Source organism: Hippopotamus amphibius, chromosome 6, assembly GCF_030028045.1.
Source record: "Hippopotamus amphibius kiboko isolate mHipAmp2 chromosome 6, mHipAmp2.hap2, whole genome shotgun sequence".
NCBI classification, from domain to species: domain Eukaryota; kingdom Metazoa; phylum Chordata; class Mammalia; order Artiodactyla; family Hippopotamidae; genus Hippopotamus; species Hippopotamus amphibius.
Window position 1 is genome coordinate 140,187,395 of NC_080191.1, and position 1,153,433 is coordinate 141,340,827.

Below are 1,153,433 nucleotides of genomic sequence, written 5' to 3' on the forward strand. Positions count from 1 at the left end.
TTATTACACACTTTTTCTTTTTTCCTTTTGTTCTTAGTTTAAATGCATTTCTTAAAGTGTTTAAAACATTTCTTAAATGTCCTACAATTTGTAAGAACATAAGTGGTTTAGAATTTTAATCCTAATTTAAAAAGACAATTGTTACATTCAGTATTGCCCATCATAGATTGATTGGCTGCTTTGAGAAAGAAAAGACATCTCATTGGTTTCTGAGTTTTGTCTAAGCCAGAACTTCCTCAAACCCATGACTGAAAGTCATGAGGGAGAGAGCTCTAAGCTAACATTTTATTGTTCTAAAACTTGAAAGAACCATAAAAATCCACCCCTTCCTTTTTTTCCCCTCCTAACAAAGCTGTTGATTTATATATGCAGAAGGGAGAATTTAGGCAGAGGAGAATGGAGACAAACTCTTGTTTGTTTGATTTTTTTGTATGTTTTGTGAATTTTTTTTTTTATCTTAAGTACTGGTGACTTTTAAATTGCATAGTGTCTTAAATTTTCTGCGTTCCAAATGCCTTTCTCTCTCTCTCTCTATTTCTCTTTAGCATTTACCCAATTTAGGTAAAGCTTTGTGAAGGGGTGAAGCGAGGGAAGAGGAATCAAACTTTCCCTTGAAGTTCTGAGTGTTTAAATGCTCTGAAAGGGTTATCAGCTTTAAAAAGTGACTTATTTATTCTTCTACAGCACATTACTGACAAATTCAAATTTTTTCTGAGTGCTCTCATCAGTGTCGGTGGCTTGAATAACAATAAAATAAGGTCATTGAGGAGTATTCATTCTTCTAGTCATTCACTTATTTGTTTATAAGGCAAGTAGTTAATGGGAATTTTCAGTGAATCATGGCATAAATACTCCTACCATGCCCAATTTCAGGTGCTATGTTAGACATTGTGTATTTGGCAGAGAACAAGATAGACACAGACCTACGCCAAATGGCTTATTGTGTAGGTATCAGAAGACAGACATTAAACCAAAAATTGTACAAACCAATAACAATTGTCGTAAGTGGGACAAGAAAAGAAGTACAAAATGAACAAATAAAAGGGGGACAGGATCGAGATTGGAACTGGGAACTTGGGTAAGTTTTATAGAACTAATTTAATTGTAATCAATTCCATTAACTTCAACTAACTGTACAAAACCTATGTATGTGCATTGTTAGGCTTAAATATATTCTCATGAATTTTGATAACAAGAATATAGACAGAATGTATGTATATATTTTTATATAAATATACATAGTTATAAATCTTAGGGATAAAGGATATGTAGCTCATAGTTTACACATCATAGGCTTACAATATTCTTTGTTGTAAATTCTAGATAGCCAATTGATTCTTTCAGAATGCTTTCACTAATTTTTGCTGGACTCTTGTCTATATAGTTAGACTATGGTTGTAAATGACAAATGAGTATAATCTTGACAAATGAGTATAATCTTAACAAATATTGGGTGATATTTTTACATACACTGACAATTAAGACAAAAGTGAAACAATGAAAATACATGTTGGAACTTCATTTGTTCTTCAGTGACTTGAGCAGCTTCTTTGCTGAATCAGGTGATAGTTTTAGAATATTTTGCAAGGATATTTCCTTGAATGTGCTGTTCACAATGTGAATATAAGCATGCCTACTTTTTATCTATGTAAATAACATTTCCTTCATCACTTTCTTAAGTCTAGACCATAAGGAAAAGAATAAATTGAGCCCTGATTTGTAGTATTTGACAGTTTCCATGGTGTTAAGACTTACACAGTGGCCGATTTCCTAGCAATATGTTCGCTGAACATGGGGTTGGGAGAGGATGTGAAGTAGCACAACGTTACATAGTATTTCTTCTCTACACATAATAGCCGAAATAAGCTCAGGAGCGTAGACGATAGCAAAATGTAGTGAAATTATTAGAAAACTGAGTATACTTATACCTCTGCTTATTTAACTTAGCAAAAGCTCACAAAATTCCTGAATTTTTAACAGTCAAGTGGCTCCAGCACACCACTGATTGACATTTAGCAAATAAAGTATTCTGGAAAATTCGTCACGATACACATCAGCTTCTGATTCGAAGATTTTATAACTGGTGGTATTCTTTGAGTTGTTTAGGAAATAGGAAATGTGTTCATAGGTCCATGGAGAACAAAATAAAGCTCAAGGGTTTGGTGTATAGGCCCACCCAGGATTTTGGTAGCATGTGTTTTCTTTTGCTTTCAGATTCTCGAGATGCTTGGTCGTCTTGGCGGGCAAAACTCACTTTAATTTTGGTCATTTATATTTGAAACTTAGTCACTCTGATGGAACAGGTGCTCCATGCATTCAACATGTCCTGGAGTTTATACTCCATAAGTTGCCACAGCTGTTTAAATGCTATACCTTCTACACCTTTATTGGCACCCAGGTAAAACTGATGATTCTTCCCACTGTGTCCTTATTGCATCCCGTGTGCATCTGTAGCCCCTTTAACTATTTCTTTGAAGGTGTTCATTTCCTGCTTCATGTTATTGACTGTAAGATCCATTTTAGAAGAGTTTTGGACACTACAGTATATGTATTTGACACCCTAGTTAGCACTCAAGAAAAAAGTTACCAAATAAATATGTGAATGGATGGCAAAATAATTGCTTTTCCTAAACGGATAGACGTCCTAGCAAAGAGTATATTCTGTGGGGCTGACACTTTCCTATGCATTGAAACTATAGGCCCAAGTTCAATGTTTCTGTCTTATCTTCATTACTTGAAAGTAAGGTGATCACATTACATAACCATGTTGTATAAACTAGTTCTATTTGTAATATTAAATATTTTGTCAGTCGAAACATCTTGTCTTCTGGATATTTCTCAAGAAAATTCTGTAATTGTAATTATTGGTATCTTTATAATCAAATACTGGTGAAGTCTACTCATATGCCCTAATAATCATCCTCTTCATTTATTAAAAATATTTTGACCACATATTATGTAGGAAATGGAAGGAGAAGCATGAGATTCACAAACATGAATAAGATACAGTAAATATCTCTTAAGGACTGGATAACCTGATGAAGAGAGAGACTGAAGGGTACATTGAAAAATTATAAAATGTAGTAAGTTCTGTTACAGAACTGCAAACAGAGTGTTCTGGAAATAGACTTTGAAGCAACAGATTTTATTTTATTATTAGACTATCCCCAATTTACAAAGAATTTATAACAGGAGAAAATACTTCCTCAAATATCTTATAACAACATCTTTCAGGTTCTGAAAGAGTTTTGTTTTTATTTTTTTGTACACAAAGTTACTATAAGTCATTTAAGGCTACATTTTATATTTTTAGTCTTTTGATTCCTATGGAATATTTATCTTCAATTCTTTTGTTTTCTTTTTTAAATTAATTTTTATTGGAGTATAGGTGATTTGCAGTGTTGTATTGGTTTCAGGTGTACAGGAAAGTGAATGAGGTATACCTATACATATATGCACTCTTTTTTAGATTCTTTTCCCATATACATCATTACAGAGTATTGAGTAGAGCTCCCGGTGTTCAATTCTCTTTTTAAAGTTAAAAATAATACTATTTATAATCTTCTCAAAAAGTCCAGAGTCTTATGAATAGCTAAAGCAGTCTTATGTTCTGAGTGACTGTGACTTCAAACTGTTTTTCAAATGCTGATAGGCTACACTAAATGGAAATTGTACACAGAAGTAATAAATGAATAAAGAAAGGAAGAAAGGAAGGGAGGGAGGGATGTGGAGAGAGATTTCCCACATTGAATTTCATTTTCTGTAGTTGAAGGAATAGTTTATTGAATCATAGCTATTTAAATTTATAAGTGCAGAGCCAATATAATTATGCAACTAATATCATATTTTAACATTGTGCAAATTAGAAACTGAAATAGGATTGTAAACTGTATGTTCTCTTCTCCTGGCTACACAAGACAAGTTTCCTCATTAAGCATTTAAGTTTTGGGGCAAATTTTAAATATATAATTATTATTTTTATTACCTTAGCTTATTCTTTATTCTCAGAGCCCTTGTCCTACAAAATTTGCAATCACCTTTTAACTGGAATGTTAAACTGTAGCATCAATGCATCCTCTCTCTCTCCCCCTCTCCCTCTCCCTCCATCCATCCATCCATTTTGTCTGCCTACCTACCTACTATCTATCTAATATTGTATTACTATCACTGTTTCTATTTTAGTCCCTCTCCTATTTCTATTTCTTTCCCCTGTTTCTGCCTGTGGCTGTTCTAAAACATAATTTTCTTATTTGCCTTATTTATAGAAAGGGGAAAATAAATGCCTTTCAGTTGAATGAATGAGACTGTATAGTAACTGAGAAAAACAACAACAACTAACACTGTGCTGAGATATAGTCTGGGCAGTTAATTAAATCTGTTAATAATCTAATTAACCCACTCTCTCAAATTAGACCCCTGCCCCCCCTGAACAGAGAGTTAGCATCAGCAAAGTTAAAATTTACTGAACCCTTAGTATGTGCCAAGTCCTCTGCTAGGCATTATCTGATTTAATTCTCACAACAGAAAGTTATGAGGTCCTTACTGTTATAGTCTATAAGGAACAGGCACAGAGAGGTTAAGTAACTTGCCTAAAGTCACAAGGGTAAGTGGAGGAGCCAGAATTCAAACCCAGGCAATCTAATTCCAGGGTCATTGCATTTTATTGAATTTGGGGGTTGCTTAGTCTCTTGAGTATGTGAAATCTCATGATTGGCCTCAGTAACTGTTTTTCTAGTTTAATGGGGTGTTTTATTTAATTATATAACAGATAAATATTCTACTACTTAATTTATATGTGTAGTTTATGTAAAACATGAAAATAAATGTGAATTTGTTTTTTAGCCCTAACTTTTAAGGGATACACAATTTGTAATATTACATCTATGGAATTAGGGATGGCTTGATATTGAAATATTAACAATGTAAAATATATAATTTGCTTGTCACATATGTGGAATGGTTTAGTTAAGTAATGAATCAAAATAGGATAAATAAACATTATTGTAGATGATACAGCTACATAGATCAACTGGTTAAGTAATATCACAAATATCATTGCCAAATTGGTCCCTTGAGGTTAGAACACTTAAATAAGCTTAAACAAAAAGATAAAATTGAGTGATTCTGAAAAGATTCAGTTGCTCTTCTTTTACGATTTTAGCTCAGGACATTTCTAGTTCTAGCGCCATTTCTGCTTACAATTAATACACAAAAATGGGTACTTCAGCAAATTTTTTTTTTTTAGTAGAAATTTAAATTGCTATGGGCTATGGACCACTGTGTCCCTTGGGAATTGATGAAATTACGTGTTTTTGAAATCCATGAATGTCAAGGTTCTTGAGTAATCTCCGTTATAACACAAACATCATCAAAATCAGGGAGTGATTTTGTGCCATGAGAAAATATTAGTAAATTATCTTTTCCAGTAATTAATCAAAATATGAGCACAACTTTATGGCTTATTTGTTTAAAATATTGAGCCAAAATATTGAGCCATGATTCTTCGTTACCCCCACAAAATATGTTTTTATTATCCATCACTTACAGATATGTTTTGTTCAGAATAATTTAGTTTTATTACTATTAATCCTTTGGTCTTACTCCAGAACACAATAAAGAGAATATATTTAAAGACCCACAAAATAAAGATAATAAGGCCTGAGGCTCTCCAAAGTAAATGCTCACATATGACTATTGATAAATAGATCATCTTTTTTTTCTTTTTTACTGACATTTAAATTGAGTACAGCTATTAAAATGTTTTATTTCTTATGGCCTAGTTCAGTGTAAAATAAACTTTCTATCTTCATCTTAATCCCAGCTTTTAAAATGTATACTTTACATTTTATTATGTCTACTTCTCTAGCATACAAATATATTCTTTTTCTCTGCCCTCTATCATCTTCTGGTATGTACATGTTATTCTGACTTTCTGTGTTTTTTTTATAGCTATGAAATATCATGGTATTTATAAAATACTACTTTAGGAACTGCTTAGCTCTTAGTGTTGGAAATATTGGCATCTGCATTTCTGTAAACATTTCTCACAGTGTCAGTGTACAAAATGCAAGACTTCTCAAAGATCAAAACAATTCACATAAATATCAAAGAATGATAAAGTTATATGAGCTAAGAGTGGAGATACTGAATTTAGGTGCTGTGTGCTATACAAAATGGAAAGTAGGGTCTGTTAAGTCCAACTATTTTCTTCTCCTTCCCCTGGTCACCTTCTTATTTAATTTTGGTTTTTATATGTATATTCTCCAGTCAAGAAACTTCATTGTTGAAGCCTGTTTCTGCAGCTGTTTTTAAAATGTGTGTCCGAATTACATGTTTTCCTTTTTTTGGAAATTTTATTGCAGAAAATCTGTGATTTTAATTAAATGTTATTTCTAGTCTTATTTATAATTTTCTTTTCAAAGGAAGGAATTGTAATTATTGTGTCTATGCAAGGAACTTCTTCCTGAATTGTAAATTTTATATTTGAAAAAAAATCAGATGTGTTATGTTTCTCTGGAAATAAATACTTCTTGTGTTATATTTCACTCATTCTTACATGAGGAAAATCTAATTAAACTTATATCACTATTGCCCCAAAATAAATGTAGGTGATAACACATCGTTCCTTTACTTAGTTCCATGAGAAGCCAGGGTACATTGGGCAATGTTCGTTTTAAATTTCATGCACTTAGAATAAAAATGTATTTACAAGCAAGACAGTTTGGGGGAACCAAGAGTAAGGGAGCTAATCTTAGTATCTTTCCTCCGTGTTTCACCCCAAGGTGAAGGAAGGTATTTGAAAGTATTCAAATTTTTGTATGTGATCAACCTGCTTGAAGTGTTTTGCCTAAATTACCTGGGCAATAAAACAAATCAATTAACCTAAGTGATTGACAGCATGTTTAGCCATGACATTTTGAGACATAGCCTTATTATCTCTAGAGATGTTTCCAGACTTATTTTTTTATAGTATATAGTACTACTAATACCATTATGATTAGAAAGGCTTTGGTGCCATTTAAATTCTACTTTAATTATATTTTTTGGATTCAGGGGCTCATTCTCATGTTTTCTGACTTCAATATATTATTTCTTGTGTCTTTCTTCCTTTCAGAGAAAACTCCTTTATTTTTTTTTTCCTCTTCCGCTTGATTTATTCTTTTCTCTTTCTTGGCTTTATGCCCTTGTTCTTCAAAGTCCTCTTTTATTTCATTCCCGGGTCTTTGGTTACAGATTTTCTGCCTATACTCTGGGAACTTGTGTGAATGTCATTCAGTTTCTTTGCTCAAATTTGCAATACAGCACAACAGACAATAAAAGGCTTTGATGCATCTATTATTTTTTTTTTTTTTTTTTTTTTTTTGGCACACGGGCTTAGCTGCTCGGCAGCATGTGGGATCTTCCCGGAGCTGGGATCGAACCCGTGACCTCTGCATTGGCAGGCGGATTCTTAACCACTGTGCCACCTAGGAAGCCCCAATGCATCTATTATTAATAGATAAAAACTAAAAGATGCCAAGGAAACCCAAAAGCATGAGCTTCTATGGCAATCAGTATAAAATAGGAAGTCACGAAGGTTAAAAACTGGTAATAGGTGTTACGGGAATAAAGTGAATTGGTCAACTAAAGAAATCTAGATCTAAATGCTTCCTTGCAAAGATAGCATTACAAAGGAGTTTCTATCTCACTAATAAAGCAAAACATGATTTACATATTAGAATGCAAAATTTTTCTTATTTCAATTAACTGTATGGTTGTGCCCCCCAATCAATATCCGTTTCTTCTATGCTAATAGCACCTTCCAACTTTAGGTGTGCACATGGCTGCCCCTTTTAGAGAAGCAGGATCAAGTGTCCATGACGTGTAATAAGATTTAAGGGGAATTGGTTTAAGTAACTTTTGAAAGGTATAGTGAAGGGAAAGTGACATGTTTTCCTGTTGCCTGGATATGGAATAGCTAGTTTGGAGTGCTATTGAAAGCCCTCCAGGTTAATGACAGAAGGCAGAAGAAGCTGTGGTCCTGGACAATTGTGGAATTGCTAAACCAGGATAAGACTGCTCTGGTTATATAGGAAATAAATAAATGTCTATATTATTTAAGCTATTGCTCATTTTCAGTAGTTTTTAGATAAACTTAGTTCTAATAAATATAAACTGCTACTTTTCAGAGCAAAAACTGGAATTTTTAAACTACTTTGCTTTGGAATATTTGACATAGATAAATCCCAATTCTTCAGTTTGTGTTTGTGTGTCTGTACTGGGAGCTGCTTCACTATAGCAAGTACTCAGTACACTGTGTAATGGCTCAGAAAACCATCCTTTAATTTCCAGCGACAGAATACTCGAGAAATGGGTTTTGTCCCTTTGTTCATTTCTTAGGCCTTTTCCTCAATCTGTTATAACCCTATTCTTTTTTTTTTATTCTCCTTATTTTGCATGCCTCCCAGGTGCACATGACCTAAAACTGGAACCAATTCTAGAAGCCTTCACGTCCCTTAATTACACCTTCCAATCTGTCACCCAGTGCTGTTAATTCTACCTTCAAAACATTTGTCCTGTTTGTCCCTGACTCTCCATCACTGTCTATTTTCATATTGCCCTGCCTCAAGCTTTTATCATGTGTGTGTGTTGACATCTGCCATGACTTCAACACCAAGGACCATGGAGGCACATCAGTGGACCCCATGGCTCATGAGAACACAGTAGGTAACTACTTCTGGGGATGATGATATATCACTGAAGAATTCTGATGTAACCACACACACGATTGCATGAAGATAGCTCCCCTGGAATATATTCTCCAATAGCATGTATGGTCACTTATCTGTTGGGCTTTTCCTTTCACTTAAAAAAAAACCATCATTTCCGTACATTATATTAGAAGATAAGCCATTTCCTTTAGTATTTCAAAATTATTTTCTCAGTTGTACATTGAACTTGCTCATAATATTATTTTATTTTTAACTTACAATTTGGATTCTCTTTTACCATTATTGAATCTGTTTGGAAGTTATCAATTTTACTCATTTTTTATAACCCAACCTTAGATTTTTAGCAGTATTTTCCCCTTTTTGTTATATTTTTCCTCTTTTAAAAAATTCTCAGGTCATCTAAAATTATTTCAACCTTTTTTAGGGTGTGTTTTTTTTTTCTTATTTCTTTACATTAAATGAAGACAATTCACTTTCTTTCTTCCTCCCTCCCTCTCTCTCTGCTCCTATCATCTTTTACACTTTCAATAACTACAGCATTTATACCTATAGATTTTCCTTGGAGCTTATGTTATAAAACATAGATTTTGGTATGAATCGGCTTTTAATTACTTTGTGTGTGGTTGGAAATTTCATTTTTATTTTAATTTTGATCCAGGGATTATTTAGAAAAATATGAATTTCTAAGTATTAAAGTTTTATTTTATAAACCCAAGAATGTAGTCAGTAAAAGCACTGTATATTTTTAGAGTATCTCTTTATTTTGAATATTTTCTTTCTATGGTGTCCTTGTAATCTTTAATGCTATCTCTCTTTTTGACCCAGTAAATGAATAATTGTTTCAATAGAGGGATTTAACCCATTTAGGTTTTTTGATAACTGATTAATTTTCAATTGTTATGTTATTTTTAAAGAAATGAATCAGTGTTGTTTACTTTTCCTATACTGCTCTTCCTTGGTCTTAAAAAAGTACCTATGAAATGCCACTACTTTTTAGCTGGTGGGTGTTTAGCACTGCAGGGATTATGTCTTTGGATTTAGAAGCAGAAGCATGTAGTTTTTGTCCTCCTCCTCCTCTTCCTTTCTCCTTCTTTCTCCCTCTTTCTCTCTATCTGTATCTGTATACCTATTTCTGTATCTAACTCTTTCTCATCTTATCTGTGAGCTGTAATGAATGTAACATCCCCAACACTTCATACCTATTTTATAGTCAACATTCTTGGTCACAAGTAATAGAATTGATTGGAAGGATATAGGGTAGCTTAAACACTCTGTGGCAGGGCTGGGGCCCCAGTGTAGAAAATGAACATGAGCCAAAACAGTCTTTGTAGCAAGAAACAACTGTTAAGATGCTATTGTTGCTGCTTCTATCACAGGACACTTATTACCACTTAATTCCATTACAGGAATAAAGTGCTCTCATTGCTGAACTGTGGATTTTTTCATTTTCATCATGATTACTATCAGGCTGTGCATCACTTCCTCCAGGTAAGATCCTAATTCATGTCTCCATATCTTAGAAACCTGGAGAGGGTGGAGAAACCATTTGTTTTCTTGAATTCATGCCTACCATCAATCGTACATAGTTTCACATGGAGTTTCATAAATTAGGAAAGTTGTTTGAATGCTAAGTGAACACATAATAACAAATTTCTATTGCATTTAAACCCTTTGCCCTGCAAATATACATAAATGTGTTAAAAAAACACACATATATGTGTGTGTGTATATATATATATATTCACCCTATTTTTCTACTCTAAAAAAAAGAAAAGCTCCTATCTAACATAATGCAACTTTTCTTTATATAGTCCAAAATGTGCTGAAACCATTCCTAATGGGAACCAATTCAAATTATGAATATTTTCTATGATTATTTCCAAGTTTAGAATTTCTGAGTAATGTCCATTTATCTTCTAATTCAAGTTTGTTCCACTATCAATATTTTTCAACCAATATTAAATTACAAAGTTAACTACTACCAATACTCCCATATGCATCACTAGATTAGAAGAAAAAAGAAAGAAAAACATTAATCAGTTGTATGTCATATACACATAGTTTTGCCCCTTCTTAGAGAATTTCCTCTCTTGTGTACTGCAACCACTAGGTCTGCATAGGGAGAATTTTTTTTTAATGAATTAATTGTTAGATTTAAATAATGAGATGGAGTGAACTTGATTCATGAATTCAGGGGTTCCATTTTTGTGAAAAAATAGTACCATTTATAAATTGTATGTTCAGAGTATATGTCACATGTTTTCAGTAGTTGCCATTGTAACTGAATTTCATCAGCCTATAAAGTTTTCTTTTTCTGTGTAAATGGACTGTCAGAGAAAGAAGCAATACTGTGCAGTATACCATAGCACTTGGTAAGCTAAGAGATGATATTGTGTACAGGTATATAATGGGTGAGAATAGCAAATCCAAATCCTGAATAAGTCAATATTCCAATGAGGATAAAGAATTATTTTCTTGTTGCCTTGGGTGGAGTCAAATGTAATCCATATGCCACCAAAATTTCTAGCTGGCACGTAAAATATGGTGGCCCATAGTGTGTTATGATTACTGGCAAAATAGGCTCACAGCAGTGGTTGCAAGCAAGTCAAACTTGGTCCAGCAAATTCATGTTACTGAGCCCAGGCGTAGCCTCAATTTCTTGGAGAATGTAGACCTTCTGCTCTTGAGTCCATTGAAAAGCACTTATGTTAGCTAAAGGGAAGGTTGCCTAAAACCAGGGAATGTGTCATGTCTCTACCTTATTAAGAAGCATATTCATAAGGGGCTTTCAATAAATGTTTATGAGGGAAATAGTTCATAACTGGAAACCAGCCTCATAGTATTTGTTGAATTTAGAAAATATTATATAACTTGCTGAAGATTATAGAATTAATCATTAGATGTACTAAGAACAGGTTATAAATATTCTGCCCTGCAAGGTAAAAAAGGACAAAAAAACAAAAATAGAAATGATTTAATAAAATATTTAATAAAAAACTATAAAACAGTTAAAATAAGTAAAATTAAGAAATAAATATAATTGAGTCCAGAATTATCTGTTAAATTAAGATCTATTATTGAATATAAAATACAGCCAAGCCATACATAGTTTATTCAGTTAAACTAATTCCATAAATGTATAGATGGATTCTTATCAGGAGCTTGAATAGCTCAAGTAGAAAAAAAATGTGTGTTCATGCCACAGATGTTGAAAAGTCATTTTATACAATTTTATATTCATTTTTTAATAGTAATAATAGGTCTCTTAATCAAATAGGAATGATATCCTTAACATAATAAAACTATGTACTCAAGTACACAGTTGAAAGCCACATTCAAGTTAGTTGTGAAACACAGGAGGCATTCCCACTATAATCAATAATTAGCTAGGAGGATTCTGACTACTTTCTTTATTTAACACTGTTCTTGAAGTACTAGTCAATGAAGTTAGGGAAAAAAGAAACGAGGTTTTAAACTTTATATGAAACACCAGAAAATACTATTAATTGCAGATTACATAATTCTATACCTTGAAACTCTAAAATTAGAAATCAAAATAAGAAAACAAATCCATAAGGTAATGGCTATAGAACTAAAACAAAGCAAAACAATTTTTTTTCCTAGCTATAAACTATTATTAGCCAGGCCATACACTACTATACAATACAGACTATACAGTAGGAGAAATAAGCCTGTCTGAAACAGAACCACAAAAGTAAAATACCTGCAAATAAACTGAATAAGGCATCAACCAAACCTATGTGATTACAATGGTAAAACTTTACTGAAGGACAATGAAAGAACTTGAACATATGGAAACAAATCCTTATTCTTTTATTGGAGAGCATTGTGTTTTAATTTATCAATTTTGAGACTTGTGATACCTGTGAAAGTAACAGTAGGATTCTAAAGCTCATATGCAGAAATAAACATGCACAAGTATGTAAAAGGAGAAGGATAGCAAGACTAGTTTTACCAAATGTTAAAATATGTTCCTGTGAAATAAACATATATATATATATATATATTTGTCTCTGTCCTTAGTTCTTGGCTCAGCGCTCCTAAAACTCTTATAGTTTCCTAAGTGATAAGAGTACTAGGAGCATCTTTTTTTCTAACATTTGATCTTTGACCCCAGTTCCTGACACAGAGTTACTAAATTCTTTGAGATTTTTGGGGTAACAGAAGCATCTTTTGTCCGAATGAGGCAACTCCTAAATAGCTCCTAAATGGAGACTGGTCACCAGAAAGACCAAGCCATGATTAGAAGCTTGGAACTTTCAGATCTACTCTCCATCCTCCAGGAAAGGGTGAGGGGATAGAAATGGAGTAAGTGATCAAATATGCCTGTGTGATGAATCCTCCATAAATATCCCCCAAGTATAGGATTTGAAGAGCTCCTGGGTTGCTGAACACATGAAAGTACTGAAGGTGGGGTGTCTGGTGAAGGCATGGAAACTCTGTGTCCCTTCTCCTCTGATTCATGCTCTGTCTTTTCTATCTGGTTGTTCGTCTGTATCCTTGATCATATACTTTTATAATAAACTGGTAAATATAAGTAAATGTTTCCCTGAATTCAATGAGCCATTTTGGGAAATTATCAAACTCAAGGAGGGGATCGTGGGAGTCCTGATTAATAGCTGGTTGAGCAGAAGTATAGGTGACAACCTGGGACTTGTAATTGGCATCTGAAGTGGGGGAGGGGCAATCTTGTGGGACTGTGTCAGGATTGAGTTAAATTGTACAAAACCCAGCTGGTGTTACAGAGAGCTGCTAGGTGTGGGAAAACCTCTATACATTTGGTGACCAGAAGTATCAGAAGTGAAGTATTGTGAGTGTGTGAATAAAGGAGAACCATGCAGAAGTGTGTTTTTCCTGTACACTTACCATATTTAATGCAGTTGTGTTATGCATTGTCATTTGAATAAGATCTGTAGATGCAGTTTGAAACCTTGCATGTATCTGGTAGGAAGGGCAGTTCAAGTGGAAAAAAAGGCAAATGCAAAGCCCCAAGCCCCAAGGCAAGATCGTGCTTGGCGTATTTGAGAAGCAGTAAATGTGACCTTGGGCTTAGAGTAGAATGACAAAGGGAAGACGATTAGGAAATAAAGTGAAAATGGGAACAGAGGTGGAAGGGAGGTTATAGAGCATATGAGCCTAATAAGTAATAAAAAAAATTTGGCATCTTTTTTCACTGAGATGGGAAGTTATTGCAGGTGTTTGAACAGAGAAGTGAAGTGATTTGACTGACATTTTAGTGGCCTCACTCTGGCTATGTTAAGAGTAGACAGAAGTGGACGAGGACAGAGCAATGGAGACCATGTTGAAGGTCTGCAAAAGTGCAGGCAACAGATAATGTCTTAAAAGGGGTCGTTGCCACAGCAGAAGGGGTACATAGTCTAATTCTGGATATATTTTAAAGGTAGAATCGTGTTGATAAATTTAATGTAGAATATGAGGAAAAGAAGGCAAGGATGACTCTAAGGATTTTGGTTTGAAAAACTAGATAGATGAAATTGCTACTTACTTAGATGATGGAGGTGAGTGAGGCTAGGAAACAAGGTATTGATTGACTGAAGAGAAAAGTTCTGAAGTTTAACATTATTAGAAATGAGAATATTTTGGCCCTTGGTGGTATCTTCTGAATTTAGAACAACAACAACAACAACAAAAATCAAGATAATTTAGCAGCACTGAATATTTACATTTAACAGGAGTGTTTTGTGAGTCTACCAAATTCAGGGAGAGGGGATGCAGTTGATAAAATCCATAGGTGAAATTTTATATGATATTTTTCAGTGTTCTTGTGTTTTATTTGATGAGATATTTAACATCTATTACAAAAATATATAAAGATTTATTCCAAGTAATTGTATTCCTTAATTAACTTACAGATTATTTAATATTTTACTTTCCTATTAATAAGGTATACACATATTTAAAATTGTGATGAAAAATTTTAAATGCAGTCTTAAAAATATTTGTGTAGGATGTTGTATTTTTTAAAAATTCTTTAGAATTTTAAAGAGTAAAAAGAAGACCATCAGTCTAGGAGAGTCTGGGAGTGAGAGTTGCTGGAGCAAGAAATATAGTGGAATTATAGGTAACACGGAGGGTCCACCTGAGGCAAGTGATCAGAGTCTAAAAGCAACATCACTGTGGTGTTTTTCTCCACCTGTGCTCTGATGCATGGGTGTACATACAGGTGAAGAGCTGTATTTAACCCATGCTTCTTAGTTAAGTGAGTACAGAGAAGCAAAAGAGGAGAAATTGAGTTGAAAGTATTTTAAGGAGTGATTATAATGCTTCTTCGAGGAACTTAAGGTTTTAGAAGGAAAGCACAGCTGACCATGTTGCAACACAGGTTTGAACTGTACAAGTCCACTTATACTCAGATTTTTTTTCAATAAATACATACTACAGTATTATACCATCTGCATTTGGTTGAATCTGCAGATGCAGAACCTCAGATATGAAAGTTTGACTGTGAAACTTGAGCAGCTGCATATTTGGGTATCATCTGTGGGTCCTGGAAAAAATCCCCCATGGATACTGAGGGTCAGCTATAAATATAAGAGGAGGTACAGAAAAGGAGCATGGTGATATCAATAGATTGCTGGCCAGATATAGTCAAATGATTGTTGTATTCAAGGTATTAGAGACAATCAGCTGATAAGCTTGGAGATCACATTTGAAGAATGGCATTATTAAATTGAATTTATAAAAAAATATTAATGACAATGCATAGGATATGACCATGCATATGAGTGGCTAAGGGGAAGTGGAGATCAAGATAAATTGAAAGAAAGGAGGTCAAGGAACTGTTAAATCAGTATATTGGAAGGATCATTTATATGTACATAGTATGTGCATATATTGTGTATATTAGTTTTATACGTGTACAAGAACTGTGTTAGTTTTATACTACTAAATAACAAATTACCACAAATTTTGTGCTGATATCAATACCCATGTATTTTCTCACAGTTTTATAAGTCAAAAGTTTGGAATGGGGTAGCTGAATTTTCTGTTTGGGGTCTCTTGAAGCTTAAATGTTGGCTAGGCTGGGCTTTTCTCCTGTGGCTGTAAAAAAGAATCCACTGCTAAACTCATTTAGCTTATTAGGAGGATTAAGTTGTTTACTGTTGTAAGATTGAAGTCTCTGTTTCCTTGCTGGCTTTGAGTAGGGGTCTCTTCATTTTTCTTGACTTTTAGATAATCCTTACACATGGACCCTCTATCTTCAAAGCTAGCAAACAGTGTACTGAATGATTCTCATGCCCCAATCTCTCAAACTTCCTCTTTTGCCTTCCTCTTCTGGTTCTTTTCTTTTTTTTAAGGCTTTATTCTTTAGAGCAATTTTATGTTCAAAATTGAGAGGACAGCACAGAGATTTTCAATATATGGCCTGCCCCGACAGTTATGTAGCCTCTCACGATAACACTGCTCACCAGCTTGATACATTTATTTGTACCAGGGATAAATCTACACTGGCACATCATAGTCGCCCAAAGTCCATAGCTCACGTTGGGATTCACTGTTGATGCTGTACATTTTATGGGTTTGGACAAATGTGTAATGACACATATCCATCATTGTAATATTATACAATCCTCTGTGCTCCTGCCTATTTATCCATACTCCCTCACCCCATCCCCTGGCAACCACTGATCTTTTTATTGTCTCCATAGTTTTTCCTTTTCCAAAAGGTCGTATAGTTGGCATCATGCAGTATGTAGCTTTTTCAGATTGGCTTCTTTCAGTTATTTCAGTTATGCATTTAAGGTTCCTCTATGTCTTTACCTGGCTTGATAGTTCATTGCTTTTTAGCACTGAAGTTATTATGTCTGGGTGTACTACAGTTTTATCCATCACCTACTGAGAGATATCTTGGTTGCTTCCAAATTTTAACATTTATGAATAAAGCTGCTACAAACTTCCATGTGTAGGTTTTTGTGTGGACATGAGTTTTCAATTCCTTTGGGTAAATAGCAAGGAACATGATTGCTGGATCACGTGGTAAAATGATGTTTACTTTTTATCGGAAACGGCTAAACTATCTTCCAAATAGCTGTACCATTTTGCATTCCCACCAACAATGAATGAAAGTTCTTATTGCTCCACACCTTTGTCAACATTTTGTGTTATCAGTACTCTGGATTTTGGCTGCTCTAATAGGTATGTAGTGACATCTCATTGTTGTTTTAATTTACATTTCCCTGTTGATGTATGGTGTGGAGCATCTGTTCATATGGTCATTTGCCATCTGTGTGTCTTCTTAGCTGAAGTTTCTGTTAAGGTCTGTGGCCTACTATTTAATTCGGTTGTTTGATTTCTTATTGTTGAATTTTAAGAGTTTTTTATATATTTTGGATAACAGTCTTTTATCAGATGTGACTTTTGCAAATATTTTCTTTCAGTCTATGGCATTTTCTTCTGATTCTCTCAATATTGCTTTTGCAGAAGTTTGTAATTTTAATTAAGCTCAGCTTATCAGTAATTTCTTTCACAGGGCATGTATTTGACATTGTATCTAAAAAGCATCGCCTATATACTCAGAGTCATTTAGATTGTTGCCTGTGTTGTCTTCTAGGAGTTTTTATTTTACATTTAGGTTTGTGATCCATTTTAAGTTAAATTTTGTCAAGACTGTAAGGTCTGCGTCTCTTTAAAACCATGTTAGGGGCAGGCAGTGTCTATATCTCCCTTCATTTCCTCTCCAATTTATTATAATGACACAGCTCTATCTCTAGTTTCCCTTTGCTTCTTCCCTTTTAATGCTGAAGAGCTCAGGTTTTTTGTGGGCGTTGGGGGGAGGTCTGAAACCCTAAACATTAATCTTTCTTTCTTTTCCTATTTCTACTCAAAAGATCCTATTTATCCTGTGGATAAATAGGCATAAGGTCCGGGCAGTGAGAAAAGAGAGTTGAAAAATATAAACATATCAAGATATTTCACCATATCATGTAACATAGAACACCTGGAAGTCAAGAGGTATAAGATGGCAAATTTTATTACATAATATGTAAAGCCTTCTGTATAGCAAAAACATTAAAAAAATAAAAGGGAATAATTAAATATAATCTGTATTAACTATGACAAAAGACTAATTTGTTAAAATAATTGTTATAAATAAATAATATAAACACCAAATCCCTGAGAAGGAAGGAAGGAAGGAAGGAAGGGAGGGCTGATGTGCAAAACATGAAATAAAAAATACTAATGGCTTAAAGTAGACCAAAAGATGTTCAAAGTCCCCCATACTGAGCTATTTCATATTTTAAGTAGTGAAAATTAAGGCAGTAATGAAATGGCATTACCCACTTTTCATCTTGTCATCAATAAAAAAATTTTGATAATATACATTAGAAAGGTTGTAGGAAAATAGTTTTTTTTGTACTTTTTTTTAAAATTAATTAATTAATTTTATTGGCTGTGTTGGGTCTTTTTGGCTGTGTGCGGGCTCTCTTTTAGTTGCGGTGAGCGGGGGCTACTCTTCATTGTAGTGCGCGGGCTCCTCATTGCCGTGGCTTCTCTTGTTGCGGAGCACGGGCTCTAGGCACGTGGGCTTCAGTAGTTGCAGCACATGGGCTCAATAGTTGTGGTTCATGGGCTCTAAAGCGCAGGCTTAATAGTTGTGGCACACGAGCTTAGTTGCTTCCTGGAGCAGGGATGGAACCCATGTTCCCTGCATTGGCAGGCGGATTCTCAACCACTGCACCACCTAGGAAGCCCTTTCGTACATTATTGACAAAATGATGGTATAACAAATGTGGTGGGAGTTTTCAGTATTTCTAAAAACTTGCCTGGCATCTGTTTTGTGATGTTGATAGATGTATGCGTGCACATCTCCATTATAACTTTGGTGATACAGCAAAATCTGGACACACCCTAAATGATAATCAATAGGGACTATAGCCATACAGTGGAAGACGGCACAGTGAGTTAGAGCTCCAGAATATGTGGCTAAGCAAATTAATAAGCTGTAAGCACAAAAGTAGAATAAAAAAGCATTAAATCTGCTTCCATGTGTGTAAGAAGTTATATGTGTATTTGTATGTGTTTGAAAAAAAAAACGAAGGATTTGTAAGACTCTGTTGATGACTACTGCCTCACTCAACTAGGAAGCTGTTATGAAGTGGGAGAAAGACACTGTTCATTGTGTAGCCTCTCTTCTTTGAATTTCTTTATCACACCTTTGTATTTTTGTACATAGAAAAATTATTAGAAAATGGAACTTCAAGACTCTTAATTTAAAACCTATTATATGAGGTCTCTTTTCCATTCATTGTTTTAAAATGTTGTTTCATCTTTAGTTGCAAACTGGTAGTTGATGGCACGAGACTGAAGATGGTTTAGAGTTGAGAGAAGTTAAAGACACTCTGTATTATTTTCATTACTGTAGTATTTTTACTAATTCAAAATAAGGCTTTATTCTATGAGCAGGGAGCAACAATTTCATTGATTCTTTGCTGCTATATATTTGGGGATATAAATAATAAAATATTATTGTGATTCTCCTAATAAATTAGCTGCATGTTTATAATACAAACTCTAATGATATTGTAGAAATCAGCATTTAACTGCAAATCTGTTGGCAGTACTCTGACAGCAAGAGTATATGAATGTTTTCTTGAAATTATTTAATATTCATTGCTGCCTATTCTATACTAGAGACTGGGATGGATATTGTGAGGGCTGTACTTATTTACCATTATCATGACCATTTCTTCCATTATTTCTTAATTCACTCATCACTTATTTACTGCCTCCAATATTTTGGGAACCTTTCTAAGTCTTTCAGTTTTCATAAGAATCTCAGCTATTCTCTGATATAGCTTATGTTTAATTTGTGAGGAGGGGTGACAAACCAGTAAGCCAAGAAAAGAGAGCGTGAGTAAGAGAGGGAGAAAACAATAGTAACAAAACTTTTAATAGGTAATAGTACTTAAAATAACCCAAAAAGGATTGATTTAAATGATAGACACTGGTGGGAGTGGGAGTGAGGTTGGGATTGGAGGTGAGTTGTGGGGTCTTCTGGTTCATGACATTTAAATGGAAAAATATCATAGAATGAGATAAAGTTTCAGAGCATTGAGAAGGTTTTATTTTCTTTATATTTACTTCTCTGTTCTTTTCAGCATCTTTTTTTGAAGGGGGGTGAGTGGGTGGATTTATTTTTATAGATGCAGAATTGTCATTATCACAAAGAATTTAATGATGTAAGGGGCTCTGGAGTTTACTTGAAGGCTATATGTGTTACAAGTTAAAGCAAATCATGGATTTAATCATGTCAGAGAAGACAGTAGTTTACGAAGAACAAACTTTTATTTTGAACCGTCTATTCTCTTATTCCTTCATATAAAAACACTCTTGAAATGTCTATTTTCTGTCTAGCTCAGTGATACTAGATTCTCACTGATTTTTTCTTTTATGATTACGGGCTTATTTGTTTTTGTGTAATATCAATTCATTCACTGCATCTTTCATATATTGTAAAAATTCTGTTAGTTTGTACCTGCTTGTGTCTCTTACAAATTTGGCATTTATTTCTTATATTAAGAAAACTAGAGGGAGGTTGGTTGGTTGCTGGCATTGATAAGTAGCCTAAGGAGTCATCCTTCTGGCTTTCTATTCCATCATCATCACAGGCTGGCATTTTGCTTCTTGTCCTGAAGATGGCTGCTATGTCTCCAGGCATGAGGAGAAAAGTCAGTGCCAGAGATGTGGTTAGCATTTAGCATGAAAGCAAAAACATTCCTAGGAATCATTTGGCAGACTTCTGCTTCAGTCTCATTGCCTAACACTGAGGCCCATGGGTACCCTAGCAGCAAGGAATTCTAAAGAAGCAGGAAAAAGGATTGTGAATGGCTTAAAACAATCTTTACATTTTTTTGGAGCTTGATACATTGTTCTCAACAAAGTCAAGGAATATGAATAACAATGGATATTAGACAGTCACCTATGAATAATTTGCCACAAATGCTACATATGAACTATTGAAAAAAACTATTGTATCCAATGTATTAAAAAAATTTGAAAAAATTTTGGTTTGAGTATGAATGCATGTTTGTTCTGGTTGCAACACACTGTACAATCCTATTAAAACAGGCAGGTTTTAATGATAACATCTGCTTTAACTCTTGGAACTATGTCATGTTTGGGTTTAAAATCATTGCCCTATCTATTGTAATTGTAATATTACAATATCATGGTAATAAAGATAAATTGTATCATTTATCTTTATTATCCTTTAAATTATCATGATTACTATTGTAATAAAGATAAATTTCTCATCAAAAACTTCATCCATTTAAATATGCAAAGCAAATGATTCAAGTTCAGAATTTGAAGTTTATGTAAAATGTATTTGCAAAAGTAAAGTTTGCTGTAACTTTTAATCTGCTATTAGTATCTGAAAATTATTTAAAATTTGAGAAATTCACTTCAGTGTATATGATTTCATTTTCTTTATATGTCTACTTTCAGTAATAGGCTGAAGACTTTAAGAAGTCGTGATACTTTTAGCTACAGCATTTTCTGAATGTTGAAGAACTACTTTCACGTAAAGAGACAGAATGGCTGGTTACTATTAGAGTACTATTAAAATTAATTATCTCTGAGTTAGGGCTTTTTAAAGGAATAAAATCTTAAATTTGTAATCTAAGGAGAAACTTCTAAAAATAGTTTGGAAATGTTATTCAATATGCCAGATAATGGTTATGTTTATTCATTTATATATTTGGTTTACATAATACTAAATATATAGTTTCTAGTATAGTGTAGATACTTAATAAATTAATATTGAATAAGCTTTTTAAAATTTTATAAATGTACTCTCCTTGACAAGGAATTTAAAATACTAACTTCAATAAGACTATTGAAAGACTACTCAGAAAATAAGAATACTTATTATATTCATAACGATAATAAAATATTTAACATTTACAATACAAAGACTTAATTTTTTTTTGCTTTACCCCCTTTTCCAATTATTTACACAATTTGAGCACTTTGCATGTTATTTCTTTTTCAAAAATGATAAAATAATAGTTTTACCCTGAAAAGTTGACATTTGGAGGAGTCTTTAGCATGCCAGAACTCTGTTCTCTGTTTTCATTCATAACCCTTGTAAGAGTACAATGTAATTTATATTACAAAGAAGATAAGCAAATGCATTAAAATGAAAACAATGTAAAATTTATCAAAAAGGTTTTAGGGTCCTATATTATCATTAAAGACTCAAGTACTCTCTGGCCCCTGGAATGGAGAAAAGTAACCAGTTTCTCAAAAATGAGACACAGGGACTTCCCTGATGGCGCAGTGGTTAAGAGTCTGCCTGACAATGCAGGGGACATGGGTTCCAGCCGTGGTCCGGGAAAATCCTACATGCTGCAGAGCAACTAAGCCTGTGCACCGCAAGTACTGAGCCTGCGTTCCAGAGCCCGCGAGCCACAACTGCTGAAGTTCTCGCGCCTTAGAGCCCATGCTCTGCAACAAAAGAGGCCACTGCAATGAGAAGCCCTAGCACCACAACAAAGAGTAGCGCCTGCTTGCTGCAATTAAAGAAAGCCCGTGCTACCCAATGCAGCCAATAGATAGAGAAATAAATAAATAAGACAGATAATGCAGACAAGTTAAGAAATTAAAAAATCTTCACTGATCTGGCCAGTCTCAGAACAGATCCACCAGGTGGAATCTTATTGTCTTTGATGGGGAAAGTCGGTGCAACTGAAGGAACAAATCCTGCTTGAACTTATTGGAGCCGTGAAAACAGGTTTCAAACAGCAGGGGAAACAATCTTGAGAAAGTTAATCTCAGGGAACAGGATTTCTCAAGTTGTGCCATGAAAACTTAAAAAAAAGAGGGTTAACAAAATGATGAAACAGTTGGAATAAATTATATGAAACTCATTTGGCTATGAAAGATAAGTCTCTGGATCCAGGAATAAATACTTGCTCTGAAGAAGAAGTCTTATATTACCTTTAAATATACAGTTATTTAAAAGTCCCAGGAATTTAGGTCTGAGAGGGACCAAGGAGGTAGAAAAGGATAGTCATGGATTCTATTTAAAGAAGAATTTCATAAACTCCTAAGTGTTTCATTATTATTTATACCTGCCAGTAAAGCAAAGAATCTCTCTCTTAAAAAACAATCCATTTTGCTTTTAAGTGTGTTGGCTCCTAAAGTACATAAATATCATTATGGCCAGTGTGAGGTGCTTCCGTATTACAAATCTCCATCATGTAGATTTCTGTGGGCAACAAATTAGAGATGCTTTTGCAACTTTTCTTTTACCCTATTTAGCCTTAACATTCTGTCTACATTGACATTTTCTTTTTAGTTGTTCACTTTCTCAACAAGCAAGAGAAAACATATTCTTTTCCTAAAGATTTTATTGCTACTAATTCAAAGTGATCCAGCATAAAAGACATATTGTTGGTTTACAAAAATATACTTGACCTTCAAGTTTGGAAAGGAATGCTCTGCATTAGTAAATAAACTGATTCATTCTGTCATTGACGACATGAAGAAGTGATATACACAGAACATCAAGCTGTCATTTCTACTACATTTTTGGTTGTCCTTTTCACTAGGAACATTTTATAAAACATCTTTACAAAACAGCAGTCTTGAGATAATTTCCTTAAAACTGTGAAAGACAAACCTGTATTCAAGTTCCAGAGAATAATAAAGGACAGCACATAGCCAAATTAAAAAGCAAATCATAAGAACACCATATCATTATTATTATATACAAATTGAATATATTTTTATAAAATTGGTCTAATTTTACCACTGATTTTCTCTTTTTCTTTAAAGATTTATTCATTTATTTATTGGCTGTGTTGGGTCTTCGCTGCGTGCAGGCTTTCTCTAGTTGCAGCAAGTGGAGGCTGCTCTTCATTGTGGTGCGCAGACTTCTCACTGCAGTGGCTTCTCTTGTTGCTGAGCATGGGTTCTAGATGAGTGTGCTTCAGTAGTTATGGCACGTGGGCTCAGTAGTTGTGGCTCATGGACTCTAGAGCATTGGCTCAGTAACTGTGGCGCACGGGCTTAGTTGCTCCGCAGCATGTGGGATCTTTCTGGACCAGGACTCGAACCCATGTCCCCTCCATTGGCAGGTGGATTCTTAACTACTGTACCACCAGGGAAGTTCCCCCATTGATTTTCTTTTAAAGTAGTATATTATTTAATTCAACCAATGTTTTTTTTTTTAATTTTTTACAATAAACTGCATATATTTAGAGTGTACAATTTGGTATCCCAATCTCCCAATCCCCCCGCCCCCCCCCCCCCCACCAACCCTCCCTGCTTTCCCCACTTGGGGAAATAATATCATTTCATTATCTTTTTTTTTATTTTTAAAGAAAAAATTCCATCAAGACATTAAACTTTACATTATTATCAACTACCTTAAAATAAATTGAGGAATAGACTATTTCAGAATGCTAAGTTTATCTAAACTCACATAAATTTCAGAGATGTAAATAGTTTTTATTTCTTCAGATCTTCATTGGAGTATAATTGCTTTACACTGTTGTACCAGTTTCTGCTGTTCAACAAAGTGAATCAGCTGTGTTTATACATATATCCCCATATCCCTTCCCTCTTGAGCCTCCCACCCACCCTCCCTATCCCACCCCTCAAGGTTATCACCAGTCATGAAGTTGATCTCCTTGTGTTATGCAGCAGCTTTCCACTAGCTATCTGTTTTACATTTGGTAGTGTATATATGTCAATACTACTCTCTCACTTCATCCCAGCTTTGTGCCCTCCACCACCTTGTCTTCAAGTCCTTTCTCTACATTTGTGTCTTTATTCTTGCCCTGCCACTGCATTCATCAGTACCATTTTTTTAGTTATTTTTGAAGTTGATATGACTAGCACCCTGGTTCATTAAAAATAAAGAAACAAATAAACAAACAAAAAAACCCATAAGTGTTTCCCTTAAAAAAAAACTATAAGGTCTTTTGTCTTGAAAATTTTTGCTCTATTTATAATTACTTCAAGGAATAGGAAACTAAACATTGTTGTGAAGAAAATAATATTGTCCAACAGTTTAAGTATAGGTTGAATATCAGTAAATGGCAATGCAAGAATTCTTGCAAGCTCAAAGCTATAATCTAAATATAAAATAAAATAGCAATAAAATAAAAAGCATGTGTGCTCCCATTATAAGACAGAATTCAAGGAGAAGTAGGAAGGCTATAAAGACCAGTTTTGTATCAACCAGTTGCTCTTTTACCATAAACAGTCTTGGGTATAGCAGTGTTTATGTCAACTTAGTCACAAATGAAATACTGAAAAATTCAATCAATCAATGATATCAAAAGTAACATGTAATTAGCAAGTGTAGATTTCAACGAATTGAACAATTGATCTATTGTAAGACAAGTTATGTTTTTGCTTTAGAGGTCAATAGTCTCTTTAATTTTAAAAGTCAGTAGGACTTCTAAGAAAGTAGGAAGGGAAAGGTTATTTGAGTAATAAGAAAGATTCTTTTAATTTAGAACTATGCCCTAAATGATTATTTTGATGCTGGAAGTCACAGAGCCTCTAAATAGTGTTTTTAGCCAGTATAAGGACATCACCTGAGGATGATGAAATGGTTACTGCAAAAGGTACTTAGAATTACACATATATTTCTGTTTTTTTTTTTTATCTAGTTGTGCAGTAGCAACAGGAAGAGAAATACAGTAGAGAGATTAACAGTAATCATTAAACTAGTACAGTGAAGGAGGAAAATATTTTTATTTTATTGGTTCAACTTTCACTAGATCTAAAAAAGGACATGAAATTTTTTCACTAGAATTTTCGTATAGAAATAAGTAAATTAATATTGGAATACATCAAATTTGTATATAACTTTGCACTCTTCTCTTAAAATGGGCTACATTTCACAGTAAAAGTATAAAAATACATATACCTATCCTTTCCAGGCCCCATTCTAAGATTCTGTTATGTCTTTAAAAAGCAGTAAGAGTGGGCTATACTTGTGCTTTTTATGGAAGCTCTCAGGGAAAGAATCTATTTTATAGATATAGTTCACTAACTATAATAAAACTCTGTTGGTAAATGAAATTTGGCTGTTTCAGTTCCTCAGATTGGTAATTTCTTTTCCCAACTTATAATACCTTGCATTCCTTCTACAATTTCTGTTTCTGATCACAGATATAATCAAATATATATCTTTGACTGTTCACTGGTATCCTCCAATGAAGGCTACCATTGTGAATGAAACGTCTTCGTGGGAAGCAAAGGTACCAGTGTTGATAACTAGGCTTTATGTTTGTGTGATATTTAGGTTGGCAATTAAAGTCTGCAGAGCAGTTATTACTGGGCTGTTTATTTTAAAAATAGCACATTTTTGTTACAGAATGCACTTATTTGCCAGAGTATGTTTTAAGAATCTGAAAAGCCTGGTAGTAATGTAGAGAAGAAAATCACCATGGCTAGACATAAGATTCAGCAAGAACACAAAGTATGTTACATTGAAGTATTTGCATGCAGTTTTTCCAAAAAAAACTGTATTGGCTTTTTACTCAATCATTATTCTGTATTGAACAGTTTTGCTGTGTTAGGTGCTAGGAATACAGATTTGCCCACCATAGAGGTGCTTCCTGTTCTCAAGAAGCTTAGAGTCTGGAAGAAACAGTCGGTATAAGTGAACATGCAAATAGATAAAGTATCCAAGGCATAAAATTACATCTTCAGGTAGGAATGATGCGATCAGGTAATGAAAACTTACTGAGGAAAAGTTACATCAAAATTGACTATTTAAAGAATTAGCATACAAATTATCCAGAAGAAAGAGTGGGTAGGAATTTACTGGGCAGAGGAAGTGCACCTGCACAAGCCTTAAAATAAGAGACAACATTGGACATGGAGGTAATTGAAAGAAGTCTAACGTGATTGGAAAAGTCAGCTTAGTTAGGGGAGGAAGAGAGCTGTCCCTCCCCTAAAAATTTCTCTCTTGCCACCAATCATGCCCTTCTTGTGGGCTAATCGTCTCCTACGTGCCTACATCAACAGTGTGGGCTCTCTGGTCTTTTTTATCCATCCCTAATCTTTTTTCTGGGCACCCAGTGGAAGTCCAAGGAAAAGATCTTACAAATGTACAAAACTCCCCTTGTGTCTTGGGCCCTAGGGTATTCTAGACTGACAAGCTAATGCACATTTGATCTTAAGAAAATTGTTCAATTTCTTCTTAGCCTCTTGTACGTTAACTATCCTCATTGTTTCATTTCTCCTTTGAGGGTTCTTTCCCTTTGAAATTCAGATTACTCAGTTGCCTTATGGTCTCAGTTCTCTGATGGACACAATAAAAGTTATAATCTTGTTGTATATCCAACTTTTCTCACTGCTACTGTGGAAGTAACATTCTTTGCTGCTTTATACATCCTAAGTGGATGGAGAAGACTGATTATATGTTTTTAAGAATATTAGTCTAGAGTGGTGAGGGAAGTGAAATGTAAGGTGAAAATTTTGGAATCAGGGAGAGAAGTTGTTTGTGTGAACTGTAAAACAGGTAAGAGATTATGGTAGTCTAGGCCAGAGTAATACTATTAGGAGTGAGAGAAATGTGTATGAATTTAAGGAGGATATAAAAGGAAGAACTGACATGTTCAGTAATTAATTAGGGAGATGACACAAAGGGAAAAGTCAAAGATGATTTCCAGGTTTCTGGCTTATGAAGAAAGGAGAATTTTGAGCTGCTGGACATTTACCTTTTTGATTTTTATATTTTGTAACTACAAGTGCTATTATTGTTATTTTAATTAGTATAATGGGATCAAAGAAAATTTTAACTTGTCAGCTCAATCAAAAACATATATGCTTATGCTATCAATGCAAGTGGATAGCCACAGTTCTTTTTTTTTTCTAATTATGTGAATACTTATGCCAGATTCTTCTAGTCACTTCTTTTGTTCAGATAGAAAGGTTCAACTTGTTTAGGGATTTTTTCTTATATTTTTTTCATTTTTGGAAGACAACAAACTTTGATGCCATAATCCAACTTGGAAACTCAAACAGGGATCTTGGCATAAAAGCTTTTTCTTCATAAAAGTTGTTCTGTCCTTAAGATTTTATAATATTTGATTCAAAAGCAGAGAGTGTTAATCAGCAGGCCTAACATTAATTTCTTTTCAATTGATTTAGTATAGTTCTGCAAATTTGTGAACTGGAAAGAATCACTTACTCTGTTTCTCAAGATCAAAAGGTACGATACCTAAAAATCATCTTGACTTTTGGATTTTTTTTTGACATGACCATGCCTACTTCAGTCCTTCCCAAAGGATGGCATAGGTTCTGAGGACCATCTTGGCAGTGCTAGGGGATCTGCTGTTGATAGCCATGCAGTTTGTCCAAAAACTTCAGCCAGTTCAAGAACATCTATCCCTCATCCAGAGCAGGTGTTACTGATGGAGAAGTGATGAAAGGAGAGATGACAGGCTGATTTATTAAATTGGTTCAGGAAACTTGACACTTAAATATTATTCTCAAGTAGCTGCTTATTTATTTCTATGGTATTTTAACACAGTCTCAGAAGACAGGACTTAGGAAAAGAATATTTATTAGTTTAGCTGGAAATTAAGTCCAGTTGTCCTTCCATCCATTTCTCTAGTTATCCTTCATCCTCCCATGTTATCCTGGCTTTGAAGTGAAGTCTGGAAAATTATCTCTGCCATGCTTTACTCTGGTTCATTCATTCCTGGCTTTTTGAGGGGGTGGAGCTTCTGTAGAAGTGAGCAGGATCCTCTACATTCTTCTTTGCCATCAGACTAAATCATAATATAACACCTCTAAAAGGCATAACTGAAATTCTCACTTACCAATGGAAAGATAAAGGATGTTAGAGAGGAATAAGTCAGCTAAAAATCATGAAATTTACTTTTTGAAATTTACATATGGTGAAAATTTTTTAAAGAAATGAAATAACTATTTGGTAAGTTAGTATTAGGATAAAACTCAATACTTTACCATTAAAACAAGGATAAGAAGGCTTACTATTTCTTGGAAATTTGGCTTTTGTTCTCTCTGTGTTTTATGGTTTACTCACATAAAATGAGAATCCAACCAATTAAAGACTAAACGAGAATTCAGTTCAAAATGTAAAAAAAAAGAAAAAATGAAGAAAAAGCCTAAAGGTATAAAAAATATTATTCACCTTTCTTTTGCTTTTATGGGATTTTAAATCTCACTCAGCTGTCAATCAGTCTCATTATTCTGGGCACATTCTTCAAGCAATCTAAATTGTTCCCACAGTGGCAGCCAAACCAAATAAACAAACACTGAAGAGTGTGTGATTTCACCAGAGGCCTTAAACAATAGAGTGGACCAGAAAATTTCCATTAAAAAGGGGTAGGAATCTTCAATGACAGCTTTAAACATAGAAGGAAAGCATTCTCTGCAGTTTTTCCTCCATATACCTCATCAAAACCAAAAAATCTTAATAATGCCAAATAAATAACAATAACAATGAAAATCTTCTTGCTGTGCACCAGATAAAACTGTATTTTAGCAGCAAAAACATGTACTTTGAAATGCAGTATGGTTCATTGAGGTTAATGCAAATATATTTGAAAGAGAATGTGATCTTCTAGATTGGAAGGATAAATATGGGCAGATTTTATTTAATATTTTCTTAAAATTACAAAATATATATGCTTAGCTAGAGTTTTCTATTTTCTCTTTCTGCTTTATGACATGTGAAGTATTACATATCATTTTACAATAAAGAAGATCTAAATTAATGGGAACTTTTAAAATCTGAGTTCTAAAATTTTTGATACCATACATTCTCTTTCTATAACTCTGAACATATACATTAGCTGCATTTCCTCCTTGTACCAAAAGCCAAATTCTAATAAATTTAAGCCAATTTTTGAGGTCCTGTATTTCTGATACATCAAAATAAAAATAAACTTTGTAGGTAAATATTTAAATGCCTTGAAGTTTATGAATTCTTGGCCAAAGAACAAAAATTTAGACTCTACCACAGCAATCTATTCACTTGAAGTGGAAAAAATTCTATTTTATTGTTAGGTAACATGATTTAGCAATTAATATACATAAGATTAATAGTTGATTGTAAATAGATTAAACACTAATTTTTTTATTCATGCAATTTCCTTTTCATTAGAAACAACTGGTATTTGTAAATTTGTTCACTTGTGTATCTATTTGTTAATTCTTCCCTAAAGTGTTTTTCAAATTATCTCCCATAAGTACATGAACATGAGTAAATAAGTAAACAAATCAATAACACTCCAGAACTCAATAGAAATTACTCTTGTTGAGAAAATTAGTGCACGAGGAAACTAACCTTATAAAAATATTCAAATCCATGTCACATATTAACAATTTTAAAATGTCAAATACAAAAACAGGTTAGTGTTGGCTTCAAATTTAGTGTGTTTGGTTTGTGAAGCTGTTGAGAAGCAAATTAACAGTACAATAATTTTACATATCCTAGCAAATAATAAAATGTTTTGTAAGTAGTGAGGAAATCAGTAATATTTTGAGGGTTTGTCATAATAATGAAAATTAATGTATACTTTCTGTGTATTTAGCAGTTATCATGTCTTCTGCCACCTTGTAATGTATTGTAATATAATATATATTGTGTTATATTATATATTGTTATATTATATTATGTGTTATAATATAACTTGTATAAATACATTTGTTCTAGGGTTCTTATTTTAATTTCAGGAACAAGAGGGAAATAATTCAATAATTTAAATAACTGTGATACTTATTTTTTTAATTACAGAACTCATTTTAGACAGGATAGCAATACTGATGCCTAAGCTTAATAAAAAAAGTTATAAAATTTACCACATATTCTTAACATGCTACTTTGTTTTTTCTTTCTCATTTATAAGTATTTATTTGTACTAAAAAATATTTCAGTGTCAAGGGACACCAACCACCCGTAGGTTTGATTTTTCACTAGGATGACTCTACAGACTTAGCATATAGTCATAATGATTTATTTTGGTGAAAGGAGGAAAAGCAAAATCAGCAAAGGGAAAAGGCACGTGGGCAAAGTCTGGGGAAACCAGTTGCAAACTTCAAATGTCTTCTCCTAGTGGAGTCACACAGGACATGCTAAATTCTTTCAAAAATGCGTGTGACAGCATGTGAAATGCCGCCAACCAGGCAAGTTCATAAGAGACTCAGTGCCCAGGTTTTTACTGGGTATTGATCATGTAGGCACCCTCTGCCTGGAATATGATCAAATTCCAGATTCCCAGAAGAAAAGCAGGTATCGCTGAGGTATACAGAAACACTCATCTCACTTAATGGTGCTGGGAACCTTCCTAATAGCTGCACTTCCAGATGCTAGCCAAGAGCCAACTTTATAAATAATCCTTTCAAATAACAGCCTGCTCTTAACTTTTTCGTCACAGTTTTATTGTGTTGTTGATTATTTTATGTTTAATTTTTAACATATAAACATCTTTCAATAGCAATAAGTATCACTCTCATATTTAATGCCTCTACTGTTTCCAGTTCTATGCATTGTTTATTTAATAAATCCATTGGTGGATTTTTTTTAATGTGGCTTCATATTTTACACTAATAGAAATGCAAGAATATTAAAATTATTTCCTTGGAATAAATCCCCAGAAGTGAGAGTGCTACATAGGTACTTTGTAAAGGGTTTTGATGTATATTATGTGGTAGCCCATACTGTCTTCCAGATCTTTAACAGTGCACATACTCACCAATCAAGAACATTTGACTTCAGGAAATGGGTACTTACAATAATTTATTAATTTGATAAGACAAAAGTGAATTAAGGTTATGTCCTTATTCAATATCTTTGATACCATTGATGTTGAACATTTAAAAATATATTTCTTAGTCATTTGTACTTTGTCTTTTGTGAATATTTACTCATTAAACTTACATTCTTGCCAGGAACTATTACAAAACAGTTATGATTGAAAAGATGTTGAAACACCAATTGCAATTAATATTAATGGAATAAATGCTACACCATGTTTGTTCAAATTAGTTGCGTGTATCTAACTTCGTTCATTAATTTACTTGGAATTTCTCACTACTGAAGAATGATTGGTATGGTACCACTTTATTCTACATTAGTGCAAATGATAGAGTTTTCTACAAAACTTACAGTGAGAAGTTTTTAAGGACTTATTTATGTAAACAGATAATCTTATACACTAAGGGACATTCATAGGACCTTTTAAAATTTGGTTCTCAATTTTTGAAACAATTTGTTTTTAAGATTTAGAAGTTGAGTTTTTTTAAATGGCAATTTTGTTAATTTAAATATATTTGATAGAAAATTGAAACCTGTTTCCAGTTACATTATATATTTGAAAATGTAAGACATAATTTGTTTAATAATTATGAAATTTAGATTTTTCCCCATGAATTAAGCTAGCTTTCTCCATATTTACTTTATAATTTGTTTCTTTTTGATGCTATTAAATATTTTGAGGGCTTTAATCTTTTGGGGAAGGAAATCCATTTAGCACAATCTCAAATATCCTTGTTTATATAATCAGTTTTTAAACAAGTTTCTGATCACCGCGATCAATCTCTTTCAATCCCACTACCAGGATGAAAAATCAATCAAAATTCTGTGTCAAAGTATGTTTTCATCTTGAATGCAACAGTCAGGTTTGTTTACATTAATTTTAAAGGTTGATTTAAAAAGTTGAGAGGAGAATAAGCCTAATAAAAAGCACAAGGCTGACCTTTATTCAGAACTTATTAAGAAAACAATTGGAAATATTGTCATTATTTACCTGAGAGAGAAAAGAAAGCAAATGACAGATATAATAATGAAGGCTATACAATAGCTATGATTATAATGGAAATCAATGAGGTCTAATTTATTCTGTAACATATTATGAGGACAGGTAGCATTCTGAAGTGGAAGGCAATAAATTAGAGGTAGATAGAAGTGGATATTAACTTTTCTTTTAATGCATAGAATGTGAGATAGCCAAATAGTGATTGAAGGGAAAGAACAATTAAAACCTAAATACTGTTAAGTAGTTAATACTAAAAATCCTTGAAACTCTGTGGAAGAAATTTCTTTTGAGTTAATTGTTTGCTATAATCAGATGGGCAGTATATTAAAGTATACTTGGCATTTAGAAGGCTACTGTAAATTGATAGTCTGAATGAAGACTTCTATATTTGGAGGAAATTATTCTAAATTAATTCAAGAAAGAGTTCACAGGTATGGTTTTTGACAGTCATGAAAGAATTCTAGTGCACCTGCTTTGGAACATTTTCCCTTTGTATAGAGGTGTCTGCTATTTTGCTTAGCTTGTGCTAAGTAATTTGCATAAATCCATAATGTAGCTGTCAGATTCTTTCTTTTTCCTTGTAGCATTATAATGCTAATAGAGAAGTGAAAAACACAATTTAAAAAATCTTTTTAGACCCAACACCGCTACACATGACATCTGTATACTCTCCGTGATAAATATAGCATCAGCTTTTCTATGTTAATGCTTTAATAAGCTTAGCTTCTGGGTGGTAATGCTACACAGTATTTGCACAGGACAATAATATTTTACTAATGGACATTAGAGAGATGTTTTGTAGTAGTGTGTGAGGCTTTCTCCTTTCTTTCCAGTGGGTGGGAGCAGATTGTGGATAAATAGTTCAATTAATATTGAAAACTTATAGGCATCATTTGCCAGTCAGTTCCTCAGCATTTTTCATCTAAAAGTTTCCAATTAAAATGTTGTAGTTAAAGTGAAACTGTGATATGGAAATATTGACATAAAAATAGATTACTTTATCATCTCTTTAAACTATAATTTCCAATCTAGAAAAGAAACCTCAATTCTTCCCAAAGATCTGAATCTCTGAAGGTCTTTTGTCTGTTTATCATTTTGAGAAAGGATTAGTGACCATGAACAGAATCTTGTCTTTCACAAACATAAAATTTATTCACATTCAGAGCAATAGTAAGAAGTAATTCTTTCCAAATTCAGGATAAATACGAAGCAAAAAACAAACAAACTTAAGCCAATAAACTTGAAGCTTTATTGTTATTGTTGTTTTATCATATGTCTTAACAAGGTCAGTAGGTTTAGAGCAAGTTGTTGTCTTGGCTGAACAGTTTCTAGAGCATCTAATCAGAAATTGTTTTCTTTGTACATTTATTTTTCTTGTTTAAAATACAATTTTATCTACCAAAGGACTACAAGCTGTGTCTATAAATATAAGTCAGATTGACATAAGGAGGCAGCCAAGTTGTTAATGAATTCTATAAAATGCCAGGAAAAATGTGAGGCAGCGCAATTCAGAAGCAATTCTTAAGCGAGTATCTGAAAAGCCACCTTCCTTCCCGTTGACAAGGAAGGTGTTGACTGGAAAAAACAAAATTTCAGAGGAGAAAAATAAGAGAGAGAAAGCTGTAAACAAAAGCAAGTCTGTGGCTAGTGGAGGGGGGTTCCTGAATGATAGGACTCATCAAATTAAGACCCTCAACCATAAGACCCCATACTAAAGTTGTCAATTTACCCCAGACTGCCAAAGAAGTGGATTTTAAGACTATCACTCTTTTCTTTTGACTCTGTACATATATGTCTCTCACATACTAACACGCACACACAGTTACCGAAAATAGATTTTTAAAAATCCCAAGTGCTCGTAAAAAACAAAAACAACATTCAAGACATCTCTATGTATACACATAGAGGGATGGATAGGATAGCGAGATATATATCTTAGTAAACATATAATCATGTATTTGTTACTATTCTCTTCTAGTACCTTTAAAGAATTATTTATTTTCTATTGAGGCATAATTTACATACAGTGGTATCCACAGATATTAGGTGTAAAATTCTAAGAGTTGGAGAAATGTATACATCCTGTAAGCAAGATATAGAACATTTCCCTCAAACCAGAAATTTACTTCACATCTCCTTCAGGTCAGTCTGCCCCTCATATAAGCCACCATTCTTCTCATTGCTATCAGATTTTATCAGGGGTTCATGGAGGGAATGTGTCCTATGAGAAAGAGGGTAATAAGATAAAGTGACACTGGATCATGGATAGCTCTGGTGAGGATCCCTTGATAGCATTATCAGGTGCCAAGGAACAGCCTGATCTTTTCTCGGTTGTAACTTGGTTGAGGTCTGGAAACGTGCCTGACTGTCTGCTACACACTTACCAGGACAGATTACCATGAATAATACTAATGATATTAATATACTAATAATGTTATTACCATGTAAGCCAGCACAACTATTGGTCCCGTCCCCCAAATTAAAGAGGATGATGAATAATCAGTAGAAGCAGCACAGCACTAACCTGTGGGTCCTAGAAAAGTGTGGAGTCAGGGGCGAGAGGGAGAAAGAATGAGAACTTCACATATTACCAGAATAATCTACACAGGTGCAATTCAATGAAATGATGTTGCTGAAGGCAACTAACAACAACAGAAACAAAAATTAATAAATCCACATAGATTTGATTATAGTATATAAATTGACTTCTGGAATGTAAAATTTGGTTTTCAAATTGAAAAACCAAGTAGATAAATGATGAGGATATTTATTCTTGAGATTTGAACATGTGGCCTGGAAGAAGAGGGATGATTGTCTCAAAGCAAAGAGCAAAAACACAGTGATGGAAATTGTGAGGGAAGAGATGAGAGAATTCGAAGATCCAGAAGAATTGATTTGGAAATAACTTACTACAGAAGGAGAAATCAGAAGAATTGAGTTTGAGGCAATAGCTAAAATACAATAAAATAAAAATTTAGCAGACTGGAGAAAGCAGATGAAAATGTACACCAAATTTGAGTCAAGATTGATTAGAAAAGCAATACAAAGACATATCCTGAAGTAATATTAAACTATAGAAATAACAGAAATCATACTAATTTCCACACTAAAATAATATAATTTAAGAGGGAGAAGAAAGGATTTAAGCTAGTCTTGGAGCTTTCATCTATATCACATATGGACTATAGAAAAAATAACAATCAAATGCCATCCAAGATAACATTTCAACTGTTAGGGCTATACGCATATATTTGCAGATATACAAGGATTCAGAGAATATATCATATAAATATTCAATTATCAACAAATGGGGTCTAACCAAGCAAAAAACGAGGTAGAACACAGGTCTCAATATAGGAATAAATAAATGAGTGGAGGAAAAAATCATGAGCCTTTGTGAATTCATATATGCAAAATGTAGAATTCAAAATTAGGATCTTAAGCAAAATCATTATAAATTCTCAAATTACTAGTTAGGATGAAGCAGTGAAGAAATAGATCATCTTGATAGTTGACACTAGTAGTGTCATGTAATAGCTTTTATGTAATAGTAGGGAAGTAAAATTTTATTTTGAGCCTCATCAAGAGGAACATAAGCCAGTTAGAAGCATGTAGGTTGTGCACTGCACAAGGGCATTTCATTTCATCTAAGGGGACAAACTTCATATTGTAGTTGGACATGCATTTTATTACAGCTTGTAATTAACAGATGCAATTAAGTAGATTTAACAGATGTAATTAAAGTTATTATTCTAACAGGATCTTTGTATTATGGTAATTTTACCAATTGGAGGTATAGTGTCTTGAGGAAACAATCATTTTTCTATTAACAGAAAGGGGTCAAATGAGTTAGTGTGACATTCCTGCTTTGGTGAGGTGACTGAGCTAACAGGGGTGCTTTATTGAAATCCTGAAACTTCCTTTTCTCCTGGAAACTTTCACTGACCTTTGATTCTCTTGCCCTCTCCACAGTTTGTAAGTAACGAATTCCTCGTGTTAAATGCATTCTTCTTGGGAATGTCTGTAGTGTAACGTACATCTAACTGGTAATTGACTGATGCAGTAGTGTTGAGAATCTTTATGTTTTGTTCATATGTTTATTTTTTACTGTTTTCGTTGTTGTACCTAGCATGATGCTGTATGATTTCATGTAATATGCAATCCCCATTACAGACCTGAACAATGGACATTACATTCTCTACTTTTAGGAATGAAAAAGTATGAATTAGAGAGTTTAAGCAAATTTCCAAAACCAGCTGGTACCTTGTGAGCCAGGATTTAAACCTATATTTTTCCGACTTGAAATTCTTTACTCTTTAAATATGTCTTGTTTCTTCTTGTCATAGGTCATCCACAGAAGACAGATTTATTTATTTTTTTGACATACAATAAACTGCATAGATTTAAAGTGTACAATTTGATATTTTTTTTCTTATTAGTAACGTATGTATGGCAATCCCAATCTCCCAATTCATCTCCTCCCATTTCCCCCCTTGGTGCCCATATGTTTGTTCTCTACAACTCTGTCTCTATTTCTGCCTTGAAAACTGGTTGACAGATTTTTCTTTTAATACCTCATTGATATTATTCTCATTTAAGATCATTTTCCCAAGCGATATTGTTTACACAAGCTCGCGTTACTAACACTGACTACACCAAGTTCTTTTAGACAACGTTTATGTAGCCTAATCAGATCACTCATTTTCTTGGCATGTCAGCTGTGGTGAAACTTCTAATGGCATTAGATAATTAACACCTCTTTAATGTAACATATTGTGAATTGAGTTATGGTGACAAAAAGATGTGGTGGCAAACTAATTAGTGGAAAGAAATTAATTCTTGCTCAACAAATATTTAAGAAGAAATAAAATTTAGCTCTGAAAAACTGCAGTGGCTTAATATTCAGCCAAATGAAATACTGAATGTGTATTAGTAGGGGGGTACTTATTTGAATAGCTAAAAGTCAAATATTTCTTCTTTTGGCAGCCACAAGTTGAGATGATTCTTTAAGTGTAGACTTGCTGAAGTTCCCTTAAAATATGTTAAAATCTTAATTTTGGGGGGGGGGAGGTCAGGAGTCTTTTGATGGCAAGTAACAGAAACCTATCTGAAAAAAGCTTTAGCAAAGAAAAAAAGGAGGAGAATTTATTGGCTTCTGTATCTGAGGAATCTAAGTCGCATTAACTATAGTTGGACACGAGGACTCACATAATGTTTTTGGGCTTTGTCTGTCTCCGTAGTTTGGTTCTGCTGCCAATTGTGTTGTTGACTTCATTGTTTTGTTTCTCTATATGGTAACCAGGAAGGTTGCTGACTCCTTAAATTTACCTCTTGCTGTGGTTGAATGTTTGTGTCTTTCCCAAATTACTACCTGAAATTCACCTAACCCCCAGGGTGATAATAGGAGGTTGGGGCCTTTGGGAGGTGAGTCAGCCATCAGAGCAGAGCCCTCATAAATGGGATTAGTGTCCCAATAAAAGCTTCCTGAGAAAGCTCCTCACCCCTTCCTCCATGTGAGGCTGGGATGAAAAGATGTCAGCTAAGAACCAGGAAGTGGGCCTCACCAGACATAGAACCTCACCATGTGGTCACCCCAATAACTGATTTCCAGACCCCAGAAGGGTGAGAAATAAATTTCTGCTGTTTTTAAACCAGCTACTTTCTGGTATTCTGTTATAGTAGCCTGAGTGGAATAAGACACCTCTCTGATTCATCATGGTACCCCAACGTACCTCCACAGCCACAGTGAAAAAGACCACTTCTCTCTCCACACACCCACATGTCAGTCCTGAGTAGAGCACTGAATAATTGCACATGATTTTAAACAAAGGCATTTATTTAACAAATATTTATATATCACGTACTGTGTTCCAAGCACTCTTCTAAGTGTTACAAACATTAACTCATTAATTCTTATAAAAACTCTGAGATGAACCTACTGTTATTCTCTCTCTTTTACCCACTAGGGAGTTGAGACACAGAGAGGTTAAAGTCACATATTTAATAAGTGACAGAGCCAGGATTCGAGCACAGTGGTCTCATTCTAACAAAAGTGCTATATTGATTCTCCATGTGGGGCAAGAAAAATGTTGTCATGGTTAAAAATGTTTTAATTAGGTCACCATTGGATAGAGCGTACATCTGAGTTGGAGGGGAGGGTCACTCCTGGGATTATTAGAAAAATGAGGAGGAAAAGGTTTCCAGAGGAATAGGGATGCTGTGCTGGAATAAAACATAATACATATCCACTAAAACAAAAAAGTGACATTTTTTTCTAGGGAAGAATAGAGAGAGAAAGCACATTATCATCACTTGAGAGTCGTACGGAGTTTTATCATATATAATATGGAGACTACGTATTGAATCTTACTATTCAAATATAGTAAAAATGTGTATAGTGGTATGGTTCCTAGATTATAATGGAAGATAATAAAGCCTAGTGAGGCTATACTTGTATAATGATAATTTAAGTATAATTGTGATGTCCGATAAATAGAAAAATTATTCCCTAGAAGAAGCTATTTCTGTTTCTTAGTGATGTTCTTTCCTCCATTTAACCCCAAATCTCATAATCTTTGACTTTCTTCCTGAGCCAGTAGTAGAAGAGAACTTTGACTAAGACATCAGACAACTTATTCCATTCTGATGAAGTCTTCCCATCTCATGCTGCATGAGATGGTTTAGTATTGTAATTTGATTGTTCTTCTCAAATTATAAAAAGTGAGCTGCAGTGGTAAAAGCTATGTGCATTTAAAACTTTTCTGTAACTTAGTGTCTCTTCCTTAGTTCAGAATGTTTTCATTCTTTGCCCTATTTCCTCAGCTCCTATACCCCTTTGCAGTGATGAGAGTGAAGGCTCATCCTCCTGCCACTTCCTTGGGTGAAAGCAATGGTGATGTGTTTGCTCTGGATGTCACTGCACTGACTCTGAACAAATCCCTGTGCACAGCCCTTGTGGGCGTGTCCCCAAGGAATGTTCCTGGTCCTTTCCCTTAACCTACCTCTCCTGTCCATGCCACCCTTGGGGGTCTCAAAGTTGGGTGGAGTAAATGAAGGCTTTGTTTCATCCCTTTGCAAACTGCTTGCTGGAGAGTATATGCTAAAAATCATAATGATTACTTTCCTATCCTCAAAGTCCTAAATATTTAGGTGAGTTTTTTGTTACATGGCTTCATTTTGAAGACTTATTTTTTGGTTGTTTCAAGGTTTCATAAAAATTAAATCGTGAATTATTTCCTTCTTGGGCTATTTAAGAAGCTCTCTTGGAATATATGGGTAGTGAAATACAAATTAAAATGCAAATGAAGTATGAATATTATTTTGCAACTAGAATAATTCAAATTACTCATTTAAAATTATAGAAATTAGCTGTATTTTAAAGCCAGATTGGCCTGAGTTAATATCCCAGATCTACCATTTACTAGTGAGGCCCTGAGTCTCCTCATCTGCAAAGCAGGGATAGTAATACCTATATTCTTATGTTTGAGGATTAAATGAAGCTTTAGATACCAGTCACATAGCAAATAATAGTAACATGGTAGTTAACTAGTAAATGGCAATTATTTTTACTTTCTTTACAATTACAGTTTAAAATCCTTTTTGACAGATACCTTATCTTCTTGTTTAGTGTATACTCCCGTCATACACCCCTCTAGCCTTTTCATGTATTATTTCATTTTGACAAACTGGACTATTTAGAGTCCTCCAAACACATTAGACTTACTTTCAGTTATATTATCATGTATGTCTGAAAGGCCCATTCTCTACTTTTCCTCTCCTTTGAAGCCTCCCACATTCCCAGTGGTGCAATACCAAATTGTCTTTTTGTCTTTTTCCTAGTCTTTACAGCTCCCTCTGGTTTTAATTTCTCCCCACTACCATTGAATTTTGCTTATAATGATATTGCATTCGTCAGAGCTCTCCAGAGAAATAGAATCCAATAGGAGATTTGTGTGTGTGTGTGTGTGTGTGTATGTGTTTTAAAATTAGCTCACGTAATTATGGAGAATAAGAAGTTTCACGATCTGCCCTCTGCAAGCTATAGACCTGGAAACTAGTAGTGTAATTCAATCTGAGCCTAAAGGCCTAAGGACCAGGGTGTGTAAAGGTGTAAATCCTAGTCTGAGGGCAGGAGACAACCGATGTCCCAGCTCAATCATTCAGGCAGAAAGAGCCTAGTACTCCCTTCTTCCACCACTTTTTTCTGTTCACGCCCTCAGTGGATTAAATGGTGTCCACCCACTTGGGGAGGGCCATCTTCTTTACTGAGTTCACCAATTCAAATACTAATCTTGTTCAGAAACACCATCACAGACACATCCAGAATTATGTTTAGCCAAATATCTAGGTGCCCTATGATGCAATTAACTTGATACATAAAATTAACCATCACAGATACCATAACAAAATTTAATGTGTGAATATCATAATTCTACTTAACCAAATGCATTTTACCAAGAACTTAGAATAGGAGAAAATTCTCTTTGTTAAGTTCTATTTTAAAAGGCTAGCCAGAAGATAGAGGAGCTCAATTTTTAAATTAATAAAGTGCCAAATATAAGGGCCAGTCTTCCATCATCTGCAACAAAATTGGAAACCAAATCAAAAATGCTCTTCAGGGACCTACTGATGTATCTAGCTTGGATTATATTGCTAGAAAGGAAGTAAACTGAGAAGGAATATTATCAAGTATTTACCCAGATGATATAGACTAAACATATAAAATCTAAGAAGAAATTAGATTTATGGATGAGTACCAATAATAGTTTGTCAGAGGAAATAAAGATAACCATGTCCTTCTACAAAGTTTCCCAAAGTACCATTATTTAAAGCAAAGACACTTTTGAGTGGATCAGGCAGGGTGAGACCAGATTGAGTTTTTCAAACGCTTCTTTCTAGCTGTAGAATTTTTCATTCAAATGAAATATTTTATAGATGGGTGAACAAAGTGGATAAATCAGAGCTATTCTGACAATTGAGTTCTCTCATCTTCTGGCCTTTGGTGGTGACTTTCAGGAACACTCTCTGGATAAATATCTTCTATATCACCCTTCTTTAAGTTTCTAAGCCCTTTTTAAAACCAAGAAGATTAAAGATTTATCACATCAGATTGATTCAAAGTGGAGAACTGATGTAAGAGGAGCCCATTTTTGGACTGTCCTGAGCAAACCCGTTTTCCAGCAGTTTTGTTTCACAGTCACGTTGTGTCCTCAGCCATGAGAACTAAAGATGCAGAGACTAGAGTCAGCAGTAAGGATTTCAACTAAGAGGCCACAGGGCAAGTGATGTCCAACATTTGCAAAATGAAAAAGCTAAGTAAGCTAATTCAAGAGGGAGGAGAGAATAGAGTAAATGCACATAAATGCAGAATGAAGTGACAGACACCATGTGGACCTCTTCCTGATGGAGGGCGAGAGTGCCCTCATTTTCCAATGAAGTTCCTATTCTTTAAGTTCAATTTGCAACAGTCCCGGCATTTCCCTACTTTGGACTATTTTCAATATCTGCTTTCACACAAAAAGCTTACTTTTCATTTCACCCACGTTTACTGGGGTTTTGTTTTTGTATTCAGAAGATTCTGTAGTGAAAAGAAAATTTTTGAGCTATGAGTGTGGTTACAAGCAATGGGATCTAGAAAATTTGCAAGATTGGCAAAGGTGTCATGGCTGGGAGGAAGGCATTTAGAATCCTTCATCCAGGAAGAGAGCTATCAGTTCATGGATTTGTGACAGAAAAATAGTTAACACAAACCTTTAGAATCTAGAACATACACCTTCTTAGGGAGAAGAACTGAGAAGATTAGAAAAGGTCAGATTGGTGATGTGTACTGTTATTTACTGGTGACTCCTTATGGCTCTAAGAATGTTGAAGACACAAATACACTTCTGTTTGGGGGTGCCTGGCTGGAGCCAAATAATGAAAAATGATATTGTTAATATAAATATATTATTATATTTTGAAAATTGCTTTATGAAGCCATTTCCACTCATTGCTGGCACTCTGAGACCACTGAGATTCAGGTACAAAAATCAGCTTGTCATTTGAAGCTGATATCACAAGTGTGTTGTGTTTTAGGTTAAATCGATGCTTTCACTGGAAAAAAGGCAATTAAAGAAAACATTTTGGCAATTTCAGTTGAGTATCTGGAATGAGCAGGATTTCCTGTGTTGTTGGGAATATCTTCTTGGAAAATCTTGGGAGGACCAAAGCATGTGGGAAGCTAAGCTGCAAATCTACCAACTCCATCATATCAAGTCAGCTGAGGCTATTACTAAATTTTGGTTAGGTGGATGCTCTGATATAGGCTGTGGCAGGAAATAACTATATTTGGCTTTCAATGCATATACTTCCCACAAATGAAAGTATAAGCAAGTTCTATAAGTCTCTTACCATCAGAAAAATCTTCTTGAACCAGGGACATGTGCCTGAGACAAGATGCTATAGAAGTGAGTGCCAGATTCTCAAATAATGCCTGGCCCTGAGTTGAAAGGTCTGGGATGCTAACATGGATGCTGTAGGGCCCTGCAAGGGACATGCTTTCTGTTTTCTTTCTCAAAGCTTATTCTTAGGGACAATTGAAGGATTCCACTATCCTGCCTCAGCTGACTAAAGAGGGGCTCATCTGGAAACTACACTAAATTCACCAGATTATCTGCTATGGAAATAATTATACTCAAATTCTGTGACCACTTAACAGTTAGTATATTCCTGAAAGGACTTGTAGATTAGAAAAAAGCACAGCTGGGGAATCAAGACATCCTTCTTGACCAATATAATCCTTGGTTGGTCTGAGCAACATTCCTTTTCTAGTTCCCAGGAAACCTGCCTCTGCTTTGGATTCTGTGATATCTCCAACCATGCCCTAGAACCACCTTTACATTTAGGCTCAGTTGGAAGGGATTCTATTTTTTACATTTCAAAGAGACCACATATAAGAGTTCCCTGGGGGCCCGTGGTTAAGACTTTGCCTTCCAATGCAGGGCATGTGGGTTCAATCCCTGGTTTGGGAGCTAAGATCCCACATGCCTCATGGCCAAAAAACCAAAACATAAAACAGAAGCAATATTGTAACAAATTCAATAAAGACTTTAAAAAATGGTCCACATCAAAAAAAAAAAAAAAATCTTTAAAAAAAGAAAAAAAAAAAAAAAAAAGAGAGAGACCCAGATAGAGTTGAAGAATCCATAATTGCTTTTTTTTTTCTTTTTCCTTTTTTCAAATTGAGGTATAATTGACATGCAACACTATATTAGTTTCAGGTATAGAACATAATGATTTGATATTTGTATGTATTGCAAAATGATCACCACAGAGTCTAGTTGGTATTTATTACCATATAAAGTTATGGAACTTTTTTATTGTATTTAGAACTTTTAAGATTTATCCTTTTAGCAATTTTCAAATATGCAATTCAGTATTATTAACTATAGTTGCTATGCTGTATGTTACATCCCCATGACTTATTTATAACTAAAAGTTTGTACTTTTGGACTCCCTTCACCTATTTTGCCTCTCCCTAACTCCCACCTCTGGCAACCACCCATCTGTTCTTTGCATCTATGAGCTTGCTTTTTGTTTTGTTTTAGATTCCATATATAAGTGATACCATACAGTATTTTTTTTCTGTCTGACTTATTTCACTTTGTGCAATGCCCTTGAAGTCCATACATATTGCTGCAAATGGCAAGATTTCATTATTTTTTTATGGCTGAATAATATTCGATTGTTAGTATGTGTGTATTTTTTTTCAAGTTAATGTTTTCATTTCCTTCAAATAAATATCTAGAAGTGGAATTTGCTGGATCATATGGTAGTTCTATTTTTAATTTTTTGAGGAACCTCCACACTGTTTTCCATAGTATCTGAACCAATTAACATTCCCACCAAGAGGGCACAGGTTTTCCCTTTTTCTTTACATCCTTGCCAGCACTTGTTATTTGTTGTCTTTTTGATGATGGCCATTCTTACAGGTGTGAGGTGATACCTCATTGTGGTTTTTATTTCCATTTCTCTGGTGATTAGTGATGTTGAGATTCTTTTCATGTATCTGTTGGCCATCTGCATGTCTTCTTCAGAAAAACATCTATTCAGATCCTCTGCCCATTTTTTAATGGGATTGTTTGGGGGGTTGCTATTAAGTTGTGTGATTTCTTTTTATATTTTAGGTACTAACACCTTATCAGACCTTTAATGTACAAATATTTTCCCTTATTCAATAGGTTGCCTGTTCATTTTGTTGATGGTTTTCTTTGCTGTGCAGAGCTTTTAGTTTGACATAATCCATTGGTTATTTTTGCTTTTGTTGCCTTTGCTTTGGGTGTCAAATCCAAAAAATCATTGCCAAGATCAATGTCAAGCATCTTATCACCTATCTTTTCTTCTAGGAGTTTTATGGTTTCAGGCATAATTTTTTTTATTATCTTATCCCAGACTGCTGGTTATCCCACAGAAATTACTGCTGTCACTCCTCTTTAAAGCCTTTCCAATTCCTTAAGAACATTTTAGAACCAAACAAAAGCAGTACTTCATAGAGTACAGACCTACAGATTACTGAAGGACTTCCACTGCCCTGCTCCAGGGCCTTTGTGTATGAACCCCTAAATTACTTCAGTGCCTTTGGTTCAGTATATCCTATTTCAAGTGCATTTTGACATTTCCGATATTTCTTTAGCTTTCCCTGACATTTCAAAAACAACTGGCCATTGATTTTTTTCATTAGTTATGTCCCCCAAGCCCTGGTGACACTCAGCTCCTGATCCAAAGCACCCTATATTCAAATAGAATGGCTGACAAGCTGCAAGGGCAGGTCTTGACCAATCAACCTTCTTTCATTCCCTGCCATGAAGCAGTAAACATTATCCTGCCACAACGCTGAGAAGCTTCTTGTATCGTGACATGCCGAGACCAGCTCGGCGACTCGAGGCGAGTGACGGGTGCCGCAAGCTTGAAGAAGACACAGACACAGACTGAAGAGAAAAGTGGGACCGGGGGGCTCAAGACCTCTCGGATCAAGAGCCCCGCTGACTCATCCCAGGCTGCTTTTATTGAGTTCGTGGGCTAACATTCTCAGGTTACACTCATAAACAGTCAAAGGCCTCACGTGACTGAGGCAATTATCTTTGTTTACTTCCTGGGTCGGAGTTGAGCAGGTGTGGATTTGAGCTGGGGGTGGAGAGCAAAACAGCCCTGGGGGCAGGAGACCTCTCTCAGATATTGGGGGTCTGTGCCCCACCCGTGTTGGCCCCTCTGCGACTGTGCCTGTCTTAGGTTGTTCCTCCCTTGAGGAATCTTACCCGTCTCTGGCTAACCAGTCATCCTCCAGGGCCAAACACGGTGATATAAGGAAGGCTCTATGCACCACCCCTGTTGGCCCCTCTGCGGCTGTGCCTGTCTTAGGTTGTTCCTCCTCTGAGGAATCTTACCCGTCTTTGGCTAACCAGCCATCCCTCAGGACCAAACAGGGTGATATTAGTCTCCACGCCCCGCACCCTCAGCTCCTCCACTGCTCAAGCAGGACATTCTGAATCCCATCGCTCGGCCCACATACTTCAACACTTTCAATGCTTCAAAAAGGTTCCAAAATGTCTTCCCACAGTGACACTTACTGAGAATGCACAGTTTGAAACTGCCACCATGGTGAAGAGTAGGAACGTACTCTGGTGACTAGGGACTACTCACTAATACTAGCTTAAGAGAGGGTAATGGCAGGTATTCATGCAGTATAATGAGTATTTATTATGGTGCTGCTTGTAACCAAAGGCACTTGTTATTATCAATGATGTGAAGATCATCTTTGGGAAAGCAATCAGAGCAATAAATAGCAGCTTACACACAACGAGGCAGCAGCGCAGATCTGATAAACCTATTATTAAGATGGTAATTTAATATTTATTTAATGTATTAAAATGATCTTTCTTATATACGCCTGTAGTGAAGCAATAATACTTTGTGTCAGATGTAGAGTTCAGGGCTTCAGTGATTTTAAAATTATAAATCATTTCTTATAAGGTCATCTTTTAAGAGATTTTAAAATCTATTCCAAATAGGACAGTGGCTGGAAGGAACAGAGCAGGAAATGTTTCATTTTAAACTCATCCTGGCAGTGTTTCAAGGAGAGGTTTCCAGTTGATCTATTTCCTGACCAAAACATTTCTTCTCATGAAATATTAAAAATATTCTACTTGCAAACCAGCTCTGCTTGTGGTAAGCTGGTTACCTATGTTAGCCAATTCTGTTTATTTCCACACCCTGGAAGATGCAGAAGTAGGGAAAGAAGAGCAGAGTTAGGGAGTTTGGGATTGACATGTACCCACTGCTATATTTAAAATAGGAGACCAATATGAGGAAAAAAAAAAAGAAGAGCAAACAGAGATTCTTAAATGACTCAGTCAGGAAGGAATTCAGAATAAGGAAGCTCCTGACAGTTCATAACTGTCATTTCTTACGTGAATTTGGCAGGTCCTGAACATTTTAGACCACTTCCTATGTATGCCTGAAATTCCAGAGAATATCTTTTGTTAAATGTCTCTTGTCCCCTCAGTTTATTTTCAGGTCTTCTTTTACATCACGAAAATGTTTCCAATTTGATTCGAAAGTCACAGAAGTTTTTTGTTTGTAGGCTTGTGTGTCTTTCCAAAAATGGTTAACATAGAAAACATGTTATGGAGAGAAAACAAGGAATTGTGGTGTCATTGGGATCAATAGAGGGATAGCTTAATTGCATGGATTTATTAAAAGCTCTTGTTCCATTTTATAGCTGCTAATCAAACTCTCAAAACCTAAAAAAATATTTAACAAGCCAGTATATTATGTAGCATATGATGATTCCATATTTGTCTTGTGTAGAAAAGCAAAATAGTACTATCAAAGTATACATGAATGTGAAGTATTTCTGGATACATCACAAATGTTCACATATAGAATAAAAGATTTTTTTTACCTTTGAATATGGAAAAAACTGTTATATCTGTGTTGCTAGCTTATTATATATGACATGAGGCCATAATACATTTGAGTCATAATTTTTAAGATGAGGTCTTAAGAAATGGAGTGTAATGTACGAAACATAGAACTCACTCTTGCCATCCTAATATATTTCAGAATATATTAATGTATTTGAATACATTAAAATAAAAGTTGGCAATATAATGTCTTTCTTTAATTGAATATTTGTAGCTCTAGTTAACAAAGAAGTGATTGTTAACATTCAAGCATTGTGTGGGGTATTTAAATCTACTAATGCACATATTTTAATAGTTGTGCTAGGGAAATATCCCTGCAAAAGTATCCATCATTAACTATTTACATGTCAGTAAATATTATTGACGTGTGAATAGTGTTGATTTCCTGAAGAAACTTGAGTCCATATATTGTCTACTGGAAAATTCTATCTCAAGCAAGTTACTTATGCTAATTTATTTTTCTCATGCTTAATTTTATCAGTTGTAAAATATGAAAAATAATACTTACCTCATAAGGTTGTTAGGATTAGATAGGCTAACAACCTATCTAATATGGAAAAGTTTTTAAGATGCTTGAAACTTAGTACCCATACACACACACACACACACACACACACACACACGCACACACACACCTGGATGAGTCAAAAATTATCTGCACTCTGGCTGTAGAATTTATTTTAATTAACTTTTAGAAGAGACAAATATATCGTTTTTCGACATAATCTCCTTGTTCTTTAACACACTTTGTCCATCTGTCAACAAACTTTCGTATTCCCTCATTAGAAAATGTTTTAGGCTGAGCTGTGAGCCACGAATGCACTGCAGTCTTCACTTCTTCATCAGAAGTGAATATTTGTCCTCGTAGGGCTGCTTTCAGAGGACCAAACAGGTGAAAGTCTGATAGAGCAAAATCAGGACTATAGGGAAGATGCTTTAACACCTCAAAATGAAGTTTTTACAGAGTGTCGACAGTGTGGGCAGAAGTGTGCGGTCGTACATTGTCATGCAAGATCACAACACCCTTAGATAGCAGTCCTAAGTTTAGGTCTTCAATAAGCATCTCACTTTAATGAGCACTGTTGATTGTTGAACCTTTTTCCTGATAATGTTCCAATACTGGCCCTTGAGAATCCCAGAAAACTGTAACCATCAATTTTCTAGCTGTTGGTTGACCTTTGAACTTTTTCTTGGTTGGCAACTGAGGATGTTTCCATTCCATGCTCTGCTGTTCACTCTCAGGCTCATAGTGATGAATCTATGTCTCATCACCAGTAACGATACTCTTTAAGAAACTTTCACCTTCCTTAGAATATTTGTCCAAATTTTGTTTGCAGATATCCAAACGCTTCTGTTCACGTTCTTCTGTGAGTTTTTTGGTACCCATGTCACACAAACTTTTCGAAACCTAAGTCTGTCGTGGATTATTTCGTTTTAAGGTGTTAAAGCACCCTCCCTATATTCCTAATCTTGCTCCATCAGACCCTCACTTGTTTGGTCCCCTGAAAGCATCCCTACAAGGACAAAGATTCACTTCTGATGAAGAAGTGAAGACAGCGGTGCATTCGTGGCTTGCAGCTCAGCGTAAAACATTTTTTAATGAGGGAATACGAAAGTTTGTTGACAGATGGACAAAGTGTGTTGAAAAGCAAGAAATTATGTCAAAAAATGATGTATTTGTCTTTTCTAAAAGTTAATTAAAATAAATCCTACAGCCAGAGTGTGTATAATTTTTGACTCAGCCTCGTATAACATACATGTTGTATGTTTAAAATAGTTTATTAAACATTTCATTATTTTCAAGGCTCCAAATGTTTTTGTGGTAATACATTTCAATTTTGAGCAGCAAGAAAAATTCTGCAGAAATGAAGTAGTTACACACACACACGATATTATATATTTTAAACTTCCTGAAACATTTCATCGTCATTATCTAAGGAGTTCATGTTTTACATAATTGGTTGAATTTGTAATTTTCTTCTTGGGTTTTCATTTCCATATTTTATTCTTTGAAGGTTCTGTATAAATCCAACAGAAAATTTACTTCAAATTTTAATATTATGCAGCCAAAATTTTACTATAGATGTCTTATGATATAAATAATGTATTTAGTATTAAAGCAATAAATGTTTAAAATCTGGTGTAATTCAGACTGTATGTTATAACTAAATGCCATACTCTGGATGTAATAATTTGTTATTTACAGTATTTGTTGATATCATTGGGGAGGAAGAAATTTTCCTCTTTTCTGCCAGGTTCTTCTGGCTCGTCTAAGAATTAAATTGTCATGAACAGATTAACAGGAGAAAAGCAAACAAAAGTTTAATAACATGTATACAGGGGAGACAGTCAGGAAAACTGAGTAACTCACCAAAATGCGTGAAGCCCTCACCTTATATACTGTCTTCAGCTAAAGACAAAGAGGATATTGGGGATAATGGTTTGGGATTTCAGAGGGGAGGAAGGCAAATCACATGGAGATGAAAAAGCAAATGTTTGACAAATAAATGTTTGCTGGGTCGTGCTGAGACAGTGGGACACAGAGTGGACTCTGATCTCCAGGCCCTGCTAGAGTTTCCCCCCGCATATCTAAGCCATAGTCTTTGCAGATGTTTCTGGTGATAGCTTTATTCTGAGAACAGATTCTTTATCTAAATCTTTAGGCAGCTAAGGGGGAGGTTAAAAAAAAAAAAAAAGACTTCTGGAGTCTTCTGTTTCTTAAAGATAATCAGCCTAACATAATCCTCATGCCAAAGAGACATGTTTTGGGGCAACAAATTTTGCTTCCCTACAATATCTTTGGAATAATTGGCATGTTGTATTTTATTTGATAGCTGACGTCTTGACTGATACTTATTACATTAGCACTATGAAATGCAAAAACCGTATGCCACAACTTGATACAACTGAATTCCTGGGCAATCGAAACCAACAGGGATGGCTTGAGCAACACTTTAAAATTGTTTTGTTTCCTCTGAGTGGTTTTCATTTAATCACAATAATTCTCTGCGTTCTATCTCAGGCCTTGAAGTCTTTTGAGGGAACACAGCTAACAAGACATATGCCCTCTTATACTATTTTCATTTGTTAATGTCGCGGGATTGTCTTCACAGTGACCACGAGTTTATTCAAGGAAATTAAATGCAGCTTGAGGAAAAACAGAGGGAAAAACAGGCTGGTAATGGAAATAAAATATTGCCCAAGAGGGGCTTTTGGCAAAATAGATTTATCAGTTTTGTCGAACATTTTTAAGGTAGTCATTTGGAGCCTTGTCTGTGGAGGGAATGTTGCATGTTGATGTTGAAGGCCAGTAATGAAGTAGGCTGCCTGTGGGAACACCTCCCGTGCTCTGCTTCCAGCTACTCTCCTAGCTACATTTCTTGATCTTTAACCAGCAAAAAGACCTTAGCTTTTCTCTCGCAGATCCCATTAATTTAGCCTGTGTTACTTTCTCCATATGACTGACAATCTGTTCTATCCTGTGGGGTCTCCGTTCCCTCTCTAAACCAAAATGGATAAGTTCCACTGCCATGTTTATTTCAACTTTGTTTTCAGGAACTAGGGAGATTACCCAAAGCTGGGCTAACAAATCCATTGAGAGACTGAGGCCATAAGTCCATTTATCACCTAATTCCCCTATGTCAACTTTAACCAGTTATCCCAATAGTATTTTGGGACCCTAGTTTAAATCAACTCATTGTCAGTCTGTCAATCTCTGAATGGTGTGTGCTGTTTCCTTCTTTCAGTGTGTACCTAGCTTCCTTGATTAACGGCCAAAGGGGTCCCATCAGGGAAGCTTTAAGGTAGGTTTATAGACCATTCTAGGCATGGTATCTCAGGGTCCTTCTTTTAGTGAACCTAGCCTCTCTTTCATTCAGAGGGTTCTGGGTCTGTGATCTAGCTCTGGAATGAGAACTTGGTGAGACGATGGGGCTCTCCATTGTGGTGATGAAATCAGACTTCTGCTCACAAGCCCTCATGCTCTGTGATTATATATAGACAAACTGTTTAGAAGGATGACCTCTAATTTATTTCTAGCAATCAATTAACCACAGCCAAAGATGCCTGTGGTTCAAAATATTCTGAGTACTGCTCTGGACCTGCTGCCCATCATAGTAACTGACCACCCTGCCTCAGGGGCTGAGGTGCTGCCGTGTGGCCTCTGCCAGCCCAGAAACTCATACTTCAAAGGCATCATCTCCCACTTTTATCTCTGACCTGCAGGGAACAACTATGAAATTTTCTAAGATTGCAGGAACTTCCCCCTCATTAATGCAGCTCTCAAATTTGGGAGATAATTGGGGGATTGGTGGATGGGTTACACATAATTCAACTATGTAGTCCAATATTTGTATCTCCTTATGCCTTTGGATCTTTCCTCTATATTATAATCAGAAAGTTCTGGCATCTCAAGTCAACTAACCAATAATTATTAATCCACTCCTAGTAGCTGAAGCAGACAAACTGAATCGAGGAACTTCGGGAAGTTAATCATACTGGTAAATCCAGACATTTAATAAAAGGAACTGATTGGTTAAGCAGAATGCAAGAAGGGGAGGGTAGTATTATCCAGAGCTCACAATATACTTGCCACTGAGGCTTCTGGAGCTGTTTTACTACCACTGCTGCTGTTGGGACTGCTGCCTCTGACACAGGGCAGGGAGCCAGTGTCAGAGCCAGCTCACAGTCCCACGGATAGGGCTGTATTTGCTGCTGATGTTGGGGCCTTCAACGATCAACCCCAGTGACCTACTGCTACCATTGTCTTGGACATTTCTGCTATGTTAGGGGCTCACAGGCATCTCTAATAGCCCACAGTTGCTCCCTGCTGCCATGATAAGAATCAGAAGCAGGAAAAATGGTATCTCCCTTTCTTCTACCCTCTATTCTCCAGCTACTGCTGTTATCAGCAGAACATCATTGAAACCTTGGAGGCAGGTGCATAGAGAAACTCAGTTGGAAGTCTTCCAGGACCCAGCTGTATGGACGAGAACATGGAGGATGAGTGTGGGGCTTGACCCTATCCCCAGCCCACTTACAATCCTTTTCCTTTTTAGAATTTACAATAAAGATTTTTAGGGAAGCTGCCAGAGGTAACAAACATAGCAAGCAAGGCATTTTTTTAATTTCCAGAAACGTAGAAACTTCAGGTACTATTAATTTCTTTTCTTTCTTTTCTTTTCTTTTCTTTTCAGAATTTTAACTAATTCTGGAAATTTCACTTTCTCCTGACTTCGACCTTCTTTACCAAAGAGTAGAATCTTTCAATTTTCTGTCTCATTCTCCTAATAATTACATTCTTTCTGTTTTACTTAGAAAAGAAAAAAAGTATTTCATCATACTGTTGATAAGTGAAATACTTGTTATTAATCTATTTCAAAAATATACTTATATAATGAATGAATGAATCAAAATTTATTAAAGAAAATAAATATTCTAAAATAGATTTGAACAATTGCTCTAAATTTTATCCTGATTTCAGTCTTGAGGCTCCTCAAGTTTCGTATCACGTCATTCTTTTAAAATTTTTTTATTGTTATAATTGACTTTTTACATTAACATTAGTTCCAGGTGTACAGCATGATTCAGTATTCAGTTCACAGTAAGTCTAGTGAAGCTTCGTTACCATATGTAGTTATAAAAATTTTTTTTCTTGTTGTGAGGACTTTTAAGATCTACTCTTTTAACAATTTCCAAATATGTAATACAGTATTATTAGCTATGTCACCATGTTGCAAATTTCATCCTCATAACTTTTTAATTTTATAACTGGAAGTTTGTACCTTTTGCTTGTACCTCAAGTTTGTACCTCAGATGTCATTCTTATATGCAAAGGAGTAGATTCTGTTCACCTTGAGTTACATGGTGATTTGTACAAACATAGGAAGTAGTGCCACATTCCACAAGGTAAAAAATTTAAATTATCAAATAAAAAAATGAAGAATGTGCTTTCTCATTCTGGGAATCAAAATTAAGAAATTCCTGTGTTCTAAAATAGGAATCACATTTTAACTAGTTTATGTCAATATGGAATATGGTGGCCTGCATTTCTCTCAGTACACATATTCAAGTAATTGGAAATTTTTTTGACAGCTAAGGCATGACTTTGAAATTGTTGCTGTTGCAACTTGACTGTTTACATTTCTCAGTTTTATAAAAAAATCTGTGTATAATAGGCTTTTCTTCTAGTTCTTTTGTTTCTTTAGTTCTGTTTGGTTACCATCTTAGTGCGTTCAGGCTGCTGTAACAAAATACCATAGATTGTATGGCTTAAAAGAGTAATGTTTATTTCTCACAGTTCTGAAGGCTGTGAAGTCCAAGATCAAAATGCTAGGCAGATTCAATGTCTGGGGAGAGCCTTCTCCTTGGCTTGTAGGTGGCTGCCTTCTACCTGTATCCTCACGTGGTGCAAAGAGAACTCTCATATGTCATTTTCTTTTTATAAGGACATTAATTCTATCATGAGGGCCCCACCCTCATGAACTAATCTAACTCTTAATTATTCCTCAAAGGCTCCACCTCCAGATACCACCATGTAAGGAATTAGGGCCTCAACATGAACTTTTGGAGGATACAAATATTCAGTCCATGGCAGTAACCTTTCTAGTGATGAGTACAGAAGAGGAAGCCCTGCGTAAAATTATTCTACCATATGGCCTGTTGCTACTCATCCTTGAGGGAGTGGTCATTGCTCTCTGGTTCGCTGTGGTGTTGATGAATTTGTAGGTTTTTTCAATCTTTGAATATGCAAACCAATTTCTACCCCCTGGGTAAGACTCAGAATCTTAGGTTTATCCTCATGGTAGATTTTGCCTTGGAACTTAATGCCTGACACTGTTGCTTAGTTGAGAAAGAAATAGCACTAAAGTGGTTTACAATTGTTTGATTAACGTTAGTCTTTTTCACATGTCTGTAAACTAAATAAGGACAGGATTGGTTGGTATCAGCTCTGGTCTACCATTGAATCTCTCTAGCATTCAATCTCCACTGAATCTCAGGTGCCAAGCATAGTAACACAAGTGTATTATGCTTGGTACTTAATAAATAATTTTTGCATGAAAATATGAGAAGAATATAGTATTTACAGTGTTAGAGCTAGGTTCAGAGAATGTGTAAGATGTTCACAGGCACCTGAAGAGAGAAACTTTGAAATGGAATAGCAGAGTACGATATGTTTTCATGTAGTGTCAAATAAAATAATCCAGGAAGGCCAGATGTCAGTTGGCCTGACAGTGTCAGGAGGTAAATAAGGCCTCATGATTTTAAGCAGGGTCAGGACAATAAAAAGAAGTGGCAAAGTCAGGAGACTTGGGGAGGATTCAAGGAATAGGACTTGTGGGTGATTGGCTGTGGGAAGGTGTGCGTACTTAGGGAGAGGATGGTGCCTTTAGTCAAACAGGAGAACTCCAAATGAAGAGTTAATTTGGAGAGATGATTATTTGTTCACCTTTTAATGTGTTCAGCTTGTGGTGTTGCTGGGGTACGCAGTTGGTTGATCATTTAAATCTATTGAAGATAAGGTGAGTTGGGGTGTAATTCAGTTCAGATTGAATTTTGCTGCTGTCTGAATTTCAGAAGATTAACTTACATCTTTGGTTCTGTTATATAAAGAGCTTGTTAAATGAGAAGATAGATGATACCTGAAGTCTCTTCTGTTTTCAAGTTTGCCTTTCCACCCTTCTATAATTTGCTCAGCATAAAATATACTTTTTTTAAAAAAACATTTGTTATTGTGGGAAAATACACATAATGAAAGACTTACCATTTAACCATTTAAAGTGTACAATTCAGTGCTATTAAATACATTCACAATGTTGTGTAACTATCATCCATCCATTTCCAAAACTTTTTCATCATCCCAAGTAGAAACTCTGCACCCATTAAACAATAACACCTCTTTCCTTCTCGCAGCCTTGGTAGCCTCTATCATACTCTCTGTTTCAATGAATAAGGTACCTAAAATAGGCAAATTCATAGAAAATGTGCCTTTTAAAATTGTGTTTATTTACCACTTCAAAACTTATAATTTTGGTTTCATTTTGCTTCCATGTGTAATACATAAACACACATACATGTAATATCAGAAAAATTGGAAGATAGGTCAAAGAAGTTGTTTAGGATACTTTTTAAGTAGTGCATTTAAATCTGAATATTATAATATTCAGAACTTGGTCATCTCAGATAATTGTATATACAGAGGATAAATATGGTCCTAATATGTGTTTATGCAATGTTCTATGTATTTCTAGAGATGCATTATTTTTTATGTCTGTGTGTAATAATAATTTATCAAGACAACCTCTCCGAGAGAATCCCTTTAGAATTGAAAGGATTCTAATCACAGTCTAGAAAAATAAGATATTGCAGTAGGACCAAATTGAAGGCTTGATAGAAATTCTTCTATAAAAGTATAATTCTTCACTGGTATGACTTTTGCCTTTGTCAGACAGTGAATAAATATAGCATACGAAAAGTATAACGTTGGTGGCTTATAGCTCAAGCATCAAAAATGTCTAACATGAGCCCAAAGCTCGTGCTTTACACTCACAAAATGAAAATGCCTTGACATTGTCTGACACTGATCATCCTAAGTTGGTTTGTGAGTTCTTTTTAAGATTCATTCACAGAAGATTTTAAATCCACTAATTATTGATGTAATTATCTTCTGAACATGCTCTGAAAATTAAGCTGGCATTTTTTCATGTAAATATTTTATGTGAGCTGATCTTAAAATATACATTTTTTTTCAGATTTCATTTTACATGTTGGTCATATATGACTAACTTTCACCAGTTTAGTATCCTTTTGTCCCTGAATGTTTAGGAGTGATTGCTGCTTATTCCTATTTGTGGTATCTTGGGTGTATGTGTATGCTGGGGGCGGTTGGGGAAATAAACACGGTTTGAATGTTTACTTTCCTACAATTTAAGTGAAGAAGAATAATTAAATGTCAGACTAGTAATATTCATAATATATTTAAGAGAGTCTAGGAAATGGTATACCAGTGTAAATAAGAATAATATGAATTATCTTCCTTTAGTCTATAAGCTAAACTCATAAGAATAATTTAGATGCTGTTACCTTTCTGAGTTCTTTTTTTGAAAAAAAAAATCTCTTGTCCTTCTTACTGTATTATCTCTCAGTTCTCTCTGTCAATAACAGATCGGTTTTTGTGTATTCATTCCTTTATCCAACAGACATTGCACAGACTTTTCCCTAGGTCCTGGGGATATAGTGGTGAATAAGATGACAAATTTTGTGCCTGCAAAGAGGTTACATTCAAAAGACAGAGATAATAAACAAATAAAAATAGTTACTTGTAAGTGCTTCTTAGTGGGTTAAAACACAGCAGTATGGTAGTGTATGACTAGTCAGGATGGGTAGTCAGGCCAGGCTTCTTCCTGGTGGTGAACTGCAAGCTGCGTTCTGACTGACTAAAAGGAGCCAGCTGTGTGACAATCAAGGCTAAGGGCATTCCAGACAGACACTAGCAGGTGCGTACAGCCTTGAGGAAGGGCAGAGAGTAGGCAGAGAGCAGAAAGGAGGCAAATGTAGCTGAGAACAAGGAGTCTTTAAGCCTTTTGATACTTATTGCTGAATTGACTGTACTAACTTAAATCAACTATTTACCTCTTTCACTGTTACCTAATATTGCTCACATTAGCAGCTCATATACCACACCTTTAACTTGAATCCTTCATATAACTTAGCAAAGTGCCCTTTTCAACAGTGAACAAAAGGCCATAATCATAATGGACTTAAAAACAATGAAAATGATCTTGGAATACCAATAGGCTTCATACCATGCTGATTTCTCTCACACCCCCTTTGCAGAATGATGACCTCGATATTACACATTAGCTTAATATGGGCACAAGATTTGCAGGCAGTGATGAAACTATCTTCTCAAGCTGCGGTTCAGAAATGTTATCTTAATAGGAAATTAATCGAACCATGCTGTTTATATCTCGTTAATGCTAAATTATTTTATGAATCATAAAGACAAGACTTCCCTTTTGCAATGATAAGTTACAATTGAAAATATGTCCATAAAATAAGACTTAATTTTAATTTTTACATAGTGTTTCTCTAGCTATGGTTTGTGCATTCTCAAGTTTGATATAGATCTGAGATAGACTGAAGAATGAATTAAGAAGTGCTTATAAAAGCAATCTGCCTTATTTCCAGTTAGCATCAACCTATAAATGTACCCAATACCTTCATATAGTTACATCTTCACATTTTAAAAGTTCTACATCATTTAATCACTTAAATATTTGTTACATAGTACTTGAGTCAGAGTCATTACTTACAGATACTAGGGATATTTTGCAATCCATTTTGATACTGGTCACTTCACGAATAGTGAGTATTAGAATTCCAGTTTTTTTTCCCCACATATTCACATAAATGAGTAGCATTGGTAAAATTACACTGCAATTTAATGATTAAGAAATGGAAAGGCTTTGATTTCTTTCCCCTGTTGAGGAGGGTACTTTAGCTGATGATGACGTTATCTCTACTGCTCTCAAGTAAATGTCCACCCCAGGGGTCAAACAAATGTAAAATAATACAGTAAAACAATCATAAAAATGTTCTAATTTAGAAGCAATTTAGAATGTCTGAGAGATTACCTGCTGCCTCTTTGTGCTTCTTTTTGTCATGAGATAGTTCTCTCAAAACTGAAAACAGATCAGCTAAAGAAAATATTGCCTTTTTATTTCTCTCATGTCAGTACTTTCAATTTAATTTTTTACTCTAGAATTAGAGAGAAATGACAATAGTAGGAAAAAGGAATAAGTTTAGCTTGCAATGTTGTCAGTTTTCTGATATTCTGTATTTCACATACACTGTAAGATGTTATAAAATAACCCTAAAAAGCTAGAGAATATTATTTATATGTGACCAGACAAAGCAATGCCCAAGCTCATTGGTATGTGAGATTTGACCACTATAATAATACCATGAGATGGTATAGCTGTGTGTGTGGACTATCAAATCACAAATTCAATGGCAAGCCGATCTGCATGCAGTGTACAGTCTAGGGTAGATTTGGATCGACTCTTAGTCAACCAGACTGTTGTGCATTTAGACATACTAGGGTAACTGAATCTTAGGCTGCATACCAATATCTGCAGTCTCTCTCTCTATAGCTATCAGATTCCTAAAAATATCTCAGAATACTGTTTTTCCTAGACAGCTTAAACATATTCACTGTCAAAAACACTAAGCACTCATGTTTATGTTAAGGTATCTGCAGATTCAATTGGCAGTCTCATGTAGTATCTCAGTCATGCTAAAGAAATTACTTAGCTAAGTACTTAGAGGATGAATGTAAACTAGCCAAGGTCATGTTGTCAGATACCTATAGTCGAATATAAATGTTATAAAAAATGTCATATAAAACAACCATATATAAAAACACTCTAACTATACATTTTAGAAAAAAGAAAACATCCAAATATTTAGGTGAATATTTTTCATTCTCATTCAGATATTGGTGTTAGGCCCAAAGCAAAACTCATCATTTTTTTTAAACAACTTCTTGTGACTTCCAAATTTCTGTCAGAAATGTCACTAATATTTAAGTCATTCATATTCATAAACAGGAAATTATGCTTTAATTATCTATTCCCCTCACTCTGTCATTAGATTTGTTGCCAAGCTTTGTCTGACTTCTGTGCTATTTTGTCATTGGATCCATTTTTCCACTCCTATTGCTAGAATGCCCTAAGCTATTTCAGTAAACTCCTGTGACTTATGCTTATAATTTCTTTTTATTTTGGCAGTATATCTTTTATACTAACTTCCTGATTAATTTTCCAAGGTAAGACTTGAGCATAGCACTCTGTTTTCCAAAAACGAATAGCATCTTCATTTCTTACCTAGCCAAATATATACTTTCTTATCTTGGTCATTAAGAATCAAATTTTATCTCTTACTTCTTCCTGTAAATTGCATGACTGGCTATTCCTTAGGAAAATCACAAATGTTCCATCTTAGTAGCTGAAGTTTGCACTGAATAGAAAGCTCCTTTAAGGTAAAGATTTAACTTCTCATCTGGAACATAATATAATACATTATATTATAGATACAGACTATGAGTTGAATAAAGTACTAAAATAAGAGAGTTTCTCAATAACAGATTTTTCTCAAATAATTATTTACTAAGTAGAAAACAAACTCATAAAGTGATTTCGTATGTTGCAATGTCATTTTCCCAGTGTCCTTACTTTATAGTTCCTAGGTCACAAGTCTGGAATGGGTCTCACCAGACTAGAATCTAGGTGTCTACAGAATTGCTTTCTTCTCTGGAATCTGTAAGAAAGAATCCATTTCCCATCCATTCAGGCTGTCAGCAGAATTTAGTTCCTGTGTTTGTAGGACTGAGGTCCTCATCTTCTTGCAGCCATCAGCTGAGGGCTGTTCCCAGCTTCTAGAGGCAAATTTCCATTAATAATCTCATAAAATAAGGCCGCATTATATCATTTTCTGTAGATGTGGAACTACTTGTAACACTTCTCACTGCTTTCTTTACTTTAGGTGGCTGCAGGATGATTTATTCTATCTACCCATGCAATTCCTAAATAACCATGTAACCCTCAGTCATTCTGTCAATGGAGCCACATGTCTTTATTGATTCAAAAAATTTTCCAGATAACTTTATTGCTGTGTGTGTTTGTGTGTTCCAGCAAGTTATTCTACTATATAAAAAGAAAGATAGTTTTAAAAATTTAGTGTTTATTGCTGTTTGTATGCATATATACACACAAAACTTTTTTTGTAATTAAAGTATAGTTGATTTACAATATTCTGTTAGTTTCAGGTATATAGCATAGTGATATACATACCACATCTTCTTTATCCATTCATCTGTTGATGAGCACTTGGGTTGCTTCCATATCTTGGTTATTGTAAGTAGTGCTGCTATGAACATTGCTTTCATTTTTTTTCTGTATATGTACCCAGGAGTGGAATTTCTGGATCATACAGTAGTTTTATTTTTAGTGTTTTGAGGAACCTCTATACTGTTTTCCATAGTGGGGGCACTAGTTTACATTCCCACCAAAGATGTACAAGGATTCTCTTTTCTCCATATTTTTGCCAGCATTTGTTATTTGTAGACTTTTTAATGATAGGCATTCTGACAGGTATAAGGTGATATCTCATTTTTGTTTGGATTGGTATTTCTCTGAGAATTAGTGATGTTGAGAATCTTTTCATGTGTCTGTTAGCCATGTGTATGTCTTCTTTGGAAAAATGTCTACTCAGGTCTTCTGTCCACTTTTTGATTGGGTTGTTTTTTTTTTTTTTTGATATTGAGTTGTATGAGTTGTTTATATATTTTGGATATTAACCCATTGTCAGTCATATCATTTGCAAATATTCTCTCCCATTCCATAGTTTTTTTCATTTTGCTAATGGTTTCTTTTGCTGTGCAAAAGCTTTTTTTTAATTTTTTTTTAATTTTTTTGGGGGTACACCAAGTTCAATCATCTGTTTTTATACACATATCCCCGTATTCCCTCCCTTCCTTGACTCCCCCCCACCTCAAGTCCCCCCCACCCTCCCTGCCCCAGTCCTCTAAGGCATCTTCCATCCTCGAGTTGGACTCCCTTTGTTATACAACAACTTCCCACTGACTATTTTACAGTTGGTAGTATATATATGTCTGTGCTACTCTCTCGCTTCGTCTCAGTTTCCCCTTCACCCCTCGCCCCCTCCCATACCTAGAGTTCTCCAGTCCATTCTCTGTATCTGCGTCCTTGCTCTTGTCACTGAGTTCATCAGTACCATTTTTAGATTCCATATATGTGAGTTAGCATACAATATTTGTCCTTCTCTTTCTGACTTACTTCACTCTGTATGAGATTGTAGTTCTATCCACCTCATTACATATAGCTCCATCTCATCCCTTTTTATAGCTGAGTAATATTCCATTGTGTATATATGCCACATCTTATGTATCCATTCATTTGTTGATGGGCATTTAGGTTGCTTCCATGTCCTGGCTATTGTAAATAGTGCTACAATAAACATTATGTGTGCAAAAGCTTTTAAGTTTAATATGTTCCATTTGTTTATTACAAAATGCTTCTTAGACTTCAAAACATACATTACTTATTATGAATTTACAACTTTAGACTTTAGTTTTCAAATTTTAATTTTTTAAATCAGTTAAAGTTGACTTAAAAATCAATTCTTAATTGAAACTGATGACTAATCTTCAAAAATTATAGTCTTTAAATTTTTCTTTTTTCCTTAGAGCTAAAAATTTCATTAATACTTTAAATAAAAAGACCTCTGTAAGCTTTGGCTCTAATATGAAGGTTGGGACACATGTCACCTAGTTAATCCCCATCAGTTGCTGGAAGTTCAGGATAATAATGAAAAACTCTGTAAGATATGCTTGTCCTTACCAAGGACTAATAATAGTTTTAGGAACCAAATGTAGATTATATGGAGAAAAGTTATAAGATCAGCTTGTAGACAGCTAGACTTGAAGATTTGGGAAATCACTCACCCCCAGCAGGAAGAATTAGAACATAACACAAGATGAATATTAAAGTGGTGTTTCAGAGTGGGATCAAACGAACATCAGAGTGTAGCTTTTCCAACCCTATTTATAATCAAGCATAATATGCTAAAATAGCAATGTGAGCACACAGCTTCGCGAGAATAAGGAAGTTGATTAGAGACTTACAGGCAAGGTGAGCTAATCAGAGAGTCCCACCGAGATGCGGCTGGGCAAATTGAGAACTAGATTCAGCTCTAGGAACTGGGGCTGGCAGTGGGTAAGTGGAAAAGCACTCCTGAAATGTGCCTTCCTCACAGAGGCCAGAGGGATTGTTATGAAACAAAAATCAATCTCATGCTCTGGTTTTAAACCCTCCAAAAATCTTTGCTCCAATGCTTTTAATAAAATGCAAGCATCTTAACATGCTCAGTATGCCACTTTGTGCTATATCTCTGTCTTCTTTTACCACAAACCCATGGGCATTTTGCATTTCATTTCTTCTTCACCCTGAACTTGTTTCTGTTTAGGGCTTTGCATCTGCTAGTCCCTCAGTGTGGCATATCAACCTCAGGACTGCTCCTTTTGTTTTCAAAAAGCTTTAAGGATTCGTGAAGTTAGTTCAGCCTATGGTAAATCATAGAAATATGTGAGGTTAAACAGAGAAATACAAATAACTGAAAGGCTTCATGGAACCCATATGGCAGACGCAGGAGAAATTAGCATGGTTGTCAATGATGTGTGAATAGAATATAGGCAAAATACAATGGAGGAGAAAATAGTGTTTTCTAGCAAGTAATTCCTGTTGAAAGAATTCAAATAGTACCTTGTTTTTGTTTCCTTTGTGGGTTTTGTTTTATTTTATTTTGGCATGAAGGGATCATATACAGGACATTGGAAAAACTGTTTTTCTATGCTTTAACCATGGTGAGTTAATACTTAGCCAGCGTTTACAAGCATTTTCAAAGGATTTTTTCCAGTTATCTATTGAAATGCCCCCAAATTTTATTGCTTAAAACAACCACTTTATTTTAGCATTATTTTTGGAGTCAGGAATCCAGTAGGAATGAGGTGAGTGATCCTTCTCCTCTTCATGGAGTTTAATGAGGTCACTTGGTGTATTTGGCTGGTGAATGGCTGGTCTGAAAGGTCCCAGATGGCTTCACGGACAAGTCTAGTTTCTTGGCAGGCACAGTTGGAAGGCTTGGCCCAGCTGGAACTGTCCAGCAGAGTGCCTGCATGTGTTCTCTCTTGCATAGTAGTCTCAGCGTAGTCTGATTTCCTATAAGGCTGCTCAGGGCTCCCAGTGACAGGAAGTCGAAGCTGCCAGTTTCTTAAGAATGAAGCTCTATAACTACAATAACAACATTTCCAATATAACTTATTGGACAGTGCAGATACACAATCCAGATTAAAGAGAAGGGAGACAGAGATACCAATTCTCTTTGACAGGAAGGTAAAGGAATTAGTGACCTTATTTAATTTGCCTAGGGACATTAAGTATTCCTGTAGAACTAGCAAGCCCATGCATAACATGAAGGTGAGTGCAGATGAATTTTTGGATGTATTTTTTAATAACAGTTTGTAAACATCCCTAGAGGTAGGCGAAATGAAGACAATTTTAGAATTGTCTGCATTTAATCTGCATTAAAAAGTGTTTATAAATGTATCTCCTCAATCCCATTCTTCTTTCTCCAAATGAATTTAGTGTTTGTGTTTCCTATCATGACCTTTCTATTTTAACTTCTGTGTGTGTCACTAATAATACAGCTTTGCAATATTTAAATTTGAGAAGTATATTTATATATATTTTCTGTTGATTTGCTTAAAATGGTATTTTAAACAAATTGATATGAGATTTTTTATGTTGATATATATGTAACTTTAGTTCATTTTAAAGATTTTATGTATAGTATTCTGTCATTTGACTATAATATAGTTCTGTTGATGTAGCTTTAAATCATTTCCAATTTTTCAAAACTGTACTTGCTACTATGAACATTATTATGTCTTCCCTCACTACTCCATAAGAGTTTTTTTCTATGCAATTTATCTAGAAGTGAAATTTGTAGGTCATAGACGATAAGTGGCTTCTGCTTTACTAGATAACATCACCATCATCTCCAAAAGTGATTTAGCAATGTATATAGTCCTATTAACAGTGTATGAAAGTTGCAATTCTTCTCCTCAGAAATTTTAGAAATTGTACCATTTAAATTATTGCCAATTGGATGGATATTAAAAGTTACCTCATTGTGGTTTTAATTTATATTTTTATAAATATATATTTTTTAAATATATATATTTATTTTATTATTTATTTTTTATTTTTGGCTGCATTGGGTCTTCATTGCTTTGTGTGGACTTTCTCTAGTTGTGGTGAGAGTTGAGGTGCACAGGTTTCTCATTGCGGTGGCTTCTCCTGTTTCAGAGCATAGGCTCTAGGAGTGCGGGCTTAAGTTGTTGCAATGCGTGGGCTCAGTAGTTGTGGCTCGTGGGCTCTAGAGCGCAGGCTCCCCAGTTGCGGTGCACGGGCTTAGTTGCTCCATGGCACATGGGATCTTCCCAGACCAGAGCTCAAATCTGTGTCCCCCTGCATTGGCAAGCAGATTCTTAACCACTGTGCCACCAGGGAAGCCCCTATATATATATTTAATATATATTTTCATTAGTAATATGTGGCTTGTTTTGTCATGACATCGCTTACTCGCGTGTATATTTATATATACAAAAATATTTAATAGCCAGGTAGTCAAATGTATTAGTGTTTCTTTAGGACTCATGTTTTCTATGATTTGTTTAACAAATCCGTTTCTACTGCAAATTCATTAAGATATTCTGTGGTGTTCTATACATGATTCTGAAGAAGTATTTTATTATTTATATACTTATTTCCTTTATTTTTTATGTTTACTCTTATCTTCCTGAACTGAGTTTTTGAGTCTATGGTGGTAGTAATCCTGTTTTATTTTTTTCCCTGTAGATTACCAGTTACCTTAGCATCATTTATTGAATGCCAGACCAATTTTAAATACTACCTCTCTCATATGTCGTTTCTAGTACAATGTTGAGAGAAAGTGATAGGGAATATCTTTGAACATTTCTGATTTTAAAATAAATTCTAAAATTTCACCAATAAGTATGGCATGTATAATGTTTTAGTAGATGTCCATTTTTTTATTTAAAGAAATTCTCCTCAATATTTTTTTGCTAGAAACTTTGAAAAAAATCATAAATGGACACTGATTTTCAACACTTAAGTTTAATATCTTGAGCTGATTATGAGGCTATTCTCCCATAATCACTTAATATGAGTAATCATATTAATTGATCTTCTAATTTTAAACCATCATTTCAATTCCAAGATAAAGCCAACTTAGCTATAACATAAATATTGTTGAAGTGTACATTCTTAAATTCAGTTTATTATTATTATGTTTAGAATTTTGCATTTATTCTCATAAATGAGATTGGCCTAAAATTTTCCATTTTCATAAAATTATTATTAAACTTTGGCATAAAATTAAATGGTTTTATTTTTTATATTCTCTGAAAACACTTAAGATTAGATTTAGTTTTTTGCTTTAAAAATATAGCATAGTGATTGACTTTTGTATATTAACTTGTATTCTACAACTTTAATCATTTCTTAGTTCTAAGAGGGATTTTTTGGTGATTTTTTTCAGATTTTCTACATAAGCAGTATGTCATCTGTGAACAAAGACAGTTTTATTTCTTCCTTCCCAATCTGTATAGTTTTTATTTCCTTTCCTTGTCTTATTGTATTAACTAGAACTTCCCATATAATGTTGAAAAACAGTAGTGAGAGGAGAAATCCTTGCCTTCTCCTGGACCTAAGTGGGAAAGCTATGAGTTTCTCACCATGAAGTATTACATTAGCTATAGGTTTATTGTAGACTTTATTAAGTTCAGGAAGTTTCCTTCTATTCCTAGTTTACAGAGAATTTTTGACATAAATGAGTGAATTTTAGGTGTTTTTCTTTATCTATTGATTTGATCATGTGATTTTTCTTCTTTAGTTTGTTGATGGGATGGATTACATTAATTGATTTTGAATGTTAAACCAGCTTTTCATACTTGGGATAAACATGGTCATGGTATTAGTTCTTTTTATACATTATTGTATTCAAATTGCCAATATTTTATTGAGGATTTTTGCATCTCTGTTTATCAGAAATATTGGTCTGTAGTAAATGTAAAATTTTTCTGGTCCTGGTATTAGGATAATGCTCACCTCAGAGAATAAGTTAGGAAGTATTCCCTCTCCTTCTATCTTCTGGAAGAGATGATAGAGAACTGGTATAATTTCTTGTTTAAATATTTGGTATAATTCACCAGTGAACTTTCTGGGCCTGGTGCTTCTGTTTTGAAAAAATTAATTATTGATTCAGTTACTTTCATAGGCGCAGACCTTTTTATATTGTATTGGTTCTTGTGTGAGTTTTGGCACACAGGACTGTGAGATTGTGACTTTCAAAAAATCAGTCCATTTTATCTAGGTTATCAAATTTGTGGACAGAGAGTTTTTCATAGTATTTCTACTATCCTCTTGATGTCCATGGGATTTGTAATGACCCCCCTCTTTCATTTCTTATATTAGTCATTTGAGTCCTTTCTTTCTCTTTTTATTTATTTATTTTTTAATTTAATTTAATTTTTTAGTTAGTCTGGAAGAAACGTCTCAATTTTATTGATCTTTTCAAAGAACTAGTGTTTTTTTTAATTGATTTTCTCTATTGATTACATATTTTCAGTTTTGTTGATTTCTGCTCTAATTCTTATTATATCTTTTCCTCTGATGCTTTGGAATTATTTGCTCTTTTTTTCCCCCTATCTTTTTTAGAGTGGAAGATTAGACGATTGGTTTTACCTTTCTTTTTTTCTCAATGCTATAAATATGCTTCTAAGCACTGCTTTCACTGCATTGCACAGTTTTTGGCAAGGTGTATTTTAACTTTCATTTAGTTCATTTAAATTTCTCTTGACATTTCCTCTTTGACTTGTGTTATTTTGAAGTATGTTGCTTAATATACATATATTTTGGAATTTTTCAGATATTTTTCTCTAATTAATTTTCAAATCAGTTAGTAGAACTCTACCTTTTTATAGTTTCCTGATTATAGCTAAGTCCTTTTGGCTTAAGTCCAGTTTCTTCCTTTTAGGAAAGATGTAATCATAAATAGTTTTAAGTATTTTTCTTGTATATTACTATCTAAGTTTTACCTTTGGATTTTGAAGGCTTTCTGAATATTGGCCTATGGGAGATTTGAGCACACAAACAAACAATAAGCAATCTTTTTTATTCCCTAAAGAGGCTATGACTGTACTTGATTTAAATAGATTACATGTTCAAGACTCTTCTTGGTAAATTGAGAACTGACTTCTTAATTATTTTTATAAATCAAATAATGTTTATCATTTTTTCAACTTGGGTTAGTGATATCTACCTCTAATGATAGGGCCCAATAAGTATTTAACCTTTTTTTTAAATGAAGTATATCATTTCATTTGTCTTCAATTTTTTTTTCCATAAAAATTGCCAGATTTCATGATGTCTTAAATTTAAGTCTTGACATTTTTTTTTCCTGGAAATCATTGTTCTTTCTTTTTTCCACAAATCTTTGTTCCTTCTTAGGCACCTCTAATTGCCAACTCTTTTTTCCATATGTAACTGTAGGTATCCTTTTCCAGCTGAAAAAAATAAAGTACAAAATTCCATATTACAGATCCAGTCCCAGCAAATAATGCCTCCCCTTTATTTCACTCTTAGTCTATTTGGATGCACATTCATTCATATGCAAGTATTTACTATACACCTACTAAGTATATCACATATTGTATTAGAGCCTGGAAATACCATGGCAGGCAAAATATTGATACTTGCCCTCATGGAGCCTATATTCCAGTGGGAAAGATTTTAAGCAAGTACTATAATTTCAATAATGTATATTGGCTTTGATGGAATTAATCTGAAATTAATGTGTTCCCCAAATGTAGCCCCTTGTTTGTTATTGTTCTCAACAGAAATGTCCTCTTTCTCTCCAAATGCACTTTGCTGCCATCCTGTTTTAAGTCCTACATGACATTCAAATCCAAGTTCAAACCAAACTTCCTCCATTAGTTTTTTCTCTCAAAGAGAATCACCTATACTCTTGTTCCCTTATTATAAACAATAATATATGTGGTAATCATTATACATATATGTATGTATTTGTTTGTCTTTCTTACTGGAACTTTCCCCAGAGATCATTGGTTTTCAACACTAATCAAACATGTGAATCACAGAGGGGCTTTAACAAATATCAGTGTCCCCAGTGGTCTGCTGGCAACTGTTTAAAAACTGGACAATGGGAGATGGAGGGACGGGGAGGAGAGAATCCCTGATTTGTAGGGTTTGTGGATTTCTGTGATGTAAATACTTCTAACATGGCCAATTTCAATCTACTAAAAGGACCATATTGAACATGAAGTTGTGAATAGATCTGCAGTAGCAAACCATTAGACAGATAGATAGCAAATTATCGGGCCCATGTCACACCTACTGTTCAAAAACCCTGGGAGGAGGGCCCAGCAATCTGTGTATTAACAAGACTTCTAGGTGATTCTAATACACGCTAAAGCTTGACAGCCACTGATTCCATATAATACCAGGCTTGCAGATGAAGCCAAATATATATCCTTTGAATTTGCTTGCATCAATGTTAATATAACCAGTTTTATAAACACCATTTTCTCTACAGTATCCCTCTTATGCTACCTGATGCTGTGATTTAGATAATAATAAAGCAGAATGTGATTTAAATAAAGATAAGATAGATATTTTGTGGGATGGAAAGTGAGATCAGTGTTGTATTCTGGAGCATGAATTAGTCAAAGGAGATGGAGAATCTGCATTGTGTAAGTTCAAATTGTAACTACAAAAGATCTGCATTGTGTGGGGTTAAATATCCTGGCCAAAGGTAAGTAAACACTGCAAAACAAAGTCTCTTCAGCACAAAATCAATAAAAAATGAGCTAAAAAGCAAAAGACAAAGAATATGCCAGCATTTTAATTGATCATTCCACAACTGTGACCTTAGGTTTGAAGTAAACTGGGAAGGATTTTAATTATTTTATTTTGTTTAATCTCTTCAGTGATAAATTACTAGCCCAAGCATTCACAATCAGGCATTGAGAGAAAGACTCACTTCCATAGTTGTTGAGAAATATACCCATTTCCACAGCTGTTGAAAAAATGAATGACATTCAAAGAATGGTCTCTGTAACCTGGTTAGTCAGTAAATGATTGTTAATTTGAGGAGCACAATAACAGCAGAAGAGAAAGTAAAAGTACCAATCTAATTAGATAGCTTTTCACATCCTTCCCTCACACTAATCCTTTGTTCCACTGGCCTTCTTAAATTTTATACTCAGATTTAAAAAATTGGCCTTTGTGTATTTTCCCTGAAACTCACCACCAGGCTTATTTAACTTCAAAACTTCTATTGTTTTCATAGAAATGCATTTCTACTCCTGTTTATTCACTGAGGATGGAGTAGGCATCTAATTTCCTCACAGCCAGTGTAGCTATGTGATTCTAAGCTGCCTGTCTCCAAACACACACACAAACAATTATGCAACAAATCTATCACTGGAAGCACCATCATCTCTGCCACAGCCACCAGGCAGAACTAGAATGTTCGCCTCTTTCTCTCCTCAGGTGACAGAGTCGAGTTTGGTGAGATAATCCTGTTTTTATCCTGCCAACAGAGCTCATTGATTTTCAACCCTGCCTAGACATTAGAATCATCTTGAGAAGTGATTTCAAAAAATAAAAACAATGTATGGGTCACATATGAATCAAATAAATCATAATATCTGAAGTGGGAACATGACGTCTGTACTTGTTAAATTCCCTTATGTGATGATTATGTGAAGCCAGGCTGGAGAACCACTGATTTTCCACAGCTTGTAAGGAGTGACATACCTGAACAGCAAAAGAAGTTCTGCTCAGCTGGATAGACCAATTTGGGCACCACCATTGTCACAACATGAGTAAATAGGATCCTCCTGCTTGGGGGATGGCTCTGCAAAACTGAAAGAATGTCTTTAACTTGAGGTATTGCAATGCCAACTAAAACGTTAGTTTATGATGTATGAGTCCACATGAAAGCAATTCACTGCATTATGTCCAATTCACTGAAAAGTTGACAATCAGATGCTACATCCCTAGGAAAACATGGACAAGCCAAGCAAGAACAGGCAAAGTGATTTTCTGTCTTTCTTCTCAACTATAATCTGGTCCCAACCCTGATAAAAAAAAACTGGCATTCTGATGGTGATGGTGGGTGGGGGGGATTAGATAAAGGAGTCTTCTTTGTCATCATTTGCTTTTCAATGGGTATTAGTCTCTTTGGAACATTCTGCAGTATCTGAAATCTACAACTGTTCCTGGTCCATAGAAAAGCTTAAAAATAGCTTATTTCCCCCAATCTCTAACACAATATTTAGGTACAAAAAACTCTACTTTAGACCTAAGACCTAGACATTTCAAATAGAGTGTCAGAATTCCAATAAACAACAAAGGATGCAGCATATAGATCCATCACTTTTCTCAGACTTGCTCCCAGGGCAATTGACCTCAGGATGTATTTACCACTGATGGATGCACAATAGCAGCTCATCTTCTATGGTGACTCATTTAGGCTTATCATCTCTGAGTCCTGGTGTCCTTGTGTAAACATAGCAATAATAGCATCTAACTTGTTGAAAGCTCATAAGGATTGAATGAGATGATGATGAAAATTCCTCAATAAGTGATGATTATTTGTTTGAGAGAATGTGGTAATAGAGAAGTATCAGGAAATAGAAATGATTCAAGATGAATTAATGAGAGTTGCAGACAGATAGCAGGCTTCTGTAGTATTTTCAACATGTGACCTCCCAATGTGATGTTCTAAATCATTCCCCCTTGTACAAGTGCACCCCCACCGCCCATACCACCACAGTGAAGTCAGAACACAAAGTGTTCTTTTAAATAAATGGTCAGTGGGGACAGATGCCAGGTGAATAGTCAAAGAGGTGATGAAATGTCTTTGGAAATCTCTTTGGTGACCTTCCCAAGTGATTCTTCTAACACTCAGAAGCCGTTCAAATATACTTTGAGAGCATCCTATACTCCTTCACAGAGGGTGTCACAGTTGTAAATTAACTAATTAATTGCTTAATTTTGTTTGTGTAATTTGATCTTCTTCCCCAGATTTTAAGAAAGCTCATGGCAGAGATTTTTTAAAAATCTCTTATTTATTGCTGTACCTGCTGTGCCTGTAACTTAGTAGAAGGTTAGTAAATGTGTTGAATAAATAAACATTTTAAAGTATCTCACAACTCCGTTTTTGTGGTGAGATCATCATAATGGTACTGTTATTTAATTTTTTATGTCTCTTTATAATGTCTCTGAATCAAGAGTGGTTATTTTTATTGTGGTGATGGGTTGTTATGCTTGTTTCTTTTACTTGCTGTTTCAGAAGTCTGTACACATTCTGGAGCTCTAACTCTCCTAACTGCCTCTTCTAATGTCATCTATAAAAATGCTTTCGCCAAATGCTCTTATAAAAGTCTGTGTTCCTGGAATAGATACTTTGTATGAATATAGGGCGGGGAATTATGATCTTGTAGGTTCATTGCAGTGTGTAAGGCTGTCTCCAAATTATGTAAAGACCTTTACTCTGTGGTGGTTTACACTGGTCCACAGTTCAATTTCCTTTCATGTTTCCTTCATATGCCCACTTCCTCCCGAGACAGGCGTTAAGAAGCTATTTTGTTCCTCACTGCATAATTGTTGTTTTAGTCTTCTCGTGTAGGTAGTTGTTTGCCAAAAATAAAGGGTTGAATCAAAACAACTTAGTCAGTCTTATATGTAGACAGCCTACATTTTCTTTCTGACCCGCTGTCTTGTATACATTTAACTCTCTCTTACGACTTTTAGCTTATAAACATGTGAACAAAAACTTAATTTCAAGGTTTGTAGGGAAGCTTTGTTTCCTCAGGAACACATTAATTCTATCCTGGCAGACCAGGATAACTGGGATTAAGATATAACAAAGTGACTTTATAAGTTTTCTTAGTGCCAAGTTTTTGGCCGCGTGAGTACGAGAAATGAAACGTTTGCTGAGGGTGATATTGCTTGGGCAGACTTTTTCACCATGAATAATGTACACAAACTTATTTTAGTTAAACTATAAAAATGGAATAATATTGACAAAATAGGATTAACCTTACAGATGTCTGAAGAGGATACTTCTGAATTCCTTTCAACCACCATTCCCATGCAGGTTAGCAATGGGACTTCATGTTGTCCAACAGAATATAGCGCTTATGCAAAGTGGGTTCTGAAACATGTTACTGTATGATTTTTTTCAAACCCCAAGTGTTTCAAAGTAAAATATCTTTAATATTGAATACTGAAACAGTATCTCTATTCCATTCTTCACAGGGTTTCATCATTACTGTATGTGTATTCCCTCATCACGAGAAAGTAGCTGCCAGAAGTAGAATAACTGTCCCCCCTCATAGAGAGATGGTCCAAGAAAGCCTCCAGGGATTTAGCTAAACAACTGCTGTTTTCTCATCCATAACTACACACACACACACACCGAAAAAAAGAAAGAAAACAAAACAAAAGAAAAACCCTGTGCAATCTGCTATTTTCATATAATTTACACGACACTTAGAAATAGAACAAGTTGAAAGTTGCCAGTTGTCTCTTGGGAAATTAGGGCATTTAAAGAGATTAGTGAACCTCCAGCTTAATTTTTTTGCATTATTTTTTAGTTAGCTGTAAAAGGAATAAATTTTGTAAGTTCCTTGCCTTTCATAATACTACCATTTTTTAAAAAATTTCAAGTTTTATGAAACTTTTGATTTTCCATGTCTGTTATTGCATTTCTGATAGGAAGTTCAGTTTCTGGGGAAACCAGGAGCTAAGTCATGCAGGATCTTGAAGATAAAATCTATGGGCAGAAAACTTGATTCTGGAAAAATTTCTTATGGTATTCATACACAGATAATATATAGGATAATTATCATTAGAAGACTACAAATTATATAATTAAATTACAAATTAATTTTCAGCTATTCATATTTATTAAGCTACTGCCAGAAGAGGAAGCAAAATCTGTCCTCTGGGTGTGGGGATGGGAAGCACTTTTGAACCTCAACCTACTTCCATCTCTTTGTTGTGTATCTGACCATAACCCTGCTTGTACAGAGAGGAAAGGGAAGTTGCTAATATAACTCATCAGAGTAAAGGGGCCAAATTGGGTCACAATTATTGACTTGCTTTTTAGTTATTAATATAGTATCATTTTGCTTTTGAATGAGGCCCTGGCTCTATGTTTGTTTGTGAGGAGGGGGGTGTTATCATTGATGCAGCTTCAGTCATCACATTTTCTTGGCTTCTGAGTGAATCTATCAGAAGAATGACCTTTAGGGTATGGTTTTGAGGAAGGAAGTGAAATGTATTGGTTTTTAGGTAAAAATATGTATATCAACCTACCTTGAGCAAAGGATTCCACAGGGAGGCACTGAGAGGACTTGGTTTCTCTATGCGAGAGGGCCAAAGCAGTTTCAAGCAACCTGTGGGCTGCCAGGACACTATTCCATCTTAATACTGTAAGAATCCTTGCTTTCACCTATACTCTCTGTGTATTTGGATGGTCTTGAGGAGGAGAGAAATGACTAAAACAGTATCTTCAAGGAGTTTCCTTAAGGAGTTTCCAACCTTCCCTCCCTCCTTCCTTCCTTCTTTTATTCTTTCTCTCTCTCTCTCCTTCTCTCTCTCTTTCTCTCTCTCTCTTTCTTTTTTTCCTCTTCTTTGACAGAGAAGAGGAGAAAACATGATGAAAACCATTAAAAACATACCTATGTCAGAATGTGATGTGTAATACAGGAGAAGTACAAAAAATTCTCAATGACTACTTATATTAAGAAGAGATTCTTCCCACATTTCGTGTTGAGGAGGGTACAGGGAAAGAGATCTTGAAAGAGTTTTTTTGTTTCTTGTTTGTTTTCCCTAGGCTGATGCCTAATATTCTGGCTAGTCTAGATGGTGCAGTGTCTCGGTCGAACAATGAAATGAGCAAAACCATGGTAGCAAGAAAGAGAAGAGCTTCAGTTTATGTAGAGGAAGACCTATACTCATTAACAAATCATCAGAACAGAGAATGCTTCAAAGGTCATATTCCCACATAGAGGGGACAGCTTGGGATCAGAAAAGGAAATCAGATAGGAACATATTCCAGGTATTCTTTTAAATATTGGCTTTGGAATTTGGAACTGGGCAGTTTCCAAGCATTGAAGCATTCTAAGCTAGGCTTTATAGATGTAAAAATGACTTACCTGTTAACTGATTGGAAATGGTAATTGGGATGTAGAGACCCATCAGAATAGACTGTAGTATTTTAAATGTGGGGCCCAAGAGAACAATGATGGAACTATGAAAGACTGGAGGCCTCACTGAAGATGACAAGCTCAGTTTCAGACAGACTGAATGTAAAGTGCTCACAGTTTATGCAGATGGAGATGTCTCTAAAAACTGCTCTGGAGTTCATTAGATGAGTTAGGGCTTATCAACTGTACTTTCTGTGTGCCTGTCCAGCTTACTCACTTTCTTTAAGGAAAATTAACAACCTACAGCTCTTAATATGCCTGCCGCCCTTTTCAGACCATTTCAGCAGCCCTGCTTAAAAAAAAAAGTAGGCATCTGGCATTGTAACTTGCCTCCTAGCCACAGCTAAATAGACACCTGGCCCAGGTTCGATCAAACCAGAAATGCTCCCATCTTTCCCAGGAATTTGGATTTGGGTTTCACAGGTATTTCTTAGTGACTAGTTTGTTGCTTGAACTTGGGTTGGGACAGCTGTATGTATACTGAGATAGAGAAACATGACCAATAAGTATACAGTAGAACTAAGCCATTCACAGAAAGATACAAAGATGAGAGAAGATGTGGGATCAGGGGAAAAGGATATGGATAAACACATAAATGCAAGCAAACTTTCTATGATAAATCACATTGAAAATAGAAAAAAATGAATACTCATGGGAAAAATGCCATTTATATAATTGAATGATAAAAATCCTTGCTGCTCAATTATAGCAGTTATCTCTTGGGATGATGCCCTGTATCATATTGATTTTGTCTTCTTCAATCTGCCACCAATAATAAGGTGGGTCCTCAGGAACTATATTTTTACTATGTGATGTTGACAGACTCAGAGTTGGACATTTTAGCCAACCTGGGTAAATCCCATTTTCTCTTGAAGTAATTTGGAGCTGTTTGAACTGAGTGACACCCAGAAGAGATGTGATTTGTGTTCATGCCACGTACTCTCTAGTGAAAGCTCCTTGGATGTGTCAAGGTCCTTAGTGCTAACTTGGATCCTGTTCATTCTGATACTCTGTTAGGACTTGGGTCCTATAATTTAATCCAATTTATTTCCATGCTTTTTTCAGCCAGATTCAGTTTTTGTTACATGCAACTAAAAGAAACTTAACTAACAGTGTATAACAGTAGTAGAAATAAAATTATAATACAAATGGGCATTGGTCAGTGGAGAGCTGGCATCCAAACATGTATAATATACCAATTACAGATCTATGCCTAAGCTTTTATAGGGGTTACAACAAAGTAATATAACATTATATTCAGAGTTATAGCGCTTTACACTCTTTGAGGTAAGGTGTTATACATGAACTTTTTCTTGTCTTCACAGTAACCACTTAAAGTATGTGTTCTTATTTTTACTTGCATTTTAAAAATAGCAAATGTGAGGATGAGAGAGGTTACAGTCCTTGCCAAGAGTGTGTGATTAGTGAGTGGCAGTGGTCTTGGTCTCCAGGTTTTCTAATTTCAAATCTCATTTACTTTTCTCACTATGTTGGGCAACTACAGTTATCAATTCAAACAGTTATGGAGCATTTCCTAGATTTTCATACTTAAATCAAATTTAAAACTAAATAAATTTAAAAATAAAGTAGAATAAGTATATCTTAATGCGCCTTTAAAAAAGCAGTAACAATTTAAAAACTATACAGCTTGAGGATTTTGTGTTAGAAATACTGAATATTTCTTTCTCGTTTTTACGACTCTTTTAAAAAGACCCTACCTTTCCATAACCCTGGAGTTTGCAGCCCTCTGTTTCACATAAACTCAGTCCTTTGGCCATAGTTTATAGGATCAGAGATCAGTGTGTAACTTAAGCTAGACTTACCAGTTTCTCTCTACTAAAATTTTTGATTTAGAGCATGGATACTGAGTTTCAAGTTCTGGGAATAAGACCTGTAAGGTCAGGTAGACTCAGGAGCTGAGATGGCAGTTTTGGGGTGACCATGAAGAGCAAAGTGCAAATGGCCGAATCAGCAGAGAACTCTAATCTGTAAAAGTAGAGGGTAAGCAGAAATGACAGACCATTCAACCTCAGGGAAAGAGAGAGGGGAACTAAGAGAAAATATATGCTGTGTTTACTGTTTCTCTGCTCCCGTGGTCTCTTCCTATGGAAGATCCAGTTTGAGTTCTTGTTCTTGGGTTCTATGTGAAACCCCTATAACCTTCCTCCAAATCCTGCTTTAGTTAGAACGGGCTTCTGTAATAAGATGTCGTCTGCTTAAGTAAACATTTAATGTTCTCTCTAATAAAAGAATTATATGGCTAAATTTACAGTTAATATTTTAGGAAAATAGCAATAAAATAAAATATAAAGCCACTTAGAGATAATGAATGAAAGACAAGTTTGTGTCTCTACAGACATCTTGGTTATTATCTTCAATCTAACATATGTAAATAATATAGATTCTTTTAAATCATTTTTATAAAATAATTCATGAATTAATTTTTCATTCTTGAGGAATTACCAAGCAAATGAGGCATAAACAACTTTGTCAAACCGTAAAAACTGCTTACATGTGACAGCAAGCTGGTAGTTCTCCAAAGTTATCAAGCTGCCCTTGTATTAATTTCCTACGGCTGTCGTTAGAATTACCAAAATGGATAACTGGAAACAATAGTAATTTATTATCTCACAGTTATTGAGGCTACAAGTCCAAAATCTCTCTGAAGGTACTAGCGGAGGATTTGTCCCAAGCCTTTCCCTTAGCTTCTGCTGTTGCCGGCAGTCCGTGGTGGTCTTTACTTGTGCATACATCGCTCCAGTCTCTGTCTCTTTCATGACATGGTGTTCTCTCTGTTACATCTCAGTCTGTGTCTCTTCTCATCTTACAAGGACATTGGTCATATTGGATTAGATTTACCCTAATTCAATATAATCTTGTTTTACCTCAATTACATCAGCAAAGACTATATTTTCAAAAAAAAGTCTCAGTTACAGGTGCAAGAGGGTTAGGACTTTAACAAATCTTTTGTTGGGAGTGTACAAATGAACCCAGAAAACCCTCAGAAGAAGGGGATTCTAGTTAAGCAGAAAAAATATATATCACTAATAGAAATCTTACCCTTTCCCCTCAAATAATGCTTCTTAGCATTAAAAAGAAAATTAAATATGCTGTGAGTACATGGTCAAAATGAAAAACATTGTGGACAGATGCAAAACAGTTGCTTTCTCCATCTTCCATGGTGAGCATGTTGGAGTTTCCCAAGTAACACTTGCATATCAAAGACTAGCAGGGAATGAGAGATTCAAGAAGGAAACACACTTCCTTACCAACTTGACAAGGTGAAGGTAGAAATCTAGGTATCAATCACTTCTAATGCTAATGAGTTTTTGTCATCTAAATAAAAGTAAATACTAGATCATGATATGTAGGGCCTGTGTCTCACTCATAGCCAGGTCAGCTTATAGCTGGCCTGGTACAGTGACCCACCCATTGGGCTGAATGTGGGTTAGTATTTGTTCAAAGGAAAGAGACTGAAATCCAGATCCAAGTGGCTTGTTAACTCATTTCACCCCCTTGGACCTTCTCTCCAATATTGTCAACAAAGAAATAGCTTACAAAGAAAAAGCTGCATTGAAAAATGACCGACAACTACAAAATAAGTAGCCAGGGACCTAAGAAAAGAAAGTTAATTGAACAAAAAAGTAAAAAATAAATTTTTTAATAAAAAGTTTTTTAAAAAGGAAATGAACATGACAGCCAAAATAGAGATGAAAGGCATCAGAACAATTTTACAATGAAGCAGACGAGAAGGATGGACAAGAATTACACAACTAGAGGTGGTAGAAACACTGACCAATCTAATGGACACGAGCTAATCACCCTTATGTTTTGGTGGGCCTACCAAAAACATTGTATTTGGTGACAAGGACTAAAAGAAGAGGTGATAAGGCCTAGAAAGAGATGAAAAGTCCTCTGGAATAAGTCAGAATAAATGGAAAGAAAGAGTAATAAAGTCATTTTTGAATCTGAACAAAGAAGAATGGGCAATGCTGAGAACAGGGGCGTACAGTATAGACATGGGAAAATCAAATGAAGTGAAATGAGGAAAATGATAGATATGGAAGAAAAAGGAGATTTGAGTACATATAACTGGAGTCCCTGAAGGAAAGATTTGAAAATGTATTGAAGGTTATAAAAGAAAACTTTCCTCATAGTCTTAAAAAAAAGTTGATCAAGGTACATTCAACACTGATTCATACCTTGGTAATCTTTTTGAATGTTAAAGATTTCTGTGGAGACACCTGGGCCAAAAAATCATGTCACGTATAAGATGGGGAAATCTCTACATTAGCATTCAGTGTGAGAGTGCAGCGGCACAAATTCTATAAAAGTTCTTGGCAGTGAACATATTTTGCAATACATACAAACATGGAATATAATACTTATGATATCTTCTTTAAAACAGCAAAAATTATAAACCATGATAATGTAAATCCATCTAGTTGGGGATGAATAGGGAAACTATCTAAACAAATTCAACCACAGAGCTCTCCAGGGGAGCACTTCACTGAGACCATGTTCAAATCATTATATCTCACGACTATCAATAGCAATACTGGCAAATTGGTACATATTGTTCCAAATGTTCTTAGACTCACGGTTACAAAGCAACACTGTGAAGCCATATGTTTCGTGCCCAGACCAGGGGTCAGTGCCATGCAAGAACCTTAGTAAAACATCTCAGGCAACACCTGCTGGATGGCCTACCAGAATGAATCCTCACAGCACAGTTCCCATTCCAATCCTAATAAGAACTTTTTTGGTTGGTATACCCAGAATACACACCTCTAAATCTTAGGATGCACATATATTTAATCTGAATACAATCCTCCAGATCGCCTTGCAGATTAACTGTACCAATTCACACCCCCGATTACTCTACAGAAATTCTTGAGTACCTGTATTGCTGTCAACAGTAAGTGATATTGCTTTGCTACTGTATGGATATAAAATACCTTTTCATTTAATTTTTATTCCTCTGATAACAGATGAGATTAAACATCTCTTTACTTTCAGCTTAGTTCTTCTTTGAAATTCCTCTATCTCTTTTACTCCTATTTTCTACTGAATTTCCTATAATTATCTTGTGTATTTGTGTGTGTGTATTGGTGTATTTTAGATGGGAATATCATTAGTTTTATGGGTTATGGATAGTTTATCTTATTTTTTAACCTATTTTTTAACTTTGTGCTTGACCAGAAATCCTTAATTTTGATGTAGTTGAATCTTTATTTTTTCCTCTAGATTTAGTGTTTTGGGGATCTTTTAAAATCAACCTTCCTACTGGTATATGAGGTTCTTTTACTATTTTTCCTTTTTTTTTTTTCTATGAAAGTTTTACATGTTTTAATCCATGTGAAGTTTTCCTCTGTATAGTATGTACATTAAAGAATATTTTCTGCATAGAATAAGCTAGTTCTCCCAATATCTACCTACTAAGCAATCTATAATTTCGCATTCCTCCGTTTTATCAATTGTTACCAAAATTTCAAGTATATTAACTATATATCAGAATTCTGTGTTCCATTCCATTTGTTTCTTCCTGTGGATTTCCATATCATCCCCATTACTTGGTCTTTGCATTATGCCTCACTATCTGGCATAAAGAATGTGTCTCTGTTATTCTGTTTATTTTTTAAGTTGAATTAGCTCTTTATAGACACTGTTTACATGTATTTTTTACAAGGAACAGTATGTGTTCCAGCTAAAATTTTGACTGTGACAGTACTGGATTTGTAGGTAAACTTGGGACAATTGCTATTTCTTCTCCATGTTAAATTGTATCACTGTTGAATGTTATATCTCTCTATTATTGAAATATTTCTTTGAAATTTTTATTAGAGTTTTAACTTTTTTTAGCATTTTTTCATTCTCAGAATTCAATTTAAACAGCATACGTGCTATAATTTTCCTGTCAAGTCATAGATTGGCAGATAACAATATATGGCATAGATGGTGAATCAATTTGTCAACATTTATTTCTCAAACTAAATATATTTATCCTACTAATATCACCAATAGTACTGAAATAATATAAATAACTGTAGAAAATCTAGAAAAATAATATCAAGAATGAAACTAAAACAAAAATTAAAATTACCCATAATCCTTATTGCCAGACATAAATTGTCTATTTTTACAGATTACAAAAAATAAAGTTTTACATTCTTAATGCTATTCTTGAATTTGAAAGGATGGAAAACCTTGAACATAATGGTTCTAATTCTAGATTATTTTTATATGATGGTCACTATTTTTCTTTCCTTCTGAAAAATAAAAGCTAAAGTTAGTGTGACATTCCATAGAGAAAAAGTATAGGAATGAAATTGTGTTGCAGATAGCCAAATCCATCTATAATTGTGTGGTGTCCACTGTTTTAGAAGCACTCATATTCATATAGATGGTGAGCTTATAAGAAAAAAAGGAAAAAAAAAAAAAAAGGAATGGCATGTATTCCTGAAACGATAGATTAAGAGTCAAGTCACAACAAATCAAAATGAGAAGGTTGGCCTGTGCCACGTTGCCTCCCCAGCTGAGAAATGTGAGAGAAAAACGCTAACAGCATTGGGGATAGATAAATTTTTATTTTTTTTTAGTATAATTGCTGTTAATTATCAATTTCTTTTGATGAAAAGATTAGACATGAGTATCGAAAAACCCATGACATTTACAATCCATGCCACACTAGAACTCTTATACTTATTTTCATATTTAAATGTGGTTTCTAATAGTTCAGCTTCATTTTATTTTGTTTGTGTATTTTAAAGGATGGCCACATAGGTATAACAAGAATCATAAAACTCAACATTGTAACTAATTACTTTTATCTAACTTATTATATAATCATGCTTATTTATATATAAATCTTAACAGCTCACAAACATAAAAAATGTGTTTAGAAACTCCCTTTGAGGCTTAGAGCTTATCCTAGAGGTTCTCCTTTTTCTTCTTTTCTAGTTTTGAGTCATGACAGATAGCTGCTCACAGAGGTCAGTTGTCACTCATGATGTGCAAAATTTAGAATAATTTTAAGTGAATATTTAGGCATTTTGATGTATCCCATACCAGAACAGTTATTCCTAACCAAAGATCATTGAAGACTGGAGACCCACATCTGAAAAGCAAAAATTTTAAATCTTTATCAGAAACAACTAAAAAATAGGTTTATAGGCTTGATGAAAGAAAATCTTTCCTTAAAATGGTTTTTCTAAAAAGAGAAAACATGAGTCATAAATGAAAATACTGATTAATTTCCTTACAATAAAATGTTTTTACATTTATTTGTATTTATGCAACATAAGATCCTGTAGACAAAAGGACAAGTTACAGACAGAAAAAGATTTTTCCAAAGCACACAAACAATGAAGTTTTGTATTCCAGAATTTATAAAAATTTCTATAAATCAAGTAAGGAATAAAAGAAAAATAGGGAGCAGTAAAGGGCAAAGGATATAATCATAGTAAAGGAAAATGAAATGGTCAAGAAACATATTATGCTCAAATTCATCACTAATCTCAGTAATCAAGTTAGTGTTTCAGCTCTATCAGATTAGGAAAAAAAAAAGACATACCAAAGTTGAGCAGTATGTGAAAAACAGAATTCTTATTTGCTGGTGAAGAGGTTGGATAATGCAGTAGTGAAGAGGTTGGGTTCTGGCATCAGTCATTTCTGTTTCAGATCTTTTAAAACCCTTACAATTATGTGCCTTGAGCAAACTACATAGTCTGGCAGTGAGACAACTCTGCATGGGTCTCTTGCATTTCTGCCCCTCTTGTGAGTGAAGAAGCACTTCCTTTAGAACTGTCTTTTCAAGGCTGTTTGTATAGTGAAGAGCCTTTGAAGGTAGAGACGGTGTCTCCCTCTGGAACAAAGGGCAGGCATGCTTACAGTACATTATGACAGTTTCCTTTAGCTCACTGCCTCTATTCTCCAACACAATCCGCTGCCTGTGCAGACATCATCTAACCCTCCTCGTGAAGCCCTGTGGGAAGTGGAGTGGGGGAGCCAGTGCTATAAATGCTAATACTCTGGACACTGAGTTTACTATGAGCAATACATTTTCTTTCATCTAACACAGAGTTTCCTGTCTTCTACTAGCATCCATGAATCTTTGGCAGGCTAACTTGTTAGTTTGTAACTAGGGTGGAATCTTAGGCCTTCACAGTTCTTTGCAATGTCTCTTTACCTCATTTATTTTTCTCATCTACAATGGAGTGGGGGGGGGTGTGTGTGTGATATTTTCTATTCATAGGACCATTGTTATTTTACCTAAATTAAAATGTGAAATGTTTTGAACAGTATCTGGTAACAGTGGAAGTGCTCAATCTGTCTCTGTGTTTTTGAAGTTCAGAACATAACAAAGCCTTACTGTATATTTTTATGGCTGTATACATGTGTAAAATAGAATTAAAAATATGTAATAATAGACTGCAAATCAATTGTAGTTGTTAATTCTGGGGAGGTAAGAAGGCAAATATGACTAAGAACTTTGCATAGGGTACCTCAACTCTATCTGTTCTATTTTCGGGTTTGGAAAAGTATCTCTAAAGCAAATATAAAATATGTTACGATTCTTAAAAGGCTAGATGTTGTGTACATGGTTTTTCATTTTGTTATTATGCATACTTGCCTGTATATTTTAAATACTTTAGAAAAATAAATTTTAAAAATATGTGCAGGAGACAATTATTTTGAATGATAATTTTAAGGCTCGAGTTGACAGTCTTTTATGTGAAATGGCACAATTAGAGGGTACATTTTACTTATTTGAAATATAATTGAAACAACTATGAGTATTGTATCTAATTTTCCACCTCCCTGTCTTTAGTCATGATTTCTTTTTTTCCTAGAACTTAATTAGTTTATTATATTTTGTGGTGGTTTTGAAGAAGTGACACTCCGCGAAGCCCAAGGTCAGGTCCCAGGGAGAGCCTGGCTACTTTGTATTTGCATTTCCACACTCCTGGAACCCTGAGCTCCCCAGAAGAAAGTCACATCACTCAGAAGTAACCTTGCTGTGATTAAGCTAAGTGTAGGTGCTTTGGATCACCCCAGCCCAATGCCAGACAGTGAGGGAAGAAGACTTTCTCTGATTCTTGCCCTCAACCATTTAGTCATCCTTCTGCTCTTCCACTCCTATATCACCTGAGGCCCCAGACTTTGTGTAGCAGTGACAAGCCATCCCCACTATGGGCTCTTTGAATTCCTAAGAGCATAATGTAGTGGTTATGGTTACTCACTAAGCTTGTGGATGTCTGTATGTGGTGATGGATATCGTGGGCCAGCTCCTTTTCAAAATGCCTGGTATGATGGTTACAGTGATGGTGGAGCTAAGCTAGGCAGGCGTGAGATTTAAACATATTCAGCATTTGCTCAGATAACCAGAGGACAAGAGGAGTTCTGTGAATAATAAGAAGCACAAAAAATGGATGAGAACAAAAAGAGAATGAAGAAACAGAAAACACATTCAAAGTGATGTTGAAATGTTAATGTAGTTTGGTATGGAATAACCGACATCTTTAAAACTAAGATGATTATAACTGAAATGCTTCAGCATTTAATTGTTATAGACAACAGCACAAGTAGGCCAATTTATTTCAAAGATGAGGAATGAATCAGGTGTTCTTTCCTTTTTTGAGATTTTATCAGAATACTGTAGTGCTTGAGATTTGTATATACATTGCTTTTGGTAGGTGGTTAGTAACACCATGAGTTTTTCATGCTAAACATTTTTACAAAGCAGCTGCTGAAATGTGGGGGCTTCTATCATATCCTTCATCTGTTTTTTAATTAATAGAATTTTTTAGAGTCATCCATCTATTTTTGTTTGGGATAGATTCAAATTAATTTTTGAGGAGAAATTTTGCCCTGCCCATAGAAACTCCTCCTTAGGTTATTATTTTGATTAGGTACTTCATTGTATTAAAAAAAATTTAAAGACAACAGTTTTATTCTTTTCCATTGATTTTATTATTCATCAGTAACACAGAACGTTGGTTCTCTGGATTCTTATAGAGATTATAATTTTATACTCTTGGCAGGCAAACTTTTATCTAAAACTGCGTGTGAGAAATAACTTTGTGGAAGTTATCCTAAAAAATAAGCAGTTTATTTACACTTCAGATAAGTATTATTCATATTGGGATTTAGGGATAACCACTTTGAATGTTGGTGGAAAACAAACGAAATGAATTTTTCATAATTTGTCTGGGTAATTATTACATATATATTGAAAGTAAAACTCATGCTCTAACCAGTTTGAAATTTATCCTGAATCAAACTTGACCCAAAGAGATTTATATATCTTTATCATTTTATATTGAATGCCGCCTGAATTGCTTTCACTCTGGCTCTTTTTTTCTCAGCTTTCTCCCAACAAAGTTCTAAGATAGAGCCATGTTCAATTTCATATCATAATTGCATTTCAGAATGTTGTTGAGGACACTGGGGAGTACATAATGAGGACCTACAAGAGAAATGTCCCCAGACTTTAGTACCAGCAAAAGATGCATTTCTTCTGAGTAAATTAATTACCTCATGGTGTCATTGAGATTGTTCTGCTTCATTTGCTTTCACCACTGGAAGTTCAGAACCAAATTTTGACCCCAATTTATAAATGTGTGGAGAAGGTTTTGTTTTATTACAATTCTTGTTTACTCTTCAATTTGTATTTTCCCTTTGCTACAAATGCTTTACTTCTTTTATCCTGTGTCATTAAACAATATTAGTAACTGCCTCGTTCTCTTTTGCAATAAGAAGATGGAAGGAAGGGAAGGAAGGGAGGGAGGGAAGAAGGAATGAAGAGGGGAGAGGGGAAGGGGAGAAAGAAAAAAGAAATCTTTGGAACATTAGTTCTAGTTTGACTTACTATTGCTTATAAAAATATGGGTAAAATACACAGTGTTAAGAGAAAAATCACAAATAATCAAAGGAATTAAAAAATTATTAGAAAGGATAAGAGAGAGCATAAGAGAAAACTAATAGACAACTTACTTTCTTCCTTTCAACACATGGGGGTTTTGAGGAGTCTCCTATCTTTTACATGCTGTGTCTTTCACCTTGGAAGTTCAAATAGAGGAAATCATGAGTGATGGGTCATGGATGGTAATGAATAGAATTTAAAAGTAGCTGAAGACTTTTGAGTCAAGAGTAAAACATCTCAAGAAATATAGCAGAATTTTTTACCTGGCTGTTTACACTGGGTAGAGGCTGATATAGCACCATAGTAGGGATACAAAATGAGGGAGTTTTTCACAAGATTGTAAAGGAAGAATGATATTGTGAGAAGAATTCTGATTTGTCTGCTTTTGTTTCCCCTCCCCTTCATGTGCTGAGACACTGGGAACTTGAGGTTGGAGTAGTGAGTTCCAAAAAAAAAAAAAAAATGCTACATGGGGTGCTAGGTCCTGGAGGAGACTCAGGGCTGCCTCGAAGGGGGAAGGGAGTGGGAATACTCTATGAAAAAAAGATATGGGGGAATTTTCTGACCTTATAAATCCAAATAGAAGTATTTTGAAGGAAGATTAGTGGTGGGGTAGGGAGAAAAAGTATCAGAAGTGAGAGGAAATTGTATGAGGTATAAGAGAAAGAGAGGTTTAGAGAGGAAAGTGTTTGAAATTCTAATGACCAAAGAGGTGAGGTGTCCAAGACATGAACAGAATTAAGTGGTCTATGAAGCTTGGAATAAAACTTCGTAGTGAACACATTTTTGGTGCTAATACTATTGTGGGTTTGCACACGTCAGAGAGGAGCTGATTAGTATCTGTAGCTAATCGATGTCTGTTTCTTTCCTCATGGCTCACATAAAACTAACACTAGCTTTGGGACCCCTGGTTTTATTAGTTTCCCTCTAGCACATTGGTAATCAATGATGTTGAGTGGGTCTAATTGCTAAAGAAAGGTTAGAAACTTGAGTAGGAAAGATGTACCATTATTTATAGCATGTGAACAATAGATATTGTAATTTAGCAAATACTATTTCATGCTTACTATATACAAATACCTAGGTTGGGCTCTAGTGTAAATATTGATACTAAGGCAACAGTTTTTTAAAAATTGTTAAAATTACAAAAGTTAGAATTGTTTAGAGTCAATAGTATCTGAAAGAAAATCTTAGATCCCTTCATAAAATAATAAGTGATAGGACTGATCATGAAATACTAGAATTATATCTGTCTTTGAGAAGCCTATTTCAGTGACTCTCCATTATCTTTCTGCTCCTTGGCTTTTGACTGAGTGTCTTAGTTTGAGCTGCTATAATAGAATATCATAGACTAGGTGACTTATAAACAATAGAAATTTATTTCTCACCATTCTGGAGGCTGGAAGTCTCTAGACTTCCAAACATACAGGGTGCCAGCATGGTCAGGTTCTGGTGAAAGCTTTCGTCCTTGTTTGCAGATGAAGGCATTGCTATATCCTCATATAAGGGAGAGAGAGAAGTCATCTCTCTCCTGACTCTTGTAAGGGCACTCATCCCGTTTGAGGGCTCCACCCTTATGATCCAGTTACTTCCCAAAGGCCTCACCTCCAAATACCATCCCATTTGGGATTTAGCTTCAATATATGAATCTGGGGGAAAAACATTCAGTTCATAGTACTGAGTTCCTAACTGTTTTGAGTACAAAAATTTTAAACTTCATTCTAATTGAGCTTTAATACAACCTTCATCAAATCATTTGTATTTACTTATTATATATTATAATAATATATTAATATACTAATATAATTAATGCATCATTACATGGTATATATTATATAATTATATATTTTACATAATAAAATAATAAAACCTAAGACAAAAATAAGGCAATGTAAATAAAATAATGAAATGAAAATGTAATTAAATATGTATATATTTATATAAACTTAGAGGATATCTGCATGTAGAAATGTTCACCACTAAAATAGAGATATGCTTAGAATATTTATCAAGTGACAGCATTGGCGAGTGTGGCGGTACTGACATAGCATATGCTAGTAAGAAGGACTCAGGCTAAGGGTTTTGAAGGGAGATGTACAAGGGTGATGCTCAAGAGAGGGGCAAGTGGGAAAGGTCCCTGTGCCCCCGCCCCCACATATACATGTACATATACATTATCCTTTCTCTCCTCCTTGCCAAATTTGCAAACATCTGGACACCAGGACGTTAGCAACAGAAGAAGAGCAAATAACAAAATAGAATTCACAGTGTTACCTAATAACTCTAAGCACATTTCATTAAATGTGCTCAAAGACACATTTCATTAAAATCACAGTCTTTCCAGCCGTTTTGTCATTTAGTCACTGCCTCTCTGTCACTCTTCCACTGGCACCTCCTTGACAGGATTCTGACAAGATCCAGAAGGTCAGTTAACTTCTTTGCTACTTTCTTCTGTTAATGGTTTATTAACTAGGCAAGGCTAAATATATTCTTTTCAATTATGCATCTCTAGCCAAAACTGGCTCTGCAGAGTGATAAATTTCCCTCTAGATCCTTTTTCAAACTATCAAGTATTTTCTCCCCGCAGTCTCAGAAAGAAGATGCATACTGATATTTTGAGATACTTTTAAACAAGGTTTTAGTTTCATCAACTACACTGGACTGGATAAATTGTTCTTTTTCTGATAAGATCAGCATTCTTTCCAGAGTTCTCTTGACTTTATTTGTAAATGTCATCTTTTTTCATTTTTCCTTCCAGGTGGTTTTTGTTTGTTTGTTTTTTCTTTCTCTCAGAGCCTGATTTAGAATCTCTCTCTTATTGTTAATTATACTCAATAGAAGTCACTAAAATCTCTCTCTCAGTTAACACCCAATTAACTGAACGACTTGAGAGATAAACACCCTGGGAACTATAATCAGCATATTCAAGGCTCCGGTTTTTTCATTCTGCCTGTCCTACAGTGTTTCTCTCACCTTAAAGCCAAAATGGATTTCCCTGCAGTTTAGTTCTAGGAGGACCTACTGTTCTCATTGCCTCAGTGAGGGTCTTCCCTATTATCGAGGGGGGCCACTTGCCATCAATGTATTCTTTTAGAAAAAGAGATTTTTAAAATATGGGATCCATGGAATGTATACAGTGTCCCTTATTGTAACTATGAACCATTGTTAGTGTATGCTAGAGATGGGTTTGTGTCAATTTCCAGAGAAAGTATCCATAGCTTTTTAGCAAATTCTCAGTGAATCTACAGTCTTTCCAATATTAAAACTCTAAAAGGATGCACAATTATTGTATTTACCTATTTAATGTATGGCATATGTGTAAGTACCAACTTTTCAGCAAAATTCATAGGCAGTTTAGGTTTCTGTGTACTACACCATACCTTCATTCTTATTTTACTTAAAAATGGCGTTCATGCCAATATATACAGACAGCTACAGGCACATGCACACATCTGTTGCATGAAGATTTGGGCCAGCTCTACTGACAGCCTGCCACCTACAGGTATATACTTTGTCCATGCTTCTACATCTATCATTTTATGTTTTCAAAAAATTCTGTGGTAAAAAAGTACCTTATTCATGCTAAAATGAGTTTTTATTTCTGTATTTCTGATTCTACACTCTTTGTTCTAAGATATGCTTTTTGTTTATTTTGGCTTTTCTTTGGTTTTCTTTTGTTTCAAAGGACTTCATTTTACTCAATGAACCCATACAGAAAACAAGCAATATTTAGCAAACTTTTGTACTAAAAGACATAAACAGAATTTGAGCTAGAGAAAAATGAAAAAAAAAAAAAAGACAAATTAATGCAAACTGTTTGATAATGTTACATTTTTGGACAAATTGCATCTGTCCAAAATGAGGTTGCTGGAGAAGCAGCTGTGGTTTACTTGGGGGAAGCCATGGATCTACACATATGACCAATGGTGTTCACATGAGAACAAAACTTCCTGCCAGATTAAAGAACTCAGACACTCTTGCTTATTGAAACCAACTGATTGATTACTGACTAAATTGTCCCTAAATGTTCCAGTTTTCATAATTAGCCACAAAAAAACTCATTTTATTTCCTTCGATTTTATGTACTAAATGTTAGTATAATTAACTTTTGGGTATCCAGTTGTATCTTTCCTGTTTGCTTGTTAAGTAGGAGTCCAAAAAGAATATCAAGGAACATTCACCTTGACCTTTGTAGTTCAGTGGCTACCAGGGTCAGTGGAAAATTACTCTGATGGTAGACTGAACACATTTAGAGCAACAGAAACAGGACAACAAATAGTACACACAGACAAAGGGAGGGAGTGAAAGAAAAAAAAAAGCGTCAATGAACTTATTTCAGAATGGATAGACATTTGTGTCATTTCAGTATGAAAACTGTTTTTCATTGCATATGGTTGTGTTTAGGTTTGGAGGAGGATGTATCATCATGTATTTACTGCTAAGGCTTCTAAGATTCTTCTTTTGCTTTGGATAGAATCTATCCTTATTCAGATATTTCTTCTTAGAATGGAACTGATTTTTTTTATTTAACCAGATGCTTTTACTTTTAAAGTGCTGTGAGGTTATTTTACTAGAGATAAATGAGAAAATGAATTTATTCAGCAGTTAAATTAGATATTGAGGAGTATATACATAAAACGACATTGCTTGCGTTTAATTTGGCAACCCATCCATTTTCACGGAGGCTTGGCTTTTATTATTCTAACAAGACTTTCTTAACTGAATTTCATTGCTTTCCCTCTTAATCCATTGCCATCATCTCCTGCTTTCTTATCATGTTACTAAGGGGCCTCGCACACTTCTCTCCCTGTCTCAAACAACCTCATGGGATTTGCCAGCATCTGGGATAGAGTGGAATAGCAGCGTGAAAATATCCATAGATAATGATTCACATTCCTAGCCACACTTGTGTTGGTTGGGGAAACTACTGCTGCTCACTCAATAAATATTCAGTGTCCTAGTACTGGTACCTAGTATGAAGACATCGTTATCCTTGTTGCAAATCCATAGACACAGACATTTTTTCTCTCCTCTGAGCGGTTGCTCTCTTGCATCTTCTCTGTCTGGGAACCCACAGTGAGAACATTCCCTTTAACCCTAAGCTGTTGTGCTACCTCAACCTGATTCCTCAGCTGCTACAGCTGCTCTCTGGCTTTTGTGCTCTAGTTCTGCAAGTACATCTTTTATTTCATGCTGCTGCCTCTGTTGGGGACACATTCTCTGTTGATTAATTAATTAATGACTGAGAACCTGTTATGTGCAAGGTGGTGTTGTGATGGGTGCCAAAAATAATAGACATGGCAGACATACTCCCTGCCCTTGTGAAGTTTTCAGTCTGGCAGAACTAATAGTATTCTGAGGATGTCTTTGTTTTCATCAGGACACATCTTTGTTTATTTAGGACTGAACTTCATTCTTCTTGGGAAACTCTCAACTCTTGGTCTTTCTCCTTGGCAAAAAATCAAACATACATTTTTTGGTGTTTTCTGCTAATTTTTATCAAGCAAATACTATATATGCTTTGAAATGAAAAAATGCCTCCAATGTAATTAGAGCCCTGGTACCATGATAGAGTTTTAGATGTGGAAACAGCAACCTGCCTTGTGTTTTAATCAATATTAATTAATCAAATTATTAATTGTGACTTCATTCAGTTCTCATGCTGTCACTCAGGTGTGCAGTGTGGGCATCCCTATGGAGCAATCAACTGAGAAATAATAATGTGATTAACCAGTAATCTGTACCCTTGATTGTTTATTCTCATTACTAATTACTACAGACTACATATTTTACCTAAAAAACATTTCTCAAATTCATCACTTTCCCTTCCGTTCTTACTTTATTCCCAAGTTCAGGCCTCGGACGACAGCAGTTCCTAACCTACACTCTTTTAGCCTCAAAATCATTGTCCACATATCCACTATCCACAACTTAAATGGAATTTAAATCGTATTATTTCACGCATAGAATTCTTCAGTAAGTCCTCCCATTGCCTACATGACTAAGTCCAAGCTACCTAACACAGTCTGTGTTTCTGCATTATGTTCCTGGCTCATATGTGTCTCTTCTGGTCAGTGTCCACCAGACGAAAAAACCCAGGGAACATACAAACTTGTCCTCAAACAACAGGTTTGTGCTACAGCAAGGAAAACCATACACCATAGGTAATATTGGGACAGTAGGAGGGTGTGAGAAGTGACTGGTTAAGTAATTTGGGGGAGGCTTTAAGAAAGCAGGAGGTTTGCTCTGCTTTGGGTGCTGGCGGGAAGTAGGCTAAGTATAGGATTGTGTATTTTAGTGATGTTTTTTAATCTAGGAGTTAAAAGAAATGGAGAGGTGCTAAAGGAGTGACTAGTTAAGAAGCAGCGGTCATTCATGTTAGGAAAGGATTCTGTTTGGTCATTTTTGTGCTTTTCCCTGTTCTTGTTTTTGTGTCTACTCAGACATGATTACAGAGGGGTCTCGCTCCATCGCATCAGAGAGTGCCTGTCTGATGTCGGTGGTCTGTGAACTGTTTGTTTATGATGAGGTGGGGAGCACCGTGGACTGCCTGTGGTCACCACGACAGTGCACAGCTAACCCTGGCAGAGGCTGCTTTTTCCTTTCGCTTATTTCTCACTGTGCTTGGCTTCTCATGCTATGCGCCCTGAACTTAAAATGGGCTGCCGTTCTCTGCTGTTTCCTGCTTCTGTGACTTTTCTCATATTGTTCCCTCTACCTGCAATCCTCACCCACCCCACCGTTGCTTAGCTAAACTCTACTCATTTTTTTGGTGGACTTTCTAAAAGAACAGTTTTCGATTTACGGAAAAGTTGAAAAGATAGTACAAGAGAGGTCCCATATAGCCCTCTCTCCTAGTTTTTTTCTATTAACATCTTGCATTACCACGATACTTTAGTTACAGTTAAGAAACCAATACTGATATAGTAAGTAAAGTCCATGGTTTATGTCTTTTCATAGCTTAATAGGTTTCCTTTACTGCTGAATAATATTCCATTGTCTGGATGAGCCACAGTTCATTTATCCATTCACCTGTTGGAAAACATTTTACTTGTTCTCAGTTTTTTTGAAACAGTGAATAAAACTGACGCCTTACTTATTTTCAAAACCCATTTTAGGAGTACTCTTAGGCTGATTTAGAAACTTCTCTTTTTCCATAGTGTCATTATCATTACAAGTGTCACATTCTATTATAACTATTTACTTATATTCTTTTTCCTTTACCATCAACTGTAAGCCTCTCGGATGCTTAGACTGTAACTAATACATCTTTACATCCCTAGCGCTTAAACCGGGTCTCAGTAAATATTTTTAATCGAATGAATTTGCCAGATAGTATATATGTATACAACAATTTATATTTTACGTACATTATCTCATTTAACATTACATACACACTCATAAGTAGGTTGAATGTATCACCCCAAATAAATTAATTTTCTGAATAATACTTTTATTTTAATGATTACCATATTCAGAATTTTAAATATGAGCCTTGTTTTGTAACTTTAGTCCGCTATTTAAAAGAAAATCATATACAAAAGGATTTAAAACTATTGGAAAAATCTATTTTAGGTTCTCTTCATCTGGATCATTTGAAATAATATGAAATAAACACATGCATGTCCATGGAATTGGAGGTTTCCTTCCATTTGAAAAATAGGTATTAATTTGGCTTCTTTATCCTAAAAAAAATGATTTTTTGATTGAGGTTTTTGTGTTACTGCCAGAGAATATTAACCCCTTATGTAATAGACAGTTATGAAATATCATTGAAGATTATTGTCAGAACACACATGCAATTCTTTCTTTTCAATTTAGTTCAGTTTAAATTATAAGTCGCCTGTCAGATGTTATAAACCATGTGATGCTTTTAAAGTCCTAGATTTAGAGAGTGAAGGCAAGAACTTATTTATTATTGAAGAAAGAGAAGCATTCAGCATTTTAAAAAAATTTCTAAATTACCAAGATGCACAACTTAAAATAAATTTACATAATCATTTGTATATCAAGTTCTTCTATTTTACTGAGAACATTTAAAATTCTTATTGTGGTACATCTCATTAATAATGTAAAGATAAGACACTAACTACAGTCAGTTCTCATTATTCGCAATAGTTATGTTTTGTTCGGTCACTGCAAATTTTGAACGTAGTGAACACTGAACCGTTGCTCCTGGGGAAAAACAGGGTTAGGGTCCAGCAATCCTCTGGTCACAACATTTTCATCAACTCATTAATACATTACCTTATTTGATGTGTCTCTGTTTACAGATATTTTATTTAATACACAATTATTGATTCATTAACATTGAACTCAGGGCTGACAACTTTTTACTCATGTCTGAATGAATGTGAATATCTAACACAGGTATTTCTCTATAGGGCACAACACAGCTTTCCTGTGTTCAGAGACACAGACAGGACTTTAACACTATGCTCAGGGGCCAGTCTCAACAGGGAAATCACCAACAGAAAGTGAAAAAATACAAAAAATATGGCACTAAATAGACGGGGAAAGGGACACTTGTTTTCAGTTTTGAGAGCTGAATCAAGAAAAAGGGGAGTCTCCTTGTTGGAACTCAGCTGGAATTGTGTGTATTGGGTGAAGCATATTATTTCCAGCTTTTCATATGTTCAAAAAATGACAGAAAGTGCCATGAGTATTGATTTGGGGGTTTCTAGTAAATTTTAGTGAGTAGGCTAATTTACAAATACAAAATCTGTGAATAATGAGAAACAACTGTGCTAAGTGTAAGAGCCCCATATAATTGCATATATGCTGTTAAAGTTGATGTAAAATGTTTTTATGTCTATTGGCAATAAAATACCCAATACGAAATGTATGGTTTGCAAGTCTAAAGAGCTGTTTCTTAAATGTAGTATTTCCTATGTTTGTTCAGAGAAGTGGAGGAAGCTCAAACTAATTATAAAAAAATTCTCCATAAGGAATCTCAGTGGATATTAAGTTAGTAAGTACTGTTAGTCAGTTAACTGTGAGAGGGAGTGTGGAAGTTATAAGAAAAACAAAGTTTTTTAAAACCCCATTAAGCAATAGCTCTATTTGAATACAAGTGTCTCATGGTGAAAAATCAACAGTGAAAAATCTTGGCAAATTAATTGTAAATCATGTTGCATGGACTCTATGTGTTATAAAAATTCAGATCAGTGAAGCTAGAAAAATCAGAGAGGGTTTGGAGAGAATGGTTTGAGCTGGATAATAAGGGGATCTGAATGGACAGAAACTGTGGGAAGAAAGGACTTCCAAGGTCTAGGAATAATGGGAGAATTAACGCAGAGGCTTGGAGGTCATGGACATGTGCATGCATAGTGAAGAGAATGAGACTCAAGTGTTTGTGAGACCAAAACTAATAGGTTAGGTGTGGAGGAGGCTGCAAAATCAGCTTCTAGAGAACCTTAAAGTCAGACGGAGGAATTTCAGCTGCACTCAGTAATGATAATAGTTAAAAATCGCTTGAGTGCTCCATGCCAAGAAAGAACTAAGAGCTTTACGTGCATCATCTCATTTTTTTCTTCACAGTAATCCTGTGTGGGTGAATATTATTATTTTTCTTATTTTACAGATGAGGTAACCAAAGTTTAGAGAGGAATAGGAAGGAAAAGTGCCTAGAAGAAGATGAGGCTAATGTAAAATTTAGATTTAACTGCTGAGTATATATTAAATGGGAAAAGTTGAACCTCTCTTAAGCTAAGGGAAGAATGGTTTGACCAGGGCAGCCTCTCATCTGGAGCTGATTATCCCCAGATATTGAGAAACTACCTTTTGAGAACTCCACCAGATACCTCAGGAATTATGTAATTTTCCAGTCTAGCTAGTGCCCAAAGGTAAGGAAAGAACCATTTGAGGTAATTGGAGAGAACAGTACTTGAAGAGCTGGGGTTAACTAGCTCTAGACTAGTTACTGCATGAAGCCCACCAAACAAATCTTAAAAGCAAGACCAGAGAAGGTCGAACTGTTTCAAAGCAACTTAACTACATCCCAGAACAAAGCTTCAGAATATTTATAAGGACACAAAAATATCTAGCACCTAAGAATGTGGAATTCACAATTCCTGGTTTCCAGTCAGAGAGTACCAGGCATACAAAGAAACAGGAAAATATGAGCCATAGTGAGAAGAATAATCGATCAATTGAAACCCACTCAAAACGGTCACAACTGTTAGAACTGGCAGACAATGGCATTAAAACCATTGTAACTGGCAGCTATGTAAAATATAGAAGTGAAGTGAATTGATGTTAAAAGACAGTTTTTGAAAAATGAGGTCATTAGTTCTCGGAATAGAGCCCTAGTATTAGAAAATAATATGATCAGATGGATTAGAAATCAACATTAAGTTGGGAAAATCCAAAGGAATTCTTATGGTATTGTGTAGGAAAGACAAAAATATTATTGTAGAAAAAGTATCAGATTTGGAGTCATTCCAAATCAGTTTCAGTCTCTGTCATTTACTACTTTTGTGATCTTGGACAAAATGTTAACGGTTATGACTTTCTATTTCCTTACCTGTAACATAGGGATAATAATATATCCCATTTGATATAGTGTTTTAAATCAGTGACATACTATATATTACATATATGCATATGTACATATATATCTTTAAATTATACACTTTACACATGTACATATATGAACAAGTATTTGTATATTCCATAACAGTCTGACGTTATGGACCAATAAACATAGCAAGTGAGTTTACATGGCTAAGTCATGAAATATTGAAAGAGCTGAGCATAACTGTTTTCACTGGCCTTGAAAAGCCTGTTATTTAGATGTATTTTGTAAAGTTTCTATTATTAAACAACAAAACTCTTTCAGACTTTTGTTCAGGATATGTGATGAATGTAAGGGCTTTAAAAATCAAAGGAGAGTAGAGAGAATTTTCAATCTACAGCTTACAAATAAAAGTGGGTTCAGGGAAGCCAACATGGTTATCCAAGTCAGAAAAAGAGCTGTTGTGAACCCCTGCAGGCTGTCAGGATCATGACAATGGAAAACTTCAGAAAAGTTTTAATGAATGGGGAAAGGGAGGAATAAGGCTTGCTCATTTTAGTGGTAAGGTTACAGTGGGTCACTTGGAGTCTGAAGAAATATGATTAAAAAGAGTGAAAAAGCAACTTATGGAAGCTTGGATTATAAATTTCTCCCATCCTTTCAGTTTTTTAGTTCTAAAGCAACCTAGGAAAGAGCTTAGCTCTTGGAGATGGATGGGCAGGGCAGACCTTATTGGGTACACTCACTGCTGCATTTAAAATTCTGTATAAAAAGAGGCATTTTTACGGAGTGAGTTTATAGTTTTCTAGTCTCTAGTGGATTTGTAAAAACACATCAGAGCATTTTTGGTAGGATAGGTTGGCTATTTAAATACGTAATTGAGATAAGTCAGTATTCTCTTCTGACCAGTGATTTTATTCTCTCATATTATAAATGTAATTTTAATGACATACTCAAGACCAAGATTAGCTAAGAGGCATAATAAATGTTGCAGACATCTCAAAATTTCCCAATGATTTGGATTTTTACTACACAAGTGTGATTAAATAACAACATTCAAAGGTAAACCAAGTGTCTTACAATCAAAAAAAATTAGTAATTATACATGCTGCTACACTGGATAGAGTGTTGGCTACTTTTAAGAACCTACTTTTTTTTTTTTTTTATTGACATAAACCTCTCTCTCTCTCTCCATGTGAGTAAAAAAATTGCAGCAAGAAAGCCAAGATTGGTAGGACATGTATCTGCCATATTTTGGGTCTTGATATTATTAACAATATTACTGAGGAAGGAGGGTCTGGATCTTGTAGCTTGACTTTCATGCTGATCCTGATTTATTAAATTTAACTAAGAGTATAGGCTGACACGAAGCAAGAAAATGAAAGCTTAGCTGGATCTTGCCATCTCTCTTCATCTTTGGATCTGTTCTGAGGTGCCTCAGAATTTTCTATGAAGATTTATTTGCTTATTTTTGGTTTTTACTTCTATAGTAATACAAAAGAATATTGTAAGCCTTCTGAATCCCCAGGATGAGCACTTTGCAACTGAGTACAGCCATGTGATTTTAGGGCTCTCCTTGTCATTGTCTGTTTTGATACACATTGGGAATAAGGAACTACTAAAGACACAGTATCTAAGATTCAATATGTTGCTTTTCCAACTGGAGTCTTCACATACTTGAGGGGCTATTAAGGTATTTAGGCAAGCAGTGTTCTCAGATCATTTACTACACACACATACATACACACACTCACACCCTTTCTTGTTCAGGAACTTTGTTAGCTACTTTGTAAAAGTTGATATCAAAACACACTTGACTCTGGGACCAATTTAAACATGCCTCCCATTCTTCCTTTCCTAACTTCTGCACATCCACTCAGGGCAGAAAAGCAAAATGTACCACGTGATGGCTAGGAACGCTGGCAAGAATTCTCCCTCTGGCCTCACACACACGTTTTCAAAATGCAAAACGTCATAACATCTATTTTTTTAATTAAAATGGTCAGTGAGATCAGTAAGACAGTGATGGCCTTTTGCATGGATAAAAAAGTAAAAGTCACTCCCCAAAATAAAGATTAAAGCAGTGACTTCAGTGACATCTTTCTGAGTTCCCAGCCCATGCGTATTTCCCTTGGTATGTGAAAGATATATAACATTTCTCACTGCATCGTTCATGTCTTGAAATGTCTGATTTAATGTGCTTTTCAGTCATTGGGTGACACTTAATGAATGTGAGTTGGACATCTTAACTGCAAAGAGTATATTATACCTTAAGATGTACAGTCCAAATACCTAAAACAGAAGAAATACCATGACTTGAGTGTCTCCAGATATATCTGGTTCCATGGTGAATCTAAGCATTAAATGAAGATAATATATATATATATGTACGCACACACACACACATACATGCTAATTATGCTCAAAATATCCTAATTTTGTGCGAATCCTCAATACTGATTGCTTCCTATTCCCCCCGCCCCCAGTTCCCTCTGATGCACACAACTCCCCTGGGTGATAATTAGGAGCAGGAGAGTAATTTCAGTAAGTGTCTGATACTGATTACACACCAGTTGGCACAGATCATAAGGACATTGTATTTCTGTGACTTACTAATCTACATTTCCTTTTAAGCATTGGTGTCAGTGGGTAAAATTTGCTACATACAATGGACATACAGCTACATAATTAATTATCTACACTGACCTTGACCACTGTGAGTAAGAGGAACAACAAACTGTTCCATACCAAGAGACTCTAGCAGATAAGCTAAACCTAACCCCCTAATCTTTCATAAATAAGGCAAATTAACACCCTCATATCCTCACTCTTTTCCGGTGGTACAGTCCATCTCAGACTTCTCTCCAGACCTTCCCCGTGGTAGGGCTAGACAGCATGTGGTTCCATCTCTAAATACTATTTATTTCATTTGCATGTGGTTTTCCCTATAAAAATATTACAGTTGACCCTCGAACAATGGATTTGAACTGTACGGGCCCACTTATACATGAATTTTTTCAATGAATACATACTGCAGTACTGCACTGTCCGAGGTTAGTTGAATCTGTGGATGCTGAACCATGGTTCAAGGAGGACCACTGTACAAAGATACTTGAATTTTTGACTGTGTGGGAGTTGGCACCCCTAACCCCCGCTTTGTTCAAGGGTCATCCGTTTTATATGGTGAGGATCCTATTACGTATCTGAAATCTAAGGTATGCTTACCCAAACCTGATCCCATCATGTTGCAATAATGTACAATCTCTGCAGTTCCTGCACCGTTATTTTATCTGTTTCTTTACAAGGTCTTAGTAACGTCTATACATTTTCGTGATTTCATACGCGATTTCATATATGATTTTTCTGCTAATTAACATTAATTTTTTCCCATACTGATAATATAAATTCCCCTTGTGATCAATGTTGTGTATACCTTCCATCTTCAATGGAGCCAACTATATTAAGTCAAGTTATAGTGAAACATTTTAAATGACTTTTATCTAATTCATGTTATATTCATTTCTACAGAAACAGCTGATGTCACCTCAGAAATTCTCATTCTCAAGTTGTTTAGGTAACACATTAGAGTTCAGGCTGACTCTACATTTATAGTTCTGTGCTATGTAAATAGTATATGCAGATAAAGTGGAGCATCAGAGTGATTTAGCACATTTCACCATGTTTACAAGGACTGTAGAAACACTAGATATAAATCGTACTATGTGTTTATTTGAACCATAAGCATAGTATTGTTTCAGTGTCGGTGCTAGAAAGTATAGAACTGTTTCCCATCTCTTATTTGTTTATTGTTTAAGTGTCTGCAGTATGAGGGCCAAAGAAAAATCATGAGAATTCAGTGATAGATAAGACAAAGTCCTGTTCCTCAAGAAGATAGGTTTAATGGGCAACAACTACCTACTTTACCAATTATTAAAATAATGTTTTTGTAAATTCTGACAATTTAAAAATCAATGTTTATCTTAAAAAGTCGAGTGTACACTTATAGTTCTAGTTGTCTTTTTCCCTCTTTAAAAAAAGCAGTTAATCATGTTTTTAGTTGATTATATTTTAAAATCAAGGAAATACTTTATTACTACTTGCAACAAACAAAGCATTTTGACATATGGTATTTCTTTAGAAGTTATGGTGAAAAGAGTATAGGCTTTGCAGCCAATGGTTATCGACTTGAATCCCAGCTCTTGCGCTCACTTCCAAAGTCTGAAGTATCCCACCTAAACTTTCTGATTCCTGATTTCCCCCGTTGTAAAAATAAGCATAATTGCTAATTAACAGTTATTGATATAAGAAATATATCTCATGAGTGTTTATCACAGTGTTTACTTAATACCTAGTAGGTGACCTCATAATTACTATTTCATCCTAACAAAATATCTTTAATTATATTATTGTATCATTTATGAATATAAAGAATAAGTGGAGGTCCAACGTGGTTATAACTCTTAATTATGTTTTAAAATCACACTAGCTAACACTTTTAAAATCATTTATACTTACTTAGGCTATATTTGATGGGAACTTGTGCTATGTGTAGAGTTGTTATATTAGGGGGGGACAAGGTGTTAGTATTTTTAAAAAAGGAAATAGGAATTCTTCAGCAAGATTGCAATCTAGACAGGAGAATAAGGTGTAGGCACAAAACATGTTGGTGAGGATGTGAAATGACGTAGTCACAGGGTGAAGTAGTTGTTATGCACAAAGTCAGCAGGATGGTTAGTATGAGCTTGATGAGTCAGAAGTTAAAGAGTGAAGTGGAGACCAGATCTCTGTCAGTCCACTAGTGTTTGAAGTGGGCCTTGCATGTTTGCATAGGGTTCCAGTGAGTATGTAACATGAGCCAGAACTGCAGACGAGCGTTTGGGCTTAGGAGGCAGATAGCCCTGTGTTGACACCTGGTTTAACCAAGCATTAACTGTATGATTCTAAGCAGATTGCTACACTCTTCTGGGCCTGTCTTCTCATTTGTACAATGGGTAAAATAATACAATAATAGTTCAATACTATCTATTGAAGCGATTATGAACATTAAATGTGTTAACGCGTGTAAAGTTCTGAACACTGTGTCTGGTACACAACAAGCATTCAAAAAATTGTGATTCTGACTCCAGTGAAGAATCACAGAAGCAGGTAGTTTGAACAAAGCCACAGGTAAGAAAGTATGCAATGTGTACAAAAAGGAAAGCAAAAAATAGATAATTTTGGCTCAAGTTGAGTGTTTCAAATGTTAAGTAGTATATTAGTTTGTGTTCAGACTGAGGAAGCTTTGAATGCTAGAAATGTAGACTTTACCCAGTAGTCAAGGTTGATCTTTTAAAAGTTTTAGTGCCATGTGATTAGATCAATCATTTATGTAATCATTGAAAAGCAAATTTCAGGAACACAATTATGAACAGAATAGGAGGAAGGTTACAAAAAAACTCCTGCTATACCTTAAATTGCAAGTGAAATTGATACTCACATATTAAAGAAAATGATTAACTGATAAGATAGAGCTGAAGGAGGGACCTGATATCTCTGCTATTCTTTGCATAAACTCTACTAGCTAATTAATTAAAGTCTAAATTTCTAAAGAAAGAAAGATCATATTTTTACTAAAATATGTCACCAAAGCTGACAACTGGTAAAAAGGACCGAGGTGGCAATGTTTAGAAGAGGAAGAAGCACTGGATGAGCACAGGACTAAGGATGCCTGCCCTGTCTCTGCCAGCGACCATTTCAGTTACCGAGCAAACTCCTCTTACCTTTTCTGGACTGTAATGTCCACATTTATAAAACAAGGGGAAAATTTAACCAGGTGATGTGAAAAAAGCGAAATACAATTCTAATGTTAATCAACTCCAGCTTGATTAGGAAAATACTTTAAATATTCTTGAGATAATAAGTGTAAGTATAAGCTTGCTTATACTTACAGGAAAAACTATTCCCCCAAAGTAATTCATTTACCATTATGTACATAGAACCCTGTGCTAGTCATATTTACTTTGCTGAAATTTTTTCTGATAAAAGTTTGTGAAGATTTTTGGAGGTATGTGTGTGAGTCTGGATGTGTATGTGTGTTTGCACATGTATGCGTATGCACGTGGGTATTTGAGTATAGGTGAGGTTGTGTGCGTGTGTGTTCGGGAGGGGTACTGAGTGACATTTAACTGGGTTTAAAGTTCCTTCGGGTTTTGTCATTGTTTTCTCAAACGCTTCAGTATAAGACAACTGTAATTCAGAATTATAAACCCCTTAAGTTTTTTTAGTGTCCTTTTAACTCAATCAGATATTTAAAAAAACTATGATTCACTTTTTTATAAAAAGTATATCATCTCATATGCTATACCATAATTTTATTAAATAGTGAATATCATATTTGAGACCAGTTTATAAGAAGTGTCTTTTCTTCATTTCTGTTTAAGTTCAGGAAGCACGGAGCAAAGGGGATGATTTTCTCAACTCTCTTCTCTCAGTGGCTAGAGAGACACATAGTCTTTATTAATATTTTTAGCACCTGTTTTCTTCAAGAATACATTTTATCCTTCTTGCACAGCTTTGGGTGTTTGAAAGAAAAGTCCTGCAATGGAAAACAAAGACGAAAACAAAAGTGAAAACAAATGAAAAGCAAAAGACTCTTAAAATGATGTAGAGTCTATAACCAGCTTTAGGAAACAGTTTATAATTGGTGACATTATTACTCTTTACTTCTATTTCCTCTTATAATCTGGGGCAGAATGAAGTAGCAGTGTAATTTTCTTGCAGAAGTGTTGTTTGTCTCAGGGATTTGCAAAACAAATACCAATATTTATCTCTTTGTTTTTTCGCCTGCAATTATAGATGCCCAGCCAAACCATCTGATCTTGAGTTGACAGGATTTCCTTAAACCAAAATGGTCAGTGTGTGGATTTTTGCGGCTTTACTTTCAATGTGCTCCATCAGTAAAACTGTATTAAAGTTTAGAAGTTGTATTAGAGATCAGCTACCCACCGCTACTGATCCAGCTAAGGATGAGTCATAACTTAAATTGTTAGAACTAAGGGGGTGCTCAGATTAGGGAACAGGCCCAGATATATCCAGCATTTCATAGCTGAATGTGAGTGCACCATTTCTTTATCTGCAACCTTAAATATAAGCTGTCAGTGCAAGATCAACTTGGATCAGCACTAAATACCAATAACTACTACAAAAGAAGAAATTGGAAATTGATAAAAAATAGGGAATAGAAAGTAAAAAATGCAACCTCCCAAAATGTACTGGTGCCAGTAATAACTGTCTTATTGGGGGGACTATATTCTTTACCACCAGTGATGAGAACAAGGAGGATATTAGATGACCTTGAAAGAAGGCGATAATAGAGCCTAATCATGCTGGAATCTGGCAGGGAGTTTTCAAGGGGAGACAGAAAACTGTATCATTATGCAAAAAGATCAGAGAAAGTGCCTTACATATAGTACCATACACACGTACTGACAGAGACCCATGTTGATGTTAAATATATTAATAAAGTCTTTGAAATGTTTCTCATACAAAGAACCTAACTACTCCTTATGTAACAAGGCATGCTAGGGGAGGTTAAAATTAAAAAAAAATAAATTAAGCCCTGAGTCAGAGTCAGGATATTCTTCATTTATGAGATACAGAAATTATAAATGAAAAAGGTCTATTAGCTGTTTTAATATATCTTGTTTCTGACAGGAAAATGATGCCCTTGGTTATCCTTACTTCACATTGAACCACTTACAAAATATATTATTATTGAAAAAAATAAATTATCCCTATGACCATTAAGATTTTCTTAAAATGGAATTTGGTCTTTAACAGAAAATTGTATTACATTTCATTCTTACTAAGCACTTTATTTCTATGCTTGATATGTATTTAAATTTCCACTTTGGTGGGAAGCCATATTTTAAGATGGTTGGAAAAAACCCTTACCATTCTGTCAAGTAGCTAATGCAAATCTTTGTGAAAGCTTAAATAGAAGTTTTGATAAAAGAAATATTTAAACACACTTGGGGTGAGTCTTTTTTAAGGGCAAAAAACAAAAGGGATTGAAGGAATTTTTTTAGCTTACTTAGCTTACTTATTTGTTGTTTATTCTTTTACCCCCTTCCCCACCCCATAATATGCACACGCTCTCTATTCTTCTCTAGTGCCATTCATAGGCATCTTGAATTCTCAGTCATCTTAGGAAGTCTCGGTCTTTTGTGATTGGGCGATGAAGAGTTAGATGTGTACATGACATTTTGATAGGGCTCTTTTGACCTATGCAACTTCTTTGACAAAAGCATTTTGATGTTAGGAGCTTTTTGACATGCCACTTTGATGTGCAGTCTTGATGCAGGGTTGTTTTTGACATGGCTTAAAAAGACACTTAAGCCTTCAGCTTTTATTATCATCAGCCTCACCCTGTCACTGAACTAACCTCACCCCACAGTGAGGATGAAGGAAAAGGTGTGTTCTGTGCCAGAGCAGATGTTAGGATCTGGACCAAAGCTGAGGCGAAGGGTTAGAGACCCTGGGGATGAATACCAATGCAGAGCGAACTTCATGTAGCTAAGAGTCAGTACTTCACCCCCTTGCACATATCACAGTATCCATCACCTGTTACAAGAGGCATGTGCACATTCTCTCAGGAGTCACTGGTATCCATGATTGCTTTATCTTGAATTCTTTCATTTATTTCCATAAACTTTAAGACCCATGGAAAAGTAGTATTTGAATCACAGTGAGATCACTACTATATCCAAATGGCCTGGGACACCCAGTTTTTTGTTTGTTTTTTTTTTTCACATTTCTATCAACTAGCTTTCATGGTAGTAATTACTGTGAAACTTTTTTAAACTCCCAATTTGGGAGACAAAAGCAATACCCACTTAAAGACTATAGTGATATCCACTTAGAGACTATAGCTAGCTAGATTTAGGTAGATTAGATATATCTATATAGGTATCTCACTAAGATCCCTGACCACACAGCATGGTTGGGGATCTTAGTTCCCCAACCAGGGATTGAACCCATGTGCCCTGCAGTGGAAGCATGAGTCTTAACCACTGGGCAACCAGGGAAGTCCCATAACACATACCTTTATTTCATCTTATTATAAAGGTAACATCCAATGACAGAAATTTGTGAATAAGTTACAAAGCAAAGGTTCTTGGTAATTGAGGAATAAGAAATGCGGTCTCAATCTGATGCTTTAACAAGGTCATTTCTTTCCTACTGTATTAAATTGACTGTATCAAAATGGCTGTCAAAACATATTCTGTTTCCAAACAAACAAAAAATGATTGCTTTTAAAGAGTTGAGCATTAGAAGAGGTAAACACTATTGAATTTCTTCCTCTGTTCCATTTTTTTTCTACATCAGCTTTATTTAATCTGTGTCTAAGTTTTTACTGAGATATGAGGATTGGCTGGCTGGTCTTTGCCCCGAAATGCCATCAACAGCACCATGGTTCAAAAGGGACTGCAAATTCCATGTAGCCAGTGCAGCAGATCTCTCCATAGCAAGGGCCTGCCCTCCCTATGAGCTGTGGAGATCCTTGAGGATCTGAACTGGGAGGAGACGGCCATCTTGCCTAATAATTTTCAGCCCCTATTGTTTATATCTGGCTGTGGAAGAGAGGTAAAATAGGAACTAGCTGAGAAGAGTTTGTGGAACAGGATATAGGTTACATCAACTGTCATGAATTCTCATTTCCTTAGATGGGCTCAAGGCTTTGCCTCCTCCTAAGATGCTGGGGTGCACCATGCTGTCAGTAAAGTCTACCTAGGACATGGAAGCCAAAATATTCTCTTCCTCTCTGGTTCTTATTTACACCAGAGAGACTGTAATTACTTGAAAGAGTGTGTGTTTGGGAGAGGGCTGTGAGATGAAGTCTTTGACAGTAAGGTTTACCTTTTATTTTTAAAAACAAGTTGCTAAATTAATTAGTTACTGTACATGATTCCTTGGTTATGGGTAGTAGAACCTAAACTCATTATTTCTTCCTTGCAAATAATTAACATCTTCATGACTTTCCTTTTCCTTATTATTTTATTTGTTTTTAATTTTCCCTCATTAGCCAGAGGTGAAAACTAGTGATAGAAATAGAAAACCATTTTTACCTTAATCTGGCAAGATTATCACAGAACACATTCAGACACATCCACACATGCAGTTCACAGTGAGGGACAGCCACGCCACCTCATTCTGTGAGTTTGGCTCACTCAGTGTTGAAACTGAGACTGTGAAGGTAAGATGGCTAATTTGCTGACAGACTTATTTTGTTTGGAAGTAATTGCATATAGGTGGGATATAGCTTATTATTTTATAAATAAAGAAAAAGTCCTAAAGCAAGGAGAATGAGAGTCTCTAATATATGATGAGATGCTCTTTTTATCACCTGACACACCAAGTTAGCCCTCAAAACTGTGTTCAACACTGAGAGAAAAATGATATCACAGAAAGAGAAAGAAATCTACGCTAGTTAGAGTCTCAATAAAAACAGTTTTGGTATAAGAAATATGGTAGTGTTACTGTATCATTTAAGTTGTCCTTTTAGTCTGGAAATTTGATTCTTTGAAGGCCTTAGCCTATGTATTTATACAAGACTAAAGCATCTATATTCAAATGTCTATTTTTCCTTCCATTGGCAAAAGGAAGTCAAGGTGGGGGATGAAAAGGAAATGCAGGGAAGGGGAGACCCTTAGCTGACATCAGACACTGGGGTTGGTACAACTGAGAACAAGGGTAGAAGATGCACCTCTGGGTAAACAGGCCTGTAGATCACAGGGCATCTTCTGGTCAGAGGAGAGATGGCACTTCCTTCAGTTGAAGAAGTATCAGCACAAACAGAAAGCGATCATGCTGAAAACTATCCCAAAGATAAAGCATAGTACTTTCCTTTATTTATGGATAGCTGTGATTCTTAAATATCATAAGGTATACCCAGGTATTTCCCATTCTTCTTCATCCTAAATAATCAAAAACACATATTCAAGATTTGGTCCAGTACTTACATTGTTACTATGCAACTATTTATAATTTTAGAACCACTAATTTCACAAATGTATTTAAAAGTTTAGTGGCTATCTAAAAAGAATTTTATCATGTGTTTTATAGATGAGATAATACCACCTGAAAAGAGATATTTGAGAATTTTCACTGGCAAAACACTTTTCTTGTTATGGAGAGTTCCTTTTATTTGTAGACTATTTTGTAGTTGCCAAATGTTCTCTGATATGCTTTTTAACTTTCACAGCCATCCCTTGAGGGAGGCAAATTGTAGCAGCTTTGGAAACAACTTGGTTAGATAGTGACTTTCACAGGTGCTTGAAATAAAGATGATACAGTGACTGTTTCTACGCTTCTCACCGCTGGATACAGATCCATGCAACTTACAAAGAATCATGCCTGATTTCTTACAGATGCAACTAATGCTAATCATGAGAAGAGCTGGGGAACTGGAAGTGGGGATGAGCCTTTCTTTTCATTCTCCTCTCACCTATGTTCCCAGAGGCAGAGCTGGGAGAGATTTGGAGATATTTGGGAATCAGAGCAATATCTGGAAAAGAAGTCTTGGAGCAGTGACCTTGGGCTCAAAAGCTCAGCAAAGTTTTATTATTGTTCTTAACTTTTTTTTTTTCTTTCTTTCTTTCATCCCTTTCTCTCCACACTTCTCCTAGCTTAAGTACCCAACAAAGAGGCTGTTGTTCCTATCTCTATGAGGATGATAAGAGAATTGAACTGCCCTTGAATTTGTGCCTCAACATTTTTATGTGTTATAACTTGAACACTAAGTATGAAGCCACTCAAAATAGCTGCAGATGCCACAGGTTACTCATCTTTGCAATGCAATTGGAAAAGACTTATAGCTTAGTTTCTAAAATATTTATCTCACATAGATATGTTTCATAACACATGCCCCTTTTCGGTGCTTTAAGTCTTGTTTTTTAGGAACTGTTTAAATTTTTTAAGGGAAAGCATTATATATTTAGAATGAAATTGGAATAAGACATTTGAGAATATAGATTAAAAACTAGCATTTTTCTGTAAATATATTTTGTATTCTATATGGCTTTGCCTTATTTTTAAAATGTAATATCATTGTGTGGGACACTATTTCACATTTCATAAAATGCTAGCTTGTATCTTAATTCCCTTTAGATCTCTGTGACCATGCTAATATATCTGACTGGACCATAATAAAATGGTTATTTCAACACCAGATTGAAAGCTATAAAGTGCTTAGAACCAGAAACTGAATTGAGAAAACCCAAGGTTGTCATGGCAGCTATGAAATCCCTTTGGTGTTTCACGATAAGTATTGATCAAAAAGGCAAATACAAACTGTTCTCAAAATTTGGTGATGGTATTATCCAAGGACATTTGAAAGTCCTTAATAGTAGAGGTATCTACCAAAACAATTTATACAAGTAAAGTAATAGAAATGTGTTACTAAAAAGAATAGATTTATTTCCTCTAGATTAAATCTCTGTAAAGATATCTATTAATAGTAAATATATTCTTTTTTCATGATTGGGGAAGGGAAAGACATTGTATCAGATTATGTACGTGAACATATATTGAGTATGTTCCTACATTTTCCAGATTTCCAACGTCAGAACTCCATACTTTGAGTCAGCTCACTAATTTTCAGCTATCACTTTTATACATTTACTCCTACCAAAAAAGAAATGTGTAAAATGACATAATAGCAATGCTCTTTGAAGAAGTACCATTATCATTCTCATTTTGTACACCCTGGAACCAAGGCTAAAAGGGGTTAAGATGGATCTCTAAGTTTCTTTTTAAAGCTATAGTTCTACAGATAAATATATCTATGTGTAGAATCACTGAAGTTAGGGTAAGTACTTTAGTTAGCAAGATACTTTCCTGCGTATACCTTCTTTATTTTAAGTAAATGTATCAGTGGAATATGTTTTAAATGACTTCAATATGCATTTATGGAAAGTTAAAAATAAGGCATCACTCACAGTTAGCAAACACATTTATGATATTGCCCCAATGCATTTTATTTCCATGTATACTTCAAATTTTAGTACCGTTTTTCTTATGTGAATAAAACAATCTAAATTAAATATTGATCAACAAATTTAAGACAATATGGAATGGGAAACTCTTTTCTTTTTTAAACCACAAACCAAAAACTATACAGAGCCTTTGCTTGCTTCATACTTTAAGAAATTTGGGGCTTCCTAGGTGGTGCAGTGGTTAAGAATCCGCCTGCCAATGCAGGGGACATGGATTCCATCCCTGCTCCAGGAAGATCCCACATGCCTTGGAGCAACTAAGCCCGTGTGCCACAACTATTGAGCCTGTGCTTTAGATCCCTTGAGCCACAACTACTGAGCCCATGTGTTGCAACTACTGAAGTCCACACGCCTAGAGCCCGTGCTCCGCAACAAGAGAAGCCACAGCAATGAGGAGCCCGTGCACCACAAGGAAGTGTAGCCCCCACTCACCACAACTGAAAGAAAAAGCCCGTGCACAGCAAAAAAGAGACCCAACACAGCCAATAAAATAAATCCTTAATTAATTAATTAATTAAAAAAAGAAATTTGATGGCCATATTTAATAGCCTCCTAAAGGGTTTATAATGGAAATGCTAACATAAACCAAACTGTAGTCCAGGTCAATATCTTTTCCCATTAAATTCCTAGACTGTGAAAAAAGTAACATGTTCAAATAAGGGACAATCTTCAGTGCTTCTCATCACTTCAGTATATTGCTTGGAGGTCAAATAGTTTCAAAATGAATATTGAGGTCATCCCTAAAGATAAAAAGACAAAAAAATCATGGAGCCTCAAAGAATAGCTATAGAGATCGGCCATTCTTTGAGTAGGTGGAAGATTTGGGAGATGATTACTTACATATGAATCTAAGGCCTTTTCTACAACCAACTGTTGAAGCCCTCTCCATCCTTCCCTTTAGACTCCCTTTCCATGTCATTGCAGAATTTTAGCATTTGAAGTAAGTGCTGAGTGAGTCAGCTAAGAAGAATGGGGAACATAGATAAGATTTTCATTCATGTAAGATGATACATTTCCAAACAAACCAAACTAAGCTTAAAATGTTATTCTAAGATATAGGAGGTTGTGATTTACCACTGGCTGTTCAGAAGCCATGAGAACTGATTGGAAACAGCAATCAAGACCCTATATTCCTTCTCCCTGTACCAAGTATTACCAACTTGTGTGCAGCTCAGAAGCACAGGAAATATGATATGGTGGTATTCAGAAACTCATCTGCTTCCTAGAGGCCCAAGATGGTTTACTAGCACCAAAACATGTGCTAGTAAAGTTTTGTTTTGAATACCCAGAACAAGATTTTCAATTTTAATGTCTTCAATCACAGATACCTATTCTATAGTATCTCATGTTTGTATTACTGGTATTTTCCACATTGTTTCATGTTTCTCCTCTATGAACATATGTGACAGTTATCATCCCTGGAGCCCATCCACCAAGTGCTGCCAGAGAAATATGCTTGTCACATATATGCTCCTATCTCCACCCTGTTCAGAACCCTTGGTTGAATGGTACGTAGTAATACCTAATATTTTTTCAACAAATGATGATCACCCCAAGGCTTGTAGCAAAGATTCTTAACTTTGGGGGATGGAGAGAAGTTTCTCATCCCCAAGGGAAGAAATCAGGGAGGGAAGAATTGGTAGTATGTAACATAAGGAAGTGTGTTCAATACATCTGTGATTTTCTTTATGCAAACTACTGGGGAAAAAATTCTTTTGGCTGGTGGGGATATGTAGAAAATAGGCTAAAAAATTAGAGGAAACATATTTTAAAATGTTTTTAAATTTTAATTTAATCTATTTTATCTTGTTGTGGTAAAAATTCTTATCATGAGATCTCTCCTGTTAACCCTCAACAAATTCTTTTGCAATACAGTATTTTTGACTCTTTTCAATGTTGTACAACAGATCTGTGGAATTTATTCACTCAGTTGAAACCTCATGCCCATTCATTAGTAACTCTCCTTTTCTCCCTTCTCCCTTGGCAACCACTATTCCACTTTTTAGTTCTATGAATTTGACCACTTCAGATACCTCGTATAAGTGGAATCATGCAGTATTTGTCTTTATGTGGTTGGCTTATTTCACTTAGTGTAGTGTATTCAAGATTCATCCATATTGTTGCATGTTGCAGAATTTCCTCAGGATAGCTATTTTCAAAAAAAAACAAAAGACAAAAAGAATTGGTGAAGATGAAAAGAAATCGGAACCCTATACACTCTTGGTAGGATTGCAAAATAGTACAACTGCTATTGAAGAGTATGTAGGTTCCTACATATAAAAATATTAAAAATAGAATTACTATATGATCCAGCAATCCCACATCTGAGTATTTATCCAAAAGAATTGAAATCAGATTCTCAAAGAGATATTAGCAGTCCTGTGTTCAATGCAGCATGATTCACAGTAGGTAAGATGTGGAAACCACCTAAATGTCCATAAACAAGTGAATGGCTAAAGAAAATGCAGTGTATACATACGATGGAATATTATTCAGTCTTAAGAAACAGGGAACATGATTTTTAAATGATTAACAATTATTGGCCTTAGAGCTGAAAAATCAAAGTGTTTTTGCTTTGCATCCGAGGCCTTCAGTGTGGCCCCTGTGAATAAAACAAACTGACCTCCCCACCCCACCCCCCCGCATACACTGCCCCCTTCTTCCCCTCATAACCTGATGCACTTTTCTGGATCATATAATGGCTCTAGCACTTGTCACAAAGTCTCTCCTAACTTCCTCAAGCAATTAAGACTACTGCCTCCTAGTCTGTCCACTTAGAATGGCCAAAAATAATTAATGAAGATTTTTCCAGACTATGTTGGGTTCAATGTTAATTAAATTAGGACCAAAGGTTAAAATGTTAGTTGTGATATTAATTCAAACATTTTTACATCCCTTAACTCTACACACTAAATGCTGGCATTTTTAAAGAAGTAATGAAAGTGAATTTAAATAGTTTGATTAGTTAGACTTTTCATGCCAAATGTATCAAGTTGTGCTCACTTTAAATACTATTTTTAGGAAATACATAATAAAAATAACTATTGATTAATAGAAAATCCTGAAATATTCATAAGTTATTCTCATGCAGGTGTTTCAGACATTGACAATTTTTTAGTAAAATTTAATTTAGTACTGCTAGATACAGTGTTTTAGAAATGACAAGTGAAATTTTAATGTAGTATTCTAATTTAAAACTGAATATATTTTTGCTTATGAAAATATATTTGACACAAAATTTTAATAAGTCCTGCATCTTAAACTTACTGTTGGAAATTTAAACTATATTGTATACCTCCTTGGTTAGGTTTATTCCTAGGTATTTTATTCTTTTTGTTGCAATGGTGAATGGGATTGTTTCCTTAATTTCTCTTTCTGATCTTTCATTGTTAGTGTATAGAAATGCAAGAGATTTCTCTGTGTTAATTTTGTATCCTGTGACTTTACCAAATTCATTGATTAGCTCAAGTAGCTTCCTGGTGGCATCTTTAGGATTTCCTATGTATAGTATCATGTCATCTGTGAACAGTGACAGTTTTACTTCTTCTTTTCCAATTTGGATTCTTTTGATTTCTTTTTCTTCTCTGATTGCTGTGGCAAGGACTTCCAAAACTATGTTGAGTAGTAGTGGCGAGAGTGGATATCCTTGTCTTCTTCCTGATCTTAGAGGGAGTGCTTCCAGTTTTTCACCATTAAGAATGACGACCTGTACTCAGAAGACTACAAGACACTAATGAAAGAAATCAAACATGACACAAACAGATGGAGGAACATACCATGTTCTTGGATTGGAAGAATCAACATTGTGAAAATGACTTTACTACCAAAAGCAATTTACAGATTCAATGCAATCCCTATCAAATTACCAATGGCATTTTTCACAGAACTAGAACAAGAAATTTTACAATTTGTATGGAAATGCAAAAGACCCTGAATACCCAAACCAATCTTGAGAAGGAAAGACAGAGTTGGTGGAATCAGGCTTCCTGACTTCAGGCTATACTACAAGGCTACAGTGACCAAGGCAGTATGGTATTGGCACAAAAACAGAAATATAGATCAATGCAACAGGATAGAAAGCCCAGAGATAAACTATGGTCAACTAATCTATGACAAAGGAGGCAAGGATATACAATGGAGAAAAGGCAGCCTCTTCAATAAGTGGTGCTTGAAAAACTGGACAGCTAATGGAAAAGAATGAAATTAGAACACTCTTTAACACCATACACAAAAATAAACTCAAAATGGATTAAAGACCTAAATTTAAGGCCAGACACTATAAAACTCCTAGAGGAAAACTTAGGAAGAACACTCTTCGATGTAAATCACAGCAAGATCTTTTTTGATCCACCCCCTAGAGTAATGGAAATAAAAAGAAAAAAAGTAAGTGGGACCTTATGACACTTCAAAGCTTCTGCACAGCAAAGGAAACTATAAGCAAGACGAAAAGACAACTCCCAGAATGGGAGAAAATATTTGCAAACGAATCAACAGGCAAAGGATTAATCTCCAAAATATATAAACAGTTAATGCAGCTCAATATCCAAAATATATAAACAGTTCATGCAGCTCAATATCAAAAAAACAAACCAACCAACCAGAAAATGGGCAGAAGACCTAAATAGGCATTTCTCCAAAGAAGACATACGGATGGCCAAGAGGCACATGAAAAGCTGCTCAACATCACTAATTATTAGAGAAATGCAAATGAAAACTACAATGAGGTATCACCTCACACCGGTTAGAATGGGCATCATCAGAAAATCTACAAACAGTAAGTGTTGGAGAAGGTGTGGAGAAAAGGGAACACTCTTGCACTGTTGGTGGGAATGTAAATTGATACAGCCACTATAGAGAACAGTATGGAGGTTCCTTGCAAAACTAAAAATAGAACTACCATATGACCCAGCAATCCCACTGCTGGGCATATACCCAGAGAACACCATAATTCAAAAAGACACATGCATTCCAACCTAAATGTCCATCAACAGATGAATGGATAAAGAAGATGTGGTACATATATACAATGGAATATTACTCAGCTGTAAAAAGCAATGAAACTGGGACATTTGTAGAGACATGGATGGACCTAGAGACTGTCATACATAGTGAAGTGAGTCAGAAAGAGAAAAACAAATATCGTATATTAACACATATATGTGGACTAAGGAAAAATGGTACAGATCAACCAGTTTGCAAGGCAGAAATAGAGACACAGATGTAGAGAACAAACATGTGGACACGAAGTGGGGAAAGCGGGGAGGGTTGTGGGGGATTGAATTGGGAAATTGGGGTACCAAATAGTACACTCTAAATATATGCAGTTTATTGTAAAAAAAATGCATTTCATAAATGTGTATAAAAGGAAAAAAATATATATATATGTATGTATAAGCAGAATGAAGTGAGTCAGAAAGAGAAAAGCAAATATCGTATATTAACACAAATATGTGGAATATAGAAAAATGGTACAAATCAACTGATTTGCAAGGCAGAAATAGAGACACAGATGTAGAGAACAAACATATGGACACCAAGTGGGGAAGGGGGGGGGGATGAATTGGGAGATTGGGATTGCCATATATATACATTTCTAATTAAGAAAAAAATATCAAATTGTACACTTTAAATATATGTAGTTTATTGTATGTCAAAAATAAATAAATAACATAAAATTGCAAAAAAAAAGTGTATATATATATATATATATATATATATATATGTATGGGGACTTCCCTGGCAGTCCAGTGGTTAAAACAAAACAAAACAAAAAAACCAAAAAAAACCAAAAAAAATATATTGCATATATTTGCTCATCTGTCACCTCTGCTTTAAATATCAGTTGAACCTTCTCACTTCTTAATTGACCAAATAACATCACCCTTGTTATACTGTTCTAACAGAGCAGTAAAAAGAGCTTTATAAGAATTCTTGAAGTTATACGAATAGTCAGGTTTGCTCTGGTTAAAATTATGATTTTTTTCGGAGTGTATACTAAGTATAAGCTAAAAGTGAAATCTTCATTTATTTTACAAATATTAATTTAATCACAAAGTATATCATTGCAATATATTGTTTAAAAAAGCATTTAAATATGTAAGCAGAATAAATAGAATATAAAAATTGTAGAAAAATAATTCTATTGTGAGTTTGGGTATAAATTTTTGTATAAGCAGATCTAGTCAAATTTATAAACAATGCAGTTTTGACCACTAAAAATAAGAAGCATTTTTAGAACAGAAATGTTCAATATTTAAATATGTTTTAGCATATGATTTTTGTGTTTTGAGTTTTTCTTAGATAAACCTTCTACTCTATAATTACAAGCACATTTACCAATTTTTTTTGGTACACATAATTTATTTTTTTCTTTAATGCGTCTCTATTTTAGGAGATGTTATGAAGTTATGGAATGAATTTTTCCAATTTGCTTATAAAATGCTTCTCAATTACTCTCAAACTATTTACAAAAATATTTGATCTTTTGTTTCCACTGAATTGATATGATGCCTTTATTATATATTAAATTTTAGATTTTTTTTCTGTTAGAAAACAAGACCAAAATGGTTTTTTAAAAGCAGTTAAATCATGTATGAGAAAAGAGCTTAATTTTGTAGAATAAAAATTACTCTCATTAATCAAAAAATGTGCAACCCAATACAAAACTAGGTAAACGACATGAACAGGAGATTTTTACAAGATATATAAACATCTGTTACCAATATACATGAAACAAAATTTATCTTCACTCTTAATTCAATGAAAATAAGTGAAAATAATAGTAAGGGATTTTTTTTTTCCTTCTGTTTAGAACAGAAAAGATCAACAAGTTTGATAAAACCCAACTTTGGCAAGGGTGTACAAAAACAAACTTTCTTTTACATGCTGCTGAAGAAATGAGTTGATATAGCAATTTGATAATTCTGTCATTTAATTTGCAATTTGAGTATATATGTCACAGTAAATTGTAGTTTATGAATTTATCTTAAAATATACCTGTACTCCAGAAAATGCAAACTAATCTTCAGTTCCAGAAAGCACATCACTGGATACCTAGGGAAGAGGCTGAGGGGCAGGAGGGTAGCATTACAAAGGGACAAATTTTGGGGCTGATGTGTATGTTAACCATCTTGATTGTGGTAATGGTTTTTATTTATTTATTGGCCGCTTTGGGTCTTCATTGCTGCTCACAGGCTTTCTCTAGTTGCAGCAAGCAGGACTACTCTTTGTTGCGGTGTACCAGCTTCTCATTGCGGTGGCTTCTCCTTGAAGAGCGCAGGCTCTAGGCATGCGGGCTTCAGTAGTTTTGGCATGCAGGCTCAATAGTTGTGGCTTTTGGGCTCTAGAGCTCAGGCTCAGTTTTTGTGGTGCATGGGCTTAGTTGCTCTGTGGTATGTGGGATCTTCGCAGATGAGATATCAAACCCATGTCCCCTGCATTGGCAGGCAGATGCCACCAGGGAAGTGCCTGTGGTGATGGTTTGTAGGGTGTATGCATATGTCAAAACTTATCAAATTGTACACTTTATGTGCAATTCATCGCATGTCAATTATACTTCAGTATATCTGTTGAGAAAGAGAGGGAGAGAGCTGCACAAATGTGTAGAAACAGTTGCCAAAAAATTTTCCTTGTGTCACCATTTAAAAATGAAAACAACCTGTAAGCAATCCCCTACATGCATTATATCTGAAATAAAGATAATAACCAGAAAATACCCATAAACAACCTTTGATGTAAAAGTAATTTTAAAAAATTATAAACAAAATAAGCAAAATTTTGTACAGAAAGAAAAAAGACTAGAAGCAAATGGGTGAGAAATCTTTAAACAGTTTTTTTTCTTTATTTGAAATATATACATTTTCTCGCATTGCTTTAATAAATGTGCATTTTTATTTAAAAAATAAGCAAGGATGACCCAGAAATCCCACTACTGGGCATATACCCAGAGAAAACTATAATTTAAAAAGATACATGCACCCCAGTGTTCATTGCAGCACTGTTTACAATAGCCAGGACATGGAAGCAACCTAAATGTGCATCAATGGATGAATGGATAAAGATATGGTACATATATACAATGGAATATTACTCAGCCATAAGTAGGAATGAAGTTGGGTCATTTGTAGAGACATGGATGGATCTAGAGACTGTCATACAGAGTGAAGTAAGTCAGAAAGAGAAAAATATCCTATATTAATGCATATGTGCAGAATCTAGAAAAATGGTACAGATCAAGCAGTTGGCAAGGCAGAATAGAGGCACAGATGTAGAGAACAAACATATGGACACCAAAGGGAGAAAGAGTGAGGTTGGGATGAGATGAATTAAGAAATTGGGATTGCCATATACACATTAATATGTATAATATAGGTGACTAATAAGAAAAAAATCAAATTTTACGCTTTAAATTATGCAGTTTGTTATATGTCAATTATATCTCAATAAAACTCTTTAAAAGGAAAAAATAAAACAATAAAAAATAAAAAAATAAAAAATAAGCAAGGAAAAGTGAACATTTTAACAGTTAAGAGGTGAACCCTGTCAACTACTATATTCACAGAGTAAAGCATATCAAATAATATCAGACTTGTTAAAGAGTAACTACACTGTTAGACTATACTATTCATCCGTAAGAAAGCATTTTCATTTCAGCAAAGTATGCAGCACTGTTGACTGCATGTTTATGGGGAAAAAACTGATAGCTCAATTGGCTTCAGTTTGGCTGTGGTTACAATGTCAATTCAGTTAAAGATTGTGCAGTATTATTCACTCAGTGGCCTTTATGGACCAGGAGGTTTTCTGTTATTTCAGTTCTCAAAGTCTTAGTTTGCTGACTAGGATCAGATTCACCCATGCACAGCTCTGGGAAAGGAGCCCAGGATTTTTTAACTTATGCGCTTGCTTTCCTGAGCCCCTGCAATTTTCTGGGTATTTTCTGGTTCCCTAGGTCTTCGCTTTTGGTCCTTTTGCCAGAAAGCTGGGGCTTTAGTTACCCCAATCTGGTGTATACGTCTATGGCTGTGCCAGCATCTGGGGCCAACACAAAATCGTAAGGAAAAATTGCAAAGGTAATTCAGCCCATGCTTGGGACCACCACTGCACTGATTGGACAGGAGGATTCTACTCTCTAATAATTTTTGGTTCCTATGGGTTCCCCTTGGGGGGTGTTAATGCCCCAGCTATGGGATTCTTGGAACCAGGATTACAGAAACTCTGCTAGAGTTCTCTGTCCTCACCCCAGTACCCACTTCCAGGTTTGGGACAACCTGACTTTAGGCTGGGACACTGGAGAAAAAGGAAAGTGGTAAACTTACCACTGGCTCCTTGATACTTCAAATTACCATCTTCTTCCCCAACCAACCTGCTACTATTTAATATTCACAGTCCTCAAATAACAACTCCATTTAGCCTGCCCATATTTTATAGTTGCATTCAGAGGAAAAGATGTGATGGAGTGTGCTTCACCCACAACTGGAACTGAAACCCCAACAACTGCTTTTTAATTTATTGAAAAAATGATAATTAATAATAAATTTATAACAATTTAGCATAATATAAACTTATCTACTATTAATATCAATTGATTTAATAGTAGTACAAGTAATAAATTTACTGGCAATCCTTGCTGTTATCACTAGTTACAGGTGTGTCCCTTACCTGAAGTCAATAAAAAAATGTACATTTTGTTTGGTTTTTATTTTATGTAAGAATATATACATATTAATATTTTACTTTAAAACTAGCCCTATGCATATGATTTTTTCTCAGGCTTTTCCGTAGTTGACCTCAGAAGTGGTCCAGAGCTAGTTTTCTCTTTCAGTATGCATGCTCGCAGTTCATTAATCACGACGTGCAGTTCATATTAATGACATCGGGAAGCTTTATTTTAAATTTAAAATTTTGTTTTGCATTTTAAAAAGCTTTAGAACAGACACTATTCCTCTAGGTGTCAGATAGTCTGTCATCTTCTTTACATAATTCAATTAAATGCACCTGTACTAAATGTGAAAAATGGGCCAAAGGGAGTTCTAAGGATATATGATGAACTAGCTGGAAAATCTTTGAATATGGACATGAATGTTGGCATATCCCTGGATAAGGGTGATATTTTACTGGTTGGCATGTACATATCAGTCTGTACAGGTTAGCCAGTGTTAGAGGATGCTGTGGGAGCAGCTCAAAAAATTTGAAGACTTGTGGACCATTGACCAGGGCCCAGAGGAGATGGAGTGTCTGAACAGTCTGACTTAAATAATTTTTAAAATTTAAATTCACTTTAAGGCCCAAATATTCATCTTTATACTTGCATAACTAAAAAGAAGTAAAAAAGAACTTTGCTTGTGAATAACTGGAGCTAAGGAGATTTTGCCTTTTTTCTATTATTAGACTTAGATATAGAACTTGACCACTTTGAACGCCTCTGCCGCCACCTCCCTGGCCTAGGCGACTGCCTTCTATTTTTTTATCCTGTCTTTGCTGTAGCCTCCCAACTGATCATCCTGCTCTGCACCCCATTCCCAATAGTCCAATATCTGTAGCAGATGGATTCACCCTTCTAGAACTGAAGTCAGATCCTGTTACTCCTCTTCTCAAAACCCTCCAATGAGATTCCTTCTCCACCAGAGTAAAGTTGAACCCCGTCTTTACAATGACCTACAATGTCCTTTAGAGTTCACCCAAGATATCGCTAACCATGTCTCCAACTAATATTTTTCCTACCTATATTGTCCCCTCTGCACTTGCTTGAACATGCTAGACCCACTGCTGTCTCAGGGTCTCTGTACTGGCTGTTCCCTCTGCTGTAACTCTCTTGTCCCCTATATCCACATGGTTCATTTCCTCCCCTCCTTCCAGACTGTGTTCAAAGGTCATGTTTCAGAGGCCTTCCCTGGACACCCTGTTTAGATTGCAACTTTCCTCCAACCCTCACTATTCTCTTTCCCTGCTTTATTTTTTTCTGTAGTTCTTATCATCATCTGATATTGTATTTATATATGAAGGAGATATTGTCTTTTATATATATGTTTTATATATATTTATAATATATAATGTATTATATATATTATGTATATTTATATATGTAGTTATATGTTTCCCTCTTCTAGATGATAATCTACATGAGGGCACAAATTGTGTTTTGTTTACTGCTGCTATATCCTGGGAAACTGCAGCACTTAATAAATATTTACATTAATAAATATTTGATAAATGTTTATTGAGTTAGTAGTTATATTCCTTAACAGGTGCTTGTAGGTATAAAGACATGGTTTTTACTCACCTTAAAAAATCAGAAAGCATAGCACTGATATGGACAGCTTTCCAGTTGTGATATATTTCTCATTAATAGTATTTGACAAAGGTCTTTGGATTATAAAGTGGACTCCTTACTGTTCTAGAACTTCTGCAGTACAAAGGAGTTTGATTGTAACTGTATGGAGTTATCACAAAACCCCTGGGATTCACCTCTGGAGTATTTCTCACACGCATCTTTGTCACTACAGTCTTCTGGTAATTGCCCACGTTTCTCTTCGTTGCTCTTAGCGGCTTTAATGCAGTAACTTCATAACTGGCCTTCCTATCCGTCTTATACCCCCAGTTTCTTTTGTACACATTGCTTTTCCAGTAATCTTCAGAAAGGATGACTCCAATTTTGTCAGCCCCCCACTTATGTGCTATTTCATAGCATTCAGGGTCCTTCATGATCTATCATTTTGCCTTAACTAGTAGAAATTATTTCTTATTAAATATCTTTTTTTCTACGCAGTTAGAATCTTTTTACTCCCTAAATCTACCTGGTATTTTCTATCTTCCAAGCTTTTGTTGGACACTCTTCACAAATTCTTCAGTTTGCAGTCCCACCCAAGTATTGATTAATCAGAGACTTGTATGTGAAACTGAAGAATGTGTTTATGCCGTTCTGTGGGAGTACCACATCTTCAGCTGCCTTGGTGTTACCCATGGATTGTCCAGCAGCAGTGATCTCAAAAGTATGCTTATTCCATTCAAACTGTCCACTGTGGATTGTCTTCCATTTTCAGACTTCAGGGCATTTTTAAGCACCTCCATCCCATTCCACGAGGACATGGAGGGGTGAAAGATGAGGATGCCCCCATACCTAGAGAGGGATCTTCCCTTTCACCAGTGTTCAGTGTTAGTAGTTAGTTGGTGTGAATCTGAACCTGCTCAAGATTTCCTCCCAGCCAGGATCCTAGAAAAACCCACCTTCATTATACACAGATAATGGTTCAAATATTTGTAAACTTTGTGACTTCCCTGGCTTGGGGTTGTGACTATCCTTTTAATAAAACATTTAGAGACCTCCAAAGATAAAAAGAAAATTATGAAATAGATATCCTATTGCAAAGATATTTAAAAAATGTTTTTTAACTCATAGGACAGAGCAATTGATTCTACCTGAGAAACTGAGAAAAGACTTTATCCAGGGTATTACTTCCTTTTGTCCTTCCTTCTTTCTCTCTTTTCCTGTCTCTCTTTTATCCTCTCTTATATGTTTTCATATTAATGAAAAACTGAAAGCAAGGTGGATAAGAAGAGATTATAGCCTGAAAACGTGATAAATCAGTTCGCAAGAAATAATTCAAGGGATAAGTCAATAGCAAGAAATACTAGCTATATGTATACAGGGCAGAATGTGAAATAAAGAGAGATGAGGTTAAAACGGAGGCTGTGATTTCATTAGAAGGCATGGAACAAAAATGAAATTTATCATTGTTATGAAAATGGGATTTTGGAAACAACTTGCATTTACAGAACAAAATAACCTGTATAGGACACAAATGGTTAGATATACATGTCTTAATTATCTGTCATTTTGTAAGTGGCAGAAATATCCTATAGAAGGCCTGAATGGTTAACAATAGGAATTGTATACATTTATTTATAGTGATGATTGAAGTAAGGGAGAAAAAGAAAGTGAGGTAAAGTGTGGTATGTGGAAAAAAGTCTCCAGCTTTAAGTTTCTACTGAGTCTCTGTTTTCTCCTTGTATAAAATAGGAATCAGGGTTCCAAGTCTGTTGCCTGGCTCACAGGTCTGTTGTAAAGATGAAGTGAGATAATACTTGTGAAAGCATTTTGAAAAACTCATATGTTTTCTACAGATTAAGGTATTAGTAGCAACTTTTTTAAAGGCAGGGCACTTGCCATATCACAAAGTATTAGAAAGATAAAGTGCTTATTCTCAAAATTAAATTTAAGGCCAGGTACAGTTACCCAGTTTTCAGTTTGTTAAACTGATTTCTAAGCTTGAAAGAATTCAGTGAAAACCCCTAAAAGGCTAAAATGGCTGCTCCTTGGCCCCAGGTCTCCTAAATGGTGCTAGTACTCTCTGTGCCCCATCAATCCCCTGTAGTGAAGTCAACAGAGAAAGGTTAGTATGATTATAAGGAATTCAGCCCTAAGAAAACTATTATTAAAGAATAATGTAATGTTAGTCTCTTGAAATGTATTATGTATTGTTGGTGAGTCCTCTTTCCCATTTCTAATTTTGAACACGCTTTCTTGGATTTTTTGTTTTCCTATTTATCTATTTTGAGATGATAATATAGAACCAAATATATGAAATAAACTAAATCAAATAAAAACAAGTATGTAAAATAGAATAGAAGCAGCTTTGCTTTTTAAAATATTTTCTTTTACATTTCATTATTTTAATTCCTTTTTTATAATTTCAATTTTCCTACTTTCTTTGATTAATTTTTGCATATTTTCTTTTCCTTTCACTGAAAGACCACTGTGTTTTGTTTTTGTTTTTGTATTATTGAAGTATAGGTGATTTACAATGTTATGTTAGTTTCAGGTATAAAGCATAGTGATTATTATACATATGTATGTGTTCTTTTTCAGATTCTTTTCCATTATAGGTTATTACAAGCTTTTGAATATAATTCCCTGTGCTATAGAGTAGGTCCTTGTTGTTTATCTATTTTATATATAGTAGTGCATATCTGTTAATCCCAAACTCGTAATTTATCCTTCCCTCCCCCCTACCTCTCCCATTTGGTAACTATAAGTTTGTTTTCTATGTCTGTGAGACTATTTCTGTTTTGTAAATGAGTTCATTCGTATCTTTTCTTTATATCCCACCTATAAGTGATATCACATGATATTTGTCTTTCTCTGACTGACTTCACTTAATGTAATGATCTTGAGGTCCATCCATGTTGCTGCAAATGGCATTATTTCATTCTTTTTTATGGCTAATAGTCCATGGTATGTATGTACCACATCTTCTTTATCCATTTTTCTGTCAATGGGCATTTAGGCTGCTTTCCTATCCTCCTGGCTATTGGAAATAATGCCGCCATGAACACTGGTGCACATATCTTTTCAAATTAGAATTTTCCTCTTTTCCAGATATATGCCCAAGAGTGAGATTGCTAGATCACATGGTCGCTGTATTTTTAGTTTTTTAAGGAACCTCCATGCTGTTCTCCATAGTGTCTGTACCAATTTACATTCCCACCAACAGTATAGGAGGGTTCCTTTTTCTCCACACCCTCTCTGGCATTTGTTATTTGTAGACTTTTTGATGATGGCTATTCTGATTGGTGTGAAGTAATACCTCATTGTAGTTTTGATTTGCATTTCTTTAATAATTAATGATGTTGAGCGTATTTTCATTGTGCCTGTTGGCCATCTGTATGTCTTCTTTGGAGAAATGTCTATTTAGGTCTTCTGTTGGTTTTTGTTAGTTTGTTTGTTTTTTTAATTGGGTCATTTGTTTTCTTAATATTGACCTGTATCAGCTTTTTGTATATTTTGGAAATCAATCCCTCTTTGGTCACGTCATTTGCAAATATTTTCTGCCATTCCATAGGTTGCCTTTTCATTTTGATTTTGGTTTCCTTTGCTTTGCAAAAGCTTTTAAGTTTAATTAGGTCCTATTTGTTTATTTTGTTTTTATTTCCACTACTCTAGGAGACAGATTCAAACAAATACTGCTGCAATTTATGTCCAAGTGTGTTCTGCCTATGTTTTCCTCTAGGAGTTTTATAGTACCTGGTCTTATATTAAAATCTTTAATACATTTTGAGTTTATTTTTGTATACGAGGTTAGGGAATGTTCTAATTTCATTCTTTTACAAGTAGCTGTCCAGTTTTCCCAGCACCATTTATGGAAGAGATTGTTTTTTTCTCCTTTGTATAGTCTTGCCTCCTTTGTCATAGATTAATTGACCATAAGTATGTGGGTGTATTTCTGCTCTCTATCCTGTTCCATTGATCCATGTGGCTGTTTTCATGCCGGTAGCATACTGTTTTTATTACTGTAGCTTTGTAGTAGAGCCTGAAGTCAGGGAACATGATTCCTACAGCTCTGTTCTTTCTCAAGATTGTTTTTGCTATTCAGGATCTTTTGTGTTTCCATACTGAGAAGATTCTTAAGTTTGAGTATTTCTTTTCTTTACCTTTATTATTTCTTTAATGTTGTAGACATTTTTGAAGGTATATTTTGCTGTATTCTATGTTTTGATAAAACATTTCCTCTTTTTTACATTGTTTTCTATATACTGTGTAATTTTAATTTTTTAAAAATTATTTAACTAAAGGTGTATTTAAGATTATGTTTCTTAATTTTCAAATAGTTGGGTGTTTGAGGTTAAAATTTACTCTTTGTTTCTAAATCTTTGGTGTATGTTTGTGAATGGTGGATTTACTTTTTAAAGTGTTAGTAGTTACTCATGCTAATTATATAAGCTTTGTTTAAAATTTGGTGTATTTCCATGGCAGACCAAAAATGTATGTTCTTTATTTAGTAGATTTATTAAATAGAATTTGGTGATTTTGTTTATTCAATTCCTTTATGTCCTTGATGATTTTTAGCTGCTAGTGCTGTCAGATTTGGAATAGCTACTAAAATAGTTTTAATAGCTATTCCACTAGTGTATATTCATCATATTCCAATTGAATTTATAATAGTTTGTGGATTAATATGTTAGGCGGATATTTTGTTGCTGTTGTTTGTTACAGTGTTTATTTTCTTTGCAAATTGAGCATTTTACCACTATAGAATTTCCCTCTTTTCGATATTTGGTGTTCTTATCCATTCTTGGTTTATTTGATTAAGTATTTTCTCTCCTCCATCACTTCCTTTTTAGTTTTGTGAATTTATTTCACATTTCTGTCTGCAAAATCTTTTCTTTCAAGAATTCCACCCAGATTCTCAATCTCCCAAGCCTATTAATCAGGTCTCAAATCTGATCATCCTTTTCTTCAGTTCATCTCTGGGATATTTTAACTCTAAAACAATGTTTTCAATTTTCATAAAGCATTTTTTAATGCTGTAATTGAGCAAATGCCCTATTTGCTCAAAAATGGTATTCTTTTTTATTCAAGATGTTAACTGTCTCTTCATAGAGTTACATTCCATTTGGAGAGTGCTTTTATGATTTATCTGTCTGCTTGCTTCCCTAACGTGAAATTCCTCAGTGGGGCTAACGTTTAGCTGCCTTCTTAGGGTACCTGCTGAAGAAGCTGTCACCCTCTAGCATTCAAGATTCAGGTGAAATCTGGTGAACATTTCAGCTCTCTGCAGCTCTCCTGTAGCCGGATCGCCCCAAAGGTACTAGTAGGTATTTAGCTGCTTTTCCACTCAGAGCAAGATTGCAACTTATTATCAGGTTTGCAAAGGAAAAAAAAAAAAATCCAGGCCAAAACACAGCTCTTGTTCTCCTCCAGCCTGCACAGCACTGTGTTGTGTGTATCTGGAAGAGGGGTACTTAGTGTTCCACACAAAGGACACCATCTGCTTATCAAGCTGTTCGCCCAGAGGAGATGCCTTATTTATAATCATTCATTTAAAATAGGTACCTTTTCCTAGTTTCCCAAAGGCAGAGTATAGGCAGAGGCCCTCCCTCTGGGGTCCACAAATTGACATATACGATATTCAGCCTCTCTCTTTCTTTTTCTCTTGCTCTCACTCACACTCATCTTTGCTTCAGCATTCTTAACTGCAAGTCTCTTGACTCATTTCAGGGTCTTGGACTAGAAGGAATGGAAATCCTTTACTTGCTCTTGCCATCTTGATCCATCAGAGCAGAATCTCACTTGAACCCTCCATATCCCTTCCTTTAGACCCCAGGGGCAGCTTAGTTCAGTAAAAGTAACTAATCATTAAATTGGATTTGGATGGCTATATAGGCAACATGGACTCATTGGAGTGACAATGTCCCAGAATCCCATGGAGTTTCTCTGGATTTCAAATTCTCAAAGGCTATCTGTTTAAGTATCAGGTATGACAAAGTGAGTAACAGCTCCCCACTCACCACTCCAGCCCCATCTAGAACATCTCTTCCGCTTGCTCTCTGCCAGTCCAGACCATTTGACCTTATTCTAGTACCTCAAGTATTCTGGGCTTCCTCAGAGCCCAAAACTCTTCACATGTGCTCTCTGTTTATGTTAATTCCTACTCGTCCAATAGGGGTCAGACCAGAAAACTCCTTGCAGGCAGGCTTTCCTGAAGACCTCAGCCAGGTGAATCTGGTCTATTTCCTCTTTTATCTTTAGCACCTGAAACAGTGCTGAATCATTAGGAGCCAATGGCATTCATTGTGTGAACAAAACTACTAAGGCAGTAAAAAATGACTGGCTGGAGAAGAAGGAGGCTCAGAGATGATTCTTCAGCCAGATTACCTATGTTCATATCTTGGCTTTACCATCTACCAAAGGGATATTGGTGGGCAAGTTACCACCTTCATGTGCCTCAGATTCCTCCTCTGTGAAATGCAGGCAATAATGTTTCCTATGTCCTTGGATTGTTGTATAGGTTTAATATGTTTAAGTATGTAAAGTTCTTAGAACAGCACCTGACATACAGTAGATTCTCAATAAAATGAGCTCTCATTCTTGGAGTTAGGCAGACATAGATTCATATATCACTTCTATCCTGTGTGACTTTGGACAGTTACTCATCCTGAGTTTCAGTTTCATATCAGTAAAGTGTGATTAGTAAGTATAATAAAACATTAAATGATAATATGCAGGGGGCAGTGCATCTCATGCAGTAAGTGCCCACTCATTGTTCATGTTGCATTTTTCTTTTTAGGTTCCAGTTATAGAAAGGCATAACAGAATACATACATTTTTTAATCTGGGAGGAGAATGCAAAAGATACCTCTATTTCATATAAAAGGAAATTATTTATGAAAAAAATAGATTCTCCAACACATTTATGGCCACAGTGGTTGTCTTACTGACTGCCATAAATACTGGCCAGAAAGAATTGAGTTAAGGAATCTATGGCCCACATTCCATTCTGTTGTCTATGGCCATACTATCCTGAATGCGCCGGATCTCAGAAGCTGAGCAGGGTTGGCTCTGGTTAGTACTTGGATGGAAGACCATTCTGTTGTATTAGCATCAATTTCACTATATTTTTGCAGAAAAATGTTGGGGATTAGATGTATTATTAAAATTGTATCATTCCAATTATTATTATTATTATTATTATTATTATTATTATTATTATTATTATTTATGGAGGTCTTGGGAGTACTTTTTATTTCCCTTCTTACTTTCCACATAGTGAATTGCTTTAAATTCACCTTACATAGCTGCTATGTTTTTAAAAGGCTATATCTCTGCATAATTCTGCTGAAGTTGCTATCTTTTCTAGAGCATATGAATTATCCTCAGTATTATCCTATATGTATTTAATCTCACTTGTCAATTTTGGTAGAACTTCATAAAATTGTATTATACTTTTGCCACTAGTGTCTATTAAGCATAGGTTTTAAAACCAAGATATAAAAAAAAAGGAAAAAAGAACTGAAAAGCATTTTCAGTGTTTTCTGTGCACATTTGCACTGTGAAATCACTTGTAAGAGACCCACACAACTAATTAGCAGATCTTTATTTTGCTGCATTTCTGGCCAAGTCAGTATGACAGGAAATGGGAAACCATATCAATTAACAGGCCTGAGCAAGCTCCTCATTTGACAAACATTTAATAAGCAATAAAATAGGAACTTGGAAGTTCTGAAACTCACTGATGGGAAAAAAAGAGAGAGAGGAGCTCTGTTGCTTATCTGGAATAAAGAAGGAACTCAATTAAGCTAACAAGATGCAAGCCGTAAAAAAATTTTTTTCAGGGTTGAGCCGAATTTTAGTTTAGCCAGCAACTTCCAGAGGTCACTTCATCCTTTCTTTCCTTCCCACTCTACATGAAAGCACACCATGTAGCCCGCTGCCTGCTTTCTTTCTGAGAAGAAGTCCTCCTTACTGGGGTGGCTATGTTGGATTTCTGCTTAAAATGCTAAAGAAGATATGGTATTTCAAAACCCAGTTTTGTAGATTTCTAGTGATCCTCTTTTAATAACTGTAAGGGCTGATGCTGTCTGTGCCCCTCCCTGCCTTCTTCCTGGTAGATCTGTGTGTATCTGATTCCAGTGCTGTTCCAGGCAGCTCACCAAACCTGAAATGAATTCACACCATCTGTGTATTCTCCAGGCACTTTCTTATGAACCTGCTTTCCTGCTCATTCAATTAAAAGGTTTCATATTTCTAAAAGTAAAAATTTTTTTTAAATTTCATCAAGACCTCTATGTCTTAAATATTAATATCTATATTTGTAAGAAATTTTAATTTACATGATGGTTTCATTTTATCTATAACTGATATGCTTAAAAATTTTATCATAGGAAATGTGAACTAAGACAAAGTACAAGTTCATTATTCAAATTAAAACTTATTTTCTATCTACTAGAGGCACAAAGCATTTTTATTACAAAATTTTAGTGTATCTTATGTATAAGGCAATTTATTTAAAATTAATTTTTATTAATGCTGATATAGCTATGCAATTATAATCTATTTTTTAACTGAAGTGACATTAAAGGCACTAAATAAAGTGAAGATTTATCAATGTGTGACTTTTTAACCGATTTAAAATTCATTTATTCATTCAAACGTATTTTCGTGTACTATCCAGTTTCAGCCAATTTAATTGAAAAAATAAATCTAGTGAGCAGAGACTCTAAGTTAGGCTTTTTATTAAGGACGAAAAGGTTAGCAAACACATACAGCCACTGCCCTCTTAGAGCTAAGAAAGGTATACAAGAAAGTAATTCAGAAGTGGCAACTTTGAGCCCTAAGTTTTAGCCCAAATTAATGATCTTTGTTTTTCTACGGAGTTGGTTTGTGTGTATCTGATCTTTGAAAGGCCACTTATGATTTGTAAAGTATATATAATGTATGGGTTCTGTAGTATTCAAAGAAAGATAGTAATATTGTAATTAGCAACATTACTAGCAAGAAAAACAAACTATAAATGTCTACTTTATATAGTACAACAAATTAATATTTGACACATTTAATCTTTAGACAGTCTTTAGATACGTTTTATATACCACAGAATGTTCTTGTAGCCTTCTTGTTGAGATGCATTTATGCTTTTTATTGATTTTCCAGGTGCAAAACTGATCTCAAATTCATTAACATTAATGTTAGAGAAACTATCTTGCTAAAAATCAAAACAGTATTACATTTTGAAGGCAGTAAATTCCCTTTACAGCGGATTGGGAATATTCCCAGAACAAAGGACTCCTAATTAAACATTATTTTAGTAGAGAATGTCTTCATTTACTTTGACAAAATTTATAGTAATCACTAAAACTGTAAGAAATTACCTTTTCAGGACAGTGCTAGGAGTTTGCAATTGGAAATTTTAGAAACGTGAATACATCTTCCATTATTGAAAAAGCACAACAGTTCTATCTTGTGGTACATAAACTGAGATTTGTTTTTTACTTATGTTTGTGATATTCTGTTTTTCCCTTGTAATTCTGTTATATGCTGACCTCTGGTATATTTATTTATGTTCACTAATGTTAAATATAAAATAAGTTCTTTGTATATACGTGGTATTAATAATGTCAGAAAGGAAAAAAGGAAGCAAAAAAGAGAAGGAAGTTCTAAAATTATTGTGTTTTCCTGTAATGCATTGTCAGGTAAAATGAAAACAAAGGCACGATAACTCCACAACAATCTAAAGGGTCATGCAGACATGGTGATGAGGTAAACAGTCCACTGCAGCCAGAATCACTAAAGCTCTGTGAGGCAGCATGGAGAAAGCCCCTGAGCTATAGAAAACTTTTCCTCATCAGAATATTCAACATAAAGCAAATATGGGTTTTCAGCAGCTATTTGAATGGTAATATTGTTACAAGTTTGCCACAGAAGCTGCTTTATCATTAGAATAACTATCTGTATAGCCAGTCATAATTTCGTTGGCATCAGTGAGTAAGCATGAACATCTGCATATGTTATTTATACATTTTTTTTTGGTTGAGGAGAAAAACTATTTCTTACCGATATAGAGGTGTATATCTGAGCATTCTAGAGTATTCAGTTTTCATCACTGCATTCAATTATTGTAGGAGGCCATCAAAAAACATGTTCCAACTCAGATCTACCCTGAAGAATTACCTTTCCATTTCGGTTGTGGTGAAAGAAAATACAAATGTTCATTACTAGAAACAGTTATATTAAGCAAAGTACTACCAAAATTACTATATTTTAATTATTTACATGAAGCTTTGCAATTAAATGTTAATAACACTTAAAAGACAGGTATGAGCAATAGCTTCCAACCTTTGAATAACAAGTAGAAATAAATGTTTAGGGAGGTATTTTGGAATAATGCATACTTGCTATTAACCATGATAGGTCATCTGAATTGGATTCCCAAGTATTTCCCAAAATTATTAATTACAAAGGAAAAGTAATTGCAAAGATAATAGACTATTTAAAAATAAAATTTCAGAAAACATGCAATTTAATTCCTTATTTCAACTTTATGAGTGGATGATTATTTATTTTAAACATATTCTAACTCAAGGTTAAGTGACTTGCTCTGGATTTGACATTTACATCATGAGTAGTCATAGCTACAGATTTGTGAGCAAGTATGACTGAGCATGGGTGAGATACCTAGCACACACATAACAAGATGAGTAGTTAAAGAGACATTTTAAAAGGTTAAATATCATTATTGAAGCATTGCATGCAGAGAGAAGAGAAGGCAGAAAGTTAAGAGTTTGTATTCTGAAAAGATTGTGCTGAGCTTGCGAGACCTTTGAGCAAAGTAAGCAAACATCTTCCAATTGTAGTTAATTTGAAGAGTTTAAAATTTAAACAAAGCTAGAATTGAAGACACGTATCTCTGCCAAGTCCCATTAAAAGACTTTAGGATGAGGTTTAATTTAAAGTACTAGGGTGATTATTTTCATATAGTACATACATGCAATAGCAGTATATAATAATCATCACAAAAAGAGGACACTGTATTACATTTTTTGAATGTTTTATTTTTCAATTTTTTATTCTTTTATTGAAGGACAGTTGATTTACAATGTTATAGGTGTACAGCAAAGTGATTCAGATATATCTATATGCTTTTCCAGACTCTTTTCCATTATAGGTTATTATAAGATATTGAATATAGTTCCCTGTGTCATACAGTAGGTCCTTGTTGTTTATCTATTTATATATATATATATATATATATATATATATATTACATTTTATCTTCTTGCAGAATTCTGTCTCATAAAATAGTCAAATATCCAGTTCCTCCAGGTCTTGGTCAATTTGATGTGTGATTAAATTTGCAAAAAATAACTCCTAAGATACTGCCCCATAGAGTTGTTGGGAGGATTAAAGGATTTATAAAACATTTTTAAAATCACAAAATCTTTATAACTGTAAGATATAGTTATTTTTACCTTTATTTTATTTTACATTTATTTTATGTTTATATTATATTTTGCCAGTTTATAAAAGATTATTTTGTGTATTTGGCTAAATGAGCCCATGGCGATTGAAAAAAATTAAACTCATGAGCTAGCTAGACTTCTAAAACTAATCCAAGAATTTAAAAAGTGTCCTTAAAGACGTTTTCTCTTACACATGTAAACTTGTTGTATAAGCTCATATTCATAGAAAACTGCAAAATATTATTAAAGTTATCAAAAACTAACTGGAAAAATTTCTAGGGTTGAAAAAAATCTCTATTGACTATGGAAAAAATCTGATATATAGACCTTATTTTGATCAGGAGAACAGTTTTTAAATAAAATTTATTTTCCCATTAAATAAAATAGTGTAATATTCTTGGTGTGCCGTGAATAATTATTGTATTTCCTGAGAAAGAACCACCAAACAAGCCTTATGCAGATGTATTAGTTTGCTAGGGCTGCTGTAATAAAGTACCACAAACTGGGTAGCCTAAACAACAGGAATTTATTGTCTCAGTTCCTGAGGCTACAAGTCCAAGATTAAGGAGTTAGTGCCGTCTGAGGACTATCAGGGAGAATTTGTTTCAAGCCTCTGCCTTAGCTTATGGTGGTTAACTGGCAATTCTTGATTCTTCCTTGACTTGTAGAAACATGGATCTGATCTCTGCCTTCATTTTCACACAGCATTCAGTCTGCATGCATGTCTGTCCTTTTTATAAGGACACCGGCCATGTTAGATTAAAACCCATCACAATGACATTTAAACTTGATTGTTCCTGTGGAGACCCTATCTCCAAATGAGGTTATATTTTGAGGTGCAGGGGGTTAGGACTTCAACGTAAGAATTTAGAAGGGGGCATAACTCAACCCATAACAAGAGATTGCCAATTTAAGGAGAATTATGGTACTGTAAGTAAAATCATTTAAAAGAAATCACCAGGATTTATTTTACAGAATGCAAAAAATAATGGGTTGGCAAGCACAGAAATTCTAAAAATGCTGTCTTTTTGTCATTTTTTTTTCTGAAAATAAATACCATTTTATTTATTTAAAATCATTTTTTGAGCATTTACTTTGTATCATGAACAGTTTTGGGTACTCATCTTTACCAGTGCTAAATACAAAAATGTTTTTACCCTCATGGATGTTACAGTATGGGAGAAAATATTTGTTGTTCTAATTTTGAAACTTTGAATCTTGTTGAAATTGAAAAATACGTACTAATTTTATGGGTTAAAGATATTGATGCAGCAGACCAGTTGCCAATGCTGTTTTACAGCTGTCACATAGGGTTTTAGTACACATGTTGTTGAAGAGAATTGTATTTACTAGGATATAAAATAAGGAGAAATTTAATAGTTTAGGTTTGGCCATTCTTCTCTTGTGTTTATATTTGTCAATCACTTCTTTTGCTTTGCAAGTTGAAATTAGGAAAAATAATATGACATCAGATTATATACAAAGCCACTGCATGATAATGTTTCGTTGAAACTTACTATCTGAACAGAGTCTTAGACATTTACCCTTAAACCTAAGAAACAAATGTGTAATGCATTTTTAATTCCCTGGTGAAGTTTTTATAATATTTCCATTCCTGCCTTTATGGAGCCTTCAAAGATGTATTTCACCTCGCAGGCAATGATGGAACTCTTAATATTTCCTTCTAATGCTAAAGCTGAGGCGAGATGAGGTGTAGTAAGCTGGACTGCTTGGGGAAATAGCATCATAAAACATGGAGGCTCAACTCATGTTCTAGTCTGTGGTATTTTGAAAGACTATTATTATAGCACAACAGTTGTATTTAACACAATGTTGAAATTCATAGACGCAAAGGAAAGAAAGTAGGAAACAGTCAACTGGGGGATAAGGTTGCTTTTCGCTTTATATCTCAGCCTTACCCATACTTAAGTATCATCTTTTTTTTTTCTTAATCTTCACACAAATATGTTTTGAATGACAGAACAATTAGAAAGAAACCAGATTGCAGTATCTATATCTGTCACTATAACTACACCCTGGCAGACATAAATTCCCTGCTGATTTTGCTGCAGTATATTATCTGAGAAATAAGCTAAATCTTAACCTAGTTTTTCTCAGTGTAGCAGTGCACTGGAAGAAATGCCTTCTATATCCTACTCTGCAAGTTGCACTTGTCCCTACTGTATGATAGATATTTGATGGATAAAACCTACTTCATTTATTGCAGAAAGTTGCTATAAAAAAAACGATGTAGGATGGCTGACACAGGCAACAATGTGCTGCACAGTGGCCTGTGGGAAATTGACTAGGAGTATCCAGATAATTTCAGAGAAAATGAAGACCAGTTCTGCAGGACTGTGAAAATACCAGGGCTCTCCCTGGATCACTAACTTTGGCCTAATTTCCAAAGGCAGTTCTTCCTTTGGCTGCTGTTGCTTCAGTGATACCAAAGTATATTTGTTTCAGCTTATGTATTATTCTGACAGCTCTGCATAGAGTTAAATAAAATATTTTTGTACAAATATACATAACTTTCAATCCACTGGAACCAAAATTAAGTCCACATTTTTGTATGAACTATATTAGACATAAATTTAAAAACCTGTGGCTTCGGGAAATAACATAAGATGACCTTTTTTTGTGCCTCCATTAGCTGATTTGAATTTGTCATAGATTTTAAGGAAAAGTTATCTTCATCATTTACCACTAACATGTTCCTTTTCTACTTCTCATCATAATATAAATTAAGGCTGGCTTGCTTTTATTACTGAAAGGTTAAAGGTGAATACTTTTACACATAGCAAGAGCTATGGGTACGAAGACTATCCATCAGACACCAGTGTACACAATGAACATTTTTGACCCTGACAGTTGGATGCCTATAGCTAAAGAGCTTTCCCCAGTCATCCAATTAAGAAGGTAGCAACTGTTCATAATTATGCGTATCTGATGCATCACCAATCCCTTTGTTCTTTAGTTGAAAATATTTGTTGTCTTAATGTCTCTCTATTGAATGAGCTCTTACAACCTTGATCAATATTGCCTACCCCTTTCCACCAAATGGCAAATAGAATTCCCAGGCACTTTATCATGCTGCAGAGGTCTCCACCATCAGCTGCAGCAAGAACATTAGTGTTCAGTTAATTGGTACAGATGGTCACAGCACTGATTCTACCATTCCGTTCAGCACAAATCTGGAGACTGGGGCTAGAAAGCAGATGTCAGACCGGGGGCTTTGTTGGTATTTGCTGGTGTTTCTTTCAAATGCCATTCTCTCTCTCTCTCTTGCTCTCCCTTTCTCCCTTCCCAATTCTCGCTTCCTGTTTCTCATGGATCTTTCACAAATTTAAAATGAAGAATGTGCATGCTTTGAGATATAAATATGATTCAGGAGTTTTTTAAAAATGTGCATTGATTTTTGTATCACTGTTTTTGTTTTCAAATATTCTAAGTACAATAAAAAGAAATCAAGCACAACTTGAAAACAACTGTGAGGAGTAGTGAACGAACCCAAATTATGAAAGAAATGACCCCTAATTATAGAAGACAGGTGCTGTAACGTGGAGATTAGAAATATGTATTTTAAAAGTAGTGAAATATTCCAAAAGATTAATTAACATTTAGAGTCCTTAATGTAAAAAAACAGGCAAGCATGATACATGGCAGAATGTCATCTATGAAGAGTGCTAAAAAAAAAAAAAGGAGAGATACACTCTGCCTGAAAGTAGAGTACAGTGATTCAGTAAAAAAGAAAGATTTTGAATCAGAGATGGAGGGATGTGTGGGTCCTGCAGGAGCAGGAATAGAAGGGCAAACCCACTAGATTTTTGAGGACAGTGAGTGGCAGAACAACTTGTCACAAGCTGCTAGTTAATGACATAGGAGCTACAACTGTAAAGTTTAGTTAGCCTTAGATTTAGGAGTTTAAACTTTTCCCTAAATCATTAGTGATTCATAGAAGTTTATGGGAAAAAAAAAACTGAAACAGAGAGAGACAGACAAAAATAGAAATGCTGGGGGATGAAGCTCTAAAGAGATAGACTATAAAAATTATAACAGGCAGTTATAATTTTTGTTTTTTTGTTTGGGAAAATTGTTTTGTTCAGTCAGTGTTTAGAGAAAATTTTCTGTAAAGGGCCAAGTAGTAAATATTTTAGGCTCTGTAGGCCAGCGATCCCCAACCTTTTGGCGCCAGAGATCCCGTTTCGTAGATGACAATTTTTCCATGGACCGGGGTGGGGGATGGTTTCATGATGATTCAAGTGCATTACATTTACTGTGCACTTTATTTCTATTATTATTACATTGTAATATATAATGAAATAATTATACAACTCACCATAATGCAGAATCAGTGGGGGCCCTGAGCTTGTTTTCCTGCAACTAGATGGTCCCATCTGGGGCTGATGGGAGACAGTGACCTGAAATGTGTTGCTTATGTCCAGTCTACTCCATAATCTCATTTTGGTTGCTATCACTGTGGAAAACCCTGCTTCATAAAGACAGGATGTGGGAAATGGAAGCAGGCTTTTCAGTGCTTTTGTGGCAATCTCAGGATATCCTACCTTGACTGTAATTCAGAACGTGTGGAGATTTGAAGTTTTCTCAAACATACATTTAAGGCCACCGTCATTTGCAATCTCAAGCAATTGATCCTCTTCTAGCACAAAATCGATTCATCTGGCTTATTCACAAATGGGTCACAGATCCATTCCTTCCTAGTTTGGGTAGCTGACAGCATCTTAACCCGATGACTTCTGTTAGGACTCTTCCATCTCCTAGCTGTGTGAAGCTGGATGAGTTGCTTAAAATAAAATTTCCTTGTGTTCATTTGTAAAATGGGGGTATTGGTGACCACTGCATTGTAATTTTAAGAATTAAATGAGATGATGCATGCAAAGTTCTAGGCATGGTTTCAGATATATGGTAAGCATATAATAACTTTTCTCTATTATTCCCTTTATTCAGTTATGGCCACATAAGTCCATGTTGATCTTTCTTATGTGCTCAAATCAAGCACTTCAAGTACTCTTGCTACTGCTTTTATTCTGCATCTGAAAATGAATCTTAGAAGCTTGAATGTTTTGGGAAAAATGCTATTTTTTATTGTTACTGTAAAACTATAGTCATTCTGTGCTCATGCTCTTACAATATGTAAAAATTTAAATGAAAATCATATGGTCAAAAAGGACACTGGCACCCTAAATGTAGGATCCGTGTGTACAGACCCTGGGCTCAAGTCATGGCTCTGCCACTTACTAAGGGATAGTTACTCTCTCAGTTTTCTTACCTTTTTAGATGACAATGTTGATAATAATTCCCCCGTCAAGGCATTTTCCCCATTTGGGAGAAATTAATAAACTTTTATATGCACGTAGAGTAAGGGGATGGATTAAAATCTTTCTTGGTGCCAGGCTGACTGATTGGTTATGCTGGATATTTATAGCTTTTGTCTGGATGTGTTTAATGCCCACACCTAGAGTTATGGTATTAATTCCTCCCTGACAAAGGAAGCCAAGCTTGGATACAGCCTCCCCTCCTCCAAGGGAAAGCTAAAGGGATATCGAGACAGAAGGAAGGAATCATTACTGTTTTAATAAGCTCTTCTTATTTTATTCTTATCCTTATATTCATTCCATTCAAGCAAAAATTTGGAGTTGGGAGGTGTAGTGCTTACAGGGTAATAGATCAGGTACTAGGTAAATTTATGATTGAGGGGAGACGTTTTATCAATGTTACTTTGGTAACTTATGCCCTTTCTTTCTGGAAATGCCTATTATCATCTGATAAAAGGCCAGTCTAGAGATAAATAGTTAGAACCTGTGCTTATCTGTTACCTGTTTGCTCTCAGATCCATTCGTATCTCCCTCTTGATCTTCTCTGTATCCCAAAATACTAAGCAATGTGCATTATCTTTTCCAGACTGCTTTCTGGATGGTGCCAGTGAAGTCAATGGCAAAGCATTGGAGGGTGGGAGGAAGGAAAAAGCCAAGATATTGTTCCCTCTATTGACTTGGATAGAATTTCTTACAGTACATTTGCTCCTTGGTTCCATCTTGTGACAAACAGTTCTGCTCTCTGATGTCACAGGTTCTACCAAGGGTGGTGTCGATTTTCTTTCCTTCCACCTTTGTGACTAGATGCTCATGCTAACTCCCTCTATTGACTGACTGGATCTTGAATGATAGAAAATCAAACGGAATAGGTCTCATTGGCTCACCATCCGTTCGAACTTAAAGACAAATTAGTCAGTCCTGACTGGTCATTTAGGTGTTCCAGGTTAAGATAACAGCCAATACATGGATGACTTTTCCAAATAAATTTGATTTGTTCCTTCACTGTCCCAGATGTGAGAGGTAAGGTTCAGAGATAACTGAACAGTTCATACAGGCTCAAATCTAAGATTTCTGTCCCTCAACCTTTTGATCTTTCCCTTAATCCATCAGGAACACATGCCATTCTCCCTCCTGTCTAGAAGGTGTAACAAGATGATGGTATTTTGGTATTTTGATATTTTTAAATATCGGTGAGCTTTACATCAAGTTCCTGATCTCTGATACAGAAGGAATTCTTGTTCTCTAATAGTATACATTCAAAAAAGAAGCATTGAATTATTCATTATTAAGATAGACATAAACTCTATATTTTATGTGAAATAAAAATCCGTGGTCTATTGAAATAAAATGATTCAAAACAAGGACATATTCTAGAATTTAGTATGTCTGCATAAAAACAATAGCTCCAGGATCTGGAGAGGATACAAAAAATATCATAGAATTTCAAGTTAATATTAAAGTTAAAACTAAAATGTGAATGTATATTCATTATTGTGGTTTCCATAAATGTTCTCAGTGCTTATATCATTTTCCTCAGGAGTTTTTAATTTCATGTAAGAAATTATATTTTGTTATAATCTTACAAATGTATTTTATTGTTCAACACAACTTTGATTTAATATGTTTACAGTTTCTGGAGCAATGCTAATCATTGAAATATTTACATTGTTTGCTATTTGTCCTCAAGTAATAAATATACATCTAGTAGACTATTATAAAATATGACTAAAGTGTGATTTATTAATAGATGTAGTCAAATAAAATACTGGTTCCAAATATGATGTATAAAAATGTAAATAATAAGAAATAGTAGCTATAAAATTAATAGGCATGTATTTGAAATCCTAAAACAATGAATTTCTAGGCAATTAAAATAGAGCAAGAATTTGAAAACGTAAAAAAGGAAAAATATTAATTTCCAATGGCTTAATATTTTTATAGCAGGATTTGGAAATTCAAAATAATTTTCAGAAAATAAAAACTTATTCAGGCATAGAGGATTTTTAAAAGACTTTAAAACTATTCATATATATTGCCATTAATTTTTAAAATATCCATGAAAGTGCCTTTGATTTGAAGAGTTTCAAGGATTGAAAGAATGATTCTCTTTAGATATTTTAGTATCAATATTATAGTATGTAAATTGTATTCTTTCATTAACAAGGAATGTAGTTGTGCACTGAGTTACCACTTTTAAAAACATTGGATGACTATTACAAGGTACTTTATAATGATAATTCTGTTCTCTAGTTATATAAATTTCTGAGAATATTAAAGATTATTACATATAAATATTTAATACAGATAAGTGGGTATGTATGCTATGCAATGTGTTCTCTATGATTGATATTTACATGGGTGTGTAAATCTGTGAAATAGCAAAGGAGTGAATCAAAGAAAATTTTCCAGAATGTCTTTTCACATGCTTCTAGTCCACACAACTTTAAAGTCAGAAGCAAAAAAAAAAAAAAAAAAAAAATTCACTCCAGACTTATTCTAAAAGTGAGCTAACTAACTTACGAAGAGATTTTATCTCAAAAATGAAACAGCTGCTTAAAAAGACAAATGAGCATTCTGACCTACACCCAGTAGTTTTTTTTTTTTTTATATTTACTGCTTTCTTTATATTTACTGCTAGTTTTCTAATAGATTATGGTTTTCTCATCTCATTTTCAAATTCTTATTATCCTCTCAAGAAATCTATGAGACAGGTATTATTATCATTTTACAATTTTGAAAACTGAAGCTCAGCTTAAACTTTATCTTTCTTAAATAACAAACTGAAATAAATTTTTTTTTAATGCAGGTAATCATAGCTATTATATCTTCAGTGCTTTCTATCAACCACACATTGTGCTAATCCCTTTATATAACATTTAATCCTCCCAAAAATATGAGTTGGATTTTAAAGTTATCATTTTTACAGATGAAGAAACTGGAATTTAGAGAGATTGTGAAGCCTAACCTATTGTAAGTCATAGAGATGTTTGAAAGCAGGTCCATCTGATCAGAGAGGAAGGAGCTGATTAGATCTGTTTCTAAACAAGCTTTTAAATCTGTGGTCTCTGATTCATTTTGCATATTTGGTAAAAGACAAATACTTTCAACCCCAATATTAACTTCTTTTTTTTTGTTTTTCTGGGAACTGAGACCTTACATTATTACAGATAGAAATACTGAAGTTGAACAGTCTTATTCTGATTTAATAAATAGGATTTTTAGTAGAGTAGTAGGAAATGTATTTTTAAAAAATACTGTATATACCTGACTTGCTCTAAGAGTTCTATGGTAATGAGGGCCAGATCATTGGTCATAACCCCAATTCATTTCACAGAAATAGGCTGTACATCTAAATTCAGCTATTTAGTAAATTCATGGACTTGATTAAGAATGTAAATGATTCAATTCCATTCATTTTTATGACTTGGGAAAAACTCTAAATTGAAATATCTGTTGATGTTAGATTAATATTATTATGTCTACATATGAAAAACAGCAGTTAGTTTAAATAAGTGGCAAAAACACTCTCCATAGCCCAAATATAAAGTTACAAATGCAAGTACATAATAACAAATCTATCAACAGAGTGACTGCAAAAAAAAAAAGTGTCATAAATAGAGCTTTACACCATCACCCACCTCAATACATACAGAAATAAACAAAAAGATGCAAAAATAGTGGAAATAACATCATGTGTTTTGTAACTAAGAAGGGGTCCAGTATTCATTACAAATAACAAATGCTTACAGAAACACACATTAAAAAGGTTTACATCAAATTGAAAGGGAATTTTGGGAGCATATGAAGAAGTTATGCATATTGTAGTGAAGCGGGAAATGAGGTAACTCAGGTGGTCCCACTAATTTTTGTCAGCATAGAGTGGTGAGAATTGATCATGCTTTAAGAAAGACAACAAATAGCTCATTTCAATCCTAACAACAAAATGGGCTGGAAAAAAAAAAATCTGTGTGTCAAGCAGAAGTTGGAGCACAGCTAGTTTAGTTGCCTTTTCTCATAAAACAGACTTATAGTACAGTTGGAGAGTAGGAACCAACAAGACTTGGAAGAACACGACAGCCCTGCCTATATAGTGAGTAGCCACAACACTTAACTGTCAAGCTTCATTTGACATGGATAGCCTGCTGAATAAAGGGAGACTGCCTTGTAGGAACAATAGCCCTTCCTCATTGTTCTGAGGGTCAGAGGTGAGGCTGTCCTGGGGAGGCTGGACCAAAATCTACACAATGACTGATAAGCCCCATACATGTGACCATACCTTTATATATATAAGTTAATAATAAACCCTATTCGATCCTGCTTTTTATTACTAGTATTATTGTTATATATAATGGAAATCAGCTGATATTTTCTTTAGGATTTTTATCTCTGTGATTCTAACTGAAGTTGGCCTGTGATTTTTATTCTTTATACTTTCCCAATCCACTTTGCTAATCAAGGTAACAATAGTTTTATAAAATAAATAGGGTAATGTTTGCTCTCCTGCTATTTGCTCTAACAACATGTAAGATAGAAATGACGTATGCCTTATACTTTCAGGAGAACTTACCTATAAAGCTGTCTAGGTCTGGGCGTCTTTTTGGTGTGTGAGGTGGTCTTTGGTTACCATTTCAATGTTTTATTTATTGATCTATCCGTTTGTCCTTATTCTTTTATATTTTGAAATTTTACACTTTGTTTTTCCATTTAATACTTTTTTTTTAACATTTTAATGTTGATGGCATACCAGTGTTGAAGTGTAATTTATATAAAATAGGTATATCCATTTCAAGTGTACAGTTTGATGAATTATTAGTATATGCATACACACATGAACCTCCCCCCTTGCCCCCCCACCCTGCTGCCATATAACCACTTTCGCCATCAAGCTACCCTCAAACCAAAAAACTTATCTTGTACCCATCCCTGTTCAGCCCTAGTCAGTTGAAACCCTCCCACCTCCCACCCAGGCCCCAGGCAACCACTGAACTGTTTTCTGTCCCTACCATATTCATTTGTTTTTCCTAGAGTTTCATATCAGTTATATCTTACAGTATGTATTCTTTTGTGTTTGGCTTCTCTCTCTCAGCATAATGATTTTGAGGTTTATCCAGCTTGTTGCATGTATCTATTTTCTTTCATTTAATGGCTAAGTATTCCATTGAATGGATATAGCACAATTTATTTACCCTCTCACTTGATGATGGACATTTAGGGTGTTGTTGGATTGCGTCTATTAGGAATCAAGCTGCTGTGAGCATTACTATATAAGGATTTGTGTATATCTTAGTCAACTCAGGCAGCTAAAATAAAACACCACAAACTGGGTGGCTTTTAAACCTCAGACATTATTTCTCACAGTTGTGGAGTCTGGGAAGTCCAAGATCAAGGTACTGGTAAATTTGGTAGGTTCTTGGTGAGGACCCTCTTCCTGGCTTGTAGGCAACCACATTTTCACTGTATGCTCTCACGTCCTTTCCTTGGCGCAACTGTGGGGAGAGAGGAAACGCTGGTGTGTCTTCTACTTTTTGTAAGGGCACTCATCCCGTCATGAGAACTCTACTCTCATCACCTCATCTAAACTTGTTTGAAATGGAATTATCTCCCAAAGACCCCACCACCTAATACCATCACGTTGGGGGTTAAGGCTTCAACAAGGTGACACATTTAGCTCATAACAGCATGGATGTGCATTTTCTTTTCTTTTTCGGGTAAATATCTCAAAGTGGAATTGCTGGGTTGTGTGTATATTGGTATTTATGCATGTTGTATATTCTAAGTATATGTTTAACTTTTTAAGAAACTGCCAAGTTGTTTTCCAGGTAGATGACCATCTTATATGCCCCACCCTCATCAATGCACGAACATTTTAGTTTCGTTGCATTATAAACAATAGTTACCAGTTTTTTGTTTGTTTTTTAGCAGTTCTAATAGTGGTGTATTGATATTTCATCTCTGCCTACTATCCGATTACAAAGCCATCCACAGTTTTAGGCATTTGTTACAGCTGTACCCCACTTCCCACTACCAAAATCTGTATCAATTTCCTATTGCTGCCATTATCAACTGCCATAAACTGATTGACTTAAAACAACAGAAATTGATATCCTCATAGTTCTGGAAGTTTGAAGTTTAACATTAGTTCCATTGTGCTGAAACAAGATGTTCACAGGTCTACATTTCCTCCAGAGACTCTAGGGCAGACTCTATGTCTTACCTCTTCCAGCTTCTGGTGACTTTCCTTTACTTATGGCCAAATCACTCCAATCTTTGACTACATCTTCATATCGCCTTCTCCTTTATTATGTCCCTCTGCCTCTCTCTTATGAAGACACTTGGGATTGGATTTAGGACCCACCTAGATAATCCAGTATAATCTCTGCTATCAAGATCCTTGAATACAGCTACAGAGATTTTGTTTCTTTATAAGGTAACAGGGCTAATTATTACCAGATACCTTTGGTGGCCATTTTTACTCTTACTAGACATGGCCAATTCAGTTTGGAGCAAACCGGCCATGGCGGGGGTCTCATTTAATTAAATGCAGACTATCAAAGAAGCAGAAAGTGTCTTCTCAGAATTTTTGGAATGTACCTCCTTAGCATTGTGATTAGCATACAGTAATTTCTCAAAACTTACAGCTCATTTTAATTGATGTTATATTTACCACTGGGCATTTCTGAATAAAAGTTACTATAAGCCTCATCTAAAATATGTTTAATTACTCAGATTATTAGTTAAGAATGCATTTAATTCAATCCTTTTGTGAATACTGCCTTTAATTTTTATATAGTATTGTTTAATAAAAATTTTTATTTTTATATTTTTTCAGTTCTCAAAACTATGCTCTATTATATCATCTATTTCAGATTTCTCTAAAACTTCAAAGGTTCTTTGAAAGTGTGATAATTACCGTTTAGTTTGTCAAAAATATAAACAATTGCTTGTTAAAAAAGAAATAAAACATCCTTTGAGAATTTCCAGCAGTTAAAAATAAAGTTAGTTTTCTTTGTTTTTTGTTTGTTTGTTTGTTTTTGCTTAATATTTGCTTTATAGTAATGTGGAAGAAAACATAAAATTTAGACTCAAATCTTTAAAATCAGTTTGAATTTATTTTTAGTGCTTTTGATTTTTTGAAACTCTCCATTAAAACTGTAGACAGGCACAATATGCTCATTTTATTTTTTCAAATTCTGTCACTGTCACCCACCAGCAAAGTGCTAAAAAGATTTAGAAGCAGCATATCTCAAACACAGTCATGTTTAATTAATTAATTAATTAATTAAGCTTGCTCCTGGGAATTGTGACTTTAATATATAAACTTTTTCTTATTTTTTAAACCATGAAAATAAATAGATTTCAGTGAGATAATTTTAAAAATATTTGTGACATATTTTCTATCATATTATTTTAAACATTTATATGTAAGAAAAATTTAAATTTATCAATTGAACAAATATTAATTTCATGTACTGTGTTGTAGGAACTGTTCTAGGTACTGGGAACATAGTAGAAAATCAAGCAAAATATAACCTCTGTCCTTGTGGAGTTGACATTCTAGAAAAGACGAAACATCAACAAAGTAAAAATATAAAAGCAGACTTTTAGATAGTTGTAAGTGTATGAAGAAAAATAAAATAGAGAACAGGGATGGGTGCTGTTGCAATTTTCCATAATGTGATCAGATTAGACTCCACTGACAAGCTGAGAATTAAAGGAAAGACCTGAAGAAGCTGAGAGACAGAGCCATGCGCATATCTAGGGGAACACATTTAACCAGAGGAAATATTAAGTGCTGTGTTTGAGAAACAGTGATAATGCCAGTGTGTCCCAATAGAATGACAAGAGGTCAAAGGAGTGGTAGATGGTAAGCTTAAAGAATGGGGCCAACTCTCTTGGGTCATATAGGCCACTGTAAGGATTTTGTATTTGACCGTGAATGAGCAAGATTTCTTTGATGGGTTTTAAGCAGAAGAGTAATTTGGTCAGGCTAAATTTTAGAAGGATTTCTCCCTGTGGAGGTTGAACTGATTGGGGGAGGGGTCGGGGTGGAATGTGTGTGAGAAGGACTGACCTGGCAGACAAGTAGGAAATCATTTAGGAAAAAATTGATCAAATCAATCTGCTAAAGATGCCTGTGACGATGAGTAAGGTCTATGAGTAAAACTTATTTCAAAGCTGACACTCAAGTGAATATAGAATTGAAATTTATATTTATATTTTTATTAAACAATACTTACAAAACTTTCTGGATAATTACTGGATGAGATTATTGTGAAATTTGTTATATGCTTTTGGGGCTGATTTGAGAAGAATTCAGCTTAAAAGAACAATAATTAGAAGTAGCCAAATTAGGAGACCTAGTAGGGTTATATATTTTACTCTATTCAAAGTTATCTCCCCAGATAAGTCTTGGATGCCACGCTGATTCTGAAATCTCTTCTGTTGTATGACTCGTTATAACATCTGTCAGAAAGATAATCTTATCCCAAGACTTTCACTGGTTTTTCTTTTGCATTTACTTGTCCGTATCTTCACTGTCCAATGAAATAGCCACTAGCCACATATGGCTCTTGAACTTTTGAGCTGGAGCTAGTCTGAATTAAGATCTGCTTTAAGTGTAAAATACATGCTAGATCTGAAATATTTATTATGAAAAAATAATGTAAAATATTTCATTATTAATTGTTTTTATATTTGATTACATTTTTAAACATAATTAATTACATGTGAAAACATTTTAGACATATTGAGTTAAATAAAATATATAAATAAAATTAATGTTACTAGCTTCTTAGCTGTTTTAGTGAGGCTATTAGAAAATTTAAAGGTACATATGTGGGTCAGAGTATTTTTCTATTGGACAGTGCTGGTTTAGATGCTAGATGAACTCTAAGGTAGTTTTCAAAATTATATTACTATTGTAAGAATAATAAATGAAATATATGAAGTAAAAAAACAGACTTACTATATTTGGGCATTATGTATATGGTAATGAAAGTAAAATAAACACTTTATCTTGGGAAAAAGATAAATTACTCAGTTAGTGATTTGGTAAAAAAAAGGGTAGCTATGTGTAAAATATCTGGATCCTGATCTATGAGAATCAGAGTTCTCCATGGTATATCAACATTTAGGAAAAGGAAATGTAAGAATGTGACGTCCCAAGGAAAGAAACTGGAAAGCCTGGAAGATATTGGACAGAGAGTAATCTCAGTATAACCTGTGGCTGTAACAAATTGTTTCTGTCTTTTTCTTTCTGCGATTTCTTTGGTATAAATATGTTTATTTCTAATACTTTATCATTTTTAGAAGTTATGTCAATTATTTTAAAAAAAACTATTTAAAACTATATTTTTAAGTAAATTCAACATTATGGCCTGAAGGGTCAAAATGTTATATTGTTTTCCTCCTGTTTCATTTAAAAAAATATTCACTTAAATAAATAACCTTGAATAATATATTTTTTTAAGCAATATTTGCTTCTTTATTTATTTATTGGCTGCATTGGGTCTTTGTTTCTGTGCTAGTGCTTTCTCTAGTTGTGGCCAGCAGGGGCTACTCTTCGTTGCGGTGCTTGGGCTTCTCATTGCGGTGGCTTCTCTTGTTGTGGAGCGCAGGCTCTAGGCATGCAGGCTTCAGTAATTGTAGTGTGCGGGCTCAGTAGTTGTGGTGCATGAGCTTAGCTACTCCGCGGCATGTGGGATCTTCCCGGACCAGGGATCGAACCCGTGTCACCTGCATTGGCAGGCGATTCTTAACTACTGTACCACCAGGGAAGTACCTGTTTTCCTTCTGTTTCATTGAACAAAATATTCATTTAAATAAATAACCTTGAATAATATTTTAAGTGCACACAGCCCACTTAGGGGTGCAGTTAAGGGGGAGGTGGAATTCAAAAAATAATAAATACAAGGATTATAATGTTTTGTTTAAATACCAATACATTACAAATAAATTTCAAGATTTTAAAACTTAACCCTGCTTCTGATGCTTTCCTCTCATTTATCATTGGTTTGAATTGACAGAAGCATAAATCCAAATGATACATTGATAGATGAAAATTGATACTGGCTAACAAAGGTTATATACTTTCTAAACGAACCAATCAGCGATAGATCTGAATTCACTGTGTTGGAATGTTGGAGAGGCTAAGTTGGGATATGAACGCCAAATTCTGTACAGAATCTCATTCTTGTCTTACATTGGAGTATGTCAGATTGTTCTCAGCTTCTTAATATCCCCACAGCCAGTGTCCCACAAATATTTCCTCCTGTTAGACTGTTAGGTCTTGGAAAATCCTGAGGCTCTGCCTTCTGAAGACTTTCTACTCATCCTTTCTGTGCTTCTTGTAGAAGCTCTGATTTCTAACTCTTCTGCTTCGTATGAGCTGGCAACTCTTTCAGTGTCTGTCTTTGCACAACATACAGACTTCAGGATATCTTCAGTCCGTACTCTTTAGCTTAATGCCAGCATTGTTGACTTCTGAGTGCAGCCTCAGCTCTTGAGAATTCAGCTGGTAAATTGGGACCTCTGGAAACATAATTTTATCCAGGAGAGGTGTTATAAGGAGAACTTGGTTGAGGAGAGCTAAGATAAGTACACAATAGTGGTGATTCACTGTGTTTGGATAGCATTTTAAAAAATTTTTTTATTGGAGTATAGTTGATTTACCATGTTGTGTTAGTTTTAGGTATATAGCAAAGTGAATCAGTTATACATATACATATATCCACCCTTTTTTAGATTCTTTTCCCATATAGGCCATTATAGAGTATTGAGTAGAGTTCCCTGTTCTATACAGTAGGTTCTTATTAGTTACCTATTTTATATTATAGTAGTGTGTATATATCAATTCCAATCTCCCAGTTTATCTCTCCCCCCTTACCCACTGGTAACCATAAGTTTGTTTTCTACGTCTATAACTCTATTTCTGTTTTGTAGATAAGTTCATTTGTACTGTTTTTTTTTTTTTAAGATTTCACACATAAGCAATATCATATAATATTTGTCTTTCTCTGTCTGACTCACTCAGTATGACAATCTCTAGGTCTATTCATGTTGCTGTAAATGGCATTATTTCATTCTTCTTTATGGCTGAATAATATTCCATTGTACATATCTACCACATCTTCTTTATCCATTCTTCTGTTGATGGACATTTAGGTTGCTTCCATGTCCTGGCTATTGTAAATAGTGCTATAGTGAACACTGGGGTGAATGTATCTTTTCAAATTATGGTTTTCTGTGTATGTATGCTCAAGAGTGGGATTGCTGGATCATATGGTAGCTCTATTTTTAGTTTTTTAAGGAAACTCCATACCGTTCTCCATAGTGGCTATACCATTTACAGTCTTCATCAATGGTGCAAGAGGGTTCCCTTTTCTCCACATCCTCCCCAGCATTTATTGTTTGTAAATTTTTTGATGATGGCCTTTCTGATTGGTGTGAGGTGATACCTCATTGTCGTTTTGATTTGCATTTCTCTAAGAATTGGTGGTGTTGAGCATTTTTCATGTGCTTTTTGGCCATCTGATTGTCTTCCATGGAGAAATGTCTTTTTAGGTCTTCTGTCCATTTTTAGATTGGGTTGTTTATTTTTTTGATATTGAGCTCCGTGGGCTGTTTGTATATTTTGGAGATGGATAGCATTTTATTATTGCAAAATTTCTTCACATACTTTGTCTCGCACATATGTTTTCTGCAAGACTGTGGTCTTAGCAGTAAACATTTTAATCTTATATCATAGAGAATTGGACAATGAAGTCTCAGAGTAGCTAAGCCCAAAGTCAGAACAATATTTAGTGATATTCCCTGAACTTGAATCATCCTTAGTTCATACTCTTTTCACCCTCTATATTATCTCTATCAAAAAATAGAAAACAGATTTCAATTTTTTTTGTTATGATAAAACATTTGAAAGCTTCTCTACATACTATAATCTTTCAATTGGTTATTTGCTTGTAGAGTCTTATGTCTGTTATCAGTACTCTTATGTTCACTAAAAAGATTTTGAGCCAAGAGAAATAGCATTTTGGGAGAATTCTTGCCTCATCCAGACATAACTATTGGCCAAATTATTCATAGCCAAGATCAAGTGAAGAAAAACATTTTCTAAGAGAGTAAAGGGAAATATAATGTTAATACTCAAGTAACACTTTCCATCACAAGATGAGGAAAAATAACTTCCAAATAAAAGCAACAAAAATGTCATATCATTTTTTCCCCAGTATTTTATTCAGAAAAAAATTGCCCATGGGCTACGTGACCTGTTTGAACACAGTAGAGCTAAGTGGGGAACAAGCTATTATACAGAAATAACTGACAAAGAGGTGTTAGTCACAACTAAAGCATCAAACGTAAGCACTAAAGAAACAGAAATGTGGCCTGGGGTGTGATCACCTGTAGAGTTTTATAGTAAGAATTTTGAACACTTTCCAGGTAGCTCATTCAATCCAGTGGTACCATCAAGGATAACAACATGGTGGTATGCTTTATGTTCTATTTCCACCCAGAGAACAAATCCAATGACAGCAGTGATGAAATCATATCAATATGTACAATAGTCCATCTCACTGTACATGTGGCTCCAGCACAAGTAACAGAACAAATTCTGTCTTAGAGTGTTTCCTTCAATGTGAATGAGCCAGACATATGAGAAAATTTTAAACACTTATGCTAAGCGTTTTTGGTCCACAAGTCTACATTGTAAGATTGATACTAAGTGATAGGGTAGTGAAAAGTTACTAGTGCAAGAAGTCATCCTTAAAACCATTCATAATATTGTATTTCATGCACTTCAAATATAATCTGTAAGATTGTTTGAAACTTTTTTTTCCAGATTATTTGTTTATTTATTTGGCTATGTTAAGTCTTTGTTGCTGCTTGTGGGCTTCCTCTATTTGCCACCAGTGGGGCTACTCTTTGTTGTGGTGCACAGGCTTCTCATTGCAGTGGCTTCCTTGTTGTGGAGCTTCTCTTGTTGTGGCTCTAGGCCCGTGGGCTTCAGTAGTTGTGGCACATGGGCTCAATAGCTGTGGCTCATGGGCTCTAGGACACAGGCTCAATAGTTGTGGCACACGGGCTTAGTTGCTCCACGGCATGTGGGATCTTCTGGGACCAGAGCTCGAACCTGTGTCCCCTGCATTGGCAAACGGATTCCCAACCACTGCACCATCCAGAAAGTCCTAGATTGTTTGAATTTTGAACTTGAAAATTTATCTTGTATCAGAAAGAAGTTGATCAAAAAATAAGAGTGTGAAATTAATTGAAATTTTTAGTTTCAAATTTGGTGCAATATATTAAGGTGACTTCACAGTACAAAAAGGGTACATTTTATAACAAAGACTCATACATATATATCTCCTCCCAAGGCATATCTAAAAATCATATACAAAAAACTCACATTTCATGTATTTTTGCAATTTCTGATAATAAACATTTGTCATTTTATAACTTGACAAAGCTAGTTACATTTACCAAAATATTTGAATTCCAGTGGTTATTTGAGAAAAAGCAATTAGAACATGTGAATCCTGGAACCACATTCTGTAGTGCCACGATCAACTGGAGATAGTTGTGAGTCCCCTTTCAGCTGGATGTGTATCCTCCTGTCTTAATAATCACTCTCAGTGTTTTTATTACCTGTGCTTTCTGTATTCATTTTATTTTCCCACTTGAATCATAACTGTTTATGTTTTTATTGCCTCATCCAGAAATTCTATAAGGAGCTTCTCATCTTTCAATATGTTTGATTCCTGAGGCTTCTGGTTAAAACACATTGAAATCTATGATTTTATGCTTTTTTTCCTGATATGCTTTTTTTCAGTTTTTTTGAAATTGAAAACAAGTAAACCTTAAATACTTAAATTGTAGTATTAAATGCATGACTTTAAAAGCCAATAGTTGACTTTCAAAATGAATTAAATGAAAGAGAACAAATAAATCATGGATACTAGTTTACATGCTGTGAATGCAATATATATTATTACAAAGTTTTAAAAGGCTATGAGCTTAACTTTTAGATAATACAAGTAAAGTTCGTCAAACCATTATAAACGATTCATCTATTTATAAAAGTGGTCTGCCATTTATAAAAAATTAGAAGGAAAAATGTTACTAACTTGTATTGAGCTCGACTTATATGCCTGACACTATTAAACATACAATTCTATATTATTATGGCCTTGTCCTGTGGCCCTCAGATGCATTATCTCTGCTCTTTGTTTCCTGTCCTGTGCTTCAGACTATATCACCTGAGATATGTTTCAAATTCACTTTTAGACTGCAGTCTACTATTATTTTTTTATGGAGTTATTAAAGATAAGGAGAGCATCATATTAAATGATGACATCTTCCAAAGTCCAAAAATTAGGAGGCCACACATTCCAGTGGAAAAGTCATGAATGTAAATGTATTGAGCTGGCCCTCCGTATCTGCAGTTTCCACATGTGCAGATTGAACCAACCTTTGGAATTGGAAAGTTCCAAAAAGCAAATCTTGAATTTGCCTTGCTGCACACAGGCAACTATTTACATAGCGTTTACATTGTATTAGGTATTGTAAGTAATCTAGAGACATCATTTTGTGTAAAGGACTTGAGCATCTGCTGATTTTGGTATGTGAGGGGGATCCTGGAACCAATCCCCTTGCAGATACCAGAAGACATAACCATATATTTGGTTTCTATTCTTGGTTATTGTATTAGTTTCCTGGGGCTGCTATAACAAAGAACCACAAACTGGTTAGCTTAAAATTACAGAAATTTTTTGTATCCCAATTGTGGAGATAGGACATTTGAAATTGAGGTGTTGGCAGGGCCACACTCTCTCTGAAGGTTCTAGGGGAAGATACTCCCTAGATTTTGGTGGTTTCCAGAAATCCTCAGAGTTTCATAGTTTGTAACCACAACACTGCAATTGCTGCCTTCATCTTCATATGGTGGGCTCCCTGTATTTCTTCACATCATCTTCCCTCTTTGTGTGTCTGTGTCCAAATGTCCCTTTTCTTATAGGGACAGCAGTTATTGGGTTAGGCCGTGCTCTTATCCAGTATAAACTCATCTTAACTTCATTGCATCTGCAAAGAGTTTTTTAAAAAAAGATCATACTTGTTCCAGGTACACATGAATTTTTTTTTTTTTTTGGAGGGGGCACTGTTTAACTCACTATTATTATTAAATATTTGACACTTGGTGTTTTGTATCTAAAATTTCTCATTTATCAAATGGAAACTGGAAAGGAATGTCTCCATTTTTCCCAAGCCAAAGCACAGTATGCATTCCAATTACTCTCTGGGAAGATTTTCGGTAGAAGAATCTTCAAGCAAGAATCTCTGGAGCTGACAGTCCAGAGAAATCGAAATCCCCTGATTTTCATTCTCTTTGACTTCACACCATTGCCAGGCCTATGCCCCTTTTGTTAAATATATCCAAATCCCTTTTCTTGTTTTTCCTTAATATAGTTCAAATTGGAAAACTTTTCTGAAATAATTTGTAAATTACATGTAACAAAAAATGATTAGAGAAAAATCAAATAGCATACAAATCAACATGTATATTAATAAACATGCAGTTGTTTCCTGAATTACCATATTCCATGTCTGATTTATTTTAACTTCCTCAGAATTTAACTCTTTTTTTCCAGTTCTTTTTTTTCTTCTCCTGTAGGTATCTTATTCGAGGAATCTTATTCTTTAACATGTTTTAAAGATGCAGTGACATTAATGTAATTCTCAACAAGTGATTCAGTACCTAGTAGAAGGCCTGAGTTCAGTTAATTGGTTAGATAGGTAGATTGGCTAAATAAATAAAAATATATTCACACTTCTCTAGATACTTAGCATAGAGATAATCTCAGATATTTTCTTCTCTGGTGTCTGTATATTATGGAGTAGTAGCTGACAAATTTTATGTTCTGACTTTCAAAAGCCCTTCTCAATTTCTGGCAATTATACCAAAATTTACTTAATCCTTATTCTTTATTCTATATTTGAGAATTTGCCTACTTGATAAATCTACTTGTAACACCAAAATCCATAGTTATAGTACTTTCATGGTCATTTATACATTTGCTAGATTGGCAAAAATTTTGAGACAGGAATGTTTCTAGCTGTGGTCACACAAGGTGATGGTTTGCCTTCTTGTTCCACCTCTCATACTGTAAGTAAGTGTCCTGTTGTGGTCTGTACTGTGTTACATGTTAGCATTTTTGTTGTGATTTTGCTATTTAAAATGGTCCCCAAGCATAGCACTGAAGTCCTGTCTAGCTTTCCTAAGTACAAAGATGCTGTGATGTGTTACAGGGGAAATATGTGTTAAGCTTCATCCAGGCATGAGTTCCATTGCTATTGATCATGAGTTCAATGTTATGTATTGATAAACTTGTGAAAATTCTATGACCAGAGGCTCACAGGCACTGAACTCTGTATATCCCCTAGGAGCAGTGATTCAGTAATTACTAATTCAGGGTTCACAGTGGCTTTAGAGAACATAACTATCACAAATAATGAGAATCAACTATACATGTTACTCTTTTATTGAGAAGCATTTTATTCCACAAAATATATCCAGAATGCTTGGGAAAATGGAAGTAATTATTTGTCACTTCTGTGAATACAGTAATTTTTTTGTAAATAGTCCATAGGCTTTAAACATTCTCATAAATTTCTTTTATCTGCAGATTTAAAGAATTCATTTTAATGAAGAATGTCTGCCATATACATTAATTAACATGCAGGTCCTCTTTGCCAGAGTAATTAGTTGGATCAGAATAACTTTCTGTCAGAAAAAAAGTCTAAGTGTTTTAATTAAATATATTAATAATCTTTCTTGAGGATAAACCAATGAAGAATGCATTATAGACTATCTTGCAAAATATATAACTAAAAACAATCAAGTCAAATATTTAAATAAATTAGAGTTATTTTAACTAACATTTTATAACAAGTTAGGTGGCAGTGCTAAGTATGTTATTTCTCATTCTTTTACTTCAATAAAATAATGTCATGTAACATAACATAATACAGTATACAGTGAAAATCATAAATTTACAAATGAATCAGACTGACAAAAAGGTCATAGAATTCCTTTGGTAAAGTTGTGTGTGTGTGTGTATGTGCATGCATGCACACCTATCAAAATTTGATTTTTAGTTATTGACAATAATTAAGCAAGACTGAATTATAAAAATCAAAAATAACTCAATTTCATAGGACTTTACAAGCTTTTCTTATATATTTAATAAAAGAGAAGTGTATATAATTCTAAAAACAAATTGGTTCAGCAGGTAGTGTGTGTGTATATATATATATAGGTTATTTTATTGAAGGTAAAAAATAAAATCATTTCACAAGTTGAAGTAAGATGAAGATTGGCTATAATTGGAATATTTATTCTGTATAATATGATTTGATAAAATAAGTCTGAACTACATTGACTATGCAAAAAAAAATATAGTAATTGTATCCTTAATGTTTATCTAATGTGTTTTGAAAAATTAAGTACTTTGGGAAAATAATTCAGTTACATGTACTTTTACAGATTCTTTATCTGCAGCAGCAGTCCATACTTCAGCTATTCAAATGTGGTTTCCTTCCAGATATTGACATGTTTTAGAAATGATAATTAAGGATATCTGAAAATAATTTATTGTATTAAAATACATAGGGAAGAGGGGAGAAACATTTTTAGCATTCTGTGTTTCTCATTGATGATCTCATTACATTCAGAGGAATTCTCCCTCAAGAATACTTACTGACACAGGAGGCTCCTAGCTAACTTCCTCCACAAGAAGGCAGACAGCAGTATCAAGCAGTATCAGCAGTATTTCATCTTGTGGAACTGAAAACCACAGCCACAGAAAGATACAGAAAATGAAAAAGCAGAGGACTTTGTACCAGATGAAGGGACAGGATAAAACCCCAGAAAAACAACTAAAGGAAGAGGAGATAGGCACCCTTACAGAAAAAGAATTCAGAATAATGATGGTGAATATGATCCAGGACTTTGAAAAAAGACTGGATGCAAAGATCAAAAGTTTACCAAAGACCTAGAAGAATTAAAGAGCAAACAAACAGAGATATGCAACACAATCACTGAAATGAAAAATACACTAGAAGGAGCCAATAGCAGATTAACTGAGGCAGAAGTGCGAATAAGTGACCTGGAAGACAGAATGATGATCATCACTGATGCAGAAAAGAATAAAGAAAAAAGAATGAAAAGAACTGAAGACAGCCTAAGAGACCTCTGGGACAATGTTAAACACACCAACATTCGCATTATAGGGGTCCCAGAAGGAGACGAGAGAGAGAAAGGACCTGAGAAAATACTGGAAGAGATTATAGTTGAAAACTTCCCTAACATGGGAAAGGAAATAGCTACCCAAGTCCAGGAAGCGCAGAGAGTCCCAGGCAGGATAAACCCAAGGAGAAACACGCCAAGACATATAGTAGTCAAGTTGACAAAAATTAAAGACAGAGAAATGTTATTAAAAGCAACAAGGGAAAAACAACAAATAACATACAAGGGAACTCCCATAAGGTTAACAGCTGATTTCTCAGCAGAAACTCTGCAAGCCAGAAGGGAGTGGCATGCTATATTTCAAGTGATGAAAGGGAAGAACCTACAACCAAGAATTCTCTACCCAGCAAGGATCTCATTCAGATTCGATGGAGAAATCAAAAGCTTCACAGACAAGCAACAGCTAAGAGAATTCAGCACCACCAAACTAGCTCTACAACAAATGCTAAAGGAACTTCTCTAAGCGGGAAACATAAGAGAAGAAAAGGACCTACAAAAACAACAAAACAATTAAGAAAATGGTAATAGGAACATACATATCAATAATTACCTTGAATGTAAATGGACTAAATGCACCAACCAGAAGACATAGACTGGCTGAATGGATACAAAAACAAGACCCATATATATGCTGTCTCCAAGAGACCCACTTCAGACCTAGGGACACATACAGACAGAAAGTGAGGGGATGGAAAAAGATATTCCATGCAAATGAAAATCAAAAGAAAGCTGGGGTAGCAATACTCATATCAGATAAAATAGATTTTAAAATAAAAAATGTTACAAGAGACAAGAAAGGACATTACATAAAGATGAAGGGATCCATCCAAGAAAAGGAGATAACAATTATAAATATATATGCACCCAATATAGGAGCCCCTCAATACATAAGGCAAATGCTAACAACTATGAAAGAAGAAATGCAAGGCAGAAATAGAGACACAGGTGTAGAGAACAAACACATGGACACCAAGTGGGGAAAGCGGGGAGGGTTGGGGTGGAATGAATTGGGAGATTGGGATACCAAATTGTACACTCTAAATATATGCTGTTTATTGTCTGTTAATTGTATCTCAATAAAAGTTCTTAAAAAAAAAAAAAGAATACTTACTGAAAATTGTCTGGGAAAAGAGGGGGCAAATAAATACTTCCTTAGAGTATTTATTGAGAATTTTCTAAAGAAGGAAGAGGAAATGTTTTTAAATAAAAATTGCATCACTCTACCCACTACCATATATATGCACTTCAAACATACCAATGCTGGTCAAAATGCCCCTTTTACGATGTTAAACCATAACAAAAAATTATTCAAGGCAAAAAAGAAAGCCTTAATGTTTAGAGCATTGTGGACAATCACTAAAGAGAGTTCCCCTCATTAAAAGCCTGGAAAATATTCTCATGAAAAGATGCCAAGTTATGGTCTGGATTCAGTGAGTTATATGTGTTTCTTTTGTGAGATGAAAAACTGTTAAGAAAACAGAAGATTTCTCAAAAAGATCAAATTTAGAACAGAATCCATATGAAAGTTGAAGACTTACCTTAAAACTAGTTCTTTGTTTAAATTTTTTTTTAAGTTTTTCATTACTATTCCTTGCAAAGTCTTGTTTCTTATACCAAGAAATACAGTTGTACAGCTCATATTTCTATATCTTGGTTTAAAGAATTTGGCTAAACTTGTCTATGACGTTATAGGATGTTAATCTGTAGCATTGTGATTTTTTTTCTTATAAGAATTGCTGAAAATCCCAAGCATAGATACAAAGACACTGAATGATGGAGTCATTCAAAACTGGATTTTACTGGGTAGCTGTGTCAGAGAGATACAAAGGAATAGTTGAACTGAAATAATGTACCATGAAATCAATTAGGCTAGATGGAGGCAAAAAGGTTCTGAGAGATGGAGAGAACGTGGAGGGACTGAAAACCTGGGATCCTTGTGAGATTGAAGAGCAGGTCTTTGGGGATGACTAAAACAGGGACTCAAAGGGAGACAGCAGACAGGTTTTGGAAAGTGGTGCTTTCTAATATAACTTTTCAGAAACAGAACAGTTTAGAACTAGCAAAAGTGCTTTGGTGTGACCATGAGATTGGGTGGCTAAAAGGGAACAGAGGAATTAACAGGAACATAAATTGAGAAATTTAAGAAGCTAAGAAAGTAGGCCATTGTTTGAGTCATCTCTGAATGAGTAATAGAGCTGTAGTACAGAGGAATGTCATGAGCCAGGGCTAAAAGTTCTTTTCTGAAAGAGGAGGAGTGATCAGGAGGTCAGTAGTGACAGTGACAAAGTGGAGTTCAGACTGTCCTCAGTGTCATTGGAGGAAGATTTTAATATGAGCGTTAGGCCAGAAGGGTCTGGGAGAAGCACTCAGGAAAAGTAGAATGCTGACTTTCTCGTTGAAACCTGAGTCATGTGGTGTGAAAAGCCTCCACTCTGGGAAGCTCTGGGAAAATCAGTGGCCCTAGGAAGGGACCAGGATCCAGTTACAGAAAGAAAGGGGAGGGGTATTCTCAGTAAAACAGTCAAGGTAAGATTTTATTTCATAATTATTTTCTAAAAACATTTTTCTCACAAGGAGAGAAGCATTTTAGGGAGCACAGTAAAAGGTTTAGAAGAAATGAGATTAGGCTGGGGAGAAGGAAGTATAGATTAGTTTGAGGATAAAATTTCAGGAGAAAACAAATGACTGGGGAAGTTTATATTTTGGACCATGACTAAGACCTGATGGATTTAGTAACTGGGCAAAAGACTAATAAAGAGTAATCTCAGAAATACTGTGATGGGTAGGATGTGGTGTAGGGTAGAGATAAGAGCACCTTATTCCTGGGTGCTCTAAGCACAGAAGGTGAGTAATGCCACTCGAGTTGCTGGCTGTTCTCTGTGATCTGGGGATACCTTCTGGGACCCTGACCTTCTTAGCATCCGTAGAGGAATTAGCAGAAATTCTGGTAAACAGCTTCCTACTGTAGACACTGAGATGGACCAAGCAGAGTTCAGAGGGCAGAGCTTCTCCTTTGTCAGTAAAGAAATCTGTTTGCAATGAATGTCATGGGTGTCTAGATTGGCTCTAAGTGCTACTGGAGATGCTTCTAGAAAGATAAACACCAAAAGCTACTTATCTTGCACCTGAAGTGCTCATCCTCTTCATAAGGAAGTCTTAGAAAAGCTAAACCACAGTATCCTTAAAGAGTAATTATTTTCAAATGTCCCAGAACTAAAAGAACTAATCCTCAATTGAAAGTATATAGAAAAAAAAAATGAGGAGTTATAAATAAACTAAGACATTCTTTACAAATTATAAAAAACCAAAAAGCTATGTGTATTCTTTTGGTTTTTTTCTCAAATTTAAAAATTTATACGTATACTCATTATTCAGGGCTTGATGGCCATAGATTGAGAAAAATAAGAGAAGCATTTGCTTGTATTACTTTCCCCATAAAGGTTAACCCCTCAGTGTACTTATAAACTGAGTGTACGTAGTCACACATATCTGAGGCTCACCCTTGCTCTGAAATGAATGATTCTCTTTGTGGAAGAAAATCAAACACAGTACCATTAGTGTACATCCTTATTTGAAAATGCCAGGCTTGAGGCTGCCAAAGGAGCTGGGGGTCTAACTTGGGAAAGCCTGGCTGACTATGTTACAGGGCTTCAATAGGAGGAAGCCAGGTAAGATTAGGCTAGTTTTGAGACTAGTTGGTCAGGGATAGTACTCAGAAGAGGAAGAAATTGGTTTTGCAGATCAACAACCATTGCTTAGGCTCTTTGGGTTTTATAAAGGGCAAGAGAAAGGGAAAGTCTGAGGCTAAGGTCGTGTGCTGTTGGGAAGTAAGGAACAGATGCAGGGAACAAAGACATCTGAGAACCACAGTGGATGTTTCTCAGTACTCAGAGTCTCTCATTCTGTTCTATTCATATTTTATCAATCAATACATTTAAAAAAGAATGAATCAGCTTATAGCCTCAGTAATACTATAAACCAAATGTGAAATTTTGGGTTTGTGGCTCATTTGGGGTTCAGGTTTCTTTATATTCTGGAAGTAAATCTTTGCTCTTTTGCATAAATTATAGGGTCAGTTTTGAATCTATGTGCAGTATAGGTTCAATGTCTGGGTCAATTATTCATTCATTGATTTATTCTTCCATCCATTTACAAATATTTTTTGGAGACTTTTATGTGCCAGCCCGTTTTTGGCACTCAGTAAACGACAGAGAGAAAATGAGAGAGAGAGAGAGAGAGAGAGAGAGAGAGAGAGAGAGAGAAAGACTATGTAACAGGGCTTCAATAGGAGGAAGCCAGGTAGGATTAAGGTAATTTTGAGACTAGTTGGTCAGGGATAGTACTCAAAAGAGCTTGTGTTTTTAAACTATTAGTTATAATATCTTGTCAAGCACAATGACCTAATAATAAATTAACGTAACAAGCTATAATAAATCACCAAGCTTAACAACTGCTAATTGTAAAAATGTAAACTTTAAGTTATTTATTGATGAGTATAATTTCAAGCAAAAAGTGATCTTCAAATATGTAATCTGCCTCATGTAGCTTCTATTCCTGGAGTCCCTCCTTACTCCAAGAAGAAATTTAAATGTTATGGAGTCAGTGAAGTTGTTCCCTATATGTAGCACCAAAAAATTACTTAGTTGCAACATGACTACTTTAAACATAAAATTTGTAACAAATGAGACTTTTTATTTTTTTTAACCAAGAGACGTTTTTAGTTTTCCAAATAATCTGGCATGTTAAAATTTTTCTTTTAATAAAAGAAAGTTTTGAAAGAATGCATGTAATAAAATCTAGAAGGTTGAACGATAGATTCAAACAGAACCCACAACCCTCTATAAAGGTCTTATTTGTCTTAGGAAGAAGTGGAAAAAAATCTTGTAAAAGACTTAATAGGCCTGAGGGAACTTTAACTTCCATGACCAATACTCACTGACCTTGGCTGTTTTATAGGGGTCACATTTTAGTTTTGTACAGATAAACTGCTGAATGATATCTGCAGTGCATTGGAAGAAACAGAATTTTTCTGCATTTATCATGCTACTGTAACACTCCTTCCAACCCCTGCTCACTGATGTGTTCATTTCTTGTTTCAGCTTAGAGCAGGACAGAAGTTCAATGAGAAAATTTGTCCCATACTTCTCACCATAAGTCAAAGATTTAATACAACAAAATTTCCCTCGGTGGAAATATTAATTCATTCTTGAATCTAAGAGAGAAGGGATTCACAGCACATTTAACACATCATCTATACATTTTATATTTAACTGCTCCTAGTAAAAATAAAAATTATACTGCATATCGAGTCGTCTGTATCCCATTAGTACTAAAACATTCCAAAATGGAGTTTTCCTTTGTTCAGTGTTTTGCTTTTTCCTCTTTACCCCCTCCCCTTTTTAACTACTTGTATATGATTTTTTTTCTCTCTCTGTGATGTTGATTCCAAAATTCAGTTTCCTGATAGAGTCATGTACAAACAAATGGTGCTTTCAGGTAACCAATAAGAGTTTTACTTGGGAGGGTACAAATTTGATCACCCTCTGAAAGCGTTTCTTAGAGCCTGCAGAGGAAAGTAAGGGGATCCAATCGCATTAAAGTGTGCACAGTAGTCTCTGAAATCTTCAAATCTTAATGAAGGCAGTAGCTGAAGAGTTTAGACCCTATCATAATTTTGGTAAGAAAAAGTTTGGCTCCATTTTGTTTTCAACAATCAAAATTAGCAATGCCAGGAAGCTGTAAGAATAATTATATAATTCTAAAGGCAAAATTTGCCCTGTGATATGCTGCCAATTGAATTCTATGTTAATCCTTCTGATAACTCTCAGAGTCAGATTAACTATGACCTCAATTTATTTCCCTCATACATTCATGTAATTACTTTTCAGTGTTTAGCCTTTCTTGAATTTTCAGTTATGTGGTGGCAATAGTTCTCTTTCGCAAATTTTTTCCCTAAGAAGATATAAGCGTATAGAAATGTTTATAAGTATTTCTGTATGCTGATATCTATACCCATATATCTATCTATATGTAATTACGTATATAATATATATATATATATATATATATATAGTTTGTTATAATGTGGTATAGACCAAACCTTACTAATATTTAAAGTACTACAAAGGTTGATAAGAGATTGGGTTTTTGTGTGTTTGCTTCTGTGCATTATACACCTGTAATTTCCTAATGTCTTATTCAAGTTAATCTCTCATGGTGGAGTTTGCCAATTCTATTATTACATTAACTATATGAAATTGAAGTGATTTTCCTTCAAAGCTAGGATAAAACTTTAATTTGACACACGCTTCTTTAAGAACATATGATTTATGCTACCATAATTTTCATTTCTGGTGCCTTCATTAGTATCCCGTGAATAGTTTTACTTAACACACATCCATTCTTTCTATTCCTCTGTCTAGCATAAGAATGACAGAGGTGAGGAAAGAATGAGTGATGAGAAGAATGATGACTTATTTCTCATCATTTTAGATTGAAAGGACTGGTGACTTCTTTTGTTTATATTGCTGCTTTTAGCATTATATTGAACTAGTATAGATTAGTAATTTGTCAGTTCAATGTAGTGAACATTTACTGGACATATACTAAGTGCCACATTACTCTGCCATAAGGAACAGCAAGTTCAGAAGTTCATGAACCATCCAGCAATCCTACTTCTGATTATACAGCCAAAGGAAATGAAAACAGAGTTGCCAAGTGATATTTGCACTCCCATGTTCATGGTAGCATTATTCACGGTAGCCAAGATATGGAAACAACCTGTGTGTCCATCTGTGGATGGATGGATAAAGAAAATCTCTCTCTCTTCCTCTCTCTCTCTCTCTCTCTCACACACACACACACACACACACACACAAACTGGAATATTAGTCAGGAGAAAGAAGAAAATTCTGTCATTTGTGATAACATGGATGGACCTTGAGGGCATTATGCTAAGTGAAATGGCAGATGGAAAAAGACAAATACACTATGATACCACTTATATATAGAATCAAAAAAAGCCAAATTCTTGGAAACAGAATAGAGTGGTAGTTACCAGCAGCTGGGGGGTGGAGGGAATAAAGAAATGTTGGTCAAAGGGTTCAAACTTCCAGTTATAAGATGGATAACATCTGAGAATCTAATGCATAGCGTGGTGAATATAGTTAATATATATTTGGAAGTTGCTAAAGGACTAGATCTTAAATGTTCTTACCACAAAAAAGAAATGGCAGTTCTGTGATGTGATGAAGGTGTTAGCTGATGCTGTGGTGGTAATCATTTTGCAGTATGTGCGTATCAAATGAACACACTGTATACCTTAAATTTACACAGTGTGTTATGTCATTGTATCTCAACAAAGCTGGGAAAAACAAGTTCATGACCCACTGGGGGAGAAAAACTGCAACATAAATCTTCTGATTCAACAGATATATCTCAGTGATAAGTAGAAACACAAAATTCTATGAAAGTATTCAGTAGAGAAAAGTTGATTTTTACCTGGGAAGATGCTAGGAAGCTTCACAAAGAGAGGGAATTTTGAATTGCTCCATATACTTCACCCTGCTTGCTGTGCCATGCTCTTTTTCAAATTAAGTGGGCCCACTGATAGTAACGGTAATTTATCCTTTCACTGAACACTAGTGTTTTTCAGAGTCGAGTGTCACACTTCCAAGAGTGGTGTAGTATAAAAATCTCAGACTCCTAGGAAAAGAACTTCAGAAGAACATGGCCAGTCAACACATGTAGGTCAATATTCTCAGACATGTTAGAATGATGCAATGAAAGTATAGAATGATAGGATGGGGCAATATCGTGGAAGCACTTAAAAAATGTATGCTTTATGCAACAGATACTGAAAAACATTTATTTAAGACCTGTGGAGCAATAGTAGTTGAGACACAGAGGGCATACATCTTGGTTTGCCTGGGAACACCTGGCTTTCTGCTTGTAATCCTGATGTAGTTATTAATAGTGGACTCTTCCATTCTCAAAAGTATTTCAGTTTAGAGAGGATTTGGATTAATTATATGGTCAGTCTAGTTAGAATACTTCTCCTTGGGAGGTTGTTCATTATTTCTTTACATTTGCCTGTGGATCATTTGTTTTAAGATGCCTGTAGCTAGTTTTCTATATAACACCATGAAAGTTGGAATCGATATGAATAGACAGATTTCTGAAGTTTGTGCTATTAGTTTGGTTCTAACTCCTTTGATATACTTACTGAAAATGCTTAATTTCAAAGCACATACTGGCTCCTAGGCAATTTCTCAGCATAATAATCAAATTTGGACAATAGATGGCCTCATTAGTTACTCCTTTAAGCATTTGCAATACAAATATCTATTTGTAGAATAGATTTTTTCTGCTGCTAATAAATTTGGTAGTTGATAAAAGAAAGCTGTATTTTTGTTAACAGTTAGCATTTGCTGCCCTTCAATAAATACACTGAAGTATTGGTGGCCTGAGGCTGAATGGCAACAGCCTTCAGTATCATATGTATTACAAAGAATGTAGTACAGTTTCTTCTCTCACCAGGCAACTTCCTAGTGTCGTCAGAGGCATTCTTTTGTTATGCAAATGCCCTATTTAAAGATAACATGTGTACAAAGGAAAGTGATGGAAGGTCATTTCTAAGACTGGACAGATGGATGAAAAATTCCACAGAGTGCTTTGCCAAGCACCTGGCATGTGAATGACAACTGATGATTAGAATCACAAAGAAGAATTTTTATTATCACAGGTGACAGCATGACTAATTGAAGAGGTTGCTTATTACAGAATTGGTCGGTTTCTGTTCAGCTACACTCAGGATCCAAGGTCTGCAGAAAATGCATGCACAACACACAGTGTTTCCTTAGGGGAACTAAACGAAGGTGGGAGGAAGAGGGGAGGAAGTCTTGCTGAGGGTGCAACGACTCACAGCAGGCTGGAGATGTGTGCTGCTGAGAAGATGCTCACAGCATAGTTCAAAGTTGCAGAGGAAATAAGAGATAACGGACCCTTAAGATAGATTTTATGTCATTTTTCTAACACTCGACCACAGCAGTTTTTGGAGGTACGAAAAACTCCCATGGATTTGGCTTCATTATGATATGTATCAGGGCTTTCTAGATAATAATATGCCATCAGGCATCTTGGCTGAATATTTTAAGAAGACAACAGTGCAGCCTGTAAGTATCTGTGCCTCAGTCAGTGTAGTCAAAGAATTCACATCATTCAAAAAGGGTTTGCCAAAGGCTTCCCCAAGCTGCACGCACTGCTGCTTTGCCTCTCCTTTATGCCTTATTGAATCTATTAGAAGATAAACACATCTCTCAGTCACCAGACTTCTTGCTGACAACACCTGTCAGTCTGTCACTCCACTTCAGAGGGAGATACTGTAGGGTGTCATCTGGCAGAATTAGAAAGAAAACTGGAAGAAACATATCTAAGATAATTATTCTCAGAAAAGGAATGATACAACTATTATTATTTGAAAATAAATTCAAGGACTACTTAGAAAGTAAAGATTAGGGTGATTTTGCCATAAATACTGATCACTGATATTAGAAATCATGGTTGATTCTAAAAAGATAGTCAAGAAAGTTAAAAAACTTAGGTGGTTTGGATCAATAACTGAATATATATCCTTTTTCAAAATCCACTTATATTTGAAGGCCAACATTCTCATATAAATTTTTGTAGGGCTAAAATATTAAATGTTTGAATATGAAAATATTTTAGAAAAATAACTGACTTCAGGAAAACTTTGAGAATTAATCTTATGTAACAAATTAAAGCTTACTAAGTAATAGATGTGTCCAAGGGTGATAATTTTTAAAACAGTGATTTTAGAGATTCCTATGATTGGTAACTTTTATTGGTTCATCTTTTTTTTTATTTGGTAGTAGTAATATAAATCTTGATGTAGGCTATTTTACAATATTACCCATAAATAAGAAAGAAATTACTTTTAAAAAGCATGTAGTTGAGTTTCTCTTCATTTTTTTGCACTTACTTGTCTTAAAACTAAGCCATCCTGTAATCAGATAGCTTTAATGCCAAGACACACTCAGATACTTTAAGCTACTGTGTTTAATTCTTGATGTTTTCCTATGTTTTGTTGGTATAGTCTGTTTTACTTTTTATGATTCTGTTTTAGATAGATTTAAAACAAAAAAAAAGATTAGGAAATATTAATTTTTCCACATATGACAAAGCATCTCCTCTTCTGTGAGTCATGAAGAGGGGAGTAGATCGCTGGGATTTCTCCCCTTACACCCATAATAAAGATTTTTTTTTTTGTCTAGTTTCTTTTTCACATTTTTCTTGATGATAAAAAGGTCAACCATGACCTGAACAAGTAAAAAATGTAAATTAATGAAAATGAAACCAAAACAAACTGTGAAATGTGGCTTTTTTTAAATGACCATAAGACAGTCTTTCTCATGGAGCTTTTCCTAGTGGCTATGGTTTGATTATTTGTTATTAATATTATATTTACCTCAAAATAGATGAAATACCTCTTAAATATGTGGTTATCCTACAAAAATCATCTTATAATTCTAATTATTTCCAACAGCAGAAAATAGTGCCTAAATTGCATCAGATTAGGTATTTATGCTTTTTTTTTCTTTACCATAAATGACTTAATTTTATCTAAGTTTATGCAAGAATATGTCAGAAGTTTGAGGTGCTTTTCTTTACAAGTGTATGTGTGGATATGTGTGGTTATCTATATGTGTGCATTTGTATCTATATCTTCTTTTAATCTGCTGATTTTTGTTATTGTTAAGGAACTTTCTGCAAGATGATAATTGTAATGATGATGGTAGTTTTTAAATTCAAGTAAGGCATGAGATTCCCTCATGTTGCATTATGTTATATCTCCTTCATTAAAACAGTACTTTTAATATTTTAAATGTTTTAAAACATTTGAAAAGAAATGCCTTCATTTATTTCTGGGGAAATCCAAGTTTGCCCACTTGTCCTCAAAGTACAACTTTAATGACATTCTTCAAAATCAAATCCATTACCATATTACATTTCAACAGGAATGACTTTAATGGAAGGAGAAAAATAAACAAAATTACCCCTGAAAAAGCTCTAAATCAGTAAATCAGAAGTCAGAATCGTGGGAAAAGTAACACATGAAGTTGCCTTTAAAAAAGACTCCAACTAATTCTAATATACATTAGTATTTAGGAATCACTGTTCTAAAGAATGTTGCTTTTATTTTTAATGTAAACTTTTCATCAGAAGTGCTTTTTGAAGGTAGCTAGTTCATTCAGAAATGTAATTCTACTCACATCTTCATTTCATCTGATTATTTTTCTGGTTTCTCCTTGTGTTCTATCTTAATAATAACATTTTTTTAAAATAACTGTTTTCCTAAAGTTGCTTTTCTGAAAATAGTCATTTTATCCAAGTTCCTACATGTACTCATTTTTATTTTTTTAATTTTTAAAATTTTTTAAAAATGTGTGTTTTGAAGTGTAGTTGATTTACAATGTTGTGTTATTTTCCGCTATACAGTAAAGTAATTCAGTTATACATATATATGATATAAATAAATGGCATTATTTCATTCTCTTTTAGGGTTGAGTAATATTCCGTTTTATAAATATACCACATCTTCATCCATTCATCTGCTGATGGACACTTAAATTGCTTCCGTGTCTTGGCTATTGTAAACAATGCTTCTATGAACATATTGGGTGCATGTATCATTTCAAATTATAGTTTCATTCAGATTTATGTCCAGGACGGGGATTGCTGGATCATATGGCAACTCTGTTTTTAGTTTTTTGAGGAACCTCCATACTGTTTCCATAATGGGTACACTAATTTACATTCCCACCAACAGTGTCCCTTTTCTCTACACACTCTCCAGCATTTGCTGTTTGTGAGGATGGCCATTCTGACTGGTGTGAGGTGGTATCCCATTATGGTTTCAATGTGCATTTCTCTAATAATTAGCAATGATGAGCATCTTTTCATGTATAGCCACTCATTTTTAGAAGAAAAATCTTTCGTTATTTTCCTTTCCCTATCCTCTATCTAGAAACTACTTCTAGATATTTCACAGCTCTGTCTTTGGGTATATGCATGGTAATTGTGCCAGAGATGTGTAGAGATTTTGGTGTGATGTAGGTGCTTGCAATAGGCTTAAGTTGAAACAACAGGTGACTCTATTCTAGTCCATTAGTCCAGGGATCTGCCACTGATCCAGATCATCTGGGTGTGGAGGTGAACAGCCTCAGCAGGTCCCTGACATTGTAGAAAGTCTCACATCTACTTATAACCCTCCACATCACTTATTTGAAGTTGAATTTTATGAGGTGCTTTGGAGGTGATGAGGTGCACTTCCATTAACATCTTACAAAATACACATCTAGCAAGAACAGCAATAAGCTTGTGAAAATTTGAAGTCTACCTTATGGTATAAAGTGTTAGAGGTACCAAGATTTGAGTCAATAATCAGCTTTCACACTAACATTTTGCCCAAGAAGAAGTTGACTTAACATGTTGGAAAAGCATAAAATAGTGGAGTATTTAAGTAATTTTTGTTTTTCCAAATTATTTTTTATTTAAGAGATCGTTTTTAGAAGTAGTTTTTACAATGATATGCCTACTGTTACTTGTTTACCTTAGCAAAGGGCTAGGATAATTGTATTTAATACTTGATATAAAGTGAACATAACATATAGACTGATTATTTCAAATCATTTTAATTACTTGACAGTATAAATACCTAAAATAGAGTTGATTTTTATTTTCACTTTCTTTAGTATTTTTGACCGTGATCATGTCATTCACTCAGTGTGTAACAGGTAGCATGTCATGGGGAGATGTTAAAATTGAGATTGTGAACTAACCTAGAGTAAGAAATCTGCTACATATTTGATGTCAAGCATGAAGAAAATGTTTGAAAATGTGGTGGGAAAGATTGTATTCACTTTTCATTTGCTGGGAGATATTATCATTTCTTTTTTGACAAATAATTTAGTTTTTTGTTATTGTTATGACCCTAGGCATATTTTTAAGTTCACCTTTAAAAGTGAACTTCATCAAAAGTGATTCTGTCTTAGGAGAAAATGTGAAAACCATGCATATCTTCATATATATCTTTCAGAACAAGAAGTGGAAAAAGAGCTGAGGCTGTCAAAGAAACAAAATATGAACTAAACATGACTTTCAAGTAGAACTTTGGAGGAAGACTAAGTGTACAGTAAGAAGGGAGAAGTTAGTGATCATATTTCAGTTCAAATGACAGTAGTAAAATAGAACTCCAATTATGAAATCTATTTTTTTGAAGGAAAACGTATTTTTTCCAAAAATTATAGACGGTAGAGTTGGACTTCACAGGGAGGCCATTTGACAGATGGTCAAAGGACAACACATGCATCTGTCAATTGGTTTTATCAATTCGGACACCTTAATAAAAATTCAGACGTTTTAAGGTATAAAATTCAATATTTATAATTTCAAAAGGAAAAATGACAAGGAATACATACTCTAATTGTTAATAGACCTAGCTTTAAAACTTTTCTTCAAACTGCTATAACCTAAGAAGTATATCTTTGAACTGAGAGTAACTAGTCTTATCTGCAGAAGTCAGATCATCTTCAAGAGGAATGATTTTAAATGTTTATCTAGAAATTTACCAAGCCCAGATGTTTACAAGTATTAGACAGAAATTCTTCTAAGTTACTTCCAGTGGTTTAAGGGATGGAACTGTTGTGAAGGAATTTATTCTCAGTTCTTGACTTGATATAAATTAGGTTATGACAGTTTTATGAGCCTCTATGTGCCCTGTATTCTTTGTCAGACATTTTATAATATAGCTTCATGGAGCAAGTAGTGATGCGGGAAGTTGTGGTCTTGTGGCTACAGAAAAGAGTAAAGACCTTAAAGACAGTGCCTTTATGCTGAACAGTACTAAATTGCCTGATGTAAACTAAGAATCATTATGAGGCCCCTACTATATAAAGAGTAATATATTGTACGAGTGAGGAAACATGGTGAGAAAAAAACAAATTAAACCAAAGTGTGTGATCTTGAGAAGACCGATGTTGGAAAGTCTGTACCAAGCCCAAATTCCTTGTTATATATACACCCCAGTATTTCGGTTCTCTGGGCCTTAGAACACGAAGTGTTTGCTGCCTTTATTGCCCTGGCACTGCCCGCCTTTCCAATGGGATGACTCTTACTTATTTTTGTGGCTCAGCTCACATGACTCTTAGGGGACTCCTCTTTTTATGACTCCCTTCCCCTTCCTCTGGCTGGAGACACCATAATCTTTTTCTGCTTCTGGGGTCCCTTGCCCTGTGCTGTAAGCAATGTGAAGGCAGATGTCTTGCTTACTCCCCTTCCTATCCTGAGTATCTAGCCCAGCACCAGGCACACAACTGATGTCCAAATAGTGGCCCCAGGAGGAGGGAGTGAATGAATACGTAGAAGATGCTTCCCTGGCCTGTACTTTGAGATGCCATCCCAGTCCTTCCCGGTCAGAGAGGAGCTTGCAACTATTGAGGAAAACTCAGAGCATACATCACACTTCTGCACAATCCATAAACTTTCTGTTCCAGGCTTTTTGATTTTTTTTTCTTTAAATTCACTTTGCAGCTTTGGGTTTTACTTTTGCCTGACTGGGAATAGGAGGAGAGCAGATGTGGGTGACATCGTCAGGAGAAGCTACCACTTGCCTTGATAGAACTGTATTCAGAGGCAAGACAGGCAATGTAAGACAAGCATATCTTTTCTCTCTTCTTTCAAGTATATAGTTATGTGATTTCATCTTTTTGTGTTAGAAGCTTCAGAACGACAGACATTTTTTCCCTTGCATTGGTTGGGGTCAGGGTGAAGAGTGATTCAAAACCAATCAATAACAACATATAAGCATAGGCATGTTAGAAATGGCTTTCATTTTCTGTTTCTTTACTTCATGACCCCAGGCATAGTCAGACATTTAATACATTGTATTGTCGGTCCTTTTGAATAGAAATTAATCAAATGGAAAAATATATCCTTCCCCCACCTTGTGTAAATTACATCAGAAATGCATTTGAATGTGTGTGTGTGTATGTGTATGAATAGAAGGAAAGAGAATGAGAGCAAGGGAGGGTGAAGGAGAACTTTCTTACTTTTTCTCATAGGGAAACCTGGCCACCAAAAAAAGATCAATTATGCGATCAAAATCTTTAGTAGCTCTATAGGCTTGAATGCCTTCCACAGTGTCCTGTCCTCAGGTGTACCTGATGAACCCAAAGAATATGGAAAAAGTAAAAGGGGAATGGTTGATTGTTATAAAGGTACATAATTTTTGTTCATTGAAATATTGAGCAGCCACAGAACTTGTCATGGCTTTCAAGGACCCCCACGTCAAATAGAGACCCGAAGTTGAGATGCCCCTCAGACTCTTTCCTGAACCACTACACTATTTGGAGTCTGTAGTGTGTTGAATGTCTATTGGAAGCCCACATAGCAGTGCCTGTGCCTCGGCACGTAAATCTTCACGGTTTGTTTTTTTTTTTTTTTCCTTTTAAAAGACTGGTAGACTGTGGATCCTGCAGGTATAATACTCTTCATCTCTACTCTCACAAACTCACCCCCCAAAAATGAGGGGCAAAAACAGAAAGATTGTGCAAATGTGGAGGGGAAAGGGGAGAGAGGGAAGGGGCATGTGATGTATGAGATGAGAATGTTACCAGTACTGCCTCAGGGGTCTTAAGTATCGCTCAGATCGCCACTCAGGCCACAGTCTCAACTGTAGACACTGGACTATGTGAGAGGAAACAGCAAAACCCAATGGAAAGCCATTTTAATAACGGGACAAGTAATATTCAGAGTCCCTGGTATGGCTGATACTACTTAAATATTCAGAGTAGGAGATATTTAAGAGAAGAACCTATTACAGCATTTCAGTTAACTGTTAGAAGGAAATTGAACAAAACCACAGTAAGTATTTATATTCTGTAAGGTAAAGTACACACAAGTCATATAAAAATACCCTATTTATTTAAATGCTTTTTATTTTAAAAAAATTTATTTATTTTTTGGCTGAATTGGGTCTTCGTTGCTGCGTGGGCCTTCTCTAGTTGGGGAAGAACAGGGGCTACTCTTCGTTGTGGTTCGTGGGCTTCTTATTGCAGTGGCTTCTCTAGTTGCGGAGCAGGGGCTCTAGGCAGGCAGGCTTTAGTAGTTGTGGCATGTGGGCTTAATAGTTGTGGTTCACAGGCTCTAGAGCACAGGCTCAGTAGTTGTGGCGCCCGGGCTTAGTAGTTCCGTGGCATGTGGGATCTTCCCCGAGCAAGGATCGAACCCGTGTGCCTTGCATTGGCAGGGGGATTCTTAATCACTGCACCACCAGGGAAGCCCAAATGCTGCAATGCTTTTAGCCTTTTTTGTTTTTTAAATAAAGAACACATAATTTTTTTGTTTGTTTGCCATAGTTGTTGAAAGTTGGGTTGAAACTATGATTGTAACAGATGCAGCCAATTCTATTTAATTTTGGTAACTCTCAGTCTTTATCTTTCTGTGCTTCAGCTGTTGTGAGGATTGAATAAGATCTTTTTTTTTAAACACTCATTTGGATGATAGACATACAATAATTGCTCAATAAGAAGAACTAATTATGATTATTAAAACTACCTGAAAATCTTTAAGCAAAAGAATAAAATTAGAACCATGTTATTACTATATTTTAGAAGAGATTAATACTAGTAATAATCTACGTGAATCTTATGACCTCTTACAACTGCCAGTACCCAGAGCAGAATTAGACTGTTTAGAAATTCATCAAATACTGTGTATTTCTTGATGCACAAAAAATGTCAAAAATAATCTCAAGAATGTATTTGTTTCTCTGTATGGTTCCTTTTCATAGCCCCTCCAAGGACTGTGTTATAAAAAAAAAATGCTATTTCAAAGAGTTTAAATGTAATCAGATTTGGAGGGAAAAAGAAAAGACTAAGACAATATATTTTTGAGTGAAAGAATCTCATGCATATTCATCCTTTTTGTGATCTTTTTCAAGAGGAAAAATAATTATTTAACTGATCCTTTGTGTGCATTTAAGCCTTATATTTGGACACTAGCCTGTTCTTAATTATCTAAGACTCTATCAGATCACTGACATCCAAATCATCCTCTCTGGACTTCTGTTTGATTTCACATTCCCTATAAACTAGTGTATCTATTTTAGTAAGTGTTCTTCTTTCATCATGGTTGAGGTTGTATGAGAGGTGTTTTCCTATTCCAGATGGTGGACTGTGCTTTGTGGTATAATTTCATGGTTTATATTACTTGCTACACTTTAAAAATATGTTCTAGATTCTTTATTTTTAAAAATTTTCACCTATACATTATTAATTTAAGGGATTATAATACGAAGTGGATGACAGTCCTATGTGCTGTTAGCCTCGTGGTATTGTCAGCATGACGAGTACTATAAAACCTCTTGGAGACCCATAAGACAGCTTTTGAAAGCTGTCAGGCTAAATGCGGGAGACCATTTTGTTTGCTGTACACAACTCGCTGACTGTGCACTGGCAGCATAGTGCGTGCTGGCACTGGCCTTCTCTCCTGGGTACAATGTTTTGAACATTGCTGCCATTTAAATTCTTGAAATAAAATGGATCAGTTCCAAGTAGCGTGATTGGTACAGGCAGTACAAGTTTATTAGAGAGACTTGGGTTTGCCCTTGGTCCTGAAAGAACTAAAGAACTATTACCTAAGTCTTAAGCAATCTTTATTTTTGTGTGAAAGAATGACATCTATAGTATCCATTTATGCTGATAGTATTGTAATAATAAGAGGCAAAATGCAGCAGCATGCCTATGGAATGCATGATTTAAACTCCCCAAATGAAGCTTAACATGATGTTGTTAAAAAAATGAGACAAAGCCAGATAACTATTTCTATTAACATGTTCATGTTTAAGCAATTTAATATTGAGTTTACATGCATTTGATATATCTCTATTGTATGAAAACAGTCATGTGTCTTGCTAACATTAAAAAAAGTCCATATTGAGGTGCTTTCTTTTGGCACAAGATGGCACTTTAACTTCAGAGATCCAATGCCATCTCAGTGAGCTTTCTCATTGCAAATGGAAAACATGCAGTAGCTTATCCTCTGAAAGCAAAAATCAGAGCTAGAAACAGGCAAAGTAAAGCAGAGAATAGTTTTGCAATAGAGAAGTTGTTTGTGATATGATGCAAGTGAGTGTGTATTGTAGGGAATGCATTCAGGACAGGGCAATTGATGCACTCTTTTGTTTAATGAGTTTGAAAAACTGAAAGGTAAGTTAATGTTATTTTACACGTGAATGAAGAGCACTTCTGGAAATATTTTTAAATTTTACTTTAAAACTCATATAGTCCCTCATCAATACAATTTTCTTGAAACATGTCTGAGATAATTTATGGAGAATCAAAAAATCCAATTATCATGTTCGTATTATGGTACCCAATCAGTTATTTGTAGTCTTACTGCTGCCATTGCTGCTGTTGCTACTCTAGGATGTGCATGTGTTTTCTTTTGACAAGGAATGGCAATTCTGGTTCCTAGCTGATTCCCCTGGGAATTGACTGTTCTCATTTACATGCATGTAAAGTTTCTGTATCAATGCACTCTGTTACCAGATATCTTCATTGTCTAGCGCTATTTAGGCATCCTCTTGGGAAGCAGCATAGAGTGGTGCTGAATTTGAGACACGTGAGCTTGTCAGAGTCACTCTTGCCCTTCTCACTTTCATAGCTGGCTGAAAACATTGTTAGCTCATGGCATTCCTTGTTCCTCATTTCACAGAATGATTTCACGTATGATATTTAAAAACTTTGGGACGAATTTGTCCCATTCCTATGTCCACTAGTATCCATTATACATTATCCACTATTAGAAAGGAAATGGCAGGATAAAAAAAGTTAAAAAACCTAGAGTAATTGAAATTTTTATAAAGTCTATTCGTATTTTTGTTTCATTGTTTTTAAGAAATACAAAGAACAGAAGTGTAGTAGCAGCACAGATTAGAATTATTGAAGGACATGTAAGTATCACCACAAAAATAATACCATCTTCTGTTTACATAGTACATGAAGGTTTACTGAGCATTCTCCTATGTATCTTTTTTTTTTTAACTTCCCATCTTATTAGTCCTTAATTGTATCAACTGCATTTACTCTTGCAAATTTAAGCAGAGTGGTTTATGTCATGACATTTGATAACATGCGGACCCTGCAATAGCTGGGGAAACCAGGCTGGGATGTTACACTCAGGAAAGTCATTAGCAACAGTGCCCACCACACCACCAGGCTGTCAACAGCTGCTGTGAGCACACGGAGCTACTCTAGGAGAAGCAGATACCTTTGGAAGCTGTATGCCAGAAGATGATTCTCCCACACAGCTCTTACCTAATCTTGCTCTCTCCTGCATCCACATTTCAAAAAGTCAGCTGGCATTGGTAAAACTTAGATCACGTGACTATAACCTAGCCACAAGGGAATCTGCGAAATGTAGTGGGTTTTCTTTTCTCCTCTGGAAAAGTGGGTACACTATATGAGAACTGTACACAACATAGCAAGATGGCTCAAAAGGTTTGGGTGCAGGTTTGAACTTTAGGTAGTTACAAAAAGCTTTTATTATTCTGTTGTTTCAGATGAAACAATTGGAACTCAGAAATTTTGAGGTTCAATTCTTATAAAGAACACCAGATCAGCCCTGTAGTTGTTAATATACCTAAATTATAATATTTTAATATTTAAATTATCTGTATTGTTAAGATCTCTTGGGAAGTCTCAGCACTAACTGAGCTTATTTCTCTGTATTAGAAATATTCATTTTAAAATGTGAAAACTCAGTTTCCTTTTAGTAGAGATGTGCTCATTATGTATCCCTAAGGCTAGAAAAAATTCTGGCATGGAGGCAAAATCAGTTGGCTCTAACACCAGCAAAAGGTAATAAAAAAATCAAACTTCTTGCCAAAATGCTGGCCCTGGTATTTCAGAAGGAAGTAATGTTTTAGGAAAATAATTATTTGATAGTAGATTTTGTATAGAGAAAAATACAATAGCCTAAAGTGTGGCACATTTATAATTCAAATACTTTCCAGTGCTACTTATGGATTTTAGTTGGTTATATCCGAATCTTAAGTTGTTGCAAACTTCTTTCATGATTCTTTTTGTACCCTTGTACAGGAATGCTCACTCTTGTCTTCCCCTCCCTTCTTAGGCTGTGTCTGTGAAGTCAGTGTATTTTCTATTGCATTATTTTAGTCTCCCACTGTGGTGGTTCCTATGGGTTGTATGAAGGTACTCCTTTAATATGGTCAGTCATCATGCCTTTATTAAATTATGTAACTCTATACAGTGTATGGCAATATCTTTTGTAGACACCTCTACCTCTGTTTGTTCCTTAAAACCTGAAATTTTATGATTGGCAGGAACCCAATGCAACAAACTTATGCAAAAAGGAAATGTTCTGATTCATGAAGCTGGGGAGGATGTGGGAATAGCTCACAATATCTAAAAAGCATTGGAACAACCCCAAATCTTCTTTCCTGTCTCCACTTGAGTTAATTTTGTATATAGCTTCTATCCGTATGGCAGAGAAGGTAACAATTGGCAGTTCCAGCTTCATATCACTCAAGTAAGTTGTCCTAGAGGAAGAAGAGTGTCTTATTTCTGGAAGGCAGGTTACCAACCTCAGAGAACAGTGTAATTGGACACATTTGGGTTGCATGCCAATGGACCAATAACAATTACCAACAGTCTGGGGCACTAGAATTTTCTGGGTCTGTATCAGAAGACCATCCTTATAGCATGGGAAAACAAATAATATGACTGACAATCCTACTAGGACCACAGAAATTGGAGGAAGCCTTCCTAAAAGATAGGGCTACTGTTCAGAACACAAATGGGATGAGAACACCACACAAATGGGATGAGAATACCACAGAGTTACCCAGTGTTTGCCCTATACCCTCTTCTCATTCTGTAGACTCTGAGAGACTCCTCATATAATGAATACACACTTCACTGTCTCTAGTAAATTCCAACTTTCAGCAGACTGGGGCCACAAATAGTATAATAAAAATAATGCACATTTCGAAGCCTTCAAGCCTCTGCCTGTCGGCTCAGCAAGTAGATTAATTTTTTACATAACTTTTTCAGGAAGAGTTTATAAAGGTCAGAGAGAAGCCATGTGGGTTACAGTAACTGAATTCCCATTAGACGAAAAAATACATCAGAAGTGGTAAGAATTACTTGTACTTATGCTACATCTCTTTAATGACTGTCTCCATGAATTCAGAGTCAGTTTAGAGATAAACATTTTATCATTCCCTTTTTCACAAACACAAGAGTTCAGGTCTCTTCTATGCTCCCAGAGCACTAATTTAATGATTATATCGAGGAAGATGGGGAAAACTTAAAGTTCTTAGTACTTGTGATGTCTTCCCACCTACATGACTGATCAAAATAAGCATTGTGTAAAACTAAGGCCCCAAAAGGAAGTTTAAAAAATATATGTATATATATAAATCATATCATTCTTTCTTATTTATAATAGAATAAGAGGCTTCTCATGAAAATTTCTTGTTAGATATGGTGTCCCATAATGCAGAAATAGTGGAAGAAGCTTTTCATGAACACATCCTAAATGCCTAGATGTTATAGAGTGACCGTAAAACTTCATTTAGGAATATCCTAAAGAATAGACTCTAAGGGACCTTTTGAGATGAAGAGAAAGCACCCATCAGTTCAACACAACTAAGGGTCTGTATGGTTTCAGTGCTAATATTTGACCTGGAGATTATAGGCAGTCTCAGATTATTCAGGGGATAAAGCCTTTGGATTTCATCTTTGGAATTTTTTTAAAGGCGTGGGCAGGAGAGTCTAAAAATACCCTTCTTATACACATTTACTAGGTATAATCTTATCAGCCCATCTTCACTGTACACAAACCATTTAGACACATGTCCCAACATCAAGATATTCCAAGGCATCAGTGTTCAGTGGTTGGTTAACATTTCACAAATATTGTTTGGATTGTGATTGAATCTAAGATATCTAATCATTTCTGTTCATAACAGAAACATCCATAATTCACTGATAATAACTAATGAGGCACATCTTAGAGTTAAGTATGTTCTGTGATCATTTCATTCCTTGACAGCCTGGTATATAATCTTATAGTAACATTTGTAACACTCTCGTGCTCCTTATCTGTATGTCCTTATCTGCCACTAGCTAAAAACACACATTTTGAAAACATTTTTATAAAGGTAGTATATGTGTATTTAAGAAGATAAATATGTAGTCAAAGTTGATGTGAAAAATTCAAAGTGTATATGAAAAATTAGGCTTATGTCAAAGGCTTAAGCAAGCTATTACACCTTGTTTGCCACTAAATTCTTATCACTTGGCATAATATCTAGACCATAGATTAGTAGAGTTTTAGTAAATGTTTACTAAATGAATGAATTGTTTGTTTTTATCACCAGTAGGATCATGGGCATACTCAGAGGCAACCATAGTGACTTGTGTCTCTTTGTATTCTTTTATGGAAGAATACCACCTGTGTAGTCCCTGAAGTAGGTTGAAGTGAAAACATCTTTAAATGACCCTCAAAATGAGTTGTAATAATTGTTAGGCCTTTTCAAAAACATTCTGGTTCTCCTTCTAGATGCATAGTAGTAGTTCACTTTCCCTGCCCCTTAGAATATTCATAAGAGCATGAGACTTGTTTTGACAATAAAAGATGAATAAGTGATATGTGTCATTTCCAAGTGGTAGCGTTAAGAGCTTGAGGTTGATTTACCACATTGTTTTCCAAGTTAAAATGACTCATTATAAAAGCAGTGGAAATGAGGTAACAAATCACTAAAGAGTATTGATAAACAAAAAAGATTCAATTAGGAGTAAGACTTAGAGAAATAGACTTTTTAGACACAATTGGTATTTATTAAACTCAAAATCTAAGTTTGAAATTGCTAATGGATTTTATGTTATTTTGTCCTCAGATATGAAGGACTTAGCTATAATAAGGTCACAATAGCTTCATTTTCAAGTTGTTAAATATTGTGTTTACCACTTTAGAATAACCTAAAATTGTTGCCAGATTATAGATGACCATTTCATTATTTATTGATAACATTTTCATTACCTGTAACCTATAAAAACTTGTTCTCTTGCTGTAATTCCTTAAATTTATACCTTGCTTTGAAGAATTTTCTCATCTCTTGTTGTTTCTGCTTCTTTTCACCGAAGGGGAAAAGGAAAAACATCTTTTAATCATGATTCTTCTTCAATTCTATGGCCTTCAATCTTCAATAAGAAAACAATTATCTGTACAAGTTTAAGCATAGGCAATTTCTATTATATTTTTTCATTAAGCTATCACTTAATGATCCTTTACTCTTTAAAAATAAGGAATGTGTTGTCATACAATGCATCCTTTAATAAAGAAAACTGGTGATGTTCAATCTACTTGTTTTTAATTCCCACAATGGGATATTTAAGAAAAGATTGCAGCACTATTTACAATAGCCAGGACATGGAAGCAACCTAAATGCCCATCAACAAATGAGTGGATACAGAAGATGTGGCATATATATACAATGGAATATTACTCAGCTATAAAAAGGGATGAGATGGAGCTATATGTAATGAGGTGGATAGAACTACAATCTGTCATACATAGTGAAGTAAGTCAGAAAGAGAAGGACAAATATTGTATGCTAACTCACATATACGGAATCTAAAAATGGTACTGATGAACTCAGTGACAAGAACAAGGAAGCAGATACAGAGAATGGACTGGAGAACTCGAGGTATGGGAGGGGGCGGGGGGTGAAGGGGAAACTGAGAGGAAGCGAGAGAGTAGCACAGACATATATATACTACCAACTGTAAAATAGTCAGTGGGAAGTTGTTGTATAACAAAGGGAGTCCAACTCGAGGATGGAAGATGCCTTAGAGGACTGGGGCAGGGAGGGTGGGGGGGACTCGAGGGGGGGGAGTCAAGGAAGGGAGGGAATATGGGGATATGTGTATAAAAACAGATGATTGAATTTGGTGTACCCCCAAAAAAATAAAAAATAAAAATAAAAAAAAAGAAAAGATTGTCACAAAAGCTGTAAACTCACTCACCTTGGTGTGGGTTTGAAGAAAAACTCTTTGTGATCCCAGGATTTTTTTAAAACAACTTGTTGCTCAATATATAGTTATAACATTTGTTCTTCTCATGTTAATTTTATGTCCCTGATTAGACAAATCTAGAAGAAACTCTTTAATCTATTTTCATTAACTATATGTGTGTGTGAGAATATATATATATATATATATATATTTGTTTCTCTCTAGCAAATAAGAATTGTTTACTTTTCCAGGGCTACTCGACAAAACCTCCGATCCAATTCTGTCATATACTTTACTTTCTATCTCCCTAACAAAAAAGTCATAGAGCCTAGAAATTGGGGCACAGTTTTAGGTGTTAATTTCTTTGAATGTTAATGTGATTATTAAGATGATAATAAAAAGATCTTAGAGCAGAACTGTAAAAGCTTTAGGGAGTGAGTAAGGACTGATCATCTTTAACATGTTTGGTTGGATGGTCCCCAACACCACTTTCAGGTTTCGTGATTCATTAGGAGGCCTCATAGGACACAGCATGTGGTCACACTCATGGCCAAAACTTCTTACAGTGAAAGGATACAAAGCAAAGTCAGCAGAGCAAAAAGGTACATAGGGCAAAGTCCATAGGAAACCAGGAACAAGCTTTCAAGAGTTCTCTCCCAGTGGAGTCACACAGGATGTGCCTAATTCCTGCAGTAACAAGCTGTGACAACACATGAGAAGTGTTTTCTACCAGAGAAGCTCCTTAGAGACTCAGTTCTGAAAGTTTTATTGGGTAAAGTAGGCACTTTTGAGCTATCACCTACCGAAATTCCACACTCCCAGAAGGAAATTAAGTACCAGTATAAATCACATTATTTGTACAGTTTACACATAGTGAAACACTCATCATTTAGAGAAAGTTTCAGTTCAGTGTGGGTGACTGTTTACTAGTCAAGTTCCCAGGTGCATGCCAAGGACCAACCCTTGAAGCAGACCTTTTTTTTTTTATTTTTATTTTTTTGGGGGGTACACCAGGTTCAATCAACTGTTTTTATACACATATCCCCATATTCCCTCCCTTCCTTGACGCCCCCCCCTCGAGTCCCCCCCACCCTCCCTGCCCCAGTCCTCTAAGGCATCTTCCATCCTCGAGTTGGACTCCCTTTGTTATACAACAACTTCCCACTGACTATTTTACAGTTGGTAGTATATATATGTCTGTGCTACTCTCTCGCTTCCTCTCAGTTTCCCCTTCACCCCCCGCCCCCTCCCATACCTCGAGTTCTCCAGTCCATTCTCTGTATCTGCTTCCTTGTTCTTGTCACTGAGTTCATCAGTACCATTTTTAGATTCCGTATATGTGAGTTAGCATACAATATTTGTCCTTCTCTTTCTGACTTACTTCACTATGTATGACAGATTGTAGTTCTATCCACCTCATTACATATAGCTCCATCTCATCCCTTTTTATAGCTGAGTAATATTCCATTGTATATATATGCCACATCTTCTGTATCCACTCATTTGTTGATGGGCATTTAGGTTGCTTCCATGTCCTGGCTATTGTAAATAGTGCTGCAATAAACATTATGGTACAAGTTTCTTTTGGGATTATGGTTTTCTTTGGGTATATGCCCAGGAGTGGGATTACTGGATCATATGGTAGTTCTATTTGTAGTTTTTTAAGGAACCTCCAAATTGTTTTCCATAGTGGCTGTACCAACTTACAGTCCCACCAACAGTGCAGGAGAGTTCCCTTTTCTCCACACCCTCTCCAACATTTGTGGTTTCCAGACTTTGTGATGATGGCCATTCTGATTGGTGTGAGGTGATACCTCATTGTGGTTTTGACTTGCATTTCTCTGATGATTAGTGATGTTGAGCATCTTTTCATGTGTTTGTTGGCCATCTGTATGTCTTCTTTGGAGAAATGTATATTTAGGTCTTCTGCCTATTTGTGGATTGGGTTATTTGCTTTTTTGGTATGAAGCTGCATGAGCTGCTTGTATATTTTGGAGGTTAATCCTCTGTCCGTTGATTCATTGGAAAGTATTTTCTCCCATTCTGAGGGTTGCCTTTTAGTCTTGTTTATGGTTTCTTTCCCTGTGCAAAAGCTTTTAAGTTTCATGAGGTCCCATTCGTTTATTCTTGATTTTATTTCCATGATTCTAGGAGGTGGGTCAAAAAGGATGTTGCTTTGATGTATGTCAAAGAGTGTTCTGCCTATGTTTTCCTCTAGGAGTTTTATAGTGTCTGGCCTTACATGTAGGTCTTTAATCCATTTGGAGTTTATTTTTGTGTATGGTGTTAGGAAGTGTTCTAATTTCATTCTTTGACATGTAGCTGTCCAATTTGCCCAGCACCACTTATTGAAGAGGCTGTCTTTTTTCCATTGTATACTCGTGCCTCCTTTGTCAAAGATAAGGTGCCCATATGTGTTTGGGCTTCCTTCTGAGTTCTCTATTCTATTCCATTGATCATCCTTTCTATTTTTGTGCCAGTACCATACTGTCTTGATCACTATGGCCTTGTAGTATAGTTTGAAGTCAGGAAGCCTGATTCCACCAACTCCATTTTTCCTTCTCAAGATTGCTTTGGCTATTCGGGGTCTTTTGCGTTTCCATACAAATCGTAAGATTTCTTGCTCTAGTTCTGTGAAAAATGCCATTGGTAATTTGATCGGGATTGCATTGAATCTGTAAATTGCTTTGGGTAGTACAGTCATTTTCACGATGTTGATTCTTCCAATCCAGGAACATGGTATGTCCCTCCATCTGTTTGTGTCATCTTTGATTTCTTTCATCAATGTCTTAAAGTTTTCTACATACAGATCTTTTGCCTCCTTAGGCAGGTTTATTCCTAGGTATTTTATTCTTTTTGTTGCAATGGTGAATGGGAGAGTTTCCTTAATTTCTCTTTCTGCTCTTCCGTTGTTAGTGTATAGGAATGCAAGAGATTTCTGTGCATTAATTTTGTATCCTGCTACTTTATTAAACTCATCAATTAGTGCTAGCAGTTTTCTGGTAGAGTCTTTAGGGTTTTCTATATATAATATTATGTCATCTGCAAAGAGTGACAATTTTACTTCTTCTTTTGCAATTTGGATTCCTTTAATTTCTTTTTCTTCTCTGATTGCTGTGGCTAACACTTCCAAAACTATGTTGAATAACAGTGGTGAGAGTGGACACCCTTGTCTTGTTCCTGTTCTGAGAGGGAATTCTTCCAGTTTTTCTCCATTGAGAACAATGTTGGCTTTTGGTTTGTCATATATGGCTTTTATTATGTTGAGGTAATTTCCTTCTATGCCCATTTTCTGGAGAGCTTTTATCATAAATGGATGTTGAACTTTGTCAAAAGCTTTTTCTGCATCTATTGAAATGATCATATGGTTTTTATCCTTCAATTTGTTGATATGATGTATCACGTTGATTGATTTGCGTATATTGAAGAATCCTTGCATCCCAGGGATAAACCCCACTTGATCATGGTGGATGATTTTTTTAATGTGCTGTTGCAGTCTGTTAGCTAGTATTTTGTTGAGGATTTTTGCATCTATATTCATCAGTGATATTGGTCTATAGTTTTCTTTTTTTGTGACATCTTTGCCTGGTTTTGGTATCAGGGTGACGGTAGCCTCGTAGAATGAGTTTGGGAGTGCTCCGCCTTCTGCAATATTTTGGAAGAGTTTGAGAAGGATAGGTGTTAACTCTTCTCGAAATGTTTGATAGAATTCGCCTGTGAATCCATCTGGTCCTGGGCTTTTGTGTGTTGGGAGATTTTTAATCACTGCCTCAATTTCTGTATTTGTGATTGGTCTGTTCATGGTTTCTATTTCTTCCTGGTTCAGTCTTGGAAGATTGTATTTTTCTAAGAATGTATCCATTTCTTCCAGGTTATCCAATTGATTGGCATAGAGTTGCTTGTAGTAGTCTCTCATGATGTTTTGTATTTCTGAGGTGTCCGTTGTGACTTCTCCTTTTTCATTTCTAATTCTGTTGATTTGCATCTTCTCCCTTTTTTTCTTGATGAGTCTGGCTAATGGTTTATCAATTTTGTTAATCTTCTCAAAGAACCAGCTTTTAGTTTTATTTATTTTTCTTATGGTTTCTTTCCTTTCTTTTTCCTTTATTTCTGCTCTGATCTTTATGATTTCTTTCCTTCTGCTCACTTTGGGGTTTCTTTGTTCTTCTTTCTCTAGTTGTTTGAGGTGTAAGGTTAGGTTGTTTATTCGATCATTTTCTTGTTTCTTAAGGTAGGACTGTATTGCTATAAACTTCCCTCTTAGAACTGCTTTTGCTGCGTCCCATAGGTTTTGGGTTGTTGTGTTTTCATTGTCATTTGTTTCTAGATATTTTTTGATTTCCTCTTTGATTTCTTTAGTGATTCCTTGGTTGTTTAAGAGTGAATTGTTTAGCCTCCATGTGTTTGTCTTTTTTGCAGTTTTTTTCCTGTAATTGATATCTAGTCTCATGGCGTTGTGGTCTGAGAAGATGCTTGATATGATTTCAATTTTCTTGAATTTGCTGAGGTTTGATTTGTGACCCAAGATGTGATCTATCCTGGAAAATGTTCCGTGTGCACTTGAGAAGAAAGTGTAGTCTGTCGTTTTTGGATGGAATGTCCTATAAATATCAATGAAGTCGAGATGGTCTAATGTGTCATTTAAAGCTTGTGTGTCTTTATTTATTTTCTGTTTGGATGATCTGTCCATTGATGTAAGTGGGGTGTTCAAGTCTCCCACTATTATTGTGTTACTGTCGATGTCCCCTTTTATAGCTGTGAGCATTTGCCTTATGTATTGAGGTGCTCCTATATTGGGGGCATAGATATTTACCATTGTGATATGTTCTTCTTGGATGGATCCCTTGATCATTATGTAGTGCCCTTCCTTGTCTCTTGTAATATTCTTTACTTTCAAGTCTAATTTGTCTGATATGAGTATTGCTACTCCAGCTTTCTTTTGACTTCCATTTGCATGGAATATCTTTTTCCATCCCTTGACTTTCAGTCTATATGTATCCCTTGGTCTGAAGTGGGTTTCTTGTAGGCAGCATATAGAAGGGTCTTGTTTTTGTATCCATTCAGCCAGTCTGTGTCTTTTGGTTGGAGCATTTAATCCATTTACATTTAAAGTGATTATTGACATGTGTGTTCCAATGACCATTTTCTGAATTGTTTTGGGTTTGTATTTGTAGGTGTTTTCCTTTTCTTGTGTTTCCTACTTAGAGAAGTTCCTTTAGCACTTGTTGTAAGGCTGGTTTGGTGGTGCTGAATTCTCTGAACTTTTGCTTGTCTGGAAAGCTTTTGATTTCTCCCTCAAATCTGAATGAGATTCTTGCTGGGTAGAGTATTCTTGGCTGTAGGTTTCTCTCTTTCAGGACTTTCAGGATATCCTGCCATTCCCTTCTGGCCTGCAGAGTTTCTGTAGAAAGGTCAGCTGTTATCCTGATGGGTTTTCCCTTATATGTTGTTTGTTGCTTTTCTCTTGCTGCTTTTAATATGTTTTCTTTGTGTTTAATTGTCATTAGTTTGATTAATATGTGTCTTGGTGTATTTCTCCTTGGGTTTATTCTGTATGGGACTCTCTGTGCTTCTTGGACTTGGTGAATTATTTCCTTTCCCATGTTGGGGAAGTTTTCCACTAGAACCTCTTCAAATATTTTCTCAGACCCTTTCTTGTTTTCTTCTTCTTCTGGGATGCCTATAATTCGAATGTTGGTACGTTTAAGGTTATCACTGAGGTCTCTGAGGCTGTCTTCTAGTCTTTTTATTTTTTGTTCTTTTTCCTGCGCTGTGGCGTTTATTTCTCCCATTCTATCTTCCAACTCACTTATTAGTTCTTCTGCCTCAGTCATTCTGCTGGTTATAGCATCTAGAGTATTTTTAATTTCAGTTATTTTGTTATCCATTGCTGTTTGTTTTTCTGAGTTCTTATGAACTGTTTCTTGTACTTTCTCTATTTTGTTATTGAGATTTTGTATCATTTTTACTATCATTACTCTTAATTCTTTTTCAGGCATTTTTCCTATTTCCTCCTCATTTATTTGGTCTTGTGGGTTTTTTTCCTGCTCCTTTGCCTGCATGGGGTTTCTTTGTTTCCTCATGGTTGTCCAAGCTTTTGGGGTTGCTTGTCCTGGTGATAGAGGTGTTTATAGAAGACTGTCCAAGCCTCAGACTAATGTCCAAGTATTGGATTAAACGAATATTCAGTCTAGGAAACACATACATGTATAAGACACACAATTATTGTATCCGTTAGGACATAAGGCTCTAGAAAGACCTGACAGAACCCCAGTGTGCTATCAGATATTCAAAGAGAAACCCAGCAGAAATTGACAACTGAAACAGAACAAATCAGAGACAAAAGCAAAAGCAAACAAACAACAAATAACACCCTACACATACAAACATCAATCCAGGGAGATTTTGTAAGCTAGGATCAAATATAGAAATGAGCTGGAGTACCACCAGAGAGAATGGAGATTCTCAGAATGTAATTAGACAACTGTACTAAGAACTAAGATAAAGACAAAAGCCTAATATTAATACCAAGGCAGTGCATCATCTGGAGAATAGAGCAAGGAGTCTGAGTAGACTGATAGTGTTGCTTATAAGTATGTTAAGATAAAATACACTTAAAATGGCTGGAAGAAAGGGGAACAGAAGAGCGTAATGTGGTTGGAAATATGCAAATAAAAAGAAAGGAATAGAAGTGTATAAAAGAAAGGGATGAAAGGAAAGTATGAAAGATATTTTGTCCATACTACCAAAAACTAAGCTAGATATAGAAGTATATAAAAAGGCAAAAAAAAAAAAAAAAAAAAAGAATAAAAAATATCCTTAAAAAATTATGTTGTAAAACTTGTAGATCCCTTAGGGCTAAGATCGTATTTAATAAATCAAAAAAAAAAAAAAAAAAAAAAAAAAAGAGAGAGAGAGAGAGAAAGAAAAAAAGAAAAAAAATCCAGAACTGATCCCAGAATGGACCAGTTCAATAGGTATTGATACTACTATTTCTGTGTCCTTAGCGTCTCAGCTGTAAGTGTCCTTCTCCTTGCCTTGGGTTTTTTTTTTTTTTTTTTGCGTTATTCTGTGACCAGCAGAGGTTCCTTTATTGTTCGTCTGTAAGCCTCGGTGTGTGGGGAGGGAGAGGGTACAATAGTGGCTCCTTCTCCTGGGAGTGAGTGAGCAGTGGCGCACTGTTGTTTCAGTCAGGCTTGGAGGTGCCTGTTGCAGAGAGCGCTGGTGGCTCAGGCGTAAACAGAAAGTCTTAGAGTTGGGCCTCTCTCGGGGTTTTTTCTTTTTGATGCTGGTTTTTTTTTTTTTTCTCTCGGCAGCCTCCCTGCTGCTGGCATTGCAAGGAGTTTTAATCTAGCCCTGCCCGAGCACCTGAGGGTGCTTGTTATCCCTGAGCGCCTTAGGTGGCCCGCAGGGCGTCTCTCCACTGCCTGTTGCAGAGGCACCGAAAGAGAGGGAGAGGCTATGCACGCGGCTCCTCCCTCCCGCCCGGGAGCCTGCAGCCTCCAGCCGCCATCATGGCCGGGCAGCCCTCAGGGACCGGCACTCCTCTCCGCGGACCTCCTCCCTCCTGTCCTCTCGGTCCGTCACCCTACCGGCAGCAATGTTTCTCACCCTGACCCAGCTCTCCGGTTCCCACGTTCCCGCTCCTGGACCCTCCGTTCAGCCGCGGATCGATGTCTCGGTCCGGGAACGCTGAGCTGCGCTGCGGACCCTCCATATGTTTCTCACTCCCTCCCGTCTGCCACAGCTCCGCCGCTTCACCCTCTTTGAGCCCTCGTAGATGCCTCCCTACCGGCTATGTCGGGCTCCCCGCAGCCCTTTCTGGTGTCCGAGGCCGTCTGCTGGTGTTCAGCTGGTTCTCTGTGGGAATGACTGCGTCCTTCCGTGCATTCCCAATGCATCTGTGGAGAGGCATGCACTCCACGTCTCTCTACTTCGCCGCCATCTTTTTCTCCGACCGAAGCAGACTTTTTTAATGATAGCAGTCTCAGGCCTGTGGTGTTAACTGTTTTCTGTACACATATTCTTTCCCTTTCCCTGCTTGCTGCTCCCTTGATTTGTCTCCTGTTATGTTTGAATCTGTGTTTGTCCTATTATTATTTTTCTAATTGCCACCATCAACTTTTTTTATTCCTAAAAGATACCTTCTGGGTACAAAGTTTCTTTTTGGGTGATGAAAATGTTCTGGAATTAGTGGTAATGGCTGCACAACTTTGTATGTATACTAAAACTCACCCTTAAAAGGGTGAATTTTATGGTAGATGAATTATATCTTAAACATTTTCTAAAGACGTTTTCCTTTAAATCTATTTTAAAAACTTCCTTGTTTTTCAGTTGTTTGTTGTAATAGTGCTTTTCTTATAACAACACCATTATACTTTAACTTTCCTGCCTCCTGACTAAATGTTTTCTGGTCCAAAATGTTTCAGGAAGAAAAGTGTCTGTAAAACTTTGACAGTAGTGGAACCTTATTTTCAGCATGTATTTTATGCTTCACAAAGAAGTTTATGTACATTATTCAGCTTCACTCCCCACAACCACCCTCTCTGCTCATTAGCTAGTTAGAGGATCAAAACATATGATAGCCAGCTAGTACTGCAATAGTTTGTTCAAAGGGTATGACTAGAAATTTGTCATTTAGAGAGGTTTTCAGAGTCTGATATCAGGACAGGTCTCCAGCTTTGCAGAGATCTGTGTGAATTGCTTTGAAAAAAGAGTTTAATATTCTCCCAGGTGGGTACAAGGAACAGGTGATCCAGGCTGGTGAAAATGACACATTATGCTCTGTCACTGTTTTGGTTATTAGTTGCTGTTTAATAAATTAGTGGTCTAAAATAACTGTTATATTAATTCATATTTTTTGTGGGTCAGGCATTTGGGAAGGGCTTGACTGGGTGACACTTCTGCTCCATGTGGCAGACAGAGTAGACTGGGTGCTATTTAGCTGACACCAGGACTGTTCTGGAAGGTTCCTGTCAGTTTCACTCAAATGCCTGGCATCTTGGTAGGGACAGAAGAAAGACTGGGTTCAGTGAAGCCCTGCTCCCTCTTCATGTAGTCTCAGAACCTCTCCATCAGGACATTTTACATGGTAGCTTAAAGCTCCAAAAGAACAAAACAGAAGCTGTCTGTCCTCTTAAAGACTGGACCAAGAGATTTATTAGTGTTAGTTGGGTCATGCTTTACCAGCCAAAGTAGTTGCAGCCAACTGAGACTTGAGGAAAGAGGACAGCCATGACCTCGCAATGCTGGGAGTGTCAGAGAGTGTGTGATCATGTTAAGCCCACCACAATTACTTACAGATGATTTTGTGTCTTTGATCATGCTTACCTTTTGGGTTGAAACTTCCTGTCTTGTTCTAGCTCTTCAGGCATTCAGCAGCAGCCTGAGACATGATAGCCTAGGACTTTTCTAGCATATCCTTAGTAGGTAACAGGGTCAGACAACATAAATTGGCCAAGAAATGCCCCTGCACAATTGCTTTAAAAATGACTTTCAGATTCCCTACTTCTGTCCTTCCTTGTTTCACCTAAACAATTCCTACTAGGCATTCATGCCAACCCTTGAGGGAAAATTTAGAATAAACAATTCAGTGAATTTTTGATTATGCCTGGGTTAAAAATTAAACATTTATTAAAGATCAAGTAAAATATACCTATTGTATCTAGGAGCTACCCTCTCTGTAGTGAGTGGAGGATTAGTTTAGCACATGACCTCTTGGGAGCCATAGAATAGATGAGATAAAGGATGAATATACTTTAAAGATGTCAGAAAAGTGAAGTAAAGAGATTTAAAATCCATTAAAATTAGGTGAAAAAAAATAGAGAGCAGGACTTAAGTTCTTTGGTGTCCAGACAGGTGTTTGTATAGAAAATTGTTCTGAAAAAGCACTATTACAAAGAAAAACACAGACATTCTCTGTCTGTGGTCTGAGGTAAAATGCTGTGAGTTACTATATTCTACATATTTGAGAATATAATTATGTAGTAATTGTAGATCTACAATTACTACATAATTACATTCTCCAACTTTCACGCTTAGTAAATGGGGATATGATTTTTACTTCTGCCCTGTTTTAGGAGTTTTGAAAGCCTCAGAATCAATGAATATTGTAGTCTTTGATGTAATTGCTCTTTGAGTATAAAATATTCTACATGTCATTAAAATATTGCCCAGTATTGACTAGCTGCATAATTTATTTAATATATATTGAACACATTGTGTGCAAGGCCTTGTAAAATTAAGTTGAAATTGGAAATTTACAGTGACTATAACTTAGTCACATAAATTGTTATCTTCTCCTTTATTTTCTTTCTTTTTATTTTCAAAATAGAATTGCCTTTAAAAAAAATCTTTGACCTTCTTCAAGAAGTTTTGTGTCCTTTGGGGAGACCTAGACTCCATAGCTGATACCTGGGACTGTGAAATATGAACTTGCCTAAGGTGCCAGAATTACTGTCATGTAGTGTCTGTTGGCATTTAAAAATAAACATTGTCATGTCCGAACTAGTGGAAAAAATAGCTACCCCTGCTGTACTTCCAGCTCTCTTCTCTGTTTGCTGTCCAGAAGCTCTGCCTGGGGTTGAAACGCTGAATGGTTCTCAGATACGTCTAAATGCATTCCTTGCTGTGAAGCAGGATGGAAACTGGATGCTTCTCATGGTCTGAACTTCCTTGCAGTGTTATTAACTTTTTCAACTTTTTCTCCCAGAGGCCATGATAGAAAGTAAGCAAAGAAATAAAGCACATCTTGGGGCACGCAGCATATTGTAGACTTTAGTTTTCACCTCTTTCACTGTGACTCCTAAAGAATCTATGACAATACCATCTTTCTTGAAAATTTCTCTTTATGTTCCCTCCAAGTCTGACTTTACTCAGATTCTGTTACAGGATTCTGCTTCATGCTCCATGTGCCACTCTTAAGAGTATTTTTATCTCTTCTCTGTTCCAGATTCTTAGAAGCCACTGAGTTATTATTTCACATTAGTTTTTGGTAGTTGGTTATCTGGAAAGCAGAGATGGCATTTTCCAAAGAACTTTACTGTGCATTTGAAAAAAAATAATTTCTGAGCTAAAAATATGGATATTTTCAAACAACGATAAAAAACTGCTTCACCACGAGAATTATATATATACTAAGATATATTTTAAAAAATGGGCCAAGTGTTAAAATTGTTAAAATCTCTAAGTATGTGTAAAACCTAACATCAGTTTAATACAATGATGAATAACGGATGCTGTGAAAGATAAAGTTGAGATTATTAAATGTCTGAAGACTCTACAGAATGATTGGTCTCATTTTCATGATTCCTAGTCCAAAAAACAATAGCATATTTGGAATTATTTGTAAATCTTGAGAATGTAAATATAAATTGCAATGCAGTTACATACTACTTTAGATCAGATGTTGGAAATATAGAGAGAGAAGAATTGGGGGGAAAAGTAAGTTTTAAGAGGGAAAGTACTGGAGGATAAAAGCAACACTCTTTCCTCTCTGAATCTATCCTCCCTCCTCTCCTGTGGTACCCACATCTACAACAGCCAAGTTCCAAGGGGTGTTGCAGATCTCCAGTTCAATTTCAGGCATGCATCTATCTATAAGAAGTATCTAGTTAAGGAGTTAGTTGAGAGTGTCACCTTATGATTTCTGGAAAATAGCAAGGCTTTTTATCAATGCAGATAATGTTGCTTACTGAGGACACCACTTTGGTATGAAACAAAAGGGAGTGAAAACCATGTAGAGTCTCTAGAGAGAAGGAATTGGGCCAAGATAAGAGTATCCATCTGAATTCCAGAAATAGGGAGAGTTGAAAACTCATAGATATCTTAGAAACACAAGGATAATGATGTGTAATATTCATTCATTGAGTTTCAAAATTTACATGTATTTATCATGCCAGGCATTATACAAATTAAGCACTAGGGATACAGTAATAAAGCAGATAAAAATGGTCCCTCCTCACTGAATTTTATATTCTTATGGGGGGTGGACAGGCTCTGAAAATATATAAATTGTAATTTTAATATATAACACAAAAATATTGCAAGTTTTCTGAGACCATAGCGAGAGATTAATTTTTCACTTAACTATGAAGTTGGGTAAGGGAAGGTGAACCAGACCATGTTTACTAATGTTGCACAGTCTCACAATCTATTCCCATTCAGGTGACAGCACCAAGGCTTGAGTCATATATGCTGTTTTTAAGCCTCTTTATAGAGCTCTTGTGTTGCCAACCCCGGCTTCCTGGGTGCTGGCGATTGTCTGATCACTATTATATCCACGACAGACTTGGGACAAAAAGAAAATTATATCATTGGTTGAATCCACAACTAAAAGATGACTTTTAGTGGAGAAAGCTTTTCCAAGGTATAACATCTGATTGCAGTGGAGAGTTTTTGGGAGACATTCTTTTCCTTATCCCGCTTCCTCTATCCTCTTTTCTTTTTATTCTATCAGCATACTCATTCCTATCATTACCAATGATAAATGGCTTACTAATAATTCTTGTGCATTTAGAAAATATTCAAAGTTTGCTGTAAAATACCACCCAGACATTGTGGCTGTCTGTCAAAAGTTAATTTCTAAGACATTTTTAAGGTCAACACCACTGTTAAGCTGTTTAAATAACCATCACTGCCCTGTTAAATTAATCTAAGGTGTTAATTGGAATAACATACCACCTTTCTAATGACCTCTACCAATATTTAAATTGGTAAGGTAATAGGTTTGAGGGATTCTGTAATGTCACCTAGCCTATAGGTTAGAATATTGAATTAAATGATGTCACTATCTGTATATTTCTCCCTTAATATTTGAATTCTCAGTGTCTTTATCATTACCAACTCTGTTTTTCTATGGATACTTCTTTTCAGTATGTGTGATTAACATTTCCAGCTGAAGTGGAAATAGGAAATGGTCATGGCTAAATTGCTTCTTGTTAAGTCACCTTCCATTATAGACTCTGTATATTAAACTCTGTGTGCTCAATCATCTCCAGAAATAAGAACGACTTCATGTTTTTCAAAAAATTCTCTTTTTGGAGTTTTGCTTTGGTTAATCTTAAAGTGGCCAAACACTGGTTTCAAAGATGTCCCAAGTATCTTGTAAGTCAGTGGGGCATAGAAATGAAATACACACTTTCAGGTTTCTTTAAAATACAGCATATGACTTTTAAAAATCCCAATACTTCTGTGACATAATTGCTATTTATGTTAGATTCAGACATCTCTAAAACCCACAAATAAACATAGCTAGACTTCCAAGTTAAGGAAACCCTTTGAAATGTGCTTTCAGGCTCTCATCCCTGAAATATATTTGCTATTATTAAAACTTTATTAATGAAATATGCATCCTGAAAATGCTATTCTACTAATATTTAATCAGAATGGTTCTGATTTAATTAAATAATTACACCTCTTATTTGATCCCTTACTCACATGCTTCCAGAACTGTATGGCCCAAGCTTCTGTTTGCTAAACTGGATCAGACCTGGCTCTACTTTTCTTACTTTCACCTCAATAGCTAAGTGACTTTAGGCAAGTTCATTAACTTCCCTGGACTCAATTACTTCATCTGGATGAGGAAGGAGTTAGATTAGAAGTTGTCTGTGTTCTAACCCAATATCAATGTCCTACAATGAATTGCGGCCTTTAGGTTATTGGTGAAACTCTCTCAGATTCTGATTCTAAACAATTATTTTACTCAAGTAAGTTTTAATAAAATGGTCACATCCTGACTGCATGTTGTCCTCTGCCGTACTTTTTATAATTTCATAATAGCTTACATAATTATCAATTATGGAACTTAGCAAACTACATTAGCTCATTAAGTAAAGTGATATGTCAACATTCTGAATATAGAAAATGTATATTTTTTCCAATTGCAATAATTGGCGTGCTCATATAAAACTAACTCGCTCATATGAGTGGTGGGAATTGTGGGGAAACCCAGTCATTCACCCTCTCTACTCCAGAGACCGAACAATTGAGCAACACATTAAGGAGCTAAGTGGTAATTAAAACACTTTGAGCACTTCGTTGCTCATAAAGCTGTATTTAAGGACTTGGCGTGGACCTGAGACTGAAGTCTTATGCTTTCTCCCCTAAAATGTGAACATTGCCAAGAAGAAAAAATTGGGTTTTTGGAGCTTACCTAGGCAGGCATGGGGAGAATAATAACTTGCAGTGATCTGTCTTACATTGTAGAAGAGCCCTTTCCCAATGAGAGTGTAGAGTGAGGCAAAAGGTGTGTGTGTGTGTGTGTGTGTGTGTGAGAGAGAGAGGGCACAAGAGAGGAAGGAGAGGGAAAACTGACTGTGTTACAGACAGAAATTAAAGCTCTAAAGAACAAGTGACTTCTTATCATAAAAGTAAGAAGGTATGAGAATGGTCTGGTTTGTGCTCCCACACTCTCCTGCCCTTGTGTCATCACTGGTAGACATGTCTCCCAGGCACAGAGCATAGACACGTATGGCCTTCTACTTCCCAGCCACTAAGCCTGCTTCCACTTCACACGGAGATGCTTCCTAACCCTTTGCAAAGAAAACAAAAATCTCAGTGTGAAACACAACCAAGGAGTCAGTGTGATTCTGGGACACATGGGTTTCTAGACATAGTCAAATAGGGAGTATTTCACTTTACTGAGCTGGTAGTTTATATATAGAAAAATAGAAAAGATGTATTTTGCAATAACTTTTCATTTGAGATTTAGGATATCAAGACTGATACTCACCCTAGTTTGTCTTCTGATAAGTATCATCAGGGAATGCGTTTGACCATTCCAAGCTTTATAGCAGCTTGATTAAGGGCATCTTTGGATGTACCCCTGCTTTTGAAATCTCGCACCCTCATCCTATCCCCCAACAAGGGGGTTAGCAGGAAAGCATATGATCTCTGACCAGGGTTATGCATAGATCAATAGGCTGACCCATTGTCTCCATGATGTAACTGCTTTGTTGTGCAGTTTGTTGAACAAGCTTACTGATAAGTGCTGTCAGGTTGCTCTGGAGGGAATCATTGCCTCCAGCCATAGGGCTCACTAGTTGGGCAGGCCAACCTTGTGATTCACCAGGCTAATAGGCTCCCCTTAACAAATCTGAAGCTGGGGAAACATATTGTGAGACCCATTACAAATTGAAGCCCTGTTCATGAAGTCTTTTCTCTACGCTAACAGTGACTTGATAGAGTGGCCAATACAAAATGAATTTAAATTCAATTATACTTCACTGAACAATGTTGTAGCAAACTTGCCTTGGAGCAATGCCTGAGCAAATAATAAATTATAAGTGGAGTGATATATTTAATAGTAATTTATTTATTTAATAGTAATTTTATGTAATTTAACATATTTATGTTATATATTTTATTTAATAGTAATTTATATATATTTAATAGTAATTTTTATATATTTTAATATACATTTATATGTTATATATTTCATTCCACATGTTAAATATATTACATATGTATTTAATAAATTATCTTAAAATTCTTCATTAAATTAAGCAATGTATTAATCTTTTTTTTAAGCTCTTTATTGGAATATAATTGCTTTAAACTTTTGTACCAGCTTTTGAGGTACACCAAAGTAAATCAGCTATATTTATACATATATCCCCATATCCCCTCCCTCCCGGTACTCCCTCCCACCCTCCCTGTCCTGGTCCTCTAATGCAACACCCATCATCGAGTTGATCTCCCTTTCTTATATAGCAACTTCCCACTAGCTATCTATTTTACAGTTGGTGGTATATATATGTCTATGCTACTCTGTCACTTCATCCCAGATTCCCCTTTGCTAACTGCCCCCCAAACCCCATGTCCTCCAGTCCATCCTCTGCATCCTTATTCTTGCCCTATCACTGGGTTCATCAGTACCATTGTTTTTTTTTTTTAAGATTCCATATATATGAGTTAGCATACAGTATTTGCTTTTCTCTTTCTGGCTTAGTTCACTCTGTATGACAGACTCTGGGTCTATCCACCTCATTACATATAGATCCATTTCGTTCCTTTTTATGGCTGAGTAATATGCCACTGTATATATGTGCCACATCTTCTTTATCCATTCATCTGTTGATGGGCATTTAGGTTGCTTCCATGTCCTGGCTATTGTAAATAGTGCTGCAATAAACATTACAGTACGTGTTTTTTTTTTTTATTATGGTTTTCTCTGGGTATATGCCCAGGAGTGGGATTACTGGATCATATGGTAGTTCTATTTTTAGTTTTTTAAGGAACCCCCAAACTGTTTTCCATAGTGGCTGTACCAACTTCCATTCCCACCAAGAGTGCAGGAGAGTTCCCTTTTCTCTGCACCCGCTCCAGCAGTTATTGTTTCTAGATGTTTTGATGATGGCCATTCTGACTGGTGTGAGGTGATACCTCATTGTGGCTTTGACTTGCATTTCTCTCATGATGAGTGATGTTGAGCATTGTTTCATGTTTGTTGGCCATCTGTATGTCTTCTTGGAGAAATATCTATTTAGGTCTTCCACCCATTTGTGGATTGGGTTATTTGCTTTTTTGGTATTAAGCTGCGTAAGCTGCTTCTATATTTTGGAGTTTAATCCTCTGTCCGTTGATTCATTGGAAAGTATTTTCTCCCATTCTAAGGGTTGTCTTCTTGTCTTGTTTATGGTTTCTTTCCCTGTGCAAAAGCTTTTAAGTTTCATTAGGTCCCATTTGTTTATTCTTGATTTTATTTCCATTATTCTAGAAGATGGGTCAAAAAGGATCTTGCTTTGATGGATGTCATAGAGTGTTCTGCCTATGTTTTCCTCTAGGAGTTTTATAGTGTCTGACCTTACATTTAGGTCTTTAATCCATTTTGAGTTTATTTTTGTGTATGGTGTTAGGAAGTGTTCTAATTTCATTCTTTGACATGTAGCTGTCCAATTTTCCCAGCACCACTTATTGAAGAGGCTGTCCTTTTTCCATTGTATATTCTTGCCTCCTTTGCCAAAGAAAAGGTGCCCATATGTGCTTGGGTTTACCTCTGGGTTCTCTATTCTGTTCCATTGATCTTCCTTTCTATTTTTGTGCCAGTACCATACCATCTTGATCACTGTGGCCTTGTTGTATAGTTTGAAGTCAGGAAGCCTAATTCCATGAACTCTGTCCTTCCTTCTCAAGATTGCTTTGGCTATTTGGGGTCTTTTGCATTTCCATACAAATTGTGAGATTTCTTGTTCGAGTTCTGCAAAAAATGCTGTTGGTAATTTGATCGGGATTGCATTGAATCTGTAAATTGTTTTGGGTAGTACACTCATTTTCACAATGTTGATTCCTCCAATCCAAGAACATGGTATTTCTATCTATCTGTTTGTATCGTCTTTGATTTCTTTCATCAGTGTCTTAAAGTTTTCTGCATACCGGTCTTTTACCTCCCTAGGCAGGTTTATTCCTAGGTATTTTATTCTATTTGTTGCAGTGGTAAGTGGGAGAGTCTCCTTAATTTCACTTTCTGCTTTTCCATTGTTAATGTATAGGAATGCAAAAGATTTCTGTGCATTAATCTTGTATCCTGCTACTTTACTAAATTCATCCCTTAGTGCTAGCAGTTTTCTGGTAGAGTCTTTAGGGTTTTCTCTGTATACTATCATGTCACCTGCAAAGAGTGACAATTTTACTTCTTCTTTTCCAATTTGGATTCCTTTTATTTCATTTTCTTCTCTGATTGCTGTGGCTTACACTTTCAAAACTATGTTGAATAATAATGGTGAGAGTGGACACCCTTGTCTTGTTCCTGTTCTTAGAGGGAATTCTTTCAGTTTTTCACCATTTAGAATGATGTTGGCTTTTGGTTTTTCATATATGGCTTTTATTATGTTGAGGTAATTTCCTTCTATGCCCATTTTGTGGAGGGTTTTTTATCATAAATGGATGTTGAATTTTGTCAAAAGCTTTTTCTGCATCTATTGAGATGATCATCCTTCAGTTTGTTGATATGGTATACCACATTGATTAATTTGCATATATTGAAGAATCCTTGTATTCCAGGGATAAACCCTACTTGATCATGGTGCATGATTTCTTTAATATGCTGTTGGATTCTGTTAGCTAGTATTTTGTTGAGGATTTTTGCATCTATATTCATCAGTGATATTGGCCTGTCATTTTCCTGTTCTGTGACATCTTTGCCTGATTTTGGTATTAGGGTGATGGTGACCTCGTAGAATGAGTTTGAGAGTGTTCCTCCTTCTGCTATATTTTGGAAGAGTTTGAGAAGGGTAAGTGTTATCTCTTCTCTAAATGTTTGATAGAATTTGGCTGTGAAGCCATCTGGCCCTGGGCTTTTGTTTGTTGGAAGATTTTTATTCACAGTCTCAATTTCCATACTTGTGATTGGTCTATTCATATTTTCTATTTCTTCCTGGTTCAGTCTTGGAAGATAATTTTCTAAGAATTTATTCATTTCTTCCAGGTTATCCAATTTATTGGCATATAGTTGCTTGTAGTTGTGTCTCATGATCTTTTGTGTTTCTGCAGTGTCAATTGTTGCTTCTCCTCTTTCATTTCTAATTCTTTTGATTTGTGTCTTCCCCCTTTTTTTCCCTTTTGAGTCTGAGTAATGGTTTATCAATTTTGTTTATCTTCTCAAAGAACCAGCTTTTAGTTTCATTGATCTTTACTATTGTTTCCTTCCATTATTTTTCATTTATTTCTGATCTGATCTTTATGATTTCTTTCCTTATGCTCACTTTGGGTTTTTTTTGTTCTTTCTCTGATTGTTTTAAGTGTAAGATTAGATTGTTTATTCAATGTTTTTCTTATTTCTTGAGGTAGGATTGTATTGCTGTAAAATTCCCTCTTAGAACTGCTCTTGCTGCGTCCCATAGGTTCTGGGTTGTTGTGTTTTCATTGTCATTTATTTCTAGATATTTTTTGATTTCATCTTTGATTTCTTTAGTGATTTCTTGGTTGTTTAATCATGTACTGTTTAGCCTCCCTGTGGTTGTATTTTTTACAGTTTTTTTCCTGTAATTGATATCTAGTCTCATGACATTGTGGTCAGAGAAGATGTTTGATATGATTTAAATTTTCTTGAATTTACCAAGGCTTGATTTATGACCCAAGATGTGATCTGTCCTGGAGAATGTTCCACGTGCACTTGAGAATAAAGTGTAATCTGTCGTTTTTGGATGGAATGTCCTGTAAATATCAATTAAGTCAAGATGGGCTAATGTGTCATTTAAAGCTTGTGTGTCTTTATTTATTTTCTGTTTGGATGATCTGTCCATTGGTGTAAGTGGGGAGTTAAAGTCTCCTACTATTATTGTGTTACTGTTGATTTCCCCCTTTATGGCTGTTAGCATTTGCCTTGTGTATTGAGGTGCTCCTATGTTGGGGGCATAGATATTTACCATTGTGATATGTCTTCTTGGATTGATCCCTTGATCTTTATGTAGTGTCCTTCCTTGTCTCTTTTAATAGTCTTTACTTTAAAGTCTAATTTGTCTGATATGAGTATTGCTACTCCAGTTTTCTTTGACTTCCATTTGCATGGAATATCTTTTTCCATCCCTTTACTTTCAGTCTGTATGTGTCCCTTGGTCTGAAGTGGGTTTCTTGTAGGCAGCATATGTAAGGGTCTTGTTTTTGTATCCATTCAGCCAGTCTGTGTCTTTTGGTTGGAGCATTTAATCCATTTACGTTTAAGGTGGTTATTGACATGTATGTTCCTATTACTGTTTTCTTAATTGTTTTGGGTATGTTTTTATAGGTCTTTTCCTTCTCTTGTGTTTCCTGCTTAGAAAAGTTCCTTTAGCACTTGTTGTAAGGCTGGTTTGGTGGTGCTGAATTCTCTGAACTTTTCCTTGTCTGGAAAGCTTTTGATTTCTCCTTTGAATCTGAATGAGATTCTTGCTGGGTAGAGTATTCTTGGCTGTAGGTTTTTCTCTTTCAGGACTTTCCATATATCCTGCCATTCCCTTCTGGCCTGCAGAGTTTCTGCAGAAAGGTCAGCTGTTATCCTTATGGGTTTTCCCTTATATGTTATTTGTTGTTTTTCTCTTGCTGCTTTTAATATTTTTTCTTTGTGTTTACTTGTTGTTAGTTTGATTAATATGTGCCTTGGTGTATTTCTCCTTGGGTTTATTCTGTATAGGACAATCTGAGCTTCTTGGACTTGATTAATTATTTCCTTTCCCATGTTGGGGAAGTTTTCCACTATAACCTCTTCAAATATTTTCTCAGACCCTTTCTTTTTTTCTTCTTCTTCTGGGATGCCTATGATTTGAATGTTGGTGCGCTTAATGTTGTCACCAAGGTGTCTCACACTGTCTTCCATTCTTTTTATTCTTTTTTCTCTTTCACGCTCTGTGGCAGTTATTCTTCCCATTCTATCTTCCAACTCACTTATTCATTCTTCTGCCTCAGTTATTCTCTGTTTATACCATGTAGAGTATTTTCTATTTCGGTTATTTTCTTGTCCATTACTGTTTGTTTGCTCTTTAGTTCTTCTGAGTCCTTATTAACCGTATCTTATATTTTCTCTATTTTGTTGTTGAGATTTTGTATCATTTTTACTATCATTACTCTGAATTCATTTTCAGGCAATTTTCCTATTTCCTCTTCATTTATTTGGTCTTGTGGGTTTTTTTCCTCCTCCTTTGCCTTCATGGTGTTTCTTTGTTTTCTCATTTTGTCTAATTTATAGGATTTGCTGTCTTCTTTCCCTATGCTGCCTAGTTTCTTGTTTCTTCCCTCTGCCCCCCATGGTGGGGTTTGTCCACTGTCTTGAATAGGCTTCCTGGCAGTGGGGGGTGGGATCTGGTGTCTGCCTTCTGGGGTGTGGCTCTGTGTATTTTCTCTCTGGTGAGCAGGGCTGTGTCAAGCAGTGCGTTTTAGGATATCTGTGAGGTTAATATAGCTTTAGGTAGTCTGTGTGCTGATGGGTGGGTTTGTGTTCCTGTCTTGTTTGTAGTTTGGTGTGAGGTGTCCAGCACTGGCAGTTGCAGCCAGTTGGATGAAGCCAGGTCTTAGACTCTGATACAGGGTTCCATGAGAGTTCTCTGCCATTAATCTTCCCTGTGTGTGAGGACTCCCTAGTAGTCTAGCATCCTGGATTCAATGCTCCCTCCCCAGAGCCTCCTACTTGACTTCTGATGGAGTAGTCCAGACTTCAGAGGTTGCTTCTCCCAGCAATAAAGGGATTTAAAGAAGACTGTCCAAGTCCCAGACTAATGGCAGAGTGTTGAGTCAAACAAATACTAAATCAAAGAAACACATACATTTATAAGACACGCAAATACTGAACCCAATAGAACATAAGGCACTAGAAAGACCTGACAGAAGAACACCAGCATGCAGTCAGACAAAGAGAAAGCCAACAAAAATTCAAAACCAAAAACAAACAAACCAACAACAGCAACAACAACAAAACACACCACACACACACACACAAACACAAATCCAGGGAGATTTTGAAAGCTAGGATCAAATATAATAAAGAGCAAGAGTACCACCAGACAGACTAAAGATTCTCAGAACAAAATCAGACAATTATACGTAGAACTAAGATAAAGACAAAAACTAATAATAAAAACCAAAGCAGTGTGTCATCTGGAGAATAAAGCAAGGAAACAGAGCAGACCAATAAGATTGTTTATAAGTATATTAAGGTTAAAAAAAAGGATAGAAAACAGGGCAACAGAAGAGTGTAGTGTGACTGGAAATATGAAAAGAAAAAGAAGAGAAAAAAATGGAAATATATAAAAGATAGAGAAGGAAAGAAGGTAGGAGAGATAAAGTTAGCACTACAAAAAACTTAGGTAGAAATAGAAATAAGTAAAAGTCTAAATATAAAAACAGAAGGAGGGACTTCCTAGGTAGTGCAGTGGGTAAGAATCTGCCTGCCAATGTGGGGGACATGGGTTTGATCCCTACCCCAGGAAGATACCACATGCTGCAGAGCAACTGAGCCTGTGTGCTGCAACTGTTGAGTCTGTGCTCTAGAGCCCATGAGCCAAACTATTGAGCCCACATGCCACAACTACTGAAGGCCATGTGCCTGGAGCCCGTGCTCTACAACAGGAGAGGCCACAGCAATGAGAAGCCCGCGCACCACAACGAGGAGTGGACCCCACTCTCCACAGCTGGAGAAAGCCCATGCGCAGCAACGAAGCCCCAACACAGCCAATAAAATAAATAAATAAATTAATTAATTAATTTATTTATTTATTTAAAAAAGGAAGGAAAAAATAGAATAAAAAATATGTTATAAAACCTGTAGATCCCTTAGGACTAAGATCATAGTTAATTAAAAAACACACACACACACACAAACAAACACATATCCAGGGAAATTTTGAAAACCAAGATCAAATATAGTAAAGAGTGAGAATACAATCAGACAGACTGAATATTCCCAAAATCAGACAATTATAATCAGAACTAAGATAAAGATCAAACCTAATAATAAATACCAGAGCAGTGTGTCATCTGGAGAATAAAGCAAGGAAACAGAGCAGAGTGATAATATTAATTATAACTTTATTAAGATAAAAGAAACTAAAAAAGGATAGAAGACAGGGCAACAGAAGAGGATAGTGTGACTGGAGATATGAAAAGAAAATGAAAAAAATAGAAATGTATAAAACATAGAGATGAAAAGAAGGTAAGAGAGCTACAGTCAGCACTACAAAAAGCTTAGCTAGAAGTGGAAATATATAAAAAGACTACATATAAAAATAGAATAAAAATATGTTATAAAACATGTAGATTCTTTAGGACTAACATTGTAATTAATTTAAAAAATAAAAAAACTAGAATTGACCCCAGAATGGACCAGATCAATAGAATTAATAATAATATTTCTGTTTCTTTGGGGTCTCAGCTGTAAGTAACCTTCTACCAGCCTTGGGCTTTTTGTGTTACTCTGTGACCAGCAGAGCTTCCTTTATTGTTCATCTGTAAGCGCTGGTGTGTGGGGAGAGAGAGGTTACAATAGTGGCTCCTTGCCCTGGGGGTGAGTGAGCAGTGGCTCCCTGCCTGGGTCACAGCAGCTCGGGTGGCTCAGATGTTGCCTGTTGCTGAGGGACACCGGTGGCTCAAGCCGAGAGCGACGACAACCATGGCTTCTCCTCCCTGCTATGACTCTGCTGGGGGTGCCCTGCCTGGGTCATGGCAGTTCAGTCAGCTGTCGTGGTGCCTGTTGCAGAGGGACACCAGTGGCTCAGGTGTAAACAGAATGTTTCCAGAGCTGGGCCACTCTGCGGACTTTTGGCTCTTGGCTGCAGGCACTCTAGGCCAGCCCCACCTGGGGGCCTTTGTTATCCCTCAGTGCATTAGCCAGGCCCAGAGGGGTCCTTCCTTTGTCCGTCTCAGGTCCCAAGAGAGGCTACACCCGCGGCTCCTCCCCCTGCTTGTGAGTCAGCAGTATCCAGCCACCACCATGGCTGCCCAGCTTTCCGCGGTAGGCATTCTCTTCTGCGGATTTCCTCCCCCCTGTCCTCTCAGTCCGTCTCCCCACTGCCAGCAATGTTTCTCACCTTGAGCCATTTCTCTGGTTCCCACATTCCAGCTCCTAGACCCCCTGTTCAGCTGTGAACTGATGTCTCAGTTCAGACATGCTGAGCCGTGGTGCCCACCCTCTGTGTATTTCTCACTCTTTCCCATCTGCCACAGCTCAGCCACTTCACCCTCTTTGAACAGTCCCAAATGCCTCCCTTCTGACCCAGGGAAATTCCCCATTGGAGAAGGGGTTTCCCTGTCAAATAAGGGATGTTTCCCCGAATTTGGCAATCTCCCCTCTGTTTCAGATCCCCTGCCCCAAGGTGTGGGACCCATCCCTTTCCTTTCTTCTCCTCCTCTTTCTCTTTTTTTTCCCCTCTGTCCTACCCAGTTATGTCAGGATCTTTGCACTCCTTTCTGGTTTCTGAGGTCATCTGCTGATGTTCAGCTGGTTCTCTGTGGGAATTATTGCATCTTTTGATGTATTCCTGAAGCATCTGTGAAGAGGAATGCATTCCACGTCCTTCTACTTCGCCGCCATCTTTTCCATTTTCCGCAATGTATTAATCTTGACAGTGTTTAACCTACATTGCTCTGTTACCTTGCTGAAATAAGAGAAGAGTATTATCCCCATAATATTCCATAAAATAAGTGACTAAGGTGAACATTAAGAGCAACAGCAACAGGTTCAGAAAGAAAGAGTTAAAAAATAATACCTGTTTATATTAGATAAAATAATTGTCTGGTTTTAGTCTTTGATCTCTTATTTTGAAAAATATTTTATGTCTTGGAATCTTTTTGTTAATTTTTTATTTTTTTAAAATGATGTATAATTGGCATACAACACTATTAGTTTCAGGTATTCAACATAATGATTGATAATTGTATATGTTGTAAATTAATTACCTCAATAGGTCTATTTAACATCCGTCATCATACATAGTTGCAGAATTTTTTCACTTGTGATGAGAATTTTTAAAATTTACTTTCAGCAGCTTTCAAATATGCAATACAATGTTAACTATCCTCACCATGCTGTACATCCCATCCACAAAATATATTTATTTTATAACTGGAAGTTTATACCTTTTGACTCCCTTCACCCATTTTGCCCACCCCCATCCTTGACAAACACCAATCCATTATATGTATATATCAGCTATTTAAAATTATATATATATTTTTAGGTTCTTCACATAAGAGAGATCATATAGTACTCATTTCTTTCTGATTTATTTCACTGGCATAATGCCTTCAGGGTCCATCCATGTTGTTACCAATGGCAAGAATTCATTTTTAATGACTGAATAATATCCCATTGTTTACATATATACTTTTCTTCATTCATCCATTGATGGGCATTTAGGTTGTTTGCATGTTTTGGCTTTTGTAAATAATTCTGTAATAAACATGTAGATGCATATATCTTTTCAAGTTAGTGCTGTTGTTTTCTTCAGGTAAATACCTAGAAGTGGAATTGTTGGGTCATATGGTTGCTCTGCTGTTAACCTTTTGAGAAACTTCCACACTGTTTTCCATAATAGCTGCACCCATTTCCATTGCCACCAGTAGTATAAAAGTTTCCTTTTTCTCCACATTATTGCCAAAGCTTGTTATTTTTTCTCTTTTTGATAATAGCCATTCTAATAAGTGTGAGGTGATATTTCACTGTACCTTTTTTCCTTGGTGAGTCTAGCTAAATGTTTTTCAGTTTTATTTATCTTTTCAAAAAACCAGTTCTTGGTTTCATTATCTTTTCTGTCATCTTTTAAGTTTCTGCTACATTTATTACTGCTCTGATCTTTGTTATTTCCTTTCTTCTACTAACTTTGGGCTTCATTTGTTGTTCTTGTGGTTGTTTTCTGGTTCCTTGAAATGTAAAGTTAGATTGTTTGCTTGATTTTTTGTTTGTTTCTTGAGGTAGGCATCACTATGAAGTACCCTCTTAGAACTCCTTTTGCTGCACCCCATAGTTTTGGTATATTGCATTTCTATTTTTGTTTGTTTCAAGGTATTTTTTATTCTTCTTTTGATTTCTCCATTAGTAGCATGCTGTTTAGCCTCTGCATAATTCAGGGCTCCAGATGACTGCACAGTGTCCTTTATAAGAGATACTGGTGAGCTGTGATGAGGAAGAGGGAGAAATCAAAGATACCATTTCCCCAGCCTATATTCCCTGAAAGCACCTCTGCACCCTCTAGATGTGTGTAAACCTAAAGTCTGCCCCTAAGGCCAAAGCTCCGTGACAAACACATAGGCCTCTTTTACAGAAAGACTATAGGTATGTTTCAGTATGCTGTCTGTGCAGTACCCTGGTTATGGTACCCTGTCAAGAACTGTTCCTCCACTTGTTACTGCCCTGTGGGACCCGGGAACATAAGATCTCCTGACCAACAGAAGCAGGTAGTCAAAGAGTTATTTAAAGCAATGGAAGTAGAGGTAAGAGAAGTATTCAAAGACAGAATGGTGTAATGTTAGCATGTAGAGGGCACTTAGATAACATTTAATTATTAATAAAGGTAACATTTTATGCTTCTACCACGTGCTAGGAATGTGCTAAGTGATTTTAAGGTGTAATTGTCATATAACATACCATCTCAGAACAGTGACTTGAAATTATAACCATTCATTTGGCTCATGAGTGGGCAGGTCAGCTGGGCAGTTCTTTAGCTCTAAGCCAGGCTCAATTGATTTTAACTGGGCTTGTTCATATATCTGCAGTAAATTGGCATCTAAATAGGGCCATCAAAGTTCAGGATCATGGGTCTGTCATTATCCATCAGGCTCACTGGTGTTTATTCACAAGGTAGTGGCAAATTTCCAAGTGAGTGGATACTCTCAAAGTTCTCAAGGGCTAGTCATATAACTGGCTCACTGTTACTTACATTACATTTTATTAGCCAAAACATTTTGCAATAATTTTAATAATATAAAATTCATCCTCATCTTCTAATTTAATACTTCCTACCAACCTATAATAAGTCCCCTTAAAGTCGCATAGTATGAGAACTATGAGACTTAGAATTTTCTAAGTCATTAATGAATACTGTGTATCTTAAGCTAACATTTTTTCTCAATGAATACTGTGTGGTTGTGGAACTCCATAAATAAGATTTAGAAATAAAATCTAAGCCTTCCATTAAATAACCACATTATTAAAATAGTTAACTTATTAAATCAGCATTAAAATGCCAACCCAAAATTCAAATTCCCCTACTTTGGTCATAAAATTTCTTTAAATGCAAACATTTTTGGAATAAAATAATTATAATGGAGCATAGTTTTTATTGACATCTGATATCTTTGACTTTAATTAGTGACAAAGAAATTTGTTTGAACACTCAATTTTTGTTCTATTTAAGGATAATCAGTATGTTATACTGATAGATATTTCAGTTTCATTTTTTCTTGATTTAGTATTTTCCACATATACCTTGCTAAATATTTAACTCCAATATAGTACTTGTAAATAACACAATTTTGAAAATTGAGTATATGAATAAATGTACAAATTAAGAAGTGAAAATAAAGGTTTTTAGTATTAATTTGTTAATTTTGTTAGAAGAATAACTTTAAATTTTTATAAATTGGGTTCTCAGCTTTTTTTTTAGATTTATCTCATATTTAGACCTTAAGAGAAAGGATGAACAATTTTGAGGCTATTAATTTGCATTGGGAAACTTTGAGTGTAACATACTTTATTACTCCAATAAAGTAATATGATATGAATTATTATGGCAAACATTTCTGTCCTCCCCCTTTGTACTCTTTAAGTTTCCTTAGAACATTTATTAAGTTTCTTTATTGAATTTGACTGAACACAAGCATCTATGGTAAAAGTGAAGGGAACTTGAATACCATGCTTTTAAAGAAAAGCTAAAATAAAATCCATTTCTGGTATTTTGGAGGACTAGGACTACAGATCAGTTCTTCATGACAAAACTAATATACTGGATAAAATTTTTTTAAATGTAAATGCTTAGGTAAACAGGCAACAAAGTAAGGAGTTTTTTTTCCCCAAACTATAAGCAGGTAGCTAGTGAAATAAGTAGAGCTCTGAAGTGTGCTTTGAAAATTGAGGGCATTTGCCAGAGTGAGCTTAAACTTAATGTGTCACAGCCTCACAGGAATTGGAATCTGGGAGGAAAATTCCAGGCTATACACTCAGTTAAAGATTAATAAGCAATAAACTTGGCCTACCCCAGTCAGGAGAAGTCAAGGAGCCAAAATATATTGAGAATGGAGAGACAGCAACCCAACAGAATCACCACTGATGAATGGAAAACACAGATGGTCCCTCCCTTGGATGTATAGCCTGGAATCATCTAATCTGTCTTGTCCCAAAATTCATGAAGATTAGAATTTAATTTAGAACTATGGCAGACAGTACTGTTTGCTTCATTTTGGTGTACAGTGTTCTTTCAGACAGTGGAGTGGAGTGTCATACTGCTTAGGGGGAAACTGTAAAGTCAGCTTGCCTGGTTGGAATCCTGGTTCTGTTTTCCTTCTGCCTGTGTGATTTAGGCTAAATTATGTAATCTCTTCTTTGCTTCTTCTTTCTTATTTGCCAAATAAGAATTAAGTGGATTATTTTGGGAATGTGCTTAGAAAATTGTTTGACACAATAAATACAACTTATATGCTACTTTAAAATATAAGTGCATCTGTTTGACAAATAATACATGCCATCGTGGAATTAATAATATTACAACTGGGAAAATAAAGATTTTGATGATAGAAACTTGAGTTTTGGACCAATAAGCTTGCTAAATTAGATTTTTTGAAATCAAGTATAAAAATTTATAACTATCATTACATCTGTCAAATCAAGTATTTGAAATATTTATCTGATACTTTTCTAAGGCCTTAAACTTCACTATTGACTGGGGTAGTTATATCATTTGTATTAAGAGGTTTAGATCACATTTAGTTGCTGAACAATTTAATACCAGAAATAATCTATTTAAATAGTTTTTTTAAAGGTAAACTTTTTTTAAAGCCCAGAGCAAAATGTTAAAAAGCAAATAGAATGTTATGTCAGTGAGGAAAAAAAATAGTAATCTTTAAAAATGTCGTGCTCTTAAAATCTTTATTGAATCAGCAGTGTAACAAAAGCATATATATGTATAATGATCGTGTGATTACCAATTTAAATACTGAATTTAATACTACCAGGAAGTAATTGATGAGCTTAGCCCAGAAGCAATAAGAGAAGACTACAGACTTATGGAAATGACAAAAATCCAAGTGATGTATATTATTTTGGAAAACCACATATTTGCATTTTAATGTCTCTTGAAGATTATACTAGAATGATAGTCACATATATACATGAAATGAGGATCTAAAGAACAAAGTGAATTAAAATTACATTGTTATACAATTAAATTAAAAAAAACATTTCTAAGTCAGCTTTATGTATAATCCTTAAACAGTAATTAGTAACATTACAAATATATTATAATGATCAGTTCTTGAGAATAGTTGAGACAATGGCACTTCCATTTAAATAGAGGAACACTTCAGCGTATTGCTTTTAAAAATCCTACAGTTCACCAAATCACTGTTTAAAAGTTAGTTAGACGTGCGGCAATATGTGAGAAGCTAAATTACATCATACTGATTAAATAAACAAACCTCTCAGTTCTAAAGAACATTAATTTTATTCTAAAGTGAGGGTAATAGAAGAACAATCTCCTGCATGGTTACAACTATAGCAAAATACTATAAGGCTGCTCATAATATACTTGAGATACTAAATGCTTTTCTTTCTAGTACAGTTTACAATATCAAACTGCAAATGCTTTCAGAAAATGTAAATTACAGATTTAAATTCTTGATTCTAAATTAATAGACTTTAAGTTGTGTTAAAACTGTCTTGATATCATTAAAAATAATTCTGATCACTTTCTGTTTTAATAGCAAAATAAGTATAAGCTCTTTGGAAAATGCCAAATGTTATTTGCAATTAAATTACATTTTGACAAAAATACATTTATACTATGATATATAATTCACAGGAAATTTAATATCCTCACAAATACATAAATGGCATATCTTGGTTTGCTGACAGCAGAGCCTTCAGTTAGAAAAAAGAAATTATTCTATTCTAAGAAATCAGGAAAATTTCATCCTTGCCCTAAGTCATCTTTTTTTTTCTTTACCTAATAATAATAGCAATACTGTTGAAGGCCATAGAGTGTGTACACACACCATTATGCCCATCAATCAGAACAATTGCTGTTTTCCTAACTTGAACTTTCAGAATGTCAAAGTTATTTCGAATTCAATTACAAACAGCATAAAGTTACTGACTACAGTGATGTTTGTTTTTAAAAGATGTTTTTTCGGTGAAGGGTGACAGGGACATAAGAACAATGTTAATTTGCTTTTTAAAAATGTATATGGAAAAGTTAAATATAAACTAAAAAAATCCAAATTGAGCAAAAAAAGAAATATGTACACTTTTTCTGGACACTTTCTTCCCCTCTATCATAATATGCTATTTGCTCTTGTTATAAAAGCAGACACGGAGAAGCATTTTATATGTTTATTTGTATTTATATTTACATGTATATTTGTACATATTCTGTATATGTATATAGTTGTATAACATTTCATAATCAAATAGCCAAAAATGTTTAGAGATACAGAAAAAGGTTGGCGTCTTTATAACATAGCAATACGGAATACTAATGGCAGTACCAGTTTGGAAAATTACAAGGACTGCAGAACAAGGAAATTTTTTGTTTTTTACACTAAAAGTCTAATGCTCTCCAAGGAAAAGAAGATATGGAGAGGCAGAGATAGTAGCAGAAAATAAGAATTGAGTGGAAGTCTTTCATATTAATAACTTGGGCAGCTGGAAACTAACCTTGATTGTAGATGAGATCTGAACTTTGGGATCATTCCTAAGAGCAGGAAAAGAGACCTAATCCATATGTCCTTGATGGAGGCCCAGGATAGAAAGGTAGAAGCTCAGTGTACTGGGAAAGTTTCTTGGGTTGAAAATTGGACCAAGAATCTCAGTTTAATAAAGCTAGAGAAAGAAGTGGAAAGTGTTTTGGGGGCCTCAGAGCAATAAGCTAAAGAGCTCAAGGGAAGCCATACATAGATGGCCACAATCATCTGAGTTATCCTGAAGTTCTACCCACGTAAAGCAGATGGAACACATAGAAATTCACACATACACATACACACTTTAAAAATGTGTTTAAGTAAGTGCAATGTGAAAAATTGGTTTAGACCGTGTTGCATATGTGGAAACCTTTTTGTCTTATCTAATCTCTAGCTAATATTCTAAAAGGAAAAACCTATGCCGCAGTGATAGAAGTGGCAGCTACTTGCGCACATGGAATGTTCAGAGGAAACTGCTTGTATCTAGGACAGAAACCTTGCTACCCCATCGACTTTCAAAAATGATAAATTCACAACAGAAAGTCATAGTATTATCTTTTTAAGACCAAACAGAAGAACACATATTAATAGTATTTTTGTAGAATGAAAGATGAATTAAAAATTAATATAATTTTACAAGTTAGTCAGGTTTAAATATTATCTTTCTTGAAAATATTAGTTATTTGTTTTCTTCATAATGACATTTGTACTCTTCTTTTGGTCATATTTTATACCATCAAACTCATTATATTGCTATTTACTCTTCGGATGGGCCTGGGATTATTATTTTTTGCTGTTCATCTGAGGAACTTTAAATCCAATCATGTTGTTATTTTTCCATAGCTTATTTAACTTAATTTATAATAAATGCTTATGTAGGACTTTTAACTTACTCTGATAAGCTATTGGAATGGGTAGTATTTTTTTTTATGAAAAGTATTTTATTAATGTGTAATCACTAAAACTGAAGTCTGAGGTGTAATCAAAGATGTAAAGTAGACAGGTCACACTTGCTGTCTTCCAATTCCCCCTTCTCTGGTGGAATCTGTAGTAGAGCAGACGGAGGGCATATGGCACAGCTGAGCCATACAGACAGGTATGGGGCAGTCCTAGGATGTGGGGTAGGGAGGGCTTATGTGATGACTCCCCAGAAGCAGCCCAGGGAAGGCCACTGGTCTGTAGGACCGTGGTCCTGGCTACACATTAAAATCAGCTAGATAATCTTTAAAAATACCAGTGTTGTGTTTCCCATACACTGAAATTCTAATTTAGTTTTTTCTGATGGTAAAGAATCTGATTAAATCAGTCTTGGCCAGTAGGTTGGGGGTTGGAGTTTTTTATCATCTGAAAGATTCTAGTGATCAACCAGTTTTGAGAACCAGGACTCTGGGAGGAGCTCTGCAGTTGGCCATGTCTGGCAAGAAAGGAATGATAGAGTAGCAGTGGTGTGAAGTAATTGGCTATAAGCTCCTGGCTTTCCAGATCCTGTGTGCAGGAATCCAGATGTTCCTGTGTGCCCTGGTCAAGAGTGTGGAATTATTGATCAGACTTCTGTTTTGCAGAAGTCATTTGGAGGATCTGCTCAGGCAGGATCCTGATGGTCATGAGCAGTGGTATTGCAGGAGATGAGTAGTAGATGCCACTAGGCCTCAAAAGGCAGAAGGAGAGGGATCATGGTTTGGAGGACCTAGTCCAGGGCACCCACTTCTACTTCTGCTCAGAGCTAGAGAATGACACAAGTAGGCCCTGCCATCCAGGGAACATAATGCCCAATGTACATAGACTTAGACTCTTTCTTTGACACCCAGATAGCAACCTGCAATAGAAAGTTCTACTATGAAATTTAATGTGAGTGACTGCATTTGTATTGGAAAGAATCAATCCTTTAATAGAGTACGTTAAAACCAGGAAATGCTGAGATTCACAAATTTAAAGCTTGTCCAATTATAGCCCATTTTCTTTTTTTACTAAGTTGGGGCTCAGGAGAGAGATTAGAAAGAAATAACTATATTTTATTGTGTTTTATGTATTACATAATTTTGCACATCCATATTCCAAAAGTATAATTACCATACATTTCTTTTTAATCTTGGAGTTGAGATTTTTTTCAGTTGATAAGACTGAATATAAAACTTGCTGAATTTGAAGTGCTAGCAACTTGAAAAAGAATTATTTTGAAGACAGAAAGCACATCCTAGCTCTGCCATCTGCCAGCTACAGGACTTCAATTATATCAACTCTAGTTTCTGCATTTGTAAAGTATGGATGAATGTGTTTATTTCACAAAATTTTTTGAAAATTAAATGTGCTAATACATATCTAACAGATAATCTTATAAATAGGAAATAGTATGCAAATGTTTAAATCATATCATAGGAAATGTTGCTTTTTCTTGCCAAAGAATAGAAAATGAAATATACCATACAGTTGTTGGTAAATTTTTAGAACTTGCTTTATGTCAACTTAGTATTAAAATTATAAAGCTCAATCATGACTTATTGTACTGGCCATATAAAAATCTGCAAGGCATTTTTATATTTGGTTAATCTCTCCTGTCAGCTCCTGTCCAGTATCCCTATATGCCCTACCTCTTTTAATATATTTTCAAGAAATATGAAAAACTTCAAGAGTAAGAGTAGAATAAATTTACAATATTCTGTGCTTCATCTCTTCTACAAAGGTATATTTTTAAAAAGACATCAAACTAAAGATGAGGTAGGTTTTGGTTGTCACAAATAACTTTATGAGTTTTTTATGTGATGTATGAGTTAATCATTTCTGTTAGATATTAAATAATATCTCTCAGATCTTGATCAATATATCCTATAAGGGCTTTGATTTTTAAAACAAGGCATTTGCTTTCAATTTAAGGGAGGAAAAAAAGAGGAACTCCCCATAGAGAATTTGCTTAGGCCAGTGAACTTGCTTAAGCAAATTGAGTATACTAAATATACAATTCCAGAAAGCAATTTCTCTTTTTCAGTTGGCCATGACTTTCCCATTATTCCTTGATTGAAGTAATGATGGTGGCCTCAGCACTGCTGTCCATTAAAATCCATGGATGTACAGAGAGAGGTAGGCTGAAGATAACAGACTTGATTGGCCTTATTCCATTCTGCAATAAGTATAGAGATATTTTTCTTGCAGGCATTCAGCCTTTCCTTTCTATTCCTTGTGTCATTTATCAGATGAAACTGTCTTTCCTTTAAAAGGCAAATGGGAAGTCCAAGCTTTATTCACATGTCTGCTTTGCTGATTAGTGACATATTGTTCTGCTGTGCGCAAGAATTGGGTGCCATGTATGGAATCAGAACGGGATATATTCACCTTTAGTACCAGAAAATTTTAGGAGGAGGGGAAGTTAAAAGGAAACTATATTCAGCCTCTATTTGAAATATTAACTGACCCTCCCAGGTAAAGAAACTAATCCACTTCAATAATTGATTTCTAAACAAATCTATATTATGATCTTCATATGGAATTGAACCTAAGACAGCTACAAAATTCTGATCATGCATCTTTCATTTCAGGCTTAAAATTGGCAGTAAAGCTTTTCAGCAAGATACAGGATAACTTCTAGAAGGCAAGATAAACTTTAAATAAGAGTAGAATAAAGCAAGTTTATTATTTCCTTGTGGTAGAATGTTGATTGTGAATATGAGAATTTCATTACTCTTAAAATTTCATCTTGAAATGGTACCTGCAAATTTCTCATTTCTTACACCAATAACTATAATATTTGCTATCTGTAGATGTGGTATTAGCTCTCACATAAATCAATAATTTTAACATTCCTTAGTCTTTGTTTATAGAAGTGGACTGAATTCAGTGTGTCTCATTAGGGATTTATTTTTTCAGAGAAAAGATTAGGTAAGGCTTAACAGATGTAGCAAAAAAAGGAAAGTTAAGTTTTATGATTACAATGACTCTATTTTTCAGACGTTTGTAGGTACCGCCCCACATTTACCAAAATAGAGTATGTCATGTAAATTACTATGGAATCAAAGATATTAGAGCTAATCAAACATAATAGAGGAGACTCTTGGATATGATCCCATATAATCTCCTCATTTAATGGACAAGTAATTATAGGTAGAAATGTGGAATCACTTCACCTTTTACATAATTGATCAGTGACAGCGTTACATTTACATCTTTTTTCCCCCACTATTGATCATGATCTGCTGTTTATTTCCTGAAAAGCTGAAATCCAAGAAATAATTGCTGGTGGTTGAAGGATTCTGTTTGGGTGAAGGGAGGGAGCCAGACTGAGATCATTATCCAACAATTTACAGTTCTTTAAACTGCTGGTCTATCTATATGTCTTTGAAGCTATGCATTTTAATTGCAGAGAAACTCTTGATATAAAAATCAGCTACTGGCATGTAGGCAAATTAGTTTACTTTTGCATACATGCTGTAAGTATCCTTCCCGTCAGTCTCCTCCTTGCTCCCCCCACCCCCATCCTCATTCTCAACAGCCTTCACTGATACCATGAATTCTCTCCCTGCTGGGGACAGCTATAGCCATCAAACTTGACTCAAGAAAACTATTAATGAACTTTGTACTTTTCTTCTAGTTTCTTCATGCAACAAAGAAATGGCTCCCTCTTGCCTTTAGAAAGAGAAACCAAAGCACCTCCCAGTCTACCTCTCTTATGGCCCCTATGAAGCATTTTTACTTTACATCTTTCGGTTTCATTCATTTATTTGTTTGTGCATATATTCATTAATTCAGTTACATATTTATTTTTGAAAGTGGTTAAGAAATAGGATACTGATATCACCAAGGTCTTTGACAGTCCCTCTGTAAAGTTCACAATCAGATCCCATACTTTTTAATACAAGGATAATCTCTAATTTGAATGTTGTTGCCATTCCCTTGCTTTACTTTATAGTTTACTATGTGTGTATTGATTTGTAAATTCATATTGTTAATTTTGCATGTTTGGAACCTTATGTAAGTAGTATCATTCATTAAGTATTCCTCTGAGACTTATTTTAATCACACAACATTATATTTTTGAGATGCAGTTATAATAATGTGTAGGACATAGTTTGTTCATTTATACTGCTGCACAGTATTCTGTTTATGGAACACCACTATTCATTCTTCCATTCCTCTTTCAAAATACATTTCCAGTTTCTTGTTATACAAGCACTGCTGTTATGGTCATTCTTGTACAGGTCTTGGTTAACAAGAACAAGGGTTTCTCTAGGTTATAGACTTGATATGAATTTGCCGGCTCAGGGTATGATCTTATTAGGTTTTACTAGGTAATATGAAATTGTTTTCCAAAGTGACTGTATCAAGGTTCTCTTTCATCTGTAATGAATGAGAGTTTCTGGTGTGCTATCCTGGACTAATCTTGTCATTAGCTAACCTTTTAACTTTGCCAGGCTGATGAGTTTGTGATGATTTCTTACTCTTGTTTTAAATGGCATTGCCCTGAATTCTAATGATATTAATCATTGTATTTATTGGCCATTCATATTTTCTCTTCTGTGGAATATCTGTACTATTTTACTTTACCTATTCTACTGCTTTATTTTCTGTAGATTTGCATGAGTTATTTATTTGCTACACAAATTGTCATATATGTAGCAAATAGATTCTCCTTGTTTTTACTCTAATTAGCAGCACTTAAAGGAACAATCACTTTTTAAAGAAATACTTATTCTATATGAATGAAACATTCTTAAATATATAAATATATAAATATATAATAGTTTTAAAAATGTATATACATTTGAAAATAAGGGTGATTTAAAAAGGAAGTAAACTTTCTCTATAGGAAAGCCTGTATTGATATCTTAGGGCCAGCTTGAAACTGTTAACATTAAAATATTTCATTTGAACAATATTTAAAAATTTTTACTTCGACTGTCATCAGTGCTTGGTATATCTTACATGTTAAATAAAAAACAGTTCCTGAAAATATATATGCAAGAAATTTATAGCCACATTTACTCTATGAAAGCAATAGTTGCTATCTACCTGCTACTTAATGCCCCTTTAAAGGAGAATTTTGACAGCATCCCGTGAACTTCTTTGATGAAAGTGACTATGATGGAAGAGTGAGGGAATCTCTGGTTTTAGAAAATGTTCAAATGGAAGATTTCCAGGTCTGCAGCAATCTCTTTTTTGGGTGAATTTAGCTTTTACCTGTTTTCATTGTTTTACAGGATATCTCTCCACCCCCATCAACACCCCACCCCCAACACATGTATACAGCCTGAACATTTTTTTCTTTATTCAAATATGGAACTCTTATTAATTGTAAACACATTTTTTTCCTCTAGTTTTGAGAGAAATTTTTATGGTTTTGAGAGGAAAAGATCTGATCATCATGTTTTCTTTTATTTGTAACTGAAACTTTTTACACAGAGATAAAAATGCTGATTCTTTCTGTATGGGGTGATTAAAAAAAAGAAAGGGCACATAGCTGTCAGAGGGTAATGATTTTCAGTCAGCATTAGGCTTGGAAAGATTCAAACTCATGACCTGAAGGTGATAAACTTGAGTTGCTTTCACCCAGTAGCAATCCCATGAGTTTATTTCTTTATCATTTGATTGTCTTAAACTGAATTAGAAACAGTCGATCATTTTTATGTATCTTTCTTTGTAACCTTTAAATAAGTAAAAATATTTTCAAAAATTATCTCCTTTTGTAAATAAAATATTTTATCACTTGGATTTTAGCTTACTTGGGGAATGGTATTCATCATTGTTATAAATTATATGTTTATGAAAAAAATATTTGCTTTGTAAAAATATGAGAAAATAAATGGTGTAATGATTTAATTCTGTAAATCAGGTATATAGTATACAGTGCTTTGGCTGGAACACCATTTCTTGAATAACGCAGACCTATATACAAATTTTGACTGCCCGCATATCACCTTGATGATCTTGAAACATTATTTAATTTCTCCAAGTCTTATTTCCTAATCAGTAAAATGGGGTTCATATGGAACATCATCACAGAGTGCTTCTGAGCATTAAACAGACACTGTGCATGAACCAGAAGCTCTGGGGGAAGTAAGACTTCCACATTCCGTGTCAGCAGAGGGGTATAATTAACAATTGGCCAGCAAACAATTAGGAACAACCTAAATGTCTCTGAATAAGGGAATGCATAGGTAAAATATCAAATATTTGTGTTATGGACTCCTATCTGGTAGATAAAATGGGAGACATTATCCTATATTAACACCAGAGGTAGAAAAATATAATGTTAGATAGAAAGCTGGTTAACAAGAGTAGACACACAGAAACATACATGTAAAAACTCTGTATGTAGTGTTTCTGAATATATTTATATCTGGCAAAAACATAAAGTCAGAAACTGGAAAGATACATGTTAAACTGATTATGGCAGTTTTCTCAGGAATATTAATGAAGAAATGGAAGTAGGGATGAGTGAAAATGAGATCTCAATTTTTTGTGTAACTTTTTGCTTAAAAATTTTGGAGCAAAAATATACATATATGTACATACAAACATATATACATATGTACACTGTGTATATATGCATACATATTATACACAAACACACACACACATATATGAAATAAAAGCCACAGCATAAAATAGGAGACTTCGAGGTTAAAATCTAAAACTAATAGTTCTAAAGAAAAGAATCATAATCCTGCCTTCTCTTTTTCCTCCCTTCCCCTCACTCTTTCTCTCCCCAATTTTATATTTTTTATTTCATAATTTTCTTTTTCAAAGCTATGATATATGTTATTCTATTTCCATACATATCTTTTGAATCCATTCCTTTTAACTTTTGTATAATATATTCTAATTTGAATTTACCACAATTTACATATACCTTCCCTTGGTAATAAAATTTCACTCTTTTGTACAGGGGTTTACCAGCTAAGCTTGCCCATGTCTTCTAGGGGTCAGGCTGAGAAAACATGATTCTTCTAATCTTATAATCTCCTCAAACAATGCTGATTTCTCTGCTGTTTTTATATCAGAATTCCACAAAGGAGTTTCAACTCTTCTCCCAGTGTGTCTTGAACCATTTCTCAATAGGCATTTGTCTCCCCTACTCTGTCAAAGCTGCTGTTATCCAGAACACCAAGGCCTTTAATTTGCTAAATGTGACAGTCTGTTCCATCTTATTCATTGAAATATTTGACACAGGTGGTCACACACACTCCTTTCTGTATTTGGTTTCCAGGATACCATATTCTCTGTTTTTTCTTCTGCTGAATTGGCTTGTTCCTTTTCATTCCCTTTCACTGGATTCCCCACATTTTCCCAAACTCTTAACTTTTAATGATCAAGATGTGGTTATTTATTTTCTGTGTTCAGTTCTTTGTTGAGTTTATTTTTGTTGTCTTTATATGTCATCTGTATGCTGATGACTCCAGAATTTATATATCCAAACTGGTCCTCTACATAATCCCAGATACATATATATCTAATAATCTGTTCAATATTTCCATTTGGATATCTAAAATATATCTTAAAGTTACTATGCCTAATATCAAACCCCTTGTTTTCCCCTCCAAACCTCCTCCTCTGGTCATCCTCTCCATCTCATTAAATGTCTAATCTGTCCTTTCAAATCTTCAGATCAGAAATCTTATAGTCATTCTTGACTATTTGTTTTCTCTTTTTCTCTGAAACACACAAATAACATCAGCAAACCTGTTGGCATTCCCTTTAAAATATACTAAAATCCAACCACTTCTCACCATCTGACTCTATGAAGTTCTGTTATCCCTCCTTTATATTATAACTTGTCTCCTTACAGTTTGTGCCCAATCCCTTAGGCAGAATGATCTCTTTTTAAACATAGGTCAGATCATAGGATGCCTCTTCTCAAAACTCTCCAATGGCTTCCCAGGTGAAGTAGAGTAAATTCAAACTCTTGTGACCGTCAAGCTCCCCATGATCTGCCCTCCTTATTTGTATAATCTCATCTTTGTGATTTTTATTTTCTCTCAGTTAACAGCCTCACAATTTCTCCAACTAAATATGGTCCTTGTATGACACCTTTGCATCAATTTTTCTCTCAACGTGGAATACTTCTCCCTATCCCCTTTTGTTTTTGTTTAAAAGTCATATTCTGTGTGACACCTTCTCTGACTCTCCTATTTAAAATTGCATATCCCAATCATTTGCCTTATTTTTTCATTAATACTTATTACTAACTCTATTTCTATCTATATCTGTATTTCTATGTGTATATCATTTATTTATATTTTGTCTCTTAACGTAGTAACATGTCAATTTTGGTTGTGTTAATACCACATATTAGGAACTCCAAGTACTTTGTTGAATGAATAAGTAAATGTTCAAAAAGTACAAAATTATTGATTTGGCCTAATTCCATATGGAATTGGAAGCTTGTTTAAATTCAAAGGGATAATAAAATGCAAATTATGCTAAAAGGAAGTAATCTCTTCACAGAAGTAAAACTGAAAAAACTATAGAATAGTTTTTTATTAGTAAACACGTAGAGAAAAGGGCACTCATATATTGCCAGTGTGAATACAGGCTATTATAGTCTTTTTGGAAATCAATCTTACAACATCAAGTAACTTTAAAACTACTCACCAAATATACATTTCTTGGGCAATTGAATAAAGATACATACCATATTTTATGCTAAATTAGCAGTAGTAATATTTCATATTTTAATATAAAATTATTTCTAAATTTTGATCATGGGTATGAATCTTCAAATTATAATAATTCTGGCAAATTTTGTGGGGGAAGATATTAGATGATTTGATTCCTAGAATTCCTTCAACTTTGACACGTTCTGGTTTTCTGACACTTTCTAAGACACTAAATATCAGCTAAACTGAATTAAAAATGAGATTTAATATTATATGATAACCTATATAGATATTTAATAGGAATCCTGAGAAAAATATTAAGAAAAACTACAAATAATTACTTCAAAGTAAGTTTAGATTAAATAGATAGGAAAATTTTATAAGCATTACCACTTCTAGTAAAGACTGTATAACCAACAATTTAATATTAATGCTTTTCAATAAAAATGTCAAATTTCAAAAATAAGCTTGTACTAGCATTTTATTTCTCTTTGCTATATCAATTAAAATTAATCTCTGTAATCAGATCTTCAGCTTTATTTTAAACTCATCTTCAGGAATTGATACCTGTTTTGGTTTCTGAATCCTGCACCTTCTCTCTGAGGTTTAATATTTAATAGTTCAGGTCTTAATTATCTATAATTCCTAGATATCTAGATTTTCATAAAAGTAGTATTAAAGTTCTTGTATAATATTTCTAAATGTCAAATGGAATCAATAGAGTTAATAATAAAAGATCTATAGCAGGTAACTGACCTGACAAATATTGCTTTGAGTTCTTTTATCAATACAGGGTGGTATCATTTGTATGATTTTATTTGCCTTGAAGCTATTGTTGACAAGCATATTTATTGTTGATTAAAATAATGTGAAGATATTTCCACTTTTCATATACTAGTTATGTCTTAAGCTTCAGTTTAGAACAAAAAATTCCATATAAAACTCTTCTACAAATTGTATGTATAACATATAGTAGATAAGTATTTGGGGTTTTGTTTTTTATCTCATGCTTTTTTTTAACCTACAGTTTCTGGAGTTTGAAGGGTTGTGTTGATCTGCTTTTCTGAGACTCTTTCTCCAATAACCCAAATTTAAGGAGAGGATTGTTAACTTTATTTTAAATGCAGTTCAATATCATATGCAGAGGCTGCTAACACATCACTGTATCGCAAAAGCTGCATGAAAAAATATTTTAAAAATGGCTATGGCATGATGCGAAGTTCTTTCATTCATGATTCTACCTAAGTTTACTCCTTAGGGGAATAAGGAGTTTTCATTTCCATTAAAATCAAACAATAGCTTTGATTTTAATGGAAATAACATTACTTTATAGAATGATGTTAAAACAAATTCAGCAAATTCATCATTTATGCCCTTTGTTTTTCTTCTTTCTCATCATTAACTAGGCATAAGACTTGAAATGAAATACATTCTCATCAGTCTTTCACTGACAGGCCACTTTTATCAATTGCATGCTGTGCTTGTATGCAATAGATCAGTGTGTGTGAACTTGACACTTTCATCACAAGATATGACTCCTGTGGAAATGGTGTCTATGCCAGTCACAGAAACTATACACTAAAATTGCAGCAGGAACTCTGATTCTGTGAGTTCACCACAGAGATAATTGAACAAAACTTTGTTTACCTTCAAAGAGGAAATTCTATCAACATTTGGGGTGGAGGGCAATAAATAATAGCATGAAACTCAGTTTACTTGGCATTCTGATAAGGATGATAAATGTTCTTTTTTCTTTGGAGGAGTTAAAATTGAAGTGATGGGATAAGTATACGATAAACACCAACTTTTTCCTAAACAGCTTAAGGATTTTTGATACTCAGTTCTACCTAGCTTTATTGATCATCTACTATTCATTAAAGACTCTGAAAGATTCTGGGATACAAATTAGAATAACACTTGTCCCTGCCTTTAGAGAGCTCATAGTCAGACATAATAGATATTTAAACAGACGTTAGCAATTAGTTATAATAAAATTTTGACTGTTTACTGTGTTGAAACATACCATGTATTCTTGTGAACATAGAGATATTCAGAAGTGATCATGGAGGGTCTCCTGAAAGATATGAAAATTAAAGAAACACCTGAGGAAATCTCTCTGAACAATTAAGGTGTGATGCTTATACATTTCTGATGTATTCAGATTACCCTGCATTTGTGACAGCTCTCTTCCTCTCCTCCCCTCTTCCTGGTTTTAAGGAATTAGTTATTCACTCTATGCATTCTGTCACGCCCATCTAAAACTCCTGGATGTCACTTGCTTCTGGAATGGGCTCTTGAGCTTGTTCCTGTCATTTTAATCCTGAGGTAGAACGTGACCTGTGGACACTTTGTGCAGAAACTGCTCTTTTACTCTTTCAAGAGCTAATTATCAAATATTTAGGAATTTAGCAAGCCAGTTTTGGGGGTTTGAAATCTACCATGGTGGTAGCATTTACACCATGGAAGTTGGTACATGCTAGAAATCAACTCTACTATAAGGATAAATACCACATCCAACTTACCAGTGCACCACTAGGTGTACCAAATGGGTCCAAAATTGATAGCCTAGGAAGACAATATTTTGGCATTCATTCAAACCTCCATTCAGAGGAATCATTGAGTAGTAGAGTAAGAGAGATGGAGAAGAATGTGTTCTTCACAAGCTTGATCTTTTCTGTATATTAAGCAATTTGGTACTTTCTACTACAGAGAGAAATGCTGCTTGCCATTTCGACTCACTTTAGAAGACAATTTAACAAAAGCCATGGTATCTAAAGCGGCATCTCAATTTTTTCCTTCTAATCATATGGTTTCCTCTCTGAGCAGAGCTCTGAAACAGGCATTTGTCTCCATACTATTGCATTTCTACCCCTATACTTACTGTCCTGTGGTATTTTATCCCCTTTATAGAGCTGACCACCAGAAGCTTCTGAGCTGGCCTCCAGTTTAATTTATCTTTGTTAGGAGATGTCTGGATGGTGGGCAGTGAGTCATACAGCCTATCTGCCGGAGCTGTGTTGACTGCTAGTGACCTATTTTAACTGATAAATATTCCAAGATAATGCATAATGTTAATTGAGATGCTTCTGTTATTTCTCCTTTTCTACGCATCTTCTTCAGTGTTGCCAGGTAAAATACAATATTATTTGTTTTTTATCCGAAATTAAATTTTAACTGGTGTACTGTAATTTTCTAAACCCAGCACCCCTACTCCTCTCTAAATTTTAGTCTGACCTCCAGACAGACAACAGAGTTTTGGAAAGATTATAAGCTTTTCAGATTTATAATCAAAGAAAGTGAAAGTGAGAGGGAGGTGATCTTTCTAATCTGCTAGTTCTCTGTGGAAAGTTCACGAGGCTTACAGGTTCACCTCTAAAAATCCTGTTTAAGAATGTGTTTTTAGTATACTTTAAGTTTGGAAAAGGAAAAAAGTTTAAATTGGAAAACATAAACATCTTTCTCAGAAAAATATACATCATAAATTCTCTAAAAACAAAAAACAAGAATGAAGACTGAAATAACTTAAATATATAAAAGTGTTTTATTTAAAAGGAAATTTTCCAAGTCATAATGTGTAATTTTAAATGAAAGCCTTTATATGCTATACTGTCGTGCAATTATTTGATATTCCAATATATGAGGTTTAGAACTTAAAAACATTTTCGATTTCACTGTCTGTAAGCCTTGTTCTGTGGAGCTGGTACTTTGCAGTAGTTAAATTGCAGGCTTTAGGCTCAGTCTAGCCAAGTGTGAATTCTATCTTAATTTCCTCCCCACTATGTGCCTTTGTGCAAATTTCTTAATTGTCTGGGTCACAGTTTTGTCATCTCTAAAATGGGGGTAACAAAGCACCTTACTCACAGAGTTGTAGTGGGAAGTTAGTGTTTATAAAACACTTAGAATATTGCCTGGCATGAGATAGATACTCAATACACATCAAGTGTTGTTATCATCATTATTATTATCTGATAAGAGAAAGAATAGACACCGAACAGCCATCCATGAAAAATGTGAAAATGGTTAATAAAGAGTGATTTTAAATATTTATTTATGTTCGAACACTATAGGATTTTCATAGTTTATGTTAGTATTTATACAGTGAGTCCATGAAATAAACTGAAAACATCAGTGAAAAGTGTTCCAGCCATCTGCCCCGACAGCATTCATGAAGTTTTTTTGTATTGGTTGGTGATGAATTGATGGAAAGCCAGAAGAGCATACTTTCCATGTTACAATTTGTATTCTTGATCAAGACAATTTTAAATTATTATTACTAAGGATTTATTGAAATGTCTTCATAGCTCAGCATATTCCTCTATCTTTAATAATATATTTATAGAAGAAAAAGCTAGCAGTCCATAATATCAAGAGTTTTGTTGATTAAGACTATTGAAAAATACCATCAAAGTACAAATCATAAATTGACTTAAGAATAAAATGGAGACTTTTTAACTGGCATTTAAAAATCACTATTACTTTAGACGAATGGCCTTATAGATAGTAACCTGCTTTTGTTTATAATTTTCTGATTTTAGCTAGGATGCCTTTTCCAGTGGATCCACTTCCTGCAGAATATATTATTTCTTCTTTTCTGATAGTTCATATGCGCAATATACAAGCAAATGGGGTTTCTTTTTTATAACAGTCAGGGCACGAGCTCTGTAGCTTCTTAAACAATACTAACAACCACAGTGACATCTTACATGGACATACTTAAATAACAAGCAAAGTGATATTTTAACATGGGCACATTTATAAAAAGGGATCAGTATGTTCAGGGTCCTCCTCCCTTTAGTTGATGATCATTGGGAATATTTCTCCATGAGTTGTGGGGAATGGCAAATGTGGTCTTACACTTTTAATCTAGAAATTTTTTGAGTGACTTGATATAATTTGTTTATTAACTAACTGTTTTTCTAAAGGAAAGAAACCAAAAAAAAAAAAAAAGAAGGAAAGAAAAAAGAAAAAAACTCTGGTTTATCCTAGCAAAACTTGAGTAGGTGTATCATTCAAAATACATTAAAGATATTAATGAAATAACTTGAGTCAGCATTTACCAAACAATTCTCAGTTTCTATACTGGTTTTCATTCACTATTTCTGTTTCTTCTTACCACATGGCCTTTTCCCTTTTTCTCAGCCTAATTCCATTTTCTACAAGTTAAAAGGCTCTGGTGAAGAGTTTATTTTTACTAATATTTTCCTTATATTCCATGGCATAGAAAACATATTGGGCAAAACTGACTGGTTTTTATGGTGAAAATGCTTTTTACTACCAGTTGAATTTTGGATTATTTTAATTATTGTTACTTTTAAATTACTATTAGAATATTATTTTTTCCTAGAATATTTTTTTAAGTCTCTTCAGTTTTTTCTTATATATTTACTGCTGTATCTAGAAGAGTATCTGTCACATAGGTTGTATGCAATACATTTGCTGAAAGTATTAATTGAATAAAATTGTTTATTGATGTTTTTGTTTTTATTTTTTTAATTTTTATTTTATATGGGAGCATAGTTGATTAACAATGCTGTGTTAGTTTTAGGTCTACAGAAAAGTGATTCAATTATACATATACATGTATCTATTCTTTTTCAAGTTTTCTTCCCATTTAGGGTATTACAGAATATTGAGCAGAGTTCCCTGTGCTACACAGCAGGTCTTTGTTGGTTATTTATTTTGAATAGAGCAGTATGTATATGTCAATCCCAAACTCCCAGTCTATCCCTTCACCCCACTTCCCCCCTGGGAACCATAAGTTTTTTCTCTAAGTCTGTGAGCCTGTTTCTGTCTTGTAAATAAATTCATTTGTATCTATTTTTTTTTTTTTAGCTTTCACATATAAGCTATGCCATGTGATATTTGTCTTTCTCTGTCTGATTTACTTCACTTAGTGTGATAATCTCTAGTTCCATTCATGCTGTTGCAAATGGCATTAGTTCATTCTTTTTAATGGCTGAGTAGTATTCCATTATGTATATGTACCACATCTTCTTTATCCATTCATCTGTTGATGGACATTTAAGTTGCTTCCATGTCTTGGCTGTTGTATATAGCACTGAAATGAACATTGGGGTGCATGTATCCTTTCAAACCATGGTTTTCTCTGCATATATGCCTAGGAGTGGGGTTGCTGTATCACATGGTAGCTCTATTTCTAGATTTTTAAAGGAACACCTCCACACTGTTTTCCACAGTGGCTGTACCAATTTAAATTCCCACCAACAGTGTAGGAGGATTTCCTTTTCTCCACATCGTCTCCAGCATTTATTGTTTGTAGACTTTTTGATAATGACTATTGTGACTGGTGTGAGATGATATGTCATTGTAGTTTTGATTTGCATTTCTCTAATAATTAGTGATGTTGAGCATATCTTCATGTGCCTCTTGGCCATCTGTATATGTTTTTGGAAGAAATGTTTATTTAGGCCTTCTGCCCATTTTTGGATTAGGTTGCTTGTTTCGTTGATATTGAGCCTGCATGAGCCATTTGTAAATTTTGGAGATTAGTCCCTTGGTAGTCGCATTGTTTGCAATATTTTCTTCCATTCTGTGGGTTGTCTTTTCATTTTGTTTATGGTTTCCTTTGCTGTACAAAGCTTTTGAGTTTATGTCCCATTTGTTCATTTTTGTTTTTATTTCCATTATCCTAGGGGACAGATCAACAAAAAAATTGCTGTGATTTATGTGAGAGAGTGTTCTGCCTATGTTTTCCTCTAAGAGTTTTATATTATCTGGTCTTACATTTCAGACTTTAATCCATTTTGAGTTTGTTTTTGTGTATGGTATTAAAGAATGTATTAATTTCATTTTTTTTACATGTAGCTGTCCAGTTTTCCCAGCACCATTTATTGAAGAGACTGCTTTTTTCTCTATTGTATATTTTTGCCTCCTTTGTTAATTAATTGACCATGGGTGCATGGGTTTATTTCTGGGCTTCCTATCCATTTCCATTCATCTATATTTCTGTTTTTGTGCCAGTACCATATTGTTTTGATGACTGTAGCTTTGTAGTATAGTCTGAAGTCAGGATGCCTGATTCCTCCAGCTCCATTTTTCTTTCTCAAGATTGCTTTGGCTATTTGGGGCTTTTGTGTCTCCATGCAAATTTTAACATTTTTTTTGTTCTAGTTATGTGAAAAATGCCATTGGTAATTTGATAGGAATTGTGTTGAATCTGTAGATTTCTTGGGTAGTATAGTCATTTTGAAAATATTGATTCCAGGTACATGGTATATCTTTCCATCTGTTTGAGTCATCTTCGATTTCTTTCATCAGCATCTTATAATTTTCAGAGTGCAGGTCTTTTGCCTCCTTAGGTAGGTTTTTTCCTAGGTATTCTATTCTTTTTGATGTGATGGTTAATGGGGTTGTTTCTTTAATTTAACTGATGAACATAGATGCAAAAGTCCTGAACAAAATTCTAGGAAACCAAATCCAACAATACATTAAAAGGATCATATATCATGATCAAGTGGGATTTATCCCAGGGATGCAAGGATTTTTCAGTATCTGCAACTCCATCAGTGTGATATACCACATCAACAAATTGAAGAATAAAAACAATATGATCATCTCAGTAGATACTGAGAAAAAGCTTTTGACAAAATTCAACACCATTTATGATAAAAACTCTCCAGAAAGTGGGCATAGAGGGAAACTATCTCAATACAATAAAACCACATATGACAAACCTACAGCTAACGTCATACTCAATGGGAAAAAACTGAAAGCATTTCCTCTCTGATCAGGAACAAGACAAGGATGTCCACTCTTGCCACTTTTATTCAACATAGTTTTGGAAGTCCTAGCCATGGCAGTCAGAGAAGAAAAAGAAATAAAAGGAATCCAGATTGGAAAAGAAGAAGTAAAAGTGTCACTGTTTGCAGATGACATAGTACTATACATAGAAAATCCTAAAGATGCTACCAGAAAACTACTAGAGCTCATCAATGAATTCGGTAAAGTGCAGCATAGAAAAGTAGTACACAGAGTCTCTTGCATTCTTATGTACTAACAATGAAAGACAAGAAAGAGAAATTAAAAAAACAACCCCATTTACCTTCACATTAAAAAAGAATAAAATAGGAATAAATCTACCTAAGGAGGCAAAAGACCTATTTTTGTTTTTAATCCATGGAAGTTTTCCTCAATTAAGTCTTTAAGGTTTGTCTCTGTTAAGGTTTCTTTATAAATAAGGATAATTTATTTCTGGAGAGGAAGATAGTGCCATTGTCTTCCCTCAGTGTGAATCATCTTTTTAATTTTCATAAATTTATTCCTTTTCCCTATACTACAGTAGAGATTTTCATGTTTATCTTCTAATGACTTTTTGTACTTTTTTGTATTTTGTGAAAAGTTTTAAACATATGTAGAATGAAAACAAATGTTATAATGAGTCCCCCCCTCCCCCCACTGCTGGTATTCACCAACTTCATTCACCAACTTCAGCAATTATCATCATGAGCCATTTTGTTTTGTTTAGACTACCAACCACTTTTTCTCACTTGATCAGTGGATTATTTTGAGGCAAATCACTAACCTCATCTCACCTATAAATATTTCATATGAATTTCTGAAAGAGAGAAACTCTTTTTTGAACATAGTATCAATGACTTTGGCACACTTCCAATATTGACAGTCATTTTGCAGTATCATCAAATATCCAGCCATTCATCACATTTCCTCTGATTGTCTATGAATTTTTTTTCCCCCTTTGGGAAGTTTTTTTTCTTTTCCATTTGTTTCCATCACAATCTAAATATCATAATTCAAAAATTACCATTGGATTTTATAGAGATTCAAATACTTTTTTTAAACAAATACTTCTTAAATATATCTTTCAGTATTTAGTCTTTAGACACTTCAGTTTATGAATGTTTGATCCTCTTATCTTCTAAATTTGTCACTCCCTCATGAATCATTTTATTCTGTCACATTTTTTATTTAAAACTTTTCCTCCTCATCACCTTCTTTACTGCTTTAAGGAAACATGTATTGTGTTTATTTCTATATATGTTTCTTTTTAATTTAAATTTTATTTCTGAAATAATTTTTCTTTTATTTCTAATTATTTCCTGATTGCTATCATCACACTTCTGAGTTTTCTAATTGTGGTTTTTCTTTTCTTTAATGTTTTATTTTCTTAACGTCTTTTAGCTTACTTTTAAATAGATAGTGTATATATTTTATAAATTTTTGGCATGTTTCTGGCAAGCTCTTATTATCTCTAGGGATATATTTTGCTCCTTATTCTCTCTAACAAGAACTTTGTAATAGATTTGACCTAATCATTTTAGTTGTACAGTTTAACAAGCAATTAATTACCTGGACTTTTAGAGGAAGCTTGATACTGAATAGTTTTTCTAACTCCACAGCAATCTTTCTTATATTGTTTCCATACAGTTTTTTTAAACAGTTTGAGATATCCTACCTATTTCCTCCCCAACTGCTTTTTTTCTGTACTTTCTTAGTTTTGATTCTCCATTGTATTTTTACTGCTCAATTTTGATTCAATTCCCAGCAGGTGATTTACACTGTGGGGTTTTGTTATGATGTTTACTGGCGACATTTTGAAATTAGGGTATCAGACTGCTCTGGGTCCTTCAGACCTTACTGTGCAATTCTGTTGGGATATGTGAATCTCCTTGCCATGTCAGCCACCATTCTCACATTGGTGATCCAGGCTTTACAGTGAGCACCTCTTGGCTCTTCTGGAACTCAATTCAGTCAGATGTTCCATTGCTTCCTCTCTACAGTTGTGAGCACAATACAGTTCCTGGTGTCATCCGTGTTTGTCGTCATCAGACTGTATTTTGAAGCTAAGGGGAACTTGGTCATCTAGCTTTCTTTTTGATGTCGTGTATGTATTTTTGTGTTGCTATCCTTGTTCCTCTATATGCTTTTAAATGGAGAGCTGCAGGTGATTGACAAAAAATGCTGCTGTTTCTTCTCATCCCCTCCTCACCAGATTTAACATATAATGTATTCAGGTATCTAAAGTGCATTTTTGTGATTTAAGATAAGAAAGGAATAAAAGGCTGAATTTTACTATTGGATGTAATTTTCAAAATACTGTGGAAAGTCGTACATAGAAAGGTATAAAGAGTAATAAGTTCATATTCATGTAATACTTTTCATCTGAAGAAATGTATATCCTAACACAATCATATTATTCTTATTTGCCTCCTCTCCATAAATCAATGCTATCTTGGCTTTATTCTCATTCCCAAGCATTGTTTTATCCTTTTAATTTTATATAAATGGGATGTTATTTAAATTTATCTGCAAATTGATTCTTTTAACTTAGTCATGTTTATAGCTTCTATTGCTTTATAGAATTCCATTTTTTTCTATATACTACAAAATATTTGTCTACTTTCTTGTTTATGTACATAGATACTTTCTAACATTTGTTGTTCCAAAAGCTTTGACTTATCTTTTCACCTTTTTATGTTTTCATTTATCATTCAGAAGACTTGAATTTTGATGTGATCAATTTTATCAGTCTTTTTCTTTAATGTGTCATTTTAGAATTTATAATTTCTTTAGAGATTCCATCTACCCAGAGATCATACAAGTAATTTCCTACATGTCTTTTAGAAGTTTTAAAGTTTGCTTTTCATATCTTAGTTTTCTAATCTGTCTGGAGTTGTTTGTTGCATAGCAGAGGGATTCAATTTTTTTATTCTTTACAAATAAGCAATTAAAGCAACATTTAAATGTTCATCACTGATCTATAACATCATATCTTTCATAATCCAAGGTTTCATGTACGTTTAGGTCTGATTTTGCTCTACTTAACTAGGTCCATTCATCTGTGTGTGTGTGCCAGTGTTGCAATGTCATAATTATAATAGCTTAAAAATTTCTCATTGTATAGTAGTTCAAGATCTATAAACATATTCCTTTCCTTCTAATTTGACTTGGCTGTTATTGACACTTTGTTGAGTTCTATAAATCTTAGATTTAGTTTGTTTGAATTCCATATCCATATTCAAAAACTTTTGTTATTTTGATTGGAATTACATTGAATTAATAATTACTATGGGGAGGAGATTTTAGGGTATTATAAACAATTGAGTTATCTTTACATTAACAAGGCATACTTTCAATATAGTTAAGTCTGTTCATACTACCTCAAGACTTCTTCAACTTCCTTTTATTAATGCCTAATTGTTTTTAGAATATGCATACTTCCATTAAATTATTTAGCATTTTAAGCTCAATATCTGTCTATATCTTTACGGAGCCTTTGTAGGTTGAATTGTGTCTCTCAAATAAGGTATATTGAAATCATAACCCTCAGTACCTGTGGATGTGAACTTGTTTGGAAACTGGGTCTTTGAAGATGTAATCAAGTTAAGGTTAGGTCATACTGGATATGGATGAACCTTACATCCAATGATCCAAAGACAGGTGTCTTTATAGTAAAAGAGAAGGAGATAGAGAAACACACATACAGAGGGAAGATGACCCTGTGAAGGATGAGGCAGACAACTACAAGCCAGGAAGTGCTAAATATTGCTGGCATCCACCAGAGGCTGGGAAGAGGCAAGACAGGATTCTTTCCTACAGCCTTCAGAGGGAGTGCAGCCCTGCTAACACTTTGACTTCAGACTTCTAGCTTCCAGAAATGTGAGAGAATAAATGTCTGCTATTTAAAGCCACCCCATTTGTGGTAGTTTGTTATGGCAGCCCTAGGAAACTACTACAGCGTCCTTGTATTTTGAGGGTAGCTTTAGACTTATTGTATTAAAAAAATGCTATAATTAATAACAAAATCAATTTAAATTTGTTATTATTATTATATTTGGTCAAGAGAGTACATACTATGTATGATGAAAAGTGAAAGAGCACTGATGATATTTTTTGTGTGCCTACTATTTGCTAGAATCTATACTAAGTACTCTACTTGGATTACTTGCTAGTCACAGCAACCTTATGAGGCATTAATTATTATAATCCCCCTTTTCATAGATGAAGTGATCAAGAGAGGGTGATTTTGTTTTCTTCCTTAACACTGGTTGAATAGCCAAGTCATGATAAAATTTCAGTTCTGACTAACATTAAGAGTTTTTAAACACCTTACAATAACTGTTTTTCCTTAGCAGGGATTCAAAGATCATTAGAAAGTAAAGGCTCATTATTGTTAATCATGCTTAAAGGTTTAAATATTTTATTTAAATAAATATTTTTCTAGAGCTATAATATACAAAAGAGGGAAGAAGTTTCTGGTGCTCTGTTTATTGTCCTCATGCCCATGAAAACTCAGGTCTTTGCAAAACACAGAATTAAAACAGACATCTTATGGAATGTAATCTGTAAAAATACTGAATCACTATGCTGCACACCTGAAACTAACACAATATTGAAGTCAACTATACTTAGTTAAAAAAGACAGCTTCATTTTACTGATAAGGAGGGTGAGACTTTGGAAACAAAGTGACTTGTCCACAATCATATCAGATCCTGACAGAACTTGGATCAATAGGAGCCCTGCTGAAAAGGAGAAGACCAGCCAACACTTTTTACAGCATAATTGATTTGGACCATCTGGGTTCAATGTTTTTCTTCTCACAGATAAAATAGGAAGCCCAGGCATTACTAAGCAAACTACTTCACAGCTGCAGGCAGTTCTATGAACAGCTGTAAGCAATGTGCATTTTATGAAATAATACAGATGTTCTTCATTATAAATATTGTTGTGACATTTTAATGCCATTTTAAATAAAGATGAATTACAAAGGTAATAACTGACAGTGATAGAGTACATAACTATGTATAAAACACATTGTCTTCCACGTATTATTTTTTTAGACTTTGGAAAATGCAGATTTCTTGAGCCTATGAGGAACTAATGAATTTGAACCAATGCCTAAGAATTTTCTTTTACTTTTTTTCCTTGTATCTAATCATTGAGGAGATGCATTGATCTTAGGTGAGCACAAATAAATATTTCAAATTCTTTCTTTTTAATCCCAACTCCTAAATTCATAGAGCATTGCAGTCTGGGTTGTGTGACAAGCTCACTTCCCTAAGGTGTATCAATGCCTTCCAGCATCAATTGGTTATATATTTTATGAACTTTCACATAATTGAAGTGTGTTAGCTACCCAGAATGAGCTGCCCCTAATCAACATGAGTAAATGCCAGAATAGCCCCTGCGGTCATATTTCCTGGAAATATGTTTGGGATGACAAATGGCCAGAGAAGGGTTAAAACTAGACCTTGAAGATTTTGTAAGAAAACAAAATAATCAGATTTGATTGAGATATATGTCCAAACACAGATTACATTTAATGCTATCATATCAAATAATCAATCTATAATAAGCAACCATTGATTGTTGTAGTGTCTAACTCACTGATATACAGGAAATATTTTCATATTTGTCTGTACCTCCCTGAATTCCTCTACGTAGAGGATTGAAATAACTATCATGTGACGAAACAGGAGAGGAGACTATTATACACTTTTGCACAAATAGCTTGTGCCTCAGGCTGTGGGTGAGCTTGAAACAGCTTGATGTCATCTTATGGAAATCAGTGCTGTTATAACAACTAGAGTTATTTTTACATTTCTTGCAAATTTCACCCATATTACTATCTGACATCTTCTTGGCCCATAATTAGATAGTAAGTGTATTGAAAGCAGCTTCTTTTCTTTAAAATCTTAGAGCTCTCATGTTCAGATGAATACTTGAAAATTCCTACTTTGAGTAGGCATAGCCCTATCTTGATTCTGAACCTAGAGCCCTGCCTAGTCTGATGAGATATTAAAAGTTTCTTCCATACCAGCCAACGTGTTTAGACAGAAACTTTGCCTCAGTGCCCTGGGGTAATTTATATGGTATTTAAATATGGCTGGGGCACAGCAATAAACGTGTTAGAGGAAACTTAGAGAACATCTTTGTGACATTAAAGTAGGCAAGATTTATTAAACTGGACACAAAAAGAACTGACCATAAATGGGAAAAGTTAAGTTGGACTATATCAAAATTAACAACTTCTGTAATCAAAGGCACCATTAATAGTATGTAACAATAACACATAGAGGAGAAAATATTTATACATATATGAAAAATAGGCTGATTCAGAATATATGAGGAAGTCCTAATAAATAAGAAAAAATCCAGTAGCAAAATGGGGAGAAAACTTGAAGACACAGTAATGAAAATATCCAGATAGCTAATAAAGACATAAAAAGCTGTCCAACTTCATTAGTCATTAAGAAATGCAAATCTGGGCTTCCTAGGTGGCGCAGTGGTTAAGAATCCGCCTACCAATGCAGAGGTCAGGGGTTCGATCCCAGCTCCAGGAAGATCCCATATGCCATGGAGCAACTAAGCCCGTGTGCCAAAAAAGAAAAAAAAAAAAGAAATGCAAATCAAAACTTCCAATGTGATACCACCAGAATGGCTAAAATGAAACAGAGAGTAAGGTCAAGTGTAATGAAGATGTATAGCCAACAGAATTTTCCTACAATCCTGTGGGTGTATAAATTATTACAATAACTTGGAAAAAGTGTTAATCAGCATTTACTAAATCTAAATTGCATCTTTCATAATGCAGCAATTCTATACCTAGATATATACCCAGAAGAAATAGGTAAACAGGCTTAATGAAAGACGTGAGGTAGAATGTTTATAGAAGCACTATCCATAATTGCCTCAAACTAGAAATTGCCCAGGTGCCCAGTAAGAGAATAGTAGATAAATTGTAATACAGTGACACAGTGGACTATTATTCAGCAATGAGAATCAATGACCTAAAACTATACAGAAAAATGTGGATGCATCTTACAAAATACTGTTGAGTCTGATGCAAAGCATACATACTGTATAATTTAACTTATGAAAGTAAAACAAAATAGGCAAAACTAATTTATGCTTTTATGGTCAGATAATGAGAACTTTTCAGAGATGGTAATGACTGGAAGGGATCATTAAAGAGGCATCTAAAGCCCTGATAATATTCTGTTTCTTATTTTGGGTCCTAATTACATAGGTGTGTTTAATTTGCAAAGAGTTATCAAGTTGACACGTTTTGCACTTTCATTTTATATTACAATTCAATAAAATGTTAAAAATAAATACCTTTCAAGTGTGAGGTACTTACAAGCAGACTGCTTTTTCTGCTCCTAACCTCACCTCTTATTTTCCTGCCTAACTTGTTGTCTGTCATGGGATTCTGTTTCCATTTTATCACTTGAACAGTGTTTTGTTCCAGAAAGTCACATATGTTGCCTGGAGCTCTCCCCATTCCCATGCAGTTTCTTTTTTCACCTGGAGCTGGATCCTGCTTTTAATAAACCTTGCACATCACTCTGATGTGCCTCCCTACCACCACTGACATAAAGCCCCTCTGGTCTTGACAATTTCTGTTGGTCCTTTATGGATACATGGGCACTGAGGTCTGGATTGGGCATGAGTTTACTATGCCCCCGCAAGATTTAATGATTTGAGCTACAAATGTTCCCCAGAAGGAGACTTTGGGGAGGGAAAACATAATGATAAGTTTATTCCTTGATGAGTTTATTCTACTCCTATCTAAGCCACTTCTAGGACATTCCTTCTCACCCACCTCCACGCAGACTCAGATACATTTTACATCTTAAACCTCTATAAGAAAAGCCCCACTAAGTCTAGCTATGTATTTTTCTGAACAGTTGTCCGGTTAAGTTAGGAATTTAAATTATTAGACAGATATAACTGCTTCCTTCATGGTTATTTTAAAAAAGTAGAGATTTATAATTTGTGTGATGTGGTAACATTTAAAGTTTAATAAGTTTTATATAAAGAATTTTGAGGCAGTATCAAATAAGATTAGGAGTTCCTTTCCTTTGACAGTATGAAAAGTTAATCTGTATAAGAAGAAAGTTTTAAAATCATTGGTGAATTGCTCTGATAAGTTATCTTTCACAATTCACCACATATATCATATAATAGGTACTTAATGGGCAGAAGTGGATAGTTATGATCAGAGAATTACTTTATTTTTTCTGTCCACTTATTTCAAACATACTTTATTTCATGCTAATTTTCCACCCTGTGGGATCTTGGGTAGATCCCATAACATTCTGTTTACTTCCAGACATTAAAACAATTAAAAATACAAACAAAACAACACAAAATATTTGTTTTCAGGAATTCAAATTTGGGACAAGTCTAAATCAAAGCTTTGCACTCACGTTTATTTTCAGTCTTCTCCTTGGACCCTGTGCTGAAGCCTGATCTGCTCCAGGGCAGTAGGGAAGAATGCTGTGGGCTGTTTTGGACCCTCCATATTCCATTTAATTCCTCTCCTCAGCTCCTCTCTCCCAGTTTCCGGCTCATATAGAGTTGGACTGATAAAGCAGAATGAGAATAATAAGGGCAAATACTTCTCTACTTAGCTGACACCTGTGGTTCAATATTAGCTGAGGAGGTCCATTTTTCCAAGCAGGTTTTCTAATGCTTACTCTTTTGTGTGGAATTATTAGTGCACTTTTCCAAAACTGTGTAAAGCTTTCTGGATTTCACTGTCCCCTATATGGTGATACATTCTCTGGCAGACTTCATATTAATCAGTCCACGGCTATTAACCTGGAGTAGAAACCCCATACAGATTCTTTCTTGTGGAACCCCTCTTGTTCCAGTAGGTGTTTCTTTTGGGCAGTAGCCTTTTAAAATATGTCAATTCCAGCTACCTTTGTGGTATCTACCTGGCCTTAGAGAACTGAAGTACAACCCCCAACCACAGGAGTGCAGCTTGTTTCCACTATAGTCCTCTCTTTTTTTTACAGGCTGTTAAAAGAAACCTCCTGTCTTCAGACTATTTTGGACGAAAGTCATTACAGGTAGCTGTGCCCTACCTCCAACCTCTATATAAAGATTCTCCCAAGAGTGCTCTTGGCTTTTGCCCTGTTGGCCGCCCTGGACAAGCTGCAGGGTTTAAGCAGCTCAGTCAGCATGCTTTCAGGTAGTAAGCTATGAGTTTCTCTTCTAGCAAGCATCCACAGCCTCTGGAAGTGTTCTCTTGGTGCCTCCTTCACTTGCCTTGAGGTGTGATGGGGAAGAGGGGCATCCCCCTTCATGAGGATGAAGACTGTTTTATATTCAGTATTCCATACTCCTAGTAATTCCTTTATAACAATTCCCCACTCCCCAGTTAATAAATCCTTCCTATGCTTGATGTACACTGGAGACTAGTATTAGTTATGAAACCTGATTGCCTTATTCTTAGTCCTGCATTTATGTTTCTACCTTTGCTATTTAGAATTGTGTGCATTTGTATCTTTCACTTCAGCTTTGAAGCTTTGATGAAACTCTAAAAAAGTCTCAATTGACATGTTTTTGTATATCTGTATCTAATATTCTGATGCATATTTAGAACATATATTTCCTTAAGTCTATAAGCTACGACTTTTGATTCTCTAGACCAGTGCAGTCTAATAGGAATATAGTGCAAGCCACACATATTATTTAAAATATTCTAGTACAACTATTAAAATATGAAAAAGAAACAGATGAAATTAATTTAATAATATATTTAACCCTACATATTCAACATATAGTTATTTCAACATGTGGTCCATATAAAAATATTGAGACATTTTATGTAATTTTTAAACTTTTCAAGTATTTAAATTCTGGTGAGTGTCTTATACTTACAGCACCTCTCATTTCTAAGTAACTGTATTTCAAGTGCACGATAGCCACATGCCTTAAGTGGCTACTGTATTGGACAGTGCAGACACAGTCAACTAACTTCTTAGGGGAAGATCTAGGTCATATGCATCTCTTTACATATCTGGCACAGGTAAGGAAATTATTAAATATAAGTTAAATAAATATGTGAATTAATTTATAAGAAAAGTTAAAACATTACTGTGAAGAAAGTTATAAGAAACTTTCATCCAAGAGTACTGGCATTTCATTAATATCATGCAAAAGAAATATTTTTACTATTGACTCATTAAAATAATTAAAAGTTAAGAGTAAGAGGAGAGACTAACACTGAAATGGGAATTATTGGATAAAGTGCTAAGGAGTTAGTAGTTCCTTAAAATATGATTTAGAGTTTGAATTGAGCCACTAAAAAATAAGTTATTTTTAAAGAAAAAGCAAACCAAGTAGAATATCCCAGTAATTCCTTCAATATAATAGAGTTAAGCCTGTTAGTAGTGATCCTGGACCCTCCCATCCTGAGACCATGGATGCACCATCCTTCCTCTGTCGTCAACTAATGCTAACTCTAGATCAGGTTACTAGGAGGAAAAGTCGAATATATTAACTTGGTCATTTGGTCCACAAACAAGAAGAAGAAGCACACAGTAGTGTCTATTAAAAGTGTTTTTGGTAAGGAAAAGGTACAATTTGCTCTTTCTGACATTTGATATCTGTTGACACAATTGTTTCAGGATAAGCCTTCCACTGCTTATATATTCTATTTCTGTTTCACTACTAGAATTTCTGAGTTACACATAAATATAGTTAAGTTTTAGTACAAGGCAAGTCTACCCATAGACAATATTGACATTTATATTCTATTGAATCTGCAGGGGGCTATAAATGTTTTTACTGTATTCCAGTGAAACTTGGAACTTATGCTATTGCTATCAATCAGATAATTTATAAGAACAGTAGTAAATTATAACCAGAATGAGTATAAGGACTATTTTGAGATAGTGTATTTTATTTTGTTTTATCCAGAATAAAAGAAAATATGTTTGTACAGAGAACATGATATTTGCAGACTGGTATTCCTGTATTCAAATCCTAGTTGAACTTGTATTGCCTTTGGCAAACTACTTAAGGGTTCTAACTTCCATTATGAAAAGTTGTTGTTAGAATAAAAAATAAAACAGCAAGTGTTTATTAGCAGATAGGAGCTACTCAATAATTGGTCACTTAGCTTCTTAAATAGAGATTAGCTCTCATTTGAGGTGAGGTAGTGATTGGAAGTTTCCATGTTGGTGTTGGCATTTGAGCTGATCTTTAAAGAATATGTATAACTGTGACAGATTGAACAGGCGAGGAGGAAAGAACAGAGAAATGTAGCTATTAAAAATGTTCTTACTGAAATTATATGACTACCATATTTAAAAACTTAAAAATTCAGCTGAACCTGTTTAATTCTCCCCTTGGTCCTTATTGTTCTTAACCCCTTCATTGGTGATTTGTCAGTATAAATAGTATAAATGTTGAACCACTTGTAAACAAAGCAAACAACTTTTAGTCTGTTGTTTTTGTCTGGAAGAGTGCCATTGTGATTACAATTGGAGATGTTACAGTATTTTTTGTTTGTTTATATTTCCTTGATAAAGGTGTTAAAGATATTACCCTAATATTTTTTCTATCCTTTACTACATGTTGTACTTTCTAGACATTCAAATAGTGCATCCTGAGATGAATAAATTGTTGATGTCTAAAACATTATATATATAAAATAATTATCAAGGAGTCATTAAAATTGGAATAAAGATTTGGAGGAAAAGCAAGCATAGTTCTCCTAAATTAGTGTCATAAACTACTGTGATTTTAGGTTTGAGCACAAACTGATTCTAAATATATGGATTGTAAAGTGAAGGGAATAATTTTAAAGATGTGATTTCATTATCATAGGTTCGATTGTATTGGTGGACTATATCTGGAATTTGTCTGTAACATTTCAGCTCAATTCTGTCTGCTTTTAGAAGGTCATGTGGTTATAAGATGAAGGATGTAAGGTTTCAGTTATACTTTTCTAAGGTAGTTAAATAAATCATTGGTTTAATCAAGGGTATTAAAAAATAATTATTTGTTTCCCTGAATATATATGTAGCATTTTAATATGCTATTAAAGAATCATAAGCCATATTTTTAGACCTGCATTTTAGTTCATGACTTTTGTTTCATAAATTTAGATTTGACATCCTATTAGAAAAAAATGAGACTAAAGATGTAATGTTTAAAGTTCTAGCCTACTTCACTGTTTTATCATATAATGTGTTTTTATACAAGGTAAAGAAAATAGAATATTTGGAATTAGAGTATTAAACTCAGCAGAAAGTTTTTCGTATTTCCATGAAAAACTGCATACAATCCCATTATCTCCTACAGCCCTTCCCTCATAAAGCAGTCATCCAGTAGATGTATTTTATAATTCCATAAAAATTTTTAGGTTATAAGTTGCTCTGATGTAGAAAGCAATCCTAAAGCACTTGGCTAGACCAGGATTAAGGTTCTTTAGAATGAAAGAGCTATGTAATATTTTTGGCATTTGTGAAATTTCCAAACACCACATTAGTATTAGGTGAAATAATGGAGTGGTTTTCTTTTTAAATTTTAGTGCTTCACAGATATACTGTAAAAAAAAATCTTCAAACACCAAATGGAACTTTTATAGTAAAGAATGGTGCTTATTTCACTTTTCCAGCCAGGGGTTAAGCCACCAGTGTCTTAAGACACTGACACTGGTTATTTTCTGGCTAAAGTATCTAAAAAGACAACTTCTGAAGTGCTGTATTCTTTCATTTCTTTTTCCTAGGTTTCATGATTTGTTAGAATAGTTGCAATGCATTTTTAGGCTGCTTGATTTGGAGCTGACAGCTCTCAGATGTTTTAAGTCAGTCCTGAGCATGAGCTCAGCACTTCCACACACGTCAGTATTCTTCATCCAGCATTCACCTTAGGAAGTTGCTAGAAGGAGAAAGGAAAATAAAGCCCCACATCAAAAACCTTATCATTCTTTGCTTCAGGCCTCATTATCTATTTCATAGCAACCAAAGAAAGAAACTGCAGTTTTTCTTTTGTTTCAAATGTCTCTCTATCTGAAGTATGTCCTCTGACTATGCCTGGCATATGAATTCTCTTGAAGAACATACCTTACTCTATAACAAACCTTCCAATAATTCCTCTTTGTTTAACTGACCATGTTTAAGCTCTTCAGCTCAGCATGGAAGCCTTTCTTCAGTTTATGCAGCAGCCACACCTTCGTCATTTCACTCAGTATCCTCAGATACACTCTGTGCTTTCCACTGAATCTGTTTCTTTCCATGTCCCCTACTTCCTCCTTTAAAAAATTCATTTCAGTTAAATATATATACATCAAGAAACATTTAGACTATAAAGTGCAAGAATAAATTGCAAAAATATCCAAAATCATACCATCAAATATAACATTGTTAACATTAGCTGAACATTTCCTCAAACATTTCTTTAAGCATATTTAGAGAGTCTTATCTGGCCGGGTGGGCAACCAGAAAAAGCAAGTCACCTATTCAGTGGGAAGAATAGTCACAGCTCTCCAGAAATTTTCCTTTTTATTGGATGCTATAGTTAATGAAACAATGTCTAGATGACTTTTCAAATAACTTTTGATTTATGAAAATTACATATAGCTACATGGTTATTGAGGCTTAATGAAGATATTCAGGAGTTCTTACACATGAAAGACCTCAAGAAAAAAAGAGTCTTCCTGGAACCTGAATTAAAATAACACCTACAATGGAATCAATTGTAAAATGTAATAATTGTTTTCTTTGCCTTAACTGGAAACATTAAGAACTATTATTTCTTCTAATAAGCAAACATTAAACTGAAGTTCATAAATTACTGAAAAAAAAATGTTTGTTAAACTCTAATACATAGTCACATACTTACATGTAATACAGCCATAATTCTCAAAATAAGAGATGATAAACAATGACTTGGAGAAATCTATGAAATTAAAGTTTCTCAATGGTTCAAAAGCTAGAAAGATTATTTGCACAAGAATAATGCGTTTACTTTTACTGAAATTTAATAGCTTATTTATTCATTTACGACTTGGCTGGATTTTATCAAGTCTTTTTTCGGTCCACGTTTTTGTTTCTTTTGCTTTATTTTGTTCTGTGTTATGCCAGAGGAGCTCACCACAGTTATATTAGTGAGTTATTTTAATGGTGAGACTATTTATCATTTGTTTTTACTGGTTAATAGCAGTGTGAATAGCTATCATATTCTGAGGTCAGCTTTTCATTACTTCAGAACTTTTAGGAAATTCTACAAGAATCTACAAACTTTTACTTTCCTGATGATGGATAAGACACCAAAGTCTCCTGCATTCCTCCCCCAATCTCCCCAACCACTACTTGTATTCAGCTATTTAGTTCTTTTAATAACCTGATATTCTCTATCAATCTGAATATTCAGATTTTCTTTCAGGGATTTTTTTTTTTTTTTTTGTATTTGTCTTTGAATAATTTTTAGTTCTATTTTCCAGTCTCTACTTCATGGAGGCCAATTATTTTTTTTCTTACCAATTATTATCTTTTCTCTCTAATTGTTTTACTCTGTATTTTAGTGTTATTATTTCAAGACTTTTTTTTTTTTAAGTTAATAGTTGAATTTCAAGCCAGAGCTCTTCTCCTACTGATGGTCTCCAACTTATTTTATTGTGAAAAGTGGACTTCAGTTTCTGGTCTGGCATGTTAGGAGCTTGAAAGTTGCCAGTTTGTCCTAACAAAAAGTAAAAGGCTGAACAAACTAAAAAATCAACTCTTGTTATTAGATTTGTCAGAGAAAGGAAGTCACAGGGCTAACTGCTGCTCCCAAAATCTGAGACACAAAATTTGAGAATGGATAGAGAGCATCACAACTTACTGGAGCAGGAATTTGTGAACAGAAAGTTGCATGAGAAGCAGTGCCAGGTTAGGGAAACCTAAACTGTAGTTAGCAGATTGCTGGATGCTCAGTATGGACAACTCTGAGAGTTAAAAACTCCAAGGCAATGCAGTCATAGAAGACCTCACACTTCTGTGAGTTTTACCTTTAGAAGCTATAACATGTTTATTTTGTGGATATCAACAAACTAAGTTTAAATGGAAAGGCAAAAGACCCAAAGAAGCCAACTAAATATTGAAGGAGAAGAACAAAATCAGAGGATTGACAACATCTGACTTCAAGATTTTCTGTAAAGCTACAGTAATCAAGATAGCATGGTATTGGCAAAAGAACAGACAAACAGACCAGTGGAACAGAATAAAGAGGCCAGGAATAGACCAACATATATAGAGTCCACTGATCTTCAGCAACGGAACAAGGCAATGCAGTGGAGTAAAGACAACCTTTTTAACCTTTTTAACAGTGCTGGTATAACCGGGCACCCACATACAAAAAAAAAAAAAAAGAAAAAGAAAAGAAAGCCTAGACACAGAACTTAGATCCTTCAAAACTGATCATAGACCTAAATGTAAAATACAAAACTATAAATTTCCTAGAAGATAACATAGGAGAAAATCTAGATGATCTTGGGGTAAAGTATGACTTTTTCAATATAACATTAAAGGTGTGATCCATTAGAGAACAAACTGATAATCAACAGTTCATTAAAATTTAAAACTTCTCCCCTGTGAAAGACAATGTCAAGAGAATGAGAAGATAAGGCACAGACTGGGAGAGAATATTTGCAAGAGATATATCTGATAAGGGACTGTTACCCAGAATATGCAAAGAAGTTTTAAAACTCAACAAGAAACAAATAGCCTGACTGAAAAGTGGGCAAAGGAACTGTAAAGACACCTCACCATGAAGTTATACAATGAAAAAATAAGCATATGAAAAGATGTCCAATGTCATATGTCATTAGGAAATTGAAAATTGAAACAACCAAGAGATAATACTGCAGACCTATTAAAATAATCAAAATCCAAAACACTGATAGCACTTAGTGCTGATGAGGATGGACAGCAGCTCTCATTCATTGCCAATAGGAATGAAAAATGACACTTTGGATGACAGTTTGGCAGTCTCTCGTAAAACCAAACATACTCTAATCATATGATCCAGCAATCGTGCTGGATTTACCCAAATGAATTGATAACTTATGTCCACATCAAAAAATACACATGGATGTTTATGGCAGCTTTATTCACAATTGCCAAATTGGAGCGGATCAAGAATGTCCTTCAGCGGATGAGTAAATAAACAAACTGTGGTACATCCAGACAATGAAATATTATTCAACACTAAAAAGATATGAGCTATCAAGCCCTGAAAAGACATGGAGGAAACTTAAATATTACTACCTGAAAGAAGCCAATCATACACTATATAGTGTATGATTTCAAATGTATGATATCCCAGAAATGGCAAAACTATGGAGACAATGAAGAGATGTGTTTGCCCAGGGCTGGTGGGAAGGCGGAATGAATAGTAGGACACAGAGGATTTTTAGGTCATTGAAAACTATTCTGTTTGATACTCTAATGGTAGATCTATGTCACTATACGTTTGTCAAAACCTATAGTATAAATGACATCAAAAATAAACATTAATGTAGGCTGTGGACTTTGAGTGATAATGATATGTCAGTGTGGGTTCATCATTTTTAACAAATTTGCCACTGTTCTCTGGGATGTCAGTAGTGGGTGAGTTTGTGTCTGTGTGGAGACAGGGCACATTTTGGGAACACTGTACTTTCCACTCAATTTTGCTGTGAACCTAAAACTGCTTTAAAAATGGTTATTGACTAAAAATAAAGAAGAAAAGCAAAAAGAAAAGCATTTTTGACAGCCTGGAACTGGCCTGACATTGCTGTTTAGTCCTTAATATTTCTAGGAGGTGGACTTATATCACTTGGCCTTGGTATTCTTCTGTTGAACCCAAACAATTTCACAGAATACCAGTATCACATGAAGTCACTATGTGATCATAATGGATCAACACAAAATCAAGACTACCCTACAGTCATGTCTGAGTGCAGATAAAACATGTACTTTATCCATACTGTAAAAATGGCTCAATGTTTTACTATCTTGCTGAATATAAATGACTGGTGTTTCCTTTCAATTACATGTTTAGTCTCACTTTACTCTTTCTTTCTCATAAAAATTGTGAAGGTAAGTCCAGAATTACTCTTTCTGACAGCAGCCAACCCAGAGTAGTCTTGTCTTTTTGAAGCCTTTCCCCAAAACACCTAACACAAGCTAAAATCCTATCATAAGTTCTTTCTAACATCCTCTTCCTGAGACATCCCAGTGTTATTCAAGGTGTGAGAGCTCCATCATTGAAATGAATCAATAAGTTCAACTTTGTTCAACTACAGTTGTGTCTCTGGTGGTCTTTGAATGAAGAACACCAATAATTACTTGTTCCTTTAATAGTGTAAGCCTGATTTTCTTAGAGTTCCCATCTCTCCTTTTTACCATCTCTGTATTTTCATATAATGTCTGAGTTTTCCTTGTATTCAGTTCATTTTAATATTTAATTAACCTAGAGCACAAAAAATCTGGGAAAAGATATTCCTATTCCTGAGTCTATATTTTATTCCAGAGTAGAGTGTTTTTCTCTTTTCTGCCTACTGTCTTTCTCTTGTACTTATTTTCCTATAGTCTACAAAATTTCCCTTGGCATCTATTTTTCAACCTGATTATGCTTCGGTTGGCAGCACTATGCAACATTTAATTTGTTCTTAGTTAGCATGAGTAAATTATCGTTAACACCCATCTCACCTTATCTGAGAATTGTTTTTCTTCTTCTGTTAACTAGTTTAAGCAATGAGTACTGTTACATTTACTTTGTGGTTGGAGAGAGTATTGTAGTGCAGTACAACATTGATGGGCCCTTTTGCCATGTAAGAGTCATTATTTACACATGTAAGTCAGAATCCACTTCACGTAGTCGGATTTTATTCTGTCATTACGGAGAATATATCTAGGTTTTAGGTAGAGGTCTCATTTTAATAGTGAACCTTTAAAAGTAGAAATTCCTTGCAATTTTTTCTCTTTTGCTGAAATTCTGACCATCTGCAATGGTTATCACAGTTTGTTTTTCTGGAAATTAGATGATAGTAAGTGAGACACATTAGGAATTTATTGGTGCAGTCTCTTTTTCCATCTGGAATGGAGGGAGAAGAATAGAGCCAGAGGACACTGAGTCATGTCTGAATCTTTTATTTCTTTTTCTTTTTGTTGTTTCCCTTCTTACTAGTTTTTCCCATTTTTATGGTTCCTTCTGCAGTTTCCTCTGAATATGCCTCTTTTTTCAATGATTTTCTTTATGTTTCCTCAATACTGAAGGAAGGATTATCTGCAGTTCAGCTCTGTGTGTGTGTGTGTGTGTGTGTGTGTGTGTGTGTGTGGTGTGTGTGTATGCATCTTTTTACCACCTCTATATAGAAGTTCAAATGAAACTTCTGTTATATTCCAACTCTGTAAAAAATATTTTTTTCATATCTTTTAAAACTTTTTCATCCATGAAAATTTCCTGACTTTAGCTGAAATAATTTTTTTCTCCTCTGAAATCCCTGACGTGATATTTAAGCAATTGTCCAAATTTGAATTCTTTAGGAAGAAAAGATAACATTTTATAATCTTTCTGTATCACAGAGAACCTGTAAAGATATGTAGTATATAGGTTGTTCCAGAATGAGTGTTTGATAAAGAATTTAAAAGTATGAACAAAATTATCAGGGACTCAAAGCAACCACTGTAATTATTTTAAAGGATATATATTTCTTTAAAAATTAATAATCTTCTCTCTCTCCTCTCCATTTTCTACTTTCTATCTTCATGATATAACAATGTTGATGCCCTAATCGATAGCTTCTACTATCTTTCTTCACACTCACATAAAAAATATGAAGTATAGGTATGTACAAACACATATTCATGCCATGTTTTCTCATGAATTATTTTTATTAAAAAAGGATTATTTATCACAGTTTTTTTTTTTTTTTTGCAAGCTGGCTTTCTTATTCATTAATGCATCATGGACTTCCTTCCATCCATCCATCAAGTTCAATTGATTTACTTTTTTAATTAAATGGTTTTAAAGTATTTTATTTAGTCACTGAATATTTATAAATATTTTATTTCTCCTGGAAAGTTTCTTAAAAACAAAATTGTTAGATCAAAAGGCATGCACATTTATAATTCTGAAAGATATTGCAAGGTTATATTCTAAACAGCAGTAGACATTCACAAATGTTTGATTAATGTATCATCAATGTATGGTAGTTCTAAATCTTTTAAATCTCATAGGTGAAAAAGTGATATATCACTGTACTAATACTCTATATTTCCCTAACTGCTAGACAATTAAGCTTGTTCTCAAAGGTTTATTGAGTCTCTGCAGATTTTTGTTTTGAATTGTTTCTATTTCCGATTTTAAAATCAGTTAATATAAAGTTTCTGCATATTAATATTAACTCTATATCTCTTATGTATGTTGCCCATGTTTCCCCAGGCCATTGTTGCCCAAGTTTCCCCATGTTTCCCCAGGCCATTGTTAATCTTTTAGCTTTTTAAAATTCACAGTTAAATGTACCTTGCTTTTTTAAATAGTTGCTGGGTTTCTTGATTGGATGTAGTCCTAAATTCTGTCCTAAAATAATTTATTATTTGTATTATGTTTAAAAATTTAATTTATGGAGTCATAATAATTATATGTGATATCAGGAAGGATTTCATTCACTGTTTCTATCTGATGTATGACCTCTGGGACTAGCACTGTTTGCTCAACACACCATTCTTTTCCTGATGCATTCAAAGGCCAAGTTATTTGGTTACTAATTGCCTCTTTCACACTCACGTTTCTTTGTGGAATATTCTTCTTTTATACCGATCTATTATTATTTTTATTATTGAGGTGATTGCATCTCAGTTTTTGTTTGTGTTTCTAAGGTTATAAGTTTTTAGGTCTAAGGAACTTTTCCAAAAAGTTTTGACCATTCTTAGATGTTTAAGCACATTAAGTGTTATTTGACTTACTTGATTAGGTGTTAGTAAGGTGAGCTTCAGTCCCATGAGTTCCATCATTCATGGCTTTTCCATGGAAAGAATTTCTAATTGTAGCTGCAGTAGGGCACACTTTCAAGATATGAGATAAATGCTGAAAAGGAAGAAAGTGTTTGCATAAAAGAAAAAAGAGAAAAGAATGTGTGTCAGGTATAATACTAATGCTCTCCAAGTAATTTCTTTTGTAACTTCACTTTGGGAGAAAATACTATTTTCACTTTATAGGTGAAAAGTAGAGTTCATGATAGTTTAGTATGAGACAAGACAGCACTAGGTCTCTGTCAATATGCTCATCCATGCAAGTAAAACAGGCTAGATGGTGTTGCTCAGGAGAATTGTTGACTTTTGTTAAATAATTAAATTCCTGCTGTTATTTGTTCTGGAATATGCTACATTGAGCTGCATGTGTGAGAAACAGCCAGATTGCAAAACAGCCCTAGCAATGCTGAGCATCTACCTTCTGGAATTTTTGGTGTGAATTGATTTGAAAATTGCACCTCTCCCCAGTAGTGAATTTCATATATACCACATGGTTTACCTACATCTTAAGTCATGCATTCCCTGCAAATGGCTGGGGAAGAAAGCACCCTCTCTTATTTTTGTGATATAGTAATAGAAAATAGAAAAAAATATATTCTTAGTTAGTCTCAGATGTCATTGTGATGACGTTATACTGAAGGTCTGAAAATAGTTTGACAATTTGATAGATATACTTTCACTATAAAAAAAATTAGTATTTACTATTGAATGGCATTCCAGAATGGTTCAATATTCTCATTCAATTTATTTTTAAAAAGTTTGAGAAAGGATAATTAGATAACTTATTTATATAACAAAGTATAGTACCATCTGAGAACTGCAAATACATGTGTATGTGTGTGTGTATAACTGATAATTAATTTTTTTTTCAAGTGGTTCTTTGGGATCCAAACCCTTACCTTAACCTGTGTTCAGATAAATGTTATTTATTCGCATCTGAGTGTGCTCCTGAATTGTATGAACAAATGCTAATATTATTTTTCACAGCTGTGGAAGGTAAAGTCAGTATGATTTACTGCTTATGAGCTCTAGCTTTGGCATCAAACATACCTTCAGTTTGAATATTGGGTTTATGTATTTTTGAGAATTTAGGTTTCTAGAGATTAAGTAAGTTTCCTAGCGAAATGTAATAATACTTCTTACTTATATAATTGGAAGGCCAGCATGAAGTTATGTTTTCTGAGACTAGCATGCACTTGTTTTTTATAACAGTTGTAATTTTGTATTTATTAATTATTAGTATATTACCCTATAAACTGGGAGTGCCATAAAGGTAGAGATTTTATGTCTCTTCTCATCATTATTGTCTTATTGCCTTATGTAGGCATGCCACATTGTAAGACCTCAAAATGTATATGTTAAATCAATGAAAAATATAGGAAAAGGGATTAGTGCAATGTCTGACACTTGATCAGTATTACTTATTAAAATTAGCTGTTCATTTTAAAATGCTTTATAGCCCACTGTATATTAAAATTTGGCCTTTGAGATCATACATGACAGTACTTATTCTATGGGGGCAAATTTCTTTTAAGTCTTAAAATTTCAACTGATTTTAAATGAATGGTGAAAAACAGAAAAAAGGGGTTAACCTAAAAACTGGTTTACTAGGTATTAGCCTGAATCCCCAAAGAGAATTATTTTCAATCTGGTTGAATTAAAGTTATTAAAAATGGTATTGCTAACAAGGTACTAAGAGGCCATTAACTATAGAGATGCTAGAAGTCTGCACAATAATAAATGAGATCAGTTGAATGTCCTAAGCACTCTTCCTTGCTATGGCTATTTTAAATTATTGCAAACAGAATGATAATTAATTACATTTCCTGACTATAAACTCACTTTCTATACTGAGAGCTGAAAACAAATCTGATATTTTATAGGAAGATGCCAAGTGGCACTTGTTGTTTTGTAAATGTTCCCTGGAAAAAGTTCTTGAACAGGATAAAGATAAAAGGGCAATGCCAAAAAGATGATTTATTTCCCAATTGTTTATTCCTTTCCAATAAGCAAACAGTGCTGCACATTGAGGGAATTCACCTTTTTTGACACAGGAGAAGAAACCTGTATTTCATCATGATTTCTTTTATTTTTTGATACCAAGTTGCTTTTCATTTAAGAATTCAAGCACAAATTTTGATATTTTGAATGTCTGAGTCATTCCAAATCTCTCTGGAAATTATATCATGGAAGGACTAAATGATTCCACTTTTCAAATAACTGTTGCCCAAAAATAAGCAGTCTAATAGATCACTAATATGCAAAACTTGCTCAACAAACTCCTAATGTGTAAGTCTTGCATGGCATACGATGTTTTTGCTTGATCAAAATTAGTACTAAGTGGTGTTTCCATAGCAAATGTGAAACTAAGATCAACTGAAATCAATTTCTGATTTGAACATGACACAACTCTTTCTTGGTAAGAGCAAGAAATTCCAGATTCTGGTTCCTCTGGACCTGCTCAGCCTAGATAATTCTCATTGTTTCATACAGAAATTAAAACCTCCAGCACACTGCTCAGATCACACAGGTAGTTGATGGCAGAACCCAAGTTAATATCTAGGTTTCTCTACCTATTATCTCTGTTCAGTACACGGCAGAGAAGCTATTAATTAGCAACTTGACTCAAGCTCTTTTGTCAAGACAAATTATTTACCTTAAGTCAGATGTTCTGCTTTGAATAAATCCACATTTACCAATGAAATATAGAAAAATGTATGTACACTTTTAATTCTGAAAATCTGATAATACATTCTCCTTCTGACAAAAAATGTTTTCCTATTTATATGAACTTACTGAAATCATTAAATGATTGTATGTCACGATGCAATCACAAATTAAACCTTGATTCATGAATTATCTAGTTTTCCTTCCTACTTAAAATAATGGATGTGCAATTCTTAGTCTGACGGTAATAGCAAATGTATGAAGACAAATATTTGAATATTTTTTCATTTTAATATTTACCATTTATCATAACAGTAATTAATTTATCTATATTTTTAACTCAATTATTGATTGTTAAACTTTAATTTTTTAAGAACATATTCTAAGTGATAAAGTCAAAGCAAGCATAGGACAAGTTATAAGAAAATGTCAGATCAAAGTTGTAATTTCAAAGTTTGCCCATTTCAGTTTCCTTCAAAACGTTTTCATCATATGGAATTAATACTCTTCATCTGTTTCTTGTGCTAATTTTCTCTTCCCACTAGAACACAGAATGTCAAAATCATTAATTTATTAATTTTCCTTAAAATTAAAGCTTAGATGAATGTCCTGGGCATATTGTGGTTCCCTCATCACATATTCATTTTGTTCAGAATGTGCACCCTTTGAACTTAAAAGCTGGGCCAAGTTATAATGAAATGTTTGGAGAATAATAAATTGAAAACACAACCGGGGCACTTTTTCTGTGCCTGTTGTCTCCCTAGTGCCATTATTTTGTCCATTAATACTGAGTTTGAGGAAACCATGAGATATAGCTGACACATTTTTACTTTTAAGCCTGAGGCCCCTAGTGATTTACAGTGATAAGTACCTGCCCACAATATTGCCATCTCTAGTTTTAAGATATGGTCCCAAACCAGGCAGAGGTCTGGCCCAGAACCCCTATAGCCCTCTTCTTATTTCTACCTATCTGCATACTCTCACAATATCATGGTCATCCCTTCCTGTTCTTTACCCCAGACAAGAGCTAGAGACAGGAACAGCTACCAGAGGCTCTCAATATTCTTGCAAATCCATGAAAAAAAGGCTAATTTATTTTCTTCCAAAGTGCATTTAACTGTTTAGGCTTATTCTCAAGAATTTGAAAACTGTTTGTGCTTTTCAGGTTTTAAAAGAATAGCTTGTTGAATTTCTTGGATGTGCTATTTATTTTATAGCTGATGGAAATATCTTCAATGAATAATACTAAAAGGTAGTCTGGCTGGCATAACTTAGAAATTAATCTAGTAAATGCAGTGATAAAGCTCATGAAAAATATAAACTGATGCAATATGCAGCCAAGAAGTATAATCCTGAGGGTTGGACTCCTTGTTTCCTTTCTGTTTCTTCTTTAGTTAGCAGGAGTGCCTTTGCCTCAGCTCTGGTATTTTGCTTCAAGGGAATTCAGGTTGTACTTAGCAGTTGTTGTATAACTAGGTGAATGAAGTCAGTCCTCATAGTGTAAGAATGCCACATATAATCTCAAAGGCCACATTTTAACATAGTGTGGGCTATGATGCATGTTATAATTTATTTTTCTCATTGCGTTTTTCCTATCCAATACCTGTATTGTCCACATTCTTAAATATCATGTTAATGCACATCATTAACTCTAAGGTATGTATGCATTTTACTTAGTGTTGGTTTATTATAACACATGGCTTGTTCGTCCTAACTACATAAAACATTTTTTACTATTGCTTTTGCAGTTTCACTGCTCAACATATTTGGATAAAATATTATATACTATAAGATATTCTTGATTATCTCTCTGATTTATTTTGTTTTCTTTTTTTAATCTTGATTGGAGTATAATTGCTTTACACTATTGTGTCCATTTCTGCTGTACAACAAAGTGAAAGAGTCACATGTATACATATATCCCCATATCCCCTCCCTCTTGAGCCTCCCTCCCAACCTCCCTATCCCACCCCTTTAATTCTTCACAGAGCAGCAAGCTGGTCTCCCTGTGCTCTGTAGTAGCTTCCCACTAGCCATCTATTTTACATTTAGTAGTGTGTATATGTTGATGCTACTTTCTAACTACGTCCCAGCTTCCCCTCCCCCCGGTGTCCTCAGTCCATTCTCTACGTCTGCATCTCTATTCCTACCCTGCCACTATGTTCATCAGTACCATTTTTCTAGATTCTGTAAATATGTGTTAGCATATGGTATTTGTTTTTCTCTTTCTGGCTTACTTCACTCTGTATGACAGACTCTAGGCCTCACTACCTTTGATAGTTTTCCTGTTATTTGGGCCATTTCAAGAAAGGCTAGTAATATTACAGGAATAGTGACGTGACTGGGAATTCTCACCTACATGGGCACAAGGTCAAAACCTATTCAGGGTTTAAAGGGTGTGTGTTGGGGGAGAGGTGAGAGTACAGGTGGGGGGATTATCCCCAGAGCTCTTGACCTATAGCCACCCCACCCAGCGGCCTTTACAGTTCACACTTTCTGTGCTCTCTTATCAGCACCTGCAGGTTTTCCTGACTCTCATGTCTGGGGGAGCCATCAAGCCTGTTCTCAGTGAAAAGGAGAGGTTCTCCTTACTCTTCTTAGAGAACCCCGCCTAGATTTTTTTTAATTAGAAAATTTGTTTCTTCTTGGGCCAGTTATTAAAATGACTTTTCACATAACCGTAACTAAATTTCCTCTCTCTCTCTTTTTTTTTTCTCTGTTTTCAGTCAGATCCTTTCAGTCCAATCCACAGTTTTGTAAATGTGGGCTACCTGGTGAGACAAGCTTAAAAATGCTCCTAACTCTTCTGATCACTTCCTATTTAAATTCCTGTCATCCCTGCCACCAAAACACATGCATGCACACATACGTACTCATACACACACATTTAGCCTCTCTTGTAGAGCTGCGTTTTGCTAGAGAAAAACAAGCCTGTAGTTGAATGATTTAAACTCTAAATCAATCTCTCTCTCTCTCTCACACTCTCTCTCATTTAAAAATAGTATGCAACTATGATGTAGAGATACCTTAACTTGTCCAAGGTTACATAATCGTTAAGTGCTAGCACTTAGATTTGAACTCACATCTTGATCTATTTGATTTCCTAGAACTGAAACTTCAGCAATGCTGTACAAGTCACACAGCATTGTCATTGATCTTATCACATCTGAGTTTCTACAGATTGTGAATTACCTTCTCAGTTTAAACAAGGGAGAAACTGGGGGTCAGAGGGCTGTGGGCTGAGAGGGAGAGAAATCCCAGGATCAGTGGGAGGATTTGAAAGTGATATCCAAGACGCCTTTTGATGTAGAGGCAGTAACAACTGGGGGATTCACTTTTGAGAGACTCTTGGTATAGCAGAATGTGTTAATGAACAGATGACAGGATGGGTGGCTCTAGATTATGTCAGTGAGGTGGTTGTCTTCTTTGCACTGGATTTATTTTCTGCCTTCAACCCATGGTGGGAGGGCTCAACGATAAAAAAACCAATGAAAAACCTAGTGGATGAATTTGTCTTGTCCTCCTCATCCCTCACTTTCATTTTTCAATACTTTCTCCATAAGTCGTGTTATACCATGCACGTGCCCTGGGCCCTCTTGCTTCCACTGAGCTGGTAGTATGCTCTCATCAGGCTACCTTGCAATTAGATCTGTTATTCCATCCCAAACCCACTCTACATTCTTAGTATAATAAATTAGTGTAAAAAATACCGTAAAAGCCTATTGTAGCAAATATTGATTGGGCAGCCATCCCATAATAGAGCTTCAAATTAGCAATTTCTAAATAAAAATGTCATTCAAAATAGCAGTATGATATTCATAATCATTATAACTAATGTTTCACAGGCTTGTGTGATATTATGCTAAGCACTTTAACATTTTCTTTAATCCTCATAAAAGTTCCATGAGTGAGGTGTCTCATTACCATTTTTTATTTTTTTAAAAATACATGAATTCTTTGATATTTAAAGAATTAGCATTGCCTAGAGCAATATAGGAACTGGTGGAGAGGTTATTAAGAGTTGTTTGTTGGATATCAAAGGCTATATTTGAACCACTACACTAGGGTGGCAGGCACTATATATGGTGAGATTTTCTACCTTCATTCCTACTATCTGGACCCATTCCAGCTTTGTGGGGATCAACTCTGATTCATGGCAATTCTGTGGAGCTCTCATTCTTTAAACTGCAACCATTGTTTATAATGTCAGCTGATAATTCCTGAGTTTCGACTGGTGTTGGGCACATGTGTTTAAGGTATGTAGATAACATAGATGAAACAGCATCATCAAGTATCAGGACCCGTGGTGCAGGGCTATAGTAATGCATGCCATCAAAGGTGGAGGCTGTGTGGCTGATGGAAATTCTATATAACCTTGCCTCTCAAAGGCAGAAAATAATCATCCTAGAAAAGGCAATCTGGCCTGCCTTATAATCTTTACCCAGCATAAATGTATGTCTGTGCTCATAAGTGTTTGTCTTTAAACACACCCCAGCCTGCATAGTCATCTAACCCACCAAAAATACAGAAACTATATTAAATTAAATTGCCACAAAGACTCCATGGAAGGCTTGAACTCCTGCTTCCCGATGCATTGCTGAATGAGTTCTGTTTTGCCAGTCTGTGACTTGCAGAGTTAAACAGTAAGTGAACAAATCTGGTTGCCTGTCCTGCCCTGCCTGAGACATTATGGAATTACAGCCATTTGAGAGCTGTGGTCTCTGTGCGTGACTAGGTGTCTCCTCCATTTCTCTGTACTGCTCCTAACAAGACATTCAGAATCAATAGTCTCTACTGCAAAGCCTTTTAATACCTGAGAGTTTTGGAAACTGGCAGCTGTATGACAACAAATATGAGATGCCCTTCCCTCACTCTTATTAGCAATGTCTTTCTGAAACCCTCTCTGGCCCCTCCCTGCCCTAAGTTGTTCTAGACATCAGCCAAGTGGCAGTGGCAGTCAGTTTTGGATTCACTGCTCTGAATCTTGGAAAAACACACTGGTTTCAGGCCATCATTGCAATGGCATCATGTGAACCACAGGCCACTAGGTTAGTCTGTGCTTTATTACACTGTTATTTTTTCAGTACACCCATCAGCCTGTCAAACTTTATTTTCCTGGTTCTGACAATCGCTGAGCCATAGCCAGAGACAAATATGTACTGGGATTCTGTATTTTAGGAGGAAAAAAAATCAGCCCTAATAGACTGGCTATTTCCCACCCTTGAGGTATAGCTGTGCCACATACCAAATGGTATCTGTCCAAGCAGACATTCTTCCAGTTTAGGCAACTAGTTTCTGCTGCACCACCGCTCACAAAGGTTTCTGGGTGCAGTATACTCTTCTTAAATGTACTGATATGGCCTGGCAGCAAATGAAAAGCTAAGCTCAGCTTCTGTGACCCTTGAAACAGGCCTGTATTGCAGATAGCCACAGAACTTCAAGCCAGGATTTGGCTTGATGACCTGCTGACACTTTTCTGATGTAGAATGTCTGTCGGGCTTCTCTTTGTGGGGCCTGAGTCAATACTGTCACTTGATTCTCTGGGCGTTTACCTCTAACTCTTCTGTACATTTGTAGGATTATTACTGTGGTCGGAGTCACTGTTTCCTTATTCAATATTTCAGTCTGAAAGAATCCAAAGAATATTTCAGGTTAAACAATAAAGTGACTATATATACTTTAATAGCAGAAAAAAAGACTAAAATTTTTAATTTTAACTGTAATGTGAAATAAAAATAAGAAATTGCTCAAAGTTTGGAAGCAAGATTAAAAAACTGTGTGTTTTTAGCAGGTCCGTTTCATATTCATATTTGGAGCATATTCATATGCTCCAAAATGCATTCTGAAATTTAGATATAACTACTTTTGATTGAGATTTTTGTCCAAAGAAGAGGCACGTGAGGCGTATGGTCAATAGCAACTGTGTGAATTCCTCTGGTATCTTAAATAATGCAATAGACTCTCATCTATGTAAGATAGGACCATTTCTGTGATAGTGTCCCTCCTTTAAGATTCCAAATGTGCAACATAGTGTTTTGTCAAAAGTCCAAAACAGAAATGGGAGATGAGATTTTTATCCTCTCTGAGGTTTGCAGTTTATTAAAAATAACAAAACTAGATATGCAGTACTCATAGTGAGCATTGGCTCATCTTAAGGGGTGTGTGTGTGTGTGTGTGTGTGTGTGTGTGTTCGTTCACACATGTCTCCCTGTGGCTGAGCGTGCATAAGTTCAGGCTTCCTGTTGTTTACAGCTCAGAGTTCTCTAAGGGCTACCATGTGCTTCTTGAGCCTTATGGAATAGTGCCATCTGGACATCATTTCAGCACCTGCCAGGGATCAGAATATCTGAATTCCCTTTCTGATCCTGTTACTTAATAATTTTGTGACCTTGGCCATATTACTAAATTTATTTTAGGCAAGTTAATTTCATTCATTTTCATTGACATGAATCATTATTCCCTTTCTTGCGTCTCTCTCCTCTACCATTCAAATTTAGGAAATGATATCATCTTTCTTAGTGTTTCAGTTTATACTGTTAAATATGCTTCTATTCTTATGACTTGATTAGACAGCTGGAAGAGACATTCCTTGTCTTCCACCATTAGTGAAGCTATCAGCAAACCTATCCCACAAACCACATTCTTTCTCCCTTGCATCCAAATATATTTCTAGATGTGCTGTGGCTACATTTTCATTGCTTGTTACATCTGCATCTTGATCAGTCACACTGCTCCGGACTCAGTGTATGCACCACACAGGATCTGTGAACTTGGTTGCTTATTGGCCACAGTACCCATAGCAAGAGCCTGCTCTTCTGTTAGGTGTGAGTTAGGCTGATGTTTCTGCCACAGGCTCTAAAGACCATGGGTTTTGCTTTGGTGATTGCTCCCTCGTCCTCTCAGTCATATAAAGAAAAAAAACCCCAATGGTATGTAGTCGGATGCCTGCTTCACTTGCCTCCCACCTTTAGCTCTGGGGCTTCCCTGATACTGCTGAGGCATGAGAAACATCAGGACATGCTTGTCACCCATGGAACCCAGTGCAGGCCCATAAACCTGCAGGCAACAGGGGGCAGATACGGACTTAACTGACCCGTGCAAGGCCCCGGATGCCGACATTGCTCTATTGGGCCCAGGCTTTGGCAGCAGTGATTTGGGGAAACTGGTACAATTCAGCATCTTGGGAGAGTTGCAGCCTTGTCAGGTAAACTTTCGCTAATAGGATCCAGAAACCTACAGATAAATTCTTCTCCTTCCTGTCCTCAGGACAGATGGTGCATAGATCCAGTAAGCCCTCTAGGAAAGTGTACTTGAAGAAAAGCAGTAAGGGATGTGCACTGCTATGTCTTAGCTAGTTGAGTGAAGCTCTCTAACTTTGCTTCTCTTTTCTTCTCTGCCTCATTCCCTTTTACTTTAACTTCTTGCTGTCCTGAAATTTTACTCTCAAGTAATACGTTTGCACATTTTTTTCAGTATCAGTTTTGTTTTGTGAACTTGGACTATGACACACATTAATTCCCATACTTTAAGTCTTAATTCCATTGTTTATGTCTTCCAGCTGATTTTTCAAATACTTTTGTCATTTTGACCCTGTATTCTTAATTTTCTGCTTTGTGATCTTCTTTAATAGATGTGATTATGTCTTTACACTTTTGTTTTCTTTTTGCACGGGAAAAGGTTGATCATAATTTTGTTCTGTGAAAATATGGAAATTATCTCTGTTGAATAGGTTTACTACATTTTGTTTTCTACATTTTGTTATTGCATTTAAAAAACCTCTTTGTCAGTTTGTTTTTATTTCTACTAAACAAAAGAGTTACATTTTTCCATGTGGCTGTTTGCAAGATCTTCTGATGTAGAATACAGTGGGGCTACATTAGCCTTCTAGGCTGTTTAAATGGGACGCTCCTTCTTTGTCGTCACAAAGAAACTTATTTCCTATAAAAATTTCTAGTGTGCATAATTGTGCGTGGCTTTGCCTCCCTTGCATCTCTGATACCAGGACTAGGAGCACTTCTGCCAAAAGCCATTGTGCCCATGTTCCCAGTTCCATGTTCTTATGTTAAGAGATTTAGCTTTTGTACTTCACGGAGAGACCCTCCACTTCTGCAAAGTTATTCATGCAGACAATTGCTTTTAAAAGTCTGGTCTGCCAGGCCCCTTGCATGCTTCTTACATCTTCCCTTAGGCCCATTTTCAGCTTCGTTTGACCTCCCTTATATGTATTTTACAATGTGGGTCATAACTGGAAATACATGGGTATTTATCACCTGCTTTTGTGGATTGGCTAGCTCATGTTTTCCAGTCTTATATAAAATGACAAAGTATATAATGGCAACTTTTGTTTAAGAATACACATTTCAGTAACCATATTGTTTACAAGAAAAAGACATATATTCAAAAATGACTAGATGATAGATTAACCACAATAATATATTGTTAAAATGTATGTTTTCCACATAGGGGGTGTAGCTATTCATTTCTATTCATATAATGTTTATAAGAAGCTAAATAAAGTAGTAATCATAAATTCACAGAGATTATTATAGAAATTAATTTAAATATTGCATAGTTTATCTGACCCAATATGTTATTTTCTATTATCATTTTGATATTCTCAAAATTTCTGTTTAAGCAACTTCTTTGAATGAGAATTTACTACCTTAGAAGCATATACATTCCATATTTGTGTATTTATCATTTAAAAAATTAATTAGTTAATTCAAGCTTTTGCAACTCTCTGTTAAGTACTGTGCTAGACACATTAATGAATAAAAAAACTTGATGTTTTTTCCTCAAAGGAGCAAACTAACTAAAATTCAATATGCTACTGCTATAAATCCAATAGCACATCATTTTCTTAAATTTTTTGTATATAACTAAATGCATGTATGTATGTTTATAAAATATATACATATATAATATCTCTATGTATATTAGGTCTAAATAAAGGTTGAGCTCTGTCTATTCTTTCAGATAAAATATAAATTGAAATTCTGCGTGTGTGTGTGTATATATATACACATATATATGAAACATATGTACACACACATACATAGTACAGTGCCTTGTGCCTATGTGGTGTGTACTGGATGATTGTGGAAAGAATTAAGGTGTTTTTTAAAAAGGCCAAGTTTCTAACCTATTTCTTCATGACTGTGTTCTCGGAGTTTAATACAACGTTCATGTAAAGTAGATACTAAACAGATATTTGTTGTCTGACTAAAATTTCTGGTGAGAAAAGCTAGTTTGGCAGAGGAGCTGTTTCAGAGATTCCCTGTTAAACTGATGCGTATTTACACCTCAAAACACTGAAGCTGAGAAAAGTAAGGTGATTAAAAATTGTTTCTAAACGGACAATAGAGAATTCACTTGAATTTTTTCACATAGATAAAGATAATTGACGAGAGACTTTGTTTATATATGCTATAATCTTGTAGGGGAAAAACTACAGTGTAATTTTTGCGTACATTTTTCCTGTTACTCTAAGGCTTTTGATGAGAGTATTATAATTACTAATATGAGCAGCTCTAACTGGAATTTTTGTATCCAGAGAACAAAATATATATCTTTACTTTTTTAAAAAAATTTAGTGGCTCTGTGAGCATTTCTTTCTTCATTATTAATTATATTAATGTTCTTTCCACAGAAATTAACAATCAGATTACATCTGGGCCTTTATGTACTCAGCAATCTAAATATGTCCTCTTAAATGGGCTTTATGCTTCTAATTATGTAGTATTCTCTCTTTTGTTTGGCATTCTCTTAAGTTAGATTATTTTAATCAGGGATATTCTTTAATATAAAAAATATTTATCTCTCTTAAATTACTGGGGTCTGTGGGGTGAGTGTATCCACTGGAGTAGGACATTAGAATCTCAAACATATAATTACATCAAAATGATCATAGCAAGTGCTTTTTCAAGTGATGATGGACATTATCACGTAGGATAATTTTGTTTTTTTTTTTTTTGAGAGAATATTTATCAAGCTCTTTTTCTTTAAGACTGAAGAATTTCATTAAAAAGTAAATAGGGTCCCCTACTGTATTCTGTATTATCTATTTTCTTCAGATGTTATAAGTAGAGTAACTGAGTACTTATTAAAAATGCCCGTTTTGGGCCTCTCGCAAATGAATGAACGCCAGCTCAAGATGAACCAATTATTGGAATCATCAGACATAAACTTTAAAGCAGCTTTAACCATGCCCTGTAATATAAGAATGGAAAGGTATATTTAAGGAGAAAAATAGAAACTGTAAAAGAGAACCAAATGGCAGTTTTAGAACTAGAAAGCACAATATCTGAAGTAAATTTTGTACTGAAATGGCTCAATAGCAGAATGGCAATAATAGAGAAAAGAGTCAGTGAACTTCATGATATGTCACTAGAAATCATCCAAACTACAGAGAAAAAACAAAGTAATCCGAGCCTTCACTGAGATAATATACAAGTATGTAATACTTTTGTCATTGGAGTTTCAGAAGGAGAGAAGGATATTGATTCAAAAAATATTTTTTCAGATAGCAACTAACTACTCCTCCAAAAAGACAAATTTACAGATTCAAGAAAATTAGTGAAAATCAAACAGGATAAAGTCAAAGAAAACCCACTCTCAGACATATCATATACATACTGTAAATCAAAGATAAGGGGGAAAATCTTGCAAATAGTAAAAAAAATATGTATATGGGAATAAAAATTCAAATGACTGAAAATTCTCATAAAAAATTCCTATCGTGAAACAACTTTTTAAAATTTCTGAAAGAAGCATCAATCCAGAATTCCATATACACCAAAAATATCGTTGAGTAATGACAGCAAGATAAAGAACTTGTAGATGAAGGAAGATAAGAGAATTCGATTTTTGTTCTACAAGAAACGCTAAAAGACTTTCTTCAGGCTGAAGGGACATTTCCTTTATACCAGAGGGATTCCACACTGTCTCACAGACCAGCTAACAGGCTATTCTTCTGGTTACTTTGCAAATTTTATAACCACTTCCTCCATGTTATATATTTCCTGACGTATTCCATCTTGTCCTTGTGTCGAGTCCTCTATGTATAGTATTCCTTGCTAGGTCTGAACATTTACAGAGGCCTTTCTCCTGGTATCTTTTAAATCTTCTATGAACTAGAATTATTCATTCTTATAATTAACATCACTGGCAAAGAAAATCTATCCATTGCTATCCAAAGTTTGTTTTTTTTCCAAGTCCACTAAGATATTAAAAACTGCCTCTTCACCAGTGCTTCCAAGGGTGCAGAACACAGCCAAATTTAACATGTATTCTTATTAAAGAGATTAAAATTTATAGAGTATATTTTTCTATAGTATCTAAGATCATACAACTCTCCTGTGAAGACTGTTTTCCAGATGAGAAAAACAAGGTTCGAAGTAGGACTAAGTGATCTGCTCACTTTCACATATCCAACAGGTCAGTGGTGGGTGTACAAAGATCTGCTGATTCTTTATTCTGGGTAGAAATTCTGAGGTGACTGATCCAGAAAACTGAAAGAAGGCCAATGTAATTGTTCCACACTGAGGTAGGAGAAAAGCAAGAGATGAGATTAGAGACAGGTCGTTCCAGATCAAGCAGGGACTATCAGGTAACACTAACTGATTTGTTTTCTCTAAGTACAAGTGAGAATAGTTAAAGGGCGTTAAACAAGAGAATGGAATTATTTAACTTGCAGTTGAAGGAAGATCGTTCTGTATACTTTGTGAGGAATAGATGAGAAGGTAAGCCTGATATCAGGGAAACCAAACAATATAGTCTGTTTGCAATTTAGGGGGAGAAATTCCTGAACCAAAGTCCTGTCAGTGGAGGAGAAGAGAAATGAATAGATAGTTTGAGACAGAACCAAAGGCCTTTCAATGAACTAAATGTTTGCAAGGGTTTGATGAGGAAGAGGCATTTCTTGAGCCCCATGTTTCTGAATAGAACAGTCATTTACAAGACCAGGGAAGGAGCAGACTTGGAGAGTGGTTCCAGGAGTTCCCTTCGTTGCTGAACCATTGGTCACATCATGAGCTGTATAGAGGAATTTCAAATTCAAAAGGTGGTGCTAGGAGAGAAATCCTTAGCATATAAATAATACATAAACGAATGAATGAAATATTTCACCTAGACCTAGAGCGAATGAGGACCAGAACTAAAGCAGAGAGACACCGAATTTATAGATGGGTTGTGGAGGAGCCACCAGAAAGGAAAGCTTGAAAGGGGGAGTCTTCATTAATGAGTGTCAAGGGAAAGAGGGACTAGAAAAGAAGAAACATCTATGTATCAGACACTGACTGGCTGCCTAGCTGCAATGAGCAATGTTAGTGGTCAGCCCCCAGTGTGTTTTGTCACAGTATGCCCCAACTTTTGATCTGAGGTTCCCTACTCGTGGGATGGCCCCCATTTAGTAATATGCAAGGAGGTGGTTCAAGGGCCTTGGTTTTCATGCCCAACACAGAATTCCTCTAACATGCAGTCTTCGCTCTGTAGTATCTTCCTGGGAGGGCAGCAGTGTTCTCAGGGCAACATCTCAGTGGGACAGCCCCTCTTGCCCAAGACTACTTCCTCCCTTTCCTTCTATAATGCTTTTCCCAATAAACCTTCTGAACTTTTAACTCTGGTTTAACATCTGCTTCCCATGGCACGTGTTTAATTTGAAAAATACTTAGTAGATGCTAAGGGTTATATTCCATCAGGCTTTCTGAATTCCTAGAGTTCCTAATTTCTCACTTGAATTGCATCTTTGAATAATAATTTATTTGATTTGACTCTCATTGACACTACACTAACTAGATGTGTGAAATCGTCACTGAAGTATGAAAGAAAGTGTTAAAGATATTATTTGGAAACAAACAACAGTGTAACATTTCTAATAACCTCTTGTGATCTGTATTTTTCCTCATTATGCAGATAAGGTATTACTTAGCATAACTTGAAAAGTATTTCATTACACAAGAAAAAATTTATTAAAATAGTATTTCCTCTTGAGTATGGTCAGAAAATTAGTAGGTTTTTAAAAATTTTTCTTAACTACATTTTTTTTTTTAGTTATCAGAAAGAGTAGAGAAATAACTTATAGTACAAATGAAATAGTAAGTTAAATGTCAGTCTGGAAACTATTTAAAAGCCAAAATATCCTTAAATCAAAATTAAGGCTGAGTCTAAAAATATGTGGAAAAAATTATAACCTGCTACAGAAGTGGTTTTTCTAGCCATTAAATAAATAAATTTATGGATATAAAACATTTAATTTTTATAAGCTGGTTTGCAAATATTATAGAATTTATAATTTTTCCAAATCATGTTTTGCATATCAGAATTTTTAGATTGCTTTAATAATATGAATTAATTGTCCCTCAATAAATATTATTGAACTAAAGCTTGATGAATACATGTATATTTGATTCAGGCTAGCAGATCAACCGCAAATCATTTACAACTGCATGAGTATTTATTAGCTTCTTTCCATGTATTAGCTTGTGCTACTTGTATTGAAATCTAAATATTTGCTCTTTTAGGTCCCTGGTATTCAGATATTGATTAGAGTTTGAAGAGAGACTCTAGATTAAAAAAATCTTAATTTTTGATAATTAAATAGATATTTGTCTTTAAATTTTGAGATATCAAAATTTTTAATGTGATAAAACTATCATATATGATACATAGGTATTTTTTACATATATGATATTTTTCAGAATGAGTTCATCCATGTACAGTTTTTTCTTTCCATAATAACAAAGTGCATATGATGCATTTTAAAGATTTATCCTCGACACTTGAGGGAATGTTATTGCTTTATGATGCAATATATTTTGCCTCATGGAGGGGCATTATTTTAATGCACAAAAGTTCATAAAAAGAAAGTTTTGTTTCAGTGTGATAAATTTATTAAAATTAAATGCTTGCTTACATCAAAAAGTTTAAAACACTTTCCCTTTATTTAAACCTCATATATTATTTCATTATATTTAGCACATTTATTTATGTTGAATTCACTGTAATTGCCATTACAACCAGGAAAAATCTTAATTATCTGTGTATTCCCAGATTATCAGTATTTAGCTTGTATTTGCTGACAGAGTAGGAATTTAGAGAGTTATCAGTTCAAGGCCATTTAGCTTTTTGCTGTTGAACTCTAACAACCTTCCTAGAATTTGCCTTGAAATGTAGCCTTTCTTGGTCTATAGCAAAGACACTCTGGCAGTTAAAGGCAATGACTTATGTTAGTTCAGCTGTATTTTGTTCACTCCTTCCATCAAAATATGGCATTATTTCTCCTCCCCCTTTGAATCTAGGATAGTCTTGTGATTTGCTCTAAACAGCACAAGCTGGCAGAAGTGGCATTATGAGTTTTAGAGCTCATGCCTAATGAGGGCTTGCAGTTTCCATTTTTACCCTCTTGGATGCCACTCTGAAGACATCATGTTAGGAAGCCAGGCTAGCTTACTGGAGGATACAAAGACACATGGAAGAGAACTGAGACTCCCTGGCAGTCAGCCAGTACAAACTGGCGGACGTGAGGGAGGCCATCTTGAACCCTCTAGCCAAACTAAGAACTTATACTGAGCAGGGTCCCATGGCTGAGCCCAGGTTAAAGCAACCGAGGAACAACCCAGCTAAGCTACTGAAAGATGAGAAATACTGCCCTGTCATTTTAGGCCACTAAGCCATATTTTGATGGTGGTTTGTTATAAAACCATAGATAATTATGTAATTGTTAACAGAAGGAGAGAGATCGTATGATAACATAAAGAAAAAAGAATTTTCTGCACTAGGGAAAAGATGGGCTCACAAGACAGAGTAAAGAACAGTTTTCTGTAAGAAAATGTAAAAAGAAGAGACTAGATAAAGTGTTATATAGGTGGATAGTAAGTTAGCTGAGTGAAGATAAGGGAGCCCACAACCTGTCTTAGTATTACTTACATTGTTATAACTGTTACAGTGTTATAAAAGTGTATGCAATTATATAATTACATAATTACATTGGTACATTTACATTACATATGTAATTACTTTACATGTTATATAATTACATATGTTTATATAATTATAAATGATTACATAATATGTAATTATTTATATAATAATTTGTACATTTATGTGTGTATGTATATGTATGGCTAGATAGATTGAGGGTACATGCACTTGCTTAATGATAATCACACACAAACTAAAACTCACATTTGCCAAAAATTACACTGAAGTAGGTATGCATCTTTATTTGGCCTTCCGAAAGCTGATACCAAAGCCAAAAATTGCTTTTGGCCAAATGTTAAGGTCGATGCCAATTTTCAACTCAGTTACATGGTAAAATATATTTCTAAGTGTGAGTTGTGGTCAAAATATTTGAGTTGACACTAATGTGAGGGTTGTTCAAATGGAATGTGAATTTCTAAATTTTGGGGGCATATGAAAATAGAAGAAAATAGAAAGTATCATCAGAAAAGGACAGGTTCTAGACTGGATAGTGTTAGAAATAGTTACTTTATATTATGGGCTTTCTATTTTCCAGATACAATGCCAGGCATTTTTATATAGTGTTCCTAATAGTCCAAAACACTCTGAAATACACATATGAGAATATATGAGAAAACTGAAGGTTATAGAAGTTTTGTATTTGTTAAATTGTCCAAGTTTCACAAAATAGAAAGACCTCAAGTTCACTTACAATTGATTGTAAACTCCCTTCAATTCAGACATAATAAAGAGTTTAAAGAGTTTAAGGATAAGAAGAAAGAGTTGAAAAATACAAAAGTAGCCCCCATAGCATCTTTTCCACTGAATTCAGTTGAAAATGAGGATCTATTTGGTTCTCTGGGTCCATGATACCTTCAAAGCCTCTAGGGGAGGATCCTTCTTTGTCTCTTCCAGTTTTTGATGGCCCCAGTCATTCCCTGGTTTGTAGAAGCATTAACTCTAATCTTTGCCTCTGTCTTCACGTGGTTGTTTTCACTTTATGTGTCTGTTTCTCAGGGCAACTCTAAAGACCTCATTTCACCTTGATTATATCTGCAAAGATCCTATTTCCAAATAAAGTCATATTCACAAGTACCCGGGTAGGAAGGGATGTGTTAGGATTTCAACATATCTTTTTTGAGCATACAATTCAACCCATAATAACCACTAAAATACAGCTGTCAAGATACAATTTCAAAAACACAGACATTCACCATCCTCTCAACCAGTCATATATTTAAACTCTGAAGAAAAATAGCACAAGATGGTCCACACATTATATTCAATGTCTCTAGAAAACATGTGAATGATTTTAAAACCTGACACATTAATCAAAATTATCCTGGTAACCTCTTAAGTGTGTACATGTGTGTCTATATTTATATCTATATCATCTATATCTACATCTATATCTATATACATCTGTCTTCCAGAAACACGCACACACACACACTATCTCTCTCTCTCTCTCTCTCTCTCTCATGTATTGACTGACTGATAGATTGTTGAAGCCACCCACAGACATTTTGAGTCAGGATTTCCAGAGAGCTACCTTATAAGGAAATCTCCCAGATGATTCCATTTGTCAAAACGGGTTTGAAATCCATTGCCTTAAAAGGACTCCAGCTTATCTAAAGAAGGAGATGGGTGTGTTAAACTTAAGGCAAAACACAATTTCTTTGATGTGTTCTTGAAATAACCCTGCTGAGCTGAGGTTGGGGAAACTTGGGATCACTGACTTCAGGCACAGCTGAGAGAGGACTGCAGACTGTCAAATGCAAACATCCTGCATCCTCTGATTTCCTAGCTCCAATTTTTCACAAATGCCCCTAATTAGAAATTGTATATTACTCTAGAAAAATAGTAACAATATTTGAAGAAATTGAAAAAATCAATCCAAATATATTTCCTCTTTCTTAGAAACAATTTAGAATGAATTTCATTGAGGATTTTTTGTATGTCATTCTAAAACCCTCCTACTTAGAGAAAAAAAAGAATTATTACTTTAATAGCATGCAATATCTTTCTTTGTCTTGTTCATTTTAAATATTTATTACATGAGGAATATATGAATATTTTGTTAAAATCTCAAGAAAGAAGAGCTCACCTATAGATATCCACTGTAATCAACATGCTGTATCTGTACCTATATATCTATGTATCATATGTAGATATACATCTATATATTGTATATTTTACATATGGTGTCTATATAAATATAGTTCTATATAAGTATAGATCTATAAATAGCATAGTTGTGTGTATTTATTGATGAAAAATTAATCAGTTGATCTAAGAAAGAAATGGAAAATTTTATTCTAGCCAAATTTGAGGATTATAACCCTGGAAGAGCTTCTCAGAAAGCTCTGAGAACATTCTACCTGTTAGAAGTCAAGGCACAGTTATGTAAGTTTTTTGAGACAGAGGGCTGTATGTCAAATGACATATTATTGACAGTTTATATAATCTGGATCTAAGTGTCATCATGATAGGTCGTATGACCCCTTACAAGATCAAGAAGGAATGCTGTCTTTTAAGGAGTTGTATTGTTAATGCTATGAAATGTTACTTTTTGTGGTTAAGCAGGTATTCCTGCGGATGATGGGCCTGGGGAGGTCTGGTGCATGCATAATGCAGATACACAATGCACAGTGGGGGAGTGAGAAGAGGACAGCAGGCAGAGGAGAGTTTTTTGTTTAAATGTATCTTGTCTTGCCGTAAAATATGAATTTTATATTTATAAATTTTATATTTATAAATATAGATATACTATATACAGATACACCTATACCTATATATAGATATATTATATTTTACTTACAGTTCTGATTATTTGCTTTAACTCTTAAAATATGTCTTGAGATCTTTCTATATCTGTCTATTTAGATTGATTTCATTTGTTATAACCACTTCCTAGTATTTGTTTGACATTTTGATTATTAATACAATTTGCTCATAAAATAATGATGTAATAAATTTTCTTGTGCGTTTCATCATGCCTAAGTGTTAGTATTTCTCTATGCTATGTAAAGTAGTTATCAATTACAATTTTTGCCTATTTTTAAATTTTAGGAAAAACTAATTTTTTTGCATTTAGTTTACACTTACTAAATGCTCTGGAAAGATGTCACATTTCCATCACAATATCCCAGGGTATGAGACTAATGATTTCCCTGAAATTCACCATTTCTGGACATTGTCAGTCTCTTTATTTTGGCAATTTGAAAGCAAGAAAGGCTACTTCCCCCAAACCTCACATATATTAAATATTATCAATGTATTCATTTTTGAAACAGGATTGTTAAAAATATTTCATTGTCATTTTAGTATTTTCTTAATTTTTTTATGAAATATTGTTTTCATACATATATTGGTCATTTATGTTTCTTCTCCCATGAGTGGGTTGGTTTTTGTCTTTGGATATTTTTCTTAAACTCTCTAGTATTTCCATATTAATTTCTAGATGTTCCTCATAAATTTTGTATTTTGCCTTCATTTTGGGAAAGTTTTGCAAATACCCCCGATCTGTTACTTTTCTTCTTAGTTTACTGCATCATTGTTAAAAATAAGTTAATATTTAGTAATATTCATCAATAGTTTTTCTTGTTTCCATGTAAACTATAATTACAGAAAGAAACTGTAATCAGAATTAACTTTACATTTAAAATTAAAAATGGTTCTAGAAGAAAATCAAATAGAATGACTATCCCAGAATAAAGGAAAATAATATAACCAATTATTGGCCTCAAACAAATGCAGGCTCTAGAGAGAATTTTTAGAGAAAATGGGACTGAGGCCAAAATGAATTTCAAGAGAATTTGAACAGGTGTTTGTATACATCTGCTCGCATTTGTAATGGTCAAGAGACAAGACCTGTGATTCTAACTTTGTCTTGTAATTTATGCTTATTGGTCTTAGAAATGTAAATACATTGAATTCCCTCAAGTTTAAGAGTTCAAACACTCAAAGCAGTTAAAGCTTGTATTTAAAAAATAGCACTTATAAGAGCTGTTGCGATGTATAAATGGCTCTTTTAGGATTTAAAACACTGTGCACTTGGTCACTGAATAACTGAGTTACCTATGCTAAAAAACACATTTTTATCTTAAAACTCTTGTCCTCATGTGCATCAACTGGTGAACTTGTGCTAATGCAATATAGAAGAGGACAGTGTTTGCTGAGATAACTGAATTCTTATTTAAACGATACAAGTGGTTTTCTTGGGAATTTGAAAAGAACGCCTACAAATTATGTAACAAAAATTAGTTTTCTTCATATTTAAAATTTAGCATATTGGATAGAAACATGGTCTTGGGCAGAAATGGATCTCTTTTATAAATGGCAAATCTGCCATATAGGCATTATTTAACCTTTTAAGTCTTATTCCGTCTATTCATAAAATGCAGATAATGATGACTTACATCCTAGGGTAATTATGAGAGTTTATTAAAATAATATGTTAAGAATTTAGAACAATGCCTGATACATAATGATAAATATATACTTATTAATCTCTTTTAAAATTGTTCCTCATATTTTTCTGTTACAATATTTAGAAGACAATTTACTTTGAAAGCTATTTCTATAAATTATAAAATTCCATTTGGCATTGACAGATGTCTTAATGTCTTCCGATGAACCAAAGCTAAGGGTTAAGAACAAAAAAACTATCCATGCGTGGCTAAATTAAATTGATCTGAATTCTAAGATCAAGTGTAAGTTTTCATAAAAGATAAACTCATATTATTTCATTTAGTTCTTAGTCTGTTTTATCAACTTTGACAGAATTAAACAATTTTGCTCTTGTTATAAATAACTAATTGTAGTGATTAACCTAACTATAACAATATATTAATTAAAAAATCAACATAGAAGTGACTTTCAACTTTCCTCTAAATCCTTAAATTTCAAAGTGACCAAAACATCAATCTCACCTGGATAGACTAGCTTGTCATTTCTGAATGAAAACTGCTCCAAAATTATAAAAATGAAAAAAATAGTTGAGCACTAGGATAAAGCACACTGCAAGTGTGCATTTGACCTTAATTAGTAACTAAATTATCAAAACTGAGTTGGATATATTTTCCCTTTTATTCTTCTATTTATGTTTTCAATAAAATTTTGTTTGTAAGAGGTTATACTCTTTCCATGGGGTATACATTAGAAATAATTCTGGCAATGTGACTGTGTTAGAAGAGTAGATAAAATGGCTAATAATAGATGACTACAACTTCCTTATGAAGTAATCCATGAGCAATAACTTAATTTGTGAGATCTCTGCTACCCAAGAAGGAAACAACCTCTTTTCAGTCGCTTACTCCAGAGCTGTGCTCTATCCCCTCTGAGGGCTGGGGAAGGTCATTTCACTGTGTATACAATTCCTTGCATTACACTTCCAATTACTTGGCTCATCCAGTGTGGTTTGCAGCCTTGAACAACATGACTATTAGGCGCATAGTTGAGGACCTGTGGAGGGCTGCAGAGACTCTTACCAGTTAAAGGGAGTAGAGGAAGAAGACTGTGGAATAATATGCCATTATAAGAAGTCTGAATTGAAAACACACTGATATGAAGAATCAGAGGAGGACAAGGTAACAGCAATTGGAGTAAAAAGAAATCTATTGAGACAGAAGGTAATTTCTTAAAACTCTTTGGAGGGATTCTTTATCAGGAAAAGAGGTCTGTCTTTTAGAATTTAGAAGGTAAAGAGTTTTAAAGTGAGACTTCTGATTCATTTCACTGATTTCTATTTATTATTGCTAGTAGAAAATGCAAGTAATAAGGAAACTGCAAATTCTGGGAAGTAAAAGGAATGAATTTACATTTACATGGTCCCCCAGCACAGTAGTTTCAGGGAAATTTTGTGTTACTTGCTGTTCACCTACTTTGGTTCTGTAAGATTGCATGATTCCTCTTTGAAAATGTATTGATATTTGTGTGTGTCGTGTTTTACAATCTCTTCCTTTATCTACAATCTTCTGTGGTTTTGCCCTTCATCTGACACCATCTTTGCTCTGAAAGGGAAAGTACAGCAGGGGATCCTTAGAGCTGGAAGGGTAAAAATGTTGACAAATGGAGAATCTCAGCAAGAATTTTTGCTTTTGGACAAACTAGAATTTTTAGAATGTTATCATGATTTATTCAGGTGAGAGTGGAGGCTAAAATAGAAGTCTGACTTCAGAAGCTGTAAAAATAAAAGAGGTAACTTGTAACACTTAGTGTCCTAATGGAAGACACGTATCATAATCAAATTTTTTAAATGAGTAGAGTTTAATAAAGGAATTATTTATGAAGATGCGGCTAGGGTTAATGGGAACTATCAAGGGATGACCTCAATTATCTGGTGCTTCGACCACCGTTAGGCTTCAGATACAGCTGGAGGGAAGAGTCACTGAGGCTGAAAAAGAAGAGTGGTAGCTCTGAGAGATTCATTGCCTCCCCTGACAGAAGCTGTGACCTTTGGTAGAGAGACATGGCCAAACTCCGATGAACCTTCAGGGATGGAGGATGTGGGAATACATTTTTTTTTGTCCTCCAATCTCTAGCAAATGACACCTGGTGATTGAACCAAATTGGAAGCCAGAGGGCAAGAGAGCCATTTGATAAAGTCCCTGGAATTAGCTCCACATGGCACAGAGTATAGTGGAGAACAGTGGCAAGTGGATCTTGAGGCGCCCACAGAAAATATCCAGGACATGCAAACCACATGTCTAAAATATACAACCAGATTATACAACTGTTTAAGACTTTTTTTTTTTCCTGTGATAAGTACCCTTATAGGCATTGAGAACACGAAGGTGAGAAAGTCGGCACAGTCCCTACTCTTTAGCGCTCATATTCCAGTGCACACGTGTATTATAATTTATGCCTCTGTATGTGTGTGTGCACACTGGTATCATTGACCTGGATACATAGGCATGCAAGTAGCTACATAAGATCTTAGAATATGTACTTTCCTGTTTTTCTATCTACCCCAAATCTTCCTCTGGGGGACAGAAAAATTCACATCATTTCACATCATCTAGATGCAAATTGGGAGCATTACAGCAAGAATACAGTGAGGAAACTAGTGTTCAGCTTTTTGTTTGTTTAATTTGTTCTTTTGTTTTTTGTTGGTTTTTTTTTTTTTTTTTTGAATTTTCAAGTAAGCCTTTTGCAAACTAAAAGGGAAGATACTGAGGGGAGAGGAATTTTCAGATTATGCCCTAATGAGATTGAGAAGCAAAAAAGTGAGATGGAGGCAACTTCACTCTGGCCTGTACTGTCAAGATGAAGGTCCCCAGGGCTGTGAGGGGAGCCATATGTTGGTAGGACCTGATGACTAAGGAGAGGTGGAAGGAGCAGATAGATATGAGGATGAGGAGACTGCTGAGCACATTTTGGCCAGAGCCGGAGTTCTACCTGTGGCCCATCCTTCGTCGTTTAAGTGAACATGAAACATCCTCTTTGTGTAATACAGAGGCCATTTTTATAGTTGTTGGGTGAGAATTTTGGTTGCCTCACTGGGAACATGCTGCCTGTGGGGCCTGAGCAGTCAATAGCAGAAGAAGAATCTCATGTCCTCTGAAATTTTGCTCTGTACCCATCAACTCCAACCCAGGTCAACAGTCCAAAACATTTATCAGCCTCCTCTCAATTTTCCAAAACTTCAGTTGAGGTTCTTGAAGTACTCATAGAATAGACAGTAATGATCTGGAAAGAGAAGTTCTACCTGGGCAATGCACATAGGTATGTGAGAGGTTTGACAGGTATGTGAAGGGGTATATGTGATTGGTCAAACATCTGCTGATGCTGAATCCCTAGCACAACAGGAGTTCTAGAAATTGCAACCATACATATAATTCAGTTACTTGAACTTCCTTTGAACATTTTCCTTTCTATTAATTGTCATATTCCTAGAAAACAGACTTGTTCTTCTCTTCATATGAGTTGTTTTGACATTAACTGAAAAATACTTATTATGTCTTTTTGTATATATTTTTCAGGATTTATTGAAAACAAACACTTGAAGACTCCGGTTGTTATAGGGAAAGGAGCAAGTTAGGTGCTTTTGGAGAAATCACAACTAAATTCATATTCTGACTTTGATCACTGCTACCTTTACAACTTTAGGTAAGTTGTTTAACTTTCCTGAACTTTACTTTTTGTATTTTTAATGTAAGGGTAATAATGACAAAAGGGTAATAATATTTCCAAAGGATATTGGAAACATTAAATGTGCCTGAAAATCTCCTAATCCTATCATTCTGCTAATCTTCCTTTTTATTCACCATCACCAATCTGGTAATATTGCCTTGGGTCCTAGCAAAGAGACTGACCAATGATATAATTTTCAATATTTGTCCAGTTTCAGATTGCCTGTAAATGTATTCTATCACTCCTAAGGACCTCAGCAAGTTAGCGCTATTAAAGCTTGAGTGGATACAAAGCTCTGCCCCATATTTTGCTGCCTCTTGTCTTGGTTCACGTCTTGAAAACAGAAAATATTGTTCACACCCCAATGTGATTGTTTTTCTTTAAGATTCCTTCCAGACACAAAACTAAAGATGCCTAGACTCTTTCCACTTGCTATCAGACTAATGATGCTTTATAAACAGCCAGTTTTGAAGAAAGTCAAAGCCTAAAATTAAATTTGTGCCTCCCTACCCATGTCTAAATAGGTGGATACAAATGTAAAGTACAGCAAATTGGATCTCAAATCTAAGATTACTTAAGCAGATAAGTAGAACAGGGGAAAAAACCAGAATCTTTGTTTTGTCATTAATTTTCCATCAATAGTATAGATAATTTATTCCACAAAAACTGGATTGTGAAATTGAGCCATACCATTGTCATGAGAATTGTGAAATTAATGATGTAAAAAATTAACTTATAAATACTGTCACATAAGGATGTTGGTAACTAATACTGGAAATGACAATGGAACATTAAGCTCTAAGTCAAATTCCAAGAGAAAGCCATAATATGATATTAAATGCTATTGGTTTCCTGAAAATTATATATGACGTACTTGCTTCAGATTCCTCAAGAGCAAACAAATCCTTAACTTGTCCTCCCAATGCATTATTTCTGAGGGCATTTTTAGACATCTGAGACAGTATTAAATTCATTACAGTATATTAAGTCTGGACAGAGAATGCTTATTATCCAGTTAATTATTAGTGAGAAACTTACCTTTAGAAGAAGTAAGATGGAGAAGCAAAGAATGGTTATCAATATAGTATAATTAAGATATTTAGATAAGACTGGCCTTTTAAACAGTAGAGCTAATAAGTTAATATTTATATTATGTGAAAGAAAAAGGGAAGAGAGCTAATTTTCAGATATTTAACCTACAGTTATTTATATACACATTCACACATGCACACATGCAGACACACACAATTATACACGTACATATGTAAAGATGTATTTATGTAAAATTTAAAAGGTTAAGAGAAAATTCATTAATTCATTTAGCTCAGCAAAAAGAATAGATAGCAAAGACCAGGTTCCTGATTTTGATGTCGTACTTTAATCATTCAAGCTGTTATCATTGGGACAGGCTTTGTGAAGAGTACACAGGATCTCCGTGCACATTTCTTTGCAACTTACAGTGAATCTATGATTACTTCAAAATAAATGTTTTCTAAAATGGGGCTGATGTTGTACTAAAATGTTCTTTTGTTTTTTTTTTTAAGTAAAAGAGGATTTAGAGGGAAATTATGCTGTGGTTTTGAAAGCAAGATGATACTAAATGTGAGTTAAAATGTACAAATTATTACAGGAATTAAATTTGACAGCAGGATTTAACATAGGAAGTAAAGGGTCAATAGGAATTTAAAAATACATTCTTCTTATAAAGAAGAGGTGGTACATATGTAAAATAGAATATTACTCAGCCATAAAAAGGAACAAAATTGTGCAATCTGCAGAGAAGTATATGGACCTAGAGACTGTCACACAGAGTAAAGTAAGTCAGAAAGAGAAAAACAAGTACCATATAATATCGCTTATATGTGGAATCTGGAAAAATGATATAAATGAATTTATTTGCAAAGCAGAAATAGAAACACAGACGTAGAGAATGGATGTATGGATACGGGGGAGGGAGGGGTGGTGGGATGAATTAGGAGATTAAGGTTAACATAAATACACTACTATGTATAAAGTAGGTAACTAATGAGAACCTATAGCACAGGGAACTCTACTCAGTGCTCTGTGGTGACCTAAATGGGAAGGAAATCGAGAAAAGAGGGGATATATGTATACATATAGTTGATTCACTTTGCTGTACAGCAGAAACTAACACAACATTGTAAAGCAACTATACTCCAATAAAATTAATTAAAAAATCCATTCTTCTATAGAAATGAAAACTTGTTTCATTTACCTGGAATTTATGGTTATAACATCTAGAATTTTATGTAGGAAGCATGGTAGAAAGAAATAAGGCTATTTTATTTCTGAAACCACATACGAAACATTTTCTAGAGCAAATTTAAAACAGGATTATGAATCACATGTTCAGGTTGCCTCTTTGAATAGAAAGTCCATTTTGATTATGCAGTAATTAAATGCATGTTTTCTTTTGAGTTGACTAAACATCTTAATTTTGGATGGTGAACTTAAAATGTTTCAATATCCTCATCAAAACTCTAGGGCAGTAATGTATTTTTCAAAATGTTATTTTCATATGCTTTAACACTATAAAATATTTGTTATAATTAGTTTATAAATTAATAGAAACATGGTCTGATAAACAATTTATAAAACATAGCAGAGATACACTTTAAAATTACTAAAGAAAGAAATGTAAATTTAAAAAAAGTATGAAATAAAATTGCATAGATTTAAGATACTCATTTATTTTCTAAATAAAAATTGACAGACTAAAATCTTATTAATATGCAAACACAGATAATGTAATTTTGCTTTTTTATAAACTTTTATTTGAAGTCAATATGGTCTATTCGTATAAAATAGATATTGTAAGCCATGTGAATTAGTGATTTTTCAACCCTCACCTGAAACTCTCAGGGCTTCCATGATGTGCTGTAAGCATAACTTAAGTATATCATGGAAGAAAGAGCTATTGAAGTAGACTAGGTCATTTACATAATCTTTCAAACTATTAGCTGTAATCTCTCTGTCTACTAATTTCTGCTCCCCATTATACAGCATCAGGAAAACATTGTCTTAAATTTATGTTTTCTCTTTGTCAGCCCACTCTGATTATCCTGGTTAAAACAGAAAATTCAGTTTTTAAATTTGATTGAGTCACAATTTCTCCTAGTTTCTTTGTGGGATTTTCAGTCTCCTCTGCTTTAAAAAAGAACAGCATTTCTCCGCATAAATGATATTTGGGCAACTTTGGGAACTTATATAGATGTTAATACGGAAAAAGAGTTGGAAAGAACAGCAATTGAACTACTGAGATAATTCCCATCAGCTGCAGTGCTCAGAGCTGGCTTGTGTCCATCTGAAGCCTTCTGGTCCTGTGGTCTCACTGAAGGCAGAATTCTGCATATTATCTTTGATCAAGTTACACTTGAATGATTTTGGCTGAAGATGGAACATTTTTCCACTCTTCAGAACTTTACTGTTGCACTTGCAACAGTAAATAAATAATCCATGGAGTTATTTATTTTCCTTTTAACTATGAGTTAGTTTTGACTTATAGTTCTGGGTTTAAAGTTCATAATATACATTTTTCATTTGTAAGAATGGTAAAAGTCTATAGTATCTAGACATAATAACCCAATCCAGTCCTAGTTTTGTTTTTGTTTTTAAACTGCAAAATTGAAATAAATCGTCATTATAACATATTCTACTCTCTTAGTCTGCTAGGGCTACCATAAGAAAATATCATAAATTGGTGACTTAAAAAATAGAAATTTATTTTCTCCCAGTTCTGAAGTCTGGATATCTGAGATCAGGATGCCAGCCTGGTCGGTTTCTGATGATGGCTACCTTCCTGGCTCACAGATGGCCACCTTCTCTCTGTGTCCTATATTGCAAGAGAGAGAGAGCAAGCTCTCTGGTATCTCTTGTATAAGGGTACTAATCCAATCACAAGCATCCCATGACCCTCAAGACTTTATCTAACTAACTGGGAGACTAATTGCCTCCCAAACGTCCTGTCACCAAATAGCATCACATTGGAGGTTAGAGCCTCAACATATGAATTTGGAGGGAACACAAATATTCAGCCCATAACATCTACCATATCAGCAATCATTTTTAAAATATGTTTTAACAAAGAGTATGACAATTTCACATGTCCTGAAAGATAACACTATATACACAATGTTTGTAGTACTTGACAACCTTCCTAAGGGCACCATACCATTTTGTACTGAAAATAAATGTGGTTGAGTTTATAATGGGCTTAAAAGAAACTATGATAATTGCTTCCAGGAAATAAATACTGGGAGAGAGGGAAAGTCTACCTGCATTTTACAACTAATGAAAGTAAGACTCAGAAAGGTACCATGACTTGACCACCATTTTCCTGAGACAGAAACCAAAGTTTTCATGCTGGCTTCATGAAGACCCTGATATTCTTGAATGATATTTTATTCTTCTATAAAAAAAAATGTTTCCCAATATTTCTATTTTCTTTCTCTCAACTTTTTCTTTTCTTGTGAGCAGTGGAACAAAATTTTTGGCTAAACATTGAAAACATAAATTTTTCTAAATTTTACTTTCCCACAATTTTTCCCTTATTGATTGATTGTAAAATATTTCTGTAGTAATAATCATTTATCTAAAAATTTCAAGATTACAGCTTTCCAGTAACCTACCATGAGTAGGTAACAAGTTTCCCTAACATATCACACCAGAACATTTTCTGTGGTTAGAAACAGTGGGAAAATTCTCACTAGTCTGCAAAAATGTTGTCTAAAGGACAGGCAAAAATATGGAAACCTAATTTTTTTAAAATAATTTATTTATTTTATTGGCTGTGTTTGTTGGGTCTTTTTTGCTTTGCATGGACTTTCTTTAGTTGCGGTGAGTGGGAGCTACTCTTCATTGTGGTGTGCAGGCTCCTCATTGCCATGGCTTCTCTTGTTGCGGAGCACAGGCTCTAGGCACGTGGGCTTCAGTAGTTGCAGCACATGGGCTCAATAGTTGTGGCTCACAGACTCTAAAGCGCAGGCTCAATAGTTGTGGCACACGGGCTTAGTTGCTCCGCGGCATGTGGGATCTTCCTAGAGCAGGGATCGAACCCGTGACCCCTGCATTGGCAGGCAGATTCTTTTTTTTTTTTTTTTTTTTTTATTATTTTTTGGGGGGTACACCAAGTTCGGCAGGCAGATTCTTAACCACTGTGCCACCTAGGAAGCCCTGGACACCTAATTTTGATTTTACAGTTTTTCCTATTTCTTGCTTCAGTACTTTCTCTGGAATTCTGTCAGATTTATATATTTTTCTCCGTATGCAAGACCTCAAACTAAACAAACACATTTCAATAGAAATATAACCTAGTTCAATTCACAGAGTATCTGGAATGAGCACTGACTTTGGAATCAGATAGCATTTAGTTTAATATCTGAATCCATATTTTAAGTTGTGAACAACTTAATTGTTATACTCAAATTTTTAGCTAAATAAAAAGGATAATAAGTACTCTAATATTTACTATGTAGAATTGTGGCAAAGATTAAATGGTTTAAATTATATATCTCAGTAGATAGCAGCCATATATATGGTAGAATAAGTAACTAATAACTTCTCTTCTTTAAAACTTTAATACTAGTTTATCTGTTTTGTATGACATTCCTTTAGGGTCGGCATATTGTTTTCAGTTTTGAAAAGACTTAAGATTCAGAAATTTGGAGTCACAATCTAAAAATATTATTGCAGGTAAATAACTGATGAATATTCTGCACATTTTAAACATTCATTGTAAATATATTTTTTTTATGAGTGAAAATAGGAATGAGAGCCAGTGTTAATGTAAACATCTACTTCAATGATGTCTTAAGGCTCTTAGGAAATTACTGTTTCTAGCCTAGCACTCATAATGATTAATGGCCACAATGAATGACTCTCTGGTAGTTTCACCTATGTATTTAAATTTTTATTTGGTCAAAATTACAGGCTATCATGAGTTTTCTCAGAGTGAGAAAGGACACATAAGTCTGTCATCCATTTACGTACCAGAGAACAGACTAACAGATAGACATTCCCAGCGTGGGGTATCAGGAATTATTGATATTAAGAATTCATCTGAAGTAAACATTTTATATTTTAATATTTTCTACTGACATACACAAAGTGATAGTAAAGGGCACCAACAGATAAACTTACCTGTAGTTTTCTTTTTTATTTAAGCACTTCTCATAAGTAATGTCATCAAAGGCTATATTTAAGGTCTGCTCTGATCACAGTTTTCTTTAAGTCTGACAGTGGCTTCTTTAAACATAAGAAGATTCTCTTTAAGGTGGAGCTTACTTCCTCATTTCTCAGATATTCACATTTTTATATCTTAGCCCCAGAACTTCGGAGTATACTGTGCTTCAAGGTTAAGCTAGTGAGGTGAATTGTGAAATGTGTTTAATTTGAAGTTGATCAAGGTGGACCTATGGTATAGCATGATGGTAACTAATTTGGAATGGGTGGAACGGGATGGAGCTTTAAGATCTATGAGTAACTCAGGAATTTTATCCACACCCTTCCAAGCTTATTTATAAGCATTTGAATCAATGGATTAGTATTATTATGCCAGGATTGTTGTCCCTACTGAGTTTGATTTGCAGTACATCTGAAGTAAAAATTATTAATCTTAAAAACCAAGTGACTGATGTTATGCATAAAAATAGATTTATTTTATCACATTCTTTGGACATAAATTCCCTTGCATTTAACAGAAAATATATTATCAGAAAGCTTAAAGACATTTGTCTTAAATTTTTTCTTGTAGTGCCATTGGTACGATTGAATGGTTTTTTAGTTTACTTCCTTAGTTGATAGTATATGCTATTTATGAAGCTATGTTGCATCTGAAAGCTTGGGCTTGTATATAGTTCTTTAACAGGTACATACTTGTTGAAAAGTTGGATTTGAACATATAACATATGATCAGAATCAAAATTTCAAACAACAGAAAAAAGGAAGGAAAGCAAAGTAGTATGAAAGCAGGTTATTTTTTAAAAATGGGTGAGTGCAGTAAGAAACATAAAATATATATTAAATTATTGCATACTGTTTACTAAATTACTATTATACCTGTAAACAAAATATTTTTCCTTTCTGAGTAGAGTTGGCCTCTGAATTTTTAAAACTCATCTTTAAGAAATAATAATTCTCCTTTCTCCCACCACTCTGATTCATCCATTCAACAAATATTTTTGACACATTTACTATGAGGCCAGGCACTCTTATAAGCATGTGGAATATAAAGGTGAACAGAAGAGACAAATATATGTTATTTTCATGAATAAACACACGTTTACTTACATTATTTTGGCTCAACGAAACAAATGTATAGAATGCAATGAATTTTTCATGAATTTCCACTTCTAAACAAGATTTTTTAATATTTGGTGTATTTCTTTCTGATAATTATTAAATTTCTCTCCTCTGTCTCATCTAATCTGTCTTTATATATAAAATGTAAGGTCATGCTTCATTTATGTTTCTATATCCTTTTATTTAAACACATTATGATCTTGTGACCATATTTCTGCACTGAGATTATTTTTAAATGTATGCTTTTAATAATAGATTTGTGACATTTTATGTATTCATTTCCTTTTTTAGTTAATTAGTGATCTCCATCCTTTGCTATTATAAACAGAGCTAAATTGTACATCCTTTTACAGAGTATGGAAAGCATTGTATAAATTGCTCTTTATTTCCTTAGGATTAATTTCCATATTTAAAATTGCTAGATCAAGGTATGAATAAAATGCCCTTAAAAATTCTATACTTGTTTTCATTTCACCCAGTGTATCAGAGTTCCCATGTTACCACATTCCTATAAATGCTTGGTGTTTTTTTAAGCTTTGACAATTTGATAGTACAAAAATAGTATAACTTTGTTTTTTATTATGAGAGAAATTTAAATGTTTTTCATTAAGTATTATGATCATTTGTTGCGTTTCTTCTTTTCTGAATTGCCTTTTAGTATAATTTATCATTTTATCATGCCATTTATTAATCATTTATGTATTTTATAATATAATATACACATACTATTAAGAATTTCAAAGTGTTATCTGCTAAGTTGGACATTTTATTTTCCAATTCATTTGTGTATTAGTCAGGGTTTTCCAGAGAAAGAGAACCAATAGGGTATGTGCCTGTGTGTGTGCATGGGAGGGAGGGAGGGAGAGAGATTTATTGCTTATTATAAGGAATTGGCTCACATGATTTGGAGGTTGAGAAGTCCAGCCCCAAGAGAGCCAATTGTGTAAGTTTCAGTCCAAGTAGGAGTCTGAAGGCAGGAGAAAACTGATATCTCAGCTTGAAAACAGTCAGAGAAATTGTTCTTTCTCACTTAGCCTTTTACTATAATCAAGCTTTCAGTGGATCACATGAGGCCCACTCATACTGGGGAGAGCAATCTGTTTTACCCAGTCTACTGATTCAAATGTTAATCTCATCCAGAAACACCCTCTGGGCATACCTTGGCCTGATCAAACTGACACATAAAACTAGCCATCACAATTTACATTTTAATTTTTAGCAATCTTGTTGCCTTTTAATATTTTCATAATGTGTTATATAATTAAACATACCTGTCTTTTACCTTGTCTTTTATCAGGTTTTTTGCTTTAGAAGCATATTTTCCACTGTAAAATTGTTTTGACTACTTAAGCATATTTTCTTCTAGTCTTTATGTGCTTTTATTATTATTCAAATATTTTAGTATGAAGAAGGTAGCAATTGTCTATTGTTTCCTAATTATTTTGCTGGCCATGTTTTATTTCTCCTTTTTCTTCAAACAGGATAACCAAAGATACAGACAGTATTCAATAAAATAAAATAGATGAAACAAATTCTAAGAGACTGCAATGCCACATGCTACATTTAACCTAATTTTATTCATGCTTGCCTTGGGATGGGGAACAGATCATTCAGTAAAAACATACAGTAAAAACAAAATATGTCTTATGTACAACTTTTAAACTACAATAATGATGTACCTTAATTACTTCCATGCACACAAGTCTAACATTACAGTTTTTTTTAAAATAAACACAATTAAGACTTCTAGGAGCATTGTATAATAAAGTAATTCCTAATTTTTCTTTGTAGATAGATCAAGCACCTCCAAAATACAAATTCCTATACACAGTGAGCGCTTTACTTAAAACGAATACTTAAGTAAATTAAGTACGTGGACAGCCTTAGGATAAGCTGACATTATATTTCAGCTAAGTAGGCAACAAACCATAGTGCCAAATGGAAAAATTGTATTTGCAAATAAATTTCAAAAACTAAGTTGTTTTTATAATTAAATACAGAAAATATACTGATTTGCTAAAATAAATAAGATGTGATGTAGTAACACTTCACTATAAAGAATGCATACCAGAACATTTATAAACAGTGAGTGAATCTTATTAAGAATAGTTTACTACAATAAATGCTGGCTAAATAGAAGTGCATATTGTGAAGCACTATGAGTGGTATATGTTTCGCCACATACTTTTGTTACCTTGAGGTAGATAACACATGTGTACCAAATTCGGCATTCATTTTCAGTTGCTGCTGGTATCGTGTTTTTAAGAAATGTGTACAGTATGAAAAACTTGAAAATACTCATGAATGAAAAATGTTTTAGGAAAAAAATAGATATTTTCATGCAATTATGTACAGTCTCACTGTGTAAATATCAAGGCAAGATTTTTGTTTGCTGTAAAACAGATCACTGTTCTATGAGAGAATGTTTTTTACTTGTCTTAGTGCATTGCTTTTGTCTCCTCCTGCATTGCATTATTTTGCTCTATTCTTTACTTCTGTGTGCAAAAGACATGCCAGTTAAAATGAAAACCATCTCACATGTAGAAAAAAAGTCTGGATTTTAAAAACCAAGAAAAAATCCTTTCTAAATGACACTATCTGATTCAAGTAAAAAAAATGACTTAAACACTAGTAATAAAAAAGACAAAACACATTTCATGAAGAATACAAAAAGAAATGTCTGCTGAGTGTTTTAGTTCAGATGTTTCAGTATGCTGCTGTATGTTTTATGAGGAATCTGAGGGGAAGATTTCATAGCAGAAGGTGTTAATGTGGCCTGTATTGAGTTAAGTGGTGACCCAACTGGACTGTGAAACTGTGGGATGCCTATGGATTCAAGCTGCTTGTTAAAGAGGAACTCTCCACTGTTGTTCAGAAATCCTTCCACATTTCCTCTCTCCCCAAGCTTCCCATCCTCTCCCGGCTCAGTTTCCAGCATCTCAGTATCTTCCTTCCTGCTGAAGAACTTGTCCAGGTAACTGGTGTAAGTGTTTTCCTTCTCAATTTGCTCATCCTTCCTTACCTCGCACAGGATTCATTTATGAGAAAACAGTCCTCCCCACCACCCACAAACTGGCTATCCCAAGAAGACTGGTACGAGGCTTCTAACTGAGCCAAATTGGCCATTCCTTTTTCCAGCTTTTCTTGGCTTACTGACTTTGATATCAAACTTTTCAATTCTAGTTGGGACACTGAGCTATTCAAGTCATTTAATTTGTCTACAACATCAGTAGGCTCATGCTGTGAACTAAGCTGAATAGTTCCTGCAATAAAGGAATCAAAGTCAAATCCCTGATTCTTTTCCCTTTCTTTTTCAGCCAGTTGCTGTGATGCTTCCTCTAGAGCTATCTGGGCTTTAACCAACCCATTCCTTTCACATTTTGACTTGCCTTTCTTATCAGATTTTTCTTTGCTTTGTTCTTTCCAGTTGGAAAGATCTATAATAAGCTTGGGTTCATAGTAATGATTAACTTCACTCTCTCTCCAAACTAATTTATCTAAGTACGATGATAACCTCGTTTTGTAGTTACAAGTATGGCTACACTCCAGATCACAGTATTTTTTTTTTTTTCCTGATGATCTGGGTATTGCCAACAAGGCTCAGTAGAGTAATTGGTGTCAAAAGCAGGATCCTCCAAATACTTTTCACGATCTCCATCCAAGTATTTTCGAGGATCAACTTGTACTTCTTCTTCATCAGTGACATCGGACAGAGCTTTGGGTCAAGCTGAACTTCATCAATATCAAAGTTGTTATGTATAGGCCAATCATGCTCTGAAAACTGACAATCATGGTACCTTTCCCAGTTATAAATGTGACTTTGAGTTTCATCCATAAGCAAAATAGCCTCAACTTCATCTTCAATATGAAAAGGATGACTTGAAATTGGCTCATCCATTGGAAAAGAATAAATGCTCATGTAAGGATGGGAAAGCGCTTCCTCTGCTGTCAACCAATCCATAGGGCTAAATGTCAAAATCTGTTCCAGGAAATCCAGTGCTTCTCGACTAATTCCCGGAAGTAGCTGAGTTAAAGGTGTGTGTGTGGCTCAGTCATGTCATTTCTAATGTAAATTGGAATTACGCTGAGAAGCTCCTGACGATCTTCCTCATGTACAACAGGAATAGATTCCAACATCAGCTGCATCTGTTCAAGTTCATGTGCCCTCTGATACAACGGGACTTCTCCGACTCATCGAGGGAGTGCGGGGCCCGCGGACAGACCCAGTGTCGGCTCAGGTCTCCGGCTGTGCTGGCGGCAGCGGCGTCTCCGAGGCTCTCGCTTTGCCGCAGTCGCCGCCATGTAACTAACCATGTATTTTTTAATATCTTAATGGTCTTTCAAGATTTTTATTGGAAATTTATTAAAATTTTAAATTATTTGGGAAGAACTGACATTTAAAGTATTATATATTCAGTATAATATACTATATACATAAAATTCTATATAATATAGAATATGTACAATATTATATGCATCTAGGGCTGAGGTACATCTAGGGCTATCCTTTCAATTAGTATTTAATTATTTACTTAGTAGAACTTTAAAGCTTAATTTTGTATGACTCAGATGACATATTTCTTAAATTTATTTCCAGTAATTCATAATTTTGGGGAGGGTTGTAATATGATGCTTCTTCCATTATGTTTTCCCAACTCTTGTAATTTTATAGATGAAAACTATTTGTAGAGAGCACTGTGTCTATCTACTGTTGACTGAAAAAAATTCACAACCTAAAAGTTGAGAGCTATGTTTTATTAGGTGGACAAAACTGAGGACTTAAGCCCGGGACATAGAATCTGAAATATGTCTGAGAGACTGCTCTGAAGAGACAAGGGAGGAGCCAGGATATATCAGGGTTTTTGCAGCAAAGACCAGGAACATCAGAAGATTACTGTTAATTAAAGAAAATCAGATACCTTAAGGTAAGGCATTTAGCACTTTTCTATGTTTGGGAAGATGCAAAGTCTGGCATCATTGAAATCATTCCTTTGATATGTACCTCAGCTACCTGAGGCAGGTATATCTGCTTCTCTTCCTGAGTTTCCTCAGGGTACATCCTGGGGTGGCTGTACTGTGATGGCTTGATGGCTACAACATTCTTTGTTTACTGATATGGCAGGTAATATTTTTCATTCACACTACGCTTCTTCCATTCCCCATTCTTCCCTGCTAACTAATGTCTCTATGGTCAAGTGTTCAAACTCTTCCCATGTCACTTTGTATCTCCAACTGCAGCTCTGACAGTTTTTTTCTGATTATACAAAGTTAGTTATTATACTCTTATTGCTCTTGTTGATGACTGAATCGGGAATGGGCATATGGCCAATTCTGGCCAATGATATCGGAGGCAGTACCTATTGTTGGGCTTCAGAGGATCATATTATCAGTCATAAAACCGTGTATCCAGAACAGACAACTTTCTGCTTCTTTTTAAGATTGTTGCTTTATATGGTATACTTCCTAGGAATCTCTATCACTGTCTTAGCCTAAGGATGAAACATTTAATCTAGAGAGGGCAGATCAAGAGAATCATAGAAAAGTAGAGCCAGAACATGGAATGCACTAAATCTGAACCCTCCTCTATGAATTTCTTCTCATATGAAACAACGTCATATCTTTATACTACTTTGAGTCAAAGATTTTTCTATTATTGAGGCCAAAATCATTTTAACTAATAAACTATTATATTTACAGTTCTTTTGTGACCTGATATCATATGAATGTTATCAGTTGAAACATTTGATTTTCTTTGGATTTTAATCATATCATGTGAAAATAATCATGAACTCCAACATGTAAAGAGCCTGAAAACCATTAATTCATTCCTTCAATTAAAACAAAGGTGAAAAAACTAAAAATCAGCAGCTATTCTTGAATCCAAGAGAGCTAAGTTTTTGGGCAACATGCTACTCTGTAATGTGGGAGTATAAGTACATTTAGAGAGACAGCTGAGACCTGCTTACCTAGAACAAAAGCAACTGAAGCCATAAATTGGTAGGAACTCTTAAATGGTAATTTTGACAAATTACTGGAGGCTAAGTGAACTAGCATTAGTGTGAGTAACACCTGAGGGCTATGGTCTTGTGGGTGGGGGGCACACTTTTAGGCATCTTACCTCCAGGAAATTTATCAGATTCTCAAGGTGAAGAGCCAGGAAAGATCCTTTCCCGATTTTGGCAGGGGGAAGAGAAAAGCCACTATAGAAAAACACACCTAGAATATTCTCCAATGCAAAGCCCTATTTTCCAGGAGGAAAGACTTTTTCAGAGACATATCTCACCATGGGAAAGGCAATTCCCTGACTCCAGCATTCTCTAGCCTTCCTGAGTTACGTAAGGGATAAGGGTGCTAAGAAACACCTGTGAAAGGCACAGCCCAGGCCCACAGACCCAGGAAAAGACTGAGATTTCATCATAAAATTAGAGAATGTTTCCCTTCTTCCACACCTACCGTCAAACCAATAGGGTTTCAGTATAATCACAGTGGATAAACGAAAAGGCTGAGAAAGGGACACTAGAAAATTTTGAAGCTTCTGGCATCCATGGATATAGCAAACATTAAATATACCCCAAATTCTAGCCAGATTAACATAAAACCTCACACTAATGGCCTCTTTATCTGAGTTCCCTCTGATACAATTTGATTGGTTTTCAACAAAAATTACAGGCATGCTAAAAAGGCAGGAGAAACAAAATGATCAGAACCTGCCTCCAGTATGACACAGATGTTAGAAATACTAGAGATAGAATTTCAAATAATTATAAATAGTATGTTTAGGACTCCAATGGAAAAAAATAGACATTATGCAAGAGCAGATGGGTAATATATCCAGAGAGATGAAAACTGTAAGAAAGAATCAAAATAAAATGTTGTAAGTCAAAACAGAAATAAAGTATACCTGAATGGACATAGGGGGAAAATCAGGAAACTTGAAGATATTTTAACAGAAAATTGCAAAATGAAAGTGCAAAAGGAAAAAATAAAATAGAAAGAACAGAACATCCAGAACTATTGGATAATTACAAAGGGTAACGTGTAATTGGTATACCAGAAAAAGAAGAAAGAATAGAAGTAGCATTTGAAGTAATAATGGCTGAGAATGTTTCAAAATTAATGATAGATAGCAAATAACAATTGCAAGAAAATCAGGGAACATCAAGAAAAATAATGTCAAAAATATCTATACCTAGGCATATCATATTCAAACTGAATTAAACCAAAGACAAATCTTGAAAGGAGCTAGAAAATCAAAGCACTCCATCTATAGAAAAACAAGGATACAAGTTACATAAGACTTCTAGTCATAAACCATGCAAGCAAGAAGAGAGTGGAACAAAGCATGTAAACTTTTGAAAGAAGAAGAAAAAACACTGACATAGTGTTCTATTTCTAGAAAAATTATCCTTCTAAAATGAGGGAGAAATAATGACTTTCTTAGGCAAACAAAAACTGAGGGAATTTATCAATGGCAGAACTACCTTACAAGAAATGTTCAAACTCCCTCAGGGAGAAGGAAATGATAGAGGTCAGAAACTTGGATCTAGATTAAAAAAAAAAAAGGTAGTGTTGGAGAATACACAAATGAGTAAGTTTTTAAATTATTTTTCCTTATTTAATCTAAAAGATAACTGAGATAATAGTGACATCATTGTATAGCACATGGATAAGTGAAATCAATGACAGCAAAGTCATGATAGACGGGAGACAGGACATGTAAATACTCTGATAAAGGGTACCTGCACTGCACACAGAATAATACAGTGTTTTTTGAGGTAAGCTTAGATTAGTTTAAAAATGCATATTGCAAACTCTGGCTTGCTCACTAACAATTTTTTTAAAAGAAGTATAATTAGTATTCTAAGAGAAGATGAAATAGACTGAATATTAGTTAAAACCAGGGAAGCCAGGAAAAGAGGGGGGAAGGAAACAAAGAACAACTCTAACAAATTGGAAGCAGATACAAACATGATAGATATCTTTAATCCCACCATATCACTAATTACTCTAAATGTGAAAAGTTGAACCAATTGAACCAATTAAAAAACAGAGACCATCAGAGTACATAAAAGGCCTAATTATATGCTGTCTGCAAGAAATACACTTTAAAGACTCAGATAGATTACAAATGAGGAATGAGATACCATGCTAACACAAATCAAAAACTAGAGAAGCTATAAAATCAAGACAAAGCCAACTTCAGAACAGGGAAAATTCTCAGGGATAGTGAGGAGCATCACATAATGATAAATGAGTTAATGTTCCAAGGACACATAACAGTTCCTAACGTCTATGCACTGAATAGCATACTGTTAACATGCGTGAGGCAAAACTGATAGAACTGTTTAGGGAAAAAAAAAAAAAAAAGAGTCCGCTATTATGGTTGGGGACTTCACCATGCTTCTTTCAGTAATTGGTGATCAAGCATACAGAAAATCATTAAGGATATAGTTGACCTGAGTAGCAGGTCAACAAACTTGTTCTAATTGCAAATAATCATGTCTTTCTCCTGCTTTCCAGTAATTATACCCCTTCTTTAAAAATTTGCTTACAATGAAAAAATTATCCAGCATGATGGTAGGAATCATTGTGTGAAAATGGGAACCTTCCTATATTTTACCTGATAAAAAGTATGCTCCAGAAAGCTTTTTGGTTATTCTGTTGAACTTTTGGATAAATCTGAATAGCTGAATAGCTTATCAATTCAAGATTGATCTTTCTCAAATATGCTAAGAATGGTGGATATGCCACACTGATAACTGAAAGAAGATATATTTGCTTTGATATCTTTCCCTTTGTCCTAATGGTTATCTAGTAAGGTTAGTGGTCAGCTGTCAAAATCATAGGGTGATTTTATTCTTATCCCAGCGGTTGGTCATGAGATACATGTGACCTATACAACATTCTCTGCCTCAACAAAAAGTGCTGAGATTTTACTTTTTGTATCAGACAGCATGAAAAATACAAAATATTAATCAAATTTGTTTCAGAAAAAAACTGTAAACAATCCCTTAAAGATTCAATATAAGAATTTAGAAAACCATTGACATTTATACTAGTAGTTGTGCTAATAGAGCAGAATAAAACTAAACATGACTGTGGTTAGTAACTAATATTTTATAGTATCAATCAGTATTGGTATATATCCAAATATCTTGATAGTTATGGTTTTTTTTCTGGCCATGGAAATTTCCAATTAATTGAGAATTCCATGATATAAAATATGTGAGGGATTGAATGCAAGCTTTTCAATCCATCTGACACATCTATGTGACATCATAGATGGCTTATCAAATGTTATTTGTCCTAATTGAGATGTTAGCATTAACACATCTTAATGATTAATTGGCAAAAATTTAAGGAAATTAAAGTTCTTAAGGATGATTCTTGACCAGTACTTGATGCCAATATAGTTGTGAGCAACTGACAGCTTATTGGATGACTAGTTAACTGCATCATAATCTGAAGTATATTTTTTCCTCTCTCTTTCCATTGTAGCATCTAAATGATAGATGTCTGTAATTGGGAGGTTAACATATACTATTCTAAATTATATCTTTTATTAAATAAGGTTTGTTCTTTCTTAAAGCTAAATGTACCAATATATATAGTTGGAATTTGAATGTTATGCTATCTGTGTCTTTGATAGTTTCTGTCCTAAGAAAAAGCATCTAAAGATTTTTTTTATTTGGGGAGAAATTGGCTTTTGTGTAACAGTTTATATTTACTTCATCACTTTTTCTATTCCCCAACCCCCTTGCCTGGAATTACTGCCTTTTTTCTTCTTCTTTCATCATGTGTGTGTCTATTCCATGAAGCATGGGTTGCACAAATAGGCTCCTGTTAGGTGTCTGCCTGCACTAACTTTCTGGTTCTTAGCTTGCTTTTCTTATTAGTTGTCTAGGTTTATTTGTAATAATTTTGACTTCTGTTACCTGCATATTCAGTATCGTGGTCTTTCTTTTGCAATGCCCAGTTTTTATCTCCTCTTAACTCAGCTACTCATTGGTGCTCCACTTTACCATTGCTCATTTAAGTCCTTTCTCCAGTTCTATGTTAACAGTTTCTGAATCTTTACAGATTTCCATTCTGCATCTGTGTTACTCTTCTACTTTGAATTCTGGGATCATCAGATTCTGTAGCTTAGAGTTCTAAGTGTGAAAGTACTCAGGATGAGATGGCAATATTATCTTTTCAGGAATTAATCTGTGAGTTTATTAAATATTTCCCTTCCTCGTTATTCTCTCCTTGAGACCCCAAGGGTAACTTTTGTCCTCCTACTGCTCACACCAAACCAGAAATGCATACACTAACATTTTCTGGCCTGAATAGACAATAGAAAGATTTGGAAGCGTGCTTTCCTGAAATAGATGAAATTAGGGCTGGAAGAAAGGAGAGGAAGAGGCAGAGGATTGACCTGGATTGGAAAGGAAGGAGTGGAGAGAGAGAGGGAAAGGGACCTTGAATCTTGAAGACCGGGAGCTGAGTAGAAGGATACAGCATCAAACTCTCCTGAGTACTGTCTGCCTGGACATACTCAGCCCTCTCAGGACAAGATTAGGATGATTTTTGAGCTTTAGAGAGAATGACAGTAAAAAGGAAAATCTTACTTTCTGAGGTAGAACTTCTCAGTTAGGAATTATCCTTCAGGTCAGGCAGTGGTAGACATAACCCCTCTATTATAACAAGATGCATTTCTACTTTTTATTTTAAATAAGGTGGCAATAAAATCTTAGCTTCTAAGAAAGAGAAAGAAATCACATCTTTTCAAAACAAAACCAGATTCCCTCATTGACTTCCAAGTTTTCCTGAGTGGAATGAAGATGTATTTAATTAAGTATTTCTGTTTGAGGGATACTGTTATCTATCTTTGATATTTTAATATTAGCTACAGAAAATTTTATTGCTAATTTTCCTAACAGATACAAGGAAAAATAATACTTTTCAGATGTTTCCAGGACTTGAAAGTAATAAACATAACTTAAATGACTGCAGTATGAACTTTGTGATAGAATTTTAAATGTATACTTATACAAAATAAAACTGAGAACAGTGAAAAATTATTTTATACTCAAAAACTGATACTATTAATAATATAAAATGTTTTAGGAAAATAAAAATTTAAGTTTTTGTGTTGCCTATTTTGGCATAATAAATAAAATTAATTTATATGCATGTATTGATGCAATCATATTAGTCATTTGAAAATAAAATCAACATTTTAATAAATGCAAAATGAATGCCTACTACCCACTATATTTTACTTAATGCCCTATAAAGATATAATTGTTTAAATATATTTAAACAAATTTAAATTTTTTATATTTAAATATTTTATATTTAATTTAATTTTTATATTAATTTTTTATATTTAATTTTTTTCTTAGAGGGTTGAAAAAATATAGTTGCAGAATATTAAATCAGATTGAAATGTATTTCAATGTATAGAATGTATTTTTTGAGCAGGACAACTCATAGATGTTTATAATCATATGTAACATTGGCAAAAAAATACCACATATAAAAATTTTATTTTACCCCTAAAATATAAAACATATTTCTTAAGTGTATCATAATAATTCCATACCAAATTCTCAGTATTTTAACTGTGACTTCAATTTGAGATTTATTTTTTCTAATTGCACTGTTACTGAAATAAATATTAAGTTCACTTTTGAGAGATGAGCATTCACTAAAATTATGACATTTTATGTATAAATTGCACACAGTTAATCATCTGCAATCTAGTCTCTAATTGAAGAACAATTATGAAACATTTCTTAGTGCTAATTTTAACTTTTAAGTACAATTACCAACCTTTATAAATGAATGAGTGTTGGAAGTCAGCCAGCAAATATCTTTTCATTTTCCTAGTTATCAATACTTTCTGCATCATTACTGTGAAAAAATAGTGATTTCAAAGGAGATTTATTAGTCTTACTATATTAAAAATTCAGATAACATTCACAAATATTAAAGAAATATGATTTAAATAGAAATGACATAATTCAGATTGAAACAATTTAAATGGTAAAGATAATTATTTAAATATCTGTAAAATATGTTTCTAAGGTTACTTAGTGTGAGAGAAAGGAAGGAAAGAAGGAAGGGAGGGAGGGAGGAAGGAAGGGGCAAATAGAGAAGAGCCTCAGTGTTTGTTATCAGGGAGTGAAATACTTTATTTTAGAAGTATATGAAGGTTTATTGAGTTTTCCAGGTAAAAGTGTACAGCAGAATATTTGAAATACTAGACTAGAGCTCAGGAAAATAAACAGACTTTAGTGATAAATATGAAATCTAATAAATGTAATTTGGGTAGATAAAAGGAAGAGCATGTGGAAAGAGAATGTAAGAACACCAAAAACAATATTTAGGGATAGGAGAAAGGCAAAAGTAAATCAAAGTAAAGCTAACAAGTAGTACATTATTGGAGCTAAAAGAAGGTGTTTTTGAAAAGAAAGAGTGTGGTATAACTATGAAAGCCTTTAAAAATAAGGACAAGTAATTTGGTTTCATGTTTTGGAGGAAATGGAACAAATGAGAGGCACACAAATCACTTCTGAGAGTGAAATATATAGTTATAAATCCCTACATTAGAAAATAATAAATACCTCAAATCAGTAGCCTAAACTTTCACTTCCAAAATCTACTTGGAAAAAAAAAAAAACAGCTGTGCTTTTGCCTAATTTCTTTCCTAGTCTTTTTTGGGGTAGTATCTCTCAATTGGAGAAACTACCAAAAAATCTTTAGTTTTAGAAAATCCAATCAAGTTGTCTGTCTCTACGGGCCAGGAGTGGGCAAGGATGTGTAACCATGTGGTGCTCACTCAGGTGCTTTAATTAGAAATTTGAAATTTTAAAATATCCATTGTAATTTAAGCTGATAAATACCAGTGGAGGCACCCGAGGAGACTATTCTTTGGTTCCTTTTACCTACTGCCCTAGAACTCTTTTGCATCTCATCAATCCTGAATCATACAATTCAAAATTTCCTTTCAGAATTGAGCTGTCCCATATCTTTCCAATAAATTCTTGGTCTTGGAATTTTTGTTTCTAGGTTAACTGCTTTACAATTCAAATCAGTATAAATTTACACAATAGAATTGATGAGAATGTTTACTATTTTTGTTAATTATATGAAAGCAATATATGGTATAAAATATTTAGGAATAAGTTTTGCAAGAAAGTGTAGGATCTGAATGAGAACACTGCAAACATTTGTAAATTTTTTAATGAAAACCTTCAAACCTATGTAATATAGGATATACACACTTCCTGAATAGAATTATTTGGTATTCAGAATGTCAAATTTCCTCAAATGACTTCATTTTAATTTTTTAAATTATTGGAAAATTTCAAACAACTGAACATGGTCAAAAAGAAAATATCAAACATCTGTGTTGTCACCATTTGGAATTAACTGTTTTCAATGATTTTGCATAATTATTTCTAGGTATATTTTTGCTTTTCCTTGTTTTATTTTTACGAAAGACAGTCATTCTGCTATTTTTTAAATTTTTATTTATTAATTTATTTATTTTATTGGCTGTGTTGGGTCCTTTTTGCTGTGCACAAGCTTTCTTTTTAGTTGCGGTGAGTGGGGGCTACTCTTCGTTGTGGTGCGCGGGCTCCTCATTGCTGTGGCTTCTCTTGTTGCAGAGCACGGGCTCTAGGTGTGTGGGCTTCAGTAGTTGCAGCACATGGGCTCAATAGTTGTGGCTCACAGGCTCTAAAGTACAGGCTCAATATTTGTGGCACATGGGCTTAGTTGCTCTGTGGCATGTGGGATCTTCCTGGAGCAGGGATCGAACCGGTGTCCCCTGCATTGACAGACAGATTCTCAACCACTGCGCCACCTAGAAAGCCCTCATTCTGCTATTTTTTTAATGCTATATGTATTTAAAAGAGTTGTTTAAATGCAGAAAATTAAACAAACATGAAATTAATAAAAATCTAAAATTTAAGTATCAACTAATTTTCTTCATTTACGTTAGGTGGGCCCATTCCAGGAATTTTTCTATGAATATAACCAGAGATAAATATTGAATGGATAAGTTGAGTGTAATGTAAAACATAACACTTTTATAAAAATTATAATATACCATTGATGGTATCATAATTAAAATATTACATTTACCTTTTCACATACTTCTGTGTTTTTTTCTTGTTTTTGTCTTGTTCTCATAAAAAAGATAATGAAGTGAAACTGATTGCTGAGTTTCAAAAATTATTTCTTAGCAGAGGGATATTGTTTTTTAAGAAAACACTCTAAGGTTAAAATATGCTTATGAAAGTATTAGGATGTTTGAGTGATAAGATTTCTGCTGTCCCCTGCTTTATTTTAAAGACTAATAATTGACTCCCTTCTTTGAAAGATGAGAACATAAGCACTTTTCTTTCCAAGTAGGCTCTTCATCACTGATCTTTGTTAACCATGTTATAATTTTTATACTATGCAAATTTATTATATTCAGTTAGGTTTGCTAACTTTAACCCTAGCTTTGTTTGGCACTGATTCTATCTTCAAGTAAACTCAAGGCTCACATGATTTCTCCGTTCCTGAGACCTTTACATTCATTCTTCTCTTAATTGCCTGGGTACTCAATATTAACTTTTTTCCAAGAAAGGCCAGTAGGTTTATCTTTTATGAATTCTTACATATTTGAAGATATTAGCCTACAATGTTCTTGCCTCGTAATAACCTTGACAGGTTGTGGTATAAAATGTAACTCAGCCTCATTAAAAAATTTGAAAAGTATTTTCTCCCTTTGCTACTCTCTGCAAAAGCAAATATTTTAAAATGTTTGCCAGTAAAATTATCTGGGCATGAAATTAACTTTATGAGAACATAAATATTCCATGTACTTTCCAAAAGATATCTTTTTGGCAGTTGAGTGTCAAGTCCAATTTTTCATTTGTTTTGTCAAAACTATATTCTTGCTGATTTCTTAGATTTCTTTCATCAGTTTTCAAGAAAGCTTTATTCAGATTTCTTATATGATGGTAGATTTGTTTATTTCTCCTTTACATCTGCCAAGTTTTTCAATATTTTAATCCATGATATTAAATACATAAAAATTAGGATTTATAATTATGTATTGAATTTGATATTTTGTTGTTATGAAATAATTCTCTTTATCTAAAAAGTCTACATATTCTGATATAAATATAACTGCAACGACTTTATTTTGTTACTGTTTACATGGTATATATTTTCCCATAACTTTATTTTCAACCTTTCTGTATCCTTATGGTTAAGATGCTTACTAAAGAGTAAGCAACAGTTTTAAAATCTAGCCTTATAATGTTTGTCTTGTTATCTATAATTCAATTCAAATATAAAAGTTTAGTCTTGGATTTATATTTATCTCATTTGTCCTATGTTGCATTTTTGCTTCTTTAAAAATTTGTTTTCTAACTATATTGGCTGTATTATTAGTTATACATTCCTTTGCCATTATTTTTAAAATTTATTTATTGAAGTATGGTTGATTTACAATGTTGAATTAGTTTCTGATGTACAGCAAAGTGACTCAGTTATACATGTATATATTCTTTTTCATATTCTTTTCCATTATGGTTTATTAGAGCATACTGGATGTAATTCCCTCTACTATACAATAGGTCCTTATTGTTTATGCATTCTATATATAATAGTTTGCATTTGCTAATCCCAAACTCCCAATCAATCCTTCTCCCACCTCTCCTCCCCCTTGGCAACCACATGTCTGTTCTCTGTGTCTGTGAGTCTGTTTCTTAGAGAAGTTCATTTGTGTCATATTTTAGATTCCACATGTAAGTGATATCATATGGTATTTGTCTTTCTCTTTTTGACATACTTCACTTAGTACGATAATCTCTAGGTCCGTCCATGTTGCTGCAAATGGCATTATTTTGTTTGTTTTTATGGCTGAGTTATATTCCATTGTACATAAATAGCACATATTCTTTAGCTATTCATCTGTTGATGGACATTTAGGCTGCTTCCATGTCTTGGCTATTGTGTCAATAAAGAGTGCTGCTATGAACATAGGGGTGCATGTATCTTTTCGAATTATAGTTTTCTCTGGATATATGGCCATGAGCCAGATTGTTGGATCATATGGAAACTCTCTTTTTAGTTTTTTGAGGAAACTCCATACTGTTTTCCATAGTGGTTGCACCAATTTATGTTCTTACTGACAGTGTAGGAGGGCTCCCTTTTCTCCACATTGTCTTCAGCAGTTGTTATTTGTAGGCTTTTTAATGGTAGCCATTCTGACTTGTATGGGGTGGTGCCTCACTGTAGTTTTGATTTCCATTTTTCTGATAATTAGTGATGGTGAGCATCTTTTCATGTGCCTATTGGTTGTCTGTATGACTTCTTTGGAAAAATGTCTATTTAGGTCTTCTGCCCATTTTTTGATTTTTTTTTTTTTTTTGAGTTGTATGAGTTGTTTGTATATTTTGGAAATTAAGCCCTTGTCAGTCACATCATTTGTTTTTTTACCATTATTTCAGTAAACAGTTTAAAAATAAAAACATACATACATTCTTAACTTATTAAAGCCTAATATCAATAACCTCTTTCACCATGTCTCAGACAGTGCAAGAACCTAGAATACTGTATCTTTATTAGCACCCTCCTTTTGTACAACTTTATTGTACATTTATGTGTATTTTAATACAACATGGTTTAAATCCCATGAGAATATTGTTTATATGTATATATATGTAAAAATAATTTCCCAGTGCTTTTCTTTATTTACTTCTGAATGTATGCTTTTCTGTCAGCTATTATTTTCCTTATAACTAAAGAACTCTCTACAAAATTCTTCTTACTATTTTGTTTACCAAAGTTCTCCAAGTGCTGTTTCCCAGTTTTATTTTTCTAAATTTTTGTATTTTCCTTTCTTATATTTTTCCTTTATTTATGGACTTAGGATTTTAGGCTGCTACTGATTTTTTTTTGTTTGCAATATTTTAGAGAAATCTTTTGTTTTTAAACTTCCTTTTATAATGTTGGCTCCCATTTTTGTTCATTTGAAACTACTGTGTCCTGCCTTATCTCTTGCTCCTTTTAGTATTTCTTCTAGGACCTGTTACAAATGTAATCCTTGTTCTTTGATAGTGTGCTAGTCATATCTGATTAAATGAGGCTTATGTTTAAGTGACACTCTAGATATGGCTTTAGCTGCAAAATTGATTTGTTTAATTATAAAAAATAAAAAAGGACAGACTATTAATGAACTTATACATACAACTGTATATTTACATATAGAAGCTCAGTAAAATATTTGTTTGTATGATTTAAATATTCTTTGATTCAGTAAGAATCAGGCACCATTCAAAAAATATTCCCATCAGTTTTCATAGCATACTATACCACAGTGGTTCTCCAGCTTTTTGGTGTTAATACAACTTTACAATCTTAAATATTTAAAAAAAATTTCAAAGAGCTTTTGTTTATATAGGCTATATTTATCAACATTTACTATATAAATATTAAAGTAGCAGTAATAAGCCCAGTACTTGGAAACATAAATAATTTTATATGAAAAAAAACCAGTTTTCCCAAACAAAAATAATTGGTAAGAAGAGTGGCATATACACATTTTTGTTTGCAAATTTCTTTAAGGTTGACCTTAATAGAGAACAGCTGGATTATCCTATCTAGTTCTGCGTTGGATCTATTGCAATATGATAGGTTATAGAGCTTTTGGGAAACTCCTCTGTACACTCAAGGGAGAATAAAAGTGAAAAACATAAATAATATCTTAGTATTATTATGAAAATGGTGTTGACTTAGCAGACTCCCTAAAAGTGTCTCGAAGATCACTGAAGGTTAGATAGCATAAGAAAAAAGAGAAAGGATTTTTTTATATACCAATCAGAAAATAGACAGGTATTGATATTTAAGATAATACCAACAACAATTCTAAACAAATAACAGCTGTCAAAGGAGATTTGGTCACTTGATTAAGATAGGATCATGTGTACCTGAGAAACAATACTTGGCTGCCTATCAAATCAGTAAGAAACTAAAATATCATAGCATAGATAGAAGTTTATATAATTTTATGAAAACTTAATTCAGAAGTGAGGAACCTGTGTTTGTTTCAAAAAATAATCAAAGACATGAGGAGTCAACACAAAGAACAGAAATGTATTCTGGTTAAATATAGGATCTCTGTTACCTGGGAAGGTTATTAAAAGAACAACCTTTTAATACTCCTGGATAAGAGAAGACTGAATTTGTCAAGATCAATTGTCATTCTAGTAAAGAAAAGCCAAAGTCTAGTTTTGCATTAATATAATATTTGAAAGTAAAGAAGTCATACTTTACTTTCTAAAAAAAAAAAATTATTTTCTTATGAAGAAACTCAAAACTGGCAATGTTGGTAAACATTGCCAAAACTAGAACACATTTTATATTCTATTTTCATACTGAAGTATTAGAAACCAAGACAAATAAAATTCATTTCCCTTAGTCTTCCACAACTTGTCAGACGCTCTTAAGTTGTGTCTTTCACTATGCTTGTCCATGTCCTGGAACAAGCAGAAACTTTAGGACAAATCTACTGTATTTTTCCTTGAAAATGAAAAGCTCATCCCTTAATCTTATATACACAGTTGCACTTCCCTGTTAATAATGATCCTACTATAGTTCCAACTGCCCATATTAATATCTTTTAACCAAAGTAGCTTCCTTATATTTTACAAAGAAAATGTGTAGATAAGCAAGAAATGTAATTCTACGTAATTATTTTGCAGATTAGCATATGACACAACATTTTATAGCCACATACATCACTTTTGTACCTCCTTAAAGTGAAATGAATGAACACAGTCCTGAATATGGCCCAAGAATTTGGCTGTTCTTCAGCATATAAAAATAAGAATCAATATCTTAAAACACTATTTAGTATATTATATATATATATGTACATGTTATTTTATAAAGATACATATTTTACTTATAAATTAATATGTATCATATATTACATAATATATAAAATATATTGTACAAATATAGATACATATAACTATAATATAAAATATAAATATATTCTATAAATATAAATATATGTATGTGTATTAAAATTATACTTAGTAACCAAAGCGTTAGTATTTTATTTACTAAGATATTAGTATATATTTACTTAGTATTATAAAAATATTATTTGTATTTCAATAAATGGTGCTTGGAAAAATGGATGGCTACATGTGAAAGAATGAAATTAGAACATTCTCTAACACTACATACAAAAATAAACTCAAAATAGATTAAAGACCTAATGTAAGACCAGAAACCATAAAACTCCTTGATGAAAACAGAGGCAGAACACACTTTGATATAAATCGTGGAAATATTTTTTTGGACTTGTCTCATAAAGCAAAGGAAATAAAAGGAAAAATAAATAAATGGGACCTAATAAAAAGTTTTTGCATAGCAAAAGAAACAATCTTGAAAACAAAAAGACAACCAACAGAATGGGATAAAATATTTACAAGTAATAAGACCAATAATGGGTTAATATCCAAAATGTATAAGCAGCTCATACAACTCAACAGCAAAACAAACAAACAACCTGATTAAAAAATGGGCAGAAGATCTGAATAGACATTTTCCAAAGAGGAAATACAGATGCCAACAGGCATATGAGAAGATGCTCAATATTGCTAATCATCAGGGAAATGCAAATCAAAACCACAATGAGATACCACCTTACACTGTCAGAATGGCTATCATCAAAAAGAACACAAATAAGAAATGTCATTGAGGATGTGGAAAAAAGGGTCTGTACACTGTTAGTGGGAATGTAAATTGGTGCAGCCACTGTGGAAAACAATATGGAGGTTTCTCAAAAAACCAAAAATAGAACAATATGATCCAGCATTTGCACTCCTGGGTCTACATCCAGAGAAAAATAACCCTAATTTGAAATGATACATGCACCCCAATGCTCACAGCAGCATTATTTGCAATTGCTAAGATATGGAAGCAATCTAAGTGTCCATCAATACCTGCATTGATAACAAAGATGTGGTATATACATACAATGGAATATTACTCAGCCATGAAAAGAATGAAATCCTGCCATTTGCAACAACATGGATGGACTTTGAGGGCATTGTGCAAAGTGAAATGTCAGACAGAGAAAGACAAGTACTGTAATTTATCACATGTGGAATCTAAAAAAATACAATAAACTAGTGAGTATAACAAAAAAGCAGCAGACTCACAGATATAGAGAATATACTAGTGGTTACCAATGGGGAGAGTGTAGGGGGGAGGGGCAAAATAGGGTTAGGGGATTAAGAGGTACAAACTATTATGAATAAAATAAGCTATAAGGATATACTGTACAACACAAGTAATATAGACAATATTTTATAATATCTGTAAATGGAGTATAACCTTTAAAAATTATGAATCACTATATTGTACATCTGTAACATATAACATTGTATATCAACTATAACTCAATTAAAAAGATTACTTATTAAGTTAACCCAATATTAGTCCACATTTTTAAATTAACTAAGGATTTGTCATAGAAATTTTCAAGCAAACATACTATAAAGCATAATTACTATTATAAAAACATTTTGCAGAATAACGATTCAATTTTACTGAATATATACTTTTACATTTTCACAATCCTAAATCTTATAAACTTTGTATACATACTCCATATGAATAAACACAAGGAAAAATTGTTTTTTTAAAACCCCAATTAGTAAAATGTCCTGGGTCATCAAGACACTCATTTGAACTTGAATTTTCATATAAACAGGTTCTTGAGGTAAAAATTTCTGAGAAAATAATTTTTGTATCTCTTAAACTGTAGCATATTAAAATGTTACCAGCTCAGTTTATTTTCTATTATTTTTTTAAATATTAAACATATATAATCATCTCTATTCTTTATAAAGAAATTGATACTCCTTGATTTTGAGACTTTAATTTATTAATACCTTCTTAGACTAGGAAAATATTTCATCTCACAAAATGAAAGATAAAGGCTCTTACCAATTCAGACACAGAGATACAGAACCTAGAGTTTAAGTTCTATAACCTCCATAACAGATCAAAATAAATACAGAAACATAACTTCCTGGTCCAGATTTCAAAGACCTGTTTTCCCTTCCAGAAGGCAGGGGATATTTTCCCCATTGATTTGTTCTCCCAAGTAGAAAAGCAAATTTAAAAAGACCATTAACCAGGATTCTCTATTAGCTCTCACCTAACAGAGAGTATATCTTCATCATCCACTCAACACAGACCACTAAGTAATCAGATCATAAAATCAGATTCCTAATATGTGCTGTCACCAGCTGCTCATAATTTCTCAGTCCTAAACAAATGAGAACCACAACCAAACTTGGACTAGAAATGGAAACAAATTCTAAAAACACAAAATTAGGAAAGGTAACAGAAACAGAGAGTCAATAACTTAGAGTCCTAATACCTCTTGGGAATTACTCTGGGAGCCATGACAAGATGTATGGTCAGGTACTGTTCTCAAGTGACTCAAGTGAGTCTACTCTGCAGAACTTGCAAAACTGTTAAAGTGTAATTTTCTAAAGTTAAAAGCAAGAGTACAGTACAAATATGGAATAAACATTTCAACAATTTTATTAATCCCATTCATTAATAAGGGAACCAATAAAACAGTAAAACTGCTTCAAAGGATGATTCAGAGAACAGAGATTTATGTCATCAAAGGATTCTTGAATAGAATTTGATGACAGAAATAAAACTGTTACATGTCCTATAAACCTTAAAAGTGAAACCCTGAAACCTTTAGGCTTATCTTTTCTACTTGATGGAAACCTGTAAGTTGGCATTTAATTTCACAGTTTCGGGGATCTAATAAAATAATAAATAGCAAAATAAAACACAGGTGTATTCTCCTAGATAATTAAATAATTCTAGAGTGAGCCTGTTAAACAATGACATTGAAAGGACATGCAGTCATCCCCCTGCTTTATTCCCAAGTTGTGGATATTTCATAACAAAAGTAATGGTAAAAAGAATCTTACCACACGTAAAAGGCTTAAGCAAGATCACTTAGAGAGCAATTCATTTAACTTCCACAATCTGGCATGATATTGTAACTTTCACAAGGGAACTATTTTATCAATGGCTAACAATCATGTGATAAGTGAAAATAGTGTATGTAGTGCCTGTATCTTTTAATTAAAAATATAAATTACTAGTAAGTAATACTAAAAATATAAACAACTAATTTTTGCACAGTTACATATACTCTCAAGCCATTTCCTTAACTTGATAAAATGGCATGAAAAAACCAAGTCAGACTTTATGCCCACCTTACCAATTATATTCCAATTCTGAGCCAAAGTATAAGAAAGATATCTGCTTATTGTGTTGTATTTTGAAGGCCTAGATTAAACACAGAACTGTAAAAATAGAGCTTCTGTACTATCAAAATGTCATCATGTCTATCTATGGGTCTATATGTTAAAGAATTAGAATTTTTTGTCAGTTAAATTTCAGAAGATACTACCTTTAGATCACATTTAAATAGAACCTAATTTCCTAAACTGAGAAAAAAATCCTGAATAGATTAAAAATAACTTTCTATGCCCAACACATCTTTCCACTCACATAGATGGCATTTTAAACACCTGCTCTTGTAAATGATCTTATCATTAGCAGCCAAACCTGGGAATGGCAGAGCTCTTACTGCCCTTGGTGTTCAAATAGTCCACCTGTTTTTAATTAGTTAAACCATCAATGTCTACCTATAGCAAGCTATTTTGGGGTTATAATGATGGCTGCTATAAGGGCAGAGCTTTCATTTAACCCAATCACATTTTTCATTTTCCAATCCTATCTATTACACATATAGTTTGTTACCCGCTATGCAATAGCAAAATAAGAGTTTTCCAGTGAGATTCCATATGGTTGTAGGATAATTTATATTTTATACAATATTTTTAAAGATTTTTTTAAAATATAAGAATGGGAAATTGAAATCAGATTGTTCACTTATGAGATAATTTTTTTATATTTATTTCATTGATTTTTATTTCATGGCATTTCTACTTCTAAACATTCTCCAAGGCAAAAAAAATTTGGAAAGAAAACTAGTTTTTTTCAATCACGTTTTTTTCAAGTGGATCCACATTTTGGATACACAAACTTAACAAATAAAAAAATACAACAAGTAATTAAAAGGAAACAGATTTTAAAAAGCAAACCAATAGAAATCTCCACTAGAGCATCCATGTTTTGGACATACAGACTATTTTGGATATACTGCTGTCCAAAAGCATGAGGGAGAGGGAGGGAGGGAGGGAGGGAGGAGGAGTGAGCAAGTGAGAGAAGAAGCTGGCTCTAGGAACACACCTGAAGTCAATCAAGATTTTATTTAGTTTACTGCAGAAAAGGAGGGCACTCTTCTGGGGAACCTTGAGAGACTCAGTAAAGGGAGTTGGGTGTGTTCTGGATGGTTCTCAAGGAGAATTAGGTAAGTGAGGACCAGTTTTAGACTACATATGAATTAATAATGACTTTGTGTCTAGAAATGATGTTCAGAGATGCTAACACATAAATAATATTTAAATTTGTAGAAATGGATGAGAGCGCGTCAATGGAGAGTGAATGAAGATAACAACGAGAGGTCTGAAGACCAAGCTTGGGAGCACTTCACAACGAGAAAAAATATCCCGTAAGGTAAGAGGGAAATCAAGACACTGATGTCCTGAAGACAGAGGTAAAAAGTATTTGTAGAAGATTAATAGTTTCATTGTTGTTTGTTAATATTGATTGAATCTGACTCTAGAGCCCTGTCAGGTATATCAGCTTAAGAACAGAGCAGCTGGGAATTTGGCTACAGGAAAAAAAAAAAAAGTGGATTGACTACATTTTTTGTTGTTGCTTTTTTTAAAGAAATAAACACTTTCATACCATGCTTAATAACTTTAATTTTTCCTCATTTAATTGTTATAACAGTCATAACCATGAGGTTTCTGCTGTTATTCAATCCATATGATAGTTAAATAAATTTCAGTAATTTGTCCCAAGTTATATGATTACTAAGTGAATTGCAGAGTTCAGACTATGGTTTCTGTTTCCATCTGTGGCTTTTATCACTATATTTAAGTGAAATTGCAGACCAATGGTAGGTCATCTCTGGCAGCATGTTAGAACTATGTGTGGTAATTTTGCATTGGGGCACTGGCCTCACTTCCAGGAGTTCTGCATTAATTCTATCAATCCATTGCTTTAATTGGATGAACTCTAGAGTATATCCACTGTGCAAACCACTGGTCTAGATAGTTCTACAAAAATGGTAGTTGGACTATCTGCTTTTCTAGAGTTCAGTCTAAGAAGACAACCCTAGAGTTTCTGAATCAGAATTTCATAGAATGCAGTTCATGAATCTTGAGTTTTAACTAGCTTCCTACATTACTTTTAATCAAATAAAGATTGAAAACCAACAGTGTAGCAAACTGATTCCCAAACACTGCTGTTGCTGAACATTTAAGGGGAAGATTTTTGAAATTTTGGTGCCCAGGTCATACTGCATATCAATTAAATCGAATGTTTAGGAATGGAAAGCAGACATTAGTAGATTATAAAGCTTGCCAGGTGATTTCAATGTGCAGCAAAGTTTGGAGACCACTGGCAAAATGATGTAAGCTAAATAGAAAAATGATATAGATTATGTAAATCAATAAAGATGAAGCAATCACATTTGAAATATGAAACTACTGTTTGATTTTTTTTTAAATTTATTTTTGGCTGCATCAGGTCTCAGCTGTGGCACATGCGCTTCTCTCTAGTTGTGGAGTGTGGGTTTTCTTTGTCTAGTTGTGGCGTGTGGGCTTCAGAGTACATGGGCTCTGTAGTTTGCAGCACACAGGCTCTCTAGTTGTGGCATATGGGCTTAGTTGCCCTGCAGCATGTGGGATCTTAGTTCCCCCACCAGGGATTGAACCCGCTCCCCTGCATTGAAAGGCAGATTCTTTACCACCCAACCACCAGGGAAGTGCCCTGGTTGACTTTTTTGACCTACATAATGACAATTTCATACAGTCCATGAATATTCTGCAGAACAATTTCTTTTGCTTTTCAGTAAATATTTTACAGAGACCACACCTTTCTTTTGGAGAACAGAAACAACAGTAAGTTTTACAGATGGAAGAATAATAACTCTTACATCAGCACGCACTGTTTTGAGCCTGACTCTAGCACTTTGGGAAATCTTGAAGTTTCGTAAAACAATTTAATGTTATTATACCACCTTTTTCATATGCAGGTGAAAATAATGCTCCGTTATATAAGTTTGCATTTATCTTTTTTTCCCCTAGAGCTTGAATTTATTTGTTGAAGTTAAAGTAACTGCTCTGGTTAGGTGGGACATTTTGAACAGTTTGTCCTGTGATTTAAAAACATACATTCCAAGGTTGCAATCATGGCAAATAAACTAATTGAGCCCAGAAAAATTGAAAATGATGAGAAGAATTGGTTTAGCCAAATGTTACGTAAATTTGCCCCTCAGTGTCCTTTTGCTAACACATCCAGAGTTTGCACTCCTGCTACAAACCTGCCCTGAATTGGTTACCATAATGAAGATAATTTTATCTTAAAAAAAATTGTCTCTCTTCCCCAGAAGAGTCTTGGCTCTCTGATAGTTTTTTCCTGGCTGTGAAGCAAATGGGGGTTGTGTTTGTTGTGTGGAAGATACTGGTGGGGCAGAGATGAAACAATCTTAACTAGAAATATCAAGGTCTATTAAGCATAAATTAGGTTTGTGTATTTTTTTTGAATTATAAAATGATTTCTAAAATTAACTCTAATACCAAACTAATAAGTGCAAATATGTTAACCGAAAAAATGTAAAATGACTTAACTTGACTATATGCCTCAAAAAGGGTTTATGAAAAACTACCTGTATATTTTATGTAGTCTCATTTTCTTTGTTGGCATTAATGACTATAAATGTTCACAAATATATGTACATTTTTAGACACCCTACCAGGGCACGGATTGTACCTTTAATTTTTTCTATGTGAATTGTGAGATGCAGAAATACAAGCAAACAGGAAAAAAAAAAGGGTAGGGAATCCAACTATTTAATGATTAAAGTACACGTTTTATATTACCTTTCTTCGTCCTTCAATAGTTCTGAGCTTTTTTATGTGACCCAGGCTCCTATTTTTGTTCATTACCTTGTTTCAATAACTTTAGAATCCTATTCAGTGGAAATTCAACTTTTATTACCTCCTTTTGCACTTGAATGTGGTATTTTATATTCATACAGAAAAAACTCTTTAGTCATTTCAATAGTGAGGTATGCGTAGAAGCATTGCTTCATTTAGTTCAATATATATTTCTTTAAAAAGATTTGAGATGTTCTTCAGTTAATGTCATAATATATGAAATGTATTACTTTTAAGCGTTACTATGAGGTACTTTTAAAAACATTTTTTATACATTATCTCATTTAATCATTTAACATTTGTGTAATGGGATGATTATTAGCTGTAGTAAGACTCTAATTAAGACTAGGAGTGGAAGCTACATACTCAGTCCATGTGTATCAGGTCAGTTGCACAACCCAGCTTTGAACACACATTTACCTGACTTGAATGGCTATGCTTTCCCCCTCTGAGAGAATAGAGAACATTTTATGAAATGAGTATAGAGAGATTCCAGACATAAACTGAAGATTGAATATTTATAACTTGAGGTATAAAGACAGTTAAAATAATTGGGCAATTTTTAATTTTAAAAGTTTGAAAAAGACACGAATGTTAAGTCTTAATCTTTTAGTGACAATAAGTAACTACTATGTGCATGTGTAGCAATTCAGTATAAACTGTTTAATTTAATATATACATTTGATCTGTACAGTGGCTATTGTTTTATAGCCAATCAGAAAAGAACCTTAAATCACGGAATATTAGGTGAATAGGGTCAACAAAATAGACAGTTCTGACTTTGGAGCTCATTTTTGATAACCCGAGATGGCCATTAAAGGCTGAGAGAGAAAATGCTACCTTTATCTGGATCATAGACCTAGTTTACCCTTGTTTTGCCAAGACCTTAAAAATGTAGCATGTGGACAAAATAAAACTTGCTGTGAGGCTTCATCTGGCTAAAAGGAGAAGCATCTGGAGGAGTTGGCAAATGCTGTCCTATTCCTTCTTTGACAACACATGCCTTTTCTGTATCATTGAACTTGAGGATGTCAAACAATTTTGAATTCTTCTTGGTTCTTGGATCAGATCTTATAGTGACATACACTTGCATAGGCCAAGCAAAGAACTTTGCTCAGAAGGCATCTTTCTCAGATGATACAAGTCACCTCAAAAAATTTACTCCATCAGTGCTCAGGAAGATGGTTTGTGTCCATGTTGCTAAGGTATGGCTATGACTTTGTGCTAAGGTCATTATTGCTCTAACCAACTTAACACTATGACTATTTGGAGAAAAAGGTCTTCCACAGATTGTGAGCATATTTGAAAGAAGGTCATTTGTAAGATTTAGAAGATCAGTCAAATGCTGCACAAGTTCAAGATTAAAGATGAAACCTTGTGTTTAATAAATACAATTTGTCAATGTTATTTTTTTAAAGCCTTATTTCACTGCACTTCATGAAAGGGAAGATTTCTCATTCATTCAATGTTTGCTTAGTTATAAAATATCTCAATAAATACAATAACAAAGTATCTTGCTTAGAAATTCTGGAGAAAAAGAATCATTGAAAGCTTGATCATAAATGAGTCTAAAAAGCTCCCCTTATGTAAAATAATGTGGTTATGTGGTAACCCTGTTGAGGCAAATACATTTAACCAAATTTCAGAGATTAAAATATAAAAAAACCAAATATATATATATATATATATAAAAAACAGTAAAATATCTTTGTCAAATAATGTCATTAAAAAACATGTAGGGAAGGAAAAAAATTACAGCTTATTTCCTTGTCGCCTTGCTATGCAAGACATAAGAGAAATAGAAATATGAGATTTTCAAGCTCTTTTACAATGTGAGAGAGAAAAAAGAAATGAGGGTTGTAGTTTGGAATTAAAAAAACCCATCACTACTGCGGATTTAGCTCTAAAAAAGGAATCTAATTTTAGATTGAGAAGTAGATGTTTAATTATATTTTATGTATTTGTGTATTCTGTGAATTTTAAATGCACTAATAGAATTCTTGATAATCTGCTGAAAAATCTGGCATTTTTCAAAGTTTTCTGTTGAAACTCTCCTTTGATTAGTATTGTGTAACCACAGCAAGATCATGAATTGAACCATAAATCTACAGCATGTTTAATTTAAAACAAAATTTGTACCTGGTTAAGAATAGAAAGTGCAACTTTTATTTCTGTATAGTGCTATGCATAATTTATAACAACCTTAAGGCAGTTACAACACCTGAAATTAAATAGGAAATAAAATTATTCCCTGAAGGTAGCAGAAGTTGATGTTAGAAATGCATTTAAAAATGAGTACACAAATAGTTTATACTATTATCGTGTACATTACTCAGCAGCTGTGACCATTACAAATCCCTCACTATGTTTCTTGGAATATTTAACCTCTTTCAGCATGAGGCTTCTAGTATACCTTTGTGCTACTCTTAGAAAAATATATTTTGTATGGCAAACATGATGAGTTTCTATTATAACAGACACATATCTTGATTCCCTTTAATGTGGCTGAAATAGTAGATCTGCTGGGAATGTTATCAACTATCATTATCACCAAAAAATATTGTTAGTCAATGAAGAACACGTGATGAGGACGTTGTTGTTTTTCAGTAATGTTGGTGGGTTCCATCATTAATCTGACAAATATAGAATGTGTCTACTCTACACCAGGTGCCGCTAGATGCAGGGGATCTATTAGTGAGCAAAACAGACAAATATCCTCACCTTTATTGGAGTTATTGATCTATACATATTCATTTAAGAAAATTGTTTGAATAAAAATAAAATCAAGAAGAAAATAGGTGGAATAAACCTTTCAGTGTCTGATTCATCTTTTTTCCTCTCTTTGTACACAGTCCAATATAGACATCCCATGGATGAATACTATACATACTAAAGTCCATTTTCATTTAAGTACAGATGAGAAAAATCTAGATCTTACAGCTTATAGTACAAGTTTACTATGTACCAGAACCTGCGCTCAGAGAAACACTGATGCACGCAACTACTCGTGCATGTAGTTTACAGGCTAAAAGGTAAGACTGACATTCATTTCACACACACATGCACTTTGTAGTTACTTTGATGAAGGAAAGGTACATGATACCTAAAAGATAATAGGAGTTTGGGGACTAATACCTTAAAAAAGTCTTGAGTACAACTCAATTCACTGTTCCACATATCCCAAGTTTACCTCTGTCGTGCTTCAAATGTAAGCTTCTCTGAACTCTTCCTCTCCATATTCTGCTCTGTATATTGCCCTGTGCATTATTTTGTCTCATGTGAGCTCCCATTGCTTTTATCCTTCCAATAAATCTCTACTCTTTCCTCTGGGATTGTGCTTAAAGCAAAACAAAAACAGCTACATCCTCAATCCCTTCAAAGAAATGTTTGCTCCCATTCCTAGCATTAAATGTAGCCTTTTCAAGGAGAGGTGCTTATTGTTCTAAATTCCACAAATGTCAGGCATGGCAGATGAGATCCCTAATCATGCTCTTAGATCATTCAGAGTCTGAAACCTATTTATTTGGGGCACCTGGCTATACCATCAGCTTCTCAGTTTTCTAATTCACTGAAGACATGAGCTGCATTACTCTGCAGGTTTTGAAGTTTCTAAGAAATGTGTATGATCCACAAGAAGCTTTAGAATCTTAATTCTTTGACTTCATCTTTAATAACCTTTGGCCATTTGTGATATAATAGAAACTAAGGTCCTCAGTCTGCAGCTTCAGCAGTCTACTCTTTGTGTGTTTGTTCCACCATCATTCACCCTGCTATCTAAGCAGATACCTGGTGTGCCCTCTTGGACACCTCTCTTTCATCTTCTTAATATCCAATTCCTAAATATACTCTGAATTTAAACATTGATTTCCATTTATTCACTGCCACTGCCCTAGACCATGCCACCATAGTCACTAGTTTTGGTAAGGCTACTATTAAAAATGCTAAAGAGAGGAAGTTGAGTACTTAGTAAGATTAGTTATCAATTCTTCCATTGTATTGAAAATACTGGGTTTTATGCAATTTTAAAAATAAGTGTTGGGAGGTATTATCATGGTTTCCTGTCTTCCAAGAAAGCACCATGTATAACTTCATAATAATTACTTTCACCTGCAGAGGTTACCAAACTATTTTTAAGTGTTGTTTTTCCAGGTAGCTTAATTGGAGATGAGCATTTATGAAACATTTAGCATTTGTGTTCTACAACATAATAAAAATAAAACATAATTATGATTTTTTTTGTTCATGAGAGGCATATTGTTTGCTGTCTTTCACTGTTATTCATATTTAACTAAACAATAACTTGAAGTATAGGCCAGACAATCCCAACACTCAATTTTATGCCATCAGGAATGCAAAAATTTTGCTATCTGTATCAGATAATTCTAGATGTCCAGATCAAAGTCAACATAAAAAATATGGACTAGAAATTACATTAAGCCTTTTTGCTACATGAGTCTGTGACTATATGACAATGACAATTTTGGTATGTGTGGGTTACCATAGAGGAGATGGCCACTTACAAATTTTAAAATATTATGGAGAGCTCAGCCTTAATTGCTCCATATGTGGCTGTTTCTGTCTTGGCACCAAGTGCAATGCACCCTTTTGCAGGCTGCATTACTGCTCCAAGAAGAGTGATTGTAACTGCTTTTCTATCTCTGTAATATTACAAAGCACCAAAAATGTCTCTGGGTATAGATATTTTGCCAATAATTCATTCTTTGTTTCCAAGCACAAAATTTGTTGTTAAATTTGCGTTCGATTTTGCAAACTTCTTGGCATAATAAGACTTGTTTGTTTTTCCTAAGAGGAGTGATTTTCTGTGGTTTTGAGCTCTTCTCTTTTTTAAAAAACAAAATCCATCAATTTATGCTATAAAGCATCATTTTGTCCTTGTGCTTCTGGGGAAAAAAACCTCAACTGATGTATCACAGATTACTGTTTTGTTAAAAATGATGCAAAAGATTTGTTGGCTTCACATTACAGTTTGACAAAGTTTTATAAAAAAAAAAAAAAAAAATCACTATGTCCTGGAGCCAAATGGATATTCCCAATTTCAAAAAAAAAAAAAAGCCAACTTACTCATTTGTCATCATACCTACTCAAAATTTTCTTTTTCACTATCTGTGCGAAAACCATTGATCTGCCGTAGAATACTGTATTTTATTACTAACTCCAGAATAAGTCTAAGAAGTCAAAATTATTGCCTAAGATCACAGAGCCAGAATGTGACAGAGAATGAAATGGAACCCAGGTCCCTGAGCACCATGTCATTTTTTCCTCAGTTCTGCTGTCTTAAATCTCATCATAAACATTGCATGGATAATAATTTTAAAAACTTGACACAGAAGATTTTAGATAAAATCTACAGTATTTATGCTCTTAATAGAATTATAACTATTGAAAATTTTGTTTATAGTGGTAGATATATTAAAATATCTTTTTTAGCAATAAGAAAGTATTTAAAGGAGATTACAGAAAAACAAGCTGCAATTTTAGATTTTCCATTTTGCTCAGGATATGATCTTGACTCTCAGCTGTTATGTAATAGCCTCTACATTAGTCTTTTAAAATTTAACAGGACAGTATGCCTTGTTCCAAACAATATTATGAAATTATTGTTAACATGTATCATTTTATAATTTTTTCTCCCCATATAAATAAAATTTATAAAACCTTCAGTAGGAAAACTGGATTATGTAATCACACACTCTCATGTTACCTCCCTCTCTTTTGAGTGACAGCTTTATTGCAGATACCACAATTCACTTTCCAGCTCTTTAGGAAGTGGGTGATCTCTTGAAAAAAAATTGTTCTTTAGAACAAACAAGTCAATGTCACTCCTCTATTTTAAAGTTTGCTTTATGCTTTGTATCATTTGTACTTTAATTATTCAATGATCTTTTCAAGAAAATAAAGTTAAGGATATGAAAATTAGTTTATATAAGTTCATAATTCAAAGAAATTGGGATTCTGAAATACATTTAAGTGATAAAATATTTTAAGGTTTACTTGAATATTCTTAAATATTTTCCTCGGTGAAATAAAGTTTTTAAAGAATGCAGATAGACAGAAACTCTCATATAACTCTCAGTACCTCTTTTATGAAGCTTTTTTATTTTCAATAAATGTTCAACAAATGCTCTGTATAATGAATACACTATATCATATTTATGTACATCTCTCTTTTACCTGAGTAGTTAATGAAATCCTTTACTTTTCTCTAGCATCCAAATGACTATCGAGTCTTCATACATATTAGGCATTTGGAAACTTAGTAATAAGTATATGTTACTAGAAATGTTGTAAGATTTAAAATATTCTCATTACCCATAACTTCCCATTTATATTTTAATATTTAATAGCCAATTTGATATTCAAAGAGATTGAAGATATGTCTCATACTAGACTTCTTATGTAAATTAGATTACAATTTAGACAATTTAAACACTATTGGAATAAAGATATATATGCAATCATATTGGAGGAAAAATCATTTATTACTAGATGAATATGATTTTCTTTTTTCCTTCACTTTTTTTCTTTGTATGTACTAATTTGTCACTATTTCTGAAGGTGATACTTAATTACCTGTAGGAATGAGGCTAATAAAAGTTGCTAATAAAAAATATTCTCTAGCCCACCTATAAAGTCTAAAAGAGAAAATTGGCCCTGTTTATGAACTTAACACAACAGTAATGGCACCAATGCTTGATTCTACATTTTCTGAGACATTGTTCTAATGTAGTAATGGCCTGACAAGTTCGTAACATTATGTTTTACCTATTGACTGCAACTTTTAAAGTAAAATTATATTTGGAGGTTACACATTATTTCATTTCAACTAAAATTCTACTTTTTTGATTGTTTCTTTAGCTTTTCTTTCACTCATATACAGTTTTAACTTCTATGTAAACTTTATATTTTCTCTAGTAAGTATTGCAATGCTCATTTTATTTATGTAACTTTGTATGAATCTTTCAGATTAAGAAAGATTTAATAGGAAAATGTACTTGATATTTCCAGAATAAATATCCTTTTTAACAACTTGAGATCTTTGACATATAAAAATGCTACATATTTAAGGTGGACAGCTTGATATTTTGATATATGCATACATTGTGAAAAGATCACCACAATCATCTCCACAGTTACCATTATGTTTGTATGTGTGTGTGTGTGTGTCAGTCTGTCTGTCTGTGTGTCTCTGTTGAGAAGATTTAATTTAAAATCTATCCTTTTAGCAAAATTTCAAGTATACAGTACAGATTAAATAACACTTATACAAAATACCCAATTGTTTATACTTAGCTAGCATTATGTCTTCCTTACTTTGTCTAAACTTTATACATTTTACTTTTTGTGTGTAGTTTCTGGATTTTTAATTTAAATCTTGCTATATCAATTATGCTTTCTGTTATTTAGTCTTAGGTGTTTTGATCATTAGGTAAATTGTTTTTAATTTTACTAGTTTTATGAAAGGTTTACAAAATCCCTACAGCCAGTCTGATCATGCACAACCCTTAGGTTTTTTTCAGTAAATAAAATCAACCACCAAAAAGTTTGAGCGTGGGTAATCTCACCAGGAGAAATTTTTCCTCACATAAAGGCATTTATTAGGTAAGTATTTATTAGCCAGTAGAGGCAAGGACACAACTTGGAAAATCTGTTGTGTAGGCTTTTTTTTTTTTTTTAATTTCATAACAGTTTATTAAATAGCTAAGTTCCAACACTTTTATCAAAAATAGATACTATTTTTAAAATAGTGTAATCTAATGTGAGAAAAGTAAACCTTGTTTGACTTTGAAGGTGAGGGTAAATATTACTTATATTTATTAGCCATTCATTGTTTTCTACTCTTTTTCAAATTATTTTCCTATTTAGGTTATTACAGAATTTTGAGCAGAGTTCCCTGTGCTGTACAGTAGGTCCTTATTGGTTGTCTATTTTAAATATAGTAATGTATACATGTCAGTCCCAAACTGCCAGTCTATCCCTCCTCCCACCCTCCCCCCACCACCATAAATTCATTCTCTAAGTCTGTGAGTCTGTTTCTGTTTTGTAGATAAGTTCATTTGTATCATTTTTTAAGATTCTACATATAAGTGATATCATATAATATTTGTCTTACTCTGTCTGACTTAACTTCACTTAGTATGATAATCTCCTGGTCCATCCATGCTGCTGGAAAAAGCATTATTTCATTCTTTTTTTATGGCTGAATAGTATTCCGTTGTATATATGCACCACAACACCTTTATCCATTCATCTGTGTAGACTTGATGTGAGTCCATACTCCCTGTCACTTGGGCTTTGCAGCTCACTTGGGGAGGACAGGACATACTATAAAGGTAGAACTTGGCTAGGCTTTGCAGTTGGCATCATGCAAACAGAGACCTGTGCAAGGAGTTGGACAATTCCTGAAGCAGAGGTACAGTGTTAGCTGGGTTCTCATACCCCATTAGTGCACACCTAGAGCATTTTTCTACAATATTTTATCCAACTGACAAATCTTGAATGCCTCTAATTTCAACAATAAGCATACAATTCTGACTTTGATTACTACTAATTTTACTAATGAAAACTCCCTTCTGATATTCATCATTCTATTTAGCAAAGCCTCTGCTTGATAGCTCAGACTCTTGTGGTGTGCTTAATGTTTAACTGTAACATCATATTATGTATGCTGAAATATTTTAAATCAATTGAATATAGCATAATGGCTATATTGTCTTTTAAAAATCAGAAGTAAATCTGTAGAATAAATAATGAGAAAAGTAGGTTTTCTAAGTCTTCTTTTGTGCACGTAATCCTTATGTTTTTATTTATGTCTGTTTCCTCAACCTTCGATGGGAAGTAGTATATCCAGCCTCTGCGTTCAGGCATGTATCAGTCACATGAAGCGCTCCTAGCCCTCCTCATTGTCCACTCCTGTGATACCATCTTCCCACCTTCAGGTCACAACTAAAAATTAATTTGTGCAGCCTAGCTTAATTTGTAGTACCTAACAAATACTTACCTAGTGAAATTTACAGAACTGAGATAGATATTTTTCTTTATTTTGTTTTATGACATTACTTTTCCTGCTCTCAGTTCCTATCATGTTTGTTTCCCTCATTCATGACGTCAATGGAATGTGAATAAAGTTTGCCTTTTATATGTGATATTTAAACAATGGAAATGAACTTTCCAATAATAGGGAAATGGTTAAATAATCCCTCTATAGATTTTTATGTGTCCAGAATATATCATATTATGTAACCTGTAACCCTATTATAAGGGATTACCTCAAATTAAAAAATCTGTTTATGATACGATGTTTAGTGAATAAAACATACTTTCGAACTGTGTATACAGTTGACCCTTGAACAACACAGGTTTGAATTGCGCAGATTTTTTTTCACTAGGTACTACTCCTGCTACAGATTTGTGCTTCATTGAATCTGCAGATGCAGAACCAGGGATACTGAGGGCCAACTCTAAAGCTACACGAGGGTTTTCAGCTGCATGAGGAGGGTGCCTATGGTGCGCCCCTACCCCCACACTGTTCAAGTGTCAACTGTACATAATCTTTGGTATCCCAGTTTAAATAGAGAGGGAGAGAGAGTGTCTCTCAGGCAAAGCAAGGGCAGTGGTTCTCAGAATGTGTTCCGCGGACCCCTGAGAGTTCATTAAGATTCACTGTAAAGCCAGACTCACTTAATGGTAAAAGTCATTCAAAGTGCGAGACAGACCCATGAATTTTAATAGGATGGTATTCAAAAAGCTTATTGATATACTTTCAGATTCCACATTAAAACTAATTTTGAAAGAAATATCACTTTCTAGTTTTTATATAGTCAAAGAATATCCTCAATTAACTGAAAAGTCCCTAAATTACCCTTTGTTTTTTCCAACTGCATGTCTATATAATACAGGCTATTCTTTATATATTTCAATGAAAAACACGTTGTAACAGTTTGAAAACATAAACAGATTAAAAAATTAAACATGTTTATTTAGTCAGATAATAGAGTTTTATAAAAATATAAAACGATGCCACTCTTCCAATAACTTTTTGTTTGCAAAATGCTTTTAATTTTTAAAAATATTTATTGTAGTATTTTAAAGTGAAAAGGAATTCTGAGACCAAAATGAGTTAGAACCATTAAGCTTGAATGCTGTTGCCAGCTGCAAATTTCTCAGGTACAACATAATTTTATAGATTCTCAGCACAGGAAATAATGCATGTAAAGATAAATACTTACATAATGACCATTTCAAAAGTTGCAGATTTTACCCCATTTAAAATACCAATTTAAATTTTAGACTAATATATGCAAGTTGAAACTCAGAAATAAGAGTGTATCAGCAAAGTAGTGTCAGTTTAATGCATATTAAACTAGTTTAACAACACACAAACAGTGATGTCAGCAAAGCAGTGGAATAGGAAGACACAGATGGGCTTTCTTTACCCCACAGATGGGCCAACTGAATAAAAACACATGGACCGGTTTCCTTTGTAAAACATCCAGAAACCAGTTAAAAGGTTGCTGCACCCCAGGCAAGTGCAAAGGCAACTGCTTGGAAGCCCAGTAGAAAAATTTGTGGTACTTACTCACCAGAGCCCTTCTCCCCAGCATCATGTGGCATGATAGAGAAAAACCTGCCAGATTCCAATTTGTTTCTGGAGAGGGAAAAAGAAGAGTGGAATTCAAGTCCAAAATTTTGGCTTTTAGCCAGGGCTTGCTTAAGGACTAGTTTCTGAGTTGCCTGAATCTAAGCACTGACACTGAAGGGGCACCAGTTTAGGGGCTTGCTGAAAATAAAGGCTCTCAATGTGGCTTGGTCCAGAGCCTTTATTACCACAGACAGACACTAGGTGAAGGTCCTGAGGAGAATACTTGTAGTGTCTTCAGTTTTGGTATAAGGGTAATGCCTGCCTCATTAAATGAGTTAGGAAGTGTTCCCTCCGCTTCTATCTTCTGAAAGAGATTGTAAATACTTAATAGGATTTCTTCTTTAAATATTTCATATAATTCACCTGTGAATCCATCTGGGCCTGATGTTTTCTACTTTAGGTTATTAATTCAATTTCTCATATATATATGTACATATATATATTGTCTTTCTCTATATTATACATATATTATTCAGATAACCTGTTTCTTCTTGTGTGAGTTTTGAAAGCTTGTGTCTTTCAAGGAATTGGTCCGTTTCATCCAGGCTATGAAATCTGTGAGCGTAGTGTTGTTTGTAATATTCCTTCATTATCCCTTTAGTGTCCATGAAACCTGTAGCAATGCCCCCTTTTTCATTTCTGTAATTAATCTCTTCGTTTTTATTTTTTCTTACTTAGCCTGATGAGGCTTTTCAATTTTACTGATCTTTTCAAAGAACCAGGTTTTGCTTTAGTTGGCTTTTCCTCTAGTGATCTCCTGTTTTCAATTTTATTTATTTACACTCTAAGTTTTATTTCTTCTGCTTACTTTGAATTTAACTTACTTTATCTAGTTTTCTAAGGTTAAAGCTTAGATAATTGATTTTATTTCTTCTAATACATGCATTCAATGCTAAAAATTTCTCTCTAAGCACTGCTTTTCTCTATATCCCACACATTTTAATAAGTTTTCATTTTCATTTAGTTTTAAATAGTTTTTGGTTTCTTATTTCTTCTTTGGCTGTCTCTTATTTACAAGTGTGTTATTTAATGACTATATAATATTTTGGAATTTTCTATCTTCCTGTTACTGACTTCTAGTTTAATACCATGTGATCTGAGAACGCATTGAACGATTTCTGTTCTTTCAAATTTGTTAAGATGTGTTTTATGGCCCAAGAGATGTTCTATCTTGGTGAATATTCCATGTGAGTCTAAAAATAATATGTATATGCTGTTACAGAATGAAGTAGTCCATACATGCCAATTTTGGAATTGTGGTAGAATTGAGTTAAACTATGTCCTTTCTGATTTCAGCCTCTTGGTTCTATTTCTAATAGAGGGCATTTTAGGTCCCCAACTATTAAATTGAATTCGTCTACATCTTACATCATTTTTTGTTTCACATTATTTGATGCTCTCTCATTAGGTGCATACACTTTAAGGACTGTTATGTCTTTTGAATAATTGACCCCTATGTCAATATATAATGCCTTTCTTTATCCCTGATAACCATCCTTGCCCTGAAGTCTGCTCTATCTGAAATTAATATAGAAACATCTGCTTTATTTTAATTAGTGTTAGAATAGTTCTTCCCCATCCATTTAATCTATATGTCTTTATATTTAAAGTGGGTTTCTTGTAGACAACATGTACGTGGGTATTGTTCTTGATCAACTCTGACTATATCTGTGTTTTAATTAGCGCATTTAAAACACTGATGTTCAAAGTGATTATAGTTGGATCAATATGAATGATATTTGTTACTATTTTCTACTTGGTGCCCTTGTGCTTTGTTCCTATTTTTGTATTTCACTCTTTTCCTACCTTTTATGGTTTTGATTGAACATTTTCTATGTTTTTATTTTGTCTCCTTTCTTAGTACATCAGTTATACTTCTGTTTTTACTTCTTTTGTTTTTTGATGTTTGCCCTAGAGTTTGCAATATACATTTACACCTAATCCACTTTCCAAGAACACTGTACCATTCCATGCATGGAGTATCCAAGAATAATAAAGTAATCTGAATTCCTCCCTTTCATCCCTTGTGTCATTTTGTTCTTGATTTCACTTATACATAAGCATACATAAGCATTTGTATATGCATGATCATACATAACTGAATATATTGTTGCCATTATTATTTTGAATGAACAGTTATCTGTTGAATCAATAAGAATAGGTATGGATCTTATGTAACTCAGTTTTTATTCTACTTCCATTCACTCTCCAACACTCTTCATTTCTTTATGTAAATTCAAGTAACTGCTTTTATAATTTTCTTTTCTCAAGAGAACTTGTTTTAACATTTCTTGAAAGGCAGGTCTACTATCAATCAATTCCCTCAATTTCTTTTTATATGAGAACATCTTTATTTCTCCTTCACTTTTGTAGGGTAATTTCTCAGGGTACAGAATTCTCAATTGGTAGGATCTCTTTCTCTTTCAACACTTTAAATATTTCACTCCACTCTTGACTTTATTGCATGGTTTCTGAGAAGTTCCATGTAATTCTTATCTTTGCTCCTCCGTAAGTAAGGTATTTTTCTTTTCTCTTTGGCTTATTTCAGGATTATTTCTTTTTCTTTGATCTTCCATAGTTTGAAAATATATGCCTACATGTAGTTTTATTGATCGTCATTGTTGTGTTGTTGTTTTGCTTTGTTTTTTGTTTGTTTGGTATTTATCCTTCTTATTTGTCCTGAGTTTCCTGAGTGGTATCTGACATTAATTTGGGGGAATACTTAGTCATTATATTTCAAATATTTCTTCTGTTTCTTTCCCTTTGTTCTCCTCTGGTATTCTCATTTTGTAGATGTTAAAACTCTGTAGTTGTCCCACACTTCTTTGATATTCTGGTCTGTTTTTCTGGGTCTTTTTTTTCTCCTTTGGTTTTTGGTTTTAGAGGTTTCTATTGAGATATTGTCCAGCTCAGAAATTCTTTCCTCAGCCACATCCAATGCGCTAATAAGCCACCAAAGGCATTCTTCATTTATTTTACAGTATTTTTTATCTCTAGCATTTCTTTTGTTTTCTTAGAATGTTCATCTCTGCTTATATTGCCCATCTGTTCTGCATGCTCTGTACTTTATCCAGTAGAACCCTTAGTATATTAATCATATCCCTGCCGTATCTGGATCTGGTTCTGATGTCTGCTCTTTCTCTTCAAACTGTTTTTTACCTTTAATTATGCCTTATATCTTTTTCTTTTTTTAAATTTATTTTGTTTTTGTGTTGTAAAATGATCACCACAATAAAGTTTAGTTAATATCCATCACCATATTCAGCCAAAACCTTTTTTTCTTGTGATGCGAACATTTAAGATCCACTCTTAGCAACTTTCAAATACAACTAAAGTCACCATGCCGTACACTGCATCCCCATGACTTATCTTAAAACTGAAAGTTTGTACATTTTGACCACCTTCACCCGTTTCACTGACCTTTATAATTTTTTCTTGATAGTTATGACATACTGGGTAAAACGATCCACTGTAAATAGGCCTTTAGCAATGGAGTGGTAAAGTGTAGCGGGAGGAGAAACAGTCTATAGCCCTGTGATTAGAAATCAGTCTTTTGGTGACCCTGTTTTTCTGGACTGTGAATTCACAAGAGCTTCTTGGAGTTTTTCCCCTCAACCTTAGGTGCGACAGAATAGCTGGAGGGGACTAGAATTCGTCCACCTCAGAGGCTAAAAGTGGCCAAATTGGGTATTTTGCTTTATTCTATCATGTTTTTATGGTATAAAATGAATGAAAGTAAAGTCAATGCTTGTTGTTTATATATTATGATTATTTAAATGCCAGTCACACATAAGCCATGTAGTGTATTTTTGTAGTATTTTTCATCAAAAATTTTGTTTTTCCTCAAGTTAATATTTGTATAGTATTTTCCATTTATTTAGTTTTTTATGTATTTTTCACTAGCTTAAGTTCCAGCTCTCTTCCAGTAATGTTAATCTCCACTCAGTAAGTTCAAACACTTTAGGTATTTTTTAAATTCTTGGGGAAAAAAAAATCTCTTTCTGAGACTTCTGATTTGGTCCAGTTTTGACTGGTTAGTTTTCAGACCTGCTGCTTAGCCATCACCTTACAATGACCCTTCAACTTTGAGACTGCCTGTCACTATGCTCTTGTATAAGATCACTTCTTTCCAGAGTCCAGTGTCCTCCTTTTTATGTGTTAATCTGCTTTCTAGATGGAGACATACTCCTGAAGATTTTTAAGAGAAGATACATGGGAAGTCATTATTTTTAGAATCCTGTTTATATGAAAATATGTTTATTTTGTTTTCTTACTTCTTGAGAATTTGAATGGGTATTGAATTATTATACAGAAATTATTATATCAGAATATGAAAACATTCTTTTATTATCTTATAGACTCTGAATAATGCTGTTGAGAAGTACTCTGGAATTTTATCCCTGATTTTTTCTATAAAATACTTTTTGTTTTGTTTTTGGTTTTGTTTTTTATTTCCTCTCTCAAAAGTTGTAGATTTTTTTGTCTTTTTGAAATTTCATATGCCTTGTTACAGATCTTTTTTTCTTTCCATTATACAGACACTTAATGAGTCCTTTGCATCAGAAAATTCATGTCCTTCCATTTTGGGAAAGTTTTGAAATATCTCTTTAATTATTTTCCCTACTTTCTAATTTCGTTTCCACCTTCTCCTAATTTCTTATGTTTTCTCTCCTATTTTAAATCCTTTTACCTTTTTTATTCTATTTTCTTGGATATTCTTTTAGTCTTATATCCCAACCCTTCTACTGAGTCATTTTTATGAAGTGTTTCTTGATTCATGGATGCCATAACTTCTATTATGTCTGATCATCATAAAATTACTCTTAATATTTTCTTCTTTATACATTTTTCCATCAAATTATTTTCTCTTAACTTGCTTTGTTCAATTTCTTTTCACTTCTTTATTCAAATGTCTAATCCTTGCCCATTTGACCATACTTAAGAGTGAGAATAAAAAGCTGATTGGAAGTTCTGTTTGAATAAATTTTATCATCTGCTGTCTTCACTTAACCAGTGATTTTTGGAGTAGAATTGCCAATTTAAGTATGCTTTGGTATTTTTCATTGGACTGATAATATTCTCTTGGTAATAATCTTGCAATTTTTTTCTAAATAGTATATAATTTGGTTAACTGATTGTTATCTGATTGTGGGTAGAGAAGGGAGCCTAGTTATCTCACCAAGCCTTACCTGGTAACAAGCTTTGGAAAGCATTATAAAGTAAATTTATGTGGTATCCATCAGTGGAATGGTTCAGATTATCTAACTTACTATATCAGTAGAAGTATAAGTTCTATATTGACTGTTAAAAGTAATTGACTATGATACAATTTGATTATTTGATAAAATATGTATTTCATCAAGCTTTAATAAGTCATTATAAATCATTTATTACATAGAAAATGAATGAGAATTTTGATGTCCAGATACCACAATTTTGGCACCAGGAATGTTAGATACATCTTGATACTAAACTGTTATTCTTAGTGAAGTCCTTAGAAAATTCTGCATATTATAGGTCTCAAGAAAAAAATCTAATTTTGAAATAATTCAAGTTTATTGTTTGCAACCATTTCTTTTTTCCAGTTTAGATATGTTTTCAAGAATATTTAGTTAACCAATACCAATTATTTATCTAGAAAGGAAATGCAAATTCAAATGATATAATTGGTTTAGTTCTTTCTATTTTATTCATTGATTGAATCAATAAATATATCTTATTTTGATGCCTAATATATGCAAGATATTTTGCTTCTTGCTAGGTTTTCAAAGAATACAGTATTGTTTAAATACCTGAGGTGCTCCAATTAAATATCAATTGTATGACCACAAATAAAAGACTTTCACAGAGGAATATCTGTAGAAAAAATGTACTCTTTAAAACCACAGTTGACATGTAAAAGCTCCACCCTCAGCAAAGCATCATAAACTTTATCATGTTTTTTTTGTTTGTATGTGTGTGTGTGGTTTCTCTGGATAAGTTGCATTTATTAATCCTTGTACAAAAAAATCTTGGCATTCATTTGAAGAGAAAAGAAGTTACTATATCCAAGTATTTAATATTTCAACATTGTAATTCTACCCCTACTTTTATAACAGGGGTTTTTAAAGTGGAGAAAACATTTGGAAAAAATTTTAAAAGAAACATGATTTATTAGAGTTCAGTATCCAAGTAAGTTGGTCTTCGGGCACGTTATAATTTTTATCATAAGTGTTTTTGATTTAAAATACGTAACATGATAAGATGAATTGAAATTTTAGAGCAAAAGACAAATATTACCCTTCATCAAGGAAATAATTTATGAGATTACTTACTAAACTTCTCTGTATTAAAAAAAAAAAACTGGTAATTTCATGGACAGAAGAACAAAAATCACATAGGAGCTAAATCACAAGGATGTATGATCCACTTTATTATATGTTCAAATAGCTTATTTTAGTGATGTTTTGGTGAGACAGAAGTCAATGTGAATGTATTCCAAGTTGATTTTTCCACAAAACAGAAGAATATGCTGCGGGAGGAAAGATATTAATGAGTTTAACAATTCAGTTGGGATTGTTCAGTAAGCAAGAGGGGATTGTGTAGCCTTGATTCTCCAGGAATTTGCCAAATCTTGATGTAGATACTGAAATTCCCACCTAACATTTGCTAGAAGAGTTAATCCAATGATATATTAATCTCAACAAACTTTAACATGATTCCAGCAGGTAACTGCATTGTAGAATATGAATAAAGTGATGTAAGAAACAGGTCGAAAAACAAGTCAATTTTCTAGGAAATTTTGAGAAATTTTTTAATTGAAAATAGTATTCTTCTGTGGTCTTGAACTATCAGTTGAAGCATGACAGTCAGAAAAGTGAGAATGTTTATTAAAAGATCAAAGAAGAGCATGTATAAAGACACAGAATTTCAAAAGGGTGTGAAATATTCCCTTTGAGCAGATGCTTGAAGTTGTTTGGATGAAAATTCAGGTCTGCAAGGAGGAGGAGTGGAAGCACAGTTAGAGAGGTAGGTGTATTCTGAAGACTTTTAAATGTAAAGCTAAAGAGATCTTTTATTCAGTAGGCACTCTGCAGTTGTCTGGACTATAACATGATCTATGTGTATTTTGCAATAACTTTCTGCAGAGTGTCATGTTAGAGTTGATGAATTGGCATAGAGAGATTAGCAGCAAGGAATCCAGGCTCTAAAATAGGATTAGGAAAAAGATAATGAAACCTTGAAAGAGGAGGTAACATTGGGAATGGGGAAGGAAATGTCGGTTTTGAAAATATTTCTAGGATGTAAGTTGATGATTGAATGCTAAAATGTCTTAACTACCATATAGCCATGGGTCCTACTTAATTTTTTAAAAATTTACTGGGGCTATCTCCTAGAAAGGACCATACATGAGTAAACAATGAAATGCAGTTATTTCTTTACTCTCTTCTAATATTTGGTTTTCAGCTCAGTTTCTCTCTATTGCATTGGTAGAGGCCTTTTTCAGACTTTTTGGGTTAGGGAAAGCCATTAACTTCTCTAGACTGGGGAGGCTGCTTTATAGATTATGAACTTTCAGCAAACAGGGAAATTATTAAAAATATCTGAGCAAAGATTTTATTGAAATAACTTCCATATTTTATCACCCTTCAGAATCAATTTCCCTCCCAATTGAAATTCTTACAAGGAAATTTAGAGGGTTACTTCTAAAGAGCACTTGGGGAAAATAGAAAGTGAAAAGGTATCAGAGTGATTACTTTTAGCAAAACAATAAAAAGAAATTACACTGAACATAACTATAGAAAGAATGTCTCAGCTATCTCTATGTAAATTATGTTGATGCTTTATAGCTGGTCTGCTTCTATTTGTCTCCTTGGTACATGCAGGCAGCAAAAATAATGATTCATTCTATTGAAACCATATATGCATGTGACAAGATTACAAGAATCTAAACTTCTGGGTTTTTTTAGCTAAAGTAATATTTTTCTGATATTTGAAGTTTAAATATTACAAATTAAAGGGCACTTTTGTTACTATTAAAATTAAAGGAGAAAACCATTAGTGACATTCCATTTAACTTCTGATTGATACTGTGATTGAAATGTAATAAAATAAATCTCAGTCTTGAATCTGTGCTGTAAAACACAGTAAATATTTTATATAATGAGTACTATATTTTACTCAGTTTTTAAATCAGCCTTTTTGAGATACTATGTTTTAGAGTCTGAGTTACCACAATGTCTTATTTGATAATGCACACAAAGCAACTGTTTGGTGCTATGTATTTCCTTATAAAATCTTAAGTTACCTTATAGGATAATCTGTGATTGAATGACTCATTTTAGTATATTTACAACTCTTGGAAAATGGATGTTATTAGCAAGGTATTATTGTTCTACTTAATTCTTATCAGGTTGACTGTTAACTGCCTTATCTAAAGGACGAAATGTGTGGTTTCACCTGACTGGGAAGTGAGCAGAAATGGAAATGGAGAGGATGAAGCCTACAAGCTGTATGAGACTAACTCATTGTCTCTTTACCTAGATGGCATCGATGTATATACGAGTAGGCAGAAGTTTTGAGTAGTTGGGAGAAGTTGATCCATAGCTTATAAAGGAAGTCCCATTAAAGGAAACTAAAGAACCAAGATGTTTCCATGTAAAAATATCAGCCTTTTCATGACAATATTGGAGACTTCCTAGGTTAGCCTGAATAAGACAGGTTACATGAGGCCAAAGAGCAGAAATTTAAAGGTTTCAAACAGGACAGGTATCATGCATCACATTCACTCTAACACTTCTGCGCAACTTTGATGTTAGTGTTTTCTTTTTTTTTAATATTCAAGCCAGCTTAGCTTTACAAGTGAAATATATTAGTTAATAATTGATGCTATCTTCTGTAACAACTCCAAAATCTCATTACATTAAGATAGTAAAAAGCTTTTCTCATTTATGTAAATTTCAATGCAGATATTCCTGGTTAGGATGACCATCTTCCAGGGAGTGACCAAGCAATCTAAAATCCTTCTATTTGGGGATCATGCCCCTCAATATGTGACTTTAGGGTCACCATGAAGGAGAAGAATAAAAATCATGCTTGGGAAATTTCCTTTTTTCATTACGTTTCAGATCCAGAGAAGGCATATATAATTGTATGATGTATTCCTCATGTATTATATTGGCTACAACCATTTATGTGCCCTATCTAAATGCAAAGGGACAGGGTAATGTGTCTTCTATTTTTAGCGGGAAAATGAGATGGCCTTTTAAACAAATAGTATTGTCTCATTGGCAACAAGGGACTTGTCTAGTTGAGGGCGCAGATAATAAGAAGTGTAACAAACATCTGAGTCAGCATGACAGTGGCAAGTACGTAGTAAAGTGGGCAAAGTCTAAAGAACATATAAAATGTAAAGAAACAAGGTTAGAGACTCTGGCTTTGTGTGCTCTAAATTTTAAGTATTCATTTAAGAACAGTTATACATAAAAGTCTAACTGTTTCTTTCTAGCTTTTCCTTTTTCTTTTTTTTTTTTTTTTTGAGGTACACCAAAGTGAATCAGCTGTATTTATACATATATCCCCATATCCCCTCCCTCCCATGACTCCCTCCCCCACCCCCTCACCCCCCCACCCCACCCCCTGTCCTGGCCCTCTAAGGCATCACCCATCATCAAGTTGATCTCCTTTTGTTATACAAAAGGATTTGTTATATAAAGTGATTTGTTCAAATCACTTTATCCTGTCAGGAGAGTAGGAACTTCTTAATAAAATTAAAGGGCATTTTTTACAATAAAATACAAAGTGATTTTTTTCATGAAGTGTTACTACTCATGAAAATGTTTTACAACAGTAACATTTATATTTGGCAAACAATATTTGTATCAAACTTGGGTTTTTTTAAGATTTATTTTTCAAATAATTTCAATGGCTTACTTAATCTTTTTCGTTTATCAGTTGTGGTATTCACTTTATAAGATTAATTAATATATTTAAAGATGTCCAAGTTACATCACTTAATATCCTTTTTTTTATTATTTTTTTGGGGGTACACCAAGTTCAATCATCTGTTTTTATACACATATCCCCATATTCCCTCCCTCTCTCAACTCCCCCCCCATTAATATCCTTTTGATTACCTTTTAGATTTAAAATGTGACATTGCAGTTTATTAAAGTACCAAAAAAGTAAAAGGAACTTTAATGATACTTTTGCCATGCCTACATTCTGTAAATTTTAATAGAATACCACATGCGACTATAATAAACATACTCAGAGCAAACTACAAATTACATACTTTTAACTTCAAACACAGAAAAGAATGTAATCAAACTTTATACTAGCCTAACTTTTCATTTTAGAGATTATTCATAATTTTCATTGTGAAAGTTTCATTGTTTATAGTCTATAATATTAAACTTTTAAGCAAGTGTTCAGGAGTCATTGCTGATTTCTGGGATATTTGGTACAATCACTTGTGTAGATTTGGGTCATTTTTCTGACAACTTTTACTGCTTATATCGGTAATTGTGATGGTAATTTTATGTGTTAAGTGAACAGCCACAGGGTGCCCATCATTCTGAGTGTGTCAATGAGAGTGTTGCTGGATAAGATTAAAGTTTGAATAAGTATACTGAGTAAAGCAGATTGTTCTCCCTAAGGTGGATAGGTCTCATCCAATTACTTGAAGACTCGAATAAAACAAAAGGCTGAGGAAGAGGGTATTTCACAAGGCTGAGTGAGCTGGAACACTGGTCTTCCATCCTTGGGTTTGAATTTATACCCTCAGTGCTCCTGAGTCACCAGTTTGCTGATTGTAGCTACTAAGGTTTTTCAGCTTCCATGAACATGTATTCCAGTTCCTTATAATAATATATATTTATATCCGGGACTTCCCCGGTGGTCCAGTGGCAGGGGGTATGGGTTTGACCCCTGGTCAGGGGCCTAAGGTCCCACATGCCTCCCAACCAAAAAACCCAAAACATAAAACAGAAGCAATATTGTAACAAATTCAATAAAGACTTTAAAAATGGTCCACATCAAAAAAACCTTTAATAATATATATATTTATATCCATATCCTGTCATTCTTTTCCTCAAGAGAATCCATACTAACACAGATTGGTTCTAATAGTGGTTCTAGAGGTTTAGAATTTTAAGAAGGAATTTTCAGAATTGGTTCTGGGGTTCTGTAATATGATTAGATTTGAAGACATTTATGATTATTTTCAGTAGTAAAGAGAGCACTTATAATCCTGGCATTATCTGATAATAAAGATATACAGAATATCTCCAGTAGCTATCCTAATCAACCACTTATAAGAAGTAAGGAGCCATATGATGTTTTTGAACATTTTCTCAAACTAACAAATATAACAAGGTTTACTGGTTGCTTTAAATGTCCCTTGTGAAAGAAAAGGATGAGCTCAGGGATTTGAATTCCCAGCTCAGGTGCCAATAAATGACCTGAAGTCTTCCATGTATGCCCTGAAGGAGACCATTATCTCCTGTAACCACAGGGTGAGATGGCTGAAGATCAAATGCAGAATCTCATCCTGTGACTGGTTAAATTTACAACATAAATTGGACCCCCAGCCTCACAGTATATTACTGTTAAAGTGAATAGTAGCTCATTCCTGAAGCAATTGCAGATGTTAATGCTACCATCAAGGACTTAGGGGATGTAAGGGTAGCAATTCCCACCATATCTACATTCAACATATTATTTGACCTGTGCAGAAGACAACAGGACCTTGGAGAATGACAGTGGATTACTGAAATTTAACCAGGTGGTGATTCCAATTGCATTGAGCAAAATTGCACATTTCCTGGTACCTGGTATGCAGATACTGATCTGGCCAATGACTTTTTCTCCATCCCACTCCATAAGACCAACCAGAATCAGTTTGCTTTTAGCTGAGAAGACTAGCAATACCCTTCACTGACTTACCTCAGGAGTGTATCAGTTCTCCAGGTTGATGCCATAATTTAGCTCATAGGGAACTTGATTGCCCTTCCCTTCCACAAGCTATCACATTGGTCCATCAAAGTACATTGATGACATTGTATTGACTTGACCTAGTGAGAGAGAAAGCAAGTACTCTACTTATTGGTCAGATATTTGCATGTCAGAAGATAAGAAATAAATCTGACAAATTCATGGGCCTTCTACCTCACTGAAATTTTTAAAGTCTCTGTTTATGGGTGGCACATGGAGATATCCCTTCTAAGGTAAAGGATAAGTTGTTGCATATGGCCCCTTCTATAACCAAAAAAGAGGCACAATGCCTAGTTGGCATCTCTGGATTTTGGAGGCAATATATTCATTACCTGGGTATGTACTCTAGCCCATTGCTGAGTGACCTGAGAAGCTGCAAGTTTTGAGTGGATCCCAGAAAAGAGAAGGCTCTGCAACAGGTCCAGCCTGGTGTACAAGCTGCTCTGACCTTTGGGCCACATGATTCAGCAGATGCAATGTTCTGTCAGTGGCAGATAGGGATGCTGCTTGGAGCCTTTGGCAGGTCCTAGACTTTAACCACGGAGCAGGCCTTTAGGATTTTGGAGCAAAGCCCTGCCATCCTCTGCAAATAACTATTCTCCTTTTGAAAGACATCTCTTGGCCTGTTACTGTGCCTTAGTAGAGACTAAACTCATGACCAGTGACAAATTATTATGTGACCTGAGCATCATGAACTGAGTGTTAGCTGACCCACCAAGCCATAAAGTTTGGCATGCATGGCAGCATTCCCTCATCAGATGGAAGTAGTTTATACTTGACCAGGCCTGAGCAGTCCCTGAAGGCACAAGTAAGTTACAAGAAGAAGTGGCTCAAATGTCATGGCCCATATTTCTGCTACACTGCCTTCCCTTGCCCAGCCTGTGCCTATGGCCTCATGGGAAATTCCCTACAATCAATTAACAGAGGAAGAGAAGACTTGGGCCTGATTTCCAGATGGTTCTGCAGGATATATGGGCACTGCCGGATAGTGGACAGTTACAGCTCTACAGCCTCATTCTGGGACACTCGTGAAAACCCCTGGTGAAGTGAAATCCTCCTAGTGTGCAGGCTTGTAGGCAGCACACACGGTTCTTCACTTTGCTTATAAGGAGAAATGGCCAGATGTGATTATATACCAATTCAGAGCTGTGGCAAATAGTTTGGTCAGATGGTCAGTGACTTGGAAGGAACATAATTGAAAAATATGGTGACAAGGAAATTTGGAGAAGAGGTATATGGATAGCCCTGAATGGACTAAAAACAAAGATTTTTTTTCCCTTGTAAATGCTCACTAAAGTGTTGACTTTAATTACCAGATGGTTGGGATGACACTTCCTGTAAATACAGGACAGCCTCTTTCTCATATCACTCCTGTCATCACCCCATGTGCTAATGAACAAAGTGGCCCTGGTGGCATAGATGGAATTTATGCATGTGCTTAGCAACATGGACTTCCATGCACTAAGTATGCCCTAGCTATGGCTCAGTGCCCAGTCTACCAGCTTCAGATAGAAACACTGAGTCCCCAACACAGCAAAAGAAGATCAGTGAGGGGCTCACGTTCATGGAATTCACTGGTCCTACCATGTCCGCCACCATCTTGAAACAGTTGTTTGATAGAAGAGTGGACTGGCCTTTTGAAGACTCAGTTACGGTGTGATCTAGGTAGCAATACCTGATAGGGCTGGGGCAAGGTTCTGCAGAAATTCATATATGATCTGAATTGGTATCCTATATGCAGGATTCATGGATCCAAGAAGCAAGAGATGGAAATGGAAGTGGCACGACTCATTATTACCCCTAAAGACCCACTAGGAAAAATTTTGCTTCCTGTTTCCACAACCTCTGCTAGCCTAGAGGTCTTAGTTCCAAAAGGAGAACTGCTTATAAAAGGAGACACAACAATGATCCCATTCAACCAGAAGCTAATGTTTCTGCCCAGCCACTCTAAGCAACTCATGCCTTTGAATCAATAAGCAAAGAAGAGAGTTACTGAGTGGGGTGATTGATCCTGGCTACAAAGGGGAAATTGGATTGCTACTCCACAATGGAGGTAATAAAGAGTATGTCTGGGAAACAGGAGATTCCTTAGGGTGTCTCTTAGTATCACTATGCCTTGTGATAAGGTCACAAGAAAACTACAACCCAAAACAGGCAAGATTATGAATGGGTCAAGTCCTTCAGCAGTGAATATTTTGGTCTCTCAGTAAAGGACCACAACCAGCTGAGGTACTGCTGGCAAATGGAATGAAGAATGAGTAGTAGAAGACCATTATAAATACCAGTTAGGATCATGTGATCAGTTATAGAAACATTGACTGTAATTGTCATACCACAATACCACAGAGTATTTTCTCTGTATGGTTTTTGTTTTTTGTGAATATGTTAATTTCTCTGGAGAAGCCAGACATGCAGTAATTAGAACATAGTAACAATTTGGCCAAGTCCTCATATTGGAAAATCATTATATCTAGTTTTAGCCAAATACTCAAAACAAAATTTAATTGCTAATACCAAAGTTACTTTTTTTCCTAACAAACTTTGAGCAAAGTCCCACTCTAAGCCAGGTGACATTAGTAACTAATCTTGAATAATGTATTCTCCATGGTGCTCTCTGCATTGGTATGCATTACTGTACACCATTACTTGTTTTATTTACTGTAAAATATATACCAAGCTGTCAGGGGATGCTCACAAGAGCACCACAAAATAATTAAGATTCATAAAACCCTATAGAAGAGTAAAAATCTCTACCAACCTAAGATTTTATCAATGTCAATTTACCTTTGGCCCTTCGAAATACATGTTATTACAATTTTTGTGAACTAAGACCAAGAGAATATTACAATAATTAGACTCATGTTCAAAGTAGTTTAATATGAATAGTTGTATGCAAATCTCTTACAGCATAAGAATCTTTATCAGTTTCTTTTAAAAGAACTCAGCTATTTAAGACCTTCAAAAAGATGTTTTCATTCATTCATATTTTAGGAGGAAATTTTTTTTAAATGAATAATGAAATAAAGAGGACATAATCCTGTAAACTAAATGATCATTTTGGAAAGAAGTTTATAGATAAATATCAAGAACCCTAATAAAATTGTATCCTTTATCTCATCGGTCTACTGTGATGAAGGGAAGGGTATACTGTTATCCTCTAAAAATGGCTTTGATGTTTAAATATCATCAAGGGTGATGTAATTATATGTTAAAATGCCAAAATAACTTATATACACAACAGATTTTATAAATCAATTAAAATAGGCACAATTGATAGGGAATTTAAATTAATCCTGAAGCCTCCAATATATGACCTAGCAATTCCTCTCCTTGTTATCCTCCATAGAGAAAAACTCTTACATATGGCCAAGCAGGCATGTCTGAAAATGTTTATGGAAATATTATCTGTGAAATATCATAAAGTAAACTCCATGAAGGCATAGATTTTTGTCTGTCTCACAGCTGTATCCACTATGGCAGGGGACACAGAAAAGTCATGGTAGGTATACATGAATATTCATAAACCATGTACAGGTATTCGAAAATATAAGTTAAGGTTAGTGTTACTGACATTTCTTTTTATTGTGGTGGAAAAAAAAAAAAACACACATAACATGAAATCCACCCAGTTAACACTTTTTTAAGTGTACAGTACAGCATTAGTTAACTGTATATGCTTTGTTGTACAACAAATCCCTAGAACTTTTTCATCTTACCTGACTGAAACAGTATAACCATTGCATAGCAACTCCCCATTTTCCCCTTCTCCAAGCCCCTGGCAAACACCATTCTATTCTCTGCTTCTATAAGTTTAACTACTGTAGATATCTTGTATAAGTGGAGTCATTCAGTATTTATCCTTCTGTGATTGGCTTATTTCACATAGCATAATGGTTCATGTTGTAGCATATGACAGGATTTCCTCTTCCTTTACAGCAGAATAATATTCCATTTTATGTATCTACTACATTTTCCTTATCTGTTCATCTGCAGATGGATATTTAGGTTATTTTCACCTCTTGGGTATTGTAAATAATGTAATGAAAATGGAAGTGCAAATATCTCTTAAAAGTCCTGTATTTTAAAAAATAAATATCCATAAGTTGGATTTCTTAATCACATAGTACTTCTATTTTACTTTTTTTGAAGAACCTCTGTAATATTTTCCATAGCAGCTGCACCATTTGACATTGCCACAAACAGTGCACAAGAGTTCCAATTGCTCCATGTTCTTGCCAACACTTGTTATTTTCTGTTTTGGAGGTTTTTTTGGTTATTTTTGATAGTGCAATCCTAAAGGGTGTGAGGTGTTATTTCAGGTTTGTATTTTCCTGATCGTTAGTGATGTTGATCAGCTTTTCATATACCTATTGGCTATTTGCATGTCTTCTCTGGGGAAATGTCTATTCAAGCACTCTTTCTCATTTTTACTGTGTTATTTGGTTGTTTGCCATTGAGTTATATGAGCTCGTTACATATTTTGGAAATTAACCTCTTGTAAGTGTTATGATTTGCAAATATATTCTCCTGTTACCTTTTCACTCTGCTGATTGTTTCCTTTGCTGTCCTAAAGCTTTTTAGTTTCATGTAGTCCCCCATAACTATTGTTACTTTTATTGCCTGTGTTTGGTGTCATATCCAGGAAATAAGACCAATATGTATTAGTCAGGATTCTCTAGAGAAACAGAATCAATATGATGAATGGGGGGATGGACAGACAGATGGATGGATAGATGGCTATAGATTTAAGAGATACTGGCTCATGCAATTATGAAGGCTGAGGGGTGCTACAATTTGCTTTCTGTAAGCTGAAGAGCTAGGGAAACTCACGGTAATTTTCATTGGAGTATAGTTGATTTACAATGTTGTGTTAATTTCTGTTGTACAGAAAAGTGAATCAGTTATACATATAAATATATCCAATCTTTTTTAGATTCTTCCTCTCCCCCTCAATAAAACCTAAATATTGAGCAAAAAAAAAGAATATTATGTGAAAGAAAATCCATGGATGATTGGGATAACTTTTTTAGATTTTGTTTTTCTTGTACTGCTATCACTGGTAGTAAACCTGTTTTAATATCCTGGAAATGTGCAGAAATTATAAGTAATTGGAAAAATTCTTTCATATGAATAAAAGGCCTAGCAGAGTTGTGTTTTGTGGTTGTTGTTGTTTTAAAGATGGTTTATGGTTTTTGTCCTTCATTCTTTTATTGTGGTCTATCACATTCATTAATTTTTTTTCTTTCTTTTTCTCTCTCTCTTTTTTTTTTTTTCTGTGTTGAATTCCTCTTGCATCTCAACTTGGTCACAGTGTTTTGTCCTTTTAATGTGCATTTGAATTCAGTTTGTTAGTATTTTTTGAGGATTATTGCATCAATATTCATCAAAGATATTGGTCTATAGTTGTTTTTTTCTTGTAGTTTCTTATTTGGCTATGGTATTCGAGTAATACATAACATGAGTTTGGGAGTGTTCGCTTGACCTCAGTTGTTTTTTTAGAGTTTGAAAAGGATTTACATTAATTCTTAAATGTATGATAGAATTCTCCAATGAAGACATCTGGTTCTGGGCTTTTTGTTGTTGGAAGGTTTTAAATACTGCTTCAATTTTTTTTAAAAGTTATAGGTCTGTTCAGATGTTCTATTTCTTCATGATTCCTTTTTAGAAAATTGTATGTTTCTGGGAATTTATTTCTTCTTGGTTTTTCAATTTGTTGGCATATAATTGTTCACAGTTGTCACTTATTCTTTTTAACTCTATGGCATTAGTTGCCATGTCTCATATTTTATTTCTGATTTTATTTATTTAAATATTTTATTCTTTGTTGGTCTAGCTAAGGTTTAGTTAATTTTGTTGATACTTTGAAAACTCAACTCAGTTTCATGAATTTTTAAATTTTTTATAATTTTCTATTTCATTTACTTCTGCTCTAATCTTTATTTCCTTCCTTCTGTTAAGTTTGGGCTTAATTAGTTCTTTATTTCTTGAGGTGTAAAATTAAATTATTTGAGATCTTTCCTCTTTTTTAAATGTTGGTGTTTATTGCAATAATCTTTTTTCTTAGTACTTCCTTTGCTGCTTCCCATAATATTTGGTGGATTATGCTTTTGTTTCTCAAAATATTTTCTGATTAACTTTTTGGTTTTGTCTTTGACTCATTGGTTGTTCAAAGTATGATGTTTAATTTCCACATATTTGTGAATTTTTGAGTTTCCCCATTGTTATTGATAGCTAGTTTCATTTCACTGTGGTTGTGAGAGATACTTGGTATGACTTCTGTCCTCTTTAATTTGTCAAGACTTGTTTTGTGATCTAACATAGAATTAATTCTGGAGAATGTTCTGTGTGTGTTTGAGAAGAATGTCAATTCTCCTCTAGGATGAAATGTTTTGATGTGTCTGTTAGATCTATTTGGTCTATAGTGTTGCTCAAGTCCTCTGTCTGCTGATCTGTCTCACTGATGTATCCATTATTGACAGTGGAATTTTGAAATCTCCCACTGTTACTGTGCGCTTTGTTTCTTAATTCAGTTTTATCAGTTTATGTTTGCTTCATATATTTTGGATATCTGATGTTGGGTGTGTGTATATATATATTTAGCATTCCTGTGAATTGACCCTTTTATCATCATTCAATGTCTTTTTTTGTCTCTTATGACCACCCCTTGTTCTCATTTAGTTACCATCTTTATGGAATATCTTTTAACATTCTTTCACTTTAGCCTAGGTATGTCTGTAGATCTGAAGTGAGTCTCTTTTAGACAATATATAGTAAGATGCTGCTTATTTATCCACTCAGCTAATCTGTGTTTTTTAATGAGGACTTTTAATCCATGTAGGTTTAGAGTAATTACTGACTGGAGAAGACTTACTATTGTTATTTCATTGTTTTCTATATGTCTTGTAGCATTTTTTCCCTTCTTTACTCTCTTGTTGCCTTTTGTGTGTTTTGCTGATTGACATTTTGGATTCCCTTCTCATTTCTTATTGTGTATACTCTATAATTGTATTTGTAGTTATCATTACAATTATATAAAACATTTTGAAATCATAGCAATCTATTTTTAAACTGAGCAGCTTCAATGTCATATAAAAACCATACTCATATTTCTGTCCTCTTCCTACTTTGTCATTGATGACACAGAGGCACTCTGATAAATGCTATCAATTTCCTACCAGCTTCAGTGTGGCTGATTTTGTGCTTGCCTGAGGTACAGGAGCCTCTTAACTGGCTTCTGGATTTCTTACAAAGGGAATCGACCTGCATATTGTTGTTGGATCAATGTCTCTGTAGGGGAAGGATAGTTTGGAGTTTGCCATGCTGCTATCTTGCTAAATTACCCTCTGATTCACTTTTTAAATGAAACATTTACTTCACAAATTGCAGATTAACATGCATACTATATGTATGGTTATATTTGCTTTTAAGAGAATGTAATGTTTGTGTGGTTTTTGTATAAATATTAGGTATATATAAATACATATGGATATGTATGTGTGTAATCAGGTTACATTGTTTAAACTAGTTTGGTCTGTTCCTCTTAAATTTTGAAAGTTTTCTAAGCTTACATTGTCACAAGGGCACTTTACTTGCTTAGATACAACTTGAGAGAATTCTGTTATCTTGTTCAAGATACTAATTTCCTCATATTTAAGCCTATTTATATGTCTTTGACTCCTCTCAAGTATTTTGGAGACACATGCCTGCTTGACCAATGTAAGTTATCATTGGTAACAATCCCAGAATTTCTTAAGTATTTGTTGGATGTATTCATCAGCCAAGGCTTGATTTCCACACTCTGTTCGTATTTGGGTGGTGGGATGGTAAGAAGGGAATTAATGGCACAGTATTTAAATAGCTTTTATTGGATTCAAGCGCATGATGAGAAGATACTCTTCTAACTCCTAAGGGAAAACAGCCAATAAGATCACTCATTAATGACCTTTTATTTCTGCATACATTTTTAACCTAAGGTCAATTTCACACATTTTTGAAAACCTAAGACCTCTAGCATTCAAAGGTAATTGGTAACTCAATGAGTTACTTTTCAAGTAGAAAATAGCCACGTATATTTCAAGTCCAGAGAATCTAGGCAAAAGAAAGATCTCTATACTTAATTTTTTACTTTCAATGGAAAGGATCTCAAATTAATTTAGTAGACTTTTCTACCAAATACTGCTGATTACTGTTTTGCAAAGGGACTATCTCTGATAAGATACAAACCTTCATCTATCTGAAAGTCTCTAAGAGTTGGCAAGCATGTTAATAGGAAATATTTTTGAAATCAGGAGATCAGAAAAAAGTACCCTAAATGTGAAGCAGAATATATTACTTCATTTTTTTAAGTTAATAAGAATAAACTGATGATGAGGGTACAGAATATTTTGCTTGAAGAATGTGGGAGAAAGTGCAGCATAACTGACTAATACGTCTACGTCTACTGCTATTCATAACAGAGGGGGCTATTATTCTCTCCCTTCGGGAAACATTTACATTTAATTACTGATTCTTATCATTTCAATAAAGTCTTTGCTATTTGGAGTTCAAGGGCTGTGTGTCTTCAATATCTCTTCCAAAACACCAAGCACAGGATTCCCTGCTTTTTGAAAATTTGCTTTATGACACTTTGTTTTTATGAGAGACCTACGTTAGTACGCATTTTCACTAACTGAAAGAAATGTGAAGAGAATATTTGCTTTTAGGGCAAAAAAGCAAAAAGCAAAAGTAGCATTCAGTGTTTGTTTTGCAGTGAGTCTTCACACAAGCAACGCCCACTTGGAGGAGCAGCCACAGTAGCTCCACCTAGCTCCTTTCCTGGGAACTACATTTAGTATGTCAGCATCAAGCTGTAATAGCGTTGAACTATGTCTGAACGTCTGTGCCTTATCTTGATTTATTTTGTACATCCTTAGCAAGATATATTGTAGGGTAATTGCTTCCTTGTTGTAAGCCATTTTGCCTTTGAAAGTTTTCATAGGAAGACTTTACTTTCATATAGTGGGGGAAACCTGTATTCAGGCTTTAGTTCATGCAAGCGTTCTTAGAAGGATCCTAAGGAAAGGCTGCCCATTCATGCTAATAATAGAATTAAATGTGTTACATGAATCTCTTGTAGTACTTGGCCTTCTTTCATTAAAATCGGGTATTATCTAGAAATAGAGTTGATATTTACAGATCCATGATATGGCATTAGAGAGCTGATGTCCTCCTAAATTGAAAATATCTTAAGCCATATGAGTTTGAGAATCTCTGAGGGCTTTGCTACTTTTAGTTTTAGAATTGTATTCATTTATTCTACCTATCCTGAATATTGGAGGTGGAACAGACTGTGGATCTTTTCAAAAAGTGGCAAATATTTATAAAGATATTTAATGACAACTGCATGAAATGGATGCCTCTGTCACTGCAGAGGTAAATTGGGATTACCCAGTATTTTCAAAGCCAAAATTCTTCAGCAAGGAAAAGCTTCAATCCATCCTGTGATTGTGCAACATTGGCCAGCACATAGAGGTGTAGTTACATGTAACCTTAAGGGGATATTCAAAGGAAAGTTGAGGTTTGGGATCTTGTCCATGTCTCAAATTTATAATTTTACCAAAATTAGCAGAAGACGTGGACCAAAAACATAATTTAGTCAAATTTTGTGTACAGTGTTGATTGAGTGGAATTTGTTCTCCTAGTATCAAATAATCGTACAAGATTTTTGCAAGTTTTCTTTTCAAACTTCTTTAGCTCTATTAAGTGACCATCTTGAAAGTTTCAACAATTACGCTTGTGTCATTTGAAAACAGATTTTCTTTTGTTTTCTGATAGTAGAGCTAATCGCTGGAATTCTCTAAATTCATTTTTGAAACTTTCCAAAAACTTGGTCTCTTGAGTTATGCTGGGGGCATGTATATGAGTGAGGGCTGATTGCCTGGATATCAAATTTAGCCTTCCTTTTGTCTCCATGTATTTATTTATATATAGTTTTTGCATGCCATAGCCTAATAAATGTCTTAGAATAATTAAGATAAAATTTTTATTTCCTTCATTTATGATCTTTCTAGTACTCATGTTTTGTACAATTCAAAGTTTCTGTCTAGTTTCACACTACCTTTGCCTGAAGAACTTTCTTTAATATACATTTTGGTGCCAGTCAACAGGTAATGGATTCTCCATTTTTATCTGGGGAAAAAAGCTCTTATTTCTTCATTTTTGAATGATATCACTGGTGTGGAATTCTGGGTTGACAAGTATTTTTTTTTCCCCAACACTTTAAGAGGTCCTTTCACTGTCTTCTAGCTTTCATAGTTTCTGGAAATGAGTCAGTTGCAATTATTTACCCTTGTTTCTCTCTACGAAATTGCCTTTTTAAAAAATCTGCCTGCCTTTAGTATATTCTATTTTTTGCTTTTCAGGAGTTAGAATATGATATGTCTAGGCATGAGGGTTTTTTGTTGGTTGGTTTTGAACTCATTTTGCTTGGTGTTCTTTGAGTTCCTTGAAACTATGATTTAATGTCTATTATTAATTTGGAAAACTCTCAGTGATTACTTCTAAAATTTCTTCTGTCCTATCTGATCTCTATTGTCCTTCTGGGATTGCAACTACACATGTTAGAATATTTTACATATTTTCACAGCCATTTGATGATCTTTGTTAATCTTTTTTCTCCTTGTGTTTCAGAATGGTGATTTCCATTGACTTTTGTTCATGTTGCCAATTATTATGTTTGCTGTATTAAGTCTACTCATGAGCCCATTGAAAGCAGTCTTCATTTATTACTCTTTCTGTTTTGCAACAATTCCATTTCCCTTTATTTTCCATCTCTCTGCTGAGATTACTCATTTTATTATACATATCGTTTATCTTTCCACTAAAGTCTGTAATGCATTAATCACAATTTTGTTATTTTCCTCAGAAGATAGTTCAACATTGTGCTATATCTGAGTTCACTTCTGTTGAATGTTTTCTCTGTTGATGGTGTTTGCATATGTGTGTTTTCTTGGGTTTTGATGTCTCATAGGTTTTAGATGAAAGCTGCACATCTTGAGTAGGACATTAGACTTTGAGGATTATATGGTTTTTATTTGTTTGTTTTTAAAGGTGGAAGCAGCTTTCTTCTCAGGTTTCTACATCCTAAGTGAAAGCTGGAAGCACCTATCATTTCCTTAGGAAGAATTTCAACATAAAATTTTCTCTACTATTTGATGATTTCTAATAAAATATTTACTAAGTTTAAGAACCCCAATTTTTGTAAAAAGTGTTATAAAAAATTATGGACTACTTTTCTTGGCTCCAGCTAATCAACATGTGCAGTTGAGTTTGACAAATTCTACCGTCAGGAATGATTTTGACTCTGGTAAGGGATCATACTTTTATGTCAAATTGAGATATGTCATGGTATATGCTGTCTCATAGTTTCCCATTAAATTATTTTATGACTCATCAACAACCAAGATTAAATCAAGATTTTCTATAAATCTTTCTAATAAATATATCTGAAACATAAGGATATCTCAAAGACTATGTAGATTTAAGTTTTGCCTTCTTAAGGTAATGAAAAGTCTGTAACTGAATTTAAAGTATTGTAATGATAAATAAAAATTGTGAGGAAGGAAATGAATAGGAGAAAAGCCTATTTGCTGAGAAGTTTTTTAGTTGCCCCTGCTCTTGCAAGATGGGTAAGTATTTTGTCCCTAGATCAAGAGGAAGGCTTTGGTACTCTACTGATCTCCAATGATGTCCATAAGGATGAGTTAGATTGGACTAGATTTATTTTTTATCTCTGTATTTATATATATTTATGTAATTATATATGTGTGTGTATATATACATACATACATGTATTAATATATATGTGTGTTAAACATCATTTCATTTTTAGGACCTGTCAAAGTTCATCCCTATATCAGGTTCAAATATAATCACAGGGAACTTTGAAGTCCTTAGTGTCCTCATACATGACTGGAGAAATTTAGGAAAATGCCATAGTAAACATCTGAAGCACAACTGTTTATTTTTTACTATCTTTATATAAAATGTCACTTAAAGAAAGCAGAACTGTAAAATATGTAGCCTTATGTGGTACTAAAGGTAAGATAGTATTTGATTCTGCTACCAGTGGAGGGCAAGAAATGACCGTTTATAGATTTGAGAGTCTAAAACAATATATCATCACTTGTTGGGTTTTTCAACTAGATGTATAGGAGTATTACACTAATACAAGTTACAATTAGTCTTTTCTTTATTCAGCTATTGGATATTGGTTTTTGTTTGTTTGTTTGTTTTTTAATTTGGCCACACCATGCAGCATGTGGGATTTTTGTTCGCATGTCCCCTGCATGGGGAGTGCAGAGTCTTAGCTACTGGACCTCCAGAGAAGCCCCTGACTCTTGGTTTTAGTCTTAACTTCTAAACGCTGATGGGTCAGCCCTGACAGTCTCAGTAGAAAATTTAGTTGTGTCTTCCAAAATAATTCATATCTAACTGAATGAGAAACTATGTAACCAAGGCAGTTTTTGAGAAAAGATGAGGTGAGAAATGCCATGCTCCTACTCAGACCCCAATGAAATTTTTAAAAGTCTATGACAGATAATAACTATATTTAAAATAACAGTGTGATTTTCTGTGCTATAAATACAAAAGCTTATTTGATTTAGGTGTTAAATATGTATATAGATTGGTAAGGTAGGGTTGTTTGGGTGCAGAATATTGAGTTAATTACTTTTCTGAAATTATGATATTTGCCTATACAAGGCTCCTTGCTTTTTTTATTTATAGGCAGTTACTCAGATGTATATATTTGCTTGCATATGTTCTTTTAAAATGTATATTGTTTTGTATTCATGTATTTTTAATTTATATAAATTTGTATATAATGTTTTGTATGTTATATATGGGTGTGTGTGTATGAATGTATAATACTATTACTCCTTTTATTTTACTCAACACTATAAAGTTCCATTTGGACTGCTACATGTATCTCATTCTTCTAACTGCCACACAGCAATCTGTGATGTGCACATACCACATTTTGCCTATCCACCAACCCAGTTGTAGAAACCCAGGCTGTCACTTATTCCTCGGCACCACGCAAAAAATGCTGTGAGAAATATCCTTTTCGATGTATATTCCTTTATTTATCTGTGTGAGAATTGCTTGGGGATATAAAATGCTATTAGCATTATTAGTTCATAATATATGGCAATACTTAATTTGACCAAATACTAACAGGTACTCTTCAGAATGGCTGCATCCATTATGTTCTCATCAGCAATAACAAGGGTTTCCACCCACATCATACTAACCCCTAGAATACCCAACTTGCAATATTTAGCCAGCATAATAGACATAAAATATTTCTTCATTTTAATTTGCTTTACTCTGATTACCAGTGATTTGGAGAATCTCTTCATGTTCCCTTTTGGATTCTCTCTTTCATGACTAGAATTTTGTGTATAATATTTGTCCATAGAGTTCTAGTGGAAAGTATTATTTTATGCTTATTGGATTGCAAAAGTCTCTTGTGTTTTCTACAAATAATTGCTAGTTATTTTTAGAAATTGCAAATATGTCCCACAATGTATGCTAAAGTCTGTAAACTTCGTACATAATGTAACTTATTGAAGGAGATGTTCAGCCTTATATAATTATTATCAATTTTTTTTCCGAGTTTGTGTTTAAAACAGTCTTTACCTTTAACAAAATATCCTATTTTTAAAAAATATTATAATTACATTTATATTTAGATTGCATTTATGTGGTTACTCCCTTTATGATTTAATTCACCTCACATATGCTATTAAATTGGAGGTTTTAATTCTTTCCAGTTTTTCCCATACAGCTTATTAAATTATCTGTACTTTTGCCAATAATTTAATCACCATATCACAAGTTGTGCACTTTGGTACATCTGGGTCTATTTCTTAGCTGACTGCCTATTTGTTCTATTGGTCTATGTATCTGTTTTTGTTGTTGCAGTAAAGAAATTCCTCTCCCTCCCTCTTATTCTTTTGCTTATTTTTTTGTTCAATGCTAACTGATTTGTATATGGACATTTTCTTTTTCTATTGCATTTTAGAATGTGTTGTGTAGGTACCCTTAAAAGTAAAAATGGAATTTTGATTGCTTTCAGTAGAATTAACCTCTATATGTTAGTAAATCCTAAGTGTTTGGATTGTCCATGAGTTATTCAGAGCATTTTCCATGAGTTTTATTAGTTTTAAGGCTTTTTCCATACATATTTTATACATTCATTGTTGTGTTAACTCTTCGGTGGCCTATAGTTTTTGCTATTGTTAGCAGTATCTTTTCATTATATACTATAATTCATAGCTATATAGGGAAATACTATTGAATTTGTAAGCTCATTCTGTAACTGATGAACTCATTGAACTTTCTTATTAGTTGTAATAGTTTTTCCATTGATTCCTCTAGGTAAATGATCCTATTGTCTGCAAATAATGACAGTTTTCATTCTTAAAGTAATTATACCTCATCAGTAATTTTGGTTTAATATTAGAGAGTAATGAAAGAGTAGACTTTCTTTTGTTATCTTTCTTGTTGCTTTGATTTCTTTTATTTTTCATTTCTTTTTTTAACTCAAAGTGAAAACACATGAAGTTTCTCTAATACCATTTAAAATTTTTGTTAAATTAATAAAACATTTTTATAGTAGTTTTGGGATCACAGAAAAATTGAGTGGAAAGTACAGAGATTTCCTGTGTATCCCCTGTCTCTACAAACACAGCATCCTCTACCAGCAATATCTCACATCAGAGTGTACATTGGTATAAACAATGAACGTACCCAAAGTCCATAGTTTTTCATTAGGGTTTACTCTTGGTTGTACATTCTATGGGTTTTGAGAAACGAATAATGACGTGTGTCTACCATTATAGTATCATACAGAATGCTTTCACTGCCCAAAATTCCCCTGTGCTCTGCCAATTCATCCTTCCCTTCCCCCTAACCTCTGGCTATCACTGATCTTTTTACTGTCTACATAGTGTCACCTTTCCAGAATGTCATATTGTTGGAGTCATAAAGTATGTAGATTTTCAGATTGACTTCTTTCACTCAGAAATATGCATTGAAGTTATATGCTTTTTCAGGTATCTATAGTACATTTCTTTTTAGCATTGATAACATTCCATTGTCTGGAATTTTATCCATTCACCTACTGAATGACACCTTGTTTACTTCCATGTTTTGGCAATTAGAATAAAGCTTCTGTAGATATCTATGTTCCATTTTTTTCATGGACGTAAATTTCAGCTCCTTTGGCAAATGCAGATCTTCCTTGACGTACAGTGGGGTTACATTATAATAAACCCATCATAAGTTGACAATATTGTAAGTTGAAATGCATTTAATACACCTAACCTATGGGCATCATAGCTTAGCTAGCCTACTTTAAACATGCTTAGAACACTTATATTAGTCTACAGTTGGGCAAAATAATCTAACAGAAAGCCTATTTTTAAATAAAGTATTGAACATGTAATTTATTGAATACTGTACTGAAAATGAAAAATAGAATGATTGTGTCTTGGCTGGTTGCCCTCCTGATCATGTGGCTGATGGGAGCTGCAGCTCATTACTGCTGCCCAGCATCATGAGAGAGTATTATACTGAATATCACTAGCCCAGGAATTTAAAGTATGGTTTCTACTGAACGCCTATCACTTTTGCAGCATTGTAAAGTACAAAGTTGAACCATGTTAAGGGACGCAAGTGCTGGTTAGTATAGTAGGAGAGTATTTCATTTTGAAAAGAGCTATCAATATGTCTTCTAAAGTGGCTGTACTGTTTTCCATTCCCATTAGCAGTAAATGAGAGTTCCTGTTGCTCCACATCTTTGCCAGCATGTAGCGATGTTTTGTTGTCAGTGTTCTGGATTTTGGCCAATCTAAGTGGTGTATAGTGATATCTAGTAGTTGTTTTAATTTGAAATTTCCTATGACATAAGATGTTGAGCATCTTTTCATACGTGTCATCTGTATATCTTCTCTAGTGAGATGTCTTTTCTTTTCCCCACTTTTTAATAGGCCATTTCTCTTGATGAGTTTTAAGAATTCTTTGTATATTCTGGACAATAGTCTTTTATCTGATAGATCTCTTGCAAATATTTTCTCCAAGTCTGTGTGACTTGTCTTCTTATTCTCTTGACATTGTCTTTTTTGTAGTTCATAAGTTTAAATTTTAAGGAAGTACAGCTTCTCTATTATGTCTTAAATAGATCATGCCTATCTAAAAAGTTGTCACCAAACTCAAAGTCATCTAAGTATTCTCCTATGTTATCTTTTAGAAATCTTATAGTTTTACATTTGACATTTAGGTCTATGATCATTTTGAGTTAATTTTGGTGAATGGAGTAGGGTTTGTCTAAATTCTTTTTTTTTTTTTAACGTGGATGTCTACTTTTTCCAGCAACATATGTTGAAAGGGCTATTTTTGTGCCATTGTATTGCCTTTACTTCTTTGTCAGTGATCACTTGACTATATATATGTGAATGTATTTCTGAGCTCTGTTCCGTGGATCTGTTTGTCTAACATTTTGCCAGTACCATACTATCTTGATAACTGTAGCTTTATAGTAAATCTTGAAAATAAGTAATGTTAGTCCTGTGACTTTGTTCTTTTTTAATATTAAATGGGCTATTGTGGGTCATTTGCCTTTCCATATACACTATAGATCCATTACCATTTATATATATTTTTTATTTACCATGTTAAGATAGTTATTTTATTTTGCATTTGTTGAGCTTAAAAAAAGCACTTGTAAATATTGAACTTTAGCAAATATTGCTGCACTGATTGAGGTACTCTTCCTTATATTATTTATGTGATGAGTTATATTAGTATATCAATATTTCTCCTGATTTAACTATTGAACTGTGTAAGCACTATAAAACAAAGTCAGTTCTCACTTTGGTTCAGAATTGTACAAATTTTAGTTTTTACAGTTTAGTAAAACAACACCAGACCTTTACAAACATGGTTTAAATTTCATTTGCCGTGGTGTATATTAACTGAGAGTGGTTGCATAAAGTCCAAATTTCTTTGTTAGCATTTCAGCCCACAAATCTCTATTTAAATAACAGGTGTATATCCTGATCAGTGACCAATCATTTCATTTCTTTCAAAGTCTGTTGGTAATTGGTTATCAATCACTGTACATCTATTACTCGGTTTTCACATATAGAGAACAAAGCATGCATTTGTGTTGCTTTCTAGCTCTCAGTGATAAACTTACCTGACATTTTACAAAATTGGATAATCAAAAGAGAACTGGCCAGCAAAGGTAAAAATGCGGCCTGAAGAAGAAAGATGAGGGGAGGAGGAAGAGGAGGAGAAGATGGGGAAGGAGGAAGAGCAAGGGGGGCGGGGAGAAGAAAAGTGATGATGCTGAAAGTGAAATACAAATTAAATGTAGATGAAGTTGTTCAAGAAATAGCTGACCTTGGACATATTGGCACTGCCACCAATGGAAGGACTCTGGATTTGCAGCCAGAGGAACTTAATGAAAGTGAACTTATTGATATAAATGAGGAAAGTAGTTGAGATAAGAATAAAGATATCCTGGGGAAGTGACATCAGCAATTAACTTCACATTAAAGAAATTCATGGGGATATTTCACGACATTTGAAAGCTCAAAGAATAAAATGGTGGAAACTGTACCAACCTTTTGGAAAGGAGTATAAAAGTTCTTCAAGGCTTTGAGGGGATAATTCCCTGGTACTGTGAATTATATGATAATAAGGGGAAGGCAGGCCTTGTTCAAAATATTCTTAGTAAATATTTTACAAAGAAATAAAACACTAATTCTCAGTGTTTTAAATCACAGTGTGCTAAAGTTAATGTATCTTTTTTTTTCATTTCTGTATGCATTTATAACCAAATATAAGAAAATTTTTAGTGTTTAAAAGGAATTAATGCTCACATAGCAAAGTGAAGACTGCCTGTCCTTGTAGTCCCTAATTTAGGCTTCTCATTGGAAAATTTGGGTGAAGAAGGATGGGACAAATATTTTATTGTTCTCTATTTAAGTAGGAATCATAAATCATATCTCATTTTCCTTTAGCATAATTAAGTTTATTACAGAAACAAGATTAAAAACATTTCTTTTAGATTTGTATAGACTGAATTGATTTCTTATGATTCTCAGCATGTAATTAGTGTGTTATGGGCCTTTATACATTATTTTAATAAGAATTATATTTTTCTTTGAGAATGAAGTATTATCAAGAATGTTTTTGGTAATTATAATGAAAATAATCTTTTAGTGAATAATCTTTTAGTGAATTTGAATCTATAGATAGTTTTTGATATCTTATAACTTATGAACTTTATTTTACAGTAAGTAATTGAATGAAATCTAATAGGGAACTTAGGATCTAACTGGTGGTGAGGTCTCAGTACTCATGTACATTGAGTATTTATTCAGTTAGGACTGATCCACACAGTAAAACCCACGAGAGCCATGGACTACTTTTAAAAAAAACAATCATGTACGTAAATATAGAGTAGGGCAATTTTAAATTTTACTATTAGTTATGCTAATTAGAGTTTGTGATTATTCACATGTGCAAAATATTACTTATTTGGTTGATTAGATTTTATTCTTATTATAATAGTTTACCTTCATTTGTGATTTCTTTTTGAATGCATAATGATGAAGATTTGTGTAATATAGGCAGTCCTTCCTAAAATGTCATAATAGAATAACCAATAAAAATGTGTGCCTGATCTATCAACTTGATTAATTTAATTGATTATATCTTAGTAGGACATTATTCAGAGAGAAAACATTGAATTTATATCTTCACCTGTAGTAAAACAGACAAGAGAGACACAGTATAGAAGCACTTTTTCCCAAGTATAGGATAGAACACACAAAATAAAGCTATACTCTAAGAACCTATCCTGAAATACATATGAGTATTTGTATTGATGAGCTATTTTATGTCCAAGAAAAGTAGATGCAAATTCACTAACATTGAGAAACGTCTTAGTAAAATTATTGATTGTAAACTAAGGAGAGAATTCCATAGAAATCCAAGGAATAATCACCATTGGAATAAAAACAGGTGACCTATGATTGGATACTGTTTGGGGTCATAATACACTATAACAATATCTAATGGTATACAATAATATAGCTTTGTCTATAACATCCTCCGGAAAAGTAAGTTCTAGGAATCTTACAGCTTTTCAAACTTTCCTTCAAAAATAAAGGCCACAGAATATATTTTCAAATGTAAGAATTTAGGGAATACAATTCCTATGAAGTCTTTCCAAATGGTAAATTTGGCATCAGCTTACAAAGCAGTAGAAGCACAGTGATAGAATAACTGGCAATGTATGTAGAATAAATTTAACCAAAGAATTAAACTTGAGGAAAATATGGTTTCCAAACAGAATTTGTATGCTATAAACTATGAAGACAGTGTTAAGCTAATAACTATGAGTCAGGCATAAAAGAGAGAGAATACAGGAGATTGTATAGTATTGATTACACTTTTTTTAAAATAGAAGGCAAATATATATAGTTGTAAAATATGATCAATCATGTAATATATTCGAGAGTACCTAAGATTTTAAAGGCAACTAATACTAATAAAACTAACTAAAATCAAGTATTGGCAGTGATAGCAGTGGGAGTGATCAGAAAAAAAGGAAAGACACCATATTTTATATTGTTCCTGATATGCAAAGTTCTTAAATAGAGAATAAATAGATACATGATTACAAAGACAGCCAATACCATTGTCCATAGTGGCTGAACTAGTTTACAATCCCACCAACAGTGCACAAGGATTCTATTTTTCCCACATCTTTGTGAACACCGGTTAGCTCTCCTCCCCTTGATGAAAGCCATTCTTAACAGGTATGAGATATCTCATTGTAGTTTTAATTTTCATTTCCCTCATGATTGGTGATGTTGAACACATTCTCACATACCTGTTGGCTATTTGGATGTCTTTGGGAAAATGTGTATTTAGTTCCTCTGCCCATTTCTTAATTGGACTTTTTTTTTTTGTTATTGAGTTGTATGAGCTTTCTATAAGTTTTGTAGATTAACTGCTTAGTGTTGATCTGTAGAAATGCAACTAAATTCTGTGTATTGATTTTATATCCTGAAACTTTACTGAATGCATTGATTAGATCCAATAGCTTTTTAGTTGTATGTCTTGAATTTTTAATATATGTGCATACTACCAGCAATAGCAATAATTGTACTTCTTCCTTCCTAATTTAGATGCCTTTTATTTTATTTTATTTTGTCTTGCTTCATTTTTCTAGCAAGGGCTTCTAGTACTATGTTGAATAAGCATAATGAGAGTGGACACCCTTGTATTTTTCCTGATGTTAAAGGAAAAAGCTTTCAAATTTTCTCTTTTGAGTACAGTGTTAGGTGTGGGTTTGCCATATATGTCCCATATTATGTTGATGTATGCTTTTAATATATTCAATCTGTTGAGGGTTTTTATCATTAAGGGATGTTGTATTTTTGTTAATTTCCTTTTCTGCCTATGTTGAGATGATCAAGATTTTCTTTCATTCTATTAGTGTGGTTTACCACATTGATTGATTTTCATATGTTTAACCGTCTTTGTACCCCAGGGAAAAATCCCATTCGATCACAGTGCAATATTATATCAAATTATTGAATTCAGTTTGCTAATATTTTGTTGAGAATTTTCTTCACCTGTGTTCATCAGGAATATTAGTCTAGAGTTTTCTTTTTTGTTCTTTTCTGGATTTGGTATCAGGGAAATGCTGGCCTTTAGAATGAGTTTGGAATTCTTGCCTCTTCATTTTTTTGGAAGCATTTGGGAAGAACTGGCATTAATTCTTCTTTAAGTATTAGGTAGTATTTGCCCATGAAGCCACCTGGTCCTGTGGTTTTCTGTGTTGGGAGGTTTTTGATTACTGATTCAATTTCCTTCCTCATTATTGATCTCTTTAGACTTGCTATCTCTTCCTGGTTCAGTCTCATTAGATTGTAGGATTCTAGGAAATTATTCATTTCTTCTAGTTTATCTAATTTGCTGGAACATAATTGTTCATAGCAGTCTCTTATGATACTGTGTATTTCTGGAATGTCAGTTACTTTTTTTTTCTCCTCTTTCATTTCTGATTTTGGGTCTTTTTTAATTTCTTAGCCTTGCTAAAGGCTTTTCAATTTTGTTTATCTTTTTGAAAAAACAGTTCTTGGCTTTGTTGACCTTTTCTATTTTTCTGGTCTCTATTGCATTTATTTGCACTTTGATCTTTATTACTTCCTTCCTCTGCTAACTTTGGGCTTAATTTGTTCTTTTTCTACTTCCTTGAAGTATAAAGTTAGTATGTTGTATACTTTAATATGTGTTCATAATGCTGAATAGTGTCTTTCATTTCACCTGGAAGAACTCCTTTCATCATTTCTTGCAAGGCAGGTAATAAATTCCCTCAGTTTGTTTTTGTCTGGGAAAGCCTTTATTTATCTTCATATCCAAAGGATAACTTTGCCAGATAAAGTATTCTTGGCTAGCAATTTTTATCTTTCAACACTTCGAATGTGTCATTTTACTCTCTTCTGGCCTGTAGAGTTTCTCTTGAGAAATCTGCTGATACCCTAATGGTGTTTCCTTTATAGGTTACATTATATTTTCCCTGTAGCTGTCTTTCAGATTCCTTCTTTATCACTGATTTTTTTTTACAGTTTCATTATAGTGTGTCTTGGAGAAGATAGTGTCCCAGTGAGATAGTAGGGAATTGTATTAGCTAGTGTATTTTTTTTATTTTATTATTTTTTAAGCTCTTTATTTGAATATAATTGCTTTACACTCTTGTACCAACTTGTGAGGTACATCACAGTGAATCAGCTGTATTTATACACATATCCCCATATCTCCTCCCTCCCGCAACTCCCCCCCACCCTCCCTCTCCCGGTCCTCTAAGGCATCACCCATCATCGTGTTGATCTCCCTTTGTTATACAGCAGCTTCCCACTAGCTATCTATTTTACAGTTGGTAGTATATATATGTCTATGCTACTCTCTCACTTCGTCCCAGCTTCCCCTTCACCCTTCCCCCCCAACCCTGTGTCCTCCAGTCCATTCTCTGCATCTGCATCCTTATTCTTGCCCTGTCACTGGGTTCATCAGTACATTTTTGTTTTGTTTTTTAGATTCCATATATATGAGTTAGCATACAATATTTGTTTTTCTCTTTCTGGCTTACTTCACTCTGTATGACAGACTCTAGGTCTATCCACCTCATTACATATAGCTGCATTTCATTCCATTTTATGGCTGAGTAATATTCCATTGTATATATATGCCACATCTTCTTTATCCATTCATTTGTTGATGGGCATTTCGGTTGCTTCCATGTCCTGGCGATTGTAAATAGTGCTGCAATAAACATTACAGTAAATGTTTCTTTTTGGATTATGGTTTTCTCTGGGTATATGCCCAGGAGTGGGATTACTGGGTGATATGGTAGTTCTATTTTTAGTTTTTTAAGGAACCTCCAAATTGTTTTCCATAGTGGCTGTATCAACTTACATTCCCACCAACAGTGCAGGAGAGTTCCCTTTTCTCCACACCCTCTCCAACATTTCCTGTTTCTAGATTTTCTGATGATGGCCATTCTGACTGGTGTGGCTTTGACTTGCATTTCTCTAATTATTAGTGATGTTGAGCATCGTTTCATGTGTCTGTTGGCTATCTGTATGTCTTCTTGGGAGAAATGTCTATTTAGGTCTTCCACCCATTTGTGGATTGGGATATTTGCTATTTTGGTATTAAGCTGCATGTACTGCTTGTATATTTTGGAGATTAATCCTTTGTCCATTGCTTCGTTGGCGAGTATTTTCTCCCATTCTGAGGGTTGCCTTCCTGTCTTGTTTATGGTTTCTTTCCCTGTGCAAAAGCTTTTAAGTTTAATTAGGTTCCATTTGTTTATTCTTAATTTTATTTCCATGATTCTAGGAGGTGGGTCAAAGAGGATCTTGCTTTGATGTGTGTCATAGAGTGTTCTGCCTCTGTTTTCCTCTAGGAGTTTGATAGTGTCTGGCCTTACATGTAGGTCTTTAATCCATTTGGAATTCATTTTTGTGTATGGTGTTAGGAAGTGTTCTAATTTCATTCTTTGACATGTAGCTGTCCAATTTTCCCAGCACCACTTATTGAAGATGCTGTTTTTTTTCCATAGTATATTCTTGTTTTCTTTGTCAAAGATAAGGTGCCCATATGTGCTTGGGTTTACCTCTGGGTTCTCTATTCTGTTCCATTGATCTTCCTTTCTGTTTTTGTGCCAGTAACATACCGTCTTGATCACTGTGGCCTTGTTGTATAGTTTGAAGTCAGGAAGCCTAATTCCACCAAGATTGCTTTGGCTATTCGGAGTCTTTTACGTTTCCATACAAATTGTAAGATTCCTTGCTCTAGTTCTGTGAAAAATGCTGTTGGTAATTTGATAGGCATTGTGTTGAATCTGTAAATTGCTTTGGGTAGTACAGTCATTTTCACAATGTTGATTCTTCCAATCCAAGAACATGGTATGTCCCTCCATCTGTTCGTATCATCTTTGATTTCTTTCATCAGTGTCTTATAGTTTTGTGCACACAGTTCTTTTGTCTCCTCAGGCAGGTTCATTCCTAGGTATTTTATTCTTTTTGTAACAATGGTAAATGGGAGAGTCTCCTTAATTTTGCTTTCTGCTTTTTTGTTGTTATTGTGTAGGAATGCAAGAGATTTCTGTGCATTAATTTTGTATCCTGCTACTTTACTCAATTCATCAATTAGTGCTAGCAGGTTTTCTGGTAGCATCTTTAGGGTTTTCTGTGTATAATATCATGTCATTTGCAAAGAGTGACAATTTTACTTCTTCTTTTCCAATTTGGATTCCTTTTATTTCATTTTCTTCTCTGATGCTGTGGCTAACACTTCCAAAACTATGTTGAATAATAGTGGTGAGAGTGGACACCCTTGTCTTGTTCCTGTTCTTAGAGGGAATTCTTCCGGTTTTTCCCCATTGAGAACGATGTTGGCTTTTGGTTTCTCATATATGGCTTTTATTTTGTTGAGGTAATTTCCTTCTATGCCCATTTTCTGGAGAGCTTTTATCATAAATGGATGTTGAGTTTTGTCAAAAGCTTTTTCTGCATCTATTGAGATTATCATATGGTTTTTATCCTTCAATTTGTTGATATGATGTATCACATTGATTGATTTGCGTATATTGAAGAATCCTTGCATCCCAGGGATAAACCCCACTTGATCATGGTGTATGATTTTTTTAATGTGCTGTTCGATTCTGTTAGCTAGTATTTTGTTGAGGATTTTTGCATCTGTATTCATCAGTGTTATTGGTCTGTAATTTTCTTTTTGTGTGACATCTTTGCCTGGTTTTGGTATCAGGGTGATGGTGGCCTCGTAGAATGAGTTTGGGAGTGTTCCGCCTTCTGCAATGTTTTGGAAGAGTTTGAGAAGGATAGGTGTTAGCTCTTCTCTAAATGTTTGGTAGAATTTGCCTGGGAATCCACCTGGCCCTGGGCTTTTGTTTGTTGGGAGATTTGTAATCACAGTCTCAATTTCCATACTTGTGATTGGTCTGTTCACATTTTCTATTTCTTCCTGGTTCAGTCTTGGAAGATTGTATTTTTCTAAGAATGTATCCATTTCTTCCAGGTTATCCAATTGATTGGCATATAGTTGCTTGTAGTCGTCTCTCATGATCTTTTGTATTTCTGTGGTGTCAGTTGTTACTTCTCCTTTTTCATTTCTAATTCTGTTGATTTGCATCTTCTCCCTTTTTTTCTTGATGAGTCTGGCTAATGGTTTATCAATTTTGTTAATCTTCTCAAAGAACCAGCTTTTAGTTTCATTGATCTTTGCTATTGTTTCCTTCCTTTCTTTTTTCATTTATTTCTGATCTGATCTTTATGATTTCTTTTCTTCAGCTCACTTTGGGGTTTCTTTGCTCTTCTTTCTCTAATTGTTTTAGGTGTAAGGTTAGGTTGTTTATTTGATATTTTTCTTTTTTCTTGAGGTAGGACTGTATTGCTGTAAACTTCCCTCTTAGAACTGCTTTTGCTGCATCCCATAGCTTTTGGGTTGTTGTGTTTTCATTGTCATTTGTTTCTAGATATTTTTTTATTTCATCTTTGATTTCTTTAGTGATTTCTTGGTTGTTTAATCATGTATTGTTTAGCCTCCCTGTGTTTGTATTTTTTGCAGTTTTTTTCCTGTAATTGATATCTAGTCTCATGGCATTGTGGTCAGAGATGTTTGGTATGATTTCAATTTTCTTGAATTTGCCAAGGTTTGATTTGTGACCCAACATGTGATCTATCCTGGAAAAGATTCCATGTGCACTTGAGAAGAAAGTGTATTCTGTCATTTTTGAATGGAATGTCCTATAAATATCAATTAAGTCGAGATGGTCTAATGTGTCATTTAAAGCTTGTGTGTCCTTATTTATTTTCTGTTTGGATGATCTGTCCATTGGTGTAAGTGAGGTGTTAAAGTCTCCTACTATTATTGTGTTACTGTTGATTTCCCCCTTTATGGCTGTTAGCATTTGCCTTATGTATTGAGGAGCTCCTATATTGGGTCCATAGATATTTACAATTGTTATATGTCTTCTTGGATTGATCCCTTGATCATTATTCAGTGTCCTTCTTTGTCTCTTTTAATAGTCTTTGCTTTAATGTCTAATTTGTCTGATATGAGTATTGCTACTCCAGCTTTCTTTTGACTTCCATTTGCCTGGAATGTATTTTTCCATCCCTTTACTTTCAGTCTATATGTTTCCCTTGGTCTGAAGTGGGTTTCTTGTAGGCAGCATATAGAAGGGTCTTGTTTTTTTTTATCCATTCAGCCAGTCTGTATCTTTTGGTTGGAACATTTAATCCATTTACATTTAAGGTGATTATTTTTGCTTTACTCCATTGGGTTTGCCATGTTTCGTATGCTTTCCTTTGCATTCTTCATCTCATTCCTTGAATTCTTCAATTCTGGAATTTCTGTTTGTTTTTTATAGTTTCATTCTCTTTGGTAAACATATCCTTATGTTCATAAATTTTATTCCTGATTTCATTGAATTGTTTTTCTGAGGTTTTTTGTGTGTTGTGTAGTTAGTTGAGTTTTTTTTCATAACAGCTCTTTTGAATTCTTCATCAGTCAGATGGCTGTATTCCAGGTCTTTGAGCTCAGCTGCTGCAGAATTATCATTTTCTTTATGTGATACCATATTTCCTCGATTTTTCATATTGTTTTTAGTTATGCATTTCTGCTTTTACATGTGAAGTGGTAGGCACCTCCTTTACTTAGACTTTATGCCTTCTCTAGTTCTTATAGTTCACCAGGCTGGCTGTTAGGAACCTCTCATTTGTTGTCTAGAAAGTGGCACTATAGCTCAAGTTTGTGGTTTCTCCCCTGCCCACAGAGCATGCTCTCTGTGCACAAGGAGCAAGCAGCAGAGTAGGGGAGGTGTGGATCTAGCACTCAGTGTGGTGGCAATACCTAAAGAACCAGTAAGGAAACCCGAGGGGTGGCACTCCAAGAGGCTCTTGGGTGGAATATCTACTGAGCACAATGTCTTCAAAGCTGTTTGAAATTCTCATCTGTCTCTTACCCAATTTCTTTTTTCCCCCAAGTCTTAGAGTTCCCACCTTAGTAGTTCAGGTACTGGTGAATAGAAATGGGTTTCTCTAGCCACATCCTGCTCTGCTGGAGTAGTCAGGCCTTCCTTCAATGCCATCTTATTTCCTGGTGAGAGAAAGCAAATAAATCAGCCCCAATCAGCCCCTCCTTGGGGGTGAGATGGCATGGGGAAATTTCTCTTAACTCTTCTGCTTCAATCAAGCTTATATTTTTCTTTCTTCCTTTTTTTTTTTTCCTCTTTTTTTCTTCAATGGTGTGTCAGAGCCTCCCTCCAGAAGGGCTGGGCTTTTGCAAGTTCTCTCTGATGGGTGAGTGCCTACCTGATTCTGTACTAATCTGATTCTTGCCTGACAACAGTGAGAGGGGTCCAGACAGTCTTGATGGCTACATTGGTTTTACAAACCACATGGAAATTTGTCTATCTTCTACCTGCTACACTCATAGGTAAGATTCATTCTGAGTCCCTTGGAGCAAGGTGCAAAGTTCAAAAACCCCCCCACAAAAGCACTCTTGTTTGTCTATGGATGTGTAATTTGTTGAGTAAAAAGGGAGATAAAAAGGGGAAATGTCTTATGTCTCCATGCTGCTGATGTCACTCTAAACCATTCTTATAAATAATTAGGCTGAATGGTTACTAGGGACTAGAAAATAAAATGGGTAATTTCAGCACAAAACTGGAAATGATAAAAATAAAGGAAATTCTTGAATTTGAAATGTAATCCTGGCTATTAAGAATTAAACGTATGGATTTAATAGCAGGTTAGACAAAACTTAAAACAGAATTATTAAGCTGGAAAACAGGACAGGAAAAAAAATACCATCATGGGTAATGAAAAAAAAGAGAGATAAATATAAACAAGAAATAAACAAAAGGGCTTTAAGAGTCACAGAGAATAAGGTAAAAACTTCTAACATATGGGTATAATTTGAATGTCAAGAGAGGCAAGACACTCTTCAAGAGTGAGTTAGGGGGACATAATTTGTCAGGAAACAAGATTTATTATAAAGCTATAGTAATTAAAGGAACATATGGTGTTAGCACAAAGATTGTCTGGTGTATTGATGCAATGGAATAGAGTTCATAAACATTCATGTATAGACATTTGAATTGTGACCAAAATGGCACAATAGATTAGTAGGGAAAGGAGACACTGTTAAGAAATGAAATTGGGAAAAAAATAAATAAATAAAAGCCATATGTGCAGAAAATACTTAAAAAAAATGAAATTGATTCACCAAGATATACATATTTTAAAATATATTATGAATTTAAACTACTTCAACTATATACAGAAATATATTCTAGTGGATTGTGAATCTAAATGTAAAAGACTAAACAACAAAGCTTTTGAAAGATAAAAGGACAGTATCTTCCTGATATCTAGTTAGGAAATTTTAAATAGGGTATCCCTCAGAAAACCTAATCAAGAAGAAAAGAACTGATATTTAGGATTCAATTAAAATAAGCACTTTCGTTCATCAACAGACACTATTTAGGGAATGAAAAGACAAGATGTGGTTGGTCATATGGTATTTGCATATACATATATAACCCCAAAGGATTACTATTCATTCATTATAGAACTCCCAGGTAATACCAAGTAGTGGAGAAGCTATAGAACAACTGAAACTCTAACATACTGCTGGTGTAATGTACAGCCACTTTGGAATACAAATGAACATATGTAATCCTTGTGAAATAGAAATTGTACTCCTAGGTGATACCCAAAAGAAATTTCCAGCAGGACGCTCACAGCGTCCATTAAAAAAAAATAGATGCACAATTGTACCAAAATACACGTACGAGAGTATACATAGCAGCATTGTAATAGCTCTAAATTGAAATAACCAAAACATCAGCAGAAAAATGGTCTATCTGTAAGATGAAATACCTTAGAATAAGATACATACATGAACTGCTGCTACTGGCAGCAACATGAATCTCTCAACTTGTTGCATTAAAAGAACATAATACAATAGAATATATAGTGTTTGGTTTTATTTGGCTAAGTTTAAAAAAAGGCAAAACTAATCTGTGGTTTAGAGGTCAGTATAGTGGTCACCACTGGAGTAGAAGGATAGGCTAGTGATTGGAAAGGAGCATGATTAGAAAATGGAGTTCTCAGGTGCTGGAAGGATCTCTTTCTTGTTCTAAGTGATGATAGCATGGGTTTGTTCATTTTAGAATAATTCATGGGGATGGAAACTTATGCTTTGTGCATTGTTCTGGATGTGTTTATTTCAACAATGTCAAAGAAATCAAAATGTAAACAGTAGAAAAATAGAGAATGCATTTATCATATTTGAGTAAGAAAAACTGTTCTAAATAATAGTCATAAAGAAAAAAATATATTTGGCTACATAAACATTAAATTTTTATAAAGTTAAAATGCAAATATTTATGTAAAAAGTGAAAACATGCAAAATATATGCAACACATATGACAAATAACTGCTTTTTTAGCACTGTATAATATAAATTAATATGTTACCCTGGTAAAGGCTGTAGAACTGTTTCACAAACATTCAGTTTTTCATAAAGTGTCAGATATTCACAATTATTGAGAAATTTGTTAAAGCAGTTAATTTTATCTCTTTTTTTAGATAAGGAAATAAGATTCAAAGATGTTTAAGGACTTCTCAGCATTATAGAGACAGTAAGTGACAAAGCTGATTTTCAAATCCCTATCTTCAAATTATACAGTGTCTTTCACACCAGTCTTTCTTGAATTTTAATAATGTGAGTTGACTGATTGGGGATCTTGTTAAAACTCAGATTCCAATTTACCTGGGCTGGAGTGGGGTCTGAGAGTCTGCATTTCCTGTGAGCTCCCAAATGCTGCTGCTGCCTCATGAACCAAGATCATTCAGTATACCCATGGTGTGCCATGAACTTGGCTAGGACATTTAGAAGAACAAAGAGAAACAATGCACTGATTTTGTTCTTATTGAGCTTAAAACCTTGTAGGAAATTTTAAAAATAACAATATAGAGCTGTGATATGATTCATTATTCTGCTGATAATATTAAATATATGATTCTCCCCATATAACACATTTTTTTGGTAATGTCAAAAGTTCAGACATAACAGAAGTAAAACCAATGATCACCAAAGTAGTAACGGCTAAAATTTCATTGTGCACACACCACAAACACAGTTTGCAAAGTGGGAGCACTCAAACCAAAACATGGAATGAGGCTCTGGGGTATATTGTTATAAAGCAGCTTCTATGGTGAGAAAGCAGTGACTGTAACAGTGATTGGTTACATTATATAAAAATTTTCTTAAATGATAGGGAATTGGTCAGTGGTTACCTCATATCAACCTTGGGAAACAGTTTAACTTTTGCTTGTGATTTTCAGAGGCATATGCAAGAAATGACTGGAGTCAAGTTAGCCTTGCAATATAAGCTAAATTTAAGCTTTGTTTGAATGACTCAACTGTTTTTGTCTGTTCAGGGACTCAAGGCTGGTCTCTGTTTGTGATTTTAACAGTAACAAGGCTAAGGACCTTAGCAGCTTTGCCTTGTGTACTTCCCCAGAATAGCATCATAATAAGCTCATCGGATACAAATGGGAAATATATACATATAACTGTGCTCATCTGTGTGTGCGTGTTTATGTATTTAAAACTCTTGTTGGTAACTATCTTCATTGTGATGTGGTGCTGCTCTGAACATTGATATATTTAAGGCTTTTAGTTCTTAATAAACAGTGCAGTCGGCTACATTATAAGATGTACTGATTTGCATAAGTTTATCATCTGTTGAGGACTCAACCTCATTTTCAAATATTGGAACAAGCTCATATTATAATAAGTAAACATTAAAAAATTTAATCTGCTGGTAATAGATTTTCCCAAATAAACACATTTCAGCTATAATCACAGGATATTATGGATATCCTGCCATTTCTATCATCTGAATTTTAGTCTAATTTTCTGAAGCTCATTACTGAAAAGTGGATGGTTCGCTGATTTGCACTATCAAGAGTTTTCTTAATTTAGGAGATATCTTATCTTGCATCCTGTGTGTATAATGATATCTGGTTATAAACTGATCAAAGCAGCCTAACATTTTAATTAGTAAAAAGGCTTTAGTCATTCTCATAAAACCATACAAGCTACTTATTTTATTATTATAATTTTTATTAATAACAGCAGATATAGCTAATTTTTTACACTTCATAGATAATTTGGGAAATATCTATAGAAAGAAAATGAAAACTGAAAATATGAGCTAAATGATGAAACTAAATATTTTCAGCATAGGATAAAAGATGAGAAGTATTACTCAGAAGGTATTTAGAAATATAAGTTTGTGGAGAACATGATTTATTTTATCAGTATCACAGGTGATAAGACAGTACCAGCATCATTTTAAAAGTTTTAACTAAGAATTATAAAGAAATTGCTTGCATTAAATATAATTAGAAGTTCATAATCTTTGAAAAGTAAAACATGGCAGATACTTTAGATGAAGTAATGGAGGAAGTTCAAAGTTCAACACAAAGCTGTGAAACATGTCAGTTAGTAAATGACATTGTTAAATCTTTTTTTTTTTAATTTATTATTTATTTTATTTTTGGCTGCAATGGGTGTTTGTTGCTGTGCACAGGCTTTCTCTAGTTGTGGTGATAGGGGGCTACTCTTTGTCGCAGTGCGTGAGCTTCTCATTGCAGTGGCTTCTCTTCCAGAGCATGGGCTCTAGGCATGCAAACTTCAGTAGTTGTGGCACGTGGGCTCAGTAGTGGTGGCTTGTGGGCTCTAGAGTGCAGGCTCAGTAATTATGGCGCAGGGCTCAAAACCGTGTCCCCTGCAATGGCAGGCAGATTCTTAGCCACTGTGCCACCAGAGAAGCCTGACATTGTTAAATCTTGAAACTTAATAAACCAGATGAATGTATACCAGAAGGTAACTTTCTGAGAGAGTATTTTAACTATACTCACCATAGAAATAATACAGAATTTCTATGGGTTATGGTACATTTTATCAACTGAATGTATCACAAAATATGGGAATATCAAAGTAGGGCTGTAAATAAACACATGACAATGATTTTTAATAAAATCAGCATAAAAGATAGTTAAAATGTTGTCCTGCCTGTTTGCTTTCATAGTTTACTTACTTCACCCTGTACCTTGTATTATATTCAGTAAAATTTGTTTATGAATGTAAAGCACATTTCCTTATTTATAGTTGTTTTAAAATGAATACATGTAGAATGAGCAAATGAATGAGCATCATAGTTAATCAACCATACTGACTGCCTCATTTCTGTCAGACACAATGTCAGATGGTTACAATGTGTCATTAATGTGCCAGACAAGGTCCCTGTCCTCATGAGGGTCCTGCAAGAACCAGGAAGGACCATAACCGTGGGTGTGTCTAGAGCATTGAAAACATGGGCGTAAAAGAGATTGTGAGATTGCCAAGGGAAAGAATACAGAGTAAGCACAGAAGGGATTTAAGACAGAGCTCTGAGGATTTCTCACATGTACTCATTTGCTGATGGGCAGGGAAGTAGTGGGCAAAGATACCATAAAGATCTACCTTAGGCACCAATTAAATTGAGAAACCCAAGAGAACTCTGAGGATTCTACATTAATTAAAGTCACTGCATACGATTGTATTGTTTACATGTTGCACAATAACCTCCAGCTCAAGCCTAGGTCCCTGGTTAGGGGGTCTTTCAGCCAAAGAAATGAGGTTTTTTTTTTTGCTCTGTGTCTATAGGGAGCACTTATTGTCGTTTACACAAAGATGCAGTATGTACTTATCACCATCGGTGATAAGGCTAAGAAAAGGCTGTGCTATATATACATAAGTGGGACTAATTCCTACTATGTGAGTTAACTATTTAAAATATCACAATTATTAAAATGAAAATATACCTGGGAAAGTATGTGAGATTTGTCCATGTTTCACAGTTAAATTAACTTATCAGGTACTTTTCTGAGGCAACATTCAGTAAATATGGTAGAGTTAGGGAGATTATAAGACACAATTAGGGGGAAAGACTAATGGTAAAGATGCAAAAGAAGAAAAGGTACCTAAGAAAGGAATTTTCAACATTTTTGATGAACTTTCCTTCAAGCTCTATTCCATACTTTGGGCACTGTCTAGCCACTAAAGCAGTCACAGGTCTTGTATGTCAGAGCTTGAAGTTTATGATCATTTTATCCAATGTTTTCTAACTCAAATTATATTATAGGCAAATAAGCTTGTTTACATTTCAACCTGTAACTGCAAAACTAAGGGAAGAAGTTGGGGAAAAAAGAAGGGGATCCAGCATTTTGTCACCACAGAAGTTTTTCTATGAAAGAGTACACAGTCATGATGTTCTGGAGCTGGTCATCAGGAAACATTAAAAACATCTTGAACTAAGGGCTCGGGTGTGACAAGCATAAAATTATATTGCAAGTTCATGGTAGAACCAAGCACTGTATTCCAATTTAATCATCTGTAAAATGGGATGATAATATCTCATTATTTTTTCCTTCAGAGTTTATATAAATTTAAAAACAAAAGTAAAAAGAACAGAATTTAAACAGTACTTTGGTTCAGAAAGAGGGCAGTAAATGTGAAGGTCTTTGTATTCATTTTAAATGTCATTTAATTACCATCCAGATTAAAACCCTATTGATAACTTTTGCAATTAGCTAAATCATTATGCTGTAATATTTAAATTTACCAGTTTAAAAGGGAGCATCACTAAATATTTCCAATTATTTTTATTCCAGCTCATCACAGGGAATATTGAATCTCTTGTTTAAAAATGGCCAAAAAGGAAATTGGCACTATGGTAGTAACATGTTTGACAAAATGGAGCAGTAAGGAAATTATATGTATGTTACTAACATAACTCATTTCCATATGTTCCTCTAGCATTCCATCCCCAAACACAAGTAAATTTGAGAACATTTCCTTTGAATAGTTTCTAAACATTTTTCTTTTTTCATAAAGTGCTTTCATCAGAAGATGGCAGTAAAATCTCATAACCCATAATGTTTACAAGTCTTTTCCAACAGTGTAGTCAAATTTTTTGGAATACTTATAAAAATCTATTTTATTCTTACCTAAACTGCTAATCCATTGAAATGCTGTTGGGTATGAATAATGCAACAGCATGCTGATTATTGAAGGCAGTGGGATGAGAGACACTTTATAATTTGAACAACTTCTCAGCAAAAATAAATAATTTATTTGATCCTTTAAATTAGTGGAAATGGGTGTATAAAATTTTAGAGTTGTTTTTTACTTTCTTAGAGAAGTGCTTCAAAAAACTACTACAGTGTAGATTTTTTTAAAGTTCATTTGAAAGTATGTAAACATTTGTATGTGAAATTAGGCCCAATAACTGCTCAATTTATTTTCTCTGAACAAGTGAAAATATATATATTTTTTACTTTCTGAATTAAAAAAAGAGAAAAAAATGGCATTCTGAGGTAATTGCAAATATTTTTTTGTTTCTGAATTTGTAACGTTAAAGATCTATTTTTAAGTCTTTTGTAATGATATTTAATATGCTATCAGTGAGCTACACTTGAGCATAAAGAGAATTTGGTCTTGACAAGGATAATAGTGAAAGTACATTAGGAAGAAATAAGTAAGAACCACATGATGAAAATTCCTATGCACCAAGCTATAGGATTTAAACTTTCTTACCTCATAATCTCATATTCCAGAGAGCCGGATTAAAGGTGTATATATCCATTATCTACATACTGTCTATACACATTGGCTGTGTCTCAGTTATTTCTATATCACCTCTCAGCCCTTTCTTCACCCATCTGGATCTGCTGTTATAGGACCTGAGAGTCTGAAAACCACTCCTCCAGACTCCCTTTAAAGTGGGCTTCCTCGTAGAATCTGACCACAGAGGCAGTGGCAAATGACTGGATGATGGGAAGGGGAAGAGGAGGCTGTTTTACTGTTCTCAGGCTCCAGCTTCTTTCTGCTGTTCCAGTATCAATCCGGCTAACCAGGCCTAGATGGTCATTCAATGCTTTGAAAAGTATCCATGAACTCCTGGCTCTCCAGGGGTCTGTGTACCAGCCTCACAGTGGGTCCAGTTGGTCCAAACACTAGTCCACATGCCTCATGCAAAAGTGTAAGGACTTCTCACCTTTTCTTACTTCTCCAGCTCTGGTGATTTTAGCTGTTTCCTATTGTTAAACCTGAGATTCCTCCACTTACTCTGTTGGTTCTTCCTGCTTCCAACATCTGTGTAATCAATTCTGTGTATTAAATTCCCTTTGAAATACCTATCATGGTTTCTGTTTCTCTGAACGCTTCCCTGTTACCTGATAGGAGAATACAATTAAAAGCCAGCAAAATAGTGAGTTGTAAGAAGAAAGGATTGTCCCTAGTTTGTGGGGTTTCTTGTTGTTGTTTTTCAATTTCATTTCTATTTGTTCCAGGTTCATTATCTTTAAAACCACCCAATTTATTTTTGTACCACAAGCAGAATTTCATTAGAAAGAGTAACACTACAAAGCATATGCCCATGTGAGTGTTTTTTACTTGTATGGTAAGCCCACAGTATATTACTATAAAACTGATAATCCTATGTAAAAAATGCTCTCCAGGATGTTTGAAAGAGCCATCTTAAGAGAAGCAGTTGTTTTTATGTTCCGTGAATGTCTGAATGCACACATATGCATAGTCAGGGACTGGCATATCTTGAGACTTAAATAGACTTTGTTAAGTTACTTTCTGCAGGGTAAAACCCAAGTTGGTATGGTTTAGAGTTCAGGCATTATAAATGATCTTTGCTTTCAGGTGAAAAAAAGCAGCTTCCTGCCTTAGAATCCAGTTAGTCAAGCAAGAATTATATCTCTGGGAAATGACAAAAACAGACTGTTTTACAAGTAAGTAGGTGACACATGTGGCCTAAGATGATTTTATAGTGTGTTCCAACAGCTAAAATATCAACAGACTAGGATACTACAAGGTGCAATATTTGGAAATCATGAGGCAAACAATCTGTGTTAAAGAGGCTTGTCAGTGCAAAAAGCGTTAAACTCAGAAGAAATACTTAAGAAGAAGGTCCTAATCTACTTAAGAGGAACTGGTAAGAACAAGGCCAAGTCCTAGGAATGGGGAGACATAGACAGTTTAACAGGCCATTTATAAAGCCATTGACCAGATGACCTTGGTGCCAAGGCTATTTAAAGCATTTTGTCCTCAGAACTTGCAAAACCCATTTCTCAAAAGGGTGCACAGATTTAGATATGATAGGATGTTAAGTCACAGAATGCAGACATCACACTAATTGTACACTTAGATTCATCCTAAGGTAGGACCTGCAGGAAGGGAACAATTTGCTCTAGCTTTCAGGAGGAGAGGTTAGGAATTAGGTTGGGAAAAAGCGATTTATATTTTAATAAGTGAAACCAAACTAACAAAAAATCCTGGGATATTGTAGTACATAGAAATGCAAGGATGGGCATCGCTTTTCTTTTATCCAACTCAGAGCATTAAATATTGTGTATTTGTTTGTGATTTATTCCCACCAAATTTTGTTTACATAAGTCATAACTGAAGTACATTTTTAGAATTAGATATATGAGCATTTTTCTGTTTTAATTTGTGTTTAAATGCCAAAGCTTCTATCAGTTTCTTTCATTTATATAATACACATATTTAATCATTTAAAAAAGTTAACATTCTCAGAGAACCTCAAAATGCTCTTCATAATGATCCACTTATGAAATGAATGTAATTTTAGTAAACAATTTTTTTTTCTTTTCTGGTAACATTTCAAGTACTGTTTTGTTTTTTTGTATGTTTTTTATAAATGACATCCAAAATAATAATTTGGGACATAAAGATATTGGAGGAGTTCAAACAGTTGTAGAAAATAGTTGATCAAAATGCTGAAGTTTTATAGTCCTAGTTTTATGCTTGGTTCTTTTTTTATTTCATACCACAGGAAATTAATTTTGCCATAACAAATTGAATGTGTTTTATTCGCTTTAAGCCTATTGAACTTAATTTTGTATTTAAATAGATTGTTCTTGTTATATTAAAAGAAAAGCTCATTTAAATTTCCAAGAGAAAAAAATTTTAAAGAGATGATTGCATTGCATTTGATTTAAAAAATACATTTTATTTTGAATAATTTTAAGTATTATTTAAGGTGTGCTGATAGTAACATATTTCATTTCCCACAAGTGAGGAAAATGTACATAAATTATTACTAGGTCTTCATTTGACCTAGTAATCTAACCTCACACAATAGCCTCATATAGAACAACTAATTAATAAGATGGCAATGAAGATTACTGAAATTTTGAAATTGTGTCTGTTTTTACATAGGTTTTACAAAATTGCTAATGTTCTATTGGCTAATAAAGCTTGTTTCTAAAGTGACACCTCCTTCAGGAAAAATATAGGCACATGAGTTAAAATAAGGCATGTTTAACCTTAGTTAAAGCCCTACCCTCCTTGCAGCTCTACTGGTTCCATGACTCCATAAATATTTCTGAAAATATCTTCAGTTTTAGCAGTTGGGCCACTTAACATCAGTGTCCTTCCCATGAGACACATCCCCTTGGTTTATAGCTTGTATCTGTGTTTACACGTAGGGAGCTGATAAGTGGGAATATTGCCTCACTTCTCAGAGTGACAGTAGGCAAAGGGGGCTGAGTGATCAGGTGGGAAAAGCATCAGATGACGAGATTGCCCAGGTGTAGCTTCAAATCATCTGACTTTCTGCTCCAGCCTGGGCATCGATATTATTGTAAATGAGGCCTCTCTACCTTGCCCTCTTGCATTACTGTCAAGGTTTCTTAAAATTCAAGATTTTTTCTTTGTATCATTTTTTGTTTTGCTGACATAAATCCTCTTTTAAAAAATATTTTGTCTATCAGAAACGGCATATGTTAAGGAAAATTTGAATGTTAGCTTGCCTGAAACATTTCTCAGTTGAGTTTAGCTGTGTATAAAATTCCATGTTCAGAATTATTTTTCCACATAACTTTAAGTGCATTGTTCAATTTCCTTCTAGCATTCTGTATCATTAGACATAACTCTGACAGGTATCCTTTGGAGAGTAAAGTGCAGTTGTCTCTCATACCACATATGAGGATCATAATCATGTACCTCTTTAATTCTTTCAACAAGGGTGCTTATCTATATACTTCTGTGTTAAGATTATTAATAAGAATTGAAAATATTGGACCCTCTTTTCTAAATTACCACTTTTTGTTTTAGTTTCAGTAATACTAATTGTTTATTTTTGGTGCTCCATTTTTATGTTGTATATGTGTTTTAAATATCTACTGATTTTTGCTTCTTTTATTTTAACAAGATAGGTAGCTGGTATGAGTATTTAAAATAGGCCTTACTCCTGAATGGAAAGTCTGACTTGTAGTTGAGGTGCTTCTACTCGTTTCGCCCCTCCGCCACACACATACACACACACACACACACGCACACGCACAAACACACACTCACACACACTCACGCATACACTTCCCATTCCTTCTTCCATGCTTTGTGTTCGCCATACCACTTACTCATATACACAATATATGCGGTATCTGTCTCTTTGTGTGCCGATTGGCTTTCCCTTCCATCCTCCTCTAGCATGTACACTACAGGATTCCTGGGATTTTCATCTGTCTGGTTCACTTCTATATCCCCATTACCTAGAAGACTATCTTAACAGTTATTTATAGAAAGACTGAGTAAATGAATAGCCAGTAATCAGGCACCCTCATCCCTTGTGCAAGAACATGGAGAGGAACTCTACGGAATATCATTACCCCTCAAAATATCTCTGATCTCTCCAGGCATCTTCTGCAGTTATCAAGGCCAAGCAGATCAACTGACTTTGCCTGGAAGTAAGTTCCATGCGTGGGTAGACAGACGTCAAGCAGCAGAGCTAACCCACAGACATTCCCTGGAGACAAATTGCTACAGGTTCCTGTCCCACATTCTTAACCTACCCTCTGTCCTCACTATTTCCTAGTGTGTGGCCATTTCATTTCCATGCAGAAAGAAGAGCTCGCATCTCTGCTTCAAGTCCCTTCTGAGGCTGTGGCTTCTGTTTGTTGTTGTTACTGGAAACTCACCATCATCTATATTTTGCTGCTTACTTTTCTCCTGTTCTCCTTGGTCTGTGTGTGTGTGTGTGTGTGTGTGTGTGTGTGTGCGCGCGCGCACTCGCACACTTTTGTTTTGTTTTGATCCTTCGCTTTATGGGTCTTTAAAGGAAAAAGGAGACCAATTCATAGACTCTGTCTGGAAGCTTGTCTACTGTTTAACTGGTTACATTTTAACCCTTCAAGGCAGTCTAAGGGAGAAAATTCTATACACAAGTACAAAGTATAAGTTCTTTAGTAAGCTACTACAACCTGAGGGGGGGATAAAGGACCCAGCTAAATCATTGAATTAAGAAAGTACCTGGAAATGTATTCTTTTCCAGGTGGTAGCCGACTATAGGATTTTACTCGTGGCATGTATATCTGTGTATCAGTCCTCTAAGGTAATGGACTTATAGATTTAAGGAGTTCTGTATTAAGGCACAATAATATATCCAGTCTGGGGATAGTTCAGGAGAGACACTATTTCACAAATGCTGGCCTGTTTCTGAAGATATGTGAGGTATTTTTAATATCATAGTCAATTACAAAATATTTTCCATCATCAAGCTCTCTTGCTAAAAAACAAGTTTAGAGAAAGAAAAGGAGATAAAATTATTCTAAAAGCGTTCCACATTTTGTTTCCTTCATATGTCTAAGAAGAAATGATGTAACCAAGTCCTAATTTCCTTCAGACACAACTCAGAGCAGGCATAAGAAAAATCATTATTCAAGTCATAAAAAATTCACTTAGGTTGACCTATGTTTTTTAAAACAGGGGTTTCTAAAAGAATTTTGTTTATCTTAAGCACATCCTGATTCCTTTCTTTTACCATGCCAAAAAATAGTTGAAAGGTGATAGTATCTTCTATTGACAGGAGTCTTGCTGTTTCATTTTTAATGTTTTCTTTATTTGGGAGAGTTTGTTTTTTCAATCTATCATTCAGGAGGAGGCAAGGCTGGTTTAGAGAGTGATTTCAAGTGAGTCTCTGAGCTTCCTAATCTGTATTAAGATAAAATACTTGATTCACTCTTCATGATAAAAGAGAAAGTATTGCACTTAAAACATGCTAATGATAATTTTATCATTCTAGTGAAATATGTTAGTGTTTATTATACACATTGTATAGATGAGGAAACTAACATTTAGAGAGGGGTTAAGTAATTTTTCAAGTGTCACATACCATTTACATTGAAGATCTGGAATTCGAACACTGCTGGGTTTGAATCCAAAGTGATTGTTTTATATCACTGAGTCTTCGATTTCCTGATATGACAAATTTTCACTATCTCAATGTATGAGAAGTTATGTTATCTCTCAATATATGAGAGAATGACAGAGAGAGAGAGAACAATTTGTGAGGGAGAAGTTAGTCCTTTCAAGTATATCTCCTGATGGAGACCCTAGAAGTGGTATTGACAGAATTGTTCAATAATTCCATTTTTAAATACTCCATTATAAGTCTTAGTAGTGTTATAAGCTATGCTGTTTTCCATATCTTTTTTTTTTTTTCAGGATTTAGCAGCTAAGTGTTTTCCATATCTTAAAAAAAAGCCTTTCTTCCTGTTAAAGTATTGATTAATCAGCTTTGCTAACTATTTCCTCAAAGCTCTATCTAGCAAATAGTTCTTTAATTAAAACTGAGGCCTAGATATGTCAAAATCAGGACTTATAATGATTAAAAAGTGTCGCATATAATCTATACATGCTAGTCAGTTAACAATATTTTTGTTCTTAGGAATAGAGATGGTGAGATTCCAATAACAACATTCGTGACACATTTTGGCTGGAATCTCAAATTTTACTTCTAAAAAGTTTCTTGCTAGTTCTAAAGTTATGCATTTTATTTTTATCAAAAATAAATAACATAGCCTATGAGTTTTTCTCTTTTTTTTCAGTGATCACTGTGACAGGCATCTCACAATGCCATTACAGGGATGTTTGAGCTCCTTTTTCATCCACCTCTCCTTCCTTGAATCCTCAGTAGGTTGGTTTTCTTAATGCTCAGTGTATAAGCCATGGCATATTCCTCCAAAACAGTATATAGTAGTGGGAAGAACATTAGGCTAGGAATGAGAATGATGGGCTTAAAGTTAGACTCTGCCACATATTAATGGGGTAATTAAAAAATCCATGTCACAAGACTTCTATGAGGATTAAATGAGATAAAAATGTTGAGCCTAGCATACAGGAGACATTAAATAAGTGATCATTTTCTTGCTTTCTTAATTAAGTAGGCTTAATTAGCAAATAGTCATTACAAAAGGATTCTATGTTTATCAAACACAACAAACAAAAGAACAACAAAAAGCAAAAGATTTTCCTTTGACTCTTGAGCTTGCTGCAACATGTGGAATGCTTTATTTAAAGGAAATAATTTCACACCAGATCTTTTAAAATTGTGACAATGACTCAAAGAGTCACTGTAACTTTGAAATAATCTTAGAAGAATAGAATTAATTGCATAATTACACTATGAGCTCATTGGGCTTGGAGCAGTTTTCTAAACTCAAGTTCTGTCTCTACTTTCTCAACCTCCTATTCACATCTTACTCCCTTCAAACCTTATTTCTGCCCACAAAGCACCACTGAAACCTAAACTTCAAGTTTACTACTAACTGCACAGTTCCTAAATCCAGGGGATATTTTCGCTCCTGTTATTTGATCTCTGAATATTCAGGGTGGCAATCTGTCATAGGCCTTGCTATGGACTTGACTGCATCCCCTTAAGATTAATGTGTTCATGCCCTAATCCCAACATGATGGTATTTGGAAATGAAGCCTTTGGAAGGTAATTAGAGTCACAAGAGGTCATGAGAGGGGGCCCATGTGATGGGATTAACATCCTTAAAAGCAGGGACACTAGAGAACTTGTTCCCTCCCCCTCCCTCCCTCTCTTTCCACTTTATTCCCTTCTCTCTTTCCACCAACACCCCCACACCCTCCCTGCCTGCCTGCCTAGCCCCATATGAGAACCCAGCAAGAAGGCAGTTGTCTGCAGTTCAGGAAGAGAGACCTCACCAAACCCAACCATGCTTGAACCCTGATCTCAGGCTTTCAGGCTTCAGAATTGTGAGAATACAAATTTCTGTTGTTTAAACCACTCAGTCTGTGGCATTTGTCATGGCCTTAAGTGCTTCTGCATGTTGTTAACAACAGTGCAAAGCCCTGACCACACTTCTCTGGACCTTTGTCAATGTTCTCTTTGCAGCGCAGCTTGAGAGATGAGATAATTTTTCTCCCGAGACAAAGACCAGGTTTGTTTGTCTTTTGCTATGCAATAGCAGGTTCCCCAAACTTCATATACCGCAATTGCAATGCAAAAACCACTGCATGTGCAGCATCCTTCTGGGCCTGTTGGCATCATTACAGTGAGACCTGAGGGCAAAGGGAACTGATTCACATACTGATGCCAAGAGCATTATATCTTGCCTAGTAGCGTACTAGGACTATCTCTCGTGCTCTTTATCATGGACTTAACTCCAATATAATTGGATAGTGTCTCTGTATTGACACATTTTCGACTCCAAGACTTTATGGTCCACTCCCCTTTATTCAACACATCCAGGATCTAATTCCACCTTTATTTTCCTGGTAAATACAGAAATGTGTTCAGTAGGTCCAGCAGCTACTTCATTGTCTAGTACCTTTCTTTCTTCAGTAGAGCCAACAGTTCCCCAGGGAATCTGGAAGCCAACGACTAGAATTAATAAGTGAATTTAGCAAGGTCACAGGATACAATTAACATACAAAAATTAATTATGATCTAATATACAGAGGGTCAGTAAACTTATCCTACAAAGGACCATATGGTATATATTTTAGGTTTAGCAGGCCATATGTCACATACTCAACTCTGAAGTTTTATGAAAGTGGACATAGACAATATATAAATGAATGAGAGAGGCTGTGCTCTATAGCATTTATTTACAAAAACAAGCTGTGGTTCCAGATTTGGTCCATGGTCTGTAGCTTGATAATCCCTATTATATACCATGAACATTGATTAGAAGACTTGGTATTATGTCTAACCATATAATTTATTTAGGTCTCCTTTAATTTCTTTTGTTCATGATCTGTAGTTTTCAGCATAGAGACATTGCATATATTTTGCTAAATTTATTCCTTTAAATTTGATGGTTTCTGATACTAAGTTGAACTATTTTTCTAAATTCATTTTCTAATGTTTTTAGTGGCTGGTATATAGAAATATTATTGATATCTTTATATTAATCTCATATCTGCAAACTTAAGTTCTCTTATTCAAATATTTACTTTTTTTAATCTCCGTGATTTTCTATGTAAATCATTAGGTAATCTGCGAATAGAAAGTTTTACTTTTTTATCTAATTTTTGACTTCCTTCCACTTACTTTATTGTAAAGTCTAGAATCTCTAGTATAATGTTGAATGAAATGTTCACAGTGTTTATTCTTGTCTTTTTATTTTAATACTGGGTCAAGTGATCAATACTTAACCATTAAATATGATGTTATTTGTAAGATTTTAGTAGATATCCTTTTCAGGTTGAAGAAGTTCTTATTTCTAGGTTGCTGCAGATATTTACATGAATTGTTTCTCACTTAGTCACATGTTTTTTCTGTGTCTATAGAAATATCATAAGCTTTTCCTTATTCTCTTAAGATGATAAAATGCATTAATAGATTTTTGAATGCTAAATTAGTTTTGTATTCCTTGTATAAACCCCATATGGTTAAGATGTATTATATTGTGTGTAAGTTGCTGGTTTCACTTAATATTTTATTGAGGATTTTTGTGTCTATGTTCATGAGGAATATTGGTCTGTGAACATATTTTTTGCATTATCCTTGTACAATTTTGGTATCAGTGTAATGTTAAACTCATAAAGTGATCTGGGATTGCTCCTACATCTTCTGTTTTCTGAATGAGTTAGTATAGATATATACCCACAAGTGGATATTTGTTGGATAATCCTTTTTTTTTTCTTTTTTTTGTAAAATTTTTTCATATCCTCGCCAATACTTGCTATCTTTTTTTTTTTGACAGTATCATGCTATCAGGTGTGAGGTGATATATTATTTTAGTTTTGATTTAATTTCTCTAATGATTAGTGATGTTGAACATCTTCTCATATACCTGCTGGCCATTTGTATGTCTTCTTTGGACAAATACCTATTCAAGTCTTTTGCCTGTGTTCATTGTGGCATTATTTACAATAGCCAAGATATTTGTGATTCCATTTATGTGAAGTTTTAAAATAGTCAAACTCACAGAAACAGAATGGTGGTTGACAGGCTAAGTTGGGAAGGGGGAACAAGGAGTCACATTTCTACAGGTAGAAACTTTCAATTATTTCAATTATGCAAGATAAGTTCTAGAGATCTGCTGTAAAACATCATCCCTATAGTTGATATGACTGTATTGTGCACTTAAAAATTTGTTAAGAAGGCAGATCTCATGTAAAGTATTCTTACCACAATTTTAAAAAAGTTTGTGTAGAGTTAATATTACTTCTTCTTTATTTGTTTGGTGGATTTGGCAATGAAGGCATATAGGACTGGAGGGTTTTTTCTTTTTTTTATATGCGAAGATGTATAATTAAAAGTTCAATTTTTGTAATAAATATAAGACTATTCATGGTATCTATTTCTTCTTGAGTAAACTTTGTTAGCTTTGATCTTTTAGCAAGTTTGTCCATTTCATGTCATCACAGGTATCACCATAAAGTTGCTCAAAAATACTCTTACTTGCCTTTCACAGCTACAAGATTTGGTATTATAAATTTAATGCCTAATATTGATTATTTGTTTTATACCTCTTTTTCTGGAATATTCTAGGTAGAAATTTATCAATTTCTTAATCTACTCTTTATTATTTGTTTTTTCTACTTGGTGTGTCTTAAACTTGCTTTTTTTTTTTTTTTTTTCCTAGATACTTAAAGCAACTCTTAGGCCATTAATTTTTAGACCTTACTTTATTTCTAACATATATTTAAAGATTCTATAAGATTAATGCTATATTTGGCTCTAAATGGATATATGGGCTTTAAATATATTAGAAGAAAATTTGTTTTTATTACCTGTGTGTATATATATACCATATATAATTCACTGCATTCATTTTTGAGGATCTGATATTCTCTATGGTAGCTAAGCCTGTCAAATCTTTAAACATTTATCTTTAACCATATTTAGGAGCAGATTTTTGACCTTAAAATTTTTGTCATATTTTCCTGTCTTATAATATTCCAATTCCCCTATGTAAGACCCTTTGAAACTGTCCCACAGGTACCTGAGAATCTGTCCTTCATTTTAAATAGTTTTCCTCCACTCCTCATATTTTGTTCTTTAAATTAGTCCATCTTACTTCACTGACACTTTTTCCTTTTCACAATATTCTGTAATTAAATCAAAATTACTCAGTATATTTTTAATGTTACAAATTGTATTTGCACTTAAAATTGTTCAATCTCATTATTTTCTTATATTTACAATTCTTTGCTATTACTTATTTTTCTTATTTATTATAAGCATGCATCTTGACTTCATTGATCAGAATTTTAATAGCTGCTTTAGTCATTGTCTGATAATTCCAAACACCAGTGTCATCTTGAGGTTGACATGTATTGACTGTTTTCTCCCTTGGAAATTGGTCATTCTCTTGGCTCTTAACATGGCAAATAATTTTGGATTGTAAGTTGGACATTTTGAGTGTTAAATTGTGGAGATTCTGTGTTTTGTTACATTATTCCAGAGTTTTAGCAGGCAACTAACTTGATTAGTTAGACTCAAATGTACACTGTAATGTGTAAATGCTGACATTTCAACCGATGCCTTTGTCTTGGCCCCATGTATGCTTGGTTCAGTGTTTTGCCAGAGATTTAAGGGATCTCCTTCTCTGGTTTTCTTCTTTCCTCATTCTCCAGTCACCCAGATTTTTCCAGGCTCCTCTCTCTCTGTTTCCTTTGTCCATTAAAAACTTAAGATTTTCTAGCAGTGTTTAAGCTGTCTATGCCACTGCTAAGTACAAAAATGAACTTGTTCCAGATTTCATTTCCACTCTAAAATCTGTCTCCTTTTGTTCAAATCTAGAGACCTTGAGTAATTTTTATTTTTAAAATTATTCCCAGAACCTATAACTCATTTGTCGGAGAATTGGTATTTCAGAAACTCGCTCCTCCATACCAAAAGCAGAAATTCACAGATTTAAAATTAATAGCATAAGGATTTAGATTTTTCATTTTATCCCAAGAAATATCCTCTTACCTGCTATGGAAAAATCAGATTGACTACTAAGAGTTTGAAATTTATAGACCTTGAATACAATGTGCTAGTTTATCCTTACTGCAGTTCCACTGCTAGAAGATGAAATGGATTGAATACTTTTTTTAACTCAAAATTTCATTTTGAAATAATTGAGATTAATGTGCAATTGTAAGAAATAATACAGAAAGATACCATGTGCTCTTTACCCAGTTTCCACAAATGACAGCTTTCAAAATTATAATATTGCAACCAGGAAACTGACATTAACATAATCCATCTTCTTCATTTTCCAAGTTATCTATGTGTGTATTTTTCAGTGCATTTAGTCTTAAGCAATTTTATCATATGTGTAAGCTCGTATATCCATCCCTACAGTCAAGATACAGGACAGTGCTGCTACCATATAGACCCTTTCTGTTGCCATTTTATGACTCCACCCACCTCTTCCCCGAAACCTGGTAACTGCTAGTCTGTTCTCCATTTCTATAATTTTTGTCCTTTTAAGAATGTTGTTATACAGTACGTAATTACATGGCATCTTAAATTATGTTAACTTTTGGAATTAGCATTTTTCACTCATCATAATTCCCTTGAGATTCATCTAAGTTACTATGTATACCAATAGTTTATTCTTTGTTGTTTTTTTACTAATAATTCCATGATGTGGATATACCATTGGTTGTTTCACCATTCATCTCTGGAAGGACATCTGGGCTGTTAACAATTTTGGTTATTATAAATAAAGCTGTTAGAAGCATTCATGTTCAGGTTTTGAGTGAACAGAAATTTTCATTTCTCTGGGATAAATGGTCAAGATTTCAATTTCTGGGTTACATGGTAATTGCTTGTTTTAGAAGAAACTGCCAGTCTGCTTTTTCCAAGTATAGTTGAACCATTTTACTTTCCCACTAGCAATATAATTTTTGTTTTTCTTCATCCTCACCAGTATTACATGATGTCACTATTTTTACATTAGCAATTTTGTTACATATGTAGTGATTTGTCATGGTAGTTTGAGTTCTCATTTCCCTGATATCTAATGATGTTGAATACTTTTTCTTGTGTTTATTTGCCACCTGTATATCCTCTTAGATAATATGCTTGTTCATTTCTTTTATGCATTTTCTCATTGAATTATTTATTTAATGTTGAGTTTTGAGAGTTCTGTATATATTCAAGATACCAGTTCTTTGTCAGATAATTGGTTTGCAAATATTCGTTCCCAGTCTGTACTTCTCTTCATCTCCTTAAGAGTCCTTTGCAGAGCAAAAGTTTTTAATTTTGATGAGATATAATTGATCAGTTTTTCCTTCTGTGTGTCTGAAACCTCTTTGATTCACCATAGATCCTAAGATTTTATTTGCAAGTGTTTTTTTTTTTTTTTTTTTCGGGGGTACACCAGGTTCAATCATCTGTTTTTATACACATATCCCCATATTCCCTCCCTTCCTTGACTCCCCCCCCTTGAGTCCCCCCCACCCTCCCTGCCCCAGTCCTCAAAGGCATCTTCCATCCTCGAGTTGGACTCCCTTTGTTATACAACAACTTCCCACTGACTATTTTACAGTTGGTAGTATATATGTCTGTGCTACTCTCTTGCTTCGTCTCAGTTTCCCCTTCACCCCCCGCCCCCTCCCATACCTTGAGTCCTCCAGTCCATTCTCTGTATCTGCGTCCTTGTTCTTGTCACTGAGTTCATCAGTACCATTTTTAGATTCCGTATATGTGAGTTAGCATACAATATTTGTCCTTCTCTTTCTGACTTACTTCACTATGTATGACAGATTGTAGTTCTATCCACCTCATTGCATATAGCTCCATCTCATCCCTTTTTATAGCTGAGTAATATTCCATTGTATATATATGCCACATCTTCTGTATCCATTCATTTGTTGATGGGCATTTAGGTTGCTTCCATGTCCTGGCTATTGTAAATAGTGCTGCAATAAACATTATGGTACAAGTTTCTTTTGGGATTATGGTTTTCTTTGGGTATATGCCCAGGAGTGGGATCACTGGATCATATGTTAGTTCTATGTGTAGCTTTTTAAGGAACCTCCAAATTGTTTTCCATAGTGGCTGTACCAACTTACATTCCCACCAACAGTGCAGGAGAGTTCCCTTTTCTCCACACCCTCTCCAACATTTGTGGTTTCCAGACTTTGTGATGATGGCCATTCTGATTGGTGTGAGGTGATACCTCATTGTGGCTTTGACTTGCATTTCTCTGATGATGAGTGATGTTGAGCATCTTTTCATGTGTTTGCTGGCCATCTGTATGTCTTCTTTGGAGAAATGTATATTTAGGTCTTCTGCCCATTTGTGGATTGGGTTATTTGCTCTTTTGGTGTTAAGCTTCATGAGCTGCTTGTATATTTTGGAGGTTAATCCTTTGTCCGTTGATTCATAGGCAATTATTTTTTCCCATTCTGAGGGTTGCCTTTTAGTCTTGTTTATGGTTTCTTTCACTGTGCAAAAGCTTTTAAGTTTCATGAGGTCCCATGTGTTTATTCTTGATTTGATTTCCATGATTCTAGGAGGTGGGTCGAAAAGGATGTTGCTTTGATGTATGTCCTAGAGTGTTCTGCCTATGTTTTCCTCTAGGAGTTTGATAGTGTCTGGCCTTACATGTAGGTCTTTAATCCATTTGGAGTTTATTTTTGTGTATGGTGTTAGGAAGTGTTCTAATTTCATTCTTTTACATGTTGCTGTCCAATTTTCCCAGCACCACCTATTGAAGAGGCTGTCTTTTTTCCATTGTATACTCATGCCTCCTTTGTCAAAGATAAGGTGCCCATATGTGTTTGGGCTTACTTCTGAGTTCTCTATTCTATTCCATTGATCATCCTTTCTATTTTTGTGCCAGTACCATACTGTCTTGATCACTATGGGCTTGTAGTATAGTTTGAAGTCAGGAAGCCTGATTCCACCAACTCCATTTTTCCTTCTCAAGATTGCTTTGGCTATTCGGGGTCTTTTGCGTTTCCATACAAATCGTAAGATTTCTTGCTCTAGTTCTGTGAAAAATGCCATTGGTAATTTGATCGGGATTGCATTGAATCTGTAAATTGCTTTGGGTAGTACAGTCATTTTCACGATGTTGATTCTTCCAATCCAGGAACATTGTATGTCCCTCCATCTGTTTGTGTCATCTTTGATTTCTTTCATCAATGTCTTAAAGTTTTCTGCATACAGATCTTTTGCCTCCTTAGGCAGGTTTATTCCTAGGTATTTTATTCTTTTTGTTGCAATGGTGAATGGGAGAGTTTCCTTAATTTCTCTTTCTGCTCTTCCATTGTTAGTGTATAGGAATGCAAGAGATTTCTGTGCATTAATTTTGTATCCTGCTACTTTACTAAACTCATCAATGAGTGCTAGCAGGTTTTCTGGTAGAGTCTTTAGGGTTTTCTGTATATAATATCATGTCATCTGCAGAGAGTGACAATTTTACTTCTTCTTTTCCAATTTGGATTCCTTTGATTTCTTCTTCTTCTCTGATTGCTGTGGCTAACACTTCCAAAACTATGTTGAATAACAGTGGTGAGAGTGGACACCCTTGTCTTGTTCCTGTTCTTAGAGGGAATTCTTCCAGTTTTTCTCCATTGAGAACGATGTTGGCTTTTGGTTTTTCATATATGGCTTTTATTATGTTGAGGTAATTTCCTTCTATGCCCATTTTTTGGAGAGCTTTTATCATAAATGGATGTTGAACTTTGTCAAAAGCTTTTTCTGCATCTATTGAGATAATCATATGGTTTTTATCCTTCAATTTGTTGATATGATGTATCACATTGATTGATTTGCGTATATTGAAGAATCCTTGCATCCCAGGGATAAACCCCACTTGATCATTGTGTATGATTTTTTTAATGTGCTGTTGCAGTCTGTTAGCTAGTATTTTGTTGAGGATTTTTGCATCTATGTTCGTCAGTGATATTGGTCTGTAGTTTTCTTTTTTTGTGACATCTTTGCCTGGTTTTGATATCAGGGTGATGGTAGCCTCGTAGAATGAGTTTGGGAGTGCTGCGCCTTCTGCAATATTTTGGAAGAGTTTGAGAAGGATAGGTGTTAACTCTTCTCGAAATGTTTGATAGAATTCGCCCGTGAATCCATCTGGTCCTGGGCTTTTGTGTGTTGGGAGATTTTTAATCACTGCCTCAATTTCTGTACTTGTGATTGCTCTGTTCATGGTTTCTATTTCTTCCTGGTTCAGTCTTGGAAGATTGTATTTTTCTAAGAATGTATCCATTTCTTCCAGGTTATCCAATTGATTGCCATATAGTTGCTTGCAGTAGTCTCTCATGATGTTTTGTATTTCTGAGGTGTCCGTTGTTCCTTCTCCTTTTTCATTTCTAATTCTGTTGATTTGCATCTTCTCCCTTTTTTTCTTGATGAGTCTGGCTAATGGTTTATCAATTTTGTTAATCTTCTCAAAGAACCAGCTTTTAGTTTTATTTATTTTTCTTATGGTTTCTTTCCTTTCTTTTTCATTTATTTCTGCTCTGATCTTTATGATTTCTTTCCTTCTGCTCACTTTGGGGTTTCTTTGTTCTTCTTTCTCTAGTTGTTTGAGGTGTAAGGTTAGGTTGTTTATTCGATCATTTTTTTGTTTCTTAAGGTAGGACTATATTGCTATAAGCTTCCCTCTTAGAACTGCTTTTGCTGCATCCCATAGGTTTTGGGTTGTTGTGTTTTCGTTGTCATTTGTTTCTAGATATTTTTTGATTTCCTCTTTGATTTCTTTAGTGATTCCTTGGTTGTTTAAGAGTGAATTGTTTAGCCTCCATGTGTTTGTATTTTTTGCAGTTTTTTTCCTGTAATTGATATCTAGTCTCATGGCGTTGTGGTCTGAGAAGATGCTTGATATGATTTCAATTTTCTTGAATTTGCTGAGGTTTGATTTGTGACCCAAGATGTGATCTATCCTGGAAAATGTTCCATGTGCACTTGAGAAGAAAGTGTAGTCTGTCGTTTTTGGATGGAATGTCCTGTAAATATCAATTAAGTCAAGATGGTCTAACGTGTCATTTAAAGCTTGTGTGTCTTTGTTTATTTTTTGTTTGGATGATCTGTCCATTGATGTAAGTGGGGTGTTCAAGTCTCCCACTATTATTGTGTTCCTGTCGATGTCCGCTTTTATAGCTGTTAGCATTTGCCTTATGTATTGAGGTGCTCCTGTATTGGGGGCATAGATATTTACCATTGTGATATGTTCTTCTTGAATGGATCCCTTGATCATTATGTAGTGTTCTTCCTTGTCTCTTTTAATCGTCTTTACTTTCAAGTCTAATTTGTCTGATATGAGTATTGCTACTCCAGCTTTCTTTTGACTTCCATTTGCATGGAATATCTTTTTCCATCCCTTCACTTTCAGTCTATATGTATCCCTTGATCTGAAGTGGGTTTCTTGTAGGCAGCATATAGAAGGGTCTTGTTTTTGTATCCATTCAGCCAGTCTGTGTCTTTTGGTTGGAGCATTGAATCCATTGACATTTAAGGTGATTATTGACATGTGTGTTCCAATGACCATTTTCTGAATTGTTTTGGGTTTGTATTTGTAGGTGTTTTCCTTTTTGTTGTTTTTCTTACTTAGAGAAGTTCCTTTAGCACTTGTTGTAAGGCTGGTTTGGTGGTGCTGAATTCTCTTCACTTTTGCTTGTCTAGAAAGCTTTTGATTTCTCCCTCAAATCTGAATGAGATTCTTGCTGGGTAGAGTATTCTTGGCTGTAGGTTTCTCTCTTTCAGGACTTTCAGGATATCCTGCCATTCCCTTCTGGCCTGCAGAGTTTCTGTAGAAAGGTCAGCTGTTATCCTGATGGGTTTTCCCTTATATGTTGTTTGTTGCTATTCTCTTGCTGCTTTTAATATTTTTTCTTTGTGTTTAATTGTTGTTAGTTTGATTAATATGTGTCTTGGTGTATTTCTCCTTGGGTTTATTCTGTATGGGACTCTCTGTGCTTCTTGGACTTGTTTCATTATTTCCTTTCCCATGTTGGGGAAGTTTTCCACTAGAACCTCTTCAAATATTTTCTCAGACCCTTTCTTATTTTCTTCTTCTTCTGGGATGCCTATAATTCGAATGTTGGTACGTTTAAGGTTATCACTGAGGTCTCTGAGGCTGTCTTCTAGTCTTTTTATTTTTTTTTCGTTTTCCTGCTCTGTGGCAGTTATTTCCCCCATTCTATCTTCCAACTCACTTATTCGTTCTTCTGCCTCAGTCATTCTGCTGCTTATAGCATCTAGAGTATTTTTAATTTCAGTTATTTTGTTATCCATTGCTGTTTGTTTTTCTGAGTTCTTATGAACTGTTTCTTGTACTTTCTCTATTTTGTTATCGAGATTTTGTATCATTTTTACTATCATTCCTCTGAATTCTTTTTCAGGCATTTTTCCTATTTCCTCCTCATTTATTTGGTCTTGTGGGTTTTTTTCCTGCTCCTTTGCCTGCATGGTGTTTCTTTGTTTCCTCATGGTTGCCCAAGCTTTTGGGGTTGCTTGTCCTGGCGATAGAGGTGTTTATAGAAGACTGTCCAAGCCTCAGACTAATGTCCAAGTATTGGATTAAACGAGTATTAAGTCTAGAAAATACATACATGTATAAGACACACAATTATTGAATCCGTTAGGACATAAGGCTCTAGAAAGACCTGACAGAACCCCAGTGTGCTATCAGATATTCAAAGAGAAACCTAGCAGAAATTGACAACTGAAACAGAACAAATCAGAGACAAAAGCAAAAGCAAACAAACAACAAATAACACCCTACACATACAAACATCAATCCAGGGAGATTTTATAAGCTAGGATCAAATATAGAAATGAGCTGGAGTACCACCAGAGAGAATGGAGATTCTCAGAATGTAATTAGACAACTGTACTAAGAACTAAGATAAAGACAAAAGCCTAATATTAAATACCAAGGCAGTGTGTCATCTGGAGAATAGAGCAAGGAGTCTGAGCAGACCGATAGTGTTGCTTATAAATATGTTAAGATAAAATAAACTTAAAAAGGCTGGAAGAAAGGGGAACAGAAGAGCGTAATGTGGTTTGAAATATGCAAATAAAAAGAAAGGAATAGAAGTGTATAAAAGATAGGGATGAAAGGAAAATATGAGAGATATTTTGTCCGTACTACCAAAAACTTAGCTAGATATAGAAGTATATAAAAAGGCAAAAAAAAAAAAAAAAAAGAATAAAAAATATCATTAAAAAACTATGTTATAAAACTTGTAGATCCCTTAGGGCTAAGATCATATTTGATAAATAAATAAATTAAAAAAAAAAGAGAGAAAGAAAAAATAAAAATAAAAAAGTCCAGAACTGATCCCAGAATGGACCAGTTCAATAGGTATTGATACTACTATTTCTGTTTCCTTAGCGTCTCAGCTGTAAGTGTCCTCCTTGCCTTGGGTTTTTTTTTGCATTATTCTGTGACCAGCAGAGGTTCCTTTATTGTTCGTCTGTAAGCGTCGGTGTGTGGGGAGGGAGAGGGTACAATAGTGGCTCCTTCTCCTGGGAGTGAGTGAGCAATGGCGCACTGTTGTTTCAGTCAGGCTTGGAGATGCCTGTTGCAGAGGGCACTGGTGGCTCAGGCGTAAACAGAAAGTCTTAGAGTTGGGCCTCTCTCGGGGTTTTTTTCTTTTTGATGCTGGTTTATTTTTTCTCTTGGCAGCCTCCCTGCTGCTGGCGTTGCAAGGAGTTTTAATCTAGCCCCGCCCGAGTGCCTGAGGGTGTTTGTTATCCCTGAGCGCCTTAGGTGGCCCGCAGGGCGTCTCTCCACTGCCTGTTGCAGAGGTGCGGAAAGAGAGAGAGAGGCTACTCGCGCGGCTCCTCCCCCCCGCCCCGGAGCCTGCAGCCTCCAGCCGCCATCATGGCCGGGCAGCTCTCAGGGACGGGCACTCCTCTCCGCGGACCTCCTCCCTCCTGTGCTCTCGGTCCGTCTCCCTACCGGCAACAATGTTTCTCACCCTGAACCAGCTCTCCGGTTCCCACGCTCCCGCTCCTGGACCCGCCGTTCAGCTGCAGATCAATGTCTCGGTCCGGGAACGCTGAGCTGCGCTGCGGACCCTCCGTATGTTTCCCACTCCCTCCCATCTGCCACAGCTCCGCCGCTTCACCCTCTTTGAGCCTTCGTAGATGCCTCCCTACCGGCTATGTCGGGCTCCCCGCAGCCCTTTCTGGTGTCCGAGGCCGTCTGCTGGTGTTCAGCTGGTTCTCTGTGGGAATGACTGCGTCCTTCCGTGCATTCCCAATGCATCTGTGGAGAGGGATGCACTCCACATCTCTCTACTTCGCCGCCATCTTTTCTCCCTCTGCAAGTGTTTTTTTAGTTTGACATTTAATATTAAAATTCATGATCAATTGTTGCACAAGGTATGACGATTAGGTCGAACTTTGGATTAATTGTTGTACAAGGTATGACAATTAGGTCAAAATTCTTCCCACCCACCCATGGACATCCAATTGCTTTAGCATCATTTGTTGAAAAGACTATCCTTCCTTCAATAAGTTGCTTTTGCACCTTTATAAAAATTCAGTTGGATGTATTTTGTGAGTCTTTTTCTTGTGTCTGTTTTCTATTCCATTGATTTATGTATGTATCTTTTTGCCCATACTTTTTTGATTACTATAGGTACATGATAAAACTTAATCTTGGGCAGAGTGATTCTTCCCATGTTATTCTTCTATTTCAAGATTATTTTAGCTATTTGGGGCCTATGCCTTTCCATCTAAATTTTAGAATAAGCATGTTATGTCTACAAAAACTTTAAGATTTAGATAGGAATTTCATTAAATGTGTAGATAAATTTGAGGAAAATTAACTTTCTATTTTGAGTCTTCCAATCCATGAACATAGTGTCTTTTGATATATTTAATTTTTTTTCATTTCTTTCATAAGCATTTTTAACTGTAGCATATAGATTCTGCATGTTTTTAAAGTTTTTACGTAACTATTTCATTTCCTCCAGAGTGTTTGCAAATGGCATGCATTTTTTATTTCAGTTTCATATGTTCACTGTTAGATGCTTTTTTTTACAATTAAAATTTTGTTAAATATATTTGTTAAATATGTAATAGAAGAAAATTTTTAATACAATAGGAATCACCCCCATGGTGCTGGGACTTCATATTTCTCTTCATCTTTAGTCAGCCAAAACATTAAAATACTTTTAAATGTTTTGAAATTAGGTTGAGTATATGCCTCACTGCATAAGAAGTTTAAACAATATTTTGAATCCTCAGGGATTTTTTTTTTTTCCTTTCCGGAAAGCATTAAATACTTTGAGGTTTTAAAACTGTGGGTGATTTATAGAAAAACGTGTCACAGGGAACAAGAACTGGCAATTGAGGTAAGGATAATAAATTATATTTTAAAGACATTTAATTTGAGTATTTCTAAGAGTGCTGTGTTTGGAAGGAAGTTAAAGTGCCTTGATTATTTGGCTAATTCAATTATTTAGGGGGTGGATAAGGTATTATTCAATTATTATTGGAAATCAAAATGGAGTTGGAAACTCGTTTTTCTGCATCTTTAAGAGGCAGAAACATAATCATTGAGCATTAGTATCATACTGAAGTGGTCCCCTAAGGTGTGTGGTTTGCCAAAAGGTGCTCATTTGCTATAGGAAGTATTCCCTTTTATCTGCATTCAGAAGAAAAGACTGGATTTAAAAGAGCAGTTATCTCTTTTCCCATATCCTTCCTCATCCATTCTCTGAATGCACAGCTGCAGGATCTGTTGAAAACATGTGAGGACATAACATATGAAATGCTAGGCAAAAGCTTCGTCAGTGAAATTATAACCATATCGTGGTTTTGCCCAAGAAAGTCACTTACTAGAAATAAGATGTTTCTTTAGTAATAGCTGCATTGATCATTTTCTGTAGTTTGTGTTATTTGTCCAATAATGTAACTCCTTAAATGAGTAGGTAGATTCAACTCTGGACTCCATCTGAACAATATTTATTTTTGAAAAGTTATTGGAATGAAAATTAAATTCCCTTATGCTTTAGTTTTTCCTGTTTTAAATTTGAACTCTGATGCAATACATAACTTGTCTATTGAGTAATTAATGCCTGGAGTTTATATAATCTTTAAACAGAGGAATCAAATATTCTTTGCTAATTTAGTTTTTCCCAACTACACATACACATACACACACACATACATGCATCTATATGATTTTAAAATGTATTTTTGATCACACTTTCAGTTCTTATTTTACCACTTGAAACAGCTTTGGTTTTCTCTTGGATATACTATTGAGTCCTAAACTGCTTTCTTTAGCACAGATACCTATAAGAAACAAATGTGCCCCAGAATCTTTTCCCTTAACTGGGTCTCCAAATGAAGTACTGTACATCAGTGCCTTCAGGCTTGATATACACTGCAGGGTTCTTTCTCCTGGTAAATGAAGCATGTTTTCTGGTGCACTGTGCCTATCAGTGAATAGGAGTCTAGGGAAAAATAAAGTGTTGATCATCTTAATATCTAGTCTATAAAGAAGTGAACCAGATGTAAGCTTCAGCAGATAGAAACATACTCAAGATATATATTTTTAAAAGGATGAAGGGATCTTTGTGAGTTAGAATGTCAAACAATATAATTAACTGAGCTAGGTAGGGTCAGATGACCTCATTTCAGTGATAGTTCATTGGCCAAAGTGTATTTATTTTCTTTACAAATTGTTTTCTAGATACAAGTAACACCTGCTTTTTATTTATTTATTTACTTATTTTTGGTGTCAATTCTTTTTTTTTTTTTTTGGGGGGGGGGTACACCAGGTTCAATCATCTGTTTTTATACACATATCCCCGTATTCCCTCCCTTCCTTGACTCCCCCCCCTCGAGTCCCCCCCACCCTCCCCACCCCAGTCCTCTAAGGCATCTTCCATCCTCCAGTTGGACTCCCTTTGTTATACAACTTCCCACTGACTATTTTACCATTGTAACACCTGCTTTTTAAAAAGTCATTGGAGAGACAACCAAAGAAGAGGATGATTAAATATTAGTGTAGATATTGGTTTTAATCTTTCCTAAAACTCCTTCTGGTATTAATGTATGCAGATTTACTTAAAGGTTTAATTTTGTCTTTAGAACATGGACTAGAAAAATAAACAGTGCTTCTTAAAACACTCCAGTGCTTCTGAGCTGAGTGTTACTAATAGCTTTGTTTTTCTAATATAACTCTCTAGGTGCTCCTCTTTCCCTTTGTAATCTGCCTTTCATTAATTGAAGCAGATAGTCTTATGATTTGGATTCAGAGGTATATGAGGTGTGAAAATATATTCATATGTATCTCTTAATGGGACTGATTTTGTAGCAAACACAATAGACCATATACAGCTCAGTGTGTGTTTATCTTCAGAATATAGTCACTTTAGTTGAACTATACAATTTGAATTATCTTTTGGATATATTCCTTTGGAGTAGGCTCTTGAGTTTGTTGAACATTCTTTAAAAAAGATGTATTTGGCATGTTTTTAAAAAATTTAGGATAGTTTTATCTTTTACAAGTAGCCAAAGGCTTTCAAAGTGGAAACTCATATAGGGTATGAACTCCGTAGGGTATAAGAACAGTTAGTTATTTCTGTTATACATTTGCTGGTCATTAAATCCTATTTGTCAGCACAAGAGTAAGAGGGCAGGGAACAACTAATGCAGCAACTACCTCCACACAAGTGATGCCACCCTAGGGATGCCACCAGTAAATGAAGTTCACCAGCTTCTCAGGCTGTGTTGCCTTGTTTGATTCCATGCAGTGATTCATATAGATAAGAGATGTAGTTTACTGCTGCTTTTCATCACTATAATAGCAGGAAAAAAATAACAGATGCTGTGCTTAAGAGGGTCTTAGGATCTTCTACTTATCACTTAAAATGCATTTATGATTTGAAAATGTCCTTATATGTTCTCAGGCATTTTTAATCCTCTGCACAATGGTGCTAGGCTCCATTTTATTTCCTCTTACTTTACTGTGTTTAAAAGTATGTCAGAACTGTGTCTTCCTATTTTCATGCCTAAATTTCTATGTGTTTTGCTGGTCAATTAATAAAAAAGATTAAAATTTTTTTCCCACATTCCAAAACTTATATAACCACACAGTTAACAAAATTATCTTTAAAAATGCATTTTAAATATTTATTAGTTAATTAAATACTCTGACTCTCTTAAAATATATCCTCTTCCTGGAACAATGCATCCTATTATTTTGTAGGCTGTAAGATTAATTATAATAATAAAATAATAGGAATTGATTATCATAGATATCATGCTTATCATCCCTCGGGAAATAAAGTGACTGACAGTATGCAATTGGTTGCGTGCAGATTGACAATTCAAAATGTTTTCATCCCTTATAACCAAAGCTTAAATAAAAAAAAAGATATAAATCAGAATGATGATGTATTACCATTTATAACTGGCTTAACTACACTTATATATATGTCAGACATATACCAGCAGACGCCTCCAACATCTTTTCAGGACACAAATAGTTTCAAACTTGACTTCACCCAAGAAAGCACTAGGGGATCAACCAAGATCCTCTGAATTTGCCCTCTTAGTCTCTTTATCCACATTGCAGTAATGCAAGCTCAAGTTTCCAGTGTTTTTGCAACTTCCATTCCAAACTTGTTTTAGAATACTTCTCTTTTTCATCAATATCATTTTTTTCTTCTTATATATTCTTACACACTATACTGAATGGATCTGAAAACTCAAGGGAAAGAAATGCGGTTCTGTACCATGTGAGATCAATGATTACGATCAATTAACCCCCATTTTCCCTATTTGACAACATCCTGTTAAAATTTGTGCAAGGTCATTGACCAGTATATTTTGGAACACCATTGTTTATACTGTGGTTTAGCAAAATGAAACATGTACCTCCATTCCAGTCCACACCTCTCTAGGTTATCCTTTGACTATAATGTCAAGGGGATATAGAGAATATGGACAGTGATTCACAAATGTTAGATCAAAGTATATAAATAAAAACATAGTAGGTATTTAAATCCTAGTTACTAAAGATGTTTGAATCTAATTTAATGATCTAGATTAGGTATCAGCAAAGTTTCTCTGTAATGGGCCAATAGTAAAATATTTGGCTTTGCAGACCGTATAGTGTCTGTCATGACTATTCAACTGTGCCTTATAATGCAAAGGCAGTCACAGATACTATGCCAATGGATAGGCATGGCTGTGCTTCAGTATATCTTTACTTATAAAGATAAATATTGGCCAGATTTCGCCTATGAACCATAGTTTGCCCAGTCCTGGTTTAGATGGAAAAAATCAAGTATGTGTTTCGTCTACGTAAAATTAAAGTAATAAGTGCATCTAATTAATTTAAGATATGTTCATTGGCCCAATCATTACACTTTCCTCTTATCCAGTAAAACAAATGTTATAATATCATAGAGCTCTTATACAATACAACAGTAAAAGATTAATTTGATGATTTCCCCCTAAAAATTGTCTATTCTTACTGATCAAGAATGGTGGCAATGTATTTTAAAGGCATGGGCTACTTGTAGGATATGTCATATTATTGAGAACTTATCTTTTAGTACTCAAGGCTTTTCTTCTGTAATTTTATTGAAACATTATTACCACTTGATGTTTTTGAACTTCTGATTACTATTATAAGATCTCCACTCAAACCTCAAAGACAACATTTTGATAAGAGAACAAAAATAAACAGGGACATATGCCTCATTATAGTCTTATAACCAAATACCTACACTTTACAAGTTCAGAAGTTGTAATGATGTTTAAAAGCAACAAGAATAAGAAGCAAACAAGCAAGTAAAAATGTTATTTTCTGTCTTCAGTAATTAGTTCATTTATTTATTCATTTAATATGTCTCTTTGCCATCAATAGATATATAGAGAAATATAACTACCATTTTACTTCCAAATGTGGTTAACTTGAAGAAATTTAGAGTGCTTAGAGGAGACAAAGGAAAAATAGATATGTTTTCTTTATATTTTTTGAATATAAGGAATACAGTATTTTTGAATACAAGGAAGGGGATGATATGTTAAAGAACCCCTGTGACCAGGGTTTTACCTCAATTATGATTCATTTACTTCTAGTAATTCAAATATATATATACAGAATATATATATATATACATACACATGTGTATATATATGTTTCTATTTTTATTTATGTGTAAATTCTAAATATAATTTCTTAGGTTAGAAAGTAGACTCTTAATATATAAGCATTTTCAAGTGTTCAATAATGGAACCAAAGATTTCTAAACTAGATTTCTTCTAACATTAATAATAGGACTGTGTTGACATCCTCAGTAAAATGCTGATGACAGGCACCATAAGGAAGCTATTAATGTCCATAAAAGAACTCTGGTTTTTATTTTACAGCTAGTAGTACTGAGTAAATTTTCTTCTGGAATATATTTACTATGTTTTAAACACCATTAAAGAAACTCACTGTACAGTTTCCCCACCTCCTCAAAATAATAGGTATATATTGTAGCAATGACAGAAATAGATCTTAAAAATCAATACAGAAATCAATCAAACAAGTATTTAGAAAACAATACTGATTTTCTGAGTAACAAGAAATAATTTTGCTCCAGGATCAATGACCTATGAACAAATATAGGTAATACATAATCTTAATTCATTGGGGAAGAAAAAAGTCACAATTCATTTATATTCTAAATCCTATGCTTATGATCCTAATTTATTTCCTCCTTACCTCCCTCCCTTACTTTCCTGTTTTGATCATGTCCTCTTCTCCCCATAGGTGAGGGAGGGATTCACACCCTAGAGTTAAGGGGATAGACCAACACAGGACACTTGACACTGGACAGATGAGATAGAATCTATTAGTCATGTAGTCATGGCCAAGGGGAGAAGGACATTGCTCCATGCAGGGACACACAGGGTTGTGCTTGAGGAACAGAGTGAGAGATCAGGGCCTGTGGGTGGCATGATTTTGTAGTAGCAAGAGGATGAGGTATCCCCTGGTTCCCACAACAGGGTTTGATTGGCTTATTTGAGTAATTCCATGGTTTAATTCTGAAACCCACTACTCTGGAGCAAGCAGGTACTTGTGTCTATATAAGGCTGATTGTTGGGCTAAGGGATCTTATCCATGGGACCAGATTAGGGAGGATAAATTTGCGTTAGGCCATTTGAGGCCCTTTAATCTCATAAGATGTCAAGATATCACACAATACTGACCTTTAATTTTAGGACTTATACCACAATTGACTGATACCCTGACATCAGTTCAAACCTTGGTGACAACTGAGACTTTTAGGTAGTCAAAGTACCTCTTTAGAAAGCAAACTAGGCATTAGACCAGAAGGATGAGTGGCACATGGTGATATTGTCATCAAAGTGAATTTTAGAGGCCTTTTGTGGCCCATAAAGGCAGTTGAGAGAGCTGTGAGGCATTGGTGTAGGCAGTGCATGTCTCTCTGAAGGGACCCAGTATACCTTTAAGGCTCACTTTGATGTTAATAAAGCTACACTAATTTTTCTTGATTATTTGTTTGCACAGTAAATCTTTTTTTTTCATGTCTTTTTAAGTTCATTGCATCCTTATTTTAAAAATATAGTTCTTATAAGCTGTATATTGTTGAAATTTAATCCTGTCTGACCATCTTTGCTCTTGTAAATGGAACATTTGGAAGATCAATATTAATAATAGTTACTGATTATTTGGAGTGTGTAGCTAACTTTCTTGTATCCTTGAGTCTTGATTATTTTTACTGTGTTCTAGAGATTTGTTATGAATCTTTTTACACATTTATGACTAAAGTAATGTCTACTTTCTCCAAGGACAAAATAGTTTTGCTCCTTTCAGGACAAGAGCAGGATTGGAAGTGTTAGTGTTTCCACATCCTCTGCATCCACTTTCAGTGTCTGCAGTAACTTAAAGATGGACTTGAGTTCCTGAAATGGCAAGAATCTATTTCCAATTTACATTTTCCTTCCTTGAACTGCCAACGTAAAACCACCATTTTATTTTACCAGAACCAATCTGCCTCCTTCTCTGCTTCTTGGCATTCTTTAACGCCATTTGTTAATCCACTAAAGCAAAGGGGGCTGTTAAAACTTGGCTAACTTTTTTATACTCTCAGCTGTCTCTTAGCAAGAGCCATCACACAGCCCAAGGGATAAAGTATCCTCAAAACTCAAGGTGAAGCTTTTTCCATTCAGTCGTCTCCCTAACCTTGACTATGCAGTATGCAAATATATTTTTAAAATACATGTGTGTAGTTTTTTCTAGTTATTCTCAGTAGCAGATTTTATGTAAATTTGTAAGTCCATCATTACCTAAAGATGAGATTCTGATTTTCCTCTTTTCTAATGTGTTGAACTTGCTGTTTATCTTATCCATTAGTGCTTAATTTACCTAACTTTGCTGTTTTGTTTGTGTCTTTTCCTTAGCTCTTTTTGAACAGCATCTCCATTGTGGTTTCCATTACTTCATTAATCATTTTAAAAATTGGAGGGGGGAGTCAAGGAAGGGAGGGAATACGGGGATATGTGTATAAAAACAGATGATTGAACCTGGTGTACCCCCCAAAAAAAAAAATTGGAAGCATGCATATTTTATAATTTTAGAAAACTTTTACTATCCCTACTTCTATAGGGATACTGATTCTCTCATATTTAGTATTATTTAACTCTCTTTCATGGTGTGTGATTTTCTTATGTTAGTTTTTAACATCTTTGGTTTCTTCTGTTTTCTTTATCCTTCTCAGAATTTCTTCTGAAATTCATTTTTAAGTCATATAGTGTTCATAGAGTATCTGTTAAGTATTAGGCATTGATTTGGATGCAAGAGTAACAAAGATAAAAAAAAGTTATCCACATTCTGTTGAAGGAAACAGAAGTGGATGCACCTAAGTATAAAACAAATAAGAGAGATATATGAGAATGCCCAGAGTGCTATTGAAGCAGAGCAAACAATTCATTCTGATCTAGGGAGCTGGGAAATGACTCATAAAACAGGTGGCAACAGAGTTCAGTAATTACTCTACCAAAGAAATTATCTTTTCAGTCCGTGTACCTGCTGCTATAGTTTCTTGGACCCCTTTTGCTGGTAATGTGAGAGTTTTAAGATTCCTTTCAACCCCAACTAAATCTTTAAAGACCTCCAGATTTTAAAACACTTCTCTTCTGGCCTATCAATAGTAAATTTACAACCTACAGGTCAGAACCAAAAGCTTTTCAAAGTGTAATTGACAAATACCAGGAAACATATCACTTTATCACAGAAAACTTTAAAACTTCAAAAGGAACCTGGCAAACGTGGGGCATGTTGCCTTCAATCAGGATCACTCCAGCCATTTCTCTCAAACTCAGTAGGAAGGTAGGAACAAATTTCAGAAAGCCAAAATAGTCGTGAAAGCTTCTTACAATAGCATGCAGCCAGCAATAGTGAGTCCCCACAGTATCTGTATGAGACAAATTTATATCATATGTCAAAACCCTAGAACTAATTTTGCAACAGGCTACATCTAATGCAACTTCAGGTTGCTGTCTAATATTCCCTTTATACAAATGTATTCTGCAATGGCTTTCATTTTCTTTCCTTCGTATTAGGATACTTTTGCAGTTATTGAAGAAAACATCCATTTGTTTGTTATGCTTGTTGATTAAACTCATAGATATCATTATTGTTATTTTTATGTCATTTGTTTACAGATTTATAATTTTTCTTAATTCTTAGTCATGGATTCTGATAAAATTGTAACTTGCATTAGTATCAGGCCCATACAATCATGCCTTGCTAAGAACATATGTACTTAAAGAAATAGTAATTCATAGAAGAAAAATGAACTGAAAATTTTGATTAAGCAATATATTTAGAAATGTAATACTGTTAATGCTCTAGATTTATTATATGGGGTTTAATTTTTTAAATATAAGCTTTGGGATCTCACAATTGTCTTGCTGTTGTTGTTGTCAGTGTAATAACTAGGTAGTCTATCAGTTCTTATTTTAGAGTTTTTATACTCTTAGGAACTTGAATGGATTCTTACAGAGTCAACACCTTATAAATATGAATACTCTAAAAGTATACATTTAATTTGCAAAAATGCAAGTTAAACATTAACTATCTTTTGTGTTGATTTTCCTTCCTACTGTTCTTTATATTGTATCCTCAAGGTCGATAGAATTTTTACTTTTCTCCTAGATGTTTCAAAGAATAACTCCGTATGCATTCTTGGGGAAACAAAATAAATTTGGCTTAATATGAATCTTTCCTTGGCAGCAGTGGCATATCCTGGTTTGAAATAACTCTCTGAAGTATCTTCTTTTCAGAATATTTTTTTTTTCAAATTTGAGGGAAAATACTCTTATTCTCTCTATTCTTGCAAATGTTTATTAAATATAATTTTCTGGTGGCAAAATACATATAAAAGCATATATATGACTACTTTTTTAAATAGTGTATTAATTACTTGATGAAATGGAATTGTTTTTACAACATTTTTCTTAGTCTGTAGGAAGATAAGTTATAATTTTGAAATGAACACCATAACATATTCCTACGCATGTAACCATGAATACATCCTTTGCCTGGTATTTAAAAATAAGCATTAAATTTTACTCAATATTAGTAATATTGGTGATAGAATTTATTTTTTAAAGTTCTTTCAGTATAACTATGCATAGACCATGTTTTCCTTTCCAGTAGCATAAAAATAAGAATCAGACTTTAAATGGTATCTATGCAGTAAATAATATTCCTTGATAATATTTCTCCCTTTTATCTTTAGCTAGGACTGAAATGTTATTCTCTGAACATGTATTTATTAAAGGCTTATTGTAACTAAAAATGCCAAATCCTACGTTGATAATATAAGTAATTGTCTCTGTGGTATTTGGAGTGGATAAAAAATCTGGCCTATCAATAGTACTCCCAGCTCTACCCTCAAAGAATACTTAATAATTGAGGCACTTAATAATAGAGTCACTAGATGGATTTGATCTTATTTTAGAGAAAGCAGGTCCATGAGTGATGGTGGTTGGGATATTTCCCTAGAGATGTAGGGGATAGTTAGAAGATATTTAGTAGAAGGGGTCTGCTCTATGGAAAGCTAGGATATAATGGGGAAAGAAAGAAGGTAGAAAGAAGCAGGAAATAAGACTCTGGATACCTGTGATTAGGGGAAAAAAGCATCCTATGTGCACTCTTGCCTGAAGCTGATCTTCCCCTGAGGCTTCAGCATAATTAGAAGCCAAAAAAGACAGTTAGGATTTGCAGATTTACATTCTACATAGGTCTCAATTTAGCTACTTTCTTGTCTTTTCTCCAGGAAATCTAAATATGCATGTTTTAAACCATGTTTTAACTTGTTTTTTGAGATGGTATCTACAAAATTAGTTCTTAATCATTTATCTTCGATGGTGCAGGGATTTAAAAAAAAAGACATTTTAATAGCAACTGTAATTTTACTAAGAATAATTACACCAAACAAATCATTGGAAAGCAACTAGAATTGTGTTTATTTGATGAAAAATAGTCCATACTATTACTATTTGTTAAAAATTGATGTTTAAGGAGATTGAGGAGTCATTACAACAGAAAACACAAATGTTCAATCTTAAAGGGGAAGTGTGACTAAGATTTTAAGAGGATTTGAATGGGGAAAGTGTGTCTGATAGTCACAACTCCATGAAATGTTTTTGGAGGAATGTGTATCTCTAACAGCTCTCTTTCCTAGTGGGAGTAAAGATAGGTTATCCTTTGATGTTTGAACTGTGAATGTTAATGGATTTTTGGTATTATGGACAAGAAAATGCTCTGGGTGTTGGCATTTTTATAAATGATTTTGAACTTTAATAATTCCACTTGGGATCACCCCTCTCATCCTAGTGTTAATAACCAAGTATTTAAGTAGCTCACTGGCTTGTACATGATGTAGAGAAGGCATGAGCCTACCTTGGTGTATCATCCCAGGGATCTAAAAGATGATTCTCTGTGTGTATAGAAAGAATCTGACTCAACACAGAGAAAAGATCTAAATGCTCTACCCAAGATTGCCTGCCTTATAATTCAAATGAAACCTTTTTAAGGCTTTTGTTCTCTTTTTATTAGGAGATTATATGTTTTAAAAATCATATAAACATCTATTGAATTTTAAAAGTTAAAAACTGAAATCTATAGTTGGGGGATATGATGTTGAAAAGTGAGATTTTGAACTGCTAACCATCCATAAGTGGAAATCTGCCTATAGCCATTCTTCCTCATTGCATGTCAAAAGACCGGTGCTTAGGTTATATGTTCCATTGCTGAGGGTGTAATGAGACAATGGATACATGTATTTGTGTATGTTGCATGGGGATACTTGTGTTTCCTGTCAAAATTCTAGTTTTGTTAAAACTAACTTTTAAAATCAAGAACACCATTACCTTTATAGATTTATTGGGAGACTACAAAATATAACTGGCTCTCTTTTAAGTTTTGCATCACTGAAAATTAGAACACACACTTATTTAAGTTTTATTGACATTAATTTTTCACATGACTAGAGGTGCAGAGAAAATCAAAGTTTTTGGTTCAACATGATTGAAACTCTATAAGTAAGTTATTTTTACATATGTGAGAGTGAAGCAAGACTAACACGATAATGAAGATCAATATCGGCAGTCATTCAAAATCACCTGTGGATAAAATATTAAGACTGATTGTGCTTATGTGAAGAAAAGTTGTTTAACTTCAGATGTAGTAAAAATAATTATAGTTAGAAACTTGGAAAGTGCTATCAGGTTCAATAATTATTAAATATTCTTTTAATAACACATTTTAAATAATGCATAAGGTACCTATATAGTCATATCTAAAGTTAAATATTATAAGAATGGATATAAAATTATGGAAAACCAAATCTGTATCACACTTTCTTAATATTATCATTATGAAGTTTATGTAGCAATCCAGTTGAGTACTTTCAATATATCAAAATTGTGCCTATACTATCATTACAGCTATGTAAAATATATTCTCATAGATAGTAGTTGGGAAATCATAGAGAATCAATATTTTTTACAAGGTGGTCTACTGAAATCAAAACAAATGAGTTAGGTAATAATTTTCCACAAGATCAGTAAATATTATGGGTTAATTTTTCTATTTAATTTGCCAGATTTGTACAATATTTTTCTAACACTACTAAAAATCTTCTCAAATATCAAACAGGTTCAATAACAAGTAAACTTGTGAGCTCTGAAATCTACCTCTTACCACTTTATTTTTTTTTAACCATATGGCCACCTCTATTATTGTGACAGTCATTCATGGCAAGCACCATGAAAGGATGGATGATGTAAATATTGAAATCTAATAACGTGTACAATCCTACTTAACCATAATATAGACATGAGAATGATTACTTTAAGGTTCATATTGAGGACTAAAGATATTTCAGGCAAAGTACTTACTGAACCATAATCCTTAAAGAGTGAAGGAGGCAGTGGTGCCAGAGGACTAACACTCATGAGCATAGAAACAGTTTCAAGTAGTTTTAGAGGTAAATTTTTGCAACATCATCCTTTGAATTAGTAATTATTCTTATGATTATATCTAGGCTCACAAATGGTAGGGATCTCTAGGCCCAGATACATATTTAATCTGGCAAACATTGGCTTTTCATGATTCAATTCCTTATTCATCACTTATTTGTCATTCCTCCATCTATACCTAATCCGTTTATTATTATATAATACTATATTTTTGCTAATAACCAAAGCTAAATAAAAGTTATATGGCTCTTTAAAATATATTAGTTATATTTCTGAATCAAAAGAATTAAGCAAAGTGACATCATCAAGATGATGTACTAGGAGTTCCCAATGCTTGTACCCCTCCCCCTCCCGAAAAAAACCCACAATGCTTAAGCAACTACCTACTGATGAAAATAGCTCTGGGATAGCTCTGGAACAAAGAAAGAGCTGCAACACTCATTGATGCACAAAATCAAATGGAAAGGAGTACAAAGAATTTTATCTGTGTCACTCTATGCCCTGGTTCAGCATAGCTCAGTGCCAAGATGGGACCCCCTCCTCTGTGACATCCTCTTGTGTGTATGTGTTGTGGGGAAGCCAGGAGGACCCCAGCAGACTATACCACTGGTGAAAACCCACCACTTTCAATACCAACATCTCCCACAGTCTTCACCAATGCAGACCACAGCTGACAGAGCACCTAAAAATATAAAGGAAATACTGACATATCTGAAGGCAGAAATTGACTTCCATATTCCACTTACAATTCTGAATAGAATATCTAGAGAGTATATCAATGAAAAACTAATTTGAACAACATGATGGAACAAAAGAACCCAACAGACATATACAGAACCTTCTACATAACATCTAAAGATGACAATTCTTCTGAAGCACACATGGAAGATTCTCCAGGATAAATCAAAACATGTCTTAACAAATTTATGAAAAATATTCCAAGTATCTTTTCCAACCACAATTGAATGAAACTAGAAATCATTAATGGCAAGAAAATTGGGGAAATTCACAAATATATGGAAACTAAACAGCATACTCTTTCAATGAGAAAATCAACAGGGAATTTTAAAATATCTTGAAAGAAATAAAAATGAAAACACAACACACCAAAACTTAAGGGCTATAGCAAAAGCAGTACTACGAAGAGGAAAATTTACAGTGATAAACACCTATATATAAAAAGATCTGAATTTGACAAGCTAATTTATACCTCAAGGAATTAGAAAAAGAACAAATAAAATTCAAAGTTAGCAGAAGAAAAGAGCAGAAGTAAATCAAATATGAAACCAATAAATAGAAAAAAAATTGACAAACCTAAGATATTATTGAAAAAAATTAGCTGTATTGGCAAACACTGAGCTAGACTAACCAAGGGTAAAAGAAGAACCAAAGCAATAAAATCAGACATGGAGAAAAATATGTTATTTACAATGGATACCTAAGAACTAGATAGTATCATAAGATTCTATTATGAACAATTACATGCAACTATATAACCTCAAATAAATGGAATAAATTCTCAGAACCATACCTCAAGAAAAAATAGATAACCTGAACAGACCAATTACAAATAAGGAGATTGTATCAGTAATCAAAAACTTCCCCAAAAAGAAAGGCCCAGGATGAGATTGCTTTACAAGTGAAGTCTACCAAACATTCAAAGAATGAATACCAATCCTTTTTAAGGTAAAGATATAGTTTTATTTTTTTAATTTTTTAATTTTTTATTTGAATATAATTGCTTTACACTCTTGTACCAGTTTTTGAGGTACACCAAGCTCAATCAGCTGTATTTATACACATATCCCCATATTCCCTCCCTACCTCGACTCCCCACCACCCTCCCCGTCCCGGCCCTCTAAGGCATCGTCCACCATCGAGTTGATCTCCCTTTGTTATACAGCAACTTCCCACTGGCTATTTTACAGTTGGTAGTATACATATATATGTCTATGCTACTCTCTCACTTCGTCCCAGCTTCCCCTTCACCCCCCGCCCCCCATCCTCGTGTCTTCCAGTCCATTCTCTGCATCTGCATCCTTATTCTTGTCTTGTCACTGAGTTCATCAGTACCATTTTTTTTTTCAGAGTCCATATATATAAGTTAGCATACAATATTTGTCTTTCTCTTTCTGGCTTACTTCACTCTGTATGACAGACTCTAGGTCTATCCACCTCATTACATATAGCTCCATCCCATTCCTTTTTATAGCTCAGTAATATTCCACTGTATATATATGCCACATCTTCTTTATCCATTCATTTGTTAATGGGCATTTCCAATCCTTCTTAAACTCTTCCATAAAATTGAAGGAATGCTCCCAAAATGGTTTCATGAGCCCATCTTCTTCCTGATACCAGAACCATACAAGAACACTACAAGTTAAAAAGAAAAGAAAAGCTACAGGTCATTATCCCTGATGAGCATAGATGTAAAAAATTTCCATAAAAAAATCTAGCAAAACAAATTTAATACCACATTAAAAGGATCATACACTATAGCCAAGTGGGATTTATGCGTGGGATGCAAGGATGTTTGGACATATGCAGTCAATAAATGTGAAATAATAAATTTTTAAAAAATGAAAGAAAAATATTATATGATCATATCAGTTAATGCAGATAAAGCACTTGATAAAGTTAAACATCCATTCATGAATAAAACTCTCAATGAAATAAGTATAAAATGAACTTACCTCAACAGAAAAGTTCATATGTGAAAAAGCCACAGGTTATATCATAATTGAGGGGAAAAAACTGAAAGCTTTCACTCTAAGCTTGGCAGGTAAAAAGAAAATCCTCCAAATCAGAAAGGAAAAAGGGAAAGTGTTTGTTTGCAGATGATATGACCATATACATAGAAAATCCTAAAAAACTCAACAAAAGTATGAGAATTAATAAATTCAGTAAAGTTGCAGGATATAAAATCAATGTAAACTGATACAGAAATCGGTTTAAAGGATATAAGAAACAGTTGTGTTTCTGTACATAAATAACAAATTATCTGAAAAGGAAATTAAGAAAAAAATCCTATTCAAGATAACAAGAAATGAAATAAAATACTTCGGAATGAACTTAAAGAAGTGAAAGGCATCTAACATTAAAAATTATAAAACATTGATAGAAATTAAAGAAGACATAGATGAATACAAAGATATCTATATTCATGGATTAGAAATAATATTGATAAACTATCCATACTCTCCACAGTGATCTACAGATACATTGTAACCCCTATCAAAATCTCAATGTCATTTTTTACAGCAATAAATAATCCTAAAGTTCACATGGAATCACAAAAGACTGCAGATAGCCAAATCAGTCTTGAGCATGAATAACAAATCTCTTCCTGATTTCTAAATATATTACAAGGCTATAATAATTTTTTTCAAATTGTCATATTGGCATAAAAACTGACACGTAGACCAATAGAATAGAATAGAGAGCCCAGAAAAAAATCTATGCATCTAGTCTATGGTCAACTGACCTTTGACAAGGGTGCCAAGAATATACAATGGGGAAGGGATAGTCTCTTGTATAAATAGTATTGGGAACACTGGACATACACATGCAGAATATTTAAATTGGACTCATCTCACGTTGTATATAAAAATCAATTCAAAATGGAATAAAGACTTAAATGTAACATCTGAAACACTAAAAATACTAGAAGAACACATAGGCAGAAAAGTTTCTGACATTGATCTGGGAAATGATTTTTTGGATATGATACTATGAGCACAGGCAGTGAAAGCAAAAATATACAAGTGAGGTTGCATTGAACTATAATAAAGCTTGTACAGAACAAAGGAAGCAATCAACAAAACAAAAAGGGAACCTACAGAATGGGAGAAATATTTGCAGACTATATATCTGATGGGTGGTTAATATCTAAAATATATAAGAACTAATACAACTCATAAATAACTGGGTTAAAAGATAGTCAAAGAACCTGAATAGATATTTCTCAAAAGAAGACCCACAAATGGCCAACAGGTATATAGGAAAAAGAAGCACAAAATTAAATTATCAAATGCACATAAAAACATTATTTCAGTTGTTTTAATAACTGTGATGTAGAATGTATGTATGAATTTCATCTAATACATATAAAATGGCAATTTCAGTAAATGCTTACTGCATATCCCAGGCAGTGGTAAAAGACTGAAATACCTTATGATATCTCTATTATAGAATTATCAAGTTGTTATAATTGTTTTCCTATTTTTCTGTATATTTTGAGAGCTTCTTGTTATCATAGCACTTATTTAAGTGACAGACATGGAAATGGTGCTCAAAAATTATCTCCCCTGAGCCAAGTGAATTGGTGAAAGCTTGGCCAATTAGTCCTTTTCTTGGGATTCTAGAAATCAGGATAAAATCAAAGTCCTCTCTAGAGGCAGAGCCATACATTTTAAAATTCAGATATTATCAATGTCTGTTTTTCAATGTGTAGGAAAAGTTTTCAATGTAAAAGCAAAACAAAAACAAACAAAAAATGCAGATAGGACCAGAGACAGTTTTAGCAGTATGTTTTTGGTTTTGGTTGCTTATGCGTAGTTAATTTTCTAGCATTCCTGTACTTCAGTTGCAAAAGCTATTCCAGGGACCAATGTAAAGTTTTTATCTTAAAGGTACTTTGAGTCAGATTTCTATCAATAGAAGACAAATAAATGCAAATAAATAAATACATGAATGATTAAAGGGAATTAACCTAAACAATTTTTCATCGAGTTAAAATAGAATACAGATGTATAAAATAATAATAAGCTATTTTCCAGTGTTAGAAAAAACGATGTTCTAAAATTCTCAACCATATTGCCGAAGTTCTAGAAATAGTTATTCAAAAACTAATATATTAAAGATGGCGGCGAAGTAGAGAGACGTGGAGTGCATCCCTCTCCACAGATGCATTGGGAATGCACGGAGGGACGCAGTAATTCCCACAGAGAACCAGCTGAACACCAGCAGACGGCCTCGGACACCAGAAAGGGCTGCGGGGAGCCCGACATACCCGGTAGGGAGGCATCTACGAGGGCTCAAAGAGGGTGAAGCGGCGGAGCTGTGGCAGATGGGAGGGAGTGAGAAACATGCGGAGGGCCCGCAGCGCAGCTCAGCGTTCCGGGACCGAGACATCGATCCGCGGCTGAACGGAGGGTCCAGGAGCGGGAGCGTGGGAACCGGAGAGCTGGTTCAGGGTGAGAAACATTGTTGCCGGTAGGGTGATGGACCTAGAGCACAGGAGGGAGGAGGTCCGCGGAGAGGAGTACCCGTCCCTGAGAGCTGCCCGGCCATGATGGCGGCTGGAGGCTGCAGGCTCACAGGCAGGGGGGAGGAGCCGCGCACATAGCCTCTCCCTCTCTTTCGGTGCCTCTGCAACAGACAGTGGAGAGACGCCCTGCGGGCCACCTAAGGCGCTCAGGGATAACAAGCACCCTCAGGCACTCGGGCAGGGCTAGATTAAAACCCCTTGCAATGCCAGCAGCAGGGAGGCTGCCGAGAGAAAAAAATAAAAAAAAAACAGCATCAATAAGAAAAAAACCCCGAAAGAGGCCCAACTCTAAGACTTTCTGTGTACGCCTGAGCCACCAGCGCCCTCTGCAACAGGCACCTCCAAGCCCGACTGAAACAACAGTGTGCCACTGCTCACTCACTCCCAGGGGAAGGAGCCACTATTGTACCCTCTCCCTCCCCACACACCGACGCTTACAGACGAACAATAAAGGAACCTCTGCTGGTCACAGAATAACACACACACAAAAAAAAAACCCAAGGCAAGGAGAAGGACACTTAAAGCTGAGACGCTAAGGAAACAGAGATAGTAGTATCAATACCTATTGAACTGGTCCATTCTGGGATCAGTTCTGGATATTTTTTTTGTTTGTTTGTTTCTTTCTCTCTCTCTCTTTTTTTTTGGATTTATTAAATATGGTCTTAGCCCTAAGGGATCTACAAGTTTTATAACATAATTTTTTAATGATATTTTTATTCTTTTTTTTTTTTGATTTATTAAATACGATCTTAGCCCTAAGGGATCTACAAGTTTTATAACATAATTTTTTAATGATTTTTTTATTCTTTTTTTTTTTTTTTTTTTTTTTTTGCCTTTTTATATACTTCTATATCTAGCTAAGTTTTTGGTAGTACGGACAAAATATCTCTCATACTTACCTTTCATCCCTATCTTTTATACACTTCTATTCCTTTCTTTTTCTTTGCATATTTCCAACCACATTACGCTCTTCTGTTCCCCTTTCTTCCAGCCTTTTTAAGTTTATTTTATCTTAACATACTTATAAGCAACACTATCGGTCTGCTCAGACTCCTTGCTCTATTCTCCAGATGACACACTGCCTTGGTATTTAATATTAGGCTTTTGTCTTTATCTTAGTTCTTAGTACAGTTGTCTAATTACATTCTGAGAATCTCCATTCTCTCTGGTGTTACTCTGGCTCTTTTCTATATTTGACCCTAGCTTACAAAATCTCCCTGGATTGATGTTTGTATGTGTAGGGTGTTATTTGTTGTTTGTTTGCTTTTGCTTTTGTCTCTGATTTGTTCTGTTTCAGTTGTCAATTTCTGTTGGGTTTCTCTTTGAATATCTGATAGCACACTGGGGTTCTGTCAGGTCTTTCTAGAGCCTTATGTCCTAACGGATTCAGTAATTGTGTGTCTTATATATGTATGTGTTTCCTAGACTGAATATTCGTTTAATCCAATACTTGGACATTAGTCTGAGGCTTGGACAGTCTTCTATAAACACCTCTATCGCCAGGACAAGCAACCCCAAAAGCTTGGACAACCATGAGGAAACAAAGAAACACCATGCAGGCAAAGGAGCAGGAAAAAAACCCACAAGACCAAATAAATGAAGAGGAAATAGGAAAAATGCCTGAAAAAGAATTTAGAGTAATGATAGTAAAAATGATACAAAATCTCGATAACAAAATAGAGAAAGTACAAGAAACAGTTCATAAGAACTCAGAAAAACAAACAGCAATGGATAACAAAATAACTGAAATTAAAAATACTCTAGATGCTATAAGCAGCAGAATGACTGAGGCAGAAGAACGAATAAGTGAGTTGGAAGATAGAATGGGGGAAATAACTGCCACAGAGCAGGAAAAAGAAAAAAGAATGAAAAGATTAGAAGACAGTCTCAGAGACCTCAGTGATAACCTTAAACATACCAACATTTGAATTATAGGCATCCCAGAAGAAGAAGAAAACAAGAAAGGGTCTGAAAAAATATTTGAAGAGGTTATAGGGGAAAACTTCCCCAACATGGGAAAGGAAATAATTCACCAAGTCCAAGAAGCACAGAGAGTCCCATACAGAATAAACCCAAGGAGAAATACACCAAGGCACATAGTAATCAAACTAACGACAATTAAACACAAAGAAAAAATATTAAAAGCAGCAAGAGAAAAGCAACAAACAACATATAAGGGAAAACCCATCAGGATAACAGCTGACCTTTCTACAGAAACTCTGCAGGCCAGAAGGGAATGGCAGGATATCCTGAAAGTCCTGAAAGAGAGAAACCTACAGCCAAGAATACTCTACCCAGCAAGAATCTCATTCAGATTTGAGGGAGAAATCAAAAGCTTTCTAGACAAGCAAAAGTGAAGAGAATTCAGCACCACCAAACCAGCCTTACAACAAGTGCTAAAGGAACTTCTCTAAGTAGGAAACACAAGAAAAGGAAAACACCTACAAATACAAACCCAAAACAATTCAGAAAATGGTCATTGGAACACACATGTCAATAACCACCTTAAATGTCAATGGATTCAATGCTCCAACCAAAAGACACAGACTGGCTGAATGGATACAAAAACAAGACCCTTCTATATGCTGCCTACAAGAAACCCACTTCAGACCAAGGGATACATATAGACTGAAAGGAAAGAGATGGAAAAAGATATTCTATGCAAATGGAAGTCAAAAGAAAGCTGGAGTAGCAATAGTCATATCAGACAAATTAGACTTGAAAGTAAAGACGATTAAAAGAGACAAGGAAGAACACTACATAATGATCAAGGGATCCATTCAAGAAGAACATATCACAATGGTAAATATCTATGCCCCCAATACAGGAGCACCTCAATACATAAGGCAAATGCTAACAGCTATAAAAGCGGACATCGACAGGAACACAATAATAGTGGGAGACTTGAACACCCCACTTACATCAATGGACAGATCATCCAAACAAAAAATAAACAAAGACACACAAGCTTCAAATGACACGTTAGACCATCTTGACTTAATTGATATTTACAGGACATTCCATCCAAAAATGACAGACTACACTTTCTTCTCAAGTGCACATGGAACATTTTCCAGGATAGATCACATCTTGGGTCACAAATCAAACCTCAGCAAATTCAAGAAAATTGAAATCATATCAAGCATCTTCTCAGACCACAACGCCATGAGACTAGATATCAATTACAGGAAAAAAACTGCAAAAAATACAAACACATGGAGGCTAAACAATTCACTCTTAAACAACCAAGGAATCACTAAAGAAATCAAAGAGGAAATCAAAAAATATCTAGAAACAAATGACAACGAAAACACAACAACCCAAAACCTATGGGATGCAGCAAAAGCAGTTCTAAGAGGGAAGCTTATAGCAATACAGTCCTACCTTAAGAAACAAGAAAATGATCGAATAAACAACCTAACCTTACACCTCAAACAACTAGAGAAAGAAGAACAAAGAAACCCCAAAGTGAGCAGAAGGAAAGAAATCATAAAGATCAGAGCAGAAATAAATGAAAAAGAAAGGAAAGAAACCATAAGAAAAATAAATAAAACTAAAAGCTGGTTCTTTGAGAAGATTAACAAAATTGATAAACCATTAGCCAGACTCATCAAGAAAAAAAGGGAGAAGATGCAAATCAACAGAATTAGAAATGAAAAAGGAGAAGGAACAACGGACACCTCAGAAATACAAAACATCATGAGAGACTACTGCAAGCAACTATATGCCAATCAATTGGATAACCTGGAAGAAATGGATACATTCTTAGAAAAATACAATCTTCCAAGATTGAACCAGGAAGAAATAGAAACCATGAACAGACCAGTCACAAGTACAGAAATTGAGGCAGTGATTAAAAATCTCCCAACACACAAAAGCCCAGGACCAGATGGATTCACGGGCGAATTCTATCAAACATTTCGAGAAGAGTTAACACCTATCCTTCTCAAACTCTTCCAAAATATTGCAGAAGGCAGAACACTCCCAAACTCATTCTACGAGGTCACCATCACCCTGATACCAAAACCAGGCAAAGATGTCACAAAAAAAGAAAACTACAGACCAATATCACTGATGAATATAGATGCAAAAATCCTCAACAAAATACTAGCTAACAGACTCCAACAGCACATTAAAAAGATCATACACCATGATCAAGTGGGGTTTATCCCTGGGATGCAAGGATTCTTCAATATACGCAAATCAATCAACGTGATCCATCATATCAACAACTTGAAGGATAAAAACCATATGATCATCTCAATAGATGCAGAAAAAGCTTTTGACAAAGTTCAACATCCATTTATGATAAAAGCTCTCCAGAAAATGGGCATAGAAGGAAATTACCTCAACATAATAAAAGCCATATATGAAAAACCAAAAGCCAACATTGTTCTCAATGGAGAAAAACTGGAAGAATTCCCTCTAAGAACAGGAACAAGACAAGGGTGTCCACTCTCACCATTATTATTCAACATAGTTTTGGAAGTGTTAGCCACAGCAATCAGAGAGGAAAAAGAAATCAAAGGAATCCAAATTGGAAAAGAAGAAGTCAAATTGTCACTCTTTGCAGATGACATGATATTATATATAGAAAACCCTAAAGACTCTACCAGAAAACTGCTAGCACTCATTGATGAGTTTAGTAAAGTAGCAGGATACAAAATTAATGCACAGAAATCTCTTGCATTCCTATACACTAACAATGGAAGAGCAGAAAGAGAAATTAAGGAAACTCTCCCATTCACCATTGCAACCAAAAGAATCAAATACCTAGGAATAAACCTGCCTAAGGAGGCAAAAGATCTGTATGCAGAAAACTTTAAGACATTGATGAAAGAAATCAAAGATGACACAAACAGATGGAGGGACATACCATGTTCCTGGATTGGAAGAATCAACATCGTGAAAATGTCTGTACTACCCAAAGCAATTTATAGATTCAATGCAATCCCGATCAAATTACCAATGGCATTTTTCACAGAACTAGAGCAAGAAATCTTACGATTTGTATGGAAACGCAAAAGACCCCGAATAGCCAAAGCAATCTTGAGAAGGAAAAATGGAGTTGGTGGAATCAGGCTTCCTGACTTCAAACTCTACTACAAGGCCATAGTGATCAAGGCAGTATGGTACTGGCACAAAAATAGAAAGGACCATCAATAGAATAGAATAGAGAACTCAGAAGTAAGCCCAAACACATATGGGCACCTTATCTTTGACAAAGGAGGCATGAGTATACAATGGAAAAAAGACAGCCTCTTCAATAAGTGGTGCTGGGAAAATTGGACAGCAACATGTAAAAGAATGAAATTAGAACACTTCCTAACACCATACACAAAAATAAACTCCAAATGGATTAAAGACCTACATGTAAGGCCAGACACTATCAAACTCCTAGAGGAAAACAGAGGCAGAACACTCTAGGACATACATCAAAGCAACATCCTTTTTGACCCACCTCCTAGAATCATGGAAATCAAATCAAGAATAAACGAATGGGACCTCATGAAACTTAAAAGCTTTTGCACAGCGAAAGAAACCATAAACAAGACTAAAAGGCAACCCTCAGAATGGGAAAAAATAATTGCCTATGAAACAACGGACAAAGGATTAACCTCCAAAATATACAAGCAGCTCATGAAGCTTAACACCAAAAAAGCAAATAACCCAATCCACAAATGGGCAGAAGACCTAAATAGACATTTCTCCAAAGAAGACATACAGATGGCCAACAGACACGTGAAAAGATGCTCAACATCACTCATCATCAGAGAAATGCAAGTCAAAGCCACAATGAGGTATCACCTCACACCAATCAGAATGGCCATCATCACAAAGTCTGGAAACAACAAATGTTGGAGAGGGTGTGGAGAAAAGGGAACTCTCCTGCACTGTTGGTGGGAATGTAAGTTGGTACAGCCACTATGGAAAACAATTTGGAGGTTCCTTAAAAAACTACAAATAGAACTACCATATGATCCAGTGATCCCACTCCTGGGCATATATCCAAAGAAAACCATAATCCCAAAAGAAACATGTACCATAATGTTTATTGCAGCACTATTTACAATAGCCAGGACATGGAAGCAACCTAAATGCCCATCAACAAATGAATGGATACAGAAGATGTGGCATATATATACAATGGAATATTACTCAGCTATAAAAAGGGATGAGATGGAGCTATATGTAATGAGGTGGATAGAACTGCAATCTGTCATACAGAGTGAAGTAAGTCAGAAAGAGAAGGACAAATATTGTATGCTAACTCACATATACAGAATCTAAACATGGGACTGATGAACTCAGTGACAAGAACAAGGATGCAGATACAGAGAATGGACTGGAGAACTCGAGGTATGGGAGGGGGCGGGGGATGAAGGGGAAGCTGAGACGAAGCGAGAGAGTAGCACAGACATATATATACTACCAACTGTAAAATAGTCAGTGGGAAGTTGTTGTATAACAAAGGGAGTCCAACTCGAGGATGGAAGATGCCTTCGAGGACTGGGGCAGGGAGGGTGGCGGGGACTCGAGGGGGGGGAGTCAAGGAAGGGAGGGAATATGGGGATATGTGTACAAAAACAGATGATTGAACCTGATGTACCCCCCAAAAAAAAATAAAATAAAAAAATAAAATAAAAAATAAAAATAAAGAGATGAGACACCTAAAAAAAAAAAAGTAATATATTTATTGAGTTATATTTCAAAATATTTAGAGATGTTTTGAAAACGTAAAAGTAATCTTTAATTGAATTTAAATTAGGATAAATTTTAAGAAAGAACAAACAAGCATGCATACAAATTCTACATTACATAGCTAGTTATAATAAACAATGGAAACAAAGACCCATAAAAAAAATCAAAATCATTAAATAAGAATGAGATTAAACTAAAAAAATTATTATAACAGTTTTTAGTTTTTTTGCTATATTATTCCCAGTTCTCTGAGATCAAAAGTTTAAAGTGTAAGAAGTCTCAAAAATAACTTTTTGTAAGAAAAAATATAAAGAACAGATAATCATAAATTAGTGTGTTATATAACTAGCAGATTAATAAATTAGTGTTAAGAAAAGATGGCAACATAAATTCAAACAAAAAGATTTAAAGGCAAAATATATTAAATCAGAGTGTAGTTATAATTTGATAGCTGATATAATCTGCAATGAAATAAAAGAACTCAATCACTTTTGCAGATTAAAATGGCATGCAAATTTTTGAGAAAATTTACTCTAATTAAAGCCATGTATAAGGGTTGTTTTTTGGTTTGTTTTGATTTTTATATTTAGATAAGGCTTTCAGGTTGAGGTTTCCCTACAATATTCCAAAATATCCAATATTAAGCTAACTCATAATACTATTTTTTTAATTATGGAAAAATACCAAGTAATACAAATGTAAAATACAAATTAATCAAATGTGAGTGAAAAGAAATCAAGATAAAAATGATGAAATTTAAACTAGAAATCAATATAGTAGGCCATACAGAATGTACATAAACTTTAATAAGATTAGTACTGCTAATTTATCTTATTCTATCAGGGGATACTCACAGGGCAGTAAACAACAGTGAGCATTTCATTGCTACTGGCTTTGGGTGACCTGTTTTGCACACAGTTTGATGCATCTCTGTAGGGAATGAGCTATCTGAACTTTTAATTTTCTCTCCCAACCATTAGGCTTACCCTGAAGAAAGATTTAAAGAAAATAAGGACTGTTAGAAGATTTAGGAACACTTTATAAACATATCATATGTGCCTGTTTTTAAAAAAGGTACTAAAGTTAAATGAATAAAGATGCTAATTTAGATTAGATTTTTGGCTTCTGTGTATATGAAAAAAGATTTAGCTTTCTATAGTTTGTATCTAATAAATAGAGTCTACGTATTCCCTTGTTTTAAGTAACTAAGTTATGTTTAATTTGATAATTTCTACTCAGTTTATAATTATTCCAGGAATTTCAAAACAAAATGATAAATGAGGACAATAATTGTTTGGGGTTATTATACAAGTCAACATTGTTTATTTTAAATTAGTTCCCTGTATATATTTGGGTTCCATTTATTTATTTTTGTCAGTCCATTTGGGTTGCTATAACAAAACCATAGACTGGGTGGCTTTAAAAGAACAGGAATTTATTTCTCACAGTTCTAGATGCCAGAAAGTCGAAGATCAAGGCAGTGACAGAGTCTATGTCTGGTGAGGTCTGCTTCCTGGTCATTAATAGTTATCTTTTTGCTATGTACTTACATGGCAAAAGGGGCAAGGGAACTGTCTAGGGTCTTTTTTATAAGGGCACTAATCCTATTTTTGAAGTTTTCAGTTTCGTGACCTAATCACCTCGCAAAGGCCCTACCTCCTGATAACATCACATTGGAGGTTAGGATTTCACTATATGAATTCTGAGGAGACACAACTATGTATGCTATGTTAGTTGAATCCACAGATTGGGAACCTGCAGATACAGAGGGCTAACTGAACTGTGCCATTTTATATAAAGGACTTGAGCATCCATGGATTTTGGTATCCATGGGGGTCCTGGAACTAATCCCTGAGAATATACCAAGGTATAACTGTAATTTCCATTGTATAAATATGCTTTCACACTGTGTAACAGGTCTGAGAATTTATCATTGTTTTTTAATTACATTTCTATTTTTTAAAACTTTCTATAAAATACCATGGTTTGCTCTAGAAGTCATGATTAATAATTTTTAAAGATCTACTTCCTTATCTCATAGATTTTAATGTCATTATTAATAAAACAATTACAAATGTTTTTAAAAGCCCATTTAAAATAATTTTATAAGATATGACAATTGAATCATGAAAAATAAACACTGGTAAAAGACATTGGGGTTATTGGGAAAAATGGACTATGCATCAAATGATAATATAGTAATTAATGCTAAATTCTTGTGTGTGATTTTTATACTGTGGTTATGTAGGAAAAGCTTCTTGTTTTTACCAGTAGTCAATGTTAATGTATTTAAGAGTCAAATGCTAGCATATCTACAAATAATACTCATACAACTAATTCCCAAATGATATACATACAGGAGAGAGGGAGAGAGAGAAAGAGAGAGAGAGAGATGTTAATAGTCGGTGAGTATTTTGGGGAATTATATGACTGCTGTTTTGCTATTTTATTATTCTTGCAACTGTCCAAAATAAAGTTGAGGGGAGAAAAAAAGAAAGGCAAAGATGTTTCTCATAAATACCAATACATGCATTGTTCTACAACATATGCATGATGGTGATGATGGTGCTAAAGTTCCATTATGTTCTATAATTTTTTTTCTCATTGCAAAATGCTTCCACAGGTAAAACTCCCTTTATTTACAAATGAAATACCTATTAAAGAACAAAATAAAAAAACCATCATTGATTAAGGATCTGTCCTTTTCCATATTTTTTACATATATCAATTTTATTCCCTTTTAACTTTAGTAATCCCATGGAGTAGGTATACTCAGGTTACTTCTTTTTAAAATATGAGGAAAATAAGACGCAAGTGACTAAATAACTAAAGTCACAACATTAAGTGGTAGAGCCTAAAATCAAAGCCAGTTCAGTCAAATTCCTAAAGCCTAGAGTCTTTGTGCTGCTTCAAAAAGAAATAAATTTTCACTTGCCAGAAGCCAGTGTATTTTGCTGGTTAGTGATCAGGTGGGAGGAGAATATTAGTCACCTGAATTCTGGTTTTTATACTGCTCTTCCTAGCAGTGATATTTCTGAGGAGAATGGCTCATAACATACTTATTTTCAAATAGTTGGCCTAGCTATATTTTTATAAAGTTTATCTTATTTTATACAAACACCTTGGAGAATAATCAAATGGTTTTATAACTTCTTCCATTGTATTCTCAAAAATGTCTATATAGACTGATAAAACACTATTCAATTTGGAGGGTTGGCATATAAATTCACATGACAGCTTTTGCCAACTTTAAAGCAAGAAAGGAAATAACAAAAATACCCCATTTATAGTGGCTATCTCAGTAGTTAGTGTGGATTTTCAGGTCATTGTTTCAGCCAGGCAGAATATTATTAGGTAGAAAAGCAACTGTATAAAGGGTTAGAGGAGATAGTCTCTGTCCAAATCACTAGCTCCCTGTAATCAGAGTTTCAGTCACCGTATAAATCAGTTATGAAGCAAAGTGCTTTAAAATGACACTTGAGAACATTGGATTTATTCTCTATAAATCTATTTTGATCAATTCTGGAAAATCCTCAGATTCTTTAATATCAAACTCATATGAGAATGAAACAACATGCAAGATTTGAAATGAATGTGATGTAGTACCCATTTTAGTTTGTCACTTGACTGATATACTCATTTTTTACCAGTTTTATTGAGATATAATTGACATACAGCACTGTATAAGTTTATAGTGTACAGCATAATTATTTGACTTACACATATGGATGCTTATATCTGTTGACAAATTTCATCCAATTCCTCCACCCCCTAACCCTCATCCCTGGTAACCACAAATGTAATCACTTTTCAATGAGTTTGTTTTTTTGTTATTTGGATATTTGTTAGTTGGTTGGTTAATTTGGGGGCTTTTTGGACATGTAAGTGAGATCATGGAGGATTTCTCTTTCTCTGACTTACTTCAGCATGATACCTTCAAGGTCTGTCCCTGTTGTTAAAAAGGGCAGGGTTTCCTTCTTTTTTATGGTTGCATAGTATTCCAGTGTGTAGAGGGAGAGTGAGACAGAGAGACAGAGAGAAATTAAAGTCTGCTGTGAACAGAGAGGTGCATGTGTCTCTTCGTCATAGTGTTTTCATTTCCTTTGGATATATTCCCAGAAGTGGAATTGCTATATCATATGATTTTATTTTTAATTTTTTTGAGGTACCATCATACTGTTTTCCATAGTGGCATTACTAATTTACATTCCCAGCAACAGTGCACCAAGGTTCTGTTTTCTCCACATTCTTCTTGGCATTTGAAATCTCTTGTCTTTTTGATAATAGCCATTCTAACAGGTATGAGGTTGTAACTCATTGCAGTTTTGATTTCCATTTCCCTAATAAATAGTTATGATGAACTTTTCATGTACCTGTTAGCCATTCATATATCTTCTTTTGAAAAATGTCTAGTCAATTCATTGCCCATTTTTTCCATTGGATTAATTTTTGTATTGAGTTTTATGAGTACTTTATATATTTTGTATATTAACCCACTACCAGATATATGATTTGCAAATATTTTCTCCCATTCTGTAGTTTTTCTATTCATTTTGTTGATTGTTTCTTTTGCTGAGCAGAAGCTTTTTAGTTTGATGTAGTCCCACTCGTTTGTTTATTTTGTTTCTTGTGCTTTTAGCTGTCATATCTAAAAAATCATTGCCAGGACCCATGTCAAGTATCTTTTTTTCTATGTATTCTAGGAGTTTCATGGTTTCCAGTCTCATATTTAAGTCTTTAATTCTTTTTGAGTTAATTTTTGTGAGTGGTGTAAGAGAGGAATCTACTTTCATTCTTTTACATGTGAATATCCAATTTTCCCAACACCATTTATTGAAAAGATTGTCTTTTCTCCTTTGAGTACTCTTGGCTCCCTTGTCAAATATTATTTGGTAGCATATACATGGGTTTATTTCTGGGTTCTCATTATGGTCCATGTGTCTGTTTTTATTCCAGTACCTACCTTTTAATTACTATAGCTTTATAGTGATATAACTCGAAATCAGAAAATGTGATGACTCCTGTTCTGTTCTTCTTTCTCAGGAATGCTTTGGCTATTCTGAGTCTTTTGTGATTCCATATAAATTTTAGGATTTTTTTCTACTCCTATGAAAAAACAACATTGGAATTTTGGTAGAGACTGCATTGACTCTGTAGATGGCTTTGGATAGCATGGTCATTTTTATAATAGTAATTCTTTCAATCAGTTTGTTCCACAGTGTTATTTAAATCCATTGCTTTCTTACCAATTCTCTGTCTGGATGTACTATTGATTGTTGTGAACAGGGTATTAAAATCCCCAACTATAATTGTATTGCTGTTTGTTTCTCCTTTTAGTTAGTTTCTCTGTTTGCTTTGCTATATATATTTAGATGTTCTGATGTTGTGTGCATAAAGACAATTGTTATATCTTCCTGAAAGTTTCCCCCCTTTATCATTACATAATGACCTCTTTGTCTCTTTTTACCATTTTTCATTCACCTACTTTCTTCTGATATAAGTATGGCTACCTTTGTATTTGTTTGTGTTGATTAATATTTGCTTTAAATATCTTATTTAATCTCTTCACTCTCAGTGTATGTGTATTTTTACATTTAAAGTGAGTGTCTTATAGGCAGCATATCACTGGATATTTTGTTATCCATTCATTCATGCTGTATCTTTTGATTGAAGAATTTAATCCATTTACAATTAATTATTGATAGGTAAGAATATTTTTTTCAGGCTCTTTTGTAGATCCATTGTTCCTTGCTTCTTGTACTAATGCCTTTTTGTGTGTGTTTTCATGTCTTTTTGTATCAGAATGCTTTGGCTGCTTCATCACATTCTTTTCTATAACTACTATGTTTTGCCATTGTGTTTGCTATGATGCTTACCTAAAATATATAAAAATTATTAGAGCCTATTTTAAGCTGATAACAACTTCAACAGAATTTCTCAACTTTACACTTTTATTTCTCCTGCCCTCACATTGAGGTTATTGATGTTATCGTCTACTTATATTGTGTGTCCAATAACAGATTATTATAGTTATGGTTATTTTTACATTTGGTTTTTAGCTTTTATTTACCTATTTATTTATTTAACAATATCATTACCATTATCAGTGAGTTTTACACTACCTTCTTATGTTTCGTGATTTAATTAGCAAGCTTTTACTTCTACTCAAAGAACTCCTTTTAGCATTTCTTGTCAGGCAAGTCTAGTGATGATAAACTCCCTCAGCTTTTGTTTGTTCAGGCAAGCCCTTATCTCCTCTTCATTCCTCAAGGACAGCTGTGCTCGATATAGAATTCTTAGTTAATGTGTTTTTTTTTTTCTTTTAATATTGTCAATGCATTATTGCCATATCCTATTCTCTCCTGGCCTTAAAAGTTTCTGTTGAGAAATTTCCCTAAAGCCTTATGTGGGTTCCCTGATTATCAACTTCTCTTTTTTCTTTTGCTGCTTTCCAAATCCTTTGTCTTTGACTTTTGACAATTTAATTATAATATGTGTCAATGTAGGTCTGTTTGGATTCAACCTATGGGGAGTCTTTCGGTCTCATGACTATAGATGTCAATTTCTCTACCCAGGTTTGGAAAGTTTTCAGCTATTATTGCTTTAAATATACTCCTTGTCCCTTTCTTGTTCTCATCTTCTGTATGTTCCGTAAAGCATATAATGTTTCTTTTGATTGGGTCTTATAAGTCCCAAGGTTTTCTTAACACTTTTTCACTCTTTTTCATTCTTTTTTCTTTTTTTCTTTTTGCACCTCTGAGTGAATAACTTCAAATGTCCTGTCTTCTAGGCCACTGATTTTTACTTCTGCATTTCAAGTCTGCTTTTGAAAATCTCCTTTGAATTCTTCAGTTTAGTATTGCATTTTTCAGCTCTAGGATTACTGTGTGTGTTTTTTTTCCTTTACGATTTCAGTTTCTTTGTTGACCTTCTCATTTTGTTCATGAATTGTTTTCCTACTTTCATTCAGTTGTCTGTTTGTGAGTTCTCATACTTCACTAAACTTTAAGAGGATTAGTCTAAATTTTTGACAGTTTATACATCTTCATTTCTTTAGTGACAGTTATTTGATCTATGTTAGTTTCCTTTGCTGGTGCCATCTTTATCTGATTTTTTGTGATCCTGTCATTACATTAATATCTGCTCATTTGAGTAAGTGGTCTTCCTTTATAAACTTTATAGGTTCACTCTGGTAAAGATAGTTCTTCACCAGTCAACTCAAACTTAGTCTGGGTTTCTGGATGTGTCTCCTGTAATGTCCTTGAGCAGGCTGGCTTGCTATCAGGGTCTGTTTTTGGCTGAGGACACTGTCTGAGCTCTGAGGTTGGATAAGGAAATACCATGGGCTTACACCAGTTGGATAGGACTACTGGCTTGGTTCCCTGACCATGTGAGGCTGCAGGATAGGCTCTGCAATTGTCTGGGTTCTCTAGTCAGGCTTCCTAGATGGTCAGTATGAGTAGTACACTCCGCAGTAGGCAGGGCTGAGAATTAGCTCCCTTGCCCTGGTGGGGTAATAGAAAGGGCCCTAGGGCCTGTACAGCTCATTGTTTGGGAACATGAATCAGGCAAGACTATGTACTAAATTCACTAACCAGAAGGGGCCACCTGTTTTTCTCTGAAGATGAGTTAAGGGCTCACTCTTCAGGTGCCCCTGTATGTAGGGCTTTTGGATGAGCTACACACCTTCTTTTGTGTTCTGGTATGATATCCTAATCAGGCAAGCTGAAGGCTTATTCGGCAATGACAGGGCTACAAATTAGTTTCCTGGCCAGGCTGAGTGGAAGAACAGACTCAAAGGCTGGCAAGACTGTTTTCTTGTGGTCTTGAGTCAAGCCTACCCATTTCCCATTTTTCCTGACCAACAGAGGCACTGGGCTTTCTCTGTATAATCAGATCTATCTACCCGACTCTCTGCTTGAGTGTTGCTTGACTACGCAACTTCCAGGTGTTTTGGCCAAGCCTTCTGCTCAGGCATGGCCTGGAGCTATGCTTAACCATGGGAGGGACTATGAATTAGCTCCCCTGTCTGGCTGGGGGAAAACCGAGGGCAGAATAGGTTCCAGACCAATTAGGTTCTTCACTGAGAGCCCAAGTCAGGCAAACCTGCACCCTGCTGAGTTCCCTGGTCAGACTGCTCCATTGTCTTGGCTTTGCAGATGAGCAAAGCTCCTGGTTGGGACCACTATTTGGGCACTGCAGGTAGGAACTCAGTCTGCCAAATTCAAGTGCTGGTTGTTGCAAGCCCTCCCCACTTCTCCTTCACTATCCATTTCCCAGTGGTCAGCCCTGCAGATTCCCCCATGATCCCTATGGGGGGAGTTGGGATTGGGGGCTCTCAAAAAAATGGCCCACAGTGCTGGGGAGCTGCCTGTCTACCCTGGGTTCTCTTTTCTTACTATAGTAACCATAGGCTCAGGGGAGACCAGTTAGTGTGGTGCTGTAGTCATCTAGGAGAGGAGCAATTCTGTCACCATGTTGCCACTCCTCTTATCCTTCTAATGCAGTCTGTCTTGGTCTCTGAGGTGCTTGAGTATGCCTCAGCCTTACCCCTTTGTTCTAGGATTTTCTCAGTGGAGTCTTATTCATGAATGGTTATGCCATATATACATCACTAATAAGAAAAAAAAATCAAATTGTATACTTTAAATATATGCAGTTTATTGTATGTCAATTATATCTCAATAAAAGTTCTTAAAAAAAGACTTAGAAAAAAAGAATAGTTGTTAGTTGTTCTTCTTGTGATGGGGAGCAAAGTCATGAATGACCTATGTCACCGTCTTGGTGATAGCACTCCTCTAGTATTTTCATTGGTTGATGTTTCTTTCTATGATTTGATAATAAACATCAAACTATTATTTGCTAATAATCAGACATGGTGCATTTAAGTTAGAGGAATATTTTCATGTCTTTTTCTTTGGGCTTGAAGTTTCCTATACATTGGTTTTCCATAAGTGTTTTCTCAACCCTTATGCATGATACACTACCTGGTTGCTATCTGAAAAGCATATCAAATAATATATCACATAACAAAAAGAGAAAACTGTCTGAGACTGTGCCTGAATTCTTCATTTGTTCAGTTTGATTTTCAGTTATTCCATTAGGTTTTCACACACATAGTAAAAGATCTGTTCCAAAAATGCCTAGAAATAAGTAATCACAAAAATAGCTGCTTGATAATATTAAGGCACTACTTTTAAGATATAAATATGTATAAGAGACTAGAAGGGACACTTATGCAAGTGTATTATTTAAATTGCAAAGTCAACTTTATGTTCATCTACAAGTTTCCTAAATGAAGCAGAGTCAAGTATGGAGAAAAATATACTTTAGTAATTCTTTACTTTCTAGTCCTTCTCTTTTAGTTCCTAGAGGAAATGGTAGTTCTTTTCTGTGTTTAACAAACAAGAAAAGAACAATAGCAAAACTAGAACAACAACAAGAACTCAGTATTTGATTTCTAACTTGTGAACCAATCCAGCACAGAAAATTCTGAGAGCATGTACAACAACAACAAAGCCTAGTGAGCTTGCTTTAACTCCTTTTTGCACTTTCCTACTTAAAGTCATAACCCTTTTATGAAGGTCAGAAAATAGATTTCAATGGATAGTCAAGTAGCATTGAAATGAGAATTAAGACTTAGGCTGTGTAAATTCTTGGAGGGATAGATAATGGGTCTCCAGGGAAGCGTCAACTGATTGAGATTAGGATCAATATATTTGTGTGGAAAGATCATTTTACCTGCTTTTCGATACACAAAAGAATAGTGCAGTTGGCATTACAGCACCATCTTTGTGGTATATGTGCATTTCAAAATCCCCTCCATTGGCTGTGATATTTCTGATTAACTTCATAAAATAAGCTCTTTTTTAAAAGTGAGTTACACATATTTTAAAGTTGAAAACTGAATTACTAAAAAGAATGACATAAAAAGACTTCCAAAGTAAAACTCAAAACATACACTAAATAAACATCAACAAAAATTGGGCAGATGACAAAATAACTGAAGAAGCCAGGCGAGGTTCTTCTTTATTTTTAAATTAAAATAACTATATAAAATAGAAGATGTTTTAATACAAATCTTACATTTACTACTGGAAACATTCTAAGTATAAAGACTCTATCATTACCTCTTTTTAAATCTAAGTTTAGAATCATGTACCGTTTTTGCTTCCTCAATGATTACTTACAGTGTCATCTCACTCTCAGCATTCCACCTACCCTCCACCCTCCAGTCATTCAACCAACTTAGCTTCATTCGGGCAGGGTTACACACAGTTTCCACAGATTGCACAAAATTAACTTGGGTGTTCTGAACAGATGCTGCTAGCCAGTATGGAGCTAACTTCTCATGACTCATCAATGTGCAGCTCTTTTGGAAAACAAGACTTCACTCCCCAGGAGCAGAGTGGTTTTCATGAACTCTTCCTAAATACGTACTTATTTCATGGTAGTTCTTTCAGTCTGTCTTGAATATAAAAGTATATGTATATACTTTTCTGTATTCAATATTACAGTGAAGCATACCCACACACATCATTTTTACCTCTCCCCTGTTTATAGGCATACCTCATTTTATTGGGCTTAGCTTTATTGTGCTTCACAGATGTCATATTTTTTACAAATTGATGGTTTGTGGCAACCCTGCATTGAGCAAATCTATCAGTGCCATTTTTCCAGCAGTGTTTGTTCCATTTGTGTCTTTGTAATTTTGGTAATTTCTCACACTATTTCAAACTTTTTCATTATTATGTGTGTTATAGTGATGTGTGATCAATGATTGTTGATGTTACTACTATGACTCACCAAAAGCTCAGATGATGGTTAGCATTTTTTAGCAATGAAGTATTTTTTTTTAATTATGGTGTGTGCATTGTTTTTTTTTTTTTTTTAGATATAATGCTATTGCACACTTAGACTGTAGTATAGTATAAATATAATTTTGATATTTACTGGGAAACCAAAAAAATCATGTGACTTGCTTTACTGCAATACTTGCTTTATTGTGGTGGTCTAGAACAAAACCCACAACCTCTCTAAGGAATGCCTTCACTTCATGTTATTAAATGTTACTTAAAACCTTGATTTTAATAGTGTATTAGCCTGAACTGTCATAAGAAAGTACCACAGATTGGATGGTTCAAACAACAGACATCTATCCTCTCACAGTTTAGGAGACTGGAGTTCCAAGACCAAGGTAGCAGCAGGGTTGGGTTTTGGTGAGGCTTCTCTGCTTGGTTTTCAGGTGGCCACCTTCTTGCTATCCTCAAATGGCCTTTCCCTGTGTGCATGCATGGGGAGAGAGAGAGAGAGCATGCAAGCTCTGGTATCTCTTCCTCTTCTTATAAGGACAACAGTCCTATAAGATTAAGGACCCACCCTTATGACCTCATTTAATGCATAAATTACCCTTTTAAATTCCCTCTCTCTTAAATAAAATGACAGTGGGGGCTAGGGCTTCACACAAGAAATTTGGGGCAACACAATTTATTCCATAACAAATAGTTCCATCAAGGGGATATTCCATAATATTACTAACAATTACTAATGGACATGATTTTTAAATTTTAGTTATTATATTTAAAATACTCCTGAAATAAATACATTGTAGAATACTTTTCACAAAGGTCTCAACATTTATAATGGTACATTTCTAAGATTCTTACTGCATATATTTTTTATTTTTAAAAAAACTACTGAAGCATAGTTGATTTACAATGTTGTGTTCAATTTCTGCTGTACAGTAAAGTGCTAAGTGCCAAGGTGGGGTGGGGAAGCGAAGGATTGGGAGTTTGGGATTGCAGATGCAAACTATTTTATATAGGACGGATAAACAACAAGGTCCCACTATATAGCACAGGGAACATATTCAATATTCTTTGACAAACCATAATGGAAAAGAATATGAAAAAGAACATATATATGTATAACTGAATCACTTTGCATATTGTTAAGTTCATTTTCAGAAATAATGAACCGATGTATATTCCTGCCATCAGGACTTAAGCGTACCCAAGAAAATGAAAATAATAAGTGCGGGAATAAGATAGTGATGTGGTACATGTTCCTATCTCTCTCTCCCAAATGTGTGGAGATTCTGGAAAAGCAAGTGGACAGCAACTGGATCCAAAAACACTTCACAAAAATTTATGCCAAATTTATATGATATCAAGTACTTTTAAAAAAGTAAATATTTAAAAGACTATAAAAATATGATGAATGATGTTATTTTTATTAGTGTATATGCTAAGCTGTTATAATTAAGAAATGCAGTATCACAGTTTAAAAAGTTTATTTCTCTCTTACAAAAGATTACAAAATTAGGTGGGTAATTTTGGCACTTAGAAGCTCTTTTTCACATGCTCATCCAAAGACTCAGCTGGTCAGATTATGTGCTGGATTGCCCACTCTCAAAGCTTGTTTAGTTCATAGTTCTGTATTAGTATCTGTCAATGAGAGATGCTCATGTGAGACTCAGAAAGTAGAAGAGAGACAGAGAGGTCATTACTCCCCTGGTGCTACTGTAGACAGATGTGTGCCTTGAGAAAATCTACATATGGATTCATAATGTACTTCAGGTGCCAAACACTGTGACAATCTGTGAGAATTTCTGAGATGTTCTTAAGGTTTGTTGTACCTGCAACAAGAGTTCTTGAAAAACAACTGCAACTTTCTCTGACTTACTGACCCAATGGTTTTAAGCTTCTAATTCTCTATACTAAAATTCTTCATATTTGTTTTCCTAACCAAACTCTAGCCAGCACAGCATTTTGTAACGAAAGTGGCCCTAGGAAACAGAATCTCAATTTGCAGAGTCTATAACTGGGTCTCTTTTCTGATTAGCTTTGAAGGCTGTAATAAATTCATTGCTAATGGAAAATGAGATCCTGATATTCCAAGTCATTCACTGGAAAAATACTTTCTTGAATTAGCACATGAAAATGCTTGCAATGAGGTACCTATAGAAGGAAAAGCTATGGCAGACCTATTAGCTCTTGAATTAGCACATTAGGGAAAATAAAGAATATAAGAATACAAGAACTGTGGGTTTGGGGTTGGTACCAGTTAAACCGCTGAAGAATTTGAGAGAAGAAATAACAAGCTTAGGGTTTTAAATTTCCTACTTCAAGCTGGGAAAACTCTGCAGTAGAAAACTGGAGAGCTTTTCTGATTATCCTGAGAGAATACCTAATTTATTAAAGCCACATGGCTGAAGTCTCTGATAACCAAAGAAAGTTTGATTCTATAGTAGACTAAATTATTACATGTAAGTTTAACTCACAGCCTCAGCATGTCTTTCAAGTTAAAGTTACAGTGTTGATCAGGAGAGACTCAGGCATGGAATTACAATGTGGACAGTTGGGTAGCTTCTGATGAATGTGAAGATGTTTAACTTCGCTCTGAGCTTCTCTTGCTGGTAGAAGTAACAGAATCCTTACCACTCAAGGGACTAGCTGAGTCTTGCCTGACATCCCCATAACTAACTCACCTAAGGTGGTGGCTTTTTAGGTGGAACAGTTCTCAGTTTCTACGTCCATTTTCCCTACATTTGGACTCACAGCTAGATGCAAATCTCAACAGACCACAAAAAGATAGTTACAAAGCCTAACCTGGAGGGATGTGCCAGATACAACAAAGAATTGCAAAATTTTGTCATGCTGTATCGGCACAAACCTGATGAATATGGGTGAGAATAATTTCTAATTTATTGTTCAATAATTTCTGGGCATTAGCAATACTGAATCTGATATCTTGAGAATATGAAAGTGATCTAATACTTTATCATTTGCATAATGAAGCCTAGGCTCAAAGGTGCCCTATATTAAACAAACTTGAAATTTCAGAATGTCCTTACTATACTCTAAAGAAAGAAATCTAAAAGTTTAAGGAGATAAGGGTGTAAATATAAATTTATCACATGTGATATTTTCCCCATCCCTTAACTATGTCCCCTGGGATTATCTGAGGCCATATCCTCCACTCACACCTTGAAGCAATACATCAACCTTGTTGAGAAAGCTCTATATTTACCGGCTGTTATCTGCAAGCCAAAGATTACAGTTGAAGATACTATAATTGCACTGAGTTCTCAGACTTGAGTGGGGTGATATCACCAGGGCTGCAGATATCACTTAGCCATCAGAAACTAGGTGAGTGTGGTTATCATAATGGGCAGCAGGGCTAGCAATAATCAAAATATGCTGACATACAAAGGTTGTTAGTAGTGGATAATTAATTGTAGGGACACTGGGCTTGAGAGAGATGATTGTTTTTACCAAAGTCAAGTGAGAAAACTTCATGATTTACCCATTTCCCAGAACTGAGCCACTTCCCAGACCTAGACTATGAACTTTGAATCACATAGTTTGTTCTAGCTTGAATATATGCCTTTTTCCTATTATCAAAGGCACTTGATCTAATTAACACCTTTTCAGACAACAGAATTGGCTGAGAAAAAAATCTAGGGCAAACAGCCTATTTTTAAGGATATTTCACATATCACATCTTTTCTTATCCCATTGGCCTGAAATTAATATCATGGTAATACATCATTGCTAAGACATTTGAGAATGTAATAAATATATAACTGAGAAGTTATGTGCCTGTTAAAACTCCAAGAATTCTGTTACTAAACACAGAAGAGAAAAAAATGAATAATGAATAAGAAATAGTAGTGTCTGCTATGTCCTTGATAGTTCTTTCCCTGATCATTTTACTTTATTAACTTAATATAGCTTCACAACTTTATTTCTACTAGCACTACTGGTCTCTGCCTACTCGACATAACAAGTAAACTTAGAATCCTGAACTTTGAATAACAGATTTTTACAGGCAGATATAGGCTTTTTCTAAAAATTAGTCATAGCTTTGTCATAAACCAAGTATTGATATATAGAGCTGAACTTATATAATCCAGTCTCTCTGATCATAATAAGAGATACTATGAATCAATAACAAGAGATAACTGGACAAAAACCATGTTTTCAAATTAAATAACTTCACGCTTTAAATAACTCATGGTTCTAATTAAATAATAATGAACATTAGAAAATACTTATGATAATATTCCAAAACTTCATATAAGTATTGATATCAGAATGAAGCTAAGGCAACACTTCATATAAATACTGATATCAGAAAAGACAAAATTATGAAAACAAAGAGTTAAGTGTCCATGATAAGAACATGGGAGAAAAAAACAGCAAAATAAAAGAAGATCAGTATAAACTCTGGTGTTCTAGAGTGAAGCATTTCCTTAGCCATACTGTTCTCTCTCTCAGCTTCTTAAAATAAAGCAAAACCTACCATTCAGTTTGTTTTTCAAACATATATTTCAAAATTCACATGCTGGAATCTAATCTCTAGCCTACTGACCTTGTCTTCTTCATTTCAATAAAGATTACTCTATTCATCCAGTCACTCATAACAAATATTTGGCAACCAACTTGGCAGCCAAATTGACTTCCCTCATCCATCTCCTCTATCACTGGTCCATAAATAGTATTTTTTCTTCTGACTTCAGAGTAAGTCTAGAATCTAATCACTTCTCAGTACTTCTACAATATTAAAATGCAACAAATTAATAAGACTAATACCACAAATGATTCAAACAAATATTACCCTGAATGTGAAAGCAAAACAGTACATACTGTATGATTCCATTTATATGGTGTCCTAGAACTTGTCTGTGGTTAAAGAAAAAATCATAACAGTAGTTCTCTCTGGTTGGGATAGTGACTGAGAAGGGACATGACAGAACTTTCTAGTGATGGAAATTTTCTATTGATATGGGTGTGATTTAGTCAAGTATATGCATTATGAAAAACTCACTGAATTTACTATTAAAATGGGTTCCTTTTACTGTCTACAAATCTCACATAAGAGAATAGAAACAAGCATTTAACTCTAATTGCTAGGTTTGCTTACCCCATTGGTATGGGTAAAAGCATTCTAAAACTACCATTTTTATACTAGGCTTGAACAAATGGGTAAATATAGTGAGCATAATAAAAGTTCTCATTGTGGTAAAGGAGGTAAAGAAAAGGAAAGTGGAGAGGCTAAGATGAAACCTGTTATTGCACTGCAATTGTAGGCGTCAGTATAGACCTGTGATTTATATACATGCATGCTGTTTGTATACATGTATATACCTCCTCCTAGCTTTGTTTACACAAAAGACCTAAAAGCAATGCTACATCAGTAACAATGAGCATACCTAGTATCCAGTTCTTGGTTTCTAAATAAAATTCTCCACTAAAATAAACCAAGAGGAAGAGCTGATTTCAGGGTTATGGCTGGTAATGTAGAAGATAAACGTGGTACTTATTTTTTCACTGGAAAACAAAGCTATTAAAGAATTATAAGGATGTGTCAAAAGAACAGCAGAGTTTTCGTTGGAATAGGCCTCCACTGGCCAGATTTGGGACAATTTAGGCATCAAAATAAATAATCAAATACTGATAATCCATTGAATGAAATAAGAATCCATGAAGTCATATTGATGTAATAAATAAACAGCACAAAAAGAAATCTCTTCCTTAGAGTAGAATGGAAACTAATGAATGTTGTAGGAATGTTGAAGTTAGGAAATCAGCAGTGGATGCTACACTTATCAGTGAAACTTTGATAAGAAAGAGAATATTGAAATATTTCCCTTGTTTTTCCCAGGAAAATACTTACTAATTAAAAAGTAAAATAGTAACTTTGCAGAGAAACTTGGCAGACACAACTTTAACTGATTAATGTTAACATCACCAATATTGGGAAATCGTGTGCCTTCTGAAATGATACACTACGGAGGACAAAATATTATTCAAGTTCAAAACATATTACCTAAATATAGTCAGAAACAAACTTCCAAAGAACACAGGTTAAGGGGCATTCTACTAAATAAGTGGCCTACATTCTTAAAAAATATCAAGATTAGGAATGACAAAAGCTGAGGAACAGACCCAAATTAAAGTGAAGAGACAAGACAACTAAATGCAATGTGTAATCCTGGATTAGGTCCTGGCTAGAGAAACAAATGTACAAAGAACATTATTGGGAAGTTTGTAGATCTTATTACTATTGTACCATTAAATTTTGTTATTTTTATAGTTGCACCGTGCTAAGATTCTTATTCTTAGGAAATACATACTGAACGTTTTTAAATAGTCTGATTTTTTTAAATTGGAGTACAGTTGCTTTACAATGTTGTATTAGTTTCTGCTGTAGAGCAAAGTGAATCAGCTACACACACACACATATATATAACCCTTCTTGCTTGCATTTCCTTCCTATTTAGGTCACCACAGAGCATTGAGTAGAGTTCCCTGTGCTGTACAGTCGGTTCTCATTAGTTATCTATTTTATACACAGTAGTGTATATATATGTCAATCCCAATCTCCCAATTCATCCCATCCTCCTTCCCCCACTTGGCACCCATACATTTGTTCCCTATGTCTGTGTCTCTATTTCTGCTTTGCAGATAAGTTCATCTATAACATCTTTCTGGATTCCACATATGTGCCTTATTATATGATATTTTTCTCTTTCTGACTTCACTCTGTATGACAGTCTCTGGATCCATCCATGTCTCTGCAAATGACCCAATTTCATTCCTTTTTATGACTGAGTAATATTCCTTGTATATATGTACCACATCTTCTTTACCCATTCATCTGTTGATGGACATTTAGGTTGCTTCTCTGTCTTGGCTATTGTAAATAGTGCTGCAATGAACATTGGGGCACATGTATCTTTTCGAATTATGGTTTTCTCTGGGTATATGCCCAAGAGTGGGATTGTTGAGTCATATGGTAGTTGTATTTTTAGTTTTTTAAGGAACCTCCGTACTGTTCTCTGTAGTGGCTATACCAATTAACATTCCCACCAACAATGTAAGAGGGTTCCCTTTTCTCCATACCCTCTCCATCATTTATTGTTTGTAGATTTTTTGGTGATGGCCATTCTCACCAGAGTGAGGTGATACTCGTAGTTTTGATTTGAATTTCTCTTATAATTAGTGGTGTTGAACATCTTTCCATGTGTTGTTGGCCATCTGTATGTCTTCTTTGGAGAAATCTCTATTTAGGTCTCCTGCTCATTTTTGTATTGGTTTGTTTTTTTGATATTGAGCTGTATGAGCTGTTTGTATATTTTGGGGATTAATCCCTGTCAGTTGCTTCGTTTGCAAATATTTTCTCCCATTCTGAGGTTATCTTATTTTGTGTAAAAGAGCATAATATTTGCAATTATCAAGTTCATAAGGTAATAAATTATAGAGACTGGTAAAACAAATATAGCAAAATATTAAAAATTGCTGAATCTCGGTAAAAGGGTCTATGGGAATTCCTTGTGCTATTCTTAAATGATTTTTTTAAGTTTGAAATTACATCAAAATTTTTAAAAATCCAGCTTACATTATCCTAAACAATATAGAAATTATTACAAAAAGTGGGATGGTACCATAATAACCTGATATTTTTGTGTAGCACTAGATTAGTGGATGGTGGGTATATAAAAATAGGTTTTACAAATAGCAAAATGAATATCAATGTTTTGAGTAAAAACATAACAAAAGATTAATATATACAGGTCAGTATTAATATATTAAATACACAAAGACAAGTTATTCAAATATACACATGTATCAAAGGAGTTTTTGTGCAAGTGGATTGTAAAAACTGATTAAACAAACCAGAGTGAGCATCTATATAGGAAGTGATATGGAAGTGGAGAAATGGGAAGGGAAGTTGCATTAAAAATAATGAAAACATAAAGCAAGTGGCATTGCACACTTATCACTATCATCTGTCCTGAATCTATGGGTGTAGTTAATTAAATTCTCTTCACATATTGAAAAAACTTGCAATGAAATATGGAAATGCATTTAATGAAACTGAGATAAATTAAAAAATAAGACCTTGAACATTTACTACAAATCTTCAACATAGTTTTGTGTCCCTCAGTCCTCCCTAATACCCTCTCCTCTGGACCATAAAAGGACGGTTCAGTAACTTCAGTTTGACACCAATATGGCATACCCGCCTTACCACCAATATTTATGTGTAAGTGCCACCTAATGGAACATATTACTCAGTTTAACTGACAAAGAAATTGACACCTAATAAGTTCTTGAAAACTTTTTGGGTAAATATAACATCTTTGCTTGGTAGTATTTATGCAACAAAATTATATACAAAAGAGTATTCAATCTTTATTCTTTTCCCTTCTTTCTTCAGCTTCTATTTAATAATAGTTAAGCAAGCAGATGTGCCACTTTAATTTTTAATCTTGCAGACTTATTCAGGAACAATTTTTTGTGAGTTTTAAAGTGTATTTATTTTATTGTTAATACATTTTGGTAGTTATTTGCAATACCAGAGTAGTCTTGAATACATCATGGTGACCACAGTGAAACAACAATGGGAATGTGCTATTCTTCAGGGAAAGTGATGTGGCTTTAGCTTGCCTTGATGACAAGTGAAAAAGGACAAACAAACCAGAAACAAATCAGTCATCAGTAACCTTTTTTTTCTCTTGACTGAGTTTTTGTCAGTGACACAAAAATTACAGAACATTGGAGACCTGGATTACACAAAGCTGTAAGCATTCCATTCCTCTTTTGTGATTTTTTTTCCCACCTCATTTCATTGTGTTCAAATGGACTTTGTTTCAGTTTCCAGCTGTTGGGTATCCTACAGGAGTGAAATTCTGATACTCCATTTCAAAAGACTTAAACAACTTTAGTGATTATTTAGGCTTAGCAGTTTGTGGGACAATAAATTGGAGTTTATCACTGCCAGAATTTCAAATGAGTGAACTTCATTTAGGAGTGAAGAAGTCAGTAACTCGGAATGTTCTATTTCAGTTGGAGAAGTAGATAGCAGAGACGATCCCCATAGACTCTGTCATCAGACACAAAGCAGAGGAAGTAAATTAGGAAGGATGCAAATCTAAGAAGCAGTAGCATTTCCAGGAAGAGAGAAATAAAATAGAAATAAAATATTGGTAGAATGGAATGGATACCATTTAAAGCTACCCAGGAGAAATCATCCTGGAGTTTTGAGTGATGATCCTTTCATGAACAGCAGGAGGCTGAGTAACATACTTTCATTTGCCATTGTAACCATAATTACTAGCCTACCTGCATTTTGCATTCCAATGAGGGAAAAGAAATTTAAATTATTTTTGGTAGTTTTATTCAAAATGTTCCAAGGAAATCAAAGGATTCTATACCTGTGGTTCTTTCTGTAATAGACCAGAATAAGTATGTTGAATTTTGAGTACAGAAATTAAAGTTTCTTAATTTGATTAGTTTTTGGCAGGAAATTGAAAGAGTTCTTCCTCAGGAAATGGCAATTCATCAATACTAACTAGGAGTATTCCTTACTAATCTTGTTTCTATGGAGGTCTGTGGAAGATAAAACAAGGGTTTATCACTTAATTGGGAATTAAAAGCACTGTCTCAAAGGTGTTCTTAATCACTGTAGTGCCCCTACCCTAAGAAAAGGAAAGAGGTATACACACAGAAAACACCTAATTAATGAATTAGAGAAACATCAGCCAATGGACTATATTTTGTTTTAAATTATCTTCAGTGGATTTTCTTTTTCTGTTCAAAACTTACATGTAATGCTACCAAATCTTTTATATCTATAACTCCTATCAAATAAGAATAGATATTTTTTAGCATTAATTTAATGCTTTATCACATATATGCAGTCAAGGGGAACATTAATGTGATACATAATTAAAATTAATATATGTGTCATTTCATTTTTTTAAGAACTTTTATTGAGATATAATTGACATACAATAAACTACATATATTTAGTGTACAATTTGATATATTTATTTTTTATTAGTAATGTATATATGGCAATCCCAATCTCTGAATTCATCCCTTCCCAACACCCTGCCACCCCGCTTTACCCACTTGGTGTCCATATGTTTGTTTTCTACATCTGTCTATTTCTGCCTTGCAAACCAGTTAATTTCTACCATTTTTCTATATTCCACATATATGTGTTAATATACGGTATTTGCTTTTCTTTTTCTGACTCACTTCACTCTGTATGACAGTCTCTAGGTCCATCCATGTCTCCACAAATGTCCCAATTTCATTCCTTTTTACAGCTGAGTAATATTCCATTGTATATATATACCACATCTTCTTTATCCATTCATCTGTTGATGGAAGTTTAGGTTGCTTCCATGTGCTGGCTATTGTAAATGGTGCTGCAGTGAACATAGGAGTGCATGTATCTTTTTGAATTATACTGTTCTCTGGGTATATGCCCAGTAGTGGGATTGCTGGGTCATATGGTAACTCTATTTTGAGTTTTTCAGAGAACCTCCATACTGGTCTCCATAGTGACTGTATCAATTTACATACCCACCAACAGTGCAAGAGAGTTCCCTTTTCTCCATACCTTCTCCAGCATTTACTGTTTGTAGATTTTCTGATGATGCCCATTCTAACTGGTGTGAGGTGATACTTCATTGTAGTTTTGATTTGTATTTCTCTAATAATTAGTCATGTTGAGCAGCTTTTCATGTGCCTCTTGGCCATCCGTATATCTTCTTTGGAGAAATGCCTATTAAGGTCTTCTGCCCATTTTTTGATTGGGTTGTTTCTTTTTTTGATATTGAGCTGGATGAACTGTTTATATATTTTGGAGATTAATCCTTTGTCTGTTGATTCATTTGCAAATATTTTCTCCCATTCTGAGAGTTGTCTTTTCGGCTTGCTTGTAGTTTCCTTGCCTGTGCAGAAGCTTTTAAGTTTCATTAGGTCCCACTTATTGATTTTTGTTTTTATTTCCATTACACTAGGAGGTGGGTCAAAAAAGATTTTGCTGTGATTTATGTCAAAGGGTGTTCTTCCTATGTTTTCCTCTAGGAGTTTTATAGTGTCTGGCCTTACATTTAGGTCTTTAATCCATTTGGAGTTTATTTTTGTGTATGGTGTTAGGGAGTGTTCTAATTTCATTCTTTTTCATACAGCTGTCAAGTTTTCCCAGCACCACTTGTTGAAGAGGCTGCTTTTCCTCCGTTGTATATTTTTGCCTCCTTTGTCATAGATTAGTTGACCATAGTTTATCTCTGGGCTTTCTATCCTGTTCCATTGATTTATATTTCTGTTTTTGTGCCAATACCAATTGTCTTGATTACTGTTGCTTTGTAGTATAGTCTGAAGTCAGGGAGTCTGATTCTTCCAGCTCCATTTTTTTCCTTCGAGATTGCTTTGGCTATTTGAGATCTTTTGTGGCTCTGTACAAATTTTAGGATTTTTTATTCTAGTCCTGTAAAAAATGCTATTGGTAGTTTGATACAGATTGCATTGAATCTGTAGATTGCTTTGGGTATTATAGTCATTTTCACAATGTTGATTCTTCCAATCCAAGAACATGGTATATCTCTCCATCTATTTGTGTCATCTTTGACTTCTTTCATTAGTGTCTTAAAGTTTTTTGAGTACAGGTCTTTTACCTCCTTAGCTAGGTTTATTCCTAGGTATTTTATTCTTTTTGTTGAAATGGTGAATGGGATTGTTTCCTTAATTTCTCTTTCTGATCTTTCATTGTTAGTGCATAGAAATGCAAGAGATTTCTCTGTGTTAATTTTGTATCCTGCAACTTTACCAAATTCATTGATTAGTTCAAGTAGTTTTCTGGTGGCATCTTTAGGATTTTCTATGTATAGTATCATGTCATCTGGGAACAGTGACAGTTTTATGTCTTCTTTTCCAATTTGGATTCCTTTTATTCTTTTTCTTCTCTGATTGCTGTGGCAAGGACTTCCAAAACTATGTTGAATAGTAGTGGCGAGAGTGGACAACTGTGTCTTGTTCCTGATCTTAGAGGGAATGCGTTCAATTTTTTGCCATTGAGAAGGATGTTCGCTGTGGGCTTGTCATATATGACCTTTATTATATTAAGGTAGGTTCCCTCTATGCCCACCTTCTGGAGATTTTTTTTTATCATAAATGGGTGTTGAATTTTGTCAAAAGCTTTTTCTGCATCTATTGAGATGATCATGTGGTTTTTATCCTTCAATTTGTTAATATGCTGTATCCCATTGATTGATTTGTGTTTATTGAAGGATCCTTGCATTCCAGGGATAAACCCCACTTGATCATAGTGTATGATCCTTTTAATGTGTTGTTGGATTCTGTTGGCTAGTATTTTGTTGGGGATTTTTGCATCTAAATTCATCAGTGATATTGGTCTGTAATTTTCTTTTTTTGTAGTATCTTTGGTATCAGGGTGATGGTGGCCTTATAGAATGAGTTTGGGAGTGTTCCTTCCTCTGAAATTTTTTGGAAGAGTTTGAGAAGGATGGGTGTTAGTTCTTCTCTAAATGTTCGATAGAATTCACCTGTGAAGCCATCTGGTCCTGACTTTTGTTCCATGGAAGATTTTTAATCACAGTTTCAATTTCATTTCTTGTGATTGGTCTGTTCATATTTTCTATTTCATCCTGATTCAGTCTTGGAAGGGTGTACCTTTCTTAGAATCTGTCCATCTCATCCAGGTTGTCCATTTTATTGGCATATAGTTGCTTGCAGTAGTCTGTTATGGTGCTTTTTATTTCTGCAGTGCCCATTGTAACTTCTTCTGTTTCATTTCTAATTTATTGATTTGAGTCCTCTCCCTCTTTTTCTTGATGAGTCTGGCAAAAGTTTTATCAAGTTTTGTTTATCTTCTCAAAGAACCAGCTTTTAGTTTTCTTTATTTTTGCTATTGTTTGTTTCCATTTCATTTATTTCTGCTCTGATCTTTATGATTTCTTTCCTTCTACTAACTTTGGGATTTTTTTTTGTTGTTGTTCTTCTTTCTCTAGTTCTTTAGGTGTAAGGTTACATTGTTTATTTGGAAGTTTTCTTGTTTCTTGAGATAGGATTGTGTTGCTATAAACTTCCCTCTTAAAACTGCCTTTACTACATCCCTTAGGTTTTGGATCGTTGTGTTTTCATTGTCATTTGTCTCTAAGTATTTTTGATTTCCTCTTTCATTTCTTCAGTGATCACTTGGTTATTTAGTAGCGTGTTGGTTATCCTCCATGTGTTTGTGTTTTTTACAGTTTTTGCCTGCAATTGATTTCTAATCTCATAGCATTGTGGTTGGAAAAGATCCTTGATATGATTTCAATTTTCTTAAATTTACCAAGGCTTGATTTGTGACCCAAGATGTGCTCTATCCTGGAGAATGTTCATGTGCACTTGAGAAGAATGTGTAATCTGATGTTTTCGGATGGAATGTCCTATAAATATCAATTATAGCTAGCCGGTTTATTGTGTCATTTAAAGCTAGTGTTTCCTTATTAATTTTCTGTCTGGATTATCTCTCCATTGATGTAAGTAGGGTGTTAAAGCCCCCTCTATTATTGTGTTACTGTTGATTTCCTCTTTTATAGTTGTTAGCCTTTGCCTTATATATTGAGGTGCTCCTATGTTGGGTGCATAAATATTTACAATTGCTATATCTTCTTCTTGTACATTGATCCCTTGATTATTACATAGTGCCCTTCTTTGTCTCTTGTAATAGTCTGTATTTTAAAGTCTATGTTGTCTGATCTGAATATTACTACTCCAGCTTTCTTTTGATTCCCATTTGCCTGGAATATCTTTTTCCATCCCCTCAGGTCTGAAGTGTGTCTCTTGTAGACAGCATATATGTGGATCTTATTTTTGTATCCATTCAGCTAGTCTATGTCTTTTGATTGGAGTTTTTAATCAATTTACATTTAAGGTGATTATATGTATGTTCTTATTACCATTTTCTTAATTGTTTTGGGTTTGTTCTTGTAGGTCTTTTTCTTCTCTTGTGTTTCCCACCTAGAGAAGTTCCTTTAGCATAAAATTTTAGTGTGTTCTTTGCATATATGATTTTTGAGTATTAGGGATCACAGCTAAACTAATAGACAAATCATTTAATGAAGTGTTCAATTAATCAGTCATAATTACTACCAATTAACATTGGTGAAATTAGGGTTGTGTAAACAAATATTATCTAGCAATAAATCTTATTTAATTAATATGAACAGCTAAGTACTTAATGTTTCACATTTTATATAAATATTTTGTTAAACTGGGTCTAGCAAAACATAATAAACCAAACCATCTTTTTCTTTACCACCATCCTTGAGAAAAAAAGTAGAAATGGATTTTTAAAATTTTGTCTTTTCAAATAATGTATTTGTTTAATGGGCCTTTATACAGGGATAGATAAGCAAGGATTACTTCCTGTACCCATCATATTTGCATCATCTTGAGCCACTTTTTAAGCAGGCCATTGCTCAGGAGCCAGCAGTTTGCATGAGTCCACTGGTAACTTTTTTCAGTCCATGTTGTATCTCTTGCTTACATTTCTGCAGTATTTATTTGCATCACTACATGGTTCACCTATAAGACTTGCTCAGCTTTTCTAGTTTATGCATAAACTTGGAAATGCAGGGAAGTTAATAGCTCCTGGAGGAAACCTTAAAAGAAATAAAAATGGAAGTCTGTGGATGAATACTTTTTCTGTTTCTGTTAAAAATCCTGAGGTTCATTTGATACAGCTGCTTGAAATGTTTCCAGAAGGTTCATGTCAATGAAAGCTCAACTAGAGAACTAGCACCAGTAGGATATAGATTATGTAGATAAAGATATTTCTTACAAAGAATTGGCTTAGGTAATCAGGGAGGCTGGCTAATCAATCACAAAATCTATAGGATAGCACATTGGGAAGGGCAGGCTGGAAATTCTCAGTTTGGAGCTTAAGTGCTGCCAACACATTGAGCTTCCTTCTTCAAGAAAAACCTTTAAACTGATTGAATCACATCCAACCAAATTATCTAGAATAATCTCTTTTTTTAAGTACTTTATCTTTTACTTAGTTTTTTCTTTTTCTTTTAATTGGATTACTATTGCTTTACAATGTTGTGTTAGTTTCTGCTGTACAATGAAGTGAATCAGCTATATGTATACATATATTCCCTCCCTCTTGGGCCTGCCTCGCACCCCACCCCACCTATCCCACCCATCCAGGTCATCACAGAACACAAAGCTGAGCTCCCTTGCTATATAGCAGGTTACCACTAGCTATCTATTTCACACATAGTAGTCACCTAATCTATGACAAAGGAGGCAAGAATACACAATGGAGAAAAGACAGCCTCTTCAATAAGTGGTGCTGGAAAAACTTGACAGCTACATGTAAAAGAATGAAATTAGAACACTCCCTAACACCATACACAAAAATAAACTCCAAATGGGTTAAAGACCTAAGTGTAAGACCAGACACTATAAAACTGTTAGAGGAAAACACAGGAAAAACACTCTGACATAAACCACATCAAGATCTTTTTTGAACTACCTCCTAGAGTAATAAAAATAAAAACAAAAATAAATGAATGGGACCTAACTAAAAAGCTTTCCACAGCAAAGGAAACCATAAACGAGACAACCCTCAGGGTGGGAGAAAATATTTGCAAATGAAGCAATGGACAAAGGATTAATTTTCAAAATATACAAACAGCTCATGGAGCTCAATATCAAAAAACCAGACAACCCAATCAAAACATGGGCAGAAGACCTAAATAGACATTTCTCTCTCTTTTTTTTTTTTTATTGTTTTCTAAATAGACATTTCTCCAAAGAAGACATACAGATGGCCAAGAGGCACATAAAAAAATGCTCAGCATCACTAATTATTAGAAAAATGCAAATCAAAACTACAATGAGGTATCACCTCACACTGTCAGAATGGCCTTCATCAAAAACATACAAATGACTCAATTTTGTTCCTTTTTATGGCTGAGTAATATTCCATTGTATATGTGTACCACATTTTCTTTAGGCATTCATCTCTCGTTGTACATTTAGGTTGTTTCCATGCCCTGGCTATTGTAAATAGTGCTGAAATGAATATTGGGGTGCATGTGTCATTTTGAATTATGGTTTTCTCAGGGTATATGCCCAGTAATGAGATTGCTATGTCATATGGTAGTTCTGTTTTTAGCTTTTTAAGGAAGATCCATAGTGTTCTCCACAGTGGCTATATCCTGTACATTCCCACCAACAGGGCAAGAAGGTTCCCTTTCCTCTACATCCTCTCCAGCATAAAGTCAACTGATTATGGACTTTTATCACATCTACAAAATACATTTACAGCAAAAGCTCAATAAGTGTGTATGATTAAATAACTTAGAATGATAGCCTGGCCAAGTTGACACATCAAGAGCCCATCATGGTATTTGTTTGGTTTTTAATTGAATTTTTATTTTATATTGGGGTATAGCTGATTTATAGTATTGTGTAAGTTTCAGCTGTACAGCAAAGTGACTCAGTTATATATATATACATATATCCATTCTTTTTCAGATTCTTTTCCCATATAGGTTATCACAGAATATTGAGTAGAGTTCCCATGGTGTTTGAATCTTATTTGTTCAGAATAGAAATGAGCTCAATAACACATCCTTGGTTTGACATTCCTGTTTTACTCTTCCCAGACACTGTAACCTTTGTCTCTAGGAGAAAATCCTCACATAAAATACCTGCTTGCCAACCTTTGTCGTAGTTCTGCTTTGGGAGATGGGGAGACAGTTGGTATCATAAGATAGCTGATGTCATAGTGACCTTAGAAAGCAGGGCTTCAATATGGGATTCTGGAAATAGGTAACCCAAAGGTCAGACAGCAGTAAGGACTCCACTAATGTTGATGGTTGTGGTCATGATAACCCCTGACATGCAGAAGCATTACCCTTATTAAGAACCTCACTGGTGGAATATTTTGATGAGGTGTACATTAGTTTCCTGTGACTGTCATAAGAAATAACCACAAACTGGGTGGTTTACAGCAATGAGAATTTATTCCTTCACAGTTTAAAGATTTGGAGTCTGAAATCAAGGAGTTGGCAAGGCCTTGCTTCCTCCAGGTGCTCTAAGGGAGAATCTGTTCCATGCCTCTCGCCTAGTTTCTGAGGCTTACAGTATTCCTTGGTGTTCCTTGATTTATTGTCACATCACTCCAATTTCCACCTTCTCTGTGTATCTGGCCTAAAAAAAAATTAAAAATAAATTAAAAAACCCTCTTTTGCATTCTTATAAGGATACAAGTGATTGTACTGAGGGCTCACCCATATAACCCATGATAAACTTCTCCTCAAGATTCTTAGTTACATCTTATGCCACATAAGATAGTATTCACAGGTATAGGGGATTTGGACTTAGCTATTTTTTAGAGCCAATTTTCAGCATGCTACAAGGTGAAGTATGGAATTTTGGCTTATAATGTAGGGATTTCACTTGAGCATTTTGTAAATAATATGAATTATAAGAACTGAAGTCAGTGGTTTGAGATTGGTTTTTGTAGAAGTGCTGAAGGAAGAAAATGATAGTTTCAAGTTAGCAAGCTATCAATGCAAGGCACACTGTGAATGTCAAAACATCTCCATGGGAACATTTTAAGAGATCCTTGTCACCTACGGGTACAAAGTAGAGTGTGCTGAAAAAAATCAGATCAAAATTTAATTATAGTGATGGCAGAACTTCAAAGGACACCAAATGCACATCTCTGTATATCTATGCCAAAGTCAGGACTCTGATAGTGAAAGAGGAGGCTGCTGGTATATAGAATGGGGGAATTTGCATCAATGTAAGTGAGGACCTTGAAACCACCACATACCCCAGATATTCCCACCCAAGAAAAATAACTCTCTCCTTGCTATAAGGCAACAACATGCTTCTCTCATCTGCAAAGGTCATTTCAGGAATAACCACATTATGTTCCCAGGAGGGGCTCAAAAGAAACTTTTTTTCACCAAGATAATAAGAAATGTACCGGTGAGAACACATTAAGGTATTTGAGAAGCTCAGTAGGCCAGAGTTTACCATAGAAACTGATTTACTTTAGTATTTCAATTAACATGATATTGCCCAAAGGGTGAGATCATAAATGGGTGTTACCTTAAAAAAACAAAAACAAAAAAAAAACATGATATTGCCATGGAGCTATGTTGGTAGAATTGTTAGTATTCTCAAAAAACAGAGACCAAGAGGTGGCACTCAATGGTAAGTGGCAAGATGGAAATAATTACCAAAATAGATTTTAGGTAAGAGTGGAAACCAGGGTGTCTTGATCTACAGTGTTTCTAGAGGTGAGATGGGAAGTCAATTAGGTTATGACCTAGTCTGTTACAGGAGACATCAGCCTACTATACTATCATAGAAGACTCTAGCAAATACATTCTTTCAACTAGTGATAACTGAATTAATAAATTAAATGACAGTATAAAAACTGACCATAAATTAATATTTAATCTGAAATTAGTTTATTGACTTGTAATTTTTATTTTTTATGCTGAAGTTTGTAGGGATGAGACCAGGTGGTATAGAGAAGTACTCCTGCAAATATGCAATATAATTCTTAAGATTTTGTATACTCTGTACTTTGTATGATTCTGAAGACTAGAGTGACTTACTCAGTATCTCTTCTCCCAATACCCCAAGAATTTAGCTGACAACTATAACTACAAACCCATTAATCTTCTGTCAATTTACCTGCTGGCATTGTAAGGGAAACAATTGCTGATAAAGGAATTTATTTGCTCAAAATTTACAAGTAAAGAAATGAAACATCTCAATGTTTTAATAACTTGGTAACCTTAGAGAATTATTTCTGATAAAAGTCTCTTTTCCTAAGTTTACCATGCTTCTTAATCAGGTTTTCAATACTTCCTCAAAAAATATGAGACACATTTAAAGAAAGAAAAAAGAAGTCTAACCATAATTTCCTGAAAAAAAAAGTTTCCCTACAAATGGATGCAATTATGCATATTTTAAATGAAAATTACCTAAGTTTTCAGTAAACACTGATAACAGTCGCATTTGAAATCAATCTATATTCCATGGCATGTTAATTTTCATCATTAATGCATGGAGTATTATACTCTAATTAATTTTGTAATTAAGAGAATGGTATTTAAAATGTCAAATTTAAAAACACGAAATGCAGATTTCAATCAATGTATTATCATAATGCAAGTCATTTGTCATTAACATAAGCTAACATGAATTTGTTGATGTTTAAAGTAGGTATTTTAATTGTTGGAAAGAATATTTCTATAGAGAGGTATAGGACTTTATGAAATATTGTAGGAAAATCAAAAGTAACTGCATTAATGATTTCTCCTGAGAGATGTGCCACTCAGGATTATACTAGTGGTTTATTCTGAAGAGGTTTATGTCTTGCTCCTATGATTCTGGGTTCTCCTAGTCTACAGGTTTTAAAAACCAATGAATGGATGATTCCATCAAGGCACACAATTATGGTTTCCTTAAATTAAATCTTTACTGCCTCATTGCAGTCAGCACTTCTTACTGGATCATTGGAAACAGAATAAAATATAGACTATGGATAAGAAAGAGGGATGGTTTATCCAATGAAGATCTGAATGAAATTTATATTTATGACAAATTAGGAATACTTCATAGTATTCCTATGCTTAGAGGCAAAGATTATTAGAAGGCAACTGCTACCTAACACAGGCAAGGCCACCAAAGTTCTTGTAAGTTGTCCTTATGCAAGAACACTATTCTTTTCCTTCTCATTGTACTATTATGTAGGGTTTGTTAGCGTTGAGAAGTCAAAGGAAAATGAACTGAGACATCACCTAGTGGTCTGGACTTGGACAGCAATATCTTCATGATACTTTCTCTTGAGATTCAGTAGCAAGTTGTGACCTTGTGTTTTCTCTCAATGGGAAGGCAGTGAATCTATTTTTTGCTTGTTTGTTTGAATAAGAATTGCATGCTAAACAGGAAGTTTTTCTGGATTTGTATGTATGAAAAGAAAGGTTGAATGTACAGTGGCCACAGGGTGAAATATAGCAGCTGCTGCTTTTTCCTGTTTCATTATTTTAAAAAAAAATTCTCTTCTATTAGGGAGCTTCCTTTCCTACATTTTGTATGAATCATGAGGAAAGATAATTGAGGGCCCTAAAGTCCAAAATACACGTGTGGACTAGATTAGGTTACTTGTAATCTCTCACCTGGGACTGTAAATGGTGACCAGACACACAGAAAATTTACTGAAGAAGCAGCATCTAATGTTAGAACATAGATGATCCATGATTTCCTGCTGCTTTTCTGCTGCTGAAAGCCCTGGGTCTGCCTCATTTCCAGTTCTTAACTTCTGATTAATCGCATATTCTTCCAATCCTGTGACCACACCCTATATACATTGAAGTTTTTGTTTTGTTTGTGGATCTGAATATTTTCTTAATTTTCATTCTTAGTTTAAAGTTTTCAGCTCAATTTTCATGATCATGAGAAAAAGAAAGCAATTAGTCATAAAAACTGGATAAACCTTTAAAAGATTGAATGTTTATATTTAGTACAGAGTAAAATATAAAATTATCATTAGTAGATTATAAATTCTAGCTTACTACAAGGATATTACTGTTTAGAATAAGGCTAAAAAAACAAATTGAGTCATCTTCAAGAAAACTTAAAAGAAATTATTAAATAGTACACCAGTATGACAAAAAACATACTTATTAAACATAATTAAATGTGGAACACTCATAAGATGCTAAGAAAATGAGCCAAATATCAGAGTAATAGAGAAAGTGATCATCTGTGTATGTTTGTGTGTGTGTGTGTGTGTGTGTGTGTATAGAGTCAAGCTCATGGAGAAAAAAATATTGACTGTGGCTACTTTGGGTTTGGATTTATGAATAATTTGTTTTCTTGTTTGTGTATGTGTATAGAGAGAGATGATAGAGAAATACATACAAACATACAGACACACATATGCCTAACCCGCACTTACATACTAGCAGCTAGGAATACATGAGGCACTCACCTGGACTCATATTTACTCATAGGGAGCCCCACAGACATTCTCCACCACCACCACAAAGGCCAATGTTGCTGCTGGACCAGCCCCTTGTGGTTCTAATTTCACACCTCAGCAAAACCATCCTGGAACTTAGATGAAAAAGATTTATTAACCATAGGCCCTGAAGGGTACACAGCAAGCTCCAGGTCACACAGTGAAGTGGTGGGTAGACAGAGAAGGGAATTAGGGTGCTCTGCCTTTATTAGGATCTAAGGGTGGGGTACCTAGGACTTCCCTGGATCATTCTTTATTGGTGAAATTTAAAGCAGTAGATTTGGAAGTAGGGCACAGGAAGGAAGAAGTGAGGACACTCAAGTGGTCAAGTGGTCCATCAGTTATCTATGTTACTGAGCTTTCTAAAAGGGGAACTTTGTGGGTGGGGACAGGCCAGTTTCTTATCTAGTTGTTTTACTAGTAGCTGCGTCACACAGCTGGCAATATGCTTATTCTAGATGGATGACTTTGAAATGGATGCCTCAGCAATCAAAAGCTTAATGTCAGACACTTACATTACAATCAAAAAGCTCATGTCAGGCATTTATACTACAGAGAGGCTTCCCAAAATACGAATCTCAAGTTTATGTAGGAGTGGGACAGCTGTTCCCCACTTTCTTCTAAGACAGAGAAACCTTTACTCACTACTATAAAGAAATTCTCTTTGGGAAGATAAAGAGGAAGATCCAGGATTCTTTCATTTTGGAATACAAATAAATATTCCCAGGTGAAGGGTAAAAGAAATGTTATAAATCTTTTATTAGTATGGTACATTTGGCATAATTAATGAGCTAATACCGATACATTATTAAAGTCCATAGTTAATCCAGATTTCCTCAGATTTTTCTTAATATCCTTTTTCTCATTCAGCATCGCAACTAAGATACCACATTTCATTTGGTTGTTGTGTCTCCTTAGGCTCCTCTTGGTTTTGAGTTTTTCAGACTTTCTTTGCTTTTGATGATTTCGGTAGTTTTGAGGAAGATTGGACAAATATTTTATAGACTGTCCTTCAATTTGTATTTGTCTGATGTTTTTCTCATGATTAGAATGGGGTAATGTGTTTTGGGGAAGAAGGATACATAGGCTTAATATGACTGATCACTGTTGACACTGACCTTGATCATCTGGAATAAGACAGTTTTTGTTTTATTCTCTGTGAATTTACTCTTTTATCTTCCTTTCCACACTTTACTCTTTGAAATAAAGTGCAATACAGAGTCCACACTTAAGAAGTGAGAAGATATGCTTCACCTCTTTAAGGGAAAAATATTTATACAAGTTACATGGAATTCTTCTGCATGGGAGCTTTATCTATTCCCCCATTTATTTGTGTGCTCAATCATTAACTTATTTATATCATGAATATTCATTTTATTCTTTGGGTTATAATCCAATAATACTTTATTTTTTGCTCAAATTTTTTCTTTTTTTAATTAATTATTTATTGGCTGTGTTGGGTCCTCATTGATGTGCATGGGCTTTCTATAGTTGTAGTGAGTGGGGGCTACTCTTTGTTGCAATGCATGGGCTTCTCATTGCAGTAGCCTCACTTGTTGCGGAGCACGGTCTCTAGGCACATGGGCTTCAGTAGTTGTGGCACGTGGGCTCAATAGTTGTGGCTCGCAGGCTCTAGAGCACAGGCTCAGTAGTTGTGGTGAATGGGCTTAGTTGCTCCGCGGCATGTAGGATCTTCCCAGAAAAGGGACTGAACCCGTGTCCCATACATTGGCAGGTGGATTCTTACCCACTGCACCACCAGGGAAGTCCTCAAATTCTTTCATTTTCATTGGGCTCCTGTGTCCCTTTGACACACTTTTAATTGTGTGTGTGTTTTTAAATACTTCCTTACTTTTTAGCACTACAAGGTGCTCCAAGATCATCTCATATATTACCTGTCCTGACCCTAGAATCAGCCTTTTTTGCAGGGAGCCCTGATTTCTTGTATTGGAGAATGATAGTAGAAACCAAGATTGTGGTAGTAGGAATGCTTATTGCTGCTGGGGTGCTGTTGCTTTAGACCCACTCAATGATAAGTAAAGGGAACATATGTGTGTATACTAACTGTATATATACACTTGTTCACTTGTTCATAAGCTTTTCTCTATTTATCCATCTGAGTCTGTATTAAACTAAACATGAGTTTATATTGAAGTAGTCATCTCTAATCCATTGCCACATGGATCATTCTAGCCTTCTCCTCTTGTCTGAACACTTGTACTACAGCAGTAAGAAACCTGGCTCCCACCATCTGCCATCAATTTATTTAACTGTTCAATTATTGTATACTTATATAGTGTATTCAGGGCTGTTAACCTGTACACCATGAGAAACAATCTTTTCAACTCAAGTCCAGTGCTTATTTACAAATCTTTTTGCATTCTTTTGGTGTGATCATATGATTTTTCTTATTCAGTCTGCTAATATGATAAAATACACTGATTAATATTTAGTCTTCCAGGAATGGTCAAGAAGTACTTTGATCACTTTGATAATATTTTGTTAAGGATTACTGTATTGCTTTTATATTTGCAGGAGGTTTTGGTGTGTAGTTTTCATGTAACGTCTTTACTGGTTTTGATAGAGTAATGCTGGCCTCATCGAGTCAGTTAGGAAGTGTACTTTCTGCTTCTGTTTTTTGGGATGATATTATAGAGATTTATTTTTAAATGATTGTGTATAATTCACCATTGAAACCATCTGAACCTGGAGCTTTTATTTTTGGAAAGTTTTAAATTATTGACTCAATTTAATTAATAGATATAAGGAAATTCATAATCTATTTCTCCATTTGTGACTTTTAATAGTTTTTGTCCTTTGAGGAATTGGTTCATTTTACTTATCAAATATTTCAACATAGAATTGTTCATAGGATACTCTTATTGTCCTTTTAATTTTCATGGAATCAGCTGCAATGACCCCATTTTCATTTCTGATATTAGTAATTCTCTCTACTCTCCCCGTTTTTTCTTAGCCTGGGTAGAGGTTTTATTGAGGTAGATGTTTTCTTTTTGAAGAACCAGATTTTTATTGCTTTGATTTTTCTCTATTGCTTTCTGATCAGTTTCATTGATTTCTGCTTGAATTTTTTTTTTCTTTTTTTAACTTAATTTAGGATTAATTTTCTCTTGTTTCTCTAGATTCCTAAGATGCAAGCTTAGATTATTTGTTTTAGGCTTTTCTTCTTTACTAATATATGCATTTAATGCTTATATTTCATGACAATTTCCTTCTCAGTGCTACTTTTGATGCACCCCACAAATTTTGATGTTGTATTTTCATTTATCTTACCTTGAGACATCATCTTTGACTCATGGGTAATATTGATAAATGTGTTGCATAATTTGTAAGCAGTTTAGGGATGTTTCCAACTTTGTAATTTTTTTTTTCTGTTGATTTCTTGTTTAATTCCTCTTTGGTCTGATAGTGCGCTCTGTACGATTTCTATTCTTTTAAATTTGTTAAGGTGTGTTTTATTACCAGCATGTATTGTGTCTTGGCTGAAAGTTTTATGTGAGCTTGAAAAGAATGTTCTTTTGTTGAAGAAGTTTTCTATATATACGAATTAGATCAAATTGAATAATAGTGCTGCTCAGGTAATCTACAGCCTTACTAATTTCCTGCTTGCTTACCCATCAATTACTCATGGAGGGATGTTTAAGTCTCCAAATAAACTACTGGATTTGTCTGTTTCTCCTTTCAGTTCTATCAGGTTTTGTCTCATACATTTCCATTTCTGTTGTTAAATGCATATATACATAGATTTGTCTTCTTAGAAAATTGACATCTTGCATTATAGAAGGGTCCTTCTTTATCCCTGATAATCTTTCTTGTTTTTATGTCTGATTTTTCTGAAATTACTATAGCTACTTCATCTTTCTTTTGATTAGTATCATTATTGCATACATTTCTCCATTCCTTTACCTTCAACCTATTGTGTCTTTATATTTAAAATAGGTTTCTGGTAAGCAACACATAGTTGATTCTTGTCTTTCTGTAATCCATTCTGAAAGTTACTGTCTTTTAATTGGTGTTTTTAGACACAAAGTGATTATTGGTATTTTTGGATTTATATCTACCATGTAGTAACTGTTTCTATTTATTGCTCTTTTTGTTTTCTCCTCTTTTTCTACCTTGTCTGGTTTTAAATAAACATTTTGTTTCACTCACAACATATCAATTATATATCTTTTGAAAAATGTTTATTGCTTCCCTGGAGTTTACAAAATACATTTTCAACTAATTTAAGTACACGTTCACATAACACACTATACCACTTCACATGTAGCTCAGGTACCTTTTAACCGAGTAGTTCCAATTATGTCCTATTGTCCCTTATGACACTGTCACTCAGTTCATTTATCTGTATGTTATAATCACCTAATATTGTCACTAGTATTGACTTAGTTATTTTTAGATAAATTAAAAAATACAAGCTAAAGCATTAATTTATTTGTTCCCTGGTGCTTTTCATTTCTTTATGTAAGTCCAAGTTCCTAATCTGTATCATTCTCCATCTCCCTGAAAATCTCTCTCTAACATTTTCTGCCCTCTTAGAGCAGGGCAGTTATGCTGGCAATAAAATTCTCCAGTTTTTGTATGTAAACATATTTCTCTTTCACTTTTATAGGATAATTTCACTGATTATAGCATTCTATTCTTTTCTTTCTTTTAACTCTTTAAATATTTTACACTACTCTCTTATTACTCACAATGTTTAGGATGAGAAGTCCACTGTAACTTTACTGCTTATTCCTCTATAAGTAAGGTATTTTTTCCTCTATCTTTTTTCAAGATTTTCTCCTTGTCTTTGATTTTCTGGAGCTAGAAATGTATTATGCCTTTGTGTGTGTGTGCAAGTATGTGTGTGTGTGTGTGTGTGTGTGTGTGTGTGTGTACGTACATGCATATTTATCAGCTTGGTATTATCTATGATTCCTGGATCTGCTGTTTGGTGTCTGTCATTAATTCTCAAAAGTTTTCAGCCAGTGTTAGTTCAAATATTTCTTGTAATTTGTTTTTTCTACTGGTATTCCAATTATTATGTTAAATCTTTTGATATCATCCCATAGTTCCCCAATGCTTTGTTCTCTGTTTTCATTCTTTTTTTCTCTTTGTTGCATGAGAAGTTTCTATTGATCTATCTTCAAATTCTCTGATTCTTGCTTAGCTATGTTAAGTCTATGATGAGGCCAGGAAAGGCATTCTTCACTTATATTGTTTTTTTTTTATTTCTAATATTTAGTTTTTATTATTTTTTAGCTTGTCTCTCTTCTTATATTACCTATATGTTCTTCCACGTTTACTTTTCTTTTAGATCCTGTAACATATTAATCACAATTATTTTAAATTTCCTGACCAATAACTCTCATATCTGTGTCATATCTTGGGCTTGTTCGAAATGATTGCTTAATTTCCTCAGATTGTATTTCTTTCTTGCCTTTTGTCATGCTTGCAATTTTTTTGTTGAAAGCCAGACATATTATCTGGGAAGTTGGGGAATAGGAAATGAGGTTAAATAGGCCTTCAGTGTGAGGATTTAGGTTAATCTGGTTAGAAGTTGAGCTGTGTTTGCTTGTCGCAGCTTTATGTATCAGAGGCTTCAAATTCTTTTGGTGTTTTTATATTCTGTCTTAACTGTGTGTGTGTGTGTATAAAATCTTTATATAGAATCTGTATTGTACACCCCTTTCAACTAAACCCACTATAATAATATTATACAGGAGCCCTATTTGTGTGGTGATAATGTGATGGGGAAGAGGAGTATTCTATGATCTAATGACTAAGATTCAGTGTTTTAGTGGGTCTAGGTTTTTGTACTTTGACTTTCATAAGCATTTTCCTAGTTGTATAATGTTTACCCTGTCCCCTACTTTCTTTCCTGGCTGAAAAAATGCTCCAAATCTATTTTCTTGAAGCCTTGTCCCCCAATGACTATGCTGTTTTTTGACTCCTTTTTGGAAGTCCATTCTGGAGGGAGCTGGACTAGGAAGGTTTCATATTGTGCCCTGTCAAAATGCTTTCCCCTGGAAAATAGTCCTTTGTTATGAAGCAGGCTCTGGCTGTGTTTCACAATAGTTACTTCCCCTCTTCTCTCTCTCTAGACAGGAGGGGATAGTTCTTAGACCCTCATAATCAGAACTCAAAATTTGTGGGGCTTCTAGAAGAAAACCCACTAATGCACAGGTCTCGTTAAGACTGTGGCTCTTTGAGTTTTTCACTCTTACACTAGTCCTCACTCAGCCTCCGACAACTCATGTAAGCATATAAAACACTTTTTTCCACATCCTTTCAGAAAGTTTTCTCACTTCCATTTTTCTTATCTGTTAATGTTTATAAACATTATTATATATGTATAAAATATAAAAATCCTAATCCAAAACACACCCTTCAGAACAGTCCTCTTCCCCTCTCTAATCCTGACTGTGGATCAGTTCTTTGAAATGTTCAAATTGGTTTCCATTTCATACTGAATTTTATGGAAGAATTATTTTATTACCTAAATTCTGTACCACAAAAGGAAAGCCTGGAGCAGATTCCATAAGCAAGAATTTTTCCATATAGAATACTGATTCTCAGTCTGACAGCACTGCAGAGTGACTGATTTCACTGATTAAAAAAGTAGAGCTAACAGTGTTTATTTCTTTATTAAACTTTTTAAGGTTATTAAAATGTGCAAAAGGATTTAAAATCAGTGCTGTTTTTGAAACGCTGGACTTGATCAAAATTAAAAATTTTGTTCTTGAAAAGACACTAATAAGAATACGAAAAGGCAAAACACAGAGTGGGATAAGTATTTGCAAATCATATTTCTGATAATGGACTTACATCCAGAATATAGAAAGAACAATTACAGTTCAATAATAAAAGACAAACAATCCAATTAAAAAAGTGAGCAGATGATTTGAATAGACATTTTACCAAAGAAGACAGAGGAATGTCCGATAACTACATGAAAAGATACTCTACCTCATTTGTCATTTACATACATTCCCTAAAATACATTAGGGAAATGTATTTTAAAACCATAATAAGATAACACCTCACACTTACTAGACTAGCTGTAATAAAAAATGCAAGATGATAATAAAGTATTGGCAAGATGGGGAGAAATGAATCCTCATACATTGCCCATTGGAATGTAAAAAGGTTCAGCTGTTTTGGAACACAGTTGGGCAATTTCTAAAAATGTTAAACATACATTTACCCTATGACTCATCAATTCCACTCTTAGGTGTCTACTCAAGAGAAATGAAAACATCTGTCCACACAAATACATACATGTGAATGTTCATAGCAGCCTTAGTCATAATAATAAAAAGGTAGAAATAACTTAAGTATCCATCAACTGGATAATGGATATTTAATGGATATTGTGGTAATATCGATACAATAAAAGACTACTGGGCAATAAAAGAGCAAAGTATGGATACATGCTACAAATGGAGAGAGAACCCAAAAAATATTGTTAAGTGACAGAAGCCAGATGCAAAAAACAAAAACAAAAACACATGATGTGTAATTTCATTTATATAAAATGTCCAGAAAAGGCAAATCTATTGAAACCAAAAGTAGATTGGAGTTCCGTGGGCCATTAGTGTGAAAGAACAATGACTGTAAATGACACAAGGGATCATTTCAGGGTGATGAAAATGTTCTAAAATTAGATTGTAATAATGCTCGCTCAACTCTATACTTACTGAAAATCACTGTATACTTAAACTGGACAGATTTTATGATATGTAACTTGTATCTCCCAAAAGCTATTAAAAGTACCGATAGAGAATGTGAGGAAGAGAGACAAATACTAAAATTTCACATACAATAATAATCTGCATACCTGGATAAAGATAGCTGTATAACATAAAGTCACTGTGCACTCTGGGCATTCACATATTGAAATATCAATGTATACAACAAAAGACACATCACTACTATCTTTTCACAGTTGAAGATTAAATACATAAGAAATTAACAACTTGGTTCCCCTATGTATGGCAAATACCATACTTAGCAGAGGTTGATTCTGGAGCTATATAAAGCTACATTGGACATTTTGTCTGCTGTGTCTAATATGTGTCTTCTCTATGGTTTGGTTTCTTTATCTACAAATTGTGAATACTAATGTTCTTCCAACTGTATTATTTATAGTCAGAATGAAGACTGAAATAAAAAGGCACTTAATACAGGCCCTAGAATATAGGAGAAAATACTCCTCATAATATGTAGACTTGTGAACAAGTTCTAGCAGGTTGTATTGGTTTCCTAGGGCTGCCACAACAAACTGTCACAAACTGGGTAGCTTAAAAGAACAGAAATTAAAACAGAAGTTATCTCAGAGTTATGGAATCTAGAAGCCCAAAATCAAGATGTGAGCAGGGCCATGCTGTCTCTGAAGATTCTAGGACAGTATCCTTCCTTGTCTCTCTAGGTTCTGGCTGTTGTCAGCCATCCTCAGTGTTTTTGGCTTAGAGCCACATCACTCCAATCTCTGCCTCTGTCCTTACACAGCCGCCTTCTCTCTGTGTCTTCACACTGTCTTCTCTCTGTGCATCTTTGTATCCAAATTTCTGTTATTTGATAACCTTAGTTATTAGATCCTAGCCTGCTCTAATCTCTTATGACCTATTTTGACTTGATTACATCTGCAAAACCCTGATTTTCAAAATTAGGTCACATTCACAGGTGCTGGGGGTTAGGACTAGAACACATTTTGTGGGGAGAGGATTCAATTCCAGCCATAAAACAGGTTAAGAAAACCAATTATGTGAAACCTGACTTGGAAAACAAAATACTAGTACTAGTATGAGCTTAAATATATAGTTTTATTGTGATCAAAATAATTTCCTACAGGGCTCCTTCAAAGTGAGCTTCTTATTAAATTTTAAAATATATTGAGTCATTAAGATTTTATTTATACCCATAAATATATAGATATGTGTATATATATATATTTCTTAAGGACTTGAAATTTTTGGTGCTGCATATCAGGAGATTCAAAAGTCTATATAAAACAATGTTTCAAGTATAATGTTTAAATTATTTACATTTATACAATAACAGTTTCCTGAAAACATTTGACAACAGGATTTTAAAACAATTTATATATGTTTAGCCAAATGAAACATAAGCAGATTCAAATAATGTTAATTGGTACATGCCTTTAAGGCATATTTTACTGTTGGCTGGTAAATAGATTGATTACAAATACATGTGTAGGAGACAATATAATTCATTTCACAGTCAGGAATTAATCTTGTTCCATGTTTGATTTTTCAAAGTTCAGTGTAAATTCTATCAGGTCTCTAACATAACTTAGCTTACAATTGACTAATGAAAATTTGAGTCATGGGAAATTCCATTCCAAATTACAGTGACCCTTGAACAACACAGGTTTGAATTGCTTGGGTCCACTTATATGCAGATATATTTCAATAAATATTTACTATGTTAATATACAATCTGCAGTTAGTTGAATCCACAGATGTGGAACTTCAGATATGGAGGGCCAATTGTAAAGTTATATCCAGATTTTCAACTTTGAAGTGGGAGTCACTACGCCTAACCCCTGCATTGTTCAAGTGTCAACTATAATCAGAGAGAAATAATATGTTTATTTTATTTCTTTCTGAGATGTAAGATATGTAATTGGATTATTCATATGCATATTGTTACAAATTTGGCATTTTTACACATTTTCAAGATAAATACATGAAGATCCACTTATGGTGATAAGCACATTTGCAAATAAACTGAATTACTATAAACTGAACAATGATAATTGTTCAAGTACATTAAAAATCAGAAAGTTAAAAAGCAATTTAGAACCACAATGATGTTAAGACAATCCCTCATAGAGTTAAAAAGTTTTTAAGTTAACATTTTTTTATTTGAAAAATGTTAAATATATTGATTTTACTTTTGAGTCCTCAAATGAAGAATACTTGAAGCGTTCGTGAACTTTTTTATATTCCGTATCTACACTAGGTCTTCAAAATCACAACTGGTGAAATAGCTGACAACTTAGAAAGGGCTTAAACTTGTCTCACATTTGTCAGTTACAATATATATCTCAAGTTTCTCAAGTGGCTGCTTTAAATCTGATAGACAAACGTTATTTATCTCCAGTAACTATTGTGATCCTTGATAATGTTCTCCTCAGTCTGATGTTATTTGTCACATAATAGACTGATATATTTTTAATAAAATGCACTAGGGACAGACACTTAAGACAAATTACCAATGGCCTTAGAACTCTGAGACAAAGCGAGAGAGTAGCACAGACATATATAAAGTACCAACTGTTAAATAGATAGCCAGTGGGAAGTTGTTGTATAACAAAGGGAGTCCAACTCGAGGATGGAAGATGCCTTAGAGGACTGGGACGGGGAGGGTGGGGGGGAACCGAGGGAGGGTGGGGGGGGTTGAGGGTGGGAGGGAAGATGGGGATATGTGTATAAAAACAAATGATTGAACTTGGTGTACCACCCCCCAAAAAGAAACTCTAATTTAACAGATATTTTCACTGCAGAGGTAGACAGATATCTGCATATGTGCATGTGCGCGTGTACACACACACACACACACACACAAACACACACATACGGGGCTGAATTCATAGTTGTTAAAGGTGATGAGTTCTTTCAAAAGGGACAGCTCTATTTTGCCAGAGATGCAGGTAAGTTTTAGTGGTGGCTTCAACAGATTGCCCCCAAATACTCCTGTTTTCGTATGTCTTTTATATATAACCTAGAATTGTTATTGACTCAGTAACCTTTTGGCAGAATTTGTGGTCCAAAGTCACAATTGATGGCTTATATTCCAAAAACATTAGATCCTGATGGATTCCTACATATCAATGTATGTCAGTTAATGCCAAACAATTTATTGCAGACCTCTGGGAATTCTGTATCAGTCTCACTATGCAGGATGGTTCTTCCTTTATTTATTGCTAAACGTGTTTTTAAAATAATTGTGATTATATTAATTATTTCAAAGTCAATAAAATCCATTTAGTCTTTTAATGAAGCATTATATTAAAAAAATAGTAATGCAGCATTACTATTAAAAAAATGGAACAGAAGAGAATACAGAAACAGACCCATATACTTATGGACATTTGATTTGTGACAAATGTGGTACTGAAAATATCCTTTTCAATGAATATTGCTGAGTAATTGGATTTTCATATAGAGAAATAAAAATAAGCCTGATACCCCATCTGACATTATATTGATTCAGTCCCTATTTTGGAACTAGTTGTCCCAGTTGAACATATACATATCCATGAACCAGTACTTTCATTCCTAGATACACACCCAACTAAAACACATGCACATATGCACACACATATGAATCTTCATAGCTGCATAATTTGTAATAACCCCATAATGAAATCCACCCAAATGGCCATTACTGTAAAATAGATAAATAATGAACTTGGAATTACATACAACAATTAAAATGAACAAACTACATTAAAAAATATATAGTACCCACAAATATTTCTTTAATTTAGTATTTATTTTATATTGGAGTATAGTTGATTTAAAGGTTGTGTTAGTTTCAGGTGCACAGCTAGTGATTCCATTATATATATATGTATATCCATCCTTTTTCAGATTCTTTTTCCATATAGATTATTACAGAGTATTGAGTAGAGTTCCCTCTGCTATACAGTAGGTCCTTCTTGATTATCTGTTTTATACATAGTAGAGTATATGTGTTAAATACCGAACTCCTAATTTATCTCTCCCCCTCACATTTCTCCTTTGTTAGCCACAAGTTAGTTTCCGAAGACTGTCTGTTTCTATTTTTTAAATAAATTCATTTGTATCATTTTTTTTAGATTATACTTATTAGTGATATAATATCTGTCTTTCTCTGACTTACTTCACTTAGTATAACAATCTCTAGGTCCATCCATGTTGCTGCAAATGACATTACTTCTTTCTTTTTTATAGCTGAGTAATATTTCATTGTATATATGTACCACATCTTTATTCATTAATCTGTTGATGGACATTTAGGTTGCTTCCATGTCTTGGCTATTGTAAATAGTGCTACAGTGAACACTGGGGTGCATGTAACTTTTTGAATTATGATTTTCTCCAGATATATGTCTAGGAGTAGGGTTGCTGGATCTATGGTAGTTCTACTTTTAGTTTTTTAAGGAACTTCCATACCGTTCTCCCTGGTGGCTGTACCAGTTTACATTCTCACCAACAGTGTAAAAGGGTTCCCTTTCCTCCACACCCTCTCCAGCATTCATTGTTTGTAGACTTTGTGATGATGGCTATTCTGACTAGTGAGATGATACTTCATTGTAGTTTTGATTTGTATTTCTCTAATAATTAGTGATGCTGAGCATCTTTTCATGTGCTTTTTTGGCTATCTGTATGTCTTCTTTGGAGAAATGTCTGTTCAGATCTTCCGCCCATTTTTGATTAGCTTTTTTTTTTTTTTTTCATATTGAGCTGTATGTGCTGTTTGTATATTTTGGAGAATAATCCCTTGTCAGTCTCTTCATATACATATATTTTCTCCCATTCGGTGGCTTGTCTTTTTCTTTTGTTTGTGGTTTCCTTTGCTATGAAAAAAGCTTTTAAGTTTAATTAGGTCCAATTTTTTTATTTTTGTTTTTATTTTCATTACTCTAGGAGATGTACCAAAAAGATATTGCTGCAGGTTATGTAAAAGATTGTTCTGTGTTTTCCTCTAAGAGTTTCATACTATTTGGACTTACATTCAGCTCTTTATCCATGTTGAATTTATTTTTTATATAGTGTTAGTGAATGTTCTAATTTCATTCTTTGAAATGTAGGTCTCCAGTTTTCTCAGCACCAATTATTGAAGAGACTGTCTTTTCTCCATTGTATATTCTTGCCTCCTTTGTGGTAGAGTAATTGACCAGAGGTGCCTGGGTTTGTTTCTGCTTTCTATTCCGTTCCATTGATCTATATTTCTGTTTTTGTGCCAATGTCATACTCTTTTGACTACTGTATCTTTGTAGTATAGTCTGAAGACAGGAAGCCGGATTGCTCCAGCTCCACTTTTCTTTCCCAAGATGTTTTTCTAGCTATTCAGTCTTTTGTGTTTCTATACAAATTTTAAAATTATTTGTTCTAGTTCTGTGAAAAATGACATTGGTAATTTAATAGGGATTGCATTGAATCTGTAGATTGTCTTGGATAGTATAGTCATTTTGACAATATTGATTCTTCCAATCCAAGAGCATGGTATATCTTTCCATCTGTTTGTGTCATCTTTGATTTCTTTCATCAGTGTCCTATAGTTTTCTGAGTACAGGTCTTTTGCTTCCTTAGGTAGTTTTATTCCTCAGTATTTTATTCTTTTTGATGCAATGATAAATGAGATTTTTTTTTTAATTTCTGTTTCTGATCTTTCATAGTTAGTATATTAGAATGCAAGATATTTCTGTGTATTAATTTTGTATCCTTCAACTTTACCAAATTCATTGATGAGTTCTAGTAGTTTTCTGGTAGCATCTTTAGAATTTTTTATGTATAGTATAATGTCATCTGCGAACAGTAACAGTTTTACTTCTTCATGTCAAATTTGGATTCCTTTTATTTCTTTTTCTTTTCTGATTGCTATGGCTAGGGCTTCCAAAGCTATGTTGAATAAAAGTGGTGACAGTGAACATCCTTATCTTGTTTCTGATCATAGAGGAAAAGCTTAAAGCTTTTCACTGTTGAGCATAATGTTAGCAGTGGGTTTATCATATATGGCCTTTAGTATATTGAGTTAGGGTCCCTCTACGCCCACTTTCTGTAAAGCTTTTATTATAAATGGGTCCAACACAAATTTTTAAATAAACTGGACAGAAAACAGTGCAACTTATTCAGTTTTTATAACTACTGTAATCAAACTTTTAAAACAAGACAGTACCTTAGTATCTTTGAGTGTACCAAGGAGAGGAAAGTAGTGATTCCTTCAGAGTGTGAGAGGGGCTTCATGAATACTGGAAATTTTCTAGAGTGTTGGTCATATTTTATTTACTGTCTTTGATGGTGTCTCAACTTATGATAATACAATGAGATGTAAATTGCCATGTGTACTTTGTGTGCTTAAAAGTTTTTTAAGCACATCGATATGTTAATAAAACTTTAGCTGCCCTAGATAGAACTAAAATCTTAACAATACAATAGCTTTTGTCATTAACCTAATTGAATTTTTCATCATATTCCGTTTTGCGATACTTAAATTCAAATTTAAAATTAAATATTTATTTTATACTATAAAATGTTTTATCATATATCATTTATCTTATAAAGGAAATTCATAGTAATAAAAATATAGACCCTGCCAATTAACATGCTTCTAAAAATTCAGAATGTGATGCCAATGATAAAGTACCTATACAGTAGACCATAATAAAAAATGTATGCAAAAAACCATTCTTCATACATATAGAAATGAAGAAATGGCATATACCACAGAAGAAACATCTGGACATTTTATTTGACTCTAGCAACTGTCTACATATGACAACTAAAAAAAAAGTTTCACAAACTACAGATGCATATGGTAAAATCATTCTATAGAAATTGCAATTCAAATTGGCATAAGATCAATTAAATATTATAAAATATGCATATCAATCTGAGAGATAAATGATCTTTTCTTGTTAGTTTAATGCATATTTGCACTTAAAAATACTCAGAAAAGGATCTGAATTATTAAAAGCCATTTGATTTACTCAGGAGTTATTGTAAGATAAAGTATTTGCTTTAGTTTTATAGAATCATCCTGTTTTAAATCTGAAAAATATCTTAAAGCTTATACAGTCTGTCTCACTTTACAGATGGGCAAATTTAAAACTTTTGAAGTCAGAGGATAGAGGCATGTTAGCAAGAGATGGCAACTTATATATGGGCCACAGAGACATGAGACCTCCTCTGAAGACTTTGTGGGTTTGGCTGCCATGGAAGGATACGAGGAAGACTAGGATAGACCGGGCTCCATTTTACTAGGCCCCCAGGAGCCCATGGGCCGAATGACTGTAGGGAGCCAACCCGTGGACTTTATGGTAGACACTGGGGCAGAACATTCTGTAGTAACACAATTAGTGGGACCTATTTTGCAAAAACAAACTACTATTGTAGGGGCCACAGGTGGTCGAGCGCACCGTCCCTTTTTGCTACCTAGGTGATGCAGGCTAGGAGGCCATGAGGTGTTTCATGAGTTCCTATATCTTCCTGATTGTCCCATAGCCCTAATGGGGCGTGACTTGTTAGGAAAATTACAAGCCCAGATAACCTTTAACTCACAATGACAAGCAGCATTTGACTTTGGGAAAGCCCAAGATTAGGATTTTGGCTCTTATTTTCCCCCGAGAAGAGGAATGGCACCTCTCTAGTGCCGTGAAGGACCCACAAGAAGGACCTGAGCTCCCTTTCCAAATACCTGAGGTATGGGCAGAAGATAACCCCCCTGGACTGGCTCGAAACAGTCCCCTGGTGATGATAGAACTAAAATCCGGGGCCAGGCCAATCCGCCAAAGACAGTATTTCATTCCCCGAAAAGCTCAGGTTGGGATCCAAAAACATTTGGAGAGGCTCCTAAAGTATGGGATTCTACGGCCTTGTCAGTCAGCATGGAACACGCCTTCCCTGCCTGTACAGAAACCAGGCACCAAGGAATACAGGTTCTTTTGTATACAACCATCTTTCTCAAACACATACACACACACACACACACACAGATAGAAACCCATACAAGTAAAATTCATGAATTAATAGTAAATAAATTTAAATTTTAGTCAAATGTGTTTGAGAAATCTGCATTCTATAGCATCCTCCTAAAGATTAGCAATAGATATTAATAATTATTAATAGATTGTACAATAGAAATTCATGGATATAAAAGAATCACAAAAGTTCCACAGTTAAAAAATGAGAAATGATTAATCTAGATTTTCCCAAGTTTATTTGCCCAAAGAATACACTCCTCCCTATGCCCTACAACCCTTACCAAAGAAGTGTTGAGAATGAATTCTTGTAGTTTTTTATTGACTGAGCAGAAATGCAATGGTAGGAAACTTCTAACCAGACTCCTGAAATTTCTCTTCCCCACTTCAAAGAGAATGGATGGGGGCATAGTAGTCAAAAAAGAGATGGAGGCAATAATTTGCCTCTATATCAGTCAAGTAAAATTTGAAATTCTACAAGTATATTTTCTATCTGAAAATTACAAGCCCCTAGAATAATGCCTACTTCAGGATTACATTTTAAAATCTCCCTCCATTTGTTATTACTCCCTTTAGAGATAATTTTCTGTAGTTCACCCTGGATATTAAAGTAAAGTTGAAATTTTCGACTGCTCTGCTATATTTTTATAAAATAAGGGCCTTTCATGAGAGAATTCTTTCATGGGAGGAATATGTGAGTATGCTTTATAAAATCAGAAGTACTGAACTAATGTATACATCCATTACTCCACTACCCATTCAACAATTTGTTACTGAGTACTTTGTCTATACATAGGCTCTCAGTTATAAGGAGGAGATTAAAAAGTGATTCCTGTCCCCAAGGAACTAGAACATGGGAGAGTATTTTTGTAAGTAAAAATAAATGATATTCATTTTGAAATCTCATGTAATACAAAAGAAATGCTATAGGAAAACAGTTTTAAATGTCAAAGAATAACTGCATGGGGGAGAGAAAAGTGGGCAAAAAGAAAAATCCTTTCACAGAAAAAAGATTATTTTCTTTTATTCTACCCCCTCCCACTTTTTCTGTGAGTCTTAATATAGGAACAAGTGTCTGAGAGGAGAAAGAGATGATATATTGTATTCAGGCACCACGGATTTTTATCAATACATGAAGGCATAAAAGAATATACCTTGTTTAGGGGACTATTTTTTATGTTTATATAAGAAAAATGATTTTACCACTGCCACCATACTTATTGATTCTCTTGAAAAAAAAAGTCTTAGAAGAACTATGTCAGCATTAGATATGAAAAGAAGAAAACTTAGAGTGAAATGGAGAAGTTGGAAGGTATAATAATAAAAAAAATTTCACTTAGTTTCACCTATTAAAGATGATCATATTGGATGATTATATTGAATCATGTCTTGATCTCTATATTAGAAACAATGAAGATTTGCTTGATTAAGATACATTTATACTTGGATATGCAAATATTTTTCTGAAAAAAATAGCCAATTTTCAAAGTTGAGTTAGAATAATAGCACTAAGTAACAAAATTTGCAGAGAATGTGGTAAAGATATTCCCACTGGTCTTTCCTTTTCTTCCTTTTTATTTTTCTATGGTAAGAACACTTAACAGGAGATTACCTTCTTAATATATTTTTAAGTGTACAATACACTATTGTTGATAATTGTGGATAATATTGTTCAGCAAATTTCTAGAACATATTCATGTTGCATAACTGAAACTTTATAGCCCTTGATTAGCGATCCCTCATTTCCCCCTCCTCCCATTCCTGGCAATCACTATCCCATTCTCTTTTTATTAGTTTGACTATTTTAGATACACCATATAAATGAAATAATTCAGTATTTGTCCTTCTGTGACTGGCATATTTAATTTAGCATAATTACCTTCAGGTTCATCAATATTGTCACATAATACAGTATTTCTTTTTTTTTAAAGAATAAAATTATGAATGAATAATATTCCACTGTATGTATATGCCACATTTTATTTATCCATTCATTCATCAATGGACATTTAGTTTGTTTCCACATCTTGGCTATTTATATAGTGCCACAGTGAACATGGGAGTGCTAATATCTCTTCAAGATCCTGATTTTAATTCTTTTGGATACTCAGAAGTTGGGTTGATGGATCATATAATAGTTCTATTTTTAATTTTTTGAGGAATCAGTGCAGTTTTGTATAGTTTCTGTGCCTTTTTACATTTCTACCATGTGTACAAAGGTTCCTTTTCTCCACATCCTTGCCAACACTTGTCATTTTATCTTTTGTTGTATTGTTTTGATAATGGCAATCCTAACAAGAATGAGATGATATCTTATTTGCAGTTTTGACTTGTATTTTCCTGAAAATTAGGGGCATTGAGCCTCTTAACATACACCTGTTGGCCATTTCTGTATCTTCTTCATAAAATTATCTATTCAAGTCCCTAGCCCATTTTGTAATCATGTTATTAGTTTTTTACTATTAGGTTATAAGAGTTTCTTATACTTTGTGGAAATTAACCCCTTATTAGATGTATATGACCTGTGAATATTTTCTTCCATTCTATAGTTTGCTTTTTCAGTCTGTTGTTTCCATTGCTACATAGAAGCTTTTTAGTTCGATGTAGCCCTATTTCTTTACTTTTGCTTTTGGTGCCTGCACTTTCAGTATCATATTCATGAAATCATTGCCAAGACCACTGTCATGAAGATTTTCCCCTGTAGGATCAGTGTAGTTTCATGTCTTACATTTTAAGTCTTTAAACCACTTTGAGTTGATTTTTGTCATGGTTTTATATGTGAAAACTGGCTTTCCCAACACCAGTTGAAGAGATGGACTGTTCTCCCTTGCATTTGGCATCCTTGTCAAAGATCAGTTTACTATACACACATGGGTTTATTTTGGGGTTCTCTGTTTTGATCCATTGATTATGTATGTCTCTGTTCAAGTATCATACTATTTTAATTACTGTACCTTTGTAATATATTTTGAAATCAGGAATGGTTGTATCTCTAGCTTTGTTTTTCTTTCTCAAGACTGTTTTGGCTCTTCAGGTACCTTTTGGTGTTTTATCTAAATTTTAGAAAGATTCTTTTCCTAATTCTGCAAAAAAAGTAATATTGGAATTTTGATAGATACTGCATTGAACATGTAGATCACTTTGTGTAGTATGTATATTTTAACAATATTAAATCTTCTAATCCATGGACATAGGTTTTTCTATTTTTTTGTATCTTCTTTAATTTCTTTCATATTTTATAGTTTTTAGTGTATAGCTCTTTGCCTCCTAAGTTGTTTACTCCTAAGTATTTTCTTTTTTGATGATGTCGTAAAGGAAGTTGTTTCCATAACTTTCTTTTCAGGTAATTTGCTGTCAGGGTATAAAAATGCAACTATTATTTGCATGTTAATTTTGTATAGTGCAACTTTATTGAGTTTCTTTATGAGTTATAAAGTCTTCTGGTAGAGTCTTTAGTGTTTTCTGCGTATAATATCATGTCATCTGCAAACAAAGACAATATTAATTTCTTCCTTCTGATTTAAATGCCTTTTATTTCTTTTTCTTGCCTCATTACTTTAGCCAGTACTTCAGTATACTTTAAATAGAAGTGGCTAGAATGGGCATCCTTGCCTTGTTCCTGATCTTAGGAGTAAAGATACTGCACAAAAAGAAAACACTAGGCCACTACCCATGAGGATTATAGTTGCAAAAATCTTCAACCAAAACTAGTAATTGGTATTCAACAGCACATTAAGAGGATCATATACCATTACCAAGTGAGATTTATCCCTGGATGCAAGAATGGTTCAACATATAAAAATCAATTCATGTGATATGCCGCTTTAACATAATGAAGGATTAAAAAAATTACATGATCATTTCAATGGATGCAGAAAAATATTTGATAAACTTCCACACCCTTTCATGATGAAAACTCCCAATAAACTAAGAACTGATAAAAATTATCTCAACATAGTGAAGGCCATATATGAAAAGTTGACAGCTAACATCCTAGGCAAGAGTGAAACACTACTCTTTTAAGAATGAAAAATAACTTTGAATTTAAAATATTTACTCAATAATTCCTTTTCAGTTTTTAATTATCAGTTTGCCTAACTCTGTTTTTATGAGATAGATATTATAGGACTTTTTATGACAAAGAATACTACAGCATATTTTACATTAGATTATGATTATTTAATCACAACTCTCATCTACAAAGGAGTCAAAGGTGCTATTTTATGTGAACTAAAATTACTAATTATTATAGTATTATAATTTTCTGAGCAGAGTATATATTTGAAAATGTTTGAAGATAATTTTATTTGAGAACTCTAAGGATAAGAAAAAAAAACCTCTAATCCAAGGAATCAGAAAATTCATTAAATTAAAAAATATTATGGTTTACTTAAAATAATTTACTAGAACAAGCAAAAACAACAACTAAAAGAACTAATGGGATATCAACTGTTCAAAAATATATTAAACAAAATAATATACTTTGACAATCTTTGACAATTGCAACTTCCCACAAAAATTTTAAAAGATCTTCATGCTCAGTTACTAACATGATTAAGTTACCCTAGAACACACAAAAAATGACTTAGAATTGTTCAAAATATTTCACTTATAGACTATGATCTTATAATTAACAATATGCTTTACATGGAGTTATCCAGAATCTACATTTTCTCAGATAAATTTTGAAGTTTGTATTATGTGTACTCACATACTTATATTGAAACAGTTATACCTAATATAGCAACATAACACAATACAAAATATATATCACTTAATCTTCATAAAAGTCCAATAAGTAATATTAGTTGAGTGAATTAACAATAGAGGAAATTAGCAATCAGACAATAATATTTCATCCAGGATCCCACAGCTAGTATGTGGTCAAAGCAAAATAAAATTTTAGGTATTTTATCTCAAAATTCCAATTTTTCCTCACTATGCCAAGTTTCAAAAATCACTATTTGGAATCAGAGAGAGGTCCAAAAAATGAACAGAATTGTTACAGATCCTTATCAATAAGAAAGGAAAGAATGAATTTTTACACAAAAATGGGACAGTGTACTTATCCTACTGGATATTCTGAAACCTCTTCAACTTAGGAATCACGGGTGATAAACAGTCTACACTCAATGAAAAGATGGAGGAGAACCCTTGTAGAAGTGTCACATAACTGGTACAGAGTGCTAATGGGGTGCTTCTTCCAAAAACTTTAGTTTGTTTTCTTCTACACCCCCAGTCCAAATGACTTTTCCTTCTACCATCCACAGGATTTCTGCTGCAATAATCCATGTGTGCCTCTCTGTCTCAGGAAAACAATCTCTATGTGGTGTTTTGAACAGCCAGAGAGATAGGAAGGTACCCTCAGAGCACACACTTCATGAAATATTTTTATTGGAGGAAACTTATAAAAACATCAATTAAAACAAATAATTAAAAAAATTTTAAGTCCAGCACAACACACAAACAAAAACAGGGAGCCTTTCTGTCTAAGTTTAAACCGTATTTCCAAATAAACTGAAGGAAGGAAATAGTGTTGGACATTGAAGTGAATTACATATTTCATAAAATGGTAAATACAGGTTAAAATTTTGAGGGCGTATATAAGATACATGAAGAACAAAGTTAGTAAATTAGTACTTAAATAGCATAAGTTTAAGAAAAAGAAGAAATAATGGACCAAATGATAGAAGTAAATGTTCCTGAGATGAAAAAAAAAAAAAAAAAGACCTGAATTTTCCAAATGAAAGGGCTTACTAACTTCCGGGCTAGATTGATAATGGTAACACAATAATAATAATAACAACAATACCGATACTAATTATTTTTGTATAATATACTTTTGTAGAGCTTATTATGTGTCAAGCACAGGTCTAAGCATTTTCCTTATATTAACTCATTTAACATATGTCCAGGAGTGGGATTACAGGCTCATATGGTAACTCTATTTTTAGTTTTTTAAGGAACCTCCATACTGCTTTCCATAGTGGCTGTACCAAATTACATTCCCACCAACAATGTAGGAAGGTTCCTTTTTCTACAAACTCTCTCCAGCATTTATTATTTGTAGACTTTTTGGTGATGGTCATTCTGACTGGAGTGAGGTGATACATCATTGTAGTTTTGATTTGCAGTTCTCTAATAATTAGCGATGTTGAGCATTTTTTTCTGTGCCTGTTGCCCATCTGTATGTCTTCTTTGGAGAAATGTCTATTTAGATCTTCTGCCCATTTTTTGTTTGGGTTTTTTTTTTTAAATTGAGCTGTATGAGTTTTTTGCATATTTTGGAAATTAATCTCTTGTTGGTCACATCATTTTCAAATATTTTCTCCCACTGCAATCCCATTCCTGAGCATGTATCTGGAGTAAACTCTAATTTGAAAACATACCTGCACCCCAGTGTTCATAGCAGTACTATTTATAATAGCTAAGACATGGAAGAAACCGAAATGTCCACCAGTAGATAAATGGATAAAGAAGATATGATACACAACACACACAGAATATAATTCAGCCTTAAAAGGAATGAAATAATGCCATTTGCAGCAACATGGATGGGCCTAGAGATTATCATACTAAGTAAGCCAGAGAGAGAAAGACAAATATCATATATCATTAATATGTGGAATCTAAAAATAAGATACAAATGAACTATTTACAAAACAGTGATTCACAGACATAGAAAACAAATTTACAGTTACCAAAGGGGAAAGGTGGGCAGAGGGACAAATTGGGAGACTGAGATTAATATATACACACTACTATATATTAGATAATCAACAAGGACCTACTGTATAGCACAGGGAACTATACTCAATATTTTGTAATAACTTATAAGCAAAAAGAATACATTGGGTTAGCCAAAAAGTTTGTTTGGGTTTTTCCGGTGTACAGAAAAACCCACATAAACTTTTTGGCCAACTTTATATATGTGTGTGTGTGTGTGTGTGTACACACACATATACATACATGTGTGTATGTATATTCATATATAAAATTGAATCACTGTGCTGTATACCTGAAACTAACACAACATTGCAAATCAACTCTACTTCAGTAAAAATTAGAACAAAAACAAAAACAAAACACTTGCACTAACCCTGTGAATTAGGTACTATTTTGTAATTGAGGAATCTATGGCACAGACATATCAAGTAACTTGTTTAAGTGGCAGTCAGAGGCCATGTTCCTAACATTTACTGACCTTTGAACTAGTATGCAGATCCTCAAATATATCAGAAAGCTCTAAGATTAAAGAGAATGTTTTACAGACTTTGGGATTGCAAGAACCTCCAAAGGAAGAACAATCAGGTGGGACACCACATTCTTAGCTATAAGCTACAAAGCAGTAAATGAGATACCATCCATTTCACATAGCTTAAAAAAAGTTTACTGAAGATATATGAGAATTAAGAATGTTTAATAAATCTGAAACAAATGGTCAAGAAAAGTGTAATCAATTAAAATGAAACAGCACAAAGGACAGGTGCAAAGAGAAAAAGGAAAGTAAATAGTTTGCAAATTGCTACATATATATTTTGATTTACATTTAAATAAGTAAATATAAGTGTTAGATTATGTTTCTTACGACTCAAGGGATGAACCCCATGAAACCTCAGGTAATGCTTGAGAAATACTGTCAAAGCATTTTAAGATTTCAAAGGGTGGGAAGAAGATAGGGACTGAAACATTTCTCCAGATGGAAGAATAGGTGGAGAATAAATTCTTTTCGTGGCATGGACATTGTGTCTGGAAGAGGGAAATAGTTCGTGTTGTTTTTCAAATAACAGAAAAACATGGTTGTGAACCAGAAAATGTTTAGAGATGGATTTGAACCTTACTATTTAATTTCCTATTTAACAATGTGTGATGAAAGCCAAGAAATTAACAAAAAAGACATGAAGAATAATGTAAGCATATATTAAGTTGGAGGTTGTGCTCTTAGAGGAAAAGTAGCAGTGTAATCAGATACCACAATATCAGATGCTAAAGTAAAATGTACATATTGGTATGACAAATGATAATGAATTCAGTGGAACAGAATATAGAATCTACAAATAGAACAGTATATTTGAAAATCTAGTATTTGCTAGTTGAGGGTCAAAAATGAATTATTTAATAAGGTTGTTAATTCAATTGTTTATCTGTCAATACAATATAACAAAATACAAAAATAAATTCTGGATGGATTCAAAATTTGAAATAATCCAAATAGATTTTTCAACACAAAGTACTTAAACATAGTGAGGAGGATTAAGCATGAAGATTCACAGACAAAAATGAAAGTGATACCAATTAAGAGGCCCCCATGTCTTGTCACTCTACCAGAAATGGATGTAATTGACAGTGCCTCCGGGTTTAGTGATTCCTGTGAGCTGAATGCTGCTGAAACCATAACTTTGGTTACTTGTCCAAAAAGTGGGAGATTGTGGATTGACTTGGGGATCAATGAGTAAGTATTTTGTTTTGTTCTCTCCCTCTCCAAGGTTGTTAGCAAAGAAGCAAGGAGTTACTTTTTATTGAGTTGTTTACTCCTGAGAGAACTGTTCAAGATAAGGAGAGTTTAATTTCTGTGGTTACAGTAGTTTTATCTTGTTTAGAAGACAAAGTTTAGTACTCCTAGAAAATAAAATTTTTTTTTATGGCCAGGTCTTGGTGAGAACTATAAAGTTTGCTCCAGTTTATTTGCTTTTTTTCCCTAAATTTACATGTTTAAATGAGCATTTCTACCTTCCACTCATCAACCAAATTCCAAGAATATTATTTAAAACTCCATGTATTTCATTAATATGTTTATAAAACATACTTTTCTGTTTAAAAAATGGATTCAAAATTAGAAATGTACACTAAATTCTCATTTTTTTTAAATATTTGACAAAAAGGTATATGAAATCAATAACTAGAAATTGGAATTTTTCTTTTTTTAAATAATGTTCATTAAACATAGGTTATGAAGGCTTTCAAAATTTGGGTATATGATGACTATACTAGGAGATATGTTATAAAATTTTACTCCTGCCCACCTGGTAATTTTCCAGGCCTTCTATAAAATTATATAAATGATAGTTAATCTCATAGACTGAGATAAAGATTTCTCTCAACACTGCATTGGGACAAGAGTTATATTAGAGACTAAAGAGAAAGTGTTAGTTGTAAAGAGAAAACAATAATAAGAATTTTAGGTAATTCTAGAATTTTAACTTCAAAAAAGAATAATCAAATTAAATATTTCTTTATAAATAAAAATAGATTAATTGGCAAGAATAGTACCATTTCTTCCCTTGTAAATATGCATGAAATAGAGCCATTATTTCTATTTAGAGGGGGAGAAATACAGAAGTCAGCATCTTGTTTGGCTCATCTCTCCTACTCTTATTGCTTCATTCACCTTGGCCTCAGCATTCCACTACAAGCAAGCAAGCCACAGTGTAGGTTCTCTTGTGACATCACCTAGACTAAAAGATGACTGATGGGCAAAGAGAACACTCTGTTTTGAAAACTATATTTCCTAGAAGTTTGAATTTAGTGGAGAATAAATGAAAAGCAAAGCCAAAAGGACAGAAAGACCATCAGGCTAACAGGTGTTATTTAATGTTTCAATTTCTGTCTTTTTCTTATTTACCAAGTCAAGGTAGACTTTCACTGTTGGTGTCCTCCCCTGGGTTAGCCTGTCCTTTTTATGGTGTTTTTGCATGCTTCTTACTTCCTGTTTTCATCGAGAGTTTGTATAAATTGTTTCTCAGTGTGTTCTCTCTTATTTTCATGTATGGTTTTCTCAATATTCTGCCTATTCTTTTATATAATGGCCTTTCACAGGGAGAATTTGAAAGAGGTGTCTGCTCAGTCTCTATTTTAATTAGAACTCTTCAACCACTTTCTGGGACCTCTTACCATCATGGAATGTTCTTTTTACTACTGGATAAAAGCCTCAGTCTTCTTTTCCCGTTCTTTATTCAACCATTTCAATTCAGACAGACATTCTAAATTTCATTTTTTATGATGTGTTTAAATGCTAACATGGAAGATAAAATGTATCTGCCCTGCTGCATGGACTCAATTATCTTTTTTGACATTAATTACATTATACATGTCCACAGACACATACTATGCTCAGAATGCACTTCTTTGAGCTTTCTCTCACAGAGGATAATTATAAAATAATGAAATTTAAATGAAGCACAGTCGATTTAAGTATACAATATGTGAAAAAAAAAAGAGAGAGTCATTTGTCTCTACTGACTACTTCCTGTGGGTATAGATGAAATGTTTGTTCAGGTTTTTCAGGCTCTTATTTCCACTATATTCTCAGTGATAAAGATGGTAAAGGCATACTCATCACTAATTACCAAATAAGTTACATTAAGCAATTGTTTACTGTGTGCTTTATATGTGAAAATAATAAAAAGAAAATAATTGGTTTAGATAGGAGGTATTTGCTTCATTCTTAATTTCATTAGGGCAGATCTCACCACAGGGGTATCATAAAAGGACCCAGGTGAGGATTTTATAAGTTACAAGATTCAGCATTATAAATATGTGAATATTCTCCCAAGTTGATCTGTAGATTTAATTCAATCCTAGCCAAAATTGTATAGCAATAAGAAAAACATTTTTTGGTCAAAATTGATAAATTCTAAATTTTACATGGACAGTAAAGTTTCAAAGAATAGCCAAGAAAATCTTAAAGAAGAATCAAGTGGGAGGATTTACACAAACAGGTATCAAGGTTATAATAAAACTGTGACAATTAAGACAGTGTAGTATGAATGCAAAGGTAGATAAATAGACAAATGGAATATAATTGAAACAAATGAAAATATATAAAGCCACAATTTAAGAAAAAGTTAAATACAAGGAAAAAATTTTTTTCATTAAATTAATTAGCATCAATCTGGATCAATCTGGATATGAATTTAATATTTTAGATCTTGATGTAAAAGACAAAAGTATATAGCTTTTAGAAATAAACTATCTAATGAGCTTTGTTTTGGCTAATGTATTTTGAAAAGGAAATACACACATACATGCACATATGCGCACACACACCACACACACACACACTAACATAAAGTGAAATACTGATAAAATGCACTTACTAAGAATTCAGTTTCTATTCACCAAAATATCACAATTAAGAAACTGAAAATTCAGACCAAGAGAGGAGGAACATATTTGCATTATATATGTCTGACAAAGAACTCACAACCAGATTACATTAAAAGAAACAAGACTTTTACTAAATAATACAGAAAAGCAGGCAATCATTTTTTTGTTAATGGGCAAAAGTTTTCAACAGGCACTTTAAAAGATACATAGGTGGTAAACTAACATTTGAAAAATTGTTTAACAACATTAGGCTTCAGGGATGTGCAAAATAATGCCTGATACATTTTTAACATTATATATACATATTTTACTATTCTGAAAGCAAACATGTTTCTGATTCAAGGCAGAGTATCATCACTTAAAACAATAAGCACATCACTTCTCCAAATTCCTTTCTCCCCATTCAAGATAGTGCAATGACAGTCAGATTATGCCTGTGCATACAGTAAGAAAGTGTCATAAACAAAAGGAGAGGAACCCCATAATTATCAGTTTGGAACTTTAGATAGACTACATGATATCAACCATCCTCTCCTAAGAAAAGAAAAATAACCTATCATTGTGATGTTTTACAGTCAGTGGAAATACAAGAGCATGGTTCAACCAAACAGGAGACAAGGATGATGAAAAGACAATTGGTTCTATCATTATATCAATTTCTTTGCTCAGCAAGTCATGCCTATTTAAAAAAAAGACATGAAAATATTCATACAGCACTGTATCACTGACAATACCACAAAGAGATGTTGCTGAATACCCATGAGAATGAATGAAATTTTAAAAAACAAAACAAAAAAAACCTTGCTATTAATGTTACCAGGAATGCAAAGTAATTGAGACTCTTGTTCTGCCGGTAGAACAAAAAATTATTGCAATCAATTTGGAGAGTTCTCTGGCATTATTCACTAAAGATATTACAACTTTTAGCATTCCCAATGAAAACAATATGTATATATATTTATCAAAAACACATACTACAATATTCATACAAGTATTATTTTTACTAGCCCTAAATTGGAAAGAGCCCAGATGCCCATCAACAGTAGAATGGGTGTGTAAACTTTGGTCTTGTCATACAATAAAATGTTCTAAAATAATGCAAGTGAATGAACTGCTGCTAAAGATAAAAATATGCAGGAGTCTCAGAAACATAAGTTTGGCGTATAAGTATTCAAGAACCATTAACCTTTGTGTCTGTGTCAGTACCATACTGTTTTGATTACTGTAACTTTGTAGTACAGCCTAAAGTCAGGGAGCATGGTGATTCTCCCAGGTCTGTTCTTTCTCAAGATTGATTTGGTTATTTGGGGTGTTTTGTGTTTCCATACAAATTTTAAAATTATTTGTTTTAGTTCTATGAAAAGTGCCATTGGTATTTTGATAGGGATTGCATTGAATCTATAGGTTGGCTTGGGTAGTATTGTAATTTTAACAATATTGATTCTTCCAATCCAAGAACACAGTATATCTTACAATCTGTTTGTGTCATCTTCAATTTCCTTCATCAGTGTCTTATAGCTTTCCAAGTACAGGTCTTTTGCCTTATTAGATAGCTTTATTCCTAGGTATTTTATTCTTTTTGATGTGATCGTAAATGGGAGTGTTTCCTTAATTTCTCTTTCTGATATTTCATTGTTAGTGTATAGAAATGCAACATTTATTAATTTACCAAATTCATTGATGAGCCCTAGTCATTTTCTGGTGGCATCTTTAGGATTTTCTATGTACCATGACATGTGCAGTGACAGTTTTACTTCTTTTCCAATTTGGATTCCTTTTATTTCTTTTTATTGAATGTTATTGCAGCAACATGGATGAACTTGGAGGGCATTATGCTAAGTTAAATAAGTCAGACAGAGAAAGGCAAATACTGTATGATATCACTTCTATGTGGAATCTTAAAATACAACAAACTTGTGAATATATGAGGGTGAGTCAAAAATTATCCACACTCTGGCTGTAGAATTTATTTTAATTAACTTTTAGAAAAGACAAATACATCATTTTTTGACATAATCTCCTTGCTTTTCAATATACTTTGTCCATCCGTTAACAAGCTTTCATATTACCTCATTAAAAAATGTTTTAGGCTGAGCTGTAAGCCACAAATGCACTGCTGTCTTCACTTCATCAGAAGTGAATCTTCATCCTCGTAGGGCTGCTTTCAGGGGACCAAATAGGTTTGATGGAGCAAGATCAGGATTATAGGGAGGATAGTCATTTTAATACCTCAAAATGAAGTTTTTGCAGAGTATAAAACAGTGAGGGCAGAAGTGTGCAGATGTGCATTGTCATGTAAGATCACAATGCACTTGGAGAGCAATCCTCTGCATTTAATCTGAAATTTAGGCTTCAGCTCTTCAATAAGCATCTCTCTCCATTCATACACACTTCTTCACGACAGAACACTTTCTCCATACAGCGCACAAAGTCTTTGATAAATAACGGCATCAGGTACACACTCAGACCACAAAAAACGAATCACTGCATGCTCCTCTTCTTTTGTGCAAATCACAAGTGGGGCATCCATTTTTGCTCGCACAACAGTTACAAATGAACTGATGTAACATGTTCACACCTGCACAGCAGTGAGTGGGGAGACAGTAGGCTTGAATGGAAAGTGCTGATGAGACAGTGCGGCCAACAGAATTTAATATAACTGGAGTGCAGATAATTTTTGACTCACCCTTGTAACAGAAAAGAAGCAAAGTCACAGATATAGAGAACAAACTAGTGGTTACCAGTGGGGAGAGGGAAGCAGTGAGGGGTACTACAGTGGTAGGGGAGTAAGAGATACAAACTATTAGGTATAAAATAAGCTACAAGGATATAATGTACAACACAGGGAATATAGCCAATATTTTATAATAATTATAAGTGAAGTATAACCTTTAAAAATTGTGAATCACTATATTGTACACCTGTAACATATAATATTGGACAACAGCCATACATCAATTAAAAAAACACATTAAAAAAAGAACCAGTATCATGGTAGTTTAGCGTGCCATCAAACATACCAAATACTAAGGATACTATTGCTTATAAAATGAAGTATTATGCAACCATTGAAATAAGGATAAAAAGATACTGACATAATATTTTCAAGATAAGCACTCTAAAGTAGGGCAACTTAAGTGAATAGTATGTATACTGACATGAGCAGTATAAATAAAGTGTGTAGTATGATTTGAGAATTATATGTATACCTCATACATTATCTTTGTCTATGTAAATATGGTGTTTAGAAGGATAGGAACAGGAACTTTTTAAAAGGCTGTATGGTATAGTGCCTGGAAGTGTGGCCTGTAGAGTCACAACATCTGGTTTAAACAATTCAACAACTACTAGCTGTGTAAAATAGTGTTTTAGATATTCTTGGACTAGTTACTTTAATTCTCAATTGCTTGGTTTAAACACAGATATTGGGAGTAACAGTATTTAACACTGGCACAAGTTTTTTTTTTGTTTGTTTGCTGAGGGGGCTAAAATACAGTAGAATGTCTGATGCATTATAAGTTGATACAATAATTTTACATTATAAATTATACTGATTATATATATTTTATGTAATAATTATTATTACTACTATATTAACAATAATAATCCCTTGGGAAGGAAGTTAATTAAGCCAGGGAAAAAAACCTAAAAGTCAGATGTAGGATTTAATGATCAGAGTAGCAGAACTATGATGAATGTTGAATTTTCAACTGTGCCATTCTATTATGCCAAGCTAAAGACTATGATTACAAAAGATAACATCTTAGAGACTTGAGATAGGAACTCAAAAACCAATTCACAGAATCTCCAAAACCTTTTTGATATACTGAAGTGGCCCACTTTTCCCTATTAGAAGTTAGCACTTCTCTTTACCTGAACATGATGCATAGGGCAATTACTTGTTTCTCTTTCAGAGTATATACTCACAACCTGCCTGGAAAATCAGCAACTAGGAGTATATAACAGCATAATCTATTAAAAAAAAAAACTGGGCTTGCCTAGGGAGGAAAGGATCTATACACTCAAGTTGTTGCAGAACCTAGCTAAGTGTAAATGGACACACAGCCAATGGCAAATGGTTGACTGGTTGATCAGAGTCTTGAAATGAAAAACAATAGTTGTTTGGGGACAGGAGGTCTTGGGAAGGGACATATGGACTGATGTATGAGAGGGCACATAGTATAAAGATATTTGTATTGCTATGAATGCCCAATAGAAAGCACCTACTAAACAAGAAACACTAAGTAACCAGATAAGCAGAATAACCCATCCAGCTGAAGTCAGCCATCCCCTTTGCCTTTGTATTCATTGTGCTTATCCACCCCTGTTCTACAAAAATGGACTTACAGATGGAGTAGCCACAGTGCTAGAAATGTGCATTATGTATGGGTCCCAATCCTTGGGAACCTACATAGACAAACTGATACAGTTATTGCCACTGCTCAATGTTCAACATGCCAGTAAAAGAGACCAAAATTATGCCCCAAATATGGCATCATCCCTCAAAGTGACCAGCCAGTCTTTAGGTGGCATATTGGACTCATAAGAATCCTTCCAACATGGAGATGGCAGAAATCCATCTTCACTGGAATAAATACATATTCCACATTATCCTTTACTTTTTTTGATTACAGGACCTTGGACAGCACCACTCTTTGAAAGCTAGAGTGTTTGCTTCATCAAAATAAGATCAGACTGTTCCCAAAAGTACTCCTAATAAATCTGCTGCACACAAATCATCATCAAGTTTGGTTCCCAGGGAACTTGCCCCAATACAATACCTTTAGCACATATTAAAACTGTCAAGAAACAAACAGAAATTTTAAAAGTCACTATAGAAGTAAACAAAGAAAAACAAACAAAAAACCCACAACTATTGTCTTCAAAGTAGCAATAAGAAGACTGACAGCTAACTTCCAAACAGGAAAGATGGAAGGCAGAAGTAAATGAAAAAACATCTTTAAAGTGCTGAAAGGAAATCTGTCAATATTCTACACTGATATTCACAGTGTATAATATCACACCCAGAGAAAATAATACTCAAATGTAAAGATGAAATAAAGTCATTTTCAGGAAAACATAAACTGAGGAATTTGTTGCCAACAATCTTCACTAGAAGGGGAATAAATAAATAAATAAATATAGGAAGTTGCTCCAGGAAGAACAATGATCCCAGGCAGCAGCTTGAATGTGCAAGAGGAAAAAACAAGCTTGAAAAAGAACTTAGCAGGATAAATATGGTATAAAAAAATGAGTAATCCAAAAAGAAGGCAAAAAGGAAAAAAAACAGGCAAATTCAAAATCACAGTTATTTTTAACAATAAATGGTAGCTTAACAATCCTCTGTTTTGGATTTTCTTTCTTCGTGTGTGAAGATTGTGAGGGAGTCATTAAGCTCACTATTAGGAGAACATTAAAGTATTTTCAATTACTGAAAATTTTGGAATAAGGGATACGAAAGTAACAAAGGAAATAAGAAATGTCATTGTCCCTATGTCAAAATTCTTGAAGAATATGTTTCAAGTTTCAAAATAATCCATGGATTAGGGCATTCAGACATTATAAAAGGAATATAGGAAATGCTAAGTCAGGAGTATAATTTCTATAACTGAAATAATTAAGTGACAAAGATAGAAGACCATGAAAAGAAAAATTCTATAACTCTCAGAGAATTAAGTGAACATAAAACACAAAAGAGATCTACAGTGAGGTGTGGATCTTACAGTGAGGTAAGAGGTTTGAGCCAAAAGGTATAATCATTTTTTTTTCTTGATAGGAAAAACAATGGCTGCTGGATAAAATTGTAACTAGTGAATTAGTTAATTTAGATTTTGGTAAAAACATATTGATCCTATGCAAGCACTATAAATCAATAGCAAGTTCATGAATAAAATTTGGTGTAGCAATGGTTTCTAGCATATGATACTGAGTGAAAGGATTTTAAAATAGTTTTTCTTTAAAATACTAATTGCAGAGGAACTTCAGTGTAGAGTGATCTCAGAAAATCTCTATTCCAGAGAACAATATGAATAGCCTCCCTTCTTTCACCATGCCCACAATGAAAAGGAGGATGAAGTAAGACTAATAAAAGTAGTTAATGATGTTACCCTCCTTATATTGGCTTTTCACATATTTATAGACAGCATTATGCAGAAAGCATAGATAGATAGAGGGAAAAATAATCCCCTCTTCATAAGAAAGCATAGAGAGTAATGATCTCCCAGTAGAAGATGATCTTTCTTAGAAAAATAGCTCTCTGAACAAAATTATGCCCTCCATCCATGGGCAAAAATTCCTTATCCTAAGAAGTAAATTCAAAAAAAACATGAAAATAAACTCTACATTTTCTCCCCAGCAGAATTTAAAATATTCTGAGGAAATTGATAACAACTATGGTAGAGGAAACCAGTGCTCACTTCTTAAGGTAACAACTAGGCTATGTTTCTCATTCTTCTTGAGTCAAAATGACTATGTGGAGTCCCTCCCATCAGGAAGCATGCACGAGCCTCCTAGATAGCTTCCTCCACAAGAGGACAGACAGCAGTATCAGCAGTATTTCATCTTGTGGAACTGAAAACCACAGCCGCAGAAAGACAGAGAAAATGAAAAAGCAGAGGACTTTGTACCAGATGAAGGGACAGGATAAAACCCCTGAAAAACAAATAAATGAAGAGGAGATAGGCACCCTTCCAGAAAAAGAATTCAGAATAATGATGGTGAAGATGATCCAGGACTTTGAAAAAAGACTGGATGCAAAGATCGAAAAGTTTATCAAAGACCTAGAAGAATTAAAGAGCAAACAAACAGATATGCAACACAATAACTGAAGTGAACAATATACTAGAAGGAACCAATAGCAGATTAACTGAGGCAGAAGGGCAAATAAGTGACCTGGAAGACAGAATGGTGATCATCACTGATGAGGAAAAGAATAAGGAAAAAAGAATGAAAAGAACTGAAGACAGCCTAAGAGACCTCTGGGACAATGTTAAATGTGCCAACATTTGCATTATAGGGGTCCCAGAAGGAGACGAGAGAGAGAAAGGCCCTGAGAAAATATTGGAAGAGATTCTAGTTGAAAACTTCCCTAACATGGGAAAGGAAATAGCTACCCAAGTGCAGGAAGCACAGAGTCCCAGGCAGGATAAACCCAAGGAGAAACACGCCAAGACATATAGTAGTCCAAATGACAAAAACTAGAGACAGAGAAATGTTATTAAAAGCAACAAGGGGAAAATGACAAATAACCATATGGGAGTACCAGTGTATGTTAATAGCTGATCTCTCAGTAGAAACTCTGCAAGTCAGAAGGGAGTGGCATGATATATTTAAAGTGATGACATGGAAGAACCTACAACCAAGAATACTCTACCCAGCAAGGATCTCATTCAGATTCGATGGAGAAATCAAAAGCTTTACAGACAAGCAACAGCTAAGAGAATTCAGCACCACCAAACCAGCCCTACAACAAATGCTAAAGGAACTTCTCTAAGCGGGAAACATAGGAGAAGAAAAGCACCTACAAAAACAAAAACAAAACAATTAAGAACATGGTAATAAGAACATATATATCGATAATTACCTTGAATGTACATGGACTAAATGCACCAACCAGAAGACACAGACTGGCTGAATGGATACAAAAACAAGACCCATATATATGCGGTCTACAAGAGACCCACTTTGGACCTAGGGACACATACAGACGGAAAGTGAGGGGATGGAAAAAGATATTCCATGCAAATGAAAATCAAAAGAAAGCTGGAGTAGCAATACTCATATCAGATAAAATAGACTTTAAAATAAAAAATGTTACAAGAGACAAGAAAGGACATTACATAAAGATCAAGGGATCCATCCAAGAAGAGGAGATAACAATTATAAATATATATGCACCCAATATAGGAGCCCCTCAATACATAAGGCAAATGCTAACGACTACGAAAGAGGAAATGCAAGGCAGAAATAGAGACACAGATGTAGAGAACAAACATATGGACACCAAGTGGGGAAAGTGGGGAGGGTTGGGGGGGGGATGAATTGAGAGATTGGTATACCAAATTGTACACTCTAAATATATGCTGTTTATTGTCTGTTAACTGTATCTCAATAAAAGTACTTAAAAAAATGACTATGTGACTAGTTTTCACCAATGCAGTGGAAGTAGAAGTATCATTTCTAGCCTGAAGTGCTGAAAAGTGGCAATGTCTTCTCCAATCTGTTAGGTTTTTTTTCTTTTTTTTAAACCCAGTAATTAAATGGAGAGAACCCTGAGGACCTTGATGAGAGAGCTATGAAAATGAAAGAAGTTTGGTTTCTGAGTTATGGCTTAAATTCAAGTAATTCATGAGAGACGTTCATCCAGAAATATCCCTCTGGGCAGTTGCATGAGAAAAAAAATAACATTACATTTTTTTACATGCTATGGCACCAAGATTTTAAACTTTATCTGTTATACCATCTAGTATTACTGACTCTCAATATTAAGCAATTAAATCTTTTTTTTTCTTAAGTCCATCTCTCTATGTGCATAAATAGCATGTAAAAACTGTTTAACTCCTTCCCAAAACACTTGTGGGTTTTCCTTGTTGCTTGACAATACATCCAATTAAAATAATTCTCTTGAGTATATAATGGTATGCAAACCAACAAATATTTTTGGTGGATAAATGGATATTATGCCAAGTTTCAGGTCTTAATAAATTCATAGTCTGGCAGAAGGGGGTATATATAAATAGATAAGTAGCCCTAATAAAAGGAAGAATAGAATGCTAGCTGTCACAAAGTTTCAGTTAATGTAAATGAGAAACAAACTTCTAAATGATGTCTACTTGGATATGTATATAAGGTTTGAAAAATGCTTATTTTAAATAATTAGTTGTATTTATAAATCCACAAAATTTGTCACAGTACAAAGTAGACAACTACTATCTCTTTACTGAATTAGAGTTTGGGCATTAGTTTGCATATATGTCAAAAATATCTATTTATATTAGTTTAGATTGGATAATACTCATTTAGTGTACTTATCTTTACACGATTATTTTTACCTTTGAAGTTAAATATTTTTACATTTCTATTTTTATTCTCAAGAAAGTTATGGCAGAGAAAATTAAAATACATGCAAGTAATGAGGACTTATCAAAAAGAAATAACAAAATTCAGTCATACCATGATAAATTAACTGTATATTTTGGCTTGGTTAATTGAATTTTACCTAAGTAAAAGATAATTTTCTCTCGGTTTAATTCCATCTAAATTTTTTGCAAAGGAAATAAAGGCTATTTAAAGTGACTGATGAACTTACTGGGAAATTAAACTTAGAGATAATTTGCAAAATTAGTAGTCCAAATTTAGAAAAACAATACAGTTAGGTACAATACAATGCAACATGCTCCCACACAAAGTCTGCTAAGCAACTGTTTGCTGGCAATAAAGATCTGTAAATTTCAGTTAGCTCATTATCTATTACTGGTAATGCTAATGTAAATTCTAGTATCTGAAAATATTTTCTCCTCATTTTTAAGGTTTGTTTTTAAAAATATTGTAAATTATAATCCTCGATAATTTTGTACATGCCAAAAATTGTTGAAAAAATGTGTGTTCTTAGTTTCCAGAAAATATAAATTTAAAAGACATTTTTCTGCATCATTTAAATTTGAAGGCAAACTGTATACATAATTAAATCAAATATTTCTATTTAACAAAAGAAACTGGTTTTAGGAAGAAGCCTCATACAGCACACTATTTTTTAGGAACAAGTTGAATGACACTTTTCCAAATGAGCTTAGGAGTTGGAAATACAATGGTAATACAAGTTTAAGTTCTGTCATCACTTTCAATGACTTTAGAATTCTGATCCTATCATTGTATTACCACCTTAATAAAAGAAGAAAACAAGTTCTGCTAAATATAATTTTATTTGTTTGAATTAACTTTGTTTTGAATTTTATTTGCTAGAATATATTATACATCTTTTAATATAAAATTAATTTTTTTTAGAAATTCTCAGTGTTAAAAATTTTAGATGTCATTTTGGTTTGTCCTAACACAAGTTATGTGACAGTTATTTTTAGATATAGAAATTGATATGCAGGGTAACATATTTCAAATATATAAAATAAAATTTTAAAAGACATGCCATTCTATTAGCTATAAGTTTATTAAGTGGAAAGTTTCTGTTTGTGTTTTTATTATTTATTTGCCTTTGCTTCTATGGGTTGGGAAACACTCAACAATGGTATTCCAGAATACAGAATAACAAAGAAACTTGGCATTATTTCTAGAATGGTCCAAATTAAATATGTTTCAGTAAAATGGCATTTGTCCTTTTTGTAAACTGGGAAGCATCTAAAATATTATTTTTAATATTCTATTTTCCTGAAATATAGTAATGGAAAAAAGCATTCATATTTACTATACAACTTTAAATTAGTAATCTTTTTTATGGTACATCTTATAGAGATGCAGGCTAAATGTATAAATGTATTTGAAATAAAACTAAGTTCCATACATTTAGTGGATTATTTATTTTCTAGCAATTTAAAAGTTATATTAAAAATATATGTTCCAAGATTCCTATCAGTTTACTTGTTAAGAATAAAAATCCAGAAAATGCAGTATTTATTTGAGAAAAAAAAATTTTGAGGGGAAAACTAGATAAACAGCAATGGGTACCATACAGACAGGGGCAGGAAGTACAGAAAGATTTCACATGCATCTGGTCAAAATTGTTCAGCTATTTTTACTTGTCTAATAATTGTTATGTAAATTTTCAGAGCTTCTGTTCTCTTACCTGCAAAATAAGTCACAATTATATGGTCTACAAGGTTTCTATTATGATTTGATTCTCTCATACATAAAAGTTATTTATTAAATATTGCTTTTCTTGCCTGTAGTAGTCAATGTGCTTTTAAATATAGCAGTATATAATTTACTATTGTTGTGTAAGAAACTTAATGACTTAAAACAACATAATTTAGTATCTCAGCTCTGCAGGTCAGTAGTCTGGGCCCAGCAAAACTGGATTTTCTGCTGAGACTCACACAAGGCTGTGATCCAGCTAAGTGTTGGCCATACTGTGGTTCTCACCTAGAGTTTGGGATTCTCTTCTAAGTTCATTCAAGTTGTTGGCAGAATTCTTTCTTGTAGCCCTAGGAATGAGGTCCCTCTTTCATTACTGGCTGTCAGCGAAGGGTCATTTTCCACTCCCAGAGGCAAGCTACATTACTTGCCATGTGGCCTCCTCCATCTTAAAAGCTAGTAATGGAAAAACCCCTCACACTGAATCTAGCTAGTATTTAGAATCTGACTTTGAATCTCTCACCGGGAAGAGTTTGACCCTTTTAATGACTAACCTGATTAAGAGAAACTCACCAAGGATAATCTTTATCTTAAGGTCAACTGCTTTAAGACCTTAATTATGTCTACAAAATACCTTATAGCAGGACTTAGATTACTGTTTAATTGAATAACTGACAAAAGGTGTGTGTTCCCCAGTGGGATGGGAATCTTGGGACACATGATTTTGCTTATCACAAAAAGTGAACATGTCAGTCGCAATCTCTTCTATCATAATTTAGGCAATCAAGTTTGGGGGAAAAAATCAATGCCCAAATAATGACTTAAAGTTATATTTGATAAATGTTAAATAGAAGTAGGTTGCTGTGAGTGCAGTTACCCAAGATCATCTTAACTAATAATGCAATCAGGCTATCCACTTGCACCAAGAGCATAGCCATTCTTTAAGTTTCAACTGAGGGCATGCATGTTCCTAAATCTTTCTTTGGTCAACATTTCTCCCACAAACTTAATGTGGTATTTGGCTGTTGCACTGGCTATTCTTCATTTATTTCTTAAAATGTACCCCACCCCCTTCTTTTTGCCTGATGCTTTGCTTAGCCTTCTCACCTTCCCCAGGAAGTGAAAATTTATAGACTGTTTTACTGGGTTCATTTACCCTCTGTCTTTTGGTTGGATTTGACCAGTGGTAGAAATAAGCAAGACACCAGAGGTGGGAGGATAGTGATGTTTAGGTACTTATTCTTCCTCTCTGCTAGTCTGTAGTTTGACCCAGTTCCTGGCCAGGAGATTACTCCTATAACTATACCTCTGTCTCCCTAGGCAACAGTAATCATTTCCTCTTTTTCCTTCATTCTAGACAAAGTAATGACTCCCTGCTATTTCTGACCTTGCAGTCCTTTATAGCATCTCTCTTTCATTTTCCTTAACAACCCGAATATTGTAAATATACCCCTCCTCAATTTTCCTGAGTGTGGAACCTATTAGCTGATATTGAAACTGATATAAATGTGTTATTACTAGCTAGTATTTTTTTGCCAACATACCCACCCAGCTTGTTTAGAGTGGCAATGTGCTATGTAAATATGAGACCATGAAATACAGTTATAGCCAGTGAGACATAATCAGATGGGCTCTTCTGGAAAAGCAGCTTACTTTTTTATTACAGATGACAATCATGCCTATTCTCCCTTACTGTTTCTTCCTGCTTGGCTGGGAGGAGGAGACATGTAACCATAAAACCATAAGCATATGATAAAAGACCAAGCCCCTACGGGTGAGAGTGAAAGATGGAAACAGTCTGGATTCCTAGTGACAACTTTGATCCACTATACTTGCTCTGAGCCTCACGATACAAATAAATCTCACTGTCATTAGTATGTTTTTTTGTTTCCAGCTGGCTTATGAATGTATTCCTGACAAATACATCCACTCACCCTGTTTGTTTCATGCTTCTTTACATATAACAATGTCATCAGCAGATTATGTGATGAAACATGTATTTATGGAACATCTACTTTACTATTTCTGCTGCCCATGATCAGAGCACAGGTAGATAAAGTAGGTCTGCTATTCCCAAGAGGTTCTTGAACATGCAAGATCAAGTGGACCCTTTAGCACACACATTTCTGTAATTTCTTACTTTTAGGAGAAATCCATCTAGACTCCCATCCAGACCTTCTCATAATACTTTGCAAGTTTCATGTTCCTCAGCCTCTAGCATATAATTATTTACATTTATTTTCATTCTATTACCAGAAAGTGGAGTGGCAAGTTCAGTGTGTTTTTACAAGACACGTGGAATTCAGCATTAATAGCAGCCTTAATATTATTTTAATAAAACTACCCCCTTTGTTTTTGGCTCACCTTAAACTTCACACTTCTAGCAAACCACAGCCTGCCCCTGTTTTGATCTCTCCTTCATATCAACTTGATGGTCTGAATATTTTGTCCTTAATTTGCTTTCCTAAATCATTGTATTTCTACCAAATATTCTTGTGGATTTTTCCTCCGTTTCATGATTAATAGTTTCTGATTCTCCTCTGATAAGTACTGGTCATTTTACATTTTATCTGTGAGATGTTAATAGCTGATCTTCTTAGTGGCACTCAGAAAATCAGATGAACAGAAAATTGAAAACTTTTCCAGGAAACTTTTATTGCTTTACCCACAATTGAGGCCATAAGAGCAATCAAAGATTTTGATCAGACATCTGCCTTTATATAGGTCATGACTGTCATGAAGGCTTGGAATAATTAAGACTGAGAAAGGTTTTCAACATATATAGGAAGAAATGGATTTGAGAGATAATAACAAGGAAGAACAAGATGATAGTGAGTTTTATCTTACTAACATACAGGGGGAAGGAATCTCATGATACATAATGTCTGATAATTACGGATATTAGGTAGAGAAGAATCAGATCTGGCAAGGCAAAGACAGTTTGAAATTAGAAGACTAGATCATAAGGTAGCATGAGACTTCCTACGGGATATTCTTTCACATAACATTCATATGGTTCTGATTTCTGTGGCTGAGCTTTGCTACAGACCATTACGCTTTGAATGTGAGTTACTGAGATGAGACAGCAGCAAGATAAAGCAGCAAACCAAAAATTTAATGTGAGAAATTGAAAGGGTCAGCTTGTTGAACTTGGTTACATTTTACTAATATGAAGAAAAGTAAAATCTGTTTCTGAAGTGATAAGGAAATGCTCAATAATATTTTTATAAATTGTTCATTTTCTGTCTCATTTTTATTTTGGGAACAATTAAAACTGAAATTGCATTACCAGTATTATTGCCATTACAGTGATATTTCATAGATACTGTTTGTGTTTTAGGATTGAGACATTAGAGTGATAAAAGGAAGCAATAGCATTTTATGCTTTTGTGTAATAAAGACTTTTCATGCTTCTCTTCAAAGTTTGAGATTATTCTCATTAACAAAATTAAATAAAATGATGACTTGGGGAATTCTGTCACTGCTCTTATGCTTTTTCTGGTTTATTTGTACTTAGCGAAAGGTTTATATGAGTACAACAATTACACAACTTGGATTAACTTCCTCTTCTTTCCAAAGGCAAGGCAGTTCCATTTGTCATAATCCTGTCATTTTCAGAGAAATATGACACATCAAAATTGTCCCCATTTGAGACTTCCAGTTCATCACTGGAAACATGCATTTGTATATTTAGGTACTAGAAATAAAGATAAAACAGAAAGACAGAGGGGTAAATTGGAAGTGATACCAGGGTGGCCTATGGGGAGGACTTAGTGATGAGATTAGAATGTGTGTCCTGAGACATAAATCATAATCTCAGACCTACAGGAGCCTTGGAGCTGAAATTGAGCTGTGTAATCCAATATACTACCCTCCCTAGTGGAAGTTAAACAGTGGGGTAAATGCTTAAACACAAGACACAACTGTAAACAACAAGTAAGGTAGTAATATATTTTCTATCTTTTGGTGTGTGTGTGTATTTTTTTAAGTGTACAATTTGACTTTATTTTATTTATATTTTAAGAACTTTTATTGAGATACAGTTAACAGACAATAAACTGCATATATTTAGAGTGTACAATATGGTATTTTTTTTCTTATTAGTAATGTATATATGACAATCCCAATCTCTCAGTTCATTCCCCCCCAAACCTCCCTGCTTTCCCCACTTGGGGTCCATATGTTTGTTCCCTACGTCCGTGTCTCTATTTCTGCCTTGCAAACTGGTTGATTTATACCATTTTTCTATAGTCCACATATATGTGCTAATATATGATATTTGCTTTTCTCTTTCTGACTCACTTCACTCTGTATGACAGTCTCTAGGTCCATCCATGTCTCTATAAATGTCCCAATTTTGTTCCTTTTTACAACTGAGTAATATTCCATTGTATATATGTACCACATCTTCTTTATCCATTCATCTGTTGATGGACATTTAGGTTGCTTCCATGTCCTGGCTATTGTAAATAGTGCTGCAATGAACAAAGGAGTGCATGTGTCTTTTTGAATTATGGTGTTCTCTGGGTATATGCCCAGCAGTGGGATTGCTGGGTCATATGGTAACTCTATTTTGAGTTTTGCAAGGAACCGTCATACTGTTCTCCATAGTGGCTGTACCAATTTACCTTCCCATCAACAGTGGCATAGGAGGGTTCCTTTATCTCCACACACTTTCTAGCATTTACTGTTTGTCGATTTTCTGATGATGCCCATTCTAACTGGTGTGAGGTGATACCTCATTGTTTTGATTTGCATTTCTCTAATAATTAGCAATGTTGGGCATCTTTTCATGTACCTTTTGGCCATCTGTATGTCTTCTTTGGAGAAATGCCATTAAGGTCTTCTGCCCATTTTTTGATTGGGTTGTTTCTTTTTTTGATATTGAGCTGTATGAGCTGTTTGTATATTTTGGAGATTAATCCCTTGTGGGTTGCTTCATTTGCAAGTATTTTCTCCCATTCTGTAGGTTGTCTTTCTGTTTTGTTTATGGTTCCCTTTGCTGTGCAAAAGCTTTTAGTTTAATTAGATCACACTTGTTTATTTTTATACACTACTATATATAAAATAGATGACTAGCAAGGACCTACTATAAAGCACAGGGAACTATAGTCAATATTTTGTAATAACATATAAGGGATTAGAATCTGAATAAAATAGGTATGTATGTATGTATAACTGAATCACTGTGCTGTACACCTGACACTAACACAATATTATAAATCAACTTGCACTTCAATTATTAAAAATTCTCAGTAAAAATAAATGAATAAATACAAACAAAATGAAAAAAAGAAGAATCTAACAAATTAGTGCACAATGTGTTAAGCCTGTTCACAAATAAAGAATTTTAGGCTGCCATTTTCTGTTCCAATGCTACATCACTTCAAACTCTGAAGGAAGTTCAAAAAGTTATAAGGAAGTAGACATTTCTCCAAAGAAGACATACAGATGGCCAACAAACACATGAAAAGATGCTCAACATCACTAATCATTAAAGAAATGCAAGTCAAAGCCACAATGAGGTATCACCTCACACAAGTCAGAATGGCCATCCTCAAAAAATCTAGAAACAATAAACTGTTGGAGAGGGTGTGGAGAAAAGGGAACTCTCCTTCACCATTGGTGGGAATGTAAGCTGGTACAGCCACTATGGAAAACAGTTTGGAGGTTCCTTAAAAAACTAAAAATAGAACCACCATATGATCCAGTAATCCCACTACTGGGCATGTACCCAGAGAAAACCATAACCCAAAAAGAAACATGTACCATAATGTTCACTGCAGCACTATTTACAATAGCCAGGACATGGAAGCAACCTAAATGCCCATCAACAGATGAATGGATAAAGAAGATGTGGCATATATATACAATGGAATATTACTCAGCCATAAAAAGGAATGAAATGGAGCTACATGTAATGAGGTAGATAGACCTGGAGTCTGTCATACAGAGTAAAGTAAGCCAGAAAGAGAAAAACAAATACTGTATGCTATCTAATATATACCAAATCTGAAAAAAAAAAAGGTACTGATGAACCCAGTGACAGGGCAAGAATAAGGATGCAGATGCAGAGAATGGACTGGAGGACACGGGGTTGGGAGGGCGGGGGGCAAAGGGGAAGCTGGGATGAAGTGAGAAAGTAGCATAGACATATATACACTACCAACTGTAAAGCAGATAGCTAGTGGGAAGTTGCTATATAACAAAGGGAGATCAACTAGATGATGGGTGATGCCTTAGAGGGCCAGGACAGGGAGGGTGGGAGGGAATCATGGGAGGGAGGGTATATGGGGATGTATGTATAAATACAGCTGATTCACTTTGGTGTACCTCAAAAGCTGGTACAAGAGTTTAAGCAATTATATTCCAATAAAGAGCTAAAAAAAAAGTTATAAGGATTTTCCATGCCATGGCAAAGAGAGTTATTTAAGTGTGGGCAATTCCACCAAGACTGTTGTCTTCCTGAGGAGAAGAGTAGCTAAAAATGCACAAGTAGTTAAACATAATAGAGCCACCATCTATCCTCTTTCAGTCTCCCAAGCAAGTTTTTGTGCTGTCATTGGTGAAGAATGTTGTATATATACTCCTAAAGACTTGTCTAAAAACTTTAAAATTTCCTAATGGATTTTATATGGAAATGTTGAAATGAGAAAAATCATAACTTCTCAAACAAAATGGTGCCAAAGAAGATTTCTCCTGGCTTGGCTTCAAACTATGTTCATTAATAAGATTTGTGAAATGAGGGGACTGGCTTAGGAGGGTACACTAGTTCTTAATAATTATACTCTTTCTAGCCTATATATTCATTACCATGTACAAGGAAGGGTGTGATCTCCAGAAATTTAAACTTTGTGACACAGCTATTATCTTGACAAGACCAACAAATAATTGTACAACAATAAGCATCAGTTTTTCACATTCTATCTGTTCAAAAACTTATAAGTTTGTATATTATCATAACACCACAAACCACAGTGCAGGTCTGGATTGAATGGGCCTCCAGACAGTGATGTCCTATACTCCAGTTCTAGGTGTACTTTGGCTATTTAAAACAACGTATAGGTCTGTTTCTAGACTCTCTATTATGTTTCATTTTTCTACTGACCTAAGTTGTACTAATAGCACAGTTAATAAGAAGCTACTGTAGCTTTATAGCTTAATTTGTTATCTGCTTTTTTTCTTGATTCATCTTTGAATATGTTCATTTTGGTAATCTTTTCAAAGAACCAACTTTTGGCTTTTAAAATTTTTTGTTTAGGCTTTTTTTACTTTTTCTTTATTCTTTCCTTCCACCTTTCTTTGGTTTCATTTTTCTATAAATTTCTAGCATAAGAGGAAACTTTGATTTTCAGGCTTTTAATATTTCAATGTTGTTTATAAGAAAATGTACACAATCCACCTTCATCTTTCAAAAGTATGTAATTCTGATAATAATTCTAGGTTACTGTGTTTTTCTTTCAACATTTAAAATATCTTTCCTTTGACTCTTGACATCCATAGTTTCTGTTGAAAAGATGATGTTTCTGTAAAAGTATTGTGTCCTTTTTTCTCTTGCCATTTTAAGGATTTTATTTTTTTCTGGTTTTAGAAAGTTTGAGTGTGGTAATCTACATGTGATTCTGTTTGTGTTTTTCCTTTATGGAGCAGGTCCTAGCTTCTTGATTCTATGAGTTAAGGTTTTTCTTTGCTTCTGGAAAATTACTAGGTATTATCTTTTTGAATATTGCTTCTGCCTCAGTCTCACTGTCATTTCATTTCATTCTAGTATTCCATTTAGATTTACATCTTTTGTCTGCATTCCATAGCTATCTTATGCTTATGTCTGCCTTTTTCCCTTTCTTTCTCTAATTTCTTTTTTTAATGTTCATCTCTTCAATTTTTCCTGATAATTTTCTATTCTGTAATCTTTCAGTATTCTGCTTTAAACACAATGATTTCTTAATTTCAGATTTTTTAAACTCTTGTTTAAATTCTCTAATTCTGCATGTATTTAGTTCATTTTTTCCTTTGTTTTCTTCAATAAAATAATCATAATTATTTTTAAAGTCTCTGATTAATAAAAACTGTATCTGAATCATGTGGGGGCCTATTTTTATTTCTTCCCCTGCTTTTGGGACATTTCTTCTATATTTTAGTATGCTTAATATTTTGTTTCACTTTTTAATTTTTTATGACAACCTTACTGATATATGAAAGATTTAATGCAAAAACTTATTGAACCAGATAGGTTCTGCCTAAATCTCATGTAAATAAATCTGCCATATCCTCTCTTTAAAATTCAGGAAATGCACATACTTTTAAAAAGAAAATAAATAATCCAAACTGAGATGCCCATAACTCAATTGCTACAAATTTTGGATTCTCGAGCATGAATTTTATTTGGACATTTATTTATATCTTTTAACATTTTATTTTGAAATAATATTCAACTTTCAGAAAAGCTTAAAAAATACACAAAATAATCCCATACGTACTTTGCCCCAATTCAAAAAGTTATAATATTCTCTCCTATTCCTAAATCCTTTATTTAGCATATATCCTAAGAACAAAGCATTTAATTTAAATGAGTGCTGTATTTATCATGCTTAGAAAATTTAACACGCATACAACACTTTAACCTGCAGTGTATATTGAAATTCTTCATATTTCACAATAATATCCTATAAAGGATTTTGTTTCTTTGCTTTTCCCATGAAGGATTCAGTCTGGTTAAAAACAAAAACAAAATGTTGCCATTGTTTGCCGTTTAGTTTCCCTTAATCTGGAAACCTTCCTCAGTGTTTCTGTGTCTTTCTGAGCATTTGCTCAGTTTGAAGCTGGTTGTTTTCTGATTTTCTTTCTCATTATTTGGTACAAGCTATGTATTTTTGGCTACAATAATATAAAATTGATTATTCCTTCTCAGAGTATCACATTTTCTGTCATGTATACCTGTTTGTCCATTATTGGTTTTGTTAATTTGATCATAGACAATCTGGTTTCTCTAATTACTACATATTTACTTTTGAAGTTATTAAGTAATTTGTGAGGAGACACAAGGCTCTGTATATACCCTATTCTTGGTAGTTATAAAAGTGTAACATATATTAAAGTAACATTAAATGAGATTGTTCTTAGTATTTTCTCAGGGATTTTCTAATTAGTGGTCATAGCACTAAAATCAGGTTCGTGGCATAACTTTAAAGTGTTATGTAAATTATTGAACTGCAAAAGAAAAGTATTTCAATTATTTAAAAGAGTAAAATGGTAAGATTTGACTTCTTGGTTTACTTAATACATGACAGAGTTGTTTTCAAATTCCATATTTTCAAGCATAAAAATAAATATTTGGGAATCCAATGCAATTTCAGAGTATTAACCAGGCTTTTTAACTTATCAAATGTCTCATTTATATTTTAGCCATAGTAAAATTACTCCACATGCCTGGTAAGAACAAAGACAACAAACAAGCTTTAGTCCCTCATTATCTGTGAAGTAATTTACTTCCAAAATCCCTGTCCTTTTAACTCTGCTATATGATATGCAGTAGTATTATTGCCAAGTTTAGAGCAATTATTTTTTGATATGAGCAAATTTAAAGAGCTATAGAGGGAAGAAAAAGTATTTTGTTATTTATCTGTTTAGCAATATAATCATTAAAAATGTGTGCTTGATTTTAAAAACTTGAACTCGAATACAAAGTTTTAAATGTGGGGACTTTTAAACCTTTGCCTTTTTATAAAGCCCAGTTTCAGAAATTACTAATGGTAACTAAATACAAAGTAATTTGCAAGTATATTCATTCAATGTCAAATTGGCTTTGACAAGAAAAAGAAGAATCAGCTCTTGATGAAGCTGTAGTCAGTTTGGACATCAGTAATACTAGAGCTATGATAAAAAAAATCATATGATTTTCATTATATAGGAATCTACATCAAAGTTTATTTCACCATCAAGACTCCATGCAACATTCAATTTTTACTTTCTGTTCTATGAAATATGAAAGATCACATTTGCTATTCATTGAAAATGCATTCTACCTATATTTCTACATGAGTAGAAATGTAAAATATACTGACATAACATAATAGGATCATTTTAATATGACTGTAGTTAATATGCTGATAAAAATATATTGGGGATTTAGTTATGAAAATCTTAGGAAACGTTATATAACCAGATTATGAGTATTAATAATTGCTAAACATTAGAAATTAAAAAAGTCTCTAAAATATATGAAACTGCCATTCGTCTAGTATCTTATTTTCCTTTGGTGGGGGCATTATTATGTAAAACAACTTTAAATGAAAATAGAAAAATATAGAAAGAGAACCTGGGGAAATAATTCTACCTAATGATTGAAAAATAACATTGTTTTTTACATCTTCTTCAGTTTCTTAAAATGTGTACTGGTTTAAAAGCACAATTTCCACAATATAAAACAGAAATTAACTGCAATTTCATGGACAGTAACTGGTGACCAGGTGGTCAGAGGGTCAAAGAAAGAGGCTAGATAGAAGATTACTATGAACTGAGACGAGAGGCCAAGCAAAAGAGGCAACAAAGAAATCTCACTTTTGAGATTCAGGAAATAGTACAAAGATGAATTTTTCTTCTCCATAGCTCCAGATCTTCCTCCTAACTCCTCAGTATGGTAAATGAGAGATATAATAATATGAGTCATTGTCCCTGGGTTTTGATAATGATATTTCATTATACCAGAAAGAGACTGCAAAGTAAATCACCTGCATACTTTTAAAGTAAATAGCAATCATACCTATGTCGTCTTTCTAGAAGTAATTAAAATTGGACAATCCATATATGAATTTTGAAGACATCAAAAGATAAAAAGTTTGAGGTGAATATAGCATTTAGGATATAGATGAAGAGTATATTTTCAAAGCTTTGCTCCAGAAAATAATAAAACTTTCCAGAATATAAAACTTTCTGTTTTACTCTATATGATTTTCTCAATCCTTTCCTCTATATTACTATTTTCATTTTCTATAGTATCTTTTGTATATTTTGTGGATTCTCATGCCATATAATATTTGAAATAATTATCAGTATGCTTAAGTTGATTTCTTATTATTGCTGGTTTCATTTTTTATTTCTCCCACTGAACTCTAAGACTTACAGAATCAGATAATACATATGCAAAATAATGTAGAGATATTTTCCTGGAGAAATTTAATAATAAATGCAAAAGAGAAGAGTATATAGAGGCAAAAACCTAACTAATGGGAAATAATATAAAAGAAGTCCGAGAGTGGTATGTCACATTATCCCAAAATATACTGCTTACATCTACTAATCTTTTCTCACTTAGTAATAAATTTTTGTATTTGGTTACCTCTTTACCAAGCTATTTTCTATAAGTAGTGTCATTTCATTTAGTTTGATTGCTCTTCTAACCAAATATTTAAAGATGAAACAAACTATGTCTTTCGAATGTGTATGACATATATAATTTCCCAGAGTCATACACTGGCAAAAGCATGAGCTCTTGCTCAGAACTAGTTCACATCATAATTAAGATAGATTGAAACAGAGAATATTGAAGCTCTATCCCCCTTAGGAAAAATTTTTTACTTAAAATCACTTTATATTAGCTTATTTGCCAAAGTAACATTTCCTGTATGACTAAAACAGTCTATTAGGAAGCTGACCCTTCTGTCATAATATATGGTAAATTTTTATAACACTTGATTAAATATCATATTAAGTAATGATACCTACTTCATAAACTTCCAGTTACACTTTGATCAGACTCATTGCTTAGGACATGAAATTTATTTCTTAACATAAGCAAATATGGTTTCACATGCTACTGTTATCATATGTAAAATAATTAGAAAAATGTCAAGAGGGGCAGAGAGAGAAAAAAAGAGAGAGGCCAGGGGAGAGGGTGCAATATAAAACATATTTAATTTTCTTAAGTGATTTTTATTTAAAGTGTTTTTTTGTTTTTAATATTTTCAATTATTATTTTTCAAATGGCAGAAATGTTATCTGATTCAAATACATGAAAAGGAAATTACTCTCTACATAACAAAAGGAATTTTGACCTTAATGGCTGTGAGCCAGGGTGTTCCAAGGATGAAAAGTAGATGCGAAAAACCATGGACACGACCAGTGTGCCAGTAACCAATCGATCTTAAAATTAATGGTTGTGGGAATCTGAGGACAGATGAAGGATACTGTACTCTTAGACATAACTATTTAGACATGACCATTTAATTGGTAAAACTGTCATCTTTGAAGTGATTTACTGAGAAAAGATAGCATAAGTCAGACATAACTAGTTATTATGAAGTTGTAAAGTGTATTTAATTAAAATCACGGTACTGTCACTGAATTAACAGTCTATTCATGCTCCAGTCATAAACCAATTCTTCCAACTTTGTTATTTCTAGAATTTTAGCAGAAACAAAAATAACACATTCAAATAAATGCTTTAAGTTTGTGAATTTTGTAATATGAATGCCCTCAACTTAAAAGGTGTGCATGCCTAAGTAAGCATATCGAATATAAAGTGATTTAATACAGATTTCCTTCTCCTAGTCTGTGCTTTCTCCATGTATTGTTTCCAAATTGAATTCACTTACTGAAGATAATACCATAGTTAAAATTTTTACATTTATATAATTTTACTCATGATGTTAAATTTATTATCTACAAATTAATTACTAAGGGAGAGATAAAAAGAGAGAAGATATCTATTCAAGGTTAATATGTAAAGCAGAATTACATTTTAACCACACCATGTATTCTTCTTCTTCTTCTTCTTCTTCTTCTTCTTCTTCTTCTTCTCCTTCTCCTTCTCCTTCTCCTTCTTCTTCCTCTTCCTCTTCTTCCTCTTCCTCTTCTTCTTTCTTCTCCTTCTCCTCCTCCTTCTCCTCCTTCTCCTTCTTCTTCTTCCTACAAAGAGGTGTGGATCTAGAATGAATTGGGAAGTATAGAAAAAACTTTTTAAAATAGAACTGATAAAATGACCATTTTAAATCCGTAAGTGCTGTAAAATAACTTATAAATGAAAAAAGTCCATTTCCTCAGGAATGAAATAATTTTTCTTAAAAATAATTAATGACTATGTAGCTCTTTCAATAAAACCTGTAATACTGAAATTACAGCTTTTAATCCTTATCTTTTAGAGTAAGAGTGTCTATAAATTAACTTCCTATATGAAATGACTAATGCTTCTTCATTTTGATGTACAAAGCTTTTAAATATAATCAAATTTGTTAAGAAGTGTATTGGCATCTGTAATTTGTTTACATGACATGACATCATTCCAGCATCTTTTTTAGTATTTCTAGATATTTGTCTTTTTTGAAGTAATTTGCCTATATAAAAAAGAAAGCAGAAGAAAAACATTAACCATTCAGCAAATATTCACTAATACTTACTCTGTGTAAGTCACTGAAGTGATTGCCATAAACACAACAAGTAAAAGTCCTAGACTTCAAGATTACATTTTATTTTTGGTAAAGGTAGGGGCAGGAACAAAAAGGATCAAATCCCTTAGCTACCTGAACATGTGTCCTGCTCATGTTGGGCATGTTTTTGGTTACTGGTAAAAAAAAAAATTATAGAAATACACACACGCACAGAGGAATCAGAGAAGAAAAAAATAAAAGGAATCCAAATTGGAAAAGAAGAAGTAAAACTGTCACTGTTTGCAGATGACATGATATTATACATAGAAAATCCTAAAGATGCCACCAGAAAACTACTTGAGCTTTCTGATCTTTCATTGTTAGTGTATAAAAATGCAAGAGATTTCTGTGTGTTAATTTTGTATCCTGCAACTTTACCAAATTCATTGATTAGCTCAAGTAGTTTTCTGGTGGCATCTTGTGGGAAACCAGAGAGGACGCAGAGGACAGTAACTTGGAAAAACCTGCAGAGGGCGCATGACGGCTGAGTGACTGTAAACATGTTCTGAAAACAGAACCAATCCCAAAGGAAAACCGACTGAGGTAAGGCAGTTACGTAGCCCTATGGTGCCAGCTCCGAGTTGAAGCTTAGCTATACTCCCTAGGAGTGATAATATACACAAGGCGTTCTGTTTTGGCTCTTCTAAAGTCTCAGGCCTTGTGTTTTTCATTATTTTGTTTTATAATTTGGTCTCTGCTAGAATGCTTTTGATCTTTCTCAATAAATATGCCATGTGAATCAGAGTTCAGGGCTCTTGACTGACTTGGTCTTGAGTCCCCTGACCCCATGCTTTCCTATACTCTGTGTGAATTTTCTTAATTCCGCTGGGCCACTCACATTCAGGTTCATTCGTGTGGAGGTTACCTCCACAGCATCTTTAGGATTTTCTATGTATAATATCATGTCATCTGCAAACAGTGACAGTTTTATGTCTTCTTTTCCACTTTGGGTTCCTTTTATTTCTTTTTCTTTTCTGATTGCTGTGGCAAGGACTTCCAAAACTATGTTGCATAGTAGTGGCGAGAATGGACATCCTTGTCTTGTTCCTGATTTTAGAGGGAATGCGTTCAGTTTTTCACCATTGAGAATGATGTTTGCTGTGGGTTTGTCATATATGGCCTTTATTATGTTGAGGTAGGTGTCCTCTATGCCCACCTTCTGGAGAGTTTTTATCATAAATGGATGTTGAATTTTGTCAAAAGCTTTTTCTGCATCTATTGAGATGATCATGTGGTTTTTATCCTCCAATTAATTAATATGGTGTATCACATTGATTTGCATATATACTGAAGAATCCTTGCATTCCAGGGATAAACCCCACTTGATCATGGTGTATGATCCTTTTAATGTGTTGTTGGATTCTGTTGGCTAGTATTTTGTGGAGGATATTTGCATCTAAATCATCAGTGATATTGGTCTGTAATTTTCTTTTTTTGTAGTATCTTTGTCTGGTTTGGGTATCAGGGTGATGGTGGCCTCATAACATGAGTTTGGGAGTGTTCCTTCCTCTGAAATTTTTTGGAAGAGCTTGAGAAGGATGGGTGTTAGCACTTCTCTAAATGTTTGATAAAATTCACTTGTGAAGCCATCTGGTCCTGAACTTTTGTTTGTTGGGAGATTTTAAATCACAGTTTCAATTTCATTACTTGTGATTGGTCTGTTAATATTTTCTATTTCTTCCTGATTCAGTCTTGGAAGTTTATACCTTTCTAAGAATCTGTCCATTTCATCGAGGTTGTCCATTTTACTGGCATATAAGTGTTTGTAGTAGTCTCTTATGGTGCTTTTTATTTCTGCAGTGTCTGTTGTAACTTCTGTTTCATTTCTAATTTTATTGATTTAAGTTCTCTCCCTTTTTCTTGGTGAGTCTTGCTAGGGGTTTATCAATTTTATTTATCTTCTCAAATAACCAGCTTTTAGGTTTATTTATTTTTGCTATTGTTTTCTTTGTTTCCATTTCATTTATTTCTACTTTGATCTTTATGATTTCTCTCCATCTAATAACTTTGGGTTTTCTTTGCTCTTCTTTCTCTAGTTTCTTTAGGTGTAAGGTTAGATTGTTTATTTGGAATTTTTCTTCTTTCTTGAGGTAGGACTGTATTGCTATAAACTTCCCTCTTAGAACTATCCTTGCTGCATCCCATAGGTGTTGGATCGTTGTGTTTTCATTGTCATTTTTCTCTAGGTACTTTTTGATTTCCTCTTTGATTTCCATCCCCTCACTTTCAGTCTGTATGTGTCCCTAGGTCCCTAGTGGGTCTCTCGTGGACAGCATATATATGGGTCTTGTTTTTGTATCCATTCAGCCAGTCTGTGTCTTTTGGTTGGTGCATTTAGTCCCTTTACATTCAAGGTAATTATTGAAAGTATGTTCCTATTACCATTTTCTTAATTATTTTATGTTTTTGTAGGTCCTTTTCTTCTCTTATATTTCCTGCTTAAAGAAGTTCCTTTAGCATTTGTTGTAGGGCTGGTTTGGTGGTGCTGAATTCTCTTAGCTGTTGCTTACCTGTAAAGCTTTTGATTTCTCCATTGACTCTGAATGAGATCCTTGCTGGGTAGAGTATTCTTGGTTGTAGGTTCTTCCCTGTCATCCCTTTAAATATATCATGCCGCTCCCTTCTGACTTGCAGAGTTTCTGCTGAGAGATCAGCTGTTAACCTTATGGGAGTCCCAGTGTATGTTATTTGTCGTTTTCCCCTTGTTGCTTTTAATAACATTTCTCTGTCTTTAGTTTTTGTCAATTGGACTACTATATGTCTTGGTATGTTTCTCCTTGGATTTATCCTGCCTGGGACTCTCTGTATTTCCTGCACTTGGGTAGCTATTTCCTTTCCCATGTTAGGGAAGTTTTCAACTAGAATCTCTTCCAATACTTTCTCAGGGCCTTTCTCTCTCTCGTCTCCTTCTTGGACCCCTATAATGCGAATGTTGGTGCATTTAACATTGTCCCAGAGGTCTCTTAGGCTGTCTTCAGTTCTTTTCATTCTTTTTTCCTTATTCTTTTCTGCATCAATGATGATCACCATTCTGTCTTCCAGGTCACTTATTCACCTTTCTGCCTCAGTTAATCTGCTATTGGTTCCTTCTAGTATATTGTTCATTTCAGTTATTGTGTTGCATATTTCTGTTTGTTTGCTCTTTAATTCTTCTAGGTCTTTGATAAACTTTTCTTGCAACTTTTCAATCTTTGCACCCGGTCTTTTTTCAAAGTCCTGGATCATCTTCACCATCATGTGAATTCTGAATTCTTTTTCTGGAAGGGTGCCTATCTCTTCTTCATTTAGTTGTTTTTCTGGGGTTTTAGCTTGTCCCTTCATCTGGTATGAAGTCCTCTGCCTTTTTATTTTCTCTATATTTCTGTGGCTGTGGTTTTCAGTTTCACAGAACAAAATGCTGCTGATACTGCTGTCTGCTCTCTTGTGGAGGAAGCTATCTAGGAGGCTCATGTGTGCTTCCTGATGGGATAGACTTATGGTGGGTAGGGCTGGGTTAACAGAGCTCAGTAAAACTTTAATCTGATTTGGTGGGTGGAGCTCAGTAAAACTTTTATCTTCTGGTCTGCCAATTTGTGGGGCTGTGTTCCCACCTTATTGATTGTTTGGCCTGAGGCTACCCAGTACTGGAGCTTATAGGCCTTTTGGTGGGGCTAGTGGCAGACTCTGGGAGGGCTCACACCAATGAGCATTTCCCAGAACCCCTGCTGCCAGTGCCCCTGTCTCCTTGGTGAGCCACAGCTGCCCCCCACCTCTGCAGGCAACCCTCCAACACCAGTAGGTAGGTCTGGTTCATTCTCCTATGGGGTCACTGCTACTTCCCCCGGGTCCTGGTGAGCACACTTTTTTGTGTACGTTCTAAGAGTGGAGTCTCTCTTCCCCCCAGTCCTGTGGAGGTCCTGCAATCAAATCCTGCTGGCTTTCAAAGTCTGAGTCTCTGGGGATTCCTTCTCCTGTTGCTGGACCCCCAGGTTGGGAAGCCTGATGTGGGGCTCAGAGCCCTCACTTTAGTGGGTGGACTTCTACAGTATAACTGTTCTCCAGCTTGTGAGTCACCCACCCAGCATTTATGAGATTTGATTTTAATGCGATTGCACCCCTCCTACCATCTCATTGTGGCTTCTCCTTTGTCTCTGGATGTGGGGTGTCTTTTTTTTGGTGAGTTCCAGTGTCTTTCTGTGATGATTGTTCAGCAGTTGTCAGGACCTATACTATTAAAATTACAGAAGAAAACATAGGTAAAAAGTTTCTGGAATTTGGGTTGGGCAATGATTCTTTTGATTTGACAGCAAAAGCATAGGCAATAAAATTAAAAAAAAAACAGACAGACAAATGAGACTACACAAAACTTATAAACTTCCACATATCAAAAAAGAAAAATCAACAGATTGAAAAACCCATAGAAGAAAATAATTGTATATTGTATATCTAAGGAGTTAATATCAAGACTATACAAGGAACTTCTGTAGTCCAACAATAATAAACAAATAACCCAATTTAAAATTAGGCAAAGGACTTGAATAGCTATTTCTTCCAAGAAGATTTACAAGTGACCAGCAAGCACATGAAAAGATGTTCCACATCCCTAATCATCAGGGAAATGTAAGTCAAAATCACAATGAGCTATTAGCTCACACCCATAAGGATGGCTACTACTGAAAGAACAGAAAATAACAAATTGTATTGAGGATGCAGAGAACTTGGAACCTTTGCACATTGTTGGGAATTTAAAATGGTGCAACCATTATGGAAAATAACATGGAGGTTCCTAAAAAATTAAAAAGAGAATTACCATATGCCCCAGCAATATAACTTCTGAGTATGTATTCAAAAGTACTCAAAGCAGGATCTCGAAGAGATATTTGCACACACATGTTTATCACAGCATTATTCACAATACCCAAGAGGTGGAAGTAACCCAAATGTCCATCAACAGATGAATGGATAAAGAAAATGTGTTAGATACATAAAATGGAATATTATGCAGCCTTAAAAAGGAAATAAATCCTGTTACATGCTACAACATGGATGATCCTCAAGGACCATATGTTAAGGGAATAAGTCAGTCACAAAGGGTAAATACTGTATGAGTCCATTCATATGAAGTATGTAAAGTAGTTTAAAATCAAAGAAAAGGAAATTATAAAGCTGTTTGCCAAGGGCTAGGGGAATGAGGAATCAGTGTTCAGTAGGTTAAGAGTTTTAGTATTTTAAGATGAAAAAGATTGAGAGATCTGTTGCACAACAATGTGAATATACTTAACACTATCAAACTGACACTTAAAATGGTTATTATGATGGAAAATGTAATGTTATGTGTTTTTCCTAACCATAGGGAATTAAAAAATCTAACAATATCTTTGCTACCAATATAGCTATAGATATCCAGCAAAGTAAAGTTTCATTCCATCTTGAGAATACTGAAATAATAATCAAAAATTATTTTCAAAATTTTTGAAAAATTTTCGGGGTTTGAGGCATGGCCCAGGCTACAGGGTATATGTCCCCCATGCCCCTCTCCCAGGGCCAGGATTCTAGTTGCAGGGCCAGCTCTGAGGGGAGGAAGTCATTGAGCAGAAGGACTGCTAGGGGTAGCTGTATGAAATCTATTTCAAGATACTTAAAAGAATCCTGCATCTTGGGCTCTTTCCACATTATAGCTTTAAAGTTTTACCAAAATTATGTTGGTGTCATATTAGATATTCACTGGAAGCATTCTCAGCTGCTTCTGTAGATTGCTGATGTTGATTTGAGTACCCTGATAATTCGTTTTTGCTGTGGTGGGTAATTTGATGTAAACTCTATGCAAGATCCTGTTTGATGCCCTCTGGTGTCATCAAATCTGTCTTAAAAATCCCAGAGATTATCATCATATTATTTACAGCTATATTTTTCCAAATATCTTTTTTTCTGATTCTGGAGAAACTTGCTGAGCCTTAATGGGTTCTTTGAAACTCTCCAAAGAGCACTTTGGAGTATTATCAGACAGGGTCTTAATGATTGCTGCCTATCTGGTATAAAGATCAGCAAAGGCATTTCCTGGCTGTTATTCCTTTTGATATGAGCTTTACCTTTACAGACATAGCCAATAGAGTACTTAATATACTTTTATTATTTAATTAACTTTTTTTCTGAGATTGAGAAGTGTCATGGTTTCTGTAATATTATGAATCATGGGCTACCCCAAAGCATTGCTACTACCACTGTATATATTAGCTCTCTTATTTCTAGATACTCAGAAAACTCAGTAAATGGTGTTTTGCAATCGTGACAGAGGTTTGTGTCTGGTAAGGAGACATTTTCTAGGGTTAAGTTCAGATTTGTTGTATGCTGCCTCATATTTTTCCATTCCTATCACAGAGTATGTTCTCTCAAAACACAAAATTTTCTACAGAAGAAATTTTTAATATATGTCCGTGGAATGTGGACTGTTATCAGAAAGATGCCAGGGAACTTCTGAATCTCCGTTTCTTTTGGTAGTGAAAGGAGATGTGAATGGAAATGTTTGAGGAAGAAAGGGATATAAGAGTTTAGCTTTTAGGTATATCCTAGGGGACATATTTCTTTTGATAATACTAAAGCATGCATTTGGAAGTTTAATATTCTTTCTGAGCTAAAATAGCAAGTAGATTGTTGTAATCAATCTAATCTTAGAGTTCATGTTTAGAACATAGCAAGAGTTCGTTTGCATATTTGGATACTACTAGAATTTCAGGGAAATCTAAGGATCTTTAGGGTCCTTGGCTAAAGGCTTTGAAAAGTAGGACAGGGTCTTGTTAAACCTCAGAAACATAACCGTCTCAATATACTGTTGTGTTTTCCAGAAAAAGAAAAGTAAATATTTATTCTCTGTTATAGGACAGCAGTGTAACGATTATAGACTGGAGCATGACAAGTATCTGTGGGTTATTAGAAACAGATGCTGAGGCAGAGTTTGTGTAAGTGACAGGTGTTTAAGGTTCATATTCCATATCTACATCTATCAAAAATTTATAGAGTTGTCACTTAATATTCACACACATTTTCCCCATGATTGTTTAAGGATAAAACAGGAAATTGGGCACTTGGTTCCCACTAACAACTTCATTAATCAGCTGTTTAATTTTATTTCTCATTCAGTTTCTTAGCAAACACAGGACAATTGTTTACCTAATGTTGTTTTCTGCCTGCAGTTTCTGCTGGTGTCTTTTTCAAAAGGTTCTCTTCCCTGGCACATAATAACTGGATGGGAACAGCTAGTTGCTTTGTTTGTAAGGCTATCAGCATCAGTTTTTCCTGGTTCTTATTCTACTTTTATTCTAAAACTCTTTAAAAATGCTCAGAAAGTAGTTGGAGATCTAGCAATAGGACTACGTATTTCCCATTCCAGATTTTGCTGCATTTTAAGTTCTCTTTTTCTACCTTAAGGCTAGTCACAAAACATAAAGAGGAAGATTCAAAATATCTGTTTAAGGATTTACATCTGATTGTTATGTGAAAGGGTTAACCTATTCCTGAAATAATTTGATTAATCTTCTCTTTGTTTGTAGGATTGAATTAAAATATAATCTATTTTCACAAGAAAGATGTTGCAGAGAATCTCCCAAGATATTATGTAGCCTTTTCAGTTTTTTGAAACCCATTTAGTTCCTTATGCAAAATGGGATCTCTTAAATCAACCTTAGGATCTTCATCTTCTACATTTGTCCTCCATTATTTTCACATGGGATTCCAGATTACATCCTTAGAACTATTCTAAATTCTTCTATAAATTTCTGTTTATCTTTCTAAGGTTTTTGGAATGTTAACAGTAGCTTTCACCTATTACCAAGACAAGGGCTCAAAATAACTTTAAGTGGCTTGCTGTATTCTAATTATGACAACTTGAAAAGGCAATTAAGTACTGGGAGTTTCTAGATGGTCAGCATCATAGGTGAATTAATCAGATGGAAAAGTACGGGCAGAAAATATGGAAGTATATAGGATAAGAGAAGGGAATAGTTTAATTTACTGTCTGGGAAACATAAAAGAGAGATTTAAGTTTTCACATGTGTTTATTTGCCTTGGTGACACAATTTGAAAATTGAATTTATTTGGAAGCATTTTCATACCAGTTAAAATTCAGACCATTGGATGTTTGAGATTTTGATTCTTTTTTTTCATTCTAAGATATTTTTCAAATGAATAGTTTATATTATAAGTTTAGGATTGGTGAACATAGTAAGAAAAAGGTCTTGGTGAGCAATCTATTTTTTAAAAAGTAAGCAGTTTTCTTAAGTGTATAATGCATTGCCCAATAGAGCAACTGTTGCTCAGATGAGCAAATTATTTGCCTGGATAAATTGGTTTTCATGACTTTGCTGAAGCAAACTGTAAACCATTTATTGGTTTACAGACTTATTTTCTGGGCAAGCATTTACTGAAATAAACAACTAAGTTAGGTTGATAAAGATCATCCAGGTTCTAAGTCCTGATAGTTGAGTTATATTGAAACACACGGTCTCAACTTCACAGAAAATATAAATCCTGTTTTTCAATTATTAAAGGAGGCTATTGGTAACATTGGTCTTAGATTTACTGCAAATCAAAGGGAGATACTGCATACTATATGGCCCAGATCTTTGGGAATCTTGAAGTTTTACAGGAATTTTATCTATAGTTATACTTTGGAGATTATTGCAGGTTTGGTCCCAGACCACTGCAATAAAGCTAATATCTCAATAAACACAGTCACAGAATTTTTTGTTTCCAATACATATCAAAGTTATGTTTATTAAGTATGCAAAAGCATTATTTCCTAAAAAAATGTACACACCTCAATTAAAAAATAATGCTGTTTGAGAAATGGCATCAATAGAGTTGTTCTACACAAGGTTACCATAAAACTTCAATTTGTAAAAAACACGGTATCTGCAAAGTGCAATAAAGTGAAGCACAATAAAATGAAGTATGCTTCTCTAAAAGTACATATATAATACATAGTAAAGAATTTAACTTTGCCCAATGAGAAGTCTGGCCTTTGCACTCAGTTCCTGAGAGGTAATCATTAATGCCTTTGGGATGTCCTGCCTGATAAAAGATTTTGTTTACTTGGGGACCTTAAGACATGGCAGGTAATCTAACAATGGGATTTCTGGCAGCAGTTTCTAGGTCATGCAGTATCAGCTCGACCACTGAAGGGTCTGGAGAATGAGGTCAGGCACGTGGGCAGTTGACCATGTCTATGTGATGGAGCCCCAATAAAGACTCTAGACATTATGTCTTGAGTGAGCTTCCCTGGTTGCTAAAACTACAAGCATATTGTCACACATGGTTGCTAGGAACTCCATGTTTAGCATCTTCTAGGTTCTCCCATGGTTCTCTTCCTTTGGCTGATTTTAATCTGTATTCTTTTACTATAACAAACCATAATCATGAGTACAACAGGTTTCAGTGAGTTCTGTGAACACTCCCAGCAAATTACTGAAGCTGAGTTTGGGTACCACTGAATTTGCTATTAGTGTCAAAAGTGATGGGGGTCTTCAGACTGTTCTATAACTTTGCATATACATACACATTCATGTATATACTTGCCTTTCTCAATTCTAATATGATATGTAAACCATGCTACTTTTTATATGCTACATAGTATATATCTTTCATATATACGTATGAAGTATTCAATCATGAATATCTGATAATTCAGCTTTTATAAGTCTTACAAAAAACTTTTATTTGAGAATCAATATTAAAATATTCATTATTTATTCTCCTAACATTTTCTAATTTATATTCCTACAATTCAGTCAAAAATATGTAAGATATTATATCTACTCTATTGAAATGTTTCTACATAATTAAACTCCCATGTATTATTGTTGCTATCCCTATTTTTAAAACTTGAGGCTCTTCTCACAATGTTTCTTATGAAAGGACTTCATGATAAATTATTGCTTTTATTTAAAAGAAATAGCAACTTGCTTTAATTTAAAGGGAAAAAACTATATAGATGATTTTATCTCTGTAAAATTTTATTTTTTTGTTTTTGTTAACTAGGAAAACTTTATATAACATCATAATTCCTCTTCTACTCTGGCTACCAGAAAACTAAGAATTAAATTGAAGTCCAATGTAAAATATAATTTTAGATAACTAAGGTTGTTTTTTCAATATTTATATTTACTAATATTACCCTAAATGGAACAGATTATTATTTACTCACAGCATATAATGTACCAGTTTCCCTGTGCCATAATTTCTTCCTTCCAGTGTGATGTGCTGGGAATCAGATATCACTCTCATATACCAGATCAGGATTATAGGTAAGGAACCCTTCAAAAATGCATCTATGCATTTATTAGGATAGAAAGGCAGTTGCTTTTTCCCTTTCCCATTCTGAGTTTACTTATATAGAAATATGAGAGGGATCTTTGGTCCTCATGCTGTGTAATTTAAATAAATTTCTTCAGTGGGCAGATAAGACTATAGACTTTAATTTACAACCCAAGGATGTCTCCAGGGACCCAGGGGTCTTGTGTCCCTTTGAAAATATAAACATATACCTCTGGAGTGGCATATCTTTTTGGAGTCTCATTGGATAATCACTCATAAATTAATTTCTAAGGGTTGTCATTTAGCTCTGTCCCAAGTTTTAGTAAAATTTGTTCAGAGAGACAATTTTAAAGAAACATAAAAATATTTTCTCTACAACCGCCAAATTGGTAACATCTCACTCCCCTCTAATATTTATTAGTTTTTCTTTTGTTCTGATAATTATATAATTTAAGCTTTTGAATAGCAGTTACAAAAGGCAACGACTAAATAGACCTTCAACAAAACATCATTTATGTGGCAAAATGAATTCTGAATTAACTCCACTCTAAATATTTGTCCCATACAGTAAAGATATCAAAGAACCCAACAAGTTAATAATGAATATTGGTATTTCAAGCTTACTTTTCCTGCAATTCCACATTCTTTTGGCTTTTTAAAATATTTTTACAATTAAACCTTTAAATTTGAGATCATTGTCGATAGGCATGAAGTTGTAAGAAATATTACAGTGAGATCTGGTGTACCCTTTACCCAGTTTATCCTAAAAGTATCATCTTGTGAAACTATAGTAGAACATCACAACCAAGAGATTAATGTTGATGCAGTCAAGACGCAGAACAGTTTCGTCATTACAAGAATCCTCCACAGCCACACTCAGTCCCCTTCTGTCCACACACTCTGCTTATCTCCTGGCATTTCTGTAATATTGTCTCTGTTTCTACAATATTCATTTCAAGGATGTTATATAAGCATAATCATATAGTTTGTAAATCCTTTGGGGATTTTTTTTTTTTTTTTTGCTCAGCATAGTTCTCTAGAGATTAATTGTTATACATATCAATAGTTAGTCCCTTTTTATTGTTGACTGGTATTCTTTGGTATGGATAAACCATAGCTTCTTTCACTATGATATTCACCCACTGAAGGACATTTTGTGTGTATGTGATCATGACTAAGGCAATACGCATTCATTTTCATGTTTGTGTGTGTATGTGTGTATGAACATAAATTTTCATTTCTCTGAAATAAATGTCTAGGGGTGTAATTCCTGAATCTTATAGTAGTTGCATGTCTAGTTTTGTAAGAAACTGCCCAATTGTTTTCCAGAGTGGCTATAATATTTTACATTCTCACCAGCAACATATGAGTGATTCAGTATCTGTGTATCCTTGTCAGCATCTGGGGTTGTCAGTACGTTTTAGTTTACCCATTATGATTAGTGAGTAGTGATATCTCTTAATTTTAATTTGTATTTTCCTAATGGCTTTTCCTGTGTGTGTGCATTCTTATTTAATACCTGTATATATCCTCTTTTGTGAAATGTCTCTTCATGTCTATTCCTATTTTCTAATTGGATTGGTGGTTTTTCTAACTCTTGTGGTTTAGGAGTTTTGTTTTTTTGTTTTGTTTTTAATATTCTGTATAGGATATGTAGTTTGCAAATGGTTTCTCCTACTCTGTAGCTTGTGCTATCGTCTTTTAACAAGGTCTTTCATAGAGCAAAAGTTCATGATTTTGATGAAGCTCAAGTTACCAATTTTTTCCTTCTTGAATAATGTCACATATAAGAACACTTTGAGCAGCCGTATATTCTGGAGTTCTTCTCAATTTTTTTTGGTAAAAATTTTGTAGCTTTACATTTTACATTTATGTCCATGGTTTATTTTGCATTACTATTCTTATAAGAAGTGAGACTTAGGTCAAGATTTCCTAACTTTTTTTCTTTTGCCTATGTATGGATGTAATCTTGCTCTAGAATCATTAATTGAAAAGGCTATCTTGACTCCACTGAACCGTTTTATTGTACTTTGTCAAAGTCATTTGGGCATATTTGTGTTGGTCTATTTCTGGATTTCTTCACACACATATCTGATTTTTATAGCTATAAAATGCACCTTAAAATTGGGTGGACTGATTGCTCCCACTCTGTTCTGCTTTTTAAATATTATTTTAACTATGCTGGTTCTTCTGCCTTTCCATATAAATTTGGAACAATCTTGTCTATATCTCCAAAATTTCTTTCTGAGAATTTCCTAAGAATTGCATTAATCATATATATCAGTCTGGGGGAGAACTGACATCTTTATTATAATGTCTTCTCCACGAACACAGTATGTCTTCCCATTTATTTAGATCTTCATTGATTTTTCAATTAGCATTTTGTAGTTGTTTTTAAGATTCAAGTCTTATACGTTTTGCTAAATATACACCTAATTTCCTCATTTTTGAGTAATTACAGATGACATATTTTTAATTTTAGTATCTATGTGCTTACTGCTAGTATATAAGAATGCAATTGAGTTTTGTATGTTTATCTTGTATGCTGCAAATGTACTGGGCTCTCTTAGTTTCAGGATTTTTTGATAAATTCATTTTGATTTTCTATGTAGGTAATCATGCCATCTGCAGATAGAGACATTGATTTCTTCTTTCAGTCTATATGCCACTTCTTTTTTCTTCTTGCCTTGCTGCGCTGCCTAGAAATTCTGCGTTATTTTGAATGAGAGCGATCAGAGAAAAAACATTCAGTTTGTCACTATTAAGCATGTTAATTGTAATCTTTTTGTAATTGTTCTTTGTAAATGCTGTTTATCAATAGAGGAAGATTTCCTCCATTCCTATATTTATGAGACTTTTACTGGATCAGTACTGAATTTTGTCAAATACTTTTTCTTCATCATTTGATATGACCATTTAACTTTTCTTCTATACCATGTTAATATAGTGGAATACATGGATTGATATTTTTAATAGAACAAGCCTTGATCTCCTAAAATAAACCACCAATTTTATGGTGTAAAATTATATGTGTGTATGTATACATACACACACAGTTTGATTTTCTAATATTTCATAAGGATTTTTACATTTATACTAGGGATGTTAATCTGTAGTTTTCTTTTTTCATATAATCTTTGTCTTATTTAGTATCAGGATAATACTAGCTTCATTAGTGATTTGTGAAATGCCCCTTCCTCTTGTATTTTGTAAATGAGTTTGTGTAGTATTAGTTTTTAAATATTTGACAGAATTCCTAATGAAGCCATCTAGGTCTGGAGTTTTTTTTTGGTAGTTTTATTAATTACAAATTAATTTTCCTTAGTAGGCACAAGGTTTTTGAGTTATCTATGTCATTTTTGGAGATTTGTGGTAGTTTTTATTGAGGACTTGGTCCATTTCATCTAAGCTGTGAAATTTATATGTGTAGAGTTGTTCATATTATTCTCTTAATATCATTTTGATGTCTACATTATCTTTGGAGATATCACCCCATCTCATTCCTGATAGTGGTAATTTCTGTTTTCTCTCTTTTTTGTCTGTTGCTAAAGGTTTGCCAATTATATTGATCTTTTCGTATAACCAGTTCATTTTATTATTTTTTCCATTTTTTTCTATTTTCAATTTCATTGATTTCTGTTCCTTATTGTTTCCTTCCTTTCAAGGTCAGTATCTTCAAACTTCTCTTAGCTCCATCTTTAAATAGCCTTACCCATGTGTGTATCAAATCTCCTTCCCTCTGATCATCTAAATAATTCAAATCACATATGGGTGAGCCTTTGGATACAATCCATCCTTGGGCAAAATTCCTCTCTACCTGTGGTTCTGCAAAACTATAAAACAAGTTACCTGTTTTCAAAATACCATGACACACTGGCATAGTATAACAGAGAAATTCCTACTGCAAAATCAAGGTGTTGAACAGCTTGTTTTTTCTACTTACCCTTTTAGTTCTGTCAGTTTTTCTTACATTTTGCAGCTCAGTTGTTTTGTGCACACATATTTAGGATAGTAATGTATTTTTGATGGATTGACCCTTTTTTCATTTATATAAAGTCCCTCTCTGTATCTGGTAATTTTCTTGCTCTAAAGAGACATCAGTATAGATAGGTATTCCTGCTTTCTTTGTATTAATGTTTGCATGATACTTCTTTTTCCATCTTTTTACTTTCAACCTATTTTTTATATTTGAAGTGAATTTCTTGTAAGCAGTATGTGTTTGAGACATTTTAAATCCATTCTGCTAATCTCTAAGTTGATATATTTAGACTATTTACACTTAATATAATCAACTATTATTTACTGGACTTAGGTATATGACATAATTTTTTATTTTTTGTTTTTCTCTGTCTTTTTTTGTGGATTTTTGATCCCTCTGTTCCTCCACCACCTCCCACCCCCTGCCTTCCTGTAGGTTTCTTTAACACTGCAGAATTCCATTTTGATTTATTTGTAATTTTTTAGTTTGACTCTTTTTATAGCTTTTTCAGTGGTTGCTTTAAGTATTACATTATATCAGATCCTATATATGTATATACATATATACATATACATATATGCACACCACATTTAAGTGTTAAATTATATCAGACAATGTGTGTGGTGTTACAGTATGTTACATTAGAATCTATTGTTGCTATCATTTTGGAGTATGAATGGAGTGTAGAAACCTTACCTCTCATCATTCCTTTGCTCTTCCCTGTTTAGAATAAAATTATTTCAAATATTTATTCTATATATATTTAACACTTAATCAGACATTGCTATAATTTTTGCTTCAACCAGCAGGGAAATTTAGAAGGCTCAAATGAAGGAATATCTATTCTATTTACCTATACTTACTTTTTTTCTTATTGTACTGTATTCCTTCTTGATGTTCCAGGTTTCTTCCTTGGAAACTTTAAGGGTCAATTTCCTGGCAACAAATTCTCATAGTTTTCCTTCATCTGAAATATCCTGATTTCATTTTCATTGCTGAAAGATATTTAACTTGATAGAGAACTCTAGGTTGCCATTTCTTTTCTTTAAGGGCTTGAAAAATGTTATATCATTTCCTTCTAGTCTCCATGGTTTCTAATGAGAAATTGCTTTCATTTGAATTGTTTTTCCATAATAGGTGAAGTTTTGTTTCTCTCTCACTGCTTTCAACCTTTCTTTTTGTCTTTAGTTTGCAGCCTTCTCAGATTCTACCTGAGTGTGCATTGGGGGGTGAATTGGAGAACTGCATTATTATAGCTTTGTGATGGGTGGAAATCTTGCCTCTCAGACTTTGGTGATATGGATTGGGGTAGTGGCAGCATTTCCTGTGCTGTTTGTCTGCAATTCAGCAGTTGTTGACTAAAAGATTTCTGTCTTTCTAGGCTAAAGAAAGCAGGAATTTTGAAGGGTTTTTATTGTCTGCTCCCATTAGCATTCCTGGGTTGCTAGCTCTTTCAGTACCAAGTCTGAGAGTCATGTGGCAAAAACAATACCTAAGGAACTCACCAGTGTGTCTTTCATTGGGTTGCAAGGTCCTTAGCCAGTCTGCCTTCTTTTCTCTCCCTTTCAAAGTCTTCATAGGTTGGTTTCATATATAATGTCTAGGGTCTTAGTTGTACTTAATGGGAGAAATATTCAAAAGTATATTTCCTCTATCTTTCTGGAAGAGAAATCCTCTCTTGGCTTTGTAAATGGCATTGTATCTATCTACCTATCTCCAAGATGCATGCTAGTGTTCCAAAAGAATGTTTAGGTCATTATTATATGATGTCTTAGGCATTTCCCCCTATTGTCAATTATAAACAGAAATGCTACACAAACATTTTGAGGAAATCTTGACTTTAGATTGCTATTGTTCTGAATATCTATGCAGAAAAATGTGTTCAGTTTGCTAGGTTTCTTTTATAAGCATAAGAATAGCTATATTTATTTATAGTCCATTATTCTGCAAAATAATTTAAACACCAGAGGGTTAAGTGTTCAGTGACTTCCAAGGTGTATCTAGGTAATGTAGTCTAATCAGGCAACTAAGGTATACCCTCCAGCAAGTAAAGTATATGAAACTGTTGGCCTAAGGTTAGAAATAATTTCAAAGGAAATGACGTGCAATTAAATGCAATTCTTGTCTCCGTGTAGGTGGAATCAGCATTGTAGATGCAATTTTCTTCATTGCAGAAGTAAAACTTATCATGAACAAGCAATCAAAGATTCTAAAGCCCCTACAACCTGGGTTTTTGTTTTTGTTTTTTTTCCTTCTTTTTCTTTTTTTCTGGATAAACTAGGTTTCAATCTATTTAGGATCTTTTTAGTAATATGGAAACATTGCTAACACTGATATCTATAATACTAAATCTGGCTGATTTATAGAATCAGCATATTATTAGATATTCAGTAGTGGGAATACTTGTAAGAAAAATGTCCAGAGCTGAGCCAGAAATACTTTGTGAACAATACAGCTCATACTGTGATTCTGTAATAGTGACCAGCTGTACCTATTGAACAATCTCATTTGGTTTTTATTACTTCTTATTTTTAACTTTAGTACTAAAGTGCTGAGGCAGCTAAGTAAGCACAGAGGCATTTTTTGAATACTAATCTCTTAGGAATCTCTGTTATATCAAATACATTTTTAATGGATAAAAGACAGAAAGTTTCAACACTAACTTAATTTAGAATTTACCATCTTTTCTTATGAGATGTAAAATTTCCACCACATGATTATTCTCTTTATTACTTTAGTAGGGTAAATGTCATTTGCAGAACTCCTGAGCTGCTAGAGAATACTATTTATAGCAAAAACAACTGCTGCTTTAATCATATTGACACACTTTATAGTTATGCTGTATTTTTTATACCTGACACTTATGACAGAAAACCAAATCAAACTAAGCCTTAATGATTGCTGTTCCTCTCTGAATGTATGAAACAGAAGAATGTAATAATAACTGAAAATACATTTTCAGGGATTAAAATAATTTGCTATTCAAGAACAAGGAAAAGCACTGTCTAAATCTGATCTGAAACAATATATGATTAGAAAATGAAAAGAATAAAATCTCTATTAAGTATATGACTAGATATGTTATATTTCTTAATACTAATTAACTTTTGGAATCAAGTACATTTTCAATATTTGTCTCTAAAGAGAGCAATAAAAAGTAGAATTAACCTTCTAAACATCATCATAAAGTTATTTTCTTGATTCTTCAGTCTTTACTGAAGCAAATCACAAGTTAATTAGCACCTCAGCTGTTAAAATGACAATTTAAATGCCCAATTTTATTAATTAAACTGTTCACCACAAAGAAATCTGGCAATCTTTTCTCCATCATTAAGGAGTGTGTGAATTTCCCAAGATATATTATGGTTGGAATATTTCCAGTGATTTGATCATTCTCTGTTTAGTTATGTTCGTCTGAGTCTGTGATGGATATCAGGATATAAATAAATGCGGGCTGGCCAACTTCAAAAGATCTCGTCAACAATTGATGTCATTTTATGATGAGCCAGATGATTAGCTGAAGAAAAGGATAAAATCTCTATCAAGTATCAGAGATTGCTTTCTGGCCAATCATTTCACCTGAGCAATCATATCAGCTGGGAGACACCGAATTTTGTAATCTTTATGTTCTAATATTATTATTGAGATAATCTTTAAAATAGCATGCTTTGATATCTACAGGGAGAAATTTTAAGATTTTACTTTGATCAGCAACCCAAGTATTCTTCAAAATGCTGAAATTAGTGTCATTTCAAATATTTCATTATTATTAAATGGTATTATATGTATTTATATTACATTGTTTATTAACATTTTAATGTTAAATCTGTATTTCCTAAAGGAAATTATATGTATTTAATTTGTAATATGAGCTGTTTATTTAGATTTTAATATTTTATATGTGTGTATAGATACACATATTTTATATCTAAGATATTGTTTTACCAAGCTTTTATGCTATATGAGTTAAATTAGATTTTTCTTTGACTCCTTTATAATCTAATTTTCATATAATTAATAACATTGAATTTAATAAATGTAACAGTAGCTTTGCGAAGTAGACTGTTAAATGATTGACTAAAGATGTAAATAAATAGCAAATGTTTGATTGATTGTTTATTGTTGATGCTGTCATTATTTTTAGTTATCTGGTTCCTGAGCATTTGTTTGAGGGATAATTCTTACTAGAAGTTTTTGGAAAATGTCTATTTTGGAGTTAAGCATAAACAGAAATAATCTTTGAATGAATGCTTCCATTATCTTTGTTAAAGCTTTAAACTTTTTATTTTGAACTAACTGTAAACTTCTTACAGAAATGTAGCAAAAATTAGCATAGAGAATTCCAGTATACCTCTTACACAGCTTCACTGCATGATGCAAAAGGAATTATGAACACTAGAGAAAGTCATGGAGCATGACTCCATCTCAGAGGCAGACTTAGCCTGGATCTTGACACTGCACAAGGTCAAAGCTACAGAACTGAACTATGCTACATGATTTATGACTTTGAAATAAAATTTTGGAGTAAAATATGATTTTTTTCTTAACTATATTTCAGTGTGTCTTTTACATGAACACAAATAATATTTTTACTCCATCTATTGTTTCAAAAATAAATGTCAAAATAAAACAAGGTATGACTCCAGAATAAGAGGTAATATACTATTATAATTGTTACACTATACTTTCCAGAAGAAAGATAAATTCTCAACTTTCACTACTCTTCCTTGCTAAATTCTTAGGGTATTGATAGTTAGAAACTTCCCAAGACCTGAAAAAGCTGTATCATTCATTATATGTGTACATGTGTGTGTGTGTTGCATTTTGCAGTAAAAGTTTAATGCCTTTTAAACCAGGTTTTAATCATATAAAGAACATAATTTAATGAGTGGTTTTGTTAAATAACTAGAATATAGGCATTATTTTAATGTACATCATTATCAATAGCATAATCATTAAGAAACAAATTCAAAGGGTATTAATTTTAACCATATATTCTATTAATTTCTTTGTTTGGCAATCTTTTGTAATTCTCCTTTACCTAGAAATAATAGTGAAACTCTTTATCATAGCATCTCAGACATTTTACTATCAGACTCTTTTGCTACTCATATTTCCTACCACTGCATGTCCCTTATATTGTATTCACATGTGCTTTTTCCCTTAGTCTTGAAAGCCCTTGCATCTGTAATGTCTTGACCACATTGTACTGCTCCCCTCTCCTCTACTGTAGATTTAAATGTTCCCTATTCTGTACTTTGATATTATTTTCATCATAACACAAGAACACTTATCCCAGTGTATTATATGTTTAGCTTTATGATCTTCTCTTTCCTCTGCTAGATAATGAATGCCATCAAGCCAGGGCCACTTAGGCATGTTTGTAACTACAGAACACAGCATAATTTCTGGAATGTGGTGGACATTTAATATAGATATTTTGATTCAATCAATCCATAATGAATGGGGTTTCGTAACTAATTTAAAATGTAAAAATGATTTTCATGGTAGACTGCTTCCATAAAATAGCACATTTTAAATACTAACGTATTCAATCCTAGCCAAAGCTATATAGATGGCACATGGGTATTTGACAGGATATTGCAGTATGTGGAGGTGTTACCTGGAAGGGTAATAATTTTTTTTTCCTTCTGAAGAATTTAGTATTACATTCACTCTCAAGTGTTGGAAGTATTATCTAAGTAACACTGCATGCAATTAGGCAAGGGAAGTACAGAAATGGCAGCAGTGGATATCTTTATTTTTCTCTGATGAATGAATGAAAATAGTGATTGACAACATGTAAATGCTTACTATAGACAGTTGTATATTCTTTGCACATTTCAACTCATAATGCTTGCATGCTTTCTATAATGAAGATACTATTATTCTTCCAGTTTAAAAGATCCAAAGCTGTGACACACAGAGGCTAAACACCTTGCCAAAGGACACTTGAGAAGTTTAGAGCTCAGCAGCCAGGAGTCTTGCTTCAGATTGAGTTGTTACTCCTATGTTACACTATTCCCCATTACTGATAAAAAGCAAGCTGTACAAGGAGCAATGGGTTAAAGTAAAGATGGCAACAGAGAAACCTGTACAGTTATAGCCTAATCATCTAGGCAAAAGAATACTCTGAATTATTAGATCTACTGTATGATTTTTTTCTAAAGTTTTCTCTATTTGCTTCATTTTGAAATTTTCTAAATCTTTTCCACTTGTTCCTTATTTTTTTTTGACTGTGATCCTTGTTTTCTTCCTATATTCTCCTTTCTTTGAAATGGGCCCCCCCCCACCCCCCAGAAAATAAGGTCAATTGTTAGATGCCAGAACAGAACATTATCTCTCAGTACTAAAGAGATAGCTGGCATAAATTCTATGGACTTAATGCAAAAAAAAAAAAAATAATAAGTATTAGGTGGTAGTCCCATTTCAAAGTGTTTGCCTCTTCACAACTCACTGTCATGCTGAGATCTATTTTTTCAATGACTGGAAGATATTTCAACTCTGTATGTACCTCCCAGAAAAGTGCTAATTTTCTTGGCAAGTCAATAACAGAACGTCTGCTTATACTGACTCTCTAGTTGGAAAACAATAAGAAAAACTTTTTCTTTTCTTCTTCTGTGCTAGTGATATGACTGAAATACCCTACTGCATATTAATGACTCTTGAGATGCATCCTTGTTTGAATTTGAATGGTCAGAAATAAAATGATGCAATATTGAGTTATAAAACAGAAACAAACCATATTTGCTAAATACTTTGTTCACCAAATAAAAACATACATATATAACAGTAAAATAAATGAAACATTTTAAAAGGAAGTTCTTGTTTATAATTGCCCTTCCTTAGTTACATGACAGCTAATGTATTCATGGTCAAATTTAACTTTTAAGACCATCTGCTCTATGCAAGATGTCATGGAAATAAAGGCTGTTTTGGAATAAAAAGAGAACAAAAATCTTATTCAGAGAACACCTCCCAGCTGTGTTACCAGTTACTGTGTAATCATCTTTCATTATACATGCTGTATGGGGTATGGAGAATGATTAGAAATGCAAACCTGATGTTCTGAATTTGTACATCTCTTTTGGGGCCAGATCTGCTCAGCAAGATTCCAGTCATAACTCATGAAACGTTTCGCTAAGTCACTAATATTTACTGAGTGATCATTCTAATATTCTAGGAAGCACCCTAAAGACAAGGACAAGTTCTAAAATGCTTATATTTATAAGGATAGTAGACACTAAGCAGTGTAAGACTAAGCAAAATCAGGATCATACTATTATCTTTGTTTTCTTTCTCTTTTCCTTACAACTGACTTTTACTGAAAGGATAATACAGAATAGCAAAAAGTCTGTTATAAGTTATTTATCACCCCCAAAGTCAAGCACTGTTATGTTTTGGAGGGCATCATTTCAGATATGGTATCCCTTTGACATCATAACTGTAGTATATAGCTATACAACAGACAACTTCTTAAGCAGAAAATAATATATATATATATAATATTTTGCAGCTCATTTTTGCATTTATCTCACAGACCATACCATACTGAGCAATAAGAGCGGATTCATTCTATTTGTAATTGCTTATATCATTGTAGACACCTTATTTCCAGTTGTTTCAGTTATCTCTTGCTATATAACAAACTACCCTAAAACTCAAAAACCTGTTGGTTAAAATGCCAATGATTTTATTGTTTCTTATTTTGTGGATAATGGATATGTGCAGGACCCAGCTAGGTTTTTTTTCTGGTCCATATTGTATAAACTGGGGTCATCTGGTGAAATTTAGCTGGTGCCAGGCTGGGCTGGATGATGCAGAACGCATGTTCTGATATGTCTGGGCCCTTGGTGAAGATAGTTGGAGAAATGGGCTCAGCAGGTCCCTCTGCAAGTGGTCTCAGGGCTTTTCCATATGTTACCTCCTGTATGGTAACTGGCCTTCTTACAAAACAGCTCACAGCTTCATGATACCAAAGTGGATGCTTCCAGTCCTTTTTAAGTGTGTTTCCAAACTGACACAATATCATTTCCAACAGATTCTATTGGACAGAGCAGTCACAGGTCAGGACAGATTCAAGGAAAAAGGAATAAATGTCTTAGTTCTCAATAAGATGAGTGTTAAAGAGTCTGTGGTCTTTTCAGTCTGCCACACTAGACTTTAGTCAACCAAAAACAAACTTCAATAGTTATTATTGTGTAGATGTTGCAGTGATTACACCAGTGGAATATATTGGTACATTCTTACAAGTGATATATTGATGAGTCACAAAATGCTGATTTGCATTTGTAGTTTTGACAAATATTGTCAAATATTTTGCAGACGTATAATACTTCTTATTCATCTTTGTTTATCCCAACAGTACTCAACAAAAAGGTGTTCCCCGTATTTGAAGAAATAAAGAACATAGGACTAACAGGTAGGATGGAGTGTGGAACAACAAAAAGAAAATCAAGAAAAGAGTTACAGAATTTGAAAAATAATAGGACAAGACAAAAATCTAATATTTGAAAGTCATTCAGTTTTTTGGGTATCTGTTTATTCTCTGTTAAATCGTAGAGGTGGATTAGATAATCTCTTAGGTCCCTTCTACTGCTAACACACACACAATATAAAAGTGTTCCACTGAAGGGTAACTTTTAAATATTTTTTTTTACGTTTAAAAGACTTTCATTTTGAGAAAGCATGCAAAAACTGAGGGCTGTGAATAGTGCAGAGGGTTTTTTTCCCCCCTCTTAATACTTACAATTCATTTAAGTCTAACAGGATACCACTAATGTTTTTGTCAAAAGTTTAGCAATTAGAGCTGTTTAGATTTTACATGGTCATCTTTACCAAGGCAAGTATTGAGAATAACTCTGATTTTGGAAAAATATCTTGTCAATACCTTAATATTTGCTTCACTTAACCTAGAGCATATTTTTTAAATTGTTAATTTCAACTAACTACATATAATGATAAGCCAAAATTAATTTTATTATAACATCATAAACATATATATTCAAAATAATAGAAAATTACTTGAATATACATATTATCTGAGTCTCATAAAAGTTAAAAATCAGGGTTCAGAATTCCTATGATAACTGAAGTAACAAAAATAATTATAGACACAAAAACACAAAAATAAAATTACTTGGTGGATACAGCTCAACTGCTAAAGTTTTATATTTGGGAAGCTACTAAAGAAAACTTTGACTGATACATGACACCTTATAGAAATGGTTGCAAAAAGGACTCTCTCATTTCCAAGAACTATTTGCCAGTTAAAATGTTATTTATGTAAAATCTGAATTGGCAAAATATATCTAAAATATAAAGTAATGAGAAGCTGTCACTGAAGGTTACAAAAAATCCCAAATTACCCTGTATCCCCTTTAATTCCTGTTGTTTATTTTAAACAGGATCTACAGGATGGCCACAATTTAGCTTATAATTGATTGGGTTGGCCAAAAAGTTCATTCGGGTTTTTCCATACCATCTTACGGAAAAACCCAAATGAACTTTTTTGGCTAATCCAATAGAAACTTCCTTCAGTTAGTTTATTAAAATGAGGGATTGGAGTGGAGGGGGAAGCAGAGTGATAAGATGTTATTGGTTAACTGAGATTAATTAGACTCATGAAATTTATGTGATAAAAACGACCTTTGAAAGTCTGAAGTGTAAAAATAAAAATTCTATCAAAAACTCCATATTATAACATTTCTCTTTTCTTTGCCTCCTATCCTGCTACTCTTCTTTTCCTCTGATAAAATCTTAACGATAGCCTATGTAATAGTGTGGTTTATAATTAGCTGTGGATGCAATTAAAAGGCATCACATTCTCTAACTGATACTACTTCAGCCACTTTCTTTTTTTGTATGTCTTAAATCTTTGATCCCATTACTTTTTTCTCTAGGATAAACTACATTTGAATTCTACGAAAGACCCCCACTGACCTTAAGCTGCAGTAGTTTGTTGAATACTAACTCCCCACCATTTGTCAACTTCCATTAAAAATATATTTACTTTCACTATTAGGCTGTTAAACACTAGCAGAAAGTCAGATCATTCTGCTGAGACATTACTTCATATTTTTTCTTTTTTTTTTAAAGTAGAAATAGAGTTGACTTACACTATTATGTTAGTTTGAGGAGTACTACATAGTGATTTGACATTTCCATACACTATGAAATGATCGCCACAATAAACCTAGTAACCATCTGTCCACACAAAAATTTGTTACAGTATTATTGACCATATCATTTATATTTTACATCACCATGGCTTTTTATAACTGGAGATCTGTACTTCTAAATCCCCTTTACTATTTTCACTACCCTCACCCTCCCCTGCTTTGGCAGCAAATTGTGTTTTCTGTTTCTGTTTTCATTTTCTTTTGTTTCCTTTGCTTTTAATTTTCCACATGTGAGTGAAATCAGAGAGTATTTGTCTTTCTCTGACTTATTTCACTTAGCATAATACATATAGATCCATCTAGGCTGTCACAAATGACAAGGTTTCATTTTTAATTTTATGGCTGAGTAATATCCCATTGTGTATATGTGTGTGTAAGCACACACACCACATCTTTATCAATTCACGTATTGATGGACACTTAGGTTGTTTTCGTATCTTGGCTATTTTCAATAATGCTCCAATAAACATAGGGGTGCATATATCTTTTCACAATAGTGTTTTTGTTTCTTTTAGGTAAACACCCAGATGTGAAATTGCTGTATCATATGGTAGTTCTACTTTTAATTTTGTGAGGAACCTCCATACTCTTTTCCATGGTGGATGCACCAATTTACAATCCTGTTGACAGTGCATGAAGATTCCTTTTTCTCCACATACTCACCAACACTTGTTATTTGTTATATATTTGTTGATAGCCATTCTGAAAGGTATGAGGTGGTATCTCACTATGGTTTTAATTTGCACTTTTAATGATTAGTAATGTTGAGCATCTTTTCATATGTTTGTTGGCCATCCTTATGCCTATTTGGGAAAAATATTTATTTACATCCTCTGCCCATTTTTTAATTGTTTTCTTTTTTGATACAGAGTTGTATGAGTTCTTTATATATTTTGGATATTAACCCCTTATCAGATATGCCGTTTGCAAATATCTTCTCTCATTCAGTAGGCTACCTTTTTGTGGGTTTTGGGGTTTTTTTTTTTTTAGGTTTCTTCTCTTTGTAAAAGCTTTTTAGTTTGATCTAGTCCTATTAGTTTATTTTTGCTTTTGTTTCCCTTGTCTGAAGAGACAAATCCAAAAAAAACAATATTACTAAGATCGATGTCAAAAAGCTTACTACCTATGTTTACTTTTCTTTCTAATTTATATTGGAGTATAGTTGATTTACAATGTTATGTTAGTTTCAGATGTACAGCAAAGTGATTCAGTTATACATATACATGTATTTGTTCTTTTTCAAATTCTTTTCCCATTTAGGTTATTATAGAATATTAAGCAGTGTTCCCTGTGCTATACAGTAAGTCCTTTTATGGTTTCAGGCCTTACATTTAAGGTTTAATCCATTTGCTTTTGTTTGTTTGCTTTTATTGAGGTATATTTGACTTACAATATAAGTTTCAGGTATACAACAGTGATTTGATATTTTTATACATTACACAATGATAACCACAAGTCTAATTACCATCTGTCACCATACAAAGTTATTACAATGTTGTTGAATATTTCTCTATGCTGTACATTACAACCCCCTGACTTCTTTATTTTATACTGGAAGTTTGTACCTCGTAATCTCCCTCACTATTTCCCTCATCCCAACACCTCTTTCCCCTCTGGAAACAAAAAGTCTGTTCTCTGTATCTATCAGTCTATTTTTGTTTTCTTATGTTTGTTTTATATTTTGTTTTTTAGATTTTACATATAATTGAAATTATATGGTACTTATCTTTCTCTGTCTTTCTTATTTTACTTTGCATGACCCTCTAGGTCCATCCTTGTTGCAAATGGCAAGATTTCATTCCTTTTATGGCTAATATTCCATTGTATATACATACTACATCTTCTTTATCCATCAATCTATCAATAGACACAAGTTGTATTCATATCTTACCTGTTGTAAATAATGCTTCAGTGAAAACAGGTCTGCATATATTGTTTTGAATTAGTGTTTTCATGTTCTTTATACAAATACCCAGTAGTAAAATTGCTGGATAATATGGCAGTTCTGTTTTTAAGTTTTTGAGAAACCTCCATATTGTTTGCCATAGTGGCTATACCAATTTACAGCCCCATCAACAGTGCACAAAAGTTCCCTTTTCACCACATCCTATTATTATTCATGTCTTTATGATGATAGCAATTCTGAAAGATGTGAGGTGATATCTCGTGGTTTTGATTTGCATTTTCCTATAGATTAGTGATGCTGAGTATCTTTTCATGTGTCTTTTAGCCATCTGTATGTCTTCTTTGGAAAAATGTCTACTAAGATCCTCTGCCTGTTTTTAAATTGGACTATTTATTGTTTTGTTATTGAGTTATAGGAGTTTTTGGTCTTCAATATTAGCCCCTTATAAGATATATCATTTGCAAATATCTTCCCCTATTCAGTTGGCTGCCCTTTCCATTTGTTAACAGTTTCCTTCACTGTGCAAAACCTTTTTAGTTTGATGTACTCCCACTTGCTTACTTTTGCTTTTGTTTTTCTTGCCTTAGGAGACATATTTTTAAAATATTGCTAAGACCAATGTTAAAGAGCATGCTGTATGTTTTCTTCTAAGAGTTTTATGGTTTCAGTTCTTACATTCAAGTCTTTAAACCATTTTAAATTTATTTTTGTATACCATGTGAGAAAGCAGTCCAGTTTATCTGCATATAGCTGTTCAGTCTTCCCAACACCATTTACTAAAAAGGCTGTCTTTTCCTTATTATATAGTCTTGCCTCATTTGTCATATATTAATTGACCATATAAGCATGGGTTTATTTGTGGGCTTTTTATTCTGTTCCACTGATTTATGTGTTTGTTTTTGTGACAGCACCATACTTTTTGATTATTATATAATGTAGTATAGTTTGATATCAGGGAACGTGATACCTCCAACCTTTGTTCTTTCTCAAGATTGTTTTGGCTATTTCAGGTCTTTGTGATTCCTTACAAATTTTAGGATTATTTCTTCTAGTTCTATGAAAAATACCATTGGTATTTGGAAAGGAGGGATGCACTGAATCTACAGACTGCCTTGGGTAATATGGTCATCCTTAACATTATTAATTCTTTCAATCCATAAGCACATAATATTTTTCCATTTATCTGTGTCATCTTCAATTTCTTTCAACAATGTGTCACAGTTTTCTGAGAACAGGTCTTTTACCTCCTTATTTAGATTTATTCTTAGATACTTCACTCTATTGATGAAATTGTAAATGCGATTCTTAATTTTCTCTTTCTGATAGTTCATTAGTATATAGAAATGCAATAGATTTATGTTTATTAATTTTGTATTTTGTGTTGAATTCATTTATTCTAAAAGTTTTTTTGGAGGCATTTTTAGTATTTTCCATATATAGTTAATGTCACCTACAAACTGACAGTTTTACTTCTTCTTTTCCAATTTGGATTCCTTTTACTTCTCTTTCTTGCCTGATTGCTGTGGCTAGGACTTCCAATCCTATATTGAATAAAAGTGCTGAGAGTGAACATCCTTGACTTTTTCCTGATCTCAGAGGAAATACGGTCAGCTGTTCACAGTTGAGCATGATGTTGCATGTATGTTTGTCATCTATGGCCTTTATTATGTTGAGGTAAGTAAGTTCCCTCAATACCCACTTTGTTCTTAATATAAATGAATGTTAAAATGTGTCAAAAGATTATTCTGCATCTATTGAGAGGATCATATGATTTTTATTCTTCAATTTGTTGATGTGATGTATCACATTGATTTATTTGCAGATATTGAAGCATCTTTGCATCCCTGAAGTAAATCCCACTTGATCATGATATATAATCCTTTTAATGTATTATTGAATTTGGTTGGCTAATATTTTGTTGAGGGTTTTTGCATCTATGTTCATCAGTGATATTGGCTTGTAGTTTTATTTTTTGTGGTGGTTTTGTCTGGTTTTCATATCAGGGTGATATTGGACACACAGAATGAGTTGGAAGCACTCTTCAGTTTGAAAAGAACAGGTGTTAACTCATCTTTAAAATTTTATGGAATTCACCTGTGAAGCCTTCTGGTCTTGGTCTGTTGTTTACAGGGAGGGATTTTTTTTTAAATTACTAATTTTGTTACTCTTAATCAGTCTGCTTATTTTTTCATGATTCAGTCTTCAAAGATTGTACATTTCTGGGACATATTTCTCCTGGGTTGTTCAGTTTATTGGTATGAAATTGTTAACAGTGATCTTTTGTTTTTCTGTGGTATCAACAATAACTTCTTTTTCCTTTCTGACTTTATTTGGGCTTTTTATTGATGAGTCTATCTAAAGGTTTATCAATTTTGTTTATTTTTTTAAAGAACCAGCTCTTAGTTTCATTGATCTTTTCTATTTTTTGTCTCTATTTTGTTTATTTCTGCTCTGATCTTTGTTTCTTTTCTCCTACTAACGTTGGGTTTTATTTATCTTTTCCTAATTCCTTTAAGTGTCTTCTTGTTTCCTGAGGAAGGTTTACTTCACTAAAGTCTTCCATCTTAAAACAGGTTTTGCTGCATCACATACATTTTGTATTGTTGTGTTTCCATTTTAATTTATCTCCATGTATTTTTAATTTCCTCTCTGATTTGTTCAGTGACACATTGTTCATCAGCATATTGTTTAGCTTCCAGTGTTTGTATTTTTTGCAGTTTTTTTTCTTGTAGTTGATGTCTAGTTTCATACCTTTGTGATCAGAAAATGTGCTTATGTGATTTTGATCTTATTAAATTTATTGATACTTTTCTGCCCTAGGATGTGATCTATCATGGAGAATGTTCCATGTGCACTTGAAAAGAATATGTATTCTATTTTGGAGTGGAAAGTTCTGTGTGTGTGTGTGTGTGTGTGTGTGTGTGTGTGTGTGTATATAAAGTTCATCTGATCTAATATGTCATTTAAGGCCAATGTTTCCTTATTGACATTCTATCTGGACTTGTCCTTTGATATAAGTGGGGTGTTAAAGTCCCCTACTATTTTTATTATTTTATATTTTATAATATACTGTTATTACTATTGTACTCATGTCACTTTCTTCCTTTATGTTGGTTAATACTTACTTATACTGTCTTTATATCTGTATATGTATATGGCTATATATATATATATATGAGTATTTTAAGTTGATGATCTCTTAAGTTTGAATCCATTCTAACCACTCTAATTTTTTACTACTCCCTCATTTAATGCTTTTGACTACATATTTTTGTTTTGGGTATCCCTTAGCTACTTGTGAATATAGACAATTTCACTAATTTTGTCTTTTAACCATCCTACTAGCTTTATAAGTGTTTGATCTGTTACCTTTACTGAATGTTTGCCTTAACCAGTGAGATTTCTCCTCCATAATATGCATATTCCTAGGTGTTGTGGTCTTTCTGCTTATAGAAGTCCCTTTAACATTTCTTGTAAAGCCAGCTTAGTGGTGCTGAATTCTTTTTGCTTTTGCCTATCCGTAAAACTCTTTCTCTTTCAAATTCTAATGATAACCTAGCCAGGGAGCATATTCTTGGCTGTAGTTTTTTTGTTTGTTTTTTTCCCTTCATCGCTTTTTCTCTCTCTTGCCTGCAAAGGTTCTGCTGAAAATTTGGTTGATGGTCTTACAGGAGTTCCCTTTTATGTAACTAGTTGCCTTTCTCCTGTTGCTTTTAAGATTCACTCTTTAATTTTTGCCATTTTAATTATAATATGTCTTGGTGTAGATCTCTTTGGGTTTATCTTCTTTGAAACTCTGTGCCTCCTGGACCTGACATGCTTCATTCCCCAGGTTAGGGAAGTTTTCAGCTATAATTTATTAAAATACATTCTCTGTCCCTTTCTTCTCCTTCTGGAACCCCTATAATGTGAAGGTTAATAAGCTTGATGATGTCCCATGGGTCTCTTAAACTGTTCTCTTTTTAAAAATTCTTTGTGTGTTCAGCTCTAGTATTTTTCACTACTCTGTCTTCCATATGGCTGATCCATTCTTCTATACCATCTAATTTACTGTTCATTTCTTCTGGTACATTTTTTACTTCAGTTATTGTATTCTTCATCTTTGTTTGGTTCTTCTTTATATTTTCTACCTCTCTGTACAAATTCTCATTGTCTTCATGTATTCTTCCCTAAGCTCAGTGAGCATTTTTATGATCATTACCTTGAACTTTTTAGCCTGTCAATTCCTTATCTCCATTTCTTTCAGTTCTTTTTCTGCATTTATGACTTGTTCTTTCCTTTGGAACATAATCATTTGTTGCCTAATTCTCTCCCAATTATCTCCATTTATTTCTATTTGTTAGGTAGGTTGGCTGTGTTTTTTGATCCTAAAGTAGAAGATGGCCTTATGTTAGAAGATGTCCTGTGAGGGTCACTAGAGCTGTATACTCTAGGAATACCCCCTATATGGGCTTTGTGTACCCTTCTGTTTTAATAGGGTTGATTACTGTGGGTATGCTGGTATGTAGAGCTTGCCTGGCCCAATTGGCTATGAGGCTGCACTTCATGTGGTGGTTCTGAAACCTCTGGAACATGGGATAGGCTGACTGCACAGTTGTCAGTGTATTTATCAGGGTGCGGCAGGGGAGGCCCTTTGGTGGCAGGCCCAGTCCCTATGAGATTCTCTGAACAACCTGAGGTGGGGTAATTACTCAGGTCTGATGCTGGATGGTAGGGCTAGGTCCTTGGTGCTAATAGGCTGGAGGGAGGATTTGTTTCTGTCTCCAGGGAAGTCCCAGATGTCTCCTGCCTCTCCAGGAGGCTCTCCAAGGTCAGCAAATGAGTCTGACCCAGTCTCCTTTCAAACTATTGGGTCTTCATCAGAACATGTGAGATTTTGTGCATTATTGTTAAGAACTGAATATCTATTTCCTATAGCCCTCTGGCTCTTCTGAACTTAAGCGCCATTACTTTTTAAAACAGACATTCTTGGGACTTGTCTTCTCAGTGTAAGACCCCTGAGCTGGGACTCTAAGGTGGGGCTCAGACACCTCACTTCTTGGGGAAGACATCTATGTGCTATTCCTCTTGTTTGTGAGCCACTGACCCTAGGGTTGGGGTCCTGACTATACGTTCTTTCTTTATGTCTTAATTGTGGAAAATATTTTCTGCTACTCTTCAGGTCATTGATAATGGATCTTTAAATGCAGTTGATCCTTTAACAACATGAGGATTAGGGGCTCTGACCTCCCAAGAAGTTGAAAAATCCATGTACAGCTTTATAAGTGGCCCCTGCATTCACAGTTCTGCATCTGTATCTGTGGATCCAACCAACTGTGAATTATGTCACAATGTAGTATATATTGATATTTATTGAAAATAATCCATGTGAAAGTGGACCTGCACAGTTCAAATCCATGTTGTTTGAGGGTCAAAAGTAATTGTAATTTTGGTGTATCCATGGAAGGAAGTGAGTTCAGGGTTTTCCTACTCTGCCAACTTGGCCACCTCCCTCGATTATTTCATAATTTAAGGTGATCTTTTATTCACTGACACCACCACCCTCCCAAATTTTGGGTGGCCACTCTTTCAGAGATTCTCTATTGTTGTTTCCATTGCAGTGGTAAGTCATTTTTATTTCAAAAGAATGTATTCCTGAAAAGTTTTTGAAGCAATGACAGCATAATCATAAACTGGGTGTTCATTTTATATGCAGACATTAAGTGCCTTATATATATGTTTCTTTAAACTTTACCTTAAATTAATAAAACAGATTGCTTTCCTTCATTATTTTCTTTCAGGTAAGGAAATTGAGGTCAAGAGAAGCTAAGTTATTTGGCCAAGTTTATATGCCTAGTGAGACAGAGAAAAAGTAAACCTGTGCCTATGCAGGTTCCTTTTTTTATTCATTCATTCAATGTACCATATATGTTTATTGTCTCTTATGTGCCTCTGTATTAAGTATCCAAGAATCTAGACAAATATACTTCCTTGCCCTGTGGAATCAGCAGTCAGAGAGCATTGACATTGGCTAAGTGATGACAATTTTACGCACAAGTAACAAGGAAAAGTGCATACTATGCAAATCTGGAGTGGAGTTAGGGACAGAAAAATTTTTTTAAGTTATATTCACAGAACTAGAACAAGACATCTTACAATTTGTATGGAAACACAAAAGACCTTGACTAGCCAAAGCAATCTTGAGAAGGAAAGACAGAATTGATGGAATTAGGCTTCCTGACTTCAAACTATACTACAAGGTTACAGTGATCAAGACAGTATGGTACTGGCACAAAAACAGAAATATAGATCAATGGAACAGGATAGAAAGCCCAGAGATAAACTATGGTCAATTAATCTATGACAAAGGAGGGAAGGATATACAATGGAGAAAAGGCAGCCTCTTCAATAAGTGGTGCTGGGAAAACTGGACAGTTACATGTAAAAGAAGAAAATTAGAACACTCCCTAACACCATACACAAAAATAAACTCCAAATGGATTAAAGACCTAAATGTAAGGCCAGACACTATAAAACTCCTAGAGGAAAACATAGGAAGAATACTCTTCGACATAAATCTTTTTTGATCCACCCCCTAGAGTAATGGACATAAAAACAGAAATCAATAAGTGAACTTAAAAGCTTCTGCACAGCAAAGGAAACTACAAGCAGGATGAAAAGACAACCCTCAGAATGGGAGAAAATATTTGCAAATGAACCAACAGACAAAGGATTAATCTCCAAAATAAACAGTTCATGCACCTCAATATCAAAAAAACAAACAACCCAATCAAAAAATGGGCAGAAGACCTAAATAGACATTTCTCCAAAGAAGACATATGGATGGCCAAGAGGCACATGAAAAGCTGCTCAACATCACTACTTATTAGAGAAATGCAAATCAAAACTACAATGAGGTATCACCTCACACCAGTGAGAATGGGCAACATCAGAAAGTCTACAAACAGTAAATGCTGGAGGGGTGTGGAGAAAAGGGAACGTTCTTGCACTGTTGGTGGGAATGTAAATTGATACAGTCACTATGGAGAACAGTATGGAGGTTCCCTGAAAAACTCAAAATAGAGTTACCATATGACCCAGCAATCCCACTGCTGGGCATATACCCAGAGAATACCATAATTCAAAATGACACATGCACTCCAAAGTTCATTGCAGCACTATTTACAATAGCCAGCACATGGAAGCAATCTAAATGTCCATCAACAGACGAAAGGATAAAGAAGACATGGTACATATATACAATGGAATGTTACTCAGTTGTAAAAATGAATGAACCTGGGACATTTGTAGAGACATGGATGGACTTGGAGACTGTCATACAGAGTGAAGTGAGTCAGAAAGAGAAAAGCAAATATCATATATTAACACATATATGCGGAATATAGAAAAATGGTAGAAATCAACTGGTTTGCAAGGCAGAAATAGAGACACAGATGTAGAAAACAAACATATGGACAACAAGTGGGGAAAGCAGGGAGGGTTGGGGGAGGAATGAATTGGGAGCTTGGGATTGCCATATATACATTACTAATAAGAAAAAAGATACCAAATCGTACACTCTAAATATATGTCGTTTATTGTCTGTTAACTGTATCTCAATAAAAGTTCCAAAAAAAGAAAAAAAAAGGAACAGTTATATACATTTACGCTGAGATCTGAAAAATGAAGAGGATTTAGCTACACAAAGCATATTTATGGAAGATGAGGCACTGGACAAGGTCTAAAAAAATGACATTTTCAAAGTGAAACATGTTGAGTTTCATAAACTGAAACAAGCATAGTTGCCTGGGGCACAAAGAACCTGGAGAAAGGTTATTCTCTCTCTCTTTTCAAAGTCTCTTTAAATAGTTGTTAGTATATCCCTGTGTTTGTAGTATTTTAAAGGACGAATATATTTTCTCATAATATTGCAAGAGAAAGAGAAAATAGTATGTAGCAAAAGTAAAACAAAAATCTTATTCTAACATCCAGAGGTTATCACTGTTAGCTCTTGGATGTTTGCCTTTTCAGACACCCACTCTGTATAGGAATGTGTATATTTTTACAGGAAAAATATGAATATCAAAGCAGTTATTAACATAATATATGGAATTTATTTTACAGGTCCATAAATTTTAAGCTCAACATAGTACATGAACAATGTAGAACTGATACATGGATGGACAGATTGATTAAACAGAATAAATATTTTGAAAATGATGTTACTATGGATAAAAATCAGTCTGAAGAAGAAGAGGTAAGTTTTTTAAAAATTATTTTAAGACATTTACTAAGTATGTGGGGAAAGTCAATTTTAATCCTTGATTCCTAATTCTCTTACACACCACAGATTTCTAAAACTATAAATGACTATTTTGTATAAACCTATATTTACAAACCTGGAGTAAGAAAGAGGTATGCAATGGACAAATAAATATTCAAGGGAAAACCAGAAATATACTTGTAACATAGAGGGGTTGATATATAAACAGCTTGTATAAAATAATAGGAAAATTCCTAAAAATCATATGGAATATCTGGTAAATCAAGTTAAAACATACACCTGAAATTCTTTCACTGTGCCCTATGGAACACAATCAATTATAGGTTAAAAAAGACATCTTCAACTCTTCTATGAAATTCTCTATATATTTTTGCTAACATCAAGCTCAATTCTGATAATGTTATTTCTCTTAAAGCTCCAGTAAGAGATGACTTTTCTTTCTTACTCCCCTTAATCCATAATTCCTAGAGGTGTAACAGCTGCCTTCCTTCTTCTTCATGGCTATTTCTAGGCCATCCTTCTTTTCCTTTCTTTAAATTTAATCAAAGTATGAGGGTTTTTTTTAATTTTTATTTTATACTGGAGTATAATTGATTAGAATGTGTTTCAGGTGTATAGCAGAGTGATTCATATATATGTATCTGAATATAATATATATATATGTTATATATATATACACACACATGTCTATTCTTTTTCAAATTCTTTTCCCATTTATGTGATTATACAGTATTAAGCAGAGTTCCCTGTGCTTTATAACATAGGTCCTTGTTGGTTATCTATTTTAAATATAGCAGTGTGTACATGTCAATCCCAAACTCCCAATCTGCCTCGCCCCCAACCTTTCCTGCCTGATAACCATGAGTTCATTCTGAAAGTCTGGGAGTCTGTTGCTGTTTTGTAAGTAAGTTCATTTGCATAATTTTTTTTTAAATTAAGATTCCACATATAAGCTATATCATATGATATTTGTCCTTCTTTATCTGACTTACTTTACTTAGTATGATAATTTCTAGGTACATCCATGTTGCTGCAAATGGCAATATTTCATTTTTGATAGCTTAGTAATATTTCATTGTATATATGTACCATATCTTCTTTATCCATTCACCTCTCGGTGGACATTTAGGTTGCTTCCATGTCTTGGCTATTGTAAACAGACTGCAATGAACATTGGAGAGTGCATGTATCCTCTCAAACCATGTTTTCCTCTGAGTATGCCCAGGAGTGGGATTACTGGATCCTATGGTATCTCTATTTTTAGTTTTTTTAAAGGACCCTCCATCCTGTTCTCCATAGCAGCTGTACCTAAGTACATTCCCACCAACAGTGCGAGAGGGCTCCCATTTCTCCATACCCTCTCAAGCATTTATTGTTTGTAGATTTTTTTATAATGGCCATTCTGACTGGTGTGAGGTGATATTCATTATAGTTTTGATCTGCATTTCTCTGATAATTAGTGATGTTGAGCACCTTTTTAAGTACCTATTGGCCTTCTGTATATCTTCTTTGGAGAAATGTCTGTTTAGGTCTTCTGCCCATTTTCTTTATTGGATTGTTTACTTTTTTTTAATATTGAGCTGCAAGAGCTGTTTGTAAATTCTGGAGATTAATCCCTTGTTGCTCACATTTTGCAAATATCTTCTCCCATTTTCTGGGTTTTTCATTTTGTTTATGGTTTCCTTTCTTGTGCAAAAGCTTTTGCATTTAATTAGGTCCCATTTGTTTATGTTTGTTTGTATTTCCATTACTCTAGGAGACAGAATGAAAAAGGTATTGCTGCGATTTATGTCAGAGTGTTCTGCCTATATTTTCCTCTAAGAGTTTTACAGTATCTGGTCTTACATTTAAGTCTTTAATACATTGAGTTAATTTTTGTGTGTAATGTTAAAAAATGTTGTAATTTCATTTTTTTTTTTACATGTAGCTATCCAGTTTTCCTAGCACCATTTATTGAAAGAAAATGTCTTTATTCCATTGTACAATCTTGCCTCCTATGTTGTAGATTAATTGACCATAGGTACATGAGTTTATTTCTGGGCTTTCTATACTGTTCCATTAATCTATATTTCTTTTGTTGTTGTTGTTGTTGCAGTGTATAGTGTTTTGATTACTGTAGCTTTGTAGTATAGTCTGAAGTCAGGGAACCTGATTTCTTGGGCTCTGTTTTAAGATTGATTTGTAAAATTTTTGGTTATAATTCTGTGAAAAAATGCAGTTGGTAATTTAATAGGAATTGCATTGAATCTGTAGATTGCTTTGGGTAGTAGTACAGCTCTTTTGCCTCCTTAGGTAGGTTTATTCCTAGGTATTTTGTTCTTTTTGATGCAATGGTAAATGGGATTATTTCCTTGATTTCTCCTTCTGATCTTTCATTGTGTATAGGAATTGAAGAGATTTCTGTGTACTAATTTTGTATCCTGCAGCTTTTCTAAATTCATTGATGAGCTCTAGTTGTTTTCTGGTGTCATCTTTACGGTTTACTATGTATAGTATCATGTCACCTTCAGTGACAGTTTCAATTATTTGTTTCCAATTTGCATTCCTTTAATTTTTTTTTCTTCTCTGATTGCCATTGCTAGGACTTCCAAAACTATGTTGAATAATGGTGGCAAGAGTGGACATCCTTGTTTTATTCCTAATAGTAAGAGAAATGCTTTTAATTTTTCACCATTGAGAATGATGTTTGCTATGAGTTTGTCATTTATGGCCTTTATTATGTTGAGGTAAGTTCCCTCTATGCCCATTTTCTGGAGAGTTTTTTTTTTTAAAATCATAAATTGGTATTGAATTTTGTCAAAAGCTTTCTCTGCATCTATTGAGATGATCATATGGTATATCACATTGATTGAGTATATAGAAAAATCCCTGCGTCCCTGGGATAAATCCCATTTGATTATGGTGTATCATCCTTTTAATGTGATGTTAGATTCTGTTTGCTAGTATTTTGTTGAGGATTTTTGCATGTGTGTTCATCAGTGATGTTGGCCTGTAGTTTTGTGTGTGTGTGTGGTATCTTTGTCTGGTTTTGGTAACAGAGTAGTGGTGCCCTTGCAGAATGAGCCTAAGAATATTCCTTCTTCTGCAGTTTTTTCGAATAGTTTCAGAAGGAAAGGTGTTAAGTCTTCTTTAAATGTTTGGTAGAATTTGCCTGTGAAGCCATCTGGACTTGGACTTTCATTTGTTGGAAATTTTTAAAGCACAGTTTCAATTTCAGTACTTGCGATTGGTCTGTTTATATTTCTTCCTGGTTCAGCCTTGGAAGGCTGTACCTTTCTAAGAATGTGTCCGTTTCTTCTAGGTTCTCCATTTTATTTGTGTATAGTTGCTTGCAGTCTCTTATGATTCTTTGTATTTCTGTGGTGTCCATTGTAATTTCTCCTTTTTCAATTCTTGTTTTATTGATTTGAGTCTTCCTCTTTTTCTTGATGAGTCTGGCTAAAGGTTTATCAATTTTGTTTATCTTCTCAAAAAACCAGCTTTTAGATTCATTCATCTTTTCCATTGTTTCCCTTGTTTCTATTCTATTTATTCCTGATCTGATCTTCATGATTTCTTTCCTTCTACTAACTTTGGGTCTTGTTTGTTCTTCTTTCTCTAGTTGCTTTAAGTGTAAGGTTAGATTGTTAATTTAAGATTTTTCTTGTTTCTTGAGATAAGATTATATTACTGTAAATTTCCTTCTTAGATGTGCTTTTGCTGTGTCCCATAGGTTTTGGATCATTGTGCTTTCATTTTCACTTGGCTCTAGGTATTTTTTTTATTTCCTCTTTGATTTCTTCAGTGATCCATTGGTTGTTTAGTAGCATATTGTTTATCCTCCACGTGTTTGTGGTTTTTTCTTTTACAGTTTTTTTCTTGTAGTTAGTTTCTAATCTCATAGTGTTGTGGTTGAAGAAGATGCTTGATATGATTTCAATTTTCTTGAATTTACCAAGGCTTGATTTGTGACCCAACATGTGATCTATCATGGAGAATGTTCCATGTGTACTTGAGAAGAAAGTATATTCTGCTGCTTTTGGATGGAATGTCTTATAAATATCAATTAAGTCTATCTGGTCTAATGTATCACATAAGGCTCATGTTTCCTTATTGATTTTCTGTCTAGATGATCTATCCACTGATGAATGTGGGGTGTTAAAGTCCCCCACTGTTATTGTGTTACTGTCTATTTCCCCTTTTATGGCTGTTAGCATTTGCCTTATAAGCTGAGGTACTCCTATGCTGAGTGCATATATATTTACAACTGTTATGTCTTTTTCTTGGATTGAACACTTGATCATTATGTAGTGTCCTTCCTTGTCTCTTTTAATGGTATTTTTTTTTTTTGCAGATTTCTTTTTTAACAGTCTTTAAAGTCTATTTTGTCTAGTATGAGTATTGCACTCCAGCTTTCTTTTGATTTCCATTTGCATGGAATATCTTTTTTCCATCCCCTCACTTTCAGTCTGTGTCTCTAGGTCTGAAATGCATCTCTTGTAGATAGCATATATACGTGTCTTGTTTTTGTATCCATTCAGCCAGTCTATGTCTTTTGGTTAGAGCATTTAATGCATTTACATTTAAGGTCATTATAGATATGTATGTTCCTATTGCCATTTTCTTAATTGTTTTGGGTTTGCTTTCTCAGATCTTTTTTCTTCCCTTCCTCTTTGTTCTCTTGTGGTTTGATGACCATCTTTAATGTTGTGTTTGGGTTGCTTTTTCTTTTTTTGTGTGTGTATCTATTGTAGTTTTTTGGCTTGCATTTCCCATGAGGAGTTGATAATGTGTGTATACACAAGGTTGTTTTAAGTTGCTGGTCTCTTAATTTCAAATGCAATTCCCATTTCATGCATTTGTACTCTACTCACAGTTGCTGATTTTGAAATCATATTGTGTATGGATGATCTCCTGCTTTTACTGTATGTTTGCATTTACCAGTGAACTTTCCCATTTGTGATTTTCTTTTTTCTAGTTGTGTCCTCTTTTTTTTTTTTTGCCCCCCACTGCCTAAAGAAGTTTCATTAGCATTTGCTGCAATGCTCGTTTGGTAGTGCTGAATTCTCTTAGCCTTTGCTTGTCTGTAAAGCTTTTGATTTCTGTCAAATCTGAATGAGAGGCTTGATGGGTAGGGCATTCTTGGTTGTAGGTTTTTCCCTTTCATCACTTTAAATATATTGTGCCACTCCCTTCTGGCCTGCAGAGGTTCTGCTGAAAAAACAGCTGGTAGCATTATGGGGATTCCCTTCTATATTATTTGGTGCTTTTCCTTGTTGCTTTTAATTTTTTTTCTTGTCTTTAATTTTTGTCAATTTGATTAGCATGTGTCTCGGTGTGTTCCTCCCTGGGTTTATCCTGCATGGTACTCTGTACTTCCTGGACTTGGGTGACTGTTTCCTTTCCCATGTTAGGGAAGTTTTCAGCTATTTTCTCTTCAAATATGTTCTCAGTCCCTTTCTCTCTTTCTCTTCACCTTCTAGGACCCCTATAATGTGAATGTTGGTGCATTTAACGTTGTCCCAGAGATCTCTCAGACTGTCTTCTTTTCATTCTCTTTTCTTTATTCTGTTCCATGGCAGTGATTTCCACCATTCTGTCTTCCAGCTCACTTATGCTTTCTTCTACCTCAATTATTCTGCTACTGACTCATTCTAGTGTATTTTTCATTTCAGTTATTGCATTGTTCATCTCTGTTTGTTTGTTCTTTAGTTATTCTAGGTCTTTGTTAAACATTTCTTGTGTCTCCTTGATCTCTGCCTCCATTCATTTTCCAAAATCTTGGATCACCTTTACTGTCATTACTCTGAATTCTTTTGCTGGTAGATTGCCTATCTCCATATCACTTAGTTGCTCTTCTGGGGTTTTATCTTGTTCCTTCATCTGCAACATTCCTCCGCAATTTCATCTTGTGTAACTTTATGTGATTGTGGTTTCTGTTTCACAGGCTGCAGGATTGAAGTTCTTCTTTTTGCTGTCTGCCTCTTGGTGGATGAGGCTAAGAGGCCTATGCAGGCATCCTTGTGGGAGGGACAGGTATCTACCCACTGGTGGGTGGAGCTGGGTGTTGTCCCTCTGGTGGACAGGGCCATGTAAGGGGTTGTGTTTATCTGGCAGCTATTTATTCAGGAAAACTTTAAGCAGCCTGTTTGCTGATGGGTTCCCACCCTGTTAGTTGTTTGGCCTGAGGCATCCCAGCATTGGAGTCTACAGTCCGTTCGTTGGGGCCAGGTCTTGGTGAAAAAATGGCAGCCTCCTAGAGGGCCCACACCAGTGAGCACTTGCCAGAACCACCATTGCCAATGGCCCTGTCCCCTCAGTGAGCCACAGCCACCCCCCCTTCTCTGAAGGAAACCTCCAACAGTAGCAGGTAAGTCTGGCCCATTCCCTTGTGAGATCACTGCTTTTATACCTTTTTTCCCTCCTTGGTGCACACAAGACCCTGTGTGCACCCTGCAAGAGTCAAGTTTCTGTTTTCCCCAGTGCTGTGGAATTCCTATGGTCAAACCCCACTGGCCTTCAAAACCAGTCTCTTGGCAGGCTCCTCCTCCTGTTGCCAGACTTCCAGGCTGGGAAGCCTGACATAGGGCTCAGAACTCTCACTCCTGTGAGAGAACTTCTGTGGTATAATTGCTCTCCAATGTGTGGGTTGCCCACCCAGTGTGTATGGGATTTGATTTTATTGTGGTTGTGCCCCTCCTGCCATCTCACTGTGGCTTCTACTTTGTCGTTGGATGTAGAGTATGTTTTTTGGTAGGTTCCAGCATTTTTTTGTCAGTGATTGTTTAGAAGTGAGTTGTGATTTTGGTGTTTGAGTAAGAAGGGATGATCTCATGTCCTTCTACTCTGCCATCTTGCTTCCTTGCCAAAGTAACTGTGTGTTCTCTCTCCTTGTCATCAGCTGTTCCTCCATCATACTCTCCCTCTCTGGACCTCCTGTCATAATGTGGGAGATTACAACATAAAGAAAGATGACCCCTACCTTATTGTTGTTTCCTTGATCTTCTCTCCTGAAAAAATTTTGTTTGCCATCCTCTGTAGTTATTTTGTTAATGTCATTACCATTACATGAAGCACTTCTATAATCTCAAACATTTCATTTTCCAACCACCAGTTTTTATTTTTTCAACCCATTTTCTCTCATGCCCCACCTATTTAACCCTACTTCAATTAACATGCTATTGATGCTAAACCATCCCTCAACCTTCTTTCTTCTTCACTTCCCTCATCATAATTCCCAACGTGAATCATTATATTCACTCACTTCCTTGCCTTCCTACTTCATTATACTCACATAAACAAACTCCAAACTTCAGGCCTATAAAGTTACCTATGGAACAGTATGGGTCTGAACTTACAGGTTCACTTACACATGGATTTTTTTCAATAGTAAATATTACAATACTACATGACCTGCAGTTGGTTGAATCTGCAGAAACTCAGATATGGAGGATCTGTATGTACATAGGGCTGAGTATAAATCATACATGGATTGCTGTCTGTGTGGTGGGTCAGCACCTATAGCCCTCATGTTGTTCAAGGGTCAACTATATTCTGTTGTTAAATATCCCTGAAAAAATACAGTCATGTTTACTGGTCTCACTTTATATTCTTTTAAAAATTGCCAAACTAAAACAACCTTTAATGCCACTGCTGAACAAAACCATATTCTCCCATTCTCTAAGACAACTCTTCCATACACAGTGCGTTCTCTTTAACCCTACTATACCTCCTAGTAACCTTTACTCTCACATGATGATCTCAATTCTTATTAAACAAAGAATTGTAGCAATTTGAAGACAAATTCTACAAGTTTCCACTGCTGTGTCCTTCATCTGTGATTATACATCCTACCTTCTTCTCCTATATGCATAGACCAGCATTCCAGGCTCATATCTCCAATTGTGAAGTATATTTCATCCACTTTTCCTTTCTCAGGGATATTGTTCCACCACTTCTCTTGCTCTTTCTCTGTAAGCAACATGAGGGCAGGTTTTTCAGTCTATTTTGTTTACTTTTTAATCCCAGAGCCTATAATCATGCTGGGAACATAGAAGTTACTGAGTAATAAGTAAATCAAAGATATAATAAAAGAGAATGCCATTTTTACTAGTCAAATAGTTTAATATATGATACAATTTACTCTGTCAAGGGTGGAATGAAATGATTACTCATTTCCATGGTAGATAAGTATTTGAAATTCAACATTGCTCAAAAGCAATCCAACAAAAGAATCACTGATTCATAGAATTAAAACCTTAATAACACAATCTTACTGTTTGTAGCTTCATCTAAAACACAAGTATTAGTATGCAATATAATCTTTGTTTATACAGTGGCAATCTGAGTGAAAAATTAAAAGCAAAGCAAATATTTAGACAAATTATGGTGAGTCTACACGTTTAGAAAATTTTGTGCTGTGATCACATTCAGAAAGCACTTCTGTTTACTCTGAAAAATGTTTGTTTGGTATATGACTACCTCGTATACCAATGAAGGTGTGGCCCTGCTCATATAGAGCTTCACTGTAGAGAGGATCACTCCAGTAGTCCTCATATGAGAAAACTGGCTAAGAGGGGGTGTTGAGGATTCTTTATGATTCGTGGTCAAGTTCAATACCACTGATTACATCTCTCTCTGCAACATTAATCCCCTCCAAAGTCATGTCTGATTGAATCCAGCAAACGTATCTCATTGATAACCTATGTGCCAACCACCTACTGATGGGGCAGCCTAATGTCTCTTTGTGAATAAAAGAGTCATTAGTGGTTTCTAGAGAACATACACAGAAACTAATGCCTGATGTTAAAACTGTCTGGTCAATGAAAAAACAAAATGGCTTATATTTGTAGTAATAATGCTACTTATTCATAGTCATATATTTGACTGAAAAATATGTCAAAGGTAGTTTGTTTATATGTATATATATAGTAACAGTGCAAGCTGCCAGAAAAGAAAATAATAAAAGAAGTCATTTGCTTGCTTCACTTGCAGAAGAGAATACTCCAGTTTATACTTTATGGTTAACAAGACTGAATGCTTTGAAACATACTTCTAGAGTCACCCAACCTGTAAATTAAATAAATCAGCAATACAATTATTGCACTGTACTCTTTTCACAGGTATAAATCACATATAAAACAGTTGCAGTGCTGAGCAACAAAACTATAATTTATATTTTACTGTTAGTGCCTGAAACTTCACAATGTAAACCAGTGTTCTAAAGTTGCAAATAGGTTCTATGGCTGCTGTTCTGATGAGGTTACCTCAGGTCTAGGAAAGAAAATCAGACTAGAAAGCAATGATACTTTATGGAAACGCTCTTTGTTTCCTTCCCTTGTGTTTTGCATACCTTTAATAGAATGGCCATATACTTTTCTATAGTTTAAAATTTTAGACTTCAAAAATTTTTATTAAACAATGTTTAAATAAATAGAAAACATAATAGTTAATTCTAAAAATGACCATCATTATAGATGTATTATATGCTCAATGCAGAAAATATTAAAAAGACAAAATATCTAAGATAAAAACAAACATATTTGGTGCAACCACCAAAAGTTTAGGACTTTAACATTTTGACAACTTTTTAAATTTGAAGTTTTTTTCTTCAGGATTTTCCTAAATATTTATTCACATTGAAGGTTAATATTTTCTTTCACTTTCTCTCTCTTACGCTTTCTTTCTCATAAACCTTAATACACTCTGGCTAGATATTTTCAAAATAAATAATCCTGCTCTTACTTATTAAATTAGGTAAAAAGAAATTTGATAATTTCTTTTTTTAAATTCCTTCAGGATTGAATAATTATTTATGTATTATATATCTTTGATACTGTTGATTTTATAAAATATTTACAATTTTAAGAAAACACTATTTTTAAGATATTAGCCTATGTTTCTGTTTTGAATGTTTGATTTTTTTCTTCTTGTATTAGTAACTCCTCAACACATATAAACACATAGCAGGTTTCTAAATCATTGTCTCAAAGTGAAATTTTACAGAAATAAAATGTTAGCATTTCTTTGACTTGGAGTTTAGAATATGATTCTCAGACTTAGCTGCATAGAATTACCTGGTGGCAGGAAAACAACTAACATGCCAGATACCCAAGGCCCATCCTTAGATTCTGATTTAGTTGCTTTCTATAAGGCTGAGAAACAGATTTTTTTTAATGTTCCCTAAGTGGTTCTAATACACACTCAGGACTGAAGACTATTCAATTTAGATTGTCAGATTTAAATTAGAATATAGACAAAATGATTTGGGCAATTAAGCCTGAAATTATAAACAGGTTGTCACCATAATTTTTAATTTGCTTTCTGACCCATGATCTATTTAAGTGATTGACTTCTTAGTTTTCCAATTTTAGAACTTTTAGAAATTTAAAATCAGACTAAAAAATGATTCATGTTAATTACAGAGTTCTATGAAAACACACAAAAGCATTCATTGCCTCTCTATCAAGTTCTTGTAAACCCATATTGCAAATTGCCTTTTATTTTCAGGATTTCACTATGTGGTATGCCAAGTGCCCCAGTCCTACTTCTCTTTTCCTTGCCTCAATTTATTATAAGAGAAGTCTCTTCTTTGGTCTAGATATAAGAAAGAGAAAATCAGTGACCAACTGAAAACTCAGCACTCATTTACTATGGCTGAGAATTAAATTCAACTTTTAACAAAATAAAGATCTCAGGATTATAGACTTGGAGGATCTGGATAACTGGATCTCGGTTAAGATTCTGTATTTTTTATAAAAGCCCCAACAGTGATTCTGATGTGTATCCAAAGAGAAGAACCACAGTATTTAAGAAATAACAGCAATGATTTATTATGACTAAATCAAAGCATAAGTCTCTGTTACAGTAAGCAGACATGAGAAGAAAGGTCAAAAATCTTCATTTTTTTTATTTATGAGGCATATAAAATGGCACCCTTTCACTTGACAAAACATGAGAATGAATCATTTGAATATTTTGAATTCCACATTAGCTTTCTATATCTGCTATTTACCAAACTTTGTCAAAGGCCATGATGATTGGCAGTTTGTCCTGATTTTCTCCTTATCAATAATTGGTTGCTATCATTTATGTTATTTTGTTTTTTCAGATTTTTTAGGTATCAAGTATCTTAGTTGAAGGGGTTCTATGACTGAATATTATTCATTTATTATTTGTGGTTGCACCCTCATATCTCAACCACTTCTTTAGCCTTAAAAATGATTTTTATATTAATATCTAACATATTAAGCAAACATTAACACACCTAAAGGGATATATAGACAGAAATACAATAATAGGAGACTTTAATACTCACTTTTATCACAGATAGATCATTTACACAGAAAATCCTTAAGACAGCATTGGCCTTAATCAACAAATTAGACTAGATGATCTTAGGCATATACAGAACATTCTATCAAAAAGCAACAGAATACACATTTTTCTAAAGCACACATGAATGTTCTCCAGGATAAATCATATGTTAGGCCACCAAATAAATCTTAATAAATCTAAGGAGATTGAAATCATATCAAGCATCTTCTCCAAAAACTATAATATGAAACTAGAAATCATCTACAGATAACTAAAATAGTCACACATATTTGGAGATTAAACAGCACCAAACAACTTCTTCAGTTGTTCAAGAAGCAGTCATGGATCGAAGAAGAAATCAAAAAGAAATCAAGAGATTTAAAAAAAAAAAAACTTGACACAAATAAAATGGAAATATAGCATACCAAAACTTATGGGAATCAGTAAAAGCAGTTCTAAGAGGGAAGTTAACATCACTAAATGCCTAAATCAAGCAACAAGAGAGAGATTAAACAACCTATGTTTACACCTCAAGGAAACAGAAGAAAACATGAGGGACAAACTTAGTACAAGGAAGAAAATAACAAAGGTCAGAGAAGAAATAAATAAAATAGAGATCAAAGAGACAAAAGCAAAGAACATTTTTTGAAAAGATAAACTGGAAAACCTTTAGACTCACCAAAAAAAAAAAAAAAAAGAATAAAAAAAGAGGACTCAAAAGAGACTATTACAACTGATACCACAGAAATACAAAAATTATATGACACTACTATAAACAATTACACATCAACAAATTAAAACACCTAGAAGAAAAAGATAAATTCCAAAAAACATACAACCTACCAAGACTGAATCATGAAGAGAAAATGTGAACAGACCAAATATTAGTGAGAAGATTGAAACAGTAGTCAAAATTCTTCCATAAACAAAGCCCAGGACCAAATGGCTAAACTGGTGAATGCTACTAGACATTTAAAGGAGAATTAATACAAATCCTTCTCAAACTCTTCAAGAAAATGAGGGATCATGTTCAAAGTAACTTTACAAAGCCAGTATTATCCTGATCTTAAAATCAGAAAATGGTGCCACAAGAAAGCAAAACTATAGGCCAATATCCCAACAAACATATATACAAAAATCCTCAACAAAATACTAGCAAACAGAAGTCAACAATACATTAAAATATCATACACCATGATCAAGTGAGATTCATTCCAGGAATGCAAGGATGGTTCAGTATTTGCAAATTCAGTGTGATACACCTGATTACCAAAATGAAGGATAAAATCATATGAACATTTTAACAGAAGCAGAAAAAAACATTTAACAAAATTCAATATCCATTCATAATAAAATCTCTCAACAAACTGGGTACAGAGAGAACATACCTCAGCATAATAATGGCCATATATGGATGTGGTGCATAGGCAAAATGGGTGAAGGTGGTCAAAATGAATAGATGTCCACATATAAAATAAGGCCTTGGAATATAATGTATAGCATGGTGACTACAGTTAAAAATGTTGTACTGTATATTTGAAAATTGCTAAGACAATAAATGTTAAAAGTTCTCATCACAAGAAAGATTTGTAACTATATATGTGGTGATGTACATTAGGTAGACTTATGGTGATCATGTCACAATTTATACAAATATCAAATCATTATGCTGAAAATAATGTAAAATTATATGTCCATCACAATAAAATTTTTAAGTGATTTTTACCATCAGTTTTGAAGATATGTTTATAGAAATACAAAATATACTTTAAAAATTATACATAAATTTTATGACAAGATGGCAAAATAGAAAGATCTCAAAGCCACCTACTTTCACAGACACACCAAGTCTACAGCTACATATAGAAAAATTTCTTCTGAAAAAATTCTAAAAAATGGTTGAGTGATAACTACACATCAGGCAAAGGAGACTAATAGCACACTGAATGTGGTAGTAGAGGCTGGGACACAATCTTGCCATTAACCCCACTCCTGATGCAGCAACCCACAATTGGGAGGGAACTAAAACCTGGAATTTCTCCCTGAGGGGTGAAGTGTTTAAACTCTACATTGTGTTCCCCAACTTTTAAGATATGCACCTCAGAGATAAGCTCACAAAACATCTAGCTTTGAAAACCAATGGAGTTCATGTCCAGGAAACCCACAAGACTACAGCAATCTGAGAAATAGTTTTTAAAGGTCTCATGCACATGCACTCCCCTGCCCCAGGTCAGAGGCAGCCAATGAGGCTCAAACTTTTAAGTGAAAGGGTCATTTGCTTGTATTAAAGCATTAGCCTGAGGGGCAGGCATCTAATTTAACACACACATCTAAGAACCAGCTTGAACATTATCTAGTGACAGACTGGTGGGTGCCACTTTTATACACTCCCTCCGCCTTTTCCTAGCCAGGGCATGCCATCTTTATCTCATCTTCTGTCTCACTCTAGCCAGGGGGTGTCATCTTCCAGGTCTCCCTTGCCTTATTCTAGCCAATCAGTGCCATCTTTTTTCCCCCCAATCTTTTTCCACTGGGCATCATCTTTACACCCTTCCCTGTACCTGCCTACACTCAATAGGGACCATCTTCATGCTCTCCCCCTGCCACGCTCTAAAACACCAGAATCACCTGAAAGAGAGCTTTTACACATGTCTGGTGGTGGGTTTTTACACTACCACCCAGGGGACACCCCTTGATTGCCTGGCTTTTGAGGGTAGGTGAGCTTTGTTCCTGAGTCTCATGGGACTGTAATAATCAGAGAAACAGTTCTTGGCAGACTAGCACCCCCAGGGCACTGCACAGACAACAGACTGAGATATTGACAGTCTGTCTGTGAAAGAGGCCTATTCACTTGTTCTGGAGCTTTGGCCTGAGGGACAGGCTGTAAGTCTGGCACACACCTAGAGGCCTAAGGCTTTTTAGCAGAAACTTTACAGGCCAGAAGAGAGTAACAGGATTTATTCAAAGTGCTGAAAGAAAAAAAAGAAATAGAAAACACTAACTTGAAAATGTATGTGTATCTCCACGTTCACTGCAGCATTATTTATAATAGCCAAGATATGGAAACAACCAAGTATCTATCAATGGATGAATAAGGATGTGGTATATACATACAATGGAATATCATTCAGCTTTAAAAAAGAATAAAACCTTGTCATCTGTGACAACATGGATGGAACTTGAGAAGAATTTGCTAAGTGAAAAAAAATCAGACAGTAATGATAGATACTGTATGATCTCACTTATAGATGGAATCTAAGAAAACGTAATCGGAAGCATAAACGCACACAAAAGACCCCAAGCTCATGCAGAGAATGGATTGGTGGTTGCCAGAGGTAAGGGGTGGTGGGTGGAAAAATGTATGAAGGTGCTCAAAAGGTACAAATTTATAGTTATAAAATAATTGAGTGATGGGGATATAATGTACAGCATGGTGACTATAATTATTGCCTATCTGAAAGTTGCTAAGAGAATATATTTTAAAATTTCTCATCAGAAGAATAAAAAAGTTTTGTGACTATGGATGGTAACAATATTAACTAGACTTATTGTGATCATTTTGCAGTGATCAGAAACTAATATTGAGTCATTATACAGCTGAAACTAATATAAAATTACATGTCAATTATACCTTAATAAAAATTAAAATCTTGAATATTTCTTCAAAATATAGGGTATCAGTTATCTTTTAGAATGAAAATAAATATTCTCTGTCCCTCTATTGCACAGGTTTAGGAAATTATGGTGTTCATCCTTACATTTGTGGTAATTAGACACTATTCACCACTCTTACTATAAGCTGAAATTTTACTCAGGAAAATTTTCTTGTTTGTTTTCCTACCTAAAATAGCCTTTCAAAAGTGATTTATTATCCTATGCCTAGCCAAAAATGCAGTTTTGATTTCTATTTGCCTTGGAATTACTTGTATTACATCGATCAGGTTTACTGTGCTAGAGAATTAACATTATCTTGAGAATGTACAGTGCAGAGGCAATAATCTAGTATGAGGGTAAGATTCAACGTCAAGAACAACAAACTCATAATGCCACATATATTTCCTTCAACACAAATACAAAGCTTCTGTGTATGTTAGGTAATGCATAGAAAAGTATGTATGTGTATGCATACATTTTTTTCAGCACTCTCAAACTGATTATGTTTCTAATGTGTTTATACAGCTAATATTTTATTTATCCTGAGTAAAATAATTTTTACTAATATATAGTCTAAAATTTTACATTTCTGTGTAATATAAAATAATCCTTTGCCAGTTAACACCATTAAATCACCCTATTTTTTACTATACTATTCGAAATAATAAAATGAAAGAATTTCTGGAATCCCTAAGAATGGATTTTTAGTAAACAACATGGGTGAATATGTTGACAATGTTAATTTAAGCCATTAGAAAGCTTTCTGAGATTGTAGTAAAATTGGACTATCTTGCTTGCTTCATAAGCAAAAAGTAAGCAAGTCTACATTTTAATAAACGGATTGTTTTAGGGGAAAATCTTTGAACTTTATACAGTAGGGAAGAATGACATAGTACAAATATTGTTTTTTTGACTAATTTAATGATCACACGTTACCATCACCTACATTAATATGGAAAATACCAAAGACCTACAGTAATACATTTTCTTTTACCTTCTAACTGAATCTTCTCTCCAACCTTCTACCTCAATTTCCTTCTATTTTCTTTTTCTTTTTAAACTTGTTCAGCAAATGCACTACTTGTCAAAGGCCATGAATTGACAGTTGAGAAGACTGAAGAGTTCATTCCTTTGTTAGGATTATGTGACAGTGAAAAAAGAATAAACCATTAAGCTCTCTTATGATCCTTCATTCCATTCCATGAAATAAAGATTGAGGACAAAAATCAGAGTGCTATTCTGCCCTTACAGGTTCTTTGAATCTTTTAGTCAAATATGTCACCTCATTCTTGACTTAAATTTTACAAAACATTCAGATATTCCCAGAATATATATTATTATACCATGGATTTAAATATTTTAATAGCAAAGTTAAATATACTCTGCTATCTATGAAGCATCATGTCACTACTAGTATTTTCCCCAGTAGTTATGGTAGGAAAGTTTAACAACAGGACTCTATGACAACTAATTACTTACAAATACATGAACAAACAGATGAGTCATGTTCATATACATACATATATGTATACATATATACATATATATGTAATGTATATGTTTTACGCACATGTATAGGAAAACAAACACAAAATAAGTATGGCACTAAAACTGATCAACTGTCAGAACATTTACTATGTTATAGCAATATACTACCCTGAGATACAGGAATCTGGGATTTTTACTTTCATTTTTCTTTACCATGGCCCATTAACAGTTGCCAAGTAGTAAGTATTAATGAAGAGAAAGCTATTTTACTTGGCACTATGTGATATATTTGAAATTGATAGCTTATGATTAATGACTCAGACTCTTTAAATCAAGATAAATTATTTTATAAAGTACCAGAAGTACTAAGAAATATATCATAAAAATTGTTTTTTTTCCCATCCCACTTTGTCCAGAACTAACTGCAAAGGGTCTGAGTGTTAACACTATTTAAAAGCTAATAAGTTAGTCATTTTTAGAATCCTGGTGGAAGACACAGACTTCTTAATGACCAGAAACAAAGGATTTCATTACTTACAGCAATAACAGTAGGAAAAATAAAAGATGAGGCAAATGAAACTGGAACAGAACTAAAGTCTAAAAAGAGGCAGTATTAATTTGGTTACACTTGTGTAAAATTGGGGACCAATACTTCTGGGATCTTTACAGAAGAATTAAAAAAATGCCTTTTAGAGTTGTCTTTCTGATCATGGGATGATACCAAGATGGCAATACAGGGCATAACCAACTTCACTCCCCATTACAAAAACTAACTTATTATGAACAAGACATCTCTAAGAAAATCGTAGAAGATGAGGCCCCCTGCACCACAGAGATGGAGACACTCCACATTAGAAGGATAAGAGGAGCAGCTGCATGCTGACTGCACTGCCCCTCCACCAGGCCAGGGCAGCACCACACCCTAGTCTAAAGTTCCTCCAGTGAGAAAAGAGAGCCCAGAGTGGACATTGAGCTCCCCCAGCATTGTCAGTTGTTTCTTGGGAGTCCTCACTGTGGTTTTGTCTCATAGGGATCATGAGAATTGACCACTGAGAATCACATTATGAAGGAGAAGCAAGGGACTTGCAGCTTTGCTTATCTGCAGAGCCAAGATTGTGGTAAATCTAACCAGGGAACTCAGAAGGGAGTGGGTCTTCCTACTTTTAAACCTCAAATAAAGAGCCTGGCTAGCACTACAGTCTGGTCTACCCCACCACCCCTACCCTGGGTACCTGAGTCATCCACTGCTGAGTGCATCTCCCTGCCTGACATGATTAGGAAGCATGACTATAACACCTGGGAGTGTAACTCTTTGTCAAGGAAGCCTGGTCAAGCATCTGGGAAATAGCTTGACCCAGCAGCACTTGAGCAGAGGGTCTGACCAGCAGCTCTGCCCATCTGCAGAGAAAAGCTGGTGACCCTGTCTGACCAGAAAGTTTAGTGTGCACATCTGTCTGATTAGCTCCCCAAACAAGAGTCTTGTTATCCTGGGAGCCTGCTGTATGCATTCCCACCCCATGTAGGGAAACTAATCTGTAATCCTGCCCTCTGCTGAATATAATCTCTAGCTAGGAAACCTAACCTCAGCTCTTGGGAATCTCAGCAGCCCATCCTACAGCCCCAGTACAGTGGCACTTGAGCAGAGAATCCAACCAGTGGCTTTGTGCCTGCAGAGCCAAAATAGTGGTCCCATCTGTCCAGGGAATGTCACAAGCAGGTCTAATTTGATACACAAAGAGACTTGCTGGCCCTAGGACCTGTTCTGCAGTCCCAACCAGGCATGGAAGCTAACTTATAGCTCTCCCAAAAGCTGAATACAGACTCCAGCCTGGTCCACCTAGGAAACCTAAACAGAGATCCTGGGAATCTCTGTAGCCCATCTTGCAATCCTGATTACAGCAGCACTTTGAGGAAGAACCTGGTCAGTAGCCTTACCCATCTGCAGAGCTAGGATGATGGCTCACCACAAGGCATAGTCTACCTAACTTGATCCCCAATGAGAGCCCTTGCCAGCTTTGGAGGCTATGTGGGGCCCCACAGACCAGAGAAACCAATTTGAGCTCCCATCTACTGCTGAATACAGCTTCATCTTCCCTGATGAGGAAACCTAACCAGAGCACACAAGAAACTGCAGAGTCTACACTACAGCCCTGTTTACAGTGGTACTTGAGAGCACAGCTTGTGGCTTTCCCTGTCTCCAGAACAAAACCAGTGGCTCTGACTGGACAGAAAATTTACTGTACAGTGTAGCCTTGGTCCCCAAACAATGAGTCTTGAATGCCTTGGAGCCTCTTCTGCTGCCCTGCCATGGCAAGAAAGCTAATTCATAATGCTACCAACTGCTGAATATAGTCCCCAGCTCGACCTTATAGGAAGTCTGACCAGCAAATCCAAGCAATCACAAAACCCATCCTACAGCCTCACGTGGGCAGGGAATCAAGCCAGAACTCTTATCCAACTGTTCTTAGCCTACAGTACCTGCCTCTCCACCACAGCCTCAGAACTGGAGCAGCGATCTTGCACACAAATAGATCCTGATAGCAAGCCTCATCTGTCTAAAGATGCTGCCAGCCGACAAATCAAGAACACCAAGAGGAATGGTCAAGAACTGTCTCTGTCAAAGTGAAATTTTGGGAAATTCTTACTCAGATATACAGATACCCACATAAGGAATCAAAGATCATGAGAATCAGGTTACCATGATACCAGGAAAATAATAAATATAAAATAGGTGACTCTAAAGAAATGGAGATCTATAAACTATCAAAGAATTAAGAATAATTCTCTTAAAAAAGTTTAGTGAACCCCAAGAACACACAAACAAATAAGCAAAAGAAAACAATGCATGCAGAAAACAATAAGTTCAATGAAAAGATAGGAAGCATAGGAAAAAAAATCCTAGAGTTGAACAACACAACTGAACTGAAGATTTGACATATAATATAAAACTGTAAGCTGTAACATCCATATTCTAAAATGTGAGGGGAAGGAAAAATAAAAATGAACAGTTTAGAAATGTTATTGAAATTAAGTTATCAGTTTAAAATAGGATGTTATAGCAAGCCTCATGGTAACCACAAGGGAAAAACTTGTAGCCATTATACAGAAGCAACTGATGAAATGCAAAGCATATTAATACCAAAAGACATCAAAATACAAAAAAAGGCAGCAGGATAGTGAAGCAAGAAACAATGAATCTATGAAACATTTAGAAAACAATTGATAAAATGGCAATGTGAAGTCCTTGCCAACCAGTAATGACTTTAAATCTAAATGATTAAATTATCAGATCAAAACATACTGAATGGCTGAAGGGATAACAAAGGAAGATCCAACAATATGCTGCCTACAAGAGACTCAGTGTATCCTTAAGGACACACAAAGACTGAGAGTGACTAAATGGGAAAAAATATTTCAAGCAAATGATAACAAAAAAGAAAACAATCAAGTGTTGTTATATCAGACAAAATAGACTTAAAAATGGCAAAAAGATACAAAGGGGGTCATTATATAATAATAAATGGGACTATCTATCAAGAAGATGTAATAATTGTAAATATTTACATACCTGACATCAAAGCATCTAAATATATAAAGCAAAAATGAACAAAACAAAGAAGAAACAGTGATACAATAGTTGTTGGTGACTTTAATACCCCACTCTCAATAACGAATAGAGCATCCAAACAGAGAATTAAAAAAAAAAAAAAAAAAAAAAACAACAAAAAACAGCTATATACCAAGTGAACCTAATAGACGTATATGGAATGTCCTATCAGACAAAGCAGAATACACATTCTCCTCAAGTACATGCAATACACTTTTAAGGACAGCCTATATGTTATGCTGCAAAACAAGTCTCAGTAAATTCAAGAAGACTGAAATTATACCAAGCATCTTTTCTGACCACAATTGTATGAAACTAGAAATCAATTACCGAAGAAAAACTGGAAAACTCATGAATACATAGAAATGAAATAGTTCTCTTCTGCAAACCAATGGGTCAAAGAACAAATTAAAGGGTAAATAAAGTATCTTAAGAATAGTGAAAATTGATACATAACACTCCAAAACTTGTGGGATACAGTGAAAGCGGTTCTAAGAGGAAAGTTCATAGTAATAAATGCATATATTGATAAATAAGGAAAATCTTAAGTAAACAACCTAACTCTATGCCTCTGGGAATTAGAAAAAGAATAACAAACTGAGCCCAAAGTTATAAGAAGGATAGAAATAATAAAGATTGGAGCAGAAATAAAAGAAATAGAGTAGAGGAAAACAATAGAAAAGATTAACCAAACTAGGAGTTGGTTCTTTGAAAAGATTAATTGACAAATTTTTAACTAGGAACAATTAAACAAGGAAAAAGGTGAGAGGACACAAATCAACAAAACTATAAATGAAAAAGGAGGTTTTACAATTGATAGTACAGAAATATGAAGGATCATAAGAGGCTACTATGACCAACTATACATGAACATACTAGACAAACTAGAAGAAACAGACAAATTATTAGAAACATGCAATGCTACCAAGACTAAATCAGAAAGAAACAGGAAATCTGAAAAGACCAAAAACCTGTGAGGTGATTGAATCAGTAATAAAAATCTCCCAACAAAGAAAAGCCCAGGACCAGACATCATCACTGGTGAATTTTATGAAACATTTAAACAAGAATAAAGCCCTGTGCTTCTCAGAATCTTCCAAAAAACTGAAGATAAGGGAACACTCACAAAATCATTTTATGAGACCAGCATTATCCTGATACTAAAGCCAGAAGAGGGTACTACAAGGAATGAAAAGTACAGGCTAACATTCTTAATGAATATAGATGTAACAATTCTCAATAAAATACTAGCAAACCAAATTCAGCAGCACATTAAAAAGATCATTCATCATGATCAAGTGGGATTTATCCCCAGGTTGGAAGGATGGTTCATCATATGAAAATTAATAAATGTAATACACATATTAGAAGAATAATATAAAATCATATAGATCATCCCCATAGACACAGAAAGTCATTTAAAAAAATTCAACATCAGTTTATGAAACAACCTAGGTAAAAAAGAAATTTACCTCAACATAATAAAGACCATATGTGATAATCACACAGCTAACATTATAGTCAATGCTGAAAGGTTGACAGCTTTTCCTCTAAGATCAGAAACAAGAAAAAGGTGCCCAGTCTCACCACTCTTATTCAACATAGTACCAGATGTCCATTCCAGAGTAATGGGATAAGAAAGGGAAATAAAAGTCTTCAGAACTGGAAAGGAAACTGTAAACTTGTATATATGCAGATGACATAAGTTTATATATAGTAAATTCTAAAGGCTTCACCAAAAAACCTGTTAGATCTATTAAACAAATTCAGAAAAGCAGCAGGAAACAAACTGACATACAAAAATTAGTGGTATTTCTTTACACTAACAAATATCTGAGAAAGAAATTTTAAAATCCCATTCACAATAGCATCAAAATCAAAATAGTTGGGAATACATTTAACCAAGGAGATAAATATGCTATTCTGAAAACTAAGACATTGATGAAATTGAAGAAGGCACAAATAAATTGAAAGATATCACATATTTATGGATTGGAGAATTAATATTGCTAAAATATCCATACTACCAAAGTCATCTATGGATTCAGTGCAACCCCTATCAAGATTTAATTGGCATTTTTATAGAAATGTAAAAAACAATTCTATAATTTATATGGAACCACAAAAGACCCCAGATAGTCACAGCAAAAATGAGAAAGAACACAGTGGAGGCATCACATTTCTTGATTTCAAGCTATATTACAAAGCTATCTATTTGCCAACAAATCAACTGACAAAGGATTAATTTCCAAAATATACAAGCAGCTCATGCAGCTTAATACGAAAAATGCAAATAACCCAATCCACAAATGCGCAGAAGACCTAAATGGACATTTCTCCAAAGAAGACATGCAGATAGCTAACAAACACATGAAATGATGCTCCACATCACTAATCATTAGAAAAATGCAAGTCAAAGCCACAATGAGGTATCACCTTACACCAGTCAGAATGGCCATCATCAAAAAATCTAGAAACAATAAATGTTGGAAAGGGTGTGGAGAAAAGGGAACGCTCCTGCACTGTTGGTGGGAATGTAAATTGGTACAGCCACTATGGAAAACAGTATGGAGGTTCCTTAAAAAACTAAAAATAGAACTACCATATGACCCAGAAATCCCACTACTGGGCATATACCCAGAGAAAACCATAATCCAAAAAGAAACATGTACTGTAATGTTTATTGCAGCACTATTTACAATAGCCAGGATATGGAAGCAATCTAAATGCCCATCAACAGATGAATGGATAAAGAAGATGTGGCACATATATACAATGGAACATTACTCAGCCATAAAAAGGAATGAAATTGAGTTATTTGTAGTGAGGTGGATGGATCTAGAGTCTGTCATACAGAGCGAAGTAAGCCAGAAAGAGAAAAACAAATACCACATGCTAACTCATATATATGAAATCTTAAAAAATGTTACTGATGAACCCAGTGACAGGGTAAGAATAAAGATGCAGATGTAGAGAATGGACTTCAGGAAAAGGGGGCAGGGAGGAACGAAGGGGAAACCAGGACGAAGTGAGAGAGTAGCAATGACATATATACACTACCTAACGTAAAATAGATAGCTAATGGGAAGCTGCTGCATAATACAGGGAGATCAACTCGATAATGGGTGATGACTTAGAGAGCTGGGATAGGGAAGGTAGGAAGGAGTCACAGGAGGGAAGGGATTTGGGGATATATGTATAAATACAGCTGATTCACTTTGTCATACAGCAAAAAAATAAAAAAAATAAAAAATAAAATAAAACTGTAAAAACAACAACATCAGCAAAACAGCATGGTACTGGCATAAAAACAAACACACAGGACAATGGAAAAGAACTGAGAACCCAGAAATAAACCCATGTTTATTTGATCAACTAATATTTGACAAGGGATCAATTATACTCAATGAGTAAAATATGGTGTCCTCAATAAATGGTACTAGGGAAATTGGATATTCATCTCTGAAAGAACAAAACTAGATCCCTCTCTTCCATTACTCACAATAATTAACTAGAAATGGATTAAAGACTTAAACATAAGACCAGAAACCATAAAACTCCTAGAAGAAAGCAAAAGGAATGTTGCTCCTTGACATGTCTTGGCAATAATTTTTTGGCTTTAACTCCTAATGCACAAATAACAAAATCTAAAATAAACAAGTTATACACACATGGCCAACAGGTATATAGATAGGTGCTTAGTATCACTTATCATCAGAAAAGTGAAAATCAAACCACAAGGTATCATTTTTATGCTTGTTATAATAGCCATCATCAAAAAGACAAGAGATAAAAAATGATGGAGAGAATGTAGAGAAAAGGGAACCCTTGTGCACTTTTGGTGGGATTGTAAATTGGTACAGTCAGCCACCATGGAAAGCAGCATAGATGTTCCTCAAAAAATTAAAAGTACAACTACCATGTGATGCAGCTATTCCAAGTATAGATCCAAATATAATATCAACACTATGTAGAAAAGATATCTGTACCCTCATATTCATTGTAGCATTATTTATAATAGCCAAGACAGGTGAACACCAATGTGTCCATCAATAAATGTATGGTGATATTGTGGTGTATATATATGACAGAATATTATTCAGCCACACACAAAAAAAAGAAAATCCTAAAATTTGTGACACTGATGGACCTTGAGGGCATTATGCTGAGTGAAATAAGTCACAAGAGAAAGACAAATACTCTATAAACTCATTTATATGTGGAATCTAAGAAAATAACAAAAACAAAAATCTCAAAGAAAGAGTCAGGGGAACAAAAACCACAACCATAGAAAGACAGAGAAAATGAAAAGGCAGAGGACTTTGTACCAGATGAAGGACCAAGATAAAACTCCAGAAAAACAACTAAAAGAAGCTGAGATAGAAGTTGAGGTAGACAGTTCTTTTTCTTCCAGAAAAATAATTCAGAATAATGATAGCGAAGATGATCCAGGATTTTGAAAAAACACTGGACGAAAGGATTGAAAAGTTGCAAGAAAATTTTAACAAAGACCCAGGAGGATTAAATAACAAACAGAGATAAGCAAAACAATAACTGAAATGAAAAATACACTAGAAAGAACCAATAGCAGAATATCTGAGGCAGAAGAATAGAAGAGTGACCTGGAACACAGAATGGTGGAAACCACTGCCATGGAAAAGAATAAAGAAAAAAGAATGAAAAGAAATGAAAACAGCCTAAGAGACCTCTGGGACAATATTAAATGCACCAACATTCACATTATAGGGGTCCCTGGAGGAGAAGAGAGAGAGAAAGAACCAGAGGAAATGTTTGAAGAGATTATAGCAAAAAACTTCCCTAACATGGGAAAGGAAACAGCCATGAAAGTCCAGGAAGTGTACAGAGTCCCAGGCAGTATAAACCCAAGGAGAAGCATACCAAGACACACAGTAATCAAACTGACAAAAATTAAACACAAAGAAAAATTATTAAAAGCAACAAGGGAAAAATGACAAATAACATACAAGGGAACTCCCATAAGGGTAACAGCTGATCTCTCAGCAGAAACTCTGCAAGCCAGAAGGGAGTGGCATGATATACTTAAAGTGATGAAATGGAAGAACCTAAAACCAAGAATACTCTATCCAGCAAGTATCTCATTCAGATTCGATGGAGAAATCAAAAGTTTTACAGACAAGCAACAGCTAAGAGAATTCAGCACCACCAAACCAGCCCTACAACAAATGCTAAAGGAACTTCTCTAAGTGGGAAACACAAAAGAAGAAAAAGACCTACAAAAACAAACCCAAAACAATTAAGAATATGGTAATAAGAACATACATATCAATAATTACCTTGAATGTAAATGGACTAAATGCTCCAACAAAAAGGCACAGGCAGGCTGAATGGATACAAAAAAATGACCCATATATATGCTGTCTACAAGAGACTCATTTCAGAACTAGGGACACATGAAGACTCAAAGTGAGGGGATGGAAAAAGATATTCCATGCAAATGGAAATCAAAAGAAAGCTGGAGTAGCAATACTCATATCATGTAAAATAGACTTTAAAATAAAGAATGTTGCAAGAGACAAGAAAGGACACTACATAATGATTAAGGGATCAATCCAAGATATAATAATTATAAACATACATGCACCCAATGTAGGAGCACCTCCCTATATAAGGCAAATGTTAACAACTATAAAAGAGGAAATCATCAGTAACACAATAATATTTGGGGACTTTAACACACCACTTACAGCAATGGACAGATCATCCAGACAGAAAATTAGTAAGGAAACACAAGCTTTATATGACACAATAGACCAGATAGACTTAATTGATATTTATAGTATATTCCATCCAAAAACAGCAGATTGCACTTTCTTCTCAAGTGCACATGGAACACTCTCCAGGACAGATCACATCTTGGTCACAAATCAAGCCTTGCTAAATTTAAGAAAATTGAAATCATATCAAGCATCTTTTCTGATCACAATGCTATGAGATTAGAAATCAATTACAGGAAAAATAAAAACTGTGAAAAACAAAAACACATGGAGTTGCTGAACAATACACTACTAAATACCCAAGAGATCACTGAATAAATCAAAGAGGAAATCAAAAAATACCTAGAGACAAATCACAACAAAAACACAATGATCCAAAACCTATGGGATACAGCAAAAGCAGTCCTAAGAGGGAAGTTTATAGCAATACAATCCTACCTCAAGAAGCAAGAAAAATCCCAAATAAACAATCTAAACTTACACCTAAAGAAACTAGAGAAAGAAGAACAAATAAAACCCAAAGTTAGTAGAAGGGAAGAAATCATAATTATCTTTAGATAAGAGCAGAAATAAATGAAATAGAAACAAAGAAAACAATAGCAAAGATCAATAAAACTAAAAGCTGGTTCTTTGAGAAGATAAACAAAATTGATAAACCTTTAGCCAGACTCATCAAGAAAAAGAGGGAGAGGACCCAAATCAATAAAATTAGAAATCAAACAGGATAAATTTCAATGGACACCACAAAAATAAAAAGCATCATAAGAGAATACTACAAGCAATTATATGCCAATAAAATGGACAACCTGGAAGAAATGGACAAATTCTTAGAAAGGTATAACCTTCCAAGACTGAATCAGAAAGAAATAGAAAATATGAACAGACCAATTACAAGTAATGAAATTGAAACAGTGATTAAAATTTTTTCAACAAACAACAAAGTCCAGGACTAGGTGACCTCACAGGTGAATTCTATCAACATTTAGAAAAGACCTAACACCTATCCTTCTCAAGCTCTTCCAAAAAATTGCAGAGGAAGAAACACTCCCAAACTCATTTTACAAGGTCACTATCACCCTAACCAAAACCAGACAAAGACCCTACAAAAAAAACAAAATCACAGACCAATATCACTGATGAATTTAGATGCAAAAAATCCTCAACAAAATACTAGCAAACCATTTCCAATAACACATTAACAGGATCATACACCATGATCAAGCAGGATTTATCCTAGAAATGCAAGGATACTTCAATATATGCAAATCAATGTGATATACCATATTAACAAATTGAAGAATAAAAACCATATGATCATCTCAATAGATGCAGAAAAAGCTTTTGACAAAATTCAACACCCATTTATGATAAAAACTCTCCAGAAAATAGGCATAGAGGGAAATTAACTCAAGATAATAAAGGCCATATATGACAAACCCACAACAAACATCATTCTCAGTGTTGAAAACTAAAAGCATTCCCTCTTAAGATCAGGAACAAGACTACTATTCAACATAGTTTTGGAAATTCTTGCAACAGCAATCAGAGACGAAAAAGAAATAAAAGGAATCCAAATTGGAAAAGAAGAATTAAAACTGCCATTGTTTGCAGATGACTTGATACTATACATAGAAAATCCTAAAGATGCCATCAGAAAACTACTTGAGCTAATCAATGAATTTGGTAAAGCTGCAAGATACAAAATTAACACACAAAAATCTCTTATATTCCTATACACTAACAATGAAAGATCAGAAAGAGGAATTAAGGAAACAATCCCATTCACCATTGCAATAAAAGGAATAAAATACCTAGGAATAAACCTGCCTAAGGAGGTGAAATCCTATATTCAGAAAACTATAAGACACTGATTAAAGAAATCAAACACATCAAACAGATGGAGAGATATACCATGTTCTTGGATTGGAAGAATCAACATTGTGAAAATGTCTATATTACCCAAAGAAATCTACAGATTCAGTGCAATCCCTATCAAATTACCAATGGTGACTTTTACAGAACTAGAACAAAAAATCCTAAAATTTATATGAGGACACAAAAGACCCTGAATAGCCAAAGCAATCTTGAGGAAAAAAAACAAAGCTGGAGGAATCAGACTCCTTGACTTCAGACTATACTACAAAGCAACAGTAATCAAGACAATATAGTACTGGCATAAAAACAGAAATATAGATCAATGGAATAGGATATAAACCCAGAGATAAACTATGGTCAACTAGTCTATGACAAAGGAGGCAAGGACATACAATGCAGAAAAGGCAGCCTCGTCAGTAAGTGGTGTTAGGAAAACTGGATAGTTACATGTAAAAGAAGGAAATTAGAACACTCCCTAACACCATACACAAAAATAAACTCCAAATGGATTAAAGACCTAAATGTAAGGCCAGACTCTATAAAACTCCTAGAGGAAAACATAGCAAGAACACTCTTCAACATAAATCACAGCAAGATCTTTTTTGACCCACCTCCTAGAGTAATGCAAATAAAAACAAAAATAAACAAGTGAGACCTAATGAAACTTAAAAGCTTTTGCATAGCAAAGGAAACTATAAACAAGACGAAAAGACAACCCTCAGAATGGGAGAAAATATTTGCAAACGAATCAACAAATGATTAATCTCCAAAATATATAAATCGTTCATGAACCTCAATAACAAAAAAAGAAAGAACCCAATCAAAAAATGGGCAGAAGACCTAAATAGGCATTTCTCCAAAGAAGACATATGGATGGCCAAGAGGCACATGAAAAGCTGCTCAACATCACTAATTCTTAGAGAAATAGATATCAAAACTACAATGAGGTATCACCTCACACCGGTCAGAATGGGCATCATCAAAAAATCTACAAACAGGAAATGCTGGAGAGGGTGTGGAGAAAAGGGAACACGCTTGCACTCTTGGTGGGAATGTAAATTGATACAGCCACTATGGAAAACAGTATGGAGGCTCCTTGCAAAACTAAAGAGAGAGTTACCATATGACCCAGCAATCCCACTGCTGGGCATATACCCAGAGAACACTGTAATTCAAAAAGACACATGCACTCCAATGTTCATTGCAGCACTATTTACAATAGCCAGGACATGGAAGCAACCTAAATGTCCATCAACAGATGAATGGATAAAGAAGATGTGGTATATATATGCAATGGAATATTACTCAGCCATAAAAAGGAATGAAACTGGGACATTTGAAGAGACATAGATGGACCTTGAGACTGTCATACAGAGTGAAGTAAGTCAGAAAGAGAAAAACAAATATCATATATTAACACATATATGCGGAATCTAGAAAAATAGTATAGATCAACCAATTTGCAAGGCAGAAATAGAAACACAGATGTAGAGAAAAAACATATGGACACCAAGGGGGGAAAGCAAGGGGGGTTGGGTTGGGATGAATTGGGAGATTGGGATTGCCATATATACATTACTAATAAGAAAAAAAATATCAAATTGTACACTTTAAATATATGCAGTTTACTGTATGTCAATTATGTCTCAATAGTTCAAAAAAAAAAAAAGAAACAGAGATTGTGCATTTTTTAGGGGAGAAAAAAAAGAGATCAGATTTGTGATTACCAGTAGCAGGGGTGTAGGAGGTGGGCATTCGCATGAAGATGGTCAAAAGGTACAGACTTCAAGTTATAAGTACTGGGGTTGCCATATATAATAATTTCACTATATATATATATATGAGAAATCATTATGCTGTATACCTTAAACCTACCCAGTGCTGTAAGTCAATTATAATCTCAATAAAAGTGAAAAAAACTTAGAAAAAAAGAATTGTCTGAGAATTAAAGGAAGCATTTATTTACTAGTTTCTGTCCTCCTCTGTTTCTGGGTGGAGAGGAATGTTTCAGAACTTGTAGGCAAGCTTGCCTGTAAGACAAGCAGGCTCCCACTGGGATCTCTTACAGCAGCACTACAGAAGCCCTGGGGACTAAAAGTGAAGGATGAGCTGACTATGCTTCAGGGGAGATCTGTCAGCATGAAGTGCGTCAAAGCCACGGAGAAGTATTAGCTACAGCCCTGGTTCTGGCTCTGGGTGTTACAGTGATTGCAAGAGATACGAGGCAGTGCACAACTGGCAACTAATACATGTCTATCTAAGTACATAAACACATGTCTATCTAAGTATATATTTATAAATATCTACATGATGTCCAAATAGGGAAATTTATGGGAAAAATTCACTAAATTTTTAACAGAACTTATTTTGTAAGTAGAGTGATATTTGGTAAGCAGTTATATTAATTTCCTAGGGCTGCAGTAACAAAGTACCACAAATTGGGTAGCTTAAAACAAGAGAAATTTATTCTCTCACATTTCTGGAGACCAGAAGACTGAAATCAAGGTGTTAGCAGGGCCATGCTCCCTCTGAAACTTCCAGAGGAATATCCTTCCTGGTCCCTTCTGTCTGGTAGCCCCAGACATTCTTTGGTTTAAGAACATAACTCTAATCTTTGCCTCCATCTTCCTACGTGTCTCTGTATCTCTGTGTATTCACATGGCTATCTTCTCTCTGCACCTCTCTCCTCTCCTTATAAGGGCACCTGTCTTACTGGATTAGAGCCCATACCATTCCAGCATGACCTCATCTTAACTAATTACATCTTCATTGACCCTATTTCCAAATAAGGTCACATCCTGAGAAAATGGGAGTTAGGACTTCTAGTATATCTTTTTGGGGGTACCCAATTCAACCCATAAGAGCAGACAATGAAGGATTTCCATTTGTTAATCTATACTTTTCTGAAATGTTTGTAAATGTTTGCAAAGAATATTCTAGAAGTCATTGTAGTCTGTCTCATTCTTATACACAATATCAATTTCCTTTTTTACATGCCTATGTGTACTATGAAAGTCAAATACTCACTTACCTACTTCTCCTTGCTGCTAGCTCTGTGTCACAGCCCTAATAAATAGAGATGCACTGACTCATTTTTTCCCCTACCTTTCTTTCTACTTTGACATAAAAGAGTATGTCTAGGATTACACAACAATTTTATGATTATAAGAGAACAGGCAACTTTATTTAAAGAGACAAAGACTACAACAAAAACACATTGTCCCTAGCATCACAAGATTATTCTAGCAGTTACTTACTCAGGCCTCTTGTTATATGTGAAACAAATAAAGCACTATATGTGTGAGTCACTTTTGTTTGTGTTTTCTGTTACTTGTAGACAGACTCAAGCCTAAATGATACGTATGTGCATGTATTTCTGGTGAATCTTAAAAATTTCAAAGACTTTTTAAAAAGAAATTTGGTATTTCAAGTAAAGGATATCAATAGGAAAAAAGTAGATTTTACTGAAGATTTTTAGAGACATTTCAAATAAAGAGTTGCACTTCCATAAAGAGAGTATAGTTTCCAGAAAACAAATCAAATGTCAATATCCCAAAAAATCCATAACACAAAATAAAGTTCCATACCTAGTACTAAGGTTTTAGTTTTAATCACTTTTTGTTAGTCTTGAAGCAACCACCAGAAGGCAATAATTGTATAAAATTTACTGAGAAGTATGTAATAGATGTTGAATGCTGGTGAGTAGAAATTTTTTTTTTAATGAAAAGGTAAACTTTAAGGTATAAAGTACAAGTGAATAGTCTTTGGTGCATATTATATTTTTATGACAGAGTAAAGATTATAAAGTGTATGAAATTAGTGTTTCTAAAAATGGATTCTGTACATATATAATTTTAAATATTTTCTTTTAATTATTTCTTAATGTTTTACTTTAATATCTTAAGTAGAATTACATGTAATGATCTATCAATTTTTGAAGTTTCATTTGATGCATATGAAAGCTTTATCACAGATAACATGTGATTAATATTAAGTATTTTGTAAACCCTTAATTTTAGGTCACAATTATTTATTACAATAGATGTCATTGTGTAAACTCTGGCTGCAAAATATACTCATGTATCCCTGGACATTCTTTAACTTTACAGAAAGTTAGCAGTGGTATTATAGGATTATCAATATTAATGATTACTGCTGTCTCTTAATGGTTCTTTCCAGTGAACTTAGAAACCTTGACCAGATCCCTGAAAAGTATTACAAATCCACCCACATTTTCTAAAAATGTTGATAGAGATATGCACAACCCAAGTGATGATTCCTTTTTGCTTTGCTATCTGACTGATAGAAATAATTTCCTTTTCTTCATACAATTACATAATTTCACAATGGTAATAATTTTTTTTTTACTGTCTTAAGAGAAATTTTTAAAAATGTGTTTTTAAAATACTTAGATCACCAACTCTATTTTCTTGAGCTATTAATAATTTAGTCATGTTCAAACAATTAATTGCCTCTGTGGATGATGTAATCAATTATTTCCTTTCATATTTTATTTTTAGCATATATATTGATCTGTCTGGATATGTCTCACTAGGATGAAATATAAAGGGGATGAGTTCTCCTTGTTGAATGTTGAAGGACATCACAAGGTGTATATGATGTGGCATATGCCACCTGGCTGTGCTGTCTTGGAGCATTTTGAGAAGACTTATGTAGCCAAATCTTAAAGCACATCTGCCGAGTACAGAATCACGATAGAGAGTGACATTGAAATTCTGTCCCTAAACCACACACACACCACACAAACACACACAGTTTCTTCATCATTATTATAGATGACCAAACCAAACTAAATTGCTTATATAACATTTTTGAAATAAAAGAACATCAATTATACCCCCCAAATTAAATAAATAGGGTGCTATCTTGCCCTTAAGAATTATCTACTTTTGTCTAAAGAAATGACCAATAGAAACAATATGCCATACTTGATAATAAATTGAGACCTGAATAATGCATATACAAAGTTTATCTCTTTTCAAATTTGAAAATATCATTATTTCTAGTCTCAATATTATCCAAATTGTCTTATTTCTCCCATTGATAAATTGGAAACAAAAATATTCAGGTAACAATGATGTGGAGATATTTTTTCTGAAATGAGTATTTCTTTTTTTAAATAGAAATCCAAAAATGGTTTAAACCGTAGGAAAAACATAGCTATCAATGATCATTTTTTGACGTTTTCTTATTTTTGCTAACTTCTTTTTTGAACCAAAATGAACAATTAAATAAAACACACAGTTGCTTTAAACAAGGTAATGGCAGTAGGACAGATTCTAGTTGAAACTAAATGATTTTGGGGGACCCATGCATATATGATTGTATTGATGAGGACTGGTCCAGGGCCAGCCATGGCTGAGCTGCTAGGACAGTGTAGGGATGGACTAGCTAAAGAAGTATGGGGGCTCACCTGAGCCTTTATGTGAACATAGAGTAAAATAAAGCAAAGCTATTCTTTGTTTGCAAAAAATTGTAGGCAAAATTTTAAAGTTCCACAATTTTAAAAGATGGATAACCTTATAACATAGTAAAATTTCTAAATTTTTCTCTCCATATTCTCTCCTTGGGCGACCAATTGGTGTTCTATCAATATACACATAACAAATGCTGCAAGGAAGAAAATGTACAACCTCTGGCTTCTGAAGTGCAAGTATTTATCTGCCCATATAAAAATTCATTACAAAAGGTTCTAACTAAATAGTTTTAATATTAAAATTACATGCTTTATTTATGTAAACATTGTTTATTTTTATTAGTTGTTTATTCTGTATATTATATTTTACCTTTGAAATAAAGTGAGATATTGAAAATTTCACATTATGACTCACCAAAATATTCCATCAGAATAAACTACTTTGGTATGTTTTCCTCTAAGTATTATATTCAATGGGTAAAAGAATTTAATTTGAACCGGTCACAATTGATTTGCTTGTACTTCACAAGCCAGAGCTTGTACTTGTACATTTTGTTTTTTGTAGCATTTGTTATATGCACATTCATAGAACATCCATCGATGGCCCAAGGAGGGAATTAATTACAAAATTACTGCAAAAGACTAATCCTAGAAGTGTTACGGATTCAGCTATAAAGACTATAAAGAAGTTTATGCAGACATTACAGTCACATTGCATTTTTCAGAGTGACATTTAAAGCTTATTAAGGGTGATTTGAGAAGATTTAATATGCATTTAAAGTACCTTTCTAAAAATACTGTAACCTTGATGTATGCACATGTGTATACAGTCCTATTTTCTAATTAAAATATAAACCTTGTGCACATCAAATACATTTTTTTCTAGAAATTTGTACAGTTGAACTAGTCAACTGGTAGCTAGATTACCCACCTGAGTCAACAAGGACTTAAAACTGATACACCAGGAAAGATCACAGAGTGGAGTTCAGTTGAACCAAGAGAACTTGAAAGAAAATGTTCAAAGCCTCTTTGAACATGATCTGAAGATCTGGTTAAAGAGACTAAATTAGATATAAAGCAGTGGAAGAGGATCTTTGCTCCTAGGGACTTGAGATCAGAGCAAGGAAGATTACAACACTGGGAAGAACAGTAGAGGATTCTTAGAACACAACTGTGGGAACTCAGCTTCCTTTCCACCATTAAGAATTCCAGTCTGTTTCCTTTTCTTAATCCAAAGGACCACTGGGGTTTTAAAGGAATATGGGTGCAAGATAAAACCCAAAAAACAAACAAAAACAAAAAACAAAACAAACAAAAAATCTGTTTATTCTGCAGTAGCTAAGGTAGAGATAACTGGTACATGGCTTTCTCCTCCATGGACTGGGTGTATCTGGGGACACCAAATTGAAGAAGCACAGATATGAGGTCCTCAAAACAGAGAACTAGCTTAGCCAGGAATTGGGGCACAGCAGGGGGAAGGTAGAATAAGTAAAAGTGTTTCTTTATGTCTCATCTTAGTGGGATGGGTGACATAGACCATCTTAGTGCGGAATCAGTATCTGTCATGGGGAAATATTTTCTTTTCAAACAATAGTAGAGAAATATGTATCTAATTATAAATGCAGGGTCAGGTAAGGTAATAGAACAAAAATTATAGTTACAATATCCAAATATGTGGGGGAAAACATGAAATGAATAGTGAGTTGATAAAAACATGCAAAAGTACAAGGGAACACAGAAAAGGATAGTTTAAAATAAGCAATAAACATAAAATAATATGGGAGAAGCATGACAACCATATACAAGCATTACCCTATGTGTGGATAGAATTATGACTCCTATTAAAGTACAGCTCCTAATAAAATACAGAGTTCAAAAGCATGTGTTTAAATATAGGTCATAGGAAACAGACTTAAAACCAATATTGAAGAACGATAGAAAGTAAAGGGGTTGCTAAATAGGTATCTGAAAAAAACCCAGAAGCATCACACATGAACATGCCGTAGTTTAAGGTTAAAGACATGAATTAGAGTGAAGAAGAATATTGTGTCATGATAGGCACAGTTTACAAAGAAGGTAAAAAAGCAATAAACTTGTACAAATCTAATAGCTTAGCAGCTAAATTCACAAAGCAGAAATCATTAAAAATGTAAGGAGAACTTCATGAAAAAAAGAGAAAAATTTAAAAGGAAACTTCAGTAGGACAGAGGGAAGTAGGCAAAGAAAATGGAGATTCCCTGAGGAATGGGCAGCCAATGTTTAGAGTCCCAGAGGCTCCATTATGAATGGAGAAGAAGCTGTCAAGATTATCTGCCAGTTCAGAGAATCAGTATGAAATCCCTGCATAAAATCACTTTAGTGATGATGGAAATAGAAAGCTAAGACACTGAATACCCAGTTGTGTGTTGTGCCAGTAGCATACAGAGAGCTCCCTGGTAGGCACTGTAGAAGCTGTGCTGTCTCCAAACAGAGAGGCTATATCCTTTCCACATATTAAAGAAGCCTATATCCTTCTAAAAGGAAAGAATAGTGAGTGAAGGATTATGACATATACCTATCACAGTAAAACCTAAAATGGAATACTCTAAAATGATACATCTTTTCTTAGTACGAAGCAGAATTTTAAACTGTAGATTAGAGTTCTTTTTTACCTCCATCTGTACTTAGAATGTACTGGGTACCTTACTAAACAAACTGGAAGATAAGAATCACACATGGGACATTATATTTTCAGTGATTTCTAAGTTCTAAAGGAATGAAGGGGGAAAAAAGATTTTTACCAATAGTCACTAAATCACACTGAGCAATAGACACTTAAATTGCCTGAGGGGCAGGCAGCTAATTTAACACATATCTAGGGTCCTACTGATATACTCTCCAAAGATGAAGGCCAGCAGGAACCATTTTGGCACTCTCTCTCTGCCTCATTCCAGGTCACCAGTATATCCCAGAAAGGAGTTTGTACCTTCATCTGGTGCTCCAATTTTTGTGGATGCCACCCATAAGACACCTACAGATCATCAGACTCTGGTGGACAGCAGGGTTTATGCTTACAGGTCCCAAAGGACTATACCCAATGGAAAAAGAGTTAACTGGCTACCATACCCAGGGCACAGCAGAGAAACAACTACCTGAGTTGCCCAGTCTTTCTATGAGAGGGGCCTATAGGCTAATCTTCATAATTGTGGCCTGAGGGGCAGGCTTTCAATTAAACATGCATCAATTGGCTGACATTGGAGAGCAGGTGCTATCTTCATACTCTCTGTCTGTTGCATTGCAAAGGCCCAGTATCTCCTAAAGGGGAGTTTTATACACATCCTGTGCCCTGGTTTTTATATCCAATGCCTCAGTTTTTGTGGCTACTGCCCAGGGAATTGCCCCCTGATCATCTGGTGTTGGTCCCAGCAGCTCTTATATTATTGGTCTCACAGAACTGTATATATTTGCATAGTTCAAAAGCTGGTGCCCAAGGGTCTAGGTTCCAATCATCCTGAATCTAGGTGTCAACTGAAATCCTTTGGGACAGTGACAAGTGTCACCATACCCTTGACTATTGAGAGCCACTAAAAATAAAGTAGTCTCCTTGGACAATCACAAAGGTTTGAGAGACAACCAAGGAAGGGAAGAGTTAAACAATAAGGTCATCTCCTACATGTGGACACTTTTTCAAGAATGGGAAAGGTAGCTGTTTATCTAACCAACACAGAGAGTCATGGAAAATGAAGAAACAGAGAAAGATGTTCCAAATACAATAACAAGATAAAATCTCATTAAAAGATCTTAATAAAATGGACATAAGTAATTTACCTAACAGAGTTCAAAATAAGTCATAAAGACGTTTGACGAGCTGGGAAGAATGAATGTACAAAGTAAGAATTTCAAAAAAGACATAGAAAATATAATAATGTACCAACAGAAGTCACAGAACTGAAGAATATAAACAATGAACTAGAAAAAAAAAGAGGCGGTTCAACAGCAGATTTAATGAAGTAGAAGAAGGACCAGTGAGCTAGAAGACAGGGCAGTGGAATTCATCTAATCAGAGCAGCAAAAAGAAAAATAAAATTAAAAAGAGAGAAGAGAGCTTAAGGAGATAGTGGGACAATATTAGGTGGACCAACATTTGCATTTCAGGGGGCCCAGAAGGAGAAGAGTGAGAGAAAGGGGAAGAAAACTTATTTGCAGAAATAATGGTTGAAATTTCCCTAACCTGGAGAAGGGCATCCAGATCCAAGAAGTCCAGAGAGTTCCAAATAAGATGAAACCAAAGATGCTTACACCAAGACATATGATTAAAGTGCCAAAAGTTAAACACAAGGAGAGAGTTCTAAAAATAGCAAGAGAAATACAACTTGTTATGTACAAGGGAACTCCCATAATGCTATCAGATTTTTCAGCAAAAATTTTTCAGGCCAGAAAAGATACATTCAAAGTGTTGAAAGAAAATAAAGCTGTCAACCAAGAATACTCTACCCAGCAAAGCTGTCTTTCACAACTGAAGGACAGATAAAGAATTCTACAGACAAGCAAAATACTAAAGGAGTCCACATCACTAAACCAGCCTTACAAGAATTGTTAAAGGGACTTTTTTAAGCTGAAATAAAATGTAACTAATTTCTTAGTAACAGGAAACACTGAAAATAGAAACTACAATGTAAAAGTAAATACATAGTAAAATTCAGAATTATCTAATATGAAAATCATGGTGGGTTAAGTACTTGCAAAGTTAGTACAAAGGTTAAGAGACAAAAATAGAGAAAAAACTAATTACAATAATTTAAGGGATACACATGATAAAAAGATGTAAACAGTGACATCAAAAACAAAATGTGGAAGAAGAGTAAAAATGGAGAGCTTTCGAATGCATTCAAACTTAAGTTGTCACCAACTTAAAATAGACCATTATAAATATAAGTTGTTTTAAGTCAGCCTCATGGTAACCACCAAGCAAAAGTCTATAGTAGTTAAGACAAATGATTAAAGAGAGGAGTCTAAGCATACTACTACAGAAAATATTCACATGTAGAAAAGAGCTAGAGAAGAAAAGAGGAACAAATAAATTACATAACAGCAAAAACAACAAAATGGCAATAAATGCATACCTATCAATAATTACTTTAAATCTAAATGCACTAAAGTCTCCAATCAAAGACATACAGTGGCTGAAAGGATAAAAAACAAGACTGATCTATATTATACCTACAAGAGACTCACTTCAGATGTAAGGACTCACACAGACTGAAAGTAAAGCGATAGAAAAAGATATTCCATGTAAATGAAAATCCAAAGAAAGCTGTGGTGATAACTATACTTACTCCACAAAAAATAGACAATAAGACTCACTATAATAAGAGACAAAAAAAATCACTAATGATAAAAATAGTCACTCCAACAACAGAATATAACAACTCTAAATGTGTGCACCTAATCTAGGAACACCTAAATATATAAGGCAAATATTAATGTTCCTAAAGGAAGAAATAGACAGCAGCACAATGATAGCAGGGGATTTTAATGCCCCGCTTTCACTAATGGATGAATCCTCCAGACAGAAAATCAATAAGAAAACATACAGAATACTCCATCCAAAAGTAACATAATACAGATTCCTCTAAAAAGCATATGGAATATTCTGCAGGATAGATCATATGTAAGGCCACAAGTCTTACTAAATTTAATAAGACTGAAATTATATCAAACATATTATTTGACCACAGTGGTACAACACTAGAAATTATTACAAAAAGAAATCTGGAAAATTCACAATATGTGGATGTTAAAAACATGCTACTGAACAACCAATGGGTCCAAGAAAAAATTTAAAAGAGTAATAAAAATGTACCTAAGAAGAACGAAATTAGGAAAACAAAATACCAAAACTTATGGGATGTAGCAAAAGCAGTCCTAAGAGAAATGTTTATAGTGCTAACTGCCTACCTAAAGAAATGATGAAGATCTCAAATAATTAACCTAAAAACTTTACTCCTCAAGGAATTAGAAAAAGAACAACAAAGTCCAAAGTTAGTAGAAGGAGGAAAATAACAAGGATCAGACAGAAATAAAAGAAATATAGACAAAAAAGAAAATAGAATAGATCAATGAAATTAAGGGCTAGTTTTTTGAAAAGATAAACAAAATTAACAAACCTTTAGATAGGCTCACCAAGAAAACAAAAGAGACAGAACTCAAATAAAATCAGAAATGAAAGAGGTGCTGTTACAACTAATACAACAGACATTCAAGGATTTATAAGAGGCTATGATGAATAATTATGTGCCAACAAAATAAACAACCTAGAAGAAATGGATAAATTCCTCTAACATCAGGAACAAGACAGAAGGCCCACTTTTGCAACTTTTATTTCAACATAGTCCTTGTAGTCCTAGCCAGAGTAATTAGGCAGGAAAAATAAATAAAATGTATCCTAATTGGAAAGGAAGAAGTTAAATTGTCACTATTTGCAGATAGCATAATTTTATATATAGAAAACCTAAATACTCTACCAAAAAAAAAATCATTAGAACTAATAAACAAATTAGGTTAAGTTGCAGGATACAAAATCATTATACAAAAACCTGTTGCATTTCTACTAATACTGAACTATCAGAAAAGAAATTAAGAAAACAATGCCATTTACAATTGCATTAAAAAACAAAATTTAACCAAGGAGATGAAAAAAACTGAAGATTACACCAATAAATGGAAAGCTATTCCATGTTCCTGGACTGGAAAAATTAATGTTGTTAAAATGTCCACACTACCCAAAGCAATCTACAGATTCACTGCAATTTCTATCAAAATTTCAGTCCTTTTTCACAGAAATAGAGCAAATAATCCTAAAATTTGTATGGAATCATAAAAGATACCAAATAACCAAATCAATTTTGCGTAAAAAGAGCAAAACTAGAAGCATCACACTTCCTGACTTCAAACTATATTGCCAAGCTATAGTCATCAAAAATAGTTTGATATTGTCTTAAAAACAGAAAAATAGATCCATGGAACAGAATACAGAACCCAGAAATAAACCCACATATATATATGGTCAATAAATTTATGAAAAAGTAGCCAGGAGTATACAATGGGAAAAGGACAGTCTCTTCAATAAATTGTGCTGGGAAAATTGGACAGCTGCATGAAAATGAATGAAACGGGACCACTATCTAACACCATATACAAAAATTAACTCAAAATTAATAAAGATTTAAATGTAAGACTTGAAACCATAAAACTCCTAGAAGAAAATGTAGGTGGTAAACTCAACAGACTCTTTAGATTTGACAATAAAAGGAAAGGGAACAAAAGCAAAAATAAACAAGTAGGACTGCATCAAAATAAAAAGCTCTGCACAGCAAAGGAAACCAACAACAAAATGAAAAGACTATCTACTGAATGGGAGAAAATAATGCAAATCATACATCTGATAAGGGGTCAATATCCAAAAACTATAAGGAACTCATTCAACTCAACAGAAAAAAAAAATAAACAAAGCTCTTAAAAAATGGGCAGGGGATCTGAACAGACAATTTTCTAAAGAAGACATACAGATAGTCAAAAGGTACATGAAAAGGTGCTCAACATCACTAATCATCAAATGCAACCACAATGAAATAAATATCACCTCCTATCTGTTAGGATGAATGTTGTCAAAACAACAAAAAATAACAAGTGTTGGCTAGGATGTGGAAAAAAAGGAACCCTTGTGCAATGTTGATGGGAATGTAAAGCGGTGCAGCTACTATAGAAAACAGTGTGGAGGTTCCTCAAAATATTAAAAATAGAATGACCATATGATCCAGCATTTCTACTTCTAAGTATTTTTATGAAGGAAAAAAACACCTTAACTCAAAGATAACGTGCATCCCCATGCTCATTACAGCATGATTTACAATAGCCAAGATATCGATGCAACATATGTGTCCATCAGTGGATGAATGGACATACATCCAATGGAATATTATTCACCCATAAAACAGGAAGGAAATCTTGACATCTATGACAACATAAATGTTCTTGAAAGCATTATGCTAAGTGAAATAAGTCAGAGAAAGATACCATATGATCTCATGTATATGTGGAGTCTAAAGCCAAAACAAAACACTGAGCTCACAGATACAGAGAACAGATTTGTTGTTGGCAGAGGAGGCAGTGAGAGTTAAGGGAAGGGCAAAATGGCTGAAGATGGTGAAAGATAAAAACTTTCAGTTACAGAATAAATGTCTTGAGCATGTAATGTACAGCATGGTAATTATAGTTAATAATACTATATTGTATATTTGAAAGTTGCTAACGGAATAGATCTTAAATGTTCTCATCACAGGAAAAATAATTATAACCATGTATGGTGGTGAATGTTAACCTGACTTATTGTGGTAATCATTTCACAATATATATAAATAAACATCGTCATTATGTTGTACACTTGAAATTAATATAATGATATGTCTACTATATCTGAAGGAGAAGGAGAAAAAGGAGGAGGAGGAGGAGGAGAATGGAAAAAGAAGAAGAGAAAAAAGAAGAAGAAAACAGGCCTTATTGGCCTCTGTGAAGAGTGGAAACAGTGACGGCTACAACACGTTCTCTCTAACCTCCTGTACTTCACTTCCTGATCTGAAGACAGGAGCACTTTATAATTCTAGTGTTCTTCCTCAGAGTTGATGTGGTGGGTACAGATGAGTTCTGAGTATCCACGTGACTTGATTATTATGGTTTGCCAGTAAGATTCTCATTACAGTAAAGTTGAAGGAATAAGACTCAATTCTGGAAAATATTAACATCAGAAAGGATGTGTCTGCCATAACAACCACAAGGAATACATTATTTTCTAGCCCCCTTTTCTAAAAGAGATTCCTTTTTCAATGCAGTATTAACATCTCCAAGCCCATATTTCTAAGTTTATCATTAAGGCTTTCCTCATAGTCACTTACTAACTTAATGCCCTCATAGAGGATCACATGCTTAATTATTATTTTCTAAATTCTTTATCTTTCTTAGGAAAATGCTTCGTAACACTAGGAACTCAATCATTCTTACAGTCAATTTTACAGACCAAGGAATATTTATTAATTGAAAATACACTTTTATTCTAATATCCTTTGTGTTCACAATACCTAGATCAGTGTTGGGAAGATAGTAGGTACTTAATAAAAATTTGTAAGCAACTAAGGAACATTTAACTTTATTTTAAAAATCTGTCACTTGCTTTTCTGTTTTCATGCTCTTGAGTAGTGAGATAATTTCAAAGGTAACTTTACTGATTCCTGAGAATGTAAGTTTAATGGGAATAAGGATTCTATCTGCCTTTTCACAGCTACAGCCCCAGTACCAAGGGTAGTGATCAGCATACAGTAGGCCTTTAATAAATGTTTGTTGAATGAAGTGGAAATATTTACATTCACCTTTATAAAATATAGCAAATGTACCAAAAAGAATATGGCAGCCATGTATCTTCAGATATGTCAATATTTGCTCCAATTTCTTTATTTGTTAAAAGAAATAGCTAATAGTTCTACCACCTCTGCTCTTCCGACTTCTTTCCTAGACCTACTCTTTTAAATTTCTGTGTAGCACACATATGTTTTTATATGTTTAAAATAAATATAATATATGGTGTTTTTGTATTTATATTTATATATGGAAATAAATACTTTTTATTCTAGGAGAATCTGGCTTTTATTCTAAAATTGTAAATATTTCATTTAAGATTGTAAGGCTATGACAATTTTAAAATCCTTTTATTTTCTTTTTCCCAAACCCTAAATTTATATTTGTTCTTCTTTAACAACTCAGAAAAATTCCTCCTTAGCCCTATTCTTCATGCTTTTATTGCTCTTTTACTTTTTTGTCTGATCTTAGAATCTAAATTATAAAGGAACAAAAGAAAAGGTTCATAAGGGGAACATGGAGAAAAAAAGGAAAAATGATTACATTTATACTTTGATCCTATCATAGCATCAACTACAGACTGCTGACACTGAAATACAGAGCTCATTTTAAGATGATCCCCACAATCCACTAACCAGTGCATGGATATTGTGTAAAGGCATACTTTGCTTTATTGCCCTTGGCTTTTTTGCCCTTGGCTTTTTTGCAGATACTGTGTTTTTCAGAAATTGAAGAATTTGTGGCAACTCTGCATTTAGCAAGTCTATCAGTGCCACTTTCCAACAACATTTGCTCACTTCATGTCTCTGTGTCACATTTTGGTAATTCTTACAATATATCTAACTTTTTCATTATTATTGTATTTGTTATGGTAATCTGTGATCAGTGATTTTTGATGTTTACTATTGTAATTGTTTTAGGGCATCACAAACCGTGTCCATATAAGATAGTGAACTTGATAGATGTGTGTGTTCTGACCACTCCACAACCAGTCATTCTCCATCTCTCTCCCTCTTCTTAGGCTCCCCTGTTCTCTAAGACACAATATTAAAATCAGGAAAATTAATAACCCTACAGTGGCTTCTAAGCACTCAAATGAAAGGAAAGTTCACATGCCTCAGCTAGAAATGATTAAGCTTAGTGAGGAAAGCATGTCTAAAGCTAGGTACTTTACACAAAACAGTCAGGTTGTGAATACAAAGGAAAAGTTCTGGAAGGAGACAAAACGTGCTACTCTAGTGAACACACAAATGATAAGAAAGCAAAATGGCCTTGTTGCTGATATGCAGAAAGTTTTAGGGCTGTGGATAGAGGATTAAGCCAGGCACAACATTCTCCTAAACTAAAGCCTAATCCATAGCAAGGCCCTACCTCTCTTTAATTCCATGAAGGCTGAAGAAAAGAAGCTTGAAGACAGCAGAGGCTGACTCATGAAGTTTAAGTAAAGAAGCCATCTCTGTGATATAAAAGTTAAAGTTGAAACAAAGTGCTGATGTAGAAACATGCAGCAAGTTATTCAGAAGATCTAGCTAAGATAATTAATAAAGGTAGCTACGTTGAACAGCAGAAGTTCAATGTAGACCAAACAGCCTTATATTAGAAGATGATGCTATCTAGGACCTTCACACCTACAAAGGAGAAGTCAATGCCTGGTTTCAAAGCTTCAAAGGACAGGCTTACTCTCTCTTGTTAGGGGCTAACGCAGCTGGTGAATTTAAGTTGAATTCAATGCTTACCTACCACTGTGAAAATTTCAGAGTCCTTAAGAATTATTCTCAATCAATTGTTCCTGTGCTCTAGAAATGAAACAACAAAACCTGGATGACAAAATATCTGTTTACAACATGATTTACTTAATATTTTAAGGCAACTGTTGAGACTGACTACTCAGAAAAATATTCCTTTCAAAGTACTATTGCTCACTGACAAGTACCTCATCACCCAAGAGCTCTGATGAAGATGTACAATGAGATTAATGCTGTTTTCACGCCTTCTAATATAACATGCATTCCGCAGCCCATGGATCAAGAAGTAATTTCAAGTTTCAAGACATTAGGTAAAAAATACATTTTGTAAGGCTATAGTTGTCATAGAGAGTGATTCCTCCAATGGATATAAGCAAAGCTAATTTAAAACTTTCTGGAAAAGATTCACCATTCTACATGCCATTAAGAACATTCATGATTTGTGGGAAGAGATCAAAACACCAACATTAACAGGAGTTTGAAAGAAGTTGATTCCAGACTTCACGGATGACTATGAGGGTTTCAAGACTTCAGTAGAGGAAGTAGTTGCAGATGCGGTGAAAACAGCAAGAGAACTAGAATTAGAAGTAGAGCCTAAAGATGTGACTGAGTTGCTGCAATCTCATGATAAAACTTTAATGGACGAAGAGTTGCTACTCATGGATGAACAAAGAAAGTGATTTTTTGAGATGGAATCTACGCCTGGTGATGAAAATGCTATAAAGCTTATTGAAATGACAATAAAGTATTTAGAATGGTACATAAGCTTAGATGATAAAAAATGCTATGCTTTAAGAGTATTGGCTGCAATTTTAAAAGAAGTTCTACTGTGGGTAAAATGCTATCAAACAGCATTACATGCTACAGAGGAATCACTTGTGAAAGGAAGACTTGATATGGCAAGCTTCACTGTTGTCTTATTTTAAGAAACTGCCACAGCCACCCCAACCTTCGACAACCACCACCCTGATCAGTCAGCAGCCATCAATATCAAGGCAAGTGTCTCGACCAGAGAAAGATTACTATTTGCTGAATGCTCAGATGATGGTTAACACTTTTTAGCAAAAAAGTATTTTTAAGTAAGGTATGTACATTACTTTTATACATAATGCTATTGTACACTTAATAGACTATAGTGTAAACATAACTTTTATATTAACAATTATGTTTGTTTACAAACAAACATAATTGTTACATAACAATTGTAAATATATATGTACTCAGAAACCAAGAAATTCATGTGACTTACATTACTGTGATATTTGCTTTATTGTGGTAGTCTGGAACTGAACCTGCAGTATCTCCAAAATATGCCCATACCGTGGTCTCATTTTTTTCATCAAATAGTTGTTTTTAGTGGCTGTCAAATAGTCTTAAGCACTGCACTAAGAATTGAATATCTATTGCTTAACAAGATAGTAACCAATGCAATCCCTATCAAATTACCAATGACATTTTTCACAGAACTGAAATGAGAATTTTAAAATTTTTATGGAAACACAATAGACCCTGAAGAGTGAAAACAATCTTGAGAAAGAAGAAAAGAGCTGAAGGAAACAAGCCCCCTGATTTCAGACTATACTACAAAGCTACAGTCATCAAAACGGTATGGTACTGGCAGAAATTCAGACACATAGATCAATGGAACAGAACAGAACCCAGAAATAAACCCATGCACTTATGGTCAATTAATCTATGACAAAGGAGGCAACAATAAAAAATGAAGAAAAGACAGTCCCTTCAATAAGTAGTGCTAGGAAAACTGCACAGCTACATGTAAAAGAATGAAATCAGAGCATTCTCTAACACCTTGTACAAAAATAAACTCAAAATGGATTAAAGACCTAAATGTAAGACCAGAAACTATAAAACTCCTAGAGGAAAGCATAGGTCAAATACTGTTTAACATAAATTGAAGCAATATCGTTTTAGAATCATCTCTTAAAGTAGTGGAAATGAAAATAAATACATGGGATCTAATTAAAATTAAAAGCTTTTAAAAGCAAGGGAAACCATAAACAAAATGAAAAGACTACCTATAGAATGGGAGAAAATATTTGCAAATGATATAACCAATAAGAAATTCATTTCCAAAATATACAAAAAAACTCATATAGCACAATATCAAAAAAACAACAATCCAATCAAAAAATGGGCAGAAGCCCTAAATAGACATTTCTCCAAAGAAGACATACAGATGGCCAAAAGATACATAAAAATATGCTCAACATCACTAATAATTAGAGAAATGCAAACCAAAACCATAATGAGGTATCACCTCACACCAGTCAGAATGGCCATCATCAAAAAGTCTACAAACAATAAATGCTGGAGAGGGTGTGGAGAAAAGCAAGCCCTCCTACACTTCTGGTGGGAATGTAAATTGGTGCAGCCACTATGGAGAATAGTATGGAGGTCTCTTAAAAAACTGAAAATAGAGATATCATATGATCCAGCAATCTTAGAGAAAACTAACTTAGAAAAGAGACATGCACCCAATATTCACAGGAGCACTATTTACAATAGCCAAGACATGGAAGTAGCTTAAATGTCCATTGACAGATGAACAGATAAAGAAGATGTGGTATCACAAATATATCAAAACCATCATTTGTGAAAAAAGGAGTACAAATGCAGATATTGGATATCCTTTTGAAATTAAGAGACCAGCAACTTAAAACAATCTTGTTTCTATATAGACTGATATATCAAAACCTCATGGTAACAGTAAAACAAAAATCTACAATAGATACACACACACACACAAACAAGGAATCCAAACACAACACTAAAGACAGTCACCAAATCACAAGAGAAGAGAACAAAGAAGGGGAAAAAATCTACAAAAAACAATCCCCAAACAATTAACAAAATGGTAAGAACATACATATTGGTAATTACCTTAAGTTTAAATGGATTAAACACTCCAACCAAAAGACACAGACTGGCTGAGTGGATACAAAAACAAGACCCATATATATGCTGTCTAAAAGATACCCACTTCAGACCTAGGGACACATACAGAAAAAGTGAGGAGATGGAAAAAGTATTTCCATGTAATGAAAATCAAAAGAAAGCTGGAGTAACAATACATACTCATGTCAGACAAAATAGATTTTAAAATAAAGTCTGTTACAAGAGACAAAGAAGGACATTACATTAAAGGATCAAGGGATCAATCCAAGAAGAAGCTATAACAATTGTAAACATATATGCACCCAATATAGGAGCACCTCAATTAATAAGGCATGTACTAACAGCCATAAAAGGAGAAGTTAACAGTAATACAATCATAGTGGGAGATTTTAACCCCACTTACATCAATGGACAGAACATCAAGACAGAAGATCAAGAAGGAAACAAAGGCCTTAAATGATGCATTAGACCAGATGTAGTTAATTGATATTTATAGACCATTCCATGTGAAAGCAGAAGAATACACATTCTTCTCAAATGCACACGGAACATTCCCTAGGATAGATACCATGCTGATATGTAAAGCACACCTCAACAAATTGAAGAAAATTGAAATATCAAGCATCTTTTCTGACCACAATACTATGAGACTAGAAATCAACTACAAGGAAAAAAAAACTGTAAAAAACACAAATATGTGGCAGTTAAACAATATGCTACTAAACAACCAATGTATTACTGAAGAAATCAAAGAAGAAATAAAAAAATATGTAGAGACAAGTGAAAAAGAAAACATGACAATCCAAAACCTATGGGACGCAGCAAAGGCCATTCAAAAAGGGAAGTATACAGCAATAAAATCTTATTTTGGGAAACAAGAAAAATCCCAAATAAAAATCTTAACCTTACAACCTAAAGTAACTAGAGAAAGAAGAATAAACAAAACCCAGTGTTAGTAGAAAGAAAGAAATCATAAAGATCAAAGCAGAAATAAAATAGAGATGAAGAAAACGAGAAAAGATGAATGAAACTAAAAACTGTTTCATTGAAAAAACAAACAAAATTGACAAACCTTTAGCCTGATTCTTCAAGAAAACAAGGGAGAGGGCTCATATTAATAAAGTTAGAAATGAAAAGAAATCAAAGATGACACAAACAGATGGAGAGATAGACCATGTTCTTGGATTGGAAGAATCAATATCAGGAAAGTCACTGTACTACCCAAAACAATCTACAGATTCAGTGCAATCCCTATCAAATTACCAGTGGAAATTTTCACAAAATTAGAACAAAAAATTTTTACAATTTTTATGGCTACACAAAAGACCCTAAATAGCCAAAGCAATCTTGAGAAAGGAAAACAGAGCTGGAGCAATCAGGCTCCCTGACTTCAGACTATACTACAAAGCTACAGTAATCAAGACTATGTTATGGGCACAAAAACAGAAATATAGATCAATGGTACAGATAGAAAGCTAAGAGATAAACCCACACACCTATGGTTACCTAAACTATGATGAAGAAGGCAAAAATATACAATGGAGAAAAGACAGTCTCTTCAATAAGTGGTGCTGGGAAAACTGGACAGCTACATATAAAAGAATGAAGTTAGAACACTTCCTAACACCATACACAAAAATAAACTCAAAATGGATTAAAGACCTAAATGTAAGACCAGACACTATAAAGCTCTTAATGGAAAACACAGGAAGAACACTCTTTGATATAAATCACAGCAAGATCTATTTTGATGCATCTCCTAGAGAAATGGGGGGAAAAATGGACCTAAATATACTTAAAAGCTTTTGCACAGCAAAGGAAACCATAAATAAGACTAAAAGAAACCCTCAGAAATAGAAAATATTTGTAAATGAAGCAACTCACAAAGAACTAATCTCTAAAATATACAAACAGCCCAGGCAGCTCAATAACAAGAAAACAAACAACCCAATCTAAAAATGGGCAGAAGATCTCATTAGACATGTCTCCAAAGAAGACACACAGAAGGCAAAAAAGCATGTGAAAAGATACTATACATCACTTAATTATTAGAGAAATGCAAATCAGAACTACAATGAGGTCACTTTACACTGATCATGGACATCATCAAAAAATCTATAAACAGTAAATGCTGGAGAGGGTGTGGAAAAAAGGGAACCCTCTTCCTTGCTGGTAGGAATGTAAAATGATACAGCCACTATGGAGAACAGTATGGAGGTTCCTTAAAAAACAAAAAAATAGAGCTACCAAGTGACCCAGCAATCCCACTACTGGGTATATACCCTGAGAAAACCATAATTCAAAAATGTTCATTGCAGCACTATTTATAATAGCCCTGACATGGAAGCAACCTAAACGTCCATCGACAGATAAGGAAGATGTGGTACGTATATCCAATGGAATATTACTCAGCCATAAAAGGCATGAAATTGAATCATTTGCAGAGATGTGGATGGACCTAGAGTCTGTCATACAGAGTGAAGTAAGTCAGAAAGAGAAAAACAAATATTGTATATTAACTCATATATGTGGAATCTAGAAAAGTGGCACAGATGAACCTATTTGCAAGGCAAGAATAGAGATGCAGACATACAGAATGGATGAATGGACACAGTGGGGGAAGGGGAGGATGGGATGAATTCAGAGATTAGAATTGACATGTATACACTACCATGTGTAAAACAGATAGTAAGTGGGAACCTGCTATAGCACAGGGTGCTCAACTCAATGATCTGTGATGACCCAGATAGGTGGGATGGCAGGTGGGAGGGAGGTCCAAGAAGCAGGGAATATATGTATACATACAGCTGAGTCACTTCATTGTACAGCAGAAACTAACACAATATTGTAAGGCATTTATACTCCAATAAAAAAAGTAAAAAGAAATGAAAAAGGAGAATTTACAATGGACACTACAGAAATACAAAGGACCATAAGAGAATATTGAAAGCTACTATACACCAAAAAAATGGACAGCCTATAAGAAATGGACAAATGCTTAGAAAGGTACAATCTATCAAAACTAAAACAGGAAGAAATAGTAAGCATGAACAGACCAATAGTAAGCACTGAAATTGAAACTGTGATTTAAAAACATCCAATAAACAAAATGCCAGGACCAGATGGCTTCACAGGTGAATTCTACCTTACATTTACAGAAGAGTTAACACCTATCCTTCTGAAACTATTTCAAAAAATTGCAGAGTAAGAAACAATTCTGAACTCATTCTATGAAGCCACCAGCACCCTGATACCAAAACATACAGATGGCCAAAAAGCATATGAAAAGATGATCAACACCACTAATTATTCAAGAAATGCAAATCAAAACTACAATGAGTTATCATCTCACACCAGTCAGAATGGCCATCACAAAGCCTGCACACAATAAATGCTGGAGAAGGTGTGGAGAAAAGTGAACCCTCCTACACTCTTATAGGGAATGTAAATTGGTCCAGCCACTATGGAGAACAATATGGATTTTCCTGTAAAAACTCAAAAATAGAGCTACCATATGATCTAGCAATCCCATTCCTGGGCATATATCCTGAGATACACATGGTCGAAAGGATACATGCACCTCAATGTTCACTGCAGCACTATTTATAATAGCCAAGACATGGAAGCAACCTAAACATCCACTGAGAAATGAGTGGATAAAGAAGATGCGGTACATATACACAATGGAATATATTCAGCCATAGAAAGAATGAAAAAATGTCATTTGCAGCAACATGGATGGACCCAGAGATTGTCATACTAAGTGAAGTAAATCAGAGAAAGATAAATATCATATGATATTACTTGTATGTGGAATCTAAAAAAACAATACAAATAAACTTATTTACAAAACAGAAACAGACTCACAGTCTTTGAAAGCAAACTTATGGTTACCAAAGAGGAAAGGTGGTGGGGGGAGGGATAAATTAGGAGGTTCGGATTAACATATAATACACTATTGTATATAAAATAATCAACAAGGACTTGCTGTATAGCATAGGGAACATTACTCAATACTCTGTAATACCTATGTGGGAAAAGACTCTGAAAAAGAATAGATATATGTATATGTATAATGAAGGAAGGAAGGAAGGAAAGAAGGAAGAAAGAGATCAAGAGACAAAAAGATGTGGTATGTACATGCAATGGGATTTTACTCAGCCATAAAATGGATTGAATAATGCCATTTGCACTACCATGTCTAGACCTAGAAACTATCATATTTGGTGAAGCAAGTCAGAGAAAGATAAATATCATATGATATCACTTATATGTGGAATCTAAAAAAATGATACAAATGAACTTATTTACAAAACATAAGCAGACTCACGGACTTCAAAAACACACTTATGGTTACAAAAGGGGAAATGGGGGGGGATGAATTTGGAATTTGGGATTAACAGATACAGACTATATTTAAAAAAAAACAACAAGGTTCTACTCTATAGCACTGGGAACTATATTCAATACCTTGCAATAATCTATAATTGAAAAGAATCTGAAAAAATATATATTCTTTTCATATATGAAAAATATATAATATATATATAACAATCATTTTGCTCTACACGTGAAACACTGTAAATCAATTATATTTCAATAAAAAATTAAAATTAAAAAAAACTCTAGAAAGAACCTAGTGTTTTCAGAGCAGGGAATAATTCCTGTGTGACAAAGGCAAGAATGGCAATAGATGTAGCTGAATAGATTAGAGAAGATGGAGCACAGGAAGCCAGAGTAACATCTTTGAAGTGGAATAACAGTGACTTAGTCTTATGGGGTTGCAACAACAAATAAAATAGACTAGGTGGCTTAATCAACAAAAATTTAATTCTAGCAGTCTGGAGGCTGAAAAGTCCATGATCAATGTGCTGGCCAATTCAGTTTCTGGTGAGAACCCTCTTCCTGGTATGCAAACAACCACCTTCTTACTGTATCCTTACATGATGGAGAGAGAGCACTCTGATGTTTTCATCCCCTTATAAGGCACAGTATTAAGCTTCTGTAAAGAATCAGAAGTAATAGGATATATATATATAGCAGGATATAAATCCTGCTTAGATTTATAGGATATAAATCTTTTAATATAATAAAAATAGTTATGATGAGAAATTTGCTCACACAATTACAGAGTCTGAGAAGACTCACTATCAGCCATCTCCAAGCTGGAGACCCACAAGAGCTGGTTGGTGTAATTCAGCTAGGGTCTGAAGGCCTGAGAAGCAGAAGCAGGAGTGCCTATGGCTGGGGAAGATCAATATTCCAGCTTAAGCAATAACTCAAATCTTCCTTTCTCTGTGTTTCTGTTCTATTCAAGGACTGGAGGGTATTCACCCATATTATGGAGTGCAAACCAATTTTCTGAATCCACTGATTCAAATGCTAATTTCATGCAGAAACATCACCACAGATGCACCCAAAAATAATGTTTAGCCAAATATCTGGGCACCTGAGATCCAGTCAAGTTGACACATAAAATTAACCATCACATAGCCACTCCTTATCAACTTGGCAACCAACTATACTTAATGTCCAAATAAAGACAGTAACAAGGCCTAATGTGGTACAATTATCCTGTGTACAACTAAAAATACATTAACCCCTTGCCTAGGAGAGGAAGTAAAGTCCTTGAGTGATATTTATTCTTCTTTTTGATATTGTACCTTAAGTAACATGATATATAAAGTCAGGAGAGACGATTCAAGATGGCGGAGTAGGAGGACGTGTGGTCACTCCCTCTTGCAAGAGCACCAGAATTACAACTAACTGCTGAACAATCATTAATAGAAAGACACTGGACTCACCAAAGAAGATACCCCACATCCAGAGACAAAGGAGAAGCTCAAATGAGACGGTAGGGGGGATGCAATCGCGTTAAAATCAAATCCCATAAATGCTGGGTGGGTGACTCACAAGCTGGAGAAAAGTTATACCACAGAAGTCCACCCACTAAGGTGGGGGTTCTGAGCCCCACATCAGGATTCCCAACCTGGGGGTCCAGCAATGGGAGGAGGAATCCCAAGAGAATCAGACTTTGAAAGCCAGCAGGATTTGATTGCAGGACCTCCACAGGACTGGGGCAAAGAAAGACTCAACTCTTGGAGGGCACACAAAAAACAGTTTGTGCACCAGGACACAGGGGGAAAGAGCAGTGACTCTACGGGAGGCTGAAACAGACCTACCTGCTGGTTGGAGGGTTGCCTGCAGAGGTGGGGGGCAGCTGTGGCTTACCACGGGAATAGGGACATTGGCAGCAGGGGTTCTGGGAAGTGTATATTGGTGTGAGCCCTCCCAGAGTCTGTCCACCATTAGCCCCACCAAAGAGCCTGTAAGCTCCAGTGCTTGGTGGCCTCAGGCCAAACAACCAACAGGATGGGAACTCAGCCCCACCCATTGGCAGACAAGGGGATTAAAGTTTTACTGAGCTCCACCCACCAAATCAGATTAAAGTTTTACTGAGCCCACCCCTCCCAGCCCTACCTTCCATCAGACCCTCTGATCAGGAAGCACACAGGAGCCTCTTACATAGCTTCTTCCACAAGAGGGCAGACAGCAGTATCAAGCAGTATCAGCAGTATTTCATTCTGTGAAACTGAAAACTATAGCCACAGAAAGATAGATAAAATAAAAAGTCAGAGGACTTTGTACCAGATGAAGGGACAAGATAATATGCCAGAAAAACAACTAAATGAAGTGGAGATAGGCACCCTTACAGAAAAAGAATTCAGAATAATGATGGTTACAATGATCCAAGACTTTGAAAAAAGACTGGATGCAAAGATCGAAAGGATGCAAGAAAAGTTTAAAAAAGACCTAGAAGAATTAAAGAACAAACAAACAGAGATAAGCAACACAATAACTGACCTGAATAAGTGACCTGGAAGACAAAATGGTGAAAATCACTGATGCGGAAAAAAATAAGGAAAAAAGAATGAAAAGTACTGAAGACTGCCTAAGATACCTCTGGGACAATGTTAAACGCGCCAACATTAGCATTATAGGGGTCCCAGAAGGAGAAGAGAGAGAGAAAGGACTCGAGAAAATATTGGAAGAGATTCTAGTTAAAAAATTCCCTAACATGGGAAAGGAAATAGCTACCTAAGTCCAGTAAGCACAGAGTCCCAGGCAGGATAAACCCAAGGAGAAACACGCCAAGACATATAGTAGTCCAACTGACCAAAACTAAAGACAAAGAAATGTTATTAAAAGCAACAAGGGAAAAATGACAAATAACATACAAGGGAACTCCCATAAGGGTAACAGCTGATCTCTCAGCAGAAACTCTGCAAGCTAGAGGGAGTGGCATGATATATTGAAAGTGATGAAAGGGAAGAACCTACAACCAAGAATACTCTATCCAGCAAGGATCTCATTCAGATTCGATGGAGAAATCAAAAGCTTTACAGACAAGCAACAGCTAAGAGAATTCAGCACCACCAAACCAGCCCTACAACAAATGCTAAAGGAACTACTCTAAGCGGGAAACATAAGGGAAGAAAAGGACCTACAAAAACAAAAACAAAACAGTTAAGAAAATGGTAATAGGAACATACATATCAATAATTACCTTGAATGTACATGGACTAAATGCACCAACCAGAAGACACAGACTGGCTGAATGGATACAAAAACAAGACCCATATATATGCTGTCTCAAAGAGACCCACTTCAGACCTAGGGACACATACAGACTGAAAGTGAGGGGATGGAAAAAGATATTCCATGCAAATGAAAATCAAAAGAAAGCTGCAGTAGTGATACTCATAGCAGATAAAATAGACTTTAAAATAAAAAATGTTACAAGAGACAAGAAAGGACACTACATAAAGATCGAGGGATCCATCCAAGAAGAGGAGATAACAATTATAAGTATATATGCACCCAATATAGGAGCACCTCAATACATAAGGCAAATGCTAACAACTATGAAAGAGGAAATGCAAGGCAGAAATAGAGACACAGATGTAGAGAACAAACACATGGACACCAAGTGGGGAAAGCGGGGAGGGTTGGGGGGGGATGAATTGGGAGATTGGGATACCAAATTGTACACTCTAAATATATGCTGTTTATTATCAGCTATTAACTGTATCTCAATAAAAGTTCTAAAAAAAAAATTACCTAGAGACAAATGACAATGAAAACACAATGATCCAAAACCTATGCGATGCAGCAAAGATAGTTCTAGGAGGGAAGTTTATAGCAATACAGTCCTACCTCAAGAAAGAAGAAAAATCCCAAATAAACAATCTAACCTTACACCTAAAGAAACTAGAGAAAGAAGAGCACACAAAACCCAAAGTTAGTAGACGGAGAGAAAAGGGAATGCTCTTGCACTGTTGGTAGTAATGTGAATTGATAGAGCCACTATGGAGAACAGTATGGAGGTTCCTTGCAAAACTAAAACAGAGTTACCATATGACCCAGCAATCCCCCTACTGGGCATATACCTAGAGAACACCATAATTCAGAACGACACATGCACTTCAATGTTCATCGCAGCAGTATTTACAATAGCCAGGACATGGAAGCAACCTAAATGTCCATCCACAGATGAATGGATAAAGAAGATGTGGTACGTATATACAATAGAATATTATTCAGCTGTAAAAAGGAATGAAATTGGGACATTTGTAGAGACATGGATGGACCTAGAGCCTGTCATACAGAGTGAAGTGAATCAGAAAGAGAAAATATCATATATTAACACATATATGCGGAATATAGAAAAATGATACATATCAACCAGTTTGCAAGGCAGAAATAGAGACAGAGATGTAGAGAACAAACATATGGACACAAAGTGAGGAAAGTGGGGGCTGGGTGGATTGGGAGGGAATGAATTGGGAGATTGGGATTGCCATATATATACTACTACTAAGAAAAAAAATACCAAATTGTACACTTTAAATATATGCAGTTTATTTTATGTCAATTGTATCTCAATAAAAGTTCTTAAAGAAAAAAGTAAAATAAAGTCAATACATGTTATGTTATATGATAGGGAATAAGAGAGGAAAGGTAAAATATGTACATCACACAAGTATATTCATAACAAAAGTATTAGTTTCATTAGTTTTTTAAAGTTGAAAAATATGTACAGAGTCACCTGGCTTCTTGTTTCTTTTAAGTGGTTGATTAGAAGTATCTAATGTAGATCATCTGTATCTCTCTATAAATAGTCATACCCTAGATTATCAGTGCTCTATTTACTACTAGAAAGCCATTAAAGATTAAAATTAATTATCATAGGCACCAATCTCATCATAACGGCACCACACCCACAAACTCATTCAAACCCAATTACATGCCAAATGCCCCACATCCAAATACCATCACGCTGAGGATTAAGTGTCCAACATAATGGCTGTTGTGGGTGGGTTGGCTGAGGTGGGTGGGGAAACCCCAAACATTAGTCAATAGCAAATGTCATCGGATGGACATGCTGTATATCTGAGCAGAACAACTTGGACGCTAGTCTGCCTAGAGTAGTAATAATGAGGATGAACACAGATATATTTAGCAAATATAGGAGGCAGAATTGACAATTCTTGGCAATAACTGGATTTGGGACAAGATGGAATTAAATAAGACCCAGGCATACACTGCTGATGGCATACTGCAAGGCATCATGAATAATATATTACAGATTACTAAGCTCCTCTAACCTTTTTCCTATGCTTCTTCCCTAAAAGTTGTGAGAACCTGTGAATGGGTGGAGTCTTCATGCAGAATGATCCCGCTCTACCCTCCAAAGGTTTTGATTCTGTTTATTTTCTCATTTGTAATGGTACTTTACCTTTATATATGTTAACATACTAAACAATATTTTAAGATAATAAGCAACCAAAAATTATCTCAGTGTTCTCCAAGAAGAGACAATTTAGCAAAAAACAGCAGATCAAAGAAAAACACACAGTGAAACGAAAAGTGTAATTAAAGTATTCATAGCTTTCCAAATCTAGTTATTTTTCAATAGCTCTCCCATAAAGAAAAATGTAGACTTACCAGGGATCATGTATATTTGCAAAATAACTATTTTCAACAAAAAAAAAAAGGACACTAAAATTAAGCACCTACTTTGTGGCAGGAACTGTGTTAAATCAACATTGTCTCCTTTTATTTCCAGAAGACCCTGTGAGGTGTTTCTATTTTAAAGATTAAAAATAATAATAATAATAAAAAGGTTGGTAGAGCTTATGTAAATCATCCAAATCCAGGGAAAGGTACTATTAGAATTTAAATATAAACTTGCCTCTTTATATTAAACATTCATCAGGGAGTGTGACTTTCAGAAGTATTATGAAAACTGTGATTTTAAGTCCTTCAGGTATCAAAATTTAGTCTCTAATTAAAAGAAATTAAGTTTCTACATCTAAAAGTTTGGAGTCTAGGCAATAATATCATTAAGATGAAAAATGATGATAAAGCCTCAGGAAAACTTTCCCTGAGTTGCAGGCTAATGCTAGTTAAACTAATTATAATAATCTTAAAAAAGTTGTCCAAAATTCCATTAAATAGGAACTTTGGTTTGAATATTATTAAAAATGGTGTATTAGCAAAATTTGTTAAATATTTATTATATTGTCATTTATTATAAAATGTCATTACAATAGTTGATCAATTTAAATGAATCAGTATTAGAGAAGAAAAAGAAATAATTAAAATTTTATCTTAAATTAGGTAATGTATTAAAATGTTTCCTTTTAAAGTGACTTTTTTAAAAAACAGCATATATGCCCTTTTTAAACACTTTACAATTTATATTTTTTTAGAGTCCACAGTCTGCTAAATAAAATCGCTAATGAGATATTTCAAACTACTATGTAATTTAAATTTATGATTTTAATTTCATTAAAAATTAGGTGTAAGTGCATACGGGCTAATCTAAAAATGCTATATTCCATCTCTGGTCTAAAATATTATAAATCTCACTTTCCCCAATGAACACATCAAGAACATTTATATGTGGAGCAATTCTCACTGCAAACTAACTGGAGACTGACAGAAAGACTCTTGTACAACCAAGGCTGTAAGAACAGCCACAAGGAATTGGATAGGAAGGGAAGAGAAGCAATGGGTCACAACCTGTGCACCAGAAGGGGACTCAGAAGAGGAAGGGTATCCTCCTTGGGGAGTGAGTGGTTTGAGCCACATACTGGGTACCCCAGCCATGGGGTCCACCACCAATAGGACAAATACCCTTGGCTGGTTGGAGGGCTGGTGGGACAAACAGGAGGGCTATGGGAAGCCTAAATTCCATTCTTGAGGAATGTACACATGCTTGCTTACTCCCAAAACAGAGCAGAGATGGGGGATTGAAACTGCACAGGATGCTGGCCAGTTTCCTGTGACCATTCGGGTGCATGCCCCAGCCTAAGCTGAGTGCCTGCTCCAGTCCCACTTGCTTCATAATGCAGCTGCACACTGGGGCGAGGGCTGCTCCAGCTGAGGGGAGAGCTCAGCTGTGAGGGACAAATGTGGTTCAGACCCAGAGCTGTATCTGAACAGGGCAGGGACAGCCACTCTAAGCACTTAACAGAGGTAGTGTATCAGAAGCAGTCTGGGTCTCTGACTATGGCTGGGGTAACCACAGCCCACACCCTGGCTGATACAGAGTACCCACACAAACCCCACCTGCTCTGCACTGCAGCTTCACACTAGGGTGAAGGTTGCAGCAGCAAAGGGGACAGCTCAGTTGTGAGGGAAAAAGGTGGCTTGGACTCGCAGCTACATCTCAGTGGGGTGAGGGCAGCCATTACAGGTGGATATAGAGACAGCACATCAGAAGCAATCTGACTCTCTAACTGTGGCCGGGACTGCCAATGCCCCCACCCAGACTCACACTGAGTGCCAGTGCCAGCCCCTCTTGTTCCAGCACTACTTCCTTCTGGGGCGAGGGTGCTAGTATTGGGATGAAGGAGAGCACACACTTAAAGGGAATAAAGGCAACTCAGATATGACTCTCAGGGCTTCTGCTCCAGCATCTTGGGACCCAACTCTGACTATCAACAGGGTGGTACAGGGCCCTGAGTAAAAGAGAAGTCTGGGCTCATACATGGTTCTAGACCTAGCCTTTCCATCTCCAGCCCCTTTTCCTACCAAAGCTGCCAGCACACCCTGGGGAAAGATATGACTTGTGCTCACATCAGATTGACGTCTCCCACCAAAGCCACTGGGCACACACAGACTGTATAAGGATGCTCCCAAAAAAGGACACCCCTTCAACACTGCAATAGGTAACTGCTTCACTTGATTTTATACAGATATAAAAAGTTAAGAAAAATCATAAGACAGAGGAATTTGATTGCATTGAAAGAACAATAACCAAAAAAACCTGAAAAACTAATGAAACAGAAATAAACCATTTACCAGATGAAGAATTCAAAGCATTAATAATAAGAATACTAACTGAATTAGGGAAAAGAATAGGTGAACATGGTGAGAATTTTAATAAGTAATTAGAAAAGAAAAAGAGAACCAGTCAAAACTGGAAAATACAATAACTAAAATGAAAAATGTACTAGAAGGAATTAATAGCAGACTAGGTAATACAGAAGAATACATTCATGATCTGGATGACATAATAATGGAAATCACCCATTTAGAACAGCAAAGAGAAAAACAAATTTAAAAATGAGAACAGTTTAAGGGACCTCTAAGATGACATCAAGTATACCAAGAGAGCAAGAGAAAGGAGTCTAAGATGTATTTGATGAAATTATGGCTGAAAACTTCCCAAACCTGAAGAAGGAAGCAGATATCCAGGTATAGGAAGCATAGAGGGTGCCAAAGAAGATAAGCCAAAGAGAGCCACACCAAGATATATCATAATTAAAATGGCAAAAATTAGTGAGAATTCTAAAGGCAGCAAGAGAGTAACAGAGTGTAATATACAAGTGACCCCATAAGGCTCTCAGGTTATTTTTCTGTAGAAGCTCTGAAGGCCAGAAGGGAGTCACACAATGTATTCAAAGGACTGAAAGGGAGAAACCTGTAACCTGGGATACTCCACCCAGCAAGATTATCATTTAGAATTGAAGGAGAGATAAAGAACTCAGTAAAGCAAAAGCCAAAAGAGTTCATCAATATTAAACCTATCCTAAACAAAATGTTAAAGGGTCTTCTCGAAGTGGAAAGAAAAGGCTATAGCAGAATATAAGTATATACAGAAAAGGAAAGATCCCATTAGTAAAGACAAATTTATGATAAAAGCTGAATATCAGTCACTTCAATAAGCTATTACAAAGATTAAAAAAATTGTAAAATCAACTACAAATACAATAATCAGTAAAGGAACAAACATGAAGATGTAAAATGAGACATCAAGAACAAAATGTAAGGGAAGGTAGTAAAAAAAAACTATAGATCTTTTAGAATGTGTTTGAATAAATAACTACTATGTTAAAACAAGTGGGTATAGTTACATGTTAACATATATGACCCCATGGTAACCACAAATCAAAAACCTACAATAGATATGCAAAAACTAGAGTGAAAGGAATACAAGTATACTGTTAAGAAAATCATCAAACCACAAGGGAAGAAAGTAAAAGGAGAAAAAACAAAGAACTGCCAAAAAATATCAGAAAACAAGTAACAAAAATGCAATAAGTACATACCTGTCAATAATTACTTTAAATGTCAATGGATTGAATGTTCCAATCAAAAGACACAGAATGGCTGATTGGGTAAAAAAAAATAAAAAGATCCATCTATATGCTGCTTACAAGAGACTCATTTCAGAGCTAAAGACACACACAGACTGAAAGTTGACAGAAGGGAAAACGTTATTTCATGCAAATGGTAATGAGAAAAAAGTGGGGCTAGCAATACTCATATCAGACAAAATAAACTTTAAAATAACATCTGTAACAAAAGACAAAGAAAGATATTACATAACGATAAAGGGATCAATACAAGAAGAGGCTATAACAATTGTTAACATATATGCACTTATTACAGGAGCACCTAAATATATAAAACAAATATTAACAGACATAAAGGGAGAAATTGACAATAATACAATAGTAGGGGACTTTAACACCCCACTTATATCAATGGACAGATCATCTAGACAGAAAATCAATAAGGCAACAGTGGACTTATATGACACATTAGACCAGTTGGACCTAAAAGATGTCTACAGGACCTTACTTCCAAAAATAGTAGAAAAGGGACTTCCTAGGTGGCGCAGTGGTTGAGAATCTGCCTGCTAATTCAGGGAACACGGGTTTGATCCCTGCTCCAGGAAGATCCCACATGCAGTGGAGTAACTAAGCCCGTGCACCACAACTATTGAGCCTGTGATCTAGAGTCTGTGAGCCACAACTACTGAGCCCATGTGCCACAACTACTGAAGCCCATGCACCTAGAGCCCTTGCTCCACAACAAGAGAAGCCACAGCAATAAGGAGCCCATGCACCACAATGAAGAGTAGGCCCCACTTGCTGCAACTAGAGAAAGCCCATGTGCAGCAACGAAGACCCAATGCAGCCAATAAATTAATTAATTAATTAATTAAAAAAACTGTAGAATACACATCTTTTCAACTGCACATAAAGCGTTCTCCAGGAAATATTACATGTTAGGCTATAAAAGAATTCTCTACAAAGTTAAGAGGATAGAAATTATAGTAAGCATTTTTTCCCAACCACAATGATATGAAACTAGAAATCCGTTACAGAAAGAAAAATGGGGGAAAAAAACATGAATACTAAACAACATGCTACTAAAATACCAATGGATCAATGGGAAAATCAAAAGAGGAAATCAGAAAATACCTCCAGACAAATAAAAATGGAAACACAATTTTCCAAAATCTACAGATGCACCAAATCACTTCTAAGAGGGAAATTTACAGTGATACAGGCATATCTCAAGAAATAAGAAAAGTCTCACATAACCAACCTAACTTACCACATAAAGGAACTAGGAAAAGAGGAACAAACAAAACCCAAAGTAAGCAGAAAGAAGGGCACAATAAAGATCAGAAAGGACATAGAGTCCAGAAAACAACAGAAAAGGTCAATAAAACAAAGAGCTGGTTTTCTGAAAAGCTAAACAAAATTTATAAACCTTTAGCCAGTCTCATCAAGAAAGAAAGGGCAGAAATTAACAAAACAAGAAATCAAAGAGGAGAAATAACAAGTGATATTACAGAGATACAAAAAAATCATAAGAAAATACTATGAACAGTAACATGCCAACAAACTGGACTAAAGAAATGTAAAAATTTCTGGAAACATACCACCTGCCAAGACTGAATAAGCAAGAAATAGACACACAAGAAATAGACCAGTCACTAGTAGTGAAATTGAATTTGTAATTAAAAAACAAAAATCAAAACAATCAAACAAACTAAAAGGACCCAGCAAACAAAAGTCCATTACTGGACAGCTTTACAAGGTAATTCTACCAAATATACAAAGAAGAGCTAGTACCTGTTCTTCTCAATCTACTGCAAAAAACTGAAGAGGAGGGAACACTTCCAAATTCATTCTATGAGGCCACCATTAGCTGGATACCAAAACCAGACAAAGACACTACAAAAAAGAAAATTACAGGCCAAAATATCTGATGAATATACATGCAAAAGTCCTCAAACTGAATTAGCAAACTGAATTCAACAATACATAAAAAGGATCACACACTGTGATCAAGTGGATTTATTCCAGAGATTCAAGGATAGTTCAGTATCTGCAAGTCAGTCAATGTGATACACCACACTGAATATAAGAAGGCTAAAAAACACATGATCATCTCAATAGACACAGAAAAAGCATTTGACAAAATTCAACATCCACTCATGATAAAAATTCTCATCAAAGCTGGTATAGGGGGAACATATCTCAAAATAACAAAGGTCACTTATGACAAACCAACAGCTAATATCATAAATAAAAGCTGAAAGCCTTTTCTCTAAAATCAGGAATGAGACAAGGATGCCCACTCTTGCCACTTCTATTTAACATCAGATATTCTAGCCACAGAAATCAAGAAAAAGAAATAAAAGGCATCCATTGAGAGGAAAGAAAGAAAACTGTCACTCTTTGCAGATAACATGATAATATATATTGAAAACCTTAAAGTTTCCATCAAAAAACTATTCGAACTAATAAATTTAGTAAAGCTGTAGGATGTAAGATTAATATACAGAAATTTATTGCTTTTTTATACACTAATAATGAACTATCAGAAAGAGAAAGAAAACAATCCCATTTAAAACTGCATGAAAAAGAATAAAATACTTAGGAATAAACTTAACCAAAATGGTGAAAGACATATATCCTGAAAACTATAAAACACTGATGAAGGAAACTGAAAATGATACAAAGAAATGGAATGATATCCAATGTTCATGGATTGGAATACTTAATATTGTTAAAATGTCCATAAAACCAAAAGTAACCTACAGGTTTAATGCAATCCCTATCAAATTGCCCATGACATTTTTCACAGAACTACATCAAGTAATCCTTAATAATCCACACTATTTCTATGGAACTACAAAAGACCCCAAGTTCCCAAAGCAATTTTGAGAATGGTCAAAGCTGGAGGTATTCAATATTATGGTCTCTGACTTCAGACTATAGTACAAAGCTACAGTAATCAAAACAGCATGGTACTGGCAGAAAAACAGACACATAGATCAATGAACAGAATAGAGAATCCATCAACAGATGAATGAATAAAGAAAGTGTGGTATACATATGGCAGAATATTATTCAGCCATCAAAGTTTGAAATTTTTCCATTTGAAACAATATGGATGGACTTGGATGAAATTATGCTTAGAGAAATAAGTCAGAGAAAGACAAATACTCTATGTTATCACTTATATATGGAACCTAAAATATCAAAACGAATATATATAACAAAACAGAAACAGATTCACAGATATAAATAACAAACTAGTGGTTATCAGTAGGGAAAGGGAAGGGAAGATAGGTTAGAGAACTGAGATACAAACTACTGTATATAAAATAAGGAAGGAAAAAGGATATATTTTACAATGCAGGGAAATATAGCCATTATTTTGTAATAACTTTAAATGGAGTATAATCTACAAAAATATTGAATCACTATATTGAACAACTGAAACTAATATGATATTTTGTTAATCAACTATACTTTAATAAAAAATATTTTAAATGCTTTATGAAAATTTAGTTCCAGAGCTAAAAATAGTCCAATTGCTATTTTTCACATTTTACAACAAAAATTTTTTGTTCTTAATTGAAAAGATTCAGGCTAATTAAGGATAGTAAAAAATAATTTTGTAAAAAATAATTTTATAAATAATCCAAGACAACACTTTCAAAATTACTTTCTTTTTTCTTTTTTACCTCCTCATATACAGAACTTCTCCATACGTCATATTTCTTGTAGCTATAAAGTCAGTTGATATTGGGCAGGTACCCAATATCCCTCAAATTTCACTGACATCAAAATATGACAATTATATGAACTGCCCAATTACAAGTACTGAAAATTGAATCTGTGATTTAAAAATTCACAATGAACAAAAGTCTAGGGCCAGATGACTTCACAGGTGAAATTTACCTTACACTTACAGAATAGTTAACACCTATCCTTCTGAAACTAGTCCAAAAAATTGCAGACAAAGGAATACTTCTGAACTTATTCTGTGAGGCCACTATCACCCTGAAACCAAAACCAGACAGATAGCAAAAATAAGAGAAAATTATAGGCCAATATCACTGATGAACACAGATGCAAAAATCCTCAAGAAAATATTAGCAAACCAAATTCAGCAATACATTAAAAGGATCATATACTATGATCAAGTGGGATTTTTCCCAGGGATTGAAGGATTTTTCAATATCCACAAATCACTCAGTGTAATACTCCACATTAACAAATTGAAGAATAAAAAGTATATGATCATCTCAAAAGACATAGATGGTTTTTCAGTTGGGTGATTCATCAGTCCTGCCCTCAACTGTTATTTCTTTCCTAGTACTGTTAGAATCAAAGATGACGAGAACAACAATGTTTTTTTTTTTTTCCATGATATGGAAGATATTTTAAAATCCATAATTCAATTGGGAGGATAGTTGATAGAACTGCTATGTTTTCATCCTTTGAAACACATGCTATCCTTGGTTCACCTGACACCTTAATCCAATTATTTTATTCAATATCACTAAAATGGAAGAGTTCCCACTGGAATATCCAAAATCATGAGGATCCACAGCACTGCATGCTTGAAGTAAAAACAACATTGGGAACTGACATAAATTGGACCATTCTGTTCAATAGTGCTTCATCGGGACAGACTGTGTGATTCTTCTTTTCTTTTAAATCACATGTCTTTAGAAGCTTATTAAAGTCTTCAGGGTATTCATTAAAGAAATTTGGATCAGACATACTGATGGCACATTCCAACTCAGTCACTGGTTTTGGAAAAACTCTACATTCTAGACTATGAATCTGGTCACAATATTTTGGAACCTCACTGTTTAGAATCCAAAGCATGCCTGCATCGTAAATGAAAAGAGTGCAGCCAGGATCGTAAGAAAGACTAGCTAGAAGAGCCAGATCAAACTCCAGATCAAACTCCAGCTCTTGGTGGAACGCTAAGGTGATTGGGTTATAGTTGAAGAGCTTCCACTCCACTGGAATGTGGTTAAAGGGCTTCTCTTTCTTTGTCATGGTATGTGTGCCTATGGCCGGAAGAGTGAAGGCCATGCAGGTGTCAAGGTGGCAACGGCAGAGGCATGTCCTGGCTCAAGTGGCACAGCCCTGAGACAGGAACAGAAGGTTGCACGGCTGAGGACGTCCTCACAAAGTTGTGCACTCAAGTGGATTCCATATGTACCCTTCAACACTGATTTACATGTCAGGCACTACAACACCTTAACTTAGGTGGTGTTTACCATTCTAGAGTTGATGGAAATAAGTTCCATGTTAATTAATTTTCTTTCTTTAAGTCACAAATGTAGCAAATGGCTGAGCTGGAATTTAAACCATTTTCTGTCTGACTCCAAAGCAAAGTGCAATTTATTAGTACTTGATACTAGTATTGTTATTATTATTTCTGATTGTCTTTTTAAGTTCATTTAATAAACAACTATCAAGCACTGTTAAGGCTAGCCACTGTTCTAAGCAAGAGACACATATCAGTGAAAAAACAGAAAAGTCTGCCCTATTAAGAGTGATACTCTGAATTATTCTGAGTTATAACATTATGACATTATTTATATTCTTAAATATTAAATACTATGCTGTGGCTAAATATTTTAACAACTTCCAAGGTACAGATTTCATACATCCATGTATAAATCTCTAGGACGTATAGCAGAGTCAATATTATAACATTTAAAACTCAATTTTTTCAGTTATTTCCAAAATTCAGCTTTAACATTTTACACTTTATCACACAATATAGAGACAATAATAAAAATAAATTATATGTGTATGTTTATGAAAATTGGCAATAACTGCAAATCCAAACCAATACATTCTAATATTTTTAGTATGAAAATATTTTATATACAATATGGCTACTGTACTATGTATTCATACTTAGCAATGTTGAAGTTTATTAACATTTATCTTTAAAGATGAACTACAGAGTCAGAGTGATACCTTACTTATAACAAAAGAAAAATTTTACTTAAAGGGCTTTACAATATTTTTAGAGACAGTGTATTTTTAAAAATAAAAACAAACATTATGAAAATAATATTTTCAAAGAAGTAGGAACCTAGATTTAAGCCAATTTTTTCTTCATATTTAAAATAGTATTCAATTTAAACAAACAGATTAAAAAAAAACAGCACACTCATTTCTCCCACCCACTACCACCTCTTACAACAACCAGTGTGTTCTCTGTATCACGAACTTAGATTTTTTCTCAGATTCCAAATATAAGAGAGATCATATGGTGTTTGTCTTTCTCTTACTAATTTCACTTAGCATCATGTTCTGGAGATGCAGTCACACTGTCACAAATGGCAAGATTTCATTCTTTTTTTATGGCCGAATACTATGCCATTGTGTATATACCACAATGTCTTTATCCATTCATCCCTCAATGGACATTTAAGTTGTTTCCATAAACAACTATTGTAAATAATGCTGCAATGAACATAGGGGTACACATATCTTTTTCAATTAGTGTTTGTTTTCTTCAGTTAAATACTCAGAAGTAGAATTACTAGATCAGATGATAGTTTTTTAGTATTTTTTAATTTTTTGAGGAACCTCCAATACTGTTTTTTACAGTGCATGACTGTACCAATTTACAATCCCACCAACAGTTTCCCATGTCCTCACCAACACGTTATTTCCTGTCTTTTTGAAAATAGCCATTCTTAAGGGCGTGAAGTGATATCATGTGGTTTTGATTTGCATTTCCTTAATGATTAATAACGTTGAGCTTTTTATGTAGCTGTTGGCCAACTACTTGTCTTCTTTGGAAAAATGTTTATTCAGATCCTCTGTCCATTTTTTAATAGGATTGTTTATTTTTTTGTTGTTATTGAGTTTTATGAGTTCATTATATATTTTGGACATTAGCTTCCTATCAGATATGTAATTTGAAAATATTTTCCCATGTAGTAGAGTTTTTTCTTATTTATGGTTATCTTTGATTTTTATTTTTTATTTTTGCTTTTTTTGCTTTTGTCTTGGTATCAAATTCAAAAAACATCACCAACACATGTCAGAGAGCTTACTACCTAAGTTTTCTAAGAGTTTTATGTTTTCAGGTTTTAAATTCAAGTCTTTAACCCATTTTGAGTTAATTTTTGTGTATGGTATAGGATAGTGGTCCAATTTTCCCAACACTATTTATTGAAAAGACTGTCCTTTCCCATGGAATATTCTTGGACCCTTTGCCATAAATTAATTGATTACATATGCATAAGTTTACTTCTGGACTCTTGATTCTGTTCCACTGACCTATGTTTTTATGCCAATACCAAACTGTTTTTGATGACTATAGATTTGTAATATAGTTTGAAGTAGGGAAGCATATGTCTCTGGCTTTGTTCTTCTTTTTCAAGTTCACTTTGCCTATTTGGGATCTTTTGTGGTTCCATACACATTTTAGGATTGTGTATTCTATTTCTGTGAAAAATATCATTGGAATTTTGATAGCAATTGTTTTGAATCTGTAGACTGGGACAGTGTGGACATTTTAACAACATTAATTCTTCCAATCCAGAAGCATGGAATATCACTCCATTTATTTGTGTCTTCTTCAACTTCTTTCAGTAATGTCTTGTAGTTTTCAATACAGAAGTCTTCCACTTCCTTGGTTAAATTTATTCCTAATATTTTATTCTTTCTGATGCAACTGTAAATGGACCATATTCTTAATTTTTCTGATAGTTCCTTATTAGTGCAAAAAAATGCAACAGATTCTTGAGTATTGATTTTGTATCCTGCAACTTTACTGAATTCATTTATTAGTTTTTTTAAAGTTTTATTGAGATATAATTAACACAATAAACTACATATATTTAAAGTGTACATGTATTTTTTAAATTAACTTATTTATTTATTGGCTGCTTTGGATCTTCATTGCTGCACACAGGCTTTCTCTAGTTGTGGCAAGTAGAGGCTACACTTCAGAGTGGTATGTGGGCTTCTCAGTGCAGTGGCTTCTCTTGTGGAGCACAGGCGCTAAGCACACAGGCTTCAGTAGTTGTGGCACACAGGCTTAGTTGCTACATGGCATGTGGGATCTTCCTGGAGTAGGGATTTAACCCGTGTCCCCTGCATGGGCAGGTGGATTTTTAACCACTGAGCCACCTAGAAAGTCCCCATTTATTAGTTCTAAGAGTTTCTTAATGGAATCTTTAGGGTTTTCTAAATATCATAGTATGCAATCTAAAAATAGTGAAAGTTTTACCTCTTCCCTTCCAATTTGGATGACTTTTATTTCTTTTTCTTGCCCAATTGCTCTGGCTAAGAATTCCAATCCTATGTTGAATAAAAGTGCCAAGAGTGGACATCCTAGTCTTTATTTTCTTTTTGATATCAGAGGAAAAGCTTTTAGTTTTTTACCATTGAGTATGATGGAAGCTACGGGTTTGTCGACTACAAACTTTACCTCAATATATGAGGTATGTGCCCTCTACACCTGCTTTCTTGAGAGCTTTTATAAAAAATGGACATTGAATTTTTTCAAATGCTTTTTCTGCATCTATTGAAATGACTATAGAATTATTATTCTTCATTTTGATAATGTGATGTATCACACTGACAAATGTGCAGATGTTGAACCATCTTTGTATCACTGGAATTAATCCCACATGATCATGGTGTATAGTGTATCCTTGTATTTTTGAACTTGGTTTGCTAATATTTGTTGAGGATTTTTGCATCTATGTTCTGCAGTGATAATAGACTGATTTTTTTTTTTTTTTTTTTTGGTCGTGTCTTTACCTGGTTTTGGTATCAGCATAATGCTCATCTTGTAGAATGAGTTTGGAAGCATTTCTTCTTTTATTTTTTCGGAAGAGTTTGAGAGGATTGGTATTAATTCTTCTTTGAACATTTGGTAGAATAAACCAGTGAAGATATCTGCTCATGTACTTTTGTTAGTTGGGAGGTTTTGGATTACTTACAGCAATCTCCTTGCTAGTCATTCATTTGTTCAGATTTTCTATTTCATTATGATTCAGTCTTGGGAGGTTGTATGTTTCTGGGAATGTATCCTTTTCTTCTAGGTTGTCAAATTTGTGGGGATATCATTGTTTATAGTAGTCTATTATTATCTTTTGTCTATTGATTATAATGTCTACTCTTTCATTTTTTATTTAATTTGAATACTCTTTTTTTTTCATGGTAAGTCTAGCCAAATGTTTGTCAATTTCATTTATCTTTTAAAAGAATTAGCTCTTGGTTTCATTGATCGTTTTAAATTGACTTTCCAGTATCTATTTCACTTATTTCTGCTCTAACATTTGTTATTTCCTTTCTTCTACTAATTTATTTTTTTTTAGTTCCTTGGAGTTTAAAGATAGGTTGCTTATTTGAGACTTTCTTCTTTCTGGAGGTAGGCATTTGCACTATGAAATTCTCCCTTAGATCTGCTTTTGCTGCATCCCCAAATTTGGTATGTTGTATTTCCATTTCTATTTGCTCAAGTTATTATTTTCCTTTTGATTTCTTCTTTGATACATCGGTTGTTCAGCAGCATGTTTTTTTGGATCCTTGAGTAGTATCATCTTTAAATTTTGTGAAGATATGCCCAGAGACAATAATACCTAACTTTTGGAAATGGTGGCAATAGGCTCAAATTACCACATATATAGAATTTTCAAAATATGCTTATATGCCAAACCTTAAAAAGTTCACTCTAATTTTATAAGATGGGAAAATCTGTGTTAAGTAGATACTGCTTCTTGAAATTATAAAAATACTAGCATATGTTGTTTAATATAGAATTATTAATATTAATCACTAAGCAGTAATATAACTATTTTGTTAAACATATTGGTCTCCATATGTAAGTCATAAGCAACTTTATGTCTTTTCCCAGCCTTTTCAAATTTATTCATTAGCTTAGTTCTGTGTGCTTCTGGGACAAATTCATGGGTAGATCCTTAGGTATTTCCAAACCTCAAAATAGTTACATTTTATGAGGTGAAATGATGTATTAATAAAATAATCAGAACTCCGAACCTCAATTATATTAAAGCGTCTCTCTTCCTCCAACTGAGTGCTGCTACAAGCCTGCAAGTCTGCACTTAGTGAGAAGAAAATCCCAACTTATTCCCTCCTTTGCCAAGTCTTCCCTCATTCCTTAACTTCATTTTCTGGTCCCACAGTCCCCTTCAAGTATTCAGTCACATCAGAGGTGATTCAGGGGTGAGGAGCCTAATTCTATTTTGATGTGCCCCACACTGGCCCTCTTTGAATCTGGCAGTTATTCTATGCTGACCTCTTTCTGGAAATGAAAGGTCCTTTCAGCACATGACAAATCCTCTTGTGGCCAACTTCTGACCCAAGGGAAATGTATACTTTTGTCCTGCTGTCTGTCCTGCCACATGAAGCAAATAATGAAGTTTTTTATCTTTATACTTCTCAGACATGTTTCAGACTTACTTCTGTGGCCGGCAAGACCTGGGGATACACAGGAAGCTTGGTTAGTGGTTCTTATGAAAACCTTCTCATCTGGATTAAGGTGAGGATGAGAAATGCCACAGCACTCCAACATATTCTGCCAATGTAATCCTGCTTGTCTCTTTAACTGCACCCTCAATTTTCTACCTCTAACACAGATGATGAGCTAGGAGTTCAAAACCATTTGTCAGCTCCTGTTTTGCAAATTCCTTATATATCTTCTAGCACATTTGGTTGGAATTTGAGTGTTCTTGGTCATAAACATCAGCTAGCAGGGGCCATTTTGTTTTGATCAGCTGTTGACTTCCTCACTGGAAGGTCAGAAACTGCAGCAACAATACCAGTGCAGCATCAACAAGTTTACTGTGTTCTGACACTACAAATTTAAGCACAGTCTATTTTATACAATTTTCAGAAAAGATACTGTTATAGACAGAATGTTTGTTCTCCTTACCCAAATTCTTATGCTGAAGCCCTAACCCATAAGGTGACAGTATTAGGAACTGGTGGGGGAGGAGCTTTGGGAAGTAATTAGGGTTAGATTAGGTAGGGTGGGCTCCTCAGGATGGCATTAGTGCCCTTATAAGAGGAGGAAGAGATCTCTCTCTCTCTTTCCCCTTGTATGCACACACTAAGGGAGGATCATCTGAGGACATAGCTAGAAAGAAGCCATCTGCAAGCCAGACAGTGAGCCCTCACCAACTCCAAATGGGCTAGCACCTTGCTCTTAGACTTCCCAGCCTCCAGAACTATGTGAATTAATTTTTGTTGTTTAAGCCACCCAATCTATGGTACTTTGTTATAGCAGCCTGAGCTAAGACAGGTTTCAAGGTTCAAAACTCTTGGAAACTTGTCAAAAATACAACAACTAAGTGGCTGAGTTGGGAGTCAAATCAAGGGCTGTTTGACTGAAACTTCTGCTCTTTTGACTGTTATCTCTTGTGGTTTTGGACTTCCTGTATGTGCTTTTGTGTCAATGTTTCAGGGTTTTTCTGTTTCTTCCATAATTGTATTCATCTCTTCACTAAATATTTTCCAGCATCTCAAAACTGAGTTGAGATTTATTCCCATTGCTAGTCACCTCTGTCCTTTCTTTTGGTTACTTTTACATACTTTTTTAGTCAGTCAATGTACATACACACACTGCACATATTATATGTATATGTGTGCATATGTACTTTTCATTTATAATATGTTCAATTAATACCAATTGCTATATTTCATTAACTGCTAGTACCTTGAAACTGGTGTCTATACATTCCTTTGACAGTAAAGCACATATTTGGGACTCCTCTGTTAGCAACACATATACACCTGAAAATATGATCTAACTGTAACCTACTCTGGCTTTTCAGAGCCCTTCAAGGGATCAAGATGTTTTACAGTAATTCTTGTTGAAACATGTTTGATAAAGCTACATGAAGATTTACACTTTTGATAAATAAAGCATACAGACAAAAGCCAGAAATATAATGTACTATAATTCTATATAAATCCTGGTAGGCTCTCTCCACTAGTTTTCATTTGGGAAGTCCTCTCTTTGAAGGATCAAAAGGACTGGAGTAGCACCAGCCCACTGTTAACATTATAGCTTAACAACCCGGCAGAGAAAATCCATTCAAACTCACTGAATCCAAATAAGTTGCTGATATACTTTCTTATTTGATTACAGTTTGAACTGCAGTTAAATGATTTCAATATTCCACATATGATCTGAAATCCATCAAGTATTTCCATATTTCTTTCTGTTAAAGATGCTATTTACCCCACAAAAAATAATAAATAAATAAATAAATAAAATGGAAAAAAAAAAAAGATGCTACTTACTTGGCATTTATCCAAGCGTGTGAGAAAGAGAAACACAAACATTGAAAGGGTTGAGATGTAATGATCATAACACTTATTGTAATTAAAATATTCCAGTGAAGATCTTAGTGGGGTGTCAAACTTCAGAATATGTAATATATCTCAGTTTTCTTTGATCATGAATGTGTTTAGTTGCCTAAAGTTAATACTTCTGATCAATTCCATTTTGAAATCAAAACCATCATAGGTTCCTACTTTATAAAAAAGAAGTTGTACTAAATCACTTAAATTTATTTCCAGCTCAAACATTCTACTTCTAGATATGATGTTTTGATTCTTTGTAAAAATAAAAGCCCTCCTATAAATCTGATCAATGTTGTTTGGAAAGGGAACCAAAAAGGCAACAGATTGCACAAATATAAGCTATATTTGACACAGTAAGGCAAAGTCTCCTTAATTCCCTAAACAAGTATTATTCAAGAGAAACTAGAACTCAAATACATAAGTCACAGTTGTATTCAACATTGCTAAGAATTATATATTTTGTGTCCTATAGTCTAGACCATACACATTTCAGATGCTAAAAATTTAGGCAATTTATATTATGGGATAATGCTGACTGGATAAAATGTAGTTTGAACAGCAAGTTGTCCTTAGCAGTATAGAAATAGCACAGCAGAAACCTGACCCAAGGCATATATGATATCCCCCAGTGTGTTAAAACCTTAAAACAGTGTTTAATACCCCATCAGGAGTGAGGGATAAAGGGACCTGCTATTGTTGTTCTGTAGTATTTTTACTCCATTAGCAAGTGTCATTATTCAAGCCTCATTATTGCTCCTAATGAAGCAACACACCAAAGCTAAATTCAAGTCAGTATAAAATACTTGAATGAGTTCCTGCAGTGTATTGAACTTGGTGAGAAAGCTTTTGAGAAAAGGGCAAAACCAGAGAACAATCTTTGAAGTATCTTAATTTCCATGATAAATGGTGACACTCGTAGTTCAATATTTGCCAAACTGATACTCATATAAATAACACAAAAGCTATTTGTAGAGCCATCTACTTCTCTTGGTGCTTCAGCAAATAGCAATTTTATGATCTGGTTTGTAGGCAAGGCAACACACAGCAAAGCTACTTTCTTTAAATCTACAAATCACTAAGCAGGTATGCATGTCAAGGAAAACAACGATGAAGACTTTGCGGTTAGCTATACAAGTTTGAAGTATTAAGTCTCCCTGGTCAGAATTCTTCACTGTATAAACTTTCCATCAGAGAAGCGAAGATGTAGAGCTGCATTTTATATGTTCCCATGACCATATGGAAATAAATTAAAAATAATATCATAAAATGTCACTTTAAAAAAAGTGTCTTATGTTACCAAATTTCAAAGTACAACCAAGTAAAACAGTACTACCTACGAAAATAATTAATTAATATAAGGTTAACATATTTACATTTTAAATAGTAATAACATTAAAAGTGAAAAAAATTAAACAATTGAACAATTACATGAATAGGTGAAAAAGCATGAAGTTGAAGAAATTTAGTAAAAGAAAACAGAGAGTTGAAAGATGGAAAAACAGAGCAATGGGGGATTTCCCTGGCAGTCCAGTAGTTAAGACTCCGCGTTTCCAATGCAGGGGGTGTGGGTTGGATCCCTGGTCAGGGAACTAAGTTCCTGCACATCTAACAGTGGCCAAAAAAAGAAAAGAAAAAGGAAAATAGAGCAATGTGACTAACAGTGACAACAGGTGCGGTGGGGTGCTATTTTGTTTAGGGAAACCAGACCTTTCTAAGTAGGATGTTTAACAAACCAGAATTCACTGGGGAAAATCTATGAGAACCTCTGAGAAGAGCATACTAGGTGGAGGGCAGAGCAGAGCAAGGCCGTTTTGGCAGGAGCTGAGACAGTATGCACCCACACTATCTTCTACATGTGATTGGCTCACTAAGATCAGGGAAATTTCTGAAAACAAACCCAGAATTCAGAAATTCTCTCCAATGATACACATTTCTGGCACCCTGCCTGGCTAATTGATTAGCTATATTGTGGCAGGACAGGATCTCATGTCAACCATCAAATATGCCATTAGGCATTCCTTTTGTAAAGTAGCATGTATGAAATATATATCTAACTAATAATAACTTCATAAACTTGTATCTTGTTTTTCTCTTTCATAAATGGGCATATTATCTAACTCCCAGAGGTTTAATTTTATTATTCACTTATTTTCTTATTATGAACCACATATTCATTGAATTGGATTAACTGCAATGTTTGCAATCTCATATTTACCAATAGGTACAGTCTGACCAAATTCCCATTCCAAATTAACCATCATCCTGAATCTTGTGTGAAACATTCCCCTGCTTTTTCATGTGCAATTTAATCTCATTTCTTATTTTAATTTTTTGTTTAACTTTCAATAAAACTTTTAAATTTATTAAAAGGATATATTCTAGGTAATATTAGGGAGGATTTGTTATTCAAATGTATACTGCCGTTTCATTAGGTTTGTTGCATGTAGCTATATTTATTTTTTCTCTTATAAAATATTTCATTTTAAATATGCTACAACTTATTAATCCATTCTCCTACCAGCATGCATTTGGGTCCATTCAGGATTCCGCTATTATAAACCTTATATCATGTCCTCTTTACTACTTGAGCAGTTTTCCTTGAGCATATATGAAGGATTGAAATTGCTGGGTTTCAGAACATGTTACTATATGAAATGCTTGACTTTATATAATTATGCCAAATATTTTTCTTAAGAGACTCAATCAATTTACACTCCCACCAGCAATGTATAAGAATCCACTTTCTCCCCAACACTTTGTATAGAAATTCTATGGAGGAGTCATTTGGGGATTGGTGATTGAGTAGTTTTATCCCTGGTAAATATTTAATATAATGAAAAAATTTATTGTGATCTCATTAGTATTCAGAGGTTGGTAAAGCTTGTCATAGATCAGTTACTAATGCAAAATAACTACCAAGGACCCTGGCAGATAATATTAGTTTTAAGCATACAAAATTACTGTGTTATTAGATTAAAAAATCAAATATTAGTAATTTCATACAATTCAACCCAAGAGTTGTTTAAGACATTCCACTGTTGTCCATTTTTTTCAACACTCCAGAATGACTGTATCAGTAATAACCATATTTTCAGTCATCATCTCTTTTATCACGAATCTGAAACTATTCTTGTCTATGCTTAAATGAATCACCAGTATAGAGTTCTTTTTTCTAGACCTTTAACTTTTAATAAAATGGGATTGATTCTATTTCGATTAACAATGTCTGTTTATTGTCTTTTCTATCTTGAATTCTTAGGTTTGTGATTGTAAACATGTTTTTTTAAAGTTTTTATTAAAAAGGTTATTACAAAAAATCTGCCCATTAACAGTATTTCAAAGAGAGCACAGATATGTAATTAAGGGGTAAATATTCCCGACATTAAAGCCAGAAGGCAGAATAAATGAAAATTTAGGAACGGACTAAATTTTAGATTGAAATTATAGTCAGGTGCGACTAAATCCTGAATCTCCAAATTTCCATTCATGCTGGATATTTATTTTAGATATAGGAGAAAATATGAAATGAGATTAATTTGGAAATTTAATCCAAAAATTTATTCTGGATATATGAGAAAATAGAGTAAAAGTATTAAAAGTATTGACAGAGCTTGTTTTAAAGAAACTAAAGCTATATTACTTCTATATGGAATTTGACTTCTGCTTATTTTTTAAATGTACAGAAACCATAAATGAATGTGTGATATCCTGATGTCTTTCCTCGTGTCCTGAACAAAATCGGCAGATTTTCTTTTTCTTTAACCAGAGGTTTATTTTTAGTAGAACTTTAATATTTGGACATTCTGGGTATTTGATTATATAGCCCATGATCTCCTTTACAATAGCCTTGTGAACTAACACTGTGCCACTGCACAGATGTTGAGTATAGACACAACTTTCAGTTTAACTATTGACTTGTGAACCCATCCTTCTAATTTCAGCAACAAGTTGTTACCTGTAGGTATCAATCAATTTAACCTTTATATTTACACCGAAAAATTTAAAGTGCTTTTTCTCTGTGACCTACTGTTTTGTAATATATGTCAGTGCCTTGGGCTCTTGATGGAATGATGTCATTAACAGAAAGAAAAGTTATTGTCTCTAAATGCAAGCAGTGTCCTTATCAAATAGGAAATAATGTTGCCTGACATATACACTGTAAAGTTTCATTTTTACCATGAAATGAGATCCTGACATAATATAGCAAAGCTGACAAGTACTAAATTGCTGGTACATATGTATAATAAAATGTAGAATTTCTTGAATATTTTGCTCAGTGGATCAACAATGTCCCACAGTTTTTAATCCATTCATTCCTTAAAGATGCATTTATGAAACAGCCATTATCTCTCAAGCATTGTCTGGTTTCAAACTTCAAAGAAATCAGAATTGTGAGTAAACAGACATGTATAAAACTGTAATAAAATGTGATAGATGGTACAAACTAAGTACTCTGTTAAGGGTGAGTCCCTAGTAATGCCTCCTCAGATAAAGATTTCCAAAGAAGTAGAAAAAATTTTTACTGTCGCTTGAAAAATATTTCTCAAATAACAAAATTATTTTCCAAGTAAAAGAAATTATTCAGTTATTAATTCACTCACTCACTCATTCATTCACTAAGTATACAAATCAGGTACAGAGAGAGGAATGACTTTTCCAGATAGAGCCTATATGACAAGAGCAGTACTGGGGTGGACAGGAAATACCATTAAAAAAAAAAAAAAAGCAAGTTATAATGTAATTGGAAAAATGCATTCAATTACTGTTCATACTAGTAATTCCTTATTATATACTTTATTGTTTTTATTTACTTGTTTCTTATCTGCACTCTCATCTCTTGCCTTTATACAATCTGTAAGCTCCATGAGGACAAAAGCATATGTTTCTATATCTGCCTTGTATATTAAATGAATAACTGATCTACTGCATGAATAAATGTTACCTTTGCTTGGAAAATACTTTTGTGACTTTAGAATTCATACATCTAACAGCACACTTAATGTTGAAAACGTCTCCTTAAAACCTGGCAGCACCAAATCAAGAACCTCTGCTCTTACTACCCACATCTATTTAATGTTGGACTGAAGGCCCTAATTTGTGCAAGACAACAGCAAGCAACAGAAAAATAGGCATGAATATTAGAAATAAAGAAGGACAAGACTCTTTATTCAGAGATGACCTGATTGTTAACATAGGCTATCTTATGGAATTTGAGAAACAGAAAACTACATAAACTATTAAGTGAAGTTAGCAAGTTTGTAGGATTCAAGATCAACTTCAACAATCATGTGTATTTCAATAGCTAGCTGAGAACAACTGGAAAAACAAAACTAATGTTTAAAATAGCATCAAACACCTCAAAACTATATAAGAAATAAAACAATATATGATTTCAATCTCTATAAAACCTGGGTAAAGTAACTAAAGAAAACAGAGATATACAACATTATCATGAATTTGAGGAGTCAATATAAGTATTAAAAAACCCACAAATTTTAATGTTTTATTTGCGAAACACAGTGCTATATGTGAAACTCTAAATTAAATCTAAAAATTCTTGATGAAATTTTCAAATACCTTTGAAACTTTTGGAAAGGCCAAAATTTTTTAGACAGAACCTAAAAACATTTACCATAAAAAAAAATTAGACAATGAAAATTGGAAACTTTTGTAAAAATTATAAAATTTGTCAAAAGACACTCTTTCAGAAATAAAAAGGCAAGTCACAAACCAGAAGAAAAAAAGCTGCGATGCTTACGTTTGACAAATAAGTTATATTTAGAATACATAAAGAATCTTTACAATTCTATATTAAGAAGACAAACAACCCAATTGACAAAATAGGCAATACGTCCTTCACAAAAGAAGATATATGAATAGCCAATAAGGACATGAAAAAGTTGCTCACCATCATTATTGATCAGAGAAGTAATGATAACATCATGATGATGTATCACACTTCACACCCTCTTTAATGATAAAAAATGACTGACAATACCAAATGTTGGCAAGGATGTGGAGAAACTAGAATTCTCATATATTATTGGAGGGAAGGTAAAATATTCTAACCACTTGGAAAAAGTAGTTCCTTATAACATTAATCACGTACTTACCTCTAGCTTAGCAATTCCACAATGCGTACTTTACTCAAGAGAAATGAAGACCTACATATAAAATATGACCAGGAGAATGGATAAGTTGTGGTATATTCATTCAAAGGAATACTATTTAATGATAAAAAGAATAAACTGATGATGATGCAAGAGCAAGGATGAATCACAAAAGCCATTTTGAAAAATAAGACAGAAAAGAGTGTTTACTATATAATTCATTTTATATAATATTCAAAAACAAGGAAAACTAGTGTGTGAGAATAGAAATGAGAATAGAAATCAAAACTGAATGATTATGGGAGTGGGGGTCGACTTGAAGGGAACATGTGAACATTTTCTAGGATGATGGAAATATTTTATGTGTGAATTTTGTAAAGATGTACAAATTTGAAAAATCTCAATCTGCACACTAGAGATGTGTATATTTTACTGTATGCAAATCCAGTATTGACACACGTTCACTGGATACATTTAACAGCAGATTTGACATGCTGAAGGGAATTAGTGAACATAAAGTAGGTGATAGGAAAATTCACAGAAATACAGAGGCAAATAACTAAAAAATAGAGGAGAGGTAAGAGATGCAGAGAATACACTGAGAAAATCTTAAGTACATTTAATTTTCAGGGAAGAATAAGAGTGAAAGGATGGGATAGAAGTCATATCTAAAGAGATAATGACTAGGAATTCTCCAAAATTGATGAAATAAATTAATCAATAGATTCTAGGAATTCAATAATCATCAAGTGGTATGAATAAAATGAAATACATGAAAAATCAGAACAAAACTATTGAAAACCAAAGGTAAAAAGAAAATCTTCAAAGATGCCAGAAAAGGAATGCAAGGTGGGTAAAACAACTGAAAATCTATCAATGAAACCAGTTATACCAACAAAATAAAAGGGAAAAAATGACTACCTCAATAGAAGCAGAATCTGTATGCAATAAAATTCATTATTTGTTCATGCAGTAAGAACGATGAAATAATGGGAAAAGCACTGGTGGGTGTCAGAGATACAGGGACAGCCCTAGGTCTGACATTACTAAATTTAGTTATCCTGGACAATTTGGTTACCTTCCATCTCTACATAGCTACAGACAAAATCAATAATTCTTAAATCTCATTCTTAAAAGGAAATCTTTTAACACCTGATGTGCAAAATAGAAAATAAAGCAGTTTCTCCATTTTTCAAAAACATCACTATATAGTAAGAGAACTCTGAGATGGCCCCCAAGACTCTTTCCTCCTGATATATACACTCCATGTAATACTCTCTCGTGCTGTGTGGGCAGGACAGGGAATAGGATAGATTCCCCATCCAGGATTAAGGTGATTAAGTTATGTTAGGTGACAAAAGTGAAAGGATTTGCAGATATAGTTAAGGTCCCAAGTTAATTTGAGTTTCTCAAAAGGAAAATTATTGTGGGTGGATAAAACCCAATTAGGGGAAGCCTTAGAAGGAACTGGGTCTTTTTGAAGAATGCGATCAGAGTGTGAGAGATTCTCTTGCTGGCTTTGAAGAAGAAAACTACCATCTTCTGAGAGGGCCAGGACCTGAGGGTAGCCTCTAGCAAATGAGAGTGACTTCTGCCCCACAATGAGCAAGATAACAGGGACTTCAATTTAGAGCAACTGAATTCTGCCAACCATCTGAGCATGCTTGGAAGATAGTCTCAAGTTCCAAATGAGAACACAGACCAGTAACACCTTGATTTTAGCCTTCTGAGCTACACTACGCCTGGACTTTTGACCTTCTGAAACCATGAGATAATAAATGAGTGTTGTGGGTTTTGTTGTTGTTGTTGTTACTGTTTGGGCCACACCTTGCAGCTTGTGGATCTTAGTTCCAGAGTAGGGATTGAACCCGGACTCTGCGCAGTGAGAGCAGAGAGCCCTAACCGCTGGACCGCCAAGGAATTCCCATGAGTGTTGTTTTTAATCCACTAAATTTGTGGTTACTGTATTTGTTACATGGCAATAGAAAACTTTTAATAGAGTTGACGCTGAAAAGCAATCGTTTTTTTTTGTAATTCAAAGAAAAAAGAAACCCTTATATTCCATCAAATAGTTAACCGTAAACAAATAAGACAGGTTTATTTACAATTGCAGACTTAACAATTTTAAAATGTTAAAAAATTCTATTAAGATTGTAACAATATTGAAGTATATATGTATTTTTTTTCTTGATTTGTTTGGCATTCTCATTTTTTATTAGATTTACTTTTCTGTACTACATAACTGGTTGCTCATTTGGAGTTTTCTATACTTTTTATGGATTTGTTTGCTAGTAGTATCTACTGTGATAATGCCTTGAAAATATATGCTGTATGTAACTCAAAATGTGATTCTTGTGGATCTGATGTTGACAGAAGGGGAATCATGTTAATAATAGCTCTACAAATTAAGCAGTTATAATTATGCACTGAAAAACTACACTTCCCCTCAAGGCACTTCCCCAAAGCTTTAAATTTCCTTGTCTGGATAGCAAGTAGTTATATGTACTTTTTTAAATTGTTATATTAATTCCAATTATTTCACTTAAAAATGTGTCAGCATGCTTTTTTCATGTGATTCTTAAATGTTCCATATATTTTCAGATTGAGATAGTCATATGAAACAGTATAAATTTTTAAGAAATAAGTGCAATTGAGACCACACTATCTTTATTTGCTAATGCCCATAAAAACAAACAACAAAAAAGAGAGGAAAGAAAGAAAGAGAGAGAGAGAGAGAGAGAGAAAAAAGAAAGAAAGAAAAAGAAAGAAAGAAAGAAAGAAAGAAAGAAAGAAAGAAAGAAAGAAAGAAAGAAAGAAAGAAAGAAAGAAAGAAAAAGAAAGAACAAGAAAGAACAAGAAAGAAAGAAAGAAAAACACATTCTGCAATTCTACTTCTAACAGAGTTGTTCTCAGACTAAAAATACTGGGTATGTTCATACATATTCTTAAAAATCAAGTGTTTTTTTCTGAAACTGAACAAAGCTTTCAGTTAAAGTCAGGTATATAGAAGATAACGCAGGTATTCTGCTGATGTGTAAATAAGGACCTAAAAATTTATTGTTCAGGGAATAAAATCACTTCTCTGCTAATACAATGCTGTGATATTGCATGACCTACAACTCAAACTGTGCTAAAAATTTCTCCTCCAAAGGACTGTAACATGGTAAAACGGCAGGAAATGATTTATATTATTGTCTTATTGTGACTATCAAAAATTCTATTCTCTTTAATTTGAGATTTAATCCATTTCAATTTGAGAGTTTCGGAGGAAGTCAAATAGAATTGAAATTGATAAAACTCACTGTGTCTTGGCATAATTGCCCACACTTTAGTCTGATCTCATTTAAGCCTGTATTTATTATTAACTTAAAATTGTATAGTAATTAGGTTAATAGCATGAGGGCAGGGCAAATTAAGATACATTCACTGCAGGCTTTCAACCTGTGTCCTACTGTGTGTGACTCAATTCATTATTCTTTTTGATTAAAGAGAATATATCAAGCAACTGACCCACAGACATTTAACTAAAGTCTTAGCTGAAACCATGCCTCCTGATGTTTGAAATAAATATTTTATTAGATATGATATTAACCAGCATAATTTATTAACCAATGACAAATATTTGGGAAGGCTTAGCATATTCATAAATTTGGCAGAATGCTGTCCTGCTGGGAGGATAGAAACTCTGATGACTTGTAATGAGCTACATATTCTTATATCTGTTCCCAGAGGGAAAAGCTATTATCATGTTGTGATTAAATAATTTTTATACATTTAGGGCCTTGAAGAAATTACTCATTGGATTAAAAAAAGGCAGCTCTGAAACAGTCTGTAACTTGCATGGTAGTTTTGAAATGAAACTAGATTTCGAGTTTAAACCTAAGCTTACCTAGGACTATAAAACAAAAATTCTAAGTCAGAACAGATTTGCTTTGTTGTAACTCAAGTACATATTTGCACCAAAGACCCCTTTCCAAGGTTGCTACCCTGTAAGCTTTTTAAGAATTAGACTCTCACTTATTAAAACCTGATGCAATTGAGAGAAGCAAGGAAATCAGTGCTGGACAATACTTCTGGTCAAAGTAGTACTTAGTGACTTCCCATTTCTATTTGACAGATTTTTTTAAGTGAAAAATTAAATGTTTATTATTTTAATTAATATAAAAATGTAAGTCAGTCATTTGGTACCTGAGAGTAGTGATGGATTTAGTGTCAGGGGACTTGGAATAAAATACTAGCCCCACATTTACTATGATCAACTAAACCACTGCACTAAACCAGTACATAGAGTTCAGAGATGCTCTCTCAGAAATGTTAAGAGTGAAGAGTGGAGAAAAGCAAGACTGTCCTGGGAACAAAGCTAAAGGCTTTTCCACTAAAAATGAAAAAACTGTGACTCTGTAGTATGTTAACAAAATTGATTTCTTTCAGTTGGAATTATTATGAGGCACTGAAAGTAAGTGAGGATCCGAATAGTGTTAAGATTGACACATGCATTTCATTTAGCACCGGGAAGTTAACACCAGGACTACCTGGTATTCATAGGCAACTACTTATTTACTTTAATCAGTACATAATTATTTTTAAAGAAAGGCTTTAGGGGAAATGTATAAGTCCTATTTTTACAGAATGAGTTCACTTATTTACAGTTACATTTACAATTAACTACTGTTGGTTCTTATAATCTAGAGTAAAGGAAACCCTCCAATGATTAAACATTAGTCATATGCTCCTGCAGACATAATCAGTCATATGTCTGCAAATTCACTGAAACTATACTGTGGTGGTCACATGCCACACAATGTAGCTGACTGCTTATCATATCCACCTGTTTTAATATATTGACCATTTTAGCAAATAGACTTCTGTAGAAGTAACCGTGGAGCCTTTGTTAAGTTAGACACTGAAATCTTAAATAACTGGTTTTACATTGGCTGGTCAATATTTTACCATTTAAATGATGAAAATAAGTACTACTGAGATATAGTGAGTTGTAATAAACCAAAGGCACGATATCATATTTTAATTGTGTAGTTTATAATTTAAGTTGCAACCTTAATGTTTTTAGTATCCATTGGATTGGGGTGGGGATTTCTTAAATCAAATATTTTCACACAAAAAAACATGTAAAATATAATCCTGGTAGAATTTACTGTGAATAATTTTTAAAAATACAGAATTTGTTTTATTGCTTTATTTCTACCGTTATTAACTTGGAATCTATACAGAACGATTAATTACTTAGCATGTTTGAGGTCACATAGCCCCTAAATGGCAGAATTCAGTACACAGTTTTGAATTACATACCTTGTACTAGAACACATGCTCATAACAGTTATATACCACACTGCTCTCCTTTGGCTGATAATGACTTTGAAATAATAGTCATCTCACTGACTTGGATCTTAAATTACAATGAATAAGAACGGGAACTAAAAGAGGCAGAAACTTAATTTATTAGGTCACATCTCTAATAAAAATCAATCTTCTGTCCAAGATACAGCCTAGGGGAAAGTTCAGTCTTTTTTGCACACTAACACTAGGATATCCAATTGAGTTGAGCTGCATATTTGAGTTTGAAATATACAGCTTAAGAACATCAGGAACAGTGCCAAGAAGTAAAGTGAACTAAAAAATCTACCAATATAGATATAAGATAGTGGATATACAAAGTATCTGCATTGATACAGACAGATGATAAAGAGAGATACAAAAATTTATTCCCAATATTTTGATCACTCAAGGTCTTTTCAATCTATCCATTGCATTTTAATCTCCTCTTCTACCTTATTCACGCTTCACTAAAATTCTGATACTCATTTCCAATCCCTTCCTTCAATCCATTGAGCTCATGTTTGTCTTTGACACATGGATACTTTCTAGTCTCAATTTTATTCTCAGGATCTTCAGAAATTTCTTTTATCTTTTGCAAGTCATCTTTAGACTCTTTAATTTTCCTTCAGACATCCTGTGCATTTCTATTAAATTGCATTCCTGCTCTAATAAAGTTTAGACACTTTCAATTCTGGGAAGCCTTGAATACGTTTTAAAGTGCTGTTTGGGACAACTAGCGGGTTTTAGAATTACAGAAATTGAAAAATTCTATCACATTTCCTTACGTGAATTCTCTGATTAGCATAAGTCTCTAGGCAAATGTTTCTCAATTCTGCTTGCACATCCAAGTCATATGGGGGCATTTAAAAATTCGCACACACAGGACTCACCCCAGAATCTCTAGAAGAGGGACACAAACATTGGTAAATTTTCAAACTCTCCAGGTGGTTACAGTGTACACTCAAGGTTGAGAACCCTTAGACTAGAATTTTGTTAAAAAGTTGATCAGATTCTATTTTATATGTCTTTTCCCACTACAACGCATAAGCCATTAGACCAGGCATTTAGACTTTTTTTTTTTTTCACTCTGTAATTCAGTGCCTAAAAGAATGCCTGACAGCGTACCGAGCAAAGAAATGTTTGTTAAAGGAACAAAGAAATGTATACTATTTCAGTTTTTCCAGGTGCCTATGATATTGTGACGAGTAATATTACCTTCCTTAGATCTGCAGTTTTAGGAAATTAATTTTATCAAGTATCCCAGAGATATATATGCTCACATGTTAAATAGGCTTACAATGATCATTAAAACCAAATGGCATTTAATTAAATTAGCAGAATGACAGATCATTTCAGTACTCTGAACATGAAACAGAATCATTTTTCTGGTTTTGAACTACCCGGGAAATCACAATAATACAGAAAACTCTGAAATAAGTATGGAATCACCGACAAATCCTTTGTTCGTTATCCAATGATGATGCTATATGCATGCATTTTCGCTTTTTGATTTTCTGTAAGTTTTTTATGGGATTAGGTTGCACTACAGCATTTTTTAAGTGGTAAAAATTCCTAATTTTATTATGCCCTTTATACCGTTTAACTTACAAACACCAAAGTATAAATGAAGTTGATAATTTTAAAACTTAAAAAAACCAGTCCTTGATGGAAACTATCTTCAGAGGCTGCAATGCCCTGGCTGTGCTCCAAATCTGGTGTGGGGAGGGCAGCTTTCCTATGTGAGGCCTGCCAGACTCTACAGTCTCTCTATTAAGAACCTTGGATGAATGTGATAGTGTTAGCAGAAGTCACACTGCTGTGGACTGAAGTGTTAATCTGTGTGCAGGGAAGGAAGGAGAGAAGACAGAGACTAAAAGGAAGACACCTGCTGCCCAGGGGGGTGGAGATTTGCTCCTGATGGACCCGCTTAACACCAGGGAAGCACAGTGGAGGGACTGTTTTTTTGGAGGAAAAGAATATTCGCAGTCCATGCGTAAGTAGAGAAAAGCAAGCAATGACGTAAGGCCTAGAGTTGGAGCCAGTTAAACTGGCTAAACATTGCTATCTTCAGAAAATAATTTAAGAAATGAGAGGCAAGGGAAGAGAGGACATTCATCTTGGAAGGACCCAAAGTACTTTGAAATTTTACAGAAATGTAATGATAGCTGCTAAAACCACTTTTGTCACCATAATGGATGAAGTACTGCAAATTTAAATGGTAACCAGAATTCTCCTAGCATGTTATATTTCCACCAAGAACTTTAGATGGCTTAAAAGAATTTCTTTTTAAGTTTAAATATTCACCTGTCATAATTTAACTATTATTTTATTGAAATCTGTTTTTTTCATATACCTCATTGTTACCTAGCCTATCATTGTGCAGGTGTGTGAGTAAAAAGTAACAAATCTTGTTAAAATAGACTAGAAATCTATAGGCAGCTTAACTCTATTCTTAATTTCTAATGGTAAACAGTTTAATACATTACCAGAGTCACAATGGAAACTGCACAACTATTATTCAAATGTCAATTTTGAATATTTTGAAGAATTTGTTATCAGGTATCATACTTTGTGGAATTCATATGCCACAGGGCTTTTATTCAATTTGAGCCAAAAAAAAATAGCATGCCTTGAACAGATGGAAGAAGTGTTCCTATCTACACTAATAAAATCTTTTATCATTTTTACTTCCCTCAGGAGCAAGATATATAATGAACTTCTGAGAATATTTATGGCATACCTCTTGCTGTCTCCCTGAGTTGCTGCTTAAAGCAGGGTTTGCAAACTCAAATGCCTATGGGGGGTGGGCAGGTAATATGAATGTTTGAAATATGCCAAGTTGAAAAATATTCTTCACTTATGGGGGAAAAAAGCACTCCTTATCTTTTCTTGAAAGATGTAGCCCTCTGGGTCAAACTGTACTTTTCCCACTTGTGAAACAGATAACGGTACAAGCAGTGGTTTGCTTTCCTCTTAACTCTACTATGAGAAGCATGAAAGTGGAAAGATGATGTTGAAAGCCCCTGATACTAGACTTAAGTGCTGCTAGTGACAACAGGGATTAATGGGGAATAGAGCAAAGTGGCCTGCTGATTCCTTATCCAAAAATACAATAGCTACTTGGCTCCAGGAAAGTTGCTGGCATGCTGAAAGGGCCAGATCTCTAAAGTGTCAAGCAAGAGAAGCTGGAAAGCTGTATCTTTACACAGAAGAATTCAATTCTTATGGACATAGCTAAGTCTTTTGTTTTTAAATACCCTCCAGTATAAATAAATGGGGGAAAAAAGTGAAAGATATTCTCTGTATAACCATATCTAAATCTCTATCCACCCTTCTATAATATCCATTTCAGAGACTTAAATTTTACAAATCAAATCAACTACTTTCAAAGAAAATATTATGTCCGCATGCAAAAGAATGAAGTTTGACCCTTATCTTAAATAATATACAAAAATTAACTCAAAATGGTTTAAAGACCTAAACATTAAGAAGTAAAACTGTTAGTTCTAGAAGAAAACACAGGGGAAAAGTTCTGTGACACTGGATCTGTAAGTGAGTTTTTGGATATGACACCAAAAGCACAGGCAAAAAAATTAAAAATAGGCCCATGGGACTAAATGAAACTTAAAATCTTCTGCAAGACAAATAAAACACTTAACAGAGTGAAAAGGCAACCTATGATGTGGGAAAATAATTGTAAATCATATATTTGATAGTGGGTTAATAATACCAGAATATATAAGGAACTTTGAAAACTCAACAACAGCAAAAAAAAAAAAAAAAACAGTTAAAAATAGGCAAAGGACTTAAGTAGATCTCTCTTCAAATAAGATACACAATGGCTAATAAGTACATGAAAGATGTTTAAAATCACTAATTATTAGGGAAATCCAAATCAAAATCACAAGGAAATATCCCCTCACACTCATGAGGATGGTCACTAACAAAAGCACAGAAATAACAAATGCTGGTAAGAATGTGGAGAATTTGGAACCCTTATACACTGTTGTGGACATAAAATGGTGACGCTATTATGAAAAACAGTTTAGGAGTGCCTCAGAAAATTAAAAACAGAATTACCATATGATCCAGCAATCCCAATCTGGATATATGGCCAAAAAAACTGAAAGCAAGGTCTCAAAGAGGTATTTGCACACCCATATTCATCCAAGTGTTTTTCACAATAACCAAGAGGTAGAAGCAACACAAATTTCTATTGACAGATGAATGGATTAAAAAAAATGGTATATACATACAATGGAATATTATACAGCCTTAAAAAAGAAAAATCCTGTCACATGCTACAACATGGATCAATCTTGAGAACACTATGCTAAAAAAGATGAGTTAGACACAAAAGGACAAATACTTTATGATACCACTTACAGTATGTATCTAATGTAGTCGAAAACAGACAACTAGATAGTTGAAAGGTGGTCACCAAGGGCTAGGGAGAGAGGGAGCGAGTATTTAGTGAGTTTCAACATTCCAAGATGGAAAAAGTTCTGGAGATCCACTGCACAACAAAGTGTAGATACTTAACACTACTAAACTGTACAATTAAAAGTAGTTAAGATGTTCATTGCAGCACCACTTAAGATAGGACATGGAAACAACCTAAATGTCCATTGAGGGATGAATGGATAAAGAAGATGTGGTACATATATACAATGGAATATTACTCAGCCATTAAAACAATGAAATAATGCCATTTGCAGTGACATGGAAGGACCTAGAGATTGTCATACTGAGTGAAGTAAGTCAGACAGAGAAAGAAAAATATATATCGCTTATATGTGGAAGCTTAAAAAAAGGTACAAATGACCTTATTTACAAAACTGAGTCACAGATGTAGAAAAAAAAACTTACCATTACTAAGGTGGATGGGGGCAGGGAGGGATAAATTGGGAGATTGGGACTGACATATACATACTACTATATATAAAACAGATAATAAGAACCTACTGTATAGCACAAGGAAGTCTACTCAATACTCTGTAATGACCTATATGAGAAAAGGATCTAAAGAGTGGATATATGCATATGTTTAACTGATACACTTTGCTGCACAGCAGAAACTAACACAATATTGTAAATCAATTATACTCCAATAAAAATTAATTTTAAAAATTAGTTAAGATGGTGAGTTAATATTAATAATCCCCTTGCCTATCTCAGACTATTTATTAAAAGGTCATTACTCATTAAAAGTTAGGTAAATAACTTATTTTATACTACAAAGAGAGATAGACATGGATAAGGCACAAGGATTTTACCACAAGGGCTTTTACCACTGCTTCACTGCTCAACCAATTTTAATGGTATAAGAACTTAATTAAATATTTTAGCAAGTGAAGCCACATGAATTTATGCTTCATAAACTTAAGTAGCCAATTCTCAAGGGATATTGTCCATAGTATTCTTGTAGAAACTTGTCAACAGCATTAACAGAAAATAAGAAGTATGCTTTCTGTACTAGCTGAAGATCAGTACTAAGTTAACACATTCAGCCCTGAGTTTTGACACTCAAGAGTGTGCCCAGAGATTCAGATGTTGAGTGCAGATTTTTCAGAAGTGTCACTTTGAAAAAAATTAACTCTTACAAGTATAGAGAAGGGAAATATAAGGTTAATTGGTCTGCGTTCTTTCATAAAGGCTGTTAGAATAAAGTGGATTTTACACACATACCACACACATACACACACAATCCAGCACTGGCTTTTCCATAATTGATACCTGATTGTAGTTTCAGTTATTGCACTGAGAAATCCCAAGCTCTTTCCCCTTAAGGGAATTCTATCTCTCTACCTCCACCTTAATTCTACTGTTAGCTGAAAAGATATCCTTAGAAATGGCAAATCACCTTTTCATGAAATCTATAAATCCCAACACCTTGAAAAAATTGAAAGACAACGGGGAAGTCTAAAAAGCATAATATTGTTCGTGGTGTTGAGACGTGTAAAATCTGGGGAAATTTTACTCTTTCCTGATTATAGGAAAAGGGCAATCACCGTGATTTTTAAATAAACTATTTAAAATTTCCATCTTGACAATGATTATGACCCTCCTCAAAATATGGGGAAAAGGTTTATCTGCTGTGAAGATCAATGAGTTAAACTATTCTACTTCTAAGTATATTTTCAGATACTGATTTTGGAAGTGGAAAAGTAAAGAGTCTTCAAGAAAAGAAAGTAAGGATGAAATACAGTTTTTATTTGAATATAACCATGCTAATAACAATTTAGTTATTTAACTTCCATCATATTCATATATAATACTAGAACCATGTGATCTTATATTTAGCATCTTTATTTAAAAATTTTTATTATATCAGTAACACCTAGAATCAGGAACCAAAATACTTAACAAACCATGTCTTATTACCACTTTTGAATAACTATGTTTTTTTTTTTTATACAGACAAAAGATCAGCTCAACTGTCTGGTGTTTTATTGTAAAACATATGTCCTCTTTTTTAGGTTATTGGCTTAATTTCTTTCTGCATTGATGGTAGGTCTTTAAAAATAATATATTCTCCATAAACTCTGTATATGAATGCAAGAATCAACTTAGACAGCTTTTCAAGCAATACATATATTCAGCAAAGAAAAATAGATATTTGATGAAAAACCTAATAGAAAAGGTTGTAGAAAAAAACCAATCAGTTGTAATTGCATAAAAATAATGAGGTTATTTTTCATTTCTCACTTTTTTTTCTGGTATGGAGGCTATAAATTGAAAGAGAGCTCAGCAATAGTCATAGGTCATTACCCACACCTGGAAAAATATTTTTGCACTCTAAAATGCATATCAGCAATGCCATATGCAATTAACGCTCTAAAATAAATAACTGTGGGTTATAAAATATTTGGAAAGTAATAGTTACAGGGATGTATAATATATACTGTACCAAATTGAATTGTGGTCAAGTCATATGTTGTTTTAGCTTCCTGATCAATTATTTTTCTCATTTACCAAAAGCTAAGTTATGTTACATTAACAACACATTTCTAGGGAATTCCCTGGTGGTCCAGTGGTTAGGGCTCTGCGCTCTCATTGCCGAGGGCAGGGGAACTAATATCCCACAAGCCACACAGTGCAACCCATGAAAAAACAACAACAAAAACCTTTCTATAAAGACAAATTTACAAACTGCTTTAAAAAGTAATTAGTGGGGCTTCCTAGGTGGCACAGTGGTTGAGAATCCACCTGCCAATGCAGGGGACACTGGTTCAATCCCTGCTCCAGGAAGATCCCACATGCCGCGGAGCAACTAAGCCCGTGTGCCACAAATATTGAGCCTGCACTTTAGAGCCCACAAGCCACTACTATTGAGCCCATGTGCTGCAACTATTGAAGCCCGCACACCTAGAGCCCGAGCTCCACAACAAGAGAAGCCACGGCAATGAGGAGCCCATGCACCACAATGAACAGTAGCCCCCACTCACCGCAACTAAAGAAAGCCCGTGCACAGCAGAAAAAAAAAAAAAAAAAGACCCAACACAGCCAACAAAATTTAAAAAAAAAAGTAATTAGTAAGGAACATTAGAAAGAAAAGACTCAAAGATTTTAAAAGTAAATTTCTTTCTAATTTGATCCTAAATATTTATTCTGCATATATATTACTTTAAAGAAATGTTATATCCTAAAGGTGTTCACAAAGGACTATTAAATACATCCTTTTTAGCCTTGGTTCCAGAACAACGTTGTCATGTTATCTTTTCCACTTTCAATAATAATAATTGAAAACATATACCTAGCTCATAAAATGAGTCAGTGTGGTGTTAAATTATATGTATTATTACACTTTATCCTCACCATAAACACAGCCAGGTGAGGAGCTTAAAGCTTAAAGTTCAGTTAACTTTTGTTCATACAGCTAGTAAGAAGCCAACTGAAAGACACCGAATCAAATACACGATTACTTTTCTGGACTGAATGTTTGTGTCCTCCACAAATTTATATGATAAAACCGTAGCCCACAATGTGATGGTATTAGAAGTGGGGCCTTTGGAAGGTCATTAGGATTAGATGAGATCATGAGGATAGAGCCCTCATGAATGGAATTAGTGCCCTTACAAGAGGTAGGAGAAAGTTTGTTCCTTTCTCTCTCTCTTCTGCCGTGTAAGGACACATGGAGAAGCTAGCCATCTACAAGACAGGAGGCAAGCCCTTAACAGACACCAGATCTGCTAGCCCCTTCATCTCAGACTTCCCAGCCTCTGGAACTTTGCAAAATAAATGTTGTCTAAACTACTCAGTGTATGGTATTTTGTTACAGCAGCCTAGACTAAGATAATTACTAATGAATATTTCTCCAAACACAGAACATAAAATTCATATATTCAGAGATATAATTTTAAATTTTAAGTTTCCAAAGAAATTAAGAAATTTTATCCCATTCTTCTTTAAGTGTGAAAATAGGTTGGTTCTAGCTTGGAGTTACTTTTGCATCTAACTTTGGATCTGGAAGAAGAGAAAAAAAGTAAAATAAAAAGGAGAATCTCTGCTTAAGAATTCCTAATGACTATCACTTCATCACATACATTTGAAATCTAAATCCATACTACCTGGGTAGTAATTTAAAAACAAAATAAGTGATAAGGTGTAGTAGTGATGTACTGATAAAGATATATTAGTGCCCATGATATGATATGGTAAGAAGGGCAATTCACCGCTGTGGTCTTCCTTCCCAAAACCTATTATCCCAGCCTAACCATGAGGAAAATATCATCCAAACCTAAACTGAGAGACATTCTACAGAATATCTGACCAGTAATCCTCAAAACTGAATATCACAAAAATCAAGGAAAGACAGAAAAGCTGCCATACCAGAGGAGACTAAGGAGGCATGAAAACCAAATGAAATATAAGATTTCAAGTGGGATAGTGGAAAAGAAAAAGGACATTAGTGATAACACCAGTGAAATACAAATAAATCCTGGAGTTTAATGTACAATGTAGGTTTCTTAGATGGAAAAAATCTACCATAGTAGTAAGACAGTAATAAATGGGGATATTAAGTGACGTATATAAGAACCCTTTGTTATGTTTGCAACTTTCTGTGAATCTAAAACTACCCTAAAATAAAGGCTTTATTTAAAAAACACAACAAAACAAAAACCCCAGGCTTAACAATAAAGTTGAAAATAATCCTGAGTTTGTAGTGTCATAACTATATGGTGGAAACAAAGTCAAATCCTCTCTTGAGGAACTTAATCCCAAACAAAGCTTCAAAAATGCCACAGAAAAAGTTCAAAGGAAAACACATTCATTAAAAAAAAATCCCAAACACTGAAAAAGCAAGAAAGTACAGAGCCTTAAATCAGAGTCTTCCAAAATCAGGAGCAGTTATTGGATTCATCAGACACACAATATATTCAATTGAGTCATAATGTTACAAGTTTCTTATCCCTCAATGTAATTTAGTAAGTATATTTATATTAAAACATTAAAAAGGATATGAAAGTAGAATGAGGGAAAATTGTCCATAAAAAATGACCAGAGAGATCTGAATGAAAAGCAAATCAAACTTCTAGAAAGGAAAATATAATGATTAAATATGGAAACTAAATTAATGATTTAAATCAGCAGACTAGACTCAAAGATCAAATTACTGAATATGAATTAAGATGTAGGTTATTATACAAATGCAGCAAAGTATCAGTAAAACAAAGAAACAGAACATATGAAATGGAAATTAAGGGTCATGGGGATGCAAACAGGGGAAAAAAATCTAACATAATTCAAAACCCATCTCTATCAGGAAGGAGTATATGGATATAGAGAGGAGGAAATTTTGGTGAGATCATGCTTAACAAATCTTCCCAGTTGATGAATGACAGCAGTTTTACAGTCTGAAATCCTAATGTATCCTGAGGAAAATAAATATAATGAAATCCACTTTGGGGATTTACTGAAACTTTAGAACACAAAAAGAGTAAAGTAAGAGTTTAAAAGTTGTGGAGAGAGGACAATGGCAATTTGACAACTCGCATCTTGACAGATAATGGAAACCACAGAAATGCATCTTTAAAATGCCTAAATTCACTCAAGAATTCTATATCCCATGGAACTATTTCTCAATAGCATGTTTCAGACAAACAAAAACTGAGTACTCACCATTGAGAATACTACCAGGAGTTACATTTCAAAGATGTTTTTCAGGAAGGTGGTAAATGATCTACAGAAGAAGGTTTGACTTGCAGGAAAGAATGTTGTGCAAAAGAATAGGTGATACATATGAGAAAAGCTAAGTACGCATTGCATTTATAAAACAGCAAAAATAATTTATGTACTGTGGGTTTAAAAATAAAACAGAAGTAATGGGCAAGAAGGGTTTGCTAATTGAGAGGAAAGATGCCAGACATAATAGCAATTTACTTTACATGTATTCTTTGGGATGTGATTTAAGGTATTCACTAACTTTTGATTTTATTATAAATATGCATATTTAAGTTTATAGCATAACCACTGAAAAGTGGAAATACAGTGTGTAATTTTCCAAATGGTAAAGAGGAAGATGGAATAAAAATTCAATTTAGAAATTAAGTAGAAAGAAAAAAGTTGAAAAAGGGAAAAACTCAAAGCACAAATAATACTAAATAAAAATGAATTTAAAAATATCAGTAAATGTAAATGATTAAAATCTCCACTTATTGAAAATTATCAGTTATAGGGAAGTTACAAGACAGACATAAAGCATAAGGACCAGTAAATATTTGAAGTCAAATGATGGAAAAAACTATGCGATCTTTAACCAAATATCAGTTATTCCAAAATATCAATATCAGGAAAAAGTAATTTAAGGGAAAGCATTATGAAAAAAATGAGAAAACTGCATAACGGTAGAAGTTTCATTAATCAAGGTGATATGACAATTCAAAATGTTTCCCCTAATAATCTACCTTCAAATATAAAACTAAAAGATTAACAGAACTACAATTCCTATGGAGGAATTCATAATTCTACTATCATACTGTGAGGACTTAGAGACAGTTCTCTCAGTAAATGACAGAACAGATAAAAATTCAATAAAATATAGATTTAAACAAATCAATTATCATGATTGACCTAACATATATGTATAAAAAATTAATCCCAGACATGGAGCATGCATGTTTTCTAAAGCACACAGGGCACATTTTAAAAATTACTTTTAACTAACCAAAGAACATCTGCAGAAAATACTGACTATCCTTAACTAAATTATCCAGGCTACTCACATCTGCAAAAGTATACACTGATAATTATTTGAGTGTTATAACTACAAACATTTTAAAAGAATACTTTGCATGGTTTATGATTGTATCACTTTAAAATGATAACATAAATACTTTATATTAAAGTTGATTTATAATATAATTAATTTCATGTAAATATTTTATCCAATTTGATAAGGATAATCTGAAACATAACTTTCCATCTTCAACTTGTATGGTACATTAAAGTTTGAGAAATATAATATGTACATAATACTTATATATGCAGAAAGCAAACAAAAATGAGTTTTTTCCTATCTTATCTGATGTATTTAGGGTACACTTTTTAAATTAAAGCACAAATTAAGGGCTTTACCAAAGAAAACGTCCCAAATAAAATTAACTACATTAATATATGTAAATATCTTTTCTCCTTAACATACTTACTGAGATCTAAACCACAGAATTCAGTCTAACTTGAGATTTTTTTTCTAGGTTCTCTTTATTAAACTTTTGAAATCATTTTTATCCACTGAAAATAATATATAAATATTATGGACACTCATTTACAAATTTCCCAGTTTTCAGTAAATCTTTATGCTACATTCACCTCAGACTTTTAAAAAAATGAAATTAAATATTAAATATAGCAGATACAAATGAGACCCCATTTCTTTTCCCTTTCCCACTTTCCTCTGCTGGGTGAGAATCGATCTGGCATTCACACTTTTTGCTACTATGAACAACGGATAATACGAACTTCTTACACAAATATTGTGATGCACATTTTTTAGAGTGTCTCTAGGTTATACACGTATAAGTGAAGTTACTGAGCCCAGAGGTTTGAACATTTTCAACTTTACTAGGTGGTATAAATACTGTCCTCCAAAGATTGTACCCATGTCCACCCACCCAGGACTGCATGAGATGTTTTTGTTTACTCCCTCACCAAAAACTTGCCATTTTCAGGGTTTAAACCTCTCATTCAGTACAATGTTGGATAAATATCATTTCATCATGGTTTGAATTTACTTATTTGAGTACTAACAGTTTGTTTATTTTCAAAGTTTGTAGCAGATCAAAGATGGCCACAAATTTTTTGAAGCTCTGCCCACTAAAAGTTGAGGTATATTGTCCTCCTCCCTTGAAAACAGATGGGCTCTTGATTGCTGCGATCAATAGAATATGGCAGAAGTGACACTGTGCCAATTTGGGGGCTCAGGCTGACATTGTAATCTTCATATCTTTTGGAATGCTCACTCTGGGGGAAGTCACCCACCATGAGAGATCTCCAGTATGATATAAGAAAACCTAAGGTAGCCTCTTGGCATTTTGGAGAGATGCCTGACCAGACCTCAGCTCTTCTAGCTATTCAGCCTGCATGATAAACAGTGCAAATGATGACTCCAGTCCTAGCCATATTCTGACTGAATATGCTTTAAAGATTCTATGGGAAAATATTCCAAATTAGCCTATTCAATCTTAGTTTGTCACATAGCAACAAGTGACTAGACTAGTGGTTTTCTGAAGATTCAAACATTCTCTACAGTGAAGCATCTACCCATATTACTCACTCATTTTGAAAACAAATTTCCTCTCTGTTAACTAGGATTTTGTAAATAAACATTCTAGGTCAAAGGTTTATGTACATATCTTTACCTGCTCTCTGCTTGTCTTCTGACTTTATGCTCTTCTTTCTGTTTTGTAAATTCGAATTTTAATGAACACAATTTCTCCCTTTTACATTCAAATTCATTTAAAAATTTTTCCTTAAAAATAATGTTTTATCCAACATTAATAAAATATTCATTATTTTTCTAAGAATTGTGTAGTTTGCTTGTAACACAAATTTCTAATCTACCTGGAATTGATTATTATATATAGGGAGATACAGATACAGATTTTATTTTACATTGGTCTAGATTATTAGCTCTGCCACATATCAAGTTTCTATATTTGCACTGAAATGCTTCTGGGCTTTTTACCTTTCATTGGTTTCTTTGTCTATCAGTATACCATTCACATACTCTTAATATAGCTTTGTAGTACGATTATTATATGTAAGATTTATCTTCATCCTGTTCTTCACTTTCCATATGTTCTTCAAACATTAGCCCATATTTTTCTACATAAATTTTAGAAATAGTTGATTTAATTTCATTAAAACTCTAAGTTTTGAATGAAAATTCACTTCATTTACAGATTAACGTCTTATTATTATTAGAGAGTTCCAATAGTAGATTACTTATGCTTTTTGTTTGATAATTGTACCTTTTCAACTTAGGTGTTTTACATATTTTATTAGGTTCATTCTGAAGTGCCATATAGTTTTGATTACAATTGTCAACGGAGACTTTTTATTATGATCTATATCCTAGTTTGATATCAACAGTGTATTGAAAACTAGTGACTTATTTACAAATTTTTACCATTGTTTTTCTGGTATTACTACTATAATTGGTAGGTTCTACCTACCAATGCAATGCTAAAAAACAGTGGTGCTAATGGACCTCCTGATCTTGTTCCTAATATAATGGAGATTCTAGATAACTTCCAGTAAGTATGATTTTTAATAGTTGTTTTACATCAGATTGTGGAAGACTGCTTATGTGTCAAGTTTGAATAATGAAAGAATGATGAATTTTGCCTATGCCTTTTCTACATTTATTAATATGCTCTTAGGCTTTTCTCCTTAGCCCATTAAAATAGTGTATTGCATTAATTTTCTACACTGAAGCATCCTTGCATTCCTAGATAAGCATCCTTAGTTATGATTTATCATATTTCATCTAATCTGTCGATTATGAGATGTATTACTATTTAATGAACATCTAAGGAATAACAAAAATAACCAGTTTCACGTAAATTACAACCCCATAATTTGATATCACTTAGAATTATTTCGTACTTATTGAAAGATGTGTTAGATTTATAGAAATACAGTTTTTATTACTTGACACATAATAATTTATATTATGCATAAAGAAATAAATTCCTTAATGAATTTTAAATTTTTACATTCAGAGTTTGAATGTATTGCAATAAGAAAACATAACACAGCTTTATCTACGGGGAATTTTATTTCTTAGACTCCATAAAGCACTCAGTTGTTGCTTTGAAAGGAATATGAAATTTTGGTCATTCCTGCAATAACAAATATTTACTTCACATATACTTATTCTCCATTAGTTTTTTTCTAGTCTTCTAACACAAAAATAACTTCAGCTCAAATGCTAATTCATTCTGGTTTTTTTGTTGAACCTATTTAAAATGGAAAATAACCTTAAATGACAAAATATCTAAAGTGACAGTAATAAGAACAGCTGTGAACAAGGTCATGTATGTGCAGTTCATGGAAACTACCTATAAATCTACCAACACTTAATATTAAAGCCTTCCCTCTAATATTTTCAAGGACTGGGCAAGATTACAAAAAGAAGGCCATTTAACATGTCTCTATATTTTTTTTCTATATTTAAAAATTAAAAATTAATCTAATAAGCTGTTAAATATAATGCTTCCTACATCAGATTTGACAATTATGCTTTCAAAAAGAAAAAAAAAAAAAAACACGTATAAAGCTGTTTTATGTGATTAAAATTTGGTAAAATACCAAAGAATTTTTAATTTATTCTTGTGCATGACTTGGTATATACTTAATGGCTCAGTAATATTTAGATGACTGACAAGAAAAGAAATATGTAATTAATGGTTTTATTCCATAAAGCTCATTTTTATAAGCTTAATGTCAAGAAAATTTAAAATTTTATTATAACCAAATATGAAACATAATTTGTGTTTCTTTGAGAGTAATGATCTAATAAATGTATTTATATCTAATTGTGTTAATAATTAACAGATTTTAATACATGTTCAATATAAATTAAATATAAACAATTTTAATCTTTAAAATATAATCAATTACTATTCTTAAATGTAAAATATAAATCATAATTTAACATTATGAAATCAAAATTCTTTGAATAAATGTGAAAATGTTTACTGCAAATTGTATTAAATATTAATAATATATTCACAGTTCTGTGTTCAATATGCATCTAGTAGTCAATGTGAAATACTGATATTATAATTAGATACTACATCTAGACCTATAAAAGATAAAGTTAATATAGCTTCTTTAATATCACAAAATATTCCTTAGCTGCCATGTGCAATTCTTTTATGTGCTATGAACCACAAATGGGAACCATAAGAGAAACAATAAAATGTGTGCACACCACAAATCGTACCTGATACTTGCTATATAAGAATCAACTGCATCCATGCTATTCTAGAGGAAGGATATAATAAGTTAATTCCCCTGTCTTTTCTCGTACTCCATTAGTTTTCTATTGCTGTCCTAATAATTAGCACGAACTTAATGGCTTCAAAAAAATTTATCATCTTATAGTTCTGTAAGTCAGAAGTCCGACACAGGTTCTAACCAGACTAATATCAAGGGTGTTGTAAGGGCTTTATTCCTATCTGGAGGCTCCGTGGGAGAATACATTTCCTTTTCCAGTTTCTAGAGGCAATCCACATTCCTTGTGTTAAACTAAATTTCAGAAACAGAAACCTGATTGAAATAAAAAGGTGTTTGGTTGGGGTTGGGGATGGGGGTGTGGATGGTTGTTAGCCTGGGAGATGCAGATGCAAGAAGCACTTGAATTGTGTTCCTCCAGACTACAAAACGGGGGAGGGCTTATAAAGGCAAAAACCACAAGGTTACAGTAAGTTACATGAGCTGTTTATCAAGAATTGTAATTGAAGCTGGCAAGAAGTAAGGGTGATTATTTATTAAGTAAGGATTGACTGGGGTCTGAAATGGCTGCGTAGTTACAAGGGGGAACAACCTTGAGACACAAGGTTGCAGCTTGCAGATGTTGTTTTTACAAAGGCTGGTGTTTTTACAAAGACTGGTGTCCTTGGGTTGAGTATAGTTCACAGAAAGTTCAAGTTCTCAGTGGTGCAGGGACATGTATGAGACCAGGTCCTCAATAGTTGCCCAAGTCCATTTTTGTATGCCTGAACTATGATTACTTCATCATAATTTCAATTTGTCATCACTTGGTTCCTGTCTCCCACCTCTTCCCTCAAAGCCAACAAAGAGTTGCATCTCTCTGACCCTTTTCCATAGGTAGTTAATCTCCATTGGTCACAGCTGGAGAATATCCTCTGCTTTAAGGTTAGTTTGGGCCTACCTGGATAATCCAGGGTCCTTAACCTTAATAACTTCTGCAAAATTCCTTTTGCCATGTAAAGTAACATTCACAAAATCTGGGTATTATACCCTTGAAATCTTGGATGGGCCATTATTCTACCTACATTTAAGCACTTTCTCTGCATAAATCTTTCCCATACCCTAAAGCAGTATTTGTTTCCAACATACAGAGCAGCGGAGCCCAGGCATACTCATGCCACTCAGATACAAGCAACTTATGCTTTAAAGGAAAAAGATATAGAAAAGTGTTTACTTTGGACTTGAAAAATATTTGTCCAAGAACAAATATTATTATTATCACTTAGGGCTATGCTAATGCTGAACATCAGAACACAACTGAGAGAAGTCTATGAATTTTCTTTAAGTATTTATATTTTTGTATTTATAATATATAGGATTCACCAAGGGATGGATCTCAGAGCCCCTAAGGACCCTTCTTATTTGGGTCTAACTGCAGTATTAAATATAAGTACAGGGTTACTATAACAAAGATGCCTTCCATTAGATGTGAGAAACCAATGAATCAAAAGAATTATCCCCAGTTTCTTTTCCACACTTCAGAGCCATTCTGCTATTCCCAGATCTCTTCTTTCTGGGGACATGTTAAGACTGTACTTCCCTAACTCCATGATGTTAGTGTTAGTTCAGAAATTCTGAAGTTTTTGAGATTTTACTCCATTTTCAACAAGACAGGTTAGCTGTCAGAGTTTTATATTTATACCTTGACAGAAAATCTGAAGCCTCTGGGTCAGAGACAAAGAATTTATTACTCATGAAAAAAAGCAGCAACAGCCAAAGTAACACCATTGTATCTGTTCCTAAGTCCCAATCCACATATGGTGACATGGTGAGGGCTAGATGGTATTTGCACATGTACTGGAATGTAATAAAAGAAAGGAAATCTGAGACTTTGATCTTATATCAGGATGCTGCTAACAGACCCCTCTTTCTTTCTGGAAAGAAAAAGATTTTATCCTCACTCTAGAGGGCAGACTAATCTTTCCCTAGAAATGGAAAGAAAACATCTTTATCTTAACTCTCCTGGAAAATCTCCAGCGAGGAAGATATCCTTAAACTTCACTATTCTGGAATACGTTCTTATACTAAAAATCCTTACCTAACTATAAATGTCTTAGATCATATCATGTAGAAATGTGAGATATGCATGGGTAATGGTCTCTCAACAGTTGGACATGCTCAGATTACACTCTTTGGTTATTACATTATGAATGGAAGCAATATTTCTTCCAGATGCAGTCTTCCATTAAGTAATTCACTATGTTGCTTCCTCCTTCCGCAGTGACCAGCAAAAAATATAAATGACAAATGCTACTTACAGTAGGCAGTTTTCCAGAATTACTATGACATGAAACAAAGCCTATGGTAACCCAAGATGTGCATATAAGCAAAACTAAACCATTATTCTTTAAGCTACTAAGATTTAGGGATTGGTTTTTTGTTACCACACCATAATTTAACCTATTCTAACTGATACACCATGAAAATTAAGTGTTATGTTCTCTGAATTCTGGCTCCATTTACTATTTTACCTTCTAATATGTCTTTGTTTTACTTAAAAGACAGAAAACAATAATATTTACCATTCTTTAAAGTACCTGGTAGTTCTATGCACTTTTTTTTTCCTTTGCTCAGTCTTTATCTTACCTACCCATGTCTGAATAGATAAAAACCTGATCATGTTTCAAGACAATGATTTAGTGTCACCTTTTAAACAAAGTCTTCCCTAATTCCTCTGAAGAAAAACAATTTTCAAGCACATCACTATTTGATAATTATGTGTTGTATTTTTTCAAATTCTTTTTTATTACATAGTTGTATATACATATCTGTCATACAAGGGATAGGAATAGGTTACTGGATGTCAGGGGCTATATCAAATGACTTCGTACCAGGCTTTGCACAAATAGGAATTAATATGGAGTTGCATGATTTTCAGTTTCAACATATTTATAAGCTTCTAAGAGGTATGCAAAAGCATTTTCTTAAAAGTGAGTAAAAATTCTTTGTTTTATATATAGAGTCCAGAATTGTTAAACACATTTACATTATCACAGATTTTAGAAATGTAAATCACAACAAAGATATATCTATTTTTATCACAAACTCCAAATTATTTATGTAGCTGCATTTATACAAGACAATAATCAAACTCAAATGCTTCAGAATGCTAAGCATATAAGCAGTTGGAGAGGTTTGTGACACTATGGCAAACTGGAGAACGTTGCTTCCTTTAAAAGAGGCAGCCACTAAAGAGTCCTAACAATCACCCAATGAAGAAATGTAAGGCTAGTAATAGCAGATCCTTCAAATTATCAATCAATGCTGAATAAAAAAAAATTATGCAAAGTATATTTATTTTAAAAAATCAGGGAAAACAATGAACATTGCCTAGTTTTAACTTCAGGTCTCTAGACTTCAGGTATGTACATTAAAAAAATCATCTAATATCTATTTCATTAAAATAAATTAATTAGCATAGCCACATTTATTATCAAAAAATGATTCATTGATTTTACAATTAGAATTATGACTATGGAATTTATCTTTTGCAAATTATGTTGTTCTTGTGCCTTTGTTTTTAATCAATGCATTCAAAATCACATAGAAACTTATTTCACTTTTAAAGTATGTGATTTTCAATAACAGATGGGAAGATAACTATCGCTTTTATCCATATTACATACTTGTTTTTTCTTTTATTCTTTGACAACTAGTTGTTTTGAAGATTATAAATTCCCTATTTAAAATTCCTAACAATTGTATTCTATTTGCATTTTTCTCTCTTAAGAATTTTGCAAGCAGAAATATTGTTTCCGTGAACTCCCAGTTTCCCCTATCCCATCCAGTTTCTATTTCTCGAAAGAGAAGAAAATGATAGTTTCAATTCCTTTGACTTGTTTTCAAAGTCTCAATTTGTTCTGAATTGAAATGATGGATAGACAGCTATCTTTTGAGGAACACGATGTTGGTTGGTTCTCAATATGAAAAATGAAATACTATGAATTTAACATTAGTCTACCTGGCAGAAGAGAGAGGATTTCTACCTGTCTTTTTCTCTAAACTTAATTTTTTTGAACTCACTCTCAATTCAAGTTCTAAAGTTTCTGAGAAAATCACATTTAAACTCAGTGTACCAGCCTATCATAACAAATTATCATTTTTATTCAGGTTTTGTTTGCAATACACATTTTACCCTCAGGAAAATATTATTTAAATTGTCCTAATGATGATTCCAAGGTTGAAAATATGCAGAAACTTTGATCCAATAGTCCTACTATGCTTTTAGCTGAGAATCTATATTTCAACAAGCTTCACACTGTTTTTCTAAAGGTGCATCTTCATAATATCCACAATGCATTGGTCAATGGTCTTTCCTTCTAGAATAGAAAAGTTTGAGGAATCCCTTTTCCCCTATAGGTCCAAGATTGCTCCAGCACAGGGCCTAGTATGCTGAGCCTTTTTTGTACATTTGTGTGAATACATTTATTGTGTTTTAAGATATCAAAACAAACATACTCTAATCTTAACTGGTAAAGTTCAATGATAGAATCAGCCTAAAACTGTTGACACAGGTTTCTTAATATTGGCCACAATACGTTTGTTTTCTCTACATTTTTGTATGTCAGTGATGCAAAGAAATTGACCTAACTGCAATTAAGAACAGAATAACAATTAGGATTACAGGATCTGTAGTGAAATAAATGGACTTCTGATCCTTATTATTCATTCACAGATTTAACTAATTAAATGAGATCATCCACAAAAGTGTTTATCCCAGTGCTTGACACATGGGAAGCTTATGTTTTACATATTTTAGTATTTCATATGTATGGGCCCCTCCCAACACCCAAAGAGGGACCCTAGAATCATATTCACATTTTTTTACACATTGTGTAGTTTTTACAAGGTTAAAGTAGTTTAACTCTGGTGATTCCTCTCTCTTTCCACTTAGCATTTCCTCTTCATCTTTTTTTGTGTGCCAAGTACAATGGAATAGTTATGGACATTTTCAAGATCAGGCTAAGGGGAAGCTGATTTGGGAATACATTTAGTTTAGGGTTAGGAGATATACGCATGGGTTCTGTATAATTTCTGTGTCTTCTTACTATATTAGTTCTCTGTCACTGTATAACAAATAACTATAGATTTAGTGGCTTAAAACAATATTGATTTTTTAAATCTAAAATTCATAAAAGTCAGAAGTCTGAACATGGCTGCACAGGGTTTTATCATCAGGGTTTTACAAAGCATAAATCAAGGTGTTGGCTTGACTTTTTTCCTTTCTGTAACTCATGGTCCTCTTTTAAGCCTATGGGTTTTTGGTAGAATTAAGCTCTTTGCTTTTGTAGGACTGAGGTCTCCATTGTCTTTCTCCCTGTCAGACAGTGGTTCTCTGTTTCTAGAAGCCACTGGCAGTTCCTTGCCATGTGCCTCCCTCTATAGGCCTTATTTTTTTTATATATCTTTATTGGAGTATAATTGCTTTACAATGTTGTGCTCTTTTCTGTTGTACAACAAAGTGAATCAGCTATATGTATATATATATATCCCCAGATGTCCTCCTTCTTGGGCCTCCCTCCCACCCTCCCTATCCTACCCCTCTAGATTGTCAAGAAGCACCGAGCTTATCTCCCTGTGCTATGCAGCAGCTTCCCACAAACTATCTGTTTTACATTTGGTAGTGTATATGTGTCAATGCTACTCTCTCACTATGTCCCAGCTTCCCCAATCCCCCTTCCCATGTCCTAAAGCCCGTTCTCTACCTCTGCATCTTTATTCCTGCCCTGCCACTAGATTCATCAGTAACATTTTTCTAGATTCCATATCCATGCATTAGCATACAGTATTTGTTTTTCTCTTTCTGACTTAATTCACTCTGTATGACAGTCTCTAGGTTCACCCACCTCACTACAAATAACTCAATTTCATTCCTTTTCATGGCTGAGTAATATTCCATTGTATATATGTTAGGCCTTCTTATTGACAGATCTCCATGCTCTAAATCTCTTACTTCAGGAAGAGCCCAGTGCATTTTAGGGCTTACCTAACTAGGTCAGGCCAACCCAAGATGATCCCCTTTTGATCAACTCAAAGTCGACTGATTTAGGACCTTACTTACATCCATAGAATTCTGTCACCTTTGTCATATAACTACACTTAATTAAGAGAGTGCTGGACATCATATTCACAGTTCTGCCCATACTCAAGCAGAAAGGATTACACAGGGTGTGTACACCAAGGGGCTGAAATCTCAGAATTCATCTCAGAATTCTGCCTACCATAGGGAATTACTTTAGCCATACCAGAGTAGAGATGGCTTTCAGGAACATGCTTACCAAGTGCTCCGATGACTCACTAGGCAATATGACACTAAAGAGCAGAGCCAGATATCATATAATGATATGAATGCATCTTCAGCACCTGATAAAGGTGATAAAGGTTTGAGGGTACATAAATCTAAGACAACATGAAATTTCCTAAAGTTGGACAGCATGCATAAAAATTAGTAGAATTTTCCTCAACTTTGACAGTAATTCTAAAAATTTACATTGTACTAACAAGGTGAGGCTAAAAAGCTTTTCAAAACACCAAATTATAAAAATCAGATTCCAGTCAACCATGCTAGAGGAAAGACTAAATTATCTTTCTCTTTGGAAAATCTTGTCATTTAATAGGACAAAAACTGTAGAACTTGTAAGAATATATTATAGAAGCGCTGTTGTTACCACTGTTGCTTTTTAAATTGTGGATATACATTTGACAGCTTTTAAAATTGTGTGATGCTAGGGGAAGTGACAATTGGATGAAGTTGGTCAAAAGGTACAAATTTGCACTTATAAGATAACTAAGTACTAGAGATGTAATATACAACAGGATAAATATAATTAACAATGCTGTATGTTATATATGAACATTGATAAGTTCTCATTATAAGGGAAAGTAATTTTTTCTACCCTTTTAATTTTGTATTTATTATATATGAGATGATGGATGTTCAGTAAATTTACTGTGGCAGTCATTTCATGATGTATGTAAGTCATTATGCTATACACTTAAACATATACAGTGCTGTATGTCAATTATATTTCAGTAAAATGGGAAACATTTTTAAAATTTGTGATATGTTCTATTTTATTCATTCTAGAAATATTCAATATCTAATTATTCTTTTCCTTGAAGATGCTCCATATTTTATAAACTTCAGTTTCCACAAAATTGTTGCTCTGTTAGCATTATAATGGCTATTATTAAACTGTAAATATATAGAGTTTGGGGTCACGTATCCCAAGATGTCTGCAGTTGGGAGAAAACTGACTCATGGTCATTAATATTAAAAACAGAAAACATAAAATATAAATAAATAAAACACCCCAAACTTCATCATATAAAGATGAACACTGCTAACATTTCACAGTAGAATCAAGCTGTCATCCTCTTAAATGATCTGGACGTGCATTTTATTGGTTATCTTTATTATGAGTATACATCCACTCATGGGGGGTTCCCTACAGATTTTCTTTTAAAAATCATATCTATAATGCATCATACAAGAGTTCATGTTTTGGTTCCTTAAAAGTATAAGAAAAACTTAAAAGCAACTGCAAAGCAATCAGAGGGCAGATTTCTAGATTTCATATTTTTTCCCTGTGAAAGTACTTTTTTTGGTTTAACAACCCAGTTTGTTGAATCTTCTAAAATATTAACTTATGAATCACAGCGTCAATGGAAACAATCAATAAACAGTCTATAATAGGAAAAGAAAAGAGTTTTATCTGAGCCAAATTGAAGCCTATAGCCTAGAAGAAACAGGTTCAAGAAGCACTGGAATTGTGTTCCATCAGATAACAAAATGAGGGAGGTGTAAATAGGCAAAAGTTGCAGAATTATATAAATTGTTTGTCAAGAATTATAATTGGAGCTGGCAAGAAGCAAAGATGCTGGTTAAAGAAGGATTGGTTAGGGTCTAAAATGGCTGCATACTTACAAGGGTAGACCTTGAGACCACAAGATTGCACCTTACAGCTGCTAGCTGATATTTTTTTGAGAACAGCTGGGGGTGTTTTTGAGTCTGATATAGTTCAGGAAATTCAAGTTCTCAGGGATGCAGGTATATGTCTGAAACCACATCCACAATGGCCACCTAGCTCCATTTTGGATTTCTGAACCACAGTTACTCCACTTTGATTTTTAAATGCATTCTTTTCTTTAATGGTTAAAGCAGATGTACAATGAATGTTTAAAAGGTCACAAAATTTGCAAACAAAGCAACCAAAAAGGGATTCATTTCCAAAATATACAAACAGCTAATGCAGCTCATATAAAAAAAAAAAAAAAGGCAAAAAACAAAAAAAAACCCCAAATGATCCAATCAAAAAATGGGCAGAAGATCTAAATAGTTCTTCAAAGAAGACATACAGATGGCTAAAAAGCACATGAAAAGATGTTCAACATCACTAATTATTAGAGAAATGCAAATCAAAACTACAGTGAGGTATTGTCTCACACTTGTCAGAATGGCTATCAAAAAAAATCTACAAACAATACATGTTTGAGAGGGTATGGAGAAAAGGGAACCATCCTACACTGTTGGTGGGAATGCAAACTGATACAGCCACTATGGAGAACAGTATGGAGGTTCCTTAAAAAACTAAAAATAGAGCTACCATAAAATCCAGCATTGCCATTCCTGGGCATATATCTTGAGAAAACCATAATTTGAAAATATACATGCACCCCAATATTCATTGCAGCAGCATTTACAATAGCCAAGACATGGAAGCAATCTAAATGTCCATCCACAGATGAATGGATAAAGATGTGGTATATATATATACAATGGAATATTAGCCATAAAAAAGAACAAAATAATGCCATTTGCAGCAACATGAATGGACCTAGAGATTGTCATACTGAGTGAAGTAAGTCAGAGAAAGACAGATATCATATGTTATTACTTATATGTGAAATCTAAAAGAGGGGTACAAATGAACTTATTTACAAAACAGAAATAGAGTTATAGATGTAGAAAACAAACTTATGGTTACCAGGGGGTAAGAGGTGGGTAGGAATAAATTGGAAGGCTGGGATTGACATATACACACTACTATATATAAAATAGATAACTAATAAGGACCTACTGTATAGCACAGGGAACTCTACTCAATACTCTGTAATGGCCTATACGGGAAAAGAATCTAAAAACCAGTGGATATACGTGTATGTATAACTGGTTCACTTTGCTGTACACCAGAAACTAACACAAAATTGTAAATCAGCTATATGCCAACAGATTTTTTTAATTAAAAAAATAGGTCACAAAATAAGCTTTATGCTGTCAATAGAACAGCCTAAGTTAAATCATGTATAAGCCACACTGACTTCCCTATATCTCAATATTTGAAAATTTCTTCCATCAATAAATACATTTTTTCACAATAATATTTTTGCAGTGTAAATTCAAACACACCAGATTGTTGGTTAACTGGAGTATAGCTTACCAACCAAGATTTTTTAGAATGAGTTAGTTTTCTATGTACGAGTATTTTATAGGGATATTAGGAGCATTGATTAATTAGTCGATCAGATAGAGGTGAGTTAAGAGGAGATGTAGGGAGCAACTCATATTTTTACTTTGCATATATTCAAGTATATACTTACTGGCATGATTAGGATTCTTTTGTTTATACTATTTATGCAATGCTTTTATCTCCTGGTAATATAGCACAGATATTTTTCTCTGTCATTCTCTATGTCTCTACAATGACAATTTAGCCTTGGTTTTGACTTCACCATAGCTAATTTAAATCTGATCTTGGGGTTTTTTCAAATAACTTATTTGAAGTACACTGTAATATTTTGTAAATATTACATAGCAATATCTGTATTATTTCCTTGAGTTATTCTTTATTTTGCAATTTTATAGTTGTCTTTTCTACTAAAAGAAATTAAAGTTTTCAAGCTTTATCATGCTAATTACCCATAGATTGAATTTTTAGTCATATAATTTCTAATTTCTAGAATATTTATTGACATCCTTACTTCTGCATTCTTATTTTTTTCTTTAATGTCCACTAATGTCTTTAAGGTGCGCAGATATGTCAAATAAATATATAGAACACCAAATTCAATTTTAATTTCAGACAAACAACGACAATTAATATTTAAGACATACTCATAAAAAATCTGATATTCAAACTGAACTGGGTATCCAGTATTTTATCTGGCCATTCTATTTTATCATTTTTTGTTGAACTTTTAATTAGTATGTTTTCAGTAATTATCATCTAACAATGAAATTATATGACTCTGTACTTGCCTCCCACAAAGTTTTGGCCATAGTTTTGAGTATCTGTACTGTTTTTATTTAACCACAATATTCCATTCACCTTCTAACTGAATTTTTTACTCAGTTATTGTGTAGAGAAATGTGGATGTTCTGAAATACTTAGAGTTCTATCAAATTTTATTTTATTAATGGTTCTGTTGTTGTTTAATCTGACATTATGCACAATGTAGGGGAATTGTGGAAATTAAGTGAATGTGTATTTGTAGTTAATAATATGATTGACAATAGAGAGATGATCATATGTCAGACATTGTTTTTAGTAACCTAGGAAGAATATCTTACATTTGCCTTATAACAACATGGTGCAGAAAGTGTTATTTCCAATTTATAAACAAGGAATCTATGATTCAGAAAGTTTAAATAGCCTTCTCCAAGTGTCAGATTTCATACATAAGGTTGTTAGATTGAAACCTAGGATTTTCTGAACACAAATGCTGAGCTTACCTGCAGACCAACAGAAACCCAGGAACTGAGCACCATTTATTACCAACAGCCCAAGGTCAGAAACCTGCAGTGGTTCAGAGTGCAAGAGAGGATGATCCTTTCTTCCCTCAATGTTTTGCCCAGCCCGTGGTGCTCCATGCCAAAACTGGTAGCATATAGTTCTTAGATTCACCCACTCTACTACCCCACAGGTACGTAAGCTGCCAACATGTTTGGGGCACAGCAAATCTCAGTTTCTGGCATCCAACAGATTTCCATCCCATAAAATCTTTTCTTCAAAGACAAATGTATATGGTACAAAAACCTGCCTATCAGTCTTGTCTTTACATTGATACTAACATCTTAGATACGTTGTATTATTGATATTTGCACTGGGCTTTTGACACAGTTTTTCTTTGAGTCAAAGTTTACCTCTCATTCGTGGATGGAAAAGTCTAATAACTCTAACCCTGGCTTCTGTGCAAAACTCTCTCCATTCTTTCCTCAACATTATTAATTGCTACCAAAAGTATTAAAGTTTCACCTCATAAGATAAATATTGTCCTCAATTATAGGATTAATCTTCCATAGAGTTTTTGTTTATAGGATTTGTAAAAAATCTTTCCTAATATATGCTTGTTTCCAACAATACTTTGTTAGGCTATTTTACATAAAAAGCATCAATTGCTATTTTAATTTTCTTTCAAATTGTTATGGTTATGAAAATAAAATATTTATACCACACTGAATTACTTTTGCCTTGAATTTCAATTTTCTTACTTTTGATATGAAAGGTTTTTTGTTTGTTTTCAGTATTTGTGCTTGTTTGATAGCTTATTTTTAAAATGTCTACATTATACCTAGGTATATCTTCTGAATAGTTTATATATTTTCTCTTATAAAATAGAAGACTGTTGACTTTGAAAAAAATTATATTTATTTTCAAAGCTTAATAGTTAGATGTAAAGTTTTTTGTTTTATATATTTATATAGCAAATTTTTCTAACCCTTATATTTTATTTAAAAACAGTAAAAAGAATTTTTATAGAGTCTGATTCTGCATGTTATTCTTTTTTTGCATGACTTTATCACCTACAAATTGGCACTTGCCATCCACCACTACAAGGATCAAATTATGAGCCTCTGCAGCTGCTGACCTTCAACACCCCCTGAAAGGAGCTCAGGGTGGAAATCAGGAATGGGGCACTCCGTGCTCTGAGAAAACTGGCAGAACAGGTCTTGAGATAGTTAGATATATTCAAGAGATGATTTTATGAGCCCAATTCTCACATCTCCTCATATCTAGAAAAGCACTAAAGTCCTTCATGATGACGTCTGCTCCTCGTGACTAGCAGTAACTTTCAAGAGACTAGCAGAAACCTTCTGCAAAATAATATGTGCTGGGTCATATGGCAGTTCTATTTTTAGTCTTTTAAGGAACCTCTATACTGTTTTCCATAGTGGCTCTACCAATTTACATTCCCACCAACAGTGCAGGAGGGCTCCCTTTTCTCCACACCCTCTCCAGCATTTATTGTTTCTAGATTTTTTGATGATGGCCATTCTGACTGGTGTGAGGTAATACCTCATTGTGGTACAGCAAAAACTAACACAATATTGTAAAGCAATTATACTCCAATAAAGATGAAAAAATAATATGTGCTTGATTACTTGTACTCCCCCTCCACCAAAATCACATATATACTGACCTTCCCCCCTACCTCTTTGGAGCAGTTTCTCAGAGCTATTTGAAATGCTGTCTCCTGGGCTACAGTCCTAATTTTGCCCCAAATAAAACTTAACTCACAACTCTCACATTGTGCTTCTTTTTTTTTCAGTTGATGCTTTCAATTCCTAAGTATACCCTGCTTTCATAAAAATATAGATACTATGGAATCCTGTCACAAGAAAGGATATTGACTATTTTTTATACATATCTCAATGGATTCTAATCTAAGTAAAATCTCTTTTAGGTAGCACAGTTCTCACTTATTTCATCTCAGGTTATTCTTTTTAAAAAATATTTTGTAAGTTGCTTTCATTTCTATTTTTTTTCTTTCTGGTTAGTTTTCTTGTTATTTCTTTCAACCTTTATAGGTAAGTTTACATTTTACCTTACTTTTGCTAGTGACAGTTTAAAAATATTCAAAAAACAGTATTCCTTGATTATTAAGAGACAACTTTAAACTGATGACTGGTACTACCCTAAGTAAAATGAGGAAATTAACAAATGTTTCCTTCATCCTTAACCAATTATTTTGGTTGTTACTGTATTAATCTATAACGGAGAGATTTTACTTCCAAATATCTTTTTGAAAGATATTTTATATTTGCATTTTTTGCACACATTACCATTGTTTCTATTCAGTGTTTCAATTCTTATTGCAAGTCTATCTACTTCAATATTCCTGAGATATTCTGATACATATCTTTGTGAACTAGATGTTTTTGTGAGTTTTGCTTTTCATCATTGTTTTTATTTTTCCTTTCAGGAAAGATATGTGAGTAGAAAAACAGTGGAGTATGTGCATACTTGTTACTTTCCTAAATGCAGGATATCTTCAACTTGGGTCACAGTTTGGGTAAAACATTCTTGAAATATTTTGATTGTGAGAAACAGACAATGAAATATTCAAAAGAAAGGATATTTTTCAGTTTTTTAGAAATGAAAATATCTATCTTTCTTTTTTTTAAAAGCTCTTTATTGGAATATAATTGCTTTACATTGTTGTGCCAGTTTTTGCTGTACAACAAAGTGAAACATCTGTTTTTATACATATATCCCCATATCCCCTTCCTCCCATGACTCCCTCCCATCCTCCCTATCCCATCCCTCTAAGTCAGAGCCCATCATCAAGTTGATCTCCCTGTTTTATGCAGCAGTTTCCTACTAGTTATTTGTTTTACATTTGGTAGTGTATGTATGTCAATACTATTCTTTCGCTTTGTCCCAGTTTCTCCGTCACCCCCCACCCCGTGTCCTCAAGTCCATTCTCTACAATTGCATCTTTATCCTTGCCCTATCACTAGGTTCATCAGTACAATTTTTTTAGATTCTAATATTGAGAAATTTAAGCAAAAAAATTAATTTTTTTACACTTTTTAAAGACTGAATCAACAGTATCCTAATTTTTCTTTATAATTGTTCCAATTTCTAGAAAAACCTAATAAAATGAATTAGAAGATTCTTATCCCCCAAAGCATGAAACTGACAATCATGTTCATTTCAACTTTGGAAAAAGGGATGCAATAATATTAAATTAATCCTGATCAGTGAAGATATTTATAAGCAATTGCAGTGCAAACATTAAAGGAACAAGCCTATAATTTGATATCAGGTTTACTTAACTTAATGTAGCAGCAGAGCCTCTTCAAAAAAACTGTGGAAAGTGGTGTCATTTCTAAGATTTAGGTTCCTGTTAAACATTTTGAGAAGGATCTAAGGGAAGTGGGGATGCATGATGGATGGTTTTGTTTCTGACTCAGATTAGTAAGGGAGATTCACTAAGGAAAGGGTGCTGCCCTGAGAATAAGCACATCCACAGCACCATCGCGCATGTGTGTGTGTGTGTTTAAAAGACAGCATCACTGAGAAGTATTAGCTGTGGTATTTTATAGCTATATGACCCTGCAAGAAACTGTTTCTGATCTTTGCAGCTGGCTTTATCTCTATCCTTACAACCTGACTGAACTACAGGGCTGCTCTTTTCTTTTTCGGTCTGATGTGGTTTTAACTTTTTCAAAACCCAGACTGTTTTTTGACCCTTTGAAATGTGAACAGCTGACTTAGAACTTTTTAGTTCCTCAAGAAAAGTAGTACCAAATTCCATTCCTTCAACTACAACATCCAACAAAGAATAACTATTACTTAATGGCCTGAAGCTACTGTTTTATGTAAAATAATGATCTCAGACAGTTTAAACAAAGAAATTAATAAGGCCAAAGGAAGGAAAGGGAAAAGTTGACTTTGATTATTTGTCAAAGAGGAAGAACAACATCTAAGGGAAGACAGGAATAACTATGAGAGTTCCATCAAATATTCTGACACAGTAAAAGGGACCATATTGTAGCACTTGAGATGATAAGAGATATGGCTCAAAAGTAATTAGTAAGCAATAGCAGTTGGGGCTCTGGGATTACAGTTTCACTGCAAACATAAATGTACATGATGCATGAAGTGGGATAGTCAGTGAATGAGAGATTTATTAAAAAAAACTTTTTTAAAAGGCTTCAGCAGATGCTTAAATGGCAGAAACATGAATGTAGGTGCTTCATTTCCCCCAATTTTATTGAGATAATATTTACATTCAGTTCTGTATAAGTTATACAGCATAATGACTTGACTTGCATATATTGTGACTTACATAATATCCCTTAATTTTAATTTGACAACTGGGCATCGCTCTTCGTATCCCTTTCTGCTATCTGATAGTCTGAGAATTACTGATAGTACTTAGAATTTATTTCAATTATTTTATTGTTTATTATTCTGAAAGTACTTTTATCTAATTAGCATGCAAAGTATTCAGTAGTAAATTCTATGTTAATTCTATGTTCCAACAGTCCAATTCAATGCTCTTAATACCTTGCAAATTCCTTCCTGTCTTTTAATCCCAATAGCCACTGCTTTGGCCCAGGTTATTATCATTAAGTGAATAGAATAACCTTTTATAATGGTCCCCTCCCTTGCTTTTGCTGTTGCCTATTCCATCTACGTTGGGCAGCAAAAAGTAGTTTGTGTAACACTAATATGAAGACTCCAATCTCTTCTCCTCATGTTAAAATTTGGTAAGAAATGATTTGCCATTATATTAAAAAAGTTTTAAGCACTTTGGACATACAATAATAGAGTTTTAAAAATCTGTTTCTTAACAGATAACTTGCTTATTTATAATTGCAGGAAAGCTGAGATTTTTAAAAGATCCAGTGACCTAAATAAATATCTTATTGTTTTTCTATGAACAATTTACAAAGACAGAAGGCACTCTAAGTTAACATGCTGTTGAAATCCATATTATATTCTCAAGTGTTTAATTTGTAATCAAGTATGGATAAACTTAGGTTAAATGTAGTTACAACAGTACTTCACATTTTCACTATGATTTCCAAACATTTTAAACATAAGTTTCTAAGATTCAATCTGGTTTCACTGTTACTTATAACTTTTTGCAAATGACAAATAAAATATGAGTAGCTGCCATGAGCAGGTTAATTTCAATGGCTTATTGGAATACTTTTCAGGTTATCTAAGTATTAAAATGCTACAGGGACACAAATACCATCAAATACCTATTTCTCTGAAAATAATGGGATACAAAATGTGTTCAAATTCCAGATGGTTATAACAAATAATTGAACACTAAGCCAAAAGAATAACATTTTATTGGCTTTTAAAAAAATATAACATTTATCTTCTACTTTTAAGATTATATCATAATAAATGTTCTAAAATGAAATTATCACCCATCTTGGATTTTTGAAACCTTTGTTGTCTCTTGTGTCTTATAATTCCATAGCTGTATTTCTCCAATGGCTTGTAATAACTTTATAGGATTCAGTGCCCAGATTACACTGTTTGTTAATCTCCCAGTATCTGAAGTATATCAATAAAAGAAAAATAAAACCCTAAAAAAATCTTTAAAAATGAAACAGCTAGGTACCTTTTAGATGGCTACCTTAAATTTGTCCAAATAAGTTATAAACTTTGTAATTTATTGATAATTTTCCACCATTAAAAAAAAAGAGAACTAAAATTCAAAGAAACAATGGAAAGTATAATTCAACTATACGACAAATTTACTTGATTAACTTGTGTAATTAGTGACAACTATCTCTTGTGCCTGAAGAAAGTATCTTTATGGAACACATTTAATGAAGAAGAAATTTATTTTACTAGAGCAGTGCAATGTAAGCACTGAGTTTTTAGAGGTATGTAGATGAGAAAAATAATTTTAGTACAGCATTTATATAATTCAAGAAATTTCCTTAACCTAATAATCTAAATAGAATATTAAATTTAGTGTTCAAATGCAATAGAGAGGGGAAAAATCATTAAAAGAACAACTTTTGGAAGCCATTTATCTAATCCTCTTCTTGTACATTTTTAGGATGATGATATATATACTTTATTTAATCAGATGACATGCTACCGTTACAAACACTGAACAATAATTCACACTTAAAAATTCTAAAATTCTTTTATATCATTGTAAACCAGCAAGATCTTATGTGTAAGACAAGAGAATATGTCCAATCACTGGGGGGATGAGCTGAGGTAGATGTCTTTTATGAGAGAACTTGGGGGAGAGAGGCTAGAGAAACTTTCAAAAGATAAAGACATTTCACTTTTTCTTCACCTGCACGTACCCAGAAGGTTCTTATTGGGACAAGTATTTTGGGACCAGGTGTTAATAATTTTGAATGAGTTAGGTTTGCACCCTGACAACATCCTTTGAACAGAATATACATTTCCTAAGCCCATAGAAAATTTCAGAGACCTCTTCGGGTTCCTTTATTAAATCATTTAGTGAAGGATTTATGCATTTTCAAGCTGGAGTGTTTGTTGTTATTCCATTTATTTGTTCTTACATAACAAATGGCCCAAATTTAGTGGCTTAAAGACAAACAAACAAAAAAACTCTTGTGGTTCAGTGACTTGAATAGGCTCAGGTGAGTGATTCTCACTTAAGGTCTCTTATTTGAGTCCACTCAAAGGAGGTGACCCACTAACTTGGGTGGCAGAAATGTCTCTGTTGGCTGGGAATTAAGCTGGAGTCAGAGACCAGAATTCCTGTATGTGAACTTGCCACATGGCTTGGGTTTCTCTTCTCACAGCATGGTAGTTTGTTCCTGAGTGAGAACATCCCAAGAGTGAGAGTCCCATAAGATAAGAAGTGGCAGATGCTTGCTACTAGACCAGCAACTTCCTGACATATTCTAATGGTAGAACAATCACTCTACACTTGCCTTAATCAAAATTAAAAAAAAAAAAAGAAAGAAAGAAAAACGTGCTCCAGTTTTTGATGGGGAAATGTCAAGACCACACTGCAAGTAGAGTATATGGAATAGGAGCTGTTGTTGCAATTCTTCTTGGAAAATACACTCATATTTGTCATAGAAATAATAAATTGGGGAAAGATCTATGTGCCTTGTTAAATATTTAACCACATAAACTTTTGTCAACTACTCTTACCATTATCCCAAATATAACCTGTGTAATTTTTCACATCTTGATTTATTTTTCATGTAGCTGGTATGATGGAATACTACATTGATCAGTCTTGGACAGGCAGCCTGGTTACAAGGTAGGAGGGTGTTACCCTCATCAAAAAACTAACACCTTTATAAATGTCCTCCAAGTCACAAGATGGGTTCAGAGTCTAGAAGTAAGAAATGTAAAGTATATAAATTCCCATTAAGAAAAGACTGATAAAACTTGGGTGAGTAGATAAATCCAAGTTTAGGTTCTTTTGGTCCATTAGGTCATTTCCTCTGCATCAGGCAGGCAGCCTCACAAAGTTGGTATAATTCCCTAATATTAGAACATCAGACAGCAATGTCTAGTAATGCTCAATAGTCAGAAATTACTTTATTTCTTTAATATCAAATTGTCATATTCTAAAATTGAGCTATTTTAATTTCTTTATCCTTTCGTTTCTCTTTATTCTTTCTTCTGTGGATATTATTTTGATCTAAACTCTGTTTCCCCATACAAAAGAAGAAATTCATGCAGAATAGTGAATGTAGATGTATATGGGTGTGTATTTGTGTTCATGTGACTATGTATATGTAAGCTATAACATTGCGCAGGTAGAATAAAATGAAACTACTTTCCAATGTCTTTATCTAACTATATGAAATAAAACACATTAATAAGACATCTAATGTTTTCTATTTAGGGACTTTTTTTGTTTCTAAGATTTCCTTTCATAGCTTTGAAAAGCTATATACTCAAGAAATGATTGATGGATAAGAAATATGAAAACATATGACTATTTCAAGCAACCTAGTATAGACCTGTGAGTCTTTCAGCCTCTTTATAGGCACCTTTACCATCAAAAAGGTAATAAAGGCTGAGTGTTTTTCTCATTATATGTTAATGAACCTGTGACTAATAAACTTGGATATGTGCAAATAAAATGTCTTGTTATACCTGGCCATCTTTCTTTCCCTTCATCTTTAACCAATTTCTGGTTATAATATGTATCAAACTTTTTCATGACATTGATATTTGCCATTGTTTCTTTGGAAATTACCAATATTTTGTGGTTTCTGTTCTTAAGTGCTTCCAACTTCTGCTTGTGGGCTACTCTGTGCTCCCAATCCCCTGATATGGCTGAACTCATTTTGTCTTTAAGTGTCAGGTTATCTCCAACATGTCTCCTAAATCTATTTGATAAGTGTCAAGAATTCAGTTCATTTCAGTAAAAACTCCCTTCATATTCTCATGGGAGGTATTAATTTCTATCTACTTCAAGTGATTATTATAAAGTTAGTTAAGAAAATGTAAATGAAATAGTTTGCAAAATTCTATAAAAACGTAAATTATTTTTGTTATTAATACTCTTTTGTATAGGGACACATGAAACTGAGATCACCACGACTTTGTCTGAAATCAACGTTTCCTTTATTTTGTTCTTTAGTTTACTAGTCTCCTGTAGGTTCAGCTTCCCCTCAAATATTTAAAATAATTCTGATGATGTTATTTTCTCATTTAAAGGCAACCAATACATTTTCATATTTTAATTTTTTAACTAACATGGCCTACAAGGCCCTGAAGGAGCCTGCTCTACCTGGATCTCTCTCCTGTCAGCATCTGAGGTCTTCTCTGACCACCTTTCTTTCACTATTCACACAACTGCCAGTCTTTTTCAGCTTAAAAAAAAAAAGAAAGAAAGAAAGAAAATCAATCCCTTACCATTTGAAGATTTCAGGAAGCCTATTCTTGCCAGAAATTGCCATTGCTTCCTATGTCTTAACTTAATTACCTCCAAATCAACCTTCAGGCACTTTGAAATTATAAATTTATCTGTTATTACCTAACTCAACATTTTTCAACAGTGGTTTTCAAAATCTGATCCCTGGACCAGAATTATCAGCATCACCTGGGAACATGTTAGAAATGTAAATTCTCAGGCCCAACTCCCAAAATGACTGAATCAGAAAACTCTGCAGATGAGGCCTACCAATATGTTTTAATGAGCACAACAGGGAACTTTCATGTTTACTAAAGTTTGGGAGCTACTCCCCTACAATATCTTTCCATTATACTGAAATAAATTTATCATATAATATGTCATAATCCCTTTGGAAATTTGTTTGAAATATAGACCCTGGGGCTCCTCTGCCTCACAAAAATTCAACAACGGGGTACACATTTTTTCCTAGCATCCTAGGTATTCTTTACTGGAACTCTCTATCACCCAGCCTTAAACAATGATGTCTCTGCATCTCAAGCTGTGTCTCACTTTATAACTCCTTTTCCATTGGACTCCAGATTCAGGACCTTTGTGTTTGCCCTCAATGGTTTTAACACACGTTAATAGGCTTTCTCCTTTATTTCATTAGGATCTCAACTCAAAAGTCACCATAACACAGAAGTCTTACCTGACCATCCTGTAAAGAAATTTAGCAGCCCTGTCATCCTCTATGCTTTTATCTTATTTCTTCATAACCCTTATTATAGACAATTTCTGTTTATCTGTATACGTTGCTTGGCACCCTACAGCATGAAGAAAGAGGGAGTACTAAATACAATTTTGTACTATTAAGCTTAAAATATGTTAAATGGTGGGAAACAACCAGGTCATCTAGGGCGCAGTGAGTGGACACAAACAGATGGAGAGATACACCATGTTCTTGGATTAGAAGAATCAACATTGTGAAAAAGACTATACTACACAAAGCAATCTACAGATTCAATGCAATCCCTATCAAATTATAAATGGCATTTTTCATAGAACTAGAACAAAATATTTTACAATTTATATGGAAACACAAAAGACTCAAAATTGCCAAAGCAATCTTGAGAAAGAAAAATGGAGCTGGAGCCATCAGGCTCCCTGACTTCAAACTATACTATAAAGCCACAGTAATCAAAAGAGTATGGTACTGGCACAAAAACAGAAATACAGATCAATAGAACAAGACAGAAAGTCCAGAGATAAACCCATGCACATATGGTCAGTCACCTAATCTATGACAAAGGAGGCAAGAAATTACAATGGAGAAAAGCCAGTTTCTTCAATAAGTGGTGCTGGAAAAACTGGACAGCTACATGTAAAAGAATAAATTTAGAACATTCCCTAACACTATACACATACACACACACACACACACACACACACACACACACAAACCCAAAATGGATTAAAGACCTAAATGTAAGGCTGGATACTATAAACTCTTAGAGGAAAACATAGGTAGAACACTCTTTGACATCACAGCAGTATCTTTTTGGATCCAACTCCTAGAGTAATGAAAATAAAAACAAAAATAAACAAATGGGACCTATTTAAACTTAAAAGCTTTTGCAAAGCAAAGGAAACCATAAACAAAATGAAAAGACAACCCAGAGAATGGGAGAAAACATTTGCAAATGAAGCAATTGGCAAGGGATTAATCTCCAAAATATAGAAACAGCTCAGGAAGCTCTATATCAAAAAAAAAAAACCCAAAACCCAACAACCCAATGAAAAGATGGGTGGAAGATCTAAATGGACCTTTCTCAAAAGAAGACATACAGATGGCCATGAAGCACATGAAAAGATGCTCAACATCGCTAATTATTAGAGAAATGCAAATCAAAACTACAATGAGGTACTACCTCATACCAGTCAGAATGGCCATCTTCACAAAGTCTACAAACAATAAATGCTGGAGAGGGTGTGGGGAAAAGGGAACCCTCCTACAGTGTTGGTGGGAATGCAAATTGGTACAATCATTATGGAGGACAGTATGGATGTTCCTTAAACTAAAAAACTACCGTATGACCCAGCAATACCACTCCTGGGCATGTATCTGGAGAAAACCATAATCTGAAAAGATATATGCACCCCAATGTTCATTGCAGCACTATTTACAATAACCAAGACATGGAAGCAACCTAAATATCCATCAACAGAGGAACAGATAAAGAAGATGTGGTACATATATACAATGGAATATTACACAGCCACACAAAAAAAGAACAAAATAATGCCATTGGCAGCAACTTGAAGGGAACTGGAGATCATCACACTAAGTGGAGTAAGTCAGAGAAAGACAAATATCATATGATATCACTTATGTGGAATCTAATCAAAAATGATACAAATGAACTTATTTACAAAGAAGAAACAGACTCACAGATCTCAAAATCAAACTTATGGTTGCCAAAGGGGAAATGTGAGGAGAAGTGATAAATTAGGAGATTTGGATTAACATATACATACTGCTATATATACAATAGATAACTTATAAGGACCCACTGTATAGCACAGGGAACTCTACTCAATATTCTGTAATAACCTATATGGGGAAAGAATCTAAAAAAAGAATGGATATCTGTCTATCTATCTATATATATGATTCACTTTGTTGTATACCTGAAACAAACACAACGTTGTAAATCAACTACACTTCAATAAAAAATTTAAAAAATATAATTTAAAAAAATGTAGATTCCTGACCCCATGTAGGCCCTGCTGGATTAGATTTTCTGAGGGTTAAGGTCTGAAATTCAGCAAGTGAAGTGACTCTAACAGGTTTACCAAGTGACCCATATGCACAATAATGTAACTGAATAAAGCTAGATCAGAGACTGGAAGAGAAGTTACAACTGCTTAGCAAAATAGTATAGATAAGATCTTATCACTCATTTAATTATAGTATTAACAATAGATATGGAAAGAAAATCACTTAAAAAAGTTAAAAGTATAAAACCAACAAAACTTGGTAATAGAAATATGGAGTTTTCAAGTGAAAGACAGGATTGAGATAATTTAGATGATTGCCAAGTGCCTGGGATGAGGAACTGAATAAATGATAAAAAATGTAAGAAGTTGGTCCAAAACCTAGCATACAAAAATTATTTTTATGAAAGTTGTTAATACCTCCCCAATAACAAAAAATAAACAAAAAACACACCTACATGAAGTATAGTTTACTTTGCTTAAGATATTTCAATATTATTCCGAGTAATAAATTCAATTTTTCTTTTTTCAAAAAATACTAATTTCAAGTTGACTATTTGATATTTATTGGTAACAGTCCCCCTAGAGCTTGTGATACTGGCTCATATGCCTAACTGGTATTGTGACCTATAATGCTTTACTACTGATAATGGCAGCATAAGTCCTTAGGAGGAATAGATTATGGTTTTCACCTAAGCTCAATCATCATTATACCGGAGACTGGCATAGTTAAATGCAATTCAGAACTTGTTAACTGACATTTTAACAGCATATACCCAAATAACCCTTTTTTTCTCCCTTTTCCTTCCATTATAGAAAGAGCTTTTTTTTTTAATTACTGGACTAATACCATGGGGTGTAATGATATGCTAGATAATGACTTATGTACAGCTCTTTTAATTACTTTCTACATTTAAAATCAAAATTTGGACCAGTCATTGGTGAAAGTGTTTCCAAATTATGTAATTCTTCATTGGGAATTATATGAAAATAACATGAATGAACTGTTTTATGCCAACACTTTTGTATATTATTTGCTATTATGTAAGAATTCTGGCCCTTTTTATTACCTTACTTTATATTAGTTGAAGTTTTAATATGTAACTCCTAATATAATTGAAGCACTGTATTTTATAGCCTTGTGGTACCACATTCTCCCAGCTGTCTAGACTTAATAGCATTACCATTTCAGTGATGAGTTATTGCTTAATTATTGCTATAATAGCCTATTGTTGATCATATCTAAGATGTAGAAATTGACAGGATGCCATTTTAGTTTGCTGGGAGTTTTAGACTTAATAATTTGTCATAAAAGTGGCACCATTGTCAGGATGGTACCATTACTACCTTCTGTGGTAGGTACATGATACTTATCAACTCTGTGGAAAAATGTCACATAAATTTTGACCATTAACTTGAATTTAATACGCAAAGGTTAATTCAGTGAGCCGTGAGTAAACGTTTTGTTAAGGACAGGTCTTTCTAAGAGGTTATAATTAAGAAATATTGATATCATTAATCTCAATATTGAGGTTTTGAAGAAATGTTAACTTCTACAAACATGTTACATATATATACCTACACATGTTATTTATATGCATACGAATATATATACACATACCTATACATATAGGTACATTTACTTTTAATGGTTTAAAGTTAACCAAATATGTTATATTAAATTTAACAAGTATGTTAAATTAAATGTTAAAACTACATACAAATATCCTTTTCTCATACATCCCATGTCTAATATTTTTCTTTTATACTTGAAAATTATTTACTACTTCTTTATTGTTTTAAGTGTTTATATTTCCATAATATTTATAAAGAAGCAAATTTAACACCAGATTTCCCTTAATAGTTAAAAAAAAGCCTCGGGAGAAAGATGGCGGTGAAGTAGAGGGATGTGGAATGCATCCCTCTCCACAGATGCATTGGGAGTGCAACGAAGGACGCAATAATTCCCACAGAGAACCAGCTGAACACCAGCTGACGGCCTCGGACACCAGAAAGGACCGCAAGGAGCCCGACATAACCGGTAGGGAGGCACCTACGAAGGCTCAAAGAGGGTGAAGCGGGCGGAGCTGTGGCAGACGGGAGGGAGTGAGAAACATACGGAGGGTCCGCAGCGCAGCTCAGCGTTCCTGGACCGAGAACAGAGGGTCCGGGAGGAGGAGCGTGGGAACCGGAGAGCTGGTTCAGGGTGAGAAACATTGTTGCCAGTAAGGTGATGGACCAAGAGGACAGGAGGGAAGAGGTTCACGGCGAGGAGTGCCTGTCCCTGAAAGCTGCCCAGCCATGATGGCAGCTGGAGGCTGCAGGCTCACGGGTGGGGGGGAGGAGCCATGCGCATAGCCTCTCTCTCTCTTTGGGTGCATCTGCAACAGGCAGTGGAGAGAGGCCCTGCAGGCCACCTAAGGCTCTCAGGGATAACAAGCACCCTCAGGCACTTGGGCGGGGCTAGATTAAAACCCCTTGGAAAGCCAGCAGCAGGGAGGCTGCCAAGGAAAAACAACAACAACAACAACAACAACAACAACAACAACAAAAACCCTAGAGAGGCCCAACTCTAGATTTTCTGTTTATGCCTGAGCCAACTGCCCTCTGCAACAGGCACCTCCAAGCCCAACTGAAACAACAGTGCGCCACTGCTCACTCACTCCCAGGAGAAGGAGCCACTATTGTACTCTCTCCCTCCCCACACACCGACCCTTACAGACGAACAATAAAGGAACCTCTGCTGGTCACAGAATAATGCAAAAAAACCCAAGGCAAGGAGAAGGACACTTACTGCTGAGACTCTAAGGAAACAGAAATAGTAGTATCAATTCCTATTGAACTGGTCCATTCTGGGATCAGTTCTGGATTTTTTTTTTCCCTTTTTTTTTTTTCTTTTCTTTTTTCTTTTTCTCTCTTCTTTTTTTTTTTTTTTTTTTTTTTTTTTTCTTTATTAAATACGATCTTAGCCCTAAGGGATCTACAAGTTTTATAACATAATTTTTTAATGATTTTTTTATTCTTTTTTTTTTTTTTGCCTTTTTATATACTTCTATATCTAGCTAAGTTTTTGGTAGTATGGACAATATATCTCTCATACTTTCCTTTCATCCCTATCTTTTATACATCTCTATTCCTTTCTTTATATTTCCATATTTCCAACCACACTATGCTCTTCTGTTCCCCTTTCTTCCAGCCATTTTAACTTTATTTTATCTTAACATACTTATATGCAACACTCTCAATCTGCTCAGACTCCTTGCTCTATTCTCAGGATGATGCACTACCTTAGTATTTAATATTAGGCTTTTGTCTTTATCTTAGTTCTTAGTACAGTTGTCTAATCTCATTCTGAGAATCTCCATTCTCTCTGGTGGTACTCTGGCTCTTTTCTATATTTGATCCTAGCTTACAAAATCTCCCTGCATTAATGTTTGTATGTGTAAGGTGTTATTTGTTTGTTTGTTTGCTTTTGCTTTTGTCTCTGATTTGTTCTGTTTCAGTTGTCAATTTCTGTTGCGTTTCTCTTTGAATATCTGATAGCACACTGGGGTTCTGTCAGGTCTTTCTAGAGCCTTATGTCCTAACGGATTCAGTAATTGTGTGTCTTGTACATGTATGTGTTTCCTAGACTTAATATTTGTTTAATCCAATACTTGGACATTAGTCTGAGGCTTGGACACTCTTCTATAAACACCTCTATCACCAGGACAAGCAACCCCAAAAGTTTGGACAACCATGAGGAAACAAAGAAACACCATGCAGGCAAAGGAGCAGGAAAAAACCCCACAAGACCAAATAAATGAGGAGGAAATAGGAAAAATGCCTGAAAAATAATTTAGAGGAATGATAGTAAAAATGATACAAACTCTTGATAACAAAATAGAGAAAGTATAAGAAACAGTTCATAAGAACTCAGAAAAACAAACAGCAGTGGATAACAAAATAACTGAAATTAAAAATACTCTAGATGCTATAACCAGCAGAATGACTGAGGCAGAAGAACGAATAGGTGAGTTGGAAGATACAATGGGGGAAATAACTGCCACAGAGCAGGAAAAAGAAAAAAGAATAAAAAGAATAGAAGACAGTCTCAGAGACCTCAGTGATAACATTAAGCATAAAAACATTTGAATTATAGGCATCCCAGAAGAAGAAGAAAACAAGAAAGGGTCTGAGAAAATATTTGAAGAGGTTCTAGTGGAAAACTTCCCCAACATGGGAAAGGAAATAATTAACCAAGTCCAAGAAGCACAGAGAGTCCCATACAGAATAAACCCAAGGAGAAATACACCAAGGCACATATTAATCAAACTAATGACAATTAAACACAAAGAAAAAATATTAAAAGCAGCAAGAGAAAAGCAACACACAACATATAAGGGAAAACCCATCAGGATAACAGCTGACCTTTCTACAGAAACTCTGCAGGCCAGAAGGGACTGGCAGGAGAGACTGAAAGTCCTGAAAAAGAGAAACCTACAGCCAAGAATACTCTAGCCAGCAAGAATCTCATTCAGATTTGAGGGAGAAATCAAAAGCTTTCCAGACAAGCAAAAGTGAAGAGAATTCAGCACCACCAAACCAGCCTTACAACAACTGCTAAAGGAACTTCTCTAAGTAGGAAACACAAGAAAAGGAAAACACCTACAAATACAAACCCAAAACAATGAAGAAAATGGTCATTGGAACACACATGTCAATAATCACTTTAAATGTAAATGGATTCAATGCTCCAACCAAAAGACACAGACTGGCTCAATGGATACAAAACAAGACCCTTCTATATGCTGCCTACAAGAAACCCACTTCAGACCAAGGGATACATATAGACTGAAAGTAAAGGGATGGAAAAAGAGATTCCATGCAAATGGAAGTCAAAAGAAAGTTGGAGTAGCACTACTCATATCACACAAATTAGACTTGAAAGTAAAGACTATTAAAAGAGACAAGGAAGGACACTACATAATGCTCAAGGGATCCATTCAAGAAGAACATATCACAATGGTAAATATCTATGCCCCCAACATAGGAGCACCTCAATACATAAGGCAAATGCTAACACCTATAAAAGGGGACATCAACAGGAACACAATAATAGTGGGAGACTTGAACACCCCACTTACATCAATGGACGGATCATCCAAACAGAAAATAAATAAAGACACACAAGCTTTAAATGACACATTAGACCATCTCGACTTAATTGATATTTATAGGACATTCCATCCAAAAACGACAGAATACACTTTCTTCTCAAGTGCACAAGGAACATTTTCCAGGATAGATCACATCTTGGGGCACAAATCAAATCTCAGGAAATTCAAGAAAACTGAAATCATATCAAGCATCTTCTCAGACCACAACACCATGAGACTAGATATCAATTACAGGAAAAAAACTGCAAAAAATACAAACACATGGAGGCTAAACAATTCACTCTTAAACAACCAAGGAATCACTACAGAAATCAAAGAGGAAATCAAAAAATTTCTAGAAACAAATGACAACGAAAACACAACAACCCAAAACCTATGGGACACAGCAAAAGCAGTTCTAAGAGGCAAGTTTATAGCAATACAGTCCTACCTTAAGAAACAAGAAAATGATCGAATAAACAACCTAACCTTATACCTAAAACAAGTAGAGAAAGAAGAACAAAGAAACCCCAAAGTGAGCAGAAGGAAAGAAATCATAAAGAGCAGAGCAGAAATAAATGAAAAAGAAAGGAAGGAAACCATAGCAAAAATAAATAAAACTAAAAGCTGGTTCTTTGAGAAGATTAACAAAATTGATAAACCATTAGCCAGACTCATCAAGAAAAAAAGGGAGAAGATGCAAATCAACAGAATTAGAAATGAAAAAGGAGAAGTCACAACAGACACCTCAGAAATACAAAACATCATGAGAGACTACCACAAGCAACTATGTGCCAATAAATTGGATAACCTGGAAGAAATGGATACATTCTTAGAAAAATACAATCTTCCAAGACTGAACCAGGAAGATATACAAACCATGAACAGACCAATCACAAGTACGGAAATTGAGGCAGTGATTAAAAATCTCCCAACACACAAAAGCCCAGGACCAGATGGCTTCACGGGCGAATTCTATCAAACATTTCAAGAAGAGCTAACACCTATCCTTCTCAAACTCTTCCAAAACATTGCAGAAGGCGGAACACTCCCAAACTCATTCTACGAGGCTACCATCACCCTGATACCAAAAGCAGGCAAAGATGTCACAAAAAAAGAAAACTACAGACCAATATCACTGATGAATATAGATGCAAAAATCCTCAACAAAATACTAGCTCCAACAGCACATTAAGAAAATCATCCACCATGATCAAGTGGGGTTTATCCCTGGGATGCAAGGATTCTTCAAGATATGCAAATCAATCAACGTGATACATCATATCAACAAATTGAAGGATAAAAACCATATGATCATCTCAATAGATGCAGAAAAAGCTTTTGACAAAGTTCAACATCCATTTATGATAAAAGCTCTCCAGAAAATGGGCATAGAAGGAAATTACCTCAACATCATAAAAGCCATATATGAAAAACCAAAAGCCAACATCATTCTCAATGGGGAAAAACTGGAAGAATTCCCTCTAAGAACAGGAACAAGACAAGGGTGTCCACTCTCACCACTATTATTCAACATAGTTTTGGAAGTGTTAGCCATAGCAATCAGAGAAGAAAAAGAAATCAAAGGGATCCAAATTGGAAAAGAAGAAGTAAAATTGTCACTCTTTGCAGATGACATGATAGTATATATAGAAAACCCTAAAGACTCTACCAGAAAACTGCTAGCACTCATTGATGAGTTTAGTCAAGTAGCAGGATACAAAATTAATGCACAGAAATCTCTTGCATTCCTATACACTAACAACGGAAGAGCAGAAAGAGAAATTAAGGAAACTCTCCCATTCACCATTGCAACAAAAAGAATAAAATACCTAGGAATAAACCTGCCTAAGGAGGCAAAAGATCTGTATGCAGAAAACTTTAAGACACTGCTGAAAGAAATCAAAGACGACACAAACAGATGGAGGGATATACCATGTTCCTGGATTGGAAGAATCAACATTGTGAAAATGACTGTACTACCCAAAGCAATTTACAGATTCAATGCAATCCCGATCAAATTACCAATGGCATTTTTCACAGAACTAGAGCAAGAAATCTTACGATTTGTATGGAAATGCAAAAGACCCCGAATAGCCAAAGCCATCTTGAGAAGGAAAAATGGAGTTGGTGGAATCAGGCTTCCTGGCTTCAAACTTTACTACAAGGCCATAGTGATCAAGACAGTATGGTACTGGCACAAAAATAGAAAGGAAGATCAACGGAATAGAATAGAGAACTCAGAAGGAAGCCCAAACACATATGGGCACCTTATCTTTGACAAAGGAGGCACGAATATACAATGGAAAAAAGACAGCCTCTTCAATAAGTGGTGCTGGGAAAATTGGACAGCAACATGTAAAAGAATGAAATTAGAACACTTCCTAACACCATACACAAAAATAAACTCCAAATGGATTAAAGACCCACATGTAAGGCCAGACACTATAAAACTCCTAGAGGAAAGCATAGGCAGAACACTCTAGGACATCCATCAAAGCAACATCCTTTTTGACCCACCTCCTAGAATCAGGGAAATCAAATCAAGAATAAACTAATGGGACCTCATGAAACTTAAAAGCTTTTGCACAGCGAAAGAAACCATAAACAAGACTAGAAGGCAACCCTCAGAATGGGAAAAAATAATTGCCTATGAAACAACGGACAAAGGATTAACTTCCAAAATATACAAGCAGCTCAGGCAGCTTCATACCAAAAAAGCAAATAACCCAATCCACAAATGGGCAGAAGACCTAAATAGACATTTCTCCAAAGAAGACATACAGATGGCCAACAAACACATGAAAAGATGCTCAACATCACTCATCATCAGAGAAATGCAAGTCAAAGCCACAAGGAGGTATCACCTCACACCAATCAGAATGGTCATCATCACAAAATCTGGAAACCACAAATGTTGGAGAGGGTGTGGAGAAAAGGGAACTCTCCTGCACTGTTGGTGGGACTGTAAGTTGGTACAGCCACTATGGAAAACAATTTGGAGGTTCCTTAAAAAACTACAAATAGAACTACCATATGATCCAGTACTCCCACTCCTGGGCATATACCCAAAGAAAACCATAATCCCAAAAGAAACTTGTACCATCATGTTTATTGCAGCACTCTTTACAATAGCCAGGACATGGAAGCAACCTAAATGCCCATCAACAAATGAATGGATACAGAAGATGTGGCATATATATACAATGGAATATTACTCAGCTATAAAAAGGGATGAGATGGAGCTATATGTAATGAGGTGGATAGAACTACAGTCTGTCATACATAGTGAAGTAAGTCAGAAAGAGAAAGACAAATATTGTATGCTAACTCGCATATATGGAATCTAAAAATGGTACTGATGAACTCACTGACAAGAACAGGGAAGCAGATACAGAGAATGGACTGGAGAACTCGAGGTTTGGGAGGGGGCGGGGGGTGAAGGGGAAGCTGAGACGAGGTGATAGAGTAGCACAGACATATGTATACTACCAACTATAGGATAGATAGTCAGTGGGAAGTTGTTGTATAACAAAGGGAGTCCAACTCGAGGATGGAAGATGCCTTAGAGGACTGGGGCGGGGAGGGTGGGGGGACTCGGGGGGGGAGTCAAGGAAGAGAGGGAATGCGGGGATATGTGTATAAAAACAGCTGATTGAACTTGGTGTACCCCCCAAAATAATAAAGAAATAAATAAAATTAAAAAAGAAAAAAAAAAGTAGCCTTGAATGGGAAAAAAAACAGATGAATGAAATTGGTGTACCCCCCAAAAAATAATTAATAAATAAATAAAATTAAAAAAAAAAAACAGATGAGGTTCTAATCCTATAGCACTGGAATCTGATAGAACAGAATCTAATCCAATAGAAAAGGAAGAGACACCTGGGATCTCTCTTCCCATATGTGCACAGAGAAAGGCCATCTGAGGACACAGTGAGAAGGTGACAATCCACAAGCTAGGGTGAGGTCTCACCAGAAGCCAATTTTGATGGTACCTTAATCTTTCAGCCTACAGAACTGTGAGAAAATAAATTTGCGTTGCTTAATCCACTCAAAATAAATCAAGGTCTTATTAGTATAAATATAGAATGTTTATTTAATAAACATATGGTTGATATAAGAAATTAAAAACCAATAATTTAATAATTTATAATATTTTCCATATCAGTATTGCTTTCATGATAGTTCTAAGTTCAAGGATTGATAAGTAATATGAAATAAGAAGAAAGAATCTTACTTCTTTCCTTACAACTAAAAGCAAAAAGGAATTAGCTGTCTCAGAATGATTGGAAACACTGATACTGTCAAGTCACAGAAGGATACTTAGGAAGCATCCAGGCATTTTAAAAAAGACATTATCAAATGCCATAAATAATGTTTCTATGAAGCCTTGTCACAGTTCAGACTGCCAACGAACTGGCATCTCTACATAAAGAATTGGTTCCAAACTTTCTGCGCATAACCAAATTCCTAGGAAATATGAGTAAATATCAAGAGAAGTGGCTGCTGCGTTGGCAGTAAATTTACTGGGACATCAACCAAACCAATTCAACAAAGGAGGCTTAAGCTTACTTGCAGAAAGTAATCCTTGCATCTGTTTCTGAGGAAGCTATATTGTGTTATTTTTGCTTATTGAAATTATTTTCAGTCTGTGGATTTCAATAAATTATTTGTGCTGAATAAATAATTTATTCAACTAGAAAAAAAAAAGCCTCAATAACTATATTATTTTCTTTTGAACAAGGGATCCCAGTAATTTAATTTTAATTTTTCTTTTGAGAAGCTTCTGGAAAAAATAAGTTTAACACTACACATCTTAAGTACATTTAAACATATACAGCTCTGCATCAATACTAGCACAGGCAAACATTCTTAGTCTTCACAATTGTCTTATCGGGATTACTGTAGAACTCAACTAGTCACAAGTTACTCTCATTCTTCATATTATTCTGTGAATGTTTATTAACTGTGCAAGCAATTAATATTTACTATATAGAGATCAAAGGAAAAAATATACATCTAAGAGCAGCTTAAGTTCCAACTCACTCCCCTTTTTTTTAGGGTTCCATTTTAAATGTACTGTTTTAACTATATTAGTAATGTACCAGTTCTAGTTCTTAGAATTAATATATTGAATTTCTAACTATTTAAATGTCAAAACTGGTAGTATATAATGACAGTCACCTTAATTGCTCTTGGAACTTTACTGTATTCCTAAAACTTTTTGTACTCTATGCATTATTTTGAATTATGTATTCTACTCTTTTTATAACTTGAAAGGTCATTTAAGATTTGTAACATTCAATCATTTACTCCTCCTAGGAGAATATATTTTCCTGGTATGATAATTATGCTGTAAATAATTAAACTCTTTATGACTAAGTACCAACAACAAGTTGGCAAAAGTGGGAAAAAAGGCTATTGAGAGGCAAAATTAGACTTATCCTCTATGTCTTAAAGCTTTTAAGGTAATGCAGTCTGTTCTCATAAGCCCGCCTCTGTATACACTGCTTCAAGTGTAGATTAGAGATAGATTAAATACAGAGTTAAAGAAGATATCTGGTAATGTGGCAAGTTCTCCTGAAACCAGAAAATGCATATTTTATAACCAGATCCTCATTCCAAATTATTTCCCTACTAAAAATTAAGAACTATCTTAAATTCATTTTCATGGATTATCCACAGTCTTGAACATGCCCTGGTTACTTGTGGAGATAGATTAAGTATCTATTTCTCAGGAAAACTAGGATCACAAGTTGTAATTTAGTGCAATGTTTCATTAGGATGAAAAGGCACAAAAAAAACAATATTAAGTCAATTAAAATTTATTTCTATTTATTTTGTGTGTCTTGGGTCTCTTCAATCTCCATTTTACACAGCTGGCATTTTTTTTTTTACATTTGTTTATATATTTAACTTTTAGGTTTATTTTATTTCCAGATTAAATGTGAAACACATGTATGTATACTGTTATTTATATTTTGGTTTTTAATGTAATGCTGGAGCCCTAAAAAGAATTGTGGAGATAATTAGCCTTTTATTTGACCTTATATAACCTTAAATATTTAAAATATAAATTATAGCTTTAAAATATCAATTTTGGACCTTTTAAAGGTATCTAAGCCTATAAATCTGAGTACAGACTTCACTGTTTCATAAGTAGACAGTGTTCTGCTCATTACCTTCTAGAATTCTGTATTTCTTTTTTAGTTTCATTTGTTCTAGGGCAATGGCTCTCAATTTTTAGTTTGTATCGTAATCACCTGGAGAGTGTGTTAAAATACAGATTGCTGGGCCCAGTCCCAGAGATTCTCATTCAGTAGTAGAGTGAGGCCCAATAATTTGAATTTCTAACATGTCCTCAGATGATTTAGTGCTGCTGAACCAAGGACCACATTTTGAGAACCATCATTTAGGATTGCCAAGCAGTGTCTCCCTTAATTTCCAAGTAAAGATTTTTGTTTGTTTTTGGTCAATTTTTTTAAGCTCTCTATTGGAATATAATTGCTTTACACTCTTGTACCAGCTTATGAGGTACACCAAAGTGAATCAGCTGTATTTATACACATATCCCCATATCCCCTCCCTCCTGCCACTCCCTCCCACCCTCCCTGTCCTGGCCCTCTAAGGCATCACCCATCATCGAGTTGATCTCCCTTTGTTATACAGCAACTTCCCACTAGCTATCTATTCTACAGTTGGTAGTGTATATATGTCTATGCTACTCTCTCACTTCGTCCCAGCTTCCCCTTCGCCCCCCCCACCCCCCCAACCCTGTGTCCTCCAGTCCATTCTCTGCATCTGCATCCTTATTCTTGCCCTGTCACTGGGTTTATCAGTACTTTTTTTTTTTTTTAGATTCCATATATATGAGTTAGCATACTATATTTGTTTTTCTCTTTCTGGCTTACTTCATTCTGCAGTGGTCAATTTTTTATTATTGATTTATTGCAGAGTGAATATTTATCAGAAAATTGAGCTCATTTTAGGCTTTGTGGGTTCAAGGGAGATAAGGAACATGTAGGAGGGCAGGTTCCTCCCCACCCCATCTGGTTTTGCCCTCTGAAGGATACACCCATCTCTCTTCTTTTCCAGGCAAAATAGTACAATATAACATATTTATAAAAGACTTCATTTAATTGAAGAATCAATGGCTTCCTATTATCATATATGGGTCTGGTATGTATTCAGCTAATTTATAAATACAGAGTTGAGATTCCTATGTGAAGTACTGAGAAATGATTGCATACAATATTTCAGAACTTCCTGATATTCACATGACATTTACATGGTGAAATATTCAGTATACACTTTAATCATCAAAAAGATTTACTATTATGTTACTTTTTGTTAGAAATCATGAAATTCAGAATTCATATCTTAAGCACTGGATTCTTCAAAAATGCATATATTACTATTTTCTTGCTTTTACATAGCAAGGCAATGCATGCAGCTTGGCAAACATGCAATTTATTTTATTTACATTGAACCATCTGTTTTGCTGGGCAGTTTGAGGCTTTTTTCCCCACTCTAACACATCTAAAGGATTTTTTTTAACAAGGCGCTCTTGAAAGCATTGCCAATTAGTTTTAACTTCACAAAATGAATGACAACCTGATGAATGCCATCACAGAACACATCATTACTTGAAAATTTGGCAGTTATAAAGAAATTCACAAAGGCAGTAATTAAAATTAGCAGAAAAAGGCAAATTGCTTCAACTTGGTGTCTTCAACAAAAACATATCCTTATATGTTAATGATGGCTTTCAGTGATATTTTCAACAACTTTTCTCCATATAGTGTAAATTTTGTTCTTTCATTTCTCAACTCTAATTTTCAGCAATGAATGAAAACGGAATGCAGTGTTAGCATTTCAAGAAGAAATAACATGAGGTTATCTTGATATTGTAATTATTCACATCTCTATTATAAAATGCTAGATTCACTATAGCAGTGGCATGAATCACTGTTAACTAGCATGTTTCAGAAAAATTAAAGAACTCAGAAACACAAGTGTTTGATATGAACCAAATAAAACTGATGACAAGCCAAGCCAAGCCATACGCACAATATATGAACATTAATATACTTTCATCAGTATAATACATATATATGAAGAGGGAAGTGAAGAATACCCTTCAGCAGAGACAGATATTAAAGGTACTATCAATTTTACAACTGTTTAGAATCTACTTGAGAACAACAGTTTAAATTGCACTATGGCACCAAAATAGTAAGTGCATAATTACAATTGGATTGAATAAAATATATTCTGATGAAACTAATACAATATCCTTAAAAATAGAGTGTTAAATTTCAAGAACTGGTGAATTATATGGTATTTCTATGTGAATATTAGCAAATTTTAACTGGTACATAATATATGAAGCAATCATTTCTTGTGAGGAAAAGTCTGTTAAATAAATTTTAAAATCGCATCAAAGTTTTAAGCATAATATAACAGATTGTTAAGAACAAGAATGAAGTTAAGTACTGTCCATATTAACCAGTGGAATATAACAAGAGCAAAAACTTAAGGGAAGTAGATTTATTAAATAAAAGGAAAGAAGAAAACAATGTAGTATTAACTTTGAATAGGAAATACAGAAAGTTAGTGAAAATAAGAGGCATTTATATATTTTACCACAAATGGCTATCCAGCTGTCCAAAAAAGAATATGTTTGAAGTCTTTACCATATAATGGATTTCTATGTAGTTCAGTCTATTTCTGGACTTTCTATTCATATGCCAGTACTATACTAATTATAGGACGTTTTCATTATATTGTAGTATCTGGCAAAACTACTTACTTCCTTATAAATTTTCCCTTTCAGTCTATATACCTACTAGTCTTCAATGTATATTTCTCCTTACAAACATTAGTGTGTACCTGACAAGCTTCATTTTTAAAATGTCATTGTTATATTTACTGGGATTGCATTAACTCTAACAAGTCTCCTAGCTTAACTTATCTGACCCCAGTTCCATGTGCTTTCTTATACATCATAATGTTTAAGAAACAATATCCCCAAATTTTATACAGATTTCAGAAATGATATTGGTTTTCATATACAGTGGCACTCCCTGCACTGTACGGTCAAATGAAGAATGTATATTCAAGGATAGTTGTGACTAGAATGACAAAAATCATTTTATCCATTAAATACAGTCTTCTAAAAACATTAAGATATTTCAACTTCTTAGGATTCCATGAAGTCAACAAGCCAACAACAGATTAGAATACATGTTTTTGCAAAAGATTATTATTACATACTCTTTAAAATCTGGAGGTCATTTCCTCAGTAGTGTTTTTTTATTGAAGTATAGTTGATTTACAATGTTATGCCAGTCTCTGCTGTACAGCAGTAACTCAGTTATACACATATACATTTTTTAAAATACTCTTTTCCATTATGGTTTATCCCAGGAGATTGGACATAGTTCCCTATGCTATACAGTAGGACCTTGTTGTTTATCCATTCTAAATGTAATAGCTTGTATCTATCTATCAACCCCAAACTCCCAGGTTATTAAATTGTATTTAATATTGTAAATAAGTATATTCTTAAGGTATACTCCTATTTGCCACTTTAAAATATTCCTTCAAATCATTTCCAAATGCTAATTTTTAGCTATAGATATTTTGACTAAAATAATATAATCAGAATATTATAATATATATTTCCTATCATTAGGAATTGTTTATATCTGAAAACAGTTATCCACTTGATACTGACTGTTCTAATCAGGAAACAAATGTGAATTGACACTGAAGAATTTATTCTAACATCACTTAAAACTGGCAAACAAAATTGCTTTAAATATTAATGAAAAAATCACTATGTTTAAGGATGTAACTCTATTCATGAAAGTTTAGAGTAGGACTCATTTAAAGTACAATGTAACACAACCAAAACTCGTTCAACAAAGCAACATGATACATGATAAATTAGCCTTTCAGCCTTAACTTTCAATATATTCATATCTGATTCCATCACCCAAACATACAGTGCCAATTAAACTGCCTTCACTTGAAATGGAGTCTAAGATACTCCAATTATTTTGAGACTCAGAAGACTGTTCTTACAATTTAATTTGTGAATCCATATAATTCAAGTTGAGGACTCATCTTCTATATGAAAAATACACCTGGAAATATAGTTAAATTCATTTTCTACAGTGAGTCACTTGAAAAATGTCATTTATCATCTAATTTGAATTAATGGTTGATAGCACCTGTTAATGAAATAAAGCAAAACAATCTGATGAAATTATGTAGTTTCAGATTGTTTGTTTTATTTCAGTAATATATATACACACATACACACCATTCACAAATATATAAAATATAATTATGCTTGATGGATTTTTATAAAGTGTCACTTAAACTAATGTTTTGTCAGTTAAATTAGGTTGAACCTTTGGTTCCCATTTATTGGAAGAATTGCGGGAACTGTTGCAATTTGTCTTAGTAAAAAGTATTCATTCTTAAAAAATGAGCTCTATGAAATTTACTTAATACTTAGCAAGGGACACAATCTAAGATCAAGGAAACAAAAGCTATAATTTTCTAACAGGCAGAGGAAATGACTATTGCAAAACCTGAGTCTGTAACTTACATTCAAAATAACTGCAAATGCTCTTATTTATGTCTGCCTTCCAGACACATTTTCTACTGGCTGAGTATACTGAATTATAATTGCACTGATCAGTTACCAAGCTTCTTCAGTATGAATTGAATAAACGGGTTTTCTGTCTCGGCTCAAATATCATCATCTCCAATTTGTATACCCTGACTACTTTTTTTTGTAACTGAAACAAACACCACATTACAACACTCAAAACTTAAGTTGGGATATTTTTCTTTTTTCATAAAATTTCATTCCAAGAGAGTATATACCTTAGTTATTTATGGTATTTACACAGTGTTTAATCTGCCTCATTCCTTGAGAATATAACTGCCATGAGAACAGGTTACTTTGGCTTATTCACAAGTGTATCCCACGAACTTTGTACACACCCTGGAATTAAATAATTGTATATGAGTGAATGAACTATTACAATAGAACCTAAAGGGATCAAATAGTCTATAGAGTTCACAAAAAGATTTAAACATCTTTCTCCAACTGTAAGGACTGTATGATTTTCCCATGGGAAAAAGAGGCAATTATACAAAGTTTAAAGTGCTTTAATAATTGGTATTTTCCAAACTAAACAACTACTCATTGATACAGCAAGCAGATCAGAACTGTTATTAAAATCCAATCAAAATGGTGGTGACCAAGACAAGATACATGACAAGCTTTGAGAGGGGACTAAATAAAGAGGAAGCAAATTGTAGGTAGGTGAAGAAAAAATTGTCAGAGATATCAGACTAGTTAATGGAAAATCAAAAGTCTAGGGTAAACACTTTGTTTTTGTTTGAGCAAATCTTCAAATACTTGAAATAGGTAAGTTCAGAAAGAAATGGTATGATTTGGTAGAATCTGTCTTTGAAACTCAAATAGAGCTTAGGTTTAAATGTAGATCTGAGCTATCTATCTAAATGGAAGTGCTTAATAAATTAAGAAGTGTTAACACCATTTTTAATGGAGATGTAAGTTATTTAAGATAATCATTTTTTAAGAAATAAGAAAATCTATCTCCTCTTTCCTTTAAGCTTCAGCCACACTAATGGGCTATCGTTGTAATATGCCACATTCTTTGAAATTTGCTGTTGCTACTCCTGTGGCTGAAATATTTTTCTTTCACAGTTCTGCCTACTTTCCACCACTTACCTCTCAGTTTATTTGTCACCTCTTCTGAAAGGCCTTTATGAGCTCTCTAGCTAGCTAATATAATACCACTCAAACCCCATCAGGCACTCCCTGAATCCGTTACATATATTATCGCTTCACAAATTATGTAGCTATATAGTTATATAAATGTATTTAACATATTTACATTACTTTCTGTCTCCTTAATAGCAACCTCCCCCACCCCCATAAAAAGGAAAGTTCTTTGATAGTTAAAAGGTTATTTTTTCCTTGCCTTATTCACCACAACATTCCTGGTACCCATAACAATGCCTGGAACATAGTTGGTATTCAATACATTATTCTTGAATCAATGAATTATTCTGAGCAGTCCATTAATTCTGGTCTCAGGAATAGCAACTTGCGAAAATACCTTAGGCTTGCTTTGCTGAAGTGGTCCATGTTAATATCTTCACTTGAGGAAAACTTTTATTTTGCCTCTTTAGAAAATGTTAAATTCAAGGACTTAGATATAGAAATTGTCCCAATTATTTATGCATAGTGAGGTTGTATTTATTATTTGTGAAAATAAAAATGAGATTAAAATTACCAATAAAATACACATATCAATATAATATTTTATTGGATTTACTGTTTTTAATAATGTGATAAACTAGAATTTTGGTATATTATTTAGTAGAGAGAATAAGTAAGGCAAGGTCATTCAAGTCAAATCAATTTATGAATTAACCAAGAAGACATATCGTTAGTCTGCATACCAATTATTCCCTGCCCCTATTATATGTAACATATTTTAAGCAAATTTATTTGTGTGTCTGTGTATATGTGTGCATGTGTGTATATACATATATATATATAAAGTATATATATGCATGTATATATAACATATGTATATGCAAATCTATATATATGTACACACATTTTTCTGTTAAAAATTCTGGAACTACTCACATAGAGCCGTTGTGCTCAACCATTGTGGTTTTGACCCCCCAGGGACATTCGACAACATCTGGAACATTTTTGGTTTTCATGTCTGAACAGTGCTTCTGACATCCTGTGGATATATTGTGCTTCTGACATTTAGTGGCAGGCATGCTGCTAAACCTAGTGCAATGCACATGATGGCCTCCCATAACAAAGAGTTATCTGACCTATATAATTCAATAGAACTGTTATGGATTGGATGTTTGGGTCCCTCCAAAATTCATATTTCATATTCATACTATAAAATTTATATGCCAAAAATTGTATTACCTAGAGGGAATGGATACATTTCTAGAAATATACAACCTATGAGACTATCATGAAGACACAAAATTTGACCAGAATAATTATTAGTTTAACCAGTAATGAGACAGCACGAGGTGCCTGCTGGTAACGGTCGCGAGGTCGCCGGGCTGGAGGGCAGAGAACGGGGTTTAAATTATATTTTTAAAAACAGAGAACCAGAGCTAGAGGCATCACGACCCAGGTGTCGCCACTTCCTGCTGCACAGGCCTCAGCGCCCAGGTCCCTCCCTCCTCATGCCCCCTCCCCTTCTGCCCTCCCCTCTGGAGCCTTGTGGCGCTTAAGAGGTGGCGGTGGAGGATCGCGCGGCCGCTGCAGCCCCAGCAGCCCCAGCAGCCGCAGAGAAGGAGGTAGGGAAGCACAAAGCCGGCTGCGCGCTGCGAGAAATGGCCAGGTACTGAGTTCTGAGAACAAGCAGATGCATTGGGAATGCACGGAAGGACGCAGTAATTCCCACAGAGAACCAGCTGAACACCAGCAGCCGGCCTCGGACACCAGAAAGGACTGTGGGGAGCCCGACATAGCCGGTAGGGAGGCATCTATGAAGGCTCAAAGAGGGTGAAGCGGGCGGAGCTGTGGCAGACGGGAGGGAGTGAGAAACATACGGAGGGTCCGCAGCGCAGCTCAGTGTTCGCGGACCGAGACATCGATCCGCGGCTAAACGGAGGGTCCGGGAGCGGAAGCGTGGGAACCGGAGAGCTGGTTCAGGGTGAGAAACATTGTTGCCAGTAGGGTGACAGACCGAGAGGACAGGAGGGAGGAGGTCCACGGAGAGGAGTGCCCGTCCCTGAGAGCTGCCCGGCCATGATGGCGGCTGGAGGCTGCAGGCTCACGGGTGGGGGGAGGAGCCACGCGCGTAGCCTCTCTCTCTCTTTGGGTGCCTCTGCAACAGGCAGTGGAGAGAGGCCCTGCAGGCCACCTAAGGTGCTCACGGATAACAAGCACCCTCAGGCACTCGGGCGGGGCTAGATTAAAACCCCTTGCAATGCCAACAGCAGGGAGGCTGCCTAGAGAAAAAAAACAACAACAACAGCAACAACAAAAAAAACCTGAGAGAGGCCCAACTCTAAGACTTTCTGTTTATGCCTGAGCCACTGGTGTCCCTCTGCAACAGGCACCTCCAAGCCCGACTGAAATAACAGTGCGCCACTGCTCACTCACTCCCAGGAGAAGGAGCCACTATTGTACCCTCTCCCTCCCCACACACCGACCCTTACAGACGAACAATAAAGGAACCTCTGCTGGTCACAGAATAATGCAAAAAAACCCAAGGCAAGGAGAAGGACACTTACTGCTGAGACTCTAAGGAAACAGAAATAGTAGTATCAATTCCTATTGAACTGGTCCATTCTGGGATCAGTTCTGGATTTTTTTTTTCCCTTTTTTTTTTTCTTTTCTTTTTTCTTTTTCTCTCTTCTTTTTTTTTTTTCTTTATTAAATACGATCTTAGCCCTAAGGGATCTACAAGTTTTATAACATAATTTTTTAATGATATTTTTTATTCTTTTTTTTTTTTTTTGCCTTTTTATATACTTCTATATCTAGCTAAGTTTTTGGTAGTACGGACACTATATCTCTCATACTTTCCTTTCATCCCTATCTTTTATACATCTCTATTCCTTTCTTTTTATTTCCATATTTCCAACCACATTACAGTCTTCTGTTCCCCTTTCTTCCAGCCATTTTAACTTTATTTTATCTTAACATACTTATATGCAACACTCTCAATCTGCTCAGACTCCTTGCTCTATTCTCCAAATGACGCACTGCCTTGGTATTTAATATTAGGCTTTTGTCTTTATCTTAGTTCTTAGTACAGTTGTCTAATTACATTCTGAGAATCTCCATTCTCTCTGGTGGTACTCTGGCTCTTTTCTATATTTGATCCTAGCTTACAAAATCTCCCTGCATTAATGTTTGTATGTGTAAGGTGTTATTTGTTTGTTTGTTTGCTTTTGCTTTTGTCTCTGATTTGTTCTGTTTCAGTTGTCAATTTCTGTTGGGTTTCTCTTTGAATATCTGATAGCACAATGGGATTCTGTCAGGTCGTTCTAGAGCCTTATGTCCTAACGGATTCAGTAATTGTGTGTCTTGTACATGTATGTGTTTCCTAGACTTAATATTTGTTTAATCCAATACTTGGACATTAGTCTGAGGCTTGGACACTCTTCTATAAACACCTCTATCACCAGGACAAGCAACCCCAAAAGTTTGGACAACCATGAGGAAACAAAGAAACACCATGCAGGCAAAGGAGCAGGAAAAAACCCCACAAGACCAAATAAATGAGGAGGAAATAGGAAAAATGCCTGAAAAATAATTTAGAGGAATGATAGTAAAAATGATACAAACTCTTGATAACAAAATAGAGAAAGTATAAGAAACAGTTCATAAGAACTCAGAAAAACAAACAGCAATGGATAACAAAATAACTGAAATTAAAAATACCCTAGATGCTATAACCAGCAGAATGACTGAGGCAGAAGAACGAATAAGTGAGTTGGAAGATACAATGAGGGAAATAACTGCCACAGAGCAGGAAAAAGAAAAAAGAATAAAAAGAATAGAAGACAGTCTCAGAGACCTCAGTGATAACATTAAGCATAAAAACATTCGAATTATAGGCATCCCAGAAGAAGAAGAAAACAAGAAAGGGTCTGAGAAAATATTTCAAGGGGTTCTAGTGGAAAACTTCCCCAACATGGGAAAGGAAATAATTCACCAAGTCCAAGAAGCACAGAGAGTCCCATACAGAATAAACCCAAGGAGAAATACACCAAGGCACATATTAATCAAACTAATGACAATTAAACACAAAGAAAAAATATTAAAAGCAGCAAGAGAAAAGCAACACACAACATATAAGGGAAAACCCATCAGGATAACAGCTGACCTTTCTACAGAAACTCTGCAGGCCAGAAGGGACTGGCAGGAGAGACTGAAAGTCCTGAAAAAGAGAAACCTACAGCCAAGAATACTCTAGCCAGCAAGAATCTCATTCAGATTTGAGGGAGAAATCAAAAGCTTTCCAGACAAGCAAAAGTGAAGAGAATTCAGCACCACCAAACCAGCCTTACAACAACTGCTAAAGGAACTTCTCTAAGTAGGAAACACAAGAAAAGGAAAACACCTACAAATACAAACCCAAAACAATGAAGAAAATGGTCATTGGAACACACATGTCAATAATCACTTTAAATGTAAATGGATTCAATGCTCCAACCAAAAGACACAGACTGGCTCAATGGATACAAAACAAGACCCTTCTATATGCTGCCTACAAGAAACCCACTTCAGACCAAGGGATACATATAGACTGAAAGTAAAGGGATGGAAAAAGAGATTCCATGCAAATGGAAGTCAAAAGAAAGTTGGAGTAGCACTACTCATATCACACAAATTAGACTTGAAAGTAAAGACTATTAAAAGAGACAAGGAAGGACACTACATAATGCTCAAGGGATCCATTCAAGAAGAACATATCACAATGGTAAATATCTATGCCCCCAACATAGGAGCACCTCAATACATAAGGCAAACGCTAACACCTATAAAAGGGGACATCAACAGGAACACAATAATAGTGGGAGACTTGAACACCCCACTTACATCAATGGACGGATCATCCAAACAGAAAATAAATAAAGACACACAAGCTTTAAATGACACATTAGACCATCTCGACTTAATTGATATTTATAGGACATTCCATCCAAAAACGACAGAATACACTTTCTTCTCAAGTGCACAAGGAGCATTTTCCAGGATAGATCACATCTTGGGGCACAAATCAAATCTCAGGAAATTCAAGAAAACTGAAATCATATCAAGCATCTTCTCAGACCACAACACCATGAGACTAGATATCAATTACAGGAAAAAAACTGCAAAAAATACAAACACATGGAGGCTAAACAATTCACTCTTAAACAACCAAGGAATCACTACAGAAATCAAAGAGGAAATCAAAAAATTTCTAGAAACAAATGACAACGAAAACACAACAACCCAAAACCTATGGGACGCAGCAAAAGCAGTTCTAAGAGGCAAGTTTATAGCAATACAGTCCTACCTTAAGAAACAAGAAAATGATCGAATAAACAACCTAACCTTATACCTAAAACAAGTAGAGAAAGAAGAACAAAGAAACCCCAAAGTGAGCAGAAGGAAAGAAATCATAAAGAGCAGAGCAGAAATAAATGAAAAAGAAAGGAAGGAAACCATAGCAAAAATAAATAAAACTAAAAGCTGGTTCTTTGAGAAGATTAACAAAATTGATAAACCATTAGCCAGACTCATCAAGAAAAAAAGGGAGAAGATGCAAATCAACAGAATTAGAAATGAAAAAGGAGAAGTCACAACAGACACCTCAGAAATACAAAACATCATGAGAGACTACCACAAGCAACTATGTGCCAATAAATTGGATAACCTGGAAGAAATGGATACATTCTTAGAAAAATACAATCTTCCAAGACTGAACCAGGAAGATATACAAACCATGAACAGACCAATCACAAGTACGGAAATTGAGGCAGTGATTAAAAATCTCCCAACACACAAAAGCCCAGGACCAGATGGCTTCACGGGCGAATTCTATCAAACATTTCAAGAAGAGCTAACACCTATCCTTCTCAAACTCTTCCAAAACATTGCAGAAGGCGGAACACTCCCAAACTCATTCTACGAGGCTACCATCACCCTGATACCAAAAGCAGGCAAAGATGTCACAAAAAAAGAAAACTACAGACCAATATCACTGATGAATATAGATGCAAAAATCCTCAACAAAATACTAGCTCCAACAGCACATTAAGAAAATCATCCACCATGATCAAGTGGGGTTTATCCCTGGGATGCAAGGATTCTTCAAGATATGCAAATCAATCAACGTGATACATCATATCAACAAATTGAAGGATAAAAACCATATGATCATCTCAATAGATGCAGAAAAAGCTTTTGACAAAGTTCAACATCCATTTATGATAAAAGCTCTCCAGAAAATGGGCATAGAAGGAAATTACCTCAACATCATAAAAGCCATATATGAAAAACCAAAAGCCAACATCATTCTCAATGGGGAAAAACTGGAAGAATTCCCTCTAAGAACAGGAACAAGACAAGGGTGTCCACTCTCACCACTATTATTCAACATAGTTTTGGAAGTGTTAGCCATAGCAATCAGAGAAGAAAAAGAAATCAAAGGGATCCAAATTGGAAAAGAAGAAGTAAAATTGTCACTCTTTGCAGATGACATGATAGTATATATAGAAAACCCTAAAGACTCTACCAGAAAACTGCTAGCACTCATTGATGAGTTTAGTCAAGTAGCAGGATACAAAATTAATGCACAGAAATCTCTTGCATTCCTATACACTAACAACGGAAGAGCAGAAAGAGAAATTAAGGAAACTCTCCTATTCACCATTGCAACAAAAAGAATAAAATACCTAGGAATAAACCTGCCTAAGGAGGCAAAAGATCTGTATGCAGAAAACTTTAAGACACTGCTGAAAGAAATCAAAGACGACACAAACAGATGGAGGGATATACCATGTTCCTGGATTGGAAGAATCAACATTGTGAAAATGACTGTACTACCCAAAGCAATTTACAGATTCAATGCAATCCCGATCAAATTACCAATGGCATTTTTCACAGAACTAGAGCAAGAAATCTTACGATTTGTATGGAAATGCAAAAGACCCCGAATAGCCAAAGCCATCTTGAGAAGGAAAAATGGAGTTGGTGGAATCAGGCTTCCTGGCTTCAAACTTTACTACAAGGCCATAGTGATCAAGACAGTATGGTACTGGCACAAAAATAGAGAGGAAGATCAACGGAATAGAATAGAGAACTCAGAAGGAAGCCCAAACACATATGGGCACCTTATCTTTGACAAAGGAGGCACGAATATACAATGGAAAAAAGACAGCCTCTTCAATAAGTGGTGCTGGGAAAATTGGACAGCAACATGTAAAAGAATGAAATTAGAACACTTCCTAACACCATACACAAAAATAAACTCCAAATGGATTAAAGACCTACATGTAAGGCCAGACACTATAAAACTCCTAGAGGAAAGCATAGGCAGAACACTCTAGGACATCCATCAAAGCAACATCCTTTTTGACCCACCTCCTAGAATCAGGGAAATCAAATCAAGAATAAACTAATGGGACCTCATGAAACTTAAAAGCTTTTGCACAGCGAAAGAAACCATAAACAAGACAGGAAGGCAACCCTCAGAATGGGAAAAAATAATTGCCTATGAAACAACGGACAAAGGATTAACTTCCAAAATATACAAGCAGCTCATGCAGCTTAATCCCAAAAAAGCAAATAACCCAATCCACAAATGGGCAGAAGACCTAAATAGACATTTCTCCAAAGAAGACATACAGATGGCCAACAAACACATGAAAAGTTGCTCAACATCACTCATCATCAGAGAAATGCAAGTCAAAGCCACAAGGAGGTATCACCTCACACCAATCAGAATGGTCATCATCACAAAATCTGGAAACCACAAATGTTGGAGAGGGTGTGAGAAAAGGGAACTCTCCTGCACTGTTGGTGGGACTGTAAGTTGGTACAGCCACTATGGAAAACAATTTGGAGGTTCCTTAAGAAACTACAAATAGAACTACCATATGATCCAGTACTCCCACTACTGGGCATATACCCAAAGAAAACCATAATCCCAAAAGAAACTTGCACCACAATGTTTATTGCAACACTATTTACAATAGCCAGGACATGGAAGCAACCTAAATGCCCATCAACAAATGAATGGATAAAGAAGATGTGGCATATATACACAATGGAATATTACTCAGCTATAAAAAGGGATGAGATGGAGCTATATATAATGAGGTGGATAGAACTACAATTTGTCATACAGAGTGAAGTAAGTCAGAAAGAGAAAGACAAATATTGTATGCTAACTCACATATACGGAATCTAAAAATGGTACTGATGAACTCAGTGACAAGAACAAGGACACAGATACAGAGAATGGACTGGAGAACTCGAGGTATGGGAGGGGGCAGGGGGTGAAGGGGAAACTGAGACAAAGCAAGAGAGTAGCACAGACATATATATACTACCAACTGTAAAATAGTCAGTGGGAAGTTGTTGTATAACAAAGGGAGTCCAACTCGAGGATGGAAGATGCCTTAGAGGACTGGGGCATGGAGGGTGGGGGTGACTCGAGGGGGGGGGAGTCAAGGAAGGGAGGAAATACGGGGATATGTGTATAAAAACAGATGATTGAACTTGGTGTACCCCCAAAAAATAATTAAAAAAAAATAAGTAATGATACTCAATCTGTAACGAAATTGAATCAGAAATCAAAAACCTTCCAATAAACAAGGTCCAGGCCAAATGGCTTCACTGTTTCATTCTACCAAACATTTAAACGAGAACTAATAACAACCCTTCTCAAACTGTTCCAAAATACAGGAGAGGGTAGGACTCTTCCAAATGCATTTCACAGGCTGTGATTACTCTGATACTAAAACTAGAAATGGATGCCACAAGAAAATTATATGCTAATATCTCTGATGAACATAGAAAAATCCTCAGCAAAATATATTTTGCTGAATTCAACAAAATACAGAAAGGATTATGCACCATGATCAAGTGGGATTTATTCCAGAGATGCAAGGATAGTTTAATATCCACAAATCAATGTGATATACTACATCAAGAAAATGAAGGATAAATACTGTATAATCATCTCAATAGATGAAAAAAAAAGCCTTTGACAAATGTCATCAGAATTTATGTTTAAAAACTCTCAAGGTGGATATAGAGGGAATGTACCTCAATATAATAAACTCCATACATTGCAAACCCACAGATAACATCATACTCAATGGTGAAAAGCTGGAAGTTTTTCCCCTAAAATCAGGAACAAGACAAGAATGCTCACTCTCATTACTTATTTGACACAGTTTTAGAAATCCTAACCAGAACATTTAGGCACAACAGAGAAAAGGCATCCAAATCAGAAAAGAAAACCCTAGAGACACCATCAAAAATGGTTAGAATTTTTAAAAAATCAGTAAATTTGCAGGATACAAATATCAATATACAAAAATCTGTTGCTTCTCTATATATTAATATCAGAAAAATTAATAAAATAATTTCATTTACAATTACATCAAAAGAATACCCAGGTATAAATTTAACCAAGGAAGTGAAAGACCTGTACATTGAAAAGTATAAGACATTGATGAAAGAAATTGAAGAAGACATGAATAATTGGAAAGATATAACATGTTCATGGACTGGAGGAATTTATATTTTTAAAATGTTCATACTACCCACAGCCATCCACAGATTCAATGCAATCTCTGCCAAATGTCCAATAAAAATTTCCACAGAAATAGAGCAAATAATCCTATAATTTGTATATAACCACAAAATAACTAAAGAAATCTTACAAAAGAACTAGAAGCTAGAGGCACCATGCCTCCTTATTTCAAACTACAATGCAAAGCTATAGTCATCAGAACTGTTTGATGTCAGCATAAAAACAGACACATATTATCTATCAATGGAACAGAATTGAGAGCCCATATAAACCTACACATATATGGTTGCTTAATTTATGGCAAAGGAGCCAAGATATAATGGGAAAGCAAAAGTCTCTTCAGCAAATGGTGTTGGAAAAATTAGACAACCACATGAAGAATGAAATTGGACTGCTATCTTATACCATACACAAAAATTAACTCAATGGATGAAGATTTGAACTGAAGACCTAAAAACACAAAACTCCTAGAAGAAAACATGGGCACTAAGCTTATTGACACCAGTCTTGGCAATGATATTTTGGACATTACTCCAAAAGCAAAGACAACAAAAGCAAAAACAAACAAGTGAGGCTACATGTAACTAAAAAGCTTCTGCACAGCAAAGGAAACCATCACAAAAATGAAAAGGCAAACTCCCAAACTGGGAAAAATATTTGCAATTCATGTATCTGATAAGGGGTTAACATCCAAGCTCTAAAAAAACTCAAACATAATAAAATATAAACATTCTTACTTAAAAATGGGAAGAGGATCTGAACAGACATTTTCCTGACATATAAATGGCCAACAGGTACATGAAATGGTGCTCAACATCACGAGAAATGCAAATCAAAACTACAATGAGACACAACCTCACCGCTGTTAGAATAGCTATTGTCAAAATGACAAAACACATCACGTGTTGCTAAGAAAAGGCAACCTTGGTTCACTGTCGGTGGGAATGTAAATGGGTGTGCAGCCACTATAGGAAACAGTACAGAAGTTCCTCAAAAAATTAAAAATAGAAATACTATATTATCCAGCAATTCCATCTCTAGGTATTTATCCAAAGGATATGAAACACTAACTCAAAAAGATACCTTCACCCTCCACGTTCACGGCAGCATTATTTACAATAGGCAAGATATGGAAACAACATACGTGTCCCTCAATGGATGAATGAATAAAGAAAACGTGATTTTATGTTATATATATAGTTGACTCTTGAACAACACCAGGGTTGGGGTGCTTCATGCAGCCAAAAATCTGAGTATATCTTTACAGTTAGCCCTCCCTATCTGCAGTTTTGTATCCGCAGATTTCACTAACAGTGGATTGTTTTGTACTATAGTACATATTTCTTGAAAAATATCAACATGTAAGTTGACCCTTGCAGTTTAAGTACGTGTTGTTCAAAGGTCAATTATATATATACACACACACACACACACACACACACACACGGTAAGTCCCCTACATACGAACCCTCAAGTTGCGAACTTTCAAAGATGTGAACATGTGTTTGCGTGTCCAATCACGTAAGTTAGTTCACGTGTCTGGCATACACTGTCACATGAGTGCATCACCTACAAGAGGTTGTGCTTTTATCTTTTACTGTACAGGACTGTATAGAGTACAGTAGTACAGCATTATTATTTCAAACCCAGGATGTCTGGAAACAAGCATAAAAGCAGCAGTGATGTAGCTGGTACTGCTAGGAAGGGCCAAGTGATAATGATGGAAACAAAAGTGAAAATAATTGAGAGAGTAGAACGAGGTGAAAAGATGGTAAACGTCACTCGTTCTTATAACATTGAACTCCTTGCTGTGCAACATGAGGAGCTTACTAATGAAAACCCGATGGAATTTGAAGTCCAGAGAAAAGATGAAGAGAGACAAGAGGAAGAAGTAGCTGAATAACCAAAGAGATTCACAATGCAGGAAACAGCAAGGGGATTTTCTTTATTTGAGGAGGCACTGTTAGTTTTTCAGGCACAGGGCCCAAACGTAGAATGGTACACGAAGGTTGCAGCAGCTGTTCAGAATGCAATCCAGTGTTACCATGTCATCTATGACAAGAAAAAAAAAGAGCTACTATCCAGACATCATTGAATCGTTTTTCCAAGAGGGTAGATAGAATTGAATCCAGCAAGAAACCAGAACCTGTGCCATCAACATCAGGCAGGAATGAAATTGCAGCTTGCCCTCCGTCTCCTATTGCTGAAGATCCTTCAGCTCTTTCATCACCCACTTTCTCTCCCTACTCCAGTCAGTAACTCTTCTTGCCTGTTCACTGGATGTCAGCCCCTGTATGCCAGCTGTTGTACTATACCACTATACTTTTCAAGGTACTGTACAATAACATTAAAAATGTGTGTTCAGTTTTTTATGTATTATCCATGTGAAAAGTATGATAAATATATTACAGTACAGTACTGTAACATATAGCTGATTGTGTTAGTTGGGTACGTAGGCTAACTTTGTTGGACTTACAAACAAATTGGACTTAACGAGCATGCTCTCAGAACAGAACTTGTTCGTCTGTAGGGGACTTACTATACACACACACACACACACACAGGGATAGTATCCAGCAATTAAAAAAAAGAAATCTGAGCATTTGTGACAACTTGGATGGACCCTGAGAGTATTATACTAAGTTAAATAAATCAGAGAAAGACAAATACCATATGACCTCACTTATATGTGGAATTTATCAATAAAAACAGAAACAAGCCCCCAAAATCAAATTCATAGATATAGTGAATACATCGGTAGTTGCCAGAGGTGGGAGGTGGGAGATGTATGAAATGGGTGAAGGTGATCAAAAGGCACAAACTTAAAGATAAAGACATCACCCTTTCTTTTTAAGTGCAGATAATTAAGTACAATTCTGAAACACACCATCAGTAGGTGCCTTTGAATAACGGGTGGGTTTGATAAAATATAATTTTTCATTATGAAATCCTTAACATTTGTGTAACTAACCAAGTAAAATCCTAAATAAAAATTCTTATAATTTCTGTAATAAATGTGTGGGGAATACAAAACTGAAATAATCTATATCCACATTTGAGCTTTTTCCTTTTAGATAGAGTCAAGATACATTTTTATTAACACCTTTCAAAGAAATTGAAGCCATATAAATAGTTCATCCTGATATCAATATTTTTAAAGGACATGTTTATAGTTGCAGAAAGTAGTCAGTATTCAAACATCATAATTCATTTTTAAACTTTCAAAGTGTTTAATACTGGGTATCAATTTCAAGTTGACCTAATGGAGGCATGTGTACATGTGTGGATGTCCATGGATAGAGTTGCATGCTTAAGAATTATATTAATACCATAATAAATTTAGTAAGATGTGAATTAAACATGGGACATCAACTTACACTTATTCTAACAAATTATTACTCTCAGCATCAAGTTCAATAGAAGTAATCACATTTTTAGCTAAGGAATTCTTATCAGCTCCTACTATCTTTGAAAATAGGTGACATTAAAATTCATTATATATTATACTCGAACTATTACTTGATGTGCAATTTTTAAATTGACTTTTCCATTAACATTTACTGAAAAGACTAATATTTTTCATAAAGCAAATAGTAACTTAAAACAATCACAGATATTTTTAATTTACCAAATATATAAACTTAAAATCACTAAACTCTAGTGCTATTCTGGCATTGTTTCATTCATTTGTTCATTACCTTTGTTTATTTGTATCACCAACCTCCTCATCATTAACTGTATTCTCTCCCTGATTTCACACATCCAATTAGATACTAATGCTTATAATTTATACTTCCTTAACATCTTTGCAATTTCCCTTTGCCTTCCCTTTTCCATTATGCTGAATTTGTATAATGCATCATCAATAATATCATGACACAACTATCAAGAAGCAACCGATTGTGAAGTCTACTGTGTCCTTATTTGTGAAGGGAGTGGGTTTATCTAAAAGATGAGGTTCTTCTTGGGAAGGTAAAATCAGTTTATTTGTTCTATTATCCCCCCCACGACAAAATCCTAGCAAGTTCTTCAGAACATAAAACAAGCCAACCAGCAAAGAAAATTATGCCTCCATGAATTCCATGACGATGAAGTGTTGGTAACCCTTAACGAAACCCGGACATTTTAGTAAATATCTAGGCCAGCTGTAGAAGTGGCTCTGCCTGGGCCAAATATGCAGCTCAACAGCTGCACTGCACTTATTCAAGATTGGTCTTTAAGGCTCTGGACAATCTGCCATAGCTTAGACACTCCTTTTGTACTACGTATATCATATCCAGCTAAAGTGCTTACTCCCTTTCCCTGTAAGCACCGTGCACCTTCCCCCTCCAACTTTACTGTCATTTCAATTTCAATTTCAATCTTAAACGGACCCTCAAACCTGCCTTTTCCCAGTTCTCAAGTGGATTTAACTTCTAACTTCACTAATCTCTAAACATGCTTTTCTCATGAGCATTACATATTATCTCTAATTACAGCTACTTGTACATAACATACATTCCATCCTAAAGATAAATTCAGAGTAGAGATTATATACCATACAACAATTTTCACATAGTGATTCTTAATGAAAAATTATCACATGTTGAATAAACATTTTCATGGTATTTTATCATAAATTGGTCATGTTACAAGAAGCACATAATACACAGATTATAAACTGTCGCAGTCACAGACGTTAAGTTGCTCCTATCTCTTTAACAAGAGAAACTCCCACAAGGAGTATTCCCACCTGACTGCTTCCTATTGTAAGTGCCTTCAGGAACTGGCTCAGCTTCCAGGGCGAAACCATGAGCATCTTGGAAAACAACAGCAGAGGATATAGTGTTACAAACATGGAGGGAAATGCCCCCTCCAGTGTAATGAACAAGGACTTTGAAAAGTTCAGGAAGTAGAATGCATACAGGAATAATGAAATTGGCTAGTATCTACAAAGTTACACTGACACCCTGCAGAAGGATGATGATAAGCTGGGTGTAGCTAAAGGAGGGAGTCAGAGAGCCTCTGCTGTTGTTTAAAAAGAGGCCTTTAGCTCTTGCAGTGTGGGCTAGGACCAAATGAGGAGCAGACTCAGGATATTCTTTTTAAGATCACTGAGCTACAGAGACTACTGAATGCTCAGCCTAGTCAGTTCTATTATGCTGTGTTTAGGGTCCTGGTTGAAAAAACCTGGGTTACTGAAGCTTTAAATGGGAATATCTGTGTGGATTCCTCCAAAGATTTTAACTGTGAGTCTTTAGAGGGAGCTCACCCTTTCCCATTATAATATTAGCGGTTCCTCAACATGAGAATAAGCTGCAAAGGCCTCTTCCCTGCAAGACAACATGTGCCCCCTCAAGAGCTGTCCCCACCTTCTTTTCTGGTTACCAGATTGATAACTAAGGTTAAATTCGAGGATAACTCCAATGGATATATGCCCATTTTCATAACCCATAAAAGCATCATCAAATTGGGTAGACCCAGCAATAGTTCATTGTAGGATAGAGATGGTGCATCAAGGATCAGCCCTGAGCAGGATTAGATAAGTAAATTGCATGAGTACACAGCCTAGACTCCCATGCCACCCACCATATTTTCATCCTTCCCTCACTTTGTTATCTATGTGTATACGGAGGGAATATGAAAAATTCAAGCTTGGAAAAATCCAATCCAAGATAGATTGACTTAGTATACAAAACAAACCAATAATAAATGGAGGCTACACTGCAGCCACTCAGTGGTAACTCTGAATGACAGTGAGTGAGTGAAAATCTTCCCAATAGACAGAGCTTCTATCGTTACAACTATTCATTGACTTTATGGGAAAGGAGATGTGGCCAGAGATGAGAATTTGTGGAATTATAGGTAGTGGTAAATGGCTTCAAAATTAAAAGACTGGAATATCAGATGAAAAAAGTTCTATGAGAGAGGGCATGTGGGTGGACATATGCAAAGGGGCATTAAATGACATTTTTCATTTCAGATATAAATGCCCACCAGTGAGCAGTCACCATGGGAAGAAGAATACTGAACAACCAAGTAGACAAAATTACTCAGCCAGTTGATACTAAAACAGTCTTTGTTACTGGCTATGCCAGACCTGGCATTACAGGTATATGAATGGAATAATCACTGGGTAAAAAATGGAGATCACAAAGGACCCCAATAGCACGAATTCTAACAATCTAGCTCCTGCCTTCTCAGAATGTTTACTCTCTCAGAAAGAAAAAACAATTCTGAAGCACCCATATGGCACCTTTCCTTAGGAAGACAAATTATCCTTTGTTACCAAGGGTAACAAGTCATTCTCACAGAAAATGACATCTATGCTGTTTATACAGAATTTTTTTCTTATCCACAGAGCCCCAGTCAGCACCACCATCTAGGGAGTTACAAAATGCTCAATATACAAGCATGAAGTTTCACACAATATATCATCTAACCAGGGAAAACATTCACACTGAAGGAAGTTCAGGACAATGCAGCTGGTATGTACACTCCATAGAAAATAATTAGTATGGTTATTTCTTGAGGAAGGAAGCCCAATAAAACTCACATTACCATTACACACATCTTAAGCTTTCCCAATGGACCCATGAAAATTCAGAATTACAGTGAAAGTGGCCTCTGTGTAATAATTGCATAGAACTTTATGTTCTAGATATAAGGTTAAAAATAGAATATAATGGTATAATTACATATTTTCTAAACAGATCACAATGTATGTATTAAATATTAAATATTATGTAAAACATTTCAGACAGATAAGCAGAACTAAGCATATTTAAATCCATATTACAGAAATAAATATGATTCGCCACTTGAGTCTTTGAATATATTTTCAATTGGAAAAAAAAAGAAAGCCGAAACAAAATAGACCATCAGATTAGCAAACATTTCTACTCTCAATTCTCAGAGCTAATAATGGTGTGTCACAGAATATAGTAAAACAGACAAATTCGGACATATAATGAACTGACTAGAAACTGCATGATTTCAGGAATAGTATGGTTTGAGGAACTTTACAGAAATTATGTTTACTCCAACTATCTCAAAGTGCAGAAATGCTACTTTAATTTACATCATTTGTTTTTTTGCTTTAGCACATTGCTCCCAATACAAATCCTATATTTAAGTACAAAAATTCTTAGAGATGGATTAGAGGTGAAGGTTCTGCTTCCACAAATAGTAGTCTAAATGGTTAGAGCCAATCCCATGTATATATATTGTCGGGAAAAATAAATAATCTTGTCAACAAACGTCCTCTCCCTACCAACAGAGAACGGGCAGAGAACAGTTACATAACTGGATAAGTACTAATAGATTATACGTATGTAAGGTAAAATAAGAGTGGTTACAGAGTCTAGACAGAATTTCACGCACTTTATACAGAAAAGTATAAGAGAAAAACACTTCTCTCATTTCCTTGAGACAAGAAAATACACTTTGTGATCGCTTATCTTATGGGGGCCTCCTAAATTAATGTCGGAGGTTTGTGTTTATAGTTTACGAACCAGAAGGCCCAGGACCTCGTATTGTAAAATTAAAAGTTCTTATGTTCTCAGGAAGACACCCTAAGGAGGAAAGAGTGGGGAAGAAGCTCCTCCCTCATCTTTACTATACAAAGAAGACAATCATCACATACTTCAGACACACATTTCTACTAAGGCAGTGAGGAATATAAAAATTTTTTTTAATATTAAAATTACCTCCCTCCCTCGACTTCCCCCCATCCTCCCCGTCCCTGCCCTCTAAGGCATCATCCATTCTCAAGTTGATCTCCCTTTGTTATACAGCAACTTCTCACTGGCTATCTATAAAAATATTAAAAATTTTAAACTTGTTTTACTCCCATAAATGTCTTTTTATTTTGAGTCAAGTCAACGGCTCTCAAAGCTCCCTTTGGGTGTGCTTTGAATTTATAAATAAAATGTTATTAATATGGATTGATTGCATGGATTTCTTCACCAGTTATATAGTTCTGTTTCTTTAAGAGGCATCTTCCCTGAATGGAAGAGATGACTGAGAATTCTGTTTAATGGAGGTGGCTAATTGAATAGATCAGTGATTTTGAAAATGAAACCATTCAATGCCAAGTAAAGGTGCCTTTTCTCCGAGGAACCAATATCACAGAGCCCAAGCCTTTCCCATACAGATCATGCCCTGTAGGGTTTTAAACTAGGGACCAACACTGGTGCTGCCAGTGAATTTGTTTTCCTGAAAATGTGGAAAGGGTGAAAGATCTAGGTCTGCTATTTACTATACAGTCCTTTGTTAAATCTCCTGCATTTCTGCCAACAACGCATTCTTGCTCTCCATACCAAACATACACTCATATCCATTCTCTACTTTCGTTGGTCAGTGGGACTTCTTTCTACATTAAAAAAAAATGTCCCACACTGTCTCTCCTTTTTCTATTCTTAATAAAATTATGCATTTTTTACCTCGATTTTTTTTCTGTCATTTCAGTAGGATTTTTGGTAGAAGGACAAATAAAGCTTGGTAGTTGCCATCTGAAACTAGAATCCTAAACTATAATTCTGACATGTGCCCTTTATTCCCACAGCCTGGAATATTCTTTATCCTCTGCCTTATCCCTAACACATACCTAAGAAAATTCTTAGGTAAATTTGAAGCCACAAGAAATCCTCCCTCCCTCCCAATCCATGGGAAGGGGTTTCATCTGAAACCCCTTCCCATGTTTGAAGAATTTATCAACATGTAGTTCTTATGGAGAAGTGCTATTCTGCTTTCTACTACAAAAGTCACATAATTCAGATGCCAGACTTCTTAGTTCCTTTGACAACTGACATGTAGAGTCTAGTACTGTACCTAAGATATACCTATTTGATATACAATCTGGGGCTTTAAATTCAGATACTAATAGCACACAGAACCATCATGTTAGATAAACAATATATTTCCAGTAAGTTCATGCTATGAGTAGTTAACTGTAACTGATCTCTGATATATTCAACAACAATCTTGAAATGGAGCAGAATCCTATGATCCTCTCCATTCATGGCCTTAGCCTGCCTCTTGTAGTGGAAAAACTTTAGCCAAAGAATGTTAAATTAGAGAAGTGAGAAAATGCAGAAACAAACAAAAATAGTCAAAGGAGACCAAATAATAATAGTTTACTTATTAAGCAAAGTCAAGGACCTTTAGATCTTTCTCAAAGGCTATAGATAATAATCTGAGCTATAACCTTTGATCAGTCTTACATATACTAAAACTCCTATCAGTTGGAATAAATTAACTACATGATGAGCAGACATAAGCTGCCACAATTCCGAGACCTGGCCTCAAAGAAATGGGAAGGAACCGACCCTGGGAGTTAAGACTAACTGCCTTTAAAGCAATCAAGATGACACGGATCAGACCACTGCATGACTAACTTCAAGATGACTGTCAGAGCTGACTGTGCTGTTTCTGCCTGTAGCCCCCTCTCTCCCAAAGCTCTTGCCCACTGACTGTCAGTGGGGGGAATCTACCTTTGGGCAGGAGTCTGCCCTCTTCCCTCCACCCACCCCCCATTTGCTAGCCTCTGAAATGAAGCAAACTTTCCTTTCCACCAATCTTGCCTCTTTATTGGCTTCAGAGAGGGAGCAGCTGGGCCCCCACTTTCAGTCACAATCTCTAACTGATACAGACACTGCAAACAGGGTACAGGTTTCTAGCAAGAAATCCTCAGGAAGTAGGAACAATTTGGAGAGTGTGTATTTTGCTTAATTTTGACTGAATGCAGTCAAAATTTAGTTTTAGTATTAGAATCTGGGATTCCATCACATGAACTAATAAAAGAGGTAACTAAATTGATATAGGGGATCAACTAGAATGAGGTGCTTATTAGAGCCTTTAGGGTTTTAGTCGGCTACTCCCTAAAATAGGGCAAAGGACACAAGAAATTTAATAACTGCAGGGCGGATGGGTTGAAATCAATGACAAAAAATATAGAGGAAGAAAATACCATGCTAAAATTCTTATTCATCAACCCAGGAATTCTGTGACCTTGCTAAAGAATATCTTCTCATGTAGCCTCAGTGTAAAAAAAGCAGATGAAGTTTGATCCTGTGTTTTGCTGAATCACCGCTCTATTTCATCAAACTGGAGATGCTAGTAACTATTAAAGTAATATACCATTATTTTAGATACCACTATGAGAAAAGAAACAGAAAATTACTGACCTCAGCTCCTTCGGAAGCACAGAAATGAGACCGCCGGTCACCGTCTGGGAAAAGAAAGATCTACTGAGCAGGATTCTCTTGGAAACAGCAGTTACCCCAAAAACGAAAGCCAGGAGATGCACCAGGCCCTGCGGAATATCCTCGGTGCCGAGTATGTGCAGGACCCGCGAAACGCCACTCCTACTGGCTATATGTGGGTCACGTGGCGCACGAGTTCTTGAGCTTCGCTCTTGCCTAAAAAGGGCTTCCAGCTGCTCCTGGCCAACTGTTTTGCAGAAACACCTGCAGGAGGGCCACGGGGAGTCTCTAGTTTTCCAAGGGGTAGAAGGAAAAAGAAAAAAAAAAAAGCAGAAAATAATGTGTATTCTGTCAAACAAGAAATTGAGAGAACGTAATTCATATGCGGACAGCAGCATCGCCTGGAAGTGAGAGGTGCTAAAGTGAGAGCTGGGTTCGTGGGAACTTCACACGGACGACTATGGAAGAAGCCGTCTTCCCAAACTTGATGAACAGCTGGCTGGTGCTGAGAAAGCACCTGAGCAAGCCGAAGCCCTTGGCACCCATCAACGCTGCTGCTGCCTGGAGAAGGTGCGGTCTCTGCTTGGAGCCGCCGGGCCTTCACTGCACCTTCATAGACAACTTCTGTCTACGCCTACCTGTTCAGTGTGGGGAGGGGCACTGTGCACCAACGTGCGCCCAAAGCCCTTCTGCTTCAAGCGGTGGAACATGGTTCCCTGAGTCCATCCCCCCTGGCGTGTTCTCCCCCAAGAACTTCCTGGCCAGAAGTCCTGATCTCCTGCAGTGTGGCACAGCAAGAGCCCTTGGGGGCATTTTGTCCCCCGGGTGGGGGGCGAGGTGGGGAGTGGCCACCGAGCAGTGACTTGCTTCCTTTCCCTGGTCTCTGGGACCCCATTCTGAGGATCCCAAGATGAACCTGGCATTACAAACTCAGTTTTGCTCTGCGAAGCTGCAATAAAGATCTACAATTTAAAAACAAAACAAAAAAATAAAAACAAAAAAAAAAACTAAATTGAGACAAGGTTTTGATACAAATTATTTTATCATGTATTAATTACTCTTATGGTCCATAAAGGAAACTGTAATGGAATAAACTAGGTAAGGTATTATTAAAGTGCCCTTAAATTCAGTGTCTGAATTTTCAAGTCTCTTTTCAACTTGGAGTCATTGATATATTGGTTTTTCCGTGCAATTTTTTCCCTGTGTCCTCAAGACTTGATAGTACAGCAGCATTTCTTTTTGCAAAATGTTCTGTTATGGCCTCTGGGGTATTCTTCCAAGCCTCTGACACTCTTCTGTACATTTTGATGCTGGTCCATTCTAAATTTACTAAACTATCTTCATTTGCTCAATTGAAGCGCATGGAAGTTAAACAGCTCTGTCCAAAATGCAAATTTTCCTACAAATTGACTGTTAAAAACTGAACAATGGTTTGGCCCGAAGCGTGAATGTGTCTTACTAACTTCTTGGTTTTTTTTTAATTCCTCTCTTCTAAAGGAGTTGGCAATTTCTTCTGCCTCCAGTTGCATTGTATTTAGTTTGATAGGCTACTCTCTTGCACCCAGTTTGGTGTTGAAAGTTAACACATCTTCGACTTGTGGGATATTTCATTTCTATGGTGCCTTTTGCTCTATAACAAAATGTGGAATGTAGTATTGCCCCTGTTAGTACAAAATATACACTTCCTGTGAACACAGTAAACTTCAGTTTTAAAAACAAATAAGAAAACCCATTCCCCATGATATTATAGTTTGTTTCTGGAAAGATAAGTTTGTACACCCATAAAGGACTTTGCACGTTGCTTTAGGAAACTCCTTAACCCAGTATAAATAGGACAAAAGCCTCATACATTTTGCCTAAGCCCCATTGGTTCTCTGCCTTAAAAGGCCTACCTGAAACCACTTAAGCCTAGATTCCCCCAAACCTTTATAAACATTCCACTTCTGACTTCCTACTACTGAGATAATTCAAAGACTGTCAAGGTGGTGTTTTCTCTTACTGTAGTGAGGTTAAATAAACTAAAATTTGCTTTTTAACAGGGTGTCTGGTGATAATTCACAGAGTTTTTTAAAAAGTATGACAATCTTTTTGAAGACATTTTGAGTGGCAAACACAACATGTGTTGTTAATGTAGATAACGTGATTTAATGATAATATGGAAAGCAATGATTATCTTTCCACAAGTGTAGGTAATAGCTACTGAATCAGGACTGCCACCTGACCAACAAGGAACGTACAATGCCGTTTTCTGAAAGGCACATACGAAAATCAGCAATATTAAAAAATGATGTTAAAGTATGTGTTTAGAAACTCTGAAATATAGTTTTAAAAAATCTATTACTAGATGTCATGTGCACATAAGCATTTTGTATAGTAAGGAATGAAAACCCAAGAATAGCATTAAAATATTCAGGATAATTCCAAAACCTTAGAGCAGGACTGGCTATGTAATTTGGAGGGCCCAGTGCAAAATGTATAGCCCTTTGTTTAAAAATTAAGATTTCAAAATGAATTAAGCCAATCATAGAACACTTAAGTTTTGGGAGTATGTATAAGTGTAAGTTCAGGGCCCTGTGTAATTGCAGGGGTCACCTGCCCAGGATGGCGACCCGGGCTTACCACATCTGACACATTGAAACCTCAGAGTCACCATTGCTGCAATGTAGCCATGTAGTTAAAAGTACAGGGTAGGAGAGCCAGCCTACTGTGCTCAGATCTCAACTTTGCCATTGACATTTTAATTGAGCAAGTTAAGTAACTGGTTTGAGACTAATTTCCTAATTTGTAAATAATAATAATAAATAAATAATACCTATGAAATAAGGTTGTTGAAAGAATTCAATGGATTTCAAATATGCAAAGTGCTAAGAAGAGAGAAACTCTGCTGGCCTAAAGAGGCTTATTCTTTCCCCTCTTTTGGTTATGTAGCAAAAAGCTAGTTTAGCAGGACCTCTGAGTGATTGCATCAACATTTGATATGAAAACTCTCTAGCTGAGCTCCTGAAGCTCCTAAAGATTATTTCCTGAGCCAGAAAGTGTCCATTATTACATGGTTGACTGTATGCTCTTAGTTCCTTTGCCATGTTTACAGTCTGTCTTCTGGAGGACCTCCCATGGTTCAGTCAACTCTTCCTAAGTCAAAATATATCTCAATGATAAAAGGAGGGGGAGATGCTCATTCTGCTGATTCTCTATCTACACTTATACATACCATTGATCCTTGAACAACACAAGTTTGAACTGTGTGGGTACACCTATACGTAGATTTTTTCAATAAATACATACTACAGTACTACATGGTACATAGTTGTTTGGATCCCCAGATGCAGAACCTCAAATATAGACAGTCAACTGTAAAGTTATATACAGATTTTTGACTATGCAGAGGGTTGGTGTCCCTAACCTCCATTTGAAAGAATGCATGCACCCTGATGTTCATTGCAGCACTATTTACAATAGCCAGGACATGGAAGCAACCTAAATGTCCATCAACAGAGGAATGGATAAAGAAGATGTGGTACATATACACAATGGAATATTACTCAGCCATGGAAAGGAATGAAATAGTGCCGTTTGCAGAGACTTGGATGTACCCAGAGATTGTCATACAGAGTGAAGTAAGTCAGAAAGAGAAAAACAAATATTGTGTAATATTGCTTATATGTGGAATCTAGAAAAATGGTATAGATGAACTCATTGGCAAAGCAGGAATAGAGTCACAGACATAGAGAACAAATGTATGGTTACCAAGGGGGGAAGGAGGGATGGGATGAATTGGGAGATTGGTATTGACATATATACATTACTATGTATAAAATAGATAACTAATGAGAACCTACTGTTTAGCACAGGGAACTCCACTCAATGATCTGTGGTGACTTAAATGGGAAGGAAATCTAAAAAAGAGTGGATATATGTGTATGTATAACTGATTCACTTTGCTATACAGCAGAAACTAACACAATATTGTAAAGCAAATATAATCCAATAAAAATTAATTTAAAAAATGGAGGGGCTGGAGATTGCAGCAGGGATTGACTCTAAATGGGCATAAGGGGTCTTTTTAGGGTGATGGAAATGTTCTAAAATGATTGTGATAATGATTGCACAACTTTGTAAATTTACTAAAGATCACTGAATTGTACACTTCAAACAGATAAAATTTTTAAGCTATTTATTGGAATATAACTGTTTTACACTGTGCCAGTTTTTGCTGTACAACAAAGTGAATCAGCTGTATTTATACATATATCCCCATATCCCCTCCCTCCCACGACTGCCCCCCACCCTCCCTATCCCACCCTTCTAAGTCCTCACTCATACTTGGAGTTGATCTCCAAAACAGATAAGTTTTATGGCATGTAAATTACGCTTCAATAAAGCTGTTAACTTTAAAAGATTCTTAATTTAATCACATTTTTTTTGCCATATAAGGCAACATTCACTCTTTTCACCATATAAGGTAATAGACATAGGTTCTGGAGATTAGAACCTATTCATATCTTTTAGAGGGCCAACATTCAACCTACCATATTCCCCATTTATCACGGTCTTTAAAAGTTTAACTGAGCAGGAAACTATGCGGTCTTTCCGGAATAGACCCCTCTGCACCATGTCCTCTGCCTGCCTCATGTCTGTAGAAAACCTTTAGCCACCTAGGTTTCCCTGAGTTCCTAAGAGTGCATTTAATCAGAGAAGTGATAAAATAAAGAAAGGAAAATAGTCAAGAAAGAAAAAATAATAATTGCTTAGCCATTAAACAAAGTCAAGGATCTTTAGTTTCTCCTCAAGGGCTGTAGATAATATTCTGAGCAACATCCTTTGAGCTGTTTTGCAGATCCTGAAACCCCCACCAGGTGGAAGAAGTTAAGTGTATGCTGCCCACAAGCATGTAGACCCCAGGCAGGTTGGAACCAGAAGGCTGATGATGCTGACTTCCGATTACCTAACCACCAACCAACCAGAAGAATGTCCACAAGCTGATCATACACCCCACAACCTGACCTCCCTCACCCTATCTTTAAAACCCTTTCCCTGAAAGCCTTCAGGGAGTTCAGGCCTTTTAAGCACTAGCTACTTAGACTCCTTGCCTGGCACCCTGCAATAAATGCTGCACTTTCCATCACCACAACGCACTGTCAGTAGAGTGGCTTTACTGCGTGTAGGCAAAGGCACCCAAGTTTGGTTCGGTAACAAAAGCAGTATCTCTCAACCTTGTCTATGCATTGGAATTGCCCAGGGAACTTCAAAAAGTCCTGATGCCAGAGTTCCTTCCCAGGAATACCAATGCAATGTTTGGGGGATGACTTGGACATTAGGAATCTGTAAACCTCCCCAGCTGATTTTGAAATTTAGCCAATGTTGAGAAACATTGAATTAGGAAACAGCTTAAAATCCTCTGGGGATTGTCAATGAAAGACAACTTTGAAAAGAGGCATTATACCAAAAAATGTTTAGTGTTTCATTTTCACAATTTACATTAGTATTTATATTATAGAAAATCAGGGGACTGTAGATAGGAGGTTCTGAGTACATAATTACAGAGTGCTGAATTAACATCAATCTATCTGCTAGAGTTTCTAGATTCACTATGGTAGCATAACAGCTGTGAGTGGTCCACACAAGTGATCAGGTGGCACTGACAGCCAATGATAAATTGAATGAAAATGCCAGCAAATCCGAGTACTATGTTGAGAAATAAATTGAAACAATTTTGATAGAAAGAAAAATGCTGGAGTGAATTTAACATGGACCATCCACTTCCTCAAAATCTCCTGGAAGGGCCCAAAGGACATTCTCTCCACCAAGGGCAAGGGATATACTTTGGGGAGGGATATCATCATCTTTGACAAGTGATTTTTATGGCAATTTTGAATAGACTGTAGATGCTATTAGAATTTTCTGTGGTTGGAATGGATTCAATTCAACTGCAATTAAGGCAGTGAGATGACCACCAGCAGGTACAGATCAAATAATGGCACATAGCTCCAGAGGCAAAACAGGCATGGTTGTCAGGATAGATTTCAGAGCTAGAAAAGTCATCAAAATGGCCTGCCTTAAGGAATCTTTGTAGGTTCATTCTAATTGTTCATGACCCTGAGGACTGAAATACAGGGCAGCTTCCCAAATGTCATCTTTATTTTAACTACACTTTTGATTGTATAACTGAAAAATATATTTGCATGTATATTTGTACATGTAAAGATATATATATGCATATATATGTATGTGTGTTTATATATGTACACACATAGCATATGTACACACATATACTTATATACATATACACAAACATACATATGCATATATATGTATGGTGTGTTTATATATGTCAAATAAGATCCTATAAACAGGTTTTGAGACACGGTACCAAGCACATTTTCCAGAAATGTGTGAATTCAGAGACTCAGAAGTCACTGAATGAAAGAGAGATTATACACCCCTGTGAGACTCTCCTATAATAATTTCTGATGTATGGACTTTGGTTTTTCCTCTTAGCCTTTACTCAATGGGACCAGGAGACATTCTTCAAGGTAACTATGACAAGGGAGAGGAAAATGCAAAGATACTTCAATGAATTTTAAAGACAGACTGTCAGGTAATACTTCAGATACTGTTACATTTTTCTGTCAAACAGTTGTATCATTTTAAACATCCCCAGAGGACTTTTTAAGTGGTGCAGTGGTTAAGAATCTGCTTGCTAATGCAGGGACACGGGTTTGAGCCCTGCTCTGGGAAGATTCCACATGCCATGGAGCAACTAAGCCCGTGCACCACAGCTATTGAGCCTGTGCTCTACAGCCCGTGAGCCACAACTATTGAGCCCATGTGGTGCAACTATTGAAGCCCAGGTGCCTAGAGCCTGTGCTCTGCAACAAGAGAGGCCACTACGATGAGGAACCCTCACACCACAATGAAGCATAGCCCCCGCTCTCAGCAACTAGAGAAAGCCCATGTGCAGCAACGAAGACCCAACACAGCCAATAGATAAATACAATAAATAAATTTATTTAAAAAAATCACCAGAAATATAAAATGTCCCATTATTCCACATACTTTTAATTATCATAATTATTATGAATGTTATTTTCAATATGTGTAAATTACATGAAAATTCATTTTAGAAAACATGATTTTGATTCACATTTTCCTCTTGAGATAGAGCATATTTTTATATCCATTCATATTTCTTTGCTTAGAAATTGTTTGATGTCTTGTCCTAAATTTTGTTTGTGTGGTTTATCTTTTTAAATTTACATTTAGAAATTCTTGATATATTCTGGATACTAATCTATGTTCAGTAATATTTGTGGTAATTATTTTCTCTTATTAGAGGGTTTTTCTAATAGACTCTCTTTTTAAAGCAGCTGCAGGTTCACAGGAAAATTAAACAGGAAATACAGAGAACTCCCACATACCCATTGCCCCCACACAATCTCCGCCACTAGCAATCCCACACCAAGGTGGCACATTCGTTACACTTGATGGACCTACACTGATACATCAGTGTCCCCCAAAGCCCGTGGTTTACATTAGGGTTCATTCTTGGTGCTACACTTTCTGTGGGTTTTGACAAATATATAATGACATGTATCCACCATTATATTATCATACAGAACAGTTTCACTGCCCTAAAAATCATCTGTGATCTTCTTATTCATCGCCCCCTTTTCCTCAACCCCTACCCTAGTATAGGTTTTTTTTTTTTTTTCTGGGATAGGAAGGAGGGGAGACAAACAATAGAAAAATACATGTAAAAGAGTAAATGGCTAGTTGATGTTTTCCTTGGGATAAAATAGAGTTGGGTTGAGGGGATTGGGAATGCCAGGGGAAGAGGGCAGATTGAATTTGGAAATGAGGTAGTCAGTAGAGACTTGAGGAAGGAGAGGGAGTTAGTCATGTGGGTATCTGAGGAAGAGCCTTTCTGCAGAGGGCCTAGCAAATGAGAGGCTCTAAGGTGCAGCATGTTTGCCTTTACACAGGAACAGCAGAGGCCAGTAGGACTGAAGCAGGATGAGGAATTAACAGGAAGTCAGGTTACTCAGGTGTTTGCACCTAGCCATTCAAGGAGTTTTGCTGACTTGGGGTTTCCTCTGAGTGAAATATCAAAACACTGGAGAGGTTTGAGCAGAAGAATGACATGGTTTGATTTAATATTTAAATGGATCATCCTGGTCGAAACTTTGAGGACAGGGAGTAGTGTGAAAGCAGAAGACCACTTAAGAAACTTACTGTAATCTAAACAATAGATCACAGCACACTTGGATTGTGGTACAGTGGGCATAGTGAAATATGGCTATAAAATGCATTTGTTTTAAAATTAAAAACAATAGATTTTCTGGAAGATTAGATGTGAAGTGAGAGAAGGAAGAAAGTACTGAGTCACACATAATCCTATCTTTCTGAATTCTGTTTGCAAAGACTGATGCAAAGAATTTGGGACTCTTCAATGTTCATTTCATTATCAGGAGCATCCAATGCCCAGTAGCAGCTGAGCCAACAGGACCAGAAATAACGATGACAGCATCCAGGTTCACTGGGAGTAATGCCAACAGTGGTCCTCAATCAGCAGCAGCAGTGATGATGGCATTCCAACCTGACACTTATTTTAGTATGATCTGTTGTGGATCAGGCTATCTGGCCACGTTTTGTTCCTGCTCATTTCCCAACCATTATTTGAGTTATGCAAATATTTGGGTTATGTTTTAAATGCATTGTTACTAGATTAACTAAAGTTGATTTCTATAAATAAGAAGCTTGAGTTATACAAAGATTCTCCTGAGACTCTAAGTACCAGCACAAGGATTATATTTCATTCAGGTTGTGTGCAGTGGCCAGTTATATAGTCATACCTCAAATATACATCTTTTGTTAAATAAAGGAATAAAGTATTAGTAAAGGAGTAAATTGAGGATGAATTAAATTAATTGATTAAATATATTTGGAGTTGTATTATCTTCTGAAATTTCTAGGAAGTTTCTACCATAGAATTTCTTATTTATTTACAACTATATGTTAGTTCAAAATGGGGTATATTCGGAAGGTAAAAAGGAGGCATAGATAATTCAAAGCAAAAAATTAATATTTTTATTGTTAAAAATAAAATTATGTTACGTAATTTTATGCAGAGTATGAGATCTGCATAAATACATATATCCTATATGTATTCTTGATTTTCACACATCATTTATTAGAAGTTTTTAAATTATAGTTTGTAATTTCTGAAAGCTTTATGTCATATTTTTCCCCTAATTTATATGCCACAAAGCCAAAAAACCTAATAATATAATTGTTCCCTGCTCTGTTTTATACATAGACACACACACAAGATATATATTTAATACACCTTTTTAACTATGGGAGAGTATGTAGTTTGTCAAGCAAAGCTGCAATATCTTAGGTGGTTAAAACCGCAGGCATGAGTACCAATATGTTAACATGATGGAATAACCTAACTTTGACATAAAAGCTTTAGGTAATGTCTTAAAGAATATAAAAGCATCTTTATACCAAAAAAATCTCACTTAATAGGTTATTTGAAGTACATGAGCTAGGGTTAAACATCTCATTAGTTAAACTCATATAACTCACATTGTTATTGTCTTGATTTTTTATCATTTCATTTTGATTCTTAGAGTCTCCATCTCTCTGTTTATATTACACATGTATACTTGCAAATATAGTAACATAATTATCTTAAACTCTCTGTCTGATAATTCTAAAATTTGTGTCGTATCTGAATCCAGTTCTGACGCTTGCTCTGTATCTTCATTCTGTGTCATTTCCTGACTTTTGTCATGGCTTGTAAATTTTTGTTGAAAGCTGGACGTGACATATCAAGTAATAGGAACTGAGGCAAATAGACCTTTACTGTGAGATATATATTAAGCTGGCTAGGATTTGAGCTGTGTTTAATGTTTGTTTTAACAGTAGGTGTCAAATTTTTTATCTTCCTTGTTGACTTTGTGCTTCCCTAAAAATGTTTTTCTAAAGATTGTGTTTTTCTAAATCTAAACGTTCTTCTAAAGATGGCTTGCATCATTTCCAGCTAAAATTCCCTATTATTATATTGAAGCCCTTTTCAAGTGGTGGAAAGGAATTGAGAAAGTAATTTTTCTATCATCTTTTGATTAAATCTCAATCTTTTAGTTGGCCTGTGTAGCTTGACTGTGACCTTCACAAGTGGTTCTTATCTTTTTTATTTTTTTCTCTCCCATTTATTTGAGGTTGAAAGGCTAGTGAGTGCTTGTGTTGGGTAATTACACCCCTGCCTATGTGGGATAAGGCTCTGGTCAGGTTTATTTTTTTGGAGAATAAGCCTTATATGGTGTGCATACTTGGCATATTTCACAATGGTTATTTTACCCCCTGCCAAAGACAGGAGGTAAGTTTTCTTAGCTCCTCAACGTGAGGAACTTGTGGGTTCCTAGAGCTAAAACCCCCCAAAAGTGTGAGAGCCCCTCCAAGATAATACCCATCCAGGAGTTTCTCACTCTCAAAAGAGTCCAAACTTGGCCTCCAGGAATTTATCAAAATTATCATTTAAGGGTTCTACCAGTTTATGGCTCTGGTAGCTTCTGCTCCAGATTAGCTGTGTTTCTCTGTAGTAGCCTGTCTCTCCAGATTTTGAGGTGGTGATTTGCCTTGCAATCTCAGTTTTCTGATAAGTCTAAGGAAAAATTGATTTTCAGTTTGTTCAGCTTTTGTCTTGTACCCACAGGACTTTTAAGCTGTTTACATGTCACAGCTGAACTACAAGTCCCATATTTAGGTTTTGACCTCATGAAAATAAAACAATATTCAGCACATAAAAGATAGCGAATATGTGGAATACACAGATAGTTACCCTAACCCAAGGAGAAGTTAAAATTAGCAGAAAATGAAATTTGAAAGTTATGTTATCATCAGTGAAAGAATAATAATAGCGTAAGTAAAGAATAGAATATGAGAGAATAAAAACAAGTAGAACAGGTATCAGCATTGTAAACTTCTAAAATTAAGCAAACCAAAGCTTAAAAAAAAGTGGTATAATATTGTAGTGTGTATGTATATATGAGTAGAACAGCCTTATGGAGCCTATGATATAGGAGATCTTGAAATTAGGACAACAACCAGCTCAGTTTTACAATATCTTATTTACACTGGGGCTATTGCCCCAATGTTCCACATAATTAGTGTTTAAAAATAGTTTTTGTTGCTTAGAGTAAATTTATTACATTAATGTCTTATTATTTCCATTTTAATCTGTTACCTAGATGACTCACTTTCATTTATTTAATAAATAATTATTAAGCATACCCTATACACTAGAGATAAGCAGGTAATTGAGAAAAGGTCAAAGGAGTATTTTAAATAAATTTAAATAATTTTGAATAATTTATTCTTTTACTGTTTTCTTTTATTGTAAGAAAATATCAAGTAACTACAAATGACATTTGAAAGCTCACAAGTCAAATCTTTTAAATTAATACACCTTTATACCTATCAGGATTGTGATATTAATTATATAAACTGTGGCAAATACTTCTTTAAATGACAGAAATATATGTACCTAGTAAGAATCATGTTAAGGCAATACATAAGGCATACATAAATGTAACAGAATATGCATTTAAGACCGTCAAAGAAAGGTGAAGATGATATTATGTTACTCTGATTTGTGATTTGCAAATTATTTACTTTGAACATATTTTATGTATGGTACATATGAATAGTCTTATCTTTCCACAGTCATAAACTTTTTCCATATTTCCCTATGATAAACTTTATACACTTTAAAATGAGTTTAAAATATCAATATACTAAAGCATTACAAATTAAAAACCAAGATGAACACTGTTTTCTTAATTATGGCATGAATTAATCATAATTTTATAAACATGAGCCATCACGCCATTGATTGTTTACTTAAAAGCACATAAAACACAATTAGTAATACATCCTGTTTAATTTTGGTAATTAACATTTACTTTTTTAGTGTTCATTTGATTTGCATTGGGATGATAGAGAATTTTCAATTTCTTTTAAATGCCAGTTGACTGAAAACAGTTGAGAATCACATTTTAGAGGAAGAAAATCATATATTAAAAATTAATAAACTAAGCATGAATGTAACTAAAAACCAAAAAAGAAAGATTAATAGATTTGGCTACATCAAAATTAATATACATATAAAGTAGCAATAAACACATTTATACATGAAAGAATGCTTTCAAGTCCTGAATTATGTGTTAATATAACTAATATACATTGAGCACTTACAGATCAACAAGAAAAAATATGAACACCCCAAAGAGCAAGTGGGTAAAAGGCATAAACAAGCATTTTATGAAAGAAGTAAACAAATGTAAAAAATCACATTGGCTTGTACAGGCAAAGAAAGAAATGAAAAACAAAACCAAAAAAAATATGATGTAGTGTTTTCATCTCTTAGATTGGAATGCTGAACAAAATTTTCAATCCCAAGTCTGAATGAGCATTTGGAGAAATAAATATTTTTACAAACACATGAATATGAGTCATTATAAAATTCTGGAGGGCAGTATTGCTATAAATTTAAGCATTTAAAATATGTATATTGGTTGACCTACATGTCATATTTTTAGCAATCATTCTATATTTAATATAATAATAATGATTATGCACAAAAGGACAGGCCAAGATTTTGCTACCACAGCACTTACTATAGTAACAAAACAAAACAAAACACTAAATATTTTAGACATTCATTAATAAGGACATGCTGAAAATAAATAATAAAATAAAATAAAGCAACATACATCTATACTATGCATTACTAAAATTCATAAAAACTGGAACTATAAATTTTTAAATCAATCTGTTAACTAATATATCAATATTGAGGTGGGGGAGAGTAACTTAAAAGTTTTAAATGTTGTAAATATATGTATTGTGTGATTTTCTTTTTCTTTTACTTTGCTCTATTTGTCAAAGCTCTTTGAGCTGCAAACAGTAAAGAATCTAACTAAAAGTAAATTATGCCACAAGGTAATAGATTTGATAATATACAGTGGAGTCCCAAAGTTTCAGTTTTTGTTTGATCCAGCAGTTTAATAATATTTTCATGGGCTCAGATTTTTTCAGTGATTTTATTTTCCCTTCTTCTTTGTCAGCTTCATTCTAGAACTTTTTCTGTTTTGGTTATAGAATGGCTGCCAGTTGCAATCAGTGCTGCATTCATCTTTCTCATGTCTATCTATAATGTTTTACAATAGCTCACTATCTTAAAACCAAAGAGAATCTTTCCTAGAATTTTAAGCAGACTTTAAAAAAATTATATTGTATATTTCCTTCCTGGACTATTCCCTGGTAATGTAGATTGGGTCTCTTTTATATCATTCATACCCCAAACTGAAGCTGAGTGTTGTATCATTGTGTCTTATGGCACATGACTGCATAGGGAAGGGGTAGATTCATCCCTCGAAAAGGACTCTGTTTTACTAGAAACTGATGCTAGTTTAGAAATAAAGGTTACATATTACATGAGCATATAGAGAAATATCCGAAAGCATGTTCATCAAAATGTTAGCAGTAGTTTTCTCTAGGTGCAGGTGCTTGAATATCTAATAGTGAAAATGTACTATTTTATAGCCAGATTAAAAAATACTGCTCTAAGGGTTTTTTCCCCAGCTTTATTGAGATAAAATTGACATATATCAATGTGTAATTTTAAAATGTACAATGCAATGATTTGATATATGAATACAATGTGAAATGATTATCATAATAAGATTACTATGGTAATCATAATAAATTACTATTGTAATAGGGAAGAACAAATCTGACCCCACATTAGATCTGTTCCTTTTACTTTAGGCTTTGTACTCTGTTGCCTTTGCTTAGTCATGCTGGTTCTGCACCTTTGGTAAAAGAATGTTGCCTGCCTATAGTCTGAAATATACAGGGTAGCCTATTCTCAAGGCTCTGACCTTTAAGAGTCCATTCATGTAGAGATAAAAAGTTGCAGAACAGAGAACAACATTTGTCTTGTTGGAGGTTTATAGGAACATCCTGACCTGATCTAAGTGGACAGCTGCAAGAACAAAGTATTCTAATACTAAGAAGTTTGCAACAACTAACTCTGCGCCTCCCTCACCTTACCTTTAAAAATGCCTTGTTGAAACCATTCAAAGAGTTCAGGGATTTTGGGGCACAAGCCACCCATCTCCTTGAATGGCCCTGCAATAAACCTTTCTCTGTTCCAGACTCCCATATTTCAGTTTGTTTGGCCTCACTGTATGTCAGGAACATGAAATTGCATTCAGTAATATTATTAATAAATTAATACATATATTACCTCACATAATTACCATTTGTGTGTGTGTGCAGTGAGAACATTTGACCCATTCTTTTAACTTTCAAGAACACAATAGAGTTTCGTTAATTGTAGTCTCCATGCTGTACATTAAATCCACAGACTTACTCATCTTATAAATGGAAGTTAGTAACCTTTGAGCAACATCTGCCCATTTCCCCAACCCCCCAGACCCTGGCAATCACCAATCTACTCTCTGTTTTCAAGAGACGGACTCTTGGATTCCACATGTGAGATCATACAATATTTGTCTTTCTCTATCTGACTTATTTCACTTGGCACAATGTCCTCAAAGTTCATTCATGTTGTCAAAAATGTTTCTTCTTTTTTACACTGAATAATATTCCACTGTATATATGTGTCACATTTTCTTCATCTATTTTTCAGTTAAGGGACACAGGTTGTTTCCATAACTTGGCTACTGTGAATAACTGTGCAATGAATGTGAGGGTGCAGATAATCTCTTGCTGTGTTTTTAAACATTAATTTTATTGGCAAAATATCGAGCAGAAATTGAATCAAATGCTATTATTTTTGGTAACATATTCTGAATTCCTTAATATATTTGGGAAATTAACCACTTCATCAAATCTGGTGCTAGGTAGCATTCACCTTCAACTAGGGAAGCAGGAAAGACCAGATATATATTTTCTCAGCCTTTCTTGCTTAGCAAATCAAACCTAGACTCCTAGGATTTGAATTGAAATATTTGGATGAAAAACAGCATAGAGGATGGTGAATTAACTCTCTGAATCAGCAGCAAAGGTGATTTCTAATTTCCAGAAGCAGCAATTTCCATAGAACTTGTGGGGCTCCCCTTATCCAGTGCTGTCTGTGTCTACAGTGAAGTCAGAAATACAAGTGTTTGGTAGCAGTGGAAATGATGTCCTTACCCAAATATTTCTGAAGTTTTGTTTTGACTTTAGCTGATTTAAAGCCTTCTTTGTTCCTTTCTGTTTTCCAAGACTGGTTCTCCAGTTTTTCCTACATTACTCTGAGCGATCCAGTACTAAAAGTGCTTTTGCACTTAAATCTGCTTGAACCAGTGTCTGTTTGCAATCAAGAACTGTGACAGATAGAGAACACATGCAGTAAAGTGGAGAAGAGGAATATATTTAGACTTTAGTTAACACAATCCAGATAAAAAATTTGAAAGCACATGAGCTGGCTCCAGCGTGTCATTATTTTAAACTGCAAAGCTGTTCATAAGATACTCACAGAATTTAGAATAAAAATAGTACCAAATAGTAGTTCTCATTGTAGGAAGATTTTCAGACATTTTGGTTCCTTATAGAGAACATACTTATTTCATTAATAACAGAGTTGTCAACTTTGCAAGTATTGATACCATTGCACTTTGGATAAGACAGTTGATAGAACTATCATCTTTAGCTTAAGAGAGGACTGCAGAAATTCCCAAACCATTGCAGAAGTGTGGCTTTGTACTAACAAATGTAATCTTATGATACCAAGTGTGATGTAATTAAACAATAATGCCTTTAGCCACAACTTCCTAGGACTCCTAGGGATATTCCATAGGAGTTATCAAGGTGCCCAGATTTCTTAGCATTGAGAGACTTGTGTCTGTTGTAAAATTCAGAAAAGGGAGGGCGCCACCTAAAATTTTCTGCCTGAAAATTTTACTGCAGTTCCTGAGAAAATAATTACTCTAATGAAAAATACATGGACAACAAAGAAAAATCACCCTTGATAAAAAAGGAATGCATAGCTTTGAGGCAGAGTGAGAGGGAGAGGGAGAGATAAAGACAGTGACCGATAGCATGACAAAAGCACAAGTGACGTTCCTTTAAATGATCAAGCAGAAATTGAATTTTACCATTAAAAATTCTGATGACTGTTTTTACACGTTTACTTTAATTAAGCAAGTGCTCTCAGGAAAAATAAAAAAAAAGAAATATTATGAGAAGAAGTTAGAAAGAAGCAAGAATTTGAGATTCTAGCAGAAATATGAGATGCACACAATGTTAGCACTTATTGTGTGCCGGACACCATTAGAAGTGTTCTTCTTTAATATTTACACAAATCCTATGAGCTGTATAATTATCATCCTTAATTTTCAGATATAGAAACTGAGACGTAGAGATATTGAATATCTTGCCCAAGGGTACACAGTAAAGAGAGATCTGGGATTTCAGCTAGCACTCTTAATTCTGGTGTTACACTTGACCACCATGTGTGAGACCAAAGAAAGACATGAAAAATCTGTAGAAAATTTGGGTACAGAATGAGAACAAAAATAGAAAAGGCTTTTTTCAATTTAACAAGGCATGAGTCAAAACACACACACACACACACACACACACACACACACACACACATTTAGCCAAAATCCATGAGAAACAACGTGAATAGCCCAAAAAAGGTAAACTATGAATACATTATAGAATGTGTTTGTTCGTATGTAATGCAGCTAGCTGGTGAAAACAGTCAACTCTGGGGTTTCCTGTTGAGCGTAGTTTCTCACAGTATTAGGAAAAACATCATCATTAAAGTACACTAACAATAATCATGAAGCAGATTATAAATATACACATACCCAGTAATTCAAGAAATGCTAAATGGTGCAATTAGGTTCATAAGAGTGTGACATAAATGAAGTTATGACGCGAACTTTTTGTTCATTTATTCAATAAGTATTGTTGGAGCAACCAATATGTCCCAGGCACTTGGGATTTCTCAGGGAACTAAAAATTAGAATTAAAAGCCCTGCACTTATAGGGCTTCCTAGGTGGCACAGTGGTTAAGAATCTGCCTGCCAATGCAGGGGACATGGGTTCAATCCCTGCTCCAGGAAGATCCCGCATGCCGCGGAGCAACTAAGCCCTTGCACCACAACTATTGAGCCTGCGCTTTAGAGCCTGTGAGCCACAACTGTTGAGCCCATGTGCTGCAACTACTGAAGCCCACACACCTAGAGCCCATGCTCTGCAACAAGAGAAGCCACTGCAATGAGGAGCCCGCGCACCACAATGAAGAGTAGCCCCCACTCACCGCAACTAAAGCAAGCCTGCGCACAGCAGAAAAAAAAAAAAAAAACCCAACACAGCCAATAAAATAAATTAATTAATGAATTTAAAAAAAAGCCCTGCACTTATAGACTTATAGTTTAGTAGTTTAATAAGGAGCAATAGAGAATCAATAATAAATATACGTATAGTGTGTCACAAGGTGATTTTCAAATGGATGGGTAAAGTTAGAAAATGGTAAGGGAAACTGGGTATGCGAGATGATTGTAGTGAAATTATGCCCAGTAAAGAGGTGTAAGAAAGAGTGCAAACAATGTGTGAAGAAAATATACTGTGGCATCTTGGAAACCAAGTGAAGAAATGCATTACAGAATAGGAGATGATCACCTACACCAAATGTTGCTGGTAGCTCAAACGAAATGAGGTCCAGAAACTGACTGTTGGATTCAGCAATGTGGAGAACACTGGCTTTTATAATAAAAGCAATTTGGTTGGAGTAATGGGACAAAAGCAATAGGAGCATGGGTTTAAGAGAGTATGGGTAAAAAGGAATTGGAGACAGCAAACATAGACAACTCTTTTGAGGTGTATTATTGCAAAATAAAGTGATATCTCATTAAGGTATATGTGATCAAGAGAGGGTTTTCTTTCTCTTTTTTTAATGGAAGAAATTAAGGAATGTTTGAATGATAATGAGAAAGATCTGATAAAAAGGGAGATTTTGATGTAGAAGAAAGAAAGAGGAGAATGTTGTGAGTGGCAATATCCTTAGGTAAGATTTTGAAATGTGGTGGGATTTAGGGCCACAGATTGATTAGAATGATAAAGATTCATGTAGAGTCCATCCTGGATAATAAGCAGAAGGGAGGATATGTAGCTCTGATGCTGAAAGGTGTGGAGATACGGTGTTAGAAGTCTGTTGGAGGATCTCTACTGATTGTTTCAAATTTATAAAGAAGTAAGAAGTAGTGCCATTATCTGAAAGTACAGGCATGCTTTTGCATATGTAGGTAGCAGGGTGTCTGCTCACATGTATATTTCAGTTTGGAGTGTAAAGGAAGAAACACGTCATTTTGGTGTTGCATTTTTTTTTTTTTTTGAAAGACACAAAGATTTTATGTGGAGTCTAGAAAGGCTGAAAGGAAATCTGGAATAGCTAAAGGAAACCAAAAAGATTATATATCACTAATACAAAAAATAGGGTATATATGAGGTGAGAGGCATATTTTTAAAATAAATATTCTCTATATAAAACAAAGCATGCGTCAAACAAATACAAAATATTTGTTACACAAAATGTAGTAACTGACAAATTACCAATTTGTTAAACTTAGAAAAAGTACTAACTTATTTTATAACTCAAAAAAAAAAATTTTACATTTTTGTTAGTCAAGCTAATTTAGCTCCAAGTTATAAATATTAAAAAAATTTTGGTTTAAAAATGTCACTCTATGATTGTCTCAATTTATTTTGCTATGCCATGACAAAAACAAAATATCTTTCAAATGTTCTAAGTATGTAAATGAAATACTGTTTCTAACATAAACTTATTCAAAGAACTTTTACATCAATAATAGGCCAACTTATACATTAATTACCCTCTTAGTATCAACAGGAAATACTAATGACAATGCCGCATGGAACTTAATACCTGCCAATTCACATGCAACACAGTAATCAATCTGACTAGGCTAGTAATATTTCAAGAACACAGTCACTCTCTCCTCCTATAACTGAATATTCTAATATTCTCATCCACTGAATGCCAATTTCCTCATGCCATATTCTTTTCTAAACTCCATGTCTCCAGGTTGGAATAGCCCTATGTGGGATATGTAGAAGTGGCCCAGAGCCTGTTGGTCCTATCTTTTTGGTCCGTTCTTCCCAACCTTTGGTAGGTTTGTAAAGTCTAGAAGGATCTCTACTAACGTTGTTTTCAACCTTTTCTTTTAATTTTGCCAGTTTTCTTTGTTTTTCTGCCTTTTCATCTTCCTTTGTTTGTTTATCTAGAATTTTCATTTCAAGTTTATGTAAATCTCTTTCTTGAAACCTAGAAATTTCATCAGCAGCAGTTTTCCTTTTTTCTGCCTTTTCTGTCTTTCCCCTTATCTCCTTTTCAAGTCTCAAAAATTCTTCCTGTTCCTTCTTCTGCTGGATGTAAGTTTCTAGCAGCAATTTTAGTTTGCATTGGCGCTGACGCTCTTTCTGCTGCCTTTTCTTTTTCTCTTCCTCTTCTTTTAACTGGGAAGCATATTTCATTGATATTTCTATACTTTTCTGTTTCTTCCAAGCTTCAACTGCCAATTTCTGTTTCTTTCTTTGTTCTTCTTTTTGCTTTTGATTATCTTCCTGTTTATTATGAAAAAGCATTGGAACGTTCTCCACTTTTTCCTTTAACTTGAAAATTTCCTCCTTTTTTTGCTGCTTTTTGGTTTTCCAATTCTGAATAGACTCTTTTTTCCTTTCTTCTAGGGCCAGGAATTTTTGATACCATTTCTCATGCTGTTGAATTTCATCCTGTGTTCTTCCAGGAAGGTGTTCTAGAACTTCTCCCATAAATGCTGGCTTCCCTTCATGCTTGTTTCTCACCTTTACAAAGCTCTGGTGATCATAATCATCCCAGCCCCCTTGTCGCCCTCCTGTTTGCTGAAGGAATTTTTCAAACTCTACCACTTCTTCTGGAAGAGTACTTGGTGTCACTTTGTCTACTGGAACTTTGCTCGACATTGCTCTGAAAGATTTCTCTGTTTCTGAATTACCCAAAGCCCATGTGTCAATTTTCCTTGATATGGCACTCAACTCATTATTAGTTGTTTTCTCTCCTTTAATAAGTTCTTCATATATCAACCTCTGCTCTTCCTTAAAGGTGTTAATTGCATTTTCAATTTCTTCCATCATTTCTCTGAGCTTTTCAACAAAATCAAGTGTAGGCGTCACATCTTTTAACTGATGCTGAAGTTTCTTTACATTGTTGTGTATTTTGGCCAATTGTTGCTGGATTTTTGCTCTTTCTGTTTTCCTGCTGTTAATCAATTTGTTTTCCAATTCTTCCAGCATACTATGTTCAATTCTGAAGTCACTTTTTTGGTTGTAGAAATGACTGTGTTTATCTTTTTCTACGTTAATAACTTGGCTTTTAAATTTTTCTGCTGTATGTATGAATTCTGCTTTCTTAGTCCGACTAACTTTCTGCCTCCAGTTTTGAAGCTGAAAAGGACGAATTCAACCTGAAGTACCAAAACAGCCATCATTCTGCTGCGGCACAGGCGTTGCTCCCACGCCGGCCCCAGTGGCCGCGCCCGCCCGCGCCCGCCCACGCCACAGCCCCGGCGACAGCTGTGGCCGCCTCCGCCGCCGCCACCACGACCGTCGTCAGAGCGGCCATGTTTCCACGCAGAGCTGCTCGGTCCGCTGCGGCCCCCCGGGCCTGGGGTGGAGGGGCCCGGGCGTGGGGAGATTCGGGCTCGGCCGGGGCGGCGGGGCCCCACCGGGACGCAGAGCGCTGCCGAGATGCGGGGCCGGTGTTGCATTTTATTAATTTCTGTTAATACATAGTCTAATAGTGTCAAAATTCCTGAACATTAACATGTAGTAGCTTTCTTTCCTACTAGCAATATAAGAAGATATGGATGCCTAATCCATGAAATTTGAATCAGAGAATAAGAAAAATGCTGGGGAACTTGAAGGATTACAATTAAATCCTTGACCTTCCACAATGTTTGTTCAAAGCATCCCAAGGAAGATGACTGCTATTTTGTTTATAATGACTCATATGTAGTTATATTTCAAACTGAATCCAAAATGTTTACTCTTAAGGTTCACATATGTCAATAATTTCTATCAGTTTTATCACAGGGTTTTTATGTTGTAAATAAAAGTTTGACATGATATTCCTGTTCACATGTGGATTTTAGGTAGGTACATACATATGTAAATAACATGGAAATCAACAGCTTCTAAGCACTTTATGATAGAGAGCATTTATTACTTAGGGCAAGCAAACATTACAAAATTAAAAATGATGAAGCTCCTGAGATTTCAGATTTTCCAAGATAAAACTAGATATTCTTAGAAATGACATAGCTATCAAAAATTGTTAAAAAACATTGAAGAGAACCTGTGTAACCTACCATGATTAACTTTATGCTACTTCAACACAAAATATATAAGTAAAAGACTTTCAGAATCTTCATTTATTGACATTTTCACCAATTTGTAACGTGCATTTTTAGAAAATTTCTTTGGTTTCAATTTACCTAATACCTAAAACTAAATTTATTTAAGAGAATATTTCAACAGCTTATATACCTGATATATCCAATAACATCAGTTCTTAACTTTACTTGATTTTGTATTAAACAATGTGAGTGTGTGTGTGTGTGTATGCATGCGGGCACATAATTATTTGATTGGCAATCTGGCACACCTAAACACTGATGTCTTAGTGTTAAGTAGAAAGACATTTGACTGGGGCAATTTGAGCTATATATAATAAATAATAGATTCCAGAGAACTGTCCCTTCACCCATTCACTCAATTAATAAAGAAATATTCATAGGGTACCTAATTGCATACCAGGCAATGATAGGTAATATGGACATTAAAAAGAGTAAGCACAACCAATTTCTAACCTCAAAGAAAATGAATTCTAGCAGCCTCAGGGTAAGCCAATTTTCCAAATGTTTTCTTTGACTAACAGAGTGTCAAAATCAGTGAGTGGGAATGTTCTTATGCAGGTCGTGCACTCACCAATACTTTATTGGCACCACCACTCTCTACGCTTTTATGCTTAACCTGACCCAGACACTCATGCAACCTGCCTTGCCCTTGTACCTATATGATTTCAAACTGTGATATACATGAGTACATGATTTTGTGCATAAATTTTTGTCATCTTATAGTTTACAGGTGCTATTTGCTCTTAAATATTGGTATTTTGCATACACAAAATAACAATATCTACCCTCTAAATTCTAAGCCAATTGAAAAAATGCACACAACAGTTATAAGAGTAAAGAAATCAAAGTAAAACCAGGTCAGAAAATATGGCTTAGTTTTCAAAGTGGGCTTAGAGTTTTCTTCTCCTGAATTAAAATTACCCTATAGGTCAAATAATGCACTTAGAGGCACCTGCAGTCCTCTTCCAAAGGAGAATTTCTAAACCATGTTATTGTTAAGTCCTGAGAGAGAGCCACAGGGTTAATTTTTCTCCTTAAACTTTTTGTTTAATAAATAATTCCAAATCCTTTGGCCATGATGGGGAATAAAGTGCAGAGAGGAGTGCTGAAAGTCTTCCCAGCACTGAGAACAATACCTCCCTAGACCTGGGCAAGGGCGGTCCTGAACCAGGCCCTGGGCCTCAAGGAGCCCGGAGCTGTGGAGGGCCTTCCTGGAGATGTTTATATCCTCCTCTGGTGTATGGGACTGACCAGACCACAATGGCTATGGCCCTGCAAAATGTAGGGACAGCTCTCCTGCCTTGTTTATAAGCCTTAACATTGTATACCATGCATTAATACTGTTGCATTTCACAACGCATTATATACTGGGACCAAAAGTGTGACCAAAAGCACCTATCACTGCAAAACGTTTTCTTATGTTCTTAGTACAGAGAAATCCTTCTTCACATACCACCTCACACCAAAATTGATTGTCTTACTAGGAACAAACACTCAACTTCTACAGTTGAGACTAACCAGTATATAACCACAGAAAGCTTATCATTTACTTTACTATAAAAAAACAAAGGTGTGTCAAGCCATATAAGACCACTATACAATCATAGTCAAAGTATATTCCATATCCTGACTGCCTTTTCTGATACTGGTTTGTGCCCATCTCCCCTTCATCTCCTATACTACAGCCATGCTAGTGTTCTTTCTGCTGCATTAAGTGGCCAAGCTCATTCCTGCCTTGGTATTAGTGCTATTTCTTCGACCTAGAAATGTTATCCCTCTAGTTTTTGTAGAATAGACTCCTTTCTGTCATTTTTATTTTAGATTAAACATAAACTCCTCAGAGAGGACTTCTCTGATCTTGTAAAGTGCCCCCCACCAGTATTTTACTTTTATTTTAGCAGTTACCACTTCCTTGGATTTTTCTGTTTGTTCATTGTTTCTCCTCCAGGCCTCATCCATTTTAGGGTATAAGCACTTTGAGACTCCACATCTCAACAGTATTATTGGATGTTGTAAGCCCTCTCATTAGAACAGTCTGCCACTTAATAGGTACTGCAAGCATATCTGTTGAGAAAATGTCAAGGGAGAGTAAATCAAGAAAATTGATACAGTACAAACTATAGGAAGATAACATTGGTTTCTAGGTAAATAAATTCATGTGAGTATGCTCATGCTTACCACTTTCTTAATGTTTTCTATTTTATCAGATTTGTTTTAATACTAGTCATGCAATTAAGATATTTTATTACATGTTTAATCAACAGTGAAGAATTTGAAAAATGGAGATATTAAAGGAATTGCCTTTCAAAATATACCTTCCATTGGTCCTCTATATTTCTCTGATCTACAGTCTGCCCCCAGTTTTCCTCTTGGATATGTTATAATTTTGGAATTGGTATTTTCCCTCAAATTATTGGTGCTAAAATATTTTTGAAAGGACAAGATTCTAGAGCACTTTCCATTGGTAGGTTTTGGTTTTTAGACCATCTATTAATAGACTTTGAAAATAACTCCATATCAGTTTGTAGATATCTCCTGCATTCTTTTTTATAATTGTATAATATTCTGTTATGTTAAGGTATTGTCTTTACTTGACTAGTCTCCCATGTATGGACATTTGAGGGTTTTTTCAATATTTTTTTTATTTATAAACTTTTTATTTTACAATAGTAGATTTAGATTTAGAAAAAGATTGTAAAGTAAGTACAAGGCATTCCTATATACCACACCCAGGTTCTGCCTATTACTAACATATTAGTATGGTACATTTGTTACAACTATTGAACCAATATTGATAGGTTTTTATTAACTAGTGCCCTTTTTCTGTTCCAGGATACTATATCTAACATTTAATAGTCATGCTTCCTTAGACTCCTCTTGGCTGTGATGGTTTCACAAACTTTCCTTATTTTTGATTCTTGACAGTTTTGAGGAACTGGTCATATATTTCGTAGAATGTTCTTCAAGTGGGATTTGCCTATTAGTTTGTCTTGTGATTAGATTGTGCTTTAGGAGGAAGTCCGCAGAGATAAAATGAACTTTTCATCATATCACATCAAGAGTACATACATACTATTAACATAACTTATCAATGTTGATATTAACATTGATCAGTTTTCTCCATTGTAAAGTTGCTCTTTTTTTTTCTCTCCCTTTCCATACTATATTGTTTGGAAGCAAATCACTCTGCATACCCATGCCTGAGTGGAAATTTTGCTCCATCTCATTGAGAGTGGAGTACCTATATAAATTATTTAGAATTCTTCTACCCAGAGATTTGTCTATTTTTCCACATTAATTATCAGATTATTTATATCAGTGTGGACTCATGAATATTTATTTTACTCTTTGGCTTATAAATCAATGCTGTTATTTTATTTCTCAAATTGTCCCAATTTTGTCTATTGGGAACTCTCTCAGTTGGTTTCTGTGTGCCTTGACATATGCCCTATCAGTGTGATATTTTTTCTTAACGCTTCCTTGTTCTGTCATCATAAGGTGCTTCAGGTTCATCTTGCACATTTCTTGCCCTCATACTAGAACTAGATATTTTCCCAATCAGTGTGGTTCCTTTCATTGGCATATGGTATTAGAAGCAAATATCTGAGTGGTAAGTATTTTCTTTGCTACTGGGGTATGATTGCTTCTAGGACCTCTTAGCCTATAGAGCTAAGAAATATATACATGCATACTGCTTATGTACAGACACATATCTATAAGTTTTTCTATAGGTAAACACTGATAGCTATATTCACCTAAACATGAGTACATACTAATGTCTCCACCTCCAGTCTATTACTATGTGGATCATCTTAGCCTATTCCCAATGTTTATGTGTAAACTCCACTCCATTAGTAACAAACATAACTCCTATGACCTGCCATCCATACATTACCAGTTCAATTACGTTATATGTGTATAATGTTATCAGAATCTTAACCATGCCACCATAGGAAACAACCTTATAAAGTATAGTACTTATGTATAATATTTATGTACAGTTTCTTTTGCCTTTAGTCTTACAGACTACTCATTTACAAAATTATTCAGGTCAGCACATTCTTCTACCGTCACCTTCTGGTTGTTTTATATATTTGTAATAGAGTTTGATTATTGTGTCTTATTCAGCATTCCATCATGGGATCCATCTTTAGGATTCAGCATCCTAAATGATATTTTTCAAATTGCATTCATTGTTTCACCGATTAGGCTGTAAAATTTTATGGGTTTTGACAAATGCATGTGTCATGTCTCTACCATTATAGTATCATATGGTATAGTTTCACTTCCCTAAAAATCCCCTGTGCTCTACATTTTTAACCCCAACTTCCAATACTCTGGCAACCAGTGATGTTTTCATTGTCTCTATAAGTTTCACCTTTTTCAGAATGTCATATAATGAAATCATACAGTATGTAACCTTTTCAGACTGGTTTCAATTACTTAGCAATATGCGTTTATTCACCCATTTCTTTTCATGTCTTGATAGCTCATTTTTTAAAGTTGATGAATAATTTTTCATTGCATCATTGTAATAGACTTTATGTTTCCATTTATCTATTAAGGACACTGTGTTTGTGTCTAGTTTTTGCAATTAAGGATAAAGCTGTGGTCCAGCTCTTATGGTAAGACTCTGTTTAGCTCTATAAGAAGATTACAAACTATTTTCCAAAGTTGTACTCTTTTGCATTTCCACAGCAAATGAATAAGCATTTTTGTCCTCCACATTTCTTGCCAGAAATTGGTATTACTGGTATTTTTGGATTTTAGCCTTGCTAGTAGGTGCTAATGGTATCTCGCTGATGTTTAATTTCAAATTCTCTAATAACAAATTATGTTGAGCATCTTTTCACATGCTACCTGTATATATTAATTGGCAAAGTATCTGTTCAGGTCTTTTGCCCATTTTTAATCAGGTTATGTGTTTTCTTATTGTTGAGTTTATGAAATCCTTATAGAGTTTGGATCCATGTCTTTTATCAGATATGTGCTTTGCAAATATTTTTTCCCAGTCTTTGAAATATCTTTTCATTCTGTTTACAGTGTCATTTGCAGAGCAGAAGTTTTACATTTTACAATTATTAAAATTATAACATCAATCTTTTCTTTTATGTATTATGCTTTTATTCTTACATTTAAAAACTTACCACCAATCTCAAGGTCCCATAATTTTCTCCTGTTTTATTCTAGAAGATTTATAGTTTTGCATTTTACATTTAGGTCTATTATTACGTGTGTGTGTGTGTATGTGTGTGTGTATTGTAAGTTCTGTGTCTAGTTTCACTTACTTGCATATGGATGTCCAATTTTCCCAGCACCATTTGTTGAAAAGAATATATTTTCTCCACTGACTTGACTTTGCTCCTTTGACTTGCCTTTGATGGTATTTGTGTGAATGTTTCTGGGCTCTCTATTCTGTTCCATTGATTTGTGTGTTAATTTCATCATCACACAGTCTTGGTTATTGTAGTTGTATATTAAGTCTTGAAATCAAGGTAGTATAAGTCTTCAACCTTGTTCTTCTTTAATATTGTTTTAGCTCTTCTATGTATTTTCCTCTCCATATAAACTTTAGAATCGGTTTATTGATATCTACACAATCCCTTGCTAAAATTTTGATGAAGTTTGCATTGAATCTATGGATCAAGTTGCGAAGAACTGACATCTTAAAATTACTGAGTCTTCCAATCAATGAACACATATCTTCTTTGCTTCTTTTCCTAACTATTGTATAGTTTTTCATATACAGATTCTATACATGTTTTGCTGGATTTATGCTTACTTTTTAATTATAAAATAAATGGTATTTTCTTTTAATTTTAAATTGCAATTGTTCACTGCTGGTACATAGAAAAATAATTGACTTCTGTATATTAACTTTGTATCCTACAATCCTGCTATACTTGTTTATTAGTTCCAGGAATATTTGTGTGTATTTTTTGGGTGAGCGAGATATTTTACACAGGTAATCATGTCATCTGCAAATAAAGACAGTGTTATTTCTTCTTTTCTAATATGTATATGTGCATAAATATATATACACACACATTTATGTACTTTTTTACTTTTCCTTTTCTTATTACATTAGCTAGAACTTTCCATACAAAGTTGAATAGTAGTAGTGAGAGAAGAATCCTTGCCTGTTCTTGTGCTTGCAATATTTTGTTATTAAAATTATAGGCTCAATGTAAAACATTTTACATTTGTATGTATGAATATATGGCATTATGAATAATGTATATAAATGCATGCATGTATTTTAATATTTTTAAAAGTAAACAATGAGTTTCTAAAAGAGGATTACTGGGCCAAAGGGTGAGTGCATATATAGCATTATTAAATATTGTCAATTCATAAACAGATAATTCACACAGAAAAATATATAAATGGCGTATAAACATAGGCCATTTATTTGCATCACAAACTTAGCTTGTGATGCAAGTAATACAAACTAAAACTAAACTGACACACCTTTCTTGTATATCAGATAGGAAAAAACAAGCAAAAAACAAACAAAACCAAAAACGTGAGAAAAAATCCATTTGGCAAAGTTTTGAGGAAACAGATATTCTCAGACATTTCATGTGGGATCTAAAATAGTCCAACCCCTATAGAGGTGAATTTGAGAATATGTAGTAAATATTTTAGGCTTTAAATCCTCTCAATTTTCTTTCTTTGTCATTTCATGATATTTCCTGCTTAATCTTATCTTTAACAAGTTTTTTTTAGTAACTAGTCTTTAAACCACTAAAGTAAAATGCCATAGAATAAAGAGATACTCACAACATGAAAGCTGTGAACACTTTTTTTGAAAATTTGTTTTAATACATTGGTAACTTTTGAATTGTATGGAACATCCCTAACCTAATCTATAAACTCAATTAGATTGAGGTCTTTTGTAATGAAGATGTTATTATTTGTGAACAATTTCCTTATCTGTTCTGAAACAGAACTTGATGGAGCTAGGGCAGACATTTTCATGTAAAGACTGAAATCTCAGAACTCCCAGTGGTAAATAAACTGACTCTAGGCAGTTTTAATTTATTTGGTGTATATAATTAGTCATTTATAGCTTCTGAAAGTTAGGAGGTTTGTCTTGGGAAATCAGTACTTACAGTTCTGCAGTAAAGATAGGTGAGCATCATGTTTAATGTTTGAACAAGGTGGTTTGATCATGTGATGTGTTCAAGGTCTATAAAACTTAGATCACGTAAAGCACAAAGACACAATGGACTAGTGGGCTAGTGTTGTTCACATGAGCCAGTTGATCCATGGTTATTTGTTTAGGACTAGGGAACCCTTTACTCCCTCTTGGAAATCCCTATCCAGTGTTAACTTTGGTTATTTGGTTATCAGGCCAGCTAGGTAGTCTCTGGCTTTCTTGTAGGTCATGTCTGTCATTATCAGGACTTAACTTGAACTCTCTTTCTGAACTAAGAGAAACAATGCTACAAATTTATATCACTTTAAGGATAATGTGACTTCTGTTATACTAAAATTCAGCATGATATGATGGTAAAAATGTAAGCTTTGCAATTATGATTGAACACTTTTTTGTCTCCTTCTAGCTGTGTAATTTTAGAAAATGTATGAATCATTTCTGAATTATTCCCACTGGAAAAGATAGAATCATAATTCATCCCTTTAACTCATCAAACTGGTGTTTATTTTTTGAACAAATGAGAATAAAAATACCTGCCAGGATATTTTGGAAAATTAAACAATGTGAAAATACACAGCACATTTTTCTGGAGAAGACACTCAATAAATGGTCATCTTCTCCTGATCATTTTTTTAAACTCTATCTCATTTAAAATTGTTCTTTGGTCATTTATCTTTGCTTTTTTGCCACTTCATGGCTATGATAATATTTTTGCACAAAACTATTACTTATACCAAAGTTATATGACTTATGGTAATTCTAAAATATTGATAATAGTGTATTTGAGAGTTGCACAGATAAATAAATCATGTATTCATGCAAATTCAGACTCATTGTCCTTTAGTATGGATATTTTAAATGATGTATAATACTGCATTTCAAATTTTAATTTTCTCACCCAAGTGGGAATTTTTCCATTTTTTAATTTTTACTTATGTAGAGCAACTTCTATTTATGTAGAAGTTGCTCTACACAAGTAAAATATTCTTTTTTATTTATGTAGAGCAACTTCTAATTTCAATTTTGATTCCTACAGTGTGTGATTGTATTATGTTTATCATGCAAATATACCCAAAGGAAATGGATTTTTAAAAAAATAATGGTAAATAAAAATCACAATACATAGAACTTTAAATGTATGCAATGAATTACACTTTACATCATTAATTAACTTGAAACTTTATAAATACTAAAATTGTAACTGTATTCATATGAATGTATTATCCTTCAGAGTATATACAGGTGCTTAATTTGTACTTGGCAAGATATAAATATCAAATTAGGTGTCGATAAATTGATTAAAATATCTTATATTTGAGTAGCTATTTAAAATATGACATTCAATAAACATCTATCAGAAGCTGAAAAAGTTTTGATCTGCATTTCCCTACCTATTTTGTCCTAAATTTTATTTACCATTTATTAAACTCCTAATATGTGTCAAGTGTCATGTGTTGTTCTCATTCGCTCCTAAGAAACATTTCTCTAATTTTAATTCCTACCAATTATGATCAGTTCTGCTGCTAAATGTTTGTTTATTCCTTAAGCCAACTTGAAACCGGTGGTGCCAAGAATGTTTCAAGTAAATAAAGTGACAAAATTTTCTAGTATCTTTGACCTTTAATTCTTAGATCCTGATTGATATCTACTTGATTCCAATTTATCTTAACTTTATTTCATCATCTCTCTGTAACTCAGTATTAAATTAAATCACCTCATTGGGAAATCATTTATGACTATATTGGTTTTAATCATTAATGATTAGTCACTCATAGACATCTTTTGTGGCAATGATTTATCAAATGATTTATTCATTTTTGGTTTTCTTAATGACAATTTTATCCACTAATATTCTGTGGATAGGTATATAAACTATAAAATTCAGGAAGCTCCTCAGTTTGGTTTAATATTTACTATTCTTTCATTAATGTATTTTATATGTTTTAAATGAGTTAAAATATATTAGTTTAACTTAAAACTAATATAATTCAAAGTTGGTAACATTTGTCAAGTGTAGTTGGATCACAAAATAAGATTAAGCAAACATTTATATGCAGTTTATTGTACATCAATTATATCAAAAAAGTCCTTTTAAAAAAGCAAAAATTATTGCTCAGGTTAATATAAAAGCAATTTGGATTACTCATATAAATGACAATATACCTTTTATTACATGAATGAAAATAGAATGGTTGTAACTCATCACTTAACCTTCCTCTTCCCAAGAATCCCACACTCATGTGTAGTTATACACCATCTTAACATCTCATGTTCACTATCAAAAATGCAATCCATAAGAGGCAAAAGTTAAGCTGTATAAAATGATTTAAGTTTAAGTTGTATTTCATAATATACCATGGAACTATCTCATAGATTATTCAAGAAAATTCATTTCAATGATGCATTCTTTTTTTTGGATGATATTTGAATAAAATATACAGGTGACACCCATTTAAAACCTCCAATTTATGCTATAGTCTTACTTAATATTACATTGTAATATTTTTTTCTTTTTCCCAACTGTCAAAGTTCCCAAATGCAAATTCAGAATCACAAGCGGGAATCTCTGCAACATAACTGCATTCTTTTACATACAATTGAATTCTTATTCTTCTGAGACCAGTTACAGGTGGTTTTGAGTGCAAAAATTATTCTCTACTCTCCTACTTGAAAGTAAAGACAATTTAAAATTATTTCCAAACATTGATGAAACTGTTTTACTATGATCCAATTTAATTTGGAATTATACAACAGGAATATTAATTAAGACTAGAATCAAGATATATTTCTGTTACAAGCATTTACAGAATAAGCATTTATAGAATACATTCAATCATATTTAGAGCAGTGTGAGAGGGATTGTTTTAAAGAAATCTTTATATCTTTTCTATATTTGGCAGTTTCTCCCCGCTCTTATGGTCAAATGCTGAATTATATTACTTTGCCTAATTTTTCTTAGTTTGTTACAATTTTATTAAGCCAATCATTTCATTTACTTTCTCTAGAGGGAAGAATTTAAAGAATGTTCTCACACTGACACAGGAAATAGAATCTCTTATAAAGTTAGAGTAAATTCATAGGAAATTGATTATATATCCAAGGTAAACATAAATAAATGTGTTTTAATGTTTTCTTGTTTTTGCTATTACCATATTTTGCAAAATGATGTAGACATGTAAATATTAGACATTTATAGTTTCCTGTACATTCTTTAATTTAGTAAAAATATTAAAGAATAAAAAGTAGGAAAAGAATTGCAATAAGTATGATAGAGAAAGGATTACTGTTCTTCATATGACTCCTTGAAAATATATCACTAATCACTTTCTTCCCATTAAAAAAATGAACAAGTATAATAAAAGGATTATTGGTGAGAAAAGAAATACAAATAGCAAACACAGCAATATATGCTCATACTCATTAGGAGACAATCAAGAATAGAGGTTTCATGTGATTTTCATCAATCAAATTGACAGAATTTTGTTTATTATCTGTACTCATGGCTAGTAGGACTGCTCAGAGATGGAAATTTTCATAGAGTGATGGAAAGCCTACTGGCAGTAAATGTATTTCTGTTTTTTGATTCAGAATTTCTCTAGCAAATTATCCTAATGATGCCAATATCCTAATTTTGATGAATAAAGATGTCCTTCATAGTATTTTTCATGATAGTAAAATATTGAGAGCATCACACATATCTAATACTATAAGTTTTGCTTAATAAACTATGGTGCAATTATATGATGAGAATCCTATTGCCATTAAAAAGTAAATATTCAAAGACTGTTTAATGGTATAAAAATATTTATATTATAAAAGTTACAAAGCAGATCATAGAACTGTAAAGCCAATGTTATCCTAATTTCTCTATTTGTTTTATATTTTCAAATAAAATATCAGGAAGAGTAGTCATCAAAAGTTTAACACTGGCTATCTCTTCAGTGTATCTGCATGTTTGTAATTTATGTTTACTTATCAACATTTTAAACAATGATAAAATATAATTTAAAATTTTAAATACATAATTATTATTGAAACATTAAGAAAAACTATTTTTAACACATGATTGAACAATTGATTTCATTTTTCTACATTTTCAATGGAATTGTTTTCGATGTATAGTTATGAGTCAATATTAAAATAGTACTTATTTCAAAGAGCAAACCTACATAAAGAACTTAATTTTGAAAATTATAAAACATTTTCTATATACATAGATTTCAGGACATGAATGGAATTAATTTGCATTTCCTCAGACTGATAAAATTCTTTATATATAATTTTAACCATTTGTTTCTTTGAAATACTATATATGTATATATTTCAATCACATGCCTAAAATAACTTTATTCATATTGTTAATAATTGCCTAATTTCATGTTGTTATATAGGAGACTTTATTTGGTTAGGCCCATCCTGAAGAAATGAGGAGATAAATACGTATACATATATATACATACATTTTTATAATTAATTGTCTGTATTTTATATAAGGGCTGTCTGTTTTAAACACAAAATCTTCATTTTGAGATTACTTTTAAAAAATCAGAAGATATGGCACTACCCAGCTTCTTGATTTTACCAGATACCATTGGTTGCTGACTATTTTTTACCAGAGATCCCAGCTGTTCAACTCTATCAGTTAGGTTATCTATTTGAACCATGTTGGTATTTGAACTTAAAACCTGTATTTACCAAAACATAATGCATTAGTGGTGTGTCATTAACAAGACTGAGTTTTACATCATCAAGTTTTTGATGTTCTAAGACTTCTAATTCTTAAAATACTATAATTGTATGTGTGTGTTTCTCGAGGCCGAAGTAATTTAGTATTTATTCTCATTTGTGTAATTTGTCTTCAAGCTACCCAGCTAGATGGTAAAATAAAGGACAATGAAGTGAAAGTTTAATTTAAACATAAAAGATACGTTAAAGAGAAATTCTGTGTTTTCTTATGTTATTGAGTAAAGTTGGAGGTTACAATTAAAAAGTTTGATTGAAAAGTTTCTTCATAGAACATTATGAGTGCATCATAGTTGAATTTTTGTACTCTGTCACATTTTCCTGCCACAGTTCATATACTCATGTTCCAAGTAAGAGAATTGGTAATATCGACTCAAATCTATACCTAATGTCTATTTTTACATGTGAGATTGAGTGATTTATAACTTACAGTACTTCTTTCATTTGATAAAAACAAAGAGTGCTTTTTCAAGGGGTGTATAGGATAATTCAGATCACAACACATTCAGGGACTTATAAGACTAAAGCATACTGATCTGCTTTGCCCCAGTCTTTACTTTGCTCTTTCCATGTCTCAATGCATGAATTCCTCCCAGATGGATAGCACGCATATGCAACCCAGGGTGTAGAAGCTTAAGACAAGTTAAAGCTATTCATCTTCTCTGAATGCCCGCGTGTCTATATGCACAGACATTTTATGTTCAACAGGGAATAATACTGGAAAAACTAGTTGAGTACATATTTGTTTGATTGTCAGACTGTATAGGGAGTCCTTCATATAGGATACTTTATGTTGTGTTCTGCCACTGGGTTCAATAAAATCAATAGAGTTAGTAACTGGATTGCATTTTATTTCTTCACCTACCACTCCTGCAAAATTGCTTTTGTGAAATTCCTTATCAGTCTCTACAAGCAAAAATGCTAAGACAGGAGCTCAGGAAGCAAAGCCCCACTGAAACTATGAAAAGACAATGCCATTAAGGACTTTATTATAGTAAACATTATTCTTAAGAATAACTGTTTCTCCTCCAAAAATATGTTTAATCTTGTGGTCACTGTGAAATGTAAAATGAGTAGAATATGTTTTTTTAAACAAGAGTTTCTAAGAAATTTCAAGCCCTATGGAAGTATGAAGGTAAATATTATAAATATGCTCAATTTATTACTGACTAATTTCTATACTCATACTATCTTTTCTTTCGGTTTTCCCCTGTTTTCCCCTATCTTATGAGACATGAATATAGACATAGGTATAGATTCTTGTGTCCTTATAAGCCACCAAACATTTTTTTCTGGAACTATGTGTGTTGTAAACAAACAAATATATACAGAATATGAAATTTACAAAGATCACTTGAGGTTGAAAACAGAGAAAAGCAATGTTCATGGCATATTATTGTTTAATTTCCTGTCACGTCTTTGGCATGTAGTAAAAAGCTCCTTTGTCTCGATTTTCCAAGTAATTGTACCAAATGTCTGTTAATAAACAAATAAAAATGATGTGAAAAGAAAAGAAAAAAGATCACATGAGGTTGTGTGTGTGTGTTTAAATTAATAAACAACTTTTTTAGAGCAGTGTTAGATCCACACAAAATAGGAGAAAGTACATACAGTTCCCATATACTCCCTGTCCACATCTCTGCCTTCACAAACACAACGTCCACTATCTAGACATCCAGCACAGCAGTGGCACATTTGTTGCATTTGATAAGCCTATGTTGACACATCATCACTCAAAGTCCATGGTTTACATTGAAGTTCATTCTTGGTGTTGCACATTCTATGCGTTTTGACAAATGTGTAATGATATGTACCCTTCATTGTAGTGATCAGTACAGAAAAGTTTCACTGCCCTAAAATCCTCTGTGCTCTGCCTACTCATCCTTCCCTTCGAACCTCTGGATATCACTGACTTTGGCTTTTTACTGTCTTTAAAGTTTTTGCCTTTTCCAGAATGTCATGTAGTTGGAATCATGTGCATGTATTCTTTTCAGATTTCCTTCTTTTACTTGGTAATATGCATATAAATTTCTTCATGTCTTTTCATGGCTTGATAGCTCATTTCTTTTTAGAGCTGAAAAATATTCCAGTGTTTCATTGTACCACACTTTATTTATCCATTAACCTATTGAAGGACATCTTGACTGCCTCCAAGTTTGAGCAATTATGAATAAAGCTGCTATAAATATCCCTGTATTTGCTTACAGTTTTATAATAAACCTCCCCAAACTCCAAAGTGGCTATAATATATTGCATTCCCACCAGCAGTGAAAGAGAATTCCTGCTTCTCCAATTTGTTCTAAAGGAATGTATCACTCATCACCACTTCCCACTACTATAAAGCTTCTCATGCCAATTACTTGTTACATCTCAGAATGACATTCTGTTTCCACTTGCTCAGGCTAGAGAGAACCATGACTCTTCCTTAACTCCATCCTTTCCTTCAACCTCTGAAATATTTATTGAATCTAGAATCTAACATGATTATTTCTCCTCTGAATCAAGCAGCATTCTCCAATTTATTCCTCTGCCTCCAACCTCATCTCCCCTCCAGGTATTATCCACACTGCAAGTAGAATTTTTTAAATGCAAATTACACTTTCATTGCTTTCTGGATAAAACCCAATATCCTTGCATAATCAATATGTTCTCTTATATCCTTCCACACTGCCTCGCTTTCAAAATATTGAAATTATTTCTAAATGGTATCCCCTTTTCCATGAAGTCATCTGGATTTGCCAGAAAAAAAAAATCCTAATAAAATCTTATATCATTGAGTTATATTGCAATCGCCTGCACCGAACTTCATACTCCTGGTTTTCAAATCTTCGACAGCCTGCCACAAGGGTAAGTGTGTTTATCCCTTTTTTCCTGCTGCTACATTACAAGTGATGTTTTGTGTTAATTCTACTTGTGTATTCATCCCCCTGCAAATTCTTGCATGTATAGCTCCTCTTACCTTCAGTTCCCTAAGACTTGTACCTTGCCTAGAATTTGTTTCATATTGTACTTCTATTGCCATTCATAGATTCATGAAGCTCAAATACTAATCCCTCACACTGCTATCCCAACAGCTTCCTTCCATCAAATCATGTAGGTTTTATTTTTTCTCCAAGGTTTTGTAAAAGTAAATGAAAAATATCTCAATTCTTCTCTCTTAATTGAATACAAAGAGCTATGCATTCAGAATATTAGATGGTAAGCTTTTGGTGAGTTTGTACATTTCTGCAAGCTATGGCTCTAAGACATTGTAACAGACCTTTGGAATACCATACATCTTTTTTCTTTATACTGTGTTGTAAGTCTTCTCCAGTCACAGCCTCTCCGCATTCCTTCTTCTTTTTTTTTTTTCCCCATTCCTTCTTTAAACAAATGAAATATATACATTTACTACTCATGGCCAATAGACTACATTTTCATATCAGTTATACCAGATTTTAAAGTAATTTGTACTTTCATTAGATTCTTTCTTTCTCTCAAAATTAACAAATTGAAATAAACAAGTCTCTCCAAAGTCTGGCAGATTATAAACCACATTATCTTTTTAAAGAAGGAATGTCTCTGAAGTACCATGGTTTATTTAAAATTTTATAAAATTCTGCATCCTATTCTGTGTCAAGATGGTATTGTTATTATATCAAATAAATATGTAAATCGCTTACTCCTAGCTAAAGCAAGCAACCAAAAATATTCTTAACTTTCCTACCTATATTTTTGATCAATAGTTTATGTGGTTTCATTGATCTATCTTTTATTTCTTCTCTCTTCTGCTTTATTGCCAAATAATAACACCATACCTTTATTAAATATGAGTATACTTTAAATTGAAGTAATTTAAATATTGCTGCAAATAATAGTCTATGTGTTTATTTCTTGGTCATTCCCATATAAAAATAGCAAGACTTATGGTCAATGTAATTTACTGTGATAAAACTTTGGACCCACCTCCTAGAATCATGGAAATAAAATTAAGAATAAACAAATGGGACCTCATGAAACTTAAAAGCTTTTGCACAGCGAAAGAAACCATAAACAAGACTAGAAGGCAACCCTCCGAATGGGAAAAAATAATTGCCTATGAAACAACGGACAAAGGATTAACCTCCAAAATATACAAGCAGCTCATGAAGCTTCATACCAAAAAAGCAAATAACCCAATCCACAAATGGGCAGAAGACCTAAATAGACATTTCTCCAAAGAAGACATACAGATGGCCAACAAACACATGAAAAGATGCTCAACATCACTCATCATCAGAGAAATGCAAGTCAAAGCCACAAGGAGGTATCACCTCACACCAATCAGAATGGCCATCATCACAAAATCTGGAAACAATCAATGTTGCAGAGGGTGTGGAGAAAAGGGAACTCTCCTGCATGGTTGGTGGGAATGTAAGTTGGTACAGCCACTATGGAAAACAATTTGGAGGTTCCTTAAAAAACTACAAATAGAACTACCCTATGATCCAGTAATCCCACTACTGGGCATATACCCAAAGAAACCCATAATCCCAAAAGAAACTTGTACCGTAATGTTTATTGCAGCACTATTTACAATAGCCAGGACATGGAAGCAACCTAAATGCCCATCAACAAATGAATGGATAAAGAAGATGTGGCGTATATACACAATGGAATATTACTCAGCTATAAAAAGGGATGAGATGGAGCTATATGTAATGAGGTAGATAGAACTACAATCTGTCATACAGAGTGAAGTAAGTCAGAAAGAGAAGGACAAATATTGTATGCTAACACATATATGGAATCTAAAAATGGTACTGATGAACTCAGTGACAAGAACAAGGATGCAGATACAGAGAATGGACTGGAGAACTCGAGGTATGGGAGGGGGCGGGGGGTGAAGGGGAAACTGAGATGAAGCAAGAGAGTAGCACAGATATATATATACTACCAACTGTAAAATAGATAGTCAGTGGGAAGTTGTTGTATAACAAAGGGAGTCCAACTCGAGGATGGAAGATGCCTTAGAGGACTGGGACGGGGAGGGTGGGGGGGACTCGAGGTGGGGGAGTCAAGGAAGGGAGGGAATACGGGGATATGCGTATAAAAACAGATGATTGAACTTGGTGTACCCCCCCCCAAAAAAAATAGCAAGACTTGTGGTCAATGTAATTTACTGTGATAAAACTCATTTAAAAATAAACATCTAAATACATTCTGTGCTTTACACAATAAATAATACTACTGATTTATTTACTGTAATTGTGATGGTGATATTATCTTTGTGGAAAAGCTTATTGTTGTGATCTTTTGGTACAATAATCTGATATATATTAATGATTAAAGTTAATGTTAATCACTAGAATAAATAATTTATTGTTATCAATCTTGCTATTACAAACTTCTTGGTTTTAATCACTAATTTATGTTTCCACTAAAGCATAATTACTATATTTTAAATAATGATTTGGATAAGTTTATCAAAGCAACCAATCACACAAGCAAAAAAAATGTTTCTTGATGATTATGTTTGTTTTCCCTGTAGCGGGAGGTGGAACTTAACATTAATTGAAAAGTTAAAATTATTTATAGAATATATATAATATTCCTCCCAAAATAATAAACTCATTTTTTAAAACTAGCTTTTTAAAAGCCTCTAGTGGCTGATCAGAATATCACTGATCACTATGTTTGTAAGACCAACACTAGTTGGTCAAATAACACTTGATCAATTATCTGTTCTTCCTGGAGAAACTTACTTAACACGGGCATGATCATAGCATTGGTAGCACTAAAAAATAACAGTAACACAACAACAATTGTAAAAGAAAAATAAAAAATTCTCCAGGAAGATCTAATAATTTTCTTTTTCTACAATTCTTTGGGGATTCTTATATTATATTTAAGTTCCTTAATATCTGAAGCTTTATTTTTATTTCTCTAAGTATTACTTTAATGATGGCATCCTACTGCATAAGATGAACTTTCCTAGGTTGTATTTTTCCTGTAGTGTTTTTTTTTTTTCTTTAATGGTTTGGAAAAATACACTGTTGTTCAGAAAATTCATCACTTAGTGATAAATCAATCAACACATATCTCCTGGCTTGATATAAGTATTAAGATGAAGCACAATTTATTTCATCCAAATGAAGTTTCAAATCACTCACAGTTTTGAATGATGCATACAACCTTCACAGTTTGACTTATTTAACTATTTGAACTTTCTCTTTGTCCATTCCAGCAGGTGGCAGTTGTATGAACCAGATCTAGATTAAAATCATTTAGTTATTGTAGCCTTTGCTTTTCCCAGTGAGAATACTTTCCAGTAACCATTGAAAAAGTATTCTAGGTCAGCTTTTGAAGTGAAGGTACTCTTGACCCTTTCTTTTTTGAATTGCTCTCAAACTGAAAAGAGTATTTATGAGGAACAGCCCTTCTTAGATCCCGCCTATGAAAGAAGGATATTTTATCTGATCACTCAATTCTGTCTCCTTTTAGATCTGTGTCATTTCTTGTGACTTATGCCCTGTCTGAGCCTCCTCACATCACCAGGATAATTATACTAAGCCTAGTACTGACAATTCACAGACAGCTTTTTAAACAAACAAGATGAAAATATTTTCGAAAAAGAAATCTTCTTTTTCCTTTAATCAACCATAAAACAGTTAATTATATAGAACATATTTCAGAACACTAAGTTGAATCATAGATTCTCAATGATGCTACTGTGCATAGGGTAATACGTAATGTGTTCAAAGTAAATATTTGTTGAAAGAAAGAAGAAATAAATTAAAGCATTTCCTAATTCAGCATGAAGTATTTAATATGTCAAGGTCATCTGTGGTCAGTTGATGATGCTTCATCTGTTTTATGCTTACATTAAAATGTTTGCTAAATTTGCCTGCCTTTAGAAACTATGGAAAGATAGATTTAAAAATTCATTTATACCCAAAGTCTATCAAGAAATAGACATCAATGACATGTTTTGAAATGTTTCTAGTTTGTGGTCCCTATAGATATTGATTTTAATTTGTCTACAGAGAAGATGTCAATGCCTGCGTTCACCGTTTATGTTTTTCTTAGTCTATTAAACAAAATACTTGCTTATTATTATTAAATTATAATTATTCTTTGTATTCAAACTGTTCAACCCATTATTTTATTGTATTTTTCTAAGAGAATAGACAATGGGTGTAAATAGTAATAATTAAAATTATTTAAAATAAGAATTTTAAAATTAAAAATGGATAATACTTTGAATCTGGATGTATATTTTTGTTCAGACAGGTGGACATTATTAGATACCTACAAAATATCCATCCTTTTCTTTTTATCTTAGAAAACTTACCACTTGAGGTAGGTATTCTGGTCAGTAAATGTAAGTGAGAATTACTGGGTTTGATTTGCAGAAAACACTTTTAAAAGGAATTGAAACATGCAGTCTTTGTCTTTTGCTCTTCTTGTCTAACCCATGCATGACCTTACAAATACATTAGGTTCACAAAACATTATTTGACCAGAAGGGTTTACTGTGGATACAAATTTTTAAAAAGCAACAACATATTTTAAAGGTTAGCACTGCCTTTGAAAATGATTAAAATGAAAACCCCCAGCCTATTTCAGATGCTTAGAGCACAGATACTGAGTCCTCAAAATGAAATGTTGATATAGTCTTCCTCTAGCAATTGTACAAGTTTTCTTGAAGAATTATTTGTTAGCTTTCTCAACGCAAAGTAGATCCATTAACAAAAATCTTAAGATAGATGTTTACTCAGGTAACATGAAGACACAGGGTTGGGGTCATAGTACCCATCATAAAGTAAGACCTTTAATGTGCTTATCTAAATGACCCATTGATCTACATTTCTTTCTTTAATTGCAATTCCTACCCCACAAAAAAGTCACTGCTGTATTTTTCCTTTACCTCCTTACCTATTATTCTACCCCAACCCACAGTATCTGGAGAGGCTGGATGGCTGGTTAAAAGAATGCTCCCTCTTTATAAAGTGAGAAGGGAGAAATGAGAATGGTTAAAATTTTTTCTCCCCAGTTGACTCTTTATTATGGTTATAGAACCTGATTTCTCATCTGGACTACCCAGTAGTCACATTTTTGCTTCTGCCTACTCCCCCATGTACTTATTCTAACATACTATGAATTGCTTACAAGTCATTCTTGACTATTATCATGCTTTCTACACTTTGTATATAAACTTGGAAACAGAACAATGCTAGAACAATGTATCTTCATTGTCTTTTAATCTTTTGTTCTTTCCACATTGTGATAGTGAGAATGACAGCTGACATGATTTCTAATCCCAGTCAAGTTACCTTAAGGAAGTCTTTTCTACATCTCAAATGGCTGTCAGGTTCAAATTCAGAAGTCCTTTCAGGATGAAGTACTCATTACTATCTAACATATAACTTACCTGTGTTTGTCTCTTTCTCCCCATGATGAAATATAAGGCAGTATTTTTCACTGCTGTGTCCCCAGCAATAAAAACAGTCTGGGGCATATAGTAAGAGATTAAGAGATATTTGCTGAATGACTGTTGATTTATTTTCTTGTCCCACCCAGATTGTCTAATGTCTGTCTTTGTACATCACACCACCCTAGGCATATCATGATCATTCACTTCTCATATTGAATGCTGTAGTCTGTTTATTAGTAAGGCTTCCCCACTACACTGTGATCTTCTTGAGAAACTGGGCCTTTTTTTCCCTTTTATCCCCAGAATGGGGATATCTAGTGCACAGGGAGTTCTGAGTAAATATTTCTTGAATAGAAATATAGATAAATATTTTTCATCATTGTAGTATGCAACTTTAATGAATTATTATAATGGAAGTTAATGTAGATATATAAATTGTGTCCCATTACATGTTTAGAATTTGGGAACTATAAAAATTGTTTTTGTGTCTTGATAATTTTATGTCTTAATACCTACTTTGCAAATGGTAGATAAAGGATCACAGCAGACACCTACCACAACCAAAACCTCTTTTATCATTTTTATTTATTTTGAGGAAAGAAAAGAAAAAAATGAGACTGTCATTTACAATTTAAATGACAGCAGGTATTTTTATGGATTATTGTTTCTTACAAAAACATATTTATTATCTATAGGAGTATAGCTTAAGCCAGTGGATTTCAAATTGAATTCTAGATGTAGTTTTCTTTTATTAAAAAAGCTCTTACACCTTTACACTGAATGGCATGTAAATATAATATAAGAAATCTTTCAATTATGATCAGACAGAATTAATATATACATATATTTTCCCTAAATCTGAGTTGTTAGAGGCAAGTTCTTTATTTAGTTCCCTGTATCACGAATTTATGTATTCTTAGCTTGCCTTACCATCAAAGTGAAGGGATTTTAACACGGTGCTTGAATATTTTTAGCCCCAAGTGGTTTGCTCTACAGTGTCTTTTTAATAGAAGCATATTCATTTCAAAGTACTACTTACATTTTTTATTCCATATTTTCCTTAATGAAAGAGAAGATATATTATTTTGGTTTTACGTGATTCTAAAGAAAAGCAGAGATTTCTACTCAGAAATTTCATTAAAATATACTTTTGATGCTTTTCTGTGATGAGAATTTTTAAAATTTACTACCTTAGCAACTTTCAAATATACAATACAGTATTGTTAACTCTAGTCACCATCCCCAAACCTTATTCATCTTGTAACTAAAAGTTTGTACCCTTTGACCAAAAATACCCCCACAAAACTGTAACTAAGTGAGGTGATGGATGTGTTAATTAACCTAATTGTGATAATCATTTTACATATAAAATAATCATTTTGCATATATATACATGTATATAAAATTAATACTTTGTACACCTTAAACTTACCAAATGTCATATGTCAATTATATCTTAATACAGCAGGAAGAAAGAAGATATATATACATTTGGAAATTTAAATAAAAAGCTCAATGTTTACTTATTTTACATGTGACATTTGTCTTCTTGCTCTTCCTCAAACATTACCAACATATTGTTTCCTTATGTTTTACCCCTTCTTTTCCCTTTGCCTGTAATATTCTTCCTTCAGATGTCTGCATAACTTGCTTTCATTCTTTCTTTAGGTCTCTACTCAAATACTGTCATATTAATGGGATTTCCCTACTGACCACCTATGAAACCTTCATCTTTTGTCTTGATATTTATCACTAATGCCATAATCTCCATCTCTTTGGTTATTGGTTATTTTCTCTCTCCATTAGAATGTAAATTCTGTAAGCTTGCCTTCTTTACTGCTGCCTCCCCACTGCCCAGAGGAATGTCTAGCACAATAACTATTGATGAGTAAACAAATACAGGAATTCTTTTCTCTTTTCCTTACTATTTAGGTTAGCCTGCTTATGAAATAAAGAAATAAAAGAGAAAAATATGAAGCAAGAGGTATAATACTTAGCAGATGCCTTCTTTTCCTCTCATTATGGGTTCTAAAATAGAAAAGGGAAGTGGAGTGTGGTAACAGATATTAAAAAATGACATTTTGATAGTTAAAAACACGGGCTCAATAAACACACAACTGACTACAAATCCTTGTTGTGCTCCTCATTGTAGGACAGGAGGAAACGTGGACAAGTTTTAAACATTTTGTTGGTGTTTATTTACTGATCAGTACAAAGAGAATGGCTTAGCAGACTTAGAAGAATACTGATGGATCTTCAGTAGCTACTGTTGGAGGAGATCACTGAGAGGACTGAGTGACCTCTGGCTAACCTGAGACCTGCAACTGAGCAATCAGAGGCTTCTCACTCCCTTCCATACCCTTGGAATTCTTCCTTTCCTCATGCCAGAAGCTGCCTCAAGGACATAGCCTTGACACAGTAATGCGGTGTTGAGACCATCAGGATAGTGTATGTAACTGAAACTAGTTAAGGCCTTGCTATAAGATTTTAAGATCTGGTATGCTGGTGTGAAGATCTATTCATTTTGCAGCCTCCCAAGACAAGCCTCATAAGTAAGTTCTCTTGTTATTAAGTCTGCTACCTACCAAGATGGAGTGGTCTGCCTCTTTCTTCAGTCTCTCCTTGCCCTGATTGTATGGTGGCTAGTTTGTGAACCAACAGTTGGTGAGCCAGCCAGGAGACCAAAGGAATAGGCCATGGGAAAGAGGCACCCTTGGGGAAAATCCCGAGTTCTTTGTCGACCTCTACGTGGGGAGGGGTGGCCTGTATGTCAGATGCTTGTGGACTGTTCTGTGAGTATGGGGATGCCCTCCAAATGCTGGCTGCTTTATGCACTTATTTGAAGTACTGCATGTAACTCACTTTGGCAAAGAAGATAAATGAATTGTTGCAATAGTGGGTTGGCCTTTACTGTGGGCAGATCAGCTGGACATTACTGCCCAACTAAAGGCTAAAATTCAAGTTAGAAAGCTCGAAAAATAGCTGAGAGTATAGAAGGACATGTTGTTGTATTCTACTCTGTTAGCATTGGGGCTGGCAGAAAAGGTGGGAGAGCAGAAGAATAAATTGGAGACCTTAGGGTGCTGTTTTGCAAAGCAAGGCAGGCACAAGCTACCTCAACTTAGGGTTCGAATGCTTGTAACAAAGCCTAATTAAGATGATAAGAGGTGGCATGCCTGGGAAAGTGATGAACATGAAGAGGGAGATGTTGTGGTGATTGACTAGGAAATAGACAGAGTGCCCATAGCTTCCAACACCTAATCCAAAGAAAATATTTTAATAGCAATGACCCTAGACCTCTGATCATATAGAAATATACTCCCAAAACTCCTAGGAGAAAGCTTGCATTTTTTCTCTCTCTCGAAGCTGTAAATATTATCATGTCTTTGAAATGTAAACATCCCAAGAGATAACCAAAACACTGCACATGGAGACTGAAGAAATAACAAAACAAAACAAAACAAAACAAAAAACAGGAGAGACTTCTAAAAACACAGACTGACGTAAAAGCTACCTTGCCCCAAATCACAGCCTCTGTAAGATTACTCGTAAAGGGCAAATACAAATTTTAAAAGTCTTCTCCATAAATACTAGTAAAAAGCTTTAGCTATGTGAGTGGGTAAACTTAACTTGTTCCATCTGCCAGAAACAATTTGTATTCAACTGTTATTTATAAACTAGTGAGTTGTGTATTGCTGTACCTGATTTATGGCTAAAGTCAGAATGAAAGCTATGGGGTCTCTTGTTTGTATCTGTATGTTTATGTATGCCTATTTACATATGTTATGTATATGTGATATTTTTCTACCTCTGGAGGATATTATCAAAATTAATTTGTAAAACAGCTCTATTTAATTGGACTGAAGAAAGATAAGGTTTAATATCAGTGTCCCTATGTAAAACCAAATTTAATTTTCTTTTGTCTCCTAAAAAGATAAAGTTTTATTTGACTAATGGTCTGTTCTTGATGGGATTATGAAAGATTTTTCTTTACCTTTTAAGTAGTCTGCCTAGAGAACAAAGATTCTATGCTTTATCAAAATAATTTTCTGTGCTTCGTGTTGTCTTTATCAAATCTTTGATTACTTAAGAAAACTGAGACTTCTCTATTAAAAGAGCTAAGATTTTCATGACTATGTAGCTTTCTGTATTTGCCCTTGAAGTCTTTGATTATCACTTTGGTTAAATGCATAACTATTTATTCTTGTAGAGTGATTTATGATCCTATTTAATTGTTTTCAACCTTTTTGATATTTTTGACAACCGTTCCAAAAATCAAATCCTAAATATAATCTTGTTGACCTTAAAAGTTATTCAGGATTTTCCAAAGGGCCCCTGGAACAACTCAAAAGATGTTTTCTGTCTCCTTATGAAAGGAAGATGTTTGAACTAATTAGGCTTATTTTGGCATGTTAAATTTCATAGATAGCATTGTCAAATAAAATTGATGCTAAATTTTCATTAGGATATATCTATATGAAATTCCTACATTTTTGAAATGTCCTGGTATGCTGTTATCAATCATAATTTCAGTTATAAATTATGGAGCATATATTGATATTTGTTGTTTATCAATATGCATTATTGTCATTTAGTGATTATATACTGCCCAAAGCTATAAGCACTGCAAAGCCATATTCTTATAATTATTTAATAAATATTGGATTGTCAATATCTGAGAAGAGATTTTGTCAAAAACTCTTTGTTAAAAATCTTCACTCCCGGAGTTTTGTGGGGCAGAAATATGTGAAATCACAGATATCTGAGTTGAAACACTAAAATAATCAATTGCAGAGCAATCTAAAAGAAGGTGTATTGTCAAAATGTTTTAGTTGAGTACGATGGCTTATTTACCACAAGCGAATGAACACTTTAGAAACAACTAAAATTTACAGTGGAAAAATCTATTTTGTTCTGCGTAAACTTGCAATACGCCTTTCCAAACTGGACTGTCAAAAAGAAACAAAGTGCTATAATATGAAATTAATAAAGCAAAGAGAAATTTAGAGATAAATCATGTGATCAAATAATTTAAAGGAATAAGCTACTTCATAAAAACATAACTTTTAATACTGTTAATTGCCCTATTTCTTTGAAAAAGTATCTAAATAAAATACAGTTCAGGAGGCTAGAAGTCTAAGTTGTTGCCAGTTTTGGTGAGGCTTCTTCCCTTGGCTTGCAGATGGCTGCATTCTTGCTGTGTCCTCACACAGTCTTTCCTCCTTGGGCATGCCATGTCTGTGTCCTAATCTCTGATTCTCATACAGAATTGAGGCCCACCATGAAAAACCTCATTTTCACTTTATTACTTCTTTAAAGTTCTTATCTCCAAATACAGTTACATTCTGAGGTGCTGGGAGTTAGTACTTCAAAATATGAATTCTGGTTGGCAACACAATTGAGCCCATAACATGAAATTTAAATGCAGATATTAGGGAAAAGAAAGATTGACAATCAACTGATAAATATTTTCAACAGAGGATGTAGGTCATCCAATACTTTTTCACCTTTTCTTCTTTGGTAATATAATTCCTGACTTTTAGCTTGGTATATGACCTTCAGGACAGACTAGATTTTCCATCCAAAAACCTTGATTTGACAGTCATAACTAGGCATAGACATGTGACCATATTTTTTAGCACTGAGGTTCAAATTTTTGTGCAAAACTTGGAAGTGTCCTTAATTTTTTCTGTTGCCTTCCTTCGCATTGACTGTAGCACTGATGAAATAGCTACAGTGTTAGCATCTATTTTGGATGATGGAGTGATTTGGAGAATAGCATCCATGGATACTGTAGATACAACAGAATACTTTGGCTTCACTTTGTCCTAAAAAGACTACATGTAGTCTTTTTTTTTTTTTTAAACTATTTTTCCAGCTTTATTGAATTATAATTCACACATATTATATGTTTAAGATGTAAAATGTGATGATTTGATATATGTATATATTGTGAAATGATTACCAAATAAGGTTAATTATCATATCTATCAGCTGATATAGTTAAAATTTTCTGTGTATATTAATAACTTTTAAGATCTACTCTCTTAGCAATTGTATATATATATATATAATACTCTATTGTTAATTATAGTGATCATATGGTAGATTATCACCCCAGAACTTATTCATCTTATAAATGAAGTTCGTATCCTTTGACTACCTTCACCCATTTTTTCCCCATCTTCCCCTCCCCCCTGGCAATTACCAATCTATTCTCTGTTTCTAAAAATTCAGCTTTTTAATATTCCATATGTAAGTGAAATCATATAGTATTTGTCTTTCTGTGAGTTATTTTACTTAGCATAATACCCTCAAGGTCCATCCATGTTGTCACAAATGGCAGGATTTTCTTCTTTTCTTTTCCATTTCTCACACTTGTGGGTGTTTTGTTTCTGTTTTTGTTTTTGTTTTTTTCCCCAGATTATCATGTAATTAAATAAAAACAAAAAGTGCCTATCCACTCCTACCTATGGCTCACCAGGGTAGCTCTCCCCTCCCTAAGAAAAAGCAGAGATTCCATACACTGAGATAATGGGAGAAGTTAAGGCAGAAAGCCCCAGGCCTCCTTCTTTTATGTCTTGTTACAAAAAGAAACCTCAGCTACAAATATGGGGAAGGGAAACCCTACCTGGCTCCTCTTGGTGCAGTTCTGTGTTGGCCAGGGGGAGGGGTATAATGGTCCAAGTGTAGGGGCTCAGCTCCTCCTACCTTTATAATGCAATCCTTCTTAATTTTTATGGTCAGGGGTGAGGAATACATCAGCCTCTCCCTGGGGTTCTGGGATTTGCAAAATGGTGTCTTCTCTACAGATAGTTGCTAGTTGGTCTGTTTGTGAGAGGGACTGAAATGGGAAGCTACGTTGTCATCTTGATTACACCAATTCATCAACCTCCAGTTTTTCTGAGAAAATGAGAAAAAAATGAAGTCCTATTTAGTTTAATACTAATATTACTAAACTATTTAGTTTAATATAATGAATTTTACTGTTATTATCTAAATATATTTCCAATTAATACTTAGTCAACTCAAATCAGAGTAAAATGATTATGAATTGAAAAAGTACTAAGTTATATGAGTGAACATGGGAAACAATGTAATTACATAGAGAAGATCAAAATAATTAAAGCTGGTTCTAGAAAAGACTCAATATAAAATAAATCTCTGGTAAAATGTTTTGAGAAAAAAAATAAAAAAATATATATAAGTAAACAGTACTGGGAATGAAACAGGAGACATTGGGAAAAAGGTAAGTATTGTTAAATACAAATAACTTGTCAATTATCCAAAGAAAGTAATTATCACTGGGCATTACTAAAAGTTCAGGTTCTCTTAGCCTCCACTGACATCATCACAGTGGGGAAGAGGGAAGTATCTCATTACTGCCAATGAAGGTGAAGTACAGACTCCCTGTTTTTTGCTGTTTTTTCTCCCTCAATGGTAGAGAACTACTGTGTACAGTATCTTCAGGTGTCTTTATCAAGATGTTCCCTCATCAGATGCTTAATGACTAGGGTCTGATTTTGTTCTAAGCCTCTTTTCAAATGTTCAATGAGGAGTCAGGACTGCATGATTGGCAATAGGGTCATTTACCAATCCAGTTTTGGCTAACAAATTAAATCCATTTAATTATGGCTTAAGACTGGTCATAAAAAAGTAAAAAGAAAGCCAATGTCACATCTATTTCAGGATCCACTTCTGAATGCTCTCCAGTTACATTAACTTATTCCAGAATGTTAACATGGATCCATCCTTTCTTATCTGCAGGATTGAATTAGAGTCCAATCTATTATTACAGGAAAGACTCTGGGTAAATCCTGGGTTCTCTAAATCTGGTTTGTGTTCTATGCAATTTGTAGACTTACAAATCACCCTCAGAATCTTCCCACTCTGTCTTTATACACTATTTTTTTGATCTGTGATTGCTAAGGATATAAACCAATTGTTACAGATTTTGAAGTGTTGAACTATATAGTCTCAGAGTTCTGAAAATTCTTAGGTAATAGTTCTCACAAAGAATAATACCAGGACTTAAAATTAGCCATGAGGATCATGCCTGTTTCAAAGGGAGATTAATTTTAAAAAGCAATTAAGCTGTGGGTGTTTCTTGCTTGAGAAAATGGAAGAAAGTGGGTCATAAAGAACGTTATAGAGAGATGTTAATAAAAGTGCATAGTACAGGGGAAGATGGCCATTAAAATAAAGACCACTGTGTTCAAGTTGTAATTTGGGTGATGTAGGGGAAAGAAAGCTTTGCAGGTTTATAAATTTTCTTGGCCAAGGAATTTTTTTTTTTTCAAAACAATCCTGGAATTTCAATTTCTTTAGAAATTTTGACATACTAATGCAAAATATAGACATTGGATGTTTGTAATTTTACACTTCCATTTTTACTTATCAAATAAATATTTTGTTCATATTGAAAGTTTCCCAAATGGCCATTGAATTCTGAATTTTCCTTGGTGAAATTGTGCCATTTTTAAAGATAAGCACAAGAATTAAAGCCATAGATTGACTATACATAAGAAGCAGTAATCTGATATTGAGTGAACACAACTTACAATGAGACAGACCTGAGTGTCTGAAAATTGTTCATTGACTAATGTTTGTGTATCATATCTCTCAGGCCTCTAACTTAATGTCTGGCTCTCTCTGTTTTAGACCTGATGAATTTTCAGTTCCTGGCAGATAAAATTTTTAGAGAAGAGATTTCTTCTGGATCAAATTCCTAGGGACATAGTAAGGATAAAGCAAGATGAGACTGGAGAGATTTCTCACAAGGTTTTGATAGTTGAACCAAGGAAAATTTATCTGTAAAGAACAATACTCTGTTGAAACCTAAATTCATCAGTCTTTGCATCCAGCTCATCAGATGACCGTATAGGTCCTACATCCATCCTCATCTTTATGATCTGCCTCTTAATGACTCACAGCAAAATGTGGCAAAAATAGTCATGTTGTTATTAAAGAGACTGATTTTTGCCCAGGATAAGAGTTTTTTATCTGATCAGATAATCTAGGATTCCTAAAACTGCTGCTCACTCCAAAGGAGATATTTAGGAGCCTGAAAATTCAAAAAAGAAAAGAAAAGAAAAATTAACTGGAATCAGACACAATAAAACACCTATCTCACTATGACTCCTGGGTGGGTGGGTAGGTGGGGCTCTGAAAGGAGGTTAAAGTGTCCTCCCAGGAGTGCAATGTTTCCAAGTTGGGGATTTTGAAGTATAGCAGTGAGGATGTCTTGACTATATCTCAGTGTGACTTCTAGAGTTATCAATTGTTTGGTTCTTCCAGAAAACAACACAATAAAAATGATTACTAAAGCAAATTAAGTTCATTAGACTTATTTTAGTAAGAGAGAACACCATTTTCACAGTCTCAGTAATTCTTAAAAGAAATGATTGCTCATAGAAGATATTTATACATCTTTGACCCTGCTCTCAATTGGTTTAAGAGGTTTCAAGGTGAAAAACTGATTAGAACCAGGCCAAAATCAGCAATGTAATAGTGTAGGATTGATGGACTCTAGGAAGTGAAGGTCATGAGTTAATCTTGATAAGTAAATTATTATTTCATGAGTGAGCTGTTTCCTTAGCTTAGCTTTTTTTTTTTTTTGATAGAAGATAGTGTCCAGATATACAAATTGGTTTGCTGACAATAAAGTTATTTATTGTTTTGTAACCTTAACTTTTAGGCAAGAATTTCCTGAAAGAAATAGTTGCCATGTTGACATAGGTGATCTAGTTTCTTAATCCTGATAATCAACATGTGGATGCTACTGATTTTAATTCTCAATATTAAATACAATAGATGAAAATTAATATTGACATTTGCTTCCATTAAATAATCTTTTATAAAATGAAAAAAAATTTGAAAGATAATCCTGGCCTGTGAAAAGCTATTTGCAACACAAAATAAATAAATAATTACTAGGAGGTATATAAAAGTAACTTCTACGGATCGGCAAAAAGAAATATAAACAAAATCTATTTTACAGAAGAAACCTTCTAGTTGGTCACCAATCTACGAAGATTTATTCAACTTCTCTAGTAACTTGAGAAAGACAAACTAAAACAATTAAATACCAATAAATAACTATAATCGTCATAAATTAAAATTTTATGAAACTTTCATAAAATGAAGCGCTAAAAACTGTTGATAAAAATATAGAGTGCATTAACACTCATATCCAATAGTGGAAGTATAAATTGACTTTATCACTTTGGACAGCATAAGAGTACTTCTTAATGAAACTGAATCTGAACAATTCTATTATAAAACACTACTGCTTTAAAGTAGATATACTGAAATCACTTGAGTATACCCATAAGGACACATATTCAAAATAAATCAGTGAAGAATTTTTTCTAATGGTGATAACAAATAAACTAAATGATCATCAATAGGGTAATAAAAAATAAAATGTGCCATATTCTGAAATTTGTCTATAATACACCACTCATAAATTATGAATGAACTTGATCGCCACGTATACTTGTATGATGGCTGTGTGAAAAAAAATCTTTTAAAAGGATACTTAGAGAATTTTGCAGTTCATGTAAATACTAAAAATGTCAAATCATAACATTCTTTGATATATACCATATATTGTAGTGAAATATAAAACATTGACGAAGCATGTAAACTCACATATCAGGATCAAGTTTTCCTTGGTGGAAAGAAGGGAATGAATTTCAAGTGAAAATCTAACACATGTTAATAGATTTAAACATATGGTTAAATGCTAAAAACTGTTAAATCTGGATGTTAAGGACATGACTTATTACATTTTTCTCTACAACTTTTTTGTTTACTTTCAATATTTTATGATATAAACATAAAGTCACTGATTTGGGATTCAAAAAATAAAGCTTACACTCATATATGTGCAAAGATGTATGTCCAAAGAAAGAGCTATTTGAAAGAAGAGCTATTTGAAACAACTCATCAATGAGGAAAGCAAGTGCATATATATATACATATATATGTATATAATATTTTACATGTTCAAAGAATACACAGGTATTAAAAAACGATGTGGCAACTCTATAGGTAAATTAAGGAAAATTGAAAAAATCACCTGTATTGTGCAATGTGTTGTCCTAATTAGGTAAATTTAATAGGTATTTTTAATCAAATACTTATTGCAACATCTTAATAGGAGGCCATAATATGAGAATGTGCATGTATGTCTTTAAGCATTTGGAAGGAGTACAAAAAACTGCTAAACAGTGCTTACTTCTGGATAGTGCATGGGATTGGGAATAGAGAGAAGCAGTTATGTATTATTCTTGTAACAAGAATAAATAAAAAGTTGATAAATAGAAATAAGAACAGTAAAGGTGGAGTGTACATTTAGAAGCGATATGTAGAAGTTTTTGTCTTTTTCCTAATTCTCATTTACAAGGACATTTTCAAAGATGAGAAGGCTTTCATTTTCTCTACCCATTAATTAATAATCCATTAAGAAGAGAATCTATTCTGATTTGCATAGAAAAAATGACACAGAAGTGAGGATTTTTATAAAACAGGTTGTCATGTCAAAATGCTATGCATGGGCTCACAAATGCATTGAGTCCAGAGTAAAGGAACCAAATAATTGTCAGGAACACAATGTTGGTCATTTTTATACAAACCTACTTATGTTATCACATCTTAAAATAAAGAAACCATTTGGTTGCTACTATTTTTAACTTGTACTTGCAGCTGTAAAATTTTTAACAGGGAATATATTTTATTTTTTAAGCCAGGACCTTCAGAGAAGAGTGTTCAGTAATTAGCTCATGGTGGTTTCAGATGCTGGATTGATTCCCAGGTCTTAGTCTTCTCTCCTGTGGGAAATTTTGATCATAAAATTCAAAGGCTGACCTTGGTTCTGATTTTATAAGGAATATTATATTCAGTTCAACCTTCACAATCTAGATTGAAAAAAGATGAAAGGATTAGCTGAAATTGAACACTATGCCTACAGTCCAAGAAAGAAAGAAAAAAAGTTGAACTTTCAAAGTCATAAATTAAACACGAGATGCTAATTCAAATAGTATAATCTTAAGTTACCAGAATTCCTGCATTTTCTGAAGGCATAGGTGTTTGGTAAGTTGAATAATAATGGCTTTAAACGACAATGAATATTTCAGGTAGAAAAAAGTATTTTTTAAAAAATTTATTTATGTATTTATTATGTATTTATGTATTTATTTATTGGCTGCATTGGGTCTTCGTTGCTGCATAGGGCTTTCCCTAGTTGCGGTGAGTGGGGGCTACTCTTCATTGTGGTGCACAGGCTCCTCATTGTGGTAGCTTCTCTTGTTGTGGAGCATGGGCTCTAGGTGCATGGGCTTCAGTAGTTGCAGCACACGGGCTCAATTGTTGTGGTTCATGGGCTCTAGAGCGCAGGCTCAATAGTTGTGGCTCATAGGCTTAGTTGCTCCATGGCATGTGGGATCTTCCCGGACCAGGGCTTGAACTCTTGTCGCCTGCATTGGCAAGAGGATTCTAAACCACTGTGCCACCTAGGAAGTCCCAGAGAAAAGTATTTTATTAATTTTGTAACTTACCATTGTATAAATACTAGCAAACAAATTATTTGTTTAGATGGTAGTTATAATTTCCAAGGATTTAAATACTGTTTAACTTATTTTCATACACATGTGCAAGTACTATAAACACTATATTGTCTTTATAACAAATTTTATAGCTGTTGCAAAATTATCTGTATACATCTATGTATTAAAAGACTGTTCTATGAAAAATTTACCCGTTACCTCTGTTTTTCAAGAAAGTATCCTTAGTATCACTTGACTGTCCTTTGACTCATTAAAAAAATGTTACTTTATTTTTATTAAAGGATTGCCAAACTCAATCTCATTCACAGTTATGGGAAATTTATAGTGCAATTTTCTAAAATATATGATAATTGGTGTTTTATAAGAAGTATAAGTCAGAAGAACAAAAGCATGGTACAGTATACTATGCAGTATTTGCAAAGCATCTTTTCAGATCACCAAAAGACAGCTTGTCATATTCTGAAGGAACAGACTTTTTGTCATTTTGGGGCTTCAAGTACAAGACTCTTGCTGCTTTTTCTGCCCCTGTAGCATTGATCAATGGTTTCAAGTCTTACTGTATTCACTGTCAAAATTGCTTCCTTTCAGAAGAAGCAGAAGGGTGTTATCCGGATACCACATCCTACCTTTCTTGTAGGTTTAGCTTTGTCCAGATTCATTGTTACATGATGCCAACGGCTGATTCTGAAATATGAAAATCTGCTTTACTTCATTATTACCAAATCCACTAGTTTCCCATTTAAACTATTTTCCTCACTCTCAAAATGTATTGGGATTTGAAAGAGACACAGCTTGATCACGGGAAGAGCACTGTGATCACAGGTTGACAGAGCTGTAAGAATTACACAACTTATTTTCTAATATTTGGATGTAGATGAAGCCAGAATCATAAAAGTCAAGTGTCTGGAATCCAAATAAACAATATCAGAGTTAATTTTGCCCTGAATGGAAATGACTTTATTTATTTGATGCCACATGTTTCGGTTTTTAAAAATGTTCATAATCATGACAGGATTATTTAGTAAAATAAGCTGTGTTCTGTTTATCAGCACTAGGTATTTTTCCTTACCCATTCATAAAGGTTGGAGATGCACATAATATTCTCTTGCCTCTGGGCCTATTGTAGTTCACACCTGAAACATAAATAGAAGAAAATTCCCCCCAACCTTCAACCCACATATAGGGTTCTCTTATTGAAAGCCTATGACTATTTATTAAACCAACAAGTATTAAATAAGTGTTTACTAAGTTCTCAATCTGATTGTAGGGACTGAGGATACAGCAGTGAAAATAACACCAGACAAATAAGTTACCAGATAAATGAAAAATAAAAACTCAGCTTTAAATTACCACGTAAAAGTAAGAGAAAGTTTTCACATATAATACATACCTCTTTTATTTCGTATCAACATGTAGTGCTAATGATTACAGTAATTCTTAATAGGTGTTGTTTTTACTGGGTCATGCCCTGGGCTATATAGTTTATACATACTATCTGTACAATATTCAAAATCATGCTATGATAATTCTAATTTTACAGCTGAGATAAAAGTGAAACTTTGAGAAGTTAACTAATTTGAAAGTCAATGTTGGAGCCAAAATTTCAATTCAAGATCTATCTGATCTCAGAAAGAGTCAAAACTAATAACTGAGCTATTATATATGTACATAAAATCAAATTAAGCGAAGAAAAAAAATCATGTTAGTGCAACAATACAGAACTTCCTCTAATTTTAAGAGCTTTTAATATGTGTAAATAAAAAATAAGATATTCTCTGAAGAAGGAAATAAGAGGAATAAGAACTTTAAGTCACAAGTGCAAAAGTGGCTTTAGGTTAGGTCAGTTTTTAGAGATTTTTCTCAAGACTGGAAAGTCTATATGAGAACAGATCTATAATCCACTTTTTGCAGTGCCCCAAGGACCCATAGAGTCAAATTTTGTACACTGGAGGCTCCAAATCATAGATACCTGGCAAAATCCTTGTTTGATTCACATACCCAAGTATGATCCAAACACAGAGCAGAGGTGCGGCCTGACATTAAGGAGGAACATTTGCAAAATGGGTCTACCAAAGGCATCTTGTGTTAACCAACGACTCTCCCTTATGTGCACTCAACAGTATGAGACTCCTGAAAATATCGTCTTCCCCGATAGTGGGGGAGTAGGTCCCTTTAAGGACTGATATTGCATTTCTCACCGGCTTGGTATACTAGTTTAAATTTTATTCAAAAAGTGAAAAAGTTGGTATATTTACTTCTGAATGATGGAGTAAAATTTATCCTTTCTAATCACAGAGGCTCCATCATCAAATGATGAGCTGCATTCTTGTATAGTAAGTATTTTCATAGGAAACTAAGTTATATCCCTAATAACTGGAGACAATTAATTTTGAAACAATAGCCATGATCCTTCTAGAGAATTTACATGTAGAAGAGAATGTCATCTTTCATAGTTTGTAGTGATTGGAGGAACATCAGAGGAATTTTGAAACATTACTATATAATGCTTTGCAAGCCATAATGGACATAAGGTGCTCAGCAGAACCCATGTACAGGAATGAGGAAATGGAAAACGTAGGCTTTTTATAGCTTTTTGGCACAATTTAGTTTGTGATTCCAAGTAGATTGTCAAGAAAATGAGGACAAGGAAGATGCACTTTTTAAGTTAATTTTTTTACTGGAGTATAGTTGATTTACAATGTTGTGTTAGTTTCTACTGTATAGCAAAGTGAGTGTTATACATATACATGTATCCACTCTTTTTTAGATTTCCTTTCCATTTAGGTCATCACGGATCACTGAGTAGGGTTAACTGTGCTAAACAGTAGGTTCTCATTAGTTATCTATTTTAAACAAAGTAGTATATATATGTCAATCCCAATCTCCTAATTTGTCCCACCCCTGCTCTTCCCCCCTTGGTAGCCATACATTTGTTCTCTACATCTGTGATTCTATTTCTGCTTTGCCAATGAGTTCATTTGTACCATTTTTCTAGATTCCACATATGTGATACTATATGATATTTGTCTTTTCCTGTCTAACTTACTTCACTCAGTATGACAATCTCTAGGTACATCCATGTTGCTGCAAATGACATTATTTCATTACTTTTTATGGCCGAGTAACATTCCACTGTATATATGCACCACATCTTTTTTATCAATTCTTCTATTGATGGGCATTTAGGTTGCTTCCATGTCCTGGCTACTGTAAATAGTGCTGCAATGAACACTGGGGAGCATCTATCCTTTCAAATTATGGTTTTCTCTTTGATATATGCTCAGGGAAATATATCCAGTGGGATTGCTGGATCATATGGTACCTCTGTTTTTAGTTTTTTAAGGAACCTCCATACTGTTCTCCATAGTGGGTGTACCAGGAAGATGCATTTTTAAGTTTTCCCTAACAGACTAAATTTAACAGATATACATTATTATATATAAAAGAGATAAACAACAAGGACTTACTGTATAGCACAGGGAACTGTATTCAATATCTTGTAATAACCCATAGTAGAAAAGAATCTAAAAAAGAATATATATATATATATATATACATATTATATATATATGTGTACATATGAATCACTTTGCTGTACACCTGAAAGTAACACAACATTGTAAATCAACTTCACTTCAATGAAAATAAATAAAATTTAAAAATAAAAAAAACAACCCAACTCTTACAGGAAATGGAAGAACACCTATATTTTTGCCCAATATTGCCCAATATTTTGCACAATATTGTCCAATATTGCCAATGTTCTGGAAAAAACATCTCCTTTTTTCCCTCCAAGGGAAATACCACCAAAGACAGAGATTTACATGTTAGGACAAGTTGGAAAGATCACCAGGCTGATAGAGGAAATAACACTCCCAGAACTGGTGATGTTTTACAGGGATAAAATACTTTTCTTACAGGATAGATTTTTGAATCTTTTATAAGGTGTTCTGTTACCACTCTGGGACATTGGAGAATATCCAGAAAGTAGTGTGTTTCCCATTGTATCAGGGAAGGAATGTGTGTGGGTGGGAAGAGATGACACTCTGATGGTACGTATTTAGAAGCATAGCTTTAAATTTGTAACCTAGCTACAAGTACTCAAAACAAATATTCAGAGATAGTGACCAAATATTAAACACTTTAAAATAAACTTTTGATACATTGTAAATCTGGAAGAACCTGAGGCTGATTTCCTAAAGTTTTACCAGAAGCAGGAGAAAGTGTGATTATGTTTATTATTGAGGTTAGAAACTTACAGAGGACACTGGACCTGGGCGTTTTAGACCTAAGAATATTAATTCCACATAGGACTGTATTTCTTTGGATAATATTGAGCACAATAATCATCTTCAAGCTCTATCTTACCAAAATGTTGTCTTCTGGTTTTCCAGTTGCTGGAGATGGTGAAGGAAAAGAAAGCAACTCTCTGAGTAAGGAAAGCCATGGCAACTTCAGAAGCACCAAAAAGCAACAGTGCACATGAAGACTACTCAAAAAAGTTAGAACTTTGAAGGCATTTAAAATCCTTCAGAAACCAGCTGCTTAGATGAATGGATTTTGGTACTTGAACAAATGGTTCAGGTTTTTAAAAGTTTGAGGCAAAGAAACTAACTTTAATAAGGAGCTCTGACCCAAAGCAATGTAAGCATGTTAAACTTAGCAGCTTAAAGTTTAGGGAAGTTTGTGCACCTCATTTTCTCCTTTCTTTAGGGATAATAGTAACCCATATTCATGAAGAGAACCCTCTTTTAAGAAAGGGTTAAATGTGGTAGTTGGCTGTGGCATCAGGAAGATACATTCTGTTTAAGAAATGGAGATAGGCTCACTCTTAAGGGGTTAAGCTCTGTCAGACATGTTTCTCCTTATGCCCCAGACAGCAAGACTTCAGGAAGTGGGGAGAAAAATCCAAACTATTTCCTGCTTTTAGATAGAGCAGGCCAAACTTCTGGTTAGGAAGAAGAGCTCCAACAGTAACTGCCATTGAATTTCCTACCAGCATGTTTAGATGGAATCTCAGGACAGACTATATTTCACTTAGAGAAGTGAAATAAATGTCATTATTACTTCTACCTGTAGTAGGTGACAAAATTCATATTAGCTGCACCAGTTAAATTGATTTAAGATTGTGTGTTTGAGTTATTCCATAACTATCTAGTATATATGGCAATGACATATTTAGGTTGACAATAGGAATGTTATTCTATATTTAAACATATTTTATAAAAATAACATAGCAAAAGAAATTAAAGATAATAAAGTTAAGAATAACAATAGGATTAAGAAAATGTTAACATGAAAATTATTGTTAACATAACATTACTATTTTTGCAATAAGAATGTATGCTGAATGAATTTTGGATAAAATGAATACCTTCATACTGCTGCTGGCAGCTTATTTGGATATTGGCCAATATTTCATGAGCCTTAGAATACCTGATCCAATAAATTAATTTTGGAGAGTCACAGAGAAAATAGCCAGAAAGACAGCCAATTCTAATGGTAAATTGAGGTAAAATAGCTAAATGTCCATAATAGAGGTGAATTATGTCCATTATTAGGTGAATTATGACTACCATTTGTTATAATATTGGAGCCAGTAAAGATATTTTTGAAGAATTTTTAGTAGCATGAGAAATTTTTCATTATGTATTAAATTAACAAGTATAAGGATGATATATATGTATTATTTTTCTAGCAGCATAAATAAATGCAAATTTTAAAAAATGTTTCAAATTCTGCATAGCTGCTTACTTTGGGTCACTTTAATATCAATTATTTGCATCACCTTCTGCATGTTTTCTTTTCCTTTAATATTTCTATTGGTAAATACATATTTTTCATGTTTGAAAGTATATTTATTCAAAAATATGACCATTATTCATTTCAGGGCACATTTGAAACAGGGTTTGGACTAGAATTTTAAGAATGTTTCAAGAATGGAAGCAAGCTTAAGGGCCCCCTGAATTAAAAGTAACACAAAATTAGTAAGTTTTGTCACAACAGAGACACACTATATATTAGGATTTAGGGTGATTTACTGATATCATAAAATATTATTTTAGCCAATAAAATAAGCATTTTGGAATCCTTTGTTTCTCTAGGGAGCTAAACATGAGAGGCAAAATGTCAAATGTAAAATCAAATATCCATTCATTGGTATCTAGTTGAGGGTACTCTCCAAAGCGGAGGTTCAGTATTGGTCAGAGCATGAGTTCTGGTCCCAAAGCCCTCCCAATAGTCCCTGTTGACCAAAAGTCCCTATCTAGCCATATGAATAGCCAAGGATGCTGTAGTATACATAAGAGGTCTTAAAGGAGATTTGCTTACAAATTCCTTTGTAGATGAAAGCAACAGTGGTAAGGAGAAGCTATACCTAAGTGATATGCAGAATTTAAAAACAGCCTTAATAAATGCCATCTTAAAAAATAACATTCTGATATGACAGAATATTCAGGAATTAGTCTTTCTTGTGAAGAAAAAAACCCCCCAAAAAAGAAAACAAAAACCAAACAAAACCAGAAGTGGGATATTTTTACACAGTTAATTTGTATTTGGAATTCTTCTAGACATTTTCAATGATGTATTTTTTATAATTACTGCATGTTTTAACAATTTATGAATTTATGCCTTTGATCCATAACTCACAATAATTCTTAGAAAATGTTTACTATTGAACCAAGTAGTAATCCAGTAAGAGATTATAAGTGTATCAGTGTAAACCAGCCATTAATTCAAAACAACAGTCATGCCTTAATGAAATATAAGAAGGTTTTTAAATGTCATATACTTAATATCAGAAAACCCTTTATGAAGGGAGCACTGTATTCCTCTTGATCTTCTCACAAAAATAGAAGAGAAATGTAAATTGACAATAACCGAGTAACTTCTTAGAGGCCTCAAAATTGTGAATGGACAAGGTGATACTTTTTGCATACCTGATATATACACAGCTATGCCAGTCATATTTCCCTAGTACATTTGTGCTTACAAGTATGCTTATTCATTCATTCATTCATCCACAATTTATTAGTAGTGTCTGCTAATATTGTTTTAAGAGCTTGGATACAGTGTGCAACAGAATAGAATCACCGACCACATAAATACTAAGTTTGAGGAGACATTTACCCACCTACCAATAAATAAATATATGCCATGAGATAGTACCATAGTATCGTAGGATAGAGAGGGGTCAGGAGCAAATTCAGATAACATTGCCAGATGTATCCTCTCTGAGAAGGTGACATGAACGTTTCGAACAAGCAACAATGAATAGGAAAACAAAGAAAGGACGTATCAAATATAGAGTACTATGTTAAATTTTTTGTTTTTTGTTTTTTTTGTTAAATTATTTTCATATGTTATCCTATTTAGCATGAGACCAAATTAGACTTTTTATTCCTGTTTTCTAGGAAGTAAAATCAGTTTGCTTGCTCAGGTAACAGAGTCCAACGTGCACAGGAAAAAGACACAGACAGGAGAGATTTGGGCAGAATGTTAATATGGTATTAAAATAAGTAGACCAATTAAAGTATTTTGTTGGGAGAAACTATTTCATAAAGAAATTTTCTAACTTGAAAGACAAGGAAACAATAAGATTTGAAAAGACCAAAAGTTTCAATTGAAATGTTATTTTAAAATACTTTCAAAACAATCCAGTGGAAATATCTAAAGGTAGTAGAATAAAGAATGCTAGAGCTCAGAGGAACGTGACAAAATAGAAACATAATCTTGTGAAGCATCAGTATAGTAATATTACTTAAGACGAGAGGCATACTACTAGTATCCAAAACAGAAATTTGGGGAGTCTTACAAGTAGCAGAAAAAAAAAGGAGAAATATAAAAAGAGGAACTGAGAAAGAATGCTCAGGATGGAACTAGGAGTATGGAAGAATGAGGTGTCCCAGAAGCCAGAAGCCTATAGAGGGAAGGACTTCCCATCAGAACATAGAATACTTTGAATGAAATTGCCAAGAAAGACTGGAGTGAAACAAGGAGTGGGTCCAGTAAAATCCTTCAGGAACTTCAAGACAAGAAGAGGATTGCTAAAAGATATTGAGAAGGAATAGCTGGAAAAAATAAGCTACAGTGGGAGCCTGTAGAATCTTGTGGATAAAAGGGAAGAATTTTAAAGGAAGGAATGAAAAAAGAAAAAAAAAAAAAAACACCAAATGGTGCTAAGAAAGTTGATGAAATAAAAACTAATTGTATCCTTTGGAATTAAAAACAAAGAGCAATTGGAGACTTATTCAAAGCTATGGCTGGAACAGAAGGTATGATGAGTTGAAAATGACTGGTTAGTAAAGAATTGGACACAGAAAATATCAATTCTTTTAATGAGGTTTGATGTACACGGGAGCAGAATACTCAGTGTCCTGAAACTGATCAACTTTGATCTCTCACGAATAGGGATGGATTTTCTGCCACTGTGGGCTATCTTCTTCTGGGACTGCAGAATCCTCCGTGTCACTTCCCTTGCAGGATTTTTTCAATGCTCCAATCACCTTTCATCTGTCTTGTTGTTTCCTTTATATATTTACCCCATGAAAGGCAGGCTTCCAAGGATAATGTTCACAAAAAATCCAGGTATTAAAATGTGTAGTAACAGCTCCATCATGACTTTTTATATATAATTGATTGCATGTGCAAGGAATTTGAACTTAATGGAAATTTATAAGTGATCAGAATTCATAATCTTTTATATTGATCACCATAGTGGTTAATTAGGAAATGATGCTCCCCAAATCACCACCTATTCAGGGTCTGACACAATGCTGTTACAAACTGGAGAGTGCAATGAAAGCCTGATCAGTTTTCCCCTAGAAGCCATATAAAATTATGTCCCTGTCAAAGCATTTAGGATCAACTACACAACCATTTCAAAGAAGAGTGTACCTGGAGTACTTAATCAAAATCACTTAGAATTATACACAGAATGCATTCCTGTACACCAAAACCAGGGACATTTTCCTGTCTGCTTCTTCTATACTTGTGATTGCTAAAAATTCAGTTATGAGCTTAGTGTGAGTCCTTGCATTTCCAAACTTGCCCTTCAGGGATATGTTATTACATAACTCTTCATCTGTATTAGCTAGCACCTAGATTGAGGGAAGTGTGGGATATAGAACTAGTCCCAAGGCTCTTTTGAAAATTCCTTTGTTGAATCCAGACTTCACTACAAATTACATGCTAGGAACAACATTATTAGTAGAACTGGTAATCTGCTAATTAAAATGTACAATGACCTTATATCCTATGTTTTAGAAGGATTGATTATAGATAGGAAAACCGATAATGTTTGTATTAATAAATAAACAGTAAAATGTAGCATAAATTGCTTAGTTTTATAATAAATTTAAAATCCTAAAATGATTACTCAAGTCTCTTGCTTTTTAAATAAATTTTCCTTACTTGGGGACTTTATCATTCTCCAGACTTGCTCGTACATGAAGAATATTTTGCACTCTCTTTAGCTGCTGCAAAATGCCTATCTTAAAGTACAGGGTATCTATTTCAGCAGGATTCTCAATAAAAGAAGAATGACATGCACATGGATCCAGAGCTCAGCCTGTTCCATCAGACCGATAATACCCTCCCAGCTCCTCAGCCTGAAATATGTCCTCCTGCTGGTCCTCATTATTATCACCTTCAGTGATGCCTTTTCAAGTCTGTTGTCATACAGCGTGCAGTATCTCAGTGCTGTTAGGAGCATCATTATCATCTCTGTCAGTGAGTACACAAGAGTCTGACCCCAGAACCTCTCAAAGCTCACTTCCTGCAATGGATTTTGAGAGGGAAAAAAAGTGTGTGTGTCTGTATCTATACAAATATTTTTTTCTCTCTTAAACTATATTTTTTTCTCTTTCTCTCTCATACAATTTAGAAATAAATATACATGTATGCAAATGTATATATATATATCTAATATATGGAATGATGCAATTTAAATGAGAGAAAAAATTATGTTATCATTCTTTAAAGAAAGTAAAAAGTAATTGAGAACAGCATTCTGAAAACATGCATAATTTCCTTTTATTCTTTATTTTTTATGGACACTATACAATTTACTAAAAATAACAAAACCTATCTTTAGAGACATAAACATAATTTTGTTTACTTTAAGATTTTAAGTATGATATAAAAGGAAAGGTATATTAATGATTTTTCTGAGATAGTAAAATATTATATCTTTAAAAGATGTAAAATTCTAATGTTTTTGTAGCAGCATCTGCATAAAGAGAAGACAAATTGTGATTGAGTGTAATTAAATTCAGAGAGGTAGGAGTAATTGGAAATTGAAAAAGTAGACAAGTTGCTGACATTTCCAATTGTGATAAAAACATATTCTTTATGAGTCTGTACAACACCCAACTCAAAGAAACACTGTTTTGTTTTGAATAATAGAATGCAAACTTAGAATGATAATACAATCATTTTGAGAGAAAAAATTCTAGACACAATGCATTTTATCAGTCTTATTTTTATAATATTAAGACAAAATATGTGTCTGTGTGTCTATATAGATATGTGTATATGTCTGTGTATGTGTGTATATATATATACATGCATATATACACACACATATGTATACACACCTATTTATAAATATAGACATATATACTTCTAACATAGTAATATTTAAACAAGTATGTTAAGGTTTGAAAAAACATTGAATAGATGTGATCACTAGCTAGGAAAATATCTTTGAAAAAATGAGAGGCACTTAAAAAAATCAGGGGAATCAAAATTTCTAATGAAAAGGAGCTAAATGTTAAAAATATCTTACTTTTGTATACTATATAGAGATCCAGATAAAAATATATGCTTTAATTGTGTTGCAAAGCTATCTTCTGGAGTCATGACTATGTGGTAGAATAATTCTCTTCTATAAAAAGACAATTCTTGCTTTCTATTTAGGAAGTAGTGGTTGTTCATATTCTTCATAATCAAGGTATAATCAAACTGTTTTAATAAATAATGTAGTGCATTGCTCTATAAAATGATTATTATAATATGTAAAAAATATTAGTAAAATATATTGACTGTGTTCATCACATGAATGCAATTTCATAACATATTTAAAATATTCATATGTATAGTGTTATGTTAGCAGGGATATCAGTGTTAGGAATGGATGTGACTCACTAGGAAAGGAAAATTTTGCTACTAATTAAGAACCCTCTGCTCTTAATGCACTTGTTCAATTTTTCTGAGGAAACAGGAAGCATGTGGACTTGTTAAATTTTCTATTATATATAAAGATTTTATAGCAAAACTTCAGTGGAAATCATTTATAATTTTCTCTAAAAAATATTTTCAATAAATAAACTTAGTCTAGACTAATTGAGCAAATGTCACAATTGTGCTAGCTGGCAAATCCCCAACATATAAAAGGGAATCCCATATAACACATATATTTAGGCTAAAAATGTATCCATGCCTTTAGGTGAATTCTCAATCAAACTTAGTTGTTTATCAAAGACTATAACAAAAGTTAAAAATGAAGTGATGTTATAAGAAGAAAAAATATAGATAAACCAAATTTACCAAAAATAAGTGAGTATTCCCACACATAAAATAACATATATACAATAGGTATGTGATTTAATCTGATTGTTATTTGTCAAAGCACATACTAAACTTCCGTGAGTGCTGGTACTTGGAACCTTTCTCTCTCAGGGCTGCATGCCCTGGGCTGTCCCCTCCCCCTAAGGTGATGATTGCTGCTGGTTTGTTTTATGTAGTTCATGTTTAGGGGTGATGGGGGGTGGGATGTGGGAGAAGTGCCAAGCAACAAAAGATGGGGTCTGTTTATAATATTTTAACAACTGATCTTGAAGTTTTTTTTCCCACAGTATATTCCCAAGCTTCCTAAAAATGTGAAGTAAAAGCAGAAAAAAAAAATCACACATTTTAGTTTATGTTGGATTGTATAAACTATTGTAAAGTAAATTAAACACTGTAAAACTATGAGCAGGAAGGCTGAGTATCTTAACTTTTCACTGGAGATAAATGTGTCTAATGAAATCAATCTGCAGTAACAAGAAATTAAAGATGTGTTTAGCTGGAGAATGGAAAATGCTAGCTGTAGAAAACTGCAATATTAAGGAAAATAACAAAGTTTAGAATACCCCTGTGTATTTGCCCAGTTTTAAGACTGAAGAAGGAGTCCAGAGTCAGCAACAGAGACATCAATGGTTTAATGGATAGGCGGGATCTTACACATCTGAGGCAAAGTCCTCGAGTGACACCCCAGCATGTACGGGCAGGATGTAGCAGCAGTCTTTGTTCCTGGGAGAAGGGGAGATTGTCAGTTATAGGGGGAATTGACATCAGGCTGGTTCATTGGTTATCAGGGAAACTAACAGAGAGGCTTGCCTCTCTCTGCTAGTTACAATTACTAGCTGGGCCCTGGGGCAACTATGTAGGAAGGTAAATCATGTGAGTAGGGTGTAGGTGAAGCAAAAAGAGCAACAGAATAGCCACCTTGAGTGGCCTGACATTATACCCTGAAAATAGACGTAGGTAAATTTCCTAAACTGTACTAGCAGAATATATAAATACTGATAGTCTATGGGTGAACATATAACAAAGTTTGTAATATATGTAAGCAGTGATGGCATTTTCCTATTTTATTCTCCTTAATGGCAATTGTATGGCCAAAGGCATTGTTGTCCATGATCAATATGAGAATGAATTGCCTAGTTCATTTGATAATTCTAATATATTGATCAGCAACTCATTTTAAACAAATTATACAAAAATGGAAAAGTCAAACAATTACAATTCAAAGTCATTTTTATAACGGACAGTTACCATTTTGTCTACCCATCATTTATTTCTGCTTTTTTTTGGAAGGAATACTTTATTTTGCTTTAGGAAGTTACCTTTCCCAAATTATGTTATATTGCATTAAAAATAAAATACATTTGTGTATTTTATGGGTTCTCTTGCAGGTAAAGCCTACTTTAGACCCAACTAAAAAAACAAACAAAGAGCACTATTCTTGAGAGTTGCTGGGTTATCAAATGAGTTTCTGACCTCTAAGGACTACTATGTGAAAGTCAATTGATGACCGGATGGTGTGGAGCTGAAAAATAGGAATAACATACTTCTAAAATACCAGCTGCACCACCACTCCACCCTCCGCCACAATTCTGGAATCCCTTTTAAAAGGAAGCAATTCTTTCTTTGCTTGGAGTTCATATGAATACATTGATTCAAAGAAAGGATATCAAAACTTAATTCTAATAACCTGTTTTTGCTCCTTATCCCCTTACTATTTTTTTATTTATTTATTTATTTATTTATTTATTTATTTATTTATTTAATTGGCTGTGTTGGGTCTATGTTGCTGTGCGCGGGCTTTCTTTAGTTGCCGTGAGTGGGGCTACTCTTCGTTGTGGTGCACGGGCTCCTCATTGCCGTGGCTTCTCTTGTTGCAGAGCATGGGCTCTAGGCACGTGGGCTTCAGTAGTTGCAGCACATGGGCTTCAGTAGTGGCAGCACATGGGCTCAATAGTTGTGGCTCACGGGCTTAGTTGCTCCGTGGCATGTGGGATCTTCCTGGAGTAGGGATCAAACCCATGTCCCCTGCTTTGGCAGGCAGATTCTTAACCACTGCCCCATCTAGGAAGCCCCCCTTACTATTTTTTAATCCAGTTTTAAGAGCTCTTTTCATATAAAAATACTATGTGCAATTTTTTTTTCATTTTTAGGTATGTAAATATATTTTCTTGTATAGTTTCTGGTTATTCTGACTTTGATTAAAAAGGTCTTTTCTATTTTAGTATACCCAGGCGTCCTTTTTGGTTAGGATTTAGGTTACAGGCTTCAAGTAATAGAAACTCTAAAATGGCAATGATTCAAAAGAGATAGAAAGCTACCTTTCTCTCATGTAAATGTATTCTGGAAGTTACCAATTCAAGGATGGCAAGGAAGCTTTAAAATTCTCAAGGATAAAGAGTCTATCTTGTTGTTCTACATCTTCAACAATTGGGTTTCACTTTCTAATCCATAGTGTTATACTGCAGTAATCATTTACACATTATGAATATGAGGAAATAGCATGGAAATAAGGGTCTACTGACTCATTAATGGATGCTGCCTAGAAGAGACATGTAATATTTCTACTTAAATCCTGTTGGAGTGAATTTAATTATCTGACAGACATAGGTGCAATAAGACCAGGGGAAAATTGTTTTTATTTAGGTAACCATAAAAGTGTCTAGCTAAAACTTAGAGGCTCTATCAATAAGAGGAGAGAATTGATATGAGTGAAAATCTCCAAAATATTCTTCTAAGTTATTATTTTTATTGTTGCAAGCATTCCTTATATTTACATGTTTAATTCAATTAAAATATTTTATCTACAGTGTGAATTTCTTTGACATGGCTAACTATTTGTATTATTACTATTTACTGAATTATCATGTATTTCTTCACTGAATTGAAATGTCACCTATACCATACAACACATTTCTACATATATTTATCTTTTGGAATCCATTTATGGGCACACTATTAATTTGAAATGATTTTTGCCTGTTTTCTATATCAATACAAAAGTTTCATTAAAATTTACTCATTTTATGTCTTAAAATTTTATTTTGTAAATTAATATAGAATGAACTTAATTGTTTTGGTGTACAGTTTTGAGTTTTAAAGTGTGTATAGATTTATGTACTTATAACAATCGAGACACAGAACAGTTCATTACCCAAAAAGCTCCCTCATGCTTTCTATTAACAGTCACAAACAACCCTCACACAAATACTTGGCAACCATTGATTTATTTTCTAACACTTCAGTTTTGTTTTTGAGAATACTATGTAAATGGAATCACATAATAGGTAACCTTTGAAATTGGTTCCTTTCACTCAGCATACTGGATTTAAGATTCATCCACTGTTAATGCTTTTATCAGTATTTTTTATATTATTATTGAGATACTGAGTAGTTATATTAGTCAGCATTCTCCAGAGAAATAGAATCAATAGAATATATACATTTATATATTATATATATTATATATATACACATACACACACAGCCCCAACACCCACACACACATATATTATAATCCCTCAAGGGGAAGGCAATATGTTTTACTGAGCCCACCAATTCAAATGTTAATCTCTCATTTGGGAACACTCTCATAGATGCTCCCAGAAATAATGTTTAGCTAAATATATGGGTACCCCATGACACAGTCAGGTTGACACATAAATAACCACTATAGTAGTATTCCATCGAATGATATACCGCTATGTGTTCATCCATTCATCCAATGAACAATATTTGGGTTGTTTCAAGGTTTTGGTGATTATAAATAGAGCTTCTATAAACATTTTCCTATAAAATTTAGTAAATGAGTATAAATTTTTCTAGGGTGAAAATTTAGGAATTGGACATCTGAGTCATATAGTAAAATGTTTAGTTTATTTGATACTGTCAAATGTTTTCCAGATGATCACAACAGTTTGCACTTCCACAAGAAATATTTGAGAACTACAGATTCTTTGCACTTTTACTAACATTTGCATACTATCAGTGTTTCCATTTTAGCCATTTTACTTGTTATGGTTTTAGACTAAATTGTATCCCCTGAAAATGTACACATTGAAGCCCTAACTCCCAATATGACTTTTCTGGAGATAGGGCCTTTAAGGGAGTAACTGAGGTTAAATGAGGTCATAACTGTGGGACCCTTATCCGGATAGAACTGGTGCCCTTATAAGAAACGGAAGAGATACCAGAAATATGTTTTGTTCTCCACGAGTGCCAGAGGAAAAGCCATGGGTGAATGCAATGAGAATATGGCCGTCTGTAAGCCAGGAAGAGAGCTCTCACAAGAAACCAAATTGGCGAACACCTTGATCTGGTACTACTAACCATCAGAATTGTGGGAAGATAGAGTTATTTTGTTTAAGCCACCTACTTTATGGTATTTTGTTATGGCAGCCCACCTGACTAATACAGTTGTGTATACTGAGATTCTTCATAATTTTTATTTGATTTCCCTAATGGCTAATGATGTGAACATCTACTCATGTGGTTATTTGCCTTCCATACAACCTCTTTCATGAAGTGACTTTGAATCATCCCCAGTGACGAGAGGCAGTGAATGATTTATTATGCTCCCTTTACCTGCTGTAGGGATATCTAAACCATTTTGTTGATATGGAGTTATGGAAAGACTGAAGATTTTTGATATGCTGAACCTCAGTCATTAATGCGTGAGCATGAAATAAATGTTAGCTGGGTAAAGTCATAGAGATAGTAACACTATTTTTTAACCTTAGCATATTTACACAATCCTGGCTGATATTTGATTATTTACCCTGTTAAAAAGTCTTAATAAATTTTATTTTACCCCAGCTCCCACATTTCTTTGTTCTCCTTTGCACTAAAACATCTCCGAATACTACTGTGTACTTGCTACTTCTAGTTTACTAGAAAACCACTTTAAATATAAAGATAGATTAAAAGGAAAGTGATGGAGAAAGACATACTTTGCTCACAATAATCAAAAGAGAGCTTTAGTAGCTATAGTAATTTCAAACAAAGAACACTTCAGAATAGGGAAACGTATAAAAAGGGGATATTGTCTAATGAAAAAGGGTCAATTCTGTGACATAAAAATTTAAACTATGTTTAGACCTAACAACAATGTCAAAATATTTGAGGAAAAATTGATAAATCTATAAAAGGACAGACAAATCTACTATTATAGTAGGAGAATTTAACAACTTTTCCTTCAGTAATGGATGGATCAAGCAGGAAGAAAATCATTAAGAATCTATTTGACTTGAATAGAACTTTCAATCAACTTGATCTAATTGACATTTATAGAATATTATATTCTACAACAGTAGAATACATATGCTTTTTAAACTGACATGGGAATGGGACATTTACTAGGACACACCACATTCTTGATCATAAAATATACCTTGACAATCTAAAGCTATAGAATAAAGACAAAATGGAATTAAGGTAGATATCAATAACAGAAAGGTCACTGGAAATCCCCACATATTTTGAGATTAAAGAACACACTTCTAAATAATAAATGGGTCAGTGAATAAATCTCAAAATAAATTTCAAAATATTTTGATATAAAAATGGAAACACAACTGATCAAAATTTAGATGATATAGCAAAAGTAGGGCTTAGGTGGAAATTTAGAACACAAAATGCCCATAATAGAAAATAAGCAGGATATAAAATACAGTACATCCCTTACATAGGAACAAGTTCTATTCCAAGAGTGCATTCATAGGTCTAACTTGTTTATAAGTCCAACAAAGTTAGCCTAGGTACCCAATTCATACAATCTATAGTATTGTACTGTAATAGGTTTATAATACTTCTCACACAAATAATACACAAGAAACAAACACAAAAAACACAAAACATTTTTCATCTTACAGTATAGTACCTTCAACAGTACAGTAATACAGTACAACAGCTGGCATACAGGGGCTGGCACTGAGTGAACAGGCAAGAAGAGTTACTGACTGGAGAAGGGAGAGGAGGTGGGAGATGGTAGAGCTGAAGGACCATCAGCAGTAGGAGATGGAGGGCAAGCTGCAATTTCATGCACGCCTGACGTTGATGGAACGCACATTAGCATCTTTGAGAGTTTGAGACTTGAAGGTTCATACTTAGGGGACTTACTATAATCTAAGCTTACATCTTTACAAACTAAAGAAACAAGATCAATTTAAAAACAAGGTCTAAGGCAAGCAGGAGAAAAGTAATAATTCAAGTTAGAACTCAAATAAATTGAAAATGGAAAATAATAGAGAAAATCGATGAAACCAAAAGCTGGTTATTTGAAATAAAATTAATAAGGTCTACCCAAGCAAACCAAGAAAAAATATTAACTAAATATTAACAGCAGATTTGAAAGAGAGTTTATCATTACTGAGCCCATGGACATCAAAAGGATAAGAGAGGAATACCTCAAATCAAATAACTTAGATGAAAGGAATCAATTTTTTAAAAAACATGAACTACAAAAACTCACAAAAAGAAAACTGATTCATTGAATAGGCTTATATCTATATTAAAATTGAATAATTGAGAACCTTCCAACAAAGAAAGCACCAGGCCCAGACATTTTCACTGGTGAATTCTACCAAATTTACATTCACACAAAAACCAGTACAAGAATGTTTTTAGCAACTTTATTCATAATTGTCCAAAACTGGAAGCAACAAAATAGGTGAACAGATGAACAAATTGTGGTACATCCATACAAGGGAATATTATTTAGTGATTTTTTCAAATGAGCTATCAAGCCATAGAAAGACCTAGAGGAAACTTAAGCACATACTGCTAATGAAAAGAGCCAGTCTGAAAGTCCACCATACTAGGTAATTTCAATTCTATGACATATGAAAAAGGCAAAATTATAGAAACAGGAAAAAGATCAGTGGTTGCTAGGAGTTCAGAAGAGAGGAAGCAGGAAAAATAAGTGAAGCACAGGGGATTTTCAAGTTGGTGAAATTATTTTGTATGATACTATAATTGTGGATATATGGAATTATGCATGTTTCCAAACATACGGAAATTTATAACACACAGTGAACCTTCAAGTATGCAAATTAAAAAAAAATAACGTCGTCAGGGGTCCCAGGATAGAATGCAGTAAGTAAAAAAAAAAAAAAAATCTAATTGTTTTACAAATGAATGAAACCACCTAATTTAAGGGGTTGGAGACAAGAGTTGGCCTAAATAATTTTGGAACCAAACAACAACAACAAAAACCCCCAAAACCGTATATAAGAGTGACAACCAATCATAGCTAAATAGAGACTATAGAGATATGACAACCAAATGTAACATTGTATCTTGGATGAGATCCTGGTACAGTAAAAGGACATTAGGTATATTGGGACAGAGTGCTATAACTGATGGATACACCTTCCATGTATGCAGGACTGAAAAATAAAACTGGTACAGACTATGTGGTTGCTATTCCTGAACTAGAACCATTGGAATGTGGCCAGTCTGTTGTAGGTAAAAGAATAGAAGTGGTTCTTCTTTGTAAGAGGAAGAGAGGGCATCCAGCATTCTCCTTCAATTATTTTAAATGGACAGCCTAGCCTCTATATAATTACCCAAATGTCACACTTTAGGAAATTTCAAATTGATAAATCCCAGTTTTTAACCAATGGAGGGTAGAAATATATTAATCTGAAGTACTATGGTTTTCATACAATGTCTGAAGATGGCTGAATGGCAAGCACACACATGATTCCAAGTATATTGGCCATGACATTAACTGGTTTTCATTTATCTTTATCAGTAATTCTATTTGATTGTACTGGCAAGTAAAATGGCCAACAGACCAGATGGAATATTTTTCATTTTATTTTTTTGTCATAAAGGAATACTCATTTATATTATCAATGAGTCTGTTGGTGTCACTGCAATTTATATCTCCTTTAGAACTAGTGTATGCCTAAAGTTGAAATAAGAGAGATTTTAGATTCATTGACTATTTTATTTTTATTTAAATGTTTTTTCTTATTTCTGTTTAAGTAAAGTTTAGAGACAATCTATTTTATAACATACACTAATTTGCACTTACTATTTCAATATTTCCACTGAAAACCTCAACTGCAGTAGTGTGAAAATACCCATTTTTAAAATATTAATTTGTCAACAGGTTTATATATGCCATTGTCTCCTTCATCCTGGCTAATTTATTAATTTCATTTTATATAACAAAATTCCATTACTTTCAATGCAGCATGCTTTACTTTTTCTTCATCGAAAAATTAAAGCCCAATTGGGAAGTAGCATCTGAAAACATGATTGCTTTTTTTTAAGTCCCAAGAGGACTTACAAGTAATTGGAGAGGAGCCTGACATATTAATTTTGTAAGCTGTTTAAAGTAAGTACATAATGCAAAGGTGCAAAAATAATTTCATTCTAAGGATGAAACAGGATATGTGGAATTTTAATGTGTTTTCATTTTGGAAGACATATTAATAAAACTTTCTTCCTTGGAAAGTGTTTTATTTTATTGGTGAGATTAAAATGAATTTATTTAACTCAAAATAAATATTTACCACACATTTGGAGATAAGCTGAAACTGATTTTAAACTACTTTTGAGTACTTTTACAAAAGAAATTCATTGTGCAAATTTTTAAAACCACAAAACTTGAGCATGAACTTATTAGCTATTTTAGCCTCATTTCTTTTCACTGAGGATTCTATTTTATATTTAATCAGATGAAATTCATGAATTATCACTATACGGTAAATAAATGTAAAAAAAAATCAACTACAACAATGATTTCAAAATGAGTACCATATTCTTCAAGCCAGTTATCTTGGGAAGATATAAACTTATTTCACCAATTACAGCATTGTAATTATATGCAAAACAGTTTTTCAAAGTTACCTTTTGAACTACAAGATAGATTACAAATTTAGAACCAATAGTTAGTAGCTTTAAAAAGCAAACAATAATTAGATGCTTTTGAAAAAACACTTTCATAGATTATGTTTTTACATCATAAAGATATTTAAATTCTCTTTAAAACTGATTTCAAAAGAATAATTGCTAAAACTTCTGGATCAATTTTAGAGGCATCTTTGAATGAGCTATTACTCTCCTAAAGTAAGTACGTAATTAGCACGTTTGATTTAAAATTCTAGTCACTTTCATTTTTATTCATGCTTTCAGTTTTCTTTATTGTTCTGACAATGAATTTTGTTTCTTTCCAAAAGAAATGATCAATGGTAATACCAGAATGTCAATAAAAGGAGTGGAATGTGAAATGCTCTCACTGTATTCTATTAGACAAATATGCCATTTCTACAAGAACTGACAATAGAAACTCTGCTGAATGTCATTGTATATAGGAAAATTGCTCAAGAGAGTTAATCTCATTCAGCAGTAAAAGCAATGATTTCTTGGTTATGAGGGAAGAGCCAGCAGAAATATTGTTTGTTACTAATAAAACTTTCCTCACATCTCCTTGAGATGTACAAGTGAAAATGACTGAATATTCAGCATATTTCTATAAGTTAAGAAAGACATTTTTATTATCAGCAAATTATTTATCTTTCCTGAGAACAGGTATTAAAGCTAAATATATTTTTTACCAGTGTAGGTGCCCCTTCTTAAGGAGTTTTTAAATTATTAGGTGCCCCAAACCTTGTAACCTATTCTATCTTTTAGGAACATTGAGTCAGTAAATAAGATATTGAACATCACTAGATGAAGTGAAATATTTAAGTTACACATCATCAATGATACATGTGGTGTATTTATGTCAGATAAAGATATTTGTACAAATACCAATGCCTATCCTTGGTAGCACTTTCCCACCAGGTCTGATATAACAGTTACCACAATTATTGTTCACATGATTTCACCAATCCCTTAACTGCTGGCTGCTGACAGTTCTGGGTTTGGATCCTGGATTCCTTTTACTATCTGTGTACTTCATCATCTATAAAAATAATTTAAAATGTGCTGAAGGTTCAAGGGAGACAAGTTAAAACTTTTGTGTCATTAGCACAATACTTGGCACATTGTAGCCTCTCAATGATTATTTGTTGCTGTTGTTTTTGTTTTTGTTTTCAGGACTTGGGGTGAGCAGGAGGTGCTTGTGTGTTAACTTACTTCTTTATCAACTGAAGTAGTGAACCAACAGGGAAATATGCAGAGAGACAGAAGCTTGAAGAGGACCAAAACAAGGACACAAATTGAAAGCAAAACTTTTTTGATAAGTATTGATTGCACTATAAAAAAATTGAGGCACTGTGGCAAATTTATTATTGTCATTATTAAAACCATGACTTTGATTTCAAAGTAAGAATAAAGGTAAGAATAAATCTGTGACCCCAATGTACTAAAGGTACAATGATTTGTGGTTTTAATTTTAGAAAAAAAAAAGTGCTTTCATTTTATCAACTTTATTTCCTTTAAAGATAAGCTATATATTTTGTTAATAGAATTAAGCTAAATTAGTATAACAAAATATCAAAAAATAAAATTGCTAAGTTATTGCTATAAATAGGTGTTAAATTGTATTAAGAATCTTTTTTATATCATTCTTGATGATTCATGTCTGATTTTTTATCAATAAGTGCATGATAATCTGTTAATAAATTATTTGGACTTCTTGAGATTGAATCAATTTTTCATTCCTGATATAATACTTATATATTCACGAGGTATTTTTTTAATGGATGGATTTGGTTTGATAATATTTTATTTAGGATTATTGCATCTATGTTTATAAGTGAGATTTATTTAAAATCTTCTTTTACTAACCATATGTTGATTTTATTATCAAAAATACACGAGCCTAACAATATGATTGAGGATGAAATATTCCCAACATTTCCTGTTCTTAAAAAGAGTTTGTAAAGGCTATAGTTTATATTATCCTCTTTGAATGCCCCATAAAATTTTTTTACATGATATCTGAATTGCTGTTTGTATATTATTTTTTTAGTAGATTTTAACTATATTATTAAAATTTCAAACTGGTTTCCGATCTACCCCCCGTTTTTAAAAAAATCTGAAGTATATATATTTTTATGTGTATATTATACGTGTGTGTGAAAACCCTCATGGTAGTCTAAGTAATTTATTTTTTGTAGATGAAATTCATCTTCATTACTCTAATCTTAATTGTATATTTTCTTATAAACTTTTGTTATTAAAATATGTAATCATATATATTCATAACCCATTTTATTTACCAACAATGTTAATGCATGCTTTTATATTGCTTCTTAACATTTTATAATTGATTTTTTCAATTTTTTCTCTAATCTAGAGAGTTGATGCTGAAGAGACTATATGTATTAAAATTTAGTCTCCGAATTCTTAATATATTTGTCTGGGGTCAAATCTACCTCCACCACTTAGTTGAGGTATGACCTTGGATAATTTACTGAGCCTGTGCCTCTCTCACTCTCTCATTTCTCATCTACATAATAAGGATAATTACATGTCATCTTCATAAGGATGATTAGTGGGGATTCAATGACATAATTTTAATAAAGCACTTAGTAAATTTCCTGTTATATAGAAAATACTCAATAATTATTTATTAGGATTATTATTTCAACCAATAATATTTATAACTATTCTCACAAAACATTGGTGTTACCTATTATAGGATTTATTTATGATGAGTGATAAGGTCAGTATATCTATCTAGGATTCTAAAGATTTGGATTTTATTTATAGCTGTACAGATTCCAGCTATTTAACATTTACCTGACATCATCACACTTGGGCTTCTTTTCCTAATCAAAAAATGACAGGGTTAGACTAGATCGGGGGTCAGAAAACTACTACCTATGGCCAAATATGGCTTGCCACAAGTTTTTGTAATTAAGTTTTACTGGAACACAGTCACACCCATTTGTGTACACATTGTGTTTGCTTTTGCAGTAGATGACAGATAGTTGCCCTCAAAGCTGAAGATGTTTGTTTTCATTCCTTTTTCTAAATTCTTTGCTAGATTATTTCAAGAATCTTTCCTGTTCTGATATTCTATGATCTATTTATAATAATTATTTCTAAATGACCCATCCTGTTTGGGAGAAAGAATAATGGAAATATAGCATAATTAGATCTCCCTGTTCCTATATCCATGTAACCAAACTCCACAGATTCTCACTGAGAAATCACTATCTCCAGACCTCTATGTTTAATTATAATCAGTTACTTACAAAACTATAATGGTAGGTAACTCGTGGTAGATAACGTATTTGTTTTGATTATCCTCTGCCCTATGCTTGCAGCACTACTTGGATCAAGCTAACCAACTATTGCCACTGTAACCTCTCTCAGTTCTACCTCTTACTTAACCTACACTGATGCTAGATCCTCAACTGGATGAAAAAAATTTCATATCTATGATCTGCTGCATTGTGCACCTGGGTACCAGGTCAGGCCTATAGTGGCAACTATACAATTTGGAGCCAAGATTATATCACACCTTAGATTTATAATTTCATTTTGAAATCACTTTTCTCCTAAAACTATTTTTTCCATTGACTGAGAAACTCAAGGAATCCTACATCCCCCAGTCAAACTGAAATAGACCCTCTTGAATCTTCTTTAATCTTCCAACAAAGTTGCTCTGTTATCGTCAGTCAATTCTATCCCTTCTCTACTCTCATTCTATAACATCTTACATTAATAAAAGTTCCCATGTTATTTCAGTTATATAACTTGTAATTGGTAGTAGCACATGTTAAGTACTCAGTATATAGTGGTTATCATTATAATTTTATTCTTACTCACTTGTCCAGGGACTGGCAGGTACAATATCAGCACCATTCTAGAATTCCTAGTGCTTTTGCATTAAAAAATTGGCTTTCTATAAGAATTGGCTTACATATCTAAATATCACTGAACAGGAAAAAAATCTCTGGTATCTAACAGAGAAAAATAAAATAATGAATCAGAAATGTAGTCACTTTATAAACATACAACAGAATTTACTCTGATTTCTCTTTAGATTACATAAATCTTTCACCTTTTACTAAAAAAACAGGAAACATATAACAGATAAGAGGTAAGTTCTCCTTACACTATAGTCAGAGTCAGCCACATTGTGACTAAAGTGTATTGTTTGAGACTGGGCATAATTTGAAGAGATTATAGCAGATATTAAGATTTATACATAGATATCATGGAGTAAGATTCAAAATCAAATATATACATATATATAAATAAAAAGAAAGAAATGAGGCTGTCATATAATAAGATTTCTAGTCTATGTAGGAATATGATTCAATAAGTAATGACAAGCATTTTATTTCATCATCTAAAATGGAAGAAAACAAAGGGGATTAAACTGCAATGTGGAGGGTATAAGCTAAATATAATGAAAGGTTTCTTCACAGTTAAGAATGTTAAATGTAAAAAAGGGCTACCCAAGGAAGGATGTCTTTTGTAAGGAAAGAGATTTTCATCATCAAGAGGTTTAAATATGGTCTTGCCTGAAGGTCAGAAAATGGACTTGACAGCGTCTGAGGATGCCACTATAGCCCTGTGACTCTAAGAATAAAATTTTCAGTAAATATTACTATATTTTTATAGTGGAAAGATTGTGTACTTTCAGGAGGGATTACCAGATGATATTTTAACATCATCTTCACAAATTCACATTTATAGTACTCCCTTGAAGAGATATTTACATCCTTTTACAAGAGAGTTTCCTACAGAGGCTCTAAACACAAGCTCTGTTCCATATTGCCTTTATCTGGATTTGATGCTGAGCTCAGTGGGCATTAGAGTTTTTAAATGAATACATTTCAGAAGCACTGAGAAATGAACTTTAAATGGCTTATATTGCTCATAAAGCCTCTAACCTTTAGAGTAAAAATACCAGTGTGTTCCTAGGAAATACTATTTTTTGTGCCTTAAACTCTATAAAATAAAATGTTAGGAAGTAGATTTTTTTTTTTATTGGGAGGAGGGAAAAACAAACATGAAATGTAGAAGGAAAGGGAGAGCTCTGTGGCAATGGATTGGAATTGTGGACATCAACATGAAATTATGAATATGTATATATATATGTCAATATATATTTATAAATATTTACACATATATATTTATATATGTGTGTGTGTCTATATAACTACCCACTGAAATGGCCTAAAAGCAATGAGACACCAGTAGCAATAAGAAAACAGAAGTCGTTGTAAATATTAACACTTGTACTGGGACAGGGAAAATACACAATGAACCTGAAACATCTTGTTTTACGAAAAAGGAAGTTTTCAAAAACTCAGAGGATATAAGCGCTGTTAAGGTAACCAGCTCAAAGGGATAAAAAAAATCTCAAAAAAGGAAAACCATAGAGAGAAGTGAAGTAATATTTCCTACACCCTTTTTCAAGCAGGGCCTTTTCTGCTCCAGGACACAGAGACTATGGATATGGACCAAGAACTGAGGCAGGGATTCTTACTAATTAAAAAAGAAGTGAAATCAGCAGAGCTCTGGCAGTTTCACGGGTCTGGAGAGAGAAAAATTAGAAACCTGCCAGTTTTCAGTGAAAAGGATGGGGAGAGAACTAAACCTAAACCTGTGCTACTGTTCCTCTCAAGATGTTTGTCAAGGGCTGAAACTGTACCCTGCAGCAGAGGAAGGAGCAAAGCAGAAGACCTTTGAAAAGCAGACTGCACCTTCTGGCAATCTCATGGACTTAGGAGCATAAGAGTTGATTTTAGGATCTGCCTGGAAAGGGAGCCCAGGGGAACATCCCAGCCTCTACCTGTTCACTTCTGATTAAGATGATCAGCCCCAGCCATAGAAAAGAGAATTAACCTGGAGAAAACAGGGAAGTTATAAACAGTTAACTGTGAAGTTAATTCTGGGATTAATATGGGTACATTCTTACCATCTTGCTGTATGTACTCTCTCTGGATGACCTCTTCCATGAGTATGTTTCTATGCACCTCGAACTGATAATTTAAATGTGTACCTCCAGTTTAAACCCATATTCAACTGGCTACATGTCACTCTTGGATCTCTAAAAAGAAACTCTAACTTGATGTGGCCAACATGAAATTCATAATCCCTGCCTAATTTATCTTTTGCTAGTGTTGTTTATAGATAATGTTACCACCACCCATCCAAATATATTAGCCATAAATCTAGACTTACTCTCCTTATTACTGATCAATCATTAAACTGTCAATTTTGCCTTCTAAATCTCTCTTTTCTTCTATACCAATGTTATCCACCCCAGTCAAGGTTACCACTCTGTTCCACATGCATTACATGAACTATGGTTATAGGCCACTCCTTGTTTTCTCTGCATCTATCCTACATCTCCTGCAACCTACCATATGTACAATGACCAGAGTAATCTTTTAAAAACACAAATTTGATCATTTTACATCTCTGTGATAGTTTTACTTATATATATAGAAGAGTTATTGAGTTATTAGTTTATGGTAAAGATGCAATTTTTATCTTTGAATTAGGTTTTCAAAATTTTATTATAATTGTTATTAATTATAAGTTTTATGTTTAGTGTCAAAAGTCTTTACTAAAAATTTTTTTATAAAAAATGGCTTAAAAGGGTGAGGCAGTCCCAATAAGCAAAATAACTGGAACAAAGAAGCATACAAACTCTTTAAAACAGATGGTCCAGGGCTTCCCTGGTGGCACAGTGGTTAAAATCCACCTGCCAATGCAGCGTACACGGGTTCGAGCACTGGTCTGGGAAGATCCCACATGCCGCAGAGCAACTAAGTCTGTGTGCCACAACTACTGAAGCCCACATGCCTAGAGCCTGTGCTTTGCAACAAGAGAAGCCACCACAATGAGAAGCCCACGCACCACAATGAAGAGTAGCCCCTGCTCACCACAACTAGAGAAAGCTGGTGCACAACAATGAAGACCCAACACAGCCAATAAATAAATAAATAAATACTCAAAAAAACCAACAAAACAAAACAAAACAAAAAAACCAGATGGTCAATCATAGCTCCATGATAATTCAATAGGAAGTTTAGAAATATTCCTCAAGAATTACCCTTACAATAAAATTGTACTTATATTAGGGATTAATTACAGTTATTAAATTGATATAATAAAAAGTTTTATAAGGATAGAATAGTTAGTATTTGAAAATAACAATTTCCAATGTATTCCCATTGAACTATTCCATTTTCAAATTGGGTATTCTCCTTATATTGAGCAATCACTCTTCTTATCCTATAGTGAATAATAAAACAAATAGATTATGATCATTATTTAGAATGATCTCTAGGAGTAGCCAAAACATTCTAATTTTTCTTAAGACTTTAACATCCTCACATACTGAACAATAAAAATGAATGTAATGTAGACACCTGGTATTGACCTGTCACCAATGAAGACCAGTTCTAAATGCTACTTACTCCAGGAGTCCTTCTGAAAGGAACCTGGCTTTGATTTCTCCATCCTCTGAACCCCTATACAGTGACACTCTAAATAAATTAGCATTGACTAATTTGTCATTGTATTATATTGATAAATACATATATGTTGACTTTGCAGTTCAAACAAATCATAGCAGAGGACTAATCATATTTATCACATTCTTGATGTTTACAGTCACTAGATTCTAGAGGGGATACTATCCATTGCAATGATTTTATTTGAGATATTTAGCAACAGAGAATTGCTTGAAGCCAATAACATTTCAGATAAATGAGGTTACAGGGTATTGAAAAAAGCCTAAAAGATATTGGTTACACTTTGATTGTTGTAAAATAATGCAACCAAAAGTTGGTACCAGTGTTTGTATTTCTCCTTTAAAAAATGTAATACCTAAAAGGGATATATGTTAGAATTCTGTGAGTGTATACATTGACTGTGGATGTATTTATACCTGAAGACAATGAAAATTATCTATTCAAGTATATACTTTTATCAATTAAATATAACTTTCCTAAGTTGGTTTTAGGAGCAGTTGCTTTCCAAATGCATTTTGTTAGTTTGCAAGGGCTGCCATAACAAAGTACCTCAGACTGGGTGGCTTAACCAGATTTTTTTTTCATAGTCCTGGAGGCTAGAAGTCCAGGATCAAGGTGTCATTGGGGCTGGTTTCTTCTTAGGCGTCTCTCCTTGGTATGAAGATGTCCATCTTCTGGGGACGTCACATGATTCTTCCCTTTGTGAGTATCTGTGTTTTAATCTCTTCTTATAAGAACATTAGTCATATTTTGGATTAGAAACCCATCCTGAAGACCTTATATTAATTTAATTTCCCTTTTTGAGACTATCTATACAGTCACATTCTGAGGAACCAGAGGCTGGAAACCAAAATACAAATTTGGGAGGGGAACACAATTTAGTCCCTAACATACATTCCTAAATTTGTCATCTCAATCATAGAAATGTATAATAGGTTGTGATTTTGGAGTCAGAACCACAGGGAAGTGAGAACTCATTTCCACAGCTTTCAAAAAGATTCTTGCTTGTCATCTATGTATTTTGATATTTCCCCTCCTATTAGACAGGGTGTTAAAGACATGGTTGGAGGGCTAACTGATTTGTGGTCTTAAAGAAAGATCTAAAGGCTGAAAAGTTGACTAAATTAAATGTTTGCACATTTAATTCAATCAAGCCTTGGTGGTATGTACCTGAATGTGCTTTGTTTTCTACCCAAAGGATGAAGGCTTCTCAGAGGTTTAAAGAAATGTGGGCCTCTTCAACTCCTCAATATAACACAGAAAAATTAATAAATTCCAAACACAGTCATGAAATTATTTACATAAATGTGCATAATGTAATTTAATTATGCTGTCACAGTGGTCTTTAAAGTGCCTTCTGTGAACTTCTGGATGTCCCTAAGACCAATTTAGGAGGTCAACAAAATTAAAAATATTTTTGTAATGATACCAAAGTGTTTTGGTGAGCTGAAATATGCACTGAAGTTGCAAAAGCAATTTTGGATAAAAATTATGGCACTTTGACATGAATTAAAGCGGTGCCACTAAACTATACTCATATACATTATATTTTTGCCATTCTGAATTTACAGTAAAGACCTATAGGTTTCACTTAACAATGTCCTTGATGAAGCAGTACAAATTTTGATTTGATTAAATTTTGACCCCAGCGTACATATTTTTCAATATTCTGTGTGAGGAACTGGAAATTATTCATAAAGCACTTCTGCTGCCTGAGTATGATGGTTGTTGTTAGGGAAAGCACTTGCGTGAAGGGGGCAGGTGGTTATTGTTTCAGTTACAAGCTGAATTAGTTGTTTTGTTCCCCCTCACAGGTTTAATGGGTTTGATAAGTTTACCCCTTCAGTTCCTATTTGCAGCACCCAATAATCCTTTGAAATACCAGACAAACCGAACAGTGGCCAACAGTAAATCTCAGACCTCCAGAGTTTAAAACTTCAGCTTCTGTGAGCATTCTGTGTTGCGGTGGCACTTGTCCAAAATTAGTACCTTCCTAAAGTTGGGGAGCTTTAAATGTACCAATGATAAAGACCTTTTTCCCCTTCGGGGAGAAGAAAGAAAATCACGCCTCAAAACCCAGTAGATCTGGCTATGAGGTGTTTCTTCCTGTTCCATCTCTTCAGGCTTGTGTTTTTGCAGTAGAGCAAAAGAGAACAAAATCTGAGTTACAAGAAACAAGACAGTGATGGCTATAGAGGAACTGAGATTCTCCTTTACCTCTAACATCCAATATATGTTTTATTCACAGAAAAACAACAAAAGTAACAGGTCCACAAAACACAACAGCTGGAATTACAAAAATCCATTCATCCAAGGGTGGTGGAAGGCAGGTAGGAGAAGAGGGAGGGTAAACGACACAGGGAGAAAATGTATTCAAATCAGTCCAGGTAGCAGGCAGTGGCAAATGCTAGAAAGGCGCTGCAGAAAATCCGGTGATACTTTCAGATTCACCAGTGTTAAAAATCAACATACTGGTGGCAGGAAGATTCTGCCATATGTGTGTCAGAGATAAAAATCCAAATTCCTCAGAAAGAAGGGAATATGCAAAGAACCCTTGGCACAGTGGGTCCTGCCTTCCATAGTAGGGGAGGTGAACAAGGTAAAGAGCTGCCACAGAGGTCCTCCCAATCCCACCCATTCCCTCTGGAAGGCTGACACAGTGACCTGCAGCAGCCTTCAGTTTGGCAGGAGACTGATGCAGAGAGGGAAACTTCTCTGCAGAGGTTGACCTACTCAGGGCAAACTTCAGGTACACCATTTTGTGCAAGGTTCTATAGCTCAAGAAAACCACCAAGGAAAAGAGGTGCAGCTTAAAAAGGTAGGCTTTGCCAGGGCTCTTTGCTTCATTGGTGCTGATAATAAATGAAGGGAAGAGGACAGAAGAAAAGGCAGCCACTGATAATGTAGGAGGTGGGGTGTCTGCTGGGAAGTCCAGCATAGTGAGTAGAAAAGAGACATATGCAGGAAACTAATGTTGACCAACAAGGTGGATGGGAAATAGACTCACAAACATCCCTCGTGGTAAAGAGGAGAGCCTGCAGCAAAAGGTTGAAGAGCATGTCAACAATTATTTTCCTGACAGTAGGGAACGGGTGAGGCTTCCTCCCTGATACCTCAAATACAGATCAGTTATATCCTGAAACCAAATAGCACTCACAACTTTGCTAAGCACAAACAAGTGGAGCACTGAAAATTGATGGAAGGAAATAGTCCAACCAGAACAAAACATCTCCAAGTAGAGACTGATCACGCAACATTGGGGCACTACTGACTGAAGCACAGGAATAAATACTTGATAAAAACAGGAAGAGAATGAACCAGAATACTTTACCTTTTCTGCGGTGCACTAGAAAATTCAACTAACGTTAGGTGGTTCAATCTTGCTTCCTCTCTGTGCTCTGGGCTCTCCTCTGAGCCAAGACACTACTAGCCCTCTTAGACGCTGTTCCTCTTTTTTTTGCTAAATTTGAGCATCCAGCTTTGAAATGGTACCACTTTCAAAGATGGAGTTAGTTTTTGATTCTCCTGGCAAGGTCCTGCAGAAAGGTTTTGACATTGTCATCCATCTCTTCACCACTCAAACTACCAACAACACAGAGGAGAAAGAAGTGTCCCTATATATTTCACCAAGAAAGACTCAGAAGCTTTGCTGCTGCGGATCTGGCTCCCGCCTGGCTAGGCTCCAAGTCCTTGGGACCCCAGCGCGGCTCCCAGAGGAGGCGCTACCAGGGCGGGGCCACAGCGCAGGCCCCGGCAGGCGCAGGCTGCTCGGGGTTGGGGGGCGGCGTCCGCTGGGAAATCCAGTTGTTTTTAATGGAAACCATTTTCACCAGAGAGAACTTCTGGTGGATAAACGACGCTTATTTAGACTTGCATATTTTATAAACATTGTCTTAAAAAGCAAAGAAATCGACTTATTTCTTAAAGGAAAACAAATGATACTTTTGTTGTGAATGATAACATTTGAGTTTTCAACCAAATATTAGAATTTTGGAAAACAATCTACCACTGGAAACTTTACAGCTTGCCAGTAAAGTTTTTGTTGATAAACCTGGTGGTAGTATTAGCACAGGTATTATTTGACGTTATTTAAAAACGTATGTAAGTATTTGGCATATCTGCATAACTCAGTAAACCAGTATTTCCTTAATGACTGTAATGTAACATCACAAATGGATAGGGGTGCAGTCAAAGGGCAAGATAGATCAATGGACTGTAATACCACAAAGTACAAAAAGTTAACTGATTTTGTTTCATATTCCTTACACATCTAATTTTAAAGAAACTGTTACCTACCCTTCCCTATTGGGCCCCAACAAGGGTCCTCCTGCTCCGTGTGATTTGAGCCAATAGAAGGATTCCCAGTTCGGTTCAGAAGCGAAGGAAAGCTTCAGTCTCTGATCAAGGAATGGAGAGATGTGAGCTAGCGCTCAGCACTACAGGCTCTCCTCACAGGCGGTGGGCGGGGCTGCTTTACTGGGTTCTCTTCAGACGGGGAAGGGGGCGGAGTCCTGTGGGTTGGGCGCAGCTGCGCTGCTCCGGTTTGCAGGGCAGCAGGCCGCTTCCAGGCGGGGGCTCGCCATCTTGAATTGTGTTGTCTCCACAGCGCTTCTGAGCTGAGGTGTTGAGCGCAGCTTTTCGCTCAAGTATATTTGGTTTGAAACTGGGGACAAAGCCTCCGTGAGCAGCACCCTATGAGCAAGTGAAACTGGACTAAGCACAAAGGAGAAAGAAAAAAAGGTTAGACTTTATCTTATTACCCAAATTCTATTTTTATTTCCTGGGACTTGTTACTAGGCTTTGGTGATGACAACACCACTACCTGTCAGAATTTAGTGTGGCTTCAAACATGTATATCCACATATTCCTGTGTGAGGCTGGATTTTTTTCGTGTACTTCAGCCAAAACAATGTATCGCAACTGACTGAATGTAGAAATAAATATGAGAATACAGTTATCTTGTAGTAGGCAAGTCTACAAGATATATGCAAAAATGTAATACAATGTCTCTTCTTGAATTATTTTAGTTTTAGAATATTTATTGTTCATTTAAATGTTTTTGTGATAACGTAAGTTTATTTGTATTTTATATAAAGCAATATTTTAAAATTCCCTTTTAATTTCTAAGAGGGCAAATATAAATAGATATAACACATGAAAAAGAAAAATCTCTCCAGGGTTGTAATTATTTTTAAGAATATTATTAAGAAGGCCTTGAGAACTGAAAGTTTGGGTATTTCTGTTTATCAAAAGAAGATTACAGGATATACAATGATATTATTTTTTAATGACTTGATACACTACAAGTTGTAGAGTTCATTCATGGGACAAAATGTTAATAGAATAGGATATTGATTCTCTGAGTCCCATCTCTGAATATAACATGATTCAGAAAAAATTCTAAGACTCTAAGTTAGAAATAAAACACATGCTATTAAAAATGTATTTATTGGAGTTTCATGTTCTGGAGGTTTCCATCCCCTGCATTCAGTGAACCTTAATCACTACCTACATTTCTCAAACTTAAGTGTCACCATCCACGAAAGACACCATGGTCTCACCCTTGACTTCTACCAGTAGCTTCATAATTATCAATCTGCTTTCAATTTGGCTCTTCTACTCCCCAGGAGCCATAGTGAAGTTTAAGACAATATTTTTTTTCACCATGTTCCTACTTAAAGCTCTAGAAAAAAAAGTTTTTGTTTTTATTTTTTGTTTGTTTCAGTGAAAGCAAATTCACCCCCCTTGCAACATGGTTTACTTAGCACTATATCATCTAGCCCTTTTCAGCCCCACTATCCTGGCTTCCCTGTCCCCATCCTTGCTCACTTTGTTCCAGCCACTTTGACTTCTATTTTTTTTTCTTATAAATGCCAAGATAATTACTCTCAGACATGTTCCCAAAACTCTAGTCTAGCAGATATTCACAGGGCTCAATTCTTATCTTAGCACATAACGTGGACTGCTATAATTGTACTCAGTATATTAGTACCTGTTACCATATGTGTACTGTATGTTGTATGTGTTTATATGTATGTGTGCACGTATATAGACATATATATGTATGTGTATATGCACATCTACATAAACGTGTGCAGGCACATGCGTGTGTGTGCGCATGCACACACACACACACACACACACACACACACACACACACACACACACACACACACACACACACACACGTGCAGTGGGGCTCCTTCTGTCCTTCTGCTCTGCCGTCTCAGGACCTATCATTTCTGCCCATATGGAAGGAGAAGAGAGAGAAACATCACTTTCATTCAGGTTCCACTGGTATTAGGCATACAGTCTGATACTTGTTTATATTAATAATTAGCTACAATGTAAAGTATCAAAAACATCATTACATTCCAAAAGCAAATATAAGCTATTGCATTATAACATCATTTGCCTCAAGTCCTTTATTTTGTAGTTAAAGAAACAAAAAAGAAAATTAATGTAACTTAATTCCAAGTCACATTATGGGAGCAAAATTGAGTTTTTCCAACCCCCATTTAAATGACTCTAAGAATAATAGGGTATTAAATATATAAAAAAAAAGTTTGCTCTAAGTTGCCATTTCTCTTTCACGTAGTCTACTATTTTCTAGTCAATATTTTGAATGTAAAAATGAAACTGAAAAGAATATTGTGGTTTTAAAATGAAAACAGTAATAAGAAGAATAAATTTAATGGTGTTTAGTTTTCTGAAATAAAGCATTTTAAACTTTTACCACTTCAGTTGTTAAAGAGAAAATAAGGAGTGATTGCAATCACACATTTGGTTTGAAAGAGAACGAAAAAAAAATATTGAAAAACAATATGAAACTATTCTAATCAAGAAATTTTGTCAAGGAAGCAAAACATTTAACAAAAATCTCAATTTATTCAAATCAAACTATACTTTGTAGTTCAAAGAATACCTTTAATCTTATCTATTTTATATACCCTAAGCAAAACCTGGGTTTATTAATCCTGTTCCAGCAATCTTTTCTTCACCTATGAAGTTACGTAAGCATCTCTTATTCTTTAGGCTGCTCTTAAATATTTAGAAATCTAATTTGCAATTTATAATAATAATAATGAGAAAGAAAAGCTATAATTATAAACACAAAATTATCCACTTAGAGCATTGTCTTGATTCAATTACATTTTTTATAGATCCATTTACTTATTTAAAATTTGCAAGAGAGTAATATCTACTTTTTCTGTTTATGAAGAACATATAAAATTGCAATAGTCATGATTGTATTAAAAAAGCCAGCTGCCTCCTTAGAGATATTTTACTATGTTTTAATGATTACTATAGGCATAATATTATTTTATATTTAGTTTGATAGTATGGGTCATGTAAGACAAAAAGTGTTTTAATGTGAAATGAAAACTAAAATAAATGTTTAATATAGTAAATATACCATTGGACTGAAAATGAAATGGAATCCAGTTTTATTTTTAGAAAACAAAATGACTACCATTTTAATTAAAAGATGATGCGCTGGTTATTATTCTTGCCTAGGAAGTCTACAAATATGCTTGGGGTTATCACTGTAATAACCTTAATTATCATCTTTGGAGTCTGAACAAATTATCTCTGCCTTAACTCATCTGATGACCAAATGGAAACATTTTCATAGTGCTAAGTTGCAAATTCAGTGCCAAAAAAAGCTGCAAATAAGATATTTTTTAGCAATTTCATATTTTGAGATTTCTAATCATCACCCATGTAATCTTTCTACTTCTATAGCTTTGAGTTTTATTACAGATCTATAGAACAGGCGGATATAAAATTTCTGAGCCACAGCAGCTAACATCTGCTATTGATCCTCTGTGCAATTTTGTTAGGAGGAAAAAGGAGTATATAAATATGGAGCCCAGTGGGGGAAAGTTTCAGCATTCAGAGAACAGCTCTAAGCTGGGGTTACATGTAGTTTTCATTGATTTAAAGTAAATGAAAATCATTCTGTAAAAGGTGTGAAAGAGAGTTTTAATTGGTCTTCTGTGTAATAAGAAAACTTAAAAGTCAAATTGTCAGCTTGTCACTTTTGCTAAGACCTCTATTATTGTTCTACTGTGTTTTTTTTTCATGGATTCCCCAGGATTTGTCAAGATTCTTTCCATGTTTATTTCCAAAGTGCACACACACAACTTTCTTTTTTCTTTTCCTTTTTTTTTTAATTGGAGTATAGTTGATTTACAGTGTTGTGTTAATTTCTGCTGTACAGCAAAGTGATTCAGTTTTGTCTATTGTATGTATATATGTGTAATATATACCTTCTTTTTAAAAATATTCTTTCCTGTTATGGTTTATCATAGGATACTGAATATTGTTCTCTTATGCTATATAGTAGGAACTTGCTATTAATCTATTCCATATATAATAGCTTATATCTGCTAACCCCAATCATCTTCCAACTCCACCCCTCCCCCAAACCCCCCTCCTTGGCCACTGCAAGTCTATTCTCTATGTCTGTGAGTCTGTTTCTGTTTCATAGATAGGCTTATTTGTGTCATATTTTAGATTTCACATGAAAGTGATATTATGTGGTATTTTTCTTTGTCTTTCTGACTTCATTTGGCACTGAAATGTTGCCCAACTGATTCTGTAATATTGGTATATTCTTTGTGAGAGTTTGATTACTATATTTCAAGCAGTTTGCCTTTGAATAAAACACATTCATTTAAAGGAACTATAGCGAGTTCCCTGAGGGTCCAGGTATTAGGACTCAGTGCTTTCACTGCCGAGGGCCCAGGTTCAATCTCTGGTCTGGGAACTAAGATCTCGCAAGCCATGCAGCATGGCCAAATAAATAAATAAAGGAACCATGGTTATTTGGGTTGGTAGATACAGAAGGACAGAGATATAGGGCTGAGTAAACTCAGACACAGAAATTAATGACTGCATTGAAGCAGGACATGGATAAAAAAAGAGACAACAATTATGTAACTGTCTTAAGAAAGACAGATATCATTTTGGTGAAGAAATGAGGACATTTTTCATAGTATATTGAAACCAAGCAGGACCATGTGGGGGCTTCCCAGGGACAGACCCTATCCCACTCCTCCCCCCATCTCTTGTTTGTAAAAAAGCAAACAAGGCCTTCCCTGATTTCCAAAGAACAAATTTAATTAGAACAATGAAAAAAAAAAAAAAAAGAACAGAAAGAAAGGAAAACAGTCAAGTAAGACAAAATAATAATTTAGTCATAAAACACAGTCAAGGACCATTAGTTCCTCCTCCAGGTCTACAGATAATATCCTGAGCATATCCTTAAGCTGTTTTCCATGTACTAAAATTCCTCACCAGGTGGAATAAATTAACTGCTTGCTGCCCACCAGCAGGTAGGCCCCAGTCCAGTTGCAACCAGAAGGTTGATGTTTGAGATTCCTAAAACATCACTCTGTTACCTCACCACCAACTAATCAGAAAATTGTACACAAGCTGATCACACACTCTGTGACTCTCTCACCCTGTCTTTAAAAATCCTTCCCTGAAACCATCAGGGAGTTTTGGTCTTCTGAGCATGAGCTTCGCCTTGCTTGGCCCTGCAATAATTGCTATACTTTCTATCACTACAACCTGGTGTCAGTAGGTCGCCTTTGCTGTGTGTCAGGCAAATGGACCCAAGTTTGGTTCAGTAACAATATAACTTCAGTCATAAATGAAAATGGTATAATACTTAGAATTATAGGATCTCTTCTCTTGAAGATTTGAAGGACTCTTAGCAGATTTCTTATCAGCAAAATTAGAATACCATGTGTTGAGATAAATTTTAGAATTATAGAAACTAGTGGTTGAGGAAATGTCAGAAGTAATGGTCTGAAAGAAAGCATAGTGATAGAAAAGCATTCCTGGAGAAGATATTTTTAGAAAATGAATGATTTTTATACATCAAGAAGGTCAGTGAGAACTGTTGCATTATAATCTTCTTAGGATAATAGCTGTAATATTTTGGTTTTAAAATGTAAATCAACTTATATTTACTTTTTTTTAAAGCTCTTTATTGGAATATAATTGATTTATCCTGTTGTGCCAGTTTTTGAGGTACACCAAAGTGAATCAGCTGTATTTATACATATATCCCCATGTCCCCTCCCTCCCGCAACTCCTTCCCACACTCCCAATCCCACCCCTCTAAGTCATCACGCATCATTGAGTTTATCTCCCTATGTTATGCAGCAACTTCCCACTAGCTATCTGTTTTACATTTGGTAGTGTATATATGTCAGTGCTACTCTCTCACTTCATCCCAGCTTCCCCTTCCCCAACCCTGTGTCCTCAAGTCCTTTCTCTACATCTGCATCTTTATTCTTGCCTTGTCACTGGGTTCATCAGTACCATTTTTTTAGATTCCATATATATGAGTTAGCATGCTATATTTACTTTTGATGTGTTTTTTATGGTTTATTTTTATAGAGAGGTAGGATAGCAAAATAGGAGCACATTTTCTGAAGCCAGATTTCCTGAGTTTTTAACTCCATATCTGGATATATTTCCTAATCTCTGTGGTTTATGGGAATAATAAAAAAAGTCCACCTGAAATAATTGTTTGGGGGATTCAATGAATTGATATATGAAAAGATCTTAGGGCAGAGCTGTTCACATTACAAGTATCACATAAATGTTTAAGTATCGTTATCAGTATTTTGTAGTCAGAGTGTGCAGTATAAGTTAATACATGAGTATCAGTGCTAAATTGACAAATTCCCAAATGCTAGAAGTTGAAGATCTGCAGAGAAATGAATTAAAAAATCATCCTTGCAACTGCTTTAGGAAGAACACCTCCAAATACAAACATATGTTACCTGCAAAAAATTGTTTTGCAAAGTGTTTTATAGTTTAGACTTTCTGTTATTTTCTAAAACATTTCAGTTTTTAAATATCCTAGTTTCTCAAAACATTATCACTTTATAATATTTTGTTAGCATTTTTGAATAGTATTTGATATAAAATTAGAAAGGAAACAAAATGAAGCAAATCAATAAAGATACAATTAGCAGATTGTTTATGAAACAAACTCATAAGATTTAATCAAATTTAAGCCACTGCCCTTAAATTTAATTGACTAACACGTTTTTAAAGTGTACTAGTTCATTCCTACAAATAATTATTTTAAAAATAGATATTAATTCATAACTTAAGTATTTCTTAATTTTTTCTAAACGGAAAAATAATGCAATTTATATGAAAAGCTCTGACTTTTAAAACTTTTAGTAATACCTTATATTATAGGTGATACTAGTTTAAATGATTTGAGGAGATTATAAGTTTTTCAGTCTTTGGAAGTAATGATTGTATCAGCATTTGAAAATTAGGAATCTCTGACTCCCCATATTGTCAGCTTCACTGTTATTTGTGGTTCCATGCTTGACTCAAGTGAGATTGTAAGTAGGTAGACATGTACGTTTGGAAAATATTTTGAAGGTTAAGAGTGGCCACATTGTATAAAACATTGTAAAGATAAACTGATTATAAAACAAACAACAAACCTGACAGGTAAAGAACTACTCACATTCAGCAAAATATTATATAGCAACTTGAATTGGATTTCAATAATAATAAACAAATACATATTATTTCAGTGTATTTTCTTTCCTTTTTTGAAGCATGGAAATGAGAAATAAGAATTCTCAAGCCTAACGATGGTTACATAAAATACTTAAATATTCTTTAAGAAAAGTTCATTGCATTAACATTTCTTGTTCGCATTAAAGATTGCAGTGTAATTTCAACAAAGATTTAAATGTTTTGGCCCCAAAGTCCCATAATTCTTACAGGTAGATTATAGTGTATAGAAAATGTAAGAAGTTAAAATATTTATTTAAAAAAATACAAAAGCATCTCATAAATGTGTTCATAAACCATAACATTTAACTTTAAAATATAACTGCTACTGCAGCTCGTATGAAGCAAGACAAAAAAGTGTTAAACTAGGTATAAGTAAACACAAAAGAACCAGGATTTTAAACATGAAGATATTTGATAAAGCTAAGTCAAATGAATTAACAACACATTTGTGTATATATTCATGAAATTTAAAATATTTTCAATTAATGTACAGTCTAAAATAAATTGAATATCTACCAAAGTGTGGTTATTATATAAAATCCAAGCAAAAGAGATCCAGCTATTCCAATGAACCTCCAAACAACTGGAGTATAAATCAGAGAACAGGTCAAGTAATCAATGTTTTAGTGTCTGCCAAACCTGCGGGTATTGTTTCCTCTTAGCCTTGATGTTAATACCTTTGTCTATCATTATTATTTTTTATTTTAATTTTATTTATTTTTTTAGTTCCACTGAAGAAATTCTCAGGACACTGCAAGTTATTAGGTTTTCGCTAATCTATTTATTTACCTCAGAAAATGTAAAGAGAAAAATCACTAAGCAAAATAACTTTAAGCCAGAAATTTTCTACTTCTTTTCAGTGAACACATGAAGTCTCCCACCCCCCCCTCACACCCCCCACCAGAAAGAGCTCAATAAAATTGACCAACCTTTAGTGAGTCCAATAGTAATAATGTGTTGATATAATCTTTTCTATGAGAAAGAAAATAATTGTATGGAAGTTCTAGAGGTTTCAAACCATATTTGGTAATTTTATCTAAGATCCTCCATACAACGAATAAATCAATCTAGCTAAAGTTTAGAAGCTGATGGTGCTTTACTTAAGAGGAATTGATAGTCATATTTTAGTCTTGCTCTACATTTTAGTCTTGCTCTACATGCTTGAGAAGAAATGCAGGGCGATGAGAAAATGAGCTAAAAGAGAAGAGGGGAAAACTATATAATAAGACCAAATTCAGCAATTTACTTATACCCAGTTAGTGTTTCCTACAGCTCTACTACTAGAGGCTTACAAATAACACCAGCACAAGGCTATTGTGTGTTTGTGTGTCTAAGTGTTTCTGTGTATATGCACATATATGACTGGTGTCAAGTGCTAAATAAATAATTTTTATTTGGTTATTATTTACTTAGTTACTTTTTAATAAAAATGTGACCAAAATAAATCCAGAAGATGTATATGGAATATTCCATGGAGTACCTTTTGTTTTTCATCTAAAAGGAGGGTAAAAAAATTATAGTAGATCAACTTATTAGTATCTGCAGAATAATAGATGCAGACTTAGTGCATAACTTTTACTATTCTTTGGGGAAAAGTAGCATAAGATAAACCTACTCTGTGGTAATTATTTTATTCACCTCTTTAAAAATAACATTTGGTGGCAGGAATGTAACATTTCTCATTATCATATGAAAGTAAAGTAGATTTTAGGAAGTTTCCAATCAAGAAAGTGACCACAAAAATCAGTAAAAATGGGTTTATTTTATTACTAACCTAAACATATTAGTCCTGAGATTTCTTTTATGAAAGATGTTTCTATATGAAACATAATAGTTAAATTTTTGTGTGCTTATAATGTACCAAACTTCCTTTTCAGTGCTTTACATTAATGTTCACAATTGAATGTCACAACATCCTTAGGGAGTATATATTCTTAACATCCCTAATTTAAAGATGAGAAAAAAAAGCACATTAAAAAAAAAAAAAAACTTTCACACAGCTAGATATTACAAAGCTAGTTTCAGTAATGGCAGGGTAGCCTATATCAAATTAACCCTCCTGCAGAAAACATTACCAACTGTTGGGCAAATATTAAAAAAATCATATTTAAAGGTACTGAAGTGTGACCAAAGGCTCGCAGATATGAGAAGGAATTTAACCGCTGAATGAAAGGACTTAATTTGGGTGAGATCTTCATTTAATACAGCTTTTCCCTTAGGGGCACTTCTTAGTCCCAGTTGAGCAGAACACAGCAGAATGTTACACTCTTTTTGGCCTGAGGAATATGTGACATTAAGAGAGACTGGGAAGTGAAAGGGACATTGGGATATGAGAGAGCCATAAATGGATAAGCCAAAATACGCATATAAATTTCCTTAGGTTTTTATTGCAGACAAGAGTCCAAAGAGCAGAAGGAGAAAATCACAGCTTGAAAGCTTAAAGACCTGAGCAGAGATTTCAGCTACTTCTCAATGCAGTTTGGAGTTGGGTCTTGACAACACAGAGAAATGTGCCAAATACCTTGAACTTTCCATTAATATTCCAGGAGGGCTGCATGTTATGACTAAGGTATTATCCTCAGGATTAAGCACAATTTTTAAAATTTCTATTTTATATTGGAGTATAGTTGATTTACAATGTTGTGTTAGTTTCAGGTGTACAACAAAGTGATTCTGTTATACATATAAATATATCTATTCTTTTTCAAATTATTTTCCCATTTAGGTTATTAGAATATTGAGTAGAGTTCCCTGTGCTATACAGTAGGTCCTTATTGATTATCTGTTTTATATACAGTAGCGTGTGTATGTTAATCCCAAACTCCTAATTTATCACCCTCCCCCCCATTTCCCCTTTGGTAACCATAAGTTTGTTTTTGAAGAGTGTGAATTGGTGTCTGTTTAGTAAATAAGTTCATTTTTATCTTTTTTTTTTTTTTTTTAGTTTCCACATATAAGTGATGTATTTGTCTTTCTCTGTCTGATTTATTACACTCAGTATGATAATCTCTAGGTCCATCCATATTGCTGCAAATGGCATTATTTCATCCTATTTTTATGACTAATATTCCATTGTCTATATGTACCACATCTTCTTTATCCATTCCTCTGTTGATGGACTTTTAGGTTGCTTCCATGTCTTGGCTATTGTAAATAATGCTGCAATAAACACTGGGGTGCATGTTCCTTTTCAAATTATGGTTTTCTCTGGATATATGCGTAGGAGTGGGATTGCTAAAAAACTAAAAAATAGGGTTACTAAAGCACAAAGTTTAAATAGACTCACACTACAAAGTATCAGGTCAGATATCCACAAATTCAAGGTAATCTTCTGGTTACTTCACTTCCCATTACCACAAAATAATTTTCAGGGGAAAGTTACTAAATCAATATATTACATCATGACATATCATGCAGTGTACAATTAAAATGTACTAGAGATGAGAATAAAGATGAAATGTAATCCAGAATCAGAAGTAAAGGTCAATGTATGAAAATAGAAATACAATTAGAACAGGTATTGAAGTAACTATAAAATAAGCTTAAGATTCTATAGGAATGTAGGAAATAATGGAAAAAGAAATGGGGAATTTCATGTAAAATTAGGAAAGTGTGAAAGGGGATCAAGTGGAAATCTTATAACTTAAAAATGAACTATTTAAAATTTAAAAAGTTCACTGGATGTGATTAAGAGCACCTTGGACATCCCACAAGAATGCATTACTAAATATGAAGTCAGGTTAACTGAAATCATCTAAGCTTAAGTTCAGAGAGGAAAAATTAAATAAATAAATCAAAGAGATTTAATGGTCAGTGGGACAGTCCAGCATACATCTAATTCCAGTCTCAAAAAGAGAAGAAAGTGAAAATGGGATAGAAAAAAATGTATTTAAAGAAATACTAGCTGAAAATTTTCAAAATTTAATAAAAAAGATCAAGCTACAGAAGTAGTGATACCAAGATATTATAAGGTAGTTGTTGGGTCTTCTGCAATCCTGTGTGTATTATTAGTAGAGGTGCTGACTGACTTTGTTCCAGACTATTGTGTCAAACATATTTATATAGTGAACAGGCTTGGAAAACAGGCAGATGTGTCTTTCTCCAGAGCAAAGTGCAGGTTTTATTTGTTTGTTTTTTATTTTTTTGCCTACTATAATAAAAACAATGTCCTCTTGTTATATAAATGATGGGCAGATTTGTCCATTATAGATGATTCAGATTCCCTACTCTGAGGGTTTATCTTCTGTACTGGAACCTGGATGTACAAGCATCGCTTCATCCTCTTTGAAACATCCTGTGGGAATTGGGACTCTGGAAACTAGTGCAAATGCTGATACTCTGGCTACTGTATTTGCTATGAGTCATAAAGTCTTTTATTCCTGATTGTGGTATGCTAACACTTTAGCTGTAAATAGGGTAAAATCTTATACCCTTCACATTTCTTTACAGTAATCAGAATTCCAGAATCTGCAGTCAGAAAGAGAGTGGGGATATGGGGAGGAGGGGACAGATAGGAGAGAGAGAGAAGGGGAAAGAAGGGAAGGAGGAAAGAAAAGAAAAAAAAGGATGAGTATCACAGCAGATTACATTAATGTTGAAACTAGGAAAGAATGAGCATCATGTATCTAGCACTAGCTAGATACAAAATGCCTCAACTAAGATTAAGTTTATTAATTGTATTTAGTTTCTGTTGTTTTGATTTGGGGAAGGTATGAAAAAATGGTGGGACAAAAATGATGATAAGATTGTTTTACGAAAAGCAGTTGAAAGCCTGCATGCGTGTACTTTGGAGAAGAGAAAAATGAGAAGAGACATAAGACAGGTCTGTGTGTGTTTGAAGGATCTTCGTGCAAGTGCGGTAATAGAAAATGTTCTGTTCCCTCTGGGTAAGAGTAGGAAAAATAAGTTGAAACTAAAGACATACTTGAGTTTACCATAGATCTTTTTGATGAATAGGGCTGCTCATTGGTGGAATAAGCTGTCCTGGAGTATAACAAGTTCCCTTTTCTAGAAGAATGACCATTTATCAGCCTGAATTCTAGCTTAAACTCTAATACTACGTTCATGCAAGAATGGTTAAATATAGTTCCACCACTCCTGTGTCTGTAAAACAGATAATTTTAAGAAAGTGATCAGATTTGAAAGTCACTTGCATCTCTAACTATTCTGTGAATTTCTAGAGGCGTAGAGAAACAAAGGTGATAATCAAGGATAGACATGAGATGTCAATTTGCTGGGCCATTATAAATAGAATTTAGACACCAGACATCTAGATCAAAAATTGGAATGGTGTCAGAAAGATTGTATCTTTTTTCTCTCTATTTTTTAAATATGTTTGTTACAGCTATGCCAGTGTTTTAAAATGTGATAATTATTAATCTCAACAGGCTGCTATTATTTATTATACTTTGAATAAGTTTCATGGTACAGTAATTATTTGAACTAAACTATTTGTTGGACACTAGCAGGTGGGATGGAGTTAGGACATGGCTATAGATGAAGTGGGATGAGAACCATAAACTTAGAATGCTAAATTTGCTTTCTGTTGAGAGAATAATGGCATCTGATTATCAAGTGTGACATGTGGTATTCTAGGGAATGGATTTCTGAGTGAAGACTTGGAAAGAAAATTTACCACTCATATTTTATTTCTCTAATCTCATGAAAGGAAAACAGAATTGATATGAAACTGATCTGTTGGCTTGACTTTTGTCATAACTCTGCTAATGCAGTATTGTATCAGGAAAATTCTTTCATTGCAGCCAAGGAAGTGTTTGTGTACTATTAGACAGAAGAGTAAAACATGATTATACTAACCCTCCTTCGTATAATACTCTTAAAATATGAGCAGCTAAAATAAAATTGTTTGTGTTGCAAGAGACGTGACCATTGAAAAATGCTAATTCAGACAATACTGGAGAGTTTTCTGATTACTTGGTTTTACAACTTCTGTTTCATTATTGTTATTTTAAATCTAACTCCTCATGTTAATTATGTTCAGAGGAAGGTATTTGAATATTCTCAGCATGAGCTTATATTTAAATTACCAAAAATAAAAATCACTTTAAATTGCAGCAATGTTTGACAATTCATACGCATTCAACAAGAACAGAAAAATGTCTCATAAAGCCTTGGTTTTGTTACACAGTCAAATGTACCCTGAATTTATTTTAACAGCTTTAGAGAAAGAAAAATTAGATTTTTTAAGCCAATAAAGATGTGACCTCTCTAATAGATAAGTTGAGCTATATTGTATTCTTGTAAACAATTTCCTACAAAATGAAATGCTACATTCCTCATGCCTTCTCGAACACTGGGGCATGGCCATCTGTGACATCAGATAAACACACACATACACACATTGATGTAAACAGTATTTCTTCATTAGATAAATACATTTCTAAAATCCATAAAATAAAATATAAATTAAATAATTTTAAAAATAAGGAGGAAAGCAACTATAAAGGAAGCCAAGCAGTGGGCAAAAATTTAACTGAAAGATTAATAAACTTGAGAAATTCCAGCATATATTGTCAAAGCTGCTTGCTTCAAACACAGCTGGAGAGTGTTCTATGAGATAGCAGTGTGACATCTTGCAAGTAGAGGATCAGAGCAGACAGCATTAAATCCTAATGAGTGGATTATTTCAACCAAGGAAGAATCAGAAAATAGATGTCAATCTGACATATAGTCTTTCAACAAATAAAATGATTATTATATGCCTACCATATGCCAAGAACTATTCTTAATACTGAGCATAAAACAAGGAACAAAGAGGCAGATTCTCTGGTTTTGTGGATCCTATATTCTAGTGGGTAGGTCAAATGCAAAAGAAAAATAATTAAATGAAAAAGCATTCTCACATAGCAAAATTCCATCTAGATAGGTGCTGTAAAGATACTTTAAGAAGGATAAGATGACAGAGCATGATATGGGAATCAAGGAAGCCCTCTCTGAGAAAGTGACTTTTGAGCAGAGATGCAAAAGATGTGGATGATCAGCCATGTAGATATATATGTGAGGTGTTCCAGGCAATGAGAGTAGTAGATGCCAAGGTGGGATAAATATTTGAGAAAGATAATGGGATGGCAGGGGCAAAGCACCTAGAGTTCCATGATCATAAGGATTGTGTAGAAGAAGAAATCCAAGAGAAAGCTACACATAGCAGATAACATAGGACCTTCTATTCTATGGAAAGCTTTGGAAATGTTAAATTATTGAGAAACCATTAGAGGCTTAAGTGTCTTTGTGTAAGGGGGAAGAGCATGAATGAATTTACATTCATAACGACCACTGGTTACAGCCTAAAAATGGACAAGGAAACATTTATTAGGAGGCTACAGCATTAATTCAAATGAAGTATGATTGTGTATTGGTCTAAGGCGGAGGTAATTAAAAGTAGTTTAATTCTGGAATTAATTAGGAAATAGCTCTGACAGGGTTTGAAGATGTTTTGTATATGGACTGTGGGAGAAAGCAAGGATTCCAGGGTGGCTTCAAGTTTTTGACCTGAGAAATTGGTCATGATGGTCACTAATTTAATAAACACTAGAAGAAGCAAGTTTGAAGGAGGAGATCGAGAATTTGATTTTGGACAATATTAGGTGTGAGATACCTATGAGTCATTCAAGAGGAGATAGAAAGTGTGACATTGAAATGTGAGTCAGGATATAGGGGAAATATGGCTAAGGAGAGTCATCAGCATAGACATTGCATTTAAGGTCATGTAGCTGGATGAGATCCTGTATAGAGTGTGTTAAAGTAAGGGAGAGAAGAGGTCAGAGAGCATTGAGACCTGCTACTTCCAGTGTTTGGATGGTCAGGAACATTCCAGCAAAGGTGAATCAGGAAATAGCCAGTGAAATAAGGGAAAAACTAAGAGAAGCATAAGGGCATTTGTCTCAGATATTTATTATGAGAACCTAGTGACATGGAACAGGATGCTATGGTCCTTCCCTCCCGCCCCATGTCCTCAGCCTGCCTTTTGTCTGTGCAAAAGTTTAGCCAAAGAATAAGTTTTATCAGAGACATGAGAAAATACAGAAACAAAGGAAAAGAGTCAAAAGAGGCCAAATAGTAATAATTTAGTCATTAAGCATAGTCAAGGACCTTTAGTTCCTTCTCAAAGGCCACAGATAATATTCTGAGCCATATCCTGTAGGCTGTCTTAAGTTAACTACATGATGACCAGACTGTAGCCATGGCATAAGCTGCCACAGTTCTGAGAATTGTCCTCAAGGAAATGGAAACAAACTGACCCTGGAACTGAAGATTAACTGTACCTAAAATAATCAAGATGATGCTGGTCAGACCACCAATGACCAATTTCAAGATGACTGTAAGAGCTGACTGTATTGGTTCTGCATGTAGCCCCCTCCCTCTGTCTATAAAAGCTCTTGGCCACTGATTGCTGAGGGGGTGGGGAAGGAGTCGGCCTTTGGACAGGTGTCCATCCCCACCCCCACCCAGGTTACCAGCATCCAAAATGAAGCAAACTTTCGTTTCCACAAACGAGAAGCCCAGACCCCACTTTTGGTTACACTAGTTGAGCTCTTGGAAGTAAAACTCAACAAAAAGATCATCCAACATGCTGTGTGGAGAATGGATTCAGTGGATCTAGTGAAAATAGAAATGAGACAGGAGTCCATTTCATTTGATCAGGTGGCCCCATCTAAGCAAGATAACCTGAAGCAAAAACCAGGACAAAGGAAATAATGTACCTAAAGTCACAGTTAATAACGTATTTCAAATATATTTTTTTAAAACAACAACAAACATTAACATGAGCGCATGTGTGGTTTTGCTAGAAGCAAAGGTGGAAAAATCCTTGCAAAAGGGATGATTGATTGTGCCAAGTGATTCTAAGATCGAGAAAATGAGGAAAAACATTTAATTTGACAACAAAGAAATCATCCGTAATATTCATGTACATTTGTTTAGGAATATTACAGGTATGGAAGCCTGAAAGGAGAAGAAATTGATGAGAAGGGGGCTTAAATTCTCCCTAAAAGGACCCATCTTTATATCAACTTAAAATAGCCATCAAATCATCAAAGTATCCTGCTGCTGAAATGATGATAATCACTCTTTCTGAACTCTATCTTGAGTTAAATATTCTGGTATTCTCAGATTCACAGATTTATTCAATGGATATTCAGTCTCAAAAGTTATATCAAATGTTAAACATTTTTCTGGATACTCTGTAAGGCCATTTGAGAAAGAATGACTGGATAGATATAGAATTGCATGCAAAGCTTTAAAATTGTGGATTCCCAGACTCCATGAAGAGAGATTTTCAACTGGCCTGCATATAGGGACAGACATTGTTAACTTTTAAAAATCTCTAGAGAACACATGTGGAGAATCTGTCTTGTGAATCAACAGTAAGAACAAAAAAAGAGAGGAGGGATGAGAACGACGTTTATTAAATGCTGTGTGTTTAGCATTATGCTAGATATTTTACATGTTTATATTCTGCTTTACATATGAGAAAACCCATGACATATTTGAGAGCAGAAGCAACATTTCTCAAAACCTGAGGGCCTTTGAAGCCCATAAAACTTAAAAATATCTGATGCTGTAATCTCTATCTTGCATTTTAACCTTGGTTCACATCTAACTTTCATTATTTCTGTTTGTACTAAACTTCACAGCAGTCTTCATCCTCATTTTCCTTTGGCCTGAAGCACAGATAAATCCTCTAGTCCATATGCTAGATACACATGTGGTGAAGGCTTTATGAGGAATATTATAACAAATTAAAATAAACAAACAACAAAATACGACATTGTATTTGTACCAAGCTGCTCTTGCTCTGCTGCTGGCAGACTTTTTTTTTAAAATGCCCAAGTTGTAATACAAAAACAGCCATTTGAAGCCAAGTTTTCAATTAAACTCTTTTTCTTGAGAAAATTTAACATTCATTGTCTTTTAAAACTTAGATTATTATGAACAAGAGATTATGAAAATTAGACTAAAATCTGCATTTCTCTTTTCTCTGATTTTCAAATCTTTAGCTATAAGACTGCTCACATAGTACCTCATGGAATTCACAGTAAAGTGCTTAAGACTATTTGCAAAAGTTGTATTTTTACAATGAATAAATATTTTTAAGCGAAGTCAAGGGAAAAAAAAGAAAGCAAGGTGAAACTAGGAGGGAGATTGGAACTTTAAGTATATGCTGTTACTTCCAATACACTTGCTTGAATAGTGTAACAAATTTGGAACTAAGCATTTCACAGCCAGTGCAAACAGAGGAAGGGGATCACTGTTTATTTACAGTACACTTAAGATAAAATCAAACCAGATGTTCCACAGAAGAATAATTTGCCTCATCCTAAGACAAAAGAGAAATTTCTCCTGAGAATTCTTGTAGTAAACACCGTGTAATATAGTAAACAATTTAAACTGAATTTTTGCAGTAAGTTCTACAATGCACTTCATTGGTCTCTTTCTGGTAAAGTAGACTAATGGCATTAAGCCAAAGAAATTCAGTAAAAGTGATTCTTAGGGAGACTAACGCAATACAGAAAATAGCCTTCTATACTTTCTTTCCTAATTGAGTTCTAAATTTACTTCTCAGATTACAGCAGTGTTGAATGTCAGAATAACCATGATTAAATGCCATCTGTGTCTTAGGTAAAATGTGGAACTATAGAGGCCAGACTTATAAATATGCACTCTGCTAACCTACAAGAAGAATTTTGGGACCACTATTTAAAAATAACAAAGTATTCGTAATTGTACTTGGTTTTCAGAAAAATTTTATTATTCCAATTCGCAAGAGAAAACGTATCCCTTAACTATTTTGGGTAGTTTTTGGCTGGGACAGATTAACAAGAGAAAGACATACAAATTTATGTCATACTTTTTGGTGACACAGGAGCTTTCATGAGGGAATTAAGACCTGAAGAAGCAGTTGAACCAGAGAATTTTTATGCTAGATTTAATGAAGAATGGAAAGCCATGTAAAAGAAAAAAATGTATAGAGCTAAGAGAGTGTGAACTAAGTGTAGTAGTTTTTTGGGAAACAGAATGGCCTTTGATTCATATTCCTCTCCCTTGTCTGTCTTTAGTGTTTGCTCATTTCCTCTAGTAATAGGGAGGGTATCTCTCACCTGACAGTTTTATAACCTGCTTCAGGGCAAAGTCAGAAAATCCTGCCTCACCTGCTATTTCCCAAATGCCTTCAGCCTGAAATACTCAATATGCCAAGGTGCCATATTTTTCAGGTGGCCTGTCCTGAACCTCATTAAATATTTCTGCCCACCTCATTAAGATTGCTTTTTTAAAAAAATTTATTTATATTTTTTAATAATTTTTTTGAGCTACACCAAGGTCAACCATCTGTATTTATACACATATCCCCGTATCCCCTCCCTCCCTCGACTCCCCCCCACCCTCCCTGTCCCAGACCTCCAAGGCATCATCCATCATCGAGCTGACCTCCCTTTGTTATACAGCAACTTCCCACTGGCTATTTATTTTACACTTGGTAGTATATATATGTCTATGCTACTCACCCACTTCGTCTCAGCTTCCCCTTCACCCCCACCCCCTCAAACGTTGAGATCTCCAGTCCATTCTCTCCATCTGCATCCTTATTCTTGTCTTGTCACTGAGTTCATCAGTACCATTTTTAGATTCTGTATATATGAGTTAGCATACAATATTTGTCTTTCTCTTTCTGACTTACTTCACTCTGTATGACAGACTCTAGGGCTATCCACATCATTACATATAGCTTCATCTCATTCCTTTTTATAGCTGAGTAATATTCCATTGTATATATATGCCACATCTTCTTTATCCATTCATTTGTTGATGGGCATTTAGGTTGCTTCCATGTGCTGGCTATTGCAAATAGTGCTGCAATAAACATTATGGTACATGTTTCTTTTGGGATTATGGTTTTCTCTGGGTATATGCCCAGGAGTGGAATTACTGGATCATATGGTAGTTCTATTTGTAGTTTTTGAAGGAACCTCCAAACTGTTTCCCATAGTGGCTGTACCAACTTCCATTCCCACCAACAGTGCAGGAGAGTTCCCTTTTCTTCCCACCCTCTCCAACACGTGTAGTTTTGAGATTTTGTGCTGATGGCCATTCTAACTGGTGTGAAGTGATACCTCATTGTGGCTTTGACTTGCATTTCTCTGATGATTAGTGATGTTGAGCATCTTTTCATGTGTCTGTTGGCCACCTGTATGTCTTCTTTGGAGAAATGTCTATTTAGGTCTTCTGCCCATTTGTGGATTGGGTTATTTGCTTTTTTGGTATTAAGCTGCTTGAGCTGTTTGTATATTTTGGAGGTTAATCCTTTGTCTGTTGTTTTGTTGGCAACTATTTTTTCCCATTCTGAGGGTTGCCTTCTAGTCTTGTTTATGGTTTCTTTTGCTGTGCAAGAGCTTTTAATTTTCATGAGGTCCCATTTGTTTATTCTTGATTTTATTTCCATGATTCTAGGAGGTGGGTCAAAAAGGATCTTGCTTTGATGGATGTCAAAGAGTGTTCTGCCTATGTTTTCCTCTAGGAGTTTGATATTGTCTGGCCTTACATGTAAGTCTGTAATCCATTTGGAGTTTATTTTTGTGTATGGTGTTAGGAAGTGTTCTAATTTCATTCTCTGACATGTAGCTGTCCAATTTTCCCAGCACCACTTATTGAAGAGGCTGTCTTTTTTCCATTGTATATTCGTGCCTCCTTTGTCAAAGATAAGGTGCCCATATGTGTTTGGGCTTCCTTCTGAGTTCTCTATTCTATTACATTGATCTTCCTTTCTATTTTTGTGCCAGTACCATACTGTCTTGATCACTATGGCCTTGTAGTATAGTTTGAAGTCAGGAAGCCTGATTCCACCAACTCCATTTTTCCTTCTCAAGATTGCTTTGGCTATTCGGGGTCTTTTGCGTTTCCATACAAATCGTAAGATTTCTTGCTCTAGTTCTGTGAAAAATGCCATTGGTAATTTGATCGGGATTGCGTTGGATCTGAAAATTGCTTTGGGTAGTACATTCATTTTCACGATGTTGATTCTTCCAGTCCAGGAACGTGGTATGTCTCTCCATCTGTTTGTGTCGTCTTTGATTTCTTTCACCAGTGTCTTAACATTTTCTGCATACAGATCTTTTGTCTCCTTAGGCAGGTTTATTCCTAGGTATTTTATTCTTTTTGTTGCAATGGTGAATGGGAGAGTTTCCTTAATTTCTCTTTCTGCTCTTCCGTTGTTAGTGTATAGGAATGCAAGAGATTTCTGTGCATTAATTTTGTATCCTGCTACTTGACTAAACTCATCAATGAGTGCTAGCAGTTTTCTGGTAGAGTCTTTAGGGTTTTCTATGTATAATATCACGTCATCTGCAAAGAGTGACGATTTTACTTCTTCTTTTCCAATTTGGATTCCTTTTATTTCTTTTTCTTCTCTGATTGCTGTGGCTAATACTTCCAAAACTATGCTGAATAATAATGGTGAGAGTGGACCTCCTTGTCTTGTTCCTGTTCTAAGAGGGAATTCTTTCAATTTTTCACCATTGAGAACAATGTTAGCTTTTGGTTTTTTATATATGGCTTTTATTATGTTGAGGTAGTTTCCTTCTATGCCCATTTTCTGGAGAGTTTTTATCATAAATGGATCTTGAATTTTCTCAAAAGCTTTTTCTGCATCTATTGAGATTATCATATGGTTTTTATCTTTCAGTGTGTTGATATGATGTATCACATTGATTGATTTGCGTATATTGAAGAATCCTTGCATCCCAGGGATAAACCCCACTTGATCATGGTGTATGTTTTTTTTAATGTGCTGTTGAATTCTGTTAGCTAGTATTCTGTTGAGGATTTTTGCATCTATATTCATCAGTGATATTGGTCTGTAGTTTTCTTTTTTTTGTGACATCTTTGCCTGGTTTTGGTATCAGGGTGATGGTGGCCTTGTAGAATGAGTTTGGGAGTGTTCCTCCTTCTGCTACATGTTGGAAGAGTTTGAGAAGGCTAGGTGTTAGCTCTTCTCTAAGTGTTTGATAGAATTTGCCCATGAAGCCATCTGGTCCTGGGCTTTTGTGTGTTGGGAGATTTTTAATCACTGCCTCAATTTCCGTACTTGTGATTGGTCTGTTCATAGTTTCTATTTCTTCCTGGTTCAGTCTTGGAAGATTGTATTTTTCTAAGAATGTATCCATTTCTTCCAGGTTATCCAATTGATTGGCATATAGTTGCTTGTAGTAGTCTCTCATGATGTTTTGTATTTCTGCGGTTTCTGTTGTTACCTCTCCTTTTTCATTTCTAATTCTGTTGATTTGCATCTTCTCCCTTTTTTTCTTGATGAGTCTGGCTAATGGTTTATCAATTTTGTTTATTTTCTCAAAGAACCAGCTTTTAGTTTCATTAATTTTTGCTATTGCTTCCTTCCTTTCTTTTTCATTTGTTTCTGCTCTGATCTTTATGATTTCTTTCATTCTGCTTGCTTTGGGGTTTCTTTGTTCTTCTTTTTGTAATTGTTTTAGGTGTAAGATTAGATTGTTTATTCGATATTTTTCTTATTTCTTAAGGTAGGACTGTATTGCTATAAACTTCCCTCTTAGCACTGCTTTTGCTGCGTCCCATAGGTTTTGGGTTGTTGTGTTTTCGTTGTCATTTGTTTCTAGATATTTTTTGATTTCCTCTTTGATTTCTGTAGTGATTCCTTGGTTGTTTAAGAGTGAATTGTTTAGCCTCCATGTGGTTGTATTTTTTACACTTTTTTTCCTGTAATTGATATCTAGTGTCATGGTGTTGTGGTCTGAGAAGATGCTTGATATGATTTCAATTTTCTTGAATTTGCTGAGGTTTGATTTGTGCCCCAAGATGTGATCTGTCCTGGAAAATGTTCCGTGTGCACTTGAGAAGAAAGTGTATTCTGTCGTTTTTGGATGGAATGTCCTGTAAATATCAGTTAAGTCGAGATGGTCTAATGTGTCATTTAAAGCTTGTGTGTCCTTATTTATTTTCTGTTTGGATGATCTGTCCATTGATGTAAGTGGGGTGTTCAAGTCTCCCACTGTTATTGTGTTCCTGTCGATGTCCCCTTTTATGGCTGTTAGCATTTGCCTTATGTATTGAGGTGCTCCTATATTGGGGGCATAGATATTTATCATTGTGATATGTTCTTCTTGGGTGGATCCCTTGATCATTATGTAGTGTCCTTCCTTGTCTCTTTTAATAGTCTTTCCTTTCAAGTCTAATCTGTCTGATATGAGTATTGCTACTCCAGCTTTCTTATGACTTCCATTTGCATGGAATATCTTTTTCCATCCCTTTACTTTCAGTCTGTGTGTATCCCTTGGTCTGAAGTGGGTTTCTTGTAGGCAGCATATAGAAGGGTCTTGTTTTTGTATCCATTGAGCCAGTCTGTGTCTTTTGGTTGGAGCATTGAATCCATTGACATGTAAGGTGATTATTGACATGTGTGTTCCAATGACCATTTTCTGAATTGTTTTGGGATTGTATTTGTAGGTGTGTTCCTTTTCTTGTGTTTCCTACTTAGAGAAGTTCCTTTCGCACTTGTTGTAAGGCTGGTTTGGTGGTGCTGAATTCTCTTCACTTTTGCTTGTCTGGAAAGCTTTTGATTTCTCCCTCAAATCTGAATGAGATTCTTGCTGGGTAGAGTATTCTTGGCTGTAGCTTTCTCTCTTTCAGGACTTTCAGTCTATCCTGCCATTCCCTTCTGGCCTGCAGAGTTTCTGTAGAAAGGTCAGCTGTTATCTTTATGGGTTTTCCCTTATATGTTGTTTGTTGCTTTTCTCTTGCTGCTTTTAATATTTTTTCTTTGTGTTTAATTGTTGTTAGTTTGATTAATATGTGCCTTGGAGTAGTTCTCCTTGGGTTTATTTTGTATGGGACTCTGTGCTTCTTGGACTTGGTGAATTATTTCCTTTCCCATGTTGAGGAAGTTTTCCACTATAACCTCTTCAAATATTTTCTCAGACCCTTTCTTGTTTTCTTCTTCTTCTGGGATGCCGATAATTCGAATGTTGGTACGTTTAATGTTATCACTGAGGTCTCTGAGACTGTCTTCTATTCTTTTTATTCTTTTTTATTTTTCCTGCTCTGTGGCAGTTATTTCTCCCATTCTATCTTCCAACTCACTTATTCGTCCTTCTGCCTCAGTCATTCTGCTGGTTGTACTATCTAGAGTATTTTTAATTTCAGTTATTTTGTTATCCATTGCTGTTTGTTTGTTCGTTAGTTCTTCTGAGTTCTTATGAACTGTTTCTTGTACTTTCTCTATTTTGTTATTGAGATTTTGTATCATTTTTACTATCATTACTGTGAATTCTTTTTCAGGCATTTTTCCTATTTCCTCCTCATTTATTTGGTCTTGTGGGTTTTTTTCCTGCTCCTTTGCCTGCATGGTGTTTCTTTGTTTCCTCATGGTAGTCCAGACTTCTGGGGTTGCTTGTCCTGGTGATAAAGGGGTTTATAGAAGACTGTCTAAGCCCCAGACTAATGTCTGAGTGTTGGGTTCAACAAATACTAAGTCTAGGAAACACATACACGTGTAAGACACACAATTACTGAATCCATTAGGACATAAGGCTCTGGAAAGACCTGACAGAAGAATCCCAGTATGCTACCAGATATTCAAAGAGAAACCCAACAGAAATTGAAAACCAAAACAGAACAAAACAGAAACAAAAGCAAAAACAAACAAATAACACCTTAGACTTACAAACACAAATCCAGGGAGATTTTGAAAGCTAGGATCAAATATAGAAAAGAGCTAGAGTACCACCAGACAGAATGAAATTAGACAATTTTACTAAGAACTAAGATAAAGACAGAAACCTAATATTAAATACCAAGGCGGTGTGTCATTTGGAGAATAGAGCAAGGAGTCTGAGCAGATTGATAGTGTTGCTTATATGTTAAGATAAAAAAAACTAAAAATAGGTTGAAGACAGGGGAACAGAAGATCGTAGTGTGCCTGGAAATATGTAAGTAAAAAGAAGGGAATAGAAATGTATAAAGGATAGAGATGAAGGTAGGAGAGATATATAGTCCATAAAACCAAAAACTTAGGTAGAAACAGAAGTATATAAAAAGGCTAAAAATAAAAATAGAATAAAAATAGAATAAAAAAATGTTATATAACTTGTAGATCCCTTAGGAGAAAGATCATAATTAATAAAAAGAAAAAAAAAAAAACAACTGGAACTGATCCGAGAGTGGCCCAGTTCAATAGAATTGATACTTATATTTCTGTTTCCTTAGAGTCACAGCTGTAAGTGTCCTTCTACTCGCCTTGGGTTTTTTGTATTATTTTGTGACCAGCAGAGCTTCCTTTATTGTTCGTCTGTAAGCGTTGGTGTGTGGGGAGGGAGAGGTACAATAGTGGCTCCTTCCCTTGGTAGTGAATGATCAGTGGTGCTCTGTCGTTTCAGTTGGGCTTGAAGGTGCCTGTTGCAGAGGGACGCCGGTGGCTCAGGTGTAAACAGAATGTCTCAGAGTTGGGCCTCTCTCCAGGCTTCTTTGTTCTCAGCAGCCTCCCTGCTGCCGGCATTCCAAGGGGTTTTAAGCTAGCCCCGTCCGAGGGCCTGAGGGTCCCTATTATACCTGAGTGCCTTAGGTGGCCCACAGGGGTCCTTCCGCTGCCCGCTGCAGGTGCCAAAAGAGAGAGAGAGGCTATGCCCGTGGCTCCTCCCCCCCACCCGTGAGCCTGCAGCATCCAGCTGCCATCATGGCCGGGCAGCTCTCAGGGGCAGGCACTCCTCGCCGTGGACCTCCTGTCCTCTCGGTCCATCACCTTATTGGCAACAATTTTTCTCACCCTGAACCAGCTCTCTGGTTCCCCTGCTCCCACTCCTGGACCCTCTGTTGAGCTGTGAATCGATGTCTCAGTCCGGGAATGCTGAGCTGTGGTGAGGACCCTCCGTGTGTTTCTCACTCCCTCCTGTCTGCCACAGCTCTGCTGCTTCACCCTCTTTGAGCCGTCGTAGATGCCTCCCTACCGGTTATGTCGGGATCCTTGTGGTCCTTTCTGGTGTCCGAGGTCGTCTGCTGGTGTTCAGTTGGTTCTCTGTGGGATTTATTGCATCTTTTGGTGCATTCCCAATGCATCTGTGGAGAGGGATGCATTTCATGTCCCTCTACTTCGCCGCCATCTTTGAACCAAGATTGCTTTTTTGTGTGTATAATGTATAGTCGTTTGCTCTTTTTAGCTTTAGTGAAGCTTACAAATTTTGGTTTGGGTTTTTTGTTTTTTTTTTTGATATGGAAGCTCTTAGGTAATTATCTAAAAATTAAATATTTAAATGTTTTCAAAGAAAATAAAATTTTACAAACACCTAAACATTTATATGTAATTTTTATTTCTTTGCATAATGCTTCCTATTGTGTATTACACAGTAAAAAATTAATAGACATTAGAAATAGTAAGTTTAAAAATAATAGGATAATTAAGTATATAATGTAAAATATACATTTAAAGCAATTTTAGACTTTCACAAATATTTGAAATTTTTACAACTTCATATATGTGTTATTTGATTAAATATTTTCCTTTTGTTAGTTTTCTAGACTCCATGATACAATTTTGAGTTTTGATATGAGGGTATCAGAGATATCATATCATAAGTTGAAATAAAATGCTATATTTTATTATGTACTCAATGTTAATTGGTTGTAAAATATGCATTTTAAGAAGGAAGTAATTGCAAATAATTTTAGTACTAGATTTGCAAACTGAAAGCAAATGTTATGAAATTTTGACCTAGCAAAATTGTAGTTAGTTGTATTGTTCTGTCCTTTTTTTTGTAACTTTGAGTGTCACAAAATATCAATGTAAGTTACCAATTATAGAATGCAGCTACTTTGGAGGACAGGAAACTGAAATCATTGACTTGCTAATATATTTCTCTATTGTCTTAGTTTCCTTCATTTTTAAATATGTAATTGTGGTAGGTTGAATACATTAGCCATACACTTAAGCAGTTTACAACTTTTATTTTTCCTGAAATAACTTTTAAAATTAGGAATGTTTTCAAGTACATACTTAATTTAATATAAGCAGCTTCAAACAATATATGTTTAAATATATAGACTTTAAATACTCAATAATATTCAGATTTAGAATTTCTCCATATGCAAAGGTAATTTTTAAATAATTAATGATACCTGACAATGAAATTACCAATTTCCTTTTTTTCTTTTTTTTGGCTCAGTATGTACTCAAAATTAACTTAAAAAATTGTTTTGGGTTTTTTTTTTCTTAAGAAAAATATATGTGTGCATATAGTTTTTAAAAAAACAAGAATGTGTCTATTGTAAATTTTCCATGTGCAGGTTGTATGATCTTGGGAAAATTATGGCTAGTCTCTTTGCCTCTATTTCCCTATATGTAAATGTTTTTGGTATTATCTACTCATACAGAAGTTGTAAATATTGAGGATTTATAAAAATATATTTGTATACATAAATGCATTAATATCATATATACTGCAATATATATGTGTGTGTATCTATGTATCTATGTATCTGTCTATATATGCACTATATATATAGTGTATATGTCCATGTTTGTAACATTTTGAAAACTTCCTAGTACATAATATGCCTACTATTTACTCTTAAGTTCTGTTATTAGCAATATTTTTCAAAACTATAAGTTTTCCTGTAATATTTATTAGAAAGGAAGAGGAAAGTTAAGTGATAGAATCTCAAAAGTCAGAGTATTATTTATAGTAACAATATAAGATGTAAGGATTTAGGTTTAAATATGGGGTAGTGCACACTTATATTTAATTCCTCTTCTTCTTGAAATTCTGTTAAAAAGTGTATCTATGCATATACATATTTAACAAAATTATATGATATTATTGGAGAAATATGGGTATCTTAAGTAGATTGGAAATTTAAAGGAATTTCCTTATTATTAAATGTGAATGGAGAGAAATATCATCAAGTATCATTAGTGTTATTAGTATGAATAAACTATCTCAAAAACTGATCCTAAAAGTTAAAACACTAATGCAGTGAAGAATGAGGAGAATAAAAGATTTCTAATTACTATCTGACAGAAAATTGAAAGTATATCGAATAAAGAAAAGACAAACAAGCTGTTATAAAAACTAGTGAGTTGTGTATAAAAACACCTATTGAAAAATTTTAAAATAATATTCTGAAGTAATTTTTAAAAATTAAAAATCTCCTTCCATAAGTGAACAGTAGAAAAAATAAAATGACATCACTAAAAACAGTGACCTGAAAAAAGTGTATTATTAAACTTCTCCTGTATAATGTTTTCTTGATATCCTAGACAGTATTATAAAATTTGAAATGACTGAATGCATATATATGTATGTATGTGCATAATTTCTTTCAAATATATACTAGAGAATTTTTTTGGAAATGAATCTCTTGTTAGGAAAAAAATTTACCTGAAAATCATCATATCTGAATTTCTTCATGTTCACTTTAGTTTATTCAGCTTATTTAAGTCCACGTAAATAAAAAGAAAAATAAAATGAAGATTTTTTATCAAAATAAATATTATTAATAAAAATTTTTATGAAATAGAATTTATCATCACGTAATGCTGTAGTCATCAAGTTCGAGATACCATGTTCTATAAAAGGAATTCTATAAATCTGTATCTATATATCTATATCTATATAAATGACCAGGTATACAAGATAATATATTTACTGTGAGATAAATTGAAATTAAATAATTATTCCTGGTTTTGTTTCCCCTATGTCTTATCATCAGTTTGATATGCTTTTTAAAAAAAATTATGTTGTTAATGTTGGTGAAAGTCAGGATACCTGCATTTACTTGAACATTAATTGATATATTGTTTCTATGTGGAACTTAGGCAATGTGTATCAGAGATCTAAAAATATATCTGTAATATTTTGGCACCATGTATGTTTTTCAAAAACTCTTTCTCAGTAATCACACTGATATGGCTATAGAATCATTATTCACAATAAAAAGGAAAGGAAAAACCATAATATCAAAATGTACTTTAGGTACATTTGAATTATGCTACATTAAAATAACCAAATATAACATGGTCACTAAGAATAGTGATATTATGCACTCTAAAACATTAATAGTATTTACCCTTACCTGGTGATGAGATGTGTTAGACAGACTTTTAAGATTTACTCCTTACATTTTAGAAATACTTGAGTTCTTATCAATATATATGTATATTTTTATAGACTCTTTTTTTAGAGAAGTTTTAGGTTCACAGCAGTATTAACCAGAAGGTACAGGTATTTCCCACAACTCCCTGCCTCCAAATATACATGACCTCCCCCATTATTAACATTCCCCTCCAGAGTGGTACACTTTGTTAAAATTAATGAACCTACATTGACACATTATTATAAGCCAAAGTCCATAGTTTACATTACATGCCATTCTTTTTGTTTTGTTTTGTTTTTTAATTTATTTATTTTTGGCTATGTTGGGTCTTCATTGTTGCATGTGGGCTTTCTCTAGTTGTGGTGAGCAAGGGCTACTCTTTGTTGTGGTGCACGGGTTTCTCAGTGCGGTGGCTTCTCTTGTTGCAGAGCACAGGCTCTAAGGCACGTGAGTGTAGCAGTTGTGACTTGTGGGCTTAGTTGCTCCATGCATGTGAAATCTTCCCAGACCAGGGCATGAAACTGTGTCCCCTGCATTGGCAGGCAGATTCTTAACCACTGCACTACCAGGGAAGTCCCTACATGCCATTCTTAATGTTGTACATTCTGTAGGTTTAGACAAATGTATATTGACATGTATGTATTCATCATTATGATATCATAAATTTCACTGCCCTAAAACTCCTATGTGCTCCACCTAATCATCTCTCTTTGCCACCCCAAATCCTAAAAACCATGGACCTATTTACTGTCTCCATAGAACTTCCAAAATGTCATACTGTTAGAATCGTATAGTATGTAACCTTTTCAGATTGGCTTCTTTCACTTAGTAATACATATTTAAGTTTTCTCCATGTCTTTTCATGGTTTGATTGTTCATTTCATTTTAGCGTTGAATAATATTCCATTGTCTGGATGCACCACAGTTTAGTTATTAGTTCACCTATGGAAAGACATCTTGATTGTGTTCAAGTTTTGGCAATTGTGAATAAAGATTCTGTAAACATCTATGTGCAGGTTTTCAGTGGACATGTTTTCAACTCCTTTGGGTATGTAACAAAGAACACAGTAGTTGGATCATACAAGAAGTGTGTATTTAGTTTTGTAAGAAATCACCAAACTGTCTTCCAAAGTGGCTGTACTATTTTGCATTCCCACCAGTAATGACTGAGAGTTCTTGTTGCTTCACATCCTCACCGCATTTGGTATTGTCCATATTGTAGATTTTGTCTGCTCAACCAGCTGTGTAATGTTATCTTATTGTTTTAATTTGTATTTTCCTAATGACATATGATGTGGGGCATGTTTTCATAAGCTTCTTTGCCATCTCTATATTCTTTGGTGGGTTGTCTGTTCAGGTCTTTGGCTCTATTTTTAATTGTTACTTATTTTCTTTTTACTGAGTTATAAGTGTTTTTTTGCATATTTTGAATAATACTCCTTTTATCAGATATATCTTTTGAAAATATTTTCTCCCAGTCTATAACTTGTCTTTTCATATTCTTGACATTGTCCTTTGCAGAGCATAAGTTTTTAACTTTAACGAAGTCCAAATTATTCATTCTTTTTTCCATGGATTGTGCCTTTGGTGTTGTATCTAAAAAGTCATTGCCTACCTTTTTTAATTTTAAACTTTTTCTTTGGAAAAATAGGGTTTGTTAAAATATATTCAAAGAAACAAATTATTTTTTCTTGTGTTCCGTATTTAATATATTTTCTTTATTGAGAGAAAAACAAATACATGAACTCAGTATTGTTCTAGAAAATGTACTATCTCCTGTCAATCGTTTGATTTCAAATTTTTAAAAAAAATCACTTCTTTTTAAAAAAAAATTGCAGACTTTAACCTGTCTTATTAAGTTTATGTATTCAGAATTAACAAGGAATTGAAAAGTAATAATGTAGGTAAAACGTAATAGATGTTTCCAGGATAAAGTTAATGAAATTACTTAAATATTTTTCCTATTAATCTAAGTTACCATGACTGTCTCATTGCTTTTAAGATTAAACTACAATGGTAAACAGAGAGAGACAGTTCCATTATAAATGAATCCCATATGTATAAACTAAAGTATAAATTGTCTGGGCTATTTTCCCAGGATTTTCTAAACTTCCAAAATTTGAATTCTATATGATTTAATTAATAGTTTGTAATATTTGATATACAGTCTCACTTGAATTCTATGTTAGCTGATTAACACAGAATGGCATTTGGTTTTTAAATGTAAAGACATGGAGAGTGTTGCTGTTCTTGCTGCCTTACTGTATACTCAGCACTTTTCTCTCTCTCTTCGTATATACATAAAATGCAAGTGATACAAGTGATTAGTTGCTTAAAAGAAAAATTAGCCTGGCTAAAAAAGGACATTAATAAAACTTTTATGCTAACCATGCTTCTTAAATATATCACTATACATTAACAATATAGGATTGTAGACATTGTCATTTGACAGAATAAACAAAGAGTAGTGACATGAAATATCCATGGTCATTAATATTGAAAGAGGTGAATACATCACTGGAAATGCCATTTGGGCCCAGACACATAAAGATTCAGACAGATGTAGAGAAATTTCTTGGGCCAGCAATTTTAAGAATCTTCCTAGATGAACATGTGATCTCCAAAAGCAGAGTCTCCAAAGGTCTTAGTTTCTCACTATTCAAAACACTGTAGCTGAGAAATTGTCTTGTTAATTATCTGCCAAGCTGTCAATCACTCTATAGCACCTACCTTGTAGTAGAAATTACTTGACCTCCATTCTCAGAAAAGTTGTCACTGAGATTAAAGAAGCTTCTCCCTAGCATGTGAAGTCATCTATTGAAAGATAATCTTCCTTTTTTCCACTACTTTTATTTTCCTCAATAATAATTGTCATTTGAGTAGTCACTGGGGATGAATATAGTTTGTAGTTTAAAATAACCTGGGTCTAGCATTAAAGATCCTTCACATTCAACTGCCTTTCTAAAAATAAAAGTTAATTAATTCTTCACATTTAACATAATTATGTATACTGTTCAATGGTATAAAATGTTCTAACTCAGAAAGCAGCAGAAAACAGAACATTTTATTTGTAAATTTCTTTTACCATAACTTTGCTGGTTTGTTTAACTAAAAAATAATTGCTGTGATTTGCATATCCTGAGGAATTATGTTTTGGACAAAATCTTTCTGCAAAGAAAATGTCAACCCAAAGAGTTCATATATGATAAGTCATTATCCCTGAGAGATCAAATTAAGGGTCTCATAGTTTTACTAAGATGTGCAAAATCCCTCATCTAAATGGCAAGAAGCAATAGATATCAACGTGAGCAAAAGTGGAGAGTTTAAAGTCTTCTTTCTTAATACTTATCTTTGAACTATGTTATTTACATAATAGCATCAGAGAATTATTTAAATAAAAAATAAATATATATTAGAACTGTAAATTAATTATCAGCATAATATTTCACAATGAGGAAACTAATGTGCTTTGCAACATATTTTATGTTTCTAATAGGCCTAGAAATTTTTTTTCAAAAAATATCACACTATATTCTGAAAACTCAATTAAAAAACACCATTATAAAGCAAAGCAAATCTGGGTGATTATATTCTATTTAGAAAACAGGAGAAAATGCTCTTTTTCCCCCAAGGAAACTGTTTCCTATTTTTCACGTCCTACTTCCTAAAGTACCCTACCTCTGTGACTCCTGATTTCTTCAACTGCCACAGACTAATACACTTAATTTGTAATTGAAAATTTAAACAAAGCACAAACTATGAGACCACTGATTACAACAGTGTTTTTGTAATAAGTGTAAATTAGTATTTAACTTAAAATTTTTTTTAAATTAATTTTTTTGATTTGGGGAAATCATATATCAGTGATGTTCCTACCAAACACTAGAATTAACAAGAGTTATCAACAAGAGTTATCATTCTTTAAAGTATGGAGACACTTTTTGATTTGACTTTGAGCCCTAGTTTCATAACTGGAATCGTGGACTATCCATGTAAATAAGTGCCAGAACTAGGTAGTGGTTCCATTATCCAAGATAGCAGCAGCAGAAAGTAGTCCTTGTTAGAAATTATTTTATTGAATTCCACCCTAGAGGGGAAGATTTTGCTACCCACTGCCAGTCATCTTTGATTCCAGTTGCCTACCAAATATTAGTATAATGTGTGTCCTAGAGTCTCTCTTTGTTAATATCTGATATGTGATCTATTGGCTGAACTCTTTTGGACCTCCTTGTGTGTATTTTATCTTAATCCTGAAATGTCTTTTCCTAGATTTTCTCTAAACACACAATGTACATCCCTCTATCATAAACTTTCTTGAATCCAGAGAGAGTTTTTTTTTATTTCCAGGTCCCAATAGCTCCCTTTGCTATCAAAGAAATAATGATCCTAATGTCAAAATAAGCTATTTTCAAATTTAATAAAGTTTTAACTATAAATGTTTATACATTAAAATTATTCTATTGTTCCTAATACATCACTTCTCAAAGTGTATTTCTTGAAACTCTGAATGTATTATGCCTATTTCGGGAATGTATAATAGAGAGGACTCTAAGCTATCTGTTTTAGAAACAAGCTTATGAGACAAAAAGATAATACAAGCCTCACATTAGCAATGAATAGTTTCACAGTTCTAGGCTTTCCTGTAGGTTCAAGATATTGCTTGAAGTTGCTGGAAGCTAATATCTTTCAGTGTATCTCTGTTACTGAACGAGTGTGGTAGAGAAGCATAAAATGAAAAAATAATCAAATACACATACACAGGTATATTTATATCAAAATCAGGAAAATATACCCATAATTCTTACATTATTGTTTCTGCAGTTTGTCACATTGTTGTAGTAGTATTTGTAACTTCCTTCTTCCATTACCCATTTCATATTCCCTTTGTCCTTAGACAGTAACTTGGTTGGTCTTGATTCCTTGCTTGGTAGGATGACCCAAAGATATTCTTCTAAAGCATCTGATCTATTGCAGTCCTTCTTGTGTGGAGGGGTTCCAGTTGCATATTGATTTTTTTTTAATCACATGTCCTGGTTGCATTAAGCAGTGCTCCATGGAATTTCCTTCATCATTTACATACTTCTCCATAGTCCTATCATATAGCACCAATCAGAATCAATCAGCCTAATGAGTACCAAAATCCTATTATTTGCCTGATGATTTGCTGGCTTGAAAAAGCCCAAAGTAGGTAGGTGCCAGGCCCAGCTTCTAGTTGAATGGAAAGATATCAGTGTACACTATTGGAAGCACTCCTTTCTGGAGAATTAAACTTCTAGGCCAGGAAAGCCTAAAATTGTGCTTATGAAAAGCCGACTACTCACTATTTGCTCTATATACAGTAAGCAGAGCCTTTTCCATTCCTACCCTGAGATTTCCATGTGTCAACTTGAGTGGACTACAGGGTACCCAGATATTTGGTTACATATTATTCTGGATGTGTCTGTGAGCATATTTCTGGATAAGATTAACATTTGGATCAGTACAAGGAAAGCAAATTGTCCTCCCCAGTGTGGTTGGGCCTCATCTAATCCATTGAAGGCTTGAGTAGGATAAACAGTCAGAAAATAAGGGAGAATTCATTCCCTGTGCCTGTCTTCCAGCTGGGACATCAGTCATCTCCTGTCTTCAGACACAGATGAGAATGCAGACTCAGATTAGATCTTATAACACCTGAATTCTCAAAGGAATAGACATCTTTTCCTATCTTCTCTATCTGATTAAGATTCAAAGTAAAAGGTCTCAGATATTGACTAAAATCTGTACTTGCTCTTTCCCTAGCCCCATGGAGTTTCACAATATGTATGCACAGCTTAATATTCTGTCAAAGATTCAAGATGACATCTGTGCAGATTTCTGGAGCTCTTATCTCCAGAGCTTCCTCCTCTCATGTACTCTTGTTAACAAATTCTAGTAGTTTAGCTTGCTTGAAATCTTTGTCCCCATAGTGTGCTAGTTTATTCCTCAAGATATTCACAGGCACAAAAGTTGGGAGAATGATAGGGCTCACTTTGTTTCCTTTCTGTAAAGGATTAAAGGACACAGTAGGTAGGTATATCTCCATATGCAAGTCATGCACACACACACACACACACACACACACACACACACACGTGTCATACATCCTGCTTGGAAGAGAAAATCCAAAACACTGCACATTTTGCACGCATTTTTGTTCCTAATGGCACATGCAGCATCCAACATATATTTACAGTGGCCAGGGTGACTAATTTTGTGCAGTATAAAGTATACAGCTGCACTTATTTATCTTTATAAAGGGATACAGATAGTGTCAAGACCTGTAAAATTATTGTTGATGTTTTCTTTTACATGCAATATAGGTTATTAAAACCTTAAACATTTAAAAAGTTTTGCCTGGAATACACGTAAAAAATAAAGTCATATTGAACAGTCATCTCATGTCACAAAATAAACAGATATCTTATAACGAAGCTGAAGAAGAGGTTATGTTTGATTTTGAGTGAACATTTACATGAGACACAAGTATATCTCCTCATCACTAATTTTCTAATCATCTACCTTCCAAGTCTTACCATCCAGCAAAATCCTATCCATTACCTATGAAGCAATGTGGATCTGTACTTTTCGCCATTTCTCTGTGCAGGAAAAATTATCTGGTAAACTATTTAAAGTTCTTCCCACTGGGAGAATTTCCTTTCACCCCTGTCTTTTAATGCCACTGAGGAGAAAAGCTGTAATAGAACTATGTGTGAACAAGACCCAGATGGCTTTCTTTCTCAGTTAACTGGTTATAAGAAAATCCAGATGAGGCCAAAAGTCAGGATGGAGAGAAAAGAAACAAGCTAACATCAGTAGGGGTCATAGCATTGAGAACCACTTGCTTGTGCAACTTACTGGTGGCTCAGGTCCTACTTGAGGCCATTTCTGTATATATCGCTTCCATGTGATGATAGTTTGATACAGAAAATACCTATCTTAATGACTTGGTGGAGCAGGCAACACCTAATACATTTTTGGTAGTTCTGATCACATAATAGCTTGCCAGTCCATGGTCAAGAATTCAGTCTTTACTAGGGCTTAGTAGCAAGCCAGAAGGTGTTTCACTGAAGGAGAGTATTTCTCTAGAGAGAAAGCTATGCCTCCAGAATTCTAAAAGGACTGAATTATGATCTACCTATAGGGACTCACTGAGAAAAAGTTTAAAGCGATGTGATTTAGTGATCTGGCATCATCTAAAATTGCATATGATTGTAATACTAAATTATGTACAATTTAGTTAGTGTCCTATTGTGCAAGTTATAGAATATTTAGAAAGCAAAGTAATAGATACAAATCAGTGTTTTTATCATCTCACCAAGGAGGTCAAGAAACTTATGGTGTTAACATCAACTTGAGTATATTTTAACATAAGTTATAAAAATGGATGTATTCATAAAAGTCAGAAGCTCCTTTAGGATAAATGAAATGATGTTATTTGAACAACATTTGTGATGCTTTCTTTTGTAAGATTATGTTATGCAAATCTCAGTGGTAGTCCATCCAACGAATTATCACTAAAGTAGAAAACATTATTTGCAGGTTAAAATAGGAGATAGTACATCTTCAAAACATAAATTTCATTTTGGTTCATTAGGTAAGGGCAAAGGTGTTAATATATATTTATTATACTAGTGTGTGTGTATATATATATAGTGTTATATATATATTTCCACTTTCCATAATGCAGTATATTTGACAAGATAACCCATATATTTCTATAACAGAGTATTCTTGGTTTGTTACATTCTGATTCCTTAAAATCTACATTATTTCAGCTGCCCAAATCTATATGATGAAAAGTTTAGATTCAGTTAAGCAAGATTTTCCCTGGAAGAATTAAAGAGAGACTGTACAATTTAACCAAAAATCCATTAAGGCCCATTACAGTGCAACTTAACCTGAAATGTGTTTCATGCCATATATACATACACACACACACAATACATATATGTATATAAACACACACACACACACACACACACACACACATGCACAATTAGGCCCCAGTAGGTAAAATAACATGCTTATTTTAGGTTATTTTCCAGTTTCTTTGCCTACAACTTTTATGTTCCAAAGGAAAATAAGCAGACTTCTAAGCACACTGGACTACATTATTTAAAACAATACAGGATAGCTTCCTCCATAAGAGGGCAGACAGCAGTATCAAGCAGTATCAGCAGTGTTTCATCTTGCAGAACTGAAAACCACAGCCACAGAAAGATAGAGAAAATGAAGAAGCAGAGGACTTTGCACCAGATGAAGGGACAGGATAAAGCCCCAGAAAAACAACTAAATGAAGAGGAGATAGGCACCCTTCCAGAAAAAGAATTCAGAATAATGATAGTGAAGATGATCCAGGACTTTGAAAAAAGACTGGATGCAAAGATCGAAAAGTTTACCAAAGACCTAGAAGAATTAAAGAGCAAACAAACAGAGATATGCAACACAATAACTGAAATGAAGAATACACTAGAAGGAACCAATAGCAGATTAACTGAGGCAGAAGGGCGAATAAGTGACCTGGAAGACAGAATGGTGATCATCACTGATGAGGAAAAGAATAAAGAAAAAAGAATGAAAAGAACTGAAGACAGCCTAAGAGACCTCTGGGACAATGTTAAATGTACCAGCATTCACATCATAGGGGTCCCAGAAGGAGAAGAGAGAGAGAAAGGACCTGAGAAAATATTGGAAGAGATTCTAGTTGAAAACTCCCCTAACATGGGAAAGGAAATAGCTACCCAAGTGCAGGAAGTGCAGAGAGTCCCAGGCAGGATAAACCCAAGGAGAAACATGCCAAGACATGTAGTAGTCAAGCTGACAAAAACTAAAGACAGAGAAATGTTATTAAAAGCAACAAGGGAAAAATGACAACATACAAGGGAACTGCCATAAGGTTAACAGCTGATTACTCAGTAGAAACTCTGCAAGCCAGAAGGGAGTGGCATGATAGATTTCAAGTGATGAAAGGGAAGAATCTACAACCAAGAATACTCTACCCAGCAAGGATCTCATTCACATTCAACAGAGAAATCAAAAGCTTTACAGAAAAGCAACAGCTAAGAGAATTCAGCACCACCAAAGCAGCCTTACAACAAATGCTAAAGAAACTTCTCTAAGAGGGAAACATAAGAGAAGAGAAGGACCTACAGAAACAAAAACAAAACAATTAAGAAAATGGTAATAGGAACATACATATCGACAATTACCTTGAATGTAAATGGACTAAATGCACCAACCAGAAGACACAGACTGGCTGAATGGATACAAAAACAAGACCCATATATATGCTGTCTTGAAGAGACCCACTTCAGACCTAGGCACACATACAGACGGAAAGTGAGGGGGTGGAAAAAGATATTCCATGCAAATGAAAATCAAAAGAAAGCTGGAGTAGCAATACTCATATCAGATAAAATAGACTTTAAAATAAAAAATGTTACAAGAGACAAGAAAGGATATTACATAAAGATCAAGGGATCCATCCAAGAAGAGGAGATAACAATTATATATGCACCCAATATAGGAGCACCTCAATACATAGGGCAAATGCTAACAACTATGAAAGAGGAAATGCAATGCAGAAATAGAGACACAGGTGTAGAGAACAAACACATGGACACCAAGTGGGGAAAGCGGGGAGGGTTGGGGTGGAATGAATTGGGAGATTGGGATACCAAATTGTACACTCTAAATATATGCTGTTTATTGTCTGTTAACTGTATCTCAATAAAAAAAAAATACATGTGTATATCACACTTACCAGAAGTCTTAAATTGCTATATTTTAACATTAAGGTAAGTTATTCTCTCTTATCCATAGTTTTTACTAAATTATGTGTATGTATCAAGTCAATGTTAATAATATTTATTAAAAGTTTTTAAAGTAGAGATACCCAGCTTTCATTGTCAGGTATGTGTCATTGACAGATATGTTTTCCCTATATTTGATGTTCCACTTTCTGTAATGAATAATTCCTACACTTTTCAATAACCACACCATATTCCCATATAACTAATATCTGAGAATTAAAACTTGCCTTACATCAAGTATGTTTCCAGTTAGTATAAGGTTTTGGAAGTTAGTATTCCCAGGGCTTTGGTTAAAATGGTGTGTTTCATCTTCTGTTCTGGTTTTGTGTCTTGGTTTAGTGCTCAGGATCATGTATTGTTCTTATCAACAACCCTGAGATCCAAGGGTGCAATCTGAGAGTTATTCTTTCTTTTGGTTTTGAAAATTACACCTTTATCTTTCTTCCATAAGATATATTTTAACATTTCATAATCATTAAAACTCAACTCATCTTAAACATTGGATGTGTAGAATGAACTGTATTTCTGATGTTAGAGAAAGAATGAAAGTTCAAAATAAGGGTTGATGCATTCTTTCTTCTCTTTCTCTGGTATCAAAATGAATCTGTGGCATACTAACTTATTAGCTTGCAGGTAGTGTAATATCTCTGACCCTTCAAAGTCTTGGCATAGCTGTATAACATAAAATGCCTAGAAGACAATGTATAACCTTTGGTTGAGCAAACAATTTTTAGATACTATATGAAATAGCACAGTAAGTTTTGTGGTGATCACTTCACAATGTATACATATATCAAAACATTACACTCTATGCCTTAAATATATACTATTTTATTTGTGATCATATACCAGTAGGTCAGTTTTTAAAAAGTATAATCAATTAAAAAAATCATATAATTTGGTATTTTTCAAAATTAAAATCTTTTACTCTTGAGAAGCATCATTGAAAGAATGAAGAAACAGACCACATACTAGGAGAATTATTTGCAAAGCATATATTGTGGAAGGGCTTATAGCCACAATTTATATTTAAAAAATTCTCAAGACTAATAAAAATAATAAAAAGGAAAGAAAAGAATTAGATTTGGATAGACAAAATAACATATTTCAAATGAGCATATGAAAAAGGTTTAGTATATTTCATGAAAATGACAGATATTAATTTTTGGTACAGCCATTAAGGTAAGCACATTAAAATATGTGAACAAAACTAAAATAAAAGAAGCGTGTCTAACAAAAATTTGTGGACTGGAAAAGAGGAAGTGGCAAATAAAAGAACTCAAAAATGGTTCAAATAAATGCAGGTAATATGAAAAAAAAGAAAAAAGAAAAAAGTAGCAAAATAAAATAATGAATTTCAAATAAAACTTTAATTAAAATAAATGCAAATAATTCTACATTCTTCTTAAAAGAGACAGCTAGATCTTAAATTGGTCTAAAATATTAACAAAATCCACTTTTATGCTGTTTGCAAAATACACATCAAAACTTCAAGGATTAAAATTAATTGAAAGTGAGAGGAGTTAAAACTGTCCTTAGGAAATATTAAAGAAGGCTAGAAAATGATACGATATAAAACAAGATATATTTTTTGTAAAACATTAAAATGTAATTATATGATATTAAAAAAGAAAAGCATAAAAATAAACAAGTCTAAACTTGAGCATAGCTAATTCCACAGTCTCAAGGTGTAATAAGTAAATAAACATGTATTAAAATTGTGAGATATTTCAAAATAATTGTCTCTGAATTTCCTACATAAAGCAGAGAAAACAGTTGTGCAAATACAGATGATTTGAACAATGCATATAAGATGCTTGAGCTAAGAGATTTAAAGAATTAGCAACCCTTAAAGAAAAATATGTTGTTATGGCATACGTTGAAGATTTATAAATGACCTCATGATATGCCATAAGGCAAGTAATAACAATACCAACAAATTGATATCATCCAGACCAAATACTCTTGTCAGAATATAATATAGAAATAAATGGTAAACTTTTAAACACAATTTATTTGGAAATTAAAAAAATTATACACACATTTCTAAATATGTAATCTATGAGGCAAAGAGAAATGATAATGGACAGCATAAAATATAGCTAGTAAAAATAAAACTATGTAAAGGAAAACCTGCAGAGTGCTATTTAATAAATTTAGGTAGAATTTTAGTATCTTAAATTTATGGATTTCAAAAATGTTTATTTTAAAAAACGACCTAAACTTTCTTTGTGAAATGAAGGAAAACTTCATAGGCTATATTCAAGGAAAGCAGAAGGGAAAAGAAATATTAAAGATGTCATATAATATAATTTTAAAAAATCATAAAGAGAATCAAAACAACAAAGAACTAGTGCTCTAAGGAAAAATAAATGTTCAAAATTTCCAAAATGTTGATGAATATATCAAGAACAAAGGTGTTTGTGCCCACAAACCTACACAGTCATACCCCTACACACACAGTCACGCACATATGAATATTAATAATGAAAAGTGGCTCAAAGATACAGGCAATGTAGTGAATGAAAAGCTTTGTCCCAAAATATTTGAAAATATACATTAAATGGTATATTTTGTGAAAAACACAAAATCACTCAATAGGAAGTGATTTTCAAATTCAGAAAAAGGCATCAATCACAAAATATACAAACTATTATATTCGAAAGAGAAAGCCATTTCTCCAGTTTTACAAAATGGGCAAGACATTTATGTAAAAATCATAAATCATTATAAGTTAAAACCCATCATTGTATAAAAAAACCTTATTACTCATTAGAACTTACCTAAGAGATGGAATAAGTTCTAACATTTTAAAATATTTTAAATATTATTTAAAGTAGAAAATAACCTACAACTTTTATCTTAATACATGTATAAGATTTCACTGAAATTTAACAATCATTTACAAAGTTTCTCTTACAGGACTAATGCTAGGGAGAAACATTGTTATCCTGACAGAATACACAACACCAAAAGCTAACAGCATTACTAATGGTGGTGATTTAAAAATATTTCTATTGAAGTCAGAAATAACAAAGCGCATTTCTATCAACATTTCTCTCTTTGTAGGATTGTAAAAGAAGGGAAATTAAGAGGTACAGACCTCCAGTTACAAAATAATGAGTCATGGGGATAAAATGTACAATGTGTAGAATTTTAAAAAATTGTAATAAAAGGAAATAAAGTTGCTGTTTTTGTATCTCATATTTTTTGCATATGATATCGAAGAGAAATTGCAGACAAACTTAGAATTAATGAGAGACTTTAATAAGCTTGCTTGAATCATATCAGCATAAGAAGTCATTGTTTACTTGAGCTATGTGCCAGCCAGCAGCAACCATACGGCAAAAAGGGTTATTATGAAAAAGATTATCCCTTTCGAAATGGCAGTGAAATACATTAAGTTCCTAAGAATAAACACAACAAAGCTCAGAAAAACCTTTTTTAGGGAACAAAAAAAGCTACTGAAAGATATAAAATGACTGAGTAAATATAAAAATGTATAATGCTTACTAAAAATATGTGCATTCCTTTAGTTAAATTCTAAATGCCATGCCATTCTAATTATGATTCCAATATAGTTTTTGTGGTGGTGGTCAAGTGTCCCTAATATTTATTTGAAATAACTAAGGCAATTTAGAAGAATATAAGGAGGAAAAATTGTACCTACCAGTCATATTAAAAAGTAACAATTAAAATACTGTGGCACTGGTATGACTGTGGGAGAATGGATGACTGGACTACAGTATGGAGCTCAGAAGCAGATTTTTGATTGTGTGGGAAAGTCATAGCTGTCATAGGGCATTAAAATGAGGTAATAAATGTTTGACATTTATTGAGGCTTGCCTTATTGCTGAAAACATGTTTACTGTTATATTCAGTGGGTACATTGGAAGGTCATTAAACCAGTTGTTGAATGCAGAATATATGCCGAATAGATTAAGATTATTAACTGTGTGCCAATTAATAATTGGGTGAATATGTTGAAACCTCTACTATGTTGCTGGAATTGTCAATTTTCCCCCACAGTTAAGTTAACTTTTTCTGCATTCCCTTTAAGGCTTTTTTTTTGGTTAAATTTATATTTGTATGTCTGGATGAATTAACCTTTAATTATTGTATAGTGTCTGTTTCTCCATACTGATTTTCTTAAAGTACGTGATTTATTTGATGAATACAGATAAATGTAGATTGCAGTTAGTATCTGCCAGAGTAACTTAATATTTCTTTACTTTCAACATCTGTTGATGTTGTTATGCTCTAATTCTTTTCCTATAAACTATATGTAGTATATAAAATGATACAATATGAAAATCTGTAACTTTTAAAAAGTGACTGAATCCATTTATATTTATTGTGATTATTGATCTATTTGCACAATCTTACATAATTTGTAGATTTTCAGCATTTTTTTCTTTCCTGTTTCTTGTGATTAAAAATCGATGTGATTTTGTTGCTGTTGTTAATTTATTCTCTCCCTTCTTTAGAAAACGTTTTGAGAGCTTCTTACTTGATGATAAATAGTCTCAGGTTTGACTTTAAATGTTTATTTTCCCTTATATTTTAGTATAATGGTTTTGTATTACCGATATCTTTTATTAATTTGGAAAATGTTCAATCAGTGCTTCTTCAAATGTTTCTTCTGGCCATTTTCATTTCTCTAGTTTTCTTGTGGAATGGAAATCAAAGTAATATATGTTGTAATTTTTGCCAGAGATCTACATTTATTTATACTCTGATTTTTTCTTCGTTTCTTCTGTCTTCCGGTTCTCTAACTCTGTGTTCTGCTTTAAACAGTGTGTTTTGCTGTTACACTCAAGTAGTGACAGTTTAACTTCAGGCATTTTTTTGTTTGTGTGTTTGTTTTGTTTTTTATCTGTTCTAAAATATTTACTTGGTTTTTTGTGTAGAATCAGATTCTCTGTTGGAATTTTCTCTTTGTCTCTTTTGCCTATTTTCCTCTACTTTCACAAACTATCAATAATTGTTTTAAAGTCTTATGTGAAAAATTCCAATACCTAAATCTTTTGTGTTCTTATCTACTGTACTATAGTGTACTCTTTGTCACAGATCACATTATCACATAAATGTGAGGGTTCATAGTGAATGAAAGTAAAAGTCTGACTCTTCCATTGGTCCTTTAACTATCTCTTATTTTGCACACAGTATTTTTTATTAAGGAAATAAAAATCTTCACAGTTATCCCAGGAGTCATATGTTTGTGTCTCATTTTTTCAAGATTGGATACAAAACCTAATTACTTGTAAGGAGAATGAGTACAATATGATTCAAATGATCATTTTGGAAGTTAACATCCTCCTGAACACCAGGGAACACAGAGAGAATACTTGAATTAGGTTTTGCTAAAAAAAAAGGTAGTGTGAGTGAAAGCTGCTACACTGACATTCTAAAAACAAAGTATGCATAATCTTATAACCCTTACAAGGCAAGAGCTTTGGGACCATTTATCCCAATTTAACAGTTGAGAAAACTAAGGCACAGAGAGATTAATTTTCTCAAAGATATATGGTTTTTATAAGTTGACGAAGAAGAAATTTGACCCAGGAGTCTCAATCTTAGAGAGATATGATCTTCATTCAGTTAGCAGGGTTTTGTTGTTGTTGTTGATGTTGCTATTGTTTTCTTTTATAAATTAAATTTCCAGCTCTTCCACATTTTTTACATGCAATCTTAGCCGAGTTATTTAATATCTGGCAACATCACTCCACACTGTTAAATAGGAAGAAAAAAGTCTACCATGATTCCTTCAGAAAATTAATTTGGTCTCAAAATAACATGAATTTTGAAATGCCTTTTAAACTGCATGCACTGCAAACATTATCATTAATGTTAACATTTTTGTACCCTTTAGTTCTGACAATCAGGAATTAACTCCATGGTTCTAAGGTGGTTGACTCAAGGCTTACTTAAGGAAGTTATTACATTGTTAGCTCTGAGTGCTATCATTATTGACATGTCCTCAACTTTTATTGTCTTTTTCACATTAATATTAATTGTTGGCTCAGTCAACTTGCAGCCAAGCAAAATCCCTAAATGATTGCAAGCAATATAATTGCAGAGTTTTATCTTTACCTCAATTGAATTTCATTTAGTCTTTTAATTATTTTGATCTAGCATGTAGAGATATTATGAAATGTTGATTTTACCTTCAGGCACTGCTCTCTCTCTTAATACAATGACAATTAACATGATTGTTGAACTTTAACCTTACACTTTATTCAAATATTCAATTTAGATGGGACAAAAGCATAGAGTACTATTTTATCAATAGTACTTCAATAATTTGAAAATTAGTATTTTTACATAAGAGAAAATGGTGTCAATAAACTCATCACAAATTTTTATTTCTTTTTCTAAATTCCATTTTCTTTCTAAACAATAGTTAAGGGTTTTCTGGTTTGTTTTTTCTCAATACTTGAGTATCTTCCTCCTTTGTAGATTACTAGAAGTGTCAACACAATAATTTGATCCACTGCAATTACTGAGACCATTGCACCATTTTTTGTAATCATATTTTCAATGTTTTGAGGACATTAGACTGAAATTAATATGGTCATGATATCAAGGACAGAGTTACATTTTCTCTCTTTTTTAATCTTCCCACATACCTTGGTTCAGATCATTTTTAACCTTTCTACTTCTAGATGATTGATTTTGATTAAAAATATGAAAGAAAAATATCTGAGTAGTTCTACTTTCTCCATGTGATATTTTAATATAATTCTATGAGCTAGACTAATAGTTACTTTACCAGTTGTAGAACTTCTTTAAATCATTTAAAGTTTTTTGGCATTGTTTTTTATATATGTATATCTATATCTATCTATTTAATATTGCATTAACTAAAAACAGCCAGTTTTTGTATTTTCTCCATATACAAAAAAGAAGCAGATATTTGAATTGAAATTAGTTATTTTTAGTAAAAACCTTATATTACAATTATAATCTTTATTAAAATATATTTTCATTGAATAAAATAGAAAAAGCATATCAGATGAAGTATTTGCATCCTGTAGAGCTTAAATTGATATGATCACTAAATGCTAAGCATAATTAGTAAAAACACTAAATTAGTAAAAAATTCTATATTAAAATTTATAATGACAATATAAAGGAATATCCTAATGTGTATAGAAATAGAAACAAGTCAGCTCTAAAAAGTATATATCAGACTGTGATCTGACATTACAGAGGCATCAGCACCCCTGGATTCTGGAAGATAATACAGCAATACTTTCAGAGCTCTGAAGTAGAATTATTTTCACTTGAGATTTCTATCACAAGACAAACTGTCAGTTTGACTTCAGATTTAGGATATTTGACACATTCAGAAATAAGTTTTATTAGTCAGCTTTTGGAATATAACTCTGCACGAAAACTACAAGTTGTCCAAGTAAATGTTAAGCTCCTAGAAGTATGGGTGGGCTTTGCTCCAGGTGAACCAACTCTGAAATGCTTGGAGTAGATTGATTCCATATGTCTAATTCAGTCATCATGTTGGAGAGTCAGTACCTGCTCTGGGAATTCTTCAGGAGCTCCTAGGGGTCCAGCCAAGATAATGGCTCTTATGGCCCTTACTCAGAAATCATACTTTCATTTTGATTCACATGCCATTGGCTAAAGCAAGTCACACGGCCAAGCCCAACGTTCATGGAATGGGAAAGTAGAATCTTCATAATCAGGTTAGTGAAAGATAAAAAATACCTGGGCAAAGTAATTTACCATAAATATGTTGCCTTTAGTGCACTCTTTCTACTTGAAGGAGTACTAGAGCAAAACATGACTGTGAACCAAAATGACAGACATCATGAGATTTAGAAATCAGTAGATATAATCCAAGAGAAAAGTGAAAAGAATGCAAGTCACAACCTGGGTAGAACACTAAGACCAAAGCATCCATATTGGAACAGGAGAATGGAGGACTTCAGAGAAAAGGTATACTTGATTAAATAAGTTTTCTTGCAGATTTCAGACAATGGAAAATTGATAACAGGAAACAGTACAAAATTTAAAAATTAAAATGGTAGAAAACCAAAGGAAAAAAAACAGCTGGGTAAAAAAGTCTTAGTTCATTTTTTTGTTTAGATATGTTTTATGCATGTGTGTATATATATATACACGTGTGTATATATATGCTTTACACAGACATACATAAAATATATATATATTCTTTAAATGAACCAAGTTTTTATTTCCTACCCACTGAAAGTAAACATAATAGTACTTCAGTATTGCATTTTTATTTAATGATATTAATATAGTAAAATGTTTACAATTTATTTGTATGCCTCATAACTTTTCATTCCGTATTATTACACTTATGGACAGAGAACAATTACTTGTAATTGCAAGAAATAGTATAATTATCAATAAGGAATGGAGGAGATTACAGAATTCAGAACATTATAGTGAAGAAGCAAAGATGCAGGAAAGCTGAGCAATACTTCTTTTTGTAATATGAGTTTTTTTAAAGTATTTTAATTAAGATCACAATGACTGAAATAAAATAAGAAATGATTTATATTAGAAATTAATTAAAAATTAGATGATAAAATGTGGTATGTGAAAATAATTTCATTATTATAAAATAATGGCAGTTTTATTGACAGTAGTAACACAAATGTTATACAAAAAACAGTCATATTAAATTAAATTGAGTAGGAAAGCATTATAAACATTTTACTTTTTGCATAGTTTGCCCTTATTTTATAGAAGAAATCTGAGTAACAAAAATGTCATAAAATTATTTTAAAAGATGTCATGTTATTACAATTTTTCATGTGTATATGAGAGAGGAAATTGCTTTCAAGAAAAAAATATTTAGACAGGGTTTTACAAATGTGCATAATATTTAGGTAAATGATTTTGGAAAAGTCCTTACATCTTTAATCCAAAGTAAGGCTCATTTAAAAATCTGTTAATAATAGTACCAAAAAATAAAAATAAAAAATTATCTACTAAGCCCTCAGTGATTGCTGAGCTATATAAATAGTCCTACAACATTGTATGATTTAATGTAACTTTCCCATATACTCTGCAAATAAGATGTTATCATGCTTAATAATAAGTAGAGTCAGAGAAAGGTTTAAGACTTAGACCAAAGTAAGACTGTTTTGTGGCAAACACAGTATTCAAATCATATTTTTCTGACTTGAAAACATGTATTCTTAATGATAGTACTGCAATTTCTCTACTTTACTATACTTATTCATTTGTTTCTTCAGTTGTTTGTACAATACTTACTCACTGGAGAATTTCTTAAATGGCAGACAATGTATTAGGCAATGGAAGAATAAGGGGTGAAAATAACTTCCTGTAGATATTCTGTAACAGTTACTGTTATTTGTCAACTTGCCTGCATCAGGGAATGCCTAGATAGCTAATTAAACATTATTTCGCAGTGTATCTATGAGAATGTTTCTGGAAGAGATTAGCATTTTTATTGGTAGACCTAGGAAACCAGATTTCCTTCCTCAAGGTCAGTGACTCTCATCCAATCCAATGAGGGTCTGAATAGAACAAAAAGGTGGAAGAAAGTTGAATTCGCCCTCTCTTTGTGCCTGACTGCATGAGCTAGAACATGGATTTCTTCCTGCCCTTGTCATTCCTAGTTCTAAGGTCTTTAGACTCAAACTGGAATGTACACAATTGGCTTTCTGCTCTCAGGCCTTCAAAGTACACCACCAGCCTTCCAGTGTCTCCAACTTGTAGGTGGCAGATTACGGGACTTCTTAGACTCTATAATCATGTGAGCTAATACCTCTAATAAAATCTCTTTAGATATAATTTTATACTCTCTCTCTCTCTCCTGGTTCTGTTTCTCTGGAGAACTCTAATACAAGTTCCTTAGTAATTTAGTCTATTAGGGGGCATAAACACATAAATTGTAACATAGGCAAAAATAATTAATGCAAAATATTCACTATCTTTGCTCCTCAATATCACTTCCCTACCCAACACACATGCACATAAGTGTGCACTTTCTTAAAAAAAATCTCTTACTTACTAAGCTGTCTATATTATCTTGCAGAACCAAAGAATAAAAATAATGGCTAATTATGGAGAGAAAAGAAGTGTAACTGGGAGGCCAGTAGTACCCAAGGAGTAACATAGCAGACTGTGTGTTTCTGTGTGTTGTGTCTGAGAGAGAAATGGAGAGAAATGAGATCTAGTTAGGGGCATAAATGAAAAATGAAAGCACGAGACATAGAGGTTGAATTTAATGAACATTTGGAGGAACACTACAAAAAGATTTTCAGGAGTAGCTGTTAGAAGGAAAGATATCTGGAACTCCTATAAGTGTGTGAGAGCTGTTTAGATTTATTTAAAATATTTTTCTTTGCAGTTATTCTCTCCACTTTGCAGTTATTCTCTCCACTTTCTCCTAGGTCAAATGATTGTGGATTTACATTTCAATCATTTTCAGGATTGTTTCCTTCTACATGATATTGCATAAACGTCGGGTCTCAAAAGACCTCCAGTATGTTGCAGCTATTTACGTAATTGTAATAAAATGTAATTCTGGAGAGGTATGGACAAATTGAGAAGAATCACAGTGGAGAAAACAATGGTGAGAGGAATTGGCAATATGTCTGGTGCAAAGGCTGTTCACAGGTTATTCTACTGGGTTGTTCACTGCTTTCTTATGAAATTCCAAGAGTCCTCCCAGAGAAAACCTCTCTTTGGTTAAAATTGTGAATTTCCCCAATATTTCACTTTTTCTTTGTTTATATTAGTATTACTATATAAATTTTTCATTTTAACCTGTCAGATTTACCAATATTTTCTTGTTTTTAAAAATTTTCCATTTGAGTGTTTCCTTCAGCTGGCCAACACTCTTTCCCAAGTGTTGTTTGTGTTTGTATTGGGGTTTTATTAAATATACAGATGAAGTTAAAATGAATGGTATTTTATAAAGCTTGATCTTTAAATCCACAATCATGGTATCCTTTTCTTAATGTTCAAGCATTTTCATGTCCTTTGAGACTGTAATAAAACTCCTTTCATATAAGTAGATCTTCCATATTACTTAATAAAGTTGTTTATTTCTAAACATTTTTGTATTTTTGAAAACAGATAATAAATATATTTCTGTAAGAATTGTATAGGATGATTTGTAGGTGTCAAAGATTGGAAGTCAGGAGACTAGTTAGATGCTTACTAAAATGGTTCAAGAGAGAAACAGAGAATTGACAAAAAGATGATGCAGGGCACAGACTTGAAAACTAAGTTGCAATTGCTGTTAGATCAAGTTGTTGGCAAATAATTTAGTGTCCTGTAAACTGTAGAGAGTGCTTAGGATGGTAAAAGAATTATTCTAAAGTATGATTTTGGATGCATAGCCTTGAAGCTAATTCTTCAGCACCTCCCCTGAATCCATGACCTGTGCAAAATAATTTCATTTTATCAACATAATAATGAGTATCTTCTATTACTTACAACTAGGAACTCTGACAAATATCCACAAAAACAAAGGAAAAATAAGGTTGGGGTGGAATTCAGGACTGAATACATCATGAAGAGACAAAATTCTAAATGAAATTGTGTCATGCTTCCTTGACTTTTGAAAATATCTGATTTGAACTTCATATATGTCAAACTCAAGAAATACAAATATAACTCAAAACCTTCTCTCTCAAACCTGCCCCTTATTAATGTTATCGCTCTATATCCTTACAGTACTGCCTAGTTAAACTTTCACTTTCTCTCACTAAGACTATTAAAATAACATTCTATGTCCTCTTTCTGCATCAAGTTTTTATATCTCAAATCTATCTCCTACAATATCTATAGGCTAAATTACTTAAAAAGGCAGATTTGATAATGTCTCCTCTTTTCTGAAATCTGTTCAGTAGCTTGCTCCCTTCTGTGCAGGATGACAATCAATCTCCTTAGTAGGGTATAAAAGGCCTACCATATCTCAACATTATCTGCAATAGCCCCATGTTCTGTCCTTTAGTTTTTAGGCCCCTGGTCTGGTTGTGGCTTGCTATACACACTTTCACTATATTATACATTTGAACCTTTATTCATGCTATCCTTTCTTTTAGAATAATTCCTTGTCTGTTCATTTTGCTAGCTTCATTAGATGCCACTATTTCTCCTAGGTAGATGACCCTCAGGTGGGAATAAGTGCCTTTCACAACTTTCTATCATTCCACATTTTATATGTATTTTTCCATGTGTAAAATATCAATTTCTTTGATTCTTCCAGAATTTGAATGTTTCCGAAGGCAAGAACTTATTCATGTTTTGTACCTAGTGTCTATTAACGTTAACATTATGTGGCATTATAATGCTCAAGAAATGATGATTAAAAGCATTATAATGCTTAAGTAATTGTAGGTGTTGTAGGAGACTGATTAGAATACAAAGATGAAATTAGATAACCTATCTGAAAGCACATTACAAAGTCAAAAGTGTCATCTACATCTTAGTTCTCATTGTGGCCATCCTTAAAACACTTTTGACTGAAAAGGGAAGGTAATATTAAGACATACATGTGTTTACGGTTTAATTATCTATCTGTATTCCACAATGTGGAAATAAACTTAGTGATTTTACTTACAAAATAATGTATAGAACATTTTGATGAAATTTTGGCAACTTAATGTAGTTACATAATATAATGTTGCATTTTTTAGAGAACTTTTATTGAGATACAGTTAACATACAATAAACTGCATATATTTAGACTGTACTATTTGGTATCCCAATCTCCCAATTCATTCCCCCCAAAGCCTTCCCGCTTTCCCCACTTGGTGTCCATATTTTTGTTCTCTACATCTGTGTCTCTATTTCCACCTTGCAAACTGGTTGATTTGTACCATTTTTCTATATTCTGCATATATGTGTTAATATATGGTATTTGTTTTTCTCTTTCTGACTCACTTCACTCTGTATGACAGTCTCCAGGTCCATCCATGTCTCTACAGATGTCCCAGTTTCATTGCTTTTTACAGCTGAGTGACATTCCATTGTATTTATGTACCACATCTTTTTTATCCATCCATCTGTTGATGGACATTTAGGTTGCTTCCATGTCCTGGCTATTGTAAAGAGTGCTGCAATGAACATTTAAAACATGTTTTTTTTTCTTTAAATTTATTTTTGGTTCAGAAAGAAATTTCATTGCATGAGGAACTATTGCTTGCTTTTGTCAGTGTCCTGTGACATTTCCATTCAAGTATAATGTTGGAGAGTTTTATCGAAATTCCAAATGAAATAAACATGATGCCTAAAATATTGAATTTATCAGAATTATAATAGATATTGGAAATACATAGTTTATTTTGTATGACACCAAAATATAACCATATCACCAAGTTCATATTATATTGCCCCTGTTTTAGGTGTTATAAGATGACCTTTGACCCACTTTTTTAACTGAGGGAAATTAGTTATAATATCACTTGTGGTATTTTGATACTCATACTTTTATAAGTTCACATTTGAATCTCCTAGACACAAACACCAATAATTATTTTCTAGCACAGTAAGTTAAAAGATACAAATTGCTTCTCAAATAATTTTAAGAAAACTGTGCAGATTAGGCTTATTTCCTCTTTTGAATCTGATTTCCTGTCTAGAATCTAGGCCTGATTTTTTCTGACCTTGAATAGTACAAGTCTTCCTGTTGCTTTACTTAGTTTCCACCCCTTTTTCTTCTTTCTATTTTCTTTGAAACTAAGGTCAACCCTGCTATATCAGTTCCCTACAGAGTAAGAAATAGCTTATGAAAAAGTACAGAAGCTATTTGGGTTTATAGATATATCTTAAAAGGAAACATCTAAAGACAAAAAAGTTGGAAAGGCCCAAAGGTTTCATGTGCAACCCTTAAAGCAAAAGAAAATAGAGAAAGGTCATAGAGATACTAAAACTATATATGAGTTGATTTCAACTTTGATAGAAAGTTCTTTCAGAGTCTAAGTAAAATAATTGTAAGTAACTGCAATTTTAAGAGTTTTTTTTTATTGTTACCTCAGAACTATATTATATATTTTACAACATGTAACATTTTCACTATAAACGCCTCATTGTTTTAGTTGTTTGAGTGTGCGAAATCTGTTTTAAGGGCTCTTATAAAGTCAGTGATAATTCAATTTATGAACATTTATAATTCTTACATATGAATGAACAGGGAATGAGAAGTGAATCACAGTGCTCTTTGGCTCCTGATGCCTAAATCTAAAATAAAACATGTTAGAAACATAGACACACACACACATTTTTATAGTTGCATAATTTTCAAGGGTGAAATTAATGGTATGATATAAGTAGGAATCAAACATGGATGTCCCTCGCTGTAGAAAAATGTTTAACCCAATATATCAGTTTCTTAGGGCTCCCCTAACAAAGTGTCACAAAATGGGTGACTTAAAACAATGGAAATTTATTTTCTCACAATTCTGGAGAGCAGAAGTCTGCAATGAAGGTGTCAGCAGAACAATGCTCTCTCTGCAGGCTCTAGGAAAGAAGCCTTTGTCTCTTTCTAGCGTCTTGTTGACAGTTCTTGGCATTCCTTGACTAGTTGCACCATCATTCTGATTTATGCCTCTGTGGTTGTCTTCCTTCTGTGGGTGTATCTGTATACAAACTTCTCTCTTGTAAAGATAGCAGTCATTGGATTTAGGCTTCTGTTAATCTAGCATAATCTCCTTTTAATTTGATTACATTTGCAAAGACCCTATTTCCAAATAAGGTCATATTCACAGACACTGAGGATTAGGACTAGACCATATCTTTTGGAAGGACACAATTCAACCCAGTACACTTAAATTTATAAAGAGATCTTTGAAATTTGGTTTGTCTCAGCCTTTTTGATAAATGAGTTTCACCCGTCTCCAGATTTGGTATTCTGAGTCAAAATGATGTCAAGAATTCAATCTAGTTATTGAGTCTTATATTAACATTTCTGCATAAAATTATATATTGATAGGGCAAATTAATGACCTTTAAGAAATAGGCACACAATAAAGAATGAATTTCTACAAAATACCTTACTCTTCATGCTGGGCTTTTTTTTTTTTTTTTTTTTTTTAATGAATTAGGTTTCGCCCAAAGTCACAAGGATACAATTTTTATATGATGAATTCTTTTTTCATCCCATCTACCATCCTTCATTCTCTTCCTTCCCTCGGTAAAAATATTTTTCTATTATTACACAGACTAACAGTTATGTGAAGGTGATGATAAAATATAATAGTGCTTTTGCCTGAAAGTGTACACTAATGGCAAAAAAGGGGGGGGGGGCATGCATTAAAATGTAAATATAGCATGTAAGATTTGTGTTAGAAAAAAACAACTTGATGCCGTGAGAATACAGAGGAAGTGCTTCTTACATGGTGAGATGGAGGTTGTCCTAAAGAAGGTGATAACTGAGCTGATTTTAAAAAAAGAAAGAGGAAAGTTATCAACATCTAAAGCGACAAACTTGTGAAATTGTATTGAAAACTCAAATTGGAAGATTGGGAGTGCCATATATACATTAATATGTATAAAACAGATGACTAATAAGAAAAAATATTAAATTAAAAAAATAAGAAACAAAACTCAGAATAATATTTCGCTGGTGTGTATAAAGTGAGTACATCTAATGAGATGAAAATTGGGCGGGTGCCAGATTCCGAAGGGCCTTTTTTATAATGTGAACGTGTATTTTTCTGTCACTTTCAATAATTAAATGCATTTACTACTCCTAAACAAAGAAATTAAAAAACAATAACAAACATACAAAATAAATTGTATAAATGTTTTTGTTAATAAAAATTAAATATATTTTCACAAGTGCCAACTTACAGCCCAGCTGACAAAGTACTATCTATAAAAGCAATCTGTCTAACCACATCAGCTCCTTTTTCTTGTTTTTATCTTCACTTGAAATTTCTTTCTTTATTTTTGACTATACAGATTCTAACCATTTCACTGACTTATATTTTTAAAGGAAAATTTGTATTTTATAACAGTTTTACATTTATAGGAAAAAAAAAACGCAAAGGTAGTGCAGATAGTTCCCATATACCCCACAGTCAATTTCCCTATTATTACTATTTTACATTAGTATGATACATTTGTTACAGTTATTGAGCCAATATTACATTGTTAAGTCCACACAATGCACATTTTCTTACTTTTACCTAAGAAAATAATTTTCTTAACTTTTTCTATCCTAGCATCCCATTTAGGATACCACAGTACTTTTACTTTTCGTGCTTCCTTAAGCTTCTCTTAGTTGTAACAGTTTCTCGGACTTTCCTCATTTTTGATGACCTTGGCAGTTTTGAGAGTACTGGTCAAGTATTTTGCAAAACATCCCTTAACAGAAATTTGTCTGAATTTTTAAATCATGCTTTTCAGATTAAGAGTAGAGTTATGTGTTTTGGGGAGGTAGACTACAGAAGCAAAATGAGCTTTTAATTATATTACATCAGTGATACTGGCTGTCAGCATGCTGTCAATCACTGTTGAAGTTAACCATGGTAACTTGGCTGAGACAGTGGTTATCAGGTATAACCTCTATAAAGATTCTATTTTTCTTTCTTTACATACTGTATTCACTGAAAAAAAAGTCACTATAAGTACTCACACTTAAAGAGTGGGGAGTTATATCTACCTCCTTGAGGGCAAAGTATCTCCAGATATTATGTGGAACTCTTCAAGGGAGATATGTCTTTTTTTCCCATTTGCTTCTTATTCAATCATTTATTATTATAGTATGGACTCTTGGATATTTATTTCATACCTTGGTTTACAATCCTCTACTACTTTATTTTGTTAAATAAATTATTCCATCTTTGGCCACTGAGAATATCAGTTGGCTTCTGTGTCCCTTTAATATACCCTAATCAATCTTCATTTTAGTTTTTTTTTCTTGTTTTTGAGTACGTAATCTTGTATATTGCCTGCCTCAGTCCTAAAATCATCCATTTCTCCTAGGAGATTGGAGAATGGTACTAGAAACCAATTTTAGGTAGCTACACATGTTTATTGATGTTGAGGTATCATTTCTTATAGGCTTTCTCAGCCGACAAAGTCAGTATATATATATGTATATACAAACCTGGTTATATACATAATTATAAATATTTCTATGTGTAACCATCTATATCTATATTCAGATAAATATGAATTCATACTAATATCTGCAGCTCTAATTCATTAATACATGGATTAATCTAGTTTTCTCTGGTTACTTTTTCTATAACTTCACACTCTAGCAGTGAGAAACCTGGTTCCCATCATCTGCCTTTGATTTAATTAGTTGTCCAATTCTAATATACATATATAGTAGTTTCAGAATTGGAGGCACATACCCCCATGGGAAACAACTTTACTGACTAGACCACAGTGCTTATGCACATTTTTTGTGTGTGTTTAGTCATATGAATCCACTCATTTCCAAAATTTTACTTAGATCATCATATTTTCCCCCTATCCCATTTAATGAGGTTGTTTAATACATTAAGAACTCAGTTTGTTTTCTTCATATTCTTCATTACATTTTGGGATCATCTGAACTCTTTATATTTGATATGTATACATTAAAGTTTACCATTTGGTCTGTTAAGTTCATGGATTTTGACAAATGCATAGAGTTATGTATCCACCATTTCAGTATTATACAAAACAGGTTTACTGCCCCCAAACTCCCCCCAAAACCTTCCTGTGCTTTACTTATTCAATGCCCACACCCACTTCAAACCATGGCAGTTACTAATCCCTTAACTACCACTAGAATTTTGCCTTTTCCAGAATGTTATATAATTGAAATTATATACTATGTAACCTTTATAGACTGACATTTCACTTAGCAATGTATATTTAATATTTCTCTATGTTTTTGCTTTGCTTGAGAGATTATTCCTTTTTATAGCTGGATAGTATCCCACGGTTTAAATGTAGTATAGCTTGTATATCCATTCACTTAATGAAGGACATCTTTTGCTTCCAGTTATGTCAATTGTGAACAAAGCTTCTACAAACAATCATATACAGATTTTTGTGGACATAAGTTTTCAAATAAATGGTGTAAACACTTTGGAGCAGAAGATTTCACATTGGAGTGAAATTGATGGTTCTTATTGTAAAACTATGTTCAGATTTGTAAGAAATGTCCAAACTATCTTCTAACATGACTATATCATTTTTGCATTGCCACCAGCAATGAATGTTTTATTGCTCCCCAAATTTTCCAGCCATTAGTATTGTCAGTTTTTATTTCCTTCAATTTTTGCCATTCTAATGGGTGTGTGGTAGTATTTCCTTGATGGGTAATTTAGAATTACTTAATGACAAATGATGTTGAGCAAACTTTCTTTATTTGATATTTGTATATCTTCTCTGGTGAACTCTGCAGATTTTGGCTCATTTTAAAACTGTGTTTGTTTATTCTTATTGTTGAGTTTTAAGAATTCTCTGTATACCTTGGAAACAAATAGTTAATCAGATAAGTATTTTGCAGATATTTTATCCCAGTCTGTCTTGTATTTTAATTCTCTTAATACTGTTTCATAGAACAAAAGATTTTAGTTTTAAAAAAGTCTAACCTACGTTTTTTTTTCTTTCATGAACAATGCTTTGATGTATCTAAAAACTCATCATCAACACAAAGTCACATAGATTTTTCTGATGTAATCCTTTAGAATTTTTATAGGTTTGGTCATACATTTAGGTCTGTGATAGTATTGAGTTAATTTCTATGAAACATGTAAGATTTGTGTTTAGTTTCCCTTGCTTTCCTTTCCCTTTCTTCCTTCCCTCCCTCCTTTCTCCTTTCCCCTTCTTTCCTTCCTTCCTTTCTTCCTTCCTCTTTTTCTCTTTCTTTCTTTCTTCATGTGGTTATACAATTATTCCAATGCAATTTGTTGAAAAGACTATCCTTTCTCCATTGAATAGCCTTTATATCTTTCTCAAAGATCAGCTAATTATATATGTGGGGGTTTATTTTTAGACTCTCTGTTCTATTCTGTTGATCTATGTGTCTGTAATTTTGCCAATACCACACTGTCTTGATTTTTGTAGTGTTATTTTAAGAATAACATCTTGTAGTATGAGTCATCTAAGCTAATCTTTCTTCAGTATTGTGCTTGCTATTATAGACCTTTTGCCTTTTCATAAAAATTTGGAATCATTTTTTCAATATCTGAAAAATAGAATGTTGAGATATTTACATGGCATTGAATCTGTGGATCAAGTTAGGAAGAATTAATATCTTAACATATTGAGTCTTCCAGCTCATGAGGACAGAACATCTATTTATTTAGCTCCTCATTGATTCTTCTCATTATTAATTCTTTATCAGATATATATTTTCAAATATTTTCTCCCGTTATGTGGGTTGTTTTTTCTTTCTCTTGATAGTTCCCTTTGATACACAGACGTTTTTGATTTTCATGCAGTCCAGTGTATGTATTTAAAATTTTGTTCCATGTGCTTTTAATGTTTTATCTAAGTTATCATCAAATTCAATGTCATTGAGATTTTCCCCTTATTTTTCTTATTAAGAGTTTAGTGGTTTTAGCTCTGATGTTTAGGTCCTTGGCTCATTCTGACTTAATTTTTATATATAGTATAAAATAAGGATCCAGCTTCATTCTTTTACATGTAGATATCCAGATTTTCCAGCACTATTTGTTGAAAAGGCTGTCCTTTTTCCATTGAACTCCATTGAATGATCTTTGCACCCTTCTCTAAAATAATTTGACCATAAATATGAGGGTTTATATCTGGCCTTTGAATTCTATTCCATTGGTTTATATGTCTGGTTCTATGACAGTACATAGTATTTTGATTGCTAAAGTTTTGTGGTAAACTTTGAAATCAGGATATGAATCCTCCAACTTTGTTCTTTTTCAGAATTGTTTTTGTTATTTGGGTTTCCATATAAATGTTATCTTTTTTTTTTTCTATTTCTTCAAACAATACCATAGGAATGTTGATAGGGACTGCATTGAATTTGCACATCACTCTGGGTAGTATGAGCATGTTAACCATATTAAATCTTTGTGTTCTGAATACAGGATTTTTTCCCATTTACAATGTATTTTCCAAGTTTTTTGCCTTGGTTAAGTTTATTCCTAAATATTTAATTCTTTTTGATACTATTGTAAATGGGATTATAGTCTTAATTTCCTTTTTAGATTTTTGATTGCCATTGTATAGAAATGCAACTTATTTTTTGTGTTGATTTCTTATCCTGCAACTTTGCTGAATTTATCACTTCTAATAGTTTGTCTGTGTGTGCAATTTTTAAAGTTTTCTAAATCATCTATGAACCGAGGTAATTTTACTTCTTCCTTTCCAATTTGAATGCCTGCTATTCTCCCCTCCTACCCTAACCCCCCCCCCCCCCAATAATTTCTCTGGCTAGGACTTCCAGCACTGCATTGAATAGAAATGATGAGGGTGAGCATCCTTGCCTTGTTGTGACCTTAGAGGAAACATTTTCAGTTTTTCTCCATTAAATATAATGTTGGCTGTGGGCTTTTCATAAATGGCTTTTATTAGGCTGAAGTAATTTCTTTCTATTCCTTGTTTGTTGGGGTTTTGTTTTACAAAAAGAGTTTTGAATTTTGTCAAATGCTCTTTTTAAAATTTTTGTCTATTGAGATGATCATGCAGTTTCAGCTCCTCATTCTATGAATGTGGTGTATCACATTGATTTTCATATATTGAAATATCCTTGCATTCCAGAAAAAAAATCCCATTTGGTCATGATGTACGATACACTTAATATACTGTTGAATTAGTTTGCTAATATTTTTTGAGGAGTTTTGCATCAATATTCATCAGGGATATTAGTCTGTAATTTCCTTCTATTATAGTTTCTTTGGCTTTGATAATGCTGGCCTCATAAGGAGTTTGAAAGTATTCCCTTCTATTGAAGTTTTTGGGCAAATTTGAGAATAATTGGTATTAATTTTTCTCTAAATGTTTAGTAGAATTCTCTGGTGAAGCAGTCTGGTTCTGGGTATTTCCTTTGTTGGGAGGTTTTTATTACTAACTGAATCTCCTTACTTGTATATGTCTGTTTGGTTTTTTAATATGTTAATGATTCAGTCTTGGTAGTTTGCATGTTTCAAGGAACTTATTTGTTTCTTCTAAGTTTTTCAATTTGTTGGCATATAACTGTCCACAGTGGTTTCTTATAATACTTTTTATTTCTGTAGCATCAGTTGTAATGTCTCTTCTTTCATTTCAGATTTTTGTTATTTTCCTCCTCTCTTTTTGCCTTAGTATAGTTAAGGGTTTTCAATTTTGTTGATGCTTTTAAAAAACCAACTGTTTTGTTGATTTTTTTCCTATTCTTAATTTTATTTATTTCAGATCTAATATTTACTATTTTCTTCCTTCTGCTAACTTTGGTCACAGTTTGTTCGTCATTTTTTAGTTTCTTTAAATGTAAAATTAGGTTGTTGTTTTGAGATCTTCTATTTTTAGTGTAGGCATTTACCACTACAAACTTGTCTCTTAGTACTGCTTCTGGTGCATCCTGAATTTGATATGTTGTGTTTTTGTTTTCATTTATCTCAAGATATTTTCTAATTTCCATTGCAATTTCTATTTTGACTGATTGTTCAAGACTGTATTGTTTAATTTCCACATGTATGTGAATTTTACAGTTTTTATTTTGCTGTTGAATTTTCATTGAGCTTAACATGGTTATTTTCCACTCTGTCAGTTAATTCATAGGCCTTCATTTCTTTAGTGGCAGTTTCTAGAGAGAATTTTTTCCTTTATTGCCCTGTTTCTTCTCATACCTTGTTATTTTTTGCTGGGATTTAGGTACTAGAAAAAAAACAGCCACCCCTCCCCAGTCTTTACAGAAATAGCTTCATCCAGGATAAGATCATTACCAATAAGCCTGGGTAGAGATTCTTGGGAATTCTCAAACCTTTTCTGCTCTGCAGATGTGTTTTCTCTAGGCTTGCGCTTGTAGTTTCCCAATCTGAGAATTTTTTTTTTTTTCCAGGAGTTCATATTCTCTCCCTCCTGCTGGTGTCTGTCTGGGGTAATTCAGTATCTGGTGCTACAACAAGTCAGTTGCTGAACTCTCATTGGCCGTCTGCAGCCAAAGTACCAAGTTACCATCAACACTCTTAAGTCAGGTAAGCTAGCCCCTGGAAAACCTGGAACATTGGACGTGCAGTCTACTCTTCTTCCCTCCTGAGGGAGAATCCATAAGCTGCACGCTTTCTCCAGTTGAGTTCAGCCGCCTCACCTTCAGGTAAGGGCTTTTTTGGGTAAGATACAAGAGATTTTTTTTTTAATCCTTTTCATTGCGGTAACAGTTTTGGCTTCTCGGCTTTGTGCTCCTCTCAGCTTCGTGTTTGCCTGAGGTACTGAGGCTTCTTAACCAGTTTCTGGAATTCTCATAAGGGCTTTTTTACACTGTTGTTAAGTCAATTTCTTTGTGGAGGAGCAGGGTCTGGGCCTTCCTATTCTGCCACATTGTTGACTTCACTCAGGTTTTGTTTCTCCTGAGGCTTTTCTCCTTGGCTTGCAGATTCTTGCTTTCTCCCTGTGTCCTTGTATGGCCCTCCCTAGGTCTGTGTTGTCTGTAACATGTTATCTTCTTATAAGGACATTGGTCGTATTGGACTGGAGCAAACCCAGTCCAATATGACCTTAATTACTTATTTAAAAGCCTTGATTCCAAATACAGTCACATTTTGAGATACTGGAATTAGGATTTCAACATATGAACATTGAGAATGCAATTCAGCCCACAAGAAAGTCTGAATAAAATTTGGAGCAGTATGTATTTCGTAAATGTACAAATAATGGAACTAACCACTTTAAATCTAGTAATTTCCAGTAATAATAATAATATATATATATATATATATACAGAGACACATGTAACATAAAAATAAAATAGTTCAAAAGGCAGATATATTATTTAATGTTAAATATGCATTAAGAGCAATTTTAATGTATGATATATTTCTGAGCTACGTAATTGCCCACAATACTGAAAAATATCAAGAAAAGAAGTAAATTGATGATGGAAATGAAAATTCAAGACCTGAAAAATTTTTTTGACATTTGATTTCAGAGCATATATTTGCTTTTTATAGCTACTTTAAATTTATAATTGAGTCTGAACTTAGAACAACTAGTGTAATATAGACCCTTCTCATTATTATTTTTAAGAGAAGTTCTTAGATAATATGTTTTACTGAATAGCAACAGTAAGAATAGAATAGAGAATGTAAACATTTTATGCAACTAATTTTTTTATTTTTATATGCTCTGTTTTTTTCTTTTTCTGGAAACAAAATCTTCATAAACGTTGCTATAGATAGTACCGGAAAATTTCAGGGTTAAATATAAGACAAAATCAAAAGAGTCAACATTTTTTGAGAAAATGAAAGTGACAGATTGTCTCCAATAGTAATGTTGTTGGACTTTTGATAAAATTTGAACAAAACACAAGTTGTGTTCCTGAAGATTGGGGCTGAAAGAATTTTCCAATGACTTAAAAGCATAAAGCTCAGTGTGTATAGTCTCTAGCCCATTGTGATCCATCATTTCTTTTTGCAAAACAGACTTGATTGTGACTGCTAAATCTCATTGCTCTGTTGAATGTTAGTCAGTAATTTCCATCTTATGGGAAGAAGCCAGAATAGAATAAATGATTTCAGAGTAAGATTTGACCTCTTGGGCTTACCTTTCCTTCTGTATTCCAGTGTTAGGTAACATTAATTTCAGTGCCCAAAAAGTTCATTAATTATGAGAAAAGTAATTTGAGTTATAATTTGAAAGACTCATTTCCACTGTTGCATATTGAAAGTAGTCACTCAGCTTCAAATAGCAGCTGCTATCTATGGAAGAATTTGAAAAATTCTATTTAGAAAGCAGTCTGTGTTCATATAACTTATATAAGTTTTTTACCTCATTCTTTATTGCAGAAAGTATCTGCACAAAAAACCCTTATTTTTCCAGAATCCATCTGTCATCACTGTTTTGCCACCTGAAATGTAATTTTGTCTCTGTGGCATCAAAACTGGTAGCTTTGGAAAGACTGTGACTTGCAAAAGTGCTTTAATTTCATACTATCTCATCAGAGCTACTTCCATGCTCTTCTTCCTATTTACTATTTCCATGACACTGTTGTAGGATTTCTCCATATTTGTGTGAGACACTTTTATAACTTTGTTTATTCTCAGAATTCACTCATGATAGTTTATGCCCATTGTAACTAATATTCATGACATATTATTTTGTTGTTTTTGAAAATATTTTAAAAATCATCTGTATATCATCTCCTTTTATTATCTCAGTAAATGTATAAGATAGGTGTTATTTTCATTACTGATGAAGAGATTCAGGCATTGACATTCAAAACTTGACCTTCTAATAATAAAGTTCAAAATCTGTGAATCATTGCTTCTTTAGGCATTATAGTTAGAAAATTAAAGAAATGCGTTAAGGAAGATGAGTAATGCAAAAAAAGTCCCCATAAAGAAACAAAGAAACAAACAAACAAAATCTGGTCATTTTTTTCTTTCCGCATTGGTTGCAGTTTCCTTGAGGGGGGATACTGTTTTATGCTTACAATCGTATCCCCAGAATCAAGCACTCTTATCTTTCATTAAACGTACATGTAATATGTGCTCTGTTTTTTAGAAGACTTAGAGAATATACTATATAAACTACAATGTTTGAAGATAGTTATCAAAGAGTGAAATTGTACTAATAATAACAAAAGATAAAATTCTCTTATAAATAGTATTTATTGTAATTTGAATAAAATAATATTAAGAAGTATAAGCTAAACTGAAAACTATGCTATAAACTACATGAGAATCAAGACCCATGAATCCCCAAAAGTAATTAAATCTAACCCAAATGTTGCATCTGACTTTCATTTTTGCACAACCTGTTAGGTAACTGCCAAGAAAACTGTAATTGTGAAATCATAATACTCTTTTAAAATATCTCTACTTGAGATATCCTTAAAAAGCACAAAAAGGATGCATTATTTTCATCTCTGGTATTTGAAAAAAGTGGGATGTATTCACGGCCTCTACCACACGGCACTAGTTGGGTGGTACTGAGCACAAGGAAGCAGACACAACAGAGCAGGCCCTGAGTGACGGCACTTAAGTGGCCCTGTGGTCTTAGAAGTCCCTCTGAGTAATGACTGAAACAAGGGGCTTTTCTATAGTTATGCAAATGATCTATTTCTTGATCTGTGCAGTTTCATTGTTGTGTTAACTTGTGAAAGTTACTTATGCTTTTATGTACATTTAGGGTCTATGAGCATATGTGTTGCACATCAGTATAAAATGTGGTACATAAAAATTTGGTAGAATTTAAAATATTTTCATGAAATTCACATATGTATCCATTTTTAAAAGCTTGAAATAAATAACAGGAAAAGAACTAATACATTCATCAGGTCTTTCCCTTAAACCTCTGCAGTGTGATATGTCTATGATTCTCTCATTTTCCATTTGCTTTTTTCACTCACTCTCCCTTAGGGTAATCAATAATAATATAAAACTAAAGAAAAGCTATATTTATTTGTAAAATGTATCCTTTACAACATTAGTTCCTTATTCTTAATTAAAAGCAGATTCTTTAATATTTTTGTTTGCTTTAATTGGTTTTCCTTTTGCAGTCTTGATCTAAACTCTGAAAAGTAGGATATAAAGGAACAGAGGTATACAGAGAAAAAATAATTACTTTTTTTATTGTCTTATGTTGTAACATATAAAATAGGAGTGAAGTTGAAGCTTAAACTTTAACATTTTATCTTTTCTTGTAAAATGTATTATTTTGTTGGTCTTTTTCATTGTTGTCACTTTCATTGAATACATTGAACTTGATGCACATAATTAAAAAATGTCAGAAACATTTGTGAACTGAATTTTACCACATTAAGTTGTTATCAGTTTTCAGTATTTAAAAAAATAAAATCTTAATTAGTTGCTCATATTTAAGAGTCAAGGGATTTCACATAAATGTCTTGATTTGTTTGTTGTTTTTGTAAATGTATGTATGTATGTATGTATTTATGTATGTATGTATGTATGTATGTGGGTATGTATTTATTTATTTATTTATGTATTGGCTGCATTGGGTCTTCTTTGCTGCACACGGGCTTTCTCTAGTTGCTGCAGGTGGGGGCTACTCTTCATTGTGGTGCGCAGGCTCCTCATTGTGGTGGCTTCTCTTGTTGTGGAGCATGGGCCCTAGGTGTGTGGGCTTCAATAGTTGCAGCACATGGGCTCAGTAGTTGTGGCTCACAGGCTCTAGAGCACAGGCTCAATAGTTGTGGTGCACGGGCTTAGTTGTTCCGTGGCATGTGGAATCTTCCCAGGGCAGGGCTCGAACCCGTGTCCCCTGCATTGGCAGGTGGGTTTTTTACCACTGCACCACCTATAAAGTCCTGTTTGTTGTTTTTGAACCAACATTGACACAATTTCAAAATTTGTTTAACCTAAATTGTGTATATTTTCCCTAAGTTGCAGTTTTGGTCTCTAGTCTATTATGACCCTCACTCCATGCATCAGGATTTATTTTGATTAGCCCAGTATTTCCCTTTACTCATTTACATTGCCTTCCTACCTCCAAACATTTGATGTGTAATGTCATAGACTATATAGATAATTTTATTCCTCTGCTAGGGCTTCCATAACAAAATAACACAGACTAGGTGGCTTAAACAACAGAAATTTATTTTCTCAAAGTTCTGGAGTCTAGAAGTTCATAATCAAGGTGCCATCAAGTTCAGTTCTCAGTGAGGTTTCTCTTCCTGTCTTGCAGGATGCTACCTTCTTGCTGTCTCCTCACACTGCCTTTCCTTTGCACATGAAGAGAAAGATGTCTGATGAATCTTCCTTTAATAAGGACACTAGTTCTGTTGGGTCAGGGCCCCACTCTTATGGCCTCATATATCCCTAATTACCTTGATAAAGACCCCATCTCCAAATGCAGGCACATTGGGGATTGGGGCTTCAACATAAGAATTTGGGTAGAGGGCATTCAGTCTATAATGATAATATTTTCATCCTGTTAAATATCATAACAAAACTGATCCTCAGTGACAGTCCTTTCAGCATAGTTTTCTCAGTAATCTCTTTGTGCAGCATATTCAGTGTTCACTAGTATTTTTTACCCTAAATTTTCTAGGCATCTCTTATTTCAAGGAATATTATTGTGTTATTCTATGTCCAAGTACTCTTCTATGAGTTGAAAAAATCTTGTGAATAAAAAAACCGAGAGAAAAAAGGCCTCCTTTCAGAGATCTTCCATTCTAGTGAGGAGGTGAGACACAATGAATAAATAAGAAAATACATAACATGTTAAAAGGTAATAAATACTGTGGAAAAATAAAGATTGGAGATAGGAAAGAATAATGATGATGGAGTTACATTGTGCAGTTTAAAATAGAGTAGCCAATTAGATGTTTCCACCCATCTTTGGAAAGGTGACACTAAAGGGAATTGGAAGAAGTGAGGGACTGAGTCAAGTGGATATTTGGAGGAATAATATTCTAGACAGAGGGAAGTGCAGTTGCAAAGACTGTAGTGCAGGAGCATCTCTGCCATGTTGAAAGCACCGCATAGAGTCCAGTGTGCCTAGTGTTGAAGCGTTGGCTGAGAAGTAGCAGAGATGTTAGGGAAGTGTCACTAGGGCCTTTGTAGGCCTTGTAGGGTTTTTTGAAATTTATTCTTTGCTAAACTGCCTCAGAAAGACCTAGAAAAAGTGGACAATGATTCTTGCATAGTCAAAACTGTCTTTACCTTGATTATTTTATTGAATCAATATGAGTTTGGATATAAAATTATTTGGTCACACTTTTTAAAGGATATCTGCAGATGTTCTCTATTGTATTCTATTGTGGATTTCTTCTTTGGAAAAGTTTGATGATACTCTCATTTTTCCCTGCACATTTCAGTGAAAGTTTATTTTGTCTCATTTCCCAGAGAATGATTTTTTTATTTGTGAAATCCATGGACTTTTAAAAAAATTACAGAATACAATGTACTATTTTAAAACACACTAATGTATATTTTATTTACATTTGAGTAATTAAAATATGTTTAAATTTTATTATTTTATTGTTTAGTTATGTTTTGTTTAATTTACTCATTCTGTTTTTTGGTATCCCCACTTCTGTTTAAAGAAGTATTTATTAGCCTGGTGCAATTTGTAATTTTACTTTCATTTGTGTAATGACTATATTGTTTACCTCTTCCTCTTGGAGCTCTTCTAGTTTACATTTCATTTCCTTTGCTTTGGCCAAGGCTTTTGTTACATGAGCTGTTGTAACTGTGCTTTGTAATCTTGCCTCATAGAAGCAACTGTGTGTTTGCGTGCATGTGAGGGGCAAGATGTGTAGCTATGTTTATCTTTATATTTATGGAGAATCACTTGGCCGTAATTTTCTCAGTCTCCATAGAATTACTTTTCTAGTGATTTTCTTTGCTCTCAAATGTTTGCATATATTTTTGCTTTTCAGGGTTAGTACCTATCAATTCTATGCTGCTTTTTTCCCCCAGGAGAGTTATTTATAAAATGTTTATGTTAGCTGCCTATAGCAGTAGCTGGGAGCTGGACAAGATACTCAAAATCATGTAGGATATTTTCTAAGGAGGAGAAGGTTTGAGTGTGAGTGCAGTTTTACCCTTAAAACCCCTCAGCCAAGCATTCAGGGAGAAAAGGGACATTCAATAAAAAGTACCTTTTATTGCCTTAATCAATAACTAACACTCAGATCACTTTCTGAAGATATTACCTGGTTAAGATATTATCTATTAAACTCTGAATCCTGTAGTCTGTAGAGCTAAAATATTCATTTTCCACAGGGGCAAACAAAGAATTTTACTTTGTAGCCCTGCAGATACCAGTTAATTTTGTTGCCTGCTGCTTTACGGTAATATTTTTAAAAAGAGGAGGTGAATGTGAAGTGCAACTTCTGCTTTCAATTGTATTTTTCAATATTTCTTACTCATTGTTTTACTATACTTTCTCCATTTATCTCTGGGTGACAGAATTTTGTTCACAAGCTGTTTCTTCTGTGGAGATTCATTATAACAATGTTCTCTAAAAGTTGTCATATAGAAACATATTTATCTGTTGCCTTTATATCTGAATAAAAGGTTGACAGGATTTTGAAATCCTGAACCTCGATTTTTGCCCCCTGAGGACATGGTAGACCTTGCTTCAGTATCTCTAACACAGTGCAAGTCACTGTAAATATATTTTCCCAAGATTATTGCTGTATCCTATTCAAGAGCATAACTTTTAATAGATTATGTGTCCCATTTTAACCATGATACACTTATTAGCCCAGAAGAATTTATATGCATAGTCACATGTGGGATAAGTATAAGATAAAGCAAAGCTGTAGAGAATCTATTGCTGATAATAACAAAATTCCAAAAATTAACTCCAGAAGTTATATTTTATATTATATTATTAACACTAACATTATATGTATTATGTTTTTCAGGAATTTTGTAAGCCTGTTATTCAGCAAGACATTATTAAAAATAAATTTAAAAAACTTAAAATTAAATAAATTATATTAATAACAAAACTAAGTACTCAAATCCCATCATACCTGAGTGTTCAACCAGATTTACTATTATCTCTGCTCTTAAATGTATCTATTGTTTGTGTTGTGGAAATACTATAACTACTATGCATCTCTTCCTGCACTCAGAGTGATAGCTTGGTCAGTCACAGTGGCAGTATTTGCACCATGAAAATTGGCAAAAACTACCAAACAAGGCTTGGTTTATTTTGTTATTTTTGTGTGGACTTAGGTAAGTAATGGGGAATATGTTAATAATGTAGATGAAACCTCAGTGTGCGTTGTATCTGTAGCCTACACTGTGGAAAGCACAGACCATTGAGGAAATAAGCTTCTAGTATACAGAATGGATTATCTAGTTAAGGAAAGAAGTCATATGCATCACTGACAGATTAGTGAAGTTTCTACATACAATTCTTAGAACTAAAGCTGAAAGAGGTTTGAATTTAATTAATATAATTTGTACAATGGTGAGAGATTTATAGTGGATCACATACCAGTTTTAATGGTAGCAATTTCATTGGGAGAGGAATTTGTGGATTGAATAGTTTATCCATTTATTATGGATAAACTGCAACTATACGTTGGCTAAGAATATAAGAACTCAGCGAAGACCTGAGAATTCTCATGAGAATCAATTAGCTATTGAAATTTTATAATAAAGAATATGACATTTTATTATTTCTAATAATGCTTTTTATTAGTATAATACATTTATCTATGTGTATAAACACACACATTTTTTCCATAGAGGCAGTTATAAAATACCACTGTCTACATTATAACAAGATCCCCAGGTAATTCACACGTATATCAAACTTTGTAAAATGTTCTGGCAATGACCATAACAGAATAATTTGGTATAACCCCTCTAGAAATCCCTAAATACGCTTCTCATTTGCTACATTGAGGCTAGGTGATTCAATATGGGAATATGAATAAGGGCGTTTATGTCTCTGAACATTGAAGAAATTCAGAAAATTCTAAAAAAAGAAAATATTTTACTTGCCTCAATAAATCACATTAATAAGCTGAGTGGCGTTTAGTTTCTTTCTCCAGTCACTAATCCACCATCCAAATTGTGCTTCTTTCTCCAGTCACTAATCCACCATCCAAATTGTGCTTCTTAAAGTCTTTGAAAAAGTAGAGATGGTCCATATTTCATTTAATGGTTGCTCGCATTGTTGAAAAAGAGGAGTGTTCCTAAGAACTCAGTGAATGTATTTATCAGGAAGACCATGTGCCTTACTCAGGGACTCTTATTTTCTCAGTTTAGATCAGGAGGGGAAGCAAGGTGATATGTTCTATTAGCAATTAACCCCAAGGACTCGAATGTGAGAAACTTGTAAGGACCAAAAATTAACAAAGAATTGAAAACTAATCTCTTGATTTCTGTGATGCTTAAAACATTTCATTTATAGCAGAGAAAACAAATTGATGAAATAAAAAAGAAAAATAAAGAGTCTTAGTGATATTTCCATTAGCTATAAATATATTGAATAGAATCTACATGGTCAAATACTAATAGAATAGCAAATTTGAATAAAGATTGTCTTCTTTGGAGGGCACCGATTAAGGTTATCACAGGTTATCACACTCTTTACACAACACCCCCCCAAAGAAAAAATTCTGAAAAGGCAACCTACATAAATGCATTTGAAAACACATTTGCTATAGGACTGTGGAAATCTTCTATGAAATAAACATTGACTTAACTACTAACAGATAAAACTGCACCTTCTCTTTTTTGTTTGCAGTTCAGAGCTTTCTGTATTATACCAAAGAGTGCTAGGGGCTTTGTATGTATTTCTCCCTTTAATTTTTACAATAAGAGTAAGAATTTCAGTACATTTTATATTAGCTTTTTTTTTTTAAGAACTTTTATTGAGATACAGTTAACAGACAATAAACTTCATGTATTTAGAGTGTACTATTTGGTATCCCAATCTCCCAATTTATTACCCCCCCAACCCTCCCCACTTTCCCCACTTGGTGTCCTTATGTTTGTTCTCTACATCTGTGTCTCTATTTCCACCTTGCAAATTGGTTGATTTGTACCATTTTTCTATATTCCACATACATGTGTTAATATACGATATTTGTTTTTCTCTTTCTGACACACTTCACTCTGTATGACAGTCTCCAGGTCCATCCATGTCTCTACAGATGTCCCAGTTTCATTGCTTTTTACACCTGAGTGATATTCCATTGTATATATGTACCACATCTTTTTTATCCATTCATTTGTTCATGGACATTTAGGTTGCTTGCATGTGCTGGCTATTGTAAATACTGCTGCAATGAACACTGGAGTGCATGTGTCTTTGAATTATGGTGTTCTCTGTGTACATACCCGGCATGGGATTGCTGGGTCATATGGTAACTCTATTTTTAGTTTTGCAAGGAACCTCCATACTGTTCTCCATAGTGGCTGTATCAATTTACATTACCACCAACAGTGCAAGAGGGTTCCCTTTTCTCCACACCCTCTCTAGCATTTACTGTTTGTAGACTTTCTGATGATGCCCATTCTGACTGGTGTGAGATGATACCTCATTGTCGTTTTGATTTGCATTTCTCTAATAATTAGTGATGTTGAGCAGCTTTTCATGTGCCTCTTGGCCATCCATATATCTTCTTTGGAGAAATGCCTATTTAGGTCTTCTGCCCATTTTTTGATTGGGTTGTTTGTTTTTTTGATATTGAGCTGGATGATCTGTTTATAAATTTCAGAGATTAATCCTTTGTCTGTTGATTCGTTTGCAAATATTTTCTCCCATTCTGAGGGTTGTCTTTTCATCTTGGTTATAGTTTTCTTTGCTGTGCAGAAGCTTTGAAGTTTCATTAGGTCCCACTTACTTATTTTTGTTTTTATTTCCATTACTCTAGGGGGTGGATCAAAAAAGATCTTGCTGTTATTTACGTCAAAGAGTGTTCTTCCTATATTTTCCTCTCGGAGTTTATAGTGTCTGGCCTTACATTTAGGTCTTTAATCCATTTTGAGTTTATTTTTGTGTGTGGTGTTAAGGAGTGTTCTAATTTCCTTCTTTTACATGTAGCTGTGCAGTTTTCCCAGCACCACTTATTGAAGAGGCTACCTTTTCTCCGTTGTATATCCTTGCCTCCTTTGTCACAGATTAGTTGACCGTAGTTTATCTCTGGGCTTTGTATCCTGTTCCATTGATCTATGTTTCTGTTTTTGTGCCAGTACCATACTGTCTTGATCACCGTAGCCTTGTAGTATAGCCTGAAGTCAGGAAGCCTGATTCCACCAACTCCATCTTTCCTTCTCAAGATTGCTTTGGCTATTCGGGGTCTTTTGCATTTCCATACAAATCATAAAATTTCTTGTTCTAGTTCTGTGAAAAATGTCATTGGTAATTTGATAGGGATTGCATTGGATCTGTAGATTGCTTTGGGTAGTATAGTCATTTTCACAATGTTGATTCTTCCAATCCAGGAATGTGGTATATCTCTCCATCTGCTTGTGTGGTCTTTGATTTCTTTCATTAGTGTCTTATAGTTTTCTGAGTACAGGTCTTTAACCTCCTTGGTTAGGTTTATTCCTAAGTATTTTATTCTTTTTGTTGCAATGGTGAATGGGATTGTTTCCTTAATTTCTCTTTCTGATCTTTCATTGTTAAGTGTATAGAAATGCAGGAGATTTCTGTGTGTTAATTTTGTATCCTGCAACTTTACCAAATTCATTGATTAGCTCGAGTAGTTTTCTGGTGGCATCTTTAGGATTTTCTATGTATAGTATCATGTCATCTGGGAACAGTGACAGTTTTACTTCTTTTCCAATTTGGATTCCTTTTATTTCTTTTTCTTCTCTGATTGCCGTGGCAAAGACTTCCAAAACTATGTTGAATAGTAGTGGTGAGAGTGGACATCCCTGTCTTGTTCCTGATCTTAGAGGGAATGCTTTCAGTTTTTCACCATTGAGAATGATATTTGCTGTCGGTTTATTGTATATGGCTTTTATTATGTTTGTAGGTCCTTTTCTTCTCTTATGTTTCCTGCTGAGAGAAGTTCCTTTAGCATTTGTTATAGGGCTGGTTTGGTGGGGCTGAATTCTCTTAGATGTTGCTTATCTGTATAACTTTTGATTTATCTGTTGAATGTGAATGAGATCCTTGCTTGGTAGAGTATTCTTGGTTGTAGATTCTTCCCTTTCATCACTTTAAATATATCATGCCACTCCCTTCTGACTTGCAGAGTTTCTGCTGAGAAATCAGCTGTTAACCTTACGGCAGTTCCCTTGTATGTTGTCATTTTTCCCTTGTTGCTTTTAATAACTTTTCTCTGTCTTTAATTTTTCTCAATTTGACTACTATATGTCTTGGCGTGTTTCTCCTTGGGTTTATCCTGCCTGGGACCCTCTATGTTTCCTGGACTTGGGTAGCTATTTCCTTTCCCATGGTAGGGGAGTTTTCAACTAGAATCTCTTCCAATATTTTCTCAGGTCCTTTCTCTCTCTCTTCTCCTTCTTGGACCCCTATAATGCAAATGTTGGTGCATTTAACATTGTCCCAGAGGTCTCTTAGGCTGTCTTCAGTTCTTTTCATTCTTTTTTCTTTATTCTTTTCCTCATCAGTGATTTTCACCATTCTGTCTTCCAGGTCACTTATTCGCCCTTCTGCCTCAGTTACTCTGCTATTGGTTCCTTCTAAAGTATTTTTCATTTCAGTTATTGTGTTGCATATCTCTGTTTGTTTGCTCTTTAATTCTTCTAGGTCTTTGGTATACTTTTCTTGCACCTTTTCGATCTTTGCATCCAGTCTTTTTTCAAAGTCCTGGATCACCTTCACTATCATTATTCTGAATTCTTTTTCTGTAAGGGTGCCTATCTCCTCTTCATTTAGTTGTTTTTCTGGGGTTTTAGCTTGTCCCTTCACCTGGTACAAAGTCTTTTGCCTTTTCATTTTTTCTCTCTGTCTGTGGCTGTGGTTTTCAGTTCCACAAGACGAAATACTGCTGATACTGCTTGATACTGCTGTCTGCCCTCTTGTGGAGGAAGCTATCTAAGAGGCTTGTGAGTGCTTCCTGATGCGAGGGACTGATGGTGGGTGGGGCTAGGTGGGCGGAGCTCAGTAAAACTTTAATCTGCTTGTCTGCCAGCGGGTGGGGCTGTGTTCCCACCTTGTTGGTTGTTTGGCCTGAGGCTACCTAGCACTGGAGCTGACAGACTCTTTGGTGGGGCTAGTGGTGGACTCTGGGAGGGCTCACGCCAATGAGCACTTCTCAGAACCCCTGCCCCCAGTGACTCTGTCTCCTCAGTGAGTCACAACTGCCTCCCACCTCTGCAGACAACCCTCCAACATCAGCAGGTCTGGTTCAGTCTCCCATGGGGTCATTGCTCCTTCACCGTGCGTCCCAGTGAGCACACTTTTTTGTGTGCCCTTCAAGAGTGGAGTCTCTCTTTCTCCCAGTCCTGTGGAGGTCCTGCAATCAAATTCCACTGGCTTTCAAAGTCTGATTCTCTGGGAATTCCTCCTCCCGTTGCTGGACTCCCAGTTTGGGAAGCCTGACTTGGGGCTCAGAACCCTCACTTTAGTGGGTGGACTTTTGTGGTATAGCTGTTCTCCAGCTTGTGAGTCACCCACCCAGTATTCATGGGATTTGATTTTAATGCGATTGCGCCCCTCCTACCATCTCATTGAGGTGGCTTCTTTGTCTCTGGATGTGGGGTGTCTTTTTTGGTGAGTTCCAGTGTCTTTCTGTTGATGATTATTCAGCAGTTAGTTGTAATTCCAGTGCTCTTGCAAGAGGGAGTGACCACGTGTCCTCCTACACCGCCATCTTGATTCTCTCTATATTAGCTTTAAGTAATTTTTTAAAGTTTCTATTATAATATAATAATTCTATATAATTTTATATAGAGTCTCTCTTGAATACAAAATATATAGATTTAGGTATATAGAACATGAACAATGAATATTAGTATTGATGATAAGGGAACTTTTTTTTTTTCTTTTGCTAATAAGGTAGCCCTATTTTTTTGATACCAAATCCATTTGCTGAAAATCATGCCTGATTCTAAACAATGTTATTGTTCTACTTAGTCACTTCTGTTCTTCAGTTTAGCATATTATAATAAGGGAAATTGCAACTGTATGCAAACAAAAGAGATTAAGCCCTTATTCTGTGATAATGCCCAAATCAATGTTAATGATAATGAGTGAAATTTGCCTGGATGGAAAAATTCCTGATACTGCACACAGGGTCTGATGGTAGGAATTAGATATTTCCTCCCAAGCTTCTTGCAAGGAAAAGCTAAAATCACTGCATATCTTTAAAACATACTTCCACAGATGGTGAGGATCAAATAAAAATCATTTATGTAATTGTACATCTAATTAAGTATTTTCAATGGCTGTATTAAGCGTTACAGTCTTCCATAATTGATTGATCAATATATTCTAAATAAAGACAAACATTTTTCATGGAGTTTTGAAATTTTTGAGTTTTCCAACCTCCTGCCAATTTATACTCCCTCCCCTTTATCAATATGTAGATACCTGATATTTAAGTGGAGTAAAATCAAAAGTCAAGCATGTTATGTTATGGCAAATAACATATTTTTCAATTCAGTGGGCATGCAGTATTTAAAAAGATGTATATGGCAACATTTTTGTGTTACTAATTGTAAAGTGTTTTCTAAAACATCAAATATATCTGTTTTCTGATACAGTTGAAAAGAATGTGTATTTGAATATTTTTTTCCAAATTGTAATTTTTTGAAAACTTGCTGCGTAGGCCAATATCTACTTACACTTAAAAGATCAAAATGATATTCTGGTGGCTGCTTGAATATTGAAGTGAAGTACAAGACAAAATTATATCAACTAAAGTTTTGAAAATATGGAATACTTTCTTATTGAGGATGAGAGGAAATTAATATTTCTATGTTCTGTATTCCATATTTTGTATCTTTAGGGAGTTATATTGATCACATTTTCCAGTTGTGTTTAATTTCCATTAAACTTTTTATGTAGAAACTTCTAAAACTGCTGAATTGAAATGTCTGATTTTAAATTTCATCCAGTGTTTTTATTGAAATTGCAAGATAGAAAGGCTCACTTTACAATGCAGAAAGATAATGGTTGGAAAAGTTGAAATGAGTTATTCCAAGACAAAGGAAGTGAAGTAACTAAAACAAATAAATAATCTCATTGAAAAAAAAGGTTAGATTTGTGGTTACTGAAGGTGGGGAATAGGGGAGGGAGAACTGAATGAAGCTGGTCAGAGCTACAAACATCCAGTTATAAAATATTTAAATACTAGGAGTGTAATATACAACATGATTAAGATAATTAACAGTGCTGTATGTTAAATATGAAAGTTGTTAAGAGAGTAAATTCTAAGGGTTCTCGTCACAAGGAAAAGAAATTTTTCTTTTGTATCTCCATGTGATGATGGATATCTACTAAACTTATTGTGGTAATCATTTCATAATATATACCGTATAAGGTAAATAATTATGCGGTGTACTTTAAACTTATACAGTGCTGTATGTTAATTATATCTCAATAAAACTAAAATAGAAATGAGTAAGTAAATAAATTTTTAAGAAGGTTTTCTCCAATTATGGGAACAATTTTCCACACATCTGACAAATCAAATTTCTTAACTATTCTCTTCAAATGTTAATTATCCTTGGTTTGCTCACTTCCTGATCTATCATTTACTGAGAGATATATATTAAAATTTTCAAGTAAGATTATGAAGTTTCCTATTTTTCTTTATACTTCTTTAAATTTTTATGGTAAATATTTTTAATCTTTTTTATACTAGAAATGGTATACCAGCCATTAGATACCTACTCAATTTTATTAGGTGTTTAGAACTAAAAAATGCTTACAATATGTGTGTTTGTGTGTGTGTTCCTGTCGAATGGAATATTTTGTAGTTATATTTTGTAGTTACTTAGTAACTCTGCTCGTTTCTGTTAAAAGTTTAGGAGTATTTTGTCTAATATGGTTACAATTACATCAGCATTCTATTGCTTAGTATTTACAAAGTGTATTTTTAATACATGCCTTGACTTCCAGCCTTTCTGTGTCCTTCCTTATATTTCAGGAATGTCTTTTATAAGCCTCATGTAGCTGGAGCTTCATAGTCCATTCTGACATTCTTTGACCCATAACTACAGGTTTTAGTTCTTTACATTTATTGATGCTGCCAAATAGTTGGACTTATTTCTATCATCTCATTATATACCTACTTTTCCAAGTTTAGGTATGAATGGTTTCTAACACTCTGGAAATTCTGAAAGTTTCTTCTTAGAGAGGTATTTTTTACTGTTGATGGACCACCTATAATTATTAAAACACTATTAACTATTCTGCTTTTGCTTGAATCCATTCTCACAAATTATAATATTTTCTAGGAATAAGAACGTATTCATAAACATGTTATATTTATTTGCCTGATTTTATTTTAATCACCTCATTATTTTTGCATTTTCTCTGATAGCATTAGTATTTCTTCTAATTTCTGATATTAGTTGTTTGTTTCTCATTCTCTATTGTGATCAATCTTTCAATTTTATTTTTGCTTTAAAAAATCTGATTCTAGTTTTCTTAATCTTGCACAATGTATATATGTTCATTTTAAATTATTTTTGTTTTAATTATTCTTTAATTTTTCAATTTTCCATTTATTGATGTTTTTTACATTCTTCAGATAATCACTTAATGCATCATTTTTGTAAGTACTTCAGCTGCATTCAACAAATTATAATGTGTTTACTCTTTTACCATATATTTAATATACTGTAATATTATTAGGATAAAATATCCTAGTTTCTATTACTGTTTATTGATCCATATGCTATCAAAATCATTTCTTATTTTCCAAAAGTATGAGGTATTTCTAGTTATTATTTTGTTACTCACATTTAAATTATTTACATCTGGATTAGAGAATTTCTTTATGGTCGGTTCTTTCAAAAGTTTAGAAACTTAATAAGTTAAATATTCTTGAGGTAAATTATGTTATTTGCTTATAAAGAATCTTTATTCTTTCAGTGAAATTAGTGTTATTTACAATGGCCATTAAGCCAGCTTTTTTCATTGTATTTTTCATTATATTCTTAAAATCTTTTCTGTCCTTACATATCTAAGATAACTCTCTCTGTCTCTTTATGACTTCATCTGTTTTTCTGCCTCTGGCTCTCTTCATGATGAAGCAACAATTTGTAGCAATCTATTTTATTTGATGTTAACATAGCTTTCTCAACTTTTTTTTGTATTTCCTTGAATTTTAAAGCTATACTTTTAAAGTTTATCTATCCTTATGATGTTTTTATAAAGCATCTTTTATAATGGAGTATAATTCCATTCTTCCCCAATTCAGTTTGACAGTTCTTACCTTGTAATTAGATCATGTAACATAATAACACTTAGGAATTCAATTTATCATTCAATTTTGTGTCCTCTATTTTTTTCTGCCTGCTATATATATATATATGTTTTTCTTTCTTTTTTTGCCTTTTTCTGCATTTATTTTCTGATTCCAATCCTTGTTTTCCTATTACTATTTTGGAAATTACATCCACTTTTAATTATTTTACATCTATCAATGAAATTACATTATTAATTTTATTCTCCAAATCTAATGTTAATAAAACATTAGCTCTCCATATGAATATAAGTATCTCAGTGCAGTTTAGTTTCCCTTCCTAAAGTATGCACATTATTTTTATACATGAGTGATAGTTTTCTACTCTTTTTAAAGGATATAGTCATCATTTATCTTTTTGAAAATAATATCATTCTATACTCTTCTGTCATTGTTTTTGTTCATAATTTAGCTGTACACATAATTTCCAGTCTTTTTAAGTTAATCTGTTTTTTCTCCACATCTGAATACTTAAAAAATCTCCTCCTATTCCTTGTTTTTCTTAATTTTTACTATAATGTTTTCAAGTTATTTTGTATTAATTTGAATTTATGTCTTTCATCATGTGAAAATATCGGCCTGTAATATCTATAAAAGTTGCTGCTAACTCATTAATATTTTCTGTTTTATGTTGTGATCTTAATTTGTTTTATAATAAATATATTTTCCCATGTTTTATATTTCTTGCCCTCTCTTACTATATTCCAGGTCATATTTAATCTTCTGCTTCACTAATACTTTCTTTAGCTGTTAAATCTAATCTGCTGTTAAACATCTAAACTAAGTTTGAGGTTTATTTCTAGAGATAGTCCAATTATTTTGTCATTACCGATTATTTCTTATTCTTTCAAATCACACATTTCAAACTTAGACTTTAGTTTTTTAAGCATAGTGAGTCTGTTTTATAGTCTGTGATGAATATTTCAAAAGTGTTACAGTCTATTGTTTGTTCTCGTGATGGTTCATTTTAACTTACACTTTTATATGTCATGTTACCTTTGACAATGTATTAGTTATTATGAAATTTTTTAGAAATAATATGAAATCTAGCATGTATATACTTTCATTCAGAGTATATCTGCTTTTGCTCCTCTTAGAAAATTAGGATTTCTTGAATCTAAGTTCAAATTTTAAGGTAACATAGGTCATCCTGCTGATAGAAATATGTGGGGATAATTCTTCAAAACAGCTGTTTTGCATCTGGTCTATCTTTTGCTGAGTTTTCAGAACTTTATGTTCTCATTTCAGTTATTAAGGAGAGTAGTTTATTATATTTTCATACCTTGAAAGTTTTTATAATTTGTTTTCTAATCCTCTTGGATTGATTAGGCTATAAAAATGAATTTAAAGTTGTCAGTAATGGCAAATGCATTGAAAGCAAAAGTTGTAGATGCTCCATTCAACTCTCTTTGTTTGTTTTGTTTCATTATTGGCTAAATATTCCCTTAATATCTTTTCTTCTTAATATGTTCAAAATTCTGTAAATAAATATTAAGGATTTTTACATTTTATTAGAGAGGTTTTTGTTTTGTTTTCTTTTCCAAATAATGTAGCTCACTGTTACTGGAAACCAGAAATTTCATAGCTTTTTAAATTCTGACCTTTTCCTTCCTTTTCTTATATTTAATGCTTTCTTTATCTTATTAAGAATAAATATTTCATTTTAAGTATCTCCATTTTGGGGAGAAACAGTTTATGTGCTCATATAGAAGGACTTATTTGATTTCTCAGATTGAACATCTTCCACAATATACATATATACGTTAGGATTAGATTTGGTTTCTTAAGTCTGAAATCCCCAAGTTTCAGCATCAAAACCCATATAAATATTTATTTTATTTTATATTAAGTGATAAAAAATTCTGGATATTGGTATTCTAGAAGATGTAATCATGCTGAGGATATTAAGACATGGGCTTTTTTTTTTTTTTGAGGCTGTGAATAATACCACACAACATTTATTCATTTCAGGATATGAAGTTTCTGGCATTCCTGCCATCATGTGAGTTTAGTAAAAATAAAACATAACATGCATGGGAATGGAAAAATGACAGTAGTATTCTCTATTCTCATATCCTTTATTCCATAAACACTGGCTTGAAAACCTAGTCACATGGACGTGACAATTGTGAGAGATAATACAAAACATAATTGTTTACTAGGTTCCTTGTAACCCTCAATAATACAGGGCTTCTGTTACAAAAGAGGAAACAAAGACTGGAGGTTGGATAGGTGACTGGTCATCTCTGCTACTGATGGTCTAATGAAATTCCCTAAATTGATCTCAGGTATGGTAAAAATACTTTACTGCTTTGAAATACATTACTTGTTAATACTCTTTATACAAAATATTGACAACTATTATTTACAGAAAGATTTTCATGACTAATTAGATATACCTATGAATATTTGTTGGTTGTCAGTGTGTTATTAAAATTCCCACCACTTAGCGCATTCATGCACTAACCTTACAGGTTAAAGAACTGCAACATTAGAAAATAACGTTTGAGACCAGAATCTTATAATTATCCTAGTTTCCCACCAAGTGCTTCAATGTGAAATGTCTTGCCTTGACAGATGATGAGTAAAATTTCATTAGAAACAAATCACATGCTTCGCCTCTGCATTATTCCAATCTGAACCTTCTCTTTTCCATCGATGATGACATTTCTAAAATGCATCATGGAGCCCTGACAATTTAAAAGGCATGATGCGAGAAAACTTCATTCTGTAACTGAAAAAGCGTAATTGTTGTCTTGACTGTCGTGACTTTCTCATCCATGAGGTAATGGTCTGAGTCACCAAAGAAGTTTTCCTTCCTGTTTGCATCATTTATACTCACTTTAAAAAAAATCAATGGGACTCAGAAACATCTTAAAAGTAATATCTGTCTCTTCAACTCCTCTATATTTGTCTTTGAGCTAGTAATGCATCTTAATTGAACGTTAAGTGAAGTATAAAAAATAAATCTACTCAGTAATTGCAACTCAAAGAAAATAATAAAGCATTCTGGCAGAACTGATCTAACATTTTGATGAAGTCATTTTAAAAAATCTTTCATGTGTTTGTTTTTTTCTCTCAGTTCTACTGAGATATAATTGACATATAACATTTTATAAGTTTAAGGTGTACAACATAATGATTTGATATATGTATTTATTGCAAAATCATAACTATAATTTGTTTAGTTAACATCCCCACCTCACATGCTTAAAATTATTTTTTAATGTGATGAGAACTATTATCTTAGCAACTTTCAAATATACAGTACATTACTACTAACCATAATCACCATGCTGTGTATACATAAACATTACTCATTTATCTTATAACTGGAAGTCTGTAACTTTTGAGCACCTTTGCCCACTTTCCCTACTCCCAACTTCTTGCCTCTAGCAAACACCTATGTCTTCTTTCTAAGAGTTTGTGTTTTTTTAAATTCCACATATAAGTGAGATCATATGGTGTTTATCTTCTCTGTCTGACTTATTTCACTTTACATAATGCCCTCAAAGTTTATCCATATTGTGACCTATGGCAGGGTTTCCTTCTTGTTTTCTATGGCTTAATAATGTTTCTGTGTGTGTGTGCATGCACGTGTGTGTGTGTGTGTGTATTTCACATTTTGTTTATTCATCCACGATGGACACCTACATTGTTTTCATGTCTTAACTATTGTAAATAATGCTGCAGTGAACATGGAAGTATAGATATCTCTTCAACATAGTAATTTCGTTTCTAGTATATACCTCGAAGTGAAATTGTTGGATCTTTTGGTAGTTCTATTAATTTTTTTTGGAAACTCCGTATTGTTTTTCATAATGGCTGCACTAATTTACATGCCCACCAACATTGTTCTAGGGTTCCCTTTTCTCCACATTCTCACCAACACTTGCTATCTCTTGTCTTTTTGGTAATAACCATTCTAAAATGTGTGAGGTAATAACTCATTGTGGTTTTGATTTGCATTTTCCTAATGATTAGTGATGTTGAGCAACTTTTCAGGTTCCTGTTGGCCATTTGAGTATCTTTTTTGTAAGAAAAACCTGTTCAGGTTTTTTGCCCATTTTAAAATTGGATTGTTTGTTGGCTTGCTTGTTTTTGCTGTGAATTGTTTGTTTCTTATATGTTTTCAATATTAATCCCTTACCAGATATGTGTTTTGTAACTATTTTCTCCCATTCCATATGTTGCCTTTTCATTTTTTTGATCACTTATTTTGCTGTGCAGAGGAGTCATGTTTTCTATATGAGATATGTTAAAACATTAAGACATGTTGAAACTGCCCTGCAATAAAAACTATAATCCAGGTTTGGTGATTGAAATTTCTAAGCCTCACAAACTGGAAAATGCTATCAGTTATTGACATCTCTTTAAGAATAATAAAATGAAGTAATTTAATAACAGAATACCTTAGGAAATATCCAAACTTGAATAAATGAGACTAGGCCAGTACTACAGAAGGTAGTAATGCTACGTTTGGGGGGAGGCTTAAATCAGAATTATAGGTATGTGTTCAAGAAGCCACAAAAGATGAGAAAGCAATGAGATAGCTCTAAAGCCTATTGAATGCCATATTAACTTTGAATAGACAAACTGTGAATGTGTAATTTGCTTTGAATTTGTTATCTTCAAGGAAATATTGGAAGATGGCACATATTTGATTCAAAGCACCTGGATTGCTCAGGATTATTTTTTCAAAAAACACCTTATTCCTTTGAATTTAACAGGCCTACAATGGGGTCTAGTTATTCTGATAACTGCTTTATCTGTTTGGTTTTATTTGCTTTATCAAAGAGATTATATCAAAAAAGAAAAAATAAAGAAATTAAAAAAAAAATTGAAAACCTATGCAACTTAAGCTTTTCCCTTGAGTAAAGGATTGATTTCCAGTAATAATTCCTGTGCAGCTATGAATCCTACTCAGAAAGCATGTGGTCTTTGTATCTAACCTCACTGGGGCTAAATCATTCTATGACTGTGTAAGTTGACCAGGCATTAAGAACTCTGCTTATATTTAGTCCTCACAATGTAATGTCTCTGTGTAATATCCCAGTCTAGTGAATGAGCAAAGTGAACATCAAAAATATTAAGTACCTTGATTATGGTTACATGGCTGATAGTTTTCAGAATCTGGACTTGAATGTAGTCTGAATGGTTCTAGAGTTCATACTGCTATACTAGATTAAAAATAAAAAGTCATTTAGTGCCCAAATATAATTTGCTTTAATTATCATTATCATGATTATGGTCAAAGTCCATTTATCTATTAAAACACAGTGTGAGGAAGAAGAAGTAAAAGGGAAGGGAGAAAGAGAGAGAGTCCATTTTAATTAAACTTGATTTTATTATTTGACCTAGTCCTTATGACACGTAAATCGATAAATTGCTTACCTTGTATATACGGCTTGGCTCCAAATGATAGCTTCAAAAGATAAAAATTCAAAGGACAAAAAGGTTAAACATATGAGAAATTATCCCATAGGTATGTACAATAATCTCAGAAAAAAAGAAGTCTCAAAACCATTGAAGTAGTGGCCTCTTGATACTTTGAACTGCGCCACAGTGCACCACATATTACTGACAGATTAAAAGCTGTTTTGAATCTTTTTCAGAAACATTTTAATTATCATTTATTTTTTGTAATGTTAATACTGAGATATACTCTGTATTTAATGGAATATATATTGTATATGCAATTTATTATACGTGTATACAATGTATATATGTATATATTTCTCACTTTCTTCATCTGTAACATGGATCTCATAATAATACTTAACACAAAGTTTACTATGATGAAAAAAATGAATAAATATATATAAAAAACATAAAGCAGGGCATAGCACATAGAGTCTACTGACATAGTGGACAATATCATTATAATGATGACAGATATTATCAGGTGTGTAGTAGCAGCAATCAGGAGATAATGTGGAGAATCGTTTGCAATGGGTAAGTATGGAATCAGGGAGAAAACTTAGAAGGTACTGCAGTAATTCACATAATATACATTAGCCAAATAAATTTAGGGACTTCTGGGAAGAAATGGATCCCAAAGTTGATATCAAGATAGACCATAGATGGAGAGGACACAGAGTATTATCTATGAGATACTTAGGGTAGAGGGTTATTGATAGATGAACCAGAAAAGAGAAGTTTTGCTACTGTCTAGTGTGGTGTGGTGTCATAGTCTGTAGTTTTAGTGCGATCTGGAGAAGAAACTACTAATCCCAGCCAAGTAGGTGGACTATATATATGGTAGGGTTTGGTAAAAAGGCTGTACTTAATTTGATCAATTGGATATCTACGGCACTCAATTTCATGCTGTATTATGAGATTTACGATCTGAAGGCACCATACGCTGGTGAGAAAAGTTTAACATCTATTTATTCTATTGTCTTTTTTGTTCTGTAGAAAGATTGAATTAATTTTATAGTTATAATACCAAAGGATATCAGTCTTGATGCAAAAACAAAGTGAAATTTTGGTCACAACATTTTATTTCTCACAAACTTTTAGTGGCTCACCTTTTGATTTCCAAATTATTTTCTTTTATCAGCTTGCTATTCAATGGTCTAATTTACAACACATTACTCTCCTTGCACATTTAAATTTACACAGTGTAGTCAATTATACTTGACTGCCTGTGCTCATTTATACTTGCTTCTCTCAAGAATTATAACACATAACCTTGTCCTACTTGCTACATGGTTTTATTTACATTTTTTTCTTTACTCTTTGAAATTATGTAAGTTATTTGATAGATATAAAAGTATAAAGAGATAGATATAAATTAAAAAACTCAAAACTTCTCAACCAACTGTTTAAATATGACGAACATTTATTAATAGTATTTAATCTCCATGTATGTATTTCATACTTTTTTTATATTAAACAAAGCATATTGAAGACAATCTGACTAAAGTCTTATTGATACTTTTGTCTCTTCAATATCCAGAATAGAAATTTATCCATAGATGAAATTCACCATAAACTTTTCAATTAAATGTAAGAATATATCCAGGCAAAGGAGGATAGTAATAAAAAAAAAAAAACCTGTCTTTTAAGAGCTGAAAAATAAAGTATGTGTATTTTTGATTTTCAAGTTTAGGAATTTGTACAATGTGTTATACACTGACTTTCAAATACTAGTAGAGAATTTAGGAATAACACCTCAGTGACAGTGAGGTAAGTATTTAAGCAACCGATGGAAATAATTCCACATTTTTGTTTAAAGTTTTAAACCACATTGTGCTCTAAAAATGGGGAGATGAAAATGCCAAGTACTATAAATGAAACTATTAGAAAAAGTAAATTTGGGGAATGAAAAAAAAAGAGGCAAAGGGATGGCAACTTACTAAAAAATACTCCTTATAATGAAGTATTATACGACTTTTCTCAACTTGTATACTTTTGTCTAATGGTGAGTAGATTATGATTAATATAAGATAGAATTCACCAATTCAGATACACTGGTCTCCTTAGGACCAATAATCTCAGGAAAGCTATATATATATAAACAATCTCCTGTGTTGGGATATGCCTGGAATTGCTGGCCCTGTTGTATTTTGGTTTGGTCACCATTTGAGACATGGCACTGTTTTTCCATTTCTACAAAGTTCATATTATTCTTTTTTTTTTTTTTCCTCTTTTTTACCCTCTGAAGTTATTCTTTGCTTACAAAGGGTACAGACACTGGAAAGGGAAAAAGGAGGAGCTTGTAGTTGTTATAATAGCCTCACCTCCCACAATGCATGGGTGTATTTTTATTTATGCTTTAGATTTAAATAAGAATTTATAATGCCAACAGCAATATTAATTAAAAATAATGAAATCATCTTAAGGGTATGGAGAATATCACATATTATCATTCATTCCAAAAACAGTTCTAAACTATTCTTATATCAAATTTCTCCAGAAATACCATATCTTATATTAGGACCCTTGTTTTAACTCTTTAAAATTTTTTAAAATACCTTTATAAAATTAATACATGTGCATAGATTTAAATATATCAAATATTTGTGCAATTTAATATTATTATTAATAATAATAACAATAATAATAACTGTAGTCTCCTCTCTGGCTCTCATCACTACTCCTAAGATAAACTGGCTTTTAACAATTGTAAAGTGAATATTTCTTCTGATATTTATGGCTGCATAATGTGGTGTAGCCTGTTCATATGGCAGTTTGTATTGATTTATTCTGTGGAATTTGAGGATATTTACTACCCTACCCTCACTTTCCTCTCCTCACTTTCCTCAGAGTGATGTAACATATTGTTTAGTTAAATTGGTGTACATTATTTTTCATTCCAAAAACAAAATGATAAACCAAATTTGTATCATTTTTACACTAAATTTTTACCTGTTTTGAATTTTATAGACTTAATGATCACCTTCTTAATTTTTACACTCTATTATTAATTTTTCAAGTGCTCAATAGATCTGTGAAATGTCTAATGACAACTTTCCAATCTTAAGACACTTAAGAAAATCTCAATTCTGTTTTATTTTTCCTGGCAACCTCCCATGCATCCAGCCCTTCACCATTCTCCTCAGTCTCTATTGATTGCTGTCTAGACATGGAACATAATTCTAATGCTGTAACGTCTCTTCCCCACCACTTGTTTAATGCATACCATTTCCTTTTATTCCTATGTTATTTTGCCAACACACATCTTCCATTAGTGGAAAAGGAAAAACAGACAGAAAAGAAATTACATGTTTCCACCCTCATAACTTGGCAAACTACGTAAATTGAAAATTTAAAAAAAATTATCAGAAATATGAAGACAATCCACTGTTTTCTTAAGATCAGCTGCTACTGTTGAGAAGACTGATATAGTGTTCTCATTCAAATCCTACTTAATATGACTTTTATCCACCTCTGAAAGGTTTTAGTGTCTACCCACTATGTATGGTATACTGAAATTCTCAGTGATGTACCTTGATGTACATATGGACACACAGATACATTAACTATTTTCACATACATATTCCTAATTCCATTTATGGGAGAGATGGATGGGCCACATTTTACATTTTTTAAATTCTCTCATTCTCTTTCTCAGTCTCACTTCTTTCTGCCTTCTATAACTGAAAAAGTAACTTCATAATGAAGAAGTTAATTCAAAAAAAAGGAGAGATTATGATAAGAAATATTGATTTTTTCTTGCATCCTGGAAAGAAGAGGGTTTCAAAGTTTACAAAACATATATTTGGTACAAAAATAGCAGTAAGAATGGCCTTATATCTTGTAGGCTATATATACTTCCTTTATGAAGAATAAATTAAATTTCTTTTATTTTTATTTATTAATATAATTTATGATAAAATTGTTTTATTTTATAACTAATTTCTGATGTATGAAGTGAAATATGTAATTTAAAATTTGAATTAGGAGAAAGAGTATGATTTTTGACACAAAACAATATAAGTTGAATCTGAACATCATTGTTATGAATAAACAAAAAATAAAATTTTCTTTATACAGTCTCCTTTGTTTCTAACCACAGAGTTGGGTTCTTTTGTTTTATTTATTTCATTTGCTTTTAGGTAATATTTGAAGATAGAATTGTATAAGAATTTAGAAAAGAAGGTATGGTAATAATTCTGATCTAATTTTTTAGATTTCTTCATTATTGAATTTATTAATTATAAGATTTGGTTACTTTTTGTGTTCTTTTTGCTTAAAAAAAATCTACAAACCAGGGTTTACATCATTCCTTTATCTTTACATCTTATTTTTTATTAGTTTCGTTAAAAGGTTCCAGGTCAATACAAAAGAAATTGAAGATCATCCAAAATGCCTAATTGTGTCTATATTTCTTTACGTAAGAAAGCAGACATAATTCTGGCTCTTTGAATTGTTTGCCTTTAAAGGTCTACTTTAAAGACAATGTCTAATTCTGGGTTAAAAGTCCCTGGGCATAGTCTTTATGCCCTATATGAGTCATTGTCTACAAATGCTTAGAGCAAATTCCCAGAGAAGATGGCCCTAACATGGCTATAATGATTTCATCCCCATTTTAGCTCTCTAAGAGCAAAGTCTAAATGGATCCTTTACTGGTGAAAGGGAAAATGAGGGAGAGAGGCAAGCCCCAGTGGAGATTTGACTCTGGGATAAAAATAATTGTGTTAGAGAAGATCTTTAGATTGGCATCCTTCTGGTGGGTAAGGGAGGATTTAAGTCTTGATTTCAGAAATTTTAAAATTGACTAAGTCTTCCATTGAAATGAAATTTGAAGAAAAAGTTGAATATTTGCTATATAACTGAGAATTATCAACAACTGCAGAACATGTACCTATACATCACAAGACTGAAAAGGATGGATAGTTGCTATATGGTAAATAAGGGCAGAGATTTTAATAATGAGAGCAACTTGGGTTTGAAACTTAGCTTCACCAATAACAGAAATGTGAATTTTATTTACTCTATGCATATACTTCCTCTTCTGTCAATAAAAGGGGTCTCTTAATATGTATCATGCATTGTTATTTTAAATACTGAAAAAGATGTAGTAAATGTAAAGGGATGTTGTATGCCTGGCTTAACAGATTGTAGCTGCTAATGTTTTCTTATCAACAAAAATATTACTATGCACAAATGAGACAAAGGATTAGATTTTATCCTTTGGAAGAGGAGACTGTCAAACATTAGACAGAATTTGAAGGATAACATTGAAGAACATACACATGTATTTGTGGTACTTTTCCTTGATTCACCAGAACTTTAGGAGAAGATTTCTGGGCATATCAAACTACTCAGGTACAATCTGGGAATAAATTCTGCCTCTCAGAAAGTATACTGTCTGCCAACAGGGAGAGTGAAGATAGGAAGAATCACTGGACACACTTCCTACAGTGTCGGAATATGTTGACCTTGATTTAAATTGACATCCTGTTTTCATTCAGTTTAGAAAGTTAATAGTTTGGTTAGGTATATGAACATTTAATTCCTCTTTATTCCTTTAAGCTCATTGTTTATTCTTTATTGGAAAATTTGAACAATCACTTTTAAGGATCTTTGATTAATAATTAGCCCCAGTTTCAAACTTCGGTAAATAAATAACTTAAAGCATTTGGAACTGCATTTTTCATTTTAATAGCTTTGATTTAGTTTTTAAGAACTTCAGTGATTGGATTAACATAAATTTCAATCATGTAAAAATTTTGTTATAGCAAGTAGTTTAAGTTTATAAATACAGGAAATGATTTTCCAATTCTGTATATCAGCTTAGTAGAGTGGTAACTCTAATGTACGAGTGGTAACTCTGATGTACTTGTGCTTTTTCAAAATTGAATTTTAATTTGAAATTGCCAGACTTAACATAATAGCCCATAATTGCTGAATCTTTACCAACATATACTCAAATTGGTAAGATTTCTTCACAAAGACATTGACACTATATGTTTTCATTCTCTTAAACATTTCCATTTGGTGGTATGAAAGTTCAGGCTCCCTGTCTGGTCCTTGCTTGTAGTTTTCCGTAGAAAGTGAAGCACTGATGCCCACCATGTCCTAGTTGTGTGGTGAGGGGGGCAGTGTCAGCCATACCCAAGTACTGCTGACAGATGGGGAAGCCCACCAGATCCCTCAAGCATCGGTATCGAGGGAAAGGGAAGCTGATTGTCAGCTGACTCCAGGTAGCGGTGGAGGCTCAGCACCTTACTGAGCATCACTGACAGCAGAAAAGGGAGAAATCAATCACAAATTAGCCTCACGTCCACCTCACTTGCTCAGTCTTGTTGATACTTAATGAGGGTGGAGGCTCAAGGCTCCACTGAGCCCTGCTGACGCTGTGGAGAGGAGACTGGAGTGTCAAGTACCCAGCCTCCCACTGCATGGTTCAGTCTTTTTCCTGACAAGTGGGTGTGGAAGTCCAGCTCTCCACTCTGCTAATGCAAAAGGTAGGGGGACAGTGGAGTGCTAACCCCAGTTGGTACCACCTTGTTGAATCTTGTTGGCTTCTGTTCCCCACCGTCTCTCACACTACCCAGGCTGGCTAATCAGAGCACTGCTTGGTTCAATCAAAAGGAGATGGAAGATTATCTTGCCACTGGGTCCTGCCAACACCACTCAGTCAGAGAATCAGGATGCACCACCTGAATCTGTGGGATGGGGGCTGGGACTGAGATGGAAGATAAGCAACTTTTATGGACCCATTGAAATCATAGGGGAGGGAAATGCTTCCACTGATGTTTACCTGAAGATTTATGTTCTGTTAGGCCACTCATTTCCAGATTCTTTGACTGCAAAAGCTGGCTTTACTGGGAACCGTTTTGTCTGTGCTTGTCGGCAGTTCTGGATTAGAAGCCTCTGTAGAGGTCTGTCTGGTATATATGGGAGGCAATAAAGAAATCCAAAGAATTACTATCATGTCATTCCTCATGTCCTGAGGTCCCTAGGTAGTCAATCTTCTTTCCACCTTTCTGAGATTTTCAATGCTTGTTTTGTTATATCTAGGGATTTTTATCTGTGAGAGGGTAAACCTTAAGGAATAGGGATGTATCATCTTGGTGGAAACTGAAAGACCATAACCGAAAATTTTAATTTAGGTGATAGCCTGATTTTCATTGGTGACCATGATGAGATATGCTGATCACCATTTAAAGTTACTTCATTAATAACTCCGTAATTTTAAAATGGACATTTCACATGGAATGGTAATTCACTTATTATTATAAATGAAACTATATCCTGAATTGTTTAGATGCATTATTTGATATAAATCTCATAACCTTCTGGAGACTAGCATGGGGAAATTTACTAAATTGAATTATATAATTTGACTCAATTTTAGGAATTTATTCTAAGTAAAAAATTATTGAGTAAAAAGGGATGTCCCAGCCCTATATAGCCCATTGAGCTGAGGCCAGTCCCTGGATTGAAACCTCAGTTGATTCCATGCAGAACTCTACAGAGAGACCACCCCTGTTGCAAGTTCCATTTCTGGAGAATGGCAGGTACATGTCTTTAGCCTGGCTCAATTTATGGTTAAAAAAATGATAAAATAAATAAATATATGTATATATATCTTTCTTGTATTTGAGCACAGTTATATATTCATAGTGTTTCTTTATAGATTTTATCCCTTACAAGTGGTAAAGAAGAATCATTTATCAAATCATAAACCCACTAAACCAACTTGTATTTCTTTTTAATGCATTTCTCTTTAATAAGAAACCAATATGTGTATGAAGTTATAAATTTAAGTTATTTTAAAATTTTATTACCATCATATTTTTATGTGTTCTTAGTTATACTTTATTTTATGGAGCAAGGAATACATTATTTACTTACTTTACTTTGGTTGTATACGAAGTAATTATGTAAATGGATCACATATCTGATAATAATTACTGTTAAGACATTTGAAAACTGTCATTTTAACATTATGTCAAATTATGTGCCAAGTCAAAGGATTACAAAATATTACTATGAAAAGCTATATTTTGGCAGTGCTGTGTATAATCTAAAGTTGATTGTGTTTTCTTATAGAATTTTATTCAATTGAAATATATACAATGGTAATATGAAATTAATTTCATCACAAGGTTTTTTTATTGATAGTTAAATTCTGTTTACATTAGGAATTCCTTCAGCTATAAATATCAGGGAAACAAACCAACATTAATTTAAATGCATTTATGGTTCTTAAGAAAGTCAGATTTACATAGCCCAGAACTGAATGAAATAATAGAGAATTTAGCTAGAAGATGTTAATGATGACTACCTTTGCTTTCCTCACCTTAGCATATTGATTTTTCATTTTCCTGTTTTTACCCACATGTACATAAGGTGACTGTTTCATTTTCTAATGCCAAAGTCAAGGTCATGGATGGCAGAAATCAGGAGGAAATAGCTCTCCAGTTTTTTATTATCTTGTTTGTCCCATTTATCAAGGCCCCAAAGTTAAATTTTATTTTAGAAGCCCCCTGATTCTTATTCACCAGAATTCAGTCAGATGTCTATACTTGGCTACAAGGGAGGCTGAGGTGAAAAATCACTGACAGTTTTAGCTTCCATTATAGGACTATTCTCTTTCAAATCCTTTGATCAGTTTTCCAATTCAATATCTCATAATTACTATAAACTCATGAGTTTTCAAAAACTGGGAATCAGTATATTTTGGACTTTCCTCTCACCTCCCTTTTCCCCCACATATGCAAAACCATTTACAGGTAACTCCCTCAGTAAATGGCATCACAATCTATCCAGTTTCTTATACCAGAAATTTGGGCACCATTCTTAAAATCTTCTTTCCTTGAGTTGCCTTCATTCAATGAAATATTGTTTTATGGATTTATCTTTAAAAATAATCTCATAAATGAGAAACTCTAAGCAGGGTGCCCACTGGGATGTGGAGGCCAGGATGAAACCCACAGAGCAAGAGTTTGAAGGATAAAGGTGGTGTCACTAAAAGTGAGCCAGGGCATCGCTTTTAAAAACCAATCACATGCCACATGAAAAAAAGAAATCATTTTTTATCACAGAGTTTATTTACCACCAAAAGAGAACTATAAATAGCAACATCAGGAACAGAATTTTGTTGCACTAAAGTGATGTATATAAGCCATGATGAAGATGGGCAGTTAAGAAGGCATCTTTTGGAGTCCATTCTAATATGAATGCTGTTTGATAATATCTTTGGAAACTAACATCTGCTTGTCTAGGCATTGGATTAGGCTTTGGAGAGTTAAATGACTCTGATAAATATTTCTTACCCTAAGGTAAAGATATTTGCAATTAGTTTTGACAAGAAAAAAGTGTACTTTTTAAAGGTCAATATTTGTGGAAGAAATAGGCTTCAGAAATTGTAGGATGTCTGGAGAAACTCAAGATATTTTAGATGGTGATTTTTAGTCAGTTGTTTATTGAGTATGGCACTACAACAACTTATATAAAATTGGATTTTTTAAAAAGGTTTGGTAGATATTGTTCCCTTGTACCACAGGTAGCAAAATCTTAGAACTATTTTGCTATCAGTGATACCGGTAAGGAAGTTACACTAAGGAGCTTTTTTGAAATCTTTACACATATCTAAATCTGCTAATTCATATAAACATTGCTTTATTTTCAAGTTTCATATTTGGAGACACTAGAGAGACCATTGAATGAACTGTTAGATAAAAGACCAATAAATTCCACATGAGTATGACCTTGGAAAAAATTTCCACAGTATGAACAAAGGATGCTGTATATCACTTTTAACCAGATTTCTGTACCTGTGAAATATAAACTTACTGTGAGAATCAAATTTCTGTCCAATAGAAATCCGCCCTCCAACTAATTATTGTCACAGTTTTGTGGATAGCTTGACAGGTCGATATCTTTTCTATTTAGAAGTTATACACACTTTTCTTTTTCAACATTTAACTATGGTTTTGTGATTTTAACATATTTGTGGGATTGAAAACAGTACAAGGTTTCCAAGGAGACTTTGTTGAAAAGATATTCAAAGGAATAAAGAGGCTTGTAAAAAACCTTCAAATAGATTGTCAGTGACCAATTTATTATACCTGAAAAAATTAAACTCAGTCAATAATGGAATATCTCAAACATATTGATAAGTTTATCAGTGCTTTACACAGATCACTAAAATTTAATAAGCCAAATAAAATATAAAACTATCCCTCTGTAAATAAGAATTGTTCGCATTTCTAATAGAAAATTTTAAAAAAATTAGCAGTATTAACATATTAACTCACAGTATTAACATTAAGATATAATCCAGTATAAAGCAATGGAAATTAAGAGATAATTTTAGGGTTTCCCTGGTGGCGCAGTGGTTAAGAATCTGCTTGCCAATGCAGGGGACAAGGGTTTGAGCCCTGGTCTGGGAAGATCCCACATGCCATGGAGCAACTAAGCCCATGTGCCACAACTGCTGAGCCCATGTACCATAACTACTGAAGCCTGCCTGCCTAGAGCTCGTGGTCCACAACAAAAGAAGCCACCACGATGAGAAGCCTGTTTGCCACAACAAAGAGCAGCCCCTCACTTGCCACAACTACAGAAAGCCTGCACGCAGCAACAAAGACCCAACGCAGCCAAAATAAATAAAATAAAATAAAAATAAATAAAAATATAAAAAACAACAAAATCTTTAAAAAAAGAGAGATAATTTTAACTTATTATGAAGTATACATTTTGGTATAGGATTTCCTCGGTAATACACTAATAGTATTTTAAATATTGTAATAGAATCCTGATTTTACCACACATGTATTATTCAGTTGGAGCATTGAGGATATAAATCAAGAGCTAGCAGATTGCAAAAAAAAAAAAAAAATTATGAACACATACCCAGTGGGGTGCTGGTAATTGTTTAAGAACAAGCATTCAGAAAAGTAAATAAAACATTTTTAAAAGCACTGTAAGCTGACTCCATTGTTTCACTGTACATAATTCATTTGTAATGAGATATCTAAAAATTATAAATAAAGCACATTGTTTATCCAAGTTCAATAAGGTAAACACAAGTAACTCTAGATATCTCCATCAGAAATACAGAGAAATAAGTACTTAAAAAATTGTCGTAAGTGTTAGAGAAACAGAAGTCAAGAAAGAATATTACCCTCAAATCAGAAAACTTTAGGGGACTACTGATGAACACAGAGCTGTCTACACATCTGAAGCTGGAGAATGAGAATGGAACATGAAGAGTCTGAGGACGATGTGGTTATCTAGGGTTATTCTGCTACCTGTGTCCTCCAAATCTCACCTTAGTACCTCTTGATAGTGGAATCAAAAGCAGACCTCTGCTGAGAAGGGATTGCAGAAAATATATTTCACAGTCTTTCCATCACCTGAATACAGTCGAGGAGAGTGATAGGGCTGAGGATATGCTGCATGACAGTGGGCCATAACAAGTACAAAATCACATCATTTTGAACTTCACTGAAATAATGCATGACTTCAAAATCTGCTGCAGTGTATTATATTTTACAGAGCTAATTATTTAGTCTATTCTAAATTACCCTATAAGATAACTTTTGTATGTTTGGAGTAACAATATGATGTAGAATAGCCAATCAAGTGAGTTAAAATAGCATTAAAAAAAAGTTATACAGTTTCTTAAAATGTGAACCTCGTTTTAATTATAATTATAAATTCCTAACACCATGAACCTCAGACTTGAAGTAGGATCCATGTGTAAGAAAATATAGTATCTTAAGTTGTGTTCTAGAAGCATGAATTGTATCCTTTTGTTTCAGCTTTATTGAGGTATAGTTGATAAATCAAATTGTAATATATTTAAAGTGTACAACCTGATGATTTGAGATACATATACATTGTGAAAGGATTCCCCACATTGAGTCAATTAACGTATCACCTCACATTTTTACTTTTTTGTGTGTGTGAGAAAAATTAAATTCTAATCTCTTAGAAAATTTTGAATATATAATACAGTAATATCTATGCGAGTCACCATGTTATAATTAGACTCACAGACCTTATTCATTTTATAAATGAAAGCTTGTACCTTTTAACTAGCCTCTTCCTTTTTCCCCAGACTCTAGTTCCTGGCAACCGCCATGCTACTTTCTGTTTCTATGGTTGTGACTTTCTTTTTTTAAGATCCCACATTTATGCAACACCACACAATATTTTTTTTCTCTGTCTGGTTTATGTTATTTGGCCTAATGCCCTCCAGATTCACCCATGTCATAAATGGCAGGATTTCCTTATGTTTAAGGCTGAATAATATTATATTGTATATAGGTATCACATTTTATTGATCCGTTCATCTGTTGATGAACACTTAGTTTGTTTCCTTATCTTGGGTATTGGGAAAAATGCTCCAATGAACATGGGAGTACAGATACGATTTCAAGTTAGAGATTTTGTTTCCTTTGGATATATACACAGAAGGGGGATTTCTGGATCATATGGAAATTATATTTTTAATTTGATGAATCACCATACTTCTTCCCATGGTGACTGCACCAATTTACATTCCCACCAACAGTGCACAAGGGTTCATTTTCTCCACATCTTCACCAACACATTATTTTTCAGACTTTTTGGTAATAGATATCCTAACAGGTATAAGGTGATACCTCCTTGTGGTTTTAATTTGCATTTCCCTTATGATTAATGATGTTGAGCAACTTTTAGTATACCCATTGGCCTTTTGTATTTCTTCTTTGAAAAACGTCTATTCAAGTTCTTTGCCAATTTTTAAATTAGGTTATATGTATTTTTGCTGTTGAGCTATATGAGTTTCTTCTATTTTTTTGGAAAGTAAACTCTCATACAAGCAGCTCATGCAGCTTAATACCAAAAAAGCAAATAACTCAATCCAAAAAAGGGTGGAAGACCTAAATAGACATTTCTCCAAAGAAGACATGCAGATGGCTAACAAACACATAAAAAGGTGCTCAACATCACTAATCATTAGAGAAATACAAGTCAAAGACACAATGAGGTATCACTTCACACCGTTCAGAATGGCCATCATCAAAAAGTCTAGAAACAATAAATTGTTGGAGAGGGTGTGGAGAAAAGGGAACCCTCCTGCACTGTTGGTGGGAATGTAAATTGGTACAGTCACTATAGAAAACACTATGGAGGTTCCTCAAAAAACTAAAAATAGAACTACCATATGAACCCAGCAATCCCACTGCTGGGCATATACCCTGAGTAAACCATAATCCAAAAAGAAACATTTACCACAATGTTCATTGCAGCACTATTTACAATAGCCAGGACATGGAAGCAACCTAAATGCCCACTAACAGATGAATGGATAAAGAAAATGTGGCACATATATACAATGGAATATTACTCAGCCATAAGAAGGAATGAAACTGAGTTATTTGTAGTGAAGTGGATGGACCTAGAGTCTCTCATACGGAGTGAAGTAAGCCAGAAAGAGAAAAACAAATACCATATAGTAAGTCATATATATGGAATCTAAAACAGTGGTACAGGTGAACCCAGTAACAGGCCAAGAATAAAGATGCAGATGTAGAGAATGGACTTGAGGTCACAGGGTGGGGTGGGGGGCAAAGGGGAAGCCCGGTCGAAGTGAGAGAGTAGCATTGACATATATACACTACCAAATGTAAAATAGATAGCTAGTGGGAAGCTGCTTCATAACACAGGGAGATCGACTCAGTGATAGGTGGTGACTTAGAGGGCTGGGATAGGGAAGATGGGAAGGAGTCATGGGAGCGAGGGGATATGGGGATATATGTATAAATACAGCTGATTCACTTTGGTGTACAGCAAATCTGGCACAACAGTGTAAAGCAATTATATTCCAATAAAGTGCTTAAAAAAATGATTCTAGATTCCAGGTGCTCCAGTTTAAATGTGGTCACATTTAGGAAAGATTGTAAACAAGAATCCACAATGTTGGTTTCAACAGAGAGATAAGGGGTGTTCATTCATTGTTCTGGCATTTATAGTTTTCCCATCACCATTTATTGAAGAGAATATCCTTACTCCATTGTATATTTGTGACTCCTTTTTTGTAAAGTAGTTGACCATATATGCATTGATTTATTTCTGGGTTATCTATTCTGTTCCATTGATCTACATGTCTTTTTTTTTTATACCATTACCAAAATGTTTTGATTACTGCAGCTTTGTAATGAAGTTTGAAATTAAGAAGTGTGACACCTCCAGCTTTGTTTTTCATTCCCAAGATTGCTTTGGCTATTTGGAATCTTTCATGGCCCCATACAAGTTTTAGGATTTATTTCCTCTGAAAAATGCCATTGAAATTTGAATTTTGATACTGATTGCATCTAATCTGTAGATTTCTTTGAGGAGTATGGACATTTTATCATATTAATTCTTCCAATTTATGAGTGCAGAATATCTTTCTGTTTATTTGTGTCTTCAGTTACTTTCATCAATGTGTTATAGTTCTCAGTGTAGAAATCTTTCATCTCATTGGTTAAATTTATTCATAGTGCCTTATTCTTTTTGGTGCAATTGTAAATAGGATTATTTTCTTCATTTCTATTTCTGATAGTTTGTTATTAGTGTATAGAAACACAGCTGATTTTTTAAATATTATTTTTGTTTCATGCAACTTTGCTGGGATTGTTTATTAGTTCTAATAGTTTTATGCTGAAGTCTTTAGGGTGATCTATATGCATAAAATCATGTCATCTTTAAATAGAGACAATTTAACTTCTTCCTTTCTGATTTGGATGCACTTTATTTCTTTTTCTTGCCTAATTTCTCTGGCTAGAATTTACCAGGAATATGTTGAATAAAATTACAACAGCAGACATCATTGTCTTATTCCTGATCTTAGAGAAAAAAAAGGTTCAGTGTTCTACAGTTGAGTATGATGTTAGTTGAGGGCTTTTCGTATATAGTTTTTATTATGTTGAAGTATGTTTCCTCTAAACCCAGTTTGTTGAAAGTTTTTATCCTAAAATATGTTGAATTTTGTCAGATTCTTTCTTTGGATCTATTGAGATGATACATTTTTTATCATTAATTTTATTAATGTGGTCTATCACATTTGTTGGCTCTTGATGACAATCTCTCTTTATATCCTAGGGATAAATCCCACTTGATTGTGGTATATGATGTTTTCAGTGTACTGTTGTGGCTTAACATATGATCTAACCTGGAAAACGTTCCATGTGTGCTTGACAAGAATGTATATTCTAATTGTTGTTAGATGGAGTATTCTGTGTATGTCTATTAGGTCCATCAGATCTAACTATAGTTGAAGTCCAAATTTCTCTTTTTGATTTTCTGTCTTGATGTTCTATCCATTGTTGAAAGTGGGGTAATGTAGTCCTCTAGTATTATTGCATTGCTGTCTATTTCTCCCTTAAGGTTTTTTTTTATTTGCTTCAGATATTTTGGTGCTTCATTGTTGGGTGCATAAATATTTATAGTTATTTGCTCTGGATGAATTGACCTCTTTATCATGATAAAACTACCTTTATCTCTTGTTACAATTTGTGGCCTAAAGTCTATTTTGTTTGATATACATATAGCTACACATGCCTTTTTTTTTCTATTTTCATGGAACTAGCTCTTTGTTTGCTATAGTCTTCTGGGACTTATAAGTGCAAGCCCCATTGGTTTTCAAAGCTAGTTGATTTTGAGGTCCATCTGTCCAGTGAGAGCCTTAAAAGTTGGGACAGTAGATTTGTGGCCTAAATACTGAATTCCTGAGGGAGAAGTGGGAGTTGGAGTTTCCCTTTTGTATTGCACCGTGCCAAGTGTGGGGTTAATGAGAGTGTGTCTCAGCCTTTCCTACAGCCACTTCAGTGTGAGTGTTTTCTCTGTTGACTGATGTATGGGAATCACTCATCTTGTTTCTGAATTCCCATCACAGGAAATTTCTCCTGTGAAGAGAGAAATTGTGTAATTGTACATTTAGTGTGACCATGGGTAGAGGATAACTCAGGAGCCTCCTATATCACCACCTTGGCCTGGAGTTGGAGTCAGACCTTTCTGAGTTTATCCTTTTATAAATTGTAGTATAAAGTAAAAATGACTAATCAAAATGTTATATTTAGTTGAAAGCTTGAAATTTTTTGAGATTTTCAAGTTTTACATTTGGGAATATGACGGCATTGTAATATAAGGGTAAAATTACTACAATTAGTAGGATAGGCATCTCACACATACCCATCTGTAAACCATGCTCATGGTTTTCCATCCTCAGTCAACTGGTTATAATGAGTACCCCAGCAGTACATAAGCATGAAGCAAGGGAAAAGAGTTGGTGTTGAAGGAGTCTGAGCCACCAGCTCAAGCAACTTACTCTTACCTTCCAGACCTACCCATGTTCAATATCTTACATATAATTTCTATTGATTTTTGTGGTTGAGTCAACATCAAATTCATCATGGGACCCTCAGGCTTACATGGTCACCTGATGCCCTACCTCCTCAGCAGGGTGTTCAAAGGAAGAATATTGTTGGATATTTTGGGGACGTTCATTAACCTAAAGTATTGGCCATGTTTTGTCAAAGTGATGGAAACATTATTCTAGTGAATTTTTGTTGGTAGGTTACAATATATTATAGACATATGGTGACTTTTGAGTAAATATTTTTACTGCATGATTCTAGCATATCAGCATGACTTTTACTTATTTTGAAAACATAAAAATAGTACAATATACTTTTGAGAAACTCCTCTGAAAGCTTCCATTTTTAATAAAAACTTCATTCCCCCCCTCAATATTATATAGTCATAGAGTAAATATTATGAAACCTACCCCACTTTTATTAAGTCAGTCTGGAAGTCATCAACTTTCTAAAATTGCCTATATGGTCAAAACAAATTCAAGAATAAAATTGATGAATGTATAAATATATTTTCTTTAGATTAAAGGACTCACAATTGGGTTATTAACTTGGAAATGTACTGATTTTTCCATAGAGTAAACCTATTTTAGTCTGTAGTAATCAATAATAGTTATATATACTCCGAATAATTTTAGAACATACATATTATGATCCCATTTAGTTACTAATTATGATGCCATGAATGAAAATCTGTTATCTAAATAGCTTCACTTATATCATTGTATAGATTGAAATTTTAAGTATTTGAAAGAATAAAATATATTCAACCTAACCATCAAGCTTTTTCACAAATTTTAATTAAGGATTTCAAATAGAAAATAAAAAATTTCACGTAACAGTCTGATACAAATTGCAGTTTTATATTATATTATGTTTATAGCATAATAGATACATTGGCATAAAAAAGATTACTTAATGAAATACAAACATTTCAAATATAATGTGATTAGCAGAGAGGCTTCTGTGCCTCATTACAAAATGATTGTGCCTTAAGTTCCTAGGCCCTGTGGACTTTACCACAAAATCGGCTAGAAGGGACAGCTAGGGTGTGCAGCTTTACATTATTGGGGGAAATAAATGCCTATCACACTAGCCTTGGTCCTTCTTAGTTTTGATTCAAGATTCTATTCTCTATTGAAAGTATATTTTGTCAACTTCAAGATGGAAGATTTATATTGACTCTCTTCCCTTTGTCAGAAATTTTATACCTAGTAGGGAAATTTTGCTAGGTACTGTGCGTTGGACTAGACACCAATTTCAGATGTGAAAAGGACAATTGTGCCGACAATTAGGCTCTGTGGGCCAACATCACCAATCCTGATAAGTCATCAGCAACCCAACCTTAGGATCTCAAGATGTTTGGATGAGTAACTATTACAAGTGGAAAGTACAGAGGTGTGTGCCAAAAAGAATGGCTATTTCCCTATTATAGATTTTGCATGTTATTCATAAATATTCCATACAGTTTAATTTATACCCAACTCTCAGAAATGTTATGATCCTCCAGTCCATATTAGAAACTAGTATGACTCAGAAGTATACCACCTAGCCATCCTGATTTCTTAGGCATTTATGGTATCATGTTGTTTTTTGGAATGAGACCAGAGAGACCAGGCTCTATAGTTACATGCTTGCTACTAGCTTAAAGAAGGGTTATATATAAAGCCCTCCCAAAAAACCCCACAGAGATAAATTTTTTGAAAATCATCATGTGCCTTCTACTTCCCAGAACACAATGTCTACTCTTCCCACTGAATATTAGCCAAGAGAGCCTCATCTCTGAAATCTGCCCCCTCGCTGCATTTGCAAGCAGTTATGTCTCTGTCTTACTAGAATCTGTAATCCTGAAAGCACACAATTATAACTGATTTGAAGCCTCAGTGCATTACAGCTAGATGGCTGGGCAATCCACTTTCTTCAAAGATTTGAATTCCATTTATTTAACTGCACCTGGAGAGAAAACAAATCTGCTTCTAATTCTCCAACATTTTTAAAAATACATGATACATATCAGAGTATGCATTTTGGTTTTATAAGCATCATAGTTATATTTTAATACTTAGACACAGCAACCCTATTCTGAAAAAATGGCTTAAGAAAATAAATCAGTGTGAACATAAAGAACCCCAGAAAATATTCAACAGGGCAGTATCTATAGTAACAGAAATCTACATAAAATCTAAAGGTATGGGACTGGTAAATACATCTATTATTATGTCATATCAGCTCACTGAAAAGGCTCAGCAATAAATTATTGTGAAGACTAAAGATATTAAAAATTGCTTTTACAGTTCTGAAATAAGCAATAAGTATTAGCCTCATCTTTCTTTCAAGCTATATCACCTTACATATGCATATAGAGAACTTTTTTTGTATTACACACAGACATGGGTGTACTAGTTTTGAAGGATTCTGTATAAATTTTGTTACATCACTTTTTACCTTAATGGAATGTATTATTAATAATATAAAAATATATTTCCAAACTGGTTTCTAAAGAAACAAGGTAGACACATTAGTATTATAACTTACCATTAACTATGATCAGGTTACAATTGCCGCTAAGTTACATATGTTTAAAGTACTCAGGTTGGTTACAAAGCAGCATATGAAATAGCTCCTTCATAATAAGAAGCCCAGCATTGAAACACTTTGCCAGGTATGTAAATATATTTATATATGAAACTTCTAAAGAATATTATAAAGTTGCATTTAAAACATTTCGAGGTGGAGTTTCTCTTAACGTGCTGCAGGTAGTTTCAGGAAGCAAACGTTTTTTGTAATGTGGAATAAACAGCCTAAGGTTTGTCCACTAACACCCAGTTGTCCGCCAACTCCGTTCCAGTCACTTTACTAAACAGGGGACACAAAGATTAATAAGACATGATCCGTATCCTTGAGAAGCTTCTTTGTGGTGAAGGAAGAAAAATAAAAAGAGAAGTCCTTGTCTGTGAAGTATACAGGTATGGAAGAGGCATGAACAGAGTTCTGTGGAAGACTTTAGGACAAGAACTGGGCCTTGAGGGAAATGCAGATTTCAAATTAGGACATAAGAAGAAAAACACTCAGGAATTAAAAAGCACTCAAAATAATTTGTTTCATCCTTTATGATTTTTGGCAAAATATGCATTCTTTTAATCAATGAGAATGCATGCCACATAAAAACTTTAACATTGTCAAAATACAATATCAAAGCTTGCTTCAAAGGACACATTTCAGCAAGAAAATTCAATTAAATGGGACGTCATTGCAACGGAAGGGGTGAGGAAAGAAAATTTCAGAGAGACCTGAATTTTTTAAACAATTCCAAATAAAGTAAAGAAGAATACTAAGAGTTTCTTATTTATTTCAATGAAACAATGAGCTTTGGAGACTACAAAGTTGTTAACTGTTACCTCACTTCCTAGTTTCAGTATTTTTAAGGGTTTGGGATTATATCCCAAATAATGGGATACCACGGAATACCACAGACTGAGTGACTTAAACACAAGAACTTTTCTCACAGTTCTGAAAGTCCAAGATCAAGGTGTCAGCAGGTTTGGTTTCTCCTGAGGCGCTTCTCCTTGGCTTGCAGAGAGCTGCCTTTTCTCTGTGTGCATGCACTTCTGGAGTCTTCCTTTTGTGTACAATTAACTCTTCTTACAAGGACACCAGTTAGACTGGATTAGGGCCCACCCTAATGAATTCATTATAACTGAACTGCCTTTTAAAAGACTCTCTCTCCAAACACAGTCACATTCTTTGGTACTTGGGATTAGGACTTCAGTTTATGAATTTCAGGAAGATATAATTCAGCCCATAACAGCAGTGGAATATGAAACCTCTTGCAGAAGCAAGGAGTTGTTAGAGATTTAGGCCCAGCTACAGAGTTGAAAAAAGAATTCTTGGTATCATGTCTGAGAAAGAGAGAGAAAAATGAACCCTCGCTGTGTAAACTCTTCTCCCTCACTCCCTTATGATATTTTGCACTATAAATTCTTCCTCAATCTAGCTGTTATCTATCTACCTATTGATCTGTTAATAACTCTTCATTTCCACTTATTCTCTTTTTAATTCTAAATCTTTATCACTTGATTTTGCCTGCTCAGCACAGAAATCAAAAAATAAATATTCATTTCCTTATATCCAAAGCATGTATCATAGCTTTATGCCAGTTTTTTTGTTGTTGTTTTTAAAAATCAATGAAGAAAAAGATGGCAGGTGATCATAGCTGTTTAGTTTGCCAAATGTTTGAAAACTGGGTTAGTATAAATTGAACCAAGGAAATGTTACCGTGAGAATTTATTCATATATTTTTATGTAAAGATGCCTGAACATGCATGCATTATAGAATATCACCCACATACAGTTTGATGTATAATCTGTTCAACATTTGTGATTCTGCTGTGGCCCAGTCATCAGCACTCCCTTCTTTTAATCTCTTCTGTGTCAACTTTTAGTCTTTACTAGACAGTTTATATTTTTGTATTAGGTTACTCAGTGCCAATTTAAGTATTGGCAAGGTTTAACTTTCTATTTCCCTAGTTCAAACTTCCATGCAACTTCCCTGGTTGTCCAGTGGGTAAAACTCTGCTCTCCCAATGGAGTTCAATCCCTTGGTCAGGAAACTAGATCCCACACACATGCCACAACTAAGAGCCTGAATGTTGCAACTAAGAGTTAACATGCCATAACTAAGAACTCCACATGCCATAACTAAACATGCTGCAACAAAGATCCAGCATGCCACAACTAAGACTGGATGCAGCCTAAAAATAAGTAAATAAATAAATATTCAAGCTCCTGAAAGAGGAGCCCTTTTTCTCCCTTGCTAATCAGAAAAATTTTAAAGAATCCTTTATTTCTGTAAAATGATCCAACTTTTGTTACTCTGACTTTTGCTCAGTTTATGTACTTAGTTATTATGGTGGCAATGGTTTGGTTGACTCCTAGATTTTTCAAGGAAAAGTAACCCCAAGACTGATTCTGAACTAAAAAACCTTTTTTTTTAAATAAAATTGATAAAAGTGATTCAAATTCTTGCTTACTTTTTTTTTTTACAATAAACAGCATATATTTAGAGTGTGCAATTTGGTATTGTTGCATTTTTTTATAAATTTATTTATTTATTTTATTGGGTGTGCTGGGTCTTTTTTGCTGAATGCGGGCTTTCTCTTTAGTTGCAGTGAGTGGGGGCTACTCTCCGTTGTGGTGTGTGGGCTCTTCATTGCTGTGGCTTCTCTTTTTGTGGAGCACGGGCTCTAGGCACATGGGCGTCAGTAGTTGCAGCACATGGGCTCAATAGTTGTGGCTCATGGGCTCTAAAGCACAGGCTCAATAGTTGTGGCACACAGACTTAGTTGCTCCGTGACATGTGGGATCTTCCTGGAGCAGGGATCGAACCCGTGTGCCCTGCAGTGGCAGGCGGATTCTCAACCACTGTGCCACCTAGGAAGCTCCTCTTGCTTACATTTTTAAAGAGCTTTGTGATTGCAGCCTCCCAGCATTTCACAGTTTAATAAGTACATTCTGTCTAATTCCAAGGGGGCAATGGACCACACAGGACACATTGTCGATTTATACTTCTGGTGTTATTCCCAGAAACCAGGAGGAATATATTTACTGCTTTTGTTTATTCCCAGTCCACCTTTATCAGTACTTTTAAAAATCAATTTTTCTATAAGCTAGTCTAATTAAAACTACCTATCTCCTTGGAGACTTTAGAACAATCCCTTAAAATTCCCAGGCAAGAGTACACAATATTTAAAATATTCCTTTTCACAAAAGAAAATAATCGATCTATTGTGGAAAAATAAAGCAGAATATGACTCATAATTTCTAACCATTAAATTAATGGATAAAAATTACACAAATAATATAGCCATATTTGTTTATTTTCCATTTATTCTATAAGTATGCAGATACTAAATATAATAACTTTTAGAATTCATTATTTACAAACTCTGCTAGCTGTTGTAGCACATTGAGTATACAGTGTTTGTTAAGGTTTTTGGCCCTATTTAAATCCAGTTTTTTTATTGTTGTGTTTCAAAGGTTTTTTTGTTATATTTTGTATGACAGACCTTTATCAGGTGTGTATTTTGTGAATATTTTCTCCCAGTCTGTGGCTTTTCTATTCATTCTCTTGACATTGTCTTTTGTAGAGCAAATTTTTTAATTTTAATGAAATCCAGCTTATTAGTGATTGCTCTCATAGATCATGCATTTGGTATTAAGTCTAAAAAGGCATCATCATAACCACCAAGGTCATCTAGGTTTTCTCCTAGATTATCTTCTAGGAGTTTTATACTTTTGAATTTACCTTTAGGTCTGTGATCCATTTTGAGTTCATAGTGAGTTTCAGTTCTGTGTCTAGATTGACCCTTTCTTTCTTCCTTTCTTTCTTCCTTCATTTCCTTCCTTCCTTCCTTCTTTCTTTTTTCATGTGGATGTCCAGTTCTAGCACCATTTTTTGAAAGACTATCTTTGTTCTATCATATTGCCTCACTGCTTTGTCAAATATCAGTTGACTGTATTTATGAGGGTCTGTTTCTGGGCTCTCTAATCTATTCCATTGAACTGTCTATTTTTTTTGCCGCTTTAACAGTTTCTTGACTACTGTAGCTTTATAGTTAGTCTTGAAGTTGGGTAGCATTCGTCCTCCATCTTTGTTCTTCTTCAACGTGTTGGCTATTCTGGGCCATTTGATATTAACTTTAGAATCAGTTTGAAGATATCCATAAAATAACTTGCTGGGGTATTGAGTGGGATTGCATTTGAATGCAGTTTGTCTTGGTTACTACAGGAGCCTTTTTTTTTTTTTTTTTTTGGGGGGGGCAGATTCATCATCTATGACATGCTTACTAATGCATAGACTATCATCTAAGCCTTGATACAGATGAGGATATGGGTCATGGATCCAAATTATGGTGATGAAAATTGTGTACTCAGTTTGTTAAAATTCATCAAGCTGCATATTCAGGATTTGTGCATGCTTTTTATTTTTATTTTTTTAAAGGACTTTTATTGAGATACAGTTAACAGACAATAAACAGCATATATTTAGAGTGTACAATTTGGTATCCCAATCTCCCAATTCATTCCACCCCAACCCTCCCCGCTTTCCCCACTTGGTGTCCATGTGTTCTCCACATCTGTGTCTCTATTTCTGCCTTGCATTTTGTCTTTCATAGTTGTTAGCATTTCCTTATGTATTGAGGTGCTCCTATATTGGGTGCATATATATTTATAATTGTTGTCTCCTCTTCTTGGATGGATCCCTTGATCTTTATGTAATGTCCTTTCTTGTCTCCTGTAACATTTTTTATTTTAAAGTCTATTTTATCTGATATGAGTATTGCTACTCCAGCTTTCTTTTGATTTCCATTTGCATGGAATATCTTTTTCCATCCCCACACTTTCCATCTGTATGTGTGCCTAGGTCTGAAGTGGGTCTCTTGTAGACCACATATATATGGGTCTTGTTTTTGTATCCATTCAGCCAGTCTGTGTCTTCTGGTTGGTGCATTTAGTCCATTTACATTCAATGTTATTATCGATATGTATGTTCCTATTACCATTTTCTTAATTGTTTTGTTTTTGTTTTTGTAGGTCCTTTTCTTCTCTTATGTTTCCCGCTTAGAGAAGTTCCTTTAGCATTTGTTGTAGGGCTGGTTTGGTGGTGCTGAATTCTCTTAGCTGTTGCTTGTCTGTAAAGCTTTTGATTTCTCCATTGAATCTGAATGAGATCCTTGCTGGGTAGAGTATTCTTGGTTGTAGGTTCTTCCCTTTCATCACTTGAAATATATCATGCCACTCCCTTCTGACTTGCAGAGTTTCTACTGAGAAATCAGCTGTTACCCTGATGGGAGTTCCCTTGTATGTTATTTGTCATTTTTCCCTTGTTGCTTTTAATAACATTTCTCTGTCTTTAATTTTTGTCAGCTTGACTACTATATGTCTTAGTGTGTTTCTTCTTGGGTTTATCCTGCCTGGGACTCTCTGCGCTTCCTGGACTTGGGTAGCTATTTCCTTTCCCATGTTAGGGAAATTTTCAACTAGAATCTCTTCCAATATTTTCTCAGGTCCTTTCTCTCTCTCTTCTCCTTCTAGGACCCCTATAATGCAAATGTTGATGTGTTTAACGTTGTCCCAGAGGTCTCTTAAGCTGTCTTCAGTTATTTTCATTCATTTTTCTTTATTCTTTTCCACATCAGTGATTATCACCCTTCTGTCTTCCAGGTCACTTATTCGCCCTTCTGCCTCAGTTAACCTGCTATTGGTTCCTTCTAGTGTATTTTTCATTTCCGTTATTGTGTTGCATATCTCTGTTTGTTTGCTCTTTACTTCTTCTAGGTCTTTGGTAAACTTTTCGATCTTTGCATCCAGTCATTTTTCAAAGTCCTGGATCATCTTTATTATCATTATTCTGAATTCTTTTTCTGTAAGGGTGGCCTATCTCCTCTTCATTTAGTTGTTTTTCTGGGGTTTTATCCTGTCCCTTCATCTGGTACAAAGTCCTCTGCTTTTTCATTTTCTGTATCTTTCTGTGGCTGTGGTTTTCAGTTCCACAGAATGAAATACTGCTGATACTGCTTGATACTGCTGTCTGCCCTCTTGTGGAGGAAGCTATCTAGGAGGCTCATGGGTGCTTCCTGATGGGAGGGGCTAATGGTGGGTAGGGCTGAGTGGGCGGAGCTCAGTAAGACTTTAATCCATGCTTTTTAAACGTATGTTTCAATAAGAAGTTTGCTAAATCCATTCCTATGCTCTTGAATTTAATTGATTAATTAGTTTAAACTAAAGTTGATTTTCACCTTTGGATTATTGGGGATTTGTGAGGAATAACATAATAGACAGAAAAATAAAGAAGTCAACTTTTGCTTTTCTCTATGTATAATGCTCTGATTAGATTTATAGTCATATATGTGCCTATTCATATATAACTGAGGTATAAAGAAAAATTTATATTGTCTGAATTTATTGTGAATCAAGTTTTGTCAGAGAAAATTATGTAACTTGGCGTATAGTCAAAATTTAGTTTGTTCATCTTTTAAAAAATAGGTAATCTTTACCCTCTGTAGATGTATTTGAGACATTGTTGAAATAATACAACTAAAAGACTGGATACATGATAGGCACTCAGTAAATGCCATTTGCCTTCCCCATTGTTGTTTTTTTAAAACATTAATTTATTTACTTACAAAGACTATTTTTTAGAGCAGTTTAGATTTATAGCACAATTGAGAGGAAAGTATAGAGATTTTTGTTGTTTTTTAAAGGATTTGAAGTTGTTCATATTCCTATTAAAACTCTATTTCTAAATTTTCATCTCTGTAATTTGGATGAAAACATTATCAGATATTTTCAAACCATTAAAATCACCCATTATATAGTATAAAAAGGAAAGTTTTCCCTAATTGTGTTGGCTACCTAGACACTGTTAATCAGCAGGTTTGCCTGGATATCTCTGCCAGAAGTAGCAATTGTGGTGTAACAACTGGGTCACCTTCTTAACAGCTTTATTATACAGTAGTTCCTGTATTTTCTTGTTGACAGATTTAGAGCACTTTGTGAAAGCAATAATTGTACTGGGACTACAGCTGGCAGGCTTCCTTAGTTAAAAAAAAAAAAATAGAATGAGTTTGCTACAGTACTTTTCGCTGTTAAAAGGTAATTGAAGCAGCCTATGTAGTTTCATTAAGGAATTACACTGTGTCTAACACTGGAACTAATTAAAATTGTTTTGAATAGTGAATTGTTGTTCAATATCTTTCCAAGTGTAAGTTAGCAGAGTCATCACGAAAATGTATTTTGTTTTTGTTGTGGATTACTGATGCCAGAGGGATGCTGTGAACACACCATATTAAGGCGTTATACAATGAATCACGTGGGTGTATTCAATTCATTGAAATTAATCTTTCAAATAAAACAAAGCAAAATATTTCTAATCCCTTAGCAAAGACCTAAAGGAAAGATAGACTTGGTGTTGCATCTCTCTTTCTCTCTTTCTTACTATAGTATCTTTAATACTGGTCATTATTGTTAAATAAATATGTGTACAGAGGTACACCTCTTCCTACACAAATTTAGCTGGCCTTGTTTTATGATGGAATAACTCCTTATTCTCTACAAAAATTTTTTCTCACCTGATCATTAAAGGTTGCTCATTCTCTCATTTGGGGAAAATATGATACTTTGTAATTTAATACTTAATTGAAATGTCTGCTCTCTTAGGACAAGAAAGCTTTGGTTAGATATACTGAAGTGTAAATGTTTACATTATATTATTTTATGAGGGGTTGGTTATTGATATAGAGAAAGTTTCTCTATCCTCTAGAACTGGGATGAGAGTGTAGAAATGATAGATTTGCCATAGCAAAATTGACTAATTTCATAGACCAGCAAATATTATCAATTTCCTTAAAAAAAGTCAAAAATATTCAATTTTAAAATGCAATAGATATCATTTAATGTTTATTGAGAACATACTATAAATGTGTTGATATGTTTAGAGTCACTGTTTTAAAATAATGTCACCATATAATCTTCAGAGTGAAAGTCTTCCAAAATAATACAATGGGAGCATGATATTTTATACAATTTATTATAAATATACATACATAAATGTAAGATAAAAAATTCAACACACAAGTTTATGTTTACTGAATACTAAGAATTGTACAGTATTGAAGCATTCAATGAATAAAAGTTACAGCCTGTGTGTGCAGGCTGTAACTTTTATACTGTTACTTTTTTTTGGACTTTCAATATCCTTTCAATTTTAAGATTATTTGAAAACACCTTAACTTTAGATATTCCTCCTATGTTAAATTATGGAATTTAATATTATTATTTATATTATTATGTTAATATAATGCCTCAGCACTTTAAAAACTCTTCCCTGTATGTTTCAGAAGTCTCATTATCATTAAAGTAATATAATTTTCATTCCTATTTTTTCCAGTTTCATATTTTTAACATGAGAACATAATAGAGTCTCTGATAAACTTAGCTTGCTAAAGAGAGACTATTATAACTTTAAGATGATTATGGAAGGAGATTTGAATAAATATGAGTTTTTAAATACATATTGAGTCACTTATATTTTACACACTATCTGGACATCTAGCTTAGTTAGATAAAGAATATTTGCTAACTTTAAAACTATGTTTTTTTCTTACATTAGTCTGTATATATCTGTAAGAGATATATTTTTATTCTATATAAAATTATACAGTGTTGTTAAAGATTATTACAGAAATATTCCTAGAAAAATGTGATAAAACTGAAGATAAAGAAGAGGAAATTTTCTCCAGAATCTCCATCATCATCGACACCTAAGTCATTCAAGGAAGATAGAAAACTTACAGTCTGGAGAAAAAAATAGACTGGAAATTTGAAAATATCAGAAACAACTGAAGTAATATACTTTTTAAAATTAGTTTATGTTTTAATTGTAACTGATACACAAAATTGCACTTTTAACCTTAAGTCTAGAGTTTACAATTTACTGAAATTAATGACAAAAAATTATCCTTAATATACTATTGATTACGGCTCATGAAAGGAAATACAAATAGAAATTAACTTATAATGTTATTAATATGAAGTGATATATTATCTCAATTTTGATTTTGCTAACTTGGAATTTATAATATTTCACATATTTAAAAAACTTTGGTATTTTGGCTTGTGAAAAAAAAGAACAGTTAGGAAATTTCTTCTTCTACCCAAAATGAAGTAACAGGATCAGTGTTTTCCCTCTTATCTAAAACAAGCAAAGAAGAAAGACAAAATAGCTCTCTGTATTTGTAGTTTTTTACCTGCAGTTCAACCAACCATAGATCAAAAATATTCCAAAAAAAAATTTCCAGAAAGCTTTAAAACTTGAAACAAAACTAGGATTTACCACATTCCAGCAACTATTTATATAACGTGTATGTTGTATTTATAATATTTACATACTATTTACCTTGTAGTAGGTATTATAGGTAATCTAGAGATGATTTAAATTGTGTGAGAGAATGTGCATAGGTTATATGCAAAAATTGCACCATTTTATCTAAAAGACTTGGGCATCTGCAGATTTTGGTACAGCGGGGCGGGTTCTGGAGCTAGTCCCTCACAGATACACATTTATGTATTTGTCTTTATATCTGTATATTTTGTTGTGAAATTAACTACTCTGTGGTTAAGAATAGAAAACAAGCAAGATATAAAACAGTGTGAAACTGTTACCATTTGTGTTATAAAAAATAAAAAAGCATATACACATATGTAGAAATATATAAAATAAGATAGTGATAGTGGTTGCTTATGCAAAAAGAAACTATAGCGTTGGGGGAATTGGAGATGAGGGACTTATTTTAAACCTATATCCTTTTTTACTCATTAAAATTTTTTGGCCATATGTATGTATTTCCTAATGGTATCCTTACAAATAATTTGAGGGACATAAAGACATTAAAAAAAGTTAATAAAACACAAAGGCAAAGAAATAAAAAACATTGCTAAGAATTGCTACTCTAAAAGTATTTCTCCTTAGCAGTTTGGTCAGCAAGTTCACTCATCATCAAGGGTAAATCAATTTTCAGAAGCTGTAGACAACCATTTAAGTCAAAAGTCTGAATCACTCCAGTGGGAAATATAGTAAAAGATAACATGCTGATGTCACTTTGAGATTTATGGCAGTCTAAGTGAAGGAAACACGTACAGCCCTGCATTTCAGATCTCAGGGGCCAGAATAACCTCCCCAAGCTGGGACTGAAATGCTCTAAAATAACTAGTTGAAAATTGATAGTTCATTCCTTTGAAAGCATTGAATTCATTTGAAAGTTATACTATATATATGTGTGTGTATATATATATATATATACACACACATATATGTTTTACCACCATGGGAAACTTCTTAACTGAATATGATGTTATTTAATTTCACATATTTTTAAACAAAGTTTGAAAATACATCCAAAGTAATATGACCAAGTAGTACTGATAAGGATGTTTTCTTAAGTTATGTCTCTGTTACTAAGTCCTTCTGGCCTTTGACATATTACTTACCTTCTTCATGTCTGCAGATGTTTATTTTGCATGGATCATCATTGTCTGTCTGTAGCCAATAATTGTACCTATTTTCCCCATGAGCCCTAAAAATTAATGATAGCCTGAAAAATAAGGGATAAGTAAAGATCAGCTTACCTGCAGCTTAAGTCTACCTGGATGGCTTGTTCCACTCTATGAAAACAGCTACCATCTTTTCATTTAACGGCACATGATATATACCTTGATTCTTGGTAAAAGGAAAAAAAACAAAAACATGAATTTAATTAATGGCTATCTATCCTTAGCCAATCAGTTTACCTTTTGCAATCAATTTTTGCTAGATCCAGTAAAAATTAAGTACTCCCATCCTGAGGAAGGCCATACTAGATATATTTTATGATTATGATGAACCAAAATACACATACACAACTAAAAATGAGCCCAAAGTGTTTCTTTGCCACTTTTGTCCCCATTCAACATGATGCACATATTTTATCTGCACTGCTTCTGCCTTCTTCTTGATGGTGAAATGTTCAGTAACCTGAATAGCCGAAAGCTTCATTGCCAATTCAGCTTGCATGGCCAAGTGAGCATTAATGGAAAGAATTGTCCACTATCAGCCAATTAGAACTTACCCCAGATCTAAAGAAAAAAGTTATTTTATAACTTTTATTGTATTATTTGTCACAGAAATTTTTGGTTAATTCAAATATCTCCGACACAAGATTTCTATTATTATCATTGTTGTTATTAATTTTATAATACATATTTATAACATATTTATATACTATAACATAATTATTGTTTTGGATATGTAATGTTCATAATTTTTAAACAAAGGAAGATTGCAATTATAAATTTTATAGATATTTCATTTTTCTTCTTTTAGCTGATATACTGGGAATAGGCACACTTAATTTGATCTGTTCTTAAAAACAAAAGATAATAATCAGAGTGTTTTAATCCTATCATATCAGAATACGATATATTTGGTACCAGATTGGACCAGAGGTTTTAGACTCCTTATTTCATTTATAAATCATAATAATTACATGGATGAGTTTGTACATACCTGCTAAGAGTTGATTATGTCAGTATATGAGATAATGCCCATTGACAATGTCTGTAACAAATGGTAATTTTACCACAAATGCAAGCACTGAGAAAATGGAATGATTATTTGTTCTAGTAACTATGATCCCTAGCTTCAAATGGCACTCCTGTCTCTAAAAGTATATTATCCCTATGAGTATACCTCTAAATAATACAAAAGTGATATCAATATTTATTACGTACTACTAGCATATGTAGATTTGGGCTTTTGTGCATTAAAAAACCATGGTCTTGTTGCAGAAATACAACAGGAAATTTTTAAAGAATTACAATATATAAGCACTTTACTCAATTGATCAGTACTCGTACTTTTTACAAAGAGCAGTGGTTTCTAGAGCTAGATGTTGGATGGGAAAAATAAATCATATAGTGCTATAATCTCAAACAGAGTGTTCAGGTCTAAACAATTCCTGGCAAGGATGCAAGGCTATAAGAACTCTAATTTATTGTTGGTGGTAATGCAAAATGCTACAACCATTTTAGAAGTCAGTTTGACAATTTCTTAGAGAATTAACTTCAGTCCTACTCTACAACCTAACAGTCATGTGCCTGTTTACTCAACTGATTTGAAAGTTTATGTCCACACAGAAATCTTCATGTGAATGTTTTTAGCAGCATGTCACCAAAAGCTGGAAGCCATCAAAGTGTCCATCAAAATGATTAGATGAACAACTTTTGGTATACCCATACAAGGGAATACTATTCAGCTAAGTAATAGAATAAGCTGTAACTCATGTAAAGACATAGTTGGATTTTGAGTGAATATTGGTAAATGAAATAAGCCAGTCTGAAAAGACTACATGTTGTATGATCCCATGTATATGACATTGTGACAAATGCAATTCTGTAGAGTTGCTAAATGGATCTGTGGTTGCCAGAGATTCAGGGTAGGCAAAATTGAGGGTTGGATATGTGAAGCACAGGGAAAAGTTTTAAGCCAGTTGAATTATTCTGATTCATACTGTAATAATATATACATTACACTATATATATCAAAACCCATAGAACTCTACTGCATAAAGACTTAACCTTAATTTATGAAAAATTTTAAAAGTCATTTCGAAGCTTGGGGAACCTTAAGAGGCACGTGGACTATGGGGTAGGAGGGAAGAGTGCTGACCTAAGTGACTATAGAATTGAGTGCAGTCTGTAAGTCTAAAGGCAAAAGGAGTAGAATTTAAAAGGAATTGAATATAAGCACTCTACTCAAGTCAAAGTGTTTTCCATGGGATTATGAGTTCACAGTTCTGAAACTACTTTACATGTATACTGAAACTGAGCAGTTAAATAAATATGTGGCAGGTATTGGGAGCCATGATTTTCACTGATAGAGTGAGAGGCTACAGGTAAGCAAAAAAAAAAAAAAAAAAAAAAAAGGTTAAAATGATCAATATGGTGAAGATTTAAAGTTGGGACATCAGTGTGAATTCATATTTAGCTCAGTATGATATACATGATTACATGTAGAAATGATTATAGGTATGTGTGCATATATAATTTAGTACATATGCATATATTTCCCTCTCTTGTCAGCAGAGAAGACCTAGATGTAGTGACACCCTGGTAGCAATAAGTGCGTCTAGTTTCCAGATTTTGGTTTCATTACCATTTTCTAATAAAAACAACCAGGTCTGCTTGGAGAAATGGCTGATTCTAGGAAAGATCAGGATGAATCTGAGTATCTGGTAGTGCAGGAAAGTAAGGGGGTTCTCAAAAAAAGTTAAAAAAAAAAAAGAGAAAGAGAAAGATAGAAAAGAGAAAAAAAAAGAAACCTAAATCATGATAATGGATGTATATTAATGGCACATAGGAGCAAACTGAAGGAGCTTTCAATTGCCAAAGCTGAAACAACTTGAGCAAAAAAAATAAAGTGATGCTAGATTGTAACTACGTATAAAATAAATGTTCATGAATCTGTGTTTTTACTAATGAATGATTAAATAAGTAAATAAATGGAGGAGAATACGCAAATCTTTCATGCATAAGATTCCATAGAATGTATGTATGTAGTTTACCTTGTCCTCAAATAAGGTGGAACATAACTCCTCACTATGGGAGTATGGACTGCACGTAATGACTTCCTTTCAAAGACTGCTTTATCTGTGTGTTCATGAGAGGGAGGGTGGGACAAGAGAGAAAGAGTGACTTACAGTGGTTAAACTTGACAAATACTGCCTCAGCCAGGTGATCAAGGTCAGTATCAACAGTCAGAAATCATTTTAATGGTGTATACCCTTGATAAGAGGTAGTGAGAATGGCACCTTATCTCTGCAGTCTTTCCTGCGATTTCAGCTTGCTTTCTCTTCCCTTTCCCTTTTTTCCTTTCCAGATCATTTTAAATCTGTACTATATTCTCTGTACTCTTGTGCCACATAGGTAACTGTTGTAATCTGTTTCAATGTAGTTTTTTGAATGCTTGCAAAATAAGTATTTTGTATTGTATACACATAATTTTAAAGTTACATGCACAGTATTGTCTTATGTATCTTATTATATTTTTCATATATCTCCATTAAGCATGATTTTATGATTGACTCATGTTTCTATGGCTGCTAAAATCTGTTATATAACACCCAGAGAGGGCATCCCTGTGTTTTTCTGTTCATTTTTACATTGAGGTACATTAAGGTACCTTCTAATACACAAGTAATGCTCCAATGAACATTCTGTACATGGATTCTTGTGGAAATGCATTTGTTAAATCTCTTTTGGATGTCTAATAGGAGTAGAATTGTTCAATTATAGATAGATTGGCCATATACTTTACTTTCTAAAGTAGAATGTATTGGTGAATGAAAGTAAACTGTGGCTTCACTGTCACCCTGGTGATAAGACACGCAGGACTGGTTCTATGGTAAAACCAGTGCAGTCTCACAAGCCTCTGCAGCTGGAGTTTGAATTCTCTATGGCTGCCATATTGAAATTCTTAATAATTTTATCTTTGAATTTATTATTTGTAAATTAAATCTGTTGTATTAAATTTGTAGGAGTTTGGGATAAAGGAGTAGGAAATGGCTTGAAGCCTTAGTTTATTTGCTACCCTGTATCCCACCACCTCCCTACCTCCTTGGGATGAGTTCTTGGGTGCCTGCTCCCTGCCTCCTCCCACTGCTGCCCTCATCCACTCATATTCCGTAGTCCCAGCCTGACCTCACACTAAAGGCCCTGCCCCAGGATGACTGCCACCATCCTTCAAAGACAGCAACTGAATTGTACCAGTAAGGGAAGGTATGGATGCTGCAGTCACCAGATATCCCCAGCCAGGGCCTGGACTCTGGCATAGAGGAGGATGGTAGTCTCAGTATGGGTATTCTTTGCTGTTCTAGGCTGTCAGTGTCACAGTTTTGGTAGATGACTCTTCTAGAGGCACCCTCTTACTTACAGCTGATGCATGTTAGGAGAGCATCTTGGTGCAGAGGTTGCAGTCTCTCCATGGTTTAAGGATGGCAGGCCCACACAAAGAGGAAATGGATTTCTCTGCCCTAAGCCACAGTATGATATGTCATTCTGGCTGTTGATAGGTTTCCTGGGGTTCTCCCTGTAAATCCCTTTGTATTTTCCTTGGCTTAGTGTTGTACCTTATTCCTTTATCTGCATGTTTGATATATTTATATGATTTTTCTTGTTGAATTTGTTAATGTGGGAATTATATCAATCTATGTTTTCTAATATGGACCATTCCTTATATGCCTTGGACAAAACTTACTTTATCAACAGTATTTTAAGAATATCAGGTTTGGAAAAAAAGATGGCGGCGAAGTAGAGGGACATGGAATGCATCCCTCTCCACAGATGCATTGGGAACGCACCGAAGGACGCAATAATTCCCACAGAGAACCAGCTGAACACCAGCAGACGGCCTTGGACACCAGAGAGGACCGCAAGGAGCACGACATAACCGATAGGGAGGCATCTGCAAGGGCTCAGAGAGGGTGAAGCGGCGGAGCTGTGGCAGACAGGAGGGAGTGAGAAACATACGGAGGGTCCGCAGCGCAGCTCAGCGTTCCCGGACAGAGACATCGATCCACAGCTGAACAGAGGGTTGGGGAGCAGGAACGTGGGAACCAGAGAGCCGGTTCAGGGTGGGAAACATTGTTGTCAATAGGGTGACAGACCGAGAGGACAGGAGGGAAGAGGTCTGCGGCGAGGAGTGCCCGTCCCTGAGAGCTGCCCGGCCATGATGGCGGCTTGAGGCTGCAGGCTCACGGGCGGGGGGAGGAGCCACGCGCATAGCCTCTCTCTCTCTTTGGGTGCCTCTGCAACAGGCAGTGGAGAGACGCCCAGTGGGCCACCTAAGGCTCTCAGGGATAACAAGCATCCTCAGGCACGTGGGTGGGGCTGGATTAAAACCCCTTGGAACACCAGCAGCAGGGAGGCTGCCAAGAAAAACAACAACAACAAAAAAACCTGAGAGAGGCGCAACTCTAAGACTTTCTGTTTTCGCCTGAGCCACCGGTGTCCCTCTGCAACAGGCACCTCCAAGCCCAACTGAAACAACAGTGCGCCACTGCTCACTCACTCCCAGGAGAAGGAGCCACTATTGTACCCTCTCCCTCCCCACACACCGACCCTTACAGACGAACAATAAAGGAAGCTCTGCTGGTCACAGAATAATGCAAAAAAACCCAAGGCGAGTAGAAGGACACTTACAGCTGAGACTCTAAGGAAACAGAAATAGTAGTATCAATTCCTATTGAACTGGTCCATTCTGGGACCAGTTCTGGATTTTTTTTTTTTCTTTTTCTCTCTCTCTCTCTCTCTTTTTTTTTTTTTTTCTTTATTAAATACGATCTTAGCCCTAAGGGATCTACAAGTTTTATAACATAATTTTTTAATGATATTTTTTATTCTTTTTTTTTTTGCATTTTTATATACTTCTATATCTAGCTAAGTTTTTGGTAGTATGGACAAAATAACTCTCATACTTTCCTTTCATCCCTATCTTTTATACATTTCTATTCCTTTCTTTTTATTTGCATATTTCCAACCACACTACGCAATTCTGTTCCCCTTTCTTCCAGCCATTTCAAGTTTATTTTATCTTAACATACTTATAAGCAACAATATCGATCTGCTCAGACTCCTTGCTCTATTCTCCAGATGACACACTGCCTTGGTATTTAATATTAGGTTTTTGTCTTTATCTTAGTTCTTAGTACAGTTGTCTAATCTCATTCTGAGATCTCCATTCTCTCTGGTGGTACTCTGGCTCTTTTCTATGTTTGATCCTAGCTTACAAAATCTCCCTGCATTAATGTTTGTATGTGTAAGGTGTTATTTGTTTGTTTGTTTGCTTTTGCTTTTGTCTCTGATTTGTTCTGTTTCAGTTGTCAATTTCTGTTGGGTTTCTCTTTGAATATCTGATAGCACACTGGGGTTCTGTCAGGTCTTTCTAGAGCCTTATGTCCTAATGGATTCAGTAATTGTGTGTCTTATACATGTATGTGTTTCCTAGACTTAATATTTGTTTAATCCAATACTTGGACATTAGTCTGAGGCTTGAACAGTCTTCTGTAAACACTGCTATCACCAGGACAAGCAACCCCAAAAGTTTGGACAACCATGAGGAAACAAAGAAACACCAAGCAGGCAAAGAAGCAGGAAAAAAACCCACAAGACCAAATAAATGAGGAGGAAATAGGAAAAATGCCTGAAAAAGAATTTAGAGTAATGATAGTAAAAATGATACAAAATCTCGATAACAAAATAGAGAAAGTACAAGAAACAGTTCATAAGAACTCAGAAAAACAAACAGCAATGGATAACAAAATAACTGAAATTAAAAATACTCTAGATGCTCTAACCAGCAGAATGACTGAGGCAGAAGAACGAATAAGTGAGTTGGAAGATAGAATGGGGGAAATAAATGCCACAGAGCAGGAAAAAGAAAAAAGAATAAAAAGAATAGAAGACAGCCTCAGAGACCTCAGTGATAACATTAAGCATACCAACATTCGAATTATAGGCATCCCAGAAGAAGAAGAAAACAAGAAAGGGTGTGAGAAAATATTTGAAGAGGTTATAGGGGAAAACTTCCCCAACATGGGAAAGGAAATAATTAACCAAGTCCAAGAAGCACAGAGAGTCCCATACAGAATAAACCCAAGGAGAAATACACCAAGACACATATTAATCAAACTAATGACAATTAAACACAAAGAAAAATATTCAAAGCAGCAAGAGAAAAGCAACAGACAACATATAAGGGAAAACCCATCAGGATAACAGCTGACCTTTCTACAGAAACTCTGCAGGCCAGAAGGGAATGGCAGGATAGACTGAAAGTCCTGAAAGAGAGACACCTACAGCCAAGAATACTCTACCCAGCAAGAATCTCATTCAGATTTGAGGGAGAAATCCAAAGCTTTCCAGACAAGCAAAAGTGAAGAGAATTCAGCACCACCAAACCAGCCTTACAACAAGTGCTAAAGGAACTTCTCTAAGTAGGACACACAAGAAAAGGAACACACCTACAAATACAAACCCAAAACAATTCAGAAAATGGTCATTGGAACACACATGTCAATAATCACCTTAAATGTCAAGGATTAAATGCTCCAACCAAAAGACACAGACTGGCTGAATGGATACAAAAACAAGACCCTTCTATATGCTGCCTCCAAGAAACCCACTTCAGACCAAGGGATACATATAGACTGAAAGTGAAGGGATGGAAAAAGAGATTCCATGCAAATGGAAGTCAAAAGAAAGCTGGAGTAGCAATACTCATATCAGACAAATTAGACTTGAAAGGAAAGACTATTACAAGAGACAAGGAAGGACACTACATAATGATCAAGGGATCCATTCAAGAAGAACATATCACAATGATAAATATCTATGCCCCCAACATAGGAGCACCTCAATACATAAGGCAAATGCTAACAGCTATAAAAGGGGACATAGGCAGTAACACAATAATAGTGGGAGACTTGAACACCCCACTTACATCAATGGACAGATCATCCAAACAGAAAATAAATAAAGACACACAAGCTTTAAAGGACACATTAGACCATCTCGACTTCATTGATATTTATAGGACATTCCATCCAAAAACGACAGACTACACTTTCTTCTCAAGTGCACACGGAACATTTTCCAGGATAGATCACATCTTGGGGCGCAAATCAAACCTCAGCAAATTCAAGAAAACTGAAATCATATCAAGCATCTTCTCAGACCACAACGCCATGAGACTAGATATCAGTTACAGGAAAAAAACTGCAAAAAATACAACCACATGGAGGCTAAACAATTCACTCTTAAACAACCAAGAAATCACTAAAGAAATCAAAGAGGAAATCAAAAAATATCTAGAAACAAATGACAACGAAAACACAACAACCCAAAACCTATGGGATGCAGCAAAAGCAGTGCTAAGAGGGAAGCTTATAGCAATACAGACCTACCTTAAGAAAGAAGAAAATGATCGAATAAACAACCTAACCTTACACCTAAAACAAGTAGAGAAAGAAGAACAAAGAAACCCCAAAGTTTGCAGAAGGAAAGAAATCATAAAGATCAGAGCAGAAACAAATGAAAAAGAAAGGAAGGAAACCATAGCAAAAATAAATAAAACTAAAACTGATTCTTTGAGAAGATTAACAAAATTGATAAACCATTAGCCAGACTCATCAAGAAAAAAAGGGAGAAGATGCAAATCAACAGAATTAGAAATGAAAAAGGAGAAGTAACAATGGACACCTCAGAAATACAAAACATCATGAGAGACTACTACAAGCAACTATACGCCAATACATTGGATAAGCTGGAAGAAATAGATACATTCTTAGAAAAATACAATCTTCCAAGACTGAACCAGGAAAAAATAGAAACCATGAACATACCAATCACAAGTACGGAAATTGAGGCAGTGATTGAAAATCTCCCAACACACAAAAGCCCAGGACCAGATGGGTTCACGGGTGAATTCTGTCAAACATTTCGAGAAGAGCTAACACCTATGCTTCTTAGTCTCTTCCAAAATATTGCAGAAGGCGAAACACTCCCAAACTCATTCTACGTGGCCACCATCACCCTGATACCAAAACCAAGCAAAGATGTCTCAAAAAAAGAAAACTACAGACCAATATCACTGATGAATATAGATGCAAAAATCCTCAACAAAATACTAGCTAACAGACTCCAACAGCACATTAAAAAATCATCCACCATAATCAAGTGGGGTTTATCCCTGGGATGCAGGGATTCTTCAATATACGCAAATCAATCAACGTTATACATCATATCAATGATGATCATCTCAATAGATGCAGAAAAAGCTTTTGACAAAGTTCAACATCCATTTATGATGAAAGCTCTCTAGAAAATGGGCATAGAAGGAAATTACCTCAACATAATAAAAGCCATATATGAAAAACCAAAAGCCAGCATCATTCTCAATGGGGAAAAACTGGAAGAATTCTCTCTAAGAACAGGAACAAGACAAGGGTGTTCATTCTCACCATTATTATTCAACATAGTTTTGGAAGTTTTAGCCACAGGAATCAGAGAGGAAAAAGAAATCAAAGGAATCCAAATTGGAAAAGCAGAAATAAAATTGTCACTCTTTGCAGATGACATGATATTATATATAGGAAACCCTAAAGACTCTACCAGAAAACTGCTAGCACTAATTGATGAGTTTAGTAAAGTAGCAGGATACAAAAGTAATGCACAGAAATCTCTTGCATTCCTATACACTAACAACGGAAGAGCAGAAGGAGAAATTAAGGAAACTCTCCCATTCACCTTTGCAACACAAAGAATAAAATACCTAGGAATAAACCTGCCTAAGGACGCAAAAGATCTGTATGCAGAAAACTTTAAGACATTGCTGAAAGAAATCAAAGATGACACAAACAGATGGAGGGACATACCATGTTCCTGGATTGGAAGAATAAACATCGTGAAAATGACTGTACTACCCAAAGCAATTTACAGATTCAATGCAATCCCGATGAAATTCCCAGTGGCATTTTTCACAGAACTAGAGTGAGAAATCTTACGATTTGTATGGAAACGCAAAAGACCCCGACTAGCCAAAGCCATCTTGAGAAGGAAAAATGGAGTTGGTGGAATCAGGCTTCCTGACTTCAAACTATACTACAAGGCCATAGTGATCAAGACAGTATGGTACTGGCACAAAAACAGAAAGGAAGATCAATGGAATAGAATAGAGAACTCAGAAGTAAGCCCAAACACATATGGGCACCTTATCTTTGACAAAGGAGGTACGAGTATACAATGGAAAAAAGACAGCCTCTTCAATAAGTGGTGCTGGGAGAACTGGACAGCAACATGTCAGAGAATGAAATTAGAACACTTCCTAACACCATACACAAAAATAAACTCAAAATGGATTAAAGACCTACATGTAAGGCCAGACAGTATAAAACTCCTAGAGGAAAGCATAGGCAGAACACTCTATGACATCCATCAAAGCAAGATCCTTTTTGACCCACTTCCTAGAATCATGTAAATAAAATTAAGAATAAACAAATGGGACCTCATGAAACTTAAAAGCTTTTCTACAGCGGAAGAAACCATAAACAAGACTAGAAGGCAACCCTCCGAATGGGAAAAAATAATTGCCTATGAAACAACGGACAAAGGATTAACCTCCAAAATATACAAGCAGCTCATGAAGCTTCATACCAAAAAAGCAAATAACCCAATCCACAAATGGGCAGAAGACCTAAATAGACATTTCTCCAAAGAAGACATACAGATGGCCAACAAACACATGAAAAGATGCTCAACATCACTCATCATCAGAGAAATGCAAGTCAAAGCCACAATGAAGTATCACCTCGCACCAATCAGAATGGTCATCATCACAAAATCTGGAAACCACAAATGTTGGAGAGGGTGTGGAGAAAAGGGAAGTCTCCTGCACTGTTGGTGGGACTGTAAGTTGGTACAGCCACTATGGAAAACAATTTGGAGGTTCCTTAACTACAAATAGAACTACCCTATGATCCAGTAATCCCACTCCTGGGCATATACCCAAAGAAAACCATAATCCCAAAAGAAACTTGTACCATAATGTTTCTTGCAGCACTATTTGCAATGGCCAGGACATGGAAGCAACCTAAATGCCCATCAACAAATGAGTGGATAAAGAAGATATGGCATATATATACAATGGAATATTACTCAGCTATAAGAAGGGATGAGATGGAGCTATATGTAATGAGGTGAATAGAACTACAGTCTGTCATACATAGTGAAGTAAGTCAGAAAGAGAAAGACAAATATTGTATGCTAACTCACATATACGGAATCTAAAAATGGTACTGATGATCTCAGTGACAAGAAGAAGGACGCAGATACAGAGAATGGACTGGAGAACTCGAGGTTTGGGAGCGGGCGGGGGGTGAAGGGGAAGCTGAGACGAAGCGAGAGAGTAGCACAGACATACATATACTACCAACTGTAAAATAGCTAGTCAGTGGGAAGTTGTATAACAAAGGGAGTCCAACTCGAGGATGGAAGATGCCTTAGAAGACTGGGAAGGGGAGGGTGGGGGGGACTTGGGAGGGGGGAGTCAAGGAAGGGAGGGAATACGGGGATATGTGTATAAAAACAGATGATTGAACTTGGTGTACCCCCCAAAAAAAATAATAAAAATAAAATACATTAAAAAAAAAGGGAATATCAGGTTTATAAAAAGTGTTCAGCATAAGGCCTATATAAAGAGATAACTTAGGCAAAAAAATAATAAATAGAGCACTTTGGGTTATGAATATGTAGCTAAACATTATAGTAAAATTCAGCAAAAAAATAGTCATTTAAAAAAGATAAAGGTAGTTAAATGCATTTTAATAGCAGAATTGTTCAGTGGTAGAAAATTTACTACCAAGTATATTACATTAATAGGGCAGTAGAAAAAGATAAAATGTTAAAAAATTATATATAAAATTAGTATATAATAAAAAATAATTTAATAAGAGTTAATCCACAGCCCTGCTTAAAATTCTCATTAAAACAGATCCTACCAAATTAGGGCAAAGAATTATTAGGGCATATTAAAGAATTAATATAGTAGTAATCGACAGACACTCTCAAGCTTAATTGTTAATTATTAAAGTAATTTTCATTAAAATTCAGAGGAAGATAATATACAGGGACATAACATACAGGGTTGCTGTGTTCTAACCATTGTGATAAAAACAAATATAGAATTATAACAATTATCTACTGGAACAAAGAGATAGTATTTTAATCATGTTTAGGTTGTTTAAATTTATAACAGTAATAATCCAGGTGAGTCAACTAGAAAAAAATAATTATTAATACAGTTGTTCAGTAAAAGAGCATATTCACAAACCATTAACTTTACTTGGAAATAAAATTGTAAGAACTTATTCTGAACAAGTGTGGGACAACACATAAAATATGAATACGTGGAACCATATACCTAGTTTCTGACTAGATGAAACAATTCTTAATAATTTTAAACTAATGAGATGAATACTTTGCTTCAAGTTCCGTAAAGACATATATCAAATTAATAGAACAGGGTTGAAAGAATAACATGGAAAAAATATATTTAGCTATATTTTAGATCAAATTCATGTGTGTGTAGATAGACTGATGTGTAGAATATACTTACTTAGTCAAATTTTTGCATATTATTTTAGTTTGCATAATGGTAGTATAATGGTAGTATGTCATCTCTATAGAAAATGTAGACTTGTCAATTGACATATAATTTGCTAACCTTTTGAAGACGGGTTGGCTCTGGCTCACATACATCAAATTAGTTCTGAACTAATTAAATTTTTTTTTGTAAACATATATAATAAATCTTGTTTTTCTTATTTATTAATGTAGATGTCTTACAGTCTTTCTTTTTTTTTTTTTTTTTTTTTTGGTCACATGGGCTTAGTTGCTCTGTGGCATGTGGGATCTTCCTGGAGCAGAGATCGAACCTGTGTCCCCTGCATTGGCAGGCGGATTCTTAACCACTGCGCCACCTAGGAAGCCCCAGTTTTTCTTTTTTAATGATACCAATATCTGAAACCAGACATGCTAGAAATGCCATATTTGATTACATTAAAATGTCCTTAAAATCTGTGTTCCCAAAGGCATATAAATTTTATATCAAAATAATGAGATGAATCATATTTTAATATAAATACATATTCTCTGAATATATAACAAGATATAGGAGAATCAGAAAAAGATTAATTGGAATTAAACAGGGAAGCATCAAGAGAAAAGTTATAAAATAATTAATGCAAAGCACTTTACAATGTCTAACATCACAAGAAATTATAACTATGCAAATTAATATATTTATTATATTGTGCATTGATAATAACCTAAAATGATTAATTATACTAAAATGCATTTCTAAATGGTTCTTTTTTGTACCAATTTTGTGAGTGTAGGCATGTATACAATTTCTGTTTCCCCATCTATCAATGTATTGAACAAAAAACAAACCAGTGAGCAATACTAAATAAACTTTAAAATATTCCTATCTTTTGATCAAAAAATGCTCCTTCTAAAACTTTATCCCAGGTAAACTCTTAAGGATATTAATCATGATTAAGCTACTGGAATTTTATTACAGTATTGTTTTTATTAGCAGAAAGTTGGTGTTACGCAATGAACAATAGGATCATAAACCTTGTCATTTCTCTTTGATTAAAGTATATAAATTCATTAAAGTGGAATTAGAGAGAATATGAATGCAGTTGAATTAAAACAAAATATCTTGGAAAATATTTTGTGCAGTATAATCCCACTTAATGTAAAATATATTCTATCAATTGGGAGGTTATTCAGAAATAATGAGAAAAACATGGCAGAGTTGCTTAAATACAGAGGTGTTGATTGTATTTCCTTAACAAGGATGGAGTTGTTGGCTTGTTCCATTGTATTAAGGATGATCATCATTAGAGGCACTGGTTGCTTCAGTCTTTCTGCTCTACCTTCTTCAGTGTGTGAAAATTTTCTAACATGCTTAATTTTCTTACAGTCTTGAGAACTTTTCTAAATGCCAGATATTATGTCCACTTTCAAAAGGAATAAGAGGAAAGAGAGGCAGTTATATCCATATATCTCTCCTTGTATAAAAAAAAAAAAGCAGAAGCTTTCTCAGAAGCCTCAAGCAGAATTCTGTCCATATGTCATTGACTAAAATTGTGACATTGGCACTCCTAACTGTAAATGCTTAACTTTTACAATTTTTATAAAAGATATGATAAAGAATGAGTTGAGAATTGATGTTTGTTAATCCAATTTACAGAATCTGATATATTTAATGAGGGAGAGAAAGGATCTCCAAGATGGACCCCAGTAGTTCCCTCTCACATTATTCATGCCATTGTATAATGGCCTCCCGTCAAACATGGACTGAATCTCTTCTAATGAATAGAATACAGCAAGAATTATGGATATCATTTCCAACATTAGGTTACAATTATAATTTTTAGATTTATAAAACTAAAATGAGCAGTTACCAGAGACTACAAAAAGATGATAGCTTCTATCTTGGGCACTGTATCTCATTCTGTTGCTTGCTGGCTCTGAGGAAAGTGAACGTCCATGCTATAAGTTGTTCTAGGGAGTGACCCATGTATCAAGGAGCTGATATCTCTGGCTGATAGCCACATGAGAGAATTAGAAGTGCATCTTCCCTTAAGTGAGCTTTGAGATGACCACAGCCTTGGCCAAAACAGTAGTTGTAGTCCTCTTAAAGATGCTGGGCTGAAGGACCCAGCTAAGTTGCACCAGGAATCCTGATCCACAAAAACTCTGAGGTAATAAATGTTTGCTGTTTAAAGCAGTTAGCTTTTGGAGATAGTTTGTTGTTCAGCTGTATGTATAGCAATGGATGTTCAAATAAGACATAGAGAAAAATTTTGGAAAATCTTTACAGATGTTTTTTAAAATTTTTTTTCGATCTTTTCTATTTTGCTTTTACCATTTTGCTGATTGTCTTAATGAACATAGAGATTTCTCTCTGTATCTGTGGGGGATTGATTCCAAGACCTGCTGCAGATACCAAAATCAAAAGATGCATAAGTCACATAGGTGGTCCTCTGTATCGTTAGTTCTGCATATCTGAATACAACCAATCATAGATCATGTAGTACTGTATGTATTCACTTTAAAAAATTTACTTAAAAGTGGACCTGCGAGTTCAAACCCATGTTGTTCAAGGGTCAATTATATATTGCTTGTGAACTTAAGGTATACAAAAGACACAACTGTACTTTGACAATGTATTTATAAACCCAAACAAAATATTTACTCTTACTATCAAAATATGATTAAGAAGAAGTGGCCAAGATGGTGCAGTAGGAAGAACTCACCTCCTCCCATGTGCACACAAAAAATGCAACTATTTACAGAGGAACCATGTATGAGAACAAACTGAAGATTGGCAGAAAATATTTTCTACAACTAAAGACCATAAGAAGAAACCACAACAAAGTGCACATGGAACATTCTCTGGGTTAGATCACATACTATGCCACAAAACAAGTCTCAAAAATTTAACAAGATTGGAACCATATCAAGAATGTTTTCCAAGGACAAAGGTTTGAACTTACACACAATTAAAAAAGTTCAAAAAACACAAGTACATAAAGCCTAAACAACCAATAGGTCAATGAAGAAATCAAAGAGGAAATTGAAAAATACTTAGAGACAAATGTAAATGGAAAAAAATGATCAAAATTTGTGGAATGCAGCAAAAGCAGTTCTAAGAGGGAATTTTATAGTGATAAAAACCTACCTCAGAAACAAGAAAAATCTCAAATAACAATCTAGCCTTACACCTAAAGGAACTAGAAAAAGAGAAACAAAGTTAGGAGAAGAAAAGAAATAATGAAGATTAGAGTGGAAATAAATAAAAACTAAAAACAATAGACAAGATCAATGAAACTGAGAGCTGGTTCTTTAAAATGATAAACAGAATTGATAAATCTTCAGCCAGATTCAGCAAGAAAAAAAGAGAAAGGAAACAAAGAATATCGAAATGAAAAAGGAAAAGTTACAGCTGACACCACAGAAATACAAAGGATCATAAATGTTTACTACAATTATACACCAATAAATTGGATAACACAGAAAAAATGTATACATTCCTAGAAACATACAATAATTCTAAAGCTAAATCAGCAAGCAAGAAAATATGAACAGACTGATCACTAGTAGTGAAATTAAATCATAAATCCAAAAACTGAATTTTACCAAACATGTAAAGAAGAGTTAATAGCTATCCTTCTAAAACTCGTACAAATTATTGAAGAGTAAGGAACACTTCAAAACTCACCCTTCCAGTACAGCTTTATCCTGATACCAAAACCAGATAAAGACTGTACAACAAAAAATACAGGCCAATGTCCCTGATGAGCATGAAAGCAAAAATCTTTAACAAAATATTAGCAAACTGAATTCAATAATGCATTAAAAGGATCATGCATCATAAACAAGTGGGATTTATTCCAGGGATGCAAATATTGTTTGATATCTGCAAATCAATAAATGTGATACACCGCTTTAACAAAATGAAGGATAATCATATGATCAACTCAATGGATGTAGAAAAAGCCTTTGAAAAAAATTTAACATTCATTCATGATAAAATTTCAACAAAGTGGGTACAGAAAGAGCATACCTCAACGTAATAAAGGCCAAATATGACAAATCCACAGCCAACATGATACTCAATGGTGAAAACCTGAAAGCATTTTCTCTAATCAGGATCAAAACAAGAATTTCAGTTCTCCCCCTGTTATTCCATATAGCCACAGCAATCAAACAATAAAAAGTCATCCAAATTATGTAGGAAGAAGTAAAACTGTTACTGTTTGCAGATGATGTGATACTATATATTGAAAAACCTAAAGATAGTCCCCAAAATTATTAGAACTAGTAAATGAATTCAGTAAAGTTGCAGTATAAAGAAGTAATATATAGAAATCTTTTGCATTTCTATATACTAATAACAAACTATCAGAAAGAGAAATGAAGAAAACAAATCCATTTACAATTGCATCAAAAAGAATAAAATGCCTAGTAATAAATCTAATCAAAGAAGTAAAAAACTGTACTCTGAAAACTATAAGACATTGATGAAAGAAACTGAATAGGACACAAACAAATGGAAAAGTATACCTCGTTCACGGATTGGAAGAATTGATATTGTTAAAATGATCATACTACCCAAGTCAATCTACAGATTTAATGCAAGCCCTGTCAAAATACCAAAAGCATTATTCACAGAACTAAAACAAACAATTCTAAAATTTTTGTGGAAACACTAAGACCCTGAGTAGATCAAACCACCTTGAGAAAGAAGAACATAGTTCGAGGTATCACCCTCCCTAGTTTCAGATTGTACTAAAAAGATATAGTAATCAAAACCATATGGTGCTGGCATAAAAACAGACATATAGATCAGTGGAACAGAATACAGAGCACAGAAATAAACCCACACTTACATGGTCAATTAATCTATGACAAAGGAGAGGAGAATATACAATAGGGCAAAGATAACCTCTTCAATAAATGATGTTGCAAAAACTTGACTGCTACATGCAAAGGAATCAAACTGGACTACTTTCTCACACTATATTTAAAAATAAACTTAAAATGGATTAATGACATAAATATCAGACTAAAAGCCCATAAAACTGTTATAAGAAAACACAGACATCTTTGACATCAGTCTTGGCAATATTTTATTTATTTATTTATTTTGGATCTGTCTCCTCAGACAAGGGAAAGAAAGGCAAAAATAAACAAGTAGGACTGCCAAACTAAACAAAATTGCACAGCAAAGAAAACTATCAAGAAATGAAAAAAGCTGCCTCCCGAATGGGAGAAAATATTTGTAGACAATATATCCAATAAAGAGGTTAATATACAACATATACAAAGAATTCATACAGCTCAACATCAAACAAATAATCTAATTTTAAAAATGGGAAGAGGACCTGAATTAACATGTACTAAAGAAGACTTACAAATGGCCAACAGACACATGAAAAGATGCTGGACATTAATAAATCATATGGGGAATGCAAACCTAAACCAAAATGAGATACCACCTCACCCCTGTGGTGTGAATGTTTGTCATCAAAAAGACTACAAATAACAAGTGTTGGTGAGGATGTGCCGGAAAAGGAATCCTTGAGCACTGTTGGTGGGAATGTAAAGTTGTGCAGCCACTATGAAAAATTGTGAATTTCCTCAAAAAATTAAAAATAGAACTGCCTTATGATCCAGCAATTTCACTTCTTCATATTTACCTGAAGAAAACAAAAACACTGTTTCAAAAGGTTATGGGCACGCTAGTGTTCATTGCAGCATTACTGACAATAGCCAAGACATGAAAGTGACTTGTGTCCTTTTATAGATGAATGGATAAAGAAGTTGCGTATATATATACAACAGAATATTATTTAAAAAATAAAGTATTGTCATTTGCAACTACATAGATGAATCTAGAGGGTATTATGCTAAATGAAATAAGTCAGGCAGAGAAAGACAAATACTATTTGATCTCTCTTATGGAATCATAAAGGCAAAATGAAGAAACAATGAAAACAGGCTCTCAGATACAGGGAAAAAGTGGGTGGTTGCCAGAGGGGTGGGTGTTGCGGAAGCAAAATAGGTGAAGGTGATTACAAGGTGTGAACCTCCAGTTACAAAATATGTAAGCCATTGGGATGTAATATACGGCAAAAAGAATATGGTCAATGATATTGTAATAACTTTGTAATGGGATGGATTGTTACTAGTTTATTATGGTGATCATTTCATAATTTATGCCAATGTCAAATCGCTGTGTAGTATACCTGAAGTATACCTGAAGCCAACAGTTGTATATCAATGATATTTTAATTTAGAAAAGATCATTAATAAATTCTTTAATATACACTGTTACTAATAACAGTCAAAATAACTCAACAGAAAAAGAGATCAGTCTTGTGGTTCCCAAAGGTGGAAAGTAGTAGAAGGCAACTTGAAAGAAGGTGGTCAAAAGGTAAAAACTTCTGGTTATAAGAAAAAAAAAGTACTAGAGATGTAATGTAATACAACATGATGACTATAGCTAACACTGGTGTATGATATTTAAGGAAGTTAAAAGAGTGAATCCTAAGTGTTCTTAGAAGGAGAAATTTTTTTTCCTTTATTCTTTCTTTTCTTTCTATTGTATGTATATAAGAAGATGGATAATAGTTGAACCTATTGTGATAATCATAGTTCTGATACTCTTTTATTAATTTTATTTTATCTATTTATTTTTTTCACTCTGTTGGGTCTTCATTGCTGCACATGGGTTTTCTCTTAGTTGTGGTGAGCAGGGGCTACTCTTCACTGCGGTGCATGGGCTTCTCATTGTGGTGGCTTCTCTTGTTGCGGAGCACGGGCCCTAGGTGCACGGAATTCAGTAGTTGTGGCATGCAGGCTCAGTGGTTGTGGTTCATGGGCTCTAGAGTGCAGGCTCAGTAGCTGGACATATGGGCTTAGTTCCTCTGAGGCATGTGGGACCTTCCTGGACCAGGGATCAAACCTATTTTGGCAGGCGGATTCTTAACCACTGCACAACTAGGAAAGTTGCCCAATTTAAATTATTACCACTGTCATTTACCAAGAATTACAATCTATCTCTTCAATATATCCTTATAAGAAATAATTTGCATATTAACTCCCTCACATCAACTGGTGTTGAGCTTGGAATTTATACTCTTGATTCTTCAATTTGATCTCCCTAAGATATCAAAATTAATTATTTCTCCAAAGCATGTGTTACAGTTTTTAGCTCATCCAGAAATGTCTCAGTTTTTATTGAGTGACTTAGCATACATTCTGTAAGTTGTCATTTTATTAAGTTTTTTTGTGAAATTGTAACTTAAAATTCACTTGATTCTCAGGTAAGGTGAACAGAGTAGATAATATTTGTATAAAACTAATCAGAATTGGTATATAGAAACTTTAGCACATGCCAAATCATCATGAATAACAATGATAACAGTAACATCTTTTATCTATAACTTAAAAATATGTTATATACCATAAAGTGCAAAACAGAAAACAATTTTGTCTTTATTGGCAACCCTGCCCCATTCCATTTCTCACATCGCAGTTCCAAATATTCTAACATTCTCCGTTCCATCTCCTTCCCTTATATTTTTGTTTTTGTTATGGATAACCGCCTGTTACTCTATACATAAAATGGGCCTTCCATCATATGCATTCTGTCCCACTGTTTACATTGTCCAATACAATTTACAATTATGGTTAGTACATGGTTGCTTGCACTTGAATCAGTGTCCTTAGGGTCTTTCAATAGACTATGCCATATTCTATCCATGTCCTGTCCTATTTTGTCATATAAGTGAGCAGTCATGTCTTTTCTGTGGGGCATTACTATGCAATCTTAAAATGCCCCTACTGATTATGTACTCAATAACAAGTACCTAAAAATTTGCCTGATACCATCTTTTGTCAGAATAAATGGAAACAAAAGAAATATCACAGGTGCCTTAAGAAACTGAGAAATGTATAATATATATAAGTAAAGCAAACATTTATTTTATAAATGAAATATATGGTTATAGTTCATTTAATCTCAAAATGAACAAGAGCAATTATGAACTTATGAAAAATCAGTAATTTAAAAAATCAATCTCAATTCGTCCCCCCTCCCTTCCCTCCCTGTGTCCATGAGTCCATTCTCTATGACTGTCTCTATTCCTCTGCTGTCACTAGGTTTATAAGTACCATTTTTCTAGATTCCATATGTATGCATTAATATATGGTATTGGTTTTTCTCTTTCTGACTTACTGCACTCTGTATGACAGACTCTAGGTCCATCCACATCACTACAATTGAGAGAGTAACAGTGACATATATACACTACCACGTGTAAAATAGATAGCTAGTGGGAAGCTGTTGTATAGCACAGGGAGATCAGCTTGGTGCTTTGTGACAACCTAGAGGGGTGGGATGGGGAGGGAGGAAGGGAGGCTCATGAGGGAGGGGATATATGTATACATATAGCTGTTTCACTTTGTTGTACAGCAGATACTAACACAACATTGCAATTATACTCCAATAAAATATTAAAAAATCAATTTCATTGTAATTTAATCAAAATTCATAAAATGCCACATAAAGCACCTAGAATAATTTAGTATATCTTAATTCTACTCCTTTTTTCTTATATGAAGAGAGTAGCTGGGGTTTTCTTAGTATATCTCTAGATACACACACAAAAAATAATGCCAGTAAGAACGCCAACTTGAAATAAAACAGAAATACTGTATGTTAACATTATTGTGCAGCATCATAAATTTTTCTTTCTAGTTCTTACCAATTTGCAATGAGTGTCACTTTGTCCTGAAGAATTAACAAGCATGTGCTACAGAGTTTTTTTGAAATAAACTTACATTTTAATAAGCAGTATGAATCTTTTGATACAGTTTCTTCTCTTTGGAAAAATTATGTTTTGCTGTGAACACAAATTGAAAAATATTGAAGAAACCACCAGGTATTAATTAAGATCTTCAATTTAATGTGTTAGAGAAGTGTTTAGCAATCAAAATATCTGTACTTGATAAATACTTTACTAATATGTAGCATGAAAGTAATTTTGTCTTGTACAAAATGAGACGATTGTGAATTGAGTTGATTTAGATAAGCACACCTGTTATGTTTACATTTTATTGAGGTTTTAGTTCAGTCAAGCTCTATCAACTACTTAAGGTGTTTTCCAATTTAGAATCAGAACAATCTCCTGGGAAACTTTGAAAATATACTATTCAGCAATAACTAATTGAAGCCAAATACCATTCAGTATAGCTTTTTAGCCCTAAATCAATCTGATTACTTCTTAAAAGATCTTTACTATGTTCCCTGATAAATTGAGCAACTAAAAAAGTTAACATCAGGGACATGAAAGCATGGCTGGAAAATGTTCATCCTTTCTTAGAATGAGTAAAAGGAATGTCTGTTGTGACTTTAAAATACATTTATGAGAGAGAAATACATTTTCTAGAGGTACTAAGAAGTAGTAATGAGTTGTGAAAAGGAAGATTATAAGATTTTTCTAAAGAATTCTTACATGAAGGCCCATTCTACTTTAGCAAGGAGAAGGTAGGGAGATGGTAACAAGATTCAATGTAAATGAGCACCATCAATAACATTAATTACCTGCTGCCTCTGCAGATGTGTATATTAGAAACACTAAGCCAAATGGGTTTCACTAAAGCAAGACAAAATCCTGAATCATACAGCCATGAAGGGCAAGCTGTATCATGGAACCAGTTAAAACTGACTTTATCACTGAGATAGATATACAACCAAATTAAAATGCAATCACGCCGTCAGTGCTACATTTCTGAACAACACTATTCAGAGGAGAAATGCTTTATGTACAAAGTGGTAAAAATCTCCAGTCCATGGAATGCTCCATGCATTTTGGAAACACATCCAGAGAATAACACTGTTAATGATGGTCCACATGCTAAAATAACTACTCATTTTGTACTTTATTCACCTCAGGATTTTGTATATAACAGATTTCGAGAATGCCTTTCAACATTCTTCCTAACTTATATGCTACCCAAATTGACTATTTTTGTTGTTAAATTCAGTGGGAATATAAAGTAGTAATATTATACTGTATTGATTTAGAGAGATGCATCCAGTTTAGTTAGTAAATGTATTTATCTAACAATATCATAATTAAAAAGATATCTGTTCCCTATGCAAGAACACAAACATAAAAAGCAAAGAATATAATAAACATGATAGCATCACATTTTTGGAAGCTGCAAAGAATATGGATGATCAGTTACTGTATGAGCAGACCAACAAGAGTGATGCCTATTTTTGCCTCAGTTTCCTCATCTATAAAATAGGAGTACTAACAATACCTAACACAGGGGTTGTTTGGAGAACTAAATAAGTTAATAAGTATATAGCCCTCAAAGCAGTGGCATGTAGTTATTGCTATATGTGCTTGTTGATATTATTACTGTTAAAGTTTACATCAAAAACATTTAGTTAAATGCTAGATTCCAATTTTTACTCCTGTCCCAGCAAGGCAACCGCACCACATGGCATACAAAGGATATAATTTTTCCAGAGATAGTAAACTAGAAAGGCTGATGAAAACTTTATATATAGCTGAGTGTAAGAGAGAGGACTTAATGAGAAGATAATCTTGATGTAAAAGCCTGCACACTGAATGTGAAGTCTTTAGCCATTTCAAGTATTGGCTTCCGGGATGCTGGCAATATTTTTATACTTTGTAGGCAGAAAATTGGGAAATAATTCCCTAGTTAAAATGATTTGTCAAAAAGAAAAGGTCTGACCAAGTACTCATGTTTGGAGAAACTTGAACGACAGACAAAAAAATCATTAATGGCTCTATGACCAGACAGTTAAATCCACAATGTCAGGTCCTTCAAACTTTCCACCCAAAACAGAAATACAAATTCTAAACATCTGTTCCCTAACTCATAAATAGGAATGGAGAGCTGAGAATCAATAGATATTTTTAGAAATTTCTAAACATAAAAGGGAGTTTATGTTAATTATCTATAGCTACAATAAAGCTTTGTAATAAACTACCTCAAAATTGAAGGGTAAACAACATGAAGCATGTCTTTCTCATTTACCCATCTGCAGACTGAATGAAGTTCACATGATTTAAGCTGGACTGGGGCTGGGCTTTGCTCCATATTGAAGGCTAAGTACCGGTCTTCTCCAGTATCCTTCATTCTTCTGGCTCAACAGGCTATCCAAAGCCTATTTTTATGATGGAATTAGTACAAGAGGGACAAAACACATGATGCCTCTTAAGATCCAGGCTTAGAAACAGCACACTGTGACTACCACCCAAATTCCACTGTCAAAAGCAAGTCACATAACTAAGATGAAAATGAGTAAGGTGGGAAAACAGCTTAGCTATTTTCAACTTAATTTTTACTAATTAAATTGGAAATGTTTTCTCATATACCCCCACCTATTACCACTTATCTAGTATAAGTGAGCACAATTTTTGTGGTTGAAGCCATATTCAAGTCTTGCATTTTTCTACTATAAATATCATAGTATAATCAAGCTAAGTACCATACTATCAATGTATTGTTTCATGTACTACTTTTTGTCTTATCAGTAGTTAATAATTGCTTTACTTTACTGGTTGTTTGTTATATCTCTACATGCATCATTACTTTTCACCCCTTTTCTCCCAGATCTAAAAACTCCCAGCCATGAGAAAAAACACGTTATGTAATCATCTAGCCATTGAAAATGGCTGAAATCGAAACAGAAAAGAAACAGGAGATGATAATATGGTATTTAAAAATATGGGGGTAGGTAGTAGAGGAATCAGAAAATAATAGATTCTTCTGAAGAAAGAGAACTGGAGATGAGGAAGGATGGAGCCATAGAATACTCTTTGACATTTTAAGTTGTATGTCACTATTTGGATATTTAAACTATGTACAAGAATTATCTGTGAAAAATTATCTAATTTAAAAATATATGAATTACTAGAAATAAAATTAATTTAATCTGTAAACTTAAGGGGAAATATGCCAGTCACAGAGACCAGAATATAGAAAATAAGAGAAAAAGAACTGCAGGTGGTTTCTATTTGTAACCCATCAAGAAAGGAGAAAGCTAGGCACATATGTGCAATGTGACCACACTGATGAGAGACCACCTAACATAGAATTGAGCACTTGTCAATCTCAATAGTCTTGGCAAGGCCATGTTATGATAGTGATATCATGTGGTTTCTCCCACAAATTTTTGGGAAGCTGAAATGGATACCATAGTTACTAATTAAATGATGATTATGCCTGTCTAAAGTTTTTACCTGCTTTACCTATTGGCATTACTGCAAAACAACATTGTATTTGTCTTCTATGTAAACTGGCTAAGACTGGTGGTATTGTAGCAGCCTAATGCATTCCCTATGCTATCAGCCAGGCACATTGAAGCTTCCCTGAGGGAGAGTAGAAATCTAAGAGTTGTTTATTTTTTTAAGAACTTTTATTGAAATACAATTGACATACAATAAACTGCATGTTTTTTTCGTAATAACAATATCTCTACTTATATTCTTATTTCCTTTTCCTATTTTCATCTCCTCTTCCTTACCTAATTTCTCTTACCCCTTTCTGTGTCTGTTTGTCATGACACTCATGAATGCTTATGCATCATTTTTAGGACAAGGACCTGAAGTAAATTAGGAATACTCTCATTTCCCTATTGAATAAATCTGCTTTTTTGATTCTTAAACTACTCAACCAAATTTAACTTTCTTTTTTTATAACTAAGAGAAGAGATTTTTACTGATTTCTCTTTGTGGAAGAAGAACAAAATATCTTGGAGTTCTCAAATAGTAGGGTTAACTATTTTTTTTAACTAATAAACTTCATTTTTCAAGAATAGTTTTAGATTTGCAGAAAATCGATCAGATAATAGGGAGAGTTCCCATGTACCATTGTTTCCCCTTTTCCATAGTTTCCCTGTTATCAACATTTTGCATTAGTGTGGAACATCCATTACAATTAATGAACCAATATTGATATATTATTAATGAAAGTTTACATTGTAACACTGTGTTGTAGAGTTCTGTGGGTTTTGACAAATGCATAACATCACCGCCACTACAATATCATATAGAATACTTACTGGCTTGAAAGGCCCCAATGCTTTGACTGTTTTGACCATCCTTTCCCTTCCTCCCTCTAATTCCTGAAATACTGATCTTTTTACTAACTCTATAGTTTTGCCTTTTCCAGAATGCCACATTGTCAAAATAGCACAATATGAAGGCTTTTCAGTCTGGCTTCTTTTGCATAACAATATGCATTCAAGATTCCCCCAAGTCTTTTTGCAGTTTGATTGATCATGCTTTTTTATTGCTGAATAATAGTCCATTGTATGGATGTACTACAGTTTGTTTATCCGTTTACTTATTGAAGGACATCTTGGTTGCTTCCAAGTTGTGGTTAAGTATGATAAAGCTTCTATATATTTATGTGCAGAATTTTGTGTGGACATGTTTTCAATTCAATTTAGGTAAATACTTAAAGGTATGATTACTGGACTGTATGCTAAGACTATATTTATTAGCTTTGTAAGAAATTGCTCTACTGCCCTCCAAGGGACTGTACCATTTTATATTCCACCAGCAGTGAATGAGAGTTCTGCTATTCCATATCCTAGGTAGCATATGGTGTGGTCAGTGTTTTGGATTTTAGCATTATAAAAATATATAGTGGTATCTTATTGTTTTTTTAATTTGCAATTCCCTAATGTTGAGCATTTTTTCAAATGCTCATTTGACACCTTTATATCCCCTCTAGTTACATTATTTTCCTATTATTTAATGGTGTTTGCTTTCTTAATGTTGAGTTTAAAGAATTCTTGTATATGTTACATACAAGTTTGTATTAGAGTTTTTCAGAGAAACAGACAATAGGATATATGAAGAGATATATAAATTGTCTCATGTAATTTTGGAGGTCAAAAGGTTCCATGATCTGTTATTTACAAACTGGAGAAACATGAAAGCCAGTGGTATAATTCAGTTCAAATACAAAGGCCTGAGGATGAGGAGAGCTAATGGTGAAAGTCCTGTTTGAAGTCTGAAGTCTTGAGAACCAGGATGGCCAATGTCCAAGGCATAGAGAGGATGGATGTCCCAACTCAGATAGAAAGAGAATTCACCTTTCCTCTGCCTTTTAGTTGCACTCAGGCCCTCAAGGGATTGGATAATACCCAGTTCATTGATGAGGAGCAATTTGCTTTACCCAGTATATTAATTTATATTCTATTCTCTTCCAAAAACACCCAGAACTAATGTTTTAGGAACTATCCAGGCATCCTTCAGCCCAGTCAAGTTGACATATAACATTAACCATCACAAAGTTCTTTATAAGATATATGATTAGAAAATATTTTTTTCTAGTCTGTGGTTTGCATATTCATTCTCTTAACAGTGCTTGATCACAGCTGTGATTCTTTGTATTCACTGATCTCTTTGGTTTTGGTGGTGGGAGTTTGCCTTGTGACATCAGTTCTCTGATCTAAGAATAATTGTCGATTTTTAGTTTGTTCAGCTTTTTGTTTTCATGAGAATATAAATGATGACTTCCAGTCTCTTTACTTGTCATAACTAAAACCAGAAGTTGGCTTATCTTTTCAAAATTCTTTTAAAACTACTTTTAAAAGACAAAGTTCTTTATCCAATATCCCTTGGAATCTATATCCAAAATAAAATAGTAAAACTAAAAAAAAAAATATACTGTCACGATATAATTCAAAGGAGTATTATTTAATAATTTACATACTTTATCTTTTAGAACAGTGTAAGATTTACAGAAAAATTGAACAGATAGTATTGAGTTCCCACATACTCCCTCTCCTCTGCACACACACAGTCTCCCCTACCATCAGTATCCTGAATGGGTGTGACACATTTGTTACATTGAACTAACATTGACTCATCCTTACCAACCAAAGTCAATAGTTTCTATTAGATTTAAATCTTTTTTAAAATTTATTTATTTAAAAATTAATTTTTATACAATTTTAAAGGTTACTTTCCATTTATTGTTATTACAAAATATTGGCTATATTCCCCATGTTGTACAATATATCCTTGAATCTATCTTACACCCAATAGCTTGTACCTCTCACTCCCCCACCCTTATACCCCCCCCAACTGGTAACCACTAGCTTGTTCTTTATATCTGTGAGTCTGTTTTTTTTTTGTTATATTCACTAGTTTGTTGTATTTTTTTAGATTTCACATATAAGTGATATCATATAGTATTTGTCTTTCTCTGACTTATTTCACTTAGCGTAATGCCCTGCAAGTCCATCCATGCTGCTGCAAATGGCAAAATTTCATTCTTTTTTATGGCTCAGTAGTATTCCATTGTATATACATACCACATCTTCTTTATCCATTCATCTGTCAATAGACACATAGGTTGATTCCATATCTTGGCTATTGCAAATAATGCTGCTATGAACATTGGGGAGCATATTTTTTTTTTGAATTAGTGTTTTTGGTTTTTTTTCAGATATATATCCAGGATAGGAATTGCTGGTTCATTTGATAGTTCTATTTTTAGTTTTTTGGGAAACCTCCATAGTGTTTTCCACAGTGGCTGCATCATATTACATTCTTACCAACAGTATACAAGGGTTACCTTTTTTCCACATCCTTGACAGCATTTATAGATTTAACTCTTTTTGTTGTACATTCTATGGGTGTTGACAAATGTATAGTGGCAAATATCTACTATTATAGAACATACAGAATAGTGTCACTGCCCTGAAAATCCCTTGTGCCCAACTTATTTCTCCCTCTCTCTACTCAAACCACTGGAAACCATTTATCTTTTCACATTATCCATAGTTTTGTCTTTCCAGAATGTCACACACTTGAAATCATATACTATGTAGTCATTTCAGATTGGCTTCTTTAACTTGGTAATATGCACTTAACTTTCCTCCCTTTATTTTCATGGCTTGATAGCTCATTTATTTTTACCACTGATTAATATTCCATTATATGGATGTATCAAAGTTCATCCATTCACCTACTGCAGAACATTTTGGTTGCTTCAAAGTTTTGGCAACTGTGAATAAAACTGCTATAAACATTTGTCATAGGGTGTTTGTGAGTACATACATTTTCAACTAATTTGGGTAAACACCAAGGAACAATATTTCTGGATCATATGGTAAGTGTGTTTAATTTTTCAGAAATATATAAACTTTCTTCAAAAATGTCTATCATTTTACATTCTCACAACCAACCAATAAGTGTTTTTGTTGCTCCACATCATTACCAGCATTTAGTGTAGTCAGCATTTTGGATTTTAACTATTTTAATAGGTGTGTTGTGGTGTCTTACTGTTCTTTTAATTTGGATTTCCCTGATCACATATGATGCGGAGCATCTTTTCATGTTTATTTGCCATCTACACATCTTTTTGGTGAGGTATGTGTTCTGTTCTTTTCCCACTTTTAAATTGTTTTGTATTTATTTATGTTTTCTTTTAAGAGTTTTGTGTATATTTTGCATATCATCAGATATACTTTACAAATATATTCTTCTAGTATATGGCTTATCTTTTCATTCTCTTAACAGTGTCTTTTACAGATGAGACAATTTTAATTTTTGTAAAGTCCAACTTATCAAATTTTTCTCTCATGCATGATGGTTTGGTGTTGTAGCTAAAAAAGCATCATTATACCCAACATTATCTAGGTTTTCTAGATTTTCTCTATATTATCATCTAGATGTTTTATAGTTTTGTGTTTTACATTTAGGTCTGATTCATTTTGAGTTAATTTTTTTTAAGGGTGTAAGTTGTGCCTAGATTTTTTTTCAGCAGTATTTGCAGAAAAAAATTATTATTTCTCCATTCACTTGTGTTTTTGACACTTTTAAAAGATCAATTTACTGTATTTATATGGATCTGTTTCTGGGCTCTCTATTCTGTTCCCTTGATCTAATTGTTTCTTATTTAGCCAGTACTACAATGTTTTGATTGCTGTACCTATATAGTAAGTCTTGAACTTGAAACTTTATTGTAATTGCATTTAAAGTAGTGAAAGATGAACAAACATAAGTGTAGTTAAATTAGAGATTTGATGAGTGAACTAGGGTATTTTAACTCTTTGAAGTAGTTTGTAACTCCAAAACTGAATGTGGAATATCTTTATATAAATTTAAAATGGAGTGATCTTCAGGGGATTCTTTTAAGTAAAAAAAAAAAAAAAATCAAAATGAAAGCATGGGGAAGGAAAGAATGGGGTAAGAACATGGGCATTGGGAGGGGTAATGGAAGACAGAGGATGCCCAGGTGCCTATTACATAAAACCTACAAACACTACTCCAGTAGACTTCTAGTTTTTATTTTGTAGTTGGTTCATATTACTAGAATTTTTCAATCTGTATGATTTTTTTCTTCCAGTGTTCTATTTGTTTCTTCTCCTTCTCCTTCTTGTTTTTTTGTCTTCTATTCAGAGTTCTACAGAGAGACCACACTCATTAGAAGGGTCTGTGCCTATTCAAATTTAAACTTGTTAGTGGACTTGCACTTCCTCACACACAGAAAAGGCTTTAATAAAAATAAAGGATAGGGTATATCAGTAGAAAGAAAGTGAAGGCATAGATCTCCAAAGCCCTTTTCATTAACCAGGACATGCTTAGATTTCAAATAATGAACTGCCAAGATCTGTATATGAGATCTTGGTTTCAGGCAAGTTCAGGCAAAAGTTTCCAGGAGAGTTTTCATAGCCCATTCACCATGTAGTCAACTTAGTTTGTGTGACAGATTAAACTGAGTATAGGCCATCAGTTTATACATCCCCAAACAATATAGACAAGCAGGACCTGGGGATCACTAGAGGATATTCAAACATTTAAATAGCATAGTATAAATTACCAGCTAGCCTGTCTAATCCTGATTTTGGCCAAGGGTTGGCACCAGGCACACCAGTGTTGCCCAAAATAAATGCAGAGCTGTCCCAGTGCGTCCATAGTTCTGTCTTACCCGTCATTGATAATGACATCTCCTTGTTGAGACCACTGTTCTCTAATGTGATAAATCAATCCAATAGATCCTTATCATAGAATCAACTGAAGTACCATTTATTGTTTAAAAATTCTCCCAACATTCTCTGAAAATATAGAAGTGTTTTTCCATTTCTTCGTAGCTTTACAGATTCCAAATTCCCTTAAATAAACATTTATCCCTTTCACCGGCAAACAAATACATGCTTTAAAAATGTATTAAAAATAGTGATTATACTCCAGTAACATCAGGAACACTTAGAGCCCAATTTTTGTTTCTAACACCATTTTGTAGTAAAAGTGACCACAACATATTAGACAAATGGCTGATTCTAGGGCTCAGGCATGAAAAATTCAAGATGATCTGGAGCATTATGAGATATCAGAAAGTAAGGAAGTATTTTAAAAAAGAATAGGGGCCTATGAAAGTATATAGGAGTCAATTAAAATATTACCAATAGCAAAAGATGAAACAATTTGAGCAACAAAACAAAAAAGCATTAAATTATAAATAAAAATATAAAACCAATATCTGTGAGTCCATAATAATATAAATAAATTATTGAATGCATAAATGAAGTTGAGATAAATCCTCTTTTTAGAATTTCAAATTCTTCTTCTTGAGGAGTGTGGGCTGTACTTAGCTTAGTTCCAAAGAATAGAGTATGGAAAGAAAAAGAAAAGGTAATTTTATAATGGAGAAACCAGGCAAACAGTACTTTGGTCAGATAACCAAGGTTTGGATCACCAGTGAACAGCTTTTACCACCTGATATGATGTAATGAGAATTGTACTTCCCCTTTGTGGTATTCCACAAAACCCATAACCCTATCTAATCATGAGATAAACTGCAGACAAACCAAATTCAGAGATATTCTACAAAATACTTTTTCATGACTTCTCAGAACTGTCATGAAACAAAAATTGTGAGAAACTGTCACAGTGAAGACTGAGGAGACATAATGATTAAATGCAATGTGGTATCTTGGATGGGATCCTAGAGCAGAAAAAGGACATGGGGAAAACTAGTGAAATCCAAATGAAGTGTGGAGTTTAGCAATGTTAATAGCAATGTTCTAATTTTGGTTGCTTAGTTATGACAAATATACCATACTAATGTAAGATGTTAATAATTGGGGAAAATTTGGTACGAGGTATACAGAAACTCACTCTACCTTTATTTTAACTTTTCTCTAAATCTAAACTTTAAATTTTAAAATTAATAATTAAAATCTAAACTTTTAATAAACTTAAAAGTTTATTTAAAATAATTATTTCCTTAAATTTTTATCTCTTTCAAGCAATTGTTCCTTATATACAATGTGTACTCTATTAATATTATTTATCATTTATTTATAAACCAAATAGGGCATACATATGCAAGTATTAACCCTAATCCATTAGTTTTCCATTGTTGCCTAGCAATTAGCACAGATACAGTGGCTTAAAACAATATCCATATTTTAGCACATAGATCTGTAGGTCAGAAGTCTAGCACATCATGACAAGATTCTCTGGCCAGCGTCTTACTGGGCTGAAATCAAGATATTGGTAGAACTTTGGCCTAATTTGGGGTTCTTTCAAGCTCACTGCTTATCAGAAGAATTTGTTTCCTTGCAGTTGAAAGACTGAAGTCGACCTTTCCCTGCTGATTATCAGCTGGGGTCAACCTTAGCCTATAGGGGCTGCCCACATCCTCATGTCCGTGTAACATGGTAGCCTCCATCTTGAAGTCAGGAATGGCATCTGCAGTGCCTTGCACTATTTATTCAGATATCTGACTTTATGCTCTGCTACTTGCTGGAAAAACTTCACTTTTAAAGAGCTCATGTAATTATATTACATTTTCCCTGCCTGAAAATCCAGGGCAATCTTTCTGTTTTATGAACAGCTAATTAGTAGCCTTAATTACATATGCAAGTCCATTTTGCCATGTAAAATAACATATTCATGGGCATGAAAACTCATACTATACTCAGTCCTCAATATTAGGGTGGTAAACAATGAGGGGAGATATTTTTAAAATTTTTCTTAGTGCACCTGATCGAAAGTCATATTTATTATAAGCTCATTATTTCTTCAGAATAGTTGACCTCAAGCAACAGTTTTATCTATCTATCTATCTATCTATCTATCTATCTATCTGTCTATCTCTATCATCTGTAAATCTATATATGTTTACCTCATTGTCATTTATCTACCTATATAAACAGATACATGTTATAATATTTTCTAAATGGTAATAACAATAATTCTGGTTGAGAAATGAATTGAAATTTCTTTCCCCTTTTCATGTATGCAAGAGATGCCTATTACTAACATGTGAACACCTCCAACAATTTGGGTAACTTCATTAGAAAGAAAGTTCCTGGAGGAACTTGTGGTTTCAATGGGTGGGTTATTATTATGTAAGATTGTATAATACCAGGCAAGAGTAGGCACTCCATAAGTGTTTGAAAATTTTGCTCTACTGTTTTCTATAATTGTCTCTACTGCCTTCTTCCTGACAAAACTTAGTGAATACCCATATTTAACGTTTTGGTCTAGGAACTCTGGATACTTTCCGTGATGTTCTTCTTAGACTTTATATTCTGTTTCCTAACATTAAGTTTACATTTCTTGATAATTATTTTTCTTTGTGGCTTTGACATTGCTTTGTCTTAGGCCCCTTCTTCTAGTCTTAGGTTACTCAAATCAGAACTTGGAAAGGCTTTTTGAATTTTCCACTGCTTTCCTAGTTAGCATATTTAAGATTCAGAACTTTGCCTGTTAGTATATTTCATTTGCAAAGCTTTTCCAAATTATTGAATTTCCAGTTATTATCAACTATCCCTGTTTTTTGCCTGCTAGCAAACACTCTTAAACATGAATTGATATCCCATATTATCACCCATATAATCACAAGACCTACATCTTTCCCCTTTGTAGAGTCATTGCCAGTTTAATACTTATTTCACTGATCTTGCCCTTCGTTCCCTGTCATGGCGTGACAGTCATCACCCCATGTGACATAGTGATAAGCACAATATTAACCTCTGGAAACCAAAAGCTGTGATGGTGTATTCAAGTTACAACTAAGATTGTGGGAAATCCATATTTAGTCTTGCTTTGGGTACATGAAAATTTAATAGAAATAGCTGTTTTCTTTCATTCTCTTCCTCCTTCAATCAGTTTGATCTGGGTATCGGAGAGGCTTGAGGGATGTACACGGTTAAGTTCATTGTCTAATCTCCTAGAAGAAAGTTAAAACAAAGAATGTTAGAGTTATTCAACTGGGTAGCACAATTTTTCACTATAAACTCAGTTAAAAATAGCAGTATGCTTTAATATTCTACTTACAGCTGTGAAACCAAATATCTACTTGGCATTTTGAGCCCTTAGTAGATATATTCATCTTAGAGTTGGGCAATTCATATCTCATGACAGATATAAATGATGATGATTACCACCAGCAGCATCTAGCAGATGAAAGAAGTGGTAACAAGAGAGCTGCTGTGTGTCCTGGTAAACAAAAGATTACAAGAGGGTCAACCACTAAATGAAATATGAAATTCAGTTCATTTTATTTAGTTCTTAACCTAACTTATTGTTGGTCTGAATATTATACCTTATAGATGTTATTTGAAATTTCTATAGGTAATAAGGAAGAGTTAAATAGCATGAATATTTGTATTAACATTTGTGCTGAATTTTGCATGTATTTTCTACTTTAATTCTAAAATATTCTATTGTGAACATTCTATCTATATTTTACTTATGAGGAATTGGAGTTTGAGAAAGATTATCTTATAGTTCTTAGGGTAATAGATAACCCACCTCTGTTTGAATAGAAAGCTGATGCAAACTCATATAAAATGAGAACCAAAGTTCATTTTCTGTTGATCACAATAAAAGCATTATTACTCAAATTCAGTGGGGCATCAAAATATAAATTTTTTTGTTCAGGAAAAAAAGCAAAAATATGATTCTAATTTCCTATAGCATATTTTTGTGAATTTTATTAATAATATATATAAAAAAAGTGAAATTGTAAGGTCAGTGAATTTCACAAAGCAGTCTTTAAGCAGCATCCACAACAAAAAAATAGGATATAATCAAGTAATTCAGAATCTCTCACATGTTTTCTTCCCAAAGCCATGCCATAAGCTAATCATTCACTATCTTTATTATAACACTATAAATTAATTGTGTTCATTTTTGGACTTTATATACATAAAGTCATTCTATATTTACTCCTTCATTACTAGCATGAATCACTCAAAACTATGTTTGAGATTCATACATGTGGTTGATATAGTTGTGATTTGTTCATTCTAATGACTGCGATATATCAATATTTTAGTCTTTTGTAATTTTTTTCCATTTAAAATTACTACACTTGTAGTATGCTTATTCCACAGTTATTAGATACTTACACTATTTCAAAATTTTGGCTATTCCGAATAAGCTACTGTGATAATTCTTGTACACATCTTTTGACAAATGTATATAAGCATTTCCCTTAGATAAAAATCTATGATAGGAATTGACAGGTCAGAGAGTATAATGCTCAGCTTTAGTAAATAGCAGAAAACAATTTTTCACCCTTGCTGTAGGTCATAACCATTTATATTTCATTTGTTCCTCATTCTTGCTAGATGTTTATTTATTTACTTATTTGCTATTTTAACAATTATATTATGTATGTAGTGTTGCTGCATTGGTTTAAATATGCATTTAGCTGATGAGTAATCAAGTTGAGCACTTTTTAAAAAATTTATTGGCTACTTCTATGTCCACTTTGGTAATTTTTTCCATTTAAAATTATTTTTGCTCATTTTTATTGCTTTTTATTAGCAAATAAGATTTTTTTATATATTCTAGATGTGAGCTTGTATGTATGCATTTAAAATATTTTCACTCAATCTATAGATTGCCTTTCCACTCTCTTAGTAATGCCTGTTATAAATAGTATTTGTTAATTTTTATATTGTTTAAATTATACATTTTTATTTTCTTTCCTGGTTTGCTCTTTTCTTGGGCCTATTTTTAATAAATCTTTGCTTAGTAAGGTCGTGAAGATGTTCTGTGTATTCTTCTAAACCCCTCATTGCTTATCCATTCACATTTATATCTGTGTTCTACCTGGAATTTACTCCTAATTATGCTCTGAAATAGGGGTCAGGATTATTACATTTTTTTTGAATGTTTAACTAATGTAGCACTGCTATTGAAAAGAACATTCTTTCTCCACCCAACTGCAAGGTTATCTTTGTCATTGTAGGGGAGAAAAATGCTTTCTCTACAATTTTAGGTTCTTTTGGCTGGTGTAATTATCAGATGGACATAAAACAGATTAACAGGAGACAAACAAACATTTAATTTCATATGTATGGAGGTCCCATAATTATAGGACTGAAGAAGTGACCAAAACAATCTGTTTTGATAACTTTTTTAGACCAAAAAAAAATCAATTTATTTGTGTGGATTTGACAAAACAAAGGGGTTTTTGCTTGGGGTCGCAAATTAAAAAAGAAGTACCATAGTCCCCAGGCATAGGGAGGATACCTTACCATGTGCATTTTGTTTCCTGCTTGCAGGGGAACATAGAAAGTTCAGAGTAGTCTTCTTGTACTGGCTGTTTCTCAGGTAATTTTAATTCAGAATAATCAGTATGCCACCTTAGAAAGTTTTGGGGCAGACTTCTCCAAGCCCATCATCATAAATTATTCTATTACATATGTGTGGGTCAGTTTTTGAATCTATGTTCTGTTCAAATTGTATTTTAGATGACATTGCTTTAGTATTTTCCTGATTATTAAAGCTATGTATATGTATATATATACACACACAGAGTATATGTATAGAGTGTATATATACTGTATATCTATATATACACAGCATATATATACAGTATGTATTGTATAGTTGCATATAATATTTAAAAATATTGACACTTCTATCACTCAGTATTAATTATTATAACATTTTGATAAGTATCCATCTGGTCAATAAAACACAGTGCACACACACACATGCACTATATCCCTAAATCATCTCTAAGCTCTAAACCAAAATTAATTCCTCACACCTTGATCTTTTCCATTAATACATCTGTATTTTTCTAACTTCTTATTTTAGCCTAACTTTGATTTGAAAAGAGAGAAGCATTATATTTGTTTAAATAAATAGTCTTCTTATCTTTTTATTTTGTTTATAATGGAACTTTGATTATAAACTCTAATTCAAGGAAATTTTATGTGACTGAACTTATGCATTTTATAATATGTTAACAAGACTGCAGAATCTTAGCATTAGAAACTCCAAGATAGATGGAGCTCAGGAGTGAAGACAGCAAGCTGCATTTTACAGAAGGTCATACTTAGAAAGCAGGATTTCTTAACATAGGCACTACTGGTATTTAAGGCTGGATAAGCTTTGCTAAAGCAGACAGTCTTGTATATAGCCTTGTGTTAAGCAAAATCCCTGGCCTTTAGCCAGTAGATGCCAATAGTACTCCTCAGTTGTGGCAACCAAAAATGGCTCTAGATATTGTTGGATATGTCCTGGAGGAAGAGGGGAATTGCCCTAAGTTGAAAAGTACTGTTGTAGGAAAAGGGTACAACTTGCTTTGGCAGTTGGCTCATGTAGTCTTCCTCCTATATCCATGCTTATGGGCCAATTGAAATTGCAAGTTATCAATTCAAAGAGAAATAGAAACTTTTCTAAGAGGGAAGGAAGTGAGGCCCACATTCCATTCTTCTGAGGTTTAAAGGATATCTTTGATAAACTCATCCTGCTCTGACGACAATCTGACAAGGATATATGGCAGAACCTGAAAGTTTTTTGATAGTATTTAACAGTAGTATATGTTATAGGATAGAGCTTGTGTCTAACTGCATTTCTGATGCTTGAATGTCCTGTATCCTGCTACTATGGAAAAATGTTAACCAAAATTATGTTAAAAGCTTGCTTCAAAAATTGCTGATATGTGAAGGTCTAGTTTACATAGGGATGGAAGGGAGATGGGGTACTTATATGGGCATAATTCTGGAGATGTTTGGGAAAGACTGACTTGTAGATTATCCCATCTCCCCTCACACACAAATACCTTAAAGAATTACTGATAAACCTGAAAGTGTAATGGCAATCATTAGCTCCCTCATTAGTTCTTATAATAGTTATATTCTGTTGAAGGCTCCCAGTGATGGAGAGGGCAGACCTTGTTGGCTACAGTACTCTGCAGAGACCAGGGCCCACATATCCAGTCTGCACTTTCACTTGTGACAACAGTTGGTACAAGGGAAAGTTTTTGCCTTAGCCAGTTGAATATCATAATTCTGATGGCAACATCACTGAGTGGTGGAAGCATTTAACGAAATGGGAGATAGGACCTTTCAGGTTATTGATGTAGTCAAATGAACTCTATAAAGTAAGTAATAACCATAAATGAGGCAACTTAACTCAATATTCAGCATTTCCAGTTTTTGCTTAATGAAATGAGGCACTCAAAACCTGCCCTGACTGATCTGTGTTATTCCTTGTAGTACCTGGGATTTTCAAGGTGTGGTCGGCTGAGCCCGCAGGTGTTGCTGGAGATAAAATACAAGCTTTCTGTAATTTATAGACAAGGATCCCAGAATCACTTAATTAGGACACTAAATGAAATGAAAACACATTTGATTACTGAGCTAATTGGTAGAGTTGGACAAGAGTTACACTAATCCATACCAAATAAGGCTGATAAGCTATTTAAACATTTGTAGTTTGCTTTCTATTTAGATCTGGAAACTCAAGTGGAGAGATTTATGAATTTATTCATGGTGAGGCTAGGAAATGTACAAAATAAAGCATTTCTAGTTTGCATAATCTTTACCCTTTCTCTTTTCTAAGTTTGCTTCATCTCTTGTAAGAGCTTAAGAGATTTCAAATCAAACTCCCATCTGTTTTGTAACTTTCACCATGACTTAGTCAATTGCTGTATTTGAAATTCTCTGGTAATAAAACTGGAGACCTTCTATCCTGGATTTGCTCACACATTTTTGGTTACAACTTTAATGGTTTTGCTCTTGTTTCACATATAGTTATAAATTCTGGCTGGTTAGTGTAGTGTTTGTTTTGGTGTGTGTGTGTGTGTGTGTGTGTGTGTGTGTGTGTGTGTGTATTTGGTTTAATAATCATAAACCAATCTGAATTTTGCAAAGATGAAAGTAAAAATTGTTATTCCACTACCTTGAATATCTCTACAAACTATGGTACTTTCAGTTTTAAACCAGGATTAGGCTTATTTGCTCTTGCTTCAGTTGCATTATTCTCTTTACTGCTATTTTTGTGATTATTTTTTAAAATCTTCATATATTTGGTCTCAGTTGTAGAACTTCCAGTTGAAAATTCTAGTACCATTCAACTCCCTTCTTTGCTCAATTTCATATATGCCAAATTCATAGATAATCGTATATATGAAGCTCAATCTATATAAAGCAGAATTATTGGCTGTTTTCCTATATCAGCTTATTTATTATTTGTTTGTTGGGGTTTTCTGTTTGTTTTTGTTTTTTGTCAGTGGAGGTAAGGGGTTAGTGATTAGTTTATGTAGAACAAATTGTGGTTATTTTTTTTCAACCCTGAGCAATTTTTTTTTAAAACATTGTACTGGATTCTTTTTTTAATTAATTAATTAATTTATTGGCTGCATTGGTTTTTTTGTTACTGTGCTTGAGCTGTCTCTTGCTGTGGTGAGCAGGGGCTACTACTTGTTGTGGTATGCAGGCTTCTCACTGTGGTGGATTCTCTTGTTGTGGAGCACAGGCTCTAGGCACACAGGCTTCAGTAGTTGCGGTGTGTGGGCTCAGTATTTGCAGCTCGCAGGCTCTAGAGTTCAGGCTCAGTATTTGTGGTGCACAGGCTTAGTTGCTCCGTGGCATGTGGGATCTTCCCAGATCAGGGCTTGAACCTGTGTCCCCTGCATTGGCAGGCAGATTCTTAACCACTGCACCACCAGGGAAGGCCAGCAATTTCTGAAATGTGTTTTTTGTTTTGTTTTTTTTTCATTTTCTAATCACATCTTTGATCTGCTTGAGTGATGTTGTCATTTCTCACCATTTATATGGCTTCCACACTCATGTTCCCAATTTTATAGCACAAGGGAAGCTTCAGAAAGTTGTGCAATCTTCATTAATTAATACTCCACTGAACTGAGCTCTTACATCATCTTTCAGGATATGGGCTACAATAAACCTTATGGAAGCAGCATTTCAATTCTGCTTAAGTCCTTTGTCTAATTCTAGCTAGACCTCTCAAGTAAATAGTAGTCCTTGGCACAAATAGTTGTAAACACCCCACTGCCACTCTAGAACTTATAGTTTAGCACCACTTTTTAGTAATATTTTTGTTCCTATCCCTGGACCTGAAATGTTTGTAGCTAAGAGAGGAAAGAAATCCAATTCCATCCATACCTTCTGTGTGTGTGTGTGTATGTGTGTGTGTATGTGTTGGGGTGAAAGATTTCTCCTTTTTATCTGAGTTCTGAATCACATTGAAGAGTTGAAAGAATGTGATATTTAACGTAAGAAGACTTTAACTTTTGTTTTCTTTACTTGTTGTTAAGAAAATGAACATGGCCAAATACTTAAATGACAATTTCCTCATAAGTATTACAAAGGTATAATGGTTAATATAATTAACTGCTTGAACATTGTCAGCTAGACAGTTGGAAAATACATTAAAATACTTTTATTGTGTTATTGTTTTTCCCGTTATTCTAGGTCAAATGCACATTAATTGAATATGTTGTAAGCCTTCGTTAAAATTCACTGTTAATCCTCTTCTGATCAAAAATCACATATATTTCGCATTATCATTCCCCTCATTTTTCAGCATAGTTAAAAATAAGATATTTTAAATAGACCAGGCTTCATGTTTCCTTTGAGCTCTTTCAACACCCTTTGAACACACAAAATATAGGTGAGAGTTAAAATAAACTGCCATATTTCTTTTTAGCTATATGGTGAATTTTATCAAGGTTGCCAAGTATGGTCTTACCATCTAATTTTGATTTGCCTGACATAATAATAAACTTGTACTTCAAAACACTTAAGCTTTGTAGGGAACTGTGGAAATATAATTTGAAGGCAGTTATGCAATAGAAATGTCGATCTACAGATCATTTAACCTTGAGGAAATTTGATTATATTCTAATGACGTTTGCTTATTTGCATAATGAAAGAAGTATTACAGTTTTGAATTGCACAATGATTTAGATATATGTAATTTGTGGTATGCTTCTGAAATCAGTGCCAGAGATTGGATATAATGTTATTTGTTTTTTTAAAAAAAAACTATTTAAGTAAATTGTTGAATGAGAATTTGGAGAATTAAAATTTATCCTTCATCACTCTGTTTTTTTTAATCACTTATGTGACTTTTATGTTATTGTAATATGGCAAGAAATCCTTAGCTAGTTTTCTTGATATATTGATAAAATTGGTTTTAAATATTTTGTATATGCTAATAATTCTGTGCGTCTATGTTATACTAATTACCTGGCTGGTTAGTAAATAACATAGAGATGTTTGAAATGATGTATAGTGAAAAACATTCTATTTAGTAAATGGATATTCTACTTTTTCCTCAGATTTATCTGAAAATCATGAAATGCACTACTTTCCCTCCCCCTCTCCCTCCCTCTTCCTTCCTTCCTTCCTTCCTTCCTTCCTTCCTTCCTTCCTTCCTTCCTTCCTTTCTTTTTCTCTTTCTTCATTTTGCCTACAGAAATGCTTTAAGTATAGAATTGAGTATAGAAACAATAACAGATTTAAGTTCCTTTCTTGTTTTATGAGCACTAACATGTCAATAGGTTTAGAAATTAAACAAAAGTCTGACAAATTGAGGTTTTGCAAATACTATGATTTCCGTATTTATTTTTCTCAAAATTAAAGATGTTGCTTTGCTGTTAAATTATCCAAGTACTCAAAATTAAAAAGGAAATGTTTCTTTTGAATTTAAAAGGATTTATTGAAAGAGCAAAGATAAGTCAGCAGAGTCTAGTACAAAAAATGAATACAGACAGTACTTAATTTTGGAAAATGTTCAGAGTATAGGTAAGCGGCTTACCATATTTAAATAACTTAGTGTATGGCATCTAGTTAGTAAATGTTAATTATTTTTATTTTTAATTTGGGATTTTGATCAATAAAACAAAAATCAAATTATAAGATATTGTATATTGGTGAAAGCTACAGTTTTACTTCTCATTGCATTTGTAACTTCAGGTTCTCTGATGTTATATAATGTTCCAATTTGTCTATTAATGCATCATACATTTGCCTAGTTCCTGTATTTCTAGGAGCTAAAATAATCTTATTTATAAATGAAGAGAGAAAATGAACACTGCAAATAACATAGTAATCTTCCTTAATATGTAAAGTATAATGTGATTCAACAATGTCAAGCTCCTATGAGAAATAATACGTTTTCTTTTACATCTCTTATTCACATGACTAACCATTCCATAAATGGAAAAAAATTTCAAACTACAATTAGGAACCCTCAATGAAATAATGCTATAACTTCATTTTAGGAAGAATAGCCTTTTCTGGGCTAGTATTGAAACTCTCATGACCATATGTAATATAGTTTTTGATTTGTGGGGGAAGGAAATATTCAGATCCTGGCACAGTGCTTGGTGTGTAGTACTCAATTCAGAATATTGAATGTATTGATGAATAAAAGTGTGCATTGCTCTTTCTGACTTACAAATGACTTTTTGGAGCACAATCCAATAATTGTCTTACCCTGTTATAAAATTCAGATTGGAATATGGAATATTTGAACAGATCTAACAATTTAAAAACGGTCTCAGAAAAATGTTATAGAGAAGACTACATCAACATTTTATCTTTTAAGGAAAAATTTGGAGAATAATGTTGGAAATTAGATACCAAGAAGATCTCTGCAGCATTATGGATTTCTTTTTGCTACATGGTTATTGTGCCTGAAGACAGGTGAATTTTGATACCTTGAATTGTTCTGATTTAGCAAATAAAAGTAATGAAGTGAGATTCTATAGTGATAAGGAAAATTCAGGAAAAAGACTAAATGTAATTTGGTTGTTTTTAATTTTTAATTTGGAATATTCATATTTTACATTTGATTATTTGTACACAAACAATATCCAATATACTATTTCTCAGGTAAAATGAAATATTGTTTACCTATTTTCAGTTAATTGATTAAACAGCATTTTAGAATTATTATTTCATAGGTGGACATCATAATTTTTGCTTTCTTTTTTTTCTCCATCTGCACATACAGTCTGTGACTAGACATGCATTCATTAAGCCATAACTTATGCCAAGGGAAAAGGTCAAAACGAAGGTGTCTCAGCATTGCCTTATGTTTGAATTGACCCTATTGTCATTCCATGCCCATAAGTGTCCAATAAATTTCCATATTTAGAAATATGTAGATATGGAGTACTCATTTGTGTTGGCATCTTCACAGCTGTTCTACTTCTTTTTGGCAGATTCGCTGCCTCTTGGCCAGTTCACAATGAGACAGATTCAAGAACTTTTAATTGTGCAATATTTTCATTATTTTAGGAGGTACAAATATGAATGGGGTCAGTATCAAAGGACATGATTTCAACTTTATATTTTTATATCTAAAATTATATAAATAAAAAGCAAAAACCAAGGAATCCAAGAAATCATTTCTTCTCAGTAATATATCCATGGTCCAAGAGTGGAAATGTTTCAACTCATAAAGTTTTTATTCAGACTTCCACTTAGAAAACAAATAAGTTGAGCTATTAATCTTTTTATTAATAATTAATAGTCTGCAGTCCTAAGGATCCAGCTTTTAAAGTAGGCTAATCAATGGAGAGAACAGCATTTAGCATTAACACCTACAGTTAAACAAATAATTAACATATTGGAGTTTTTAATTATTGATATTTTTAACAGATTTTTTTTAGCTAATAATTTTTTTCTCATTTCACTAAACAGATCACCAGTATTAATCGTTTTATATAGTTATGTGACCTCATAACTTTCTCATATGAATGTAGCTCCAAAAAATGTAGTTTGGGAATCAAAACAGCATTTTTTCAATGGTAATATGTGTATTTAATCATTATGGTTATTTTTCAGAGAGAATGCAGAGTTATTTTCTAAATTATAATTTTATTTTAACCTGCATCCACATGGACATGTTTCTTCAGTCTTGTAAGAGGGTGATGTAATATGAGTTTCTGTTATGATCAACTATTGAGGAATATTATTCTCTTAAATGAAATGAGTTCTCATTGATTTTGAATCTATATTATGTATATCCTCCTTCAAATAGACCCCACTATTACAATCTCAGAGGAATACAAGAGAGCTTCTTGAGTTTTTCCGAATTTCTTTTCAATACATTTAGGCAAAGGAGAGAGAGACTTACAGCCTAAAATTCAGTGGTTAGTCCATATCCAGCAACTCATTTTAAAGAAATACAATCCTTCATGAATGACCTTCAGTCAACCCTGGATGAATTTTCAGACTTATTTGTCCCTTGAGTAGCAGGAATTCATGTTAAATCTAGTCTTATTGTTTTATATGTCCTGAATAAGCTACCTGCTAATAAGAAATTCAGTGCAAATCAAAAAAAAAAAAAAAAAAAAAAAAAAACAGGTGCTTTAATTGCACAAATGTGAATTTTTTCAAGAGAATTCTACTCCAGGCAAGTCAATTAGATAGAATAATATGTATATAATCCATACGCATTTCAGGGTTAATTTAGTAAGAATCCTAAATTTACCTACAAACTGTGTAAGGAGGACAACCAATTGACAAACTAATTCCTGATTTTAATGTTTAAAATGGAGTGCTAATGATTTGCTATTCCTTTTATTATCACCAACATAAAATTTTAAAATACGGAAAAAGAACTGTGCATTATATGGCTTACTATTATCAAATGTATCATAAAATCTGAAGAGTTTAAATTCCTCAGTAAAATTCATAGTACTAAGTTCAAACTTAAATTTTTCTTCGTTTTGTAAATTTTAATTGAGTTCTGTACTTGGCCCAAAGAATAGGTGAATATATATATATATATATATTCTGCAGCATGATTTTTTAAAACTAATCACATGAGGATCTTTTTAAAAATTCAGAGTTTGATTCAGGAGTTCCATGGTGGAACAGGAGATTCTGTATTTGATATAAGGTCCCATGTTGGTCCACCAACCTCTCTTTGTTCTATCAGAGTCCTACAGGCCCTTATAATCCATTTGATAACACAAAAGTATTAAAAAGTTAATAAGCATAAATATGGTAAGTTTTATTACAGAGTAGAGATTTAAATGTTAAGAACATATCAAAGACTGGGAAACCAAATCTTTCTAGAGGTATTAGGGAAGGTTTCATTGTGGTGGTAACAATTGAACTGAGTCTGAGAGGATGTATAGAACATTGCTATTCAAATTATTAATTATTACTGTTAGTTATGACAGAAGGAATAATATAATATATATAGACAATGACTCATGAAAAAGTCTGGAACAATGTCATATTCAGTGTGGAATGAGCGTAGGCGTGTCTGTGGGAACTGATGAGCTAGAAGGATATTAGAAGAGTAGTTTAGACCAAATTTTAAGGGCCAAATTAACACATTGCTTTTATACCTTATAATTTAAATAAACAAAAAAGGTTTACAGCAGAGTAAAATTATTGTTTTCTTTCAAAAATAATTGTGAAAGGCATATTCAGAATGCATTAAGCTAGAAAGTCTGGTGACAGTGAAACAAGATAGAAGACTTAAAATAGTTCAAATGAGAGAAGATAATGGTCTACATTAAGGCAGATGTGTGAGGAATGAAAAGTAGCCAATTTTAACAGATATTACTGTGTTTTATTAATAGTAACTGGTGACTGATTTGGGATGGGAATCAGAAAGAGGGAGCAATAAATTATGGCACCAAATTTTCTATTTAAGGAGATAGGATTAAATGATAGAATTAAAAATGATCATATGTCAAAATTTTTGTTCATATTAAAATACAGCTACCACTACCCATGAACTCAGTAATTATTCTGTCTCTGTGTTGTTAAAGTTAATAGTTAATAATCACAAATTTACATATTACAAATCTTTATTTTTTTAACATGCTGGATTAAAATATTTTTATGTTTAAAAATGTAAATGATTTCTATAGAGCTCAGAATTTTAAACAAGCATATTTTCTTCAGTGTGATAATTAAAATAATATTTTAAATTGTGTTGTTTTATTTTGCATGTTACTTATCAATTATTTTTCTCCTGGGCCTTTGGTAGTTTTATTTTTAATTGAAAAAAATATTTTTTCTGATATAATTGGACCATTTCTACTTTTACTGGACTCTGTAACTGCATGTTCAGCAATGAGAGTGAAAATACTATCAAAAAGTTAACATACACAGTTGTAGGCATATGGAGGATAAGGGAGTTATGGTTTTTGTAGATAGTAACTAAGATTAAAAATATATAATAAAATTTAAAGTCAGAACTCAACTATGTACTCCCGTTTTCTTTTTTTAAGAGGGGAAGAAGTTTCATAAATCTTTATTACATATTTTCTGAACTCAGCTGTAGTTTGTAGTGATGTAAAAGGCACAATATTTTGGACAAAAAATGAGTGTAAATATAAAGCATTTCTTTCAGTAGTATACTGCAATATTTGCAATAGCTAACAGCATGACTTTCAAAAACTTGAGTATATAATAGCAATTTGTCTTTTTTCTCCAAGTTCATTGATATTGTCAAGGCATATTTAACTCAGCAGGAGAATTTAAATTTCATACTTGGTGATTTCATGAAGCATTCCCCCTACCCTGAGGTTTCATCTAAAAACTCCCTTTTCATTTCTTTCAATAAATTACCATCTATTCATATCTCATAGCTTCATTAGAATGTTCAGATGCAAATAATCAAAACACCACCTGTGTTCAAATTATATTTATATAAAAGTTTACTTCTGATTTGTAATTTGGATAATGGCTGAGGAAACATTTGTGAATATAATCTCTGTGGGCAAGCAGAGTTAGAGAATTTGGTCAGAATCCCTTGTGGTATAACATGATATGTTTTATCAGTTGGCTTGGATTTAAATAGGTTGTGTTGTGTTAGACTATTATTACCACTGTGGAAAAACAAAACTAGGTAAGACAGAACAGAATAATGGAATTTTAATTGTAATAACTCAAGGGAAAAGAAAACTATTTCTTTAGTAGGAATTGTCTGTGTGCTCCTAGTAGTTTTACTCTAATTCCACTTGATGGAGAACATCCCCTTCAAACCAGGTATTTATACATAATATATCGTACTGTAATTCCCCTCTACCTACCCCAGCCCCAGACTGGATGTCCTCTACATTCTTATGAATTAAAATTATAATACAGTCTTTCACTTTATGAAGCAATGAGGTATAAAAGTATCTTTCATTGTGTCCTTTCCTTAATGTTCACAATGCTAATACCATTTATTGAATCTATATGTTACCCAAGTTGTGTGCTAAGTACTACACATACTATCCTTGTATTAGCAAAGACAAATAAATAAATAAATAAATAAAACAAAAGGTAAATCTAATAACAAATTTAGTAATTATCATCCCATTAGATACTATCTTACCCATAGTATATCATCTATATTTTATATAAAAACAAACTGCCCTTTGGTTATATATCTTGCCCTATCAAGGCCCACAACAGGTAAAAAATCCAGAACTGAAACTTGAACCATTTCTTTTTACTGTATTACATTGTTCCCATCACTTATATTTAAACTTTGAAAATAGGTCATAAAATTATATTTTGTTTTTTTCTAATATGACTTGGATTCACTTTTCTTTTCCATTTGCACTTCATGGACCCAGGTCCAGAGTCCTGACAGTTCACACTTAATTTGCTTCTATACCAGGTCCAAGATCATCTACCCCCTCCACCCTCATCAATTCTTCCATTCTGCTTTCCACTGCCAGCTAAAATCCCTTAGGTCTAAAATTGCACTTACTTAGTATAACGACATAAAGCGTGACATTTGATGTTTACTTTCAAGGCCTTTCTTAATTTTGTTATATTGCTTATTAAATGCACTTCCCATTTCTATTACTGTTGGATGTATAAAAATTAATAAAGGGGAAACTCAAATAAAATAAAGTTGGGAGGCCAGGGTGAGGAGCTCTCATGTGGTACTCATCCATGTCAGTTACAGGAAGAATTGTTCATCACAGACCCCAAAACAAAAATCATCAATAGAAAAGAATCATTAATTATAGGCTCCAACAAGGAAAGATATATATTCCATCCTCTGTAAGAAACTGGCTATCCCAGCAACTTGGCCAATGAGAAGCTGTCAGTTTTCTCCAATAAACTTTTGTTCAAAACAACCCTTCGCAACGTCTTGCTTTTTTCTCTATAAAATAATAATCCTTTCCTTTGTTTGTTGGACTTGGCCTGTTGTTTTTGCAGTGGCTTGCTTATCCTGAGCTGCAATTCTCTGCAATTTTGGAATAAACACATTTTTGCCAGTAAAAGAACTGACTTCTATTTCTAAGGGCAACCAATATTAGATATCTCATACTACTTTTATTACTGTCAGCAGGATAAGTAGGCCACTATGACTAGTGTGAATTTTGTATTGAACTCTAACCTTGGATTCTCTCCTATCATTTTTATTTCCATCTATACAACTAACTCCTGCCTGTTCCACAAAGCACAAATTGGAATCCATCACTCACACAGACATCAGTTTACCTGTTGCTTCCTGTTTTTAACTTTCCCATTTATAAAGTTGATCTGGCCTTTATAGTGAGTTCTTTGTATTTTTCTATAATTAGCTATAGTTTATTAAATAACTTAACATGTGTTAAGAATCCTGATAACTACTTTGTGTTTTAATCTTCATGATATCTCAATGAGTTATGCACAATGATTAATCTTAAAAAAAAATGGTGCAGATGAACCAGTGACAGGGAAAGAATAAAGATGCAGATTAGAGAATGGACTTGAGGACACAGAGAGGGGGCCCAAGGAGAAGCTGGGACGAAATGAGACAGTAGCATTGACATATATATACTACCAAATATAAAATAGATAGCTAGTGAGAAGCTTCTGCATAACACAGGGAGATCAACTTCATGATGGATGATGACTTAGAGAGCTGGGACGGGGAGGGTGGAAAGGAGTTGCGGGAGAGAGGGGATATGGGGATATATGTATAAATACAGCTGATTCACTTTGTTGTACAGCAAAAACTGGCACAACAGTGTAACACAATTATATTCCAATAAAGAGCAAAAAAAAAAAAAAAAAGAAAAGTAGCTTACTGAATGTTGCATAATTACAAATAAATACTAAATTTATTATTAGATTTAGCTTTTTTTGATTTTTGTTTGAAGAATATTTGATATTTTTTTCTCCACAGAGTGGAAATGGCTTTAGAAACCTTAGAATTCATAGTCTTCATACCTCCTTTTAACAAATGTTTTTAAAGGTATTCCATTGTGGTCACTGAGTAAATAGGGTCATTCTTAAAGGAAATGGACACCAGTCATATATTAAAATTTTAGGAGCACTTGATTATGTAGATTTATAAAAACAGACTTATAAAAAGGAAACATTTATTCTGAGGAAAAAAATATACACCTGGGTTTCCAAAACTAAATTTATGCTACTATTGACAGAACACATGATTAAATCTTCTACCTGTGAATTTATCAGAATATAAATAAGAAACCCATTGTTTCAAATATTTATTAATCAGGTCTTTTCTCTTATGAGAGGGTGGAAATGAAGATTAATTGGAACTTAGCATATGGCCTAAGTACAAAACCAAGAAAAATTTAATCCATGTGCATAGCAAATTTTTAAAAATTTACCAATATCATTTCTGTAATAAAACAGCTGCAAGATTTGTCTTTCAGTCAGTCATCACAGCTAAATAAAAATGACATTCTCAATGTCTGTCCTCTAAGACAGGATTTGGCAAATTATGTACTGCAAGCTAAAGATAAAATGGAACATATATATAGGACAAGGGGCAAAGAAAAATCATCTCTATCATATTTCCTCTTTGGAGTAATAGAAATAGCATCTTAAATTTTAAAGATTAAAAAAAAAAACTTTAGTAACTTTCAAGCTTTCAATGTCTTGAATAGGTTCAAAATCCAATGTGGCATCCAGTTTACGTTTCTATACTCCTTTGAGACTGTATGTCTAGTTCAAAATATAATCAAAGAGAATGAGGCCAGTAAGCTTTTGTTCAAAAGTATTGTATGTGGCAGAACTGAAGAAGTCACTTAAATTTCAACAGTAATTAGTTTTTTAATTTAAAATGCGTCCTCTAAGGCTTTTAATGTTGGTGATGACAGACTCCTGGTCTGACACTAAGACAACAATGAAGCTGGAAAGAAAGAAGACATACCAAAGTAAAAATGTTTTAAATTAATTATGAGAAACAGTGAGCCGGTCAGCCAAGTAAGAAAATAAAATAACACTATTTTTACATTTGATGTTCTTTCTTGATTGTTGGGTTGTTCAGTTTTATGCAAATAACTTTTTAAAATTACAGTGTCAGAAAAAAATGGCTATATAGAAAGATTTTTTTCATAGTCGTTTGTATTTAGATCAGGTGTATCTCTCAATATATAACACTGAATCTGTACATTTCACAAAGAAAATAAGCCTGATTAACTTATGTCTTATAATTTGTGTATTTTTGCACAAATGTATTTTTATAAGAAAACTCTTTTTGTTTAAAAACTGTCATTATATGAGACCTCAAATTTTAAAAAAATCCACAGAATAATTTGATTTTGGATCTATGGTAACAATAAAACAAACGAACAAAAAACTGAACCACTATTAACTTTTCCCATCTCTAAATTTACCACAGTGTCTACTCTGCTTTTGCCTTTTGGAATTAGATTTTTTAATCGTCAAATTCAAATGCCCGTGTTTACAACACTATGCTGGATTTTTGATTTTTATATTGCATTTGTATTCTTTCTGTAATCAAATATAGTTTTGGATAGGTTGCTAAATTGAAGACTAGTACATGATGCTACTTTCTGTCATTAATAAATATCTTTGTTTTGTTAACTCACACATAAAACAGACAAAAAGTGGGCTAGGATAATAGGCGTATAGAGAGAGCCTAGTTTGTTTCCCTATTTCTGGCTAAAATAACATTTGATGAAGTCTAAATATTTTTGCCACTTATCTAATTATATTATTCAAATATAAATCATACTCTATTTGAAATTAATGTAATTTTAACCTAATAAGTGCCACATTGAATCACATGAAATTGCCTATAGTAAACTACTTTTGGTCTATATACATAGTATATTCTATTAATGAATAAGTGTGAAACAGGGAAACCAAATATTGTATTTTATATTTTCTTGCTACTTTTATTATTATCAACATAAATCACCCAATCAACTAATATCTAAAGCAACTATTAAAACTAGGAAAATGCTAAATTATCTCAGGGATATTAAGAATCAGAAACACATTGTATGGTACATTAAACTTGAAATATAGAAGGGACAAAACAGATATCCAGAATAAGTAGCTAGAAATTGGGGACAAAATACATTCCCATCCAGTTTATATGATAAGAGATATTAAAATGTTAAGAAATACAGAAAATAGAATAAAAGGTGAAAGTCAGTGGTAGAAACTTCAATGTGTAAAGTAGAATTTGAAATGGATTATTTGTTTTTAAATGTAATTACTAAATATCAAAGAAAGAGTCTTTAGTTTCTAGAATGAGACCTAGATAAATAAATCCACTTATTTATTTCAGGAAGCTCACATTTAAGAAATGGTCATAGCTATGCATACCATATATTTCACACCAGTTGTGTACACTGTTTCATGATTATAGGATGTTTACTTTTGCTGGTCAACACCAACACTATTTTTACAATATTTCTGCACTTTAAAAATACGTTAGGCTCACTATAAAACATCTAGAAAATATAGGAAATAAAATAGCCCATTGGAAGAAGCTGGAACATATTAAACTGGTCTTTTTTGCCCAGCCTTTTATATCTGAAATAGTGGTTTGATCTTTTTATTTTACGCTAAGACTCACTGAGAAATTCTAATTACTATACTATATAGGGAGACAAAACTTGATTACAAGTAGAAATAAAACTTTACTTCTGCCAGCTTGTACTGAATATGAAAGTCTCTTGATTTTTGTTTATTTTCAGTCAAATAATTTTCACTATCCAAAAGAGCAATATAGAATGAATTTTTAGAAATCCTTACCTTTTCTCATTACCACCAAAATAAAACATTTAAAACAGTATGATGCCTCATACATGTTCAAATGGGAAATTAGGCATATTTGCCTTCAGTTCCCCATTGCAAAATTTTATTAAAATTATAGAAAAATATATCTTATTTTAAATATTAAATGTATAGTACTACTGAAATCAAGAATGCATAATTGAACATTTGAAGAGAAACAGGATTTGACTAGTCTCAGAGTTTCTCCTCCAAGATATTAACTACAAAAGGAAAAATAGTAACCTTACGGGGGAAACTCAGAAGACATTAGCTGAGCCAGGTTATGAATGTTAACATCACCAGTAATGACATTTCAAAATCATGGACCCCTTGATATGATGCACTGAGAAAGACAAACATCTCTGTTGTGCTATTATTGCCAAACATGCTTAACTGTATTCCAATAGAGACACATTAGACAAATATAAATTGAGAGACATTTTACAAAGTAACTTATCAGTACTCATGAAAAGTGTCAAAGTTGTGAAAGATAAGGAAAGAGTATGAAATTGTTACAATCTGGGAGAAGCTAAATAAAGACAAATAGTAACTAGTGAGGGATCCTGGTTAGGACCCCAAAACAGGAAAAGGATGTTAGAGAAAACGAAATTGGTAAATTTTGTATAATGTGTGCAGCTTGGTTAGTAATATTGTACTGGTAATTTTTGTTCTTTATAATTGTAATATGATTATATATATTAATATTAGGGGAAACAGGGTAAGGAGACTTCCTAATTTTTGCAACTTTTGTATTAGTCTAAAATAAATTCAAAATGAAATGATAAAAACAAAAACAACTTTAGCAGCCTACAAAAAAGTGTGTGAGGGAGAGAGAGGTGGAGGGGAAAAATAGTGAAGGAGGTGAAGGCCCAGTATAGGCAGGAACTTTTTTTTTTTGTAAGACTAGAAAGATGAGGAATTAAAACAGGCAAGAAGCCAAAAACTCTTTCAGAGTCTAAGCAGGAGAAAGCCAGTGAAGAGGTAAGACACTATTTCTAACAAAGCTTAAGGACAGTCATCAAATGCAAGTCCAGTGTAATTAAAAGTGCAAACTTAGGCTATATATTTTGTGTCTCTCTCCGCAGTTACCTGGGAATAAAGTGTCAGGAAAAGCATTTTAAGCCGTGTTGAAACATCTGCCTGGTAGACCTGAAATATTAAGTTTAGACAATTTAGAATTTTCCTATACATTGGAGATTGTGACTAAGTTGATGTAGAGTGGGTCCCGGCATTGGTATCTAAAAATTGGAGAGGGTGGGGTTTCAGCAGAATTTTAATTTACAGTCAGATTTGTAATCTATTCACCTTTCTATGAATAGTTAATTTTCCCTAGTAGGGCTACACTTTTCAGAATATAGATATTGCACTAAAATTTGCACCCTCTCTATTGTTTTCTGTTATTAATTTGAACAACAAATACAAAGGAAGGTATTGCCTTGATAATCTTAAGAGCAGCACTCCTGCCACTGAATTCTCCTTCAATGAGTATTTGATCTAGGCAATAGAGAGTGGGACATGACGAAATGTCTCCATCCCTTCTTTTGGTGGTCAGGGCTTCTCTCTTTAGCTAACACATCTATCATATGACACCTGAGTCTCAATACAGTTTCATCAGCCTTAGCGTTGAGAATCTACTCAGACACCAGCACTAAGTTGTCTCTCTGTCTCCTTTATGGAACACTTAAATGTAATTTTTTAACTTTTTATTTGTGTATTCATAGATGCTTCTCCTAAGAAGTTTAGAGAACTTAATTTGTGGACAGCTCACAAATTCCATTTAAAGTTAAAAACAATAGCAATCTTATTTTATCAGAGAAAGCATAGTGAGTCTCATTATTTATATATTATGTGTATAATCAAATTGGTACTGAATTGAACTTGGATCTACTTGCCGGTAGTGCAGCATAGTGAATTTACTGACACTGGACTGTGGTGAAGGAAAGTACAGCTTTCATTGCAGGTGCCAAGCAAAGAGAGCAGGCAGCTCACGCTCAAAAGACCCAACTCCCTGATGACTTTCAGGGAAGTGTTTTTAAAGGCAACATTTGGGGTAAGAGCTGCACAGTGCATGACTTTCTTCTGATTGGTTGGTGGTGAGGTAATAAGGTAGTGTTTCAGAACTCTCAATCATCAGCCTTCTTGTTCCAGCAAATCTGAGGACTTTGTGCTTGTGCATGGCATGTAGTCACCATCCTCCTTCTTGGTGGGGGGGTCTTAGTTCCTGCAGAACAACCCAAAGATACATGTCAGATAATTATGTATATCATTGGAGCAGGAACTAGGACTCTGTTTTATTACTGAACTATTGTCATTAACTTTTCTAACTGCTTTTCCTTTGTTTCTACATTCCCTCACTTCCCTACTTAGTAACTGCCTGTGCCTGTTCCTTGGAACTCAGGAAAGGCCTAGGAGACTAAAGCTTTTTTCTACAAACAAGGAATGGGGGCCGCCACAAAGGGGCTTTTGTACCCAGGAGGGCCTTGCAGGGTCCTGCTCATTTTCAAAATCTGTTTCACTGTGAATGTCATCACTTTAAAAGTTAAAGTTTCAAATTATTGGTTAAAACTTTGAAAATGGTTTATAGAAATAAAAAATCCACTCATGTGTGGAACTTGAAATAACTGCATAATATTCCAAATTGAACTTTTGAAAAAATTTCCAGAAAATGAGGACTATTTAGATGTTTTGCACATGTGATTCTGAAACTCCTCAAAATTACTTTTGCTATAAGTAAATATTGTATATGACTCGTGTCATAGTTTGTGCTCCAACCAAAGCCATACAATTAAAATTAAACCATCTGCCAAATTGTAATTAATTTTTACTTTCCATCCTGGGGGAAAACAGAAAAATATTTATCAACATGAACACCCTGTCAAAATCTTTAATGCTTATTGCAACTTGATCTTAACTGTAATAAACAAGTATATGTGGAGTCCTATACCAAAGTCACAAGACAAGATTCTAGAGTTAACCTGACCCTCATAGCAACCAAATTCCAGAGTTACCTCGACCCCCATAGCAATCTTTGTCTCATGACTTGGGCTAGCCGATAACCTGTCCCCATATTAGGGAAGGTATTCACCATATAGGACCTTAGCCTGTCACCTAATGACACCTGTCACCTTTGGCACACTGACCAATAGATTAGTGCCATTTTCCTAGCAGGAATTTTCCTTGTCTTGGGGTTGTAGAAGTTGACTGTGAGCCCACCAGACAGTTGGCTCTGCCTGGTCTGCCAGGAAGTCATCCCACTGTCTTTACAGCGTCCCTCCTCTCTAATAAACTCCATCTTCCTTACATTCTGCCTTGTGTCTGGAAATTCTTTTCCAACCCATGCTCGGACCTTGACAGTGTACATATTGGATTTCATTATTTTTCAAAAATTCTAATTCAAATTAAATAAAAAGTGGAATTACTTATTTTTCTTCTGCAAAAGCATATTTAAAGGTACCTTATTTGTTGAAGGAACTCTATATTTGATTAAAATACTTAGAGACAATTATCCTACATTGATTCCTATATTTTTAAAATATACCCCTGATTTAAAAGACCAAAAATTAATTTCAATAATATAATTTTAGCATTTTTGAGGCCACACAAATTAAGTTCTATTAAAGATATTAATTTTTATTGTTATGTGAATAAAGATAAAAGTGTCTACTTTTAGGACCACAAAAGATACCACCTAAAAATGTGGAGATAGTCTCCCACAAATTGTGGTCTTATTAAACTGCTTTAAACACAAATATCATTTTACCTCCACCTTGCTTGAGGCAGAAATAATGAAGGTGGAAGCACATTTTAAAAATCACTGAGATGTGCCAATCTATGCAAATTTTTACTTATTTAAATTTTCAAGGAACAATAACGCTTGAGGACAATTTTCTACATGAGCAGTTCTGTTATAAATAAAAAGAAATCTATAAACTACACATATGATTTAATTTATATTATCAATAATTGGATAGAGATTTGCATTTCTAAAAATATCTCATTTTGATTTTGATCTTCTTAAAAAGTTGGGAATTTATTGTCTTCATTTCTCAGATGAAGTAAAAGCCTCAGCTAATGATATCCCAAGACCACACCTCTAACAGATTTTGAAGACAAAAACTCAAATATAGAGTTTCTGACTGCAAATCACTTATCCTTTCCATGATATGATGCATATCTATGGGATCAGTAGAAATACAAAGCACTCAATTAGACATTTCCCAGTTTATTATAGAATGAGGGAATACATTGTTATTTAATATTTATTAGCCTGGACCCATGGAACGGTGTTTGTTCTCAGTTTTTGAAATACATTCCTGCATCTATAAAAAATGCTAGAAAAAAGTGACCCTTAAAATCATAAAATGTGCTTAACTATATTTATATCCTCCAATGAAGCTGGTTTTGAGTATGGTCTAAGGAAGTTTAGGTAACTGTTACTGATCCTCAAAGGGTCCCCGACCCAATGCGTCCTTTGCCTGGAGTTGCAAATGCCAATCAAATGAAACCAGATTCAGTATAGCAGAGCAGAAACTGTATTCATTGATCAAGGAATACAGAAGGGAGAGCTTGTGTTCTAAAACAGTGGTCCCCAACCGTGTTGATACCACCGGCCGGAATACAATTTTTCCACAGACAGGGTGGGGTGGCGAGTGGTTCAAGGGGTAATGAGAGAGATGGTTCAGGCAGTATTGAGAGCGATGGGGAGCTATGGGGAGCAGCAGATGAAGCTTCGCTGGCCTGCCGCCACTCACCTTCTGCTGTGCAGCCTGGTTCCTAACAGGCTGCATACTGCTAATAGTCTGAGGCCAGGCATGGGGCGGGGATTGTGACCACTGCTCTAAAAACTCTTCTCCCGGAAGGGTAGGGAAGAAGGGAATTTTAAGGGATAAGCGGCAGACATGTCATCATGGCTCTAAAAAAGAGTGGAAATGTACAGGGGCATTTGGGCCATGCACAGTCTTCCATGCTTCTTTGCATAGGGTACTAATTGTGTCTAGCAGAGTACAAATACCCTCCCACCCTCCCCCCAACACACACACACACACACACACCCCCATCCGCGGAGATCTTAGCATGGTAATGAAACGAAGGTAAATTTCAGACATCTGCTAGTTTCATTTGTACGGGCTGCTTCCAGTGGTCAAGTCAGAGCCGGTTCAGGGTAGCAGACCACTGCATAACTCTTAAAGCACCACTGCAAAACATTCTGTCAAATACCAGGTGCTTTTGAAACAAACACAGCTGTAATCAAGGAAGGGATCCTTTGACTCTCAGGGACTGGTAGGAGTGACAAAATCACCACATATTCAGAGTTTAATAAGTGCTTTAAATGCTTTGTTAAATGTTATATAAAGTATATTTTATAAGATACTTGCATTCTACTTAGAACTTGTAGTATACACTCACACACACGCATACACACACAGATATGTACATAAAAATATCATTCATATTTTCCCTCATGCATATTAAGCAAAGGAAACATTTCCAAAATTTCCATCTATTCTGCATGTGAATTTACCTAATTATGTTCAGACTGACATGGCTTTAAACTTACATTCTTGTGAGATGGTAGGTTTAGAGGCTTGGCTGCACTAAAAATTAGTATCATGTGTGGGCATTTTACAATGTTCCCATGGAAGCATGGTGATAGACATGAATCCAGTAAAGCAAAAATCCTGTGTAGATTTTTAGATGGTGTCCATTTCTACACACATACAAGTACTATGTACACAGCCACATATTTATACATACAAATATGCCTATATATGTGTACTTAGCATGGTTTTGAACTCCTAAATAATATAATCACTCTAACAGTTTTTTACTATTTTATATTATTATCTGTGAACTCTATAGGAAGGAGTGTCTGAAAAGACATAATCTAAATATAAATCTAGTTAAGCCATTGTCTAAAACAGCAGGTTCTCAATTCCATAGAAAATGACTATATAGTCCTTGATTATAATAAAACAGTTAAGACAGATAACAAGCTACTGAGCTCATGTTTGTGTGTGTGTCTGTGTGAAAGAGTATTTAAGGGTTATAAGCTTCAGCATAAAATTCCTAGATTAAATTCCCTCTACCCACTTTTATGAAAATTTCTTAAGTCTTCATTATATTTCTAATGAAATAAAGATAATCATAATTTGTAAAATTCTTTTCTTTACAGGACAAAGGCATGTAAGTATAAAGAAAGTCATGTGTGGTTCATAAAATACACCAGTACCACAGCTGCACTTGCTACTAAAGCAGATATAAATTATCACCTAATAAATACACTTATTTATATACATAAGTATATTTAGAGGTGGGCTATATATTGATCCTCAGAGGTCCCAGTGGGTTTACACTTTCAACAGTGGTTCTCAATGTGTTGCTCCCAAGAAATTGTTTGAAATTTCTGCCCTTGCCCCTTATTTCCCTAGATACAGTTATAACTTAATTTTCTATTACAGAAGAATGGAACTATTGATATCTGATTGTGACTTTTTTTATAAAAGACTTTATTGAGGTATAATTTATGTGAATAAGAGGCATTCATTTATATTTTTGAGATTTATTCATTCTTATAAACACAGCCCCAATTAGGTATAAAATATTTCTATTTCCTTTAAAACTTCCTCCAGGACCTCATGGCTGGCATCCCTCTTACTCTGTCCCCCAGGCTATCATTTATTTGATTTCTAACAATATAGATTGTTTTTTTTTCCTTTTCTGGAATATTTTATAAATGAAATTTAAAGATATATTTGGCCTCTTTGACTCAGGATAATGATTTGTAATAAATTCATGTCACTGCATGCATCAGTAGTTTTTCTTGTTTATTTTTGCAATTGCGTGCACTTTTGTGTGTGTGTATGTGTTGGGCAGTAGCAAAGAAGTATGGGGAAAATATACTCTTCTAGACAGAGGGCTCAAACCTCTGCACTGAATTCTTGCTGAAATATTTTCTGAGAAACTGTTTGTCTCCCAATCTGTTACATGCAATGTGGAATTTTGCCTATTTATTAATCCATTGTGTCCACCTGTCAAACCCTTGTTCCCTGTGGACACTTTCCACAGATAAGATTTTCTTAGCATGGTGATATTATAGAATCTAAGTATTGCAAATATAATGGCTTTAACCAAAGATTACATAAAAAAGTTTTATAATAATTTTCCCCAAATTATTAACATTTTAAACAAACAAAAACAAGTAAGAAAATTTGAGTTACATGTCAAATATAACTATAGAATATCAGGCTCACACGGTGATGCTTTGAAAAAATATGTCAAATGCCAACAATGGTAATGTGCATCTTAATTGTGTTCTGAAATTGAAAAGGCTTCAGAGCTTCCTTCTCAATGTGAACCATTCTCTGCAATTGCATGTTTGTTCAGCATATGGTCCTTTAGTTTAAGTATGTCCATGTCTTGCTGTTGATTTTGTTTAGTGTTATAAAAATGGACCTCTAAAAGTTTGGGAAAGCGTTGCTAAGTATATGGAGAATGAAGTAAAGAATCAGAAAATTGTTTCAATGTAAAAAAAGATGTAACTGCAAATAGGTGACCAGGAAATAATGTTTTAAAAGCCTTTTACATTCCAACACAGGAATTTACTGTGTTTTGATGAAGTTTAGGAATTTGATGGGGGAGTCCAGCAGATATGTAACACAAATGCATTTTTCCTACTTAGAGTCATGGGCAATAGGATTTAGTACTATCAGGCAGACATACAGATTTTTAAAACTAAATGATACCATTAGTCAGGAAATGTCTGATTATTATAGGTTTTAAACTGTCCAAAATCTGTGGCAGATAAAATTTTTTCATGAAATTTTATGAAGCTAGCTTGTTCCCAAGAAACATCTTGCCAAACATTGTATAAAAAAGGAAAATCTCACCTATGACTGTACGTAAAAAAATCTAAATCCAAATATCAAGTTTAGCAACATAAATACAGTATGAGTAAACTATGAGTGAATGACTTATGTATGATAGCACTGGTAGAAGACAGCTGTTACTTATTAAAGTCTTATTAATAGACAAAGTGAGAAGAAAAAACATGACTGGTAGAGGACATCTATTACTTGTTAAAGTCTTATTAATTGGCAAAATGAGAAAAAAAGAAATCATGATTAGTCATGAGGCTGCACCTCCAAATATCACATTGGAGATCAGGGCTTTAACGTATGAATTTTTGGGGAATACAAATAGTAAATCCATAGCAGTTTAATAATACTAAGGATGCTCTGAGGGATCACCTGTATTTCCATAACGTCCGGAGTGTAATGGCAGTTTAACTGGTTCTTGACAGCCAGGAGAAAGCCCCAGCTAGCACAGTAACTGTCATCTTTTCCTGTTGATTCACAGGCATGAGGAATCCACAGTGGCCAGGCAGCAGTATTAACCTCAGTTAAATGGAATCAGTTTTGTGTCTACTTGTAGAAGCATTCATCCCTTTGAAACTAAGACCTCTAGGCCAGCAGAACATAAGGTCATAGGAAAGGAAGCAAAAATTTTGCTGGTGGATCACTAGGGTTAAGAGTGAGTGGTGCCACTCCCATTTCCAATTCTTGATTCCTGGACCCTTGAGTCCTGGCTATTGGAGAAACAGTGTCATATGTTTTGTGCCGACCTAGAGCACATACAACCTTCTGGAGAACCTTGCCCCAGCCCTTCAAGATATTTCCATCTAGCTGGAACTATAACTGAGACTTAAAAAAGTTATCCCACCATTGTATCAAACCATATACTTCAGAATGGTGGGTAACATGGGTAGACCACTGATTCCATGGGTGTGGGCCCAATCCCACACTTCTTTTTCTGTGAATTGAGTTACTTGGTCAGAAGCAATACTGTGTGGAATAGCATGATTGATGCATAAGGCATTCTGTAAGACCACAGAAGATACTTTTGGAAGAAGCATTGCATGAAGAGAAGGCAAATCTTATATCCAGAGTAAATGTCTATTCCAGTAAGAATAAAATGTTATCTCTTCTATGGTGGAAGATATAATCCCCCTTTCATTGGTATTACAAAATGTGCATTCTTTTTATTTTCCTTAAATATTCTGGAATTTTATCAATTTTATTTTTTTTTATTTTTAAGAACTAGTTTCTTTTTTAGAAATATTTTCTTTTTTGCTTTTTATATTTTTTATTTATTTAAATTTTTTATATTGTCCTTAATTATAGGTAAAGAAGTTTTAATTTAACTCTTAAATTGTAAGCTTACATATGGATTTTGGATCTTTATTTTTTTAATACAAAAATGTAAAAACATAATTTTCCTCTATGTATTGCTTTGGTTGATATCATATTTTATTATAATGTAGTCAAAATATTTTCATTCTTGCACAGGGGCCATGTTAATTTTTTTCTGTATTGTTCCAGTTTTAGTATATGTGCTGCTGAAGTGGGTGCAAAATATTTTTTAATTTACCTTGTGAGTTCTTTGACATAGGAATTTTTAGGAGCGTTTGCTTACTTCATAAATATTTATGGAGTTTCCCAGGATTTTAGTTACTGATTCTTTTGTTATTGATAAATTATTCTGTTTTGGGGAAAGAATTCATATTGTATGGTTTCAGTCTTTTTAAATTTGTTGAGACTTGTTTTATAGCCAGTATATGTTCTAGTGTAGTAAATGTCCCTTGTGCTCTTTCAAAGTGTAGTCTACCTTTACTGGCTATAGTAATCTATAAATGTCAATTAAAGGAGCTAGTTGATATTAATCTTTGTATCTTGTATATATTTATTAAGTTTCTGTTTACTTATTCTATCAATTACTGAAGAGAGGTGTTGAAATCTTCAACAATCATTTTGGATTTGTCTGTTCCCTCTTTCACTTGTGTCAGTTTTGCTCATGTGTTTCAAAGCTATGTTTAAATGTATACACAGTTTAAATTGTTGTGTTTTCATGGTTTTCATTGTTTATGTCTTCGTGACTCATTTATTATAATGAAATATCTTTCTTTATCCTTGTTAATATTCATTGTTACAAGATGATTTTTTTAAAGAACTTTTATTGAGATACAGTTAACAGACAATAAACAGCATATATTTAGAGTGTACAATTTGGTGTCCCGATCTCCCAATTCATTCCCCCCCAACCCTCCCCGCTTTCCCCACTTGGTGTCCATGTGTTTGTTCTCTACACCTGTGTCTCTATTTCCGCCTTGCATTTCTTCTTTCACAGTTGTTAGCATTTGCCTTATGTATTGAGGTGCTCCTATATTGGGTGCATATATATTTATAATTGTTATCTCCTCTTCTTGGATGGATCCCTTGATCTTTATGTAATGTCCTTTTTTTGTCTCTTGTAACATTTTTTATTTTAAAGTCTATTTTATCTGCTATGAGTATCGCTACTCCAGCTTTCTTTTGATTTTCATTTGCTTGGAATATCTTTTTCCATCCCCTCACTTTCAGTCTGTATGTGTGCCTAGGTCTGAAGTGGGTCTCTTGTAGACAGCATATATATATGGGTCTTGTTTTTTATCCATTCAGCCAGTCTGTGTCTTCTGGTTGGTGCATTTAGTCCATTTACATTCAAGGTAATTGTCAATATGTATGTTCCTATTACCATTTTCTTAATTGTTTTGTTTTTGTTTTTGTAGGTCCTTTTCTTCTCTTATGTTTCCTGCTTAGAGAAGTTCCTTTGGCGTTTGTTGTAGGGCTGGTTTGGTAGTGCTGAATTCTCTTAGCTGTTGCTTGTCTGTAAAGCTTTTGATTTCTCCATCGAATCTGAATGAGATCCTTGCTGGGTAGAGTATTCTTGGCTGTAGGTTCTTCCCTTTCATCACTTGAAATCTATCATGCCACTCCCTTCTGGCTTACAGAGTTTCTGCTGAGAAATCAGCTGTCAGCCTTATGGGAGCTCCCTTGTATGTTATTTGTTGTTTTTCCCTTGTTGCTTTTAATAACATTTCTCTGTCTTTAGTTTTTGTCAGCTTGACTACTATATATGTCTAGGCGTGTTTCTCTTTGGATTTATCCTGCCTGGGACTCTCTGCGCTTCCTGGACTTGGGTAGCTATTTCCTTTCCCATGTTAGGGAAGTTTTCAACTAGAATCTCTTCCAATATTTTCTCAGGTCCTTTCTCTCTCTCTTCTCCTTCTGGGACCCCTATAATGCGAATGTTGGTGTGTTTAACATTGTCCCAGAGGTCTCTTAGGCTGTCTTCAGTTATTTTTATTCTTTTTTCTTTATTCTTTTCTGCATCAGTGATTATCACCCTTCTGTATTCCAGGTCACTTATTCGCGCTTCTGCCTCAGTTAATCTGCTGTTGGTTCCTTCTAGTGTATTTTTCATTTCCGTTATTGTGTTGCATATCTCTGTTTGTTTGCTCTTTACTTCTTCTAGGTCTTTGGTAAACTTTTCGATCTTTGCATCCAGTCTTTTTTCAAAGTCCTGGATCATCTTCACTATCATTATTCTGAATTCTTTTTCTGTAAGGGTGCCTATCTCCTCTTCATTTAGTTGTTTTTCTGGAGTTGTGGCTTGTCCCTTCATCTGGTACAAAGTCCTCTGCTTTTTCATTTTCTGTATCTTTCTGTGGCTGTGGTTTTCAGTTCCACAGAATGAAATACTGCTGATACTGCTTGATACTGCTGTCTGCCCTCTTGTGCCCATCTAGGAGCCTGCTGTGTGCTTCCTGATGGGAGGGACTCATAAGATGATTTTTTAATAATATTACCACCATAGTTTTTTGATTATTGTTTGCATGGAATAGCTTTTCCCACTCATTTTACTTTTAATGTGCTTACCTATTTTCACAAGAAAGTAACAAGTCATCCAGTTTAGGGTAAGAGCATGCAACAGAGTTAATTTAAAAAAAAAGACTAGTAATTGTGTAGAATCCTTTGAAAGCAATAATTCAAAGTATCATTGGCTAAAATGTTCATAAATTATAAGCACAAATGGGAATAAATTGGAGGTATTCTGGTTTATCTTTCATAATCCAAGTGAACAAATTGTATTTTGGAAGAGAAAGAAATTAAGAAGAAAAATCTGGGAAATTCAGCTAGAGTTATTTATAGAACTAAGAAGTTCCACTATTGATTTGACAAAGTCTTAACTATGGTTTCTCTGGGTCTTAATCAAATTCTCAGGAAAATAGAAAGTTAATTTTTTTAGGTCCAATATACATTCCCAGTCCAGTTATCTATGTCTGGGGAAGGAAAGAAGAAGGTCACATAGCAGAAGCTGGTTACCAGTGATAACAGTTTGCTTTGAAGACAGGCTGAAGCAACCCTCAAAATACTACCTTCTACATGGTCTAAAAGGAAAGATCCTATTCACATGTCCTTCAAGGACTGATAATCATATTTACCACTTATTTGCAAGGTACATTTGAATCAATTAGTATTTTTTTCTTCTCATAAAATCTATAGATCCATTGAAAATAATAAATTGCCTTTTTGTTACATTTGTTTAGTTTTCTAGAATATTATTTTATTCATCCCCTACTGTTCCACATCTCTGTTGGACATAAATGCTATCAATATTATTTTTTTATGTTCATAAGCATATCGTTTGTGATTTTCCTCTTGAGACAACTCAGCCAGAATGGTCTGCCCACCTGCTAGGTAGGATCAGCTCTGATGGTTCCCTAGGACTACTTCACAACTACAATCCAGTAACTTCCTTGATCTCTCGTCTTCAGACTTCTCTTTGTTGCCATCTATGTAAAAACCTATAGAACCTAGTGTAGAACAAGTATCTCTTGCTTCCTGGCTTGCATTTTTTTTTTCTATACCATGATATGACTTGAAGTGAATATTTAGGCAGGCTTCATAGATGGGCAATTTTGGTTTAAGTTTAAAATCTTTATTTTAATTCCTGACTTGAATAAGAATTCTGAGATAAAAATAATTTTCAGCCAGAATATTGAAGGTATCACTTTCTTGCACTATAATTTTTCTTTGATGATTTTTCTGAACTAGTAGTCATTTTGTCATTACTATATGCAGTGTTTAACACTTTGGGAGGCACTTTAATGAAAGGTAGCATATCTCAGTAAATATAACAGATAGTAAGTACCCGTTGCCCAGTGCTTCTGACAAGACATATTTCTGCCTGAATGTGATAGCTTTATATACAGTAAACAGTCATGTTATTCTATTTTCAAAAGGATCAATCTAATAACTGTTGTTTCATTATACCCAATAGGTTGTATAAGTGTCAAAAGATATCATAAGATAAGAAGTAGATAAAATATTAAATTTTAAAAATTAGCCAAGAAAGATAAGAGTTCTGGAAAAAGAAAAGAGAAAATAGAGAAGGGAGAATATGTCAAAAGGATCTTCATATAGTTGTGAATTTGAGAGAAGCACAGCTGATGAAGTTGACTTCTTTATCTTCATCCCCAAATACTATCCTTTATTCCCTTTGTTTTTGGTATGTCAGTGAATGTTCATATTCATTTTATTCCACTCTAAATTGTCCAATTCTCTGTATCCACGTAATAGCCAACTCAATTCAAACTATTATCATCCTGCACCCAAATAATGACATATTCTCCTAAGCATAATTTTTGTAACATGTTTATCCCATCTAGTTATCTCTCCATTAACACTCTTCTTTTTCTAAATTGCAAACATTAGTTCATAGTACTTCCGTAGATCTCTGTGCCCTTAATACACAGCTTTAGTTTCCTAGAACTCTCTATAAGGCCTCTTTATGTCATAATCCTTGATTAAGTGACAAGAATTCCTGTGTAGTGTTCCTCACTCTTCTCAAAGCCTTTTACTTTCCAGGTCTATATGGTAACTTTCAAGTATCTGAATGTTACATGGTTCACCTTGTCTCTTTCCTCCAATTGTAAGTGTTCAGATCAGTGAATTGATATAGCTTCTCTCATCACTCTTATTTAGGCTATTTCCTACTCGTACTAATCTTTCAATTAGTAGTAATCCACCAAAAATTCTTCAAGATAGTCATACTCTAAGCTTTGGGTACATCCTTTCCCTGTCCAAAGAAATTTTGCTAGCATGATGTTATAATTGCAATTTACCACAGTGTTGCTTCCACTAAATTTTGAGTCATTTGAAGGTAGATACGGTGCTTATTTCATCTTGAATTACCAGCAGGTAAAGACACTTGGCATAAAGTAGGTGTGAAATAAATATATGCTGAGTGAATATGCAGATAAAAAACTCTTCACATTTTCCTTTATTTATGGAAAATAAACACCAGACAAGAAGTTCCACAATGCTGCTCAGATTACCCCTACCAAGGAAAGAAATGAACACAATTTCTTAAGCATGATCAGATTATCTTTGCATTTGGAAGGGTTTGAAGGTTTTTTTTGTTGTTATTTTTCCCCTCTGATAAACAGTTGAAAATGTTCAAATAATTCTGTAAATGAATCTGAAATTTGCAATTATGATTGGGTATGACACATTTCATGTTTTCAAAGCATTATAGCCAAGCAATAATTACTCACAGTAAAAGTCTTCCATAATACACTGACATCTTGCTGTGGATTACTCATTTTACTAAATGACACAGAGTGTTCCCACTGTCAGCTCACAGTGTTTACACAACAGATGCGTCTCAACAACTTAAAATTATCTTACCTAGCAAGAAGACTTTTATACTGAAAATTATATAACAATTCTGGAGATCATTTCTAACTTTGCTTATTTAATCAGTCAAATAAATATTCAGATTTGAATCAAACATTGGAAAAGATGATGAAACTCCAAGTTTCATCCTTGAGATTTTCCATGATATTTGTAAATACTGTATATGTAAGTGGGATTTCTAGTAAGGACCCAGAGAACCTCATCAATTTCAACTCCAGGGCAGAATATTCCCTCTGCTTCTCCCTGGACTTCCCAACAATCCTATATGTGAAATCAAAAAAAATCTGTCCTATTTTGTGCCTAGGAGTAGAGATATGGTATTTTATAACCCCTTCTATACCTTGAGCACTTGGTTTTCCAGTAAATATTTAGTGACCTACTATTAACAGAATAGAAGATTTTCTCATTATACTGGTTTTTTATTTCCCTTTCTTCTTCCTAAATATTTTTCTTTGCATTTGTAGATCTGTTGCACATTTTAAAAAGAAATATAAATGATTAATCCCATCATTACTGAAGAATATAACCAAACTCAAAGATACCTAGAGTTCTTAGATTTTTTTTCTTCATCTTTGGGTAATTTTTCTATTATATCACTACTTATTTACAGCATAAACTAATTAAAGCATAGCTAGGAAATAATGATTGCATAGAATAATAACTATGAGCATGCTGCTAACTCTCAAAATTTCTCTAGGTTCTTGGCAGCATCTTAGAACTTCAGGATTTTCATTTTATATCTAGTTTTTATGCAGGCTTTTTATGCAATTAACATATTTTATTATGTTTGGCGCTCCCAAGGCTCCAAACAATATGCAATTGCAGTTAAATACATATATGTCAAATGATTTTCAGAATCACAGAAGTAAAAATATATATAAACACTTCCTGTTTTTGGCAGTTTTGTAGAAGGCAACTATTTATTCAAAAATTTGACATGAATAAAACCCAATGTTTAGCATATTTCCCAAACATATAACTTCAAAAACAAAGCAAAGGAAGACACATCCTATTAAATTGTGTCAACAAAGATTTATAAGATGAAGATAATTGCTGGCTCTTTATACTTGTCTTTGGTTTAAATATCTGAGAGCTAAAATTATAATCTCATTTTGAGTTATCAGCTTTACTTTATGCATTAAAGGCCTTTCCAGTATTTAAATTTAAATCATCACATCAAGCCCCAAGTGATATATATCCCTGTATACTAGTAATAAAACTAATTTATTTACAAAGTCTTATTGCATCATAAACTTTGGAGATCAGCATTGTGTTGAAATATGTTTTTATATATGTGCATTGTTTCTAAGTCTACCACCCTCCATATTATGCTAACTTAAATTCCAGAATGGTCTTTCAGTGTTCATAATATCACAATTTAATCTACATTTATATTCTTATTTTTACAAAAGTTTAAATTTCCTTCCCTCTCCACCCCCCACCAATGACATCACAGTATCCTAGTATCTCAGATTCACAATCTGTAAATGTGAAAACAATCCAGTCTGACCACTCATAATAGGCACAGTTTTTCAAATTTTTTATCCCAACTCATAGCATCTTTTCACTTCTATCCTACTGTAATGTTGCCTGAAGTTTTGATGTATCTTGATATCACCCTCAACTATATGGATGTGCTTTGATTGACCAAGAAAATCACTGTAACCACTTCACTCTTATAGGAAATTCAGCTGAACTGATTCAGAGTAAAGCCCAGGATACATTTTCAGAGTTGAGATAGCAAAGCTCTTCATTTTGAAAGTAAGGATATTTTGATATGATGTCTTCAGGCACTTCTGTCATCTCTGGAACGTCCTCCTCAGGCCAGACCCACACATCGAGAAGGGCAGATCCAGGAAGAATATTCTAGAGAATCAGAACTCTTGATAATACATGAGGTCAAATCATACTTGAATTTGGTCATCCTCCTGAAATTTACACTTAACTTAGGCTGATAAATTATGATTTTAAATTTTTTCCTGAAATTTATATGGCATGTCAGAGGATCTGGAATAGTCAAAATGATCTGAAAACAAAGAGACAAGACAACAAAAACAAATTTGGAAGATTCAGCATATCTGATTCAAGAGTTTTTATAAACCTGTAGTAATCAAGACAGTGTGGTATGGATGAAAGTATAGATTCATAAACCAGTGGAACAAAGTAGAGAGTCCAGAATTAAATCCAAACAAATGTGATTAATGGATCTTTGATAAATTTGCAAAGTAAATGAAAAGGAAGGATAGTATTTTTATGTTTCCTCTTAGTCTTTATTTTTTATTGAGATATAGTTGATGCACAATATTAAATATGTTTCAGGTATACAACATAGTGATTCACAATTTTAAAGGCTTTCCTCCACTTATAGGTATTATAAAATATTGGCTATATTCCCTGTGTTGTGAACTATATCCTTGTGGCTTGTTTTTTGTATATGTAGTAGTTTGTTCCTCTTAATCCCCTCCCCCTTCCCTCTCACCACTGGTAACCACTAGTTTGTTCTCTATACTTGTGAGTGTGTTTCTTTTTTTATTATATTCACTAGTTTATTTTTTTAGATTCCACAAGTGATAGCATACAGTATTTGTCTTTGTCTGACTTACTTCACTTAGCATAATACCCTCTAAGTCAGCCGATATTGTGGCAATTGGCAAAATTTCATTCAAATTTTATGGCTGAGTAGAATTCCAGTGTGTATGTATGTGTGTGTGTGTGTGTGTATGTGTGTGTATATGTATATGTATGTATATGTATATATATGTATATGTATATACACACCACACCTTTATCCACTCACTTGTTCATGAACACTTAGGTTGTTTCCATATCTTGGCAATTGTAAGTAATGCTGCTGTGGACATGGAGGTGCATGTATCTTTTTGAATTAGTGTTTTCTTTTTTTTTTCAGACATACACCCAGGAGTAGAATTTCTGGGTTATATGGCAGTTCTGTTTTTAGTTTTTTGAGAAACCTCCATACTGTTCTCCACAGTGGCTGCACCAATTTTTATTCCCACCAACAATGTATGAGGGTTTGCTTTTCTCTGCATCTTCACTAACATTTGTTATTTGTGCTCTTTGATGATAGTCTTTCTTATGTGTGTGATGTGCATTTCTGTGATGATTAGCAGCGTTAAGCATCTTTTCATGTGCCTTGTTGGCCATCTGTGTGTCTTCGTTGGAAAAAATCCTGGAGATGAGAACTAATAGAACCAGATTTGCTTAATTATCTATTGCCTGGACTATTGCGAGAACAGACGTGGTTTATAAAGTACCCATTACATTGTTTTCTTATAATGCATTGCAACATTTTTCTTTTAATGGAGCTAGGGCCAGGGAACAATTTCTCCATTCATTCCAGCTATGGTGCTTAGAAGCCTGTGTAATTCAAGGTCCAGACAAAGGATGACTGCATATAGACAGACATTTGTATTGAAGCTGGAATGTGGCAGATCACACAAGTTGACTCATATATTTTGATAAATCATTTTCTTAGGGGATATAATTAAATAAAATTAAATAAAATTCCTGTTAAAATGACTTATAACATCAAATTATAGTTTTTTTAAATAACTAAGACAATTAGATTTTGAAATGTGTTTAGTGATTTGTAGTTGCCTTTTCTACATAGTAGATTAGAAAATCTTTATGATATTTACATTGTTTTCTAAATTATGAAGCATGAATGGTAAGATTCATTATAAGATGTAAAATCATGAAACATGGTTAAGTTTGTGTTTAATAATAAAGTATTTCCACAGCCAGCTGTACATTACTTGTTCCATTACGTAACATTTACATTGGATGTTATTAAACATTTTAAATAAAAATGTAAAAGTAATGAACTGCTTAGACTTATGGTATTTATGATATCATGTGGTTTAGCTGTGATTTTTTTTTAAAGGTAACATAGGCAGTGTAGATTTTTGTCTATACATACACAATATTCTTAGATTCAGTCTTTTTTTTTTTTAAGTTCTTTATTGGAATATATTTGCTTTACACTGTTGTGCAAATTTTTGCTGTACTACAAAGTGAATCAGCTGTATTTATACATATATCCGCATTTACCCTCCCTCCTGCGATTCCTTCCCACTCTCCCTATCCCAGCCCTCTAAGTCATCACCCATCATCGAGTTGATTAGATTCAGTCTTGATTTGGGTTGAAGTATAGTTTTATACTTCATACATTTTATTCTTGAGAATCTATTCATGTCAGATAAAATGGAAAAATGTAGCAATTTTATATTTGACAAATGTGTTTCATCTCATCCTAATGTAGGATAAGTAGCATGATTCTGAATTATCTTTTTTTTTCATTAAATATTGGGCAAAGTCATACAATAAAATCTGTGTTTAATGTATCCTGTGAAGTCTGAGGCTGCTTTAACCTGAAGAAAGAAAGGCTAGATTCTTGCCACATGGAAGTGGCTGTAGCATATGAAAGTCTATGATCTTCATGTGAATTGAGTTCCTCAATATATAATTCAGAATAAAAATAGGATGCTCGAGAATCATACTAAATCCATGTTGTTTAAATTATGGTCATGTACTTTTTGAAAAAAAATTTGTAACCTCAGATAATTAGAGGTTGGTTTAAGCTGTATCTTCTTTTACATCCCTGTTATCTAGTAGTTTATAACAGTGAGAGCAAGTTTCACTACTTATGTGAAAATTATTACACATGTGCAAATTACTATTATTGTTTTAGCAAGCAGGCATAGAATCATCCATACAACTGTTCTTGTAAACTTAGAGAACTTCCACTTTCCCTTGCAGAAATGAAAGTTAACTAATTAACTCTTAGACTGTAGATTAAAATTTACCAAATAATTTATTCTTGAGCTATAGAATGTTATTACTCTAATTTCCAGATTAGATTGGATTAGGGAATTGAGAACAAAGATTTTGGAATGGCATCTTGGAATAGGTAAAGAACACCAGAACCTATGTGTCTCTGAACATTCTTCTTTACCACTCTGGTTATATTTTATCAGTGGAATACAATTGCCTGCTCTTAATTATTTTAGAAGGACTTGTTTATACACTCTTGAATAATTTCTTCCATAAAAAATAAACATTTACAGAGAATCAGTCACTTTTTTTAGGTACAACTCTAGTTATAGTTCCCTGATGCATCTTAACTATGAGTAATGATGTCATGGATAATCAAAAGTTAAGGGTTAAACCTAGTTTATTTTCAACCCTTAAATAGGACAAACTAGTTTTTCCAGAATTTTTATCATTCAATCATTTTATATATGTATACATAAGTATTTCTGTTATTCAAGATTTTACTTTAACTCAGTCATTTACTTCTTCTTGTCAGCTACATCAAAATTGTCAAATAAACCTCAGTATTACTTTTCTTACTGTCATATATCTTTTCAACTTCCAGTTCAAATGTAAATCTAGTCCATAATATTTTAAAGAATATTAATCTGAAATGACTGTCATTCTTCACTTTCTTAGTCAAAATAGGTGAAGTTTTAGGGATCTTTCCATTCTGGCTATGATTAATTAACTGTAATGAAAATATAGTCTTAGTATAACCCAGTATAAAACCAGGCAAATTATATAAGGCAAGAGATTTAGACATTAGAAAAGCAGTAAAACTAAATAGTACCTTTGAGCCAGGACAAAAACAAGGCTGGCTCCCATTTACCTATGCATTCTTCCTTTGGTCAGTTTTTGCCCTGTGACATAGTGATTTGAAGTCCAAACAGAGAACAGTGGCCTCAAAGAGCTGAGGAGGCAGAGTCTGATCAGAAATTGGGGTTACGAATGCAATTAGAATTTGGGCAGCAGGGTACCAGAATGAGTGGCTGAAACAGAAGTCTGCATGTTAGTTTCTTGCAGGTCCTTGCCAAGCATTTGGTTGCTTCTTGCATGAACCCTATCAAGAGTGGGCCCCGTTAAAGTGAGAGTTAAACAGAGAAGGGTATCAGAGATCACACAGGGCTTAGAGATCGTGAAGGTCAGCCTAGTCAGTGAGAGAAAACACCTCACTAAGCACTTCGGGGGTTCAACTGAGACTCTAGAAAACCATTATATAGAAATAAAGGTCACATCATAAAGTAAGGACTATGCTGTTGAAGTAAGGAATTTTAACTTTCTGCCAGGAAAAAAAAGAGATCAATACTGTTGTAAGAAAAATCACAGGACACAAACTCCTTACAATCTATCATTTACAGTGCTGATCACAAAATCTAAAATTACTGGACTCATGAGAGAAGCAGAAAATTTAAAATAATCCAGAGTTCAAATTAGCAAATGAAGATTTTACAGTAGCTATTTTAATATATATATGTATATATCTTCTCTCTCTTTCTCTTAAATATTGAAGAGACCATAATGAGCAAACTGATTAGGATTATCAACAGAGAAGGAAACTAGAAAAGTACCAAATTACAGTGAAAATTCTGTAACTAAAATGCAATATCTGAAATTAATGGCAACAGCAGCAGCAGCAGCAGCAGCAACAACACTGAATTTGCTTAACAGGTGATTGTAGAGATCCCAGAAAGGGTTATTCAATTTAAAGGTACATGCACAACAATTATTCATTCTGAAAAAGATAAAAAACAAAAAACAAAACTGAAAAAATTATTGAATCAAATTTGGTGACCTGTAGAACTTTGTTAAATATTCTAATAAACATGTAATTAGAGACTCAGAAGAGGAAAATGGTGCAGAAAATTTTGGAGGAAAAAAAGTAATGCTCTCAAGTTCCCAAATTTTGAGAAAGATATCAACTAGAGGAAGTTATAGGGACCTCACACAGGATAAATACAAAGAAAATCAGACCTATAAAAACCACAGTTAAACTAAAGAAAACAAACAAAAAGGAAGTTGCTTAGAACTTTTGTCTTCCACCAAGTAGCTGTGTTAACATTGATCTGATTTTCCAGCTTTTAGTCTTTTTTCCTTCATATCTGTTCTAAAAACTGCTGCCTTTAAAAATTCCACAATAATGTTTTTTAACAATTTTAAAATACCAGAACTAAATGGCATGTTGGAGGAAATATATCTGTAAAATGATGCAATAATAAAAAAGCAGAAAGAATAGAATCAATGGGTAATGGTTCCTTGATAGCCATTGCTATTATTATTAAAATAATAAAGTACAGCTGTTAAATATTACAGAAAAATTTTAGATAACAATGTTATTTTAAAATGGGAATCACCCAGAGGAATTAAAGATTGATGAGAAAGAATCTTTGGAGGGAGAAATATTCAATATAGAGATGATAAGTGTTGGAGAATGTTTCCTGAGAATGCAAAACAAGTAGCACTGTGAATAGATCAGGGGTAACAGGTTAGTCTTGGAAGGGAAAAAGTATGGTTCTTCATCTGACACTGTCAGGGCATAGGCAACAATAGATACTCTTTCAGAAAGATTTTTTAGATGTAGGTTTGGGAAATTGGGCAGTTGATGCCAGTCTCTATTTAATGTGGATTGTACAAGATAAAATGATCACTTGAGATTATAGGGGACAATGATAGAGATTCAGACTGGAAAAGAGTGTTAAAATTTAAAGTAACTGTTGTAGAGGGAATATTTAGCTGCCTCTGGATACGTATAAAGATTCTTAGTTGATTTAAGTGTCTTGGCTTAAGATACAAAATTCTAAATGTGTTATAGTGTGGAGCCAAAAAACTATGTGTAATTTTTCTGGCACCACTGAGCAGGCTGAGAAAAATGTGACCTCAAATTATTTTTCATGTGTAGGAAGTGCATATGATAGGTGAGAAAATTATGTTAATTTTCAAACTAGAAGAACTTATAGCAGAAGTTGACACCTTTTACAAATGAGCAGAAATTTTATACATAATCATCTGTAGCTAATTGAGTCCATGAAGTCCCTTGTTGTTCATGGAATTCACATGAGAGATGCTGTCACAGTTTCAGTGCCTGACAAACAGTTATGGAAACACACAGCCAGTGAATTTATGTTGATAGTAGCACTTAGGAATTAGGTGCTGAAATTCTACTACTTCATGATTGGATTTTGGCACCTTCTCTTAAACTCCTCTAGATAAAACATAGCACTACTAGCAAGTGGCGTACTATAATGCTACATATGGTTTTGTTAAGTGGCAAATTGCTGCTGACACTATTGGCATTTTTAGTACTTTCAGGAAAGCACAATACAATTTGGAATAAAACAAATGGGGTTAAACTGAAGTGTTGCAAAAACAAGGAATGTCACCTGTTGTAGAAAATAAATTAGATCTTTCTATTTTTTTAGAAAGTAAACTGTTCACATTTGAGGGTGTAAGAATGGATTTTATGTGGCTGCTTTGTTGTTATTGTTGCTGCTGTTGTTTCAAATAAAAAATGAAAAATGACACTCATTTTTTCAAAATATTTTTTTTTTAATTTTTTTTTATTTGGGGTATAGTTGTTTTACAACATTGTTTTAGTTTCTACTGTACAGCGAAGTGGAGGTCCCTGGGCTATACAGCAGATTCTTATTAGTTATCTATTTTATACATATTAGTGTATATATGTCAATCCCAATCTCTCAGTTTATCCCACCTACCTACTTCCCCTCCCCCCCCCACCCCCGGCAGGTAACATTGTCATCAAGGTCCCATTAAACACCTGGTGAACTCTCTTTCTTGTAGAATTCTCTGTAGATTCTTTCCTAGTTGATAATATGAATAAATTACATTCTTATGTAATTACTTATGGAAGTTCACTTTATTTCACTAGAAGTAAATGCTAAGGAGGAGAAAACTATCATCATTCAAGGAGAGCTTAAGACGTCATAAGCAATAAAAATAATTTGTTTCCAGTAACTTTTACAACATCACTATGATGAAAGCTTTGTTATCTCTATTGTACAAATGAGATACTTGAGACTGAGAGAAATTAAGCAAGTCTAAGTTCAGAAATCACCTCAAGTTCTATTTCAAAGACTATATTTTCATCACATTACTCTTACTCTTTTTGCTAAAATGTATGTCATGTTGATTTTTAATATTCTGTATCATATATAGAAAAACAAAGATTACATTGCTTATATACACTGTTCCTTGCATGTTGTTCATATACAAGTTTGTGACACAGAAAGTGGTATGATTTATCAATGTAAAATATTACCTTATAAGGACTATTTTGTGTTTATCTTTATTAGACATTACACAAACTGCTTAGTTACAAGGTTGCTTAATACAAATTCAATATTCTAAAGTGAAATACTTTATTGACTACAGCTGCATATCCTGTTGATGACCTCTACATATCTAAGTTCAGTGACATAGTATATCATGCTCATTTATATTAGTCTAGAATCATCTAGTGATTTAGTGGTACAAATATACTGATGTAGTTTTATTATGGTAATATCCCATGGTAAAAAACAGCCACCAAAATAAGTTTGTCAAAAGATTTTTTAATATAATGATAAATTCTGATGATTTAACTTACAAAAACTTTGTAAGAGTCTTACACATCTTTCAGAGTCAACAAGTGTGAAAATGTACCTGCAATAAGTGATTAGAAAAAGGCAGGTAGAAAAATAAAACACAAGAGCAAATATGAAGAAGACAATTTGTTGTAATTTTTAGGGTAAATTTTTAGATGAATTCTTGAAGTACAAGAATATTACTGAACAAGTAATAAAGTCCATTATAAAAGGTCAGGTTTATGTTGAATTGCTGTTGATGTAACTGAATAATGCATTGTGCCTCACAAGGCTTCAACAAATTCTCTGTAGCATACAGTCTGCTATTTCTTTTCCCAGAGTGGAAAACTGACAAATTCCTGTACAAAAAAAAAAAAAAAAAAAAAAAAAAGAAAGAAAAAGAAAAGAAAAAGAAAATTCAAGTTGCTTTAGTTGAGAAACTGGAATCTTTCCTAATTACTTTGCTTTATTTGAGGAACTGGAATCTCCCCATCTTACTAATCTAACACTTACCCTAAATAGATCCCTAGAATTTCCATAATGGTAATGAAAACATCATTCTGGAAAATGATTGCTGTATCATGTTGTCATGGAAGATAATTTTCCTATAAGATGATTGTCTTATTTAAGAATCACTCCCTGCTCTTATCCCCCCAAGGAGAATTCTGTGCTCTCTGGGCCAGTGGGTTTTTATTTTGCAAGAACTTCCCAATAGTATCCTACATGTTCAGTGGATGTTTGTCTCTCTATATTTATGCAAAGCTCAGACTGAGATAGAAATTCAGGTCTATCATATGCATGTGTAGAGTGACTTCTAATATTTAATCTAAAAATTATACACACTGGATACTTTAATTTAGTTATTCCATTAACAATGATTTAGGACTTCCTAGGTGGCGCAGTGGTTAAGAATCTGTCTGCCAATGCAGGGGACAGGGGTTCGATCCCTGCTCCAGGGAGATTCCACATGCCGCAGAGCAGCTAAGCCCATGTGCCACAACTATTGAGCCTGTGCTCTAGAGCCCGTGAGCCACAACTGTTGAGCCCATGTGCAGCAACTACGGAAGGCCACGCACCTAGAGCTTGTACTCCACAACAAGAGAAGTCACCACAATGAAGAGTAGGCCCCGCACACTGTAGCAATTGGAGAAAACCTGTGTGCAGCAACAAAGACCCAGTGCAGCCAATAAATAAACAAACAAATAAATAAATATATAACAAAACAATAAAAAAACAATGATTTAGCACCTAATATGTAGCAACTCCTGTGTTAAGGATTGCAGCTTCCAATATGATTCCTCTTTGGTCCTGGCTATCTTGAAGCTCTCTGCTCATAGGGGAAACAAACTTACACGGTGGTATTTTATTTACTATAAAGAGGTGTTATGTATATTATGTTTGGGGAACTCAGAGAGGACATCCAAATCTAAACACTGGGTGAAAATTTAATTAATTTTATCTTTCCTGACTGATTCCCAAATTATAAAGAAAATAAATCATAAGCAAGCTGAATCATTTACAATTTCAGTGTATTTGAAATGTCCTAGAATGGTTTCTTACTCAGTCAAACCTCATTAAGCCTTTTCTTCAAATAAAATATATTTAGGAAGCAGACGTTCTTCATTTTTTGAAGCTGCAAATGTGAATGTTAGTTCACATAACAAGTTATGATTGGAGGCCAGTTATTTCTTCACCACCTGCTCTTACTTTCCATCCTCCTCCATACTGGAGACTCAGAACAATAAGAACAAAATTTGACAATCCTGACCCAGAAGATTGTTTCTGGGATTCCCTTCAGACATGGTAATATAACAGAGTTAAACACAAATAACATAGCAGGTCCGTTCTAGTTTGTTGTTCTTTTAAAATTTCTTGTTTTTAACATAGAAGTCAAAGATAAAGGGTATATATGACATTTCCATGCCTTACATTTGGGCAAAAGTGACTAAATTATTGATGAGTAATCTGATTTTCTTGAAGCTCAGGGGTTTGACAATGCATTTCAAGATCTGATTTTAGGATTATCTTATTTTAAAGAGATAAATTTCATTCTTAGAGGACCAAACTCAACCTGTCTCCCTCAGTGTCTCATGGAATTCATCAGCGTTCCCCTGTCCCTGTCTAAATGAGTAGAATAACTACTTGGGTTTACCTGTATGTGGGTAAAATAACCATAGATTGCTTGAAATGGGAAGTGGAAAGGAGTGGTGAGAGAACTCAGAAGCTAATCCCTGAGCCCATAAAAACAAATATTGGAATGCTATATTTGACATTCATGATTATTCATGCTTGAGTGTTGTGCATGATGGTGAGTGCAGCCATAAAGGAGAGGGAGATGGGAGAGAATGCCCTGGGTTTGGGTTGGGGAGCAGGGGATGATGAAGGCTATTTCAGAAATAAGCTTTATTTTTATGCCTCAAATGTTACCAAGAGAAAAGTGATATATTGGATTTAAGAGCATATTTTTTTTAGCTGTTAAAAAAAGCTTCAAAGCATCTGAACATCAACATTTATATAAAGGGGAACATTGTTATCCTATTATGTAATCTATTTTAATAAAGTATCATTTTTTCTTAATGAAATATATTCTTCAGTAATGGGGGTAAAATAATTACAATATTTAGACAGAGCTGCAGATCTCACATTTGCAGATTTCTAAAATGCACATTCTTTATTAGGTAGGATATTTACTTAATTGCTTTATTAGAGCGCAAATAACAGTGTCTTAAACAGGGTAAAATTCATTTGCTCAAGCACACAAAATTCTAAACTGATAGCAGGGCACCTCTGCTCCTGGAGATCACACAGTTACACAGTCTCTTTCTGCCCTCTTATTTCATCATCCCCATCTACACAGCCAGTGCTGGCTCCTTAACACCCTTTGTCCATACCAGCCCTTAGAATGGAGGAAAGAGGAAAAAGGAAAACAGTCCCCCATGAAGGACATGATTAGGAAATTGTACTTATAATTTTCCCTCACGTCCCACTGAACAAGACTGAATTCCACGTTAAGTCCTTGCTGCAAGAGAGGCTGTAAAATGTTCTTGCTAGCTAGGTAGCACTAGGCACAGCAAAACTAAGATTTCCCTTACTAGGGGGAGAATGGATATTGAGGGAAAACTACCAGTCTCTGTCATTACTTCTTTAGAATTAAAAAAAAAAGAGGTCTGTGAAATTATTTGCTATATTTAACCTTATTAAACAAAGAGGGGAAAGTACAAAAATGCATACCACTGTTTTAGGAGGCATGGTTTAAAAATTATTTACAAATTCCACTCTCTAAAACATGTATGTGATATACCTGATGTTCACAAATGACTGCTATTTTTTATTCCTTTAGAATTGCTAAATATTATATGATACTCTCATACAGCTGTTTAAACTTAACTGTAGTTTGATTTTACAAATAGTTAAATTAAATGTCCCCAGATAACACAGTCTTGTCAAAAAGAATATAAGATTTAAGGACAGACTGTTAACTAGGATACAAATATATAATCTCTCTATTCCTAGATCATGCTGGGCCACAAAATTCCCAACTGTCTTTGTACCAAGTTATATCTATTGATCTATGGGGATTCTGACTTTTAGGGTAGAATGTTTTCATAAAGCTTTTCTACAAATCTCAGGAAAAACGAATAGCATATATTTTAAAAAATAAAAACATGTTCTTACCTTTACTTTGATCTTTTTCATAGAAAGATGTACAATACCACCTCCTTCTCATAATCAACAGGAATGTGTCTAAGGTAGTAAAAAGTAAAACATTAATGGGAAAGGAAAACAATAAAATAACAATTTTATTGCTAGAAAAAATATAGTAGTATGATAATATATAGAAAAAATCTGGAAAGTCAGTCTTTGTTGATAAGTCATTATGCTTCTAATCTATACTTTATTTTTGGAAAATTTTCAACCTGACTATTAACTAAATATACTTAAAGCAAAAACTTTTTTAATGTAACATGTATTTAAAAAACTGGTATGAAGTAGCTTCCTTATAATTACAGTCTTTGACATACACATGTGTATATGTCATATGTATGGTATATGTTATTACCTATAGCATGTAAAAAATTAAATATACATTTTGTAACTAAAATTTCAAAAGTATATCTCTGAAATACTTTACTGTGACTAGATAGAATTATGTCTTGTGGGAGAGAAGATAGGAAAAAAAATGGAGGGAAGGAGTAAGAGAAGTCACTGAGTGATAGATCAGTTGATTGACTGATGATGCACTAAATTCAAGTTCTCCAATGCAAACATTAATTATCCTCCCAGTGTTTCCTATTTTCCTTTGTTAATTGTCTCCCGCATTCTCCAGGATCTAATTTGTCCACGTACCGCATCCTTCTAATCTTACTTCCTCTTTCATTAAGTCCAGCAGGTAACTATACATCTGAATTCACAACCATAATGAATAAAAACAGAGACATTTACCTGTATATTCATCCACCTTTTACTCTTTGAATCCTATTGTAATAGATATTATTCATCCTCTACTCAAAAGTTAATACATTTATTCTATTACTTATCTTACATTTTCAAAACTCTATAACACACGAAAATATCTATATTCCACGAACATTTAAAAAGATATTCTTCAAATCTTCAAAACAAAATTGAGTAAAGAAATAAAAGTAATCACCAATTATATGACAGCCAATTCTTTCATGCCCCCTCCAAGGCAACCTTGTTAAAAATTTCTCTTCTCCACTTTTCAACTCCCATTTTCAAAGGAAAAAGTTTCTTCAAACTCTCTAGACAGTTGCATTATTTTTCTTTCTAATACTCACACATTTCTTGATTTGTTTATTTTCTGCCTTTTCAGTCACAATCAAATGTAAGTGCCATGTCTTTGTTCTGTCTGCATCCTTACCTCTCAAAGAGTTTCTTTCACTTATGACTGCTCAATACTTATTTGCTGAGTGAATGATCAACTGAATGGATGGTTTATTCTTTTTTACCTCATGTGATAACTGACAGTGAGGAAATATTCAAATGGAAATTTTCAAGAATTATTTAGTTACATTGCCAGTGGATAAACTCAAATTAAGGGAAATCAAGGCAATTGATAATACCCAAACTTCAAAGGTTTTAAAGAGAAATTGTTTAAGGATTGTAGTATGTTTTCAGAATGATTTTAAGTTAAACTCTCATGTACTTTTTTATTTAATGTTGATTCCTCTAATATTGTGTATAAAGCACATTTCAAATTATTATATGAAGAGAAATGTTAAAAGTTGAATTAGTTTTGATAATGTGTAAACATTCTATCATCATGGATTTCAATAAATTTGATCTGTTAATTACTTCTTTCAGGTTATATTTGATTATTTTTATTTTAAATTCTAGTTTTGTAAAATATTAAGTAAATTTCTATGACATGAGCAAATCTTTAAAGAGAGAAATGGAAAATGAGTTATGTGCTTTATCTCCGTAGAAAGTTAGAAAGTGGGAATTACTTTTTTTTTTATTTCACTGAATTTCTGAATTTCACTCAAGCTTTGATGTAACAACTGTTGATTGACCTGATTACAGTGAACCTCTCATCCAGTTGATTTAAGTCTACTTTGCTGCTATCAAAGAATCTAAAATATGTTCTATTTTAGACAACCATCTGGCCCCTAAATTCAAAACTTTACTTGACTACAGTCCTAGGAAACAGACTTTTTGTTTCTAATTAAATTGTATTTTACTCTGTTGTATATAAAACTTCTTACAATCTGGCAAGTACTTTTTTTTCAACTTACATTAATAATTTCCCTTCATCATGAATTTTACCTGAATAAAGAGGCAGAACTGTTAGTAGAAAGTCAATCATGGTGAATAACAGATTTTGAATTTTTCAGAGAATTGTGACAGGAAAGAAAGAGAGATAAAGGAAGAGAGGGAGAGGGGAGAGAGAGATGAGCCGAGAGAGAAAAGAAAGAAAAAAAAGGAAGGAGAGAAAAAAATATTGCAGAAGAAAATAATTTATGTAACCATCTTTTTCAGAAGGATCATATTCTATCCTGATAATCTGATAAAGTATACTTTAAGATTTCTATAGATTGTTGATATTTCCACCCCAGTTTTTGAGCATCCAGTGAAATGTCCTTCAATGATTTTTGTGGCATTATTGATAATTTTTATGCTTACCTCGATAACATGGACCATTCATGTTAGTATTGAAGAGATTATTGCAATAATCCTATTGTAGAGATATTATTGCTCTACATTACTCTACCATTTTATGCTCTCAGTGGTGGTCTCCAGAGGTGGTTTGCATTTATGATTTCCAGTATAATCCCTGAAAATTGCTTTTGAAAGTTTTCCCATGTTCTAAAAGTGTTTATTGAATTCATGTTGTGGTATTTCCTCTGTCAGGAGCTAGAGATAGAGTTCAATCATATTGACACGGTATTTGTTCTCAAGGAAGAGTCTACTTAAAAAAAGGGAAGTTCCTGGTTCAGGTCTTAAATTTAGTATAAACAAACAAGTTTTCCCTCTTATTTAAATGTGTTTTTAATAAGTGTAGAAAATTATTTTTGAAAATCAAACAATATAGAAGTGTGCAAAAGAAAAATTTAAAGCACTCACCTGTAACATTCATCATGCTTTGAGTAATACTTGACGGTGTGCTGTTTATTATCCTCCCTGACATGCACACATATATGCATGTTGACATACAGATATATGTTATATATATATATATATACACACATATGTACACATACATACATATTGATGTATAGTTTCCATTTATAGCAAAATGGGTTTCTAATATATATGTGTTTCTGCAATGTACTGTTTTTCACTTGACAATATAGGCATATCACATTCTATTGCACTTCACTTTATTGCACTTTGCAGACGTGGTTTTTTTCACAAATTTAATGTTTTGGGCAACCCTGCATCAAGCAAGCCTATTAGCTCCATTTTTTTTCACAGCGTTTGCTCACTTTGTGCCTCTGCGTCACATTTTGCTAATTCTCACAATATTTCAAACATTTTCATTATGATTATATTTGTTGTGATGGTCTGTAATCAGTGATCTTTGATGTTACTAATATGACTTGCTAAAGCATCAGATGATGATTAGAGTTTATTAGCAATAAAGTATTTTCAATTAAGATATATACTTTAGACATAATGCTATTGCATACTTAATAAATTACAGTATAGTATAAAAATAACTTCTATATTCACTGGGACCCACTTTATTGTTGTATTTGCTTTTTTTTTCTTTTTTTCTTTTTTTTGGCTGCTTTGGGTCTTTGTTGCAGTGCTTAGGCTTCTATTTATTTTCTTTATTTTTTTGGCTGTGTCGGGTCTTTATTGAGGTGTGTAGGCTTCTCTCTAGTCTCCGTGCACAGACTTCTCTCTAGTTGCCACACGCGGGCTTCTCTCTAGTTGTGGCACACAGGCTCCAAAGCTCCTGGGCTCTGTAGTTTGCAGCATGCAGCCTCTCTCATTGAGGTGCATGAGCACAGTAGTTGTGGCCTGTGGGCTTAGTTGCCCCACTGTATGTGGGCTCTTAGTTCCCCGACCAGGGATTGAGCCTGTATCCCCTGCATTGGAAGGCAGATTCTTTACCAGTGGACCACTAGGGAAGTCCCTGTTGTATTTGCTTTAAAACAGCGGTTTGGAACTGAACTCATAATATCTTGGAGGTATGTCTGAATATTCTTAACTTCCATGTCAACTCCTAGAAATCTACTAAAAGCATTTTAATGCTTACATAGCATTGAAAGGTAGGGTTACATCATATTTTACATCATATTTAATTTGCCCCTGTTATATATTTAGTTCATGTTGTCTGCAATTTTCGCTGTCATAAATTATGTAGCAAAAAACATATATGTATATATACACACACATAACTTTTACGTGTTGTGTCTTCTTTCTTTCTTTTCTTTTTTTAAACAAATATTATTAATTATTTACTCTGTGGGAATTCACTGGTTAAATTTCCTGAGATCTCTGCCTCTAGGGAGCTAGCATCCTAGAGGAGGAGACAGATAATAGATAAATGAATACATAAATTTGATTATCACAGATTGTAATAAATTAATGCTGAATGGCCAAGATTTTACTGAGAATATGACATTTCAATAACTAAAGATTGACTTCTGATTTCCAGTCTGGCATGGCACATAAGAAACTTGGAATTCATCTCTTCTGTACATGTAAGACAAAAGCTAAAGAAACTGAAAATCGACAGCTCTTCTTAGATCCGTCAAAGAACTAATGCCTTAAGGCAAATCGCTTTCCCCCAAATTGAGGAGACAAACAGGTAAATACAGAGTCACAACTTACCAAAGCAGAAGCCCAGGAGCAGAAAACTCAGAACCAATACTGGGACAGGAAAACCTAAACTATAATTAACGGATTGATAGAGACTCAATATGGACAATTTGAGAGTTAAAAATTCTGGGGAGAAAGAGAAAAACAAATACCATGTGCTAACACATATATATGGAATCTAAAAAAGAAAACAAATGGTACTGACGAATCTAGGGGCAGGACAAGAATAAAGATGTAGATGTAGAGAATGGTCTTGAGGACACGGGGGGGAAGTGTAAGCTGGTACGAAGTGAGAGAATAGCATAGACATGTATACGCTACTAAATGTAAAATAGATGGCTAGTGGTAAGCAGCTGCAAAACATAGGGAGATCAGCTGGATGCTTGGTGATGACCTAGAAGGGTGGGATAGGGAGGAGGGGAGGGAGGCTCAAAAGGGAGGGAATATGGGGATATATGTATAAACATAGCCGATTGACTTAGTTGTACAGCGGAAACTGCACAATTGTAAAACAATTATACTCTAATAAAGGTCTGAGGCAAAAAACATTCTGGGGAGAAGCGTGTTTAGTATGACTCCACATTTTTTTGAGTTTTACTTCCAGGAGCCCTGTCAGTTTCTCACAGTGAATTTAGAGAAAAATATCTCTCATGCTTCTGGCACTAGGAACGTAGTTGAAATGGACAGCACCATCAATCAGCTGGACCTAATTGATTATCTGTTATGAACTAAATGTTTGTGTATCCCCCAAGATTAATATGTTGTAATTCTAATCCCCAATATGATGGTATTAAGAGGTGGGGCCTTTGGGAGGGGGTTGATTAGGTCATGAGGATAGAACCCTCATGAATAGGATTAGTGACCTCATAAAAGAGCCCCAGAGAACTCTCTTGCTCTCCTTCTGTTGTGTGAGAACAAAATGTGAAGATGTCCATCAATGAATTATGAAGAGGGACCTCACCTTTTTATCAGAACCCAACTTTCATCAGAACCTGACAATGCTGGCACCCTGATATCAGACTTTCAGCCTCCAGAATTGTAAGAAATAAAATTCTGTTGTTTATAAATTTAGTCTGTGCTATTCTGTTATAGCAGCCTGAAAACACTGATATAACATCTACAGACTATGTCATCCAACAACAGCAGAACACACATTCTTCTCGAACTCACAGCGAACATTAAACAAGGTAGACCACATTTGGGGACATAAAACACACCTTAACAAAATTAGAAGAATTGAAGTCACACAAAATATCTTCTCTTACCTCAATGGAATTAAACTAGAAATATAAAGTTAGCTGGAAAAATTCCCAAATACTTGGAGATTAAACAGCACACTTCTAAATAACACAGAGGGGACTTCCCTGGTGGTGCAGTGGTTAAGAATCCGCCTGCCAATGCAGGGGATACGGGTTCGATAGCTGGTCTGGGAAGATCCCACATGCCACAGAGCAACTAAGCCACCACAACTACTGAGCCTGCTCTCTGGAGCTTATGCGCCACAACTATTGAGCCCATGTGCCACAACTACTGAAGCCCATGGGCCTAGAGTCCTTGCTGTGCAACAAGAGAAGCCATGGCAATGAGAAGCCCCTGCACTGCAACAAAGAGTAGCCCCTGCTGGTTCAACTAGAGAAAGTCTGCTTGCAGCAACGAAAACCCAATCGCAGCCAATGAATTAAATGATAATAAATAAGCAAACAAACAAACAAAGGTCAAAGAACTCTCAAGAAAAATTAAAAATATTTTGAACTCAATAAAAATGACAGTATAAAAAAATTTGTGGGATGCAGCAAAAGCAGTGTTTAAAGGGAAAGTTAGAGCATTGAATGTTTACAATCAAAAAAGAAGAAAAATCTACAATCATAATCCAAGCTTTAACCTTAGGAAAGAAATAAAAGAAGGGCAAATTAAACACAAAGTAAGCTGTAGAATAGAAATAAAAATTAGAGCAGGAATCAATGAAACTGAAAAGAGGAAAACAATGGGAAAAAAATCAACAAACCCAAAAGCTGATTCTTTGAGAATATGAATATAACAGAGAAAAAGACAGTCATGCTAAATGCTGTAGAAGTATTCTAAGCAGTGTGAACCAGAGCTAAGCCAATATATAGAAAAAGCTGTAGTGATTTTGAGGAAACATAAAGAAGTTAGTATGACTGGAGCTCTAGATCATGAGGGGGTAAATTGAGAGTTAATTCATGTACTGCTTTGGAGAGAATAATAAGTGGTTTGGATTCATTCTAAGAAAAATAGACCTTTGAAAATTTAAATAGGAGATAAAATGAGGTACATATTTTAGCAATCATTTTGACAACGCTGAGGAAGATTGAAAAAGATAATGTTTATAAACAAGAAAACCAGTAATTTAGCTTTTGCAGAAGGTTAGTTTAAAATGATGGTGATTTGGATGTTGGAGTGATAACCAAAGTAAAGAGAAACTATTATCTTCAAGATATAATATTATGGAGAATATTTTCCCAGAAACACACTGCTCAAAGAACTTGTAAATTCTTAGTTTGGAGAGGAACTATGAAGTTATATTCCAAAATCCAATATTTAATTACATTCCAACCAACAAGGTATGAATAGTTGTCAATGATATTCACTATCTTTTTTTTCCTCTGTCATTTTTCCCTCAAAATTTTGATGACTACTTCCCATAGTCAGCAGTTAAAGCTGAGTGTCTCTAATTTGACTGCAATCCCCTCTTAGCCATCATGCTGTGCTTTTCCTTTGAGGAATTTGTTCAGAGACCTGTAATAATCTTAGTCAACTTGTGTAATAAGGTAGTGTCACATTTCATATGGTTTCTAACCGGGGATAGGTCATTTCACTTTCATTCAAGCCCTATGAAGTTTAGCTCCAGAAAAGTTCTTCCTTTGTGCAGTGTCAAAACTCAGGTATACAGAAAGATTGAAAGACTCATGTCACCATAAGCAGTTGTCTGAGCATGTGTAATCTTATCCATTTGTCATCTAACACAGAAATTTCAGGGAGTTGGACTGACCCAGGTAGATTAAAAATACCAACACACAAATTTGATCCTCTATGCCTCCTACATGATATTGTCTTCAGAGCTGATCCTACTAAAAAATGCCAGTTAATTTGAATTTCATAATTGTGTTAGAAAAAGCACAGAAAGATTCTCATTATTTCAGTTTATAAAATTAATTCCTATAAAAACTTGTGGATTTATATTGATTGACTAAAATATCAGTATTCCTTATTTTGCCATGATAAATCTAAGTTGTATTTTCAAAAGGGACTAATGAGCCTGCAAATTGGATAATCTGTTTTCTTTTCTTGATAGAACAGAACTCTGCTGATTTGGGGAAAAAACACATTTTCTTTAAATTTATGCCTCAATGCCTAGGTCAGGCTTGGGTAGTAGGAGGAATTCAGTAAATATTTACTGAACAAATGGATAGAAAATGAATAAAAATGTCATGTTTTATTAAGCAGGATTATGTGGTTGTTTAAACATGTCCTTTGAAATAAATTATGTTAGAGTTGGCTTAGTGTACTAAAACAAAACTTAGCATAGATAGTTCTAAATTCATACCCCAGATCTTCCACCACAAGTGCCACGTGACATTGAGAAAGTTGATATCTGGGCTTAATTCTTCCTTTACAAAACTGTCATAAGCATATCTATTTTGCCTGGTTATTATGTGCTTTTAAGATATTGAATGTAAAGTTACTAGTACATTTTAGGAGAGATAGTTGGTAGAAGTATGATTATTTACAAAACATTTTATCATAATAAAATAAAGTTTTAAATAACAACTTTATTGAGATATAATTTATCTACCATAAACTCACCCATTTAAAGTATACATTGTATTTTTAGTTTATTCACAGAGTTGAACAGTACTGTTACCACAATCAATTTTAGAATATTTCATCTTCCCCCTCCCCCCAAAAAACAGCTATTAAGATTCACTCACACTCTCATTGCTCCCCAACCCCCCCGCCATGGCCACCCTAGAAAATAATTAATCTGCTTTCTGCCTGTATAGATTTACATATTCTGGGTGTGCACACGCGTGTGCACACACACACACACACACACACACCCCTATATGATATTTGTATTTTGTGACTAACATCTTTCACTTAATGTTTTCAAGGTTCATCAAGGTTGTAACTTGTATCAGTACTTCATTATTCTTATAGCCAAATATTATTTCATTTTATATACCACCTTTTACTTATCCATTCAAGAGCTGATAAATATTCAGGTTGATTCCACATTTTTGGCTACTATGAATAACGTTGCTATGAACATTTGTGTTTTGTGTGGATTTTTGTTTCTGTTCTCTTGGGCAATATATAATACTTAGGAGTGAAATTTCTGGGCCATAAGATAACTCTGTTTAAGCTTAGGGAAACCGCCAGATTGTTTTCCAAAGCAGATGCACAATTTAGATTTCTGCCAGCAGTATATGAGGAGCTCTTCATTTTCTCATTAACACTTGTTATTATCTGAATTTTTAATTCTAGTGGATATGAAAGGGTATCTGATTGTGATTTTTACTTGCATTTCTCTGGTGACTAATTGTTTACCATCAGATTTTTATTTTTTTAAAGTTCTCTTAACTCTTTAACTTAACTCAAAGTCAACTTCCCCAAACTCTATTCTAACTAAAATCAGTTTCCTCAGGAAGAGCTTCATAGCTCTCTGGTAGCATGAGTGACTCAGGTACAACAACTATTCTATGTCTGTGGTTGGGTGGAGGGAGAGAGTCCCAGATATCTTAGCTTTAGTTGTTTACGCCTAGAATAGAGCTTTTGCAACACAGAACTGGAATAGAGGATAAATCCTAGTTGCCTGCCACTCTGGGACGATACTGTAGCCCTTTACTTGGAACATGGGGACAGGGAGTACTGTCTTCTTGGCCACATTCATCTGTTTGGACCTTCTGCCATGCTGACTTGGTGTACTTGGGCATGGGGGGAATGAGGGGATGGAGTTGGATATGGCTCAAGTGCCATGAAATATCACTGTTCTTAAGGAGAATTTAGAAATGAATAAAAATTATATGTAAAAATGTAGCTGTGCAGTTTCCCTAGCACCACTAATTGAAGAAACTGCCTTTTCTCCATTGTGTATGTTTGCCTCCTATGCCGTATATTAATTGACAGTAGGTGTGTGGGTTTATTTCTGGGCTTTCTATTCTGAACCATTAATCTGTATGTCAGTTTTATGCCAGTATCATAGTGTTTTGATTAATGTAACTTTGTAGTATAGTCTGAAGTCAGAGAATGTGATTCCTGCAGCTCCACTCATTTTTGGCCATGCCATGCAGCTTGTGAGATCTCAATTCCCTAACTAGGAATTGAACCCCGGCCACAGCAGTGAAAGCACTGAATCCTAACCGCTAGACCACTAGGGAACTCCCTCCAGTTCCATTCTTCTTTCTCAAGATTGTTTTGGCTATTTGGGGTCTTTTGTGTTTCCATACAAATTTAAAAATTTTTTGTTCTAGTTCTGTAAAAAAAAAAAAATGCAGTTGTTATCTGACAGGGATTGCATTGAATCTGTAGATTGCCTTGGGTAGTATGGTCATTTTAATAATGTTCTTGCAATCCAAGAACACAGTATACATTTCCATCTGTTGTGTTTCTTCACTTTCTTTCATCAGCATTTCTTTTGCCTTAGGTAGGTTTATTCCTAGGCATTTTATTCTTTTTGTTGTGATGGTAAATAGGATTGTTTCCTTAAATTCTCTTTCTGATATTTTGTTGTTAGTGTATAGAAATGCAAAAGATTTCTGTCTGTTAATTTTGTATCCTACAACTTTGTTGAATTCATTGATAAGCTTTAGTAGTTTTGTGGTAGCATCTTTAGGGTTTTCTATGAATAGCATCATGTCATCTACAAACAGTGACAGCTTTCCTTCTTCATATCCAATTTGAATTCTCTTTATTTTTCCTGTCTGACGGCTGTGGCTGGCTAGACTTCCAAAAGTATGTTGAGTAAAAGTGGTGAGAGTAAGCATCCTTATCTTGCCTCTAATCTAGAGGATATGCTTGCAGCTTTCACTGTTGGGTATATATTAGTTGTGGGTTTATAATATATGGATTTAATTATGTTGAGGTATGTTCCCTCTATGCCCACATTCTGAAGCATTTTTATCATAAATGAATGTTGAACTTTATCAAAAGCTTTTTCTGCCTCTATTGAGATGATCACAAGGTTTTTATACTTCAATTTGTTAATGTGATGTATCACACTGTGAATACTGAAAAATCCTTGCAACCCCGGGATAAATCCTACTTGATCATGGTTATGATCCTTTTAGTGTATTGTTGCAGTCAGTTTGCTAGTATTTTGTTGAGGGTTTTTGCATCCATGTTCATCAGTGATATTGTCTTATGATTTTCTTTTTTTGTGTGGTATCTTTGTATTGGTTTTGGTATCAGGGTGATGCTGCCCTCATATAATTTGTTTGGAAGTATTTCTTTCTCTGAAAGTTATTGGAACAGTTTCAGAAGGACAGGTGGTAACTCTTCTCTAAATGTTTGGTGGAATTCACCCATGAAGCTATCTGGTCATGGACTTTTGTTTGTTGGGGGTTTTTTAAATCACATATTTAATTTCAGTACTTGTAGTTGATCTGTTCATATTTTCTGTTTCTTCTTAATTCAGTCTTTGGAGATTGTACCTTTCTAAGAATTTGTCCATTTCTTTGGGGTTGTCTATTTTATCATTGTATACTTGCTTGTAGTAGTTTCTTATGATTCTTTTTATTTCTTTGATTAATAAATAAATGCAAATTAAAAAAATCTCCCATGCAGAAAAATTCCAAATCATTTATATAAAACTACCCTCAAGGTGGTGGAGAAACCTCTTCTATTCTTTTTTTTTTTTTAAACTTTTGTTGAGATACAGTTAAGATACAATAAACTGCATATATTTAGAGCGTACAATTTGGTATCCCAACCTCCCAATTCATTCCCCCCCAACCCTCCCCACTTTCCCCACTTGGTGTCCATATGTTTGTTCTCTACATCTGTGTCTCTATTTCTGCCTTGCAAACCGGTTGATTTGTACCATTTTTCTATAGTCTGCATATATGTGTTAATATACGATATTTGTTTTTCTCTTTCTGACTCACTTCACTCTGTATGACAGTCTCCAAGTACATCCATGTCTCTAGAAATGTTCCAGTTTCCTTGCTTTTTACACCTGAGTAATATTCCATTGTATATATGTACCACATCTTTTTTATCCATTCATCTGTTGATGGACATTTAGCTTGCTTCCATGTCCTGGCTATTGTAAATAGCACTGCAGTGAACATTGGAGTGCATGTGTCTTTCTGAATGATGGTGTTCTCTGGGTATATGGCCAGCAGTGGGATTGCTGGGTCATATGGCAACTCTATTTTTAGTTTTGCAAGGAACCTCCATACTGTTTTCCATAGTGGCTGTATCAATTTACATTCCCACCAACAGTGCAAGAGCGTTCCCTTTTCTCCACACCCTCGCTAGCATTTGCTGTTTGTAGATTTTCTGATGATGCCCCTTCTGACCAGAGTGAGGTGATACCTCATTGTAGTTTTGATTTGCAATTCTCTAATAATTAGTGATGTTGAGCAGCTTTTCATGTGCCTCCTGGCCATCCATATGTCTTCGTTGGAGAAATGCCTATTTAGATTTTCTGCCCATTTTTTGATTGGGTTGTTTCTTTTTTTGATATTGAGCTGGATAAACTGTTTATATATTTTGGAGATTAGTCCTTTGTCTGTTGATTCATTTGCAAATATTTTTTTCCCATTCTGAGGGTTGTCGTTTCGTCTTGCTTATAGTTTTCTTTGCTGTGCAGAAGCTTTGAAGTTTCATTAGGTCCCACTTACTTATTTTTGTTTTTATTTCCATTATTCTAGGGGTGGATCAAAAAAGATCTTGCTGTTATTTACGTAGAAGAGTGTTCTTCCTATGTTTTCCTCTCGGAGTTTTATAGTGTCTGGCCTTACATTTAGGTCTTTAATCCATTTTGAGTTTATTTTTGTGTATGGTGTTAGGAAGTATTCTATTTTCCTTCTTTTACATGTAGCTGTGCAGTTTTCCCAGCACCACTTATTGAAGAGGCTGCCTTTACTCCATTGTATATCCTTGGCTCCTTTGTCGTAGATTAGTTGACCATAGTTTATCTCTGGGCTTTCTATTCTGTTCCATTGATCTATATTTCTGTTTTTGTGCCAGTACCATACTGTCTTGATCACTGTAGCCTTGTAGTATAGCCTGAAGTCAGGAAGCCTGATTCCCCCAACTCCATCTTTCCTTCTCAAGATTGCTTTGGCTATTCGGGGTCTTTTGTGTTTCCATACAAATCGTAAAATTTCTTGTTCTAGTTCTATGAAAAATGCCACTGGTAATTTTATGGGGATTACATTGAATCTGTAAATTGCTTTGGGTAGCGTAGTCATTTTCAGAATGTTGATTCTTCCAATCCAAGAACATGGTGTGTCCCTCCATCTGTTTGTATTGTCTTTGATTTCTTTCATTAGTGTCTTATAGTTTTCTGAGTACAGGTATTTTACCTGCTTGGTTAGGTTTATTCCTAGGTATTTTATTCTTTTTGTTGCAATGGTGAATGGGATTGTTTCCTTAATTCCTCTTTCTGATCTTTCATTGTTAGTGTATAGAAATGCAAGAGATTTCTGTGTGTTAATTTTATATCCTGCAACTTTACCAAATTCATTGATTAGCTCGAGTAGTTTTCTGGTGGCATCTTTAGGATTTTCTATGTATAATATCATGTCATCTGGGAACAGTGACAGTTTTACTTCTTTTCCAATTTGGATTCCTTTTATTTCTTTTTCTTCTCTGATTGCTGTGGCAAAGACTTCCAAAACTAAGTTGAATAGTAGTGGCAAGAGTGGACATCCCTGTCTTGTTCCTGATCTTAGAGGGAATGCTTGCAGATTTTCACCATTGAGAAGGATGTTCACTGTGGGCTTGTCATATATGGCCTTTATTATGTTGAGGTAGGTTCCCTCTATGTCCACCTTCTGCAGAGTTTTTATCATAAATGGGTGTTGAATTTTGTCAAAAGCTTTTTCTGCATCTGTTGAGATGATCATGTGGTTTTTATCCTTCAATTCATCAATATGGTTTATCACATTGATTGATTTGTGTATATTGAAGAATCCTTGCATTCCAGGGATAAACCCCACTTGATCATGGTGTATGATCCTTTTAATGTGTTGTTGGATTCTCTTGGCTAGTATTTTGTTGAGGATTTTTGCATTTAAATCAGCAGTAATATTGGTCTGTAGTTTTCTTTTTTTGTAGTATCTTTGTCTGGTTTTGGTATCAGGGTGATGGTGTCCTCATAAAATGAGTTTGGGGAAGAGAGAAAAGATGGCGGCGAACTAGAGAGACGTGCAGTGCATCCCTCTCCACAGATGCGTTGGGAATGCATGGAAGGACGCAGTAATTCCCACAGAGAACCAGCTGAACACCAGCAGACGGCCTCGGACACCAGAAAGGACTGCGGGGAGCCCGACATAGCCGGTAGGGAGGCATCTATGAAGGCTCAAAGAGGGTGAAGCGGGCGGAGCTGTGGCAGACGGGAGGGAGTGAGAAACATATGGAGGGTCCGCAGCGCAGCTCAGCGTTACCAGACCGAGACATCGATCCGCGGCTGAACGGAGGGTCCGGGAGTGTGAGCGTGGGAACCGGAGAGCTGGTTCAGGGTGAGAAACATTGTTGCCGGTAGGGTGACGGACCGAGAGGACAGGAGGGAGGAGGTCCGCGGAGAGGAGTGCCTGTCCCTGAGAGTTGCCCGGCCATGATGGCGGCTGGAGGCTGCAGGCTCAGGGGCGGGGGGAGGAGCCGTGGGCATAGCCTCTCCCTCTCTTTCGGTGCCTCTGCAACAGGCAGTGGAGAGACGCCCTGTGGGCCACCTAAGGCGCTCAGGGATAACAAGGACCCTCAGGCACTCGGGCGGGGCTAGATTAAAACCCCTTGCAATGCCAGCAGCAGGGAGGCTGCCGAGAGAAAAAAAAAAAAAAAAAAAACAACAGCATCAAAAAGAAAAAAACCCCGAGAGGCCCAACTCTAAGACTTTCTGTGTACGCCTGAGCCACCAGTGCCCTTTGCAACAGGCCCCTCCAAGCCTGACTGAAACAACAGTGCGCCACTGCTCACTCACTCCCAGGGGAAGGAGCCACTATTGTACCCTCTCCCTCCCCACACACCGAGGCTTACAGACGAACAATAAAGGAACCTCTGCTGGTCACAGAATAACGCAAAAAAAAACCAAGGCAAGGAGAAGGACACTTACAGCTGAGACGCTAAGGAAACAGAAATAGTAGTATCAATACCTATTGAACAGGTCCATTCTGGGATCAGTTCTGGATTTTTTTTTTTTTTTCTTTCTCTCTCTCTCTTTTTTTTTTGTTTTTTTTTGTTTCTTTACTAAATACGATCTTAGCCCTAAGGGATCTACAAGTTGTATAACATAATTTTTTAATGATATTTTTTATTCTTTTTTTTTTTTTTTTTTTTGCCTTTTTATATACTTCTATATCTAGCTAAGTTTTTGGTAGTACGGACAAAATAACTCTCATACTTTCCTTTCATCCCTATCTTTTATACACTTCTATTCCTTTCTTTTTATTTGCATATTTCCAACCACATTACGCTCCTCTGTTCCCCTTTCTTCCAGCCATTTTAAGTTTATTTTACCTTAACATACTTATAAGCAACACTATCGGTCTGCTCAGACTCCTTGCTCTATTCTCCAGATGACGCACTGTCTTGGTATTTAATATTAGGCTTTTGTCTTTATCTTAGTTCTTAGTACAGTTGTCTAATTACATTCTGAGAATCTCCATTCTCTCTGGTGGTACTCTAGCTCTTTTCTATATTTGATCCTAGCTTACAAAATCTCCCTGGATTGATGTTTGTATGTGTAGGGTGTTATTTGTTGTTTGTTTGCTTTTGCTTTTGTCTCTGATTGGTTCTGTTTCAGTTGTCAATTTCTGCTGGGTTTCTCTTTGAATATCTGATAGCGCACTGGGGTTCTGTCAGGTCTTTCTAGAGCCTTATGTCCTAATGTATTCAGTAATTGTGTGTCTTATGCATGTATGTGTTTCCTAGACTGAATATTCGTTTAATCCAATACTTGGACATTAGTCTGAGGCTTGGACAGTCTTCTATAAACACCTCTATCGCCAGGACAAGCAACCCTAAAAGTTTGGACAACCATGAGGAAACAAAGAAACACCATGCAGGCAAAGGAGCAGGAAAAAAAACCCACAAGACCAAATAAATGAGGAGGAAATAGGAAAAATGCCTGAAAAAGAATTTAGAGTAATGATAGTAAAAATGATACAAAATCTCGATAACAAAATAGAGAAAGTACAAGAAACAGTTCATAAGAACTCAGAAAAACAAACAGCAATGGATAAGAAAATAACTGAAATTAAAAATACTCTAGATGCTATAACCAGCAGAATGACTGAGGCAGAAGAACGGATAAGTGAGTTGGAAGATAGAATGGGGGAAATAAATGCCATAGAGCAGGAAAAAGAAAAAAGAATAAAAAGAATAGAAGACAGTCTCAGTGATAACATTAAGTGTACCAACATTCGAATTATAGGCATTCCAGAAGAAGAAGAAAAGAAGAAATGGTCTGAGAAAATATTTGAAGAGGTTCTACTGGAAAACTTCCCCAACATGGGAAAGGAAATAATTCACCAAGTGCAAGAAGCACAGAGAGTCCCATACAGAATAAACCCAAGGAGAAATACACCAAGACACATATTAATCAAACTAATGACAATTAAACACAAAGAAAAAATATTCAAAGCAGCAAGAGAAAAGCAACAGACAACATATAAGGGAAAACCCATCAGGATAACAGCTGACCTTTCTACAGAAACTCTGCAGGCCAGAAGGGAATGGCAGGATAGACTGAAAGTCCTGAAAGAGAGACACCTACAGCCAAGAATACTCTACCCAGCAAGAATCTCATTCAGATTTGAGGGAGAAATCCAAAGCTTTCCAGACAAGCAAAAGTGAAGAGAATTCAGCACCACCAAACCAGCCTTACAACAAGTGCTAAAGGAACTTCTCTAAGTAGGAAACACAAGAAAAGGAACACACCTACAAATACAAACCCAAAACAAGGAAGAAAATGGTCATTGGAACACACATGTCAATAATCACCTTAAATGTCAATGGATTCAATGCTCCAACCAAAAGACACAGACTGGCTGAATGGATCCAAAAACAAGACCCTTCTATATGCTGCCTCCAAGAAACCCACTTCAAACCAAGGGATACATATAGACTGAAAGTGAAGGGATGGAAAAAGAGATTCCATGCAAATGGAAGTCAAAAGAAAGCTGGAGTAGCAATACTCATATCAGACAAATTAGACTTGAAAGGAAAGACTATTAAAAGAGACAAGGAAGGACACTACATAATGATCAAGGGATCCATTCAAGAAGAACATATCACAATGGTAAATATCTGTGCCCCATATAGGAGCACCTCAATACATAAGGCAAATGCTAACAGCTATAAAAGGGGACATCGACAGGAACACAATAATAGTGGGAGACTTGAACACCCCACTTACATCAATGGACAGATCATCCAAACAGAAAGTAAATAAAGACACACAAGCTTTAAATGACACATTAGACCATCTCGACTTAACTGATATGTATAGGACATTCCATCCAAAAATGACAGACTACACTTTCTTCTCAATTGCACACGGAACATTTTCCAGGATAGATCACAGCTTGGGTCATAAATCAAACCTCAGCAAATTCAAGAAATTTGAAATCATATCAAGCATCTTCTCAGACCACAACGCCATGAGACTGGATATCAATTACAGGAAAAAAAACTGCAAAAAATACAAACACATGGAGGCTAAACAATTCACTCTTAAACAACCAAGGAATCACTAAAGAAATTAAAGAGGAAATCAAAAAATATCTAGAAATAAATGACAACGAAAACACAACAACCCAAAACCTATGGGATGCAACAAAAGCAGTTCTAAGAGGGAATTTTATAGCAATACATTCCTACCTTAAGAAACAAGAAAATGATCGAATAAACAACCTCACCTTACACCTAAAACAAGTAGAGAAAGAAGAGCAAAGAAACCCCAAAGTTTGCAGAAGGAAAGAAATCATAAAGATCAGAGCAGAAATAAATGAAAAAGAAAGGAAAGAAACCATAAGAAAAATAAATAAAACTGAAAGCTGGTTCTTGGAGAAGATTAACAAAATTGATAAACCATTAGCCAGACTCATCAAGAAAAAAAGGGAGAAGATGCAAATCAACAGAATTAGAAATGCAAAAGGAGAAGTCACAACGGACACCTCAGAAATACAAAACATCACGAGAGACTACTACAAGCAACTCTATGCCAATCAATTGGAGAACCTGGAAGAAATGGATACATTCTTAGAAAAATACAATCTTCCAAGCCTGAACCAGGAAGAAATAGAAACTATGAACATACCAATCACAAGTACGGAAATTGAGGCAGTGATTAAAAATCTCCCAACACACAAAAGCCCAGGACCAGATGGATTCACAGGCGAATTCTATCAAACATTTCGAGAAGAGTTAACACCTATCCTTCTCAAACTCTTCCAAAATATTGCAGAAGGCGGAGCACTCCCAAACTCATTCTACGAGGCTACCATCACCCTGATACCAAAAGCAGGCAAAGATGTCACAAAAAAAGAAAACTACAGACCATTATCACTGATGAATATAGATACAAAAATCCTCAACAAAATACTAGCTAACAGACTCCAACAGCACATTAAGAAAATCATCCACCATGATCAAGTGGGGTTTATCCCTGGGATGCAAGGATTCTTCAATATAGGCAAATCAATCAACGTGATACATCATATCAACAACTTGAAGGATAAAAACCATATGGTCATCTCAATAGATGCAGAAAAAGCTTTTGACAAAATTCAACATCCATTTATGATAAAAGCTCTCCAGAAAATGGGCATAGAAGGAAATTACCTCAACATAATCAAAGCCATATATGAAAAACCAAAAGCCAACATCGTTCTCAATGGGGAAAAACTGGAAGAATTCCCTCTAAGAACAGGAAGAAGACAAGGGTGTCCACTCTCACCACTATTATTCAACATAGTTTTGGAAGTTTTAGCCACAGCAAGCAGAGAAGAAAAAGAAATCAAAGGAATCCAAATTGGAAAAGAAGAAGTAAAATTGTCACTCTTTGCAGATGACATGATAATATATAGAAAACCCTAAAGACTCTACCAGAAAACTGCTAGCACTAATTGATGAGTTTAGTAAAGTAGCAGGATACAAAAGTAATGCACAGAAATCTCTTGCATTCCTATACACTAACAACAGAAGAGCAGAAAGAGAAATTAAGGAAACCCTCCCATTCACCATTGCAACACAAAGAATAAAATACCTAGGAATAAACCTGCCTAAGGAGGCAAAAGATCTGTATGCAGAAAACTTTAAGACATTGATGAAAGAAATCAAAGACGACACAAACAGATGGAGGGACATACCATGTTCCTGGATTGGAAGAATCAACATCGTGAAAATGACTGTACTACCGAAAACAATTTACAGAGTCAATGCAATCCTGATCAAATTACCAATGGCATTTTTCACAGAACTAGAGCAAGAAATCTTACGATTTGTGTGGAAACGCAAAAGACCCCGAATAGCCAAAGCCATCTTGAGAAGGAAAAATGGAGTTGGTGGAATCAGGCTTCCTGACTTCAAAGTATACTACAAGGCCATAGTGATCAAGACAGTATGGTACTGGCACAAAAACAGACAGGAAGATCAATGGAATAGAATAGAGAACTCAGAAGTAAGCCCAAACACATATGGGCACCTTATCTTTGACAAAGGAGGCATGAGTATACAGTGGAAAAAAGACAGCCTCTTCAGTAAGTGGTGCTGGGAAAATTGGACAGCAACATGTCAAAGAATGAAATTAGAACACTTCCTAACACCATACACTAAAATAAACTCCAAATGGATTACAGACTTACATGTAAGGCCAGACACTATCAAACTCCTAGAGGAAAACATAGGCAGAACTCTCTATGACATCCATCAAAGCAAGATCCTTTTTCACCCACCTCCTAGAATCAGGGAAATAAAACCAAGAATAAACGAATGGGACCTCATGAAACTTAAAAGCTTTTGCACAGTGAAAGAAACCATAAACAAGACTAAAAGGCAACCCTCCGAATGGGAAAAAAAAATTGCCTATGAAACAACGGACAAAGGATTAACCTCCAAAATATACAAGCAGCTCATGCAGCTTCATACCAAAAAAGCAAATAACCCAATCCACAAATGGGCAGAAGACCTAAATAGACATTTCTCCAAAGAAGACATCCAGATGGCCAACAAACACATGAAAAGATGCTCAACATCACTCATCATCAGAGAAATGCAAGTCAAAGCCACAATGAGGTATCACCTCACACCAATCAGAATGGCCATCATCACAAAATCTGGAAACCACAAATGTTGAAGAGGGTGTGGAGAAAAGGGAACTCTCCTGCACTGTTGGTGGGACTGTAAGTTGGTACAGCCACTATGGAAAACAATTTGCAGGTTCCTTCAGAAACTGCAAGTAGAACTACCATTTGATCCAGTCATCCCACTCCTGGGCATATACCCAAAGAAAACCATAATCCCAAAAGAAACTTGTACCATAATGTTTATTGCAGCACTCTTTACAATAGCCAGGACATGGAAGCAACCTAAATGCCCATCAACAAATGAATGGATAAAGAAGATGTGGCATATATATACAATGGAATATTACTCAGCTATAAAAAGGGATGAGGTGGAGGTATATGTAATGAGGAGGATAGAACTACAATCTGTCATACAGAGTGAAGTAAGTCAGAAAGAGAAAGACAAATATTGTATGCTAACTCACATATACGGAATCTAAAAATGGTACTGATGATCTCAGTGACAAGAACAAGGACGCATATACAGAGAATGGACTGGAGAACTCGAAGTATGGGAGGGGGCGGGGAGTTTAGGGGCAACTGAGACGAAGCGAGAGAGTAGCACAGACATATATATACTACCAACTGTAAAATAGTCAGTGGGAAGTTGTTGTATAACAAAGGGAGTCCAACTCGAAGATGGAAGATGCCTTAGAGGACTGGGGCAGGGAGGGTGGGGGGGACTTGAGGGGGGGGAGTCAAGGGAGGGAGGGAATACGGGGATATGTGTATAAAAACAGATGATTGAACCTGGTGTACCCCCAAAAAATAAAAAAAAAATAAATAAATAAAAAATAAAAAAATGAGTTTGGGAGTGTTCCTTCCTCTGCAGTGTTTTGGAAGAGTTCGAGAAGGATGGGTGTTAGCTCTTCTCTAAATATTTGATACAATTCACCTGTGAATCCATCTGGTCCTGGAGTTTTGTTTGTTGGGAGATTTTTAATCACAATTTCAATTCCATTCCTTGTGATTGGTCTGTTCATATTTTCTATGTCTTCCTGATTCAGTCTTGGAAGGTTATACCTTTCTAAGAATCTGTCCATTTCCTCCAGGTTGTCCATTTTATTGGCATATAGTTGCTTGTAGTAGTCTCTTATGTGCTTTTTATTTCTGCGGTGTCTGTTATAACTTCTCCTATTTCCTTTCTAATTTTATTTATTTGAGTCGTCTCCCTCTGTTTCTTGATGAGTCTTGCTAGTGGTTTATTGATTTGATTTATCTTCTCAAAGAACCAGCTTTTAGTTTTATTGATTTTTGCTGTTGTTTTCTTTGTTTCTGTTTCATTTATTTCTGCTCTGATCTTTATGATTTCTCTGCTTCTACTAACTCTGGGTTTTGTTTGCTCTTTTTTCTCTAGTTTCTTTAGGTGTAAGATTAGATTGTTTATTTGGGATTTTTCTTGTTTTTTGAGTTTGGATTGTATTGCTATAAACTTCCCTCTTAGAACTGCCTTTGCTGCATCTCATAGGTTTTGGATTGTTGTGTTTTCATTGTCATTTGTCTTTAGGTATTTTTTGATTTCCTCTTTGATTTCTTCAGTGATCTCTTGGTTATTTAGTAGCATATTGTTTAGCCTCCATGTGTTTGTGTTTTTTACAGCTTTTTTCCTGTAATTGATTTCTAATCTCATCGCGTTGTGGTCGGAAAAGATGCTTCATGTGATTTCAATTTTCTTGAATTTACCAAGGCTTGATTTATGACCCAAAATGTGATCTATCCTGGAGAATGTTCCATGTGCACTTGAGAAGAATGTGTAATCTGCTATTTTTGGATGTAATGTTCTGTAGATATCTATTAAATTCAAGCTGATTTATTGTGTCATTTAAAGCTTGTGTTTCCTTATTAATTTTCTGTGTGGATGATCTGTCCATTGGTGTAAGTGGGGTGTTAAAGTCCCCCAGTATTATTGTGTTACTGTTGATTTCCTCTTTCATAGTTGTTAGCATTTACCTTACATGTTGAGGTGCTCCTATATTGGGTGCATATATATTTTAAATTGTTCTCTCTTCTTCTTGGATTGATCCCTCGATCTTTATGTAGTGTCCTTTCTTGTCTCTTGTAACATTTTTTATTTTAAAGTCTATTTTATCTGATATAAGTATTGCTACTCCAGCTTTCTTTTGATTTTCATTTGCATGGAATATCTTTTTCCATCCCCTCACTTTCAGTCTGTATGTGTCCCTAGGTCTGAAGTAAGTCTCTTGGAGACAGCATATATATATGGGTCTTGTTTTTGTATCCATTCAGCCAGTCTGTGTCTTTTGGTTGGGGCATTTAGTTCATTTACATTCAAGGTAATTATTGATATATATGTTCCTATTACCATTTTCTTAATTGTTTTGTTTTTGTTTTTGTAGGTCCTTTTCTTCTCTTATGTTTCCTGCTTAGAGAAGTTCCTTTAGCATTTGTTGTAGGGCTGGTTTGGTGGTGCTGAATTCTCTTAGCTGTTGCTTGTCTGTAAAGCTTTTGAATTCTCCATCGAATCTGAATGAGATCCTTGCTGGATAGAGTATTCTTGGTTGTAGGTTCTTCCCTTTCATCACTTGAAATATATCGTGCCACTCCCTTCTGGCTTGCAGAGTTTCTGCTGAGAAATCAGCTTTTAACCTTATGGGAGTTCCCTTGTTTTTTTTTTTTTTGTTGTTTTTCCCTTTTTGCTCTTATTAAGTTTTCTCTGTTTTTAATGTTTGTCAGTTTGACTACTATATGTCTTGGTGTGTTTCTCCTTGGGTTTATCCTGCCTGGGACTCTCTGTGCTTCCTGGACTTGGGTAGCTATTTCCTTTCCCATGTTAGGGAAGTTTTCAACTGTAATCTTTTCCAATATCTTCTTGGGTCTTTTCTCTCTCTCTTCTCCTTCTGGGACCCCTATAATGCGAATGTTGGTGCGTTTAACATTGTCCCAGAGGTCTCTTAGGCTGTCTTCAGTTATTTTCATTCATTTTTCTTTATTCTTTTCCACATCAGTGATGATCACCCTTCTTTCTTCCAGCTCACTTATTCGCCTTTCTGCCTCATTTAACCTGCTGTTGGTTCTTTCTAGTGTATTTTTCATTTCCATTATTGTGTTGCATATCTCTGTTTGTTTGCTCTTTACTTCTTCTAGGTCTTTGGTAAACTTTTCGATCTTTGCATCCAGTCATTTTTCAAAGTCCGGGATTATGTTCACTATCATTATTCTGTATTGTTTTTCTGGAAGGGTGGCCTTTCCCCTCTTCATTTAGTTGTTTTTCTGGGTTTTATCTTGTCCCTTCATCTGGTACAAAGTCCTCTGCTTTTTCATTTTCTCTGTCTTTCTGTAGCTGTGGTTTTCAATTGCACAGAAGGAAATACTGCTGATACTGCTGTCTGCCCTCTTGTGGCGGAAGCTATCTAGGAGGCTTGTGTGTGCTTCCTGATGGGAGGGACTGATGCTGAGTAGGGCTGGGTAGGTGGAGCTCAGTAAGACTTTAATCCGATTTGGTGGGTGAAGATCAGTAAAACTTTAATCTGCTTGTCTGCCAGTGGGTGGGGCTGTGTTCCCTCCTTGTTTGATGTCTGGCCTGAGACTACCTAGTAGTGGAGCTTACAGACTCTTTGGTGGGGCTAATGGCAGACTCTGGGAGGGCTCACGCCAATGAGCACTTCCCAGAACCCCTGCCCCCAGTGCCCCTGTCTCCTCAGTGAGCCACAGCCGCCCCCCACCTCTGCAAGCAGCCCTCCCGGACCAGCAGGTAGGTCTGATTCAGTCTTCTATGGGGTCACTACTGCTTCCGCCTGGGTCCTGGTGAGCACACTTTTTTGTGTGCCCTCCAGTAGTGGAGTCTCCATTTCCCCCAGTCCTGTGGAGGTCCTGCAATCAAATCCCACTGGCTTTCAAAGTCTGATTCTCTGGGGATTCCTGCCCCCGTTGCTGGACTTCCAGGTTGGGAAGCCTGACGTGGGGCTCAGAACCCTCAGTTTAGTGGGTGGGCTTCTGTGGTATAACTGTTCTCCAGTGTGAGTCACCCACCCAGCATTTATGGAATTTGATTGTAATGCGATTGCGCCCCTCCTACCATCTCGTTGTGGCTTCTCCTTTGTCTCTGGACGTGGGGTGTCCTTTTTGGTGAGTTCCAGTGTCTTTCTGTCGATGATTGTTCAGCAGTTAGTTGTAATTCCGGGGCTCTTGCAAGAAGGAGTGAGAGCACGTCCTCCTACTCCGCCATCTTGATCCAAACCTCTTCTATTCTTAATTATGGCTGTGCAGAGTGACTTTCATTCAAAGATTATAGAATGGAGAAAAACATATCTCTTTAGTGAAACACTTGATGAATACTCTCTCAGCCAGGTGATCAAGGTCAATATCAGTGGTAATAAGGCATGTTGATGGTATGTGCCCTTGATATGATTTGATTAGAATGGCACTTCAGCTCTCTGGTCTTCTTCCTGAAAACCCATAACCCCAATCTAATGAGAACAACATTAGACACATCCCCATGAGAGAATTTCTACAAAATACCTGACCGATAGTATTTAAAACTAGCAAAGTCATAAGAAAAAACAAGTCTGATAGATGTCACAGCCAAGAGACGCCTAAGGAAATATGATTACTAAGTGTAATGGGGGATCCATGGTGGGATCCTGGAACAGAAAAAGTACACTAGATAAATACTAAAAAAAAAAAAAAAATCTGAATAATCTATAGACCTTAGGTAATAATAATGGTAATATATCAATATTGGCTTATTGTGAGAAATTTATCATGTAAAATGGTAATAGGAGAAATTAGATTTGTGGGTATGGGAATACACTATACTATCTTTGCAAATTTACTGTAAAATTTTTCTATAATAAAAATATTTTTGAAAATGAAACTAGGTCTTGTGAATCCAGTACAATGTTATTTCTACAAAGAGGAACAGCTTCTGTAAGGATTAACTTCTCTTTTACACAGCAGGTAACTATGATTTGCTTTTTCATAGTGATCTGGTACTAAATAAAGTATTAGAATATATTTATGTCACACTAAGTCTAGCTTACCTTATAATTACTGGATGGCTATTAAATATGTTAGAAATTATTGTGTAAATATTTTAGAGTATATTTCCAAGTACAAAATTATCATATGGAAGATACACATTGTGCTTCAATAGAAGAATTTTACTAATTTTGCCTTAAAGTACTTTTTCATAAAGGCCATTCAGTATAATGTGAAGTATACATTCTGTCCTCATTGAACTTAATATATTTTCAGTGTCTTCTTTATTCCCTAATTTTCATTTTACAAATTTCAAATTTGTATCAATTTATAAAAATTATCTTTTATCTCGATGCTCTTACTTTTAAATTTTGCTTTAGCTCTCTCTCTCTCTGCTATATAAATTTATTTATATGTTGGCTAGTTTGCCTGTTTTTTCAGACAATGAGTGATTAAGTGGACATCATGACACTTCTCCCCTAAAATTCTGTGTATATCTATATATGCATATCATAAGAATAATGCCATTCTCCTACATAAAGACAATATCATTATATGGCATTAGAAAATTAGCAATAATCTCAGAAAATATCCAATAAATAGTACATGTTCAAATATCCCCAACTGCCACAAAATGTCTTTTATTGATATTTATAAAGTCAGAATTCAGTTACAGGTTCTGAATTGTCTTAATTGTTATAGCCTTTTTATGTATTTAATTTCCAGAATTTCCCCTTACATTTTATACTCTGAATAGCCAAAGTGATCTTGAGAAAGAAGAACAAAGCTGAAGGTATTGGACCTCTTTATTTCTAATGATATTATAAAGTTGTAGTCACAAAAAAATATGACACTGGCATAAAAAGACTTAGATCAATGGAACAGAATAGAGAACTCAGAAATTAACCCACACATATATGGTTAATTGCTTAATGAAAATGAATATACAATGAGGAAGGGACAGTCTCTTCAATAATGATGTTGGGAAAACTGGATAACCACATAGAAAACAATAAGACTGGACCCCTATCTTACACCATCACAAAAATAAACTGAAATTATGTTAAAGAACTAAAACCCTAAAACTTAAGAGGTCATAGGGAATAAGCTCCTTGACATCAGACTTTGTGATGATTTTTTTTTGCATTAGACACCAGAAGCAAAGGCAACAAAAGCAAACATAAACAAGTGAGACTACATCAAACTAAAAAGCCTCTGCATAGCAAAAGAAACCATCAACATAATGAAAAGGCAAACTACAGAATGGGAGAAAATATTTCCAAATCATATCTGATTATGGGTTAACATCCAAATATATAAATAACTCATACAACTCAGTAGCAGAGGACCTGGATAGAATATTCCAAAGACATACAAATGTCCAACATATATGTGAAAAGCTGCTCAACATTACTAATCATCAGGGAAATGCAAATCAAAACCATACTGAGATATCACCAAATACATGCTAGAATAGCTGTTTTCAAAAAACAAGAAATAACAAGTGCTGGCAAAGATGTCAAGAAAAGAGAACATGCGTGTTGTTGGTGGGGATGTAAACCAGTATACTTAATATAGAGAAGAGTAAAATAGAACTACTATACATTCCAGCTGTTGACCTAAAACTAATATACTGCCAGTTATTTCTCCAGAAATATGAGTTTATTCAGGATCAACATATATTTGCAATTTGGGGTCTGCAACCATGGTAACCCACATGCAAGTCCTCAGCAAAAAAGGAGAGAAGAAATCTTTCAAAGAGGGAAAAGGAAGCTGGGAGGGCTATAGTAAACAAAGAGTATGTTTGAGGAATTGAGAATTCAGTGTATAGTGACTTTTCATTGGCTGAGTTATACCAGTCTTTCATTGGCTGAGCTCTTGCCAGGCCAAAAGAGGAAGTCTTTCTTCTTCCTCTTGGGCTTTGCTAATGTCATAGCAGACAATTTTTATTCTAATTGAGGCTTCTGTTTATTAATTTTTATACTTCTGGTTAAATATCCAAAGGAAATGAAATCATGATCTTAGAAAGATATATGCACCACCATATTCTTTGCAGCATTATTTACAATAGCCAAGACGTGGAAGCATCCTAGGTTTCCATCAGTGGATGAATGTTAAAGAAAATGTGACATATATGTATAATGTATATAATAGAATTTTATTTAGCCATAAAAAAGAAGGAAATCTTGCCATTTGTGACCAGGTGGATGGACATGAGGACATTATGCTACCTGAAATAAGTCAGATGGAGAAAGACAAATACAGAGAAAGTATGATCTCGCTTATATGCAAAAACCTAAAAAAAAAATCCAACAAACAAAAACAATACCCAAATTCATAATGAAAATATATTGGTGGTTGCCAGAGTGGGGGATTGGGTGGGGGGAATGGGTGAAGGTGGTCAAAAGGCAAAATCTTCCAGTTATAAGATAAATTAGTTCTGGGGATGTAATGTACAACATGATGACTTTAGAACAGAAAAAAATCTGGTGTCTGCATGTCTCTAATTTTAAATAGTTAAATGTACCTTTTTTTCCCCTTAACTATTCCAATAAAATTACATCAAATCCTTATTCTCTATCCTGGGATAGTCCCTTCTCAACATATTCCTGAGGCTTAAGTTCTTTTAGACAACTTCTGTTCTGATTTGTGCTTATTATCATTCTGCCATTTTTGGCTAGACAAATTTTAATCACTCTTAATGAGGAAATCCTAGAATAGATAGACTATTCATGGCTTTCCTGGAACCAGAAGCAGTGTTCTAAACAGCTTATATACATGATTGACCATATTTTGACTTCCTTGCTTCCTTTAGTTTCATCTACTCTTCCATGCTCAGTACTCCAGCATCCCTATCTATTCAAGTTACAAATATGTACATCCATTAAGTTCTTCTGGTGCTTAAATTAGGAATACATGGTTTCTCTTACATAAAACCTGGCTCACATAAAAATTGGTATCAGAAGTGAGTTGCAGATAAAAAATATGATCATAAACTAGTGACGTGGTCTTTTAGGAGCTAACTGTGATGAAAATCCTCAGGGAAAATACCCAGAGAAAATACCTACAAATGAGATCCTCACAAGCCAAGTCATTCAGTGGTAAAATACCTAATTAGATAATTGGCTGTAGTCATCTTAAATGAAATACCAATTGAAACAAGGCTTTAGGGGACTCATTTGGCATTACCACAAACATTATAAAGGAAGTGAAGATTTAAGGACTATAAGTTTAAGTGCTTGCATTAAATTTTCATCAGCAATGTGAATAAAGACTCACAAGCTTGAATCTATAAATTCTTTAGCTCAAAGCAGGGACGGAGAATCTGGACTTCCTGTGAACATGCTGAAAACTTTTCTTCTGAGCTGCAGCATTGTGGTAGCCAAAAGCAAATGTTGAGTTTGATCTTTTAGAATGTCAATTTATGATATTAGTAGAATGTATAGTTCCACTAGGTTTAAGATAAAAAAAAGTTCTTAAGAGAGACCAAGGTTCTGAGAAATTGGAAGTTTTATGTAAGAGAATTAGAAAATCACAGAGTATATCAAAATATCAACCGCCATTGAGTTTCATTTATTGGCTGAGGCCGATTTATTCTCTTGCTAGAGATGTTTTAATTTCTTAATATTAGAAACATACTATTCAAATGGAAGGAATCGAATTATCCCCATGCACATATTCCCTATACTTAGATTTTGTATTTTTCCACCAGACGTACAATTAAGTCATAATTCAGCATGCACCATGCTCATTTACAAAGTCAAACCTAAAATACAATACATAATTGAAGAATTTTATAATTTATATCACAAAAATTTGTAGACTATATGGCAGGAATGGATTCCTAGTGGAATAAACCAAATACACAAAAGTATAGTTTATTTATTATTTTTAAATAGTAAGAGATAATAGATCATATTTTATTAAACAGTAAAACCTAATATATTTCTCTGAAACACAATGTACATACTTTATATATGTATGAAAGACAAAATAAAGCAAAAGCAAGAAATAAGTTTTAGATTCAGCTGTGTCAGTAAATTTATTGAGTTAAATGTGATAGTTCACACAGTTGAGGACTTTTCTTAAAATTTCCTCAAATGGGCACTCAAGTGATGCAAACTAAATGACTTTGAGATTATACTAATTCCTGTAATAACACATAAAAATATGAAAATAGGGATCCTGTAATGGATTTATCTTATGAAATCTTATCATTCAACTCCTTAAACATAATTCCTCATATTATTCCAGGAGACATCCCTTTCATCAAAGCTTAAGAAAATTATTGATTTTGAAAGCATGTACATCTTTGAAGAGTGCTTAGTGAATATTCTCTGAAGACAGGAGTTATAGGGTGGAGACATATAGTTAAAATAATCTCTCTGCCTTTTTGTAGTAACAGTAGGATCCTAGCATACTAGAGGTCAAGTAGTAGGGTTAACAACAGAGGAAAAATAGGGATGATTTGAGGAAATGGCAGGAGAGCTAGCATGGACATCAGCATAGTCTAAGAAGGTATTTTTTGAATTAACTAATTGATTAGTGGCATTTTCAGGATCTAAATAGATGAACACCTCACAAAGGGCCAACTTGATTTGCATGAGTAAAAGACTCTAGTTCTGCTAGCATAAGGACACTCATTTTCAAGAACTCTGTTTTGAGTTTGCCCACTTGTAATAACTTCAGTGAAGGGAGAGGTCGACGAAGGACCCTGTAGTAGGCAACACAATTACATTCTGTGAACTTTTTATCCAAGTGTTCGTGTCAGTAGCCAGTGGATATCAATCAAGGTAGTTTTACTGGAAAAGGAAATAACCAATATTTTGGATTATTGGACTTTGGAAACTGAACAAAAACTAATTTCTGACAACCTAGGATACAAATGTGGTCCATTAATCGAATAGAAGTTTCTGTGTAGATCACAGAATTTTAACCAATATGCACCTTGCAATAGATCAAATAAAATCTATATCAGAACAAATTGCTACAATGGCTTCCAGATCTGCAAAGTTAAAAATATTGTGGAAAATTTAGCAAGAAAGATCCTTAGAACTCCCTCCTTATGAAAATAATGAAATGAAAGCAATCCCATGATCCTAAGAACTGCAAATATCAGTACCACTATCAAAATTTTGAAAAATGTTTCTGTTGCATAATGATTTCTACCACTTTCTTGAACAGATTTTATTATTGGAACATAGGTGAATCTTGGAGAAGATAAATGAATGTAATAAATTTAATGAAATGACAACTTTCAGTTGTAGCTGCTGTTCCAAATGAGATATCCTTCTTGGAGCTTTTCAGTACAATACCGACTCTTGTACTTTGCACACAGTTGCAGTTATGTTCTGGCAAATGCTTATTTTCTCTGTGATAACAGTTCTCAAAGCGTGAACTGTGGGACCCGGATAAGAGATTTGTGTGTGTGAGTGAGTGTGTATGTGTGAGTGTTAGGGCTAAAGCAAGTTATTACTTTTTTATTTAATGTATAAGAATAATCAAGAGATACGGCTCCTGAAATTTTTTCTGAAGGTCTGTGAGGACAAAACTATAGTTATATAGTATAGAATATTTGCCTTTTTCAGTTTGATGACATTTGCACAAATAATGCATAAGAGGTAGTGGGTAAAACTGTTGGCACATTAGCACAAATCATTCCAGTGGCCCATAAGAGAAGGAAATTAATATGGTGCTTGAAGACAGAAATTAATGCATCAGTGAATTGCAACTTCTGAAGAAAATAATGTTTAACCTTATTTTTTGTTTATTTTAATTTTTTTTTCAAAAGAAGTTGTCCCTGAAATTTACAGACAAGAGATAGAGAATCTGAAACACAGAAGAAGGAATATAATGTTGCACATAAGATCTATCCAGAAATTTGTCTGAACACACAATTGCAAAATTGCAGCAGCATACCCACCATTTTCAGGAAGCCCTAGGGTAACAGAGGTGACTGGGAGGAAATGAAGATCCACCAAAAGTTGATTTCACCCTTGCAGCTTCTCTCACTTGGAGACCTAGTTTTGATGACTCTCCAGCATTTCTGAACCATTAGGTAACACAAAGGAGTCTAGCTAAATATTGAATTAATCCTTCATTTATAATGTCGTATTGTTGCTTAATGTCACTATGAAACTGAAGTATGTTATTTAGAATTCATTTGCATTGAGATAGATGCCTTCTAACTTATTTGGTTAAAAATTTGATTATAAGTGTTATATTACTAAATCTGGAATATTATTTCATCCTAAAGTTGGAAAACAGGCAAGACATATTTATGGCTTTCCCACTAACTGATGGTAAAATGTAAATGCTTTGTAAAGTAATATTACTGACAACAGGGCAACTATTGTTATTCTTTGTTTTTATTGCTGTTTTATCAGAGTGCTTGTTGATGTGAGATAAGACAAGTTTACTCATTGCTAATTATTTTATACTTTTAGGAAAATTAAATTTTTGCTTTTCCATCCTTGGTTTATAATTAAACTTAAGAACTACTTTGTAGAATTCTTAGCATAAGTTTGTTTTGAAATAATTATTTTATGTGTTTCTTTTGACATTATCAAACAGGTCATTCTTCATTTCTTCAACTAAAAAATGAGAAATATTACCTCATAGAATTATTTAATAAACATTAAATTCATCCTCATGTATACAAAATCTGTATTTTCAGGAAAAAGTTTTGTGTGTAACTACCATCGAATATTATTATTATATAAAATATTGTTTTGTCTTAGAATAGTTTCAAGAGGAATTATATTTGAAAATAGGAACATTCTTTAAATATTGTGAAATCTTACTATCAACTAGCATGAGGACTTTTTTATAGATGTTTGCTAAATTTGTACCGAATAAAATGATTATATTATGTAATGATTATCATTTATTTTATTACACCTTAATCCAAATAGTTGTCAATTAATGCAATTTTTCATCATTTTTTTCACTTAACATTGTATCATTTTATTATCATGCTGTTGTATCCATTCTATGCTAAAGTCTACAATTACATTAAAGAACAACTGCATATTACCAACTCAATAATGCAAGTTATGTATCATAGTCAGTACAAGGTATCTAATATAATACTAATTTACACATTATATTTATTACATAGGAAAAATTAATTTATAATTCAATTTGCCCTCATAGAATAAGAGTAAATTTTACTCTGGTAGCTTTGCTTCAGTAACCTCATGATAGACTTTATGTTAGCACTAGATGAATTCTAAGATTTTTCACTGATTGAAATTTGACATGAAACAAAAGATATATATCCTTTCAGCACCAGTTTAAAATTTCAAAATTCAAATGCGCTATTATATAGTACTTCATTGATTAAAAAAATTTAATCCTGTCTAAAGGCAGTAGCAATGCATATTCAAAATGTTTCAAATGCTGTACCATAATTGTACATTTCCTAGTCCTGTTATGATTGCAGAATAAATATACTTTCAATTCAGTTTGTTATTTTAAAGATATGTCTTGTGGGTAAGAAAGAAAGTAATAATTTCTTGTCACAAGAAAGCTATAATTATGTGTATTTATATTTAACCTTTGTAGACACTACTCATTAGCATCTAGTTGTACCCGCATGGTTTACATTTTGATATACAACTTTTGTATAATGCCTGTAATGATTATGGTAATCTTTGACTTGGAACTTTTTTTTTCTTTAAAAGTACTGCATTAGTGTCAGAGTGCAAACTTCGAAGAACAAGGTTCGGTTGGCAGCCACACCTTTTTCTACTCTTATAATAAATTCAGTCATGTGAATACCACTTTTAGAAAACATCTGCTCTTTTATTATAAAATTGAAAGATAACCCTGAAAGAACTGATCCTCAAGAGCATATACTGAAGAGGAAGAACATAGAATAGCACTGACTCAAGGGACATCAAACTGATAAAATAAAAAGAGGGGAGAGATCTAGCTACTCTGACTTTTCACATCTTACAGTGATAAATAAAATTAAACCCTTCTCATCAGCTAGTTTTACTGTCTTGTAGAAGCAAGTAGAGCATATCATCAAGAAGAATCTGCATTCTTTTTTAAGTAGCTCTTTGATTCCTTTCATCATTTGTCATCACTTTCATGTAGATTATGTATTATTAACAATAACATTGTACAGGAATTTGAAAATTGAAATAAATTTTGCCACCCTGACATGCTTCTCAGTAGCTCATACACACTAATGTTTTGAATTTAGGGAGTTGCAACTGCTTTTATCACTTTAGTTCTTTTTTTTAGATTTTGTTTGCACTTTTAAATGTGTTTATTGTAATAAAAAATAAGTAGAAAGTGCTGAAATTAGAGCAAAATAATTAGGATTCATCTTTGGCCTATGAATGGGTTATTGTGTAATATGTTAATGGCTGTGGACTAGTCATTTTTGTGTTTTAGAGGGGGTAAAATAGATGATTAAACATAGCAGTATATTCTGTTTGATCGTATGTGTGTGTATACACTTAGTACCTATGTCATAATCAATGATTGCCTATATTATTTATAGTGATACTTCTCTTTTATGGTACATATAATATGATTTTATTTTGCAAACACCTAGTTGAGCATTATTATCTTATGTGATTCTGAGTGAATTACCTGACTCTGACTGATCAACAATTCCACTAAAGTTGTGGTATTATAATCTGGCTGAAAAGGCCAACCTCAATTTACAGTGCTTCTTACTAAGAAGGTTCTTAGGGAAGAATGGATTTTCCATCCTGTTTGGGACTAATCTGTCTTCTGCTCAGAGCAGATCTTTCTTTCATTACTTCGTGGTAGATAAGAAACAGCTAGCCTAATACAGTACCCAATTTCTAAGTTTCTCAGGTACTTACTTACCTAAAACGATTACATAGATGTGGCCTTTTTATTAATGCTCCTTTTTCCTAATTTGTTTGTTCTTACTTCTTTGTTCCTTCAACAGTTTTCATAACACAATTACTTGAAAAAATTCACTGTGACTACAGCACTAATATTTACCCATTAAGGTTAGCTACTCTCTAATAAAATTCTCGGTTTGTTTCTCAAGATAGGTTTAAGTTAAAAACATTAAATTCATATCCTATTTTAAAATATTTGAAGGATTCAACACCCATTAATCATAAGCCCTTAAGAACTGCAAAGATAAAAACAATTAAAATTTGCTTTATTGTGATTAGTAATTGAGGTCAATGATAATATAACAGATTTGCATACTGAATGATATTGAGTTGTTTCTTTTTATAAAATTTTAAGTATGAGATTTATGTTCCAAATTATTTACTGAAACTGATTTTTTTATTGAAGTATGGATGATTTACAGTGTTTTGCCAATCTCTGCTGTACACCAAGTGACTCAGTTATATACATATAGACATTCTTTTCTTATGTTCTTTTTCACTATAAATATTGAACATATCAATAGTTCCCAGTGCTTTATGGTAGAACATTGTTGTTTATCTATTCTATGTACAATAATTTACATCTGCTAATCCCAGATTAGCAAGGGAGAGCAGTGGGTGGGGTGGGGGAAGGAAGGACTGTGAGTTTGGGATTAGCAGATGAAACTGACTTTGAATAAACTTTTGTGTTTCTCTATAGAGAATACTTCTTATATATTGTTTTTTGTCAATATCTCCCATTAGCTAGAAAAGACAACACAGAGTACTGTTAAAACAAAAACAAAAACAAGCAGGAAAACACAGACCTAAAAAGTATCTTGGAATGACCTGCAGCTGCGGTTACTGTACCTGAAACTGACCCATATCAAATGTGTAAGTAACCTGGCTGAGTGTTAAGAGATTTGGGGGAAAAAACAAACCCTCCCCATCCTCCCCACCAAAAAACCAAAAAAAAAAAAAAAAAAAAAATACAAACCCCAAAAAAACCCCAAAAAGCTGTAAGTAAAGGGACAGGACCAAACAACTCTGAGCATTTAAATCTAAAAATACCCTTAGCACTTTCACGGTAGAGAGTAGGCCATCAAAGCTCTGCAGACTCTGAGGAGCACATTCCACAATACTGATATTTGCTGTCACTACACACGATGATGGAAGGGAGAACTTCCCACTAATAGAGAAATGTTCCTCTAAAACAATGGGCAAGTAAACTTCCTCTGAAGAGCAGCATCTGATCGCAATAGGAAGCATTTTACAACCTCAAAGAGAAACTTTACACAAAACCACTTTCAGAACACAAAGAAGAAAGAAATATCCACAACTTATTATAGGAGATCAGCATAATCCTAATATCAAAAACTTACTAAAATATTGTAAGGGAATAAAATTACAGACTAAGATTCTTCATGAACAGAAGCATACATCTTTAACTAAGATACTGGCAAAAATCAATCAATATTTTAAAAATGATAAAACATCAACACCAGGTAGGTTTATGTGAGGAATGAAGAGTTGATTAACATTTAGAAATCAATATTAACAGAAAAGAGGAAACAAACTTTTCTACTGACTAAAGGACTTTTAACAATATTCAACATTCATTTATAGTAAAATTCTCAGCAAATGGAATGTTAAGAGATTTTCTCATCCTAATATCAGGCATCTATGCGATTCTGGGTACACAAAGATTTCACAGGGAAAACACAAAAATCATAAACTGTAAAATGAAGAACATATAAATTTATAGTATCTTTTAATGCACATAAGGCTTTAATTCTTTTTAAAAGTAACTTTTTTTATTTCTGCTATTTATTTCTATAATGCACATACTATTTTTGGAAAATTTATAAATCTCTATGAGTATTTTGTTTTGATACCATTATAAGTGGAATTTTAAATTTTATTTATGATTATTCATTGCTAGAATTTAAAAGTACTATCAAATCTTTTATGTTAACTTTGCATTCTGTGACCTTGCTAAATTGACTTATTCTGTTAGTTACTTTGTACGTTCTTTATGAATTTCTGTATTAACCATCATGCCAGGTACAATTAAGGACACTTGACTTCTCCCAAGTTAAATTATTCTTTTTACTTCCTTTTTTTTCTCTGTTACAATGGTTAATATCTCAGGTTCAGTGTTGATTATAAATACATGAGGCTCTTTACCTTTTTTTCAATCCTATGGTGAAAAACTTCAATATTTCAACATTAAGTGGAATGGTAGCTCTGGGTTTTACTTAGTTTCAGACAGAGAGAGAGGGAGAGAAATTTTTACAATGATTTACTGCATGGTGAGATTTAAATAAATTGAAAATTATTTTGTAGCAAAATATTCAAGATTCAAGTAAAGTAATTATCCTTTTTCAAAGAAAAGGTCTGTATGAAACATAATAAATGCTACAATAATTTGGAATGTCCACTGTTTCACAAAGTTTCAATTTTATAACATAGAATATTAGAACTGTTTGGAAAACTAAGATTTTGTCCTGATTGGGTGATGCTAGTTGAACTATCACAAAGAAATCACTTGGACACGAATATGTTTAAAAAGATCACTTAGACATGAATATGTTTTACATAATTAGGTACTTTTTCTAGGTAAAATTTATAAATTTGAAATAAAATGTAAATACTTTATATATAAATTGTGAACTCTTAGAAACTACATCAGGGTTAATAGGTTAAATATGTCTTTAAAAGTTAGGGTTTGATAAATTTGCAGAAAAATTACAGAATTTGTTTTCCAGTATTAAAAACTTAAACCTCATATAATCAGAATAGGGAAACAATATAATTATATTTTGTGATGAACTAGAAATTTTAGGATGGAGGATCACACATTTAATGTTTCTAGTTTATTCAAAATTATAATTTAGAGCATCTGTACCTTAGACATTTTATCCTTTTGCAATAACTATTCTGCTAATATGTTGAAATAAGGGGCAGAGCATGAGACACATGAGCATGGTGGTGTGATTTAGTTCTGGTCATATTTCTTCAAAACTTTCATTAAAATGGTTGTTATTACCTACAACTTATTTTACAGACCTCTCCTCCACAATCAGAAGTGATTATAGCTCAGGCTCTGTATTTGATATTGCATGTGACTTTGATCAGATAATCAATAATTTTTCTTTTGATGTTCTTTAGGAATATTATTAACTATACAAATGTCTAATAGCATAGGCGTCTTTGTGTTTTTCCTCATTAAAACATTGCTTGAATATGATTACTAAATATGTCCTTATACCAGTCCTGGAAATCTTAACCCTTTAGATTTGCACTAGTAGCAATAAGTAAGTATAAATAAAACAAAAATGAAGGCAGTCTCCAGATTTCCAGGTTTTAGAATTCAGTAGTTATGGTCCAGATTTAGTACATTAGAGGCAAGTGATCACAACCCCATTTAAGACATAATCTCCTACCCAGTTTAGCCCAGGTACAAGAAGCATAACTCAAAACACCTGAACCCCCATATTCAACTTATAAGCACAAAAATGCTAAAGTTCAGTCTTAAAGAGACTCTTTAATTCTCTAAATTTTCTATAGTCTGATGCATTGTTATTTTTACATACGTGCTTCTTTTGTGTTCTCGAGATTATACATTTTTTTCAACTTTTATTTCTTTCATTAAGAATGAGTGAATACATCTGTATTTGATATTAACCAAGGTTTTGGTATTAGTTTGCTATTGATTTTTTGGTGGGGTTATAAACATTATAAAATCATATAAAATATTGTAAACTTTACAGAAACATAAACAATTTTAACACAAAGAGATAGCAAAAATACATTTTTTGTTTATTTCTGCAAGATATTATAGATAGGGTATGCAGAATTAATGTTTAGCTCTGCAAGTCAAGCAGATGCTTAATGTATGGCTGATCAGAAATATTTTACCATTTTTATTTCATTTCATATTTTAACTAAGGTTTCTTTCATCTGTTTCTTCTTCAGAATAGTGAAATAAATGCCACCTGGGAATTATAAAGAATTTTGAGTGCCTCACATGAATAACAACATAATTCTAGTCCTCAAAGGTGCTTTGATTAATGTACTGGAGAAAATCAGTTAGACTTCACACTCTGGAGTTTTAGACTTTAAGCTGGTATGCGGAATATCATAACTCTTATTCTTATGATTCTAAACCCTGAGTGGAAGTTTTATATTTCTCTTAGTGATTCTGTGCAGAACCAAGTGACAAATCAGTTGCAACACATACTTTTGCTTCATTCTTCATCTTACACTTAAAAACATAAAGAAAAAATAAGATGTTTAGAATTATCTATACTCACAATATAGGAACTGAGAAAAAATACTTGTGTAGCTAGAAGTTGTTTATAACCAATGGTTATCAAATGAAAAAAATTATCTAGAAAAATTAATGTTAGCAGAAAATCCTTAAAATGATTTCATATTGTGAAAATATCACCTTGATTAAAAAAATATTATTGAAAAGAAGAAAATTAACCAGTGGTATTCTGTTACATATTACAATCAATCCTGTCTTGTTTGTGGTATCACTGCTTTTTATATATTTATCTTTTTATTGAAATATAGTTGATTTTAAGTTATACAGTAAAGTAATTAAGTTATACGTATGCATATATGTATATACACATATATATGTGTGTTCTGAGAAAGAGTCTTTTTCAGATTCTTTTGAGACTTCAGGTAGGGCTGTTCAGGGTGAATGCTAAGCACAGTGTTTTTTGAGAGCACACCCACATTCCTCACTAGGGCCGAGCAGCCTCTCAGTCATAGACTCCCTAGAATTATGTTTCTGAGGCAGTTGACAGTTGGGGAAGTTTAGCTCTCCAAGGAAGGGAGGCCTGCCTATAACATCGTGTTGCATACAAATGTGATTCTCTGGGCCCCTGGAGCTAGGCAGAGACTTTCTGCACACAGGAGAGACATTCTGCACACTGTTTCCCCTCGAAAAGTGGTGCAAAACCGAGCACTCATTTGCTACAAATGGACAAGATATTGAATGTAGTTCCCTGTGCTATACAGTAGGTCCTTGTTTTTTATCTATTTTATATATGCTAGTGTATATATGTTAATCCCAAATTCCTAATTTATTTCTCCCCCCTTTCTCCCTTTGGTAACCATGTGTTTGTTTTCTGTCTGTGAGTCTATTTCTGTTTTGTGAATAAGTTGTTATTTTTTTTTAAGATTCCACATATAATCAGTATGATAAGATACTTGTTTTTCTCTGTCTGACTTACTTCACTTAGTATGATAATCTCTAGGTTCATTCGTGTTACTGCAAAGGGCATTATTTCATTCTTTTTTTATGGCTGTTATATTCTATTTTATATACATATACCACATCTTTATCCATTCATCTGTCAGTGGTCATTTAGGCTGCTTCCATGTCTTGGCTATTGTAAATAGTGCTTCTATGAACATTGGGGTGCATGTATCTTTTCAATTTTTCATCTTTTCCAGATATATGGAAATTGCTTGGATTGCTGGAGTGGGATTGCTGGATCATATGGTAGTTTTTTTCTAGTTTTTTAAGGAAGCTCCGTACCATTCTCCGTAGTGGCTCTACCAATTTACATTCCAACAGTGCAGGAGGTTCCCCTTTCTCCACACCCTCTCCAGCATTTATTATTTGTAGACATTTTGATGATGGCCATTCTGACTAGTGTAAGGTTATACTTCATTAAAGTTTTGATTTGTATTTCTCTAATAATTAGCAATGTTGAGTATCTTTTCATGTGCCTGTTGGTCATCTGTATGTCTTCTCTGGAGAAATGTCTGTTTAGGTCTTCTGCCCATTTTTCAGTTGGGCTCTTTGTTATTTTGATATTGAGCTGTATAAGCTGTTTATATATTTTGGAAATGTATCCCTTGTTTTCTAGCATTGTTTGCAAATATTTTCTCTCATTTCACAGGTTGTCTTTTCATTTTGTTTATGGTTTCCTTTGCTGTGCAAGAGCTTCTAAAGTTTAATTCAGTCCCATTTGTTTATTTTTGCTTTTGCTTCCAATACTCTAGGAGACAGATATATATATATATATATATATATATATATATATATATATATAACATGTATATATAATGTATTTATATATATAATATGTATATATATTTATATATATATATATTGCTGTGATTTAGTCAAATGTGTCTGCCTATGTTTTCCTCTAGGAGTTTTATACTATCCATTCTTACATTTAGGTATTTAATCCATTTTGAGTTTATTTTTGTATATAGTGTTAGAGAATGTTCTAATTTCATTCTTTTACATGGAGCTGTCCAGTTTTCCCAGAACCACGTATTGAAGAAACTGTCTTTTCTACATTGTATATTCTTTCCTCCTTTGTTGTAGGGGGAAAGTGTGTATGGGTTTATTTCTGGGATTTCTATCCTGTTCTATTGATCTAAGCATCAGTTTTTGTGCCAGTACCATACTGTTTTGATTATTGTAGCTTTGTAGTATAGTGTGACATCAGGGACCGTGATTCTTCCAGCTCCATTCTTCTTTCTGCAGAGTGTTTTGGCTATTTGGGGTCTTTTGTGTTTCCATACAAATTTTAAAATGTTTTGTTTCAGTTCTGTGAAAAATGCCATTGATAATTTGATAGGGATTGCATTGAATCTGTAGATTGACTTGGGTAGTATGGTCATTTTAGCAATATTGATTTTTCCAATTTAACAACAGTATATATATTTCCATCTGTTTGTATTGTCTTCATTTTCTTTCATCAACATCTTATATTTTTCAGAGTAAAGGTCTTTTGCCTCCTTACATATGTTTATTCCCAGGTATTTTATTACTTTTTGTTGAGGTAGTAAAGGGGATTCTTTCCTTAATTTCCCTTTATGATCTTTCATTGATAGTGTATACAAATGCAGTAGAGTTCTGTGTATTATTTTTGTATCCTGCAACTTTACCAAATTCATTGATGAGCTATAGTAGTTTTCTGGTAGCATCTTTAGAATTTCTATTTACATGTATCATGTCATCTGCAAGCAGTGACAGTTTTACTTCTTCCTTTCCAATTTGCATTCCCTTTATTTTTTTTTTCTTCTCTGATTTCCATGGTTAGGACTTCCAAAAATATGGTGAATAAAAGTGGTGAAAGTGGGCATTCTTGTCTTGTTCCTGATATAAGAGGGAATGCTTTGAGTTTGTCATATATAGCCTTTATTATGTTGAGGTATGTTCCCTCTGTGCCCATTTTCTGGAGAGTTTTTGTCATAAATGAACATTGAATTTTATCAAAAGGTTTTTTTGCATCTATTGAGATGATCATATGATTTTTATTCTTCAATTTGGTAATGTGGTGTATAACATTGGTTGATTTGCAGATATTGAAACATACTTAACATCCCTGGGATAAATTCAACTTGATCATGGTGTATAATCCTTTTGATGTATTGCTGGAGTTTATTTGCTAGTATTTTGTTGAGGATTTTTGCATCTATTTTTATTAGTGATATTGGCCTGTAGTTTTCTTTTTCTGTGATATCTTCATCTGGTTTTGGTATCAGGATGATGCTGGCTTCATTGAATGAGTTCACTAGTCTTCTTTAGTCTGCAATTGTTTGGAATAATTTGAGGATTAGGTGTTAACTCTACTTTAAATGTTTGATGGAATTCACCTGTTATGCCACCTGGTCATGGACTTTTGTTTGTTGGGAGTTTTGTAATTACTGGTTCAATTTCAGGACTTGTAATTGGTCTGTTCATATTTTCTATTACTTCCTGGTTCAGTCCTGGGAGATCATACCTTTCTAAGAATTTGTCTGTTTCTTCCAAGGTGTCCATTTTATCAGTGTATAGTTGCATGTAGTAGTCTCTTATGATTTTTGTATTTCTGTGTCAGTTGTAAGCATTTTTTTACTTCTGATTTTATTGATTTGGGCTCTATACTCTTTTTTTTTTTTTGTGATGAGTCTAGCTAAATATCTATCAATTTTATTGATCTTTTCAAAGAACCAGCTTTTAGCTTATTAATCTTTTCTATTGTTTTCTTTGTCTCTATTTCATTTATTTCTGCTCTGATCTCCATGATTGTTTTCCTTCTCCTAACTTTGGGTTTTATTTGTTCTTCTTTCTCTAGCTGCTTTAGGTGTAAGGTTAAATTGTTTATTTGAGAATTTTCTTGTTTCCTGAGGAAAGCTTGTATCACTATAAACTACCTTCTTAGAACTGCTTTTGCTGCATCACATAGGTTTTGGATCATCTTGTTTTCATTTTTATTTCTCTCTAGTTATTTTTTTATTTCTTCTTTGATTTAATCAGGGATCCATTGGTTATTTAGTAGTATATTATTTAGCCTCCACATGTTTGTGTTTTTTGCAGTTTTTTTCTTGTATTTAGTTTCTGCTATCACTGCTTTAAAAAGTTACACTAGTGATATAACAGTCGTGTCAATAATATGGTCTTGAAATCACTTTGGGAAACGATCTGACAGTACTCACTTTCTGTTAAGTGTCAATAACAAAGGAGGAAAACAGAAATATCTGCACACAGTGTTTATTTTTTAACTACACTGTCTTGAGGGAATGTTAAAAGTTGTTGAGATTTCCTATAAGAAGAAACAGGGAACTGTGAAAGGGTTTATTGTTACTTGTACACTGACTCAGTAAATCATTGTTCTCCACCGAGACCGATGAGAATGTTCAGTCTTAAACTATTCTTTAATATTTATGTTGAAAAAACTAGAATTGTAAGATTTTCATCTGCTTCTTTCTAGGTCAATAATGGTAGGCATCTTAGGGGAATGTGTAAATATAAGAAAAGCATAATAAAAGTTTTCATTAAGGATTTCCTTATGTAAGAATAATTTAAAAACCCATAAATAATGCTGCACCACTACATCTTTCTCTGATATTGATATTATCATAACAGCTATATGCTTGAAATAGTTTTTAATAAAGCATATGATATGATTTATTTTTAACATAAAATGTAGATAATATAAACTTAAAAATTGTAGATTGTGAACTGAAATATTCAGTAAAAATCTGCAAAGAAAATGAAGCCAAGATAGATATCATTAGGGGATAAAATTCCTCCTTTAGGAGAAACCATAAGCAAAGGTATATTGGGGTTACTCACCTGTTTGGAGCAGAATTCCTTCTAGAGAGTACTGTGTGATAGATAGAATAGAATGGCAAAGGGTGAATTATGGATCATAAGAGCCAAACTAAAAGTAATGGATTTTATTCTTTGAAAAATCTGAGTAGGGGCTGAGGTGACAAAGTTCTCTCTCCTATAAAGATATTGGGTAACATGATGAAATTAGCCTCCAAATACATTGTTGGAACTGAAGTAGGGAAAATTACATTACTAGATGGCAGATACAAACAGAGAACACAGACTGTGAAATGAGCATAAACTGAATTTAGAACTGAGGGAGCTTAAAAGAAAGGACTATATAGTAAGGGATCAGATTTAGTCTCTCAATGGAAATTGAGACTTCAGACTTGTTCATCATGGTGATTGGGAAGAGAGCTCCTTGATTAAACTCAGATGCACAGTCAGTCACTTTTGTAAAATGGATGCTAGATCAACTTCAACTATCAATCTGAGGTGCAGTGAAGAAACTGTCTTGAAAAGAATAGGAGGAAAAAGAGTTTCATATAAAAAGAACTCCATGTATGGGGCAGTCATGGACTCAGACTTCTGATTTTCACTACCCATATTGTCCAGTAACCCAAACCAAAAAACTAAAGAAAACATTCATAGTAACTGAATTTGGTAACAGAAAAATGCCAAAATTCACACATATGATTGTCAACCATCAAGGTTATACGTATATACACATTCACATACAAATTCTTTGAGATTTTATTCTACAGATAAACAATGAAATTCTTTTACTCTAAAGGTAAACAATCATGAAAGAGAATCAACAAATTAAATACATGGTCATATTACACTTTCAAAGAAGAAAATAATACAATAACCAAAATTGATTTCTACATAAGCATTTTTAAAACATTCAGTATTGGTGGGAAAGTATTCATAGTGTAGTAGAAGAGTACTAAACATGCTATAAATAAGGAAATAGAAAATCTAGAATTAAAAAATAATATGAAACTTTTGGATTTATAAAGTAGAAGCAGCGAAAAATAATTCATGTATTAAAGATTATTGCAAGTTACCTAATATATGGGACATAAAATAAAGTTACAGGAAACATGAAAGAGAATTTAAAAGACAGATTATAGAGTGGAAAACTTCATCAAGATCTAGTAGGAATTCCTAAGTGAGAAATAGTGGGAGAGGTAACTTAGAAGAGGCAATAATCAAATATTCTCCCAAATATTTTGTCATCCAGACCAGCAGTGTTTGTACCAGACACTCTAGGGAAATAGGAGTGAGCTAACATTCAATGAGTTATAATTAGATAATGATATTCAAAATACAATAAAAATCTCACCAATGAATTTTACAGATTTTAGTTCTCCATTTTCTCCAAGTATTTCATTTACACAGTTTATCCTCTCTGCTTAGCATTTTATCTGACAGAGTCATTAACACAGTGTGTCCATAAATAAATAAATTTAGTTTTTTTTTAAAAAAGGAGTGTGTCTGGGATGGGGAGGGTGGGGGGAATCGAGGGAGGGAGGGAATACGGGGATATGTGTATAAAAACAGATGATTGAACTTGGTGTACCCACCAAAAAATAATAAATAAATAAATAAAAATAAAAAGTTTAAAGATAAAAGAAGTAAAAAAAAAAAAAAAGCAGTGTGTCCTATGTACCCCATAATATCAGCCAGTGGTTGTCTGGAAAGAACTTGTTCTGTTTCAGAAATACACAATCAGCTCGATGTTCTGTCCTTCATGTGGGGAAATAGCAATAGAGATCTGGTAAACCATTACAAGTTAATTATGAAATAAAGAAAATACAAAGCACAGAAGTTAAAGTTGCCTAAATTCTGGGATTAGGATACTCAGATTGTTTAGCTCCATTAACATCAGGTTGTCCTTATATTCAGCATATTTTATTTTAACAGAATTCATGAAGTACAGATGTATAAAGAAATAAAAATATAAATATTTCAAAAATCATTTCCTTGAAGTGTAATTTTCAGTGGTATTCCATTAAAAAGCTTCCATGTTCACTTTATGCAGAATAGGTGTGGATCTCATAATTACAGTCAGTGTCAAGTAGAACATCAGGGAAAATGAGGGGCTGGAACTAGAAGAAAACCTTATTTGGGAAACTGGCTTTGGTCTTGGCTCAGAAGGTATGGATGGCTGGATCACTGTGTGACTTTTGATCCCAAAATGTAGGATCTATATGCATCAGGTGCTTTACCTGAATCTAAAAATAAATAAATAATAGAATTCTTGTTCTCGAGGTATGTTCACCCTAGAGTCTGGCAATAAGTACAAATTGGTAATGGTAATTACAAAGCCAAACAGTAAATAATATGCTAGCAGTTGGACTGAGGATCAGAAGAAAAATACAGGAGGGTACCAACATGGCCTGGAAAGTCCCAAGAAGATTTCCCAGAGATGTTTATGAATAAGATTAAATAGAAGGACAGACTCTGTACTATAATTATCCTTCTTTGAAATGAATAATCAAGATTTGTTTGAATGATGTCTAGAAACTGAAGCATATTAAGAAATTTTCATTACTATTTTTAAATTATTTCTTTTTATCCTCATACAGTGGTGGTAACTAGTAGAGTGATTGCTTTATTATATGATGAATTGATCCACTAGATTCTGAATGCAATCCATATTCTTGGGCATAACATGTCCTTTTTCCCCTTTGAGAGTGCTTATCAAATTTCTTCTGGCATATATTTTACTGTGTCATAGATAATGGATACCTACAGTTAAAGAGTACAATTTTTGTCCCAAGTTCAACGCAAGCTCTAATGGGAATAATATTTAACAAGGGAATACATTGTGGGGTTTTCCCTTTTATACCAGGGAGAGATGGTTATATGTTTTCTTTCAGCTTTACAAAGGATTCTGGATATTTTCGCCTAAGCTTCTTTGCTACAAACATTTTTGCAACATAATTACTTGACCTTAAATCATTTTGCCAGAAAAGATAAAATAACAGGTTGACAGTTTGGTTTGACAGTTTGGTTTTAACTGGTTGACAGATAGACTTCATTTCTTCATTGACACAGAATTCCCATTTTTGTATTATGTAAATTTTGGCCCTCATAATGATCTATACAGTGACAGCCTTAAAAATTGGTGGATGATAACAACTATGTATATTGACTTGATAGAAAATATGGTAATAAAATTTACCAGAAGTGTGAAATAAGAGAGGGTAAAGCCAGATTGCATACCGTGCTAGAAAATGATAGCATGTAAGACTGAAAATCCTTTGGTGATTTGAAGGCTCAGAGTTTCATCCACATTTCCCATAGATATTTGGAACATCTATCAATGGACTTATAACAAAATGCCAAGAAAAAGAACAGTGTAGAAGCTTTCACAATGCAATAAAAAAACTCAGTTACGAATATGCTTCTTAGTATTTGGAAACTGATACTTCTCTTAATTTAGAAGGAAATTTTAGCTAAGAAGAAAACATGTGATGCCAAAGAGACAAATCAAGAAGACAAAAAAAGTGCATTCACAAAATAAAATCAATGATTTGCATAGTATTACCATGAACCTACACACATTATACACTTTCAAATATTTTGTAGTTCACAGTAAAGTCTGTTTTTCATTTTGTCATTCATTTTTCAGGTTTCTTTGTGTCCTTTTTAAAGTCCCTCTTTTATTTTTTTGTTATTTTATCTTTTATAGCAAATTGCCTCATGGCCAATTAGTTACAGAGTGGAAATACTTGCAGCAAAGAGGTCTATGGCAAAGATGCTTATGGTGAAAATACTGGACATGCTACAAACAGAATCAAGGTGAATGCTTCAAAGGAATTTTTATAGTGGTGTGATAGATTCCTTTTCTTAGATAAATAAAAGGAATAATGTTAAACAAAAAGGAAGATACAATATAGAGGATAAATTGAGAAGCAGTCACGAATTTTCAGAATCCTCATTATTTTAAAAATATTTGGAATAAAATGAAATATTTTACAAACTAGAAATGTTCAAAAGTTTAATTTTTTGATTGATATTATATTCTGCTTAATACAGTATGTCTGAAATAATCAGGAAGGTTCTTTGCCAGTAAAAAGCCAAATATGTTTCCATGAAAATACTGACCTCATAAAATGATTTACTTCCTATTTTTCTATATCCACTCTAAACTTTGACTTCTACTATTTAAGAACACATCAGGGGTTCCTATGCTCTTTGTGATCTTGAAGAAATTACAAAAACTCCTTGATGAAACAGAAATAATAACAGTATCAATCTCATCAGGTTCTTACGAGAATTTTATAAGCTATACAGATAAAAACATTTACGACTTTGCCTGGCTTACAGTAGATCTGTTGATTAGTAATAAAACTAATCACTTACTCTTAGGCAAAATAATAAGTTGAATATTTAGGAAAAATTAGACCGGTATTTTAAAATTAAGGATGTGCATTTGATACACATGGAGACTTTTATTTTAATGCAAACAAGGTGGACCCATATCTAACCCACTGTTTCATAGTTACTGGAGATAGCAGGGACCCAAAATTAACAACTGCTATTTTAGATAATATTTAACACGTATGCTTGTTGTTAAGCCCCATGATGATGAGAACAGAAAGACAATATTTTGGTTCAAAACATGTATTTATGGAATCTTCTAAAGAAGATTTTGTTTTAGCGATCACTTTCTGAAGCAGTATATTTATATAGAGATTGACAAACTACTTATACACATATATTTTCATGACATTTAGAGTTAGTGTGGTGAGGTGGAAATGAAGGATTTTAAATAAACCTAGACCTAATAATCTCAGCTTGGCCACGGTATAGCAATAACTATTCTATTTTCTTGGACTTTAGTATTCTCAAGAGCAAAATTTTAAAGCATACATATTTTAAAGAATTAGATTACAAACATAAATTAGATTAGCTTACATTACATAGAACAGTCTTGTTATAGCAATAATTTAAAACTATTGCTAGTTTTTCCCTTTCTCCTTCTCTTTGAATCCAAGCCTTCTCACTCTTCAGCTGTATGTCACTGGCAGATCGCCTTCGTTTGTATGTACAATTAGAAAGACCTAACAAGTTTAAACCACCGTAAACTGAAAAATCATTATTTTACTCTTTCTGCTATTTAGTGTTTACGTATGTATATATATATTTACATATACTTATATATTTTGGAAAAGGCTGGCTGGCAATGAATGAGAGTGCAAGCACCATTCTTGGACATGACTTCTCTCACCTTGGTCCCCGTTGTGCTGTTATTTGGTTTGCACTTAATTCCCTTTGAATCTTAACATATCATCCCCCAAATGAAGATACTCATCTTACCAGCTCTGCCTTCTATGATGGATTAAACATTCTATATTGTCCTTTTCCTCATTGGTTGTACCTACTGAATTATGTCACTTGCCATCAGGCTCTACAAGTATTGAGACATTAGCTACTGCCATCGCTGACCTTCAGCACACCCTGAAAAGAGCTCAACATGGAGATCAGGAATGAGACACTCTTTGCTCTGGGAAAACTGGCAGAACAGGCCTTCAGAGAGATACTTTTAGGAAAAAATGTTATGAGCGCAAATTCTCGCATGTTCAGATTTAGAAAAGCACTAAAATCATTAACTAAGATATCTGTGCTTCATGACCAGCAGTAACCTACCTAGAATTGTGTTTGATTGCACATACCCCTTCTCCAGTGTCACATGTATGCTGACCTCCCCACTTACCTCTTCAAAAACAGTTTCTCAGAGATGTCTGAGAGGCTTTCCCCCAGGCTATAGACCTCAGTAAATCCCTAAATAAAACAGAAACTCACAACTCTCAACTTCTGAGTCTTTATTTCAGTCAACAGTTGCTACCTATGGAAAACAGATCTGAACCTTCCAGTTCAACTCCCTTATGGCTTTATTGCCAGTGCTAAAAGCTTGTCTGGCATATCGTACCTGGTGAATGCAAAATTATTTAAGTGGAAACATTTAGTGTTATTAATCATAGTATTATTTGGTATAAATTATTTCTTTCTGTACATTTTCAACTAAAACATGCTAAGTGTGTAACTGTAGCCATAGCTGGCATTTTTCCAAGGAGGGGGGTTTAAAAATAACAAGTTTTGGTGAACAAATATACATATTAAAGCTGACATTTCTTTCTTACAGACCCCTAGCCCTGCTGCTATGATGATCACACAGTGTTCTAAGAAATGGTTGATATATCAGTAGCCCAATCTAGATAATTATCCTTTCCTGCATTTGTCCCAGGATTGTTTATGCCTCAGTTTATAGTGTTCTGTTTTTCTTTCAGTTCTGTTTATTATATGCATTTGTTTTTATTATCCTGAAGAATTTTTAAAACACTTTAGAGAGAATAAAATGCATTTTCTCGTTATAAATTACTTTTCGTTTCTACTGTTTTTGTCTTTACCATCTTTTTATCCATCCTTTTATTTATTCACTTAATAAGTGTTCATTTAATTCTTAAAAACTATGTGAAGTACAACTGATTCTTTCTCCCTTCCCCTTGTATTATAGATATAGAGATCTTTCTTATCTTTACAAACCCTTTTAATTTGTTTTGTGTGTGATCAATAGTGTTTTTATTTTCTTTTGATTTCCTATTGTTAGTTAATCTTTCCATTTTAACTAAGCTTGTTTATTTTATGTTAAAATGGCAGTAGATAAATATATGATAAAACATCCCCAGAATATGTCTAGGAGGGCACTAAAAGAAGCATTTAATTTGAATTCCAAGATAGCTGTGACAGTGAAAGAGGAGGTGTCTATATTGTAAAGAGCATTTATCTGAATGTTGGGCAAGAGCAAAGATAGGGAGAAGTTTATTCCAGAAGTTGGTAAGTTTCAAGAATAAAGAACTAAATAGTGAGAGCTCAGTATTTATACTCAGTTCCCAGAATTTCTAGTTATTATATACTCTAGTAACATTTGTATGCCTTTATCTGCAAGCAAGTTAATAAAAGTGTATCAACAGTATAGAGGAGAACCCTAAGAAACTGAGGAACACTTGAATAATCAGGTTTCTAAGAGAAAAGAAATTAAGAAATTTCCGAAGCCTAGGTAATAGTAAAAAATGGACTGTATCTTTATAAAACAAAGCAGGACATGTCAGGGCCCTCCAAGGTACAAATGCCCCTCTGTGTTCTTTGTTTCTTGCTTGTAGAAAAATAATTTAGTTTCCTAGGCCATCCCTGAATACCAAAAAGCAGATGCAAACATTTACTAAATAGGGAATTGAGGGAAAGCAGAAACAAGGAAAAGAAGTCAAGAAACAATAGTTCATACTGGCACAAAAACAGAAATATAGATCAATGGAACAGGATAGAAAGCCCAGAGATAAACTATGGTCAGTTAATCTATGACAAAGGAGGCAAGGATATACAATGGAGAAAAGACAGCCTCTTCAATAAGTGGTGCTGGGAAAACTGCACAGCTACATGTAAAAGAAGGAAAATAGGACACTCCCTAAACACCCTACATAAAAATAAACTGAAAATGGATTAAAGACTTAAATGTAAGGCTAGACACTATAAAACTCCGAGAGGAAAACATAGGAAGAACACCTTTTGACATAAATCACAGCAAGATGTTTTTTGATTCACCCCCTAGAGTAATGGAAATAAAAACAAACATAAATAAGTGGGACCTAATGAAACTTAAAAGCTTTTGCACAGCAAAGAAAACTATAAGCAAGACAAAAAGACAACCCTCAGAATGGGAGAAAATATTTGCAAACGAATCAACAGACAAAGGATTAATCTCCAAAATATATGAACAGTTCATCTAGCTCAATATCAAAAAAAACAAACAACCCAATCAAAAAATGGGCAGAAGACCTAAATAGGCATACGGGTGGCCAAGAGACACATGAAAAGCTGCTCAACATCACTAATTCTTAGAGAAATGCAAATCAAAACTACAATGAGGTATCACCTCACACTGGTGAGAATGGGCATCATCAGAAAATCTACAAACAATAAATGCTGGGGAGGGTGTGGAGAAAAGGGAATGCTCTTGCACTGTTGGTGGGAATGTAAATTGATACAGCCACTATGGAGAACAGTATGGACGTTTCTTGCAAAACTAAAAATAGAGTTGCCATATGACCCAGCAATCCCACTGCTGGCCATATACCCAGAGAACACCATAATTCAAAAAGACACATGCACTCCAATGTGCATTGCAGCACTATTTACAATAGCCAGGACATGGAAGCAAGCTAAATGTCCATCAACAGATGAATGGATAAAAAAGATGTGGTACATATATACAATGGAATATTTCTCAGCCGTAAAAAGCAATGAAACTAGGACATTTGTAGAGACATGGATGGACCTAGACACTGTCATACAGAGTGAAGTGAGTCAGAAAAAGAAAAGCAAATATCATATATGAACACATATATGTGGACTATAGAAAAATGGTAGAAATCAACTGGTTTGCAAGGCAGAAATAAAGACACAGATGTAGAGAACAAACATATGGACACCAAGTAGGGAAGGTGGGGAGGGTTGGGGGAGAATGAATTGGGAGATTGGGATTGCCATATATACATTACTAATAAGAAAAAAAATACCAAATTATACACTCTAAATATATGCAGTTTGTTGTATGTTAACTGTATCTCAAAAGTTCTTGAAAAAATAAAAAAGAAAGAAACAATAGTTCATAAATAAAGCAGAGTCCTAGTTCCTCCTCAGGGGATCTACAGAACAATCTGAGGCTTTTCTTTGAGTTGTTCTGCAGGAACTACAGCCCCCACCCAGGCAGAAAATGGTGAATGCATGCTGAGCACAACATGTAGACCCCAGACTGGTTGGAACCACAAGGTCAATGATTAAGATTCCTAAAATGCCAACCTGTTACCTCACCTATAATTAGAAGAAAGTCATGCACCCTGCAGTGTAACCTTTAAAAACCCTTTCCTAAAAGCCATTGGCAAGTTCAAGTCTTTTGAACACGAATGCCAATTCTACTTGCTTGGCCCTGCAATAAGCTTTTCTCTGCTCTAAACTCAGTGTTTAGGTTTGTTTGGCCTCACTGTGTGTTGGGCATAGCAACTTGGGTTTAACAAAAATTTTGACTTTGATTACTCAGTTCCATCTTTTCTATGTCTGTGTCACTTCACAGAAGATTTGTATTTTGAGAGTAAAACCTTGACTGAATTTGTTCTGGGTAGTTTGCAGTTCACAGTTTTAGTCATATTTTTAATAAAGGTAGTTATTCTCATTGAATGCAGAGCTGCTAAGATGAATATCTTGGTTTGGGGAAGATATGTTCTTTCAAAACATTATATGAAATTGTATATTTGCAATGGCTGATACAAAAACTGAAAGTTAAGAAAACATTTTAGTTGCAAGTGGAAGCAATTTTTTAAGGTATACAAAAGATTATTTGTAAATGAAAATCATAAATAAAAATTACCCAAAATCTCAGATATAGTTTTAGATATATCTATCAGCAATTGTTATGATGATATATATTTAAGTGGGTAGTAATATCACTACTACAAAAAATAAATATGAAAAATGTAAATAATAGTAACCACCAAAAATGAATCCAGTAGGTTAGGAAATAAATACTTAATAAATTGTTTAATCTTTGAATTATTATTCATTCATATTTATTATCATAAATCCCCATATCATATTCCCACATAGTATATCATAAATTCTAGGATAAAAGTGGACAAAATATATATTATCCATTACAAACATTATTACTGTTTAACATACCAGAAGATTAATCATTGAGAATAATAAATTAGAGTTTTTGAAGATTGACTAATAACTTCAAGAGTAATCAGATCAGATATAGAAATGGCAGAATACGATGTTATAAAAGGTTAAGAATGACTTTTAAAATATAGTTCAATGTGTACAGAAGGTATCTCAAAACAATATTTTTACTCTTCCGATGGTTGAATTTTAAATAAGTGTAGAAAATCAACAGATAATTCACAAAAATGTCAAAATGATTACCTATCCCAGACACAATGATATTTAATTTTATCTTTGATTTATAAATTTAAATGAATTTACTATGATCAAAATAAATTTATGAGTTTAAATGATTTTACTGTAATCAAAATCTTAAACTATTAGACAACATTTTGTAAAATTAATGAACAATTTTCTTTATTTATGAGACAACTACATTTTGGGAAAAATTTGACTTCATAATTTTGATTCACTGAATTCTATTGTTTAATAAAATCCTGCTTTCCAAAGTTTTTAGTTTTAAAAGGTTATTATACAAAGTAAATATTAATAAAATTATTAATTTGAAAGTGAGTGAAAAAGATCAATAATGTGACAGCTTTATATGTGAAAAAAATAAAAATTACTTAGAATTTGGAAATCATGGGTTTAAATTCCTCTACTGGTACTATGGATTTTATGATCTTGAACAAGTCACTTTTGATAAGAACCATAATCTGTAATATAGAAATATTAATGATTGACTTAGTTTCATTTTTCCAGTTGCTCTATATCAATAATTTATGAGACACCACTGTTACAATGGTGATGATCTGTACCAGCTACTTACAGTTATGAAGGTATTTTATGTTATTATTAGGCTCTTGTCCAATATCAGTGAAGATGAAATACTTGATTGTACTCATAATTTTTTTCTCACCAAAATGTGTCTGTCAATTGCATGAATAAAAACAGTGTTTAGGTTCAAGGAGCCATTGTCTCTCTTTAGCAAAATGTTGCTGCTCCACTGAGCCACAAGCTAAATGAGAAATATAAGGTTCATCTTTCAAATTCAAGACCCTGGGTTAGGGGACCAAACTTTGGATCTGCTCGCTGGCCAGGCAGCAAAGCCAAATTTAATGACACCAGGATGTGGTAAAGGAAAGTACAGCATTTATTGCTGGTGTTAAGCACAGAGTATGGGTCGCTCATGCTCAAGAGACCTGAACTCCTGAATGGTTTTCAGGGAAGTGTTTTTAAAGGCAACATTTGTGTGAAGGGCAGCAGGATGCGTGACTTTCTTCTGATTGATTGGTGGTGAGGTAACAGGGTGGTGTTTTAGGAATCTTAATCATCAACCTTCCGATTCCATTCCTTCCTCCTGTCTGGGGTCTTTGTGCTTGTGCTTCGCACGTGGTTACTGTCCACCATCCTCCATCTGGTGGTGGGTGTTTGTGGGGGAGGGTGGTCTCAGTTCCTACGTCACAACTTAAAGATATGTGTCAGATAGTCATGTATATCCTTGGAGGAGGAATTAGGACTATTTTATTACTAAACTGTTGTCATTAATTTTCTTCTTTAACTGCTTTTCCTTAGTTCTGCATTCCCCAACCTTCCTAACTAGTAACTGCTTGAGTCTGCTCTTTGGAACTCCGGGAAGGCCTAGAAGATGAAAATCTTTTACTATGAACAAGAAACAGGGGCTACAGAGGGGCTTTTATACCCAGGAGGGCCCTACAGAGTTCTAGTTGGTTTCAGTCTCCCCTTTTCTTAGATATTCCTCAATTTTGAGGGACACAGGTGCAGGACAAGAAAGAGAAGAAAGTTTTGGATAGAAAGGTTAATCATTAACTTGGCAGAGGAACTCAGTTTTAGGGGGACTTAGTTTCACCTCCCTTCCTTTTTTGAGAAGCAAACATGTAAATGATATTTATTTCTTCCTATTAACATGGCCCATGTCAATTACCCATGCTTTACAAATGCTCTGTATTCATAGGTGGGTTCATTAGATTAGCTAAAAAGTAACTAGAGAGAGAAAAAAATGAAAATGTGAACTGCAGTCAAATACAGAGTTTTCACTTTAAGAAGTCACTTCCACTAAAATGCTTTATTCATCCCAACAGGTTTAACTGAGAACCCCATTAACTCTGACTCTTTCTGCAAAGATTGCAGCTTGTCTTTAGTTGTCTTTTAATATGAGAAAGAAAAAAAAAAGATTAATCTGGTATTACTGGTATTAAGTATTTTTTTCAAATTTTTATTCTCCTCTTTTACTTGTATTTTACTTGTATTTTCACAAAGTATTAGAATTAACTTTTAATTTCACTTTGGTAATGAGTAGAAACTGTTTAATGTTGGGAATAGCTATGAAACGTTTCATATAATATATTAAGGGATTATCACAACTTGGGTCTCTGCCTTCAGAGTATATTTTCTAAATGCAGCACTAATTAGAATTTGTATTTCGTAAAGAATTTATAGGAAAAAAACCTAAATTTGCAGCTAAAAGTAGGGATATTAATAATACATAGAAAAAATTGAGTGGTCTGTGTCTCTGTATGTGTCTATAAATATGCATGCATGTGCAATAAATTGGAAGTTATTACGTTTTCAAAAAATCTTTTTATCTTTATCAAAAGTAGAGGTTTATTCTGGAAAAAAAGATATATATAACACAGGGGAAAAAATGGGAAAAATCCTACACATATAGAGCATGTTCAATTCTGAGTTTAATTTTAATATTAACACATTTATGCAGAATATAGAAAAATGGTACAGATTAACTGGTTTGCAAGGCAGAAATAGAGACACAGATGTAGAGAACAAACATATGGACACCAAGTAGGGAAAGTGGAGGGGAGGGGGGTTGGGATGGGATGAATTGGGAGATTGGAATTGCCATATAAACATTACTAATAAAAAAATATCAAATTGTACACTTTATGCAGTTTATTGTGTCAATTATATCTCAATAAAAGTTCTTAAAAAACAGCAAACAACAACAACAACAAAAACTGTAGCAGAGTTTATATAAATGGGTTCATCACTTTCTGTCCCCAGGTTCTCGATACAGCATGGTTCAATGGGTGTTTGCATATGCTCAAAAATGGTCAAAGCCAAAAATAGTTGTCAAATGGATATAGTAACTTTTAAATTATATTAACATTTATTTTGTCCATTTAATATAACTTGTAATAAGTCTGTATGATCCTCAAGAGTTAGATACATTGTTTCAAATAAAACACAGTAAGCACTTAAAAAAAATATTACATGCTATTTTATACCAGGCTTCTCTCTTTCAGTAATACCTGGTGGCCAGCTTTAGATGGTATCTGGTTGAGAGCTAATTTATTATTTTTAAATATTTGAGACACAAACATTCTTGCTATTCCTTATTGATTAGTAGTCACTTTGATTCTAGTTTGTGGTAACAAAAAGTATTTCAAAAATATGCTTATAATTTATCCTTATATAATGTTATTTGATTTCCAGGGGACAATTCTTAGGAAAAGAATTGCTAAAATGAAAAATGTATGAAAATTTAATTTTTATAGAAGTTACTGTTCTATTTCTTTGGAAGATGTGTATTTTCAACTTTTTAATTTGTTTGATTGTTTATATCTGGTTACATTTTTGGTTTAATTATCACAGTTCTCTCCTTCAAAGATACCAATAATGTGCATACTGATGTCTCTTAGCCAGTTTATCATTTTCTTTCTAATCATGTTTGATACTTTGTTCATTTCAACTTAATTATATATGCTTTCCTTGGCTCTGTTATTCACCACTTCATATATTTTCAGCAATGGTTATTCTTTTCTGATTTGGCCTTCATTTATGTGATGGCTTTATTTTATTCTTCAATATTCTTCCTTGAATTATTTCTTTCATTTGTTAAACTTTGTTATTGCTTCCTGAGGCTTTTTCTGTGTGTCTTATTCGTTTTTATAGAGATAATTACTTCAGTATTATTTTTTAAAATTCACAGTGATATGCAGTCATTCCTCTTTTGTGGCAATGTCTTTGAAGTAGTGTTCTTTTTTTGACATTTATGGTTTATCCATCCTTTTCTTACCTATTAGGTATATATATAAATGACTATGATTATATCTAGTTTAATTTCTTTTTAGTTGTCATTATTAGGGAATAATGTTTCTCTTTTCCTGGAATATTCAGAAGGTTCATATGAGGAGCAGCAAGTTATATATTCTCAGCAAATATCAATTCTCTTCATGACAGAGATCTTTGTGTGTTATAGTCTATTTAGTGTTTTTCTTCTGGAAAAAAAAAAAGTCACTGCAGGATATCTCACAAAGCAATATTTCCTTTCCCATATATTTTTCATTTTTTTTTAAACAAGCCTAAATGTCTTTTTAAATACACCTTAAAGTTCATCATTTTTGTCATTGCAATGGTTATCCTTCCTGGATTTTTCATAATTTTTCAACATCTCCAATAAAATGATTGGTTCCAACACTTTTCTCATGATAAAATATGTGATAATTGATGATAGGTTAATAACTTTCAACATAATATTGTGCATCAAATTAAATATTTATATATTTTCATTCATATATATACATATATATTTATGTGTATGGTATATACAGTGTGTATGTATGTGTATGTATGTGTATAGTGTATGTGCAGATTCATATATACATTCACACAGTATTCTCAGGTACATAGTTAATATTCGTGAATATCTTTTGTAGGGGGATTTTTAAAAAATCTGGTATGTGGATACATTCCATTATTTACTTACTCATGTAAATGCTCATTTGTATTGCTCTTAAAACCTGAGTTGGATTTTATCTTTTTCTTTTCACTGGTGATGGCTCTATGCTTGTCTAGCTCAAATATGTTTATCTAACCATTTAATCTCAGATTTTGTGATTATTCAGTGCACCTTAATAATGATCATATAATTTTATGAGGGCAAATAAAATGAAGAAAATCTACTACACATGTATAAAAGTACTTTCAATTTCTGTGTAAGAAATATGTTATTGTTCTCAATCAAAAGAGCAACTAGATATATAAGCATTTAGTGCATATATGTTCACTATCATAAAGAATAAGCTGATGAGGAAAACATACCTACTATTGAAATGACCTAGGGATAAGTTAATATTAAATGATAGTGAGTTCAAAGTAAAATTTGATTTTTAGGTCAAGAAAAATAAGCACCAAAAATATTTTTGCATATAGAATAAAGTCAGTGTTTAAGTCTAGTTTTAGAACAGTGTTCATGATAATAGTCAACTCACACAAATTCCCAAAGAAAATAACTTAAATGGACTGACAGAAGGAAGAAATGTATTTAAATATATGTATTTATATATCTATAGATATCAGAGAAAATAGAATTGCATTTGAAGAAAAGATGTGTGATTTATTATACTTATTTGCTATTCTTTCCCTATGCTGACTAATTTCAAAATATATTCAAACAAAGCTGATTATTTCAATATTTCCTTATTCAACCTACTTACTGTCATATCTATTACCTCTAAAATTCCTTCGCTGAAACACACCTCATATATGTAGAAGAGTGGTTACCACCTTTTCTAGGGGGTATTGGTGCCTAGTTTTTCTGATTCTAACCAAAACCTGAATAGGTCAGTGTTTTTACACAGGCCCATTCCAGTATCACCATGGAAATATCACTCCATCAGTGAGATAATGAGCTGATAATGAAGACAGCAGTTGAATAACAGGCCTAACAAAGACAAAGAGAGTTACACCAGAGGGGTGGTTTGAGGGAGAGAACAATAACAACTACCAAAATACCACATCATTTACTTGCAGTGATGGAACAAATTATACACAATTCTAACATTAAGATATTATGTTTGAGTGTTGCTGGTCTTGGTACTGATTTGTGTTATTCTTTGCGTGATATAAAATAGAGTTTTATTGCTCCTCTCGTTTTCTGTCTTGAACTTTCAGGTCTTAGGAGTCAAAGAAAGGAATTACATTATATGACATAATGCATCTGGTAGATTCCAAATCACTTCTATTTCCATCTGTGGAATTTATAAACTTTAAATGGCTGAACCATGTTCAGAACAGCAAAAAATTGATAAGAACGATAATATAACATGGTAATTCTTTAGTGTAATTAATAGGTCATATTTGATTATAGTAACATAATGTTCACATTAACCAAGTTAAAACACTAATGGAATATATTGACTAGTTTAGTGAAGAAATATGAGTTAACCTAGGCATGGGGACTGTTTTGGTTCAGCAGTTGAAGTATCTCATCATTATTTGTTTGTTCTCATCTCTCTCTTTTACTATACGCCATTTTATCTGAAGACTGACTTCCTGTTATGCTTATAAGATTTCTGTTGAGAATTCCCAGATCATCATTACTGTATAATTAAATAAAAGGTAAGATTGCCAGATGAAATACAAAACACCCTGTTAAATTTGCATTTTTTATAAAGAGTGACATTTTCAAGTATAAGTATTTCCTATACAAACTTATTTATTGTTTGTCTAAAATTCAAATTTAACTGGTGATACTATATTTTATTTGCTAAATCTAGCAATCTTACTAAATGAAACTATAATTTTGTTTTTGGAAACTCTTAAAAGATGAGGAAGCTTCTTTTCAGAAGTTCCCACAGAATATCTTCTCATAGTTCATTTTCTTAATTTTGTCACGTATCCATACCTGAACAAATAATGGTTGTCAAAGGATGAGATTTTGCTGGTTCTATTCAGTGTTAGCTGCATATTGCACTAAGTGTCTGGAGAGGCATAACCAGAATAAAACAAAAATTTGAATAGTTATGAAGAGAAGGATACTAACTGTTGAGGAAGCAATGATAAGAATTATATCCCAGAACATAATGGCAGAGGCAATATAACATAGTTTTAAATAATGTGGAGTTTGAAGCCACACTGGATCTTCACCATATTGGTGATGTAACCTTGGGCAAGTTGTTAGACCTATTTGTGCATCAGTTACCTCATTTCTGAAATTGGCATTATAATAGTACCTACTTGTAATAGTTTTTATTTAATGCATATAAAGTACTTAAAAATAGTTTCATTTAGAAGACCCTTATGATAAACAGCATGAAAAAACACACTTCAAAATCACATATTGGGAAATCTACACAAGTTATCATTAATTCATAAATGTTCATAATTTTGTACTTGTTGAAGAATATTCTTCTAACTTACTTTATGTAGGTCTGTTTCTTGAGCATTTTATTGGAAGAATGGGGACATTATTTAGATACTTACGCAATTTAGCTAGTACTAAATTGTGCAATTTTTTTATTGTAGCAAGCGCAATTAACATGACATATACTCACTTAAATTTTTATATGTACAATACAATGTTGTTAACTATAGGCACTACATTAAACTAGAACTTCTTTTTGCATATTAAAACTTTATACCTGTTGAACAACAGCACCATATCAGAGTTATTTGGTGTCTAGTGAAGCCTAGAAATTTATTCTAAACTGAGATGTTGTCTTACTCAATTCAGACTGTTATAACAAAATGCCACATATTGGGTGGCTTACAAGCACCAGAAATTTATTCTTCACAGTTCTGGAGGCTGGGAACTCCAAGATGAGTTAACATCATTCAGTATTTGGTGACAGCCTGCATCCTTTGCTGGCTGTCTTCTTGCTGTATTCTCACTGGACGGAAGGGGGCGCCGGAGCTCTCTGGTGTCTCTTTTATAAGGGAACTAAACCCGTTCTTAATTACTTCCCAAAGTCCCCACTTCCAAATACCCTCACATTAGGGTTTGAGTTTCATCATATGAATTTAGGGGGAGTATAAACGTCAAGTTTATAGCAGATATTAACAGAAAGTTTAGTATCTTTATTTCTTTTTAGCTGATCTGTTATTCCCCGTGAGTTCTCTCCTCAACGGTTTTCAGTAGCAAGGCATAGGACAGGATTATTCTGGGAAGATTGGAAGAGCAAAACAAAAATCCACTAGATCTATTTTAATGTTTTATATACAATCTCTGCTTATAAAATACAAGCTAATTTCTATAACTTTCAAAATCTCTTTCCCCAACCTGGTCCTATGTTCATGAAATGGAATAGTTGAGAAAGACAGGAAATATGGCAATGAAGAAAATAAGGAGTCTTCAAATCCATAAGATATCCTCTAAGGACTGGTGTGCCCTTAAATGTGTTTGGTTCAGTCTCATCCCTGAGCATTCCTCTAGTAGATGTATCTTTTTGTGGCTTGATTGTCTTGGCTCTCATTTCCCTTTCATATTAGTCCAGGCTGGTAGTTCTTGTTAGTTATCCTTTCTTCATTACCCTTTGGCCCTTATATCTAAATGTCTGCTACATTCTACACTTGGACTCTTGCCTGAGTTGTCTTCAGCCTCCATTTCACAGTGACTTTTACCTTTCTAGCTATAGCACATTTATAAAGTTTTTCTTGGCTGTCAGTTTGGTTACTTCTATTGACTCTAAAAAGCACGTGGAGATTTCTGGTCTCAACATGCTACGTAGAGATTGAAAGATATTCAAGAGTGACAATGCTGATCTTCTCTCTTTTCTTTACTAGAGCTCACTGATGTTGGACAATAGCACTGTGCAGAGCGTCTCCTTCCTAAATCTCAAATGTAAAATGCCTAAAGATGTGTAAAATGCCTTTACTCCCAGGTCTGAGATCTGTGCAAGTCAAACTAGAACAGGTGTTGTTTCCTTCTTTCCTTTCACTATCTGGTTGGGAATTCCCTTAGGTTAAACTTTACGATCAGGTCCTCAAGACCTGACTTTTGATATGATAAATGTAAAAAATAAGGAATATAGAAAATATTATTTTTCTTAAAGTTTTATATTTGAAAGCTAAGTAACTTTCTATTTTTTGCCATACTGTAAAAATTCTAAACATGCACATAATTAGTGAATTCTTTAGGATATTTAAGAACACAAAAGGTGTGTCCAGTATTTATATGTGTATATATACATATGTATATGCATGTATATACACACATATGTATGTGTATTTCAAGATTTTTCCTCTGGTACATAAATATATAGACAGAGCAGATTTCTCAGCTGCTACACATTTTATAAAAGAACATAATAATCACATATAAAGGAAAACTTGTCAAAGATGTTAAAAAGGGAAAAAAAGTTCTAGAAGCTTCTATTGGCAAGTAAATGGAGGTAATCCTTAAGATCACATTTCCTCTATGCAGTATCCCTAATGATCACTTTGATGGGCTTTAGAAGAGGGATTTTTGTAACTGAAAGTTTCCAAAGACTTTATTAGAATCTCAAAGAAGCTGGAAAAAAAAAGATTTTATAAACTGTTGTAGACAGCTTATTGTCATACCTTCTATTCCAAAGGGTAAATTAGGGGAAATAGCTATAGAATATCCATATTTTGTATCCCTCCTCTGAAAGATAGTCCATCATTTGCTTATAAAAATGAATGGGAAACTTAAAATTATAAGAAAAAAACAAGCTTTAGCCACAAACTCTATGTCAAACAGTATACTGTATTTTATATTTTAAATTTTATTAGCAGAGTTTTCATTTTGCTTTTTTGCATGAGACGACCTCTTTTCAAGAACTATTTCTGCCACTTATTATCAGAGAAAAGTCACATATTCTTTCTAAGTTTCAGTACTTGCATATGTAAAATGGCTCATATATAAAATACTCATATGATATACTTATATAAAATATAAGTATGATATATGGAAAATATTTTTGGAATAAAAATGCATTTTATGTATTAATATTAAGGATATACTCATCTGGAAACGCACTCTGTAGAGACAGAAAATATTAGATATTTTTGTTAATTGCTAAATAAACAAGCTAGCAAGTTCTATTTTATAAAATGAGCATAATATTAAACATAAATGATAAAAATTTTATCTGAATTAGAGTTTAAAAATATGATTACTTGACAGAGTATGGTAAGCATCAGCTCATTTTCCTTACAATGGAATTGGATTTTAATGGACATGGGTATATTGGATATATATGACATGGAGTATCAAAGTTGATGGCATTTTAAGTGGTTTCCAAATTTTAAAATATTTTTTGAAAGAAAAAATAAAGATATAACCTATTTTATGTACTAAATCAACCAAATGCATGTTATCATACAGTTTTTTTCGTTAAGATGACTTGAGAGTATGTTTGTTATATTTAATTTTTTGTCACTAGATGGCACAGTATGTGTAAAAATAAAGAATTTATGAAAATGAGATTAAATTAATGCAAATAAATAGAAATGTGCAAATTGTCAGAAAATACCATCAAGTTCAAGTAACAATAACCATGAAAAAAATTAAAATTCCTTATGTAAGGCTGTATTTCAAAGTTACCTTTGTCATGACAATTTAATGATAACAAGGTGGAAAAGAAACAAAATTTCATTTTTATGTGCATATAACATACAAATATCATCACATTCTATTATAGATTTAGAAGACTGTTACATTGAAGTAAATGTCAAATGAATAAAAATAATTTGATTTAAAAATTCCCAATTTAAGAAAGAAGGAAAAATACATTTGTAGCATTTAGCAAATACTCACATTATTTAAGTCACTCACATGTTATTTATTTTAAAAAATGCTGCTAGAAAAAAAATTTAATTCTAATTTACTCTAACATACATGGCTTGCTGTCACTGTCATAAAAGGGAAAGAAGTGAGAGCCAGCTTTTAATTACTTACTGCTGCACACAAACTACCCAAATTGTAAGTTTTAAAATAACAATTTGTTTGCTCTTAATTTTTTTTTTTTTTTTGATATGAGCACTGCTCAGTGGGAACTGCACATCTCTATTCTTTGTGGAACAACTTGACTGAGGCTAGAAGATATAAATGCAGTGTGGCTGGTTGTTGGCTGGAAGCTCAGCTGGAGCTATCATCTGGGGCCTACATCCTCCTCCACGTGGTTACCTGAGCTTTTTTCCACAGCATGGCGGGCTAGATTCCAAGAAGACAAAGAACTTGACAGTCTCCTGAAACTGGCACAGAGTCACTTCCACTGTATTCTATTGAATGGTCATAGATCAAGTTACACATTCAGCTTCCGGAGGGTAGAGAAACAGACTGCACATTTCCATGAGGGGAGTGACAAAGAATTTATAATTATCTTTGATCTGCAACATTCTCCTCTAGCCACTTTTTTTTTTTTTTTTTTTTTTTTTTTTTTTTTGCCACACTGCTGTGCAGCATGCAGGATCTTATTGAACCCGTGAAGCTGTGCCCCCTGCACTGGGAGCACAGAGTCTTAACCACTGGACCCCCAGGGAAGTCTTACCCTCTAGCCACAATTATTTACATATATCTCACATGCAAAATACGCTTCCTCCCTATAAGACACAAAGATTTATCTCAATAGTTATCCAAATCCAGAAAATTTTCATGTGTATCAGGAAACGCAGGTGTGGAGGTTGATTTTCAGATGAGGTTTCTATTGATTTAAAAATGTATGTGGCAAAATTCAAAGTGTTGTGCCCTCCACACAGCAAAATAAAATGACAGGGGTAGGGAAAGTGCATTGGGCACTTTCTTTTAAAAAAGGAGAAAAGTGGAAGTCTCATAGAAGTCATAGTTCATAACGATTCTGAAATCTCTGGGTTCATACTTCTAATTGCTTGATTAGAGCTCAGTCCTGCTCCATGGGAAAGATTTTCTGTGGCTCTTGGTTTTTTCTCTGAGCTCTTGGCTTTGCCCTTTCCTATTAGAAATATTCCAAATTTGCTGCTGTGCAGCTTTCTCAGTCTGGATTGTGTTCATGGAAGGTTAAGATTGTAGAGGCCACTCTTCCTTTCAAACTTTCGCCCATCACTTTCATTCCAAGTGGATTAATCTTTTGCAAGCTTTGTTACTTTTATACGATTTATATTCAACTCAATGAGACAAAATGTGAGATAAACCCACATTTCTTTCCAAGCAAGGCTCTTCTCCACCTTACGTCACATTTGAGGCTGCTGTTGAACAATACTCTTATGATGCTATTGTTTTAGGACACTAAGTTTTGGGTTGGTTTGTTATTCAACAGTATGTAGCTACAACAAAATTTGGTTCTAGGAATGGTGTATTGCTGAAACAGGAACCTAAAATGTGTGGAATTAGCTTTGACACTAAATGTTAGGAATATTGGTGAAGGCTGGAATGACAGTGATATTGTTTTTGAATATAAGAGGAAAGTGAAATAAAACTTGCCAGTTCTGTTACTTGAGATGTTCTGGAAAATAGAAATGGTAGCTAATTAACTCATGAATGTGGCCTAGGAGGTTTCCAGGAGGCATTCTGCAGATAGTAAATGACTTCTCTGAGCTGGTTATGATAAAATACAACCTGTGAGGTGAGCTAAAATTAACTCTTCAGTCTCCAGGTAGAATTTAAAGGAAAAATAAGGAAGCAGACCTGTGTTTGAAAATAAAATTTTCCCATCCCAAGCCTTTAAGTTATCAAAATAATAAACTGCTGCACGTAAAAGATTAAATCCAGTAACGTGGCCTCTGAGTCAAAAATATCAGTAGTGGATCTTGTAAAACCTTTTTCTAAGGCCTCAGAAAGATTTAAGGACATGCCTCACAGACTCATGCAGTTAGACAACTTTACACTTTGCAACTCACAGCTTTGCACTTTATCATAAGCTCAAAGAAGTCATTTAGTGCCTGCAGGATTCTTCCTGGAAACTTCCTAGGCCACATCTATGAGTTAATTAGATACCATTTCTATTTTTCAGAACATCTCAAGTAACAGAACTGGCAAGTGTTATTTCACTTTCCTCTTATATTCGGTAACAATATCACTGTTTTTCCAGCCTTCACCAATATTCCTAACATTTGGATTCAAAGCTAATTCTATAAATTTTTGTTTTCTGTTTCAGCAATACACCATTTCTAGAGTCAAATTTTGTTGTAGCTACATACTGTTGAATAACAAACCACCCCAAAACTTACAAAAGCAATCACTTACTTGCTTATGATTTTGAGATTTAGTGAAGGTTCAGTGGGAATAATTTGTCTCTCCTTCACTTCATGTGGTATTTATTAGCTGAGGTGACTTGACTGAGAATAGAAGATCCACATCCACCTGTTGTAAGTCGGTGCTGGTTTTCAGAATGAAGCTCAGCACTCTAGGCTGAAAATCTCAATTTTCTTTCGTTTGCTTGGGCTTCCTCACAACAGGATGTCTGAGTTCAAAACTGAAGGGTGCAGAAGCTTCCAGTCTTCTTAAAGGCAAGGCCTTGAACTCGCATAATATCATTTATATCAGGTTTATTTTTTATAAAGCAGTCACAAATTTAGTCCAACTAAGAGGAAGTTGACAAACAGACTTCATTTCTTGGTTGGAGAATGAAAAATGTTGTTAAGCCATCATTATCCCACCAAAGCTAGTAATACTATTCACACTATTTATAAAATAATGTCACATAGTTTTCTTCATAAGTAAACTTTTTCAAATTTTGGAATACTTTTATAATTATAGAAAGTTTGCAAGGATACTAGAGAGAGCTCCCAGGTAACCCATACCTTGTTTTTGCCATCATTAACAACCCATAGTGTTATGGGACAATTGTAAAAACTAAGAAATTGGCACTGGTATATAATAATGTTCACTAACTCTAGAATTTATTTGGATTTCACCAGTTTTTCAGTTTATGTTCCGGACTCAAATCTAAGGTACCATATTAGGGTTAGTTGTCATATCTTTCCAGTCTCCTTTGATCTGTGACAGTTTCTTAGTCTTTCTTATTCTCCTATGACTTTGACTGTCTTACCAGCACCTGCCAATTATGTAGAATGTACCCAACTGAGAATTGTCCAATTTTTTTAATGATTAGACTGGAATATGGGTTTTTGGAAAGAATACCACACAGTACCCTGCTTGTCACGTCATATCAGGTGATACTGATATCACTGGGGATGTTAAACTTCATTACTCGGTTAAGGTTGTTTGTCAGATTCATCCACTGCAAAAATTATTAATTTGCCTTTCTGTAACCTATTCTTTAGAAGCAAGTCACTGTGTAGCCCACCCTCAAGCAAGGCCTAGAATATGATTAATTTCTACCTCCTATAAGAGAGAATATATACATATATTAATGCAATTTTTTATAGGGAAGATTTGCTTCTCCCCTACAATTTATTTATTTAATCATTTATTTATATTAGTATGCACTCATGAATATATTTTTCATATTTTGGGTTATAATCCAATAATTCTTCATTTATTCATTGCTCAGATCAATCCAACTTTGTTAACCCTGGGACTCTTTCTGGTTGGCTAACGTGTTCCTTAACATACCCTGTTATTTTGATACTTCTAATAACATTTTAAAAAAATTAAAAGACTTAGATTTACAGAAACATTGTCAACATAGTACAGAGAGTTCATGTATACCCACCACCTGATTTCCCCTGTTATTAATATTTTACATTAGCATGGTACATTTGTCACAATTAATGAACTGATAGTATACATAATTAATGCAAGTTCATACTTTATTCATATTTCCTTATTTTTTTCCCTGTGTCCTTTTTCTGTTCCAGAATTCTATCCATTTAGTTGTCATGTCACGGTAGGCACATTATATATTTAGTTGTAGACTGTGATGGCATTTTTAAGAATATCCCCATTTCGATGACCTTGAAAATTTTGAGGGATACTGGTCAGATATTTTGAAAACTATCTCTTAGGATTTTTCTGATGTAATTCTCATGATTTGACTGGGGTTATGGGTTTGGGAGAGGCTGACCACAGAGGTAAATTGGCATTCTTATCACATCATATCAAAGCTATATCTTATGACTATTGATCTTAACCTTTATCACTTGACTGAGGCAGTATTGGTCAGGTTTCTACACTGTAAAGTTATTGCTTCCCCCCTTTCCAAACTGTATTCTCTGAAGGAAATAGTTGTGGTGAGTCCACACTGGAAGGAGTGGGGAGTTATGTCCTGCTCCCTGGAGGGGAAAGTATCTACAGAAAGTATTTGGATTTTTCTCCACTGGAGATCTGTCTATTCTCTCCCACTGGGGAGTGGGGGAAATGGTGAAACTATAGTTAACATAGTGTATATTTGAACTTTGCTAAGAGAACAGATCCTAAGTGTTCTCACCACAGAAAAAATAAATGGTGACTATGTGACATGATGGCTATCTTAATTGGCTTGATTGTGGTAATCATTTCACAATGTATGTGTGTGCGGGTATGTGTGTGTATCTCAAATCATTGTGTTGTATACCTTAAATATATATAGTTTTTATCTGTTAATTTTGGCCCAATAAAGCTGTGAGTAATATCAATCCTCTCTTCCTCTTGCCCTGTATGTCACATATGATATTCTTGTATTTAGGTATAATGTAGTTTAAAAAGGAATCTCAAAAGTATTATAAACTTAAATGTTGTTTGTATTTCCTGTCCAGTTATTCTGCATCATATCCTCATTCTCATTACTTAAACAATAACCTTGACACATTCTATAACTTCCTGCTCACTTTTGTTTATGAAAAGTCAAGTCTGGTTTAAAATTTCAATCTCAAACTAAAATTTGTATCTTTTTCATCTTCTAATGCAGACTTAAGCTATACTTCTAGTTTAATAGTGATAGAAGTTAGAGAGATAAAAGGTAAAACCTGGCTTTGTGACACTGATTCCATTCTCTATAAGGCCAGTATCCTTTAGTGCTGGAGGTAAGGTGAGGGAGGAAACAGGAAGATCTTATGAAAAATGCCATTGACCATCTTAGAGAGATGTCCCAATTCCAGCTCAGGTCAAATGTCCATCTGATTCTAATAGCAGATGGTACTCTATACTGAGTTGGGGAATGTGATTCCTTCACAAAAGTCACAGATAATAGTGAACTCTTTTACAGTTTCCAATTAAATTCTAATGAAATGGGCCCTATGCTTTTCTTCTTGTTTGTCTGACTCTTGTTACATCATCTTTATATCAGAATTAGGCGCCAGTCTCTATGTTCATAGTTATTTCCAAACATTAGGAGACATTTTCCATGGTCTCCCAAAAAAAATCCTACCAAATTCCCTCTTCTTGGAAGCTCTAGCATAGAACTTCAGATGTAGCATTTCATAAAGCAACAAACTATCTTTGCGGCAAGGTAATTCATTTGTTGTTGGATTGGGTAGTCCTCTTCCCTTGCTTGAAGAAAGAATCTCTCATTCTGGACGCTTCACGATACTGTACACCTCATCTTCTTTTCTTTTTAGGTATTGATTTGGAGTAAAGGGTAATCCCTGGTTATTGCTATAGTTCTATATCTTTAAACAACTCCCAGTATCACCTGCTGCCTTAATTTTTGATATTTCCTGTTACAATGTTGAGATTTTTGAACAGTATGTTATTACTGAGAATATCAAGATTAGGAAAAAAAGAACATATTTTAAAATCTAGGAATTCTATTCAGGATAAGTACAAAAGATAATGATAACTAAGAGCAATTCTGGTTAATAATTTATGTAAATGAGATTAAAGAGTAAGGTTTCTAATCTGTGAAGATGAGCCATATTTATCATCATTCTCATCCATTCCAAAAATGAGAATGTCAGAAAGCTTTGTGCTGGGCCTGGAAGAGAGGCAATGGAAGGACTGACACTTTTACAATTTTTTTTTATTGTTTTTCCCCCACACTCAGCACTACCACTTTCAACAAATACAGGTGGTATAAATGTGCAGTATACCTGAAATGTTTATGTGGAATAGGGTCAGTGTCCATTTGAATGCCTTTTGAAGGCATAGTGTAGAACCCTGGAGTAAAACAAGTAAGAATAACTGAAGAAAAGAAATAGGTGGACATATTAAGCAGAGTGTGCAGTGTGTGAAAAGATCTTGAAGCAGAAGAGTGTGGAACATTTTAAACATATCTAATAAATCTACTTCCTTCCACTTTAGGTTTCTGCTTGAACCTCACACTGGGAGGAGGTTGTAAGATATGAGAAATATTATCAATAAAGATAATTCTTTATTTTATGAATTTTCTTTGAAGAGGAATATAAGAATACCTAGTTATTTACAAAGATTAAGCAAGACAATTTTGTTTGGTTTGTGTGTTTGTTTATTAGTTTGATCTTGGCCTCTTAGAAAGAGCTGTTGGCAGGATGATGATGGGAGGAATGAGAGAAGTATAAAAATGTAAGGAGAAAGAAGGATCAAGGAACTACCCAGCACCGCTGGGTTAAGTAAAAACTGAATAGCAATTGAAAAGAATAGTAGTAGCAATAGTAGTAGTGGCAGTAATAGCAAAACAGAAATGACTTTTGAGAACTTGCTATGTTTTAGAAATTTTTAATAGAGGATCTCAGTCTAATGAATTCTATTGAACATGACGTTATTCTATTAAACACTACCATCTCTATCAATATACTGAGGTGAGTAATAATTCTACATTCATTTTATTATAAGTACAAGTTTAGAGAAGTTACTATTTTCCTTAATGTTACTTACCTAACGAATGGTGGAAACGGGAAAAGGACAAAGGAAGTAAATGCTTTAAACCATCCTCACTGCAATCTGGTCCTTAATTGATTAATATTAAGATTTTTCTTTCTTCTTATTGGTCTCGTTTATTTTTCTGGTGATGAACTTGAGGTCTCCAATTTTACTCCTCTCATTCTTTCTTCCTTTCATTCTAGTTAGGCTCTTGACCTCTCATCACAATGCTGAATCAGTTTTATCAATATGACCAATGATATACAATTTCCTAAAGTTAGTGGTCTATTGGCATCCTGGTTTTATTTGATTTACCAGAAGCATTTGACACAGTTCTTTTCTCCTTGATACCTTTATCCACTTGGTTTTCAGGACTGAATACTTTCTTGAATTTTTTCCCAGATGCTGGAGTTACACTTTGGTCTCTATTTCTGCATCCTTCTCTTCTCTTTGACATTTAAAATTGAAAGGACCCCGGGCCTAGTTCTTGGTGAACTGAACTAGGCCTCATAGCTTAAATACCATGTATGTACGGACAACTCTCAAATTTATATCTCTAACCCATAATTCTTTTGTAACTTAAATTCTCATGCTTAAAACATATATTTGTCACTATCAGATTATTATCTTTTAGATAACTTTAATATGTCCATGTATAAACTCGGGATGATCTTATAAAATCTAATCAACTTGTAAATTAAATTCACTATTTCAGTTGATGGAGAATTCTCAGGCCCAAAAAATCTTTATTTTACCCTAGAATCCATTACTTTTAAAAACACTACATTCAAATATTCATAAAATCATGCCAGCTCTCTTTAAATTGTATTAAATTCCAAGCACTTCTTTCCATCTCTACTTCCACTATAGCTGAGCCACCATCACCTCTCACCTGGATTTACATAATAGCTTTCTAACACGTTCCCCCTGCTAATACCCAAGAGCTTAGACCCCAAATACAAAGCTGCCAAAGTGAATCTTTAAGAACATAAATCAGATTACATCACTCTTCTGCTTAAAACTCTGTATGGCTACTCTTTACATTCATTGTAAAAGCCAAGTTAAGATATCCACAAAGCCTATAAGTAGAAGACCATATAATTTATAATTCAAACCAAATTAAAGAGTGAAAGAAGGAGCTAGAGTAATTATGCCAGAACACTAGACATAAAAATAAGTTGTCCTGGGCAACTGGAATATTTCATCACCTTACTGCTAAGGTGCCTCACAATTTGCCCCCATTACCTTTCTAATCTCTTCTGCCATCACTCTTCTCCTCTGTATTAATTCTGTTCTTATTACATAGGCTTCCTTTTCTTCCTCACACACTCCGCGCAGGCAGACACAATAACACCTCAGAGTCTATGCTCTCACCATGTTCTCTCTGCCTTGAATATTTTTATCTTGAGAATTCGCTAGGATTATTCCATCTTCTTATACTCTTTACCTAGATCTTGCCCCTTCTATGGGTCTACCCTGACCACTCTTTTACTACTGAAATCTATCCCTCAGTAACATTTATGCAATGCTGTCAATCATATACTGGATGAACTATGCAGCTAATGAAGTGCTGAGTTTATGGTAAACAGTGAATTCTAGGTATCATCATCAGTAGCCTCATTATCACTAGACATTCCTTTAGAGACAGATAAACATATATATATACACATATATACATATAAATATGGATATTGAAAAATAGAAATAAATTTATTATTAGGGATTGGCTCATGTGATTATGGAGATTGAGAAGTTTCATAGTCTGTCAACTGCAAATTGGAGGCCTAGGAAAGCCAATGATGTCATTCCAGTCCAAACCCAAAGACCTGAGATCCAGGCAAGCCAATGGTTTAAGTCCCAATCTGAGTCCAAAGGCCCAAGTACCAGAAGTGCCAAAGTTTAAGAGCAAGAGAAGAAGAGCGTTTTTTTCAACAGAGAGCAAATTCACTCTTCCTCCCCATTTTGGTTCTGTTCAGGCTCTCAATGTATTGGATGATGCCCACTGCACTAGTGAAGATGATGCCTTCCAGAAATACCTTCACAGATACACCCCAAAGTAATGTTTTACCAGCTATCTGGGCACCCCTTAGTCTAGTTAAATTATCACATAAAATTAACCTTCACACTGACCAGTAATCTCTTTCCAGTGACTTATTAGTTTATTCAGCAAATATTTGCATAAAACTTATACTATCAAAGCAAAGTACATATGTATTCCAAATTAAAAAATATTAATGCATTACCTTGGTGTGCTACACTTACAACATAATTTAAACTAGCTGGTTACTTTATGTATCCTATTCACCAGAATCTAATCAGACAATGCAGTATTTTTTTCTAAATAAGGGGAGGTACACATTCAAATGTTTCACTGCATGATTTTCAAGCCACTTTAATCTATTTGTTGTAAGATTCTATATTGTTTAATCTGTACTATTCTTGGGAACTATACAGTAAACTCATAATTGTTCCAAGAAATTAAGCCATAGTTTCCTAACTAGGAAGAATATTTTGATGACAGACGTAACATGGGCTTCTCTTTTATCTGAATACTGCACATTATCACAAATGCAGTGTTAAGTAAATAAATGTCTAAAATATGAAAGTAATAAAGAAATGTGTATTTTAATTTCTTTGCTATTCCTTTTAATATTAAAATGTTCTCTGTCTCATTTCTTTGGTAAGAGTTCCTGGAAATTGTCAGAGGACTAGGATGATTTTTTTTTTCTCCCTTGAAGTGAGGTTACATGGTATAAAAGAAAGAAAGTTTAATTCAGAATTAGGAAATACGGTTTTGAATTTGCCTTTAACATTCACTTACTCAGTACAGACAAGTTAACTCAGTTTCAAAATGGAAATGCAAGCATAATGATTTTTCGTTGGATTTTTGGTGAAAAATTAATAAGATATTTAATCCTCAGATTACAGGAAAAATAGTCATCAATGTTTATCTTCTGGGCAGCATGAAACCTTTTAATTTTATTTAATTTTGTGTCCCTATTTTAAGTCATTTTTTTAGTAATTTATAAGAATAAAGATATGCTTAAAGCAAAGTTATTAAATAATAATATATTTTAAACATAGTAAAACTATTTTAATCAGTAAAACATCACTGGAGGTAAAAGGATACTGTCACAAATCCTTTTATTAATAACAACGTGGCATCATACAAATTCTTACTCAAAACTATTGCATGAAGTACTGTCTGTCCTTTAAATGACTAACTAGAGGAGAATACTATATTTGCATTTTGTTCTTGGAAATATATTGTTTAATAATCAATTCTTAAGTTTGAGAAAATGTATTTAAGATATCATCATCTGAAGATACGTAGTCTGAGATATCATTAATATAAAAAATTCCACCATACCACTAGTGTTGAAGCGTGCTGCTTTCTTTTTCTTTACGTTCATCTTCTCATTGAATTTATCTTATAATGGTGGAATGTGACATTTCTTCCCTTTGCCATCATGGTTGGAGAATAAAAACTTTTAATTCTCAACTGTGTTCAATGAATGTGGAAGCGGACATCAAAAATACTGCCCTAGTCTTTTTTTAATTCCTTCTTAAAAGATGATGCAATAATTTGGACAACACAGTATGAAAATGGAAGAATGACAGTTTAATTCCACTCTTGCATCGTCCTCCTAAGTGATTTCATCATTCTTTTGTTTTCTTATTACTTATTCTTTTTACAGCATAGTTGGGGATAATCAATGTAATCTTGAGTAATGATAAAATTCTTAAAATGATGAAACAGAGAATTATTTTAAAATGCAGAGAGAATAAAGTCACTATGATCCCATATTTCATTTTAGATTTATAACAGAATTCAGTGAACCCAAATGCTAATTGCACCTCAGAATGAATTATATTCTATCAAATAAAGGTAAATTTTCTTTTTGTTCTTTTGGAAGGACTCTAAGAAAGAATAAATTCATGAAATACGAATCCTTGAAAAAATAACTGCTGAGAGAGAGAAAGGGAGAGAGAGAGAGAGATTTTGAGTTGAAAGATATATGAAAGTTCTAATATTTCCACCCTGTACTCCTGCAGTGTAGTTGATCATCTTGGACACTCCCTGCATGAGTGCACTACATACTTTTCGGAAGCAGACACTGAGTCAGAGTTTAAGCTATAAGACATTTATTAGTGATCAGCACCTGTGAAAGGAAGTGGGGAGAAGGATTAAACAGAGAAAGGATATTGACTGAGATGCAGTTCTGATAATTCCTTTGCATGCAGTACCCTTCATTATTTTCCCACATCAGGTTAAAATAACTGGGCTTTATTTCCTTTCTTGCTTCAGCTGTGTTTTTAGTAGATTAATCTAATATTCTATCATTCAGGAAGCTTCTGGATGATATCCTACATGATATGACCAGTGGATTCTATAGTTACTGGTTCATTACTGCAACTCCTTTGCTGTTGTGTGGTTGCCCTTGACTACCATAATTTTTTGTGAGATCTAGTTTCAGATGCTTGCTGAATCTCTGTGGACAGAAAAGACAAATCTATAGCTGTAAGTTTGTATTCCACTGAGAATAAACTATTGGCTCTAACAGACAGAAATCCCACTGTGTAAATTTGCCATCAATTGGACAATACATGTCCTGGAGAAGTGGTGCAATACTGTGGAACTCAGATTGGTGTCTATTGCTAACAGGTTGGACTTTCAGCAGTGGCAGAAGCTAGATCACTCTGATAAATGGAGGTCATGTTTGGGTCATATATAGTCACCATCTCTGAGCCCATTGCTGTCATTCTTATTTTCACGCCCAATATGATAATTGTGACCCCTCGCTTCTAGACTAAGTCTCACTGCCTGGTTTCAGTAGTTGCAGGGTTTTGTCATCCTCCAACAGCTAAGATTTATGTCAGCTTCTCCTATCATCAGTCCTGGTCTATGAAGAAAAACCAGTGATCCAGTGATGCTGGTGTGTCACTCTTAGCTGATGATGTGCTAAGAATTTTCCCTACTTGTAATTTTTGAATTTTCAGCCCCTCTGATCTAGTTCCTTCATAATTTGTCACATGAATACTTCCCCAGCTCCTATCAGTATATGCTGGTTAGATCTTGCACCTCTTTTGAGGTATATAGTCCCCTTATTTTATAACTGTCTCCAGCTTGTCCTCAATTGAGATAAACTACAATTTATTTCTAGTTATAGCTCTAGTGACCATGAAAGGAGGTGGTAGAAAATTCTGAAAGGGACATCTGTTGCATTTCTCTCTGAGGGAGTAGAGGACTCTTTGTTATCTTCTGTTTTACCTACTAAGTGCTAACTCTTAGTAGGTAAAAAAGCTTCTTTGGCTCAATTTTAAAATGTGTCAGAGATTTAAAATATTTGGCAGTGCTCACCCAGATGCCTCCAATCCCTGTATCATAATCATAGGTTTTCACAATCAGGACTAGATCCTGATATCACTGCCTGCCTTAGTTGGGCATTTAACTGTCTGAACTTTAGCATATTTAACCCCTAAGTACTCAGTTTGCCTTCATTTTCTCCACTCTCCCTTTGTAGATGAGAACTTCTTTGTATGCAAGCAAAAAGTTCATTTGGCTTTCATGTCTGGGTTTCAGTTCACTGTTATCAGCCCTCAGTTCTTCGTTATTTTCTTTGTTTATCAAAAACACTTAGCAATAGATATCTGAGGGCATTAGCCTTACAGCTACTTTTTGTTCCATACATCTCAAATGATTTGTACACCCCCTTTGCAGTCCCATCTATACACAATCCTAATTCATTCAATGGTGAAAGTTTTAACAACTGGATTGCCAGCTTGTGTCAGAGGTTTGCTATATCTACCACCAGTTATAGAATCTTTATTGACAGCCAAGCCATCACAGAGAGTAATCTGGTTCGGAAATTTCATCTTATTGACTACATTCTTGGACCATTTTTTTGTTCCAAATGTCACACATTGAACTTAAAAACAAAAACAAAAAAACAGATTCTGAGACAGAGTTGGAGGTGTGTATTAATTTGCTAGAGATGCCATAAGAAAGTACCATAGACTGGGTGATTTGAACAATAGAAATCTACTTCCTCAAAGTTCTGGAGGCTAGAAGTCCAAGAATAAGGTATCAGTAGGATTGGTTTCTTCTGACAGCCTCCCTTTTTTTTACCTGTATATAACTATCTTCTTTCTGTGTCTTCATAGAATCTTTCTTCTGTGCATGTCTGTGTCCTAATCTTTCCTTTATATAAGGACACCAGTCTTATTGGATTAGGGTCCAGCTTAATGACCTCATTTATTCTTAATCACTACTTTAGAAACCCTATCTCCAAAAACAGTCCCATTTGAGGTATGGGATTTGAGGACTTTAAAATGTGAATTTTGCCTGGAGACGTGTAGGCCCATAACAGGGCACAAGATATTTATTAAGAATCACCACTTGTGTAAAGAAAGGCTCGGGCAAAGTAAAAAATGAAACTTGGTTGTAGGTCTAGGAAAGCCTCAGCCAACTCAGTAAGAAGCTCTGGAGCCAGTAATGCCCACCCCTAGCTGTCTTAGACATAAGTATAGGCAAACTGGAAAGGGTATGACTTCAGGGTATGCTGAGGCTGACTCTAAAGGAGTTAACCACATTCCCTCTGCATGGAAATCATTTTCCTCCTTGAAATTAGATCTCAGTGGCACATCTCTGTGTCTACCACACTCCACTTTGAAAGTGTCAATTATATTTAAGTAAATAAATATGCTCTGAATACTTACTTGTGTAAAGTATTGCTCTGAACCTTGTGGGGGAATACAAAGGTGATTTTGTCGTTGTCCTTTATTTGGATTTTTTCCCCCACATCTCTAAGAAATTGAGACATGTACAAATAATACTAACACAAAATGAAATGTGTTAAGTAGCAAAAGAGGAATATAAGGAAGTGTTAAAAGATTGGAGCAAAGGAAGAGAATAATTTTATTCCAATGTAAAAACTTCTTGGAAAAAATGACATATGAGTTAGGTCTTCTATGGTTAGGACTATTTCATTTTATTTTCTCTGATTTTTTGGTAAATGTTGAAAGAGTTCAAACATAGAAAAGTACCAAATAGTTTAACAGGTATTCATGTACATTTGATGCAGATTCAACCATGGCAACCATTAATATCTTGGCATATTTGCTTTTGATCTCTCTTGATCTCATTCTCTCTCTTTCTCTGTATGTGTTTGTGTGTGTACGTGTGTGCATATTTAGAACTCCAATTTATGCTTTGATCCATCAGGTTTAATTTGTGCCCCTCCCTTCTATCATTTCAGAAATCTTTCACTACATTTCTCTACCTATTTACACCAGTACTACACTTTATTCCTAATAGGGAGATTACCCTATAATGTATGCTTCATGATGACAAGCTTATAATATGATCTAGAGAATATTAGATATTTAAAAATATATGCTGAAAGAATAAATTGAAAACTGCCAAGTCATTTCAGAATTTCTGTGCCAAAATCTGAGAAAGAAGAGCCTTGAAAAATAAAACCAAACTAGCAGCATTTTTCCCCCACCAGAATATTTTCTCAATCCATATACTGAGTAAAAATTTTAATACATTCACTGAGCTGGTGAAACAAAAATCAAAGTTCAAGTCACCACAAGATATAGGTGAACATCCAAGGCTTTGAACAGGAATCTTACATCTAAAGCTCAGTGTTATGGATGAAGTGAAAATAGACAAAGCCTCACATATTGAAAGAGGAAAATAATAGGGGCCGGGAAGTATTTTACTGTATATTGCAAAATAAATACAGTGCACACAAATACACCTCTAGGAATCATAGGAATATTGCTAAGGGCAGGGGGAGGGAGACAATTAAAATATTAGAGAAGGGAGGACAAGATATATTAAGGGAGACACAATAAGATTTATCAAGTGAAATAAAGGAAACCAAAAACTAATGAAATGATGTCTTCAAACATTTCAAAGGAAACTGGAATTAAATAGTTATTACAATCAGTCCTCCAGAAATGAAGGTGAAACAAAACTCATTAAAAAACAAAAAGAGAATACATCACCAAAAGACCTATATTAGAAAAAAAAACATAATGGGTTTCTTTTTGCTGAGAGAATATGGCAATAAGTTGGGAAATTTCTCTTAAGTATAACTTTTTAGGAAATTGTAAATGTTCCATATTGAATACAGAAGATATAATGATCCTGAATGAAACAATAACAAACAAATAAAATGTCAGATAATTACTGAAGTAACACCTGAGAACATAAAGATGATAGTTTAGGTAAAATAAGAGAAAAATATGCAAAGTACAAATAAATAACTGCCTGAGGGGAAAACTAATCTCTGTTAATAAGCAAAAATTTTGTACTATTATCGAGTGGCAGAAAGCAAAAAGTTCTATATGTATACAGAGAAACAAAACTCAAAGAAACAGTAGCTCAAAAAGCATGTAAGAGAACACTTTTAAAGGAAGGGATTCATGTATGGGTACAGCAAACACAAATTCAATGATTATAAGAGGTGGGGGGCGTTCAGAGGATGTTTTTCATAGTAATAAATAGTAAAGACAATTCTGATGAGCTAAACTATGAGTTTCTGGTATGAGAATTCTCTAAATATTGAAATATAAATTTGATTATTGAATTTGAAATTGAAATGCACAATGAAAAACAAAATAGGTTAAACATCAACTAATTTTGTACTGATGACCTTAAATACAGAGCCAAGTACTTCTTCCATATTCAGTTGCAAAAGCAATAATTTGCTATATGAAAATTAAGATAAAAATCTGAACAAAGTTTGGAAAACTTCAAGAAAAGTTTGGGCTATATTTGAAAACTGTCCATCCAATGGGAGTTTCACAAAATGTTTGAAGAAAAAAAACATTTTTAAATAATAAGACAAATTTTGTCTTAGTTGAAATAAGCACACTGAAATTCTTCAGATTGAAAGGGGCTTCCAAAGAAAGCGTATCATTTAGAATGAAAAACATCCATACCCATTTAAACAAAACATATTAGAAATTAATGCCAGTGAATACAGAAATAAATCCCAGAAGATTCCGGATAGAGTTAATAAAATGATATGTACTCTCAGACACACACATCATACACGCACACCACACACACACTCTGCAGAGGAAAATAAGTATACCGGTTTATGAGTCTTTGTATTCAATCCTAGATTCAAATAGACTTCAGAGTTCTGAGAAAATATGAACTCTTGAATTCTAAAAACACTAAGTTATCACTCAAGTGAGATTAGTAATAAACATTAATATATGAAATTGTTAATAAAATAAATGCATCTGTTGTAATTTTAATGTCATTTGATATACTGTAGTAAAGTGAAAATTGAATTGTGTAAGAGGACTATGGCATTGGGAAGAAACAGAAAAGAAAATAAACTAGTTAAAATGATAGTCACATGAAGAGTTTCCAGTTCTGAGACGAACAGAGTAACTGAAACTGGACATCCTCACCTGCTAAGCACAACTATAAAAATGGAATAAAATGTAAAAATAAATGTTTTAGGTACTGAAAGTATCTACTCTTAAAACAACCCCAGTCTTCCTGGCTGCTCCCAGTTTTTATTTCAGCTACTCACTGTACCAGCCCTATCTTATGTTTTTGAGCGGGTAGAGTGGGATGTTGGAATCTTGCAAAATATGAATAAATTCATTTAAAAGCCTTGAGTTTGTGATGAGCATGGTGGTGGTGAAAGTATTGCTGATCTGTATCTGTATTATCCTAAATTTTTTTTGTAAAAGATGTTACTTTGTTAAGCCATGGGACTATCTTCTGATGGAAGTTAATGCGTGATCTCCTTTTGCTGGTATGTTGCTACTGCTACAATATTTTTGTTTGATTTTAGGTTTTTCTGACAGTAGCTAAAATTACTGTTTTAATATGTAGAGAGATTGTAGACTTTTTCAGCAATGCAGTTGGCCATGTTTTTTCAAAATAGTTATCTCCAAACTGCATGTGTTGATAATTTAGTTAAGTTTGAGTGTTTAAGAAATTTAAAGAAGGAATGGATTGCATCTTTATATAACTATTTAAATTGTCACTTCTAGAGCATACTTTAAGAAACAAAAAAGAAACAAAGTGTATGATCTGGTAGAATAAGTATGGTATTTTGTATTTATATCAAGTCCATAATGTCAGTTGAAACTGAATTCAAGGGGTGAACACAACTACCCAACTAACAAAAGGCCTGAAATTTCCATTAAGAATGTAGTTAGAACTATTTTAAGTGAAAACCACTCACTTGCATTGAGATAAGTAGCTATATATATTTGTTAGAATTGCAAATCAGTGAATAATGGGAGTCAATTTAGAATTTTGCATTCAGGCATAAGAAACACTAGGAATCAAAAGCTCTTTCTCTTAAGCTATAGAGGTTCATTTCTCTCAAATTTATCTTCTGAGACAGAAATAATATTTAGTAGAGCAGGCATCAAGGACACTCAGATTTAACTCTTTACTCATTTTAAGTGATAAGCAGCTCTAATAATACTTGGAGCTAACTACAAGAAGCTATTTTCCCCTTAAGCTTGTTTTTATTTTGTTTATGTTTTATGAAAAGTTTTAAATAAGTCTACAGACTTACCTGAAGGAATTGCCAGACTCCACAGCCTCTGTTAAAATACTGTTTTCTTTTTGCAAAAAAGAAGAAAAGAAAGGAAGGAAGGGAGGGAGGAAAGAAGAAAGAAAAGAAAATAAAAAGCATATTTGTCTTGCATCTACTTCCACAAAATAATCTATGCAATTTACTCTCTTGATATAGGAGATGTGACTAATAAAAAAAGCAGTTTCATTATGCAGTTTCCACTATAGACAACAATCCCATCACAGTCAAAGAGAGGTCTTACAACAGTATTACTGTAAATTTTTCAAGAGAGAGATTAAAGAGCATTGATAAATAACAACTGCTTTCTGAATATATCAGCTGTTTTCCATCTGAGATTTATAAGCTGGTCAGTAATAATCTTCCCACAAAATATATTCTATAGTAAAGATTAAATATTGTATCCTCTGGGATCGTTGACATGCCTATCCAAGTGTGATACAAAACCTCAAGAGAGTTTTTGGTACAAAATGAACAGACAGCTTTACACAGACAACTTTACATAGAAGCTTCAGATTGCATGGAAACAGAACCAAACACAATGGTGCTGACAGCAGGACTCACCAGAGTGATAGCTCCTGTTCAGGTCTGGACAGAGATAGATGATCTTCAACCATATGGGTAAAAATACTCCATTATTCTCATATGTGTCCTGAATGTACTTACAATAAAAAACAATGAGAATAATAGGACATTCATATTTAAAAAAAATTTTTTAAATAGCTATGGTTTGCAGAAATTATAAACACTATTTAAGGATTGGTTAGTATCAAGTACAACCTAAGCTTCACATGCGTTTTAGTTTTTTTTCAGTTGTCCCAGTGGTATGAACTGACATTTCTATATGCTTTGAAAAATTCAGTTTCAAACAGAAACTGATTTAGTAGGAAATACTTGTTGAATCACAGAAAGATAAATAGGTTGTTTTCATAAACAGTATTCATATGTAAAATTACACACTTTAGTTGTAAACAGTCTTTGTTTAAGGAATCACACTAAATTATTTTCTTATATCTTCCCAGACTGGCTGAATGCACAATTTTAATTTATTTACTCACCATGACAAGAAGCAGTATGTGAGGTTGTCTGACCTATTTCAGATTTAACTAGGTTTTAGACATACATCATATAGCTTATCCTTATTACACGAAGACTAATATTATGTATCACACTTCTCCCTCTGCCAAATAATCAATAAAGCATTTCACTGGATGATATTTTGTTAGCTATAAGATACTTTGCAGTAATATGGTCAATTGAGAAAACTGTTAGAAGGTTTTGTTTAATAAATTAAGTTGCCTTATTTAAAAAAAATAGTTTCTGTTAATAACAAATATGAGAATAAACTTTAGGGAGTCGAGTAGAGATTAAAGAAATACTGTAATTTCTAATAAGCTCCAATGTTACTTTTTAAAAATTCTTTTCATGTATTCAGTAACTGAATGCACTTTCATGGAGTGGCTATTATGTGTAAGATAGTCTGCTAAGATATCCTGCAGTTTTGGTCTTGCCATTTAACCATCTTGGGATTTGCCATTTTAGAATTTGTAAATGAAAGTCAATTTTGAATTAAATGCAGTTTATGTATTCATGGATTTTAATCTCTGATCTAAATTTTAAGCCTAACATATTTGCATACACTTTTGCTTATACACTTTGAGTCAGTAAATAATGTAGGAACACAATTATAGTGAGCTTCTACTTAATGCAATCACTTGATGTCCATTAATGCAGAAACGTACACATTCATTCATAGATATCCCCATTGCATTTACTCAGATATGGACTTTGCAGTTATGTTAATGGAGTTACTAAAAATTTAGTGTTAAAACACATTGAAGAGTAAAGAATCATAATGAAAAAAGAAACAGTATCTTAAGTAAGAAATGGCTAGTTTTACTATGCTTCATTGAATGCAACTATCACTGAGCTCAAATTGTGTGGCTTGATGTAAGGCTCATATACGTATGAGAAGTTTGATTTGTTTATTTTGAAAATTGTGCAGACCTTTTTTGAAACTGTTCGGCTTCAAGGCACAATCAATGATGCTAGACATGACAGAATTAAATGATAAATGGCTCTCTAAACATCTATGATCACAGTGCACAAACATGCAAGTATTTGTGAATTCACTTGAAGAATGATAGCTAAATCACAAAAGAACCGCAATACATGGGATCTTTGGAGGAAAAAAATCTCATGTACTGATAAAAGTCAATAATTAGAGCTATACTTAATTTGAAATTATAGAGTAATTGAGAAGTTATGTTACTGTGTGGTGGAAAAAACTATGGAAGAAAAAGTGATAAAACTCATATTCCAGGACAGATATTCTCAATAGTTAGACACATAACTTTTGTATAAATTTGTTCTGAGTCTTAGCATATATGTAAATAAGATGCATGGTTTTATATGATAAAGTTAATTTGCACTATTTTGTCCAGAATAAAATATCAAAGACATTTAGTATTTGAGTAAGACACCAACTTGCACTCTTAACACAATACCTGGTTTAAAGTATAAGCATATGAAAGGACAACCAAGGGGGATTTCTTGTCTTAAAGAAATGCTCCAGAATGCTTTTTGAGCTCCTGACACATATCCAAATTCCTTCTCAACTTTTCCACATTAATATCAAGTTTAAAATGTTAAAATTTGAACCCCAGACTTTTGCCTAACATAGTTAATAGTACATCCATCCCTCTAATTGCTTAGGCAAAGGAATTTGGTGTCATTCTTGACTTTTCTTTTTCACACCTCATACCTGATAAAAAATTCATTTAGCTCTGACTTAAAACTATATACATAATATGACATCATCTCACGACCTCCACTATTACAAGTCTGATGCAAGTCACTATTATCACTCATCTAGATGCCCGAAATAGCCTCTTAACAGCTCTCACTACTTCTACTTTTGTCCCTACACAATCTACTCTCCACAGAGTATTCAGAGTTCTTTTTTTTAAACAATAAGTTAAATTATGGTGCTCCTCTTCTCAAAACCCTGTGAAACTTTCCTATTTCATTAACAATAAAAGCCAGTGTCATTAAATAGACTATGATACCCTCCATGATCTCATCTCCATTTATGTAAGTAACATTAATTCCTAATCATTTTACCCATACATTCTCTACTTCAACCACAGTGACCTCAAGCTGTTCTTCTAACATACCACGCACTCATATGCCTATGCTCTGGCTATTCCTTTACATGTGATATCTTCTACATCTGGAACGACTATCTCAGTTCTCTTCAAATTTCTTTAGTAGTATTATTCATACCACATTATGAAGATGCAACAAATTGTCTACTGCCCCACAACAGTCACTTCTATTCTACTTTTTTTCCATAGCAATTATCAACTTCTAACGTAATACAAAGTTTTCTTATTTACTATATTTATTTATTTCCTATATTCTCCTGTTGTACTATTAGCCTCACATGGGGAAGTGTGATTTGTCCATTATGATCACTGATGTATCCCAATAGCCTTGAACACTTCCCTACACATAATAAGTTCTCAATAAATGTTTATGGAATAAATCTAGAAACCAGAGATGCTGTGCCTCACAAAGAAGTAAAAACCTGACAGGCAGTTTAAGATTTTTTTTTTAATGTGAAAGCTTTATAGTTAAGTTAATTTTGCCATGCAAAGATTGCATCCTCTCATTTCCTTGAATCTTTGTTATCTGCTTCTTGTTTACTATCTTAGATTGACAGTGTATTTTGGACTTTTATAGGTTCTTTTGGTTTTAGAAAAACATGGACCCTAACATATACGTACTCATTGCATCTTGCTGGACATGTGGTTCACTTATGTGGCAAACTGTAACAATCTCCTTAGTCATTTCGCTGGGCAAGGAGATCAGACATGGAATAATCCTAGGTTCTGGTTTTTAAAAGGTCATTTCTGTGACATTAAGGAGGATAAACTGGAGGAATGCAGGATGTGAAGTAAGATGTGAAGATGCTGGCAGTGAAAACAAAGAATGTTTGGGAAATGTAGAGAAAAAAACCTCAAAAGATTAACTCAACAATTATTAAAAGCTTATTTGATGGAGGAGGGAAGGAGATAAGGATTTCAAAATTAATTTTAATTCAAAATATTTAACATTTATCTTTTAATACAGGTAATAGAGTATCTTTAAGGAAAGTCTAGGTTGTGATACCTTAATAAACATTCCCAAATATTAGTAGCTTAGCAGAACTAACATTAATTTGTCAATATAAAGTCCTCTTCAATATTCCCAGAGTCTCTCTTTCAAAGTTAGAATCGATAGAGAAATAGTGCATGGAAAATTACACAAGAGAAATCAAAATTTTCAGCCTGGAAGTGATACTTCTCATTTCCATTTGTCTTTCATTGGCCAAAGAATGTAATGGTCACACTTAGTATCATACTTAATTATCTGGAAAGAAATAAAGAAGTTGAAATGTTGGAAGTCTAAATTAGAAGCCTAATGAAATATCATTTGCTGCCTCTGTGCTAGTGACCAGAATACAAAGTTAAAACCCTTTGGATAGATTTATATATATATATATAGTTGTATAATTCACTTACATGGAGAATATAAGAGGGAAAAACGTTTGAGGTCAAAGATGAAGAATTCATTATAAGCCATGTTGAGATGGAGATATCTGTGTGATATGAAGGTAGAAATACCCTAATAGGCAATTGAAAATACCATGAGATCTATTATAAACTCAAGGCTATGATCATGCATTTTAATTCAATATTGTATTAGAGGAAGTTAAGATCATGATTTTGAATCATTTTATCCAATTAAAAGATACAAATTGAGACAAGAATAAGTGAAAAGAAATAGTGGGAACTATATCATCCATCATTATCAATGTCATATTAATTACCTTATTTCTGGAAAGATAAAATTTTAGGTATAATTAAAATATTCTGCTTTATTCCTTTAATCCTTTAATTTTACCTATTTATTACCATGTGGAGTTTACCAGATAAACAGTTTCTCCACCAAGAGTTCTTGGAATTTAGAATTAATGATTGAGTTTCCTCTTAATGAAGTATCCCCAGTAGTGAATAATAGATATCTACATTTATTTGCTTGTTGTCACTCTCTAATTTCTGAAATATATCCTTTGTGTGAAAATATGAGAAACAGAGTTTATGTTGTAGAATTTTTCTATTTTCCAGATGTGAAACATAATGATACAAATTACTATTCCATAAATAAATGTTTTCCATTAATCCCTTATCATTTGATTTTAGATATTGAATTATTGATTAGTATGTGTGCTTTAGAACCAGATTGTATCTTCAGTGAGCTTTCTGCTTACATGTTTTCTCTGTGGGAAATAAGTTATTTCTTTGTAGCAAGTGTTAGATGTTTACTAATAATTGTATTTTCAGTATGCTTGGACTTTCAAATGTTAAAGTTTAAATTTTTCTTTCAGTTATTATACTAAACCCATTTCAATATTGTACAATTTCTTAGATTTTGAAGACTTTTTAGCAAAGATTGATTACATATAAAGTCAGGCAACACTTAAAGATCCTTTTAATTTATTTTTGCAGAAGCTACCATAAACATGCAATTTTTTATTCCAGTGACAGTATTTTTGCCTATATGTTTGTTTCTCATTTGTGCCTAAGTAATAGTAAATATATTTCAACTGTTTTTTTCTCAATTCTAGCAGCTAGTAATATTGCTTTTTAAATTTTGACATGTATTAAACAATTAAGTTAATAGGGTTATTAGATACAAGAAATTAAGTTAAAAATTGTAAGTTTGTTACTTGGAAGTTTAAATAAGCATTATTTTTATACTAAATTGTTCTTTGAATACACTGATACCAAAAAATGAATGACTGATATAAAATATATGTAACATAATTTTATCTGTGACCTTCATATTCTTTGCCTAAATCTCTAAAGTTGAAAACAAGTCATAAACTCTAATGAGAGTGACATTAAGATTCCTGATAGCACTTCCAGTTTTTATAAAAATATAATACATAACTTTTAAATCTTACCACAAAGCAGTTACACCAATCACTCCATATAGTAAATATAGTTGGATAATACCAAGTTCAGATGGCTTTCCATGAGAACCAGTTAGAGTGACTGAACATTCCTGCAGGAAAGGCAGGCTGTTATCTTGTGCCCTGAGTGGATGTTTCCTCGGTAGAGAAATAAAAAATGATACATGATAAAAAAAATAAAAATAAAAAAAGGAAATTTCCCCTGGAGTTTGAGAAACAGGTGATATTTTCTTTTCCCTGAAAATTTTAGAAGGCAGGATGTTGGCCTGAGTAGCCTATTATGCCACAAAAAGGTAGACAGTGTTGAAACAGAAACAGGGTGCACTTCTGTTACTGGTATATCCAAGGGTGTGTGCATTTTCTATAAGTCAAGCAGACACTGGTAGGTGTCAGACATGAAGTATCCTGAAAACATCTCATTTAAAAGAATGCGGGGTCCTCACCAATAAGAGGGTGAAAAGTGTACCACCAGGGCTGAATGTACATCCTGAGAGAACAAAGCCATACCATGGAAATTTGAAGTGCATCATTTGCCACTCAGCCTTCCAAATAATCTGTGCCTATAGTTATACCTGAATAGCTGACATAAAGAGGACTCTAGCACTCAGGAGATAACTTCAAATATAACTTGCTACACAAATCCTCTCTTTAAACCACTCACCCCAGCTGTGCCTCAATTTTGGGGGAGCCAGAAAAGAGGAAGACATGCAAATTGATTTAAAGAACAGACTACTCCTCATTATTTTACTGCAGATGCCTGGAGCCAAATGAAGTTTCAATTTGGGGTGAGAAGAGCTTTGAAAAACATTCAGAGTCAAAGTTTTACATTAGACTAGAACTTGACAGATTTTTTTTCTCAATAATTAAAACTAAGCATGCATTACAAATGTAAAAATGATTCTTATACTTGAATCCCAGAAGCTGTTGGACTCTGTTAAAAGTTTTTCAAAAACAAATTTAGGAAGAGTCAAATAAACATCAGGGAAGACCAAAATGGGGGTTGGGGAATAAAGCTATATCCTATGTATATTATAAAGATATGAAACTCTAAATTAAACTGTTTACTCATAAAGAGACTTCTTTTATGAGACATAGTGGATGGTTGTTAACTCTTTGACCATGGCTCTCAATTAAAGCTGCTAAGCACGGAGCTGGAGTACTTGCAACTACAACATCTGGGTGAGGAAAATGGGAAAAAAAAATAAAACATTTTTTGAATACTCATTCAGTATCAGCTACTTTGCATATATGTTAGTTTCATTATACTTGATACTGTGCTACATATGGAAGGTTTTTTTTTTTTTAAAGTAATCAGCAAGTAACAACTTCCCTTCCTAAAATAATGACTAATGTATGACAAGGTGATGATCACAAAATTCATATTGTGGTCACGTAGTTTCCAGGATGCCCTATGTGAATTTGTACTTCACAGAATATATACCTTTCAATATTAGTAGGAAAAATTAACTTGAAGCTGGCACATGTATTGAGTGAAGTAAGTGAAGCAAAGGTAATTGATGCCAAATGGAAAAATCTTCCCCTCTTATATTCGGAACACATAGCTTATGTGTGAATAAGTGATAATATGAGGTGAATGATGTGAATTACCTCACAGAGGTTAAGGTTAGGTGAGTACATTGAAGTCAGTCAATAAGTAGAAAATAACTATAATATCCACTAATGGGATAATAGAGGTCATATACATACCTAATTTAGCACAAGATAAGGGAAAGGAGTGTTAATAAAAAAAAAGAAAAATTAAATAAATGGAAAGTGCATATAATTAAGCTAAAAAATAAACAAAACATAAAATAGAGGCATGATTTAAATATTAGTCCCGGAAACAGAATGAGAGATTCAAGCCGAAAGAAATAAAGATTAAGGAGAGATCAGTCAGGAATGTAGAAGAGCATTACAAAATGTCCCTGACAACAGTAGTACTAAATACTTGTGGGGTGTATGAATGTTGACTGCTTCAGAAACTTGGTCAAAGTGGTCATAAGAATCAATGGCAAAATAATAATGGATGTGGCACCCAAGAAGCTCAGATACTCACAGATTTGACTGGAGCTATAAATACAATCAGTATAAAAATGTGGAGGGGAGAAAGTATGCAAGACTGAGTGAAGATGGGATGTGCTAGGCATGGAAATAATGCCAATGAGATAATTCTGAAAATAGTATCTCTGGTTTTCAGAAAAATAAAGGTATTGTAGATATGTTGAAATAGATGCGATCTACAGAAATGAAACTAGACCATGTGGTATAAAATTATGCATTTGTTAGTAAATATCTAATTTATTAAAAACAAGGAACTGCAGGTTTTTTGAAATATTGGAAGGGTTATATAAACATATTTAAAACACTTATGAAGCTATCCAGAGAAATTAATAATTTGGAGTCATTTTAAAAAGCAATCAATTGAATTAAGACCCACAACTAAGAATACTTTTATATTGCAAAAAAGTCCTAACACTAATGTTTTCAGTGAAAAGCATAGATAGTGGCAAAACATGGTAATGAGTTGACTTTTGGAATAGAATGAACTTAGGAAAGAAACATTAAGTCAATAATATATGGTATATAAAATATGAATCTGGAAAATCAGTATTTAAGTTTTAAAAAGCCTAGAATCTGCCCTGAGAAAAATGTTGATCAACAATATGTAGAAATGTTCAATTGAAAATATGTTCACAGCTATGTTTAAACATTGTAGTGAAGATCCACATTTAAAGGAGATGCTCTCTCACAGGCCTGTCTGAAGCTACTATGCCCAGAGAATGTAGAAATAGGTATAGGGATAGTCAATTTGTATGCTAAGCCAAGCTCAGACACCAATTCACACTGACCTTGTACAAGTTACTTAACTCTTCTTAAGTTTTCTCATCTCAAGCAGTAAAGACCTTATCTAGAGGTGAGTTGTGGGTATTGATTAGCTAATGTTCTGAAAGTTCTCTGCAGTTGGAAGAAACAGGACATAAAGGATAAATGTAAGTCCTGCAAACAAGGAGACATCAGTTAAGGCTTCCAATGATCATATACACATTCTCTTTGCTTTTAAAAATAAATAAATTGGAAAAGTTGACATTTATAAATGCATGGAGATATAATTTTTAAAGATCATAGTTATTAAAAGATACATGTTTATCTATTGATTTACATTAGTTTAAATTAAAATTACTCAAAATAAATAACTGACACATATACACAATCAAAACTATCATGGGGTGGGATTAAACATAATTTTCTTTTTTAGAATATGTATTTGAAAAGTCAAAATTTCTTAAAATGTGTTTTAAAATAATGGCTTAGTATTGTTTAAGATAAATTTCCAAGTCATAACAAAATTGAATATTTTTGTGTGATGATAACATAACAGGACAAATTGTAAGACAGTTATGATATATCCTAACTATTTTATCAGTATCTAATTTGAAATATATAAAATTAAGACTATTAGATCTATAAGATATTTATTATAAAGTCACATGGAATAATTTCAGGCATATTATTTCAACTGTTTAGTTTGCTTATGTGCAGCAACCATTTTTACCAGCTTATAAAATCTGTTACAAATGTGTAAATCAAAATATAAATTGTAAATTAACATAATTTTTATAAAGCAAGCAAAAAATAGAGTGATGCCCATAACATGAATGGGGGATGAAATAAAACTAATTATTTTCCTAGAATTTAAAAAATGTCTCAGCTCCATGAATTAGTTATTCTTTTCTTTTTCCAGATTTTCTGGAATATCTCTTTCAGCCTAGGGAACATCAAAATATGCCTTTGAGACTTTCCAAAGTATATTTTATTTCCACCTTTGTTTCATACTTTTCTGGGTCTCAAATAAATATAAAACTATGATATCATTTCTGATCTTACTATTAATTTTCAAAATGGGCAAAACAAATGAAAAGATAGAAAAGAACAGTCCCCCAAACACCTAAGGAATTAAATCATCGAGTTAAAGTACACATTTTAACGTGCTTATGATAAAATAGACTCTAATTACCTAAAATAACTGGGCATCAATATATAGTTAAAATATCTGCTTAGTTTTTTAATTAATATATTTAGAGAACTAAACCTCTTTGCAAGGTCTTGTTGAAACAAAAAATATTGAAGATACTATGTTGGATATGTTTAAACCTCTTTGATATTAAATAATTTGAACTCAACAGTTATCAGTGAAAGTCCATGTCATTATTTGCAGCTTAACTAGTTTAACATTTTTAACATTAAAACAGATTAGTGATGGCGAAACTATTAACTCTTCATCACAGAGTCTATTTTTCCTACTTTCTGTACATGGTGTAGCCTAGTGATTAAGATGCCTGGCTTTAGAATCAGTACTGGATTTCTCAGTTTATTTGACCTTAACAAATGATTTAATCTCTTTAGCTTTTTTGTTTATATGAGAAAGTAAATGGCAATAACTGTAATACATATGCCCTAAAAGGGTTGTGAGAATAATGAAGGGAAACCAAGTATGAAGGAAAAATCACTGTGTCCAACATGTAATAAGTGCCCTTTAAGTGGTATCTATGGTTATAGCTATTACTTTCTCTGTATTATTCCTGATTTATAAATAGGAATTTGTTTTTAGCTATCTTTCCATTTATTTATGAGATTTTCAAAACATTGCTAAATTCTTGTATGATGTAAGAGCAAACATATGTCCGTAATGTTTGCCAGTAGAATTTATCTCAAATTTTAAAGGATACTTAATGGAAAAGTTTTATCGACTCAACAGACATCCATTTCACTTAGAAACTTTGCTGTATCCCCATCGGTCCATAGTAGACTTATGTAATGTATCTGGTCTTCCTGAGGCCACCTGAAACCTCTCTTGGATAATTACATTAGAGATATCACTGTTAATGTGATTTTATAAGCATTCTTCATGTATAGCACTATCTGAACCTTCACACTGGTGCTAAATGTTCCTTTAATTTCATGGTGATAACAAAGACCTTAAGAAATTTTTAAGGAGTACTCAGTTTTCATTTGTAATAAACCATACTTACTATTGGGCTTTCAGATTTTCTATACATATAAATCTGTAACTCTTATTGGAAACACTTTTGAGTTTTATTATTCATCATTAAAACTGTTCTTTCTGAATAAGTCAAAATTACCTAACACTATGTTGTAGCCTTTTCTACATGGAATTATGTGATATAAATATACTTTTATCTTAGATGTGTTTAATTTTATATACTGTTCTAAACAGCACATCGCCATTTCTCTCTGTTTGAATTATGATTCCTGGGACCACTACTAATCTTTAAAATATAATTTAAAATATATATTTATTATAAAGATAATAAAATACTATATAAAGAAATACTATAAAATACTATATAAAGAATGACAGGGAAACACCCATTTTTCATATAAGATGCAGTTATACCCTACTGTGTTTTAAATAAAATTGAGAGCAATTGTAAGAGACAGAAAGAATTTCCTGGATTCTAATCTCTGCCAGACATCATTATTTATATGAAAACAATGATAATAATTCATTGCTGTTTTTCTCTTTATTTATTAGCATTTCTAACAAGATTGTGAACAGGGTTCAGGTCTAACTTGGCCCTGCATTTCAGGCACCTGAAACAAAGGAGTGTTTCAATAAATGCCTACTGACTAAATTAAGTAAATGAGTGGATGGATGTCACATACAGGCAATATTTTGCTTTACAAATGTCCTACATTTACCACAGGAAGTATTAAAACTTTAAAGAAAAGAACTGAAAAGCAGCAGAATAACTGGAAATTCTACAGTCTATATAATTGCATCATGCCCATTCCCCTTTTTTTTAAATAATGAAAAAGAATTTATCACAATGGGACACAAAGATAAAAGTATCTTTTAAAACCTAAATTTAAAGTGTATGGAATATAGGATATTCAGAGATAGCTTGTCCAGAATTCACACTTACTTGATCAGGCATGTATATTTTGCTTTACCCCTTAATCACTTGGCCCATATGGCTATGCTACAAGAGAGGATCCAGACTCTGAAGTTGGGTCACTTTCCTCGGTGCTGAGCTGTCCTTACACACAGTCCTCATGCCAATATCATATAATCTTTTGTTTCTATGTGCATTGTGTTGAAGTGATTGAACCATCTTGTTTAAGCAGACTTCTACTTTATAATGCTTATTACAGTCTATAAACATGCTTATAAGTTCTTTCTACCCTTTCAGTCTCCCCTCTCATTTCTATTTCTATTATTTTTACTGTTTTTTTACTACCAGCCTTGGTGAGCACATTTTTTAAAAACTTCATAATGCTTAAAAAGAAGTCCAATATTTTCCAAGTTTTCCTTCCCCAATTATTTATTGGTACACTTGAAGAGAAACATTCTATGTCCTTAAATTTCATCCTAATTTTCACTTGTCACCAACATCATTCATGTAACACTTAAGAATTTCTTTTTTTTTTTTTCCTTTTTCTTCAAACGTGTCAATTTCTCTCCTTGTGTAAGACCAGTATTAGGTGGTCTTTCCTAGGGGACAAGGAAGAAAGACAGCAACAGAGAATCCATTGCAACTGGCCTTGAGAAACCCAATGAGATACTTTAGTATGGCTCAATTCAAAGATAGGTCAATTAAATTGTTTAATCCCTAGTAGTAGTTAACTTGCTAATAAATGAGCAAAGTTTAGATTCATACTATTACATTGCCTTGTGGACTATAAAATAGTGTAAGGAGAGAAAAAATAGACTTTCTAATTCCTAGATTTTCTTAAATTGACAGATGGTTATTCTAACCATACATTTTAGAATGTTTTATAAATATAAATTCAGTATTATATCTGTAACTATATGAATTCTGAAAGCAGTGATTCCTGAAATTGAAAAAAAATTAAGAAATCCAAAGTGTTGTTTGGAAACTTACAATGAAAATGTTCATTTGATAATTTTCATACATAATACATTGTCAACTGGACAGAAAAGCAGATGGGGAATTCTCAAATTATGGTACAACAAAGTTTATAAGAAAAGTTTTTCCATTCTATTGTGTGGCCTCTTTCAAAATTTCTCATTTTCTATATTGCTATATTTCATCATTAAAATAAAATTTAAAGTAAAAAATCTCTTTAAGAGAAAACAAGAAAGGAAATGAAAGTGATGAAAATAGAAATGAAAAAAAGATGGAAAAGTAGACAAGATATATGAAAGAGAAGAATTTCAACAAATTTTGGAAAGTAAAAAAATTATGAAATTGACTCTGCTAAAACTAAAAAAATGCAGTCTATATAGTTAGACAAGAATTGTAGAGAAGATTGGACATAGCAGAGGACAAGACTGATGAACTGAAACACGGGTCAATAGAAAACAACCAAGCTGAAGCAAAAAGAGAAAAAATGGGGGTAAACAGCTTCTGACACATATGGGGCAGACAAACATTCTAATCAATATTTAATTACAGTCTGAAACAATATATGCCAAAAATTCATAGAACTAAATCAAAATGTAAACATAAAGTGACAGTAGCAGATATTCACTCATATCTTTAATCATAAAAACAGGCCATTCAGTATGGGTCATGTACCAACTAAGAAAGAGAAGGAAGATCATTGAGGTACTCTTAAAAGGCACAAAATGCTTTTATCCTATATGTAAGGAATTAAATGCACTATTCATAGTAAGGTACAGAATAATTTGATGAAAAAAGTAGTAATGAAAAAATAAATCAAAATAATAGTTTCGTTATTTTTTTCCAATGGCTATCTTTATAAAAGTAGAATATTAAGGCTTTAAGTTAATCAGTGTTGTAATTCTTATATTTCACATGTATGAAAACATCATCACGATAGCTTCTCTCAATAGTTTTCAATCTCTATAGAAGGTATTATCAGTTCTGATGTATTAGTCAGAGTTTCTCTATGCCCTTCATAAGAAATTTGTCTATTCACTTGAATAACATCTTTTATTTGTACATCATTGACAAGGAAGCATTTAAAAGCACATATTTTTTGAGTGATTTATGCCAAAATGAATTATCTGTTTCAGTTTTGAATGGGTCCATTATTTTTGAGAAAATGCAAATTGTAGTGTAATGGAGGGGCTAAATAAAAATCACTGTGTAGATAGCTGACTTTATCTCTTCATACAAAGGCTCCATATTGATTTAAGGTAATTTAATCAGTCCTATAATTTAGCTATAAATTGCATGTTAGTGTTTTTTTATTCAAGGGAAAAGCTATCAAGTTTTTCTGTTACCTACCTCTTCCCACAGTCTAGAAATCCACACTCTAACCTCCCTGTGGAAATCTAACTCTCTACCCCTTTTAAAATCACTGATGTAGACACAGATGTAGAGAACAAACATGGACACCTGGACACCAAGGGGGGAAAGCGGGGGGGGGGCGGGGTTGGGGTGGGATGAGCTGGGAGATGGGATTGCCATATACTGGGAATGCCATATACATTACTAATAAGAAAAAAAAGATCAAATAGTACACTTTAAATATATGCAGTTTATTGTATGTCAAAAAATTGATCATAATCTGTAAAATAAAAAAAAATTGCTGTAAAAAGCAATGAAACTGGGACATTTGTAGAGACACAGATGGACCTAGAGACTGTCATACAGAGTGAAGTGAGTCAGAAAGAGAAAAACAAATATCATATATTAACACATGTAGAATATAGAAAAATGGTACAAATCAACCAGTTTGCAAGGCAGAAATAGAGACACAGATGTAGAGAACAAATATGGAAACCAAGTGGGGAAAGAGGGGAGGGTTGGGGGGGAATGAATTGGGAGATTTGGATACCAAATTGTACACTCTAAATATATGCAGTTTATTGTATGTTAACTGTATCTCAATAAAAGTTCTTAAAAATAAAAAATCACTGGAGTAATGAAATCCTATCCTCTAAACCTAATTAATGTAATATATAGAAAGTGGTTAAAGTACTTATGTATCTGTGTTTATGTTTATATATTATATAAAACATTATATATATGTACTTTTGTGGTTAGTTTTAGATCTACGTCATTTTTATATTTAATTTCTTAATAAAGGGATAATCTAAAATATCTAGAAAATATGCTAATGAATTAAAATGGATTTTTCTTAACTGATAAATAGGTATAAAGGATATAAGACATCAATCCAGATGGTCAACCAACATAAAATATATTATGTGATACAAAGATTAACATGCAGACCAAGAAACCACATGTTGAGAAATTGTCACTCAGTGTGTTTAATATGATGTACAAACATCTGAGACACACATAGAGATAGATGCACAAAAAGAAAAGTGATACTGAGAGAACAAAATTTCACAACCCAATTTCTCAGTGATACCAAGACTGAACAAGAGAGAGAAATTAAAGAATCAAAGAAATAGAAAAATTAAGTCAGAGGCAGAGAGAATCAATAGCACTAAATCATTTTATCAATCAAAACAAAATCAATATGTATTAAGCATGGCAAGGAAAAATTAGGATGGTAGCCATTTTATTTGATTTTTTTACACTTGTTTATGTTACACTACTTTGAAGCCATCTTATTAATTACCAATCATGAATAAATCTGAATTTGTTTTTTATTTTTTTTTTTTGAATTTTTGACATAGGGTAGGAATGCAAATTTAGGACTCACAATATTTTAATATCTTAAGGAGAGAACCTTTTTTTCATGCTGGGCATATTTTTTAAATTGCCAATAATAATAATAATAATAATAATAAAGGTTTTTTCCAGAGCAAATAGCATTATCAATGTTTCTGATATACATCTGTCTACTGCTTTAATAGACACATGTATGATATTTATTCATTTTTCTTAATTAACACTTTATTGTCACTTTTAGCATTTTACTCTAAGGAAAGAATGCATATAATACAAATAGCATATAAAAGAAAGTGATAATTAAAAAATATTGTTAGTTCAATGAATTGATCTCTACAATATGTTTGAGCTATTTTAGTTGTGTGTTTAAGATGTGTATTAGTTATAATTCACAATAATTGTATTCCTCCCAAGACATTTTTAACGTTCCTTGTAAAATAATTCTTGGAAAATAAATTGGGTATTCTGCATGTTGTAGAGTATTCATTTTCAATATAAAATAATGTAACTAAAATAGCTGTATTTTTAACTCCTCAAATATGAAATACAAACTACATATCACTATAATTTAGCATGTTAACTTTTGAAAATATAAGCAACATTATTGATCCCATTAGGACCTTTACATGTTTTAATGCATTATAAATATATTCACATATAAACAAGAGTATATACTAGTGATCAGCTGTAAATGGGTAGGGTTCAAGCTTAGCCATAGGAAATGGAGTAACAGAGATAGAATACAGAATTCAAAAGCAAAAACAGAAGAGGAGAAAGCAAAGAATATAGATATAATTATTTTATTCACTTTAAAATTCATAAAAATAATTAAATAGCAAAAATTTAATAGAAATGATACAGACCAAAGGAATATTTCCTGCATTGGTGATGAGAAGAAAAACAAAAAGATGCAAGCTCAGAAAAATCTTTTCTGAGTACTCTCTTTAGAAGCAACCAATGTTAGTTGTGTCAGAAAATCCCTGCCCTCTTTAGAACTCAATTCATATACTTTGGGCTGGGCTGGGGGCTTTTTTCAGCACTTTTTTTTTTTTTTCTCTTTAGACACCATCATGGAATGGATACAGTTCCTGTTCACTTCCAAACTATTTCTAATAGGCCATGGCACAAATTGTCCATTTTATATATTATGTTTGAATTACCATGAAGGATCTTAAACTTGTGGTGTGAGTTGTGATATTAGATAATGGTATCCAGCCTTCCTGAGAAGGCAAGCCTTTTCTGGCTTATATAATAAACTACTTCAACTTCTAGCCTAGACAAGATAACAGGAAGCAGATTTGCCCTCCTACTTGAAACAACCAAAAACAGACAAAATAAATAACACAATGGCTTTTAAGACACTGGTCATCATTCAGTGGTGGAAAGTGATCCTTGAGGGATGAGTAATAAAGGAGTGAATCTTACAATTGCCCCAGCTTACTGTCCTGAGAGGGTTTCCATGATGTGGTGCAGGGAGAAGGGAAACCCAAAAACACTTTTGCAGATACCCTGAGTTGAGGTGATGAGATTAGGCTTACTAGGAGGCAAAGATGGTTAAAGTTCACAGGACAGAGCAGAGAGGGGAGAGCTCCACTGAGCAAAAACCCTAGAGGCCTGAGGGAGGTCAAGGTCAGAGGGAGGTTTTCTCCAAAGGGACAGGAGGAAAACTTTTGAGAGTCAAAATGTTTTAAATTTGATTGTGGTGATGTTTATCTAACTGTACACATTTTCAAAAGTCATCAAATTGTACACCACAATATGATGAATTTATTACATATAAATAATATCACAATAAAGATAATTAAAATATTATGTATTTGTTAATACTGGGGCATCTTTATTTTAGCAAAACAAGGTCAAACAGGGGATAATCAGGGGCCCAATGAAAAACAGTGGAAATGGCAGAGAAAAAAAGAATCATTTTTGAGTAACTTACCTGTGCCAGGCACTATAATAGTTTCTTTTGCATATATTATCATGGCAGATAAAATGATAAATGCACATGATAAATGCAAAGAACAATTAAAAGGATGATAGTTTATTTATTGAATATGGTTTTTACTACATTACCAAAATGAAATATATTCTAAAAAAATTTTATTTCAGCAGTTAAATATTTTCACAAAATATCTGGAGTATCATACTTGATCTTTTTACTTATCCCAAGCATCTTTATAATTTCTGGCTGTCAGCAGAGTTTCCATAGTCTTCCATGTATGTCAATATAAATTCATGCCCATGTTAAGGCACTCTAATTTTCTAAAAATAATGGCTATACCATCTATTATTTTTGATACCTTTCATGGTAGCTATATTTAAATATATTATAAATTTATATACAGTTTGAGTTTTAAATAATTTTGTCTTCTCACATGTATACCAAGTGAAGATAGATTAGGTAGGTGACTAACTTATTTTTCTTTTATAAAAGACTTCTATTTTTTTAAAGCAGTTTTAGGTTCACACCAAAATGGAGTGGAATTTAAAGAGATTTCCCATATACTTCCTGCTCACACACATGCATAACCTCCCCCATTAGCAACATGTCTCACAAGAGTGGTACATGTGTTACAATTAATGAACCTACATTTATACTTCATTTTCACTCAAATCCATAAGTTACATCAGGATTGGTGCTGCACGTTCTATGAGTTTGGAATGATGTGTGTTCACCATTAAGGTATACAGAGTAGTTTGGGTGCCCTAAAAATCCTCTGTATTTCACTAATTCATCCTTCATCCTCCCCCACAAACTCTTGGCAACCACTAATTTTTAACTGTCTCTGTAGTTTTGCCATCATAGTTTGGAATCATACACGATGCAGCTTTGCCAGATTACCTTCTTGCAATGAGTAATATGTATTTAAGTTTCTTTCCTCTGTGTGTTCACATGACTTGATAGCTCATCTCTTTTTAAGTTTGGATAATAATTCATTGCATGGGTGTACCATGGCTGTTGTTGTTTAATCTACTGACCTACTGAAGGACATCTTGTTTGCTTCCAAGTTTTGGCAATAATGGACAAAGCTGCTCTAAACATCTGTGGCACTTTTTTGTGTGGACATAAATTTTCAACTCCTTTGGGTAAACATGCAGAAATGCAATTTGTGGATCATACGATAATAGTATGTTGAGTTTTGTTAAAAGTTGCCAACTGTCTTCCAAAATGGCTGTACCATTTCATGTTCACACCAGCAATGAATGAGAGTTCCTGTTTCTCCACATCCTTGCCAGAATTTGGTGTTGCAAGTGTTCTGTATTTTGACCACTCTAATGGATATATAGTTGCACCTCGTTGTTTTAGTTTTCATTTCCCTGATGACATATGATGTTGAGTATATTTTCATATGCTTATTTGCCATATGTGTAACTTGTTTGCGTGGAGTCTTTTCAGTTCTTTGGACTGTTTTTTAATTAATTTGTTTATTTTCTTAGTGTTGAGTTTTGAAAGTTCTTTGTAAATTTTGGGTAACTGTCCTTTATTAGATTTATCTTTTGCCCAAGTTCTTTTTATTCTCTTGACAGTGCCTTTTCAGATTTTTTTTTACTTTAATAAACTCCAGTTTATCGATTCATTTTTCATGTATCACGCCTGTGGTGTTTATCAAAAGCCATTGCCAAACCTAAGGTCATCTGGATTTTCTTTCTATGTTATAGCCTAGTTTATAGTTTTTATTTTTGCATTTTACTTTTAGTTTTGTGATCCATTTTGAGTTAATTTTTTTGCGAGAGGTGTAATGTCTGTGTCTAGATTTTTTTTTTTTATGGATATGTCCAGTTGTTCCAGCACCATTTGTTGAAAAAAGCTATCTTCTTTGTCAAAGATCAGTTGACAGTGTTTGTGAGGGTCTCTTTCTTGGCTCTCTATTCTGTTCCATTGACCTATTTGTTTGTTCTTTCACCAGTACCACACTGTCCTGATTACTGTAGCTTTATAGTAAGTTTTGACATTGAGCATCAACAGTCTCCCAACTTTGTTCTTCTCCTTTAATATTGTGTTGGCTATTCTGGGTTTTTTGCCTCTCCAAATGAAGTTTAGAATCAGTCTGTTGATATGCACAAAATAATTTTCTGGTATTTCGATTGAGATGCATTGAATCTATAACTAATTTATTTTTATAATAAGTTAATGTTCTCATATATAATATTTCCATGATAAATGTTTCCATTAATCTTTACTATTTCAAAAATAAACTTCACTGTACTAAATGTTTTAACATTATTCCTATATAGGTTTTCTTATCTTCCTGTTATATTACATTATGATACAGTTGATACCATTCAAAGGTTAAGAACATACAATGCTCTGAGCTGTAGGATATCTTCAGGTGTGTCAAGTAGTATACTAATTACAAGGAGCATTAATTGTGGAACAATAAGGCAAAATGAAATATTTGATTCATTACATATATTTTATTTTATTTCACTAGCTATATTATACAAAACAGGAAATAACATTACACACTGGGTAATACTAATAAAGGTAAAAATCACTAACTTTGGTATATCACATTGCATTATACTTTTGTGACTATGGATATAGTTAAACATACATGCCATTTTGCTAACTGAAAAACATAATTAACAAAATGATTATTCTAATAATTGGCTAAATTGATATTAATTATTTTCTTATGATTTTAAATGTAGCTTAAGTAATCATTCTTTAACATTTAATAAAAGTTTTAATTAGAATGTTTTCTTCTAGTTACTTTTACCTATACAGTCTATTGAAAATTAAAAGATATTATCAGTGTAATGAGTGTTCAGAGAGATTCAATCTGAACTTTCATTTATTTGTTTATAATACTAGTATATTTGAAATTAAGCAAATTTATAAAAATTATAACCTTATATACCCCTTCTAATACATACACCAAATGTGATTGAAATGCTAACATATTTATTTACAAGTACATTAAATTATGAGATACAGTGTTTGACCTCTTTTATCTCATCTCAGAATTTGTTAGATTATTTTTCTCAATTTTGATTTCAATTTTCACTTTCATGATACAAATAATATAATCAATTTCAGTTCTTATCATCAAGCTCTGAGGATATGGCAGTTATGTAAGGGTTCATAAGTCATTGTAATGTTGGGCAAAGTCAGAGCTTTAATTAAAGAGTAAGCCTGTCATCCAAAACATATTTTATTAAAAACAAAAATTTTATGCTCAGTACCAAATCAAAATAACCTGATTTCTTTTTTTATATCCACCATTTTATTTTCTTTCTCTTTGTCACCTTCCAAAAACAGGAGAGTAAATCTTAAATCATCATATAATTGTCAGAACATTTTTCCATATGACATGGAAATAATTTTGTTATTATTCTGTTCTATTGTTTACCCATTATGTGTTTTGTAAAGTTAGCATATTAGAGAATTCCTTACAAAAATCTGTACTGGAATGCTGTTGGTGGGTTTTTAAGATTTTTTAAATTAAACAGAATGAAGAAAGACATGAGAAAATAAAATAATTAATTAGAGGTGCACAGTGTTCATAATGTTAAAAACTGTTTAAGCCAAATAACGCCCCAACCTACTCAGCCTGTTTTGAAACATTTTTTTCCCCATGAGGATATTTATAACTGGCATGTTGTGTGCTGCAATAGATGATTAAATATATTTTAATTCAAATAATAAATTTTCTTTTTTTTCTTTTTTTTATTTTTATTTTAAAAGAGATTTCTGTTTTTCTTTCATTCTCACTTTCAAAGGAGCCGGCATTGTAGGCAAATTACAATTTGCGGAACAAAGTATTCCAAATCAAAGTTAAGCAGCAAAGAAACTCTAAAGTTTATATCAAGAGCATTCTATAGTACAAATAATCAAGTGAAAAAGTTAAATGCAAGTGCTTTAGGAAACACTATTCAACTGAATATTTGTAAATGAAGAAAATGACTTTAATGAAAAAAAAAACAAATGTACAATTTAACTCTACTTCAGTCTCTACTAGTTTCATTTTGTAAAATGATAATATATTTGCATATTTTTCAAGGAATGAAAAGGATACTTGCATTTTCATAAATATTTCTAGCATACACAAATAGTCACAAATATTTCTAACATACATGATCCAAATTTATGCAGATAATAAAAACTATATATTGAAAATACAGCTAATAGTACCATGCAACTAATAATGTTACTCTACAGGATTCAACAAAGTCCTAATATTCTACCAACCCTCAAGGATACCAAGACTCCTGTAGAACCATTAGACTTCATTGTCAGTAAACGCAATGAGAAGTATTCTGGTCTGATCAATGCCCACGTTAACTCCAGAGAAAAAATCTAGCACAGCTTTTTCTGAAAATGGCAGCAGCAAGAACATGGTCACTCAGTTAAGCTATTCATAGATATGCAGGATTAACTATATAAAGAGGCCATACCACTTTCAATTTAAAATTTACAGATATTTCACACTTTTTTTTATTCTTTATTTCTGGTAAATCCCATCTTCAACCATTTTGAAATTTCTTATCCTTCTGGCTTCATTTCTCCATCTACCTTGAACCCTACTATTGTGTTCCTGTTCTTATGTACTCTTCTATCCATGACAATTATTTTAATTAAGGAAAATTGCCTGAGCCACGTATTTTGTGACAAAATTACTGATTTCAACAGGGCGATATTATTTTCTATTACCCTGTATTCTCTTGTTAGTTGTATCATTTAAGCCAGTGTTTCTCAATGGGCTGATTCCCCCCAACCATGGAACATTTGCAAAGTCTGGAGACATTGTTGGTCATTACGACTGGGGTGGGAGGCTTTACTGGCATCTGATGGGTAGAGGCTAGGGATGATCTGAACATCACACCCTGCACAACAAAGAATTACTGGCCTAAAATGCCAACTATGCCAAGGTCAAGAAACTGATTTAAGCTTCATTTATACCAAATAACAAATTTTCTTTGGCTATTTTCTCAAAATATGACTTTAATAACATTTCCCACTATCTTGTAATGAGTTAGCATTTTAGTGGATATATTTAATTATACTTTACCATGATTTGATATGGTAAAACAAAGTGTTCAAGTTTGGAAATTTGATAGCCTAATTTTAGCCAAATATTAATAATATTTACAAAACTACAGGTATGTATAAAATATATGTATATTCCTTTAAATAGTTTCATTCAAAGATTACTTGCTGGTGAAATGTTAATGTGCTTTTACCCAGTATTGTAAATTTAGGAAGGCTTTCTATGCTTTAATCAGAATCGAACAAGAAAGTTGAGTTTAATTCTTTTATGAAAATGTGAAGCAGTCTTACCAAAAAAAAAAAAAACCCCCAAAATCCTGAGCAAATTGCCATCCCATGTTTAATGAAAAGTGAACTGACGTCATACTTATGATAGGCACTAACATCAGGTTCAAAAAATAGTTCCTAATCCGTTTTGATACATGCAAAATTTGAGAATCATAGCCACACTGATTGTTGCCATTGATTGTATCCACACTAGTTTTAATCCTTGAAGTGTCTGAAGCAAATGTTTCACTTTCCCTGAAGAAACTGGAAAACTATCTCAATAACAATTTACAAGAAGCATGTGTTTGGTTATCAGAGGTTTAAGGTTGCAAATTTACAATAACTATGCTCTATTCTGTGAATTCCAGTGGTTAATTTTATCATAAGAAATATAATTTCATACTGCTGAACAACAGCAATTCATAAATTTAGATCAATATTAACCTGAGATTTAATATCATCTATATATAATGGTTTCCGAGAAGTTGATTGTAACACATCTTTTCTAGTAATCCAGTAACAGGATCATCTAATAAGGCATAGTGCCTGTCTGTATTTGCATCCATTTAAACATGGTGATTTTCTATTAGTGATAGTAGAACATGAATTCTAACATGGAAAAAAAAAAGACAGTAGTTAAAATGTAAGATAAAAAAGATAATAGTTTTTAAGGTAACACATGATTAATCTGTCAAACAGCTCTTCCTATAAACTCTGATCTTCAAAATTATCAACCTTTGAAGTCTATGAGGATAGTATATTGATTTATTAATGTTAAGGTCATTCCATTCCTTCCATTAAAAATTAATCTGTAAATATATGCTCTTTAGTCTCCTGCAAGATGAAACAGAGAATAGCAGTGAGCATTTACACCTGGTCTTGCCTTAACTCTTTTGTTTTTTATACAGAATACAATATTTGTATTTATAAGAGAGAATATATCACATAATTAGGAGGAGAAGCTAATAATCGGGGCTGGATTAAAATCTTCAGAACACACGTTATTTACCTTAAGACTTAGATCGATCGTTGCTCTGAAAAATTCTGAGAATTCTGATTTTTTTGCACAAACATTCCCTTTATTTCTCTCAAGTTTTTAAGTGCTTTAAAGATTCATTTGTTTAAGACATTAGCTAATATGGTTCACTTTCTCCTAGAACACATTTTCATTTTAATAACTAAATACTAGTATGTTGTTAAATGTAATATCTACACTTATATCCTTACTAAATTATATCATTTAATTATTTTTGGTTTATTTCTTCAATATAGTTATTTTTTTCCTGAAATAGCTAGTGCTCACATGGAGTAGCAACTAGCACACTGCTGCATTGCTCAACTTTGGGGGTTACCACTCATATTGTAGTCTGTGTAAATGGCAGCCCCTGTGGTTATGAAGTGTTTTGCCATTTACAGAAGCCCCCTGCAGCTAGGGCTGTGTTGAAGACTAGCTAAATTATTTTTTCACTTCATTGGATAGTGTGAGTTTAACCATTCTTTTTCCACAGGTAACTGAATTTTTGTCCTACTTTATGTAGAGATGTATTAGTACTAAGGGAAAATGTTTTAATAGTTAGGAAAATACTTATGTATATATATTGAAGAATTCATCACAAAATGTTCACCCATAAACCCACACAAGCAATATTGTTGCATCTTTCTCATCCCATACTGCTGCCTCCCTTATAGAGGGAGCCATTGTTCTGATTCCCCTGGTATTTTTTAGTACCTTTTTGTTGTTGTTGTTGTTAAAGTCACATAGGTATGCATTCTTAACACTGTATTATTTAATATTACTTTAGAACATTATATGCAAATGTATATACCTTGTATAAAAGACGTAATAGTGTACAATTTTCTTCTTCGATTTGCATTTTCAATCAATATTATGTCTCTATATTTTAACAGCTTTAGTGATGCATAACTGATATACAAAGAACTGTACATATTTAACGTGTACAATTTCTTCAGTTGGACGTATGCAAACAGCACAATCAATGTAATAGACATATCCAACAACTGCCAGAATTTTCTTGCACTGCTATGAGGATTTTTGTTTCTGCTTTGTTTTGTGTGTATGACTTTTTTTTTTTTTTTTTGGTGTTAAGAACCCTTAACAGGAGACCTACCCTCTTAAACAAATTTTGATGTACACTGTAGCATGTTGTTAACTAGAGTCACTATGTTGTACAGCAGAACTCCAGAATGCATCTATCTAGCATAACTGAAACTTTATAGTCATTGAATAATAACTCCCCATTTTCCCCCAAGAGCCTCTGGCAATCTCTATTATATTCTCTGTTTCTATGAATTAAACTATTTTAGATTGTTCACATAAGTAGAATCATGCAAAATTTGTCCTTCTCTGACTGGCCTTAAGTTCATCCATGTTTTAGCTTGCAGGAGTTTCTTCTTTTTTAGGGATGAATATTATTCTATTGTATGTATATACCATATTTCCTTTCTCTCTTCACATGGCAGTGGACACGTGTTATTTCTATATCTTGGCTATTGTTGCTATGAACAAGATGGCAAAGATATTTCTCTGAGATATTGATTTCATTTTCTTTCAATATATACCAGAGGTAGGACTGCTGGATCATATGGTAGTTATGTTTTTAATTTTTTGAGCAATCTCCATACTGCTTTCTATAGCTGCAGCACCATTTTACACTCCCACCAACAGTGTATAAAGGTTCCAATATCTCCACAAACTTGCCAGCTCTTATTGTCTTGTGTTTTTTATAATAGCCATCCCAACAGGTATGATGTATTATCACATTTTACTTCTGATTTGCATTTTCCTTATAATTAGTGATATTGACCATCTTTTCATATGCCTGTCAGTCATTTATAGTCCTCTTTGGAGAAATGTCTATTCAAGTTATGTGTCTACTTTTAGTTGGTGGTTGGTTTTGTTTACGCTATTGAGTTGAAGTTCCTTTTATATTTTGAAAATCAACCTGTTATCAGATACATGGTTTGCAAACATTTTCTCTTATTCTGTATGCTGCTTTTCCATTATGTTGATTGTTTCCTTTGCTGTGCAGAAGTTTTTAGTTTGGTATAGTCCCATATGTCTATTTTTTCTTTTGTTGTCTCTGTTTTTGGTATCATATCCAAGAAATCGTTGCCAAGACCATTGTCAAGAAAATTTAACCTATTTCTTCTAGTTTTACAGTTTGAGGGTTTATGTTTAAGCTTTTAATCCATTTTGAGTTGATGTTTGTGTATGATGTAAAGTACAGTAGTCCTAGCCAGAATATTTAGGCAATAAAAAGAATTAAAAGGATTCCAAGTTGGACAGAAAGAAAAAAATATTTTTGTTTATAGATGATGTGATTTTATATCATGAAAACCCTAAGGACTGCACAAAATTATGATTAGAATAAATGCATTCACTAAAGTTGTAAGATACAAAATCAACATACAAACATCATTCATTTTTCTACACACTAAAACAATGAACTATCTGAAAAAAATGGTTAAAAAATCCCATTTATTATGACAGCAAAAAAAAAAAAAAAAAAAAACAAAAAAAAAAACCTCAAGAATACATTAAGCGAAAGATGCCAGAGTAGGAGGATGTGAGCTCACTCCCTCTTTCAGTAGCACTGGAATTACAACTAACTGCTGAACAATCATCAACAGAAAGACACTGAAACTCACCAAAAAAGACACCCCACATCCAGAGACAAAGAAGAAGACACAATGAGATGGTAGGAGGGGTGCAATCTTGTTAAAATCAAATCCCATAAATGCTGGGTGGGTGACTCACAAACTGGAGAGCAGTTATACTGCAGAAGTCCACCCACTAAAGTGAGGGTTCTGAGCCCCATGTCAGGCTTCACAACCCAGGGGTCTGGCAATGGGAGGAGGAATCCCCAGAGAATCAAACTTTGAAAGCCAGTGGGATTTGATTGCAAGACCTCCACAGGACTGGGGCAAACAGAGACTCCACTTTTGGAGGGCACACAAAAAATAGTGCGCTCATCAGGACCCAGGGAGAAAGAGCAGTGACCCCATAGGAGATTGAACCAGACCTACCTGCTGGTGTTAGAGGGTTGCCTACAGAGGTGGGGGGCAGCTGTGGCTCACTGAGGGGACAGGGACACTGGTGGCAGGGGTTCTGGGAAGTGCTCATTAGTGTGAACCCTCCCAGAGACCACCATCAGCCCCACCAAAGAGCCTGTAAGCTCCAGTGATGGGTTGCCTCAGGCCAAACAACCAACAAGATGGGAACACGTCACCACCCATTGGCAGACAAGCAGATTAAAGTTTTACTTAGCTCTGCCCACCCAGCCGTACCCACCATCAGTCCCTCCCATTAGGAAGCACCCACCAGCATCCTAGATAGCTTCCTCAACAAAAGGGCAGAAAATGGTATCAAGCAATATCAGTAGTATTTCATTCTATGGAACTGAAAACCACAGACAGAGAAAGAGAAAATGAAAAAGCAAAGGACTTTGTACCAGATGAAGGGACAGGATAAAACCCCAGAAAAACAATGAAGATGAGATAGGCACCCTTCCAGAAAAAGAATTCAGAATGATGATGGTAAAGATAATCCAGGACTTCGAAAAAAGATCACATACAAAGACTGAAAAGTTGCAAGAAAAGTTTACCAAAGACGTAGAAGAATTAAAGAACAAACAAACAGAGATATGCAACACAATAACTGAAATGAAAAATACACTAGAAGGAACCAATAGCAGATTAACTGAGGCAGAAGGGCAAATAAGTGAGCTGGAAGACAGAATGGTGATCATCACTGATGTGGAAAAGAATAAAGAAAAATGAATGAAAAGAACTGAAGACAGCCTAAGAGACCTCTGGGACAATGTTAAATGCACCAACATTCTCATTATAGGGGTCCCAGAAGGAAAAGAGAGAGAGAAAGGACCTGAGAAAATACTGGAGGAGTTTCTAGTTGAAAACTTCCCTAACATGGGAAAGGAAACAGCTACCCAAGTGCAGGAAACACAGAGAGTTCCAGGCAGGATAAACCCAAGGAGAAACATGCTAAGACACGTAGTAGTCAAATTGACAAAAATGAAAGACAAAAAAAATTATTAAAAGCAACAAGGGAAAAATGACAGATAACATACAAGGGAACTGCCATAGGTTAACAGCTGATTTCTCAGCAGAAACTCTGCAAGCCAAAAGGGAGTGGTATGGTATATTTAAAGTGATGAAAGGGAAGAACCTACAACCAATAATACTCTATGCAGCAAGGATCTCATTTAGATTCAGTGGAGAAATCAAAAGCTTTCAGACAAGCAACAGGTTGCTGACAGAATTCAGCACCAAAACCAGCCCTACAACAAATGCTAAAGGAACTTCTCTAAGCAGGAAACATAAGAGAAGAAAAGGACCTACAAAAACAAAAACAAAATAATTAAGAACATGGTAATAGGAACATATATATCAATAATTACCTTGAATGTAAATGGACTAAATGTGCCAACCAAAAGACACAGACTGGCTGAACGGATACAAAAACAAGACCCATATATATGCTGTCTACAAGAGACCCACTTCAGACATAGGGACACATACAGACTGAAAGTGAGGGGTTGGAAAAAGATATTCCATGCAAATGGAAATTAAAAGAAAGCTGGAGTAGAGACACTCATATCAGATAAAATAGACTTTAAAAAATATTACAAGAGACAAGAAAGCACACTACATAAAGATAAAGAGATCAATCCATGAAGAAGAAATAACAATTATAACTATATATGCACCCAATATAGGAGCACATCAATATATAAGGCAAATGCTAACAACTATGAAAGAGGAAATCGACAGTAACACAATAATAGTGGGTGACTTTAACACCCCACTTACACCAATGGACAGATCATCCAGACAGAAAATTAATAAGGAAACACAAGCTTTACATGACACAGTAAATCAGCTTGATTTAATAGATATATGTAGGATATTACATCCAAACAGCAGATTTCATGTTCTTCTCAAGTGCACATGGAACATTCTCTAGGACAGATCACATTTTGGGCCTTAAATCAAGCCTTGGTAAATTCAAGAAAATTGAAATTGTATCAAGCATCTTTTCCAACCACAACGCTATGAGATTAGAAATCAATTACAGGAAAAAACTGTAAAAAGCACAAACACATGGATGGTAAACAATATGCTGCTAAATAACCAAGAGATCACTGAAGAAATCAAGGAGGAAATCAAAAAAATACCTAGAGACAAATGACAATGAAAACACAACGATCCAAAACCTATGGGATACTACAAAGGCAGTTCTAAGAGGGAAGTTTATAGCAATACAATCCTATGTCAAAAACGTGAAAAATCCCAAATAAACAATCTCACCTTACACCTAAAGAAACTAGAGAAAGAAGATCAAACAAAACCCAAAGTTATTAGATGGAGAGAAATCATAAAGATCAGAGCAGAAATAAATGAAATAGAAACAAAGAAAACAATAGCAAAAATCAATAAAACTAAAAGCTGGTTGTTTGAGAAGATAAATAAAATCAATAAACCTCTAGCAAGACTCATCAAGAAAAAGAGGGAGAGGACTCAAATCAATAAAATTAGAAATGAAACAGGAGAAGTTACTACAGACACCGCAGAAAGAAAAAGCACCATAAGAGACTACTACAAGCAACTATATGCCAATAAAATGGACAACCTGGATGCAATGGACAGATTCTTAGAAAGGTATAATATTCTAAGACTATATCAGGAAGAAATAGAACATATGAACAGACTAGTCACAAGTAATGAAGTGGAAACTGTGATTAAAAATCTCCCAACAAACAAAAGTCCAAGACCAGATGGCTTCACAGGTGAATTTTATCAAAAATTTAGAGACGAGCTAACACCCATCCTTCTCAAGCTCTTCCAAAAAATTGCAGAGGAGGGAACACTCTCAAACTCATTTTATGAGGCCAGCATCATCCTGATACCAAAACTAGACAAAGATACTACAAAAAAAGAAAACTACAGACCAATATCACTGATGAATTTAGATGCAGAAATCCTCAACAAAATACTAGCCAACAGAATCCAGCAACACATTAAAAGGATCATACACCATGATCAAGTAGGGTTTATCCCTGGAATGCAAGGATTCTTCAATATATGCAAATCAATCAATGTGATACACCATATTAACAAATGGAAGGATTAAAACCACATGATCATCTCAGTAGATGCAGAATAAGCTTTTGACAAAATTCAACACCCATTTATGATAAAAACTATCCAGAATGTGGGCATAGAGGGAACCTACCTCAATATAATAAAGGCCATATACATCAAACCCACAGCATATATCATCCTCAGTGGTGAAAAACTGCAAGCATTCCCTCTAAGATCAGGAACAAGACAAAGATGTGCACTCTATCCATTACTATTCAACATAGTTTTGGAAGTCCTAGCCACAGCAATCAGAGAAGAGAAAGAAATCAAAGGAATCCAAATTGGAAAAGAAGAAGTAAAAGTGTCACTGTTTGCAGATGACATGATACTATACATAGAAAATCCTAAAGATGCCACCAGAAAACTACTTGAGCTCATCAATGAATTTGGTAAAGGTGCAGGATACATAATTAACACACAGAAATCTCTTGCATTTCTATACACTAACAATGAAAGATCAGAAAGAGAAATTAAGGAAACAATCCCATTCACCATTGCAACAAAAAGAATAAAATACCTGGGAATAAACCTAACCAAGGAGGTTAAAGACCTGTACTCAGAAAACTATAAGACACTAATGAAAGAAATCAAAGGTGACACAAACAGATGGAGAAATATACCATGTTCTTGAATTGGAAGAATCAACATTATGAAAATGACTATACTACCCAAAGCAATCTACAGATTCGGTGTAATCCCTAGCAAATTACCAATGGCAATTTTTATGGAACTAGAACAAAAAAACCTAAAATTTGTATGGAGACCCAAAAGATCTCAAATAGCCAAAACAATCTTGAGGGAAAAAAATGGAGCTTGAGGAATCAGACTCCCTGACTTCAGACTATACTACAAAGCTACAGCAATGAAGACAATATGGTACTGGCACAAAAACAGAAATATAGATTGATGGAACAGGATGGAGAGCCCAGGGATAAACTATGGTCAACTCATCTATGAGGAAGGAAGCAAGGATATACAATGGAGAAAAGGCAGCCTCTTCAATAAGTGGTGCTGGGAAAACTGGACAGCTACTTGAAAAGAAATGAAATTAGAACACTCTCTAACACCTACACAAAAATAAACTCCAAATGGATTAAAGATCTAAATGTAAGGCCAGACAGTATAAAACTCCTAGCGGAAAACATAGGAAGACCACTCTTTGACATAAATCACAGCAAGATCTTTTTTGACCTGCCTCCTAGAGTAATGGAAATAAAAACAAAAATAAATAAGTGGGACCTAATGAAACTTCAAAGCTTCTGCACAGCAAAGGAAACTATAAGCAAGGCAAAAATACAACCCTCAGAATGGGAGAAAATATTTGCAAATGAATCAACAAACAAAGGATTCATCTCTGAAATATATGAACAGTTCATCCAGCTCAATATCAAAAAAAAACAAACAACCCAATCCAAAAATGGGCAGAACACCTAAATAGGCATTTCTCCAAAGAAGACATACAGTTGGCCAAGAGGCACAAAAAAAGCTGCTCAACATCACTAATTCTTAGAGAAATGCAAATCAAAACAACAATGAGGTATCACTTCACACCGGTTAGAATGGTCATCATCAGAAAATCTACAAACAGTAAATGCTGGAGAGGGTGTGGAGAAAAGGGAACACTCTTGCACTGTTGGTGGGAATGTAAATTGATACAGCCACTATGGAGAACAGTATGGAGATTCCTTGCAAAACTAAAAAGAGTTACCATATGACCCAGCAATCCCACTGCTGTGCATATACCCAGAGAACACCATAATTCAAAAAGACACATGGACTCCAATGTTCATTGCAGCACTATTTACAATAGCCAGGACATGAAAGCAACCTAAATGTCCATCAACAGATGAATGGATAAAAAAGATGTGGTACATATATACAATGGAATACTTCTCAGCTGTAAAAAGCAATGAAACTGGGACATTTTTAGAGACATGGATGGACCTAGAGAGTGTCATACAGAGTGAAGTGAGTCAGAAAGAGAAAAATAAATATATATTATCACATATATGTGGAATATAGAAAAATGGTACAAATCAACCAGTGTACAAGGCAGAAATAGAGACCCAGATGTAGAGAACAAACATATGGACACCAAGTGGGGAAATTGGGGAGGGTTGGAGGGGAATGAATTGGGAGATTGGGATTGCCATATATACATTACTAATAAAAAAAAATACCAAATTGTACACTCTAAATGTATGCAGTTTATTGTATGTTAACTGTATCTAAATAAAAGTTCTTTAAAAAAAAAAGAACACATTAAGTAAAAATACTTAAGAATTCAGGAGGTGAAAAATCTGTACACTTAAAATAAGTCAGTGATGAAAGAAATTGAAGAACACACAAATCAATGGAAAGACATCCTATGTTGATGGATTTGAAAGATTAATATTGTTAAAATGTTCATAATACCCAAAGCAATCTACAGATTCAGTGCTATCACCATCAAAATTCCAACGGCATTTTTTATAGAATAGAAAAATGAATTCTTAAATCTCTATGAAACCACAAAATACCCAGAATAGCTAAACAATCAGGAAAGAAATACAAAGCTAGAGGCATCACACCTCCTGATTTCAAAAGTATTACAAAGCTAAGGTAATTAAAACTATATGGTACTTGCATAAAGAGACTTAGAGACCAGTGGAACCTTATAGAGTCTAGAAATAAACCCATGCATGTGAGATCAACTTATCTTTGACAAGAGTACCAAAAACACACAATGGGACAAAGATTGTCTTTCAACAAATGGTGTTGGGAAAACTAGATATCCACATGCAAAAATTTTATGTTTCTAGAGTTATTTAGTGTTATATAATATGCATAAACCAAGATTTTCATATCCGTTCTTCTTTTAATGGTAATCAGTGATAAGACGTTATTTTCAAGAATTTTTTAAAAATTCTAAACAGTAGGTGAAAATGATATTCCATTTCTTCTCAGATTGATACATTATTATTTATAGAACTTATTTATAATTAATGGGTAAAAAATTATTTTGTGTCTTTCTGTTATTTACTTTTTAGTTACCTTTTAACCTTAATCATGATCTGCTTGGTTTAGATTCTTGAATACTAGAGACATTTTTTGTGAGCTATTTATGGTGAACTTTGGTTAAATCTTCCGTTTTTTGAGGATAATACTCTCTGTACTCTGTTTAACTCAGGGCTTTACATATGCCTAAAAATTCAAGCTTGTTCCTTTTGTTGTTCAATTGATCTCTTTTTCTGTGTAAAGTACTTATTCAGGCTTGAGTGACCTGTTAATAAACCATGTTTATTTGCAATCTGCATTGTGATTGTAGAATGTCAATTACTCCTTTTTTTTTAATCTCTATAGTTCATTCATATTTTAGGTACATAGTTATGTATAATCATTTATATTCCTAGTAATAGTAATGTTTTTGGCTTAGAATTTATTTTGTTGGATGTTTATATAGCTATCCATGTCAGAACGTTTGTATTCTGCCATTGAAATGTTTTGTCTTGTGGGCTAGAAAATACATTTTCAGCCCTTGTTTTATCATGCAATTAAGTTCACAAGTGGGATGTGAATGGTGTATGTGCAAATTTCAGGTCATCTTCTAGAACACCTATTACCGTATTGCAATTTCACCTTTCTTTTCACTGATGAGATATGAAGATACCTGTCAATCTTGTAATATTCTATTAGAACAGAGTATGGTAGACTGCCAGCTATTCTGGATTATTTTATGAAGTCCAGACTGCCTATATCCTGGGACATTATAGGATGGGAAAATAAACTTCTAGCTTATTTAAAGCAATGTTTGTGTTTTCTTTGTTATGGCAGCTTAACTTTTACTGTAACCAATGCACCTACTCATTTTATTTATAGTAGTATTTGGTGGACTAATTTTTTGAACCTTTTTAATTTCAGCCTTTTGTTTCTTAGATTTTAAGCATGCCCAGTTAAGTGAGGTCCTGTGTTCTACTCATTTTTCAGGATTAGTGAGGGAGTTCCAGCTTCCTTCCTATCTCCCCTTAAATATGAATCCTTGAAACTGGCTCAAGGCCCAGCTTTTAGCCCCAGTGCAAATATTTGTTACCTGCTCCCACCTACTCACTGCTACTTGAACACTTAGTGTGAATCACCACTAATGTTGTAGATTAGAACTTTTAAATTGTTTTTCTGAACACCTGCAATTGCTCCAAATTTCTTTTAGCTCAGCCATACAAGAAAAATTATATTTTTTGCAGCACTTAGTATTATTGGCAGAAGAACCTCCCTCTTCCCCACACAGAATTTCAGATCTTTGGTTGGCTCCTTGTTGATCCTCCCTTTACTTCTCTATACGAATACACCTTAGGCATCTTCTATCTTCTCACTTATGTTGAGGTCTGAATATTCAGTTTCCTAATTTTGCTAAATTAGGAGTGCTTATGTTTCTTGTTCTTATTGCCTTTTCATGATTTTCGGGAAGGGAGGGGATAGTGCTGACACTATATTGTAATAGCAAAAGTTAAAACCATGGCTACTTTCTTCTTTTTTTTTCAACAAATGTGCTGATTTCTAGGAAATGAGCATATGCTTTGAAAAAATGACAAATCCTATGAGAAAAAACCAAACTTTTTAGAGCTATGTATACATCATCATTTTACAAAAAGTGACATCTATCCAATGTAGTAGGGCTCATTAATTAATTAAAGACCGTGAATGAATAATATTTATATTTCATATGCTCTAAATAAAATCTAGCTATAAAATATATCTTAATAAAAATTAAATTGAAAGGATATTAGGGTTAAATATCAATACTCTTGGCATTGAGATTAATTGAGGAAACCAGTGAAACTCTGCAGTTTTAATGATTAGTAGGTATCATCTATTTTAAAAAGATTTTCCTTCTGCTGAAAGAATCTCAGATCCACATTGATCCTGAAAATGTTTTCAACCTCTAATTTTAGCCATGTATTGGATTTAGTGGAAGAATAAAAAATTATTGAAAAGACTGTCAGGTAAGAACATTTTTCTTAAGATGAAAATTCATGAAAAGAAATGATAGAAAAAAGAAAAAATGTAATGATAAATGTATTTCATTTTATAATATAAAATTTGATATATATTTCATTTTATAAGTATGACATATTACTCTATTAAATTTTTAATTTTAACCATTTACACAATTACATACTTTTGCCTTCATTTCCATTCATTTTGCAACTTACTATGTTATAGTATATATTGCATCATCTTAAAAGAAAAGATCAATATTTATACCTAAAATAGACATATTTTAACATATTACTAATATAATCTGAAAATGAAGCATTCTATATTTTCCCATGAAAATCTACCAAATGCATACTTTGGCAGAGATACATTTTTAAACTTAAATTATATTAAACATTTTGGGAAAAAGTATAATAGAATTCATTCCTATGTTATATCCTGTAATCATCATCTGAAGCAAAAATAATTCATTAGAAATAAAGGAACTCATATTTATGATTTTATAAAGTAAATCATGGATAAATGTATAATGTATACAGTGATGCATAATACTTGAAATAGATAACATATAAAATATACCTATCATATTGTGTGTCTTATTCTTGAATATGACTATGTTAGAGAAAAATATTATTCAATGTGCTGTTTGTATTCTTTAAATAAATTTAAGGAAATCTCAGAAGGTATAAATATATGTTCATATTATATATAGCTTTATTTTGTGTATTGTCAAACAAATGTGTGGAATATGGCAAATAGTGTTTTCAATGAGGAATAGAATAGTTTCCTATAAATTTTTATGAAAATCATCTTGTGTGAAATATTCCCTATAATCTCACAAGCAGTGCTTTATAATATTCATGCCAGGTTGTATCTTTCTTACTTCTAAACTGCTACTAGTTCTTAAACTTTACACAATAATATTCAGAGTATAAAATGTGAGTGTTGCTAGTAATTCTTATAGTAGGTGTTTTATAGGAGATGGAAATAAGAGTTGTCATCAGCTGCATTGTTTTGGCAATGTTCCTGTATTTTCAGTAGCATGCAATATTTGCTCTTAGGAATCATGGTAAATTCCACTCCTTGGATGTTTGCAATTGCACTTTTGATATGAGTTACTGAGAAGCTGTTAGAACTTACACAGAATTAAATGTCAGATGAAATCAGCACAAGTGTTAATAGCATGAAGTAAACCTAACAAGGGCTGAGGGAATGCTTTATATAGTAAACCAGTTTCAATGAGTGAATCTAGGGTAAAATTTAAATGTATACTTCTACTTGCTAAGAAAACCCTGGGTTTAATAACATCAGGTTAAAGAACATTTCCTTATTATTTATTGAGTATTTATATTTCAAAGTAGTTATATGTCTACGGGGCTTATTAGAACAATGTAAGTTAATTTTAGAGAGTCTTCATTTAGTTTTAAGAATTCAATTGTGTAATTTAGATTAATTTTGTTTTTTGTATTTTAAGCATTTCATCTTTCTAAATCAATTTTCATTATTTTATTATAATTTGATTAAGAACTAAAAAGTAGTTCATGGATAACATACATAAAATTTTCTTTATTAAAATATTAAAATTAAAATAATTCCCAATATATGTATAATTATTTAAATGTAATGAATTCACTTATATGCTTTCTCTTTTGAAAAACAAGCTTGCTCAATGAAAAAGATATTAGTTTGTTTATTCATCTACTTAATTTTGAAGATTGCTCTGTAGACAGACTGACAGATATGTACTATTGGAAACAACTAAGACAGGAAAAAATATTTTTGACATGTTTGGAGGAAAATAATCATGTAGTATATTGTATTATCTATCAACTGTGTAACAAATCACCCCAAAATTTAAAGAATTAGTAAAACAAACATTTATTTTCATTCCATTTGTATGGGTCATAAATTTCAGTGTGATTAAGCTGATGCCTCCATCTCTGGGTCTCTCACCAGGCTGTAAGCAAATATGTAAGCTGGGTTTCAGCTGAGGGACTGTTTGCTTCCAAGTTCACTTATGTGGCTATTGGAAGGATCCAGTTCTTCATGGGTTCTTGGACTGAAGCTGCCCTTAGTTACTTGCTATTTGTGCCTCTTCCTGGGACAATTCACCACGTGACTGCTGGCTTTATCAGGATGAGTAAGTGAGAACAGGAAGTGGTATCATCAAGATAGACGTCACAATCTTGTATAACATAGTCTCATCTGATTACTTTCAGCCTTATTCCATTTGTTAGAAGCAAATTATTAGACTGAGCCAACACACAAGAGAGAGGGTATCACACAAGGGCAAAAATGCCTGTCTACTGAAATTTTAAAGTTTCTTTAAAAGAAGTTATGGAAAATGCACTTTAATTTTTATTTCCCATAAATAAAAACTATATGCCCAATTAAGTTTGAAATAAGTAAGCGGAACCAATAGCAGAACTGAAAATATACTACATAATTTCTTGAAATCTATCTGCTAAACTTGTGGTAATTTGTTACATAGAAATAGAAAATGAATATGCTACTTAATACTTTTTAAAAAGTAGGTAATGAGCCATTGCATTCTCTCATGGCATATTAAACCTAGAGGAAATTTTTATTTTTATTTTATTTTTATTTTTTATTATTTTTAAGCTCTTTATTGGAATATTATTGCTTTACACTCTTGTACCAGTTTTTGAGGTACACCAAAGTCAATCAGCTGTATTTATATGCATATCCCCATATTCCCACCCTCCTGTGACTACCCCTACCCTCCCTGTCCCAGCCCTCTAAGGTATCACCCATCATCGGGTTGATGTACAGCAACTTCCCACTAGCTATGTATTTTACAGTTGGTAAATATGTCTATGCTACTCTCTCACTTCGTCCCAGCTTCCCCTTCGCCCCCTGCCACCCAACCTCGTGTCCTCCAGTCCATTCTCTGCATCTGCATCCTTATACTTGTCTTATCACAGAGTTTATCAGTACCATTTTTTTTTTTTTTTTTTTTTTTAGATTCCATATATATGAGTTAGCACATGGTATTTGTTTTTCTCTTTCTGGCTTACTTCACTCTATATGACAGACTTTAGGTATATCCACCTCATTATATATAGCTCCATTTCATTCCTTTTTATAGCTGAGTAATATTCCATTGTATATATGTACCACATCTTTATCCATTCATCTGTTGATGGGCATTTGAAAGTTAGAAGTTTTAAATAAAGGAAGAAAAATATGTTTAAAATATTCTAAAATTATCTCATTAAAAAATCAAGGGCAAACCAAATTTACTTTCATTTGAATAAAAGATAAAATTTCAAAGATATTAAGAACTTTTTCTGTTTGGTTTATCTGCTTACACCCACATGCTAGCATAATATCTGCCACATATATAATAGTGCATCTCTACCACCTTTCAACAAAATTAGTCAAATTGTGATACTTCCTCAGGTCAATAAAATGAGATTATATGTATTGTTTGTCTCTAGGAAGCTTTGAGAGCCAAATTGCCTTTTCCTTCTTTGAAGATTATGGGCACATGTGTCACAGTGGAAGCTCTCCTGCTTTCTAATCAACTAGGAAGAACAGAACCTCCATGGCAAGAGAGTATGACTAAAAATGAAATATTTGCTGTATTATGCCATGAAGGTTTAAGCTTATTTATTACTGCAGCAAGCTATAAAAAAAATAATAATGCTTGAAGTATGCACTACTGTGGCAAAAGCAAAAACACCAAAAAAGTAGCAAAAAAGTTTGAGTCAATTTGTTTAAGTGTTAGAAGAAAGTAATATTGGAGTCTAAGAAGGAGAATGATAAATATTACACAGTGACAATATTTGGAAAAACTGTCCTTGTGATAAAGCGGAATGTAGTAATGTACTGCTAAACTTGAATTTATTGGGAAAGATGTTAGAAGATATAACTTGAGTATGGGTGTATGGTTATCAATGGTTTCAACTGATAAAGTACTATTTAAAAAGAGACAGCTGCAGGATAAAATATGTAGCAAATTTGAAGGAGAATGAAAAAGGAAGAGAGAGAGGCTAGAAATGGCAAGGACTTGCAGGGTTGGAAAAGACAAATTCTGTTCAACCCCCAAAGAGGAAAAAATAAACTGACCAGAGGCCAATAAAAACTTAAAAGTAGGTGAAAAATTAAATCAAAAGGAATTTGTTATTAAATTGTATGAATGAATTAAAGTGGTGACATTAAATGCTATCAGTTAGACAAAACTAGCTCATGGGAAAAAAGGCCAAGGGCATATAACTCTTCTACCAAAATATAATAAATTGATATTTCCCACATTAAATAAAGAGAGGGGAAAAAAAGGGCAGAGTCTGAGAACAAAAACCAAAGAAACACAGTAGATATGAGAATTGTGTTGAGAAAGGAACTGTGTGTTGGTCTTGTAGCTATTTAACACATGGAATTGACAATTCAAATGGATAAGAAGCTGATTGTTAAATCAATATTTGTACCATTATAAGCAGCACAATCCTTTACTAAATGACACTAAAAGACTTGAGTGCCCACACACATCAACATGCAGAAAATGGGCTAAGAAAACTGCTTAGCCACAGGCCATATTTCTAGATACCAACTTCCAGTGTAGGCAAGAATCAGAATAGAAAGAAAGGTTCACCTAGAAGTGAAGCCATTGGTCATGGAGGAAAATGTGAAAAGTTGCTTAAAGGAGCTTTGTCACCCCTTGGTTAGGGGGCCTATCAATAAATGCCAAATGGAATTTGAGAATCACTACAAAAGTGACATATATATACTATTTTTCACCTTTACAAATAGGGATTGATTCTGCAGTTAGAATATCTCTGTTGCACCAATTTATATGGTCTTCCTAAGGTGAAGAATACTTGTCGTTTTAGTTCATAGGCTTCTGGAGAAGCCATCTCTGCACCTGATTTGGAGACCACCATGCGTCACTGCCAGTGAAGAGACTGCTGTTCAGAGCTGCTGAGCTTTGAGCTGGACAGAATATTTGGATGGACTTTTTGAGTTACATTATTCAGAGAAAGCTGAGTGTATTTTGTCTTCAGAATGGAGAGTGAGACATCTTTTTGATGACCAAAAAGATGGAGTGTGTTAGTCATTAGTGTTGTTTATGAATTATTTCTGGCTCTTTACCTTCAGGGCATATCAAGTTTTTGTGCCCTCTTTGGAATTAGCTGTGGCATAGGAATTGCTTTTAGGTAATAAAATGTGAATGAAGGTAAAGTTTATTACTTCAGGGTAGATTCTTTGAGGGACAGTGGATTATTATCATTTTCCCCTTTCTGTCTCAACAGCAGAAAGCTATGTTTAGATAACAGTTTTGAATCTTGAATAATTAAGAGCAGACAAGCTGCATAATGGAACCATGTAGTTAATATAAAGATTTAAATCATCTTTTCATAAAGATATTTAGATTTGAGTCTGTTTATTGGGCCTTTTTGTTTATCATTTATTTGTTCATTTTTCTATTTACTACTTTTTTATCAACTCCTATGAAATTCATCTCTTGATTTGTTAAAGAAGAGTGAAAGAATTTTTAATTATAATTCTGGCTTTGTCAAAATCCCTAGATTTCTACATTAAAATTTATTCAGTGCAGTATTATATAGATCAGTTATTGTTTTATCTTCTTCTTAGAGTGCATTTTTCTCAAGGCATTTTTTTTTATCTTCCAAAGATAATCGGTTTTTTCTTGAAATAATCTCTGAATAATATTAATATTTCTCTTTATGCTTTTTGTTTACTCACATTTGTTTTGTATATACTGGTCTATTTGACTATTTTCAGTCATTTATGGCATTTAATATTAACTCATTGCTCATGTTTAAGTCTGTATTTCATTTGTTTATACAATTTTGTCATTTAACTTGTGGATTTAATTCACTCATGATAAATGTACTTATAAATGTTTGGCTTTATTCTTGCAATCTTTACTTTTTATATTTTGTAGTTTTTCTTTTAATTTATTTGACATTTTTTACTGATCAAAAGTTTTTGTTTATTGTTTCTATTTCTTTGAACATTTTATCTAATTATATTTTCTAACATCAGTTAGAAGTGTTTATCAAACATATTTGGTCATAATTTTAAAATAATCATTAATCAAATAATTGTATTGCACAAATCATATAGAATCTTTTTCATATTTATTATCAGTATAAAACTATGCTGTAAGGTATATCACTTATATCTCTTTTAAAAATTTTACTTGAATTCTTTATATTAAGTTTAAAAATTATGTTATCAACTAGAGCCTAACATATAATTTTTGTTGGTTTCTCTTTTCCCTTTTCTTCCTGCACACTATGTATCCCACTTCTTGATTTGTATTTTATTATGTACTTTTTGTTTTACTAAATTTATTTTTAGATATATTTTTGGACATGTCAAGGATATTTCAGTAGCAAGGGGTGGAGAATTCACCACGAAGTAAGAGAAGAAAAAGAAATTTAATAGTTAGGTTATTATCCAAAATATCAGAGATGAAACTTTTCAAAGAAATTATTTAGTCTGTCATCTATCATCTGCTTATCAATAATGTATTTATTTGTTTTCTACTTCTCTTTATATGTTGGATTTATTCTTTCAAATTTAGGTTTACCACAAAGTTACAACCATGATATCTGTGTTGGCAATATTATATTTTGGACAAAAATTAAAAGACAACCTTTCTATCAAATCCAATAAGAAAGATACTGAGGAGGGGATCTAATTAGCTCAGCTTGAGTCCATGTTCATCCCTGTAACAGTTTATCTGCCCAGGTAAATTGTGTGGTGTATTTGTATCTACTTGGCTTACCTGAGAAACTTTTTGGACAGGTAATGAGATAATATTCCCCAACACAGCAATGGATGAAGTAGAATAGAGCAACTTCCCTCTCTAAAATTCTACCAGAATAACTAGTTATAAGGCAGAACAAAGTAAAAACTTTACTTATAGATCATATATATTTTAGTCTTTGCATATCAGATCTTTTCTGTACTCTGTTCCATTTACTCCAATACAGAATCCAAAAGTCAAAATGTTTTTCCTTTAAAGACCTTATGATTTTTCTTTTATGTGGTACTCCAGAACCTAACGTTCTGGAGGATTTTTCTAATGCTAAGCTGATTCTCTTTCCTGTGTGACTATCTTCCCAAACTGGGAAGCCTACAGGCTTCCTTTTTATTCTTAGAATATATTAGCTTCATTGAGCAATGTTTTGTTTTCTTTTCAAAGTTGTTGTCCATTGTTCAGTGGTATTAAAAAGTTGACTTTTTTTTTTTAATTTCGGTTTTCACCATTAATTTGATTATTTTATACCTCTTTGTCAACTCAATTTTGTACTCCTGGAACTATTTTTATATGGACTTGGATGTTCTGGGTCCCACGTGTCACACCTTTGCACTCAATACTTTAATTTGTTCTTTGTTTGTTAGTTCTGCATCCCAGTGGAATATCTAAAGTTGATCTTCCAAATCACAGTCAGTATTCAACATTATCCATTCAGTTTCTCTGAGTTTTCCCCATTATTTTGACCACCACCATGCATTTTGTTCCTTAAATACCGTATTTCTCCAAGCTTCTTTTTAATTGTTTCCTTAGAAAAGTGTTGGGAGTTGTTTTTTATCACTAAGTTATATCTTGTTTCCTGTATTCAGGTTTTTTATCTATGGCTAATTGCCCTAATTAATCCACTTCATATCACAACTCTTTTGAAAATTTTCTGTTTTTCCTTATATGTCTGATTATTATTATTTTAAATCTGTCCCTTTAGGAAAAAAAAAAGCCTAGGCTAATATGTAATGATGGCTTCTTTAGCATCCTTCAGGAATCACGTCACTGTTCAGTATTCTGAGAAACAGGAATACATTTTCTTTTTCAATTGGTTCATGTGTAAGCTGAAAAAAAATAGTGAAGAAATCTTATTGCTCTATCTCCCCAAATGCTTCAAAGGAAAGTAAATATACCATGCTTAACATAAGGCAATTAATAACTATGATTAAACCTATTAATTACTGGTGACAAAGTGAGCAAAGCTGTTTTAGTAAACATCTAGTAGCTGGTGGTGCATCCTTGTCCCTAAGGCAGGATGTTCTCTATTTCCTGGCATTTTTATTGGGATGATTGAGACTATCAACAATTAGAAAGTTAATTGCACATCCTGGACCATATATGCTGACATTATTTGTGTGCCCATCAAATGTGTTTGTTCCCAGAAAGTAAAAATGACACACTAATTCTAAAGGACATCAAAATGAGTGGAATGTTCAATAAGCCAATCCCACCATTACTGGTCATCATGCCAATATTTTTCTTCTGAAATAAGTGCTTTCTGTGTCTGTTCAGTTATGCAGACCTAAATTATTGTCTGACTGTCTTATATAACTTACTGATACAAACGTTAGTAAATATTACTGGGGTTATGTGCAAAGCTTTTACATTATCCTTTAAAAAATCATATTAACAGCTTTAAAAAACTAAAATTTAAATTAGATGTTTTACCTATTTTATCATCCTTCCAAGTGAGACTTTGAAAAAGATTACTTTCCTATCCATTCTGTTTATCCAATCCCAACAAGTGAATTGTCAAGGGCTTTGTCCAATGGGACTTTTACACGTGTGTTGGTTTATTTTATGGATGAGAGTTGGCCTGTTTGCAAGCCTTCCAGCAGATGGTGAACTTTCTTCAATCAGGAGATTGGCTATGGAGTTCTTTAAATATCATGATTCTTTTTAAGTTGCTCTTTACACCAAGTGGAGACCGAGTGTATGTACAGCTTATGGTTAGCTGTTAGTGTATTGGTTACTGGAGGAGATCCCAAATGTCCTGTATTTGATCTCCCTAACTATTTTCCAAGCAGCCCAATTTTCCATACTTTGTGAAGTGTTAGGGTTGTTTACATCCAGTTAGAGCCTTAGTTCCAGGGTCCAATAGGAAAGAAAATGCCAGATGATTCAGGATATTTTCCAAATCTGCTAAAAACTTTTTTCTTCCAAATTTTGTTAATGGCACCTAAATGTTTGCAGTGGTGAATCTCTTCCTCTCTTTGTCTCTGCTGCCCACATTGACAGATTTCAATGCTATATCTCTCAGTTCATTTTTAAACAGTCCCTGGCAGCTGGGATTATGCCAAGCATCTTGTGTGGGAAAGGCTAGCTCAGAATCTAAATCCCTCCTGTTTCTGCCTTATTACCCAGCTTGCCTTATTTCCAGTCCCTTCTGTTCTGAGCTTTTATTGTTTCCAGGGCTCAGTTTAAAAATTCTGCTCATTTATTCCTCCAGGTTTTCCCCTTTTGCCTGCTTTGAATCAAAGGCTATTCTACACTGATCAGCTTTATTCTCCATCTGTTCCCATCTGCTTCATGTCTTCCAGAAATTCCTCAAAATTTTGGTTTATTGAAGACACCCCCTCTTATGTTCCAGTGATGTTAAGATTTTTTTCTTATTATTTCCAAATTTATTTTGAGAGGAGGAGGAAAATATGTGTGTTAAATAAATTACTTTTTAAAAAAATAATTGAATTTACCTACCACGTCCATGCTTCTGTCTCTATTTTGATTTATTTTCTCTTCTATTTTGTATACATATCTGCTCCATAGTGTTTTACATAAGAAGACAGTGATGAGAAATCTCAAATACTCATAGTCATAGTTTTTCCTGATGAAAACTTCTCCATTCCTAAATTCAAAGATATTCCATTGAAAATAATGAAATTTTTAACATTGGTCTTTCTCTGTACTTTTACTTTTATTTTACGTAGAAGTAATATAGCCTTTTCTTCATCAATATTCTCATTTACCAGTTATGCTTTATGAGGTAAATTTATCATCAAATTAAAACCTCAGAATAATCTGCATTTTTAACAATATAAGGAAGGGACCTCAGAAGCCAATATACAAAATTTTTCATGATGACTATATGCATATATGTAGGTTATTTAAAACATTTATGGGCTTTCTATCAAGACAGTTTAGAAGCCTGTTTAGTGTAAATATATGTGTGTGTATGCATGTGGGTGTATATGTGTGAACATGTGTGTGATTCACCTCAGAAGTTCTATTTATCAGAGAAGCAGAGGTTGCAGGACTGTGTGCAGTGATGAGGTATCCTTTCTAATCTACCCAGCTCTCATTGGAGCATGTAACTAATCTAAACTTTAACCCATCAAAAAACTATGAACTGTGAAGTTGGTATTTCAAAGACTCTCTCCTCAGTGTAACTCCTTTACCACTATTACCAATATCTTTGGTAATTATTGGTTACTTCTTTGTCATTATACTTCTGTTATTGCTATGCCTTGGCTCCCCAATAAAATTTAAGTTTTGCATTTCATTTTATGGAGATGACAAAAATTAAATATTATCAAGTTTATTTTATATTACTTATGCATGCAATTTCAAAGTAGCTCTAAATACTTGCAATGAAATTTGCCAAATTTTTTCCCCTCCTTTTTTAAACTTCTGGTTGGGCTTAATACACCTCCTATGTTGAAACATAAGGAAATATGTTGTCTTAAAGCATTGTTTTTTGTCTAATTAGTTAATAGAAGGTTATTCTACTATGAGCTCTGATGTTGAGTAATGTTACAATTGATTTCATGTAGCACAATTGCTATTAAGGTGACCGTATATTGTACTTCACTCTAGATACTTAAAAAGATTTAGATTTTCTAGTCTCAAAACAAGTTTTGTTCTAATTTTAAAATGATTTTTAATTTGCAAAGTAGAAAATTATAAACATCGTGTTTTTCAACCAGATTTGATTTTCAGTTGAATTATTCTTAATTTGTTATCTCAGGTTAGTAGATCTTGCTGAATTCATCAAGGCTTTGTCAACTTTGAGTATTTTAATTAGTATTGAGGGAGAATTGTTGGAGGGCAAGTTGAAACATCATGCAATCAATCAAGAATATCATTTACTATGTATTGTTATTTATTTTACTAAATTATTACTTTACTTTCAGAAAATTATTATATCTTCTCACATAGTAGTTTCAACATAATAGATGAGATGCTGGAAATCAAAAAGTACCTTATGATATTTTGATGATAGACTATCACACTTTTAGCTATACTCATGGCATGTTACAGGTGAGAAAATTTCCCTCTTCCAAAATAAATTCCTTTGCTATTCCACTCAAATACATTATTTGATTTTTTTAAAGTGAAATCCCCATATCTTTAGCTGTCTATCCATCAGTAGCTAAGAGCAAGTGCTGTATTTTCAGAATATGGGTCCTGTAATTTCAATTTATAACCTGTGGACTAGGGGAATTAATTATTCTGATTTTAGTAGTTTCTTATAAAATAGGAATTAGAAATTTTCCTTTTTAAGATTTGAGATAAATATTTATGAGATAATTTAAGTAAAACTTCTAGAGTGATACTGGTATTATCATATGTGCTGAGTAAGTGTTACCTTCTTTGTTCCATTTGACAATGTAACTATCCTTCTAGCCAGCTACATTTTCTTTTTTACTTTTATGTCATGTGGTGGTATCAAAGAAGTCAGTTGCTTAAAATAAACAAAAGTTTATTTTTTATTTACAAAATGTTCACTGTGGTTAGGGCAAATCTCTACAGCAGCTGTCCCCTATGTTGGTTTATTATTTCAGGCTGCTTTTATCTGGGGAAACACCATGTGAATGCTTACTGGTAAGATCACAGTGGCATGGCAAGAATGAACTTAACTGCTTTCACCTAGAAATGGCATTTATATTTAAGATCACAGTTCATTAGTAAATGAAATCATCTGGCTATATCTAATTTCAAGGTGACTAGAAACTTCAGTCCTCTGGTGTGCCCAGACAGGAAAAAGAACTTGAAATAATAAAATGCAGTAATAGTATGTACAAGTTTATCTACTGATTTTCTACCCTGCTACTTTAAAATTAGAAGTGCAAAAGATACTGATCTTTGACATATTTTGAGAGAAGAAAGTTAAAATCTGGAAAGAGAAAAGTATTTATTTAGAGTAATACAATGAACAAGTGACAGAGCTAAGGTTTATAAAAAGGACTTTTTTCCTCTTAGTTTTCTATATACCTTTTCCACTACTACAAAATTAAAATAATTTCAATTGAATCTTATTTAAAGAAACTAAGAATCCAGTAGGTAATAAGTATCTACTTGGAGGCCACAGAAATAGCAGAGATCAAATGATGATCAAAAGAGATCAAAAGATGATCTAAAGAGATGAAAAGATGATCAAAACTATATAAAAGTTTTGCTAATAGGTATGAAGAAGAAAAGATGACCACAAGGAAAACTGGAAATCTTGGCTAAAATATCTAAGTAAGGAAATTGAGGTTGTAGAATTCAATATGAAAAATAGAATTCACCCAATCTGTGGCATGTAATGGTTTACTTACCCAGGGTTTATTGCTTACATTTGGCCTCCTAAAAATCTCCATGATAATGATTATGGGTAATGCTTGGAACTATTGATTCAATAGATTGCTCAGGCATCTACTCAGGCCACAGGTCCTGTCAGGATGAACAGATCAATATGGTGGCTGGATTCCAACCTCCTGGTTATGCCAGAGAGGGAATGAGAGTCCCTTGAACATAAAAGCTAAGGTGGCAGAATATTTCAAGAGCCAAGTCTCCGCCACATCATACAGATGGTGGATATCAGACTCTGATATCACATGGAAGGACATGCTGGTACTTCCTTCAATATGCAGTTTAAACTCTCGTAGCCCAAGTGTCATTTCCCTACTAGATCTCTCTGTATTGACCTAAAAATAAAAACTAACTGGTAGAACATACACATCCATTGTTGATCCTCAGTATATTAATTTTCCTCAATAATTATGGACTTGGGAGCCTGGTGTCGGTTTAGTCAAGTTATTTCCCATATTTTTTCAACATTATCACAAAGCAGAATTGACTGTTACGGTAGGAAAAGATTTCCATATACATAAACCTGAAATTGGAGATGAAAAATTAAAATTCATATCTAACCTGAAAATAAAGCTTTGGGATTTATATAATAATGTCAATTATCAATTTGTTGCTTCCCAGCTCTAAACTTACCCAATTTGGCTTGCTTTGTAAAAATGAACCTTGATACTTTATTTTTTAATTTTATTTATTTATTTATTTATTATTTTTTGGGGGGTACACCAAGTTCAAACCTCTGTTTTTATACATGTATCCCCATATTCCCTCCCTCCCTCGACTGCCCCCCACCCTCCCCATCCCAGTCCTCTAAGGCATCATCCATCCTCGAGTTGAACTGCCTTTGTTATACAGCAATTTCCCACTGGCTATCTATTTTACAGTTGGTAGTATATATATGTCTATGCTACTCTCTCACTTCCTCTCAGTTTCCCCTTCACCCCCTGGCCCCCCAAACCGCAAGTTCTCCAGTCCATTCCCTGCATCTGCGTCCTTGTTCTTGTCTTGTCACTGAGTACATCAGTACAATTTTTAGATTCCGTATATGTGAGTTAGCATACAATATTTGTCTTTCTCTTTCTGACCTACTTCACTCTGTATGACAGACCCTAGGTCTATCCACCTCATTACATATAGCTCCATCTCATCCCTTTCTATACCTGAGTAATATTCCATTGTATATATATGCCACATCTTCTTTATCCATTCATTTGTTGATGGGCATTTAGGTTGCTTCCATGTCCTGGCTATCATAAATAGTGCTGCAATAAACATTATGGTACATGTTTCTCTTGGGATTATGGTTTTCTTTGGGTATATGCCCAGTAGTGGGATGACTGGATTATATGGTAGTTCTATTTGTAGTTTTTTAAGAAATCTCCAAACTGTTTTCCGTGGTGGCTGTACCAACTTACATTCCCACCAACAGTGCAGGAGAGTTCCCTTTTCTCCACACCCTCTCCAACATTTGTGGTTTCCAGATTTTGTGATGATGGCCATTCTGATTGGTGTGAGGTGATACCTCCCTGTGGCTTTGACTTGCATTTCTCTGATGATGAGTGATGTTGAGCATGTTTTCATGTGTTTGTTGGCCATCTGGATGTCTTCTTTGGAGAAATGTCTATTTAGGTCTTCTGCCAATTTGTGGCTTGGGTTATTTGCTTTTTTGGTATTAAGCTGCATGAGCTGCTTGTATAGTTTGGAAGTTAATCCTTTGTCCGTTGTTTCATAGGCAACTATTTTCTCCCATTCTGAGGGTTGCCTTCTAGTCTTGTTTATGGTTTCTTTCGCTGTGCAAAAGCTTTTAAGTTTCATGAGGTCCCATTTGTTTATTCTTGATTTTATTTGCATGATCCTAGGAGGTGGGTCCAAAAGGATCTTGCTTTGATGGATGTCATAGAGTGTTCTGCCTCTGTTTTCCTCTAGGAGTTTGATAGTGTCTGGCCTTACATGTAGGTCTTTAATCCATTTGGAGTTTATTTTTGTGTATGGTGTTAGGAAGTGTTCTAATTTCATTCTTTGACATGTAGCTGTCCAGTTTTCCCAGCACCACTTATTGAAGAGGCTGTCTTTTTTCCATTGTATATTCGTGCCTCCTTTGTCAAAGATAAGGTGCCCATATGTGTTTGGGCTTCCTTCTGAGTTCTCTATTCTATTCCATTGATCTTCCTTTCTGTTTTTGTGCCAGTACCATACTGTCTTGATCACTATGGCCTTGTAGTATAGTTTGAAGTCAGGAAGCCTGATTCCACCAACTCCATTTTTCCTTCTCAAGATTGCTTTGGCTATTCGGGGTCTTTTGCGTTTCCATACAAATCGTAAGATTTCTTGCTCTAGTTCTGTGAAAAATGCCATTGGTAATTTGATCGGGATTGCATTGAATCTGTAAATTGCTTTGGGTAGTACATTCATTTTCACGATGTTGATTCTTCCAATCCAGGAACATGGTATGTCTCTCCATCTGTTTGTGTCGTCTTTGATTTCTTTCATCAATGTCTTAAAGTTTTCTGCATACAGATCTTTTGCCTCCTTAGGCAGGTTTATTCCTAGGTATTTTATTCTTTTTGTTGCAATGGTGAATGGGAGAGTTTCCTTAATTTCTCTTTCTGCTCTTCTGTTGTTCGTGTATAGGAATGCAAGAGATTTCTGTGCATTAATTTTGTATCCTGCTACTTGACTAAACTCATCCATTAGTGCTAGCAGTTTTCTGGTAGAGTCTTTCAGGTTTTCTATATATAATATCATGTCATCTGCAAAGAGTGACAATTTACTTCTTTTCCAATTTGGATTCCTTTGATTTCTTTTTCTTCTCTGATTGCTGTGGCTAAAACTTCCAAAACTATGTTGAATAATAATGGTGAGAGTGGACACCCTTGTCTTGTTCCTGTTCTTAGAGGGAATTCTTTCAGTTTTTCTCCATTGAGAACAATGTTGGCTTTTGGTTTCTCATATATGGCTTTTATTATGTTGAGGTAATTTCCTTCTATGCCCATTTTCTGGAGAGCTTTTATCATAAATGGATGTTGAACTTTGTCAAAAGCTTTTTCTGCATCTATTGAGATGATCATATGGTTTTTATCTTTCAATGTGTTGATATGATGTATCACATTGATTGATTTGCGTATATTGAAGAATCCTTGCATCCCAGGGATAAACCCCACTTGATCATGGTGTATGATTTTTTTAATGTGCTGTTGGAGTCTGTTAGCTAGTATTTTGTTGAGGATTTTTGCATCTATATTCATCAGTGATATTGGTCTGTAATTTTCTTTTTTTGTGACATCTTTGCCTGGTTTTGGTATCAGGGTGATGGTGGCCTCGTAGAATGAGTTTGGGAGTGTTCCTCCTTCTGCAATATTTTGGAAGAGTTTGAAAAGAGTTAGCTCTTCTCTAAATGTTTGAAAGATTTCGCCCATGAATCCATCTGGCCCTGAGCTTATGTGTGTTGGGAGATTTTTAATCACATTCTCAATTTCCATATTTGTGATTGGTCTGTTCCTAGTTTCTATTTCTTCCTGGTTCAGTCTTGGAAGATTGTATTTGTCTAAGAATTTATCCATTTCTTTCAGGTTATCCAATTTATTGGCATATAGTTGCTTGTAGTAGTCTCTCATGATGTTTTGTATTTCTGAGGTGTCCATTGTGACTTCTCCTTTTTCATTTCTAATTCTATTGATTTGCATCTTCTCCCTTTTTTTCTTGATGAGTCTGGCTAATGGTTTATCAATTTTGTTAATCTTCTCAAAGAACCAGCTTTTAGTTTTATTTATTTTTGCTATGGCTTCCTTCCTTTCTTTTTCATTTATTTCTGCTCTGATCTTTATGATTTCTTTCCTTCTGCTCACTTTGGGGTTTCTTTGTTCTTCTTTCTCTAGTTGTTTTAGGTGTAAGGTTAGGTTGTTTATTTGATCATTTTCTTGTTTCTTAAGGTAGGGCTGTATTGCTATAAACTTCCTCCTTAGAACTGCTTTTGCTGCGTCCCATAGGTTTTGGGTTGCTGTGTTTTCATTGTCATTTGTTTCTAGATATTTTTTGATTTCCTCTTTGATTTCTTTAGGGATTCCTTGGTTGTTTAAGAGTGAATTGTTTAGCCTCCATGTGTTTGTATTTTTTGCAGTTTTTTTCCTGTAATTGATATCTAGTCTCATGGCGTTGTGGTCTGAGAAAATGCTTGATATGATTTCAGTTTTCTTGAATTTGCTGAGGTTTGATTTGTGACCCAAGATGTGATCTATCCTGGAAAATGTTCCGTGTGCACTTGAGAAGAAAGTGTAGTCTGTCGTTTTTGGATGGAATGTCCTATAAATATCCATTAAGTCGAGATGGTCTAATGTGTCCTTTAAAGATTGTGTGCCTTTATTTATTTTCTGTTTGGATCATCTGTCCATTGATGTACATGGAGTGTTCAAGTCTCCCACTATTATTGTGTTCCTGTCGATGTCCCCTTTTATGGCTGTTAGCATTTGCCTTATGTATTGAGGTGCTCCTATGTTGGGGGCATAGATATTTACCATTGTGATATGTTCTTCTTGAATGGATCCCTTGATCATTATGTAGTGTCCTTCCCTGTCTCTTTTAATAGTCTTTCCTTTAAAGTCTAATGTGTCTGATATGAGTATTGCTACTCCAGCTTTCTTTTGACTTCCATTTGCATGGAGTATCTTTTTCCATCCCTTTCCTTTCCGTCTATATGTATCCCTTGGTCTGAAGTGGGTTTCTTGTAGGCAGCATATAGAAGGGTCTTGTTTTTGTATCCAGTCAACCAGTCTATGTCTTTTGGTTGGAGCATTTAATCCATTTACATTTACAGTGACTATTGACATGTGTGTTCCAATGACCATTTTCTTCATTGTTTTGGGTTTGTATTTGTAGGTGTTTTCCTTTTCTTGTGTTTCCTACTTAGAGAAGTTCCTTTAGCACTTGTTGTAAGGCTGGTTTGGTGGTGCTGAATTCTCTTCACTTTTGCTTGTCTGGAAAGCTTTTGATTTCTCCCTCAAATCTGAATGAGATTCTTGCTGGCTAGAGTATTCTTGGCTGTAGGTTTCTCTCTTTCAGGACTTTCAGTCTATGCTGCCATTGCCTTCTGGCCTGCAGAGTTTCTGTAGAAAGGTCAGCTGTTATCCTGATGGGTTTTCCCTTATATGTTGTGTGTTGCTTTTCTCTTGCTGCTTTTAATATTTTTTCTTTGTGTTGAATTGTCGTTAGTTTGATTACTATGTGCCTTGGTGTATTTCTCCTTGGGTTTATTCTGTATGGGACTCTCTGTGCTTCTTGGACTTGATTAATTATTTCCTTTCCCATGTTGAGGAAGTTTTCCACTATAACCTCTTCAAATATTTTCTCAGACCCTTTCTTGTTTTCTTCTTCTTCTGGGATGCCTATAATTCGAATGTTGGTATGCTTAATGTTATCACTGAGGTCTCTGAGACTGTCTTCTATTCTTTTTATTCTTTTTTCTTTTTCCTGCTCTGTGGCGTTTATTTCCCCCATTCTATCTTCCAACTCACTTATTCTTTCTTCTGCCTCAGTCATTCTGCTGTTTATAGCATCTAGAGTATTTTTAATTTCAGTTATTTTGTTATCCATTGCTGTTTGTTTTTCTGAGTTCTTATGAACTGTTTCTTGTACTTTCTCTATTTTGTTATTGAGATTTTTGTATCATTTTTACTATCATTACTCTAAATTCTTTTTCAGGCATTTTTGCTATCTCCTCCTCATTTATTTGGTCTTGTGGGTTTTTTTCCTGCTCCTTTGCCTGCATGGTGTTCCTTTGTTTCCTCATGGTTGTTCAGACTTTTGGGGTTGCTTGTCCCAGTGTTAGAGGTGTTTATAGAAGACTGCCCAAGCCTCAGACTAATGTCTGAATGTTGGGTTAAACAAATACGTAGTCTAGGAAACACGTACATGTATAAGACACACAATTCCTGAATCCATTAGGACATAAGGCTCTGGAAAGACCTGACAGAAGAACCCCAGTATGCTATCAGATATTCAAAGAGAAACCCAACAGAAATTGACAACCAAAACAGAACAAATGAGAAACAAAAGCAAAAACAAACAAACAAACAAATGACACCTTACACATACAAACACTAATCCCGGGAGATTTTGTAAGCTAGGATCAAATATAAAAAAGAGCTAGAGTACCACCAGACAGAATGGAGAATCTCAGAATGAAATTAGACTGTTGTACTAAGAACTAAGATAAAGACAAAAACCTAATATTAAATACCAAGGCAGTGTGTCATCTGGAGAATAGAGCAAGGAGTCTGAGCAGATCAATAGTGTTGCTTATAAGTATATTAGGATGAAATAAACTAAGAATGGATGGAAGAAAGGGGAACAGAAGAGCATAGTGTGATTGGAAATATGCAAATAAAAAGAAAGTAATAGGAATGTATAAAAGGTAGGGATGAAAGGAAGGTATGAGAGATATATTGTCTGTGCTACCAAAAACTTAACTAGAAATAGAAGTATATAAAAAGGCAAAAAAATAAAAATAGAATAAAAAATAGAATTAAAAAAATGTTATAAAACTTGTAGATCCCTTAGGACTAAGATCGTAATTAATAATGGAAAAAAACAAAACAAAACAGAACTGATCCCAGAATGAACCAGTTCAATAGGATTGATACTAATATTTCTGTTTCTTTAGAGTCTCAGCTGTAAGTGCCCTTCTACTGCCTTCTACTCACCTTGGGTTTTTTTGCATTATTCTGTGACCAGCAGAGCTTGCTTTATTGTTCATATGTAAGTGTAGGTGTGTGGGGATGGAGAGGGTACAATAGTGGCTCCTTTTCCTGGGAGTGAGTGAGCAGTGGTGCACTGTTGTTTCAGTCGGGCTTGGAGGTGCCTGTTGCAGAGGGAAGCCGGTGGCTCAGGTGTAAACAGAAAGTCTCAGAATTGGGCCTCTCTCGGGTTTTTTATTTTTATTTTTCCCGGCAGCCTCCCTGCTGCCAGCGTTCCAAGGGGTTTTAATCCAGCCCCGCCCGAGTGCCTGAGGGTCCTTGTTATCCCTGAGCACCTTAGGTGGCCCACAGGGCATCTCTCCACTGCCTGTTGCAGAAGCGCTGAAAGAGAGAGAGAGGCTATGCCCGTGGCTCTTCCCCCCCGCCAGTGGGCCTGCAGCATCCAGCTGCCATCATGGCCGGGCAGCTCTCAGCGGCAGGCACTCCTCGCCACGGACCTCTTCCCTCCTGTCCTCTCGGTTTGTCACCTTTCTGGTAACAATTTTTCTCACCCTGAACCAGCTCTCTGGTTCCCATGCTCCCACTCCCGGACCCTCTGTTCAGCTGTGAATTGACGTCTCAGTCCGGTAATGCTGAGCTGCGGTGCGGACCCTCCGTGTGTTTCTCACTCCCTCCCGTCTGCCACAACTCCGCAGCTTCACCCTCTTTGAGCCATCGTAGATGCCTCCCTACCGGTTATGTCGGAATCCTTGCAGTCCTTTCAGGTGTCCCAGGTCGTCTGCTGGTGTTCAGTTGGTTCTCTGTGGGAATTATTTCGTCTTTTGGTGCATTCCCAATGCATCTGTGGAGAGGGATGCATTCCACGTCCCTCTACTTTGCCGCCATCTTTTTCTCCTCCCCTAATTGAACCTTGATACTTTAAATATTTTTCCATTCCTAGGTGACACTGAAGCTTTGCCAATAGAGACTGCTGGAGAGATACTGCCAGAGGAAAGAATTTTGCTTCTTAATTTAGGCATTCTCACTTTAGGGCTCCTGCAGTGTGGAGATTTCTCCAGCATCGGACACCTGAAATACTCTCGGCTTCTCTATTGTTCCGGTTTGGCAGGGCACAGCAGCCAGCAAAACTCAGGTCAGCAGCTTCCTCGTAACACCGACCACAAGTAGTTTCTTAGAGGAGTACCTGTAGCTAGTACAGAGCTCACAGCTTCTCTAGATGCAGGCTCCTGCAAGCACTGATACCTTCTCCGGTGCCTGGCTCCTGCAATGCATGGACCACAGCAGTGTCCAGTAGGCAGTAGCTATTATCTACATCCCCTTTGGACAGTTTTGTAGCACAGTGTCTCTGGTGATAGACTGTTCCTTAAGCATCTTTCTTAAGCACCATGGAGAACAGGTTTCCAGCAAGTTTCAGCTATGCTTTTCAGCAAGCGCTACTGATGGCACCATAGTGACTGCTCCACCATTCAGTGAGCCACTAATTCCTTCTCCAATAAAGTCTGGCTCTTAGTCCAGGCTGTCTCTTCCTTGAGTGCTCTATCATAACTGTAGAGGTAGTGATTGCTCTTTATAGCTGCTATTTCTATGACTTTAGTGTTCTCTTTACTTCTTACTGGCCAATTCCTTATCACTTTAATCTCTTATTATAATTCTTTATATTAAACTTTCCCTATTCAAATTACTGTGTGGTTTTCTCTTGTGGTTAGACTCACTGATATACATCAAAACCTAAATTAAATACACAGCTCTGCTTAGGCCAAATGCTTTCAAATTTCTGAAGATGTTTTCTCTTCTGTTTAACTTCCACCAGAATAATAGAAGCTCATATAAGAATTAAGGTAATAGTATATACATTGAGGTTTAAAGTAAGCACTGAATAAATGTCACATGAATCTGAAGGATGAATTAAATCTAAATCTGAATTAAATAATATGTTTCTAGAAAGGTACTGAAACTGAATTTAAGAAATTAAGGAAACCAGTTTCAAGAGATCTGTCAGCTAAAGAAAAGGAATGCTTGAGATATACAATTGTTAGCTAGATTAAATTATTCTATCTTTTCATTTTGTTGTATTATAGTTGAGAACAATAAATAGTAGAATGCAGAAAGGAAGAATCCAATTTAAAAAGAGACTCTAACGATTCCACAAAGAAAAGTAGAAGTGTGAAAAGAGTGTTTAAGCAAAATTCAAAGTTTATTATTCTGATAAAATTAGAGGCATTATATATTAACAATTTGCTATTAATGGCCTAATGGAATTGCAAGCACTAATAATGAAAGCTAATGTTATATGCCCACATTTTACCATAATTTTTGCAGTAATAATTTTTTAAAATAACTTTAAATTTTATAACACAAAAGAGATTGTTAGACAACTTCAGGTTAGCATTCTATAAGTATTAAATTCTATTTATAAATGACTTCTATTATGAACACATATGTGTCAGTGTTTGACTTAATATTGCTGTATTTTTTGCTCTAAATTTGCACAATTGCTTAGAGAGGAATAAGTGCATGAAATGTCTGGAATTTTAGACCTTTTGCACTTTGTTATTTCATAGCAAAAACTCTTATGGGAACTTGGAGAAACTTACAATTATTTTACATTTGATTTAATTCAAAAATGGGTGAAGAAATTTAACTCACATTTTTCCACCTAAAAAATTAACCTTTTTGTGATACCAATTCTAATATTCATGTCTCCAAAATGGTATTTTATGTCATTGGTAAGCATTACCCTCAGTTACATATTTGAGAATTTCTTCATAAAGAAAGAAAAGGTCAACAATGGCAATTAATAACAACTTATCTCTGAAAGTAGTATTAAAAATAGGATATTTGTAAACTAATCAAGAAATTATTCTATACTTATTTTTATGGTAAAATTATTTTGCTTAATTTACACTAGCAATACTAATAACTTGCTCCTCACTTACAGTTCCTTTTTAGCAAGACTGTTGCCCCAAGTACCCCATCACTCTCTTGCTTCTGCCACCATAGACGGCTTTTTCAGCCATTTAACTAGTTACATTTCACTCCCCCAAATGTGAGTTTTATCTGCAGATATCCACGCTTAAAAGTTTATACAGACTTACAGGCCAACATTCCCATATTGGGCTATCCTGAACATTTTCATATAGTGAAAGATGCCTAGAATTCAGTTGTTTGGAATGGTGGGCAAAATAAGTGTTCAGAAAACATCCAGAGAGGAGAAATGTAAAAACATCTGCTACACACCTCTTGTGGTTAAATATTCTGTAGACTTCCTTCCTGAGGCTTTTTTAAAATGAATTGTAAATTATTTGGAAGCAAATAATCACAAAATAAAATAATAATATAAGACAAGTTTTTTTAAAAAATTAGAGAAGCTCAACAAATTGGTTTTTTGCTTAAAGGAATCTATGAGAAAAAAATAAAGATCTCAGTACATATATGATTGGCCTATTTGTAATGTATGCATTCTAACAATGAATGCTGCAGTGTTCAAATGCTCTTCATTTTTATTCATAATCTATGATTAGTTTTCCAATTGGTTCTACCCTACAAATTTCTCTTAAAACATAAGACAGAATACATAAGAATAAATTCTCATGTAGAAATATTTTATAGGAATTGAAGACCCCAATAAACAAAGAAAAATTTCTTAAAACATCTTACCTCTTTCTTAAACCTTTCTTCACAAGCTGATCTAGCCACAATTTTCTCTATCACAGTCACACAACCATCTTTCTGGATTCACAGGAAAAAGAAAATGGAGCAAAAGAAAAAAATGAAATAAAGCAGAAAAGAAAAACCAAAAAGTATAAGTGTTTCATCTCCTTAACTTCTTACTTTAGCATCACATATCCTATTGATCAAATCAATCAAAAAGATAATCTCCATATTCAATTTGATTATTTCTCACCATTTCCACAACTAGCATTCTATGTTAATCTTACTATCACTCCCTTAAAAGATTCAATAAACTCCTAATTAGTCAATCTTTTTCCTTCTTTTTTCACCTTAGTCTTTTCTAAGTATAATAACAGATTGGTTCCATTGAAACATATCAGATGACACCTGTGCTCAGAACAAAACTTTCCAATGGTTTCCCATCTTATTTTGATTTAAAACTAAACATATTTTTAATAGCTTACAAGGTCCAACATAATCTAGCCTTCATCATTTATAATCATAGATGTGAGATTGAGAAGGAATAGATTTCATGTGGTTTTAGGTATAACTAAATTTTCATATTTAAAATACATACTTCAATATTTTAAATTGCTTTGATATGATTAGGGTTCATGAGAACATGATATAATAATTTCTATTAAATTCTGTACTTTGCTGTGTATTAAAAATAACTCAAATTTTTAATAAATTTTGAAAGACAAATGCCAAATTTGGTGCAAAAATCAATCAGCTATGTATTTTTAAGACCAAGTAAATATTTCATTACCGAAATTAAGTATTTATATGGAGAGGGCACGTGAATTTGAGTACAATTAAAAGTGCAAAACTAGGAGGGTGAAAGCTGAGGAAAATATTATAGGAAAGCATTAAAAATTATGACCATATCATAAATTAGTTGTTAATCACTGTTGGTAATAATACAAAGTAAAGGAACATTCCTTTGCAAATATTCTGTTTGAAACTTAGGTCTGCCTATTCATTTTGTACTTGTTTTTATGAGATGTCTAGACTCATTAAGCTTTGGTTGACCTGTCTATAAAATAGACACTGACCCAGTGATCAGGTTGTTGTGGTTTCTAGTTTGTATATCTAAGGTGCCAGAAATGTGCTAGAATTCAATAAATGGTATAAATCATTGGATATGTACCTTTTCTTTTTGTTTTCTTTCCTCAATAGTACTTTTACATAAATGTTAAAAAATATTTCCTTTATGTTCCAAATAATAAACAAATATCATTCTTTTAGTAGTAGGGGAGAAAATAATTAGTGTAAAATAGGGATAAATGTACTGTTACCTTTTAAGATGTACTGTTTCAGTTACTAGTTGAGAATTATTGATAGAGTAAGGAACTGATCAGTTCTTTCCTTAGGTTATGCCTTTCTATCCAAATATTTCCACATGTATTAGCACTTTCTACTTACTTGTGTAACATAGCAAGCGTACAGAGTTCAGTAGCAACTGTATGTTGAATGAGCATTCTTTGTGACCTTTGGGAAATGATTTGAACTTTTATATGTCAAATTTTATAATACATGAATGAGAAGTATAATATATCATGGATTTTTGTGAGGGTTTAAAGAGTTAATGTAGTGAGCCCATTTCCACAAAATAATGTAGTTTTTTTTTTTTTTTTTTTTTACTTTTTAAAATTTCTTTCAGTTTGAAGTAATCATCTTCAATTAGTCACATTCCTCCCTAAGGAATTCTTTTCTCGTGATTTTTTTCATTCACAGTCTTGATGTATGATGCCACTTGGTCTATTTTACTTTTCAGAATTAATGTTCAGGTTATGTCTACATCATTAGGACACAGAAATTAGATGTCACTAATAGAGATTCAACATATTCCTATAGAAGATTGCTTTATCATCTTACAACTACTAGCTTCCTTGCATTGCCTTGAAGAAATATTAAACACCTTCAATAAATTAATCTCTTATTTCCAGAAATGTTATCGTTTGTGGTCCCATATTAAAAACAGATGATATACTCTTGCATATCTTCACACTTTATATTATTTTATATCTCATATTTGAAATCACTCATTTGGTTTTTTACAAATTGACTTTGTAAATGTGAATTCTTCTACTCAAACACTCAATAGAAGAATTTTTGTGAATTTCAGTTTATGATTTCTGTTGCTTTTAATTACTCTCATTAAATTGATGTCAAAGACCTCCCACGGCATGATTTCTAAATGCCAAATAATTAAAGTTTTAGTGAATTCATTTGTAAACATGCCCTCCAAATGTTGAATATTCAGATCTTATGCCTATGGAAAGGTATATAAAATTTTTATTTAGCTTTTAATGAAGATTTAAAACATAGCATGTATTAGAATTATAATCAACACTTATTGCATGATTACTCTTTGTCAGACCATGTTTTACATATATTTACATGAATAATCCTCATAATGCTAAGAAATAGACACTGATGTCATCTTAATTTTAAAGATGAGGAATCTGAGACCTAGAAAGGTTAAAACACGTGCACAATGTTATGAGATGTTGACCTGAAACAAAAAGACTGCCAGATATTTCTCCAGCAAGATGCGTTTATTTGGGATCAGCACAGAATTGCAATTCAGTGTCTGCAACCATGACATGCAAGCCCCCACACAGTAAGGAAAAGAGAATACTTTTATAGAGGGGAAAAAGAAGTTGGCATGGCTATAGTAAACAAAGAGTCCATGGCTTTTCATTGGCTGAGTCCTTGCCTGGAAGGAAGAGGAATCTTTCTTCTTCCTGTTGGGCTCTGTTATCATCACAGGGTGTGAGAGCTCCCCTTTGTATTCTCCCCATTCAATTTAATTAAGGCTTATGTTTATTAACTTTACAGATGCTATTAAGTGACAGATATGGAATCTGAAACAAGATCATATGGTTCTAGAGTCAATACTCTAATCAGACATTTTTGTTTTAAGAAAGGCTAAAGAAGTTTTAACATTTAAATATTTGCTTAGTTATGCTATGATAACACTTATAAATATAATGATCATAGTTAACATTCAAATATTTTAAATTCAGTTCAGCTGTGTAGCCAAAGAAAACTATTTGTAACACTTCTTTTAGTCACCTAACCTTCCTCTTAATAATTATAACACTTGATGACCATGTATTGTATGAAAGCCACTGGCCAAAGAACATTACATACATTATCTCATTTGATACACGTACTTGCCTTATATGATATTAGCAGTATTTTTTCTTCTTGTATTATAAGTAAGATACTGAAAATTATCAAGATTAAAAATATGGTACCTGATGAATCATTGAATACCAAAAGTTTAACAGCATATCTGGATTATTTTACCTCAGACTTTCACATTTGTATACACTTCCCTTTGTATACACTTTGGCATTTTCCTAATATTTTTAACATTTGAAATGCTGCAAACGTTTTTTTATACCAAATAAATATATGTGCAAGCATTGTCTTTTGCAAAGTTGCTCTTGTTAAGAAGAGGATGCTAGACACATGAATATGGATAACTATCTCTAAGGCTATTAATTATAAAAACATACATATAAATATATAACAACATATTGTTCAGTTGTCATGCTTAAAAGAGTAAACCTCTACTAAGAAACAGTATTTCATTTCCATCAATATTGGATTCAAATTCCTTATTCCATACCACCCTCCTTGTCTACAGATCATTCAATCAATTGCCAATTTATCCAGAATCCCTCTCCATGGCTTCTAGTTTTCCAAGATAGTTTGTGCCTACAGGGTGTCCACCCACCACCATCTGCCATGTCAAGTTTTCTCTATTCATTAGTTAAGAAAAACAACTTGTACAATTAAAAACAAAGTGTTCTGTTCAAATTAGGATATTTTGACACATGGTGTTTGCTTGAATTTATGAATATGAGATCATACATTACCCATATTTTAGAATTTGAATAAAAATTAAAATTCAAAGTAAATTATCTTAAAACCACATAAATCAAATATGCAAAAACAATTAAGAGAAACAGTGAGGAGAAAACATAACAAATCCATATAAATAAAGTGTGAGCAAGTGGAAATTTGAAATATTCTTGAAAAATAAAGATGACACACAAGTTTTTTTTTAATCCAGAAATACATTTCTTCACCATTTTTACAGAAGTAACCCAGATCTTTACACAGAAATTCATATAAAGTTTTACTTTAGATACCTCAAGTAAATGATCAGAAATGTTAAAAAAAATAAACCATTTAGAAACAAAAGTATAAAAATAACATATTGAGCTGTCATAATTGAGGTGTCACATGAGGTATTTTAATTTTTGAACGTGTGTCAAAATAGCAATGGCTCTATAGATAGAAAATCATAAATATTGTTGAATTGTGCTCAATTAACTGTACACTTTAAAGTATTTGACCAAACAAAATACTTGATATTGGAAGGTCACTATTTCTTGGTTATTAAGAATGAGAACAAGACTCTTTCTATCATTTAAATATCAAAATCTGAGAATATTTGGCTCAAAACAGAATCTAAGAATAGTTGGCTACTGAATGCAAAGGCACATGAAATGTCACTCTTGAATGTTAACTCTAAAAGGTGGTGTGAGACTGATGATTCCATATGTCAGGTTCTTGCTATGCACAATTTTGAACAAGGTTCTTGCTTGGCAGTGAGACCCATAAATATAAACAAGATAGATCTCTGGCCTCTAGTGTATCAAACATAAATGACTCTAACCCTAAACAGACAGTGAGAGCCACATTACTTGGTGGAGAAACAAAATATGAAGAAACAGAGTTTCAAGATACTGATTCTAGTTGAGAATTTGGTGATCTTTGATGATTGTTATTTTAATTGGGGTCTTATGGATAAATCAATTTGTAATAGGCCAAGGTGGGAAGAAGGGGAGAGGGAACATGTGCCCCCCCAAAAAGAACAACAAAATTACATGGACAGAGTAAGATTTCAGGATACATAAAATAGCCATGACTTCTTTTACAGGACTAGAACAAAAATCCCTAAAATTTATATGCAAAAGCAAAAGACTCAGAATTGCCAAAGCAATCTTGAGAAAAAAGATTAAAGCTAGAGGTATCATACTTCCTAACTTCAGACTATAACACAAATCTACAAGAATCAAAAGAGCATGGTAGAATACACAATAGAGAAAAGGTAGCCTCTTCAATAGATGGTGCTGGGAAAATTGGACAGCTACATGTAAAAGAATGAAATTAGAACACTTCCTAACACCATACACAAAAATAAACTCAAAATGGATTAAAGAGCTAAATGTAAGCCCAGACACTATAAAACTCTCAGAGGAAAACATAGGCAGAACACTTATGACGTACATCAAAGCAAGATCCTTTTTGACCCACCTCCTAGAATAATGGAAATAAAATAAAAAATAAACAAATGGGAGCTAATGAGGCTTAAAAACTTTTGCACAGCAAAAGAAACCATAAACAAGACAAGAAGACAACCCTCAGAATGGAAGAAAATATTTGCCAATGAAGCAACTGACAAAGGATTAATGTCCAAAATATATACACAGTGCATACAATTCAGTATAAAAAAATTAATAAATGGGCAGAAGACCTGAATAAATATTTTTCCAAAGAAGACATACAGATGGCTAACAAGCACATGAAAAGATGCTCAACGTCACTAATAATTAGAGAAATGCAAATGAAAACCACAATGAGGTATCACCTCACACCTGTCAGAATGGCTATTATCAAAAAGACCACACATAACAAATGCTGGTGTGGAGGTGGAGAAAAGAGAACACTACTGGTGTGAATGTAAATTGCTGAAGCACTATAGAAAACACTATGGAACTTTCTCAAAATGCTAAGAACAGAACTACCATATTATCCAGCAATTCCACTCCTAGGGATATATCCAAAAAAATGAAACTATTAATTCAAAAAGATACATGCACCCCAGTGTTCGGAGCAGCATTATTTATAGTAGCTAAGATATGGAAACAACCAAAGTGTCCATCAACAGAAGAATGGATAAAGGAGAAGTGATATAAAAATACAACAGAATATTAGTCATAAAAAAAGAATGAAATTCTGCCATTTGCAACAATGTGGATGGACCAAGAGAGTATTAGGTTTAGTGAAATAAGTCAGACAATGGCAAACACTGTCACTTATATGTGGAATCTAAATATAAAATGGATGTATGTAACAAATATAGAAACACTCCCAGATGTAGAAAACAAACTAGTGGTTACCAGTGGGGCAAAGAAAGGAGAGAGGGGCAAAATAGGTATATGGGGTTAAGAGATACAAACTACTGTGTTTAAAATAGGTAAGCAACAATGATACATTTTATAGCACAAAGAAATATAGCCATTATTTTGTATTATCTTTAAATACTGTATAATGTATAAAAATATTGAAACACTATGCTGTGACCTGAAGTTAATATAATATTGTAAATCAACTATACTACAATATAAAATTTTAAACATTTTTTAGAAAAGAATGAAACACTGATTTGAAGAAAAAAAAGATTTCAGGATACACTTAAAGACTGGCCAGTTGACAATATGGCTCATATGAGGGAAATTAGAGGAAACATAACTGAAAAAGAATTTTAAAAGATATCATTAAATGAGAAGATGTAGAAGATGTATCATAGGTTGATTTTGACTTTGCTTATATCCTAAGAGAAAGAAGTCAGAGAAGGGAAAACATTGACATTGATAGAAAGAGTAGAAATGATTGATGGTACATCACTGAAAAAGTAGTAATAGCATTGAAAAAGAAATCATTCTGGCTGCTGGTGAAAAATCACAGAGTCAGGATTTTATAATACCTCCAAAATTTGAAAATGAGATGCATTGATTGACCTAAATTAATTAATTATATGTGCAACACAATTATTAAATGATTCCAAATGGGAAAATATTTGGAAATCTTTTTAGAAATTTGGTAAGCTATAATTAGAAGAGGCTTTGAAACTTAGCTTTATGGTTAATAAGACATAGATTTCCAGACATCAAGCAGACTCTTACATGTGAGAACTTATCCAGGAAAAATCTTGGGTGATCCTTTCTTATAGAACACAGTACTCTTACTTAAGGGAGCAATCTTGATAAAGGCATGCATTTAATGTCAGAATGCATATTATAAAGGTACATAATTGAAAATAATTTTTAAACTCTATATAAATTCATTCTTTATATGCTTGTTTTGAGATTCAACTAAAACAATATATAAGTAAATGGTCTGTAAATTGCAACAGAGAATTTTTATTGATACTACAGCTTTTCTTCCACCGTAATATTACATCTTTGTCACAAGAGTACTTTTCTCTTTTTTTAGGCCAAATAGATTTATCCTACAGAAAGACTACTCATGTTTCCAGATAGTTTTTTTCTTCACAGTCTGAAAGGAGTCTTTCCCTCTTCCTGGAGAATGCTGCCATCCTGGCTAGGAGAATCTGTACACAAAAAATGCAATCTCACACTTCCATTCAGCTATGGCTACTGCAGACATCACATCTTTCTGCAGAAATCATATCTTTCTTCACCCTGCTCCCCCACACTCCAATTTGATTTTAAAATAGCTTATTCATTGGACATTTATTCATTCTATAATCCTGCCATCATTTTTATTGAAAATTTAGTTCTTTGAATTTCTCAAAGCCAACCTCTATTTTATTGAAACCAATACCACATCTCCTGACTTTCTATGCAATAATAAAGCATATAATTTTAACTCTTCACTAATTCCCTAAAGTAGAAGCATAATCTCTGTTTTATCTTCTTTCAACACAAAAATGCTATTAATCAAAATAATTATTTGATTATTTTAATGTCTCAATGATGCTCAGGGTGGTAAAATTTCTAAGAAAACTGCTATGTTTTGTAAATTGCTGAGACTGATAAAATATGAAACATTGTTAAAATTCATTTTTCCTATATGTAATTCAGAACTTATAAAATTCCTATACTATATTTCTTCCTATAGTAATTAGGCAAGAACTATCTTCTCCCAGATTGGAAGAACAAAACAAAACAAAACAAAACAAAATCATTTCTTTTAGATACTTGTTAATATAATTTAAAAAATTTAAACATGGCCTTCAAAAATGTTAATGTTCTAACTGCTCCTTGCTCTTCTGGTCTCATTTTCTACCATATTTTCTCCCCTCATTATATGAATGCAAGACATATTGACCTCCTTTCAGTACTGGTATATGCCCCTTTTGCCACAGAGCTTTCCAAGTGTTGCATCCTCTGAGGATTTTTCTTTCCCTTTCCTACTCATCTTGCCTTTATGAGATACATTTCTATTTTCTTAGAGAGTCTTTCAGAAATTCCCTAAGTCATACTTCCTAAAACATGGTTTCATGACACCATGTACTTACATTTCAGGGTATTTTTCCCAATTGAGATACCACATTTACTTGTGAGATTTTTAAATTAATGGCTGTGTTCTCAAGTTTTGCTCACCTCTGAAACTACCTGAATCAAAACGAGTTAATAAATGGTGAACATCATGTGTTTGTTCCTATCAATTTCAAGATGTATCGGGTGCCTTGTAATTACAAATGTATATTGACATTGGCAAACAAAAATATGAACAATTATAAGCTTTGGTAATGTACAGCTTTTTAAAATCAAAAATAAAAAGATTAAATTAATTAGTATGTTCCTTAAAAATATTCTAATATTCTAGCAAAATGCCTTCAGCTTGCCATTAGTTCTGAGCACACTTAAAGCGCAAAATATTAAGGCATTTTCAAAAAGGCAAAGCCAGTTAATAAACAACTTTTTAATGAGTTTTCCAAGTACTTCTCTTTACAACATAGATGTGGTTTACAAAATTAAAAACACAAATTATACAAAGCTTTTTAAACAGAACAATTTAATGCTACAAAGAAAATACTAACAACTAAGTTCCTGTGATGAAAATCAGGGATTACACAACAGTACATATCCATACTTACCAGTTTTTATTTATTTTTATGCAGTGATTCTCAGCCAAATTTCAAATGCCTTAGCTTAATTATGTAATCTAAAATAAAATTCTAAATATATCTGATGTAGTGTTTTACCATTTAAAAAGTCAGCCATTTTAAGACAAAATTTTCTTTATTATGTAAAGAGTAGTTTAAATTTATTTGTTGAAACATGCATATAGCATCTACATATGTAAATATAGTCTAAAGATTTGGTACCTTTTCTTTCAAACACACTGTAGCTATAATCTGAGTGGTGACTGAAACAAACACTTGTTTTGACATCACATACAATCTAGCTCTACCATTTTTAAGCTTTCTAAAATCAACAAATGCTTGACACTTTAAAAATATCTTTCATCATCTACATGCTGAAGGGATCAGCATTAGAACCCACACTGTGGATTCTTTTATGTTCAGATGTGTTTAGAACATGATAAAAGAGGCCTGCCAAAGTCCTTTCATATAAAAGAGTCAACATTCAAATTCAAGTTCTTTCTCTAGTTTTATTCTTTCAGGACAAACAGGTACTAGAGCCTGTTCTTCAGACCAATTTAAGAAATAAAATATTGTTTATACTTCATAGAACTTGCTGCTATCAGATGGATTTCAGTGAATAGACAGAAGATAGGAAATAGGAAAAAGTTGTCTCTACCCTCCAATACCTACAAACATCAGTGCCTCTTTCTTTATTCCTTATCTGGAGAATGTCAGTTATGTCAAAATACAGAAAGTATTCACAATGCTGCATGCCTGATTTTTTGCTAAAGAGATTTTTTAATTGTTTAGGTGCAACAGCCTTCTGTTTGGTTTTGGTACTCTCTTCTCTAAAGCTACTCATTACTAAGGGATGAGACAGACCTCCAAAATATATTTTCTGCTTTGCTGCAACCATCTTATAAGCAGAGATCCTGTTTTGTACCTTGCTACAATCCCTGCCACTTTGTTTTTCATACTATTATATGAAATGATTTCCAAACATAAATTTACTCATTTCTGATTCCTATTTATACCTCTTTGATTCTTCCTCCTTGTTTTCATTATAAAATCAATTTCTGGAGCATGATATTTCTCCAGGTACTTAAGATCTATCATAAGTATTATCCTCTCTCTCTTATTCATCCTAAATATCCAATTAATCTTAAAGTTCTATCAGTTTTACCACCCAACTGTCTCACTTTCATATTTGCATTCACATTGTATTTAATATAATCAAGGTAGCACTCCAAGAACTAAATAAGTATTAAAAAATCTCTTTATAAATATCTACTTAAAATTATCTTACTTACCTTCACTAGAATTTAGGTATGTATTTTTTTTTACTGTTAGATCATAAAATACTAGCATATAGTATGTGCTCATTAATATTGGTTAAATTAGTAAATGAATGGATAGAATAAATAGTCAATGTAATAATATAGATAAAAAGTCCACATAGGAACTAGAGATTTATGTAAGAGAGAATAGCATAAGCTTTACAGATGAAATCTTTCTATTTTTAAGGTTTTATTTTCTATCTATCCTTCATTATTATAGCAAGGTTTATTAGCTTTTATATAACCATTTAGCAGAGGAATATGATGGTCTCAGATTTTACTAAGGTAGAAACTAATTCACTGTTAATGAATGTTATATAACATTATTTACTGCAGTATTTATATTTCATTTGATGACAGTTCCACCGTTCTAATTTTTCAGAAAAAAATCTTTGGAGTCATTTCTGTCTCCTCTTTTTTCTCTCATGCCTCCTACATAATTATTCAATTCTGTTGTCTCTACTACTAAAGTTCATTGGGAATCTGTTTCTCATCTTTAACTGCTAACTTCCTGGATGAAGACATGATCTTCCATGCCTGTATTATTGCAATAATCTCTATCTCTAACTATCCCTCTCCCGCATTTTGCCTATTTTAAAGACATAAGTCAGAGTGAATTTCTTAAAAAGTAGATCATTTCATGTAATTCTATGGCTCAGAACTCCTCAGTGGTTCTCGATTGCTCTAACAATAGGTGGACCTACAGGGCCCTGCATAAATAGCCCTTTTGTTACCTCCTGGTCTCATCTCCTAATACTCTCATCTTTCCTGACTCTACTCCAATAACACAGGTCCCATTGCAGTTACCTAAACATATAAAACATGCTCCACTTATGATTTTTTCATTTTTAAAAATTTGTCAGATAAATTTTGAATGAGAATTATAAAATACCAAAATCTTTTTTTTTTGCAAACTGACTTTTTCAGCAGGTGATTTTCTTTTAATTACAAATACTGTATATGATGATGTATTCTTTCACAAAGCCAATAAATAAAAGAACAAGTACTGAACATAAATTGTCTAAGATGTTTGAAAAAGGAAGATAGAAGCCTGATATTCTTCAGTATTTTTTAACTCAGAATATATTTACTAACTTTTCAAAAAATAAGTCTGAAGGTATGAATCAGATGGGAAAAAGAGAGACTGAAAGAGAGAGCCAGCATTTTATAGCTGCTTTAATATCTTTTGATAATTCTGATTTTTTTCTGATGTTCATCTTTCTTTTATGGAATTCATATCTACAGAAAATAGCTGAATTTACAATATTTCTAATGAATTTAATAATAGAGGAAAATACTTATCAAACATATATATTTTATTTTTACATATAAACTTTACCATAAGCAATTATACATATCAAAAAAAACCCAGTAAGTTTTAAAAGATAGCCCCCAAAGTGAGGAAAAACATTAATTACAGAAAATAAAGTCAAATTCATTTAATGAAAAAACAGAATAAAATTTATCTAATAGTTGGCCCCCTTTCCAGGTTTCCATGCAGCCAGCTCCCTCAATTCTTTCAAGTTTTTATTTAAATGACATCCACTCACGGAAAACTTTCCTACCACTCTATTTAAAAGTTACTCTCTATTTAAAAGGTCCTCACTGGGCGTTCTGTAATCCATTACCCTTCCCTATTTTTCACATGCTTTGTTTCATGTATGATTTTTACTTATTTGGTGTCTTTGTTGTTCATAATAGGTTTTTTCCTCTCCAATTCAATAGTCAGGGAATCTGACTCTCAACACCTTGATGGGTGAGAGGCATGGTCATAGTGCAGAAGAGCATGTTGACGTTTGGGCGATATCATGGTGGCCACAGCCAGATAGGCATGGGCATAATTAAGTGAAATGAAATTGAGTACTAATATGAAAGAATGCAACATTATAGGCAGACATACTCACCTCAGCAGTTGCTGGTCTAGTATTGGTGATTTAAAGAGAAAGTCAAGGTAAGGTAAAAGGTATTCCAAGATCACCAATCTCTATAAACAATGCCAATATTGTAGGAAAAGAGTCTGAAACAGGGTATGGCATCACTAGCAATTATAGCTATCAACATTAGATGTAAGTTATAATCCTCTATGAAATCAAGCAGAAAATAAAAATAAGTAAGCTCAAAGGTCAACATCCTCTATGGGTAGCATGGGATTTCAGAGGGCAATCTTACAGGAGTATAGATGTTTTATCAAAACTGAAACACAGAAACTTTAGACAATAGCATTTCTCCTAGTAAAGAAAACTCAGGACATCAGTGGATGATTTTTTAAAATGATGTATACTAAATATACCTTTTGTTCTCTCTGCTCCCAGTATCTGACTTTGAGTTTGTAAGAATTTGTAGGTTATATTTAATACAAACTGTTCTGTATGAAGGTTTACTGTATTCCTTAAAGTTATAGAGTAGAGTGCAGGACTATGAGGAGTGGGAATTCAATAGCAGTAACTGTAAGAAACGACAATTTCTTTAATTGTAAATATCCTCTCATATGATAAGTAAACAAAAGTAAAGTTTCTGTGAGTCACTCTGAACTAAAAATAAAAAGTTGTACTACAAAAAAGAAATGTATAATACTCAAATTTCATTTAAAGTTAAATGTAAAAAGCATACATTTAAGATGACTCTCTAAGACATTAAGAAATATGTGAGTTGTTTCCACCAATGTGTAGGTCAGTCATGTGAAAGAACAAGATTTTTCAAGTGAGAAGCAATGTGAGAGAGTAGAATCTTAATAAATACACATTTAAGTGATAGTCAAAACAATGATTTATGATTGAATCAAATCAAGGTGTGTTAATTATTGATGTGTGGGTACATTTATAATATCTTAATATGTACATGGAGAAAACTTTGCATTGAAGGAAACTAAACTTTATTAGGTGATAAGCTGTTATGGGGCTGTAGTATAGTAGGTTATGTATGACGAGAAGCATAGTACTAGAAAATGATCTTGGTTTTTTGAAGAAAGAAAATTGAATCTATCACAGGACATGGTGTCACTTGACCTTGAAATGTAAAATTGGTTTTCATAGGTATAGAAAGTGTGGAAATACATATTTCAAGAAAGAATGTTATAAAAACCCAAGAAGCTGAGACTGAGCTGAGGCCAGAAAATAATACACTTGGTGACTGGTGTGTAGTTCACATTATTTTGATCCATATAACTTTATAGTAAGAACTAAAACCAGAGAATTATAAGTCCTCCAAATACTTTCCTTTTATCAAATCATTTTGCATATCCTAGGACTTCTGAATTTCCAAATATAGTTCAGATTCAATTTCTCATACACTTAAAGAATCTTGCTAGAATTCCAATTATGCTTACATTTAATCTACAGATGAATTGGGAAAGAATTTCCATCTTTACATAATTAATATTCAAATTGATAAATATTATTTATCTCTTTACCCTCTCTTTAATTTTCTTAAACCTTTTACTTTTAACTTCCAGTATACTCATCCCAGTTAAATTATTCTCAAAAATTTAATGCTTTGTAAATGATGTTTTAAATTTTATTTTCTAAGTACCCATTCATAGTATATAGCAATAAAATTGACTTTTATATATTAGCTATATGTCTTGCTACCTAATAAAATTAGTTATAAGTTCTAGTATTTTTCTGTGAATTCCTTTGGATTGTTTATGTAGAAAATCATGCCATCTCTACAAAAAGACTTTTACTTTTTTCAAATGTTATGTGTTTTATTTCTTCTTTCTCATCTTTTTTATACTGGCCTCAACTACAAAGTTGGAAAGAAGTGGAGAGAATATACATATAACCTGTGTTCAAGATTTTAGGTAGAAACCATTATTCCAACATTGTGCTTTTTCCATTCTACTCCTAGTCTCCTGAGAGGCTTCCATGATTTTTTTTTTTCAGTACTGTCTTTGCAACTATTAAAATGATCATATGCTTTTTTAAACTTATTTTAATATAATGAAGTGCACTAATTTTTGTGTATTAAGCTAATCTTGCATTTGTAGAATAAACTCCACTTTTTTTTTTCAAGCTGTATTTTGTTAATTATGCAAAAATAAACTTTATCTACCTACTCTATTACTGACTGATTTGACTTGATAATGGGCAAAGAAGGTCAAGATATTTTTTTCTTCCATACTGTTTTTTTTCAGTTATCTTTTTAAATTTAAAATAAGAGGAGACAGTACACAGAATTCTCATATACTCCCTCCCCAATTCACAGTTTCCCTTATTAATAAAATTTTTTTTTAGTGTGGTACATTTGTTACAAGTGATGAACCAATATTGACACATAATTATTAACTGAACTTCATAGTTTATATTAGGGTTAATGCTTTGTGCTATACCATTATATGAGTTTCTACAAATGAATAATACTATATATCTGCTATTAGAGTAATGTGGAGAATATTTTAATGCCCTAAAAATGCTATTCTACATATTCATCCCTCCCACCTTCTCCTTCACCCCCAAATCTGACTTCTTACTCTTAGATTAGTTTCCTCTATGTCTTTTCGTGGCTTGATAGCTCATTTTATTTTATCATTGAAAATACCCCATTGTATGGATGGAAACAGTTTGTTTATCCATTTATCTATTGTAGGACATCTTGGTTGCTTTCAATTTTTTGCAACATTCATGTATAGATTTTTGCATAGACATGTTTTTTCAACTCATTGCATAAATTCCGAGGAGCACAATTGCTGGATTCTATGATATGCCTGTGTTTGGCTTTGTAAGAGACTGTCAGACTGTCTTCCAGTGAAGTTCTACCAGTTTGCATACACTATCAATGAATGAAATTTCCTGTTGCTCTGCATACTCCTCATGATTTCATGTTTCCACTTTTTTGGACTTTAGACAATCTTGGGTGTATAATGGCATCTCACTATTGTCTCAATTTGTAATCCCTTAATGCTGTATGATGATCATCTTTTCGTATGCTTAGTTATGAATAAGTGTAATTTCATACGCTTATAGATGTTTGCCACCTATATTTCCTCTTTGGTGAGTTGTCTATTCTAATAGACATATTAGAGCTGCTTATTTCCTTATTGCTGAGTTTGAAAATTTCTTTGTACATTCGGATACCGGTAATTTTATCATATATCTGTTTTTTCAAACGTTATCTTCTAGTTCATGGGGGGGGGTCTCATATTCTCCTAACAGTGCCATTAACAGAGGAGAAATATTTAACTTTAAATTAGTCAAGCTGATTTTTTTTTTCTTCATGGATTCTGCTTTTGATATTGTGTCTAAATATCATCATGAAATCCAAGGTCACCTAGATTTTCTCCTTTGGTATCTTCTAGGAGTTTTATAAATATTGCATTTTAAATTTAGATCTGTGATCCATTTCAAGTTAATTTTAGGGAAATTTTGTGAAAGTTGCAAGGTCTGTATCTAGATTTATTTATATTTACTTTTTATTTTTACATATGGATGCCCAATTTTCTAGCTTAATTTATAGAAAGACTACTTTTTCCATTAACTGTCTTTGCTTCTGTGTCAAAGATAAATACACACACACTCTGGGCTCTTTATTCTGTTCCACTGATATGTCTGTGTGTCACTTAGCTAATGCTACACTGCCTTGATTATTATAATTTTGTAGGTCTTGAAGTTGAGAGTTGAGTAGTGTCAGACTTTCTACTTTATTCTTTTCCTTCAGTATCTTGTTGGTGATTCAGTGTCTTTTGCCTTTCCATATAAACTTTATTTATTTAGTTATTTTTATTTTACTTTATTTTTTGACATACAATAAACTGCATATATTTAAAGTGTACAATTTGATGTTTTTTTTCTTATTAGTAATGTATATATGGTAATCCCATATACACTTTAGAATCAGTTTGTCACTTACCACAAAATAACTTGCTGGGATTTTGATTGAAATTGCATTGAGTCAGGTTGAGAAAAACTGATATCAACAATATTGAGCCTTCCTGTCCTTGTACATGAAATATCTCTCCATTTATTTAGATCTTTATTTATTTATCAGAATTTTGTGGTTTTTCTCATATAGTTATTGTACATGTTTTTCAGATTTGTACATATAAATATAATTTATAAATTATATAAAATTTTGTAAATATTTCATGAACTAATAATAATATAAGGAATAAAAATATTTTACTTTCATTTTTTTCCTTCTCTAACACTCTTCCTTTTTATGTAGATCCACATTTCTGACCTATTTTCCTTTCCTTTCTAAAGAATTTAACACTCTTTGCAAGGCAAGTATATTTTCTGAGTCTGTTTTAAAATTGTACTTGTCTTTTTTCAGATGTTAGACATTTCTTTGTGGAAAGTTGCTTATTTACCAAAAATAGATTATCAAACATTTTTCTTGAATATAGAGCTATTCAGATTTTCAGTTTCTTCTTTGGCTATTTGTTTATTTCAGATTGTGGGCATATTTCATCTAAGTTGTCAAATTATCTGGTGTAAAATTTTAATAGAATTATTTTATTATTATTTTAATATCTGTAATAATTGCAGAACTTTCCTCCTTTGTTGTTGATACCATTCACTTTTGTGGTCATTTATTTTTCCTTCGTAACCTAGCTAGAGTTTATCATTTTTACTAATATTATTAAGTAATCAATTTTTGGTTTTATTAATTTTCTTAATTTTTTTTCTGTTTTCTATTCCATGACTTCTGTTCTTTTCTTGATTATTTTCTCCCTTCTGCTTACTTTGTGTATAATTTGCCTTTCTTTTTACATGTTTTAACCAGAAACCTAAGACCACTGATTTTATATTATTTGTCTTCTCTAACATTATAGTATATGGCTATAAATTACATTGTAAGCAGTAATGTATCTGTTTCACCTATTTTGAATGTTGTATTTTCATTATCATTCCTCTTGGAATACTTTATGTTCCTTGTGATTTATTGTTTGATTCATGAATTGTTTAGAAATGTGTTTCTAAATTTCCAAATGTTTTCTCTCATTTTACACATATTTTTGCAGTTAATTTATAATTTAATTCCATTTTAGTACGAAAACATGCTATACTCTTCCACAAGTTTGATTAAAGTTTAGGCTTCACTTGATTCAGTGGAGAGCTCATAGGTTATTTTTTAGAATATAGACTCAGAAAGGCAATTAATTAAACTCTCAGAGGAGACCCTCTCTCTTGAGAACTCAAGCAAAGTGTACACTACTGTTTGAAGTGAAGAGTTAGGCCCCGAGGACAGAGTGATGTAGAGATGCCAGCTTCTGAAAGTGACTAAGTTTTAACAGGGACCATGAGAAATGGGCTATTTCTTATTTAGAAGCTACACGACGTCTGGACTTGATGTTAGAAGATATGACAAATATCAGCATGACCAAGCTCTGAGCTTGGCACAGAGAGAATGGATAGCACCAGCAGAATAAGATCAGAGGACTTTTCTTCATCTTTCTGATTTGGTCAGCAGAAGGGTCTTGATTATCATGTGGGAGGGGAGGGGAAAGGAACATTACTGTAACTAAATTTCTTCCTGTTCTAGCCTGGGTCAATTTTAGCAAGATTATGTTCATTTAGAACAGTAAACATTGTGATGTTGTCTGCTTCTGTGTTGAGAAGCAATTTTCACTAGATTTTATAAACAAAACCAGTAATGTTACAAAGTAACCATACTGAAAACCACTTAAAGGATTAATTTCAGTCTCTGCAGGTTAACTCAATCAATTTAAGACATATCATCTCTAACCCTTTGAATAACTGACATAAAGAGATGAGAAACCCCTAAAAGTCACTGTTGATTTGGGGGCATGCTGCTAGTTTGTGAAGAATTGAAATGATCCTGCAGAATGTTTTACAGTGCTGGGGCAGATAAAATGCAGGCAGATTTTGGCTCTGAAAAATAGAGCAATAAATGTAGCTTTATTAGAGGTTACTGATAATATCAGTATTTTTCTCCAATACCAAGGATAATTCTGAGAAAAGGAAGTTCCAGGACAATGATATTAAAGCCCTCTATTTCATATACTAGATTCATTTTACAGAGTGGATAATTTTAGTGAAATAAAAGACACAAGTAAATAGTTTTAACAAAATCCTGGATTATGATTCTCCCACAGCATGCTTGATATAGTATTCCCTCAAAACCACAGTAAGTATGTACTGAATCACATTAAATTGAAACAAAACAATATACATTGTGATTTTTCTTATACCAGTGGTGCCATGGTACAATCTGTACAATGCATTAGCTCTATACTAAGAAGCTGTCAGATCCAAGAGTCAGTGGTTAGAATTCTAAACTTATGATACTCTAGGTACCTAAACCTATCCGCTTGCAAAAATCTAGATGGTCTTGTGACAAAGAGGTGACTGTGAATCTGGCCTGCAGAGCAAGAAATCGTGACATGATCATTATCTCAGGTCCAACTTTCCCAGGTAGTCTGCTAACCAGTCAACACATTTTACTTTATGATCTTTGTGATAAGGAGTCCCTAATTACTCAGATCCTTCAAGAATTAGAACAGCACACACTTCATACATATTATACACATGACAAGTGTTCAGTAGACTGGGAATTCATAACCTTGAATACTCATCAACTGGGAATGTACTGGAACATTTTGTTGTACCATTAAGGGGAAAAGAGGAGATAAACATTCTAGATTTGTAGACATTGTTCATTGAACAAGAGAAAGTATCATTTTTATTTGAGGAAATTAATTCAAGCCTTGGTTAGTTGACAAGAGTAAGTATATTTTACAAGAATCATCAAGGTTAGAGGAGAATATCATGACAGCTATAAAGTTTCCCTGGTTTGTATAGCCAGAAATAATTTTCACAGGTTTCCATAAGATTTTTCTCTCCTCAACACTTTGCCCCTTAATCATTTCCAAAACCAGTTATGCTGCTGTTGGCAAATAAAACTTCCCTGGACTTCTTTGTATTTCTGTAAAAGCGCTAGTTTCCTGAGTCATAAAAACATATGTGCTATAAAATTAGAGAACAGTAGCTTTCAAATTTTCACAAATTATAAGGGTTAGCTCTGTGTACATTTGTTTAAAACTTGTTTTATCTCACAAAGCCAAATCGTTACATCCCAAGACAGGCATCTAGGTTAGCCAGGCTAGAGTGTAGACACATCTCCCTAGGGATTTACGGTTCAAGGAAAATTAACCACAGAAGTTAGAGACATCTCTAGGTAGTAAAAGTAAAAACAATGAGGCTCATTTGCCCCTGGAGAGATTATTTACCAAAGGGTTAAGTTAGGATTTAGGTGCATTACAGCTCCCAAGAGGAAACTGCCTCCTTCATCTTTATCAGCAGAAGTAAATCATTTCTTCTCATTCTTTGCCTAAGAAGTATTCAACTACTTACATCAAACAATTGACCTGGCTTTCATCAGGTTGCTCTAGGAGTAAGGACTAAGGCAATGAGTATCTACATACTTATTATTTATTATAATATATTCAGTAAGAAATCTGTCTCTAATCTAGAATACTCTGTGTACACATTCAGGATTAAAGCAATAAGGATGAATATTAAAATCCAATAAGTAGTGTATTTCTCCATTGCTTTTAACTTTATTTCCTCCGCTTCTTTTCTTCTGGTTCAAAACTCTCAAGGTAAATATTTTACATTTGGAAACAAATTTTACATTTTAATGTGGTATTTAAATTATGAAAGCCTGTTTATATTTTACATTTGATATGAGTTTTTTCTCTTTAACAATAAAATATATTATGGGAATATTTCTTATATGGGATTGGGTAATCTTATACTTTGGTATCACATCCACAGACAATTCACTCTTGGCTCTACATATCATGAATAGTGTGACACAACAAAAGATTTAATCCTCCCCTGAAGAAGTGATAGAGATTTTAGATTGATATAATAACAAAATTATAAAAATTTAGTCATAAACTCACCAAAGAATTCATAACATATTTAGAGTTCAATAAATGGGAGAACCATTTATTTGCTAATAAAAACTGTTAATATTTGGAAGTAAAATTGCAAGTAAAGGAGTATTAGAAGTGCTCATTTAGAGCACTTCTCTAAATATCAGTATTCTTATTTCTTTACAACACAAATCCAATATCTACCACCATAATACGTTTTTCTATAAATCTCAGAAAACAGGGACTTTAATGGAGGAATGTGGAGCTGTGTCATACTATTATGTTTACATTATTATTGTTTGCTCTTCCTGGGTTGCTGACAGTGCTGCCACTCATTGTTTTCTGACTGCTGCCATTAGAGACTTCTCTATCTGAACTCCTTTAAATAACTTTCTTGCATAGGGGTCCATGGGCTCTTGAAGTAACACTGCTGCCCTCTTAGGAAAGTGATTCTGTATTTCAACTACATCCCCTTCTTCATCAGAGAAGATAAGCATTGAAATTATGTGCAAGATCTGATGCTGGAACAGCAAAGTCCTACAGTGACTTCTGATGCTGGAACAGCAAAGTCCTACAGTGACTAGTCCTTCTGCTAGTGTATACCTCACTCTGTAAGACATGTTCACACATAGTAATTCTCAGAAATGCCTGAAATTGAATGTAGAGCAGGTGCCTGTTCTTTCCGTAGGAGTCCAAGTTTTCATGCAAATTTAAATTATGATTTCTCATTAATGATGTTCATTGTCCCTGAATATTGGAAACAACTAAAAGCTGAACTGCCTGGAATATACTGAAGAGATATAAAAAATATAGTGAACGAATGTGTGAGTCTAATTAACAGAATCTTAGCTTTTACAAACAATATCTTTTATGGCACTATGGTGTTAAAATAACTATTTTTCCCTGAACCAAAATAAATCTTTTTCTGTTTGATATGGAGAGCCACTTCTGTTTGGAAAAATTAGGGGAAAAAAGGAGAAGAATTTAAAGTTCAGGTTAAAAATGAGCAACTTTAAAGGAAAGAAAACAGAATGGAAATATTTCTTGATCTATTAAGGATACAAGCTTAACTGTATTTATTAAAAAGAACGTAGACTTTGCTGTGAAGTGAATATGGTCTCAGTAAAGATTACATAATGAATATTAAGTTTCAAACCTATTTTCTCAGGCCAAAATTATTAACAAATCTTTTTTTTTAAACTTTTGTTAAAGATGTAAGTAATTATGTGTGTTTGTAAACATGTTATTATTGACATGGGAGCTATAAATTTAACTACTATCATAGAATGCCATTCATCTTTTTTTAAAATTGTTTATTTATTTTTTGGCTGCATTGGATGTTTGTTGCTGCTTACTGGGCTTTCTTTAGTTACAGCTAGCGAGGGCTACTCTTTTTTGCGGAGGCGGGCTTCTCACTGTGGTGGCTTCTCTTGTTGTGGAGCGTGGGCTCTAGACATGTGGGCTTCAGTAGTTGCAGTATGTGGGCTCAGTAGTTGTGGCACACAGGCTTAGTTGCTCTGCGGCATGTGGGATCTTCCTGGACCAGGGATTGAACCCATGTCCCCTGCATTGGCAGGTGGATTCTTAACCACTGTGCTGCCAGGTGAGTCCCCATTCATCTTAAAATGATACACCATTGAGAAAAAAATATAAAGTCTTTAAAAATTTTCTAGAATGTAATAAATGATGAATGAAGATATCTTCTATAATGTCATATTAGTTATAAAATAACACAGGTGAAATATTATTGATTTTTATCTGTTTTAAATATTCCATTATATTTATCTCATTTTAGGGAACAAACACATGTTCACAAGAGTTGCTGAAGATTAGCAGATATTTCTCCCCCATAGCTTTTAAACTTAAAAACCACAAATTCTTCTCCTGCAAAGATTAACAGATATCTTTATCATTGTAGACAGATTTTTGTACATGTTTAGTCTTTATGCATAAGAGTTAATCAATTTGGATTTTTTTCCCCAAAGAACGCATTGTCAGTCTAAAAGCTAGAAGGCAGATACTCTGATTTTCATTTAAGGCATTATTTATCTAAAATTTATTGATAATATAATTTTAAGAAAATGAAAATATTTTTATATGGAAACCACTCAAAGACTATACTAATGACAAAGTTAAATGTTATAAAATATTATCACATCTAATAACATAGTTAAGATTGTATTTATACTCTGCATTAGAATCCATCTAGCTAGACTGTGGAAGATATGTTGTGATTTTCACAATTTTATATGCCTGGATAGTTACAAAGCTGAATTTTAAAAATGACTGTATAATATAACAATTATATCATAGTATTTTACTGATCAATTACTATATTCCAGGTACTGAGATAAAAGGTTATATTCATTCTCTCATATCTTCCTCAGACAACATTGTATATTATGAACAAAAATCTTCATACAATGTTAAGAACTCAGAGGCTGAAGGGGTTTAATTAATGTATCTGAGGTCACATCCTAATAAGTGGCAGTACACATATTAACAATTACATCTATGTGACTCACAGCCTATTCTTCATACTCTATATTCTCCTTTTCCCTTTAGTTGGACAGATTGTGGATCTTAAGTATTTTAAAAAGAAATATGAACATATACATTTTGTTCAAGGCCAAAGGCCTAAAAAACTGATCTCCAGAGTGCTTCTAGTAAGAAATGGATGTTTACATGTAATAACCTGCACCAAGCAGGTGACTGTGTCATTAATCAGTATTACTCCTTAGCTGCTGTGGCTGGGTGAGGGTTAGTGGTGCTTTTCAGAAACTTATGGCATTGTGCAAGGATACATCCATTTTTCAACTGACACTGCAAAAAATTTAAAATATACCTCCTATCCCACCAACATGTTGAACTTTGACACAGCTATATCTACACAAAGGATCCAAACAAAAACACATAAATGTACAACCATAACGATTATAGAACGGACTGACTGGTTAAACAGAGACTTGAATTTTACCCCTACTCTTTAATTGTAAGAGCAAGCATCGTGCAATTTGCAAAGTCTTCCTTAGAAATCAATGGATAGTTTGGCACTTAAAGAACTGTGCATTGAATAATATAATAAACAATCATAATTTCAGTAATAAATTCCCTAATAAAACAGACTGGCATTCTTACGCAGATGAAATGAGGAAATGACAGCTGAGGAACCAAAGATAAGGAAGTGGACTTTACTAGATTATACTGATTTTCACAAATCCTTGTTAGATATTAAAGTATAAACCCATTTTATATTCCCTGTATTTAGGCATACCATGTAATTCATCATGCAAGCCAGGATTTGTTCATAATGAGAAGCTCTGTTCATATTTCTCTAAGACAACAGATGAAAAGCAGGACTCTCCTGGGCAAAGCAGGATACATGATTATTTTATTTGTAGTTGTTACATATTAGTATAACCAGGATACAGAAAGAGACCTTGAAGTTGCAGAGATCATGAGTTTGAACACTGGTTCAACCTTTTGTTGTGAGAATTTGGGTAAATTACTTAGTTACGTTGAACTGAAAAATGAAAAGTATAGACATACCTAATTTAAAGATTTGTGAGGATTAAAAATTATATCTACAGCATGAAAACACAGTGTCTCACATGTTGAAAGTATTAACGGAGGAAACTTTCACATATTGAGATATGGGAAAATCATTCTGGCTTATACATGATTTGGCTTGAACTTTATGCTAACTAGAATAGTCTGTCTTATGGCCTGTCAAGCATGCATTGTACACCTGCTTTAATCATTAAAGAACGCATTTTTTAAAAAATGGAGTAGCTATGGTCCAAGCATCCAAAATGAAGCCAAATGGCCATTGAAGATGTATTTTCAGACACATTCTTGCATCACTGAGAACTTGTTTTCTGAACTGTATCATACTCAAGGGCACCACTAGCCATTCTCAACAATATCTGCTAATGGCTGCCAGATGCAACCTTATGGTTTCAAAATCTCCCCTTGTAACTATGCAGTCATTTAGTACACTAACCTCCTTACTAAACAAAAGCCCTTACTTCTTGCCAGCTTCAATGCCAATTCTTGACAAACAATTTGTGTAAATTCTGTGGATTTTGCCTGTATAACTGCCCCCATTCTGTTGTCAGGTGGAACAGAATTCACGTGCTTCTTGAATCTGTATCTCCAGGGCTATAGTCCTCAGTTTGACTTAAATAAAACTCTTTTCTTTTCCTGTTATAGATTTTTTATTGATTATTTCTGCTAATTGTATTCAATAAGTGGATATGTTTAGAATCCTAGTTCTCGTTGTGTAGATTAATTTATCATCAACCTATTTGTAATATTAACCTAGCCCTGAATGATGGAATCCCATATTTTGAAACATGAAAGGGGTAGAAACCCTCTCATTCTAACATACCAAACATCTATACTCAGATTGGAAATCATATTCCTTAAAAATTCTGTCTTCACATGATTAACTGTGTTTAAGTATATTGACTTAAAGGACCAAAGTAATGATATTCTACTTTGACTAGTGAAAAGTAATAAAATGTTCATAAGAATATGATTAGAAGAAAACATTAGAATTAATGTGCTTTAATAAAATGCAACTAATTCACTAATCTGAAACTGGATATGCTATTTTATATAAAATAAAGTTTTATTATTTATAGTTAAAAAACACAAAATAGACAATGAACTTCAGTTAATTCATACATGTGAGATCAGATTTTAGAAACAGGAATGTAAGATGTGAAAAGTGCAGAAAAGTAAAGTAGAATTTGTTTCCAACTTTTAGTAATTTACATATTTGACCTAATGTAAGCCTAAGCCATTGATTTTTTTTAATGATTATGGACCTGTATCCACATTTGGGCATGTCTATGTCTAAGTGGGGTTTTTCTTGCATATACTATATTCTGTTTACCTCTCAGCATTATTATAATGCCAATTGTATAATTTCAATACTAAGAAATTAAACTGGCTGAACTCTTAATTAAAACATTATTGTTTTTAATCAAGGTAAGCTAAAGAATCAATATTGTAAGGGAAAATATGAGTTTGTAATATTTTCTTAATATACTACTGTTATAACTTGTGTATCCTCACAGTGATAACACAGCAAAGTACAAACAAGAGGTGATTTATTTTTTCAAGAAAGTTTTAAATATATGCAATTATGACCATAGTTTCCTCATTTTTCACAGTGCAATCCATTTGCCAACCCTTTTAGGCTTTCCCTTTTCAGAATCCTGAACAACCAAGCTACATCTTACTGTGAACAAATTAGTTTTGACACCTTGAGACATTTAATTATTTGCAACAGTGAGTCAGATGAAGGTGAAGTTGGGAGAAACTTTTCAAGCTCTAGGAAGATATATATACTCAAAATGCCATTTTAGGGTATTTTAACCCTGAAAAGCCATTTAATAAGCATAATAGAAATGTATAAATGAGGTTTGTACATTTTTAGGAAATAAACATATTACAAAATAAATAGAAATGTGAGGTTTAGCAGTTAATCATATATTCTACATCCTACTATTCAGAACAGAAAATCACAGAGTGAGAAGTAAGTATAGCGTTCATTTAGCACAGCCATTCATTTTACAGTTGAGGGAACTGAGGTTCAGAGGGGTTAAGTGAATTGCCAAGGTCACTTGCCAGTAGTTATTACACACAGAGAGAAACAAAATTTAAGTTTCTTATTTGCACATTATTATTTTTTTAATTTCACTTGCCAATAATGATAGCAATGTAGGGACATCCAAAGTCTGTTGCTGTGGACATTTTTAATGAGAAAGTTGTGCTAGTAAAATTTGTATAATTATAAAAATGGTACAATTTTCCCAAGTTAGCCTATGGATGTGCTGATTTATATGGCTGTAATTAGAGATTTCTGAGAATTTCAATCTATTAATGATTTCATTCATTTATTAACAGTTATTGACTTTCTATTAAATGATCTATTTCATAAATATATATATGTATGTTTTTGTGTGTGTATGTGTTTGTAAAATTTGTTTTTCCTCACAGTTTTAAAATCTTTTTTTTTTCATGTGTTTACCATTTATATATCTTTATTGAAGTATTCAGGTATTTGCCATTTTTTCATTATTAAGTTTTGAAATTATATATTCTATATACAAGCCTTTTGTCAAAGATATGATTTACAACTGTTTCCCCCAAGTCTGTGGCTTGTCTTTTTATTCTTTTTTTTTTTTCATATTTTTTTGGGGGGGTACACCAGGTTCAATCATCTGTTTTTATACATATATCCCCATATTCCCTCCCTTCCTTGACTCCCCCACTCGAGTCCCCCTGACCCTCCCCGCCCCAGTCCTCTAAGGCATCTTCCATCCTCGAGTTGGACTCCCTTTGTTATACAACAACTTCCCACTGACTATTTTACAGTTGGTAGTATATATATGTCTGTGCTACTCTCTCACTTCATCTCAATTTCCCCTTCACCCCCCACCCCCTCCCATACCTCGAGTTCTCCAGTCCATTCTCTGCATCTGCATCCTTGTTCTTGTCACTGAGATCATCAGTACCATTTTTAGATTCCGTATATGTGAGTTAGCATACAATATTTGTCCTTCTCTTTCTGACTTACTTCACTCTGTATGACAGATTGCAGTTCTATCCACCTCATTACATATAGCTCCATCTCATCCCTTTTTATAGCTGAGTAATATTCCATTGTATATATATGCCACATCTTCTGTATCCATTCATTTGTTGATGGGCATTTAGGTTGCTTCCATGTCCTGGCCATTGCAAATAGTGCTGCAATAAACATTATGGTACAAGTTTCTTTTGGGATTATGGTTTTCTTTGGGTATGTGCCCAGGAGTGGGATGACTGGATCATATGGTAGTTCTATTTGTAGTTTTTTAAGGAACCTCCAAATTGTTTTCCATAGTGGCTGTACCAACTTACAGTCCCACCAACAGTGCAGGAGACTTCCCTTTTCTCCACACCCTCTCCAACATTTGTTGTTTCCAGACTTTGTGATGATGGCCATTCTGATCGGTGTGAGGTGATACCTCCTTGTGGCTTTGACTTGCATTTCTCTGATGATGAGTGATGTTGAGCATCTTTTCATGTGTTTGTTGGCCATCTGGATGTCTTCTTTGGAGAAATGTCTATTTAGGTCTTCTGCCCATTTGTGGATTGGGTTATTTGCTTTTTTGGTGTTAAGCTTCATGAGCTGCTTGTATATTTTGGAGGTTAATCCTTTGTCCGTTGTTTCATAGGCAATTATTTTCTCCCATTCGGAGGGTTGCCTTCTAGTCTTGTTTATGGTTTCTTTCACTGTGCAAAAGCTTTTAAGTTTCATGAGGTCCCATTTGTTTATTCTTGATTTTATTTCCATGATTCTAGGAAGTGGGTCAAAAAGGATGTTGCTTTGATGTATGTCAAAGAGTGTTCTGCCTCTGTTTTCCTCTAGGAGTTTGATAGTGTCTGGCCTTACATGTAGGTCTTTAATCCATTTGGAGTTTATTTTTGTGTATGGTGTTAGGAAGTGTTCTAATTTCATTCTTTGACATGTTGCTGTCCAATTTTCCCAGCACCACTTATTGAAGAGGCTGTCTTTTTTCCATTGTATATTCGTGCCTCCTTTGTCAAAGATAAGGTGCCCATATGTGTTTGGGCTCCCTTCTGAGTTCTCTATTCTATTCCATTGATCTTCCTTTCTATTTTTGTGCCAGTACCATACTGTCTTGATCACTATGGCCTTGTAGTATAGTTTGAAGTCAGGAAGCCTGATTCCACCAACTCCATTTTTCCTTCTCAAGATGGCTTTGGCTATTCGGGGTCTTTTGCATTTCCATACAAATCGTAAGATTTCTTGCTCTAGTTCTGTGAAAAACGCCATTGGTAATTTGATAGGGATTGCATTGAATCTGTAGATTGCTTTGGGTAGTACAGACATTTTCACGATGTTGATTCTTCCAATCCAGGAACATGGTATGTCCCTCCATCTGTTTGTGTCGTCTTTGATTTCTTTCATCAATGTCTTAAAGTTTTCTGCATACAGATCTTTTGCCTCCTTAGGCAGGTTTATTCCTAGGTATTTTATTCTTTTGGTTGCAATGGTGAATGGGAGAGTTTCCTTAATTTCTCTTTCTGCTCTTCCGTTGTTAGTGTATAGGAATGCAAGAGATTTCTGTGCATTCATTTTGTATCCTGCTACTTTACTAAACTCATCAATTAGTGCTAGCAGTTTTCTGGTAGAGTCTTTAGGGTTTTCTATATATAATATCATGTCATCTGCAAAGAGTGACAATTTGACTTCTTCTTTTCCAATTTGGATCCCTTTTATTTCTTTTTCTTCTCTGATTGCTGTGGCTAAAACTTCCAAAACTATGTTGAATAATAATGGTGAGAGTGGACACCCTTGTCTTGTTCCTGTTCTTAGAGGGAATTCTTTCAGTTTTTCCCCATTGAGAACGATGTTGGCTTTTGGTTTTTCATATATGGCTTTCATTATGTTGAGGTAATTTCCTTCTATGCCCATTTTCTGGAGAGCTTTTATCATAAATGGATGTTGAACTTTGTCAAAAGCTTTTTCTGCATCTATTGAAATGATCATATGGTTTTTATCCTTCAATTTGTTGATATGATGTATCACATTGATTGATTTGCGTATATTGAGGAATCCTTGCATCCCAGGGATAAACCCCACTTGGTCATGGTGTATGATTTTTTTAATGTGCTGTTGGAGTCTGTTAGCTAGTATTTTGTTGAGGATTTTTGCATCTATATTCATCAGTGATATTGGTCTGTAGTTTTCTTTTTTTGTGACATCTTTGCCTGGTTTTGGTACCAGGGTGATGGTGGCCTCGTAGAATGAGTTTGAGAGTGTTCCTCATTCTGCAATATTTTGGAAGAGTTTGAGAAGGATATGTGTTAACTCTTCTCAAAATGTTTGATAGAATTCGCCCGTGAATCCATCTGGTCCTGGGCTTTTGTGTGTTGGGAGATTTTTAATCACTGCCTCAATTTCCATACTTGTGATTGGTCTGTTCATGGTTTCTATTTCATCCTGGTTCAGTCTTGGAAGATTGTATTTTTCTAAGAATATATCCATTTCATCCAGGTTATCCAGTGTATTGGCATATAGTTGCTTATAGTAGTCTCTCATGATATTTTGTATTTCTGAGGTGTCCATTGTGACTTCTCCTTTTTCATTTCTAATTCTATTGATTTGCATCTTCTCCCTTTCTTTCTTGATGAGTCTGGCTAATGGTTTATCAACTTTGTTAATCTTCTCAAAGAACCAGCTTAGAGTTTTATTAATTTTTGCTATGGTTTGCTTCCTTTCTTTTTCATTTATTTCTGCTCTGATCTTTATGATTTCTTTCCTTCTGCTCACTTTGGGGTTTCTTTGTTCTTCTTTCTCTAGTTGTTTTAGGTGTAAGGTTAGGTTGTTTATTTGATCATTTTCTTGTTTCTTAAAGTAGGACTGTATTGCTATAAACTTCCTCCTTAGAACTGCTTTTGCTGCGTCCCATAGGTTTTGGGATGTTATGTTTTCGTTGTCATTTGTTTCTAGATATTTTTTGATTTCCTCTTTGATTTCTTTAGGGATTCCTTGGTTGTTTAAGAGTGAATTGTTTAGCCTCCATGTGTTTGTATTTTTTGCAGTTTTTTTCCTGTAATTGATATCTAGTCTCATGGCGTTGTGGTCTGAGAAAATGCTTGATATGATTTCAGTTTTCTTGAATTTGCTGAGGTTTGATTTGTGACCCAAGCTGTGATCTATCCTGGAAAATGTTCCGTGTGCACTTGAGAAGAAAGTGTAGTCTGTCGTTTTTGGATGGAATGTCCTATAAATATCCATTAAGTCGAGATGGTCTAATGTGTCATTTAAAGCTTGTGTGTCTTTATTTATTTTCTGTTTGGATGATCTGTCCATTGATTTAAGTGGGGTGTTCAAGTCTCCCACTATTATTCTGTTCCTGTCGATGTCCCTTTTTAGGGCTGTGAGCATTTGCCTTATGTATTGAGGTGCTCCTATGTTGGGGGCATAGATATTTACCATTGTGATATGTTCTTCTTGAATGGATCCCTTGATCATTATGCAGTGTCCTTCCTTGTCTCTTTTAATAGTCTTTACTTAAAAGTCTAATTTGTGTGATATGAGTAGTGCTACTCCAGCTTTCTTTTGACTTCCATTTGCATGGAGTATCTTTTTCCATCCCTTGACTTTCAGTCTATATGTATCCCTTGGTCTGAAGTGTGTTTCTTGTAGGCAGCATATAGAAGGGTCTTGTTTTTGTATCCATTCAGCCAGTCTGTATCTTTTGGTTGGAGCATTTAATCCATTTACATTTAAGGTGATTATTGACATGTGTGTTCCAATGACCATTTTCTTCCTTGTTTTGGGTTTGTATTTGTAGGTGTTTTCCTTTTCTTGTGTTTCCTACTTAGAGAAGTTCCTTTAGCACTTGTTGTAAGGCTGGTTTGGTGGTGCTGAATTCTCTTCACTTTTGCTTGTCTGGAAAGCTTTTGATTTCTCCCTCAAATCTGAATGAGATTCTTGCTGGGTAGAGTATTCTTGGCTGTAGGTGTCTCTCTTTCAGGACTTTCAGTCTATGCTGCCATTCCCTTCTGGCCTGCAGAGTTTCTGTAGAAAGGTCAGCTGTTATCCTGATGGGTTTTCCCTTATATGTTGTTTGTTGCTTTTCTCTTGCTGCTTTTAATATTTTTTCTTTGTGTTGAATTGTCGTTAGTTTGATTACTATGTGCCTTGGTGTATTTCTCCTTGGGTTTATTCTGTATGGGACTCTCTGTGCTTCTTGGACTTGGTGAATTATTTCCTTTCCCATGTTGGGGAAGTTTTCGGCTATAACCTCTTCAAATATTTTCTCACACCCTTTCTTTTCTTCTTCTTTTGGGATGCCTATAATTCAAATGTTGGTATGTTTAAGGTTATCACTGAGGTCTCTGAGACTGTCTTCTAATCTTTTTATTCTTTTTTCTTTTTCTTGCTCTGTGGCGTTTATTTCCCCCATTCTATCTTCCAACTCACTTATTCGTTCTTCTGCCTCAGTCATTCTGCTGGTTATAGCATCTAGAGTATTTTTAATTTCAGTTATTTTGTTTTCCATTGCTGTTTGTTTTTCTGAGTTCTTATGAACTGTTTCTTGTACTTTCTCTATTTTGTTATCGAGATTTTGTATCATTTTTACTATCATTACTCTAAATTCTTTTTCAGGCATTTTTCCTATTTCCTCCTCATTTATTTGGTCTTGTGGGTTTTTTTCCTGCTCCTTTGCCTGCATGGGGTTTCTTTGTTTCCTCATGGTTGTCCAAACTTTTGGGGTTGCTTGTCCCAGTGTTAGAGGTGTTTATAGAAGACTGTCCAAGCCTCAGACTAATGTCCAAGTATTGGGTTAAACGAATATTAAATCTAGGAAACACATACATGTATAAGACACACAATTCCTGAATTCGTTAGGACATAAGGCTCTAGAAAGACCTGACAGAACCCCAGTGTGCTATCAGATATTCAAAGAGAAACCCAACAGAAATTGACAACTGAAACAGAACCAATCAGAGACAAAAACAAAAGCAAACAAACAAACAAATAACACCTTACACATACAAACATTAATCCAGGGAGATTTTATAAGCTAGGATCAAATATAGAAAAGAGCCAGAGTACCACCAGAGAGAATGGAGATTCTCAGAATGTAATTAGACAACTGTACTAAGAACTAAGATAATGACAAGCCTAATATTAAATACCAAGGCAGTGTGTCATCTGGAGAATAGAGCAAGGAGTCTGAGCAGATCGATAGTGTTGCTTATAAGTATGTTAAGATAAAATAACGTTAAAATGGCTGGAAGAAAGGGGAACAGAAGAGTGTAATGTGGTTGGAAATATGCAAATAAAAAGAAAGGAATAGAAATGTATAAAAGATAGGGATGAAAGGAAAGTATGAGAGATATATTGTCTGTACTACCAAAAACTTAGCTAGATATGGAAGTATATAAAAAGGCAAAAAAAAAAAAAAAAAAGAATAAAAAATATCTTTAAAAAATTATGTTATAAAACTTGTGGATCCCTTAGGGCTAAGATCGTATTTAATAAAGAAAAAAAAAAAGAGAGAGAAAAAGAAAAAGCAGAAAAAAAAAATCCAGAACTGATCCCAGAATGGACCAGTTCAATAGGAATTGATGCTAATATTTCTGTTTCCTTAGCGTCTCAGCTGTAAGTGTCCTTCTCCTTGTCTTGGGTTTTTTTGCATTATTCTGTGACCAGCAGAGGTTCCTTTATTGTTCGTCTGTAAGCGTGGGTGTGTGGGGAGGGAGAGGGTACAATAGTGGCTCCTTCTCCTGGGAGTGAGTGAGCAGTGGTGCACTGTTGTTTCAGTCGGGCTTGGAGGTGCCTGTTGCAGAGGGACACTGGTGGCTCAGGCGTAAACAGAAAGTCTTAGAGTTGAGCCTCTCTCAGGTTTTTTTGTTGTTGTTGCTGTTGTTGTTGTTGTTGTTGTTGTTGTTTTCTCTGCAGCCTCCCTGCTGCTGACGTTGCAAGGGGTTTTAATCTAGCCCCGCCCAAGCGCCTGAGGGTGCTTGTTATCCCTGAGCACCTTAGTTGGCCCGCAGGGCGTCTCTCCACTGCTTGTTGCAGAGGCACCGAAAGAGAGGGAGAGGCTATGAGCGCAGCTCCTCCCCCCGCCCGTGAGCCTGCACCCTCCAGCCGCCATCATGGCCGGGCAGCTCTCAGGGACCGGCACTCCTCTCCGCGGACCTCCTCCCTCCTGTCCTCTTGGTCCATCACCGGCAACAGTGTTTCTCACCCTGAACCAGCTCTCCGGTTCCCACGCTCCCGCTCCTGGACCCTCCGTTCAGCCGCGGATCGATGTCTCTGTCCGGGAACGCTGAGCTGCGCTGCGGACCCTCCGCATGTTTCTCACTCCCTCCCGTCTGCCACAGCTCCGCCGCTTCACCCTCTTTGAGCCTTTGTAGATGCCTCCCTACCGGCTATGTCGGGCTCCCCACGGTCCTTTCTGGTGTCCGAGGCCGCCTGCTGGTGTTCAGCTGGTTCTCTGTGGGAATGACTGCGTCCTTCCGTGCATTCCCAATGCATCTGTGGAGAGGGATGCACTCCACGTCTCTCTACTTCGCTGCCATCTTTTCTCTCCGTTAAAATCTTTTTAAAAATATTGCCTTCTTCTGAAAGTGATAATTAGTTGAATTTAGTACATAAGAAAAATATTTCAACTTATTCGTATTCATCCATGTAAGGTAAAATGTTTTAAGATATTCATCATTCAGTATAAAATATGTCATGAAACACAATTATTTGGTATTTTAGCCTGTTTATGTATTTCAGATATAATGTGATATATAATTAATATAATTGATTAAACTTTTTATATAAAGTGTATGGGATGGGAAATGCTTAGCACTTCATTTTAATCATCCTTATAAGTGTAAGTACATTCAGTTTGAAGTTTTTCAAAATAAGTGCATATGAATCTAGAAAGAAATATAAATATAAAAGTAAGTACAGAAATAAATATTGAATACTACAAGATGATATGTCTAGGGAGACTTCTGCTTCTTATATATGCTATTTTTCTGTCCATAATTCACACATGAATATTCTGCATGAATTGTATTTCTCAATTTTGAAATTCTTGAAAGTTTTCTTTAAATGTGCCTAAATTCAACCTTACTAATGGTTTTACTGAATGCATCTCATTCTATTTTCTAAATGAAATGGATGATGGCTATTTTAGAAGTATTTCAGACTTTGATTTCTACCTGATAATTTGCTGGGCTTAATTGTCATAGTCATTTTCATTTTTCCATTTCATTAAAGTATTATGAAACTGATAACGTCTTCCACTACAAAAAACTAACTCCTTTATGTAGTATCTAACTCCTTTATATAGTACATACTATCATCTTTGTTTTGTAAAAGATTGTTTTAAATGCCCTCCTTTTATTTTGGCCATGCTGCAAGGCATGCAGGATCTTAGTTCCCTGATGAAGGATTGAACTCTTGCTCGCTGCAGTGGAAGCTGGAGTCTTAACCTCTCTACAGCCAGGGAAGTCCCTAAATGCACCCTTTTTTATACTGAGTGATGGAATTCTAGAATAGGTTCTACACCTAGGAAGCTTTGCATTATCTATGTATCTCACTATGCATGTCTTTTTATTGCATTATTAATATGTTTTTACAAAAAAAATCTCTTAACAAGGTTATAAATAAAACTACTTTGACTTTTGAAAAGCAGATCCTTTCCTTATTAATGATATACAAAATTCTGCTCAGTTTCCTCAACATTTTATTAAAATATTTTGATATTTTATAATTATTCTTATTATATAGAATCATGTGTGATTTGCTTCTCTATTTCATTATTTTAATTGATTTTTATTAATGCAATTTTTCATTTACTTGTTTGAAAAAAATCTACGAACAAAGTTTTATTATTTCTCTGGAAGGGAAAATAGGGGAAATTGCCAACACGTTATATATAACTGGAGATACTAGTCAGTACGTTAAACAAAGATGAGAGTACTCATTTTTTTCAGACAATAATTAAGCAGCAGATACCTCAAAACAATAAATGACATTCATAAACTTCTCTCCTTGAAACATCTAAAAGTAATTTGTGGAAGTTAATTAACCCCTCAGCAGCTCCTGGTGGTAGATATTTTATTGTAATTTCAATGTACTTTTTATTAACAGCATTAATGGAGAATATTAGTGCAGATATTCTGTATAGAATTATACATATGCAAAGGAAGCTAGGATCTAGTTGTAGGTAACACTGTACAACCTGAACAACACAGAGACTGACATCTACGAGGTGCCATGACTTCTCAGTGCAACACAACATTGCTGCTGAATTGAGCACTTCAATTCCAGGCAGCTAGTGGGTGGCTATATAAGGTCTACCATCCAGTGGCCTGCACAGGCTGCCATGGAACTCCAAGGAAGGATGAGTCTACTCATTGAGAGCCAAGACCTTCCAAAGAAAGCATGTGTATTGTATTGCTTCCAACATTATACCTTTCACTGCAAACTTGTTACATTTTGCCTTCCACATCAAGTTCCCAGATGGTGAATCCTTCACCTCATGAATTTGGAATTGCTGTTTTCTATTTCATGGGAGTGGAAATACATGGGTTTGTGCAGGCCTAGAGATAGGGAATGGAATGTGGAAGTTAGGGCCTTCAGTGCTTTCATTAAGAATTAGAATCATGTGTTATATTTAGAAGGTATATTAGAATCATATATCAACTATGTATTAGAGATACATATATACAATATGTTCAAATAAATATTATAATTTCCATTGTATATTGGAAATATATACTAGGCTATTTGTTAGAATAATATAAGAATATATCCATATATAAAATAAGCATAATTTATAAAGGGCATTTTATTTCATATGGTCCCTTAGCTTTCTAAATTAAAAATCTCTACCTGAGAGTGTTATCATGGTAGTTATTCAGGTTTGGGAGCATGAACTAAGTATACAGAGTTTATCAAAGTAAACATGGTAATTACAGTATAACAATCATTTTATTAAAAGTAATATCTATATAAGATGTTTATAAAGGCTTCCAATTGATTCTCATGGTCTCAACAAGCAAAAGTTGGATCTTCTATTACTATTTCAGTCTTAAAATATGTAAGACTGTGAAAAAGACGTGTAGTTTTTCGTTTTATTTAGTTGCTCAACCATCATTAATTTAGCACATACTCTGTTTTGCATTTTATGAATGGTCCCATGGAGCAGAGACTGGGGGAAGACAGAATTGAGAAGCTAACAGTCTAGTAAAAGAGCCAAGACATTCAGAACTACCAAACAGGAAGACAACTAGATATATGAATGGTGCCAGACTCAAGAACTGTATTAGGGTAATAAAAGAAAATTTGAGCAAGTCAACTATTTTCCTTATCTACCTATATATCCTATGACAGATATCTGAAGACTTTGAAATTCTGCCAACAACAACAAAAAAAAAAGAAAAGAAGAAAAGAAAACTTAGCATTTCCAGAACAAATTCTCATTGAGAAAAATTCAAGAGTTCTTTCTTTCCCAAGTAATATTAGGATATTCCAAATAGTCTTAGTCATGAGCTTTAATAAATATATATACATACATATTTTCTGTCATGGTTATATTCCTAAAGATTGCATTAACACAATGACATGTATATTAATGTTTTAAATTTAAAGTGACCTTCTTGCAAATTAGTCAGTAAATGGGGAATCATTTTAGTTTTTTAAGTCACTTTGATTTTTTTGTGAGAAGTAGATTTTGAGTTTTTTGGTATTTCTTTTCCTTAATGTATTCAGCAAAATTATGGATTGTTTTTCATGTGCAGGAGGGGTAACAAGGAGAATGAAATGAAGGGATAAAGTGAGGTATAATTAACATTGATTATATGCTAGAGGAAAGAAAAATCATATCTGATATGGGTGGGTGTATTGAAAATCAACTCACTGAGAATATAGTCTGTATGTTGAGTTTTCATAGGCTGAGAGAGAAATACAGAGAGAAAGGGACAGAGACAGGGAGACGGATAGAGGAAGAGTTTAAAGAAAAAGCACTGGAAAGTAAAATTAAATGTCTAAACAATTTAAGTTTATAGAAAGTTTAGAAAAAGCTTGTTATATTTGATGTCCATAGTAGAAAACACATAGGAGGTGTCAAATTGAGTAATCGGACCAAATATTTTTCTCTTTCTGTATATATGCCCTTTATCATGTAAACCTGCATCCTCTCCAGTTACAGGCAGAAGTTATTTTTCTACCCTTGGTCTTTGGGCTAGGCCATGTGGTACCCTTAGTTCAACTGATGCTGGCAGACATTGCCAAACAGATTTAAAATAGAATTGCACAGTTGGGCTTTGTGCAGCTTTTTTTTTTTTAATTTTTATTTTTTACAATAACCTGCATATATTTAGAGTGTACAATTTGGTATCCCAACCTCCCAATTCATTCTTCCCCCAACGCTCCCCGCTTTCCCCACTTGGTGTCCATATGTTTGTTCTCTACATCTGTGTCTCTATTTCTGCCTTGCAAACCCATTGATCTGTACCATTTTTCTATAGTCCACATATATGTGTTAATATGCAATATTTGCTTTCTCTTTCTGACTCACTTCACTCTGTATGACATTCTCTAGGTCCATCCATGTCTCTAAAAATGTCCCAGTTTCATTGCTTTTTACAGCTGAGTAATATTCCATTGTATGTATGTACCACATCTTCTTCATCCATTCATCTGTTGAGGGACATTTAGGTTGCTTCCATGTTCTGGCTATTGTAAATAGCACTGCAGTGAACATTGGAGTGCATGTGTCTTTCTGAATGATGGTGTTCTCTGGGTATATGCCCAGCAGTGGGATTGCTGGGTCATATGGCAACTCTGCTTTTAGTTTTGCAAGGAATCTCCATACTGTTTTCCATATTGGCTGTATCAATTTACATTCCCACCAGCAATGTAAGAGCATTCCTTTTTCTCCACACCCTCTCCAGCATTTACTGTTTGTAGATTTTCTGATGATGCCCATTCTAACTGGTGTGAGGTGATACCTCATTGTAGTTTTGATTTGCAATTCTCTAATAATTAGTGATGTTGAGCAGCTTTTCATGTGCCTCCTGGCCATCCATATGTCTTCCTTGGAGAAATGCCTATTTAGGTCTTCTGCCCATTTTTTGATTGGGTTGTTTCTTTTTTTGATATTGAGCTGGATAAACTGTTTATATATTTTGGAGATTAGTCCTTTGTCTGTTGATTCATTTGCAAATATTTTTTTCCCATTCTGAGGGTTGTCTTTTCGTCTTGCTTATAGTTTCCTTTGCTGTGCAGAAGCTTTGAAGTTTCATTAGGTCCCACTTATTTATTTTTGTTTTTATTTCCATTATTCTAGGGGTGGATCAAAAAAGATCTTGCTGTTATTTACTTCGAAAAGTGTTCTTCCTATGTTTTCCTCTCGGAGTTTTATAGTGTCTGGCCTTACGTTTAGGTCTTTAATCCATTTTGAGTTTATTTTTGTGTATGGTGTTAGGAAGTATTCTAATTTCCTTCTTTTACATGTAGCTGTACAGTTTTCCCAGCACCACTTATTGAAGAGGCTGCCTTTTCTCCATTGTATATCTTTGCCTCCATTGTCATAGATTAGTTGACTGTAGTTTATCTCTGGGCTTTGTATCCTGTTCCATTGATCTATACTTCTATTTTTGTGCCAGTACCATACTGTCTTGATCACTGTAGCCTTGTAGTATAGCCTGAAGTCGGGAAGCCTGATTCTACCAACTCCGTCTTTCCTTCTCAAGATTGCTTTGGCTATTCTGGGTCTTTTGTGTTTCCATACAAATCGTAAAATTTCTTGTTCTAGTTCTGTGAAAAATGCCATTGGTAATTTGATTGGGATTGCATTGAATCTGTAAATTGCTTTGGGTAATATAGTCATTTTCACACTGTTGATTCTTCCAATCCAGGAACATGATATGTCCCTCCATCTCTTTGTGTCATCTTTGATTTCTTTCATTAGTGTCTTATAGTTTTCTGGGTACAGGTCTTTAACCTCCTTGGTTAGGTTTATTCCTAGGTATTTTATTCTTTTTGTTGCAGTGGTGAATGGGATTTTTTCCTTAATTTCTCTTTCTGATCTTTCATTGTTGGTGTATAGAAATGCAAGATATTTCTGTGTGTTAATTATGTATCCTGCAACTTTACCAAATTCACTGATAACCTCTAGTAGTTTTCTGGTGGCATCTTTAGGATTTTCTATGTATAGTATCATGTCATCTGCAAACAGTGACACTTTTACTTCTTCTTTTCCAATTTGAATTCATTTGATTTCTTTTTCTTCTCTGATTGCTGTGGCTAGGACTTCCAAAACTAAGTTGAATAGTAGTGGCAAGAGTGGACATCCTTGTCTTGTTCCTGATCTTAGAGGGAATGCTTGCCATTTTTCACCATTGAGAGTGATGTTTGCTGTGGGTTTGTCATATATGGCTTTTATTATATTGAGGTAGGTTCCCTCTATGCCCACCTTCTTGAGAGTTTTTATCATAAATGGGTGTTGAATTTTGTCAAAAGCTTTTTCTGCATCTATTGAGATGATCATGTGGTTTTAATCCTTCCATTTGTTAATATGGTGTATCACATTAATTGATTTGCGTATATTGAAGAATCCTTGCATTCCAGAGATAAACCCCACTTGATCATGGTGTTTGATCCTTTTAATGTGTTGTTGGATTCTGTTGGCTAGTATTTTGTTGAGGATTTTTGTATCTAAATTCATCAGTGATATTGGTCTGTAGTTTTCTTTTTTTGTAGTACTTTGTCTGGTTTTGGTATCAGGGTGATGGTGGCTTCATAAAATGAGTTTGGGCGTGTTCCTTCCTCTGCTATATTTTGGAAGGGTTTGAGAAGGATGGTTATTAGCTCTTCTCTAAATGTTTGATACAATTCACCTGTGAAGCCATGTGATCCTGGACTTTTGTTTGTTGGGAGATTTTTAATCAGTTTCAATTTCATTACTTGTGATTGGTCTGTTCATATTTTCTATTTCTTTCTGATTCAGTCTTGGAAGGTTATACCTTTCTAGGAATCTGTCCATTTCATCAAGGTTGTCCATTTTATTGACATATAGTTGCTTGTAGTAATCTCTTATGGTGCATTTTATTTCTGTGGTGTCTCTTGTAACTTCTCCTGTTTCATTTCTAATTTTATTGATTTGAGTCCTCTCCCTCTTTTTTTTTTTTTTTTTTTTGGCACACGGGCTTAGCTGCTCCGCGGCATGTGGGATCTTCCTGGAGCTGGGATCAAACCCATGACCTCCGCATTGGCAGGCGGATTCTTAACCACTGCGCCACCTAGGAAGCCCTCCCTCTTTTTCTTGATGAGTCTTGCTAGAGGTTTATCGATTTGATTTATCTTCTCAAAGAACCAGCTTTTAGTTTTATTGATTTTTGCTATTGTTTTCTTTGTCTCTATTTCATTTATTTCTGCTCTGATCTTTATGATTTCTCTCCATCTACTAATTTTGGGTTTTGTTTGCTCATCTTTCTCTGGTTTCTTTAGGTGTAAGGTTAGATTATTTATTTGGGATTTTTCTTGTTTCTTGAGGTAGGATTGTATTGCTATAAACTTCCTCCTTAGAACTGCCTTTGCTGCATCCCATAGATTTTGGATCGTTGTATTTTCATTGTCATTTGTCTCTAGGTATTTTTTGATTTCCTCTTTGATTTCTTCAGTGATCTCTTAGTTATTTAGTAGCATATTGTTTAGCCTCCATGTGTTTGTGTTTTTTACAGTTTTTTTCCCTGTAATTGATTTGTAATCTCATAGCATTGTGGTCAGAAAAGATGCTTGATACAATTTCAATTTTCTTGAATTTACCAAGGCTTGATTTATAACCCAAAATGTTATCTATCCTGGAGAATGTTCCATGTGCACTTGAGAAGAATGTGTAATCTGCTTTTTTTGGATGTAATGTTCTATAGATATCTATTAAATCAAGCTGATTTATTGTGTCATTTAAAGCTTGTATTTCCTTATTCATTTTCTGTGTGGATGATCTGTCCATTGGTGTAAGTGGGGTGTTAAAGTCCCCCACTGTGACTGTGTTACTGTCGATTTCCTCTTTCATAGTTGTTAGCATTTGCCTTATGTATTGAGGTGCTCCTATATTGGGTGTGTATATATTTATAATTGTTATCTCTTTTTCTTGGATTGATCCCTCAATCTTTATGTAGTGTGCTTTCTTGTCTCTTGTAACATTTTTTATTTTAAAGTCTATTTTATCTGATGTGAGTATCGCTACTCCAGGTTTCTTTTGATTTCCATTTGCATGAACTATCTTTTTCCATCCCCTCACTTTCAGTCTGTATATGTCCCTAGGTCTGAAATGAGTATCTTGTAGACAGCATATATATGGGTGTTGTTTTTGTATCCATTCAGCCAGTCTGTGTCTTTTGGTTGGTACATTTAGTCCATTTACATTCAAGGTGATTATCGATATGTATGTTCCTATTACCATTTTCTTAATTGTTTCTTTTTGTTTCTGTAAGTCCTTTTCTTCTCTTATGTTTCCCACTTAGAGAAGTTCCTTTAGCATTTGTTGTAAGGCTGGTTTGGTGTTGCTGAATTCTCTTAGCTGTTGCTTACCTGTAAAGCTTTTGATTTCTCCCTCAAGTCTGAATGAGATCTTTGCTGAGTAGAGTATTCTAGGTTGTAGGTTCCTCCCTGTCATCACTTTAAATATATCGTGCCACTCCCTTCTGGCTTGTAGAGTTTCTGCTGAGAAATCAGCTGTTAACCTTATGGGAGCTCCCTTGTATGTTATTTGTCGTTTTTCCCTTGTTGCTTTTAATAACATTTCTCTGTCTTTAATGTTAGTCAATTTGACTACTATATGTCTTAGCATGTTTCTCCTTGGGTTTATCCTGCCTGGGACTCTCTGTGTTTCCTGCACTTGGGTAGCTATTTCCTTTCCCATGTTAGGGGAGTTTTCAACTAGAATCTCTTCCAGTATTTTCTCAGGTCCTTTCTCTCTCTCTTCTCCTTCTGGGACCCTATAATGCAAATGTTGGTGCATTTAACATTGTCCCAGATTTCTCTTAGGCTGTCTTCAGTTCTTTTCATTCTTTTTTCTTTATTCTTTTCTGCATCAGTGACTATCACCATTCTGTCTTCCAGGTCACTTATTCATCCTTCTGCCTGAGTTAATCTGCTATTGGTTCCTTCTAGTGTATTTTTCATTTCAGTTATTGTGTTGCATATCTCTGTTTGTTTATTCTTTAATTCTTCTAGGTCTTTGGTAAACTTTTCTTGCACCTTTTTAATCTTTGTATCCAGTCTTTTTCCAAAGTCCTGAATCATCTTCACCATCATTATTCTGAATTCTTTTTCCGAAAGAGTGCCTATCTCCTCTTCATTTAGTTGCTTTTATGGGGTTTTATCTTGTCCCTTCATCTGGTACAAAGTCTTTTGCCTTTCCATTTTCTTTGTCTTTCTGTGGTTGTGGTTTTCAGTTCCACAAGATGAAATAGCACTGATACTGCTTGATTCTGCTGTCTTCCCTCTTGTGGAGGAAATTGTCTAGGAGGCTCATTGGTCTTCCTGATGGGAGGGACTGATGGTGGGTTGGGCTGGGTGGGAGGAGCTCAGTAAAACTTTAATCTGATTTGGTGGGTGGAGCTCAGTGACACTTTAATGGACTTGTCTGCCAATGGATGGGGCTGTGTTCCCACCCTGGTGGTTGTTTGGCCTGAGGCAACCCATCACTGGAGCTTACAGGCTCTTTGGTGGGGCTGTTGGTGGACTGTGGGAGGGTTCAAGCCAATGAGCACTTCTCAGAACCCCTGCTGCCAGTGCCTCTGTCTCCTCAGTGAGCCACAGCAGGCTCTGCAGGCAACCCTCCAACACCAGCAGGTAGGTCTGGTTCAGTCTCCTATGGGGTCACTGCTCCTTCCCCCTGGGTCCTGGTGAGCATACTTTTGTGCATGGCCTGCAAGAGTGGAGTCTCCATTTCCCCCAGTCCTGTGGAGGTCCTGCAATCAAATCCTGCTGGCTTTCAAAGTCTGATTCTCTGGGGATTCCTCCTCCCATTGCTGGACCCACAGGTTAGGAAACCTGATGTGGGGCTCAGAACCCTCAGGATTTCTGAGGTATAACTGTTCTCTAGTTTGTGAGTCACCCACCCAGTATTTATGGGATTTGATTGTAACACGATTGCACCCCTCCTACCATCTCATTGCGGCTTCTCCTTTGTCTCTGGATGTGGGGTGGTTTTTTTGGTGAGTTCCAGTGTCTTTCTGTCGATGGTTGTTCAGCAGTTAGTTGTCATTCCGGTGCTGTTACAAGAGGGAGTGAGCGCACGTCCTCCTACTCTGCCATCTTGATTCTTCTGTGCAGTTCTTACGTTGCCACAAGAAGATGATGGTTTCCGCTAGCATGCCGATACATAGGTACATAGAGAAAGGGAGGCAGATGGACAGAATTGCAATCTGAAGCTTGGAGCCAAGCCCATATGAGCCCATCCTAAGTAAGCTTACCTACAAATGCATTGAAGAAAATGAATAATTTCCATCTAAAGTTACAGAGTTTTGCCAATAGGATAATTATATATAATGACACTTCAGTTAAGAGTGCGATGTCTTCGTAATACACTTCATTGTATTTGCTCATTTATTAAAGGTATTCACTAAAACTGGGATTCTAAACATGTATAAATGTGCATTTTCCATGGTTCAGAGTGGTACCATTCCTCACCTACCAAGTACAAAAGAAATGAGACTTGTATTTTTCTCAACAAATCTTACAAATCTTCACGAAGTACAATTATAAACATTTTTATAAGCTATATTTTAACACTAAGCAAATGACGTATGTAAAATTACATAAATAATTCCTTCTTCAAGGCTTGATTTAGTGTGTAAGTGGTTTTAAGTGTGTCTAGTGGAAATTAGAAATGTCTTTCAGTTTAAATGATAATAACTTTGTTATCAGATGCTGCTTGCTGTAAATAGGCTTTTATCATAATAAATTAGCATAATTCTGCAAGACATGAAGTTTTGTATTGTGAAATATTTGACCTCTTCTAAAATAGAGACACTATGATTTATGTTATGATTAATACATAAATGCATCCGCATGTTTAGCATAATAATTTCCTTTTATTATCTGAATTCCTAGGGTCATAAGTAAGCCAGAAAGTGATTCACAGCATTATTTCTGTAGGTTTAGCCTTTTGTTTAGAAGCTGACACTGGAATAAATTTCTCTCTCAATCTTTAAGAGTTTGGAGTGTTTATCTGTCTGCTGCAGGTATAGGGATACACAAAACTGAAATGTTGATTGCCAAAGCTGGCATTGACATTTTCAATCAAAATCAGTTAAAAAAAAGAAAAAAGTCTTCTACTGATATTAACACATGATAAATTGATTACATGCCTTAAAAATTATTAATTATATATTTTTCAAGAAAATTTTATCAGCCTGTACTTGAAATGTTACAAGTATTAGAAAATGCATATCCAATTATATCTGTCCATTGCCATGGCAGATGTCTGATTTGGTATTAAATTAATTACCAAATGCCTTTACTTTTTGACAGTTGGATATTTTAGACTCCAAAGGCAAATAGATTTTGAAGCAATATAATAATAAGCTTAGAAGTGTGAAGTGCAACAGAGCTGAAAAGTGAAAAATCAACTGGCTGGGCTATTAATATCTTCCAGAAGAGTTAATCAACCAGTGTGACAACAGTAAAACCATAAATCATATGTGGTATAAATATAATTAACTTTAAATCTAAATTTTGTTTTGATATAACATTAATAAAATGAATTTTCAAGATGGCACATTATTTTACAAATTGATTTCCAATTAAGTTTATTTTATTTCCAAATGCCATCCTAGAAGATCATCATATGTCTATAATTTTTGGTTGTAATTAGCAGTAAACACATAAATACTGTATATTTTAGAAGTGTGATCACTATTCACCAGAGGCATATCCTGCTCCACTACCACTGTTGCCAAAATTTCATTATTTTACTGTCAGTTCAAAATTAGTAGAAGATTTTTAATCATTCATTCAATTGCATTAGATACAAATCAAATATAGCATAATGATTATAACATGTGAATTATTTTTATAAATATTAGAATGAATTAATCTGCATATTATAATCTAATGTTTCTGAATGAGGTATAATTTTGAAGCTCATCTATAAGCTTACTTAGTGAGATTGATTATTCATTTACTAACCATTAATATTAGACCAAAAACAAGGAAATTACTATTTCTGCATCTCTAAATATAGCCTATTTTAATGTAAATACACTTAAACTACTCATTCCAAAAACATCTAAATGGTTGTTCTTAGTTATATTAAACATTTATCTCAGAAACTTTTAGTTAACTGAAATAATTTTTATCCCTTCTACCAAATAATGTTTAAAGGAAACTCTTTAAGATAAAAATGAGAAAATATTTGCAATACTTTATTGTGATTAATATTGATTACTCAATAAGCATTTATTTAAATGTGTGCTCGAACATCAAAAATACCTACATTACTAAATATGAATTATTTCTGGGAGATCTAGGACTAATTATTCTCTAATCTATGAGGCTACAGATTTTTAAGATATTTTATCTGTGCACTTAGTATGTCATTTAATGTTCGTATTCACATTTTCCTCTTTCAGGTTTCTCTCTCTTTTTCGTATAGCACCTAGCCCTTTTCCTTTGTAATGGTAGAAAAAGCTAATTTCATGAAAACACATTATGAAAGGAAAAAAATATTTAGCAAATAATCCATAACATTTATAGAAGTATTAACTTAGAAGCTAATGACTTTAGTTAAAACTAATGACTTTAGCTAAAAAATGTAATAATAAATATATTTCAAATAGTTTATTTTTTCAGGTGTAAAAGTGTACTATAGATATAACATATAAAATTTATGCAATTAAATAAGCAGGCAATTCTTGTAATACTCCTAAGTTGCTTTTGGATGCAAACACATAGCAGGGATCAATTTGGAACTTTATATTTATTAAATAATTCAAATAACATTCAAGCAAATATGGAATGACTTTAACAGAATTTGTCACCTATTTTTCTACAACAGCATAGAATCTTGATTTATCATTTATTATTTAAATTATATAGTTACTGTAAATAAAACATAAAGTTATATAAGCTCAGATAGAATTATTTTATGAGATTGCCTATACTATAATTACTAGTCATATTGTCACTATTTCTGAAAATAGGTAAAAGAGACATGTTGAAGAAAATGAAGTTCACATAAACTCAGAAAGTGTCCGAGGTCAAAAAGTTAATAAGCTTCAACACAGCATGATATTTTCATGCCATGTCATTTGAATTAAAATATGATTCCCCATTTGCAAGGTAAAACAAGTCACAATCTGTGATCTATGTGATGTGACCAAAGTATTGAGTGCTTGTGAAATAGAAGTTAGTAATAACATTCTGTGAAAAGTGAATAGAAAGCAACAGCTGTGATTTAAACAAGTTATTTTGAAATTTGTAATCCTATAAAGGTAAAATGGAAAGGACAGCTACAGACTTCCAGGAGGCACAGAAAATACACACACACACACACACACACACACACAATCATATATTTACTATATGATATACCAATTCCACTTCTAGGTATATAGCCAGATACATTGAAAACAAACTGAAACACATAAGTGTATATCGATGTTCATTGCAGCGTTATTTACAGTAGCCAAAAAGTGGAAACAACCCAAGTGCCCATCAGCAAATAAACCAATTTTTAAATGTGGTATAATATTAATGGAATACTATTCAGCTATAAAAAGGGGCAAAGTTCTGATATATGCTACAGATGACCTGAAAATATTTTGCTAAGTGACGTACGCCAGACATTAAAGAACAAATGCTGTGTGATGTCACTTATATGAGTTGTTTAAAAGAGGCAAATAAATAAAGACAGAAAGTAGAATAGAGATTACCAGAGGCTGAGGAGAGGAGAGAATCAGTAGTTAGTGCTTAATGGATTTAGAACAATATCGTGAGTGTTTCACGATGTTGGCTTCTTGTGACCTCAGGATAATTGTTATAGAATATGCTATTTCCTATCACTCCCTCCCTCAGCCAAGCTATGCTAAACACTAGAGTTTTAGTAGGTAAGCCTTGGTAAGAAGACTAGCAGTGTAGCTGCAAAAGGTAGTAGATTTTTTTTTAGGGGAGGTGGGGCATGAAAAACAAATTATTTTGTCAAATAAAAGTGTTAGATATGGTATGAAAAGACATGGGAAACTGGCTGCTTTGTGAAACTGAAACTGGTTTGCTTGGGGCCAGCAGGGAACCAGCCAGAAACTTATGAAGGTTATCTTGGACAAGAGATGTAGAAGGACTAGATAAAGTCTCCCCAAATCCTTGCCTGTCTGGGACATTATACTGCATGCATAGGGGAGGCTCACATGGTGGCAAGAAAAACCAAGGAAGTAATGAGAACCAACTTAACTTGGAATGTGCTTTGTGGAATTTCCCACAAAGTTTGATTTTCAGAGAGTGAAAGGAAGCCTTCTGAGGTGTTTGCTCAAATCATTGGCTGAACACAAAGCCATACAGACATAGTAGAAATCTATAGAAAGCCCAGCAGCTATAGTCTTATGAAATGCATTTCATAAAGAATAAGACTTGCAAGTCAAAATTACCTCTTGATCCATGGGCTGCAGAATGGATGTTGTGTTATCAGGCATGAACACATTAATCTAATTGTACATCTTCATCAGAGCTCTTGGGTGATCAAGTGCTTTGTCAATGAGCTGTAATATGTTGAGAGGAATCTTTTATTTCTGAGAAGTTCTCAGTGGTGGACTAAAATAGTCAGTAAACCATATTGTAAACAGATGTAGATTTTGTATAATTCTTAAGGGCTCTAAGATTTTGGGACTGGTAAATGAACATTGGCTTCAATTTAAAATCACCAGCTTCATTAGCCCCTAGCAGAAGTCTACTTATCCTTAGAATCTTTGAAGCCAGGCATTGACCTCTTCTCTCAAGCTATGAAAGTACTAGATGGCATCTTCTTTCAATAGTAAGCTATTTTGTCTACATTGAATCTATTGTTTACTGTAGCCACCTTCATTAATTATCCTAGCTAGATCTTCTGGATAACTTGCTGCTTATACTTTTGTGTTATGGAGATGGTTTCATTCCTTAAACTCCATGAACCAAACTCTGCTAGTTTTCAACTTTTTTTTTTTTTTCAGCTTTCTCACTTCTCTCGGATGTCACAGAATTGAAAGGAGTTAGGGCCTTGCTCTGGATTAGGGTTTGACTTAAGCTAATGTTGTGGCTACTTCGATCTTCTACCCAGACTACTGAAATTTTCTCCATATCAGCAATAAGGCTGTTTTGCTTTCTTATCATTTGTGCATTTGCAGGAGTGGCACTTTTAATTCTCTCCAAGAACTTTTCCTTTGCATTCACACCTTGGCTAACTGTCTGGTGCAAGTGGCCTAGCTTTCTGCCTGTTTTGGCTTTGGACATGACCTCCTCACTAAGCTTAATCACTTCTAGTTTTTGATTTAATATGGGAGACGTTTGACTCTTTCTTCCACTTAAACACTCACAATCAATTGGCCTAAGTTCAATACTGTTGTGTCTCAGGCAATAAGAAGGCATGAAGAGAGTGAAGTGGGGAAGTAGATGGTCTGTGGAGCAGTCAGAACACACACAACAAAAAATTAAGTTTGCAGTCTTATATGGGTATGGTTCATGGTGCCCCCAAACAACTGCAATAGTAACATCAAAAATCACTGATTACAGATCATCATAACAAATATAATAATTGTGGGAGAATTCTCACAATATAATAATATCATAATATCAAAAGAATTAACAAAAAATGACACAGAGACATAAAGTGAGCAAATGCTATTATAATGGTGCCAATAAACTTGCTTAATGCAAGGTTGCCACAAACCTGCAATTTGTAAAGAATACAATATCTGTGAAACCACAATGAAGGAAAGTACAATTAAACAAAGTCTGAGTGCAAATTGAAGACAGAGAAGTGGAAATTAGCCAGTGTTTTGAACAAAAAGAAAAAATGAAGAAAAATGAAAAGTAACAGAAAACTGATACAAATGCATGAATGTAAGGATACTGGGAGTTCAGAAGGAGAAGTAAAACATGTTTTAAGAAAGAATGGCAGAAAACTTGCCTAATTTAATGACAACCATACCAACTATAATAAACACAGAGATCCACAGTTAGCCACACTAAACAACTAAAGAAACAATTAAATGTTAAACAGAAAGAAAAAATCTTAAAAGCTGCAAGAAAAGAATATCTCATCACCTACAGGGAAATAGTATTGATAATATTACCAATGGCTGATGTCTCTTTAGAAGCAAGAGTTCAGATGACATTAAAATGAGATATTTAAGTGCTCAGAGAAAAAACTGTCAACCAAGAATAGTATATATATATGTTATCATTAAAAATGAAGAAAAAGTTAAAACATTCCCAGATAAATAAAAACTGAGAAAATGCATGGCTAGCATACCCACCTTAAAAAATATTAAAGGAATCCATTTGCTTAAAGAAAAGAAAAACAGATAGAAAATCAAATATGCATGAAGAATTGAAAAGCTTCGGAAATGATAAATATGTGGATAAATATAAGACTGTTATGGGCTAAATTCTTTCCCCCCAGAATTAGTATATTGAATTCTCAACTCCTAGTACCTCAGTGTATGATTGTATTTTGAGATAGGGTGTTTAGAAAAGCAAGTAAAGTAAAATGAGATTATATGGGTGAGAATTAATCCAAACAGACTTGTGTCCTTATAAGAAGAGGACACAGACATGCACGGAGAGAACCGTGTGAGGACACATAGAGAGACATGCATAAGCCATGTAGAGAGGCTTGAGAAGAAACCAACACTGCTGACACCTTGATCTTGACCTCCAGCCTCCAGTACTTTGAGAAAATACATTTCTGTTAGGATATCTAGTCTGTGGTAGTTTGTTATGGCAGTCCTTGAAAACTAATACAAGGTATACAAAAATATTTTTCACTTTTATTCTATTAATTTATTAAAACAATAACTGATTGTTTAAAGCAACAATTATAATATTGCATTGTTAAGTTTATAACATACAGAGGTATACTATATAAAAGTAATATGAAGTATAGGCTATATTGTAGCAAAAATGCTATATTTTAGTAGAATCAAGTGAAAATTTATATGAATTTGACTGGGAAAAGTTAAAGTTCTCTATTTAATCCCTAGAACAGCCACTGAGGAAATAACATTAAAAATATGGTTAAAAATCAATAGAGAAATTTAAATGGTATAGTATAAAGTATATGTAATAAGAAGGCAATAAAAGGGGACTACAGGAACACAATATATGAAATACATGAAGAACAAGGAACATAACAGAAGATGTAAATTCAAACATTTTAATGATTATGCTAAATATGATTGAACTGAACATTCCAATTAAAATTAACCAATTCTCAGACTAGATAAAATAATTGTCTTAACTATATGTTCTTCACAGTGGTACACTTTAGATACAAAGACACAAATAACTTGAAAATAAAGTATGATAAAGATACAGCATGCAATCAGTGGCTATATCAATATAAGAAAAAACACACATTAAAACAAGACATACTGCAACAGACAAAAAGTCAGATATAATGGTAATAGCTGTCATGAATCATGAAGATGTAATAGAAAATGTACATGGACCTAACAATGAAGCTGCTAAATACGTGAAACAAAAATGAAACAATTGAAAGGAAAAATAACAATTCAATAATTACAGTGTCAAGTTTCAATATCACTGTCCTAGGAATAAACACAAAATCAGTAAGTACATAGAAGAGATGAACCGCACCATGCTATCAACCAACTTGTTCTCATTGACAGATATAGAACATTCCAATAAATAACAGCAGAACACACATTATTTTAAATGCAAATGAAACATCCACTAAAATAGAGCATATGTCAGGCAATAAAAAATCTCAATAACTTTAAAAGGTTTGAAGTCACAATATGTATGTCATCGCTTCACAACAGATGAACATTAGAAATCACACAAAGAATTTTAGGAAATTTTCAAATAGTGGAAAATTGAAAAACACATTTTTAAATGGTCTAATGCTCAAGTAAAAAAAATCACAAATGTAGTTAAAAGATCTTTATAAAATGAATTAATAACTTAACTTTTTACCTCAAGCAACTACATAAAGAATATACTGAACCCAAAGCAAACAGAAATAAATAATAAAGATTATAATGAAATTAAATGAAAGAAATCAGAAACAATAGAAAAATAATAAAATGAAAAAATCATTTCTTTGAAATATAAAAAAATTGACAAAATTTTGCCTACACTCACCAACAAAAAAAAGAGAGAGAAATCAAGAATGTAAGAGGAGACATCACTATCAGTTAATTATATAAATAAATTGAAATGTATTGAGAACACTATGAACTATTACTTGTCAACAAAATTAATTATGTAAATAAAAAGAACAAATTGATAGGACACATTATCAAACTGTCTCAAGAAGGGATAGAAAATCTGAATATACCTTAAATATTAACAAAATTGAATTAGTAAATTAAAATCTCCCCAACAAAAGCCCAGGTCCAGATTATTTTTTTAGTGAATTCTACCAAAAATATTGCCAAAGCCTAACAAGCACGTGAAAATATATTGAGCATAATTAGTCATTAGGGAAATAATTTAC

At 34.1% G+C, this 1,153,433-nt stretch overlaps 1 non-coding gene and 4 pseudogenes across 1 annotated transcript; all 5 read right to left on the minus strand.

The window, feature by feature from the left end:
- Positions 1-282,682: 282,682 nt before the first annotated feature.
- LOC130854983 (mitogen-activated protein kinase 6-like) lies at positions 282,683-284,496 on the minus strand (annotated as a pseudogene).
- Positions 284,497-590,817: 306,321 nt separating this feature from the next.
- On the minus strand, positions 590,818-604,034 carry LOC130854984 (sodium/potassium-transporting ATPase subunit beta-3-like; annotated as a pseudogene).
- Positions 604,035-703,938: 99,904 nt separating this feature from the next.
- Positions 703,939-705,894, minus strand: LOC130855710 (coiled-coil domain-containing protein 112-like; annotated as a pseudogene).
- A 64,040-nt stretch (positions 705,895-769,934) lies between these two features.
- On the minus strand, positions 769,935-771,093 carry LOC130854985 (etoposide-induced protein 2.4 homolog; annotated as a pseudogene).
- Positions 771,094-945,179: 174,086 nt separating this feature from the next.
- Positions 945,180-945,290, minus strand: LOC130856196 (U6 spliceosomal RNA). Its single transcript, XR_009054489.1, has one exon. It is a non-coding gene; the product is annotated as a U6 spliceosomal RNA (small nuclear RNA).
- Between the last annotated feature and the right edge of the window lie 208,143 nt (positions 945,291-1,153,433).